At 37.5% G+C, this 1,133,375-nt stretch overlaps 2 protein-coding genes across 15 annotated transcripts; both read right to left on the bottom strand.

The window, feature by feature from the left end:
• RFX3 (regulatory factor X3) lies at positions 28,751–335,713 on the bottom strand. 9 transcript variants are annotated; one of them, XM_021064169.1, is made up of 20 exons: positions 335,451–335,712; positions 312,682–312,747; positions 295,900–295,967; positions 278,715–278,788; positions 195,958–196,082; positions 152,170–152,267; positions 133,437–133,695; positions 116,317–116,391; positions 106,891–107,072; positions 102,967–103,086; positions 90,613–90,734; positions 88,777–88,889; positions 83,477–83,592; positions 82,885–83,039; positions 78,802–78,899; positions 74,798–74,947; positions 68,134–68,342; positions 59,204–59,357; positions 40,035–40,077; positions 31,024–35,773 (listed from the first exon to the last, which is right to left on the bottom strand). In XM_021064169.1, the coding sequence occupies exons 3-20, from the start codon at positions 295,941–295,943 to the stop codon at positions 35,535–35,537; spliced, it is 2,376 nt and encodes a 791-aa protein (XP_020919828.1). In that variant the 5' UTR covers positions 295,944–295,967; positions 312,682–312,747; positions 335,451–335,712; the 3' UTR covers positions 31,024–35,534. The 9 variants fall into 9 exon arrangements, with proteins under 9 accessions (XP_020919845.1, XP_020919828.1, XP_020919889.1 ...); XM_021064186.1 differs by lacking the exon at positions 312,682–312,747 and having other exon boundaries at positions 28,751–35,773; XM_021064230.1 differs by lacking the exon at positions 278,715–278,788.
• On the bottom strand, positions 558,511–1,103,536 carry GLIS3 (GLIS family zinc finger 3). 6 transcript variants are annotated; one of them, XM_021074390.1, is made up of 12 exons: positions 1,046,226–1,046,633; positions 1,039,844–1,039,911; positions 1,032,066–1,032,552; positions 889,240–889,447; positions 881,558–882,677; positions 667,220–667,381; positions 662,151–662,261; positions 627,572–627,713; positions 607,109–607,277; positions 587,130–587,305; positions 564,227–564,409; positions 558,511–563,049 (listed from the first exon to the last, which is right to left on the bottom strand). In XM_021074390.1, the coding sequence occupies exons 3-12, from the start codon at positions 1,032,451–1,032,453 to the stop codon at positions 562,913–562,915; spliced, it is 2,796 nt and encodes a 931-aa protein (XP_020930049.1). In that variant the 5' UTR covers positions 1,032,454–1,032,552; positions 1,039,844–1,039,911; positions 1,046,226–1,046,633; the 3' UTR covers positions 558,511–562,912. The 6 variants fall into 6 exon arrangements, with proteins under 6 accessions (XP_020930049.1, XP_020930055.1, XP_020930047.1 ...); XM_021074396.1 differs by lacking the exons at positions 1,039,844–1,039,911; positions 1,046,226–1,046,633 and adding exons at positions 911,266–911,369; positions 911,580–911,755 and having other exon boundaries at positions 1,032,066–1,032,160; XM_021074388.1 differs by lacking the exons at positions 1,039,844–1,039,911; positions 1,046,226–1,046,633 and adding an exon at positions 1,103,388–1,103,536.

Raw genomic sequence — 1,133,375 nt, 5'->3', positions numbered from 1 at the left:
TGGATTGAGAACCATTTGGCTAGACGTGAGTGTGGAGGGCCAGGGAGTCTGATGCCTAACTCCAGCAAACATCTCATCTACCCATTTAGCTCCAGCGTCAAAGGGTGGAAGCTCCAAACGGTATCACACGTTGTCTTCTCTGCAGAGAAATTGGTCTTCTGCTTCAGGGGGTAAAGAAAAAGAAACAGTCCTTCCTCTGACAGGAGTTCCCCCCACTGTTATAGACCCAGGTGCCTTAAGGGAATTTTCTTCAAATTCTGAACCCACTTGTGTATCCTCAGTCTATAACCTCTTGACAGGACAGACCGTAGGGAGGAAGCAGATTGTAAATCCACTTGGATTCTATAAAGATAATGTCCTTAGCCAAGCAAGTTGACCTTTTAAGAATGAGTTTCCCTAAAGGCCCTGGGGTCTGTAGCTTCAGAATTTCCAGCTCGACTCTTAAATGCAGCCAGGCTTTATGAAATAAATTCCTAACTTCCTTTATCGCCCCACCCCCACCCCACCTCCCATGTAGTCCTGGTTCCCACTGTGGCCTGATTCCTCCCTTAATTCCCTCCCAAGTCTTTCTCTTTCCTCCTTCTCTCTTACCTCTATCTTTTAGAGACCCTGCTCTTCCTTCTTATCCTATTCTCACTTACTACTGTCTCACGACTTTGATTTTTGCCTCGGAAACCCGTGGAAATCAGAAATGCTTTAAAAAGTTGGAGCTGTGGAGAGTTTCTGGTATGAAGACCACAGAACCCGTGTATTGTGCCCCTCAGGGTGTCATTTTGCCTCTCCTGCTTCCCCAGCCTCCTCAAAACATTTTCCTGACTTTCTCATTTCTTTTTACCTTCTCAAGCCCTGCCTTGATGACACTAAGTACTTTCATACTCCCAAGTAGCTCTTTACCCTCCTGTCAAAAAAACCCATCCAGCCTTCATGTGTTGTCAGCTTTTAACTTGGAAAGTAAGTCTGGGGATGGGGGACTGATTTATACTAAAATGTGAATGATGGATGAAAATGACTCATAAAGCACTTTAAAAGGGCAATATAATGACCTTGGTAGAATTCCCACCATCCACTCAAGAAACCTGGAGTTCTCTTGCTTAAATAAACAAACAAAAACCCATAAAACATAATGGCAGTCTTTCCCACACATTAATGTTGGGGGGCAAAAACCCAACTTAGGCTAATTGTAACAAAAAGCCAAAATGATTCACCACAAAGCCAGGAAATCTAAGTTTTGGTCATGGCAAGATTTAGGGGCTCAATTAAGTTTGACCAGATGGTCTTGTCTCCCCATCTTATAGAAAGGCCTTAGTTCCATACTGGGAGCTGTCACCGATTTACAACCTTTCAGCAAAGGCAAGGCCCTTTTTCTTCTAATTCCAAATCAGGTTGGGTCCATTTGAATATGAGTGATTTGCTGTGCTAAGTCTACCCAGCTAGGGACTTGGACTCTGGAGACTGGAAGCCTTACCAGTTTTGCATCCCCTGAATGACAGATGAGCAGGTAACCACAGGGAGGAGGTAGCTGGGATGATAAAGCAAGTTATAAGCGTGACATCTAACACAGAGCCCCTACCACATGCCTGGCACTGTTCTAAGCATGTTACACCCACTAATTCATTTACTCCTCCCCACCACCCTATAAGATGATAGTAATAATAATAATAGTATTACATATATATTATGTATAATAATATGTATTGTAGTTATTTTATTATAATAAATACTATAATAATATTTTGACTGATGAGGAAGCTAGGCACAAAGGTTAACTAACTTGCCCAAAGTCACAACTTAGAAGTGGCATAAGTCCTATACAACAGTTCAGACACTAAAGTAAGTCCATGAGTAGCCATTCCCACCATGTCTCAAAGTTAGAAGCTAGTAGATAATTTTTCAGTCTTCCAAATGGATAAAGCTCAGGGCCTTTGAGTCCCCAGAATTGTGAGCACATCATTTTAAACTGTTCCCACTTTCTTTCCCCTCGTCTTCTCACCCTCACACAGATGGTTAAGAATCCCTTAGATTTCCCCTCCACGAGTGTTTCACCTTCCAAAGTTTTATTTACACCTGTGCAGTTTTTGTCCTGGTACAAGTACAAACACAAAGTTCATGAGTCATTTGGTCTTTCTTCTGTATTGAGTATAGTGTAGATTCCTTTGCATCATCTACTTGATCCACCGTTGAATTTGACTTTCTATTTTTAGTTTATCCCAAACTTCTGGGGGTTTTTGGTCTAATAGCCATCCCTCTCTTCCACCTCTTTCTGTCATCAGTGTTTTTTTTTCAGGGTCTCCAAACTTTCTTAAAAAATCCGTTCAGGATAGTTAAGAAGAAAGAGCAGCACCAACCTGCAATAAAATGTTTTTTGTTTGTTTTAATACTTCTTCCTTTTTTTTAAATTTACAATGTTAGTTTCAGGTGTACAGCAAAGTGAGTCATACTTATATCCATTCTTTTTTCCCATATAGGTTATTATGCAATGGAATGTTATTAAGAGCAGCTGGGCAGACTTATCTGCTGAGTTCCTTCTCTGGTCTGCCAGCCTCAGCATGTGCCAGGGGTGACTGTGTTTTGCCAGCCATTTGTAGAGATTGAATGGAGGGCTGAGGATCACCCTGGGGAAACCAAAGCCATGCTCCAAATTCTTCCTCTTCCATATACTCTGGAAAGAATAAATTCTCTTAGAAGTGAAGGAGGACCCTGGTACCTGGATTTCTAGCTCTGTTGTCAGTATAGCATCATTGGCTCTGTTCATGCATGTAATCTATGTCCAAAGCTTCAAGAGATTCTTTCCACTATTTTCTTTCTCCAGATAACATAGGAAAAGGGACCTCTGGCCAAACTCATTTGCACATGCCTGTGGCTGCAAACTCAGTTCAGCTTTGTCATCCAACAGGACATCATCAAACCAGTGCTGAGCTGAGAGAGAAAAAAGAAGTCCAACTTTGTTTATATTCTACCCTCCCCAGGGCTCAGCCCAATTAATTAGTGGCTTGAAGTCTAGACTAGGCTCTTCAACCCTTGACAAGCGCTTTTCCTCACACATGGTAGCAGATCCCTCCTCCTGGGCAGAAAGACCCAGACCAGAGTGCTTCCTGCTCCCTTCCTCTGATTTCAAAGTATTATCCTCAGCAACATGGCAACTACACTACTTACCATGATGTTCCACAAAAAAAAAAAAAAAAAAAAAAAAATCTGTGCCTCAGCTAAATAACAAATTTCTACACCTCATGAAAAAATTTTGATGTCACTCACAAGTAATTGAAACAATGTAATAATCTGCATGTGATCTAGTCCATTTAATAGCTGGAATTAAAACCCATTGTTTGCAGACTCTATTCTTGTGAATTCACTACTTGGGGAAATTTATATGTAACCCTCAAAACAGTATTATCGGTGTTTTCATGATCACTGTGACAAGTCTGAGTCACCCGATGCACACACTCTCCCAGCTGTGTGCTCTGCATTCTTGTTTCACTTTTTACACTGTAAACAAGTGTTCTTTTCGCAGTCTATTTAGTGCCATGTTTTTTTTTTTTTCTCATCTTGTGTGCAATTTGTTGGTGATTTTGCTATTTAAAATAGCCTCCAAGGAGTTCCTGTTGTGGCTCAATGGTAACAAATCTGACTAGTATCCATGAGGACAAAGGTCTGATCCCTAGCCTTGCACAGTAGATTAGGGATATGGTGTTGCTGTGAGCAGTGGTGCAGGTCACAGAGGTGCCTCGGATCCTGCATTGCTGTGGCTCTGGGGTAGGCCAGTGGCTACAGCTCCAGTTGGACCCCTAGCCTGAAAAACTCCATATGCTGCAGGTATAGCCTTAAAAAAGATAAAAATAAATAAATAAAATAAAAAAGCCTCCAAGCATAGTGCTGTCTAGTACGAGAAGGCTGTGATATATCTACAGAGAAACAGGTACTTTAGATAAGCTTTGTTCAGGCGTGAGTTATGGTGCTGTTGGCTGTGAGCTCAGCATTAATCAATCAATAATATATATTAAATAAGGTGTCTTGTAATAGAAACACACATAAAACAAGGTTATATATTGACTGGTTGATGCAAATGTGACCAGAGGCTCACAGGAACCTAACTCTGTATTTTCTTTAGGAGCAATGGTTCAGTACTTGCTAATTCTTGGTCTGTGGCAGCATTACAGAACAAAACTACCATGAGTAAAAAGAATCAACTATATTTTACAACAATAATGCATTTTTTAAAGTGTTTGTCAAAGAGAGCGCTATAACTTCCAGATAATGAATTTGAAAGATATCCTTTCAAAGCTGAGGTCCAGCCTTTGTACATATGACCAGGTGGTAGGCCCACTCCCATTCCTGCAGACAGGACAGGAGGCAGTTTGAGAGAGGGGGTGAGGGACATACTAGGCTTAGAAATTGGATTGGAGGAACAAAAACGCCCTGCATACTGTAGGGAAGCCGTTTTGACGACTTCGTTTTGAAAGGTGGAGAACATCATGGAGAAAGATAGGAAGAATGTCTACTTCTTTGGAAAAGAAAGAGAGAAAGAGAGAATGATTCAACCATTCCTCTCTACAGCAATGGTCTTCAAGCTGAGGTGTGTGAAGACCCAGCAAGGAGGATTTTTCAGGGAATGAATTTCCAGATCTTTCACTTCCGTGAGTGCTTTTTCCAAAAACTGACTTCCTGAGAAACACACATAATGTGTTTCCTCTTTCCCACTGCTCTCTTTATTAAAGAAAGGCATAACTCTTCATCCAAATTTTACTATGGCTAATTGCCATGATGTAGAAAAATATCCAGGGCACCAAACAAACAATTCAAAAGTACTGTTCTGGGTACATAGAAACTAAATGACTGCAGCTCTTTTAAAAGTCAGGTGAAATCTAATTCTTTTTATTGAATGTGAGGGAGATCTAACTGAGCTGTCAATTGGGAGATCATCAAACTTAAACTTTGGCAATTCCCTGCAATCACAGGGGTCATGGATAAAGGACCTCAATGTGTAAACTTCCTTAGCTTCCTGAACAACCATCATCTGTGATTATTTTTAAAGCAAATAATAGGGAGTTCCCTAGTGGCTCAGCAGGATCTGGCATTGTTACTGCTGTGGCAAGGATTTGACCCCCTAACTTGGGAACTTCTACATGCTGCGGGCATGGCCAACAAAGAAAGTATAATAATAATTAGAGTTTTTTTATTCCCTTTTTTTTTTTTTCCTTTTAAGGCCCCACCTGTGGCTTATAGAGGTTCCAAGTCTAGGGGTCAAATTGGAGCTGCAGGTGCCAGCCTACACCACAGCCACAGCAAAGTAGGATCCAAGCCATGTCTGTGAACTTCACCACAGCTCACAGCAATGCCAGATCCTTAACCCACTGAGCAAGGCCAGAGATGGAAACCACAACCTCATGGTTCCTAGTCGGATTCATTTCCACTGTGCCACAACGGGAACTCCAATAATTAGAGTTTTAAACAGACTTATGGTGAGAGAAACTTTTTAAATTTGTATTTAAGTATATATTTTTAATTGCAGAAATTATAAATTTAGGAGAAAAAATTTCAAACATAAAACATATTACAACTAAGATAAAATTCTATGAAGTACAACAGAAATAAAACAAAGATAAATATAACTTCTGAAAATAAAAGAGCTTATCGTATTTTTAATGGGTGATAGTGAATCTCAAATAACCATGTTATTTAGAATTACTGGATTGGCTTAAAATGTGACATAACTTTTAAATGTCAGTATTAATAATATTAAAATTAATATGCTTGAGACTAAACTTGAAACATTTTGGATGTCGATTTTAAAAGGTGTGAGGAGTTCCCATTGTGGCTCAGAGGAAATAAACCCCTCAGATGTGGGAGAAAGTGAATGACAGGAGGAAGGGAATTAATCCTGGGATAAACCCAGCCCTCTTGACAGTCAAATTTGTTGAGAGAGGTATACGGGAAAGGCCAAAATTAGAGTCTGAAGGTGGTCTGGTCTTGCAGAGAGAAGTGTTACTGGGATGAGAGAAGCAAGGTCAGGACCTAGGAACATCAAGGGAGGGGTTTCCCTCAGCCCACAAGGACAGCCACGCTTCATGTGCAGTTTTTCTCATCTCAGGTTCTAAGTTGCTTGAACTACCCCATCTCAGTGCTTCCATTTGTCAGCTCTATGCCAGCTGAGTGTGGTGGTGGTTTGGGACACAGATAAGAGAAAGAAATGTGCTGGCCCCACGGGACAAAAGCAGCACTTTATCTGGAAGACTGTGTTCAGGATGGCAGACCCTTACAAGCAAGAAGTGAAAGGGACAACCGCAGACTTGGAGTGCAGAGAAGGAATGAGCCATGCCCAGGAGTAAGGGCTCCAGACCCAGTCCCTCTCCTTCTTTCCTGAGTAACTCAGGCAAATTTCTCAGATGCTTTGAATTTATGGAAGCCTTTATGGTAAACCCACAAGGACTTGGTAAAAGTTTATTGCGAAAATTAAATGACACATGGAGTTCTTGTCATGGCTCAGTGGAAACGAATCTGACTAGCATCCATGAGGATACAGGTTTGATCCCTGGCTTCGATCAGTGGGTTAAAGATCCTGTGTTGTGGTGAGCTCCAGTCTAGGTCACATACACAGCTCAGATCTGGCGTTTCTGCGGCTGTGTCGTAGACTAGTAGCTATACCTCTGATTTGACCCGAGAACCTCCATATACCATGGGTGCTGCCCTAAAAAGACCAAAAAAAAAAAAAAAAAAAAATTCCCCCGGCTTTATAAAAAAAAAGAAAAAAAATTAAATGACACTGTATAGCAACCACTGAACGCATAATGACTATCATTAGTATTATTACTCATGGAAGAAAATATGGAAAAGCAAAAAGATGAAAAGCTTAAATAAACCATGTTCCCTCACCTGAATGAAGCATTGGAATTATTTTAGAAGAGTTATTTTCTTAACACTTTTTTGTCTATTACCCAGCTAATCTTGGCATTATGTCAGCTTTTTTTATTGAAAGGAAAAAAACAGTGTGAATACCCACAAGTATGAGCGATGTATATAGGACTGACTCTGTTTTCCCATGATAAGAAAAGACTTATTAGTTACAAAGGCATGCGAGTTTTAACTTTTACTTATTTTTGTTTTTGTTGTTCTGTCATTTATTTATGGGTTGTGATTTATATTGTACTCATGCCCAGAGGCACATTGGCATGTTTTGTAAACTACCAAATAAATAGCAGCAGCTATATTTCCAGATCCATTTGTATGGAGGTGAAAGCAAGCATGAAAATTGGAGAAAACAAGCTGGAAAATTGAGAAGACGGTCAGAGGGGCATTTTGAAAAACTCATGTGTTTATTTTAATCTGCCGATCCATGTTTAAATCCAGGGTTGGATCCTCTGCAATAGTTAGTTTGATGGTCATCCACCTGGAGTTCCTCCCAGAGAGCTGATGTGATTGTACAAGATCCATGCATGATTTCTCATGCAGTCCTTTCTTGAGCTCTAAACAGGAATTATAAGACCAACATAGTAAACTTACTGACCCACCTCGTATTCTCTCAGCAACCACCATAAACCAGAATACACCCGATTATCTAAAACATCTGATTAGAGAACATAGTAGGAAGAACAAAATGAGTGATACCAAAAAAATATATATATATATACCAGTATACATTTTACTACCATATAAAAAATGTTGCTTCACCAGTTAATCTTAATGCTTTCTTCCAGTTCTAATATTCTGAATATGTAGAATAGCTGATATTTATTCACTGGTCTACATACTTCTCATTCGTAAGTATATGGATGCAGATTTACCTTTAGGCTAGCTTTAGCACGTCTCCACATTCTGGAAGGCAATGCTGGTCAAACTTTATCATTTACCATGTGTAAGAATCACCTGGAGAGATGGTTTAAATGCAGATTGCTGGGCCCAGCCCCCAGTGATTTGGATTTAACAGGCCTAGTGTGGTACCCAAGAAATAATTCTATTTCTAACAAGATCTCAGGGGATGGCAATGCTGCTGCTCTGCCACGAGTGGACAAAATTTAAAGCAACTCTGTTCTAACCTTGGGAGGAGCTGCATCTAAAGTCATGCTGTGCGTTAAATGTGCAGGAGCTAATCCAGGAAGCTGAAGCATTGCATACAGATAATGAAGGATAACTTTATCATTCAATTACAAGTGTGTAGTATTTGCCAGGAGCTGGTTTTGCCACAAACATTTTGAACTATTTCCACATCATTTCAAAGCTGCAATTACACCTTGTTTATCTTTTCAAGGGATATATTGACACAAAATCTCCAGAAGGGGCAAATGAAGAATAGGATTATTTTAAAGAGCACCACCTCCATGTTTGTATACCAACCAATCGGCACTTCCCTTTCATTCATATTTAACTGTTACAGGAGCTTCCCAGGTATAGCACAAAGAGTACTTTAACCTCATCCATGTTTTCCCCTTCCTCCTTTGCAAAGTGAGGATGATAACTCCTGTATCAAAGACTTGATGTGAAGATTAAAAGAATAATGCATATGAAGACAAAACAGTATCTAAGGAAATTACTTCCCATTCTCTCAGGATACCTCATTCCTTTCCTTTAGACAGTTCATCACAGATCATCACTATACATGTAGGGGCAGGGAAGAGTGATGATTTAATTACACACACCCCTCATTCACACACACGCACTCACGCACGCACATGCACTATCATAAACCCTCTGTTTTGGTCACTGTTGAATCCATAACACTTAACTCAGTTCCCAGTTCTTAGGAGGCAATAAGAAAAGATAGCTTTTGCCCCATGGTAAAAACTCAGTAAGTGTCGATTTGAAAACATATAAGCACAAAATATTAGGTGCAACCAAAATGAGAAATTTATACAAGGAGGGCATTCTTCATAATTAAGATTCTGAATATGACACTAGAATTGGCTGCAAAGCTAGCACAGCTTTCACGGGGGACTGCTGAGTTTTCCAGCTGCAACTGCAAAGCCAAGACTGACAACCCTGGTGTTTAAGAGTTAGGTCATTACTAACAGAAAAAATAAAAAGGCTGAGCTACTGACCTCTTGGGTCCTCCTTTTCTTGTTGAAAAAAATATACATTGTCTCTGATTTCTTCAAATGTATCGCCTGTTTTTCTGAGTTCTCCTTCTTAATGGAAAATATAAGTCAGATAAGCTAAGAATCTTAGAATTTACAAACACAATGTGGATTTGCAGCTCAATAGTTCTTATAGGTCTGCCAAATTTGTCACATTTATAATGATGGTCTGGGGAAAAAAAAATGATCAATTGGATTGCCAAGAACACTGACACACAGAAAGCACATAAATTTTTACCTTTCAAGGATCAAAATTAATTTTCGGTATGAAGACATTATTAGTATGACAGCTTTACTGTACAAGTTAAAAATAGGAATTGTATAACAGTACAAGAACTAGCCCTGAGCTCTTAGTGAAGGCACACTGTGAAGTTTGTTTTCTTGGAAGAAGAAGAAATAAACAACAGCTCAGTTCCTGAGGCAGAAGTTACACAGGGAGACAACACATACAAACTAATTGCAGACAATAAAGATAAATCTTAAAACAATTTTTATATATACATAAATGCAAAGTAAGACATTTTAGACAGTTGTCCTAAGCTCTGCAATCAGAATTAAACCTCCAGTGCTTATGCATTCATTTGAAAACTCACAGAACAAATTCACATCTTCTATAGTTTTGTATTAGTTCCACTCTCCTTCTGCCACTAATTTTTAGACTTGGGAAATTATATTGGTCTTAAGAAAAGGCTTCCCAGTACATGCTGAAGAGATAATATTTTTGGATACTCCTATATCTGGGTGTTTTTAGTCAGTTATTCAAGTTTATTATGGTACAAAGAGACAACTGTGTGCTTTTCTCTCTCACACACAAGCTGGTACCCTCTTCTCAACTTCTCTCCATGCCTCAAGTGTCTTCCCTTATAAGACGTGAGTTAGAATAAAACCAACCTCAGAGAGTAATGACCAGGATTATTCTCTTAATGCTTATTTATTTGGGCTAATTCAAAATTCATTTATGTTCCTCAAACAGGAATAGTTCTATAGTAGAAGGTATGGCAATAGGAATAATGCATGCAAAAGTGCTTCGTAATACTAAGAATCACACAAAGAAGTTTATTAATATTACTTCAAATAACTTCCCAACTAAGGAAAGAACCCAGCTGACAGCCATGGGGAGAAACAGCCCCAAATGGTCACTTGTGAGCTGAACCTCCTGCAGGTTTACTGAGCCCACACCTCCTTGGGTCTTTCAAAGTGGGCAACGCTCCACACTTTGCATCGACCTTCAGTGGTACCTGCCAATTATCTTCCCCAGGTACCTGCTAAGAGGGGCTGTACTCTGGGAACACCTGCAATCTCTGCTCTTTAAAAATAGAAAAGCACTTTAACTTGTGGAGGCTTAACACAAGTGGGGGCAGAGAACTACCTCAGCCTTAGTACACTCAAAGATTTTTCTCCTCCTTTGTATCTGAAAATATTCTGGGTTATTTTTTTTTCAAATAATAAATTATCTTTCTGAAAATTTAGAAATGATCAATCAATTAGAACATTATGGGTAAATTATAAACAAAACTTAATTACCACTATTTTCCTTTTTTCTTTAGGCATAGTATTAAAATTGAGAAATAATTTTCAAAAATCACTTAGTCCACATGGTCTAAACCACCAATTCACACACCCACAAAAAGGAAATACAAATTCTTCATATATATAATCTATCTATCTATATAGATAGATATAGATAGATATATACATAGATGAAATCAGATGTTCAGGTTCAGATTGGAAAATGTGAAATAAAAATTTTAAAACCTTTTTTCATGTTCTAAAATCACAAAATATTCTTAACATTCTATTGGTGAAGGCACAGAGAAATAAGCATCCTGTTCATTGATGAGGGTTTTGTAAATCAGTAACTCTCTTTGGAGGATAGCATCTGTCAGATTTGAAAATATCAATCTCTTAGTACTCAGCAATTCCTCTTCTAAAAATGGAATGCAGGTGGACCAGAGTCAAAGCTTATGAGGACAGATTTTTAAGGTGAAGATCTAAATGAAAATTACAAATGTACCTGAAACTCCTTCAACCTGCCTCAAAGTACAGCATACTGTGTAGAGTTACAATGTAACCTGTGAGAAATACATCTATGTGTAGAGATTCATCTGCAAAGTACAGCTTTATAGTATTTCTAACAATGAAGGATGGTGAGACCCTCACTCAAAACCCACAATAAAAGCATAAAGCTGGATTTATTGCTGATGATAGTTAAGGGGAGTTATGCTCAGACACACTGTCTCTGCATACAGCAGACTATTGAGCTTACATGGTTTTGTTCTGTTTTGTTTTGTAAGCATGTTTTGTTATCAGGATTCAGGGGTTGAAACTTTTCAATCATGTGAGTTGATAGACATTATTCACAGAAGCCTGTTAACTTGGGTGAGACTTTTTGTTGGTTGGAACTTAAAGCATGTATATTGGTGGGAGTCTCTGACTGGCTTTCACAAGCAGGAGTTGACATCGATTGGTTGGTTTATAAAGACATGTTCAAGTTGTTCACCCGTTGTATTATAATGAGTTCTGGTGGCTTCTTGTTATCATGGCTACAGAAAAATACACCTTTTCTGAATTGTGTGGAAATATATTTAGTTTCACAGGTGAGCTTATTCAAATGTTGTGGTTGGGTTTTTTGTTTATTTGGTTTTTTGTTTTGGTTTTTTCTGGCCACACCCTAAGCATATGGACTTTCCCAAGTCAGGGAACGAATCTGAATCACACCAGTAACCTACACCACAGCTGTGGCAACACTGGATCCTTAATCCACTGCACCACAGTGGGAAATCATCAAATGTCTTTTGATGCAACTGTACTTCATAATCACAAAAATAGACAAGGATATTCACTGCCTAAAGAGATTACCTAGACAAAGTGATTAAATGAATTCTGCACATCTGTACTATGCAATACAGTATAAAGTTTTTATAAGGAAGGAAACTAGATGTACATATATGGAGCAATCTCCATGATGTGGTGGTGAGTGAAAAAAGGAAGGTGCAGAACAAGTTCTTACCTGTAGGTAGAACTCTGCAAGAGTTAAAAAAGAGAAAGAAACTGATACTACACATTTACCTCAAGAAAAAAGAAAAGGGAGACTTCTGGTGGGAAGAGTGATGGGAAATTTTTCATTAGATAGTCAGTGTTCAAAAAACAGAAATCTTAGATTCAAAATTCCATTCTCCTTCCATACTGCCTCTGCCAAACTCCTTTTTATGTGATTTTTTGGGCGGTTGATACTCCAGTTGGCTTTACCTAAGAGCATGCCCAAGGTACTCCATAACATGGTCTTTAAAAACATATCAAAGAACACCATAAGCCAAAATCCCTCTCTTATTATTTATCCCCATTTGCTTTCTTGAGTGTATTTTCAAGGTGTGGCAAATTTGGGTGAGCCTCCTGCTTAGGGATCTTTTTGAGGCATAGATCACCGTACAATCCATTTTCTCAACCCACCCCCTTCGCCTCACCTCCCAAGGGGATCTCCCTGCTCATCCTGTGGAATGCTCCTGATGTATACATTCTCCATAATCCAGAGCCTGTTTTCTCCTGTTCCCTATTTAGTTGCACAGAGTTGACACATGCACACGTCTGTCTTTTCACTGCCTGAGGAATCAGTGCCTCCAGGGCCCCTGCAGTACTCTCAACAATCTTCTCTCAAATCTTTCCAGCCTCTTGCATGCAATTGAGAGGCTCAGAACTAAACCCAGAGGACTCCACAGCAATGACTACTACAGGGAGAAGAGAACTCATTAACGCAAAATAAAGTGGAGCAGGTACAAAGTTCTGTCAGAATGACTGAAATTCCTAGGGCTGGATGAGGGGCCTCGGGGAGCCAGGAGGAGATGCAAACCAGGGGCAGAACAGTATTAACCTGACACACAGCCCTAAGTCAGAGGGTGAAGGTGCTACAGAACAAAACATTCACACAGCTGTAGGTGTTTCCACTTGGGTGGGAGCAGGGTCAGTTAGATAGGTGGATTCATGTATCTTTATCTTTCAACCATTCCCACAGGCTTGGCTTTGGTGCACGCACCTGGAGTGCATGAGGTGTCCCATGACTCTTCTCACAAGGACATGAATCCTATTGGATCAGAACTCCACCCTAATGGTTTATTTAAATCTTGATTACTTCCCAAATCCAAATACAGTCATCCTGGAGGTTTGGGCTTCAGCCTATAATATGGAGGAGGGAACAAACATTCAGTCCTGAGTGAAGAAGGGTGTTTCTGCTACCTAGCATACTCAGGTGGAAGCAGGAGTCTACATCTCTAAAGCAGGTCAGATGAACTGCTTCTCCACAAACTTCCTGCACTTGGAATCTGCTGGAGGCTGGACATGGGATTAGGGCATGAAAGCACAAGATGGTTACAAACTCTGATTCTGAATCAGCAACAAACTGACAACACCTCCTGTTTGCTGTCTTGGGAACATGACTTCAACTGTTTGAGCCACAGCACATGTCAGCACACTGGGTACTATGTATGCTGTGCCAAGACCTTGTTTACCTACCTCTGGCAATGAACAACCTCCTGTTGAAACTGAGCAGGATCCTGAAGGACTCTGTGTCCCCACTCCCACCCCTGTCTATGCAAAAGCCTTTCCACATACTCTGTTTCACGTCTGTAGGGAAAAGGCTTCAGCCTCCTAGACTTTCCCTGTGTTCCAAAGGAAAGATTCAAACAGGAAAGTGAGGGAATATGGAAACAAAGTCCAGAAACAATAGTGTAGCAACAAAGAAGAATCCTGATTCCTCCTGAAGGGATAGACATAACAATCTGATACATATCTCTGAGTTCTACTACAGGGAACCAAGGCCCCCACTGAGGTGGAGGATGGTAACTTCAGAGCACAAGCTCTAGATGCCAGACTGGTCAGAACCAGAAGGCTGATGATTGAGATTCCTGAACCACCACCCACTTATCTCACCACCAACCAATCAGGAGAAAGTCACACACCCTGCAGCCCTCCCCCCAGATGTTGCCTATAAAAATGTCTCCCTGAAAACCCTCAGGGAGTTCAGGTCTTTTGAGCACAAGCCACCTCTTCTTGTTTGGCTCTTTCAACAATCCTTTCTCTGATCCAAAACTAATATTTCCATTTGTTTGGCTTCCCTGTGCACTAGGAACAGGAACTTGGGTTCAACAACACTGTAAAAATGTATGATAATTACCTACACCTGCCATAACACCAAAACAGAACAGCTGATGGGATTCACGGCACCCAAAATATGGCACCTTGGGATATTAGTATCTTAAGCTGAATGAATTAAAAACAAAAACAACAGAAGCAGGAAGATCACTCTGACCTCTCCCGATTATCCTTCCTCTCTGAAACACATCATAAAACTCCTCTATGAAAAATATCCCCTACTAGGAGGAAGAGATACATTCATATTACCAAAGACATGGAATTTGGGGCCAAACCTTGTTAAACTAATCCTTATTTTCCTAGTTACTTCTTCACTATTTGTTACCCCTTGCCCAAATCCTCTTGTTACCAATTTTTCACAAATTTATTTTTGCTTTGTCTAAAAAAGTGTTTTCAAAGTTCCATGGTAAATGTATATGACTTTGTATAAACTGCTATTTACAAGTGTTTTAAAGCATTACATTTACCCACTGAAAGAAACTTAATATGATTTTCCTCAGCTAGAGGAAAATGATCCCAGATACAAGGCTTGAAATATGAGAAATGGCAGATTTGTGGGTGAATCCAAAAGAAACACTGCCTGTACAGAACAATTATAATGTCAAATGTGTGTGCACAGAAACAAGCTAGAACCAAAATACTAGGCAAAGACTGCATTTACCTTGGGAGGGGTTATCAGAGCTTCTGCAGCATATTATTTGGTGGCACTGTTCACAAAGTACAGAGGAATTGCAGGAGTGAAAAGAGAAGCATTAAATTTTGCTTTAAGTACTCCTTTCAAGCTATTAAAATTGAGAGAAAAAGACAATTTCTGACCATGTTTGAGGGAAAGAGCTCCATAAAATATAAAGTCAGGATTTACATTTCAAGATAAAGATAGACATAATGCACCTTTGGGAATGGAATTATCTATCAGTAATGTTAACTTAAAAAAAAATGACAACCAAAAAGTTGAAAGATAAGTTTTATTTGGGGCAAAATGAGCACTATAGCTTGGGAGGCAGCATTTCAAATAGATCTGAAATACCACTTCAAAGAGTCAGGGGGAAGGTCAGTATATAAGTGATTTTGGTGAAGGGGAGCTATATGCAATCAAGCACACATTTTTACAGTAGTTTGCTGCTAGTCTCGTGAAGATTATTGCTAGTCATGAAGAGCAGACATCACCGTGAAGGATTTTAGTGCTTTTCTGGAGACAAGCAGATCCAAGAATTGGGCTCATAAAATCTTGTCCTGAAATATCTAACTATCTTAAGATCTGTTCTGCCAGTTTTCCCAGAGCACAGAGTGCCTCACTCCTGATCTCAACCCTGAGCTACTTTCTGGGGGTGTTGAGGGTTGGCAGTTGCAGTGGCTCATGATTCAATCCATGTAGAGACAGGTGGTAAGTGCCAGTCTCCAGTGTACAGTAAATTAGGGTCAGAAAAGCAAAGAATGGTAGTAACTTAAAAATAAGCAAGTTTTGGAGGCCTCTGGTGGCTTAGCTGGTTAAGGATCCAACATTATCACTGCCATGGCATAGCTTCAATCCCTGGCCTGGGAACCTCCACATGCCATGGATGTGGCAAAAACAAAAACAAGCATTTGACAATTAGGCCATTTCATCTTAACCAAAATAGCTAAGCTAGCTAGTCTCTATAGGTCACAAGGTATTCATTCATAATTCTCCAAACAAAATCAATTACTCTGAAAGAGGGGGAAATAGAGGTTCTTTGAAATTGTTCCAAAGTTTCCCTATAACTTAATGTGATTTCTGTTGGACTTCAAGTCCTCTTCAAGGAGATGGAACTCAGAGCCTGTGGCCAAGAGAAGAATTACCAGACCATTATCACCCACCTGTCTCATTGCAATGCTCCCTCCCCCACCTGAAGCAACCTGGCCTACTCCTCCATGCCCACTACTAGGAAAGGTATGTGCCCACTTCTCACCTCACCCCTATAGGGGCAGTAGACACCCCCAACCAACCAGCAAGTACATCAGAAGACTCCATCTTTCCCCAGCCAATCAGCAGGTCAGCAGGTACATTCTGAGACCTCTCCTCTCTCCCTGGGTTATAAAAACAGACACCACCATGCGCTCAGTGTCAGCTCTCCCTGATCATCGGAAAGTCATCCCCACTGCACTAGCAGCCTCTTTTATCTCAATAAACTCTTCTTTCTTTTCACTTCACTGTGCTGGAAAAATTGTTTTTTCAGACCCAGGTGCACAGACCACAACACTCTCCTTTACATGGGGGACTCATATTTCTAATTTCACATGTTTTCTGTTACCACACGAGACATGACTCTACACATCTTGAGTCCATCCTTAAATCATTTACTGGTAGCTAAATTATGGTGAATTAAGCTAACAATAATTTTCAATCCTGTTTAATTTACCCATATGCTAAATATTCAGGACACGAGAAAAGAAAAAGAACACATTCTTGGATAAGACAAACCTGTGGATTCCATGGATTTAAAGAACACTCTTGGAAGTTTCTATTTAATGGTTATTGAGTGAATAAGTGAATGGATGGATATCCAAATAAATGAATGGTTATGCAAACAATTAAGCAAACTGTTTGGTCACATTCCACCTTTTGGCTGCTTTCTCTACTCTGTCAGCAGGTTCTGGGCATCTGCAGAGGTTATATTGTGTGGGACTGTTTTCCAAGTTTTCCTGAGTTAGCCTGGGGAGTGACAGCCTTGGTTCTGCCCAACACTCAGCCTCATGTGCTTTTCCATAACTGAGAGTGAACACTGCTGGCTGCAGACACCTCAGATCTCAGCAGGGGGGCTGTCCCAGTCACAGACCTCGGTTCCCATTCAATAGGCACCTGGGCAGTTGGCCTGTGGCTTGGCATCCCCATCTCAGGTATGACGGTTCCTAAGAGGGTTCCCACCAGACTTTCTAAATCAGTGTTGCTCACTTAGCCACGGACTATTCACCCGCATGTGGAAGGAGTGACACCTGGAAAACGGTGAAGTGTCAAATGCTTAAAGGAGAAAGTAGGCAAGGCTATATTTTAATTAAGAGGGGAAAAAGACTTTGATAACATGGGGATAAATTTGAAAGAAGTTTTAACCAAAGACACCACTCACTCCAAAGGCTTGCACAGGAACTAGCATTGCATACTATGAATCAGAAGTCAGAGAATCATAGACCCTTCAGAAATAGGGGGATGTATAAATCCAGTAGTCCCTCTCTATGGGTGAGGAAGCCAGGAAGACAAAGTCTTTCCCATGTCACACTACTTGTCAATGGCAGACTGAGGGCAAAGACTTCACAAGTGTCTGCCACCTTACAAAGCACATCGGCATCCATTGCCTTCTTCATTCCACCTACTAACCCTGTAAATTAGATATTTGTTATGATGTCTATTTTACATCTAAGGAAATTACCTGTCAGAGCTGGATATTTGTTCCTCTAGGACTCAGACAATTTAGGAATCAGTACTTTGGTGGTTTCTACTCTTGACCTGGGTGTTTGATAATAAATATTTGTAGAGCTGTGCTGAACCAAGTTTTTCCCTGAAGTTGACTATGTTTTACAGATTGAGAATGATCTGGAGATCATTGAGAGAGACAAACCATAACTTTGTAAATAACAAAGAAAGTAAATGTAGAAGTAAATTTAAACAAATTTTGTAATTATGAATTGTGTTCTTCTTACAAATAGAATTAGAATTCACAACTCTAATATAACAATTATATCATATAATTGAGAAGGTAACTAATGGAATTAAATTGTTAAAGAACCACATATTATCTAGGAAGAAGTAAAAGTATTGATACTTATAGATATATAAGTAATAATAAGATATATATAATACCATGTCCTATATAACATGTAGTATTTCTTTCAAGTTAATCAAGAAAAGGAGAGAAAAAGAGTTGCATGGCTTCTTACCCAGAAGGTAAAATGGAATGATGGAAATTATTCAGTCCAATAGAAGGGACAAACAGAGAAAGAAAACACAGGACAGGTAGGACAAATAAAGGCTCAAAATAAAATGGTAGCTGAAACCTAATTATGTTGGCAGTTCTATTAACATAAACTAAAGTCTTCAGCTAGCAGTCATGATTTGTCTGAAAAATTCCACTTTAATCTACTTATAAGAAACACATCTAAAACATTAAAATGTATAAAAGTTGAAAGTACAATTATGCAAAAAGATAAGTCAAAAGAATATCAGTATAGCTATATTAATATCAGACAAGGCAGACTTCCAGGCAAAAAAGCAGCACAAGGAAGAGGTGCTGTCACTTCATAGTAGTAAAAAGCTCAGTCCTTCAGGAAGATGAAACAAATATATGTTGCTGTGCTCCTAACAACATTGCCAAAAAGCCAACAAAACAAATAAGCAGACATAGAATTACAAGGTGAAGTAGACAAATCCACAATTAGAGTGATAGATTAAAACTCACCTCTCTGAGTAAATTATAGAACAGGAAGACAAAACATACCAGTATGAATATTGAAAGTAAGAACAACATAATTATAAACTAGCACACATGGATGTACATAAAATCTGTACAAAGTACTGAATAATGCCCATTCTTTTACGGCACACATAATATTTAACGAAACCAACTCTATACTAGGTCATAAAGAGAACCTACAGAAATCTCAAAAGATTGAAGTATTACAGAATTTCTTCTCTGACAGCAATGTAATTTAGTGACTCATCAATCACAAGATGACTAGAAAAAGTTCATATGCTTAGAAAGAAAGACACAGGCTTCTAAGTAGTCCATGGGTGACACAGGAAATGATAATGTAAATTAGACAATATTTAGAGTTTTAACAAACACATAACAAAATGTCCTGGACCTTTTTTTTTTTTTTTTTTTTTTTGTCTTTTTGCCTTTTCTAGGGCCACTTCTGCAGCATATAGCAATTCCCAGGCTAGGGGTCTAATCGGAGCCATAGCCACCAGCCTATGCCAGAGCTACAGCAACTCAGGATCCGAGCCGCATCTGCAACTTATACCACAGCTCACAGCTATGCCAGATCCTTAACCCACTGAGCAAGAGCCAGGGATCGAACCCGCAACCTCATGGTTCCTAGTCGGATTCGTTAACCACTGCGCCACGACGGGAACTCCTCCTGGACCATTTTTATGTCACTATACAGAAAGGCCTAGAGAAAACGGAAATTTTTCTCAAAGAATACAACTTACCAAAACTGACTTAGGAAGGAATTTAAAACTTGAGTTGCAGCATAACCATTAAAGAAACTGAACCGGTCATTTAAAATATTCCCAAAAAGGAAATTTTAGGTTCAAGTGTCTTCAGTGATGAAGTCCACCAAACATTCCAGGAACAACCATTCCGACAAGATAAGAGTGAAAGGTAAAGAAGCATTCATTAAAGAAAGCATATCTGAAAAATATCTAGAAGGGAAAACAATAAATAAGTCCTTATAACTACTCCAGAAGTACTCCAAAAGTTGTTAGCTTTATTAGCAGTCAAAAAGAAAAGACTGGAATATCAGAAAAATATCACTCCCCTCTAGCATAATTATAGAAATACCTGACCAAGCCCCTTCCCCTGAACTGCGAAGGGGTATGTAGGTGGGAGCTGCAGACATGCCCTCACATAGCTCACTGAGTTCCTGGCTAATCTTCCATGTTGTCTCTTTTAATCTTCACACTACTATTGGGTTGTGGATCCTATTCTTATCTTGATTTACAAATGATGAAACTGAACTTTAGAAAAAGTGATGTTCATGGCCACACAGTTAGTAGATGGCATGGCCGGGGGCAAAGAACAGGCAAACTGAATGGAAAACTCAGACCCTTCATCTCTCCTCTACATCTAGGTTATTCAAGGTACTGCTGAACCATCCCAGCAGGATCCATCAGGAATGCTTGGTTTCCCACAACAGCACTCCCCTTCCTTGGCACACATAAACCAGTGCTGACTATTTCAAAGAAGCATATGGTGCCCAGGATTGACCGTCAGATAACTATTTACATACTGTGGCCTCTTCTGCCATCATGTGACATCAGGTGCTCAGCAGTTACCCTTAACAGGTGTTTAAAAGAGCACTCAGCAAATATTTACTATCTCCATAAAATGGGGCTTAATAGTAGGAACTATCTTATAGAGCTGTTGGGATAATTAAATGAGTTAAAATGTGTCTTTGATGTCACCCACCAGAAAGCAAGCAGTCAGAAGGTATCTCCACAAAGCACCATTCACCCTCCCCTCATAGCCAACTAAGCTCTGTTTCTTCTTTAGAATGCTATGTCTTATCTGCCCCAACTGTACTACATTCTGATGAGCATCCATGGACAGTTAGGAAGAACACTCAAATTTTATGATTTTGGTACCTCTCAGAGAACAAATATCCTGATTCTGAAGGAGTGTTGGAGGTTGAGCAAATCAATTCAGCTACCAAGCGTACACTTTATCCCAGGGCTCTAGGCTTCTCCATCATGAGTTAAGGAGTTGTCATCTCCCTTGTGGAATGAATTTCCCCTCTAGACACATTATTCATTATTCTTAGTTTACTTTCTCAGAGATATTGTTACGTGAATCAGTCCAGTGTGTGACACAGAGTCTAAAGAAGTATGAGTCATGTGTTATACACATTTCCCATTTTTATGTTTGCTTGGTGGAGTGTGTTGGGTTTTAAAATAGATCTTGATCTCCTTGAAGCTTTATATTCAAATTCATTCTTAAGGTGAAAGATAGAAAGCTATAAAGTCAAATGTAAAGAACAGCCTTCTTAGAAACCCATGACTAAGCAGGTGCCCTCAGTGAGCGGAGAGAAAAGCCCCCATCAGGTCACTTCCCCACCAGCGTCTTCTACTGGTCCTTCAGTCCTGAGCAAGAAGACCAGGCCAGGGATTGAACCCATACTTTTGTAGCAACCTGAGCCATTATAATCTGATTCTTAACCTGCAGTACCACAGTAGGAACTTCCATTTTTTTCCTTTCTTAAATCTACTGTTTTCTAACTTTTAATATGGTTGTCAATATAACTGTATTTTCAACATGACACCATAAAACTTCTAGAAAAGAACATAGGCAAAACATGTTTTCTATTGTCTCCCAAGGCAATAGAAATAAAAACAAACATAGACAAATGGAACTTAATAGAACTTACAACTTTTGCACAGCAAACTATTAAGAAACCAAACCAAAATAAAAGACAACCTACAGAATGGGAGAAAACATTTGCAAATGATGCAACCAACAAGGCCTTAATTTCCAAAGTATACAAATCGCTCATACAATACAACTCAACAACAAAAAAACAAACAACAAATTGAAAAATGGACAGAAGACCTAAACAGACATTTCTCCAAAGAAGAAATCAAATGGCCAGTAGGCACATGAAAAATGGTCAACATTGCTAATTATTAGAGAAATGCAAATAAAAACTACAATGAATGAGTTACCACCCCACATGGATCAGGTCGGACATCATTAAAAAGTCTACAAATAACAGAAGCTAGAGAGGGTGTGGAGAAAAAGGAACCCTTATTCACTGTTGGTGGGAATGTAAATTGGTATAGCTGCTATTGAAACAGTATAGAGGTTCCTCAGAAAACTAAGGATAGAGTTACCATATGATCCAGCAATCCCACTCCTGGGCATATATCTGGACCTATCTTTCACTGAAAAATATACATGCACCCCATGTTCATTGCAGCACTATTCACAACAGCCAAGACATGAAAGCAACCTAAATGTATATCTATAGAGGAATGCATAAATAAGATGTGGTACATATGTATACAATGGAATACTACTCAGCCATAAAAGAGAATGAAGTGCCATTTGCAGCAACGTGGATGGAACTAGAGTGTATCCTACTAAAGTCAGTCAGGAAGAGAAAGACAAATACCATATATCAATTATATGTGGAATCTAAAAAATGGCACAAATCAACCTATCTACAGAAACAGAAACAGTCTCACAGACACAGAGAATGAACTTGTGGTTGCCAAAGGGGAAGGAGTTGGGGGAGAACAGAGTGGGAGGCTCGGATTAGTAGATTTAAGAGATGTAAGCTCTTTTACATGGAGGGGATAAAAAAACAAGATCCTACTGTATAGCACAGAGAACTATATTCAATGCCCTATGATAAACCATAATGAAAAAGAATATTTTTAAGAGAGAGTGTGTGTATACAACTGAATTACTTTGCCATACAGAAGAAATTAACAAAACATTATAAATCAACAGTATATAAATTAAAAAAAAAAAGAAATTAGGGCTCTAATAAGATAGTGAAACATTCTAGAGCCAGAAAATTGAGTTCAATAAAAGCTGGAGTGGGACTGAAGAGTGGTGGGACTGAAGAGAAGGATATAGAGTGAATGTGGATGTCTCCAGAGGCTCAACTTGAGATCCAACAAGGACAGGGACAGCTGGAGGAGGAGGGTAGACTGGCCCTGGAGTTTCCCTCTCTGGCTCTCTTCATTCCTATGACACTGCTTACCAAAGGCATTTCCATGCAAGAGCTTAGGACTTGTAACTGTTACTGTTTCACAAGTCTTAAGCTGTGTGGCACTTTGGAAGCTGCCAATCACTCAGGATGGCCATATGGCATCCTATGTTTAACTGACTGGGAGTGGGCATATTATAGTGATAGCACACCTACAAGCAAGTAAACCATCCTATTTCTGCAATACAAACAGTGTGATTTCCTGCCCATGCTATCTACTGTTTCTTAGGGTTTCCCCTAGACACATTCTGTGGTCTGTGTTTGCTGCCAGTGTCACAGTGAGGCCTCTTGTCTTCTGAAGATCAGAGGGCTATTCTAATGCACAGAACCTGCTTATTGTTAACCATCTGTTTTGGGTTTTGGTTTTGGTTTTTTGAGTTTTGTTTGTTTGTTTTCAATGGCCACATCTGCTGCATATAGAAGTTCTTAGGCCAGGGATTGAATCTGAGCTGCAGCTGCTGACCTACACCACAGCTGTGGCAATCCCAGATCCTTTAACCCACTGTACTGGGATCAAACCAAACCCCCACCTTGGCAGTGACCTGAGTTGCTGGAGTTGGATTTTTAACCCACTGCACCACAGCAGGAACTCCTGACATCAATCATCTGAATGGCCATTTGAGCAAAATGGAAAAACACTGGGAACTCCAGGCCACCAAGAAACATTTCTGCAAGATCTGGACAGCTTGTAAACTTGGAAGCCTTTCAAAATTTTCCTGTTTTAGGTTATACCCTTTAACAGGTAGTCAGATTTTTTTTTTTTTTTAAAGAATAGTCTTGGCATTTATTTGTTAACTCAAATCAACTTCAGCAAATATATCCTTTTGTAATAAGATATAAGAAATCAGGTAGGCAGTACTCAGTTGTGAGCACTGAAGCATGAACATTTCACAGCTACTTCTGGTTCAAGACATCATTAAATTATGTGTTAAATGCAAAGCTGGAATGCAGTATTTGGGATGTCTTTCACTATAAATGCATACATGAAATGTTTCCTCGGCTTAGGAAAAATATTGGGTGGATTTGGGATTTCAAGCCATTAAGTGAGTCTAAATACATACAAGTTTTGATTTTTTAAAAAATCAACTCAATAAATTACCTTAAAGCAAATATACAGATAACCACTACACAGATCAAGAAATAGAATGTTTGGAGTTCCAACTGTGGCTCAGCAGGTTAAGGACCCAACATAGTGTCTGTGCCCAGGAACTTCCATATGCCACAGGTGCTGCTGTAAAAAGGAAAAAAAAAAGAAAGAAAGTAGAATGTTGCTAGCACCACAAAGCCTTAAACTCTTTCCTAATTATAAATGTTTTCTCCTCTCCAAAGGTAAACAATACATTTTAGTATTCTTCTTCCTGTTTTTGAACCTTATAAATGGAATAATTTAACATGTATTCCTTTATGTTTGGCCTCTTTTTCCATGTAATGTTTGCGAGATTTATCGAGTTAATTGTACTTTGTTTAGTTCATTAACACATGATATTTCCTTACATAAATAGCCCATGATTTCTTTATCCATTCTACATTTGAAGGAAAAAGAGTTGTTTTCAGTTTGGTAAGGTTATGTCATTTCTTAAATGAGAAAGGTTTTTTAAAATTTCTTTTTTCATAATTTGAGAACTGTAATGAATATGCAGGTATGTTTAAAAGGCTACAATTAAAATGACAGAGATGTAATGACATGTTAACATAAGTACTTGGTATTTTATCTGCAATTCATATTCCAAGTTTAACTTCAGAATCATTACTTGGGGTATAAAATATTTATTTGCCCAATGTTCATCTGCAATTAATATGGCAGTTGCTGAGGGAAGTGTTCCAAATAATCAAATATCACTTTGCTTAGTAATCCATTTGCCAGATTATTTAGGAAGTTTCGAAGTGTTGATTTCTCTGTCTGTAAAATGGCAAACAGTTCTAGATCAAACATAAGATGCTTTTACAATTTTTTTTTTTTCAGCTAAACTGGCTTCCAGTGATTTGATTCAGAGCTTTTGAAGGAATTATAAACTGCTTCAGTCTTTCAGAGTTCAGTAACATGTTGCAAAAAATGTTTGCCAATTATTGGCGTCTAGAAATGTGTGTAGAGAAGGTATGTGTACAGGAAAAATAGGATAAATGCACAGATAAATGCTCAAGAGGCATCATTAAGAATTACTTGTAATGGCAAAAACCATCAACGTTAAACAGTATAAGCATTAGGAATAATCATAAGAGAATTTCCTAATGCATACAAGTATTTGTTGATTAAATTATACACCAAGTACCATGCTACACACACTGGGAATTATGTAGGGATCAAGACTGAGAGATCCCTGAGGTTTCAGTTTGAAATGGTAATGTAGGAAGGTCCTGAACTCACCTCCTCCCAGGTGAATTCACGGAACCCTTGGGCACAGGGAATCTACAGTTACAGATGGAACTATGTCCTCTGAAAACAGCCTACATGCTGGCTGGGCAACTCTCACACATCCAGTAAATAAGAAACAAGACCATATCAAAGTGAGTAGGAGAGACTGGGACACAGACCCACGGTCAACTTCACCCCTACCCTACCCCTCCCCCACAATCAGGAAGGAACCCAAAGCCGAGAACTTCTCCCTGAGGAGCGAAGGCTTCCTACTCCACACTGGGCACCCCGATTTTTAAGACCTTCACCTCAGAGATATACCCCCCAACACATCTAAAACATTTAAAAGCCAACAGATCAGCCAGGTTCTAGCGTAACTGAGAAGGGCTCTTAAAGGGCCAGAGCTGCTCACACTCACCTCCCAGGCTCCATGCAGATTGAAGTGCAGGAGGAGGCTCATCTGCTTCTCTGCAGCCTTTTCACCTGGGAGCCTTGACCTGGTCCTTTCGCCCCCATAGCCTTGCTCCAGCTGCCAGCGCCATCTTTTTTTATTTTTGTTTTTTTAACTCCAGGTCTTTCTATTTTCTTCCTGGCGGGTGTCCTGCCTTACTCCAGAGCCAGTATCTCCTAGAAGGAAGCTTTCACATGTGTCTGGTGCCCTCAGGTTTGGCGGCTGCCAGACAGGGTTCCCTCAGGGAGCTTGCAACCCTGGACCCCGTGGGACTGAAACAACTGAGAGTCTTGGCGGGCTACCCCGCCTCCCCCAGGACACTGCACAGACATTACCCCCAGTCTTTCTGAGAAAGAGCCTGTTTGCTGGTCCCAGAGCTCTAGCCTGGGGGGCACCTTCCAGCCTCAGGGAACAGAGGTTGGTGGTCCCAATATGGGTGCTCTCCCTCTGCCTCCCTCCAGCTCAGCTCCATAGCTCAGAAAAGAGCATATGCTTTTGTCTGGTGCCCTGATTTTTGTGATTGCTGCCAGGGGACACCTCTACATGGGCTGGCTGTCCTGGCCCACAGGACTATAACGAACAGAGTTCTTGCACAACCACCACCCCCAGGGCACAGGAAGGGGCAACAGACCCAGGATCTCAGCCTCTCTGTGAAAGTGGCCCATGAGCTAATCATTCATCATAGCTGCGGCCTGAGGGGCAGGCATCTAATGAAAGACCTAGAGGATTTCATAATTAGTGTTTCTATTTTCTTTCTTTCCCCATCTTTTTCCTTTCATGATTTTTGGAGCCCTTTTACCCATACTCTTACAGAGATATGTCATTTTTTGAAAACTCCTATTTGACAGTCTTTTTTATTTTTATTTTTTGTCTTTTCAGGACCGCACCCACAGCATATGAAAGTTCCCAGGCTAGATGTTGAATCTGAGCTGTAGCTGCCAGTCTACACGACAGCCACAGCAATGTGGGATCTGAGCCACATCCGTGAACTACACCGCAGCTCATGATCCTTAACCCACTGAGCAGGGCCAGGGATTGAACCCACATCCTCATGGATACTAATCGGTTTTGTTTCCACTGAGCCACGGCAGAAACTCCCTAACAGTGTTTTAATTACAGTATATAGTACACTTATATTTAATTACTAAGATATTTTTGCTCAAACAACTCAGACACAAATTCCTGTGTCCCCAGTCAACCATGGAATACTTTCCAATCTCAGAGCCTGCAACAAGCTGATGCAAAACAGGAAGCTACTATGTCTAAAGTTCCTCAGCCTAAATACTCTGCTGGCTACCAGTCCTGGAAAGGGTAAGCAGGCCCCTCCTCCTGGTCCAGAATATTGCTTCATAGACAAGCAGACCAGACCCAGACCAGAATGCCCTCCTACTTCCTTCCCCTGATTTCAAAGTACATTATCCTCAGCAAAATGACAGCAGCCACCTATTATTCTATGTACAGAAAAGTCTGTGCCCTAGCTAAATGACAAATTCTAATGCATTATTTCTAGACCACAATGAAGGAAAAATACTTGGTCGATTGAATTTATTCATGATTAATGAAAACCAGTGACATTTCTCAGGCTGAGTTTGAACTTGAAATGTCCAAGTTCCAAAAGAGAGAGAAAAAAATATTAAAAACCTATGGAGGATAATGTGAGACATATAAATGACTGGGTCACTTTGCTGTACAGCAGAAATTGATAGAACAATGTAAATCAACTATAATAGAAAACAAACAAAAAAACAGACAATCAAACGAAAAACCCATGGAGGGAAGAGTATTTTAACCAAGAAATAAATGTACTAATTGCAGGATCTAATTACCTCAGATTTGCAAGAGAAACTAAGTACAAAAATAAGATTAGAGGAGTTCCCTGGAGGAGCACAGGTTAAGGATTCGGTGTTGTCACTGCCATTGCTCAGGTCACTGCTGAGGCACAGGTTTGATCCCTGGCCAGGGAACTTCTGCATGATGTGAACATGGCCAAAAAATGGGGAAAAAAAACAAGGTTAGAAACTGGGAACTCTATTTCTTTGTACAAAGTTCTAAACATCTTACAAGTGTGATGGCTACAACATAAAAATTCCCAAATTGGTCATTTTCTTTCTAGCATAGTGTCTCCAATATTGGCGATTATTCTATCCTTTCATTTCATTTATTCACTAAATAAATTTGTTACGCTTCTATGTTAGTGGATTAAATGCCCATCCCATATAAATTAAATGATTTTGGTGTTTCTGTGAACTAACATGTCAGTGTTTGTTTTGAAAGTAACTTTGTACTATATGATAACAAAGCATCATGCTAGAGATTCCCAAAGGGATATTTTCTGGAGTTCCTGTCAGGGCTCAGTGGTTAACGAATCTGACTAGGAACCATGAGGTTGCAGTTTCAATCCCTGGCCTTGCTCAGTGGGTTAAGGATCCACTGTTGCCATGAGCTGTGGTGTAGGTTGCAGACAGGGCTCGGATCCCACGTTGCTGTGGCTCTGGCGAAGGCCTGTGGCCACAGCTCCAATTTGACCCCTAGCCTGGGAACCTCCATATGCCGAGGGAGTGGACCAAGAAATGGCAAAAAGACAAAAAACAAACAAATGAACAAACAAAAACAAACAAAACAACAACAACAACAAAAAACAAAAGGATATTTTCTGTCTTGCATTTCTATCCTTTAAAGGAACCCAAATGAATTGGCCATTCCATATCCTAGGAGATCTTATGTTTACAATGATGTCTGCAAGGTAAAAAAACATTTCAAACTTGATTGTGGTGGTGGTTGTATGACTGTGTTTGTCAAAATTCACATAAACATACTTTAAAAAGGGTGAATTTTCCTAAATGTCAATATGTAATTCAAAGAAGAAAAAAAATTGGGGCAGGGTATCTTCTTAAGCATATTAAAGCTTAATTTCAATAAGCTATTTCAATCTAAGCAAGGAACTTGGGTGCCAAATACCAATGTGAAGTGACACAAAACAAACACATTTTGAACATCCAAAAATCTGGATTTACAATGGAAATGTTGACAGCTTTCGAAATTAAACAGCACTCAATCACTAATTTTCTTTGAGGGTAAGATTTGTACCCTGCTGGGCTTATAATTTTGTTTTCTCTTTTTGTGCTGTTCATGTGTAAATATTGCCAATTTCATTTGACACAAAAAAGGAAAACAACTTAATTTTGTTTCTAAGCTAGTGAATTACACAGAGACTACCCTCTAGATGAGGAAGTGTAATATAAACTTCCCAGCGATGATTTGATGGGGAAAAAAAATCAAGCCATTTCAAATGTATTTGTAACAAGGAAACAAATTTATTGATTTTAAAAGACAAGACACCATTTTGTTTTGAAAAACACAAGAAAGCTAGCCTGAGTTCAAGTCTGAAATATTCAGAAAAATCCTACTAATATCTTTAGTATGTTCCAGTCATTTGTTTAAACAACACACTAAAAGTTAATATATATTTTTATAATTATAAAAGTTCCCCAGTTATTGTACAGTACACAATACAAATCGCCCACAAACTATTATTTAGCGCCTGCCAATTTTGAGAGGACATGATATACTAAAAGATTTAGCATTTCTCACAAAAATCACATCAGGAAATACGTATTTACAAAATCAAATACATTATACAAAAAACCATCACATGTTATTCAGTAAAGATGTTTTTAAATAATTAAAAAGTTTATTCAACTGTAGTCCAAAAACTGGAAAAGAACATTACATTATCTCACACATACAATCTCTACAAAAGTTGCTTACCTCATTTACATAATATATTCAGTCGATTGTAAAATAAATGTTCAAATATCTCCTAGTGTTACTATGTTTCTGTGCTTGTGGGACTGAATAATGTAATCTGCCACTTACTAAGTGAAATTTAAATGATGGCACTTAAAAAAAAATACAGTATTTTAAAAAAACACAATGAAAGAAGTTTTACCTAGAAGGTACGAAAGCCCTGAGTGATAGTGGAATTACTGATTGGTAAGCACTACAATTAACCTAATTAAAAGTTTACCACCCCAGGCACAAATTTCCAAGTTTTCTCAAGGCACTCACTTAAAGTTTCTGTAACCAACACATTGGTCACCACCATAGGTCCCAATTGATGATGGAGATGAGTAGAGAAATAAATTTGCTTTGGTACAAAAGATGCTTTTTTAAACGAATAAAATTCAATACCTCCTTTATTGGGTTATTTGAAATTGTGTTTAGCAGGTTAAAACAAGGCGATTATTTGTTCAAAAGTATTAATTCATTGAAGGGAAAATTTACTTGGTTATCAGCAGTCAATGGGAGTTTTCACTCTTTCCTCCCCAGAATCAAAATTCCTCTAATATTTGTTGTCCTCATTGTTGAGCTACGCAAACAATTCTTACCAAAGATTTCATTACTCAGGGCTTCCAATCCCAACATTATAATTTCTTTAAAAAACAAACAAACAAAAAAAAAAACCACAAAAAAAAAAAACCAAAGGAAAGAAGGGGGGAGGGGAAAGGATCAAATACCAGAACCAAATAAAAGAGACAAAACACATTCTTGAAAATAGGACATATTACCAATTACTTCAAACCAAATGGGGTTGGAGGGGGGAGTCCTAGGCAGTCACTTTGTAAGTGGCTTTTACTATTTAAGTAAAATTGGTAAACTAAACTCAGGTCTACTGGCACATAAAATCACTAGCAGCAATGATCAAGGCATGCAAACTGAGAAGCATTTACAGTAAATCATCATGAAGAATTCAAAAGAAGAGAGTTAAATTAAAACCCTTTGAGTATTGCATGTTAACAAATGAGTAATTTGCGTGGTTTGACTTCCTAAACTGCCTAAAAAAAGCAACGTTTACGGCAAACTTGCACTAGGATATGGATGTCCTTTCACCAGACATCAGAATAGGTTACACTCTTTCATGAGTGCCCAGCTAGGGCAGCGCAAGCACATCTGCAGATTACACTGCTCTCATGTTCCATCAGGCAAGGGACAGAGGGGGCCCAGTGCACAGAGTCCCTTGAACAAAGTCAGCAATTGTGTAAGCGGACTGGCATTTACAGATAGCAGAAGCAGTAGTCATAGCATCTCCTGACAGATGAGTTGAAAATCAAGTGCTTTGCTCTCCATTCTATCTACATATAATTTTTTGACAAAGTAGCAAAGTTTTGGAGCATAGATAAAATTATGCCCTACATGAAATTCCCAAACAATATTTTATGAGAGATCTAACTCCAAATCGCTTACCTGCCCCAAAGAGTTCAGCTTTTTTGTTATCTACTTGAACTCATCTCTTCCTAAGGCTTCGCTTAGAATGTACTTTCTAAAGCTAAATAAACAAGATCTTTTGTTTGGGGGGGGGGGGGAAAGACATGTAACCCTTTCTTTATCATACCTTTTAAAGGCAATCTAGGTACTTTCAATGTGCAGAGATCAGTTATGACATAGGTCTACAGGCCCATGTATTTGTCCTCCTTTTCTAGTGTCATGATGTGATGCTAGAAAAGTAGATTTTTTTTTTTTTTTTTTTTTTTTTTTTTTTTTTTTGTAAACAGTACACTTACTTAGATGGCAGTGAGTATTTGGGAATAAATATATCAAGCCCTCTTGAAGAAAATTAAGAGTTGTATATAAAATGTAAGTGTTCAGCGTGGAAACACTTTCTCTTCCTACCCCCCCTTTAAAAAAACAGCATAATTAGACATTTGGATATAGAGTATATTTTACCGGTCTAAATCTAAATAAATGATCTGAAAGGCTTTTGTCCCCCATTGTATATCTTACAATGCTCAAAGGGTTAATACAAGGCATTACATTAAAGGGGTTTCCTAATACTAGAACTAAGCACTGAATCAATGCTTCTATTCCTGTTTTTAAAAATCACCAAACTTGCAGAAATACCAGGATTCCATTGATTGATTTGTTTTACCCATATACATGGAGGCTGATCTGATCTAGTGACAAGACCAATTTTCAATAGCACTGCATGTCGATCCCTCTCCCCCATGTTCTGGTGTGAGTCATATAAATCACAGTTCTAATTTTAATTGTCTGATGATTATGATTTTTCTCACTGAAATTTGGGGGAGGGGAGGTTATAACAAAGGTCAATTTGTTGTACATAACCACTGCCTCAAATTGTACACAAAGGTGACTTGCCAAAGTTTTTTACTTTCTACTTGTGACCACACAGGGTGGACCAACATCACAGTGACCCCTATTATTTTCTTTCACACTAATGTTTCAAGCACAGCATTATTTTAGACATTTCAAATACATCCTCTGAAGGATTTTTCAAATTTGAAAATGCATCACGTTTAGCACTTCTAGAGAGTGCGTTCATGTAAAAAGGTTCATGATTACGGTAATGAAACTGCATTCATTCTTGAATAACTTTGACAGCATTCTACAAGAACGTGTTCATTTTTACTCGTCTACTACAAATCAAAGGCAGTCAATGTTGCACACTACTAATTTTAGGTATGCAGTGTTAAAAATCATTTTCTAAAATTTACTTTTGTTTTTAAAGTACACCATCTCAAGTGAGATGTGTGAATCGTGCTATACAGTACAAGAAAAAGCACAAAAAGGAAAGCAGATTTCTGAAAAGGCAGTAAGACTTATACAGTCAGTCCAAACACAGTTTGGATAAGAATCCTGAAAAAGTGACCAGACACTGGCTATCCAAAGAAAAAATTTAAAACTGGGCCCTGTGTTCCAAGGAGATGGTTCATCCATTTCGCCCCATTGTTCATTGGCTTTGTGAATGAAAATCTTTGGGGTACGAGTCTCAAAGTGTGTATGAAGATCAAACTATACCCATGATACTCAATCCTATTATGTGGAAATGTCTTTTTTCAAACTTAAAAAAATAGCCAACATGCCTTCCTCATGTTTTTTCTTGCTGAAAGTGTAGCATTGGGTCTACATAGATGTTTTTTTATGACTAGTGTTTAATCATAATGTCAAGAAATATTAAAAGTCCTTACAATGTGTACTTGTCAATCAATCTAATCTGAGAGTGTTAGTGTGTTAAGATTTAGAAAAATCATAGTTTCGGTGAATGAAAAAAACAGAAATAAAATGTTCGATAAATGTTTGCTCCAATTTGCTCTACTGTATAAATTACAATGTTTTCATTTTCTAGTATATTTCACAATTCAAATTCAAAATTGGTTAAGATGTGTGTGTGTGTATGTCTCATTGTGAATACAGATAATTGGAAATAGCAGAGATCATGGATGTTATTTTATCTGCTGGTCAGAACTATCTGTCTTAGTCACAAAGAATTAATATTCCTAGCTGTTCGTAAAGAACATCAGAGTAATTTTAGTGAGCGAAGTTGAAATGTAATAATATTTAATTCATCTTATCTGTCCTAATTTAGAACAAACCATGAACAATTGGAAGAAATGTTGAATCCTGGAGGGCCCCAAGCCCTAACTTTCATCAATCTAAATTTGCCCATTATTATCAGATTCCTCTAATGATACAAATATATCCAACATTAAACAATGATAATAAATACACTTAAAGTTGTTCAGTAGCCAAGATGAAACTAGTAAATACATTTGGTCCAATACAGATATAATATAGTTGGGGGGTGGTGGATGGGAAAGTGAAAAAATTCAGAAAGGAGGGTCAAAATGAAGAATGCTTTTTTCCTCTTTAGATTTTAATTTTACCTGTAAACCTTTCCTAATGCACAATAAAGTAGACACGTGGTCTTTGCAGCTTAAGATATTTTGTTTGCCTTTATGTGTGTGTGAGAGTGCAAATTCATTGCCTTTTGGGGAGAAAAAAGAGGGGATGATCATTTCAATGATGTTTAAATGAAGGAGATGCCAGGATGCTAGTGAAGACTTCAAATATGTGAGTGAGTTGTATAATACAAAATCGGAATCATTTAAAAATTACATCTAAATCATTGAAAGTTTACTTAAGAAGCTTTGCTGATCTTAGTTTTTAGAGTAGTCTAAGGCAACCGAGCAACAACTGTTGAAGAGTACTGCATGTTACCCGATAAGCCATTTGGTATTTTCAACTTTATGAATGGCTCACCCTCTCCTTTCCACCCCCCCACCCTAATAAAAATGGAAAGATAAATACCTTGAGTTTAATATAGGCCTCATTAATAATCTGTAAATCATTTTGTGCTTTCCCTCTTTTTTGGCTCTATGTATTTGTGTACTATTTACTTCTGCTGATTAGCTTTTTTACAACTATTTAAATAAATGGATGTGCCTATTTTTTTGTTAATTATTTGAGTGCTTAAAAGAACCTTGCTTGTCATGTAAATTAAAATAGGGATGGGTGTATCCTCTCTGGGATCTCACCTTCTGACTTTGTAGCTGACTCCTGCCCACGAGCACTCGTGTGTGCATGTGGACACACACAGACCAAGACACACAGAGAAACATTTAGACTGAAAAGATGCACTTCAATAAGTACCTGCTTATTTTGTTAATTTTCTTAAATTATAACTAGATAAGAGTGGTCTAAAACACATATGATTTATGTAACAAAGTTGGTAATTAAAACTAGCCTGCTATTCCACAATAGCAATCTGATCCTTAATCCTTAAGCAATGCGATTTGCAACCAAGTAATATTCAGCTCTAGGAACAAAAAAATAGATTTACGGTCAAAGAGGGGAATTGATTTTTGTCTGCTTTGCTTTGTTTGCCCTAAATTTCCTTTGAAGAACATGTTACCTGTCCTTACTTTGGGAATCTGAAAATGACAGGCATACCTTGTCAAATGGATTGAAGAGGAATTCACATGAACAAAATAAGCCTTATTAAACCTTAGCTTCAGTTCTGTTTTAAGGCACCATGTAATAGCCGAGGTACGATGATCCCTGATGTACATTCTTCAATGGCACTGGTCCATCCAGCCACCTATCCAAATCCTACAGAATTGGGGATAAGCAACAGTGCGGCGTGCCAGTTACACTGCCTTCAGGTTCTGTTTAAAATTTAAATCCACATACTTTAGAAACCAGGAAATATTTTTGAAGGAAATAATGATATGCAGGTTGCTACATTCCTTGCATTCTATAAATTTTCTTTTATAATAGCAGCATATTGAACTACTATTAGGAAAAAGACCTGGAATAAAAGAAAGTCATCCAAATGGAATGGTTTCCTGTATGTCCAGCTCAGCATAAGTAGCATGTACACTTAAAAGAAAAAAAAAAAAAAAAAAAAAAAAGTCAAGTCATTTTTTTCAGCTTCAGTATCTAACTATAACAGCCCCACTCAACAGCAGACTGCATCTGTGCAGTGGTCCCAAATACAGAATCAGTAGTCTTCAAACAGAGGAATTGGTATGCAAATAACAGTTAAAATTCAATGTTTAACGGAAGCTTGCATTAACATGGTTTAATAATTATGTACACAAATTATGTACATATTAGCATAATCTCTTGCAATTCTGTCATTTACTCTGAACTGATAAACGCACAGCTCAATTTTGCTTCAGAGAAAAATAGATGACCTTCCCAACCCTCTAGCGCTATAATAAAAATGCTCTGTATTCTCTTTCCATACTCCAAAATGTTATCAAAATAGTGTCTTGTGGTTCTGTCCAATGAAAAGCACCTTTCAAAAGCAAATTTGATGCATCTGCTGCCAAATGGGCATGCCTCCAGTGTAAATCAAAGAAAATCATTTCTTTTGATATTTCACAGAAGTGCATCTAATTAAAAACTTACACATGAAATCATACACCAAGACTAACAATCAACAATAAAATATTTTAAGCTACAAAAAAATGTAAATTACTTTTTAATTATAAGAAAACAAAAACATTGACATTAAGTGTTGTAAAAATCCTTCTTGACACCCGAAACTAAGGGAAAAAAAAACTCATTATTAAGAGGCAAATAATTTGTTTACATTAAAAAAAAAGAGAGAGACCTGGCAAAATACATACACCCATTCCATTTCACAACTCCAAAAAGGTAATGTTCAGCATAGATAGAATTTGACAACAGTCGACCTTCAGGCTTATTAAAATTTCAACTTAAGCCCAATATCAACAGGGTTAATGTTAGCTGGAAAAATACGCTTTAATATTCTTTAGACTGCAGTGTAGGTGTTTCCTGTAGCGCTGCACTGTCTGATAGTCTGAGTACTGGTGACGATGTGCTCGCTGTGAATTGGATTCAGGAGGCTTGGCTGCACGCTGCTCTCCAGAACAGGCTGCATACAGCCCACCGGAAATGCCTGGTTCAGCTCAGTTTTCTCTCTTTTGGCTTGAGGTTCTGAAGAGTCATCTAATTCCTCATCCATTTCACTTTCCACTTCACTGCCTTCATCTGTACAAACAAACAATACCAAGACTATTACCAGAAGATGAATCGAAAAAGAGCAATCAACACGTTTCTCTAGCACTTTAATACTGCACATTAAGAAAGCAACTCCCTAGCTCTTCTTGGGGACAAACCTTGTGGGTTTTCTTTTTGATTGATTTTTCCTGGGTTGGTGCTTTATTCTTTCAAACACAGAAAAGGTAAATTCATTCTTGGCTGGTTTATCATTGACAGATTAACTGGTTCTCTTAAGACCTTTGAAGTGTCCTAAAGTTTTTATATTAATATTGGCATAATTTGCGTCATTTTAAAATAGCTACTTTGGTACACTATGCTGGCTTTAGGGGAATGTATTGAGGTGAGAAACATTAGCTTAAAAAAAAGGAAGAAAGAAAGAAAAATGTTCAGTTTCCTCCAAAAATCTATACTAGACATTCATCTGTGTTGACGTTAATGTAGGTGAACCTATACTGATTCGTAAAATAACCATAGTATGTATAAGAAGTGGCTGTTGAACAGACTTTATGCGCACATAAATGTTGCAGATCACAGCTGAAGTAAGGCCTTAACTTTCATTGCAAAAATTCATGAAGACTGAGGCAGTAGTATCAGATTAAAAATGCACAATGAGGAGTTCCTGTCCAGGCTCAGTGGAAACAAATTTAACTAGCATCCATGAGGACGCAGGTTTGATCCCAGGCCTTGCTCAGTGGGTTAAGGATCCAGCGCTGCCGTGAGCTGTGGTGTAGGTTGCAGATGTGGCTCAGATCCTGAGTTGCTGTGGCTGTGGTGTAGACAGGCAGCTACAGTTCGGATTCAACCCCTAGCCTGGGAACTTCCACATGCCACAGGTGCAGCCCTAAAAAGACGAAAGAAAAAAAGAGCAAAATGAATTTCCATTCTGGCAACACTGATACTCTCAGTTAATAGCTGGTATTCATTTCTGAAAATTAGGTGTATTAAATAGAAACTGTTACCTCCCAATTTTAATATATTTTATATTAACTAAAACATCATTATAAGAGAATACCATTTAATTTTTTTTCCAGCATGCAGTGTTAAAATTCAAAAGCACAGCAGAGAGAGAAAATGCTCTCACACAGCTTTACTACTGTGTAAGATTCTCCTTTGAGAAACAGAGAATACCTCTTCATGAGTGCTAATTTTTAAACAGCTAGGGATATAGTTCTGCCTCAAAAAATTTTTATTTCATCTTCAACATGTTTAGCTGTTTACCAAAAAACTCATGGATAATTACAGCAAAATCTCATCTATAAATAAAATATATCTACACTTACTCTTAGATTTTTGACTTACAGCAACCTGTATTAACAAAACCTGATCTCAACTATATTCTCTTCTATGATATGTCACATACAATGGGTGTCTAACAAGTAACTGAAATGTAAGTTGGACCCTAAGAGGTGTCGAGTCTAGTTTTATCATTTGGGGCACACCTGCCGAGAAGTTCTGCTAATAAAGCTCTCAATATAAATGGACTCCTTGACTTTTTTTCTCTTAAAGACAGTTCCAGAGAAAAGTGATAGCAGTTGTAGGGCCTCCATATATGGTTGTCAGGCTGTTCAATGTGGAGCTGCCAGGAATAACATCTACTGAGAAATGTTGTGTGATTAAAAAGGTTGGGATTAGAGGTACTGACTAGAAATGATGTGTGTAATACATTAAATGATAAACAGAGAAGTTCTCTTAGATGAGGCAAGGTATCTTGGCCCATCTACTTTATCTGGGTACCTTTTCACCTCTGGTAAATGGATTTGATGATAATGTTACAGTTTTTTAAAACTAGCACATTTGAAGGAGAGGGCTAATTCAACTTGATGACATTTGCTCCATCGAGAGGATATAGTCAACATTTGTATGGTACTTTTTTCATTTAGTTTCTGCATTTGCTTTGTTTTAGCTTTAAAAAAATTTAATTATATTGAAGTATAGTTGACTTACAATGTATTTGTTTCTTTTTATTTATTTTTATTTTTTTATTTTCCCACTGTACAGCAAGGGGATCAAGTTATCCTTACATGTATACATTACAATTACCTTTTTTTTCCCCACCCTTTGTTCTGTTGCAACATGAGTATCTAGACAAAGTTCTCAATGCTACTCAGCATTTGTATTTGTTTTTATATAAACAAAGTCTGGAAGGATGTCCACACTAAATTCTTAATGGTGGTAGTCTCTTAGGCTTTTGACTATGAAGTTATACTTTCTATAATTTCTGATTCTCTGTATTATTTAAAATCTTCATATAGAGCTAATAAATAATAATAATTTGTTACCCAGAAAAAAATTAAATTCTCATTTTGTGGAAAAAGCCCACACTTTTTTTTTTTTTAAAGATTTCAGATTCAAGCTTAGGTTCTAAGTATGTCAGTTTGGCTATATCTCAAGAAGCGTCCAGTTTGGAAGTGCATGGGACCAAAGAGCCACTGCAGAAAGGTGAGGGCAAGTCACAATGCTTCTTGGCTCCCTATCAACCAACTTCACTGTGACTGAGAAATAGTGTCAAAATAATAAAAGAGGCATCAGTAAAAGAAAAAAAAATCATTTCAAGCAAGAGGCAAGTGGAAAAGTAGGCTGGTCCTTTCATCTGTCCTGTGGTGGATGGAAAAGGCAAATGGGATGATGGACAAAGCAAACTCTAGCGCTACAGCCCACCCTTCTGCAGGTCCACTGGTGTGTGACAGAGCTCCTCTGGATAGGCTACAAAGCAATCCCCAAAGCAAGCCCTTTCCCCAGCTCTCACAGACCTTTATGCTCCTATAAAGACTCAAACACATTTCCTAGGGACCTACTTGAAGTTATGAGAATCTGGTACACAAAAACTAAAACTGTGTGCCATTGGAGTTTATAGAAGACTTTGGCTTAACATTTTATGAAGCAGACTGGCTGCCATTCAGTCTGTGGCCTAGGAGCAACACTCTTAATGCACCTCCAGGCACCCGGGGATAAAATCCCCAAATGTGAATTATGAGACGAAGGTGTCACTGCATCATCAGGGTTGCCTTACAACAGACATGAGTTCTAACAGCCACCTTTCCTGCTCTGCAATCACAAACTGGTCTCATCATTGATTTACTTTCTGACATTTCTTTGGTTAGCCCTATAGTGTGTATATTTGCAACAACAATGTTTTGGGACTATCATTTTTGACTCTTCCTGTTTTGCTATTATGCAAATTACTAAAACAGGAATTAATGCATACAGCTGATAAATACTGACAAGAGTTTCGCATGAGTGATGTTGATTCATACAGGACTTTCACCAGCACATGAATGTCTTCTATCACCAAGGAGGCACAGAAGCTGAACACTGAGCATCTTCATACAGCTTATTACAGAGAATAGCAGGCAGGTTCCCCAAGTCCTGCCTCGTGACTCAGTCTCCTCACTGGCTCTGGCTCTGTCTTAGAAGGAATATTTGCATAGTCTCCCCAGTCTTTTACACTTTGTCCCTGACTCCAAAATTCAATTCCTTAAAATTTCAAGACATCTTCACTTTTTTTTGTTTGTTTTTTGAAGAAAGACATACATTTTTTTTTGCCACACTTATTAGAAATTTCATATTACAACAAAACAAAAAACTCTGAGCTGGTGTTGTTTTTGTTTTTAAATCAGGATTGCTTTCATTTGTGTGCACTCTATTCCAGCCTTATTTTTCCTCAAGCCTTGTTCCTTTTTATGTGTGGTTTTACAGGTCATGAGTTTCTTCATGATTATAAATCGTATTGTCATATTAGAGCGGCATGCTGATGTTAAAATTTAAGAAATATGTGTTACCCTTTTCATCATCCCAAAACTGATTTTGCTTTTATAATCAATTCCATTGCTATCTCTAAATTCTTTTTCAACTGAAGAGTGAATCCGTGAATTGGGTAGGCTGAGGATTATTTTTCTTGCTGGGTGGGGTTTAATAAAAATATTTTGCCCAATTTTATCACTTTTCTCCAGGACTCCAGTGAAGGTCAGAAATAATTTCTTGTTATTTTTAATTAACTGCAGGCAAAAAGTCAAGAAGAGTTTAAACTGCATTTAAATTCAGTTCTTGCACTTGATAGATGTCACATAAAGAAAGCATAGAAACAGAAAGATAATGAATGATTCCAAAAGACATAACTGTCATATTCAAGGAGGACTGTATGACATTTCCACAGAATAAGAGTGCTGTAAACATATATTACATTTTCCTCTATGACAATTTCTTACTTAAAAAAATGTCCTTAAAAACGTACATTATTTTCACTTCTTACCTTTATCCAGATTTCCAGGAGACACAGCATTTAAATCACCAAACTGCAAAACAGTCATTTGTGCAACAGTTACTACCAAGTAGAATAAAATAATATTCTACCAGTGGTAAAAACACCACACTACGACTTTTTAAAACTGTAAACTAGTGACCATTTTGATCTCCAGCTACAAGGGTCATCTAATTTTCCAATCAAACCTGTCGAATTTGAACAGTTTAAATTGTGTCACAATTTAGCTGTCTTAGCCTCTTTGCAGAAGGATAACAATTTTCTCTGCTTTCCATGCCCCATTTTACTTTTTATTATCTCATCAGGGAAGGAATATGGGCCCGACTAACCTGGATGAAGAGAGATGTGGTGTAATAAATTTGGAAAAGCTCTCATGAAGCAGGATGTATCAGCTCCACCCCTGTGTACTGTCCATGAGTCCACCTGGCGTCTACCTTTACAGAAACATGGTCCAGCCACTTGGTTGAACTCTATTTTTTAAACTTTTGTGAGCAGAAATGAAAAGCATAATAGGAGCCCCAGCTCCAATGTTGACAGTATTTATTTTTTACAAAATCTTTAATTTGAGAATTCTCTTCTTGTTATTTGACCTTATTTACTATGATAACAGGGTCATGCATTAAAAAAGAAAGGCATCTGACTGTTATTAATGCAACAAAGAAGGGCTTAAAACAATATGCAACAATTAAAAACTGTCAGCTTAGGCTTTGTTTTCTATCGTTGTTTAAAAGCTTGATGATATTTTTACAGCAAAAAAATATACATATTTTTTGAGAGCCTCAGGGTGAATAAAGACAAATACACTAAAGAAAAAAAAACTGAAGAGAAAATTAAAAAAAAAAATTTGAAGAGCAGAGGTAACAAAGCTAATCGTAAAAAAAGGTGAAGTGAGACCTCAAAGCACCAGCTTTTTAAATGGTGAACATTACTTTTTAAAAGCTGAAGATTCAGAATTAGTCATTATTGGAAATTCACATTTCTCAAAAGGCTTGGAAAGGGTGAGACAAAAATTCTACTTACATTCAGAAGCATGCTTATAAAGAGTCACATGATAGGAGTAATTTTTTCATCTATGTATGTCTATCAAGTAATAAAACTGATCTTATTTTGCAAAAATACCTGCATACAATTTTTTTTTTTAACTTAAACATGTATTGTTCTTCATAGTAGCTACTTTGAGAGCTTACACATTTATTCCAAGGTTGGAGATTCTGAAATTTCTCTCTGACAATCGATTTTAAAGTTCGTTTATGAATCATTCGAGAAAGTCCATCTTGTTGTTTTACATTGAACTGTGGCTTCAAACACTCCAAATTTTATTCTTTGTACTTGGCCTTGACCTGATTTTTGATTACTCACCAAAATCAAATGCATCTCTGCCACAATTCAGGATATTCAAAATAATATGACATCTTAACTCTTTATTATTTCTTAGCAATTCAGATGCAATTTAAAAAGAGGCATTCCATAACATTTTACACCATGGCAGTATTATAGCCTTCCTAGGAGACTGCTTTGGAGGGGACAAGGGCCTCTTGGATGCGTAACTCCTAACATTTGTTTGAAAGACTGTCCCACTGCTTTACAGTTACATCGCATTGGGCAGCAAATATAAAGTCATAAATACTGAACTGTTGTTTTGAAGTTCCTGTTCACATGGCTCAGAACCTTTTACTAGTCTAAATAAAAATCACAGTTTAGGAGTTCCCACTGGGGCACAGGGGGTTAAGAATCAGACTGCAGTGGGTCAGGTGCTGTGGAGGTATAGGTTCCATACCTGGTCTGGCACAGTGGGTTAAATGATCCAGCATCACTGTAGCTTGCAGCTGCAGCTCAGATATATTCCCTGGCTTGGGAACTTCCATATGTTGAAGGTATGGCCATAAAATACAAAAACAAAAACAGAAAGAAAACCACAGTTTAAATTATATAGAATTTCTTGAATAAGAATATAAGCAACAAAAAAACCAGTTAGATCCTTTATCTATTTTTGGTATTTAAATTATTTTAGAACTATCAATAGAGAATGCCCAAAGCTGAAGGATAATTTATAAGATATTTCTAATTGACCCACATGATAAGATTTTTATTTCTTTTAAGTGAGTACTTAACAATACTGAAGATCCAATACGGGAAATAAGTTGGTAGTGATGAGTCTAGACATACTTCTATATCTATAAAAAGGGAACACTCCATTTGCTTGTGATAAATTTAAATTATTATTACCATTGGTGATCACTAATATCAAAGTAGCTAAAACCAAAGTGTGAACATATTTGAAAATTCTTCTTCAAAAGAAAAACTGCTTTTAGTTGCTACTTAACTGAAAATATGATACCTTAACACAAAGATTTTCCTTTGAAAATTTCTGCTTAATCTTAATGAATATATCTAATTACTCAGGACACTGAAAATAAAAACCAAAGCAACTGAAATCTTTGTGTTTGTTATTATCATTAGTAAATAAACATTTGTATACTCAATGTTGTGGTCTTATGACCATGCACTGTGCCAAAAAAAAAAAAAAAAAAAAACCCTCCCAGACATTGTCAATGCCTCTAGGCATCTCTTGGATTAATGACAAAGTACCACATGTACAGAAAAGAAAGTAGATTTAAAATAAAAGTCCAGGAGTTCCCGTCATGGCTCAGTGGTTGAAGAATCTGACTAGGAACCATGAGGTTGTGGGTTCGATCCCTGGCCTTGTTCAGGGGGTTAAGGATCCGGGGCTGCCATGAGCTGTGGTGTAGGTTGCAGATGTGGCTCGGATCCTGCGTTGCTGTGGCTGTGGTGTAGGCTGGCAGCTACAGCTCTGATTAGACCCCTAGCCTGGGAACCTCCATATGCCACATGTGCGGCCCTAGAAAAGACAAAAAAATAAAATAAAATAAATAAAATAAAGTAAAAGTCCTCTGAATAAGAGATTTTGATATCCCTATATAGCAGAAGGTGAAGGTATTTATATGAGTTTTACATGTGAGGAAAGAATATACATGTGATTAAGGAAAAACCACCATAATCCTATAGACAGACTAAGTAAGATTAGGACAATTAGATCATTCACTCAGTATTCTAAAAATATTTATTGAGAGCTTACTATGTGCCAGGTACTCTGCCAGATAGTTTCAGTTGGATAAATCTGGAAATAGTCCTTTCTGGAGGTGAGTATCAGAAGTTTCTTATATTAATAAGGATAGATAATTCAGCCCAAAAATGAGGCAGCCTATGAAACCTTCAAGAAGGTTTTAGAAGCATGGTGTTACTAGAAAGGAAAGTCAACTGCAGCGGGGATAGTGATGAGCAGCAGATCAAAGTAGCAGGAAGGGAGGGAAAGGCAGGGAAGACTGAAGGTAGGCAAAAGGGAGACAGCACCACAGACAGGAGAGAGAAGACAAGGACCTAAATAAGGCAGCACAAACCAGAAACAGAAGAGGAGGAGGCAAGATATGATTTGGATGAAAAACAATGGAGGGTGGCAAGAAAACCCAGAGATGACTGTGAAGTCATGGCCTCAGAAACTGGAAGAAACTGCAACTGTGTTCTGACTTACCCTGCTGCACAGGGGGTTGTAGGGGACAGCTTATAAAATACTTCCATGGTTCAGTATACAGTAGGCTTCCTTCAAATATGATGACTTCAAGTATTGCTTTCTTAATATAACTTCCTCAGAGAAACTTTTTCCTCACAGCCTTAACTACGTTTCTCCTTGCCTATCACTCTTTATTACTTCCTTCAAAGCATCACCACAACCCACATGACACACTGTGTTTCCTCATCTACTATCTGTCCTCCCAATGCCAGTGCCATGAGGGTAGCGACCATGTTTGCCCTCTTCATAAATGTAACCCAGAATTTAGTACATCACCTGATAAATATAGGCTGAATACGTAGCAAATGAATGAATTTGCTTTCTCTTTTCAGCCTCACCAAAAACTTATGAATTTGGCAAGGTAAGGAGCTTAGATTTAATCTTAGAGCTGGAAACACGTTCATTTGTCTAACATTATATAGGAAATATGGTGGTGTTAGATTTGAGATCAGATATTCTGACCATCAGTTTAGAAAGGAAGGGAGGAATGGAAGGGGTGAGGGAGAGGGGGAGGGTGGGAGGGAGAGGAAAAGAGAGAGAGAGGAGGGAGGGAGAGACAGGGAAAGTACGCCTGTTTCACACATGGATGAGGGATATAAATTAGGGGATTTAAAATGTGCTCTGGGGTTAGAAAGCATATGGCCGTTGATGTACATAGGGATTAAAATTCTGTTGGCTAGACAGATAAATATGGAATGTTCTGTAGTAGAAACGGAAGGGAACATAGAGAAAGCATATCTGCTGTTTTCAGAAAGAAACACCTCCTACCCTGGAAACTACTTCCTCTAGGTCCTGACAAGGGGTCATAATAGTGAGCATGCTCCTGGAAAGTGAAGACTAAAAAGTGTGTGGTTAAGGTAGCCACTGGGAGTCCGTTAGACCATAAATTCACTATGAGCAGTAATGGCCTTGGAGTACAAATGGGAGACTGGTCAGCACAGCCAGTGAAACCACAGGCAGCAAGCTTGAGAGAGACCCTGAGTATGACATTGACTGTGGCTAAGCAGCTGAGGAGTAGTTCATCATATGGCTTTGAGGCCTTGGCACAGCACCAGGAGAGGACCCAGGCTCGGCATGGGAAGATGCAACAGCCCACAGCTGTACTGTAGAGAAGACTGCATGCCACTTCCAGCAGCAGCAAACTTTTCACAGTGAGGGAGGCAGGGCTTGTATTGTAATAGGCGGGCATTGAAATAATGTCGAGGAAGCCAGGGAGCCCAGACAGCAAACAGGTGAAGATTCATGGGGGGCCCCCCAAACAGAGATGGGAATAGAAGGAAGTAGTTCAAGGACTAGGATGAAGACCTCACCCATGGGGAAGATTAGTGAGTAATCATACCCATACCATCTTGGGCAGCCATGTGAACATCCTCCATAGAATCTGTATCTTACTAAAAAAATCTGTTAGTATACAGATTTTAGATTTACAGGCAGACGGATACACACACACACACACATACACACAATGTATAACTGATTTACCTGGTGACATCAAAATATGAAAATGTATGGTCCAGAACAGAAGTTGGAATTTTTTTTCAGAAAGGTAGGGTAGGTCAGGTAGGGTGCTAAGATAAGGTAAGATGCTGTTGCAATTACTCAGCTCTGCTACTGTAATACAAAAATAGCCACAGACAACAGGCATATGAACTGTGATCCAATAAAACCTTACTTATAAAAACAAATGATGGGCTGACCCTTGGCTAGAAGACCCTGTAAACACCAGAAGACCTGGTTCAGTTCAGGAACAGTGAAGGGAATGGCAGGTTTTATCTCTAAGGAAGGTGTGAAGACTTTGGCCACAGGGAGGATATGGAACCAGAGGCTTTAAAGAGCTAGCTTCATCAGCTGATGAAGGTTGCCAGGAAAGAAATAAGGGTCAAGTTTTAAAGATGGAAATCAGTTGAAAGACTAAACTTCCTCTCTTCTCTATGGAGGCTTGTATGTATAGAGAGACCAAGGTTGGTGTTTGTGCCAGTTGGTGGGTGAAGAGGGATGAAGTCTAAGAATGCTAGGAAGGGCTGCATGGAAGGGACCAGGAAAAAGATTACATGTTAGTAATTCAGATGGGGCAAGCCTCCCTAGTGGGAACTTTGTTTCGACTTAGATGAAGATGTAAAGTTAGTCCAATAGCCTAATTTCTCCACTGGTAAAAACAAGTAAGTAGTTCTGGATGAAGATGAAAACGTTTTGGGGGTAGAGCCATCAATGGAGATACGACAGTGAGATGCATTCAGAGGAGAGGAGGAGGTAAGAAAAAATAACATACTAGAGGAAGAGTCCATAACTGATAAGTAATAACTGACTTCAGAGAAAAATAGTTTTATACTGTAATAGTTTCCTACTACTGCTAAAACAAATTGCCACAAACTTGTTTGCCAAAACCAATATAAACTCATTATTTTCTAAGTCCGGAGGCCAGAATTCCAAAATGGGTCTTATTGAGCTAAAATTAAGAGCTTGGCAGGGTTGTTATACTCCTTTCTGAAGATTCTAAGGGGGGATTTCTTTTTTCCTTTTCCAGTTGCTAGAGACAGACCACAGTCCAGGATGTGGCTCCCTTCCATCTTCAGAGCCAGCAACGGCAGGTCAGGTCTTTTTTCTGCATGTCCCTTGACACTGGCTCTTCTACCTCTCTCCTCCCATTTTTTTTTTTTTTTTTTTTTTTTTTTTTTTTTTGGTCTTTTTAGAGCTGCATCTGCAGCATATGGAAGGCCCAAGCCAGGGGTCAGCCTATGCCATAGACACAGCCACAGAAACTCCAGATCCGAGCTGTATCTGTGACCTACACCACAGCTCATGGCAATACTGGATCCTTAATCCACTGATAAGGCCAGGGATTGAACCTGAGTCCTCATGGACACCAGTCAGGTTCATTACCACTGAGTCGTGACAGGAACTCCTTTCCTCCTCCCACTTTTTTTTTTTTTTTCGGTCTTTTTAGGGCCGCACCCATGGCATATGGAGGTTCCCAGGCTAGGGGTCTAATCAGAGTTGTAGCCACCGGCCAACGCCACAGCCACAGTAATGCCAGATCCAAGCCACGTCTGCGACCTACACCACAGCTCATGGCAATGTCGGATCCTTAACCCCGAGCAAGGCCAGGGATCAAACCCACAACCTTATGGTTGCTAGTTGGATTTGTTTCCACTGTGCCACGATGGGAACCCCCTCTCCTCCACTTTTAAAAACTGAGGTGATCCTATTGAGCCCCTCCAGATAATCAAGGATAATCTCATTTTAAGGTCATTTAGTTAGTCACCTTAAGTCCGTCTGTAACCTAACATAGCCACAGGTTTCAGGGATCAGAATGTAGACATCTTTAGGGCTTTATTACACTGCCTACTATACATATCTATATTATCTTAAAAATAACTGTCACATTTATCTTAAAAATCAATTGATTGTAAATTTTCTTTCTAGTATTGGAGGAAATACACCCTCCAGATCAAGCTGTTTGGAATATATTAATTTTTCTCTCAATTTTGTCTGTTTCATGTTTTTCACTGGGGGTAGGGGGTAGGATAGTATAGGGGCATGAATTAATTTCTTATGATATTCTTGGTACTAAGGGCATTTGTTCTTTATTTTCATTTATAGACTTTGAAGTTATATACAAAATTTCCTACCAATCTGAAAGGTTTTTTTTTTTTTTTTAAACAGCATGCAATTCAAGGTTTAGGCTTCCTGAAACCACAGATACATCCAAAAAGTTTATTAAGATCAGAGGTGAAAGTTGTTAGTGACAAGTAAGGAAGTCTTTCCTAACAAAGAAGTGGAAGTCAAAAGTGAGGAAATCAAAAGCTACTAAACAGTGAGGGCAGAACAGCACCACATCCAAATGGAGGATGAATGAGCAGCTCCAATGATAAAGCTGCATACTAAAGAGTGGATACATACTGGTCCTTTGCAGTTTCAGGAGAACAGCTTGTGCCACCAAACTGCACCACAAACAGCCCCAATGACCTTAGAAAGTCCTCTTGGGTTGGCACTACTCAACGGTTCTGCCAGGATAAGGTGCTGGCAGGGGATTAGCAGACATTAGATGTCTCTTTGGGACTTTTCCCTTTTAACTTGCATAAATTTTATATATACATAATTTTAAATATGATACTCTCTTCCCATTTCACAAGTATTTATATAACATTTCATTCATTCCTACTAGTCAAGATTTTATCTAGATATAGCTATGTCTAGTTAGACTTAATTATGTTTGTGCTTCTTAATGTTGCCATTTTCTTTTCTAATTGATTGACTTATTTCCTCATTCTATTTTGTTGTCTGTGTTTTACAAAGCATTGAATTAGTTTGCCTCTGATGATCACTTTGGCTACATCCCAAATAATGCTGTTGGATGCTTTGTAATTCCATGAATCATTTGACTCAACATTCAAAAATTGTCTACAGGCTATTTTTCCCCTTGCAAGGTAGTATTATTAAATCCTTCATGGGCCTTCATGTTATGTTTCATTAATTTCAACTTCTAAGCTTATCTCTGTGTTGTCAAAAAATGATGGTCTAATTTTACACACTATCACTTGCACTGTCATTGTAACATCAATATTAAAAAATATAATTCAGAGTAGAAGGCAATCAAATATAGTCTTTCTAGACTAAAATACATAGCTTCAGATATTTATATATGTACAGAAAGGAAAGGAAAAGAAATATAACTAAGAAAAATCAGGTAACTTTCTATGTGCCTGTCTACCTGCCCATCCACCCTATCTGCCTATAACCTATAGCTGTCTACTTATCTTATTTAGTCCTCACAGTACCCCTGTGAAGGAATGGTCCTTATGCTTATTTTGTTGGTGAGAAAACTCAAGCTTTTATATATATAAACTTAAATACATACACACACTTGCCTAAATTGCAAAAGTATTACATGTGAAATACAGAATTTAAATTCCACTGTTGAATACAATAGGTTGAACAACACAGGATTTGGAGCCAGCCTGACCTTGGTTTGAATCACATCTCTACCACTACCAGTCATGTGATCTCAGACATAATACTCTTTGATACTCAGGATTCCTTATTTATGAAAGAGACAGGTTTTATTGTCCTCAAGAATCATTTCTGAAATACTATTGACAAAGCCCTAGAGTTCCATAAGATGGTGATTTTGAAATGAAAGTCTCCAGCTGAGTGGGGTTACAAGAAGTATTGCTTCAGAATGGAAATATTCCTTAGGCTTTGACTTCAGGTTGTTGACACTATAAACTCAGTGTAGGACTGAAGTTAAAGTCAGTTTATGTATGGACCAAGCCATTTATGACTCAAGTAAATACCATGAGAAGGGCTGACCTAAGCACGGATGGTGTTGTGTATGTGTATGTTATATTGAATGGAATGGGGGTGATCATACAATCAGAAATATGTGATGAGCTCAAAGGAATATCAACATGCAAACCTTGTCCTAAACAACTGCTTCTCTCCCTGTTCTTTGAAGAAGTCAATGAAGGAATAAGGACCTTTAAAGATTTTCCTATAGAAGCAGGAAGACTGTTCCCATGCAGAGTTGGAAGTGTCTGATCCAGTTCTAATCTTTCAACATTCTACACTTAGCTTGAATGTTCTGATCTTTACAAACCTTAGACAGCTGAACAGTCTCCTATGATTTCAGTTCTATTAACTGAAGTTAGTAGAACTGACCACAAAAGGATTAGAGAGGGGCAACTATCTTGAAGATTTTTTAATGATGGAGAGATATCTTAAAATGTCAATTATAAGGGATCCCAGAGCATTGCTATTTTCTTTAATGTCTTCCAAATGAGAACAAAGTTAATTAAAGCATTAACTTAGCACTAGTACAGGATTTCATAAGTGAAGAAAAATAATTGCTGACTTTAAAGTGATTTCCAATTTTATAAAATTTGCAAGGAATGTTAATGTTCCATTTGTTAAGATCCTGTGTTCCTTGGGTGTGCTTTTCTATGTATTTTCAAATAATTTTATTGAGGCCTGCTAAGATAGCTAAGATTTATGCCAGTTTGCTTCACACCTAGGAAAATTCTGTCCTATATTTGCTGTTGGTTCTACTTCTTCAAACTAGCCAGCCATCCTGGGAACATATGCTCCTGGCCACTTTCTACCCAGGTAGCATATTTTCATCATGATTCTAACTATTCAGGCTCTTTTTGTTCCTGTTTACACCCTGGGAACACAGCAATTCAAGTACCTTTAGACTATTTCAAAATCTCTAAGATGTGATACAAACAACCATGTATAAAATAGATAAACAACAAGAATATATTGTACAGCACAAGGAAATATAGCCATTATTTTGTAACAACTTTAAATGGAGTATAATCTTTAAAAATACTGAAATCACTTTGCTGTACACTTGAAACTAATGTGATATTGTAAATCAATTATATTTCAAGAAAAAAAAACCTATAATAAGCACACATAAATGAACACACAGGTAGTAAAGAAGTAGGAATACAGGCCTTAGTTGCTTTGAGGAGAAAAGTAGTTTTAGAGATAGGAACCTTTAATGTTAATATCATACCAAACCAAGAGGGGCTCTGTCCTGAGCTCTACACCATGGAGAACACCACTCCGGCTTTCCTGTGGCTGTGGCCCTCCCTACAGTGTAAGGGGTCCACTGGGCCACAGAGATGTGACCCCCCCCCCCATTTTTGTCTTTTTAGAGACACACCTGCGGCATATGGAGGTTCCCAGGCAAGGGGTCAAATTGGAGCTGTAGCCACTGGCCTACGCCACAGCCACAGCAACACCAGATCTGAGCCGCATTTGTAACCTATATGACAGCTCATGGCAACACCAGATCCTTAACCCACTGAGCGAGGTCAAGGATTGAATCTGTGTCCTCATGGATGCCAGTCAGCGTTCACTCCCGCTGAGCCATGATGGGAACTCCTATTCCCAGCCCATACTTCCATTATGTGAGACACCAAAATTCCCTGCCTAAAGGTCCCAAGTCCCCTCAGTTGCTAAGTCCACCCTTTAGGAGAGATAAGGGATAGCTGATGGGGGGGCAGCTATTGCAAAGAGTGGGCAAGACCTGATCACTGGACCCAGGTGTCCACAAGCATGAGCACAAGGTTCTTCAAAGTACAGGGTGGGGAATGATCTGTAAGTGAAGTGGTCCAAGGGCCAGCAGGTGGGCCATGGCCAGCTATGTTTATGCCACCATTTTTTGGCATGGAACTAGAAGAAGCCTAAAGATTTTAAATTTAAACCCAGCCTTCCAAGTTGTTATCAAGATATATATTTATCAACCTAGGTAAACAGAATAGATTTTTATTTTTTGGCCACACTCACAGCATGCAGAAGTTCCCGGAGAAGGGATCAAACCATGCCATGGGAGTGACAATGCCATCTCTTTAACTGCTAGGCCACCAGGGAACTCCAAACAGATTTTACTTATAGTTGGATTCATAACTTTTAAAATATTTACATGTAGGTTACCATAGGCCCTGCAAATGTTAAAGTTGGGCCTGACAACATACTCTTTATGGAAACGAAACTATGGGCTGAAAAGAAAGAACCTTGGTACTCAGAACTAAAGACAGACTTGCAGTGAAGCCCCCTTCACTGTCTATCACAGAACCATGACATTAGTTTGTTATGTCAGAGGAGTAATTCTTATTTTGTTCGTATCACTTGTCTTTTTTAGAAATTATTAACTGGGGAAACAATGGTGGTGGGAATATGCAAAGATGTTCTCTTTGCACTAAGAAGATCTTTACACTAGCATGAATCAAAACTGAAGTACTTGTAGGATCATCACATTTGGCCCAATATGAGAACTGAAAATTTCTCATATTTATGAAAGCATATTTAAGTACAGTAATGGTTAGAAGCAGAAAGCAATGCCTGTGAATTGAGGAACTTATCCATTTCAAACAATGCCTACTTCTCCATCAGGAGGACCAGCAACTACCACCTTTACCCGTGTCTGTGAGTGAAAATACAGAAAGACAATGGCAAGGCCAGAGCCACTTGGGCTGGGCACAGGATAGTAGAGTGTGGAAGGAGGCCAGCAGGGGGAGCTGTCATACTTAATTTATGCCAGGGAAATTTCACTCCTAGCTGACTGAGATTGGGGCTACTCTAACTTGTTTCTAAGCAAAGCCCAGGGGTGCACTTTGCTGAAGAGGGCAGTGTCCTGAATTTCCCTTCCCAATGTATCTACAGTGATCATTTTAATTCTACAAAAATGTCAAGAAATCTTGAACTTCTATTTTATTCTCTTTTCCCACTTCCAAACTCTTTAGGAAAACTAATCTCTAGTTGTAAGCACATAGGAAAACCCAACTTCATAAGAGGTTCTTTGAAACACTGACAGACATATTTAGGGGAAAGGGAGCACTTCTTGGTCTAGGAGCTTTACTTTCCTGACATAGAAATCCAATATGGCAATCATGAAATCCAATGAGAAGTCCTGTAAGTTGGTAGTCTGTATTTCCATCATTCTTTTGTACTTCCTTCCTTGTGTTTAGACCACAGTTCTAAGCAAAACTCCATCCCATGAAGAGGATGCAAGGAGAGGTTAAAGTCCAGAGCAAGAGGGAAGAAAACCAAGTAGAGGAAACTAATGAGAAGGGATCCTAGAGGGAAAGGGTTGTAGCCCTGGGCTGCTGAATCAATTAGTGCTTTTCTCAAAAGCAAGGAGAGTAAGTAACAGAATGACAAACCAGGGAGGAGGAGGGGAAAAACGGGAAAGCATCTACAGAGTTAATTCTTAGGAACTTGGAGTTTGAAGACGTAGGAGAAAAGCTTTCCATTTTTATAATTCATTATAATTTCATTTTTATAATTTATTTTCAAGTTGTTAGGACTGTGCTAATGTAAAGGAGCAGATTTACAGCTAAAAGCAAACTGCAAATTCTAAAAACATAATTTTGATTTAGGTCTGGTCTGTGGGTGGGCACAGAGGAGCTGAAGGGTGTAATTTGTTGTTGTTGTTGTCTTCTGGCAGATTTAGCTTCCCAATTGCTATTTGCTTAGCCTAATATTCCATTTAGTTTGCATATACTGAATGTCTACTAAACAAAAAGTGTAAAGGGGAAGGGTGGTGAGACTATCAAGATGCATCCTGCAATGCAGGGGAAAAAAAGCCCTGGAACAAAATAATGAAAGCTTTCATGCCAGGCATCTGGTTTGTATATGATTGTGAGTGTGCATGCATTTGGGGGAGTTGTAAAAGTACAGATAAAAATAAATTAGTCTCTATTCTGAAACTGTCTGTAAACAATTTATATGGTGAAAAATTAAAATGTATATTAAACTTATTTGACTACTTGGAGTGAGATAGCCCTGCTTTCTATAGTTGGCCCTACCACTTGTTACTTCTGATACTGGGCAACTTTCAACCTGTTTTCCTTATGGGTAAAATGGGGATATTAGCACAACCCTTGCAAGGTTTTGGTGAATACTAAGTAAGAATGTAAGACACTTAGCACAGTAATTGTCATAAGGCCAGACTTTGATTAGAAAAATATTGATAAACTAGCTTTATAATATATAAGAAATGCATAGTATATTAAATATTATATATAAAATATGTATTATAAAATATAAAATTATTATATATAATAAATAACACTTTTAACAAGTATTTATTACATTTTCTAGGTTATTACTAGAAAATAAGATTTTTTTTCTGCAAATGATTTTAATTGTGATGATTCCTCCCTTTTTAAAAATACCCTATAACAAGTCTATTATTCAACAGGTACATTTTCTATGTAATTCCAAGTTGCACTAGAATAATGCTAACTGAAATTTGTTGTTCATTAATTTGACTTTACCCTAAGCATCCATGCTTATTTAAAATGGTTATATTTCTATCAGAACATTTTCACTCAACTTTTATCCTAAAAGCTTGCCTATAAATTTTTATTGCTGTTCTCCAGTTTTTAGGTTTTGAATAGTTTTTTTCAGGAGTTCCTGCTGTGGTCCAGCGGTAATGAACCCAAGTAGTATCCATGAGGATGTGGGTTCGATCCCTAGGCTCACTCAGTGGGTTAAGGATTCAGTGTTGTTGTGAACTGTGGTGTAGGTCACAGACATGACTCAGATCTCGAGTTGCTGTGGCTGTGGCATAGGTTGCAGCTGCAGCTCTGATGTGACCCCTAGCCTGGGAACTTCCATATACCACAGATGTGGCCCTGAAAAAAATCAAAAAAACCCAGCCCTGAAAAAACAAAAAAACCCAACCAAACAAAAACAACAGTTTTCCCCCTTTCATTATGAGTACATCAATTGTGATGAAACCAAGACTTTTTTTGGGGGGGAGGGATGCTGCACCCATGGCTTGTGAACCTGTGCCACAGCAGCCACCCGAACCACTGCAGTGACAAAACCAGATCCTTAACCCACTGTGCCATGAGAGAACTCCTCAAGACATTTTTCTTTTAATGGTAAAGCCTTAAGAGTTCCTCAATTTTTTCCCTAGAAAATATTATTAAAATATATTTTTTGAAGTTCCTGCTGTGGCACAACGGGATTGGAGGCATCTCAGCAGTGCCAGGACATAGGCTTGATTTCTGGCCCAGCACAATGCGTTGCACTGCCACAGCTGCAGTGTAGGTTGCAGCTGTGGCTTTTATCTGATCCCTGGCCCAGAAACTCCATATGCTGTGAAGTGGACAAAAATGAAAAAAAAAATTATATTTTTAAGGTTGATAGTCACAACCAAGTAATTAAAACATCTTTTGGTTCCTATTTTTTTAATTTCAAAAAGTTTTTTACATTGATGGCTTAGATATAATATGAAGTATATTTAAATTAGGATAAAGAAAATTCAAATATATATAATAAAGTATATAAATCTTTATCACAGAAAGTCATTTATGAAGCAATAAAAATTTGTAGATTCAGGGAATATACTAATGGACTACATATATTTTAAAGAAATAAACCATGTATGCCATGAGCTTCAAAATATACTCCAAATAGCCATAAAATCCAAATAAAAGGATATTTTTATACTCAACTTTTCTTGTCAGAGCCACACAGAAAGCCTTACGATTTTTAAAATAATTTAACAGGTGTGAAAACAGATGTAACTTGTTCTTTTTATTCCTACTCTTAAAATTTCACTACTACCAGAAAGTCTCTGGACATGTTTATAATATTTAAATAAAAATTCAAAAAGATTGCATGAATTTTAGCAGTAAATAAATCCTGTTTCTTTTTTTTTTTATCATCCAGGCAAAAAATAAAAATAATGAAACTCTGGAAATGCAAATACTTTAAATAACATACTAGTCGGTTTTAACGTAGTAGCGGGCTGACATTTAGGAAAAAACTCATAGTTGTCATGCTGTTTCATCTGGGGGTTGCATTATATGGCAGTCTTCATTTCAACAATTTAAATGGCAGTGCTACAGGGAATGAAAAAATAAAACTTTGTATGTTTGTATACTGCATTTACATGTAAAACATAATGTACTGGACCCTCTTTCCTGCTCAAATTATGTAAATAATTTAAAAACTCAATGAATTCACATTAATGAAAAGATACACTGATCACTTCTTAAGTTACTTTCAAAAGGAAACCTTTCCCTTTGCTTCTGGATCTAGCTGACACCTCTCCCAAATATAGCATGTGTAAAGGTAAAACAAACATCCAGCAAATTGTGCGACTATTTTTCAGCTTTCCCTCACTGATTTCTGAACTACTCTTGCTCCAGTCTCACTCTATCATGCAGCAGGTAATACGTGTGGTAGATTAACAGCAAGGGCTTTGGTGCCAGGCTCCTTGGTTTCGGAATCTCATTTTACAATCTAGTAACTGTGTGTGTGACTGTGACTTGATGGCTCTGTGTCTCATTTTGTCATCTGTAAATAAGGCTAAAAGTAATAGCCACTCCTAAATGAATACTATTCTTTAAGCATTCCTATAGCTTTTAAATTTTCCTTTACAGCACTTATCACATGTATTCTCTATTAAAACACAAGCTTATTGAATGCAGTATCAAAATCCATTTTGTTCATCATTATATCCTAACCATTATAATTTTCGGTCTAGAGTAGATGCAAAAAAAATTTTGTTAAATAAATTAATTTCAGAGATAAGTCTGAGAATCAACATAAGCAGAACATGATTTGCTCAAGATTGTGCTGCCATAAATGACAAAACTATAAGTAGCATTCAGTTCTTCTGACTCAAAGACCTCTTATTTCCAGGCATTAAATCTTCAGTTACACAAATCATAAAAGAACCATGCAATTATTACTGTGTAGGTTCTAGGATGAAAAGTAAAAGTACAAATTGGAGAGAAAAGGAGTATCTAAGGTAGTCTGGGGAAACCAGGCCTTCTTGAGGAGTAGATGTTTAAGACAGAAAGGAGTTGGAATGGGCAAGGAGAGCTGGGCAGAGGGCTTCAAGTGAAAGAACTATTTATATAGTGGTCCAATGATGAGAAAGGCTTGGTGCATATGAACTGTGATTGCCACAGAAGGAGCTGGAAGAGCAAGGCTGAGGTTGATCAGAGTCAGGGTGCATCTTGTGTATCTAAGAAAGACTACTCTTCCTTAACTAGCAGAAGAGAAAGCTACTAAAGGGTTTTAGGTAGGAATAAAACAACCAAATTTGCATTTTCATAGGATGACACTGCACTATGGGGGGCGGGTCTGGGAAAGAGCAGACCTAGCAATTGGTTGGATATGTGGGTCAAGACAGAAAGATACATAAAGATGATGCTCATGTATCCAATATGATCAACAGGGAGGGTACCTTTTACTGAGAAAGGACCATTAGTAGACAGATCAAGAGCATAATTTCATTAAGTGTATAATAAATGCTCAATAAATAGTGACAACTATTGTTTTGTTGTTTTTGTTACTGGTGACTGAAAACCACTTGCTGCAATTGAGGGGAATGGTTATTTTCTTGGATTTCAACAGACTTTGGCCTCTGTTGTCACTCCCACTGTTCACAAGGCACTTCTGGAACTGGTGTTTGGAAAGGGAAGTCATCTAGGGAGCTAAGAATGCAACTGAGGCTTAACATGTTTTATGGGGAGATCAAACCTATAAAATTAGCTTTACTTGGCCTGGGCTGAGTAATGGATGAGCAGAGAGAGCTCAGAGGATTTTCCTATAAATTGGGTAAGGAAATAGTAAGCAAAGAATGTATGCTTAGATCTTTGATCTTAGAGAAGGTATTTTATAACTTACTTTCTGATCTAGATTTTATTTGCATCATATCTTTGAATCATGTGGCCATCTGCTATATTCATTTATACTGTTTACATATAGTTAAAAAAAAAAAGAATGCCTTTTTGAATGATTAGTTGGCAGTATTGACTACATAAGGCCACTTTAATTCTGGTGAGCCAGTACTGCCTATACTGCCATATGAGGAGATCATTAAGCCTTCACACAGAGTCACCACTCAACCACTGCCTTTGTTCCCTAGAGATACAAGGGAAGCAGAGTCCACACATCAGGATTAACCACAGGCTGTTAATGAGAATCCCTGTGATCATTATCCTGGTCATCCTGTTAAAGAGGTCCCGGAGCAAATGACATAGCTGCCAAATATGTTAAATACACAAAAAGGCATGTCTATTTCAGAAGTTTTGAGCCCTGAGTTAAAAATTTTTATAGTATGTAATTGACTTGCCAACTGGGCATTTTGCAACCAGACATCTATGAAAGAAAGAAAGAAAGAAAGAAAGAAAGAAAGAAAGAAAGAAAGAAAGAAAGAAAGAAAGAAAGAAAGAAAGAAAGAAAAGAAAGAAAGAAAGAAAGAAAGAAAGAAAGAAAGAAAGAAAGAGAGAAAGAAAGAGAGAAAGAAAGACAGAAACCTAAGGAAGGAGGCACTGAGAGAAGGACAAATCTAATAAAAGTCCAGATTGTTTAGGTCACATGAGGTCCTGCCTGTAATTTCAAAGCTAAAGTGAAGCTTGCTTAATCTCACACACATATAGTTGGAAACATTTAGGCACAATCACCATTAGGAAACATCATGCAAACACATACAGATCAGTGTACAGCAAGGGATTTTAAAGAAGGAAAGAATATTTTAACCAACATTTTGAATAAATTTCACATGTATTTTACTTATATTAGAATACTTATAAAGGTCCTTGAGGTATTTTAATATATTTTTCTTTATACCTCTATTATCATATTTATTAAACTAGTAAAAGCATCTAACATTTATTTTTCCTCTTTTTAAATTTAAATAAGCACATACACATAGCTTAAAAATGAACATGACTTCTTTACTGCTTTGGGTGGTAATATGTAACACTGCCTAGCCTGGTATAATCCAGCAAAATCTGACCCAATTCAAAACAACAAAGTGAGCATGTGCATCTACCCCTAATTGTATTAATCAACTCCTATGAATATTAACTTCAGCATTTTGGCTTTTCAATGTGTTCAAAACACATTTTGACACTCTCCAGAAATTATGGAGATAATTTTTTCCCACAACTTTAGTGATTAGAGTGTGGGTATGAAAATCAGACTGAATATTGAAAACAGGTCTTCACCGCTTGCTAGCTGTGTAACGTTTAATCTCTTTGTACCTTAGCTTTCTTCTTGAATTTCAGACACTCATCTACAAAGGAGGATAACGTAGCACCTATCTCAATGAGTTGTTTTGTTAAATGCTTTATTATAAGTAAAGGACTTAGGACTGTGTTTGGCACATAATAAGTGCCCCCAAAATGTTAGCTACCATCTTCATCATCATTGTTATTATTCTTCCAAAACAGATCATTCATTTTGTTCTTGGGCACTTGAAAAAAGAGCCTATAAAATACATATGAAACTTTTTCTTTTGTGTTTCTAGCCCTTAATATTAGTAGAAGCTTCACTCTTTCTCATTTTCCAGTCAATAAGGACTTCTAAAAATTGAAGTATAGTTGATTTACAATATTGTGTTTGTTTCAGGTGTATAGCAAAGTGATTCAGATTATATATACGTTCATCTTTTCCAATTATTTTCCATTATAGTTTATTACAAGATACTGAATACAGCTCCCTGTGCTATACAGTAAAACCCTGTTGTTTATTTTACATATGGTAGTGTGCATCTGTTAATTCCACACTCCCAATTTATCAACCCTCTTCTCCTTGGTAATCGTGTTTGTTTTCTATGTCTATAAATCTGTTTCTGTTTTGTAAATAAGCTCATTTATGCTGTTTTTTAAGATTCCACATATAAGCGATAATCATGCAATATTTGTCTTTCTCTGTACGGTTTACTTCACCTAGTATGATAATCTCTTGGCCCATCCATGTTGCTGCAATGGCACTATTTCATCCCCCTGAGTAATAATAAGGATATTTTTTTGTCCAATGATTCTCAAGCTTTTCTTTTACATAGACAACTTTATAGCATATTGAAGCATGATATAATCTATAATTTTAGAATCTTCCAACTAAGAAAAAAATACATAAACAGAGGGATTTAAAGACCTCCTGGAATAACTACATAGGTCCTCTGGGGGCCAAGACTCATTGTTTAGGAATCATTGCTTTAACTGATAATTAAAATATTTAGGTTAAAATAAAATTCAGATTTTTTTTTTTAGGAAGCCCTGTAAGTCACAGTTCTTTTTGCCTTTCTTACCTCACCCATGACCGCTATGGGTGTCTCTCCTGTTGCCTGAGCAACACGATGTTCTACTAAGTAGAACATATACTCGTCGTAGAGTAGACGGATCAGGTGGAAGGAGCCAAAGCTAGCAGCACTGCGTAAGGTTAAGTCCCGAATAACCATTGAGCTGTTCCAAGAGAAAAGACACATATGCAGCCAGTATTAGTGACCAGGATTAGAGTTCATTCTACTTTTCCTCTTAAAAAAAGTGAGAGGTTTAAAAGTTTGGTGTAGCATACAACCTGCCACAGATTAATTTCCTTATTGCAAGCAGTTGGTTCAAGTCTTTCAAACAGAGTGGTAAAGATGTAATCTTCACCCAGACTTGACTAGACCTTTATGAGAGCTAGACAGGTTTTCATAGGGAAAAACCATTTTACTATCATAAGCAAGTCTGCTGATTCTATTAAATACACAAATGGGTCAGAATTGAATAAAAACGATTTTTGGAGGCTGACAACTCATCACCACCGTAAGAAAAAGCAACTCAAAGTGAAAGGCTTGAATAAATACCGTGTGTAACTATCTCTCAATGACAATGACCTTCGTGGTACATGTTGAGGAAAACATGTATTTATTCTTAACCAAGTACATAAAGTACACTAAGCAATGTTCCCAGATGTGGCAATGTAGAATGTGGGACAGCATTTACAGGGATTCCTGCAAGTTCTGTTGAAAGGCAGATTATTAAGTTATTCTAGTTCCTGACTGATTTCTATTAAGTTAGGGTGATTTTCCTGTTAGAAATAGCAAAATAAAATCAATTAAGAATCACATAACTTTGAAAAACATGAATGTTTAATTTATAAAATACCAAATCTGAACATTAATACTAATAAAATACTAACATTATACTCTATTATAATCAAAATGGAAGTGAGTCAAAATAAAATTTTAGCTTCACTGAAGACACATTAATTATTAAGCTTGTCCATGCACTTTAAATTTCTTTAATATTTCTAACTCGGAGTCAGAGTAGGATGTACATGTGTGTACGCATAGGTGTGTGTCTGTTTCTCCTCACTTTCACTTCATGGCCTTTTCTAGAGACTCTTGGCCTACACAAACTAAAATAGCCATTATATTCTCAGGAGGAAGAGAGAGTTTCTCACAAATGTATGGGCTGATTTTCCTAAGCCTTATTTTGCAATGAAGAATTGTAAAATGCTAGACAGATGGAAAACAGAAGACTCTACTTTTTATTTTCTGTTTCATTTTCATTATATAGAGGCTACTAATACATCAAATTTTATACATTCAACTTGGCAAGTGACAGATCATCACTGAACATCCAAAATCCTGAAGCCCTGGATTCTGCTTCTGGTGCTTCATTAATTCACTGTCCATCTCAAAAAAAAAAAAAAAAAATTGTTCCTCTGAGATTTTCTTTTGAGTGAAAATAAAAGCAAAAATTTTGGCTTTATCTAATTTATGTGATTACTTCAAAGATAAAATGGGTTAAAGATTGTGAAATAAACATGAATGAATAGAATAATACTCAAATACAAGTTATTGTGATTCTAATGTATAAAACAGGTGGAGCTGAGCTTCCCGTTCTCATTTGGTTATGGCAGCAAGAACAGGAGTTACTATTATGTGATGGCAGAGCACCTTTCATTTCTGTGATCTACTAAAATGAAAAAAAGCATGGGTTTGGAGTTAGACCCACATTACCCACTATATGATCCTGACCGTGATCATGTCATTCAACGTTTGCAGGTTCAAGATTACCTTGAGAGTCAAATGAGATAACGTATGTGAAATCTTAAGAAAAGGGATACCCATTTTACACTATTACATATGTTAGAGTTAATAATATGCTCATTATCATAAAAAGCAGTACCAGTGAACGATTCCTTAGAGGCAAAAACCTTAATGAATCCCTTAAGTTTAGAATTCTACTGGAGAAACACTAAAAGCAATTAATACCTTCATTTTATGTCAAAGGAATAATGACAAAATTCTGTTTATAAGTCTATGCATTCTTTTCCCAAAATTCAGTGACACATCACCTATTTGCAAAAATAATTATTGTAAATTCAATAGCTATTTGAAATAAAACATTTTTTTTCCTACGGAAAAATTTTAAAAGACAGAGAATCCTCTACTTAAAAAAGCAAAAACAACATAAAAATAACAAAACATTGCCTAACATTTTTACCCACACATCTAAACTTGATCATGTGAATTAAATAATTTTGAAAAATTAAGTAATTAAGGAGTAGAATATTTGCTCCTAATTACATATCTCTTGCTGAAGAAAGATAGCAAATATTCAAAATACTGCCTGGAGGAACAAATGGCTAAAACAGATATACAAAAATATGACTAATCATATTTAAAATTACAAGAAATACAAATTAAAGACACCATGGGAGTTCCCGTCGTGGCGCAGTGGTTAACGAATCCGACTAGGAACCATGGGGTTTCGGGTTCGATCCCTGGCCTTGCTCAGTGGGTTAACGATCAGGCGTTGCCGTGAGCTATGGTGTAGGTTGCAGATGTGGCTCGGATCCCACGTTGCCAGCGGCTACAGCTCTGATTAGACCCCTAGCCTGGGAACCTCCATATGCTGCGGGAACGGCTCAAGAAAAGGCAAAAAGACAAAAATAAATAAATAAATAAATAAAGACACCATGTATCATCTATTATAAGAAATTAAAAGATCAGTTTTGAAGAGGGTATGGGGAAAGAATGCTCCTACTGTTTCTACAAGCATAAATTCACAAACATTTTATGGAGGTAACTGTGGCAACACATGTCAAAATTAACAATGCACAAATTTTTTACCTAGTGATTCTAATTCTAGAAATTCACACAAATGAGCAAAGATAGTTTTAATTGCAGCAATATTTACACTCGTGAGAAAATAGGGTCAACACTAAATATCCAGTTGTAGGATACTAAGTAAGAAAGTATGGTTCACTACACATAAATGTAGTTACATGGGAAAATGTCTGTGATATATTAACTGAAAGAATTTAAATGTGTAATATGAGCCCATTTAACATAGAAACAATCTATACAACTCTTAAAAAATTCTACCCCTAGGAGTTCCTGTTGTGGCTCAGCTGTTAACGAACCTGAGTAGTATCCATGAGGATGTGTGTTTGATCCCTGGCCTTACTTAGTGGGTTAAGGATCCGGCATTGCCATGAGCAGTGGTATAGGGTCACAGATGTGGCTTGGATCTGGTGTTGCTATGGCTGTGGTATAGGCCAGCAGCTGCAGCTCTGATTCGACCCCTAGCCTAGAAACTTCCATATGCCGTGGGTATGGCCCCAAAAAGACCAAAAAGACCAAAAAAAAAAAAAAAAAATCTACTCCTAAATAAATGGGAATGTTTCATATTTTATTAGCACTGAGATAGTAACTTCATTAAAATAGTATTAGTCACTTTTAAAAGTGCAAATTTATTTGATTTTATGATAAATACTCAACTTTATACAAAGATAAATCATTTCAGTATTTATTATATTCATATCACAAGACCAAAAATGACTTATATGCTCAAGAATAAGAGACAAAGGGAATGTTTAAATGTATAAGACATACACAAAATTGAATATTGAATATATTAAAAATTATGTTTCTAAAGATATGCTAAGGTATTACATTAAATGAAAAATCTTAAGGGAAAAATAGAGATAAGAAACTCAATCAGATCTCAATTTTATATAACACTAAAAGAAAACATTTTACTAGAGACTATTTCTGGGCAGTAAAATTATGGATGATTTAAATTTATTCTTTGTATAGTATTTGTATTTCACAGATTTTTCTAAAGTGAGTATATACTAATTCCATAATCAAAAATGCTTACTTTAAAATATAACACTCCTTATTATATAGAAAAACAATCCTGGGTAACCTGAATGTCAATATATATTTGCAGGGATAAATATCACACATATAGAATGAATTATACATATATATAAAATCTTTTTAAAATTAAAGTATAGTTGATTTTGATTTACAATGTTGTGCCAATTTCTGCTGTACAGCAAAGTGACGCAAGTGACCCAGCCATACACACACACACATTCCTTTTCTTATATTATCTTCTATTGTGGTCTATCCCATGAGATTGGATATAGTTCCCTGTGCTATAATGCAGGACCTCATTGCTTATCTATTCTAAATGTAATAGTCTGCATCTACTAACCCCAAACTCCTATTCCATTATATATATATTTTAAATTCAACTTTTAGTCCTTTATATTTCCCTTAAAATCATGTAAATGACTAAGAAGAATATTCACAAAAGTAGCTTTCTGATATTATTAAAAGAAATGCAAAGCCAAAATATTTTTAGGAGAATTCACATTCATTTATTCAATAAATATACTTATTGTATTCCTATTCTATGCCAGGTTCTTGTTCTAGAACAAGTCAGACAAAAGCTTGGTTTCAACCGAGCTCACATACTGCTAGAACAAAGAGTTGATAAAAAAGCAAGTAGGGGGAGTTCCCGTCGTGGCGCAGCAGAAACGACCCCAACTAGGAACCATGAGGTTGCAGGTTTGATCCCTGGCCTCATTCATTTGGTTAAGGATCCGGCATTGCAGTGAGTTGTGGTGTAGGCTGCAGATGTGGCTGGGAACTGGCGTTGCTGTTGGCTCTGGCGTAGACCGGCGGCTACGGCTCTGATTAGACCCCTAGCCTGGGAACCTCCATATGCTGCAGGTGTGGCCCTAAAAAGCTAAAGCCAAAAAAAAAAAAAAAAAAAAAAAAGCAAGTAGGATAATGTGAGAAAAAGAATGTATATATGCATAACTGGGTCACTCTACTGTACAGCAGAAATTGATACAACATTGTGAATCAAGTATAAAACTTTTTAAAAAAGCAAGCAGATATAAAATATAAAGTTAGGTAGTGATAAATCCTACCTAAAAAATAAATCAGAGTAAGAGATTGGAGAGTAATGGGTGCAGGCATTTTAAGGTAGGGTGTCAGGAAAACTCTTTTTGAGGTGGTGATATCTGAGCAGAAGCTATATTGAAATGAGGGAGTGATCCATGTGAATACGTGAGCTTTCCTAACAGAAAGGAAAACAAATGCCAGACTGAGGCAGAACTACAGTTTTTGTAATTCAAAGAACAGCCTGGATGCTAGTGTGGCTGGAAAATGTGAACAAAGAGAAGAATATACTTTGCCATCTGGAGGTCACCCAGCAGCTGGGCCATGGAGGGTCTTGCAGGTCATGATAAGGCTTTTGGATTTTATTCTAAGTATCTTGAAAATTTTTGAATCAATCATCTTATTTCGATATAAAGTATACAGGTAATACTAAATTCTGTTGGAAGATGGAAAAAAAGGTGTGCTTACCTTCAGTTTTACCATCTAGTTATTAAAAATACTGATGAGGGTACTAAGAAATTATTGTCATATGTTTAGAAAAGAATCCATTGAATTATATTATTAATGCTATTTCTACTTTATGCTCTCCGTGTTGGGCCTCTGCCATACAAGCCAAGTATCAAATGACACAATTAACAGTTTAATTGGAAACCTATTGTCTGATTCAGACTTCTGTAAGATACGTTGCAAAATTGACTCCATTGAATTTCACGTTGCTAAGTTACCACGAATTCAACTCCTTTTAAAATCAGACTTATAAATGTTAATTATTTTACAATGGATGAGAAATAGCTTTGTGTATTTATCTTTGTAACTCAACGGTGTGGAAACTGAAACATATACCTGAACACACGACACTCAATCCACCTCTTTACGTATTTGGGGATACATCACACCCTTCCTCAAAAGAAAGGTGAGAACATCACCCCGGTGGCCCCCGCTTCTCAAAGAGTGCTTAGAGTTGATTCCAAAAGAGTATTACTTTTTGGAAGATTTATATACTGTCCAGTTGTAGGCAAACTAGGTTCCTGGTGCTACCTTTTAAGCCACTGTATCAAAGCTATAAATTTCATTCTTTAAAAATGGGATATTTTGCTGACCTTCAGGGTGGCCCTGAGGAATGCTGTGTTCTGTTAATCACAAAACACACAAGCTGAGAAATGGCCCAGTTAGCTTCTGCATTTCTGCCCAAGAAAGGTGGTGATATTTTTTTTTTTTCCAATTCTCAGGGAACCAGCAGTAGCCGTGCAAAGTCAGGTGAGACAAGCAGAAACTCTCATGTGGAGCAGACAGTGTTTGTAGCATTATGTCAACTGCTACTATGAGCATTTTCTGCCAATCCATTTTTTTATTTGTATACATGTAAATATATACACAGAATTTTAGAAATGATGAGATTAACTAACTTAAGAAAATGAAAGGTTGGTGTATGTGACTGTCAAATTCTTATTATAGAGCCAAAAACATTAAAAAATATTCTGTAATTCTGCTTCTGTTTGTGAATGCAGTTTTCATTATGCAATATGTTCTTATGTCTTGGTAAAAAAACAGGTCAGATTTTAAAGGCTCTTAAATTTCTAAGCTATTGACTTTGCCTATCAGCAGGAGGTATGCATCTGTCTGAATATGCCTTTCCTTCTCTGGCCCTGAACTGTATACCTTCAAGACTTTTTGCAATGAAATAATAACCATAATAGTGTCTAATAATAACAAGCCAATTATCCCAAACTGGAGGACAAGAGGGCAGGCAAGAGAAGATCTACTGGATTTGCCTATTTGCAGAAAACAAGAAATACACGCAAGCAATTTTCTCTCAGACACCCACAACACATCTATGTAGAGACAAAGGCTCCAGGGGTGTATTTCTAAAGTGATATCAACTAAACATAGGGAAAAAACCCTCAGGAAGGAGTAAGGGCAAGTCTGACATAACAACCTAAGAAAGGAGTAAGAAGAAAACAAAAAACAAAAACCCTTGCCTTTTCTGTTACAGAGGATGCACTCTGCTTTTGGTCATATAGGTATTGAAACAACAGCTAGTATGACTTCTGTTTCCTCATTTATGAAGCATATATACCATCTTATGATTTTCTGAAGGAAAAAATGGATGAAATTAACTTGCAAGCAAATGGGAAGATATCTGAAATCTTAAGAAATATTCCCAAATGAAAAATTTGAATTCTACTATTACTACTACTATTGCTACATCTACTTTGAGACTACTGTGATAATGTTTTCCAAATCTTCCCTTTACATCAAGGGAAAACCTTTATCATCAAAACATTTCTCATGAACACCCAGGTCTGAACCTAGGGCTGGCTTTACTGAAGCATATCAGTGGGTCACAGGGCTAGATGGCATCTTAAAATAAGGGGGGTCTCAAATCATATGGGCTAAAAGTATTAAATACATGAGAGACAGAACTGTGGAATTATTTCATTCCCCCAAACAAAACCAGAACAACACAAAACTGCAAAGCTTTCTTTTATTGCATTTGACCTGGGCTAGACACCAGAAAACTATTCTCAGGATGTAAGGATAATTTAACTGTTAGATAAACATATATGGTGAATCTATAGCCCTATGTTGGGTTAATAAGTAAGAATTGGACCACATTAGTTGAGAAAGAAAGAAGTCAGAGTAAAAACAAGCAACTATCATCATAATTAAAAGATCTCTGGTTCCATACATATAAAGGTGGTCAAAACAAGATGGAAACCCTTTATTTGGGCTTACTTGGTTCACAAGTACCACTAGTTTCTAAACTCTCCTTCTTCTTTGTATACCTTCTCTCCACATAACTGCAATGGACTCACCACTGATGTCCAGATGATGACCACAGTGTACCCACAGCCACAATCAGTGGTATGTCCTGTGGTCGCCACTTTGATATGTGCATGGTGGTACAGGACTTAAATTAGGGACAGCCTAAGTCTCAAAGTAGATATAGCTTTTAGGTGTGAGCCACTAAGGCCACATATCTAGAGAAGCAAAAAATGAACTCCCATCACAAGAACAAATGCTAGGGTCAAAAATGTAACCTATATAACCTTTATGAAATGGAACTCAATCTATCAATTCTATCCTATGCCATCTATATAGTAGATATGCCAATTTACATAGGTTCTATTTTTAACCCCTGGAGAGATCTATGGTTAACTGCTTATCCCAGAATTTGATATCATATATCAAGTAATCCTTCTCTTCTGGGGTTTTTCTGTGTCTTCAAAAACACACATTTTTATATATTATTTTAGTCAAAGAGTGATTCATATTGAAGTGTCTAGTAGATTATTGGATATTCAACTGGTTATGTATTAGAATCACTAGGAGTAAGTTTTTGAAAAAAAAAAAATTCTGATTACTCCTATTCCTAGTTGCTACTTTCTAACCACCATAATTTTGATTCAGTAGGTTTTGGGAGGTTAAACCTAGGAGTTTCATTTTTTATTATACTAATTCTAAATTGGCAGCAAGGTTTGAAAACAGTTGTAATAGATCAAGTTGAGAAATTAACTGGATGGTTCTGATGATGCATCTGAATCACCTGGATGATATTTTTAAAAAGCACAGATTACTGGGCCTCCTCTCCACAGTTTCTGATTCAGGGAGATTTTGATCAGGGGTCTGAAAATATGCATCTCTAATGTATTTCCAAGCAATAGTGATGCTACTGGCTTAGGGAACCACAGAATAAAAAGAAGAATAAAAAGAAGAGTGGTGTTAAGTCCCCAAGAAAGCAGCCTAAATAATACATGTCTGCCAGAAGGAGGACCTCTTCTGACTGTGGCTGAATATATTATCCAGACTGGAAGGTTCCTATCTGAGAATTTCTAGAGCTTTGAGTAGAAGTCTTTCTTTTCCTAGCAGAAATTTTATTTCCATAAGCCTCCTATTATAACTCTATGATATTGTTGTAATCATGAGCTGGGTTGAAGATAATTATAACAGAATTTCTGTGAACTAAACTCTTCACTCCTTTTCTTTTTTTCTGAGAAGCATGTATGGACATAATTGTAGAATAGGAAAAACTGAGATGGTACCTGTAGAAAGACCATTTTAGCAGAAATTGCCTGGCCGCTTTAGGAAAACTGGGTCTTCCTTCATAGGGTTTCAGTGCTTGCATCATCACATTGTCAAGCCACGCAGCCCACTGCTCCAGGGTGCTCTGCTGCTGAAGAGTCATCTTGAAGTCGGTTTCTAGTCTCTGAACCATGTTGTCATCACACTGGCACACCCAGGAAGCCTGCTCCTGGGACAGGACATGGAAAGCAAAGGAAAAGTTCAACTCAGGATCTTTGTATTGAAGGTCAGCACACAAACGACATGCATGAACAGGAAATTATATTGAAAGCATCAAACAATTAAATGAATTAAGAAAATGAACGACTATTTGTCAGTTGTTAAGGAAAACTAACATCACCTTTGTGCATGAAAAAGTGGTGTAACATAAAAGCCTGACTTGGTTTTCCGACATTAGCTAGACTGTGTGAAAGACTAAAATACATGATTACTTAAGACAAATAGGAGCCTGAACCTACTGTATGTAGGGTCTTTCTTACTCTCTCTTTAGTTTTCATACTCTTTTATTCTCCCAATCAGATAAAACTTTAAAGTCAATTCATTTGAAAAGATGGGTAAACAAATTGAAATGGCCAAAAGTGACCCCTTAGGATTAAAACAGAAACAAACACTGAGTGGTACAAGGTAGAAGCATATGCTGTCTGAGTTTTATGGGTAAGGAACTGAAGTCTCAAGGGCTATCAAGGCAAGGCTATGAATAAAATTAATTCACAGAACCTAAAACAACAATAACAACAGCAGTAAAAACACTTTTGAGAAAACGCAGACATGCTAACTGCCAAGAAATTTGATTATCATAGTTTTCCTTCTGGTTCTGATAGGAAAGTTTCATGTTTGGTAACAGTAAGTTTTATAATGTTTCTAGAGCTGTATTGTATTTTAAAATTTTTAAAAACTATATTCTCAAGGTCAGAAAATAATTATTTGGTAACACAATAATCTTGACATAAATTTCAACATATGGTCTGAAACTGAACTGACTTTGAGCAATTCATTTAATCTACATGGGCTTCATTTTCCCTACGCAAAAAATTAGAGAATTGAAATGTGACAAGAATTTTTAAGTGGGTTCACTATGTCCAGATAATATTTTCAAGATAGGTTTTTGTGGAGGAGTGTCTGTGAAAGTGAAGGTCCTAATTTTATATATAAAACATTATGAATATGTGTGTATTTTTCAGAAAAGTGCCTATAGCTTTATCTGTTCTCAGAGGATAAATTTATGTAAATAGGCCATTTGAAATGAATAAATCCTTAATCTCCACCCTCTGGTGCTAGCGTCTTTCCTTACCCTACAGACTTTATCTATTCAAGAGATATTTCAGCTGGCAAGTACTTAAAATATAAAACGCCCAAACTCAATTCATTTTATTTCCCAAGGGAAACCTAGGGTTTCTTCTATATTCCAGCTCATGATACCATCTATTATTCTCCTTTCTCTTTTCTAATTAGCAATAAAGTCTTTCAGATTTTACCTCTTAAATATCACTTTAAGTATTTTAGGGACACTAAAAATGATTATTCAAAATTTGAAAATAAAAATAGACAAAAAGGAACAAAATATTAAGAATATCTAAAACGCCAAGATTAAGAGATAACTACAAAGTGCTAACTTTCAAACTCTTCCCATGTAATATATGAATATGCGTGTACGCTTATGTATTATTTTAAAAGAAGATCATATTATACATTTTACTTGACATTTTGCTTTGTTTCACGTAACTACCCATATATGATAGCTATCTTTCCATAGCAAATGAGGAGCTATAATTATTGCTCAGTGATTGAATTTGCTTCAAACCAGGAATATACCGTCATTTATAAAACCAGTTCCACACACACGTTTATGTTCATTCCAATTTTTTACCACTAGGAATAATGCTCCGATTAGCAATCTTGTAACTATATCTTTGCTTACTTTCATACTTAAAATTACATAATAGTTTTACATAAGAATGATTAAGATCTTTCAAAATAACACTGTTAAATGCCTTCCAGAAATTTTATATCTATTTAGGAGTCCAAGAGAATACTCAGAGAAGAACTCGGGCCTTAAGGATTGGGGAGGTTGTTTTTGTTTTTTCATTAATGTCTAAGCATTTTTTAATTATGGTAAAAAACATGTAACATAAAACTTGTCACCTTAACCAATTTTGTGCACAGTACAGGTGTGTTTACTACATGCTCATTATTGCGTAATAGATTTCTAGAACTTTCTCATCTTGCAAAAAACTCAATAACCATTGTAGGTGTGGTTTTTTGTTTTTATTTTTGTCTGTGCATTGATAATAGGAAAGAGGAACTTACTGGTATCTTTGGAAGAATTTAATTTCTTTTTTTTTTTCTTTTTAAGGCTGCACCCACGGCATATGGAGATTCACAGGCTAGGGGTCGAATCAGAGCTGTAGCTGCCAGCCTATGTCACAGTCACAGCAACGCCAGATCTGAGCCACATCTGTGACCTACACCACAGCTCACGGCAACGCCAGATCCTCAACCTACTTAATCCTTAACCCGAGGCCAAGGATTGAACTTGCAACCTCATGGTTCCTACTTGGATTCATTTTTGCTGTGCCACAATGGGAACTCCTCATTTCTTAACATAATTCAAACTCACTACTTACTTGGAGTAGTTTTTTTCCAAGAGAGAAAGATAATCTGAAACCAAACTTAGAGAAACAAGGCCAAAGGACATTATTCAGGCTTTTCAAACTATATTATGCTTCCTCTTTCTACTCTCAAGATTGGAAACATACTAACAATAGAGTATACTGTAAATCTTTCCTTTTGAAGGAATTTGGATATTTTAATTATATAATGGAAAACTAAGGATGAACATTAAGGATGTTATTAACTTACAAATAAATTATATTCAAGATAAGGAGTAAGTAACTTCAAAATCAGAACATCTTTTAAGCACAGAAACACAAATATATGCAAAAGTTAGGTTATTGTCAACCCACCTAAATATATTTAGTCCATAAATAGTTGAAAAACTACCCATTTATACAAAAAAAAGCAATATCACTGTAATGCTGTTAGAAAGCAATATCACTGTAATGCTGTTAGTTAAATAAAACAGAAAACCAATTATACTGCAATAGGAAAATCATCCTAAATGCATGAGGAAAAGATTTAATTGGAGAAGAATGAAGTGGTGAAAGAGATGTATAGATATCCTGAAGAAAACGTTTAACTATTTTCAAGCTCTACAAATATTAAAATATTGACACTTACGTGTAATTTCATTGTTTTAAATGAAAGTTTCCTTATTACAACAGCAGCATCCCTACATGCATCAGTCTTAACGGATTAACCTTGTACGGACAGCGACAACCTCTAGGTGAACAGGAAATGGAGATAAAGATAGCATGGGAGGCAGAAGACTGAAAAAAACAGAGGACTCAGAAAACCAGGCAAAACTTGAATATAAAAGGAAGGAAAGGGAGTCAAAGACAAAATATGTTAACCTAAGAAGGAGATAATGCATTAAAATGAACAGAGTTGTGAGGAGTAACATGGAGGGGGAAATGGAGGGCACACCACTGCGTCACTGTCCTCTAAGGAAGGGAAAGAGGTCTTGGAGAAGAGAGATTTAATCGTACAGATTTCATGGGGACCCAGAAAAACTTGGTAGTTGAGAGTAAAGGAAGGGAAAAGGGAGCTTCAAAGTTGGTGAGTGGAGGATGAATAGTAGTATGGGTGTATAATTCATTCTTAATCTGCAATAACGTGGCTAAACTGGTGTTTATAACCAGGAAGAACACATCGCTATAAATACTTCATAGGGTTCAGACACACAACTACACAAGTGAAAATAATGTTAACAGAAATTTTAAAATCTTTCTCAGATATCGTTAGGAACCATTCTTAAATATATTTTATATTATTGAACTGAAATTACTTTTTGAATCTAGAAGTGGCCTTACCATTTCAATTTTTATTAAGGTACTTTTAAACATATCTTTGCTGAACGAAGGTTTGAAATAAACCTTATAGTATAATTTTAAAGCAATAAAGTATGAACTTTGAATATTTTCCCTAAAATCAGTTAATGTAAATTCCATTGATATATGTAAAGTTAATTGATTTGTAAACACGAGACAGTTTGTTCTTGTAGAGGTTATATATTTGCATATGTGTGCAAGTGTTTTTGTGTATATACATAAATAGATACTTATAAATGTAGATTTATGAAAACTCTGATATATACATTAGAAGTTTAAGCTCAATTCATGAAAGTCAGAATGGACTTAACCAACTATACCCTAAAATAAATCAACCCCAAATATTACTTTTTTGATATATTTTAAATGATAATACTAGACCAGAATTGCAGATTAAAATGTGTATTAGATGGAATTCCCGTAGTGGCTCAGTGGTAATGAACTGGACTAGTATCCAACAGTATGCAGGTTTGATCCCTGTCCTTTCTCAGTGGGTTAAGGATCTGGCATTGCCGTAAGCTGTGGTGTCAGTCACAGATGTGGCTTGGATCCTGTGTGGCTGCGGCTGTGGGATAGGCTCACAACTGCAGCTCCCATTCGACCCCGAGCTTAGAACTTCCAAGTACCGCAGGTGCAGCGCTGGGGGGGAAAAAGGCATTATCATAGTAATAGTTTATCTTAAAGCAATGACACTGTTTTTTGCTTTTTTGTTGCCACACGTGCGTCCTATGGAAGTTCCTGAGCCAGGGATCAAACCCACACTGCTAAGAAGACAACAGCAATGGCACTTTTTTTTAAATGGTTTTATTGAGATATAGTTCACTCATTTAAAGTATAATATTCAATGACTTATTTCAGTATACTCACAGAGTAGTGCATTTATCATTTTAGAATGTATTTGTTTCTCAAAAAGAAACCCCATATTGCTTAGCTGTCACCTCCCAATCCTCCAGTCGACAGGACCTAGGCAACCACTAATTTACTTTTTGTCTCTATAGTTGTACTTATTCTGCACATTTTATATTAATGGAATCATGCAACATATGGCCCTTTAATGTGGTTTCTTTTATTGAACACAATGTTTCACTTAGCATAATGTTTATCTATGTTGTAGCATGTATCAGAACCTCATTTCTTTTTATTTCATGGTGTAGAATATCACGTTTTGTTTTTATAGTTAGCAGTTAATGGCCATTTGGGTTGTTTCCACTTTTATGCATCTAATATGAATAACATCCATTATTCTAGAACATCCAAGGACAAGTTTTTAGGTGGACATGATTTCATTTCTCTTGGTATGTACCTAGGATTGAACTGTCAAGTTATATAATAACTCTATGTTTAACCTTTTGAGAAACTGCCATATTGTTTTCCAAAGTGGCTGCATCATTTTACATTCCAATTACTAGTATATAAAGGTTACGATTTCTCTACAACCCCACCAATACTGGTTATTATCTGTCTTTTTAATAATAAAATTTTAGTATGTATGAAGTAGTATCTCTCTGTGGTTTTAATTTGTATTTCCCTGGTGGCTAATGAATGAGTTTTCAGGTGCTTATTAGACATTTATACATCTTATTTGGAGAAATGTCTATTTAAATCTTTGCCCATTTTTTAACTGGTTTGTCTTTTTATTGTTGGGTTGTAACAGTTCTTTTAATATAGCTTAGATAAAAATTTTTATCAGATATATGGTTTGCAAAAATGCTTTCAATATCATAAATTATCATTTCACTTTTTTGATGGTCTCTTTTGAAGTACAAGTTTTAAATTTTGATTATGTTCAATATTTATGTATCTTTTCTTTTGCTGCTTTTGCTTTGAGTGAGCACTGCACTGCTTTTTTAATTAGTAAAATGAGTTTCATTACTTTAGTATCTGAAATAAAATATTTGTTGGAATTCCATAACAATGTTCCTAAGTAGCTTTTTTTTTTGGCCGTGCCCATGAATATGAAAGTTCCTGAGCTAGGGATTGAATCTGAGCCACCACAGTGACAAATGAAAATCCTTAACCATTAGGCCACCAGGGAACTCCAAAAGTAGCTATTTTTATGTGTACTTTAAAGTAAAAGTGAGTAGTTTCATCACAAGGTTAAAAAAATATTTCCTTCATTTGGATGATCAAAAGAGTCAAATATATTGCATCTAATTCTTTTCACCAGGCACTTTGAGTGAACTCTGAAATAGAGCTGTTCTTGGTTCTTTCAAGGTGGGACACTTCAAAAAATAAATTTCTATATGTACGTGCCGTGGTACAATGTGCTTATTACTAAATATGTAAAAAATTATCCAAGACGGGTGTTATTAAACGGGGAAGTCAAGCCCAGAGCAGATAAGTAACTTACCCAAGACCCCACAGCTAGTAGATGGAAGAGGTTAATCTCTTGCCTATCAACCTTCAATGACTGTGGTTGTCGTTACTCTGTTAATTATTCAGCAAACCTTGGTGACATATGTGGCTCTCTAGCATTATACATCTGAGCAGATTTTAACCATAAAACAGAGAAGCAGCGAAGTCATAGCTGAATAAACCTCTCCTCTCTCAGGACACTGTGAATACAGGTGTGCCTGTGCGCTGATGTAACTTTCAAATGAATTATAATGATCCTATTTAAGAAAAAAAAATTGGATACTTTTCATTAAAAGGCATGTTTTGAATGAAAACAGAGTACCTGGACATTGGCAAAGTCGACACGATTGAGGTCATTGAGCATCTGGTTAATCTGAGAAGTGTTCTGAAGCACTGCACGAGCTGCCTGGGCCAGGTGATTGAGCGACGTGTATCTTCGCAGAGTCTGGGCAAAGGCACTTACAGCTGCAACCTGTAAAGAAATCCAGTTAAATTGGGATTTTTTTTTTCCCCGTCCAGTAAAAGAAACCACTGCAATCTTCAAATCTTTATTCCCTTGCCAAATTTTAAATGCTTCCCTCTGATGCTTATTTCAAATTCATTTGGTGAGAGAGCTTACTTGTAAATTATAGCATTTAAATCTCTAAACCAAGTATTATTTTCCTTTTGAGTAGGTTGAGGTCAAGACTAAAACAAACTCCCACATTCTTCGACATCTGAGTGCAGCATTAATTAAACCAGTCTTACAAGCAGCTCCTCATCTACAGCAAGAAATGAGTTAGTCTAGGAAGGAAGGAAAAATGTTGATTTTCATTTCTCGTTCTCTGTATGACAGTCAACTACAAACCAAGCAAATTAAAAAAAAAATTCTTTTTACCTGGAAAACCAAACTATCCAGTGCCACTTATGAAAGTGGATTAAAAAATATACTTTTCAGAACACTGTCATTTAGATGCCATCATTTTTTCTTTTATATTAGAGGTGAAATAAAAGTGATTTGATTTCAATAAGAGTGCCCAAAGCCTTTGTTAGCAAATATACAGCTAATTAAGTTATCAGACACAAGCATCAAGAGCTCTTTTTTAGAATTTGATTTTCTAAAAAAAAAAAAAAGGACTATTCAGAAAAATCTCTATTTGCCCTTTAATATGTACTTTCTATCCTTCTCCATTCTTCTCTGTGTTCAGGAAGATGGACATGAAGAGATTACATTAACTGCCTCCCTTTCCCTTGGGCCTCCAAGGGTTTTGCCCATCGGAGGCACCAATAGGAGATAAGTAAGAGTGGTCAAAATATTTATTTCCTCACACCTCTGCTCTCTTATTTCTAAGACCACAGTGCTGAAGGAAGGAGATCTCCTGATCCCATAATCTCCTCTTTCCTGAAGGGACCCAGGGATGGGCAGACTTCCCACTATGGCTAGTCCTGGTGGGCTTTATCATTCCTCCTTGGTTTTCTTAACTCTGTTCACACATTTAGAAACAGATTTTCTCAAAATCTCTTTAATTAGTCTCCTCTTTGGCTATACCATTTGTTATTTGCTGAAACCCTGAATGACCAGGTTATTTTGAAAGAAAGCAAAGATAATGCAAAAACATAGGTAAATATCTAAATCTCATGATCTCATGGAAATGTGTTATTTGCATAGCAGATCTAATGAGGATTTACACAAAATTACAGGAATGTGGAGATCCCATCGTGGCACAGCGGTTAACGAATCCGACTAGGAACCATGAGGTTGCAGGTTCGATCCCTGCCCTTGCTCAGTGGGTTAACGACCCGACGTTGCCGTGAGCTGTGGTATGGACGTGGCTCAGATCCCGTGTTGCTGTGGCTCTGGCATAGGCTGGCAGCTACAGCTCTGATTAGACCCCTAGCCTAGGAACCTCCATATGCCTTGGGAGCAGCCCAAGAAGTGGAAAAAAGACCAAAAAAAAAAAAAAAATTACAGGAATGTATGGAAATGTAAATCACTATGAGTATATAAGAAGTAATTCATGGAATGGTCAGTTGGCCGAGGGAAAAGGAGTTCACAGGCCAAAGGATGCTCTATCTTGATAGTGAGGTGTTTTAGGACTATTTGAATCTTGGGGGATGCGGAATTGCTCATCCCTGGGTCTAAAGGGGAAATAGGGGATTATGGGATCAGGAGATCTCTCTCCCCCAGGACTTAGGCCTTAGAAATGAGAGAGCAGAATTTGTGAGGGAATAAATGCTTTGATCACTCTTTCTTCCATCCTGGAGTCTCCTATCAGTGCCTCTCATTGGCCAGACTCAACTGGAAGCCCACATACCCTCAAAGAAGAGTATTACATGTTTTCCCACTTCTGTGGTTGATACTAATCAAGTACACACACTGTGCCAGGCACTGTGTTAAATGCCTCACTTGTTCGATTCCTACCAACATCCTACTAGACACATATGATGACTTAGGGAAGTTAACTATCTTGCTGAAGTTTACACAGAAAACTAAAAAACACAGGACAGTAGTGGGATATGAATCCGGACATTTTATAACAACGTTCATCACAATCTCATTATGCTGTTCCCACTGTCAGGGTAGACTGCCTTCATTGATTGAATGCTCAGCTGAAAAACGGCTGTACGTCTGTGAGAGAGGAATAGCAGAAGGCACCTTCCACCAAAGGAAACCACCCAAATCAACTCTGGGGATCAATGAGATGGCCAATATTGCAGCTTGACTGCTACCACATCCACTCTGATGACACTGGGGAGGGAGGTACTTTTATCTGTTTGTAAGTACTGTTATGACTTGTGATGACTATGACTGACTTTGCAAGTTGTAAAGCATTCCTCTTACCATCATAATCAAATAGAGCCTCCTTTACTTGCCCACCTCAACATGGCACTCCCGAATAGCACTGCTATGAAGAGCTTTCTGCAATTATAGGAATGCTCTCCATATGTGTTGCCCAATTTGGTAACAACTAGTCACATGAGTTACGGTGCACTTGAAATGTGGTGTGACTGAGGAACTAAAATTTTAATGCAATTTAATTAAATTTAAATTTTAAATGAAATAGCCACATATTGCTAGCCCTACCATATTGATAGCACAGCTCTCAATTAAAGCAACACTCTATGGTCGGTATATCGATATATCGATGGAATGTACCCTTCTGTATTCTTTAGAGACAGAACATGTTACTGTAAACTGTAAACCAAAGCAGAAGGAACTGAGAGCTACCTGTGCTATCACAGACTTGTCAGCTATAAGAGTTTCAACTATACTCTCAAACTGAAAGCCAAGGCATAATGATGGAGTCTGACAGTGGATACAGTCCTAGAAAAAAGGCTACAAATGTGATTTTTAGTGCCAAGTTTAAATGGAATCAGTCCAATCTGTCATGTATGTTCACAGATTAACCTAAAGTAACATGGCTAGTGGGGGACAAAGTGGAGACCAGAATTCATATCTCTAGCTAAATAATCCACATTCTTGAAACACATCCATCAATTAGAAGATAAATATCACATGATATCATTTATGTGGAATCTAATAAAAATGATACATAAGAACTTATTTATCAAACAGAAAGTCAAAGATTTCAAAATTCAATTTAGGATTACTAAAGGGGAAACTGTGGCAGGGGAAGCAGTAAATTGGGAGGATGGGATTAATATATACACATGACTATATTTAAAATAGATAACCAACAAGGACCTATTACATAGTGCAGGGAGGTTTACTCAATGTTCTGTAATAACCTATAGGGGTGGGGGGAAAATGGATATATGTATATGCGTAACTGATCCATTTTGATGTTAACATGGTACTAATACATCACTGTAAATCAACTATACTCCAATAAAATTTTTAAAAAAGAAATGATTACTTGATTCAAAAATCGAGTAATTACAAAAGCATTCTCCAGTGTTAAAAAAAAATCCTGAAAAGCAAATGGTTATTAATTTACATGAATATTTCAGAATACAGGAGTATAGTACAGGACTTAAATCTAAAATTCCTTCAAATGGGAACTACTTGAACATTCTAGGCAGTTCTTTTCAATATTTAAAGCAAGGCAATCTGAAGTATACACTTTAGAAAAGGTCTAGTAAATATACCACACTTAAAATGTTCTAGTCTCTTTGAAAGGAGCATTCCAAACAACACATCTTGTGCAAGTTCTCTACCACATGGTTATAAAATGCTAATACAAAAGTCAATTTTAAAAGATTTTATATATCATAATGTCAATATTTTACATAACATTATTTGACATTATTTGACAGACTTAAAATTCATAATTCAGACCCATTTTCTAACCCCCCCAAAAAAAAAGCAAGGACATAAAGATATACCTTGGTTTGTATCATTCTCTGTGGAATATTGTTCATGGCATTGGAAAGCCAACCTTCAAGGCTTTTTGCAAAATTTCGAATGGCTTGGGTCAAGGCACCTAAATGTTAAAGAATAAAAGCAGAACGAAAAAGATACCGAAGAACATTAATCTTTATGCTAGAATAAAGGAAATCATGCAAACAGGACATCTGAAATAGCACAGAACTTATCATCTTCATTGACAAGACTTCCTTTAACATTATACCTAACTTTAAAAGAATCCAAAATTTATATTTTGGGCTTTTTTTTGTCTTTAAAAGCTATTTTGTTCCTAGAAACTTATGATACTTTGATGGGAAATAAAAACATTCAAACATTTTTGCTTATAGCAACATATACCAGTTGTGAATATACTCATGGAATTGTCTATCTTAGACAAAACACTCTTTTCAAGAATAGCTTTGTGTGTAAAGGCTAAGTATTTTCTTTACCAATTCTTTATTGTGACTTTTTTCAAGCTCTTAACCTATTTTCATTTTTTTAGCTAAAAAGAAAATAGCGCAAAGCTTTCTCTCTTTCTCTATGCATCTCTATACATTAGAACACGTCAATTAGAGTAGTTACCTCTCACTCTTGTTGAAAAGTAAGGTAAAAAATTAAAATCGTCTGACTTGATAATTCTGGATAACTGTTCTCCATTTCACTGGCAGATAACATTAAAAGATCACTGTGATAAACTTGCTGTCACAGAGACCAATATTCTTAAGATAGTCCTAAAATTGTCTGTTCCATATTCTTTACATCTCTGCTAAAACCTGAAATAGGGATAGGTCCCATGAGAGTAGCTTTTATGGTGGTCATAAAATGATTAGAAGTATCTTCCATTTTCAGGGGCAACTAGGACTATTTTACAAAAAGGGATCTGCATACTGAGAATGCTGTATAATTGGAAACAGAGCTCTTCTCTTGTTCAACAAGTAATTTAGTCAATAGCATTTTACTTAATCTATGCCCAAGGCTCCACAGTGTAGGGAGCAATTTTAGACATTTAATAAATGCTTGAAGCATCCACAACATAAAATAAATCCCTGTAGATTCTCTATAATGTGGGTAGGTATTACAATTGGTAGTCCACTGTAAGAGATAAGAGAAGTTATATTTCTTTTTGTCCAAGGCTCCCAAGAATATTAATGTTAATGATGGGATTAAATTCCTTGGTTTTTCTTTCTGTGCTCAAATGAGTCTGACATGCTTCTTTATTATTTTTGTTAAAGCAGGGTTAGAAATAATTTAGCTTACTCAAATTAATTACAAAAGATATAAATTTTACCAATCCAATAATAAAAACAATTATTAAAAATGATTTCTTTAAGTGGTTAAATGACAGAAGAGAGCTTGAAATGGCTACACTGGGATTAAAAACACTCAAGAAGTACAGACTCTTAACCATGAGAATCTACTGGAAACACTGAGTTGGAAATTTCTTGAGAACTAATCTTTTGAAATTTCCAAAGCTTCCCATTTAGCCAAAAAGAAAAAAGAAAGAAAAATATTTTTTGCTGTATTATGTGCTAGAACCATGGAGGGCAGGCATGAATGGAAATGAAAAAGAGTGAAAAAAAAATTAAAGACCCTTTTTGAAACTCAGTAAAATTTTGTTGAAGATTCAAGTTGGCTATCTATATTTCATATTTTTCTATAATTAACATATAATAATTATTTAATCTGAAAAAACCCAGTAACTGGGAAAAAGTTTCTTTAAAAAATTTAATATGGATCTAGTTTTATCTAGACAAATTTAATGTGAGGAAGATTATAAAATAAGAGATGTATTGCATCTCAAATGATTGTAAGGTTTTACTTTTTTGTACTAAAAGACATTTGGGGGTCACTTTTCATTGTCATCATAAATTGTTCATTTAAGTGTTACCAGTTGTGTTCTTATACAATTCTTTACAAGACTTTTTTTTCTCCCCATTTTCAGATAAATGTATTTTAGAGTATAGTAGCTTCAAGCTGATTTAAATTAGTGTGATATGCAGACTTTTTTTTTGGCTAAAAAAAGGAATCCCATCTGGACAGTAAATGGTAGAGTGAAGTACTAGTAGCCAGGAAAACAAAATGTTTAAAAATAAAGTTTGCTCTCTCTATAGGGATTCATGTCAGATCAAATTGTGCAGATTGACATTTTTTTCTCATGAATGGATAGTTAGAAATTTAAAACTATTCCAGAGCTAACTTGTCTCAACTTATGTATGACTAGTATTAAAATGCAAACAATCAGAGGATAGTGATCTAAACTCTATTTTAAGCTGCATTTTTGTTAAGTCTTGTTATAGAACAGAAATTAAAATTCCAAATTTACTTGATAGAATGGCACATTAATGCATCTTGTAATTTCAGAGAAATTATAAAACTATACTCATGTAAAAAAACTTCTGAATTTGAGTTGTCTGAATGTAGAGACAAACATGATAGAATAAAGTGGTTTTCAAATCAAAATTTGCAAAAAATAAAAGTGAAGTGTATCGTGTACTTAAAATTACGGGGCTTAAAGTCAACTAAACTTGATACATGATTCAAGTTAGGGAACTGCTGAGTTTATAAGTTAAAGTCTTGTGATGTTAACATGGAAGCAAAAGATTTTAGAATTGTTTAATGATTACTGATTTTGTTGATTTGCCTCAAAAAAGAAAGCACTCACTGACATCTCTTCTTATATCTCATGAGAGAAATTTATGCTGGTGGCAAGATGTCATAGGCTAATGAGCTACCCTATGCAACTTCTCTTAACTATCTCTAGAGATTATCACTCAGAGCACAGGGAGCAAGACAAAAACAAGGAAAACCAGATTCTGGAACATAAGTCAGTAGAAAATTTACATGTTGAAATTTTCCATGACAATATCCCTTTTAATCAGTCTTTCTTCAAGAAACTGGGTTCAGATAGAGTAGAAAATATGAGCAATTTATAAAAATGTGAGACAAGAACCTAGATTTTTAAAAACTAATATCTATACAAAGTTATCTATGTGTGTGTATTCACTGACATTATATGTAAATGCATGATTAAGTATATGTTTTAAGGTGGTGGGAAACGTGAAATTAACTCATATCTTCCACTGTTATCTGTCATATTTAAAAAAGAAAGTGGAAACATACAAATATTAATATCTTCACCTTTTCTTCTACTAAATCCCTATTTAAATATTTTCTGGAATAATTTAACACAAATCAACTGTAAACAGTGTACTTGAAGGACATGGTGGCTAATTTCACAAGCTAAAAGATTTTATTTTTACCTTATTAATGTCACTGTAGACTGGAAATTCTGTCCCATTTCTTTAAAAGTTAAGGTTACTAGTAAGTGCTTGTAAAGACACAGACCTAAAATTGTTTCAAATGCCTCTAACACAAGTATCCATAGCAGCGTTTATATTGACACTTGCAGAAAATAGCTTTGTTTGCAACGGGGTAGTTTAAAAAGCACTATCATTTAAAAAAATAATCTAACTTATCTATGTAATTCCAATTTGCTTCATGGAGGGAATACAATGCTTGTGTAGTTACATGGATTTTTCTCTCAAAATGTCAGTTAACCATTACTGTTAATGGGAGCTACACTTGTAGTTCTTATCATGATGCTGGTGACAAAGTAAGTGCTTTTATAAAGAAATTCAGCGTCAGTGGAAACCAAGATAAATTCATTTCAAATCAAAAGCAACCATGAAAGAGCCTCGTCTAGCAATTACAGATTTCAAAAATTGGGGGCTTGATGAAGGAAACTGTGTCCTTGGGTAGAATAATTTTCACACGGTTGACTGGCCTGGGAGTGTTCTTGCAATTAGTCATCGGGGCTGTCACATCTACAGGTTGTCTTCTTTTATGAAAAAGAAAACGAAAGATTAAGAACAGAGAATTTTCCCTTCTTTACTATAGTTTTGCTCTAGGCTGCTTTCATGCAATACTCTGTGTTGCATGTTTTCTCCTTGGCAAATTTAAATGAGATTAGAATCATTCTAGTTTGCAACGTCACTACCCAAAACTTCCTGGGTGGAATGTATGAGAACAAAAGCATCCGTACTTGTCTGCATTTAACTTACTAGGAATAGGTCTAAGGACGTCGGGGATGAGAATCTCCACCAAAGCCTGGTACATCCCATGGTCACAGTTACACATCCATTTCAGGATAGACTCATGTTTGCACAGAGTTATCAGCTTTGCTTTCGGAAGTCGACTTTCTATTTCACTCAGATTGCTGGTGTGAATAAATGTAGCAAATGAATAGATGGAAAATGAGGATAAAAAAGAAAATGGACTTTAAAAATAGTTTTAGTTTATCAAATATTACTGAGGTTAGAACTATACCACCATTGCCCTGGTGCCACATGGCTGGATATCTATAACACTCCCCCAGAGCTGCCTATGCACGTTAATACTTTCTGACGGTATGAAAGGCAGATATGATACTAATTCCACAAGGATGAAATAGTTCTACCGCAGTCCCCCAAATCAATAAAAATGGGAGCTATAATACGCACACTGAAACCTCAAGGGAGTAGTTTGTGGTTTATTTCAATCTATTCACTTAATGTTATCAGGTAAGCTTCACAACTGGTATACATATCTCTAATTTATTAGCTGTGACATCTACTCAGCCATGAAAATGAATTGGAAAAGCATATTGATTCTGACCTTGATTCAGTAATGGTAGTGCCATCAGTTGGAGTAGAGGGAGAATAGCGCCAGAATGTTTGCCACAATTTTTCTATCAGGCTAAACTGAAGATTCACAACAACGTCCAATATTGCCTAAAAAACAAAAATATATCAATATTATGTTCCAAAAGTTCTTATGGAGATGTGTGAGGAGGGCATGCTGTGACAAGACCTATAAATAATAAAGATACTTTTGGGCTCATAAATTAACAAGGTGAAAGTGAACTAAGTTTTGCCAATGAAAATGGGAACACAAAAGAGATTAGTTAAAAAAAAAAGAGTAGGGTGGATAACTCTTCAATGATTAAGCAGGATAACTTGTATTCCTCCCAGAATGGCCTCACACCATACCCTTACTTCTACCTCTCTTATCCCTACATCTTCATGCTTGCTTCCCTAACTTTTCTTCCATCCCTTAATCCACTGCTTCCCTCACTGCTGTCACTTCTACTATTCTAGATCTGTAAGGGCACAAAACATAGATTCCATTCACACTGGTCTTCCTTGGACTAAGAGTGTCCACTGGCCTTAAAAGGGGACAGAAGAGGAGTTCCTGTCATGGCTCAGTGGTAAAAAATCTGACTAGTATCCATGAGGACGTGGCCTCACTCAGTGGGGTTAAGGATCCGGCATTGCCGTGAGCTGTGATGTAGGTCGCAGACATGGCTTGAATCTGGTGTTGCTGTGGCTGTGGTGTAGGCCAGCAGCTATATCTCTGATTTGACCCCCTAGGCTGGGAACTTCCATATGTGTGGCCCTAAAAAGCTAAAAAAAAAGAAGAAAAAAAGAAAAAAAAAAAAGAAAAGAAAAGAAAGAGGACAGAAGAGAGATGTGTAGAAGTGCTTGTGTGTGGCAGATAAAGTTAGGGCTAAATTAGCTCTGGCTAGGGCTGGCTGCTGTTCATGGGCTCTGTGTGGTCACACAATGTCTTCCATTCAATCCCCTCTCAGCCTACTCTTTTTCTAGAGAAGCTATAAAACCATCCCCTTTCCTAACGCTGGGGGTGAGGGGCCTCACTTCCTCCTTCTCCTCAATTTTATCTCCTAGAACCATTTTCCAGCTGCATCAAGGATATTTTTTTGATGATGCTAAAATCTGCCACTTTTATTAACTTCTGATGATCATATTCACCCTGGCTTTGCAATCACTCTGCAAATTCGCCTTAGATAAAAGTAGTCATAAAAACTTGTTTGTGCAAAGATCACATGATTCTGTGATTATTTTGAGTATAAAAGATAAGACCTCAGTCTGTGTTTGATGTCATCAGCATTGAAAACAAAAACATGTAAAACAGCCCCTTTGTGATCTGCGAAATTCACAGATGCCAAGAGAATACAGGGGGCAATTGGGAGAATCAATCTAAGCATTTTAGGCAGAAAGAGGAAACAGTAACTTCATAATTCCAGAGTCTGTGCTACCCAAGCAGATCTTGCCCTGTGTGTAATCCAGAGAACACCTGATGTTCTATACAAAACCACTTTGAGGCCAATTTAATTATTAAGCAAAATCTGTTTGGGGGCATGTTCTAGGAACTAGTAGGAAATATTGCAAGTAGTTGGATAATGAAAATGGAGGGAAGGGGACAAATTAATTAACACAATGTTCAGCCTTTAATATCAGCAACAATAAAAATGGAAAAGCAAGCTCTGGAAGTAAAGGGCATGCAGATGTCCCTTCTCCCTGGGCAAAACCCAGAACTTTCCCAGGAGGCAAGTTATTACAGCTTCTTTCTCAGTCGTAGCTTAGGCACATTCCCAGAGACATCTATTAATGAAGTAATTAGTACTATTTGCTACAATACCTTACATATCTCTAGCTATGAAATTGTATAAAAACACTATGCATATATAAAAAGAAAAAAAATTAGTGTCACAACAACTTGTGCAGAAAATTATATTTGTTTTTTACATAACTAGTGAAACTTCCAAAATATCTTTGATAGACCAACTGTGAGAATTTCAAGCAACAGGCAAAATAGGTATATTAATCACTTAAAATATGAACTATTAAAAATATGAAATAAAATGAAGCAAGTAACAAACTCAGTGCCTCAATTTCCAATAATTCTTTTGAAAAGGATATTCACATCAGCCTCATTTAGGCAGTTTTACAAATGAATAGGACACTTTATCATTTGTTCACACACTTTTAAATATGTTCAGACTAAAATATATGGTAAATATAGCTTAAAATAATCGATATTCCATTGGCTTAGGGCAAACAACTACTTAAAGGATTGGATCTAGACTCACACACCTGTCCTTCAGAAGTTTGGAAATTTTGGAGTTCTTGTTGTGGTTCAGTGGTCAACGAATCCGACTAGGAACCATGAGGTTGTGGGTTCGATCCCTGGCCTCACTCAGTAAGTTAAGGATCCAGCATTGCCATGAGCTGTGGTGTAGGTTGCAGACACGGTTAGGATCTCGCATTGCTGTGGCTGTGGCATAGGCCAGCGGCTATAGCTCCAATTAGACCCCTAGCCTGGGAACCTCCATATGCTATGGGTGCAGCCCTAGAAAAGACAAAACAAACAAACAAACAAACAAAAATAAACGAAAGTTTGGAAATTTAACAGGAAAAATAATTAGAATTCTTCCTTTTCGTATATGGCTTTATGCCCCTAGAGAAAGGGCATATAAACACTGGTAACTCTGATATAAATGGGGTCATTCTATGAATTGCCATTTCCCACAGAGATTAATTAGTATACATGTTATCTCTTCATATTGAATATTTTCTGCAACTGGTATGTTAATGAAAATTTTGTAATCCAAAGAATATCTTCATCTTGTGGGAGTTTTTCAGTTTAATTAATTTTAGTGTTTTTTTTCTTTTCTTTTCTTTTTTGGCTATGCCCACAACATGTGTAAGTTTCAGCACAAGGGATCGAACATGCACATAGCAGCAACCTGAACCACTGCAATGACCACGCTGGATTCTTAACATGATGTGTCACATGGGAACTCCTTACTGTACATTCTTTAATAATGTAAATAATCATGCTCCAATTTATATTTTGAATAAATATGAGAAACTTGAAAAAAATCCAAATTATACTTGTGAGGGCTGGTTTGCCTGAAACAAGGTTCACCTGAGCATAGAGAAATGAGAAACTGCTGGAGTTCCCGTTGTGGTGCAGCAGAAACGAATCCAACAGGTTGAAGGTTCAATCCCTGGCCTTGCTCAGTGGGTTAAGGAACCGGCGTTGCCGTGAGCTGTCGTGTAGGTTTCAAATGCTGCTCAGATCCGCATTGCTGTGGCTGTGGCGGAGGCCGGTGGCTACAGCTCTGATCAGACCCCTAGCCTGGGAACCTCCATATGCCGTGGGTTCGGCCCTGAAAAGCCAAAAAAAAAAAAAAGAAGAAGAAAGAAACTGCTTAGACAATCTTCATGTAAATATTTATTGAATATATATGATATTCACACAAAAAGAAATTTTTTTCTAGATAAGTAAGGATCATCCAGAAATTCTCTAATATTGGGAAAAGCATACCCATCAAAGAGAAATGGGTAGTCAGTGTTTTTCATCATTACAAGAAATGTTGGGAACAAACTGGCAGGATGTGTTGAAAGACACTTGTGGCTCATGGTTTGTTAATAAAGAGAGAACTTGCCCTTGGTTGTTAATAATCTAGCACCCTTGACAAGCACTCAGATTCACTCAAGCAGTTCTTATTTCTGAAGTGGGAAAAAAAAAAGTCTGTGAATGCTATGAGCTGAGACTTCTCACTGTACACTGCGTCGTCAGCAGTCAGGAGGACTGCCCAGGAAATCCAAAGGATTATCTTTTACTCCTAAGTAGAACACAAATAGCCCTGGAATAAAGCTACTTAAATTCTAAACAGACTTCTCTTTCAAAAGGAAGAGCACTTTAGGAAACTCTTTTTGTAATAGGTTATTTCCTTTTCACAAGGTGAGTTGCAGGCACATGCAGGCTTGGAGACAGTTCACTTCCTGGAGAGAATATAGACCATTCTGCAGTGGGATACTCAGAAAGGGACTAGGAGTAGGGATGGAAAATACCAAGAGAAAACTTAATTAACCACAAAAATAAAAGAAACAAAACTAGAACTTCAATGATCCCTGGAAAGAGCACCTTAAATGCTTTATTACTACATATTTCTAGGAGTTTTCCTGTGGTGCTGAGGGTTAAGGATCCAGCGTTGTCACTGCAATGGCCTGAGTTGCTGCTGTGGTGTGGGGTGATTCCTGGCATGGCATGGTAATTTCCACATGCCAAGGGCATGGCCATTAAAAAAAAAAAAAAATTTCTAGAAAACATTTTTTTTTTTTTGTCTTTTTTTTGTCTTTTTGTTGTTGTTGTTGTTGTTGCTATTTCTTGGGCTGCTCCCGTGGCATATGGAGGTTCCCAGGCTAGGGGTCTAATTGGAGCTGTAGCCACCGGCCTATGCCAGAGCCACAGCAACGCGGGTTCCGAGCCGCGTCTGCAACCTACACCACAGCTCACGGCAACGCCAGATCGTTAACCCACTGAGCAAGGCCAGGGACCAAACCCACAACCTCATGGTTCCTAGTCGGATTCGTTAACCACTGCGCCACGACGGGAACTCCTAGAAAACATTTTTGATAGAAGCACACCCTTACAGGGTAAAATTCAAACAGTGAAACGAAGTATACTGAAAAATTAAGTCTCTTTCACCTGACTCCCAGCCACTCAGTTTCCTTCCCAAAGACAACCAGCATTAACATTTTGTTCTTTCTTCTGGGGAGATGTACATATATATATGTTCTTTTTCACTAAAAGGATAGTATACTGTAATCACTGTTTTACATCTTGCTTTTTCCCTTAAAAATAAATCCTGGTGCTTATTTCACAATAGTGGATTTAGAGTTGCCCGTTCTTTTTAAAAGTTGTAATGCATTGCACTCTATAGATAGTACCATATTTTATTTATTCAGTTCCCTGTTAGATACTGAAGTCATAACCAGTCTTTTGCATTAAAAACAATAATGCAACAAGTTCCCCGTATACTTATCTCTTCACCCACATGCAAGCATTTTTCTAGCATGAATACCTAGGAGAGGAATTGCTTTATCAAAGGACTCAGAATAGGCCAGGAAACTGGAAAGCAACATTCAGTCTCCCTTTTTTGCATTCTTTACTTCTCCAGTTGGAGATAAGAAAAAAAATTAACTTATCAGTGCTCAAAGAAATAAGAACTTCATCTACCCCTAGGGATATGTTTGATGATTTTCTTTTAGCAAGCTGTCTGGCAAAACTTAGCATGTGTTCATACTATGTTCAAAAAGACTTACCTCACAGTGCTCTCGATAAAGACTCTGCAGTGACTTGATATCCTCAAAGGTAGTACCATCTGGCAGAGAAGAGATTTCAACTTCTCCAAACTCTGGAAGTGCTCGAGATGCATCTGTTACCATGACAACATAACAGAAAAAAGTTATTGTGGACAGTGCCAATTACAGATTAATGAGGGAAAATTTAAGAAGACTAAAAAGGAAAAAAAATGAAAGGTCAGAGGTCTAAAAAGCAAGGATTTTTCATATTAGTATTTGATAAACAAAACTTAGCATTATTAGCACAGAATAGCAGAAATACTTTTAAAAATTTTGAAGAAATTAAATTTTCACTATGATTATACTGGACATAACATATCACACTGTCTCTTAACAGAGGGCCCTTATTCAAAGAAAAATATCTTGAGCTGGTAAGTGTCAACTTTAGTTATTTTTATCATTATATTACTTAAGTATATAAAAATAAATCTAGCTTTAAACTCATTATTCTCATACCTCTCATATAATCATAAATGAAAAGACCTACAAAAATAAGTACAAAGAAACTTACAAAAATAACATTAAACTTAACAACATTAGTTTGACATAATAGATGATGCTGTTGTCCTGTAATTAAATTACCTCTTGCAGCATGAATATGGCATTGTCTGCTATAGCGCAGGATCTTTTGAGTTTGACAGGCCTATACCAATGTGTACTTTATGGTGGCTGGTTCTCCCATTATGCTTCTATATGCAAATGAGCTATGAAACTTTCCTCCACACAGAGCACTGGGACATCATTTAGCCTTCCCTTGGGATGAAGGCGTAATTTACATAGTAAGTCTCTCTCTGTTCTTTTCTCATTAGCACTGGACAATTAATGCAATGCACTTTGGTGCCAGCCTTATCATAAATTCAAATAAAAATGTGGAAATTAAAATTGCAGAACAGTATTCGTTCTAGTCTTCCAGATAATCCAGAATATTTTTTTTTTAGATTATAATTGAAATAAGAATACAAAATTTTTTTAAAAAATCTTTATGATAGCTTAGGGTCTACAAGAATATATTTGAGGGCTCTAGTTTGGGAATGCTGCCATAATGTTTACAATTTCAGTTGCCATTCTAACCTGAGAATACATTTTAATTGTCTTCATCAGAAAGTACACATAGACACATATACACACACACGACACATACACACATGCACGACACATACACACATGCACTCTCTGATAGCTTCTACTTATCTTGATCTGTTGTATAGAAACTATGTACGTTCATCTCTAGAAAAGTTGTCAGTTAAAGAGCCATTTTCATAATTTTAGCTATAACAGGAATATGCAAAATGTTCAAGTTCTACTTTCTTAACTTTTAAATAACAAGAAAGTGGTATACCATCCACAAAATTACAAAAATAGGAAATACTGTGATTGATTAAAAAGAATAAATTACTTTTTAAAAGTTCATAGTAATATTTTTCTAATCTGAGACTATATGAATATGCAACTTTATAGGCAGGAAATGAGGCATCTTTTTGGCACTTTACTGAAAGTAATGAAAATTTCAATCACAAATGCCCAATTAATACAAATTCTGGAAAATAATTTCATAGAAATGAGCCTTTAATTCATACACATTTAAAAGTCCTACATAGCTTGAGATTTTCAAAAATAAGCTCTAGTAAAGACAAGTACAAATGAACTAGAACTATGACAATGTGCACAGTTTCAGCCCACAAAAGAATCTATGTAATTAACATCTGTAAAAGACATTGCAGTTGGAAAAAACACTGCCTTTGTTCTCTTGCTTTCCAAATCCTAATAGCAACTAATATGCATTACACCTTAACATACCTAAAAACTGTTGATGATGTTGACTTTGGGCAATTACAGTTTGCTCAACAGATGTGCCTGTCTGTTGACCACTTCCTGTGAAACCATCTGCAACCCCATCCACTTTCTGCATAGGCTTGTACCTAAAAATATTAGATGGGAAAAAAACAAATAAACCAAATTATTCCTTGCTTTTTTGCACTACACAAAACTCCCAAGGCATTCGATTTTATTCTATCTTCTTTAATGTCTCATGATAGTTTTAAGATTTCCTTTCTTAACCGTCTCATTATGTTAGGATGAAGAAATAGAAATTTTTTCAACTGTAAAAGAAAAAAGGGGAGGGGCTTAGGAAGAGGACCCATTTTTGAAAATTCAGAAATTTAACTAAGAATGAGAGAGTTATAAGGTATTTCTTTGGACAGCCGTGGCAAAGATGGCAAAGATGTCCATGATTACAGTTTTAAAACACAATTAAAATATAACTTTAATACAGTTGAATATGCAATTTAAATATAAATTTTAATAGCCAAAAGATCAAGGGAGAAACATTTTAAGTACATTGAGACATTACTCTGAAGATCTAGGAGCTTGGGCCTGAGAAATGCTAATTAATGGCTTTCAATTAATTAGTATCTTCAAAATATGATCAGCCTATAAACTCTACCACGCTGTTTTTCACATCATCTAAAGTCTCCCTTGCATCTCAACACATTCATCTCCCTTGACCCCTGTCCATATTTGCAAATAACAAAGACCACAAGCATCAGCTTGCAGCAAAAGGCATGCAAAAAGCCATCTACAAACCTAGATTATCAAATTTTAAAAATAAACAGAATCAAAATCAGCTACAGTTACCTATTTATCTTTAGGTCTTAGTCATACAAACTCATGAATTTTCCATACTGCTGAAAGAAAGAAAATATGCTTCAGCAGCATGGACAAAAAGAAAGGCTGCTTTGGAGAGAAATACCACATATGAAATGTGCAGGTAAATCTCCTAGGATAAGCAAATACAAAATAAGAAATAATCAGCAGCTATAATTTCATCTTTTTCTAATATATCATGTATTTTTCTTCATTTTAGAAATTAAGAAAAGCAGATTAAGACAAAGTTAAAATCTGCAATAAGTTTATTACCTAGAGATTTCATTATTTACTTTATGCTGTTTGTCCTTCCATTTTTTCCATTTCTAATTGTATTTATTTATTTATTTTTTTTTTTGTCTTTTGTCTTTTTTTTTGTTGTTGTTGTTATTGTTGCTATTTCTTGGGCCGCTTCCCCGGCATATGGAGGTTCCCAGGCTAGGGGTTGAATCGGAGCTGTAGCCACCTGCCTACGCCACAGCCACAGCAACGCGGGATCCGAGCCGCGTCTGCAACCTACACCACAGCTCACGGCAACGCCGGATCCTTAACCCACTGAGCAAGGGCAGGGATCGAACCCGCAACCTCATGGTTCCTAGTCGGATTCGTTAACCACTGCGCCACGAAGGGAACTCCTCTAATTGTATTTATAAACAGAACCACCTAATATTCTCACCACAAAGATACTTGACTCTTACACTGATATGAACAACAATGTCCCTAGTACATGAACAAGATATGATCAAGGATGCTTACACTCTGACAACGGATATGAGATGAATGGACCTGGTGAAACATCATACAAACTAATGTTCAGGTTGCCTTAGGAAATGATTCAATCTTGAATGTTATTAACTATACCTTAGATAAATGAAGCTTCTGTGAAAAACTGCAAAGTCACTCAAAATGACGTTTATAGGTATTTCTTATGTGACAGAAACTCACATAGAATTATATGAAAAGCAAAAATAAAGTCAAAAGATGAACAGGGTGAGAAAACGATACAACATACTTCATTCTCACTGTCATTTTAGTGACGATCCTGCACCACCAAAATGTTGGTTTTTATTTTTTAGTGATCTAAAAGAACTCAAACCTATTATTTTATTTAGTGGGAAAAAAAATACGACAGTGCTTTTCAGGGGGGCCACACGAAGAGTTAACTGAAAGTTCAGTATTGTGATGTGCTAGCAGTGCCATTTAGAAAAAACTGAATGTTTTTCTGATTTTCTTTCCTCCTTAAAGAATCATCTTAGAAAGGCAAAAAAAAAAAAATCCTTTGTGAGGCAAGTACTTTTAGTACTTGTGTGGGGGAGCAGTTGCCAACCATTCTGTTCTAGAAGACTTGAATGATATTATCTTTAGGGAATATATTTAGGGAAGTTTTTGTCTTAATTGATTCATTCCAGGTTTCATTTGATTTTAGCTTCCCTTTTCAGATATGAAATTTTATATCACTAACACCATGTTTCTCCATTTTATGTTAATGGAGTTTGGGATTCATGAAGTTAATATACAAAAGTGGTTAAAGGGATTCAAATTATTTACTCTGAAGAAGAGGAAAATGGAAATATTTCCTACAGACGCCAATTATATTAAAACTTTCAATGGAGGATAATAATTTTAATGGAGTAAGTATTAGACTTTGCCCAACTAGGGTTTATCAGTTTCCTTTCTTCTGAACAGCTACTAGTATACTACAGATGTTTAATAGGCACAAATAGCAAGAACAAGTGGAATTTAACCCTGAAAAGAAATGACATATATTCATCTTAGACTATAAGTTTTCAGAGGACAGATGCTATGTCACAATCAACACAGTGTGTAGCAAGCCTGTAGTCTGCAAGAAAAATTATCTGCTCCCTTAGATATAGATAGCAGAGGTTCCAAAAGGAAAGAGATGTTTTTAATAAGCACTGCAAATCACAATTCATTATACTGATGTGTGATTATGCTTAATAATAAAGATATTGACTGGGAAGCAATGAAGAGGTGCATTCTACGGTATATGAGATGGAAAATCTCAAAAATCATCTCGAGATTAGCTTGTAGAGTAAAAGGAAATAAGTTGGTAAATTCTGGAGAAACCATGGAGATCAGTACGTAAGAACAAATCTTAAATAGGAGAAGTGAAGAAAAAAAAAGAAATACAGTTAGAACTGGGAAATGAGAGGTTTTATTCTAGCCACAGATTAAGGGTCACAAAGTGAATAGTTGATTGAATGGATTGGGTAAAGATGCACCATATGTATACGGTCTCACCTGCCTAGGTTAGAAGGACCTCAATAAGCCAGAACCTTATGCTCTATCCCCTTGGAGAAAGGTGTGAAGACAAGTTTGGGATATTTTGTAAAATAAGAAAAGGGCAGGGATATAGTTCATATACAAGGATAGTATCAGTGTATCCTAAAACTATGAGAGAGCTTCCAGGTAATCTTAACTTTGGCTTTTCCTGCATTAAGTAATAAATCACATAGTACCATATCTACAGTGTATTGCCTGGCACAGGATTGGTACTTAAAAGAAATCCCCAGAAATTAGAAATACTGAACTGAGAAAAGCTAAATGTTCATTTTCATCCTAAGCAAAGCATCCTATCCCTGCCGTTACCTCGGAGTGCTGTGTCTTCCCAGAGAAGGTAGGAGTTTAACAGGAAGTCAAAGAGCCACATTAAAAATAGGCTAAACAAATATTTGTGGTAACTGATTCTTCTTTGAGAGAAAGAGTATAGATGATATTATTTTAGGGTTTGAAGCCTAATTATATGTTAGTATCTGGGTAGCTTTCAAAAAAAATTCAAATGCTAGGCTTACCCTAGATCAACTGAACAAAAGCTGTGAGAACAGGGCTTAGAAATTTATTATTTTAACTAGCTTCTCATATATTTCTTAAGAAGCCTGCAGAGAATGAGTCCACAAGAGCTTCTTGGCCAAATAAAAAAACTCCTTCAGCCCAATGTTGTAGACATACAACCATAACACTAGAGAAAGACATTTTTTTAATAAAATGAATCATCATTTCAATAAACTACATTTGGAATGTAAATAACCCTCTCTGGATGGTAGATGGATGAATGACTGTATGAATGAATGTTCAAGGTAACATATTTCATTTTATCACACCATCAATTGATGTTAAACACACAGCAAATCTATTTAAAAAATATTTATTGAGCATTTATTGTGGGTAAAGAATTATAAGGGCATGATTTTGAAAACACTGTGTATGAACAGAATTTTTCCAGGATTTTTTAAATATTCCATTTGATTTACATGATAATATAATATTATCTTAACTGGCTGAATTTCAACTGACCTCTTAGTATTGAAACATAGCTTTCCAACTTCCTATTTCTTTAACTTCTTTATAAAGTAATTACTATTTGAATACTAAATTGTAAAAAAAAAAAAATGATGTTTTCTACTGAAAAAGATTCTTTGCTGAAACTTTTAAAAAAGTGACCTCTTCAGTATTTAAGAATATTCTAGTTTGGGGTTAACAGATGCAAACTATTACATTTAGAGTAGGTAAACAATAAGGTCCTACTGCATAACTCAAGGAACTATGTCCAATCTCCTGGGAATAGAACATGATGGAAAATATTAAAAAAAAAAAAAGAGGAGTTCCCGTCGTGGCGCAGTGGTTAATGAATCCGACTAGGAACCATGAGGTTGCGGGTTCGATCCCTGCCCTTGCTCAGTGGGTTAACAATCCGGTGTTGCCGTGAGCTGTGGTGTAGGTTGCAGACGCGGCTTGGATCCCGCGTTGCTGTGGCTCTGGTGTAGGCCGGTGGCTACAGCTCCGATTGGACCCCTAGCTTGGGAATCTCCATATGCCACGGGAGCGGCCCAAGACCAAGAAATAGCAAAAAGACCAAAAAAAAAAAAAAAAAAAAAGAATGTGTGTGTGGTGTATGTGTGTGTGACTGAGTCACATTGCTGTAGAGCATAACATTGTACATCAACTATACTTAATAATCAAAAAGAATATCCGCTCCTTTTTTCCTCATTTATTTTACAAGTTCATTATTTTAGAATAGGTTTTCTTACAGTGCTCTTCAGCGTGCTCTGAGAAAGACATGTACTACATCAAATGAAGAAACAGCTCTTGGTTTCAAAATTAGTAAGAAGCAAATGATAATTTTAACAGCTTGCAACTCCATGGGCAATCAAAGCTAAAGTTGTTAACAATTAAGAAATCAAAGAAACTCTAATGCTCTAATAGCTGAGCGCATGCATGAAACCTGTCACTAACACAGAAAACTTGGAAAATTATTAGGAATCTTCCCCCATGGGGTTAGTCATAGTTGTTATTTCAAACCTGGACAGCTGCAACTCTACTGTAAAATAACATCTAATACTGACAATAATCTCACGTATACAGACACTGAAGGAGTGCAAAGGAAGGCAAAGAACGGTGTATATTTACCATCACAGTCAACTAATAGTACCAGGTGGAAGGATTTTCAACAGATTAAATGAAACATTTGGAAAAGTTCCTTTGAATCAGGTGAAAAATGCATTTGCAAGACACAAAATCTGAGCTGTATAGGGAAACAGAGTCCTTATTACACTTATAAGTCTACAAGGTACATAACCACTTGATTTGAATGTGAGGTCAACAAATCTAAATGTTGAGGTCAAAACAGAGGCAAAGGCTAAAATTTTCTGCTAGAACCTTGATATTCTCTTTGGAAAAACTGTCCCCCAAATTTTTTAGATGATTGGAGGTCTGAAATGAACTAAATGATATAAACATGGACAGATCAGAAGAAAATGATTTATGTTAGGAGTGCCATCTTTTCAAAATCGTGATGGACTCCTTGGTGTCACACTGAATATGTCTATATTTAAATTACTTCTAACATCTACCCTGCTGGTTAATGATAGTTATTACTTCTCTTCAATCCTTGGTGGTTCTCACAGTGTTTGTCTCTTCATTAGCTCTACATCTATAATTGGGAAAGGAGAGGAGAAAGAAATTAAATTCAAATGGGGTCGTTGAATTAATGGCAGCAGTTTTAGTAGGAAATGTGGAAGAGGTAAGGAAGGAAAGAGGTTGAAACCATTGGCTAAAATAAAAGCTATGGATCATTCATTCATTTCACAAATGACAATGTGCTCAGTGCCCTTCTGGGTCCTGAGAATACAATGTTGAAAGAGGCAGATACATTCCCTTTTATCTCATTAATTTCTTCACTGAGTCCTAGCATAGATAGTTTAGGGTTAACTGTAGAGAACCGACACATTCTTGCTACAGGTATGTATGACACCTTTATGATACTTCTTTTACCTACAGCTGGTCTTTTCTGTTAAACTAATCCTAGAGGACTGTTTCTATACTTCTTTTATTTGGACAATGACAACCTAACTCCACCTGATGCCAAGATAGCAACAAAAACAAAAAAGGGCATCTGATGCTCTATTTAGGGAAAAGTAAATTAGTGAGCTTCTTACATATAGCAAAATTAAATGAGCCTCAGTTTCCTTATCAGTAAATAACAGTATGATTATTGCAAATGAGATCTTGCATATAAAGTGCTTTTTGAACATTTTACAAGGTCAATAAATGTTTTTCAGAAGGATAAGTGGTGACCGTTTATGAAAACAAATTTTACAGTAGTTAATAATTACTGAATTGTGATTATTTATGACTCTCCTGCCTTAATGGAGAATATATTTACATCAGGGACTTGATGCAATGGTAGAGTGAATATTTATTAACTCAGTGCAAAGATTACTTGTCTCCAAAAGCCAAATGCACAGGCACCTGAACATCTTCCCACTAAAGTCTCCAGCCACCCTCAGCTGTCTCAGAGCAATTTACCAGCCTTAGATGCTTATCTTTGCAATGACCCCAGGGATTTCATGCTCAGGAAAGGAATTGTAAACTATTAACATCAATCACATCTGAAACCCACTGGCCTAGAACTATAAAGAAATGGAAGCCAAACTTGCCCAAATACCAGGCTTCGTTCTTTTCCAAAACAGACTCACTCCTTTTTTTTTTTTTTTTTTTGGCCACACTTGTACCACACAAAATTCCTGGGCCAGGGATCAAATATCAAACCAATGCCACAGCAGTGACAACCCTGGATCCTTAACAATGCTAGGCCACCAGGGAACTCCAAAGCAGCCTTATTCTTAAAGAAATATTTTCTCTAGTGCATACAATATAATAATGATGATAATTTCCAGTAATAAAACCCTTTACACACTTTTTCCCAATTTAACTACAAAATAATCTTTGAGGTAGTCTATTATTAATTTTCATTTTGCAGATGAATAAACCAAGGTTCAGAGAAGTTCAGTCACACACACTAAGTGCCAATGCAGCCTGTATTCAAATCCCTATTTCCCACCTTTAAATATAGGGTTCTTTCCACTAATCTATGAAACCTATATTAGGAAAGGTCTTCTAATGACAAAGGTTCTTGTCCTCACTTCTTAGGAACACTCATGCTTTCATATCTGTCTACAGCTGAAGCACAGCTACCCTTGGTGTAGCATCTTTCCAATTGGCCTCTATTTTTCTCCACTAAGTTCCACAAAGCTTCCTTCTTTCACAGAATCCAATTCCTATGAAGAGACCATTCAAAGAGGCAAGAAGTGCTATATATCCTCACTGATTTGGGACATACTCAGGTGTGATTTTCCCTTTTATTTCATACACAAAAATTTTATTCCATGTGCATCTTTCTCTTTGAGTTACATTACCTCTTTAAGGATGGAATTCTCAGAAGAACAAAGACAAGAGGATTGGGTTCTTGTCCTGGTTGCTATACTGTGGATAAGTTATCTACCTACCCTTTATGGACTTCAGTTTTCTCATCAAGAGGATGAGGTATACTAGGTGATCTCTCCCTTCCAGTTCAAACTTTCCTTGATCCTGTTAAATGCTCTTTTAGATGTGTTGGATACATTTCATTTGCAGCTGTTGATTATTACATATTTGGTGAAGGAATGATAAATGCATTTTAATATACTGAGAATGGCTACTGGATCAAACACAACCAAGCACATTGTCAAAAGCACCTGGCTCTATTCCACCACTTTTACTACTGGGATTTGGAAGAAAAACTAAAATATATGTGCCAACACTCTCTATGTACTTCTTTTAAATATTAAAAATAAACTGCAGCAAACATTTTTATGTAGTTCGTAAAGCTGAAAATTACTTATCTCCTTTTTGCTGTATAATAATCTAATTCATTTATTATCTAAATTGGGGTAAGCAAATTAGTCCATGAGTGAATTCCCTTGAAAACCGAAGATTACCTCATTTAAGTGCAGAAGTTATTTTCATATGAAATATTTTCAACAGAAGGTACTAAAAAATAACTATTACACATTCCTTAACTGGGGTACTTAACCTTTTTCTGATCACCTGTAATGTCATCAATATGCCAAACAGTTATTCTACCATGTTAGACCAGATCCTAGTCACTGCAGTGATACTGAAAGGACTGCCTAGAGTACTCAGATCTAATCATCGCTCCATTAAATGTGCACAAACTGCCAGGTTGAATAGCCCAAAAGTGAATCGAAGACCCTTGTCTACTTATATTTCCTCTTGCCAGCTGTTATATCTCATGATTTCCTATGAATCAAGTGGGCTCTGATCTGCTCCTTTATTTTAGGTAAATGACTTGAGGATGGCTTCATCTTTTCAATTAAGATAAACTACAGGCTCTGTGACATCTGTTTTTCAATCAGAAGGTGTTTCCATTTACTTCCGGACTCATGGGCTATGTTCCCATATGGTGGTATTGTTGGGACTCTGATTGGTAGATAAGTGGAAATTTCCTCTACTACTCAATCAAATCGTCAAATGAGATACCTTATGTAAAGGAGCTCTAAAAACTATAAAGCTATGCAATACAATGATCACTATTAATGCTACAACTACAATGATTCCAAACTTATCAAAAAATGTACAAATTGAGCTCCAAAGATTGACTTTTATTTGATAAAATAATCACCATGTATACCTGAATACTCTTACTATAGGAATAGGTGAAGCATGTACATTTATACTATGGAAAATGTACCCACATATGATGCATACAAAAACCTTGAGGCATTTAAATAATGTGAATATTCTAACATATTAAATACTATTAGCTGCTATAAAGTATTTAAACTTTTCAAATGTCACTTGTATTTTAACAAGAGAATGGAAGACTCCTCTTAGTGATGTTTAATATATTCAATAGAAACATGAGTTTTGGAATCATCTTTAAAAGCCATAAAACCAATGATAAAATAAGTTCTTTTTCCATTGTTTTCAAGAAAAACTCTTTTTCCTTGCTTCCAGACTCAGGAAGAGACCACTCTTCCTCTCCCATCCAAATATTTCTTCTCAGTGGGGTAAGTGGCTTTACTTAGGGCCTATCAATGTTGCCAGTTGATATAATCCTTCAGAGAGACAACAGACACCTCCCGCTGTCCTCTTAATCCAAATGAGGGGCTGGTGAAGGTGATAACACTAACAATGCAAGCAGTTAGCAAGACACCCTTCCAAGGGCAAGTCTCCACAATCCAAAACTTGTACCATTAAACAACAATAAACCACAAACTAAAGGAGATTTCAGTACTTTGGTTTTCTAACATTTTTATTTCATAGGAGAGCAATCACTGTTAGAAACTAAAGTTGGTACAATTTATTAATACTACTGAGAATTTTACGTTACTCCTTAAATACAACCATATTAGATATAATTCTAAAAGCAATTACTACTATACTTATATTACAGGGTTTTCATAGCTCATTAACCTTTATAGCTCTGAAATCTGTTTCATAAGGAGACCTTTGTAAATCTTTGGTCTTGCTTACCTAACCCAGGTTTTTTATAAAGAATGTCCCTTGAAATGTTCCATTTCCATAAAAACTTGCTAGGATTCTTTGCAGTAAAATCATAGGAAGAGGTTGATGCAATTTTCTCTTTTTTCTTTTTTTTTTTTTTTTTTGGCTGTGCCTACAGCACTCAGAAGTTTCGGGGCCAGGGATCAAACCCACGCCACAGCAGTGACCTGAACTGCTTCAATGACAACGCTGGATCCTTAACCCACTGTGCCACAAGAGAACTCCTGTAAGTGCATTTATTAGGTGCAATTTGTCAAGGTTTTGTTCATATTTAAGTTTGAGTATACGTTATTTTTCCCCCCCAAAAAAAATCAGTTTTTTTTTATGGCACCATTATCTCCAATGTGTAGTATTGCTATGCATGAGTGCAGAGACCACGCCAGAAAGTAAAAGCTACAAGGGTTGCCACTAACAAGTGGAAACAACAATTGCAACCTCCCAAAGTAATAGTTTATTCCAACTCACCCAAACTCTATTTCCAACCACATTAAGGGACTGTTTTATGATCTATTTTATTATTTTTTTTCCGAGCCCTTCTTCTTTTTTTTTTTTTTTGTCTTTTGTCTTTTTGTCTGTTGTTGTTGTTGTTGCTATTTCTTGTTGTTGTTGTTCTTGCTCCCGCGGCATATGGAGGTTCCCAGGCTAGGGGTTGAATTGGAGCTGTAGCCACCGGCCTACGCCAGAGCCACAGCAACGCGGGATCCGAGCCAAGTCTGCAACCTACACCACAGCTCACGGCAACGCCGGATCCTTAACCCACTGAGCAAGGGCAGGGACCGAACCCGCAACCTCATGGTTCCTAGTCGGATTCGTTAACCACTGCGCCACGACGGGAACTCCCAGAGCCCTTCTTAATATATTTCACTATCTCAAGAAAGTTATCAGTAATTTAAAAAATAAGGTTGAGAATATCTAAAATAAAACCTAACATCCTTGAAATACTTTTGTATAACAGTCAATCTTGAACTGACTCTTCAGTCTTGAATACAGCCCTAGAAATTACAACTGTGTTAAAGCCACTTGGTACGTCTTTACCTCCAGTTTCTTCCCACTAAATATGTCTTGCCCCAAATCAAAAACTAATCTCTCTACAAAAAATTTGAAACTGTTTTGCTTAGAAGCAAGTCTCTGAAGCCTTGCACAGTTTATAAGCTATGTTCTGCACAAAGAACAAACTCATTAGTTTCATATACTACCAAATCCCTTCATCTATGATCCAAACTACTTTTTAAATCTTATCTCTCAGTAAAGTACCCAATCTTCTTCTCAGTGCTCCTCCTGCAATATTATCCTCAGCAAATCACAGAATGCATTTTCCAAAGACATCATGGACTTTTACCTCTCTGTGCTTTTGTTTACATTATTTCCTCTGCCTGAATGTTCCTATCTTTTTTCTGATCCCTTTAACTCCCTGCTCAAAGAGTACTTTCTCTGTGAAACTTCCCAATCCTGCTTCTCCCAGACTTTGCTGAAAATTCCTCTATATTCCAATAGTTCCTTGATCAAAGCTTCATTTTAGCAATTCTTAGGTTGTACTACTTAAAAAAAAATTTCCCATATGCCTCCTCTTCTAATTTCTTAATTCCTCAAAGGTAAGGACTCTGTCTTATCTTTGTGCACAGGACCTAGCACATAGAAGAGACTCAGTGGGTGCTTGCTGACTAAATAGATAAAGGACTACTACATGCTATGTCTTATTCTCCAGTAGTGACCTAGAACTTATCTTTCTGACTAAGCTAGTACATACATGGAGGAGATCTTGCCAAGATGACGAACCATCACAGATCAATGGTTTAGGCAGACTGATACAGATCATCTGCCTACCTTAGTACAGGCCTCCTTTCTCATATCTAATTCTGCAAGATCGATTGAAAAGAAAAATTGTAACTACTGTCATGGCTGAACTACACTGGTAAAGCGGGAAGAGTTTTCATTTTATTTATTCCAGACTGTGATGCAAGTCACATGAGACCAGAAGGCCCTTGGCTATGTAAGCAACATTAAGTAAGGGCTTATGCAAAATCATTTAACCTCTTGGGATTTATCTAAAAAAACAAGGGTCTCCATGTTTTGACTGTCACAAGGCCAAGGGTCCAGACTAGATTGAGGCATTTTTCAGTTCTAAGATCTGTGATTCTATTCATTCATCCATTCAGCCATCCATTCATCCACCCATCCATACATGAATGTTTGAGATCTCTTATAGCTTTAATATCGACAACTCTACATCAATGAGAGTTGGAGTCAAAGAAAATGTAAGAAGTCCCAAACATTCTGTAAGAATTTATAATGTCAAAAAGAATGACCTGAAGGATGTGCAGATTAGGAAGTAAGAAGCTCATGACTTCAGAAACAACTTCCTCCAGATAGTCCATGTTTAGTTTCCTTGTCTGAATAGTTTGGGATGTCACATTTACTTAAAAGGGCCAAAGAGGCTGTCTGATAAGTGATTTTAAGGAGAATTGGAAAATAGGACAAATACAATTATAAATCATATTTGAGGACTGTCTGTAGTGAAAGCAGATCAATAAAAGTGACATTCTTGCACATGTAGGTATTTATTCTATTTGTTCAAAAAAAAGGAGATTGAACATCTAAAGAAATACATAGCTTTGACATGTCAATGATAGCTCTAGAGTCTACCTTTGTTTCTGTTGCATGGGTTGTTGTCTCATAGCCATATACTGCATGTCTTCTTGCAGACGATTAAGAGGGGAATCTGGCTTGACACGAATCCCATAGTAATGGTACTTGGAGTTTCCTCTTCATAAAAGAACAACAAACAGAGATACAAAGTCAGTCAAGTCTATATCAATCATATAGGATGTCCATTTAATTTCACATTTGAAAAAATTAGGTAAGAGAAACATACTAATGTTACATATTTATAATTTTGCTAATCTGGAAACCTGTATATGTTTATGGTGACCTCATTTGCAGTCGAAATAAGAATCAATCAGTTAAAGGCCCTAAGAAAAATCTTTCCTTATAAATTTTCATTTATTAGTCAGAGTCCATTTGTTCCTTTTAATTTACATTTTATTTTCAAGTTTATATTTTAACTGTAATTTAGAAAATTATGTAAGCAGGATAAAGGGGTGCACACTAATTAGAAATGTATTATAAAGTGGTTATATAAAACAAAGAGAAAAAGTCTTAATTCTACTGACTTGGACATGTTTTGTATTTTTCTAAGTGAATTACTGCAGGGATTACTGAAGTTAGGATAACGTCAATGATACAAAATGTTGTAAAGGCTTTTTTCTAATATTTTGAAACCTAAAAAAAGAAGCAGGCATTTAATCTATTGATTTCAAAACATATTTTATTAGTCTTTGTTTTTATGGATTCGTATCAGTTTTGCAGGCTGAATAAGATGTGTCACAACAGACATGGGGAAATTTCTCTGTGAAAATGGCAAATTTCCACCTGGATTTTAAAAAATGTCACAATTTCCTCATGTTCATGAGAAAGACCATATTTGCTATTAGAAATGACAAAGTTTTACTCTGAATGAAATTTGCAAATTCTTACAAAAATAACATTTTAAATATGTAAATTTTTGCAATGAGAAAATAGTTTTTCACAAGTCTATATATAGCAAGACATCAGCGTTCTTTCCAATTTTTTTCTTTCATTTACAAAAAGAAAAGCAAGTGAAGTGTGGATTCAATATTTTATATAAAAATAAAACAGAATTTTACTTCCAAGATTGAAGAACGCAGATGAACCCTATATATTTGAAGAGACATTAAAATCTTACATATAAATGATATTGCTAGTTTAAAAAAATGTAGGACACCTAAACACCTATTTCAGCAAAATAAGCCAGTATAAAAACTTAATGCCTTTCACTTCTAGATATTGGATCTTGTCTTCAAAATCTACTGTAGAATAGAGCAAAAACCAAAAAATACCCCAAACTCAATTAGCAGGGTCCTCCCGTTCAAACTGGAGAACAGGAGGGAGCAGGAAATGACAAAGCTGCAAAGCAAAATGCCATCTCTCTTGTGAGATCCCCAAATCTGTGAAGTTTCTGTTTTTTCTTCACTTTTCTACAAATCTGCATTTTGGGTGGGCTGGTGGAGAGGTGGTTATTTCTATTTCACTGAAGATGGTTGAAGGAGATAACCATTTCCACGGTCTTCTTTGTTTAAACTTAATTTGAAGATGGGATTTTAAAAAAAGGCACCTTTTGGAATAAGTATATTCAAGATGGTTGAGTAGAAGGTAACTTTAGTTTGTCTTCGTTTAGAAACATGGTGACTTGACTTAACTTGTACTTAGCTCCAGAAACTTGAGAAAGGTCTGGTTCTGGTTTGAATGAATTCACTCAATAATTTCATTGATGGCTAAATAACAATTCTTCATACAGTTTGCTTAGAAAAAATATGTCCAATTTGTACAGGATTTAGACTGATTCTCCTTCCGTTTCCTGGATTAGGAGTAGAAAGTGAATGCCAAAACAGTTTGCATGGTAGAAAAAATCTCTAGCGCTTCACCCCTACCATCGTCAGTTTTTCTACATTAGAGTTCTGCTATCTTCATAGCACAGCATTTGTTTCAACTTTCCCCAAAGGATTTCTTTTCTCCTTATCCCTCTAGACTTTGCTTTCCATTTCTAATTACAAACACGACATATAATTTTAAAAGAAAGAGAAGACACAATTGTTACACAGTGAGAGGGGGAAGAAAAGAACATCAGAAAGTAAAAAGCTGCAATATTGCAATATGTACTTATGGAGCAGAGAGTATGGATTCTACTCATTCACAAACCCAAACAACCCCAATTTTGTCCCTTTCTATTTTAAAGATGTGTTTCAAGGTTTGAATGGAGCCTCAAAATAGGATCCATTGAAATCCCTTTCAGTAACAAAAGAGGCACAACAATACAGCTATTAGAATGTTGAATAAAGCCCAGGGATTCAAAATACTGGCAGGGTATGCACAACTAATGAGCCATCAACTAGGAGATAGTAGGTTAGGTCCCCAAATAATGATTTTCATGGTGGGGTGGGGGGAGCAGGGGTTCAAGGGGATGGAAGATGGTTCCTTTGCTCTGAATAAACATCATATTCTCCTGTTTAAAATATACTATCTTTGAAGTATAGATAGAAGAAAATATATTTATGAGAGAACTGAACCTCCAGCAATCTGAAAGCTGTACAATCACTTAAAATGCAACAGAAAGGAATAATTCACACTGAATACATACAGACCTTGTAATTCTCATAAAACTGACACAGTCCCTTTTTTAGTGTAAATTTATAATGAAGTCAGTTGCTGAGGCTCTGTTTATTTTATTAAGAATATTAAAAACCCTTTACTAGAATACTCTGAAGCTGTGACTTATAGCTCATTAAAGATATATATCTGTTACATACAGCAAAGCATCTTTATTTTTATACTTTTAAGTATGGATTTTATAAGATTTAGGAAATAAAAAACATATATATTGTTCTCAGCTACTTAAAATATTTGTTATGATAATTTGCAAAAATCATAAAAAGGCAAAAATAAAGCTCTATAGTTCTCAGTACTATTTTCATCACATTTCGACTGGTTAAAACACCCATGTCTTTTCCAAACAAAGGAAACAAAAAAACTAAGAGTCTTCCTCACATTATTGGTTTCCCTGCAACAGAACTATACTATATTTTTATTCCCATACATGTATGGCTTCACAATTGAGAGTTTAAAAAAAGGCTAATAAGAGGCTAAATAGGAACATATATCTTTAATTGAGGGCTTCAAACATTCAAAATTTGGAAGTCCACCAAATGACTTTTAATTGGTCTCCAGAAGTGAAATGAAAAACTCAGCTTTAATTTCTTACTCTATTCATATAGAATAGTTATTTATAAAAACATTTCAACGTAATTTTACAAGTCAAGAGTTATGTACCTTTCCATTTACTATGTCACTTTACTCATCATCTTTAGTATGGTTATTTTCCAAAAGGAAGACAGTAATAGATACTAATTTTTAAAGCATCACATATAAGTCTTCCATTAATAATTTGGTCTGTTGGGAGTTCCCGCCATGGCTCAGTGGTTAACGAATCTGACTAGGAACAACGAAGTTGAGGGTTCGATCCCTGGCCTTGCAGTAGGTTAAGGATCTGGCGTTGCTGTGAGCTGTGGTGTAGGTTGCAGACTCGGCTCAGATCCTGCGTTGCTGTGGCTCTGGCGAAGGCCAGGCTACAGCTCCGATTTGACCCCCTAGCGTGGGAACCTACACATGCTTCAGGTGTGGCCCTAAAAAGACAAAAAACAAAACAAAACAAACAAAAAAAACAAACAAACATAGTTTGGTCTGTTTATTTCTATGTGATTTGAGAATCAGTTTTTGTTCTGTTGATGTTGAGGATACTGCATCACTCTGGATGGGTAGTTTTCAGTGAATAATGACCTCTTCTTTCCCTGGGGGATTTTATGACTATTTATTTTATATGTGTGTGTATGTGTATAGTCTATAATCAAGTACTTTTACACAAACAATACACTGAACTGCTATAGTTTAAAAAAGAGAGATTAGTTTATGATCTTATTTTTTTTTAGTACTAACCTAGTTCCCAATCTCCTGGTTCGTAGCCCCATAAAAATTGACCTTATTAGTTTTCCAAAAGAAGCAGCATTGACTGGGTCCAGTTTGTGTTCCTGACAGTGTCGTAGGTAGTGGTTGTATAGAGTGCTTCTGGGAAGGCTCACTCCTTCTGCTGTCTCGTAATTGTCCAACAGCCACTGGAGCTAATATAAATAAGACAGGGTAAACAGAGAAACCGTATAATTCACCAAAATGTCTATAAGACACTGCAACTACAATACACAGAAATACTTAGAAGATCTTCCTCAAGCCTTGTAATAGGTAAACTGTTGTAATTCAGAGGCTCGTGTAAACTGACTTTGAAAACCCAGAAGCCTAAGTAGCTGAACATCATCTATTGACCTCAGACCATGTCATTCCTTCAAACATTCAAGCACATATGGAGACATGCTAATTTTCCTTGTACTGATTGCTATTTTGGAGACAAATACCTCTTCAAGGAATTCATATAATCCCATTAACTGGTTATAAATGTAATTTATAATTGCTACAGAAAAAAACATGTTACTAAGCCTGGCAGCATGGCACATAATAGGTCTTCAGTGTTGGTTTGCTACAACATGAATAGCAGGCTATCTTGTTATAAGTCCTTATATTAAGGTTCTAGTCATTTTTATAGAATTCTAATTTACTTACACAAGATAATACAATAGTGGTATTATCTACTGGGACAAAATCTGAAAGAAGTAAGGAAAAGTTTTAATCTTTTCTTCCCTAGAAAGAAAGAAATTTGCTAGGCGCTGATTTAAAAAAAACTATGTGTAATGAAAAAGAATCATTTATTACAATCATTTGAGTTTTTCTACCTCCAAGCTATGTTTTTTCATAAATTTGGAAGGCACACTACAGTCGTAGTTGGTAAAGCAACGTTTTCTCAGTCTATAGTTCACATTTTAGAGTTTTATGTTATCCTGATTTTTTTTTTTTTTTAATGGCCACATGGCAGAATGTAGAAATTCCCAGGCAAGGGATTAAATACAAGCCGCAGCTGTGATCTATGCAGGCCACAGCTTTGATAATGTTGGATCTTTTAACCCACTGTGCTGGACCAGAGTTCAAACTTGCACCTATGCAGTGACCCGAGCTGCTGCAGTTTGATTCTTAACCCACTGTGCCACAATGGGTACTCCTTCTGTGTGTATTTTTTTAAAATAATCTTTAAGGTATAGAATGTACAAGAAATTTTTAGAAGTTCTAATCTAGGTATACATTACTGAGTTTCAATATTAGTAAAATCAAATTATCAATCTGCTCACTATTTAAAAAAGGAGAATGGAAATAGGTTTAAATGACTTTCTTAAGGGCAGACATATACTTTCTCAGTGCTTGATCTGGTTTCTAACACATTTTCCTGATTACATGCATACCAGTTATTATTCCTACAAAAGCCACATATATGTCACATTACCTGTCTCAACCAAATCCCCATGCCAGATAGAGGTATGATGAGAAGCTGATATTCCATATGTAATTTGAGTTAAAAATAAGTTATAGAAGCCAAAGAATTCCTTTATTGAGCATAAAGTATCAGCCAGGCATTATGCTGGGTACCAACAGACGTAATAATGAATGTAACTCACCCTGGCCCTCTAGGAATTTACACTCACATACCAAAAATGACACATGGACACTAGAGGAAATGAAAGCATTTTTCCATTCTGCTTACATATTTAAAAATTTGTGATCAAACTCAGAACCTATGCTTTCAGACTCTAAATAGGAAAATCCATTAAAAATATCCTCGTAATCATTTCCTTTAACCATGATGACTGAATTTTCTTTTTTTACTGTTTTTTAATTTTTATTTAATGATTTTTATTTTTTTCCATTATAGTTGGTTTACAGTGTTCTGTCAATTTTCTACTGACAGCAAGGTGACCCAGTCACACATACACATTCCTTTTTCTCACATTATCATGCTCCATCATAAGTGACTAGATATAGCTCCCTGAATTTTCTAGAACCATTTCAATTTCAAATACTCCTACATGATATTTATACAGTGGAACATGTGTCATTAAACCCATACTGATGTTTGCTTATAAAATGTGACCACCAAACCTACAAGACTGAGCAAAATACTTTTAAAAATAAAAATAAATTCATGTTCTGATCAGTAAGCCTTGAAGTTCTCCATGAACACATATGCACATGAATAACAGTTTTAAATATACCTATTGCCTCTGTAACATATACAACCTTCCCCTATACAATTTCTTAAAGATCACACAAAATAAACATTCATTTTTATAACGGTCAAAAAATTACAGATCAAAAAGAGGTTTTTTTTTGATATGAATCACCTGTAATCTTACTGAGAGTAAACAAGTTTTCCAAAGGCATTTATACATGATCTCTGAGTATTCTACAGGACACACAGAATAAGCTGATGCATAAATATTCATTTAGTGTAAAGAGAGGCTGTAAACTGATTGGGAAATCAGCTATCAAGACTCAAACTAGTATCCTGCCTCCAACGCTTGGGTTAGTGTGTCTCTTTAGTGTTCCTTTTTAAATTTAAAGGCTTTGTTGATTATGAATACAACTGACAGAGACAGCACATAAAACGTGACAAATCAAATCTGCCTCACATATTTCATCCACGTGCCTCAGTAAGATTACTGGAATCTGAAAGCATGGTTTCCTCACATGAATGGTGTTAGGGCAGCCCTAGTGTGTTGGCTCTTGTTTTGTGTACACATTTCTAGAGAGACTGTTCCTTTGGTATTTTAAATATATAAAGAATATAGAAATAAAGAAAACTGAGACACAGAATATAGAAAGAAATATTCTTTGAGGAATTTAATTCCTTGACATCAAGGAATATAAAGGAAACACCAAAAAAGCACAAACATATAAAAACTGTAAGTATTTTTTGAGAAATAGTAGTATTTTGAAACTGAACTAATGACGTGCCCATGTTCACAAATGTGGAAGACACAATGCCAAGAGTTAAAAATATCAGATATGTTTGTATGTGTATTTATGCATCCTCACATGATGATGCATATTATCAAACCCAAAATGGTATGATTATTCAATAAAAAATAAAAATCAATGAAAAGTCAAATTTTTTTCCTTTGCAAACGAAAAGAACGTGTATCTATATAAGAAGTATTAATTTAAAGAACTTTTTGTCAGAAATACAAAAATAGTCAATTTTATAATGTGAGCTTTACAGCCCAAAGTATACAAATAATAAAAATAGAGCTGATGTAACTTTTTTTTTTTTTTTGGGTGGCACCCAGGACGTGTAGAAGTTCCAGGGCAAAAGACTGAACCTGCACCACAGCAGCAACCCAGGCTGCTGCAGTGACAATGCCAGATCCTTACCCCCTACACCAAAGGGGAACTCTTTTTTTTTTTTTTATTTTTTGCTATTTTAGAGTCTCACCTGCAGCATATGAAGGTTCCCAAGCTAGGGGTCGAATTGGAGCTACAGATGCTGGCCGTACTCCACAGCCACAGAAATGTGGGATCTGAGCCGCATCTGTGACCTCATGGCAACACCAGAGCCTTAACCCACTAAGCAAGACCAGGCATCAAATCTGCATCCTCGTGGATCCTAGTCAGGTTCGTTAACCACTGAACCAAGAAGGGAACTCCAAAAGGGGAACTCTTGATGTTAAGTATTTTTAATAAGATACAAAGCAAATAAAAATGAAAGAAATAAGCTTTTATACGACTGGCAATGTGGTCTTCTGAAGTGGCTAAGCAAGTCACACAACCTGAACTGGCTGTTTTACAAACTTACTATTCTTGTTATATCATTTATATTCTTAAAGATTTTTCTTCATTTCTAATCCAGTTTTTTTAAAAAAATCTGAGTTTATCTGTAATACACATGTGTGCATCTCTGCGTACACACACATATATATGTGTATATATACTTTACATATATATAGGCATATTATATATATATTTAAAATCATTCATTGGTTTGAAAAATTTCACAGGAGTAGGTATATGGGTATTCTGGTGACTATAACTTGTATAGCAACAAAGCTACATTTTGTTCCCTGCCCTTGTTTGGAGGAGGGAGGAGCTTTTACTCCTTGCCAGAAGCCTAGAAATCACTTGGGAAGAGCAGAAAGTCAGGTGAAGGTAAAAGCCCTGAAGGATGGAGGTGGCTGTGCTGCAGCTATGACTGTGCCAGGTAAGAAGCCTGCCAACTGCACCACCTAGGGGTAGAGCTACCAGACAAGATTTAGAGATTTAGCTGAGCATTATAATCTGCATTGTACATGCCAGTATTTAATCTTCAAGTTTTGACATAGTGATGAAATTGTAAATCCGATCTTTGAGTCTAAAACATAGCATAAGAAAGGATTAATTTTTATTAATAAGGGAGATTTGGCAGTTTGGTGTAACCGGAAGACACATACTCCATGTGCTGCTGGAGGGAAATTCATGTCTGTTATAAGATACACTGTTTCCTCAGATTTTAGCTTTAATAAAATGCATTTGAAGACTATAATTCAATACCCTTAATATTTAGTAATTTAGAAATATACTATTGCTATTTCTTTTCCTCTTTATATACTGTCTTATAAAATTTTTTTCTATTTATGATTTTAAAAGCCCATAAAATACTATAAGAACTTTTAACCTTTATCTTTAAAACCTGATTATTCTACTAATGAACTAACATAAATTCATGTAAGGTTAGAAACCAAGATAATTGCATCTTTCAACCTTTGCATTTAATCTATTTTAATCAGGGTAGATTAAGGAAGACGAACAGTTCCTATTTTTCCCAAAGGGAAATACTGATTGACAAATTAAAAAAAAAAATACATACTGCATTCCCCAATTAACATCTAAATGTAACATTTGGCATTTTTTCCCAGATGGATTATTATCCATTAGGATTCATTTTAAGTTCAGTTCACTGATGATATGCATTTTGACAGATCTTATTTCAGTCATAACTTATATTTACAACACAGCAAAGTCAAGAGAAAGTGAGCATAAAACAAGGTTTTGCTTTGAGCTGAATATATTTCAGTGGTCAAAACCAGCAAAAATCATGAAGCAATTATTTGCTAGACTGTGAAGAGTATATAAAATAATTGCCTGAAGCTTTTTATATATTTTAAATGGAATTTTAAAAATGCACAAGCTAAAGAACATTATGTGAAAATTGAGAACAATTACTCTAAGAACATTTCTGCATTCAAATTTACAATCTAAAATATACTAAATTGGATACAATATAACCAAGAAATGCCAATTTATATTAATTACAACTGAGAAGGAATATAAAATAAACTTAAGTGTGCAAGAAGAAAATTAAGATATTCTCATCTGACATAGGCAGACTATACATCATTTAGCCATAGTGTCTCTACATGCCAAAAAATTTAGAAATGAAAATATTTAAATGAAAAAAAAAACCCCAAAACCTAAAGACTGAACATAAGAAAATGAAAGAGTGGCCATATATTCTTTCACATGAATGGTGTTTGGAGAGAAGACCACTTCCTATCAATAATGTTCACGCACACATCTGTTGAGGCATACTTGATAACAAAGAATGCACGTATGAGTCCACAAATCAATGCACACACGACTGGCAAAGGTACTTGGAATCCTGAAGGTAAGATAAGGTCTGTTCCCTTCTATTACTTGTTTCTTCCCTCTATTCATTTAGAAAATATTTAGTGAGCATCTACATTGTACCAGGCACTGTTCTAGGCACCAGCAATGCATCAGTGGACAAAACATAAAATCCTTACTATCCTGGAATTTTCACTTGTCAGTATATATTTACTGTCTGCCTATATGATGCTAGTACTGAAATAAGTGCCGTTATGTTCATAATGTTAGGAGAACAGAAATGTCATTCAGCATAACTGTACTCAGTTACAGGTGAGCCATTATGTTGTCTAGGAAATGGGTAAGCTATACCTGCATTTTGACCTGGTTGATAACAGCATGATGATGATAAAAACAGAGCAGCAGTACAAAATACTGTTAAGAATATGCTGACAAGGAAATATAAAATTTAAACACCTCAGCGTATCTTCTAATGTATAGGAAGAGAGGTAAAAAACAAAGCAATCAAGCTGGATTACACTGACAGGGGACTATTTATTAGATTTGGCCCTAATAAGAATTTTCTGAATTATTGTGAATTATCAAATACACAAAGAAAAAATAAGAATCCACTCTATTCCATACTGCAAAACAGAATGATAGTAGATTTTAAGCTCAAAAATCATGATTAAGATCCTTCTTTAGGAGTTCCCGTCGTGGCGCAGTGGTTAACGAATCCGACTAGGAACCATGAGGTTGCGGGTTCGGTCCCTGCCCTTGCTCAGTGGGTTAACGATCAGGGGTTGCCATGAGCTGTGGTGTAGGTTGCAGACGTGGCGTGTAGGTTGCAGACGCGGCTCGGATCCCGCATTGCTGTGGCTCTGGCGTAGGCTAGTGGCTACAGCTCCAATTCGACCCCTAGCCTGGGAACCTCCATATGCCGAGGGAGCGGCCCAAGAAATAGCAAAAAGACAAAAAAAAAAAAAAAAAAAGATCCCTCTTTAGAAACTAGTAAATTGGGACTCAAATTGTTGATAATTTCTGCTAGATTTTGCCTAATAAAATTCATTTATTGTGGAAACTGACAAGTTAGGGAACCAGCATCATAAATTTGATGTCATGTTCACTTCTAAGAATTCCACAATCCTCAAATAATTCTGTATTATAATCTATGTAATAAGGGATAAAGGTAAGTTAGTTTATTAACATTTAAAATATTAGCCATAATTTTTTTTATAAAAACCTCTTCACTAAAATTCTTCCGTACAAATGAAAATCACCAGTTAATAAAATTTAAAATATTCTTAGCAGGTGATTATTAATTGGAATGCATATAATAGCTTATTCCAGTTGTTTGGATAAATCTAAGGAAAATGAGGAGCATCACTAACTTTCCAGGGTTTGAAAAACAGCAGGATCTTCTTACATGTTCAAGTAGAAACAAAACATGACTGGTCGCAGGAACACTGATCCCTTCTCCACTGTTTATAACCCTCTATAAAATCATTTGTATTTCTAAAGACTTGACTATCAATGTGTTGTTTTAAAATAAACTTAATTGAGCTTCAGAGGTGTAATAAAAGTGAGTCAAGATAGCTAGAGAAAGATTATCACTGCATTAGCAACATTTATGCCCACACTTTCTATATACTGAAATGTCTCTGGTAGTTGTAAATAGTATGGAAGAGTTGTCATGCTATATAATAAAAAATACAAAGCCAAAGAGTAAGAAATATTCATCTGTTATTTATGCAGCTTAGTTCAAACATTCATTAACTTCATGAATTAATGAATTAATATCACTCTATGCATTTTACAAGAGAAAATTAAAAAAAACAAACATTTGAAAAGTTTCAAACAAATCAAAATAAAAAATACACAAAATGTTCTTACAGCTATACTATTGTTCATAAAAATACTAAATAAAATGTATAATTCCAGTTAAAATTAAACATATCACATATTTCACCAAACTATATATCTCAAATGAAAGTAAGATGTGAATTGAATATCAAAGCACAACTCCTCTGAAGTCTAAAAGTTTAAAAAAGGTAACTGGAAACTTCAGCATTTTTTTCTTATATCCCTGCACACTTTTTTTTTGTCTTTTTAAGGCCGCACCCATGGCACATAGAGGTTCCCAGGCTAGGGGTCTAGTAGGAGCTGTAGCCGCCAGCCTACACCACAGCCACAGCAACACGGGATCTGAGCCGCGTCTGTGACCTACACCACAGCTCACGACAAGGCCAGATCCTTAACCCACTGAGTGAGGCCAGGGATCTAACCTGCAACCTCCTGGTTCCTAGTCAGATTCGTTTCCAATGCACCACGATGGGAACTCCATCACTGCACACTTTTTAACTAAAAATGAACAACACTTTCACTTGCCATTTTCAAAACATAAACACCAGACAGTCCTCACCCCTCTCCCTAAAACATACATCCTAATAGTATATAGTAAATTAGCCTTTACACACACAACCACAGACTCAAGAGTGACATATTACATACAAATTTTCAGAAAGGGTAAAAATAATATTTCTTATACTTTCAAAAGAAGGGCCAAATATGTATGTTATTTTAGAATTTATAATCTGTAATTTTCACAAAAATTATAGTCATTCTCCAAGTAGGTAACCTGTCCCTTTCTGCCATGATACTTCCCTTTGAAAAGGAAACAAGACAAACTACTTCATCTAAGAACAAATGTGTATGAATATAAGGAAGTATTTAGTATTATGGTAGAATATAAAATTTAAATGTTTGAAAATTCAAGTATTTAAAAAGTATAGTGAAAAGATTTTCTATGAACTAAAATCTTAGGGTTTATTGAAAAATAACAATATTTTATTTCACTTGGATGATCCAATTTTTGACTTTTCAGTTATAAAATATGGGAAGAATTAAAAGTCATGATAATTTACCTTTAAATTTAAGAATACACTGTCAGTTGGGAGGGGAAACTCAATTTATTACTGTATTGTTACTGATATTAATTTGGCAGATCTGTCTAAACAGATTTAAGTCATAGGTCTATTTACTTTTTCCCATATATTCAGAAATCATGACAACAAAATGATTTTTAATTAACATTTTCATTGGTTCCCCCTAAATTTGAACATTTGACAAAAATGTTAATAGTTTCCCAAAATTGTCATCATTCTTCTAACACTTACCAGTATTATAATGATACTGCATCTGTTACAAGTTTAACACTGAAATAACAACAAGACTGTTTTAACTCAATTATTAGCAATTTATGTCTTATTAAAGACTCACTTCTTTTGGCCCAGATTTATTTTTCTTTAGATCTTAGGATCTGAGCCATCTAGGTACCTCATTCACAAGGTAGATGTTACCTGTACATCTTACATAGTCTTACTGGTAAATAAATCATTTCAAACTGTTTATCGTTGTGTTTGGCATTAATCGACTTTTTTTTCCCACTTAAAGAACATTACTGATCATACAAACCAACATGACCATTGCTCTGTCTCAGACCTGAGATGTAGATTACAAATATTTGCTTCAGAGTAAATAAGTACCACGCAAGAAAAATGTAAATCATCAATTACTTTTGACCAATAATTGGCAGCTTGTTATTAACTTGGAAATGTAACTGTACCAAAGCAGTACAAAAACCCAGTAAAGTAGTTTGTTGAGGGCTCTATTTTTAGATATTCCACTGTAAAAATTGCCATTAAGTGATACAGAGATCGTAAGGGGCTTAGAAAGGAAGGTTAAAAAAAAGCAAAATAAATAAGTAAATAAATAAAACAAGCATTTAGAAGCAAGCAACACATGCAGAACAAGCAAGAGATTAGTTTACATGAAGAAGAGGCAACTTACATGGCTGTTGAGAAGAGAGCTTCTGTGAGTGGACAGACCGTCAGACTTTTGCAGCGTCTCAATCGCCATTTCAATCTGATAATAGATGTCATTAAAAAAAGGGCTCAAGACAAGATAGTAATAAAAGGCTCACCAGAGAATTTTTGATAGATTCTTTAAAGTTCAATTTCTTTTTCAATGGTGGCTAATGAATAGCTTTCACTAAATGTGTATTTCCCCCATCCCCCAACCACAGAGAATAACATAAAAATAGCCCCACTAATAATAAGCTCAGCCACAAAAGTAAACCTTGTTGAATATTCTGCAATTATAATCAGAATGGAGACCTGAGGAGCAGGAATCCCCGTGAATTTTTCCAGTTAAAAGAAAACATTCTTGACTTGCATAGCTCAAGATGTGGGATAGTAACCACTCTTTTTCTAAAGAGTCTCCAACCTAAAGAATATTTAATATTTGTTCTATTCTATAACAAAAGATGAATACTGCAGATTCTATTAACATGCATTATTATTTTAATGCAAATGTACAAAGACTTCTTCATTAGTGATCAAAAGCTACTAAATCTATCCATCCCTCTCTTAACCCTAAATTAAAATTTGGAAGTAGAGGCTCATTAGTATGAACAAACTTTAAGTTGTAATCATGGTCCCTACATTTTATTTTAAGATATGGTGGTGAGGCAGAGCTATTAGAAATGATAGCAGAAATGGAATGTAGAAGAGAAAAGAATTCAGAGCCAACAAAGGAAAGAGACAACCACAGAAACAGTTTTATTCCAGGTAATTCAGCATATCATGAGCAATCATAACATCTTAATTAAGTAGTAAGTGCCAATAATAAATGAAATGCACTCTTGATAACCCCACATTTAATGATAACTATCTCTCAGCTTCTAGCACTATGGCACATACTGTAAGATCAGTTTCCAAACACCCTGTATTTGATTACTGGATTCTATTAACAATATTAACTAAACCTAAATTAAAATATCACACTATTTAAGAAAAAATCATTATTTTTATTTTTGCTATCTAATCAAATCAATACGCACATAAGCACTTATAAAAATATTTCATGCTTTCAAACATAGAAAACTTATATTTTATGTTGGCTATGGAAATTAATGATGCCTTGAGACTGGCTGCCTTCCCCAACCAAAAAACAGAAAGAAAAAGATGAATGACAAAATCCATAGCAGAGCAAAATCTTTTTTTTTTTTTCCTTTCAGGTTTCCAATTTTTATGCTGAAACACCTTATATGTAACATTCAGTCTCAATTATGTTAACATTAAATTTAATTTTCTTGGGAATTAGTAGGTTTAATTTTATATTTCCCCATTTTACTAGTTATTCATCCATAGAGTTAATAAAATGTAATAGAAGAATGATACAGTACTAATTAAAGAAAAATACTCAACATATATATTAAAATAATTCATAATACAATTTATTAAATTGTTAAATTTTTTTAGATCGTAAAACTTAGTAAACTGGTTTCTGAAACACTTCCTGCCAGATGGAATGTTAATGCAGTTCATCATTATACTTCAAAATAAACTGAAGAAGATGAAAAAAAATTACAGAAAGAGTAATGTAAATGTAATGAGTAAACAAGCATTTTACCAAAATGTTAAACTGCAAAACTATAAAGGACTTCAGTATTACATCTCTTAAAAGGTATCAATAAGTGCTATTTTCAGAGAGAAAACATATCAAAAGACAGCTGCAAAGTCTCATCCTCATGTGACTTTAAATTACTTCTAGGAAGAATTTGCTCAAAACTAATTTGCTGTAATGTCTGCATTTTCTTTAAAGTTTGAGTGTGAAAGATTTGCAGTTAGATTTTGGTCTACCTAAATCTATTTTATTTTTAAATGATCTGTATCTTGTGATTTTTAGATGTGGTTTAGATGAAGGTAAAAAAATATCAAAAATAAAACAGCTGAGCAATAATGAGGGAGAAATCCACATCTAGGTTTGTTAATCAGTAATTTTCTTTATGACTAAAGGATTCATGGTGGCTGTTTTTGACAACTAAAAGTCAATATGATAAATAAACATTTTCCATTTTCTTCCTAAATGAATTGAGCTTTAGACTGTGAGTATACCTTAGCTTTGGGGGGAAAATCAATTCTCTGAATTGGTACAGCATACAGTACAGGTACAGCACCTAGCTGTCTCTTACGAAACAATCATCCTAGTACTGAGCTGACAACAGTACACATAACCACTCCATGATTATCGAGTGCTAGGATACATGGGGCTTGGGAGTTTAGGCTGGTTCACGATGATCCTGGACTATTGCCTCATAATCAGATAAGAAACTATGGCAACTCCTCTGAGATCAAATAGTGGGATGCTCCATTTGAGACGAGATGTTCAGCCTGGAAGACAGGCTTAGAGCATTAAGTGAGATTATCGAAGTGAGTGAGACTTAGAAACTCCCTATCTGAAAGATCAGGTAAGAAATTGACATCCATACCAGCCACAATGGGAACATGAATTCTTAGAAAAATCAGTATTTTCTCGAAGATTAAAAAAAAAAGATCCTTAGCAATCAATATACTTGGAATTAATGAAAATCCTCAAATTCACCAGCTAAACCAGAATTTCCATGAGAAAGGGTGATTATCAGTCAAAAAGAGAAATCCTTGGTCCAGGGCTCCTGCAGAAACATTTTCGGAGTACTGGAAGACCTCTGGGGCAGAAAAGTGAAAGAGATCAATGAAAAATTTTCTAGCTATAGGAACTGTAAGTGTGAGACCACCAGCATCAGATACTACCTGGACAGAATGCCTGACAAAGTCTGAAGAGTCAGAGCTCAGGTAATGTGGAGAGCTTCCTACCCGCATAGGCCAGGTTTCTTTCTGGCCACACATTAGCAGGAAGACAAAAGACCTCTTTGCACTGTGCCACATGTCAAGGCTGTATGAAGCATAATTTGAAAAATCAGACCTGGTTGGAGTACTTGCTGAGAGTAGTTTACAAAGAAGACTCTTCAGAGAAACTTAGAGAGTACAGAGACACCCATGAGTGAAGCTTAATTTGGGTGAAGAAGAGAGGAAGGTAACCCTAGTTGCTAAAAGAAAACAATGTTTGGGCTTGTTTCACCAGTTAGGAATCAGAGAATTAAGGTAAATACAAGTGTGACTCTGCTCGTCCAACCAAACACTGAATTCTCAAAAGACAGAATCCCAGGGAATGATGTAAGTGGTTTCCCTCATTTGGGCAAAAGGGTCTCCATACTAAGCATGGAGCGCTAGTTAAAGACTGTGCCAACTATTGTTCTTTTGGAACAGAAAGTAGCATGGTCACAAGTACAGTAAAAATATGACCACACTGTAACATCAGACCTTAGCTCTTGTATGGTGGATTGAATTCAAGGAAAAAAATACATAGGCTCTATAAGGCCAAAAAAAACTCTATTTGTTTTCAGTATAGGAAGTATGGACATCTATGGCGGACTGTAGCAGTGAAGGAAATCTTCCATTTTTTTCCTCAGGAATTAGGATCAGAAATTCAATAGAGGCCAGGGAGAAGTTATATTTCATATCTAGGAGAGAAAAAAAAAAGTTCAATGGAGCCCCTACAAAGTTACAACAAACCCTCTAGGAAGGACCTGAAGGGGATAGGGCATATATTACCTGATGGGGGGGAGAGAGACGCAATATGATAAATATGTGGTCTAAAACTCAGGCTGCAAACTCTTGGGTTGTTGAAATGCTAATGCTTCCATGTTGGAATCAAGGGACAGGTAGAGAGTCTCCAAGAACTTAGGGTGGCAGAAGCTTGTGAACAGATACCCAACCAAGAATCAGTGTCCCAAAAAGGACTGCAAAAAAAAAAGTCACACCCAAGCTCTTAGGAAAAGAGGATGGGAAATCAGAGAAGAAGGGCCAAATGATGTATGGAAGTCCAGTAAATATTGTGTTTATATTCTCTTTTCCCAAGCTGAAAGAAGAGGATCAATATTCTACCTTTACTAAGGCAGCAAATATTTTTAAAGAGAAAAAAATGTAACAAGAAAAATTATTTCCCTATTATTTATATATAATTCCCCATCATTATTTATATTGGTACTTATAGTTGCCCATTGTCCTTTAAGGAAGGGGGTATTTGTCATAGGATGGCCACTTATTTTGCAGTGTTGCTACCAGGCTTAAGTGCTCTGCTGAAGGGTTGAGAGGTGTGAGGAGACAGGGATCTGGGAAGACCAGAGGTGAATGCTCACTGGCAGAATGAATGTACAGACTAAGGAAGATAGGTGATGCAAAGAGGCTTTGAGGGACTGTGTTCTGGAGAGTGTGATGCTAAACCATAAGCTGTTTCCTCCTCAAAATCTTCAGAAAAATCGATGCCACTCATAGATACTTCAAGTGCAGCAAATCAAGACTGGCTGGAGCATGGGATTCATTAAAGGGCAGCCGATTATGTCAAAAAGGCAGGGGAATGTGGAGAGGTGCTGAGTCTTTTGCATGAGTTATGTCGGGCAAAAAGAAGGCTCCTCTGTTCAGGTGATTTATATATACATTTATGAACATCTATGCGATGGCCCAAAAAGAATATATGTGGATAATTTCTCTTAATGTAAATATCGACCAATTACACACCAATAAGACAGGAGGAAAAAGAACAATTATATCATCTTACTCATTGTCTTTATAGGTCAAGGCATATTCTCTTGAGCCTGAAATGGCTTTTTAATCATTTTTAAAGACTAAAGGTCAAGATTGATATATTCAACTACCACTATAATTAAAATTGGTCTCATGGTAGAAATTATTTCCTTTCTATACTGTTTAAAAAAGTGATTTAAAAATAGAAGTAATACTATAATGCTTTATGATTTATAAAGCCCTTTTCCATTAATTCTCATTAGATCATCACAACTTTGTGAAATAGCAAAGGCAAGCAATATTACCTCCTCACAGATTAGAAAATCAAGACTCTCTGGGACTGAGGTATACTTTCTTGAGATTACATAGGTATTAACTATGAGATTGGAATCCAAGATTTATCGCTCTAAGTTCCACATTATTTCCATTTTATACAAATATAACATGAATATAAATCAAATGGAAATATCTAAAATTGCTTTAATGAAACTATCTTCTGAGGATTGGCTTAAAAATTAAAATCTGCTAAATGAGTTACTGTTAAAAGATTTATTTTCTAATAGGAAAGGGTTTAAATATGGTGAATAAACGTTACTTGAAAATGATTCCAAAGTGACCTAATTACAAAGCAACAAAAAGTTTTGAATGGATAAATTTTACTGATCATAAAAAGTTATATAATGAATATATCTTCCTATTAATACAGGTTATTCTGTTAATCTCAGCAGTTCAATACTTTCTTAGAGAAAGAGCATTTCTGTTTTCTTGTAAAAGAATGGTAAATTCTTCAGAGAAACCCAATGAAGAAGACATAGTTAAGAGTAGAAATTTCCTCTGGGGTAATTTCTCTCCTGAACTCTAAGACTTTACATTTTGCTTGTATTTGAGATCAAGTAAGATGGAAATATTGCTACTTGGTGGCTTGTTCAGAAAGAGTATCTGTGATTGCTGACATGAACATGTGACCACTGCCCTTATACTTGTTAGAAATGACCACCTCCTAAGTGTGTTTTGGGTAGTAGGGGACTTCCAACAGGAAGTACATCAACCAGGAACACAAAGAAAAACCATTTTTGCTTTACATTAGTCTACATAATCACTACAACACTGGATTTTTGTTTGTTTGTTTTTGTTTTTTGCTTTTTAGGGCCACACTTGTGGCATATGGAGGTTCCCAGGCTAGGGGTCAAATTGGAGCTACAGCTGCAGGCCTATACCACAGCCACAGCAACGTGGGATCTGAGCCACATCTGTGACCTACACCACAGCTCAGGGCAATGCTGGATCCTTAACCCACTGAGCGAGGCGAGGAATCAAACCTGCAACCTCATGGTTACTAGTTGGGAACTCCACAACACATGTTTCCTGTTTTTGTTTTTGTTTTTCCCCCAACTCTGGTCCTAGACACTTGTTAGAATCATCTCGGCACTTGTAAGAATCATTAGGGCACAAACAAACAAACAAAAAAAAACGGAGATTGCATGCATTGTGTGTGTGTGTGTGTGTGTGTGTGTGCATATACATATATATGCAACTAATGTTGCATTCTAATGTTTCGATCTCTTCAATTTGTCCAAAGCAGCACTTTTCAGAATGTAAGGTTTACACATTAGTAGTTTATGAAATCAATTACCCAGGCTGGTGTTTTTTAAAAATTAAAGAAATCAATAAAGTATAAAATACTCAGATGTTCTGCCACACAGGATGGGTAAGTATTGTTTCCTGGAACTTGGTTGCAAGTCCTCTATATAGGAATGGATATATGTATGGTTATATTATGTGTGTGAGTACTCAGCCACAATTAAAGGTGATTTCTTATTGTAGATTGTGGCCCCCAAACTTGAATGCTCTGCACTAAGCAATGGGATCAGTTCCTTTCTTAATTGGATACCTCTAAGAATCTACAGGTCTGTTGGGCCCAGTTGTCCTTGTAATGCAGATAGAAACAGCCCCCTGAGGCCAAAGCTGTGACAGTGATAGTGCTTTGTAAGTTGTACATTTGAGTGATAGAGAAATCAACTTGTGAACATGTCACTCCACAGCAATATTGAAAAGAAGCCTAAGTGTGAGAGATTCAGGACAGGTTGTTCCTTACCTCTTAAAAAAAATTAAAAATACCCAGAAAACACACCTAGCCAGCTTTGCTTGTCATCTCCTCTTGAACTAGAAAGTAGCTAAGACAAAATATTAACGTTATAGCATTTATAGCAAAGAAGTTGTAAGTCTTGCAAATGTTTAACTACATGGAATATTTTTTAGTCACTGATAATTTTAAGACATCTAGAGAAAAAAAAATTATTATGCTTTCAACATGAAGTTTGGCAATTTTGTACCACCTATTTTGAAATATTTCTAAGGAAAAAAAAATTTAGAGAAGAAACTGGCACGAATTGATTGTGTTCTGAAAACATTTGGTTAAACTTGATGATCTGAAACCAAGACTGCTGTATTGGGCCTCCTCTGATCACTCTGTACAGCCCACATCCCTCCACCCTCTGCAGGACTCTATGAGACTGGCATCACTGGTGTGTGACAATAAAAGCATTTTTGAGATAACAACGGCATAAGCAGTCGGGCTACAGTTACCCTTCAGGAATCTGTGGGTTACAGTTCAGTGATAGGATTTAAGGCAGAGTTTAAGTTTTCAAATGTAAGAGTTCAAATTTGCCTTTTGCAGATTATTCTGAGTACTAAGAACATTTTCACTTTGTATTTAGTTTAATCACTGATACAGAGGTTTTCTCAACTTGTGATTCTGGATCAGTATTATCAGAATCACCTGGTGCTATCAAGAAATGCAAATCTCAGGTCCCTCTCTGCACCAAATCAAAAATCCTTGGGGTGGGGTCCAGCGATGCATTTAACTGATGCTCGAGACAATGTACACTCAAGTTTAAGGAACAATGTACTAAAACATGACGAGATATTTCTTCTTTGCTAGAATCAGAATGTAATGAATACTTCTGGGAGAACAAGCAGGGAGGTAGAGTGCATCCTTATAATGCTAGTAACTTCATTTAAAGAATAATTTTAAAGTTTAAATATTATTTGTTTTTTGATTCTTTTTCATTCTCTCATTATCCAATCTCACCCAACCTACAGGCAATTCTGTAATTTATATTGTAACATAATCAGAAGATAAGCACAATTTTGGTGAATCTAAAATTAATCAATTTACAACATAATGTGGTGATAAAGAAAATGAAACTAACCACTTAAAAGAAGTTTGGGGGCTATTTGTGGATTTCCATTTTTGCCTTGGAGGGTTAGGTACATTTCAGTGATGGAAATAGCTCAATCACCCTTATTGTAAACCTTTATATTCACAGAAACACAGTGCCTGGTCAATAGTAATGGCTCAATAAATGTTTGAGAGAGTGAGTGATTAAAGAGAATAATTCAGACTCTAAGTACATGAATTCTAATACCAAAATGTTGAATAATAAGGATGCCTCTAGAAATCATTACAAAACTTAATGTGTGTTTTCATTCTCTAAACTTTCAACCATCTAATAAAAGGAGAACGTTTTCTAAAACCTAGGATCAAAGTTTAATTTCCAGAATGATACCTCCTAGACATTCTTTATACTGGATGCTAAAGAAAGGGTTGTTTCAGTTACATGCATTCTGGGAGCATGACCAGATAGACACACCTTAAAATCACTAAGAACTTGCCTGATAGATTTTTTAAAAAATCACTTTTTTTTGAATAGATAATATATTCACATGCCTCCCACCCTTTTTTCTTTCAAGCATTCTTCTAGAGATACCTTTGTACTTATATAAGTGTATACACATGTGTGTTTTTATTTAAACACATGCACAGACATACACATCTCTTTGCTTTTTCCCTTAAGAATATTGGAGATCTTTCCTCTACCTATCTATCCATCCATCTGTCTCCCTGTTTACATAAATACACACACACACACACACACACACACACTCACATACATACACACACCACTTCACTCTTTTTAATGGTTGCATAAAATTCCACTGAATGGACAAATGCACAAAAACATATTTAACTATTTCTCTGTTGTTCAACAATTAGACTTCTTCCAATCTTTTACTAACATAAATAATTCTACGATGAATATAGTTGTTTAGAGAGCATTTCACATATCTAAGCATATTATCGGTAGGTTAAATTCCTAGAAGTAGTCTGAGTCAAAGGATATGTGTATTTTAAATTTTGATAAAAATTTCCATGTTGTTCTCCAACCTTGTGCCAATTTTGATTCCTATGACCAATGAAAGAGACTGCCTGTTTCTTTACACCTTTGCCAAGGCTTACTAATTCTTTAGTTTTACCTTGTGAGAAATGAAAAATGGTATCGCTTTTTAGTTTATTTTTCATTTCCTCTTCAATGGACCGCTTGTTCAAATGCTTTCCTCATTTTTGGTCTTTTTTTTGTTTGTTTCTGAAGAATTTATAGGAATAGTCTATACATCAAATTTATGTTTTGAATATAATGTTTCAAAACTTTACAGGAGGTTATTGTTTCACTTTTGCCTTTGCTGTGGTTTCTGTCATATGGAATGTTTTTACTTTTACATAGTGCTTATATCAATGAATTTTTTTGCCGCTTCTGAATTTTATATCATGCTACCCCACAATAAGAGAATAATAATAAAATACATTTTTCCACCCAAGTGAAATTAATTTTAATTTTTAACGTTTTGCCTTTTGTCTTTTTAGGGCCACACCTGTGGCATATGGAGGTTCCCAGGTTAGGGATCGAATCAGAGCTACAGCTGCCAGGCTACACCACAGCCACAGCAACGCAGGATCCAAGCTGCACCTGCGACCTACACCACAGCTCACAGTAGTGACAGATCCTTAACCCACTGAGCAGGTCCAGGGATTGAAATCGGGTCCTCATGGATACTAGTTGGGCTCATTAACCATTGAGCCCCAACAGGAACTCCTGAAATCAATTTTTAAATATGAGGTAATGTATGGAACCAATCTGATTTTCTTTTTTAAATAGTTATCCAGTTTTTCCAAATATCATTTATCAATAATTCATCATTTCTCTACTGAAAGGCAATGCCACCTTTATCATACACTATATTCCTACATACATTTGGCCTATTTATGGTCTTTAATACTGGTCTATTCATGTGCCTAAATAATTTTGTTTTAATTATTAATTTTTTTATTTTATTTTTTTTGCCACATCTGTGGCATATAAAAGCTCCTAGGCCAGGGATCAAACCCACACCACAGCAGTGATCTGAGCCACTGCAGTGATAATGCTGGATCCTTAACCCACTGTTCCACAAAGGAACACTTAATTATTAACTTTATATATGTTTGAATAACTGTAGGGATGCTTGTGTCCCATTCCATCCATCATTTTTCCTTTTACAAAATTTTCTTCACTATTCTTTACATAAACAGCCTTCCTTATAAAAGAAAAAAAATCTATTGGTATCTTGATTGGGAGCATATTAAAGTTTTCTGAAGTTAATTTAAGGAGATTTGGCATTCTCATTGTGGCTCAGTGGTAACGAACCTGACTATTATCCATAAGGATGCGGGTTTTTATCCCTGGCCTTGTTCAGTGGGTTAAGGATCCGGCGTTTCTGTGAGCTGTGGTGCAGTTTTCAGATATGGCTTGAATCTGGTGTTGCTATGGCTGTGGAGTAGGCTGGCACTTGTAGCTACAATTCCACTCCTAGACTGGAAACTTCCGTACGCCGCAGGTGCAGCCATAAAATGCAAGGAAGGAAAACTTAGGAAGAATCAGATTGATTGATACTGAAACTTCTTTTTCAATTATTCAAGCTTCTTTTTGTGTCCCTTACAAACTTTAAAATGTTTTATTCAGCAGCTGGATCTTGCATATATATTGTTAGTTTACTGTCTAATATATTTTTAATTTATTGTAAATGATATTTGCTTATATGATTTTCTAACTACTGTTACTTGTGTCTAAAAATGCTATGGAGTTCTTTATACATTAATTTTGTACCTTACAGTTCTTTCATTATTTGTTATAGTTATTCATTTGATTCTCTGTGATTTTTATCAGGTATATAATCATATCATCTGCAAATTCTGACCTTTTTACTTCCTTTCTATTTTTATATTTTATTTCATTTTCTTGTCTAACTGCATCTTTCCTATAACTTTGAAAGCACAATTAAAAATCACATCTTCCTTTTTTACAAGGCAGATGGGAAAGGTTACTAAAACTTATATCTGATAATTTTAAACTAAAGGGGTTAAATTATTTTAACATTCTATAGTCAGATAACAAAATCCCTAACCCATGAAATTTGGGGGCACCAACCATTGTAATTTTAAGAAATCTAGATTTTAAAATAAACCAAATACTTCTGTGGTCAATAAAAAGAACTATAGTTATGTATGCTGAGAAAATGGTAACCAAATCACATACTTTTGGAGGATGAACTCATAACCATGGGAACATGGAAAAATTCCCACTCATTTGAGAATTGGCAATTTGTCATAGGCATTGTGTTGTCTTTTTTCTCATTAAATTAAAAGACATGGGCCAATGGAACAGGCAGTATTAAAATTTATGGGTCTAATACCAACTCATATGTAACTCACAGATGACACTATTTTAATTTGCCACCAATATATTTCATATTTTATCTGGATTAGCTAGTCTCTATGAATTGAATTACTGATTTTTTTCCTTTAAAATCTATAGTAGTTTCAAACTAGGACATTAACTTGCAATTTGATTTATAAATATAAGGATCAAACAAAAATTATCAAACAGGTAACCTGGAACATAGTTTACTTCCATATTTACAAGTAGAATTTATAAACATCATTAAACCTTCCTCTACTAGATTTTGGGTAAAATAGAATGTAGCCATTCCTGGCATGTTGCAACACACCTGTGGTTCTAAAATGCTGTTTCAGTATGAAATAGGTAAAAATTACAATAATTAATTCATTTTGCTTTATAAATTTGGGGGAATCCATCAGCTATGCTCAGGAGGGGCTGATGGCCCGTCATTCTGTTTGTCTTAACCTTCTGGCTTATCAAGATTTCTAGGAGTGTAATGTCTTACAGCCTTAACCATAAAATCATTGCCTCTAGATCTTATCAGCTTTAAGGCTGGAGCAGTGTGAAACTGACTGACAGCTGAATGGAATATAGATGAAGCGATGGAGACTACAAGTCACTCAAAGTCCCATTTTATTAAGTGCTTTGAAAATGAAGTCCCAGAACCTTCAGTCAATTTAGGATTTAGTACAAAAAGCAGAATACTCATGGTACTCTCCCCAGGAAGTTTTATTTGAGGGTTTAAGTTGGTCTAGAGAAAATGGGACACAGGTAAACAGAAAATACTAAGATCATAATGGACATACACACTTCTGACAAAATAAGTGGAGAAAGTAGTCTTGTTTGACTTTCCTTTTTAAATCACTGAGGCAACTGTAAGACTAAGAAAATTATTTAAAATAGAAATTTATTATTTCTATAATATGTAAAATATTTTCACAAACGTCAATTAAATAGAAGTTTTCATCTCACTTGACTCTATTTCTTTTCTACCTCTATATAGCCATAACAAGTAATCCAACATTCTTTTAACCTTTGGTAAGATGGATGGGCAGTTCAGCTCTTTCCAATATTAGCCATTTCCCAATAGTATAAATAAATCCTTCAAGTACTGATATTAAAAGAAAAAAATCCCTGACGCATACTGTTTGGTTGGGGAAAAAAAGCGAGATACAGTATTTTTGTTAACATTTGTTAAAAAAAAAAAAAAAAGCTAATGAGAGGGAAAGAGAGAAATAGAATGTCTCCAGAGTGATACTCAAAGAGCTTGATAACTTTAATTTCCTCTAAGTAGAAGGACTGAGGAACAGGAATAAGAGGAATACCGCATTAGGCACTTTCTTGTGTCTTTTCAATTGTGCAACTTAAGAATGTATAACTAATTCATAGAAGTAAATTAATAAAAACTTTAAAGTAAACAAATAGCCATTGTTATCACTCCAGTAAAAAATAACAAGACAAAATCACTTTATGGAGCACTGAACATTTTTATTTTCTTAGAAAAAGCATTCCCGTGCACTAAATCCATAAATATGTAAACCCAAAGATAAAGAAATAAAAGCATATACAATTCTTAAATGAATTAACTTTTTTAAAATTTTATAAAATAGGCCAAACTTTTACTTATATAGCAGCAGATGGACATTCAGGTTTTTCCACCAAATAAATAATTTACAGTATTTTACATTAATCAAAAGAGGTAGAGAGTGGAACAATATTAACTTCAACTTATTTCCCTTGTGCCCTTTTGTAGGAACTAATATTAGCAAGAGCCACTTAACATATATAATTACTAAATGTATATCCAGAAAAATGGAGAAATTAGCTTTCATATCAGTCTCAAAAATGATTAAGGTAATCTTACTTAGTTATCAGGAAGGAAAAAAACCTCCATAAATAACCATCTAATAATAAAGAATACAAATGTTATTTTAAGGAGGAGTGAGTAAATAAAGCTTCTTGAAGCAAAATGTCAATTATTGTACAATCTAGTATAAGATAAACCCTATAGTGATGATCACAAATATATAACTACAATCACAAATTTTTGATCCTCAAATGCCAATTCTCTTCCTGTTCTAAAGTTCTACAATTCTAAAAAAAAATGGTTATACAAAAATAATGAAGAAATAAATATAAATTAGAGTTTAAAATGAATAAAGACACAAAAGGAGACATTGTGGAGATGTAGTTAGAAGGAAGATCAAAGTGTAATGGTTCAGATATGACTGCAGTCAACTATTCCACTTTAATGTCCATGTGCTACTGAAATGTTAACAATAAATAGATTCTTAGCATTAATTTAATGAAATGCAAAACAGTTAAGTTGTAACTTAGCTGAAGTCATATCCAGTGATATTCCAATAAAAATGTTATATAATCTTTTTGAAAATATTTATTTAATTCAATACTATCAGCAGGAAATGCCATTTAAATGTGCATACGTTTGTATTTGTATTTAAATAAGTAAAAAAAATATATATATATATGTGTGTGTGTGTATTATACATACATGGACTCCATTGACCAAATAAAAGAATGCAGTAAGTAAAGGAGAAACAGTATTTTGACCAAATCTGAATATCAGTAGTTTGTACCATAACATATTCATCAGATAAAATTTGGTATGTCACCATCACGATCTTTTGAAAAATTCTGAAATTTGGATGTACCTTCAAAACTGAGACATTTTACAATGCAGAAGCAAAAATGAAATACTAAAAAATGTTCATGTAAAATATTTTTTCATTTAAAGTTGTAAAACTAAAGTAAATCATATGCTCAAATAAAAATTCTCTATTAACGATGTAGAGATTCTTCTAGTATAAGAAAGATGGCTTTATACTGACTATTAAACTAGGTAAGAAAATATTTCCAGTGCTAATCATTTATTTTTCCTAGCAGTCAACTTAAAATCATGATATCTTTTTATTGGTTTATCTTGAGAAGTTAGTTGGCACATTGGAGCAAATTTTTGTGGCAAAAAATTATTACTAATAAATTTAAACAAAAATATTTCTGTACGTACAGAGGTTAAATGTAAGGGAGAGCCAAGGCAATTATTCTGAGAACCAGAGCAGGCAACATGTTATCCAGTAACTGAGTAAAGATATTAGATATGCTGTTCCCAAGTACTCAAACTTAACTAGTTTCACGTCAACTGAATTAATTGGCTTAGGTTATGTACATACTATTAGGAATAGTTCAACTGACTAATTCCTGGTCAGGAATTTGGGCAAAGTAGAGGCTACACCTACACAGTCAGTTGCATCAGGCATGCTGCAAGTGATAGACTGAATACTGAAGAACAGTCAGAAAAATTGTACTTACATGGCACAGTCTGGCTCAGTGTTTGGAAAGAAATGGCTAGAGTCTTGACCAACAGGTTGTTAAAGACTATGCTCATATAAATTCACTGCTATGGTTCTACAGCAAATGAAAAAGTACATGAAAATAAACCAATCCCCCATTAATGACATGGCACCCACCAAAAAAATCTTGAGTTCTAAGAGTCTAAAAACTTAATAAGCACAAATTTTCTAGCATTTGGCAAGAAGAGGATGGGAGGAAATCTTAAACAGCTTTCATGGCACTTAAACCTTGTTAACTTTACTAAAGGAACAGATGTGAAACTGCAAACGGAATCAACACCTCAATAAAAATGAAGTAGATTTTCAGCACAGTTGAGGGGGGATCTAAATTAAATACAATTTTTGATAATAAAATCAAAGTACTGTTGGAAATGCAACAACAATCACAAGAAGATGTTTTAGATATCGTATCTATGATATGCCACTATAATGTGCTTTGATGAGGGTGCCTTATGATTTTTCCATGTAGAAGCTATCTTTTTATTTACCCTATAAACTCCTTTTGCTAAAAAGGAAATTTTCTTATAAAAACGAAAACAAACAAAAAAATCATTCTTAGCAGACCCCCCCCTTTTTTTTTCATTTTTATGGTCTCATCCATGACATATAAAAGTTCCAGGTCCAGGGATTGAATACGAGCCACAGCTCCAACCTAAGCTGCAGCTGTGGCAATGCTGGATCCTTGAACTCACTGTGCCAGGCTGAGGATCCAAGCTGCACCTCTGCAGTGACCCACACCTCAGACATCGGATTCTTAACCCACTGTGCCAGAGCAGGAATTCTAGCAGAACTTTAAATATTAATGCTTCTTAAAAAGTGTAAGTTATAGGTGCAACTGATACTATAAATTGATGACTTGTTTTTTAAAATAATTTTCCCACTATTTCCACTTGTTTTAAGTCAGTTGTTTTAAGTCAGTTGTTTTAAGTATTAATTTACTAATTGATATTTAAAAATTATACCAAATTTATGTAATGGATAACTAAAGGAGTAATGGCACTTTTCATATTCTACACAGAAAAACAAACAAAAATCATGCTAAAAAATTTACCCTGTTAATGTTTGCACCGTATACACAATGACCTAGGACAATCAACTTAAGATAACTCAGTGATAATACTACCAAATTTAGTAAACCCATATCCAGCTGATGAGGATGTAAAAGCAAGTAGGAATGCTCCAGGAAGGTGAAAAAGGAGAGAGGTGGGGGATGGAGAGATGGCAAGCCAGCATGACAGGGTGTGGATGAAATAAGTGAGAAAGGACAATTTCTCTCTGATTTTCAGTTTTCCTAAGGTCATGGTAAATGGCAAGCACTTCCCTTTCCACTGGAAATGACTTTTCTGGGTGGTCATTATCAGGAGCCTTATAAAGCATAGATATCTACCCTACCTTTTTTCCTTTTTATGGTAAAGATGCAGTTATTTTACATCTAGAATATTTTACAATTCCTTTGTAAATATTATGATTTTAAAGCTGAGAGGACATTAGGAAATCATTTAGCCTAACTAACCCCTTATTTTACTGACAGCAGAACTGAGGTCCAGAGAAGCTATGATTTAGTTTCTAATCTACATAAATATATGGGTATGACTAAAAGGTTTAGAAACACTGTATTTAGTGTTGTTAAAAGCAAGAAAGAAATGGACATTAGAAATGCTTTCAAAAATAAAAAGAGAAAATGACAGAAAAAAGAACGCTCCACTTAAAATGGCTAGACATCTATTCTGATGTTAGCATGAAATAGTGAATTAAAATAAAGGGCTTTAAAAATGGATTAGGAAAAAAGTACCATATTATGAAAGTGTGAACATATGTAGTTATTACAAACAAAAAAGTATATACAAAATACTTACCAAGTACATATTATATCATGAAAAAAAATCCACAAAATGAAAAATAAACCCTCTCATATAATTATTTTCTACCCAATTTGTTTCTATCTCTATTTCAGTATAAGAACAAACCATACAGTAGAATTATGGAAAAAGGGGTATACACCCTTAATTCAAATCCTCAGACCCTTTTATGTGAAACATCTGGAAAATCAATTCCTTTTCTAATTTAGCTAGGTGGTTCTAAACGATTATTCCTTCTATATTTAGTTGAGGTCAAAATGGAAAGCCCAAGGTACAGAGTTTGATGATATCAAATTTTGCACAAGTTTTTACTATTTCTATGATAGCATTTTAGCACATTAAAATATGTGTCAAAATAAATATATTTTTAAAATTTTAAAAACTTGAAAACTCAAATATGTAGTAATGTTCCTAAGATATTATTTGCTCATATCTATGATGAGAGTCAATATAAATGTCTTTCATCAGAATCAACCAAATCAGTACTTCCCAAAATGTCCCTCTGAATACAAAGTGACTTTACATATGGCATATGGGTAAACATTTTAAATGCTACTATTTAAGTATGGATTTTTATATTAGAAAAAATTACACACTAAAACTGCTCAATACATTCTTGCCCTAGTCCAGTGTTTTGTTTTTTCTCTCTAAAGAGAAAAATGTACATGTGAGGATACCAAAAAGCCTAATTAAACAAATAAGAAATCAAATACTTACTGTCGCGGGGGAAGCCCGAGTGGTATGTGTCACTGAGTGACCGGAATTCTCCATTGAATTGCCGATGAGATAGGTTCCTCCAGAGCTGCTGATGAGTTGTCCTCCTGTGACGCCCATCTGAATCCCACCAGTGCCCACCATACTGTGGGACGAGACCACCGTAGTCACCTGTGCAGAACTCCCTTGAGTATCAAAGTAATTCCCTCCAGTGTTTTGGCTGTACATCTGTGTTTCTGTGTAAGGGTAAGTTGTTGTTCGGCTTTAGAAGAAGAAGAAAAAAGAAAGCAATTTATTTATATTGTCTTATTTCATTTATTCTATCATGAATATATGTTTAATATATATCAGCTTAGGAATTCCTGTCATGGCTCAGTGGAAACGAATCTGACTAGCATCCTTGAGGATGCAGGTTCCGCTCCTTGGCCTCGCTCAGTGGTTAAGGATCTGGCACTGCCGTGACCTGTGGTGTAGGGCGCAGATGTGGCTCGGATCTAGCATTGCTGTGGCTGTGGTATTGGCCAGCAGCTACAGCTCTGATTCTACCCCTAGCCTGGGAACCTCCATATGCCACGGGTGCAGCCCTAAAAAAACTAAATAAATAAATTTATATTTGCTTCTACTGGTGCCTACCTCCAGTGTATAAAATAATCCAGGTCTCTTCCCACCAAGAAATCCTGCTGCATGACTTCTTCAATTTCTCAAAAAACTTCTTACAAATGCCAATTTTAGAAAAGCTGGGGTCTGGGATGACTGAGGGCCGACAAGTCAGCTCCTCATGCTACTTCACACTCCTAGGAGACTTGCAGTAAACCTCCATGACTAGGTAGCTGGCATGGATCTATTTCTTGCCACTCTAAGGATCTTGAACAAAGAGTTGACTTACCTTGGACTGTAAATTCCTATCTCTCTCTTTTTCTTTACACTCAAGCTTCTCCTTGATGAGATGACTATGCCACCTCTTCATGTCCTCACTTTCTGTTTCCCAGCAAATGCAGTCAAGCTTCTGCCCTTAGCCTTTCCTTGAAAGTACTTTTAATAAGGTCATTTGTGACCACATCTAAATACCAAGCGAAAAGGCTGCTGTCAGTCCCCATCTTTCTTGACCTATCTGCATATAACATTGTTGACCATGCCATGCTGCCCTTTCCCTCCTCATTCTGTTCTGATTAAGCAGCTTGTTTGACTGATTGACTTATAATTTTCAATTGTCTGTAACTTCATTTTAACACAACTTTTGTTTTGACTTTTTATTTTGAAATTTTAAGCTCATGAGAAGTTGAAAAAATAGAAGAGAGGTATAATATACTTTCATTTAAAAAATTCAAATATCAAATTATAATTCCCAGTTCTACTGTCATTCTCTTCAATACCACATCCCAGAGCGAGCCAGTACTGACAATTGGGGTGGATGTTTTCAGACATTTTCTATGTATATGCAAGGACTTTCTACTTTGACCTCTCTTGTTCATTAGTTTCTATGGCATTTCTTATTTCCACTTCTTACTTTTTTTTACCACTGCATTTCAAGAACCTTTTGAAGGCTTCCTTTTCCTGGCACTTTAAATACTGATCATTTATAAAGTCTCCATTTTTAGGCCTTCTCTTATTTCACTTTTATTCAAACCATATAACTTTATCATATAATACATGACCATGTACATACTCATAGTACACAACCTTACATACTTTGATACATATCCATTCTCTTTACTTTCCACTTATATTTTAAGAATTTTAAATCTAGATTTCTAACAGCCATCTAGTTATCTCTGCTAGGGAACCCCATGATTTACAGGAAGTCTTGGATGTAAAATTTAACCTATGACTAAAAAGGAATTCTTTATCTGTCTTGCTCTTTTGCTTATATGGCCCTCTCAGCAGAGGGCAGCACCACATCCCTCAGTTTGGAAATTACTGCTAACTCCTCCCTTGTTCAGAGACATCAGTCACCGAGTCCTACTAATTTTACCTTTTAAGTAATTCTCCAATTCTCCATTCCATTCTCACACTCACTGCCTTAACTCATAATGTTCTCCATTATAACTGCCTTCTAATTAGTTTTCCTTCCTCATTCAGGCTCTCTTCCAATCTATCTTCAACTTTGCTGCCAGGGGAATTTTTCTAAAATGCCAAATATGAAAATAAAATTTTACTTAAGAACCTTTCCATGGTTCTCTCTTGCCTTCCAAAGAAATTCACAACCCTTGACCTGCCTTATAAGAACCATGAGGGCCAATGCCTGCATGATCTCTGGACTTGGTACCAGCCATGTCCTCAAATGCTTTATTCACTCACAACACACTGATCTCACTCACAAAAGTGCCGTTATCTTTTGATCACTCCCCCTTCCCCATTATATTGAATATAGCTTCCTCTGTCTGGAAGCCCTTTATATTTTTTTCAACTTTCTTCCTTTGTCTAAATCATTTTTAAACTCTCAGCTCAAGCATCACTGTATCTCAAAATTACTTTTCAGCACCACTTGCCCTCTGTAGCCACTCCTCACAGGACTGTTATGTTTTATTTTCTGTACTTTTCTAACACCTTGTGAACACCTGAAATATAGTTCTCAATACTTTGTTAATTTCCTCATGTCTTCATACTCACATGAAATTATGTTTTATTCTCATCTGTACCCTCAATACTTAACACAATTGCTGCTACATAGTGGGCATACTAATCAAAAAATAAAATATGATTCTATTTAAAAGTATATTTGGCAAAATGGACAGTTTCATAAATTTCTAAAACATAACTCTTGCTGCCAGCCACAGCCACAGCCACAGCCACAGAAAAGCGGGATCTGAGCTGCATGTACGAGCTACACCACAGCTCACGGCAATGCCAGATCCTCGACCCACTGAGCAAGGTCAGGGATTGAATCTCCATTCTCATGGATACTAGTAGGGCTCATTACCGCTGAGCCATAATGGGAACTTTCAATAAAACTTTAAAAAAATGAAAAAAAAATCGTAAATCTCCAGACAAAATGAAGTTCAGTCTTAAAAAAAAAAGCAGTTCTTCTCATTATTGTTGTGTTTCCCAGTTGGAAATCTCATTTATGTATTTAATTCATTATATATTTATTTAATAAAATAAAACAACCATATTGACTTCAAATTTAGGTAAAGAGAGAAATAAGGTCATTTTTATTTATGTCCACTAAATATGAGAGTGACCCTATTTGGCTATGCTTAAAAGAACAGAATCTGATGCTGGTTAAGTGTAGCTAAGTAAGATATACAAATAAATACACAGCAATAAATTGACAGATGCAGGACATGGTACCAGCTTTCCTTTTCACAGTCCAAATAAAATGCTTAGGCATGCTCCCTAGTAGTAAGTTGATTTTACAAATAAAACATATAATAATGGCTATTTATGACTATTTACTATGCAATAATAAATTACCAATTACTATGCAATAGGCACTATTTTATGTGCTTTTCAGGCATTAACTCATTTAATCTTCATTACCACTTTATGAGGTAGGTACCATTATAATTTCTATCTCTACAGACTAGGTGAATACTTGAAGTTTGGCTAGGTTAAATAACTTTATCCAAAGCATGCAGCTGGTAAAAAATGGATTTGGAACCGGCACTTAGTCCATCATCTCAACCATTTTGTCACATAAAAAGAACTTAATATTTTCTGTACGTTAATGATACTTGTGAATGACTACTGAGGAATAGCCAGCCCTAAAAGGTGGTACAGGGAATATATGAATCTTCTGCTGCTACTGGAGCGTTCCTTACACTTTAGCTAACAGTTTAATAGCACCCTACTCTTCTCCCCTCTTACTCAGAATGGGATGTGCAGAAGATATACTTGCAATGGTAAAGAAAGAAAGAAAGATGGAAAAGATGAGACTATTTTAGAGGATACTTACGATTACACACTTAGGTTTTAGAAGTTCTATGATCATAGAAGTTTTAACTCTATCATAAGAGAACCATTCCAAGGGATTTAAATCACTCTATCTTTTGGGCATGACTCCTTTAAGTAAATAGTCCTCAGTGAACAAGAGTAATGCAAACATATCATGGATATATAAAATCTATATCTGTAGCCCTCAAGTCAGTATAAAAATATGGTAGCAAAGAGCTTTGATTTTTACACTTTCCCCTTATTGGAGATGATTCATTAGCTAAAGAAAAAAAAAAAATGAGCAAAGAACAGGAGAAGAGTTTAAGTCACTAAAGAGTATGCCTAATCCATAAATTATGTTCATTACTTAATCATAACCCATGGGACTGAGAAGAAGGCTTGATGGCTGTATAAACTCACACTGGGATAAAGACTGGCAATTTCTATGGGAAAAAAGACACAATTACATTAGGAAATGAAGTGTCACGAATTGTTGCTGAGTTTTGTCTCTGACACTTCTACACTTGCAATGGGAAACAGAAGAGACTTTTAAACACTGGGTTGGGTGATAGAGGCCGACCATAATGTCCTTAGTCTTTGTTCTTTAAGGATAAGAAGATAAGCATTAACCATTTGTTGGAGGCCTGCTGGAACCAGAGCTAGAGTCCAGCACAGATAACTCCTAAGCGTCTTTTTAGTTCTAAATGCTCGAAGCTCATGAATAAATACTGAAGAATTTACATTAAATAAATAAATAGGAAGTACCAACAGTTCTTTCTTAGGCACTAGATATAATAACTCTTTAATTCCGATACCTAAGATAGGTTTGCCTTTTGTATTGTATGATGGATACATATGAGTTATTGCTTGCATGCTACTTTCCACAGAATTTTCTAAAATATTTGTTTGAGAAAATTACTCATTTTTGGCATATCAGATTGAAAGCAGCTAACTAGTTCCAACTGTACACTCCTAAAACAGCTAAATTCCCAAGCAATTCCATGTATATTTGAAAAATGTTGCTGTGTTCCTTTTGTTTGTTGTTTACTGATTGCCACAGACTGTTATGAAAATCATGTGTCATATTATTCTATAGCAGGAGAAATCTTTCCATTGTCCTGCATATGTATCAAGTAATGAATGCAAACACATAGATATGTGCATACTTGCTGACAGAGGCTTCTTCATAGCTGACTCTATTATAAGGTTCTATGTAAATGCCAGGACTGATCCATAGAATTCAGTAAATTAGTTCTGTTTGCATCCCAGCATGCCTCAGCATATACCTTGGCTAAGCATGACCCTGAATATTCTTTGCTTGCTTATTCATAGGATGATTATGTCAACTTATTTTAGCTATAACCAATTCTTCTACATTCTTTATCTTCAGGTGTTTTATCCACAAGTCCAGATGTGTAATATCTCTAAATTTTGTATTTTACCTAGATCTTGAATATCCTCTCACCAATAAGCTAGTCAACTACAAAAATCAAGCAATGGTATGAAAAGAGTAAATTAAGGAAGCGAAATATCTTGCAAGTTTCACACCATAAAATTTACTATGAAGATAAAATACAGTGATGTTGGTCATTTTAATATCTTATACTGGTACACTGTTTTATTGCTTTCAGCTACTCTGCACACATTCTTTTAACAAATATTTACTTAGCATCTATCCAAAAGGATATGACCTCTACCATCATAAGGGCTACATAACATAAGGTCTAGTTGGTCAAAAATAAAAAAGGAGATAAGATAATTATAAATGTTCTTCAGTCTGTGGAAGAGAAAGACAGAATATTAAAGTGGAATAAATACAAGGGCACATATTGGATACAGTAACCAAGGAATGTTACCTCCAAAGAAAAGACATTTAGGCTGAGACTAAAAGAGGAAAAGGAGTCAGTCCTATGGAAAACAAGAAGAAAAACAGATGAGGAAGATAGTGTAGCATGTGCAAAAGCCATGACACAGGTAAGATTCTGGTATTTAGGAAGAAATTAGAAGTCTAGAATGGTTGTTTAAAATGAATGAGAATGATATCAGAAAGAGATGAAATTTTATTATTAGCACCACACTCAAACCAACGGAGCTAACTGGCCCTTAGGAGATGAAATTTCAAAAGTAGGTAAAAACTGGAGTTCCCATTGTGGCTCAATGGATTATTGTCGTGAGGCATGTTTCTACAATATTTTCTTAGCCTCTTTGCTGAAAACTCCATCTTGTCCTGTCTTACTTTACCCCACCTTCCTGCTTGAAAAACAGTCTCAGTGCTGGTGAATGACTTAAGCTTAAGCACAAAGACCTAAAGGCATAAGTTATTCATAGGGTCAGTTGAATGAGGACATAATGCACTGGTCTAGGCAGAAGAACCTGTGCAGATTGGCACACCCTTTGCACAGCATGATATGTCCTCCTCTTCTTAAGAACAAAAGAAAGAGGAGCCTTATGGCCCCAAGAGGTTTATGAGGGGTGGTTAGCAGGATACACATTAGCAAGGAGAACCAAAGTGCAAACCTAGGCACTCTGGGTTGCTGCAGATAGGCACGGTCTGCAGAAGCACAATGATGATTCTCCAGAATGCTGTGCATAGATAGCTGACACCAAGCTTCCTCAAATGCTAATGACTGTTAAATGCCTAAAGGTCAGAGTAAAAGTTTGATCAGCAACCGGCTATGTGACTTTTAAAATAACTTAAAAAAACCTATATTCTACACCTACAACCCCCTCCTCACTTGACGTAATCCTCAAGAGCACAATAAAAGCAGTGTGGTTTCTTGAGGCAGTGCTCTTGGTCCCTGAGACCTTGAGTCCCCCAGTTTCCACCTTTACTTAAGGTAAAAGTCTCTGTGTTTTGTTTTATGTTAACTTTTTTTCTAAGTTTCACAGCACCCTTCCTTTAGCCCCATCCTGCTGAGCTGGTCCTGGCAGATTATGAACCTGACTAGTATCCATAGGATGCAGGGTTCAATCCCTGGCCTTGTTCAGTGGGTTAAGGATCTGGCATTGCTGTGGATGTGGCTCAGATGCCATATTGCTATGGATATGGTGTAGGGTGGCAGCTGCAGCTCCAATTTGACCCCTTGCCTGAAACTTCCTTATGTTCTAGGTGTGGCACTAAAAAGACCAAAAAAAAAAAAAAAAAAAAAAAGGGAAAACTAAAAATGTAAGTAGTGTTAAGAATTTTTTTAAATTGTGGGTCATGATCCACAATGTAATGGGTCACAATAGCATTATAAAAAAGAAAGTGACTAGACTAGACTAGACAACATCAGGACATATTACATCTAGTAAGAATAAGAATTATTTTGAGAAAGTATGCTTCTATCATATGCATATATGGTATGTGTGTGCACACCTACATGTGCATATATGTATTCAGCTGCGTAAAAATTGTGCATCTAACTTTCTCACTGTGGATGGTAGTTTTAAAAGCCTGAAAGACATCACTGCAGACAATGGCAAGAAGTCTGGATACTGTTTAAAGCTGAGACGGGAGTTAGGAGGCGTGGGTAGAGGGAGGTAAGGCAATGTTCCAGCCAAAGAAACAACCATAAGAGAGGCCCAAGGCAGGAGGGGTGACAGGAAACTATGAGAAAAGGGAGTGGCAGATACAACACAATGTTACAGAAAGGTCATGTGAGATGATTCTAAAACATGTTCATTAGATATGATGATAGGAGGTGATCTATTGCAAGGTGTTTCCATGTAGTGATAGCAATATGTATCTGATTGGACTAGACTGAGGAAATAAGTAACTTAAGGCAGCCAGAATGAACAGGTTTTAAACACTTTCAGGACGTTTGGGAAGGAGAATTTGAAAACTGGGAGAATTCTTGTTAGAGACTGAGAATAGATCTCATGTAATCTACATCAAGTGAGAATGACATCAGTCAGGAATTGTTACCCTTCGTGATCAGAACCGAGCTGTAGCAAGAGCAGACAGCATTTGAGACGGTTGTGATTGTTGCTGTGCTTACTAGATGACTTCTATGGTGTGATTTTGTCTACAGTCTGGCTGCTGTTTAACAAAGCTTGTACAACTCTTTTTTTTCAGCCTGATTTTCCACACTTACTAGAAATTCTAAGTCATAAATATCTTGCAATAAATTCTGTTTTGCTTAAATAAGACAGACTTGGTTTCTGCTGCTTGAAACCAAGAACTCTGCCTTAAATAGTTTCCCATCATATAGTTTTTATGTGAGTCACCAAAGCCCTGCACAGAAGTAGCTAGATTATTCAAAATCTTCAACAAATCACAATCATGTGATATATAATCTTTGCTTGGCTAGCACGCACTACTTCTTTGAGCTTTGAAATTGATTGTCTCTTGAATGTTCCAAGTCAGATTGAAGGCAGGAGAGAGATGACATGACCATTTTGTGAATGACACCAATGGGTGAATAGTAATTCAGAAAGGAATGCAAGTGAACGGACATATGAGATTATTACCCAAGAATGAAAAACAATAAATTAAATATAAAGTAATAAATATTAGTATCACCAATAAAAATTTGCTTTGATTCAAATTCAGAAGACATACTTATTTCTGCTAATTTCAACTGCTAAAACAGTAAGTGAAAATTAAAGCATTAACTGAGCTGTTACCACAGCAGCTAGGGAGGAAATACAAGATATGAATGTTAAAAATCAAAAATAATTCTTGCAATAACTAATTGAGCTTTCTCATTCACATTCAGTATTTTTAATATATATGTTGTTAATATACAAAGTGGTGAAATCATAACTTTAAATTATCATTACATAAAGATATCTGGACAATTACACTTTACTTTGAATTTCAATTCTTTATTTGTATACCATAGATTAGCAATTCTCACACTTTAGCACACATCAGAATCATCTAAAGAGCTTGTTAAAGCACAGATTACTGGACTCTACTCCCCAAATTCCTGATGCAATAGAACAGGGTTAGACAGCTAAAGGTGGTATTTCTAACAAGGTTGTCATTTTTCAGATGAGGTCCATGCTGCTAATCTGAAGAACACATTTAGAGAATCACTCCACTGGAGGATATTAAAAATGTGAAGACCAACTTGCACAGAAATAAGAAAAAAAAAAGTGCTATCTCACAACTATTAGTTCTTTTAGTCTATTTGAGGTTTTTTCTTTTTAAAGTCAAAGTCTACAATTGTAAAAGAAGTTTCATATTCTGTGGCAGCTATCCATGAAAGCATCACCAAAATTTCCATTCACTGCTGTAATATTTTTTGAAGCATACCAAAAAGTAAACATAATAAGTACATATACAGAGTTCTCTTGTGGTGCAATGGATTAAGGATATAGCATTGTCCCTGCAGCAGCTCAAGTCATTGCCATGGTGCACGTTTGATCCCTGGCCTGGGAACTTCCACATGCCACTGGCCCAGCCACAAACAAATACATATACAGCTCATGTGCCCTGATAATAGAAATCAGGGCCGTAGATATGGACTTAAATCAACTTTGGCAGAAATGACATCATGAAAGATTTAGACCAAAGCTACTGAACTACATTTACAAATAAGAAAAACTGGGTTGGATCTAACGATAGTTCTATTTTTAATTTTTTGAAGAATTTCCATACTGTTTTTCATAATGGCTGTACTAATTTACATCCCTACCAATAGTTCACAAGAGTTTCTTTTTCTCCACATTCTCTCCAACATTTGCTACATCCTGATATTTTAATAATAGCCATTCTAATAGGCATGAGGTATTACCTCACTGTGGTTTCCATGTGCATTTCCCTGATGATTAATGATGTTGTGCAACATTTAATGTTCTTTATGTCATATATATGTCTTCTTTGGAAGTGTTTATTCTGGTCCTCTGAACATTTTAATCCAATTATTTGTGGATTTTTTGCTTGCTTTTCTTTTGTTTTACAATTGAATTGTGTGAGTTCCTTATATATTTTGGATATTAGCCAATTATCAGACATATGGTATGCAAATATATTCTTCCATTTGGTAGGTTATCTTTTCATTGTGTTGATATTTTCCTTTGCTGTGCAAAAGGTTTTTAGTAGTCCTACTTATTTATTTTTGCTTCTGTTGCCTATGCTTTTGGTATCAAATCCAAAAATCATCTCCAAGACCAATGTCAAGGAATCTATGTTTCCTCTGAGTTTTAAAGTTTCAGGCCTTACATATAAGTCGCTAACCTATTTTGAGTTGATTTTTGTGAGTGGTATAAGATAACGATCCAATTTCATCCTTTCGCATGTGGATACACAGTTTTCCTAACACCATTTACCGAAGAGACTATCCTTTCCCCATTGTGTCTTCTTAGTGGACTATGCCTGCGTTTATTTCTGGGCTCTGTATTGTCTCATTGATCTCTGTGTCTATTTTATAACTATCATATAATCCAACAATCCCACTTCTGGGTAAATATCTGAAGGAAATGAAATCACTATCTCAAAAGGATATCTGAACTCTCAAGTTCGCTTTAGCATTATTCATAATAGCCAAGACATGGAAATAATCTAAGTGTCTATTACACACACACACACACACAATGGAATATTGTTCAACCATTTGCAAAAATATGGATGAAACTTGAAGGCATCATGCTAAGTGAAATAAGTCAGATAAAGACAAGTGCTGTATGAAATCACTCATATATAAAATATTAAAAATCAAACAATCAAATAGGAGAATGGTGTAGGAGCTATTAAGTGGGAGAGATAAGGAGATGGTGGTCAAAGGATTCAAACTTTCACTTAGAAGATAAATAATTTCTGGCAAACTAATATACAGCTTAGTGGTTACAATTAATAATAGTGTATCATATACTTGGAAAAAAAAAGAAAAGAAAAACTGAGCAACCATATACATGCGCACAAACTCAAAAATGCTTTGTACTGGAAAAAAATTAAAAAAAAATACCCTGAAACTTAAGAAAAAGAAAAGCTGTGTTATTTCTATGATTGTTAGAAGTATCTTAATTCAGTTCTATTCATTTTACCTTGTGTACTTTCTTGTGTATTCCAAGTAGCCTACCCCTGTGTCTCATCTGCCATTAAATGCTATTAATTCAGTTGGTTCAACAAATATAGATTGAGCGCCTATCATATATGACTGTTTCAGGTAGTAGAGAATGGGGAGCATACAAAGGTAACTGCCCTGGAGTTCCTGTTGTGGCTCAGAGGGTTGGAAACCCAACTGGTGTCTATGAGGATGCAGGATCGATCCCTGGCCTTGCTCAGTGGGTTGGGGATCAGGTGTTGCTGCAGGCTGTGGCATAGGTTGCAGATGAGGCTTGGACCTGGCATTTTTGTGGCTGTGTCATAGGCTGGAAGAAGAAGAAACAAAAAAGGTATCGGCCTACATGAAAGTTACTTTGTATGGGGAAAAGACAAATGAAAGCTAAGTTAAAAGTAAATAGTGGAGACTGACTGATAGTCATAAGTGTTGTAGAAGAAAGGTCTCTTTTAGGAAAAAATAGAGAAACACAGGCCATTGAAAAATTGTTTGGTCAATAATAGAATGAGGAGGAGCCAATAAGAGAGGAAGAAAAGAAGAAGAAATAGAGTCAGAAAGGCCAAAAGCAGTTAGTGACTCAAGGATAGAGTTGAATTGCTCTAGTTGACTAGCTGACTGCCTGTGATGGAGAAAATTTAATCTAGGAGAATATCTATTATATTTAACAACTGGAGGTCACCAATGACTGATAAGAGTAATTTCATTTCAATTTGGAGAGGAAAAACCAGCTTGGAAGAGAATGAAGAAGACGAGGTCAATCCTGAGAGGATTTGCTATAAAGAATAAAAGAGAAACTAGGAACTTGTTAGAGATGGATATGCTGTCAAGCGGAACTTTCAAACATGAATAAAAGCAGCTAAATTATGTGTGTATATTGTCGAGGCCAAACCAGTTGCTAAGTCCAGGCAAACAGGTGATATGTCCCATCCCCAAAGTCAGGCACACTGCTGCACAAAGGCAGTTTGGGACCTTGGAGCATTTCCTGGAGGCAAGTCTAAGTCTGACTCTTTCTGAGGCTTAGACTTGTTGGACTTGTCCCCTCTAGAACCTTTTGGCCACTACAAAGCTCTGCCTTTGTGAACCTGCCTTAGGATTCTGTAGCTGGGGGATATTACTCCTATCCTGAAAGTCTTTAATCTCTTGTGAAGTGCACTGCAGTGATTCCCAAGCTTTTCAAATGAATTTTCCCAACAAATATTTCTTACTTTACCTTCCAAATATTTGTTCAAGCAGATATTTTTTAAGTTTAACATTTGTAGTTAGGTTTATAAGAATAACTGTGCTAAAAGTGAATATATTTTTTTCAGACAATATAAATTCCCCATTTTCTGATCTCATTACTCCATCCTCATCCTCAACCTGACCTAGTTATTAATTAATGCTTCTAACTACTAATCCTTATTTCACAGATGAGGAAATCTAGGTGCAAATATGTTACTCGCCTGATGTTAAACTGCAGTCAGTAGGAGAAATGACACTTGAACATGGGTGTCTGAAATGCATTTAAGAAAATTAATAATACAAAACATATATATATTTCCTTCATTTCCCCTCCTTTTTTTAAAAAAAAAAAGGAGGGGAAAAGGAGAGAAAGAGAAAATTTAAAAGTCTAAATTTTTGTGGAGTTCCCGTTGTGGAGCAGTGGTTAACGAATCCGACTAGGAACCATGAGGTTGCGGGTTCGGTCCCTGCCCTTGCTCAGTGGGTTAATGATCAGGTGTTGCCGTGAGCTGTGGTGTAGGCTGTAGACGCGGCTCAGATCCCGTGTTGCTGTGGCTCTGGTGTAGGCCGGTGGCTACAGCTCCAATTCGACCCCTAGCCTGGGAACCTCCATATGCCACGGGAGCGGCCCAAGAATTAGCAAAAAGACAAAAAAAAAAAAAAAAAAAAAAAAAGTCTAAATTTTTCTAAGTGTTATCATGCAAAGTTATTCTGGACATCAAAACACTGGATATGAAAATATCACAGAGCAAACTGCCCTTCATTTGCACCGTTTAATTCTACAAGTGGAAAAACATTAAAAAGGAACATAGGGCAGTCAAATAACAGCCTTTTCTCTTGGAAGCTATTTAAAATATTTAATGGTGAAAAATTACAAAATAGGAACTTTTTAATGTATTTTATCAATAGTTGAAGAACATTCTACATTCATAAAATAAATTTAACTATAAAAGTATAAGGTGGAATTTAAAAATACACATAAAGAGATTTATATGAACAATAGACTCAGTAGTAAAAGTTATGTCATAAAAACTCCCAAGTTTATTATCTATAATAAGATATACAATAATATAATAGCATAATGTAAAAAATTTACTAAAGACCTTTTTTGTTACTGGCCAACACACCCCCACAATCCTTCAAATAACTCATGATCAAAAGAGCATTAGCTGCAGATCATTGGAAAGGAACGTGTGCTGAGAGTCAGAAATATGAATGCTAGACACTAACCTGTGGGAAAAAATATTGCACCTCTCTGAGCCTCAGTTTACTCATCTGTAAAGTGGAAAGATTAGAATAAATGACCTCCATGACCTTCACAAATCTGATATTCTGAGAAGCCATATTTGAAACCCTTCCATTTGGAGAACTATGATGTGATTAATGAAGCAGGCTCTTCTCTAACTGCAGAGGACCTCAGTGCTCTCTTCCACAAAATGACGGTTCTCTTTTCAAGAGATTTCTAAGTAACCAGCCATATGTTACTGAAATCCAAATGGCAGGTGGATTCTTAAACTAGATCCTACACCAATCTGAAGTTGCATACCAGCAGAAGCAAAATGAAGAACGTAGGCACTCCATCTCAATTACAGAAATACCATAGAACTATTTCTTCTAAGCAGAAGGCACTTAAATGGTAATAAGAAAGCATAATTTTACCTGAAAGTCATAAACCTTACTATTTCACTGAAAGACAAAATAGGAACTTGAAGAGTATCCCTTTTAAGGTTCTTTATTAATCATTTTAAAAGTACATAGAAAAGATAATTGGATGGCTTCAGAAAACACATTCAGAAACACGATTTTTAAGAAAGGACTATTTAAAAAATATGAGTCCTACACACATGCTTATGGATTTAAAATATCTATTCCATGTCAATATATTAATAATGTACCACCTCCAAAAGTATACCATGTGATGTTATTAAATAATATTCAGATAAGAGTTCTGTGGTTCAGTTTTTAAAACACCGCATTTCTTTCCCAGAGGATTTCTCAGAGACTTTAAAAAAACTAACAGAAATTTAGAATTCTCAAAAGAAATTCATGCAGTGTTCCCATGCTTATGTAACTATAGAACTTTTTTATGGGGCTAACAGTTTATGAAACAGTTTGGTATAAATTCTCTATTGGTCTCGATGAGAAATCTATAATTTAAACAAAAAGATTATGAGAATGCTTCCTACCAGTCAAGTCTTATTGCAATGGATACCCATACAATGAACACCTTGACATTTTAAAACAATGATCACCTCTAAAGGGTAGACAAGTCTCAAAGAGCAGCTGATGTAAGAAAATAGTTTTAATTTCAAAAAAAGATTTCTTAATTTGGACATGATGTCTTTATCTCCACTTAGATTAATATGATGAAAGAGCAAATGAGGGAAGTATAAGTTAAAAAAGGAGTAAAAAGAAAAGGAAAAGAAAAAAAGAAAAAAAATCATTTAAAAAATTGATTCAATTTCAATTGAATTGGACTCTTTCTACCTGGCATGCAGTATTTCCCAGCTGGTTTCATTACAGTATTCTAAGTCATGAGATTGTAAGAATTGTAAAAATCTGTAGCAATGGATGAGACTATGAACCAGGCCATTAAAAAATATTCTTGGGAAAACTAATGTAAGGAAATATGCAAATGTGGGTTCCTACAGAAGCAATGATAAAAAGGAACAAGAATGAATAAGCTACCTTCTCCTTTGAATAAAAAGCTACTCTACTCTAACACCAAGTGCTATAAAGCAGTCTCAGTTATTCACTTACTGACTCATATTTTTAAGCCTGTTTTGCTGCAGTAATTGTCCATATTCATAGCAAGAACCAGGTAAACATTTTAGTATCATCAAATTGTAATGATTACACATTTTCATAAGTGATGACACATATCTGCGAGAACTATCACCACCTCTTGAGTGAGACCCCATGCATTATGCCTACTTGGCTTGTGGCTGCTGGTGACAGAAGCAACAGTGAACCGTGCTTAACTAACCATGCACAGGCTGTAGGGGCATGTACTGGGTGCTTGAAAGTTCGTGATAAAGGTCGGCATTCTTATCTCCTGAGAATATCAGTAACATAAAGCATTTATTATCTATCACACAGAAGTGGGAAAGTGACCATGATCCAAGTCAGGGATCAAACACTAGCTGGCTGTTAATCCAGTGTGGTGCAACAGAAGATGTGGAATACTCTTTCCTAATATGCATGGAAGTGTATCAGATAAAAAGGACTATACAGACTATAAAATGAACTTCAGAGTCAAAGACTCTACATAGTAAAATGTCAGCACTACAAAATTACAGAATGATTGGAATAGCTTAAGCTAAAAAAATTTTTTTGTTATATTTGAAAAAACATGTTCTAGCTACTAAAAGTTTGAGTATAATTCATGGCAACACAATGTTCCTTTAGTATATATGGAAATGATGCTACAGAATCTTTAGTCAAAAGTTGTACTGAGATTGAAATTGTAGTGAAAGGTTTTTAAGGATGCATCTTCTCTATCTTGACCAAGGGTGCACATTTGTGACATAATTAGCTGCAATTGAGGATACAATCTGGGCTCACACAGACTGGATCAAAGCTAATTGGACTTTGTGGCAAATGAACTCATGACCTAGACCTCATTAGTCATGATCTAACCAACTGAGTTTGTGGGCCTAGAAAATACATGTTGGCAGGAGATATTTACTTTGAATTATTTCTGCACTTAAACTGGCCCTATAATTCTAAATAGTCAACTTTAGAGATGCTGTGTTTCTAAGGTTTTGTGAATGAATTCACTTATCTCACATTTACCTTCTATGTAGAAGACCCTAAGGGCATTGATGAAGCAGTTTTAAAAAGCACAAAGCAATATGCAGAATTCAAAATCACCAATAGGAGAGGAAAACACAAAAAAACATAAAAAAATTACAGCACATAATTTTACAGTAATAACTAAAATTTTTTATGATCCAAGCCATACCCACAACCTACACTGCAACTTGCTGCAAAGCTGGGTCCTTAACCTATTGAGGGAGGACAGGGATAGAACCCGCATCCTCATGGATACTAGTCAGATACTTAATCCAGTAAGCCACAGCGGGAACTCCAGTAATAACTAATATTTATAGAGTGTTTACAACTTCTCGGAAGCTAAACAAAACTCTTTTGATAAGCTAAATACCTCCATGTTTCATAGATGAGAAAAGTGAAGCAGGTTGCGTACCTTTCACAAAGTCACACATTAGTAGTCACTTCTCTCTACCTTGAGGCAATGATCAAAGACTGTGACAGAAACTAGAGAATTAACTCTCTTAACACCCATTCCAACTGTCCTCTTCGCTTGCCACCATCTACCACACAGACATAAAGGCTACAAACCTGCATTCCTAGATTCCTCTGCAGCTGGCTACTGCTTTGTTACAGAGTTATGGCCAATGACATATAAGCAAAGGTAGCTGGGTGTTTCTGGGGAAGCCTGTGTGTGTACATATTTTATACATGCATGTACACACACACACACACACACACACACACACAAACACACACTTACATGTATCCTCTTCCCCTTTCCTCTTCTTGCTGTCTGGAATATAGATGTGATGATTGTAACCAAAGAAGATTTACTACCATACCAGAAAATCTTGGACTTGATATTCCTGAGGTGCTAAACTGATATCAGCAATGGACTAAGAGGAAGTACAGTTGTGGATGTTTCCAGAGGCTCATTTCCTGTCATCTTTAGGTAGCTTAGCACTAAGCTGGCTCAGCTGGTCTGAGTTAATCCTAATAGAAGAACAGACTGATGGAACTGAGCTTCAGAGGCACCCACTCCTCCTTTGTAAGAAAGCCATTTTTTTCTACTACTTAACCAGTTAATGTCCACTGCCCCTGCTCCCTAGAAATATGTAGCACTCTGGGAGCCAGAGACCTTCTACTGGAGCAGTTTTTATGGCACCAGTCTAGCTAGAGAGGTCTGCTTTATGCCAGTTTGTAAGATTTTCTTCAATAAGACTTATTTTATATTTGTACCACAGAGTGCTTGTTATTTGTACAATATGCTACCTCCAGATTTCTTTTACCTGACAAAAATCAAAGCCCCAATTTGTTTAAAACCTCTATTTGTCAGATTGTCTTGGATTCTTAGTTGACAGAATGCTGTAATAAATGAAAAAATAAAATGTTATGGAATTGAAGAGTGATAAAAGCCCTCCAGTGAGGTCTTATAAGGCTTTACCTAGGATGTCTTTGAACTGGGGGGAAAAACTAGGTAGCAAATGGTACATGCTTGAACAGGTAGAGTGTATAATGCTTTTTTTTTTTTTTGGTCTTTTTAGGGCCACACCTATGACAAATGGAGGTTCCCCAGGCTAGGAGTTGAATTAGAGCTGTAGCTGCCAGCCTACACCACAGCCACAGCAACACCAGATCCTGGACAAACTGAGTAAGGCCAGGGATCAAACCTTTGTCCTCATGGATACTAGTCAGATTCGTTTTGGCTGAGCCATGATGGGAACTCCTATAATAACTTTACTCTGGGGTTCTTGTGACAAATAGATCACAGGGAAGGATGAAGTGACAATACAACTGAGTGACTTCTAGCAGAATCTAGAATCTAAAAACCCATTTATTTTCCCTGATAGCATAAAGGTTCAAGTGGCATCTCTACTTTTTTCCTTGCTATAGATGTCAACAGTGGTTTGGATTTACAGTACAGACTCCAAAAGCAGGCTCCATGATGTCCTGGCCTCACACAACAGGTAAAAAAATATTCACAGTGTGTCTAAATACATAAAGCATATAGATTCGCTAGGGAAACAAAAATTTACTGACCCATTATTATATGCGTGTCACCTAAAAAGATATAAGTAAAATAATAAAATGACAACAGTTTGCATTTAGGGAGAGTTCTTTGTATGATAAACATAAATAAGCATTCATGGCATGATGCTGGAAGAGAAAGTTTGGGTACAGTGCTGCCTTTACTGTACAGGGGAAGAATATGTTAACTGCAAAAGAGTCAGGGTCCAAGTCACAAAGGAGGGGGTGCTGTGTCAGTCTACAGAGATATCACTACACTGGGTATAGCAGCTTGAGAAGAAAAGAGAGAAGGCAGAGAATGACGCAGAGAAAACAAACCACAACTCCCAAAATAGTGAGGCAAGAGAGGGGAATACTTGGCGAAACCTACACAGCCGGTTGTTCCTATAAAAGGTACAAGATGAAGAAGGAGAAGTAGGAAGGGGGAGAATCCCAAGGTGGAGAGTTGAAAAAAAACTCTTCTATTAACAGTAAGTAGCTTTATATTAGTTTACAGGAAACACAAACAAAAAAAATCACCTTATTGACAAAAAGTATAGGTTTTACAAGATATTATTATAATATAGAAATCACCAACAAGGGGTAAATTTTTCTCAACCTAGAGAAAACTATTAAATGGCATAACTATGTTCATAATTTAAAATATCCTTCCAAGGTTAAGTGAGAGGAAAATGAGCACATGTTCTTAATAATCATAGACGAAGCTCTACACGGCAGCTGAATTTCAATAATTCTAGTAAAAAATCACTGTGAAAGTAAGGAGACAATTTGGGATCAGTGGAAGGTGTCAGAAAGTATGTTACTCTTCTCTAACCGAGTGGGAGAATGAAAGACTGCACACATAGACTTACATTGCTCCATTGGTATAGACAGTATCGCTGCCTTCCACATACTGCACCTGAGCTGGATAGACATGCTGGACCTGCTGCACAGTCTGTACCTGCTGCACCTGGAGAGCAAATATGAGGATCTTGGTGAGAGGCAGATATGATAGAATGAAGATACAGCATTAGATTTACTGCAGCAATTTCTCTAGGGTGTTAATAAACATGAACATGTTTTATGATGAAATCTATTAGACTCATGCTAATTTCAAGCTGGTTCATGCTGGGTCCAAATCAACTGCAGCATTTATGCTGAATAAATTCTTTAACATTCCTGCAGGTCTATATGTTTATATACATTTCAAATATTTAGGATGAAAATTCTGAAAAGTTCCACGCTTATTTTGATGACTTATGAAATTCTCTTCACCTGGTTTGTGAATGCTAAATTTATTTTTATTTTTATTTATTTTTATTTTTATTTTGTCTTTTTGCTTTTTCTAGGGCCGCTCCCACGGCATATGGAGATTCCCAGGCTAGGGGTCTAATTGGAGCCGTAGCCACTGGCCTATGCCAGAGCCACAGCAGCGCGGGATCCAAGCCGTCTGCAACCCACCACAGCTCATGGCAACACCAGATCCTTAACCACTGAGCAAGGTCAGGGGTTGAACCCACAACCTCTGGTTCCTAGTCAGATTCATTAACCACTGCACCACAACAGGAACTCCCTAAATTTAGTTTTTAATTAAAGAAATTCATGAAAGGAAAGTTTAAACACTTGAATATAGGAAAAATACTACAATAAACCCAATGTACTCATCATCCAAGATGAATAACTATCACTATCACCAGACCTTCCCCTTTAACTCCTCAAAGGATTATTTAAAAGGGCAGACCTCATATAATTTCACTGGTAATATTTCATTTTTTTCCTAAGAGAAAAAAGCTACTTTTAACATGAACACAATACTAACACACAAATAAAAACTGAAGATTCCTTAATATCATATAAAATCCAGTGATTTTTCAAATTTCTCTAATTATTCCAATATCTTCTTATAGATGGCTTATTTAAATCATATCAAAACTAAGTCTACATGTTACTTTTGGTTGATATTTCCTATCTTTCTCTTCTATTTTCTAACAGTTTCCCATCCTTTTTTATACCTTAACTACCAGTTATTGAAGAAGTTGGATTATTTATCTTGCAGAATTTCTAGAATGCTAGATTTGGCTGATAGCATCCCTGAGATGTAACTTAATAAATTCCCCTATCTCCTGAATGTCCTATAAACTGTCAGTTAGATAGAGAGCCTTGAATAGGTTCAATTTTTTAAAAGCTGTGTGCTTCCTACTGTATTGTATAAGTTGTCATAGAATAGCTGGTTGTCTCTCTTTCTGCAACATTATTTGATCAGGGGGTTCAGGTGCTGTCAGCTGAATCCATTGATTATAATGTTTCCTATCCCTGTTTTACCTAAGGATAGCACTTGTTAATTATGACAGTTTTCTGAGATATTATTATGTTTTCTTTTTTTGGCTGCCTCAGGCATATGGGGTTCCCAGGATCAGATTCAAGCCACAGTTGCAACCCATACCACAGGCGCAGCATTGCTGGATCCTTTAACCCACTGTGCCAGGCTGGGCATCAAACTTGCATCCTGGCACTGCAGAGATGCTGCTGATACCACTGTGCCACAGTAGGACTCCTAGAGATATTTCAACTATAAAAGTTACAATCTTATGGTAATTTGATTCTGTTATTCCTCTTCATTTTTATTAGTCTTCCATAAAATAATTCCTCTCATTAATTATTTTGTTACTGTGAAGAAGAGTAGGATAAATATACAGTTCATTATTTACCAGTACACAAAATCATGATTTTTTCCCCTTAACTCCCTCCCCAAGGTGAGAAATGTGGTTTTTACTTTGATTGTGCTTATATGCTTATGATTCTTAGCTTTTGAACATAGTGTATTTGATGTTTTTTAAACACAGTAGTCATTTCTTTCCCTAAAATTGTCCCATCTTTGACCAATGGTAGTCCCTTCAGAGGGCGTATCTTTTGACATGACCACAATAACTCCCATGCTTTCTGTTGTGATAATGTGTTCCAGACTTATCTCTTACATTTCCTGACCGAGTTCTGGAATCAACCATTTCTTCAAAAAGCCCTGTTTATTATTTAGGCATAATATAAATATGTCAAAGCTGTTTGGGAAAACAACATATTAACAGGAAACCTGTCTGACAACTTCATGATTTCTTCTACAGAAATATTCACCATCCAAAGAGTTGCTGTACAATATTATTTTTAAACATACAGTTTCTAAGAGCAAGAAGGTAGGAAGAAAAGCATTAATGATTGTGAAATGTGAGGTAATTAAATTATGGGAAAACCATTCTGTGGAATATATAAAGTCAATGTTAAAGAATAAAGTAAAAAAAAAAAGGAGTTTTCGCTGTGGCGCAGCGAAAACAAATCTGACTAGGAACCATGATGTTGTGGGTTTGATCCCTGGCCTTGCTCAGTGGGTTAAGGATCCCGCGTTGCTATGAGCTGTAGTGTAGGTTGCAGATTCAGCTCAGATCTGGCGTTGCTGTGGCTCTGGAGTAGGCTGGCAGCTGTAGCTCTGATTAGACCCCTAGCATGGGAACCTCCATATGCCACGAGTGCGGCCCATAAAAGACAAATGACAAAAAAAAGAAGAAAGTAAGATTGATTGATATGTACTTTAAAAGCAAGATCTCTAAGATACATATTTTAAGTGAAAAAGTTAATGCTGTTGAAAAATACAGTAATTTGATTTATATGTATTTTGATTTATATGTAATTTGATTTATATGTATATATCTGCATATATGGGCCTATTTTCATATCAAACTGTGGACAAAATATGCAAAGCAATGTTTTCAGCCATTTCACAGAAGATATCATACAATTATGATCCTTAAAAAAGGGAAATAAATAAGATGAACCCTACAAAGACCTTGGATTTTGATCTGGATGCAATCAGGATGCAGAGGAGGAAGAGAGAAACCAATTAGAGCATCAAGGTATCACTGAGGTAAAGAGATAGATACCGGAATTGGGAAGGCTGAGTCACCTAAAATTTGGGGGAAGTATCACGGAGGGTGTTAATCAGAGAAAGAGATTCAGAAATGTTCACAGAGATCCCCTTGAGTCTGATGCTGAACACTAAGAGCACATGTATAGAGTGCTGAGATGCTCAAGTTCTGACCAGTCATAGTGATATGACCTTACTGAACACCCAGGGCATTCTGTAGAAACACCAGTAGGGCAAAACCTTAGAGGAAACAAAAGAAGAACAAATGGAACAAATAAAATACAACAAGAAGTTAGAGTTAAATGTAGCTATATCTATAATTACACGCAATGCATAAGATTTAAATCTTGATTGTCATAATGGGTAAAAATGTAAAATCTAACTATACACGCTTCACCAGAACACACTTTAAATATACAGAGAGATACAGGTTAAAAATAAAAGGATATGAAAAGACAGCCTTTGCAAACACCAATCATAAGAAAGACAGAGCTGTTACATTAATATCATTCAAATTAGACCTAAAGGCAACATAGATTACTCAAGGATAAAGAGGGAAATTTCATCAATAAAAGTATCAAGAAATAATACATTTAATATATATCCTATATGTCTTTTCATCTAAGAATAGTTCCTAAATAACATGAAGCAAAACCTGAAATAATCAAATGTTCTTAATTGATTTCCTTTGTGGGGGCCAATATGGTATGGTGACAAATTCAGTTAATTCCTAATTGGGAGAACTGATTTTAAGTCTTTTAAAAAGACTTTAATTAATTAAAAATACTTAATTAATAAGACTGATCTTAAGTCTTCATGCTTACATTGCTATTTATATATTGAGATAGTCAATTCACCTCTTTAAATAATAATTTTTTATGTTATAATAAAAATTGTATCTTCTCTATAAGGGATTTTTGTAACAATTGAAAACCATTAAATGCATATATAAAGCATGGCCTATGCATATATGATAATTTTAAGAAAACCTGAATAATGAGAAACATTATCAAAAATCTTCAAAATAACAATCTCATCTTCTGTATCTGTGCGATTTTCATCTTTATATTTCACTTGGTTTCAGCCATAAATATGCATAAGAAATGTTCATCAAGGGTTCCTTCAAAAAGCATGAGATTCTATAAAAGCAAAATGAAAGTCAGAAAGTATCAAGAATCTTGGAAAAGAAGTCTGGATAGAGGCTGGCTAACTTATCTAGGAAAGCAATACATAAATATATCCCTTGATTACACTGACACTTTATAGGACAGGGTAAAAACAGGTCATAATTATTTGCATTATCTACCTGCAAATATTGTTATGTTTTTCATTAAAGAACTGATAGCAGAAGACCAAATTAAACGCTGAAAATACTGAATTACAGCATATTTTAGAGGTAACACAATTTTCATTAGTATCCTATATGTATGGATTGTCTACCAATCATTAGAAACTGAGCCAAAGAGGCCTATGAAACAATTTAGTGATGAGAAATGGAAATGAACAAAGCATCTATAGTTTGTCTCAAGGGTATGATGACAGAGGAGGAAGTAAAAGAGGGGTAAAAAAAAAAGAAAAAGAAAAGCGAAAGGAAAAAATACTTTATGTGTTAATGTCTCATTTCACCAATAAAAAGTTAAGATTCTTCAAGATTTTTATTTAGTTTTTAGTTGAGGGTTATTTGATTTTCTTTATTTTGGGGGGAAGGGAATAGTGGGGCTCTATTATCAGTAAAGGTGCAATGGAAAGCCAAAGAAATGCTCTCTTCTACTTCAGATTAAATCATTCAGCTCCAGAAAGAGAGCTATGTCTATGGAATCATTCTACAAAGACTTACAAATCCAGGCACAGGATGGAAGTGCAGAGATAGAGTTATATTTATTCTGTAATGAATTCCCAAAGATTCAACATGGTGTAAAGACACTGTAAATATTTATCGCTCAATAATTAAATAATGCTTTACACCTCGCAAAGAAAATGCCCGGTGAATATTTGTGAAGTTTATAGTATTCTAAATGTAGATAAATGTGGATATTCATCTATACAAACAAACAAACAAAAAAAACAAGGAATGCTTATTATTCCAAAATGAATTGCTGTGATTACTTTTAATACCCTTTAAAATATCATTAAAGACCAAAGGTATAAATTTTAAAGAAAGTTGTATGCTATTTTCTCTTTCCTAAAATAATTAATTGATTCACTTTGTTCAAATATTATTCAATATTGTTATGTTAAAGGTTAATTTCTGTTTAAATATTTATTAAATTTTTATCTATTATAAGTTTATTTTCTATTTTATTCGCCATAAAGTTCCTATTTAGTGTAGGAACTATTCAGGTAGCAATGCTGAAAGAGATGAGGAAACTAGAATTCTGTAGACATGTTATTACTGTTCCCAGTAACTGTATTTTCCATCCATCTTTGTGAAATATATAACTGTCACATTTTACTGCCTCCCCTATACAGGATCACAGGGGAGAAGAAGGAGATGATAAATAAACTAAGTAGGAAATTAATTTTCTCCTAATTTCACTGTCTTTCCTCGTGTTTCCAAAGAGAAGGGAACAAATACTTTTCACCAGCTGAATTTTAATAGACAACAAAATGGTGAAAACATGAACTGAAAAGAGACAGACAAAAGTGGAAATAACAGAAATAATCAACAATTTACACAATTAACTGTTCAGTTAATAAAAATGACCTTGAGCTAATTTCAAAGGTTACCTTGTACATATCAGAATGTTGGTGGTAATGAAGTCTAACCATAGCAACATTCTCTACAAGAAATTTATCCATTCTTTGTCAACTGAAGGAAAAAACTATCCCCCAATATAAATATATGTAACAATGTATTTACATTCACAGACACTAAATGAATTAAACAGCTTAATACTCTGTTATTAATACATATATAAATGAAAGCACCTCATTACTATTCAAATGTAGTATAACAAACATATTTGCTGATTTTTGTGCATTTTTATAATTCTTATTATTTATAAAAAGAAGTGAGTACCAAAACATACTACATACCACAGGAAAATACGCTAGCTGAACAGAATCAATTAGCGTATTTTGAGGACAAATTTATACAATATGTTGTTTTGCATGTGCTTCAAGAAAAATAAAATGAATCACACTTCAAAACAGAAATCCTTTTCAATAGTAAATGAAATCATTTTTAATTGTTAAGCCTATTAGTCAGCTAAGAACAATATTACTCTTTTTATAAAAACCTCTTTATTGTACCAAGGTATTCTTTGCCTTTCTTGTACAAGAGCATTCCTTACACATTTGGTTGGCACCAAAAACTTCAAATCTTCATACTTAGCACTATCAAAAACTGCATTAAGATGATTCTAACAGACCCACAAGAGATATGAAATTGCTCTTAGTGGATTAAAAACGTGGACTCTTAGAATAGCTATGTTAGGAGTTCCTGTTGTGGTTCAGCGGAAGCGAATCTGACTAGTATCCATGAGGACATGGGTTTGATCCCTGGCCTTGCTCAGTGTGTTAAGGATCCGGCTTTGCCGTGAGCTGTGGTGTTGGCTGAAGACACGGCTGGGATCTGGCGTTGCTGTGGCTGTGCCCTAGGCCAATGGCTACAGCTCAGATTCAGCCCCTAGCTTGAGAACCTCCATATGCTGTGGGTGCAGTCCTAAAAAGACAAAAAAAAAAAAAAAAAAAAAAAAAAAAGCAATGTTAGAGGCTGTTGTGTGACTGACAGTGAAACAGAAGGAAAAGGTCCGCATGGAAACTGCTGTTATTAAAAGGGCAGAGGGGAAGTAGGACATCCAGAGTAGCAACAGAGAGTTAATTAGAAAAGCTACCTTGCAAGAAAAGAGAAGGAACATAACTAATTCAATATTTCTGGACCAGTAAAACCATAGGGAATTGAAGGAAATGAAGAAAGATAAGTCAACAAGTTCAACAGGTACAGTGTGAGAAGAAAAGATGCGACAAAAGAAAAGAGCATAAGGGAAAAAATAATTCCCTTTACAGGAACAAGTTATGGGTACAGAGATCAAAAACCTAAAATCATTTCTTTTCAATTTTGGTTAAAAGTAAATTATCTATTACAATGCTATTTAATAAATCTTGCCACAAGAAAATCTTAGAAATATTTTAAATGTTCAAAGTAATTTGCATGCACCTGATGTTTATACTTTATGATCACAAGGTCACAGTGAACAAAGAGCATGACTAAATGACAGGACAGGTTAGGAAAAAAAAAATGTAACTTAAACTCTCTCCTTGTTCTTGCTGCGAAAAGAACAAGATTCCCTACATCTTTAAAGTTAATTTACAAAGTTCTCCCTGGGATATTCAGTGATAACCACAAAATTTCCTGTTTAATCTTCTAAGACTGGTAGCCCTCCACTTCAAAGACTGTGATGAATGTAAACTACTAAAAACCTGGGTATTGTTCATTTAATGACAGAATTCACTTTACATAGAAAATGGAATTTGTTCATTTACATTGTGAATTCATTCCCTTGCCCTGTGTTTGTTGACTCTCTCACTTATAAATTATGTGGTTTCTTTTTTTTCCCCAGAAACACTCTAGCGATATCTTTGGATATAACTTTCTTACAGTAAAAATGATGCTTCTAACACATTCAAAACTAACAAATCACAAAGCCTGCTTCTTCAACAGGGTTAGAGTTAAACATAAAACTTATAGGAATTATTTACTAAAACTATGTGATTGCCAAAGGCAACTACAAGTTGTCAAAAAAAGGTTACACTTGGCCTTGTGAACGCCAATAATGTGTCCCAGCTCAGTCTCTCATACTTCTGACCATTTGATTTTTTCTTTTTAACTTTTTGCTGTTTAGGGTCACATCAGTGGTATATGGAGGTTCCCAGGCTAGGGGTAGAATTGTAGCTACGGCTGCCGGCCTAGACCACTGCCACAGCAACCTGGGATCCAAGCTGTGTCTGCAACCTACACCACAGCTCATGGCAACCCCGGATCCTTAACCCATGAGCGAGGCCAGTGATCGAACCCACAACCTCATGGTTACTAGTCAGATTTGTTTCCACTGAGCCACAATGGGAACTCCCCCTGACCATATGAAAATGAAGGAATCAACTGGGAATGAAATAGTTCAATAAATCATCACTAACTGCCTACTATCTATCTTCCTGCAAATACCTGATTACTATCAAAGAGCAGGAAGTACATGAACAAAGTGAAGCAAGTTTCCAAAGACAAGAGGGGAAATGTTGCTGAGAGCAGGAACATGACTCAGAATAGATGTAGTTTATAATGATTTGTCAATGACAAATTCATTAGATATTACATAAAATACATAAACCTGTTTTTGTGAGTCAAAAGGAACAAAGTAACAACTACTTCCTACAAATCAGGAACATTTTTTGCCTTGATTACAGTACTGTCTCAAACATCATTTCCCTTGGGGCCTAGCAGGACAGATCAATACTAAGATTCTCCTAAACTAAGTAATAATTTCTGGGGGAAGAAATTTACTAAATAACACTCTGGTAACCAGAAAGAGCAAATGAGCTCCGTAAACCAAGCTCATTGCAGTATTAGATGTCTTTGGAATGGGAGGCTCCTGTAGTCTTTCTAGTGATAAACAAAACTACAGAAACTTAGAATATCAATAAAGGTAAGCAGAACATCAGAAGATCTAACTCTGCCTAACATACATTTTGCAACTCTAGACTGACCATTAGAATATGAACTTTAACTGTCTTCCCTAGTAAGAATGCACAGATGCAGATATAACTCCCAATGTCTATGGTAATGAGGCATATTTGCAGGAGAGTTGAGATGATGACTCCCTCGGGGTAAAGCACAGGGAATTAAGAGAATGAATATTAAATGTATGTGCTTTGTAGTCAAACATTATAACCTAAAATAACAAAATTTCGTTATAGATGATTGTTAAACTAGTGCTAAAACTGTTACTAATAATCATATACATTATTATTTCATTTGTTCCTCACAGAAATTCTGAGATGAATTAAAGATGGTAGGCATTTTTGCTCCCATTTTATAAAGAATGTTATAAGTACAAAGACAGAGTGACAACCCAAAGACATCGTAAGTGACAGGAAGCAGTGATTCCAAGTATTCTGAATCCAATCCTAGAATTCTTTCTACAACACCAATGTTTTCCCAAATGTGGGATTAATGATATAATTGATACAGGGATAAGACATTAAATAAGTATGAGCCATATGCTAAGGATTTATTCCATTTTCAATCATCTTTAAATCATTCTGATATTTCAAGAAAAAGATCTCAGTCTTTACCATCTCTGACACTTAACAATCTTACTTTTTTTTGTCTTTTTTTTTTTTTTAAGTCTTTTTGCTATTTCTAGGGCCACTCGCGGGGCATATCGAGGTTCCCAGCCTCCAGCCTACACCAGAGCCACAGCAACACAGGATCCGAGCCAAGTCTGCAAACTACACCACAGCTCATGGCAATGCGTGGATCGTTAACCCACTGAGCAAGGGCAGGGACCAAACCCACAACCTCATGGTTCCTAGTCGGATTCGTTAACCACTGCGCCACGACGGGAAATCCGACAATCTTACTTTTAAAAGGAAAGTAGGCTCCATTGTTTGGTGTTGTCAAGCAAGAGCACTTATGCCAAATCATATAATATTATCACATTTTTATTGTATTTAATTTTATATTTATCTTCCATTTATGTCAAGGGATAGTAGTTTTTCATTTTAGGCAAAATTATAAGGTTTTCCTTATTAAACTAATTCATTTAAGCCATTTTACAGAAAACTAGTAAGTAAAAAAGTAGCTATATAGAGGACTTTGGAAAAAGCAAAAATCATTAAGCAGTTTGCAAAAGAATGAAAATTAAAAATACTATACTGCATATCATAGGCTATAAATCATACTTTTAATAATGACATAATTTATATCCGGGTATAGTTGATTTACAGTGTTGAGTCAATTTCTGCTCTACGGCATAGTAACCCAGTTCTTTTTTTTATGCTATCTTCCATTATGTTCTATCCCAAGAGATTGTAAATAGTTCCCTGTGCAGTGGAGTAGGACCTCATTGCTCAACCATTCTAAATGCAATAGTTTGCATCTAACAACCTCAAACTCCCTGTCCATCTCACTTCCTTGGCAACCGCAAGTCTGGAGACCTTTATATTTAATAAATGAATTAAAATAGAACTCGTTACTTCATTGCATCAATTTATTAGTTGCTTAAATTCCTAAATAAAATGATTAGTAGCCATAATATTACCTTATAAAGGGTCCAGTTAATTTTGAAGCAAACTTGGCATATCACCTAACTTTTAGCAATATTGCATTTTATTTATCCAAATATTATTATAATAAAAGTTATACCTAAATACAGTTGCATAAGATTCAAACAACAAAGAAATAATCAGAGCAAAATGAACCTGTCTCTTGGTTTATGCTCACACTCGTTTCCAGCTATTCCCTTCCTGGAGATAATGACTAACCATAGGACAGTATGCATTCCTCCAACACCCTACCAATAAACTCACCTTCCTATGTATTTTTGTCCTTGTACTAGTCAGGAGAGGTAACACCAATTGCAACAACAGACAACCTCCAAATCTCAGTGCTTTAACTTTTACATTTTGCATCTAACAGAGGATGCAAGAGGTCTGCTCCACATGGTCACTTTAGAGACCCAGATTAATAAGGCTCTACCACTTTGTACGTGTGTCATCCTAATGTAGCCTTATAGGAGCAGAGAGATTATAGAGATGCCATAATAGCTCCTAAATGCCTTGACTCACAAATAATACATGTCACTTTTGCTCACAATCCACTACTCAGAATATGCCACAGGGCCCAATCTAATAAGGGGAAACACAGAAGTGAACATTTTATGTATCTGATAAAATACCTTTTTGTTCAAGAGTACATTTATGAACCAGGTAAGATATAATGTGTTTTCCTGCTACTTGCTTTTCTTCACTTAACAATGTATTTCTTGGAGTTCCTGTCATGGTGCAGTGGTTAACGAATCTGACTAGGAACCATGAGGTTGCGGGTTCAATCCCTGGCCTTGCTCAGTGGGTTAAGGAGCCGGCGTTGCTGTGTACTGTGTTATAGGTCGCAGACGCAGCTCGGATCCGCGTTGCTGTGGCTCTGGCGTAGGCTGGTGGCTACAGCTCCGATTTGACCCCTACCTGAGAACCTCCATATGCCTCAGGAAGTGGCCCTAGAAAAGACAAACAAACAAACAAACAAAAACAATGTATTTCTGAGCTCTTTTCATACATGTGTGTGTGTCTGTGTATACACGCATGCATAACTATTTTTATTGGTTTCTTAGTATGCTATAATATAAACATTAACCATTCCACTACTGATGAATATTCAGACTACATTTTTTCTATTATAAAAAAGTGCTATGAAGAAAAAATACATCTAGTTTTTATCAAACATTCTCTGGAGTTGATCCACTCCATATATTTACTTGTCATTCATTTCTCATGTTTTGTGAATAGCCTTTTTATATCCGATATCCATTTATCTACTGCATAGTTTGTCTTTCCCTAAGGATTTAAAGGATCTTGTTAAACATGAGGGAAAATTTATTCCAAAGTATTTTATGTTTTTCCTTTAACTTTGTATATGGTGTTCATTATCTATTACTTGGCAAGATATATCAATGTTTTTCCTATAAGGCTTTTGATGTTTTATGTTCTACAAAAGATGATCTTCCTCTTTTTAAGATTTTGAAAAAATATCCTCCTGCTTTTGTTTGTTTTGGTTTGTAGCTTTAAAACCAATAGCTCTATAATGTATTTTGGGTATTAAAAGTACACCTTTATTTTTTCTACACAGATATCCTATTTTTCTTAACACCATTTACTACCTTATCTTTTTTTAAATTGAAAGGGTATGTTATCATGAACTAAGTTTTCATTTATACATGGATCTGCTTATTTACTCCGGGTCTGTTATCGTTTAGCTTTTTATTACTAGAGCTTTGTAGTATTTTATAAGATTAGGTAAAATAAGTCCTTTCTCCATAGCTGTTCTTGTGTATATTCTTTAACATTAACTTTAGAATCAGCTTTTCAACTTTTAAGAAAACCCTGCTGAGTGTTTTAGCTAGATAATTTTGGTTATATTGGATTACGCTTGCTATATTGAAATTATGCTTTAGTTTGGGGGGAGATGTGAATTCTGCATAGCATTACACAGTGAGAAATCTCTGGATGAAATTTCTTCTCATCTAGAAATATATTAGTCTCATCATATATCCTTTGTAGCAAAAAATCTAATTTTAAAATTTAGGCCTCCTTAATGGTCTTTCATGGGTTACATGCTTCACCCTAGCTGACTGGTTATAAGTGACCTACTGTGAAGACTGATGCTATTTCCCAAAGTGAATGGTTGGCAGAATTCTAAAAATCCCTCTGCCGTCAGATTCCAAACCTATGGAATTCCTGTAACCTATGAATATGATGAGATATCTCTCCCATGATTGCATTATGTTATACAGCACAGTTGAGCTTAAAATTGGGATGGACAGAGCCTCACACACCCTTCAAATGAGAGTGCCTCTTGTGCTGTGAGTAGAAGAGGAAGTCCAAGAAGCAAAGCAGAGAATGCTTAAGCATGCATGTTTGCAGAAGTAATGTGGGCAGCCTCTAGGAGCAGAGAGCACACCCCAGCATAAAGTCATCAAGAAAACAGAGACCTCAGTCCTATACCTTGAAGGAAGAAAGTGAATGTTAACAACAACCTGAATGAGCTTAGATGTGAATTCTTTCCCAGGACTGCTAGATAAAAGCCCGGTGTGACAGACACCTTAATTTCAGTCTTATGAGACCTGGAATATAGAACCCAGTCAAGTTCACTCAGGTTTCTGACCTACAGAAATTATGTGATAATAAATGAATGTTGGTTTTAAGCCAATAAATGTCTTGTAATTTTTTACACAGCAATAGGACACTAATCCAGATAGACTCCAAAGCCACTGCAATTGCCATTTTCTACCTCTGGATTTTCAGGATTTCAAGGAAAAAGAAAATATAGTCAGAACCACTTCCCCCTTCCTCTCTTGTATTCACATTCATATTCCCTAATTAAGAAATACATGCCAACCAAAACCTTTAATTTCCTGCTAAGTTGTGAGGCTTTGGGGAAATAAAAAGCTAATTCTTCCTCAAAAAGTTTAAGGAATAGGATAAAATGAAAACAAAAGGGACTTCAAAGTCATTGGGTAAATATCCTAAAGAAAATTAGGAGAATATTAATTTATATTAAATCCTAGAATAAAAATCTATTTCACAAGAGACCAGAATTTATATACTAACCAAGGTTCTTTAAGTAATTTAGTAACAGGGACTAAGATGTTTAAAGGCAAATACAGTATTCTGGTAAAACGGTAATTAAACAATACTTTCAATTCCACTGGTATAAATTATTATTCTACTATTTACCTTCACTTTTAAGTAAAAATGCAATTTATTATATAGTATGTTAAATTTCTAGAACTCTCCATAACCTAAGAAATACTGAATTATTCATACTCTGAAATCAGTTTAGGGAATTCTGAACTGATATAAGGCTGAATTACATAATTTTATAAAAGATATGTTGAAAGAAAATATATAATGGTACTCAATAACAAGACTGACAATAAAATAAGCTTTGCTTATTTGGTCTGCATGCTTCTATACTATTTGAATCCTTTTAAACAAAATGTATTGCATGTAGTTCTTGGGTAAAAGTTTTAAAACAAAGGAATAAATAAAGTAAGAAAAAAGTTTGGTAAAGATGAAAGATAATTTTAATTTCAAGGCAATTAAGAGCAACATATTAAGCTTTAGAATCTGAAAACAAATTAGAAAAAAGTAAAAAAAAGAGTAGAAACAATTTAAAGAAAATAATGTAACATGGAATAATGGTTAGCTACTTGTTAGAACTGTTATGGGAGTTAATTAAAAAGAAAACTCATCCATTGCCCAAAAAATTTCTAGGGTGATTTTTTTAGTCAAAAATGGTTTTTAAAATTATTGACCTTTCCGATACTGTTCTTCTCAAAACACCAATCTCTATGAAATACAAATAGGAGAACTGCACTGATGACTTAGAAACTGGTATCCTTCTCTGAAATTTTAACAGATGGAGTTCCCATCATGGCACAGCAGAAACGAATCTGACTAGGAACCATGAGGTTGCAGGTTCAATCCCTGGCCTCGCTCAGTGGGTTAAGGATCCGGTGCTGCCATGAGCTGTGGGTGTAGTGTAGGTCTCAGACTTGGCTCAGATCTGGCATTGCTGTGGCTGTGGCATAGGCCAGTAGCTGTAGCTCTAACTAGACCCCTAGCCTGGGAACAGCCATATGCCACGGGTGTGGCCCTAAAAAGCAAAAAAAAAAAAAAAAAATTAACAGATGGTCTTATCAGGATGATGGACAGGGATCTTATTTTCTCAATTGATTTTCTCTGATATCTCCTTGGTTTTTCACTCAGTAAACAAAAGGTATTATTGATCTAACTACCAGTTTGTCAGTGCGTGGTAGTAACAAAGATTACAGTCAATCTGACAGTTGTTGGGAAAAGCACATCTAAAATCTACTTCCCACTTGCCTGGCGATTTGCATGGAACCTCAAAGAGGAGAATGATTTCTTTGAGCTGATGCTCTGTCCACTCCTAAGCACTGTAATTTATAATTTAAGTTTCAAATTTTGACATTCATTTACATCTTAGTACAGCTAATTCCCCTATAGCAACAAGACTAGTTCTCATGTAGAGGATAGAGAAAGAATTTCATTTTGTATGTAAGTCCCATGAAGGCAGGAACAATATTTGTTTCTTCATCCTACATCACAAAGCCTGGTACACTGTGATAGTAAATACTCAATAAGGATTTGAGGAAGGGAAGGAGGCAGGTATAAAATGAAATTCAAAAAATAGCTGTGAGTTGCCAAGGGACAATAAGAACAAAAATTCACATGGGTAAATGGTACATCAGGGGAAGAAAATGTACAAAGAAGAAGGTGATAGTGAAGGCTGCAAGAAAAGTTCAGTTCTCATACTATCCTAAATATATCTTATTTTTCTTTACTTCATGACTTGCTTATTTAATATCTCCAATAACATGCTATTTTAAAGGATAAAATTCACTGGAATGGTAGGAAAAAAATTCTACTATGAAATGCTGCTTCCTTTTATTTCTTTTACTTCTCTGATTGCTGTGGCTAGGACTTCCAGAATTATATTGAAGAGTAGTGGTGAGAGTGGACATCCTTGTCTTGTTCCTGATCTCAGTGGGAATTCTTTCAGCTTTTCACCATTGAGAATGATGTTTGCTCTGGGTTTGTCGTATATGGCCTTTATCATGATGAGGTAGGTTCCCGATATGCCCACTTTCTGAAGGGTTTCTATCAGAAATGGGTGTTGGATTTTGTCAAAGGCTTTTTCTGCGTCTATTGAGAGGATCATACGGTTTTTATTATTCAGTTTGTTAATGTGGTGTATCACACTGATGGATTTGTGGATATTGAAGAACCCTTGCATCCCTGGGATAAATCCCACTTGATCATGATGTACAAGCCTTTTAATGTATTGTTGGATGTGGTTTGCTAGTATTTTGTTGAGGATTTTTGTATCGATGTTCATCAGTGAAATTGGCCTAAAGTTTCTATTTTTGTGGAGTCTTTGTCTGATTTTGGTATCAGGGTGATGGTGGCCTCATAGAATGAGTTTGGGAGTATCCCTTCTTCTGCAATTTTTTGAAATAGTTTCAGAAGGATAGGTGTTAGCTCTTCTCTAAATGTTTGATAGAATTCACCCGTGAAGCCATCTGGTCCTGGACTTTTGTTTGTTGGAAGTTTTTTAAACACAGTTTCAATTTCAGTTCTTGTGATAGGTCCATTCATCTTTTCTATTTCCTCTTGGTTTAGTCTTGGAAGATTGAACTTTTCTAAGAATTTGTCCATTTCTTCTAAGTTTTCCATTTTATTGGCATATAGTTGCATATAGTAGTCTCTTATGATCCTTTGCATTTCTGTGGTGTCCATTTTTACTTCTCCTTTTTCATATCTAATTTTATTGATTTGAGTCCTCTCTCTTTTTTGCTTGATAAGTCTGGCTAGGGGTTTATCAATTTTGTTCTTTTCAAAGAACCGCCTTTTTGTTTCATTGATCTTTTCTATGGTTTTCTTTGTTTCTATTTCATTGATTTCTGCTCTGAGCTTTATGATTTCTTTCCTTCTACTAACTTTAGGTCTTGTCTGTTCTTCTCTCTCAAGCTGCCTTAGATGTAAAGTTAGCTTGTTTATTTGGGCATTTTCTTGTTTCCTGAGGTGGACTTGTATTGCTATAAACGTTCCTCTTAGAACGGCTTTTGCTGCATCCCATAGGTTTTGGAGTGTCATATCTTAGTTGTCATTTGCTGCTAGGTATTTTTTAACTTCCTCTTTGATTTCTTCAGTGATCCATTGGTTGTTTAGTAGCATGTTGTTGAGTCTCCACATGTTTGTGTTTTTTGCAGTTTTTTTCTTGTTGTTGATTTCCAGTCGTATAGCATTGTGGTTGGAAAAGATGCTTGATATGATTTCAATTTTCTTAAAGTTACTGAGGTTGGATTTGTAGCCCAGGATGTGATCAATCTTAGAGAATGTTCCATGTGCACTTGAGAAGAATGTGTATTCTGTTGCTTTTGGATGGAATGTCCTATAAATATCTATTAAGTCCATCTGGTTTAATGCTTCATTCAGGGCCTGTGTTTCCTTACTGATTTTCTGTCTGGTTGATCTGTCCATTGCTGTAAGTGGGGTGTTAAAGTCCCCCACTATGATTGTGTTATTGTCAATTTCTCCTTTTAAGGTTGTTAGCAGTTGCCTTATATATTGTGGTGAACCTGTGTTGGGTGCGTAGATATTTAAAATTGGTATATCATCTTCTTCGATTGATCCTTTGATCATTATGTAATGTCCATCTTTGTACCTTAAAATATTATCCATTTTAAAGTCTATTTTGTCTGATATGAGTGTTGCTACTCCAGCTTTCTTTTGATCCCCGTTTGCATGAAATATTTTCTTCCATCCTCTCACTTTCAATTTGTATGTGTTCTGGAAGTCCTAGCCACGGCAATCAGAGAAGCAAAAGAAATAAAAGGAATCCAAATTGGAAAGGAAGAAGTAAAACTATCGCTATTTGCAGATGACATGATACTATACCTAGAGAATCCTAAAGACTCTACCAGAAAACTGTTAGAGCTCATCAACAAATTTGGCAAAGTCGCAGGATACAAAATCAATACACAGAAGTTGACAGCGTTTCTATATACTAACAATGAAAAAGCAGAAATGGAAATTAGGGAAGCAGTCCCATTTACCATAGCATCCAAAAGAATAAAATACCTAGGAGTAAACCTACCCAAAGAGACAAAAGACCTGTATTCTGAAAACTAGAAGACACTGATGAAAGAAATCAAAGATGTCACAAATAGATGGAAAGATATACCATGCTCGTGGATTGGAAGAGTTAATATTATCAAAATGACTATACTACCCAAGGCAATCTACAGATTCAATGCAATCCCTATCAAATTACCAAGGACATTTTTCTCATAACTCCAACAAAATATTTTAGTTTGTTTGGAAGCACAGCAGACCCAGAATAGACAAAGACATCCTGAACAAGAAAAATGGAGCTGGAGGAATCAGGCTCCCGCACTTCAGACTATATGACAAAGCAACAGTCGTCAAAACTACATGGTATTGGCACAAAGACAGAAATATACATCAGTGGAACAGGATAGAAAGCCCAGAATTCAACCCACGCACCTACAGCCAACTACTCTATGACAAAGGAGGCAAGGATATACAATGGAGAAAGGACAGCTTGTTCAATAAATGGTGCTGGGAAAACTGGACAGCCACATGGAAAAGAATGAGATTAGAACACTCCCTAACACCATACACAAAAATAAACTCCAAATGGATTAAAGACCTAGATATAAGACCAGATACGACAAAACTCTTAGAGGAAAACATAGGCCAAACACTCTGACATAAATGACAGCAACGTCTTCTCAGATTCACCAATCAGAGTATTGACAATAAAAAGAAAAATAAACAAGTGGGACCTACTCAAACTTCAAAGCTTCTGCACAGCAAAGGAAACCCTAAACAACACAAAAAGACAACACACAGAATGGGAGAACATCTTTGCAAGTGAATCGACTGACAAGGAATTAATCTCCAAAATTTATAAACAACTTCTGCAGCTCTATACCAAAAAAACAAGCAAGACTATCAAAAAATGGGCAGAAGATCTAAACTGACAGTTCTCCAAAAAAGACACACATGATGGCCGAGAAACACATGAAAAGATGTGCAACGTCACTCATTATTAGAGAGATGCAAATCAAAACCACTCTGAGGTACCACCTTACACCAGCCAGAATGGCCATCTCCAAAAGTCTACAAACAATAAATGCTTGAGAGGGTGTGGAGAAAAAGGAACACTAGTACACTGTTGGTGGGATTGTAAATTGGTGCAACCACTGTGGAAAGCAGTATGGAGAGTCCTCAGAAAACTAAACATAGAACTACCATTGGATCCAGAAATCCCACTCCTAGGCATCTACCCAGAGAAAACCATGACTTGCAAAGACACACGTACTCCAATGTTCACTGCAGCACTATTTACAATAGCCAAGACATGGAAACAACCTAAATGTCCATCGACAGAGGAGTGGATCCAGCAGATGTGGTACATATATACAATGGAATATTACTCAACCATTAAAAAGAACAAAATACCAGCATTTTTTGCAGCATGGATGGACCTAGAAACTATCATGCTAAGTGAAGTCAGCCATACAATGAGACACCAACATCAAATGCTTTCACTGACATGTGGAATCTGAAAAAAGGACAGACTGAACTTCTTTGCAGAACAGATGCTGACTCACAGACACTGAAAAACTTATGGTCTCCGGAGGAGACAGTTTGGGGGGTGGGGGGATGTGCCTGGGCTGTGGGATGGAAATCCTGTGAAATCAGATTGTTATGATCATTATACAACTACAGATGTGATAAATTCATTTGCGTAATAAAAAAAATGGAAAAAAAAAAAAAGAAATGCTGCTTCCAAAGAAATTAAAAGATAGGGCCCTGTAAGCACTGACAACACATTTGTTTAGATAACTATTTAGATGAATACTTTTACACTAGTAAAAGCAAAAATGCATTTGCAAAGACAAATGACTAAAGATGTGAATCACAAAAATGTTTGATGACTAAATTAAATGATTAATTAGGTTTATAGACAAATGTTTTTTCTTTTTTTGTCTTTTTGCCATTTCTTGGGCTGCACCTTCAGCATATGGAGGTTCTCAGGCTAGTGGCTGAATTGGAGCCATGGCCACTGGCCTATGCCAGAGCCACAGCAATGTGGGATCCAAGCCGTGTCTGCAACCTACACCATAGCTCATGGCAATGCCGGATCCTTAACCCACTGAGTAAGGCCAGGGATCGAACCCACAACCTCATGGTTCCTAGTTGGATTTGGTAACCACTGAGCCACGACGAGAACTCCCATATAGCAATGTTTTTGCTTGTTTGATTAAAGATGGCCAGTTAGGGCACTTGAAGTAGTTCAAAAACATTTTAAATGATCTCTAGAAAGTTATCCAATTGAGTACATATAAGTTATATGTAGGGCTCAGTTCTGCATTAATCCAAATTGCAGAATATTTATCAAGTCAAAATGATTATTAAAATTATTCAATTATTCACATATTTTTGACTACTGGTAATTGGTCTGTTCATATTTTCCATTTCTTTCTGGTTAAGTCTTTGGAAATTATACATTTCTAGGAATTTTTCTATTTCTTCTAGGTTGTCCAATTTATTGGTATATAGTGGTTAGTAGTAGTCTCTTATGATCCTTTGTATTTCTATGGTATTGGTTATAACTTGTTTTTCACTTCTGATTTCACTGACTTGGGTCCTCACTCTTTCATATTAAGTCCAGCCAAAGGTTTATGCATTTGGTTTTTATCTTTTCAAAGACCCAGGTCTTAGTTTTATTGATCTTTAGTCCCTATTACATTTATTTCTGCTCTGCTCTTTATGATTTGTTCCCTTCTTGTAACTCTGTTTTTTGTTTTGTTTGGTTTTGTTTGGGGTTTTTTGTTTGTTTTTATTTTTCTAGCTCCTTTGGCCAGATTATTTATTTGAGATATTTCTCATTTCCTGAGGTAAGCTTGTATCACTATAAAATTCCTCTTAGTACTGCTGTCACTGCATCCCACAGATTTTGGAATTGTTGTGTTCTCATTTCATTTGTCTTAGGGTATTTTTTGATTTTCACTTTGATTTCTTCAGTGATCCACTGGTTGGTTAGGAGCATATTATTAACCTCCATCTGCTTGTAATTTTTGCAGGGTTGTTTTTTTGTTTTTGTTTTTGTTTTCCTTGTAGTTGATTTCTAGTATCAGAGAATTGTGAGAAAGGATGCTTGATATGATTTCATTTTTCTTGAATTTACTGAGGCTTATTTTATGGCCTAGCACATGCTCTATCCTGGAGCTTTTAGAATATCATCAATATTCAGTCCTAACTTAATCAGTAGTTCAATAGTATTCAATAAATTGTCAACTCCCTCATTTCAAAATCCTCTGTGAGGTACATGGCTTTTAAGAAATGAAATAAAACCCATTAATATATTATATGTAAATAGAAGTGCTTTCTTCTTTGGCCTGAGCTGTGGAGTGAGGAGGACAGAGATATCCTGGGAAGAGGCACAGGAAAATTTCTGGCATGGCAAAAAAGGTCCTATATCCTGAACAAAGTGTAGGTTATAGGAATACAATCCCTTCTCACAGTACACTGAACTATGATTTGTGTATTTCACTGTAAATAAATTACAACTCATAAAAAAACTATAAAAGGCCAAAAAATAACTGTATTTAAAATATAACTCATGGAGTTCCCATTGTGGCTCAGCAAAAATGAATTCAACTAGGAACCACGAGGTTGCAGGTTTGATCCCGGGCCTTGTTCAGTGGGTTAAGGATCTGGCATTGCCATGAGCTGTGGTGCAGGTCACAGACATAGCTCTGATCTGGCATTGCTGTGGCTCTGGCATAGGCCAGCAACTACAGCTCCAACTGAACCCCTAGCCTGGGAACCTCCATATGCTGCAGGTGTGGCCCTAAAAAGGACAAAAAGATAAATAAATAAATAAATAAATAAATAAATAAATAAAATGTATCTTTTCTTGACTATAATGAAAACACAACTACAGAATGTAATTAAATCCAAATGGAGAAAAGATGTTCTATTTTACAACATCCATATAAATAACTCTGGGCTTTTGTTAGCGTGTGTGTGTGTGTGTGTGTGTATGTGTGCACGCACATGTGTATAGCTGGGAGGGCAATGGGTATTTCCCCCATAAAAATGAGGCAGTAATTTATTAAGTTTTCATAATGATATGTGGCCACAACAGTATCATAAAACATCTGTGGGAATAATGACTAAGAATATAATTAAACAAAGATTCATCAAATTAATGTTTTAACATAAAATGAATACTTTTTTTAATGAAGCAAAACAATTGCTGTATTATTTTACTCTGCATAAGGGAAAACCTGATTAGAACCAGTCATTCAATTTATTTGCTTTTGTGTGTGTGTGTGTGTGTGTGTGTACCACTGAAGTAGGATATTATTAGTTGCTGTCAAGGGTGAATTAATAAACATCAGAGTTGCCTGTTAACAGTCTATAGTGGCTTTCATTTTTCAGATGTTTCTTTTTATACTGACAGCAGTACAGGAAGTTTTTCCTTCTGCCAATGGAGTGAAGAACATAAAACAAATGAATTTAGATGCTTAGAAAATAATGTAAGTAATTCAATTTCTTTAGCAGTACAGTTAATTCCTATTGTTTAATTTTAACTTTATTTATATTAGCACAAAGTACTTAGGATTAAATCAGTGTTTCTTCTTACACAGCTCTAAAATATATTAGAGTAACTATGAAATAACTGATTTAGATATGCAATGAATTTAGGGATAATCTGTACAACTAAAATTTAAATTACCATTCAAATGATGATAAATTATTAATAAGCTATGAAGTTTTATGTGGCCAAAATTTAAATTATGTTAGATTTCAATAAATTATCTTAAAAAGGCAGTTATGAAAAATAGGCTCATCAACTTAAATAAGACAAAGAGAAGTTGATGAAAGTCCAAGAATGAGCAATATAAAATCCTACATGAGTAAGAAATGACTTAAATAAAGTCTAAAATAATTTGGGTTAGTAGGGAATAGAGGCTTGGATGAGAATTAATGTCACACTGCAATTACACTATACTTATTATATTATTTAGAATTAGCATACTGCCTACTCACAAATTCTCAAATTTCTTTTCTTTCTTTCATTCTTTTTTTTTAATGTTATGGCTGCTTCCACAGCATATGGTAGTTCCCCAGGCCAGGGATTAAATTTGAGCTGCAGCTATTACCTACACCACAGCTGTGGCAACACTGGACCCTTTAACCCACTGTGCCAGGCCGGGGATCAAACCCACACCTCTGCAGCGCCCTGAGCCACTGCAGTTGGATTTTTAACCCACTGTTGTACCACAGGGGGAACTCCAAATTCTCACATTTCTTAATACAAACTGCTAAGAAGATTTCTAAAATTAAATATCTCATGTCATTTTATTGCAAAATTCTATTTATTTCATATGAAAATATAAACCTGACCTAGGTTAATTTACCATTATTAAATTTTGTCTTATTATTCTCCCTGGTTTTAACTTAAAATTTTAAAAAATTACTTGAACTCATCAAAGTCTTATTTTAGAAAACTATTTAGACCCAAATTAGGTACTTACTGTTTTAAATAAAAGTATTAATGGAAGAAAGTTAAACTATCAGCAGTTACTAAGTTATTAAGATATACAGAGCTGGCCAATAAGCACAAAAGATGCGTAACCTCATTAGTTGTCAGAGAAATGTAAATTAAAGCTACAATGAGATACATAACTCACCAGCATGGCTAAAGTTAAAAACACCGACAATGCCACGTTTGGTAAGGATACCAAACAACTAGAACTCTCAGATGTTGCTGGTGGGAATATAAAATGATATAACCACTTTGGAAACAAACACTTACCATATGATTCAACAAGTCTACCCCTAGGTATCTACCCACTAAATAAAAACACAGGTTCACACAAAGACTTAATATACAAATGCTCAAAACTGGAAAAAAAATCAACATGTTCAACAATAGATGACTGGATAAACAAACTGTGATATAATAATATAATGGAATGTTGTTAATCAGTGAAAAGGAATGAACCATTGACCTAAAAACAGGGATGAACCTCCAAAACACTATGTTGGGTGAAAGAAGCCCAACACAAAAGAATGTACGTTGTATGATTTTATTTATTTGAAATTTTAGAAAAGACAAAGTAATATCAATGATAGCAAATCAGTATGTTCATGGAGCTGAAATTGGGGGAGGGTAGGAATGGAGAGCAAAGAAGCATGAAGGAATTATTTGGGGTGATGAAAAGGTTCTATATTTTGATTGTGATGGTGTTTATACAAGTATACATATTTGCCAAAACTTATTAAACTAACACTTAAGTGGATTTTATTATATGTAAATAGCACCTTCCTCATGGACAGTGATAGCATGGTAAGCAATACCTTCCAAACTTTTTAAGTCAAGTTTCCTCTCTAATTAAAAATTACTTATAAATTACATGTTTATAGAAGTATACACTCTACAAAACATATGGAAAAATAGGAATTATAAAATAAAGAGCTAAAGATCAAATAATGAAATGTCTTGTTATTTAAGGCAACTTCATTAGCTAATCTGATGGCATAATACTTAGGTGAGAGGTTCAACGCTGAAGATAATGGACATAAATCTGTATGTCAAAAATTTTCTTAGTACGTAGAAATTGTGGAGCCAACTTCTTATCACTTAGACAGTGACTGTCTACACAGACATTTTTTATGTGAGTGTCAAAGAATTAGAGGAGTACTCATTCTGCCCTCTTGTTTCTGCTTGCAACATTGGTGCTATCTTCAATCGGTAGACCACATATTAGGAAAATTTTAAGCTGCTTTTCCATATTATGAAGTCAGTTTGATTAAAATTAGGCAATATAATCTATTAATCCACCTTACTGGAAACAGAAAATGCAACAAAAAATTTGCAAAAGGGTTGTAGCGGAAGATCCTGGGCTTACTATATAGAAACTTAAGTAGGAAACCCAAAACCCAAAAGACTTCACCAATAAACTATTTGAGCTAATAAATATATTCAGTAAAGCTGCAGGATACAAAATTAACATAGAGCAATCTGTTGCATTTCTATACATGAGTAATAATCTATTGGGAAAAAAAAGAAAACAATCTCATTTACAATTGCATCAGAAAGAATAAAATACCTAAAATAAGTTTAACCAAGGAGGTGAAAGACCTATACTCTGAAAACTATAAGAAATTGTTGAAAGTGACTGGTTAATAATCAGTTAATACTCTGCCCATTGTTAAAAATTAGGTTTATTTTTGACATTGGGTTGCATGAATTACGTATGTTAGGTATTAACCCTTTATGGCCAGCAGACCATAAAGTGACTCAATGTCACTAATCATCAGGGAAATGCAACTCAAAACCACAATGACATGTCACCTCATATTTGTCAAAATGGCTAGCATTAGAAAGACAAGAAACAATTAGTGTTGGCGAGATATAGAGAAAAAGGAACCTTGGTACACTGGTGGTAGGAATATAAATAGGTGAATCCACTATGAAAAACAGTATGGAGGTTCCCCCAAAAACTAAAAATAGAACTATTACATGACACAACAATTCTACCCCTGGGTATTAATCTGAAGAAACAAAAATCCCTATGTTAATCGCAGCATTATTTACAATAGCTAAGATATGGAAGCAACCTAAGTGTTCACTGATAGATGAATATATGTATCTTATTTACATATACATATATATCACATCTTACATATTCACACACCCACATATATATAAAATGGACTACTACTCAACTGTAAAAGAAATGAAATCTTGATATTTGCAACAACATAGATGCATCTATTGGGTATTGTGCTAAGTGAAATAATCTAGACAATGACCAATACAGTATGATTTCACTTAAATGTGGGATCTAAAACACAAAACAAACAAGCAAACAAAACAAAACAGATTCATAGATAGAGAAAAATGGTGGTTGCCAGAGGTGGAGGGGGGTGGATAGATAGATGGGTGAAATAGGTAAAGCGGATTAAAAGGGACAAACTTCCAGTTACAAAATAAATAAGGCACGGTGATGTAATGTGCAGCAGAGTGGATATAGTTGATAATATTGTAATAACTGTGTATAGGTGACAGATGGTTACTTGATTTATGACGATCATTCTGTAGTGCACTTCATTGTCAAATCACTGTTGCACATCTGAGACTAGCATAATGTACAACAACTATACTTCAAGAAAAATTAAATAAACTTTTAAAAAGTGAGGGGGCCACCATTAACCCCTCTTCAGGATGCCTCGTTTATACATATGATATATGTAATTATTTATATCTGTGCTAAATCTATTTTTATAAAAAAAATTATAAATAGTTATTCTAATCTATCTTTTTCTGACCCTAATAAATCTTGCACAAATACAGGATACAGAAGTTCTGCTCAGCAGATATCTGAGAGTGACCATTTCACTATTCAAAAATTATAGTTTTTGAAAAATGGAATATGTGTGTGGGCACATTTAACAGTAAACATGTAATTAAGTATTTTTAATCACTATTAATTTAGAAGGCACTTCAGTATTACCTAGCTCACACATTAATTCAACATTTATTGAGCACCTATTATCAGACAGATAATGTATGCTACACTTACTACAGTGAGAGTAAAAGACAAATATGATGTCTGGATTATCAATTTATAATGCAGTTTTGGGGAAAGCCACTAATCATATGAATCAATTAAAACCACAGCAATGAAATGGTCTGTGAAGGAAAGGTACATGGGGCCTGGAGAATGCATAACAGATAGACTTAATTATCATTTGGCAACCAGCAGTGCTTCTATGGGATAATAACTGCCAACCTCCAGTGTTCAATAAAATATTATTAAAACATGCACAAACATAAATCAAGACATAAATAGTGATAGTTGTGGGGTCAACTATTATGATGAAGCTTCTTTTGCATTCAATCTACCTATAGTATCATTTAGCTTTGATCATTTTCATATTAAGGCTGGCTTTCTTCCTTCTCATTAGCCTCCCAAAATTATAGTAGTTCAAACTCCTAGCACCAAAGAAATGTTAAACACTTATGAAAACACATGAAATTGGATGGCAGTTTTGGTTATAATGCAGTAATTAAGATAATCTAGAATATGTTCATAGTTTCATTATAAATATTTAAATACATACATACACACATAGTGGATTCCTAAGAAAATACCCATACATCACTTATTGAGAAACACTGCCCTTAGAAATCATTTTCCTATCTCTAGCAGTGTCTAGTATATGCATCAGTAATTTGTCCTCATATCTGCAAAATGCTTTGCAGTTTACAAAGCTCCATTACAAATATTTTCTCATTTGATCCTAGCAACAATTCTGGGTGAATCACATATTGCAAAAATAAGGGAAGTAAGGCTGGTGGTACTTCTTCAGTTTTTTCTTTATGAAGTTTCCCACAATTGTCTCCTCCCAGCAACTGATTTATCTCCAAATTACATTGTGTTTTTTGCTCCTATGGTTTCATATATATATATATATATACGTGAGGCATCATTACTCTCTGTGTAATCTACTGTTCACCTGTCTCTTCGACCTAACTTTAAAGTTCTTCATATGCCAGTAGCAAACACAGTTCTTGGCACATAACAGATGTTTGCCAAACGAGCGTCTACAATGTGATGGTTACAGAGACCACAGGGCAGAGATGTTAATGTGACTTGCTCAATGCTATGCAACTTCTAAGCAGCACACCTAGAATTCCAACTCACTCCCCTTCTGAGATCAAATTTACATCACTGTTCCTTTAGTCTGTATCAGAAGAACAAAAACTACATACTTTCAATACTAATTTAAAGTATTACCAACCAGAAACATAGGTATGAATATAATTTAAGCTCAAACATCAAGAACATTCTCCACATGTGAAATAAACTGTCTACTGAGATAAATTAGCATTGTCAGTAATCTATTTTTATACTGAATCTTTAAGAGTATGGGTTTTGCTTATTACACTAGATTCTCTAGGTCGTATTTTCTCCAAGAGAGAGTCCTTGGATGATCTTTTGCTTTGTTATTTTTAACATCTACTTAAAATAAATAGCTAAAGTAACAATTTCTATGAAATGTATTTATGAAATTGCTGGGGAAAATTACGAGTATTTAAGGGTTTTTTGTTGTTTTTTTTTGTTTGTTTGTTTTTTTTTTGTCTTTTCTAAGGCCGCACCAGTGGCATATGGAGATTTCCAGGCTAGAGGTCTAATCGAAGCTGCAGCTGTTGGCCTACACCAGAGCCACAGCAACAAGGGATCCAAGCTGCGTCTGCGACCTACACCACAGCTCACAGTAACACCGGATCCTTAACCACTGAGCAAGGCCAGGGATCGAACCCACAACCTCATGATTCCTACTCAGATTCGTTAACCACTGAGTCATGATGGGAACTCCGAGAGTATTTCATTTTCAAATGTATAAGTTTTAAATGTAAAACTCTAAGAGATCAATGAACCAAAGGCAACAAACACCTTAGTGAACCTCAATGTCAAAGTAAAGCCCTGAAAATCAGCACAATAACCAGAAAATCATTGGTCAAGTCTGTGCATAGAATAATTATGTTACTATGGGTCCCTAAACAGGACTGTAATCAATGGTCTGGTCAGTTTCCTAAGAAACTCAGAAAAAATATTACTGGAAACTAAAGCTTATGTTCATTCAAAGTAAAACCAACTTATTTACTATTACCTTCCCCAAACTTCAGAAATATATATATATATATATATATATATTTGCATTTTAGGGCCACACTTGCAGCATGAGGAAGTTCCCAGGCTAGGGGCTGAATTGGAGCTACAGCTGCTGGCCTACACCACAGCCACAGCAACACAGGATCTGAGCCGCATCTGCGACCTACACCACAGCTCACGGCAAAGCCAGATCCTTAACCCACTGAGTGAGGCCAGAGACCAAACCCGCATCCTCATGGTTCCTACTTGGGTTTGTTAACCACTGAGCCACGAAGGGAACTCCCACTTCAGAAATAATTTTGCTTAGTTATTCAAGTTATAGTTTCCTTTACCAAAAAAAAAAAAAAAAACCCAAAAAACAAAGAAAACAAAAAAAACCCTGTATGTTAGTCTGTACTACAGTTTACCTCTGCTAGTGACGATATACAAAGTTACCCTGATTTACAAATGGGACGATGCCTCTTTAAACTCTGTTATCTTAATAAACAGTTTTATTTAAGAATCACTTTTCCCCTTACATTTCAAGCACTCTCTTCTAATGTATAATTTTTCTTTGTTTTTCTTCTTTAATCCTACTATTTCAAAAATGCTGAAAATTGCTAATAATAAGAAAGCACAGATGTAATAGAAGCCAAAGCTTATCAATACTTAATAACCCAGAAACATCAAGAAGTAAAGGGAGAAAGAAAAAAAAAATCATGGCTTTAGTTAGTTACATAGATTCGTGAGAAACAGCCTGACCAACTTGTAAACCAAAAATTAAAAGCCCTGTATATTATTATTTTCAGTTTTGAGGCCAACCTTTCATCACCCATTAAAATTATACCTTATAGAAATAAAAGATAATCTTTTAAAACAAACTTTAAATGTTATAAGATGAAAAATGATACTTTTTTATTTAATAAAAACTCTGTACCTCTTCCCCTATCCAACAACTAATATACCAATTATAATGTGAATTTGGGTGAGTTTAATTTTTTAAAGGCTGCTAAATCAACTGATTTGAAGAATCTGGTTTTCCTCACAGGCTGGGATGGGAATGGTTGTCCGGGCCTTCATACTACTATACTGCTACTAATTAAAACCAAAATCAAAGCCACAAACTGGCTAATTATCTTTTTTGAGCTTAGTACCTAATTCCTACTTTCTAATATTTTTGCCTTTCTTCTAGGAAATAATTTAGTTTGCATTTTCTAAGCAATCAGATTTTTAAAAGTAGTCCTCAATTTTACCATCAATTCATTGTATATATTTTTAAAAGACTTGAAAGTACCAGCAATTTAAAAAAATTGATCGCTTGCTTCATGTGTTCTTCAGACTTAATATTCATTTATTTACTTAGGTATTTATTAATTTATTTTCCCAGCCATCAAGACTGGAGAGTTGACAGGAAATTTACAGAGAACTAGGCAAAAAGCTCAAAACTGACTTTTCCTCTAGACTTTTTTTCTTTCCTTTTTTTAAAACATTGATTCATTGAGGTGACACAAAAGTAGTTTAAATTTGGGTTGCTTTTTAGATATCCTGTTGCTTAGCATATGTCTAAGGCAAACTTTCAGATTTTATTTATTTATTAAAGATAAAATATTAAGTATTCATGTCTACTGAACACAACATTATGACCAATAGCTCAAAATTATCACTTAACAAACTTAACTCAGATTGGTAAAGATATTTCAAAAAAAAATTTTATGTAACTGCAGGCTTCTAGGAAAGTTGCAAGAGTTACACAAAATATTCCCAAATTATCATTTCTCCAGATTTATCTGTCTGACATTTTACTACATTGATTTAATCATGTTTTCCTTTTCTTAAGGTTCTGAATTTACTGATGTTCATACTTAGGGTCTGGATTTAGAGAGGGCTTTAGGAAGTTCAAAGTTGATAATTATATTATTTGCTAGGTATTTTGCTCAAGTAGTCCTTTATACTCTAAGTATACTTGTTTCATTAGCTTTGCTTGTAGGATCTTCAAAAATGTATTGCAATCCATAGAACTAAAATTAATCCTTCTTGACATCAAGTAAATAATGTTCTTCGCCTTGAGACTGCCATGTTTAGTACTGCTATACCAGTGGGACATACCATTTAAGTTATAATTCATCTGACTGCTTGCTCTATTTCTGTAGGGTGGGGCTTAGAAGCTCATGATCTGAGGTCAGATGTCTTGGGTTTGACTCTCAGATAAAAAATCATGGCTGATGGAAGGTATAATTAGTTAAACTTTGGGTTTAATAAATTTAGCACTGAGCTACTGGACACTCAGGACAAAAAGAGTGGCTCCAATTTGCTCTCACTAGGAAGAAAAGACACTTTGTGAGTTTGTAAGGGCTGTAAGAAGAATGAAACATCCAGTATCTCAGCAGAAAAGGCTTTGACTGATATCAACATAATTGTTTTTAAGAAAATAAAGTACCATTCAAAAAAATAAAAAAGAAAAAAGAAAAGAAAATAAAGTACCATTCAATGTATGTATATTTTTTAAATCAGCCCTGGATAAAATGGAGGGCAAAATGATTATTTTTTCATTGACTGAAAAGTTAAATATTCCATGAAAATAACCTTATGATATGCTTGTTTAATACAGGCATTGAACATTGAAGAATTTTAATGAATAATTCATCTGGCTACAAAGGAGTCCAGGAAAGGAGAGTCTCAACTTGTGAACCACATTTCCCTAGAGGTTCCACAAAAGCATCTCAGGAGCTGCTGTTGGGGTAGGAGAAATGAACAAGACCCACATCCTTTTTCTTCCACACACAAGGATTCAGTCCAAAGAGCTCAAATTTTTATATTGTTTAGTATATTTTGTCAGTATAAACTGAGCACTTACTTGCTCAGCATTTTTTGGGTCCCTTGAAAGAAGACTTTCAAAAAAAGAATCAGTTGGTAAAAGACAGCACAAACATATCCAACTCTCAAAAGAAATATAACATCAATCCCACACAACATACATTTTGTAATTACTACCTCAGAGCACACTTCTCAAATGTTAAGCACTGGACCAAATAACTTATCCAAAGCAAGTTATTTAAAATCTTTGAGCCTTGGTTTCCTCACCTATAATAAGACCACCTACCCTTGAGCAGTTCTTACAAGCTTTAGAAATAATAAGCCAAGCATCAGGCACAAGGAATGGCACACAAAAGGTGCTCAGTAGATGGCAACTACCATTATTATGATTCATTACTGCAACCAGATTTATGACAAAGCTGGATGGTGGACAGCTTAAAACTGAAAATTATTGAAAACCTAACTAGCTTATATTGCTCCACGAGAAGTCACCTTATACTCTATGTCACCTCTCACCACTCATCTCTCCTAGTCTTTCTTCCACTCAGTTCAACCCTGTTTCAGTTCCAAAAACCCATCACATTCTCTCTCATGCCAGGTGTTCACAAACACTTCCTTCAAAACTAGTTCCTTTCATTCCCTCACTGGTCACCTCTACTCTTCAAATCTTTAACAGTCAGTCCCTCTGGAAACACTTCCTTGACCAGCTTAGACCACAAATAATATTTATTTGGACCTTAAAGTTTCTTTTTCTTTCAGATGTGCAGTGCAAGGATACTGAGCTATATATTGAGATATATTACACTGAGAATATATTTTTAGCACAGATAAAGAATTCCTTTGTTTGGCTTTGGCAAAGAGGAAAGGTACTCTTTTTAAATGACATTCCAATTTGTTCAAATTATACGTAAATCAAAGGGCCAGTTATCCTAAAGTTTTCTACTTTCTACTCATATGAAAAATTTTATAGGACAAACTAAACTTTAACAATTTAATAAAAAGTGTTGATGTTGAAAAACTGACAGTTTGATAAGCAAATTCATTATTCACAGGAAATATTATATATCTCTAAGAACAAAATTATAGACTCCACTAAAATAAGTCTACAAAACTAAGTGACTTCTTGAAGAAGAAAAATTTCTTCAGTTCAACTTTGGGAGGTCCTTTGGAATAGCTGCATTAAATAAACAGTTTAAGCCTCTTCTAACTAAAAATCCAAATTTAAGTCAAGCAAGCTAAGATAATAATACATTATTCTCACCTTAATTTCTTTAAGTTATACCACCACACCAAACTTGGTCCAAAATTATTATATTTTATGACCTAAATAAAATACTGGACTTGTTCTTCAACTCTACTGAAAAAACATCTGGCATTTCTCTAATCACTATGGTGACTGTACTGGCTGACTGACCATCCAAGGTGAAAGACAGCAATCCTGCCCCTGCCTCAAACCAAACCGGTGTCCCCTCTGACCTAAAGCCTGAGTTTCAATAATTCACAATCTGAAGCAATACAAAGAAAGACCACAGGTTCTTGCTTATTAAAGAAAATGGAAACAACTGGTTTTAAGACTAAAACAGCTGCAGAGGGTAAGTTACTTGACAATGACAGCAAAGAGAGAGGGCCAAAGACCAATTCTTATAGATAAGAAGACCAACTCCCCACCAAATTTTCCATTAGAGAGTCAGATAATATTACCACTAACACTGATAATAATAAGATTAATTAAAATAATAATAGTAAAAATAATAAATTTACTAAAGGCTAATTTTATATTGGGTAATATTATAAATTATTTAATAAATACATCATTTAATATTTTTATCTAAGAATAAGCTAGACATTATTATCCTTATTTTATACATTAGGATACTGAATATCAGAAAGCTAATTATTTGTCCAAAGTCATACAGCTAGAAAGAGCTAGAACCAGGATTTGAACCCATCCCTTCTAACTATGAATCTCATTCTCTTAACCTCTACAAAATCGGATTTACCTGGTGAAATAGCCCTCAAAGAAATAAAAAGGGAAAACAAAAATCCATGCAAAAAAAGAAGCATGGCAATCAACAGTATCAAATGTCAAAGGAAAATCCAGAAAGGTCTTAGAGAAAAATAATGGATTTAGCTGTGTCCAGAGTACATAGTATCCATAGTTGTATGGGTAGCACCCAAATTTCACAGGATTAAGAAGTGGTTAGAGAAGAGGGAAATGTAGTAGACAAGTATAGATGTCTCTATCAAGAAAATTAGCAGTGAGAGAATACATAAAGAAATATGTCAACTGAAGAGGGAAAATACTAGGGAGGAGGCACTTGTAAAGACACCATAAATAGGTCATCAGGCTCAACCTCCCACAAGAAGTTCTTAGGCAACATTGTTCCACAGCTCTCCGTCCCAGCCTTCTCACCTCCTTGAGCAATTCCCTGATTTCACTTGAGCTCTTCCATGCTTCTCTCCACACAAAATTCCCTTTTCTAGTTTGTTTCTCTTGTGAACTCCAACATTGCCTTCAACACACAGCTCAAAGGTCTCATCCTTGGTGAAGACATCACTGACCTTCATTCCCAAGAATAATTTCCATCTTTACTCCTAAGGTACTTTAATTCTATAACAATTTTATCTTCCTCAAAAGTTGGTTTCCTACAATAAGGTATCAAATTGAATTACCTTTGAAACCTCAGCATTTAACAATGCCTAGCTTATTCCTCTTAAAATACAGTATCTAGAACTGATCATAATTGTCTAAATCTAGATGAGAAAATATTTTAAAAATGACTTAACATAGAATCAAAGAATATTACTACCAAACTATTTAAAAAGGAACTCTTATTTTTATAACTATTCAGTACAGATGGTCAACTAAAGAGACTTCATATTGGATTAGCACAGTACAATTTATTTCAATTGTAAATCAGCATGTTCCTTCAAAACACCTTACATTTTTACATTGGATACTAAAAATTAGCAGTTCTGGTTCTAAAAATAAGTATGTTCTTCAAGAGCTAAAATCACTGTCTTTTAAAAAAGTATTTTTACAAAAGACATGCAACTGGAACTCATTTAAAAATGTAACCCCATCTTTTAGGATGTCTGCCACAGTCTTAATTATGAAAACACTCTTCCCTTAGGGAACCAAGCCAATGAGAATCAAGCCTCAAATAAGAGCAAAGCAGAGAAAAATGTCTTTGTTTCTGCTGATTATATCAGATAATGGTCTGAAAGAGAAGAATTCTATTCATGTCCATTGAAGCTAGAATGCACAAAAAGCAAATCTCTTGACCCTGAACAGAGGAAAGACAAAGCCAAGAACGACAGAGTTGACTACTCCAGGCTTAGGTCTCCAAGCTAGCAAAGCATCCCATTTAAAACACTATTGATCACATTTTGACCCAACAGAACATCCTGTTATGGATTTAACATTGTATAGGCAATCATTTTTCCCCCCTTAATCACAGTTGATTGCTTCCACCAAAAGAACTTTCTCATGGGTATACTACTAATTATCATGGCTTCCTTCTGCTTGTGATGATTTACTACACACAGGAATATGGCAAACAGAAGAGAGGACAGAAATAACCGACTATTGAAGCTGTGACCTAATGTGAGGAAGTCAGGAGCGTTCATATCTAACTTCAGTTCCTAAAATCCATCTCTTAAAGGTTGTGACATCATTTTAAAAATACCCATAATAAATAGATCTACTGGACAAGATTCATTTAAAACTTACCCTTCTTGAAGACTGGCCTTTGCCTAGAATCTAATTGGCAATTCCATTTGGATCTGCTTCACCCACAAAATATCATTTATCTTCTTGAGCACAGGGATAACATGCTCATTCTACACGATATACCATAACTTACACAGAAATGCTAAATATGTGATATATTGATAACTAGCCAAAGAGAAAGACTATGACTACATAGTTATTACATTCATTTTGATATCTCAAATAATGGACAGAGTCAGTGCCTAAATAGGTATTTTATTTATACATATATATTTTTAGATTTTTACTTATAAGAACATATATATTTGTATCTGAATATAATTTTGAAATGAGCATTCATCACATAAAAAGAGGTTTGAATGTCACTGTTACATACCAAAGATTCACAAGAAACACACAGTCCCTGGGCAGAAAGAGGTCAATATTCAGTCTCTGATTTTAAAATAATTTGAATAAAGCTGACAGCATCTTTGAAAAATATATTTCTTTGAGCTCAAAGAGAAGCCCCTCAAGCACAGGGCTCCACTGTACCTGGGGTGTTATGTTTAGAAGGAGCAGTATAGAGACAACACATGGGCACACTCTGAAAGAGAAGATGTGTCCTAGTTCAAGCAAATGTGAAAACAGACAGATTAGAGAGAGAAGAAGTATAGTTGGCAGGCCAATTAAAACTTGGGAAACGTGAATGGGAGAAAATCTTCTTGGGGTTCTGGTTCACAATGGTTTAGGAATTACCCTCAATGTCGGCAGCATCTGTGAAATATTTGGATTCCAATATTAAAACAGGAATAAATGTTCTGATTTGACTAGGTTCTAACCTTGAAAAGAACCTAAATGGTGGCCTATGGGAGAGAACAGAATGGTAGGAATATATTTTCCTTTTATCCCTATCCTGGACTCAGTTCTAGGGCAAGAAGGGTTAGAAGACCGCTTAGATTTAGGCATAAAATGACCAACTTGAAGAATTATCTACAAGAAACTCAATGAAGGGGGAGGAAGGTAGAACAGCACATTTCTAGTCATATTTGATAGAGACCTACTACTACAAAAAGCCTTTTATAAATATGACAGGATAAATAATATTAAAATTTTAGTTTCTAATCAAGATAGTGAACTTGAATATTTTTATAGATTTTATTGACTTGGGCAACAATGTCCTTATTGTAAGGTGAGACTTTATGGTTTATTGTAAAATAATGAAAAATTGCAAACATAGGACATTTGATAAAGAATTATATATTAAGACTTTGCAATCTTTGCTCAGAGTTCTCAATTCCTGAACCAGATTTTCCGAAGAAAGGTGACAAATTGATTCTTGAGCTCATACAGAATAAATGAAAAACCACAGCAATAATTCTATAATCAACATTTTATTTGGTACTTATTATAGAGTGAAAGTAGAACCTTTAGGGCTTTGGAGAAATAAACCTATAAATTAGGATCTCAAAATGTTCTGGTTTCTCAACATTTCCATAAGATTACATATCTCAACATTAAAAAAAAATAGCTATAAGCTTTCTCTTTACATCCAAATGCCAAATCAAGGACTAAATGAAAAGTTTAATCAAAAGAAATAACTATTTTTGACATCAATGTCATGATTTCAACATCCATCATGGGTCAGTGACAAGAGCTAGAAGCTTTTAAAGGCATCCTGACACAGTCTGAAAACTCAAAATGACATCACCATATTAACAGTATAAAGATTATAGGCATGTTAGAGCAGTAAGAATTTACCATAGCATCTATCTCATCTGTTACATCCCATAACCACAGGGATACTGTTACAATACACCAGGAAACTTCAAACATGTCACTATCCCAGAGGAAAGGAAATGAAGGGTAAGGAAAGAAAGAAAGAGAGAGAGAAAGACAGAAGTAGAGAAAGAGAGAAAAAGAAAAAGAAAGAGAAAGGGAAAGAAAGAAAGGAAAGGAAAGGAAGGGGGAAAATCCTTCCAAATAAGCCTGGAAGGACAACATAATAGGCATTTCCAGGCATATATCACAATAACCCATTATATGAAATAAAACACTCTGTTGACAAAACAAAAACAAAAGTTCTTAACATCTTTGCTTAGTGTAAGAGGACAAAGTTGTCAACTGCCTTGAGTGTCAGAGAGGAAAGAGCTAACTAAAGGAACTGAAAAACATGCCTGTTGGGAATGAGCCATATGGCATATCACAAAGTTTTCCAAAGTGTGTTCCATGTGTACATGAGATTATTTTTAATAAAGACACAAATAGACTATGTGTACATATGTATAATCTTCCATTTTTGGCTGGTGATATTGATTTTCCACTTCTGGTAGAAACTCAAAAAAAAAAAAAAAAAGAAAAGAAAAAGAAAAATGGTAGTTCCCGTCATGGTGCAGTGGAATCAAATCTGACTATGATCCATAGGGATGTAGATTTGGTCCCTGGCCTCACTCAGTGGGTTAAGGATCCAGTGTTGCTATGAGCTATGGTGTAGGTCTCAGACATGTTTGGATCTTGTGTTGCTGTGGCTGTGGTGTAGGCTAGCAACTACAGCTCCAATTTGACCCCTAGCTTGGGAACGTCCATATGCTATAGGAGTGGCCCTAAAAAGAAAAAAAGAAAAAAAGGAACTCAGTTATTTGGTTTTACATAAATATTTATGTGGAAAAAAGGTGATTCTAGTTAAGAGGCAATCAGTTCTCCTCCACCAGCTCTGTGCAATGAGGTGACTGGCCTTCCTTAACTGTGGTGAAAGTTTGGAGGATTTTTCTCTGGTGTGATCTCTGCACTGAGGAACACCAAGTCTGAGTGACACCATATTGAAAAGAAGAAGGAGTCAGTGAATTGGTGCAAGAAATACTTAACTCTCTTCACCCACTCAGTTCACTAGGCAGCTAATTAAGCATTCAGCCACCAGGCAGGAAGCTGGAGAAGTCATCCTTAAAAACATGACAAGTCCAAGAGGAAAGACAAGAGTACTAAATATCAGAAGGTCCCCAGTTAAAAAGCCCAGTCAGATGACTCTATATTGAAGTCAACAAAATCCACTTATGCATTCAAAGCAGCCTTTTATCTCCAAATTTTAAAATATGAATAAAGACCTAAATATTATCAGACACCTGAGAAAACCTTCTAATATGAAAGAAAGATTCACCCCAAAAAAGATAAAAACTGCTTGAAAGAAACAAATTACATATGGAGAAGAAAATTCCAACAACTTAAAAAATTAATATTTTCAGAGAGAGAAAAAATATATTCAGGAAATAAAACAATGTCATAAAAAAGAACACATACAGAATTTTTTTAAAAGCTCTTGAAAGTTAAAACTATGATGGTAGAAATGAAAAGTAATAGGTGGGCTGAAAGATGAAACAGAAACTGGAACCAAAAAGTCCAGAAAGTGAAAAAGGAGAAAAAAGAAGGGAGATAATCATAAATGAAAAAATTGAAGAAAATTTTTCAGAATTGGAAAGCATGAATGTCCAGACTGAAAAGGCCCATCAAGGTTCCAACATAATGTATGAAAGCAGGCTGGCACCAGAGCATATCAACATGAAGTTTCAAGAAACTGGGATTTAAAACATGAGAGAAAAAAAAATATCACATACAAAGGATCAGAAATCAAAACAGTTTTTGACTTTTCCATAGCAATCCTACAAACGAGAAGACAATGGAGGAATTCCTTCAAAAAAAAAATTCTTTTTTAAATGGGCACACCCAGGGCATATGTAAGTTCCCAGGCCAGGGAATAAATATGAGCCACAGCAACATTGGAGTCTTTAACCCACCACACCGGGCCAGGGATCAAACCTACACCTGCACAGCTACCCAAGACACTGCAGTCAGATTCTTAACCCACTGTACCACAGTAAGAACTCCTCCACCAAAATTCTGAAGAAAATGATATCCAGCCCAAAACTCTGTACCATCCAACTACCAAACAACTATGAAGGTAGAATAAATTCCCTCTTACACACAAGATCTCAAAAATCTACCATTTCTTAGGAAGTTACTATAATTTGTGCTTGAGCAAATCAAGAAAGAGTTTAAGACATTATAGTAGGAAACAGGAAAGACAATATAAGAGAGAAGAGGAAGCTACCATGATGTTGACAAAGGGAGTTCCCAGGAAGGGAACTAAGCAAAGTGCTTCCACTCTAGACTGGAACAGGTCAGAGTGTACCAAGAGACTTCTCTGAGAAGAGAGACTACTCTCACCACTTTTATGCAACATAGTTTTGAAAGTCCTAGCCCTGGCAATCAGAAAAGAAAAAGAAATAAAAGAAATCCAAATTGGAAAGGAAGAAATAAAATTCTCACTGTTTGTAGATGACATGCTACATCCCAGAGATCCCAGAGATGCTACCAGAAAACTATTAGCTCATCAATGAATTTACTAAGTTGCAGGTAATAAAATTAATACACAGAAATCTACTGCATTTTTAAACACTAACAATGAAAGATCAAAAAGAAATTAAGATAACAATCCCATTTACCATCACATCAAAAAGAATAAAATACCTAGGAATAAACCTACAGAAAAAGTCAAAAGACCTGTACTATGAAAACTAGAAGGCTGATGAAAGAGATCAAGATGGCATGAACAGATGGAAAGATAGATATACCATGCTCTTGGATTGGAAGAATAAATATTGTCAAAATGACCTATCCAAGGCTATCTACAGATTCAATGCAATCACTATCAAATTACCAACGACACTCTTCCCAGAACTAGAACAAAAAAATTTTTAATTTGTGTGGAAACACAAAAGACCCCATACAGCAAAAGCAATATTGAGTAAAGAAAAATCAGGCTCCCTGACTTCAGACTAAACTACAAAGCTACAGTCATCAAAACAGTATGGTACTGGCACAAAAACAAAAATAGAAATCAATGGAACAGAATAGAAATTCCAGAAATAAATGCACACGCCTATGGTCAACTAATCTCCAAAACAGGAGGTAAGAATATACAATGGAGAAAAGACAGTTTCTTCAATAAATGGTGCTGGGAAAACTGGACAGCTACGTGTAAAAGAATGAAATTGGAATGCACTCTAACACTATACACAAAAATAAACTCAAAATGGATTAAAGATCTAAATATAATACTATAAAACTCTTAGAGGAAAATATAAACAAAACCACTTTTTGACATAACTCATATCAATTTCTTCTCAGATCCACCTCCTAGCATAATGAAAATAAAAACAAAAATAAACAAATGGGACCTAATTAAATCTAAAAGTTTTTGCACAGCAAAGCAAACCATAAACAAAATGAAAAGACAATCCACTGAATGGGAGAAAATCTTTGCAAATGAAGCAACTGACAAGGGATTAATCTCCAAAAATATACAAACAACTCATACATATCAATATCAAAAAACGAACAAACTAGTTAGAAAATGGGCAAGATCTAAATAGACATTTCTTCAAAGCAGACATACAGATGGCCAAAAAACACATGAAAAGGTGCTCAACATTGCTAATTATTACAGAAATGCAAATCAAAAGTACAATGAGGTATCCCCTTAAACCAGCCAGAATGGCCATTATAAAAAACAAAACAAAACAACAATAAACCCTGGAGAAGGTGCAGAGAAAAGGAACTCTCTTACACTGTTGGTGGGAATGTAAATTTGTACACCCACTATGGAAAACAGTATGGAGGTTCCTCAAAAAACTAAAAAAGAGAACTACTGTATGATCCTTTACTCCTGGGCATCTATTGAGGAGAAAATCATAATTTGAAAAGGTACATGCACCCCAATGTTTGGCACTATTCACAACAGCCACGACATAGAAGCGACGTAAATGTCCATCAACAGAGGAATGGATAAAGATGTGGTGCATGTATACAAAGAAATATTACATAGCCATAAAAAGAAGGAAATAATGCCATTTGCAGCAACAGGGATGGACCTAGATATTATCATTCTAAGTGAAATGAGTCAGACAGAAAGACAAAAACATCATATAGGAGTTCCCATCATGGCTTAGCAGAAACAAATCCGACTAGGAACCATGAGGTTGCTGGTTCGATCCCTGGCCTTGCTCAGTGGGTTAAGGATCCGGCATTGCCATGAGCTGTGGTAGAGGTCACAGACGTGGCTCAGATCCTGCATTGCTGTGGCTGTGGTGTAGGCTAGCAGCTACAGCTCCGATTAGACCCCTAGGCTGGGAATCTCTGTATGCCGAGGGTGCAGCCCTAAAAACACAAAAGACGAAAAAAAGACCAAAAAAAATCATATATTGCTTACATGTGGAATCTAACAAAAGGATACAAATTAAGTTATCTCCAGAAAAGAAACAGACTAACCGACTTTGAAAACAAACTTAAATTACCCAAGAGGAAAGGGGGAAGAGTAAGGAGGGATGGACTGGGAGTTTGGGATTGGCATATGCACACTGGTATGTAGAAAGACTAGCCAACAAGGACCTACTACGTACCACAGAGAACTCTACCCAATATTCTGTGATACTCTATATGGGAAAAGCATCTGAAAATGAATGGATATGTGTACTTGTATAAGTGAATCACTTTGTGGTACAGCAGAAATTATCACGACATTGTAAATCACATATACTTCAATAAAAATTTTAAAAATGAAGAAAAAATTAGGTGGACAATCATTAATTCCTGTGAAAATAATGAGTTTTACAAACAAGAAAGGTAGTCACAGTTCACTATCTACAAAGACTTGAACAGTATCTATACATCCTGGGAATGTAAGTATTCGATAATGATCTACCAAAATTAAAACATAATGATTAGATTGAAACGTGAAATTTTTGTAGGTCTCAAATTGCATATAGTACAACTTAGCATCTCAGAAGCACAGAAGATGGGATAAAGGGTGTTGATGGGGGGTGTTAAGTACTACAGAAAAAGTGTGTGATAAGAAAATATTTAAAACTAAAAAAAAATCAAGAAACAGTAAAATAAATACTCTTTTTGAAGACAGAGTAAATATCAAAATAATAGGTAAGTAGATGCAAAAGGAGTTGCCTCTGATGAGGAGCAGAGGGAGGACGACTGCTTTTTTAATTTTTTTAAATTAATTAACATATTTTGTCTTTTTGCCTTTTCTAGGGCTGCTCCCGCAGCATATGCAGGTTCCCAGGCTAGGGATCTAATCAGAGCTGTAGCCACCAGCCTACACCAGAGCCACAGCAATGCAGGGTCCGAGCCGCGTCTGCAACGTGGGATCCGAGCTGCATCTGCAACCTACACCACAGATCACGGCAACGCCAGATCCTTAACCCACTGAGCACGGCCAGGGATCAAACACGCAACCTCATGGTTCCTAATCGGATTCATTAACCACTGAGCCATGACGGGAGCTCCAGGACTGCTTTTTTAAAATAATAAACTCTTTCACTCTTTATATTATTTTATATACTTTATCAGACCTGTAGTAAATATCTGATGACATGTAAGTTCAATAAAAAGAAACTGTTTTCTAAAAAGAAAAGAAGGCCAGAAAGAAAAAAGGAAAGGGGGGAAATGAAAAGAGGGAGGGATTAAGAAAACACAGAGAGTCCAGAAGAGAGGGCCAGATAAACACATCATGGACATTTTAAGATCTCAAGGGGCCACTTTCTGGAGATGGAAACATGACCTCCACACACTGCTGTAGAGATAGGCCCTCACAAGCCCATTCTGCTTCCACAAATGACACAAAAACTAAAGCAGAATGAGTATAATGTTCAACATTTGCTTAATATTGGTGGATTTTTATCTTTTTAAAATTATATAACATTGTCTCAATTGTTCTCTACTTGCTCTTTGGATGATATGTCATAAACTACCCTTTTCTGAATAATGTTCAGAGACATGAAATAGGTGATGACATCAATAATATCAGAGTGTTGTAGAGAACAGAAAGAAGAATGTGCTAAAATATTTTTTAATAAAATTTTTAAAAAACCATTGCTTCAGATATCTTTAATTACACTGAGAGTCAAAGACCCTTCTCTGTGATTCTAGCACTCTCTCTGCCCACTCCACTTTCATCTCCTGAAATAAAATCTTGATTCCTTCTATGATTTAGGAAAAGTTATTCCTCTCCCTAATGACTGACTTACAATCGCGAAAGCAGTATATGCTAAAGAATTTCTTCGATACTGAGAAATTACAGGCAAAGCTCATGATAATGCTTTATGACATGATCTTTCTCATTTATTTCTTCACCACTGTTTAGAAGAAATGACAGGCCAATGTGTTTAGAATCCAAAGGGAGAACTATTAACTGGCACGAATAGCACTATTTTGTCAGTATCCTTCCAAAACAAACCAAGTGTCTCAAGTATGAATAAGCCCTATAGTAAACATATGATGATGAACTCATTCTCAATTTTTTAAATGGATGAGTCAGATCTCCAGATCTTTAAGACAGTTTAGTTTTAATTAAACAGTATTTATCCGTCACCATAATGGCCCAGCACTTTCCAAAGTATCACAAAAGCAAAATCCCTGCCCATAAAGTACATGCATTCTCTCCTTTATTAAGTACTAGGTAGCAGTACTTAATAAAGCCGATTATTTAAAAATATGATAGCTGATTTTTCAATATGAAATAAATAAGATGTGATAAAGAACAACAAGGAGTTCCCATTGTTGCTCAGCAGGTTAAAAACCCAACTAGTATCCATGAGGATGCAGGTTTGATCCCTGGCCTCACTCAGTGGGTTAAGGATCCGGGGTTGCTGCAAGCTTTGACGTAGGTTGCAGAAGTGGCTCATATCTGGCTTTGCTGCAGCTGTGGTGTAGGCAGCTCGCAGCCAGGCAGCTATGGCTCCAAATGGACCACTAGCTTAGGACCTTCCTTATGCCTTGGGAGGGTGTGGCCCTAAAAAGACAAAGAAAAAGAAAAAAGAACAATAATGGGGGAAAAGGAGGAGAAAACCCAGTTAGGGTGGTCCAGTCAGAAACAAATGCTCTCTTTAGGACCTCAGAGGCTCTTTCAGATAAAGATTAGAGTTTGAGTATTTATCTTTGTATCCCTAAAGCCTAGCAGAGAAAGCACCTGGCTCATCCAGGAAATACTCAAGAAATATTTGCTGACTTAACCTAAGAACTGAACAAGGCTTATTTTAGCACCCATTTTTCCAGAAATGATTATCTGAGTCATTTTGGGGCACAGCTACATTGAAGAGGCAGCACAATGGAAGGCACAGCCACAGCATCTTCTCTGAGAACAGCAGCTCCTTACCTGTTGTTGTACTGGTACTTGCTGTACCACCTGCGTAGGCACTGCTGCTTGACTAGCCACAGATGTCTGTAAAGTCACTGTCGAACCTGTGTCTGAACCGGTCTCTGATGTCTGCATGATGGTCTCTGAAATTTATTCAAATAAAAAAGAAAGTTTAAAATGTTCTCCTTATATGACTAGCTGTATTATATTTGTTCCTAATATCCTATACTGAGACTAATCTTCAACTCCCAGAATACCTTTTATTCCACACAACATACTCTTATGATATTCCATGCATGTTTATAGTCACTTTCAAAGTAAATACGGAAAATTACTGATCTACACTTTAAAAAAAACAAAACATTAGTATCCCTTATCTTAATACTATACAGGTTGAACTCCATCAAAATCTACCTTCCTTAACTCTTTTCTGTTATGAAATGTTTCAATCACATTATAAACTATAGTCATATTATAAATTAGGTCAAGATACTCAATTCCTAAGTCCTAAATGGATGCAAATACGTCATAAACTGTACTTTCTAGACACTTATAAATTATAGGATGTCATTGGAGGTGTACAATTTAGAATAAATTGTTTCTGAGGTCCCTTCCAACTTTCAGACTTATTATTCACTTATTTTTTAAAAATTAGGAGTTCCCATCATGGTGCAGTGGAAACAAATCTGACTAGGAACCACGAGGTTGCAGGTTTGACCCCTAACCTCGCTCAATGGGTAAAGGATCTGGCATTGCCATGAGCTGTGGTATAAGTTGCAGACATGGTTTGGATCCTGCATTGCTATGGCTGTGGCATAGGCCAGCAGCTGTAGCTCTGATTCGACCCCTAGCCTGGGAACCTCCATATGCAGCGAGTGCAGCCTTAAGAAGCAAAAAAAAAAAAAAATAATAATTAATGTGCATCCAAAGACCAACTGATACACCCTAAACTTAGCCAAATGATCAAGTTCATCAGTTTTCTTCTCTGTGGTATGGTATGGTACTAAAACTGAAGTTCAATTACATTCTTACACAAAGACAGCCAAACATCAATAACATTTAATATTTTGAAAAATGAGGACCATTATTATATAAATAAGATTTTTAAACAAAGACATGAAATTTTACCTTCCCTCACAATTCAACATGGCACATTTTTCAGTCCCCTTGTACCTGACGTACTAACACAGGATTAAATTTTATAGCATGAAATTTAACAAGTATGATTTCTTAGAGCTCCTGGCCCTAATATTCCCTTTTGTTACCTATACAATCAATAGAATAAATATTAATTTCTTTGCTACTGAGCAGGGATGAGAATTCTAATTTTCTTTCCTGGGGGGAGAAACAATATTTAATTGGCAGCCTAAGAAAAATACTGCATTATGGTTTAAATCTGTCAATAGTACAGTGAATTTTAATTTTCCCTAAGAAAATTCTGCAAGATTATTCAGTTATTTCAAGTAGAAAATTAACCCCCTCAGCATCTTTTTTTACAACATGACCCCTTCCAATTTTTTTCCCAAACCTTTTCTACTATCTCACGTAGTTTTAGAAAAGGACCTCTGAAGATATGTTATATACACTTATTTCATAAATGAGAAAACTAAAGCCCAGAGAGGTTAAAAGATTCGCTCAAGGTGACAGGAGTTGAGATGTGACTAGGCCTTTTCACTTTGAACCTTTGCTTACTTTTCTCTCTAGACCTTGACATTGGCATCCATCACTTTGGGTGATTGACTATTCTTATTCTATCATTTGTCAAAACCCTAGAGCAGCACAAAAAAAACCTTAGCACATACAAAAAATATAGCAGTAAATCTAACATCGATAGAGTATCCAACATATGCTAAGTCCTCTTCTAAATGCTTTACCTGTGAATTCATAAATAATTTACTCAATGTAACAATTCAGTGTGGTTGGTATGATTGTAATCTCCAGGTACAGATGAGTAACTTCAGACACACAGAGTGAAGGTAGTTAGAGTCTTAAAAAATAGAAGGAAAGTGATGGAAACTGTGGCCACAACACCATTTACTTGGGTCAGCCAGCGTTCCGCTCAAGGAAATTGTTAATTTGTGGGAAGGCTAAACTGTAGCTGCCAGTTTTTCCAATTTTCCAAAAGAATATTTTTATGTGAAGTCTCCCAAGATGGTGATTCATTCAAAAAAAATTGTAGAACTAATCTCCAAAGTCAGGCAGACAGACTGAAAGACATACACACACACACACACACACACACACACACACACACACACACACACTCACCTTTGTACTAATATTAAGACCACAGATATGGCTGAAAAAGTTTGAGAATGACAGTATTCACTACATAAAATGCTTAATTAATATTACTGAAGGACTAATGGTTCTCAAAATTGCGAGAGAGGATACAAACACTAGGAATCCTATCTGTGTTTCTTCTTTTTTATTCCATTGTAGAGGGAAAACAACATACTCTCCCAAAAGATAGCAAATGCCAGTGTCTTTTGATTGATTACATGCTTATAGACAATTGAGGCCATTTGCACTACAGGAGGGTTATTAGTAACAGTGAGGTGATGCCTTTTTGCAGGGAATGAGGAATGAACCAGACATTAGATATCATTTTCAGTGAGTTTTTCTTAGCTTCTCTCCCAACTCCAAGATAGATCATGGCCTTTGTCAGTTTAGCATACAAATAAAGAATACAGAGTTGTCAATTATGGGGCTTCTTGTCTAAGCTTTTCAATCAGTAAGTTTCTTACAGTGAAGAAACTCAAACCAAAACTCCCTCTATTTATCCCAGTGCTGGCTAGGAACTTTACCGAGGCTCTTTCGTGTGCCCAGGGGTCTATACTACAGGCCAGTCTACACACCCCCTTTTGGCTAATGACCCATAATTTGACATCCACCATTTTAGACCAAACATATGCAAGATTATAAAGAATGAAGGTCTTTTTAAAAAATTAAGTGTACTTTTAAAGCAATTCCTAGTAATTCTCAGTAAATCACCTGAGGGAGCTTGGCAGAAGATAAAAGACATAGCTTCCTATGAACTATATTAGACTCCGGAGATAAGCTTTGGCACACAGTAATTACAAACTAAAATTCTTAACTGTCAACATTTAAAAATTGAGAAAATTTTGTGTTAAAAACCAGATTTCCAGATTACCTTGAAAAAAAATCTGAAAATTTAGAAAAGATGAGCCCATACTATGTGTTTTATATGCAAATTATTTAAATGGTGATACTCATTCATTTGCTTGGCCTTTACAGGCATTTGAGGCACAAGAGAAATACCCAAGCTTTGACTACTCTAATAATAGAAATGTGCAACTAGATGATTGGAACTAAGATTTTCCTCATTTTACACATGAGTCAACTGAGGCCCAGAGATAATAAGTCACTTATCCAAGGTCAAACAGATGGAAGAGGGAAAAGAGAGTTTGGACATAACACTAAAGCTCACACACTAAACTACTAGACTACGTTGGAAGTCTGAGTTTCATAATAGACACTGCATAGATAGAAACGAAGGGAGCAAAGAAAAGAATGAGAAAAAAGGAAAAAGATCTCAAATATTTAATAGCATCAACCTTTATAGAATGGAGTAGGGAAAATAAGACAGAAAATGATGGCCTATATAACTTAAAGTTACAGAGTCAGAGAGAACTTTCTACCCAGCCTCTGGCTCTATGTACACACCATATCAAAACCAGCACATAAAGCCCAATCCAGGACAACTAATAATCATCCCATAGTATCTTCTGTTTACTTCCAAGTTACTGTTTATCATCCAGTCTCCTTGGCTCCTGGTTTACAGGGTCATGCCAATTGATAAGAACTTAGCTTCTCAGTTTGTCACTATTTTAACCTTAATATAGCATTCTCCTCTGATTTCATTGTTTCCCTCACCTTTGAAGAAGAAGCTCTCTTTGACAAGGCCTCATGCCTTAAGAGGATCCCAATCACATGCCTTCAAAAGAGACTGGCTCAAAAAGTCATAACAGAACAAGTTAGAGTCACAATTTGTTCTCTAAATTAACAGGTCATTTCCAGGTGCCACACAATATGCTAGGTACTTGAAATCTTCTCATTTAATCCTAAAATGACCCTAATTAGGTAAATGGTATTATTTCCAAATAATAACAAATTCCTTGATAAATGAGGAAACTGAGGCACAAATGGATTAAATAACTTGTTAAAAGCCACAGAGCTGGTAAGGGCCTAAATTCAAATCTAGTTTGCCTGATTCTAAAGCCCATGATGTCACTACTATGTATGTTACTTTGAAATATCATGATGAAAGGCTTCCAAATGTCAGAAAGAGAAAGACAAATACCATATGGTATCACTTACATCTGGAATCTAATTAATGGCACAAATGAACCTATCTACAGAAAAGAAACAAACTCATGGATGAGGAGAACAGACTCATGGTTGCCAAGGTGGAGAGGAAGGGAGTGGGATGGACTGGGAGTCTGGGGTTGGTAGATGCAAACTATTCCATTTGGAGTGGATAAGCAATGAGATTCTGCTGTATGGCACAGGGAACTATATCTAGTCACTTACAATGGAACATGATGGAGGATAATGTGAGAAAAAGAATACATATATTCATATATGTATGTATATATATATATATATATATATATATATATATAAATGACTGAGTCACTTGCCTGTACAGCAGAAATTGACAGAATACTATAAATCAACTGTAATTAAAACAATAAAAATCTTAAAAAAAAAAAAAGGAAAGGCTTCCAAATGAAAAGCTAGGGACTGTTGGTCTGAACAGTAAAGTCTTCAGGATTCTCAGTTTATCCTATTTGATACACATTTCCAATAACAACAGTGAGACATTTCTTCTCTGACACTGAAATTGGGAAGTACTGTCTCTCTACTCAGGCCATAATAAAACCCAACTAGTCAGTATTTTTCCAGAGGCATTTTAACTGATTAATTCTGAAGATCTGATTTATCAATTTGAAAGTTGTAACCTTCCTGGAGTTTCCATCGAGGCTCAGTGGTTAACAAACCTATTACCGATGAGGACGTGGGTTCAATCCCTAGCCTCACTCAGTGGCTTAAGGATCCAGCGTTGCCATGGATGTGGTTTAGGCCAGCAGCTACAGCTCCAATTAAACCCCTAGCCTGGGAACCTTCATTTACCACAGGTGCATTCCTAAAAAGACAAAAAAAAAAAAAAAAAAAAATTGAAAGGAAAGAAAAAAAATAAAGTTGTAACCTTTCTGCCAAATTTTCCCAAACAGATCATTTAAACCCACTGACATATTTCGAGTACTCTGGTAGCTTTCCAATATTTCTTCAAAGCAAGGATCATCACATGAGAATAGTGTCTTAGCATGCTCTGTTTGTAGGTTTTGTTTTAGATCCAGCATAAGGGTTTGTATGTACGTTTGAGGTGTTCCCATTCATCTAGTAGCGGTTTCTACTGCTTTGTTTATGTTTGGGAGTAATTTGGTTAGTTTAGTTCCTTCACAGCCTCCTTTCAAGTGATATTTGTTTATCAGCCACAAATGCAGTCACATTAATCCATTTTGATAAGCTAAATAAACCCCTGCAGTTTGTCCATGATGCAGCCCATATGTAAATGAGTTGTATATTCTTGCAGGAGAGACACGCACAATTTCAGTCTAGTCATCCTTGCCTAATGTGGCTGTCAGGTGTGTCAAGAGCAACAGATGCTTGTTTGACAAAGGACCTTTTTATTCTGGCTAATTAAGCAGTTGGACACACCCGCCTGTTAACGGTTCTGCTTTGTATAGCCAGCTCTGGCTGAATCATGCGAATCTACAGCTAAATAGGCCACATTTTGAAAGAAGGCTAATTAACCCCTAGAAGAAGGAAAAGAATATTGCAAAACCCAGCTGCTGAATGCGACGAGATTAGCATTTCTTCAACCTGATGGACAAAACCTAAGCAAAGCAAATGTGTTTGGAACAAACATGCATTATTGCAAGTTTCAAGGTATTCAAATGTTCTTTGAGAAACTTCCTGAAGATTATTTAATACACTCAAATTCACAGCTGGATTCCTTTCATCACACACAATGTACATGCCAGATTAAATAGTTTAATAGTCTGACCTAATCAATTACTAATCAAACAGAACTCTATAACTGGGCTAGCTTAAAAATAGGTAGTATCATCTAATTTTTATTGGGGTTTTTCATCCTGAAATAATTTGCTCTCCAAAAAAAGCCAAGTCTGCAAAGTTTGGTTCCACTACACTGACTGTATTGTTTTTATACTGAGGAATGTAACAGGTTTTAATTCACTAAAGAAAATAAAAACCTGTAATTTTCAAGTGCAACAGAGAATTCCCTTCCTTTTTCCTTGTATAGAAAAACAAAAGATGGTAATTCCAATTCCTACTTAAACCAAATTAGCAAATATTATGATGATAGTCACTTAATAAGTGTAGTAAAAATAAATGACACCTAAAATGTGACATTGAAGAATATATTCTTTACTTAGAAACCAGGTTCAACACAAGAGCATAGGAATGCTATTTACAGAAAAAACTGTCCTAATTTAATTTCCCTTAAAATATATAGATAAGGACTTTAACATCAGTGTGCTTTCACAGAGAAAGATCCCAAATCATAATTAAAGTTTTGCAGCATAAAGCCTTTATTAATAATACTATAAGCATCAACATTCTTGAATAAATGTTAGAAAATAAATATTAGTATACATAATGCCCATAGCAATTAAAATCTCTTATTAAAATTAGACAACTAAAATAAATCATACTTTTTGGAAAAAAATAGCTGATATATACATTCTTGAGCATAAAATTACTGTGACATGTATACATTTCTGACTATCCTGAGTAGATAATGAAAATTGGAATTTTAATTGGAATTAAGATTATTCCAATTCTTTAGAAGAAAATGAGAATATTAACTTTCAAAGTCAACAATGTAATATACAATAATGAGACATATTAGCAATTATACATATATATGGTTAAAAATCATGAGATAATCTCTGAAACTGACAAAAATATATTGAGCTGATTAATTTACCTACAAATGTGAAACACTATGACTTCCTTTTTTTCCCACTTCACCTAGTACAAATGAAAGGAACTAGTTAAGCTGTAAACTATAGTCAGCCTTTTTTAACTTAAAATACACCTACATAAAAAGTTTATTCATTATAAAACACAGGGCTTTGTCAAAATCAATAAATCAAGTAACTGAAGAGATGTAAAAAGAAAATTCATGATTTTCTATATTGCAAAAGCTCTGCTTCTTTATTTAAGGTTGATGTTGTAATCCTCCTGACTGTGTACAATTAATCTTTTGTACTAAATTGATGTGTAGAAAAATGATGGAATGATAATAACGTAGACTGTTCAGCAGTCATCTTCCTGTGATAACTGACAACAGAGATTAATGTTGGTGATGATTAATCAGCACTCTGGTAACATATACAGGTTGTCTGGGTAACTTTTTTCAATTTTCCAACAAAGGTTTTCTCTTAACTAATTCTCTTGACTCAGAAAGGAAGATTATGAAAAACTGTTTCTTTGGGGAAGAAAAATTAAATTACTTTAACAGTTTTTATCTTAATGGTGTAATTACTTTAAAAATAAAACACTCTATTAACATAGTGCTCAAGCCAAAATACCGAAATGACGTAAGAATTTTGTTATTTGTTATTTGTTATTTGTGTATAGTTAGCAAGAAGAGCTGTTATCAGGCATGGCAAAGAGGTAATTCTGGGAAAAAGAGAACCAGGTCCTTGTCCAGCCTACTGCTGATTCCATCCTGGTGTTTTTCCTCAGTCATGTTCACAAATTAATAGGCAAATTAGTTTCACCTAGATTACACACGCTAAAAATGGGAAGTGCTTTGATAAGGGTTGAAAGAAAAGAAAAAAAGAAGAAAAAAGATGTCTAAGTATTCTACACTTTTTCTGACTGGAAGATGGGTCTGAGAAAAAAGTGATGTTAACATACAGAAAGTTTCTTCCCAAAATCTATGAGACAGTAGATTATGAATATATCTTACCATTAGTCAAACCACTCCTGAGATGTACCAGAACCTACTGGATGGAGTATTTAATGATAGTAACAATGAACAATGAATATTTTCTCATAATTCACTCATCTTCATTATTAGAAATATTAATAATAGCTACCTTATAGCAAGCATTCACCATGCATCTTCTCATACATTTAACCCTAATTTCAAACATGAAACAGGCATTCCCATTTTACAAAAGAGGAAAGTAAGGTTTAGAAATTAAGTAACTTGCCCCAGGTAAGAGAACTATTAAGAGATAAAGCCAGAATTCAAGTTCAGATCTGTCTCATTCCAGTAATGGTACCTTGACACTTGATCTACTAGGCTACATAGATAGCAGCGGCAGTGAGGCTATTTTAGTGAAATCAACTCTAAAATCGACTATGAAGACTTTGGGCATTAAGAGAGAATTCTAAATTTGAACAAATAGACACAAATATCACATGAACTGCAAATATGTACTAAACCTAGTATGTGCTCACTATGATGTCATCAAATATATATTGTTTATGATACAGAAAAGCATATCATGGGTTCAAAGATACCTGTACTGTAGTTCCCATCGTGGCGCAGTGGTTAACGAATCCGACTAGGAACCATGAGGTTGCGGGTTCGATCCCTGCCCTTGCTCTGTGGGTTAACGATCCGGCGTTGCCGTGAGCTGTGGTGTAGGTTGCAGACGCGGCTCGGATCCCACGTTGCTGTGGCTCTGGCGTAGGCCAGTGGCTCCAGCTCCGATTCGACCCCTAGCCTGGGAACCTCCATATGCCGCGGGAGCGGCCCAAAGAAATAGCAAAAAGACAAAAAAAAAAAAAAAAAGATACCTGTACTAACCTTGTATTCACACAATATTTTTTAGATGAAAGAGAAGATAACACAGAGACTCATTTGCTTTTAAGAATTTAAATTTGTCCTAAAATATAGTCGAATAAGAGCCCATTTAGGTGAGTATGTAATATAATATCATACACAAATACAAAGATGTTCACTCAGATATTGCTTATGACAGTCAATAATAAGCAACTGAAATGACTGTAATTGGGGAACTCATAAATTGTTCTATTCTCTATCCCTGTAATAGAATTTTATATAGATCTATAAAAGTCAGCATGGAAAGATGTTCACAATATTTTAAGTATAAAAAGCAGGTTGCCAAATAATATATAGCTCATAATTCAATTTTATCCACAGTTATAAAATACTTTGGGAAAATTCTTAAAGATATACAGTAACATCAATTTAACTCCTAAGAAATCCTGAAATATGGGCTTTCCGAAACCAATGACCATAAACTTTGGGTGGCCTCAAGCTAAACTTGGGCTTGATGGTCAAAAGCAACATGGGTTCCAGAGACCCATCTTACCCAGGAGCCTCAGTCTTAGATTCTTAGCCCTTACAATCCCCCAAAATACCTGCATAGTATTTAATCTGTTCAGTAGCTGGGTAAGAGCTGTCTCCCTTCCTACTAAATGGTTTGAAAACTCTCAAAGAGCTCTATAAAACAATCTTTCAAGTATTTCTAATGGAAAAGGCTATCTAAATAATTTATCTGGAGATTATATCCATGGATCCATTCATTGTTATTTCTATGACCTTTGTCATTTTCTGCTTAAAGAAGAAAATCTATGGTACTATACATACCCAAATGTCAAATATGACCCCTTCCCCTTATGACGCCTCCCAGTACCTATTGTACAATTCAGAATCAACACATGAATTTCAATTTTACTCCCTTGTATTCAAACTCAAAAGAGCAGTAGTGCCTCTTCCATAGATCTCAAACTGAGGAGGGGATATAGGTGGGAATCTAAGTGTTTAGTCCTACCAAGCAAACAAGTATTCTCTTTTTAAATTAGCCCAAGCGACATCTGTTAATCCTTCCTACATACCCTAAATTTTATACACAATTTTTTTTCTTTTTTCCCCTATACTTACTAATGGGTTTTATCCACACACATTAAAGTATCCATCCTATCTTATGTTTTGGGTTGATAAACAAAAATATGCTTGCCAGCTAGGGCTTCCAAATGGTCTTGCTTTAGATGGGATGAGAGCAAAGACAGGGCAAAGATTAGCTTAAAAGGTAGCATTTCTTAAAGAGCCACACACACAAACCCACAAAAAAACAAGCTGATAGTGCTGCCCCCAAATAGAAGGATTTCCTTTGGATTTTTTATAGGGAGTGAAGGCAAAAACAGGAATTCTTAATTTTCTTCACACCAGAAAAGGCTCCAATAACAACTTTCTTCTTGGATTCTCTTGCCTGCACAAGAAATTTTTTCTATTTTTTTCTCTTACATCTTTTTCTTTCTATAAAAGTAAAAAATAGAGACTTTTGCAGTTCCTAACTATTTCAATAACGGGCTCAAAGAGATCAACACATCTAAAAGGGGAAAATAATTCTGTATAATAATATTGCTAATAGTGGAAATAATATACCCTACTTAAAATGTGCAGTATCTTAAAGAACTGAATTCTCATTACTGCCATTTTTTAGGAAAATGTAGTGACTATGGGTGTGGGTGGACATGGAAAAAAACTATATTTGCACATACATAAATTAGGGAAATAGTTGCTCTAAAAACATGCTATTAATCAAATAAAAATTTTACATTGACTTTTATTAGAAAATGCATATGTACACACTTGGAAAGAAGATGAAAATTAAAACAGATTGAAGATTCTAGATAACTCTGGTACATTCACAAGCTTAAAAGAAAAATTACTTCTAAAAATAAGTAATATTTGAAATAAGTCAATTACATGGAACTAAAGATACTTCCCTTTGGAGCTTCTTTTATGGAATTGGTGATGCACTCTGTACATAGCTGTCCTTCCAACTCACTCAAGTTTCTTATGGGTCCAAAAACAACAGCTCCTTCTAAAATGGATTATATTACACTATCTCTTAAATCTATGATTAATATCCCTTAGCTGGGGTTATTAATATGCTTAAAATCACCAATAAGTTCTTTATTATTAAAAGCTATTGTCACTAAGTAATGTTTTATAAGTGTGAAATTTCACATGAGTTTTTATTTTCCACCATTCCTCCCCCTCTTACACTTTGATGGTCTTCAAAGGGGGCTAAAAGATGGGAGAGAATTCTTCGTTAGTCCCCTGAAATACTTTAATAGTTAACTGTTCTATCATTTCTTTTATCACCAAACTTTTCCCTGTTTCCAAATCTAATCAATCACTTAGGCTAGTGATTCTGCTTCCTAACAGCTCTCAAAAATCTATTCACATATCATCATATCTCCAGCTCTATAGAGTTGAGGCCACTCCCTACAACAGGTCCTCAGTGCCCTCAGGATAAATTGCAAAGCCCTCAATAGGGCACATAAGGTTCTTTAGAAGACGGCCCCCACCTACCATCTTCCACAGAGTACTACATACAATCCAGCCATGTGGAACTACTCTCAGTTCCACAATCCTATTGTCTTTACACAAAAAGTTCTCTCTATCCCTCTTCTCCTCTTCTCTTCATCTTTCAGATCTCAGGATAAATTTCTCTTCCCCCAGATAGTTTCCGAAATCACCACCACTCTTCCTTCTCTCAGGACCCCCTGCTTCTAAACAAGTCTGGGTTTGGTATTTGTCTGGGGGTTCCCAGAGCATCTTGTTTTTACACAGTGAGTAGAAATTATCATATTGTAGTGTAACTGTCTCTCCAACCAGATTATAAACACCATTTAGAACATGTCCTGTGCATATCTTTTTCACCTGCAAATATGCAACAATTCCTTACACAGAGAGGAGCTTCAGTTTGTTGTCTAAACAGATGAATCTACAAAGAAAATGAGTTTAAGTTCCTGCTGAAGCATTATTATTAGAGTATCAGATATCAGTTGTACATAATATCTTAAAATTGTGTAAAATTTTGTTTTCTAGCAGAGCCATTTCCAATCAGGTTATTCATTAAGAATGTTTTCTCTTAATTTTCTATTGTAACTCCACTTTCAATTCCCATTATGGCAGAACTTTACAACTATTCTCATATTCTAACATCTATAAGCCTCAACAGATTTTGTGTATAATTTTTTTATAAAGAAACACGATAATGATTAAACAAACTCAAATGAGCAAATTAAGGCTTCAACTATTGCTCTGAATCTCCTGACACATCATTTACTATTTTAGTAAGTACATCTGATTCACTGAATTGTGGATTCAGATCCAATGCTCTAATCATGTCATCTTAGAAAAGGTAGCCTGGTATGCTTCCTTTGTTTTTATGAGACAGAACTGCTCAGAGATCTTTAATTTTCATAGCTGAAATGCTAAGAATAAGTAATTAGCCTAATAGTAATTGTTCTAACTTCATCATTAATTAACCACTTGAAATTTATTTGAGCTTGGCAACATTGAGCTGACATTCTTCTATGTTCTCTTAACAATCACTGAAACTTTTCACAAAAAAGGGTATTTCGAGCCTTTAGTTACAAATTAGTTAACACATTTATGTAAGATTTTAGATACATTGTTTAATTCGTTTAGAAATTCTGTGAGATAGGTACTATTATTATTCCACTTTTACGGATGAGAAAATTTAGGCCCAAAGTTTAAATAAGTCTATGAGTCCCAACGTCACATAGCTAGAAATGGGCAGAATGAGGACTTGACTATACTATACCATTTATTAGTTTCTAGGAGCAAAAACTGTTTTGTTTTTATTTTCTTTCTTTTTCAACCTAGCAATATGCTGTATTATAACCATTTAAATGCTTTATAGACCATATATTATGTACTCCTGTCTAAATAGCAAGTCTTTCCATATTTTAATCTTCTATAATATAGAAACTGGACATGCTATAACATCTATAACATTCAACCCAGTTACTAATTTTCCATATATTATCCTTCAAAATATTACTTTCATTACCAGCAAAGCTGAGTACCTGACAAGATGGTTGTCTATTCTATTTTCTAGATCTCAGCAAACACTAATAAAAATGCTGAGTGATGTGGGTTCTATATTACTTCTGCTGAGGCATTAGTACAGATAGTTTTGCTGGAATTTGAATCAGGGCTTAAAAAAATGTATCTTTTCTTTCTAAAATCTTAGAGTTGAGCTCTTAGATGCCCACCATCAATTCCACTTCCAAATTTGTATGAAGGACTCATTGCGTCTTCTTAGATGCTAAAAGAAGGGATGGTCTCAACTACTTAATTCACAAAGAAATTGATTTTGGGTAAAACCAAAAGGTCTTTGACACAGGCAGCAGGAGTTGGTGCTGCTTGATCTTTAGAGTCACAAATGACTTTCAGTAAGTTCAAGAAAAATATATAGTTCTACTTCCTAATGGCACTGCAATCAAGGACAATAAGTGGAAAGGAGACAGAGCTTTAAGGAAGGATACAGGCCAAAGACCATGTTCAGGAATACTAAGCCTTATTGCTACCATTACCTAAGATAACCTTCTAGTCCAACCAACATCTCTATTCCTGCTTTAGCAGAAGAATCCCTTTCCTTGACATATGCCAAGTAATTCATCATATATGTTGATCTACTCATTTTCTTGCTTTAGTCAAGTACTCATACGGGACATAACTTGTCACAGCGATCAGAAAAGTAAAAATTTCTCAATTCTCACTCAGAATTTTATTGTACTTCTTTAATGTCTCAGAAATCCTGTGTCATGGTAGTCATGTCACACACATATACAATGGATATTCAGCATCAAAAGTTATGTTAGACACACATACAGTCAGTACGTTACACACACGCAAATACATTTAGGGGGCCGAAGACCTTTCAAATGGTTCCAACTTTGGCTACAGGGTGTGGTTGAGGGAAAAAACCTAATTCTAAAGATAGTAGTACTTGCCTGTTATGGTTTCATTGCCTCTACCCCTGAGAGAGATGGGGATGGGGGTATGATAACACTAAGTCAACTTTGCCAAAAATCAACTTGCTAAGAATTGTTTTGCTGAATGATCAATTTGACAGACCACTCAAAATTTTTTTCTTTTAACCATTTCTCCTGTGGACATAATTTGTACTTAATAAAACAGTTTTAAAGGAACTTTGAAGATTCCTTTGATGCTTACACTGATGAATTCAAGGTTTTGATTCACCTGAAATTTTGCTATAAGCCAGCACACTGTAGCCTACCTGTAACTATAGTATATTCTGGAATTATACCATTTTCTGGGCCAATGAATTTTGAGAATGAGTATTTATTTTAAATTAAATGGTGGGGGCATGTCTGGAACATCATAGGGTTTATAAATGATAATAGGGAAATTTTATTTCTTTTAACATTTTTCATCCATTCTGTACTCTTAATTCACAATTTTGTTAACCAATTCAACTAGATAAATATATAGCTTTGGTTTTAAGCAACTTGAAAAATATTCATTACAAGAAATATCAATGATAAATTTGGCACTCAGCTGGGCTAGACTGATAAATATTTGTATTGTAAAATGTCTGCAGTTAAACTGCTATGGAAAAATTAAAACCAAATTAAAACTAATTAATACTTCCCACCAAAAATTTCAAAAATTTTTGTGACTAGTTACTGCAATGTGATTTGTGCTAAACTTTATATGTAGTTAATACAAATATTTTAGGCAGTTGATAATTTGGAAAACTGGTTCTTAGGCAACTAATCAAAGTATTTGGTAAATTTACGAAACTGCCACTCAGTGAATTTATGTTTCAGCAAACAGCTTTCAGAAACATCCATTCAGTAAACTGATTACTCAGTTAAAAAAAGAAAAAAAAATTGGGGAATGGGGTATAAAAGGTTTTCAGATAAATGCCCTACTTGTCAAAATCACAGCATTTAAAGTTAAAAAGTATCCAGGATATCATCTAATTCAGGTTCCAATTTCACAGGGAATCTGAGACCAATAGACCAATGGACTCATTATTAATATTAGCGTATTAGAACTCAGAAATCCCAATTCCCCATCAATAGCTCTTTCTAAAAGACTATGGTTTGTAAGAAAATATAGAAGGAAGGCACTCAGAAAGAAGTTGGAAGGTCTGCCAAAAGGTCAAAGTGCTTATTACACATTGAAAGAAATACTCACAACACGGAGAATGAAATCCTAAAATAAGAGGTCTCTCTCAGACATTTCCAACTTTCTCACATAAAAGATTAACACACTGTTTTAGGACATTTAACAAGAATTTAAGTAAAGCAAACTTTGTGTGTGTGTATAGATAGCAACTAAAATGGTTCACTGGGTTTTATATATTGTGGAGATTCTAAATCATCTTGCAAAAAAATTTTTTTTTTCTCAGACACATGGAGCATCTTGGTGATCTAGGTTTAGTATTTTTTTTTTTTTTTTATTACATGGACAATCTAAGTGTCTCAGGCTCAGAATTTTATTATTACATTATCTCTGTACGTAACCAGTAATACACAAACTGACTCTGTTTACACTGAAATAAAGAAACCGAAAGGCTAATTTTTAGTTTTCCAGAAAGAAGGGAGAGAAGCAAAATCCAACAACATGATAATTGCCACCAAAATATACAAGGAACAAATTCTGAATTTTCACTTGCAGCAAATAAGTGTAATTTTGGGGTGTGAGACGGAAGCCTTTTAAATGTAATGGTTTGTGTAACAGCTTTTACAAGGTGCACTTTTCATTGTCAAACAGCATGAAATGCTCATAAGGGTAATCAGTTTTAGATGGCAGATTTACAAGCTTTCCACAAACTGTACTATTTATTCATGTTAAAATGTTTTACAATTACTTCTTCACATATTATGTTCACACTTTTTAAATTTTTAAAAATTGTTTTGTATAAATATAGGTCTGAAACCAACCATATTGCTTGACTTCTTTACTCACCTAATGCATACTATTGGTTTTTATTATCTCATAAGTTGTCCACAACTAATTACATAGTAGTACTTCTGCAATATTGAAGGATATTAAAGTACAGTGAAAGCAAACACCTCCCAATATATAATATACTGAACAACCATATTTTCTATGTCACCTTTCTTATGAAGGTAATATAAATGATTTTCCTGTTGAACCAATATAGTAAGCTACCATGTACATATTATATTCAAAATCATATAACAAATATGGGCTGATTACTTTTCATGGTTCCGTGGAGTCATTTTTCACACAAACTAGATTTACAAGGATGGTTTTCTCACAGGGCAACTAAAAGGTTATTTACAATAAAAACTCCGTTTCCTTTTCTTACAAAGTTTACTCTACATTGGATGATATATACTTTACTAAGACAACAGTAGAATTCTTTAAATGTAAGTTAATGAATCATTCTTCTTCACTCTCTCTTTTCCTTTTCCTCTCTCTTCCCTGTCCCTTTCTCTCTTTACTCTCTCCCTTGTCTCTTTTCCCTTTTCCCCACCCTGCTCCACCGTCTCAAATATAAGGACCTAGTTAGGCCCGCAGTTAAATAGCAGCCATGCAACAGCCCCTCCAAACTGTTCTAAGGATATAAGCTGAGTTGACAATACAACCTAATTATGTCAATCATTTTTTTCTTTGAAACTGTTTTTGTACATCTTGACATTATACATAGCTTGATCTTAGTCACACTATTTCTATCATTATAGATATCAAAAATAACAGCTAATCTATTTTTAGTACTTATAGATAAGCCACATGTCCAAAGTATTTAACATCTGAAAACAAAGTTCATTGCGAAATCACATCACCAGTGTTGAATATTCCTAGTCTGTCCTTTCCAGACTACAGTAGAACCAATTTATAATAAGACCACTAATTGCCAACATTAGTCATACTGTATCACTTTATGTGGTTACGTTTACAGCAAAGTAGGCTCAGAGACTCCAAGGTTGGATAGGCCCTTCAAGGTAAGACCTTGAGTTATGATCTAGGCCATGGCCTATCTGCTTGAATCTCCATAATGAAGCACTACCATATCACTTGACCAGAGATATTATGAATTACAGGATTTCACTCTTAACATGACTCCAAGGTAACTCCACGTTATTCGTAAGTACATAAATAGTAAATAGCAATAGAAAAGCAACAGAAGCAAAAGTTACAACAACTGAAAATGTAAAGATTTACCAATTTATTTTGCTTCTTTCTTCCTGAGAGGACTCTAAACAAAAATGTAATTTCCCTAGGGTAAACATTTTTAGTCAAAGTCATAAAAGAAAGGTGCAGTGAAGCTGACATTTGTGAAGTTCAACAGCTGTTGCTCCAAACCATATAAATAGGTGAAGCCTCTGAGTCCCTGAGGTGGCTTACAGAGATTCAACACAACTGCAACAGAAGCTGTCGCCTGGTTCCAAAACATAGGAGCTGCCTGGTTTTTACACACACCAACCCCATTTCACAATTATTTTTATAAAGACATGGAAATTCATGACTATGTTTAAACTTCCAGGAAAAAATTACAAATTTTTCACTTTTTAAATTATCGTTGAGGGCAATTCTAGTGTTAAATACATTTTTCTTCCAAACTGAATGTTAAAAAAGCCACCAACCAACTGAAAAATGGGGAAAAGACCTGAATAGATATTTCTCCAAAGAAGAAATACAGATGGCCAACAAGCACATGAAAAAATGCTCAAAATCACTGATTATTAGAGAAATGCAAATCAAAACTACAATGAGATACCACCTCACACCAGTCAGAATGGCCATCATTCAGAAGTCCACAATGCTAGAGAGGGTGTGGCGAAAAGGGAACCCTCCTTTATGTTGCTGGGAATGTACGCTGGCACAACCACTATGGAAAACAGTATGGAGGTACCTTAGAAACGCATACATAGAACTACCCAGCCATCCCTCTCTTGGGCATATATCCCCACAAAACTTTCCTTGAAAAAGACACATGCACCCGCATGTTCACTGTAGCACTATTCACAATAGCCAAGACATGGAAACAACCCAAATGTCCTTCAACAGATGATTGGATTAAGAAGATGTGATATATATACACAATGGAATACTACTCAGCCATAAAAAGAAAAAAAATAATGCCATGTGCAGCAACATGGATGGAACTAGAGACTCTGATACTAAGGGAAGCAAGTCAGAAGAGAAAGACAAATACCATATGATATCACTTATATCTAGAATCTAATATATGGCACAAACAAACCTTTCCACAGAAAAGAAAATCATGGACTTGGAGAACAGACTTGTGGTTGCCAAGGGGGAGGGAGAGGGAGTGGGATGGATTGGGAATTTGGGGTTAATAGATGCAAACTATTGCCTTTGGAATGCATAAACAAGGACATCCTGCTGTTATAGCACTGGGAACTATGCCTAGTCACTTATGATGGAGCATGATAATGTGAGAAAAAAGAATCTATACATGTATGTGTAACTGGGTCACAATGCTGTACAATAGAAAATTGACAGAACACTGTAAACCAGCTATAATGAAAAAAATAAAAATCACTGTATAAAAAAAATGAAAAGGCAATCTATAGATTAGGATGAAATATTTGCAAATCATATAACAGATCAAGGTATGATATACAAAACATAAAATAACTCATACAACTTAATATCAAAAAACAAATAATTCAATTAAAAATGAGAAGATAACCTGAATAGATATTTTTCCAAAGAAGACAGAGAATAACCAATAGGTACAGGAAAAGATGTTCACTATTACTAATCTTCGGGAAAACACAAATCAAAACCAAATGGTTAGTATCTGTTAAAATGGCTATTATCACAAAGACAACAGATAACAAATGTTAGTCAAAATGTACAGAAAAAGGAAATCTTGTGCCTTATAGGTGGGAAGGTATATTTTTACAGCCACTATCAGGAACAGTGTGGAGTTTTCTCAAAAAATTAAAAAAATAAAACTACTATTTGATGCAGTTAAAAAAAAAAAAGTACATTTTCTAACACCATACACAAAAATAAACTCAAAATGGATTAAAGATCTAGATGTAAGGCCAGATACTATAAAACTCCTAGAGGAAAACATAGGCAGAATGCTCTTTGACATAAATGACAACAACATCTTGTTTGATCCACCTCCTAGAATAAAGACACAAATAAACCAATGGGACCTAATTAAACACAAAAGCTTCTGCACAGCAAAGAAAACCATTAAAAAATGAAAAGACAACCTGCAGAACAGGAGAAAAATTTTGCAAATGACTCAATAGACAAAGGTTTAATCTCCAAAATATAAAATTCATACAACTTAACAACAAAAAACAGACAATAGAAAAAGTGACAGAACTAAATAGACATTTCTCCAAAGGAGACATAGAGATGGCCAGAAGACACATGAAAAATTGCTCAACATCACTATTTATTAGAGAAATGCAAATCAAAACATCAATAAGATACCACCACCTCACAAGAGTCAGAAGAGCCATCATTAACGCAACAAATAACAAATGCTGGAGAGGGTGTGGAGAAAAGGGAACCTCCTACACTGTTGGTGGGAATGTAAATTGGTACAATCACTATGGAAAACACTAAGGAGGTTCCTCCGAAAACTAAATATAGAACTACCACATGACCCAGTAATCCCCCTCCTGGGCATATATCCAGACAAAACTTTCAATGAATAAGATACATGCAACCTTATGATCATTGCAGCACAATTCACAATAGCTGAGATATGTAAACAATCTAAATGCCCATCGACAGATGAATGAATTAGGAAGATGTTGTGAGTGTGTATGTGTATACACAGTGGAATACTACTTAGCCAAAAAAAGACAAAATAATGCCATTTGTAGCCACAGGAATGGAACTAGAGATTCTCATACTGAGTAAAGTAAGTCAGAAAGAGAAAGACAGACACCATATGACATCACTTACATATGGAGTCTAATATATGGCACAAATGATCTACCTACAAAACAGTAAAGATCATGGACATGGAGGACAGACTTGTGTTTGCCAGGAGTGAGGGGGAGGGAGTGAGATGGATTTGGAGTCTGGGGTTAGTGGATGAAAACTGTCTCATTTAGAGTGGATGGGCAATGGGATCCTGCTGTATAGCACAGGGAACTATATATCTAATCACTTGTGATGGAACATGATGGAGGATAATATGAGAAAAAGAAGGTATACACATGTTTGACTGGGTTACTTTGCTGTATAGCAGAAATTAACAGAACATTGTAAATCAATTATAACTAAAAATTAAAAAGAAAGTATTACCAATTGCAAAAAAAAAAAAAAAAATCATGGACATGGAGAACAGACACTTGTGGTTGCCAAGGGGGAGGGAGAGGGAGTGGGATGGATTGGGAATTTGGGGTTAATAGATGCAAACTATTGCCTTTGGAATGCATAAACAAGGACATCCTGCTGTATAGCACTGGGAACTATGCCTAGTCACTTATGATGGAGCATGATAATGTGAGAAAAAAGAATCTATACATGTATGTGTAACTGGGTCACCTTGCTGTACAGTAGAAAATTGACAGAACACTGTAAACCAGCTATAATGGAAAAAATAAAAATCATTAAAAATGGAAAAAAAAAAGCTACCATAAACAACCTGTTTAATGCTTAATGTGAATTGATAAAAATCAATAAAGAGAGCAGGGCAATAAAAAATATGATTCTAATGTGTTTTATATTGATGTATCTAAAAATGGCACTTCTTAAGCTGGCTCTTAAAGCATGGGCTTTATAAACTTGAAAATTTATCTCAGTTTAACAAGAAAAAGCAAAAAATCCAAAAAGCCCTTTCCTTAGGAAATACACAAAATACATCCACTGTATGTACATATACATACAAAATTTGTCACTTTATAGCAACATCTAATTTTTTTCAATTACAGCCTTTTCTCCTAAAGAGAATTTGCTCAACATCCACACAGTCTTAGAACATTATTAAAATATTTGTTAAAACATAACATAAACCAATCAGAACTTTTTAAGTGCACTCAGTTTACCCAATAGATTATGTTAGATATTATAAGACAACGATAAATAATAATTCATAATTTAAGTGATTTGTGTTCCTTCATAAGAACATATAATCATATTATTTTTACATGAGAGTTAAATGAATATTTTAGGGATACTGTAATTTACCAGTTGTTTGAGTTGTTCAGGAGTGATCTCTTTTCCTCTTACTTTTTTTTTTAATTTTTTTTATTATTTCCCCAATACAATTTTTTTCTACTGTTTCAGTATATAGATTATGTTCTTCATATATAGGTTTAACTTGAGGGTGAAAAAAAACACCTCAATAGAAAAAAATATATCTATTGCTAATTTTTTATCTACTACAAATCCTAGATACTATATTTTAAAGAATTTATCCCCATTTCCCTTTTCTTCTTGCTTTGAAGAGAAGAAACCAGTGCTTCCTGAATCTGGAATTTAACCTAATAGTTCACAGCTTTAACATCTTTAGAGTCAAGATAGCTGGAGCAAATGTAAGCTAAGTTCTGTAATACAGCAGTTCTCCTGGCAACTGTGAGTAAGGTTGCAAGTGAAAAACCTTTTAAGCTTACCTGCATGGTTTCTCAGTGTAGGAGGATGAATATTAAGTAATAAACCAGGAAATAGAAAAACCTCTACCAAAATAACATGAAGAACGGTAAGGTTGGTGTTTAGTACCCCCAAGATTCTACCAATAAACCAGAATTGTTTTCTTCCATCTGCAGCTCCTCAGTTATATCCATTTTTTTTTTAAAGCTACCATTTATTATTGAGTACCTACCACTAAATTTAATACTTTAATTCTCACAACAACCATATAAAAATATATGGTGTTCTCTACTTTATAAAAACGGACACTGAGGTCCAGAAATATTTTTCCAAAGTTTTACCACTAGTAAAAGACAACACTAGGACTGATATGGAACTCCATTTGACTATAAAATCTATGTCCTTGTCATACTCCAGTCTGATTGAAATTTTGTTTTTCATATTTTCAAGTTAATGGAAACAGAGTTTGGCTTTCACATTTCAAATTTCAAACTGTTTTGAGAATCGCACTCTTAAGAATAAAGTCATGGTCCTGCAATGTCAGTGAAACATTTTAAAACATCAAGCTATGGTCTTCTTTAGTGTTTACTACACATGCCAGTTTTAAAGATCCCGTAAACAGCTGCTCTTTATCAAAAGAGCACAGAGCATTAGATATCATTTTAAAAGGTACAATTAGAGTTATATTTTAGAATAAAACTAATAAATTATGCTCACAACCTATGTCCACCATAAATAAAAAATTCACTTGTAAAATGCAGTCCACTGCCTTTAGACACCAGGAAAGATGGCAAGATGAGGAAAGCATTAACTTTCCTGGCTGCTTCCTCTTTTTCTAAAACTCTTTCCCAAGATACATTTTTGTGCTTCTGTGTTTCACATGCATACACTGTTCCTTGAAAAATACATTGCAGCCTTAATATTCATTTGTATATTATTATAACTTTCAAATCTACTGTCCTCCTTCTTCTTCTCATTGACCAAAAGTCTAATCCTATAACAGGAACTGCCTCTTTGCAAATACCATACAGGGAGATTCAAGATGATATTCTCTCTCACACCATATCAGTGCTGACCCCTCAGCTCTCTCTCTCTCTCTCTGTCAGTTTCCAGAATTTAGAGGGTAATTTCCCTGACTGTCCTGGCCTCTAACCTTTCTGGAGCTTTATTCACAACCTAGATCTCCCCTGAACACTGATCCTATTTGGTTTAATTATCATACCCCTGTCTTCATTGGTAACCTCATCTACATTAACTATATCTTCCCTGACACATACACTAATGCTTCCAGTCTAAAGAACAGACTAAAGTTTGAAGAGATAATTAACTGCAAAAGTAAACTAAAAGCACTTACTTGAGAGTAAGGCAATAACATCTATATTCCTTATATGGTAAGTATATTTGAAGTCCTACAGTGTGTCAAGCAATTTAGTTAACTAGGTACTTTATAAATACTATTCCATTTAACTTCACGACCAATGTGTAGAAAACAAATGCTGTATGAGCAAATAGGGCAAGAACTACATGAGATGGTTGTTACCTATATTTTAGGCACAAAAATTACATTGGCTAAATAACTTGTCCAAAGTCACATCTAGCAAGCAAGTGCGAGAATTCAAATCTAAGTCTAGCTGACTTCAAGATCATTATTCCTTACCTTATGCTACCTTGGGCCTCTTTCTGCCATTTACTAAAGTCACTTTAAACTAAGCCTCAGTTTGTTCATCCACAAAAAGAAAGGGTGTTACCAGTGTTGCTACAAGAGAAACAATAAGCCAATAGGAGGGCATCTGAAGTGAGGCATTTATCAAAGTTCCCACATAATCACCGAAAATGACTCCAATATGGTCCTCTATCCCACTGCTTGAACTGCTGCTGAGAACCACTGGCTTTTCTCATTCCATATAGGAAGTGGTATAATAGTATATGATGGTACAAGTTAAAGAAGCATATTGTAAATTATACAGTAACCACTGAAAGAATAAAACAAAGAGGTATGTTAAAGTCAATAAAGGAGATAAAATGGAATCATAAAATTACTCAAGGAATACAAGGAATACAAAATAAAGCAGGGAAAGAGGGAAAAGGAATCAAAGATTAGATAGGACAAATAGAAAACAAACAGTAACACAGCTGATTCAAACCATGCCTATCAATAATCACATAAAATGTACTTTCAACATATCATTGAAAAAGAAGACACTGTCAAATCATATAAGAAACAATGACCAAGGTGAATGTTCTTTGTAAGAAATCCATTTTAAATATATCACAGATAAAAGGACTGAAAAAGATGTACCATGCTATACCAACACCAGACAAAGTAGGTTTCAAGCAGGAAATATTACCAGGAATAAAAAGGGATATTTCATAATGATAAAGGAATCAAGGGAGTTCCCGTCATGGCTCAGTGGTTAGCAAATCCAACCAGGAACCATGAGGTTGCAGGTTTGATCCCTGGCCTTGCTCAGTGGGTTAAGGATCCGGCGCTGCCGTGAGCTGTGGTGTAGGTTGCAGACTTGGCTCAGATCCTGTGTTGCTATGGCTCTGGCGTAGGCCGGTGGTTGCAGCTCCAATTCGACCCCTAGCCTGGGAACCTCCATATGCTGCGGGAGCGGCTCAAGAAATGGCCAAAAGACAAAAAAAAAAAAAAGCAATCAAGTCATCAAGAGAACTTACAATTGTAAATGTTTATGCACCTATTATCAGAACATAGGAATACATAAAGCAAAATGTGACTGAACTGAAAGTGAGAAAGAATAAAATGCACTATCATAGATGGAGATTTTAACACCCATCTGTCAATAGTTGATAGAGCAAGTAGACAGAAAATCAGTAAGGATATAGAAAACTTGAACAAAAATCATCAAACAACCTGACCTAATTGACATCTACAGAACTCTCCGCCCAATAGCAAATCTACATCTTTCTCAAGGACATACGGAACATTTAACAAGACAGACCATATTATGATGACACAAGAAGACCCAATACATTTCAAAGGACTGAAATCTTAACGAGTAAGTTGTCTGATCACAACAGAATTAAATTCGAATCAGTAACAGAAAAATATCAGGAAAAGCATCAAATATTTGGAAACAGAATAATACATTTCTAAATAACCCATGTGTCCAAGAAGAAATGAAAAGGCAAATGTAGAAGTATTTTACACTGAATGAAAAAGAAAATACAACATTTATGACATGCCTTACCATTCAATCAATACTGAAGGAAGAAAGAAGAGTTCAATCAATCAATCAACAGATTTTCAAGTAAGCAAAATCAGCAATTAATAATAAAAGAGGATTATGACTTCACAAAATATTAAAACTAGAAGGATTCTAGAAATATTTCTAAAATTTGTAAACTCACAAAATTTATAAAGGGAACAGTTCCAGAAGGAACATATGATTTGTTTAATAGAGCTTATAATAGTAAATATTTTAAAATGAGCAGATTCTGCTGATAGCTACATTATACGAATGTACTTTAAACGTGTATTTTCATCTAATAAAGCAGATAAAGGTTTTATAAAAACAGACGTGCACATTTCTTGGCCTGTGTCTGATTAATATATTTTGTGCTTTATATGCAAGTTTTCCAAATTTGCATACTTAGCATAATAAGTAAAAGTACTGAATTCTCGATCCACATTGCCTGAATTCATACTCTGGCTTTACCACAACTAGTCACCATGAATTTAGGTAAGTAATTAAACTACCAATGCCTCAGTTTTCTTAACCGTAAAATAAGAATAATCTGTAAAATAAGAATAAGTAATTCCAACCGCCAAAAGTGATTATAAGGATTCAGTAAGTTAACAACTTTTGTGGGATTACAACTGTGCCTGATGTATAGTAAGAGCTTAATAAATGACAACTATTATTACATAGTGTTGATTTATAATTACCTGAAGCTTATTAGTTAAGACAATGACTTTAATTTTTTAATTAGGTGACATCAATTAAAATAGGCTATGAGCATAGAAAAGATGGGCTATTTCCAGTAACAAGTGTTAAAAAAAAGCTTATAAGTTATTTGAAAGCCAATGTCAAAACAAAGCTGGAGCAATTTCTTTTCAAAGCAAGAGACAATCATCCAATGAAAAATTACTCCTTAAGAATGTTTTTGGATCAAGCAACAAATTTAATACTATCACAAATGAGATGATACTTAAGTTTCATATCATGACTATCCTGCTGCCTTCAACTACTTCTTCTAATGTGCTGCATTCAACTAGACTTTTTGGATTAAAATAATTTTTAAATGACAAAACATTCATTTCTAAATTTGTTTTTAAATGGATAAAAGGCAGCATTCAGCAGTGTATCATTTGAACACATTCCATTTGGTAAAAACAACAAAATAAATGTGGAACACATTTCACATTTTTTTTTATTTTATGCAACTTCAATGCTTTCAACACTGCATACATTACTAAAAGCACAAAAATAGATGCTGTACTATCAAATTGTAAAGAATACCAAATTGATATAATTAGACTTTAAATTTATTCCAAATATCAATAGGACAAGTCTTTTTAAATTGAAATAATTTCATCTATCTCTTATGTGTTCTACAGAATCAGGTAAAAAGGGTATACATTTTTACTAAATAGCTCCCAATTTTTAATGTTTTAATAAAAACTGTTTATAAGGCATGTTTTGTCTTTTTAACAATGATGCCAAAGACTCCACAGCTGGGCTGAATGAGCATGTATCTTAATCAGTGTGGTAATAAAATATCAAATAAATCTGGCTTAGGCTAGTCTACTGTTTTGAGAAGAAGGTGTGTCAGGGCTGGTAGCAGAGGATGCTTTAGAATGTCAGTCCCTCTGTATTTCTTGATCCTTGCCCACATGCAACAAAGATTTGGAGGTACAGGGAGTCTGGTGTTTTACAAATTTATTAAAGTGAAGTACATTTTCAGAGAGAGACCTCATGTGCACGTAGGTTAAAAGAGGGCCTGACTCATTCTACAATTATTTTTAAACACCCATGAGGCAGACCTGAGTGCAGACCCAATTTCTCCTGCCCCCTCCCAAAACACCCTGCATAAGCGCTGAATGTTATTTGATCTTTCTATGGGGCATATTTGATCTTCTGATTGGTTTCAGGCAGCATACCGTACTTGCATGGGGAACAGGTTATAGAGAGGCAGGGTGAGGAATGGGCAACATTCCTTCTATACCAGGTGGGGAAGGGGCATTACAACTAGACATGGCTAGAGGCTTTTGGGTTTAATATCCTTAAAGGGGACTTGAAGCCTCTAACAGGTGAGCAGATTTTCTGTACTTTTAATAACATACAATTTTACCCATAAACTTGGCATTTATAAAACCACCCTTCTCTTCTCCACATCCCACACAGGCACTTTTTCTTCACACTCAAAATTATAAGGAAGTTTATCATGATAGCACATAAAAGCAGTGAGACTAGGTGGACAAGGCAGAAAGCATGTGGATGCCTACAGTACCACTTGTTCCTTTGAGCTGCCTCTCAAACTACATCCATCCTTCTGTCAGCCAGAAGTAGATTAAAGCTCTCAGCATGTGGGCTACATCCTTCAAGCTTTCTGCAACTATACCAACCAACAGCTTTCACTACTGGGAGAAGGATCCAGCCCAGAAAAACACTCATGCACAAGTACAGTATTAACAGAACATTCTATGGTTCACCGAGCATAATGTCTAACAAGAAGATAACAGAAACCTGAAAACAGAAGCCCAGAGCAAAGAAAGGAATCTAAGATGGTTTGGAAGCTGATTAAGGTCATCAGTTATCGTCATTATCAAATACTTAGCTTAGCTAAGCTTTACCACTTACAACGTGTTTTTTTATTTGTTTGGTTTTTGGGTTTTTTTGGTCTTGTTAGGGCCACACCTGCAACATATGGAAGTTCCCAGGCTAGGGGTCGAATCGGAGCTGTACCTGCCAGCCTACACCACAGCCACAGCAATACAGGATCTAAGAGGCATGTGCAACTACACCACAGCTCACAACAATACCAGATCCTTAACCCACTGAGTGAGGCCAGAGATGGAACCTGCATCCTCATGGATACTAGTACGGTTCATTACCACCGAGCCATGATGGGAACCCCACAAAGTATTTTTATGCACATTATTTTATTTGATCCTCACAATAGTCATATGAAGATATAGTATAACTATTTTTATTATTAACTATATTTTACAGGTGAGGATATTGAAGGAGCTCACTTGAGTCTTGCCTAAGGTCACTTTAACCAGTCAGTGAGCAAGAACTTGACTTCTATCTTCCCCCAAAACTAAATGCAGATTTCAATCTTCCATCTGCATTGCTGTATCATGTATAGATAAACCAAAGGAAGTAGTTTCCATACTGGACAAAGTCAGCAATTATTCTTAAAAGCAACTGTATATATGAGTGTGTGTGTGTATACATACACACACACACACATATATATAATGCCTGTGTGTACATAAATATATTCTGTGTATATACAGAATGTTCTTTTCCATTAAGGTTTATCATAGAAACTTGCCTAAGGAGTAATGAAATTTGTAAATATTTCTACTATATGCCAGAAAAAAGCATGCAGACAATAAATAATTAATATATTATCTCTTAGATCTAGACTGCCTGTCCCCTACAGACTGGCCTCAAACAAATGATGGAGAATAATAAACTAAGTCACAATAAACAGCAAAATAAGATACTAATGAACTTTCAAAGAACTACCCAGATCATCATGTTAGGATGTCCACAATCTTTCTGAACTCAAAGTTTACAAAGTCTTAAAGAATAGTCAAAGCAAAGTAAGTGGAAGATGCTAGCAAAAACAATGGAAAAGATTAAATGCAATTGCTAAAGAGCTGAATATCTGACTTTATCTAAAATTTAAAATAACATGAACTTTAATATAGAAAAAAAGGAGCAATTAAATCTCCAGACAGCCAACTCCACAGAGATAACCACTGACAACATTTTCTAGTCTATTTTGTGAAAACACATGACAGGAGGCGTGTGTATTCTTAAAACAAATACTATCTAGTACTAATTACTATACAGAAGAGTGATTAAAAACTCTTAGCATTCTAAGTGTTTATATGAAATCATTTGATCATCCCCCAACCCAATCATATAGTGAAAAGAAATATCCTTATTTCATAAGTAAAGAAATCAAGGCATGGGACTCATTTACGGTAGTTGTAGAGGTGCTGTACAATACAAATGAAGTATGAAAGGAACCCAAACAGATGATGCTGTCTTCTTTACACACTTCCTTCTACATAGTTTCTCCGACTCTATACTCTTGTATCCCCAACACAATACAAATGAAGCCCTATGACAATGTTACCTCCAGGAGGGAACTTGAGTCCATCAACAGGGTCCATAATCCTATCAATGGGGATGGGAACTATTTACTCCAAAAGCCAAAAAATATTGTGTTTTGTTATAAGTAAATTTTCAGGAAAGAGAGAAGCGGGGAGAACATTTAGACAAGGAGACCTAATTTGTTCTTTAGAATAGAAAAAGTGCCTAAGAAAGGGCAGGAAAGGCCATAGAAAGGACCAGTAAAATATGAAGCTGGAGAACAAAGTCAACCCATGGGATTTACTACACATCAAAGAATTTTAGCTAAACCAGCCTGACATATAGACCTCTCACCTGGGAGGAAAGCTGGTCTTATTTCAGCCCAATAAACTTTGCCTATATTACCAAACTGATCCCAAAGCATATTTGGCTTGTCTTTTGTTATTGTTGATGGTGGCAGTAGCGCATTTGTGTGTGTTTATATTTTTTAAATGAAATGACCTAAAGTCAAAAGCAAAACACTGTGACTCTTCTGCCCTGGTATCAAGTGGATCTGTCAAAGCCTACAGGATTTAGAGTTTACAACAGAAATGAATTTTATTTATTTTTTATTTCTATTGTTTTTTTTGTCTTTGTCTTTTCAGGGCCACACCCCTAGCATATGGAGGTTCCCAGGCTAGGGGTCTAATCAGAGCTGTTGCTGCAGGCCTATGCCAGAGGCACAGCAATGCCAGATCCAAGCCACATCTGCAACCTACACCACAGTTTACAGCAACGCCAGATCCTTACCCACTGAGCAAGGTCAGGGATCGAACCTGCTCCTCATGGATGTTAGTCAGATTCGTTCATTGCTGAGGCACAATGGGAACTCCCAGAAATTAATTTTAAACTGTTAGATATAGCAAAGGCGAAACCCTTCTACTACCTTATCAGAACATGTCTTCTCTATCCTTTGATGCTACTGGGAATAAAAGATCTAAGTCATTTACAGATCAAATTCAACAACTTGATTCACTCATTATGCTACTTAAGAGATTCCATAAAAAGTCAGATTTATTTACAGTTCTTCTCAATTTAGCTACTTGCTTAGGAGGTAAATAAGACATATTATAGACTGAAAGTATGGTATTCAAGAAGCAAGGAGACACTGACTGAGCACCTGCTGTGTGTAAGGATGTGCTATATATATGATACATTGAGAGGCAAGGGGTTTTATAAAAATGAATAGCTTCAAATCAGATATAAGATTTCTGTATGATTTCAGTATAATGCCTGACTGGACTGTCATAATAGAGTTATATTTAAAGAAATAAACATACAGAAAAAGAAGCTTTACAGAAATAGTACTTTTGTCAGAAAGCTATCCACAAGAAAACTGACAATCTTGAGAGGATAAACGATGAAAACAAGTTATTTCTTAATTTTAAGACTATACTACAGACTAATCAGAATAAATGGAGACTCTGGATAACTACAGACTCCTAAATTTAGTTTAATACTGTCTAAACATACACTAAGAATTCTATTCAGCTTTAAAACAATGAATGGACATATACGAACTGATGCTAGAAATGTAAAATGATACAATCACTTCAGAAAGTACTTTGGAAGTTTCTTCTAAAGTTAAACATACAATAACCATACGACCCAGCAATTCTACTCACACATATTTAGCCAAGAAAAACAAAAACATTTGTCTGAACAAAGACTTGTACAGAAATGTTCATACCAGCTTAGTCCATAATAGCCAAAACCTGAAAACAATTGACAGATGAACGGACCTGTTGTGGTATGCTCATTAAGTGGAATATTAATCAGCAATAAAAAGAAAGTAACTACTCATATTATGACAATATGAATGAATCACAATATTATGCTGAGCAAAATCAGCCAGACACAAAAGAGTGCACACTATACTATCCATCTCCTATATGGAATTCTAGAAAGCAGATCAGGGTTTGTCTGGGGTTGGGAGTCAGATGTGGGTATGACATCAAGCAAGGGCACAAGGAAATTGGGGGGGGGGGTTACAGAAGTGTTCTTCAATTTAGTGGTGGTCTCTAAAGTTTTTAAAAGTTAACACTTTTGAATAGTATATTTTAATGTATGGATTATGTATTTTATAATACATATACTTCACCTAAGACAATTTTTTGGAAGTAACATATTTAGAACAAGGAAATAAATATATATCCCCACTACATGAATTGCACTATTCAGATCATATCAGGGTATGGTGTCTACTTCTATGAACACCTTAAAACAAACTAAAAATCAAAGAAATGTAAGAGGAAAGTAAGTTTAATGGCGAATGTGTCAGGCAACGCTATCATATATGAGAAATGCCTGAATTTTTTGTCTGGTGACAAAATGAAATAGGAACATACAATTGCTCTCAAATATATGAAATACTACCATCCAAGGGGAAGAAATAGACACCTACTCGTTGGAAGTTATAGACACAGGGATTTTGCCCTCAATGTATAGAAGACAATAATTAGAGCTCAAATTAAAAATCAAGTCACACTTGTTAAATAGTCACTATACCCCAGATACAATGGAATGTGAACCTTTTAAGAACATAGTTACTGGATATTCCCACTGTGGTGCACCAGGATCGTTGGTGTCTTTGCAGTGCCAGGATGCAGGTTTGATCCCCCGCCCAGCACAGTGGGTTAAAATATCTGGCATTAATATATAAAATATATATATATATAATATATAAAATATCTGGCTCTAATCTGATCCCTGGCCTGGAATTCCACTTGCTATGGGGTGGCTGTGGCACTGTGGGTTTGATCCCCAGTCTAGCGGTTGGGTTAAGAATCTGGCATTGCTGCAGCTGGACATAGACTGCAGCTGCAGCTTGTATTCTGCCCCTGACCTTGGAGCTTCCATATGCTATGCGCATAGCCAAAAAAGGGCAAAACAAATTAAGTTACTGAGTTTTCACTGCTAAACTCTTCTGGGCTTAAAGGAAAGGGCATTGAATAGGGTGACAGATTAGATGCTCTATAAAAGTCTTTTTCTTTTCTTTTTGTTTTTCTTTTTGGCTTCTTATGGCTACACCTGTGGCATATGGAAGTTTGCAGGATAGGGGTCTAATTGGAGCTACAGAGGCCGGATCCAAGCCGCTTCTGTGACCTATGCTGCAGCTCATGGAAACACTGGATCCTTAACCCACTGAGCAAGGCCAGGGATTGAACCTGCATCCTCATGGATACTAGTAGGTTTCTTATCCCACTGAACCACAACAGGAACTCCTCCGAAGAGCCTTTTTAGAGTATATTTTATTCCTTTTATAAAACTTGAAGTAAATTTTATTATTTCAAAGTACTGAACTTTATACTTCCTTTAATATCATCCCTTCCATATTTTTTTTTTTTTTTTTTTGTCTTTTTGCCATTTCTTGGGCCGCTCCCACAGCATATGGAGATTCCCAGGCTAGGGGTCTAATCGGAGCTGTAGCTGCCAGCCTACACCAGAGCCAGAGCAATGCGGGATCCGAGCCGCGTCTGTGACCTACACCACAGCTCATGGCAACGCCGGATCGTTAACCCACTGAGCAAGGCCAGGGATCGAACCCAAAACCCCAAAATTCCTAGTTGGATTCGTTAACCACTGCGCCACGAGAGGAACTCCATATTTTGTTTTTTAATATTTTTAAAATTAAGTTGTACTTTGCTTTTTGAAATACATTGCTGTTCATCACTAACACATCAAATGCTGAGTTCCTGGTTGGCATAAGCCACCTAATAGTAATATTCTACAGTATGGAAAAATAAAATACACTTTCGAATGAGTCACTTTTGTGATGAAATTTCAAGCATTACCTAACAATCCAAAAACCGTTGACACAGAAAAAGATAACAAGCTGTTTGTCCTATAAATGGGAAATAATTGACCAGGAAAGTAGCACTTTTCCTACTTTTCAGGGGAAAAAAATGTTCTCCAGTGGTAGAAATGAGAGAAAGTTTAAAGTACGCCGTAAACGAGAGGTGGATGTAAAGGATGACAGCATATGTAATGGACATCAATCACCTCCCTTCACATTTACTCTCCCCCTTTCTTTTCCCAGAAGATATAGGTTTAATTTGGGGATCCATGGGTTCCAAAGGAGTTAATTCCATTCTTTGCCTCAAGGATGGAGCACAATTTAGCAGAAATCAGTAACTACAACTTTCAACCATCATGGCCACAGTGCTAAGTTCTGAGGTGAAGTATCAGACACTCTTGAAATAGAAAAAATACCAAAACTTTTGTCAGAAATACTGAGACAAATACCAGTTTTTTTCCAGTGGAGCTAAATGTGGAAACAGTAAGCCTTAGCAGCTATTAGAAGCCAAATCAGAACCAAGACAGAACTGTTAGAATGAACCTACCACCAGGAAGCCAGAATAAAGGAACGGAAGTCACTGAGCCACCTGATAATTCTGGAAGGAGCCCTGTCTTTGGACTTTTGAGTTACATTAGCTAAGGTATTACATTTGTGGCTAAAATCCAATAGAGTCTTTTTTTTTCTTTTTTTTTTTTTTGGCTGAGTCTGTGGCACGCTGAAGTTACTGGGCAAGGGATCAAACTTGAATCACAGCAGTGACAATGCTGGATCCTTAATCCACTGAGCCACCAGGGGAATCTGAGATGTGTGGTTTTCTTTGTTTTTGTTTTTATTACTTGCAACAAAAACTGAGAAGATAGAAACTTCATGCAAAGGAGAAAAGACTAGAACACACAAAGTATCTATAAGATTTTAAAACTGGTTTTGTAATTTATAATTAAATTCATTACTAAAGTAATTCTAGTATTAAACACAGACATAATCTAAGTCCCCGCTTGTTAAGCACCTTTTATTTGTCCTATGTGAATATTTCTTATGAGCACTTACTTTAAAACTTGTAAATATTTTTAGACCCATTTCAATTACTTCCTCCACATGAGTCCTACATGTAAAAGGTCTGGGCTCTATTTCTTGAATTGGTGGGGTGAAACAATGGTGCCATCTCTACTCTCAATCTGCCACAATCAGCTAGAAATTGGGTCAAAGAGCCATGAAGTTCTGGATTTCAGCTCCAAATGGATGAAGGAAATGAAAACAATATGAAGTAGCTTCTGCTCTACAAAGTGTCTCACTATTACTCATGAACCCTGTTCCAGGTCCTCAAAAAATCAAGGACATAAGGATATGAACATGGAACTTCTAATAACCAGATTATAAAGCTACCAAATGGTAAAATTGCTAAAAAGAAAGCTGCTATTAAAGGCAAAAGATCCTAGTATTAATGTAGCTAATCATTTTAAATATTACAGTTAAGAACCATACAAAAAAAATGATAATTAAATACTGGTAAGAAAAGACTTAATCGGTCTCATCACTTTGAAGTTTTGAGAACCACTGTAGATTCTGGCCTATGTTCCTCTGATAAAAAATATGTAAATAAATAAGAAATAGGAGGCTATCTCTGGTGACCTTCAGGTATAGAATCAATTTTTGCTCTTGGCTGAGAAATTTTTTTAAAATATTCATAGGTGTCTCCAGAAAATTTTTAGCAGGACAGTATCTTCCCCAAAATGGGGGAGAAGGAAAGATAAATGTCAAGTTCAGTCGCATTGTTGACTATAGTATTAACTGAAAGAAATATATTCAGGCTTCCTAATGCAGAAATTATAAGAGATGTTCATGGTCTACAATTCTGTAATTTTTCATCCACAACTGGTTTATCTAGAAAGGGAGGGGGGTAGGAAGAGTGGGGACTGATTTTAACCTGAGCTTTTCTCAAGCACAGATACCAATCCCAACTTTAAGGTTAAAACTTTAACTAGAGATCAGAGTTTAGGGCTTGTTTTTAAAAAGAAATGTCTTAAATAAATTTTTGTATCTTTTAAAATGGTTTCCCAGGAGTTCCCATTGTGGTCAAGCAGTAATGAACCTGATAGTATCCATGAGGATGCGGGCTTGATCCCTGGCCTAATTTAGTGGGTTAAGGATCCAGTGTTGCCCTGAGCGGCTATGTAGGTCATAGACATGATTTAGATCCTGCATTGCTATAGCTGTGGAATAGGCCAGAAGCTGCAGCTCAGATTTAACCACTAGCTTGGGAACTTGCATATGCCATGAGTGCAGCCCTACAAAGAAAAAAAAATTTAAAAAAAAGGAACATGGAAGAATAAAAGGAGTGCCATTTGATCACAGGCAGATTATATTCTATTTGTAGATTATTACATATTTTCCCCAATGAGCCTATAGTATTTTTATAATACAAAAACCAAAATCTGTATTTTAAAACAGATCTGGACATGTAGAAAGACCTTGTGATTCCATATTTTTAAATGTATAAAACAGTCCTGCCTTCCTGTATAGTATCTTCCCCCATGTGGGATAAAGTTAATTGCTCCTTTCAAAACGGTGGTAGAACACTTAAAGCCACTTGATAGTCTCCTTATCACTACTATATTGATCACTGGGTATTTCAGTAATTTAACTATAATGTGCTGAGGTGTGGCACATTATAGATCCCTAGACAGAGTGAGGAAAATTATTCCTGGCAGAAAGCCAGGCAAACATGGGGCTATACTTATGAGTTTACCTTCTCTCACCAATCAGTCTTGCACTGCTTATGTCCAATGCTTGAGAAGGGTTGCTGCATATGTTTTCTTCAGTTTTATCACTATTTATGAGAGGAAGTTTACATCAGCACTAGTCTATATCACCATTAAGTCCATCAACAGAAGCCTTTGTCTGCATTATTTTAAACAACTCTTGTTTTCCCTCATTCTTTTAATTTACATGTCTTCTGCAATCTCCACACTCAAGTTGTATAGTATACAGTACCAGATAATTTTGATAAAATACCTTACAACTTTAAGACTTCATAATGATGATGGAAAACTTTGAAAGGATTAATATTATAATAAGTCCTATAAAGTTTCTAAAGTTAAGGCAAGTGTTTTAAACTTAATTTTATTAACTTTTTCCTCATTTATTTTTCCTTTCCATAAATAACAGCACAAGCAAAACATCAGTAATAGCCTGCTAGCATATTTTCTTTCATCCTCCTTCCTTTTCAAAAGTATGTTTGCTTGTTTTTCTTCAAGATAAAGAAAAAAGAAAAAGACCTCATATTATGAGAATTCTCATTTTCCAATTTCTGAAATCGTTCCTATTGCAATCTTCATGAAGTATAAAGGTCTTCCTAGCTATGTTTAACGTCTGTAGAAACATCTACCTGTCCCCAGACAAACAATAATCTTAATAAGAACTCAAAGTTTTAAAAACATATTGCTATGGAATGGATAGTCCCACAAAGTCAGCATATTTTGCCAAGCATGAGCTTCTCAATTGATTTAGATACTCGATGGGATAATGCAAACAAATGCTTGGACATATACAGGGCTGATTTATCCATCAGGCAAAGGACTTAGGGCTCATAATATTTCCAGGGGCTCACAAAAAAGTTTTAATTATTTTTAAATCAGAAGAATTTTAAAAATTAGGTCAAGAAAACGTTTAACATTTCTTTTCTTTTTTTTTTTTTTTTTTTGCCTAGAATAACTTTTTAATATAGGAGAGAAGGCATTATTTCCTTTGTTTCCAAAAACAAAGAAATTCATGTTCAGTGAATTATCCCAGTAAAAGAAATAGTGTCTTTGATCAAACCCAAGTGTTGTGATTCCCAGCCTCATTTCTTTCCTAACATATTTGTCTTTATACCAATAGTCATAAAATGACATTTTATATTAAAGTTTATACTATAAAATAATTGTGTATGTAGAGCTAAACATTAATTAGCAATTATTTTCAGATTTGCTGGTAACTTTAATCTCTCATAGAACATCACTTTCTGTCTGATTCTAGGGTATGAGGCCCCTAGATGTTCTTCCCTTTAACTTGCTTGGAAGTAGTAATTTCATCCCTAACCTATTTCCCTCTGATCCTTTTGGTTTGCCTGAAATGAATTCACTTGCAAAGTAACTGAATGATATTGGGCGGACAGCTCTCTGGTTAGCTAGACATCTATATGGTCTCCTCTAAGTTACCATGTAGTAGATGTTATCATCATGGCTGCCTCACACTTGCCTTACCGTTACTCATTTATTCTCTACAATAGAGAATTGGACTTGGTGTGTCTTCCCAGTTCTAGACATTCAATCTTTTTTGGATCATACCACAAAGTCACAAATTTCTATCTAAGCAGTGGGTTCTAACCCACAGTTGATTTCTGGAGCAAAGATAATAATCGCATTGAAAACCCACGAAGTCATAAACCTTAGTTGACTTAGGTTACCAGTTTCACTCACTTTTCCAGGTCCTCATAATTAATCACTCACGGCTGCTCAAGCAAGTGGTTTCCTGCATTCAAATCATCACGGTCTTATAACAACAGAAACCAAGAGTAACCAAGATAATTTTTAACAGGAAAAAAAAGCATTGAAGATATTAAAATGACATTTTCAATGAATTCAAAAGAAATTTTACACATGAAGCTAATATTTAGGATATGGAAAAGCAGAGTGTTCTGGATAGAAATATGGCATAAAAGATGGATAGCCTGCTAGGAATTAATCACTGCAACTCCTTACATTCTTTGCCTTCAGTGAAGTTTAATTAGCTCAGTCAGAAGGCTTAGATCCAACCTCTGGCTCCACTACTGGTGTACTCACTGGTAAAATTCCCAACTTTTTTCAGTCTCGATTTCCTCATAAATAAGATACACAGGAAAAAATATGTCCTGGCAATCTTCAAGATACTGTTAGCATCAATGAACAACTGTACCTCAAAAACACTTGGTAATTTTTTTACAAAAAATTAAATAAATTTAAACTATATTATTCTTATTACTTCACCCTAATTACACCAACATCCTTAAATATCCTAGGTCTGTCCTCTATTTTTCATAGTTGTGTAAGCTACAAATCTAATTTTTTTTAAATTTTAAGTATGTTTAGTACTCCACTAGATTACAGATTACAGGCTTAAAATGTGTAATATCACTGCTTTACAGAACAATTCAAACACAATGTGTTCATTAGCTTTTCATAATCAAAGTAAAATTTACTCTCTGTTGTGCATTCCAAGCAATTTATTTATATTCTATAATAAAATTGAGCACACTTATTCTATAAAGAGCCAAGCAATAAATATTTTAGGCTTTGTGGGCCCATAGTGTCTCTGTCACAACTACTCAAATGTGCCACTGTAGTACAAAAGCAGGCACAGATAATATGCAATAAGCAAGGCTATTCTAATGAAATTTTTTTTTTGTCTTTTTTGCCTTTTCTAGGGCCACTTCCGCAGCACATGGAGGTTCCCAGGCTAGGGGTCCAACTGAAGCTGTAGCCGCCAGCCTATGCCAGAACCACAGCAACGCGGGATCCGAGCCATGTCTGCAACCTACACCACACCTCACAGCAACGCCTGACCCTCAACGCACCGAGCAAGGCCAGGGTTCGAACCCACAACCCCATGGTTCCTAGTCGGACTCGTTAACTACTGCGCCACAACGGGAACTTCTGATGAAATATTATTTACAAAAAAAAAAAAAAAAAAAAGAAAGAAAGAAAAAAAAGGCTATCGGTTAGATTTGGCTCCAAAACCATACTTCACCAACTTCTGCTCTAGAATCATGCTTCTCAATTTTACTATATATACTGATCAAATGGGGACCTTAATACAGACTCTGGTTCAATAGGTCAGAGTACAGTCTGAGATTTGCATTTCTAACATATCCTAGCTGATTAATGACGATACTGGCTAAAGCTTCATATTTTCGAGCAGCAAGATTCTGATAAGCTTCATGCAAAGAGGAATTCCATCTAATTATTTGCTCATAGCATCAATGCCTAGAACAGTGCCTGAGACATTCAATAAATATTTATATCTATTTACCCCAAGTTCCCAGTCCCTTCCAATCCCTTCCCTTCCCCCTTGGCAACCACAAGCCTACTCTCCAAGTCCATGATTTTCTTTTCTGTGGAAAGGTTCATTTGTGCCATATATTAGATTCCAGATATAAGTGATATTATATGGTATTTGTCTTTCTCTTTCTGACTTACTTCACTCAGAATGAGAGTCTCTAGTTTCATCCATGTTGCTGCACATGGCATTATTTTGTTCTTTTTTATGGCTGAGTAGTATTCCATTGTGTATATATACCAAAAGAATGTATACATGTAAGTGTAACTGGGTCACCATGCTGTACAGTAGAAAAAAATACATATACGAATAAATAATTAAAAAATAAATAAATAAATATTCATAGGCCAAATGAACAAATGAAGAATAAGCTTCTAATAAAAGGTCACGTTCTGCCTTATATCATCATTATGTGTGTTATCCTTTATGGGGCTCACCTTTCCTTATGTTCACTTTAGCATTTAAGTCTGACAATCTCCTTAGATTAAATCACAGTCTTGGTTCATGTAGAGAGTACAAATGCTAGCTGTTAGTGACAAATTCATCCCAAATTCTTCTTCTACATTTCATCCACAGTGATCAGCTTTCTTTAAGTATCCTGTTCTTTATACTTCAAAACCTTTGTACATACTACTTTCCCTAGTAGGAATATCCTCCCCCAATCATCAAGTCTAAACATAAATGTCACCTCTTCCACAAGTTATGCAAAGAGTTAAGTGTCCTTACCCTCCTCCTACTTCCCCTTCCCCATCTGCTCCAAATGTGGACCTCTATCTCAGCCCTATACATCTTCTTCAAAACACTTATCATGTTTTATATTTATTTCCTTCTCTGGTGAATTTTATTATTATTACTTTTTTTTTTTTTTTTTTTTTTTTTTTTGTCTTTTTGCCCTTTCTAGAGCCAATCCTAAGGCATATGGAGTTTCCCAGGCTAGGGGTCGAATCAGAGCTGTAGTTGCCGGCCTACGCCAGAGCCACAACAACACCAGATCCGAGCTGCGTCTGCGACCTACGCCACAGCTCATGGCAACGCCGGATCCTTAACCCACTGAGCAAGGCCAGGGATCGAACACGCAACCTCATGGTTCCTAGTCGGATTCATTAACCACTGAGCCATGACGGAAACTCCTCTGGTGAATTTTAAAATTTCCATTTCCCCTACTTGATGTAACCTCCTCGAGGTTAAGATCTATATTTACCTCATCCATCAATGAATCCCTACCAATTAGTACAGTTCCTGACATATACAGGCACAAAAATATTTGTGGATTGAAAGGATAGATGATGATTTATTTTCATAGAGGATGTATTTTATTGTCTTTTTACAATGCAGATACCTTTTGCAGTAAAAAGAATGCCTTTTATGTGATCGGGCTGTAGCAGCCAACTCTATGCTTTATGATACTGCCCTTTCAGCAATATCTGATTAGATCAAAGATGGATACCTGACCCAAGCTGGTCCTCATTCTCTCTCTTGGAATTTTTGGAACTGAGGTCTCTGTCTAGGCTGGTCATTCTTATTGATTAAGTAAGCATTAGTGGATGGTAACCATACATTTGGTCATGTGAAGGTAAACATATATAATGTGAATAAGGATGAGACATACAGATAAAAGCAAACACAAAAGATGAGGAGAATACTACTAGTATCTGGGTTCCTAACTGCTTTCCTAATGAGGAGTTCCAGTTCCTCAGGTGGCCAAACCAATCTTTAGGATTTCAGGAGTTAAGCTAATGTCCAAAATGTGTCAAAATTTCATGAAGAGAACATGTTAAATAGAGGGGTAACTCAGATAAATGACTATAATAAATAAATAACTCATATAAAATAAAGTTTTCAAGAGCCAGAGCATAGTAACCAAAGGTATGACTTAGTATTAAGTAGATTTTATTTTTAATAAAATGGTAAATGCCCTCAACAGATAGAGTATTTATACAAAAATTCATACATCTTAAATAAATACTTCCATAATTTCTCCATAGAAAAATTTGCCATCACTTGACCTTTAGCTCCAGAATTGTTCAAAATATTTCATTCTAGGTGGCTGGTCCTAAATATACTTTTTAAAGTAAAAACCTAGCAATTACTGGAATAAGCTGATAGAGGTAACAAATATTTCTTTTACCCAAAAGAAACAGAACAGAGAGATATTCTAAGCTATATTTGAAGTAGAAATGAATGTGAGAAGGGAGAAAGAATAGGAAATTATCACACCCAGCTAGAGTTCTATTATTCAGATATATAAGGAAGGACATGTAAAAAGCAATGGGTTCAAGCCAATAAACTCCCTAAGAATATTCTATACGCCAATCACCTCAAAATATGAATCAATCCTGGTCACCCCTGCAGGAAACTATTTGTAATTAATTTAAAAAAAAAATTCCTAATTGAGTAATCCACGTTTCTGTTAAGAAGTTAAAATGGAAATGAAAAAATCCTTGGAGTTTTCTTTTATAGCACAATTCAAAGTATCCATTATTTTCTAAGCAGCAAATGAAAATATCAAAAACATTCTTGCTGTAGAATTTCATGGTTTTCTGCCAAATTAATGAAAGGAAAATATTGCACTTTGAATTGGTTAATTACCATGAATCCTTCTGCAAAGGACTCCTGCTTGCAGAATTAAGCCAGCTCTAGTTGGCACACTGCCCTAATATTCATGGAGACTAGACTATAGGCTCCACTGTACTCAAGAGATATTTAGTTTTTGGCACCCATTCATCAGCTTACAAATCATCAGTTCTAACCACTGTAGACACTCAACTGTCTGAAGTAAACAGGGCAGAAAGCACCTGCATTTAATAGGGATGTACCACATTCTGCTTCTTTGAAATTTTAAGAGCTAGACTGAACAAGAATACACTGATTTACATACTTCTAAAAACCAGAGCTACTTCAAAAAAAATCCTGTAGAGAAAAAGCTACTTCAAGGAAAACCTCTAGGAACAAGGCAACTTCAGGAAAGGAGGACTATGGAGAAGTTTTTTTTTCTTAGTTTTGGGCCAGGGTGAATGGCCTATTTCAAGAACAAGCCTCACGGTAACCTACATACAGAGCTCATACCTTCCCATTTCTTAGGAGAGAGAGCCACTGATTTGCTTATTTCCAAACCTAATAAGATAACTGTAACATTACTAAAATATAACCATACCTTTCTTTTTTCTCTTCTTCATGCCATTCCCTTCTATACTGAAATTACAAGACCTGAAATACCCTGCCCATTTTGGAAGACATACAGGATGTACCTCTTTTAAATCAAACAGAATATGTTTCTCAATTTTGTGAAAAATATATTTCATCAATCCTTTGAACCAGGAAAGATAGAAAATAACTAATAATTTATCTCTTTTCCTTTTCTTCTCTTTCTAAATAAAATGGAAAAAAAAAAAAAAGATCCTGAATCAAGATGGACAAATACTGATAAATCAAGGAATGTAAGCTGGCTTCTCTAAGATGCACTGCATCTGGTACTCACTGGTAAGTGCCCTCAGGCTCCAAGTATGTTACTTTCTTATAAAGAATCTTGCAGCAAGGAATGGAATGAGCACAGAAGCCAATAGTTGGTCCTAAAAAAGGTCATTCAACTCCAACTGCAACATTTTTTTCCCCTTTTTTTGGCCACACCCATAGCATGTGTGAGTTCCTGGGCCAGAGACTGAATCCAAGCCACAGCAGCAACCCAGGTCACTGTGGTGAGTGTCAGATCCTTAACATACTGAGCTATCAGAGAACCTCCACTAAGTACAGCACTGATCTACATAAACAACTAAGTATTTTGGCAAATGTAAAATTAGTAAGCAATTTTTTTAGGATTAAGAAAATAACCCCTTAAATTCCTAGTCAAAAACATTTAGAAGACATTACACATTCAGACTTTGAGAACTTGACATCATAAATTTCTATTTTTTCTTTTAAAAATTTAAAGCTAAGTCAGGATGAAAACCAGGATGCTTAGAGGGTCTAAAGACCATGAGAGAAACAGTATACAATTAAACAAAGGAAGGTAGAAAAAGAGAAATGGGGATCAAAGAACAGAACAAACAGCAAGATAATGGACTTACAACAAACCATATCAACAATCATAATAAATATAAATGATCCAAACACTCCAAATAAAAGATATATATCACCATACTCCTAAAAAAGCAAGAATCAATGATATATTTATTGTCTTTGAAAAATATATGTTAAGTATAGAAACAAACAGGGTAAATGCCTAATGATATGAAAAGACACACCATATTAACATTAGTCAAAAGAAACACGGAGTGACTATCCTAATATCAGAAAAAGTTGATTTCAGAATAGAACAATTACCAGGAATACAGGGGATACTTTCATAAAAATATAATGGTCAACTGACCAAATGAATACAATACTAAATGTTTATGCAGTTAGTAAAAGTTTACAATGCATGAGAAAAAAAAAAAAAAGAAAAAAAAAAAACCCTGATAGAAACCAAAGTACAGAATTTTCTGGCCATAAAACAATTCTCAAATCTAAAAGCATTCAAGTCACAGAGTACGTTCTCTGCATACAACAAAACGTCATTAGAAAACAATACCAGAAAAATCTCTGGAAAGCTCCCAAATGTGTTAGAACTAAATAAGACACTTCTAAATAAGCAAAAAGTAAAAAAAAAAAAAAAAAAAAAAAAAAAAGTGGTAAGAAAAAAAGTGGAGCTAAAACTTATTTTAAACTGAATAAAAATGAAATTGCACCACATTAAAATTTATGGGATGCTGCTAAAGCAGTAATTCCAGGGAAATCTATAGCACACATTTGTATTAGAAAAGAGGAAAGTTCTCAACTCAATGACTTTAGTTTCTATGCTAAGACCAGAAAAAGAAGGGCAAATTAAGCCCAAAGCAAGCATTAGAGAATAAATAATAAAGATCACAGCAGAATTCAATAAAGTAAGAAAAGCAAAATAGGAAAAGTAAATGAAATCAAAACCTCACTCTTTAAAATGGCCTATAAATTTGCAAAAATTCTCAACAAAATTTTAGCCAACCAAATCCAACAATGTATAAATAAGATCATACACCACGACCAAGTGGAATTCATCCCAGGTTCACAAGGATAGTTCAAAATACACAAATCAATCAATGTCATACACCACATTCAAAAAAGAAAAGTCAAAAAGCTCATGGTCATCTCAATAGATGCAGAAAAAGCATTTGACAAAGTCCAACATCCCTTTCATGATAAAAACTCTTACCAAAGTGGGTACAGAGGGAACATACTTCAACATAATAAAAGCCATCTATAACAAACCTACCGCAAAAATAATACTCAATGGAGAAAAGCTGAATGCCTTCCCACTAAAATCTGGAACAAGACAAGGATGCCCACTCTTACCACTGTCATTCAACATAGTACTGGAAGTCCTAGCCACAGCAGTCACACAAACAAAAGAAATAAAAGGCATCCAAATCAAAAGAGAAGAGGTAAAATTGTCACTGTACACAGATGACATGATACTATATACAGAAAACCCTAAGGACTAAACCCCAAAACTATTTGAACTGATCAACAAATTCAGCAAAGTAGCAGGATATAAGATTAACATTCAGAAATGAGTCACATTTCTATATACTAACAATGAAATGTTGGAAAAGGAATACAAAAATACAATACCTTTTAAAATTGTACCCAGAAAAATAAAATACCTGGGAATAAACCTGACTTTTATGCTGAGAACTACAAAACATTAATTAAGGAAACTAAAGAGGATTCAAAGACATGGAAAGATATTCCAGGCTCCTGGGTTGGAAAAATTAATATCATAAAAATGGCTAACTATCCAAAGCAATCTACAGATTCAATGCAATCCCTATCAAGTTATCCATGACATTTTTCACAGAACTAGAAGAAACAATCCAAAAATTTATATGGAACCAGAAAAGACCCAGAATTGCCAGAGCAATCCTGAGGAACAAAAACCAAGCAGGAAGCATAACTCTCCCAGACTTCAGGCAATATTACAAAGCCATATTAATCAAGAAGGTGTGGTACTGTTACCAAAACAGACAGACAGACCAATGAAAAGAACAGAGAACCCAGAAATAAACCCAGACACCTATGGTCAATTAATCTTTGACAAAGGAGGCAAGAATATAAAATGGGAAAAAGACAAGTCTTTTCAGCAAGAATTGCTAGGAAAACTGGACAGCTACATGCAAATCAATGAAACTGTAACACCCCCCACACCATGCACAAAAATAAATTCAAAATGGCTAAAAGATTTAAATGTAAGTCAAGACACCATCAAACTCCTAGAAGAGAACATAGGCAAAACATTCTCTAATATCAACCTTAACATGTTTTCTCAAGTCGGCCTCCCAAAGCAACAGAAATAAAAGCAAAAATAAACCAATGGGACCTAATCAAATTGACAAGCTTTTGCACAGCAAAGGAAACCAAAAAGAAAACAAAAAGACAACTGACAGAATGGGAGAAAATAGTTTCAAACGATGCAACTGGCAAGGGCTTCATCTCTAGAATATACAAGCAACTTATACAACTCAACAGCAAAAAAGCCAACAACCCAATGGAAAAAAAGGGTAAAAGACCTGAATAAATATTTCTCCAAAGAAGAAATACAGATGGCCAACAAGCACATGAAAAAATCTCAACATCACTTATTATTAGAGAAATGCAAATCAAAACTACCGTGACATACCACCTCACACCAGTCAGAATGGCCATCATTCAGAAGTCCACAAATAATAAATGCTGGAGGGGGTGTGGAGAAAAGGGAACCCTCCTGCACTGTTGGTGGGAATGTAAGCTGGTACAACCACTATGGAAAACAGTATGGAGGTGACTTAGAAAACTATACATAGAACTACCATATGACCCAGCAATCCCACTCTTGGGCATACATCCCCACAAAACTTTCCCTGAAAAAGACACATGCACCCACGTGTTCAGTGCAGCCCTATTCACAATAGCCAAGACAAGGAAACAACCCAAATGTCCATCGACATATGATTGGATTAAGAGGATGTGGTATATATACACAATGGAATACTACTCAGCCATAAAAAAGAAAAAATAATGCCATGTGCAGCAACATGGATGGAACTAGAGACTCTCATACTAAGGGAAGCAAGTCAGAAGAGAAAGACAAATATCATATGATATCACTTATATTTAGAATTTAATATATGGCACAAACAAATCTTTCCACAGAAAAGAAAATCATGGACTTGGAGAACAGACTTGTGGCTGCTAAGGGGGGGAGGGAGAGGGAGGGGGATGGATTGGGAGCTTGGGTTAATAGATGCAAACTATTGCCTTTGGAATGCATAAGCAATGAGATCCTGCTGTGTAGCACTGGGAACTATGCCTAGTCACTTATGATGGAGCATGATAATGTGAGAAAAAAGAATCTATACATGTATGTATAACTGGGTCACCAAGCTGTATAGTAGAAAACTGACAAAACACTGTAAACCAGCTATAATGGAAAAAATAAAAATCACTATAAATGTTTTCAAAAACAAACAAAAAAACAAAATGGTCTATAAACTGATAGACATCTAGATAGACATGTTTGATTAGAAATTAAAAGATACCAGGATTGAGAGAAATCACATCAGTACAGAATTTACAGAACATATGGGAATATTTTAACAATTTTATACTAATAAGCTTGACAACTTAGAACAAATAATCAATTTCCTTAAAGACACACATTAACAAAGTTACTCAAGGCAAAACAGATAAAGTGATTAAATCTCTATTACAGAAAATGCGTCTGTAGATAAAAACCTTCCTACAAGAAAAAGTCCAGGCCCAGATGGCTTTCCTGGTCAATTCTATAAAACATTTAAAGAAGAAATAATCTTAACAATTTTCTCAAAAATTACAGAGAAAAGACTACTTTCCAGTTTATACACTGAGACCAACATACTTATGATACCAAAAACAGACACAGAAAGAAATGAAAGTTATTGAGAAGTAAAACTTTCTTGATTCACAAAAGACATGATCTTCTATTCAGAAAATCACATAATCTATAAAATAGCTAAAAGAACTAGTAAATTCTCAAAAGTTTAAAGTTTTAAAAAGTTTCTATCCTTGGAGAAATTGCTGATTCTAAAACCAGGGCAGTGAAAATATAAGATATGCCTTAGGCATCTTGCAGTGTCAAAAGACAAGGATGTGATGATAAAGGAAAACACACACATACACAAAGACAAAAGTCAGTCCAGGGGATACAAGATCTAATCTCCCAATGGCTAGAGCTGGAATAAGCTGAATGACATGAAAAAAATCAATCCTATGTCTACTTACTAACAAACAAACGTTGGAAGTTGCAATTAAAAATCATTATCATTTACAACAGCATCAATACACACGAAATATCTAGGAGTAAATCTGACAAAAGATGTGTAAGACCTGCACACTGACAACTACAAAACACTTCTTCAAGAAGTTAATAATAAGTGGTGAGGTTATTATTTATTCATGGGTTATATGACTCAATATTGTTAAGATGTCAATTCCTCCCAAACTGATCAAAAGATTCAAGGCAATTCAAATCCAAATCCCAACAGGCTTTTTTGGTAGAAATTGATAAACTGATTCTAAAATTCATATAAATATGAAAATGTCATACAATAGCCAAACAACTTTGGAAAAGAGGAGGGTGCTGCCTGATTTCAAGATCTACTATGAATCTACAGTCATCAAGATAATTAGTTATTTAAGTAAAGACAAACACACCAACAGAATAGAATAGAGAGTTCTAAAATTAACCCATACATAAAAGGACAACTAGTTTTCAACAAAGGTGCAAAGGCATTTCAGAGGAGAAAGGACAGTCTTTTAAACAAATGTTGCCAAAACAACTGGATATTCACATTTTTAAGGTCAACTTTAATCTACCTCACACAATACACAAAAATTAACTCAAAATGGATTGCTGGGTAAAGGTTAAGGACTCTGCAACTCTTTTCCATGTATACTAGGGTTGAACAAGTACGTACTAAATGGATGGTGTGAATCATGTTTCTCAGTGTTGGAGGGAGTCATTATGGATAAACAATGGAATAAAATCAGTAACATAAATAAGAATTTACATTTAGCTTAATATAAATACAAATGGATAGATGCAGAAGAAATTCTAGATGGTATATCCAAGGGTTAGCATACATACATATGTTTCCCTGGCTCAGATTTCTAAGAGAACCTAGACAAAGTGACACCGCAGCAGAGAATCAGCATACCCAGTGCCTACACCTTGGTTTCTAAATAACATGCCACCCAAACCCCCACCAAAAGTTATCTAGGGCTCCTATGAGAAATGGTTGTTTCTAAGTTTGGGAGCATTGAAAATATATGATAATCCTCAGGTGTCAAAAAATAAGGAAATGCTGAGAAGAGAAAAAAAGAGAGGAAAAAAAAACCATAAAGAGTAAGTTCAAGATACATAGGAGTCACCCTAAAAAATTGCCCAAACTGGAACAAGTTGAGTGAAAAAATAATGTAGTATTTGATTACAACCTAAAGCATAAAATTAATATACATGAATCTATATTGATATAATAAATTATGGAAGAAATAAGTAAGTTTGGAAGAAGAGACAAATAACAAATACTATTTACAGTACTGATTTTACAAAAGAATTCCAAATAATTTATGTTAAAAACTCTGCAAGTCTGAAATTGTTCAAGGTAAAAACTTTAAAAAAGGACCATAGATATTAATGTAAATAGTAAAACCAGAAAGCTTCTAGAAGAAAATATGTAAGAAAATATTCTGGACTTTAAGTTAGGTGAATATTTTTTTAGATAGAATTCCAACAGTACAATCCATAAATGGTAATATTGATAATTAGACTTTATCAAAATTAAGAACTTCTACTCTCTTAAAGACAATGTTTGGGAATGAAAAGATAAGCTGAATAGGAGAAAATACCTGCATATCATATATGCAGCAGAGAGGTTATAGCAATAATGTATAAAGAACTCTATAAGTTTAATAAGAAAATAATCTGATTTAAAATGGACAAATGATTTGAACAGACACCAGAGAAGATATAAAGATGATAAATAAGCACATGTTCAAAATCACTAACCTTAAGAAGATACAAATTAACCCATGGGACCTAATCAAACTGAAAAGCTTTTGCACAGCAAAGGAAACCAAAAAGAAAACAAAAAGACAACTTACAGAATGGGAGAAAATCGTTTCAAATGATGCAACCGACAAGGGCTTAATCTCTGGAATATATAAACAACTCATACAACCCAACAGCAAAAAAACCAATTAATCAATGGAAAAATGGGCAAAAGACCTGAATAGACATTTCTCCAAAGAAGATATACAGATGGCCAACAAACACATGAAAAAATGCTCAACATCGCTGGTTATAAGAGAAATGCAAATCAAAACAACCATGAGATATCACCTCACACCAGTCAGAATGGCCATCATTAATAAATCCACAAATAACAAGTGCTGGAGGGGCTGTGGAGAAAAGGGAACCCTCCTGCACTGTTGGTGGGAATGTAAACTGGTACAGCCACTATGGAGAACAGTTTGGAGATACCTTAGAAATCTATCCATAGAACTTCCATATGACCCCACAATCCCACTCTTGGGCATCTATCCAGACAAAACTCTACTTAAAAGAAACACGTGCACCCGCATGTTCATTGCAGCACTATTCACAATAGCCAGGACATGGAAACAACCCAAATGTCCATCGACAGATGATTGGATTCGGAAGATGTGGTGTATATACACAATGGAATACTACTCAGCCATTAAAAAGAACGACATAATGCCATTTGCAGCAACATGTATGGAGCTAGAGACTCTCATACTGAGTGAAATGAGCCAGAAAGACAAAGACAAATACCATATGATATCACTTATAACTGGAATCTAATATCCAGCACAAATGAACATCTCCTTGGAAAAGAAAATCATGGACTTGGAGAAGAGACTTGTGGCTGCCTGATGGGAGGGGGAGGGAGTGGGAAGGATCGGGAGCTTGGGGTTATCAGACACAACTTAGAATAGATTTACAAGGAGATCCTGCTGAATAGCATTGAGAACTTTGTCTAGATACTCATATTGCAACAGAAGAAAGGGTGGGGGAAAAAAATGTAATTGTAATGTATACATGTAAGGATAACCTGACCCCCTTGCTGTACAGTGGGAAAATAAAAAAATTAAAAAAAAGAAGTAAAACAAAAAAAAATAAATAAAAAGATATTTTAGAAACAGAAAAAAAAAAGATACAAATTAATACCACAAAGAGAATACACACATTAGAATGAGCTTGATTATAAAAAGTGTTGATAAGAATGCAGTGGAACTGTAGCTCTTACACTATGTTAGTGGGGATATAAAATGGTAAATCACTTTGAAAAAGTTTGGAAGTTTTTAAAAAATTTAAACATATACCCATCATACAACCCAACTATTCTACTCATAAGTATTTATCCTTTTCCTCCCCAAAGAAAGCTATTGTCCATACAAAGTCTTAGACATCAATGGTCATAGTTACTTTAATCATAACACTCAATAACTGGGAGTTCCTATTGTGACTCAATTGGTTACGAACCTGATATTGTCTCCTTGAGGATGAAGGATCGATCCCTGGCCTCCTCAGTGGGTTGGGGATCTGCCATTGTCTCAAGCTGGAGTTTAGGTTGCAGATCTGGCATTGCCATGGCTGTGGCATAGAATGGCAGCTGCAGCTCTGATTTGACCCCTGGCCTAGGAACTTCTATGTGCCACAGGTGTGGCAGTAGAAAAGAAAAAACAAAACAACTCAGTAACTGGAAATAACCCAATTGTCCATCAGCAGGTGAATGGATAAATTAATTGTGGTATAATCCTTAGGATGGAATACTATTCACCAATAAAAATAAAATATTGTTACATGCAACAATGTGGACAAATCTTAAAATAATTAGGCTTGACTGAAAGCCAGATAAAAAAGAATGCATACTGTATTATTTCATTTGTATAAAGTTTGAGGAAATATAAACTAATTTATATTTACAGAAAACAGAGGAGTGAGTATAGGAGGTGGGCAAGTGGGATGTGGCTTGATGGGAAAAGGAGTGGTGGAAGAAAGAGAATATAAAGACACCCAAGGAAACTATTGGGATGACTGTGTATTCACTACTTTGATAGCAATTTTGGTTTCACAGATATGCACAAACATCAAAGCTGTATACTTCACGTGTGCCATTTAATTCTATGTAAAATATAGTTCAACAAAACTGTTTTTTAAAAGAAAAAAAATCAACAACCACAAAACCTGGAAAACCTGAGAATACACTAAGTCTGGAAATGAGAAGCCTGAAAAAAGCATGATAGCTTTTGACAAACAACTGACAGCACAGCAAGTGATTAGATTTGGCCTATGTGGCTTTAGGAGAGAACTAATACCCACGCAGAAGAAATTAAAAGGGAGGTGCATCAGCTACACAAGGATATTCTGACAATTCGAGCTGTCCAAACATGGAATAGACTTCTCTGTATGGTAAAGTACCCTCACAAAGAAGTTTAAGCAGAAATTCAAACAATCATCTGTTAACCAAGGTCCTATGAGAAGTTCCCACTTGAGATACGAGTCAGTATTTCTTCATCTTTAAATGCACTAGTTAGGAAAACAGAACAAAGAGTTTCCACTTGGGGAGAAACTTATTTGATCACAGTCATCAGACCAAAAGCCATCAGCACCAAAGACTTTGAATGGTTTAAAATATTTGGAAACATATGAGCAAGGTTAATGGATACAGTTGTCAATCTTCAACTGGATTATCTTTCATATAGGGAAAGCAATAAAGAAGTCTTCAGAAATAAACAGTTTGTAAAAGGTGTATTTATCTTGCTTATTTGTTTTTGCATATATTAAGTTATAAATTTCTTAAGGGAAATGAGCATTTATGTTTCTCATGTAACTCTAACTACTTATAGGTTATAACTAATAACAATAGCTACCATTTATTGAATGTATAATATAGGTCCAGAAATTTAAGCAAAGCATTTTGAATACATGAACTTTACAACTGTATAAGATAGCTATTATCCTCATTTCACATATGAAAACTCTTAGGCTAAGAGAAGTTAAGGGGATCTTCAGATTGAGAAGCAGAAGTTGTCTGTATGGCTCCAAAACCTGATTAAGATTGCCTCTTAGTTCACTGAAAAAACAGGCCCATCTGATGGTCACTGCATAATCTCTTTCTTCCTTATCCAAGTATTTCCTATAATCCTGCCCAATTTACTTTTTAAAAATACAAATTTTCTCATTACTCATCCAGCTTCATTTCCCTCAGTGCCTTGTAAATTCTTCCAAGTAATGTCTAAACTCATCAACATGGTAAATGAGAGACTTTCCTGGCTACTTTTTCAACACCATTTTCAAGTATTGTTCCTATATATTTCAGATATACTAAAATACTAGCAAGTCTTTAAAAAATGCAATGCATTTGCACTTTCTATTACCACTTTTCTGAATGCCTTTCCTTTTATTTTCAGTCTGGTGAAGGAACTTTATCTTTCCAGACACACTTTAAATAAGGTCTCCTCTGCTGAAATCTTTGCTGACATTCCACCAACAATTACATGCATCTTTTTTTTTTTTTTTAACGAAAAAAAAAATTCTTTTTGGCTATACCTGTGGCATAGTGAAGTTCCTCGATCAGGGATCGAATCTGAGCCACAGCTGCTACCTATGCCACAGGTGCAGCAACACCAGATCCTTAACCCACTGCAGTGGGCCAGGGTTGGAATCTGCTGGCACAGAGACAAGTGGATCCTTAACTCACTACACCACAGCAAGAACTTGAGATGTACCTTCCTTTACACGTACATGCCGCCAGTCATAGGGATGATTATGTATTAATTCATTTCTTCAGAAAAAACAAAACTCAGAAATAGTTATTCATCTCTGAATCACCAGTACTCAAGTCAAATGCCTGATATATGCGTAAAGTTCAATAAATGTTTATTGATTAAAAGGATGGATAATGGACAGGTGGATGTATGAGAAATTAAATAGCTATACTAACCAGTGTCTGAAATTAATCAAGAATAAGGAAAATGTAAGGGTTTTCCTTTTTTTAATACAAAAGAAATAATACTGCCTAATACAGAGATATACTAGTTGCCACAATTATAACATGTACACTATACCCTGTTAATTCTATGAGTTCATCTTAAATTATGTCTTAAGTGAGGCAACTATTATTATCTATCCTACCTGATTGGGAAGTTCTATTAAAACATTTTATTCAAACAAATGTAAGGATAATATATAATTCAATGCAAGAATTAATTCTTAAGACTATAAAATGGTTGGAAACCAGGGGATCTGTGAACAACTCTGATTACTTGTCAAGAAGAAAGCCAGAGGAATAACCTTTTTGTGACCTCCTCCCACAAACAAAACTATTCACAGATTTTTACCATTTCAAGACAACCCTGTTTAGAGCTCTATTCCTGCAGATAATATGAGATATCAAAAAAACTCCCACCATTTAAAATGCCAGGCTCCTTTTTTCCTCAATTCTTTGTGTTTTTAAATTAAAATACTTTTATGCCTGGCTAATACACCTTTGATTAAGTTCCTGAAATCAGTCTTAATTTATAACCGGGATAAATTTATGGTACTTTGGGGGGGGGGGTTTCGTTTATCATCTTATTCATTGACCAAAGCTGACATGGAAATAGCTCAGGTTCCTGTTGGACACTACTGTTTTACATTAAAATCAGGCTAGACCTAATTCTTTTTAAAAATACAAAATAAGATGGAACTAAAAAAAAAAGTCAAGAAGCTTTGAGAACCACTCTCAGCTAATGGAAAAATTGTTTTAATTACATGAAAAATGTTCTAAAGCAATCTTCTGGGTGAAAACAAAGCATTACTTAGTGGTTGAGAAAAATGTCTTTCCTAAAGAAATGTTCACATATTCAGAAGCCCTTAACCTATGTAATAAATGCCTTAAACAGGTAGGTTAAAAAAAAAAATTACACCTTGATAATCTTCTAAAATGATGCCTCATTATAGCAGTAACATTTTGATTTATGCTAGAAAGTATTCCTTTCTGAAGAAAACTAAAATGTAAATACATTTAAAAATTTAAAAACACATAAAGAGGAAAGCTAAAGTGCTCTATGAAGTATTTAAATGGTACATGGCAGTCAACTTTGCTTTAAAAGGACAAAAGAAGTCATTTTAAATCACATTAACTGTAATCATTTTGTTTTTCTGAAACATGATAGCAAAATGGAGATAATAACTGAATATTTCAGAAATCACACAGTCCAAATGAAAAATTTGGACTGTAAAATTAAAAGACAAAAAAAAAAAAAAAAGGCCCCTTTGGACTAAGATGTCCATTAAATACAAGGAGACTATTTTCAAAAAGCTGGTGTAAATTTTCTCAGAGAATACAGGATATGGAGTTTGTTTTGGTTTTTCCCTTTACTAACTTCAACTGTGCTCCTGAGTTTCCTTTTATAAATAAACAGGTTAACATAAGGAGGTATCTAATTGTTTAACTTATCCCATTGTGATCTTTCAAGGGAAATGTTTCAGTTCATTCAAGTGCTGGCTCTTTTCAGCATTTCTTGTCTCATGCATGAGATGATATTCCATAAAAGGAAAGGACCCCATGTGTAAATTAAGTAAGAAGGGTTCATGAGAGAAGCAGAATCTAATTACATAAACACACTTCCCTACAGGTGAATATAAATTCAGAAATCTCTGAAATCTCATCTTTAAAGGCTAGCAGTGCTTTTTTAATTATGCTAAAAGTCCCCTGTCTGCTTGATCTCTCATGAACAATTTTAATCAGGCGAGCCTAATACACTCCGTCTCACAGACAACCTACCAGAGCTCTCAACTATGAGCTAATGGGAAGACAAGGAACCACAAGGATTTTTATTAAAAGGAAAAATGGCCAGCCTAGAGATTTAGCCAGCAATAAAGCAAGATTAAATCATGCTTTTCCCTCACTTAGCCTACTTAACTTCAAGAACTACAGACATGTAATTAATTTGCTCTTGAGATTTACTCTGTAAATATAAACATGCCCTTTAAAAATATTACATACTTAGAGTAGTTCTCATTATTCATGGTAGTTTTCATTATTCTCCTTTCCCATTCACAAATGGACTAATATACTAACAACCAGTTTGCCAGACTCTAAGAATAACTCCTAAAATGCATCTCCCCCCTCCCCAAAGAAGAGTCACAAATCACCCTCTTTAGTCTGTAAGGATCATGACAAGTTCACATTGAATGTGAAATGATAATTAAAAGGAACAAAAATAAGCCCATCTCCACCTTTCAGTCAATCCCCAAGCCCACTTGCTCCAGAGCTCAGTCCACTCTGAGGCCGTCCATACAGCAGCCTACCCCAACCTCCTTCAACTGCCCTAAACTATCTAAACCCAACCGTCACCATTTAAAACTCCTCTCTCTTAATCAATTCAACCCATAAACTCCAAAAAAGTATTGATCAGTTGGCCTGGTCCTAAGTGTCAGCATGTATGCTACTGTAACTAATAATCCCCTAAAGAGTTGATGCGAGAAAATGACTTAATAACTGAGAGAGTGGATGTAAGAGCTAAATGATATAACACTCCTAGTACACTGTGCACACTTAATACATTTAAGTTTCCCTCTATCAAGTCCCAGGTCATTCTTTTCAGACTTTTCAAACATAAAGTCTATCACCTCCACTGAACTACCAAGAAGATTCTTAGTTTCTTTTCACATTCTCCCCAGTTCCAGCAATCTTTGCCTGCTTCAGGACTCACCAGCAACCCTTATCCAGACTCTCTTTATTATCATTTCTCTGTCTCTACAGTCAGCTCCATCCCTTTGAGGTTTTCCAGCTATTTTCATTTTAGGGCTCCCTGGGCATTTCTGCCTCCCTCAGTTTTTCTGTGCACTGAGTCACGATTGCTTATTCATTAGAGGGTGCTTCATTTACCTGTGCTTCAGTTTTTACCTGCCTGGTCCTTTTCCTCATTAGTGCCGAGCTGCTTACTAATTGCAATTGCACACTATCAATTTAATTCGAAGCTTTCTGTTTACATTTCAAAAGACTACTCTTCACAGTTAAACTAAGAGACAGAAAGTTAAAATATAATAGGTTAGGATAAACAGTGATGACTATAGCCCAGGAAAAAACATTTGATCAATCCTTACCAAAAAAAAAAATTTTTTTCACAATCAGCATACACTATAGGCATTCATCTGTCAGGAACTTGTGGTTCTTCTGACCTGGTTCCCTGATGAGCTGTAAAAAGTCAACTTGCTTATCAAAATGGTAGCTATTGAAGAGCAAAAGGGAATACTTACCAGTAATGTAGGGAAATAAATAAAAGGCAAAAAATAAAACTAAGAAATGAGCTTTTAAGAAATGTTCATCAGTACTAGTGAGACTGTGAACACACAAAAATTCCTTTAACCACCCCCCCAAAAAAAGTTATCTACTAATTAGTTATCTACTAAAAGTTATCTAATTTATCTACTAATATCCCAGATTAAGTCTCAATTCTACAGTTAGAAAAGTCAGATCTCTAATAGGGAATATTCCTTTGTAATGACATAAATCAGGACACACTGTCTAGATATTAGAACTATGTTCAGTGGTTATTTTTTGTCCTTTATATATACATATATATATATATATATTTATATATTTATATATTTTGCTTTTGCTTTCTGGTAATTGCTTTCCCAATCCTCTGCTGGATACACAAATTAAAATACTTGGTGACATTATTATTTAGATAAATATGAATTATATGTCTTCCATAGACTCCTTGCTTGGTAATTTTCCTAATGGGGTATAAAGTCTTCCAAAATCCCTGCGTTAATCCCAACCTGTTTCAAATTACCATGTTTTGAAGTTTTGCCTCAGGTTCTGGTCAAGGACAAAAAAAAAAAAAACATGTCAAATAAAATGCCATCAAGGACAGTTCTGGTTTTTTTTTAAGTAATGGAAAAGAATATTAAAATAATTATTTCTTAGAATTTTACCTTAAAAATTCTTAGGATCATTCTATTCAATTCATTCAGGCAAACTATATTCTAACAATACTAACAAATAAATTACTGCAATGACCTAATTCAGTACTACATGGAACAACAGCTGAAACTTTGTCTTCTATTCAATATTTGGTTTTAAAAGAGCTGCTATTATATTTAGCATCCAGATCATGGTTTCTAATACCATTTTCCAGTAAAAGAAACTGGGGCTCCTTGGAGAAATGACTGATCTTAGAGGAGTGAAGAAGGGAATTTAAAGGTGAGTTTGATGCATTCTGAGGCACCAGAAAAGGGCTCAAAAAAGAAAAAACAAAGACAAAATGAAACACAATAATGAGGGATGTCAAAGAAACCCAGGAGCCAATTAAAAAGCTCCCAATGGCCAAACTCAAACAATTCAAGCAATAGAATAAAATAATATTGCCTTACAACACAAACTATAGAATAAATACCATTGAATCCATACTTAACATATAACAAGTGACTGGCTAAAAAACAAACAGACGAGGAAGGAGAAACAAGTCTCTTATGCTGGAGTATTCCAAACAATTTACAGATACTTCACTCTCAAGAGGGTGGAACTTAACTCCTAACTCCTTAAGTGCAAACTCCAGGTAGTAACTTCCTTCCAAAGAATAAAGCATGGAAAGAGGGGGTAAGGAGTACTTTAGAGTGGTGAAATGTGTTAATAATAGGGGGAACTGTGTGTGAGATATATGGGGACTCAGTTATGTTCATGTGTTTTTTATAAATCTGAATCTATTTTAAAATTTAAAATATATTTAAAAATTTTTAAAAATAGATGTTACTGCCTTTGGTGGTCTGAAGTTTACTATCTAGCTTACCTATAGAAACTCTAGTCAATTTTAGACCACTTCAACTGTACAATTCTTCACAGCACTCTCTAATCCAGAGGCCACCTGCACTGCAGTAGAATGGAAAGATGAGAGGCATAGCCCTGAATTTAAGTTTGGCTCTCCAGGAAACTACCCACTTGACAGGAAGAACCAATTTCCTCATCTATAAGATGGGGGCAAGCCTGCTTGGAGGGCTTTCTGTTATCCCTATGGGGAGGGGGTTAATGTGATGGCCTGTCTGCATTCTCATCACTGAGTGTCTCATCTGCATCCAGCACCAGCCTTCTCTGGTTTGGCCCAGTTGGATGTTAACCAGGTGTCAGACCTGGGTGTTTCCAGTTTTTCTTCTTAGACTTGATTCTCAAATGTTATTCTCTTAAAAAAAAAAAAAAAAAAAAAAAAAAAAACAAACTTCATAAATCCTATCTCTGGAAGAACAAGAAATCAGATATAGCAGTTGCCTTTATATGGAGGCTGGAGTGGGAGGGGAGATGATTTACACTTACATACTTTTGGGCTATCTGAATTATGTTTTATTATGTGTATGCATTAGCTATTTAAAAATTTATAAAAGCAACAATAAGAAATCCATCACTACTCAGGGATTATTTAAGTTTCTTATTTCTACCTTTGTATCTGCTATCTGTGTGTTATCTCCTTTTAATACAGTACTACAGCAAAAAGCAAGAAGCTTGGCTCCCAGAGATTAGTCTAAAATGATTTCAATCAACTTCTTTTGTACCAAATCAGCTGCTTCAAATAACATAGCAGTCTTGAAATCAAAAGTGACTTGGAATGGAACCTAGGCCTGCCCACTAGTTATTTAACCTCACTAAACCCAAGCGTCCTCATCTGTAAAACTGGAATAGCAATACCCACACTTCACAGGAAAGATTAAATAAAAATACATATAAAGTCCTTAGCAGAGTCTCTGGTATATTACAGCCACTTTCTGTATAAATGGAAGTCTGTGGGAAGATTTGATTTCTCACTCAGGTATGTCTTCTACTCACCTATGGATCCAAGTTCTAAGTTAAAACTTCCAAGTTTTAACACCCCTTAAAATGCAAGTTCCATAAAGAAAAAGCATTAAATAACTAGAATGAACATATTTCCTTCTCTGCACAGAAATGCCTCTAACCCTAAGAAACATGCCAGAGTCATACACTGTAGGTAACATATTTAGAACTGAGTAGTTCGTATGAATCATAAAAGCAACAGAATAATCAAGGACAGTAACATACAACTTTATTAAATGTGCAGAATGCTATAGTTGAAGTGGTCTTTGAGATGCTGTCAGAGGACAACATAAGTTTTCAATTTTAGGTGATATTTGCATTCTGGCCTTTTGCTTTAGTTTACTTACAAAAGGGCATGTCATATTTTAACTAGACATAGATTTTTGGACTGGGGTAACATATATAATAATAATTTTAATAAAAATATAGGTCATAACAATGCATGTAGACATCTTATGTGCTTAATGAATATTTGTTAAGTGGATTTTGAATGCATAAATATGTGAAATAAGTAATATTACCAATGCATTACCCTTCCTACAAGTTACGAGAAATACTATCCCTTTCCTATCTGTCTCAAAAAAGTAGCTAAACAACATATTTTATACTGATTTCTGTTTTTTCATGGGTTTTAAATCAAAGCATTTCAAAAACTACAGGGGGATAAAAAAATTAAAATAAAAAAAAAGAGGAGTTCCTGTCATGGCTCAGTGGAAACAAATCTGACTAGTATCCATGAGGATGCAGGTTCTATCCCCGGCCTCGTTCAGTGGCTTAAGAATTCTGTGTTTCTAGATACTCATGTTGCAACAGAAGAAAGAGTGGGGGAAAAACTGTAATTGCAATGTATACATGTAAGGATAACCTGACCCCCTTGCTGTACAGTGGGAAAAAAAAAAAAAAAAAAAAAAAAAAAAAAGAATTCTGTGTTGCCATGAGCTGTGACGTAGGTCACAGACGTGGCTCAGATCTGGCATTACTGTGGCTGTGGCATAGGCCTGCAGCTGTAGCTCCAATTTGACTCCTAGCCTGGGAACTGCCACATGCTGTGGGTGTGGCCCAAAGAAGCAAAAAAAAAAAAAAAACCCAAAAACCTGTAGGTTTATTTCCACTTTTGTTTATTTGCACAGACTCAAACACATACATACACAGTCAACACTGTAAAGTAGAAATATGGGAAAATACCATCTTACCAAAAGATGTATTTGAGAATTTTTTATACCTCACAGTTGCTTTAGGGCTTTGCTACAATATTCCTTATACTGCTTGTTTTTTAGATCACATGTGAGAGAAAACAAGCTCATGTATGTATGATTCACTTTGCTGTACACTTGAAACTAATATTGTTAACTATACTCCAATAAAAAAATAAGTTAAAAAAGAAGAAAAATAAAAAGCTCTTGTACATCTAATTTAAAACCATATCTAGTAACTTGACTGTTAACTAGAAAGTTAAAAAGCATGGAGTCACTATAAATTTTTAGATTGTGTCTGTCAATGAACACTCCAAAACAAAGGGAAGAGGAATGGAAATCTGAAACCACAATGGTAAAAATCTTTTTTTTTAATTTGAAGAAATTTATTGGTAATTTGAAAGAACATTATTAAAGTAACTAAACTTAAATATAAATTTTATTACTACATCAAGGGACATTTACATTTTCCAGAGAATTTCTCACTCTTCTCTGATGGGTGTGTAACAATTCCCATCATTTACAAGTATCTTAAGTTGCAAAAATTATTTGGGAAGAAATTAAACCTGAATAAAGATTTTATGCTAGTAATTTCTCTTTTTTTAAGATTTTTATTTTTTTCTACTATAGTCAATTTACATTGTTCTGTCAATTTCTACTGTACAGCAAAATGACCCTTTATCTTTTTATCATTACTTACAATGATAAAAATCTTGAAGTACCATCTGTTTCAAATGTTTAGCCTAGGAACCACTTAAGAAATTCCATTCCCTTACTCTACCACCCAGCCCAATAATGGCCATTGTTGACTGATTTTTTTTTCTCAAATCTAACATTTTATGTAACACTTAACAGTTTGTAAGTGATTCACATGTATGTCAAGTCATCTAATCCTTACAAAACCAATGAGCAAAATGTGTAGTTCATTCAATCAGGGATAGAGAAATAATGTGATCAGCACAAGGCTGCCAAGATAGCAAGTGGCAAAAATGGGATTCATACCCAAGTCTCTGCCCCTAAAATACAGGGCTCTCTCCACTCTCTCCCAGCTGATTTCCACAGCTGAATTCCACTTGCACTGACCACCCCCTTTCTTGCAGCACAATGCCCCAACCTACCTCCCTGTAATCCTTCCTCAGGTGCTTTATCACAAACTTTCTGGCCTCACACCAGTCTGTACCCACCGATATCTTCCCAAATTTAAATGAGAAATGACAATCTTTGAGGTAAGACCAGCAGATGTTTTTCATTTTTCCCATATACAGAACAATCTTCTTGGTAAGGTCTTAAAGGTCTGAGTGGCCTGACTCCTTCCTTTTCCGGTTCGTAATATATGCTCTGTGTACCACACAGGCTTTCCTTCCTTTATACCCACCATGTTCACTCATCCTGGATCCCTCTCTCCTCCCCATTTTCACTTAGTTAATGTATAGTCTCTATTACCCCAAGCATCCCTCCTAAAGCAAGCCTTCCCTTACTAATCAAATCAGATACCGTTACTGCACACTCTCAGGCTTCTATGCGCCTCTACTTCACTGTAGTTACCACAGCTGCAATTACATTTACTCATGTAATTCTCATATAATTACTTGCTTAATAGCTCAGACTGTCAGTGCCACAAAAGGTAAAGATGAAGTTGTTTTTAGTCACTATTACGTCCCCAATGCCCAGCACAATTTCCAGCTTCATAGTAGGTACCTGATACTGTTTTTCAAAGCTGAACAAATATGGAATTAGTCTAAGTCCTCTTTTAGTCTTTAAATATTTGAAAATAGCTATTATTCTGATGATTCTTCACTCTTCAAATGCACAAAAGTTAAATTTTACTAAGGAAATCACTCTGATTCTTTGAAATATTCCTTTTATGAAGTTCCCAGACACTTCTTAAAACCTGGAAGCTATAAAGGAACACAACAGTGTTCTCACCAGCCCAGAGACACTGCACCTTCTCTGTCCCAAACACTGCACATCTATTAAAATAATTTACATCTGAGACACAGCAGTGACAGTTATATCACAAACTCCCAGGTCGTCTTCATATGAATTGCTCTTAAAACATGTCTGTGTGTGATTATCTGACAAACCTATATGTAGACTTTTTTACATTATTATAGACCATTTTAGTTTCAGCCAATCATTTCAGATGACTAATATTTTTCCAATCCTGATTCCCTCACCCAAAGTATTAGCTTTTGCTCCAGCTTTATGTAATATGCAAATGTGATGGGGCTGTTTCATCCAAGTCAGTGATAAAAATGATTTAAAGGACAGAGTGAAAGAGCCATGTCATGTCACTAGAAATATTTCTCTCCAAACTGACATCAATCCATTCATCAAATTTTTTCATCCATCTATGAATCTACCTGTCCTCATAAAACAGCCCCTAATTTGACCATTTATTTCATGTAAACATATCATGAGACACTCTACCCAAAGCTTTGCCAAAACCAACTTACAATACCTACACAGTAAAAAATATCACATGAGTTTAACATGACGTATTCCTAGTGAGCCCAAGTGGTCTCCAGAGCACTGCTTTTTTTTCTAGTTAAGTCTTCATGAACCATCTGTCTCATGGTCAGTTAAAGAACTGTCCCAAGGATATACATGAAACCCACTAATCTTACAGTTTTGGAATCCTACCTTTACCACCCCCCTCTCTTTTTAAAAAACAAAAGCAGAATCTGCACAATCTTAAGTTTTTTTCATACCTCTGGTATTGACCATAAATTGCTCAAATAACACCAAACCATTCATTTCTGGAAGTCATTTAATCCTAGGGCATTAACTAGTTGAGAGTATCAAAGTGCTTTCTTATCACCACGTCACCTTCCTTAAATTCCCTTGCTACTATCGTTAGTCATATTCTTTTGATAGAGAAGCTGAAACCAACCCAGGAGTTCCATAGCGCTGTCTCTACTCCAACAACTAATATTATTATACCATTTGTCCCAAGCAGCAGTAGTTTATTCTTTTTCTTGTTTTTCCTCATGATCTAAACAGAAATATGTGTGGTCCTTAGCATCTTTACAAGCCACAAAAGATTTTAGGATTCAGTCTCCTGTATGCTGCTCTCTTTTACCATACTTTTGTATTTGTGTTTCAACCTTTCTTATACATGAGGATCATTTGTGCTTATGGTGCTGGTTTTTCACTATACACATTTCATGTATTCAATTAATGCTTTATTGCTTGCCAAATATATGTGATTCACTAGAGTAAAGGATGCAAAAAGACCTAAGATCATATCCCTGCCTTCAAGGAATCCAGAGAGAAAAAGAGACTTTAGGAAAATATATAGGCTTCTATACCACCAAGATAAAAGTAAGCACTGTGTAAGCAGAGTACAGAGCAACTATCTCAAAAATGAAATAGCTGCTCAAGTCCTCATCAAGGAAATGATATCTGAGTTGAGTCGTGAGGGGAGGAAATAGTCATTAAAAGACTAGAAGTATGTACAAAGTACATAGAAAGTAAAAAAGTATCTTGTTTTATACAAGAGGGATTAAATTCAAGTAGCTGGAATTTAAGCTGCATATAGTTCAAGAGATAGTCTGAAATATAAAATCAGTTATGAAAAGGCACTGTGATTTAGGTGTTCAAAACACAGGATAAATAAAACGAAACAAATTTCTCTCTAAAGAACACAATTTGGTAGTTAGAAAAAAAATCAAGACGTATACCCAGTAACATGGACAGATCTTTAAAATAGTGCTGAGGGCGAACAAAATAATGCCTAGAGCATAATAGCAACAATGCAAAATTAAAATAAATGCACATCAAGTGTTTGCACACAAAATAAAGCTATATATTTTACAAGGACACATAAATAAAAAGACTCAAATCAAAAAAATGAGAATACTTATCTACAGAGGGGGAATGTAATGAAAGTAGGAAATTAGAATAAAGGAATTTTTTTTTAAGTGGCTATGCATCTGTTTGACATTCAAAAGCTTCAAAAAACTTAGTTTTCCTACAAGTGACAGAAGTGTTAAAGTCTGGGAATGGCAAAGTCTAATGTGGATTTTTGGAAGAAAGCTTTTCCCAGTGTGAAGTGTACAGCCATATAGCTATAATTTTTCTAGAATTGAAAAGTGGGGATTCATCATGCTTTTTTTCTGCATGTGCCGAGTAGATCTTTATAATTCAAGAAAAGGCTAGGTATTGGACTAAACTGCCAATAAGTAAAGATGGATGTAGAACTTTTGGTAAAAGATGAAACTGAAGACTAGGTTTTTACAGGGAGTCAATAGCTGCAAATAAAAGCAGTATATTAAAGCCCACATTTGACTATCTTCCCAGAATTTTATTAAAAATATTCCTACACTGTATAGATACTGAACTACATAAATATTAGGGGTTTCACCAAGCTGAGGGTCTGTTCCGTTATCTTTTAAGTATTCCATTTGCTCCCCAAAGGGAGAGCAATGAAAAACTAAAATAAAGCCTTGGGAGCTCAGAGTCGGGGTCTCTGTAATAAACTCATACAAGATCTATCACTCGAGAAATGAATCTTCTATTACCAAGAACTGCCTCATCTGTACAAACAGACTTTCTATAGAACTGCAACTGAACACTGCAGGCAATGAGCCAACGTCTTAAAATTTCATCAAGCTCTAGTGCCAGGTGACAAATGTTTGCTGTGACATGATTTATGCAACACATTTCATCTAGTTATCTTAGAATCAAAGGAATTTTACCAAAGGGTTTTCATTCAGATAAACAGGAATGATTTCTACTCCAATTGCATCTGTGAAAAGTGGAAAATACACCTGGGACGTTCCAGTACAAAATCCTGCTGATTAAATTTGAGAATAAAGAACTTAAAAACATAAAATTGGCAGCCTTACTGGGTATTCCTCTATGAAGACACTGTTTTTCATTTGCATGCAGAAGGATAACTAAAAAGCTGAAAATCAATCAGAATCAAATATATTTTAAAAATTATAAGTTACATATATATGTATAAATAATATCTAACATGGTTAATGACCATATATAACTTCACATTTCTACACACATGTTCATGGGGGTAAAATGTCTGTTTTTCCCTTTGGTCTGTACTTCAGTCATTTGACAGGGGTCCTTTCCCCTCTGAAGCTTCTCATAAAGTACCATGTAAGCCCCTATTTAGTTATCCATCATCTCATCCTACTATCTTCTCACTTTGTATTCAAAATAAGGTAAATTTTGATAAAAGGCTGACTTTAAAAAAGGACATCTTCAATAATGACTCTAATATGATTTTATTTTTAAATACTATTACCTAAAGAAGGTAATCTATATTATTTATGCATAACAAGAACTGGGTACTAGTTCCTTTCCTCTTTGTAAAATGTGTTGCTTTTATAATCAAGAAAAATGATTTTAAATAACTATGTAGTTACATGATGAGGAAAAACTTTATTGTAACAATTTCTCAATTTCAAAAGATGGCTATTTATCAAAGGACCTTGGTCTAAGACCTTCCTCTTGCCTTCTTGCATTTTCCTAGCTTAGAACTCAACTTTAGACATGAATGGATGGACATGAGCCTTGTCAAAATATCTGTGAAAATTTGGGCAATGGAAGGCAAGGACTGAGAAAATCTAAGAGTTGCATATAAGGTACTTAGAAAAGACAATAAATCTGTTCTGGACTCTAAAATTAAATTATTATACTAAAATGCCAAATTTTCTTATAATGAGACAGATTAAATGAGCACAATTTATGCCAAATAAACACAAATACTCTTGCACCTCAATATACCCATGCATGAAATAAAATAACTTAATACTAACAATGTCACATAATAGTTTTAACATTATTGTTAGGAAAAAGTCCTTGTTCAATAAAAAGAATTATCACCCTGATTTTAGCCCAGTTTTCCTCTATCTTACACACTCATAAATAAGATAAAATAACATTTTAAAAAAACAATATAGCTTTCAAGGTTCCATTTTACTTCCCTTAACATTAAATTTGAAACTAATAAATGCGTTGTTTAATTTTGTCATTTATTCCTCTCATTCTTTGCATATCTTAACTAAGGTGGAATTTCACAGAATCTCAGTTCTGTACCTCTCTCATCCTTGGGAGGACTATTAGAGAGAGGCTTGGGAGGAATATCAGACTAAAAAGTCCTCAAACAATATGGCACATCACTAATTACATTACAGTAGTTAGTTATAAGCTACACATGACTACTATCAAAAAAGCTCCAAAATACTGCTATTACCTTGTCAATCTCAAATATACGTATTTCTATTACTATACTGAGAAAGGATGATACTTAAATGATCCCTTAACCAGTCAATTTCCTAATAAGCAACATATTTTTACTTTATGTGCAACAGAGAACAACAAATGCCTTCCAATGCTTCTCTGTATTCTCACTTTGATGTATTTAATATTCCCACAGGATGATTTTTTTCTTGTAAAATGACAGGTTTTTGAAATCAACAAAATCTGAATTTTCCCAATGAGTTTTAACATCCTTGAGATTTCATTTTCCTTCCTATTTTCTTTCACTAATGTTTTTTAAAATATGCATCATAGTAGTACTACTACAGCTGCCTTTAACAGAGTAATTTATAACTTGGCATTTTAGGTTATTTCATATAGTAAATAAATGTAAATGAAACATACGGTGAAAACATCATAAAATATAATCATGCAAAGTATCAACAATATGCTTAATGATTTAGTTATAGTTATTGATTCTTACATCTTATGTCATTAGGTAGGTGATACGTGCTATAAAGTAAGCATTTAACAAATTTATACAGGAGAGAAATTTCAAGTTCACAATTATTGTGAAAGGGAAAATGTAAAAGGATATATTTAAACACCTTATGAAATTGTGTTTCATATAATTTAAACTTTTCAGGTAGTTTTGAAATCTCATTATTCTAATAAATATTATATAATATTTAGGAAGGTAAGTATATGCTAGATAGTTTATAATGCATAGAGCTTCTACTTGGGGATTTAACACAGACTAAGACAGATCACAAAACATAACTAGCAAATGCTTTTAAACCTTGTAGCAAAGTTAAATTTTTAATACTCCTGAAAGTACATTAACAAACTGTTTTCATCACATGAAAAGATAAATTGAGTTTTGTGTTTATTAAACAATATAGCTCATCTTAATTCATTTTATCCAATTTCCCAAACTCCCAAAACAGTTTTAACAGGTGCTGTGTTAGGCGGTAAATAGCATTTGTCATCCTCATCCTAAAGTTCACAGAATGTGCTTTGGATGAAGATAAAATGATTTTAACACCAACATGTAAAAAGCCATCCAATAAGGTCAAGTCAAATCTATGGCTAAACAACTAGAGTACATCTACCACTCTTCTCATCTAAAGAGATAATTTAATGGGTACTACACTTTCAAGGAGTAGGTTCTTGCTAGGAAGAAGAATAATTAGAATGTTATTCTGCTAGATCAAAATTTTTTCAAAAATTCACTCTGATATAATTATCAATTACCACTGACAAGTCTTAAATTGAAACATGGAGTTCCTGTCGTGGCGCAGTGGAAATGAATCGACTAGGAACCATGAGGTTGCAGGTTGGATCCCTTGCCTTGCTCAGTGGGTTAAGGAACCGGCGTTGCAGTGAGCTGTGGTGTAGGTCACAGATGTGGCTCGGATATGGCGTTGCTGTGGCTCTGGCGTAGGCCAGAGGCTACAGCTCCGATTAGACCCCTACCCTGGGAACCCCCACATGCCATGGGTATGGCCCTAAAAAGACAAAAAAGTATATATAAAAAAAAAAAGGAATATAAACATAGTATGACTTAGTGACAATGTACAAAATGTTTCAATGAAAAACAAAACAGTATTAACACCTTTATGAAATATACTATCACAAATTTATGGTTTACTGAAATTTAATTCACATCCAAATTTACTACATTTTTATCTTGCATATCAAATTTTAAAAACACCTGCATAAGCACATTTTATTTTATGTTTTATTTTGGTTTTGGGTAGAAATAACCATTTGGAGACTATTTGAGAAGAAGAACATGCCCTATAACATATATTAAAACATTTCTTATTTCTCTATAACACTAACATGTAAAAGGCCATCAGTGACAAGATATGAGTTGTTAGAATAACACAAGAGAACTTACATATTTCACAATTCATATTTTATGAGGCTAGTATTACCCCAATTTTTTTGAAGATGACAAAAACATTACAAAAAAATTTAACCGTTACAAATATTTCTTAAGAAAACAGACATAAGAATATCTGTAACAAAATACTAACAAATCAACAAGTAACATATAAAAAGTATAGTAAATAAAAATGGGACTTATCACAGAATCCAAAAGTTGCTTATCAGAACATCAGTCAAGATAATTTACCAGATTAACAGACTAAAAGAGAAAAAGCATAATAAAATTATTTCAATTTAACATTCACTAAGTAAAAACTCTCCGCACATTGAGAATATAAGGGAACTTCCTCAAGGTAATCCAGGGTATCTACAAAGAACCTAGAGCTAACAGCATATTTAATGGGTAAAGATGAAAGGTTTTCCTTCTAAGGTCAGGAAGAGGACAAGGATAGTCTCCCTTACCATTTCTATCTAACATGATTGCTGTGAGCTGTTGTGAGGGTTGCAGATGTAGCTCGGATCCCATGTTGCTATAGCTGTGGTGTAGGCCGGTAGCTACAGCTCCATTTTGACCCCTAGCCTGGGAACCTTTGTATGCTGCAGGTGTAGCCCTAAAAAGACCAAAAAACAAAAACCCCAAAAAACATGACAGGTCCAAATCAATGCAGTAAGCCAAGAAAGATTAATAAAAGGCAGAAAAATTGGAAAGGTAGGACTAAAACTGTCTTTATTCTCAGACAACAAGATTATCTATGCAGAAAATTCCAAAGATTTTTTAAAAGTAAATTAGGAATAGTAAGTACATTTAGTAACATTATAAGGCTACAAGGTCAATATATAAAAAAAGTCATATATACTTCAGTATCAGCCATATTATATACTTTAATATTAGCAATGCTGCAAAATCATTTACGAAAGTATAACATATAATGATAGCCCTAGAGAAAAACTAAATAAAAAACACATGTAAGAATGATACACTGAAAATTAGAAAACTCTGATAAGAGAAATTAAAGACCTAAATAAATAGGGATATATCATGCTCATGGATAACAATACCCAATATTGTTAAGATATTAATTTTCCTGAAATCAATCTATAAAATCTATTAACCAATCTCTTAATACAATTCCAATCAAAATTTCAGGATTTTTTTTGGTGGAATTTGACAAGCTAATTCTAAAATTTACATGCATATGCAAAGGACCTAAAATACCCACAAGATAAAATGAGAGGAATTATCTACTATCTGATTTTAAGATTATGAAGCTACAGTAATTAAGAAAGTAGGGTACTGACATAAAGTTAGTGATTAAAAAAAACTAAAACTCAAATATACCCATACACTTATTGTCAAGTGACATTCAATAAAGATGCCAAGGTAATTCAATGAAAAAATTATAGTCTTTTCAACTAATGGTCTGAAAATATTGGCTACTCATAGAGAAAGACATGAGACTTACTTCACATCACACTTAAAAATTAACTCAAAATATAACATCAATCAAAAGAGAAGATTATAAACTCCTATAAGAAAATAGACAAGTGACAATAGGTTAGACAAAAAATTTAAATACTCCAAAAAAAACCCCAAAGGGGGGAAAAATAATCAAATATTTTGTTTTGATTATTTGAAAAGACACACTTAAGAAAATAAATATGCAAGAACACCACTGTAAGCTTAAAAATTTGCAGAACATATTCTGATAAAAAGTTTGTATCCAGAACATGTAAATATCTAAAAGGAACTCAATAGGAGACCAAAAAAAAAAAAAAAAAAAAAAACAAAAGATTTTTAAGTAGGTAAATGGTTAGATACTTTACAAAAGAGGATACGCAAATGTAAGTGCAAAGATGCTCAACATCATTAGTCATTTTAAAGCAATACAAATTAAAACTACGATGAATAACCACTACACACTCACTAGAACTAGAGCTAAAGTTAAAAACTCTCAATACCATGCATTAGCAAGGATTCAGTAAATTGAACTCACACACTACCAGTGGAGATGTAAATGGTTACAGCCACTTCGGGAAACAGTTTGGCAGTTACAAAGTTAAAATACTTACATATCCTATGACCTAGCAATCTTTCTCCTACTCATTTACAAGTGAAATAAAAACATATGCTTATACAAATACTTGTACCAAACATATAACAGCTTCATTTATGACAGCCAAAAATCTAGAAGCACTCCAAACACCCAACAACTAGTAAACAAGATAAACTGTGGCATAGCCTTACAAAGAACCATGACTTAGCAATAAGAAGAACAAACTACATGATACATGTACAGGAACAATCTAAAAAAAGGCCAGGTACAAAAACTACATACTGCAATATTCCATTCTAGAAAAGGCAAGATAATAATGATATAGAGCACAGCTATAGTTGCCAGGGGCTAGAGGATGGGGTAAAAGGATACATTTTGGGGGTGACGGAAATGTTCTACATCTTGAGGTGACAGTGGCAGATGACTGTACACACTAACTAAAATGGAAAAAAATAAAAATCATTATATATATAAAAAAGTCATCAAATTGTACAATTGTGTAACTGGTGAATTATATGTAAATTATAAAGCCAATTTAAAAAACGAAAACAATCCAATATATGCTGAAGACATATATTGATGGGAGTGTCTGGTAACTTACTTATCCAAGAAATGCTGCAATTTTTGAATGTGTAAAAATGCAAATGCTAAAAAAAAAACCCAAAAGATTATCAGTGTAAAAGTCACTCATCATCCCTATGATTTCTATGCCCTTTTCACTTCATTTATATTTGCAAAGAAACTGTATTAGTGTATGAAGATCTGCTTACTAATTAAGGTACCTATATTTTAAAGGATGCTTATTAAAATAAAAGACTAATAACATGTACGTCATTTTTTCCCCCAGAGGGGAACCTTCCCAAAGCCCTTAAAAGCTGAAGTCTTAACCCTATAAATAAGAGTATCAGTGGTCTGACAGCATCTTAGTAGATCATTTCTAAAAACGTGCCAATCCTTGTCCTAAACTTTATCTCCTGGCAAATACAATACAAACCATTACTCATCTATAATCAATGTGGATATATTACAATCATATTAAAATATTCTTAAAGATAAATTACAAAATCAAAGCTAATATACCTTTATCTCAGGAGCTTATAGTACATCTGGGAAGAAGGCATACATACAGGACACTTTGATTAATAATAAGACACTAGTTGTTCCCATTGTGGCTCAGGAATAATGAACCTGACTAGTAACCATAATGATTCAGGTTCAATCCCTGGCCTTGCTCAGTGGGTTAAGTGTCCGGCGTTGCCATGAGCTGTGGTGTAGGTTTCAGATACAGCTTGGATCCTGCGTTACTGTGGCTGTGGCATAGGCCAGCAGCTGCAGCTTCAATTCAACCCCTAGCCTGGAAACTTCCATATGCCACACATTTGGCCCTAAAAAAAAAAAAAAAAAAAAAAAAAAAAAAAAAAAAAAAACCAAGACACTATATATGCCAAAACAGAGTTATGAGTGATAAAGATAGGAACACTGCTTGTGTAGAAAAGGAAAGAAAAGTGAACTAGGATGGGATATAAGGTATTTGATTATCCCTCAACAATGGGTTTGAAAAAGAGGAATGAACATAAGAGTGACATAGATGTGACTATGTAAACAACATTTTTGATGGAGAAAGTAGAGGCTACTTTGCTGAAATGAAAGATTAGAGAGAAGTACAAGATAAGGTCAGAAAAACAGGGTTAACTTATCCAAGTAACATTTATTGAGTACCTATGATATGTCAGGCATAGCACAGAAATGGAGCTGTTGGGAAAAGAAATTCCAGTCTTAGGAATTTGGTCTTTTTACTCTGTAGCAATGAAAGTTAAGAGTTCCACAGAGCTCACGGCAATTTCACATACCCGGCTCTTGCTACTCCTAGCCCAGTGCTCTCTCCTTGCTCCATTCTCTATACCTTGCAGGTCCTTTTCTCAAAAAAACAGTATTTTTCTTAAAAGCATGATGTTGCATTCCTGCTGTGGCACACACAACAGGACTGTCAGTGTCTCTGAAGCACCAAGGACACAGGTTCAATCCCCTGCCAGCACAGTGGCTTAAAAGATCCAGCATTGCTCCAGCTGTAGCAAAGGTCGAAACTATAGCTTGAATCTGATCCCTTGCCGGGGAACTCCATATGCCTTGGGGCGGCCAAAAAAGAAAGAACAAGTTAAAAAATGTTTTAAAAATAAAAAGCAAGATGTGATAAAAAACAGGATTTTGCCCAAATGCATATGGCCATGTTAACATATAGATTAGAGGCAAAGAACGTGGAAGCAAGGAGGTCTATATCTATGAGACTGTATAAAAAGACTCAACTAGGTATCCTATTTGAAAATGCCAAGAGACTAGGAGAACAGTAGAGCCACTCATAAAACTGAAATGTCCACAAACAGATCTATTTTGTTGAAGAAATCAACTAGTATGGTCAAATTATTCTCCAAACACAAAGATATTAGGTCCAGCATCATTCAAGTCTCTACCACTAAAATCAGAAAAAACCCAGGGTTTCCTGTCATTGGATACTTTATTTACAGATACTTATAACTGTCTATACTTAACAGTCTAGACCGTCCACCAATCCCCAGAGTTAACATACTCATAAAGCCCAGTAAGAGTTTGTGCCCACTTTCTAGAAACCTCTAATATAGTTGGTATACCTAAATCTAAAGAATTAATGAACATCTGTTTAATTAAATCTACTATTGAGTCAAGGCTTTTTTTCATTGGATCAGTTATTTGCCAATAACAAATAAATCCCTAATCAAAGACATGCAACTAGTAAAGTATTTCAAAATCTACAAAAAGATAAAATCTATTTTACCTCTTAGATGGAAATTATTTCTCAGGACTGGGTTATCTTTATAACTTCTTACAAGACTCTAAAGAACTCCATTCTTTATAATATTGGTATATAGATGATAACACTGGACTAGTAGCTCTTTAGTAACTATAACTCAAGATCTAACAGATAAACCAGTTCTAAAAAAACAAAGGATAACAGTTATTAGTAAGAGCTGAGCCCAAATAAAATCACATGCAACCTAGAGCGGAAAGAACTGAAAAATCAATGCTGCCCTTTGTAATGTTCAGTAGAGGCTGCCAATATACAAAGACATGTAGAGCTCCCTTCCCTTCACCCACCTGAAAGACACACAAAGAATTGCCACCAAAACAAAAAGCATTTTCACAGCATAGTATGAAACCCAGCACTCTAGGCTCATCACAGAGCCTTATTCAACAGCAATCACCTAGTGTCTTTCCAACCACAGCTTCTGGGCATGTGTTAGACAAACAAAGAAACTGTAAGATACCTTGAGTATTTTGAAAGATATCACACTTAACCACTCTCTGGCCAAAAGAAACCACAAAGCATTTTAAGATTACTTTTCCAGAAATGATACCTCCAGCTTTAGAAACATGTGAAAACAGATATTTTCATTGAAGAATAGTTCAATTTACAATCTTAAAATCCTCATTTAAATAGATGCATTATTTGACTTCTTCAAATAAGGTGAATCAGTTACAGGTGAAAGAAATTTTCAGTTGCTGAATACAGAATCATAATTTGATCTATAATTTGGAAGTATAAATCTTAAATTACAAATATGCTTAAAGTGAATTTCCTCATATTTAGCAGTCAGGTGATACTCTGTCCGTCTGTGCCCCTCACCCACAGTCAAGAACACAGACACTCAAATACCTCAAGTGACAATCACTTTTTAAAATTCATTTCATGAATCTGCTCTACAATTTTAAGAATTATGTATCTGGCCCTTTTTGAGCTTCACAACACTGCTATTTCTTGTAGAGAGGAACTTTGCTGTCAATCACTGCTCCCTTTTGCCACGCAAATATGTGCTGCAGCTTTCACTTGTCACTCCTATTATATGTAATGTAGGCAGCTTAGCACTAAATCAATTTAAGGAACTGCAGAAGTTAAATACATACATTATTATGATGGTGACAGAAAAGGCAATGAATGTCTTGCAGCTCCATTTGCTTTCTTTGTTAAGAAAGAAAAAGCTAATTATCTGCAGCTGTCAACCATGAAGACCTAGACCTATTTAGGTTAACATTAGCTTTGGACAACTGAAAACATTTCTCCAATTTTTGCCCAACTGTTTTCTTTTTGCAAAAAAACCTATCACATTACAAAATCTTAAACATTCTAAAAGACAATGTAAAAACAACCTGAAAAATGTTGACTCCACATTTGTATCCCTTTTCCTAACCGATGCATTTTAATATTTCAAAAAACTGCCAATTTTTGTAATACCCATTCTCTAATTAGTGTGGCCAAAATGTAGACAGATATAAAGCCTCTCCACATAAATTCAATTAAAAAAATTCAACTGAAACACCACAGACTAACGGCTACAATGAAGTTATGTTACAGATGATCAAAGGAGAAATTTTAGCCATTTATTAAAAAAAAAGCAAGAAAGAAAAATATGTTCCCAAGTTGAAATGCTGATAAATGGCAGAAAATTCATACTGAATCACCTCCAGCTTCTACATTTGCATATCATTCTCTTCATCTACCAATTTTCCATTTTTAAGTCTATTCCCTTTAGAATTTAGAATTTAGCTAATTGAGTTTGAATTTTCCTTTTTCAAATTTAAGCATCAACTTTTTTTTCTTTTTTTTTTTTTTTTTTGGTTTTTAGGGCCACACCCGTGGCATATGGAAGTTCCCAGGCTAGGGGTCAAATCAGAGCTACAGCAACTTGGCCACACCACACTCACAACAACGCAGGATCCAAGCCACATCTGCGACCTATGCTACAACTCATGGCAATGCCAGATACATGACCCACTGATGAGGCCAGGGATCGAACCCTCATGGGTACTAGTTGGATTTATTTCGCTGTGCCACAATGGTAACTCCCTAAGTATAAACTTTGTATCTCCAGGATATCAAGTAAGAATGAAAATATTCTTAATAAAAAAATACCAAACTTACTATCATGAAAATATAAACTATGGAATCTCTTAATGGTGTGCTCTAAAAAGTATACTAAGGTCACTATTCTTGATTATAAACATAAACATTCTCTGTACTTGTTCTTCAGTGATAAAACATTATTTTCTTGCACTTTCTTTTGAAGAGCTCTTCTCAAAGGAAAACACTTAATAGTATTTTAAAATTTCATATTAAAACACTGCCCATTAACTTTCTAATGAATTTTCCAAATACATGTAAACTCTAATATAAGCAAAACCAACACATATAAATTTAAATGCAATCATGTAAGGAAAAAAGCTGACAAAAAAATGGCTTAACAGAATAGCTCTATGTTTAAGTCCCTAAACCAGCCTTAAAGAGAAGTCTTTTCTAACTACACCTAACCCACAGTTCCAAGATTCTGCTTTGTTCCAACTCCACCTTTCCAACACAATAGAAAGAATCTATTGTATTTGCATGAGACAAGGGAGAAAAGGTCAAGAACCATTAATATACTGTAAAAGTAATAAAATTCACTGAGTTAAAAACAAAACAACAAAAAAGAATCATTAATATAAATAGCATAAAAAGTAAATTCATTTCAAATCCAGAAAATCACATGTGGAAATGGCTAAGGTATAATATGTCTATACCTACGTGACAGCTAAAGAAATAGGATAGTTAAGGAGCTACACTACACCAAACACTAAGTGAATGTCCCACTGTCTCCAAACTAGTAACTGAAAGGATCAAGATACCATCTTAACTTCCAACAACAAAACCCAGGTTCTTTTCACAACACGATACTATCTCCAAGCAGAATTCTTCTCTGACTCTGCACTTTTAAAAATCTGTATCTATCAAGATTGAGTAACAATTGCCATCCTTTACTATTGATGATGCTGGTGACAGTGTTATATGCACATAATACATGGCAGAAATGACAAAATTATGATTAGGAGGCAATCCTCTGTCTTAAAATGAGGAGGATAAGACAGGTGACCTTCAAGGGTCCTTCTAGCACTAACATTCTAGTATTCTTTGGATTATTTATCTTGCTAAGATATTTGGGAACAGATTAGAAGCCTCTGGTTATTTCTTTCCCAACTTTCCAAAATCTGTTCAAGATGACATTATAATTCCCAGATGATCACTATTTTATAAAAATTTAAAAATAGCATCTACAGCTAACATAATTCTCACAACTCTGGGAGAGATTATTATCTTATTTAGGTGAGAGAAATAAAGCTCAAGATTGCGGTGACTTGGCCTAAATCATCAAAATGCTAAATAACACAGCAATTCCAAAAGCAGGTATGCCTTACGACTCAGGACACTTTCCCTGTGTACTAGATGCTACCATAATAACAGCATTCATTTGTACATCACCATAATTTTGTCAATGCCCCCTCATTTGGTCCTCAGAACAACCCTGTAATTAAACAAGGCAGGTAATATTTATTATTTTGGCCTCACTTTACAAATGAGAAAACTGAGACTCAGAGAATTTAAACCACTTGCTTAAGGATCCTTCAGAGTATTGAAAAAGTTTCAAACATAGGACTCCTGACTCTAAGTCCAGTGTTTCTTTTTGTCACTATTAATTTTTACCATCAATTACAAGTTGCCTTCAATATGTCTTTGAAACATTTCTATGCTTATCCTTTGCAACCTTATCTCTCTAAACCAAAATCTGCTAAATCTAATTGTGCTCATGAAGGCATTATGTTTATGCTTGTGTGGGAGATAATAATGTATGTTTCCAATACAGAATTTATTTTCTAAAGATATGTGTCTATGGCCGTCAAAAAGATTTCCACCCAGATTTTGAACAATAAAGCAAAAGGTTTCTAATACTAGAAAAATCCTACTTGAATCCCCACAAAAAAAGATGGCTAATTTGGGAGTTTGTTAAATTATAACTCAACATTCTTCTTGCTTACACCCATTTAATAGACAGACAGTAGTACTGCCTTTAGTTCCTCAGAATTGTTCTACCCCAAATGCACTGCCATTATTGAAGGCCAGAATGATCTCACTCAGTAAAGCAGCTTCTTGCCCTTTCATTAGGCTGTAATTTAAATTATAGTATAAAGACATAAGGCTCTCTACTCATGACTGGCTCATGATAAAGGGCACTGGCTGGCCATGTGGCCTGATGAAGTCCTGGGACACAGAGGGTCTTTTTTGGACTTTATCAGTCCTACAGCAGGCAATTTATTTTGAGCCAGAAAAATAAAATATAATCTTGGGCCATCTGGTTCTGTAACATTCTATATTTGTTTAGAAAGGTCACTGTTGTCAAGTTATTGAATGTTATCTCTGAAATTGACAGGAAGAGAGAAGTTTTTGAAAGCAGGCCAGGAATATTACAGCACCGAATATTAAGGTGCAAAGCAGTATTCGAAAGCTTGGACTTTGGTGTTAAACAGACCACAGTTCAAATCCTAGCTCCACTACCCACTAGTTAAATGACCTTGGACAAGTCACCAGTTTCCTTAATCCATTTTCACATCTATAAAACCTAGATAATAACGTTCTAGAGGAATATTTATAATGAAAAAAATGACGTAACACTTATATATCGCTAGTCCACAGTTACCATTCAAAACTTATTAAATAATTACTGTTAATTTTTGTTCTCTTTAGTTTGGCATGAAACTAAAGTTTCATTACTTTTATAAACCTCCCCAGACAACAAAGTGGAATTTAAGTACAAACTCACAATTTATGCTATGCATATCAAATATGGATATGGATTTAGACCCTACCTCTAACAAAACTTCAGTCTACCTTAAGCATTTTACTTATTTTTATAATCAGACTTATAGCAGTTATGACTTTCTTAGTGGAATGATCTGGTCACTGTGTCACTCAAGAATGAATACTAACCAAATATCAAATATACACCTGCACAACTTCCGTGAGACCGGTACTACTGTTCTATAGGACAACTGTTGCAATATCCTGATTTTTACAATTTATTCATTTATTTATTTTTGCTTTTTAGGGCCACACTCGCCGCAGGTGGAAGTTCACAGAATAGGGTCAAATCGGAGCCCATGCCATAGTCACAGCAACACCAGATCTGAGCAACATTTGCGACCTACACCACAACTCATAGCAACGCCCATCCTCAACCCACTGAGCGAGGCCAGGGATCAAACCCACATCCTCATGGATACTAGTTGGATTCATATCCACTGCAACACAACAGGAACTCCCTGATGTTTTTTATATAATAGTTATTTACTTTGTATCAGGTAGGTTTCTAATCATGTTTCATAGCAGTTCTATGACCCAACTATTTCAGTAACAAGATGATCCAGAGTTGATCTAGACCAGCTATTTAGGCTCTTTCCTTTTGTGAGACTGACAATGTGGTTAAAAATATACAAATAATTAAAACATACCTTTTAGAAAAGCAGCTCAATAGAAACTCCATCCAGAATGTTGCCAAAGGGCACTATTTTCAGCTCAACAAGCCAGATTCCTGACTGACTTATGTAACCCCTTTGTATCTCAATGGTGAACAAATATTTCACCTGTAGTTTGGCAGGAATGACCATCCTGATGTGTTGAATTGAATTATCACCACATAATGAGTGCTTTCTCCCAAATTAAAGTAGCCACTATAAGTTGGAGCAAAAGCTACAGTTAGGTTAGGAAACAACATTTCCATCTGTTTTCTACTTCAAGTATCAGCTACTATGCAATTTCCTGTTTAGTGTCAACAAGAATAGGCACACGTCTTCCATGTGAACCACTAGATGGGTTCTCTGCTTTCTCCACATCAAGCTAAGAGATCTAGGAGTTCTTAAAACAAATTTCAAACTCCAAGTTCTAACCAAGAAGACTACTTACAGATCAAAGGAGAGAAGTTTAAACATAAGTATTGAATTAAGGGCTATAAAGGTACATAATCACAGAAATCTATATGCTTAAATAGAAAAATACATATGAGAAACTCTCTTGACCAAATTTAATTTACTCAATTTGCTATACGAGCCCACATTCTCCATTTCCTCTTCAACCCTATAGATAGATGCCCATGGCATGCTAAAAAATCCCAGCACATAGATTACTCTCTAGTGTGCCCTTCACAGTTCAGCTCCAAAATGCTAAACGTATGTTCTCCCAAAATCAGTAGTATTTGCCAATTAGGGGAGTTTTATTAGTCACCATACCTAGCTAATTTAATATTAGATAAACAAAGCAAAAATGAAAGCTCATGGATCTTTAGAAACTAAATCAAAATCTTTGAAAGACTTGATAAAGGCAAGTCACTGTAAAATACTGCTGTTGAAATAGGCAAAGGAAAAAGAAATACAAAAACTGGGAGTAACCATAAAATATAGAATAGTGGTTCTTAAACTAACATGGAGGCCATGTGAAAAAATTGCAAAGTCCACCTCCTTAGTTTCTGATTCAGTAGGGATAGGATAACATCAAAGAACTTGCATGCTAAGAAATTCCCATGAAATGCTGATGCTGCTGAAAAACACTTCCTCTCTATTCTCTAAAGTTTTAATCTGCATTAGAGAAGCAAACTGTAAACTGGAAATGATTTGTTGTAAATGTAAAGAGTTCCTGCTGTGGCTCAGTGGTAACAAACTCGACTACGGTGTAGGGTATCCTTGAAGATGTGGGTTCGATCCTTGGCCTCGCTCAATGAGTTGAGGATCCAGCACTGCCATAAACTGTGGTGTAGGTCGCAGATGCGGCTCGGATCCCAGCACTGCTGTGGCTGAGGCGTAAGCTGGGCAGCTGTAGCTCTGACTTGACCCTTACCCTGGGAACTTCCATATGCTGCAGGTGCAGCCCTAAAAGGCAAACAAACAAATAAGTAAATAAATAAATACATACATAAATAAATGAATGAATGTAGATTTAAGAGAGACTTTTTGTTCCAGTCAGCAAACCCATACTGTAGGGAAAGGCCTTGGTCCTAACCAAAAGATAGGCTATGTGTTTTGAGTTAAAAAGTTAATGGGATGAATACATTATCTTTTATGACCTGTTTTTGTCTTTTTAGGGCCACATGTGTGTATGGAAGTTCCCAGACTAGGGGTCGAATTGGAGCTGTAGCTGCTGGCCTAGCCACAGCCAGCCAGCACAATGCCAAATCCAAGCCGAATCTGTGACCTACACCACAGCTCATGGCAACCCCGGATCCTTAACCTACTGGGAAAGGCCAGGTATCGAATCCACGTCCTTATGGATACTAGTCAGGGTTCGTTACCATTGAGTCAGGACGGGAACTTCTTTTAAGTTCTATTTTAACTGGTTTTTTCAATTAATAGACAAATTATGAGAACCAAACTCATCAGAACAAATCTCCTGTCAGATAGGGGCTGTAACAGTAGTACTGAAGTCTAAAAAACCCCTTTACATTCATTACTTGTAAGAGGAAAATTCTAACATGACAGAATCAGCTAAAAAAAAACTTCCTAAAAACATAAGCTATGATATCAATGAAGGCTTTAAAATAAAAGGTTATGTATCACTATCTGCAATTTACATGTGAGATTTCTGACTCAGAGAGGATAAGAAACATCTCTAAATGTAGTCAAGCAGCCGAGTCAAGACTTAAATATAAATCTGCCCCCCAAATTCAAAGTTTTTTTTTCCCCCCAGCCTTACAACATTGCAGTATGATCTTTGGAAGTGTCAAAGACAAGTTAGAAAAAACACTGGGTTCCCAATCAATCTAAATGTATGCAGAAGAGAAAATGCCCAAACTTGGTCAACTGTGAGGACTAGATGGATTATAAGTATTATATCTGCTGTCTTCAATATCCATAAGCTGTACTATTAAATGGCTAGATTATCAAATATAGGGCACTGGAAGAGAGCTGCTCTACCAGCACTGAAGCAAATTTGTTGGCAACACAACCCCACTTAGGCAAGAAATCTGTTGAAAATGGATGACAGAAAGATTCACAAGCAGATGCAGCAGGGAAAGTGAAATGAAGAAAACTATGTTGAAAGAGATTCAAAGCAGCATATTAAGTATACACTGAAGTAATGCATCCAAAGATGAGACAATTATGGACTGCTTGGAAACAAGAGAAGACAAGACATCCAGTAATGTTATAATGTTATATATGTTATAATGTTATATATACATTATAATGTTATATATACATTATATATTACAGGACCATTGTAATTATGCCATTAAAGCAAGCTTTAGAACCTGGAAGTAGAGAAAAAAGCATCTTATTGCTGCCTTATAAGGTGATGATGTGTAATATATCATATGAATTCCAAAAGCAAAGAGGACCATTTATGTTAAAGTATGAAGGAATTCAAATGTCCAGTTATATACGCTCAATCTGAAATGTTTAGGACACTAGCTCCCGTTGGTATTCTAGTATTTGAAGTCAGGGAACAGTGTAAAGATTTGTAATAATTATAGGAAATCTCCTAAATAACTATTCTGTTTCTTTAGAAAGCGATTTAGAAATAAAGACCTAACATGTTAGCAGGGAGTTAAAAACCTAGGAATGGTTAGGGTGGCCACTATGAAACCAAAAAAAAAAAAAAAAAAAATCAAAACAAAAACAAAAAACAGAAAATAAACAAGTGTTGATGAAGATGTAGAGAAATTGGAACCCTTGTGCACTGTTGGGGAAATGTAAAATAGTGCAATTCTTACGAAAATAGTATGAAAAAATAGTATGGAGATTCCTTAAAAATTAAAAACAGAATTACCAAATAATCCAGCAATCCCACCTCTAAGTATATATCCAAAAGAACTGAAAACAGGATCTTGAAAAGATATTTTACACCCATCTTCAAGGCAGCATTATTCATAATAGCCAAGAAGTGAAAGCAATAAATGTCTGTCAATATATAAATAAAGAACTGGGAAATAGTCTGGGTTTAGTTTCAGACCACTGTAATAAAGTGAGTCAAATTAATTTTTGGTTTTCTAATGCATATAAAAGTTACATTTACACTATATTTTTGTAGTCCATTAAGTGTGTGATAGCACTATGTCTAAAAATGCATATACCCTAATTAAAAAGTGCTTTATTGCTTAAAAGAGCTAATCACCATCTGAGCATTCAGCAAGTCATAACCTTTTGCAGTAAGAACAAGTGACCATAACAAACACAATAATAATTAAAAACCTTGAAATATTGGGAGAATAACCAAACTGTGACACAAATAGTGAGCAAATACTGTTGAAAAAATGGCACCAATAACTTGCTTGATTCAGGGTTGCCACAAACCTTCAATTTGTAAAGAAAAAACAAATGCAATACTTGAGAAGCACAATAAAGTGAAGTGCAATAAAAACAAGGTATGCCTGTACAATGGAACATTATTCTGCCTTTAAAAAGAAGGCTGTCCTGTCACATGCAACAATATGGATAAACCTTGAGGACATTATGCTAAGTGAAGTAAGACAGTCACAAAAACACAAATACTACATGATTCCACTTTTATGAGTTATCCAAAATAGTAAATGCCTTGGAAAAAGAAAGGAAAATGGTGGTTACTAGAGACTGAAGGGAAGGGGAAAAGGATAATGATTCTTCATGGATGTAACGTTTGTTTTGCAAGCTGAGAAAATTCTAGAGGTCTGTTTGACACAACAATGGGCACAGAGTTAATACTACTGTGCTTTACAATATTCAAGACTCTGGTACCTTATAATATTCAAGACTCTGGTAAGGTTATACATAAAGTTCACTATAACTTGTTCAAGAAACAAAATAATCTCACAAGAGTAGATTCCATTTTAATCATTATAATCTCCTAATAACACTAATCACAAAATTCTAGGAATCTATGACTTAAATTTGTTACTTATAATGGAAAGGAAGTATGCTATATCAGAATTACTTGGAGGACTTTTAAAATATTACTTATTCTCACCCAGAGAGATGCTCCCAGATGAGTGAGCCATCATTACTGATGCAACTGTGCTATATTCTTCAACTGTGCTGGGACTGAAAACAGATTGAGAATTGCATTTTTAAATGATAGTTTAAATCAGTAATAAGAAAACTCAATTTAATCACTTTTCCTATAATAAGGAAACTACATATATATTGTTTGATAGAATTAAATCTTCTCACACTATAAAGCTAGACAGATTTTACTTTCCAAAGGCATATGAAAGACATTATAAAGTGGCAGCTTTAAACTGCAACAAATGATCCTCATTATGAGATCACGTATTCATTTGGGCTGGGCACTCTTGAAGAACCAAATCAACAATATATGGAAAATGCAGGCAGAAATACTTCTCAAGACTTCTGAAATACTCTGTTCAGAACATTTCTCTTTTTGACAGCCCCTTCATGTGTTCATTTATCTCCAGATGCCTTTTTCCCATGATCTCCTCTTTTCTCCAAAGCATTTTTCTCATCTTTTCTTCTCCATATTTAAAGGAAAGGGAAGAACTAAATTTTTCATATGCAAACTTTCAGAAACAAAATAAAGAGTATCTCTCATTTCCATTATATTGCTGTTTCATCTCCAGTGAAACAAAGCTACATTTTAAGGACACAGGATTAAAAGAATCTTTTCATATTGACTTCACTTTGATGCATTTTTCTTTTACCATATTTTTAAAATCTATTGATAAATATCTGCTAGTATCATAAAACTAAGCCCCAAGAGGATCCACTGACCAATATTCTCTAACAATAACATCTACTTAAAGCTCACATAAACATATTATTTTACATGGAAATTACACACTAAAACTTCCACTTCTTAAGAGTATATCTGAGCTCTGTAATATCTTCTCATTTTCTCCCTTCTGTGTAAAATAGGTATTTTCTAGTGTACCTTTTCATTCCCTTGTTTCTTTCACTATAATTTTTTCAGTCATTTTCTTAGTGGTTGTCTGGAAATTACAATTAGCATTTCAATTTAAAACATTCTAGCTTGGATTAATACTAACTGAATTTCAGTAATAATTAAAAACTTTGCTCCAACATGCCTATTCGCTTGCCTTACCCTTTACCCTTTACTATTATTGTCAAACAGACTATATCTCTAGGCTAAAGACCCATCAATACAATTGTATTATTATTGCTTTATGCAATTGTCTTTAAAACATGAGAAATTTAATTACAAAGAAAAATGTGTATATATATATATATATATATCTTTCATAATACCTATGTGGTTACCTTCTCTACTGCTCTGTTTCTTCATGTAGATTTGAGTTTACTCTCTAGTATTCTTTTGCTTCAACTTGAAGGATTTCCTTTAATATTTCTCATAGGGCAGGTTTGCCACTGACAAATTGTTTTTGTTCATTTGTAAATGTCTCGATTTCTCCTTCATCTTTAAAAGAGAGTTTAGCTAGCTACAAAACTCCTGGTTCACAGTCTTTTTCCTTCAACGCACTGAAAATGTTTTCCAGTGTCCATAGTTTTCTGATAAGAAGTCAGATATTCATCTTACTGGGGATTCCTGCTATATGACAAATTATTTTTCTCTTGCTACTTTCAAGTTTTCTCTTTGGCTTTTACTTTCATGAATTTGATTATTTCTAAATTTGACTATGATGGATTTATTCTACTTGGAGTACACTGACTTTCTTTTTTTTTTTTTTTTTTTTTTTTTTTTTTGTCTTTTGTCTTTTTAAGGCTGTGCCCACGGCATATGGAGGTTCCCAGGCTAGGGGTTGCATCAGAGCTGTAGCTACCAGCCTACACAGCAGCCACAATAACACAGGATCCGAGCCACGTCTGTGACCTACACCACAGCTCACAGCAATGCCAGATCCTTAAACCACTAAGCAAGGCCAGGGATAGAAGCCGCATCCTCATGGATGCTAGTCAGGTTCATTAACAACTGAGCCACCACAGGACCTCCCTGACTTTCTTTATTGTGTAAATTAATTTACTTTTGGAAGTTTTGTATCATCCTTGGAAACAAGTACTTTATAAGTAACAATCTCTCATCAAAATGATGTGTCCTTGGAGTTCCCACGTTGCTGTGGCTCTGGCGTAGGCTGGCAGCCACAGCTCCGATTGGACCCCTAGCCTGGGAACCTCCATATGCCATGGGAGCGGCCCTAGAAAAGACAAAAAAAAAAAAAAAAGATGTGTCCTTTAGCTTTCAAACTGAATTTTATCCCATTGCAAAGAACTGTCTAGGGAGACAGTTATTTAGGAAGTTTGGGAAGTTTTCTGTCATTATATCTTTTAATATTCTTTATGTCTTTTGAAAGGAGTTTGCTCTTCTCCTTCTGGGACTCCCATTATGTATATGTCAGTATACTTACTTTGTGGTTTTTCCACATGTCTCAAAGCTCTGTTCATTTTCATTTTCTTTCTACTCCTCATATTGGATAATCTCTATCAAGCTCCTTCAAGTTGACTAATACTTTCTTCTACCAACTCATATCTGTTACTGAGCCCTTCCAGTAAACTCTTCATTTTAGTTATCATGCTTTTAAACTGCAAAATTTCTATATGGTTCTCTTAAAATAATTTCTATGCTTAACGATACTCTCTTTGGTAAGATACCAAGTTAGTACTTTCCTTTAATTCTTTAGACATGGTTTCATTTAGTTCTTTAAATATATTTATAGCAGCTGACAAGGTCCTTGTCTTTTAAGCCCAAATCTAAGCTCCAACACTTTTGCGTTGGCTGGTGGTATGTATGTATGTATGCATGCATGTATTTTGACTTTTTTCTTGTGTATGTAGCATACTTTCCTATTTCTTGCATGTCTAATAATTTTTGTGTTGAAAACAAGAGCTTTTGGATAACACTGTTTAATAATTCTGGTATGAGAATCCTTCACACTGACCTATAAGATTTTTTTTATCACTAATTTTGTTCTTTTCCTTGGAGCTGCTTATTTGTTTAGCACTTTCATGAACTAATTCTGTATTCCTTGTATTTCATGCCCACTGAGTATTCGTCTAGATTTTTTTTAAACACCTATCTTCAAACTTTAGGACTTTTAGAAGATAGCCCTAGTTTTCACTTTCTGCTTGCACGGGTGGTGATCTCCTTTCCCAGGTCTTTCTTGGGCATATGCATAATCTTGCACATCAGCAATCTCTGAGATATCGAAGAATATGTAGGGACTTTTCAAAGTTCCCTATGGTTAGCTAATCCTCCAAGATTTCCTTTTAAATTCATGGCCAGGCTCTTGTTTGCCCTAATGGAAATCACAGCCTTAAAGAGTGGAGATGTTACCAATATCTGCTATTGTTTCAGCAAATCCCTGGCAGTAGGCCCTTCCAGCCACTCCCCCAAACTGAGCTGAGCTCTGAGTCCAATCAAGAGCCAACCATTCCATAAGAAATGAGTTTTCCCAGGGAGATACAAGTTCAGACAATTCTTAACTATGCTCTAGGGCTGGTGCTTTTAATGGATCTCCAAAAGTGGTCAGATACCTCCACTGTCTGCAATGCTATCAGCTTTTGCTATACCATAAGCTGGGAAAGGAGGGGAGATGGGAGTGGCCACAAGTTAGACACCACTGTCTTCCCAAGGTTCAGTAGATTTCTACTGGACAGATGATTTTCAGTGCATTCTCTGGCTTTGATCAATTTCCAGAATTCTGCAGTAATTGATTTTAGTTGTTTGGTGCATGTTTCTGTTGTTTTAGAGAGAGAGTACACTGAGGATCTTGCTCCAGCAATCTGGAAGCCAATCAAGCTCTGTAGTATTTTAAATCTATCTTTATTTTTTCAAAAAAAAAAAAAAAAAGCACTTTAACAACAAAATTGGGAGTTCCTACTATGGCACACTGGGTTAAGAACTAACTGCAGCAGTTTAGGTCACTGGGGAGGCAACAGGTTCAATTCCCAGCCCAGAGAAGTGGGTTAAAGGATTCAGTGTTGCTTCAACTGCAGTGCTGGTCACAGCTGCAGCTTGGATTCAATCTCAGCCCAGGAATTTCCATATACCATGGTATAGCCATAAAATAATGAAATGTTTTTTAAAATTATATTTTTCAATTTTTAGATCACTCTTACCTCTAGTAGAAACTTGTAAAACATTTTGTAAATTTTTAAGTTTTAGAATTTTATGAGTTTTAATTAGAAAATTAAAAATTTTTAATTTTTAATTATAAAATATGTAATAATTTATTATTTATTTACAGTTAAATAGGAAGAAACTTATCTGTGAGAGGGAAAAATAAGATAAACTGCATAAGTAAGGTCTCACTGTAGTATATCCTTCCAGTTAAATAACACATGAATGATTAGAAATAAAGATGATTCCTCATCTTAGTTCTACTCTCAGCTCCAAAAAGCCTCCCAAGTCCGTCTGGACCAAAGAAACAAGTTCAAGTGGGAAAGAAAGACTATTCCATTTTGTCTTACTTGGTTGACACAGGCCAACTCCAATTCAACTCTGATAGGAATTAAAAGAGCCACAAAAGCCTAGAAATGGGAAATTCAACAGAGAAGAGGAATCAATCTTCAACATAGGAAGAAATACTATCTCCTGAGATTTCTGAAGAGACACAGCACAGGGAGATTACATTTACCACAGGTTTACCCAAGTACCAGCCAAATTTGTGCACTTAAGATATAGTAAGATGAGCTTCTGGAAAGGAAAAGAGTTAATTATTATTATTATCTCTCCTCAACACTGCCTGACATTGGTAATCCACAGAAAGACCAAAACTGTCAAAATAGGGCAAGAAAGGTAAACAACCTTTAGCAAGACTTTGATTTTCAAGAACACTGCCATGCTTCTCTGCTTTTCTACTGTTGTATAACAAACCACCCCAAAATTTACTGCTAAAAAAAAGAAAAAAAAAAGCATTTTATTTGCTCATAATTATGAAACCTGGGCTAGGTTCAGCTACGCAATTCTGCTCATCTTACTAGTGGTCACTCACACAATTGCTTTTGGCTGGCAGGTAGGAACAGGGCTTGGCTAGAATACTAGGTTTAGGGTGGCTGGGGTTCTGTCTCCATATAATCTCAGAGTCTCTCTCACCATGAGGCCTCATTTCCACATGATCTCTCCAGGAAAGTAGCCAGATTTCTGACATAATGGCTTTAGGTCTTCCAAAAACATAAAAGCAAAAGCTACCTGGACTTCTTAAGGCTTATGCTAAGACTTCAAACAGCTCTATCTCTGCTGCATTCTGTTTGTTAAAATAAGCTACAGGCCCAGTCCAGATTGAAAAGAAAAGGACTTCACATGGGTGTGAATACCCACAGGTGTTGTTCATTGTAACCACCATCAACACAATAGGCTACTTAAACATTAAAGACAATGTTCAGATGACTGAAATGGGAGTAACCATAAGAAACTAAAACAGCTTTAGCTGCTAAATGAAGACCATCTATTTTCTGTTCTTTCCCATACTGAAGGTCAATCTAAGTTCAGTGAGAATCTTAATTTTAGGTGGAAGGGAAATGAATCTGATTAATCACTTGTAAGCCAAGGGATCTTGGACAAGTCTATCATTCTCTCCAAGCCTGAACTCCTCAACTGTAAAATGGAAAATTACACAGGTGCTGCTTATCCTATAGGAAGAGTATACAGAAAAAAATAAACAAGAAATGAGAAAGAGTTCTGAAAACAAAAATGCTATACAAATATAAGTATTTATCTGACAGGGACCTAAGTATAGTCAATCTAGCTAAGCTTCAGTCTATTAATAAAAGTAGAACAATGATAGTTAATTACCCCATATGCTAAATTACTACCACAGAAATAATATTATATACAGTAACAAGCTGAAATCATGTTTCGTTACTATAAAGAACAAAAACAATAATACTATGACTTACTGTCATCTAATTATATATGTCAGGTGCTGCTAAATACTTCATGTAAACTATAACTAACCCTTACAATAACTCAACAAAGTAGGTATTATTCCTCTTTTACAAATAAATTACCTGAGTCAAAAATTGACTACTTAAAGTAACTTGCCAATGGTCACACGACTACGATTATACATTAAAATGAATGTTTAGTGTATAATAGACAGTTGATAAGCATTTTTCATCTAAATAAAATAAAAATAAAGCCAGAACTATCTGGATTTAAAGTAAGTCTTTCAATTCCATCAAAATATCTCTCTATCCCAATCCTTATTTTTTTATGCAGTCATTGAAACTGTAATTACAGCAAACATACCTAATCAACATGAGAAATTCATCAATTTTCTCATCTGCAAAATGGCTTCCACTCTGAAAAGTACCTTCATTTTTTAAAAACTCTAATCTTTGATCCATCTACTGAGTCATGAGTTATAATGGTCATATGATAATGTGGAACTATCAACTGAAAAAAAGTGACATATTTACATACTAAAATATTTCTAAAACAAAAAAGGAAATATTTTAAATGGTAAAATATATGGAGTAAGAGTCATAAAAGTTCATATCCTTGTATTTCAAAGAAATCTTTAAATTTAAAAGAAGGAAGGAGAAGGAAGAGAGACATTGCCCAAAAGGAAAATGTGCTAAGGATATAAATGGACAAATGGCTAATACATTTCTTTAAAATTTGGTATTAGTTATCAAAGAAATGCAAATGCAAGTGAGATTTTTTTTTCAATTATCAGACTGGAAAAAATACAAAACAAATTACAAAGAATAATCACGTCTAGTGTCAGAGAACACAGAAAGAAATGAAACAATAAAATGTTACTTATGGAAGTATAAAATGGCAGGACTAGAGAGCAATTTGATAGTTGATAAAAACATTCAACATGTACCTCGCTTTCTACCCAGCAATTCCATTCCTAAGAACTCATACCAAGAATACAACTGGATGTTGCCCAAAAGTGTACCTACAATAATTAATCATAAACCCAAATACAGAATATGATACCTAAATGTCTAGCTAGAGAGCTGCTTGAGTTGATATACTCAAACAATGTCAATAAGAATGCATAAGATATTATTTACAATCATGAGAAGATAAGTGGCAAAGTTTGTTTTTGTTTTTTTTTTTTTGGTCTTTTTGCCTTTTCTAGGGCCACTCCTACGGCATATGGAGGTTCCCAGCCTAGGGGTCGAACCAGAGCTATAGCTGCCAGCCTACGCCAGAGCCACAGCAATGCAGGATCCGAGCCACGTCTGCAACCTACACCACAGCTCACAGCAACACTGGATCCTTAACCCACCGAGCAAGGCCAGGAATCGAACCCGCAACCTCATGGTTCCTAGTCGGATTCATTAACCACTGAGCCATGACGGGAACTCCGATAAGTGGCAAAGTTAAAAAATAAACTGTATGACCCAATTTTTAAAAGAAAGTGTATGTGTTTTTTGTTTGTAAAGGAGAGAGAGCATGCACATGTGTAATCAGAAGCACACCCAAAAATATCAGAATTAGCACAAACACACTCACTGAGAGAAATTCTGAGATGTGACAGTAATCTTATGAGCAGAGGTATAGTAAGCTTTGAGCAGAATAATCTTTTTACTCCTTTTGTTGTGTCTTTCTGTATTTTCTGAATGTTTTACATTGCGCATGTCTAATTTTTGTAACCATAATACAATAATTTTCATTTAAAATAATGTAAACTATAATAAGCCTGAGGCTCCGTAAATGTCCAAATGTTATTATGTTCAATATAAAATACTGATTAAGGAGTTCTCATCATGGCTCAGTGGTTACTGAACATGACTAGTACCCATGAGGATGTGGGTTCAGTCCCTGACCTGGCTTAGTGGGTTTAGGATCCGGCTTTGCCCTGAGCTGTGATGTAGGCTGCAGACTCAGCTCGAGTCCTGAAATGCTGTGGCTATGGCGTAGCCTGGCAGCTATAGCTCTGATTTGACTCCTAGCCTAAAAACCTCCATATGCCACAGGTGTGGCCCTAAAAAGACAAAACAAACAAACAAACAAAAATACTGACTAAAAAGCAGTCAATATAGATACTGAATGAAAACTCATTTTTTCCTTTCAAATGAAAAATTCAAATCACAAATTCTTCATAATTATTTCTATTTATAAATTATTTGTAATTTTGTTAAAATGTTCCCTTAAATAAAAGCAAAGCAGAAACATTTTGGTGGTATAAAATATACTTAGCATAAATGTGCTATATATGTTTTTAAGAAATAATTTGCATATCTAAACTCCTAGAGACTTAGATTCTATAGCTAAAAAAAGTACTTGGGAGTTTATTAACTTATGCTTGTTTTTCAGTATAATGAGAATTCTCAATTAGCCACTGGTAAGATGATCCACAACTAATCCTGCTTTTCAGTTTAGCCATTGTACCCAGAGTGTAGGCAGTTTAGTTATTTGCTTTATAGATCTCTCAGCTCTACCTGCATGAAGCCAGGATTCCGGAAAAAGAAAGGCTTAAAATTAATCATTCAACTCTGAGAGTGATGGACAAATGCGTAGGACAAATCCTCAAGGCTCAGTCTGAATAATATCAAGAGAGACCAAGATACCATCCCTCACCTGATGACTCTGGAAAGCTTTGGGGCCATTTTGGTTGTCACAATGGTTGGGGAGGGGAAGTAGTTCTAAGGACATATGGCCCACAGTTGCTAAAACAAGCTACAACATGGGACTGTCCTATCCACAATGACAAGGGTCCCTGCTTGAGAAAGAGAACATGATCTTCTTCCTCAACATTGTGTGTTTCTAGCCTACTGCATAGCAGGCATTAAATAATTATTTGTTGGAAAATGTCAAGCACTTAGTGACATAAAGATAATATAAAATAATAAGGACTGACAATGGAGAAACTAGACAGTTTTCTACCTCAACCCAGGACAAAACCTTTGTGCCTGGGCTCCATTATACTTAGGGGAATTCTATAATCAGAAATATCTATAGCCAAAATATGTAGAAAACTTTAATAGTCCACAAATTATAAGGGGATTATCTTCCATTACAGATATTTAGGTATATACCCTCCTCCTATTAGTAAAGATCAGTAATTATGTCAACTCAAGACACGTATACCAGTGCCAACTAAGCTCAATCTTGCCTTGGCAACTGGACAGCAAAACAGTCTTGTCGTTCAAGAGTATAGGCTCTGGCATAAGACTTCTGGTCACACACTGCTAAATAATTTATTTCACATCTTAATATACTATCCAAACCTTGATAATTTATTTAACATCTTTGACTGAATATTCTCAGTCTATGATGAGATGTCTTCAGATGAAGATATTCTCATCTATAAATTGAATAATTAGATGGATTCACAGTCCTCTATTCAAAGTGCTGGATCAGATATGTCACATGATTGAGAAGATTTTTAATTTTAGAAAGCAATACCATACAAAACACTACAGGTGGATCTAGGTCAGAAACCCATAATCATTCACATTAACACCTCTGTAGCTAAATGAATGAATGTTCAAAGAATGGAATAAAGATCCTTAAGTACCTCATCTCAGATTTTTTTGTTACAAACTTAAGAGAAACTGGCTATTTCCAGAGCCTTCTGAAATCCACAAGTAAACATAAGAGATCATGGATTTGTAGTAGCTACTCCACTCAAAGAGATAACATGAGGATTGAGTATAGGTAAGTACAAACACCAGTGACTGGCACTGGCAGCACTTATAAATATTGGTTACAGTTATAAAATGTTAACTAGTTACTCAATGCGATATAAGACTATTCAAGATAGCTGGGGGGGGGGATGGGGGTGAATAGCCCAGAAGGGAATTTAAGACAATCATGCTAATTAAAATTTTAAGAGTTGACTGACCATAAATTCCAAGAAAATAATGCATTTGTCACATTGAACTTTTAAGTAAACATGTACTTCCTTTTGATAAAAATGAGTTTCTCATAAGATAAAATTTGAAGACATTTAATATTTTCTGCTTCAACTGTGGTTTCCTACTTAGAACTCCAGATAGTCCTCTCCCAAAAAGTAGGTCTGATAGCGAAGCTTTTTCTCAAGGTAGGCCCAAAACTGGTGTCTCCTTAATGTAAAAAGCAATTAAATCCTTGTTGAACACAGCAGGAGAGAGCAAAATTTGAGAAGTTAAAGAGTAAATCCAAGTATGTTCAACCGTATCTCACAAATGACAAGGGTTCAACCTGCCCCTTTATACCCTCCCTATTCTATTGGTTTTCCTGATCCAGACTTCTAGAGAAACCTTAAGACTCATGGGGGAATAGTGGGAAATATAGGCAGCATCATTTGATTGTTCTTTGCTTTACTGTACTTTGCAAAGAGTGCTTTTTTACAAATTGAAGGTTTTTGGCAACACTGTATCAGGCAAGTCTATTAGCCCCATTTTTCCAAAAGCACTTGCTCACTTTGTGGCTGTGTCACATTTTGGTAGTATTTGTACTACTTCAAACTTATAAATTATTATTAAATGTGTTATAGTGGTCTGTGATGAGTGATCTTTGATATTACTGTTGTACCTTTTTGAGGAGGTGGGGGACCATGAATCACACCCATACCGGACAGTGAGCTCAAATGACAAATTTTGTATGTGTTCTAGCTACCCCACCCACTGGCTGTTCCCTCATCTTTCTCCCTCTCCTTGGGCCTCCCTATTCCTTGAGACACACAATACTGAAAGTAAGACAATTAATAGCCTTACAATGGCTTCTAAGTGATCACATGAAAGGAAAAGTTACACATATCTTACTTTAAATCAAAAACAGTGTAAACCAGCTACAATGAAAAAAAATTTAAAAACATTATATTTTTAAAAAGAGGAATAAAAGGTTAAAAAAAAAGCAATCTATATAAAAATAACATTTCAAATTCACACACACACACAAAAAGCTAGAAACGATTAAGGTTCAGTGAGGAAGGGATACAAAAAGTTGATATATAGGCCAAAAACTAGGCCTCTTGCACCAATCAGGTACTCAAGTTGCATATGTAAAGAAAAAGTTCTTGAAGGAAATTATAAGTGCTACTCCAGGGAATACACAAGTCACAAGAAAGCAAAACAGCATTAATGCTAATATGAAGAAAGTTCTAGTGGTCTGAAGAGAAGATCAAACTAGCCACAACATTCCTTTAAGCCAAAGCTGAATCCAGAATAAAGCTCTAGCTCTCTTAAATTCTATTAAGGCTGAGAAGTGAGGAAGCTGAAGAAGAAAAGTTTGAAGATAGCCGAGGTTGGTTAATGAGGCCTAAGGAAAGATGCCATCTCAAAAATAGAAAAGTAAAAGGTGAATTAAGTAGCAAGTGCTGATGTAGAAGCTATAGCAAATTATCCAGAAAATGTAGCTAAGTTAATTCATGAGGGTCCCCACACTAAACAACATCTTTTCAATGTAGACAAAACAGCCTTATGTTGAAAGATGTCATTCAGGACTTTCATAGCTAGAGAGGAGAAATCAATGCCTGACTTCAAGAAAGCTTCAAGAACAGGCTGAATCTCTTGTTAGGGGCTAATGTAGCTGGTGACTTAAGTTGAAGCCAATGCTCATTTATCATTCTGAAAATCCTAGCTCTTATGAATGATGTTAAATCTACTCTGCCTGTGCTTAATAAATGGAATGAAGTATGGATGATAAACAGATCTGTTTACAATATGGCTTACCGGATATTTTAAGCTCACTGTGGAGACTTACTGCTCAGAAAAAAATATTCTAAATATTACTGCTCATTGACAATACTGCTTCTCATGCAAGAGCTCTGACTGAGATGCACAATGACATTAAGGTTATTTTCACGCCTGCTAACACAACATCCATTCTGCAGTCCATGAATCAAAGAGTAATTTCAACTTTCAAGTTTTATTATTTAAGAACTATATTTCATAAGGCTACAGCTGCCATAGCAAATGATTCCTCTGACAGATCTAGGCAAGGTAAATTGAAAACCTTCTGGAAAGGATTCACCATTCTAGATGCCATTAAGAACATTCACTCATGATTCATGGAAAAAGGTCAAGATATCCACATTGGCAGGAGTTTAGAAGTTGATTCCAACCTTCATGGATGACTTTGAGGGGTTCAAGATTCCAGTGGTGGATGTAACTACAGATGGGGTGGAAATAGCAAGACAACAGGAAGTGGAGGCTGAAGATGTGACTGAACTGTCATCAATCGCATGACAAAACTTACAGATGAGGAAAGAAAGTGGTTTCTTAAGATGGAATCTACTCCTGGTAAAGACACTGAAGACTGCTGAAATAACAAAATATTTACAATAGTGCATAACCTTCATTGATAGGGTGGTGACGGGGTTTGAAAAGTCTAATTTTGAAAGAAGTTCCACTGTGGGTAAAATGCTGTCAAACAGCCTTGTGTACCACAGAGAAATCCCTTGTGAAAGGAAGAGTCAATTAACGTAGTAAATGTCATTGTTCTTATTTTAAGAAATTGCCACAACCACCGCAACCTTTAGCAACCACCATCTTGACCAGTGACAGCCATCAGCTCTGAAGCAAGACCCTCTACGCTCTACCAGAAAAAAGATTATGACTCACTGAAGACTCAGACAATGGTTAGCATTTTTTAGCAATGAAATATGTTTTAATTAAGATGTGTACAATATATTTTTTAGACATAAAGCTATTGCACACACAATAGACTACAGGTTAGTATAAACATAACTTTTATATGCACTGGCAAACCAAAAAATTCTTGTGACTCACTTTATAACAATGTTCACTTTATTGCAGTGGTCTGGCATCAGACCTGCAATATCTCCAAGGTATGCCTGTATCACTTATTAAGTACTACTCTGTAATAAGCATTATGTGATTATGTACTTCGCATATATCCTTATTTAATTTTCACAGGTTTCAAGGCAACAGTCATTATCCTCATATTACATAACGATATTGAATAAGTGGTGAACCATGACTTGATCTCAGGTTTGACTAATTCATAAATGCATTAGCTGTCTGCACTTAAACCAAGCCAAAAGATACAGCTTCATTCTCACATTCTTGACTAATGGTTACCTTCCTTTGCATTTTTTAATCAAGTATTTTTAAATTATATATAATATGGAATTTGCATTATCTCTCAGATTAAGGACACTTTAGTTCCTTCTATAATCACAAATTTGAAACGTACTTGCAAGTTTTAACTAAATTTATCTCTGAAAAATAATATAAGGATCTCCATAAACTATATTTATCATATTTAAGTATAAGGGAACTATAAACATACCGCATTACATTTCTAAGCAATTACCAGCACAGTTATAATGAAAGCTCCTTAGCATGGTAGAGACTTCAAGGATAAAACATACACTTAGTTGAATAAAAAACTATTCTGGTCTTAAAGATCTTTATAGGATAGGACTTCTCAAATATCCCTCTCTAGCCATACACTTTTAGGGACTATCTTCTTTATGACAAATTAAAATCACCCTTTCTATAATTCAAGCTCATTCTATTTAGGTCTTGCTTTCAAGGATATAACTCAAGGCTCTAACATACAGGTCATTTTGCTGCTTTATTGATTTTAGCTCAAAGTTTGTAACGAAAAAATAAAGACAAATATAAATAAATTTGAAAACAGATTTTGAGGTCTTCCCCTCTCTTCTTGAATATTTCCTCACTCCTATCAATATCCATTTTTGCTGCCCTTTTCAGTGTCTCTCTAATTATTCCATGTCCAGAATGGACTGTGGAGAAAATACTTGAATATTATCAGTTTAATTTATTTTAGCACTCTAAACTAAAAGCTCAAACTAAGTTTAAGAAAAGCAACACTCAGAAAAAAAAGAGTGACATTTTCCTTGGGAAATACTAGTTAAAATCTTTTGGTTTTCATGAACTAAAACGCCTATAATGGAAAGGGTTTTTTTAGAGCTCTGAATTGGCATTTCTATGAGGACCCTGTGTTATATGAAACATTGTATGAGATGGTTATGACATAAATTCCAAGCAACATTTTAAATTGTATAAGAACAATAATGCTTCTTAGTGTCACTTTATGACCAAAATATGTTTAATATGGCCAATTTCTTTTCTTTTTTTTTTTTTTTTTTTTTTTGTCTTTTTGCTATTTCTTTGGGCCGCTCCCGCGGCATATGGAGGTTCCCAGGCTAGGGGTCGAATCGGAGCTGTAGCCACCAGCCTATACCAGAGCCACAGCAACTTAGGATCCGAGCCACGTCTGCGACCTACACCACAGCTCACGGCAACGCTGGATCGTTAACCCACTGAGCAAGGGCAGGGACCGAACCCGCAACCTCATGGTTCCTAGTCGGATTCGTTAACCACTGTGCCATGATGGGAACTCCTAATATGGCCAATTTCTATTACAATTTTTTTAATTTTTAAATTTATACTTTAAAACTATACTTTTTTTCTTTTTACAGCTTCACCTGTGGCACATGGAAATTCCTGGGCCAGGGATGGAATCAGATCTGCAGTGATATGCTATGCGGCAGTTTGAGGCAATGCCAGATCCTTAACTAACTGAGCAAAGCCAGGGATCAAACCCGCATCCTCACAGACAACATCAGGTCATTAACTCACCGAGCCACAAAGGGAACTTCTATACTACTACTTTTTTTTTTTTTTTTTTCTTTTTAGGGCTGCACCTGTGGCATATGTAAGTTCCCAGGCCAGGGGTCAAATTGGAGCTGCAGCTGCCAGCCTACAGGACAGCCAGACCAGATCTGAGCTGCATCTGCAAACTATGCCTCAGTCTGCGGCAACACCGGATCCTTAACTCACTGAGTAAGAGGCCAGAGATCTTACCAGTATCCTCATCGATACTAGCTGCGTTTTTAACTCGCTGAGCCACAGTGGGAATTCCCTATACTAGTATTTTAAAAACAACTCTCACTGGCTTTGGTAAAAAGCTAGAAACTTGTGTATTCTTTTTACTGTATTCAGTACATATTCTGTAAGTATTAGCTGACAAGGAAAAGAAGCAGGAAAATGCCAACAGCCTAATTCTTGTTGCAAGATCCACATGCCAGTAGGAAAAGAGGTGTACAATCTTGTCACTTACAGAGGTCTAGTGCGCTTCTCTAATTTATACTCCTTGCACACAAAAAAGCAGTACAAAATAATTGCTCTGAAACCCTACCTTTAATGAAACACTACTCACAACCTCCATAAAAAAAAAAAGAGGAAAGAAAAAGGATCTGCTCTGCAGCCACTAACACTTCCCAAGGTAGCTCCCAAGGAACTTTTTTGATTGAAAATTATAATATGAAAATTACTAATATAGTGGATAGGAGCACTAGAGTAAGAGTCCCAAGATCTCGATGCACTTGTAAGATCTTCCAACTGTTTGCAAAGGTGTTTCTTAACCTCTCTTGGTCTTGATTTCCCATCCATGGTATGGTCCCATGTAACTGATCAGTGGGAAAGTTAAATAAGATGCCACACACACAGAAGAACTTTACTAAGTTTGATCTACAATATAAATATAAAGCATATTAAAATTAACATCCCATATGCCACTCAATAAGTAAAAAATTTTTTCCTTCCCTACTGTTCCCCTTCCCAAGACAACTTATGTATTTCACATATAACAAAGAAGTTTACAGCTATCAAGATGAAAAAAAGTCAAAAAATCAGATTAAGAGGCAAAAGTGAGAATGACAGGCACGTACAGATTTGTTCTATGGCTTCTCATGAGCTTTAATAAAGGTATTAATGTTCATGTCAGACACCCTGAATCATGAAAAAGGAATTATAAGGGAAAAAATATCAGTCATTTGTTTGATACAGACAACTCAAATCATTTAAGAAATATGATAAAATTGCAAGATTTCCTAGGAAAACTATTTAAGAGAGTTGGCACTAAGTCTCTTTAAATATACTATCAGGAATAAGGATTTATAGCTCTTAAACTATAACTCCTATACATAAATGCATAGCTTTTGTTCTTAATCACATTACAAAGGTATTAGACACAAAATTATTTTTCTTGCAACCTAATATCCATAAAAAAAATTGAAAAATGTATAGGGGAACTTTCACTGCACCCTGCGGTGGACTTTTATAAAACCACAGGTTTGAAATGGAAGAGATGGCACCAGCTTATTTCTCTTGAGTCCTGGTTAAGTCTCTCAACCAGGAGATTTTGTGGTTATCTTTCTACAAAAGCTGAAGACCAAAAAAAATGCTAAAAGAGCAATGTTTTGTCATCTTGAACACACTACATTTCAGTTGCATGTCAACTATGTGTAAAGTTAAGGAAGTAATTCAGTTGCAGGTTCAAACATAATCTCAAAGCCCAGTGATGGTGAACAGCTTAATGTACTCAGACTCTATTCAGATCCCTCTAATGCCCCTCCCACCACCCACCCCATCACCTCTGCACTTTTCACCTTTCTGAAGGCCAATGGAAAGCCTCTCTTTAAAGTACTGCTGTAGTGTAAGCAGAAGTTCACACACCAAACTGTTGCACCTTCTTATATAACCAACCCATTATTGAGTAGGAGAATTATGACATCAGCAGTATGTTAGCCATTTATTCTACCAAACAGCTAATATCCACTGATTCTCATGCTATCATGCCACTGGTTGGATTTCATATATTTTACTATCTTTAATTTGAATTAACACAGAAACAGGCTTGATGCTTGGGAATCCATGAAACAATTACAGAATTGCATGTGGCATATGCCTTAGGTAAGTGCCATTTGAGAATGCCAAACAGGCATCTTGCAGGGTGACACAAGAGTACCAGAGGGATAGAAAAAGACCAACCTATGAGCCTAATATTTGTGTTTTCATTAGACCACCCTGAATAGTGCCTAGAAATTTCACTTTATAAAATGTGATCTAAGGAGCCTCAATGCCCTTTATCATCATTCCCCTATCAAGTGTGCACTAGCAGTTAGCACTTTTCAATACAGCATGCCTTAATCCTATTTGGGGAAAGCTGGGAAGGTGGACAGGATGCACAAGTTCTCTTGTGGTTTCTATAGCCCCACAGAGGTAAGCTACAACAAGCATAAGAAAAAAAAAACCCTATAGCCACATAAGGTGAAGAACAGTTCTAATATTGTTTTGTCTTAAATATATACAAGCAGTGAAGGAAAATAAAGCTCCTTACCATATTAACAATGGCAACCATCAAGAAAAAAAAATCTATCTCAAAATCTCATATTAAAAAAATTACTGAAAAATTTAGACATGAGACCACATACTTGACATATTAAAGTACTCTGTTTTGTGTACATTTAGTTCATAATTTATAGAGAACATGGATCAATTACCTCATATCTTTTCCATGAGCCAAACTCAATGTATTCTCTAGCATAAAATGCCAGAATGACCAAGTGGCCTAAAATATTAAAAGCAAGAAGAATTAGGTTAATATTAAAAATGAATTATTTGATATCTAGAAGCTATATGATTATTTCAAATTATTGAATTTGTGGATAAATATTAATTACCATGTAAATGAATTATTTTTAAAGTATTTTTGCATGACTATATGTTTTTTAAAATCTTGTATTTAGCCAAAAAAGCCAGTTTTGATTGTACAGAAAGCTTTTATTTTTCAAAGAATTAGAATTCAAGTAAACATATTAATCTAATAATCAGGAAAAATATAAGTGAGGGAAAATAATAGAGAAGAATCCTTTGAATTTCTGCTTTTAAATTGTGAAGGTGAAAAACCAACCAATTATAAGAACAGCCTGCTAATTTCTTGCAGATAGAGAAGCAAAAGTGAGAATGGATTAGCAGTAACATACCTTTGCTCATTCCTTAAAAGTAATTAAATAAGATTTCTTAAAAATAAAGCAACAAAAATAATACATGAACAGATCACAAAATAGAGAAAATTAATAAGATATGCATGATTCTGCAGTTATGGAGATTTTAAAAAGATGAGAAGAATGGGCAAGATTATTTTTAAATTAATGACTTTTTATTGGCTAATAAAGTAAATTTAGGAAAACAACAGAATACAATAATATACTTAAGTATACTGTTTATTTATGCTTATACCTTTTTTGCTCTAAATTTGGCCCATGAGATCAGATATCAATTCAGTACAGAGCATTCCAATCATTAAGTCAACTATAAACTGCATTACAGCTGCCTGGTATGATTTAGTCTTGTTTTCTTTTTTTCTTTAAAAGTAAAGGTGACATTAAGGGACAGTTGCCATAAATTTTTATGTCGGTCCATTAAACTCAGTAAAATAACAAAGCAAACAGGCACAGCTGAGTATATATAAACAGGGAACAGTCTAAATACACATTTTTGGGGTTACATGAACAGACAAGACAAAGAGTACTAAAGTAATCACAGGTGTTTGCTGTGTATTTAGGCGATTATAAGTCAGATACAGCAAAAATGCAGTAATCTACACTAATTAACACACTAGGGTTCCCAGAAAGAACTTGGCAATTGTAAACCTACTATCAGATTTTCCTGTTACTTAATTATCATTATGAAATATATTTCCTGACATGAGGTATTACTGTACATATTTATTATAAACTAAATGACTAAACAATACTTCAAAACAACTTTGAGCAAAATGACTATGAATTATACATATCTACAATTAGATGTTGCTAAGATAATTCTACTTACTCCTTTAATTCTTTTCCCCAACTATCTCATCTATATCTAACTTGAGTGACTATCAAGTAAGAAAATTCAAGCTAAACTATAGTAATCTGTGTTCTCTACTCCTCTCCAAACAGGTTATAAGTTAAACTGCGTCTTTGAGAACATGTTATACCACCTCATTTTGACACTAACACAATCGTTTAGGTTCTCTTCATGTCTTGCATTATTACAAGTTTCTCAGCCTCCATACCAGTTCACTGGTATGAATCTGCCTTTGCCACTTATCATTTTAACTTTAAAATCTAAGTCATTTCTTAAAGCCTGTTGTCATATATTATCCAATTATTCACTGAATTATCACAAGTATTAGGTGTCGCACAAAAATTAAATATACATGGTCCACACAGACAAGGAGCTCACACACTATCATGCCCATCATAGCCAGATGCTCCCTTCCTCAAACTCTATACTGGCCCTAAAATGATTGTTTCCCTTGTTTCTTTCTATATTATACAATGACCTTCTTCTCATCTCTGGCACATATAATCAAAATATCTTGGAGTTCCCGTAGTGGCTCAGTGGTTAACGAATCCGACTAGGAACCATGAGGTTACGGGTTCGATCCCTGGCCTTGCTCAGCCCGACTAGGAACCATGAGGTTGTGGGTTCGATCCCTGGCCTTGCTCAGCGGGTTAAGGATCCGGCATTGCCATGAGCTGTGGTGTAAGTCGCAGATGCGGCTCGGATCCCACATTGCTGTGGCTTTGGTGTAGGCTGGCAGTTACAGCTCCGAATCGACCCCTAGCCTGGGAACCTCCATATGCCGCGGGAGCAGCTCAAGAAATGGCAAAAAGACAAATATATATATATATATCTTCAGCCTACCCTTCAACATTTAATGAGTCACTATATGTGCTTGGCAATATGCCAAAAGTTGATTAGGTGAGCAAAGCCAAGCAAAAGTTTTTTCACATTTGGGTCCCACCTCACCTGCTTCCATATACAATGCTAACTTTCTCGGTGGCTTTATAATTCTCCTGGTATTCAGGGACCTTTTACGTTTTTCACTCTCATTTTCTCATACTGCACAATAGTAAATAAATCTGGTTGATCTGTCACCATGTCAGATGATCCCTTCTAGCTCCATACTGAGACTCAGGCAAAAGCGGCCATTGCCCTGGGCCTTTCACTTCAGAGAACCCACTTTGGTCCTCTGACCAGGTACTTCTTCATGAAGTGAGAAGTTAGCAGAGCCTGGGGCATCCTCTCTGACTCCTCTGGACTCTTACCACAGCAGCTTCTCAGGACCCCAAATTTCCATGTAGAGGCCTGGAGTATCATCCCCAGGGCACAGAGAGAGATGCAGGTATACCCACCTCTAGGCCCGAAGTGTAGTAAGGAGATAGCTCGCAGGGATGGGCAAGGTTGTTTGGGGAATGGGCATGAGAACATACTATGGCAAAGAATCTAGGCTATGGGGGAAAGGAGGCAGACTACAGGATATGAATGAGGCAACAGCAGGCTGGTTCTCCCTTGGCCCCTATGTTCTAGAACAGAACTCCTAAAAAATATGAAAATTCTAAACGGTCATCCACCTTATTATAAAGCTGTATCAGTCAAAGTAGAAGAACACATTCTTACTTACCAGTAGTCTTATCTGTAACATTTAAATATTCAGAAATATAATTAAGTGCATTTCTATTTGTATTCTAGCACCCATTAGTGCTAAAGATAGCCCTGGTTTCTACAACCTATTTCTAGTGATGGGTCACCAGTTCTTTTTTTTTTTTTTTTTTTAATTTTTTTTTATTTATTTATTTGTTGTTGTTGTTGTTGTTGTTGTTGCTATTTCTTGGGCCGCTCCCGCGGCATATGGAGGTTCCCAGGCTAGGGGTCGAATTGGAGCTGTAGCCACCAGCCTACGCCAGAGCCACAGCAACGCGAGATCCGAGCCGCGTCTGCAACCTACACCACAGCTCACGGCAACGCCGGATCATTAACCCACTGAGCAAGGGCAGGGACCGAACCCGCAACCTCATGGTTCCTAGTCGGATTCGTTAACCACTGCGCCACGACGGGAACTCCGGGTCACCAGTTCTAATCTTCATGATAACCTACCAAATACTAGTATATCAGTAGTGGCAGTAGAAGTAGTAGTAGCAAAAGTGGCATTGATAATACTTCTCACTGAAGGTCCTAGCATAGTACCAGGAATCTAATCTTTATTAAACTCTTTCACACTCTGTTATTTACCACCCAACTAGCTAGTTATCTTCAATTATGCACTCTGAAAGTAACAGAGTGGCAAAAGAAGGATTCTAACCAAGGTTTCTGAATTAATAGCCTAGGTTCTTCACCTATACTTCCTTTCAGATGATTAAAAGATGGTTGCCTGGCTTCAGACCACTCCTTGCTAATCTATACAGATCTGCCAGATTAGTCTCCATAAAAGGACCTCTTTCATCTTAACATTTCATCTGCATCTTAAAATAACAGTTAGTTATGCTCTATCCAGTTAAGTTCCAAATCCTTAGCCTGATTTTTCTTTCCACCCCATCTGTCTGCTTCATTATTTCCTAAAAGAATAAAAAATTTAAAAAAATTTTCAAACTCTTTAAAATCATGCTCTGCCTCTACCTCTCACATGCGTTTAACCCCTTCCCCATATCCTTCACCCAATACACCTTCTAAAAAACTTTTAGGATCCATCTTATGCTTTACCTCCTCCTTAAAGACTTCTCTAACTTCTTAAATCCAGGATCATTTCTCATGACCCCATTTTTCTATATCTCCATAATACTGAGAGTCTCTATTCAGAAAATAAGTAATTAAGCTATGAACTCAGCATGGTGTAAACTACAAAGGATATGACATACCTTATGATGTCAAATCACTTTATGGAGTTAATCATGTTGGAAACTCTGTAAGAGAAACTGCTAAAGTGACTCTAAAGACAAAGCACCTGATAATCTGCCTTGATCATACATTAGCACAGACTTTGGTGTTGAATGTTTAAAGTACAGTAACTACCAGCAGTTCATTTATAATTCACAGACTTTTTTGGCCCCAGAACCCATTTAGATCTTAAATTTTTGACAACCCCAAAGAAATTCTGTTTATGTATTTCTAGTTGTGCAATGGTATATTTTCAACAGCCAGCTTTCCCTCCTTCACCCTCAAAAATGCCAAATTTGTAGCTTATTTCCATGGTGTAAATACTCCAAATGTGGCTAGTTTCAAGCTAGCAATGTCACATCTAAATGAATATTTAAGAAGAGATGAACATTGGCTCTCTCAAGCTGGTTAAGAATGGGCTTCAGTACCTTACTAGTTATGTTTATCCACCTGTCATAATAAAAAATAATATGGAAGGAGGCAGTCCAAGATGGCAGCACAGGAAGATACTGAACTCACCCCCTCCCATGGACAAACCAAGCCCAAGGCTATGTATGAAACAATTCCCTTGGGGGAGGGGGGGAGACCTAAAAACTAGACAAATAACTTCTACATGGCATACAATAAAAAAGTCCTATCAAGACAGGTAGCAGAGGCATTCTCACTGAAATCTAATCCCAGTATGGCAACCCGCAATTGGAAGGGATTTCACAAATCCAGAGCTTCTCCCTGAAGAGTAATGGGGTTCATGCCCCATATCAGGCAAACCAAACCTTAAGACCTGGATTAGGGACAAGCTTACAAAACATCTGGCTTTGAAAACAATGGGGCTCACATCCAGGAGACCCAAAGGGCTGTAGGGACTGAGATATTTCTCTTAAAGGGCTTGAGCACAGACTCACTCACCTTGGGCACCAGCACAAAAGCAGCAGTTTGAAAACATCTAGACTACACGTGAAGAAGAATCATTCACTAGTCTTAGAGCATCTACCATAGGGGCAGAGGCCTGTCGGGATTCTGCAAGAGGACAGAGGAGCTGGCCATTTTTCTGCTCTTTCTCTACCATGACAGTACTTGCTGGTATGCCCTGATCCCGTGCTCTCCTAGAGCCCTGCTAAGGGTGGTGAGCACACCCCAGCCCTGTATGCTCCACTTTCCCACAAAAGCTGGCAGACATGGGCAGTATACACAGGGGACACTCCTTGATAATCTACCTAGCTCTGATGGCCAGAGGCACCATCATTCTTGGGTCCCGCAGGACTGTAACAATTAGAAGTTGTGGCAGACTACCATTCCCAGGGCACTACACAGACAGAAATACACCCCAAATCTTTCAGTGAAAAAGGACAATTTACTTTTTCTGTAACTTTATCTTGAAGGACAGAATTGAGGCTTGACAGACATCTGTAGACTACAAAGCTGTTCTCGGAATGTAGGCTGGGGGACACCATCTTTGTTCTATCCCTTGGCCTTGCTAGAGCTCTCTAGTACCTTCCAGAAGAGATTTTAAACATGACTGAAGACCCAGTTTTTGCACCTCTTTGCCAAAGGACACCTCCAGATCCCAGTAGAGTTCATGATTGCAGTCCCACAGGACTATATATATTCGCATCCCTTAAATATGTCTGAGGGTCTGGCTTCTCATCAACCTGAAGCTAGATGCTGACTGAGAAATTTCCCTTTGGAACATTGATAGATTTGAGGCACATTCTTAAAAACTGGGAACTATCAGGAATAAATCAGGCTGCTTAGACAATCACAAAGGTTCCAGAAACAACCAAGACCTAGGGTAAGGTTGAAAGATAAGGTTCATCTCCTAAAATAAGGCCATTCAGTCAAGACCAGGAAGGTAGCTGTTTCACCTAATATGTAGAAACAAACAGAGATTCAGGCAAAATGAGGAAAGAGAGGAACATGTTCCAAAGGAAAGAACAAGATAAAGCATGAAAAAAAAAACCTTTAATTAAATGGAGATAAATAATTTGCTTGATAAAGAATCATCAAGAGGAGTTCTCATCATGGCTCAGTGGTTAACGAATCTGACTAGGAACCATAAGGTTGTAGGTTCGAACCCTGGCCTTGCTCAGTGGGTCAAGGATCTGGCATTGCCATGAGCTGTGGTGTAGGTTGCAGATGGATCTGGCATTGCTGTGGCTCTGGCATAGGCCAGAGGCTACAGCCCTGATTAGACCCCTAGCCTGGGAGCTTCCATATGATGCGGGAGCAGCCCTAGAAAAGGCAAAAAGCCAAAAAAAAAAAAAAAGAATCATAAAGAAAGAGTCATGAGAGTTGCTGTGGCATAGCGGTTTAAGGATCCAGTATTGTCTCCAGAGGAGCTTGGGTCACTGCTGAGGTGTGGGTTTACTCTCTGGCCCAGCACAGTGGGTTAAGGATACAGCATTGCCACGGCTGTGCTATAGGTCATAGCTATTTGATCCCTAGCCTGAGAATTTCCACATGCCTCGAATGTAGCCAAAACATAATAATAATAATAACAGTAATAAAAATGTTCATTGAACTTGGGAGAATGGATGAACACAGTGATAACTTCAACAAACAGATAGGAAATATAAGAAAATACCTAACAGAAGTCAAAGAGCAGAATAATAGGATAACTGAATTGAAAAATATACTACAGAGATTCAAAGAGACTAGATAAGGCAAAGAAAGAATAAGTGATCTAAAAGAGATGCCAATAAAACTCATACAGAGAATCAAAAAGAAGAATTATTAAAAGTGTAAATACCTTAAGAGACCAATGGGACAATATCAAGTAGATAATCATTTGCAATTAAGGGATCCCAGAGGGAGAAAAGAGAAGGAGACAGAAAACTTATATCAAAAAATACTGGCTGACAAATTCCCTAAGCTGGGAAAGAATCAGAAACATAGGTCCAGGAAGCCTAGAAAGTTCCAGAAAAGATGAACCCAAAAAGATACACACCAAGACATATTACAATCAAAATGTCAAAAGTTAAAGACATAGAGGAAATCTTAAAAGCAGCAAGAAAAAAAGAACTTGTTATGTCCAAGGGAACCTCCATAAGACTAACAGCAGAATTTAGCAGAAACTTTGCAGGCCAAGAGCGCTGAATGAAAAAAACTTCCAACCAAGAATACTCCACATGGCAAGATTATCATTCAGAATTGAAGAAGAAATAAAGAGTTTTCCAGACAAGCAAACTAAAGGAGTTATCACCACCAAATCAGCCTTCAAGGGAATGTTAAAGGTACTTGTTTAAGCTGAAAAGAAAGAGCATTAATTAGTAACAACAAAAACATATGAACATATAAATCTCACTGGTAAAAGTAAATACATTATAAGGGTAGTGGATTAATCACTTATATAGCTAATATAAATTTTAAAAGACAAAAATAAAAATAATTATAACTAAAATAATCAGTTAAGAGGTATACAAAATAAAAAGATATAAAAGATGCCATTGAAAACATAAAGCCTGGGGGAATGGGTAAAAAACGTAGTTTTAGAATGTACTCAAACTCAAGTTGCTATCAAGTTAGAATATTATTACATAGGCTGTTTTTGTGAGCCTCATAGTAGCTACAAAGCAAAATCCTATGGTAGATACAAAAAATGAGAAAGGAATCTAAACACAACACTAAAGAAAGTCATCAAACCTCAAGAGAATAAAGCAAGAGAAAAGAAACAGGGAAGAATTACAAAACAGCCATAAAACAATTAACAAAAAAGACAGTAAGTACATACCTATCAATAACTACTTAAAACATACATGAACTAAATGCTCTAATCAAAAGACACAGGGTGGCTGAATAGAAACATCAACAAGACCCTCTGTATGCTGCCTTCAAGAGACTCACTTCAGATATAAGGACACAAAGACAAAGAAAGTGAAGGGATGGGAAAAAAAATGTTTCCTGAAAATGGAAACCAAAAGAAAGCTGGGATAGCTATATTTATCCCAGAAAAAACTAGACTTTAAAACAACTACTATAATAAAAGCCAAAGAGGGCATTACATAATGATAAAGGGGTCAATCCAAAGAGAAGATATAATATTTACAAGTATATATGCACACAACATAGGAACACCAAAATATAACATAAATAGTAACATACCTAAAGAGAGAAAGTGATGGAAATAAAATAATAGCATAGAACTTTAATAACCCACTTACATGAATGAATAGATCATCCACATAGAAATCAATAACTATTGTAAGAAGAAAACTGGAAAAATCATAAATATGTGGAGATTAAACAACATGCAACTGAAAAATCAATGGGTCAATTAAGAAATCAAAAGAAAAATTTAAAAAAAAAAACCTTAAGACAAAGAAAATGGAAAAACACAGCTTACCAAAAATATATGGGATGCAGCAAAAACAATTCTAAGTACAGTGATAGAGGTATATACTTCAAGAAAAAAGAAAAGTCTCAAACAATCTAACTTAACACCTAAAGGAACTAGAAAAAGTAGGACAAAGCCCAGAATAAGTTGAAAGAAAGAAATTACAATGAAAGCAGAAATAAATAAAGGGAGGATAAAAGGACAATAGCCTTTGAAACTAAGAACTGGTTCTTTGAAAAAAAAATTGACAACTATTAGCTGAAATCTCCAAGAAAAACAAAGAGAGGGCTCAAATAAATAGATTCAGAAATAAAAGAGGAAATGACACAACTGATAAACAGAAATATAAGGGCTCATAAGAGGACTACTAAGAACAATTATACATCAATAAACTGGACAACCTAAAGGAAATGGATAAATTCCTTGTGACATATAATCTTCCAAGAGTGAATCAGGAAGAAATAAAAAATCTGAATGGACCAATTACTAGTAAGAAAATTCAATCAGTAATCAAAACCCTAAAAAACAAAAGTCCAGGACTACATGGCCTAACTGGTGAACTCTATCAATCATTTAAAGAAGATTTAATAACTATCCTCCTCAAACTGTTCCCAAAAATTGAAGAAAAAACACTGCCAAACTAATCTTATGAGGTAAACATTACCCTGATACCAAAGCCAAACAAGGAAATAACAAAAAAAGAAAATGATAAGCCAATATTCCTGATGAACATAGATGAAAAAATCTTCAACAAAAGATTACCAAAATTAATTCAAGAATACATTAAAAAGATCATACACCATCATCATAGGATTTATTCCAGAGATGCAAAGATGGTTCAACTTCTGAAAATCAATCACTGTAATACACAACATTACTAAAATGAAGAATAAAAATCACATGATCTTCTCAACAAATGCAGAAAAAAGCTCTTGACAAAATTCAACATCCATTTATGATTAAAAAAAAAAAAAAAAAAAAAAAAAAAAAAAACCTTAACAAAAGTGGTATGGAGGGAATTTACCCCAACATAATAAAAGCTATATATAAGAAGCCCATAACTAACATCATACTCAAGGGTGAAAAGCTGAAAGCTTTTCCTCTAAGATGATGAACAAGACAAGATGTTCACTCTCACCACTTTTATTCAACAAAGTATCAGAAGTCCTAGCCAGAGCAATTAGGCATGAAAAAAAAAATAAGTAAATGGCATACAAATTGGAAAGAAGTAAAACTGTCACTATTTGAGGACAACATGACTTTATATTTACATAACCCAAAAGACTCCATCAAAATACTGTTAGAATTTTTAAAATATTTCACTAAAATGGCAAGGCACAAAATCAACATACAAAAATCTGCTGTATTTCTATACACTAACAATGAATTATCTGAAAAAAAATTAAGAAAACAAAACTTTACAATTACATCAAAAAAGAATAAAATGAGTAGGAATAAATTCCATAAAAGAGCTTAAAGACTTCTACACTAATAATTCCAAGATACTGATGAAAGATCTTGATGAAAGAAGTTAAAGAAGATACAAATAAATAGGATATTCCATGCTCATAGACTAGAAGAATTGATATTTAAAGCTATCCATATTACCTAAAGCATTCTACAAATTCAGTGCAATGCCTATCAAAATACCAAAGGCCTTTTTCATAGACATAAAACAAAAAAATCCAAAAAAAATTGTACAAAACCACAAAAGACCCTGAGTAGCCAAAGCAATCTATAGGAAGAAGAACAAAGCTAGAGGCATCATGCTTGCTGATTTCAAACTATATTACAAAGCCCTACTAAATAAAACAGTATGGTACTGACATAAAAACAGACATAGCAATCAGTGGAACAGAATAGAGGGCACAGAAACAAACCCATTCCCACACATAGTTAATTAATTTACAACAAAGGTGGCAAGAATATATAGGAGAAAGGACAATCTCTTTAATAAACTATGTTGGTAAGTTTGGACAGCCACATGCAAAGAATGAAAACCTAACTACTATCTTACACCATACTTAAAAATTAACTCAAAATAGATTAAAAAGCATAAGACCTGAAACCATAAAACTTTTAGAGGAAAACATGGATGACATCAGTCTTGGCAAAGATTTTTGAAATCTAACTCCAGATGTTAAGGCAACAAAAAAAAGAAATAAGCAAGTGAGACTACATAAACAAGATTCTACACAGCAAAGGAAACCATCAACAAAATGAAAAGGCAACTGAATGTAGAAAAATATTTGTAAGTCATATATCCAATAGGGGTTAATATCCAAAATATATAAAACACTCATACAACTCAACAGCTTTAAAAAAAAAAAAAAACATAAATTAATGAATCCAGAGTTAAAATGGGCCTCTGACCATCAAAATAGACATTCTTCCAAAGAAGACATACAGATGGCCAATAGGCACATAAAAAGATGCTCAACATCACTAATCATCAGGGAAATGCAAATCAAAACCACAAGGAGATATCACCTCACAACTGTTAGAATGTCTACCAAAAAGACAAGAAATAACATGTTGGCAACAACATGGAGGAACGGGAACTTAGTAGGAATGTAATTGGTGCAGCCAGCTCCTCAAAAAGATTAAAAATAGAACTACTTTATGATCCAGCAATTCTACTTCTGGTTATTTAATTTAAAAAATTTAAAAAAATAAAAAAAAAACAAAAACACTAACTTGAAAAGATATATTCACTCCCGTTTATCACAGTATTATTTACAGTAGCGCAGGTATAGAAACATTAAGTGTCTATCAATGGATGAATGGATAAAGCAAATATAGTATATATAGACAATAGAATACTATTCAGCCACAAAAAAAGAATGAAATCTTGCCTTTTGCAAGAACATAAATGGGCCTTGAGGGCATTATGCTAAGTAAAATAAGTCTAACACAGAAAGATATACTGTATAATCTCATGTGTAATCTAGAAAACAAAACTTATATCAAAAAACAAAAAAACAAAAAACCAAAAAACAGAATGGTGGTTGCCAAGAAGGAGGGAGAGTGAAGGTGGGCAAGTGGGAGAAGTGGTTAAAAGGTACAAACTTAAATTTTAAAATAAATTAAAAAATAATAAGCTGGGGGAGGAATGGGTTGAGAGCCTGGGATTAGCAAATGCAAGCTGTTATATATATGTGTAACTAAATCACTTTGCTGTATACCAGAAACTAACAAAACACTGTAAACCAACACTACTTCAATGAAATAAATTAAAAAAAAAATAAAGTGGACCAAAGTAAAAAAAAAAAAAAAATTCATGGGAATAAAATGTACAAACAGTGATTATAGTCAATAATATTGTAGTACATATTTGAAGGCTGTCAAGAAAGCAAATCTTAAAAGTTCTGATCACAAGGGGAAAATAAAAGAAAAAAATTTGTAACTCTGTATGTGACAGATGGTAACCAGACTTACTATAGTGATCATTTTGTAGTGTATACAAAAACCAAATCATTATGTTGTACACCTAAAACTAATATAATGTTATCTGTTAATTATACTTGAATAAAAAAAGAAAACAGAGAAATGTAATAAATATTTACTAATTTTAAAATGACAATAAACCATTGTATCTTAACAGTCTTATTTTTATGAAATATATCTAAATTTCCAAAAAATTTAATGAGAAGAGTAGGATTACTTTAATTTTTATAAACTTCTTTAACATATTAATAGAAGACAGTTGGTTTCTTAGATCTACTTCTGCATTCAATTTACTGTTTTGCTTGAAATACATGAAGTAAATGTAGCCTCACATAGATATTTAGTTGAAAAGGGAGGACCTCCCAGGGCTGGTGACCCCGAGGGTCCGCCATTCACACTGTGAACAGCATTCATATAGAGTATACATTTTGCATAAAAGACTTTGGTGTAACCTTACCAATAGTGAGAGGCTACACAAGTTTGGTAGTTTAGTTTTTCTCACCTAGAATTTATCTCAATATGAATAATTCTAACTTTAGACTGCACTGAAATTAAAGTTTATGCTATTCTGTGTATTTACATATACATACATATAAAAATGTACATGTATACATACTATATTCCCCCAATTCAACACCTCAAAGGGCTAAGACCATCAAAGAAAAAAAATGTTAACTACAAAGTAAAAACTTCATTTTCAGGAAAAAAAATTATGCAGAGAATATTTACGAAGCTCATGTATGAATCTTCACTGAGCTGGACAGAATTTTCAATTAAGCACAAAAGGTGCAATTATGTTCTACATTTTCACAGGTGGACAATGGCACAATATATACAAGATGATAAATCAGAGCTACATATTCACTGATGCCCAAAAAACTGCTTTCATCAGAACAGGATTATATTTTCTTTAACTCTTAAATTTTAAATTTCCCAATGTAATGTTTTCAGCAATACTTCTTCAAACTGGCATTATTAAACAATATAAGCACATAAGTCATACTCAAGAAAAAATTTATTAATTTAAAATCTGCATAACTACAGGTAATAGCCAGTGGTTTTTTCTGAAAAACTTTATTTTCTTAACATTAAGTGCTATTTTCCCTTGGCTCTAAGTATGCAGCCTGGTATTCTTTTCCCTTTCAAAATATCAAGGTAAAGTTAAGTATGTTCTGGACCTCCTCCTTTACGTAAGCTTAGGCTGGAATTACCTTATATAAAAAAGTGAAATGGGATAGCCATTGCTTAAATCAGTTTAATCCCACTAGCTACTTCAAACTGTTATATTTCAAAACACTTCTAACTTTTGTAGATATTATCTTCTCATTAAACTAATGCCTTTATAATCCCTTTAGCAATAGCAGTGTGTATTTAAATTTAAACTATATTTTGTAAACCAAGGGTGAGCATATTGAACTTTCAAGGGTAGGCCAAAAAGTACCAAAGGTGATCAGATTTGTATGGGACTCCATTGGTGCCTTATTTCCCAGCAGAAGCTACTAATATTCATTTTCAGTTATCTTTTATCAACACTGTGAGGTGCTAACATAAGGCTGGGCAGTTTACTCACTTCTGGTCTTACAGATTTTTAATGTGAAAAAAAAACTGGAGAAAGGATAAATATTTAAATAATATAAGGATCACCATCTACATTTACTAAAATAAATTTGCCTTATTCTTTAAATTCTACCTTTTGTCAGGATAATAAGTATTTCATCTGTTTAGTGTGTATTTACCTTATCAATTATTGCTCTGTAATCTTTAAAGATCCTGGCCCAATATTTGAATCTGTCAACAAGAAGTCACTTCTTAATTAAAGAATTTCTACTAATGCTGAAAATGACTTGATATATAGTACATAATGGCCCTCTTTGAAAATCATTTTGTTTCTGATTATACCCAGTTTTATGTTACTATTTTCAGTTGTAACTCTTTCCTGTAAAACCCTCATCACATCCTACCACAAGGAGTAAGCTAGAGAGATAATGATAGCTACCAGTTTGAGGGCTAATTCTAGACTTTCATGCTAAGTTCTCTAGACACTTATCTTGTTTGATCTTTCACTTTTTTCATTTTATAACCCAACTGAATATGTAATATCCTCATATTTACATAAAAAAAATCTGAGTTTAAAATAGTTAGGAATTTAAGGATAATTAGCTATCAAATGACAAAGCCAGGATTTGAATTCAGTTCTATTTTACTTTTCAAAAGACTAGGACTTAACGTCTCTCCCTAACAATTCTGTAAGTTGGCAAAGTTCATGCAACATGCATCAGCTATTTTTTTAAAGCTAAAGATATAGGTAGTCATGGATATTTGTGTACATACAATTCACCTACATGTGACTCACATAGCATAATTTGGGTCTTTGTGAAAATTTAACAGTTCCATGCAAGTATGACAACAGACTTCTATTAATATTGTGACAATCCTGACAAAAATCTATACTCAAGGTTAGTTGAGAGAGGTAATCATCCCACAAATCTGCTTCATACTGAACCAGCATTTGTGTCCTCAAAAGTGAGCTGTGCATTTCATACTCAGGATGAACTACAGTGTATATCCATACCTCACGATGCAAAAGAGGACAAAGTAATTAACTATAAGAATGTGAGGCAGGCTGGGCTACTTAACTGCCCAACTACAATTCTGAATAATTGACAGGCACGACTGTTCTATAAAGTGATATATGAGTCACTGTGTAAAATATAGGTGGAAAAAAAGTAAACTTCAGAAATAACATTGATGGTAAAAAGAGCCACATAATAAACTGTTCTCTAAAAAGCAGGTAATTCAATGTTGTGATGCCTAAATTCAAATATTGAACTCACTGTGGCTCTACTGGATTACTAAGGGATAAAGAACATTAAAAATATTTCCGATACTGATAATCTAAAGGTAAAAATTTCAAATATTTTAAGTTCTGCTTCATAAAGGTAATATTTACATTGAATCGGGATGCTAATTCATCAGTTAGCAGAAAAAAGCTTCTCTGGTGATGCCATGCTGATCCCTAGATTTATGACACCTCATAATAACATCCTCTAGTGGGCTAGTATAATATTAGGTGGGTGTATTAAAATATCTCAATGGGAAAATGCCACTGTTGGTAAGCTATTATTATAGAAATGCAAAAAAGCATACCACTTAATCAGTGATAAACACTACTACTTAAAGAAAATTTATTGTTAAAAAAAAATAGTTTATAGTATACCATTTACTTGTTCTATGCCATGTGCTTAAAAGCTTGATTTTACCTTTAGCTGAAACTGTGTATTTTCTAATCTGTTTAGGGCAGCTGTCAAGTAATCAGAGTAAGTGGTGCCATTTTAATAAGGAAGTCTTTTAATGAAATATAATAGGTCACAAATACCTAATTTCTGCTCTTTACTGTAATTGCCAGTATGTACTGTAACTGCCACTTTAACAATCTTTTCCAAATGCTGACACAAAAGATGAACAAATCAAGGGTATTAGCATGTGTGTATATTTACAGCTTATTGCTGTCAAAGGCTGTAGTTCCACTCCAACTCCAGCAGCTATATGAGGATCTCTTTCTTTTGATGGAAGCATCCTGTTTCAGGTTGTGAATGTATCTGAATTAAGCTCTTTTTCATGGCTATGTAAGCAAACACATACTAAAGGACACACAGGAGAAATGTTAACAAAGTTACAGCACAATATTACACCTTTGGGAATATCACAGACACTGTTACTGTGGAGGACTGTACATTTTACCATTTTATTCTTCAATAAATTGCTCCATTAGTTATCAGCTCATAATTTCAAAAAAATACTATTTGTAGATAGTTCAAATAGTGTGTTTTGCTAGATAAATTTTTAAAGTTTATTATAAGCTCAGTGATATATACACATCCACTTAAATTACATACATAAAACTAAAGAGGTGCTACAAAATTAGAGGATCCACAAAAGAAAACACAAATATTATGACTTTCATTTTTACAAAGAATTCATTATGACTATTTTGCTACTGTCCACTTATACGATTTTTTAAAAAAGGGTTTTTTTAAAAAAAAAAAAATACTTCCCTGAAAACGGCTTCACTTTGATAATCCGTTTGCTTTTCTGTCTTATTTTAAGCATACCATTTTTTAATTTAATAGCTTTTTAAATTTGGTATTATTATTGCTATTTTGATACCAGAAGTCTTGTGTAAAAATAGTAGTAGTTTTATAAGAAGTTTGCCCATTTTTGAAAAGTTAAGTTTCCCCAAATCAAACTAGCTTACTGTGAAAAGAAAACCATGACAACTGTTTGTACCTCTTGCTTTATTATTACATCCGGGCTGGTCACTCTTAGAAATTCAATCTATTATGGTTGCTAGGAGTCTGTTGCTGTGCAACCTAGAAGGGTATGCTGTGCTTTCAGGCTAAGGAGTACTAATAAACCTGTAGGCTTCCCTCTATGGGTCTGACCAGTGTGTTTAAAGGGCTTAATACTTTTCAAGAGTGATTGGACCACAATTCATGACACATCCTATTAAAAACAAGTCACACTGAGAGATTTCTAACAAAGGGACAAAATGCTAAACATACACAAATATTCAAAATGTATCCTCAGAATCCCTAACTAATTTGGTAAAACAAACAAAGAACAGATTATGATCTACATTTCAATTACACCATCTACCATCCCCAAGTTTCTATTTCCACAGTCTCCTAAAAGGTTAGAATTGATATAAATGAACTAAGAAAGTTTCAAGGAAAAAAAAAAAAAAGTATTAACTACCTTCAACTTTTTGATTTAAAAAAAGAAAAAGTATGGTACTTACTTTAACTACAGTAGTGGTTAACTATAGTAGAAACATAAACTACAGTAGTAGAAAAATAAATTAAACCTGGGAACAAAAAATGAAGTTAGCAAAACGAAAAGCACTTTTCTAACAACAACAACAAAAAATCATGAAGTAAAGAAATTTAAAAAATTGTTTTATTATAAAAATAGATTTTTTCATCCCTTTTGATTAGTAATGATTTTATATTATTTTAAAATCTATTATTTGATAACTTTAAAGATTAACAATCAATACATTATTTACATAAGTTCATTACAATTAGTTTTACTCAAATGTAAATGAGAACAAAAGAGAAAAATAGTCTATCAATAAAATACTGCTAAACAAATTATATGAAACAATTTGAAAAGTGGGCAAGAAAGAGGACTTCTAACTTCTTTAAAAGAATAAATTGTATTGACTTATATTTAGTTATGTATGATAGGCCTTTTTTATAAAGTATCTGAAGACAAATATAGATGAAGGTACACTATCATAAAATACCAAAAGACCACAAAGATAAAAATAATATATGATTTTATGATAATCATTTTAACTATGAAAATTTTTTATCCAGAACTTTCCAAGGATATATATACTAATACTGCCTGTAACTTTTGAAAGTTAAAAATAATTTTTTTAAAAAGCCAAGTAACATCTTTACCTTCACAGCAACATTTGACCCTTATATCTAACTACTCTGAACTGGGAGCACTTTTTAAAATAATCTGTCAACTCTACTACCTTATTCTTTCCTATAGAGTCAGGATTATCTGTCCTTCAATTGTTTCTATTTCTTCTCATTATATACCATAGAAAACAGAATAAAGGAAATTAGCTATTTCCCTAAAAGGACTAAGAAACTAAACAGAGGAATGCAAAACAACTATCCAAAAAAGACAAGGAATTCAATAACAAGAGAGCTGAAGCAGGCTGAGAGGTGCAAAGGCAGTATCTGACCAAAAACTTAGGTTGAGACAGGAAGAAAATCGGTTGTCTAAGAAGGTTTAGAACTCAAACAGCCTGGAAATAAAACCAAGCAGGGCAGAACAGAACACATACGGGAGAAATGGGCAGAAAGGTAGATACAGTGAGAGAGACAAGAATAGAACAAGGGAATAATTGAAAGAAAATGTGCAGAAGGGAACGTGAGGATTCAACTTACAGATAGAGGAAAAAGGGAAAAAAACACCAATATGAAATTTTTTCTTTTCCTTGATCCAGCCATACTTAAGAAGGCATGTAACAATGCAGAACACATGCAGTGATATCAGTAACAACTGTGATGTAAATTACCAAGTGGTTAGTAATTTGAAGATTCAGCTTAATTTCACAATGAAGTAATTTCAAAACTTTCCAATTCTCGTTTAGGGTAAGAAAAATTTAACTTAATTCTAAAGCTGCAGGGCCTAATATATGAAAACCTTTTTAAAGTAATGAAAACTGATTTTTTCCAAACAAGAACAAAACATTAAAACATACACACTACATATATATATACACAGTAGTCAATAAAGTCAGATTCTACCTATGAGTTTACCATTCCCCAAGGGCCTGTGTTGGGCAAATATGTTAAATTTTAAAGCAGTTATTTAATAGTTTATCAGTTACCAGTCAAATGTGTTATATAATGCTAAAAGAATCTGCTCTGAGATAATCAAGGTTCTAAACTGGCTACATTAATACTTAGGATCCTATCAGGCATTATTAACTAAAAGGCAATAGGGAAAAATGAAGAATAAAAAAAAAATTTAAAATAAGAATGGATATCTTATAGTAGAAGTGTTGTTAGAAAAGAGCCTTCTGGTGTTTACCAGGGTTTTATGTACTTAAAGTTACAAAACGACAATGAAGTGTGGCTTTCTAATAAGAAACCAGGAGCATGCAACACCCTATCACACTTGATTCATTTCCACATACCCATCTTCTAAAAAAAAAGATCCTCAATTAAGTGTTGCTGAATAAAACTGAATTCCAAATTTTTAAAACTTTCATAAGCATTTATTAAGAATTATAGGTTCTTCAATAAATCACATAACTAAGGTTGGTAGCCAATGACTGACAGTTTAGAATTCTTTTTATGAAATAATTATGAGAGCCCTAAATATATGACTCTTCCTGCTTCCCCAAAATATGTATTTTCAAATTTTTTAGCCAAGGTCAAAGGGATGTTGATGTATAAAGGAAAAGGTATTTTTTTAATATCAAAGTTTATATATAAAAGAAATGTGATCTATCACCTGATTAGAAGTGCTATCAGTTAAAAACATATTTTAAAACCACTTAAAAACCACTTTTACTTTTTAACAACTACTACTACTCACTTTGATCATTTCAAAACTTTTTAAAAAGTATTGGAGATCAAAGGAAAAAAGGGAACTGGATCAACTGATTTTTGAAATGCATAATTGAGGATACTGAAAAAAGGCATCCTGAAGTACATTCTGTAAATCCAAGGGACAATTTTTGGACCATACTATAAATGCCAAAACCTCAAAGATATATATTTCACATTTTCTGTGAAAGCAAATATGCAGGATCTCTTTAGAAAACATAAAAGAAATCATCTGTGTAAAGAGATAAATGTTACTTTCTCACAGAGCACTAGTAGCAAATTGCACTGGAGATTCTACACTAAATTTAGAAGAAAATATTTAATTCCAACTCAAAATCCGTGACCAGGAATATCAAAATTCACAATTCTTAATACTTGACTGGAAACTACCTTTTATTCTTTTCATTATTTTTTTATCCGTCCCTCCATCCCCAGGGGGAAGATGATATAACATGGCAAAGCAGAGCAAAGGACCTGCAGTTTGAGCACTAGGTCTCACTCAGCTGTGGTGAACCTCTTTCCATAGGTAAAAAGTAAGGGGAGTAATAATGGGAATAGGTGGTGAGTGAGGGGGCATAGCTGAAACAAGATTAACCACAAATTAACAATTAAAGCAGAAAGATGGATACATGGGAATTCATTTCATTATTTCATCATACCTTTCTATTTTTGGATATGTTTAAATTTGTCCTTAAAAAAAAAAAAAAGCTAGGGGGAAAAATATCAGGGCAGACTCGCTCTCCAAGGTCTTTCTTTTCTATACTCCACATACTTTTTCCATAAACACGGTGATGGTATACCATGGTAACTTAGTGGCGATACTAAATTAGGTTTCTTTTATTTTTTATCTACAACTGACTCACTTGAGACTCAAATGCCTGAGCATGTTTTTAGGTAGAATCACTTAACCAGCCTTTAAAGAAGAAACCAGGATTAGAAATAAAAACTGTGTCTGTGTGTGTGTGTATGTGTATTCGAACAGATAAAGGAAGTTTTTGTTTAAGATTCTATAGCAATTTCTACTTCCTTAACTTACATATGTTAAAAACATATACATATTATATATTACATTATATATCTTGTACCATTTGCAAGTATTCCAATACGGTACAATAGCCTCAAATACTGTCAAATGGTAAATTTCATAATGGATGACAGGCACATACTGTTGAATATTTGACACTGAATTGAAATGAAAAATACAATTTTGACATTAGTACACTGAAAATCTCATTCTAAAAATATCAGCATGACAATCTATTTGTCAAAATAACAGAATTCAAGACAATTTGCCTCCATTAGGAACTTTTATTTATTTAAATAATCTTTCATTTATGTATTTTTGCATATACAAAATCTTACAAATAAATTCAATTCATAAGCCCATGATAAGTCATGATTAAGACTAGATATTGATAGATATCTATGTTACATAAACACTGACATTTTAGTTTCACATCTAAGATGCTGAAGGGCATTTTGATCAGAGAAATCACCATACACAAATTTTCTTTCTCCAGTTTAAATTAGCCATATAAGCAAACTGAGAACATAAGCAACAAACCACCAGTTCAGCTAATCTAATTTTACTTGTCTATTAATTGAGATTTTTATTTTTACTACTGCATGTATCAATTTTTCCCAATGTCCTAGGATATATGTTAGTGGTAGTTATAGGTATTCCAAAAGAACCTCCAACTTGTAAGCAGACAAGTTTGTCTTAAAGAAATAAATATCCCCTCTCCACTCAAAAAACAAAAGCAAAACAACAAAATCTAAACTAAAAATAGTTTTTGAAAGAGATTATTAATCTGCCTGTTTCCTTATAGAAAACCATATAATCAATACACTTCAAAAGAATATATAAATGAAAAGGATATAGAGTCAGGGAACGGCATATAAAAGTGATAAAAGGCAGGGAAGGGAAAGGCAAAAGGAAAACTGCTGTATAAGGACAGATGTAAACGACTAAGACTCTTTAGTACAGAAACAAGGCTAGTAAAAAGGATCAACATAAATCCACAAAGTCACCTTTGAAGAAATACACAAAACTTACCTCTGTCAGACTTTCTTAAAATGCCACCCTGTATTTTAGTTCTTCGTAATTATCCTATTTTAAATTTCGACTTTCTCCACCCTCATCACCTAACCTCTATTCCTCTTCTTTATTTTTCTCCACAGCATTTATAACCATATACTGTAATACTCATTTATTTTTCTCTCTCTCTCATCCTCAATTGTTTGAATGTACGCTCATCTAGGGCAGAGACCTGATGAGTTTTGCTCAGTGTTGTATCCTCCGCGGCATTTCACTGCTTGGACCATACTGTAGATGCAATATTTGCTCAATAAATAACTGGATAAAAATAAAAATGAAAAATAAAAATAAAAATTTCAGGGAATCCCTTGAGTCTAAAGAGAGGTCAACATGACTTCACAACTAGTGGTAAATTCATCAAACATCACCTCAAGAGATGGTACAGAATGAAAATACTTTGATTTAAAAAAGAGCTGGACTGATTTATGAATGACAGCTCCATATAAATAAAGATTTTTTAGGATAAAGTCTCTGTAGTAGACATCAAACCAAGTTCTACCTTCCATACTGCAACCCTTAGTGGAATAAGACAAATGTAACCACAGGTCTGACTGCTGCAATAATTCCACACTGATACCACCAGGTGCCTTGATATAACCTTGGAACTCAAGTCCTGATTCTGCATTTGGTGGATATCCCAGCAAGAACAGTGAAGGTAGGCAGCAAAAAGAGAACAGAAATAGTTTTGGGGTATTCACCATAGCCCAAAATGTTCTCATAATGCCCCCAGTTCTCTCCCATATTAAGCAACATTAGGAATTCCACATTCTGCCACAACCAGAAAATAGAAAGAAGGTACAGGATCTTAAAAGGCACTCCCTAAGTTCTGAAACTAAGAAATAGTCCTGACAGATACTCAGGAAATTCCAGGCAAGTTCAGAATTTCACACACACACGTGTGTGTATATACATGAAATTCATATATACATACAGTTAGGTAACAAAATGTTGAAAACCTAAGAGGGAAAGAAGCCCTGATTAAATCAGCCAAAAATCTAGTCCCTGCTAATGATGCTAATATTTGAAGAATATCAAAACCTTGTAAATTCATGCCATTAAATCCATTTTTTAAAAAAGGAAGTAAATAAATCCATTTGGAATAAGAGAACTACACTGCTGTAATGGTCATTATAAAACCAGGCCAAAAAATTATAAAATAGTTAAATGTGTTTTCTATAATTTGATTAGCAAAAGATATATAATCTAAGGCTTAATGAATAATCATTCACTGCTGCAAAAACCTGTTGTGTAGTCATTTGCCCTCTGGAAGCTTACAAACAATTTGGAAGATTAAACACTTACAGACATAAATCTAAAGCACAATTCCCAACCAATAGCTGAGTTAATTAGAAGAAAATCCATCAAGTTAGGAACCACTCTAAGCCTAAATTTAAAAGAGATGAATTTAGGCAGGGTTGGGGACATATTTTAAATAGAAAATACAATAAGAACCAAGTAATAGAGAAAGTAAAGGACAAGGCAGATTCAGGTGACCATAGAGTAGTAACTGCAACTGCCACTGACTAAACACTTAGGTGTCAGACACAGTGCTTTCTGCCTATGTCATCTAAAGTAATTTTTTGAAACAATATTTTAAGGTAGATTTATTAACCCTATTTCACAGAGTCTAAGTAATCTGCCTAAGGTTACATTACTAACCACTAGCAGAGCTGGAATTTAAACCCAGGGCTCTATTCATTCAGAAGTTCATGCTCTTAATCAATTATACAAGACCATAAGGCAGGCTAGACAGAGAAGTTATGGAGCAGAGTGGTGAAGCATACATTTGAAAATGTACACTAGACTGTAAGCCTCCTAAGAGCAAAGCCTACAGTAGTTTTGTGGCACTCAATAAATATTTCATAAATAACTCTGACAAACAGACAATAAGGAATCTTAAAAGATTCTGATCCCAATAAACATAAAACTCCATGCTATTTGAAAACATCCAAAGTACCTTCTTTTTAGAGGATTTTATTAATCCTCACTTAGAATCAGTTTCAGTAAAAATGTATCCAGGTTATCAATTCATAAGATATTAAGACGGCATGCCATGTTCTAGATTCTTCCTCTTTATAACCAACAAATACAGCAGTCTAGTATTTAACCATTCTGATAACCAAACCTCTATAATGAAACTTCAGTTAAGACTTGCAGTAATTAGCACTTTCTTTTCATCTGAATCACACTTTTACTATCTGTATTTTCTGTTCTGTTTTATGGGCCAATAGGTATGCTGGCAAATCAGGAATACAGCTAAGTCCAAAAGTAAATGATTTAGATCCTCCCATTCTTACCCAAAACCAAAATTCCTTTTCTTCAAACTGACAGAAAGCAAAATTGATTTAATGTATTCTCTTAATCCTCATTAAATTAAAAAAATAAAATCACCAAGATCAAGAATGAATAACTTCTAGGCAAAAATGCAAGAGCTAACTAATATTTCATCATACCTTTGTTTATCATCTTTTCTATTGAAGGTGAGGAGAAATCCAAAGGGAACAGTTTTACAAGAAAGCTTTGTCCATGGGGATTTACCTTGTTAAGAGCAAATGACAAATGGTTTTCCCCTACAGGAAGCCTAATCCTGTTTTATATAAATGTATCCTTTCAGATTTTGTATCAAAAATGAAGAAAGAGCATCAGGTTACTCCTAGAAAGAAAGTTCAGTTATTTGTTGTTTTCTTGGTCTCTCTTAGATGGATTACTTCAAATAATCAACAGGGTTAGGGCACAAATTGTTCATCTTTATCACAAAACAGGATACTAAAATTAAGTTCCAGCCTGACCTCATAGGTTTACTGCCAATTGTAACACACGTCCCATAAAAATAAGACAAAATCTTGGTAATTGTTTATTCCTGCCACAGTCTCATATTACTAATCAGTAAATAATATTTCCTTCCAAAAACTCAGATTAAAAAAATAAGAAGTCATATAACAGCATGACTGCTGGTACTGCTTCTGGTTGCTATGGCATAGAGGGCAGCCCCTTCACATTCTCATTTGTTGAGTGTCTCTTACTAAGAGCATTGCAGCACCTTTAAATCCCAGCTGGGCAAGTCTCAGCTTGTACTGCCAATATTAGCTGCCAGTATTTTACTTTTGTTCCACAAGAGAGTGACCACAGGAACAAATGTTTCAGTTTTTATAATTAATAATTCAATGAATTTTTACAACAATCGAGAATGATTAGAATCATCCTTTTCCTCAGCAAAAAAGAGGTATATGCCAAGGATGAGAATTAATTACACTAATACACTGATTATGACATACATCACTAATGCCCTGCAAGGGGAAATACAAATGATAGGAATTAAAATTCTAGTAGTTTCCCTTTAAAAAAAAAAAACAAGCAAGTATGCTATTTCCCCTTTGTATACATCCTGTTTAAGATTCTGGAAAATATTTTTAAATTGCATTTCTTTATCACTCTAAAATAAAGCAATTAAATAATGACCTATACACCAAAAATTATAGTTGAAGATGAAATTTAAGATATTTACTTAAACTGTGAATACAGAATTATAAAATTTTAACTTTTCTAGGGAAAACATGGAGCTCAAACTTATAAGCTAAAATGAGCAAGTAGCATGAATACTTAATTAAGGCCACACATTTGGATTGTCTACCTTTAAGGAGAGTTCTTCACCAGCTATGATATACACCATAAGAACACAGGTCAAGGAGGGAAGAGCCTGGGGTTTAATAGCCCCAACTCTGATAAATGTTGTATGTCACTGTCCAAGTCACTTATCCTCTGTTATCTTTAAAAAAAAAAGTAGGGGATAAGGAAGGGGTTGAACTAGATAACCTCCAAAGTTGCAACTTTAAAATTGTTTCTAAAATTAAACATCCTGATTATGTCTCTACTAGAATCTACATATTTGGGCAAACATTTGGAAGCACCAGTGACTTTAGCAACAGACCTTTTTACTTCTTTAAATTCTACTCTAGAACCCTTGGCTACCCCTTTGGATCAGCTGTGCAGACCAGACAGAGTAGAGGGGCAGAAGAATATGGCAGTAAAATAGCTATGTAGAAACAGAGAGAAGGCTGAAGATGTGTCCCTGAGGAAGACACTCATCACAGTCGGAGGCTCCAACTTCAGACCCAAAAGCTTAGCCACTATGCAGATAGGGTCAGGTCTAAAATATGTCTTTGATAAAGCTTTCCTTCATATGGTGTTCTTCCAAATTAAAACATTGTTTATTATTGAGGAGTTATTCCCATATAGAATAAGTAGACCAATATAATTTTTTCACATTAGAAACTGCTTGTTTTTAAAATCATATCATGGTATAATATAAAGATAGTTGTTTCTCTTCTCTTGTCAACTTACAAAATGTCTCAGGAGTAGTCAAATTTTTAAAAAAATTGTAAACACCAGAATACATTTACCAGGTGCTTTTACCAGCACTACATTAAATGTAAAATGATAAAAAACAAATAAAATTATACTTTAAGGTAACTAAAAGCAGAGAAAAAAATATTACAAATGATGTTTACACTGATATTGCATTAAATTCACAAAAAATCTTCTACAAATATTACTGAAACTGACATGTATATTCCACAATCTTTAATTCTGCAATGTTACATTTAGGTTTTGTTCAAACATTATGTGGATGATTAAGCTTTATATCGGTATTCTCAGAGTTCCCACTGTGGTTCAGCAGTAACGAACGCCTCGTGTAACCATGAAGATGAGGGTTTGATCCCTGGCTTCGCTCAGTGGGTTAAGGATGCAGTGTTGCTGTGAGCTACGGTGTAGGGTGCAGACACAGCTTGGATCTGGTGTTATGTGGCTGTGGCATAGGCCAGCAGCTGCAGCTCCAATTTGACCCCTAGCCTAGGAACTTCCATGTACAATGGGAGGGGCCCTAAAAAGACAGAAAAAAAAAAAAAAGTAGCCAACAATACTGGTGTTCTCTTATTTACATTGTATCTTTATCTATTTATGAAAGCTTAACTATATGAAAATTTAAAATATGGGATGGCTAACTTAAGATATTTCCTAATGGCAAAAGAAAAAAAAAAGAATTAAATATAACTCTTTGAGAAAAGAAAAGGTAGTTTAGTTTTGGAATAAGATCATTTAATTAGTGTATTACTTTGGTCATATTGTATCACTTTACTACTTTGGTAAGTTACTCCACAGTTGAAATATTTTAAAAGAATGACAAACAATTTTATTAATTCATGTACATTTCTCTGACCCTTTTGGACCAGAGAGAAATTTAATGACTAAAATTACACGACCAAAAAAAAAAAAAAAATGCAGGCCATGTGTAATGCAATGTACTTACTTCTTCATGCCTGTAATCAGATTCAAATAACAAGGAAACATCAGCTTTTAATTAAAAAGATTTAGGTCTACATTTTGTAGGGTTCACTAAAATGACACTAATCATTATTTGTTATACATATTATTCTGCTCATTACAGAATAATTTCCAACATGAATAATGGATTTTTTTTCTTTTTCTTTTGCAAAAGAATCCAGCATTGGAAAATAAGCTTCTTTCATACCTGCCTGACTTCAGTCAAATAAAAAAACTAAGAGACTCTCCTCATTTTCTGAAGATAGTGAATCAGAAAAAATTAAATCACTTTGAATGATATCATAAGCTTTCAGTACATTAACTTTTACCAATGGATATCTCTTCTTGTATGTTCTGGTACATCCAAGTAACTGAGTAGCTACTTGAAGGGAATATTCCAGAAGATAGGTTCTATTCTCTTATCAACCTACAAAATGGCTCTTAACAGTTCACCCAATTCTACCCACAAACAAGTTAAAAGAATGATGTACAAAAGATTAATCCTTTTCACCTCTGAGCAATATATCTCAAGACAGCTGTTTTCCTGTGTCCTGCAAAAAAAAAAAAAAAAAAAAAAAAAAAAAAAAAAAAAGGGCCACAGTACTGGTGCTTGCTCCTGTTTTAAATGATAGGTCAAATTTCATGTAGAAAAGCCTGGACTTACTGAACAAAAGACCTAACAACTGAGAACAAACTTCCTGATTTACAAATGCTGTGTGTGTGCTGAAAAGAAAGAACATGAAGATCAATCACTAAGAAATATTTTGTATTAAATATAAGCATTGTTTCAAAGCCACAGTGAGTGTGTTCTTAACATTAAATTTTTTTATAACAAAGTATAATAAAGTGGTATTCAAGTTTATTTAAATAAACAAATTATTTCAAATTATATAGCTTTTAGAACAATGGAATGTAGTAATTCCATTGTTAAGTCTGTGTGATGGACACGTGAGGTTAGTTCTTAAAAGTTTCAAAATATGAAAGTAGTACATATCCAACAAATTATTTTACCATTTATACTTTGATTTATCTATCTCACCTTATTTTTAATCTTTATTTGAAAATTCTCTAATTTCTCCTAACTACATTCTCAATATTTCATCCATCCTCTTATATCTTGATTCCTAAATACCATCTCCATCATTTCTGCCTTCCACAAGAAATCTTAAAAAATACACCCACAAAGCTTTAATTCCTCATTCAAAAGTAAAGTACTTCTTTAATTCCTCATTCAAACGTAAAGTACGTTGTAAATCAACTATAATAAAAAAATTTAAATAAAAACAAAAGTTAGAGACCATTGATATAAAACTATGAGCTTATAGGCTAATACACCCAAATATTTATGTCTTTGCTAGAATGTTTTTGAGTAAGATACTAGAAATGTTATTAATTATAGCGGTAATATCACTAATTATGCTTAATATGGCAAACTGAAATTTTTTTCATGTAGCCCCTAACCTCACCCTTCTTTTTCTCTATATTATACTAAGCATTATTCATACTCTAGTTTTTCCAATTAGATGACTGGCCCAATTTACTCTCATTCTTACCCCATTCTTTCAGATTGAGGTGTTGTTGTAGACATGCAGCATTATCTATTAGCATTCTTTTGAAGGTTTACAAACCTAAAGGCAAGCTGGAGCTTCCAAAGCTCATGGATAAGGTATCACACAAGATCATGCTATAGCATTTGGGAAATTCCAGACAGCAAAGTAAACTGACAAAAATATAACATTATAGAAAGCCTTCTATTATCCAAGAAAAAAGCCTTTAAAGTTGATCAAGAACATGACTGGAAGAAAGTGATATATCAGGATTACTGCAATGACCTCCTCTCACAAATTACTATGGTCTTCATCTCCATTCCATGGTCACTAGCATTTCCATCAAGACCAATAAATGCTTAAGTAAATCTAACTCAATCAAAATATTAAAATACATCACCTCCCAATTTCATACATAAAATCCTACCTCACATTCAAACTATATGGCTCTCAAATCTTTGCTGAAATATAAATCCACATCTATTATACAGCTTTACTCATTCAACTTTATTTAAAAGTTTTTAAATTAAAAAAACAAAAAAACAAAAAACAGTAGTTCCTGTCGTGGCTCAGCGGTTAACAAACAACTAGCATCCATCAAGACACAGGTTCAATCCCTGGCCTCGTTCAGTGGGTTAAGGATCTGGTGTTGCCATGAGCTGTGGTGCAGGATGGAGACACAGCTCGGATCCCAAGTTGCTGTGGCTCTGGCATAGGCTGGCGGCTACAGCTCTGAGTGGACCCCTAGCCTGGGAACCTCCATATGCCACAGGTGCATTCCTAAATAAATAAATAAATAAATGGCAGATTTCTAAAAATAAAAGAACAGATCAAATGTTGATCCGACAGCGCAGTATCTTAAGCCTACTATAATTAGAATTACAATTTGGCCTTTAACTATAATTTAATTCAACTTCAGCATTCATGGTCTTTCTTAACTAATGGTAGCCTCTAAAAAAGTCACTGTATAATGTGAGGCATTATTCAAAACTGTTCCCCAAATTACAGTAAGGTCATTCAAAGAACTTAAGTCAAACATTTCCCCTAATTTTCTTTGTCTCAAGAAAACAGCACTGGGATGGTTCCTAATACTGTCAAAGATGTGAAAAATGCAAAAACCAGTGAGCAGAAACAGTACTGAAGTTCCGAAGTACCAAAAAAAGTACATTAAAATGACTTTCTAAAGGTCTATACACAAACATGCACATATACACAAAACACTACATATAAGCTAAAACTGATTTTTCATAAGTACACCACAAAAATATAAAGTGACTTTGTGAACAAGCTGTCATGTTTTAAACTGTCCTTTAGAAGCATGTAATGTGATCATATTACATGATCAAAACAAAGAATCTTACTTTATCTGATGCCTGTGTATTAATATTTCATGTTGGGTTTTCATCGTGTCACATCAAAATATGCATACTGTGTATTTAAGATGGTAAAAGTGATTTTCAAATCACTAACAATATATTTCATGTGTTTTTTATTAATGACCCTTATGCTGACACTTCATTAAAACTCATCTCCAAGACGTCATCACATATAATCAGATGCCAATCAGTGAAACCCTGGTGTGACAGATTATACTCTTTGGTTCTTTAAAATGTCGGCTTCAATACGAGTAGGGGAAAAACCTAGGTTCTATTGAAAAAAATATATCCACAAAACAATTTACCCAAAGCAAAATGTAGAGACGTGGATATAAGCATTATTTCTGCTATCTAGCACACAAACTAGATTTTCTCACTACTCCTGTCTTCTACTCCTACCTCTAAATCTGTGCAGGTCTAAATCACAATATGGACTCTTTAAAAGAGCAGGATATTATTGCACGTCCACTAATGTACTATGGGATAGACATACAGATATAGTCAGTCTTTAGGAGGAAAGGAATCACAGACAAATATAAAGTAATAAAATGCCTATCTTCACAATAGCAAACATACTATCCATAATATTACAGCAGAAAAGGAAACAGATCTGGAAGAAATACTGGATCACCAGAGTCATTTCTGTTTTTCCACTCTCATGCTCTGCAATCTCTACCGCAAACTCTATTTGCACCAAAACTTCACAGTCTAGGAAAACAAACTGGGTAGAGTAAGCAGTACACTAATATTTAACAACGGAAAGAGGATATGACTTCTAAACGTATCTCCTTCTTCCTGTCCCTCTCCAGCAACCTCCCTCACCACCCCCACAGCTAAAGCACGGAAGAAAGAAACTTAACTGACAAGCAAAGATTTTCTAAAACGGTTTTGCACATTAAGATAAGCTACGCTGATTGAGACTGAAGAGGGCCAGATGCATTTTTAAGGATAGTTATACTTAAATATATAAAACCATCAAGCATTCAAATCCAATATAGCTCAGAAACTTGAACACATTTATATTAATCAATTAAAAAATAGCATTCAAAAATAATTTTAAAAGCAACGACAATCTACTAATCTTTCATACACGTATTAAACTGGTAAAAGAGCCCAATATAAGACTTATCTTAAACTAATGCAAAAATTACTTTCTTTCACATCCTGCAATGCTCTAAAATCTTATAAGTGCACTTGCCAAATTAACATTAAAGTAAAATGTTATGAAAATAACATTTTCTTGACCAAAAGCATATTTCTTGACCAAAAGATGCAATAACTTTTGACACCAAATATGAATTAAAAGAATGTTTATCCAAGTATAAACAATAATCAGAAAGACGAAAAGCAACTATTATTGCCAGTGGAAAAATATAAATGAATACTAGTGTAGATCACGGCAATGCTTCCCACAGCAGGGCCCCAAAGTAGCCCAAAAGCCCTCAGAACTTGCGTAGACTCCTTGATAGGAATTGAGCTCTTTTCAAAACTAGCTGAATAGCATGAAGGGAAGACAAACATAAAGGCTTAATAACTAGGGAGAAAATGTTGAAAAATGAGATCAACAGAAACTAATTTTTATTGCTTCTAATGAGAGAGAAAAGGAGTCAGAGCAAGCTCGTGTTCCCCGCTCTCCCCCTTTCTCTGCCAAGTAGCCTATCCACATACTTGGGAAATTATGTCCTATTTAAAATATCTCATTGGTGAGCAACAGGCAGGAGCCCCAACTGTCAGACACTTGTCTGGCACACAGACATAGAGGGGCTGGCTCTGCAGGAGCTCAAGCTGTGAGACTCAGCTAATTCCTCTGTGGGTAAGGAAATCAGGGCCCTTGGCCACAGCTTCCCACCAGGGCCACTGAAATGGAGGAACCTTCTGAGACTGTGTGCCATAGGTATGGTCATTACAGTAGACCCAGGCTTTGGGTTTTCTTTCTTTGTTGTTCCTATCAGAAGAAACAACAGGCAAGCAAAATGCCATTCTCATTGACACACTTCCCTCTTCCCCAGTGCCAATCTCACCGTGGAATCATAGACTATTAATGCGGGAAGGGGCTTTATAGATCACAGATCTCTATTGTTTCATTTTACAAATGGAGAAACTTTAGCTCTTTTCAAAACTAGCTGAATAGCATGAAGGTTTAAGTGACTAGCCAAAGGTTCTCCCATTAGTGGCAGACTGAGTACCAGAAAAAACCTTCCTTTCCTCTGGACTCTTCTTTGGCTGGCACTTTTGATGATCTTTATTTCTCAGCCTCATCACCCTCTCTTTTCTCCTTCCACATCACCTCTCAGTGTATCTGTCTCCTCTGAACAACTAATATACTTTCATTTTCAGGCTGGCTGCCTCACTCTGTTCTCCTGAGCTCAGCTCCTATTATCCCTCACTCATTTTGGCTTAGACAGGAAGACCTTTGGTAGTCTTGACCAGGCACTATAAAGTTAGGGCAAGCAGCTTCTGAAAGAAGAATCCAAGAGTTAAAACTCAGCAATGGGCAGACACATGTGACTGTGTAAACACAGTATTTTTGGACTAGGGTAGAGATTTAACTTAAAGTGCTTAGCCAGAGGCCAAGACTAGGAAGGGAAATATCTGGAACAAAATCACGCTCATCATTAGTAGGACAAGGGTATGTATTTGTTCAAGAGGGCAGTCAGATGGATAAAAATTGTAAGAAGATAACAGTTGATTGAAAATGTTAAGAATACTATACCTTACCAGCTAAGTCACATTTTCTACCCTTTTTCTTGAAGTTCCCTTTAAAATGTATGTCAGATTCATTGGAGAAAGGAAGCAAAGGAAATGGATGAACTGAATCTGCCTACTTTATATGTTGAGACAAATTATCTATAAAAATAATGTAAAAAGAATCATATAATTAACTGAACATTTAATAAGAGGGAGGATGGGAACAGGCAAGATAAGGGAGACAGATAAGAAGCCTGTACAATATACAATGCTTCAGTGAAAAAAAGGACACAACATTAGGTAAATTTCCTTTTATTTTTTTTTTTTTAGGGCTTCACCTGTGCCATATGGAGATGCCCAGACTAGCAGTCAAATTGAAACTATAGCTGCTGGCCTACTCCACAGCCACAGCAATGTCAGATCAGAACCGCATCTGCGACCTTTACCACAGCTCATGGCAATGTCGGATACTTAACCCACAAGCAAAGCCAGGGATCAAACCTGCATCCTCATGGATACTGGTCAGATTTGTTTTCCACTAAGCCACAACAGGAACTCCTAATACCAGGCAAATTTTCAATTGTAAATTTTCACTATGAGAAAGATCAGAGCTATTGAGATCACTCTAAAATGACAAAAGCATATCATTTCAGTCAAAATGCTTAGAAAATAAAAATATAACAAATTACTGAATAGTAACCTTACATGTGGCAGCCAACCAAAATGATTCTTTCAACATCTTTAATACCCTAACAAAGGAAGCCAAAGGTGGTATTTTTCCTCTATTATTTCGTATTATGTTTTACTGAGATGTTCCAAGGATACTTTATACCTCAAGACTGCGGCTGGCAAATTTTTCTAAAGTTACTTATTGCTAGAGATATACAAATGGTGACCTTACACATTTTTCTACTGTTAGGCAAATAACAATTCTAAGCAATGCATTATAAGTTCAAATAATTCCTTCATGAACTCATCTTTGTACAACTATTTATTGTCACTATTATATATTGATGACTACATTTTATATAAAGTTTCTAAGTTGGGCACAAATTGTTTTCAAATGAGTTCATGTACAACAACTATGAAAAGGAAAATATAAACTGGACAGTGAAATGGACAGTGGGAAGTGTAAGAGTTTATGAAACGTTACATCATTAATTCTCAGTCTAAGATCCCCAGCCCAAGAGAGTTATACAAATGCAAAAGGAATCCATTATAATAAGGCTGAAGAGTAAAACTAAAACATAACTTTGTACCAGTGTCTTATTAATTCAGTGAAATAACAAGACAGGTTATCAAATAGTTATCCAAACCTGTAGTTGCTAGCTTTGAGTCTTTGGTTTATTTTTAAAAGGGGGAAGGAGGGAATAATTACTTAATTAGTGTTGATTACTAGGTAAGGTCTTCTTTCAAAACTTAGAACCCACTGGAGAGAATATGGTCAGAAGCAGAGTAAATGGATTCTTAAATTACAAAAAGGTTAGAGTAGGTATCTTCTTGGTATTCCCTAAGAGCCAACATGTATTGAGCATTTATTCTGTGTTATGTACTAAGCAAAGTACTTTACATAAATTAGCTCCTTTATTCTTCACAAAATTCCATAAGGCAGGTAAGACAGATCTTATTTTTTCAGATGAGAAAACTGAGGCTAAATGAAGCTAAATAACTTGTCCAAGGTCCCATAGCTCATAATATTATCTGAAATCTTAGTATAAAACCTGTGTTTTTAACCAATATACTTATCCTCAACCTATTTAAAAAACAAAACATATACCTATTTGATACTCTAAATACACTCCAATTTTTACACTGATTCATATTCATTAAATACATCTGGAGTTTGATATGAAATATAAAACTTCAAATAAAGGTTTTGAAACAATGTCACATACTTTAAAATCTTAGTGGCATAAAGTAATTGGTTAATGTTAACAAAATGGTAGGACTACATTTTTGAAGACAAATACTTAACCTATTTTAACAAGACTAGTATTTTAAAATATTGTTATTCTCTACTAATGTATTAGATTCTTTGAGGCATTCCAACACATGATATACTATGTCTTATAAGGGTACTTTTTAAAAATATCATATTTTACTGATTGTAGTTAAATATGGATAATAGTACACATAAATCCATTATCTGGAGAAAAAAGTTCATTTGATATAACTGTATCTTTTTAAGCTTATTTGAGGAAGATACTACCACTGCTTCAGTATCTGCCTTTTAGAGCATACATGCACTGCTGATGATGGGAAGTCAATGATCAAAGAAGAGACCAAAAGACTGAATTCTCCTAAAAAAATAAAAAAACTCTCACTGAACAAATATTCAGATACAGAAAGCAATATATGATCACTTCTAGTTTCAAAGCATTAAGGCAAAGAATAAAGATTCTAAAACTTTAAATAATAAAGCCAAGTTAAATACTCAAACCAGACTATTCAAATGGTGTGAAGCGGGGACTGAATTCCCCAGACAATTTGTATTATTGTTGTTGTTGACTTAATTAATCTAATAACTATTATTATCATTTATACTTTGGAGATGGCTGTTTTAGATTACACCATAAAAATTGTATCACTAATTATGCCACACAGAAATGTTATAAGGATATACAATATATTGATATGCAGAACAATATCAAATTTGCAGAGTACAAAGCCTTATGGCCAAAATATTATGATTCTAAGTTAAACTAAATTTTTTAGATATGGATTAAAATACCTGCATAAGAAGATGATAAATGTATATGCCTACAGAACGAATGATGATACTCAGATTATGCCAAAGATATCAATCTTGATATTGTTTCATGCTGTGCTAATATATATTAGCAGAGATAGACTTTGATATAAAACTGCCAATTAAGACAGTATATTAAATTTAAACTCCACAGACATTAAAGTCATTATATGCTTGAATGCATATGTAATTAAATATTTTTCTTTAAATAAATTTCTAATCAGTTCACATTCTTAGTGATAATAATCTCATGTTGCAAACAGCACAGCACCCTCTGGTGCATTTGTTGTAACACGTATAAAATTCCCACCAAAAAAAGGATAGAATCAGAGTAAAAATGAACCTTAGAAATCAATAGATTAACACTCTTTTATTTACTCCAATACACATTTTTAAACATTAATACTTAAAAACAATTTTCACTTTCAAAGAGCACTAAAAACCTTATAGTAACAATTGAAGTAGGTCAGGAAAATGTTTTCATTTGAAAATATTTAAAATAATGAGCCAAAAAAACAACACCAGTTCCTAGCTTTTATCATTCAAATTAAAATAATACTCACCCCCCCAAAAAAAATCACATATAGGATTGCAAAAGTTAACCTGTCATGTTAACCAAATTTCACTTTATTCGAATCTGCCTTGGCTTTGTGCTTCAGATAAATTTGACTAATAGTGTAAAATGTTCCTGAGTACCTTTTCTGGATTCAAAGAGAATTTACTATTAATTTTAAGAATTTGAGGTGTTTTTTGAAAAAATCTGCAACTATACTGCTCAAAAATGGAATGATATTCAAAAATAAAAGGTATATTAAATCAGGAATCTTAATTTGAATAGTTCAAAACCTTTACTTAAAAAAAAAAAAAACTCTTCCTAAGAAAATAATTGACACCAAAAGTATATTTTGCTAAGGACTAAAGCAATGGATGCCACCTGGCTTACACAGCCTTTTTGTGAACCACTGGAAGACCCAACACAATGCACTAGAGATGAAAGTGACACCTGTTTAAAGCAGCCATCTGTCCTTAACAAAATTAGATTTAGTCAAATCCACTTTATCATGGATTTCCAAAATATGGGAACACTATGCACCTGTGAACAGAAAGGAATTTAAAATCTGTTTTGCAACAGCCACTGGGAATCTACACCAAAGAGGTAAAGGCCAGTGATTCCATTAGGGAAACTAAGTTTTTATTATTAAAGTAACTATTAAGTAGAGGATTTCTAACCTAATGCTCAGCATAAAAACAAAACAAGCGGGGAAAAAAAAACAAAAACCAGCAGACTTCTCATATTTCAAAGTTTGCATTGAAGATTCTTTATAGTTTAAAAGTTTACTTGTCTGATATTCTCATTTTTTGTAACACAGTCTCACTAGAGATACCAAGAACAAAGTAACATTCCTATCACACTGTTTAGAAAAGTTCTGTTGTTGTTGTTTTTTTAACTCTTGCTATATCCTGATGCTATATCCACCCTTTTAACCCCCACAGACACTGTAAAATCTGAGGCATGGAATCATACTCCACCTACGGATTTCTTCAGTTGACTGTATATAGGGGAAAGCACACACATCATCAACTTTCTAAAGACTAATGACATGTTACCAAAATACTTGTAATCATTTAAATAATAGATTAAATTTATCTTGATTTACAATTTATTCTTTAATTACTAATTTTTTAATGGTAAAATTTTTTACCATTAAATTTGTTTCAGGTAAAAAAAAAACTGTTGAGGGTTAAATCATATTAAATTTATAAACTATAAAGTCTTTTGAGTATCTGAAACTTAAAAACTATAAACCTTTCATTTGAGCACCTAATTAGAGTACAAAACTATTTGAATACTAGAGGAATAATATATTATTTTTAAAATTAGGCATAAACATTGCCATGTAATAAAAACATTGTGGAATGATGCATTTTAGGAATGCATTTTAGTTTATTCCTATACATGTAAATGTACTACACAACTATGCCTATCCATTTAATGCAATTCATAGGCACAAAAACTAAAGAGATTGAGATAGGCATTAAAACATACAATGAATCACAGATATTCAACTATTCAAAACAAATTACAAGCGACTCCTACTTAATAGTTGTCATTGTAAAGCTTGGCCACTTTCCACAGATTTATATTAGTCTTTTAGAAACAAGCACAAGGAAATACCAATACATAATATAGTCCCTTCTAGGAAAAAAAATCACAGAAAAAATAAACTTGGTGCTACTAAGTATTTACCCTTATGTTAATTTTTTAAATTAATATTTTGTTAGTATTTCCAGTAATTACTTACTTAGACTGTATGAATAATGTTAATACACTTGAATCTAAAGCATCTTTAACAGCAACGTTTATATCAAATATGTGCTTTTAAAAATGGATAGTAATAGAATTTAAGTCTGGCTCTAAAATGGCCAGGTAATGAAAATCTAAATTATAGGAAACCTGAGATAGTCATAATCAGTGAAATGTCTCAAAAAAGTTCTTGGACATTTCAAATAAAAAATATTAAACCATAAAATTATAGCATTATAACCTACTATACTAAAATTGTATTATGCAAATGGCATAAGGTCTGAGACTGTCTCAAGACAGCAAACTCCTATTAACTTCAGAGAGTTTATAGGACCCAGGAACTTCACCATCCAAAAGTGTTCAGGCATTTGACACTCATCTGAACAGAAAAAAAAAATACAGGTTAGTATTAGAGATGTGCATGGAACCCAGGTTGGGGAAGGGGAAATAAATATAAAGGAACTGGAGTGCTCAGAGAAAGACTTCTTTCAGAAGGAAATATCATTCTCATTTAAAAGAACAATCAAAAGGAAATGAATTTTTAAGAGTAAAAGTTTTTTTTTAAAACCTCAACTCTTATTTTACAAAATATTAGACTTAATAGTACTACCATCTCAAGAATAATTAATACTGTCACATTATTCACAGGCTGCTCTGTCAGGTCAATCAATATGTGTTCGCTGTTAGAAAGAAGACTATCTAAATAAGTATTTAAAAATTCCAAATTGCAAACTTCAACATGAACAAATAGTACATTATATTTGTTTTAGCACACATTTATTATCAAAACTCTTTACTGATAATTAAACATTAGGCTGAAAAATGAACAAATTTACAGGATCCATAAAACTAGGTTACCTCTAACCAAGACCCTACTACTTGAGGACTGACAAGTATTCAAATCCACAGGAAAAAAAAAAAAAAAAAAACAATTTTGAAGGAAAGACCTAAAAAGGAAAAAGTTCTCTCTTTTCAGCAGGTTTAAGTCACTGTCCAAAAAAAAGACTATGTTAAGTACACACATGCCTAGATCTTAACAACCACAAAGAAAGTGAAATATACACACGTTTCAAGTTGGGAAGCTTCATACATTCTTTATGAACAACTTGACTTCAATTTCAACTCTCAAAGGAAAACGAACAGAGATGAAGAAAAAAAAAAAGAAAAAGGAAAAACTCTTTAAAGTACCGTAACTGTCACAAATAACAGTGTAAACTGAGTTCTCACAATGCTTCCTTATGTCCTCTCCCTGATGGTCACACACAAAGTCCCATAACCATAATGAAAATTGTTAACACTCCACTGTTGGGGAAGGAGGCTCATCAAAGTGAAATGGAACCTCACCAGTACCCCTCCCACCTCCACATGAAGGATAAAGCACTGTCAATAACTACTAACCCAAGTTATCACAGATGCCCTGCATCCGGTTTAAATCACACACACACACACGAGAGGGAGAGAGAGAGAGAAGAGAGAGAGGGAGAGAAGAGAGACTTTTTTAAAAAAAGATCTCTTTCCCAGTGCAGCAAAGAGCCCAGCAAAGAGGCCCCAGGTTTCAGTATGTGTGCAAGGGGTGTGGGGGGAGAAGAAAGAAGGGGAGGGAAGAGTGCAGAATGGATATTAAGACTGTTTTGCAGCACAAAGAAAACACAGTTTTAAAAGAAAAGAAAAGAAAAAAAACATGCAGCTGATGATGGTAAACGAGCAGCCCATCTAGCACAAGGCAAAGAGGGGCAAAAATGAAGGGAATAGGCGGTGGGAAAAGTTCACCGTTGTACGAGGATAAAAATAACAAAACCCATAACAAGGCCCCACAAGTGAACAACAACAACAGCAAAACACCACCTCTTGGGTACCCCCCTGCACACTCTTGTCTATTTCGCTTTTGAAAGAAGCAGGAACCACGCAGCTTCGAAAAAAAAGAAAATTAAAGAAAGAAAGAAAGAAAAAAATCCTTATCTCTTCACCTGACCCTCCTCCTCAGACCCGGACCTAGGGGAGAGCTACACGGTCCGCAGCGCAAAACTGTGGCTCCCTCTCCCGCTCGGCTCGCAGCCCCCCGAGCTCCCGCTCCATCCCTGAAGCGCTGCCGCGGAGGGCCGGGGCCGGCGGGCAGGCAGCGCGGCGCCCACACCCCCGACCCAGCCGCGCGCACGGTCCATTGTAAACAAGCCCAGGGGACTGAGCCCCTCAGCAGCGGCCCCGCAGCTGCAGCCCCGGTGTCAGGAGTGAGACCCCCGCACAGCCACACTCAGCTCGCACACACGGACACACACACGCACGGACACACAGGTTCACACGCATCCACACGCTCCCACACACATGTAGAGACCGAAGAATATTCACCTTGGCTGTGGATTATTGTGGTGTTGTTGGTGGGTGATGGAGATGGTGGTGGTGGGGAGGAGGAGGAGGAAGAGGAGGAGGAGGAGGAGAGGAGTAGTTGTTGTTGATGGGTAACAGTCGCCAGGACTACGGTGACTATGGCGCTTGATTCACAAGGCAACGGTTGCTATAACTCACAAAAGAGAGAGAGGGAGAGAGAGAGAGGGAGCGAGAGGGAGAGGGAGACACTCGCACAGGGAGGGGTGGGGGAGGGAAGAGAGGAGGAGGCGGGCCGGCTAGCCGCCGGAAGGGGCGGGCCCAGCACCGTGACTGACAACCTCCAAACCCGGGTTGTAGGGGCGCGACGGAGGAAGGACTCTGAAGAGATGCGCTAGGTTGGAGAGGGATTCAAGTCACCCAGGAGTCCCTTTGAAGCAACACTACTATGCTCCCCGGAAAGGCTGGAGAGGGAATTTAGGGGTGTGGTGCGAGAGATACTTTCTTCCGAACGAGAGCTGCCAGTCTCAGCATCCAGCTTTGTGCCAAGCCTCCCAGCTGAGAGAGAGTAACGGCTAACCCAGGAGAGGGGGTGTTGATGGCTATTCCAGACAACTTACGGGACAACACGCTACAACGAGAAAAAAAAAAATCCACTTTGAAGAGTGGGCCCGCCCGAGATAAACGTCACTTCCGGGGCGGGGCGGGCGGAGGGGTCCCGGATGTGCCGCCGCTCTTTCCCCCCCTTTTTTTCTTTTCTTTTTTTTTTCATTTTCTTTTTTTTTTTTTTTCCTCGTTTCTGAGGCGCCAGCGGTGTTCCCGGTCGCAGCCATCTGCTGGCTTCTAGCATTCCTGGTGCTTCAGGGGCGGCGGGCCCGCGCTGTATTGGAGGGCCCGCGCCGCCTTCGCTCTCCTGCTCTCAGCGTCCCACCCCGCTCCAGTCTCCTGAGGCCACGACTCGGAGGAGCGCGGGCGGCGTGAGCGAGCTGCCTCCGCCGCCATCTTAGAGCAAAGGAGCGCCGGGCGCGTGTGGGAGCGGGCCGGCTTCCCCGGGTCCAGCGCGCACGGAGAAGGTCCAAGCTCGTGGGCCTTACCTCCGGAGCGCGGAGGCAAGGTCCCGATTCCCCACCTACGTAGTGGGGAGTAAGCTCTACTCAGGATGAAGAAATCGCCCTGTCGGGGAACACGAAATCGCATGGCGCCCCCCCCCCACCTTGGGAAAGGCGCTAGGAGGTGGGGTAACTTAACACCTGCTCTGTGTAGCATCCAGTTGGTTCCTATATTCCCGTTATCTTCACCTTTCAAGTGTGAAGCAAGTGTTCTTGTTTAAAGTTGACCAAACCAGGATTTGAGCACAACCCCGTGTCCTGTTACTTCCCTGGTCCAGATCCCGGGATACCTTAACAATATGCTGTATCTGAAGGTCTTGTTGCTTCAGGGTGTATTGAACTAGCCCAGTGGCTTCCGTGGGTAATGGATGTTGTTAGCACACAAGTAGCCCTCTCGAACCCCGGTTGGTGTCGATAGCCTCCGTTGCCAAGGTTCAGACATCCTCGTCCAATTCTCTGCAGGTGCAAGTCTTGCAGGAACATGCCCCCAGGCCCTGCCAATACCACAAACCTCCAACACTTGCAGCTAAGCTACTTATCCAAGACAATAACATGAGAAGCAGGGCATTAGAAAGTCCTCTTGAGGCTTACTCTCTGCACTTGCAAGATAACGGTTTGGGGCCACAGAAATTCACAATGCTAAATAATAATAACCACCATTACAGAGGTCTAAGGCTGCCCCAGACATTGTGTTTAGTGTTTGACGTGCATTATCTCATTTAATCCTCACAACACCACTATTAGGTGCATAGTCTCGTTTTTGAGAAAATAGGCACAGACTCTTGAAAGTCAGTGGTTTTATTTTACAGCTCTGTGCCGTAGAGTATTCGTTAAGAGTATTTTAGGAATTAGCTATTTAAACCATTTAAGAAAGTAATGTTGTCTTTGGTAATCTCAGTGAGTTACAGAGGTTCTTTTAACAATGTATTACAAGGTAATAGTGACCAGTGCTGAACATAGTTCTAAAACAGAAAGGTTTCAAGACCCACCAATTTAGTCTGAGGGCGATGACAATGTGACCAACAGCAGTTAAATTCTTCATATTTAGAATAATACTTTCAATATACACATGGGAAATAAAGTATGCATTCCAGCTGTATGAAAACTGGTAGTCATTATGAATATTCATTTCATTACATTTACAGATCAAGTCCTCTATTCCTGTAATGGTGTGCGGGGCGGTTGCTCACACTACACAGCTCTGAATAGCTGTGCTTTTTTAGTTCTATTGTCTGTTATAGTTTGCCTATCCCTTCCCTCACTGTCAGCTGTTGCTTCTTACTGCTATTAGTGAACATAGTTCTATTATCCTCCCATCTTTTTAATTTAATGCTTTTAATCTACAGTCAAGAAAACCACATAATGAAGCTTGTGCAAAACTGTATCTCAAGAGTACTTTGAGGAACTCTCTTTTAGAAAAAGTGTGTGACCTTTGTGCCAGGACATTGTAACATCAGTTTTAAGCTACTTAAAGACATTTTTCCTGATTTGGCCTTTTCCTGAGTTAGGTATAGATAAGTATTTTAAGTGAGTTCTTTGAAAGTTAGGATTTAGAATATTTTCCCCTCTTGTAGGATAATTGATAGTATTACCTCTAATCATATGAATTTTTCAATGTTACCACAACACAATTGAATAACCAAGCTACCACTTCAAGCTATAGATTTGGAAACGTGCTGGATTATATACTCATTTTGTGTTATAACAAGTCATGAAAAGTCCCAGAAATCTCTTTGCCTGTATAGTCAGTTCGGATATGATATCTGTTGTGGTTATTTGCAGGCTGTAGAGTTGCATCTTCACATATGTTGTACACATGTATTTCAGAAATAAATTATTTGTTAAGTTGCAGAAAAAAACCAGTAGTGTATCTAACAGTCTTATCACCTGTTCCAGTGCAGTATATACTGGGCTAAGTAAGAAAAAGTGCCTAACCAAAAATTATCTTACATCCCTTGATAAACTCAGTAAAGTGTCAGTGTAATAATTATTTGTTGAGTATCTAAAACAGACTAGACATAATTTCTGTCTGCAAAATGCTCAGAGTCAATATCTATGAATTTAAAATGCTGTGTCCTTTGAACTTGGACTGTTTTTGCTCTCAGCTTGCAATTAACACATCTGTATCTGAACCACTTGAAAAACTGGGAGCCCTGATTATTTATGTGTGCACTATATACTTTATAAATTACTTTAGTACATTCTCAAGGATAAATTTCCTTTTTAATATTATATTTGGTTATTTACTCCTATTGATATCTATTTAATATTCAAGAACTAATGTATTGACATTAATGCTTATAACAGGAAAAGCTGCATACAAAAGATAAAAATATTGATATGTGATAGGTTTACATTCAAAAAATTATGTGTATGAGAGTTTTAAAAATTAATATATTGGTCTGTGGCACTTACCACTGAATTTGTGGTGAACCCTTTTATAAAACAGAAATCACACCTGTTTAAAATTTTTTCATTTGAATATCTGATATATTTTAGAGATCCCTTTATGGCTCAATGGGTTAAGAACCTAACATGGTGTCTGCAAGGATGTGAGTTCCATCCCTGGCCTCGCTCAGTGGGTTAAATATCCCCTGCATTGCCGCAAGCTTCATCATAGGTTGCAGATGGGGCTCATATCTGGTGTTGTTGTGGCTGTGGTGTAGGCCAGCAGCTGCAGCTCCAATTCAACCCTTAGCCCGAGAGTTTCCACATGCCACAGATGCAGCCCTAAAAAGAAAAAAAAGAAGCAATAATGATTTTCTTCAATTGAGAGACACATGGAGTCTTAGTTCTCATATGGAAATGAATGGTTTTATTTCAACCAATGTATAGTGAGTATTTATGATATGCAGAGTACTGGGAAATCAGACTGTTGGATTACTAGTTGCTTACTAGATCTGAAGTTCTATGGATTTATAAGAATAATCAATAATGATAGAAAGTGTTAGAGACCAAGGTAATTCAAAAGTCTACATGATTTGCCACTATTATCTGGAGCACTCCTGACTCTACCCATTCCCACTTAAAGTATATTTTGGTTTTGAAAAGATATTGCAATATTTTTTTCTAGTAGATTTGTCTAATTATGTTTTCTTTAAGCAGTATGAGCCAACTTTTTACTCAGCAGTCCTGAGATGTGTCTATCCTTAAAAATAATCTGGAATCAAATTTTTATCCCAGCAATGAAGATAACAGAATCATAAATTGACCATCTTTTCTCAAGACCAAAATAGCTTTTGATTTACACATGCAGCTTTTTCACTTCAATTAATGCAGAATCTCAAATACAATATTTATAGCATTAAAACCAAATAATTGGAAACAACCCAAATATACATCAGTAGGAAGATGTAATGCATTTATGCAATGGAATACCGTTGAAAAATTAAAAGGAACTAACTGACACACACAGAGGTATCTGAAAAAAACATATATATTTAGCAAAAGAAGCCAAGTGCAAAGGCTATATACTGTATGAATCCATTGTTCAAAAAATGAAAGAAAAAAAAAAAAACTATGTTTAGTGTTTCACTGTAATGTCAGGGGCAATGAAGTGGGGTTTGCTGAGACATAAGACTTTAACCCACTGTGCTGGGTGGGGCATCAAACCCACACCTCTACAGTAACCCAATCCGAGCCCCTGACGTCAGATTCTTAACCCACTGCACCAATGGCAGGAACTCCAAAATTAAGCGAAATTTAAATTTCAGTATTAACAGTCACACTAGCTACATTTCAAGTGTTTAGTAACTACATATGGCTAGTAACTACCAAATGGGACAGTACAAACACAGTCCATGTCTATTATTGTAGAAGTTGTACTAGAAAGGGCTGTTCTAGATCTTGTTTAAGGTAGTTTTTACATGTGTTTTACATCATCAAAATTGTAATACAATGCATGCTTTATCATATATGCATTACCTGTCAATAGCACTTGCCCCCAGACCCCAGAAAACACTAAGTATTTATTGCTGTATTACTTACCTAATTAACCACTTTTTCCTTAATATTTTTATTCAGCACTGCAGAAGAAAAGGATAAATAATTGCTAGTAAAATTATGCTTGGAAATTTTTCAAAAATATATAAAGTGTGACCAAAGAGTATATGTTATTTTGCTGCACAAAGAAATGTTATGCTACTTTATAGTATTTAATACAACTAGAAAGCAAAATAATTGTTTTTGAAGGCTTAAAATGAAGGCTAGATAATTAAGGAGAATTTTTTCCTACTTCCCTATTGGAATCTCAATAGTGTAAACATAGCAGAGATGATACAACCTTCTTTTCAGGTAACATTAAGAGTATTTCAGAGATTTCTGTACTAACTCTATGACCAGGTTGAGAAAGTCACGTAACTCTAGGAAACAGTAAAGTCTCAAGGCTTTTGCAGGTGGAAGGAAATGTTTGTGAATCAATGAGTAAATGACTTAAATAGTCTCAATTCTAAAATTCTAATATTCATGGATTTTCAACAATAGCACACCAAGTGAACTGGTTGAAAATGCTAAACATATATGTTCATGTAATACTTTTGTGCAATTAGGAAATGGTTTTGCTGCAGTAAACTTGATATAGTCAACATATAGATCTACTAGTATTTATTAAGAATTTTGTGAGCCCCAAATTTTTATAAAATAAAGAAGAATACAGTTAGAGATTAATTCTCATAACTTAATCAGCAGTTAGTTATATATGCTGAAATTATTTTATTTTTACTCATTTTTATCAAAAATGATTTTATTGATCCAAAGTCTTTAACTGCCAAAGAAATAATTAAGTTAGCTATCTCTCTTTACTTCCCCAACCCCCACCCCACCTTTAATGTTATGTACAGTATGGAAAAAAAATATTTCCTGTAGGGCCAATACTCATATTAATTGTACTAAAATTATCTTCCCACTGGAATATAGCATACATCTCACCCTCCCCAGACCAACATCACAATACATTATAAAGCCTACATTTACATTGTTTTTTAATATTTACACCGTTAAAGCATATGGCTGAGTTTTTTCACCACAACCTCAGCCACTAATAAAAAATAAAGATCAATGAATCAAATTACATGAATTTGTCTCTTTTGATGTCTTTTAAAAGGAGGGAATTTATGTGCATGAAATAGTTTTTCCAAAATTTTTGTCTTGTTTTGCTTACTAACATTTTTGTTTTAAGGGACAAGGAGTAGAAAATTATACATTGTACAGTGAAATATGTAGAACACTTGCTTCTAAGCACTGTTTGAAATTTCACCTATTACTTTTTTCCATAAAAGAGATTAAGGGCATTTTTAAGACTTTCATAGATATGGCTTAAGGTGAAAGCACTGATTAGAACTTGGTTTTGGAGATCTCCAGTCCCATATCATATCAAATATATTAAAATGCACACATAAACCACTTAAAATGTACATAACTAAGAATTGCATTTATGAATAGCAGATAGTTAAGTCTTTTAGATATCTCATTAGGTGTGTGTTCATATTTTTGAGTCACCTTTCTTGGAGGATCCCTAATATTTTCAGAGAACCTAGAGAAACATATAAAGTCTTGAACATTGTGCTCAATGAATAAAACACTGTAAAATACACTAGGAAAACTGAATTTAACAAAATTTGTCTAAGTTTATTTTTCCTTCTTTCTGTAGGGGAGGCAGTGTTAAGTAACCAGAAGAACACAGAAATCCCCTGAGATAACAAAATTTCAGTGAACTTAAGTTTTATAAAAATATTAGCTTTATAAAATATTGGTTTTTTAAAAATAAGAGATATTAGTTTTGTAAAAATGATCTTAGTTTTATAAAAATCATACAAAAACTAATACAATCAAGAAATAGAAAAATTATTTTCTAAGATGATGATTTAAGTGCACTTGAACTCAGTACCCTAATTTGGCACTACAAACTTTACCTCATCATAAAATTACATATTATTAAAAAAAACAACTGAATTTACATTACAGGGATACCCTATATGTAGCTTCAAATGTGTGACACATTAATTATAGACTTCTTGTTAAATGTGATATCATTCTTCTCCCAGAAGAAATAACCCTTAAAGAAAGAATACTAATTTGTGTTGAAGATTGATGAAAGACAAGAAATGTTAATGTGAATAATTTAAAAAGATATATAAAAGTCTCTGACAAGGAATTTTTCATAGTGTTAAACATGCCTATTTTTGAAAGTGAATAACTTTTAAGATTAAATTTTTTTATCAAAAAGATAAAAAGTGAAATCACATAAAATAACCATGTCATTTTCTTTTGAGTCATCACTGACTCAATTACCCAACAATGTAATACAAAGCACTGTTTCTAGAAAAACCAGAAAATATATCAGCTTCTAAGGAACCAGCTATAGAGACGGCAGAACTGAATATAAAATGGAGATTTATCTGAGTAGGCATTCTTACTGCTGAGAGTAAACTAAGGAAAAATCCAATATAAGTAAAAGTAACTCATAAGAATATTTTTGCTAACTTAGTTGTCTAATCAGAACATAACAACTTATTAGCATCTCTTGAAAAAGCCACATTACTGTATCTGGGAATCATCTTTGGAAAAGAAATATCCTAACAGTTCACTATAGATTTCAAAAGATATAATGCATATGCACACTGCTGTATATGGAATGGATGGTCAATGTGGACCTGCTGCATAGCACAGAGAACTCTACTCAATGTTCTGTGATAAGCTATATGGGGAAAGAATCTGAAAAAGGGGGGGTGGGGGTGGCATGGGTGTATGTATAACTGAATCACTTTGTTGTATAGCAGAAGTTATTACAATATTATAAATCAACTATACTTCAATAAAACCTTTAAAAAATGAAAAAAAAATATAAAAGGTAGGCTGGAAGTTTTAACCCTTTTGGAAGGGAGGTCAATAGGAACCTTACTTAAACGTCCACCAACAATCTAAATCTGATGTCAACTATAATGAAGCTGCATAAAGGTGAAAGAGAAATGTAATCAGAGAGTATCATCAACTGAGATGTTATTGTACAACAAAGCATTGTTTTGAGAGTTACTTTGCTTTGCTTGTTTTTTCACTTGTAGAGAATGAACCAACAAGAAACTATGAGCAAAGTAGTTGCCTTAAGAGGCAAAATACAAGATGTTAAGATGCGGATTAAGGCTGTAACTACAAACAATGAGAGGACAGACTCTAAGAACTAGTTGAAATACTGATAGTACTTGAAAATTACTGGGTATGGCTAATATAATATTATAAATCAACTATATCAATAAAATACTTAAATATGGAAAATCTAAAATATCTTTGACAATGAATAAAATGATAGAATAAAAAATAAATGCAAAAAGATTTTTAAAATTACTGGGCATGAAAAATATCTAATCCCCAGATATTTATAGAGGATCTGCTATATATGTTTAGTAGTTATTATGGGCACTTTAGGTGGTGGTGGAGGTAGGGAACAAGGAACGGAAGGTTAGTCAAAGTTCTTCCCTGTGCTAGAAATCGAATTGTTTCTCCAGACTCACTCACTCTCTACTCTTTTTCATCCTCCTTTCTAGAAGGCTGACTTTCCTGGACCACATAACTGCATTTCCAAACTTTCTGAAAACTAGCTGGTTTTCATCAGTGGGCAGCATTGAGGTCGCAGACAGAGAAGGAAGAGAGTAAGGTCAGGGTACTTACTCCCTCCCTGCAAAGCTGCTTCAAGATAGCTGAATACCTTCATTAAAGATTCTGAAAAAGGCTCCTTTCCCCTCTCACCTTTGGTTTTCTGGGTGGTAACAGCTCCACTGCCCCTTCTGTTAGTGCATGTTCCTTTCTGGTACCCCAGCACCCATATCATGGTAAATTGTCCCTTTGTACAGTAAATCTCCTGGAATTGCCCTCTTTTTAGTGTGTCATCTGTTTCTGGTTAGGACTTTGATGACGCCAAACAAGATCACAGACTATGTATTACTTTGTTAGGGCTGCCACAACAGTGCACCTCGGATTAGGTGGCTTAAACAGCAGAAAATTATTTTCTCAAATTTGAGGCTCTAAGTTCAAGATCAAGGTGTTAGTAGGGTTGGTTTCTTCTGAATCCTCCCTCTTTGGCTTGTAGATGGTCATCTCCCTATGTCTTCACATGGGCTTTCAAATGTGTGTGTTTATGTCCTAATCTTGTCTTTTTAGAGGACACCAGTCATTGGATTAGGGCCCACCATAAGGAACTCATTTTAACTAAATTACCCATTTAAAAAGCCTGTGTCCAAATACAGTCATGTCCTGAGGTAACGGGAATTAGAACTTCAACATACCAATTCTGGAGGGACACAACTCAGCTCATAACTGACTGCTGAAGAAGAAAAATATAGAGTAAGTTAGAAAATATTACTACAGATCTTCCTTGATCTATGATGGGATTACACCCTGATAAGTCTATCCTAAGTCAAAAGTGCATTTAACACTTTTAACCTATGGAAGATCATAGCTTAGTATAGCCTGACTTAAACATGCTCAGAATACATAGCCTACATTTTGGCAAAACCATTGAACATAAAGCCTATTTTATAAAGAGGTGTGGAATACTCATATAATTAATTCAATACTGTAAGTGAAAAAGAGAAGGGCTGTATGAGTACAGAAGAGTTGTAAGTATATCAGTTGTTAACCCTGCTGATCCCATGGCTGACTGAGAGCTGCAGCTTGCTGCCACTGCTCAACTTCACAAGAGAAAGTATCATAGTACTGCTTATCATTAGCCTGAGAAAAAGATCAAAATTCAAAATTCAAAGTATGGTTTCCTTTGAATGCATATTACTTTTGTACCATTATGAAGTCAAGCCATCTCAATTCAGGGACCATCTGTATCATATGAATATAAGGATAAATAAGGATAATATGACACTTATCCTGAGCAGAACATTAGAGAGGGAAGAAGAGATTTTTTAAATGAGCACAGTTTTATAAATCAGCAAATTTCAGTGATTAAAGTAGAGAGCCATGTACAAAAAGTCACATGAGTTAGAACTATCAGGTCTGCAGACTGAATTGAAAGCCATTTCTATAACAAAGTAACAATAATAGCTAACATTTATGGAGCACTCTGGTAGAGATTAGTGGTTATCTTCCTCTATGATGACAGAATTACTCCTGTTTTTGCCAGAACTTTTCCGTAAAATGACCTTTTCAGACTTCCTTTTCTGGTCTCACTTGAAGCGAGGTGGAGAATTGTGACTGAGCTTTTGTCAGTGGGATATATTCAGAAGTGTTCATGGGACCGCTTCTAAAAAATCTTCCATAAGAGGCACCCTGTTTGTGTCCTTCTCCCCTTTATCCTTTCATCCTCTTCTTCATCTTGCTGCTTAGTACAAGGATGTCACAAAGTTGGATGGACCAAGACAAACACATGGGGTAACAGAATAGGGGACTAAGATTTTGATTGTGAGGCCACTGTGTCACCCTGCACTACGTTTACATGAGAAGAAACGGCCATCAGGTTTTCTGTCTCACAGCTGAAAAAAATCCTAGTTAATACAAGCATTTTTTAAGTGCTAGGTACACTTCTCAGTTTTTTACCTGAAGTATTTCTCTTTCTCCTCTTGCAATTCTACACGTAGGCCTATTATTATCTTCCATAAAGAAACAGCCAAGGAGAGATTAAATAATTTTCCCTAAACAACACACCGTATAGAATTTAGGATCTAAACCAGACTAAGATTCCGATTTCAGAGTCTGCTCTCTTCATCACTAAGTCAAGCGGCCTCCCTCTGGCCTCTAGCCCCATGCCAAATCACCCCCTATATGGGGAGGGGTTCCTTTTGAAAACGAGTGCCTAAAAAAGAAAATCTTACTTGAATTTGAAACAGTGTTACGCAATCTGTCAAGGGAGGGAAAGCAATTGAAATGAAAAACTTTGGTAAAGTTTTTTACATACCTATGATTTTATTGTCCTTGCTTATTTTGGCCTAAAATTTGATCAGTTTTGGTTACTCACAATGTGTCTCTTTCTAAACTTTTTTTTTTTTTTTTTAATTTTACTTTGGAGAGCCTCTTGTGAAGCTATATAAATCTAAAAGTCATTTGCATTCTACTTATCTGGCTGTGATCAGCCCCACAGGGCAAGAAGGGGTTTTAGATCTGTGCCACAAAGGACCTTCTCCTTGACCATGTTCTGCCAGAGTCCTCCTCAGAACACCAGCTGGGTTAATCTGTGGTGCAATCCGGAGGCAACTTCTCCACTTAATTGTCAGATTTCTCTTGAGAAAGACTCAGCTCTCAGCCAGGAGTCAATCCTTATGATGACAGTCTCTGTTGCACTCCCTTTAGCAGCAGGAGAGCTTTAAGAGTGTTATGGGCTTTGTTAACCCCTCTCTTAGAGCAACTGGAGAAAAAGGGATTTTAAGGGCATCTTGATTTTTTTTTTTTTTTTTTTTTTTATTGTTTGGAAAGAAGAAAAACTGGACCAGTGGATCTTGTTATATTCCCTTCCCATCTGGCTACATAAAAGGCTTCAGAAAGGCCATTGGCTCTACTCAGAGAATGTTAACACACTCTAATTCTGTAAGGAAAATAAAGCATAAATAAGGGATCCATATATCCACTTACAGTAAGCAATTCTAAAGGCAGAGCATAGAAGGCAAAGGACCTGTCATGTCTCTCCCACAATTTTCTTTCAGGCTATTAATAGTGCTGATTCCCAAGAACAGCTTTATTGGGATGGGATTTTGAAACGAATCTACCCCTATCCCTACTGTGGTTTTTAATTTCTATTCCTTTTAACTGATTTTTCCAGCTAACAAAGACATTTGAAAAGGATGATTGCAATCAGTTATTATGCCACCTTGGAGTTGAAATAAGTATATTCCTTTTTTTTTTTTTTTAAATACCTTTATTGAGGTATAGTTCACACAGAGTAAAATTCACCCATGTTAAGAGGTGTGCAATTAGAAAAGCTGAAGTTCCCATTGCGGTTCACCAGGTTAAGAACCGATGTTGTCTCTGTAAGGATGTAGGTTGGATCCACGGCCTTGCTCAGTCGGTCAAGGATCCAGGGTTGCCCATGACTGTGGTGTAGGTCCCAGCTGCAGCTCCAATTCAACTCCTTGCCTGGGAACTTCCATATTCTGCAGGTTTGGCTATAAAAAGGAAAAAGAAAAAAAAAAAAAAAGGAGAAGAAAAAAGTTGAAGCAGTGTAGGCAGTCATATGATTATCACCACAATCAAGCTACTGTACTCTTCTCTCAACATCAAAAATTCCCTTTCAGCTCTTTGCAGTCAATCCTCTCACCTTCCTACCCCATCCCCAGCCCCAACTCCTTGAAAACTTTTATAAGCCCTTACTATATTTTTCCCTTTTCTGTAATATCACATAAATGGAAACAAACAATATTAAAAAAAACTTAGGTGGGGAGAGGGTGTCTGGTTTCTTTTACTTGGCAGGGTATTTTTGAGATTCATCTCTGTGGACGTGTGTATCCATTAATTCATTTATTTTTATTGTTGAATAGTTTTCCTTTGAAGGGATATACCACACTTTGTTTTCAATTCTTTTTGTTATTATAAATAATGCCACTGTGAGCATTTGTAATATAAATGGTCTTGTGGACAGATGGTTTCATTTTACTTTGGTAGATACCAAGGAGTGAAATTTCTGTCAAGTGGTAAGTGTATGTTTGATGTTGTAAGAAACTGCTGAAATGCCTTCCTAAGTGCCTTTTTCATTTCGTATTTCCATTAGAAATGTATGAGAGTTCTACGTGCTCCACATGGTTGTCAACTTTTGTGGCAGGGATTAAAATATCCTTTTAACTTTACCTATTGTAATGAATGTATAGTAATATCTCATTGCAGTTTTAATTTATATTTCCCTAATGACTAGTAATATTGAGCAACTTTCATGGGTTTACTGCCCATTTTGTGCCTTCTTTTGTGAAATAACTTCTCATATTTTGTTATATTTTGAGTTGTCTTAAGTTATAAGAGTTTTTAACATATATTGGATACAAGTCTTTGTCAGATACATATTTCATAAGTATTTCTCCTAGTGCCTAGATTTATAAAAATTACTTCCATTTCTGGAAGTTAGGTAAATTACTTCCATTTCTGGGTTAGGTAAGTGGAATAAATCTTCAGTGAACACCAAAAAATTCTGGGCAAAGTATTTTATTTTATTTTTTATTTTATTTTTTAGGGCCACACTCACAGCACATGGAAGTTCCCAGGCTAGAGGCTGAATTGGAGGTGTAGCTGCCGGGTCTACATCACAGCCACAGCAACACCAGTTCTGAACTGCATCTGCAACCTACACCACAAATCCTTAACCAACTGAGTGAGGCCAGGGATTGAACCCATATCCTCATGGATACTAGTCAGGCTTGTTACCACTGAACCATGACTGGAATTTCCTGGGCAAAGTATTTTAAAACAGCTTATTAAATGCATTGCTGAGCTGGCAATAAAGTAAGGGAAATCCACAAAGATCTAGAAAGGAACAAAATCCCAAACCAGAGAAAGTATAGCATTACCAAAGAAAAAAATCAATTATTCCAAAAACTAGAATTTTAGTTGTAATGGTCTATGGGAGACTGGAACCAAGGCCTTGATCTCGTGGAGGTGAAAAGTTATAATCTGAAACCCTTTCTCAAAGCCAAGACCTGCAACAGGGCCCTGCTGTATAGCACAGGGAACTCTACTCAATATTCTGTGATAACCTATGTGGGAAAAGAATCTGAAAAAGAATGGATATGTGTGTACATGTAATGGAATCACTTTGGCATGAGAAGAAATTAACAAAACATTAATTCAATTACACTAAAATAAAATTTTTAAAAATGGAAAGGAAAAAAAAAAAAAAAAGAGTCGAGACCTGAAAGCTGCACCTTCAACAAAAATGTGAACATCATATGAGAGAGAAGGCAAAGAACACCTGGAGGACTGGAAGTCTTGGTAAAAGAGGTTTCAGCACAAAATCCTTTCTGGCATTAATTAAAACCTCCTTCAAGTTTATGTAATAATCATTTTCAATGACTATTGATGAGTAAGTCTCATTTTAACATTTGCTGTACTTTGCTATTCATCTTAGTTTCTGAATACTTTTTCCCCTTATGGTTATTGGATGATGCATTTCAGAACTGAGTAAGCAAGAGTTGTTCTCATTCTCAACCACAGAGGGCTAAGGTATAATAAATATCATTTGGTATCCTATGCTTAAGGTAGATCAGAAAGAATTTGAATTTTTTTTTCATTTTTTAAAGTTTTACTGAAGTATAGTTGATTTTCAATGTTGTGATAATTTCTGCTGTACCACAAAGTGATTCAGTTACACATGTGCACTCATCCATTCTCTTTCAGATACTTTTCCCACATAGATTATCACAGAATATTGGGTAGAATTCCCTGTGCTATACAGCAGGTCCTCACTGGCCAATCATTCAATATACCTCAGTGTGAATATGCCAGTATAGATGTTAAAATATCAATTTAAAATTTAAAACTATAGGTATATTTTTTATTTTTGTTTTTAAACTATATATTTTTTAAAATCACTGAACTCAATTTTTCTCCCTTTAAAATGTCATTCCTTAACATTCACAGTTTGGAATTCTTTTAATCTTGTAACCCCCACAAATGGCTTAATTGGTTTCACAGATTTTTCTCCACAGAAAATATGAAAAGGTTCTTGATTTCTAATTTGTTATTGTGCTGTAGTGCCCCCCCCAACCACGGGTCTGTGTATTTTGTTAATTTTAAGTGGATTTTTAAATGAACTCGAAGGCTACATAATTAGGTTCTGAAGTATGTAAATAGGAGCTTTTAATGGAGGGAGAATGGTTATTATCCTCTTCCAAACACACTTTTCTTCACTAAAGTGATACTGGTGTTAGACCATCCTAAAATAACTTTTCACTTATGGCCTCCAAAATAACTTGAAGTCTGTTGCACTTCCCATATATAATATAATTGCATATTATCTGTGCAATTTTCTCCTGGTGATCTAGCATTATAAGAATTTACCCAACTTACTTTGAATATGAATTATAGAACTAGCTTAATCACAGTGTTATTTTGAGGAAATCACTTCACCTTACTAGGCTTCGATGTTTGATCTAGGATTAGTAATTTTTTAAGTTTAGGGAACAGTCTTAAAAATTTTGAACAATGTGTGGTTTCACCACGTATACATAATTTAAGATGGGTTAATCTGGTTGTTGATATATTGGTTATTACTAACATAGTATCATAGTGGTTGAGTTCCTAAAGAGATTCATACATATTTCAATGTAGTTTATATTTAAAATTTTTATAATTATAATAGGTGTTTAAAATTCTACATTCTACTTTTTATTAGTACAAGTGAATATAGAAAGTTTGTAATGAAATGCTGGAACTTGAATTTGTGTAAACTTTGGACTTTTCATAAAGTTCTAACAGTAAATTTTGATGAAACAACTATTCATTAAAGCAAATTTTCTCCATATAAATTAGCTTTTTATTGGTCTAATTAATGTAATTGTGTTTCACCATGGCAGGGTATGTTTGGATAGGCCATATTTTTTTCTCTGAAGGTAAACATGACAAAATACCTCCAAAAGGCTGTGTGTGGGGAAGGTTTCAGAAATATCTTTGAAATTTTTCAAGAGTTTAGGAAAAAGTTTAGATTTATGAAGTATTTTGGAGTCTTTGTGCTCTCTAAATCCAAGCATTATTTAAAAATTTTAATAGATGTTCACTTTAATCACACTTGTGACTATGTTTATTTTATCTCCCAACATATATACTGTTAGTAATGCATTATATATATATATATATATATATAATGCATTATATATATATAACATTAGTTAAAATGGTTTCTAGAAATCAATGGAGCATTTAAATTTGCAATGTCTTATGCCTTTTTCATGAGGAATATGATTTTACCTTAAGTTAAATTAGAAGTATGCAACAGTGAAATGAGGTAGTTTACCATGGCATTTTGCTATATTATCTTAGATTATAATGATAGCTAACATTTATTGAGGGTTTTCTTTGTGCAAGTCACTGATCTGTGATTTCCCTCAATACTTACAACCACCTAGGAGGTAGATATGATTATAGTTATCATTTTTACATGTTGAGAAAATGAGGTCCAGAGAGCTTAAATAATTTGTCCAAGGTCATTGAGTCATGATATATAACCAGTCAAGGGCATGCAATTCACTATGCTACCCCTCCAGGGTACTGACGGTGGCATAAGTTGAGAGAATACACATCTTTTTTTTTCCCCAAAAATAAATGGAATTAAGGATGAATCCAGACTTTTAAAAACTGCTTTAAAAGACATGCCTATTCATATAGTGAAAGGTAAAGCATATGATTGCTGAAACTTTTGGTTCAAAAAGTTAATCCAATGACAATCAGGCCCTCTAGAATTTAGTCATGGATCCAGAATCACCAGACACTGATTTTTAGAACAGAAAAGTTACTCATTTATAATAGAAGACATATGCCTAGTCTGAAAACAAGAATCACCTTCATAAAGTGCATCCCCTTCCATACGCTCAGTGAAAAATAATAATGTTCAAGAAACACAAACTTCTCAGCAGATCAGTCTTTCCATTTAGTGTCCCACCAACACCTTCAACCCAAAATATACCAAATTTGACCTCATTATTTTTATTCTAAAATTTGAGATTTTTATTCTGGATCCTTTCTCTTGATGAATGGCCTCACCACCCTTCCAATTATCTGAGCTAGAAATCTGGTAGTCATCCTATACTCTTCTTTATTACTCACCTCCTACAGCCAAGAAGTCATCAAGTCCAGTACTTGATATGACTGCTTTACAACAGGTCCCATTTCCCTGTGCTCACCTGCCCAGTGGATTTTCCTATACCTGATCTAAAAACTGCTGATGAAATGATGTTCTCAAAATAGAAATCTGATCATGTCTTTCCTCTATTTAAACTTCTCTAGTGGTTCTTCATAGAATCATAGAAAAATGTTCAGATTCCTGGACACATAGAACTCATTTCACTTTGGCAGTGGCCTATCTCTCTAGAAAATTGTCCATTCCTCCTCCCTTTGTGGTGGTGCAGGAGCAGAGGCAGGCCAGGCTGGGGAGTTTCCTGGAGGATGGCTGGAGCTCAATGGTGAGGCATATTTCCACTGTTAGGGTTCATAGAGCCAGTAGACAAACACTAGGAGTTGTGGTCTCTGAAGTGTATATTCAGGTCTGCAGAAAACAGTCCAAATCTCCAAGTTATATTAAGAGCAGAAGCCAAAGAACGGAGCCAAAGTGAATTCAGAAACAAGGAGAATAAGGAGTGAGGAGTGTTGGTAGGAAAGTATATCTGGAGGAATTCCTGAGGTGGATTACAAGTGTTGGTAGCAAACATTTAAGGTTACTTACATGCCAAATGTGAGGACACTATGGGTTTAATGAAAGTAAATTAAAGCCTAATAGGTATACACACTTGTCTCTGTGTCTCTCCCATGTCATTGCCTCTCTCTGAAATGCTCTCTTCTACTCCATTTTCTAATGCCTACTCATCCCGTAAACTCATTTCAAGCATCATCTCTTCTGTGAACAGTACTAACCAACATAAATTGAACACTTACAATCTATAGGCACTATGGCAGATGCTCCAGCACATAATCTCATTTAAATCTCATTAGGAAAGGTGCTTCTCTTTTCAACATTGTACAGATTAAGAAACTGATGCTTAAAGAGAGAAATCAATTTGCACCAGGTCCTACAACAATTAAATATGGAGTGGAGAATTAAATCCAGACAGTCTGACACTAGAGTTTGAGCTTGTTAACCACCATTGGCCTTTACCATTTCCCCAGGCTTATTTGCTATGCTTCTCCATGTGCAACTGTGTTTATATCATCACAGCCCCATCCTTCTCTCAAATAATCTTTTATTTATCAGTTTCTCCCAATAGGTAAGAAGCTCCTAAAAATCAAGGGTTTATTATCTACTACAAAAGTAGAATTTCAATAAATGTTTAATTAATTAATTACTACTCTCCATCAAGTTGTGAGGGAGCAATAGTTAAGGATATTGGGTGTTGAACCAAAGAAAACCATATCAACTAAATGTGGCCTGTTGTGTCATTCTTTTATACTTTAAGGAATTTTTTTTTAGTAAAATCTGGTATCAGTTAGCTAAAATCAGAATATTCTCTTACCACGTCAGTATCAGATATAGATAAAATACTTTTCTTCATCTTTCTTTATACTTTAGTTAACTATCTATTTGCTTCTGGTAGTCATTATCATGTTACAGTTTTCAAGACAATCATTCCAATTATATACAGTATATTTAACTAAAATATTTTTCCTAATTTGTTCTTATTCTGCATTCAACTTTGACCTTATGAACTATCATCTTATTCTTTTTCTAACTTCTGTGTTTAGGGGTTTTGGTGGAATCCAAGAGAATGGTTGGCCACTTGCACTTTAATCCTGAGTAACTATATTAGATTTCAAATAAACATGACTTGATCAAAGAGCTTTTCAACTAATTGTTTCAAATTGTAAGTTTTAGGGCTTTATTTCAGCCCACCAACAGTATCCGGCAAGCTACCAAACGAAGGAAAAATGGAGAGGAAAAAAACCTAAAAGTGCACTATTGGGAAAAGTACATGTTCCCCATTTCCAAATGGGCTGAAGAAAATCAGCCGCTAGTCTTGCTAAAACAGCTGCCTCTTGACCCAGAGGCATGAAGCGTGAAGCACATCTACATGCAAGGAGAGCTGCTTATAAGCTCTTCCAGGCCCTGGCTCCTTTAGAGGCCCCTCTAAAGGCACCCATAACTTCTGGGTCAGAAGGAGTAGGAGGAAATTTTATCTCATTCCCTTTCAGATTGAATCCTGCCCTGTACCACTCAAGACCTTTTTTTGTTTGTTTGTTTAGGCAGAACAGTATAGACTGACAAAATATGAATCTGTACCAAAACAACTTGACAATGCAAAAACAAATCAAAGAAATGGCTGGACCTTTTTGTGAGCTAATTAGACCACTGCTGTTAGAAGGGAAAGACATCAAAAGCAGTTCAGTCAAAACCACAGATTTCACTAGGACAGATTGCTGGGTGTTAGGGGGTGATGAGAATGTGGAGTGAAGTAGCTCAATGTGGGTAGAGTAGGTCTCACCTGCAACCATGGGCTTCATGAGTAAAGGGCAGCCTTGGAGCCCCTGCCTCTGCTTCCAGTGTCTTCCTTCACCGATTCACCGAAAGTGCTCCATGGCCTGAGGATGCCCCCCAGCCTCCGACACACAGGGGCAAGTCTGGATTTTTGTCTCTCGTGAGGTAGCCAAAAGTTTTTGTCTCTCATGATGTAGCCAAACACGGAGACCTTGGAAGATGAGTGCAAGATGGCTAGGGTGAAAAGTGAAAAGAGCCCCAGGAAGAACAAGAAATACTCATCTATTATGTCACATTCCTGAGATATTAGAGTTTATCTGACACAGCAACTAGCTTTACCCTACCCAGTGAGGCTTCCAGAGAACTGGAATGGTCCTGCAAAGTGACAGAAAAAGCTCCATTTTCTGATTCAAATCACCTAGTTTTCATCTGGTTATGCTCCAATCTTTAACAAAAAGCTTTTTGAATGTCTCAATCCTGGCTCTGTTTCCTGATTTTATTTTATTTTTTCTTTTTAGGGCCACCCCTATGGCATGTGGACATTCCCAGGCTAGGGGTCAAATCAGAGCTGCAGCTGAGTCTTATACCACAGCCACACCAGATGCAAGCTGCATCTGCTACTTAAGCTGCAGTTCGAAGCAACACTGAATTCTTAACCTAGTGATCGAACTCGTAATCTTATGGATACTAGGTTGGGTCCTTAACCAGCTGAGCCACAACAGGGACTCCTGTTTTCGATTTTAAAGGTCAGCTTTGCTTAGACTCAGCTTGTTAAGGGAAGAGGAACTTACGTCTGAGACTAGATTTTTGGTGGTAGCAGCATTAATTTCAAGCATGCCTAGTAGTGGAAAGACAAATCTTGAGAAGCGAAGAGCAGGTCCATATGGTCCATTTCCCTGTTCAAAGGAATTTTTCCATCGAATTCCAACCTTGGATACTCTAATATTTATTTTATATATTTTTATTTTGAAATTGTTCTCTTTTTTTAGCTTTTATTTTTTATTAAGGAAGATTGTGTATTTTTTACTAAGATCTGACCTGGTATGCCTTTATGTATATTTAAAAATATAAATGGCTATTAGTAATTTTACAGTAGCAAAAAAAGTGTTTTCTTAAGTAGATTATATGTCCATTGAAATAATGTTTACAACTTAATGTACATAGTTCAAAGTTAAATTTCTTTTTTCTTTTTTCTTTTTTTTTTTTTTTTTTTTTTGGCTTGTTAGGGCTGTACCCAGAGCATGTGGAAGTTCCCAGGCCAGGGGTCGAATCTGAGCTATAGTTGCTGATGTATGCCACAGCCACAGCCACAGCAATGCCAGATCAGAGCCGCATCTGTGGCCTATACCGGAGTTCATGGCAACACTGGATTCTTAACCCACTGGGCAAGGCCAGGGATTGAACCCACATCCTCATGGATACTAGTCAGTTTCATTACAGCTGAGCCATGCTGGAAAATACTCAAAGTTAAATTTCAATGCAAATGTCACACTGTCATGCACTATAAGTTGGTGAGATATATATTGATATTTATGTCAATTTGATCAATATGCTATCAATATTATCAATTGCTATCAAAAATTTGTGAATGTGGAGTCTCTTGTGGCACAGCAGGTTAAGAATCTGGCATTGTTACCTTAGTGGTCCAGGTGGCTGCTGTGGCATAGATTTGATCCCTGGCCCAGGAATTTCCATGGGAGGGGTCCTCCAAAATTTAACAATGTAAACTTAAGAAGTTTCATTTTTTGGAAAGATCCCAAAACGCAGTAAATCAAAATCATGTTGTTACAGAAGGAAACAAACAAACAAAAAAACATGTACAGGTAGAATCACAGAAAAGTTACTTCCTTACATATCAGAACAGGAAATTCTTTAATAAAACTCAAGTCGCTTAAGAATTAGAACTACTTCCAGACTTTCTGAAGAATTTTCGGACTTTTGGTACTGAAAGCTCCCAAGAGCACTAGGCACTGTCTCAAAATATTTCAGAAAAGTAAGCTCTTTGTCATATCATCTGAAAATAAATTCCTTTTTACCACTGCTGACCTTTTAATTCAAACAAGTAAAAAACATAAAACTGATATTCTCTAAGGCATCTGAGTGGTAGGAAAGGAAGCAATTTCTAATGAATTGTACAGTGCACCTGAATGGAATTAACTGATCTTTTAAAGCTTAAATCATTTCCATATGACTTTTTGAAAGATACTAGTTGCAGAGCCAATCTAGAAAAGAAGCGACACTCATATCTGCACAGATTTCTAGCTGAACCATAATTGTTCCTTTGTCTTTCATAAATCACTAAAAACAATAATTCTGTTAATTAATGGTGAATCATGCTCCAGTGATCTATTCCTATTCCCTGGCATGCTGCTCTGGAGGTGGTAAGCAGCAAAGTGTTGATAACTCTATTGACTCAACTTGGAAAGAGATTAAGAATCTCAGTATGACAACAAATATATATTTTCTTGTTATAGAAATATTTCACTCTTCTGTTCAAAACCGACAGTAACTTTCTTAGTCTTTTTGAATAGCAGCCAAACTCTTCTGCCTAACCTTTAAGGCCCATTGTCAATTCACACCTTGTTCTCCTCAATTTACCTGCTCAGACTCCACTCTATTTTTTCTGCATGTGGCTCTTGCATCATTAAAGTTATTGCAGTGTTTCCTTCCATCCCTGTCCACCCTGTCCTCTAAATCCGACTGCAAAATCAACTGTAGTTATTGCATGGGAAGAAAATGATATCCAGAAATAGTGGAATGAACTTTATGTTTTGCCTGGCAGCCTTTTGTCATGTTTGTGGAAGACAATGCTAGTTGCCGGCCCAAAATTCATTCCCCCTTCACTCTTGGCAGCAGGATTCCAAAATTGTTCAGTGTGGCAGTGTGTTTTTCTTTTTCTTTTTTTTTTTTTTTGCCTTTTCTAGGGCCGCTTCCTCGGCATATGGAGATTCCCAGGCTAGGGGTCGAATCAGAGCTGTAGCCGCTGGCCCACACCACAGCCACAGCAACGTGGGATCCGAGCCACGTCTGTGACCTACACCACAGCTCACGGCAACACCAGATCCTTAACCCACTGAGCAAGGCCAGGGATTGAACTCACAACCTCATGGTTCCTAGTCGGATTCATTAACCACTGTGCCACAACGGCAACTCCAGCAGTGTTTTTCTAAAAATTCTTCTCCAGGATCCCTTTGCTGTTAGGGTAGAATATGACACAATTGTGGACAATGAGAGGAGAGAACTTAGGAGTTTCTTGGAAACCTGTCATTTTTTTCATAAGGACTCCTTCCTTCCTCTCTCCACCAGGAGTGTGGATGCATATGCTGTAGATGTGGCCCTAAAAAGATTTAAAAAAAAGAAAAAAAGAAAGAAAGAAACCCCAGATTTCCCATGTGGCTCAGTGGTAACACACACACACACACATACATACACACACAAAAGGGGGAAAAAACCCAACTAGTACCTGTGAGGACACAGGTTCAATTGGCGGCCCCGCTCAGTGGGTTAAGGATTTGGCATTGATGGGAGGTGTGATATAGCTTCCAGACACAGCTTGGATGCCATGTTGCTGTGGCTGTGGTTTAGGCTGGCACCTGCAGCTCTGATTCAACCCCTAGCCTGGGAACTTCCATATGCGGCAAGTGTGACCTTAAAAGGACAAAAAAAAAAAAAGAAAAAGAAAAAAAAAGGGAATGTTGATGCAATACCTGGAGAGATAGTCGCTCTTTGCCACTGTGACATAACAATCCTGAGGACAAAGAGCCAGATGTTAAGAAAGATGAGGTGGGAAAATGGAAAAAGACTAGCTCCCTAATGTTACCAATGAGCTGCCATGAATAGTCTTAGTCTTCGTAGCTCCCCACCTCCTAGTCTTCTCCTGTGAGTCACAGAAACTTCTCTTTATATATACTTTTTGAGGGGTTTTCCTGCTATGTGGACACACTCCTAACTACAACAACTCTTAGATTTGTTTAACCACAAGAATGAATTACTTTTTAATAATAAAATAGTAATTGTTTTAAGTTGATAAAAGAAAGTGCACAAGAGTCCAAGCTTTGGTTTCAGGGCTAAATTAGAATCCAGATTGTCCACATGGTAATTTGCAGACTTTTGACAATGGACTTTACATTTTTGAGTCTCAATTTTCTATCAAAAACAAAAATAAGGATGCAGGAAAGAGCTAACAGCATATATAGGATGGTTGTAAGGCACAGAGTAAGCACTCAATAGTGTATACCAATTATTGTCATCATTACTAAGTATCTCAGCACACATCACCCTCCTCCTCTGCTGTGTGTACCTAAAACACACATGATTTACATCAAAAATCCCTAGACGTCAAAAATGTTGGTTTTCCTCTACCATCAGGAAATGTATTACTTCTCTTGGCATCAAAGTCCATATATAAAATATGTGTGGGATAAGATTATCGATAAATAATTTATAGCTTTAAAATTCTATGATTATTGAAGTTCCCGCTGTGGTGCAATGGGATGGGCGATGTCTTTGGATCTCTGGGTCGTAGGTTGGATCCGGAGCCCAGTACAGTGAGTTAAGGATCCGGTGTTGCCACAGCTGTAACTTAGGTCACTACTGTGACTCTGATCTGATTTTTGGAACTCCATATGCTGTGAGATGGCCAAAGGAAAAAAAAAAATCCTATGATTATTACTAAGGGAGCAATTATCAAAATCAGAACAGTTTTCTATAGGGGACAGGAAGAGAGGCACAGGGGTAGGACTTTTGTAATGATTGACTTTTGTGATAATTGAAAGTTGTTGGCTTTCTACATATATGCTTTATATACTTTGCATCTGTTTCAAAATTTTAAAAAATCCTTAAAAGTTTATAATTTAGTTTATAGATACACTGTTTACCTCTGCCCTATACTATATTACATTTTTTTTCTACTTGTGTTATTAGGAATAAGATTTGTGATACACTTTCCTAGGTATCCTGATTGTTAGGATAGCTCCTTTCACAGATGCTTTGCACTTTTATCTCCCAATAAGAGGAGGGGGGGGGAAATATCTCCCTAGGAAGGAGGGGGATTTGGTGTACAGTAAGTAAGAGCTAGCTCTTCAGGTTTTTGAGCTCAGACATAGTCTTTGCTCACCCTTTAAGCCTGAAACTCTGGAAAGCGATGATATGTATTTTAAAAAATTGCACTTACAGGATCCCAAAGGAAGCTTATGCCAGGTCTTTTAAAAAATAAAGTATTTTTTTAGCAGTTTTAGGCTTATAAAAAATGGACTGGAAAGTAGTGTTCCCATACACCTCCTTAGTCTCCACCCACAGTTCTCTTATTATTAACATCTCTTATTGATGTGGTACATTTATTATAATTTTTTATTCTTACTTTTTCCATTATAGTTGATTTACAGTGTTCTGTCAGTTTCTACTGTATACCAAAGTGACCCAGTCATACATATACATACATTCTATTTCTCACATTATCTTCCATCAAGTTCCATCACAAGTGACTAGGTATAGTTCCCTGTGCTACACAGCAGGATCTCATTGCTTATCCACTCCAAACACAATAGTTTGCATCTATTAACCCCAGACTCCCAGCCCATCCCACTCCCTTCCCCTCCCCCTCGGCAACCACAAGTCTGTTCTCTAAGTCCATGAATTTTTTTTCCTGTGGAAACATTCATTTATACCGTATATTAGATTCCATACATAAGTGATATCATATGGTATTTGTCTTTCTCTTTCTGACTTACTTCACTTAGTATGAGGGTCTCTAGTTCCATCCCATTTATTACAATTGATGAACCACCACTGATATTTTTAACTAAAGCCCATAGTTTACGTTAGGGTTCAACCTTTGTGTTGTTCTGTCTCTAGGTTTTGACAAATGTTTAACAACTTGTAGCCAACATTACTATATCACACAGAATAGGTTCACTAAACTAAATATCCTATGTTCCATTTTCATCCCTACCTCCCCAAGAGTGCCTGGCAACCACTGATCTTTTTACTGTTTCTATATCCTTGCCTTTCTCAGAATGGCAGAAAGTTGGAATCTTACAGTATGCAGCCATTTTGGATTGGCTTCTTTCACTTATCAATATGCATTTAAGATTTCTCATGTCTTTCTATAGTTAGATAGCTCTTTTTTTAAATCACTGAATAATATTTCATTGTATGGATATACCACAGTTTGCTTCTCTGTCCATCAACTGAAGCGCACCTTGGTTGCTTCCAAGTTTTGGCAATTCTTTTTTTTCTTCTTTTTAGGGCCACACCCATGGCTTATGGAAGTTCCCAGGCTAGGGGTTAAATCAGAGCTACAGCTGCTGGCCTACACCACATACACAGCAATGCAGGATCTGAGCTGCATCTGTGACCTATACCACAGCTCACAGCAAAGCCAGATCCTTAACCCACTGGAGCAAGGCCAGGGATCGAACCCACATCCTCATGGATACTAGTCAGGTTTGTGACTGTGGAGCCAAGATATGAACTCCAGTTTTGGCAATTCTAGTAAAGATGTTGTAAATATTTGTGTGAAGGATTTTGTATAGACCTAAATTTTCAACTCATATGGGTTGAATATCTTTAATGCTTTTTGGAGAGACACAGTGTCAGAAAAAAAAGTCCATTCCCTCTTTCCCCTGCCATTTAGAAATGACAGATGGCATAGAAAATCTGGAGATCATCCTCAGGTTTGCAGTGGTGCCAGAGCTGGCTTGGCAGGAATTTCTGAATGTCCAGTTGTCTTAAAAGGCCACATAAATTAGGGTATCCTAGGACTGGCTCACTGGTGCCTATTACTCCCATCTACCCTTACCCAAAAAGTTTTTGGCAGGGAAAGGAGACCTCATGCAAAAGCTTCAGAGAATGCTACCATCAGGATAAAAGGAATACAAAGACAGCACCTGTAAAGATCCCTGATGCCAGGAGGCTGTGGTGGTTTGTGCCCAGCAGATGTCTGATGACCATCAAATGTGCTCCATGACAGAACCAGTTGCTGGACACTACCCTTGACAGCAAACAGATTGAGTAAAGAAAAATGAATCCAGAGCCTGGGAAGAACAGCTTACAGACTTCAACAGGGCATGCCAATCTGGAATCTCATTGTCAAATGGGAAAAATGCCATCATGGAAACCAGGCAAAATACCCTCCTGGGCTCCTGATGCCCCTTCTCATCACAAGGATGCACTTGCTTCCCTCATGAACACATCTTTGGAAATAGAAAGAGAGAAAGGATACATAGACTTGATATGGATTTGAACTCTGATTCAAATGACAACTTACCCAAAATGGGTCTAAGACACTTTTAATCAACACAAGGAGGTATTGCCCCTTCCATCTCTTTTTACACACCTCTAAATGGAAATGAGGACCCATTCATCTAAGGAAGTCTAGATTTTTAGAAGGAGGAGGGGAGTTCCTGTCATGGTGCAGTGGAAACAAATCCGACTAGGAACCATGAGCTTGTGGGTTTGATCCCTGGCCTTGCTCAGTGGGTTAAGGATTGCCATGAGTTGTGGTGTAGGTCGCAGATGCAGCTCAGATCTCATGTTGCTGTGGCTCTGACCTAGGTGTGGCCCTTAAAAAAAAAAAAAAAGAAGATGGGGGATGAAGAGGAAAAGAAGGAAAAGAAGAAGCTGGCTACCTAAGGAAGAGAGTCCATTATACTTCCGTACTACTATATGTGTTATATTATATAACATATTTTGCATAGACTACTGTGTGATATAGTTGGACATAAAGCAATGCTCAAAGGACAGAAGACAAGAACTTTTCATACTAAAGACTTGAAGTCCACCAGTTTAAGGGCTCAGAACTTTGTGTGTATGTTTGAATTCTACCAGCCTCACTTATCTTGGGCAAACTAATTAACCTGGCTGATTACTTATTTATTAAAAAAAACACCCAAACTAAAATACTAAACAATAACTACTAATGCTTACTTAATGGGCTACTTCGATATTTAAATTCAAGATAAATATATATATACACACACTTCGGCATGGTACCTGACACCAAACAAGTATTATTATTAAGCTCTGAACTTCATACTTTGTGCAATGTAATTTTATTCAGCCATTAAAAAGAATGAAGCTCTGCCATTTGCAACAATGTGGATGGCCCTAGAGAGTATTATACTTAGTGAAATAAGTCAGACAGAAAAAGATAAATACTCTATGTTATCATTTATATGTGGAATCAAAAAATGAAACAAATGAATGGATATAACAAAACAGAAATAGCCTCAAAGATAAGGAAACAAACTAGTGGTCACCAGTAGAGTGAGGAAAGGGGGAAGGAGAAAGCTAGGGGTAGGGGATTAAGAGATACAAACTACTATGTATAAAATAGATAAGCAACAAGGATATATCGTACAGCATGGGGAAATATACTCATTGTTCTGTAATAAATTTAAATGGAGCATTAATCTGTAAAAATATTGACACACTCTGTTGTACACCTGAAACAAATATTGTAAATCAACTATACTTCATCTTTAAAAATTGGAAAATAAATTTTACATATTTTACAAATCACCTGAGCTGTCTGACCTTGAATTTTTCATCTATGATGAGGGAGTTACTGCCTCATTCACAGGATGGTTGTAAGGATCAAATGAAGGAACTAAATAATGAGTGAGCACATAGTAGGTGTTTAAAGTATGTTAGTTTCTTTCCTTCCTCATCTCTAATAACACCTAGAACACTGCAACATTTATTATAGGTACTAATAGCTCTTAAGGATCTATTAAGAAACTAGCTTGTTTCCATTTCCGGTTTTGAAATTTCTGACCTCTTTAGTGAATTACACAAAAAACAGCTTCATAGCACCAGAGTTGAGTCTGATTAACTTTATGAGGCACATGTATACTTTCCCCTTGCTCCTCTCAGCACCTTTTTTCTCTTCTATCCTTCCTCACCCATAAAAAATATTGAATCACTATGTTGTACACAGGAAACAAACATCATAAATCAACTATGCTTCAATAAAAACAGCAAAAATTAAAAATACAAAAAGACAAAAAAAAAAAAAAAAAGTTGGAGTTCCCGTCGTGGCGCAGTGGTTAACGAATCCGACTAGGAATATTGAGGTTGCGGGTTCGGTCCCTGCACTTGCTCAGTGGGTTAACGATCCGGCGTTGCCATGAGCTGTGGTGTAGGTTGCAGACACGGCTCGGATCTCGCGTTGCTGTGGCTCTGGCGTAGGCCAGAGACTACAGCTCCGATTGGACCCCTAGCCTGGGAACCACCATATGCCGCGGGAGTGGCCCAAGAAATAGCAAAAAGACAAAAAAAAAAAAAAGTTACACTTGGTAGAAATCACTTTACATCTCCCTTCACTTCCTAGTGTTCCTCTGTCAGCCCTACCCAGGCTCCTTCCCCTTAAGGTGCTGGTCACTGTAACTCTTTTTTTTTTTTAGGGCCACATTTGTGGCATATGGAGGTTCCCAGGCTAGGGGTCCAATCAGAGCTACAGCTGCCTGTCTATACCACAGTTACAGCAATAGCAATGCCAGATGCCAGCCGAGTCTGCAACCTACACCACAGCTCACAGCAACTCGGGATCCTTAACCCACTGAGTGAGGCCGGGGATCAAACCTCAACCTCATGGTTCCTAGTTGGATTCATTTCCCCTGTGTCACTATGGAAAACCCATGTAACTCTTTTTTTTTTTTTTTTTTCTTAATGGCCGCACCCACAGTATATGTAAGTTCCCAGGCTAGGGATTGAATCCAAGCCACAGCTGCAATTTACACCACAGCTGCAGCAATACAGGATATTTTAACTCATTGCACTGGGCCTGGGATTGAACCCATGCCTTCTCAGCCACCTGAGCTGCTGCAGTTGCGTTCTTAACCCACTATACCACAGTGGGAACTCCCGTTATAACTCTTTTTATCATCAGATCTTGCGCTCTGAGAGCTTTCACTTCTGCTGACCAGCGGAGGGTTAGTGGCTTGAAAAATGGATTTATTTGGGGTTTTTAGTGAATGGTAATGGGTTAATTACTTCTTGCAAAGTGTTCCATTTTAACAGGATATGCTGGTAGATTTTGTGCTTGAATCCTAAGGAATAATTTCTTTTGTAGTCCTAACATCACTCTGGAGTGTTGATCATGGAATATTTTGAGGTTAGACACTCTTTTGAGGCCCCTCATATCATACTCAGGCCTGTCTCCTCTGCCAACCCATGGTACACCCCGCTGAGGACAGTATAAACACTGGTATCCTAGAGACCTCAAAATGTTAATTTATCTCCATTACATTATACCAGAGTGTGGCACAGGCTTATGCAAGCATAAGCCAAATAAAGGAAATTTATTAAGTGGAAATAATTTTACCGACCTAGAGAGAAAATTCTGCCCTCACACCCTTATTGGAATTCTACATTTTATACTGGAAACTGAGGAACACCAGAAAATTCCCCTTTAAAAAAGAGACATTTCACAAAGAGAGCATGTACAATAATGTGCTCATTGGAAACACACACTATATTTTTGTAAAAGTGAGCTTTGCCCAGTGGTTGTGTCTGTCATGACTTTGGGACATTAAGGAAATCTCAAGTCTGTGTTGTTATCACAGGATTTTAAGGCTTATCATTTTTGTTCTTTCCACGAAATGCAGGTGTCATCATCACCTCTCACCAATTCTCTAGAGAACCACTCCAGCCTCTCGCATAGAGAAAAAGCAGCTCCTGCTCCCCTTTGCCTCTTATCCAGAAAGGCAGACTTTCTGCTACCTCCTTCTCCTGCCAGGCCACAAATGGGGAGGTCTCTTAACCCCTTTCTGATGAATTACTCATGCTATGTGTTTATAGAAAACTAACAAGATTAGATCCTAGAACTGATTCATGACTAGCACCACTTTGCTTAAAATGCTTGAAAACTCCCTTCTTCATTTTTAAATTTTATTACAGTTGATTTACAATGTTGTGTTAACTTTTGCTGCAAAGCAAAGTGATTCAGTTATATATATGTGTGTGTGTGTATATACATATTTTTTTTCTGTATTCTTTTCCATTATGGCTTATCAAAGGATATTGAGTATGTTTCCCAATGCTATACAGTGGGACCTTATTATTTCTCCAAAAAAACTCCCTTCTTAATCATGAATTCATTTACTTATCAATATTTATTGAGCCCATCTATGTAAAAGGTACTATGCCAGAATCTGTGGTGGATACAAAAAATCGTTTCTTCCTCAAATGCTTCTTAACAATGTACTGAAAAGGCAAGGACCATGCAATGTAATGAATGTTGGCAAACTATAGCCCATGGGTCAAATCTGGCTCATGGAATGTTTTATATGTCTTACAAACTAAGAAAGGTTATTTCTATTTTTAAGGCATTGTAAAAAGCAAAACAAAATGTAAACAAAGAAGAACACGTGACAGAGTTTGAAAGTGGCCCACAGAGCCGGATTTTTACCATCTGGCCTTTTACAGAGAACATTCGCCAACCCCTGCTTCACAGTTCTGAATGCAGCTAATAGGAGACAGTCCTTCCTCAAGGGCAAACACTGGAGAACATTCTCATGATCTCCTCATACACATACATTACTCAAGCTCTTCTCTAATGTGTTTTCAATGGTCGCACATGTTTCTCTATATCTTGAGAGAATTTTAGTCTGTCTCAGCACCATCTCCTAATGCTGACTTGGGCAAAAGGGCACTTGCAGCAGAATGGTAATAGTAGCCTTGACCAGCAGTTGTGTCTAAACTACAGAAGCAGGGTGAAGGTATGCCTTTCCAGGTCTTGAGAAAAGGCAAATACCTGGCATGACCCCTCTGTACCTTGCCAAGCAAAAGTCCAAAGTATTGGACCTCTTAGCCATCAGCTCTCAGTTGTCATATTGGCCATCTTCTAGGCACTGAGTTTTAGCACTTATGCCATCATGAACCCGGAATTTCTGCTCTCTTGCCTACCAGTGTGACCTTTACCCAAAAAGTGGGAGGGCTTTTATTCACGCCTGAGATTTTATTTTAGCGTCCTTTCATTCAAACTTAAAGAATATTCACTTGCATAGGGTTCTATTCAAATCCATTACTTAGTGCTTTAAAGAAGAAGGAGAAGGAAAAGGAGATAACTTCATGTAATACACAGACCATGATGGAAGTAATATGAGAAAAAGAGTGTGCATAGGTATATATATGAATGACTGGGTCGCTATGCTGTACAGCAGAAACTGACACAACACTATAAATCAACTCTAATAAAAATAAAAAAAATAAAATAATGTACCTCTATGTTCACAGCAGGACTATTCACAATGGCCAAGACATGTAAACAACCTAAATGTCCATTGATAGACGAATGTATTAAGATGTGATACATATTCACAGTGGAATACTACTCAGCCATAAAGAGAAAAAAAATGCAATTTTCAGTAACATGGTTAGAACTAGAGATCTCATACTAAATAAAGTAAATCAGAAAGATAAAGGTAAATACCATATGATACCACTTACATGTGGCATCTAAAATATGGCACAAATGAACCTATTTATAGAATGGAAACAGACTCACAGACATGGAGAACAGACTTGTGGTTGCCAAGGAGGAGGGAGTGAGATGGACTGGGATACTGGGATTAGTAGATATAAACCATTTCATTTAGAATGGATAAGCAATGAGATCCTACTATATAGCACAGGGAACTATATCCAATCACCTGGGATAGAACATGATGGAAGATAATATGAAAAAAATATGACTGGGTCCCTTTACTGTACAGCAAAAATTGACAGAATGTTTCAAATCAACTATAATAAAATTTTTAACAAAATGAAAGAAAATAAAATTTAAAAAATAAAATAAAAATCTGCCAGAGTCCTAAACCGTTGAAACTGAGTAGCAACAGTCCCCTAGAGAAGCCATAGGCTTTCCAAGTGGTCACTGTATCAACCACTTTCTCCTATTTCTTGGACCCTGAGGCTGAGTGTCTGGTACCATATACTATCACAATGGGCTTACCTCAGTTAATTGTTTATAGTTATGTCTTTGGCCCCTGTGGAAGTTTGATCTTTTAATTATTGTTTTCTCTCTCTCTTTTTTTTTTTTTTTTTTTTTTTTTTGTCTTTTTTGCTATTTCTTGGGCCGCTCCCGCGGCATATGGAAGTTCCCAGGCTAGGGGTCTAATCGGAGCTGTAGCCACTGGCCTACGCCAGAGCCACAGCAACGCGGGATCCCAGCCACCGTCTGCAACCTACACCACAGCTCATGGCAATGCCGGATCGTTAATCCGCTGAGCAAGGGCAGGGACCAAACCCGCAACCTCATGGTTCCTAGTCGGATTCGTTAACCACTGCGCCACGACGGGAACTCCTAATTATTGTTTTTAATCCTCAAAATGTACAAGATCCACTTCATACCAATTAGGATGACAATTATCAAAAAAAAAAAAACATAAAAAACACAAAAAAACAGAAAATAACAAGTATTGATGAGGATGTGGAGTAACTGGAACTCTGAATACTGCTGCTAAGTATATAAAATGGTACAGTGAATATGAAGATTATGGTGGTTCTTCAGAAAATTAAAAGCAGAATTACCACATGATGTAGTAATTTCACCTCTGCGGATATACCCAAGAGAATTGGAAGAAGGATTCAAGCAGGTATTTGCACATTTACATTCATAATAGCATTGTGGGTAACAGCCAAAAGCTAGAAGCAACCCAAGTGACCAATGACAGATGAATGGATAAATAATACATGGTACATATAAACAATGGCATATTCAGGCTAAAAAAAAAAAAAAAAAGGAAATTCTGACACATGCTACAACATGGATTAACTTTGAAGACATTATGCTAAGTGAAATAAGCTAGTCACAAAAGGACAAGTGCTGTATGAATCCACTTACATGAGGTATCTTGGGTAGTCACATTTAAGAGACAGAAAGGAGAAATGGTGGTTAGCAGGAGCTGGGGGAGGGGATAATGGAGTGTTATTGTTTAGCGGACACAGAGTTTCAGTTTTGCAAGATGAAAAAACTCTAGAAATGGATGGTGATCTAATATCTACCTATCTAGTATCTACAAATCTGGATTGTAGATTTGTATAATATAAATTTATAGATAGTTTGTGCAAATTGTGAGAATTAGATGAGCATCTATTTTGAAGTGATTTACAAACAGTAAACCATATTCCAGGTGGTGGGATAAATGCCCTGTGAGTGATAGAGGTAAGTTAAATTTGCATGGATTTATGATCTTTCCAATGAAAATAAAGGAGGAACTATTCATGGAGGACCTAGTATTTGAGCTTCAAAGAGTGGGTAGAATTTGAAAAGGTGAAGATAGAGAGGGACATTTGAAAGAGAGAGAAAGAAGCATAAGTAAAGGGCCTGAAGTGGACATAAAAATGGTGTATTTGAGAAAATAATCATGTCTGATAGGAGGGTATGATGAAAAGACAACAGCAAGGGATCATGTTATGGAAAGTCTTGAAAGCTTGTCTAAGAAATTCGACTTTCAGTCAGTAGACAATGGGGAGCCATTGTGTTTTCAAAAAGAAGGCTTACTGGAGCTTTACCAGTACCATTGCAAAGATATATAGAATAGATTGAAATATAGATAGGCTAGAATAAAAGAGATCAATTAAAAAGAAATAGATTTTCAAGTCACGAATTACCTGGGGCTAAGCTAAGATGGTGGTAGAGGAAACTGAAAGAAAAGAATACAAATACTGATGTCAGATTAGCAAGAAAATCTTCTAATTCATTATTAGCTTACAATTGATAGAAGATTGACAGTAATTTCAGATCTCTCTAAAGATATTTCCAAGAAGAGATTAATATATCTATTCCACACTTCTATTCCAGGCTTCATAATCATGCATCTTTCTGCTTTTTGGGTATGATCACCTGAATGTTCTCCAGGCCCCTCAAATTAAAGACGTTTATTCTTAATATATAAACCTGCTTATTCTCCAGTTTTCTGATTCTAAAGAAATAATATTTCTGCTTTTTTTCTCTTATTAAAAAAGTAATGTATTTTCTTTTATAACATTTGGAAAAACCATCAGAATGCCAAAAACCAAAACAAAGCTTAATCTTCATCTGACCTCCAAGAGATTTTTGACAAATGCATTTGATAACCATGTGTATAAAAAGACTATAAGTATGTTTATCATTTTAAGAAGAAATTAGCTTTGAACTCTACATACTACTTTGTAACTCTTTTTTAAAACGTTGGTGATCCAGTATTATTATAAAATAATACTTCAAGACTCCATTTTCCCTATATCCATATGGTTGATTTTGAGTAAATCAATCCCCCAATTCTATTTTCTTACTCTAAAAAGGGTATGCTAATACTTAGCTTGCTGCATTGTTTTATGGAAGTAGTTCCTAAACTTTACTGCACATTAGAATCACTTGGTGAGCTTTTTAATCTCTGAAACTGCAGAATGTCTGGGAATGAGAGCTAAGCATCAAGAATTTTCAAACCAGGTGATTCCAGTTACAGCAAATCTAGGGAGTCAAATTTAAGTTTTAAATGAGACAACATGTAAAGAGCACCTGGAAGGCAGAAGGCATTCAATAAATAACATCATTTCCCATTTACTCACTGTCTACTATGTATCTAATACTGCACCATCTTGTATTTATCATTGCCTTCAATTCTTATCATATCCCTATGAGGTTTTGTTATCCTAATTTTACAAAGCAGGGGACCTAGATTGATTGAGAACCCTGCTCAGTCTCAGTGTCACACAGCTCATAGTGAAAGAGCGATGATTCAAACCCAGGTCTCCCAGACTGAAGCCCATTTCCCCCACACTACATCAGCCTCCAGAAATGTTACTTTTTTCCTTTTTTCTTCTTAGTTTCTCCATTCCTGCTGAGTACATTTATGATAATACTTTTCAAACTAATTATGTTGCATGTAAAGAAAAATGAAATCTGCATTCTGTGGGGTTTCCATGTCTTTTCTAACTTTACTAATTCCCATTTTTAGCAAAGAAAATAAGGGTTAATTTGTGTGGCAGATGCTGTGAATGTTTATATAATATACACAGTAAATTGAGTGTAAAATATAGGTCTCATCTCTTATTTATAGAAAAGGTACCTACTAGAAATGATTACATTCATAGATTCCACCTGATGCCCTATTCTGTCATCTTTTAAATAAGTAACATTTGCTATAAGAATTTGTATTGGATTAAAGCAAACTAATCACCACCACTGGAAAATTAACCACACATGTAGACACATTTTCTATACATACATAATTGTTTTGAAACAGACACAGTTCCTGGCTACACCATGGTTATAAGGCCTGTAATGACGACTCTGCTCTAACACGTGGTTAGAGTAGTTCTTCCATCTGTGGGTAGTTAGGAATCGTGTCAGTTTTTATCATGTAGTAAGACACAGTCAAATTATTTCCATAACTTTTGGAAGTTACTCATTCCATATTTTCTTTATCATTTTTTGGCATTTGAGGCTATTTTATTGCTCTGACCAAATGTCTGTGTCTTGATAGCAAAAACATTTGCTTTCTTCTCATCTTGCTTGATATTTTTGGAAGAACAAATTGACAACTCCTATGAATGATTCTGAGTTAGCAGTAGAGCATCTGGTGTAAGATGGCTCTTCCTCTTTTGAAGTTCACTGAGAAGCGATTTTTATCATTCTAAAAGCAAAAGTATTGCCCAGTCTGAGTTAACAATGAAATGAATCTATATTAACAGTCTGGATACCCCCCAAAATATTGAAATGTTAAAATTTAGGTGGTAGATGCTGGCAGATGCTATCTACACCGATAATGCTTGTCCATAGATGTGACTCCTGAACTGGCCTATCTTGTATTTACTTATTTTCAGCTTTTGAAATTTATCTTTGAAAATGGGCTACAGGGTGCATTCTATTTTCAAAAAATTTAAATGGTGGGGAAGAGACACATTGACTGCATTTAATAATCCTTTCATGTTAAAATTGGTCAGTGACATCTTTTTCAAAGGAATTGCACGCCTAGTTAGTAATGACACATGGGTTTATTTCTTTATTGTTCATACTGTGAATTTTCTTCATCCAAGTTTTATCATTCCTTTAATGGCCCATTTTTGCTACATGTTTACTTTATTGACTGATTTTTTTAAAGATGTATTGATCATTAAAGATCTTTGGGAATGCGTTCAATAATGTTAAAACACTGGGCCTAGTAAAATTACAACAGGCAACATAAGCCAGATTGAGAAATATCTTGCCAACTAGTATTTCTCAGCAAGCCATTTAGAGACACTAATTTTAAAAAAAATGTAGTTGAGACCTCGATCAAAAATATAATTTCTCCCCTCCCCCTTTCTGAACATCAGTGTTCTGATACACATATTAATCCCTACATGGCTACAATTATAAAATATTCCTGGCATTTGTGTGTGATTGCATATAAATGTTTGTCTACAGAGAATCAAAAGGAATTGGGAAGTTCTCAGTGGTAGAAATTATCTTTAGAAAGTTAATTTGGGATTCTATAAAACCTTCCGGCTCTGATACCATAAGGTTTTTCCAAAATAAGTTGGAGGATAGGGAGGTAATTCTCTTAGTGACCAATCCAATATCTGAGTTTTCCCTTGGGAGGAAGGTGTATTTGGGTGGCTGCTGACTTTCAGTCTTTGTAAGTGCCAGAAAAGAGAAAGCCCCTGCCTACTTTGGGTCACAGGGTGGGTGCTGGGCTGGGGAAAACTATTTGGATGAGATTTTCAGGAAATGGCTCTGAGATGCAAATTTAAAAATGAATTTGGAAGCAAAAAAGGGAGCAACTGATGTGAAATGTGGATGGGATAAAAAAATTTTCAGGCAAAGGGGGAAAATCCTTAAAAGGGATCCTGAGGAAGAAGATTCCTCTATTTGAGGAATGGGCAATTCATCAGTGTGGCTGAAATGAAACAGTAAAAGAAAAGGTACCACAAGAAAGGATTGGAAGGGAAAAGACTGATCATTAGGGGCCTTGTAACCACAGTAAAAAGTTCAAATTTTGTTTTATGTTATTTATTGAGTAGAGTGTTACACACAACAGTGACATGATTTAACTTTGGTTTTACCAAGTTTACCCTCACTGCTAGAATTTAAACCAGAATAAGCAAGACCAATCAAGAAACTACTAAAACCCAGAAATGACCAAAACTGGCTCAAGACCAAAACTGTTTCAAAGCTGCTGTAGAACAAATCACAAAGGTTAAAAATTGATAATTTAAAAGAGATACCAGGCACAGATAGTGTAGAGATGAATTCTTTCTGACCACCAATGAATATATCATTAATTTTCGTCCACCAATTCTAGAATGTGGAAAATCATGTAAACCTGAATAAAGTGAAACAGCCTTGGTTAAAACTCATTGAAAGTAACACAAAAAGTTTTTACTTTTTACATTTGAAATGAAGGTATTCATCAAGATAATCCAACACACCAAACATTACAGGAGAAAAACCATATGATTCTATCAGTGATTGCCATAGAGACATTTGATAAAGTTCATTAGTCATTCCTAAGAAGTCATTCTAAGTAAAATAGGAATAACAGTTACCTCTGGAGTGTGTCTTGGTTGCCAGAGGAGGAGGTGATATGGGAAAGTTCACCCGCTACTGCTAAAGAGCCAGTTTCTCTCCCAGTCTGTGTCTACCTGAGGGACACATGCCAGTGACTTTCAGCACCACTGGCCTGTGGCCTGATCCACTACCGACCTCTATTTCTGAGGTCTGCAGAATGAGCGGACCTGCTCCACTAACACCAGTGCTCTGAGAGGCAACCCTTTACTCCTCAAGGCAGGCCAACTCTTTGGCCCAGAGGATACGGCATTTTACAAGTAGGTTTGAGACACCCTCTTCCTTTTCCCTACCTCTAGGGTACAGGAGTTTTTAGGGGCTTGGCCAGGCAGAGTTTCTTAACCTTGTCACTATTGACATTTTGGACCGGATTGATCTTTGTTGGGGGGAACTGTCCATCCATTGTAGGATATCTGGCAGCATCCCTGGCCTTTATCCACTTGTTATCAGCAGCACACAATCCTCCCCCCATCATGACCACCAAAAATGTCCCTAGACAATACTAAATGTCCCCTGAGGGACAAAATCACTGCAATTGAGAATTACTGGGCTAGAGGACAATGTCATGACCATGTTTATCACAGTTCACAGCTTTATATGGTTGCATTTACACCAATAAATTCTTAGGAAAGAAAAAGGGAAACTGTTTTAAGTCAGCTTGAGTGGACAAAAGAAAATATAGATTGGGTAGTTTTAAACAAGGTAAACTAATTTTCTCATGGTCCTGGAGGATGGAAGTCTGAGACCAGGATAACAGCAGAGTTAGATTCTGGTAAGATTTCTCTTCCTGGCTTGCAGATGACTAACTTCTCACTGTGTCCTCACATGGCAGAGAGAGAGAGAGTAAAGGGGAGAGAGAGGGAGATAGAGAGAGCCAGCCCTGGTGTCTCTTCCTTTCTTTATAAAGGCACTACTTCTATCAGACAGGGCGTCACCCTTATGATCTCATTTAGCTTTAATTACCTCCTTAAAGGCTCTATCTGCCACACTGTCACATAGGGAGTCACATGTGTATAACCTATCAATTTGGAGGTGACATAATTCAGACTATAGGACTGCCTACACAAGACTTTTTCAAAAACCTGTCCCTAAATCCAACAACAGCCATTTATAAATTAAAATCAGTAACATAACAGGAATTTCTGTTCTTATCAATATTCTGCAACACATTTTAGAGATTGATAAGGCTGAAAAATAAAGAAGCAGTTTAAATATGGGGAATGAAAAGATATTACTATCTTTACTTCCAGTTGGTATGATTATATACTTAGAAAATACAGGAGTTCCCGTCGTGGCGCAGTGGTTAACGAATCCGACTAGGAACCATGAGGTTGCGGGTTCGATCCCTGCCCTATGCTCAATGGGTTAACGATCCGGCGTTGCCGTGAGCTGTGGTGTAGGTTGCAGACGCAGCTCGGATCCCGCGTTGCTGTGGCTCTGGCGTAGGCTGGTGGCTACAGCTCCGATTCAACCCCTAGCCTGGGAACCACCATATGCCGCGGGAGCGGCCCAAGAAATAGCAACAACAACAACAACAACAAAAAAAAGACAAAAGACAAAAAAAAAAAAAAAAAAAAAAGAAAATACAAATATTCTACTAAATATCTCTTAGCATTAATAAGATAATTTGGTAATGTGGCTGGCCAGATACAAAATCCTAATATTATGCAATTAGAAATTGAAATGGGAAATACCACATTCATAAGCACAATAGAAAAGATAAATTACCAAAAATAAATCTAAAAAGATAATGGGATCTAAATAAAGAAAATAACATTTTATTGAAGAACATAAAACAAGATCTGAAATTGAAGAGAGTTCTTCCTATACTAATGCATAAACTTATGGTAGTTCCAATAACTTCTCAACATAATTTTTTATCCAATTGAAAATGTTTAAAGGAAAAGAGTATACAGTAACTTTTCTTTTTAAAAGTTATCTCACTTATATGTGGAATCTAAAATATGGCACAAATTAACCTATCTGCAAAACAGAAACAGACTCACAGACATAGAGAACAGACTTTTGGTTGCCAAGGGGGAGGGGGAAGAAGTGGGATGGACTGGGAGTTTGGGGGTAGTAGATGCAAACTATTACATTTAAAATGGATAAGCAATGAGGTCTTACTGTACAGCACAGAAAACTATATCCTCCTGGAAAGACCATGATGGAAAATAATATGAGAATATATACATACATGTATGACTGAGTCACTTTGCTGTACTGAAGAAAATGGCACTACATTGAAAGTCAACTATACCTTAATTAAAAATGTAAAAAAAAGATACCAAGGGTAGACCTACTCAATCATATTAAGTACTACAAATCTGCTGTAATCAAAGCATGATGTACTAGCATACTAGTAGACAGATAACTGGTACAAAATAAAATCTAAAATGAATATAATAAACAGTAAAGTTGGTTTTTATTTAGAAGGAAAAAATTTCACTCTTAAAAGATGTTAGCATTCCTGGTTAGTTATCTGAAATAAATATATCCTATAATGGCTAATGATACAAGTGTAAAAAATTACAAGACAAAAACGTCAAAAGAAAAATTGAGACTTTTTTTTAAACCTTGGATTGAAGAAAGCAAGACAATAAAGTCTTGAAAACATATATAAAAAAGCAGCTTTGATTACATGAAATTAAGACATTTCTGCCCAAGAAAGAGAAGCTACTGCTGTTGTCCAGATGAGAGGTGAGAGTAGTTAGAAGAGTGGTGGCTGTGGAGATGAAGAGAAGTAGAAATCTGAAATATATCTTAAGGTGGCACTAACAGGATTTCCAGGTAGAGTGGAAGTCGATTTGGAACTGGGAAGAAAGAAGAATTCAATCCAAGTTTTGCGAGATCACTTTAAAAAAAAAAATTAAACCACATACTCCAATTAGATCAAAATAAGTATTTCTTTAAGAATGAGAAAAGAAGCCACAACAAAATAAATTTGTAATTAAATTACAAATTTTAAAAGCTGCCAAAAACTATAAAAATTACAAAATCCAAGAAAAAAAAATGACATACTATTTTTAATAAATCAACTGCTTAAGACATTTTGGCAGTGAACTCTTTGATATCACCCTTTATATAAGACTGATTTTGTAAAATAATATTATGAATAAAGAAAAAATATAATTCAGTCTTTGTTTTATCATAGTTGGTTAACTTTTGTTTTTTTATTATAGAGAATGAGGATATATAAAATATGTGACATCAGAATTTCAGTGGTGGCACAGTGGAAATGAATCCAACTAGTATCCATGAGGATACAGGTTCAATCCCTGGCCTCGCTCAGTGGGTTAAGGATCCAGCGTTGCCGTGAGCTATGGTGTAGGTCACAGACATGGCTCAGATCCTACTGCTGTGGCTGTGGTGTGGTCCGGCAGCTGTAGCTCTGATTCAACCTCTAACCAGGGAACCTCCATATGCCAAAAGTGCAGCCCTAAAAAGCCAAACTAAACAAAAAAAAAAAACCCAAAACAACAAACAAACAAAAAAAATGACATCACACATAGATGTACTTACTATTGGTAGTATAGCTTTAAGCTTGTGGTTTATATGAAAAATTCTGATAATTCAACTTCATTCAAATTTCACCTAAAAAGTATGCATTATTTATAATCATGTATGTTGCATTATTGAGGATTTGTGGCAAAGAGAACTTGTATTTTGACTTGGCACCATAATATCTCAAATATTCTAATATTTATATAATAAATGCTCTAATAGTTAGCTAAATAAATACTAAATATTACATGTTGAATATTTGGAAGTATTTTCCACAGACTAACTTCTGGCTCCCCAAATTTCAAATATTTCTCCCAGAATCTACACAATACTTCTGAGTGAGGCAGGTCATGCTTATACTGGGAGATAAACAGAGATCCTGGAAATTTGTCATGAAGCTTGTTAAGTCAGTGGAGTAGTTAGGAACTTTCCTAAAGCCACTCCATGCAAGAATACCTAGTGATAACTATATACATATGGACAGCATAAGGTTATCTCACTAAATCCAAACTAAATGTATCCCTAGCACAACTTCCTCAGAACCAGATCTCAAAAGTACCTGTGGTGATGACGTGAATGTGATAAAGGGGAAGTCAGAAAAGAGGCATTTTAATTAACTGTAGTTAAATATGCTACTTTTGCAAATTTTACAAAAACATGTGACCACGCGAGCACATTTGGTTTCCAGGGTCTTTGACAGGGCTCTTGTAAGTGAGAAGCACTGAAACTTAAGCTTCACTAAGTCTTAGTGAATTCCCATCTGGTTGACAGAAAGAAGAGTCTTATATAACTTTCAGGCTTCTGGTTTGAGTAACACAAGCTAAACCCTCGAGTAAAGACATCATTCCATTTGCCTGGTCCAGGAAGCTTTTGCTCTGTGCATCAGAGGTTCCCTTCCTCTGTGTAGAGACATCAGGCATCCAGGCCTGGGAAAGTTCTTCTGTCCCTTCAGGCAGCATTATTGTGGAACTTTGGGAGTCCTAGCACCATGAGATAAACCAAGCAGATGAAAATGGTACCATAAGAGCTCTCAAAACTAAACTGTCTTTAGAATGGTCATAAAATAAAAGATTGAAACAGGACTCAGATTCTCCAAAGATAATGGCCAAATGTCCAGGATATGTTTTTTTTTTCTTTTCTTTTTTTTTTAATATCACCTGTTATATACCAAAACTCAGGAAAATCACAACTTGAAAAAAAGTATAATAAATTGACATAACCAAGATGAATCAAATCCAAAAAGGATTTATCCAATAAGGACTTTAAATAGTCATATTAAACATGCTTTAATAAGCAATTACAAATGCTGTTGCAACAAATGAAACAATAGAAAATCACAGAAGAGAAATAGAAGGTGTAAAAAAGAATGACAAAAATATAGAACTGAAAATACAATGTTAGAAATAAAAAATTGCTCTTGGCACACTTGTAGAGTAGAGGTGACAGAGATAGAATCAGTGAACTTGAGGACAGAACAATAGAATTTACCCATTCTGAACAAAAAGAAAAAATTAGACTAAAAAAAAAAAAAGCTGAACAGAGACTCAAAGGAAGCTGGGCAATAACAAATAATTCAGCATTTGTATTATTGGGTTCCTATCCTAGGAAGAGAGAAGTAAGAGAGCGGACTGCCAGAGTATTTAGAGCATTTAAAGGAATAATAGTTGAGAGCTTTTCAAACTTGGTTTAAAAAAAAAGAAGAGGAAAAAAAGCCCTAAAACTACAGAATAAAAAGCTGAGAAAACTCCAAATAATATAAACTCAAAATATTCATGTTATATAATTAAACTTCCAAAAACTAAAGACATAGAGACAAATTTTGAAAGCAGCCAGAGAGAGCCAACACATTAGCTATGGGGTACACTACTTTAAATGACAACGGATAGTTTATTTGAAACCATGGTGTCCAGAAAGTTGTGCCACAACATTTTCCAAGTGTGTAAAGAAAATAGTGTCAATATCAATTTTTATATCTTGGAAAACTATCCTTCAGGAATGAAGAGGCAATGACAACCTAAACAAATGAAGAAAAACTAGAAGAATTTGTTTCTAGCACACCTACCTGTTAAGAGTACTAGGGAATTTTTTTAAACAGGAAGAAACTGATAAGAGAATCAATTTTGAGCATCAATCAGAAAAGAAAAAATGGAAATTGAAATATGGGTACCTGCAATAGACTATCTTCATGAGCTTCATAAATCATATTTGATAACTGAAACAAATATTATAATGTCATCTTATATTCAAGACAATGCTATGTATAAGTCAGGTGTAAAGGAAAGGAAAAGGAAGAAAGGATTCCTTTATTTCACTCAAAGTATAAAAACGTTCATACAATACCAGTAAACTGATCCAAGTCATATATATATTTTACAATATCCAGAGCAACTACTATGAAACTATACATTGAGACACACACTTAAAAAAAACTATAAATATATCAAGATGGAAAGCTAAAAAATGCTTAAATAACATGCAGGAAGGCGGGAAAAGAAACAGAAGAACAAGAACCAGAGGAAATGAATAGTAAAAGGCAGAGTTAAATTCTAATATATCAATAGTTACCTTACGTGCCCATAGTCTAAATACACCAATTAAAGGTACATCAAAAAACACAAACCAACTATATGCATCTTTTAAGAAATTCACTTAAAATACAACAACATAGACTAAGAGAAAAAGGATGAAAAGTAAACCATGCAAATATTAATTTTAAAAAAGCAGGAGTGGCTCTATTATATTAAAGTAGACTTCAGAGCAAACAGTGTTACTAGAGGAAAAGTGGCACATTACATAATGATAAGAGAATCAGTCCACCAGGTAGACATAACAATCCTAATGTGCATATACCACACAGCAGAACCTCAAAAATACATGAAGCAGAAATCAATACATCTGAAAAGAGAAATAGACAAATTCACAATTATTGTTTCATCTTTAATATCCCCTCTTAGCAGGTGAGAGAACTAATAGAAAAAAAAAAAAAAAGCAACAACAAAAAAAACCCAGTAAGGACATAGAAAATCTGCATCCTGTTCTATATTTTCACTGCAAGCTTTTTTGTACTAAACATTTTTGCTACAAGCATTTTTGCCAAAACATTTTTGCCACATAACTTATTGGCTATGAGGTATTTTGCCATGGAGATAAAATAATTAGTTGACAATCTTTGGTTTGACAGTTTGATTTCATTTAGCTATGTTATTGATGGCTTTATCAAGCTGACAGATGATGATGATTTGCCCAAGAGCTGGTTTCTTATTTTGAAAATCACTACCTTGGAGGAGAAAGAGGCCAAAGGCCCCGAAGGCACAAGTTGATCCTATAGTTCCTGTGGAACTTAGGAACATCTATCAAAAGACATGTGACAATATGCCGAGAAGAAACAACCGTGCAGAGACTTTCAGAATGTAATGCAAAGCTCAGGTACAAATATGCCTTCTAGCATTTGAAAACCGATACCTCTCAATGAAGGGAGATATCTTAGCAAAAAATAAAAAGTGTAATGCCAAACGAGGAATCAACAACAACAAAAACAAAAAATGTACAATACTACAAAAAAAAAAAAGTCTTGGAAAACAATGCTTGGGTACAACTAATTTTAAAAAAATCTCAGTTCTTTGTGTAATATTGCCATGAACCTATATGCAACTTAAATATATTCAAGTATTTATATTTTCAATGAAGAATTTTTACTTCTGTTATTCATTTCTCGTGTGTTATTGTCTCCTTTTTATGTACATATTTTTCATTATCTTATCTTTTACGGCAAAATTGCCTTATTGCCAATTAGTTATTCAGTGAAAATGTCTGTAGCAAAAAAATGCTTCCAGCGTAAAATCTGGAAGTACCTAGAACTGATTTGAACAACACAGTTAACCAACAGAAAACTGACACATATATAACACTTCACCCAGTAAGGGCAGAACACACATTTTTCAAGCACCCACGGAACTTTTACCAAATAGATAGTATTTTGAGCCGTAAAACAAACCCAAGTCAATAAATAATTAAAATAATTGAAATCATACAAAATATATTCTCTGACCATAGTGAAATCAAATCAGAAATCAGACAGAAAGATAAGAGGAAGATCTCCAAACACTTAGAAATTAAACAACACACTTCTAAATAATAGATCATAGAGAAAGTCTCAAAGCAAATTTCAAAATTCATAGAAGTAAATGAAAATGAAAACTCACTGTATAAGAAAATGTGGGATGCAGCTAAAGCAGTGATGAAAGGGAAATTTATAGTGCACTAAATGCTTATATTAAAAAGAGGGAAAGTCTCAAACCAATTACATAGCTCCCATCTCAAAAAAAAACTGCTAAAAAAGTGAGTTCCCATCATGGCTCAGCAAAAACAAATCTGTAGTATCCATGAAGATGAAGGTTCAATCCCTGGCTTTGCTCTGTAGGTTGAGGATCTGGTGTTGCTGTGAGCTGTGATGTAGGTCACAGACATGGCTTGGATCCCACCTTGCTATGTCTGTGGAGTAGGCCGATAGCTCCAATTCGACCTCTAGCCTGGGAACCTTCATATGCTGCAGGTACAGCCCTAAAAAGACAGAAAAAAATTGCCAAAAAAACCGTAATAAGCCCGAAGCAATCAGAAGAAAGGAAACACCATGCTCTCAATTCCTTTACTTGATACCAAGCCTAGATTCCATCATCCAGCTTTATAATTATTCCATTACAACTGTCATTAATTATTTGCTTCTTTCTCACTTTTACCCATGACCAGAGACAAAATTCTAACTTGCTTTATACAAACAACTCTCTACATTTGTCCACAGTATCTCAATATTAATGGAGAAGATCACAGAAGTTATTAACCAGAGTCATTTCAAATCCATGACTGTTCCTCACAATCGATCATTTGACACTGGCAAACAAACCTACTCCAATTCTCTCACTTTTCCATTATTACAGTGGATGATTTCAATTCTCTTTTATCCTCTTGCCCTCTTGATCTAAACTAATAACTTGTCTGCCTATTTTATACAAAAATAGTTCCAATCCAGTAAGAACTTGCTCATCTTTCAACCAGATAGCTATCAACCTACTTTTATCTGAACACACCTATTAGCCTCCCTTCTAATTATAAAAGACTCTTCACTTACCTTTATTCTTAAAAATAAACTTTTACTGCCATATTTCCTTTTTCTACTACATTATTAATTTCTCCTTCCCTACTGGATCCTTCTCATACAAACTGAGGCAGGCTTTAAAATTATCTATCAAAATAATCAAAAGCAATTAAACAAACAAAAACTTTCCTTTGATTCCACATCCTGTTTCAGCTGCTGTCCTTTTCCCTACTCTCCTTTGTAAAAATAGAACATTGGTCTATACTCACTGTATCTACTTCTTCACCTCCCATTTTCTCTTCAAATCATCCTAATTGGCTATTTCTCTGACTTCTTTTAAATAAATGGACTTATGTCACCAATGACCTCATCTTGCTATAAAGTTAATGTTCACATCTCTGAGATCATCTTGCTTGAGTTCTTAACATTTGACCCATGTACCATTCCCTCCTTCTTGATACATATTCCTCACCTAGTTTCCAGGATATCATGCTTCCCCAGCTTTTCTTTCATCTCTTTGACTGTTCTCTCTCACACTCCTTTCCCTGTTCCCCTAGACCTCTAAATGTTTGGATGACCCAGGGCTGTCATTTTGGCTCTCTTCTCACTCAGTGATCTCATCTGCAATGTTTTCATCTAGTCCCAGGGCATTAATTTCCATCTTTAGCAGACAACTTAAATTTATCTCACTAGCCTATTCTTCTTTTTAGAACTCTAAACCCCTATATTCTGCCTGACATTGCAATTTGGATGTCTAGTAGAAAGCTTAAACATGGCCAAACAGCATTATTACTACCCTTTCCCAATTTGAGGCTGCAAAGTCTTCCACATTTTACTAAATACTAATTGCTCAAAGAAAAATCATAGATTTAGTGATACTTGATTCTTCTTTCTTTTATAATCTATATTCAATCCATCAGTAGTTCTATTGGTACTACTTTCAATATGTCCTGAATTTGTCCACTTACTACCGTCTACATGGCTATAACTTTATTCCACATCATCCACTCACTTCACATTTCTTTAACAACTGTCTTTCTGAATTCACTTCAAACTGAGATTTTAAGTTTGATGGAGTTTCCATCATGGTTCAGTGGTTAAGGAACCCAACTAGTATCCCTGAGGATGTGGGTTTGATCCCTGACCTCATCAGTGGGTTAAAGATCTGGCATTGCCATGAGCTGTGGTGTAGATTGCAGACGTGGCTCAGATCCAGAGCTGCTGTGGCTGTGTCGTAGGCTAGCATCTCTGGTTTGACCCCTAGACTGGGAACCTCTATATGCCATGGGTGTGGGCCTAAAAAGACAAAAACCAGACAAGCAAACAAACAAACAAAAACCTGAGATGTGCATGGCAAGTCATTTAAAAATGGTAGTATCTTAAACTTCTCTAGCGTGACCTATTGTGTTTGAGGGTTTGCTTTTAATTTGAGTCTTAAAAGAGATTTTAGGAAAAAACTGCTTAAATGTCATTTTAGACTGGAAATGTCTGAGGTTGTATTTTGAAAAGACAAACAAAAAGCACAGACTTTTTTGGATATCCAGAGGTGAATTTAAACTGCTTGCATGGGTCTTTAAGAATGAATTAAGGCATAAACTCTCATGGAGCTCAAGTTTGTATAAAATAATAAGGCAAAAAGAGGAGAATTTTAAAAGTTATACTAATCAGCAAGAGGAACAAACAGTAAGGGGTAGGCCCTCTGCTTGAGACAGATGGTGATAACAGACGATGAAAAGGAAGCAGGACCACTGCGTTCCTGTTCTGCCTGTCTTCTGCATCAAAGACAATGATCTTCAGACTGAAGAGGGTAGAACAAACTAGTTTAAGAGGGAACTGATGTCAAAGATAGGTGGGAACATGGAGAATATCATATGCCCTGGCTTGAGGAAAAGCTTCACTGAATGGTTAGAAAGAACTAGGAGATGATATTTCCAAATCACCAAGGCTTACTTCTGAGGAAGAGGGGAGAAGTGGAGAGGTGTCACAGGAACAAGGAAAAATAGTAAATTCTGCAATTATGGATCAGTGAGCCTGACATTAATCCCTCTGCAAAATTATAGAATGGATCGTTAAAATGGATGGGTTTTCAAATAGCATAAAATGAGAGCATGAATATTCTTACAAAGGGAAGTGGTATTCACTAAGACCCAGCACAGGCTCATTATGATTAAGCGGTACCAGACTAACTTCATATTCTTGTTGAGTAGGTAAACTACATTTCTTTAGCATGTATTTCGACATTAGGCTCTAGTTTAAATACTTAATATGCATTCCCTTATTTGATCTTAAGTAGTGTTTCTCCCCATTTTATAGATGAAGTAACAGAGATTTAGAGCAGTAAGTAGCCCAAGATCACAAAGTGAAAACTGAGAAACAAGAAGTTAAGCATAAGTAACCACATTATAGGTAGTACTACAATGCCACTGAAGAGTATATAAAGGGTATATGCAAAAATGCTATTGAAATGGTACACCTGAATTATACGTCCACGGCCATAAGATAGAAAAGAATAAATTAGCTGATGGTACACTTCGGGTTGTCCATAAATAGGAGAATGATCACTTTCAAAGAGCATTGCTTAATGGGCCACTGTTTATTAAGAACGACATTGCCAGCGATCTAATCCCAGAATTCCATCCTTGGTCTATTGTTCATTAACATTTTCATCAACAACTTCACTGAATAAATAAATGGCTTCATCTCAAATATGTAGATGACCTTAAATCTGGTTGGATCTGATGACAGAATTGGATTCACCAAAGATCTCAGCCCAGGTTCAATAAAATAAGAGATAGTATATTAGGAACAAATATAAAATCTATCATTTACATTAAAAAAATCTACTAAGTATTACATGGAGAAAAACTGAAGATTTAACAACTGTTCATAATAGCTCCTTCTCCTGTGGCCCAGACAGTGGTGTCACATCCTCAGGACGAGGCATTTCACCAAGGCAAAAAGGTCAAATAAGAGAGCTGAAGATTAGATCACTGAATTGACCCTATGGAAGGTGGGAAAACAGTGCTAAGAGTTAAGTCCGGAGGAAAATATTAGAGAACAAACAAGCATCAAGTGTAATAATTGTGAGAATTTGAAGCAAGAGAGGGAGAAAGATTTCAGAAAAACCTAACTCTTTCATGCTCCCTTTATTTTCTGATACATACACTATCTTTTCTCTCTTCTACGTATGTAGTAGAAGGCCTCCAATTACTGAGGGCTTTGATTATTTTCCTTACCTGCACTATAAATAGCCCTTTGAGTAGTTTGGTAAATACTGTTTCTTGATTTATTATTTTAACGTTTAAAAAATAAAATTTATAGTTTTTTAAACAATCTTTTCACATGTGCACTATTTTAAAGGATTTTAGGTTTGAATATGCATGTGTCTCTTGATGTTAAAGGAAGCCCATTTTCAGACTATGGCAGCTGCAGTGAAGCTTCTTTTTATTTAGTTCCTGGTAGGTGTTTGGAGAAGTGTGCATAGCAGTTCTAAGGACTTTGAATCTTGTGAAAAATACATTTCATATAAATATGAGTTATGTGTATGATGTGGCTAGCAAAAAAGCTAAGGTGATGACATATCAAATTAATATATAGGAAGAAGGAACTAATCATCTCTCTATATATATACATCCAAACCCACACGTGGATGAATACCGAGTTCTGACACTTTAAGTGGATGAATAGAAATACACCTGTATTTCCAGAGGACATCTGGGTGATAAAGAGATGTTAAATCATATGATATGCAAAACTCTTGAAGAAATCAGGATGTTTTTCCTGGAGAAGATATTAGCCACTATTTATCAAACTGTAAAAATAATAATGGACTGCAGCTGGTTCTCTTGGGTTAGGAAGAAAAAAAATAATGGGTGTCTATGGGTGGCTGGGTCACTTTGCCGTACAACAGAAATTGAAGGAATATTGTAAATCAACCGCACTTTAATAAAAATAAATAAATAATTTAAAAAATAATAATGAACTAGAGTAATAATAGGTTATAAGAGCAATGGAAAAATCAGGGCTTTATCACTTTACAGACTGGATGAAAGTACAGGTTCTAGAGCTAGACTGCCCAGATATATAGCCTAGTCTCACTACTTACTAGCTGTTTAAACTTAATTACTTAACTGCTCTCATCTGTATAATGGTTAAAATACAGTTGACCCTTGAACAACTTGGGTTTGCACTACTTGGGTCCCATCATCCTACAATTTTTTCTGAGAATAAATACTACATTAGTACATCTGTGATTGAATCTATGGATGTGGAGGAGCCATGCAGATGAACAGCCACTGTAAGTTAAGTGTGGATTAATGCCCCTCATTGTTCAAGGGTGAACCGTAACAGTACAAGTCATTAGGATTAAATGAATTAAGCAATGGAAAACACAGGCAAAAATGGGTGGTACATGTCAAGCACCTAATACATTTTAGTTATTAATAAAGCACAATAGAAATTTTCTTCTTTTTTCTTTTTTTCTTTTTAGGGCAGCACCTGTGGCATACGGAAGTTCCCAGGATAGGGGCTGAATTGGCACAGCAGCTACAGGACTACAGCACAGCCACAGAAACACAAGATCCAAGCTACATCTACAACCTATGTGGCAGCTTGTGGCAACACCAGATTCTTAACCCACTGAGCAAGGCTAGGGATCAAATCCACATCCTAATGGATACTAGTTGGGTTCTTAACATGTTGAGCCATAGCAGGAACTCCTAGAAATTTTCTTCTTAAATAAACTAATGATTAGACTTTTGATGATAGTTCATTCAGGAAAGGGAGTGAGGGGGAAGGAAAGAGTGGTAATTGTCAGGACTGAGAATTCAAGTTTGCTTGTGCTTATTATGGAGTCAATCTGGCTGAAGCAAAATGTATCGTAATTACTGAAATTAGGATATACTTGACTATCTAGTGAGGTCCCATAATTAGGAAAATCAAACACAAACTGATTACTATTTGAGTTTTAAAAATTGGATCATCAAGAAGAGAAGTAATTTGGCAAGCCTGGGAAAACTTCCAGAGCTTTGCATAAAAAGGCAGGACAATAAAACCTGTTGAAAATATCCTACTAAAATTACTATGCAAGTTACCTCTCACTGTACTATGAGCAGAAGTGACTCAGAATAAGTTACAGTATTATCTGAAACAAAGAATATATATACATACATGTACATTCATTATATATACACATATATGTAATCAAAATGCTTCTATCATAAATTTTATTATATCTGTTAGCAACTGACTTAGCAAAGTACCTGTGTGCTTTGCTTTAAATCTTCCCCAAATGACAAATTTTAGAAATAGAAGTCTTTTATAAGTTATAGACTTATATAAGTCTTTAACAAAGGAAAGAGTTGGACAGCAGTCTGTATTTGGACTTTTAATAAAGTTTTACATTAAAACAAGGACACCAATTTGAATAACAAGAGATTTAAGTTGTATCCTAGATATTCTGTCTATTTTGTTAGGCTAGAAACTCTGGGCCCCGGAGTCTCTTCGTTCCTTTTGCAAATTTTTATTGAACACCTACAATATGCCAAGCTCTTTTCTAAGCCCTCAGAAAAGAATGGATCAAGGCAGACAGTGTCAGTGCACTCACAGAACTTATATTCTAGTAAGGAGACACAACAACTAGACAAGAAAAATTCCAGAGAGTGTTAAGTGTTAGGAGAGTATTAAATAGGACATGAAGATAATAAAAGAGTAAATGGCTACTTTGGATTGGGTGTCCAGGAGCTGACACCTCAACTGAGACATGAATGACAATAAGCAACCAGATCTGTGAGGATCAAGAAAGAACACATCATTTCTTAATGTGGAAATGGAACAGCTAGCACAAAGATCCCAAGATGAGAGGGAAGGTCAATTTAGCTGAAAGGGAGTGGTCAGAATAAATATTTATGGAAAGTTCAGAGATGAAGAATCTAGACCATTTATGACATGGAAGAACAAGGTAAGAAAATTGAGATTTTAGCTAAGATCGGAAACCTATTTTGTGGGTTTTAGACAAAGGAGTGACAAGATCTGATCATATTTTAAATAAGTTGGTTTGCTGCTACATGGTGTTTAGATTATAGAAAATAAGAGTGTAAGCGAGGAGACAAATTGGAAGGTTATTGTTAATAGTCCAGGCAAGAAATGGAGATGACTTGGTTGGGGTAGTGGCAATGGACATCAAGATAAAGAGCCAGATTTGGGGTTACTTTCGGAGTTAGATGTGAAAGAACTTGGGGTTAGATTAGAGAGAGAGAAAAAAAGAGATAGAGAAAGGGAGAGAGAAAGAGTAGGAGGGAGAACTAAACTATGGATGGATTCTAAGTTTTTGGCCTAAGAAACTTAGAAGTGACATTTGAGATCTTGAGGAAGGAATGAGTTTGGGTGGAGAAATAAAAAAATTCCTTTTATAGACAAATTAAGACTTGTGGCCTATTAGCCATTCAAGAAGAGCGTACATATACGAAGCTGGATATTTGAATCTAAATTCTGGAGGAGAAGTGACAAGTGAAAGATATTGATTTGGCTGTTCCCATCATCGCTCAGTGGTTAACAAACCTAACTAGTATCCATGAGGAGCCAGATTTGATCCCTGGCCTTGCTCAGTGGGTTAAGGACCCGGCATTGCCATGAACTGTGGTGTAGGTCACAGATGCAGCTTGCGTCCTGCATTGCTGTGGCTGTGGTGTAGTTCAGCAGCTACAGCTCTGATTTGACCCCTAGTCTGGGAGACTCCATATGCCACCAGTGCAGCCCTAAAAAGACAAGACAAAGAAAAAAAAAAAAAGAAAAAAAGATAATGATTTGGAAGTCTAAACTACCTGAAGCCAAGAGCATGAATGATATTACTTAAAAGAATAGGGCAACGTTGGTGTGCCGTCTTGGGTACTCCAATGTTTAGAGACTGGGTAGAGGAAGAGGAGGAGCCAGAATACAAGACTGAGAAGGATCACTCAGTGAGTTAGGAGGAAAGGTAAGAGAGATACTAATCATGAGGACAAGAGAAGAAATCATTTCAAGGAGGGAGTGATCAAATGTATTGAGTGCTGCTGAGAAGTGAGGTAAGATAAGAACAAATCAGAGGCCATTGGATTTGGCAGTCTCAGGGGAATTGTGGGTCCCCCCCCCAAGCTCAATTAGAATAAACTGATGTGTGAGTGTGAAATGAGGAAAGAAAGGTCCTACTGACTGGAGGAAGTGCCTCTAGATGATGTAGTCATTAGAGCTCCCTGAAATTGGGCAGGCCCACTCCTGATATTGAAAAAGGTCAAAGAAAGGTTTACAATTAAAATGAGGGATTTGGGAATCTGTGAGTTGGATGAGATGACCTTGGAAATACCTATTATACAATGATGCTCTAGGAATTTTATCTGATTGCTCTCTTGCTTGCCTAAATCATCAGTGCAATGTCCCCAACCTGAACCCTCTGTAACCTTATCAAGGACAGATAAATTATTTTCATTAGACTTTATAAAATACTGGAAATAGCTCTTGAATTTTTATTACTTTCTCAGTAGACTCTAGATTGGAAAAAATTGGTCTCATTCAACTGTCTCATAATGTAGATAAGGCAATTAGGGCTCTGAGACGTGAAATCATTAGTCACACAGAATTCAAAGATAATAGCAAAGCTAGGACTAGAACCCAAGTCTCCTAGTTTCATTTCTCCTCATCCTAATAGTTCTCCATTTGGGGTTTATATAAACTAGCTGCTTACAATAAGAACTTTCAAAGTTGTATTGTTTAAAATAGCAAAATTGGAGTTCCTACTGTGGCACAGTGGTTAAGAACCTGACTACAGGAGTTCCCATTGTGGTTCAGTAAGTTAAGCCTGACATTGTCTCTGTGGGGATGGAGGTTTGATCCCTGGCCTTGCTCAGTAGGTTGCTTGCAAGTTGCTGCAGATGCATCTGGGATTCAGTGTTGTTGTGGCTGTGGCATAGGCCTCAGCTGCAGCTCCGATTTGACCCCTGGCCTGGGAACTTCCATATGCCACAGGTGCCTTAAACAAAACAAAGGAACCCAACTACAGTGGCTTGGGATGCTATGGAAGCACAGGTTTGATACCCAACCCAGTGCAGTGAGTTATAGGATCCAGTGTTGCTGTAGGTCACAGCTGGAGCTCAGATTCAATCCCTGGCCTACAAACTTCCATATGCCACAGGTGTGGCCATAACAAATACATAGGATAGAATGGAATAGAATAGAACAGCAAAATAAAAAGCAGAAATGACAACAAAAAGGAAAAATGAAATTTTCAACATCCAAGAATTGAACTTTCTTTTTCAGGAATGAGCTGATGCATTCATTCCTTCAGCTGCTAGAGTATTGGCAGCTGATGGCTCTCAGCCGAGTCCTTCCCTGGAGATTGTGAAGTCTTTGGGTTGGGTGGATGGAGCGGAAATCCAACATAAGATGGAAATGGAAAATCCAGAATCAAGTGTGAGAGGGATGGGAGGCACAATTAGGCTGCATTGCACTTCTCTTTCAGCAATAACCTATGGCCACATGAAGGGCCCCTGATGATGAGCTAGCTCATTGAGGAAGCAAAAGCCCAAGAGTTGGTTCACGAATAGATCATCCTGCTTTGATGTACAAGCTGAAAATGGACTGCTGTTGCACTGTAGCCTCACACAATGTTGTCTCTGAAAGAAAGCCATGCAGAGAAATACTCAGAATGCGCAGACCTTCAAGCATTTCATCTAGTCATTCACCTTGCAAGCAAAGTATGGTGGACCAAAGTTAAGTATATCTGTTCAGGAACAGAAGAAAATGATTGAGCTGGTTGTTCACAAACTTGGAAAGAGAAAAATTAAAAGACTGGTGACAAGGACATTTGGGGAATATGTATGCAAGTGGGCCTGTAGGAATGAGCCCAAGTGTGAAGATCTTTGCATCACATGTTGAAGCCCTCTAGAGAGTATCCTTCCCCCCGTGATCCTTCATGGAAGAGGCACTCGACAACCAAAAATACAGAATGGCGTGGCCCAGGGCTACCAGCCAGCATCTGTTATAAGCCATTCCAGTGCTGATATAATGGTCAAATAAACAGAGAAGTCACAGTGGCAGGGACAGAGGTTATGTTTGGGCTCAATAGCATAACACACTGAGGCCAGTCTAGCTTCTGCCACTGACAAAGAGCCCACCTCTTAGAAACAGAGATCAGTGCTAAGCCCTGATATGGCATAATCCTCAAAGACACCAACCAGTTACTTGGTGACAAACTGACCACTCCGAACTCCTTCCACTCTGCAAGGGGAAGCAATTCATCTTGGCTGGAATCAACACATATTCCAGGTATGGGTTTACCTTTGCCAATCACAGGACTTCAGACAGCAGGACTACTCAAAATTTTACAGAGTGTGTGATCCACTGACGCGGGATCTTATACAACATTGTATCAGATTGAGAGACCCACCTGACAACAAAAGAAATACGTTCACTGTTCTATGACCTTGAGATCCATTGGGGTAATCACATACTGTACCACCTAGAACTTGCCAGTGATAGAAGGAGTAATAGAGTAGCCTTTTAAAGTATAACTGAGGTACCAACTTGGATATGAGACTCTGCAAGAATGGGAGCTTATGCTTTATTACCTAGTTACTCCCCAAATCAATGACTATTGTATGATATGATGTTCCTAACAGTAGAATGTATGGGTCTGGGACCTAAGAGAAGGAAGTTGTACCCCTGCTTACTATCCCCACAAGTGACAACCTGTAGAATTTGTGCTTCATCTCTTTGCAACTCTAGACAATGCAGATCTAAATGTTCTACCCCCAGAGGGGAAATGGTCCATCAAAAGACATAACAAGTGTCCCATTTAACTTTAAAACTACTATTGTCACTTTGGGGTCATCATGACAAGAAAGCAAAGAAAGTAATACACAAAGAAAAGTATTACCATCCTGGCTTCAGATGGAGGTAGAGCAGTCGCTTTACAATGAGGGCAGAGAAGAATATGTTTGGTACCATTCAGTCCACTGGAAAATCTCTTGGTGTCCTACATTGCTCAAATTTGGCAGTGATTGGACAAATACAACAGCCACGGCCTAAGAAAGTCATAGTAAATGGGCTCAGACCCAATAGGGATAAGGGCTGGGTCACCCCACTATGAAACCCATCTAGATCAGTAGAGATATTAGTCAAGAGTTAGTGGAATCGAAATAGTAGAGGAAGGGTACAGTGTGAATTTAATAAAAGATAAAAGTGAATTTAAATGGCACAGGAGATAGACTTTAGCAAGTACTATTTTAGGTCACCCATATTCCCTCTGGGACTGAGGACATCATTACCTCAATTGCTGGTAGCATTGAAAGTGATTGGCTCTCAGCTGAATTTCTACCTGTGTATTGCCCTCAGTGGAAAAGAGCTGCCTTGCCCAAGCTCACACCTACTCATGGGGCACAGTTCCTGCTCAATTGCTGGATAATAAGAGGGTTCAAAGACTCAGCCCCTCTGCCTCCAGGAGGGACACCTCTGACAGGCCATCCGGCCCCAGAGCCCCCAGGGTCTCTATGCAATTTCATTGTAGTTCTACTCCTCCTTCAACTCAAACCTACTTCCTTTACTTGTCCATACAAGGGCTGGTCCCAAGGCCACTCGACAATAAAACTATTGTACACAATACAAATCTTCTTAGAATCTGTTTCTCAGGGATAGCTCCTTTAAAATGCATATGCTACACCCCTGGAGATAGTATTTGCTAGTCAAGAGAAGGATATTGTAGATTATTTCATGAAAATTTGGCAATTATGAAATATTTGATCCTGCTTTCAAAAATGTATACAAATATATGTGAATATATTGTGAGAACAAACATAAAACAGCAAAATATTTACAGTTAGTAACTTGGGGTACTAGGCTCATAGCGTTTTTCCATGTTTTTAATAATCAATGCTAGATAGTTGTTTTTAATTCAGATAAAATATTTAGTAAAAATTAGAGTGTAATATACTATAAACATAGAGGTGTACATATGTAGAAGGAAGTGGAAGTAGAGATAATAAACAGAGAATACAACATAATTACTGTTTATTCCAGATGACCCTTGATTTAAGAATGGAAAACAAGGAGTTCCCATGGTGGCGCAATGGTTAACGAATCCGACTAGGAACCGTGAGGTCGTGGGTTCAATCCCTGGCCTTGCTCAGTGGGTTAAGGGTCTGGAGTTGCGGTGAGCTGTGCTGTAGGTTGCAGATGCGGCTTGAATCCCGCGTTGCTGTGGCTCTGGTGTAGGCTGGTGGCTACAGCTCCAATTCGACCCCTAGCCTGGGAAACTCCATAGGCAGTGGGAGCGCCGCAAGAATGGCAAAAAGACAAAAAAAAAAAAAAAAAAAAAAAAAGAATGGAAAACAAGATACTTCTCTTCCATAATTCAGTCACTGGATTAATTGAAGTTACCCAATAAGGTGGACAAATAGGAAACTAAAACCTAGGAGTGGAGTTGCTAGATGATATGGTTACTCTATGTTTAATCTTCTGAGGAATTGCCAGGCAATTTTCCAAAGCAACTGTACCATTTTATGGTCAGTGGCTAATATAAGCCATATTATTTTTCCACCCTTGTCCAAACAGGTTTCTCTTACAGTCTGAAATATTCCACCAGATGCAGATTACTCTTTTTCTTAGATGGGTCTATGCAGAGTCCCTACTATGAGAAAGACTAGGGAAAGTCAAAAGAACTTGGTGGGTTCCCAAGGCATCGTACATACGGGAAGAATTAGTCAATCATACTGGTTTTCTTCAAGCCTGACACTCAGTTCTTAGTGCACTTCCTTGCTATTCCTGTTTACCCATTTAAGGTGTATCTTCATTTTTAGCCAACCCACTCAAGAATCACTGCCTTAAAGGTGGAAACATTCTCATTGTCTTATCTACCCCTAAGATCCTTTCAAAGAAAGGAACCTCATTACCATCCATTCAACTGCTTTACCTTGCAAAGAAAGTCAAATTTTAATCAAATCAGGAATTATAAAAATCATTATTCAGTACAAAATTGTTTTGCTTGCTTTTTAAAAATTATGCTGTCTAAATTTTATAAACAAGGGATACTTGCTTTTTTTTTCTCTCTCCCAAGACTATATCATTCCAAAATTTCTTAGGAAATTTGCCATATACTATGGTTGATCATCAAATTCAACCCCCGGATCTTGGAAAAAATTCTTATCAGAAAAAAGGAAGCATACAGTTCTTAAAAACATTTTCTGGTATAAAAATTTAAATGAGGAAGTTATGATTTATACAAGTGGTATCAAGGAGCCCAACAGTCACAATGTCTTTTAACATTTTCACAGAAAAAGCAGAAGTGTTCTTCAAGTGGCTGTTCCTTGATCAAATCTATTTATTTATTTATTTATTTATTTTTGTCTTTTTGCCATTTCTTGGGCCACTCCTGCGGCATATGGAGGTTCCCAGGCTAGGGGTCTAATCGGAGCTGTAGCTGCCAGCCTACGCCACCTCGATCAACTCTAAATAAAAACCAACTAAATCACATCAAAATATATTTCCTGTGAGGATTGTTTTTTTTTTTGAGGAGGCTAATCAAATGTAGTTCAAGAGTGATGGCAGCTGCATTTAATGTGGTTTTGAAGTTCACTAATTTGAAGCGATGTGTTATAAAACATTAATAATATCTGTGTGTGTATATATATACATATGAAACAATTTATATCCCTTCTCAGTGACTGAATAAATTATAAACCCTGTTTTTGTTATTTTCATTAGGAGGGCAAAAAGACCCATTATCCTTTGTCAAATCTGTTGAAACAAGCCTTGAACTATTAGAAACAGGAAAGTATCATTCACATTAATGCAATGGCCCTGTATCTAGCTTTCAGATACTCTATCTTCATAGTAGAAATCCTTCATCTCTTAAAGACATGATTATGTTACATACTATGTATTTACACATCATTATATTAATGTATTATATATTATGCTTCCTGGCCAGGAGTTAAAATCCTGGAGGAAAATCAGAGATACCTGGAGAGTTATTTAGAAGCCATATTTGCCATGAGTATTACAGAAGTAATATTCTTCAGTTATTTCTGAATACATAATATTTTTACTTGGCTCAAATCTCAAAAGGTTCAAAAGGTACAAAAGGTTGTGCTGTGTAAACATCTCTCTCCCACTCCTACTTGCCAACCACCCAGCTCTTTGCAGAGGCAAAACAAATATTATCATTTTTTTCTGTAACTTTCTAGAGATATTTCAAACATTTATAAGCAAATGCATATGTCCATTTTGTTAACAGCACTGGTAGCAAATGATACACACTCTTGCATGTTTCACTTGATAAAATGTCTTCAAGACTAGTCCATATCCTCAAAGAAGCTCCTCCTTCTTTTTTGCCCTATTTTGCAACACATTGCATATCATTGTATGGATACACCATAAGTTTTTAGTCTATGTGGAAAGTTTTAAAAATATTTGTTCCGGAGCCCTCTCATGGACCTATAGAATCAAAATATACAGGCCAGCATCTGGAATATGTATGTTTTACAAGCTCCCCAGATGACTGTTTTTCAGTCAGCTCAACAGATTGGTTCTGGGGTATCACCATTCTAGGTTATCTATTTTTTTTTTTTAATTTTTTGGCTGCACTTGCAGCATATGAAAGTTCCCAGACCAGGGAGTGAATCTGAGCCACAGCTGTGACCTGCACCATAGCTGCAGCAACACCAGGTCTTTAACCCAATATCCCAGGCTTGGGGTCAAACTCGCACCTCTGCAATGACCCGAGCTGCTGCAGTTGGATCCTTAACCCATTGCACCACAGTGGGAACTCCTAGATTATCTATGCTGAATATCATTATTTTTAGTCGAGTTTTTACTTAGGCTAGAAAGCAGAGGTCATATTTTCTGGAAAAAGCCTGACTTGTTAGCAATACATGTTTTTAGCGTTTGGATTATATAACATCTTCAGAAAAAAAAATTTATTCCTATACATTGCTGCCAGGATTGTTAAGGCATCCATTGATTTGCCCCACATCACAGCTGAAATGATTCTCAGTGAATTCAACTTTTCTTCTGCTTTACTTAACTCCCCCCAGCACTTGTGTTTTTCCTGACACTTGGTGATTCCCAGAAGGGAGCTGGAGCACAGGAATAGTGGTGGCCACAGTTTTTTTAATATGGAAAGGCCATATTACAAAGTAGAGACTCTGATCAAATTCCCAATTTATGTAAGAAAATGCAAAAATCCATTAAAACAAAAATACATGCACAGGGTTATTTTGATTTGAGGCAAAAATGTTTGTGATTGCATTGTATAAACCCTCTCTTTCCATCCATCCCTAAACTGAACCTTTCATTCTTTAATATTTCTTTCTCTCCTGGTTTTATCAGCTCATTATCAGCAGGGAGACACAAGCCAAATTGCTCATCAGCTCATTTTCCTGGAAGCCTTTCAGGTAGATTTAGAGCCCTGCTATAATTAATACATTGGTTTTGTTTAAGCAATTTGAAAATATTAATCAGGTGCTTAAAACAACTAAAATAAAATATGTGCTAACAGTTCATGGATTCTTACTATCTTAATCAATGATAGTGACTTTTGAGATGGATTTCATGAAAGCAAGAAAGGAACTAATGTACACTGACTATATTCTATATAGATTACTTAAACTTAATTATATAAAGTGTAATCACATGTCCCCATTTTTTATAGAGGAAGAGACAGGCTCGAAGAGGTTTAAAGAACTAAAGCAAATCACACACCTGGTGAATGGTTTAGCAAGGGCTAGAAACTAGTTCTGATTCCAAATATTATGCTGTTTCTACTAAATCATGTTCACTATCTAGACAAATTATACAATTTAGCGACACATTTACAAGAAAAAATAGTCAACATATTTAGATAGAACCTATTTAATGTTTCATTATGAATCTGCAAACTGGGTAATTGAGGTGATTCAACTTCCTATAAAAGAATTTCTGTGCCTGAATGGATAATTATTGAACCAATTGTGCTATCAGATCTTACAAGTCACATGCTATTGAGAAGCGTGGCTATCCTAGGTGTAGCACTATACATATATTGCATGAGTTTAGTTGTAGCTCTGAATTCAATAGCTTCTTGAGAAAGTTTGTGAATGAAAAAGTGATTTGCCAGAAAAGAAAAACATGGACTTGGAGAATAGACTTGTGGTTGCCAAGGGAGAGGGGAGGGAGTGGGATGGTTGGGGAGCTTGGGGTTAATAGATACAAACTATTGCCCTTGGAATGGATTAGCAATAGATCCTGCTGTGTAGCACTTGGAACTATGTCTAGTCACTTACAATGGAGCATGATAATGTGCGAAAATAGAATGTGAACATGTATGTGTAACTGGGTCACCATGCTATACAGTAGAAAAAAAATTGTATTGGGGAAAAAGTATTAAAAAAGAGAAAAGAAAACTTATTTGCAGTTTTGTCATTGCTGCTAATGTGCAGTCCTACACTAAATTTAATCAAATGTTTTTAAGTCTGTATATTTAAATATTGGTTTTGATCATTGACACACATTATCTAGTGCTTCTGCAACAACATTACACAGGAGGAAATCAACTTCAATAAGACTACATTTTTTAGAAAAGAAGACTGTTTAACTTATTCTGGACCTCTCTGGATTAAGGAATGTTGAAGTAAAGTTTACCTAAATTAGGTATCTATACCTAACAAAACCTGGAGAAATTACAGAATATTAGACTTTTAAAAAACAAGAAAATAATTTGTTTTAAAAGGATTGAAATCACATTTAATAAGAGCAGCATATACCCTACAATAATCTAGTGACAAAGGTATTTATGCATATATATGTTTGTATCATATGAGTGTGGTGTGTGTGTGTGTGTGTGCGCACATATGTATCACATGATGAATATTGATCTCATCTTCCAGCCCTTAGTGATGCTACTTCTACACCTTGGTCTATTTTGGATGCTTTTTCCATATTTTGCTTACCGTCTTCCTAACATCTCAACTTCTTGTCCTAAATGGATGAGATTTTAGGGCCCTTATTTTCATTACCTATTTATGTGTTTATAAAATTATAAAGACTATCTCTGAGTGTAGTCTTTTCAATTTTTAAATAGATTAATAAACCTAAGAAACACACATACATCCAGGCTCCATCAAATTTACTGTTTTGCTTTACTTTTATTTTTAAATTATAAAACATAGCCACAGTTGATTCTGAGGCTCTCTTAAACCTCTTACTAGTCCCATTTCCTGTCCTCTCTCCCCACATGAAAACAATGACCCTGAATTTGGTGTCAATCATTCTCAAGCAGATTTTAACTTGCTTACTTAATATGTATGTATTTATTGACAGTTATAGGACTCCAGTTAAACATGTCAGGTTGAAAAACACACATTTAATGAAATCTGACTGAAAATGCTATAAAGGCATAATCATACAAAGAGAGCAAAAAAAAGTCATTCTTTGTCCAGTTGAAGATGAGGATATGTGGAGGGAGGTTTTTTATTCCATCAAGTTAGAAAAAAAAAGAAACCTAAAATATCTATCCCTTTTTATCAGGAATGAAAAAACTTTCCCTGTTGAAAAGTGAGTCATGTGACCACCATAATCTCAATAGTCCTAGGACAGAAAGTATTTTTCTATTCCAACCTTAAAGCAGAAGTGGGCAAGTGCATGTGATGACTAGTCAAACTTCTGGGTTTGCCATAGGGCTCAAGAATCCTACTTGGCTGGGAGGAGAGATTGAATTATAAGCTGGGTTCTAGGAGATTGCTACCTTAGGTAAGTTTCCTAAAATGTGAAGTTCCTGCTTTTCTTATTAATATTGTCTTTACCTCAGATTTCCCCAAAGTGTTCTCCTGGAATCAGATCCACTGGAATACTTTTCTAGTCTATTTGACCACAGCATTAAGTAGTCAAATAAGCTTGAAAAATTAGAAGTGATTTACACTGTTAAAATATATTTGTGCAATATTAAGATGTATGTAATTTTTTTTGTCTCAAAATTCCCATTTCAAATGTATTACTTGGCAGGGAGTTACTGTTCATTATTGATTTTCTTTCCTTTTTTTTCAGTATATACATATTAAATTTTATATGAAAGTATAGCATCTCAGGCCTCAACTCTAATTTCTGCTCTTTCATTCTATGTCCCTAAGTAATATAAATCAAAACATGATTTTATTATAATTTGAGATTAAAATAATAGGACTTCTTCATCTCCTTTCCTTCCAACTACTTTTTAATTTTTTGACATTTAAATTTTATTTTTAATTTATCCAAGTAACACATGCACATAATTTATGAAATCAAATAGTCCTAAAATGTTTATGATAAAAACAGTGGTTCTATGCCTCATCTTTCTCCTCCTCCCCAGGGTCACTAATCTCATATTTATATAGGCTTTCAAAGCCTCTCATTAGAGCCCCTCACTCATGCCCCTTTCCAAACAATACTCCTCCAAGAGTAACTACTCTTCTAACAGCATAGATGTATTTCCATGTTTTTTGTAAATTATGTAGATTCATACAATACACACTTTTTTATTCTGACTTTTGCTCAGTATCAAATTTCTGATATTTATTTCTCTGTCTGCTTTAAGTTGTTCTTTCCCATTACTGTTTAGTATTACACTATGTAAATATATCACAGTTTATTTATTCTACTGTTTGTTGAACATTTCAGTCATATCTTCTTTTTAGCAATTTAAAATAGCATGACTACAATCTTATATGGTTTTTGTAATGATATGCTTGGATGCTTGTTGGAGATATACCCAGTAGTGGAATTTCTGGGTCAAAGAATATATGTATATATCTTCAGCTATAGTACATGCTTCCGAAAGTTGTCCAAAGTTTATTGGCTTAATCTGGCTTAATATATCCCCATCAGCAATGTATGGGAGTCCAAGTTATTCCACATCTTTGACAATACTTGGTTTGTTCTGTCTTTTATTTTAGCCATTCTGGTGGGAATATAGTAGTATCTTGCTGTTTTTTTTTTTTTAATTTGAATTTGATGGCTAATGAGGTTGAACACATTTTCATATTTGTCTTAGCCATTTGGATATATTATTTTTAAGTGTCTTGTCAATACTTGTATCAATTTTCCTTATTGATTTGACATGCTCTTGTATTGGAACAATTAATGTTGTTAAAATAGCCATACCATCCAAATAAATCTACAGATTTAATGCAATCCCTATCAAATTACCCATGACATTTTTCACAGAACTAGAACAAATAATCCCAAAATTTAAGTGGAACCATAAAAGATCCAGAATTGCCAAAGAAATCCTTACATGGAAAAAACAAAGCAGAAAGCATAACTCTCCCAGAATTCAAATACTGCAAAGCTATAGGAATCAAAACAGTGTGGTATTGCTACAAAATAGACATATGGGTCAATGGAACAGAATAGAACCCAGAAATAAACCCACACACCTACATTCAATTAATCTTTGACAAAGGAGGCAAGAATATAAAATAGGAAAAAGACAGTCTCTTCAGTAAGTGGTGCTGAAAAAATTAGACAGCTGTCTGTAAATCAAATAAATTAGAAAACACCCTAACACCATGCACAAAAATAAACTCAAAATGGCTTAATGACTTAAGCATAAGACATGATACCATAAAACTAGAAGGATACTTAGGCAAAACATTCTCTGACATACATCATAGAGATGTTTTATAAGGTCAGTCTCCCAAGGCAATAGAAAAAAAAAAAAAAAAAAAAAAAAGAACAAATGCGACCTAGTCAAACTTACAAGCTTTTGCACAGCAAAGGAAACAATAAAAAACAAACAAACAAGAAACAACATACAGAATGGGTAAAAATATTTACCAACCATGCAACTGACAAGGGTTTAATCTCAAAAATATACAGAGAACACATATGACTCAACAATAAAAGAAATAACTCAATTTAAAAAAATGGGCAGAAGACCTAAAAAGACATTTCTCCAAAGAAGACATATGGATGGCCAGTAAGAACATGAAAAGATGCTCATCACTAATTATTAGATAAATGCAAATCAAAACTACAATGATGAACTACTTAACACTTGTCAGAATGGCCATCAGTAATAAATCTACAAATGACAAATGCTAGAGAGGGTGTGGAGAAAAGGGAACTCTCCTACACTGTTGGTGGGAATGTAAATTGGCACAACTGCCACAGAAAGTAATATGGAGGATCCTCAGAAAACTAAAAACAGAATTATCATATGGTCCAGCAATCCTACTCTTGGGCATATATCCAGACAAAATTATAATTCAAAAAAATACATGCACCCCTAGCTTCATTGCAGCACTATTCACAATAGCTCAAACATGTAAACAACCAAATTGTCCATCAATAGATGAATGGATTAAGAAGATGTGGTACATATATACAATGGAATACTACTCAGCCATAAAAAGAACAAAATAATGCCATTCACAGCAAGATGGATGCAATTAGAGATTATCATACTAAGTGAAGTAAGTCAGAAAGATAAAGACAAATAAATACTATATGATATTTGCACATCATTGCAAAATATGGCACAAATGAACCTACAGAACAGAAACAGACTTACAGACACATAGAACAGACTTGTGGCTGCCAAGGGAGGGAAGGGAAGGAGTGGGATGGACTGGGAGTTTGGAGTTAGTAGATGCAAACTATTACATTTAAAATGGATAGGAGTTCCCATTGTGGTTCAGCCATAATGAACCCGACTAGTATCCATGAGGATGTGGGTTTGATCCTTGGCTCTGCTCAGTGGGTTAAGGATCTGGTGTTGCTGTGAGCTCTGCTGTAGATCGCAGAGATGGCTCGGATCTGATGTTGCTGTGGCTGTGGTCTAGGCCTGCAGCTGCAGCTCCAATCTGACCCCAGCCTGGGAACTTCCATATGCTATGGATGCATCCCTAAAAAGAAAAAAAAAAGGATAAAAAAAAAGGTCCTATTGTACATACAGCACAGGGAACTATATCCAATCTCCTGGGATAGACAACAACAGAAAACAATATTTAAAAAGAATATATATATGGTTTCCAATGGAGAGAGCTTAGGGGGCAAGGGGATAGGCTGGAGGTTTGGGATGGAAATGCTATAAAATTGGGTCATGATGATTATTGTACAACTATAGCTATAATGAAATTAATTGAGTAATTAAATAAAATAGCAACATTCATTAAAAATAATATATATTTATATAATTGAGTAATTTTGCTATATAGCAGAATTTGGCATAAAATTGTAAATCAACCATACTTGAATTGAAAAAAGAGCTTATTTAAATATTTTGAATGTGAGTCCTTTTTCAGCCAAATCTTCTATTATCTGGGTTGCCTTTTTAACTCCATAATGGTATTTTTTGGTGAACAGAGTTTTAGATTTTAAAACAATACCATTATCTATTTTTTAAAATTTTGGCTAGTGTTTTCTGTTTAAGAAATCTTTGCTTATCTTGCTGTCATAAAATTACTCTCCTGTGTTTAATTCTGAGCTCTTTATTGTTTAACCTTTCACATTTAGAGCTGCAGTCTAACCGGGAATATTAACTCATCCTGCATAACTTATTGTAAAATAAATTCCTTTCTCCATTGAAGTATCATTTTTGTCATAAATCAGCTGACAACATGGATTTTTCTGGAATCACCTCTTTTCTGTAGGTTTGTTCTTATTCAAATACCAAGTTTTAGTCACTATAGCTTTATAAAAGATATTGGCATCTGTAGTGTAGGCTTTCTCCTTTTTAAAGATTGTCCTTGCTTTTTTCGGCTTATAGCATTTCCATATTAACTTTAATTAGCTTTTTAATTGTTTGAAAAAAGTAATAATAACCAGCTGGCATTTTCATCGGATTGGTTAAGTATATAGATTGGGGGATAATGGACCACTTTACAAAACTGAGTCTCCTGACCCAGGAACATGTTACATATCATCGTTTATTTAGGTCTTACCCACTTTCTTTAAAAATGTCTTGCATTTTTTAGTGTTAATGTTTTGTACTTCTTGGTTATATTTATTCCTAGGTATTGATATTTTTGACACTATTATAAATCATACTTTAAAAATTTTATTTTCTGTCTTAATGTGGCTGGTATACTGAAACACAATTTACATTTGTGTATTGACCTTGAATCCAGCAATCTTGTTAAATTTACTGATCATTTAGAGTCTTCTAGATTTTCTAGGTACACAATCATATTATCTGCAAATAGAATAGATTTCTTTCATTCACTCCCCTTTACATTTTCTTTTTTCCCATCCTAATTTTCCTGGCTAGGATCTCCAGAATAATGTAACAGGAGGTAGTAGGAAGGCATGGCTACTTGTTTGTGTTCTTTACATATAATTTTGCTGGTTTGGTAATTCACAAAATGAATGTCACCTTGGACTGGGTCCATGTTGTCATTATTATTACTATTATTAATATTATCAATATTGGAACATAGAACATGTGTTCTGGTCTAGAGCTGTGTGTTGTTACCAATAATTGGGTGGATATGGGTGCAGAGTATGACTATGTGATCTTCAGGACAGACATTCTATTTGCTGTAATACCCTGCATTTAGCATGTGTCTTATATTCCCACCATATTGAGACTGTTTTAGTTTCTAGTTTAGGACTCATTATTTCTGCACCTAAAGGATTAGGGGTAGGTACAGGGTTAGGAAGGAAGGAAATGGAAAACAAGGAAGAATAGTAAGAAATAAGGTAGTAATACACAGTATTTATTATAACTCTGAATATTTTGTTAAATATGCCATCTTGGGATTCAATCCACCTAACTGGGGGATGAAAATTGTTCGTGGGTACGGGGAAGATGCTCAGGTCCACAATTCCGTGAGTTTTCCTGAAATCTTCATTTACCTCACAAAGAGTCATACCCATGTTCACTTCCCCATGTCCCATCTTCCCCCCAGCAGTGGTATCTATCACTCCCAGTAGTGATAGAATGAAAAGATAAGGACAACTAATCCATTTTGATTCTTGAGATTTGGCCACATTACTGAGCTGTATTAGAATTTTGTTGATTTACTAGTATGGTTCTAGGATGTTGGTACAAAATTAGGCACTATTTCTACTGGATCTTCCATTTTGTTAAGGATCTTATAATTCTAATATTTCTTCTTTTTCTTTTTTCTTTATTTTTAACAGTTGCACCTGTGGCATATGGAAATTCCCAGGCTAGGGACCAAATTGGAGCTGCAGCTGTAGGCTTACACTACAGCAACACCAGATCTGAGCTCCATCTGTGACCTAAACCACAGCTAGCAGCAACACCAGATCTAATTTATTGAGCAAGGCCAAGGATTGAACCCACATCCTCATGGAGACCATGTCAGGTTCCTAACCCACTGGGCCACAATGGGAACTCCCAATTCTAATATTTAAACTGAGGAGGATGCCCTTGTGGGCTAACGACCATGATAGGTTTAGCCTCTGAATATTCCAGAGACATGTATTTCCTTACTTCTTTGCAAGTAAAGTCTACAAAAATTTATTCCCTGTGTTGAGTTAATATTTGCCTTTCCAAACTCCTCTCTTGAACAATGCATAATAGGTGTTCTTCCTTTTCCAGAGGGATAGATTTAAATATATAAAGATAGCTACAAACTCTTTTTTTAGGCATTATAAACATATCCAATAACTTTATATATATTTTTGGTATACTTCTAGGATTTAACAGTTCATAAACATCATCCAAGCAATTTCATCAACTGGTAATTGAAGCCCAGACCAGTTGATAAGGGAACACTCTATTTTAAATACCAGTTTGTAAATGAAGACAGAATAACCGAATTAGGAAAACTTTCTTCCACAAACTTTAGCTAACTTATCAATTCAGACAAGGTTTATCAAGGTTAAATCTTTAGGTAAATAGTTGATGGGAACCCAGACATTGATTTGATGCCAACCTAGTATAACATAGAAGATGCTCTACTTACAGTAAGTTAAATAAAATTTTACAATAGAGAGTTCAGAGAATCATCACTCCAGGGCAGGTTAGTTCTAGCAAATTAGTGAAAGATGAACTAGAAATCCTGTATCTTCTGATGTTATATGACAAGAATGAACTACACAATATCACCTGTGATATGCTATACATGTGTTTTACTTGACTCCATCAAGCCTTTAAAATTACTTGCACAGTGGATAAAGTAAAAGAGGATATAACCAGACAAATTCAAAAAGGTGAAATATTCTGGAAGTCAGTTGACTATTAGTCTTCAATAGTCATAAAAAAGGGACTATTCTAGATTTTAAAAGACTTAAGAGATACAAATATATTTCAAAGATATGCATTAAGATGTTAAAAGTATCAATCACTGGGTGGTGGGATGTGAGATTCTTTTCTTTCTCTTTGTATTCTCTATTTTCTACAATGAATCAATTATAACAATAAAATTTCATTTAAAAAATTGATTGTCAACTTGGCTCAATGAATTGTTCAACCCATATGAGATGATTTCTAGACTCCTGCCATAGCTACCATTCACTGGCTGAACTCTTATTTGCTATTATCCTTTTTGAAATACAATACCCATTATTTGGCAATATGCCTCAGATCTAATCATATTGGTACAAGGTAAAACTTCTGATCTGACTTCTATTATTAACGAAATTGAAGACTACATTGCCTTTTTGGAAACTAAATCACAATGCCAACTGTTTAGAACAGTCCATAGACTATTTGAAATAGAGCTTAACTATTTAGAATAGACTGTTTAAAGCAGAAATTGACTATAATTGAGGTTAAGTGCATGGGCTCTGGAGATCTTTGGGGAAATTACTTAATCTCACTAAGCTTCAGTTTTCCCATCTATAAAGTGAAGAAAATACTAGCATCTATTTCATAGGGTTTTTATGAGGGCTGAGTGAGATAACATAGCAAAAGTGTTGAATATAGTGCTTGGTTCACAGTATACAATAAATAAATAATTTTGAGTTATTATTATTATTGTGGTTATACAAAATCTCATCATTTAGAGTCCCTGCAATACTTCAAAATTATTTTGATCAAAAGTGGTGCACTTTACTAGCTCCTTGGTGAAAATATCTTTCAATCAAAAAAACTGAGAGGGGCAGGAGTAGGAAGACCCTCATCTTGCCATCCCCAATGAACACATCAAAACTACAACTATAAAGAGAGAAACTCTCCCTGAGCATAACCTGAAGACTATCAGAACAACTATTCCACAACTGAGGCTATAAAGAAGGGCAAAGTGGTGTCTTGTAGATGGGGAGAAGAGATACAGGCAGGACCCATGGCCCTAGCAGGTGACCCAGAAGAAGACAGTGATATTACAGGCATGGGGATAGTCCCTGGAGAGCAAGAGGATTGAACCCCATCCTAGGAACCCAGCCCTAGGGTTCAACGTTAGGAAGATGAGCCCTGCCCGACCCCCCAGCTGATTTGAAAACCAGTTTGGCTTAATGGAAGACTAAGAAATTGCATCTCTGCTCTTGAGGAGCATGTTCACAGACTTGCTTGCTCCTAGTCCTGGTAAAGAAGCAGCAAATTGAAAACTGCCTGGCACTATGGCTGGCCTACAAAGACCAGTTCAGTGTGTACCCATCCCACACCAGGCTTCTGCTCAAATCCCTCCTGCTCCAGAACTTCTCACCACTAAAGAAGAGATGGCCTTTGCCAATGTGTGTGCACATCCTGGGAAAGAGTAGAACCATCTCATCCCCAGCCTTGCCTTTAGCCAGGGTGCAGACCAAGTGTCAGCTCAGAAGAGGGGATTCAATCCCTCTGGTTTCAGCCAAGCCCCCAACCAAGGATAATACTGCCATCATACCAGGGAGAAGCCCAACTCTCTGAGGGATCCTGCTCCAGCTTCTCAAGTCCCTTCCCTATACTCCCTACAGGGGAGAGATCACCATTGAGCCCAGAAGAAGCCCAGGCTGGAACCTGGCTCCACTCTCTAGCCCCTCTGACTCCATTTCTATTCTCCTGCCAAGGCAGTGGATGTCAGTGCACCCTGGAGAAGATGAGGCCTTGGCTCACTTCAGATCCAGCCCTTGGGCACACACAAACTACAAAGAGATGTTTCCATACAAGAACATGCCTTCAAGACCAGAAGAGGCAATATTTTCATCATTTCATAGGAACAAATAGAGAAAATCAAACAAATGAGAATATGGAGGAATATGTCTCAAACCAAAGAATAAGATAAATCCTGAGAAAAATACTCTAGTGAAATAGAGATAAATAATTTACCTAATAAGGAGTTCAAGGCAATAGTAATAAAAATGCTAACTGAATTCAAGAAAAGAATAGAGGAACATAGTGAGAGCTTCAACAAAGAATTAGATAATATTTTAAAAAACTAATGAAAACTGAAGAATAAAATATCTGAAATAAAAATGTATTAGAACAAATTAATAGCAGATTAGGTGATACAGAAGAACACATAATTAGCCTGGAAGATAAATGGAAAATAGCCAATGAAAAGAGCAAAAAGTAAAACAAGTTTAAAGAATAAGGGTAGTTCAAGGGACTTCTGGGACAACATTAAAAATACTAACATTCACATTATAGGGGTCCCAGAAAGAGAAGAGAGACAGAGAGAAAGGGGCAGAAAAAGTATTTGATGAATTTATGGATGAAAATTCCCTAACCTGAAGAAGAAAACAGATAGCAAGGTACAAGAAGCACAGAGAGTCCCAAACAAGATGAACCTAAAGAGACCCATACCAGGACATATGATTAAAATGACAAAAATTAATGATAGAATTTTCAATACATCAAGAGAAAAACAAAGAGTCATGTATAAGGGAACCCTCATAAGGTTAACAGCTGATTTTTCAGCAGAAATATTGCAGGCCAGGAGGGAGTGGCATAATAAATTTAAAGTGCTGAACAGAAAAAAAAAATCTGCAACCTAGGATACTCTACCTAGCAAGGTTATCATTTAGAATTGAAAACGAGATAAAAGGTTCCCAGAAGCAAAAACTAATAGAGATTCTCATCAATAAACTGAACTTGGAGGAAGGAAAAAATTCTCACTGGTGAAAGCGAATATAGAGTAAAGGCAGTGGATCAACCACTTAAATAAGCTAGCACAAAAGTTAAAATGCAAAAATTGTCAAATAAACTGTAACTACAATAAACAGTTAAGGGATAGAAAAGAAGATGAAAAATATGACATCAAAAACACAAAATATGGGGGAAGAGGAGTAAACAATGTAGATATTTTAGAATGTGTTTAAGCTTAAACAATTATCCACTGAAAACAAGAAGACATAGCTATAGGCCGTTTATGACAAATCCACAGCTAAAATCATACTTAATGGTGAAAAGCTGAAAGTCTTTCCCCTAAGATCAGGAACAAGACAGAAGGTCTGCTTCTACCATTTCTATTTAATATAGTATTGCAATTTCTGGCCAGATCAATGAAAAGGAATAGAAAAATAAAAGTAAAAATGTCACTATTTGTAGATGATATGTTACTATTTATAGAAGACCTTGAAGATGTCACAAAAAACAATTAGAATTAACAAATTCAGTAAAATTGTAGGATACAAGATTAATACACAAAAATCTGTTGCTTTTCTATAAAAAATAAAGAACTAGCAGAAAGAGAAAACAATACAACAATCTCATTTACAATTGCATCAAAAAGAGTAAAATACATAGGAAAAAAATTAACTGATGAGATACAAGACATTTACTGTGAAAACTGTAAGAAACTGATGAGGAAAATTAAACACAATACAAATAAAAAGATATGTGTTCATAGATTGATGAGTCAAGTATTTTTTTAAATGTCAATACTACCGAAAGAAATCAACAGATTTAATGTGTTCTCTATCAAAATACCATGACATTTTCACAGAATTGGAACAAATACTTTTAAAATTTGTGTGGAGGGAGTTCCCGTCGTGGCGCAGTGGTTAACAAATCCGACTAGGAACCATGAGGTTGAGGGTTCGGTCCCTGCCCTTGCTCAGTGGGTTAATGGTCAGGTGTTGCCATGAGCCATGGTGTAGGTTGCAGATGCGGCTCAGATCTCGCATTGCTGTGGCTCTGGCATAGGCCAGCAGCTACAGCTCCAATTGGACCCCTAGCCTGGAAACCTCCATATGCCATGGGAGCGGCCCAATAAATAGCTAAAAAGACCCCCAAAAAAATTGTGTGGAAGCACAAAAACTCCAAATAGTCAAAGCACTCTTGAGAAAAAAGAACAAAGCTGGAGGTATCACACTCTTTGACTTCAGACTATACTATAAAGCTAAGGTAATGAAAACAGTATGGTACTGGGACAAAAACAGATATGTAAACAAAACAGAAATCCCCAAATTAAATCCATGCACATACAGTCAAGTAATCTGTGACACACAGGAGGCAAGAATAAACAATGAGCAAAAGACAGCTTTTTTAACAACTGGTGTTGAGAAAACTGGACAGCTATATTTAAAATCATTTCCACATAACATTTACAAAAATTAGTTCTAAATGGACTGAAAACTTGAATGTAAGATCTGAAACTGTAAAACTAGAAGAAAACATAGGCAGTACACACTTTGACATAGTTCTTAGAAGTATCTTTTTAGATGTACCTCTTCAGGTAAGGGAAACAAAATCAAAAATAAACAAATGAGACCTAATCAAACTTAAATGCTTTTGCACAGCAAAGGAATCCATCACCAAAATGAAATGACAACCCACCAAATGGGAGAAGATATTTACAAATGATATGACTGATAAGGGGTTAATATCCAAAATATATAAAGAATTCATAGAACTCAATATCAGAAAACCATTCAATCCAATACAAAAAGGGCATAAGGCCTAAATAGACATTTTCCCAAAGAAGACAGGCAGATGGCCAACAAATGCATGATAAGAACCTCAATATCACTAATCATCAGGATATGAAAATCTAAATCATAATGAGGTATCACCTCACACCTGCCAGAATGGCTATTATCAAACAAACAAAACATTGGCGAGAATGTGGAGAAAAGGGAACTCTAGTACAGTGTTTGTGGGGACGTTAATTGGTGCAGCCACTATAGAATACAGTATGAAGGCTCCTCAAAAACTTAAAAATTAGAACTACCATATGAACCAGGAATTTCAGTCATTATATATACCCCAAAAAATGAAACTGCTAATTCAAAAACATACATGCACCCCAATGTTCACCACAGCATTTTACAATAGCAAGTTAGGGAAGCAACCGAAGTGTCCATCAACAGATGAATGGTTAAAGAGGATGTAGTATACATGTACAATGGATAATTTTTCATCCATAAAAAGAATGAAGTTTTGTCATTTGCAACAACATGAGTAGATATGAAGGGCATTATGCTTAATGAAACAAATTAGACAGAGTAAGACAAATAGTGTAGGTTTTTGCCTATATGTGGAATCTAAAAATAAAACAAATGAATTAATATAACAAAAGTGAAACAGATTCAAAAATACAACAGAGAACAAACTAGTGGTTACCAGTGAGGGGAGGAATCTGGCAAATGGCAAGACAGCTGAAGGGGTAAGAGGTTCAAACTACTGGATACAAAATTAAGATATTAGGATGTAATGTACAGCACAAGGAATATAGCTAGTATTTTATAATAACTTTAAATAGAGTATAATCTATAAAAATATCAAATCGCTATCTTGTACACCTGAAACTTAATATATTATGTCAATTATACTTCAAAAAAAGAACAGAACCAAATAAATAATTTTCTTCACTTGACAATAATTATACCACTGTATTTCTATTTTTCTTATTCTGAGAATTAGTTCATTAACTCACCAACATTGTTTCCTTTGAATGTTTAGGACAAATGGGTCCAGGCAAGCATTCACTTGAATGGAGTACTCCCAAGACTTCAAGGTAAAGTTTCAGAGTCTTTCATACATACTGACATTACAAGAAAATATACAAAACTTCATGAGTCATCTGGATGATTGAAAGTTCTGAAGAACTCATCAGGACCACACAATTTCCTGTTGTGAGATCAGTATGCTCACCATTAGCTAGTGGAATCATGATACTCAAGACACAGAGGGAAAATCTCAGAACTTTTGAGAGTATTTATTAAAATGCAGAAATAAATAGATGGTCATCTATGTGAGAGGTATAATGATGGAGAATCTTACATTTTAAAGTAGTTGATACGTCTCCAAATGCCAAATAATTAGCCCAAGAACAGAAAAAGAGAAGTTGAATTACTTTAAAGCAACATGTTTTCTTAGAGTTTTACATTAGATATGTTAGCAATTTAAACAAAATAGCTAATTTTGCTCCATATTAATTAGGATTCTTCCCATCACAAGTTATAGAAACTCAAATGATTTATATGATAATGACATGTATTAACTCACATAAACTGGAATCCCAGAAGTATGGCAGACTTCAGGGCTGGATTAAACTGGCAGGTAAAGTCCTAGCTTTACCTATTCATAACATTTTCCTAGCTCTCTCACTTAAGGGAAGAAAACATTTTTCAGAAACTCCCAGCAAATTCCCCTTGACCTCACTGGCCAGTCTTGTATCCTAGCCCTCATTCTTGAGTCAGTCATTAACAAGGGAGTGGATTTACTCCTGAAACATGTGACATAGCCTGGGTAGGAAGCTTGGGTGGATGAATGAATGAAAATTGGGGTATTCTTGGTAGGAGAGGAATCAATGTTGGGTGTATACTCAATAGGAATAATTTAAAATATTTGGAGGTTAGATGAAGCAGGGAATTATTTTATTTTCAGAAAATTAGTTTTTCATACAAAACTTGGCTTTTAAACAATAATAAAAGAATCCAATCCTTTTCCCATCTGGTTTCCCCTTTGCTGAAATGACAATAATAATTTTGAGTGTGAATAACAATATTATTATCTCTAGCCAGGATTTAGAATTCTCAAATGGCTCTGAACACTTTCAAAATATTTGAAGTTTGGAAAAACCTAAGTGGTAATTTGCTCTTAATTCTCAGAAAATGGGATTTTTAAAAACGGAGATGTAATCTGTATATAATAACCTAGATTTCAAGATGTAACAGCTATTCGATGTTTAAGTTTTTGACACTTTTTAATGGGCTTGTTTATATCTTTAATCTTAGAAATAAATTTACCAAGTATAAACCTGAGCACCAAGTATGATAAATTCAGCATTTTATCCTTGAAGAGGTAGAGTGGCACCTAAATTCAGCAAGCCACTTATTAATTTTCTTAAAGTGAAAACACACCTATATGCTTTAATGATTTTAGTCTCAATGCCGTTTTTGGCTTTTATCATTTCTGAAACCAAATTAACAACCATTTTCCTGTTACTAGGAATTTCTAAATTGTTGTTTGTGGAGAAGAGTTTAATGACTTGAAGTTGGGAGGGCTGAAATACAGATGTCAGGGTATTCATGAGAAAAGCCATTTTGCCTCTCCAAATCAGTTTTCTCCTCAGGTCATTAGACTCCATGAATCTCTTATTCATTAAATCAATGAACATTTACTGACTACCTTTCACGGTAATGGGAATTAAAAACACACACGCAACGCTTGGTCCTGGCTTTCAAGGAGTTCACAGTAAAATAACACAGATGATGTTAGTATAAAGGAATTTTTAGCAGGGGTTAAGTAAGATGATGGGGATGTGAAAAAAGATTAGAAATTTCACCTAGAAGGGACACTTAAGTCACCTTAAGTCTAGAGATGGATGAAAGGAAAGTTTTCTTGGAGATGATATTATTTGAGCTGAATGTTGAAGGATGAGGAGGCATTAGCCAGGGAAAGGCAGATGAGAGAGAAGGTGAGGCTATTCGGAAAGAGAAGTGTGATCAAAAGCATGAAGTGAAGACATAGCCTCACGTGGGGGAAAATTACTAGCAATTCACATTATTGGAGGAAAAAAACCTGTGAAACAGGGAGTGGGGAAAAGGGAAGGTTGGCAGTGTCAAAGGACTAGGAGGCCACAAGAGACATTTTTTCCCCTGTAGGTGACAAGGATTCAATAAAAGATGTTATTAAGGGTTAGCATGAAACCATGTCAAGTTTTTCTAACATCTCACTCTAACCCTCTTCAATTCTACTTGTGGATTTTATCTTTAACAGTTAAAATAATCTGAAGGAAGTGGCACATACTTTATTCTATAATTTGCTGCCTTCCCAACCTCCCTGCCACTACATCATTTTTTTGTATGGTGCTAGGATATTTATTGAAGCCAACTTCTTTCTCTTATTCAACTGAAGCAAAATAATTGTGAAGCTTTTTTGTTTCAAGCAAATACAACTGTGAATGAGTAAAGGGTTTGTCAAAGTGAGTTCAATTACCCTGGATTATTCCACCCTCAGTTCAATTTATGCCTTCATTTTCATAAGGTTAACTCTTTCCCAAATGACACAAACTTAACTAGATGAGTAATCTGTTGCCTTTGCACTTTCTGATACATACAAAATTCTGGGTATTAAAACCAATTTTCCTCCCCTTCCTCTCCCAGCTCCTCCTCCTCCTACTTCTTTCACTTAGGAAATTCTCCTATTAAGATGCAAATTCTTGAAGTGGGATTCATTAAGCTATTATCAGATAATGGCAGCATGAATTAGTTGACTTATTAGATGTCCAGTCTAATGAGTTGACTAATTAGATTGCCCAAAAGGGAAATGTGCTTGCCATCCACAATCAAGTGGCCAGAGGTGGAAAGGCCTGGAAGTGGAGAAGGAAGGAGCAAACATTAGCTCTGCCTTTTTACTGCAGGGAGCCATTTTCAGCCAGCATGGTTTTTTTTTTTTTTTTTTTTTTTTTTTTCTTTTTGGAAAGCAAGCCAGGGTCAAGAAATGCCTAGGGCTTTTTTGTTTTGTCTTGTTTTTTGTTTTTGTTTTTGTTTTTGTTTTTAGGGCCCCGCCCAGGGCATATGAAGGTTCCCGGCTTAGTGCTCAAATCAGAGCTACAGCTGCCAGGCTATAACATAGCCACAGCAATGCAGGATCTGAGCCATGAATGTGGCCTACACCACAGCTGACAACAACGTCTGATCCTTAACCAACTGAGCAAGGCCAGGAATCGAACCCACAACCTCATGGTTACTAGTTGGATTCATTTCCTCTGCACCACAACGCAAACTCCCCTAATGCTTTTTAATAAAACAATTGAAGCAGGTGAGTCCAAAGATACAAAATAGAAGTGTATTTCCTTGTTTTGACTGCAGACTATGTTGTCTTAGGAAATAATGGAATGCTTGCCTTATGTGTTAACTTTTCTTAATGACCTGGTAAGGAAGAAAATGGAATTGAAATTTTCTTTGAAAATTTCAAAGAAATTTTTGAAATTCTTGGAATATTGATGGAGAAATCAACTTGAAATTGGAGAAATGGACTTGAAATTGGAGTGTCCAGGGTCATCTTCATCCTTGCTTATGAGATGAGTGTTTATCCACCTCCCAACACTTCCACATTTTAGTTTGAATGATCAGATAAGAGATTCCATAATTCCTGGTGAAAAGTGGATCCCATTACTCTTAGGATTCCCCAGGAGGAGAGATGGGATTGCTAAGAACTTGTAGAGGGTACAAAGTGGAGGTCTGAGGAAAGAGAGAGAAAAGTGGGGCTATTTATAAGACAGGGAGGGAGAGAGCATCCAAGGGGAGTATTTTCCTCATGGGTCAAATCTGGAAGAGATTTCCTGTAGGCTGGGTCAAAGAATTATTATGACCAAGAGACTTTCTGTGACCTCCAGTCTTCCTCATTGCCCTATAAGGCTGGTGTCAGTGATGTGCTACCTGTGAAATCTTAATGTTTTTTTGAACTTGTGTTTGCTAAGTGACAGTGGAGCATGAGCAGAGGAGGAATGTGCAATGTGGCAGTAGACACGTGTGGCTACATTTTTTGCCACCCTGCTCACATCTAGTGTTCAGGATGCCCATATAGTGCTCAGGGATTTCCTCCTGACCCACAAAATGCGTGGGAATTTAATGAGATTCACAACAAGTACAAGGTAAGCTTGTTACATTTATGGCTGCATAAGCAATGGCTCTGACAAGCACAAAAGGTCAGGCTTTCTATTTGAACTGGAACTTGCTTCAAATGCATAAAAGAAGACAATGGTGTTTTAAGGAATATGAACTATGCATTATTACATCCTTTTCTACTTTTGTTACATCTCTGTACTAGCTAACCACTTATGCTAAAGATGATGTCAGTCAGTCCTTCTTACTCACCAATAACTTAAAGGTAGAGAATGTTGGAAGAACGTGCACAGATCAAAAAATGAAATAAGGCAGTAGTTTTGTGCAGTGAGTTCAGTGTTCTAGTAAGAACAAAATATCTAGCAAGTATGAGCTCTGAAATAAAAATTATATAATTTCAATGATTCTGCATGCAAGTTCAATGTGCTTGTATTTGTATTTAAAATTGGTATTGTACAATACAAAGAATTTTATGAAAATAAAAAGAACAAAAATGCTAATCATTTTAACTTCTCTTTACTTAGAACATTAAATAACAAATTAATAAAATGACCATGGTAGTTTGAGAGAAACTTTTGAAAGAAAAGAAAAAGCTTTAAGTTGTAATATGATTTATAACACTGTTCTTCTGTTTTGTGAACAAGGAGTGCCACATTTTAGTTTTACCCTGACCTCCACAAATCATGTAGTCAGCCTTGTGGCCCTACCTCTTGAGATCTACCTGAATGTTCAGAAAAAAAAATTCTGTATATCTTAACAGTACATGTTTGGTCTAGTGGGATCTTGCTTTCCAGCCTGGCTCACCTCACCCATTCCAAACATCTCTGTTTCTTGCCATGAGATATTTCTGGTGTTGGGGATAGCACTCCACTTCACCCTCTACTTTTAGGTGTTGTAAGTTAAGCTGTCTCTCATTAACTGAGCTATAGGGAGATCCTCTTGGCTTGAAAGCAATAGATTGTTTACTGTTTACTTATAAAGCCATCAAGGAATCCAAAGTACAACCTTAGGAAAAGACAAAAGGGGAGGCCCAACCCATCACTCTCCTTTTGGCGGATCATGGAGGTTCCCAGGCTAGGGGTCCAATTGGAGTTGTAGCTGCCAGCCTATGCCACAGCCACAGCAATGTGGGATCCTGAACCCACTGAGTGAGGTCAGGGATCGAACCTGTGTCCTCATGGATGCTATTCAGTTTCATTTCCACTGAGCCATGACAGGACTCCCCATTCTTTTTTTTCCTAATTGAATATATTTGAGATATAACATTATGTCAGTTTAAGTTGTACAATGTGTTAACATAATACATTTATATATTATACTACGATTGCTATTGTAATGATAACTTAGCACCTCTTTGCACAAATATCCTTTCTTCCAGCTCACCATTATTGACACTTGTGACTAATTAATTATAGGAGCCTATACATTGAGCCCTAGATTTCACTAAAAACAATCAAAGACTCATATGCAAAAACATTCATGCTTCTAGCATCTTGCCTCCAAGTTCAAGAAATGCTATCTCTATTAGCTAAGTTTTTGTTCAACTGTGAGTGACAGAAAGCTCCCCCAAAGAGTGACTACAGCAAGTTCAAATGCTTTTCTCTCTAATTTCTAAGTCCAGTTTCTAAGTGAGAGCCACCTGGTTTCTTGTATTTTGTTGCTCTGCTTGCACAACCTCCATCCCAAGGCCACCTTGAGATTCAAAATGTCTATAGCCTTCATGGTTGTCTGAAAAGTAGCAGAGATACTCAAAGGGAAGAAGGGAATACCCCCTTCCTTTAAGAAATTTCTATGAGTTCCTGTCATGGCTCAGCAGTTAACAAACCCGACCAGCATTCATGAGGATGCAGGTTCGATCCCTGGCCTTGTTCAATGGGTTAAGGATCCAGCATTGCCATGAGCTGTGGTGTAGGTCAAAGATATGGCTTGGATCCTGCATTGCTATGGCTGTGTTGTAGGCTGGCAGCTACAGTTCTGATTCGACCCCTATCCTGGGAACCTCCATTCGCGTGGGTGTGGCCCTACAAAGACAAAAAAATACAAAAAAAAGAAATTTCTAGAAATTGAACATTACACTTCCATTTACATCCTACTAAACTGGATTTAGATACACAGCTATCCTAGGTGCACAAGAGGCTGGACCATATAACACCATGTTCTTAACTAAAAATATAGGTTTTATTACCAAGAAAAAATTAGAATGGAAGTTGGGGGAAACCATTACTGTGCTATAATATATTTTCAAGTCACCCATAATCTCACCCTTGTACGAAGAGTTCTCTAATTAGTGAATCCTTCTAGTGCAAGGCCTAATAAATAGCAAGATAGGTAATTCATCAATGGCTATTTACTTGGTTGATAAAGAGTGATTATTTAAATTTACGAAGTTTCCTACTTTCTCTAATGTCTATTCATTTTGGTTGTTAACTCAGGAACAGATAAAAAAGAATATAATTCTTAAAATATTTTTTAAGATAATCACACTCTACATTTGTATGTCTTAGAAACCAGATTTGTTTCCAAATATCACATATTTTTAAGTGGATTGTATTTGAAAATAATAGATACATGATGTGCACAGATAGCTTTTTTTAAGGGAGCTTTCCAGATGACTGATTCCTGGGTTTTTCAATGAAGATTCTGATTCAGAAAACCTAGGACTGGACTCAGGAATAGGAATTTTCAGCAGATGCATAGGGTAATTGCCATGAAAAGCTTTTCCAGGAAACGTAACAGATTAGGTTGTGTTTACCTGTAGCTTTCTCCCACAAAACCCAGCACAGGACCTAATGTTTAAAAGTATGATCATGAAGTCCAGAATATCATGTTTCTTCCTGCGCCTTCCAGCCTTCCATAAGCTACTGCTAACTCTAGGCACTTGTTCTTGGAGCTTTCTCACTATTAACTACTCCTATTTCTGCTTGATTTTTTTTTCCCCATACAACACTCTCTGAAATTCTCCACAGCATAAGAAAAGAAGCACAAGAAGCTGCCATGACCCACCTGGGGAAGTGCTGGGTTGGCAAGTCAAGGTGAGAAGGAAATGGATGCAGTGGGCCTCTGTACTCATTCATTTGACCACTTGATAGAGGAAATAGACTTTGCTTCACTAATTGGATGACTAAGGGAGAGAAAGAGAGACAGACAGAGAGACAGAAATAAGGGGATAGAGCTGGTGTCTGGGGCGGGTGCATGAGGGTTTGAAAAGGCTTTATAGAGGAAGTGAAGTTTGAGTACTTTTTAAATTTTTTTTATTTTTTATTTATTTTTATTTATTTATAATTTATTTTTTATTTTTTGAGTACTTTTTTAATGAACAGGTGAGGTTTTTTTTTGTTTTTCAATTTATTTTTAAGTTTCATTGAAGTATAGTTAATTTACAAGGCTGTAATAGTTTCTGCTGTACAACAGCAGTGATCCAGTCATATATATACATATATCCATTCTCTATCAGATTCTTTTCCCACACAGATTATCACAGACTGCTGGGCAGAGTTCTCTGTGCTATACTGCAGGTCCCCTTTGGCCAATTGTTCCATATAGCTCAGTGTGTACATTTTTGAAAGATAAGGGTGGCAGATGGGCAAAAGGAGGAACAAGTAGCTGGAACAGCAGAAGCAAGTGTACCCAGAATCAGAAACAAGAAATCCTGATTAGGTGACCATGACCTCTTTGTAGAGATCCTAGCACCTCTGTGTGGCTCAAATAAGAAGTGTACACTGGGTCATGGCTAGAAATGAGACTGGACAGGTTGGTGCAGGATCACAGAGAAGCTTGATGCCTTGCTAAGAGATGGGGTGATGGGGACACCACTAGCACCTACAAGAAAGGAAGTAAGATGATCAGGACCATGGTCTTAGAAGATCACTCTGATGGAAGCATGGAGGATGGTCAGTTGTGTGAAATAAAAGGTCATGACCACGGTCTAGAGCAAACATGAGGAAAAACCCCTCAGCAAAGGCCATAGCAGCGGGGACGGTAAGGAGGAAGTGTGCAGAAGGATTGGGTTATTATTGGACATTGAGGGAAACTGAGAAGCCAAGGCTGACTTTAAAAGGAAACCATCTTGGTGGCAGCTGTAGAGATGGTGGATACAATCTGGAACTTGGTATTTTGGAGGGCCTGAGGCATATCCAAATGGCCTTGCGCTATATGGGCTTATGGGTGTGACACTCAAGGGAGACAGAGGTATGAGCCTGCTGCCTCTCAGTCTTAAGATAACCTTTCATCAGTATTTTCCAGTACAAGGCTGTCTGGTGATATGTCTAATAATAAATCAATATAAATGTGCAAATGACCCTTTGTTTTGGTCTTGTGGTTTATCTCCAAGTCATTTGTATCATGCTTTATCTTCACAAAGGGGGTTGGGTCTAAATGCTTGAAGGAACATTTGTAATAGCTCTGATTTGGGGCCTGTTGACATTGATTAGTGGCCCAAATTCCCCATCTGACCCAGTTGTCACAGCTTACTCCAGAAGTTATGCCAGGAAAGGTTCTGAGACATAATCCCTATTCTGAGAGTGAGATGGGCCTGTTTGGATTGGGTACCAAAATGCAAGAAATCCTGCAGTGCATAGCAAATTGCTCTTTTTGGTGCCCTGGTTATTGCATTTACAGAAACTCTTGATTTCGCGTTGTTAAAGAGAAGAAGAAGGTTTTTAAAGCAACAGTAAAATCTACAAGACTTTTTTGACAGGCCAGTTACATTACAGTGAGCAACAGTGCAGCATGCCTGTGAAAGCTTACAATTCTACTTGGCTTTGCCTGGTGTTGAAAGTGACCAACACTAATCAGGTCCAGAAGAGCATTCAGTAAAGCTGTTTTTCTGCCTCTGCCTCTGCCCTTCGTGCTTCTGCTGCTGAGCAGATTGCAAGAGACTGGTGCCAACTCTACATCGCTTAATAATAATTCTCATTAGCATGCTGCCTTGGATGTGTATTGCAGAGTAAAATTTAGCTCCTCCTCGGTGTGAATCAAGAGAAGAGCCATGCAGTTCTCAGAGTGTGCAAATGTTGGAAGATCTCAGAGGAGGGAAACACCTTTGGATGGCCAGAGCACCTTTTTCTTTCTCTCCCCCAAATGGGTGGGATGAACAAAAAGGAATTTTAACACCAAACTGGAAAGCTTGTGTTCTTTCTGCTTCTTCACTTGTGGCCCCCTGAGATTTCAGTTGTTTGTGGTCTCCTCCTGCACAGACTGATAAATTCCAGAGTCTGTAGCCAGCCCAAGCCAGGTCCCCCCTACAGAGTGAATGCTATTAGCTCTGGCCTCTGCATTTGACCACTGGGCAATTGGCCACGTGTACCTGCAACTCCATGACTTTCCTGAGGTTGTTCCTATTAGCTTTGGTTATGAAAGTGAACGGGGTGCTGTTTCCTCTCCTGCAGATGCCTGGGTGACTGAACGGCACTCTGAGGAGACACGCACAACCTTGCACGTTCACAGCCTATTAAACAGGGCCATGTTTCCCGCAAAGGCTTTCACATGCCATCTGCTGTCACATGATACCACGTGCCAGTCCTTATACAAAACCTATCTGATCACCCTGTTTCTCCCTCCTCCTTTAGAAATGGCAAATTGAACAAAACACTGAGTAGGTTTCACTCTAAAGGAATTATGTGCATATAAAATGTAGTGAATTAAAAGGGAATTTTATTGTAATCGCCAGCTGCAGAATGGCAATCATGCACCCTTATGAAAAATGTAGAGAAGTTATCAGACTTAGGTGGCTAACAGCAGGGATGAAATATTTTGGGAACTTACTTGCCAACAGAGTAACAACAAGAAATTTAGAAGGGAGTCCGAGGCATTTTATGCTTCCATTTTTTTCATTCTCCTGTTGGCATGAGCTTTCTCTTGTCTGATCAAATGCTGAACTCAGTAGTAGGAAAGTACCACATTATGAAAGGGGGTGGCAAGAGCATAGGCAGAAGAGAGAACTGCTACAAAGTGTCCCAGGCAACCAGTGAATTAGTACATCCTGCCAGGTGTCACTCTTGAAGGATGGCACCTTCTCTGTTAATTGAAAAGAAACTTAAAATAGAGGAAATAGCGAAAAAAATTAATAACATAAAAATACAAGATTCCTGGCTCTTCTTTCTCTCCTCCCTTTCCTGACCTATGACAGCACTCCATAATATTTCACAGTCTTACATTTTCATGTATTATTCTGATACTGTCTGTAGGGAGCCTAGAACAGGCTATGGGAGGGACAGTCTGTAATTGAAAGTTCTTTCAAGAGAAGGACTTTTATCAGGTCTGCCAAGGGAATAGGAGCTCCACCTGCTGACTTTTTTATGTTTCCCTATTCTGAAAGAATGCAAAGCGTAAAGAAATTGAATGGCAGTTATTTCTTTTATAATTTCTTAGTGGAAATATAGTTTTCAAAATTATTGATAAGATATACTAGTCTAACCAGGGCTTTCAAGATGAAATTGCAATCCATAGCATGTTTTAAGAGTGGGGATTATATTTGGTTTTCCTGAGCCAGTCTAAGTAATTACTTTAATCTGTAACAACATACAAATTCATAAGTTGTTGTCACTATGGCTCCTAGGGAGTACTTGACTTTTCAAACCCTGCATCTCTCAGCCATAAATTTACACTACACTGCTGGTCCATGTGTGTGTTGTTTTAAGAGGCTGTAGTTTCTTGTTATAGACAGTTTGGGAAAAAAACGCTAGGTGTTTTTCACCAAAGGAATAAAGATCAAATCCTAAAATACAATGTGAAAACACTATTTTCAATAGCATAGACATGATTTGACTATTTGCGGCCTGCATTTCACAGAGAAGCTTTGCAGCTATATAATATTCATGTAAAACCACAAGAGGTTTATTTTTCTTTCCTTGGTGAAAACTGCCATGAGATAACATGGAAGGCATTACAAATATGCTTGGTTGCTTAACTCCCTAGAGGGTGAGCTCCTTGAGGGCAGGTACATCTAGCTTCTGACAGTCTCAGTGTGGTGGGTTTCATTTCTTATCTAGATTCTGCTCATTAACAAATGATAAACTAATTACTTGCTGGATTCAATCAGAAAAAGTAACTCTATATTCATGGCCTGGGTTTTATACTTAGAAAGACATCAATGTGTTATTATTATTCTCATCTTTATGTTATTCTTAACGTAAATCTTAATTTTTTAATTTTAATTTTTATTTTTTTGCTTTTTAGGGCTGCACCTGCGGCATATGGAGATTTCCAGGCTAGGGGTCGAATTGGAGCTACAGCTGCTGGCCTGCACCACAGCAACAGCAACATCAGTCCCGAGCTACATCTGTGACCTACACCACAGCTCACGGCAACGCCAGATCCTGAACCCACTGAGTGAGGCCAGGGATCGAACCCTTGCACAACCTCATGGTTCCTTGTTGGATTTGTTTCTGCTGCGCCACGACAGGAAGTCTAGTAACATATACCTTTTCTGCACTCATATGAGCCACTGGAAGTGGGAAAGATGTCCATACTCAAGTTTCTTCTCAGGTCCTATATCAGAATAGCCAGGTGAGTCCTCTGAAAGTCTTAATCTTGGTTTTTGTCTTCCTAACAACCTTCCCCACAGCACTTCTGCTAACACGCTATGCACCCCAGGAGCTGCCATCGACCCCTTCTTCAGGGTTAGTCACATGACCTAGTCCTGGTCCCATCCTCCTGGTCCAATCATAGTTCTTCCCTGGAATTAACATATAGACCGTGGGAGGAAGATGCAACCTTCTTCCTCAGGAGTTGCTAAGCTGCAGATGATGGCGGCTGCGTTCTCTGCCATGTGATCAAAACCTGGTTCAAGAGGAAAATATAAGCCAGCCCCAAAGCAAAGTCAGGACTGACAGAGATGAGAGCTGCTGCAGAAGGAGAATAAAAGCCTCATCAAACTCCCCAAGGCCCTGGTCCTTACAGTCCTTCCTTTGTTTCTGTGGGATACCCTCTATATCTCCCCCTGAACCCATTTCTGGATTATATCACTTTGAGGTGAATTTTTGTTATGTGTAACCAAAAGAGCCTGACTGCCATAGCTCCAGAGAACAGAAATGAGAGTGATGAGGCTGACAATTAAATACTTACGGGGAAGTGAAGAGGCTTCATTTTCTCTACTGAGACTAGAATTACAAAGGATGGAGAAAGAGAAACAGAAAAATTTCTCAAGAGTATTAGATAACAACAAAATCCAGCATTTGTGTAGGGTTCTACAGTTTTCAAAGTATTTTCATGATCATTTTCTCATTTGGTCCTCACGATAATTCCATGAAGTAGAGGAAGTACAGTGTATAATTATACACATTTACAAACACAACCGAATGGCAAGTCAAAGTTTTCTAGTGGTTCTGAAATTAGAGTGAAGGCTCATAGCTGAACCCAAAAGATCCTGATGTGTTTTACATTCTGAGTCCAGAGGACCCCAGTTTGGGGGCCCAGCCACTCTTTTCACAGGTTTACTGGGAGGATCAGTTCAGAGAATCAACATGATGAACCTCAAACTCAGGAGCGCCAAGATCATCATTTGTGAATAAGGGGACGTTTTTAAGAAGTGGAGACTGGCATACCACTATTCAGTTGGACATCAGTTTCACCAGAAGCCCTGCTTTTTCACCTCTAGGTAGAGCAAAGAAAATGCAAACAGAGAGGAAGCATGGTGGGGAACCAAGTCTCAGAAAGTTTACTTTCCAAGGCCAAACACCAGGGTAGCAGCTGAGCTGAGGTTTAGATGTTAACCACTGATGCTCACACTTCAGCGTGCATCAGCACCATGGAAGATGTATGTGACATGAAAAGAGAATCGTTATAATAGCTTGCTGGATCCTAACCCCAGAATCTCTGATTCAGAGTGTATGGGGAAGGGGACCAAATTTTTAACAAGTTTCCAGGTAATTCTGATGCTTCTAGCCCAGGCACCCCACTTTGAGAGAGCCACTAGTTAGATCATCTTACTTCAAATTTTGGACCTCTTATACACTCTTATACATTTTTTTTGGGGGGTGGGCATGACCACAGTATGTGGAAGTTTCCAGGCCAGGGATCTAACCTGCCCCAAAGCAGTGACCTGAGCTCTGAGCTGCTGCAGTGACAATGGTGGATTCTTAACCCACTGTACCACAAGAGAACTCCCTCCACTGCATGCCTTTAACAATGCACCAAGAACCATTCTTTCCCTGTCCTATTGTCTCATTGAAATCTCATCAATATTATGAAATATAATTTTCCAAGTGTATATCACATATATACTTCTAGTATACCTCTGAAAATTTGTACTAAGGATCTGAAATATAACAAATGCCATTCTAGAGATGAGCTACAAAATCTGAGGTTGGACGTGAAAATTCTCAAGTCTTAAGTCCATGTTACTTTTAAGTGTATTTTATTTGAGAGGACTAAATGGTAGCAGTGTATATGGTAAATGGCAACTTCAGCTTTGCACATAAAATGTACATCAGGAGAAGAAAATAAAGCAGAAAATAAACAAGATGAACTCAAAATACTGTAGCAAATGTTGGGCTGAAACACTGCCAGGTGTGGAGGTGTAGAAAAATGAACACACATTTTGGTGGCAAGGCACAAAACTGTTTAAATCCTTTTGCAGAAGTTTCTGAAAACTAATTTTGGCATCAATCTATGAGCAGCATTACTGGGTTTATCACGTAGGCAAACTAACAATGTTCTGTGAGAATTGCCCTGTCCAGCACTGTGTTGCATAACTTCTCTAAATTGTCATCTCCACATATGCCAGAGAATGGAACACAGAGAAATTAATTCTGAATTTTTTTCTATACAGTAAAAAATATACCAGCATATTGAATTCTCAGTCAGAGGTAACTAGCTCATGCTCTCTTAACAAAGTACCGTTCATACAAAGGACTCAAGCTGGTATTTGGAGGGATATGAGAATAAATACACGTGGGTGTCTATAAATGTATTTTTCTTTAAAGTATTTTATTAAGACAAGTTTACTACAACTTCTAAAATGTTTAACTTCTGGTCAGTGTTGATGGCAGAGGAAAAGGCTGACATGGGAGAAGCCAGTGTACACATGAATGGTAGTGAGTGACCAGCAACTTTAAAATAATGGCATCTCAGATTTTGGTTTATTAGCTAGAAAAATGGTAGGTGAAGGGTAGGATGGTGGTAAGTAACCCTGAACACATTTGTCTTACAAAAAAAATTAATGAAGTGTTATATTCTTAATCTAGTAATTGCTACCCTGGAGCATGTTCATATTACTTTGGAACTTCTGGGGGTTGGGGGAAGAGATTTTTTGTCTTTTAAGGACCATACCCATGTCATATGGAGGTTCCCAGGCTAGGGGTCGTATTGGAGCTGTAGCTGCCAGCCTACGCCACAACCACAGCAATGCAAGATCCAAGCTGCGTCTGCGACCTACACTACAGTTCATGGCAACGTTGGATCCTTAACACACTGAGTGAGGCCAGAGATTGAATCTGCGTCCTCCTGGATGCTAATCAGATTTCTGCTGAGCCATGACAGGAACTCCATAGTCTTGAACTTCTGATTATTGGCCTCAAAGCTGCTCAGGAACAAGGGAAGGCAGGGGACTGCGTTCGCTCCTCCTTAAGCTTTGTGCCTCTTACTGCCTTTCTGACTGTGGGGTCAAGACCCAACCTTATGCAGAAGTGGAGGTAAAAGCTCCTGACTCCATGACCTATCTTTGTTTCTATTAGCCCTATGCATTTAGTGGATTTCCAAACATCAAATGGAAACATGTGGGAGGAAATAGAAAGAGAAATAAAGGATGCTGGGATGAGATGATGAAGGAAGGAAGCATGAGAAATGTGTGTACTGGTGAGGGAGTTTAGAAATGCCTGAGTTCACCTGAAGTTTCCTCCTTTAGCTATGTCATCTGACTAGGTTTAAATGTAACCCAAATAGACTTCTACTCTTGCAAGCATAACAATAAAAATAATAATACCAATAACGTGTGTATATACACACACACTACTGTATTTTAATAAATTATCATAATTTATTTACATGTAAACAAATTATCTATCTTTATATCTAGTTCTATCTATCAGACTCTTATTGACTTCTAACCATCATTGTAGTGTTTACAGGGAAATATTATTTTAATCTGATAGCTGAGGAAATTTAAGTTTAGGGGCTTGCACATAATTTATAAATAAGTAAAGGAGGATGATTCAAAATCAACTTTCTGGAGTTCCTGTAGTGGCACAGTGGAAGCAAATCTGACTAGTATCCATGAAGATACAGGTTCAATCCCTGACCTTGCTCAGTGGGTCAGGGATCTGGCATTGTCTTGAGCTGTGGTAGAGGTCGCAGGCAAGGCTCAGATCCCACATTACTATGGCTGTGGTGTAGGCCAGCAGCTACAACTTTTATTCCCCTAGCCTAGGAACGTCCATAAGCCGCATGTGAGGCCCTAAAAAGAAAAAAAAAAAAGCTACTTTCTTAGATTCTGGAGTCCTGATGTTTCCAACGCACCATACTGCCTCTTTGGGGGATTTTAATGGCACTACTTCTTAGTGGTTAACATTATGTGATGAATTTAGCAGCAGCTATTTGAGATATGGGACAAAACACAAGTCTAGGTTAAGGGAAGGAGAGAAAGAAAGGGGAGAACTTAGGAATGACTATGGTAATGGACTGCCTGGGAGGAAGGAACCAATAAAATTAAACCAGCTTTTCAACCTGGTCGAGGACTGTCTCCAACTATGCTACCTAGGTTATGTGTTAATTAACCATTTTAGGGCATATTTATTGAGTCCTTGTTATATATTAAGCAGTATGCTTGGGTTTATAAGACATAGTCCCTGCATTTATGATGCTCATGCAGTGGTTCTCAAACTATTGCAATTAGACTATTCTGAGAATTTGGTTAAAGGTCCGATGTCAGGGACCCACCTTTAGCTATTTGGATTCTCCTCCTCTGCAGCGAGGTTTGGGTATTATTATTTTTTTTTCAACTTATCCTGGCGTTTTTTAATGTACAGCCCAAAGTGCAAACCTGTCTAATGGGTGAGATAGGTTCCCAAAAGTTGGATAGGAATGGGTTACAGGTACATTGATATAAGTTGCCTCTCAGCCTTTGCAATGACTGCTACATATCATTTTCTATGTCTGCTATTGTATGTGAAAAGTTAGGAGACACAGAAATTGTTAGAAAAAAAGTCATTGGCCTATCTCTTAGTATACAGGTGGGTACTTGTGTCCACATGTCTCTACAGAGGGGTAGTGGAGAGAAGTCTGATCCGTCATTTAAGGTAAGAGCTCCAAGCAGTCTTTTGCAGAACCTTCCTTAGTAGAACTACAACAAAATCAGAGAACCAAGAGGATCTTAGAAGTCATCTTCTAGCCCAACTACTTTGTCTCAGAGATAAGGAAACTGCTTCAAATTAGAGAACAGCTCAGGGGTAGAGCCTGGCCATGGACCCCATTCTTTCAGACCCTCTCCAAATAGCTTAATGGTAAATCAGAACCCTGTATAGGATGTAGTATTTAATTGCATAAAGTAAAAATTAGTATCTGCTCAAGTCGTATTTATAACAAAGTACCACCCTATGAATATTTCGCTTGTGCCTTTGTTCCATATACTGTGTACTAAGTAAAGTGACAGTCCAAGAGATAGACACTCAAGTAAAAGGATCTCCAGAGAGGCTGATGATTTTTGTAAGCCCCAAAAGAAAAGCAGAGTGATACACAAAGCTTTCCCCAGGTAGGGAAAATGCCAAGTTTCTGCCAAGTCTCCTTTCCTCTCCCTGGGTTGCCTCTCCAGTCCCTCTGCCAGCTGCTGTTTTTGTTGCTATCATTATTTCTGTTTCTCTGAGGATAGCAGAATGCTGCCAGGCTGCTTCTGCCCTCCTCAGGCTCTCATCTTGCTGTTCTCTAAAGAGCCTTCCATCCAGCCCCTAGTCCACTTCTTGTTCTAGCTTTTATGTTGTTTTTCATTTTCCCCAGGGTCTGAACTATAACATCACTCACTTTCTGCCACTGTTGCTGTTGCTGCTGCTACTCTTAGCTGGCTTTTTGATTTTAAGCATCACCATTTCCTGTGGAAATTCTGGCTGTCCTAATAATGAAATTTTCAACACTGGCCCTCCATCCTCAATTATGTTTGGTGGGTCTTTGCTAAAATGGGTTCAGAACATGTATTGGGTGGAAACGCCCATGCTCTGTCCAAGATACACTTGCTACCACCAACCCCAGAGGTTCTGCTCCCAGGACCCTGCCCCTTATGTTCTCTTTAATACTCTTCCTCAACAGGGTCTTCTTCCATATATGGTATTTTTAGCTTTTGAAGAATCCTCCAAACTATTTCAATGCTACCATCTTTCATAGATGTTGACTCTAAGGACTTTGGCATCAAATATCATTAAATTTGAATGCCAGTTATGCACATACTGGATGTGTGACCATGTACAAATCATTGACTTTTCTGAGCCTTTGTAAATGGGGACAACAGGGTACCTGCGTCATAGTGCTGTGACTATGTATCCTCAACTTTTCCTTTTCCTTATTCTGGATTTAGACATCAAGATGAAATATCTTCAAACACAGATGAGGGCAGAACCCTATGAAGTGGTTAAATGGGAAAATGCACATGAAGTATATAACACAGCATTTGGTACATAGTAATTGCTCAGTAGCATCAGCTGTTAATATCATTATTAGACTATACCCTATCAATTATCTGTCTACAGATTATGATCTGTGTAACTTACACAAATTAAGAAGGTCACATATATTCAGACTCTCACCACTCATAGGGATTTATGTCAATTAATCAAGTTTTGTCATTAACCAAGTTTCTCAAAGTTGCACATCTGCTGCTACTCAGTGCAGCTCGATGACTTTTAACTTTGTTCATTCTTTTCTCTATGGTCCCAAAGGTTATTCCTTTGTTTTATGGTTAATGCATATAATACATGCTCCCAGATTTCCATAAGTCATTCTACCATATAACCCTCTTCCCTAAGTTAACCATCTCTCAGAGATCAAACTCACATTTCCTGGAAACATTATTATATTCATAAAATATTTATCTAAAAATTTTAACTGAAATATGTTCATATTATTTTAGTTTGTGTATAGCTAAACTGTGGTAATAAGCAGACACTAAATACAGTGAGTTAAGTATTATAGAAATGTATTTTTCTGTGATGTGACAGTGTAGAGGAAAGTGTATAGCCAAGTACACACAAACCATAGGTTATCTATGACCCTGGGTTTTTTTTGCCTTGTTGTTCTACCACCTCCTTGGGTTCTGCCCTCATTTGCATGGTTGAAGCTATTTCATCTTGATGTCTAAATTCCAGAACAAGGAAAAAGGAAAAATTCAGGATAAGTGATTGTATCTTTAAGGAAGTGACCTTAAGGAATAATACTCACATCCATTGGCCAAAACTGAGCCACTACTTAACTGGGTACACCTTTCCAAGAGGCTACAGAATGCAGTCCCTCTACTACTAAAAAGAAGAGGGAGAATAGATACTGCCATATGTACATACGATTAAAGATTCAACTTAGAACAGAGACAGGTATTAGGAAAATAACAGTCATCTTCCCTACTCTTTCTTATCCACAACACCACTCCCCTAAAACAAACAAACAAACAAACAAACAAACAAACAAACAAACAAAAAAAAACCCTAGAGAAATCCAACTCTATTATTTTTTATCTATTTTGATGTTTAAGATATTAGTTAGAGATAAAAAGGTATACATATATATATTAGTTAGAGGTAAAAAGACATAATAGTCCATAAAAACAGTGTGTTTCTACATAGCACCTTATTGCTCTCCTGTAACAGTAACATCTAACTGTAGTTTTTTTTCCCCTTTTACTGAGGACAACTAAAGAATTTGGGTGAAGTACCAAATGCATCTTGAAAGCATCAAAGACTTGCAATATAATGAGGAAATTTGGAGTCAAGATGCAGAAGACAATAGGAAACTAAAGGCATAAACCTAGACCTCGAGAATGTTTCTTTCCCTGAGGGCTTTTTCCAAGTCTGGGAAGCAGCTGCAATGCTAAGCCACCCTTTGGGTGTTGTCCTCAGAGCTTAACAAGTAGAAGTGGAAGACTGAAGCCTGCCAGGAATAGAGATTTGATACAGGGAACTATATCTAGTCACTTGTGATGGAACATGATGGAGGATAACGTGAGAAAAAGACATGGATCGTAAAAGAACCAGGCTTGCTACAATCATGATATAATGTCCAAGCCTTAAAATATCAGAAGAGAACTGGAGATGCTAAAATTTAACTTAGTACTTAAGAAACCCAAACTTTTGAAAAATGTAATACTCAAAATGAAGATGGGTTTAAGGGTAAATTAAATGTAGCTATATTAAAATTCTATAACATGAAAGACAGGAAAATGAGAATATCCAGAACGTAGCACAAAGAGACAAAAGGAAGGAAACAGCAAAAGAGTAAGAAATATACGTAATATCAGAGAAACATTCCAGTCTAAAAAGTGTAGAGTAAGAGAATGAGCCAGAAGTGAAATTTAAAGTAATAGCTCTGGAATTTTTCAAAAGCAATAAAGACATCAATACACAGTTTCAAAAGCCTCAGTGACCCTAAGAGGATAAAATAAACCCACACCTAGACACTGTCCAGGAGAAAATCTAAAAACAGCATGAAAAAAAATTACTTTCAGAAGAACAATTAGACTGAAAACTGACTTCTCCATGGAAGCAGAGGAAACCAGAAAATAGCAGAATGTTATTTTCAATTAACACTGATATGGTAAGAAAAGTTATTTGTAGTTAAATCCCTTCAAAAAATGGGAAAAGATTACAACTTGGAAGCTAGTAGAGACAAAATTGGAATGTTAAAAAAGGTAATTCAAATAGAACACTTGGAATAAGTAGCACAAAATAAGGCAACAGATTTAACTCAAACATCAGTGATTATGTTGAATATAAAAGGACCAAATATTCAATTTGAATGAGAGATGTGCAGAATGGCTTTAAAATAAAAATTATGCACTGTTTAAGAGACATATGTAAAATATTAAGGATAGGAGAATTTTGAGAGTAAAAGGAAAACAAAGAAAGAAAAATCAATTGAGCAGTAACTTAAACTCAATTATAGTTATACCATAACAGAGTAGACATTATGGTAAAAAGCATTAGCATAGATTCTGTAGAGAAATACCATTTCTACCTAAGGATAAAATTTCCTATTGTTAATAAGGAAATAATGATTTAAAATTTGAATGTGCCTAATAACATGGCCTAAAAATATATGAAGCAAGCAATGACCTAAGAAGAAAAATAGACAAATCCACAATCATAATGAGAAATTTTTAGTACATTTCTCTTAGTAAATGAAAGAATAAAAAATATAAGAATATAAAAGATTTAACAACATGATAACAAAAGTGACCTGACAAAGCTGGAGAGTAAACATTCTTTTCAAGTATGCACAGCCATAGAGATCTTGATAGAATTTCCCAATACAATGAAATTATGGTAGGTATAAATAAAAATAAGTAGAAAACCCCCATGTCTTTACATAATTAATGGATAAAAAAAGAAATCACAATGAAGACTAAAAATAATTTGTACTGAACACTGATGAAAATCCAACAAATCAAAATTTATGAAACGCAGCTAATGCAGTACTTGAAAGGAAATTTATAGCCTTAAATGACTATGTTAGAAAAGAAAAATGGCTAAAAAGTCAGTGAACTAAGAATTGTATCTTATAAAGAATGATTAAAGCAAATGAAACTCAGCAAAATTAGCAGGAAGGAAAAAAATAATGATTAGACCAGAAATTTAGAAAAAAGAAGAGAAACATAAAACAGAGAACACCAACAAAGCCAAAAGTTGGTTTTTGAACAAGTTGATAAAATAAATAAGGCCCTGGTAGAACATATCTAGAAAAGAAGAGAGAAAACCCATTAACCACCCTCAGGAATGAAAAGGAGGTATGACTATAAATTCTAAAGACAAAAAAATAAAAAAATAAAAAATAAAAAAGAAGGAAAGAGAGAAGAGGATGCTATGAACCACTTATACTGGCAAATTAAAAAGTTTAGATAAAATAGAGAAATCAGGCAAACAACTTACTTCTCAAGAAATAGAAACTATTATATAAAATTAAGGGAGTAATTAAAATCCTTCCCATAAGTAAAACTCTAGACCCACCCACATAGTTTTAATGGTAAGTTCTACCAAACATTTAAAGAAATTATTGCAGAGTTAAAAACTCTTCCAGAGGAAAAAACAGAGTCAAGTCCCAGAATCATTTTGTGAACTAGCATAACCTTGATAACCAAAATCTAAGTGCAATAAGAGAAGGGACTGCTACCAGCTATTTTCACTCATGAATATAGATGCAGAAATCCTAAATAAAATATAAGCAAGCAGATGACCAAGTTCCATTTTTCCTAGGAATATGGGAAACAACATCATCAAATTCAACATCAACTCAGAATTAAAGGAAAAAAAGGGAAATTTCTTGTGCTGATAAAAGATATCTACAGGAAAAAAAATAAATCCTTATAACAAACATTATTAAAGTAAAAAGTTGAAAGTTTTCCCTCTAACACAAGGACAAAGTAACAGGAAAAAGTTACTGTCTTTTTAACACTATGCCTTTTGACATTACCTATTGGTGTAGAAGGCAAAAAAAATGAAATGAACAATTGGAAAAGTAGCAGAAAAAATTATTAACAAAATATGTGATTGCATTTGCAGAAATAAAGAATACAAACATAAATTATTCAAATTCGTAATTAGCTTACAAGTTTACAGGCTAAAATTCAATATAAAATCAGTATTTTTATGTAATTGATAAAAGACAACAAAATATTTTAAAGGTTCAATTTTGTTTATTTTCTAATTTTTTTTTTCCACCGCATCCATGGCATGCAGATGTTCCGAGGATCAAACCTGTGCTATAGCAGAAACCTGAGTCTCAGAAGTGGCAATGCCAGACCCCTAAGCTGCTGAACCACCGGCAAACTCCTCAAGGATCGATTTTAAATTACATCAAAATACTGTGTACAAAGGAATACATCCAAATAAAAAAAATGTCTAATGCCTTTCCAGACAGACTGTAAAAAACTTGCTAAGAGATATTTAGGAAGAATTAATAGAGAGGTATCCTATGAACATAGATTGGAAACTGAATCTCAGAAAAACTGTAAATCTCCCAACATTGATATATACATTCAACATAATCCCAGTCAAAATCCCAATAGATTGGTTAATGGGATTGGATAAACTGATTCTAATCTTATTTTCAATTTAAAATTTTTTCTTTTTCTATGGCCACACCTGCAACATATGGAAGTTCCTGGGCTAGAGCTGCAGCTGCTGGCTTTCACCACAGCCACAGCAACACCAGATCTGAGCCTGTCTGCAACTTACGCCGCACCTTGCAGCAACCCAGATCCTTAACTGAGGCCAGGGATGGAACCCACATCCTCATGGACTCTATGTCAGGTTCTTTTTTTTTTTTTTTTTTTTTTTTGTCTTATGTCAGGTTCTTAACCTGCAGAGCCACAAGGGGAACTCATGATTCTAGTTTTAATTTGAAATACAAACAAAATAGCCAAGATTTTCTGGAAGACAAAGAACAAGATGGGAAGATTTAGTCTACATGATACTAAATAAGCATGGAATCTGCATAAGGATAGCAATATGGACCTAGGTCAGAAGGAAGAGGAAAAGAACCTGACATACACATATTTGAAAGCTTCAATTATGACATAGGAGGCACTGCATAGAAGAAGAGAAAGGATGGTCTTTTGAAAAATGAAGCTGGGACAATTAAATATTCAAATGTAAAAAAGAATAAGATTATACCCCTACAGCTCAGCATAACTAAATCAGTACTAGAGGGTTGTAGGCCTAAATGTGAAAGGCAAGACTTACACTTACATGGTAACCTAAGAGAACATCTTTACAATTTTGCACTAGGGAAACATTTTGCCCCTGCACCCAGAACCTGTGCTGATCACATATGGTCTTTGAGGGGGTATTAGCTTAGTCTGCACTAAAAGCCTTGCTAGCTCTGTAGGAGCAGTGACCTGTCCCATGTCATACTTTACCACCACATAGCTACTCCACGAACTTGCTTCCCTGCTGTGCCAGATCAGAACCACCAGACCAAAGGGGACCCATCACACCTGGTGAGGTGGGGGAGAGCCCCAGCATCTTTACGTGTGGATAGGACTGGGCTTCTTTATGTATTCCAGCCTGAGAATGTGAGCGCTGGACATCAACCTTACAACAAGTAAAGCTTGCACTGCTAAATGAAAGAAAATGCTTACTTCTTTCCACTGATTCTGAACTTGATGTGTAATTTGTTCTATGTGGGTTAATTAGGGGTGTGCAGTATGGAGTCAAAAGCAGGAGAAAATGAGGTCTCTGCCAAGCTGATGGTTTAAAAAAATGGTAGCTTACTTAACTGTAATTTGTTTCAGTTTTAAACATGAAAAGCCTCAGCATGTCAGCAAAGCACATGAGATTTAAACAGATCTGGAATGCAAATCACATTGAAGAGGGTTGATCCTGAGGTGGATTACAGGTTGGGCAACTTTCCATAATCTTGAAAGAACTAGCTATTCAAGATACGTGAAATTAAAGAATATCTTATTGGAAAGATACAGGAGCATCATAAAGTACTTCTCTTCCTTCGCTCTTCTACCCCTCATCTCTTGAATTCCTCTGACCTTTGGCAGGATTTTTAAAACTTCACCTTGGAGGAATTTCTTTAGTTTAAGGTATGATCCCAATTACATCACGAGGAAAACCAGCAGGGTTACCAGCAGTTTGGTGTAAATAGTTTACTCTGAGAAACAGATTTTGATAAGGACAAAGCATGAGGCACTAACATGAGTGGAGGATGGGTTTCCAAAGGATAGAGGCAGAAAAGCCAGAAGCAGAACCGGAAGCACAGGTGTCCCAAGAAACACAAGGTACATGTAGCTCAGGCTTGGGTTAAGCAGGAAGATCTGATTAGAATCCTATTAACCAATCAGAGCCTTGTTTTTCTCAGCTGTAAGATGGGAACATGGACCCTGGGCCTTTAAGAATTAAGTAATTCTGTTGAAGCATCTGATGGAATGTTAGGAATGTTGGTCCCAGCATAGGAGTTCATTAAGTGTCAGCTCCCATTCTTGTCAGGTTTTTGGGTTTTTCCGCCAACGCCAATCTCTTTCGTGTCAATTCCTTTGTGGTATCTTACATCTGTCCATACACTAACATATTTTCATTGATCTATGGCCTTTGAAAGACTTGGGAAGATATTTAGATAAAAAGCGGAATGAGACTATTTTGTATTCCTCACCCTTAACATTTCTTGGTCCTCCCATTCTGAGGCGCTATCAGGAGTCAGAAGAAAATGAAAATATCATTTGCTTTCACATTTTTTTTCTTACTTCAACTTAGTGTTTCTTACATCTCTGCTCTGATGAAATCTGTGTAAGTATTGATAAAGTACATCATGATCTGAAATAATACATGAATAGTTTGGACATGACTCAAGGACAAGGATATTGAGAATTAAGTCTACCTTCCCAGAAGCAATAACACTGTCTTTGAATGAACAAGGCCAAAAGAGAAACCAATTTATTGAAAAGGAACATAGCCATTTCTTTCCTTTTGGAGCAATGGCTTTTAAACTTTTTTTTTTAACTTCAACCCACAGGAAGAAATACATTTTACATTGTGACCTAATACACACATATACATTATAGTCTGTTTCCATCTGTCTAAAATAGTTTCCCAGAATAAAAATTACCTTTACTATAAATCATACACTCAGAAATGTTCCTTTCTGCTCTAATCTTTTTAAATGCTGTATGAGACCATGATGTTGATTCTGTTTCACACTTCAAAAACCATTGCTTCAGAGTTTTTACTTATTTTCTTTTTTGAGTGAAAAGCCTCTTCATGTTGGTTTAAAATGCATTTACTTTGGTTCTATTCCCATTTGGGAGGCTCTGTGTCTCCAGATATAAATATTCACCAAAATGCAAGAATACTGAGAAAAATAAGTTTATGATTATCATGGTTAATTTACCTGCCACACAAGTAAATGCAGTAAGGGAACTCTCACTGTCTTTTATAATTCCTGTCCATTCAACTTCCTTTCTTATTCTCTATTTCTTTCTTACTTTCCCCAAAGACTAAACTCCAGTTGTCATTAGGCATAACAAGGTTATTGCAGAGAAGGGAGGGGACGAACATATAATGAGCACTGACTGTATATTATTGCTTCTCAATAACCACTCAAGGGATTTTTTTATGAATTTCTTATGTTCATAAGGGAAGCAGGATTTTTAGAGAAGCAAAGTAACTTGCCCAAGGTTGAAGAGCTCAAACAGCTGGTTCCTGGTAGAACTGACCCACAAACTCAGGTCTGTCTAATGCCAAAATCACTGCAATGTATTCCTTTATGTCAACATTAAGTTAAAATCATACACACAAAACTTAGACCTTATGTTTTTAATCTGCTAACTCTAGTAAAGCATGCTCGTATCACTTCTCTTTGAATTGTTGTTATTAGACTCTTATATTTACCAATGATTATACAGAACATATGTTGGCCTTTCCAACATACATACATGCATTCCTTCTCCCAGAACACCATTTATTCATTTAGAACACTCTGGAGCTTATAACCTACTTATGTAATTGTTTCCCACAAGGATTCCCTGTTTTCTGTTGGCTTCGAAACAGACTTCTAACTGATCTTTGCATTACAACATTTGCTTTTATATTAACCCTCTCAATATTGAGAGAAAATTAAAATAAAATATTTTTCTTTGTAACCTTTAGCTCTCAGCAGAAGGTGTTAGGGACTTGAAAATAATCACACGGATAAAGCTGATTCTTGCATTGGTAAACACTTTGCATGAAGTTAAATAAGCTTTGCCTTTTCTGGGAAAGAGAATGGATTAAATTAGCCAGCAGCGCATGTCACTTGCCCAAAGTGACAGGAATAAAAAAGAGAATGTATTCACTTCTCTACCCCATAAAGCTGCTTTTTTCTCCTGAAATCGAGTTGAGATTTTAGGGCACTTCTTAACGTGCAGGAGACACTGGATCTAAAGTGGAAGCAGGTACCCAGTGCTTTCTTTAAATTAACAGCTCCCCTGAGATATTATTTGCATACCATAACCCAGGACTACATGTAACTCTGAAATTTGAAAAATTTCTGACTCTGAAATTTGAAAGGAAAGAAATAATAAACACAAATTTCATGCTTTTGCCCGTTTACACTCCCCTGCCCCCTGGTAATTTTGCTCACCACCCCCTCCTCACTTTTCTTTCCCACTGCCCCACCCCTTACTGCTCTGCATGCTGCATTGACACACCCACCCTGATATTTTCCCATGTGGCCTTTTAAGAATTCCATACTGATTATGTTTTATTCCAAGGTGGGAGCAACCATAAAACAGTGTCATTAAACCTGAAATCTCAATCATCCCCATGTTAGGGAAGAACTACCATTACACATGATGATTTCTCTTCAGAGAGGAACGAGTTGGCAGGAGGAGTGGAATCTGAAATATAATTTTCATATCACCATTAACAATTAATATCAAGTTTTCACCTCAAGTCTTTTCCCTCAGGATATGGATGGTAGCAGGGATGAAAATGGACCCTGGTCCAGTGGCTAAACAGACGGGTGATGCCAGTATGCCAAAGTGAGAACACTAGTGTTATTTTCTGAATAATATCCTCAACGGTGTTATCTTTCTGAAACTGTGATACTCCTTATGCCAACTCTCTAACTTGTTCAAAGCTGTCAAATATATAAACTTTGTTTTAGTATCCAAAAGATCCTGTGAAAACCAAAACAACAACAACAACAACAACAACAACAACAAAAACGGTTAGCCTAAGCTGGATCATTTTGAGTTTACATTATTAGGTTACAGTGGGAAATGCCATATAACGAAATGTCCTATTGGAGATGAATTTGTGGTTTTTACTTTTAAATAGAAAAGGAACACCCAGAAAGCCAATCTGGAACTCACATCCAGAAAGAGGGAGGGTTGAGGAGGTCTTGGAATCATGGAAGTGAGCTTTATTTCTTGTTCTGAGGGGAAAAGGGTAAAGTGAGAGACTGTACATCAGCAATGGTGGCAGAATAGAAGCTGAATATGCTTTTGTCCCCCCAAAGGAGGTTTAATCAGGCAGCTTATACTTTCAGGTTAGAAAAGGGAAAGTTATCTAAACCCCATGGGTGAAGGTTCCTGAAAAGAAGAGATCAATGGAGAAGCTGAGCATTAACGAAGCAATTGAAAAAGCAAAACTACAGGAAACTTTCGGCTGAAAACCAAATGGAAGGAACTGTATCTCTTAAAGGAATGGGAATTGGGACAGTGAGGCAGTACCTCAGAGTGAAGCAGAGTCTTCTGTGGGACTGCAAAGGGCAAACTCACCATAGCAACATGGCTGAAGAGTAAGAACCATCTTAGGTATAGAAATTGCACTGTTTTGGACTTATGTACATAAGGTCTGGGATTTGTTGTTGTTACTAATTTATGGAGACATGATGTATTGGTTTTCTAGTGTTGCTGTAACCAATTACCACAAACTTAGTGGGTTAAAACAACAGAGTATCTTACCATTCTATAGATTTTAGGTCTGAAGTGGGGCTAGAGTCAAGGTGCCAATGTTGCATCCTTCTAGACGTTCCATTTCCTCGAGTTGCCAGCATGTAGAGGCTGCCCACATTTCTTGGCTGGTGACCCCCCTTGCTCCAGCACATGAGACCGAGTCCTTCTCAAACTGCCCCTTCTCTGGTTCTCTTTCTTAGGCCTCCCCCCCTCCACTTGTAAGGACCCCTGTGGTTATATTGAGCTCACCTGCATAATTCCCTCAGTTTAAGGTTGGCTGATGAGCAACCGTCATTTGCCTTTACGATGTAACCTAATACATTCACAGGTTCCATGGATTAGGAGAAAGACATTTTTTGAGAGGGGGCATAATTCTGCCACCACACACTGGAACCCAACAGGGAGATGCTGAATGGCTGGGTAATATGGCAGGGTGGGCAAGGAGTACAAGCAAGCTGATGGATGGACACAGTCCTGGTTCTCAATGCTGGCTGCATAAAAAATCATGTGAAAGGAAACAAACAAATAAACCAAACAACTAATGCTCAGGTCACATCCTCAAAGGTTTTAGTTAATTGGTTTGGGAGGGATTCCAGACAGAGTGATGTTGGGATAGATGATCTGGATAACCCTGGTGATTTTTATATGCAGACCAGGTCAAGAACCACCGATCTAGGAAATGGGAGTTGTTATCCTGACTCCAAAGGGGTGAGGACAGAAACCCTGATCACACATGTCCCAGAATTCTGTGTTCTTTTCTGACTTCCACCCGTTACTTCTGTTATATATCGAGCTCCACTTCTTTAATTTACCTCTATCAACTTTAATATATGGGTTTTAAATGTTCCTAGATATAAAGAAATCTTCTCCTAGAAAAACTATTATTTAAAATTGCATTTTATACATTTTAAATTACTTTCCCAATCTGTCTAAACTTGTTTTCCAAAAATATTTTTAACTGAAAAATTACATCATTAAGACTTCATCAATAATAGTTTATTCACTACACATACCTAGCTTGTTTGTAATGAAGAGTTAAACTATCTTTCATTTACCTTAATGAAATCTATTTTCACGAGGGTTCACTCTATAGTGTTTACTTCATAAACACATCATGGTATTTCAATCAATTTATGCTTTTGCTATTTTGTTACTTTTCTTATTTTATTTTATTTCATTCTTGCATATAAAAGTGTTGGTAGTTGCCATGGCAATTCTAATTGATTTCTTTCTATGTTTTTGTAGGCTTTTAAAGGGATTTGCACAATACATCATTCATATTGTTATTTTTATCTCTGTAAATTTGTAATGCCCTCTCAAAAAAAAAAAAAAGCTGGGGCAACAAGAGCATCAGATGTTACTTTGCTCAGTGTTGAAGGCTGTAAAGAATAGAAGAAAACTGAGGAAGAAAAGCCAAGCTGGGAAGAGCAATGAAGAAGAGGATTAGAATTCAGAAGTAAAAGTGTATGCCACACAAAAGGAAGAGTTCAGGCACCCGAGTGAGTGGCAATGCAAGGGCCAGAGATGTGCTTTTTAGAAAGAGTTGAACTTGTCAATGTGACTCAGCTCTGGAAGACCAATAAATGATGGAAAAAGAGTCAGGAGAGGCAGCCAGGTGACAATGTCACCGTGTTCTTTGTTTATCTCCCAGTAAATATCAAACCTCTGCTTCTGCTATACACACACACACATAGGAACATGCACTCAAGAAATGCCTCAGTATATCTATTTTCAGGACCAGCTAACATTCTCATTTCAGTAAGCAGAGCTGTGCTCTCTGACAGATGCTGCATGCTGTGATTAACTGCCTTCTTCTAGGGAAGGAACTACCATACCATTTACAGCCCTAGAGTTTGTGAGAAAATGAGCAGAAAGATATTTGGGGATCTGGAATGAATTGGATTTGGTTTTAAGTTCATTGTAGAATTACAGAAAGTTTACATAGTGCTTTTTTTTTTTTTTTACTTACAACAGATCTTTTCCTAAAACCTAATTGCTATTGCTATGGAGTGCAAATACACACACACACACACACACACACACACACACATATACACAATACTGTACAATTAAATAACAAGGAAGTAGAGGTAATTTCAAATCATGATGTTGTACACCTGAAACTAATATGATGCTTTGTCAATTATACCTCAATGAAGAAAAAGTAGAAGAGTAAACCAGAGTGAATGTAAGACACAGACAGGTGCACCATGACATCCATATAATGTGAAAGACCAGTTGTGAATTTGTCTCTGAGTTTCTTGGTGGTCCAAGCAAAGAGAGAAGCATGATCAGAATCAAGAGTCTAAGTGCCTGCAAGGAAAGCATTTACCAGGTACCTCAGAGAAACACAGTCTTTATAAGAATTGAGACAAGTATGAAATTCCCCCCAAGGAGGGGATATTTTAATGTACTCTACAATCGCCTCAACAATATTCCTGCAATATGAACTGTTTTCATACAGCCACTTTTTAAAAACTTCCATCATCTGAAGTCAAGGTCTGTCTGTTGGGCCTAACACTGGAGCACAACTCAGAGAAAGCTCTTTAACGAGGGTGAAGAGTTCTGAAAGCCAAATATCCTGATCTCCAATGATGCTGGTGATCCAGGAAGTCACTCTCTGTGGAGAGGAGTACATAGCCAGCATGCATCTGTTTTAGAGAAAAAATTTGCCCCATCCCACTGCATGGTGAATTCAAGGGACCTGATGAGATTGTATCCTACAAACCTTTTCAGATACCTTCCAACAAAGAAACATCACCCCATCATTATGTACTCATGAGAAAAGATCTTGGGAATAGAGAACGTGATTCATCTGAGGGACCCATGGTAAAAATTACATTACACAGGCCTATGTGAAATATGCAAAGGCTCTGGAAAATAAATGCCTAGCATAATCCACCATAAAACTTTTAGATAAATTATTATGACCCTGTTCTTCTGGTACATGCATAAATGTGTTTCCTATAAATGCTTTTTATTATGTTTTGCTTCATAAGACCACCCGATTATAAATTCAGGATGGTTAAAAGAAAAATTTAAGATCCTCTCTTCCTTTGGCAGTCAGAACAAGGTTTTTTCAAACCAAAAACATATGTTTAAATTTAGCTCCACATGTGCCAGCTAGTTATTGACTGATTACTGACATGTGTTTGAGCTCTGGGGAGCTCAGATCTCTCCCTGCTTCTCCCCCAGCTCCCCAACACGAAGTATCTCTCTCTCACACACACACACATACACTCACACACAAGCACACATGCAACAATGCATACTGGGAATTCTGAGATTTAGCAGGAAACTGGGACCTAGCGTTCAGGAAAACACATTCCTCAATGAAAGAACAGTATAGGATGCCTTATGCAGGACCTTACCTTGGGGGAGGAGGGTGTGCAAATGCATGATTCTTGCCAAAATCTGAATATTGCCTGAACTTGACTTGGTCATTAGCAAATTATTTTCCTAAATGTTTCTTAGTCATGCATGTGACATACTAAAAATATGTATTTTAAAATCGGTTCTTCCCTAGGTGAGTGAAAACCACATTCTGCTGGTGGGATAATCTTAGCAAATTACAGTGAGAATAGGATTTAGAAAACCATCTGGTTTTGTTCCTCTTGGTTGCCAAAACCCAGGTCTGGTGGCAATGGCAAGAGGCCTCACAGACCCCCAACCAGGAGGAGCGAATTGACTGAGGGCCCAGCTGGAACTCTGTGAAATCCATCATCACATCTGCCATTGGTGCCACACTTCCCACGCTGCCTTCAGCCAGCGGCTGAGTGGGGTAAGGATGTGAGGCAGGCCCACTCCAGGGAGACCCAGGAATCTTCTGATAGCTCCAGGACGCCCTGATAGCCTGGCATCCCAGAATCTTTCTATTGAATCTTTCCTTTTTCTCTCCTTCACTTAGCATCAGACTTGCAAGGTCTGAAGACCCTTTTTCTAGCTCCCTCCCCATTTCTCTCACACAGGCTCTACTCCTAAGAAAACCTCTGCCTATTTAACCCTGCCTTGGCATCTGCTTCTTGGCGGACCAGAACCCACAGAACATACTCTGTTGAATTTGAAAGGCGGGTTATGTTACCTACACTTACGTAAATACACCTTCACAGAGTTAAGAACCATGACTTTAAATTTGTCTTCTGCTGGAAAATAATGTGTTAATTTGGGGAACAATGTTGTCATGTGTAGATTTGGATCCTGAATTGAACCAGATTAAAATTCCTTATAAATGATATTCCAAAGTAAATCCCTAATTTGTTCTCTTGTCCAAGAAGCCACAATTTTTCCTTTAATCCTAAAGTCATTGATAATCCATCTATTCTTCCCAAGAATGCTGAGATTTTGTTTTCACATAAATTTTCACATAAATCTTGTTATTTTTTTCTTTTTCCTTGTGGTTTATTACAGGATATTAAGTGTAGTTCCCTGTGCTATACAGTGGGACCTTAATATTTATCTACTTTATATATAGTAGTTTGTATCTGCTAATCCCAAACTCCAACTTTATCCTTTTCCCTTTGGTAACTATAAATTTGTTTTCTATGTCTGTCAGTCTGTTTCTGTATCATAAATAAGTTCATTTGGGGCATATTTTAGATTCCACATTTAAGTGATATCACTTGATATTTGTCTTTCTCTGTCTGACTTCACTTAGTATGAAAATTTCTAGGTCCAGCCATGTTGCTGCAAATGACATTATTTCATTCTTTTTTTAATGATTGAGTAGTATCTCATTGTGTATATATATACACCACATCTTTATCCATTCATCTGTGGAGGGACATTTAGATTGCTTCCATGTCTGGGCTGGCTATGGCACAGTAGGATGTATGTGTTTTTTCAAATAGAGTTTTCTCCAAATATATGCCCAGGAGGGGAGATTGGTGGATAATATGGCACCCTATTCATATCTGTTAATTTTTCAATTAGAATATGCAAATTAAAATACATACGGTAGCCTAAACCTCAACCTTTCATATTATTGACAATATTGGCAATATCAGCTTTACATTGTTGCTTATAAGAGAGATCCATCCTGAAATAATGTGGACAGATTAGTACCAATCTAAAATCTATCAAAGAAATGCAGCTTTTTGGAGTTCTCTGAAGTATCAGTCAAACCCTATTTCCACTCTGAATATGGAATCACCTAAAAAGTTAGACAACAGAGTCAGAGACAAAAAGAAAGGCTTTTAATATCTGGAATATCCTATATCTAGTCCATGGGTTGCCCATCCAATCTAGGTAGTGCAAATGGAAATTGTAGGACTCCCAGCTGTAGGTCTGAGCACAGCAATGGAGAGAATGCTTCATGCCACCAACGGGAAGTTCCAAAGAGAGGAGCAAGTTCTACCCAAGAAGAGAACTCAAAAAATAAAAGTATCATTTATTCTCAGCCTTACACCTGAGAGATGTTACTTGTTGTCTCTTGGGGAGTAGTGAGAAAAGGAAGCTTCCTAATTTTTCTGAAAAGACAGTGACTTTATTGTGTGAGCCATGGCGGAAAATCAGAGAGAAAAAGAAATAGTTTGTCCCATAAAACCTACAAAACCCAATCCTTGATCGCCTGATGGGGGGGAGGGTTAACTCTATGTGTGAAGGACAGAACACCACTGGGCCACTTTAGATATGGTCAGCCAGAATAAATCTTGCACAGAAGACAAAGCAAACTTTTCCTTATTTCATTACTATTCATATGTTTCAGAACAATTCATTCAAGATTCACATAAAGTTAGCTATGGGCTTTTCTAAATAGAGCTCTTACAACTTAAAAATAAATCCAAGGCTTTTAAAGCTCTGTAATTATCTTGTCTATTATCTCATCTGCTGCTTCATCTTTCATTCCCTCCCTTGATCTTTTATCTGTATGGGGGTTTGCCATTTTTGCATAGCTTTTAAAGCAAATTCTGGATATTTTCAGAGATGGGGGGGTAGGAGAATAGATATGTCACAACTCATGTTACTTACTCATTTTTTTGGAAATTAACTCCTGGTGAGTAACAGGTACCTGGGCATTTGGAATTTGAGTAAGAATTTTAATTATATCATTTTGTTGCTGTGATCACACTTAAAGATGAAAATTCTTATAGCTTCCTGCAGTGTGGCATTCATATCTTTACTTAAGTCACATTTAAAAATTGCATATTCTCAAATAATGAGGGCTTAATTTCCAAAATATACAAATAGCTCATTCAACATGACAACAAAAAACAAACAACCCAATCAAAAACTGAACAGAAGACCTAGTCATTTCTCCAAAGAAGAAATACAGATGGCTAATAGGCACATGAAATGATGCTCAACATCACTTATTAGAGAAATGCAAATGAAAACATCCAGGTAGCACTTCCCACTGGTCAGAATAGCATCATCAAAAAATCTACAAATAACAAATGCTGTAGAGGATGTGGAGAAGAGGGAGCCCTCCTACAGGGAGGGAACCCTGGTGGGAATGTAAATTGGTGTAGCCACTGTGGAAAGCAGTGTGGAGGTTCCTCAGAATACTAAGTGTAGAGCTACCACATGATTCAGCGATCCCACTCCCAGGCATATGGCTGAGAAAAACTGCAATTCAAAAAGATACATTCATCCCTATGTTCATAGCAGCACTATTCACAATAGCCAAGACATGGAAGCAACCTAAGTGTCCGGTGACAGATAAATGGATAAAGAAGACATGGGTATATATGCAATGGAATACTACTCAGCTATAACAAAGAATGACATAATGCCATTCAAAGCAATATGAGTGAAACTAGAGATTATCATACTAGGTGAAGTAAGTCAGAAAGAGAAAGGTAAATACCAATATGATACCACTTATATGTGGAATCTTGATTATGACACAAATGAACCTTTCTGTGAAACAGAAACAGACACACGGACAAAGGGAACTTGTGGTCACCAAAGTGGAGAGGGCTGTGGGAGGAATGGAATGGGAGATTGGGGTTAGCAGATGTAAGCTATTATATGCAGAATGGATAAACAACAAGGTCCTTCTGTATAGCACAAGGACTATATTCAATATTCTGATAAATCCACAAGGGAAAAGAATATTTAAAAAGAATGTAGAGGTATATATAATCAAATCACTTTGCTGTGCAACCTAAATTAACACATTATAAATCAATTATACTTCAAGTAACAATTACAGTTAAAAATTGCATTTTCTCAGGGACTCCATCCTTAATGATCTATATAATTAATTTAGAGCTTAATGACCTCTGCAATGTAGATGCCTATGACAGGGGAAAAATGTGTAGAAAGAATGTGATGTATTTCAGAAAAAGTCATGTTTGATTGAAATACCACATAAATAGATGTACATTTATGTATTGTCTTCTAATTCAAAAAGTATTACATACTCATGCAAAATTTCAAAATTCAAAAAATACATTAGAAAAAAGGAATATAAAGTAGAATTAAACATATCCTTTTAATTATCATTTGCTGCAAGTGTTAATATTTTAGTATCTTTCTTTACAGTATTTTACATCACACACATACACATATACACACACAATGGATCATACTAAGTAGAGTTTTATATCTAGTTTTTTTCATATGTGAACACTTTCCTACCTCTATTTGTAGACACTAAAATAGGTTTTATAATGATGGCATACATAAGATTTATCATTAAGTATCTTGCCAGACCACTCTTAAATATATAACATTTGTTATTCTAAAATTTTCACCATTGTAAATAATGTTGTCCTAAATATTCTTATACAGTTTTTGACTATATTGCTGATTCTTTCCATAGGAATAAAACAAAATTACTGAATTAAAAGTATCACCATTTGAGGAGTTCCTGTCATGGCTCAGTGGTTAACAAACCTGACTAGCATCCATGAGGACGTGGGTTCGATCCCTGGCCTCACTCAGTGGGTTAAGGATCCGGCGTTGCCATGAGCTGTGATGTAGGTCGCAGATGCAGCTCAGATCTGATATTGCTGTGACTGTGGCGTAGGCTGGCAGCTGTAGCTCCAATTAGACCCCTAGCCTAAGAACCTCCGTATGCCATGGGTGTGGCCCTAAAAATACAAAAGACAAAAAAAAAAAAAGGTATTACCATTTGAAAGGCTGAGATAAAATAACTAGTTATTAACTTACTTTGGGGGAGAACCCATGGAGACACTTCCTTTCTGTTTCAGAATAACTGGGAAGCCAAATGGTCAGAAGTTCCTTTAAGGAGTATAGTATCAGGGCAAGAGGTGGTGGGCTTGAAGGATATTTCTTTCAGGTCATGGTGAATCTGATAGCTAAGACTTTCTCAGTTGAATTGATGTCTTTATACTAAAACATTTTGTCATCACAAATCTTATTTATACTTCAATTTAGATGGCTCTTGGTTTGCAATATTTACCATATGATAAAGCACTTTAAAACTCTGCATGTGCCCCAACCAGTCCACACAATCGACCAAGGACTTCACTTGTCCCAGCTGAAATGCCAACTAAAGCACCACTGTTGGGCCTTGGACTTTCAGATATGAGCATGCTGATGTAAACTACTAAGAGACCAAAGCATGTTGTAGAATTAAAGTTAACTAGGAAGAACTGAGCATCTAACCTTCAGGGAGACAGATTTGCGTGGCAAAATCATAGAAGAGGCATTCCTGTTGTGGCTCAATGGGTTGAAAACCTGACATAGTGTCCATGAGGATGTAGTTCGATTCCTGGCCTTCTTCAGTGGGTTAAGGATCCAGCATTGCCACAAGCTTAGTCTTAGGTAGCAGATGTGGCTTGTATCCAGTGTTTCTATGGCTGTGGCATAGGCCTCAGCTGCAGTTCCAATTCTACCCCAAGCTCAGGAAATTCTATACGCCTATAAAAAGAAAAAAAAAAAAAAAAAAACAGCAACAAAGAAAGGAAGTCAATACTGATTGCCTAGATGTATGTATGATAGCTCTTTCTATTGAGGAAAGAGGTCATTTCTATTTTTTTTCACATTTTTCATAAATAACCAATTTGTTATATACTTTTGACCATTCTGTTATTTTTCTGACAATTTCAATATGTTTTCATTTCTCTTGGAAGTTGGAGGAGTTCCGCATGTATTTTTGCTATCTCACCCCAAGCCTGAGCCAAAGGTAGGTTAGGAGTCAGATGTGAAACCAAATGCACATATATGTGGAGATTGAGTAAGACATTATCAAGGAAGAGAGTCCAGGGCTGTTCACACCTGGGAACTGTTGTTGTAGACATAGGTCAGCATGATGTGTGTGCTTGCCTCAAAGGGACACAAGAAAGTCAGGTACTCACATGTGTAGCTCTTTGGAGGCTAAATTACATCAATTTACTCCTTCAACTGTGGCATTTGGTGAGCTTACAGGCTTTGGAAGTATCCATCAACTAGATCTTAAAAAACGCAGATAATGGGAGTTCCCACCATGGCTTAGCAGTAATGAATCCAAGGAGTAACCATGAGGATGTGGGCTTGATCCCTGGCCTCATTCAGTGGGTTAAGGATCTGGCATTGCCATGAGCTGTGGTGTAGCTTGAAGACATGGCTTGGATCCTCCATTGCTGTGGCTGTGGTGCAGCCAGCATCTACAGCTCCAATTCAGACCTCTAACCTGGGAACTTCCATATGACACACATGCTGCCCCACCCCCCGTCCCCTGCAAAATGCAGATAATGGAACAAAGATTTAACAAGTACAGAGAAGTGATACTTGGTGAGATGAGAAGTGTTCAGAATTCTGAGTTCACTCAATCAAAAGCTATGATTCATTCTTTAGCAAATATTTACTGAGCATCTACTATCTGGCAATATTTAAACTAGTCACAATGAGTTTAGAGATAAGCAAGACAGGTAGGATCCTTGTTCTATTTTCTAAACTTATGATGGAGGGGATAGAAAATAAACATACACAAAGGCAGCACAATTTTGAGTAGCAATAAGTGCTAGAAAGAAAAGTGAAGCAGTGTAAGGAGATGGAGAGTTATGGGCTATAGTTATGGAAGGTCAGACCTGAAGAAGAGAGGGAGCAAAGCCATTAGGAAGGACAGAGGGAGAGTTTCTCAGTTGGAGGGAACTGCAAGGTCAAAGATCCTATGGCAGGAAGAAGCTTGGCATGTTAGAGCTATGGCACAAAGGAATTTGTGGTTGACAGAGTAGAGACAGTAAGGAAGAAAATGCTAAAAAATGAGCTCAAGAAAATGGAGTAAACCAAGATCTTCTGTATAATGAACACAAGTTTAGGTTTTATTTTCATTACTCTATAGAAAGCCTACAGAAGGTTTTATGTAAGAGTAACATAACCTGATATACCGTTGCAAAGTGTAACTCTGGCTGCTCTGTGGAGGAGCAAGACTTGAAGCAGGAAGCCCATTGCTCATCCTGGTGATGACAGATGGTAACTTGGACTTTGGGGATGGTAGGAGAGATAGTGATAATCAGGTTGATGATAGGCTTTGAAACAGTCAATAAAGCTTGCTGAAGAATGGATATGGGCTAAGAAGAAGATGCAGCATAAATATTTTACTGCATCAGCTGAGATGATGGAAATGTGATTTCCTAAGAGTAGGAGCCCTAAGGGAAGAACAACTAAAGCATGGAAGGAATTAAAATTTCTCTTTGGGATATGCTAAACTTGAGGTCCCTTTTAGATATACAAGTGGAGCTATGAATTAGGCAGTAAAGGTGGGTTAGAATTTGGGGTAGATGCTGGAGATGAAGGTATAAATTTTTGAGCCAGAACATAGATAATATTCAAAGCAACTGTGGATGAGATGACTTATGAAAAGAGTATGGGAAGGGAAGGGAAGGGTGGCAGGAGTCCAGGGAGGGGAGGAGAGAAGAGAAGGAGTGGGGGAGGGGTGAAGGGGAGGGGAGAAGAGAGAAGAGGAGAGGAGGGGAGGGGAGTGGTGAGGTAATTTGAAAGCCTGACATGTGCCAAAATTTGGAGTCAATGGGAAGCATCACTGGAATGTCGAGAAAAAATGATACAGAGATGTGACCAGAAAAATTTGCAAGATGGAAGCCATTGGTAGCATGATTTATAGTCCATGTAATTTACAGTTCAAGCCATGGTTTTTTAAAAAGTGAAATGGGTGTTATTAATAATTCTACCAAGACAATAGGTGTAAATTGGGACCATCCTGGGCAAACCAGAACATATATAGGGTCCCCGTAGGCACTGGTGACCTCCAAGACTGAGTTCAGCTGAGTTGTAGTAATGGCACCCTGATTGGTATGGGCTAAGGAGAGATCAAAGGTTAAGAAATGAAAACAGTACATATAGGCAACCCTTTTGATAAAATTCACAATAAGGAAGCTAGTAGAAAAATGGGATATAGCTATAGTGTATTACAAAATCAAGGAAAGGGCTGATTTTCTTTAAATGGGGATGTTATAGCATCTATGTATGCTAAAGTGAAGGTTCTAGGGGAGAGGGGTAATTTGATAATGCAGGGAAAAGGACTAGCAGCAGGAGTGGAGCCCAAATGGGATTCTGTGCCTAAGTGGAGTGGCTGACATGAAATGTAAATTGATTCCATTCACCCATTGTAATGAGTGAAGGCAGACTACCTGGATACAGGTGTACACGATTGCTAGATTTGGCTCTGGGAAAAGAACTTAGCTTCTTAGTCAAAGCAAGAGAAATTCCACTTTTTGTGAAATCCTCTTTCCCTCCCACAAGAAGTCACAGTTTACCATTTGGGGGCAATTTTCTTCATAGGCGTTAAGAAGAGATATGTGAGTTCTTTCTTCTCTCAGAAAAATGCTCCAATATGGAGCCTTTAATAGTTTACCAGCAAATGTGAAAATTCTCCCAGGTCCAATTTAGATCTGGCAGAGAAGATGAATATTACCAGTCAGTCAGCAACTGCCTATAACAGATGTTTTTGTTGAATGTGAACATTCACAGTTCTATTCGGCCTTTTCAGAATTTGAATTAAGAAATAGAAGAAATAGCCAAGGGTACATTAAGAACCAGGTGGAAAAATATCCTTTGACCGGAGACACAAAATGTAATATCTCATGAAAATTTTAGCACCCAAAAACCGTGTCACCCTGGGGAAAATCCCTGGGCTTTGATTGTTTGAGCTGTAAGAGAAAGGAGAAAAAAGCAAATGTCTAGCAGGATTCAGGGTTTTGTGGGTATGTGTGGTCTCTGTCAAATAACAATTAGTGGGAATATTAGGGAACTATAAGCTTTTTGTGGGGGCAGCACAAAATAACCAAGCAAAGGAGTATTTGAAATGATTTAATATCTACGAATAACTCACTTTAATGGACTCAGCAGAGAAAACCAGAAATAGGTGGTTGAGTTCAGATTCCAAATTATGTTCTTTTCAGAGTCAAACTCCCTTGAATCTGTTGCAAAGGCAGGAATAACAGCAAAGACTACTTTCTCCTTCTCCAATGAATTAAACTTACCTTGCCCTAGTCAACCAGGTACAGTTGCTGAAAGATAATTTACTCATCTGGAAAATGGGTCTGAGTGGTCATTTCCAGATGTGCCTTTGGCTACTGCAGACTCTGACCCATGACCCTGCATTAAGGTCACTTCGGCATGCTCCATTGGAACAATCACACTAGCTAAGGTACTGCAGATAGGACCCAGGTGTTCACCAATGAGATGCTGCTGTTCACACTGCTAATCTACCACCTATGCATGCCACAGACAGAGTGAGAAATCAGCTAGACTTGGACAAGTGCTCTGTAAATTAGCTCATTACACGGTTAAAGATAGGGTCCAAAATAGGCCTTTGTAAATGGCTCAGGTATATAGCAATTTATGAAAGCTGCTCTGGAAGACAATTTAAAGAACTGTCTAATGTTCTTAGTTATTGATCTGATGGATCATTCTATTATCCAATGACTAAGTTCAACCTATGTGTACTTGCTATCCATTGCATCCAAAACCAGCTTTCCCACTCTCAGCAGGGTATAAGAAAAGATAGCAAAGTAGATAAAAATGCACTTGTAGATAAAATCAGCTCGTCAGCCAATAATGCCAATTACTGAGAAACATTTACTAAATGATTATAAATCATCAATAGCATTTGTTTGAACAGAAACATGTTCTTTAAATTTCCTTTTTTTTTTTTTTTTTGTCTTTTTAGGGCCGCACCTTTGGCATATGGAGGTTCCCAGCCTAGGGGTTAAATTGGAGCTACAGCCACTGGCCTAGCCACAGCCACAGCAACGCCAGATCCAAGCTGTATCTGTGACCTACACTATAGCTCACAGCAACGCTGAATCCTTAACTCACTGAGCAAGTCCAGGGATGGAACACATGTCCTCATGAATACTAGTCAGGTTCGTTACCGCTGAGCCACAGTGGTAACTCCAAAATTTCCTTTTTTAATGAACACAATATTAACACAATATTAGTATTTTTTTAAAAAATAGGTTTACAAAGAATATAGTATTTCATGTCAGTTGCCCTCAACTAGTTGACCCAATGCCACAATTTAGAGACATTTAATTGAAAACTTAATTTCAACATTGCTAATTTCTTTGCATATTGTGGAGCCAATAAAATATTTGTGTTTCAAAAATTTTTGGTGAAGTTTTAATTAAATATCTGCCAAGTTTAATACTGGAATTTTCTTGTTAGGAAGTCAATGATTTTTTTTGGTAATGTTTTAAACATGTTTATAGGCCCTTGATAAACTCATAGGCCCTGGGCATGGCATCTTAGCACTTAATGGATAAAATGGATACAGGAAAGGACCTTGGTCCTGAACAATGCCTGAAGTTTTAGCCATGTAAAATTTCAAAAAACTTATACTAGGATGTAAATTCTTCACAAGGCATTCCACTTTATAGTTATCAAATGCAATGGAATACTTCTTAACTTTTCCATCCAAACTCTCCTTTACTTTTCTTTTTCTACCACCTTTTTTCAGGTCTCTATCACATCAGGCACAAACTATTACAATAGATTTTTATTTTGTCTCCCTGCCTGAAATTCTTCCCTTCTTCAACAGAGGGACAACAGATTAGGTTTGCTAAATGACAGTCAACCAAACAATTAAGTATAATGCAATTAAACAATGAAATAATTAATTAAATTGAATGACTTGGATGTTTTGTAGTAATGTTCTATGTATTCTTGCCATTTAAACATAAATGTTTGGCTTTATCTTCTAACTTCCAAGAAAGCTTTTCTACTTTTATTTGAATATGCTAAACACATTTTCACCCTTGTTTGTTAATTAAGTTATTCAAGAAGTATTATTAGTATGTACAGAATCCCAGACATTGTAATAGTCACTGAAAATTCAATGATGGGTAAGAGCAATCCTTGCTCTTAGGATACCTCTATTCTACTGGAAGACAAATCATAAAATACATATATCTGAAATGCTATAGGTGCCTTGACAGAGCTAAGTATAGGACACAATGAAAAGCACAAGGGAAGAGTAGTCAATTCTGCCTGAAGACAGTCGGTAGGAGAGAGTGGTTCAGGAAAAGCTTAGTTCTGAAAAATGTATAACCAATTACCTGGTACACACTTGGTCAAGGACCTTCCAGGCAGAGAGAGTAATATGAGCAGGAGCATCAAGCAAGAGATGGATTTTAAAAATATTGAATTCATGAGTTTATATTCAGCAAAGCCAAGACAATAAAAGCATAATAAATCAGGAGTTCCCGTCATGGCGCAGTGGTTAACAAATCTCACTAAGAACCATGAGGTTGCGGATTCGATCCCTGGCCTTGCTCAATGGGTTAAGGATCGGCATTGCCGTGAGCTGTGGTGTAGGTTGCAGACGTGGCTCGGATCCCGCGTTGCTATGGCTCTGGCATAGGCCAGTGGCTACAACTCCGATTCGACCCCTAGCCTGGGAACCTCCATATGCTGCGAGAGCGGCCAAGAAAATGGCAAAAAAAAAGACAAAAAAAAAAAAATATATATATATATATATAACAAATCATGTTTTTTATCTAAGTTATTTAAACTTAAAAATAATATTGTAATTTTAATAAGCCTGCTCTTCAACTTTTTAATTTTGAAGCTATCTTAAGCTTCTAGGAAGCAATCCTTTAAAAATTACATAAAAACATATATAGGGTCACGCATTTTTTACTTTTGTTTCACACTCTAATGTTCCTTAGCATGGCACTATCAGATTCTGTTGTTTTTATTTAAAATTTTGACATTTTTGTTCACCATAGATTTTTTACATCAATTTTTACTTTTAAAAATTTTTTATTGAACAATTGGTTATCTTGATTACTGACTTTTCTGGCAGCCCCTTGAATTTTGCAATGAGTATTTCACTCCCATCCCAATCTCATCATGAAGCCATTAGATCTATATTTTAAAGACCATTCTCTCAAAGTGCTAAGTATGGATTGTTGAAGACTTTGGTGGGCAAGACTGGAAAAATGGGGCAAGATCAAAGTCCATTATAATAGTTTAGGTAGAAAATGATAAAAGCTTGAACCAAGCAATAAAAGGGTTAGAGTGGAGGCAGGGCTAAAGGAAGTGCCAGGAATGAAGAACGGGGGAGAATTTGATAAAAATTGGGCACATGGGAATGTTCTCTATCCTGGGGTTTATCCTCCAAATTTTAACTATCAAAGGCCAAAAGAGTCTGCCTCCTTCAGAAACTCTTTTTAAGCCATGTAACACCATAGCAAATTCTTCCATCTCCATGTTTTTATCTCTTCAAATCACTTATAATCTTTTTGTTGTCAAAGACTGTATTTGTTTCTCACAGTGCTATAAACACAGTAGATGCTCAATAAATACCTATTGAAAGAACTAGGATCATCAATCCTTTTTAACACTGCTGCAAGACAGTGCCTATAATTATTAAGCCAACAAAAGAAGAGTTTAAGTCTTCTTCCTTGGATATATTTTTAAGGTCAGGATCCTCATTTATCTGTCCAAGATGGCATAAATGACTTCATAGAGCCCTTTCCAATTACATGATTAACAGACCTTTTTGAGAAGGGTTTTATATATGTTACTCTAATAGCAAGAGAACTTCTCCAGGGCCTTTTTCCCTTTTATGTGATTACACTGGTATTTTAGAGAAAATGAAATGACTGCATCCCAGCTGGGAAGTTCTTTTGAATTTATAAAATGCAGAGATTGCAATAGGACTGTAAAGTTGAGGCAGGTCTCTTATCCAATCATCAATAGATAATTTTGGTTTTTTATAATCCTTCTTACAAAAAATTCTACGGCGGTTACCAATGTCCAAAATTTGACATTAGTGTTGCCCTTGACAACTGAACCAGAGAGTTTCTCTGGAAATTATTCCAGTTATAGTAAAAAGATAATTATGGTTGTAGCAAAATTTGAACTTAATACATACGAGAATGGCTTTGTCAGATTTCCATTTGTGATGATATCTTGATCCATTTTACCAGAAATCACTATTGTTGTTAGTACTGTTATCATTATTACAATTATTTTGGGCAAGGGGCTTTAAGAAAAGCCCTTTAAAAAGGAACCAGATAAATGCTGCATGGCCCCTTTGTCCTCTGCCTCTTCCCTCTGAGTGAAGGATAAAATGAAGGTGGAAGAGGCACCTGCCACAGTAGGGAAGCTGTCATCCCAGCCCTGTATCAGCTGCATCCAGGCTTCTTATTTCATGGCTTAAAAAAAAAAAATCATTACTATGTTTATGTTATTGTTTTTCAATTTTCTATGATTCAGAGATGAATATAACTTCTAACTGATAACATGATTTGGTACCTAAAAATAAAGTGTTTCAGGCAAAACTAAAATGTGGAATTGACTTGGTGGGACAAAAATGGGGCTTTGGACAATAAGGACTTAGATATTTTAAGCTGGAAAGCTGGTGATCTGTGTTATGAAATGGCAGAAATTCTGATGAAATTAAATGCCTGCTTTACTTGGAAGGCACGGGCTGGGGCTGCATGATTAGAAGAAATGGTAGCAAACTTTTAAAATATTGGTATGTACTACCTCTAGCACTTTCAGCAAAATCTTTTTTTTTTTTTTTTTCTGTTTACGGCCGCACCCAAGGCATATGGAAGTTCCCAGGCTAGGAGTCTAATTGGAGCTATAGCTGCCAGCCTACAACACAGCCACAGCAACGCAGTATCAGAGCTGCATCTGTGACCTACACCACAGCTCACAGCAGTGCCAGATTCTTAACCCACTGGCTGAGGCTAAGTATCGAACCTACATCTTCATGGATACTAGTCGGGTTCATTACCGCTGAACCACAATAGGAGCTCCAGCAAAATCTTACTGAAGGAACAACATCAGATTAGAACTAGTCAGACTGCAAGCAGAGAGGGAAAGAAACACCATTTCTCCAAGGGAATTTTCCCCTGCCTGTGGTCTACAAGTTTCGATGAAGGGAGTCTTGAAGCCAGCTGCTTCTGTTCAAACTTGAAGCAGTTATAAATAGTGATGGACAAACAGTTACCTAAATACTGGTGCTTCATTGAAAGAGGAGCAGCACCTGCTGGCGGTGACAGGCTTAAGGATGTTGCTTTCCCTCAGGAACCTGTGACTCTAATCTTCTCAAGGTGGCAGCAATTGGGCCTAGGATGAGGGAGATGAGCAGTGCATAGAGACCTGTAACTAAAGCATGAGATTCTCAGGCTTAAAATCTACCTCTGAACAAGACCCTTGGCTATTATTTCTTAAATCTGGACCTTACCAGAAGCAAACAGAGCAAAACTATACAAAGTTTACAGAACCATTTTCCCAAAGTACTTCTCTGCCTCCAAAACTGGCCTGAAATAGCCTATGGCTAATAAATCCCTAATGCAATCCCTAGTCCATTAAACTACAACAGGAATTTGATTTTGAGAGCTTTGTAACCCCAGGCAGGGCATCTTTGTCAAGCCATATCAGAGAGAAGAACCAGAAGATAAGGGGAACAGGGAGCTCCTTCCAGAAGAGAATTAACAGGTTCAGCTAGACTGGACAACCAGGGAATTCAACCCACAGCAAGACAGGGAGTCCTTGCTACTGCTGCCAAGTGCAATTGCTTAACTGCTGTGGATAATGATGGTTCTGTATTTCCCATCCTCTACTGTTCGAATGGGACCTTATGGTAATTATCCTGTTCCTTCTCCATTAATGTATATTAAGGACATATCACTTGTCTTATGACTTTTATGTCAGTAGACTTATAATAAGCCAAACACACCAATAACTTTCCATCTGTATCTGATGGAAAGACTGCATATCACTCAAAGAGCCTGGATTTTGAGCCAGATGCAAGAGATGCAATTGACTGAGTTTCTCTCAGGATGCTCTTTTTCTGGAAAGAAACTGGTGTTGTTGATAAATGTTTAACCACTGATTGGGGTGGGTTGCATATATCTATATGCCTACATGCATTTATTATAAATTTTATTGACATAAAGGATGTGGAGTACATAATTTACAAATAATATCATACTCCTCTTCAGGAAAAATTCCTTATAGTCAATTGATTCCCACTTTTTTTTTTTTTTTTTTTTTTTTCTTATTAGGGTTGCTCCTGAGGTATTTGGAAGCTCCCAGGCTAGGGGACAATTTGGAGCTGTAACTGCCAGCCTACACCACAGCCACAGCAATGCCAGATCTGAGCTGCACCTATGACCTATGCTGGAGCTTGTGGCAACATTGGATACCTAACCCACTGAGCGAGGCCAGGGATCGAACCTGCATCCTCATGGATACTAGTCAGATGCTTAGCCCTCTGAACCGCAATAGGAACTCCTAACAGATTTTTTTTTTTTTTTAGTGGCTGCACCCACAGCATATGGAAGTTCCAAGGCCAGGGATTGAATCCAAGTCACAACTACACAGATGCAGTACCGCAGATACTTTAACTCACTGGGTCGGGCAGGGAAGGAAACTGTACCTCTGCAGAGATGCAAGCTGCTACAGTCAGATTCTTAACCCAGTGCACCACAGCGGAGAACACTTCTCACAGATTTTTTTAACAAACAAAGCAGTTGACAAATGAATATAGTTTCAACATGAATGCTAGTTGATATGTTTGCTCACATTTATAAGTAAAATGATAGTGAAGCGATAAAGATGAAACAAAGGAGACAGGGAAGGGTAGTACTGTGATCAGACATAAGTGTCCTGGTTTTGTCATCTCTGGGGTCAGGCTGCGAGGTAAAGGGAAGGTCACTGAATCAGTGATGACAAACCTGATTGTAAAGCTGTGGGTACAGTCACAGAAACACAGCAAACATGGTCAAAGAGGAATGCCTCTGGTTTAGCATTTCCAAGCTGCTCTGAATTCTTATGTGGTGCCAGGATTGAGTTGAAGTTAGTGGACATTCCATGGGGTCTGCCTTGGCTGGGTGAGATGCTGAGGGTATATGGCCAAATTAGAGGATGAGACAGACAAAACAGCTAGGGGGCTCAATGGGAACTGGCATTGTGGGGACTGAGCCAGCTGGAAGTGAGGAGGCATAGAACACCAGGCGAGCATCACTTGAATCAAAAGGATGGATCCTAGGTCAAATCAGCCACAGGATGAAGCATCTGAAGATGGCAGAGCAAGGAATACACAGGAGGGCAAAGAACATTGTCCCACAGACCTGGTGGAGTCCAGCCTGTGCACGCCCAAGGAGCAACGTATCTCCTCCCTAGTACCTTCACACCCCACCAAGACACCCTGGCTTCTTTGCTGTTAGACACGTGGATGTCATTTCAGAGAAAGGAGCAGGAAAAAGAGCAGGCTCTTTGAGGACATGTACATTTTTTTTTCCCTAGAGAGACTAAATTTTTCTGCAAGGAACCATTTAAATATTGGGTTGGACTAAGTTTAATCTAGATCAGATTAGTCGATTTATACGCCTACTAACGAGTTCATTTATAGTGATCTTCGGGAGGACCACAGGTAACTATAGATAAAATGAAGGCACTAGCCTATCCTCAGCGTTGGTGAGAGCTAAATTTTGTGACCTCAACACAGAGTATTTTTGCTGTCAGCCTCTCACAAGAAGAATATTTTGCAAAGTATGTTGCAGATGCCATCTGGGGTGTAAAATGAATAGAACTGCCCCAGTGCAGGGCTGGTTGCTCACTGACAAAGATGTTTGATTATGCCTCATACACAAGTAGTTTATAGATTCAGTACCATCCCTCCAGCCATGCATTTGAATTATCTGGTGAATTACCTGGGATACACAGTAAACAGCCACAGTTTTGTCCTTAAGTAATGAATACAGTAGGGACCCCTCCTAGTCCTAACACATATACATATTGAGAGTGTGTCTGTATGAGTGTGTGCATATGTGTGGAACTAGCTACATAATTTTCAGAGTCTATTGCAAAATGAAAATGCAGGATTCCTTGTTTGAAAATCATTAAGTATATCAAGATAGCGGCAGTAGAACATAAAACTAAGTGTGGGGTCCTTCCAGGCAGGACCCTGTGAGCTGACACGGTTTGCTCACCCATGAAACTGGCTCTGCATGTGTATGTGTGTATGTGTGTTGTTGTTGTTGTTGTTGTCCTTGAGGACTGCATCGTACAGTTCTTTTTGGAGAACTGCATGGTGTTAAGTATGTTGATTTTTACTGACTTACATCACATCATTTTTTTTTTTTTTTTTGGAGTTCAGAGAGATTGGCACATGAGGGCTTTCCCCCAAAACAATAAGAGGGTTTAGTCTAGGATAGCATTTCAGATTTTCACTCACTAGTTGCAGGTTCGTGGGTACATTATTTATTTTTTCTGTGCTTCAGCTTCCCAATCTACAGAATGAGGACAGAAAAATGTACCTATCCATGGGGTTATTAAGAGGATGAAAGCAAATGAGTTAATATTGGGGAAGTTAATGAATTAAAATTATAGTAAAGCACTATGTAAGTATTCATTAAAGTAAAAAACTTGGAGGCTTTATTTTGTGAGATCTTAACCCTAACTTACCTCCCCTCTTCAGGACTATAGAACTATTCACTTTCTCCAGAAAGGAGCCATTTATAGTTCAGAACTATTCTACTCTCCAGAGGTTATCTGGGTCAAGAAAGGCATGTTGATTTGAGAGGTTCCTGAGCTGCTAAGGGAGGGGAAACAAAAACCTTCCTATTTGGGAAGCAAAGACACCTGGGGTTGAATACTCCCAACCTGCACTGATGCTTCCTGCTTTCATTAAATGTAGGGTAAATAAATCAAAATAAACAAAAAGAAAGCCAAGAACAACCATAAAGCAACCCTACATTCTTTTAGTTGCCATGGCTCTGAAAGGCCGGCAGAACTGCAAGGAAAAAAAGCCAGTTGACTCATAAACACTTGAGTGATTGTATGGACAACACAGTGCAGGAGAATGGCTAAGGGGTCAGAGTGCCTGCTTTGGCAGCCTGGAATTTAGTAAAGTTTTTTCTTGCAAAGCTTGATAGGGAAGAAGAAAGAGTCTATGGCCTGAGAAAGAGAGAGACAGAGACCGAGAGAGACTGATACAGAGAGAGAGAGAGAGAGAGAGATGGAGAGAGAGAGAAATGGAGAGAGAGAAAGCCTTACACTGCTGATTAGTGCAACTGCAGAGTCCAGATGATTGCCTTAATCTTCCTTTATTTGGACTCTCAGGTGCCCTTTGATTCCACACAGTCAACCTCAGGTTTGAACCTGATGCCCTCTTTTCTGTCTCCTTCACCTTGCCCTGGTCTCCAAAATCAACTTTAAACGGCCTCACTTGGTTTTTCCTTGGCCTTCTCCTCCGTAATAAAGAATCGATGAAACTGTGGTTTTGATGAGTTGACTATTTTCTCTAAAAATTATATTAAAGTTAATACGCAAACATTAAATGTAAGGAAAAAGTTTTCCATTTGCCACCTAAAACTATCCCCTAAACTATAGTGGTTCTGATATAAGAGAGGCTAGGATCTACAAAGGTGAATGCAGCTACCTGGTGCCTCCAAGCAGGAAGCATCATAAAGGCTGGAAGGGGCTGTTGGACACAGTATCAGGTGATGGCCATTTTATAGGTATGGGATGTTGGGCAGGCCTCTTTTCCCTCTTGTTCATGAAGAAAGCAGAGGGGCATAGGATCAGGTGGCTAAGAACTTGTGGGAGGTGTGTATCAGGTAGCAATGAGAAACAAACAGCAACAACAATAAGCAGGGCTAGACCAAACCTGTCTAACCATTGAGCTAAAGTCTCAGCAGCAGCAACTTGAGGACTTCAGGAGTAGGCTGAGCCTTCAAAAAGCTTGATCCTTGGGGCCTTTGCTGCAGTAACAGGAGAGGTGAGAGAACAAGAGGGTGATAAGGTTTCCAGTGTCCTAGAAAGGGTGGCATCAAAAAATGACAGGGCTTGGGATCCATGCTGGGCAAAACCACCTGGGAATCCACAAGGGTATGATGGACAAGGAGAAGCAGGAGGGCCTCTGAGTCAGAAGGGAGTAAGGAAGGTGTTGGTGAGAACAAGAGAATAAGATGATCAACTCGACAAAGTAAAACCTACTCCCGTTCACCTCTCCCCACACCTTTCTTCTTTTCATATAAGATGATTTTTTAAAGTTGATAGACCTCCCATTTGATCTTAAATCCCCTCTTAAAAAAAAGGACAGCCCTACTTTTGTTATAACCTCTGAAATGCATAAGTAGTCCCTTGTAAAAATTTACAGTCTTGCACAAAAGTGCAGTCTTTTTGAATGGATTTTTAAAATATTTTCAATTACAGATTTATGGCAGAATTTTTCATAGGCCTGAATTGCCTGTTTAATATTAAAATGATTCTTTTAGGGAGCCATCTGTTATATGATCAGGCATGGAAATTCTTTACAGGGCTTTACATCAGCACTCGTTCCAATGTTTGTCATGCTTCAAATATCCTCAGGCACTTGTGTTTCCATTTAGAAGAGCAAGGTGAAGGACTGAGGTAGAACACGATGTCTCCCTGATTATTCAGTGGCTGTTACTGAAAACACTGTTCAGCATATGGTTCGCTAAATTGTCTTTTTCTCTGAACCACCCTCAACATTTTCCTTTATTGTGACAAAACAATGCCTTGAGAAAAGGACATTTTGTTCATCTTTGAATCTACTGTCAGAACAAACTTTGCTCATTGCATTAATCAATTATTTTTTTCTTCAAAACCCATTGTTCTATCTTTTTTTAAAATAATATATTTTGGCTCACTTTATTCTGGAGTGCTATTAGATTTGAACTAACCCCATTTTACCAAGTAAGTTTCATCACAAGTGCTCACTCTGAATCACTAGGCTAGAAGCTGCTGGGAAAAGTATGTTAGGAAAGATTCTGAGGCTGTGCTAAGCCAGTTGGAAAGAGCAATTGATTACTCATATACAATGCCTTGTATTGGGATTCAGATACATGCCATGGGTGTAGGAGGAGTGAGTATGGACCACATAAGCCATTTATTTGCCATCTCTGACCTACTCTTTCTCTCAGCCTCCTATTATTATCTTTTTGTCTTTTTTTTAGGGCTGCACCCACGGCATATGGAGGTTCCCAGGCTAGGGGTCAAATTGGAGCTGTAGCCCCTGGCCTATGCCACAGCCACAGCCATGCCAGATCCGAGCTGTGTCTGAGACCTACACCACAGCTCATGGCAATGCCAAATCCTAACCCACTGAGCAAGACCAGGGATGGAACCTGTGTCCTCATGGACACTAGTCAGATTCGTTTCTGCTGAGCCATAATGGAGTACATTGGCCTGCTATTATTATGCTCATTAATAGCATTGTGAAGTGGCTAACCTCAGGGCAAGCATACAGAGTAAAATTAATCCCTTTATCTGGGAACTAAACTTGAACCTGACACCACAATAATAATATTACCAATGAGAATAATAGAAGCTACATTTGTTGAGCATTTGCTATGATCGGCATCACTATAGGTGCTTTATAAACATTAAAAATTTAATTTATTCTGGGAGTTCCCTTTGTGGCACAGTGGAAATGAAACTGACTATTAGGTTTCCGGTTCAATCCTTGGCCTTACTCAGTAGGTTAAGGATCCGACATTGTCATGATCTGTGGTGTAGGTCGCAGACTCCGCTCAGATCCTGCATTGCTGTGGCTGTGACATAGGCCAGTAGCTGTAGCTGCAATTTGACCTCTAGCCTGGGAACTTCCTTATGCCTTGGGGGCAGCCCTAAAAAAAAAAATAAAAAAAAAAATTTAACTTATTCTGGGGGCTCAGCGGTAACAAACCCAACTATTACCCATGAGGATGCAGGTTGATCCCTGGCCTCGCTCAGTGGGTTAAGGATTTGGTTTGCCACAAGCTGTGGTGTAAGTCACAGACACGGCTCAGATCTGGCATGGCTATGGCTGTGGCTGTGGTGTAGGCCAGCAGCTGCAGCTCCAATTCAAGGCTTAGACTGGGAACTTCCATGTGCCACAGGTGCGGCCCTAAAAAGAAAAAAAAATTAACTTACTCTTCATAAATATTCCACAATGCAGACATTATCCTTCAATTTTACAGAAAATAAGACTAAAGCTGAAGAGTTTACTGAGTTCACTCTTGCTCAAAGCACCCACAAGTCATTCACAGAGCCATTTCCCATGTGAGGCCCTATATAAGTTTTTTTCCCAGTTTTACTGAGATATAATTGACATAGGATATTGTATTAGTTTAGGGTGTACAACACTATATATATAGGGAAATGATTACCACAATAAATTTTGTTAACATCCATCACCTCAAATGGTTATGTTCCCCCCATCCTTGTGTACTTTTTTTCATTGAACTATCTAAAGAACTCTCTTATGAGGAAAAGATAAATGAATCTTTAGATCTTTACTCTTGCTATGCTCTTTTGAATTGGAAACTTAAGCCAGTCCATTTCACCTCACCTAATCAATTCATTCAAGAATTTATTAAATTAGCACTTACTGGGTGTTTTAAAATAATGCCTTGTATTGGGATTCAGATACATATGGGACTCTCCCATACATCTAACCCATCAGACACTTTTCTGTTCTCAGTAGCAGACCAGACAGACAATAACACCTTCCTTGAAACACTCTTCATGTCATGCCTAAACACCACATCCCTCTTATTTTCCTTCTTCCTCACCAGCCACTTTTCCACCTCTGTTGCTGACATTTTATCCTCTATCCAATATTAGCCCAGGCCATTTTCTCATCTCTTTGTGCATACTCTTTCTAGTGCAGAGCTGTGCAATAAAAATATTTAAACCACGTATGTGATTTTAGATTTTCCAGTAGCCGCATTAAAAAAGAACAAGATATTAATTCTAACAATTTTATTTAACTCAATATATCCAAAATATGATGAGTTCAACATCTAATCAATACAAAGATTATTAATGCAAAATTTTATATTTTTTTAACTAAACCTTCAAATTCCTGTGTGTGTTATGCTTTTGTACTTCCTGAATTACAAGCTAAATTTTTGTTGGAAATATTTGGTTTGTATTTATACTTCATAAAATTTATAGCAGAAAAAGGAGATTTGCATATACAAGTTATTTCCAACATTTTTATCAATAATTGAATTAAGCATCAATTTTTATATTGGAATTACTTAAAATTAATGGTTGAGTTTCTCAGTCACTCTAACCACATCTCAAGTGTTTAATGGCCACATGTGACTAGTGGCTCCTGTATTGGATAGTGCAACTCTGGTTGCCCTCCTATATTTTCAAGGCTTTATATATCTCATATGTTGATGAATCTAAAAGTTAGAGTTCCAATCAGACCTGTTCTCAGTTCTGAATTGTATACTGAATTGTGTTAAATACCAACTGGGAGGTCTCAAAGGCATCTCAGACTTGACTTTTCTTAAATGGAATTCTTGATTTTCCACCCCAGACCTGATCCTCTAGTTTCCTAGGTTGGGTTTCCAGCCAAACAAACTCTGAGATGAAGACCTTCCTGCAGGATGTTAATCAGGGAGAATTCTCCCGACCATCACTTGGAAGGGTATTATCATAAAAGCAAGAAGGGCAGGGAGAGAAGCTGAACTGTGCTGGAGTTGCACTGGCCTCAGCTAATTCCACAGGGACTCCAAGCTAAGAGGGGGCCAAGCTAAGACAAGAGGGCTAGGCTTTGCTACCCCTGTACTGACCAGTGGGCCCTGGGCTGTGCCTGAGGAGGGGTGTTACCTTGGGGCAAGTTCCAGAGAGCCATAGAACTGTAATTCTTTTGCAGCTAATATTCCCTACAGCTGGGGGGATGGGGGCCACAACTCAGCAGGGGCATCTCAGAGGTATACCACACACACACACACCATATGGGTTTTCCTCATCTAGTAAGATTCCCCACACATTTCCTAAAGCCACACTCCTGAGAGTCATCTTTTACTTTCCATTTTCAAATATTGTCTGAGTGAATGATAGAAACAACATTCCATCATTCCACTTTAGGCCTTTTATTCTTACTACTCCTGTATCCTGAACCCCTCCATCCCACTCCCACCCACATGTACACCTACACATACCCTCCTTTTAACTTCCAGGTCAGAGCTTCATTGACATATCCTCAGGAAGCTTTTACCTGACTCCTTCTAAAGTAAGTCATTTCAGTTTGGAATTTTTTTTTTAATAGTTAATTTTTTTTTCTACTGTACAGCATGGTGACCCAGATACACATACATGTATACATTCTATTTTCGCACATTATCCTGCTCCATCATAAGTGACTAGACATAGTTCCCAGTGCTACACAGCAGGATCTCATTGGTAATCCATTCCAAAGGCAGTAGTTTGTATCTATTAACCCCAAGCTCCCCATCCACCCCACTCCCTCCCTCTCCCTCTTCCCCTTGGCAACCACAAGTCTATTCTCTAAGTCCATGATTTTCTTTTCTGTGGAAAGGTTCATCTGTGCCTTAAATTAGATTCTAGACATAAGTGATATCATATGGTTTTTGTCTTTCTCTTTCTGATTTACTTCACTCAGGATGAGAGTCTCTAGTTCCATCCATGTTGCTGTAAATGGCATTATCTCATTCTTTTTTATGGCTGAGTAGTATTCCATTGTGTATGTATAACACATCTTCCTAATTCAATCATCTGTCAATGGATGCTTGGGTTGTTTCCATGTCTTGGCTATTGTGAAGAGAGCTGCAATGAACATGTGGGTGCATGTGTCTTTTTTAAGGAATGTTTTGTTAGGATATATGCCCAAGAGTGGGATTGCTGGGTCATATGGTAGTTCTATGTAGATTTCTAAGGTATCTCCATACTGATCTCCATAGTGGTTGTACCAGTTTATATTCCCACCCACAGTGCAAAAGGGTTCCCTTTTCTCCACACCCCCTCCAGCATTTGTTATATGTGGACTTATCAATGGTGGCCATTCTGAGTGGTGTGAGGTGGTATCTCATGATAGTTTTGATTTGTATTTCTCTAATAATCAGGGATGTTGAGTATTTTTTCATGTGCTTGTTGGCCATCTGCACATCTTCCTTGGAAAAATGTCTGTTCAGGTCTTTTGCCCATTTTTCCATTGGGTTGTTGGCTTTTTTGCTGTTGAGTTGTATAAGTTGCTTATATATTCTAGAGATGAAGCCCTTGCCAGTTGCATCATTTGAAACTATTTTCTCCCATTCTGTAAGTTGTCTTTTTGGTTTCCTTTGCTGTGCAAAAGCTTGTCAGTTTGATTAGGTCCCATGGGTTTATTTTTGCTTTTATTTCTGTTGCTTTGGGAGACTGACCTGAGAAAACATTTGTAAGATTGATGTCAGAGAATGTTTTGTCTATGTTCTCTTCCAGGAGTTTGATGGTGTCTTGTCTTATATTTAAGTCTTTCTGCCATTTTGAGTTTATGTTTGTGCATGGTGTGAGGGCGTGTTCTAGTTTCACTGATTTGCCTACAGCTGTCCAGGTTTCCCAGCAATGCTTGTTGAAAAGACTGTCTTTTTCCTATTTTATGTTCTTGCCTCCTTTGTCAAAGATTAATTGACCATAGGTGTCTGGGTTTGTTTCTGGGTTCTCTATTCTGTTCCATTGGTCTGTACGTCTGTTTTGGTACCAGTACCACACTGTCTTGATGACTGTGGCTTTGCAATGTTGCCTGAAGTCTGGGAGAGTTATGCCTCCTGCTTGGTTCTTGTAAGATTAACATTCAGAAATTAGTCGCATTTCTGTATACTAACAATGAAATATTAGAAAATTTTGGAATTTTTAAATTTTTTGTTTGTTTTCTAACTCTCCCACTATAACTGTAAACCTCATGAATATAGGCTTGCTATTCTATTTTTGTAACACCCACACCGAGTGCTGTGCTTAGCCATGCTTAGACCCTATAGACTCATTGTGAATTTGTAGAAAGAATCACTGTCAAAATAAACAATTTAGTAGGACAGGCAGAGGAGAAAGACAATGGTATAAATGAACATGACCTGGTGGGGGTAGGTCAAAGTGCTATAAGGGCACAGAGCTGGGAAGTGTAACTACAAGATTGGGAAGAATTTCCTGCAAAGCTTTCGGGTTAACTGAATATTAAGTGGTGGGGATCTGATGGACAGAGAAGGGAAGAAGGTAGATGTTCACAGCAGAGAAAAGAACTGCTTCACTTCTTAATGTGGTTCCTGGACCTACTTCTTTCTTAGTGTTTCTGGATACCTTGAACCACTACCCACTTCCATACACTCAGTCATTTTCCTCCTTGTATTCAAATTCCAACTCAGTCTTTCCCTTTCTACATTTCTCCCTGCCTGGAAAACTCCCTTGTAAAGCATAGACAAATGCCAACCCTCTCTCCGCCAAGCTGGACATTCTCTAAAGTCATCATGAGCTCTTCTCTGTGGCTATGAGATATTACTCCATATGACTCATTTTGGATAATTCAGCCAAACCAGCTGTCACTTCAATTCAATTTTTAAAATTCCTCTTTTGATGATTTGGTCAAGGGTCAGCATTTTGAATTTAATCAAATTTTTCTATATTTCAAATGAGTGGTCAAACAGTTAAGCAGATCCAACCTGAGCTTTTTAGTTAGTGGTTGGTCAAAGTAAATAACCAATGTTATCAACCCAATTGTCCTTCCATGAAAATTCGTTGTGATCTTAGTGGTGATGATATGGTGAAATGACTTTATGGTCATATACTTCAACATGAGAGTGAAGCAGATAATAATTTTTTTAAGATGGCTGTATCCAGTTCCCAAGTGTAGCTCCTACTGCCAAGAAAGCCAAAATTCTGGTCCTGTTGATTGCCAGCTTCAAAATCCTCTAATACAGATGTGAGTCAATCATAAGTTGATATAGAGACCTGACTAGAGCCTCCATTTACATCTTGTGAGGAACCGATAATAGTTCACTTCCTCTAGGAAAAAAGATAAACAGAAAAGCAAAAGAAAATTGCCTTTATGAGGGTGAGACAGAATTGGATCAGTGGTATGCTGTTGTTAATATGCAAATCAAATAACTGGAAAGAAAAAATCCACTCAAGTTAATACTCTAGGTTCTGATAATGTGTCTGTTTTCAAGGCTGTTCATGCTATTTTGCCTAAGCAAAGCTCTTGTTTGCCTTGGTAAGGCTTACTTTGCTTTGAGATGTTAGCACATGAAAGGGTTTGGCAAACTTAATCTCTCTGAGGCAAAATTTGAGAAGTGAGAAATGCAAACACTTGTAAAATGCAAAGATACTTGCTTTTACTGAAGTCCATTTCCAAGTCACCCATTTTTGATCCAACAGTTATTTGAACAAAATATGTGTGAACTGACCCAATTCACAACCTAATTCATACTCTCAGGATATATATCACCTCATGTTAGAGCTTCAGCACAGATCCACCATTAAGAAATTAAAAAGTCTAGTTGACTCAGCTCTACTTTTTTTTCTGAAAAAAAAAAATAACAAATTAATGTAATGAAGTTTGCACTAGTGCTTTCTCTATTCCTCTGCTTTTCCCAGGATACAAAGAAAAATTCTTTTGTCTGTTACTTTAGTGGTGAGTTCAAACTCTACCATCGCAATGAATTTGACTTCTGTTCCCCAGCTTACTGAGAATCTGGCATCTTTTCTTAATTTCCCATTATCTAGCTTAGTGTTATTATTTATAATAACACTATTCTCTTCTCTTTCTTCTCCTCTCAGTACAAATAATGTATATATACATATATTCTTTGATTTGGGCCTGGGAGGATTGCAGGTCCAAATCAAAGATTCTTAACACTGTCTTTTACCCTGTTGTTGCTTACTTCACATATTTGAATCCTTAGTGAGTGTTATGTGTTATTTCCATACCTAACTATGGTCATTTGTGCCTTTCTCCTTTGGTCAGACTCATTTTCCCCTTATCAATAAGCATGTCAATTTCTTTCAACCTCTCTGCTTACATTCTACTTCTGCATCCTATACAGTTGAAGCAGGTTGAAATAAGATTTCCCATCTTTCCTACCACTTGGATTGTGTCATATTTTTAAAACATATTAGTGACATCTCCAATTGCTTCCACATGCAAGTTGAATTCTCTACTTAAAATTTCTCAGCATTATCCCTTCCCCCACCACACAACCCCAGGTCCCTCTGCTGCCTTCATTTCCCTTTAAATTCCACAACCAGACTTTTTTCTTAGACAGGGAGGGGCTATCATTCTCCCCCAAGTCACCTTGACCTCTCCTGGTATGCATTCTTGCTTTCCTGCCAACTGGAATGATATTAAAAGGATTTTGAATGAATGGGGTCTCTCATTCTTTCCAAGTTCTTCAAAGAACTACTTAGGGATAAATAATTTTTGAATTAGTTTAGTGGTAGCCACTACTCAAAGATAGACTTAAAATCCTTTCATCTATTTTTATCCCTAATTCTTTTCCATTAAAACCTTTGTATAATATGTTAGTACACTTGGTACTTTTTTTTTTTGGACTTAGGAGCTATTTATAAATGTTAGAAACCAATTTTGGGTTAGGCTGCTTGGGGCTGGCAGTGTGTTGCCGTTTGATTTTCCACCGTCCATGAAAACAGAATAGAGGCAGCTCCCCTCTCTTGGGAGGGGGGTGGAGCAGTATGTCTGTTGTAGGAGAGTGGAGGAAGGGTTTATAAATGTCTTGGGTCTTCTACATTGTGTACCTGAAGGAAGCAAAAATAACTCCTCTCTCGAGTTCCACAAAGGAATGTACCCTGTGTAATTAGCTCACATTCATAGCCTTTAAATTAAGAGAACAAACTATTGGCTCATTCTCTACTTTTTGCCTCCCCCTGTTCCTCCCAACTGAAATCAGAATTATTTTATAACTTACAAGTCAGTTCATATTCTACCTAATCACCTTCATAGGTTATCACCCTCCTACCTAATGCTGATAATATGTCCATTTCAACCCATCTTTGGTAAGTCTTCCCACAGCTGGATAGGGGCCAAGAGAGTGGATTTAAAACAAAAACAAAAACAAAAAAAAACGCTTGACTGCTATATTTTAGCAGGTTTAAAGAAAGGTTTGGGGATCCCATTTTCACTCAAAAAATTACCGTGGGAAGCACTTCCCTATCAGCTGTTTTCAGCTAATCCCTTTCAGCTTCATTTGGATACTTATCTATAGATTTCTTTCTTTGTCTCTGGTCTCTTTTCAGAGACATTAGATAGCAAAGTACCCTTTTGTCTTCAAGATAAGTCATCTTCTGAGAATAAAGCTAGAGAAAATCAAATAATGTTGTGGAAAACTATTTCAAGACACAGAATGCTGTTCATGCTATAGTCAGTGAAAATTGTTATAAAGCAACATGTACTGTGCAGTCTCATATGTATGTGTGTATGTAAGTATGTATGTATCTATCTATCCATCTTTCATGCACACACATATACAGAGAAAACAATATAAGGCAATATAAAATTTTTAGGGGGAAGTGGAATTATTATGGCTGATCTTTTTATCTTTGTTGTCCAATTTTTTTCCAAAAATGATGCATTATTTATATTAAAAGTATTTTTTTACGAGTTCCCATTGTGGCACAGCAGAAACAAATCTGACTAGTATCCATGAGGATGTGAGTTCAATCCCTAGCCTGTCTCAGTGGGTAGGGGATCTGGTGTTGCTGTGGCTGTGGTGGAGGCCAGCAGCTATAGCTCCAATTCGACCCCTAGCCTTGGAACCTCCATATGCCACAGGTGCAGCCCTAAAAAATATATATATATTAAAAAAATAGTAATTGTACTCTCATTTATCGCATGTCATGGATTGTGACTCGCAGAAAGTCACTTAGAAAGCTTCCATTACTAATGATTTTGAATAATAAAGACTGTCCTTTATTGCATGTCTCCCTTTTAGAAAATTTTTTCAACAACTTACCAAAATCAACAAGGAAAACAGGCTAACAGAAGGACAAGAGAGAGTCGTTTCACTTTTGAGAAAGCACTGAACAGTTAGAGAACACACAGCTCTCTGCCAGCTGTCTGCTCTAGCAAGAGTGGCAGAGAGATGGCTGTTCTGTTCCTGACATGAAGGGAAGGTACATCAGGGCTGGAGAGGATTAGAAGCCTCCTCCCCCATCATTCTGAAGTCCTGGCCCCATAAATGTGATAAAAATGCTAACATTTGTTGAGTTTACTGTGGGGTACACAGTCTTAAGAACGTTTTATGTGTTAACTCATCCCCTAAACCCTCTATGGTGGGAGCTATTATTACCTTGGTTTAATACATAAAGAAACTAGCGCATAAAGACAAAATAATTTGCCCAGTGCCTCAGCTAGTGAGAAGCAAATAAAGGGTTTGAATCAGGCGGTATGGCTCCAGAAGTTTTTTTTTTTTTTTTTTTTTTCAGCTGCACCTACAGCATATGGAAGTTCCCTGGCTAGCGGTCCAATCAGAGCTGCAGCTGCCAGCCACAGCAACACAGGATCTGAGCCACATCTATGACTTATACTGTAGCTCACATAATGCCAGATCTTTAACCCACTGAGTAAGCCAGTGATCAAACCTGCATCGTCATGGATACTAGACAGGTTTGTAACCCGTTAACCCACAGTGGAAACTCCCCCAAAGCTTTTGTTTTAAGGGCTGCTCCTCTGTGATCCTCAGAAGTATCACAAAGACCCTATCGCAGAATTGTCCCAATCAGGGCTAGAGAAGCTTGGGGATTTGTCCACCAACAGCATCCCTTGTTGGTGGTGACAAATCCCCAGCATTTCTGGGTGGCTCTACAATCAGGCTGAGCAGGATGCCTGGTTCTGGAGTAAGCCCTTGGCAGAGAAACAGAGAGGCTCATGGACTTGAGTGGGAAGCCGTCAGTGTATAATAGCAACTGCCCACAGAGCTATCAGAGAACTCAGTGGTAAGCCATGGGGTTGGGGTAGGTTCTCAGCAGTGTCCCTAGAGTGCCCCCACCAAACTGATGCTGGCCTCAATGTTCTTCAATATGTAGTTAGAGGAAAGGCTGACAAGCACTCAGGGCATCTCAGAGTGGTCCCCAGACCAGCAGCATTAGCATCATTTGTTAGAAAGTCGAATTCTTGGCCTCTCCCCAGACCTCTTGAATCAGAAACTCAGGGAATGCTGTCCAGTAATCTGTGTTTAAAAAAATCCTCTAAGTGATTCTGATGTGCATGACAACTCTGAAAACTACAGTTTTAAAGATGGAAAGAGCACTGGCAGAAAGAATGCCATCCATTAATTCATTTATCTGCCTAGGAAAGATGAAATTGAGAACTTTTCCAGTGCCAAATATCTAGAACCCACGTCTCCAAACTTAGTTCCCCACAGGAATTATTCAGACATTTTCCCCCATAGGTTTCTATATGGGTTATTGTAATATTAAACTGCTGTTTAAAAAAAAAAAGTACCCAGGAGGCAATGGCTTAAATAAGATAGAAGTGTATTTCCATGTAACAGTCTAGCAGTCTAGGCTGATGGGGCAGTGTTGCTCTACAAAAGCATTCAGGGACCCAAGTTATTTCCTTCCTGGGGGCTCTGCCCATCTCCCTGGGCTCTGCCCATCTCCATCTGGGAAGTCAAACTAGGTTACTATCTTATTCAAATTCTGGCTGTAGGATGTGGCAGAGAGAGACAAAGTCCAGAGCCAGAAGTTCATCTTAATTTGCAAGTGACAAAGTATTTGAACACAATGTATCCTCGAATATTCTATTGTTCCAAAAGTTAGTCACATGACCACAGGTAATGCAAAGGACCTTGAGAAATGTAGTCTCCAGTTTAGTGGCACTGTTCCCAGGAAAAAAGGATCTGGAGGACACTCAGCAGACAGTCACAGCATGTGCCACGATGTCTGACTTCCTAATACAGACATCTCTCAGCTATTACGATTTTGTTTTGTTTTGTATTAACTTACATCCCTCCTTGTTCCAGGAAGGTACTAAGGCACCTTCAGAATGTGAGCCAGGAAATCTCATTCAGTTGGCTTATTAAGACATTATTTTGAAGGGAGGGGAAGCTTAATCAACTAATGTCTTTCAAAGATGTCCATGGTCAAGTGTAATTGACCATACACCTGTCATCCAGTACAAAGGTACATTACTGCGAGAATGGGATTGAGATCAGAGCTGATCTTAAGGGAATAAAGGTGCATAACAGCATCAGGGTGTCTAGATACAAGGGAGAAGGAGAGGGAGCAAAGAAACAAACCCAAGGGAGGATGACAAACCTGAAGTCAAACCTGTTCTCACTGCAGTTTTGCCCAGACTTGGCAGGGTCAAAGGGATGAGTATGTCTGTTCCTCATCTGTGAGTTCCAAGGGCACATAGTTACAGCACTTGTTCAACAGGTTCATTCCAAGGTCTGGCTCAGAAGAGGCTGGAACTGGATAGGCAAGGTATCTAATTCACAGCCCAGAGGGCCAAGTCAGAGCTAAAGCACTACAAGGGCCCTTGAACAAAAGTGTAACAAGTGGCAAGTCTAAAGGGGGAAAGTTCACCTAAAAAAAAAAAAAAAAAAAAAATGGAAAGGAGGGAGCAAAAACTAAGTAAGAGGCCAAGTGGGAACAGACCAGACTGGAACACTGTGGAAAGCAAAGTGAGGTGGGTGATTTCTGAAAATGGAACCGGATGGTCACATTTTCTGGTTGCTGGACAAATTCCGTGGGTGACTTGGAACCCTGAAAAGATCAGGGAAGGTGTGCTAAAGGAAAGCACAGGAACAAGGGTTTTCTGAAGAGTGTAAACTCTCAGAGCTAAAGGCAGAGAACCAAATTCCCATGACTTCTACAGTAATATCACTTTGGCGGTCTCTGGGCACAGGTTTAAAATAACAATTTAGAATAAATCATAATTAGAAAGCTAATTAACAGAGGCAGTGCACAATAAATGACGTAGGCCTTGAATTGTGCCCCCAAAGCCAGCCGACTTATGCTTTTGCATTTTTTTTTCTTCTAGGAAGAGGGACTAGATTATATCTAAATATATCTCAGTAAACCTAACAAATAAGCATGAGCACAATTAAGCCACTCCACATAAAGCAAAAAGCATCATCAATGTCAGCAAGCAGCAATCCTTTTAAATTTAAAGCTTCCATAAAGCTTAGAAGGAAATACCAATCAGTAACCCTTTATCCTTTTAATGAAGGCCAGCAGCTCTCTTATTTTTATCTCTCTTTGCTCTTTATGACACAGATATCACCTCTGAGTATGTTTTTCTGAGTTTTTCTCTCTGCTCACCACACAGAATCAGCAGATTATACATCCAAAACTATTACTCTGTGTTCCTTCATCATGTGTTTGGGTAGACATGAAATCGTCAGCACTATTTAGCTCACCTACAAATCTAACATGGTGAGTTTCAGATATGCAAAATAAATAGACTTTTTTATGAGTTCCCATCATTGCATAGTGGAAACAAATCTGACTAGGAACCATGAGGTTGCAGGTTCGATCCCTGGCCTCACTCAGTGGGTAAAGGATCTGGCATTGCTATGGCTGTGGTGTAGGCTGGCAGCTGAAGCTCCGATTAGACCCCTAGCCTTGGAACCTCTGTATGCCATGGGTGTGGCCCTAAAAAGACAAAAATAATAATAATAATAATAAAGAAATAGACTTTTCTAGATATTTTGAAGATGCCTGCATGCTGTGGGATTGCACTGCTATGCATAGCTTTGCCCCAGGCAGGGCTACAGGAGCTTGTCTTTTGAACATCCCCTCCTCTTCCCTGTTCTGTGCCTTTATCCTCCACCTTCTGGCCAGGGTTATGAGGCTTTCTCAGTGTAACAGAGTGATCTAGAGCTTAGACTCTGGAGCCACACTGCACGAGGTCATGTTAAAATTCTGTCATTAATAAATTGCTTGGGTAAGAGAGCTTGGGTAAACTCTCTGAACTCGTTTCCTCATTTACAAAATGAAGACAAATCTAATATTTGTAAAGCCCTTCAGAACTACTCCTGCCACACAGTAAATACTCAGCGTGTTAGATGCTATCCTATCTCTGATTGCTCAGCACATGAGCCATGGTGTCCACATTTGCCTGAACCATGACAGCAGTCCAGGTCCTCAGATTGTCCTGTCTGCCCTAAGCCTCAACTACCTTTAAGTTTTTTTCTCAACCACTTGATGGGAGAGCAGGTTGAGCTTGGGATCAGAGTAGGACTTCTCAAACTTGTCCACACAAATTATATGGGCACCTTATAATAAGGCAGGTTTGGATTCAGTAAGTCAGGAGTAGAGCCTGAGATTCTGCTAATGCTGATTGGCCCTGGATCATAATTGAAGAGCAAGAGGTCAATGTCATCCAAATCTAGATTCTAATCTTCTCAAGAGCTCAGTGACCTGGGGCAACTATCTCAACTTCTTCCAGCCTGTTTAAGTTCAGAGGTACCTCAGTGGATCAGGGTGAGGATTAAATGAATTAATGGATGTAAAATGTTCAGCAAAGTACCTGGCATGCAGCAGTATATTTCCAATGATTGGTACCTATTAAGATGTTATGAGCAGGGTTATTAGACGTTCATTCCTAAGAGAATTTGCATCTGAAAAAAGCTGACTTATATAAGCTAAGTTTAACTACTTTCATTCCAACTTGTAATATTAAATAAGGAAACTATAAGTAAGGCAACCCTGACCATTGGTGTTACTGTAACCAACTTCCAGGCCAAGGGCAAGAGCATACAAGGCAAGCCCCCTAATTTCTAAACAAAAGTTCAGCTCTGCTACCAATAGCACAGAATCTCTTTTCAGCCATCAACACAGAATTCTTCTACTTCAAACCTTTACCAGTGACAAAATTCCCATTTTGTCTCAACAGGTTAAGAACCCACCATAGTCTCTGTAGGGATGCAGGGTCAATCCCTGGCCTCGATCGGTAGGTTAAGGATCCAGCCTTGCCACAGCTGCAGCGTAGCTGGCAGCTACAGCTCTGATTCAACCCCTACGTCCCAGGTACAGCCATGAAATGAAACAAAACTTTACCACTGACTTCTGGCCCAAATGGAATAACAAGGATAGTTTCCTTCCTGAAGTATCCAAATAAATGAAAAGACAAAATATGCAAAATGAAAATTTCCAAGACACTAAAATCAGTCAGACAATGACAGACAGTAATTCTCCAGAGAAGAGGAGCAAGTGAGGCCTATGATGGCTTCAGCTTGCTTTTTGCCCTAAAAGGACTTATCAGCTACAGAACAGGGAGCAAGAAGCCAGGTGGAATCCAAGAGACCCTCTCTTTCAGATGAGGAGTCAAGAGCTAGAATCCAGACAGAACTTGGTAGCTAAAGATTTCAGAACAGAGCACCAAAGAGGAAAGAGCTGCACAAAAAAAGATCTCCCGACATCTAGAAAATACAAACTAATCTACAGAAATTGGTTCAAGGCCTAGCGGGAAAGAAAGGATGGCTGAGGAGCACTTGGAATCTATAGGGGGTGATGTTGTCTTGCTTCTGGTGTCTACAGGTCAAAGCTTCTCAGTACATACACTTTACATGCAGTTCACTGCATGTCAGTTACACCTCAACAAAACTATCAGACAAAAATCTGTAACCCTCTTGGAGTTCCTGCTGTGGTACAGAGGGTTAAGAATCGAATGCAGGGAGTTCCTGTTGGGGCTCATAGGTAACAAAACTGACTAGTAACCATGAAGATGTAGGTTCAATCCCTGACCTTGCTCAGTGGGTTAAGGAACCGACATTGCCATGAACAGCACTGTAGTTCACAGACCCGATGAGGATCTAGCATTGCTGTGGCTGTGGTGTAGGTTACAGCTCCGAATTGACTCCTAGCCTGGGAACTTCCATATGCCATGGGTGTAGTGGAGGCATGGGTTATATCCCTGGCCTGGTGTGGTGAGTTAGAGGATCCAGCATTGTTACAGCTGCAGTGTAGGTCAGGGATTCAATCCCTAGCCTGGAGAACTTCCCATATACCTCAGGGTGGCAAAAGAGGTTTTTTTGTTTGTTAGTTAGTTTGTTTAAAAAAAAAAAAAAAAAAAACACCAAAAAACCCCCTGCAAACCTGACTTCTAAGTGTCTGCCTTAGAGTTCCAGGACCACACTGCAGAGATCACACAGAGGGAGGATGGCCACACAGCTGAGATTCACTTCATCCTCTCCATTCTCCAAACTCTCTTCCTGAGTCCTGTCAAGTCTCTGATGCCAGTATTTAAAAAGGACTTCAGAATTAGAATTTCACTCCCATTTTTGCCTTTAACAACAGGAAGGATGTCTAGCATTTTTAAAATACCTATCAGGAAAAAGCCCCAGAAAATTTCTCCTGAGAGCAGGCCTGGTTCTCATAAATACAAACAGTAAAAGTTTTTCCTGGCACTCCAGCAAGAGCAGACTGTCGAAAAGATCTTAAACAAAATTTGTATTGACATCCAAAATAGTGGGGCCCTGGCATTTTTTCTGGACCCTTGGGTCCTTGTTGTATGTACTCATGCCCATCCCTGCCCCCGTAACCCAAAAGATACTTCCCATTCTCTTTCTCCATGAACTCTGCAGAAAGATACACAAAATAATTCATGAACTCTGCAGAAAAATACACAAGATAATGCACTCCTAGTGCTTAAATGTTGGATAAAGTTTATCTCTAGACAAAAAAAAGGAACCATCTTGTTATTGAATATTCAGAATTGGGGAACTAAATATGTTCTTTTTCCTTCTCTACATTGTAAGCATATGACCCAATTACACTTCAGGGCTTTCACCTTGATCCAAGAAACCATGATCATTCATCCGATTACTGCAGCAGCACTTTAACTGGTCTCCCTGGGTCCACCTTTGCCCTCCTTCAGTCTGTTGGACTTCCGGAGCCATCCTTTAAAAACATAAGCCAGATCATGTTGCTCCTCTACTCAAAGCCTCTCCTCCACATTCATTTCGCTCAAAGTAAAATCCAAATTCTTCAGTGTGTTCAATGCCCTTAATGACCATTGTTACCCCTTACCCCTTGTCTCGCCATTTTTCTCAGTCTCATTCTTCTTAGCACTCCTGGCCTCTGATCCATTCCTGTGACTTGCCTAATGTGTTGCTGCCACAGGGCCTTTGCAATTGCTCTTCCTTTTGCCTGTGAAGTTCTTCCCATAGTCATTAGCCCAGCTGACTCCTTCCCCTTCTTCAAGTCTTCGTTCAAATGGCTCAGCCTCACTGAGACACATCCTGACCATCTTATTTTAAATTGCAACTTGTGCCCCCATTCAGTTTGTGTATTTGTTGTTTATTGTCTGTCCATAAGGGCAGGGATTTTGATGTGTTTTGTTCTCTGATCTATCCCAAGCTGCTAGAAAAGAGCCTGATACTTAGGAAGAGCTTGATAAATATCTGTTAAATGATTGACTGACTGTATATTCCTTGACCTAGACATGAATACTTGAATGAACTTGGCCTGCCTATATGTAAATAGGCCAAGATGACCTTCCAAGAACCTGAGTTCTGATAGTGAATATAGGTCACCTCTGGTTGAATTTCTAGCAAGTCAGGCAGTCGAGCTCTTAGCATTTTAACCATTCTCCTTGAATTGTTTTTATAGTTTTATTATCATGGCTGCATGGCTTGTTCTGAGAGGCCCATCTGTCTCCTATCTCTTCCCCACTCCATCTGTCTTCTCGTTGCATGCTCTCTCTCCCACTTTCTCTCTCTTTGACCTTATGATTTGAATAAGAGCAAAATGTCTTTGGCACTAGCCAGTGTGAATTAAAAGCTGAAGGTTCTCTCTGTTGATACAACAAAGGGAAGCCAAGTAAATCAATTAGAGGAACAGGGTAGGAAGGAGGGTGGAGTGAGAAGTTTGTTTGCTTGTTTGTTTATTTATGTGTGTGTTTGTTTAAACTTCATTCTAAAAAAAGAATTAAAGCTGAGCCAAGGATAGGGTTTGTTTTCTCCTTCTTTTTTTAGTCTAGGGCAGGGAACTAACACTTTTTAAACATCTACGAATTATGAAAGGTACTCTGTGTCCACACACATATAAATTAAAATATATATGTTGCATATATAATATAAATTTAAAATACTTTAAGTTCAGAATTTTTACATTATGAAAAATCTCAAATATGCAGAAAATTAGAAACACGAACACTTATATACTAAGTATCCATAGTCAGAATTTCTAACAATTGGACATATTTGTGGTATCTATCTAGGTACCTTTTGTCTGAGCTACCAAAAAAGTTACAGACATTATGACACATTACCTGCAAGTATTTTAGCATCCATTTCTTTCTTTCATTTTCTTTCTTTCTTTTTTTTCTTTTTACGGCTGCACTTGTGACATATGGAAGTTCCTGGGCCAGGAGTCAAATCAAAGCAGCAGCTCTCAGACTATACCACAGCCACAGCAACACGGGATCCAAGACACATCTGTGAACTATGCCACAGCTTGCAGCAACGCAGGATCCTTAACCTATTGAGCGAGGCCAGGGATCAAACCCACATCCTCATGGATACTGGTCAGGTTCTTAACCCCTTGAGCCATGACAGGAACTTCAGCATCCATTTCTAAACGTTAAAGATATGTTTAAAATTCCCTATATAACCCCAAACCATTATCACAATGAAAAATTTAATTCCTGGTATTCATAAATTTTCCTAATTGGCAATTGATTACTATTCTTTTTGATATTCAAATTGGCCCAGTTTTGGCCTACGGAAGCTCCTTAAATATGGCTCCTTTTGATATTACTCCATCAATACTCACATTTGTTTTTATTTTTTGGCCATCCCTAGGCATAAGGAGTTCCCTTAGGGCCAGAGATTGAACCTAAGTTCTGGCACTATGGAGACACCACTGATCCCGTTGTGTGCCACAGGGGGGACTCCATGTTAAACTTTTTTTTGTTGTTAAATAAAAGTTTGTTTTTTTTAATAATGATTTTTATTTTTAAATACTTCTTAGCTTTCAGGATCACCTTGTATAATCACTGCCACATATCAAAAATCAGTTTTTTCATTAAAAAGCTCTGATTCTTTTTAGTAGGAAATAGTATTTAGCAACCTGTGTCCATCAAGAGACGGATATATAAAGAAGATGTGGTATATACACACATGACTATTACACAGCCATAAAAAAGAATGAAATTTTGCCCTTTGCAATAACACAGACGAACCTAGGGGGTATTATGCTTAATGAAATAAGTCAGAGAGAGACAAACACTATATGTTATCACTTATGTGTAGAATCTAAAAAATGCAACAAATTAGTGAATAGAACAAAAAAGAAATAGACTTACAGATATAGAGAACAAACTATTGGTTATCAGTTGGGAGAGGGAAGTGGGTGTGATATAGGGGTAGGAGATTAAGAGATAAAAACTACTATGTATAAAGTAAGCTATAAGTATATATCGTACAGTATAGGAAATATAGCCATATTATAATAAATATAAATGGAGCATAATCTACAAAAATTTTAAATCACTATGTTGTAACCTGAAAATAATATAATATCATAAATCAACTATACCTCAATAAAAAATTATTTCAATAGTTTATTGCCTTCCAAGAGATTTTGGTCACATCCCCATTCCCCAGGCTTTCCTCTTGCCCTGTAACCATGGTTACAAAGTTGTCTTTGCCCAGATCAGCAGCAATAGCACCACCTGGGAACTGGCTGAAACGCAAATTTTCAGCCCCTACCTTAGACTTAATCAGAAACTCTGGCATAGGGCCCAGTGATCCATGTTTTCACGAGCCCTCAGGAGATTCTTTTTTTTTTTTTTTGTGGTTTTTATTTTTATTTTTATTTATTTATTTATTTATTTTTATTTTCCCACTGTACAGCAAGGGGGTCAGGTTATCCTTACATGTATACATTGCAATTACAGTTTTTCCCCCACCCTTTCTTCTGTTGCAACATGAGTATCTCGACATAGTTCTCAATGCTATTCAGCAGGATCTCCTTGCAAATCTATTCTAAGTTGTGTCTGATAAGCCCAAGCTCCCGATCCCTCCTACTCCCTCCCCCTCCCATCAGGCAACCACAAGTCTCTTCTCCAAGTCCATGATTTTCTTTTCTGAGGAGATGTTCATTTGTGCTGGATATTAGATTCCAGTTATAAGTGATATCATATGGTATTTGTCTTTGTCTTTCTGGCTCATTTCACTCAGTATGAGATTCTCTAGTTCCATCCATGTTGCTGCAAATGGCATTATGTCATTCTTTTTTATGGCTGAGTAGTATTCCATTGTGTGTATATACCACATCTTCTGAATCCAATCATCTGTCGATGGACATTTGGATTGTTTCCATGTCCTGGCTATTGTGAATAGTGCTGCAATGAACATGCGGGTGCATGTGTCCCTTTTAAGTAGAGTTTTGTCTGGATAGATGCCCAAGAGTGGGATTGCTTGGTCATATGGTAGTTCTATGTATAGATTTCTAAGGTATCTCCAAACTGTTCTCCATAGTGGCTGTACCAGTTTACATTCCCACAGGAGATTCTAATTCATGCTGAAGTTTGAAGACCAGTGCCCTACAACTTGAGATTTCTGCTCAGGAAAGTAAAATTCTCAGCAACTTCCTAGGTGACAAAGGATTTTTATATTTTTGGCCCTACATCCCACATGCATAGAAATTTATCCACAAATAAGACACAGAATTTTTTCTGAATATATATATATATTTTATTAAAGTATAGTTGATTTACAGTGTTGTGCCAATTTCTGGCACACAGCATAGTGACCCAGTCACACACATATATACACTTTTTTCTCGTACTATCTTCCATCATCTATGAGTATATTTTAAATGAACATATACAACACTATTCCATACGTCTCATTCCACTTCTTACTTTTCTCACTCAACATTACGTTCACTATATATGATCATAGGTACCTTTTGTGATAATAAAATGATTGGAAATGGAGGCCATGAAATGAATAGAAAAATGAGAGAAACTTATATCGATCAACAATTATCATGTGCCACAAATTGAGGAGTATATTATAAAGCCGAAATTTCAGTTTTTAAAATCTAGCTGCACAAAAGTTTCCTCTCAATGTCATGATCAAGCTTGCTTCTAATGAGGAAGAACTTCCCTAATTTAAGGTATGTCAATGACCAGGTTAAGAGCACACAAATGAGTGCTATGGTGGGATCTTAGCACTTATTTTAAAGCATCTGTATTTTTTTGTGATGAGATGGTTATTATTGATTGTTGTCTCTGCTTGTACTTATTTATGTTGCCTTGTTCTGTCTTCTGCTTTTCCCATACTTAGTAGCCCTTGACACACAAAATAACATGATTGGTGAAGAAGGAAGGTACTCTGAAAACTCAAGTATTATTAGGCATAAAGTTACCCCTGATTAAAAATCACCAGTCACAAATATTCCATTCTTAATCTCTTTTTTTCTCTACATTGCGGCGCGCGCGGGGGGGGGGGGGTCATTTAAATCATTTGCATGGTGTCAACCATCACCTCTGTGCTAATGATGCACAAACTCAAATCTCTTGTCCACACCTCTTTATTTGACCTCAGACCCACATTATCTGACAGGTTTGTGGACATCTTTCAGTCCCAGGGATCCATCAAACTCAACAAAACCAACACACCCCCATCACCTGTCTCCCAGAACCCTCCATCCTCAGGTTTCACAATTTTTATAATGTTCTTCTTCTCCTAGACAGCTAGGCTAGAAGCTTCTGACGCCTCTTAGCTCACCAATTGGTGATGAAGTTATTCCCAATCTACTTTTACAATGTCATTTGAATACTACTCCTTTTTAATGCCTATAATCTCTTTCTAAATTTAGGACTCTATTATCTCTTATCTGGATAATTGCTATAGCTTTTTTCTTGAATTTACTCCTTCCTATCTTATTTCTTCCAGAAAATATCTATGATAATTAGCATTCATTGAGTATTTACTATTTACAAATCACTGTTCCTAGCACTTTCCATGTATTAATTCACTGAATCCCATAAGACGTATATTAAATATCATTTCACCCTATTGCTCTAAAACCTTCAACAGCTCACTTTTTTTTTTTTCTTTGGCTTTTTAGGGCCACACCTGCAGCACATGGAAGTTCCCAGGCTAGGGGTCCAATCAGAGCTACAGCTGCTGGCCTATACCACAGCCACAGCAATACCAGATCCGAGCCACGTCTTCGACCTACACCACAGCTCATGGCAATGCTGGATCCTTAACCCACTGAGTGAGACCAGGGATCGAACCCTCAACCTCATGGTTCCTAGTAGGATTTGTTTCCGCTGCGCCATGACGGGAACTCTGAACAGCTCACCATTAATTTCCTCTTGAAATCCAAGGCTTTCCTAATGCTCCCAATTTTGATCTTCAGCCAAATCTCCTACCATCCCTTCCCATATTCACTGTGTTCCAAGCAAACTGATTGCTGATCAGTGCCCTGGTACATAACCTGTCAATGACTCTGCTTTTACCAGGGCTACCATACAGCCCTGCCAATCTTTACTACCACCTTTTAAACTCCAGCTTCACCAAACTTTTCCTCTGTTAACTTTCTCATCTTTGTTCTTTCTTTCCTCTGTTATTCATTTAATAGATATTTATTTCATTATTCTTTCAACAAAGGTTTGAATGCTAGGCACACATGCTCCCATATCTATTACACCACCATATTTGTATATTTAGTACATTTGTTAGAAATCTGTCTTAGAGTAATATTAACGTGTCTATTTCCTCCTCGGGATTATACTCTCCTTGAGGATAAAGACCATCTCTTCATTGTTGTAGCTCAAGCTACCACCCCTTTGACACAGTGCTCAGAATTAATGTGTGCATGTGTTCACTCATTGAAAAAAATTGTTTGAAAACTTACTATGTTCCAGGAAGCGGCAATGAGTGACAGATACACAGTGATTACCTACTAGAGTTTATGGTCAAGATGGGTTATAAAAACCTATTTATGAATAATTAGACTACAAGATGGCATATGCAGGATAAATGACAATTAATTATGCCTTCTCTGGGCAAAGGCAGGTGGCAAAGGGCATTTAAGCCAGGTCTTCAAGAATGAGTAGGAGTTTGCTATGGGAGAAAGACAATCCAGAAAAACAAAGAGGACAGGTGTCAAAGAGGACAGGTGTGAAACAGCATGATGAGTTCAAGTAATGGTTAGTAATCCTGAATAACAAGAACTCAAGGAGCCGGTGGAAAGTGACAGGTAGATGTCAGTCAGATTATGGTAGACCTTAGATACTATGCCAAGTGAATCTTGTAGGAAATTTAAGGTAACATTGATTAAATCTGTTTGATACCTAAAAACTGTTTTCTCCCATTTCCATGGTCCTAGAATCTGATAGAGCATCATGAATCAATTCCTTTTATTTACTTTGATCTGCAGTTAAACCCCACTTTTTCAGCCTCTTTTCTGATTCCACGGTGTTCACATGCAGAATTCACATCCCACTGGCAAAAGCAGTCATTCTAAGCAGAAAAAAGGGACATGCAACATGCTCTAAAGAGGAAAAAAACAGCCTCCTTCCAAACCCGGGAGACTCTGATGTAATTCTCTAAGGAAGACCACAGTACTTAGAACAATGTAATTCATATCACCTTCTTTGTGTAATGTTCTGTTTGGGTGTTTGTCTTAATGTGGGAAGAGTTTGTTTTTTAAATTCATTGAATTATCAGTAAAATTATTAATTTTCCTTAGCTGTGTAACATGCAAGAAATCTAAGCCTCAAGCTAAACTGCTCAGGTCAGCATCATTTTTCCAAATCAATTGTTTGACTCCCAAACCTATGCTTTGAAGAAGAAAATCTAAGATCAACTATTTGATGCACACCCACGTCCCTTCTGCTGCCACACACTCATACATAAACTATCCAAGCCCTGCAAATACTTATTTAGACAAAGGAGAGACTTGAAAGTCCTTCGGTCTATAGCTGCCAGGTTTCAGACAGTGTGGGCATGGACATCCAGTCCTACCTAGTTCAGGGCATGCTCCATTACTCCTGTGGAGGTTACTCTTGCTTCCACATTACACTGGGTTGGGTTCCATGTTTAGGTCTGGCTTATGCTCCTGGGTTGTGGGTCCTGAATCTCCACCCTAGAAGCAGGCCTAGAGAACTTCAGGATGTAGCCACATACATTACGACAGAACCAATCTCTTAGCCCTCATATTGAGCCCATGAGACTAAATAATCTGCCCAAGTTTACACATCCAGAGAGAACAGAGTTCAGAGGCAAAGTCAAGTTTTCAGATTCCTAATATTTTCCCCAGTAAGTTCTGCTACCTCCAGTAATAAAGGTGTCTTGGTTCTAGGGATTGACAACTAGGAAACAAGCCTTGAACTCTACAAGGGGTTTTGTGAGATACCTGAGCCTTCAGGAGTATTAAAACCTGGATTAGATTACTAAGAACCTCTTATCATGCTCAGCTAATCTTTTGAAAGGAAGGATTCTTTGAGTCTGGGATGGATAGTCTTATGCTGTAATTGGTAGTTTAAAGCCCATGACCTTGAGTTTGAAGGCATTTGGGGCATGTCTTCCAACACTTCATGCAAAGCTATGTTTTTGCCTCAGTGTCCCGCTGGCATCATGCAGGGAGAGCCTTTTTAATACTGCCTTTGCTCAATCAAAATATGTGCTTCATATGATAAGCAAATGTCAAGATTTCAGACTGCATCATATTTGGACAAAAATCCTTAGATATTACTTTTAGCAATTGAAATATATGGTATATAAGTCATTAGCAATTTGTTTGTCCTTCAGTCACACCTGCATGGCCAACCACATTAATAAGGACATTATGATGAAATTTTTAGATTATAATTTTCTATACATAATGTAACTCTCCATTGAAACATATGATGAAACAATGAACATAGATGGTTGAGGGGGTTAAGCTCGAAACACCCTTTCTATAATTTGAAAACAAACAAAAACGATCAAATAAATATACCTCCAAATTGAATTGTTTCTGAAATTATCAATGTTTCATTATATCCCCTCCCCCACCTCACTTTTCAGTCAGCAATTTGCCTGAAATTCCTAAGGATGAAGTGGTTCCCTCTTCAAAGACAGGGCACATTCAACATGCTACACGGAGGGCAGAATGAGGCAAAGGATGGACAGCCAGCCTGGAAGGGGACAGACCCCCATGTTAAAATATGTAGCATTGGAAATATCACCCAATTCTAAGTTTCAGTTTGCTCATTTGGAAATGGAGCAGGCAGTGGAGAAACTGAGTTAGATAAAGTCTAAGATTCTTTCCATCTTTGAAATTTTAGATGTATGACAAATCGATTAAATTCTCAGAATGCCACCCTCCTCATGCAGCAGGTGAGGGCTACCTCGTATGCTGTGCCGAAGATCCCATATTTTTCTTATGTGATTGTGCACGTTTGCATGAGCCCCTGTAATCCCAGGGAGCAAACTGAGATGGCCACCCTAAAGCTGAAGCAAACTTCTGGAATCTATCATGTTTCTCATCAAACAATTTTTAATTTAGTGATTTTTTTTTTATGTAAAGGCATAATTCTTAGTTTTGTGGTGGTTATAAAAGGGAAGGAGAGGTGTTCCTGTTGTGGCCTGGGGGAAACGAATCTGACTAGGAACCATGAGGTTGCGGGTTTGATCCCTGGCCTCGCTCAGTGGGTTAAGGTTCTGGAGTTGCTGTGAGCTGTGGTGTAGGTCGCAGGTGTGGCTTGGATCTGGTGTTGCTATGGCTGTGTCACAGGAGGGTGGAAACAACTCTGATTCGACCTCTAGCCTGGGAACATCCATATGCCATGGGTGTGGCCCTAAAAAGACAAAAGACAAAAAATAAAATAAAATAAAATAAAAGGGAAGGAGAGACACAATAAATTTAACAATTCAACACCCATTGTACATCAGTCTTAGATATGTAAAAAATATCTCCACCCAAAGGTTATGATACACAAATGACTGAAAGAAAAAAAAAAAAAAGAGGAATTGTTGTTCAGCAGTAAGGAGCCCAACTAATATCCATGAGATCATGGGTCCAATCCCTGGCCTTACTCAGTGGGTTAAGGATCCGGTGTTGCGTGAACTGTGGTGTAGGTCACAGATGAGGCTCAAAGCCTGCATTGTGTTGCTGTGGCTGTGGCGTAGACCTGCGGCTAGTGGTTGGATTCGACCCCTTTCTTATGCTGTGGGTGTGGTCCTAAAAAGGCAAAAAAAAAAAAAAAAAAAAAAAAAAAAGGACTAACAGGCTAACTGGTATTAACACTATAAACTGTATTATTCGACCCTGTGATAACTCTACCAGATGACTGCAAACAGGCACTTGGCATTAAAACTGTTATAATTGGATGCCTGGGTACACACCCCAAATGCCTACACCCCATCCCCCTCAGCTTTTACAGTAACAAGTTTCTATCCTCTCCTGCAAGCTGACAAAACAAAGCCTTCCTTCTGGCTCACATGTACCACACGCTGGTCACATACAGCTGTTAAGGAAAATGCAGACTTTTGTTGCATAGAAAAGCACTTTAGCTGCTACTCAGGGTTTCTAGACAAGTTATCACCTCTCAACACTGATTTTCATTTTGGGTTACGTCAGGTTTATTTGTCCTTCATAACTCTTCCATAAAACAATACTGATGAATATATACCTAATCTGAGAGGAAGTTATAGACCTTGTTTCGGGAATTCCTTAATTCCTAAATAATGCTGCTTGTGTTTAACAGGATCACAGAAGAGATATAAAGAAGCAACTGCACACACATTTCTTAATCCACCAACAGAGATGACCCAAATCAGGTTTGCTTAGAGGGATCTGCATGCCTTGAGTCTGTAATGTACGTCTGTGATGCGAAGGAAACAGGGGAAAAAGCCCTTTGCCTTACTTGAGAGAGAGGAGCAATCCAGGGGGTGTGTGCATGGGAAGGCTGCAGCTCTAGCTGCATTTCAATGCAGTGCTTAGTTTATTCACCAGGGGTCATCAAAGGTCTGGATTTTCTTTGTCTACTTGTTGACTCATATGTACACTGTACACTCAGAAACCACTGAATTCTTTAGTCTTGTGCATCAGGAAGTGGGGTAGGCTGTTCCTTCTCCCCACCATGCCAGGCCCACCCCCACTACTTAGCTTCTAACTATTACTCTTTAGAGACCTCCATCAACACACTGCAGCAAGAAAGTCAGTTAGATGCATGATGAAAATGCCTTTTCTAAATTAAAACAATCTAGTAGAAAGGAGAAAGAGGAATCATGATATCTAATTAACTTTTTTGCTTTAATAACCTTTGCTTCCATTTTCCAAGTTGGAAAATGGAAGGTTTAGCACACTACTCTCTTCTGGGTCCATGAACTGAATCGCACGCTTGGAAAGCAAGTGGGTCATGACTCCCTTTTGTCAGATTTGACGCAGTAGCTGGATTCCTGGAGGGCCAGAGCAGATCAACAGAAGGACAAGTTAACATTTTTCCATGAGACTTGTTCAGCCCCATTGCACAAGGAAATAATGAAAGTTTTCAATGGCGATTTGGCCCTGGCATGAAGGACATGGATTCCACAGGTATTGGTGGGTATTTGTCACAATTTTCCTGTGACATCCTTCAATGTCTTTAGCATGAAGCCTTGGAGCCAAACTGATTCTTTCTTACCTGTATTCTCTGAATAAACCAAATTGCAACTTTTGAGAGCTCAGCAGTGAGCCACCCTTGAGCCACAATGAGGAGTAGTTTCAGCTTGCAGAATTCTTTCTGGGGCAGCACTGCTCCAATTTAAAAATTGGCTTGGTATACCCTTCCTCCTTCCCCCAAACAGGCAGAAAAACCACCTTGGTATTCACGGTATCTGATCCATATGCATTTTATGCTCTATTTTAAAATGGAAAAGTCACCTGGTGGTAGATGTAAGAGCTGGCTATGATCTCAAAATCCAATTCAATCCTCTCTTCTCATGGTTTTGCAAACAGAGCCTCAGAGAAGCTAAGTACAGCTTCAAGTCATTTGGTGACAAAAGTGGGCCTATTCACTTTATCCTACTCACTCTTTCTAAATAAAATGTGGGAAAGGCTTACAATACAAAAGATGTAATACTTCTGAAAAAGGCAGTGAATACCATGGAAAGGAAGAGGGGGTCAATTCTGGCAGATGGCATAGTTGATAAATATAGCTCTGAGCACCTGGGCCACAAGGTAGCACACAGGGCTCCCAACTCCAAGAGTGCTGGTCATCTTTGGGGAGTTCAGTGACCAAACCAAAAAACTAGGGACCACAGGTGTCAACAGAAGATGGTTTGCCAAGGTTTGTTATTAAGAGAGACTGTGAGAGTTGATACAAGATGGGGAAACCTGTTTAGGTACAGCCCACTGAGAACCCAGAAGCCTTTGGAAATCACCACTCCACACAAGTCTGGAACAAACATTTCTGCAAAAATGTACAAGAGCGCAGTGCTTGGCTTTTAAGTTATAAATCACTACTTATGACCTATTAACCTCGACAGAACAAGGATTTGTGATCATCAAAAAAGTAGTTGCAGGGGGAGGGGAAGGGGAGAGGGGGGAGGGAAGAGCCCAGGGCAAGATCAGTTGCTTTTAATTTTCTTTTCACACAAATTCTTAAAAGATGAGCTAGAAAATCCTTAAGAAGCAAGACTTGTCCGCCAGCCCCATGCTGTTTTATGTGAAATCATATAACCCAACATCAACTCCTGCAAAAGTACTACTTTTTCAAACATCCTCAAACCAAATAGCAGGGATAGTTATTTCAAAGTGACATTTATACTGTCAATGGGGAATGAATGGCTAAAGGGTAAGATAGTGATCAAGAGAAGATTTAATCCCAGGACCAAGAGGAGATACCTGTGAAAAAGATAAGAGAGGCTGGAACTACCCATGGCTGCTTATTTTTAGACAACTGGGAAATACTGCAAGTTGCAAAGGTGTGTGTGTGTGTGCGTGCGTGTGTTTTATCAGGAGAACAAGAAACTACCAGCTTGGTTCAATATTTCTTATTTGTTTCTCCATTATTTCCTCTGATGATGGTTGCTTTTCTTATCCTCAGATACATCAATTTTTCTTCCATTCTCCCCACACCCAGTAAATTATCATAGAGTCAGTATTTTATTGAATCCAACAGGTTACCAGTGCTATGGGGAATGTGATCTTCAAAAACAACAACAACAAAAAAAAAATCCTCACATGTCATTTCAGTTTGGATGATTTAAACACTCTGGAATACATTTCAAAAGTCTGCCCTCTTTTAACTACCCAAGTTATTGTTTATTTTCTTGTTTGTTTTTGTTTGGGGGGCTGTTTCCATGCCTCCTATTTGAAAGAGATTAAATGCTTTTAAAGGGCTTTAAAGAAAGATGCAGCAAACGGGTTAGCTCCTGTTTTGTGAAGAGGAGGCTGTAGAGGGCACTCATGGTAACCATCAACTATAAAAAGTATAATTATAGCTGATGATGACCCTCTGTTTCCTGTAAGGCACAGCATGATGAAATGGCTTTTTGCGAAGAAGACTGCTGACAATTTAGAATGCATCAATGAGCAATCAGGACGGCGAGAGGACTGGGAACTACCTCAAAAGAAGAATAACTGAAAGAACTGGGGGTGTTTAGCCCAAAACTGGGGAGATGTTAAGGCAATATGTTAGCTTTCTATAATAACCAAAAGCACTATTGAGAGGAAGAACCACTACTGAGTAGGTAGAAGTTTTGAACAGCCAGGTTCAAAATTAACATAAGGAAGCCCTTCCCTTCAATCAAAGGGGCTGCCCTTTACCTTTAGCACTTTCTTTCCAAAGTCTTTGTGCAGAGGTTGGATGCCATCTTAACAGGGTTTTGCAGTAGAGAAGACTCCTGAAATGGACAGATGTGGCTTTAGTTGATTGCTGAGGCCCTTCCTGCTCAAAGCTTGTAGACTTGATATAACATTAGATATGAATAATCTGCAAAAGCAACCTACTAAGGGATTTATACTCAAAGCTTAGTCAGATAAGAAACAACTAAATATGACTACTTTGTTTTTTGTTAATTCTACTTAATATTAAACTTGGGCTTTTTTCCTTCCCTGCCCCCATGAACATTACTAATCCACTTCCCAATTCCTTATCATCCAAAGCAATGCCTAAAAATACATTTGAGGAATAAGAAGAGATTTTCAGCAAATCTTTGAGTTAGAATTGTACAACTATTCCAGACAATCCCAAATAACAGTAGATATCATGGGATAATTATTTGTTTGTTTATCCTCCAAAGAAACACAAAAGTAGGCATTTGGGATGGTATGGGAGCTCCAAGGTCATAGCAAGAGTCTGGATGTCTAGCTTTCTTTCCCACCATTCCCAGTATGTGGTTTTCGCCTCACAACACAAAATGGCTGCCCAGGCCCTGCCCACATCCCAGACAGCAGAAAGGGGGAAGGAGAGAAAGAAAGTGCACCTCCTCCCTTTTAAACAGCTTTACAGGAACCCTCACAAAACATTTGCACCACATCTCATCAACCAGATATAGATTCAAAGAAGGCTATCAGCCCAAATTATTTATCTGGACAGCACTGGCACAGTTACAACTCAGGCTTCTGTTCTGTGGAAGAAGAAAAGAATAGACATTGGAAGATAGCTGGCAATTTCTCCCAAAGGAGGTTTAGGTATTAAAAAATGCCAACATAATATTATTAACTGGATTTCTGTTTCCTCAATATTTTAAAATAAACCCACTTAAAAGAGAGACTGAATTTTTACAGTAAGAAGTGAAGGAAAAACTTAAGGTATGATTTTACTTTGAAAAATGATACTGGGGGGGTGGGGGGATGTGCTTGGGCTGTGGGATGGAAATCCTGTGAAATCAGATTGATCATTGTACAACTACAGATGTGATAAATTCATTTGAGTAATAAAAAAATGAAAAAAAAGAAAAATGATACTGAAGTTATAAAAATATTTATTTTATCTTATATGTAACAAGATTTAGGCTTTATCAGTTATTCTTTAGTTTTTCACAAGACTGAGTTAAAAATGCTGATTATTTAATCTGATGTCATTTTGATGAGAAAATAACATGATCTAATTTGTCTTTGTTTCCATTAGTCTTTGGTAGATGATCATGGAGAGAATCTCTGTGTCAGTATATGCATCAATTTTACCAAGAGCATCCCTTAGGCCTTTGATATTCAAACCATTCTTAAAGAGTCTCACCTAGTATCAAAACTCCAGATGTTTTACTTCAAGTTTTTTACTGGTCTTCTTCTGCTAGACCCTCATATGTCAGGAACTTTGAGAATGATAAGATGAATTTTTCAATATCACTTTAATTAATGTCATGAAATCTTGTACCACTTGCAAGATACGCAACCTCAACTTGCAATTGATTTTTATTACCAGGTGTTCACAAATTTATAATCTAGTAGAGACTCACCTACAAATATTAGGATGGATTAGAAATAGACACTACTATTTAGCAGGGAGGATTTTTGAGTGTGTCTAAACATTGTAAGCGGACAGGTCTTTAGTAAATGGTTTTGCATTATGAGGATTCTTGTTTCCATCAACAATCTTATAAATATAGGATTTTAGATAACAAAACATTGGGTAATGATGATTTTTTTCCTTTTTTCTCTTTTTTTTTTTTTTGCCTTTCCATGTATCAGGTGCTATGCTAGGAATATTTTGATGCTATTTCATAATTCTCACATCAAGCCTATAGAATAAAGCCTTAATTTCCATTTATAAATCAGAAAACTCAGAGATATAAATAATTTACAAGTGCAGATAGCATTTTAGAGCTCTGATTTAAATCCAAGTTGCCTGTTTCCAAGACCCATGCTCTTTACTCTAGAAATATGTTATGCTTCAAGGTTTTGAACAACTTGTTTTTAAGGGTTGTCACTCTAAATAGAAAAAACAAGAAGGATAGAATGTTTCTTTCTTGTTAGCTTAACATAAATCAGGCTTGAAACTTCCTGGAAGTCTGGAGACCTTTACCACTTTATGTGTTTCTGAGCACCTATGCATATAAATTAAGAGGCTTTCAGCTGCAAGTAATTCAAATCTTGGCAGCTGACTTTTAGACTGGTGATTATCCAAGTGTGATCCCTGGACCAGTAACAGCAGCATCAACATCATCCTGGAACCTGTTAGACATGCAGATTCTCCACTTCCACCTGGAGTATACTGAATCAGAAACCCTGGAGGTGGGTCCAGAAATCTGTGTTTTAACAAGTCCTCCAAGTAATTCTGAGGAATGCTAAAATTTGAGAACTACTGTTTTAGACAAAGAAATTACTTTCCTACCCTAAGAAAGAAGTACAAAGACTGAGATCTTTGGGTGCAATAGGATCAGGGACAGTTTCTACTTCTCTGTTTCTCTTACTTTTGTCATTCTTCTCAAGCTGACTCCCCTCATGGCCACAACACCTAGAGGCAGAAAATGAGCCATTTCTTCCTTTGTCTTTTTCAGAGTGGAGGCATCTTTCCTGGAAGTCCTCCCCAGAGGCTTGCCCTCATGTTTCAAAGGCCAGAATTCTGTCACCCAATAACGGCTTCAGCCAGTTATTGGCAAGCTGAGTGGGAACAACACGACTGGCTGAAACCAAAGAAGATTCACCCCCTGCCATATGGCCATACCTCAGGAGAGGCATACCTGAATAAAAATGAGATTCTCGCTGGAGGAGGAAAGCAGAGCAAGAAGGTGGTATGTAGAAATAGATATGGTATAGATGACCCTGAGTGTCTCCTATAGTTATGAACATGGTTGGCTGACACTGTAGCAAATCCTTAACTACATAAGAACATCATCTTGGAGTCTGTAAATTTGTTCCAATAATCTGATCATTCTGATTTGCTAGACTTTCAGAATTTTGGGTCAAAAGCAGCAACTTACTGAGCACATTTTAGGTTTTTGTGATTGTGATCTAATATTTAGAATCAGCAAGGCATAATAATAGAGTCTTTTATTGCCTTCATTTAGTGATCTGTTTTATCTCTTTTAGCTAAATATTCTATATTTTTATACCAGAGCTCTGATATAATTATAATTAAAAGGACACGAAATTATGATTAAAATATGTATTTTCCCTCTGCAGTCTTTGTGCTTCTTCAAATAACAGGTGTTTCTTTAGAAAGGAAATTCTACTCATTGCTATCTTTCCTATAGCAAAAATGAATTTTAAAAAATGACTTTTCAGAAGAGAAAAGATCTGAAATTATGACCAGATTGCTTTGATCACTGCTTTGCTGAACAATACAGACAGTTGTTGAGAGATCAGTTGCAATAAAACCAACATTTAATTTTTGCTTGATTCACACATGAAGCCATCAGTCGGGAAGGTTAGCAATTACCAAATCCACAATCCAATCAGACATGAATGCCACACAGCCCTGCACTTGTTTAGCTGTAATATGGAATAGATCTCAGCAGATGTGGTAAACTAGTCCACATAACAGCCTGCCTTTCACTGTTGCTTTGTACTACAGCTCTCCCATTTCTTGAGCTTTTCAATTAAGTGTTTTCCTCATTTATATTCTACATCTGATCAAATACCAAAAAATGTGGATTAGTCACATTCCTACATAAATTGGAACATTATGTAACAAGTGCCCCAGCAGTTTGAGAAGGAACCTCGTGGTGCCATGTTAGAAAAAGACCTGGACTGGCTCATTCTGGCTTCCCTCCCCAACCTGCCACCAAGCTGCTCAGTGATTTAGGGTGATTTAATTTACACTTATGGACCCCTGATTGCAGTTGTAAAATTAGGAGATTGGCACTCCTCGGCTCCAAATTATCTGACAGTTCTAACTGTCCCTACAGGAGAAAGATCAGAAGAGAAACAGCTTGGCATAGTGTGAAAAACCCTTGCATTCAAATCTCAGCTCAGCTACTTATTAACTGCATGACCTTGGGCAAATTATTTAAAGTCTCTGAGAGTGTTTTCTCATAGGGAGAACAGAGATAATATCAACCTACCTCTCAGGTTGTTATGAGACTTTGAGAAAAAATATTAGAAGTGACTAGCATTGTCAGTGTCTGTGGTCGTCAATACTATAATTTAAATGTAGATAAAGATTTCCACTTTGTTTTTTCTCTACTCTTCATTACTAAAATTCTTGGGGCAAAAAACCCAAACACACGACTAAAAGCAACTGGAGCCAAAATGGAGTCTCCATTTTCTTTCCACCTGCTCATTCATTAACCCTTTACTGTCAAGAAATTGACATCTCAGACTAATAATACAATGTTATATATCAACTACTTATCAATAAACTGGGGGAAAAAAAGACAAAGGAAGTCTGTGTCAGAGCATACCTTGAAATGCCCTGTCTCTCCAAGAAAAAAACTCAGAAAAGTCTCTATCTCCTTCACTTTATAAAAACACATTAGAAAGAAACAGCTCAGGACATTTTTCTACTCTGTGCTTTACTTGAATATGTTTCAGAATCACCTGCAGGGCTTGTGAAAATACAGACTGCTGAGCTCCAGACCAGTGGTTTCTGGCTCAGGGGATATGAGAACTTGGATTTCTTACATAGTCCTAGTTGCCTATGGTCTGAGGAACACACTCCGAGAACCACTGAACTGGTCCACACCCGGCTGATTTCTCTGAGAGGTTTACAAAGAAATAGAAGTTTCTACACCCACCCTTGCAGGTTCTTACTCAGTACGGCTGGGCTAGATCTTAGGAATCAGGTCTTTTAAGCTCCCTGGGTAATTTTTGTGTTTAGGAGTGCAGGGGCTGCTACTCTAGCTGGTTCTAGGTCTGTGAATGTGCTTCCCACGGCTGCCTGACACTTTCGGTGATGCCGAACTTTCCTCTTAAGATTCTTAATCTTCAATTCCACAGTCAAATTGCCATCATTCAGTGTCATCTCAACTTTCCTTGATTTCCAGGTGAATGTGATTTCTCCTTGCTTTGATCCCTTCTGTTACCAGATTTTGGAAGTCCTAACGTCATATATAAAACTGTGTTTCTGCCTCTCAAGACATTTACCTTTCAGTATTTTTTCTTCTTCTTCTTCTTCTTTTTATGGTCATATGTGCAGCATGTGGAAGTTCTTGGGCCAGAGGTTGAATCGGAGCTGCAGCTGAGGCCTATGCCACAGCCACAGTAACACTGGATCTGAGCCTCATCTGTGACCTACACTGAAGCTTGCAGCAATGCCCAATTATTAACCCACTGAGCCAGGCCAGGGATGGAACCTGCACACTCACAGAGACAACATCATGTCCTTAACCCACTGAGCCACATATGGGAACTCATCTTTTTAAAAAATTGAGGTAACATTGATTTATAACATTATACAAGTTTCATGTGCATGCTGTTATATTTCAACTTCTGTATACACCATGGTGTGCTAACCACCAAAAGTTGTTTTCATCTATCACCTTACACTTGACTCCTTTTACCCATTTTTCCTCCCCTTTCCACATCCTTTCCCTCTGGTAACCTCTGTTACTCTGTTCTCTGCATCTATGCATTTGTTTTGTTTATTTATTTAACATTCCACATATGATTGAAATTGCACAGTATTTGTCTTTCTCTATCTGATTTATTTCACTTAGCATAATGCCCTCAAGGTCCATTCATATCATTGCAAATGGCAAGGTTTCATCTTTTTTATGGTTGAATAGTATTCTATTGTGTGTGTAGAATGCATATATATATATACACATACTTATATATGCATATATATTATACATATATATACATGCATATATACACATATATTCATATATACACATATATCTCACATCTTTTTTATCAATTCATCCATCAATGAGCATTTAAGCTGCTTCCATACCTTGGTTATTGTAAATAAATTACATACATCTTTTATTTTGTTGTCCATTCTTCTTCATCCCAATTCCTCTTTCCCACAGGACTAATAAGGTCCTTCATGGCAAAGATTGTGTCCTACTCGAAGAATGCCCTCATGCCTTGCAAGTTGGTAATCAAAACAAACATGCTGAACCAAAATATAAGAAAGCTAGTCACCATCACCTTCACTACCCCTGTTTTCCCTAAAATGTTTTCATGCTAATGGCTAACATCTATTAAGATGATTTTATGGACTTGCTGCATGAGATACTGATCCAAGCACGTAGACTGTATCAACTCAAGGAATTTACTCAATTGGCTAAGGGCATCTTGCAGTTATCAAGTCATTTCTCCCCTTTCCCCCAAACTACTGCTATAATGTTTGAGCAGCCACAACCCTCTTTAATGGGTACACAAAAATGAAGGGACTAGATGAAAGATAAATGAGGAAAAGCCATAAGTCATGGCTGGATAAGGAAGCTACATCTCTACTGTGAAGTCAGCAAATCCTCACTTCTGCAATGTTGACTCAGCAGCCCTTAATAAGTCTGAAAAGACTACCACATGATGAAAACAAGCTTCTTTTTTTTTTAATAAAGTATGAGCATGAGGGCAAAATTCTAAATCGAGGTATAGGTCAACACCACTAATTATAGTATGTGTGAGTCAGTTAACCTCTGGGAGCCTATTTCCTTAATGTTAAAAAATGAAAATAATAATATCTCCATTGTGATGATCCAATGAGATAAAGTCACTGAAAGGAGCCATATTTGGAAACAAACTGGCAAAAGTACACAAACTTGGTGGAATTCAACAATTGCAGTCTTCTGAGAGTGGTTTTGGAAGTTTGTAGGGGCTTTGTTTTATCACAATGATTTTGAATGCCTGTGATTTGGGGAGCATTTGATTGGTGGGGATCAGAGATGCCATCTATCCTGTGAAGATAATCCTGTACAATGAAAAATTATCCTGTCTCCAGTGAATTGTCTTAAGTCTCAGACTTCAAGAAGCCAAACCTTTGTATAAATAAAAATCTTGTTTATAGAAATCTAAGTGTAGATCCTTACTTGGATTAATATATAAACACCAAGTAGCTCTGCATGGTTGGAATATTCACTGAATTTTCCAGATTAAAATTGACATGTTAATTGAGGAAATACAGAATTTAGTTTTGTTTAGAACTTTTCTAACAAAAGTGGTGTTGAATCACAAATACAATACAAATACATGTGTTTCAGTTTGTATTTGTAACTCGTATACACAGCATTTTATTTATACATGCATATATATAAATACACACATATATATAGGTATTTACATACATACGCATATATGTACTTACATAAACTTTATTTTTCAAAATGAAAGAAAAGTTTAAATAGGAAGATATTAGCTGAATTATTACCTTACTTTCAAATGTATTTTTTTGTTTTTGTTTTTTTGCTTTTTGGGGCCACACTTGTGGAATATGGAAGTTCCCAGTCTAGGGGTCGAATCAGAGCTGCTGCTGCCAGCCTCCTCCACAGCCACAGCCATAGCAATGCAGGACCCGAGCTGCATCTACAGCCTACACCACAGCTCATGGCAACACCAGATCCTTAAGCCAAAGAGTGAAGCCAGGGATCAAACCCACATCCTCATTGATATTAGTCATGTTTGTAACCCCACTGTGCCATGATGCGAACTCCCAAATTTGTGAGTTTTAAGTATGTGCAAGCATTTAACTACTACCTGATACTCTTAAGTGTGGGGTACCTCAGTATATACATATGGAAACACGTATTATTTGATTATACATTACTTTTTTTCATATAATGCCCTAATGCTACAGTTAGGGCATTATATTGAGGTTTTTGAAGTTATGCTTGTAGATAAGCTATTTTACCTCTGAATTTAATTTCAGAATTGTAAGATGGCAACAGAGAATATATGCTTTATAAAGGCAGAGCTGGGCCTGAGAAGGCTGAGGACTACTACACTGAAGAAATGTGAATGACTGCTATTTGTCCTTGGTTTTGCACAAGAGACAGACTGAATAAGAATAAGCTGGAGAGAGATGGTTCTCTGCTCTTGATGATGTCAAGGCTGCTACGTGAAACATCTCCCTACTTGCTTCTTTTGTCTCTCATGTGTGTCCATTAGATATGGTTTGCCACAGTAATCTATGCACAGATCACATACACTGTTCTGAAAGAAAAGTCAGTGACGGGTATGAGAGGTAGTCTTAAGGAACAAGGACTGCTGGCACAACTGGACCGTTAATTTGATATCCATATGTGCATGTGTGCCCTGGGGCTGAATGAGAGTGTGGGAGTGTCTTTTGTTAGCAACTCTTCTCAGTGCCAATTATTGCATTCTAATGTGGTTATACCCTGGGCTGTGTTTAAACTATTATTCTGCTTCTAACCACTTACTGAGAAAACTTTTTCCCTCAAATATGTCAGGAAGTATGTCAAAATGTATCTGAACATTTGAGGTGAGCAAAGAAGATGCAAACCAAAAGTCAAGAATGAGACTTATTTCTCAACCTTATCCCACATGCTGGTTTATCCCATAGACAATAACCTGTTCACTCATAATCACTCTATAGACTGTGAATTATCACCTCAATTTATATTTGAGGAAATAGAAATTAAAAATAAAGGGTAACTTTAGAGCTCATAGCTAAGTGAAAAATTTGACAATCAAAATCACATTATCTGATTCCAAAGCTGACAGCATCTCCTAGTTGTTTCTCTACTCTCAGTCTCTAGCCTATATGAATCTATTTATTTACCCAAATAGTACTTGAGTCTCAGTTGTGGGAAGGAACAGCAATGGATATGGTCTTGGTTTGCCTTTTGAGAAACTCACAGAATTATAGGGTAGGCAGACAAATAATAAGAGAATATTGGACCAAGGATTTGATGCAGCTACAAAGGATTATCTGTAAACATGGCCGCCATGAATTTCTTCTCTATCTGGGTTTGACACTCCTATCAAGAGGTGAAGTCCATCTCCTCTCTCTTTGAATCTAGACCACCCTTGTGATTGGTCTTGGCCTAGAGATGGCAACAGAAGTGCTACAATGTCAGTTCAATAGAACTGTCAGTTCAGTGTCCATGCATGGCCTCACACAAGGGATGAGCCTTCTGGGAATTTCCAGCACCCCCCTTGAATCGCTAAGACCACACAGAGCATTGAGGAGCCATCCCTGCTGAGCCCAGCTAAAATTCCTTGCCTTTAGACTATTGTGCAATGAAATTGTTTTTTTTCTTTTAACTGTCTTTTTTTTTTTTTTCCTTTTTAGGGCCACACCTGTGACATATGAAAGTTCCCAGGCTAGGGGTCAAATCAGAGCTACAGCTGCTGGCCTACACCACAGCCACAGCAACACCAGCCAAATCTATGATCTACACCACAGCTCAGCACAACACTAGATCCTTAACCCACTGAGTGGGGCTAGGGATCTAACCTGCACCATCATGGGTAATAGTCAGATTCATTTCTGCTAAGCCTCAACAGGAACTCCTTAACCATTTCTTTTGGATGGTCTATTATAGAGCAATAGACATCAGAGACATAAAGACCACAGAACATTCTGGAAGTGAGGGAGACACAACTGGGTGATTCTTGAGGGGGATGCTTAGAAGCATTGGAATCTATGCTGGACCTCACAGGGCTGAGTGGACCCTTAGGAAAACTTACTATAGCCTACTGAGGAGCACATGTCCTATCTTAGAAGCAAAACACACCAAAAATGACAATCTATAAAAATACAGGGAATTGCTCAAAGGACCAGAATTTTTGCCTTTGAGACAAGGAGGAATGCCTCCCTTCTGCCACAATCTGAAAAGACCACAGAGGAGCAAAGAACCTTATTCCACATATGGGTTCAAAGACACCCTTCAGCTCAGTGTTCATTTTTAATATTTCCTCTACACTAGGTTTGTCCCCAATTTCTCTTCAAAGATTCCCCCTCAGCCTCACCAAGTTAATCTATTTGCAGCCATAAAAATATACCACAAAGATTTTTTTCCCCTAGTTACTTTCTTAATTTTTATGACTTCCAAAGGAAGCACTTTCCAGTGCCTTTTTCCTAGTAGGTAGTCTTGAAATGGGTGTTGAATTACATGGCCCTGAGTATGCAATTAATTTGTCATAAAGAAAAAAAAATTTTTTGCAAAGGAAGCAATAAAAGTCAGTGACTTTTGCTAAATTTCTTCTCACCATTTCTAATGAGTCAACATGTGTTGAGAAGAAGAAATTAGTCAGAGAAGTGTATCCTATTATACAGCTTCACTTCTGTGAGTGTGAGTCAGAGATTCCCTTGTTGTTCTGGGCACCTGGCTGGGATGAGTAGGGTTGGGGGTAAAGAAAAACTCTTTCTTGAAAGACTTCAAAGGAAACTCTAGCAGGGAAGCGTTTAAACAGTGTCCAGCTGAGAAAAAGCAAACCATAGCCAGACTTTGGTTCTATTATTATGGAAAAATATATGACATTCTTTTCTCCTATCCTGTAAATCATCCCAACTTCTAATTGGATTGAACAAAGCCAGTGCCCCACTACAAGATTAAACAGAAGCAAGATAAGCCTTCAGTCTGATGATTTCGTGGCAGACCAGACAAGACAAACCATTGTTTTGACCCAGTGTATTCCACAGGTGCTTTGTTTGAGAAACTATGTGCTAAGCCCTTAGCTAGGGTGAGGAAGTGCAAGGTAAATAAGCCCGGCCAGCCTTTTGAGTGACTGATACTTCAGTGAAAGGATATTACACTGATGGTATTACAGTGATGGAATGATGGAGGCAAGTGGGCATGAATTTGGGGGACACAGTCTAAGAATGGAAACCACCTCTATTTCTCCAAATTGAAAGGAGAGATTTTTTTTGTTGGAGATGCTTTTAAATCCTACCCTGGGAGTGTAACTTGAGGGCAGGAGAAAGGAACATGGCTACCTTCTTATATTTGGACAACCATCTCTATATTAAGTATTCTTCTGGAACCAAAGAGGAAGCCCATCTAACATACTCCGACAAGACAAAAATCTTCAAAGTATGTGTTATGAACTGCATGTTATGGGCTGAATGTCCTCCCCCGGAACCGTATGGTAAAACCTTAATTCCAATGGGATGGTATTTGGAGGTGGGACCTTTGGAAGATACTTAGGTCATGAGGGTAGAACCCTCATGAATGGAATTAGTGCCCTTATGAGAGGAGGCTGGACAGCTAGCTCTCTCTTTCTGCCACGTGAGGGTACAATGAGAAGACAGCAGTGTACAACTCAGAAGAAGGCTCTCCCCAGAACCCAACCAGGCTGACATCCAGATCTCAAGCTTCAAGTCTCCAGAACTGTGAGAAATAAAGTTCTGTGGTTTATAGGCCATCTGGTCTATGGTACTTTATTGAGCAGTCTGAGAAGAATAAGATAGTTTGAGATCAACAGCTGTAGTAGGCATAGCACAAGGAGGTTGAAAAAACATGTTCATTTCAAGGCCAAGTTCAGGGCCCTTGCCAATCTATGTGTTATTACACACAGTTAAAATGCTTTTTATAAGTTCTACCTCCAGCAATTAATAATATTAGGGTAAGGACTACAGTGTGTTTGAATGGTGCTTTTTTCCAAAATTTAATTATTTTTAAAAAATGCACTACTAACTGGAAGAAGAAGCATATGGGAGGGCACAGAAGTGGTAAGCAATTATTTTGAAGTTGGATATATCAAGCCTTGCTTAGGCAAGGACCCAACCAGTAAATATCACTGTGGGAATGCTAACATGGAAACTGGTTTCATCTTTGTTTATTTCATATTTAATAAACATTTATGGGGAAGCTGTGTACAGGGTATTGTGCCTCCTACAGACCTGCTCTTCCATCTGCCTGGTCAACCTTTCTGCAGAGCTAGATTGCCAGGACTTGCAGGCTCAGTATAGGTCCAAAATGAAACTCATCTGGCCCCTAAACCTGTTTCTCCGCCTGTGTTTCTTATCTCAGTATATGACATCACCATCCTCCCAAATGTTCAGGCTCCCACCTTGGGAATTGTATTAGCCTCTGCTCTCACTGTTCCCACATATCACATCAGTTGTCAAATACCATCATATATCCTATCTATCCCCCCTTCGCATTTAATTTTTCTAGCAACTTCTTGGCTGATCTATTCAACCATCCTTCAAATGATCTCCCCATTGTAAATGGACAACTCAATTTTTAACAATTATCATCAATTTGCTTTCCTGGTAAACCAGTATTTTCTTGGAAGAGAGAAACTTTCTGTTCTCATGGATTGGAAGAAGAGAGGCTATGAGACCTAGAGTTTCAGCAGTGCAGTATGTTACCTTACGACCACAAAGGGAGAAACTTGTCCGGAAGTGGAGCTACCACAGAGAACACGTCTTGGTCCTAATCTTCCAGTAAGGACCCAAATATAGTTGTGCACCTACTTTTTTCTCTTCTCCTTCAAAGCTGATCTATATAGCACAGCTTATTACTACTCTATCATAAAGTTTTGGTCACTCTTCTGATTCAAACATACCATGACTTCAAATCAGGCAAAATCCTTACATAATCCGACCTTACATAATCCAACCTAAAATCCTTACATAATCCAACCTTAATCTAATTTTCTAACAGTTTTTAATTTTCTTTAAAAAATTTAAATATTGTTCCATTATCTGCATTTTTAAAAATTTTTTTAGGACCGTACCTGTGGCATATGAAAGTTCCCAGGCTAGGGGCCAAATAGGAACTGCAGCTGCTGGTCTGTACCACAGCCACAGCAATGCCAGATCCAAGCCTCATCTGTGACCTACACCATAGCTAAGTGCAACACTCAATCCTTAACCCACTGAGAGAGGTCAGGGATCAAACTAGTGTCCTCATGGGTACTAGTTGGATTCGTTTCCATTGAGCCACAATGGGAATTCCAGCAAAGGACTATTTCTTGACGTGAATGATCCTTATACATGTATTCTCTTTAATAAGTTAAACTTAATATATCTCTTCTATGCACTTCAATTAGATTTCAATATAGATAAAGATTTTTTAAAGAATAAATGAAAAAAACCTCCAAGAGAGAGAAAGAATGGGAGGAGGGGAATTGAGGACATTAGATATCTCTTATTCCCTGGTCTTTGGGTGACATTCAAAATGCAAAGTCTTAAGAGAGAGCATCTTATTGTTTTAGCCTCTGCCACATAACTGAATTGTTCCCAGGGCAGGGGCCGAGATGATCTGGGCTATAATTCGGGGCTCTCCAGAAGGCTTTCTAGGTTATTAACAGGAAGGGGAATTTGAATGCCAGGTCCCCAAACTAATAATATCCTATAGAAGTTCTAGAACCCTCAGAGTTTTTTCCTCCACCTTTTCAATGGGGGCTCATCTTTTCAATGGTTCATGTCCTCACTATTTCATCTTAGTGAGAGAAAAGACTAAAATCCTCTGAAAATCCAAAAGCTCGGCCTAAGACATGTGAGACTATTCTCAACAGCAACCCAGAGGGGCCTAGCCAAAGATGTGCTGGGTTGTGTTTTATGGTAAACCCTTGAGAGGACTAACCCCATTTCTAGAAACAAGGATGGGTTGTGGCCAAATTGGACAAACACACTGACTGGAAAAGAACTGTGAAAACCAGCAAGGAAAATTTCTTTAAAAAAATGAAAAATGTAAAAAGAAAAACCAAACCCATTTCATTGTTTCTGTTCTTCTTTAGCAGTGAACAATGAAGCCACAGGCCGGTGAGTTTTGGCAGCTATGCCACAGCCCAAACCACAGGAGCACATTACCCTCTAACACACACGATTATGGCGGTAGCTGTTTTGAAAGCTGGAACCTGCTGTAACATTCATACATTCATTTCAACAAGCTCTCAGGGCTTTGGCTTGTTTTTTTCTCCCTTTCAACAAGAAAATCAAGGGACAACAAGATTCCACGAATTCTTTCATATAAATTATTGACCAGGTTTTAGGGTAACCTTTGTTATGCTAGAGTTATCTGGTACAAATGAACTTCCTGGAAACAAAACAGAAAGAAATCGAATGCCTATAGTCACAACTTTGGTGCAGGCAGAGTCCACGTTCAGCTGTCCAGTGAGTGGAAGACTTCAAGATTCTCCTCCCACACATTTCTATTAAAAGGAAAATGATAAGCTTGACTGGATACCTCACAAATGAGATCAAGATTTGTTTGTGATTATTTTTAAGTGGGTTTTTTTTTTTTTTTACTGTTTCATTTTTCCTTCACTCATTTTGTGTTCCTGTCTTGGGTCAATTAGGCAATCTGGCCGGGTGAAAGAATTAACACCAAAGCAAGGTCATTACCCAATTTAGAAGGAATGCGCTGAGGGAGAATGTAAAAGGCTAGGAGTTCATGAGGCTTATGTTTTCCAGTTTGTATCACAACACAGATACAACCATTTTTCCAGTAAATAACATCCCTCATTGAACAAATAGTTACAGTTTAGGCAGAATCCTGTGACAAACTTTAAATGATGACAAGCATTATTATGGGGAAATATAGATGTGTTTCAGCACCATGGGTTAGTTAACATTTAAAAGCATACATGAGAATTTTAAAAAAATCATCCACCACCTTCCTACCCAGATAACCACCTAATATTGTGATATACATTTCTTCCATTGTATTTTCTCTTCTCTGTTTCAAATTATGTTCATTACCTTGTCCAATATATCTCACCAGAAGTTTCAAAATATGTCTAAATAAAAAGTGAAGTCCCAAACATGAACACACTAATTCACCCTATTATACAATTCACAGAGTTTTAAAAATGAAGTCTCCAATGTAGTTTATGTTACTAACAAATAAATTAAACTAGAATACTCCCCCTCCTCAATTTCTCATTCTGCTCTGTCTGAGCTATTGAGTATTCAGTTGGGGTCCAGTAAATGAGAACTCCATCAGACTGTATTCTGGTCTTCCTTCCTCCAGAAAGGGCAAAATTCTGCCAGCAACTCTTAATTTTCCAAGCTCTTCGATTCATGTGCTCAGAAAATACAGGTGAATTTTCAATCACTCCAGCAACTGACCTAAGTAAAAAGCCCGTCTACACAAGAGTATCACTGTGGTCAGTCTGGACCATGGCTGACAGTGGGTGGGTCTGGGGTGGGGGTAGGGAGGCACAGTTGTTCCAAAATTTCCCCTCCTAGACTGTTCGCCTTTTGATCTAGCCTATATGGAAGCAGAATTTGATTGCAGTTTTTTTGAGGTATGTATAATTAAATCTATGGACATTTTGCTCTGTGATTTTATTCCATCACCTAAGGTATTTAAAATTTAATTTTTAGGCAAGTTAGAAAATGCTTATGTCAGGGGTCTTGCCTATCATTTCTCAGCCCCGATGTTTCCAACTACTCAAAACCATCAATATGGGGATGCAACTCACTCTCACTCCTCACCCCCAGACAAAAATTTCTGGGCTGAAAGATTTGGGTGATGTTGTAAGGAGGGGAGTGACCATGCCAAGTAGTGTGACAAGGACCAAGCCCATCTAAAGACACAGATGGGTATCACCCCTGATGATGAGGCAGCTGGTGAGGCCCAGTGGGGACCAACATCCCCCTGCACCTACTAGAGAATAGTCTGTCTCAGGGTTGCCTTCTGGCAATGGAGAATTTCTTTGGGCCTTGGCAGTTGGCTCATGAACACAAGCCCCTGAATATTATCCTTCTAAGTGGCCCTTCTCCAAGTCCACCACCTTCTTCCATCTTTTTATTTTTTGACTCCTTTCCCAGGATCAATTCCCATATTATGAGAATCTGTCATGTGACTTTCTTGCTTTCTTTTTATTACACCAATCCTCCATTCCTCAATTCTCACTCACAACCAGAGCAAAGAAACAGAGGATTTCGCTGTTATTAAATCTTAAAAAAAAAAAAAAAAATCTTGAAAAAGGATCGCTAGCAACAGCAAAATTGACTCATGTCTTTCAGGGCTTAATCTTCATACTCTTCTGAGGACTATTTCTAAACAAGCCTACAGGGAATGCTGTCACCTCCCTGAAATTAAAATGAGTTAGAGTCTTCTAATCTTGTAAACAAGTAGAACAAAAGAAAGAAAAATGATGTAGGCTTGTTTTCACATTAAAATAGGTTAAATAAAAATAAAAGGAAATGTAGCTACACAGAGCAACTGCATTTATATGGTGTTCGTTTCTAAAGTTACATTAAAAATTCTTTAAATAAATGTCAACATTAAAAATCACTTGAAGTAGAGTTTACTTACATTAAACACACTAAAGTAGGAGATTTATTTTGAAAACTAATGGAAGCGGGAGTTCCTGTTGTGGTGCAGCAGAAACGAATCCGACTAGAAACCATGAGGTTGTGGGTTTGATCCCTGGCCTCACTCAGTGGGTCAAGGATCCGGTGTTGCCATGAACTGTGGTGTAGGTTGCAGATGCGGCTTAGATCTGGCTTTGCTGTTGCTATAGCTTTGGTGTAGCTCAGCTGTAGTTCTGATTAGACCCCTAGCCTGGAAACTTCCATATGCGTGGGTGTGGCCCTAAAAAGACAAAAGACAAAAAAAAAAAGAAAAAAGAAAAAGAAAACTAATGGAAGGAATTAAAGGATTAGTCTATATGCAAATGAATGGCCATTCAAAGTATTTTACCTTTAAAATAACATGGAATCACTAGCAATAAATTGAGGAATGAATAGAGAATTTTAAAGTGTTTCTGCTTTCCTTTAGATTTTATGCCTGTCTGTTTTGATACTAAACCCAATAATCATAACCCATGTTAATAGATGTGTTTCTTTCTCTGAAAATTAAATGAGATGGTAGAGTGGCCATTTTCCAGGAGTTAAATTATCCAATAAACAAGTAAATTAAATATCTATCTAACATCAATGTATGTATCTTAATAGAGAGATTAGATAGATATATAGACTCTACTATAACCTTCTAACAACATATAATACTGTTAATATATTAGTGTTTTTCCTAACAAAATATAATTGTATTAATATATTAGTGTTTTCCTTCTAGATTTTTATAAACACATTTATATATTGCAATGAACCCCTTGTAACTAAATATTTTCACACTTCCTAATTATTTCTCAGGTTCTTTATCTTTGGACTTTGTATATTCTGCTTTTGGACAAACAAATTTTTTTGTCATCAAATAAGAAAATTTAAAATTCATGGCAATTCTTTTTGTGTAATGTTTTAAAAACATCTTTACACTTTAAAGAAAAATTAACATTAATCTATGCTTTCTTCTATTAATCTATTATATCACGTACTTTTCCATTTATAACCCAGCATTCTTTTGGTATAAGATGTGTGGTAGGGAATCAAGCCTTTTTTCCTTATCCTTATTATTTATTTAATAATCTATTCTTTCTCTACTATTTGAAATGCCCCTTATATTGTAAATTAAATTCTTATTCTATTTTTAGAGTTTTATGACATTCCAGATATCTGTCTATTCCTATCCCAGATCATACTATTTTAATTACCAGTTTTAAAATACATTTTATTAATCAAGAAAATATATTTGTTTTTCCTGTATAAATATTTTTTCTAGATTGTAAGTTTCTTAACAACAAGGACAATTTCCTTTAAATACTACATTTTTTGAGCCTGTATGTGGGCCCAACACAGCATTAAAGTAATAAAGATACCTCTGAAATGTAGATTATTTTGCTTGCCAGAGCTTTCTTTATATACTTTTCATATAACTTCTTCCACTCCCAGTTCCCCTAGCAGTAAGATCAAGGTTAGACAAAATGGTCTAAAACTTCTTTAGGTCTCAAATAGTGGGAGCTTTGAGATTTTTCTTTAAATTAACCATTTTAATTTAGATAGAAATTGCTCAGAGAATTTTTATTTGTTGGTCCATACTGCCTCCTATCCTATTCAAGAAGGACCAGCTGGAAGACAATGAGAATGATGATTTATAGCCAATGACTTCATATTTTTATGAAATGAAGTGTAAAAAGAAAAAAAAATTCTGACCTGAACTAAACAAAATTAGAAACCTCCTAAAACTACTAGATTTGTTGTATTGAACTGCAACTGCCATACACAAATGGCTCAGTGAGTATGATGTCCGTGAAGCATCACAAAATCACAGTGGTGAGTATAGGAGTTTCCTCTGTCCACTGTAACAAATTACCACCAACTTGGTGGCTTAAAACAACACACATTTATTCTCTATGGTCCTGGACATCAGCAGTCTGAAATCTGTTTCTCTGGGCCGAAATTACAGGCCACACACCCTCCTGAGGCTCTAGAAGAAAATCCATTTCTTTCCTTTCTTCCTTTCCTTAGAGCTACATTATTTGCCTTTCTTACCATCTGGCCTCTTCCTCCATCTTCAAAGACAGCACTGGAGTATCTTGCTTCTGGTATCATATTGGCTTCTTCTTCTGTGGTTATGTCTCCCTCTGCCTCTCTCTTTAAAGACAGTAGTGCTTATATTTATGGCCTATTCTAAACAATCCATAATAATTTCCTCATTTTAAAATTCCCAATTTTCTCACATCTCCAAAGCCCTTTTGGCCATCTAAGGTAACATGCAAAAGTTCCAGGGATTGGGACCTGGATATCTTGTGAGACCATCATGCAGCCTATGAGAGTAAGGAATCCAAAGCCCTTTGAGCCATGGGTTTCAAATAATGGGCCAGGACAATGAATGGATTGTTCTCCCAAGGAGGCATGTCTATTCTGGAGATGTTTCTTCATTCAGTCACAGAGCAGGATGTGAGCAGGTACAGAGGTTACAAAAATCGACATAATCCCTACCTTCTCCACAATTTTGTTGTTTTTTCAAATTTTTGTTGTTGTTGTTTAAATGTAGACTATATATCCTTGGAAGTGGAATTCATTGATGGTACTACTTATGCTCTAGGGGAAGGAAAAATCTTTTTCTTTGCCCTTTAGGTTTAGCTGCCGGGACATGTAAATTAAATTGATGAAGAACATATTAATAGTAAAAAAGTTTTATTTCATATGCATACAAGGGAGCCTCAGAAAAGAAGTAAAAACTCCCAAGAAAACAGTTAGGCCTGGGAGCTTACATACCATTTTAACAAAGAATGGTAAATCTTGGAAGAGTGACAAAACAACAAAAGAAAGGGGATTTTGGCTTCTACAGGCAGGAAATTTGGGGAAGCTAATGGAAAATAAGTGTTATTTTAATAAAATTTTTTTGTGCAGGCACATCTCAGTTCTGACTTTCTGTCTCCAATGATAAAAGCTGTTCTCCTCCTGGTGCAGGAGATGGGAGGGGGAAAAACTTCACAAGGGAAATTATGTCCTGCTTTTCAGCAGATAGGAGTAAGGCAAAGAGCTCTTTCTGCATTTGCTGCTTCTTAATTGCCTTTAGCTCAAAATAATTCTTATCTCGAAGTGGCCTATTTTAGATGGTACATTCTGAGACCCTTCACTGGAGGTGTTTCCAAGAGCCTTCCAGCCTTGAGAACTTGCTCTTTCCTTCTATTCTTAACTGAGCCCTCTTCTCCTCTAATTTCCATTCTGGATGCCAGAGAATGGTCACACACACACACACACACACACACACATTCTTAACCAAATCAGTCTGCATCTAAAATAATAGGCAAGAGCTATTTCTAAAAATAAAATAAAAGTAAGGGAGATAGAAAGCTACAGAGCAGGAACGATGGTACCATTTTTTGTAGGCTAGTCAGAGAAGACCTCTGATCAGATTACATTTCAGCAAAGACCAAATGGAAATCTAAAGGATAAAGTCAGACAGCTAGCTGGGAAAGAGCATTCTAGGCCAGGGGGAAGAGCATTCTAGGACAGGGAACTAGCTCTTGCAAAGGCCCTGGTACTTTACTGTGCTGTGTTTAAGGAGTAGTAAAGGAGCCATTGTAGCTTCACTTTCCCTAATACCTAATACCTCACAACCACTCCCTCTTCCAGGCTTCTGATTTCTCCCTTCCTGTTTCAGCCCACTCCACTCTCTGCAGGCCATTATTATTGTTTTTCTGAGTTAATTCCTGCTGATTGCCTATTGTGTGCTAAGTAATGTTCTAACCACAGTAACAAATTTAATTCCCATTAACAAGTAGGCGAACTGAAGCAAGGAGAGGTTAAACAACTTGCCCAAAGTCATACAGCCAATAACTGGCATAGCTGAAACTTGAATTCAGGCAGTTTGGTTCCAGAGCCTGACCACCTGCATCATTGCCTATCATTTCCACAGACGTCATAGCTTTTGTCTTTCCCTAGAATGCTCTCCTCCACCCATGGGACTATCCTTAAGACTCAGCTTTTCATGTTCCTCTAAGTCACTCCCATGAGCTTTTTTCCCAACTCTCTGCTCCATGGCATTTAGTCCTGTCTCATATTTAGGTGGTCATAATCTTATCTGTCCCAAAGGGAACATATGTTCTCTGACACCAGGGCCACATCCTACATTTTGGCCATCAGCATCTGAAGGAGTAGGTACACAAAGTGCTAGGAAAAAAAAAAAACAAAACTGTGGACTAATGACCACATTTCATCAATTCAAAGATGCACATTTTTCCATTGCATTTAATGTCTCCAAAATCTGACATTCAATTGATGGTTTGTCAGAGTTAATTGGTGGGTTTCTTTTCTTTCTTAGTGGCCTCAAAGATTTGATAAAATACAGTAATTAAAAATCTTGACCCTGACCCTTCCTTTGGTGACTTGGTACTGGGAGAATTGCTCAGCATGGTGTCATGAACTGGAAGTGATCTTGCTCTTTGCTTACCACACCAGAGCTGTACCAGAAAGCTCTTTGCTGCTATGCAACATATGCTCAGTCAAATTCCACTCATTAGGCTATTTATGTGACATCTGAAATAAAGGAAAACAATTGTACCTGTAGAAAATGATGGCGGAAAACTCAGGAATTAGGTTATTCGAGGCCCGCCATATAGACAATGAAAAGAGGAGCACACCACCCGACAGAAAGTTTTTGAAGTGCACAGATAACATCTTCTACAATTTTCTCTGCTGAAAAAAAAGCAACTCATGCAGGAAACATTTCAAAACCAAGTAAATAAAACAGAGATGCCCGCAATTTCCTGCAAGTCTGATTAAAAATAGGAACTCTGCAATCATGAATGTCTCTCATCTGGCAGCTGCAGGGCCATACCTTGGGAAGCTGAAATCGCTGGCAGCTGCAAAAAGGGGTGCGTGGCAGGTGTTCACACATGCCCCTGGGGTGGGGGTGGGGCTTATATGGGTAAATATATAAACAACTTCTTAATAATAAAAGGTAGGTATCAAAAAATTATTTGATTTCTCGCCTCATTTCCATCTCCACCAGTCCTCCAATGGTGCCCTATCAAGTTGTCCAAGGTGAATTCTAATTCGTTGCACCTAAGAGATAGAGTAAAACTCCCCTTTAAAGGGGGGCTGTAAATAAACATCAGAGTTTTACTCTCCCTTCCTTTACCATACCAAAAAATACTGCAAGCAGAGGCAGATGTGAGCTCTGTTACAAATATTTATGGCTTTTTTTTCCGCCTGAATTACAGGCACACGGATTGGATCTTCAAAGCAATGTACAGGGTTTAAGCTGAGTGATTCTCATGCAAGTCTGTGGGAGGCACACAGCAAGAATCCTGTAATATCTCAGAGGATTTATTCCTTTTTAAGTTCTTTTATAAGACGCCTTTGCTAAGGGATTTACAAGAACTCAAGATTATTTAGTGATAATAGATGAGAAATGTTGCTGGAAGTGTAAAAGGCAGCCACATTCCCACCAAAAGAATTCCTGATAAATAATGTTATTATGGTACAAAGAATACCAAATGAACTTAATCATTAGCTTCTAATTGAAGGGCTCTGCCAAATTTGTTTCTCCTTGCTCTGCTAGCTATTTTCTGTTCAGCAGGGCTCTGTCAAATGTAAACAAAGAATAGGTGAAGGGGCGTGATTAATCACAAAGCTGGTGATAGGAGCCTGGACCAGCAGATTGGTGTGGGGATTGGATATTGCATCTTTCATTTCCCTCCTGCCCCCATGCCCGTCCATTAACTCCCAGAGGGGCCTCCTAATCAATGGATTTGGCCAGTGGAAGGTCAAATAGTGCCTTACTGAAGGATGCCAGAAGATTCTCAACAAAGCAAGGGCCAAATACCACTTCCAGATTGAAACAGAACACTGTCTTTGAATGGTTGTTTTCAATGAAAAAAAAAAAAGTAACTCAGGTACTTGTCACTTTTTTTTCACCCCTAGGGCCACACCTATGGTACAAGGAAGTTCCCAGGCTAGGGGTCAAATCAGAGATATAGCTGCTGGCCTACACCACAGACACAGCAACATGGGATCCGAGTCGCATTTGTAACCTACACTACGGTTAACAGCAATGCCGGATCCTTAACCCACTAAGCAAGGCCAGGATCAAACCTGTGTCCTCATGGATCCTAGTCAGGTTACCACTGAGCCATGATGGGAACTCCTTCTAGGAATTATTAAAGAGGGCATGTATATACACAACTTTGTAAAGAATCTTTATAAAGCTTCAATTACCTAGAAATTTCAGGGCCTAAGTCAACTGAATGGTATAATTAATTAAACAGTAACTCCAAATATTCTCATTTAAATTTTTGAAAAAAAAATCACTGGAAAGTGTTTATAAATGCATTATTATTCTTTCATATCTCATTCAGTAATAGAATGACCACAGTAGATTCTTTTGGTAATTGGGGATTTTCTAGTCGTCATGTTTATGTTTTGACCATCAGTTCTATTTCTATAGAATTAGAGCTCTAGAAGGCAGATTGATCCTAAGAAAAGTTCTGGTAATTGTTTTAAGATCCTTGATATGATTTCCTCAATCACCATCCCCTCCCCCACCCCATCTTAAAAAAAATTAAGAGGGGAATTCAAAGTAATTGGAGGTGGTCCCAGTTAAAATATTTGCTCATAATTCTGCACTCTTCCGCTCACCCAGTTTTTGCCCACACAAAACGATTTAAATTTTTATTTTGGGATTTTCAAATAGACTGTATTTCCTTAACCATGAGAGGGTTCATTGGAAAAATTTACCTATATGAAAATACAGCAACTCCTGAGCCATTGTTATGAGAAAAGGCGAGATGCCTTTATTTTTTCACTGCTGAAGCCAATGTTGAATGAAGATCCTCTGTTGTTCCACATTCTGCAAGGACTGTGATGTTTGTGCAACTGAGACAGGATGGTTGGCTCACTGACAGCTGAGGTGAGAGAATGGTGTGCCAAAGCCATCTGTTTCGTTACCTCACCACACAAAAAAGGGACACTCTCCTAGCAGAACATGCACCACTTCCTATACCCTAAAATGAATACAGATCTTTTAAGGAGTTTCAAGTGGAGTTAGACAGTAGACCTCACAGGGTTCTTGGACAATCAAGTGTTACGCATTTGAATTCACTCAGGCCTGTATGCAAAGGGCTTCTCAAGGAAATGGCAGCATCAAATACCCAGAGGAAGATTTACAGGACCAGTGTTTCTAAAGTAATTATCTTCAAGCCTGTAAGTGTGTAGGAAAACATATATCACATTCCATTCTAGAAACTTCCATCTAAAGCCACCACTCTGGGTTCCCTGTCCCTCCTCTGTAGTCTGGTCTTGCCAAAGAAGGCTTAGTCTGTAAAAGTAAGAAATAAGAAAAGGGAGAAAAAGGAGATAATAAGAAAACCTCTTATTCTACTTTGCCTTTTTACTCAGAGCCCAGGAAAGGTGAGTATGGAAAAATAAATCAGGGATTTCTCATGCTAACTCACCCATACTGCCTCTCCCAATCGGTTTCATTCTTCTACCTGATTCTAGCTTCATTAAAGGGAGAAGAGACATATATAATTTTCATTCTCATCCTCTAAAGTGGGGTTAGTGATGGAAAGCCACCCTTTGAGATCCAAAAAAATTTGGTATTCAAATAGAGTTGCTTTCAGAGAGAAAAGGCAGGAAAAAAAAAGATACAGGATTGTAAGTAGATCCTGTGAAATCATTCATATTTATAAAGAATTTTCTATTTTCAAAGTGCACATGAGTTCAAATGTTTGAGGAGTACTTATTGCAGAAGCTGAGTAGCCAAAGGGGTAGATAGGCGTCACTGATCAATTTGTTATCACCTCACATCTCCAGATCAGCTTCATTGCCTGCTCTGGGCAAATGGAGCTTGCCCTTTTAAATACTTTACTTTTGAAAGATGGCACAATGTTTCTTGTTGGTATGGAGGGTTTTTTCATTTTATAAAAATTGAGGTAAAGTCGACGTAATATAAAATTCACCACTCTAAAAATATACAATCCTGCAGGTTTTCAGTAGATTCGCAATGCTCCACAACAGTAGCACCATATAATTCCATAACATTTCCATTGCCCCAGAAAGAAGGTCTGTGAATGTCAACAATTCCGATTGACTCTCATTTCCCCCATTCCTTGGCAATCACTAGTTCACTTTCTGTCCCTATAGATTTGCCCATTCATAAAACACGTTGCTTTTGCTGTGACTGGCTTCTTTCATTTGGCCTGACATTTTCAAGTTTCATCCATGTTATAGCATGCATCAGTACTTCATTCCTTTTTGGAGAGCTGAAAAGTATTCCATTTTATGGATATACCATATTTTGTTTATCTATATTTTTGTTTATTCAGTTGACAAGACATTTGGACTGGGTCCACTTTTGGCTATTATGAGTAATGCTGGTATGAACACTCATGTTCAAGTTTTTGTGAACATCTGTTTTCAATTCCATTAGATATTTACCTAGGAGTGGAATTGCTGGGTCATACACTAACTGCATGTTTAACTTTTTGTGGACCTGCCAAACTGTTTGCCACAATAATTACACCATTTTCTATTCCTACCAGTAATGTATGAGAGTTCCAGTTGCTTCATATCCTCATCAATACTTGCTATTTTCTGTCTTTTGATTGTACCCATCCTAGTGGGTGTGAAGTGATACGTCATTGTGGTTTTGATTTGTATTTCCCTAATGACTAATAGTGTTCGTATGGTTTTAATTTTGTATTTTGGGCTTATATAAATTTTTCAAAAATAGCATGTAGGTCAAATTCTGAAATTTTTATACTGTTCTCTTCTACTGGTCTATAGTATTTGTCTATTCATGCGTCACACCATCCTATTTTATTTATGGGAGTTTTATCCATGTTTTAATGTCTAAGGATGCTAGTCTTCCCTTCTAGGTGTTCTTCTGCAATATTTCCTAGTGATTGTATGTTTGTTTCTCTAGATGAATTTTAGTATTGTCTATAAAATAACTTCTTTGAATTTTGATTAACATTGCATTGAATTTATAAATTAACCATAGGCTAACTACTGTCTTTTTAATGTTGCCATCCTAGCGAATAACAAGGAATGGATTTCCAGTTTGTTTAGATCTGCTTTTATGTCTTTCAAGTGTGCTTCAAATTTGTTCTTACATATAAAAGTTTTGACCATTTCCAGTTAAATATATTTCTAAGCATTTAATTTTCTTGGATGCTACTGTAAAGGAGGTGTTCCTGATCTTAATGAAGATAACTCTAGTGTTTCCCCATTAGATAGAATACTAGCTTTAGGACTGAAGTATACATATTTTATCATGTTGAGAAGTTATCCTTCAGTTCCTATTTCCTTGAGTGTTTTTATCCTAAGTGATGAATTTAGTCAAATTTTTCTCAACATCTGCAGAAATAGTGCATTCTTTGAATATATACTTGATCATACTGTTTATTATATTTAATGTGATATTGGATTATGTTTGCTAATACTGTGTGTGTTGGTTCTCCTAATTTTTCCCCTACCTCTCTAAAGACTCTATTCAATAGTTTTTTTTCAGTTCCAGCTGGATTAGGATTTTTTTATTCAGAAGTTTTGTATTTATAACCACAAACGATATTGGTCTTTAATTTTCTTTACAATCTTTATTTAGTTTATGTATAATGTTATACTCACTTCATAAAGGAATTAAGAATTTTTTCTTCCTCTTTAATGTTCTAAAATAATTTATACAACATTGGGAAAATCTGGTTTTTGAAGATTTGGTAGAAATCACTTGTGAATCTAGTTGGGTATGCTAACATTTTTAATGTGGGTTATTTTCTTATTAATGCTATTTGTTTTGTAGAAATTATTCTGCATAAACTTTTTAACATTGATGGCATCAAATTTTGTAATCTGAATTATCCCCTTCATCTAGCTTTTCAAATTTTCTTTCATGGAGATCTGTAGTTTCCTATATTGTTTTTATTTTTTTTCTGCTTCAATGGTTGTATCTCCCTCATCAGTTTAATTTGTATGTTTTGTGCTTACTCTCTTTTCTTGATCAAATTAGGTTGTGGTTTGTCTATTTTGTTAAATTTTTAAAAATTACAATTTTGATTTGTTAACTACATCTATTTTTCTCATCATTGGGCACTCTATCTCAGCTCTAGAGTGTGTAGCTATTCCTCATCTCCTTATATCTGCTTTTCCGATATTCTTTTGAGTTCTCCTTACTTCTTGCTAGACAATTCCTCCTTATCTCAATTGCTTTGTATAGATAATGATTCTTTGTATTAAACTTTTCCCATTCAAATGGCCCTATCTCCTGATTATACCCTGACTAGTACATTTGCCATCTCTCAGATTTGTTCTCTTGTTTCCATCCATTCAGCAACCAACTTTCTCCAGCTTTTTCAAGTCTAGATAAATGCAATATTCTTCTAATATCTTGTTGATCTCCAAGTATCTAGTTATGGCCTCCCCTAACCTATCTTCCATGATGACATCAGATTACTCTAAAATGCTATCAATCTAATCATGACACTTCCCAATTTAAAAGCCCTCAGTGGGTGCATTACCCTAAATATGAAGTCTAAATTCCTATGCAGGGAACGCAAGACCTCTATGCTATGGACCCTTCTTAACTCTCATTAACCAAATCTCTTGTCTTTTTTCCTTTTACTCTCCCTTCCTTTTGCACATTAGGCACAGTAGACAATTTGATGTTCTGTGAACAACTGGATGATTCCTCTCCTCTTTCAACCATTATTAAATTGCTCTCTCTGCATGGAATTCTGTCTCTTACTCTTGTCTATCTGGTGAACACACCCACTCATTCCTCAAGGCTCAATTCCAAGATTCATTTATTTAGGCCAATCCATTCCTAGAATGGAAAATTTCCTCAAAGACAGGAGTCATGTCTTGTCTTGAATTTCCAAATTCTCCCCCAAAGTCGGTACTAGATACATATGTGCTGAATGCATGGATGAAATTTTACAAATGTAGTCATTCTTGGTTCAGTGCTGTGAGGGTGAGGTACTTTCAGATGTCTAAGAAATGGCTAAAGACACAGGAGGACATAGTTATTCTGAGACATTTTCTATTCTGCATGAGGTGACATGATGAAAGTTTAGAGTTTCAAGACTTGAGGCCAGTTCCTGGCACTTCTACATTGTGAATTGGGTGTTCTACTCTAAGCAGTTCTGAGAAAGATACTTTAATGTCACAATTACCTGTGTGACTTAGGATCCCAACAAGAAACAAAAAGTGCACTCAGCTTGAATTTTGAAGAAAATGAATTACTGGAGTCTTTGTAGAGGTACAGGATCAAAGAAGTCAACAGGGAGGTATTAGGGGGTATTTAGAAACTTGCAAATGCAAGAAGCTGTTACCACTTAGTCCTAAAGGGACATGTGAAGAAAGCACTGTTCCTGGAGCCTGGTGTGAATTGAAGCTATAAAGTGTAAAGAGAGGCTTCCTGAGAGGAGGTGTAGACTTAGAGATGCAGATTCTTCCAGAACAAAGCACAAAGCAGCAGGGTTACAGGGGAAGAAATACCCAGGCTACTCTCTCCCTCTGCCCTCCACTCCCTTGCTTGCCATTCCCCTTGACTCCTCTACTTGATGAGGAGTCAACCCCATCCCCCTCCAGGCAAAGAGCAGAGTGGAGAAAGGCAGAGAGTACATGGTGGGGGTGCAAGCCAAGAATGACCAGCAAACCACCTCATTTATTTTTGTGGGGAGTAAAGTACATATGAAAGTTACATATCAGTTATACATTTATGTGAAAAATAATATTTCCTATATTCAACATCATAAAAAATACTGTAGTTTTGTGGTATAAAAGAATTTGTAGCAGTGTGTTTATGTCCTACTGTAGAGATAAGTTAGAAGGGAGATACTCAGGCACTAGAAACAATTTTTATCTGATGTTCTCAAGAGCTTGTAAGCCAGTCCTATTAATTATCCAAATATCAACCCACCACCCAATTCCATATTTCCCACAATAAATTCAAAAAACAATGTTTTACAGCAGGTGTCAAGGTGTGATACCAGATGATCTGAGGATCACCCCAAAAGATTATCCCCAGATGATTTACCCTATGCATTGACCCCACATTCTAATGTGAGAACGCCACAACTCTCACAGTAGCCACCCTCTTCCCAGCTATTTACAGTTGTTTCAGAAGTTCCATCCTAAGGACTGGTGACACATTTGCATGCAGCGCTGTGATTTCATTTATCAGATCAGTAGTTTACTTGACCATCCATCCAACAGATGCTTGCTGAGAGCACAAAGGAGAACAGCACAGCGGCATAGGATACTTGGGGTGGGAAAGAGTAAGAGATCACAAAATGTCCAGAGCTGGTGGCCTTGTCAGAGGGGACACAATATGAGTGCCTTGTTAACCAAACCAGGGAGTGAAGAGCAGAGATAAAGAATGTGAGCCCACCTCAGTTTGGCAAAGAGACCTAGCTGAGGAAAATGTGTAATGTGTGACGATTCTCCCAATTCCATAAGCACTATGTGCCCAACAGAGTGTTAATATATAAGATATTGCTTTATTGTTAATTCTTCTCGTATGTAGTGGGCATTGTGATGTCCTTTGTTTTGAAGAGAACATTGAGATTCAGAAAGGATGTGATTCATCTGTATGCAAGAAGCTGAAACAAGATACAGTTAGGATGCAAATTCAATTCTGTCTTCAGAATTTGCACTCTTTCCACTCTGTAACATCATCTTCCTATGGGTTTGAATTAATAAAACATCTTCTACACCAAAAATTTGGCAATTAAAAGAATTGCTTAGGCTTTGGTAGTCTACTGAAAATAGCAAGGAATAAAGGGCATCTCTCACACTTACAGAGGGCTTATCATGGTTGTGCCCTCATCAGTTTTTTTTCCTGAGCCAAAACTCAAAAGACACACTAACAGATTACTCAACAAATGTTTGGTAACTGAACAGCACCATAATTAAGCAGCTAGAAGTCACGCAACACATTATAACATGTAAAACACAAGAAGATGTCTCAATTCCTCCCTAAGACTCATTTCTCATTAAATCCCAATTTTCCACTTGATGAACTGCAGACCCTCCCAGTATCAACAAAAATTAGGCAGTATTTCCTTGCCAGGCTGATGCTGTTGAGAAGCAAACTGTAACAAATTGGGGCTGGACCAAATAAGAGACCTATAAATGAGTAAATTTGCTCAATGACCTTCTGGCTTTTTTATCTTGGCACCTTCCATAGAGAAATAAAACAAGGCTGAGAAGATGAGCAAAGAATTTCAGGAAGTTCTGTCCTTTTCCTTGGAATTTGTCAATGGGGTTCTTTCCCATGGATGGCCTATCTTTCCCTTAATTACGCATTGGCAGGCTCAGAAACATGAAGTTTCCTGGAATTGATGGGCCTACAGACAAACATTTGTCCCTTCTACTGGCTGAATGGAAATCACCGGGATGATGACTACAAAAGGCCAGAAGCAAAAGCCTTAGCCAGTTGCTCCTAACACCCACTGTTTGTTTTAAGGGCATGGCTGATGTAACTCGGGATCAAGCATCTACCCAGTGTGAAAGTGATAAAAATAAAGAACACCATTCCCGCCCCCAACTCCAAAAAAAAAAAAAAAAAAACTAGAAAAGCTTGAAGAGGTCTCCAAATCATGAGAAGGACCTTGCACTTCTCTGGCCTGGCTGAAACACCATCTCTACTTCAAACCTGTGGAAAGGAACATATGGATCTAGGGTTATCATACTGGCCACACTGCTGTATTTCTACCTGTGTTGCATTGTGGTGAACATACTTTGGCTCTTGCTTGATTGAAGGTGGGAGAAAGAAAGAAGCCAGTACATCCCCACCCAAGCCACTCACTTAACCTGCCTTTCATCAGCATCTCCAGTTTCCAGTGCTGGCTATACCTCCTTCCTATTTCTAGTTCCCACCAGACAGACCCACTGTGGTCCCAGTTTCTATCAGGCAACCTTGGGTGCTGGGTTCCAGTATTTCCACCTCTTTCCATCCTTTCAGCCCTAAGGAGTGACTATGGCTTTCTGTTGTTGCTAATCTCCAATTGCCTAACCATTTCATTTGGTTTCTCAGCTTCTCCAGCTCCTGTATAATCAATTCCCTGAATAATCCACTGTCTCAGTTCTTGTAGTAGTTTCTATTTCTTTTATGAGACCTTGAGTGATAAGGGTGTATTCTTCTCTTTATTCTGAAGGCAAGACACCAAACTCCATCTCAAGTCATCTACCACCAAAGCCAAAATTTTCACCCATATACCTTCCTGCCAGGTAGACTGTGGTTCACATCAAGGGTGAAGGGAATTGGAATTGTACTTAGAGGGCTCTCAAAGAGTATTTGTTGAGCAAAGAAGTCTCTCTGGCATGTTGTGACATCCTGGGTTTCATGTGCCCTTGTGGCCAGCTTTTGGGAGGTGATGCTATTCTGGGATGAGGAGGTATGCCTCCATCCACCTCTGTGACCTGAGGGGATGAAAAGAGCTTAACAGTCTATAAAATGTCCTACAAATAAAAGTTATTTTAGGATACTTTGTTGCAGCAAGAGATAGAAATCCAATCAAATGAATTAAAATGGACTATGTATATATATATATACATACATGGGCTCACATGACAGAAAAGTCCAGAGTTTGCACAAGCTCTGGTTATGACTGGGTCCAAGGGTTCAAACAATGCCTCCAGAAATCTGCTGCATTTCTCTCCATTGCTCTGACTTGCTTTCCTCTGTCTTCATTACATTCTCAGGCAGACTCTTCCCTGTGGTTGCAAGAGGGCATCCAACAGCTCCAAGTTACATGGGATTCTCATGCTCTCAGTCTCAGAAGGACGGACATTTCCACTCCTTAAGAAAGGACTCTGGTTGGGTCTGCTTGGATGTGGTAACCACCCCTGGACCAGTCATTCTGTCCTTGGATATCAAGGGCTCTGGGAGCACCTATTCCTCAAGGGAATAGCAAGGGAGGCAGAGTCCTTAACTAAAGAAAAAATGGAAAGAAAATACTGGGCAGGTGATGACACCTCCAGATGTAGAATATCACGGGGCAGCTGGGTGCTGGGGGGACAGTACCTGAATTAAAAGACTGGAAATGGAGCTCTGACTCCATCATTGACTCACTGTGAGGGCCCAGGCAGAGCACGCCACCTCCCTTGTCCTCAGTTTCCTCATTTGTCAAAAGCATGGCTTAGGCTTGGTTGGAACAGTAAATTGTAAGCATTTTAAAATATAAGACTCTCAATTGTCATACAAAACACATAGAATCTTTAGGGAAGCTGCCTGGAGTGGTGAGGGGTGCCTGGGGCCCCACCTTTTCTTCCCCTCTTCCTGTTCTCCTAAGAGGGCTGCTAGAAACTCCTAGGGATCCTCAGAACACAGTCTGAGAAATCTTAAGGTGGCTGATCCCCAGGGTCTCCTCCAACCCAAACTTTGGGGAATTCTATGTAGATTGTCCAATCCTCTTTAATCTAATTTTTCTCACTTTCCCTCTATTTATTTTTTGGCTAAAATCATGGGTGTTGGCTAGGTGAGAGAGGCCACTTAGGAAAAATAATCATTTATTCAAATGCCTGGCCAATTTACTTTGGCCTGTTTGGAGCTTGTTTTTCCTGATGGGGGAGGGAATTAATTTCCAAAACCTACTTTTAAGTCCAGGCTAGAAAAGGTGAGTGTACAAGTGAGAAAAAATGGGCAACGGAAGTTGCCAAAGCTGAGTTGAGCTGGAAGCAGTAAATTCAAACCACCTCCCTCTCCCCCATCCCTGTGCCCTGCTGGGAATCCAAAGCCAAATTGTACCCTCTGGAACGGATGGCCGAGGAGGATGTGGTAGGTTTTGGCTTCACCACCTGTGAAAACTTACTTTGGGGGAGACACTTTTGGCTCCAATAGGAGTATCTTTGATTGCAAGAGAGTATCAGGCAAGAGGAAGGGGCAGGCTGGGGACGTAGCCTTCCTGCAGCCAGAAGGCAAGGAGGGAGGAGGGCTTCTTTGATCCAGGCAGCACCAGAGTGTGAAGCTAGTGCTGAGGCCACTTCAAGGGAAGTCAGGACTTTCGCATCCCTTTTCCCCCGCAATTATTCAGAAAGCATCTATAGAGAGGCTAGTAGATGTCAGACAGTTATTTTGGGGGGAGAGATGTAAGTAAGGGGTGGTCTCTAGTCTCTGAGACCTAGGATCAAAGGAGGAGGCGGGCAAGTCAACACTTGACACTATGGGGAAAGCTGACACTCAGCTGTCAAGCCCCTGGCTGTGGTCTAACCTGATAGGTCAGCATCCAGGCCATATAAGCAAGCTGTGAGTTTAATATGATCCATGCTTTGTGATCTGGGAGCAGTAGAATGAGATCCTTGGGTGCACTCCATGGCAGCACGGAGTAGTAACAATAACTTGGGGAAATGAAAAGAGCTTTACAGGGGTGGTGGCACTTAGTCTGTGTCTGAAAGAAAGAGTAGGACATCACCAAGAGGTGGGTGAGGAGTGGGAAGGGGACTTCTCAGGCACAATGGGAGCCACCATGGCCTGTGGCCTGAATATGTGGGTAGAGGTTGGAAAGATAAGCATGGGGGTGGGGAGGGGGCTCGGGGGCTGATAGGATGCTGTTGAGGAACAGCCACTGAGGAGGGGAGAGTGGGATGAGGGGGGCCTGTAGATGCTGCTGCTAAGCCTGGCTCCACTGAAGATGCAGTTAGGAGCCACTGAATGGGAGCAGCTGGGTGTCATGATGAGGCCAGGGTTGTAGAAGTGTCATGATGCCTCCAATGAAGCTGCAGGAATAGGAAGTGGAAAAACCAGCCAAAATCCCTCCTGCCCACGTGCCCCAAACTGGCTATGTTTTTCTGTTTAATAAAAGCTGACATTTGCTGAGCGTTTCCTCTGCACCAAGCTCTCACAGAATGCTTCCTCTTGTGTAATCTTCAGCACCTCCCTGGCTCCATCAAATCCACGTTAAAGGCAAGGAGACAGGCTGAGTGGTGCCACCGTGCGCCCATTGGGACTCAACATGTGGGGGAAGAAGCAGAGTGAATCCGAGGCTGTGGCCGAGGAAGGGAGCATTTTGTGAGCGCCTCCAACATGCTTGTCTCTGAGGGATGTGTGTGCATGCCTTTCAGTTCTCATTTCTCCAGCTCACAGAACAGGTGCATTCTTCCAGTTGCTCAGGCCAACAAGTTTGGAGACAGCCGCTGTCTCTCTCACACCCCACTCCAATCCATCAAGATAGCACATTAGACGGCTACCTTCAAAATACATCTGGAATTCAATCACCTTTCCCTCTTCCCTGACACACCCCATCATCTCTGTCCTGGATCCTGCCCTCAATCAACAGTTGACCATAGAACAGCCTGGGTGATTCATTTGGAATCCAGGTCTGATCATCTAAAGCCTCCATTTAAAATCCTGCAGTGGCTTCCCTGTTACTAAAGTAAAAGTAATGCCCTAAAATTTGTCTCTGGTGTCCAAGCTAATCCCACCCTGCCACTCCCTCCTGACCTCCTCTTTTACTTCCTCCACATTCTTCACTGTACTCTAACCACTCCAGCCTCCTTCCTCTTCCTCAAGCACATGGGCATTCCTCCTGCCTCAGGACCTTAGCTTAAGCTGTACCCTGTGCCCCAAACACTCTTCCTCTAGATAACCCCCAAGTCTCTTGTCTTCAGATCTTTGCTCTTGAAGGCTGTGCTGATGACCCTATTGAATTTTGCAACTTGATCTCCCATTACATGGTGAATCCATCCCTCTTACCTGATCTACGTTTTATTTAACTTTTTCTCACATCAATTTCTCAGTGTTTTCACTCAGGTCAGCCCAGTGGCAAGTCCTGGGCTCTTGCTGTCATACCTGAGGGGGAAGGAAAGCCAGAGGAAGGTTTGATGGAGAACAGTGCTGCCAGGCAGTAGGATTTGACACTCGTCTTGCTGACATGGGGCAGCCTATCAGATGCTGCAGCAAAAGGTAAAGCAAGCTTTTCTCATTCAGTGTCATTGCTGTAGTTTTAGAAAAAAATAACTAATGCACCTCATGGCTGAGAAAACTTGCTCTGTGTGTGTGTGTGTGTGTAGAGGCACTGGCCTTCATCCTAGAACCTTACCTCATTCAGCAAGCATTTAACAAAGGCTGCATTATTGGATACCAACTAATTATCTGGCCACAGAAGGAGAGATGGATGGGCCACAGCACACCTGACAGGATGAAACATGAGTCATTCACAAACATCCTTCAGAAAGAGACACAGCCAACAAGTGCTGGTTTAGGAGTGCCCCGTACCAACCCTTTATTCCCCATGAGTTTTTTGAACCTGAGAGGCAAGGCTGAATCTTCAGGAAAGAGCCTCAGGTAAGGCAATGTTGCGGGGCTGCCCCAGGGGTTACTGCATGGGACTCCTTGCTGCTGCCACCACGTGCCCCTGGGGTTTGGAGCTGGGACCAGGTTACCTGCTTCTCTCTTTGCTCCAGGTTAATATGTGCTTCTACTGATTAATACCCAGGACTGTCCGCAGGTGTAGGGAGACATGTCACAGTGGCCCTGTCTAGACAGAAGGCTGGTTCAGGAGAAGGCAGGGCATGAACACAGAGATTGAGGCCAGCCCTTCCCCCAAGGCAGTTACATTCTTCCTTCAATTTTTTTTTTTTGTCTTTTTTAGGGCCACACCCATGGCATATGATGGTTCCTAGGCTAGGGGTTGTATCAGAGCTCTAGCCGCCGGCCTACGCCACAACCACAGCAATGCCAGATCTGAACCACGTCTGTGACCTACATCACAGCTCACGGCAACACCAGATCCTTAACCCACTGAGCGAGGCCAGGGATTGAACCTACAACCTCATGGTTCCTTGTCAGATTCGTTAACCACAGAGCCACAACAGGAACTCCTCTTCTCTCAACCTGATGCTCACTCTAAATGTTGACACACAGATATGTGCTAGGCAGGAGTGCTTTGCCAAAATATCTGTGCTCTCAGTGAGGCTGAGCTCAGAAATAAACACACCTCCCAGCTGCGGTGATGCATTAAGTAAGTAAAGGCACCGGGTGCTCTGAGGGATCAGAAGAGAAAAGGAGGTGCCTCTGGGCTTCACCCAGGTCACGGGTAGCCCTGGAAGGGAGGATGTTTCAGGATAAGCTGATTTTACAACAGAAACAAAATTTATTTTCAAAAAAAAATCAAGTGATCACCCTCATCAAACCTTCCAAATGACTAGACTGAAATCTTCAAATATGATATGAAAATGTGAACACCTGAGAAATGCATTAGGCAACAGCTACTTTATAAGCGATTTCTTTCACAAAAGAAACACCTGAATCCCCCACCCCAGCACACACCCCCTCCTTTCTCTCCCAGCTTCCTTGTATTGGTGTGCATAGAAGGACAGGGGTCCACTAGGTTCTACCCTGTTTTGATCTCCATCCCTGTCAAATGTCCTGTTTGACTAATTGTACCACTGGAAATGTACGGCCTTGTGTCGTAAAACATTTCTGGTAAGATACCATGCTGGTCTTACTCTGGCTTTTCAAGTTTTCTCATAAATGTTAATCATGCCTGCCCTATGGTCTACAATGATATGGAACGTCCTCTATGCCAGAAGTTCTCAAGCTTCAGCTTGCATTTAAGTCCCATGGGGGGCTGGTTAAAATACTGGTCTCTGCTCTCCCCTGCCCCCAACAAGTTCTGATCCCAGAGATGTGGGTGGGGCTTGAAAATGCGCCTTTCTCACAAGTTCCTGGGTGTTGCAGTTGCTGCTGACTCTGGTACCACACACTTGAGAACTTGTGTATGACTTCAACTTGGATTTCTCTTTGACGAAAAAGCAGCAGTTGTTTTAGAGTTGAATCCAGGTGGAGTTAAAAAGTTAGCATGGCTGTGAGGCCAAAGAGCAGCTGGAGGAGGAGCTGGGAACTGAAGAGCTGGGCATGGAGGTGAAGGTAGTGTGCTCGTGCTCCTCGAGTTTCCTTGAAAGATACTTTTTCATAGAGGAAGAACTAAAACAGCAAAATGGTTGGTATTGGTTTGAATTCTTTCAGTTGCAAATGACAAAAAAAAAAAAAAAATAGAGGCCATTTATTGGCTCTTGTAAATGAAAAGGCTAAAAGTTAACTGGTTTTAGGGATGGCTTGATTCAGAAGCTCAAATGAATTTTTCTCTGTACCTCTGTCCTCTGTTTTCTTGCTATTTTCTTCATTCTCGGATGAACTCAGATCATGGTGGCAAGATGAACAAGAAGAAATTCCTCCCATTGGCTGATTTTTTGGAAGCCTACTGTGTTACAGCTGCTTGTGAAACAGCCGTGAGGGTCACCCTCTCTCCATGTTCCCAAATAGAGAAGAAGGTGGCCAAGGAGTGGATGCATCCACAGTACGTTAACCAGAATGGCTATTACTGCTAGAACACAGAGGAAAGTTGGGATGATATAAAAATAGCACAGCACTCTGTTTATTATCAAAGCTTCCTGTTAGGTGAACTCAACCCCATCCAACTAAGACAATGACAACTTTTTAACCTTGGGAATTTTCACACAACTTTTATCTCCCTTGCCGTCATCAAATGTAAAGTGTTTTGCTGGTGGGTTTCGTGGTAGAAATCTGTCATTTTAATGGGAGAATTTGCCAGAGGTGATGGCATAGGCAAGGTGAAATTGGAGGCATCATTTCCCCCAGATTCACAATAACACTTTTTTTTTTATAATCTTTCTCTCTGCTGAAAAACACCTGCCTAGCTACAGTGTCGAATAGGAGACTCTGAGGGGACATAATGCTATTTTAAGTGCTATTTTCAGTCCCATCGAGTTTTCATTTAGTTCTTCATGTAATAGGCACATGTACGAAGGCAATTAAACTAGAACAAAGCAGAAAATAACAGCAGGCAACTTGCTGCCTTCAGTTACAGTACTCCCAATTGGGAACACTGTCAGTCACCGGTGGGGACTGCAGAATTAAATTAGTTGGGGGAAAAAATATTTTGGCTGAGTCAGCATCCAAATATAGGCTTCCTCCTGAAGGACTGCAGGTTTCTCAGAGGGCTATGCTGGAGGCAGGGAGGAGATTGATTTTTTAAAAGTCTATCCAAGAACAGAGAATTATTGCAAAATATTCTAGTTTCCTGAGTGGTGATCTGGAAAAACCATTTCTGAGCCATGGAATCTTGCCTTCCTGTTTGAGACCTAGACTTTATCTTTATGCTAAGCCATTAGATCATTTTCCTAGAATGGTATCATCTAAAGGATGGGTTGGGGTCATGTTTTAGTAAAGTTGGGCTACAATTAATGGGAAGTCAAACTTGCTTAAGTATTAAGGGGGTGCATTAGGAAGATACTGTAGCAGAGTCAGAGGGAGAGAGAAACTGCTGGACTTAAGGGATTTATTACTATCAAGGCCACTCTCTTGAACGCTCCTCACCATCTCTCTCTCTAGACTCTGCGTAGTTCTGTCTGGCTTTGTTCTCTTCTGCTGGAAACAGATTTCCTCAGATGAAGGAATACGGCCACCAGCAGCTTCTACTTCATGTCCTCCCACTTCTATGACCCCCAGTACAAGACATGTTCTTCCTCTCCACTGAAAGATACACCCCAGAGGAAAAGGAGTCCACAAATGAGATGAGAGATGGGTGACATGAGAGTACAAGCAGACCCAGCAAAGAGTTACTGGATATCAGAGCAGAATGGAGTTTCTAAAAAGAAGCAATGGTCAAAGACATCAGACATTACAGAGGGATTGAGCAGCACATAACACAAGTGTTCCTGACAAGGTAACATGCAAAAGTCAATGTCCCATTTACCTGTGAACTAATATTGTGGATGTGTAAACATCATTATCATGGTCCCTTTCCTGAGTTTTGGTGCTTCAGTGTTGTCAATAGACACATTAAGTTGGGAAACTATCCATAAATTTGGGGGCTCCACAAAGAGGTGTTTTTGTATGGTTAAAAAGTATTGACTAATGTAAAAACAAATGGATAAAGGACCCATGAATAACAATGACATAAATTCCAGAGAAGAACCATGATGGACCTGGTGTGGCTCACACACCTGCCGAAGTAAAAGAATTGCTCAGGCTGAGTCACATCACAGTGATGCCTGTGAGTAAGAGACCAAGTGCCAGGACTGGTAGTCCTATCAGAATTACAAAACTGGAGTTGGGTAAAGCTGAAGGAAGGCATGTGGTTGACCAAGACAAATGGTTACAGGAACATAACCAAGTGTACATACATCCCCAGTCTTCCAATAACAACAGTTATTAGTATTCTTCATCAATATTTATGTTGTACCTATTATACATCATACCTATGTAGGTCTTGGGTATTACGGAGATGAGTAGGACAAGATCCTAAACTTCAAAGTTCAGGTTGATGACAGACAGACATAGATGAAAATAAATTGGGCCCTCTGGGATGAGAGCTCCAGTAGAAAAATTTGAAAAGGAGAGTAGGAGGAGAGAGAAAGGGATGAATGGATGGATCAAAGGGATGAATTATACTAGGAAGGATGGATCAGGATGAGCTTCATGGGGATTCCCAGTTTAGAGGAGGGCACTGAAGGAGGCATAGGGGATTTCCAGGAGGATGAGATCGATTCCCCAAAACATCTCCCAACTTAATTAACCACTAAGCCCAGTTTTACTAGAGAATATCGCAGATTTGCAGTACAGAGGACAATTATTGGGAGGTACAGAGCTAGTCCTAATTTCACATATAGAAACTAGAGCTTGTAGAAATTAAGTGATTTGACCAAAGTAATACAGCTAGAGAGTGGCAGGCCTAGGGCCAGACCCAGATATCTTGATGACCTGAGCAGTTCTTCTTCCATATCTCCACATAAAACCCTGAGAAGCCAAGTTGGGAGGTAGGCTGAGCCTCACCCTGGTTTTCCAAAGGCACAGTCTAGAGTGCCAGAGACAGTTGCAGGTATAGTGTGCCCAGGGTACCATCAACTCACGAGCCTAGAGGAATTCTAAGAAGCAAGTGCTCACTGCGAATTGTAATTTCACAACCATGTAGTTGCAACAAAACTGTTTCTGCAAAACACAACTGGCCATCATAAAGCAGCTAGTACCTCCCCACGTTACCTATAGTAACTCATGCAACTTGGATTGCTTTTTAATTAAATTGATGGGGGCTAAGTTCTAGGCAGGCTATTTCCTCAGTAGATCTGTGACTCAGGATGAAGGCAGGGCTTGTGGTTTCCATTAGAAAACAAAAACATGGAGGAGAGGAGTCCCTATGTCTCACTCACGTGAACTTGTAAGGCAGATGGCAGGGCTCACAGACACCTGGAGGGATGACTGTTTGGAAGTCACTGGGTTGAGTCAGCCTTTATGGCTTCAGTGTCTTCCTGTGAAGCCTGAACTGGAGACTCTTCTGATTTCCTGAGCACAGATTTCAGACGCCTGAGGCAAAGCCAGAGCCAGGCAGGGCTGGGCTGGGAAGATGGACCAGATGGGCAGGAGCTGCAGCTAGAGGGGCAATGGCACACACCATGTAGGTAGGACAGGTGTGGGAGCCACTGCCCCTTTCTGTGCTGCATTCTTGGTATGGGCAGCCGTGGCTCCACAGATACAGTCCCTAAGCATGAACTACAGGCAGTAACAAGTGGACCCCATTTGTGAGCTAAACAAGGGCATGGGCTCACAGGTATGTGTGTGGTCTGAGCAGGCATGTCAGGAATTGCAAAGCATCATCTTTCACAGTGAAAAGGCTATAAGAGTAGTGATAGAGGAAGGCAGACAAAACATTGCGGGTGGCTGGTGAGAGGGGAACTTGAGCCTCCTCAAAGTCTCAGTATAACATCCTGTCATTCCCAAGAAAAGATAAATGCCCACAATTGCCAAGACACTGTAAACCAGCCATGTCAACCATGAATCGAACCATCACACTTGTAGTTGGGTAAAAATTCCAAGTTTTCATCAGAATAACAAATGAAAACAAAGCCTATTAGTGCCACCTCAAGGAAAGACCTAACCCACTCAAGCCTGAGGTCACTGCTAGCCTCTTCTTCTCATTTCTTTTGACTAAATATACATTGTTCATGATACTATAATGTTATTGGTCTGAAACAGGTTGGAAAACTTGGAGCCACTTCCTATGAACGACTAAGCTATCTAGTCATACTTGCTTGACTATTTTTTTGTGTGTGTGGCTTTATAGACAGATTCACCATGGTAAGAATCGTGGCTTTGCCATTTATTGGTTGTGTGACCTTGGATAAATTACTTAATCTCTGTAAATCACAACTCAAGAGTCTTGGAAAATGATTATGTGAGATAATATCTATAAAGCACTGGAACACAGCAGGTGCTAAAAATGGTAGCTGTTCATTTTATTTTCATAAAACATAGTCCTTCCCTTTGAATAGCTCACAGTCTAATGTGAAAAGCAGACCTAGCAGGCTATAATAGAGTAGTTCTCTAAGTGTAGGTTGTTGTTATTTATAATCACCTTTATAGAACCTGTTCTAGGAAGAAGGTGTCAGCATTTGCAAAAAGTTCCAAGGAAAAAAATCACCAAGACTCTCATCAGGCTAGGAAAGTGTTCTGGATTCTAGAACACATAGAGATCCTTGTCTAATGTGGAAAGGCAGAAGAGACCTAGTAATGCATTCTAGTGATGCATCCTCAGTGAGCTTTGATCTCAACTTTGCACCAGGGACAATTTTAAAATTCCAGTTTCCATTCAACAGATATGCCAAGACAATTCAATGAAGAACAGAGAGTCTCTTTAACAAATGGTACTGGAACAATTAATGTCAAGTATGCAAAACTGCGCTATATAAATAAAAACTAATACAAAATGGATCACAGACCTAAATGCAAGAGCTAAAACTATAACACTTTTAGATGACAACACAGGAGAAAGCCTTTACAACTTCGTAAGGCCAGAGTTCTTAGCTATGTCACAAAAGCACAACCTATAAGATGTAAAAATTGTATCTGTACATCATCAGAACTAAAAGCATTTACATTTCAAAAAATACCAATGAGAAAAGGAGAAAAGTCAAAGACTGGGAGAAAATATTTGTAAATCACATATCTGATAAAAATTTTGTTTCAATACTATATAAAGAAATCTTACAAGCCACTAGTAAGAAAAACAACTTGATGAAAAAAAGATGGGCGAAAAATGTGAATAGACATTTCACCAAAGAAAATATATAAATGGCTAATAAGCACTTGAAAAGATATTCAATATCATTAGTCATTATGGAAATAAACATTACCAATTAAAATACTGAAAATACTGTTAGCAAAATGAAAATACTGTTAGCAATACTTTAATTATTGCTAGTGGGAATGTAAGGCAGGTACACATTGCAATATAGTCTGGCAGTTTCTTAAAAAGTTAAACATAAACTTACCATATGACTCAACAATTATGCTCCTAGAAATATACCTAAGAGAAATGTAAACATATTTCTACACAAGAACATACACAAAACTGTTCATAGCAATACTATTCATAATAGCCCCAAACTGGAAACAACCCAAATGTTCATCATTGCTGAATAAATGAAATGTGGCATATCTAAAACAGTGGATACTGTTTATCAATAAAAAGAACATGCTACAACACAGATGAACCTCAACAATAATATGAGAAGTGAAAGAAACCAGATGTCAAAGATTACTATGGTTTGCTTCTATTTATACGGATGTCCACAAAAGATAAGTTGATAGAGCTGGAAAGGAGATTAGCGGCTGTCTGGGGCCAGAGGTAGAAGCAAGAACTGACTGCAAACTGGTAAGAACGAAATTTAGGAAATTTGGGGGGTGATGGAAATGTTATCAAAATAGATTATGGTGATGGCTGCACAATTCTATAAATATATATTTCAAATAATTGAACTTATTATAATGGGTAAATTTTATGCTATATAAATTAGATGTCAACAAAGCTGTTTTAAAAACACCAGTGTCCAAGATTCCCTCCAAATCCATTATATCAGAATTGGAGCTGAGCCCAGGCAACAGTATTTTTTAAAGTTCCCCAGGATATTCCAGCATACAGTCAATGAGAACCACCGAGGCAGAGGAAAAAACATGAATTTGAATTTCCTTTTCACAACTCACCAGCTTTGTAACTGGGAACATATTATTTAATCTCTTTGAACATTATTTTTGTTTGCAAAATAATACCTCAATGAGTGCTTTGAGGCTAAAAAGAGATGATGAACATAAAATAATGTAGAATAATGTCAAATGAAGCAACTTGTAGCTTCACTGGGATTGGCAGGATCTATAGAGAAAAGATGATAGTCATAAGCTTGAGTTTAAGACCCAAAAGTGACTTTCATGTTTGTCAAGAGACCTGAATACATGACATCCTTATACCAGCGAGCCCTGGGGTACAGAAGATTACTTTAATCTATGCTAATTTGGGATGACTTAATAATCTTTCAATGAGCACCTCAATGAGATCAGGCTTCTTACACTAACAAACTGAGCTACACAAAAGTTTGCTTTGGATTAAAACTATCTATGTGTCATTAGCCATTTGGGATAGAATTGTAGTTGGAGACAGGATCAGACAGTTGAGTTTATCACACCTCAAAACTATCAGCCTAGACTCTCTAAGCTGTTAAAATGATAATCAAATATCTTGTACCAATTAGGGTGGGTTTGGCTGCAAGTAATAGAATATCTAATTTTAATGTCTTAAATCATGATTAATTTTCAGTAAGCAGATAGTCTAGAAGTAAGCAAACCAAGTTAGTCTTGGAAATTCAGTTGTGCCATCAAGGATCAAGGGGTTTTACATTCTTGAGTTCTGTCATCTATCCCATGTGTGGGCAACATCTCTCCTCATGGTGAGAAAATTGTTGCCAGATCACCAAGTGACTCAGTTCCACATGACAACAACCCAAAGAGAAAGCTGGGGCAGGGAGGGAGGTGACAGCAACAAAAGTTTTCTCTTGACATAATTCTCTCTTTTAAGAAAGCAATGAAAACTCTTTCTTAGAAGTCCCAAGAACACTATCCTTTATATCACCTCAGCTGAAACCAGGTCAAATGTTCACCTCTTAGCAAGGAAGAAGGAAGAATGATTGCTGGAGAGGAACAAGAGCATCTGCTATGTCACTTATCCTCATATGGTGTTTTACAGTTATACATACGTAGTAGACAATGTTCCTAATTACAAGCAATAGAAAATGTTCCTGGCTAATCTAACAGAAAATGGCTTTATTCATAGGATTTTGAGTAATTCTGAATTGTCAGGATGTCTAAAGAATGAAGCATGAGGTTAAGCTGCCAGAAACAATGTCCAAAATCATGAGTGCTATTCTAATAAAGAAGCCCCTGCTCTTGTTTTTGGTTTCAACACAAAACATCTACAGTTGGCACCTTTGCTGTTTCTCTTTTTTAGGGCTGCACCTGCAGCATATGGAAGTTCCTGGGCCAGGAGTAGATCTGGAGCTGCCGCTGCTGGCCTATACCACTGCTACCACAATGCTAGATCTGAGCCATGTCTGTGAGTCACACCACAGCTCACAGTAACATCAGATCCCCAACCTACTGAGCAAGGCCAGGGATTAAACCTATGTCCTCACAGATACTAGTCAGGTTCATTACCTCTGAGCCACAAAGGGAACTCCCACCATTGCTGTTTCTCTAATAAGAACTTGATCTTGCTTTCATCATTACTGAGATGGCCATCAAAGACAGCGAGTTTAGTGTGCTCCCTGACTTTGGCTGTTGTGTCATGAACTACCAAGTCAAAGTGAACTGTGAGTTATCTGATTGGTGGAGACTATGTCCTATGATTTTGCCTGACTGCTAAGGAGTCTGGGAAGGTAAGTATCTGGCATTGGGGGGTTTTTCTCATGGAAGAAAAAATTTCAGCTCAACTAAGACTCAATAAGTGGAGAATTTCTGACTTCAAGCTTTAGATACAAGGGAGCTAGAGCATCCACCTCAATATGAATGATCTCACCTAATTCTCCCAAACTTCTGCAGTTATCATCATTTTACTGAAAGAGTGACTGAGGCTCAGAGGTGCCTCACCATGTCCCCAAATCTCAGCTCAACAGAAATACACAAGTAAGCAAAGATTGGTGTCCAAGGAGCTTCACTATGCATTGTTAGAGCAAATTAGTTGAAAACAAACCAGATGTCCATCATTAGGTATTTGTTAATAGGAATTTGTTAATAAATTATGGTACATTTATACAATGGAACACTATGTCACATCTTTAAAAATGAGGTGGATTTTATGTGCCAATAAGAGATGTTTAGGATGTATTATTAAGTGGAAAATAAGTTCTAAAACACTATGTATAGTATAACCTCAGTACAGTTCTAAGAAACCGTGTGTGTGTGTGTATGTGTGTGTGTGTGTGTGTATCAACTGTTTGAGACAGTTTCAGTTATTTCAAACTGTTAACAGAGGTTGTCTCAGGGGATGTGAATAGTAAGAACCTTCTCATTTTCTATTATATATTTTTTCAAATTAAATTTTTTTACAATAACTATGATAACTATGTATCATTTTGTAAGCAACAGGATGTGTGATTAATGCATTTTTAAATGAGCTGGTTGATTAGTTGCTAAATCAGCCATGAAGGCAAGGGTCTCAGCTATTTAGAGGATGGGAAGGCAGAGATGAGGAGATTGCCTATCTTACTTAAGGGCATTTTTGCCTCTAGAACTGAGATACTGAAATGAAAATTAAGTCACTCAAAGCATGTGGTCAGTGAGGGAGGAAAAGGGAGGGAACTTGGCATTTCCTGAGAGACTGTGTCCACAGCCACTGAGGACAGAGGGGTCAGCTGTGGCTGATATTGAGGGAGGTCATGGAATGATGAGAAGGTTCCAGGCAACAGAAGAGTCAGTGCTTGGTCACAGAACAGGAGGGGATGAGGCAGAAGGATCAAGACCAGCACTGTGTGTAAAGAGGCTGGATCCTAGTTGGAGACCAGGTAAGAAGAACCTGGGAGGCAGAAACTGGGGCCAGGCTCAGGGCAGGGCCAGGCTTCAGTCTCAGCTGCAAGTTATGATGTGGAATTGTTTTTCTTTTTAATACTAAATTTCTCTACCACAATTTATTATTGATGAAAATTGTTTCTAACTAGAGAATTCTATATTCCAGTACCACAGATGGTACAATTAAATGGACCCTGAAAGAGAGGCAGTAAAGCTTAGTGGAGAAAAGCACAGATTTGGACTTGCTGGTTTCTCAGGCAGTGTAGACCAAGAATTGGCCCTGGACAACTCTAGAGGAGACTCTCTAGGCAAATGGTTGGCACATCCTCCTGAGAACCATGGCTTCAGTATTGATGGGAACATCCCAAGTCAGGCTTCACTCCTTTGTGTACGTCCTGGGCTTTAGTGTGGGAGATCTGGTGGTGAGAATCCCTCTGACTTTAACTCTGAAATGCTCAGAATTTTGCTATCAAAGAGCAAAAAAAGAATTGGTACAATGAACAAGCTCCGGTTTGTGCTGTAAATCCTATTGATGTGTCTGGAGAAGTCAAAGCAAGCAACATTGCTTCTTAGCAAGCCCGAAGGTCTAATCCTACCATTGGTCTGCATCCCACAGGCCTTCAAGCTCTGTATTTGCCCAGCCTCCAGACCAAAGACAGAACCTCAAGAGGGCAACAGAGACATCAGTGGTGTAATAAATTAGGGAACTTACACATCAGGAGAAAAGTCCTGGAGCAATTCCTCACTGAGTGCGAGCAGGACAAGGCAGCAGGCTTCTCTACCACGGGAAGAGGGAGGTTACCAGTTATTGAGGGAATTGACATCAGGTGGACTCATCAGTTTCCAGGGTAACCAGCAGAGGGGCACACCCATCACTGCCCCTTTGAAAAGCTATCCTTGTAGAGATGTTCTAATTAGAACAGTAACTAGCTAGGGCTGGAAGCAACGACATGGGCATTTACTGAGTGAGCTCCATGGTTAAAAGGGAAGGTCAGTCAGTTGAGTGAGGTGTAGGTGAGGCAGGGAATGGTCAATCAGGGATGGACAGAAAGAGAGACAACAGCTATCTTGGGGGGCCTGACCATATGCCCTAGCTTAAGAGCCCAACGTGTTGTCCTCTTTCCCTTTGTTAGAACCTTGATGTTAGCAGCTCACTCTCCACATGCCCTACCACATATGTGGTATCCATCAGAGCAGGTATCACCCATCATTGGTGAGGGGCTGTGCCTACAGAGGCAGAAATCTAGGAAGATTTCTTGAGTGATGCAGGAGGATGGTTTCCCCTGGAAATGTCCTTCAACATCCATGTGGATTTTGGTCTAAGTTTAATTGGTCAGTTCCCATGCTAAAGACATGACTTTGGGGCAGTTTACAGGATGGCCTGGGAAATGCCACACATCATGGGTTTTTTCCTTCCCCATTTTGTTTTGTTTTGCTTTCCCAAATCAAAGTGACTCTAAGCCATTAGACATAGCTTGTATCCATTGATTTAGGATGAACAAGTTCCAGATGTGCACCTGTAGTCTATCCAGAATATAACAGTTGTAAAGATGCAAATGTCATCAATCCCTGGGGACACTATAGTGTACATTTCTAGAGTTAGGCTCTGGAGCCTGACTGCCTGCAATTGAATCCTGACTCTACCACTAGGGAAAGTTTCTAACTTCTTTGTGCCTCAGTTTTCTGTAAAATGCTTATAATTATTGTGCCAACTTTATACAGATCTGTGAGAGTTAAATTACTTAATTTTCACTTTTACTAAAGGGTATGTAGAGTAATGACGCTTGCCATGTAGTAAGTGCTCCATTGTTGGTAAGCGTTGTATTAGTCAAGAGTCCTGTCACTACTTCTATGTGACTTCACAGGGCGGGGAGTAAGTAAGTGGGTGGATGGGCCTGGGCCATCAGGGTGGGATGCTCAGCTTCATAAATCTAGAAAAGTGCAATCACATTTCAGGGGGCCCAGGGGATTGTCCCGAACAGACTGGACTCATGAACTCACAGAAGGGTTTATTGCCCTCTGGCAATGAGTTGACTTAGAGCAAGACTGAGAAAAGGCAAGGGAGCTACACAGACATTGAAGAAGCATGTCAGTGAATCTTTCCCTAGTATGAAAATCTGGATGGGAAACCAAGTCCTATCTGAAGGTTACTTGGTGAACAGAAAAGCAGAACTGATAATCTCAAGCTGGTTGTGCATTTAATGCCATCATCCTCTCCATGTGAAGAGAATATTGGGTATTTGCCTACAAAAGGGAACAGATCTTCCAGTCATCTAGTTAGGAAACTCCCCGCCCCACCCCAACCCAGGAACAGGACTGACACAGCCCTGGTTCTGGCACTGGACAGAATGTCTCATTTTGATAATATACTTTCTGTAGGATTGTGGAGAATATCAAAAGCTTTAGATATGCTAATATGGGTCCCTGGGTGTATTGGAAACTCTTTAGATATTCAGATGAGTTTCAGGTCAGTTTCAAACTGACATAGGGCAGAGTGGAATTTCCAGAGCACTGAATGATGCATAATAGGATGGAGGATTTGTAGTGACCTGAACTCTTCTCAAGGACCACCTTTTGCAGAGTCGAAGACTGTTTGGTGAGCCACCCGATGGCAGCGAGTGTGTACTGGGGTTGTGGATATACTCCAAAGGACACAGAGGGTCAGGAGTGAACTCCACTCTGAGGAGTGTGGTTCTGTTCTCTCCAGGGCTTTCCTTTTACAAAGCTGGAAGCAGAGTTGAGCCAGGTGAGTTGCTGTGCTAGGATCAGAAAGAGAAGTAGGACCACACACTGGCAAGGCAGCCAGGAAACCACGGACTTGTCAGACACCCATACTTGTGGTAGTTGACACATGGGGACTGGGGCTGTAAAGTGAAAATTTTCTGCTACTTCAGATGTGCAGTCTTCAGTGAAGCCGGACCTCCAAATAATAACATGTGCTGTGTGACTTGAAGTCTGCCTAGTGGAGCCTGAGCCTAGAAGGATAAGACCACTGTTCAGAGCTAGGTTTCACAAGGAAGAAGCAATAGGATTCAAAGTCCATTTTCTTTGAAGATTTGCAGAAGGCTCCCTCTCTTTTGCATCTTTGAATCTCTCTCTCCTGTTTTGCTGTTCCTCTCCTCCTGTCCTATTCCTTTGTCTCTCCTCCCTCTTCCCCTTCCCTATACCTGCCAGCAATATCTTATTCCCTCTTCATCCCTTCCTCTCTGTCTTTCTCTCTGTCTGTCTCTCTCTCTCAGTGATTTACACAAACAAAATAACAAGGAGTAAGTTAGAAAATCATGGCAAAAAGAAAATGATTTAAGAACAGCCAGAGGTGACTTCGAAACACAAAATTCACTTTATGTATTTCCATGCTTTTTTGTTGCAGGTAAGAGCACATTGGAATCTAAGCTTCCTAGTAGCCAAAGTGATGATAGGAACACAATTTGTTACACAGCTCTGTGCCCATAGGAAAAACATAAACCAGCAGCTCCAGGAAGCCATGGCTGATAGTGACACCAAAAAACAATTTCTCCCATAGGTCCTCCTAAAAAAGACATAGTATGAAGAAATGAGCAACATCCTGCATGATGTCTATGCACTAAATAAAATACAGTCTAATAAAGCTGTAGAGGAGGAAAAACTGGAGCTAAATGTACCTCTTTTACCAAGGCATGATTCAGTGAGAGCACTTCTGTGAATGATAAAGCAATATATCCCAGTTATTGTGATGGGGTCTGGCTTAATTTATGGGTAGATTTGAAAGAGTAAAGCTTCAAGCAGTTCTCATTTAACAAGGTATATTTCTCAACTGATGTTTGGAAGGATACTGAGCCATGTTAAATTTAAATTTCAGATTATTCTTTCTGACAAGTGCCTGGAATGCAGCTATTCAGTGTTTTGGGGTTAATTATAAATTCATGTTTCAACAGCTGAATGAACTGGAGTTAGGGCTGACATTTTGTGTGTGTATGTGTGTGCAAGATGTTAAGAATCTGAGGTGGTGTACTCGAAGGGACAATCAACCCAGCTATTATCAAAGATAGATCAAGGAAGTACTTATAACAAGGTCAAATCTTGTTAAAAAAGTTAGGTGTACACATACATGTTCACATCAGCACTATTCACAATAGCCATAAGATAGAAGTAACTCAAGCGTCCTTCCATAGGTGAATGGATAAACAAAATGTGGGATATACATACAACAAAATATTATTCAGCTTTTAAAAAGGAAGGAAATTTGACATATGCTACAGCAAGGATAAGATATTATTTTAAGGGAAATAAACCAGTCACAAAAGGACAAGTATTATATGACTCCTCTTACATGAGACTCCTAGAGTAGTGAAAATCATAGAAAGTAGAATTGGGGTTGCCAGGGGCCAAAGAAGGGGAGAATGGAGGGGGAGTATTTAATGGGTACAGAGTATTACCTTGGAAAGGTGGAAAAGATCTGGAAATAGATGGAGGTGATGGTCACACAACAGTGTGAATACACTTAGTGCCACAAAATTGCACACTTAAGAATGGTTAAATTTGGAGCTCCCACTGTGGCACAGTGGGGTAAGGATTCAGCATCACCACAATAGTGGTGTAGGTCATAGCTCCGGCTTGGATTTGGAACTTCCATAGGCCATGAGTGCTGCAGAAGAAAGGGTGGGGGAAAAAACTGTAACTGCAATGTATACATCTAAGGATGACCTGACCCCCTTGCTGTACAGTGGGAAAATAATAATTAAAAAAAAAAAAAAAGAAAGAAAGAAAACATGTCTTTGGGAGTGTTTATTCTTCTTCAACCTTTTGAAAAAGTTTAAGGAGGATGGGTATAAGTTCCTCTTTGTTTGGTAGAGTTCACCTGTGAAGCCATCTGGTCCTGGACTTTTATTGGTGGAGAGTGTTATTATGATATTCAATTTCACTTCTAGTGATTTGGCTGTTCAGTTGATCTATTTCTTCTCGATTCAGTTTTGGCAGGCTGTAAGTCTCTAGAGAGTTGTCCATTTCTTCTAGGTTGTCAAACTTGTTGGCATACAGTTGTTCATAGTACTCTCTCGTGGTTTTTTGTATTTCTGTAGTATCCATTGTGACTTCTCCTTTTACATTTCTGATTTTGTTTATTTGGGTTTTTTCTCTCCTCTTCTTGGTGAGTCTAGCCAGAGGTTTGTCAATTTTGTTTACCTTTTCAAAGAACCAGCTCTTGGTTTTATTGATTTTTTTCTATTTTTTAAATCTCTATTTTATTGATTTCCTCTTTGATCTTTATGATTTCCTTCCTTCTGCTGACTTTAGGTTTTGTTTGTTCTTTTTCTAATTAATTTAGGTGTTAAGTTGTCGATTTGACGTTTTTCTTCTTTTTGGAGGAAGGCCTGTATTGCTATGGATTTCCCTCTGAGCACTGCTTTTGTGGCATCCATAGATTTTGAGTGGGTGTGTCTTCATTATCATTTGTCTTGAGGTATTTTTTAATTTCCTCCTTGATTTCCTCATTGACCCATTGGTTTTTTTAGTAGCATGTTGTTTATTCTCCATGTTGTTGATCAGCTCAAGTAGTTTTGGGTTGAGTCCTTAGGGTTTTCTATATATAGTTTCATGTCATCTGCATACAGAGACAGTTTCACCTCTTCTCTTCCAGTGTGGATACCTTTTATTTATTTCTTTTTCTCATTTATTTTCCTGTGGTGGATTTCTAGTTTCATGCCATGGTGGTAAGAGAAGACACTTGAAATAATTTCTGTATCCTTATATACGTTGAAGTTAGCTTTGTGCCCTGGTATGTGATCAATTCTTGAAAATGTTCTATGTGCACTTGAGAAGAATGTATATTCTGATTTTTTTGGATGTAATGTCCTGAGAATGTCGATTAAGTCTAACTTTTCTATTGTGCCCTTTACAATCTCTGTTGACTTATTGACATTCTATGACACCACCATCACCCTACTTCCAAAACCAGACAAAGATACCACCAAAAAGGAAAACTATTGGCCAATACCTTTGATGAATATAGACGCAAAAATTCTCAACAAAATTTTAGTCATCCAAATCCAACAACATATAAAAAAGATCATACATCATGACCGGGGGGATTCATCCCAAGTGCACAAGGATGGTTCAACACATGCAAATCAATCAACTTCATACACCACATTAACAAAACAAAAATTGAAAAACCACATGATCGTCTCAATAGATGCAGAAAAAGCATTTGACAAAGTCCAACATACATTCATGATAAAAACTGTTACCAAAGTGGGTATAGAGGGAACATATCTTAACATAATCAAAGCCATTTATGACAAACCCACAGCAAATATAATACTCAAAGGAGAAAAGCTGAAAGCCTTCCCACTAAAATCTGGAACAAGACAAGGATTCACTCTCACCACTGTTATTCAACATAGTTCTGAAAGTCCTAACCACAGCAGTCAGACAAACAAAAGAAATAAAATGTATCCAAACTGGAAGAGAAGAGGTAAAATTGTCACTGTATGCAGAGGACATGATACTATATATAACAACATGATACTATATATAGAAAACCCTAAGGACTCAGCCCCAAAACTACTTGAACTGATCAACAAATTCAGCAAAGTAGCAGGATATAAGATTCACATTCAGAAATCAGTCACATTTCTGTATACTAATAATGAAATATTAGAAAAGGAATACAAAATTACAATACCTTTTAAAACTGCACCCCAAAAAATAAAAGAAGTGGGAATACACCTGACCAAGGAGATTAAGGACTTACATGCTGAGAACTATAAAACATTCATCAAGGAAATTAAAGATGTAAAGAAATGGAAAGATACCTCAGGTTCCTGGGTTGGAAAAGTTATTATTGTAAAAATGGCCATATTACCCAAAGCAATCTACAGTTTCAATGCAATCCCTATCAAACTACCCATGACATTTTTCACAGAACGAGAACAAACAATCCAAAAATTTATATGCAACCACAAAAGACCCAGAATTGCCAAAGCAATTCTGAGGAACAAAAACCCAGCAGGAGGCATAACTCTCCCAGACTTCAGGCAACACTACAAAGCCACTGTTATCAAGACAGTGTGGAACTGGTACCAAAACAGACGTACAGACCAATGGAACAGAATAGAGAACCCAGGAACCAACCCAGACACCTATGGTCAATTAATCTTTGACAAAGGAGGCAAGAACATAAAATGGGGAAAAGATAGTATTTTCAGCAAGCATTGCTGGGAAACCTGGACAGCTGTAGGCAAATCAATGAAACAAGAACATGCCCTCACACCATCCACAAACATAAACTCAAAATGGCAGAAAGACTTAAATATAAGACAAGACACCATCAAACTCCTGGAAGAGAACATAGGCAAAACATTCTCTGACATCATCCTTATTAATATTTTCTCAGGTCAGTCTCCCAAAGCAACAGAAATAAAAGCAAAAATAAACCCATGGGACCTAATCAAACTGACAAGCTTTGTATAGCAAAGGAAACCAAAAAGAAGCCAAAAAGACAACTTACCGAATGGGAGAAAATAGTTTCAAATGGTGCAACTGACGAGGGCTTCATCTCTAGAATATGCATGCAACTTGTACAACACAATGGCAAAAAAGCCAACAACCCAATTGAAAAGTGGGCAAAGACATTTTTCCAAGGAAGATGTGCAGATGGCCAACAAGCACATGAAAAAATACTCAACATCCCTGATTATTAGAGAAATGCAAATCGAAACTACCACAAGATACCACTTTACACCAGTCAGAATGGCCATCATTAAGAAGTCCACAAATAACAAGTGCTAGAGTGTGGAGAAAGGGAACACTCCTGCACTGCTGGTGGGAATGTAAACTGGTACAACCACTACGGAGATCAGTATGGAGATACCTTAGGAATCTATACATAGAACTACCATATGACCAAGCAATCCCTCCCTTGGACATATATCCAGACAAAACTTTCCTTAAAAAAACACATGCACCCACATATTCATTGCAGCTCTATTCACAATAGCCAAGACTTGGAAACAACCCAAATGTCTATCGACAGATGACCAGATTAGGAAGAAGTGGTATATATACAAAATAGAATACTCCTCAGCCATAAAAAAGAATGAAATAATGCCATTTGCAGCAACATGGGTGGAACTAGAAATTCTCATCCTGAGTGAAGTAAGTCAGAAAGAGAAAGAAAAACACCATATGATATCACTTATATCTGGAATCTAATATAAGGCACAAATGAAACTTTCCACAGAAAAGAAAATCATGGACTTGGAAAATAGCCTTGTGGTTGCCAAGGGGGAGGGGAAGGAGTGGGGTGGTTGGGGAGCTTGGGTTAATAGATACAAACTATTGCCTTTGGAATGGATTAGCAATGAGATCCTGCTGTGTAGCATTGGGAACTCTGTCTAGTCACTTATGATGGAGCATGATAATGTGCAAAAATAGAATGTGTACATGTATGTGTAACTGGGTCACCATGCTGTACAGTAGAAAAAATTTGTATTGGAATAAAAATGGGTTAAAATGGTAAATTTTATTATGTATATTTTGCCACAATTGTGAAATAAAGGATGGAAAAAAGTAAATTAGGAATACTCCAAAAAATGGATGAATGGCCTCAACGTTTGACACCATTGAGGTTCACCACAATCATTTTAACTTGAAAATCTTTAAGGGTAGGCAGTGCGAAACACCCACCTTGGCTGTAAAAATCCTAATAAATCTCCCAGGTTCAGAAGGTCTAATTTTGAGCAATGAAGTTTCCTGGTGAGCTCTCCAAGGTAAATGGATTCTAAAACACACATTTGTGCAAATGGTTTAATTGGCTTGCTGCCTTGGGTTGTTCACTAGAGCCGGTGGGGGCCATATCTTATTCATCCCTACAGCAACCCCATAGAAATCAGGTCCATTTTGCAGATGAGCAAACCAAGACTCAGAAAGAGCACATAGTTTTCAGAAGATCCCACAGCTAGAAAGGAGTAGACCTTGGATTTGAACCAGCCCTGTCTAATACATATCTTGCCCACATAGGCTGTGGGAGGCCCATTATCTTTTATTCCACCTAATGAATCCTCAGGCAATGGAAATTTCACCCTCCTTTCCCTTTGCTGGGTTCTACAGGCTATTGGGTGCTAGTACAAGGCAACTTAATTGTAACCAAAGGTACACTGTTCTGCCAACAGACTCAAAACTTATATAAAGTTGAAGACAGACAGGGTAGGCATGAGTTCCCTCTTCACTTCATTTTACTTTATTTCCTCATTAGTAGACATTATTGAAAATCTATTATGTGTCAGACTGGCCTGGAAGACTGGAGATGTCAAACAATTCACAAAGAGAATATCTGGGGAAATTACATAGGAAAATCCCCTTTGATTTTCCAATCTCTGCCCTCAAGCTTTGGGGCACAGAGCCCTTGACAAGTCAGTTCAGAAATGCCTTACAAGACCACCCCCCACAATTCTCCAGGGAAATTATTACCCCATCAAGAGGGTTCCACATTCTATCCCTTGGCCCTCTAGCCCTTGCTAATTGCTCTTAATTACATACCTCAGGAATTCCTCTCTCCCTGGGGTGTGTGTCCAGAAAACACATTGTGTTTTGTCTTCTCCCTGGCTAATTAGGATTTACTGAAGGAAGCCGCAGAGCTTTTAGCCCTCTGATCTTCCAGAGAGGCCTTGCCCTCGTTTGTCCTTCTCCCTGAATTTCCTCCACTCTATCTTTCTCCATTTGGACACCTCGGCTTTACTGGAACCAGGTGTAGCCAGCCTGCATGCGGATGAAAAGGGTCTCTTCCCTGCTTATTTGGGTACCTTGTATCTTGGCAGCCCAGAGGGTACTTGCTCAGTGTGCTAAGAGCGCAATTTATGCTGCTTTCTACTTTTCACCTTGCTTCAGTGCAAGTTGTATTTTATAAAGTTTCAGGGGTATTTTTCAAAGTGGAAAGTAAGTGATCACCACATATTCTTTATACGTGTAATGTGAGCACCTCTGCATTTTTCACACAGTGTCTTCTGCCACATTGGTACATGCATTATTTATTAATTAACTGAAAGTTTGTATTTTGCCAACTTTTAAAAATTGATTTTTTTTTCTTGATAGTCACTAGTAACTAGGTATTTCACACCTTCTGTGTCTACCCCTTTTTTCTGGTCACTTCTCTTTGGCCTTGCTGCTATTTCTGAAAAAATATTATAGAAATATTTCAGTGCTCTTAAGAGTATTGCTGTGTCAGATCAGATTTGGGATACTGCCTCAAGTGTGTTCTGAAGATGTTTTTTTAAAAAAAGCAGTGATGTGTATTGGGAAGAAAAACAAGGAGAGAGTCAGGAACTCAAGTTTCCAGCTAGGACTCCATCATCAATACCCTTGGGAAAGTTACTTTCTTTCTCTGCACCTCAGTTTTGCCATCTCTAAAGTAAAAATGTTGTTACTCTGTCTTCATTTTGTTTCATCAGCTGGTTGTTTGTTTTAAGAGATTTGATAAGTTTTGTTGACATAAGTTTGTTCTCCTCTCAACTAATGGTTGCCTGGGACCACCTACTTCAACTCAGCCAATTTTTTCTTTAAAGATCCGGAATGAAAAGTCCTTTCTTCTCCACCTGGATTTGTGACTTCCGTTCCCTACCCTCCACCTCCTAGACTCTCCTGGCTCTGGATCACTGCCCTTTTTCTTGGAAACCAGGTGCTCTGCTTTTTCTCCTGTAGGAATTGGTTCTATTCCTTCTTCAATGTTAATTTTACCTTCCTCAGTAGCTAAAAATCTCACCCATGTTTCTCTGGAAGATCTTTAAAATTGAGAGTTGTATATGAAGTAAAACTTAAAGTAAATGTTTATGAGCATTTGCTATTAAGTTGATATTAGTCACACGAATCCAGAAATAGACTTTTTTTTAAAGAAAGAGGTACCTGCTATAATTCCTCCACTTGTGTTGGCTTGGAGGTTGCCATTTTGGACAGCAATGTGAGTTTCCTTCTCCCCACCCCCCGTGAATAAGGAAATGCCAGAGACCTTCCCACCCCCTCAGCCAACCCAGTACTCCCTGTTCAGGTGCTTCTGCCAACTAATTAACACCTCCTTCACAAGCTGTAAATTGGACGGCAGATGCGCATGAAGGCAGAACGCAGTGGGGAGTCTCAGGCTTGCTTTCTACATATATTTCATGAAAGGCAGGAAGTGAAATCAAGAAGGCTGATGGGAAATTCATTTTGCCAAAATGGCCACCCTCAGAATCTTAAATAAATTTGCCAGGCTTTTGATGCAAAATGAATTTCTCCTACCTTTGAAAGAGAGACCCATTTTTGTTGATTTTCCAACGTAATCCAGTGAATTCTCAAAACTCCGGAAGAATTGTTGAACATCTTTGGGCAGTCTTAGGGTGGTCCCAGAGATGCAGGCACATTTGCACACCTGGGTCCATCAAACGGTATCCTCCAGTCTCCAGAGATCAGGGTCTTAATCATTAAATCCCTGCCTCTAGTCTCACTCTGCTTTAGTCTATCCTTTATTTTGCTGCCAGTGTTCTGTCTCTAAGTCAAATAGAATCAGGTCATGGGATTCACATGGTTTTATGCTTCTCCAGATCTCATAGGATATATTCTGAACTATTTAGGTGTGGGGGGGTCCACTCTGTTCCCTGCTTACCTTTATCTCCTGATACCTACTTATATTGTATACACCAGCCAGTGTGAACTCTTTGTGGTCCTCTGCCTGGGTGATCTCTCGCATCTCTGCATTCTAGATCCGCCCCTTTCTCATTTTTACTCCAGAAGCCACAATATCCTCTTTCTCCAAAGAACATGGAAATAATCTTTTTTATTCACCTGCAATTAAATTCAGTTCAATACAACCAAGTCTGTTAAGGACCTCTCCTGTGTCACTTCGGTATGCTCAGAAAACACAGTGATGCATGAGTCATAAGCTCTCTCCCTGGGGAGCTTACAAGATAGTGGAGTAGGGGTAACACCAATAGACAACTATTATAAACTCTGATGGGTCTTCCTAGAGGGTATGCCCCAAGCTTGTGGAAGCACAGAATGATTTAGTCTTCAGAAGTGGCGGTGAAGGGGTGGGGGGAATGCATTGGGGGGAAACTTCAGAGAGGGAGTGAACTTTTTAATGAGTCTACTGTGGCCTTCTTATCTCTTTGCTTTGGTTTTGTGCTTCCTAGTGGCTATAAGGCAGCTCTTTGTGCAAAAGAGGGAGAAAACAACACAGAGAAGTATCCACCAAATTGCATGGAATCGGCCCAGCATGCTGAGGACAGTAAGTGTCATGGCTATTGGGAGATATGAAGAAATAATCTCCCCAATATGTCAGAAATTGGCTAACTTCACTTCAAGTAGAACTTGTCCTTTCTGAGGGATAAATGTCTATCTCTTTATACATATGCACATTCATATGGACAACAGAGCCTGTTGTGTGCAAGCCAAAATGTAGAGGTTTGAAACCTATTGCTGAAAGTATTTTAAATAAAGTTTCAGAAAATTTTGAACATCTCAGTAAATATGTGAAGTAAAGGAATAGGAGGTGGCAAGAAATACAAAGCAGGTGTATTTTGTCTCCTCTCTCTACACTAAGAAGCAAATGATGACCTTGGCCAGGATTCACAAGGGAGTAGCCTGAGTGGGTATAGCCAGGGTCTTCACATCTGCACAGTCCATTCATTAGGTGAAGTCCACTTCTGCTCTGGTGCAAAACTTAGTCTCTGCATTTGGTCTTCAATGTGTGGTCCACGATTGGCAGCAACAGCATCATGGGAAAGCTCATTAGAAAGTCAGAATCTCAGCTCTTTCCTCAGGACTACTATATCAGAATGTGTGCTTAGTCCAGATCCTCATCTAATTCAAAGGCACATTGAAGTTTGGCAGTCACCAGGTTACCTCATTCAAACTTCATAACATCCCTGTGGGGTTCTCAACTCTGGGCCTCAGGCCTCAAGTACCTAGGAAATGCTGATGAAACGGTGAGTACATGCGGTGAGTACATTCGTGTGTAAAGCATCTTAGTTAAGAGAGATGCCCCAGATTGTATTTATTTGCATCTCCTCCCCCATTACATATGGGTACCACACACATTTTGAGAAGGAAATCAAGAAAAAATGCTTTCCTTTTAAAACTTCTCCCATGATTTTCCCCCAGTGAGTGTGTGCGTGTGCATACACAATAGTCATCAACTTTGAAATGGCAATTATAAAGCCAGTGGGCAGGGAGGGGGACATTTGTCAAATGGGCCCCTGACTTGTCTTAGAGGAATAAAAAAAACCCCTTAAATTCCTATATACAAAGTGTAGGGAAAAGTCAAGCCTAGTTAGCCCTCACTCCTTTATTGTTTGTTGCTGTTGCTATTTTCTTTTAAATGTGACCTTATCAGTAGAACAGAATTGCCACACCAGCTTTAACCCCACAGGGAGACCAGTAGTGAGCAGGACAGGCACACAGCTTCCCAGCTTCTTCATCGGCCCAAAGGTACTTCAGTTCTCAGCTGTGTTTAGGTAAAAGAGCTAATATATGTAGAACGTAAACAGCCTGATCAACCAGCAGAAAATTTCATTTCTTCTTTTTCTCAAAATCTCTCTCCCTATTCTTTCCTCTTAAAGCAGTGTTATTTCTGAAGCAGAGAACAAAATACTGAGGACTATTGGAAGAAGCAGGTCTGCCTGACAGTAGTCAGTCAAGGCAGGTTTTGAGAAGCATCATGTTGTCTAAGGGTCACCATTTGCTTACTGCTGGTGTGCAGCGGTCCTGGAACTGCTGGGCTCTGGAGGTTACAGTCATTACTTTGGCTTTCAGGGTGGCTGGGTTTGCTAGGCTGCCATCGGTCCCTTTTAGAGCACATGCCAGCATCAGACAACCCCCTACATTGTCCTCCCCCCTAACCTGGGAGGCCTCCTAAATAATCTGCTAAGTGTGGAACGTCATTGATCAGACCAAGGGGTGGATACCTGAGCCAAGATGGGCACCTCAGGAAGCCTTCTTTGTGGATTTGAAATCCAGATGGGAGGATAAGATCCATATCTATATTATGTTTATGTCTGTATCTCTCTATATATCTGCCGCACTATTTACGTGGAGAGAGGGGCTGGCTGATTTCTCTCTTCCCTCTCTGTGTTGGTAAAGTGTAAGCCTTGGCAGGTAGGATAGGCATTATTTGCCTGTTGTGTGGATCAGAGAATCAGAGGAGGCAGGTCTGCAGAAGGAAGAACAGCCAGACCAGAATGAGTAGAGATGAAAGATGAGAGAGAGAGAGTTGGGCTAGTGTTTCAGTTCCATTCCTGGTATCTCCTTACTTTTGTGCCCTGTGTCTTCTCAATAACCTTCCCTTTACCCTTTAAGCAGCTCAGGGCGAACTTTGTTACTTACAAACAAAGGAGGTGCTGCTTTCCCTCAGAGTGGTCCTTTCACCCTGAGACAGCTTGGTTTTAGCCTCCAGTACTCTGCTCTCTGCACAACCCTGAGGTTGCAGCCCAGGGGAAGGAGGGCTGGGAAAAGAAGACTTGGAATTGCCCTGTAGGCTGCAACCTCTAAGCAGTAGCTTCCCTGCCTGCAGGATCCTGTGGTTCCCTTGACTCAGGATGGCATGTCCCACTGACTTCAGAGCTTTCCTGGAACCTCTCTCAAGCAGCACAGAAGGCCATCTTGTCACAGGTTGCTTCCTGCATCCATCTTCTGGGTGGATTAGTAATAGCGCCAGTGGCCAGGTGAAGGACTCTGGCTACAAAGACCTTCGTGGCCTGGGAAGGTGAGGGACAGCACAGTGTCACAGCTAACTTTCCAATGAATACAGTAGGGCTGAGGAGGGAAATGACCCAAGGGGGAAATTAATCACAGATCCTGGGGAAAATGCTAGGTTGGGAAGCCAAGTGACAGCACAAATGCCAGACCTGTACAGATCATCTGTTTCTGTTCCTTGAAATTTACAGGTGGGGAAGGGAAACTAACATTTATTAAGGGCCAACCATGTGGCAGGCACCTGAATCCTAAGAACCGTGTTGCTCAGGTATTGAACAGAAGAAGAATCTGAGGTTCAGAGTGGCCCAATACTTTGCTTAGTGGTGAAGATGAAGTAGATTCTGAGGTCACCTCACTCCAGGGCTCATGCTCTGGTCAGAAGTGACTTGGACATCACCATCCAGTGGGACCCTGGTCTCAGGATCCCAGACCAGCAGCGCTCTTCACCTCTCACCATACCCCCTCTATCGCAGTGTGATCGGCCTGGCTGGAGTGAACTGATCTCAGGTCAGATGGTCAGAGTCCAGCCAGGTAGCCTGAGAGCTATTTCAAAGAGGAGAATGGAAAAAAGCCAGGACTTCCCAGAGCAACTTTGCCTCCATCCTGAACTGTGAGCAAGCCTGCCCAATAATAGATCAGCACAGTCCCATCAGGTTTTGATAAGGACAAAGATCTTAGAAAGCATGGGGGCAGAGGAATAGTGACCACAGTGGTAACAGAAGAGTCTGGGCTTCTTGGTCTGGTCATTTAACTTAATAGCTTTGGACAAGCCACAGATTCTGCATCTTGGTTTCTCTGCAGTAGCAAAAGCACCTGGACTGGATAGTGTTCAGTTGCTAAGCTCTGGATTCCTCAGGAAGCCATGGGAGCCTGGAGCACAAAGAAGTCTGTTCCATCATGTACTCTAGGTCTCAGATGTAAACCCTTTCTAGGGACAGGAACCTAGCCTTTTGAAAGGCTAAGAAGTGAGCACAGGGCACAAGCCAGGAAGAAGAGAGAGGATGCTCATTTGGAGTTGATGAAAAAAGACTCAGCTGTGTGACTTGGCTATGCAGATGTGCCTGACAGTACCCCAGAGAGACTGTCAGCTTAATGTGCCATGCAGATGTGGAGGCAGGAGTGAGGGGTGTCCCACTGAACAGAACTTCAGTTTAATGGGTCATGCTATATACATGGGTGACACAAAGGACTGAGCAGTGCAGATGTTCCATGTAACATACATGGGGACGCAGTCTACAGATGTGCACTGTGAACTGAAGACCAGAGCCAAGCCAAAGCTCTGGATTAGAAATAGGAGTGCTTTATTTTGTTTGTAAGAGCACTAGACTACAGCAAATGTTTGCATTGTACACCATTTGCTGTCTGGAAACTGTTAAGGCATTTGTTGAGTCCTAATTCTCTGACATCCCCTAAAGAATTTCCACATGCTTTCAACTTTTGGGGTCTACTGACTCTAGGCTCAGAGAATCTCCCTGGCCCCACCTCTACCATTTTCAGGTCCCCAGGGCAGCACGGCGAATGGAAGTCCACAAACTCAGAGATCTAAGTATTTTAAAATTCAAAAAAAAAAAAAAGCTAAAACAATTGTCAATATTAAATAAAGTATACACTCTCTTCCTAACAAATATACCTTCATAACAACCTGGAAGGCCATGTTTGATTTAGAATGATTAGATATTACTCTAATTTCTTTGCTAGGACATGGTGGCCCATTCCAGGCTGCCTCCTCCCCTCACCCCTCTTCCCTTAAAAACACTGTTTCCATGTTCAGCCATGAGGAGACTATGCCCATATATGAACAGCTCAGCTACATCCATAATTCCACTAACAGCCACTCTCTGGCTATCCCTCAGGCCCAGGGATGTACACATTGAAGAGATCCATTCTTGGCAGGATGGGCTTTTGAGGAAGAAGACTGTGCTAGCTTTGGAAGTAGTGTGGGACCATTTGGACTTGGAATTCTGAGGTTACAGATACCTGGACTGAGTCCACAAGCAGAAAGAAAGTGGGGCTTGGATGGAGACATACCCATGGTCACACGAGCTCCTCATTTTGTGGGACAGGGCATGGCTGGAGGATAGTCAGAGAGGAGCCTTTGAAGCATGGGGTCTAGCACAGAAGATCCTCTTTTGCTTCTACAGGCAGTACTGTCTATCCTGATGGTGCTAAGAAGATGCCAATGAGCCATCTGTGTGTACTACATGTTGTTGAGCTTAAGGTAAAGATAGAACCTTGTGGGCCATGTCATTTGCGTGATTTTATGACTTGTTTGTGCTCCAGGCTAGCTCATTTCTTCCCTGCTTCCATGTGCTGATCTCAGAACTGTGGTTCTTGCCATGGTCTCCTCAAAAACCATCATTCCATTCTTGAGGAAGGGTCAGTAATTTTAAAAACACAGCAGTTACTTATTAGCAAACACTTTACATGTAGTTGGGACAATGCCAGATAATGTGCAGTATCTCACTGTTTGTGAGACAAGCATGATTATTTCTGTTACAAGAGGAAATGGGCTCAGAGCGTGGAGTTTAGGTATTATTTCTGAGGCTTGAAAGGATGTAAGTGACAGAGAACAAGGTCTGCCTGACACCAAAGCCTGTGACAGTCCTTGATGCTTCCTGGGATGAGAGAGAAAGCAACAGGTCATCTACCTCCCTATCTTGCCCAAGTGTCTCACAACTGTTTCCCAGGAAGGAGTGTGGAAGCCTTGAAAGAAAATACTCTTGAGATACTGTAATCACAGTGACTCTGTGTGTGTGTGTGTGTGTGTGTGTGTGTGTGTGAGAGAGAGAGAGAGAGAGAGAGAGAGAGAGAGAGAGAGAGAGAGGGAGAGAGGGAAGGAGAAAGATAGAGAGCTAGCAAGGGAAGGGCTGAGTCAGAAATCCATTTTCAATAGTGTGTGTGAGTGTATGTCCCCAGTACGCTCTTGATTACAGACTAGGAGACATAATGAAGGCAGACCTATATTTTGCCCTCATGTCCTATTTGGCAGGAACAGAGCTATGCTGTTCAGACCTCCAGCTCCATCCTGTGTGGTTAGACAACACTGTTGACTTCTTCAGTGTACCCTCAGGTTTTGGCTTCCTGGAAGGACCTCAGCCAGTGAATGACCAAGTCGGTGATGGCCAAGACATATCCTGCTCAGGATGGTCTTCAGCAAGAGAGTGGTATGACAGCCCAGATATTTCTACCCAGCATGGAACTGTTGTGCTGAGTTAGCGTGGTCTCTGCCCCAGAACCCTGGCAGAACCTCTGTGCAGCTAGCATCACAGTCTGAGGTGCCACTGCCCAACCCAGCTTCCGCTCCTTTCCTTCACAGGGGTCACTCTTCAAAACTTATTCAAAACTGTTTTCAATCCCAAATCTTCCTCAGCTTTTGCTTCCTGGAACCCAACCATCAGTGTCCTCCCAGAGCCCCATACTTCACAAAAAATCAAAACGAACACTTTGAAAGGCCAGTCCCCTGGGATGCAATGCTAGGAGGATGGGGAGGATGCTGTTCTTTCTTCTCTGCATCATCCCCAGCACCTAGAACAGTAACAGGAACACAGTGCTGGGTTTGGAGCTCAGTAAAAAAGGGTTAGATGAATGAATGAAACCCATATCTCCGCATTTGCACACACTGGGATGGGTGGGATCTATGCCAGTGCCTCTTGTCTTCCCCTCCAGTTCACTCCCCCTTTCTTCTGCCACACTGACATCCACCGGCTCCCTTCCTTCTGCCTTTCTCTCCCTTCCTCAGTTACCTGAGAATTTCTGTCGGGCACAGTGCTCTGTGCTCAGACTCACCTTCTGCAGCTGCTCCAAACCGCCTGGCCATCTCCTCTTCTGCTTCTCTTCCTCTTCTGCTTTCTTTGCAAGCTGATGCCATTCATAGCTCTCATTTCCACTAGTGGGGGGTAAGCACCCACCCACTTGGAGCTCTACTCTTACCTGTCTCTGGAGTGCACATTCCTAAACAGTATCCTAAGAAATACTTACCTAACAAGGCACTTGCTTTTCATGTTGTCTTCTGGGTGCCAGGCAGCCTCCTAGGTGCCCTGTTTACATTATCCTTTCTCATTGTGGCATAATATACCTAATATAAAGTTTACCATTTTTGAGTGTACAGTTTAGTGATATTAGGTACAGTCACCCCTCAGTGTCCATTGGGAATTGGTTCCATGGATACCAAAATCTGTGGATGCTCAAGTCCATTATATAAAATGATGGTGTATAGTTAGCTGGCTTGAAACCTGTGGATACAGAGGGCCAGCTCTACAGTTAGTGTTGGATAGACCACACTTTTATCTATTCATCAGCTGATGGACATTTAGATTGTTTCTACATTTTGGCTATTGTGAATAATACTTCTAGGAGCTTTGGTGTACACATATCTGCTTTTAGCTTGTTTTCAATTCTTTTGAGTATGTATGTAAGAGTGGGATTGCTGGATTATATGGTAATTGTATATTTAGTTTTTTGAGGAACTGCAAAACTGTTTTCTGCAGTGCTAACAAGGTACTTTTTGGGAAAAAAAAAAAAAGGTTCAATGGTCAATAGACATATCCCCTCTTTCTTGGAGAGTCACAATGCACTTTAGCATAGTAAAATCACTGAGAGGTCCTGCAGTTAAAAAAAAAAAAAAAATTCTGGAGTTCCCATCGTGGCGCAGTGGTTAATGAATCCGACTAGGAACCATGAGGTTGCGGGTTCCATCCCTGCCCTTGCTCAGTGGGTCAAGGTTCCGGCGTTGCCGTGAGCTGTGGTGTAGGTCACAGACGCGGCTCGGATCCTGCGTTGCTGTGGCTCTGGCGAAGGCTGGCGGCTGCAGCTCCGATTCGACCCCTAGCCTGGGAACCTCCATGTGCCGCAGGAGCGGCCCAAGAAATGGCAGAAAGACAAAAAAAAAAATTCTATGTAACTTCGACCCACCATTCCCCAAACTAATTTGACAGTGGAGCCCTTTTTTGCAGAGTAACTGGTAACATACCTTTCCCCTGCTGGTTTGGGAAACAATGCCCTGGATTCCAGGCACTGAATGTGGGAAAGGGTGGGGCTCAGGGACAGAGAAGGAATCAGTCAGAGCCCAGAGACGGGACAATCTGCAACTGGTCAGCTAACTTATTAGGTGACACTGGCAAGTTGCTTTCCTGCACATGTGCTGTTTCCTTCATGGTATATCCTTCCATGCTTCTTTGCTTCTTGAAGATTAATTTGACCATCAGAACTAATTCAGGCAGCCATCCCTCCCCTCAGGAAACTCTGACCCTGCTCTCCTGTCTCCCCAGGCAAGAACTGGAAGCCCCTCTTCTGTTAGGTCTTATTAAACTATGTTGCCCTGTTAAATGATCAGCCTCCTCCACTACATCAAGCAGAAGGTCATCAAATTTAGTTTGCATAAACAGCCACCTGGAGAGTTTATTAAGACACTCATGTAACCATCTTACCCCTAAGCATTCAACTCAGTAATTCTAGAGTGTGCATTTAGCAGCTTAGCTCTAAAGTTTGCATTTTTAATAAGCACCCCAGGCAATATTCTTGGGCAGATGGTTCTTGGAATCCCCCTGTTGTCAGTTACGTAAGGATGAGAGCCACTTCTACCTCTGTGTATTTTACACAATAAATGTTAAATGAGTGAGTGAGTGAATGAATGAAACAACCTCAATTTTCTCCTCCGCAAAAGAAGGGGCTGGATCAGGTATTCTCTAAGTTTTCTCTTAGTTAAATGTCTTTTGATAAAGTTCAGGTTATTTCATCTAAGGCATTGTGTCCTCTCTAACTTTACTATCTGAACCACACACAATATATAAACCCAAACATACAAAACCAGCAGGGGGTTTGCTGAAGAGGATTTAGTTCATGCTACTATTTAGCAAATGCCCCCAGGATTATGAATAACCATACTTTTGAAACTATCCATTTTATCACAAGCTAGAGATGGAGAAAGGCATACACTCATGGTCACATGAATTGTCTCATTCTTTCTCAGAAGCATGAGAGGCTGACAGACAGCACTGTCAGGGCTGGCAAATCCTTAAGTTTGGGAATTGGGCAGCTAGACATCTTGGGAACTCAGAGGCTAGAGAAGGGGGTGGGTGTTGAACAGCTCTCCTGCTATGTGGAGAGGACGCAGACTGTTAGCACTTTCAGGGCTCCCTGACTCTGCTCCAACCATTTCTCAGTAGTGTCTTTGAACAGAAAATCCTAACTCTTCTCTCCCTCAGAACGCTGCAGGTTTCCAGAGGCAGCTCCAGCTTTTCACAAGAGATACAGCCTGAGAAAAATGAAGTTCCCCATCACTTATAACCTCTCAGCATTTCAGAGGAAAAGGCTGGCTGTGGCTGCCAAGATCCAGCAAATATTTGGTTAGCTGAGAGAGAATGGGTGCTCATTTTCCAATTCTCACAGATTTCTCTAGGCCCAGTTCTTTTTATTAAAACTTCAAATCCAGAGATAAAGTCGAATGGCACTTCAGGCTCTAAGCATTCATCTGTATCCCAGGGAGCAGAACCCAGAATCTGCACAAAGAAAAGCTTAATCAACAGAACTCATGAATTTCCTCAAGGAGCAGGACCTAAAATAGCCAAAGCAGCAGCAGAAGGGCTCCTCACTGCAGTTTTCTTTGTGGATATTTATGGGGAGGGCTGGGGAATGTTCCCTCAGTTGGCTAGGGTCAGCACACTATGGGCCATGGGTAAATCCTGCCTGCTGCCTGTTTTGTTTGTTTTTGTACCGTCTGTGAAATAAGAATGTTTTTTTTTTTCTTACATTTTTAAATAGTTGAAAGAAAAATCAAAAGATGAAGACTATTTCACCACATCTGAAAACTATAGGAAACTCAAATCTGTGTCCATAGATAAAAGTTTTACTGTAACACAGCCCCACCCATCTGTTTGTATATTGTCTATGGCTGCTTGTGAGCTATGACAACAAAGTTGAATAGTTGAGAGAGAGACCATGTGGCCTTCAAAGCCTAAAATATGTCCTGTATGGTCGTTTGCAGAAAAAGTTTGCAGATCTCTGCAGCAAAGGATGTAAGGCTTGACCTTCACTGGTATTTGAACTAAAAACTAAAAATATTTATGCACAGTTAAACAATTATAAAGCAAACACCTGTTTAACCTAACGCATGAGTCAAGAAATAAAACATGGTTAGTCAGCACCCCGGAAGTTCTCTGTGTGCCATTTCTTCCTGCCAGAGTTAATCAGTATCTGATCCTCTGTGATAATATTTTCCTTGCTGTTGTTTATACTCCTGCCCCCTAAACTCTATTTTTGAATTTTGCTTGTTTTTGAATGGTGTATAAATAGAGTTACACCATATATTTACTTTCGTGTCTTGATCTTTCAACATAGCTTGTGAGACTCAGCTCGGAGGTACTGCATGTGGCTGCGGATCTGTCACTGCCTTTGCTGTGTCACATTTCACTCTATTACTTTAGCATTGTTCACTCACTCTTTTTACTGTTGCTGGACGGTTGGGTCATTTCCAGTTGTGGGCTATTGTGGACGGCATTTAACATCTTGTATTTAAACCATCCTTGATTTACAGAACCATCCTTCTCCTGAGAGAAGTGGAATTGTGGGATTGCAGGGTATGTGTATCTTCAACTTTACTAGTTAATGCCACACTGTTCTCCAGAGAGGTTGGACCAAATCACCCTCTCACCCTCCTTCAGGGAGCAGAGAGGCTCTTTGCGTCCTGTCAGTCAGCACTGCTTCTATCTCCAAACCCTGAACCACATGAGTTTGCCACCTGCCCGTGGAGCACCTTGAAGAGCCAGACAATGCGCATGGGAGCCATCATCCTGTTACTTTTATCTTCCCTTGATGTGATCCTAAGTCTTAAACATTCATTGAGGAAACTGTCGATTTTCTAAGAATGATCCTTGAGAAAATGTGATCTCTTTTAGGGTCCTGTGCTTGACTAAGAGGTCCGTGAGGTGTGAGAGCATCCTGACCATCCTTCCCTTTCCCTGTGCCCTCAGAGATGGCAGCTGAGGAAAGAAGCTCGTCACAGCCAGTGGGTGAGGGAGCCTCCCAAAGTCTGCACATCAGACAGGACGGGGAAATCAGGGAAGTGGTAACTGCCCCCCCCTTCCTTGGGGAAAGCAGAGAACTTCAAAGATCAGGTATTAGTTCACAGGAAGCTGATGCCTGAGTCTTTTTTAGGGCCTCGGTTTATGGAGGTTCCCAGGCTAGGGGTTGAATCAGAGTTACAGCTGCCAGCCTCCACCAGATCCATAGCAACGCAGGATCTGAGCTGCATCTGTGACCTACACCACTGCTCATGGCAACGCTGGATCCTTAACCCACTGAGGGAGGACAGTGATCAAACCCACATCCTCATGGACACCAGTCAGATTCATTTCAGCTGTGCCACGATGGGAACTCCTGATGCTTGAGTATTTCTCAGCAGGGTATTAAAAAACTGGTTAGAAAGGGCCTACTCCAATGGCCAGCATGCCGAAACCCATCACCTGGACAACTGTGTGAGAGAGGCATTTCTGAAGCATGATGTAGCACTACATTGAAAAGGCACAAATAAACCCCAAACCCTAGCACACATTTATCCAGTTTTTGAAGCGGATTAATAGAATAACCAATAAAACATGTATAAAAGCTTTAATTAAATCTGATGAAATAAAACTTCATGTTTTATTTATGGACACTCCCAACATGTAAAGGATTCAGGGACACATTCATTTTTACTGCCATTTCGTCCTCATATCTATAATTAAATCCAGCTCTGCAGCTCTGGCCCAAAGCAATGCGGCATTTTAAAGCTGGCCTTGGACACTCCCTCCCCCACCCCCATCTGCCTTTAATTATAATTACCATCCCAATCTGAGGGAGGCTGATGATAAAACTAAACAAAATAATAAAACAAACAAACAAAAAATGGTTGCTGCCATTGTGTTGTAGGACGACATGCTGAAGGAGGACGGCAGGCAGGTGGGTGCATCCTCTCGTTCCAGTTTTATTATGTACCAAGTGCACAATCCCTTCATTTTACTTTTGACATAAAAAAAGGACTTCATGAAACAAGACAAAATAACTTATGATTATATGAAACATAACTGTGACAAATCACAAAACTATACATATTAATAGAAAAAAAAGTGTACCTAATTCTTTAAAAGATTTATGACAATAAGCACCAGATGTGCCCCTAGAGTAAAATCAGCCCCATATCCAGTATGATATATGCGGTTCATTTCTCTACGTGAGTGTATATAACTATGTACAAGAGTCTGTGTGATTTATGGAAAACAGATTTCCACTTTTTCCCCCCAAAGTGCTTTATGTCAGCAACATTACACAGGATGCTCTGCTGTCTGTACAAAATAAATCTCTTCTTTTTTTACACTTGCCTTTTCTCCCATAAGTGTTTTTTTGTTTTGTTTTTTGTTTTTTGTCTTTTTTTGCTTTACTCGTTGCAAAAAAAAAAAAAAAAAAAAGTAACCGCAGAAATTCCACACCACCAACAAAAGTGCCATTAAAAATGCTGCTATAAATTGACATGGTCAAAACAGTCAAATAAAATACCAAACAGTTAAGCTGGACATTTACAATAACTATTCCCAATATTTCAAGGCAACTGGGAAACAAGGTTCTCTGATAGGAGGCTGAACATTTACCTCTGTTCTTGTATGCTAATATGCTTGACAGCTGCTAATTTAAACAAAGGAACAGCACCAAAGCTCTTTTTCATCAGTGGAAACTTTGCTCTGATTGACTGAAGACCTTTTGTTCATTTTAGAATCACCTAAATAATTTGGGGGAGACATCGTGTAATGGGAGACACCCCACAGGACAAGTAAATATTTAACAGCTGATCAGAGGCTACATTACAACTCACATTTTGATGTAGTCCCTTCAGGGAATTGATACAATGCAGAAAATGAAATGTCTCCAGGCATACTGATTTTCTTTTAATGTAAGAGGATAATTGACTTTTGGGCTGTGTGTCTTTTCACAAGTAACAGTTTTTTGAAAAAAGGGGAATGACAACCTCTGTTCAGATGTTTATGAAAATGGTTACATATCAAGAGTAAAAAGGCTAGGAAATGGAAGGGAATGATTTTTTGAAGTTTCTACCCTTTACTGCTACAAACATAATGATGAAAGGATACATAAATTTTAGGCAATGTGAAAGTAAGCAAGGGACAAATTTTAACGTCAGGAGAGATTCTGGAATTTGAGAACAGCCTGTATCGTCTAGAAGGAACCTGGAGGTGTCACATCCTGGGGCCCTAAACTCAAGCCTGCAGCCATGTGGGAAGATGGATGGGGAGTGAGGGGAGCTCAGCCTTGCAGGCTGCAATGGGCCCAGCCCCTCTGCTAACAGCAATGCCCCACAAGGGATGGGCCAATCCTGCTGGGGAAGGAATACTAAGAGGTACTAGGAGTAGCTGCTGCCTGGTACCCCTGGCTCCCTTTGAGGCCAGTGATAAGACTAGAGATGCTCAAGAGCATCTCATCCAGCTCTTGAGGTTTTTGAGGCTCAGTTCTGGCTTTGTCCTCCTTCCCTGTTTCCACCTTAAACTAAAGCAAAAAGCCACAGGCAGACTGACTACATCAGCTGCAGTAACAACCTTGCCTTTCTGTCTTTTCCTCATCACACAAATGAAATATGTTTGAAGTTCCTCGTTAAAGCCTTCAGTATTTAGACTGGATAGGTTGTCTCTAAGTTACCAGAGCTTTCCCTTCTCTGTGGAGTGTAACAGAGGACATGGGTTCCTGTTTAGGCCAAGTGACACGACCCACAAAGCCTGCCAGAAGGGTGGGGCTTTGTGCACAGTCTGAAAGCTCATTTGGAGAGAAATGAGTATATTTCCTTTCATAAAGCAGAGCAGATTTTTGTAAAGTGAGTAACTTGGCTCTTTTGAGGACACAGCTGTCTGCATGATGGCTCTTCTCAGATCAGAGCCCACTAGCCAGAGAAACTAGATGACTGAGTGCACTGTAAAAACGGACCCCACACTTGGTTCTTTATGTGCCTAGTTCTACCATATGTTGGAATGAAGTCCGGAATCAGGCAGAACACTACCGACTGTGTCACCAGACTGCCAGGATACAAACTGTCACTGCATCCCAAGTCTGACACCAAGCCGGTTTAATTGTCTTCTTAAAGATTGTAATTATTTCAGTTTGACAAACAGCATTGATTCATTTTTCTTCAGAGAAAATTTTTAAAGAGAGAAAAGAAATGGTAAAATGGGATAATACTAGAATGTCACATTTACCAGGTTTCTTTGGGGTTTGGCTAATTTTTATAGCCTATGCCATAGGACTCTCAATCTTTTTATTTTATTTATTTATTTGTCTTTTTTTTTTTTTTAAGGGCCACACCCATGCCATATAGGAGTTCCCAGGCTAGGCATCGAATTGGAGCTGTAGCTGCCGGCCTACACCACAGCCATAGCAACGCCAGATCTGAGCCACATCTGCTACCTATACCACAGGCCACAGCAACATCAGATCCTTAACCCACTGAGCGAGGACAGGGATCGAACCCGCATCCTCAAAGATCCTGGTCAGGTTCGCTACCACTGAGCCGCAGGGGGAGCTTCTGGATCTTTTTGATAGCTTGGCAAAGGTGTCACAGAAAATGGCTTCCTATTCAGTTTTGATACCAAACAGCCAAGAGCTCTGTGAAAATTCTAACCCTCAAAATAGAGCTTTAGGAAAAAAAGGTTGCTTCCTTCTGGCCGCCTTTCCAGAACTTTCCCCTCTACCTACCTCAGGCCAGACCTTGCTCAGAGATAGTGGTCAGACAATGGTGGGTGCTGGGCATATCTGAACCACAGTTAAGAAGGCGGCGAGAGAGATGCAAAAAGAGGGAGAGGGAAGGCCAAGGGACAGACAGGCCAGGGGAGAGCCTAACGGAGGGAGCAGAGGCTGTGCAGAACAACTAGACGTTGGCGTCTCTAGTTTGGGTTTCTGAGAGAACCCAGGAGCACCCCTGGTGTCCTTGCTCTCACAGCTTCTAGCTTAGCTCTGGGCAGAGCACCAGAGTGGAGGCGAGGGATGAACTGTCAGGTGACCTTCTCCTTTATACAAGGTCTTTGAGGTGGGGGTGGCTGCACAGTTAACCTAAAAGGGTCTCTGTGGCAACACTGGGAAGGGAGTGGTCCCCCATTTCCCTCAGGCAGCCTTTGCTGAGAGCAAGACTAACATTCTGGGTGCTCACAGGTGCTGTGAGGCACAACCAGGCAGAGCAACAGTGGAGCAAAATGTATGGAGCTGGGGTGATTAAAATAATTATTTCCTCCAAAGAAAGACCTTGAAGTATTTTTTTTTCCTTTAAAAGTAGATGTAAATAACAAGTCTTTAAAATGAAAGGGCTAAGATAGGTTGCAGGATTATAAAACAAGTTGTAGTGCTTTTCAAGGGGCTGTGCTTGACAGAACCTTCTTATTTTGCTTCTGGAGAAACACTGAAAAGCAGTTGCTTAGCATGGGAATATCTAAGAGGAGAGAGGCAGCCAGCTCACTGGAATGCCAGGCCAGTGCTGGGAAACCTGGGGCTCCTCCAAGAGCTGAGCCCATGCCATGCTTTAGAGGTGTATTTTCCTCGGAGTGCCTGGCTCTTGGGCAAGGCAGTTTACTGTGCTTCTGGCAATCTGGGTTGTCCTTTCCTATATGGAGTTTTTATCAATGATGATCCCCAAACTACATTTTCATATGCACATCACTTCAATGGTGTCCTTTGAAGGATGAGAGCCAGGAAGTAACAGGTATCCGGTAGAGTGAGACTCTGAATTCCCTTTGAAAAGACAGTCCTACTGGTCACTGGCAAACCCAGAGAGAAAAAGGAGCAGCTGCAAACACTCCTGCAAAGCCCAGCTCTGACCATCCAGCCCTGCCTTCCAAAGACACACCTGTGACTTGGCAGGTTCCGGCTGATTCACTTGACATCCTTTTCCTCGCAGTCCGTGAAAGTGTAAGAACAAAAGGAACAAAAAGATTCTAGATGCCAGTGGTAGTGGAGCCAAGGGAGTGTTTAGCCTTCAGTATAGACAGAGGAGAGCTGGCTAGGACAGCGATCCATAGCGCTGATCTGCAAGAATGTGGCATCTTCAGGCCCACTGCGAAGAGGCTCCCCAAAGAGGCTTGAGGAACCCGAAGGCAAATCATACACTGGAAGAGAAAGAGCATATAAGTCAGCTCCTGCCTTGTCACCCATGCCCCACCCCCCACCCCGCCACCCCGCCCCTGACACACAGGGAGCAAATGCTGACTGGGGGCTAAGGAAGGAAGTGCTGGATCCTGCCCTCCAACAGGTCTCTGTCCTTGGGCACCTTAGGTGGGGAAGAGGCTGATATGGAGGCAGATGGCTAAAATGTACTTGGTACAAAATATGGGCTGAGTAGCAATAAAAGTGGTTTTGTAGGGAAGAGTAAGGGTGGCTTCAAAAGAGAGGGATATTAGGAGTTCCTGTCGTGGCTCAGCCAAAATGAATCTGACTAGTATCCATGAGGACGCAGGTTCCATCCCTGGCCTCACTCAGTGGGTTAAGAATCCAGCATTGCCATGAACTATGGTGTAGGTCACAGACATGGCTCGGATCTGGCATTGCTGTGGCTGTGGCGTAGGCCAGCAGCTACAGCTCAGATTCGATGCCTATCTTGGGAAGCTCCATATGCTGCTAGTATGGCCCTAAAAAGACCAAAAAAAATGTTAATAAAAGGAAACATATTAAAGTTGAGTCATAAGGAAGGATGGGATTTACACAGATGAAGAGGTAAAGAAAGAACATTCCAGGAGGAGGAAATGGAGCAAAGACGGAGTGAAGGGCATGTAGGGCCAGGTGTGCTGGCAAAGCTCAGGTGCAGAACATGTAGAGTCACATGTGAAGAAGACATATGAGATGTATACAGGCAGGCTTGGAGCATTTGACTAGGCTCAACTCCTGGGGGCTTTGGCTGCCTTGCTGAGGAGACTAGACTTTATCTCTGGGCAAATGGAAACTGCTGAAAGTATCTGAGCAGAAAAGCACCTTATATTACCCTTCATTTCTGGAAGGCAATGGTCATGGTGGCACAGAGGGCAGAATGGAGAAGATAAGGAGCTGACTCAGGTTAACTCGCTGGCGGGCTGTTGCTTTAGTCAGGGAGAGATATGAGGACACCAGAACGAGGGCGGTGGATGTAAGGTTGGGGAATGATTGGCGAGGAAGATGAAGAGGAGAGACATTTCAGGGGCAGACTGCACAGGACTTGATGCGTCATGTGCTAGGTCAAGTCAGGTCCAGGCTGGTCACAGGAAACCTACCAGCTATCCTGCTCGAGTGTCTAAGTCACAGACACCAACATACCTGTAATGCCCGAGTGAGTTGAGAAGGCTCTGTGGAAAACATCAAAGCCAGCCTGGCCCATAGACGTGGGGACCAGGCAGTCTTCGAAGGAAGGCACCACACTGCAGTTGTTGCTGGGCGGCATGGTTCTCTGAGAGTCAGGGTAGTGTGGGGGGCAGAATGTCTGCAGCTGCCCATAAAATCCTGAAATGCAAGCATGGTATTGGGCTACTGCAGGGTACAAGTTCCAAAGATCATTTCAACCCAGCTAGACCCTCACTCAGCCATGCCTTTAACACTTAAACCCACCTACAAAACCTTCTCAGCAAGCATCTGTAATGCATTATCTGAGCAGAAGCTCTTCTACCTTTGGAGCTTTGAAGCTCCTTTGCTAGTGACATTTTAATTTCTTGCTCCAGTACCTTAAGCTGAAGGGCTTACTTTCCCTGCATTCTCCAAAGAGTCCCAGACACTGAAGACCTGACCTTTACAGGACATTCACTTCTACCCTATGTCCTCCCACCAGGTTTTGAGTGCATCTTCCTTAACTTCCTTTATTCCATATTCTAATCTGTTTTCCACATTTGGTAAAAATCTGAATAATGGTCTTAACCTAAAAATGCAACATACATCTATCCATCTGTGCTTCTAACAGATGCATCCATACACACTTATAACATCTTCCTCATTAGTTTGAACAGGTACATAGTGTTGCATAGTTGATATACTACAATTTATTATTATTGTTAATCTCTGCAATAAATGGGAAAAATGGAAATAACGTGTATCTACAACCTGAAAGTGTTCATACTTCTGGACAGGGGACATTTACTTCTAAGAATGTATCCTTAAAGTATATTCTGAAAAAAAGAAGTTCTGCACAGAAGTAATCATCACAGGGCTAGTGGTCTTAACACAAAACTAAGGCGTTACAATGGCCAACAGCAGGAGAATGGTTGAGCAAACAGTGTTACATATATGTGATGGGAATATTACGTAGCCATGAAAACAATATTTATAAGGAGTTTTTAAGATTGTGGAAAGACCATTATGAGGTTCAGTTGGAAAACAAAGCAAGATAAAAAACTGAATATGGACATTGGGTTCAGTTATATGGAATTTTATGTATAGGACAGACTGCAAGGCAATTATCTATAGTTGTCTTTGCTTTTTTTGGGGGGGGGATTTTATATTTTTCTGAATTTTAATAGTAGTGAAGACCAAGTACTCTGGAGCCAGACTACCTGGATTCAAATCCTAGCTCAACTACTTACCAACTTTGTAATCTTGGTGGATTATTTAGACTCTTTAGTGTTTCAGCTTCCTAGTTTGTAAAATGGGGTGAAAAGTAATTCTTACACCTCACTGAGTTATTCTGAAGATTTAATGACTTATATTTGCATATTATATAATCTAATCTAATCTCAGAATATAATTAATTATATAGTTAATATTTATATAATATATATTTTAATAATTTATATTTTATAAATAATAAAAATAAAAAAGTAAAATTATTTCATAAGAACATAGCTCTCAGAAGTAAAATATTTAATAAGAGAAATAAAATTTTCAAAAAGGCCATAGGTAAGTCCTTCAACAATAACCAAATGTAAGAATGGTCAAGGCAGTGGGCATGTGGCTCACTTTCAGTTCCTAGGTGGAATCCTCTGGAACATTCTTGGTCCCCTGGGGACCTGAGCTGTGTATCTCTTGCCCGTGTTGGTTTCTGGATCCTGAACTAATTGAGAAACATCCTGATTTCTTCACTCACCCCAGCACAGGTTCAAAACAGCAACAATCCTGAGTGGGCTAAAAGACCTAGGATGTGCAGTTCTGTGGTTTGGGAGGCTCCTTGGATTGATCTTGACTTTGGGAACATGTAGTCATGGCATCCCCATCAGAAGGAAAACACTGAACCATCACAGGTGGTTTATTAGAATGTAATATCTCCTTGCTGAGAAAAATAGACAATATTTGCTATTTATATTCCCATGCTGGCTCTGTTCAAATCTGTCACCCATAAATACCCTGACAGCATTCCTTAGTGTAATATTAACCTTCCAGGATGAGAAGACGTTTTTCACTAAACTCCCACAACTCCCCAAATAGGGACATCAATCATTCAGGTTTGTCAGGGACAGTGACAGAGACTTTCACTGGCCTTTTGAGAAAGCCAATTCATTCTCTCTTTCCTGTCTTCTCCCTGCTTCAGAGAGAGAGCAGGAATTTCACATGGCTTCAATCTGAGTGTTGTGAGGTATAAGAGTATAAAAGGTTTGTGATGCAGTGAAATACACCCAGTGAAGTTAAAGAATAAACCCAACATTCTGGGCTCCATCTTTCAGTTTCCCCTTCTGTCTGGATCTGAATGAGAGGGAAGAGTGGACTGTAATTCCTGCCTGTGGGTGTCTTGGCTAACACAACAAACAGTGGAAACCAGAATGGCCCCACAAGCATGTTTTATCACTCTTACAGCCAACTCAGGGAAAGAAAATCCTCTTTATTAAATCCCTCCCTCCAAGAAGCCAGTTACTAGAGATGCCAAATACACTGGTGTGGATGACTGTGGTCACTCAAATCAAAGAGCTTTAACATAACCTCTTCCCACTGCTATTTCCATAAAACTAACAAAATTAAAAAAAATTCCATTAGGATTATGCCACACACACAGGCCCAGAGAAAGAAAGCCTAACTCATTCTCTGATGAATGACTCCTGTATTCCAGCTGCTGGATTTCATATAGTAAATTTGGAAGGAACACTACCACTAGGACCCAAAGAAAAATGAGGCAAGATGTTAACACATTTCCTGGGCATAAAACATAAGAGTGATGGCAAGGTCAGCCAATCAGTCAGTCAGTCAGTGATAGTTATCAAGAGCTTGCCAAGAAACCAAAGAAATAGAAGATAATACCTTGTCCTTGATGATTGATAATGCAGTTGAAACAAGAACACATACACTTGTAATAGCATAAGAATGCACATTTAAGTTTATGCTGGCAATAAGTGTTAGTTATTCAATTTAGTTAGAAAATCACCCCTCCCTCATTTTAAAGTTATTTTACCTCTAAGGATGGAGGGGTCAAGGGGAACTTAATAATATAAACTTATTTACCTAAGTTGTAGCTCCTGAAGGTCAAGAAGAATCATTCCTCCTCTTGCCAATTTTGGGAAAATTTTTTCCTTTCTAAAAACAAACTTGTGGAGTTCCCTGGTGACCAAGTGGTTAAGGATCTGGTATTACCACTTTAGTATCTAAGGTCACTGCTGTGGTACAGATTTGCTCCCTGACCTGGGAACTTCCACATCCTTGACCCGGGAACTTACGCATGCCATGAGTGCAGCCAAAAAGTAAAAAATTAATAAAAATAAATTTGAAAAATTTTGGCCAATCCAGCAAAATATATGCAAGGAAGAGAAAAATTATCTTTATTTCCACAATTAAGATATAGAAACACAAAAATGGGATGTTATACATATTGTTTTGTATCCTGTTTTCTCCCATAATATTTATCTATGAGCTTCACATAGTATTAAGATTCATTCTTGGGAGTTCCCATTGTGGCTCAGTGGAAATGAACCCTACTAGTATCCATGAGGATGTGGGTTAAATCCCTGGCCTCACTTAGTGGGTTAAGGATCTGGTGTTGCCACGGGCTGTGGTGTAGTGGTGTAGGTCAGAGACACGGCTTGGATCTGGTGTTGCTGTGGCTGTGGTGTAGGCCGGCAGCTATAGCTCCGATTCAACTCCTAGCCTGGGAACTTTCATATCCTGCAAGTGCAGCCCTAGAAAGCAAAAAAAAAAAAAAAAAAAAAAAAAATCATTCTTAACCACCCCCCCCTTTATTTTGTCATGTGGGGTCACTGATGGCCCTGTGATGACAGGTTAGGTCAGCTTTTCACGTTCACTCTTGCTGCTTAATGATGTTAAGGCAGCTCCGTGCAACTCAGTGTGGATCTCCTTTCTAAAGTTAAAGGGGCATGGAGGAAGTTAGAGGGGAATTAAAGGAGTTAAAAGAATCACATGACTAACTGTGATACTAGAAGAGCATCCTCTAGGGCAGCACTGTCCAAAGGAACTTTGTGTGCTGATGGAAATGATCTATTATCTCACTGTCCACTACAGTAGCTGCATGTGGCTACTTAGTATCTGAGAAGGGCTAGTGAGACTGAGGAACCTGCTTCTAAACTTTAGTTTTAATTAATTCAAATTTAATGGCCGCATGGGGCTTGTGGCTACTGTATTAGACAGCAGTACTCTAGAGCAATCTGCATTCCCAGGTTTATTTCAGGAACGTTTCTGATTAAATTCCTGGGGAGAAAACACATGACCCACTAAGAGTTTAAATAAAAGCCAGATAATTACTCTTAGACTCCCAGCCTTCAAGTTAGGAAGTATATTACACTCTTTATTACATTTATCTTTTCCTTACAGATTTACACTCTAGTCTTTGTGGAGGGAACCAGAATATAAATATTTCAATAAATGATCACTTAACTCATAACCCTCAGGAAAGCTAATGAACATTGTTTTAAGCTAAACTTCCAGGGCATTTCAGCTCTCCTGCAGGAACCACTTTCCCTTCTGGAAGTAAAAGCAACAGGAAACACATCACCCACCTTCTTTTCTGCAGACCCTACGCCCTCTGGGGGTGGCACAGCACAGGTGAGTCTCCAATATTCCCCCCACCTCACCCCCCACCGCCGCCCCCCGGCGACGATGGAATAAAGTTCAATGCAGAGGCTTTACTCAATTGTTGCACTCATAGATAAAGATGAATACCATCAGCCCGAACTTCGTCAAGGTGCCATGTCAGGAGCTGTGTACCTAGTGTATTTGTTTATACAGCATATGGCTTTGCAAAATACAATTCTTGTTCTCCTTTATGCTGAAGCTGGGAACCACCACCAGAAGTGTAGGATGGACAATATTTAGAATCAAGACTGACCCTTCCCTGCAGTAGGTTCTGCCCAGACCATGATGCCAAATTATGGATGCAGAGAGCCTATGTGTGGAGGCCATCACAGGCATCAGGAAAGGCCCCCACAACTAATTCCCCAACCAGAGTTTGTCTTGATCAGGCTGAGCAGAACCCTTTGTGAAGCTCCTTGGAAATAATGTGAGAGCAATCACTTCCCAAGACCCCTCAGTATCTTCAGATGTAGAAACCCTTCAACTCCCCTATGATCAGAGAGAATCATTTCAGGCATCTAAGCTAAATACTGTTGTTTTCTGATACTGCACAAATCTCAGGAGTCATCTGTTCCCTTGACCTTTCAGAAGAAACACTGGTTAAGTGTCTGCTTGCCTCTGCTGTTTTATTTTTGTAAGATGAGAGTGTTCATATTACCTACTTCATAAGGTAACTGTAAAGATTAAAGAGAACTGATAGATGGTCCATGGGAAGGGCCAAGCATGTGCCTGGCGCATAGCACTCTACAAATGTTACTTTTCATTTTTCGTCCATACTCTTCTAATAACACAAGCATTTCAACTTTTATGGTTCCATTCATTCAAGCACTTACTCAAGAGTTAGAGACACAGTAGTGAATAAAACATACTCCATGTCTTCTTGGAGTTCACATTTTAGTGAGAAAGAAAGATAAATACATAAATGAGAAATCAAGTAATACAATTTTATATTATACATGACAACAAAAAGGAAACTTTCTTTTAAGGAAATAGAGAAATGCAACTCTTTTCTCCAGAATACATTCAAGGTAGGAAGAGGAAAAAGCAGGAAATAAGAAAGAAGTTTGGGCACTATCTAAACTTTTTAAAAGAGCTTTAGTTCCCTTTGTTTGGCCCTGTCTAGTAATTAGGAGGCCATCCCACAGCTCTGCTGGGGACCGGTCCTGGCAGAGGGTTTTTTTTTTTTTTTTTTTTTTTTTGCCAGTGGTTTCAATCAGTTCCTGCCTGGGTAGGAGAATAAGCAGACATCAGTGGCAGAGGCAGAGCTGTCAGTGCTCGGATTTTGGTGGTACAGTTGTTTGCTAGTCAAGTGGAAGGAAGGATATATATTTATGAGCTTTACGACTCTAATCATTTTTCCCCAGAGCCTATAATTTTGTGGGTTCCTGTAGGAAGTGCAGAGTTTGGGGCTTCAGTCATGTGATTGGTGCATGCGCAGGGGCATGAATGAGCCGACATGATGAATAAGAGGGTTCACATCAGAGTGTTCCAGGGACAGGGACACAGAAAGGACACCCATGGCCTTACTCCCTTTGACTTCCCTAATTTCTTCTTCCCCCACACTCCTTCCTTGTCTCTGGGGACCCCTGAGCTGTCTCCTTTGAATATCTTCTGTGATCTATGATACAAGCTAATGAGAAGAAAAGAGAAAATATAGGTAAGTCTCTGGTAAAGCTCTCAAAGATCATAAGAAAATGATCTTTGGCATCACATCTTCTTAGCCTGATTTCTTGCACTCCAACTTCACTTAGAGAAAAGCTTAGGGATTCACACACACACACTTACTACTTACATGGTACCCTGAGTACTAAAAAACTTTTAGGATTCCTTCTTAGGAATTCCACCCTCTGATATGCCTATCTTATCAGTAGGTGATAGAAACAAATGCTCTCATTATACAAAGAGATGGAAGCAGTGGAAGTGTTGAATCCCTTTATAACCAGTACTTTGTTTATATGATACCATGATAATAAAAGTGGGAAATTGATATAATTTTATTCTTTTAATTTAATTTTTTTTCTTCTTACAGCTGTACCTGTGGCATATAGAAGTTCCCAGGGTCAAACTGGAGCTGCAGCTGGCAGCCTATGCCACAGCAACACCAGATCTGAGCTGCATCCGTGACCTATGCCGCAGCTTGTGGCAATGCTGGATCCTTAACCCAATGAGCAAGGATCTAATCTGCATCCTCACAGAGACAATGTCAGGTCCTTTACCCATGGAGCCACAATGGGAACTCACATATAGTCATTTTAATATTTACCAAACACCCAGATACTGGAATTATTCATAAACTAGAATAGGGTTAGGGTTAGGGTTAGGGACAAATGGGAAGCAGAGCTAAAATAGTCTCCGTCATCATATAATTTCCTACTAAGTCCAGAGCTTTCTCATTTGCAGTTGCCTTGCTTTGGCATTTTCGTAGATATTTTGGTTAGTGTTACACCAAGTCCTCAGAGAATTCCATCAGAAAGAATAAAAGGAACTAATATTTATTTGCTCTGAGATAAGCATTCTCTTAGGTGTTTTACATAGAAAACTTTCATTTTTAAAACTTCAAAAAATTGAAATATAGTTGATTTATAATATTGTGTTAGTATTAAGTGTATAGCAAAATGATTCAGTTATACTTATTTTTTCATTTTCAGATTATTTTCTATTATAAGTTATTACAAGATATTGAATATAGTATATACTCCTAACTTAAGCACCTCCCCTTTCCCCTTTGGTAACTGTATGATTGTTTTCTATGTCTGTGAATTTATTTTTATATAGATTCATTTGTATTATTTTTTAGATTTTACATACAAGTAATATAATATGTCTTTCTCTGTCCAATTTATTTCGCTAAGTACGATATTCTCTAGGTCCATTCATGTTGCTGCAAATAGAAATATCTCATATTTTTTTTTACTTACAACAACTTTAAGTACTATTATCCCTGGTTCATAGACAAGGAAACAGGCAAGTTCAAGTGACTTACCTGAATCCTCATAGCTACCAATTTTCAGAACTAGGACTCAAACCCTGGTTTGTTTGATGACATATTTCATGTAGACTACTAGGGCTTAAGCTCACAGACCAAATCAATTTAAATAAAGTCCTGCTAATTTTGTTGAGGTTCCTTACTGCCATATCATAGGCAAAGTTACTTTGACTGAATCAACACTTCATAAGAACAAACATTTTCATTAGGGAAAAAAGCACTGAATTAATTAACAAAATTGATGAAATTACCTAAATACTAAAAAATTCTAAAATCTCTCAAGAGTAGAAAAAGAATTTCAAAAACTTCTTATGGTCAATATTCGGATTTAGCCCCTATTTTATTTTTCTCTATTTCATGAACAACTTGGATCTGGGTTTGAAACCTGGATGACCCATTAACCAACTTTATGTATTTGGATAAATTATTTTTTCTTCTTGAGCCTCATTTTCTTTTAAAATATACAGAATTGAGAAAATGCTATACATAAGAGTGTTTATTAAAACATCCACTTCATCCCCTGGCATATAGTATGCCCTCGGTAAATAGCACCAATTATTGTAATCGTGAAATAAGCTTAGAAGTATTTCTAGATTCTGTATAATGCATAAGCAATTCTTAAGCAATTTTTCTCTCATAACACACTACCCTGAGGTATAAAATGATACTACTTTAAAAAGTGTAATCTCTACAGTTTGGTTGCCATTTTTTGCCTTGGCTCCTGGTCTTGGCCAACACTCATACAGGTCTTCATCTAGTTAGAACTCTACTAAGCTTCCTCCCTGGAAGTGGTGGAGAAACTGACTCTTCATTTTAATATGGAGTCTATAAATGGGGAAGCTACAGGAACAGCTCACAGACTGTGTTAGGAAGACAGATTTTTCTTTGGGCTGAGAACTGAACCAGCTTGCAAAGCACCCGAGCTATTTAAGACTGACATTTAAGCAACTACTGTACTAAAAAAGAGGAAAATAATGGAAATAATAACCCTTAACATTCCATTTGAGCACATTCCTACGGAAGGAACCAGGGTACAGTGGTTGAAAAGCTAACTGGTGGAGCAACGACCTGGTCCCCTAGCCCTTGGTCAAGTCCACCTAGTTCCAAGAAGTGGAGACATTTCATCTATAGCTTCTACCCCTAGCCCACAGGCTACAGAGAGATGCACTCTGAACACCCTGGTGCCTCTCATAGCAGCTCACCTGCTCTGCAGCAAGCTGCTAACAGCATTTATTACTATGAGCCATATTCTTGCCCTCTGACGTGTATACTCATTTCCAAGGATGGGGTAGGGGAAGAGGAAGATGGTCTGTTACTGAGGTCTGCAAAGGTTCAAATAAGGGTATGGAAGTGGCAACACATGTTGCTGAAAGGGACAAAAAGGAAATGGAAGAAAGAATCAGAAGGAAGCTATGTATAAAACAGTCTTGGTTAAAAGATGTAATCAATTTTCATTTAAATATTTTCAACCCACCCAAAACTTTAATGCATAGTGGCCTATGGCTTCCAAATTCTCAAAATAATAAGCTGCCAAAGGAAACTAATTGCAATGTGTCTCAGTAATTGCCATGTGTGGGTATAGACAGTTACAGTAAAACGGTTCAGTGAATCCTGATGGTGATAACACACACACCAATTATATAAAATAGTGACTCTCAAAATCAGAAGACCTGAAGACTCTTAAGATGGACATGAAAGGCAGCTTCATCGTTTATTGGCTATGTGGCCTTGAGGAAACCATACCTCTCTGAACCTAGAGGTCCATATTTATAAAAAAGGGAAAATAATACTATTGTGGCAGTATAATCCTCACAGTAGGAAGGGGAGGAAGCATGGAGAACAAATGGAAAGGGATTCAGTGCCCAGTTGCCCATGATTTGCCACTCATGCTCCATCACCTGCCTGTGACTCAAAAATCCAGGACACATATAAAGCCCAGGATGAAGTATGGAGGATTTGAAGAGTCAGCCTGTTTGGTTGTGTGAAGAAAACATTTGGCCAATGGTCACGGTTGCTAAGAATGAATTGGGTATTTCTCTATGAGACAGGGCCACTCTGATGCTGGTGTATAAACCCCTCCTGGGTGGCTGCAAAGATCAAGTGAAATAATATGTGTGGAATACTTTGCAAACAGTAAAACACACTGAAAATTCTAGTCCCGACTGTCTCATTATAAGCCTGGTGTTACTTATCATCCTATCGTTTTTGAGCACAAAGGCAAATTTGCCCACGGTTGTGTAGAGCTCTGCTGCATAAAGCTCACAAGCAATCCACTGACTCGGAAGTGAAGCAGAACAAGGACAGTACAGCAAAGAATGAAGATTTAATTCTGTCTGTCCTGTCATTCCAAGCAACCTTTGCTGTAAGAAAGATCTGGTAGAGAAGAGGATTCCAGATGGGGAGTAAAAGGGATATTCACATGAAGCACCTTGGCCTACCCTGAGGTCCCTCACAACCATTCTGGTTCTCTACAGCTTTCAGGTTGTGCTGCATTTACAATTCTTCCCCAGGGGCTAAAGTGAGAAGGAAGCTGGAAAATAGTTACTTCCTCAGCCAAGTGCTTCCTGCGGATTATTTCTGATTGTTCAGGTAACCTGGAGAATTTTGTGGTTCCAAGCAACCATTTTCTGCTGGATGCCAGAGGCCACTATCCCTGAAGAGAAAAAAGACTGGGCAGGAGAATAAAGCCACTAAACTCATCCATAGAACACTTTGTACTCTTTCAGAAAACCATCCCAGATCACCTGAATTATTCTGCCATACTGATGACATAATTTAAGTACTGGAAGTAAAGGTTTTGCTTTGGCATGTGTGATTTGAGATTGGTTTTGTGGAGGAATGTAGGAGAGGAGTGGCTGGTCATTACACTTAAATGATCTAAAAAAATGCCTGAAAGTTTTTATTTTAATAGACTTGCATCTTTCAGGTCTAGTTCTCCAAGACCTTACAAAAGAACAAAATTGAGAGTTTAGTCAAAACAATCTGATTAGAAAGGGAAAATTTCTGTAATGAGAAAAAGCACTCGTAAATATAAGTAAACCAACTAGAAATTCTATGGGAACTAGAGGCAACTTAAACTATTTATAAGCTTAAGGACCCTATGCGGGTATGTAAATTTTTTACAAAAATAAGCAAATAAGTAAATTTTTTCTTTTCTAACTTAAATAGTTAATAAGAATTGTAAAACTGCATTTAAGGAATGTGCTAACAGTCCAGTAGACCTGGTCTGTTGATTCAGTAATCAGGCTTCCGGTTTCCCCTAGCACATAAGGTGCTTGAGCAAATATGGCCCATGAGACAAAACACGTGCACGCATGCGTGTGCATGCACACAAACACACACCCATGGGATAACACCACTCACTCGGGGCAAGCAGAGAGTGAGCGCTCCCTTCCCTACAGGGACCATGACAGCATAGCCACTGGTAAGAGCACAGATTCTGCTGTCAAATGGCCCTGTAGTTTCCAGCTCTACCATTTCAAGATTTAAAAAATCTTGGGCAAGTTACTTAATGTTTTAGTGATTCATATTCCCTATTTGTGAAATGGGAATAAACAATGCCTTCTTTATAGGGTCGTTAGGAGGACTAAGGAGAAAGGGCACTGTGAGCATTCACCATACTGCCTGTCACAGGACAAAAAGAAAGGCAAACATTTCCAGCAAATAGTGCGCAAAGACATGAGACAAGTGGTTGGTGGGAAATTACTTCGTATCATGAGTCATAGCACTGGTACTGCCAGCAGAATTTTAGTCCTATAAGAAACCTCATCTACAATGGTTCCACATTTAACCTTCACACAAAAATAATTCTCAAGTAACTAAAAACTCCCATGGTACTGTATCTACAGGTGTCATCATGAAGGGGAATGAGTGTGGGCTTTGGGGAGAGACTCTGTTTATAAAACCAGCTCTGATATTCACTAGGTATGTGACTTGGGGCAAGGTGCTTAATCTCTCAGTCTCACTTGTGAGGCTACATTATATTAATATTTTTCTTAGGTTATTGTGAGGATTAAACAATATAAGTGGAAGTATCCAGCATACCCAATATCTGGTACACAGTAGAAAAATAACAACCACAATGAAAATAGTTCCAATTAACTGAGCATATATCACAAGCTAAGCATTTTCTCTCATTCTTATACCAACTCTGAAAGAGAAGTATCACTATCCCCCTATTGTGCATGGAATGAAAAAATCAGAGTAAAGAATCAAACCAAAACGAAAACAGACTCATAAGTATAGAGACTGAATGGGTGGTTTGTAGAGGAAAGGGTAGTAGGTAAAACAGGTGAGGGAGATCAAGAGGTACAAACCTTCAGTTACACTAAAAGCCACAGGGATGCAATATACAGCATAAGGAATATGGTCAATAATACTGTAATAATTTTGCATGGGGACAAATGGCTACTAAACTTGTGGTAATCATTTCATAATGTATGCAAATGCCAAATCACTGTTCAGTACACCTGAAACTAACATAATATTATACACCAACTGTATTTCAAAAAAATAGAAAAGTCAGGAAACAGAGATTCAGGGCATTATATAACTTGCTCATAAGATTCCAATTCAGATCTGCCCGACTCCAAACACTTTTTCTACAGACATTTCTATGGCTTTTTTCCTACAGCTCACTGTTTCTCTTCGTGGATCGCCTTGAGCAAGTCACAATTTCCTCTTCTGAGATAACATGACCAGTTTGGGGGTGTGTAAGCTAGTGGATGAGAATGCTTGGAAAAATAAAGATGCTCTCAAAAATGAGGGCCTTACATCTACACGCCCTGGGAGTGCCTCAAAATACCTCTACCGAAGGGCTCTTGTCACTGCTCAGAATTTCACTACTGACAGTACTAGGCGTGCAAACACCCATGAGAAGAAGTATTGTATTAAATTTATCTTAATGTATAAGTGAATCATTAAGTTATCCTATTTCCTCTAGGGATAGGGCTCAGACAGTTGATAAACACTAGATATCTAAAGTGAGTAGCAGGAAAATAAGAGGAAGTGTTCAGAGAAAAGGGGGATCCTGAAAATTTGACTCCAAGTCACAATTTTTGCCAACGGCTATCTCCATCAATCAGTTTAAGAAGCCGTGGGCAAAAAAAATCCCTCTCTTCCTCCTCCCCTTTTTATTAGTTCATATTTATTCAACAAACTTTTTTTTGTCTTTTTAGGGCTGCACCTGTGGCATATGGTAGTTTCTTGGCTAGGGGTCAAATTGGAGCTGTAGCTGCCAGCCTACGCCACAGTTACAGCAACGCTAGTTCCCAGCCCTGTCTGTGACCTACAATGCAGCTTGAGGCAAAGCCAGACCCTTAACCCACTGATCAAGGCCAGGGATCAAACCCACATCCTCATGGATACTAGTTGGGTTCGTTACCACTGAACCACAATGGGAACTCCTATTCAACAAACTTTTATTAAGCATTACTGTGTGCCAAACACTGAGAGAAGATACAGTTTCTGTCTTAAGAAAACTTAGAATTTCGTGATGACAAGTTGATTCAGTCATCGTAATATCCTTATTGATACATGGGTTTAATCTATGAGTGTATATGGATACTTAATTACATATGTAGATTATTCATAGTTCAGTTTTCCATAATCAATCAAATAGCTATTCTGCTTAAGATGGCCATCTTACTACACACTTCTCATAAAACCCAACATGTTGAATTTATGACTGCACTCATATGCACAACCAAGTTTAACTTTTGTTTTATAGAATTAGCAGCACACTGTCAGAATTTATCAAGTACTAGCTATGTAAAATTGCTCTTGGGATAATTTTGTAGTAATTAAGTATATAAGCATAATTAAGAATTTCCCTGGCTCTAATCATCAATCCCTAGTACTATATAAGCATTAATAACATGATGGCTGATACTAAAAATTATTCCTGATTATGACTGCTGATGATAACATCAGAAAAACATGAAGGGCACTCATTGGCTTATTCTCCTTGTGACTATGTCACAACTTTCTCTGTGAAGACTATGACATGGCTGATTTATAATCAATCTTATTTGTCTTCCTGAGATTTCAAGGGGGAGGTTGTGACACATGCCTAAGTTAAATTTCTAGACTTACTGCTTTAGTACTTCACAACCTCACATACACAGATAAGAGTAAATTTCCTATGGGAGGGAAGTATGTTTATTGTCTCTACAATTTGCTTTTAAAAAGTAATCTTGAACATTTAACACTATAAACCCCCAAAATGAGATCAGTCGTGGCTGTAACCCACAGGACTCTTCTGGAAAATACCATTGCAAAATCAGTGTTAAGTAAACAGCCAATACAGAGGAACAAATTAAGCTTGTACCTGATACATCATTCCATTTAAGTATCAATGCTCGGAGGTTTCTTCAGTTTGGTTGTTTGGTAGGACAAGCTACTTACAACATGTTTTGTTCTTGGACTCCTGTTGGTGTCTGGAAACCTTTTGTTTTCTGAGTCAGTCAGTGTGAACTGTACTTGCACTGACAACCTTACTGCTCCACATTGAGATGAGAAAATGCCACTACTGTTTGGGAATTGACTGGGGCCTCTGCAGGTGGGGCATACTTTAAATCATGAGAAAGATGGCTTATGGACCACAGGAGCTAAGACCAACAGAGGAGGCTCCCACATCCCCCTTCTACTGCCTTGATATCAAACAGCTCAGGCTGGGGAGACAGTTTTATGGATGATGAAAGTCTCTGCTGGCCAGTGGCAACTCCAGAGGGGTGAAAATAAGAACAAGCAGTGGAAAGCATAGAAATGCAAGAGAATAAGGGAGAGGGGCAGAAAATGGGGCAGAAATAGGCCTCTAGTCTTTACCAGAGTAAAGGTTTCTAAGAGGCAATCAATGTGAATGAATCTGTGAGATAGTTCCATTTTATAGATCAGAAAACTGTTTTAGAGAATCATTGGCAGACCCTGTCGTGTGTACATCCAATTAGCTTTATTACTAGAATCTCAGTTTTGTTGAGCATGGCAGTGCACTAAAATACCTGCCTTCCCAGATTCCCTTGTGGGGATGGCCATAAGGCTAAATTCTTCACTCTTTCCCTCACCTCTGCCTGAAACTGGGCAAAGAAATGAACGTAGAACATCAGCATCCATGTTGTGACCAGGAGGATGGGAGCAACTGTTAACGATGGCAAAGCAGGAAGCTGGAGGACACTGGCACACTGTTGGCTCCATGGGGCTGCTCCTCGTCCCTGCACTGTGTACTTGTAGCTGTGTAGTCACGTGAGAAGAGTACACAAATTCTCAGAAGTCCTTTACTCTGTACAAATGTGTGTTACAAATAACAGGCTCTTTGGGAAAACTAGGATTGAAATTAGTTTCAGGAATTACAAAATATTCAAGAGGAGGAGTGTTCATCATGGCTCGGCAGAAACGAATCTCACCAGCAACAATGAGGACTCAGGTTTGATCCCTGGCCTCACTCAGTGGGTTAAGGATCTGGTGTTGCCATAAGCTGTGGTGTAGGTTGCAGACATGGATCAGATCCTCGTTGCTGTGGCTGTGGTGTAGGCCAGCTCAGCTACAGCTCCAATTCAACCCCTAGCCTGGGAACCTCCATGTGTGGCAGGTGTAGCCCTAAAAAAACAAAAAACAAAATATTTCAAGAGGAGATTTGGGCAGCCAGTTCTATGTGGCTAGAGGGTCTTTGGTGGTTATTAAAAATGCACAATAGTTTGCATCTACTAACCCCAAACTATTGTGCATTTGGGTATCTTCTTTTTTTTGGCTCTGGCATGTGTCCCTTCCTGAGAGCCCATTCTCATTCTTTCTCTCCTCCTCTCAAAGTTTCAGGGCCCCCCAAGCTAGTGGGAATATCACAGCTGCATGGAGGCTCATCTAAGTCCAGTGTTAAAAATTTCAGGAATTTTGCAAGCCTGTTGTTACACACAACCATTATTAAAAAACTAAATTATAGGAGTTCCCTAGTGGTTCAGCTGGTTAAGGATCTGGCATTATCCCTGTAGTGGCTCGGGTCACTGCTATGGCACGGGTTTAATCCCTGGCCCAGGAACTTCTGCATGCTGTGACCACAGACAAACAAACAAACAAACAAACAAAAACAAACAAACAAAAAAACCAAACCCCCAAAACCTATATTATATAAGCTTATTTTTAAACTATATTTTTAAAAGCTAATAAGTAGTCATTTCTGAAACCAAGTAGGACCCTGTGGGGTTCCTGTGTCCACCACTTATAGTTTGTAAGAAATAGGCCTCATTCAGCCTCTATTACCGTCCCTGAGTTCCAAAGGACAGGTTCAAACAGTGGCTAATCAAGGAAGGGAAAGGATGCAGAGACATGGGAGAAACAGTCAAGAAACAATAATGCAGTCTTGTGACAGGGTCCTCGTTTCTCCTTAAGGAATATGCATAACAATATCTTTGAGTTCTTCTGCAGAACTGAAACATCCTACAAATGGAAGATGTTAACTATCTGATGAAGCATTCTTCATTCCAGGACCACCTGAATCAGTTCCAGGACCACTAAACACCAGCTCTGAAGAAGAATGAAAGCTTGTATCTATGCTGATCCTTATCTGCAGCCCTGTTTCCCACTTCCCAAAATTATAAAACCACTTCCTATTCTTTCCTAAAGAGGGGCACAGTCTTTAGGGCATTAGCCTGCTGTGGCCTCCTTTGCCAGGCAAAACAATAAAGTTATTTTTTTCTACTTTGCCCCAAATGCTGTCTCTACATTTCTATTCAAAACCAGTTGACAGAGGTCAAGTTTCTGCAACACTTCCTAATTATCATTCTATCTCTTAGACTATTTACAACTATTGCACCTGTGGAGTGGAAACGCTCTATAATGGTACACATCATTATGTGAATGTTACCACAGAATGGGCAAGTACTACAAATCAGGGTTTTGTGGGGTTTTATTTGTTTGTTATTGTGTTTATTAGAGAGGTGGTTTTGTTTTGTTTTGTTTTTTCTTTTCCCACCACCCCAGAGGCATATGGAATTTCCTGGGTCAGGGATCGAATCTGACCTTCACTGGAGCTGCGGCAACACTGGACCCTTAACCCACTGAGCCAGGCCAGGGATTAAACCAGCATCTCCAGAGAGACAAGCTGGGTCATTAACCCACTGTACCACAGTGGGAACTTCACGGGAGTTGGTTTTTTTTTTTTTTAAGGTTTTTATTTTTTCTATTACAGTTGATTTACATTGTTCTGTCAATTTCCGCTATACAGTCACACATACATTCTTTTTCTCACATTATCCTCCATCATGTTCCACCACAAGTGACTAGATATAGTTCCCCGTGCTATACAGCAGAATCTCATTGCCTATCCACTCCAAAACTCTCTATGAAGGAATGACCACAGGACTTCAAAAACAATAATTTAAAGGACTCAATTTTAATGTTTTCTATTCCCGCCTTTCTCTCAAATCTTTCTTTGTAAATAATGATTAGGAAGACAATTTAGATGATTAAAAAAAATGCACAAAAATATTGACTGGAAATGGTGGCTTACAGGAACTGAGACAGCAGATGACAGAATGGGCACTTAGTAAGAACTGTAATCTGTAGCTCTCTAGGGAGGCAGTCCCTGGGATCATGCTTATTCCAAATTTTATTAGAAGAGAGTAGAAATGGTCTCCCTGTGCAAAAGATAGGCTGAGGGCTGCTTCATTTTCTTCTTCTCTTGCTATCTAAGCTCCTCTTACTTAGAAAAGATTATGTGTGAGTGAATACAATTCCACACTATTCTGACATCATGCCCCCATTTACCAGTTGTATCTGAGTGAACCAGCCTGTTCACTGCTCTTTGGGTATTCTACACCGGAAGTCCAATGTAATCCCAAAAGTTAGGATGTAATGTTCTTATCTATCCCATTCTATTCTCTACACAATGCCCCAGCTGACTTTCCTAAAGTACTGGGCTGGCTTCTTCACTCAGTAGCATTACACTTAGCATGTCCCCAAATCCCTTTATGATCTGGCCTTGATGGTTCCTCCACCTCTTCTCCGTCTAAGCCAGCGCTTAACCTGTATATCCCAGCCACATAAACTGTCTTTGATTCTTCTCTCCAGGCACACACCATGCTGCCACTTGTGTTCTTGCTTGGGTACTCTGCTTCTGCCCTCCTGGAATATGTCTCCAATGATCTATTTATCTTCAAAACCCTATTCAAGAGTTACATCTATGTCACCTTCTCTGACACTGTTCTCTGCATAAAATGGGAGGGGGGGGGCTCTGATTTCTTCTGTTACTGCATGTATCACATTACATTAATTAAATGACATTCATGTTTGCCTGGCAAAAGTGAGTGACCAATAAACACTTGCTGAATTGAACTTGGCTTCTCCTGGATGGGACCAGAAGCAGGAAGGTTGTGAAAAGTATTGTCCTAGGAATGCCCATGACATTCTAACAGCTTGGAGTGAATAGGGCATTTAAAAAGAAATCATCCATTAGTACCATAACGAAATGTACAAACATCAACTCTCGGGCAACTAATCCAGGCAAAATTTTGAAGCTTGCCTGGGCAAGAGAATGATCCTAAAGAGAAAAAAAAGACCAAGGAAGAAGCTTACTTGATTGGAAAGAGTTGTCCTTATGTTTACATCTAAAGTAAAAGACTGAAGTGTACTAAGAAGTTGCCTTGGAGATGCCACCCAAGCAGAGACCTGTAAATGCTATCAGCATTCAAACATTAAAAGAAATGACATCTTATCCACCTTACTAATGAAGGCGGTATGAATGGATGAAGTGGATGCAGAATCAACAAAACTGAGCTCTGGTCCTAGTTGAGGGAACTTGAAAAAGCAGTGCTATTAAGCTTTTCAAAGCATAGCCTTCTATAAAATACCTCTTAATAAATATATACACAGAGCACACAACATCTAAGCTCTTTATCAATCAGTATAACATGAACAAAACTCAATGGACCTTATTTTCTACTTTATCTATAAGACCAAAGCCCCTCTGAGTACTAACCATTTATGGTTCTATGTAATGGGACAGTACCTACATACAATAGTGTATATTCCATGGAAAGAGATAAATATATATTTATTTTGATGTGCCTTTGACTTAGAAACAGATTAAGGTATGACTGTGAAATGTGGACCTCTTTATCTATTTATTTTGCTTTTTAGGGCCACACATGTGGCATATGGAAATTCCCAGGCTAGGTGTTGAATGAGAACTGCAGCTGCTGGCCTATGTCACAGCCACAACAATGCAGGATCCAAGCTGCATCTGTGACCTACACCAGAGTTCACGGTAACACTGGATACTTAACCCAATGAGTAAAGCTAGGGATTGAACCCACATCCGCATGGACAGTAGTCGGGTTACTGCTGAGCTACACTCCTGGACCTTTTTATTAAAGATGCTCAGGTATTTTGCCAAGGCAGCAATGGCTAAACATTTAATATTCTTCTATGTCTTAATATAATCTCAACTCTCTCATTTTTGAGAGTTCTCATCTCTAAAAATACAATGATGACATTTTCCTCTGACCTTTATCTATGGCAGAGAGCACAGAGAGGATGGGGGTGATAATGCTCATTAAAGCCATGAACTTCTTAAAAGAAAGAACAAACATTCCCTGTAGTTATTGTGTTAGCAACCCTGACATTTCTTGGGGCTTTAAAAATCTAGTTTTATTGGGGATGAAGCTCCTTGTTACCAAGAGGCTATATAACACCATAGAGCTGCCACCAGGAGTACAACCAGGAGTTCCGCTCTTACGCAGTGGGTTGAGGATCCAGCATTGCCACAGCTGTGGTGTAGGTTGCAATTGTGGCACAGATTCAGTCCGTGGCCCAGGAACTTTCATGTGCCATGGGTGTGGGAAAAAATTACAAAACAAAAGACAAAACAAAACCTAGTGCAACCAAAGCAGAAAGGCATGGCCGGGAAGTACAAAGAAGTACAACTCACTGAGAGGGTCTTTGCTCCTCTCACTCCCAGCATTGTATTACCCACTTGAAAAATACTGCATCAATTTGGTCTTTATCCTAAGGAGCAGTTGATAAGAAATGCTCTTGTGTCCAAAAAGTTTCAGAAAAACATTTTCAAAAAAATGCTTGGAGGAGAAAGTAAGGCTGAATCTGGATCCCTCCTTCTCAATTCCCAGCACCAGCCCAGGGGCTAATGCATGAACACTCTTTGCAAGCTCTTCACTACAGCTACTTGTCTATCTTCCAGGGAGAAAGTCATGATGTCCCAGTTTGCAACGACTATGTCTCTTGACCTCTTCCAGAAAGGCTAGTGGTATTGATTTATTTTAGAGCTGCTATTGTCACTGGCAAAGACAATAGCAATCTAGGTGCAATCTAGGTGACAGGATAAGGTATAACTTCTTCTTTTGTGTTTAGTCTAGTTTCACCTGCCTATAGAGGATCTTGCACCTAACACATGGGATTACAGTTCCCAGTGCAGAACTGCTGCTCTACACACTTCAGCTTGGTGTGCACTGTGTAGAATCACTGCAACTCAAGATGGAGATGGCAGGCCAAATGCTACACTGGACCCGTAAGAACCCCTCCCATCCTTCTGCAGAGAAGAACCCTATAAAGCAGTCTTGCCTACAGGCTTCCCAAGAGAGCATGTGTTCTAAAGCAAGAGCTGGAGACTTTCCATTCTTTGATCAAAGAATAAAGCTTTCCTTGGCTTCTAAGTTGAAGTTGGTCTCGTTTGACAGAGCAGAAGGACCTTTGTTAGGGACCCACTAGGGAGGATTGGTAACACTATTAACAGCTTCTCATTGGCCATGGGAATTTTTAGCAAAGCAAAAGTTAAAAAAAAATACCCACAATTACAAATTTCAACTGAACTTGAGAAATATTCATTATATTAATTAAAACTGAGAAATACGGCAGAAGAGTCATTTGTTAAGGGGCAGGGTAAAACGATAAGGTAGATCCCATTATCTGTGTCTTCATGTTTCATTATTCATTTGTTGAGTGAGAGAGTGTCAATAACTTATTCAGTGAATACTTACTAAATGCCTGCTTTGCACCAACTATTATGCTTGCCCAAGGCTATAAATATTATTCTTATTCTCAAAGAGTCTAATAAAGAAAAAGGAGTGGAAGGAAGAGCATTAATTAATTAAGCACCTACACTGTGCCAGGTGCTTTTCTTGTCGAACCCTCATAACAACTGACGAGAGAAGGTAGGTAAGACTCCCCTCATTTAATGAAAGTGAACTAAGCCTCAATAATTTGTCCAGAGTCACACAGTTGAGTAGACTGGTATTTGCATTCAGATTGGTCTAATTCCAAAATATCCTTTAAAATTTCTTTTGAAAGAAGAAAGGAAACCATCCATTATCCTACCACTATGATTTTAAAAAAAAAACAAAAAAAAAACTGTTAACATTTTGGAGAATTTGCTTCCAGTTTCTTTTCTATAAGTAGGTTAATTTTTGAAATTTTAAAATGTGTTTCACAGTTGTAATCAAAGAGTGTTACACTGCATTTCATTAGAACTATGACACCACTGAAATGCTCCATTATTCTATACTTCACCAGAAAGAAAAATCACTGCCAATTACATGATGCCACTAACTGAGATATATTCAGATTTCAGCAATGTTAAAATACGAAGGTAAAAATTGTGTCTTAGAATCAGTGACCTATTCTGTATTCCACAAAGCCTGAACTCATGTTGTTTGCCTCCTGTCTGCAGTTAAGAGTGGGTTTCACAGCACCTGGATCTCCCTCAAATTAGACAAGATCCTCTCAGAGATGGGAAGGCCCCCTCAGAAGGGAGAGTGCTCTACCCGTCTTTCTCACACTTGCATTGCTTTACACATAGCAGGCACTCAAGGACTATTTCTTGGTTGAATAAACTCATAACTAAAGCTTAATAAGAAATTTACCATAGGCCCAAAGAATGTTTGTGGAAGCCTAAGTTTTGCTATGGAACAGGGGGTTTGTGTGACTATACTCAAAGAGAGAGAAGAGATGAATGGAACTTTGAGCCAGAGCCAGTGGCCCCAGTTTTTTCAAGACTCTTCCTTTCTAACAGCCTGTTACTGTCTCTGAATTGTTTCCTCATTGTCTGTCCAGACCCCTGCTTTGATGTTCTTATCCATACCTAGCTCCCTAAGACTGCCTGATTCTGCTATCTTGGGAAGTTAATCACACTTATGCATACTCAGGTTGAATACCGATGTGGATTTGTTTGGGGACACCATCCATTAATTTCAAGTAATAACTCATATGGGACACATTCAGGAATCAGCAAGAGTCAGATGGAGGACAGTCATATTTTTCAGGAGCTGAAAGTCTCAGTTAAAGTGGATAGTATGCCTTCTGCTCATAAAGGAAGGGTGTCTGGCCCTAGGAAGTAAAAGGCTATGTATAGTTGGGGTCTATATGATTTGACAACTCAAGTTTCTATGGATGTTCACTAAATTATCAGCAAAATTAAGTAAAGAAATGAAGCTAAACTTAATTCACCATGCACACTCTAGGTTAAATGCAAGATCTATACAGTTCGAAAACCATTACCATTATGATTTCTCTTGCCTTCTTTCCTTTCTCTTCCTCAATGAATCTATCAAGTATCTATGTGTCTTTGCAACATGTGAAGAACTGTGCTAAGTTCTCTAAGAGAAAGGACAATAGGTCAGAAAATTCTGACTTTAGAAAGAAGTTTACACATTACTACTGAAGACAAATTTTACACATATTGAAGTAAACTACAAGGACCAGAGAGCCTAAGTAGTATCAGAAATATAGGTGATATGCCATCAGAGTTTAGAGCCAGGAGAGATTACTTCCAGCAAGGAGATCTGGAAAGGCTTCAGAGAGGAAGCGCCATTTCATCTGGGCTTGAAGGGTGGAAAGGATCTAGACATATGGGAATGGGGGCAAAGACCTGTGAGAGGAGGCATGCATGGGCAAAAGGACTCATGCTGTTTTCCTTTACACTGTTTATTGTTTAGGAAACAAGATACTGTTGTTATGGCCTATTCATGAGGTGTTAATAGCTCTGGGTTAATGAATGGATCATCATCTTGGGCTGACCACTTGGCAGTGTCATAAGTTATGCCACCTTAGGGCCAAAGCCAGGAAGACAGTGCCAGATTTCATGCTGATTAAGTGTGAAATTTTAGAGGAAAGTCATAAAAGCCAAAGCCTGGTAGCATATAACAGGGCATTTGAAACAGGCTACAGGTAACTAAGACACTTGATTAAAAGCAACAGCACAACATCACTTTTCAAAACTCAAGGGACTGATGACTACTAGCTTACCATGCACATGGATTCCATTTGGTTGAAAAGAAGAGCTTGTGTCTGGCTGATAAGACTTCAGGTGTGATCCTGAGGGCTGCTGGCTATGGGGAGGCTGTGTTCTCTGCATTATTGAAGAAGGAGCTGGAACTCTCCGGGGGCTGATGTGGTGAGGAGATGGAGCAGAAGGTGCAAACCTGAGAAAACAATTATAAAAGGAAACATAAGAGACGTGAAGTAGCAGGAGCGAAGACAAACTCTTCAAAGCCAAATTCTAATTCCCCATTCGGGCTGTGTAAGAGCATGTCAAAAAGCCTTTTTAAAAAAATTCTTAAGACTTTTCTCTCCCAGTTTTAACCACTGACTTCTCAATTGAGATGCTGAGGGAATAAAGGAGATTAACAAAGGGAAAATCTAGTCACAATCTGAGTTTGTCAAGCTTCTTAAAATGCATTTCTAACACTCTGCATTTGCTAAAATTCAAAGCACATCTTTTGTTCAGACCCCTTTTCTGCTAATTTTTAGACCTGTTTGCATTTTAGGGGAAATTTGATCTGTGTGTTTCTGATTCATTTACACTTAAGCTCATAAACATGTTCTTTAAGACATGTTTGAGGTCAAAGAAGTGTTACAAGATTTTATTACAAGCCTTTCTAATTCTATTCTCTTTAAACAATACATTTTCTTTTGCCAATAATAAATTAACTTAAACCTCAAAGGTCAAGTGTGGTTTGAAATCCAGAACCCAAGAGATCTGTGTGGGTTCTGTGCTTGACAAAGAACATTGTCCAGGGTGGAGCAGGAATAGGATGTGCGACATCTTTTGCAGTCAGATGTGTCAATCACAGTAAGACGAGTGGTAGTTTCTGAGGCAGGACACGCAGGTGTCCAAATAAGGTGACATCATCAACCAACCTGAGATATAAAATGGATAACTATCCACTGAAATTCTTTTTTTTTTTTTTTTTTTTTTTTTTTTTTTTTTTTTGTCTTTTTGCCATTTTCTTGGGCCGCTCTCGCGGCATATGGAGGTTCCCAGGCTAGGGGTCAAATCGGAGCTATAGCCACCAGCCTACACCAGAGCCACAGCAACGTGGGATCCGAGCCGCGTCTGCAACCTACACCACAGCTCACGGCAACGCCAGATCGTTAACCCACTGAGCAAGGCCAGGGATCAAACCCGCAACCTCATGGTTCCTAGTCGGGTTCGTTAACCACTGCGCCACGACGGGAACTCCTGAAATTCTAATTGTAAGGAAAAATGGCAAGATCTGACTCACTAGATTTAAAATGACAGTTTATACTTTCTAACATTAAAACTCTCTGGGAGTGTCCTTGTGCAAACAGTGGTAAATCTGAGCAATGACCACAGACTATCAAAATGACACTCGATTTGCCACTTCAGTAGGGAGATGGTGCAAGTGTGATGGGGAAAGGAGCAGGGACTCCGTCAATGCAGTAGAAAAAAGCATCACAATAATGTGGGGGAAAACAATATTAGCAATCAAGTGTTCAGTCTCCCCAAAAGGCTCGAGAGGTTGAAATTTTTAATAGGCTGCTTATTATATGATGTAGAAAAATAGGGTTTGGTTTATACTAATATGCCGATGTTGTCGCCTATGTATACCACTTATTTCACAGAAACAGGTCACTTCATTTTGCTAGGCTTTTTGTATAGGGCCATAGATAATCAAAGAGAGGACGAACCAGTCAACTTTATCAAGCAACTTTCGAAGTTTTGAAGCAGAGTATTTAACAAGGCAGAGCTTCTACGTTTGTATTGCTACAGGAAGAAACCATGAAATGTAATCCCACTTCTTTCTGCCTTCCCCTTGCTGTGGTCTGATGAGATTACGGAAGAAGGTGACATAGGAATCAAGAAGTTGGCGAGGGGGAGGGAAGAGGGGGCTAGTTAACTTGTGGAGAAGGGAAGTCAGAGGAGGCTTAAACAAAGTAGCTGGGTTAGGATGTCTGCTTAATCAACAATTTCTATCTTCACTCAGCTGGAAGAGAATAGGAACTGAGTATCCTGTGCTTGGTAAATATACATTTGCCAAGTACATCGTCTTAATTGGAATTAGCCTGAAAAGCTGTGCTGAATGGCCTTGAGAAAAAAAATAGCAAACAAAACCTGGCACTGTCCTGAGAACGTCTAGTAAAAACTTGCATGCCAGGATTCCCCGTCTAGAGGCTATTTCTTGGGGAATATGTCCTCAGTGTGTCTCATGTGCAGCTCAGAGGTTGTGGAAGAGGGAGGAGGGACCAGAGACTCTGGGGCTTGAAGGAGTCCACACTACCAGCCAACACTGGAAACCCGTGGACAGAAGATTGCCAGGGAGGAAGGGAAAGGGGTGGATTTGAATTGAAAGGCAACCTATGCCACTGCTAAAAAGCCACTGTTTTGCTTTTTTGAGGGGGCAAAGCAGTAAGACCCTTTGACTGACTTCTTAATTATATTGGGAATAAAAAATGCAATATGCTCTTGACGTTTTTTCTGTCTTTTCTTCTGGTACCTCTGCCACCTTTCTTTTTTGATAAGGACTGATGGAGCAGAGATGTGTAGATGGGCAAGTTGCAATATTTGGAAGTATGACCCTGGGACTCTTGGCTTGATGGAGGAGAATAATTTTGTTCCACAATTCCCTCCCCTAAAGCACAGTAAGTCTGACTTATAAACAAAGGTTTAATAAACAAAGAGTAGAAAATGTATATGAGAAAGGGGAAGGAATCAAGGATTGCCAGCAACAAAAAGTCTTGTATTTTTATAATTTGGGAGGATGTGACTACAGGGTGAATTATGATTACTAGCTATAAAAGAGTAATATTCAACCAACTGAAAGAACAGAATTCATTTGTGCATTTTAGGTGTCATCTAGAATGTAAATTCCATAGAACAGACCTTTGTATCTATATTTAGATTTTATATCCACATATAAATTATATATCTATGTATGTATCTATCTAGAGAGTGTATAATTATATGCTAATTACAAATTATTCTTATCTATTCATTCACACAAGTTTCAAACCCCAGCCATGCTCTTTTGGCAACCACATGTTTCTTAATGTAATAACAATGTTGAGCAAAGAAAAAAATGTGGAAGTACATACACATCAAGATTTTAGCATCATTCACCTGAGAGACCTGGGGAGGAATAAAATAATGCTTACTGCACTTTAACTGACTCTACATTTTGCTTTCTGCTAATTCAGACTGGATTTTTCTCCATGGTAGTCAAAGAAATTATATGATATAAAGTTAATACAATTTCAAAGTATAGTATGTCAATCCATATAAAGTATTAATAAAAATTTAAATATATGCTATTCTAGATGGAATAAATGTACACCTAAAGTAGTCTCTGATTTGGAAAGGAAAGAATTTGTACAAAAATTCTAATTTTTACATATATAGAGAATAGATGAAGAGTGTGATTTTGATTATCCAGACAATTGCTAGGAAGAAGGGAATAAATAAGATTTCAGCACTAAAAGTTCAGTATAAGAACTGAATGCATACATGTGCCTGATTTTCAAGTACAGTGCATAGAATCAATTATGTTATTGCCTAAAAACACTACATGGTGTTTTACTGAAAAATCCATCACAATCTATTAATTCAAATTTAATTTTTATAAAGCTTCCCTACTTGTTAACTGGCTCATAGTTGAGTAGAAACAGCAAATTGGAATCAGGAGTGGGGAGCAGGAGAGGAGTAGAGATGGTGAAGGAGAGCCCTACTGTTAGAGTCAAGGCCCTGGGAGCAAAAAAGCAATCACTAGTTCACATCAAGAAGAGATGCCAGGAATGTTATTTAAGAAGCCAAAAATACTCAAGAAAGTTGAATAGTTTGAGGCCATTTACTTCAGAAGCAAGCAAACAAACAAAAAATATGCACCCTTAAACAGAAACTCGCTAAACAAAACATAAAATGTTCTTAGTGTTATTAAAGGTGGGGGAGGGGTTGGCCTCAGAATCCCATTTTCTTTGTGTCCTCACCTATCTTCCAACCTAGTCTTTTTAACACTTGCACACATATGCTGAATTAATATGTTCTGAATATTCTGCCCAAAAAAGATTTTTTAAATCTAAAGAAGATAAATTAAAAAATTTTTAAATAAATAAACAATTTTGATGCTGAGTATACCATTATGTCAGGACAACATGAAGGATACTAATTCATTCTGAGTTACGGCAGTGCCCAAGAGCCAGAAGACAGAATGTCTAAAACTTTCTAGGTCCAACTCTGTCCCCTGGCTGCTGATGTGCAGTTGACATTTCACAGATTTCATTCGATGTAGCTTACCAGTTTCCTCTTTGGACTTTCATACTTCTTTGAAACAATAGAAGACTGCTGTGTAAAAATGTACACAACAAGCTAGAATTTAAAACACCACCAACAAAAAAAAACCCTACTCTGCTTACCAGAAACAGATCACACAAAAGCAAACCAGAGAACTGAGTCAACCATTTCCACTGATTGAATGGAAGAGTTTATATAACCTTAGCAGGAGCCATGGTTCAATAGCTTGCCAAAAAAAGGAAAAAAAAAAAAAAAAAAAAAAAAAAAGAGATGAGAAGGAAATAGGTTTTAAAAGGCTTATAAAAGATCTGAAAAGAAAAGCTTTAAAAAGTTTCTCCAAATATTTATCTATACACACCCTAGAAAATGTCTGATTATTTGGGGCTATTTACTTGGATATGCTCCTTCCCATCCGTGGCCTGCTCCCACCCTCTGTTCACACTGAGCTTCCCAACCTTGCAGTGACATAGGCCAGAAGCAAAGAGGTCATCTCTCCTGTACATGTAGTATTCAATCTTAGATTGTTTCATAGAACAGTAGATCTTAACCGAAACATTTAGACCTGGTAAGGTTCATGTGCAGAAAAACTGCAAATGGCAGGAGAAGCAGATGGATGCGGTGGAAGACAGATGGACTAGAAGTCAGACACACCTGGACTTGGAGCCTGGCTCCATCCCTTACTAGCTGGGTAATCTTGAATAAATTCCCTCACTTCTCCCAGTTTTGACTTCCAGTGCACAATAAAGATAATCTTGACTCTTACTGGGGACTATACTATCTGGAAAACATATTCATTTATTCATTCAAGAGGTATTTATTGAACAGCAACCAAGTGCTCTACGGATAGAGCAACATATGACACAGATTTCTCTTTGTAGAACTTATACTTTGGTGAGAGGAGGCAGGCAATGAAAAAATTTAAACAAGCTATTTATTGAGCTAGAATAAATGAGTACCACAGAGAAAAACAAAGAATGCAAGGTGAGGGGTGGGGTGGACTATGAACAATTTTAAATTAGAAACTTACAGATATCCAGGAACTTTGTACAATGAATGTTTGACACATTTGAGATGATCAATATGTGTTTATGGAATTACTGCTCTAAAAAGAATATACATTTAAGGTATCTCTGACATGAGAGCTATGTAAGAGCACTCTATTAGAATATCTATGGATTTCTAAAAATAAACAATCTTAGGATTATTTTCTCCCTTGACTATTCAGATATGGAAAGAGGCTCCAAGAAAGTTAGGCATTTACTCATTTGGCTAATTTTCTACTTCTAGGAGCAGTTAGTTGTAGTTTGTTGTAAGAGCCTCATTTTGGGGGGTACTGAATTTCCCAACAGCCTGAGCTGAAAATAGGATGTTCAAACTGGAGGGCAATGGAGTACCACCTTACCTAGATGACAAAAGGCAAGCCAAGTTCGCACAGCTAGTTTTCCATTTACCACTTTATCCCAATAAGGTAAGATGCTCTCTAGTGGAGATGCAAAGCAAGGTAGAGGAGTCGGATGGGGGAGGATGGAAGAGGACCTGAGGACCTGTGGGCACCTGAGGTTTTAATACTCATCACCAGCTGACTGAGATAGGGTAACAGCAACCTACTGCTTTCAGAAAATACGACAATGTGAGTGTTTCCCAGTTTGCTTTGGTGGACGTGCTCACTTCACACTGGGAATCTTTGTGCCCACATCAGGCTTATACCTTTAGTTTTTCCAACTGGACAACTCCTTTAAGGTGTACTCTTTCCCTTGTCTATAAATACAAAGTATTTATTTATTGTGTTGCAATCCAAGCCCATGTCATAAATCTGTCTCATTTTTCATCATTTATACTGCATATGCAAGGAAGACTAGCAAGCTATGTGGGACTGTGTTTAAGCACTGCTTTGGGGGATTAACACTTGGAAAAGAGGTGTCTACATGATCAACTAGATTAAATGTTGGTTGATATGTGCTTTGAATAGTTCTTCCCCTTTCTTTCTTCCATAGGAGTTTACAGACCTCTTAGAGAAGGAAGAATGCAGCAGAACAGCTTGTTTCATTGTTTTTATATGAAAAATATTATTGATTTACTGCCAGAGGGTAGAAATAATGAATAGAAACTTGTCTATGGTAGACTTGGGAAGGTATTCTTTATTCCCCCAAAGAATTGTGGGGTATCATCTATAGTGGGTTTTAAAATCCATCTGTGAAAACTAATCAATGAAAAATGGCTTTAGCAGTTGGCTGACTGCAGAGGGGAAAAAAAGGAATCCTTTTCAAAAACCTAAGAAGAAAAGCACAGTTTTAAGGATTTCACATCTGATTTAACATCTAAAAAACCCCCCCAATGATAATACCCCACTTTGTATAGCCAGACAGCGCTCCATTTTAGTAGACTTTAGTGGTCTTTATAACGATTTATGAATCACTTCATGAATTCCTGGCTGACTCATCTGGGTGACTATAGTATCTACTTATACTTCCCTTCTGTCTCACAAAAGAGACACTTGGACTCAGTTCAATCCAGATTTGTCCCCGAATGAATCACAGCACGTTACTGGGGGAACTGCAAACTGAATTCTGCTTCTGAGACAATCAAGACCAGCTTTCAGTAATGAAGAAATGGCCTTGGGGAAGTGTGGGTAATTGCAACACTGTCCATCTGGGCAGGACCAAAGCAGGCCAAGAGCTGAATGTCCATGTGAGGACTCTGTTCCAAACTAGTCAAAGAGCTGAATCCATCCCCTGCAAGTGCTGAGTATTTCCTTCTCCTTACAAGAGTCTGGGTCAATATTAACTGCAAATAATTCATCATGCTGGGCAAGACTACGACTCAGAAGTGATTGCCCAAGCCTTTGCAGAGCATGACAAAATGAGGGCTGTGAAGCTGGCCATAGGCAAAATGATCACAGGCTTTTAAAGAAGGCATGTATCTATTATAATGAGTGAGCGTGGGAAATATAAAGGATAAAGGTTCTGAAGGAACATTTCTCCGCTTGGGTTTAGGGAGTAAGTTATAAGTTACGAAAGCAAAGTAATCGATGCCCAAGGCAAAAAAGTGTACTTTTTTCTAGTATAAACTGAAACAGGGCCCAGGACATCACACTATTTCTCCCCTGTGTAAATACAAAAGGAAGAGGATGTTACAGAAATGAATTATGCAGGACACATTTAACCAAGAGCTGGGTTTTTTGGAATATCTTGACTGCAGAATTGGCCGTGACTCAGTTGTTTGTCTATTTCAGAATCTGACGTGATGAGGAGAGAGGAAAGAAAAAACTGATTATGCCAAGTCCTCTTTACAAAAAAGCGCCAACCAGAAGAAAATTTATCCAGAGCGGTCTTAGACATCTGAGGTCAAAAATTCTGCTGTGAAAAAAAAAAAAAAACTGTAATGATATCATCCCTTGGGCAGCTCTGAGTAGGTCAAAGCAAAGGGATTAACTCATGGTCCTGCGGCAAAGGGAAGACTTTCTCTCATTCAGCATGGTGTTGGGCATAGAGTTGAGTCTGCTTTCCAACAGAATGCATTAGATGAAAGAAAAACATTCAGAAGAGAGTGTAATGAGAACACCAGATGAGAAGTAAGGGAAAAAAGTGTTATTTTTGTCTAAACATGAGAAATAGATGTATAGGTAGATTAAAAAAAACAGCTCCTTCCATGCTTTTCTCATGGGCTCAAACTACAAACCCGAGTCTCTTGACAACATCAGAGGAACTTTTAGAACTAACTTTAAATGTAGTACTCCTGCCAAGTATGGCCAGGTAGCTTTGAGAGCCACTGCCAAATGAGGCCTCAGAAGTCAATATAGTCCATAAATTTGAAAAGAAACTAGCTGGGTAGTGGTCTGGTCAGTAATAACATGTGCTGTTTATATGCGCTTTTTTTTATCTTCATCTTCAGGATGTCATGTTATTAATGTAGTAACCACAAAGGAATTTTCTGTATCTTCTCTTGAAGATGAGACTCAACAACTGGCTACAGAAATGAATGAAAAGAAACAACATATATTTAAAAATTCACAGTTAGAGAAGGGTTCTTGGCTCTTATAGATAGAAAGCACATCAGAGGCTCAGATGTTTGCTACCATTTTGTATCTCCAGCACTTCATCCAGCACTATGAAAAGATCAGTAATAAATGCTGGTTGTTTCTAGTAAAGAAATACTCTCTTGAGCAGACCACTGGTTCCACAGACATGGCTCCCAACTTGGTGCCAATTTTTGTTCCAGGTAGATGGTACCTCTGTCTAATTGGTAAAAATGCCCAGTTGAATTAATATTTATAATGACCATAATAATTAATAACTGAATTAATATTTGTCCAGAAACCACAGTTTCTGTTTTTGATGGGAGTCCATCTTATTCAAGAGAATGGCTCCAACAATTTACTCTGAGGAAGATGATTAAAACAGAAAGTTTTTCTCTTGGCAACAAAAGAGATAAGCAGCCAAATACTATTTCTCAGAAAAGGAGGCTGAAAGACTAATTCAAAGAACTTTGTCTCCTGGTTTTTGCTCACTTCAGTAGTCTCCTCACCACTAATGAATAAAGAGTCTTTCACTTGCATAAAGATATATGGTCTCTTATCAGCCAATTTCTCCAAATGTCCTGTCTTGAGAGGGGAAAATATGAAGTTGATTTCCAGATTACACTGTTAAAACATTAAGGAGAGGCCTTCCTTGGAACAGCCTTTTCTTCATCAGAGATGAGGCACTTTGGAATATGTAGATTTTCTTGCCTCCAGCTAGAATGGCTTGTGCACTTTCACTTTGGGAATTCTGGCTCCATATTACTTGCTGTTTCAGAGGGAGCATATGAAAAGAACACACTGACACATCTGAATATTCTAATGGCTTAGCTGGTATTCCATTATTGCTTCATGCTAATGCACTAACATAGAGGTTGCAAGAAAAGGAATTCCATTTTACCTCAAACCTTCCTTGTTCCTATCATGACTCACTTTCCTGACTGAAAATCCAAGGGGACTAAAAAAAACATAATCTTGGGCTTCACATGAGATGGATTTATTTGGAACGTGGGAACAAAATAAAGATGGCTGATCCGGCATTCAGAGGTGAAACAATTTCAATGACACTTAAAAATTACAGTTCCTTTTACAGACATTCTAATAGACCGTTTGTGATATGTGCTTGTAATTAATATAAAATGAAGAAACAGTGCATTTCAAAATTAAAAACACATGGAAAACAATTTGATGTGAAGGAATATCTGAACCACAAGTCAAGCCCTTTGTTTGGTGGAGTGACACACATATGCTCACATCAGCATTTCTTGCTTTGCTATGACATGAACAGCAGGGAACATGGAGATGGAAGATCAATCACCTGCCCAGGATTACTGGTGCTTCTCACAGAGATAATAAAGGAGAGATAGTCATAGCCCTCACATCCATTCGTTCATTCACGCCACACAATTTCTTAGGTGCCTCCTACCCCACCTCAAGCACTAATGGGGTAGTTATAAGCTTGACATAGCCTCTGTTCTAGGGGAGTTCCCATTCTAGGGGGATATAATCAAATCAGTAAACAAAAAGTGGAATTTCAGGGAGTGTTAAATCTGTGAAGAAACATAAAGCAGAGTTAAAGGACAGGGTGAGGTTGGAGAGGGGGAGTTTTAACCAGGGAGGTCAAAAATGGTCTCGTGAAGAGGTAATATTTTTACAGACACCATAAATGAAGGTACAAGTCATGTAAAGTTCTGGGGAAGGACTCTTTCAGCTTTTAGGAACAGCAGGTAAAAGGCCCTGAGGCAAGATGAGCTGGTGTTTTCTAAAAGCAGTAAGAAATCCAGCATGTGGCTGAAACAGATTAAAAGGAGGGACAGTGGTAAATGAATCTGACTAAGGCCAGACCATAGAGGGTCAGGTAGACTATAGCAAAGAGTACGGACTTTATTTCAAGCATGGTGGGAACAGAGGAGTGAGCAGGAAAGCCTCAATGATTCAATTTATATTTTATATTTTAAAGGGCAGTTCTTATTGTGGGGTGGAGCAAAGGCCACATGTGTGCTGAAGGTAGAAGAGGGTGGGTAGATAAGACTTGGTTTTGGGAAACCAGTTAGGGAGCTGTTGTTCTTGAGATGGGAGGGAGTAGTGATGAACTAGGTTTGGAGGAGTGGAGCTGATTAGGCTTAAAATGTATTTGAAAGTAGAGTTATTAGGACTTACAGGTTAATTAGATGTGAGAGTATTTGGACAAAGGGAGGAATCAAAGTAGATTCGTAGGCTTTTTATGTTTTTAATAGTAAATTGAAGATAGCCATGTAGACTTAGCTCATTATTTTCCTCCATTATCAAGAAATGTACTGGACTCTGAAAATTATACTCATCAAAGTTTTGCAGGCCAGACACACATTTAAATTAGAGTTAGATCAGAGAAAACTAGGGAAGCTAGTCCTGTAATGTCTTTTTGTTGTTGTTGTTGTTTTAGTTTTCTTCCAAAGGAGGCATTCACAATCATTAGCTAGGTAAGAAGAAAGTAACAAATATCATCAATTTCCCTGTATATGTGACTACTAGGAGTAAATCAGGGTGACATGTTTGTAAGAAGCTCTTAGTAGATGAATATCTCTGTGAGAAGAAAGGTCATTCCAAATGCCAATAACCCAACTGGAATTTTCCACAGAGGATGAAGTATGCTGTGGTCCTGAATCAATATTTAAGAACTTTAAAGACTTGTGGGCTATTCTGCTCTGAAATAAACTTCAACAAGTACCAAGAACTTTCCAGAGACTTAAATCTCCATTTTCAAGGCTAAGATATTGAAATTTTCTGCTTCTTTGTGCTCACAGCACCAACATCCGGAACAATGTTCATTATACTTTTCAATTCTAAGGTAGATGTAGTGGGGGAGGGGATTTTGGACCCCATCTCTCTTAATCTTGAATATCTGTGGAACTCTCTTCTATAAAGAAACTGAGCCCTTAATGGGATGCTGAATGTAGATAACAGTTTGTTTTCTGAATAGAAAGTGTTGAAGCCCAAAGAGAAAGAATGATGCTCATGATCACAAGATGTTAGGTGAGCATCCTATTGCTAAACTCCAACAGAAGATGATGTAGACTCCACACATGGGACAAAAAAATATATGTTTGAAGCTTATATTTATTTTTCAACTATGGCTTTTCTCAATTATTTCAGTGATAAAGATTTATGAGCTTTTTTTTTTTAATTTGTTGCTTTCTAAGTTATGCACCTTTCTATACATGTATACCTGTGAGAAAGCATAATACACATTAAGGCGCTTCTAAGGGCAGTGCTCACTGGGTAAACTGCAACTAAATTACGACATACAGCAATGTGGACCTGTCTTAATAATACCCAAGTTTTCTCTGATGTAATAAGAAAAGTGAGGCCAAGTTATTGATATTAGAGCTCTAACTTTCAGATGTTCATCACTTTGTTTCTATCACAGAGATAGTATTTTTTTTTTTTTGACAGTGATTCTTCAAAATCCTCTTATATAGGTCATGACTATATAAAATGCAAGCTTGGAATTGCAAGGGACAAAACTGTCTTTAAAAATTATGTTTAAAAGCGAAATAACATAAAACCCATTTGTTGCCTTAGGCTACAATATACAAAGGACAGCCGTTGCCTACTTGAGGACCAGACAAACCATTTGTACATTCTTCATCGTTTCCCCCTCTGCTGAGCACAGACTATGTTCTATTGAGCACAGAATATGTTCTGAACTCTTGCTGGGTGAATAACAGGATAGGAAGACCTTTGGAATGTATACCAGAGTCACCAGATACCCTTCTTGGCCAAAGGGTATACAAATCCCTGTTCTCAAGATAAAGCCCAAAATCATTAATACCACTCAAGAGGCTCCTCTCATATTTACTCATGAAGCTCCACCCTCAATCACTGTCTCTCCTCTAAGCTTTTATACCTATGGTATAGCCTGGCTGAGTCCTATAGACCTTCAGATATCAGAGAGACATTTCTTCTTCTATTCCTCCTCCTCAATTTTGAATTAAGTTTTCTTCCTATGTGCCTCCATAGCCTCCTGCAGCACCACCTTCCTAAACCCTAAATTATGATTACCCCTATTGACCTGTTTCACTCTCATTGGACTGGGTGTTTTAACAGGGCAGGATTCCCATTCGTCCTGTTGACCACTACATCCTCAATGTCCAGTAAACTGCCTGGTGCTCAAACACCAGCTGAGTGAATGACTCAAATGGATGAACCCCAATGCTAGGATTTTTATAAACTTTAATATATTATATGATGTTTATGATTTTAGCTATTATTATACACATACTAGAAGGTTAAAAAGTGAGAGGAAGGATTATGTATAGAGTGTGTGTGTGTATCTATGGAACAGCTGAGTGGATGAAGAAATTAATGTCCCTGTTTGTTCAGAAAGTCCTGAGGAAGGACAGATAGCAAAGTAGCCTGCTTAGTTTTGAGCTGGTCAAATGCTACAGACACAAATAAGAGAATAGTTAGTATTGAGCTTCTAGTATTAAAAACCACAGGAAAGCAATGTAGGGAACCTCAGAAATGGGTGATGGCAAGAAATTCCTAGCAATGCATGTGTGCACATGAACATAGCAATTAGAGCAACTAACTAGGTATTGTATCAAAGTATACAAGTTATAAGATTCTGAAGCTTTGAGAGTTAGGGCTACCACCCTCCAAACCAATGAATCAATGGGACTATTCCTTTCTAGGATCCTCCCACGTGGACACTGGAAGTTGGTAAGGACCTCCCGTTTCTAGGCATACCCCTCACTGGTCCTTTTCCCTTAGCGAACCCTCCTTAGCATCTACCACTGTTAAGAACAGCACAGGCATCCCAGATGTTACAAAGAAACTTTAGGTTCCTGCCCTCAAAGAACTGATAATCCAGTTAACAAGTGGACATATGGGAAATGGAAAATAAATGGAACAGATAATAAGAACCCAGTGATTTGGAGTTCCTGCCATGGAGCAGTGGATTAAGAATCCAACTGCAGTGGCTCAGGACACTGTGGAGGTACAAGTTCCATCCCTAGCTTGGCTCAGTGGGTTAAAGGATCCTGCATTGTCACAGCTGCAGCAAAGGTCACAGCTGTGGGTCAGATGCAACTCCTGGCCCAGAAATTCCCATATGCCATGGAGGTGGCCATAAAATGAAGGAAAAAAAACAAAAACAAACAAACAAAAAACAAAAACGAACCCAGCGATTTAACTGGGGAGCTGCAAGAAGCAAGGAGGCTTTCTGGGTTGAGAACTAAGCCAAGCTCCAGGCTAGTAATATTTAGTTCAGGATTAGACCATAAGGAAAAATTCTTATTGTCTCTTTAGGTAAAGAAAGATCTCGAATTAAGATGCAAAAACCAAACTAAATCAGTGAGCAGGCTGGTTTGTTTAGAGTTGAAGAAACTTACAGAATTGCAGAGACATTACATAGAAAAAAAATGCTCTCTTTAACACCTTAACATCTAGGAATGCTACGTATGTTTCTACTGCTGAATTAGAAAATAGTATCTCTGAAGACCAGCTCTGGCTACCCAAAGGCATAGAAAGACTGAACATATATCAAAGTACCTGGAATTCTAGCAGTATCACATCTGATATGAATGGAAAATAGTAAGGCTTCCCAATACTTGACACAAACTAAAGAAACTAACATTCTGTTTTTGGTTAAGGTGTTTTGATTACTTTCTCAAAAACAATGTCCCTAACAGCCTTTGCTGTAGATTGCTGTCCCAGACAGTGTTCTCTCCAGAGAGACCACTTCCTTTCCATGTTTTCAGGCTTCTCTGGCTCAGAGGTGGGGCTTCTAGGATGCCCTTTACATGTTGCTCCACTCTGGTAAATCCACAAGTCCTCTAAACTCTGTCACTTGTACTACAGGGCATACCATGTTGACTGCCTTTTTCAGAATGGAGAGAGGCAGTAGACATGCCCTTGGACAGGATGAGTGACACAGATCCAGCTGACTTATTCTTGTGATTGTAAGATTTCTCCATATCAAGAAAGGGACTTCTATCAATGTTTGTTTTCTCTGGTCTAAGAAACATACTATGAAACCCAATAAATTAACACTCCCAAAGATGCCGGGCTCCTCTTATGGGAAGCCACTGGCTTGTTCAACATGACATAGTAAAACACCACTTCCCATAATAATTTTAAATAAACATTAGGTGATGTGGTGGTGTGGTTCAGCCTTAAATCACTAAAACAGTGTGTCATTCAGATAATATTTCAAAATAAAAATGGAACCTCATCAAGTTGAGAGAACTTGGATTTATTTTATGATGGTAAAGATCAAAGAACCTGATTCTAACTGGATAGATGTGGTGGACCTTTCCTGACTTATGACCATGACTCAGCCTATTTTATTAACAAGCTAAATAAATGATGAATCAATGCCTGCAAAGCTGGAAAAAAAAATGCTAGTTTCCCACTAAAAGTTACAAAGTATGATAAACCTATTTCCATTAAGACTGCTGGAGTTTTTACTGGGGGATTTCCCAGGCAAACAGAGGCAAAGATACACAAACCCAGAGCGGAAGGTAAGCACATTTCCTCTTAGTGTTTTTATGCTGGACACTAATGCAAACACAGTGAATAATTTGGGGCTGTTTCAAGCCACTCATCTCCCCAAACCTGATCAGAAGAGATAACCTTCCATGTCTTTGCCCCTTCCAGCTGGGCTGGAGTAGGGATGGGGCACACATCCTGTGGGGAGAGCCACGAGCAAGGCAAAGCCACAAAAGTGAAAACACATTCACTTCATTCCCCCAGCTACACACTTTACACTTCCTTCCCCTTCCCCGCCATTCCCCCTTTCATGATTATTTATATTATCAGTCACTGCAATCATGTGAAAACATCCTTTGGCTTCCAAACCTGAATCTCTCAGTCACGCCCAAGTTGCCTATCCTCATGCCACATAACAAGCCAGGTGCTTTACCCGCTTTGGTTCATCTAAGTCTAATTCCCCATGAGGTACAAACTGAGGCCCAAAAGAGTTGAGGAATACCACATCCCTTGTGTGACATTTCTGCCAAAAATGAACAAATCCAAACTGTATAACATTCTGAAAAGAAATATCCCAAGTTTTTAAAAAACTGTCAATGTCATGAAAAACAATAATAATAATAATAAGGAAGATGGTAATTTTTTTAAAAGCTAGGAAACTTCATTAGAGTTAAAAAGACTAAAAAGGAGTTCCCGTCGTGGCGCAGTGGTTAACGAATCCGACTAGGAACCATGAGGTTCCGGATTCGGTCCCTGCCCTTGCTCAGTGGGTTAACGATCCGGCGTTGCCGTGAGCTGTGGTGTAGGTTGCAGACGCGGCTCGGATCCCGCGTTGCTGTGGCTCTGGCGTAGGCCGGTGGCTACAGCTCCGATTCGACCCCTAGCCTGGGAACCTCCATATGCCGAGGGAGCGGCCCAAAGAAATAGCAAAAAGACAAAAAAAAAAAAAAAAAAAAAAAAAAAAAAAAGACTAAAAAGATCGAGAACTGTGATCCTTATTAGATCCTGGATCGTAAAATGAAAAGAAAAAAAAAAAAAAAAACTCTAACTATAAAGAACATTCTTCACACAATTGGGGGAATTTGAATATTAAACGTGTATTAGATAATAACACTTTATAAATGTTAAATTTCCTGAGTGTGATAATTACATTGTGATTATGTAGGAGAAATGTCCTTCTAAGGAGATCTCTCCTGAAGTAATTAGGGTTAAAGCTCATTGATATTCCTAACAATCTCGCAGATAGTTCAGAAACAACAGGCAAGCAAGGAAACAAACAAAGAATCTCTCAAGTCAGAAGGAGAAAGAGAGAGACAGAAAAAGTGGCTAAATATTAACAATGGGTGAACATGAGTGCAGGGTATATAGGTATTTGTTTTCCTATTATTGGAGGTTTTTTTTTTTTAATATGTTACAAACATTCAAAAGAGGAAATTGAAAAAATAAATTATAAAATAAAACAAAATGAAATGTTAAAAACAAAATCAGAAACAACCCAAGCAGCAGGAGCACATAAGGAACACATTCAAACAATTAGCAACTGTGGGAGCTGGGATTTACTCAGGTGTTAGGGTTGTTATTTTTTACTCCAATAATTTTTAATGGCTAAAATCTTTGTCTGCATTTATTCTTTTAAAGGTTGTGTACAAAAAAGAGAACACACAGATTACTTTTCTCTTATATTCTTGTAAAGAGTCTACATAACTACTGATAAGAAAAGAGGGGAAGGCTGCCATGGATAGTTTATTAGCTTCTCTAACTTGTAGGGTGGGATTCTTTAGCCAGGCAGAATAAAGTGGGTTGATGAAAAGCCCAGGAATAACAGCATTTAAAACCCAAGTGGATATGTATCATATTACATATCCATTCTCCTTAATCCATTCATCTGTTGATGGACATTTAGGTTGTTTCCATGACTTGGTTATTGTGAATAGTGTTGCAATGAACATAGGGGTCCACGTATCTTTTTGAATAAAAGTTTTGTCTGGCTATATGCCCAGAAGTGGGATTGATGGATCATATGGTAGTTCTATATTTAGTTTTCTGAGGTACCTCCATACTGTTTTCCATAGCGGTTATACCAATTTACATTCCCACCAACAGTGCAGGAGGGTTCCCTTTTCTCCACACCCTCTCCAGAATTTATTTGTAGACTTATTGATAACCATTCCGAACAGTGTGAGGTGGTACCTCATTGTAGTTTTAAGTTGCATTTCTCTAATAATTAGTGATGTTGAGCATTTTTTTAATGTGCCTATTGTATGTCTTCTTTGTAAAAATGTCTGTTGAGAAAAATGTCCATTTATTTGGAAAAATGTCTATTTAGATCTTCTGTCCATTTTTCAATTGATTTTGTTTTTGTTTTTTGCTGTTGAGTTGTGTAAGTTGTTCACATATTTTGTGATTAAGCCCTTGTTGGCTGCATCATTTACAACTATTTCTCCCATTCTGTAGTTTTTTTTTTTTTAATTTATGGTTTCCTTTGCTGTACAAGCGCTTATAAGTTTGATTAGGTTCCATTTGTTTATTTTTGTTTTTATTTCTATTGTCTTGAGCAAGTGACCTAAGAAAACATTTGAATAGTTATTTCAGAGAATGTTTTGCCTATGTTCTCTTCTAGGAGTTTTATGATGTCTTGTCTTCTGTTTATGTCTTTAAGCATTTTGAGTTTATTTGTGTGTGGATGTGACTGTACATATACACAATGGAATACTACTCGGCCATAAAAAGAACAAAATAATGCCATTTGCAGTAATACTACTCGGCTATAAAAAGAACAAAATAATGCCATTTCCAACAATCTCTAGTTGGAACTAGAGATTCTCATACTAAGTTAAGTAACTCAGAAAGAGAATAACAAATACCATATGATATCACATATCTGGAATATAATATATGGCACAAATGAACCTACTTATCTATAGAAAAGAAATAAACTCATGGACATGGAGAAGAGATTTGTGGTTGCCAAGGGGGAAAGGGAGGGAGTGGGATGGACTGGGAGTTTGGGGTTAGCAGATGTAAACTACTGCATTTGGAAGAGACAAGCAATGACGTCTTGCAGTACAGCACAGGTAACTATATCCATTCACTTGTGATGGAACGTGATGTAAGATAATGAGAAAAAGAATGTATATATATTTATAACTGGGTCACTTTGCCACAGAGCAGAAATTGACAGAACACTGTAAATCAACTACAATAAAAAATTAAAATAAAAAATAAAATAAAAGCCACGTGAAAACTAAAGAAAATCCTAAAATGAATAAGCTCATCTCAACTTATGGAAATACATCCAATAACTGGCAAGACTGACTATCCCTAGTGTCTCTGAACTTAGTAGATGATTATCATTTGTACTACTTTGCTGACAGATCCTGTGGGAGAAGGTTAATAATTTGTTTACACTTAACCATGTACACAGAACTGTTAAGATAAGGCTAACATATTCTGACCATGTTTCAACTGCCTATTAGGCACATCCATATGGATGTTTTACAACTACCGAAAATTCAAAACCCTAAAATCCATTTACTATCATTCCTTCTTTTCCACCCTCTTTTCCACTCAACACCCTCTTTTCCTCTGTTAATGGTATAATTTTCCATCTTGTTGTCTAAGGGTGAAACTCAGGAATGAATATTGGCCCCTCTTTACCCTGCCTAGACATTAATAGTGATTCTGTCTCCTAAATAATAGCCCTTGAATAAACTCTCTATCCTAACTGCTTTGTCTTAGTTTAGGTCCTCATATTGTTCACAAAGACTCTACAGTAACTTCAGTAACCTCTTTATTTTCCTTACATCTCGTCCTTGCTTCCAGTCTCATTTTATTCCACCACCTTGTCACCTGAATTCCTTCTATAAAATGACAAACTGATTGTTCCTCTCCTAATGAAGGGTCTGTAATGGTTCTTAACTTCCGATAGGATAAAGGTCAAAATCTTTAACATAAAGTATGTAGTTTCACATGAGCCAATCCACTCTCACCTGACTTCTTCAGCCATGTCTACCTGCTGATGCCATCTGAGCTACTGGCAACTTCATCCTGCCATATGCATTCCTGCCCCTCTTGAGTCTTACGTATATTCCTCTGGTTATCTTGGATACTGTTCCCCACTTATCCATCTGGAAAAGACTTGGTCTTCCTACAATGCCTAGGTCACTCTGCCATCCTTTTCCCTCCCTCCTTGAGGCAGTTAGGGCGACTGTGTCATCTTCGTTATACCATTTATGCAACCAGCATTACTATACTTTGTCTGTATGTCTGTCCTCACCACTAAATTCTGTAAGGGTAGGGCCAGACTTTAATCATCTTTGCATCCTGAGCACAATGCCTGACAAACAGCAGGTATTCAACAGATGCTTACTAAATGAACAGATCTATCAATAAATAAAGGGTAGGCATATATTTTTAAAATACAGTAGAATTGGACTCAAAAAACTCATACACTAATTTAACATGATTGAAACCAGATTAATGGTAGAATCAAAGATTCAAAACTTTTATTCCTGTTTTCTACTCAACCCATTATTTTGTCCACCAAATGCCTACTAATCCAGGATTGTGTAGAGCTTTTCTCCCTATGGATGTCTGTGAGTGACACCCATGTAGGTCATTTCAAGCCAGATGACAACTGGAGAGGAGAACAAGAAGAGTGGCATGCTGTCCACATCACTGGAGAGCTGGGAAGTCCAAAGGCAAGGACCAAAGTGTCAAGATTTAAAAATTTCCTACCAGAACCTCTATGAGAGTGGTATCGACGTAAAGTATTCAGGGACCAGCCCCTTTTTGGCCGTGCATATAAAATCCTGTGCCATTTTATGCTATACTCTCAAGATAACACTACTGATCTATGTGCTGAAGGCACCATCTTACATCTGGAAAGCATTTCATCCTTTAGGGAAATTACCTTAAAATTGAGTCCCTGAGACAAACTGAGGTAAGATGGGTAAATTCTGATGTGTTTTCCCAACATCGGATACTTCAGTTGGCTACTGCCAATATCTTCATTTTTTTCCCCATAGAAAATGAAACAGATAATGAGATATTTGATTCATGTGCTTTGTATATGTACTTTTAAAATGTCACCTTTGGGTAATTCAACCCACCAATGGATTATTAATAAAATTCAGCAACTGTCAAAGCTCTTTTTGGTGGAGGAAGGTTTGGCGGCGACACCTATTAGAAGAGAGAGACAGATGGCCTTACCTCTCAGCTCCCGCGTCCACAGCTGTGAGTGGAGGTAACTGGGAGGAGGGGTTGTGAGGGCTCCCCTGTACATTATGTCCCGGAGAAGGGTGACTGACAGGATGTGGGGGTGGCACGGCCCCAGCAGCTGTTCCACTTCGGCTTGAATGATTGCTGGAGAAAATGGAAGCTGAAATCAAGGGAGAACAAGCATCAGACTGCGCCCCAAATGAAGTGCACATTTTTAAAATACCGAAGGCTGACAGCAAGCATATTTTAGGGGCTTGTTTGTTTTTCTCTTGGTGGTTTTAAGGGAACAGTTCTCGCCTTATTGGATATACACAGCTTTTGTTTTCATGATGGAACAGGCTCCCTGGCTAATGTGCCTTTACTGCTGCCTAAGGAGTTCATGTTCAGCTCGCTCCAGGCTGCTGTTCATGCTTAGTCTCATAAGAGTTGCCCTGCCTGGCAAGTTCCCTGTCTGGACACTGCATAATTAGTCAATCTGGTAATGTCTGCACCTTGGCGAAGGTCTCTGTAATAACACTTTTTAGTCACAGGAGATGAGGGTCAGGTAATAGAATATTCGGTTTGCGGACCCAGAAGGACACAACACAGGCCTTCTCCCTCTTCTCAGTGCTGCAGTGAGGCACTTGGGTCGTGCCTGGTCTCCCTCTGTCACTGCTAAATCAATGTAACAAGAATAGAGCTTCCCCTGATCCTAGTACCACTGTAGGATCCCACATTCTTTTAACTTCAGAGTCTAACCGACCCTGGGCATTTCTTCATTGGTGTGATGGAGAGTCGTACTTGGTCTTCATCAAAAATGAGCCCTCTCTCAACACCACAAAATATGGAAAGGGGGCCTCAAACCACTCTGCGATCTTTTCCTACTGTTGTCTATTACCACAGAGAGTGAGTTACAGCCTCGTTCTTGGGGGTAGCCTAGTCTTTGAGAAGTGTACATGACCTCAAACTTAAATACATGTCCATTTAGATCAGCTAATTGGTACCATGTCACAGAAGAAACTGGGGCTTGTCAATTTCAGAGTCTATCGCTATCAGAGAGGTTCTCTCCGTGTCTGGACCCACTCAGCAGACATCTCATTATGCTGCAATCATAGCAGCATCATTATGCTGACTCTAACTTCCTTCTCTATACAAAGCTATGCTGAGCTTTATACCCATCTTTGCTCTTTTTGAACTTACTCTACTGATATCAAAGAATAAATGGATTTTTAAAAAATTTAAAAAATCAGATTCAGGATTAAGAAAAAGAAGCCACATAATCAAAGAGATTTGAGGGTTTAAAAGTTCAGTGAGCTGTATTTTTAGACCAGTACTACTTTTCTCCAACCTCTCCAGGATATAATTAATACCCCAGATGACCCAGCCCCCAAAAGCTTAATCCAATGGAACAAGAGTTCAAGTACTTAAAGGAATATGTGAAGAAGAAGAATTACCATCTTCCCGCTCAAAAAAACTACTGACAGGAGTGTGATCTGATTTGAAGGGTTTATTTTTGGGAAGTCAGCATTGTGCCAGGTTAACTCCTGTCCTCAAAAGCCTGCATCCTGCACCACACTTCCAAGTCCTAAAGAGGTGGCGAGACTAGAAAATGCTTACCAGCTCAAAAGGGCAATGCAGAGCTTCTGTTGTATGTCAGCCTCCAGAAAAGTTGCACATTTGCAAACTTGCTAGAGTCACCTTATGAATCACTACCCTCATTTATGCTCAGCTCACTCAGGCAACCACATTCTGCTTGTATTCCAAATAATAATTTTACCCACAGGAGAAGGCTCTTTGGATTGACTGTGGCAATAGTTTCATTATGGTGTTTGTCAGCATGCAGCTTGGTGTTTTACATACTATTCCAAAAACTAATGGAATAATAGGAGGTCACAGAGACACTGTGGAAATACAGCTAATTTTTTTTCCCGCCTTAAAGTAGAAAACTGAGCTCTCCTATTTATTTTATTGTAGTTGCTGAGTGCACCCAGCACTATTATCCCCGGAGGTAACTTTGTGTGTGTGTGTTTATCACGGGAAAGTGCTGCCTTGCTGTTTGCAACCCACGAGCAACAGGGAAACTTGGTGTGCACACTCCATGCTCTACTTTATGGTACAATAGAAAATATACTGCTTCCCAAAGGTCTACATTAGTTATATTAACTATGTTTTTGCATTATCTGCAATGAAATAGGCTAGTAAATTTGGCATTGTGTGCAGCCTGCCATACACTGAAAGTTAAGCTTATATAAGGTCCTCTCCTTCAGCCCACTTAATGGCCAGGACAAACCATCTATCATCTATTATCCATCCATCCATCTGTCCATCTTCCAACCATCATCTTTTGAATTCAACATTTATGTGGTGGTTACTACGTGCTAGCCATTCTACTACATGTGGGTCTCTGTCCTTGAGGAGGTTGCAGTTTAATGAGGGAGACAGACCTCTATGTATCATTATACTAAAACACTAAGACTTACTAGTATAGAGCATCAACGTTCAATGCTTTAACACTCTATCATATTTGCGGCCTCAAATTGTGCCCTAAGCTCTGGCCAAATCAGAGAAATGACCACATCACAAATATGTCATGACATTCATGTTACTGTGCTTTTGCCTATAATGTCCTCTACTTTCTGTACTTATTTTTAATGTTTTTGCTCTGTGTGCATATTTACTTGTGTTCTTCACACTCCTCTCACAGCAGCCAATTATTCCACAAATATTTATGGAGTCCCTACCGTATGGCACACATTGAGTCAGGCCTTGGGATAGACAGGGGTGCTTACTGTTTACAATGCATCATTAAAGTTTTTATAGTAAACAAAGATGAACACAATCTAAATGTCATTGGAGCCCAGCTTGGCTTGGGCTCCATGAGTAGGACAGGACAGAAATGAACATTTAAGCCAACTCCTATTCCCACCAGTCAAGGATATTATCTCTCTCAAGCTTTCAAGGAGGCCCATGTACCACAGTGGCTAAAGGTTCTCACAGATGGACCAACACCAAGGTATCACAGAAGCCTAAGGGCAGAAAGCCAGAGATACATGGTACAGGTGCGGGGAGGTGCTGCCAAATTACGCCTGGTGCCCCTGGTTGCCAAAGCAATGGACACATGTAGGTGGTGAAGGTGATGGGGGGAGGGGCATAAGAAGTGTACGGTACACAGCTGTGCTGAGGTCAAGTGTTGACTAATCAACAGTCAAACACACATCTACAGCCCTTCCTTCCACTTCTACAGCCTGTGAATGGCACTGGAACAGGCAGAGAGCTTTTGACTAGGGATCCCACGAGGATAAGAAAGGAAGGGCTTTATGATTCAATTTAAAGGAAAAAGTAGGGTATAAGAAATCACCTGTCGGCAAAAATAAAGCCTATAACTTGCCTCTACTTTCTAACATATGGGATGAGAAGTGTTAAGACAAATTTTTTCTCGTGAAATAACCTAGTAGAGCCTTATAATTCAGTGTCTAAACAGAGTCCTTTGCATACAGAGTTCAGGGCAAGACCACTGTTTGTGGATGTTGCCTGGGGTCAATAATGACCAGGGATTTGGAGAAAGTAACAAAAGAGCATGGCTTTTCAATGTTCATTGAACCCCCATCTCACATATTCTTCATATAAAATGAACAAAACTCTGTAGTCACGTAGCTGTGGCTTCAGTAGGATTGCCCTTGACCTCTACCAAAGATCCACATTTCTTAGAAATTGCCGCTATGGCACAGGAAATACCTCCTATTGACAATGACTTCTAGGAATTTCTATCAAAGTCATGCATTCAAATTCCACCTTATTATAGTCTAATAATATTCTTTTATTCATTCATTCAAACACAACTTTCCAGCCCCTAGTCTGTACCAGGCAGGTGCTTGTCAAATACCTAAGAAGTATAGGCTGTAGGTTGAAGTATAGATGGAAGTGAAATAACTAAGCCCACCATAACACATACTTACAGATAAATGCTTCAACTTTGCCAAATATTTTTTTCAACCTCAAGAAGACAACTTCCATGTTAAAGTGCAACTGTAAGGTCATTCACAAAATTTCCTTCCATATACACTGAAAATGATTTTCCAAATGCCACTGAGGGCATACAATGAGCCTAGCAATCAAAGCATAAGGAAGAGAACCAATCCCTCCAGAATCCAGGACAATATCAACAAAACTGTTGTGATCAAGCCAACCAGCACACACAGGCTCCCCATGGAGGTGGCCTTCATTGTCTAGTGTCACCTTGGGGTCAGTGTCGCTTTCAAGGCTGGAAAAAGGCTTTTAGGCGAGCCTCTAGATTGAGCTGATGACTGGCAGCTGGAACAACTGATTAGGCACGGCAGAGGAACATACTGGAAATTCTTATTGCTTTTGGAATTAAAGGATGATGGCTCCCCAAGGAAATAAAAGCATGGTCTTAAGCTGCATTTGTGAGCTATGCTTTTAGCAGAGGACTAGGAGCTGGCCTTCCTGCTGCTTTAGACTTTCCTTCACCTAGGGCTTGGCTTACTGCATTCCCTCACCCTGACTCCTAATAGAAGTAGGTGGAGGTAACTGAGTTGGGCTTTTTAAGTTTGACAAAGCAGCATCTGTTGATCTGTGGGGTTCCCAAGATGCCATCTCACCAGCTATTGGGATCAGAGCATTTTAGGCTTGAGCCTTTAACTTGCTCAGATTAATTTGGGTTAACAGGCATCTCTCTCTCTATCCAAATGAAAATAATTAATCTATATTTCTAATGGGTATGAAAAGGGCACCCTTAGGGATACCTCAGTTGTCACGTGGTATTCCCTGTGCTACTGGAGGGAGGCAACAAGTTAGTAGCTTCCTGAAATGAAATATACTTGTTTTGGGCCACACCCGCCCCCACACCAAGCCAGGGAAGGCTACCATAGGCTTGTTTGGTAACTCTGTTTTTATCAATTTAGAGGACAAGAAATAAGCCCTCCTCTTACAAGGCTGAGGTATATTTAAAATAGTCAACTGGAGGGCATATTCCTATTCAAAACTGTATGGGCAGCTAGAATCCTGCTTCTCAAGCTTTAACTTGCAGACAAATCACCAGGGTAGAATATTGATTCTGATTCATTAGGTCTTAGAGGCAGGAAGTGCTGAGATTCTGAACTTCTATCAAAATCCCAAAGTCCCAGGCAATGCTGAGGCTTGGTCTAGGGACCACATTTGAGCAGTATGTAATGGACCATATCGCTGCTGTATTTTATCTTCTTGCTTGCCTTGCCCTAGATTCAATAGTTAACATTTATTTATTACTTTGAAAATGTTTCCCCAGTTCACTGATGAGGAAATAGAGGTCTAATCAGGTTCCTGATTAGGTTACCTGACTTAGGTCATGTGACTGGTAAGTAGTGGACCTGGAATTCAAACCCAGGAAACCTGATTTCTGATCACATACCCCTAATAACCACACTCTATTGCCTCTCAAATGCAGGGCAGTTGCAAAACACATAAGAGTGCATATACCCCTGTACACTCCATTTGTAAAGGCTGCTCAGAGTCACTAGGCACTCTTCCCCTATCGTACACAAGGCACACAAGTAGTTTAAACCATCAAAATACTGGTTATAGTCAAAAAAATATATTCCTTTCTTTTCTCTTTGTACCCACCTTAAAAGCACTAAAGTGATCTCAATGTGGTTGAGAGAAAGTTTCCAGCTCTAAAAATTAACTCAGGCAAGAAATTAACTGAATTATTTGGTTGCACAAACAGCTGGTAGGAAATGTGCTTTTTCCAAAATAAAGATTTCAGATGCTTGTCAAGAGCATGTTGATTCACTGGTGGGAAAGAAGGAAGGCAGGGAGGGGTTACTCATGAGCAGTCAGATATATGCACCTGTTACCATAAGCGCATGAGGTTGATGTTGTGGCTGAAAGGCCACTGCCTCTGTCAATAATGCAGAAAGAAGAGATCTGCTGTGCAGATCTGTTGCCACCAAGCAGTTACAACATATTTACTTTTGGTGTCATTTATGATTACCTGAAAAGCCAAGGCACTGCACTTCATAGAGGGCCTGTTGTCACAGGAAAAGGGAGACCAGTCTTATCCATAGACTGAATTCATTTATAATCAATGCCAAAGTAAGGCTGGGACCCTGAGAAATAACATTAATGCTTGGAGGCTGGTACATTGGGAAGAGGTATGGGCTCACCATTCATCTCTGGGGGATTATTTCTAGGGTCTGAGTACAGAGGGGTAAGCTCATCAATGAAACCAGGCTAAGTCAGTTTTCTCAGAGATATTAAAAATAAATCAGAGGCCCTATTCAAATGGTGAGCTCAATCTTGTCTCTGTCTTTCCTCCCCATGCCCCCCACACCGAAGAAATTGTTGGAATTTAGGAAACAGCTGAAAGGCAATGAAAGTTTTAGCTCCTTTGGCTTCACCAGTAATTGGGCACTCCAGAGAGAGTGTCAGGGTGGTTACTAAAGGAACAAAGAGTATGCACTGGAAGTCAGATGGACCTGGGTTTGAATCTGAACTTTACTAGTAATGTGTCTAGGGCAAATCACTTAACCTAAGCTCAGTTTCTCCCTCCTAAATAAGGGTAGTGAAGAAGATTACACAATATATAGAAAACACTTAGCACAGTGTCTGGACCATAGTTAAAGCATTGTTGCTATTCTTTGGCTATCTATATTATTGTAATTATTCCTGTAATTAAGAGGATGGGGAAGACAAAGGTACATGCTGCTCCAAATTAGCAAATCTTCAATAAAGAATGACATCTTACTTGAAGATGCATATAAACATTAACCATGAACTAGAGTAATTTTAAAATGTAAAAGATTATATACATCATACTCTAACAATAAGCATTTTTTGAACAATTTTTCTAATGCAGCTGCTGTAAGGTGTTCACGGCCTGCAAAAAGTCCTCACAGGGTTAAAATGTTGTACTTTATTTTACATGAGTAATACACACCTTTGAGTTACAACCCATAATGCGTTTCAGTTTAAAAGATAACAAGTCATTTTCATGCATGACTGCACTTCGTTAAGGAGTGAAAATGGGCTGTTACTAAAATGTCAACACAATTGTCCCTCTTGAAGCTTAGTTTATCTTGAAGTATTTTTACATTTTCGGCACTTCTTTGTGTTTGTTTCTACAAGAGCTTAAAGATCCAGCCATGGTTAATTTTCAGAATTCAAAAAAAACTTCTCTTCAGTCATTCTGAAGAAAGTGACTAACATGGGGGGTGACTGGAGTTTGGGGTCCTCAATAATGAAAATTTGGGTCCCCAAACCTTCAGCAGTTCTTTGCATTTCACCATGGAACAATTTAATTAGGCGGCTGTTCAGTAGAAAATGCTCTCATGACCTAAATTCACAAACCAGAGAGAGTTCTCTAGCAAGGAAAAGGCCCTGGCCTGGTCACTTGGAAGGCTGCATTTGCTTTTCAGGCAGCTAATTCTTGCCTAGTTTTCTTTTTTTTTTTTTTCCTCCTAATGTTTGGGCACTTCCCCCCTTTCCCTCTCTCTCCATCAGGAAGGGTATCATTCTATATTCCATCTGTTTTAAGAAAAAGAAGCTTTTCAAGGGTTTGCCCAGTCAGCTCTCTAATCCTTCCCTTCTCCTTGAGGCATGAATAATTTTAATATTGCCAATCCCTAAAAATCTATTCTTTCTGCCTGTCTTTTTTTTTTTTTTTCCTTTCACTTTGCAGTGTAGAGTATCATTATCCAGTGGCCCTGATAAGAGGATAATGAAACAATCCCTTCTCAACTGGATTGGGTGGCTGTCAGACTAAAATGACACTACCCGTACATCCTTGACATGCTACCCCAAGCTAATTGATGGCAAACTATGGTAACTGTCACCTGTGCACTAAGACAAAGAAAACACACTCATGTCACCTGATGGGAGAGCCACCTGGCAACCGATAAACAAAAGTGTTAGGGAAATGTTCTATTAAGGTAAGAGAGGGTACATCTCTGAAGAACATGCCTATTAACTTTGAGCTTAAAAGCACTGCTGTTCACTGGGGAACAGAAATAAATAAGGTAAAATGAGAATTTATTGATGTCTGGATAGTTACATGCATATTCAGGTTCTCTTACAAATAGATAGTCCCACATGAACTCCTAACATCTATGTAGGCTGCCCAATTACATTTCCGCATTATACAGCTGGATTTATAGCCAGGAAAGAAGTTATTAGTGTTTGGAAGAGGATACATGCTTACATGCCTTTCTGGAACACACAGCAATACAAGTAGAAGATAAAGGCCGATGTCACCCATGTAAATGCCAAAGGTTACCATCAAACATTCTGAAATACCAGGTGTAATTAACTTCTCATTAAGAAAAGCTCCTGAAACATCTGCATTTCAGAACAAAGACATTTTGTTACAAGAAGAATGGCATCATCTGGCAGCTCTCTCAAATTCTGTGGGACCAACATTTCATGCAGCCCTCTGGGGTCTTTCCAGACAATGCATGACATATCTAACCTCAAATCTCATACCTTACCTTTCTTTCCTTCACCTCAAACTACCTACTTCTTCACTTGCAGAGTTAGTTACACAGAAAGTCAGTAAAATAATTTGAATATGCAAAATATTCAGATTACCCCATGAGAAATCCAATATTGCCTCTGTGTGTTCTGTTATCTCATTCTGAGCAGAGGAGGCAAGCGGGAAAAAGGAGAAAGGTGGGGTAGGAATGCACAACCATTTCTGGAAGCTCTTAAAGGAATGTTCCTCATCTCTTTTTCTGGAAATAAAGTCTAACTTGGTCACAAACCCTGAAGTTTTAGTAAAAAATACTGGGCTATCCAACTCCTCATTATTCACCCCTTAGCTATCTCCTACCTGTACCATGCTGACGACAAAAGCTGTTTCCTCCATTTCAGATATGACCCAGACAACCCCAACCACTCTAAATTCATGTGACTTCAAAAACATTTCAGGGAAGGATTTTTGGAAACAGATTTTTAGCAGAGACCGTCAATCCAATTTTTAATGCAATATTTTTGTAGCCAACTCAAGGGCTGATTTACCAACTCTAAATTCTCTCAGGAAATCTCACTCTGTACAGTGGAGTTACAACAGCCCTTTTGGGGAACTGAGCTTTAGTGGGGAACCTAAGTCTGCAATTAACACCAGCCCTGGGGGAATTGCACAGGTGAGGAAGTTGGTTTGGCTGTGACTCCAGAGAACCTTCTTTCCTTTTTTTCACACTTTGCTCATGAAGTATATGCTCTTGCCATTTTGCCCTCAGATATTCAGTTTCCTCCTAGTTCACTTCTCAGATAGACTCTAATAAATCATTCACATGTAATCCTGAATTTATGCCCCAAAACAACCTTTCTTGAGGAATTTAAAGGCTTTTCTCTACCTGTGGAATGGAGGGTTTAGTCTTCAGTTATATGAATTTCAAGCATCTTTGTTGCTGGTAGAAAGTGTATTTTGAGGAAGTAAGCATCTCTCCTGTTGGAATGTGACTGCATGGATTCCTAAAGTTCAATATTTCAACATTTTGCTTTTCTCTTGGACATTAATTTATATATCTACAAGAGGCCTGAATTTTAGAAAACATATCTTGACTATTAAAGGGATCAAGACTCCTCTCTTTTTAGAAAAAACAGACCTAAGTAGAGAGAAACTGTGACTGCTTCCTCTCATGCCTCTGCCAGCCATGGGCTCAGAAGCAGAACCAAGTCTTACCTGTCTTCTGGCAGCTTCTTCCTAAAGGGGAGCCATACTAATGAGGGCTTACACCCTTCCACCATAGCCCATGCTACCTCTGTAGGTGTCAGCTTGCAACATGATGGCTTTAAATGGTAAAAATTCCATTTGAAAGCTACTACATTTGAGGCCCCACAGAATGTCCCAGGGAGGACTAGGAGTGCTGAGTAATGGGCAGTACAAGTGCTCTGGATCCCTCCAACTGAAACAGCTCTGCTGTGATCTGTTTTAAGCATTGGGCCTTATAAGAATCTCTGTTAATCCATGTGCTAGAAGACTACTAAAGTATTTGCTAAATCTAAAATATAGGATCATCAAAATCTGCACTCCTGGCAGACGTTTAAAACAAAATATGATCAAATATATGGAAGCCATAAGCTTCCTTGATCTCTCTCAGTCACTGATGAATGTGTCAGATGTAAATATCAAGCAGTGTTTCTGTAAAGGCCCATATAGTAAATGTTTTAGGCTTTGCAGGCATGTGGAAATGTCCTCCATTATTTGAGTAACTGTTCTTACGTAAAGGCTACAAGTCTTTTTCACATTTTACATTTGAAAATATTAAAACCCTCCTTAGCTATCACACCATGCAAAAACAGAAGGTGGGCAGCCTAGATGTGGCCATAGTGTAATACATTATCTGCTGCATGTTTAACTACTAAGAACCCTCATGAAAAGATGAGGGAACTGTTTTTGCAACATGGAGGCTAAGCTTGAGGTACAAATAGTAAATAACAGTTTTAATGATATGTCCTAGAAGAGTCTATTTACAAAATGACAAGGAGGGACCAAGGCTATATACCTCAGCAAGGCCAACACAATGACTGTGTAAAACTGTGTTGACCAAAGCCATCAATCCTATTTCTTCTTTCTCCCACCTACCTCGCCCTTACAAATTCACGATTGATTAAGTTCATTTATCAACCAGGCATATTTTCACTCCATATTACCAGCCTGAGTATACTTCTACTCTTCATGGAAACAGAAAAAAAATGTCTAATTTACAGATCTGAAAATGGGCCTCAGAATATGAGCGTTCTGAGTCCTCACCTTGACTTGACTTCTTCTTGGAAGGAACACATTATCTCAGGACAGCTATTTCTGAACTCCAAGTAGTAGTACCTCGTACTAAAAAGAATGTTCTAGTTCCTGTCACAGAATTGCTCACAAACCAGGTTTGTGAGAAATTCGCTAAGATTTTAAGCAAAGAGGAAGGAAGAAAAGCAGGGAGCATCAGTTGAGCGTCTGTCAGCTGCAGGGAGTGTACTGAACTCTTACACGTGATCTCACTTAATTCTCACAACAGACCTATGGAATCAGGAATTTTACCACCATTTTACAAAGAGAAAGGGTAACCTCTCCAAATTAAACATCTAGGGAGTGGAGAGCCAGAAGGTTCATATTTAGCTCCAAGTTCTTTCAGCCATAGCACACTATCTCTAAACAACAAGAATAAACAAAAACTACACTATTTTTGAATATACAAACATCAGTGCCCATCAAAATACAATTCTGACTTTGTGATTCCAGGGATATTGCCATCCAAGCAATGGACTTCTGATTCCAATTTATTTTTCTCATGAGGCCTACAGTAGATTTCCTTAATTTAAAAAAAAATGCTATGTGAATTACTGGGCAAATTACTGAAATATGGGTTTCCGTTGTGGCGCAGCAGAAATGAATCTGACTAGTATCCTTGAGGATGCGGGTTCAATCCCTGGCCTCACTCAGTGGGTTGGGGATACAGCATTGCCATGAGCTGTGGTGTAGGTTGTAGATATAGCTTGGATTCTGCATTGCTGTGGCTGTGGTGTAGGCTGGCAGCTGTAGCTCTGATTCAACCCTTAGCCAGGGAACTTCCATATGCTTCTGGTGCAGCCCTAAAAGGCAGAAAAAAAATTCTGAAATATAAAATATAAAAGACCATATTTTAGTTTTCTTTTACTAAATGATGTTTATTAAATTTCTAATTTGTTCAGGCATCCATATTTTCCCCACCTCTTAAATAATGGTGGTGGTGAGTAATTTGGGGCACCTGTTCCCTATCTGCTTTACAGAACTATAACATGTTTTTCTGCTATTTTTTCTTTTTTGGTTGCCCCATAGCACATGGAGTTGCCAGACCAGGGATCAGATACAAGCCACAGTTTTGCAGCAACACTGGATTCCTAACCCACAGTGCCAGTATAGGGATTGAACCTGCATCCCACTGCTCCAGAGATGCTGCTGATCTTGTTGCACCACAGTGTAAACTCCAAAGTTTTTGTTTTTTTTTTCTGGTATTTGGATAAAAAGTAACGATAATTATTGATGCTGGACACTTATACTGCATGCTAGGCTCTGTTTTAAGCAACCTGTATGTCATTTACTGTACGTCAGATTAGCAACTGATATTCATAAGAGGGAAATAAATTTAAGTTAGAGAAAGAAGTAACACTTCCTTTCATAAATGTTCTATTTGAACATAGACCGGCAGTGGTTAGAGGACTTGTACAAAAAATGGCCAGTAATGTGACTTAAGAAAAGAGACACTAAATACTGCCCATCTTTACTTTTGGGTAGATATAATCCCAAACTGCCTTAGTATTTCAGAACTATGGAACCTAGACCATTATTTTACCAGTTGTGAAATCTTCTTGGACAGTTGATGTAATGCATTTTCATGAAGTGTGTCCATTTCTCAGAAAACGTGGTGAGCATATCTGTGAACCTCTCTGAGGAGCAAACACCTATGCATGCTGATGACAGTTTATCCCCCTTTCTTTTCGATAGTGAATGCAGTTGACCCTTGAACAATGCAGGATTTTATTCCTGTATAATTTAGAGTTAGCTATCACTATCAATATTTGCTGTTATCTCTGTGGTTCATCTGTATCCAAAGATTCAACCAACCATGGACTGTGTAGGATGGTAGTATTTATCATTGAAAAATATCCATGTATAAATGGAGTTGCATAGTTCGAACTTGCATTGTTCAAGGGTCACCTGGATAGTTTACTTTCTGCAGCCTCTCCTGGAAGGTGGAAATAGGCCTTTTATTAATCCCCCAACCACAAAACATTCCAGTGAAGATACTACAAATTCCTCACTTTTTAGGATATGGTTAGATGTTAACAGCTTTTTAGGATAGGGCTGAGCTCTGAAATCAGAAATAATGGACAGTCAGAACAGAAGCCAGATGTGAGCACTAGGTTTGCTAAGAAAGAATAGGAATGTAGTCCAAGAAGCAAAACTCAGGTAGCAACTAGAAAGTGAGGCTTGAGCAGCCTTGATACATAGGTAAGAAAATTAAGATGCCAAGGAGGCAGCTGTAACTTCTGATGGATGAATGCCTACTGTTAGAGCTGCATGAATAGTTCAAGGCATGGTCAGGGCACCTGAATAGGGCACGTGATTCTCTGACAATACTGAGGATGACACTATAGAAGCCAGTCTTCGGAGTCAGTGTTATTGGTGGCCCAGAATGGATCAGTTCCACAAAAGTGTCTTTATACAGTGTCTGTAATATGCTCTCTTATCACTGTTAACAGGAAAACATGGCAAGTAATATTCAGGCGAATGCAGTAATGTCCTTCACTTTAAGGTTTTATGCTATCCTTAACATTATTTTCAGTGTTCACACAAATGTAAAAAATGAACGTTCACTGTGGCTAAAAACACTTTGAAAACGTCCATATTCTTTTTTCTTTATTCTTCACATGAAAGAGACATAACTACCTATTTCTCTCCTTCCGTGGAAGGTAAATTCAATTGAAGCAGAAGGTCAAGACTCTGGACCCAGAAGTTTGACCTGTAACTTCTTAATTACAAAAGCTACTGCCTCCTAACTCCAGAGATTCTATCCTGAATTCTTCATCTTACCATCCCTCTGTTTCCTAAGACCTTCTTGAGGTACACTTTAAAGTAGCCCCAAGTTTTTCTTCCCACACTCCACTTAAACGCCAATGAAATAACAATGATGGAATAAATAAAATGAGGGAAAGGAGAAATAATAGTATAAAGACAACCAAGACTTTTCCCAGTGGGAACACAACTACAATTACCCAGACTCACTACTTTCCTCTTCTCCTCCGTAAGGTATGGAATTATTTCTGCTTACCCGCAAATATATTTTTACAGAAAAAACTTGTACATATTGTAAATCTGAATAATTCAGCTTAATCTTGCGTGAAAAACTAACATGAATAGAAAGGAATAAGTGGATATGGAAAATTGAAGTACCAAATTAAGCGGCTTGCAAACATGTAAAGTCATTAACATTAGCTGCGTACATACAAATGTGCCCTGTTCTGGCTGGGAATCAGAATTTTAATTTTCTTCAGTTGGGTGGTTATAAATCTCATTCTTAACCAAAAAATGAGCACTGCCATTATAATACTGATGTGGGAGGACATGCTTAATATCTACCTATAGGGTCTTAGTTTCAAGAAATAAAAATATATACTACAGGGTATTTTTATTTCCTATTTGATTCAGTTTTGCTACCTTTGTAATTATTTAATTGTAAGTACCAGAGAAGCATTATTCCATTTATCAGTGTAAATATACAGTCTTATCAGCAATATCATAAAATTATCTTTTGTGGACAGATTTTCATCACATGGTCTGCATGTGAAAAAAATCTCCATTGACTTTTAAATATTTCTTTTCAAATGTCAGCTTCACCGAGATATAGCTGACATAAAATTTTAAGAAATTTCAAAACTATAATGAGGTACCACCTTATACCAGTCAGAATGGCTATCATTAATAAGTCTACAAATAGCAAATACTGGAGAGGGTGTCAAGAAAACAGAACCCTCTTACACTGTTGGTGGGAATGTAAATTGGTACAACCACTATGGAAAACAGTATGGAGGCACCTCAGAAAACTAAATATAGAACTACCATATGATCCATCAATTCCACTCCTGGGCATATATCCAGACAAAACTTTCATTGAAAAAGATACATGCATCACTACATTCATTGCAGCACTATTCACAATAACCAAGACATGGAAATAACCCAAATATCCATCGACAGATGAATGAATTAAGAGGATGTGGTATATATACACAATGGAATACTACTCAGCCATAAAAAGAACAAATAATGCCATTTGCTGCAACATGGATGGAACAAGAGATTCTCATACTAAGGGAAGTAAGTCAGAAAGAGAAAGACAAATATCATGTGATATCATGACTAGGTAGAATCTAATATATAGCACAAATGAACCCATCTACAAAACAGAAATAAACTCACGGACATAAAGAACAGACGTGGTTGCCAAGGGGAAGGGGTAAAGAGTGGGATAGACTGAGAGTCTGGGGTTAATAGATGCAAACTATCGCATTTGGAGTAGATAAGCAATGAGGTCCTGCTGTATAGCACAGGTAACTATATCCAATCACTTGTGATGGAACATGATGGAAGATAATATGAGAAAAATAATGTATATATATGTGTATAACTGAGTCACTTTGCTGTACAGCAGAAACTGACAGAACAATGTAAATCAAATAAAATTAAAAAATAAATAAAAATAATAGAAAAAGATATTTAAGATATTTAAAGTGATTATCACTTGTTATAGGTATATTGCGAAAGGGTTCTCCTCATCTAGTTAATTGGGGCAATTCCTATTATTCAAACTCCCATTAGTCAAAATTCAAATCTCATCTTCCTAAAGTCACATTCCTACATTTTCTGACTCAGAGCAATGGTTTTCAAAGTGTGGTTCCTGGATCAGCAGCACCTAGTGTCACTAGAGAACTTCTGAGAAATACCTGGCAAAAAAAGTGAAACTCTTGTGACCTGCTCAGACTTTCCGGATCAGAAATTCTGGGGATGGGGCCCAGCAATCTATTTTCATAGTTTGTTCAAGTGATATAATGAAAATTAAAGGAGGGCTCAGGGCAGGAATGGCTAAATCTATAGGTTAAAGCTATCAGTGCCTACAACAGAAAAGGATGAGGCTTGCTCCTACCTTCACTGATCCAATCCAATCTGTGGATAAACCATGGATGAAAGAGATGTTATGAAAACAATGCAATATTTTGAGAGCAGTTCAATGCAACATCAAAGAGACTTGACAACGATTTTATTGCCAAATGTTTGCCTTTCAATCCCTTCTGTAACTCCAGGATCTACCTCCTTCTGACCAACATCGATTCCAAATTGTTCTATTCCTTTTCACCTCTTGTGAATTCTAAGCAAAGCAGTGCTTTTGAAGATAGTGTAAGTTATAACTTTCACATTTTTATAATGCACTATGCCTTCTTAAAGACTTTTACAGGAGTTCCCGTCATGGCTCAGTGGTTAACGAATCTGACTAGGAACCATGAGGTTGCGGGTTTGATCCCTGGCCTTGCTCAGTGGGTCAAGGATCCGACATTGCCATGAGCTGTGGTGTAGGTTGCAGACGCTGCTTGGATCCCGAGTTGCTGTGGCTCTGGTATAGGCCGGCGGCTACAGCTCCAATTCGACCCCTAGCCTGGGAACCTCCATATGCTGCAGGAGTGGCCCAAGAAAATGGCAAAAAGACAAAAAAAAAAAAAAAAAAAAAAAAAAAAAAGACTTTTATATATACAGATCATGTTATTTTATCTTCACAATTCTCTTACAAAGTTTAACCTGTTGGGAAATTATATGCCAGTTTAGAACCTTCTAATAAAGTCTCAGAATTAACAACCACTTTTTGAGAGTAGACTACATTAAGCTCTTTTATAAAAAGTTTTTTCTAAGTCCTACAACTCTTTAAGCTGTTTCAAGATAGCAAATATACTCAAGAATGTAAAAATGTATTAAAAAATATACCATAACATTACATTAAAATGAAACATTAACTATTTCACAAAGTATGCTAAACTCTGTATAGATTTAATATGGTGTGATTTATTATAAAGTGATGATATTGTAAGAGAGAAACTTTCTTTTTCTAGTAATTAGGTGCAGGGAAGGGAATGACAATATAGTCATCCCTCAGTATCCTTGGGGAACTGGCTCCAGAACCCCTACAAACACCAAAAATCCTTAGATGCTCAGGTCATTTAGTTGACTCTCTGCTTCCTTGAGTTCTGCATCTGCAGATATAGAGGACCAAGTACCACATGACTTCAAAAATTTCTGCCCTAAAAAAAGTCTTTTATTTTCCTTCTACGATTACCTATATCTGAACATAACATTTATTTTTTTCTTCTGAAAAATCTAAAGCTATATTCAAAACTGGGATAATTCAGTAGACTCATAAAACCTAAAACATAATTATTTTACAACCCAACAGAAGTGGTAATAATGAAATTCTATCATTCTTGCAGATTTTCTTGTTCCAGTTGCATTAGCTCTTCATCTAATGGGTAGCTTCAGTGGGACTCAAATATCTCAACCACACTGGCCTCTATGATGTCTTCACGGCTAAGAGCATGTGCAAAGGCCATACTTTACTGATTCTGTAGTACAGTTTCTGTTTGGAGGGAGTTGTAATTTTTGTGATCACACGTGGGACAGAGCTTCCACAAAGAATGCTTTGTTGGTGAATGGACTCTTTGCCAAGACCAGGCACTGGTCCAGGCTGTCCTTGATATTGTAGACTCACTAACTTATCTAGTTCACTGAGGGAGATGACAATAAGATCCATTAAGCCTTAAATGTGTCATTCACACCTTGATCTACTAGCTATGGAACACTTCTTCCTCAACTTATCAGATAAATCAACTAAATTTAGAGGCTGGCCTGGGGCATTTACCTATCTAGGTTACAAAACTTCTCAACAAAAGTACTGAAAATACAAGTGAGCCATCCTTGAGAATTACTCATCACTGCCCTGGCTTCCCTGTTAGATCACAAACTTACTCTCAGGTTAACTCAAGAGCATTTCTGAGGAGCCCTGGGATTTTGAGAATAGTAGATGAGTAAACACCTTAATTTAAAATCTTCCTCAGTGTGGCCTCAAGTGATTTAACATGGGGCACTGTTTTGTTTTGTTTTGTTTTCCCAAAGAAATAAAAGTCTTTTTGTGCAATCTTTTCCAATCAAACTCTCTTATCAACTCAAAAGTTTGTTTCAATATGGGAAACCAGTATGTTAGGAGAATTACAAGACCTGTATGTGTCAGAACTGCTATCTTCCAAGCTCACCTTAATGTTCTGCAAACTATTCCTGTCTTAGAATCTTACAAATCATTGTCTACTAGCTGTTAAAAATTTCCATTTAAAAATCATGACTTCTTCAAACCATGAGTTCCCAATCATTGCGGTTTCTAAAAAATCATGATGTTCATGCTAAGCTGTTTTGATACTTTGTCCATACACATTCAACAGGTTTCCATCAAGATATTTTTATGATAAATCAACTTACTAGCACTTAAATGTGTAAGTTCTTGACAATCTCTAAACAAATATTTTCTTGATTTTGTATAATAGAATGTAAAGGAAACTACTCCAAATACGTTTGCCATTTAGCCAAGTCTTAGTCTTCATCAAATTACCTAACACTTCAGATTTCACATTTAACTAATTGATGAACAGTTTCGTTTTCCTTTGGCATTTTTTCACTGTCTGGCTTCTTTCCATAGATCTTTAGCACAGGTTTGAGACTAGTGTGAACATGCACTCCTGGCAAGTGCAATTCTAAAGCTATAAAAAGAAGGATTAAAATTTTTGTGTTTTAGTTTTTCCTCTTGTCTTTAGTTTTCCTTTTGTCTTTAGTCTTCTGGGTTTGTTGCCTCCTCAGCAAAACAGGGCATAATCACTTTTTTTAAGTCAAAAACAAAGAAAGTAAAATAGAACCTGAGGAAAGCAGGAATAAAGAAGCAGGGCAGATAAATATTCATAGTTATAAGCTAATTGGAGAAGTAAAATTTTAGGAACAAAGTTAAGCCAAATGACTACCTGCCTGTTTCCAGTGTTCCCAGATTCATAGAAAATTGGAGTCATTCTGAAGATGCCCTGTTGATGATGTGGTAACTTAGGCTTCTGGTCTGCTATGACAGCTCACATGACACAGTTAGAGGCTCAAAGCTAAGAGCTCTAAGATCAAATGCAAAAAAGTGTCATGACAAAAAGAGAATGTTTGGAATGACAAAGTTGTTTCGAACTAAACCTCTTAAATATATTTGCCAATATTACCAGACATACTGAAGCACCCACCAAGACAAATGTGATCCTAAGTTTTAAAAATAAGCTATATGCTATATCCCATATACAGCAAGAGTAGTAACATTTTTCAAAGAAAAAGATATGTCTTCCCAAACCCATTTCCAAGAGGTTAAAATGCAACAAGATTAGCCCATCACCATAAACTATTTATATTGGATGCTATGTCATTTTTCAATTGATTCTGGTTAGTTCTGACTTTTTTACTGCTGGCTTCTAGGTATTTAATAAGATGATGGATTTACAGACTGAAGAAGCAGGGAAATAATCTAAAGGCTGTTTTAAAGTGATTGTTAATTTAATGTGCTAGAATAAATATTCGTATATCAAACGTTTGGCAAATCAAACAGACATGTGTGCAAACAAAAGCTAGTCATGCTTTTTCATGTATATATCTAATATAAAATATTTGGGTGTTGATAACATTGTACATTGACATATTTCATGTATTATGTGTACCTATACCCAAAACCTCTGTCAGATTTGGTCAGCTCTTCAAATAAATTTAATCTAATCTCCTATGGTCTCAAAAAGCTGAGGCTTTGTTTTTTCCAAGAGTAAGTACTCAAAGCAACTGATAAGGGGCCACCAACACTGGAACAACATTAATGATGTCTTGATGACTGACCTTTTCGAAATATTTGCTTAATGCCCTTTCCCCCGCATTTGGATCAACTGAGAATTGTCAAGTTTAAAACGCTATACAAGCATGTCCTTCTCCTACTCCACTGTTATGCATCAGTAAATTGTTCATTCTTTATGGCTTATTAGTACTTTTAAAAAGAAAAAGCAGTCTTCTGCCAAAAGCTGGCTCTGGAGCCAGATGGGGTGGGAGCAGAATCTGTAATTCACAGAAAACAGAAAATTCCCATTGTCTGGAATGTGGAGCTAGTGGGACTTTTGCTCATAGCATGACAGTAAGAGTTTTCCATATATGAGGATGAAAACCAATTATGTATGCACAAGTATATCACCATTACAGAGAGAGGAAAATGCACAAAAATCCAGGCTAATAAAGTAAATGAAAAAAATTACATCCTTATTGCATATTAATCCTTTCTTATTTTTCACTACATACATAAAATTTTCCAAATATTGAGTCATCTATTATTCAAACACGGCAGAAGGAAGCTAGTCTGGGAGTGTCATCTCATCCCTCCTTCCCCAAGGGTTGACAAACATTAACGGACATTCTTACTAGTTCATTTGATGTGAAATTTTTCTTAGAGACCTGAGGTTTTGCAATGCAAAGACGACAATGACTGTTCCATTAAGAAATCCACATGCAGCTTGTTACCTGCTTAAGGGGGAAATATTTCCTTTGAGTCTAAATCAAGTTAATAAATTTAAGATATCTGAGAGGGTTGGGTACATTGAACTTTTGGCAGAAGTCCAGAACTAACTGAGCTAATGCATTGTTTTACTCTGTTTTTTTTTTTTTTTATGAGGAAAACCAGTCTGCGGCCAAACCCAGCTCAGGAATCAGATGGGGCAGAGAGTTGGGGGATAATTTGCAGTCCACTGATGAAGTGAAATACAGATGATTTTGGGAGAATTTTTATGTGAGCATTCCTTTTAACCATAGTGAAGGGCTTAGAGAAGGGGAGTTGATGTGGTGAAGTCTGCCTTTGCTGTCATTACCTGGATAGAGGTCAGGCCCGGGCCCTGGGGAGCATCCCACTGCCCTATCAGCAGCATCTCCTGGGGAAGTGGCAGGCTGCAGGGGCTGCACGGCAAGGCAATCTGTGAGCAGTTCAGGATGGAGCTCTGCACTGGACCGCAGCTAAGAGAAGGAGAAAACAGAAGACAGATGGAAAAGGAAGGCTATTCCTTGGAATACTTTCCTGGAAAGGATATCATGCCTCAAGGTTCAGGCAATTCAGTCCACAAATATTTATCAAGCAACAAACACAGGTTAGGCATTGGACTTAACAGAGAGTCAATAAAAGAGTCAGTTTTCCAATTCTAATAACACCTGGCAGGTGTTACAGGAAAAGTGTGGTTAGAGGCGGATTTGACTTCAGTCCTTGATATTTCCATTTCGAGGAACCCAACTTCCTATTATATTTTATTTGCTCTGTATGTTATCAGAACTTGTAATGATAAAAAAAACAAACTCAAGTAATTTAATCCATATTGTAAAGTGCTTTTAAAAAACAGAGATACTAACATGAAAATATCTTGGAGATAATTAGGAATGTCCATTTAGATTTGACACCTATAGATTTTACATGAGAGGAAAATATACAAGTTAAGTTTTAAAATACCATGAAACATGATAGAAAGAAAAATCAAGAGTTTCCATTGCAGCTCAGTGGTAAAGAACCCAACTAGCATCCGTGAGGATGCAGGTTTGATCCCTGGCCCTGCTCACTGGGTTAAGGATCTGGCATTGCTGTGAGCTGTGGTGTAGGTCACAAATGTGGCTCAGATCCTGTGTTGCTACAGCTGTGGTGTAGGCTAGCAGGTGCAGCTCTGATTCGACCTCTAGCCCAAGAACTCCCATATGCTGTGGGTATGGCCCTAAAGAAAAAGAAGAAAAAGAAAGAAATCAAAGCAACAAAATATCACAATAGTAAGTTACATCAAAAAATTAGACTTAATTTTATCACAGTGACAAAATTAATTCTTTATATATTACAGAGCCATAAAGCTGTTAGAATAAAGTATAGGTGCAAAGTTATCTGATTTCTTTATGAAAAAGGATTATGTAAATGTAATCTGAATGGAAAAAAATCACAATGGAAGATTTAGTTACATAAACCACTAACCTGTTTATATATAAACATATCTTAAAATCTAAAAATATATTTGTTATAGACATTGCAAAATATCATCTTCAGTGTTTAAAGAGAATATAAAAGTTGATTTTGTCTTCATCAAGATAAAACTAACCTTTTAGATATAGAACTGGGGTATACTTATTCATCCAACCAATACTCATTGAGCATGAGACACTCCTGGAGACTCCAGAAATACTGTCTTATACTCTAGAGAGGGAGCAGATGATAAACAAATAAAATATATATCATATCAGATAGTAATAAATGCCATGGACAAGAGTGAGGTAGAGAAGAGAGACAGTGAATAGGAATGAGGGATGGCAACTTTGGATGAGGGATCAGAGAAAGCCTGTTAGAGACGGCTCTGGTAAAAAGCCTTGGCAGAAGTGAAGGAGTGAGCCCTGCATATATATGGGAGAAGAACATGCTTTTCCCCATGGTGTGCCCAGATTATCTGAGAAACAGTAGGCTGGAGTTGGAGGGAGCCTGGGGCCTGGAGAAGAGAAATAGAAAAAAAACAGAGGTATAAGTGGAGGAGAGAAGGAGCATGTTTAGTGTCCCTCTCTTCCTCCCTCCCAGATGAGTAGAACAGAAGAGGCCCTTCCAGATCATTTGAGGCTCCTAAACATTCTCTAGTACTGGAATTATCAAAGGAGTGAGGTGGGAGGCACATATAGAAATATCCCAGGAGGGAGTTTATTTACTGTGCAGCCTTCGATGTGAATAAAAATTTTTTAAAAGGAAAAACAGAAATGAGAATAAACTAAAAAAATGTTTAGCACATTGCAAATAAATGCAAAGCTAAAACTTTAAAAAAACAATTTAGGAGTTCCTATTGCGGCTCAACGGTTTGTGAACCCGACTAGTATCCATGAGGACATGGGTCTGATCCCTGGCTTCGCTCAGTGTGTTAAGAGTCCAGCATTGCTGTGAGCTGTGGTGTAGGTCACAGACACGACTCGGATCTCCTGTTGCTGTGGCTCCAGCATAGGCTGGGGGCTACAGCTCCGACTGGATGGACCCCTAACCTGGGAACCACCATATGTCGCGGGTATGGCCCTAAAAAGACTAAATAAATAAATAAATAAATAAATGAAAAATAAAAATAAAATAAAAACTTTAAAAAAGAAATAGTTGTTGGAGTTCCCACTGTGTTCCCACTGTGTTAAGGACCCAACACTGTCTCTATAAGGATGTAGGTTCCACCTCTGGCCCTGCTCAGTGGGTTAAGGATCTGGCATTGCCATGAGCTGTGGTGTTACGGCAGTCTCTTTTGATTACTTATGTACTTCAAGCCCTTAGAACTGTGTTTGGCATTTGATTGAGGCCCAAGAAACACTTGATGCACAGATGCAGCTCAGATCAGGATGGGATCAGGCACTGCTATGGCTGTGGTGTAGGCCTCAGCTGCAGCTTTGATTCCACCCTTAGCCCAGGAACTTCCATATGCCACAACTGTGGCTGTAAAAAGAAAAAAAGTAGTAGTGAAGCAATGTGAGAGAAGCAATCTTAAACACTACTGGAGTACATATTGTTACAAACTTTCCATATCATATCTGGAAATATTTCTTTCAAGATCCATAACTGAAATCATTTGCTCTTAGAATCTGTGTTAAGAAAATAACCAGAAAGGTGAAGGAAGATTTATACTTAGTGCACTAATGATATGTAACATTATTTGCAGAAATATTAAAAATTAGGAAATGTTACTTAAATATCTGCAATTATGGCTAATAAATTATACTACATCTATTTGATGGAATATTATGCAACCACTAAAATGATGTTCATTACTATAAAAAGAAAAACACAAAATTACATACACATAATGATAAACATGTTAAAATAGACAAAATACTGTAAGGAAATATAATCCAATATTAAAAATGATTTTTGTTTTCAGCAGCAAAATGATGAATTTATTCCTGCTGTTTTCTTTTTATCCTTTCCTCTGCTTTCCAAATTTTCTACATTTGAAGGATGTGTTTGGAGCTGACTGGTACCAATCCAAGAGTGCCAGCTATGTATACTTTTCCCAAACTTGATTTACAATAATGTCAGACTGATAGCCTGAAGATGGTGCTGGTGATAACACTTACACTATGGAAATTGACAAGTGCATCACTCTGGGGCTTTTTTGTCTGGAGAGCTGGGTGTTAAACACTATCTGCACACCACTGACAATGACTCTGATCAGAAACACAAACACACACACATCAGTAAGTAACTATTTAGAGAGTAGTACTTCGTCAAACTCAAAAAACTTCATGAAGAGACAAACACATGTTCAGGTCTTAGTCTAAGACTATGAAAATGACACAGTGACCCTAAGTATAGGGAAGGGGCATTTAACACATGTAGTGAACAGAACATAATCATAATTTCATCAGCTTTGCCACACTGGAATGTCTGATCAAGACTGAGTTAATGCCTAACCCTCTCAGGGCCTTTGAAAGGTATGTTTGTTATTTTGGTACTAACCTAACACATACTGCATAAGAAAAACTGGAAAAAAAATCAAGGCTTAGAATGAGTTCTGGTGATCACTTTTAATTTATCTTTCATCATTAAAATGTGATCTGGGGGCCACATGTTCTACTAAGAGTAGACATGAACATCTCTCTGCTTTCTATTACCAACTACTCTAGGGTTTTACAGATATGAGTACTGATGAGGTCCTTCCAAGGAATTTCATGGCTATGGTTACTCCTAGAGTCAAAGGCAGGCAATTCTTCCTTAGCTGCACTGAGTATTCATGTTTTCCAAGAGTGTGATTCCATATGACTTTGTGGTGAGAGTTAATTTGGTTTTCTCTGGGATTAGGCATGGTTCCAGAAAGTGCTTCTTAAACTGAACAAGCTTTGAGGACCTCATGCAAAATTTCCAAAGGAGGGCCATATGTATAGAAATATAGTAATGATATGTAAGTTTAGTATCCTTCTCTCCCTCCCAGAAAATGAGACCAGGAAAGGGCCTTCTAGGACATTTAAGACTCTTGAATATTCTCAGGTTCAGGAATTATCAAAAGGGTGAGGCAGGAGGCACAGAGCAGAATCATCTGGGAAGAATGTCTTTCAATATAATATGGCTTTATATTTGGAGTAAGAAACACAGTTATTTATCTAACACAACATATTAGATGCTAGGCATACAAAGCAGATAGAGGAAACTTTGTCAATGGGGGATGGTCTCTAATTGTGCTTCTGAAACCTGGGCATGAATCAAGAATTACCTGCAGGTGCCACCCCAGAGCTGCAGATTCAGTGGGTCTGTGGAACACTGCCAAAAAGTTCCCAGGTCATGATGTTGCTGTTATCTGGGAGCCACAGTTTTAGAACAACTAAGAATTCTGATGAGAAAGGCTGAGATTTTTCTGGTAATAGGTAGAGGAAATGAATTATAGAAATAAGGAATTATGTGTAAAAAAAAAACTGTCCTTATGACATGAAACTCATGTACCCATTTCTTATTATGTCTCCCTTTGGACTTGATAATAATAAGTGGTTCCATGAAGTGCATTTCTTAAAAACAATTTGGATTTTTATCTTTTTACAGGGATATAAAGGGTTCAAATTTTTCAATCCGGTTTAATACCCGAATTGTATTTGTCCTCCTTTAGAGGATAGCACAGACAACGAGGACTTGCCCTTTACGGGGCCTTCACTTCTCTTTACAGAAAGAAGTGGAATTTGAATGTACTGATTATCAGGTCATCTATTTTAAGGGGCTGCTGTGTTGCACAACACCAGGGACCTTTATTCACAATGCAATCTATGTGAACGGTGCCCCTGGAGTTGTTCCACTTAGCCACGCTAACCATACCCCATTAGTTCTTGAGTAGCACTGCCCTTCTTTATCCTCCTCTTCTTTCACTGCACAAGTGCTTCTTGGGCCTCAATCATATGCCAAACACAGTTCTAAGGGCTTGAAATATATCAGTAATCAAAAGAGACAAAGATCCCCACTGAGAAGTTTATATTCTAGAGAAGGGAATATATAGTAAATAAATGAACTAAGTAAGTTGTATAGAAGGAAGTAAATGCTATGGAAAAAAGAAAAAAAGAGAAGGGTAGGTGGGATTCGTAATGCTAGGAAGAACTGTGGTCTTGTTGAGAAGAGAGTCAAGCAAAGACTTGAAGGAATTGAGGAAATTGGCTAAGTCCACATCAAGGGGAAAAGAGTTCCAGAATGAGGAGGCCAGCAAGGCTGGAAAGGGATGTGACCTAGAGAGAGAGGTAAGAGCTGGGTTCTGAGAGGTAGGGTGGAGGTAGAGCCAGATAATAGGACTCGAGAGCCCTCACTTAGGACTTTGGCTTTTAGTCAGTATAGTAGGAAACCCTTTAGGGTCTTCACCATTGGTTTCCTTGGAGACTCATCTCATCCCATGTTCTCCATAGCCTCATCGACACTGTGTCTCCCCTTCTTTGGGAGTCCACATAAGCTGTAAGGTATGGATACACTGATGGTTAGTTTTGTGTCATTGTGGGTGGCTGTACTATAGAGCCCAATTACTCAATCAAACATTAGGTCTTGCTAGGAAGGAATTCTGTAGATAGCATTGACATCTACAGTCAGTTGACTTTAAGTAAAGCAGATTACCTTCTATAACCTGTGGGCCTCACCCAAACTGCCCAATCTTTGAGGTCAAAAACCTAAGGCTTACCTGAAAAAGAAGAAAAATTTCCTTTGGACTGGAGCATTAGCTCCTGACAGTTTCCAGCCTATGGGCTTTCCCTACAGATTTCTGACTTGCCAGCCCCTACAAATGAGCAAGCAGATTCCTAGAAATCTATCACCTATCTATCTATCTATCTATCTATCTATCTATCTATCTATCTATCTATCTATCTATCTATCTTCTAGTGGTTCTGCTTGTCTGAGATGCCTGAGTGATACAGATCTTATTAGAAATACTTTATTTTTTTGCTGCCTATAACAGATGTACTTTATTTATAATGATTTTTATTTTTTCCATTATAGCTGGTTTACAGTGTTCTGCCAATTTTATACTATATAGCAAGGTGACCCAGTTACATATACATGTATACATTCTTTTTTTCTCACATTATCATGCTTCATCATAAGTGACTAGACATAGTTCCCAGTGCTATACAGCAGGATATCATTGCTTATGCATTCCAAAGGCAATAGTTTGAATCTATTAACTCCAAATTCCCAATCCATCCCACTCCCTCTCCCTCCCCCCTGGCAACCACAAGTCTGTTCTCCATGTCCACGATTTTTTCTGTGGGAATATTAGATTCCCAATATGCTTTAAAAGACATGATCATATGATGATTATTCCCAAACAAGAAGGAAAAGAGCACAATGCAAGTAAATTCAACAGAAAATGGCTGGATGTGCACAGTCACCATGATGCACTTTTAAAGACTGCATTTCAATTCAATACACATTCATGGGATCCATGTAATTTACTTGATACTGTATGCCTCACAGCAACCATATGAAGTGTACACTATTGTGATTCCCATTTTAGAGATGAGAAAGCTGAAATGACACATCTCGTAAAGGTCAGGCGTGGATGTGGGGATTAGAATACCAAGTCAGGTTCTTCAAATATAGCCAAGGGGTTGCTATTATAGATCCAGCACCATCTTGCTCTCTAAAGTCCCTCTGAAGTCCAGCTGCCCGCAGATTCTTTCCGTGTCCCATGATGTCCCAGAATCATGTCAGAGTTAACATGTCTCAAACCAACCTGCTGATTTACTTCCAGTCTACTCCTGTGTTCTCCCTTGCTGTTCCTCAAGGCAAAGCTTGGAGACATCCTTGATACTCCCCTTTCTCTCATATTTCACACCTCATTCAGCTCCACTTTCAAAACAAACTGACCGCTTCTCACCACCTCTGACTCCAGGCCTGGCTCAAAAAATAGCCCACATCAACTTCTTCCTTTCCCCTACCACACCACACACATTCATACACTTTTTCCTTCCTCTTAGGACTTTTTAATATTTTATCTAGGAGAAAATCATTCAGATTGGTCTAGTTGGGGGAGCAAATAGTCCCCAGTTTCTTAAGAAAAGTTCCTGGAATATCTCATTACCACTGTATAGATTATAATAACATGCCCTTAAGGAAAAGGTTTTTGTTGGGGTAGAGATAGAGAAACAAAAAGGACCACTGCTGTTTTATTTTCATTGTCCCCTTTCCCAGAGACCTATCACCTGGTTCAGTCCTTGGCCAATAATACGCATATCTGCTGTTGGGAAAAATAAAGTATGGTACTCAACATTCCTTAAGATCTGCATCCTAAGCCATGCAGAGTGGGCCTAGGGTACTTGAAGTGATCTTAATCCAGGGACATCCTGACCTCAGTACCCCTCTCCAAAAGAGGACACTTCACCTCTCTCTCTTCTGATTCTCTAACTCCTTAATCCTCCTTTAGGTCCTCTTCCCTTTCCCATCCCTCTCCTGATGTTCTCTTTGGTCACTCCTGTTTCTCAGGAGCTCAACCAGACTTTGTGGGGATGACTCTCACATCTCCATGCTTTTAGAGGTGGGTCAGGGGAGACCTCAGGGAAGGGAGGACATTATGGGCTATGAACTTAGTGAGGTGAGAGAGCATGATGTGCAGAAAGAGCATTTTATGCAGATGGAACAGAAAGGAAAGAAAGAGGGAACAGGCTAATCTATTCTAAAAACAGCTACCTGGAAAGGAGGGAGCAAGGGAGCAAAGAAAATGATGTGGGTCATGTGGTTGGAGAAATAGTTAGAGGTCAGGTTCTGTCCAGTCTCAACACAGGGAAAGGTAGCACAGTTGAAACCTTGGTATCCAGGGAAACTGGTTCCATGATTCCTGTGGCTACCAAAATCCAGAGATGCTCAAGTCACTGATATAAAATGATGAAGTATTTGCATATAACCTGCACACATCCTCCCCTATACTTTAAATCATCTCTAGATTACTTACAATACTTCATACAATGAAAATTCCATGTAATTGGTTGCAGGAACATACAAATTCAAGTTTGGCTTTTTGGAACTTTCTGGAATTTTCCCCCCTATATTTTCAACCAGTGCTTGATTGAACCCAGAGATGTGGAACCCAAAGATACCAAAGGCTGATTATTTGATTTCATTGTAACAGAAGCTAACAGGAAGGTGTGAGCAGCAAAGCAACTGGTTCATATTATAATGTGAAAGGATCACTGTGATTATTTTGTGGAAAACATTAGGAGGACAAGAGAGCCCAGGTAGGGCTATTTCAGCAATCCGGATGGGAGATGCTGAAGGCCTGGGGTCAGAGGTGAGCAGCAGTCAGTTTGTTTTGAAAGTGGAGCTGAATGAGGTGTGAAATATGAGAGAAAGGGGAGTATCAAGGATGGCTCCAAGCTTTGCCTTGAGGAACAGCAAGGGAGAACACAGGAGTAGACTGGAAGTAAATCAGCAGGTTGGTTTGAGACATGTTAACTCTGACATGATTCTGGGACATCCTGGGACATGGAAAGAATCTGCGGGCAGCTGGACTTCAGAGGGACTTTAGAGAGCAAGATGGTGCTGGACCGATGATAGCGACCCCTTGGCCCTCTTCCCTCATCAATCCACCCTGGGATTTCAGGCAGATTCTCCTAAAATAGAGTTTTTATGTCATACCCAAGGAGGAAATATCCTCTCTTGTTTGGCACACCAGTTCCAAAAGGCTGAAATAAGAAGAGCTTCCGTGATATGAGTCCATCACTTATCAAGAATAGATATTTCCTTTAGGCCTAGACAAAAAACCTCTGATCCTTTCAAGGCACTGTCTCACTCCCATTTATATGCTGCATAATAAACATCCCATTTATTATTCTGTTCATTCCTCTGGCCTGGAATGGCTTCCCCCCTCCCAGGATAACTCCTCCAAAACCCAGTTTATGGCTCCCTGCTGAAAAAAGCCCCCTTCTGACCAGATCAACCCATAAGAGGCCTCCATGGTACAGGGAGAACAGCAGAGTCTGCTTTCAACAATCTTGCAACTGGACATATGTTTTCGGCTTTGTTTCTTGTCATGAGTTTAGTCTACACTCTTCGAAAGTCTATGAGGACCTGGTTGGCTGACTGCCTTTTAAATTTTCAAAACTCTGCAGCACCTGGCAGGGTGGAAGCAGCATCCAGATAAATTATTCAGTGCCGGTCAGATTTGTAAGAATGGGATACAGTTTTTTATCTAAAGGCCATTATAATCTCTAGTGCTTGGTGGATGTATCTAAAAAATACAATGTGCTCATATCTTAATTACCTCACCTGATGAAGAAATTTTAAAGTACAGATAATAGTTACCTAGCAGAGAAGCTGCTGCTGCTGTCCAGACTCCCTCAGATGCCTCTGATTAGTTCTGTGACGCCCCCTCTCCTAGTCTTAGTGTGCCCATCCCCCAGCTTCTATGTACTTTATACTCAACGGCTAGCAGATACCCCTATCAACACATGTAAGCATGACTAACCAGTGCTTCTTTGCCCTGAAGTGGGACAAACTGTGAAGTGTAAATTATGCTCCAGAGCTCCCTATAGCATCTCTCCTGTTTAGCTTCTGCCCCCTGCCTTATTCCTTTCCTGGATTCTCCTGGGAACACTTCTTTAACAACTCACAAGCACCTGAATCCTCAGCTCACAGTTTGCTTCTGGGAGCACCCAACTCTGGAAACACTCCCAAATTCTTCTGATTTATCTTAGGAATGTAGAAGGCCAATCAACAGCACTCATAAGATGCTCGAACGCATGCTGTTCCCCTCTCTCCAGTTCTTGCTCTGCCCATGCACATGCAGTGTAGTAACTAGATGTTTAATGAAAGTTGGGTGTTCTGGGTCATTATGGATAGTACTAAGAGCATAACTGTAAAGTGTAAATTAAAAACAAAAACCTGATTTACAATAATTGGCATTCAATACAGCCTCAGATGTCACTTAGGTCAAACCTCTAGCTTATGTTATAACTGCCTTACAGCAACCACAGTAAATGGCTCTCAGACTCTGCTTGATTCCCCATAATAACAGGCAACTTACTTCCTCATCTTGGCAGCTTTAGTTTTAGACAGTTCCAACTGTCAGGAATTTTATTGCATATTCAGTTCTGATCTAGCTCTCAGCAACTATTAGGATTATATTCATCCTTCTCTTCATAAATGTGCAGCAATGGTCATGGACATACTAGGAAGAAATGAGACATCTCAGAATCTCAGAAACCAACCTGTGAATCTTTGAGTGTTAATTGTCCTGATCATTAATGGCCCATTTTAGGGCTTAATTTCTTGGTCTATCTGGGTGCAAGTAAGCAAATTGGCTTCTTAGCTTCTGTACAATCTCCCATTATGAAATAATTGTTCCAAATGATAGTTGTTGTTCGACATTAATAATGAAATCACAGATCAAATCTTGACAAGGTTTCTCCATTTGGAAATTTGAGCTGCTTCTCTAACAATGTAGGGATTTTTCCTTATATCTAAAAGCAAGGCACCATCAATTGTGATTTGTGTTTGTTTTTTTCTTCAAGACTACTCTGTTAATGTTTATAAGTTCTTGAAACAAGAGATGGAAATTCTATTCCCATCATTTTCTCATTTCAGATATGATTGAATAATCATCCAAGATTAAGTGAGTCAAGTGGAAATAATTAGGAAAGGGAAAAGGGCCCAGATTCTTGAATTTTCAGTTCCGTTACATTTTCTTCCAAGAGCAAAGGCATTCTGTTAGTCTGAAGCAAGATAAACCTCCAAAGCAAATGAGGCAGAATCAAAGGCCTTTTGTTTTCCCTTTCTCCAATGAGCGTTGTCTATCTGGGCTGTGCATGTTTATGCATCACCTTGCAGGGATCCTTTTGTTCTCCAAAAATCAAATGCTACCAAAATATGTTTCTGAAGAAACTCAGCCAGAAGGAAAGACAAATAGAATTTTTTCCAGAAGGTTAGGGTTTATTACCAGACCATTCTCATCAAGTATTCTCTATGACACTTTGAGCAATGTGGATCTTGGGGAATTAACTCATTGCCAAAAGGCTCAAAAATAATTACAATGAATTAACCTATTATATTAATTACAATTAATTTCCAGTTGAATCTAAAAATTCTCTCTCTAGGGGATTCCTCAGCACTGACATTTATGAAGTAGCTTTGGCATATCATAGGTAATTAATCTCCAACAATCTGCTATCAAATTCATTTCCTTTGGGAATGACCAATTTGCAAAAAAAGGAAAGAAATGAGAGTGAAGACTTAGAAAAATAGTACTGGAAGAAATCTCTTTGGGAACAAGAGGTACTGTCCAATTTGACACCCTGAATTTCTAAAATAGGGAGTACTTATTTGGTTAGCCGTGACTCTAAAGGCCAAACCTTTTATCTATAGCAGCTTAATGAAATGCCAAAATATTTAAATAGATACACATACGGGTATAGCTCAATAAGAGATATGAAAAAATCAGTTCTGCTATAGATACAACAAAACCATTGGTTATTTAGTAAAAAATGGTGATCAATGGGAACTGTTCATAGAAACAGAATTTCAAAGTAAAACGGAACTAGAATCCAGTAATGCTATGCACCAATGCTATAGCACTGCTATCCAAAAGAAACCTCTTTGATGATAGAAAAGTTCTCCACTGGACCCAATGGGAGCCACTAGTCACATGTGATTAATGAGCACTTGAAATGTAGCTGGTGCAACTGAGAAAACAAATTTCACTTTAATCTGATTTTAATTAATTTAAATTTATATGTAGTATGGAACTGCCTATCATAACTGGACATCATGGTGGCAGCTCAGCCTTTGTTTAAATGCCAAGGGTTAAGGACTAGCTGGTCCCAGGGTAGGTTCTGACCTATATTTGCAGGCTCAATTTTGCAGGTTGCTAGATGGCAGTTTTCTTGCTTTTGGTGTCTGCCCCCTAATGTGTGAGGCTGGTCCAGAGGCTTGTGCAGGCTTCCTGGAGGGAGGGGCCAGAGCCCACCCACTGGTGGGTGGAGCTAGGTCTTGGTCCTTTGGTGGGCAGGGCTGTGTCAAGAGACATGTCAAGAGATGGCTGTGGGCTCAGGAAGTCTTTAGGCAGCCTATCTGCAGATGTGTAGGGCTGTGTTCATGCCCTGTTGGTTATCTGGCCTGAGATGTCCCACCACTGGAGCCTACAGGCTGTCGGGTGGCGTGAAGTCTTGGTGCTAATAACCCAAGCAAGATGTCTGTCTCCAGCCACAGTTCATGTAGATGGACACTCCCCAATGTTTGCCACCAGCTTTAATGACCCCAGAATAAGCCACAGCTGTCCCTGCCTCCCCAAGAGACGCTCCAAGATCAACAGATAGGTCTGGCCCAGGATCCTATGAAGTCACTTATTGCCCTGGGTCCTGGTGTTTGTGAGAGCTTGTATGCATCTTCCAGCAGTGGAGTCTCTGTTTTCTCCAGTTCTGTGGAGCTCCTGCACTCAAGCCCTGTTAGCCTACAAAGCCCAATGATCTGGGAGCTCCTCTTCTCAATGCCAGACCCCTACACTAGGGAGCCCAATGTGGGACTCAGAGTGCTCACTCCTGTGGGAGAACTTTTATGATATAATTATTCTCCAGTTTGTGGGTCACCCACCTGGGTGGTATGGGATTTGGTTATATTGAGTGTATGCTTCCTACCATCTTGTAGTTTCTTCTTTATATCTTTGGATGTAAAATATCTCTTTTTTTTTTTTTTTTTTTTTTGTAGATTCCAGTCTTTTTTATTGATGGTTGTTCAGGAGTTGGTTGTGATTTTGGTGTGCTCAAAATCCTTTCATTCTGCCGTCTTATCTCCAATCCAGAAGTTCACTTTTCAAAGTTCCATTGTCGTTTGATGGCGCAGAAGCTCTTGGCTGCATTTCATTTCACTCTATCACTCAGCTGGCTACCACATTCCCCACTTCAGTGCCATTTGCAAGCTTGATGAAAATATTCTCTGGCATCAAAGATGGTGTTAAATCTCTGTCTAAGAGTAAGTGAGTTCTGAAAAATAGCCCATGCTCTATTGACACTAAGCCACAAGCAATCACTTAAATAATAGTTTATTTATGATATGAGTCATGAAAAATAAGACAGTAGGCTCTGGACTCAGAATACCTGGATTTGAGCTTTTGTATCTTAACTTATGAAATGTTAGACAACCACTAACAAGTAGTTTAACATCTCTTTAAGCTCAGTTTTCTCTGTAAAATGCGGATATAGTACTGAATTTATACGGTTGCTGTTGTTATTCTTGTAACAGATAATAAGTGATAATAAACTATTTCATCAATACATGGTATATAGCTAATATTCAACACATGCTAACTACTATTTCTTTTTTTTAGGGCCACACCCATGGCATATGGAAGTTCTCAGGCTAGGAGTTGAATTGGAGCTGTAGCTGCCAGCCTATGCCACAGCCACAGCAACGTCAGATCCAAGCTGCATCTGCGACCTACACCACAGATCATGGCAATGCCAGGTCCTTTAACCCACTGGGTGGGACTCATGGATACTAGTCAGTTCATTTCCACTGAGCCACAACAGAAACTCCTTAACTACTATTTCTATTCTTACTTTTTAAATTAATATTCAGTGTGGAAATATTATAAAACTGCATAACATGCATCTTTATTTTCTTTTCCCTCCTACCCATTTTTAGATATTTTTCTCTTTTTATTATAGCACCATATGGCAATATGACAAAGGAAAAAGAACAGAGACTTTGGGGTTAACTACATGTAAGTTCAAATTTCAGCTCTGCTACCTACTAACTTGCGGCTTTTGGCAAGATATTTAACCTTACAAGTCTTCGGTACCATCCTCTGTAGAATGGGGGTGATAACATCTGTTGTAGAATGTGGGGTTACCATATGATTTCATAAGGTGACCTACAGAAAGTGGCTGGTGTATTACATAGTTAATTTTTTTTTTCTTTTTTTGCATAAGAAGGAAAAGCTATTATAATTGTTAGGAGTGATACTTGTTGGGACCCCTTGTTGTCTTGCTTAGTCTAATAAACAGAGTCTGGGGCCAAACAGTGCCTTAGTCAAGATATTAGCATAGTTTTTGTAGATGAATATCACTCTGACAATATTTTATCTTAGAAGAATGTAGCTAGCTTATAATCAATTTTCCAAAATATATTAGAAATCAAAACCAACAACAAAACATTTTCGGAACACTTTGGGAGATGTTAACACTCATCTAGATGTGCTATTCATTAAAATCTGTACCACTATCTCACTGTTCTGGACAGAGTTGGGGAACTGAGGTTCAAAAGTATGTTGAAATCAGAAAGGCATTCAGTTTGGGATTTTCTGCATTGTTTACATTTGTAAAAACACCATTTTCCTCCTAAGTCAATATTATTCTAAAACTGACACCAAGAATACTACTTTTTTTTTTTTTTTTTTAGACAGGAAAATGATACACAAATGGACACAGTCTACGGCAGATTCAAACTTCATTTGGAGGAACATCTAAAAAGAAGAATATTAAATTGAAGGGTGGATTCTTTTTTTAGACAAATAGAAATATTAAAATAGAATTACACATGGTCATAAAAAATATCCTCCTTCACCTTCTGGGGTCTAGTTATGAGATTATAAAGACTCAAAGCAAGATGAAGGGTTTTCTTCTATCATAGCTTCATAAATTCCTCCTGACACTGGCTCATTGCACTAATGTGACCACACACATTCCACCCCATCCAGTCAAGTGTAGCATTTTTCTTTCTTTTCAAGTATTCTCAAGGTTTAATTAAAGCAGCCAGCTATCTAGTAATTACTTCCCCCGTCCATCTTACCAGCTCCTTATTGTCTCCCTTTGAATTGATTTCTGACTACAGCCCCTGCCTATGCTATAGTTTAGGAAGTGTGGGGAGACACTAACTGAAGAAGTTATTTTTTCCTTCCTTTCATTTAATTAAATGGATTGTCTGAAGGAAAAAAAAAAAAGATTTAAGGCTGACTTTCATGTACGTGAGTGTTAGGACAATTTTTAAATGTCTACTTCTAAAAGTTGAAGGCTGTCATTTCAAAGGAGAGTACTTGCTTTTTGCTCTTCCATCCAGCCTCTACTCAACAGTCAGTTTAATTTTCCCCAAGTACACTGCTGACAATGTTATTCCCATCATCAAAGTCCTTTAGTGACTCTCCACCCAGCATTATCTACAGCCAGAACTCCCCAGCTTTAACAGGCTGCTCTCACCTAGCTGTTTGGTTTCATGTCCCATGCCTCTGTCACACACAGCCAATGTGCCCTCCTCTATAATCCTTGTTCATTCTCATTCATGTTGGACTTCTGGCCACAGCCTCCCCCATCTGGAGTCCCATTTACTCCAGACTCTGCATATCTACAACACGTTCTGCATCTTCTTCAAGGTCCAATTCAGTGTCAACTCTCCCTTCAAGTCTTTCTATTTGGAAGTAATTTCTTCCTTTATAGACATTCCAATAGCAGTTTCTCTGTATCACTCTGATGGTATTGTGGCTTTCTACATTTTATAATACTTATTTATACATTATATATGTGTATGTGTGTCACAGATGACAAAAAAGCTCCTTGTAAATAGACAGCATGTCTATTTAATCATGTAAGTCAAAACAGTGCTTATTTTCACACAAAAGGTATCTGTAAGTGTTTGGGGAAACATGTAAACAAATAATGGGATGAATAATAAATGAATTGATAGCTGCTAAGGATTATTAATCCATACTTATCCTTTAGAGTAGCCCCTACAGAAAGATAAAATCATGTCTGCACAAAGGGAAACAAAAGAGTGAGACATTTTAGGCATGCTGAAATTAACAATTAATAATAAAACAGGAAGTAGCCAAGTGAAATCTTAACAGAAGTTTTTTTATTTTTTTTAATTTTTATTTTTTTGAAAGACACTTGGGAAGTTCATTTCCTTACAGTACTCAGTCCCCATTCATGTCAAGTTTCATTAGGTAACAATGTTCACATTTATATATTGATTATTGGAATGTTCAAATGAGCAATACTTCCAATAGGAAATGCCCATTCATTACATTCATATTTCCTATCCCTCATTCATCTAGAAGGGCTGGGAACAAATAACACTTTCTACCTTGCTTTTAAGGATTCAATATCTAGCATGTATTTGATAAGCGCAATTTAGAAATTCTGAGCCATGTGGACCTGAAATGACACACTCTAGCCCTCTTTTTGACAACCTAAACAGCTAACTCAAGACCTGCCCCCCCAGTCTTTTGGACCCTAGTTGAATGAGTAAACAGCCATGGCTCTGATACCCCTGGTCAATGCCTCCACATACAGCCTTTAATATTGCTCAGGGTCTTTTTCATCCTGAGGTAATGCCAACCAAAATAAGTGCTTGCCCACGGTGTCATTTAAGTCAATGCACAGAAGCATTTTATTGAAGGTAATTTCCCCTCCTCGTCTGAGGACTGTATGTCTTAGAATGATGCATGAATCACATGACTTTTAATGCTTTAGTGAAAACTGAATTAGAGCAATTCTCTAGGGTAAAGCCTGAGACAGGAACTGGACTCCTCTCCAGACTTCCAATAGTCTCTGCAGCTTCTGCCAAAGTCATTTTCATGTTTACTTTGTATTTCTTCTTATCATCTACCCCTTGCAATAAACTTGAATCTCCTCTCAAAAAATTAACCGTACCCCAGAATTCCAGACAAGAAAGCCAAAAATCCAAGGAAAGCGTGGAAGAATAATGATGGCTGCCAGAAGTCACTCATGGTGCATGGATAACGTCTCAGAAATCCTGTCTTAGACTACACTAGCCTTGCTGGTTCCGATAGAACAAGGAGAAAGGAGACTAGGTCAAGATGAAGAAGCAGAAAGGAGAAATAGCTGTTGTCAAAGCTGTAATTTTGTCTTCTAAGCTGGAGAACATGATGCTATTTTTCTTCCCCAGATGTTCTGCCATCTGCCAGACTTAGTGTGTACGCTTTTGTTCTCAAGGTCTATGAGGAACTCCAAACTCAGTGGTCTGTTGTGTCCAACTCCACTCTCAAATGCTCTAGGCCTCATGTTGCTTGTTTGTCATCATTATTAGCACCCCTCTAGGAAGATGATATTATTGGAAGTAATTTCACATTCCGACAATGCAGGAAGCTAGTACAAGTTGTAGCTACTTCAGATCTCTGCAAAGAGCCCTGTACACTGGCAACTTTTCGTCCACTAGAAAAAAAATACACACATGCACACACACACACATACACACTGAGGAAAGGAAAAGTGCCATCAAAAGACATGTCCCCTTTCATTCCCAGTAGTCCTTCAGAACAGAACTAGGGAAAATAGATTTGTTGTAGAGTCAAATAACCAATATTTTAGTGTAGTAAATTTAATATTAGTAAATTTTAATATTTCAGTGTAGGAGGCATATTTTAGGTCTTACTTTAAAGAAAAAAAATATGTATTTTATTTTAAATCAGAAATTAACAAGTCAGCATATTTCATGTAAAAGAAAATCTTAGAAACAAAAAATAGAGACTCTAAGAAATAATTTATCCTTCTGAGAATTCTGTTCTATTGTCCACAGAAAGTAAAGACTGTGCTTTATAGCAGAAACCCAAGAGTCTGCTGACAATGGAAAGCACACGTCTTTGCAAAACTTCCATAGCAATCAAACATCAAGGAAAGGTAGTATGTGAAATACAGGCTACTTAATTTTGCCCTAGTATTTTGAAGATCAAAAGAATATCTATTCTAAGGAGACACCCCCCAAGTCTTCTACCTTTCCACTGGGGGAACCAAGCAAATTCCTTGGTTTCTCATGCCATTACCACAGGCTGAAATGATGTAACAATAACTGCAAACAGGGGTTTCCCCCTGCGCCAACTCTCTAATCAGTTTCAAAGTACGTTTTGTTGGTTCTCATTGACACCACTCAAAGGAACTGGTCACTTGTGGTCTCAAAAGTTTTACAACAAATTGTGTGATTAAATTCTTTAAATACATCTGTCCATTACTAATCCTCTTTTGCCAACATCCTTTTCAGAGAAAAATTGCAGCGCTCCATGGTGCTTGATTTATATTTCATTTTGAGAACAGGAAGTAAAGGGATTAAAGTTAAGGATTAAAACACTTACTCTTTACTGCATTTTTTTCACCTCTTGAATGGCTTCCTGGTTGCCATGGCTACTGTTCACTGGTCCTTAGTCCTGAATGCATGTCTTTGCATTAATAAAATATTTTAAATGCAGCTTCATGGAAAACAATTGGGAAAGTAGCTTTAAGTTCAACTGTTTTTGAAAGAAGAAATTAGAAATTTAAAAAAAATCTTTTTTCTTCATTCTTTTATTGGTATCCTCAAGAGTGAAACAAACTAAAAGCACAGGGACAGTCCAAAGATAGACAAATGAAAATCAAAATTATGCAGCAGGGCACAAGGAGATTACTTTGAGATAGTGAGTTGGTCTTTAACTTACAAACCAGTGTTTGTAGGAAGATTAAGGGTCCCTGAGAGTTTCTCAAATGTTGCAACACCACAGAACATTTGAAAGGCAAAACTACACGTAAATGCAGTGTTGCAATTCCACATTGCAAATAGCAGCCAGGAAATGAAAAACGAGGCTCTCCCCACCCCAAAGTTAACTTAACCATATCAATGTAAATATCACTGCTTTGTATCCAAGTCACTGACGGCAGAATCTGCATAGGAGTGTGGCCCAAGAGATGATCACCATGAACAGCATGTGCTTTCAGGATTGGAGATGTCTGCATGTTCAGTGCACAAAGCTGATGTGGAGCTGGGCGTTGAAAAGGAAGGGTGACATTGATAGACAAGTGAGCAAACACAACTGCATTTGAGTTGTTCCTTTAAACACACTCCCTTGACATTCATTTTATAATGTACTGCCTGCATTCTTTTAAAAAGCCAAGTAAAACTAAGGAGATGGAATAGTAAAAAAAAATTATAATAAAAAGTCCACTTTAAGATCTATTCTTAAAGTCCAATAGCAGGATAAGGTCCAGGATAAACTATGGAGTGACTTCTAAAACACCATTCCTGCCTTTTTTTTCCCCAATGCTTGGTTTATTTTTGCTGTATCATCCAGTGGTTTCAAACTACTTCTTTATCTCTCTGAGACCCTACTAAAACTAACTCCCCGAGATTCAAGTGTACTCATCATTTCTCACTTCTCCTGATCCCATACTCCCATTAAAACCACATTCCTCTCATAATATCCACAGAGGACAGAAATAGATGCTACGTGAAAACTTGTAATTGCATACAGGAATCTTCTCAAGACAATCTAGAGAGAGTAACTGAAAAGAATGACTACAATGATGGCAATTTTAAGCATTGTAACAGGCTAGTGGTATAGATAATTTTAGGTATGGGTAAGCAACTTCTAAATCAAACCATGAGATAGTTGGTGCCACCCATGGGCAGAATTTTAGTAAGTGAAGCAAACATGGATGGAAATGGTCAGTTATATGTAGAACCACAAGGTAAACAATCATGTGTTTCAAATATCCATGTTCCTTCTTTCCTGACTTCAGTATTTTCATTTGGAAACCATTTATTTTGGGACAACCCTAAAGATTTAGGGCCATCCCAGGACAGGCTAGGGTTACTGTTTGGCTGTTACTGTTTGGCTGTACATTTGCAATCAAGAGAGAGCAGTAAGAATCTACTACTGAGAGCCAATTCTCCACGGGACTCTCAAGTTTCTCCATGTCTTGGGAAGAGGGTCACTGAGTACCATTTTTAGACTATTTTTTAAAAGATGTTTCTATACCAAGAAGTTTTGAAAACTGACCGGGAAAGTATCTCCTTCCTTAGAAAAGGGCAGGCATACTTACATCCACTACAGGGATCCCCTGCTTTGTGAAAGTTTACTTTATGCCCCTTTGCTTTTATGGAAGACCTATATAGTACCTGTTCGAAAGAAATTTAAGGACTTTGGCTTTTACAAAAAAAGGTGAAAAGTAAAACTAGCGTTCAGCATTTGTTTTGCAGTGAGGTGTTACAGAGGCACCCTGTGCACCCCCTGAGCAACAAGAGTGGTACCACCACTCTCCCTCCCCAGGAACTATAATATACACAGCATCTCAGCTTCAAGCCACCATAGCAGTGAACTCTGTCTGTGAGCATTTGTGTTTTACCTCAATTTATTTTGTGCATCTGTTAGCAAGATGTGTTCTAAAGTAATTGCTTCTTTGCTTTACGCCATTTCCGCTTATGAAAGGTTGGATACTAGGGAAAATCTATATAAAAGATTTGGGTTCCCTAAGCTCAGAACTTTCCTCTTGTAACACAATCCACTGAGTGTGCAAGTGTCACCTGGCCCTCTTCACATCACTTTGTGGGAATTGGAACCTAAGAAACTTGCACAAGGAGTAAGTACCTTGGTGGCTCAGCCAGTTAAGGATCTGGCATTGTGGGAGTTCCCGTCGTGGCGCAGTGGTTAACGAATCCGACTAGGAACCATGAGCTTGCGGGTTCGGTCCCTGCCCTTGCTCAGTGGGTTAACGATCTGGCGTTGCCGTGAGCTGTGGTGTAGGTTGCAGACACGGCTCGGATCCCACGTTGCTGTGGCTCTGGCGTAGGCTGGTGGCTACAGCTCCGATTCGACCCCTAGCCTGGGAACCTCCATATGCTGCGGGAGCGGCCCAAGAAATAGCAAAAAGACAAAAAAAAAAAAAAAAAAGGATCTGGCATTGTCACTGCTGTGGCTAAGGTTGCAGCTGTGGTGCAAGTTTGATTCCCTGGCCAGGGAACCTCCACATGCCATGGGTGTAGCCAAAAAAAGAAATCAGTTCTTCAAAATATTTAAATAAAGAAATAAATAAAATTAAAAAAAAGAAACCTGCACAAGAAAAAGAAAAAAAAGAAACCTGCACAAGAAAAAGATGATACTCTGGCTACTGCTACTGCTATGAGTAATAACCTCCTTTTGTATCTAACTCAGGAGGCTCAGGTCTTCTGCTTGATCCCATGAAATTGTGGCAGGCTGATTTGTCAGTTTGTATCTAGGGTAAAATCTCAGTTGCTCTCCAGTTCCTTCCACTTACAAGACCATCCCCAGGACGTGCAGGATACTGGGAAAAATTTTTTGGCAGGGTTCCTGTCTATATAATACATTGGAGTCACCCCAAGTCAGTATGTCAGCATCACACTAGAGGTCCAATCTCAAGTAATTCAGCTAAAGAAATGCCACACTGGCCAGCAGGAGTGATCTGTTCACCAGGCTGCCCTCTTGGAATTAGGTCCTGCCTACAGGGCCCAAGGGTAATCCTATAGGCGTGATTCCAAAAGCTGATTAGGGCACCTAGTTGACCCCACATATGGGGTAGAGGGTGGGAGAATGCCTAGAAGGCTAGCACCTCTGTGGGTGCCAGTCTGAGATTAGGGGTCCTCATCTGGATGGCCAGGTCACCAAGAAAAAAAAAAAGTTTAGAAAAATTTGAGAAAAGTAGTCCAAAGCATGGCAGGAACTTGTTGATAGGTTACCAAATTTCCCATGCTGGAAAATCAGACAGCTCAGGGTAAGAATAGTAGAGTCAAGGAAGCACTGGATGTGGAGTCAGAAAAACTCAGCTGGAGTATAGTTGTACTACTTACTAAGTGTGCTTTGTAAAGACATTTAGCTTCTCTGAAGCTTAGGTCTTTCATCTCTAAAAGAAGACTACACTAATAATTGTAACACTGACCTTACAGAATTGTTGTGAAGATTAAGGAGGTAAACAGGCATGAAAATGCCCAGTAAACTGTGCTACATGGGTATTTAATGGTTATTATTGTTCCTCTTCCCATTTACTTTAAACTCTTATTTCATAAGAGAAGGGGATAACAATGGGTAATTGCACCCATTGTGTTATACCTGGATGATTTAAATGCCAATTTACACTGATAGTTGAAGAGCTATAAGTAGTACTGAGGTTTTTTTTTTTCCTTTTTTTCTTTTTGTCTTTTTAGGGCCATACCCTTTGCATGTGGAGGTTCCCAGGTTGGGGGTCCAGTTGGAGTTGTAGCTGCCAGCATATGCCAGAGACACTGCAAGGGAGCTGAGAAGCATCTGCAACCCACACCCAGTTCATAGCAATGCGGGATGCTTAATCCACTGAGGGAGGCCACTGATCGAACCCACATGCTAATGGATGCTAGTCGGGTTCGTTAACTGCTGAGCCATGACAGGAACTCTGGTACTGAGTTTTTGGTGTTATGCTGTGTGAAATCTTTGATCAATGTCATGCTTAATATTCTGGGGTGGGAGGGGCTCAAAACTGGGATAGAGATGGGAGGTGAGGAAACATCATGAATCGTTAAGTTCCCCTGTTCATTTATACCAAGATTTAGGGCACTCTCATGTATCTGAGTTTTTATGACCTGAAAATTGAGGAACTTCTTCTTGACATATTTTCCATATGAAAGAATAAGATTTTTTTTTTAAAGGAGCAGGAGAATGGATCATCCTTGATAGCTAATTTGAGTAAGACAAAATGAAAACTGATTTCTATATTTGACTATATACAAATGAGGAAATGTCAAGGATGTCCTTTGCATTATCCTCTCAAGATAAAATTTCTATTCAAAGTCCACAGTGGGTAAATATTACCAAATTTGTATAGCTGGTGCTTGTGAGCTAGCCTAGCCCAAAGCATATTGCCTTCTTGTCTATTGTGTTACCTCACCTCTTATACTTTCCCCTTTGAGTCTTCTTTTTCAAAGACTAGTGATATTCTTACCAGTACTGATTGATAACAGCTCATCATGGCAGTGACTTTTACTCTATACTACTGAGGAAAAAAAGGAATCAAAACAGAGGGGCCTCGTGTTTATATATGATAGAAAAATATATGGAAAGATATGCAGCTGTGTTAAGCCTCTGTGATCAACTATATCACAAATCTGCTACTACCTGCCTTTTATATTTTCCATAGGTGAGAGTCTCAAATGGGAACTGTTAGAAAAATGATTGCTGGAAGCAGGGTGAGGGAGAATGAGACCTAGCACAGGAGAAAAGACAGCAAGAGAGGCCACCCTGCCAGTCAGTGAATTAAAGATTCTAAGGTTACATTAACTCTGCTACCAAAAACACTCATAAGCATGATTATAAAAGTATCCTTTGAGGAATTCCTACTGTGGCACAATGGGATTGGTGGTATCTCTGCAGCAACAGGATACAGGTTTGATTCTTGGCCCAGTACAATGAGTTAAACAAGGATCCGGTGTTGTTGCAGCTGCCTCGTAGGTCACATCTGTGGCTCAGATCCTTCCTGGCCCAGGAACCCCATATGCTGCCTCAGGGTGGCCAAAAGAGAGAAAAAAGAAGTATTCTTTGAGAAAGTACAAAGAGATAAGGCCCCCCCCAAAATGGAGAAACAGAAATCTATCCCTCAAATTTCAACAAGGCAAAATAAATAAATAAATAAATAAATAAAGCCTAGAAATGCTCTTGATAACCAGAATGCTTAAACTTCATGCTTGGAAAGAGTCTTGAAATAACACAGGTTAGTGAGCAGTTCAGAAGAAAGGAAATCAATAGGAGAGAGGATGAGGTTATTGAGAACAACCAGAGTCCTCATTTCCTAAAAAGGTTCTATCAGGTGAAAGCCAGATATATTAATGAACCTAGAATTCAATGACTTACTTAGCAAAATCTCTCATGATTCTGGAACATTTTGGAGAAGAATAACAAACCTGAAATTGATGATACCCCTGCTGGATACAGTCATACCAATGAGACACTGTATCTAAACCGCACTGATTAATGGAAATATGCCAACCTAATTTGCCTTGTCTCCTTTCACCCTAGATCCCTAATTCATGTCTCATATTACCACCATAATCATCTTTCTAAATCAGAAATCTGACCAGGGTGTGTCTTTAAACATTTTAGTATGATATACAAAGCCCTTTAACATCAGGTGCCTTGTCAGCCTTTTCAGCTCGATGCTCTCTCAAGAGCCAATAAATGACACTTCGAGTTTCCTGTGACCCTAGCTGGAACTATTCTATGGCATCAATGAAATGGAGAGAATAGAAAATTATGTAATCCATATGCTAAAAAAATATGGAAGCTGAGTAATAAGTAAAGATAACAAGGATATTAACGAAGAATTTCTACATTTATCAGTAAAGTCATTAATAGAAACAACGAAGTATCCTTGGATGATAGAACTAGAGCCCATGTGTGGGTGTTCCAGGAAGACAGATTTTTGACCTAGTAATATAAAGAATATTTGAACATATTAGACTTGCTAAATAACAAACAAAAAAAGAGACTGTCTTAAAAGCAAGAAAGCTTAAGATTCTATGAAGAGACTTTATAAATATCTTTTGGGGCTTTCTGAATGTGATTTCCCATACTGAGCTACAGGAAGGATGAGATTTCATTTAAGGACTCTTATAATTCTAATGGACTAAAGCTGTGCCCATAGTTGGCCCCTTGCAGTGGCAGCACAGAAAGCACCCATCCCAAAAAGCCACTTGGGAAAAATATCTTCTTATTCCAATAATAAAGACAACTTCATTGAAGCAGTGACTATCCATAGTCCTTTAACAATTATTAAGTAGTTAAAGGAGTCAACCAATAGTGGAAACAGTGAGCATTTAAGATGTCACATGACACTTTGCTAGAGTTTATAAAGAGGGGTCTGGATTGCTGAGTGGGAGAATAATCTTTTGTCAAAACATTCTGTGGAATGCCAAGATTGCAAACAGTATGTCAAGACTTAATGGACAGCTTTGAAATAGGCACTATTAAATAATTCTCTCACACATTCTGTAGGTCTTATAGGAAAGCAGCATACCACCTTTTGGCATCATATTTGTCTCCCTTTCTACTTTAAACTTTCTCATTTCTCAGAAAGAAACTAAAGAGGGTAGAAGTAGTAAGGAAAAATTCATCCTTATGCTAAGGGCCAAAATAATAAAATAAGATAATGTATACAAAATGGCTCTGACATATTAAAGCATTAAATGTGGGCAAAATAAGCCCCTTTCTTTACTATCACTGTTAACATTATCACTATTAAAACATTTGGATTACAGAGATTAGATTCCACTTGATGAACGACCTAAGCGGTGCCTTGTAGAAGACTCAAAGATCTAGTGGTCAAGTTCCCCTAATTTCTCAGCAAGAATCCAAATAAACCAGCTGAGGCAGGAAAAATCTCTTCTCCCCTTAGAAAATTCTTGCTATTATCTGACTTTCACCTCTTTATACCACTAATTTAAAAAACCATCCTCTGCAGCAGAAATGGAGAATGGCAAGGTATTTTTCTCTTTATTGTAACACCTTCTAATAATAACTGCCACCCCTGTGGCTGTAGCTACCTACATCAAAGATTGAGCTCCGTCTAGCGTAGAAGTTCAACCAGCACTGTGCATATATGTTTTCCCATTAGTAGCTACCATATTCCTACAAGATTGCTGTTAGTATCTGGATTTCACAAATGAGAGAAATTTAGAAGAGGCAGTCAGGAAACAATCAAGGGCTAGAACGGGATAAAAGTAAAACTCTTCTGCTTGAAATATACAGCCATCCATCTCCTAGTCACATAACAATATCTATAGGAGAACTGACAAATAGCAGGGATTTCCAACCCAAAGACATGGATTTTCCTGTAAGTCTGCTCAAGATTTTTGCGCACACTAACATGACCACAAATGTATTCTAATATGAAGGTAAAACAAAATGGAAATTATGCCATGATATCAGTTTTCATTAATTGTTTTTAAACAGCTAAAATCCTTGAGGGTAAATTAATGGAGGAGTCTGGGATACAGAAAAACCAACTTCCTAAAATTTCAACAACTACCTGTTTTCTTAGAAGCCTTTAATAGACAATGTGATATAATTCTAATAGGAACAGCTAACCTTTATTGGCCATGTATAACTTACCAGGCACCATGCTAAATGTTTTATTGTTATTATTTCATTTAATATGATATAAACACACTGTTAGCAAACATTATATGACAAACATGACAAAAATGACTAACATACTGTGATAAACCTCTATGATTCGATAAATTCTGATATATAATGCAAAATATATGTTAAGAAAGTATCAGCATATATACTTACAATATAATTCTCTTATAGTTTCTTAGCATTGCATCTATAAATTAATTGGCATAAACAAATTTGCTTTGAATGATCATTGGTATAAGAAAGTAGGACAAGGAATAGCCAATAATTGATTTCCTTATGTTTTCCTAGTGAATAATCAATTTGCTCTAATACACATTACATTTTGAGGTTTACCATGCCCCACCTTTATGTGGCTAGTGTCACATTCAAATAAAATAACCTCAGTTAAATTTTAACATAATAGATTTTAGTTTGTGGGTGTAATGGCCAGTTTTATGTGACATCCTACATTTCTTTTAGCTCAGAGGGTCTTTTTTTAACAGCTTTATTGAGGTTATTACTGATATACAAAGAACTGCATATATTTAATGTGTACAATTTGATGGATCTGTGATACTATCACTGGCAATCAAAGTAAAAGCCACACTTCCCAGAGTGTTTCCTTGAATCCCTCTGTGGGGGATTATTTTGTCTTTTCTTTCCTTCTTTCTTTCTTTTTTCTTTCTTTCTTTCTTTCTTTCTTTCTTTCTTTCTTTCTTTCTTTCTTTCTTTCTTTCTTTCTTTTTTCTCCCTTAGTCATCAGAAGTCTTAATTTCAGAAAGTTAGTGCAATCTATGGAGCTTCTCCCCTGAAAAATTCATTTTGCATAATTTCTATGATTTCATGAACTTCCTAAAACCCATTCATCCATATACTCCCTTGTGGTCCATGGACCCCAAGTTAATAGCCTCTGAAGAGAACCAAATGTCACAGATTCAAGACTGATTTTAATTCCTCCTGGTTTGGGTCTAAGCTTCTTTTCCCACATTCGGATTTTTTTTGCATCGAAGCGAGCATATGACCTCAAAAGACAAGCTCTTATAGTCATCTCTGAAAGAGGACTTACAAGAATATTCATTTCTCACTAAAAAAATACTTTGAGGACACTGTTGTCCTCTTGTCAGTCACAATAGACTGCCCTGGACTGCAGGTATGTATAACAACGCTTTCTGCTGAAATAGCTATCCCTTCACCTTTGAGGACCTATGTTCGCCTTTCAAGATAGCTAAGAAGATGGGGAAATGGAAAAACCAGGGACTGTAACTTAAGCTGAATCACAAATCAATTCACAGCAATGCTTGAAAGAAGCCCATACCTCCTGATGCCCAACCCAAACACTACTCCGAGACAGAGCCACTCTCCCAGTATCCACCATGGAAAGTTTTACATTAAGCTCACCCAAGCCCTTGTGTGAAGTCATCCTGAAAATAAATCCTCAGACCTCAGAAAGCCAAGATACAAACAAATGGAAAATATTGCCCATGGATATCAAAGACAAAACTCAACTGGATCAGAAAAGGGAGAACAGAGAGAACTAGCAGAGAAAGCAGTAACTGCATAAGAGACACAGCACTTCACAAGTGGAGACAGAACAAAAACCCATAAAGGGCCATGGTGAGCTGTGTCATAGTCTAGGATTTTGTTTAGACAGCAGAAAGTCTGCGCTAAATGCTTTTATTCCACAATCATTTTTATCAAGAATACACAAAATCTTCTGAATCCAATCATCTGTTGATGGACCTAATAAGGGAATGAGAAGCTTAGAAGGTTTCTGTCAGTCAATCAATCAAAAAAGCAATTGTCAGAGTTCCTGCTGTGGCACAGCGGAAACGAATCTGACCAGCAACTATGAGGCTGTGGGTTCGAACCCTGGCCTCATTCAGTGGGTTGAGGATCTTGCGTTGCCGTGAGCTGTGATGTAGGTGGTGGATGCAGCTCGGATCCCAAGTTGCTGTGGCTGTGGTGTAGGCCAGCAGCTACAGCTCCAATTAGACCCGATCCCTAGCCTGGGAACCTCCACATGCCACAGGTGTGGCCCTAGAAAAGACTAAAAAAAAAAAAGTTAAAAAAGCAATTGTCTAGGAACTATTTCTAAAAGGCAGCTGTGCTAGGCACTGTACATCTTGAATTGCTCACTAAAGCACCTGTCACATAGTCCTCATTCCTTACACAATTGGCCAGAGCTGTGTCAAATACTCCTATTATTTGTTCCAATTAAGACCATTTAGGGGGAATAAGAAATAAAACTACTTTGCAATGTATGACAAAAAACTGTAATATAATCAAGAACAATATAAAGTACCATATATCTCCCATTGTTTTCAAATAATAGAAGCTAAGACTGACTCTTTAAGAATCTCTGTCATTTGCAAAAGAATTTCCAGAAGCATGGAAATATCATGTTCCAGAAGCATTCTCTATGTGACTTAATCACAGCACTTCTCCTCCTGTGCAGAAAGTACACGTCTCCGCGTGTCTCTTGTTGGAATGTAATCTTCAGGAGGGCAAGCTCTGATTTCACTTGTTTTCAAATCCTCAGAACTGATGCAGGGCCTCACTTGTGCTTCCTGTGCTGACTGTGCAGTGAGCCACAAATGCTGGCCATCTCAGTTGTTTTCGTAGGTGGGAGATACAAAAGCTATGCTTTTCACTGTCTGGCACCCAATCCCTTTAATGCAACCATGATTAAGAACAGGCTGTAGAAAAGTTTAATTATAACAAGCTAAGATGATCTTGACATCCACTGTTGTGCTTTTAGTTAGTAACAGAATCTATTAAAAGAAACTCAAACAGAAAGGTATAGTATTTCGACATGAGGACTGCTTTAAAAAATTTTTGCAGCTAATACAGTTTTCTCATTTCCGAAGTCGTCATTTGAATGTATTCCTGACTATCTTACCTCAACAAATCCTCCTCTTTAATCTCCATATCAAGTCCCTCGCAGCTTCTTGCCTACATTTGTGTTGCTTATTTTCTATTGACTTCATCAAGACAATGTTGCTGTATGAGGACAGAGCATATGTCTTATACACACTTGCATCTATGAGCCTAACCCAATGCCTGAGACACAGTAGATTCTTAATAAACATTTGTTGAATGGAATAAATAAAATTACTTAGAATGTATTTCTCAAGTAATTTACTAATAAAAGAGTAGTTTGATGAGATGCTCTTGAGGAAAAAGAAAATTGTTTTGTTGGCCAAGCAATTTTGAACAATGTTTAATGTTATCTTCCCTCTAGAATATTGGTATATCCAAGGCTCTGAGGTCTTGCAAGGAAATCATTGAATATTACTCAACTCGGTTTTTTCCAAATTTACATGACAACAAAAAACTTTCGAAAAGCGCTATTATTAAGATTCTGTGAATTATGTTCTAAAGAACACACTTTGGGAAATACCACTTTAAGAATTAAAAAAGACACAGAACGACTAAGCTCAAATTGCAAGTTTTTTTTTTTTTTTGGTTTGTTTTTTGGGTTTTTTTGTTTGTTTTTTGTATTCACAAGGCTGACAACAGCTTCTCTGATCTCTTCACACAGGAACAGAAGCTTTTTCTGTTTACTCTCACAGACTACCAACTTTAACCCTCCACTTTCCCATTCCCAAATGTAAATTCTCAATCCCTTTCTAATAGCAACAATCACCATGTAGCATCAAAATGTTCTCAAAAGCATAGCTGGTTTCATACTGGATCTACTGAAAACAGAAGCCTCCAGGCAACTGGTTTCAACTAAATCAGTACTATCAACCTAGGTTTAACCTGACTTTTTTTTTTTAATTTCAATTTAATTATTAGCATCAGTATTTGAAACTAAATTGTTTTACGAAAGCTTACCCAGAAACTTTCTTGAAATCCCTTACCCTTAATTGAGACATCAGGACATTCAGGCAGGTAGTATGTCTCAACATCATTTTAAGGTATAACATAAGTAATTTTTCACCAACAATTGTTAAAATAGAAAAGTTGGTAAATGACTCACTTAAAAAACACACATATTAGTGCCATTTAAACGTCATCCTGTAATAGCATCACTTTTGCCTGAATTCCAGTAGGATTTCCTAAGTGTGAGAAGAAGAAGGGGAGCTACCAGTTCATCTTGAAATGATATGTCTGTGATATGTGTCTATTACTGACATGCCATTGAGAGTTGAGGTGATTTTTAATTTACGTCTGAGCAGAAAACTAAGGAAGAAAGAAAGAAAGGAAGGAGGGAGGGAAGGAAGGGAAGGAAGGAATGGGAAGAAGGAAGGAAGGAAAGAAGGGGGAGGGAAGGACAGAGGGAGGAAGAAAAAGGATTGTCAAAATCTGGGAAGGCCCCTAATTGTATACCCAACTTGTGCATGCCATCTGCCATGCAGATGATGACAGAAAACTGATAAAAAAGTGAGCCTCACTAGCTCTTTTATTACATATGCTTTCATTTAGAGGGAAATAGATTTTTTCATGTATATTTTTAAAGATTCCAACAACTGCACAAAGACAGGTGAGCCTATGCTCTAATTCATGAAATTGTTTACAGTTTTGAGTATATACGGGGTGGTGGTGCCTCTGAAGAGAGTCCAAAGAATCATTAGTTCTACATGAAGAGAGTTGCATTAAACAAGCAGCTTTATTTTGGCTAGAAAGCTATATAGAGCTGTTTTCTAAGGAGGAAATAGAAAAACTGCATTCGCGTCCACTTCAAATGCTATGCTTGCTTGGTTTAAAACAGCCTGTGCTGAGGTCACAAAAGTGAAAGTCCTCAACCACAGTGGGTCAAAGGTGAATGTCTTGCAAACATTTAACAAATTACACCCAAAGTTCAGAATCTTTGTGGAAGTGCGAAATGGACAAAAATTCACATCATCTCTAACTTTCCGCCCAGCATTCTTTGCATTCACTTAAAAAAAAGCCCACTTGGATAGCAGTCCAGAGTTGAAGGAAACCTCCTTGCTTATGGCACTTACAAGGTGAACATGAAAAATTCTGATAAAGCTCACAGCCTTGAGGAAAACTTCAAGTGGCTTACTGCCTTAGTTTTCTCTTATTTCACCACTCATTATCAGACAGAATTGAAGGACAGATTCTGCCTTTTGCTCTGCAGGCTAAATTCTATTCTCACTAGAGACCATAGCTGGTGACTTGAGTATTTTGCTAGTAATTTATCTGTGTAGCTCTCTATTTAATGGACTCAAGATCTGCAAAGCACATTTGATAGAAGAAGTATGTACATCAGCTGATGGGATGTGTGGGTGCACATGCATTAAACAAAGAGAAAAGTTATTCTCTACATGCAAAGAGCCAAATTATCCCAATTCCTTTGCAGAAGAGTTATTTTTCTTCTTTATTTTCACAGTTTGAATAATATTTAGCTGAGATTTTAGATTCTCAGTTTTCCGTAGGATCCAACAGGTATGGGAAAGGGCCAAATGCCCACAGCCAGAGCATTAGATCTCTACCCTTTCTAATAAACATCTGTCTTATGAGTTAGGGTGCTTTGTCATTGGCCCTGATTTCAGAGTGGCACTTCATAAAGCTGGCCACATTAAGATGAAAATAATGTCATTTAGTGTGTAGGGGGAGGTTAAAAAGAGGATTAGGGGCAGGCAGGCAAGCAGGGTATATTAAAGGAGTCCATGACTAACAGGGTGTGACAGAAAGGGTTTTATTCTTTTCAACAAAACAATTCCCTAGGGCTAGGCCCATTACTCCACTGTGCCTTTATCACCTTGGAATTTTTATGGTTATTTTTGATGAATTCACATTTTTGTAAAGGCCTTTTGAAATGATGCCAGTTTTCAATTTTTAATTAAAGTCGTAAATAATCTTAATTCTGCTTTAAAAGGGTTATTGTTTCTTACTTTTTTTTATTATTGCTGCCAGGAAATATTTCAAATACCAAGCCCTGATGCAAGTTAGCAATTAGAATCTCTCTGAGGTCTAGTAACAACAATGTACCAAGGAAATACTAGACACCAGTATACCAGCACAAGGTTTGAAATGTAGATTGACTGATTTCAGGTTTATTAGCAATGCTAATAATGTCCTCCTGGGAGTGACATTTCCTCTTTTTACTGGATGGAGCAACTTTTATCACTTTAATTTCCATAAATTAGTCCATCGTGGATCCATATAAGATTCTTTTAAAATCTTCAGATTAAAAGGACAGGTTAAAATTTGGAAAGTAAACACAGTAAACTTGTCACTAAGGACTAGACAATGAATATCAGCCAAATCCAATTCAGGCATTCACAGGAAAAAGAAAGAACATCAAAAGCTGAATTGTTGGAGAGACAATAGCTCATAAGACAAAATTAAGAAAATATTGTACTCTATGACATTAGATTATGATACTATTCCTTATAATATCTTTGTTATCTGGCTTGCCTATTGAAGGCTATCTGCAAATTGTCTATGAATTTACATTTTGTAATGCTAAGGTTTGGTTTTCATTTTTAAATTAGTGCTTCAAAAATCTCCCACATAATCAAAACTACTCCTTCTTTATAAAAGGCTGAAACACACTATGGTTGAATAGAAACCATTAATAATTCCTAAACATATCCCATTATATTTTCATACCTACTATCAAGCTAGGTTACCTTCTTAAGTTGAATATCATATTGTTGCTTATTTGTCTAATTATGATTTTTACATTCTGTCATGTCCACCACAATTGTTACTCTCTGTGAAGGTGTTCTTCAATCTCACGATAGATTTGCAATTGCAATAAAACCTCACACTGTTGGGACAACTTGGAGGTGGAGAATAGTTAGGTTTAGGGAGGAAAAACTCTCAGCAAGAGAGTTTATTATTATTTTTTAAAAATATAACTTATTGCTTCAAGTTTATAAGATATACATGGATAATGATAAAAGCTATTGGACAGTGGTTATGCTGAACAGTTAAGAGTATGAAATAACGATGTGTTATTTTAAGAATGTTAAGCAGCCTCCTATAATTTTATTTATATTATTTATTTACTTAGCGGTTCCTTTCTCTTAAAATACAGGAACATATCCAATCCACGATGAATGATCATCTATTATCATCTGTTGATAATGACCATCTGTTATCCCAGTTTATTGGGATTCCAATTAAAGAGACTTAACTGCATTTACAAAGAAAAAAATAAATGATTTTAATAATTGACTTACAAGAGTGGGTTTGTATACTACTAAGAATATATTTAAAAACCACTATCTATCAAATCCTCCTAACCAGGCATTTTTCTAACTCATAGGGAAGAGGTCAAATTATTTCGGTATATGAGCCCTCAACTAGCACTGTGCTAACACCTTCCACTGAAGAAAAAGTTCAAAAAACAAGACTATAGAGCATTTCCCAACATAAAAGTGTTAAATCCCTATAAACCACAAAAAAATGAAGGATTCTAGTTAGATATAGAAGCCATGGTGACCTGAAAATCACATCCTTAGGATTCACTCATTTAAAATAAGCTAAATCTTAAATTTCCTTTAAATTTGTTATGAAGGGCCTTTAAATGAATTTTCGGTACCCATCTGAACACAAATAAAACACTGAAAAAGCCAAGGTCAGGTTAACATGTTTTCTACCATAATCAGGAGATACTTTTTGGTCTAAAAATTTACAAATTCAGTTAGTAGAAAATGAATAATTTAATTACTGAAAGGCAGTAAGCTCCTCGTTTTTCAACGTGTTAAAGCCCCACATGGCTGACTACTTGCTGGGGATCTTATATGGTCAGGAGAGTAAGTCAGGTGCGCTGGCAGGTTGATCGTCAACATTTCTTCCACATCTGAGATACTATAATTTCCATGAACTTTGAGAGAGGCACTAAGCCCTCATCGATGTCAAAGGAATTTTAGGTTCAAATCCTTTCTCAGACTTTCATATACAGTACCTATTAAGGAATGTGTTTTTTTCTAAACTTGAAGGGACAAACGCTCTGTACTTATTGATCCTAGAGATTTACCTACCTTCTTCATCACAGCCAGTGATTTTAGTCAACTGATACTTTATGAAAAAACATTTATCTCTGGAAAGGGTTTTTGCTGTGTTGGTTTTCCCAATTCAATTTTCTTTAGCTATTTGGACTTAATTTTGTTACCCTCCAGTTTAGGGAATCTTTACTAATTTCCTCAAATTCCTATCATACAAACAAAACTCTCCCCAGAAATTCATATCTGGTTACATCAGTTATGCAAAGCATAGCCTTGCTATTAATTTTTTTTTTTTTTTGTCTTTTTGCCATTTCTTGGGCCACTTCCGCAGCATATGGAGGTTCCCAGGCTAGGGGTCCAATCGGAGCTGTAGCCGCCAACCTACACCAGAGCCACAGCAACACAGGATCTGAGCTGTGTCTGTCACCTACACCACAGCTCACGGCAACGCCGGATCCTCAACCCACTGAGCACGGCCAGGGATCGAACCTACAACCTCATGGTTCTTAGTCGGATTTGTTAACCACTGAGCTACAATGGGATCCAGCCTTGCTATTACTTTATGGTAGATTTCTTAGAGTGTAAAACATGTCATACTTTGGGAAGTATTACAATTACCAATGCCCTGCAGAAGTCCCCAGTACTGCAAGAGGGATTTAATTTTGCTTTTTCTGGCTGAATAAATACTCTTATAAAATTACCTTTTTCCTTGCTTGTTGATCTTTGGAGGAATGTGCCTTCACATGCTTCCTTAGGGAACTTGGGTCTGTGTAGCGTTTGGTGCATCCTGGAATTTGACAAGCATAAGGCTTCTAAATAAGAAAGAAAGAAAGAAACAGCTGTGGTTAAATCATAAAGGTAACTGGGGAAGGTTTACTCAAAGACTATTAACTTCAGAGCATGAACTGTTACCAAGTGATTGATGTGAAATGCTATGTAATACTCACGCATTTTAATTAGAAAGCCCAGGAAGTTCACACCAAGGCAAAGAGAAGAATAAATTTTCAAGAACAAAGATATGGCTTATCTTTGATGATTTTTAAGAGATTGCTATAGAGTGCACTCTTACCACAAAATCTCCTGTGGCATTTTTAATATGGAAATAATCAGTATCTCCAGTCATACTTACAGTTATGTTCCCCTGAAAACAATTTCTGGTTGTGTCAGAAATTAGGAAACACATATTCTTTAAGAGTTCAGGTATAAAGAATCTGTAGAAAAGTCCAGAAAAGACTGGGAATGTTTCAGAAGAAACCTGATTCAGAAAGAGAGAGGGAGAGAATTAAAAGGGAAAATTAGTGGAAAGCGAGTAAAAGACAATAGATTTCAAACAATGGATACATGAAAAGTCAGCCAGAGAAACATTAATATGATTAGTTGCAGTGGATTCTAAACCAGGCTTAGGTCAACAGGCCCTTGGTTGAGCATGATGAGCAGAGTTCTGGCTACTCCAATTCCCCCATGTGCTGGAGAGATGAGAAGTGTGGAGCCCAAAGCAGAATCTAGAATTTGTGTGTGTGTGTGTGTGTGTGTGTGTGTGTGTGTGTGTGTGTGTGTGTGTGTGTCCCTGGTGACCAGTATATGATAATCAGGAATGAATGAATGAATGAATGAAAACACTACACATTGATTCAAATTTTAGCAACTACTTCTACTATAAGAACTATGGCTTTTAAGTTGTGGAATAAAAAAAACCCTGCTTATTCTGAGAAGTGAAAAAAATCACAAGATTAATTGTGCTTATAAGATGTATTAACAGTCACTCATCTACTTAGTATCTCATCAGGTGAGATTACAGCTATGTCTACATGAGGTGAAATGGAAGGAAGAGAACTGAAGCCCTGACTCTACAATAGAATTCTTGCTTCAGAAATCCATTATTCTACTGACCCTCCCCCAAAACTGTCAGATTATTTTAGTTACTGTTTATATTTTGTTCCTATTTTCATGTGCTTGCCTGTCATTTTGTGGGCCAACATATGTGAATTATATTATTTGCCCTGCTGGAAATCGTATATATGATTCACTTTTTTGTTGTTATTGTTGCCATTTTTGATTCCAAGAACAAGTAAAAGTCATGAATATATAATTTAGTTTGTTATTCCCAATTGTAATTTTAAGTTTGATTATCTGATTGTTTGTTCATGGACAGACTGACTGACTGACTGAATGAATGAATCATGAAGCAGCTCTTTTGCTTCCATAATGTATTGGGCACTGTGCTACATATCAGGGATCTAACAGTAAACAATTGATAAAGCAGCTATTCAACATGTCCCAGTTTTTGCAAAATGATGAGCCAATTGTGGACTGAACTCATTTGCCAATGAAGTTTTCATTCAGTAAACAAAGCTTTTCTTTAAATTAGGAATCTTTTCTGGGTTCACAGGACTTTCTTACCCTAGTCTTCCCTATCCTGCCCTGGTGTTAGGGGGGCAATTAGCCACTATCTTTATTGGCAGTCATGTGTGATCACATAAGCTCATGTTTTGAGCATTAGAAGAGATGCTGTATGTAAATATTAACATGTTATATAAATTGGTATCATTGTTACTGGTGGAACAGCAATTTCTAGGTTCTTGTCCCCTGAAGGAAAGAATTCAGTTGATAGACATAGAGCAGTTTTAGGCAGGAGGAGTTTTATTAAGCAAAGTGAAAGTATGCTCCTGAAGGGAAGAGAGCAGGCTGTCTGGAAAGCAGAAGCAGCCCCAGTGTTTTCAGAGTAGTGGAGCATTCCTTCCCTGTGTCCTGAGTCATTTTTTTTTTTTTCTTGCTTGCTTTCTTTTTACACCTGTACCTGTGGCATATGGAAGTTCCAGGGCCACGAGTTGAATTGGAGCTGCAGCTGCTGGCCACAGCCACAGCCACAACCACATCCAAACCGCATCAGCGAACTATGTCACAGCTTGTAGCCAGATCCTTAACCCACTGAGCGAGGCCAGGGATCAAAGCTGCATTCTTACAGAGACAATGTCAGGTCCTTAATCCCACGAGCCACAATGAGAACTCCATGTCCTGAATCATCTGATTGACAGCTTTAGGTTATATAACTTTTCTCCTTGTGTGCAGGTACTTACTCATAAGCACCCAAGTGAAACTCACTGGGCTGGGGGGCAAAAAACAGAAATGCTAATTATAAATATGGAGTAATGAAACCTGGGTTACTTACTGAGTCACCTCTTAGGTCCTGGTGTTCCCACCCCAACAGGTGCTGGCAGTTTGGAAAGCTCAGTGGTGTTTTTTGACCTTCTGATTAGCCCTGATAAGCCAGGAAACTCAGTGGCTCTTAACCACAAAAGAGAGGATCTCTGGGCCCATTCTGGCCAGTGTCAGGGCAGAGGACCAAAAGATGATTCCTCTAGGATGGGGCAGGAATGTCTGACTAATTATCTAACACCATTACCACAGTTAACATAACGGTCACTATTATTTAAGTTGGAGAGTAAGAAATAGGTAATGTCATTTTGTCTTTGATTTGGGGATGTTCTTGAAGAAGGCTTGAATACTGACCATTCCTCTAGCTACCCTTCGCCATCTCTGCTGCTGTCAGCCAACTGGGATTAGTATGCCAAAACAGCAATGTCAGGGGCTGGTTTAGGTGTACTAGTGTACTGGTCATTTTAATTCAGATTACCTAAGCTTTATATGGCATGCTATACTTCATCAAACAATATTCATTATTCTCCATTGATACTATAAATTTATTTCTCCTCTCTAGATATTAAGATACTAATAGAGAAATGAATTAATAAAATTTTTCAGGGTTAGAATTATGAACCCAGTTGTTTTTATGGGGAAATCATTTTTCTAGAGGTAAAGAATCTATTTAGCTGAAAAAAGACTTTATCTGAAATTCTGGCAGCATTAGCATAAGGAGTGCTTAATGAAAGGGAATGGGGACCTAAATTTAAATAATAAAATTCTTCAAGCAACTACATTTTGCTTTTTAAAATAAATGTTTAATTTCTTAAAATCTTCAAAGATTTTAAAAGAGCTTACCAATTTGTTAAATGCAATAAAAATTTAAACAGAAGGTAGTTCGGATTTTAAAGGAAAATATGTTTTTAAAAGAATTAATAGAGAAATACTTTTAAAAACAATAAAAATAGCTAAGTTTTAAAAGCTACTGCATTGAAATGAATCATGAAATTATTATCTTAGGTAGCTTTCCTCAAAAGTTTTAAAAAGGGATATATATATTTTAATTCAAAATGATTTTAGAAAATAGCCTTAGTGTGATTAGCTAAAATTAGCTCTAAGCAAAGAAGAGTATTGTAGAACCATAACACTTAGCCTCACAATAGTTCTTTCAAACTACAGATAACTAGCTAGAGTAGAAGCAATTTCTCAAGACAATCTTGTCTCATGAATGTTCATTCTTCCATGATAAAGTTTAATGACAAATTGGAAAATTTATTAGATTCTACCAAGTCCATTTCAGACATACAAAGTAGGGCATTTTTAACATAATTTATTCTTTTTTCCTTTAAAAATACTGTTATTCACCAAATTTATTCATTTAATATTCCATTCTGTTAGTGCTAAAATCACTGAATTCAATTCAGCTTGGGCAAAAAAGGGCCCATCTTATACCCATATTATTCTAATTATATTTCAGTTATTTATTAGGCAAATCATCACATTTATGTATATTAGGAGATAAATCTGTTTTAAAAGGTTTATGTGACATATAGCTAAAATGACTTTGATCAATATGACTAATAGAGACTAATATAAAATTTAATAAATATGTCAACTATAACATCAGAAGAATCTTAAATATGTATGAGAAGGTGTATAGAAATAACAGCATCTTTTCAAAATTCAAATTCTGGTATAGTTTAATAATAGACATCAGAATGTTAACACCGAACAAGTACTGTCATGAATACATTATTTGCAAGAACGTGGGATAAGAGATCCGTGAAGTGTATAATACATTTATCCTAATGGCTTTGTTAAGTGAACTACAATTCATATAGGCTACCTGGCCTCATGTAAAGAAAATGGCATCAAAACCTGGGAAATGCAAAGGAGGGCGACCAACATAATTGAGAAAATAAAAGACAGATTCATGGAAAGGGCATTAGCAAATAAACAAAATGTTTCAGCACTAAGAGATTTAAGATGTAATAATGAAAATCAATTGCTCTCATACGGTTTATGTCAATGGATATGTGGCTGTTAACACATAGGAAGCAAAATGAAACTGAACCCTTGGGAAAGATTTGTTGGGTCTTTTTAGATCAATTAAAGGTGAAAATTCCAGGTAGTTTCTAAAACAAAAGGCCAGATTCACTTTTAAAAATCATGCCCATCTCAAAGTTCTTACGTTAAGAAGAAAAGAACCAGGGTAAGTAAAGAAAAGCCTCCTATTTCTAGCAAAAGTATATCTTATGTACACTGTATATCTTGATATTTAATTAATTAAATGTCCAATCTCTAGTGGTTATTCTCTGTACTAAAATCTGGTATATGACAGCTCCTAAAATGCTTTGCTTTGTACACAGAGGTAACTGAGGAACCCCCTTTGTCCTACAATCCTACTATCCTAAGTATTACAATTAGGCAGTTGTAATACTTAGGATAACTTCTGACTACAGAAAAATAGGGCCCCTTCCGGCTCTTGACCAGGTTTCAGTGCTGCACTTGGCATGTCTTTATAACCTGGAGACCATAAAGCAAACACCTTCACCATCCCATTATCTAACAGACACTTCCTCACACCAGGACTTGGGGCTGGAGGTTGGAAAGCTCTTGCCATTCTTACAGTGTCCAGATGTGTCCTCTGATGCTTGGCACGGTCACTGGAGTTACTGAAGGCCTTCTGACAGCCCGGATGCTGGCACAAATAGGGCTTCTCGCCTGTGTGGCTCCGCAAATGAATCTTGAGATTTTCAAGCCTTGAAAAGGCTTTCTTGCAACCTTCAAACTGTAAAAAGAAAACAATTTTTAGTTGTTGAGAAGGACCTTGAATGTTTGGGGTTGGAGGACAGGAAAAGTAAATGTTCCTAGTTTGTACTTAGTCTAAGACAAAAAAATAAAATCCAAATAGTAACAAATATTGCTTCTAAAATTATCCTTATGTTTATGTCAATTGAATTTTTCCATTTAGTATACATGCCACTTTCCATACCAGATTTGGGTCCCAAACCAATTTCTATGATTACTTATGTCAGAGAAAATTTGCTATGAGCCATCTGGCTCAGTTAATAAAAATACAGTAATGCATATCTTAAAGATTTGTTAAAAAATTAATACAGTTTTCCATTTCCAAATTGGTCTAAGTTAAAACAACCAGGAAGAAACTTTTTATAACCAATGAACTAACAACAACAACAAAAAAAAAAATCAGGGAGAAGAATGAGGAAAAAAGTAAATTGACGATCTAAGAGTTGGAAATGAAAAAGACATGTGTCTGCTGAATCATTATGATCATAAACTTTCTTAACTCTACTTTAAGTGGTTTTCAACTCGCAAGAGTGACTTCGTTAATATATAGGATGATGTCAAACTTGATGAGATAGTTTTTAACATACTTTTAAAAAGGAACTGGAAGAAAATTCATTTAGTGCTAAATCATTTTCCAAATAAAGTGATGATTATATTTATTTCTACTTTTTAAAAAAAAATTCTGTTACCTAGTTCTTAAAAACTGAAAATGAAAAGCTAAAGATTTCAAGAAGTGCTTCATTGGTTTGTCAATAATATTTATTGATGGCAATATTTACAATGTCATCTGTAGGCAAAATACCAGCTACTATTAGAGGGTCGAAGTGGTTTCAATCCTCGAAGTAATAACGTAATAGAAAACGTGTTAGAGAGTCTATAAATGAAGCATAAATATGAGATGGGTCTTTATCCTTTAACTCTCTCTTTAGTGCTAAGCCCCAGAATATTTATGCCACTTTGACAATTTTAATGCCTTGAGTTCCTATTTCAAGGAAAACTTAGAAATATGAAAAAAAAATCAGAGCAAAACATATTATGTTTAAAGCAATTAAGAAACCTTACTTCTTAGAGAAGAATGTAGGGGGTGGTGGGGAGGATAGACATAAAGAAGGTAAATTCAAAATGGTTTTCACTAAAAATTAGTGGGTATAAAACTTAAACTTCCTACAAGAAATGCTATAAAATTCCTTGATTGTCTTACTTATTACAATGATGGAGCACATTGTTTACAAACAGATGACCCAGAGCAGGCCAGGTTTTGGTTAAGCAAAGGATGAATTTTCACCTTTAAGTAAAGGATAAATTAAGGAGAAAGAATAATGAAATGTGTCACAACTCCATCTATTTAAAATTTTGCATGCTGGAGTATTTTAAGAAATTTATGGAAGTTGCACTTATTTTTGATTGAGAGTTATACATGTTTCACAGGCATATGTTGGTTTATTTCAATTTTGATATTTTGCTTAAAATAATTTTGGTGTTTTCCTGATTTATATTTCACATAAAAATAAATTTAGCCTGAACAGAAGATGATTGCTGACAAAGCCAACTACTTTTCAACAAAGTGAAAGACATATAATGTTATATCGCTAGAGGGAGAGGGGAGTTAAGTGGTTTATTTCTGCAGGTTTTCAAATGGGTCTCAAATTTGAGAATAAAGGGTCTCAAAGATAACTCCCAATTCATGGCTAAGAGGCCTATGCCAACCAAACCTCTGTTTTTAAGGTTCACTTTGAATCGAAACTCAGTGCAAATTTCTGGAGCTTAGTTTATTTGTCTTGGAATCAGCTGGTGGGCCACACTTAGGTCTAAAATGAGCCTGCGGTTTTGGACACATCAAGTCTGTAGCCTGGTTCCTAGCAAGGCTCTTTTGTAGGGTGGGTGCCATTCTGGGGCCAGCTCCAGAAGTGGTATAGATGGCAGGACCCAGCATCCATGCCCTCCTATAGTCACTCCAGATCTTGGTCAGAGAGAAGGCTGTATTATCTTAGCGCCAACATGGAAGTAGAGAACCACTTTAGAATAGATTAATGAGGTTTCTATGAGCACTAGACAAACAAGACCCCTGGATTTACCACACAGTGATTAGAGGGATCCATATTGTTCTAGAACTAATTCCAACTGTCCACTTCATCAAATTTAAAGTGAATGTAGACTAGCGTTTCTAAATTCTCTCCAGTTAAAGGTCCATGTAAATGTCTAGTAAAATGTCCAGTTAAAGTCAGTTAATTGATGGTATTATTGTTAACAGAAGCAATGATCAGAGACCAATGAGCTTGCAGCATTCCAAGCAAATCGATGAAAAGTGAACTACATCACAGAACATCCTGATCATTTTTAAAATATGCAAAGATGATGGAGGAAAATGTGAGCACCTGGGCTGAAAATGACAACAAAAGGATTATCAGTAAAATCATGAAAATCTAACTGATCTCAGGTGTTTCCTCTGTAACAAGAAAGTCCAGAAGACAAACGTATTTGTAGTTCCTGTATTAGCATCATACTATTTTTAGGGGAAAAGACTAAGAGTGATGGGCTTTGACAACACTGAGTTATACGAATAAAGGTAAGAGAAGCGCAACCTCATATACTCAGGGGCTTCATAATATACATCATTCACTCTTGAAGAAATTCACTGGGAAGAAACCGGTAAAATGAAGCACTGAGGAAATGACAAGTGGTTCCGTGGGGGTACCCAACACCCAGCCCATCATAGGAGTATGCAGAGAACCACACCTGATTGAACTTGCCACAGTTAACAATTCTGCAAGAAGAGAAATTAGGCGCTGTTTATTTCTCTAAAGGTGTCTGGATGAAACTTGAAAGCAAACAATTTTGTAACGAATCATTATCATTCATTATGAGAATAACCCTGTAATTCAACACAAGAATTTCCTCTCCCTCAGGCAATTGTATTCTAAAGTTTATCAGTTCAATGAAATGCAAATGCATCAAAAATAAACTAACATTCAGGTAAAACCACAAAATTCAAATTGTTACACCCAAACTGCATGTTTTGGATGTTTGAGTAAATGGATGCCTTATTTTCTTCTTCTTCTTTTTTTTTTTTCCTTTTCATGTTTTCCAAATCTTTTACCTTATAAATGAACACTGAAATACAGGAAAGCAGAAAACATAAGAGGAGAGTTTCCTTGAGTTTGGCCAAATGCTTTCTCATCAAGATTCCTAATGTGCAAAGTCTATCCTGAGATCTAAAGTTCAAATTGTCAACTAACTGACTGCTTGCATCATTGCTGTAAACTAACCCCTACACAAAAATCAACCAATATCTTAATCTCTGATCATCTCCCTCCTGGACTAGCTGTAGCCAGGAACCTAGGGCCCAGTTACACACAACTGGATCATCAGGCTTGAAGTTGACCATGCTTCAAAACACAGGCCATATATAAGGAAGACAAGAGAAAAATGACAACCTCTTAGAATCTAAGGGGGTAGCAAAAGGAGGAAAAGTAGAACAAAAAGAGAGACAAATGCAAAACGGTAATGTGAGAGGGAGCAGTAGTTGGAAAGGGGTCTGGTACACATCAGTGATTTTATCTAAATGTCATTCTTTTTTCCCCCAATAAATATTGAGTAAGCCCAATGAGCACGGCACTATGTGTTCGGCAATGGGAAGTAGAAGATGAATAAAATCAGATTTCACTCATGGGAAAATGGAAGCAAGATCAGTGCACGTGGTGGGTAGGAGATAAACTGCTGAACCTTGAAGAGTGATTCTCAAAGACATGGTGCATGGACCAGCAGCATCAGCATACCCTGAGAACTTGTCAGAAACACAACCCAGACTCACCGAACAGAAACCTGGGGTTGCAGCCCAGACATCTGAGTGTTAACAAGCCTTCCAGGAGATGCTGATGCTACAGTGTGCTTGTGAGTTCAGAATGCCACTCATGTTGTAATCATCGTCAATTTTCTTAAGAAAATCTCCTGACAGAAGTAAAGTATCTTTCAGAATTCGCCCATTTCTAATTGGGACAAGGGTCCTATAGACTTGCAGCAGCCAGCTCTGGACTAAAAATAAACATTTTCATCCCACGATAAAGCAGGGTTATCTCCATTTGTACCGCAAATGAGATGAAATTCCTGAATGCCAATCTCATACTAGAGAGTCTTTAAACTCCTGATTATTTAATCTGTTGCCAAGCAGATGTCTAGTTCTGAAATAGGTATGCCTACAAGTTCCCTAATGGCCTTCTGACCAACAAAACATCCCATGTTGCTAGTGCCCATTACACTCCATTGTTGAGGAAAAGCAATGGAGGGGAGCCATCACTTTCCAATCTTACATTTCAGTGCCTTTAAGACATATAAGAACAATGCATGAAACTGAAAGTGACAGAACTTTAAATCTCATGGGTTTTGAAAATACTGCATTGCATGAAGGCTCACGCTGAGAAAAATCTCTTTAACTCTAGGCTTTTTTCAAGTAACAAACCTTAATTAAAAAGTGTAAGTTGCCTCAAACCCAGAGAACCTTAGCATTCACCACTTTGTTAATTTCGGAGACTATTTTATATTTAAAGAATCACAACTGGACTGTAATCATCATCTATATATATTGGCTTGATTACAGATTGTTGACATTAAGTGGCATTAAGATGACCTTTGAAATATAACTTTCCCTTTCTATTAGAGGCTTTTGTGTAAGGTTTTGAAAATGAAAGACTCATTAGACACCATTAAAATGGGATTTATTCCATATGTGTAACCAATAACCAAGTAGAATATTACTCTCTCCCCTAATCAGCTACTGAGAATGTTGAGAAGCACAAGTTCATGTTCAAAGCAGTAATAACAGCAAACCTTTCCTGATCAGGTTTCTATACCATCACCACTGTCATCAAAACCAAAACAGAAAGGAGTCTATGATGCTGGACACGCTTTTTAAAAACATACAGTTGATTTCAATTAAGGCTCAGTGTTTACGACCCTTGGAGGTATAAGCTTTTACAATTTCATCAGTTGAGACCAATTAATCCCATTAGTAATGGCTGATGCTGTGATGAGCCGTGTAGCACCAGGGACTGACTGGTGAATTATACGCTACTTTACATGTCCCACATACAGCCGAAAAGACAAGAGGGATGAAAGGCATTGATGGAAAGGTCAGCAAATATTTATAATGTTGTGGATGTAGTCAAGGAGACTTCTACAATAAGCCCAAGAGTTCAAGTCCACTTGAATCATGGACATACCTGCAAAAGGTGTAAATGAAAGATGGTGTCTCTTGTGACTCAGAAAGAAGGGTCCAAAGGCATAGCCAAGAGCCCAAAGCCACCTCACATACCTGAGAAGAGGTGAGAGATCTGACCTTGTTCAGCTGAGATTTAGAAGTTTCTTTCTAAGAAACTGCTATATGTGCTCATGAATAACATGGAAATCTTTTTAAAATACAGATTTTGATTCAGTAAATGTGGAGTAGGGCTTGAGATTCTGCATTTCTAATAACCTCCTAGATTACACTCTAAATGCTGAATATTTGAAGATCCGCTTTGGGAAGTAAAGTTTTAGGGATCATTAAACTACTTTCAGGTTGAAAATGTACAGTTTGATGGGATATAAAAGAAAAAAGAGAAAAAATAACAGAATTAGAGCAAGAACAAAATAAAGAAATGGATTTCTTTTTTTTTTTTTTTTTTTTTTGCTTTTTTTTTTCTTTTGGCCGCCCTGCCGCATATGGAATTCCCAGGCTAGGGATCAGATCAGAGCTGAAGTTGTGACCTATAGATCTTTAGCCCACTGTGCAAGGCCAGGGATAGAACCTGTGTCCCATTGCTCCAGAGATGTCACAGATGCCCTTGCACCACAACGGAAACTCCAAGAAAGGGCTTGCTTTTGAAGAACCTAACTATGGCAGCTTTACCCTTAAAAGCGCGGAAGAGTAAAATCTAATTTTGTTGTTGTTGTTGTCTTTTTAGGGCTGCACTCATGGCATATGGAGCTTCCCAGGCTAGGGGTCTAATCAGAGCTACAGCTGCCAGCCTACTCCAGAGAAACAGCAATGCCAGATCTGAGCTGCATCTGCGACCTACACCACAGCTCACAGCAATGTCAGATCCTTAACCCACTGAGCAAGGCCAGAGATCGAACCCAGAACTTCACGATTTCTAGTCGGATTCATTTCCACTGTGCCACAATGGGAACTCCAAAATCTAATTTTTAAGTTTAGGTTGGGAAGCTAACAGAAACTGTTGTCTGGGGCAGAAAAAAAAAGCAGAAGAAAAGTCAGGGGAAACAAAGGATAAGAAATCAAATGAGAAAGACTGCAAAAGCGTACTGGGGCCATCTGACTTAGCTTGTCTTTCAATCTCATTCACATTTGGACATAATGCTTACTTCATGGTACTCTCTGTTTTCTGTTCCCAGAGCATTCTCATTAGGCCTGAGTGCTCCAGAAAATCTTTTTTTTTTTTTTTTTTTGTCGTTTTAGGGCTACGCTTGTGACACATGGAGGTTCCCAGGCTAGGGGTCCAATCAGAGCTGTAGCTGCTGGCCTATGCCACAACCACAGCCACGGGGGATCTGAGCCAAGTCTGTGAGCTACACCACAGCTCAAGGCAATGCAAGATCCTTAACCCACTGAGCAAGGCCAGGGATCGAACCTGTGCTCTCATGGATACCAGTCAGATTCGTTTCCGCTGAGCCATGATGGGAACTCGTCTAGCAAATCCTAATATTTACTACATCAGTTTGTAGGAAATGTTACATAAAGGGAGAAAAAGAAAACAATTCAAATGTTTTGAGGTTTTAAAAATGGATCTATTTCATGAATTTATTATACAGAGTAATGCAGAGTTCCTTCCTCTTGGCATTTTACTCAGACCACTAACTCTGTAATGAGGACAGAGACATCTTTGCACACTATCACTTTGTGATTTTACTCATGTTTTAGACTAATCACCTTCTTGTCCATATTAAAACAATGTACCTGCAGGAAAGTAATTTCTGTGTTTCCTTTTGGTTGCTAAAAGGTAATATCTGATTTTAAAATATTTCAAAGGTTCTACTCAGAGAAATAGTGGCCTCATTGGAAAATTATTTAAAGTGGTAGTAGGGACTTGGGTCACTTTGTTGTACAGCAGAAATTGACAGAACATTGTAAATCAATCAGAACAAAAAATAAAAAAAAAAATTTTTTTAATGGTGGTAGGGTTATCACTGGTTAATTTGAGAGTTTTCTCAACTTCAAGGAAAGCAGTATACACCAAACTGATTTTCCAGAGATTCCAAATATCCAAAGAGATTTTCACTTCCACTTCTTAGGACAGCCTTCAAAGTTTCCTGGCCCTTTGGCTTTGCTAGGGCAGGCAGAGTGGGGAGAGACTCTGGCACTTTGGCCTCAATGAGTCAACCACTGCAGTGCAAGCCACTCATCTGGCATTCTGAAGTGGCCTACAGTACTCATTTATCCAGATTTTCTGGAACTATTAAACTTTTGCAGAATTAATATGAAACCCCTTGTGTAATGTTTACCTAAACCGTAATAAAGAGATCCCAGTTACTACGTTTTTCCTTGTTATTCTAGTGTATGAAATGAATCTATTAACTGGCTCATAAATACAACTTCCTGGCTTGTTGTACTTCTTGTTTTTGATTAAGAAATCTGCATAAAACAAAGGTTACCTAAATGGGCGGTATGTGTGTGTTTCTTATTGGTCTAAGGCAATTCACTGTTTTTTCACATTTTGGGTCATGGGCAGCAGTTGATCTTTAAAAGGGCACTCTAAATGAGGTGGCAAAATAAATGAGGGTGCAAGATAAAAATGAAAATGGAAAAATTGTTTTAGAGAAGCCACATGACAATGTAGAGAGAAATATGTTATTGTTGTGCCAACATTTGAATGAACCATATTAAATTTTTATGGAAATTATCAAGTGTCTGGTTTATAAAAATTGAGAGGAGCTAGGGACAAATGGAACCTCATCACAGGCATTACATTCACAAGTGGAAAAAGACTATTCCACATTGCCACACTGATATTTTAAACAAATCTTATGGCTGTCTCCATTTAGTCAACAGATAAAAAGTATCATATATTATTCATGATATGTCAATACAATGCAAAAATCCACAATTTCAAGCAAATAAGTATTCCATGAGTGTGTAGATAATGAAAAAATGGTTGTCCGGGGTTGTTTAAACGTAACAGTAAGTTACCTGAATTTTGTTGTTTTGATAAACAATGCATCAGTGCTAATGCATTAATTTCATTAAATCTGTAAATACCTGCCCATTCAAGAATGTATCCTTCAGAGATTCAGAGTCAGATCTCAATAAATGCACTTTGATTACATGCTAGTAGAGCAAATATAGTTAAGGCTATACAATGAGTCCTGCATAAATATACTCAAAAAATTAAATTATTTAATCTTTTGTGTATCTGTGTTTCTGACCACCACATAGCCTTATGTAATTTCTTCTACATGGACATACATAAACATACTACTTCTTTGAAGAAAATATATTGTACATAGAAAAGCAATTTTCACACATTTTGTTACTCTTTATTAAACAATTTTTCAAATTCTTTAAGTACTAGTCTTTATGCAAATGGACCAGGGAATGCTAAGTTTCTTACACATTCAGCAGTTTATAGGCTATGTGGATAATACAAAAGAACCTTCAGGATCCATCCTACCTTTTCTGCATCATAGTACATTCCAGGAGATAGCACACACTCAGAACAAATGTGGAATCTGACCCAGCCTGCTCCAATACCCCCAAGTTATTGTCTATATATGAAGGGTGAGGAAACAGAGAAACTGAAGTAATCATCCTTTGGACTCTAGGCATTATTTTTCACATTTTTTAATGCCAGAAACATTCTCTAAAACTCTAATTTCTCTAAAAGTTCCCTCAAGTTTCAGAAGACATGGATATATGAAGTAAAAGAGAACTAAGTAATCAAAAGACTGGTTCACCATCCTGTACAGTAGAAAATTGACAGAACACTATAAACCAACTATAATGAAAAACAAAATCATCATATTAAAAAAAATCAAAAGAAAAGGAGAAGTGGAAAAACAAAAACAGAGGAGAGAGACTACCGGTCAAAGTAGGGCTCCTCATGTCCTTGGTCAGGCTGTCCCCTCCCCGCTGCCCTCCCACATTTCCCAGTGGGCTCTGGGCCAGTCCAGCTGCAGTTCTCTAGTTAAGTAGGATGCTCCGCTTTGCCTCTGCCTCTGCTTGTGCTACTCCTTGTACCTGGTGACATCCTACTGAGGCTTTAGTTTGGTGTCGCCTCCTCTGTGGCACCTCCATTTATGCTTTCACCAAGACACAATGGATCACTCCCCCACACACATCAAGCCTTGCCCACTGCCTTGCTAATGCAGGAAGGTACACTAATTAGATTGTTTGTCTCCCCCACTAGACCATGAGCTTTATGAGGATAAGGGATTGAGTCTTATTAATCTTTTTATTGCCAGTACTGGGTACAGTGTTTGGCATATACTCAAGTGACTGCAGATTACTTGTTAAATAAATGCTAAATGAAATAGAGAGAATGAACTCTTTGTAAAAAAGCATATCGATTTCCTAGACTTCCTTGTGTAGTAAGCTCATTAAGGCCTTTTAATTAGGTAGGGCCAGTTACCATTCATGATGACATCAAATGGTCAACATCGCAAAAACTATAAAATACATTTATATAGGCTTTGCTGGATTTTAATGTTCTATATAATTACTGTAAAATATATAATTATTTTAATATCTAACCATGTGGGGAAACAATACTAACAAAACATATGGCTGTATTTTTTTGTGGATGTGATGCATTAACTTCTTTATTGATGTTCGGAGAAATTTGTAGCAATACTGGTGAACGGAGTGAGCATTTTTCCTACCCCACCCTTTCCCAAATTTGAGCTAAACATACAAAGACCCATTGGGAATGTGTTATTAACAATAATTCAAGGCACATAAATGTGTGCCTTCTTTCTACATAAAGGAAAAGAAACTGTTTTAAATTGTCCTAAGCTGAGCTAATATGTTCTCAAATATGCCAGGAAAGAGCCTCTCATCAGAGGTTCTCATGCAAAGAAAAAAGATCTTTGGTACTTTGCCCTGAATTGCCTTGAGTCAAATATCCCCTCTTTGAGTCAAACGATTTCCCATGCCATGTCTCTGCCCACCATCCTATAGCCAGTCTCTTCAAATGAGAGGAGGCCATTATGACTCCATAGAACCCCAGGTTATAACCATGCCTAGTTCCAGAGCTTTCTGTATTCAGAGCACAGGGGGCTGTAGCAAGGCCTTGGCTCTGCCTTTTCTGTTGGCAGTGGACTGGCTGCCCTGTAATTGTCTTTGACTGCAAGGAGGAGAAATGCCACTGCTTGCCTTCAGTTTTATTAAGAATTGGCATGCTTGGTTTAACAGAGTTAAGCAATATATTTATTTACTACGGTGTTTCCCAAAATGATTGCTGAATTCTGTCATCTCTTGACTGAGAAACTGTTTGCGAGTTGCAACAGAATGTATGCTAACATACATACAGTAACACAAACTTTCAAGACAAACTGTTTAAGTCAATTTGCTATCATATAGGCACATAGGTGCAAATATGTGCATATGCACTTGTGGGTACAGCCATGGGCACACACTAACACTTGTACACATATCCCACACAGATTCTGTAATAAATGTGTATTTTTAAGATCTGTGTGCAGGGGTGTAGAGGCAAGCATGAATTTGCCAAGAGAGAAAAGGAAATTCACACACGAAGAGAATAATTTACCATAAATTGGCCCACACTGAGTTTATTCCAAAAAACAGAGTGCAAGATGCCAAATTTTTAATGGCTCTTACTATTCCAGATCTGGCCCTGACAAGCTTTGGAAGAGATGCAAGTGGGCAGGAAAGATGGGATTAAAAAATTATATCTTAAGCCTTTTCACTTTCAAATGTAAAATTTCAACCACTGTAATGGGGCGGTGGGGAAAGAGCGGCAGGGATATTTTCCTGACACTGTGCTTTTCTCAACAAAAAGCCATCAATTTTCTTTATGCATTGCTTAAATATAAAGTCTGTACTTGCTACAAGTCATCTGCATCTGATTGCTTAAAACAAGCAGATATGAAGATAATGGAAGTCAAACCTTGCATTAGCCCTGGCAGCCATCGCAAAGGTGTGAGCTCAGAGTGATGCTTTTGGGCAGCTTCAACAGTCCAAGGACTGACAATTCTTTGTGACAACCCACGAGATTCATCAAGACCCCTCGCATGGTTCCGAAATGTGTCATCTCCAAGGTTCTTTCTTTTACAGCTGAGCTTTTCTCATGACTTTCCATCACATGCTTGACTGGCATGTAGCAGGTGCCCAGAAAAACTCAAATTCCTTCTACTTGCTTTTTTCCTTCCTTGTTCTGGTTTTAAACTACCTATCCTGTCTCTGAGCCCTTCTCTGTCTTGTTTGTTGAGGGAATTGCTCTTTCTATATATATGCCCATTGCTTACTCATGGGAAAGAAAATACCATCAAATTCATTAATCGTGTCCACAGGGGTTTAGGTATTGAGACTCACAGGATATTCAATTACTGTATAAATGTATTCAGTTTGATCCCTGTGATTCTTAAGCAATGCCTTGGCTAAGATTTGTAATCTCAATCCCCTTGAATATTCCATTTAATGCAACTTTCACCCTTTCTCTCAGAACCTGACTCCAATTACCACAAGAATAATGGGTCTACATAAAATTTTACCTAAAATTGTCAAGTTTGGGGAATATGTGGATCATCTCATATGTTTTAATTTAATGGGAATATTGGTCTATTATTTACAGTAGTTGGTCTTTTCACAGATTTAAATAACTATTGTTTCTTATTCTCCAAAGGGGAAAAAAAAATGAGTAAAGCATGCTATTGCTAAGGTATGTTTCTTGCTTTATCTCCTTAGCCATCTTACAGAGCCAACAGTCCTGATGTGAAAGTACTTAGCACACAGTAAATTTCCAATAAAACTCATCCATTATCATCATCATCTTTCATATATTCAAATTATCTAGTATTATTATCCCTATTTTACAAGTGAAGAAAATTGAGGCTTAGAGAAGTTTGGTGACTCACCAAAGATGTAGAGTTAAGTGAGTGGCTGGTCCATAACTAGAATCATGGCCTTCTGGCTCAATTATGTAACCAAGTATTTCCATTATATAACCAAGTATTTCCTCCATGCAACACCAAGGTAATGTTATTTCTCCAGAGGTTAAAGAGATAAAGAAAAAAATATATGTTCTGGAAGGAATCCAAATGTGCTTTTCCTTTGTTTCTTTACAAAGAAGTAGTTTAAACTCACTATAGTGAATACCATCATATACTCTAAACTATACCAATCATTCTCACCAAAGTCTGAGCATAGAGGGAAGTCTCTAATAATGATTAAAATATTGTGAGCCTTATGTTCTTGGCAAAATCTTTTGTTTTACTAGTTGTAATTCCCAAATTTAAAAAAAAAATAGCATGCATCTGTAAATCACTCAGATGCTTATGCTGCTGAAAGACAAATGCGGAGTTCCTGTTGTGGTGCAGTGGTTAACGAATCTGACTAGGAACAATGAGGTTGCGGGTTCGATCCCTGGCCTTGCTCAGTGGGGTAAGGATCTGGCATTGCTGTGGCTCTGGCATAGGCTGGTGGCTACAGCTCTGATTGGACCCCTAGCCTGGGAACCTCCATATGCCGCAGGAGAGGCTCAAGATAAGGCAAAAAGACAAAAAAAAAAAAAAAAAAAAAAGAAAGAAAGAAAAGAAAAAAAGAAAGACAATTGCAACGTCAGATCTAGTGTGAAATAGTATACCTGAGCATTCTGGAAAGACTTCAAGACTGTATATTCAGCAAAGCAATGAAATATTTTACAGTGTGGACCCTTACTCATTTCATCAAGTGAAGAGGTTCCTGAAATTACCAAGTTATCAATGATTACTAAACTTGGTCCCTCTTAGATGATTTGTGGCTTTACTTATGGGGAAATGAAAGATGTTTTAGACATTACCATAATCTAACAGTGTTTATTGTGTATTAGGTGCTCAATAATGTGTTTTTTGAAAAATGGTTAATGATTGAATATTTGCCTAAATATTTCTTGTAGCACTTCTAATTCCATTTGATGCAAAATTTCTCAAGAAAGAGAAAAACAGTTCATTTTACTACTTTCTTTTGTTGGATACAAGGATCCAAACTGTATCACATCAGAAGGCATAGGGTTATCAACTGTTAAACTTGGTCTAGACCTCTCCTTTGAGCTCCAGTTTCTATTGCCTATTCAATATCTGTATACTAATGGTCCACAGGTACCTCAAAGTAAATATTCTAACACTTGACAATGACCTTTCCCCCTAAACAGAGCTACACTCCCTGCTCCTATTTACCCAACAGTGCAGCTCAGTACCTAGAAGCAATCTGTGACATCCCTCTCCCCTACATCCATCTCCAATATCTAGGTCCTCAGAAATACCTCTCAAATATGTCTACTACTCTCCATCAACTTCTGACCTCCTCTCCCTAGTCTAAGCAACCATCCTCTCCCACTTGGTTTACCTCAGTAATATCCTAATTGTCTCCATCCACTCTTGGCCCCATCTACCATCTAGTCTCTACAATGGAAACCTAATCTTGCCATATACTTATGTCAAATTCTTCAAAGGGTTTCTCCTTGGATTTTGGATAAAGACATAAGCTTAATCATGGATTACAAGGTCTTGCTTGATCTGGCTCCTGCATACTCTCCAGCCTCATCCTCACTTCACATTCTTCCAGTTGGCTCCCTCAGCTTCAGCCACGTGGTCTTGGAGATGCCATGCCCTTTCTTACCTCAAACCACCTACATGTGCTATTTGCTTGGCTTGGAAAAATGTTTTCCTCCTAGTGGCCTGGTTAAATATTACTTATCTTTTTGAACTTAGCCTAAATATCCCCTTTTTGGGAAAGTAGGCACTGTTGCTGAGCTTAGATTTAGTCTGCCATGTATATGCCCTTATAACAGCCTCATGGACAGTGAGCTCCTTTAGGAAGGGGACCAGGTTGGTCCATTTTATGATGCACTAGTGTGCACAGAAACCTCCCCGGGCAGGTTTGTTGAATAATGGGCAAATGAGTTATTATATATTAAAATATAAGCTATTTATATTAAAATGCTTTCTTTTCCTCCCTCCGTTGCTTCCTTTCTCTTTTTAAAACTATGCTGTTAGGGCTTAAAATCCACTCAGAATAACTATATGCTCATAGGAACAGTGATTGTTACTAACAAATAATGAGGAAAAATAAAGGATGAGTATAACTTAAAGAACAGATCCTCAGGTCTGGAGAAAAAATATATTTGTAAAGCTCTCTATAATTTCTAAGTGCTACACGAAATGCAAATGTTTTCTAGATTCCAACTGCACACACAGAAATATCTCAACTCATTTTGACAAAGTTATCCACCAGGGAGATGAATAAATAGCTTCACTAAATACATATGGTGCAATTATACCCAGCAATAAGGGACAATAGGTCTTACTTTACAGTAATCGAAAAATTCAAAGCCCAATTATTTCAGCTGCTCAGTAAATAATACTAAAAAGACGTGATGGTAAAGAAACTTAAGAACAGACTGTATTAGTAAATGCTAATGATCTCTTTATGATCCACAGAGCCACTTCTTTTTCTTCTGAAGGAAAGAAAGCTTTTTGTAAATTAAGAAAAAAATAGACATCCATGAGCTACAGCCAAGAACAAAATGAAAGCAGGGAGTACTCCTTTTGATCTTTCAAGAGTAGTATTTAGTTAAAGAATGTATGCTGGACTACAGAAAAACACCACCAGAAACATGAGCATTTGGGACCTGAAAAATATAGTTGTTGGCAGCTGGCCTTTTTTTTTTTTTTTTTTTTTTTTTAAAAAAAAAAAAGAGGACTTGTCTCCACAGCTCCAAATTTCAGGTCAAACTGACACTGACTTTAATGAAAGGGGTCAGTTTCAGACTTCTTTTTTGGAATGCAGAAGCACTACAAGTAATTGGTATAATTAGAAGTTTAGATATGCAAATAAAATTCAAACTTGAAATGACTGAGATGGAAAAGCAACCTCAACTAAAGAAAAAAAAAGGAAAGAGAGAAGAGAGAAGCATTGAAAAAAACAACACTGGCCCTTCTGGATGATCTGAGATAAAGATTAGATAGTAAAGATAGACAGATGTCTTTTAAGATAAGCCCTTTGAGGGTGAGAGGAAAAGAGGAAGTTGCCTAGCCACAGGTTCACCCAGACCAAGAAAATTTGGTGAATGACAATCAACAAGCCAGAGCTGGAACTACTGCCTTATTTAGAGCTCTTGTTTGCATGTTCTCTGGACTTGTGGTGTTTATTATTTTCTAATTTGAGCAAACCATGTAAGCTTTTGGCACCTCAAAAAATAAAATCACATGGCCAAGAAAGATGTTTATTCAAGGAGGTAAAAGTTAGCTCAAAGGCAATAGCTTCCTTCTTTCTTAGCCACCTTACTACTGGGGAATGACAATCTATGTCACTGTTGTTCTGCCTATCTGGGATCCACCCACAAGAGGCCCACTTGAGCCAGAAGCCTCCAAAGAGTAGCACCACCATGGGGAACCCATGGCATTCTCTGATCTTCTGGACGTGACCAGTTTCACCCAATTTGTATTTCTCTGCACACTGTATTTCTTCTTCATAATTCTTTGCTCATCTGCCATTAAATAAAAATTTCAGTAATCATTTGCATCATAGTTATCTCCTGAGCTCTGTATCTAGATGTTCTATCCCCATTTCCAGAGTCTTATCAGAGTGCCTGGAACTTGCCAGGTGCTCAATGAATGAAAATGGAAAAATCTGAGATTGATGTGTAATATTAGGTCAGATCATCCAAATGTCAAAGCCACTCTTGATCATTTATTCACTGACCAAAAATCTATTATTACTATTATTATTATTATTATTATTAATTGTGTGGAGACAACACATAAGGCCTGAAACAATCACATACCAAGTACTACCCTTGGACAGTACTTCTCAGACTTCAGTGTGAACACAAATCTCCTGAGGAATTCACTCTAAGGCTGACTGATTCAGCAGGACTGGACTGCGGCCTGAGAGTCCACATTTCCAAAAAAAAAAAAATTCTCAAGAGATAGTGATGATCCTCAGGGTACACTCTGTGTAATAAGTTGGGTCAAATTGACAACTTAAACACAGCTTTTCCCCCATGTGAATTTGATTTACTTTGCTTTAATAAAAATAATTTGGTTATTATTACCAAGGTGATTCCTGGTTCAGATAATCATACAGATGTCTGCTTAGGAAGATGAAGGATCACCATTTACTGATTTTCTCTGGGACCTGCGGTCTGTATTTTCTGGTGAACTCTATCATACCAGAAAATTTAGCCATGTTTTCATTATCCCAATGAAATATCTACTGGTATCAAAAGAAATTGGCCAGTTAAAAAAAGAGTGAATATGAATTTTCTGCAGGACATATTTTCATGACAAAGTCTTTTGAGAATATTTGTCTTTTCCTAGTTCTTTGGACAAATTAGTGCATGTGCAGCACTGTAGTATCTATATAACTTTAAAGGGTCCTCTTTACCTACTAGGATTTCTTTCCATTTCTATGACTGATGTTGCACAAATCTTTCTTTCCAACAGTTTTCAAACCATTGTGGAAAGCCCGGAACAGGCTGATAGATATTGATATTTTGATCTCTGACACCAACTCCCACATCTATTATTATTCAATAATTCTTCTGTAAAGTGACAGAGTTTGGGTTATTTCCTCAAATGACACAATAATGTAAATGTTTTCTGCAGGCCATATCTGAACGTCTCTTTGTTCACATGGTCTTGCCTCATACCACAATACAAAGAGCTGATCCATGTTTAATGATTTTTCTATGGATTAAAGGTAAAGAGTTTTAAATATCTTTTTGATAACAATTATTTTGCTAGTACTTATTGTGGCTCTCCTGGAGGAATAGTGCCAAAGGTAATTAGATTTGCTTATTATGTATATCCCTATTCCACCTCCAACACACACACACACACACACACACACACTCACACACAAGTGCACAAAGAGTATGCATTTGCTGGAAAGGTCAACATGTGGCTTTATGTCTATAGTTCACCAATCAACATATCAAAATCCAAATTTAGAATCCTAATTCACAACACCACTCCCTCCCCTTTCCTCCTCCTTACTTTGAGTAAATTAAATTCAGTCTTTGTTGGAAGGAAATGTAAAATGTGTTTCACACATACATTTAACACTAATCTGTTCTCCCTACCTTAATTATGCTTTGATTTTTCTGTGGGATCTTATATCCCAGGGACTCAATTTACTTTTATAAATATTCACTGATTCTCTCCCTCCTGTTTCCATTAGTGCTGCTAAACACTGTCCCCAATTTTGCATTTGGAGAAACTGAGGCACCAAGAAGGAATCTAAGGGTGTTACTAAGAGTAGTCACTTAAAACCGTAGAGATAAAAACGCGACTTAGAAGCCCCCTCTGTTAAAGAGGCCAAAGCTTAGAAATAATGCTACAATGTTTGGGGATTAAATCAGAGATAACCTGCTCATATTCTAGGCACAGCTATGTTCATTATTTTGTCTTTACCCTAGTACAAAGTGCAGTAACAGAATAGCTGCCCTGTGGATAAAGAGAAATGATTACAGAAAAGAACAGTTGGAGAAAACAAGGCAAAAGTACTTGGATTTTAGTCAGTGGGAGTCCATCACAATAACTAATGGGCTGAGAATGTTTCTGTTTTTTCCACCAAATAATCCATATGCAAATTTCCTGCAGTATTCAATATGCACTTTCAAGCTCAGTAAATGTTTTCTATTCTTTTCTGCTTAGCTCTCTCAGCTTTTTCCAATTAGGCCCTGTTTATTTAGAAAAAAGAAAATATCTAAAGAAAGGATTAAGCTCTGTATCTTATGGAGAAAGAATGAATATTAGAAATTCTTTCAGGATCTGGAGGATGCATTCTTTACTCATCCTCCCCGCTGGGATGGGGAATGAGAATAAAGTAAAAGGGGAATGAGGCTTTTTACTTCATTTGGTTTGTTCAGCTGAAAACATGCCTTTGACTATCTGGAATGAGGTCCAAAATCCATGACAATTCAGACAATGGTGTACATGGAATAAGCCTGTGGGTAAAAATAAATAAATAAAAGAGAGATGTGAAAACTCAAAAGGACCCACCTAGTGAGAAGTTCTGTAAAACCAAAAGAGTTCACCATGTGGAGAGAACACGGGTTATAGACTGAGGAAAGACAACATGAATGGCTGAAGCTAGCAGATGTCTCAAATGAAGATGACTCAGGAAGCAGAGCTGTAAATTGGAGAGATGGCTAAAAAACATGGCCTCTTAGAGTAGCAGTGAGGGAAGACAGTGCATGAACATCAGCTCTTTTATCTCCAACCACTACACCCTCTACGACATGTGGCATTTTGCCTGTTCCTTTCAGGATTTAAATTGAAAGTTGAAGGTCATTTTGTGAAGGAAGAAGGGAAAGAAGGAAGGAAGGAAGAAGGAAGGGAGGAAAGAAAGAAATAAGGAAAGAGAGTGAGTTCAACTAAAGTTTGCATTTTCATAAACCTCTTGCACTTGAATTCCATGTAAGATATAAGAACAGAGATCTGGTGCTTGAGAAGGAATTTCTGCCACAGAGAAGGCCTGCTTTAAGAGACTATTGAGAAGCTTAACCATCAAGAGACTGTTATAAATATATGTAACATATGATATATATATATAATATTTATAATATGTATAATACAAATGAAATGTATCATACAAATGAAGGAAGAGTCATGAGCAGTGGTTATAGTTGGCACTGGATTAAAGAACAGGAAATATCCAAGATGCTTCCAGGGTTTCAGAACTGATCCTTACCAAATAAGGTTGTAAAGAGTTAAGCATAAAAAGTACCAAAATGTCAGATTACTTTCCTCTCTTAGCATTTAGGGACTCAAAAGCCATAACAAAAAATAATTGATAAAATGTATTTAAGGACAGACTATTTACCTGGTTAATGAATAATATACTAAGTTCTTAAAAACACCTCACAGTGAGTTTGGCTGCTTAAGAAATAGAGCATAAAAAGCAAAATTGAGGGAAAAAAAGGTGTCAGAATAACCAGCAAAGTAAGTTTTCCCTTTATTGGCAGCTATGGGAAAGAGTTGGAACCTGAATGAGGTATTGTAAATGCAGTAGCTACAACCATACCAAAACTGTTCCCCCTACAAATACTTTCTGCTACAATCTACATCTTCTGGATTTGGCAAAAAGAGAAGAAAAAAGAAAAGATTACTTCAGCTCTGGCCAAGCCACCTGCTTACACTGTCCATGAAAACAAAAACAAAACCTATTGTGGTTGCATTACCCAAGGGTCATTTATAAAAGTTAAATTCTATTCTTCAATGTAGCAGTTGAAAGAAAGCAAATCACTTACAAAAGCTTTCTAAATTTTAAGTTCCAAGACACAGCAGTGCTCTCAAATTTCAATTCCTTATGTCTTAAGCTTAGAGAAAAATAAACAAAAGCCTGCCAAAAATCCAGGCTGACTATTAAATTGTTACAACCAAGTGCCATGGGTTTGAGACAATAGTTGGTATCCAAATCAACAGAAATGTCCTGGACAGAAGCCTTCAGATCACCATGCAACAGGCTTTGATGGCCTTTGTTTAATTCTTTGGAGATCCAAGCCTCAAGAAGAATATTTCTGGCCCGTCAAATAAAGGCCTTTTCCAGAAAGCCAAAAGGCTTGGAAACATCATTCTGATTCTCAGTCTGCTCTTAAGTAACTCGACACTGGATCTCACCTTTAGCCTTAGGGTACACACCAAAAGACATTACATGAGGGTTTTTTTTTCTTTTTGATCCCATGGACCAGGTATATTTTTCTTTCCTTTCATTACTAAGTGGCTTCTTGCTCAAGCCAACTTTGAATATCCCCAAGCAGTAATTCTATTAGAGAAACAGCCTTGTACATGAGAGGGCTGACTATGCTTTAACAACTTTGGATGCTTAGCCTTTATCTAGCTTTTTTTTTTCCCACAGCTTCGCTGAAATGATGAGAGCTCCCCCAAAAGGAGAGATTTCTGCTTCAACTTATAGGCACATCGATAACAGGAAGAATAATCTACACCTGCAGTCACAAAGTGATTAAGCCCCCGGCGTCTTCCCTGGCACATCCTCTAAGAACTCCATCCTTGAGAACTTGCCCTGGAACTCGCAACGTGGTATAATAAGTTGGAGCTAAAACCTAAAAAAAAAATCTTTACCAGGTCTCTAAGCCACCTGCCTCCCACAGTGCCGTGGAATGGGAAGAAAATCTCAAAGTGACTCCATATCTGTATATCTGTTCTTTCTTTGAAGGTGTGGCCTAGGGGTCTCAAATGGAAAAGCAGGATAAAATCATCATCAAGCAGGAGGCTTGGAGTCCTTGCCTGAGAGTGTTTTACACTGCCTACACATCAAACCTGTTCTTGTTTATGCAGAAATCAATGTATCTGGATGAATAACATTTCTCTAGTTTAGCTGCCTAGCCAATTAATGCCTTTGCTTTCACCTTTATAATTAGCACATTTAAAAGAAGACTATAAAAGTTGCTATTGAGGTGGCAGTGAGGAGAAGGTACTGAGACTCTGTGTACACAAGGAACAAAGACCCAAACTATAAGGAGTTCAAGATGAACCTAGAGATGAAATTTGCATACTGCAGACATGTCAACCAAGAGACTTATCAAACCTCCCTAAGGATATACCACCAGGGCAGTACTGACACAGAAAATTAGATCCTCACCCCAGAGGCAACACAAGAGAACAGTGATTTTAAATAGAAGCCATATTAAAACCTTGCTATTAGGCACATACGTATGTCATGATTCTGGAAAACAGACAAAGAAATCTTAGCATCGACAGACTTCATGATGAGGTTTCTTTAATTCTCATTCCCAGACTGACTTGGGTACACAAAGGAAAGAGCTTCTTAATGTTTTTCCTTTTGTCTTAAAAATTAAGCATTTGCATCATCTGCTCAGGTCCATACAAAAACCCACATCATAGATGATGCAAGACTGTGAAAAATGTTCTGCCTGAAATGCCCATGTTGCAAATCAGGCAGCCTCTTGGGAATGGGAAATAAAGCCCCAGACAAAGGGATTATCATGGTTAATGAATCAGACCTTCAGTGTGGATATTCTGTCACAGCAAATGTTACACTCTTAAAGTTTTTTTACAAAAAGCTGATTGGCAATGAAAAGCTGTGACTCCTCCACTCCTTCAAATCTCGATTTTCCATCAGAATGTTGCACCACTGCCTTCCACTCTCTTGATTCCCTGAAAATATATTTTTTGAGGTAAATATCTGCCATATTTTCAACTACCAAGCCATAATTAAACAACTGCCCAATTCAGAGTTTTAATGAACCTCCATGTGCTTTTTTCTCCATGTGAAATAACAATAAGGCTTTCTGAAGATGAGAAGAGAAAGAAAGCACCATTTTACTGAGCATCTAGTTTGTGCCAGGCCATAGGCCAGGTGCAGTCACAAAAAGTCCCTAAATTAATTGTATTTTTTGAAAAAGGTCATGAATCATTAGGCTCATTTTACTAGTGAGGGTATGGAGGCTCTAAGAAGTTAAGCAGCAATGCCCAGAAATATCACAAGTTGGGAATGAACTGTGACTGGTGCTGCTAAAGCCCCCATTCTTTCTACTCTACTCCATTAGTCCAAGTGTTCTTAATGGCTTCTCTTCTTAAGTACAGGGCCCTGTCTTATAAATCATTTAGCTATTCATTTAAAAAACAGGTGTTAGGCTCTGAGTGGGCTGGGCACTGAGATAGGCTCTTAGCACATGAAGATGAATGGGGCCGGGGTCCTTGCCTGCAGGGAGCTCATTCCATGATTGTTTAAGTGGACACATAAACAAATAGATGCAACTCGATGTGATATAACAAAAGACATGAACAAAAACAGAAATGGATTGTGTAAATCTGGGATGATACCATACAAAAAGTAAGTTTTGAGATGGGTTTCAAAGTATGAATAAGTGATCAATGTTCAGAGTGAGTACTCAGGGAAATCCAGATAGAAGAAACTCACTGGCAAAGGTCTAGAGGTGGGAAAACATATGACATAATGTGGGAGCAGGCCAAGAGAGAATATCAAGTAGTCCTGGTGCTTAAATACAGGGTCAGAGTCCAGGGTAGGCTGTGGTGAAGACTAAAAAAAGTTTTGAGCTCACTATGCACTGGACACATTGCTTGGTGTTTAGTAGGCACTCAACAACATAGGCTTCAAAATGAAAAGCAGAGAATGTTGATCCTCTGACTAAAATGCTATTCAGGGAGTTCCCATCATGGCTCAGCAGTTAATGAACCTGACTAGCATCCATGAGGATGCTGGTTCGATCCCTGGCCCAGCTCAGTGGGTAAGGATCTGGTGTTGCCATGAGCTGTGGTGTAGGTCACAGACGTGGCTCAGATCCCAAGTTGCTGTGGCTGTGGTGTAGGCCAACGGCTACAGCTCCAACTGGACCCTTAGCCTGGGAACTTCCATATGCTTCAGGTGTGGCACTAAAAAGACAAAAAAGACCATATATATATAATATATATATATATATATGTAATAAAATAAAAATGCTTTTCTGGCTTCCTATCATAATCAGAAGATCCAAATTCCTCTTTGTAATTGCCCAACAAGGCCCATGTGATCTGATCTCTGCCACATCTCTAATCTAATGCCCCCTCATTTTCACAAGCGCTCTAGCTACTCTTCCCAAGATGTGAAGCCTTTCCTACCTCTGGGTCTTTTACATGCAGTTCCTTCTGTCCCAACACTGCCTCCACCTCTTCCCAGGACTGGTTTCTTCTCAGGTCTCAACTCCGTTATCACTCACTCTAGGACATGTTCTCTGATCACTTTTAGGTGGCTTAACTGTTGTTAGGGGTTGAACTGTGTCCCGCTCAACGTTCATATGTTGAAGTCCTGACTCCCAGTACCTCAGAATGTGACCTTATTTGGAGATAGGATCTTTACAGAGGTAACCTATTTAACATGAGATCATTGAGGAGGGTGGGTGGAGTTAATCCAATATGACTGGTGTCCTTAGAGAAAGAAATTTGGACACGGAGATTTGCATAGAAGGAAGGTGATATAAAAATAGCGGGAGAACACAACCATTTACAAGCCAAGGTGAGAGGCCTGATCAGGTCTTTCCCTCACAACTCGCAGAAGGAATCAACCCTGATGTGCCTTCACTTCAGATTTATAGTCTCCAGAGCTGTGAGACAACAAATTTTGGTTACTTAAGCTACCCCGTTTGTGGCACTTGTTAGGCAACCACAGCAAACAAATCCATCTGTTACATTCACTATGTTGTCTCCTCCATAGCACTTGCCACCATCACTTGCCACCATCTGGTGGTAATCATCTGAGTTATTTGTTATTTGTTTACAACTTTATTCATGAGAATGCAGTCTCCATGCAGGCAAGGGTCTTTTCTTGCTTTGTCCATCTTGTTCCCTGACCCCAGAAAGGCCCTGATACACGGCAGGGTCACAAATTTTCACTGAACAAGTTAATGAAAAGATTGTGTTTGGGGGGACTGATAACTGAAAATCATTTACTTATCACACACTCTTAGGAACCTGTGTTCACAGGGCCTCCCTTCTCCAGGAGGAAAGAGAGAACAAGCCTGTAGTGCACCAGCAGGACCTGCCAAAAGTGAGATTAGCATTATCCACTGGTGCCTTACAAAAATTCTCATTTTACTCTTTGCCCATGTTTTTCGTACGAACATAGTTTGAAAGATCCAGTTGTTTCTTTCAATGTCTTGATGTCCCGCCAAACCAAATTCAATTGATTGAAATATAGCCTGCTGATGCTTTTGTAAGGCTAAAGAAGCGGATGGCAACCTTCCACCCCTTTGCTGAATGGTGTAATTGGGCTGCCATAGAGAATTGGGGAATTTTAACACATTCCCCATTTGGCTGAGCTCACCAATTATTTCCCAGTTGCTATCAGAGCCACAGACTTTTCTTCTTTGGGGTCATTAAGCCTGTCAAAACTAATTTGTCACCACAACTGCTGACCCTCATTGCTCTGACAGCAGCACAAGGATCACCCTAAATAGGCTCCTGCGTTACAAGAAAGTAAATGGTTCATCAGAACCCACTGTGTTCTTGCTGTATGGCTTGTACTGGCCTTCTGACCCCAGAAGATGTGGAAACAGTATATATAAGTGACACAAGTCTCAAAACCCATGTACTAATCACTTTGGTGTTATATAAAATACACACACACACACACATAATATATATGTGCACACACACACATATATAAACAAATAAAATGAATAAATGTTTGGAAAACAGGCTTGAATCTGATATGTGACAAAAATATGCTATTCTTGGGCTTTGACAAAATCCAAATACATTCCATGTTCTCTCCATGCAACCACCCAGTCGAAGTCAGGTGGAATTAAACATGCCATAAATCATGGGTTCCTAATAAGCCAGTCAGAATAACATTCTTTGAAAGTTTCTTGATTGTAAATGCAAAAATATTCCAAAATCAAGGTTGCCAACATTCAATAGGAAGAAGGAAACTTGCTGTGAGAAAATAGTGTTCAGTTCTGAAACGGTACTTTGTGGGCTCACCCATATTGAGAATAGTTACTAACCATTTGCTACAGTTGGCAAGTTTAGCAGGTCTACATGCAAATCTCTGCACAATCAGACAAAGGTAAGAACAAGTCTATTAATTTCAAAAGAATGAGAGGATCTGTAGTGACTGCAAAGCAGGCAGCATGAAAAGTCGCATTAACCATTTCATGCTCAAGGATACCTTTTTTTTTTAACCATTTCATGCTCGAGGGTACCATGTAATGCACGGACTAGCGTAAGCTTCTTCTCCAATAAATTATGATCTCAATGTATCTTCACATAAACGTGTAAAATGAAAAGCTCATTAACAAAGAACTTTCGTTCTTTTCTTCTTAAAGAGATTCAACCCTAAATGTAACTGAGTTTAGAATAATTGATTGCTACTAAATTTTCTTGCTTGTACTATAAATTAGACTTAACAATAACTCTTGTAAAAAATAAAGGGAAACTGGAAATGCCTGATGCTCCTGCTCATGCCTCATTTAGTTTCTTCCCCAAAATATTAATTTTCTCCTTTTAAAAGGACACCAGTTCCCTAAGGAAAACTAACTAACACTTTAGGTATACAACTGGAAAAGGGATTAAATCTCTTGAAAAAAGGCCAACTCTTTGGTTGCTTATTTATATTTATTCAAACAAATATGACAGGCTGAGAGTTGGTCACTGATGTCATGGCTTTGAGCTGTTTATTGTTTTGCTTTTAGTTTGAGAATTGGCTGTAGGATGGGTTGAGGAACAATGAAGAGGGAAGAAACAAAAAAAGGGGGGTTGGAGGGAGATGTGGAGGCCAGAATTTCATGGGAGCTGCAGATTTAGCTGAGTTCAAATGATGTCACTCCATTTTTATTCTAGCGAGAGGGATCCCCCACCCCCAAACTCTGCACTTTCAGTGAGGAGTAAGCTAAAAACTTGGCAAATCTCACAGTAACAAAGTCCTGAATTGGCAGCCAAGATCTGGATGTGAATTTTAAGTTGTTTTCTCCCCAAATGTCCAACAAGGTCTGCTGTGATTTAAGAAGGGGGGAGAGATTTATTGATGTATAAAGAGCCACATTTCAGAGTTGCCAGTGCTAATCAATAACTGGAATTTCACAAAAGACCATGTTAGGCTCAATAATGAAAAAGGACACACATATAAAGGCAACTATAATTACATGGTATAAATAAGGAGAGGTTGCCAGAGTCTGCATGTTGCCAAATGCCTCAAATATTCATGTTCTTTGAGAGACTTATTTTTATGTCTATGGAGGATGAATAAACCTCACTAAAAAAAAATAAGGCTCTTCCCAAACCTTTGCTCATTTCTGGAATTGAACCCTTTGCAGGTTCTGAAATGTTTAACTTTGTTTTTCATTAATTTGATATGTTCACACATCCCCCTGCACTTCTGGAGCTCCGAACAAAACTGGCAGTGAGAATGCTGTAATAGTGAGGTGAAGACTGCTCCCGCAGTATTCACTGCCCTGATGGAGATATGCTGCTTGTTCTCATAAGATGTGAGGTCAAACTTTGCACCCCTGTGAAGTGTGAGTTATTGCAGGAAACCAGAGATTTTTCTGGTTCTTGGCAAAGTGGGATCCCATCTCCAAGTCCCTGGTGACTCAGCTAGAATTCAAGTAGGCTCTGAACTCTCTGGGACTTTCCTTTGATACAGACATCACACATGAGGAAAAATGATCAAAGAATAAAGGGAGCTTCCTTCACACATAAAGCAGAAAGTCCAGTTAAGAGTCAAGTTTTGCTTTATGGCTCAGGTTTAAAAATGAAGGTAAAGCAAAGGGCAGTATCTTTGTCAACCCAGACTGATAATATTGTTAGGGGTTTTGGTCAGTGGGGACTTTCCCTAGGAAGAAAGCCAAGGACTATATTTGGGGTGCAGAAAGAAAGTGCAAAAGGACAAGCCCTTTGGTGACAGTGCATGGAAGGGCCTTCTGTATCTATCCCTTAAGTCAGTTTTCAGTTTCATTTTTGAATCTGATTGCCATGAAGCTGCAATGAACAAAACACTTGTAAATTGGGGGCTGTATCCAATCTGTGAGGATGCATGAACTGCTTCAAGCTGCCACATACATTTTAAGTAAACAATAGTATCAGAACTCTGACTGACAGAAGTTTCTGAAAGCTGGGGGTATTTTCCAAGCAGAAGACACAGAGAGAGTTCTGGGCTGCAAACTATTACTGCTGCCCCCACCCCCAGTTACTAGCTTCTAGGAGAGGACATACAGTGCTTACCTCAGATTGATGGGACTAATTTACAGGTAATCAGTAAAAGCTATGCATCTTCTCAAACTCTCACATAGCCTTTTGTAGACAGAAAGATAAATCTGAAGCTCAGAGCAAGCTCATTTAATTTTCACCTGACAGCCAGTAATAACGGAAGCATCATATAAAGGTTATGTTTCAATGAAAAAATCTATTACTGGGCGTACAAAACACACTTGCATTAATTACATTTTCTTTGCATTGCATTTGACAAAAGGTCAAGAAATTACCAAAAAAAAAAAAAAAAAAAAGGGAGGGGGGCATAGGAAGAGAATTTTTATTATCTGAAATGTTCTTTTTCTAATTTCCCAGGAATTCAATCACACTTCTGTACTTTAATTAGTGACTATGTTTAATTAAATCTGAGGTTCTGAAGATGACTAACCAAAAATATTATCAGGCATATAACAACAATTATTCTCCAATAGATGATGTTTCTATATTTCTAAAGTTGCCGGTGTATAGAACATATCTTGCCTGCCATGCTGGAATATTTGAAAAGAACAAAAGACAGAAACAATCTTTTCATATTTTGTCTTCACAAAAGGTTATCAGGTGAAATAATTTATAATAGACAATGTGAAGGCCCTTGTATTTTCAGTTTCTGAGTAGTAATGGGCCATGAGGGTGAAGTGATTTTTTTTTTAAGGAAATTATGGTGTTTTGACTTCAAAAGTTTTAAAATTGAGAGAGATCTTAAGAGACAAGAAATTTTCCTTAACTAAGAATGCTCCAGCAGGGTATGAGGTTAAGGGTATTGTTGCCTCTTAGAAGTCAGATACAAATAATTTTATTCTAACCTTAGTTGTTCTAACTATCCATTGTGTGATCTTGGACAAACTAAAACAAAACAAAACAAAAAAATCAGCAAAACCCTCTGAGGGCCACAGTTTTCATGTAAGAAAATAAAAATAATAACAAAATTCTTCCTACGGTTCAAGCATCATAGAACATCACAGAATGCTCAAATGTACACAGTAACACTCAAAAATATGAGTTTCTTTTCACCTTACCTCTTTCCTAATTTAATCACTATAATTCATTGGCTTGTAAATTTCAACAGCTTCCTGTCTTTTAATCATCATGAATTTACAGAACAGTTATAAAAATTTGAAGAAAAATTCAAGCTCCCTAATCTCCAGATCAAACATGTGTAGAGGAAAATCAGGAGCTCCCATCATGGTGCAGTGGAGGAGAATACAACTAGGAACATAATGTTGTGGGTTCTATCACTAGCCTTGCTCAGTGGGTTAAGGATCCGGCATTGCCATGAGCTATGGTGTAGGTCACAGATGTGGCTTGGATCTGGTGCTGCTGTGGCTCTGGCATAGACTGGCAGCAACAGCTCCAATTGGACCCCTAGCCTGGGAAGCTCCATATGCCACAAGTGAAGACCTTAAAAAAAGAAAGGAAAAGAAAAGAAAAAAGAAAAGAAAAGAAAAGAAAAGAAAAGAAGAAATCAGTGCAGTGGAATGGGTAGCCAGAAGATGGTATTTCCAAGACCAGCTATGCTCCTACTCTTTGGAGCAGGCAGCACATCACTCATCCAGCAAAGAATACTAAAGAGGTACCAAGTGATGATCAAGATTACTGGCCACCAAGCCTCCCATTTCTACCTGTGCCATTTACTTCTACCCTAGGAAATGGTGGGAATTGAGGAGAACACAGGGTATTAGACATAGTACAACTTCATATAGGCATGACTGTTATGTACATACAGGTCATTGTATGTTAAAACATTGTTCTTCAAAGTGTGGTCTTCAGAACAGAAGCTTTACCATCACCTGACTACTTGGTAGAATTCCAGACAGCATGCCTATTAAACAAAATCTGCATTTTTAACAAGAATCACTGGTAATTCATTTTGGAAGCCCTGCTTTAAAACATGAAATAATGGCCTTAGACTTTAGGCTAGAGTATAATTTCCCAGAGGGCGGGATCTTCCACTTTCTTGGACACAGATATATTCCAAATGACTAGAATAGTGCTTGGCATACACTGGGTACTCAGAATATAACTGCTGAATGAATGAATGAACAGGATTAATAAAATTCATCAATGTCCAAATAATAAGATCATGGCTTTTTTCAATGCCACCCCAGAAAATGAGTAGTGTAGTCAGCAGGAGTAAAAAAAAAAAAAAAAAAAAAAAAAAAAATCAGTTAAATGCAGAAAATACTTATTGAGCAAAGTCCAAGAATTCTGGGACTTTAATTAATCAAACAGGTGTTGGTGGGCTGAAATTGACTTTACTGAAGGAAAGCTTTTTTTCCTCAGATAACGCTAATTAATGATATAAAAAACGCTGTCCTATGAACTGCTTTAAAAATTTACCTCTTTAAACAACTTTTTTGAGGTATAATTTACATGCAAAAATTTGCTTAATTTAAAAGTACAATTCAGTGATTTTAGTAAGTTTAATGAGTTGTACAACTCTCACCATAATCCAATTTTAGAGCATTTTCATCATCCCAATGATGAAAATATCAATCGGTTCAGCCCATTTACAGTTCATCTTTGCTCCCATCCCAGCCCCTGGCACTATCGCACTCTCTAATCTGTTTCTTTTTTTTTTGCCAAAAATCTATATTTTGAGGACTCCTCAATCATGTACACAATTGATACAGTATGTGCAATTCTTCTTGAGCATTTAATAAAAGAGCCCAGTAAGATTCCCTGAGTGCCTGTGCCTGGTTAACTCATTTTCAGTTGCTATATACATCTGAAAATAATTTTTTAAGCCCATTTTTCTTTAAAAGTTCTCCATCCAGGGTGTTTCCATTGTGGCTCAGTGGGTTAAGAACCCGACTAGTATCCATGAGGATGTGGGTTTGATCCCTGGTCTTACTCAGTGGGTTCAAGGATCTGGGTGTTGCCCCAAGCTGCTGCATAGGTTGCAGGTGCCACTTGGATCCCATGTTGCTGTGGCTGTGGAGCAGGCTGGCAGCTGTAGCTCCAGTTCTATCCCTAGCCTGGGAACTTCCATATTCCACAGGTGTGGCCCTAAAAGATAAAGCTCTCTATCCAGTATTAATTTATAAGAATAAAGATAACAGTGTATTTACTGCTTTATTTGTTATAAAGGTAGAAAAATAGGACGTAGACTGAATCCTCAGTTATAATACATCAATACTAGGTTGTGTTGTGGCTATTAAGAAGAATATATTTGGGTTACATGAGCTAACTTGGAGAAATATCCATGATATATTACTACTAAAAGAGTAGTACTGAGAAATATGTATGCTATTACTCCATTTTGTAATAAACAATAAAAATCATATGTGTGCATATGTTAGTATGTTTCTATAACCATAAAGAATGTATAGATAGAAAGATATTAAATTGTTAATGCATTATTTTAAACTGGTGGGTAATTAAATACAGGAGGTGAGGAAAATACTTTGTACATTGTTGTGAGTAAATATCACTTTGCTGCTTGAAAATAAAAATCTCATAAATTATATCTTTAAAAACTATGATTACATTTTCCATCAGATTAGCTCCTTTCTCCCTCTGTCCTTACCATAAATCTAAATTCATGCGTTTTTTTACCAAACGTGTGTGCTAAAATATCATATGGATTGTGGAGACCTCTAGGTTACAATTTAAGAGATTTCAAAATTGGATTTCAAATTCACGGGGCTGGTATAAGGGGATGAGGACCTCAACAATACGATTTTATCATGCAGCAGGAGCAGCATGATATTCAGGATGAAACCTCATCTTTATTGGCTCTCAAAATTATTCTAGCTGAATGGAGAAGTATAGATACAGTAAATGCTTAGACTCATTAGGGCACTGGTGAAATGATATACAGCCCAATGGTACTGGTCTCATTTCCACTGTAATTTAATTAAATAACACAGAAATCTTATCGGAAAAGCAACAAAGAAGGATTTTTTTAAAGGAGATAGCATTTTTAGCATCACAAAATAAAACTGTGACTGTATGCATATATGAAAAATACTTAATAGAGGTACATTTACAAAGACGTTTGATTAAAACATACAAATGATAGCTGGAAGCTCACTAAGGTGTGGCGATTCTCTTTTACCCGCCCAAAGGTAAGATTTTTTCCCCTTTTATAAACTTTTGTTATTCTTCTCAATTTCAGCATTACTCTTTTAACAATCAATATTTTAAGTATTATATCTATAAAACTACACAAATGATATGCATATGGTTCAATTAATTATTGCAAATTGAACACACTCATGTAACTGCAACGTAGATCAAGAAATAGAACATTTCGTCATTATTCCTAAAAGAAATTCAATCTTTAATTCCAGAGAAGAGAGCCAGAATTAATAAATATATTTGGTATATTCAGACAGTTATTTCATCCACTGGAGTGTAGCCTAGGCTGTCTGGACAAAATTTAAATATGAGTGAGTGAGCAAATTTAAATATGACTCCATAGTCTAGAGGTAAACCATCCCTTGGAAAACGTGTGAGGCTCCATCAACATGACTTGCCACAGGTCTTTTCCATGTGTCAGAGGACAGACTATCAGGATCAATGACTTATCCATGTTTGAGCCACAGAGCTCCAGCCAAACGCTTGATTCATCTCTGGATTCATTTTTACCCCTAAGCTTCCTTTGTCACCAAGGTGTAGTGTAATGAAATGCATGTGCCCTGACAAACTGAACAGAGCCTCAGTGTTCAAAGAAGGTAAAACAGATGATTAATTTGTCAGCACAAAGTGAAGACTCAGAAAACTGGAATATCAATCTCTTTTTCAGTTTATCATTCTTTCTTTGAATAAAAGGTTGCTTAGAATCCCCATTCAGGTTAGAAATGCTTAAGTTCAAAAGTGGGCAGAGTCCACGTACTCCCTATACCTGACAAGAAATAGCTCCAAAGAAGTGTAGGTCCTGGGAAAAGACTGATCAATGCCCAGTGTTTCCACCCAAAGTAGGTATTTTTTTGTTCTAACACATACCAGATGCACAGCTATGTGCTGACTTGGTCAGAACCGATAAAAGGTGATCAGAACAATCCCATGAAAGGAGAGATCTAAAGAGCTATGGATCACTACAAGGTGGTTGTTTATATACCAAACAGTATTTTCAGCAGTGTTATAAGCTTCCAAAAGCCCAGGATAGCTCTTTGTTTCTTCTGGAGATTTTTTTTTTTTTTTTTTTTCACAACAGAACAGAATGACCATGAAGGATTCAGCGGCCTATGTACGAATTAACCAAAAATAACTTGGGTGCTTCATTTTCAAGTTCCATGGTTGCCTTGTTAGAAACTCAAAAGGTTATTTTCAGAGTCACTTCCGATAACTGGAAAGTTAAGCAATCCACCACCTCTGTACAGAAATTGAGTAAAATTCAAAAAGAAGCATTTTCAGAGTATACTTTTAAGAAAGTAAGCTAGATGAGAGGCTTTAAAATTATTCTGTTATTTCTCGTTTCAGGATATGTCTTGCAACTTGATGAATAAATGCTACCTACGATAAACTATTTTATTTAGAATCGTACTGTCATTTTGTATTCCAAATGAGTAACATGCAATGCAGTCACACACCCTCCTCTCTCTCAACCAGGAAGCCAGTAATTTAGCTTCAGCTTTCGTCTCTGCTTAAGTGCAAAAAGCTGGCACATTAGGTAATTTGAAAACAATTATTAAGGGTGGTTTTCAGAGCTGGTACACATACATAATCACCAAATATCTGGCACAGATCCTTCCGCTAAAGCTCAGAGATTTCCTAAAGTGGTGAGTAAACAAGACCCTTGCTGTTTCACTAATGCTGGTAAAGATTTGGGAATAAAACTGTCATAAAGAAGGTATTTTAACAGTCCTTACTGTGTAGAAGGTAAATGATTTTGATTCTTCCTTTATTTTGCCACATCCACAGCATGTGTAAGTTCCCAGGCCAGGGATCAAGTCTGCGACAAAGCAGAGACCCAAGCCACTGCAGTGACAATGCTGAATCCTTATTAACCTGCTGCACCAGAAGAGAATCCCAGTCTTGATTCTTCTTTAACAGAAAATTGTAGTAATTTACAGGACATGGAATTTTAAACACAATTTTTGTCTCTTTCCTAGTCAGCTTCGGAAGACAAATGCATTATTTAGGGAAGGATAAATGATCATTTTATCAACCCAAAAGTTTACCATAGCCACTTCTTGAAAAACATTGGAAGTAAGAGAATACCAATATTACATCCTAGAGCAGCGATAGGTGATTTTGCCTCCCAGGGAACATTTGTCAATATCTGGAGACTTTTAAGTTGTCAAAACTCTGTGTGTGTGTGTGTGTGTGTGTGTGTGTGTGTGTGTGTGTGTGTGTGTGTGTGTGTGTGTGTGTAGGAAGACACTACTAGTGTCTAATGCATAGAGGCCAGGGATGCTGCTAAACATATTTCAATGTATAGGACAATCCCTCAACAAAGAATTATCCAGCCAAAATGTTAGTAGCACTGAGGAGGAGCCCTCCCCCAGAACATGGTGATGAAAGATTATTTGTGGCAGCAAAAGCTGAAATTGCTTTAATCATCAAAATACACACAAAACCCTCACTCAAATCAATACAGTTGAACCTCTTTTAAACTTGTGAGAATATTTATCAAGTAACCATCCTAAGGTGAAGTTGGCAAATAAGGGAGGAGGCCGAGAAGATGAGTATTCCATAAATTCAAAGCAGGTTCACAAGTTCAAAGTTGACTATATTTGTCCTCCTATATGACCTTGATCTCCTGGGGTGACCAATACGAAAGGATGGAAAGGAAGGAAAGGAAGGAGGGTGGGAGAGATGGGGAAGAAGGAGCCTTGTGGTTTTCAACATCAACAATGAACACAGCAATGGCAAGGCAGGCATGTTACTCCTCTTAAATTGAGAACATTTGGGGGGCTCATTTCAGACTCTTTCTGTCCACACAAAGACAACAAATAATTTATATTTGATGTCACCTACATCAGAAGGAGTTTGAGGCTGACTTCTATTTTATGTTAATGGTGTCAGTGACACAAAGCAAGACTAGGTCATGGCAAAATTGGCCCAGCTTATCAAAAGCAGTCATTATTCAATTTCTATGTAGTCATCATTTGTACCTAAAAATGGCATTCTTCAAAAATGAGAAAATTCTGAATATGCTCTTTGGGGAAACTCACAAACTCATAACAGGTTTGTGAGAAGAGAGGAAGGGAAATGAAAAGATCTGTCACAGAATAAGATGAAGACACAACTGACATGCTCAGGCTCTGCTGGCACCGTGACTGCCAGGATGCAAGGTTGGGTCTAAATACAATAATCTGTGAAGCACACAGTAGTATGATAGGCATACAGTTATCTGACGGGCACACTATTTGGTATATATGCACTTTGGCCTATAATAACAGTTCCTTAAAAAGGACTGTTGTATATTTAACTGATGATTTGGCTTCAGCAATTAAATCCTACTACATTTTAGAATGCCAGGCTGTTTCCAGAATTGGAAAGAGATCAGTTGACTCACATCTCGCCCTTCTCCTTCAGGTCACCAATGCCTCTGGAGGCAGTACTGCAGTACTGAGGATGCTGCTGCTTTGAGTGACACCTGTTTGTCAACAAGAAACTACTTGAGAAGAAGGCATGCTCCTGCCATCTGTGATACAAGTAGAGGCTTTTGTTCAGGAAGGTGTGTTAGGACACATCTTTCAGAAAACACACTGTAGTGGGTTAGCATTTCATATCTGGACTAGTTTTATATCTAGATTAGGATGCCAGAGAGAGGGATGGTATTCAATGGAACTTGAATGTTGCTTCCCCAAAAATCTCAGTTTGGATGAATAGTACCTGACTTGGGAAGGATGAAACTGGATATAATTCTTTTCTCCTCACCCCCAAGGTGATTTTAAGGACTTGGAATTGTTCTTCTCTGTTTTAGGATAAAATTTATGCCTATGACTAACCAACCCAATTTTCTATTTCTCTATCCATATAACTTTAAACTTTCCTCATTCTACACTCTGTCTATGGATTACCTCTGGATCCTGCAAATGGGAAAGGGAATAGGGAGACAGTTGTTTAATTTTGGAGGCATGTTAGCTTCTTCAGGCTACAAGTGCCATGCATTGCAGACAATGATGTTTAGACAGGGGGCTCCCCAAGGAAGCGTGAGCTTCTTCAGCATTTGGGGCTGGCAAACTTCCACTTTATTTCTGGTTTCTTTTGTTTTTTGAATACTTGAAAACAATTTATTATTTAAAAAATTTTTAAACATATACAACAGTAGCAAGAATAGGACAATGAACCCCCAATTCTCTTCATTACTATTCAACAATTGCTAAGATTTTTGACATATGCTTTACTTTACCATTTTCCTTTCATTTCCAATATATTTAAAAGTAAACCCCAAACCAAGGCCCAAAGTGTCAAAGTGTTCTAATAACTTTTCTTTTTTTCACAGTAAACATGTTTTGGCTCTTAACACACTTGTCTAAAGTGTGCCATTTCAGTCCTACATAATTCAATATACATTTAAATATATATATATATACACATACATATATACATATATATATTTGCTGCTGCTGCTGCTGTTGTTATATAGCCGTAATACTGTTATCCAAGTTGGCAAAATTGTCCCGGGATTTTTAAAACCATGGTCCAATTTTTTTAAATTAAATTTTAAAACTTAAATGTTCTCAATTGAATCAAAATTATCTTTTTAATAGGATTTGTTTGCATTAATATCTAATAAAGTCTGAACCTTGCATTTTGGTTTTATACCTTTTAAGTCTCTTTATTTCTGTATTTTGACTGATGTTTCAGAAAGGTTGTTGTCTGATTTCTGATGGATTATCATAGGGTCACTTCTTAGATGAGCTATCTTTAAGTGCTCTTTCTTGTTGAAGAATACAAAGTGTGGTGGGGAAGGAACCCTTGGGATTTGAGGTTATATTACTGTTATAAAATTCTTCCTACCTGTGGATTTAGCTTATACAGTTATTGGAGTAGTATTAAGTAAGTATATATGTATTTATTTATTCCTCAACTTGTTTAAAAAATTATTTGAGAGACTTCACTTACAGGAAAGTAGATTTTGATTTTTGTAATAATTTTTCCCAAACCACATGTTTCAGTGAGTCAAGGTCATTCTAGAGAATTCTGCTTCTGTAACTAACTGCAAGGGTTAATCAAACTTTAAAGGTTGACAGCAAAGTCCTCTACAAGACTGCCTTCACTGTGGACACCACCTGTAAGTTTGTAAAGTTCCTGAAACCACCCTCAGGTTTGATAACTTGTTAGATGGACTCAAGAATTCATTGAAAGCTATTTACTGATGGTTATGGGTCGTTCAGAGAAAGGATACGGATGAAAATCATCCAAGGGAAGACACATAAAGACAAGAATCTGAGAGGGTTCCAAATGTGAAAACTTGTCCTGAGAATGTATCACTCCCCTCTCCCCCACATTGATATGGACGACCCAGGAAGATCATCTGAGTTTTAGTGTCCAGAGATTTTACTAGGGCTCCATTACACAGGCATGATTGAGTGACTACTCTCATGGTTGATCTCAGCCCCTAGGTTGACTGTTACCAGGAGACCCAAAGCCTTCACCATAACTCACATGCTTGGTCTTCCTGGTGTGCCCAACTCCCAATATAAAAAAGACACTCCTATCAGGTATGACATAGTTACCTCTCAGACGCAAAAGGCAAAGGAGACCTCTCATCGGGGCTAGGCCAAGTTCTTTTTTATATAAATAATTTACCTGTTCTTATTGGCCATGCTGACCCTAGCCTATTCCTTTTACTATAATACTTCACTATGGGAATAATTTTCACACAAAACTGTTGAGAAATTTTAAAAAAGAAGAAAGTTAAATCTTGGAGTAAATATCTCTGACAACATAAAACTAAGACTATCAAAAAAACAAGGCAACCTTCAAATAATTAAAAACAAAATGAAAGTTATGGAAGAATGGCTTGAAAAATATACACCATTTCAAACTACACAATTAAGAAGGGGAAAATACAAATGTTTTCAATATTTTATTTTTGTAAACTTTACTTGTTACTGGGCTTTGCTGTTGAAAGTTAATCAAGTCTTTTATCATAATCCATCTCAAGCCTCAAAGTCCTAGGTGAAATATCTTAACAGAAAAGAAAATTCTTATAAAAATCAGCATTTTATGAACTCAGATCATTTCTGATTCCTGTTAAGCAAAAAATATGTGGACATATGGTACAAATTCTCACTCATTTCTACTTTATTTTGCAAGTGAGATGTGTAAAGCTCTTCAAGACCTTTGCTACCATACATGAAAACAGAGTAAAGAGTTCTGGATTTACACCTTTTTTTTTCCCAACATGAAATTTTATGAATTACATGCAGTGGAAGGTCAAGAAGTAGGTTTGAATAAATTAATGAATGGTTTCTACTGCACTCAGAAAATATTCGATGAATATGAAGGAACCGTGATTTAATTTTATCCTTTTTCTTAATTAATTTCTGGATACAGAACCTCTACTGCAAAGCTGACAGCTAGGTTGGTTAGGTTTCTATTCAATTGAGCTTCTGGATTACCCTGCCCACACAAATAAAGAAGTAGTTACTTCTATAAAGGAGCTCTACTCCCTTTAAAATTTTTGCTTCTTAGTGATTTTAATGCTGTTAAGGCGCCAAGTGAGGGCAGAAAACATCCCTAAAGGCGCAAGTGGCCTCGGCTATTGTCTGAAAGTCCATCAGTTCCATTTGTGTCTTTAGAAAAAGCAATCACTCACTGTTACAGAGGACAGAGAGTACGTGGGGAATTTACAATGGAACTACTACCAGTTTAAAAAGAACAGCATTCATGTTTTTTTTCCACCTTGGAAGTGTTAAAGACTATAGATTGCAGCTGAGGGAAAATTAAGGCCCCTATTTACACGTTTTCACTGTGCCTGTGAGGCTGAAAAAGAAATGAACTTAGTTACGAATGAATGCAGTTCACTCAGGCAATTTCATCATTTTGGTACAGGGAAAATGTCCTTTAATGTCATCAACTAGAGAAAGGTGAATATTCAGGAATTAAAAGGCAGCCAGAAATGTTCACGTGAAAAAGGAAAAGGAAAGGGATTGGGGTTAGAAAGCATGCTAATGCGTGGGGGATGAGGAAGAAGCAGTAGCAGGTGGTAGAAGCCTCCGAAATCAGTGATTCCCAGGTGGGGTGGAAGAAGATTAAAATCCCCTGGGGTTGTGGTGTAGTTTTTAAAGGGGCATTAAGTATTATAATCTTATATTTTGAATACAGAAAAATACCTTCCATTTTTGTAACACACACCTTGGCAAGTCCAGCTCTGTAAAACTTTCTTAGCTGGTGGAGATAAGTTGGTTCTAACCAAGCAGCCCAGAAAATTCTCAACAGGAGACTGAGTGGCATGTCAGAGGGAAGAGGAAAACAAGTACTTCCCCCGGGGTATGGGTGGGCAGGGGAGGGTTGGGCGTGTGTCTGTTATCAAGAGAGCATTTGATTTTAAAAGACTGAAAAATACCACCTTGAGTTTTGCGTCTGCAAAATATTACGAACACTTTTAGAAGCTTATTCAATAAAGGCCCTTACTGTCACGTCAAAGTAACCTTAGAGGCTCTTTACATCCTAGAATGCAGTTGTCATTTGCTACTTTTTGGAATCTAGCTGACCTCTGGGTGGGGCATTCTATCTAGTTTCAGTATTTGCAGGGCATCTCTTTCAGAGAAACTCAAAGCACCTTATAAGCACTTATATTTTAAACTTCTCCAAGTGCCTAAAATAGACTAGAAACAGTAACATCTAAGGTTTTACCTGCACTCTTCCAAATCAATACATTTGGCTCTTTTCATGGACCTGATTGTTGTCCATCTTGACTAATCTCTGATTCATCAGGGGAAAAAAGTCTATCATCATGTAAAGATCCCCTAAAAACATCAAAATGTTCAAAACTTCTCTGCTTCCACAGCCTGCATTAACAAATTGCACCTGTCAGTGAACGCAGAATAAATTAGGTGACTGAATAAATTAGGTGACTGAAAACCTCTAAGGTAAATCAGTAACTTTTAAACAAAACAAAACTAAACTAAACTCCATGAAGGTGATACACTATAATTCTGTCGCTGGCTCATCAGACCAGGTGCCAATCAGGTCCTGGTGGGCCATATGTGTATTTATAAATATATCTGCTAATGTAAAGGTCGCGCTGCTCACTGCTCAGGGAAATCAGGCATATTTGGAACCATCCCTAGAAGATTTTGGTTTCTTAAAAAAATATTTTGACAATTTGTGACAAATGCAATCCTGCCCCCATATGTTTTGTACTATTTAAAGGGAAATGACACTCAGTTGCCTTCACATCAACACGTGAATTTTTTCTTTTAATAATGAAGTCAGAAGATGAGAAAGGGGGAGGTCTCCTTCCACACATATTTAAAAGATGTAAGTATCTTTTCAAACTTCCTATTTCCACAGTTGCCCAAGAAGACAGAGCTTCAAAATCTATGTTACTGGTTCATGACTTAGGAAGTAACAGAAACTTTTCCTCCAAATTGGAGGAGGTAGTGAAAAAATAATGAATGACAAGAGAGTGTTGGCAGATTTTGGTAAGAAATGCAGTCATTTGCCCCCTTGCTCGTTTTTTTTTTTTTTTTTTCTGCTCAGTAACTTCTCCCCCTTTTTCTGGGCATGGGGAAGAAAAGGTCTCTACTCAAATGTTACCCTCTGCCATCCTCTATAGATATCTTTTATGGATTAATTTAGAATATCCAGACATCTCAATCAGGACTGAAAATGACATTATAAGGCTGTGAGATGCAAAAGTCCAGAATAAACTTTATACACTACACACTCATCTAGTTGCATCCCACTCCATTCTTCAGTACAAACAGAATAACAAGGTTTTCCCATGGGATGAAATACAGAGACTTTAAAAAAACACAACCCAAATATTCGAATGACATCTTTGGTGAGAAGAAAAGCTTCTGACAAGAGGGAAAGGTATGAAAATATTTTGAGAGAACTTGTTTAATAGCCCTGCAATGCCTTCCGTTCCATTTAGCCCTCGGATTGAATAACCACGACAGATGGCTCCTGCTAGTTTTAAAAAAAATTAGCTAAATTTTCAGATAACACAGCCTTCTGTCATGTTCTCCTACTCTGAGGTTTATGTGGTATGTTTAGCAGGCTCTGAACTGCAGGCTGCTGGTTGGTGACCAGCTTTCACTTAGTATCTGCAGAATTCACACCACTTGATACCGTATGCTCAGAAATCCAAGGGAGGAGAAATACTGTCAATTCAGATGACAAAAGACCTTGATAGGCCACCCCTCCCCAACTCAGATATTAGATCCACATTTTACGCACAAAGCGATGTTTGAAATGCAAAGGGCTGAGAGGAGAGCTCTGGCTCTATCAGGCTGGCCATCTCTTTGTAGCAGAATAAACTCATATCTGATGCTATAATTACAACCCTAATGGACACACTTAATTTATTTTGGAGAACTGAAGTTGATATCCACTAGTGCTATTATTAAAAAGACTAATGAGAGCTGCTCAGTAAGAAAAGAAAAGATTTATTGAATTCCTTTTGGCACCCGGCACAGCTTAGCAATTTTGAGAGCCCATCAAAACAGCAGATATATACCCTGCTCAGATGTGCTGTATGGGATGTGAGCTGGGTTTCAGATTTTCAATAACAAATCTGTCACTCTGATTTTAATTAGACGGCTTAAAGCATCTACATCAATAATGGCAGAATGACGGCTTAGTTCAAAGATCATAGAGATGTTACTCTACTTTAATAGTTCTTTTATACAAGTACATATTTCAGAAGTTTGTGAGGCATTCATCTTGACTACCCCTTTCACCAAAGAGGAGAAAAAAAATACTCCTAATTGAATTGAACCACGAACACTAGCAGTCATCACCATTTCTACGCCAGGCTGTTGTATCCAGCTGGTTAGGAGGTCTAATTTCACACCATGCAGCAATGAAATGCTGCTAACTTTTATTTGTGAGTGTAAAACAGTAATATTTCATGACAGCAAAAGGCCAGCAGACACAGCTGGGTGCACCCTCCACTGGTCTAAACCTAAGAGACAAATGACAGTCTTTGTTGAACACTGATGAATATGCCTTGTTTTTTTACATTCTTTAAAATATATATGTATAATTTTCCATCATGTTCTATCCCAGGAGATTGGATATAGCTCCCTGTGCTCTACAGTAGGACCTTATCGCCTAGCCATACTAAATGTAATAGTTTTCATCTATTAATTCCAAATTCCCAGTCCTTCTCATTCCCACCCGCCTACCCCTTGGCAACCACAAGTCTATTGTCTATATGTTTTTATTTTGCAGATAAATTTATTTGTGCCAAATTTTAGATTCGACATATAAGTGATATCATATGGTATTTGTCTTTCTCTTTCTGACTTACTTCACTTAGTATGAGAATCTCTAATTCCATTTTGCTGCAAATGGCATATGTTTTATTCTTTTTTATGGCTGAGTATTATACCTTTGAGTACATGTACCACATCTTCTTAATCCATTCATCTACTGATGGACATTTAGGTTGTTTCTGTGTCTTGGCTATTGTGAATAGTACTGCAACGAACATAGGGGAGCATGTATCATTTTGAATCAAATTTTGTCTGGATATACACCCAGGAGTGGGATTGTTGGGTCATGTGGTATTTAAGTATTTAGTTTTCTGCGGTACCTCCATACTGGTTTCCATAGTGGTTGTACCAATTTACATTCTCAACAACAATGCAGGAGGGTTCCCTCTTCTTGACACCCTCTCCAGCTTTTGCTATTTGTAGATTTATTAATGACAGCCATTCTGACTGGTGTGAAGTGGTGGTACATCATTAGAATTTTGATCTGCATTTCTCTAATAATTAGTGATGCTGACCATCTTTTCATATACTTACTGCCCATCCATACCTATTCTTTGGAGAAATATCTACTGAGGTCTTCTGCTCATTTTTCAATTTTTGTTGTTGTTGTTGATTTGTGAAAACTATTTGTACATTTTGGAGATTAAGCCCTTGTCAGTTGCATCATTTGCAACTATTTTCTCCCTTTGTATAGGGTGCCTTTTTTTTTTATGGTTTCCTTTGCTGTGCAAAAGCTTGTAAGTGTAATTAGGTCCCATTCTGGAAAAAAAAAAAAAAAAAAAAAAAAAAAGGCCTTTCTTATGAAAAGCTCACAGGAGAGGAGGACCTAGTGGAAGGTAGAAACCCTCCAGAGAAGTTTACATGCAGTTGAGAATACTCCTCAGTTCAGAAGAAGGTGGAGGTAATGACCTCCAAGAGAAAAACTGTTGCCAAAGGCATAGCCATTTCTTAAATGGGTGGGGGCATAAATAATTATCACTGTATTTCTTTATACTGATTTTTTTTTTTTTTAGGACCCACACTGTGGCATATGGAAGTTCCCAGGGTAGGGGTCAAATCAGAGCTGTAGCTGCCAGCCTACAACACAGCCACAGCAGTGCAGGATATGAGCCATGTCTGCAACCTACACTACAGTTCACAGCAATGTCAGACCCTTAACCCACTGAGTGAGACCAGGGATCAAACCCACATCCTCATGGATACTAGTCAGATTTGTTTCCACTGCGCCACAACGGGAACTCCTCTTTTCACTGATTCGTATTACATGAATAAAAAAATATTGATTGCATAAACACTGTTAATATAGTTATGTATGTTTGTGTGTACTTAATTCCATGGAAATACATAAATAACCTATAGATACATACACAATGCACAAACTTTTCTTTAGAAAATGAAATCATGCTACATATATATACTGTAAGATTTTTTTTTGCTTAAAAAGTTATCTTTCCTTGTAAAGGAATATATCTCAAAATCATCATTTTTAACAACTGCATAATATCCCATCATGGATTACCCATATTATTTTATCAGCCCCCTCTTATTGGACATGTACATAGTCCCCAATTGTTTTGCAATGATATGCATATGTGTATATATACTATTAATTATAACATACAGTATATGAAATTTTTCTCTCCAAAAATGAACATGGACTATATATACACACATATAATTGGATTGCTATGTCAGAATAAATTTTCTTAGGACAAATTCTTAGAACTGTAACTCCTAGGTCAAAGCATCTGCATTTAAAAAATTACTTTGGGAGTTCCCTTCGTGGCTCAGTGGTTAACGAATCCGACTAGGAACCATGAGGTTGCGGGTTCGATCCCTGCCCTTGGTCAGCGGGTTAACGATCCGGCGTTGCCGTGAGCTGTGGTGTAGGTTGCAGACATGGCTGGGATCCCACATTGCTGTGGCTCTGGCGTAGGCCTGTGGCTATAGCTCTAATTGGACCCCTAGCCTGGGAATCTCCAAATGCCCCAGCATCAGCCCAAGAAATGGCAAAAAGACAAAAAGAAAATAATAATAATAAAAAAATTAAAAAATTAAAAAAAAATTATTTTGCATATAGGACAGCCATTGTTTTCATGCCTGGACACATTTGTTTTAAAAGCAACTTCTCCTAGATCAGATCCTGACAGACTCCAAACCTGCTACTATCACTTTTATAGAGTCACACATATCCACTCCTAGATCAGACCCTGACAGACTCCAAACCTGCTATTATCACTTTTATAGAGACACACACATCCACAGTTTTATCTCCACTTCCTCAATAATGCTGTTTATCACTACAGAATAATATGAACTTTCCCTGAACCCAATGCCTGCAAGGCATTCTGTTCTGATCAGTCTTCAATGATGTAGGCATGGTTGTATTGACTCCCCATGGGGATGACTAAAGTCCTGAAATTGACTCCTGCAGATGCTAAATATCACATATTCAGAATGGAAACCAAAAGCTTTTTGCCAGTGCTATTTCATTACTCTGCACAGCTCTGCCACTTTTCAGTCTACCTGACCTTGAGACAGTGACTCATCCGCTATGAGCCTCAGTTTCTTATGTGGTCAGGATTTCTCCTCCAGGGAGCTTCCTAGACCTCCCATGTCTGGGTCAGAGTCCTTTCTTTGTGTCCCCACAACATTCCACACTTCACCCAGCACAACACTTAACCACACAGTTCAATAGTTGCCTGTTTACCTGTTTTTCCCCAACACTAGCCTATCAGAGCAGGAACCACAGATGTCAATATTGGTTACCACTTATGGACCATTCATTGAAAAAGATAATTACTGAGTGTCTACTTTGTTCCAGGTACTAGGGATATCTCTCTGCTAGAGATACAGCAGAGAATACATGAGACACATATTCCAGTGAGGGAAGAGCAAACCAATAGCCATATAGATCAATATACAGTATGGCAGATATGGTTTCTCCTACATAGAAAAATAGGGCTGAGTAAGAAGAAAGGAATGCCAGAGGTTGTGGGTGGAGTGGGGAGGGCTTGGCACTCAGGTAGAATAGGGTCTGAGGAGGTCTCCCTTACAGGTGACATGTGAAGTAAGACCTGAAGGTGTCTAGAGCTGGAAGGTCCCTCCAAGTCCTTTGAACATCTAGCTCCTTCTGTTGGTTTCAGATACAATCACCCTGTATTATATTTTGTTTAATAAAAGGGATCTGTTCCCTAACAAATAAAATTTGTCAAACATATCCCATAGTGTATTCAGCTCTTTCCTAGGCACTAAAGAAAGTGATTTTAGGCTAGCATATATCCCCAAATAATGAAAACTCCTGATATGAAGTTTTAAGTGTTTTAAGCTTTAAGTGTTGAGGGAACTGAAAACATACACATAGGCCCAAGTTCACATGTAATTGGCACAGCTGGGATTAAAATCCTTCTCTGCCACTTCTAGGGCCCACATCTCCCTATTCCACCAGAGATGTAAGCTAGAAGGCTGCCAACTCATTTCAGTTCAAATTTGACAGACCTCCCATGGCACTGGCATTGCTTTGTTTGAATGTCTTTCCCACATGACCTGGCTGTGTGTTTAGACACTTGTGACAGCCCACACTGAATATAACCTAAAATGATCTTCACTTTTAAGAGTTCATTTATTGTGCCTCCGTACGTTCAAAGCGATAATTTCTAAAAACCAGAAGACATTTTAACTGAGATTTCTTCTCAAAAATGTAGGTAACTCTAACAGCCAATACAAGGTGAGTGTTTTTAAGGATGTGCTTGGAGAGTATTGCTTGTTGTCGATTGTCTACATCAGATCACTGTCCAGTTATGCCTTCTGCTCCTCGCTGCCTTTCTTCTATTTTTTTTTTCCTGCCTGCTTCCCTACTTTCAGCTGCCAGCAAGTCAGATAATTAAATGCCAAAGTAGTGACACTTGGCATTTCAATGAGCACTCTGTATTTACTACACAGTCTTTCTCGACAGCCCTCCTGCTCAGCATGCGTGCAAGCTCTATGCTGCTCTGCTGAACTGAAGCACTCCTTTGTTACAAAGCTGGACAAACCGAAGGAAGATGAACTTGGGCAGCAGCTCAGCACTGAGAGGGAGGCAGGCAGCAGATTCCTCACCTTCTCTCCTTGCCACTTTTCAGAGTTTATGTTCTCAATTCAATTAAACAAGCATTTGTTAAGACCTTAGCCCTGTGTGCTCAGCTCTCTACTGGGACACTTCTTAAATGGATTCTACATTAAATGGGACAGAACTTTAGTTCTTTTCATTTCAACCAGATACTGGCAGGATATTGCAACGTACATGACTGGAAGGTGATTTTACCATATGGCCCACCTTATTTTACACGAAATCTGTTAGAACAGAAGTAGACAGTGGAGGAGTTCCTGTGGTGGCTCAGCAGAAAGTAATTTGACTTGCATCCATAAGGATGCAGGTTCGATCCCTGACCTCACTCAGTGGGTTAAGGATCCGGCATTGCCGTGAGCTGTGGTGTAGGCTGCAATCATGGCTCGGATCTGGTGTTGCTGTGGCTGTGGTATAGGCCAGCAGCTACAGCTCCAATTCGACTGCTAGCCTGGGAACCTTCACATGCCATGTGTGCAGCCCTAAAAAGACAAGAAAAAAAAAAAGAAGAAGAAGAAGAAGAAGAAGTAAATAGTAGACATGAAAGTCTGACTCCAGCTTCCAAAGTTATGGTTTAGGCCTTGGAAGAATTTTCCTCTTCACCAAAAGTGTCATTTATCCAGGCTATAGCTTAACCATCACCTTTTCCTGAAAGTCTTCCCTGACTCAATGAGTCTGGGTTAAGTGCCCTCTGAGGTACCCTGACACAACTAGTACTTCACATAGTTCTAAACCATAAGCTCGAGTACAGTAACCATTTCTCACTCACTGCCATGGCCACGGTACCAGGCACACTGCTGAAGAATATCAATTATGCAATATATAATGTCAATTTAACTGCTTTGCAAGTGACAAGGAAAAGTATCTTCAAATCCCTTCATATTGAGCTAGATATGATGTGAAAATTATCAATATGATTATTAAATTCATGAATAATTTTTATCCATTAGTTTATCCTTTCAAACAATACTTATTTATTGAGTGCCTACTAGTTTTGAAACACTGTTCAGAAGATTTGCGAGTCAAATGTTCTCTTCCTTCTCTTTTAAGAGCCTTTGTGTTTCACATTCAAAAAGACAACTCAAAGGATACATTCAGGATAAAGATCATGAGTGCTTTGGGGGAAATTTTATCAATGCACATTATGGTTAGTCAGAGACAGGAACCATCACATCTTTCTTTATATTTTTGGTACCTTGCAGAGTATTTGTGAAAAGTGAATAACTGAGCAACGCTAAACATGCTGGCCACTATTGCATTAAAAAAGAAAGAAAGGAAGAAACAAAAGAAGGATCATGTGGTAGTTCTATGTATAGATTTCTAAGGTACCTCCATACTGTTCTCCAGAGTGGTTTTATCAGCTTACATTTCCACCAACAGTGCAGGAGGGTTCCCTTTTCTCCACACCCACTCCAGCAGTTGTTCTTTGTGGACTTATGATTGATGGCCATTCTGACTGGCATGAGGTGGTATCTCTTGGTAGTTTTGATTTGCACTTCTCTAATAATCAGGGATATGGAGCATTCTTTCATGTGCTTGTTGGCCATCTGCACATCTTCCTTGGAAAAATGTCTACTCCAGTTGCCCACTCTTCCATTGGGTTGTTGGCTTTTTTACTGTTGGGTTGTATAAGTTGCTTGCATATTCTAGAGATTAAGCCCTTGTCAGTCGCATCATTTGAAACTATTTTCTCCCATTCGGTAAGTTGTCTTTTTGGCTTCTTTTTGGTTTCCTTTGCTATACAAAAGCTTGTCAGTTTGATTAGGTCCCATTGGTTTATTTTTGCTTTTATTTCTGTTGCTTTGGGAGACTGACCTGAGAAAACATTTGTAAGATTGATGTCAGAGAATGTTTTGCCTATGTTGTCTTCCAGGAGTTTGATGGTGTCTTGTCTTATATTTAAGTCTTTCAGCCATTTTGAGTTTATGTTTGTGCATGGTGTGAGGGCGTGTTCTAGTTTCACTGATTTGCCTACAGCTGTCCAGGTTTCCCAGCAATGCTTGCTGAAAAGACTGTCATTTTCCCCATTTTATGTTCTTGCCTCCTTTGTCAAAGATTAATTGACCATAGGTGTCTGGGTTTGTTCCTGGGTTCTCTATTCTGTTCCATTGGTCTGTACGTCTGTTTTGGTACCAGTTCCACACTGTCTTGATAACTGTGGCTTTGTAATGTTGCCTGAAGTCTAGGAGAGTTATGCCTTCTGCTGGGTTTTGTTTTGCTTTGGCAATTCTGGGTCTTTTGTGGTTGCATATAAATTTTTGGATTGTTTGTTCTCATTCTGTGAAAAATGTCATGGGTAGTTTGATAGGGATTGCACTGAATCTGTAGATTGCTTTGGGTAATATGGCCATTTTTACAATATTAATTTTTGCAAGCCAGGAGCATGGACTATCTTTCCATTTCTTTACATCTTCTTTAATTTCCTTGATGAATGTTTTATAGTTCTTGGCATGTAAGTCCTTAATCTCCTTGGTCAGGTGTATTCCCAGTTTTTTTTTTGTATTTTTGGGGTGCAATTTTAAAAGGTATTGTAATTTTGCATTCCTTTTCTAATATTTCATTGTTATACAGAAATGTGACTGATTTCTGAATGTGAATCTTATATTCTGCTACTTTGCTGAATTTGTTGATTAGTTCAAGTAGTTTTGGGGTTGAGTCCTTAGGGTTTTCTATATATAGTATCATGTCATCTTCATACAGTGACAGTTTTACCTCTTCTCTTCCTATTTGAATGCCTTTTATTTGTTTGTCTGATTGCTGTGGCTAGGACTTCCAGTACTATATTGAATAACAGTGCTGAGAGTGCCATATGACCTAGCAATCCCATTCTTGGGCATATATCCAGACAAAACTTTCCTTAAAAAAGACGCATGCACCCACATGTTCACTGCAGCACTATTCACAATACCCAAGACATGGAAACAACCCAAATGTCCATTGACAGATGATTGGATTAGCAAGATGTAGTATATACACACAATTGAATACTACCAAGCCATAAAAAAGAACAAAATAAAGCCATCTGCAGCAACATGGATGGAACTAGAGACTATCATACTGAGTGAAATGAGCCAGAAAGAGAAAGACAAATGTCATATGAAATCACTTACAAATGAACCTTTCCACAGAAAAGAAAATCATGGACTTGAAGAATAGATTTGTGGTTGCAAAGGGGGAGGAGGAGGGAGTGGGGTGGATTGGGAGTTTGGGATTAATAGATGAATACTCTATTGCCTTTGGAGTGGATTAACAATGAGATCCTGCTGTGGAGCACTGGGAACTCTGTCTAGTCAGTTACGATGGAACATGATAATATGAGAAAATAGAATGTGTACATGTATGTGTAACTAGGTCACCATGTTGTATAGTAGGCAAAAAATTGTATTGAGGAAATAGCAACTAAAAATAAATAAATAAATTTCAAAAAAAAGGAAGGAAGCAAAGAATACTAACCTACATGAAATTAATTAACCATGTGAATTTTACTTTTGAGTGAAAGCTATAACTAGTATGCAAGGAGACTGTAAAAATCCTTGAGTATTACCCTCTTCACATATGCCATACTTCCCATTAGCCTACAGTTAAGAAAGAGTAACAGGGACAGGTTTGCTCTCTTACCTGATATACATACACACAGACACACAGAGACACACAGACACACAGACACATACACACACACAAGTAGACACACACACACACACACACACACACACATAAGTATACACACATACACCCCTGGTAAATAATACAAAATTTTTCAAGACACTGAACACCAAGCAATGAAATGCAGGGGTCCCTATGAAAAAGAAAAATGAGGTGAGGTGTACTACTGCCCCAGCTTTCTGCCTTAAGAAAATTTCTGGGTGACAGCACAGGGAAGAAGGACTGGGCAGAAAACAGTAGACTCCTTAAATTGAGGAAGCAGACCAAGTGGATACAAGGCAGCTAGAGTTTACAGGACAGAATAGAGAATAGAACAGCTCAGAAGAGAAGATTTGTACAGAGTTACCTCCAGTATTCAGCTGAGAATTCATAAGTAAGCATATACACGTGAATAAACTACCCAAGTGTGAATAAAATACCAAAGCATTAGCGGAAACAGTGCTGGGCACTCATAGAGGGTTCTGTTATGCTTACCAGTCAGAATGGAAAACTTAAGAGTTTGCAGGACGTTAGGTAGAGTACTCAGGATAGTCATCCACAGTAGTGGGGAATAATTAGCCCTTTGTTAAGGCTGCCTAACAAAGCAAGACTGAAAAGGATCAAGTTGTTTTCAGGAAACCTAACTACACCAAGAGCAGAGCTCAAGAATATTAATAAGAATACAAAAATATCAAGCACCCAACAAGATAGATTCACACTATCTGGCATATGATCAAAAACTATCAAGAATGCAAAAGAGCAGTAAAACATGACCCACAGTGTGGAAAAATATCAATGTGGTTTTGATGTATTGATAACTGACACAGATGTTAGAGTTAGCAGGCAAAACCATTAAAACAGGTATAACTATTCTTTATGTGAAAAGAGTTAAGAAGAGACAAGGAAGGTATTTTTTTAAAAAATCACACTTTTAGAGTTGAAAACTATACAATTTCACAACATAATTACACTGGAAGGGATTAGTAGCAGATTTGACATTGTAAAAACAAAGACTAGTGAAGCTGAAGACAGAGTAATAGAGAATAACCAAAATGAAATGGAGAGAGAAAAGAGAATTTTAAAAAATGAACAAAATTTTTGATTGGATGCATGATATATGTGGCTTCAGAGCCTGTGTTCTTTCTACCTGTCATGCTACTTCTAGCTCCACATGCTCAGTAACACCCTAACTTTGGCAATCTGAAAGCCTCAATGAAGTGCCCACTCAGGGTGGTGTTTACCGTGAAGCCCTAAAAGGGGGGAAAAGTGGGTAGGAGTGTATATGGATGGAAACAGACTATATTTAAGAACATCCATGTAAAAATATCAGATCTGGACTGATATACACACTGTGAGGTGTGCTGAGTGAAAACTCAGCCTCATGTATGTTGTTATGGTTGAAGTGATCAGCATAATGAAAAACTACAGAGGAGTAAAGAGCTATTTTTACACAACAAATCCTTGTAAAAACCCAACAAGTTTTGAATTTACTCTTCGCATATTAGTATGGCCCAAGGGCATCTGAAAATCTAGCATTTAATTAAAAATAAAATAAAGGTTTTACTATGGCCCACTATCCCACACATAAAATAATTTTTCCCATGAAAATAGCTTATATTAATATGTGGTTAGCTCAACTACCTTTTTTTTTTTAAAAAAAAAAAAAAAGGAAAACAGGCTTGGCTTCCTGTCTCCTTTCATGTGGTAGGCTCTTCCAGGCCCAGGATTTGGACTCAGCGTCTGTTTCAGCTACTGGCACTGGACATTTGGCAAGGACTCAATCATCATTAATTCATTCAGTCACTCAACTAAGGGATGGCAAGAAATCATCAAGTAACAAAATTTCATGGTTGGAAGGGGTAATAACAGATCATCAGTCCATTTATCATTTTAGGCTGCCCAGCATTCATTCTCCCTTGCTCATTCACCTCAACTTCTTTTGGGAAAATTAGTTCTTCATCATAAAGTATAGAATGAGTATGAGAATAAATCCAGGAGCTGGTCATTCTCTGGAGAAACCACAAAGACCAGTTCAGCCGAGGGTAGGCACGTTATCTATTAAAAATTTGGCCAATATCAGAGAGTCCCCCGTGGGCATGACATTTGAGTAAGTGATTCAACTGTTGAAGAACTGGCTGGCCATAATCTGTCATAGGGAAAGTATACTGACCAAAATTAAGACTCATCCATAAACTCTAAAGATGCTTTATATTCCACTCAGTCCTATGCATGATCCTAAAGTCCCCCATGAATCCTGTGAGCACCCTACTATCCTGCTTTATTTTGATAAGCTTTGAACTAGAGCCAATAGCAGTTCCTACTTCCAAAGGATATTATAAAGGGAAGTTTATACACATAAAGTACTTAGAACAGTAACTGGCACACAGCAAACAATAAATGTTGGCAACAATAAATAACAATAAAATATTATTATTACTTTATACTATATTATCCATTAAATGGGAGAAATATATTTACCACATGAGTATATTTGGGATCAAATGCTATAATGTATGTCAAAGGTATCATTAACTATACAGTGCTATATACATTTAGGCAATATTCATCATAAAGTTCAAACTCTCTAAGGAGACTGATTTTTTACATTCCATCGATGGAATTCAGAGAATCCACAGATCCACAGAAACAGCGTGCAAAGCTCTGTGTATATGTGTGCGCGCATGCACACATGTATCTCTATATTTGAGTATGCGGTGGGAGGAGTAGTCCAGAGCCTTTATCAGTCCCAAATCCATCCATACCCCCAAAAGATATAAAGTTCTTTTTGACCTTACCTAGTGCTCTTCCAAAATTCTGGGACAAGACTTACAATGGGAATTGCCTCCAGGGAAGCAGCTGTTCACTGCCAATTCCTTGAGCTTGCCTAACATTTCAAGAACTTGCAAGACCCAAGGTCAACCTGGGGACTAGCCTTAAGGATTGGTTGCTGAAATAATGGCTTCCTAGAAGAAGGAGGTAGCCAGGCTGTGCCATCAGCTGTAAAGGAGAGGGGACCATGTTGGTTTCTTTGACTTTCCACCAGAAATGGCCACTTTGGGGTTGTCTTAGAAGAAAAGTAGTATGAGAAGATGCGTTTCCAGTATAGTGACAGCTCCAAAATTAATTCTGGATTGATTGAAGTCCTGCTAGCAGAAAAGGATATAAGGATAACTTCATTGTGAGATGGGATGTGGTGGGAAGATGGTTAATGAGAAAGCCTTGCATGCCTCAGTACAGGGTTGAAAGTGAGAGCTAATGGGGAATATTTAAGAAGGTATCTCTTTTTTGGCATGGTATCTTGGTAATCTGAAGATAGAGGATCAGGGCTTTGCTACTCTTAAATGTTCTTCCACCCTCTGTAACGTGGTTTCCTTATCTGTCAAGTAAAGTATCTGTGACAAACTCTTATGGTTCCTTCAGCTCCATCATTTTGAAAATTCATGGAAAAAAGGACAATTTCATAGATAAAAGGCCATTTTACTTAATGTTAGTCATACTTTCCAGGCCTAAATTACTACAGATCTAAAGCAAGAGAATCCAAATTAGTGAGTTTTTACAGAATGAAAAATCTTCAGCATAGGCCCATACCCTGACCACAAATCTAGTGATTGAGCAAAACACTGGACCCTACCAATGGATACTAACATAGATGTTTTAAAAAATGACAGGGAAGGCAAAAATGTAGACCATGTGATGACAGATTTGAAATAATCATTAAATACAGGAGAGAAAAGTTGAGAAAATTAAATTTTCACTTGTAAATAAAACAGGGCTATTTCATTATGAAAATAATACCTGCAAATTTTAGTAATTTGTTATGAAATTCACTTCCCTTCTTAATTAAAACCCAGGAGTATAAAGTGGATGAAGAATATAAGAGGGATAAAAAGAACAGATCTTCTTCTGGGGGATGTGTGGTGATCCAACTTGTGTCCCCTGAAGGTGGTTCTCTGTACTTTTGTCTACGGGGGAGGGAATTGGTTGGAGTCTGGAGATTCGCAGCACTTCATACTCCACACTGGACCTTGAAAGTGCCTAAGACTTGAGTCACAGATGAAGTCTAAATGTTTTTCTATGACCTTTCTACAGAAATCTGCCTTTTTGAGAAGGTTTGGAAACCAATCCTCAACTCTTTGTCCAACCCATTGATTCCATCTGCTGTTCTCTAATCAGAACTTGTATATAACCTGCTAGCTATTCTGCAGCCACACACTTCCAACTGCACTCCCAATATGGGTTAATACAAACATAAAGGAATAGTAAAGTACAATTAAAATTTCATTATAGTTAAATGCTCTCTTGACTAAATTAGTAAATAATTTTATATTACCACTGTTGCTAAGACACAGTGAAAGAGGCCATAAAGGCATGCAAAAAGGCACAAAACACCCTACTTTTTAGGGGTTTATAATCCAATGGAGAAGATAAGAGAGAGAGGAATTCACAGACTGTGAAAAGCACTTCTAAGGAACACAGGACTTGAGAGGCAGGGCTGCTTCACAGTGGCGTAATACCTCAGTAGTAGAGTATTTAGGAGGAGAAATAGTTTGATGTGGTGACTAACTGGTGATAAACAAGAGGGAGATAGAAAAGGTGAAGTGAGAAGCTTTCACACTTTCTAATTTCAGTAACTAAGAAGAGTGTTGTCATTAATAAGTTATGAAAATAAAGCAGAAGGGAGAGATGCAGCCAGGGGATTTCCTCTTTTTAATATACCCATGGGGAAACCAAGAAATCTTTCTATTAGGCAGTAGATGTAGGGGTAAAGAGTATGAGCTCAAGGGTCTGAATCAAAGATTGAAGCCCTGGGAAAACTACTTAGCTTCTCAGGCCTCGATTTCCTCATTCACATAATGGAGATAATATTAATACTTACATTATATGGTTGCTCTGTAGTAAAGGTACAATTATACAACAACAGCAGGAGGTTTGTCATAGTGCCAATTACATAATAAGCCTCAAATAAATTCTCCCACTATCAGTCCTAGAGATCAAGGGGAAAATCCCTAGATCCCAAGTCCCACAATATCTAAAAGGGGTTGCAAGTAATAGCTGATCATCACTCTTGCAATCAGTTTCAGTACCTGATCTCGTGCAACAGACATGCTTTAACTCCCCAGAGTATTTGTTTCCTCTGCTGATGAAGTTTCTAACAAGACTTCTCCTAATTTCCTCTTCACTTTGTTCTCACCTCCAATACCCACTGCCACCTAAGGCCTTGAGTTTTCAGCATCTCCCGCATTGGTTTCATCGTATCTTTTACTACCTTTGGTTTCTTTATTGCCATCAGAATTCTCTGAGAAATAAATGTGATTCCATCATTTGACAGCTTTAAAAGGCTGCATTTATCTTCATTTCTTTCAGGAGAAAGTCTTGAGCCAAGCACATGAAATGGCACATCTGCCTCACTCACCCCTCCCCGCCAGGATCTTATCTGTAGGTACACCCATTAGCAGTTTCCAACAGATGTCAAACCTCTGTGCTTCAGCACATACCACTCCCTCTGCAGAGAAAACTCTTAGGTCCACCTGTGTGCCCTGGACATAATTTGCATATCCTCAAAGATGCAGCTCAAATGTCACTCCTCAGCGAAGCCCTTCCTAACTCATTGAGCCAGTCACTCCCTCCTAATTACAGATTTTACATGGGTTATGATTTAGAGTACTAGTCCATTTAAAAGTAATTATGCCTGATTCAGTTTTCAGAAACTCACCCAGAAAAAAACAAACAAAAAAAAAAGCTCCATTCCTCTGAACAAAAGATCTGAGGTGGCTAAAGCACTGCTACATGAATACAGCTCCCTCTGCACCTAGAAAACTGGCATCAAGCTTATGGATGGGCTATGGATCATTGTGATTTTTCATAATGAGCATGATATAATTTCTTACCTGAGCTTTCCTATGTGGAATTGTGCACAAAATCAAATCACCTTGATTGCTGCTGGGAGCTAATTCAAGCTAGTCAATGGTAAAACCTTATTTGGCTAAACTCCTAAGTGTAGTTAACTACATATCCAAGGCCCATCTTTTGTGGATCTTTTCTTCATAATCTTAATTTTCATATTGTTAGAGGTTTTAGCTGTGAATAACATCATTCTTCTATAGTGTAATACATCCTAACTCTTTTTTGGCAACACACTTCTGTAACATGGACATTCCAGTAACAAGCATCACTGCACTCCCATGGGTTGGACCTGACACACTTTTATTCAACAAAATTTCTAACAATCTACCCTTGGAGGTGTATTAAGAGTCTGAAAAACTGCACGTCATCCATCACCATATTTTTTTCAGTCTTTTTAGGCCGCACCTGGGGCATATGTAGGTTCCCAGGTTAGGGGTTGAATCGGAGCTGTAACTGCTGACCTACCGTCACAGCAATGCAGGATCTGAGCAGCATCTGTGACCTACACCATGGCAATGCCAGATCCTTAATACACTGAGCAAGGCCAGGGATCAAACCTGCATCCTCATGGATGTTAGATTTGTTTCCGATGAGCCACAACAGGAACTCCCGTCATCACCATTTAAAAAACACAAATGAGACCACAGAATTAAGTCTCTCAATCAGTTACCAACAACCAGTACCACGGTTAAAGGTTTACATATGAGACTAGCTGGCCAGAGAAGTACCTTCAGACTCCAGGAAATAAGAGCTTCTCTTGCCTTTTGGCTCACCTGGAATGCTTGTGCTAACAGTACGCTACGGGTAGACTAAATCCCAGCATCCTCTACTATACTGAAACGGAGACACAGAATGTTTGGCTTCAGTGCTGCCACAGCCTGTAACGAGTGTGAGATGTTTCTAGGGAGCAGGCTGTGTTAAAGATGCTGCTTGACAAGTTGACGTAAAAGAGACTATAAATATGCCATTGGTTCCTGGGGCTGGAAAATTCTTCCTGACGTGAGAATGGTGTTTCTTACAGACTCTGAGAAAAAGCATTTCACATTAGTTTCAGGCCAGCTGAATCTTGATTAATCTCTCAGTGAAGCTCTTGAGTAGAAGCCCCATACCCCATAAATACCTTCAAAGTACCCTTCTACTTTTTTTTGTGACTCTTTACCCATTTTAAGGAAATAATTCTGTATTATTTATCTCAGAGGGCTGTGAGTTCCATGAAAGTAGAGACTTTGTGTATGTTGGTTAGAGTTGTACTAGTCCCAGTTACTAGCACAGGTCCTGACCCATAGTAGGCATTCAATAACTATCTATGGGATAAAAAATCCTGAAAAATACCCTTGTGTTCCTTAGCCCAAACCACTTCCACTTCCTCTGACCTCATCTCCTCTCTATTCTGCCCTATGGAGTAAATATAATTAGCTCTTGGCATCTATTGCTGGGTCCAAAAATTTAACAATGTAATTTGAACACTTATCTTCCTGGCATTTCAAATATAAAATAAGCAGAGTTAGTGACACTAAGGGACACCATTCTCTAAATATTTCTGCCTTCACAGGAAGAGCAGTAAGTAGTGTCAGGGACAATATACAATATTGTCATTATTCTCACTTATTTAACAATTTAGAGGGAAAAATGAATCTGAAAAATTATACTCAGTAGATAATGGCCACACACAGAAAGTGCTTAAATGACACAGAAAGGAGAACTTTCTCGAGGAACAGAAGATATGAAAGATCTGAAAATTACTGGTCCAGGTGTATCTTATCAAAAGTTGCCTGGCTTAAGGCTATTTTACATGAAGAATTTTCATGCTTTAAAAGGATCACAATTGATTCTTATTAGTGAGGTACAATTCAATTCTAATCCTAAATCTCTGGAATTTCAAGTGGGGTCTAAGAATTTACTTCATTTCTACTTAAAAACAACTTTCGTTGATTCTCTCGAGGCCCTCCAGAGAGGTTAGGGAGATGGGGCCAAATTAATGTATCAGTTCCTCTTCCTTACCAATATAGAGGCTCTGTGGAGGCATGAACAGGGGTGCACATCAATGCAGTCAGCACTCCAATCCATGAGTACCCAGCGAGTACCTGCTACCAGGCACAGTTGAGCCACTACCTGACCAGTCTTAGAGAACAACCTTCTTGCTATCCTCAAACAGCATACGATGTTGTTGGGGAGGCAAAATTGAGCATATGAAACACAGAGAGGATAATTAAATGTTAAGAATTTGGAGATATTATGGTTAAAGCAAAGCAAGTTGAGGGAATGGAGTTGATAGGATCACAGAGGAGTTAGGACTAAAGAGGTCTTAAACAATTTCTTAGGGCATAGAATAAAGGAGAAAGTTCACTACCACTGGGAGGGAGCCACCTGGGCAAAGGCAGAGCTGGGAAGGTGCTTGGAGTGTGTATGGGATTGGCGGAGCATAAGAAGTGGCCTAGCTGAAGAGGAGGAATAGGGGACACAAGTTGAACACACAGAGTATAAAGTGAATTCCACAGACCATAGGAAACTTTTGGGATCCTCAAAAGGGAAAGTAGGTCCACTGCCAAATTATTTCTAGAAAGAAGCTCCCTCCCAATGTCTCTGGGCCTTGATTTTCATCCACACTTGAAAGAAAAAGACTAAAATGCAAGCAGTAGGAAGCAACACATGGAAACCACGTGTAGTAAATGTCTGTCTGTTGGTCAAGAAGGCCAAAGGGCTGGTGTCAGAGTCTCTTGGAAAGGGGCAAATAAAACAAATGACATTGGTTAACTAGAGAGGGGAAAGAAGCAGAAAAAAAATCCGATCCCAGATGTAAAATGCAATAAAGAGGAGAGACAAGCAATGAACAAGTCAGCTCTCAAAGACCTGGCTATTTTGCCCCCGGCTCACATTCAAGTGTCTGAGACAAAGCAGTGAAGCCAGAGAGATTTTGTCCTCTTTGCCTGGGTGCAGCTCTGCTTTCCAAGATGCATGAAGAACTGCCTGTCCATCTTAGGGCTGTTCATTTTGGAGTCATATCACTTATAATTTCATCAGTTTATTGGGATATTTATTTTTCTTGATATCAAAAAGTATATGGAAATTAACTTTACATGCTCTTTTGAAAATGGGTCTCATGAATAGTTAAGTTGGTGGGGTTAGGCTACAAGTCTTTATTGGGTGATTAAGAGAGCACGCCAACAGAGGTGACCTAATAATAAAACCCAAGGCTGTCTGCAGCTCCTTGATGACTTGAATAAAGTTAGTGTGGAAATCTTTCCAACACCCTGAACAAATAAGGAACTCAAAATTCACTGGATGAATAGTTGAGTAGATGGGCAGATGGATGTAAGCTAGCATATTCATTCCTTTTGCTGCTATACACATACCTCTTGAAGGTTTTCTAACAAAAGACTCCATAAGAGAACTTTGCTATCCACGGTTTACAACAAACTTAGGTCCCCCTCAAAAACACTGGTTAGGGACTGGGATGTGACTGTCTGGGTTTCCAGGCCTATGGGAGGTATCACACAGAAGTTAATCCTTGTCATAAGATGTCTTCTGTCATATCACCTAATCAGGTAAGTCCAGAAGATGGTATCCTTCGCAAGGGGAGGGCCAGCCACTTGCTGGCAAATTCTTTCAGAGAAGGTCATTCAAAACACTGAGAGATATCTCAAAACTTTCCAGAGAGTTCTGGTAGGCTCTGAGAGCTTCATTTCTGCCACAGAGGGAGGGAGTAGATCATGGAACAGCTTTAATCTTATTCTACATGCAAAGTAATTGCTTACACTTAAAAAAAAAAAAATCCTAGATTGGCTTGTCTGATTTTATTATGCCTTTCAGAATGGCACATTCCTTTGTTGTTTCCAGTCAGTGCTATTGTATTTACTTGCTAATGCAGAGAACAGAGAAGAACATGACATTCCAAAATGTACTCTTTCCCATGTTTTGCCCTTCCTCTACCAGCATGGGGTACCTTTATTTCATTTTTTTTCCCTACACAACTGCCCAAATTAAGAAAGGAATCAACTGACTACATGGCCTCTTTTTGTCTCTTTTTTTTCTTCCTTCATATTAAATATGGCTCCTATCCAGTACGATCCTGGCATGGAGACTCCAGCTCTCCCCCAGGGCCCCTACCCTAATAAAGTCATGGTTAATCTGCCAGGCTCTGCACAGCTTGGAACTACTCTAGTCATTCTGACTTGTAAAGATCAAATATTCTGTTACACACTACAATGTTTATATGTCTGACTACATCCCCATTTAATAAGTGGCCCATGACAGAAAACAAAGGAGAAGTTTTTTGTTTTTTTTTTCTTGTTGACTTAAGCGGAGCCCTTTATGAATGCAGGAAAAGATGCTTTATAAATTTAATATCTAATAAACATGAACTAATAAATATGTAAGATTCTTTCAGTTTTTGCTCAGTCAAAAGGTCTAAGGATGGCAAAAATAATCTATCTTCACTGAGATATTTAACCAATGGATACTTTCAAACTCTTCTTTACAAAGACTTTTTTCAGAAACGGAATAGAAATTGGCTTACATTGTAACTTCCTTTATTTTTTTTATCATCTATAGATGCCTCCAGGCAGCTATCCAGAAATAAGGTAGGACAATAAAGCCCTAGGTCACCATAGGTCCTGACTTCTTAAATATCATCAGAAATGATAGAGGACCCAAACTTTCCTGAATTAGAAAAAATCAGGATCAAAAGCAAGGTGAAAGGTCACAACTAAGTCTCTCTTAGCCAGGAAACAACATTCTCTTGTACTTGGTACACTCCCTATACATGTAGTTTAATTCACTAAGAAAATTCTTCTTCATCATTTCATTCAAAATTGGACATAATTCTTGTGTCAGAAAGAAAATTCCACAATTTTCAGGATCATTAAGCACAAGGCACTGATTTCTGGTACATGGATATTTGAGGCCAGAAGGTAGATGTATGTTCCTTAGAATATCATTTTCTACCACAGAATGTATGTATACATATCAGCTCTACCAGGTTCACTGATTTTTTAATAAGAGGTGTCAACTAGTAATAGTAAGAGAGTTATCAAGTAATAAAACATTTTAGTAAAGAAAGCAAGATTTGCTTCCCTGTAAGAAATTTCAAATTACTCTGGAAAAGAAAGGGTTTATATTTATGCAGCACTCGACAGAAGCAGAGGTCTTCTGTGTTAGGAGTATTACATACAAACCCAAACAACTGAGTGATCTAACAATACAGTTCTGTGAAAATTATTTCTTAATGTTTCCTTTTAGTTTTTTCCATTTTCAATTTAAATTAAAACTTTATAATGTTATTAAAGTATAAACTGCATAAATTGTTCTACCCACATCAATTATAAATTCATTTGCAGAGATAAAGAAGAGAAATAAATCAGGCGTGTTAATTAAAAAAATTAAGTGAGGAATTGTCAGGAAAAACTTGCCTAAAGGAAAAGGAAGTATTTTTAGTTAAATTATAGAGTAATTTACAGAAAATTAAAACTACCAAACAAATTCTCAATACTTTGGATCCACTGGGTCCTATGACAAGAGACCCTGTGCTTTGCTAATATCAGATGTGAGCAGAGCTAAATGGCTTTTTCAGCAGTTGAGGAGTTGATGAAGACTGGAAAACAGGGCTGTGGATGATGCTGCAGATAACTTGCTCTGGGACTTTGATGATTATATGAAACAAACTTTAAATATGGACTGAAGCTTCTTCATACGATAATAAACTATTCACAGAATTTCATCCTCACTGCTTGCCCCATTGCGATCTTTCAAACAGATTTATTGGAAACTGTGAAATTAGAAATACTTCACTATTAGTCCACCAACTGATCTTTCATCTATGGTACTACTGAGTTCCCAATTAACATAAGCTATTCTTCACAGCTACCTATATTCTGAAGCACAAGACTGGTCACCCAGTGAAATAATAAGTAAGTCTTAAGATCAAGCCCATTGTTCAATAAAATGTGATAACTGGTCAAGGAGGTAATGTCTCTTGCATAGATCAAGAATGATCTTCGACTGGTGGGTGACTTGCTCACATGAGGTCATCCAAATCAACAGGCCATGTACCTCACTCAGGCTGCACTATGGCCTGGGGAAGAGGGGTGGAGCAAAGAAGATGGAAGGTTGTTGGGGTGAACAAACAGAACCAAATCCAATAATACACACACAAACAAAAGCATAGGGGGCTGAGCTAGCAGATTATTATACATCAACTTGGGCAAAGTCCTATAGGCCTAATGCCACTTACTTAACCCAACACATCACTAACATCAATAAAACTCTTGCTCAAATAAGGGAGGATGGAACAAGGCCCAGAAATGCATAAAGAATGGTGATACTAGCACTTATAATAAAGAGACAAAAAAAGAGAGAAAAGTCTTTAAGAAAGGGACTATTTACACATTTTAAATTGGATACTCGGTTGGACAAGTGGAACCAGTAAGATGGATACAGATAGAGCAACTGACTCAATCTGGGAATTCCCTTTGTCCCCATGAGCCTGATACTCTCCTGCCCTACCTGGTAACACTGATAGGGGAAACTCACCATACCCCTCCCCTAATGAGAGACATCCAGTGATGAAGCCCCTATAGGCAGCACCAATAGGGGCCAGCATTAGCTCCAGTGGCACCAGATAATCTGAACCAATCGAAATAGCACCACAAAGGCTCTGCAGGTTAAACTGCCATTGGAACCACAGCCTACTAAAAAGTAGGCAAAGATCCACATGCTAAACTTAAATAAGGTGACTGCCTATTGAAATAAAAGACTGAAATAGAATCCAGAATTTCCAAATGTAATACATAAAATGCCCCTGATATAATAATGACTCTCCTAGTCTATCAATCAAGAACCAAGAAAATCACAACTTGAATGAAAAAAGACAAATAATTAATGTCAACACCAAAATAAATCAGATAGATCAGACCCTGGAATCATCTGAAAAGGATTTTAAAGCAGTCATCATTAAAATGCTTTAATCAATTGTAAGTTTTCTTACAAATGAAAAACTGAAAATCTCAGGGAAGAAATAGAAGCTATAGAAAAGAATCAAATGGAAATTACAGAAAATATCATATAAAAAACAAATAACTGAAAATTTAAAACTAACTGCACAGATTCAATAGCGGAAGCAACAGAGGACAGAATCAGTGAACTTGATGACAGAACAAGAGAAATCACCCAATCTCAAAAAAAGAGAAAACATACTGAAAAAAATAACAGACTCTCAGGAATGTGTGGGACAGTAACAAAAGATCTAGCATTTGTATCATCAAAGTTTCAGAAGGAGAGAAGGAGAGCAGGACTGAAAGAGTGTATGAAGAAATAATGGCTGAAAACTTCTTAAATGTAAAGAAAAGATACAAACACACAGATCCAAGAAATGTAGTGACTGCAAAGTGAACAGACCCAGAAAGATCCATACTAAGACACATCATAATTAAAATTTTGGAAAGTACAGACAAAGAAAAGATACTGAAAGCATCCAGAGAGAAAGCATATCCTACTTACACATGAACATCAACATAAATGACAGTGGATTTTTCATCTGTAACCATGGAGGATAGAACAAAGCAGTTTCAGGTGTGAAATGAAAGAACTGTCAGCTGAGAATTCCATATCCAGAGACATCATCCTTCAGGAATATAAGGAAAATAAAATTATTCCCAGATGAAGAAAAATTAAGAATTTGATGCTAAGCAGACCTATCCTTACTGGCTAGCTGAAGGACGTTCCTGAAACAAAATGATAAAAGAAGGAATCCTAGGGCATCAAGAAGGAAGAAGATATAAGGGAAAAAGAAATATTGTTAACATAATAGATTATCATTTATTCTAGTTTTAAAAATCATATTTGAGAACTGAAACAAAAAATACAATACTATCTGATACTCAAGACAGTGATATTTAAAAGTGGGAAAGGGAAAAGGACCTTAATGGAAGTGAGGTTTCCATACTTAGCTCAAGATTTATAGCAAAGAACTTCCCTGGTGGTACAGTGGGTTAAAGATAAGCATTGTCCCTGCTGTGGCTCTGGCTGCACCTGTGGTGCATGTTTGACCCCCCCAGCCTATGAATTTCCACATGCCATGGGTGCTGCCAGAAAAAAGAAAAATTATAGGAAAGGCACAGGCCCTAGAACAGTCTTAACAAAGAGAATAGAAGGGGAAGAATCGGTGTATTTTATATTAGGTCTTCTTATGTAGTTGCAGTAATCAAGAAAGTATAATACCGATGAAAGGAGGAAACACATATCAATAGTACAGAATGGAGAACCCCAAAATTGGACACAAAAATACATTCTTGACAAAGGAGCAAAAGCAGTTCAATTGAGGAAGGACAGCCTTTTCAACGAATGGTGCTAGACCACACACAAATATCCATAGACAAAAAATTGAATTCTGACTTAAATCTTGTACTTTATAAAAAATTAACTCAAAATGGATTATCATTTTGTATAAAACATAAGTATAAAACATAAAACTATACAACTTTTAGAAAAAAAATAGGAAAAAACTTTGGCATCTGGAATTAGGCAAAGAGTTCTTAGACCTGACATTAAAAATACAATCCATAGAAAGCAATATTTATTAAATTTGTCCTCCTCAAAATCAAAAGTATCTGCTCTGTGAAAGCCCATGGAAAAGGCATGAAAAGACAAGCTATGCTGGGAGAAAATGTTTGCAAACACATATTCAACAAAAGATTAATATATAGATTACATATAATTTTAAAAACTTCTCAAAACATGTTTTTTGTCTTTTTAGGGCCACACCCATGGCATATGGAGGTTCCAGGCTAGGGGTCAAACTGGAGCCATAGCTGTCAGGCTACGCCAGAGCCACAGGAACACCAGATCCAAGCTGCGTCTGTGACCTACACTACAGCTCACAGCAACACCGGATCCTTAATCCACTGAGCAAGGTCAGGGATTGAACCAGCATCCTCATGGATCCTAGTCAGGCTTAATCACTGAGCCATGATGGGAATTCCTGAAAATTTAACATAATAAAAAAATGCACTTATAAATGGAAAAAGACTGGAATTCCCTGGTGGTCTAGTGGTTAAGGACCCACTGCTGCCACTGCTGTGGTTCAGATCACTGCTGTGGTATGGATTTGATCCCTGGCCTGGAAAAGAAAAGAGGTTACATAAAAACAGCAAAGAAATATGAGAAAAGATTTCAACATCATTAACCATCAGGAAAATGCAAATTAAAGCCACAAGATATCACTACTTGCCTATCAGAAAGGTTTAAGATAAAAGATAATGACAACAAATGCTGGCACAGATATGGAAAAATTGGCTCACTACGGAAAACAGTTTAGTAGTTTCTTATAAAAAACATAAACATAAAATTATCATGTGACCCAGAACTTATACAATTGGGTATTTATCCAGATAAATGAAAGCTTACATCCATATATAAACCTGTATACAAATGTTCACAGCAGTTTTATTTGAAATAGCCCCAAATGGAATCAGCCTAGTTGTCCTTCACCAGATAAATGGTTAAACAAAGTGTAGAATATACATATCATACAATATTACTCAGCTATAAAAAGGAATAAAATATTGATGCACATAAATTAAATGAACTTCCAGTGAATTGCACTAAGTGAAAAAAAGCTAATACAAAGAGGTGACATACTGTCCAATTCCATTTATGTAACATTTTTGAACTGAATTCTAGCAATAGTGGAAAGATTAATGGTTGCCAGAAAGATTAGAGATGGGGGATGGGAGGCAAGTGTGTATGGTTATGAAGAAGAAACAGAAGGGCTTCCCAGGGTATTGGAAATGTTCAGTATCTTGGCCATGATGGTGCATATAAGAACCTTCACAGGTAACTCTATATAGAACCTCACAACACACACACACACACACACACACACACACACACTTCCACATTATTTCTTAGAAGTGCATGTGAATCTACAATTATCTCAATAAACGTTTCAATTTAAAAAATATGAATACTGTCACAATTTAAATGATGAAACCAGATAATATTTCTACTGAGAAGTTAATTTTCAAGTATGGCATGTGGCAACCAAGGCCAGGTATATAGCATGGAAAGGGCCTTGGTCAAACTGCCTTTGTGCATAGCTTTTCATCATTTAGTTAATCATCACTGAAAAGCTTTGTAAGAGAAAGGGGGAAAGAATATTATATTCACACAGTATTAGAGTCAATCAGGAGGAAGACAGATGTTAGTAATCATCCTATCAGTCAATTAGCAATTACTGATAGCAACAGGTTCTAAATTCCAAGGGGCAATGACACATCTGTTTTATTCACCAAAGACTGATCCACACCTGACAGTCCCTGACTCAGCAGGGTTGATTGGTAAATGAAAAGCAAATACACATCCAATACAGTGAGACTAAGAAAGAAACTACTGTCAACTAAGAATTTACAATATTCTGGTTCTGTAGGTCAGGTAGGATTTTCCTGGCACTCTGACCACTGCCTAAATCAGTACCTTCTGCTTATAATATACCCAACAAACTAACCTGAAGATGTCCAGCCTTAAAGTCAAAATTAGCTTTCAAATATCCAACCATATCCATGTTTAATATTTTAATTTTATACAAATTAAATTACAGAACTGGGCTTATCCTCATTCTTTGCAAATAAAAAAAGGTTCAAAACTGGTAGTGACCCTCAAAAGTTGAAAAACAGGTCCAAACAACACGGGAGGTTTTTTTTTTTTTTAGCATGGAATGACAAAAGTTTCATTTAGTAGGAAATCAGACTGATGTTTCTGATGTAGAAAAATGAAGGCTATGGAAATTGATGTCTCATATTTTCTTTACACTAACTAGTTCTTAAGCAGAAGTTCTTAAGAACTATTTGGATAAAGACGGTATTAAAAAGCAGTAGTATGTCACACATCTTGCAATAGGAAGTTGTGTCAGCTTTTAATTGGAAAGTATTTTATTGAGATGGCTTGAAGATTAGTGTACGAATTGGTACACCAGTAGCCATTACTACATCAAATATCCATTCTGATTTTTACCTTTACCTTCCCCTTATAAGCCTCTTTAATAAACATGCCAAAGAGTTTCAGCAGATGTCACTGGGCTCAAATCTCCACGAAGATTAGTAAATGCAAGAGATGGCAGAAGTAAAACATAGTGAATCATGTAGTTTAAAAAACTTGGATATAAGCTGAAGTTAATGACTTTAAAGGTTTAATACGCTGGGAACACTTATGGAAATTATATAAGTCCTAGAGTCTGTTTACTCTACTTGCTATATTTCACATAGTGATAAATGGAATTATTGATACTTACATTTTTGTTTTAATTGTATTTTTGTATTTTAATTGTAGCTTACCTTGGGAGTTGGTAATTTTTTACTACTATAGTTCATCATGACTTCATATGGGTTGAATTTTTTTTTTTAATCTTTTTAGGACCACTCCCACAGCATATGGAAGTTCCCAGGCTAGGGACTGAATCAGGGCTGCAGCTGCGGGCCTATGCTACAGCCATAGCAATGCAGATCCAAGCTCTGTCTGTGACCTACACTGCAGCTCATGGCAATGCCAGATCCTTAACCCACTGAGCAAGGCCAGAGGATCAAAACCTGCATCCTCATGGGTACTAGTCAGGTTCATTATTGCTGAGCCATGATGGGAACTCCCAGGTTGAATTTTTAATTGAAGTTTTATTGTAACTTAAGGCCAATTGCTTTTAGAGGAACTGAAAGCAGATTTTATAGTATAAAGTCAATGAGAAAATAGGACTCTCCCTTGAAGATATTGCTTTAGGGTAGCTTTATTCATGTCATAACCACAACTAATGATGTTAGAATGTGGACTTCAGAGGACAAAAATAATGGCATTCATTTTCAATCTCACATGGTCCCTAGATTAATGCTTAGTATAAAAAACATGTTTTCCAGAAGCAATTTTGGTGAGAAAAAGTGATTTTTTTGTTTTCAGCTATTTAAAATGTAAAAGTGTAAAACCAAAGAAAAGAGATTAGTGAAAATTAGTTATCTGGGTTTTTAATGTTACTTGCTTCTTTACAAAGGGGGCAACAAAGAAATACTTTTCTTTGTTAAAGGTTCTGCTGACAAGTGTTCAAAAAAACTGCATTACCCCCTTTCCTCACAGGTAAATAAAAAATATATAGAGGTTCTAAACTAGACCCCTCTCAAAATAAGAGATGCTCATTTATGGGACAGAGTTGGTAAAATTATTAACTCAGAAACTTAATGTGAATAGATATATTTTTTCCATTATTAAAGAGTAGTGGTATTAAAGCTTGGTTATAGGCTTATTCATTATAACTTTCCTTATACCTTTGAAAAATTTTTGTGAATTTCCACAAGGAAAGCTAAAAAAAAAAGTGAATTTGCTGATTTTGTAAAGGTATTTCTGCTTTCTGAATATTACTCCAGATTTAATTTAGTCCACGTAAAACAAAAGACCAGACAGTATGATATCCAATAAGCTCTGCTCTAACCAATTTCGATAAGGTCAAATACATTTATTCCCTAGGAGGTGCTAGACAAAATTGTCTTAGTTTTAGGTTTGATGTGTATGAAGGTTTTCCACTTGGGAATAAAATCCACAGTAAATCCTTACACAGTGTTTTCCCCGTATGACATGAAGCCAACTAACTAAGGCCCTCAGTAAGGCTGGCCGCCAGTATAAATCGTATCTTTCCTGGCTTCACACGTGAGCCAGATGTTGGGGATTTTCTGAGCTACAGGATTGTGGGGAGGAAGGTTTTTGCATTTCCTCTGTTCTCACTCCAGTTTTCAAACTTTCAAGATTTATGGCCAGTCAACAGTGTCACAAACTGGCCTGAAAATATCCCCAGGGTAAAACCCACTGACGATGCACCTCACTCTGCCATGGCCTCATACAATCTGTCAGATCAGGATCACTTTATGCTGCTTCTTCCCCCAACTGTCCACAGAAAGACAGCAAGGCAGGCGTAAACTTTAATCTTCTGAAGGCTGGCATTCAATACAACTTGACTATAATTTAAAGAATTCTTTATTTCCTTGTTGGTAGTATTTATGAAATTAGTATTTGCCTATCATAGCAATTTAGAAATACATAAAAGTATTAATGTGTATATATACACATATGTATATATGTGTGTGTATATACATATAATGTATATATATATACACATTACAGGTATATGTAAAAATATCACATAATCTTACTACCTACTGAGTACCAACATAATTTTCATGTATTCCCAAAGACAAAGAGTTCTTTAAGGTCCTGATAAATGTCCTATACATTCTATTATAAGCATGTATGCTTGTATACGCATGTAAACATGTACGTAAACATTCTAAGAATTTTCCTCACTATTAAATACCCTTAGATAAGTTTGATGACTGCATACTTTCATCAAATGTTTACACCATAATTCATTCTACTAGTACTGTACTGCTAGAATTTTGCTTGTTTCCAGTTTTTTTGTCTGTTATAAATAATTTGCTTTGCCACACTTTGGAAAGTATTCCGAAAATAAAAAATCCAATGGAAAATGGATTGTTTTCTGAATAATCACTTCCTTTCTGTTTCAACCCAGCCTTCTTAGGAACAGTGGTTTTCAAACTCTAGTATGTATCAGAATCATCTGTAAGCTTGTTAAAACACAAATTTCTGGGCCCCACTTCCAGAGTTTCTGATTAAGATGGTCTTGGGTCGGACCTGAGAATTTACATTGCTGACAATCTCTAGGTGTATCTAGAGATACACCTGCTAGATTTATGAAACAGATACAGGAAGAAGTTTATTACTATGGTATCATTTCTTTTCATTCTACCAGTGAGAAATAAAAAGCTGCTTCAGGGGTTCACATTGTAGCTCAGCAGTTAACAAATCTGACTAGCATCCATGAGGATGCAGGTTTGATCCCTGGCCACACTCAGTGAGTTAAGGATCTGGTGTTGCCATGAGCTGCAGTAAAGGTCGTAGATGTGGCTCAGATCTCACGTTGCTGTGGCTGTTATGTAGGCTGGCAGCTACAGCTCCGATTCAACTCCTAGCCTGGGAATCTCCAAATGCCATGGGTGTGCCTTCCCCACCCCAAAAAAGCAAAAAAAAAAAAAAAAAAAAAAAGCTGCTTCAGTTGCCATTTCCCAGCACAGTTCACAGCCTAGCATGTGCTCAGGTACCCTTTTTATATTGAAAATTTTATGGCAAATAAGTAATGTTGGCAGGAGAGACTGTAATTTTGACTTTTATATATCAATTTGAGATTCATTTTTTCTTACTCAAAATTTGGCAAATATGTATCTTCCTTAAGGTTAGGCTGTGAAAACACACTCTGACTCACAAACCTAGTTTAAAATACCACAAGGGATAAATAACTAATTCTATAACTAATGAGTATTAAATATCTTCCTTTGAGTTGTTTTACACATTTCGCCTATATAATGAAATCTAAGTATTTACACAGGATTATTGTGTGCATAAATCATGAGAACCCAAAACTGTATCTCTACATCCAGCCTCCACCTGATGTCGGCCTATGCTTAACCACACCACATACTTATGTTTCTAAAAATCTAAAGTGATTCCCTATTTACTTCTGTCCCTAGCAATATGTATGGCAAATGAGATGTTCACAGAAGTCACTTCTGAGGCAGTACATCTAAAAACATGGGTTAATTTTATTTTTATTTCTATTTTTTATGGCCACACCTACGGCATATGGAAGTTACCTGGCCAGGGGTCGAGTGAGAGCTGGAGCTGCTGACCTATGCCACAGCCATACCAACATGGGATCTGAGCCATGTCTGTGACCTACTCCGCAGCTCTCAGCAACAACAGATCCTTAACCCACTGAGCAAAGCCAGGGATTGAACCTAAGTCCTATATATAGTAGTCGGGTTTGTTACTGCTGAGCCACAAAAGGAACTCCCTGGTTAAAAATTTTAAAGGATATCCTTTTAAATGCATAGCTGATCCAACAATAGAGTGAGGGAATACTTTAAAGGCCAGAAACACACACAGACAACCCTATCCCCAGCAATCAAGGGTAAGAGCTGGGGACATTCTACTAATTCCAGGCCCTCTAAAGCATAGCTTCTAAGGGAAAACAAAAAACAAATCATGGACCCAGATTTGAATTTGAGTTCAGTGAGACACCTATTCATAAAGGAGGAGCTTCTGAATGGCAAGATAATCAGCAAATGAACTAGGAAAAACAAATAAATGATCTGACCTAAAGAATGAGAGAGCAGGCACAAATGTCTTTCTTGGCTGTTGATAAAGGTGGGGGAGCTCACTTAAGAATTTCTAACCACAAAACCTGGATTTGAATCCTGAATTCATTATTTGTATGGACCAAAATACCTTAAGGGTGATACTTTAGCTTAAAGTGATACACAGTTGATAGAGTCTCTAAGCCTTGGAATCAACAAAGACAAAATATCCATGGAAGAATGCACTTTCAACATAGGCCACAAAGAACTCCCATAGATACAATTCTAAAGGATGTGATTATCAGCTATATAAGTATGGAAATATCAGGTCCATAAATATGATTTTTTGGTTTTATTATGGCCACACCATTGGCATATGTATGTTCCTGGGCTAGGGGGTTGAATTAGAGCTGCAGCTGTGAGCCTATGCCACAGCCACAACACCAACCTATGCCGTAGCTTGCAGCAACACCAGATCTTTAACCCACTGAGTGAGGCCAGGTATCAAACCTGCATTCTCACAAACACTATGTTGGGTTCTTATCCTCCTAAACCACAACAGGAACTCCATAATTATGATTTAAATGTTTTAAGAAGTAAAAAAGGAAAATTAATGTATGCCAAAGAAATAAGAAATTTAAGTAACTGACCAGGCAGTTTTGAAAAATAAAAACTACTTCTAAAATTGAAAGATATAATAATTAAAAATAAAAATTTAATTTATGTGTAAAACAGCAAAGAAGACATGGCTGAAGAAAGAGTTAGTCACTTGGAAAATAGATGTGTATAAAAAAGACAGAATACAGCAGAGAGACAAAGGGGTAAATTATGAAAGACAGTTTAAAAGACACAGAAGATAAACAGAAACCATACAATAGCTTTCTTTCTTTCTTTTTTTTTTAATGGCTGCACATGCTGCATGTGGGGGTCAAATTGGAGCTGCAGCTGCCCGCCTATGCCTATGCCATAGCAGTGCAGGATCCAAACTGCATCTGTGGCCTGCCCTACACAGCAGCTTGATGCCAATCCTTAACCCACTGAGCAAGGCCATGGATCGAATCTGCATCCTCATGGATACTATGTGGGTTCTAAACCCACTAAGCCAAAATAGGAACTCCCATAGTGTAGCTTTCTAATCAGAGCTCCAGGAAGTGATATCACAGTAATGGAGGGAAGGCAATATTTTGAAAAAGAATGAATAAGAGCTTCCTGATTTGAAAACACAAATACACACACACACACAACTAGGTTTTAGGGATCCCAATGAATTCTAAGTAGAACAAATAAAAACAAATTCATGCCCAGGCACACTGCAGCAAAAAAATCAAGGCAAGAAGGAGACTTTAAGGCAGTCTAAAAGAAAGATTACATTAGGAATGATAGTTGGACTCAAAAGCAACAATGGAAGCCAAAGGGCAGAGAGTGATAACTTCAAATTGCTATGAGAAATAGTTAACAGTCTATCTAAAATTGCACACAAGGTATACACATCTATCAAGAACAAGGATGAAATTAAAATGTTTTCAGAAACAGAGATTCTCACTAAAGAACCTTCCAAAGGATGTCTTTCAAGAAAAAATAAGATTATCTCAGAAGTCTCAATAACAAGAAAGATTAAGGACTAAAGAAAACAGAAAACATGTGGGTTAATACAAATATTGGCCAGTAAAGTAAAAACACTAAAACTTAATTTGAGGGATTAAAAAATAAACACTGATAAATTCTGGAGCACCCACCCATAAAATTCTGGTAGGGGATGGAGTTAGGGTGTCATTTGAAAAAAAGGTAAAAAATATTGATTGACTTTATTTTGTTAAGCTAAATATGCATGTGATAATGTCAAAATTTGTATGATACAGCTAAAGCAGATATTCATAACCTGACATACTTGTGTTAGTAAATAATAAATTGCGTTATAAAATTTGCAAATTAAAGCAGTAGAAGGAAAAAATAATAAAGATAAGAAATTAATAAAATAGAAAACAAAAATAAAAAGAGAGGATGAATAAAATCCAAATTGCTTCATTTAGAAGAATAAAAGAAGTAATAAATCTCTAGAAAGACAAAAAGTGTGTGGGGGGAGATAGCACAAATTGATAACAGGGGTGAAAAGGAGACATGATTACAGATACAGCAGAGATTTAAAAGGTGGTAATATATTATGTCAATAAACTTGTAAGCTGAGATGAAAAAGATAAGTGTCTAGAATAATACAAATTACCAAAACAGACTTAAGAAGAAATAGAAATCCTGGATGACATAATAGCCACTAAAATAACTGAATCATTTATTTTAAATAATTTAAAACCTCCTGCTTGGTCTACATAGCGTAAAAGTTGAGTTCTAACATTCAAGAAACATAAAAGCTCACATAAAGTATACTATTAAAAGAAATAAAAATTTTAAGTGATCCTCATCATTAACATAAATGCCAAAATCTTAAAATACTGCCAAACTAATTCAATACAGAAAAAAATATAGCACACATCATGACCAAGTCGAACACTTTTTCTAGGAATATAAGGCTCATTGATCATGTCACTGAGACATTAAGGAGAAAACAATATAACTACCACTATAGAAAAAAATGTTTAATAAAACACAAAAACCATTTAGGATAAAAACTCTTTGCAAACTAGGTTATATAAAGGAATCTGTTAAAATACATACAGCAAACTATTGTGAAGTATTCTTAAAAAATGGCCTTAAGGTAATAAGAATAAGAAAAAGACATGCATTATCAGCACTTCTATTCAACATCAAACAGAATGTTCTATTTTATATAAAAATGAAATAAACTGTGCCAGCATTAGAAGACATAAATTTATCATATATGTAATCTTAAACATAAAAATCCCAAAAGAATCTCAAAATTATTCAAATTAAAATGAGTTCAGTAAAACTATGTAATAACTCGTTGTCAGTGTTATTTTTGATGACCCAAATTGACCCAACTGCCTGTGGACATTTGTTTAGACCAGTTCCTGTGTTCTTTTGACAGTACTCTTGGAGGGCTTCCTTGCTTTCTGGCTCAAAAACATAATCCAGGCACACCTTGGTCCTTCCCTGCTTCAGAGCTATAACTAGCTACTTCCATAAGAAGTCCTATTTCCTTTCAATTGGGAATGATATTTAGAAATGAAGATCTGCGTACTGAGTATGTTTTTTATTTGTTTGTTTGTTTGTCTTTTTGCCATTTCTTGGACCACTTCCGCGGCATATGGAAGTTCCCAGGCTAGGGGTCAAATGGGAGCTACAGCTGCCAGCCTATGCCAGAGTTACAGCAACTCGGGATCTGAGCCGCACGTCTGCAACCCACACCACAGCTCACAGCAACACCAGATCCTTAACCCACTGAGCAAGGCCAGGGATCGAACCTGCAACCTCACGTTTCCTGGTCGGATTCCTTAACCACAGATCCACGACAGGAACTCCTATGCTGCTGTGATCTTTAACCCACTGAGTGAAGCCAGAGATCGAACCTGCATCTTCATGGATACCAGTCAGGTTCTTAATCCACTGGGCCACAGTGGGAACTCCCTGAGTATGATTTTTGCTAATAGTGTGTCATTTCCCAGGTCCTTTCAATGCACAAAGCTAGGAAATATGATTTAAATCATGAATTCATAAAGCCAATACAAATTTAATATCACAATTTTTTACCTTCTTTATTATCTATGTTTATCTCTTTCCTCTTAAAGTAAAAACATTGTGATTTATAATTGTGAGTAATTTACTTATCTACTTTATTCCACAATTTTTTTCATAATTAGAATATGATCACTACACTAACAATAAACTTACTAAGAATTAGAGTTTAAGTTTTTTTGCAATTATTTTTGTTCTTAGAATATATCCCAAGAAAATATATCCTGAGTACTATGTTTAAAAATAGTGTGGATTAATTATTTGTTCTGTGGCTATGTTATCTATTTGATATACAGTTAGGATTTTTTCTTTTGTTTCCATTCAATTTTAAGGTTTGATATTTTTTACCTTTCATGGTTTTAATTTCATCTTCATTAGGTAAAATATTATTATATAATTCAAAAATCAAAACTATATAAATAGGTATATTCTAATCATTATTACCTTCAACACAATTGCCATTCACTTCATCTCATCAACCATTTTCATTACTTTTTGGCTTATACTTCCTATATTTCTTTTTGCAAACACAAACAATAATGAAAAACTAGTATTTAACTTAAGAATGCCCATCAAAAAATGTAAAGGGAGTAAAAATCTAAGTCACAAGTCTTCTTTTGGTGGAAGACGATAAACACCAAAAGATAGTATCTAGAATAAGTGGGAGACTCACACAAATCAGTAAGTGAAAGACAACCCTATTTGAAACAGGCAGAAAAATTTCACAGAAGAATACAAACAAGCAATGAACATGTGAAAAGAGGCTCAACTTCACTGCATGTAGAAAACTACAAATTAAAATTCTAGTGAGAGAATATTTTATATACAACAAAGGGAAAAGAATAAAAATCCTGACAATAACAAGTAACGATCTGAGGAAAGAACTCATACACTGATACATTGATTGTGGAAAGATTTGTTGCAACTAAATGCATGTCCATCATGTATGTGCACCATACATGATGACCCTGTGATTTCTTTCCCAGAGAAACTCTTACACATGCTTCTAGCAAACCAGTGCAAGAATAATTTAAACTATACTATTCATAATAATAAAAACTTGAAATAATTTAAATAACCATGATGGTAAAATGGGTAATTAGATTTGTTATAATCATTTAATAACTATTAGATATTTGTGAAAAATCAATATCCATAGGTCCACAAATCAACACAGATAAATCTCTAAAGCAATGTGGAGTAATAAAGAAAATCTTAGGAGAAATGCATTGAGTAGGATTCTATTATATACATTTTATAAAAGCATATATACACATGTGGTAAAACTTTAAAAGTAAGAAAATCATTATTACAATATTAAAATGGTAATTTTCACTGATGGAGAAAGAGGGGATATAATGGGTAAAGGAGACACAAGAAGATTCTAAGAGATTTATATCATCTCTCTTATTAGAATCATTAGTGTTATTTTATTACTATTTATATACATATTTGTTATATCTACTCTTGTAGAAAAATATATTTCACAATTTTAAAAAGTTTAATAGAAAGAAAAAGAATGGTTTTTACCTAAAAGCTTCTAGTGGCTTCCTGTTGCCAACAGGATAAAATCCAACCTCCTAGCAAGAAAAAACTATAGGTTTTTTCCCCATCAGGCCCCCAACTACCTTTGCAGCCTCATCTCCTACCATCTTTCCTCCCCCAACCCCTTCACTATTCTAGTGACACCTGAATTATCAGATCCCCAAGCACACACCTAAGTATGTACCTGCAGCTCCCTCTGCCTGACATTCATTCCTCCTGTCTCAATCTAGCCAATTCCTGTTTTCAAACTAGGCAAATGCCAGATCCTTAGTAGAGTCCTCCCTGAAAGTTCTGATGGACATTTTCTTCTGTGCTTTCTTCACAAAGCTGTATTTCAATTTATCTGTTTATATGTCCCTCCTTGCTTGGCTGTGAGATCTCTGTAGACAGTGACTAAATTTTCAGTTCAGCCAACATTTTCTGTGTGTTAATTTTATGTCATACCTATGCTAGCTAGTGAACTTATCAGGAATAGGCTCTATTTCTCAGCCTCAAAGAATCTGCAATTTAGTTACACTCATGTCTATATTCTTTATGCTTATTGTAGTACCTGGCATATTGCAGATTATACAATTATGTCTGATGAATCAATGAAAGAATTACTCAGTGAATGAAAAAACTAAGAGACAAATAAGAACTAGTCTTTTCCTATTTAAACAAACAAACTGGTGGGCAACAAATCATTCCTTCAGTAGATTTACAAATCCATGACTTTTTAAGGCTGTAAATTGTACGTATCTATAAAAAAACTAAAGTTTACCTAAGGAAAAAACACCAAATGTGTATCTTAACAGAGATTATTAATATTCTGATGGAATTTCCTGAAAAGACTAAATTGAGCCAATCAAATAAAACTTGAATTCATCTAATAACACAATACCAGGAAACAACACAAGTTGTGTATAGAAGTGGAAAATATTAATGAACAATGTATTCCTTTTTGGTCTCTCCCATGTGGAGCTCTGTTTGTAAACATGTTTACTTGCAGTTCACTTTCTTTAAAAGGAATAAAACCTCCCAAGAGTCCAAATCAAATCAAGCATTCCTTTAAGTTTTAAAAATTTCTCACTAGATTTAGGCACTCCTAAGCAGTCAGTGAGATCTGCCAGTTATCAACATTATATGCCAAAGAATACTGAAAACGATGGATCTCTCAGATACTAGTTTTCAACAAACAAAACACAGAAAAGCAAGTAAGGATTATTTGTATGATGTGTCTATGCCTTCTTTCTCCTCTCACTGGTCTCTAATCTCAGGTGGACAAATGTATTATCATTTTCAACAGACCTCTTCTTCTGGCCATCCTGTGGTTACCATTAGTCTCACCGTGGAAGGCAGAATAATGTGTCTTCCAGCAAAGTCCATGTCTTATCCACAGAACCTGTGATATGTTTCATTAAATAGTAAGGGGATTTGGCAGATTGATTACATAAGGATCTTGAAATGGAAAAATTATCTTGGATTCTCTGAGTGGGCCTAATATAACCACAGGGTCCTTATAAGAAAAAGGCAGAAGGTTCTGAATTAGTCATAGTAGATGTGACAATGGAAATAAGAGGCTGGAATAATATTAAGAAAGTGTCATTAAGCCAAGGAATGGCCTCTATATGCTGAAAAAGGTAAGGAAAAAAATTTTCGCTTCAGAGCCTCCGGGAGGAACCACCAGCCCAGCTGACTTTGACACAGTAAAGCCCACTAAGATTCATTTTGGGTTTCTAATCTTCCGGAATGTAAGGTTAAAAAATGTGTATTGTTTGACTTGCTGCTAAAAGTGTGGTAAATGTTACAGCAACAATAGAAAATGAATCCATTTTTTTAATTAGACTGTAATCCTGTATGCATTCTCTTGCCCCAGCATTTTTCTAGGCCCCACATAATACTTAATTCTCTCATTTCCAAGCCTCCTTATGTAACGGTTATCCCTTTATGGTCTGGTATGTTTTATATTAATCTGACACTTGTTCATTGCCTATAGCAGACACTGTTGGTTAACTGCCTTCAAAACACCTCCAACCCATTCTCCCTTGCTGCCTAATAACTGCAGTGGCTAGAAAGTCAAACACTCTTTCCTAGCCTTTTGTGCAAAGAGGAATGATAGTTCTGAAAAATTAGGCATATATGGATGTCTGCTGGGAGAAACAGAAAATTTATGGGAAACTTTTGCTTTCTTGATGAAAAGGGAAGATGTGACCAGTGTGACCATCTCCCTTTCTTCCTACCTTGGATATGAGTGTGATGGCTGTCTTGCTATCGTGAGTAAAAGGCAAAAAAAATAAAAAATACACGGATTTTAAGTCAGGGAACCAGAGCCAACAGTTGCCTACCTCTGGAAACTTCTAATTTTAGGAGAACAATAGCTCCTTTTTTTTTTTTTTTTTTTTTTTTTTTTTGTCTTTTTAGGGCCATACCTGCAGCATATGGAGGTTCCCAGGCTACAGGTTGAATCAGAGCTGTAGCTGCTGGCAGCCACAACAACACAGGATCTGAGCTGTGTCTGCGACCTACACCACAGCTCCTGGCAATGCTAGATCCTTAACCCACTGAGTGAGGCCAGGGATCGAACCCACAACCTCATGGTTCCTAGTCAGATTCGTTTCAGCTGTGCCATGACGGGAACTCCAATAGCTCCTTTTTGTTTAAGCCACTGCCATGTGGTTGGTGTTACCTGGAGCTTGAAAACACTCCTGATACATTACCATTCTCTGGTAGCCCCCACTGTACTATTGGCAACTAAATCATTGAGGTTTTGGAAAGGGTAACAGAATCCTCCCTAGCAGATAGTTTTATGCATTGATATGTATACAAAGAAAAAGAAGTGGGGAAGAAAGGAAGGGAGGAAGAGGGGGAGGAGGGAAGAAGGAAGAGGGGGACAGAAGAGGGTGGAAAGGAAGAAAAGAAGCAATTTTAAAACACTACTTCAAAAAAAATGTAATGTATACATGTAAGGATAACTTGATCCCCTTGCTGTACAGTGGGAAAATTTAAAAAAAAAAAGCAAAGCAAAAAAAAAAAAAAAAAAAAAAAAAACACTACTTCAGTCAGCTATGCAACTACAAATGGAAAGGAAATGCTCAAGAATAGATGCATCCACCTTTCATTGGCTCAACCTTACAGAGTTACATGTTATATATACACACTGAGGAACTTGCCATGACAGTTAAGGTGAGACTTCCAAGTTCCCAATCACCTCTTCTAACATCAAGGTACTAAGTGTCTCTAAGTCTCTCCATTGCCATCCCACAAATTCAAATACCAAATTAACTCAAAATATTACTAAAAGAGGATTTATTTGCCAATTCCAAACAAAGTGCTCCAGTGCACTGGAAACTACATATAACATAAAATTCCCTGAGCAATAATCTGAACTAAAATGAGCTGACTAGAGGAAATCAATGCCAAAGAAGACAGAAGTTTATTCTGAGAATGAAATTATTCCACTAATTTTCTAAAATTCTCTCTTTGGTACTCATATCATTAATTATAAGACTTGGTATTTTGTTTGTTTTACTGTACAGCATGGTGAGGTATGTATACACAATGGAATACTACTCAGCCTTAAAAAAGAACAAAACAATGCCATTTTAAGCAGCATGGATGGAACTAGAGACTCTCATACTGAGTGAAGTAAGTCAGAAAGAAAGACAAATACCATATGATATCACTTACATCTGGAATCTAATATACGGCACTGGACTTCCCGTGTGGCTCACAGCATAGCTTATAACTAACATACAGCACAAATGAACCTTTTCACAGAAAAGAAAATCATGGACTTGGAGAATAGACTTGTGGTTGCCAAGAGGGAGGAGGAGGGAGTAGGGTGGATTGGGCGCTTAGGGTTAGTAGAGACTTGGGATTTGTTAAAGTTCTTCGGTAAACTTTTGTGGTTAGGGCAGAGATCTGAAATGGGATTTTTTTCATTAGAACATTCCATTTATAATGGCTATTATTATGATGTCCCAGGGCACCAAGACATTCAGAGGATGAAGTCAACAATCCATGAAGTCAATGGCAGGCAGAAAGCTAGAAATGGAGACAAAGAGAATTCATAGTTCTTGTCCTTGTGAAACTTGGATTCTGGTTAAGTATTACATACTAACAAAAAGTACATGTTACAGGTTATAAAAGGGCAATTACAAGTTCTTTGGGAAGAATGAGGGAATGGATGGAAAAACAGGAGCAAAACCCCTCCTTTTTATTGACTGATTGATGTCAGAACAAGGGTAGTAAGCCAAAAAAAGACTTCTAGACATTTGATAGGTCAACAGAACAGAACAGGATTGTTTCAAGTAAAAAAAATAAATAAATGAAAGACTGGATGGAAATAATGGAGCAGAGGGAGGATTTTAATAAATGAACTACTCAAATCCCTCCACAATACCAAAAACATCTTTGGAGACAAAATTGGAGAATGCATTAAAGCAGCAAAGTCATCCAAAGATGAAGGACGAAAGGAGGATGAAGCCAGATACTGTTGTATAAACACAATTTCGAATAGGTGGATGAGTGAGATGTTGGTCTATAGGACAAGTATAGTTTTGGGGAAGTTCAGTATCACTGAGCTTGAGCTTGTCTTTGGCACACCCAGGGGCAGCTGTCCATTGTGCCAGTCTACTGGTTTGCAGGAACCCTGGAAAGGGGGTTAGTTACGTGATTTCACAAAACACTCAAAGAGATAGAGACTAACATTTAATTGTTTTTTGGGTTTTTTTTGTTTTTGTTTTTGTCTTTTTGCCATTTCTTGGGCCGCTCTCACAGCATATGGAGGCTCCCAGGCTAGGGGTCTAATCGAGCTGCGGCTGCCGACCTACGCCAGAGCCACAGCAACGCAGGATCCGAGCCGCGTATGCAACCTACACCACAGCTCACAGCAACACCGGATCGCTAACCCACTGAGCAAGGGCAGAGATCGAACTCACAACGTCATGGTTCCTAGTCGGATTCGTTAACCACTGCGCCACGATGGAACTCCCGAGACTAACATTTAGTGAACAGATACTGTGTGGTCCTACACATTAACCCATTTAATCTTTGCAATGACCCTGTGAGATACTGATTGGCAGTTCCATTTGACTAAATTTAGAATATGGATTTTTAATAAAGAGAAACTTGAGTTTTGGTTCTGCCATGTATTATATCTGTGATGACATACATTTAAAATGTGACTGAATGAAGAAATGAAGTAAACTTCCCAAAGCAAAGTCAAAGTAGGATTAAAACTTGCAGCTCCTGAATTTACAGGCAATGGTCTAACCCCTTGAATCACAAAATGCCCCTAAAGTGTGAATTCTCTGGCCTATTCTGAACTTTCATCAGAAACATCCAAACTTCAGCTTCCACTTTCACACGTTTTGGTGTCACTTCTGTGTTCAATATTCTCTGTGACACCTAGCAATGCAAAATATGTTGAAATAACTACTGTAAGAGAATAAATTCATGCATTCTATTTTGGGCGGTGGGAATGGGGCAGGTAATTTGGCAATTCTTATCGAAATTTCAATTGCACACACCATTTACATAACAATCCCTTTGCTAAGAATTTAATCTAATGCTCTACAATGAAAAGTACATCCTGCCATAAAAGTAGGGGTGTCTACAGAATACATTCACAAATACACACATACACACATAAAAGGCTAATAGGAGACAGAGTATGTAGTGATATATAGCATAGCCTTAGAATCTAAAATGCATGAATTCAAATCCTGCTTTTTTCTGATTCTACCATTTTCTAGTTGTGACCTTAAGCCTCTTGTTCTCTATTCTTCAGTTCATCAACAAAATTGGGATAAGAATAGTACCTACCTCAGAGACTTGTTGAAAGAATTAAATCAACTATACATGTAAAGGGTTTAGACAAACAAGTATAAAGTACTATGTAAATATTAGCTGTTATTATCATGATTTTGAGTCAAACACTATAATAGCAAAAGAATCTGAAAATAACCTAAACACCTGCCAAGAACAGGATGCCTAAATTATGATGATACATCCATATAAAAGAAATCGATACTGCCACTAATGATACTCTATGATCTGTTTGCCCAGAAGAGAACGAACATACATGAGTCAGGCAAAGATTTCTATCTGGGGCTCTGTGGGATTTTTCCCCCTTCAGTGTCTCTTAGCTATTTGTTGAATTAGTATAATACTACTAAGACCTGAAGTGCTTCTGAATGAATGAAAATGTGAGACAATACAAAGATTAAAGTCATGTGTATTTGTGTGTGGACATAACAGCTTTATAGACCCACAGAGGTCCTTCCTATATGTCGCTGCACTTCTCAATTCATATCTATCATAAGAAGAAAACATGTGAGCTACCTTTCTTTCTTCCCTGCTCTCAAAAGACTTTCTACAAAGCTGCCAAAATAATTAGGAAGAATGCCTGTTCCCTTGCTTGAATCTATAGCGTTAGGCTGTTTGTTGTAAATTATCTCTTTCATACCCCTTGCCTGATAGGTAAATAGCATAAAAGCTCCCTTAAAAGATTAGTCTTAGCACTGGTTTTAAATAAAGTTACGCATACAATTCAAGAAAATAGGAGTATTTATAAACCACATTTAACCAAACATAGAGAAATTTTGAAAAAAGAGCAAAGGGGGAAACCAGTAAATGAGATTATATAACTTAGCTGTAGGCCAAGTTAGAAAAAAGAATATCATCACTAAATTCAAGTCATGCCTTCAGCATATTAGAGATGAGAAACATTTGAAGACTTATGATGGACTGTGGGTGAGGAGCAGGGTAAGAAAGGAAGGGGAGCTGAGGTGTATTTCCTGACTACCAAAAGCCTGGCACTTTATGTGCATTAAATACCCAGGCCAATTCTATGAATGAAGAGTCCTCATCTCTATACTGTAGATGAAAATACTGAGGCTTAGAGAGCTTAAAAGACTTGCCCAAGTTTATTTAGCAGGAAAGTGATAGAGAGCTTAGATTTAAAAACCAGGTTGGCTAGTTCTAAAACCCATGTTCTTTCTTCTAAAGCCCAACATTTTGGGTAGGATATTAGATTTAAGTAATGGTAAAAGCTAAAGTGACACATGTAGAATAGATGGGTCTATCAAAAACTCCTAATGGTGCTACTTGACCTAGAGAAACACTATGAGGTGACAAATGTTTTCGAAAGTCCTGGATCCAAGCTGTGTAGGAAAGAGGCAAATACTAACAGTCAAAGCCCAATGTTATTTAGGCAGTTCTTTGTGGGACAAAAGGAAATGATGATATATTGGTAACATGAAGTATTTCTGGGACTTGGATGTTCTTATTTATGGGGAACAAGCCTTGAGACCAAAAATCTGACCCATTTTCCTAGAGGAAGAGACTTTTAGGAAAAAAGTGCAGGAAACCAGCTAAAGTCCATATAGTCAACAATCTCACAGTGCTAAGCTTCAGCCTGCTTGAGCCTGGTGGGTGTTGTCCAGCCTCAGGCCCTAAAAGACAGGGGACATCCAGCATTAGGGTGAGAAGTAACAAAATGCCCTGGCTCTCTTCCTTCTGACTGGACATCAAAAGGGCCAAACTATGAGATTTAGAGGATGTGACTCCTACGCCCAACCCACTAGGCTAAAGTGAGAAATAAAGTCCAACACTCTCTGTGTCCCTTTTCCTCTTCTAGGTTCAAGGGTGCATCCCTCATCTGAGTGCTGGCTATACCCCTCTCCCTGGATGCCATCCACTCAGTTCTATGCCGAAACTAAGAAATACAGCAATGCTGATTCAGTTTTGGCAGGCTATAAGTCTCTAGAAAGTTGTCCATTTCTTCTAGGTTGTCAAACTTGTTAGCACACAATTGTTCATAGTATTCTCTCATGGTTTTTTGTATTTCTATAGTATCAGTTGTGACTTCTCCCTTTTCATTTCTTATTTGTTTATATAGAACTGAACAGACCAGTCACTAGAAATGAAATTGAATATGTCATAAAAACACTCCCTACAAATAAAAGTCCAGGACTAGATGGCTTCACAGGTGAATTCTATCAAACATACAAAGAGGAACTTATACCCATCCTCCTTAAACTTTTTCAAAAGGGTAAAGAAGAAGGAACACTCCCAAAGGCATTCTATGATGCCACCATCACCCTAATTCCAAAACCAGACAAAGATACCACCAAAAACGAAAACCATCAGCCAATATCTTTGATGAATGTAGACGCAAAAATTCTCAACAAAATTTTAATCATCCAAATCCAACAACATATAAAAAAGATCATACACCACGACAAGGTTGGATTCACCCCAGGTGCACAAAGATGGTTCAACACATGCAAATCTATCAACGTCATACACATTAACAAAAGAAAAGTCAAAAACCATATGATCATCTCAACAGGTGCAGAAAAAGCATTTGATAAAGTCCAACAACCATTCATGATAAAAACTCTAACCAAAGTGGGTATAGAGGGAACATACCTTAACATAATTAGAGGCAGTTATTACAAACCCACAGCAAATATAATACTCAATGGAGAAAAGCTGAAAGCCTTCCACTAAAATCTGGAACAAGACAAGGAGGGCCACTTTCACCACTGTTATTCAACATAGTACTGGAAGTCCTAGCCACAGCAATCAGACAAACAAAAGAAATAAAAGGCATCCAAATAGGAAGACAAGAGGTAAAACTGTCACTGTATGCAGACGACATGATACTATATATAGAAAACCCTAAGGACTCCACACAAAAACTACTTGAACTGACCAAAAAATTCAGCAAAGTAGCAGGACACAAGATTAACATTCAGAAATCAGTCATGTTTCTAGGAGTTCCCATCATGGCTCAGTGGTTAATGAATCCTACTAGGAACCATGGGGCTGCACATTTGATCCCTGGCCTTGATCAGTGGGTTAAGGTGCTGTGAGCTGTGGTGCAGGTAACAGACACGGCTCGGATCCCGAGTTGCTATGGCTGTGGCGTAGGCTGACGGCTACAGCTCTGATTAGACCCCTACCTGGGAATCTTCATATGCCTCAGGAGCGGCCTTAGAAAAGGCAAAAAGACGAAAAAAAAAAAAAAAAAAAAAAGAAATCAGTCACGTGTCTGCATACTAAAAATGAAATATTAGAAAAGGAATGCAAAATTACAATACCTTTTAAAATTGCACCCCAAAAATACAAAAAAAAACTGGGAATACACCTGACCAAGGAGGTTAAGGACTTACATGCGAGAACTATAAAACATTCATCAAGGAAATTAAAGAAGATGTAAAGAAATGGAAAGATATTCCATGCTCCTGGCTTGCAAAAATTAATATTGTAAAAATGGCCATACTACCCAAAGCAATCTACAGATTCAGTGCAATCCCTATCAAACCACCCATGACATTTTTCACAGAATGAGAACAAACAATCCAAAAATTTATATGCAACCACAAAAGACCCAAATTGCCAAAGCAATCCTGAGGAACAAAAACCCATCAGGAGGCATAACTCTCTCAGACTTCAGGCAACATTACAAAGCCACAGTTATCAAGACAGTGTGGAACTGGTACCAAAACAGACATACAGACCAATGGAACAGAATAGAGAACCCAGGAACAAACCCAGACACCTATGGTCAATTAATCTTTGACAAAGGAGGCAAGAACATAAAATGGGGAAAATGACAGTCTTTTCAGCAAGCATTGCTGGGAAACCTGGACAGCTGTAGGCAAATCAGTGAAACTAGAACACGCCCTCACACCATGCACAAACATAAACTCAGAATGGCTGAAAGACTTAAATATAAGACAAGACACCATCAAACTCCTGGAAGACAACATAGGCAAAACATTCTCTGACATCAATCTTACAAATGTTTTCTCAGGTCAGTCTCCCAAAGCAACAGAAATAAAAGCAAAAATAAACCAATGGGACCTAATCAAACTGACAAGCTTTGTATAGCAAAGGAAACCAAAAAGAAGCCAAAAAGACAACTTACCGAATGGGAGAAAATAGTTTCAAATGATGCAACTGACAAGGGCTTAATCTCTAGAATATGCAAGCAACTTATACAACCCAACAGCAAAAAAGCCAACAACCCAATGGAAGAGTGGGCAACTGGAGTAGACATTTTTCCAAGGAAGATGTGCAGATGGCCAACAAGCACATGAAAGAATGCTCCATATCCCTGATTATTAGAGAAATGCAAATCAAAACTACCAAGAGATACCACCTCATGCCAGTCAGAATGGCCATCATTCATAAGTCCACAAAGAACAACTGCTGGAGTGGGTGTGGAGAAAAGGGAACCCTCCTGCACTGTTGGTGGGAATGTAAGCTGGTAAAACTACTCTGGAGAACAGTCTGGAAGTACCTTAGAAATCCATACATAAAACTACCATATGCCCCAGCAATCCCACTCTTGGACATATATCCAGACAAAAATTTCCTTAAAAAATACACATGCACCCACATGTTCATTGCAGCTCTCTTCACAATAGCCAAGACCTGGAAACAACCCAAATATCCATTGACAGATGATTGGATTAGGAAGATATGGTATATATACAAAATCGAATACTACTCAGCCATAAAAAAAGAATGAAATAATGCCATTTTAAGCAACATGGATGGAACTAGAGACTCTCATCCTGAGTGAAGTAAGTCAGAAAGAGACAAATACCATATGATATCACTTACATCTGGAATCTAATATATGGCACAGAGGAACATTTCCACAGAAAAGAAAAATCATGGAGTTGGAGAACAGACTTGTGGTTGCCAAGGGGGAGGGGGAGGGAGTGGGACAGATTGGGAGATTGGGGTTTATAGATGCAAACTATTCCTTTTGGAATGGATTAGCAATGAGATCCTGTTGTGTAGCACTGAGAACTCTGTCTAGTCACTTATGTTGGAGCATGATAATGTGATAAAAAAGAATATATAAATGTATGTGTAACTGGGTCACCATGCTGTACAGTAGAAAAAATTGTATTGGGGAAATAACAATAAAAAAACAGTTTAAAAAAAGAAAAAAAGAAATACAGCAATCCCTACTAAAATGTCAATTTTAAAAGAAATATGGAACTTCCTATTGTGGCTCAGCAGTAACAAACCCTACTAGTATCCATGAGGACATGGTTTTGATCCCTGGTGTTGCTCAGTGGGATAAGGACCTGGCATTGACGTGAGCTGTGGTGTAGGTTGCAGACACGGCTTGCATCCCACATGCCTGTGGCCATGGCTGTGGCTGGCAGCTGCAGCTCCAATTCAACCCCTAGCCTAGGAACTTCCATAGGCTATGCGTGCAGCCCTAAAAAGACCAAAAAAAAAAAAAAAAGAAAGAAAAAAAAAGAAATATGGTGCCAACAGTCCCAGGGAGTTTTGGAATTTCATTAACAATTTGAAAGAATCTAAAGGAAATAAATATCTAGTGGTAGAATTTCTGATACTACAAAAAACGGATAATACAAATTCTTACATGGATACATTCACATATGAGAAAGATATCAAAGAAAAATTTTGAACATACATATATAATTTTTAAAAGTATATGCATAAGCCATAAATCAACATCAAGAAGTACCTATGTATATTCTTGATCTGGAGGGAATCAAGACTTGGGCAGCAGTCACAACATTCCTAAGGCTTTTGCCTGCTTCAAAATGTCATATCCAATGTCCCTTGGGATGTCGCACCAAGCCTCTATGAGATAGCCTAGGCTCTGGGACCAAAGACTAGACACCAGCTTCCAAATGTCATATCCAATGTCCCTTGGGATGTCGCACCAAGCCTCTATGAGATAGCCTAGGCTCTGGGACCAAAGACTAGACACCAGCACTGCATGTGTCTGCTCACTCTGCACCTTAAGCTCCCACTCACCCAAAGAATGCCCTCAGTCCCACAATTTCTTGAATTCTATCTAAACTTAATTCTAACAAACCCCCCTGGTCTCTGGAAAGTCCACCAACTATAAGCAGTCTGGAAGTGGCCCAAAGCAGGCTTGGTCTTTTTTTTTTTAATTAAAGTATGGTTGTTTACACTGTTGTGCCAATTTCTGCTGTATAGCAAAGTGACTGTTATACATATATATCCCAGGAGACTGGATATAGTTTTGGCCTCATTTTTATAGCTCAAAAGGATATGCCCTAAAATTCCTCAGGATCATTTCCTGAAGTCCAGCACAGACCGTGGCTCACAGTAGTCCTACAGTTATATTTGTTTATTGGCTCTGAACTGCTCAGCCAGGACAAGTCAAGCATTTTGGGAGGTCTCAGAAGTTGCTATCAGCCTACAACATGAGCACTGATCACAGTGCAGTAGCGAGTGCCTTTCCCTGCTCCCATTCTATTCTTAGCTGAAGAGGCAAACAGAAACTGTCCAAAATACTCCGGGCATATGTGCAAAATCTAGCCCCCCCACAACCCAGTAACCCCTGGATAAAAGACGCAGGGCCTGAAGAATTCTATGTGTTATACTGTCTTCTTTTATCCTTAACTTGACATCTTTTAACAGAGGGGGTAAGGACTGATGTATGTGGCCAGAAGTGACTCTCAGAGGACTTCACATTCAGCTTTCCATTTAGAACAATTCACAGAGGACAGTTTCCACACATTTGCTTATGTGAATTCTGCGACATAGTTAAAAAGTCTGGAAGCTTCTGACCCTCGTTTAAAAGCTATAAAATGAAGCATAAAATCACTGATGTTTAAATTGGAAGAAATTTTAAAGGTGATAATGTTCCAATATCTACATTTTACAGATGAGGAAATCATGATGAGAAGTAAGGTGGTACAAACTATGGTCACGCACTTGATCCAGCTGAGTCATAACTCACAGGCTGGTGCCCTTTCCATTGCAGAGTCTGAATTCTTGATGATTTGATATTCTGTGATAAGTAAGAGGCATTCCTGTTATCCACAAGAAAATTGATGCATCTATAGATGAATCCCATAGAATCTAAGTTAAAACACTGAGTCAGTCTCTCTCTCCCTCTCTCTCCTTCCAGAGCTGTTCCAGAACACCATGTGTGAGAGAAAACAACAGAATGGAAATTGCTCATATAGAGCATGAGGAGGCTGCCCACCTCCCTCGCACAGCCCGTGCACAAAGACAGCCCCTCAGATGTACCACAGACATGAGGCTCATTGTTTATTGTGACAGCTGACGAGCCAGCTGGCACGGATCACTCCTCATTTCCAACAGAGATGCTACCAGGACATGTGTGAAAGGTGCCAGCTGCTGCTCAAGAAGATAGGTGGTGTCCTTGATAGCCAGCAAGTACAACTCATGGCCATGGCCCTGGATCCTGCAGCCCTCCTCGGACTTCTCAGCAGAAAGCACAAGCAGCAAGACCAGCTTAATGCTGGCCATTTGTGGGAAGGGGGTAGCAGCACACTCAGGCTGGCTGGGTTGCTGGGGCCATAGTTGGAGCTTAAGTTTATTCTAAGGCTTCCCTTAGGTCTGTGTTATATTTGGCAGAGGAATGACAATCCTGGACAGAGCAAGAAAGAGAAGGAAGAGGCAAAATGTTGTATCTGAAAAAATGCTCTAGGTACTGCCAAAGGTGTGAGCCAAACACTAAGGGAGCTGGCAGTCTCTGGAACAGGAGGGCCTCCCATCCTCTGACCTCAGCCAGGTCCACCTGGATTCACTGCAGTCCTTTGCAGAGCTGGGAAGTGGGGAGGGCCTGGCCGTCCTGACCCACAGCACAGGACACAAAGGAGGCTCTCAGGTGGTAGATGCCAAAGAACAGAAGAAGCCTTTTCTGCTCTCAAGTTTTCCTCTGCCAACCCACTCAGCATGGTGTAGAGAAGGGGTTCTTGATCTCACACTGCTGACATTTTGAGATGTATAATTCATAACGGGGAGGAGCAGTCCTAGGCGCTGAAGGATGTTCAGCAACATCCCTGGTTCCTCCCCACCGAAATCCAGTAGCAACCACCTCTCCCAAGTTGTGGCAATCAAAAATATCTCCAGACATATCCCTGGTCCCCTGGCAGAGTTCCAACTGAGAACCACTGGCGTCAAGGTCAGGAGCAGACTCAGGCCCCAAGTTGCCTGGGCTCTTAATCCCAACTCTGCCATTTACAAGATGGATAACTTTTACCACGTCATTGATCGTTGTGCACTGTTCAGTGTCCTCACCAGTAAAAAGGGAAGATAATAACAGAACACACCTTAAAAGGTGGCTCCAACATTAACTTACTCCATACATAGAAATCCCTCAGAATGGTGTCTGGCCCATAGTAAGCATTCCTTTTCCTCAAAGGAGCCCAGAAAATATTTCATTCTTCCAGAAGCCCCAGTAGGGCTCCAGCTTTAGAATCTACTGGTAAGAGGTGCCTTATGCAATTTTGGAAACAGAAGAGAAGGATAAGTCATGATTCACCTCTAGGAATGGAAAACAGAGTCATGTGCAAGAAGATACTTGAAATTTGCCTCAGATTCCAGACCTTCTCCCGCAAAGGACCTGCTTTGATGCTATAGTTACTAAAGTCATCTGTGACTCTTTCTTTTAATTTCTGAATCTTCTTAATTTTTAGAAATCCAGATGTGATTTTCCTTGAGCCTTTCTCCACAAGCCTGTACAATGGTTCTATAAGACATAATTTCCTGTATGAAATCTCCTTCCTTCTTAAAATATCTAGAGTGTGTAGGCCCTGTTTTCCAGACCAAACTCTTAACTTATGAACCCATTAACTTGATGAAGATACTAAAATCCTACCATCAGGAAAGTGTTCCTGGGAGTAGTAATGCATTGGTATGTATGTTTATATTGTATATGTGTATGTGTATCTATAATAGAACCTTTATTTGCAAAGAAAATCCCAAAGTATCAAACAGGTAAAAGTGGAGCTTCTCAAGAGAGATAGGTGTTGGGGGAAGGGAGTGCCTAGGTAGCTTACCACTTGATCATACTTCTTTTCTACACCTAAGGCTCTAAAACACCCTGCTTGAAAATCCCTGTAGTAAGAGAAGAATCCTAAAATATACACCAGTTCCATGCAGACAAAATGCTAAAGTGCTAGTTTGAATGAAGTATTCTCGGAGCCAGAGAAGGGAGTAAGCAACAGTTGATTGATTGCTCCACAGAATCTGGTTTGTAAGGTGCACTTGTGCCTGGCCCTGGGGATAAAAGGGGCTCAGTAAGAAACAGGGTCTTTGTCCTCAAGAATGTTACAGTCAAATGGCAGTTAAAAACAAAAGCAAGGCCCAGAAGATACAGAAAATCAGATGACACATCCTAGTGACTGGCACACAATATCTGGTGGTCTATAAGTATCTTCAGTCCTATGAGCAAGGCCTCAGCAAGCAGTTGCAAGGCTCTGCAGCACAAACTATTCTACCTGATTCACAAATATGATTGGCAGTCCACTCACAATGGCTTTACAATATAAAGCTGCCCATGCAGGGGAGGGGGCCAAAGGCCTGGCATCCACCTACTTGATGAATAACACACTGAACTGGTGCCCTGCCATCCCTGACCCAGCTGCCCTGACCAACGAGGAGGAAGCTGCTGGATGATCATTATTTTCTAACTGATTTTTGGTAAATTACTTTCATCTGGTGAGTTTGGTTTGGGTAGGACAGATACTCTGTCCCCAAACTTTATTTTTCATTTGCTATGATTTTTACAAAGCTCTAGGTATTCATGGGCAACTGGGCAAATCTGCTTTTAACGCTTTTTTGGTTTGTTTTTGTTTTGGCACTCCCACACAAAGAGATTGGTCTCTCTTTCCAGTACTGCTTTCAAAAGTTAGATTTTTATGGTTGGGAATTTCATTAAAAATGATTACTTTTGGCAGCAGAAGTCAGAAAGGTGACAGGAAAGAGGGAAGTATTGTAGGCACTAAGATTTTTTTTTTCTTCCACTTGCAGAAAGGGTGCCTATACAACAAACATCATGGGAGAATGAGAAAAAAATTTTAAGGTAAAACAACTCCCTTCTAATGTTTATTTGTGTCATTCAAAGCAATTTCATAAGTATGGGGCTAAACCTCTGCCCCTATTACTTGTTCATACCTAGTCATTAGGCTGTAATCCCCTAAGTATGGGGCAGTGTCTTCCATACCTCCCATATTTCTGCAGCAGTCACTACAATGCCTGGTACACATGAGCACTGATAAATGCCCATGAATAAATTAATAAGTGACTTACTAATAATTACTAGAAGAGTATAGATAAAAGTAGTTAATGCACATTATGGAGATCAAAAGCAGGGTCTAGAAATCTAGGCAAACTAAATTCTTTTTGATAATTATTATATTTATTGTCTCATCTGTATCATGGGCAAAAAAATTTTAAAAAAAGGTTGATGATCATTCTCAACTTTCCTCTAATAATCCTTTAAAGAAACTGAACATAGAAACCTTCTTGATGATTTACTTAGATATTTATACAATTTCTTGAGGACACTGAGATTCATGTTTTAACAACTATGTAAAAATGTCCTTCCTTATGTTTATGTGGAAACTACTATGCCCCTTTATGAGCTGTCAGGAAATGAGGGGACCTGGTCCCCAGCCATTTCTCTGGAATGCTTTTTTTTTTCTTCTTCTTCTTTTTAAAAAATTCTTATTATGGCCACACCCACAGCATATGGAAGTTCCTGGGCCAGCGGTCAAATTGGAGCTGCATCTGAGGCCCACATCCCAGCCACAGCAACACCAGATTCAAGCCGCATCTGCATCCTATACCACAGCTCATGGCACTGCTGGATCCTTAACTCATGAAGCAAGGCCAGGGATTGAACCCACAAACTCACAGAGACAACATCAGGTCTTTAACCTGCTGAGTCATAACAGGAACTCCCGTTGTCTTCTTTTAATACTTGTTCACATATTAGATCTTCATCTATCCTGGTTTCTTGCATAGGAATAGAGTGAAATGTGGCTGTCCTTTGGGAATCTTAAGCTCTCTGTGGCATCTTGTATCACAGGGCAGTGATGCCTGTGAACTGATTTACCTGCTCTGGTGGCCCATGATGTCCCATAACCCCAATTCTCCAAACACCAGAGCACATACTTCTCAGAGGATATGTCAACATAGACTTCAAGACAGCCTAAGTTTAAAAAGCACTTCTATAACAGACTCCATTTCTTCCACGTGTATTTTTTCTTTGGATGATTGTTGTGACATTTATTTCCAACATCTAAGGAAGCAGTAACAATTATGCTAAGATTCAAATTATACTTTCTCATGATATAATAATTTTTTTCCTTAGAGATTCATTATTTCTTTCTATATGATTGCTGCATTTAAATATGTTAATAGGAATAAGATGCCTACTCTGTATACACATTTATACATTTCTAACAGGTACATAAGGCTTCATAGCAAGTCCTCAACAAATGGTCATTTGACCCTCTATCAACTGTAGAACACTATTACTAGCATATTATGAGTATGAAGTATTAGGCCACCTTTACCTTCACTTTTCTAGTCAGTGTTTGATCTCTTTGTGTCAAATGAGATGTCTTGTGTTAAGAGATGAAACTCCAAGAACTAGTAAAGTTACAAGCAGGTCTGATAGGTATATGTAATCCTGGCTGACTCAAATGTGAAGTGGCAAGGCAAGGCAGAAGAACAGAACTCCAGGTAGACATGTTCAAAAATATGGAGCTACCAGGGCCTCAGCACACAGTTGGGCAAGTTGTACTCAGCACAAAGATGCCCAGCAACAAGGTGTTGGGAGCTGACATCCCAAACATATGGGGCACCTTTTACTTGTTTATACGAAAGTACCATATGGGCATATTAGAATTCTGGGAGACCCAAGGGCAATGAAAGGTAGACAAATTTAAAGAGAGAATTGATATGGGGCCCAAGAATCAAGACGTTCTCCATTTGGACTCAACATTTCCTATCAACCAGTGAGCTCTGATACATGCCCTGCTGAAGGTAACACCAACTCCTGGATTTAGTCTAAATTGAGACTGAAATACTTCTAAGACCAGCATGAGGAGACTGGACCTGTGAAGATGGGAGAATGGAACCAGAGAGGGCTAAGTCACACAATCAAAAAACTGAGAAGTGGCTTTAGAAGTTGTTTTGAGTTGAATAGTGTCCCCCCAAAGTTCATGTTTACCTGGAGTCTCAGAATGTGACATCATTAGGAAATACGATCTTTGAAGATTTAAGTAGTTAAGATGAGGTTGTACTGGAGTACAGCAGACCTTAAATCCAATACAACTGGTGTCCTTATAAGAAGAAGAGAAATATAACACACACAGAAGGAAGAAGGCCATGTGAAAACAAAAGCAGCTACATCAGAGTGAGGTAGCTACAAGCCAAGGAATACCAAAAGACAGCCAGCAAACCCTACAAGTTAGGAAGAGGCAAGGAAGGACTTTAACCATAGAACCATCAAAGGAAGCATTGTACTGCTAATGCTTTGCCTGCTAGCCTCTAGAATTGTGAGAGAATAAATTTCTGTTGTTTTAAGCCACCCAGTTTATGTTCCTTCACTATGGCAGCCACAGGAAATTAATACTGAAATCATGTAGCCCAGTGCCTCTGAAGGACAGATGTACACACTGAGACACTGAGAGAGATCTAGATAGCGGATTCAATACACACAAGCACTGGGACAGAACTCAACCATTCACTTCCTTGTTCATTGATTCCTTCAATAAACATTCAATTTGTACCAATTTCTTATTGAGAAAAGATCACTGTAAATTATAAAGCACAACAACAGTCCTCTCCTTCATGGAACTTTCATTCTAATAGAGTTGATAGATAATAAACAACTATCTACAAAATCAATTATTAAACTATAAGTGGGATAAAAGCTACAGAGATAAACACAGTGTATGATAATGAGAGCACATGATGCGGATTCTGACCTAACCTGGAAATTAGGCAAAGGCTCCTTGGAAGTGATATCTGAGAGAACATTTAAAAGGATAAATTAAAGGTAGGGCACTGCGTCATGGAAGGATATGTGTGCAGACATGTGATGTAAGGGGTTTTTGAGGGAGCAAGAAGGTAGAATTGGAGAATATTCCAGATAGAGATTCTGACCTTTTCATCTGTCTTCTTTCCACCATACCTCCTGCCCTCCCTGGAAACTCATACAAAAGCGAGTCGATGTCACTGTCCTATCTAACTATGCTAAGGATATATTAACCACGAAATATTTACAGCCTAAAAATGATAAAGGGAAACTCTCATTTGCAGTACGCACTGAACTATATATGTCTACCCTAGAAATATTACACTATTCTATCTGAAATATTTTACCTTTTGTGAAGACAAGAATATCCCTTCTCCAATCTCCACCATCCCATATGTGACATTATGTTTTTCCTTTCTACAAAGAAGTTCAACCACAATAATTAAGACTTTTCTCTGTACTAACTGGCATAATCAATCTGGTCCTGATAAATAGGAATTTGGTAAATACCATGCAGCTAATAAATTCTGAACCAATTGTACACGCCTACCAAATCAAAGCTCATTTTGTGGTAGGCTATTAAATACATGGTTCAATTATAATCTTCGTGCACATGCTATTTTGTCTCTGGTTATGGCACTGAAATCTAATTCAGAGATAGGTAATATTTTCCACTTGAAGTTCATCCAAAGTAAACTGAATTCAGTGAATGACTGGATGATCCCAACCACTGCTCACCCAGAAAGTCAGTGGTCCCACAGCACTGTTATCCAATAAAAAGCTTCACACATCTGAAACTATTTCACATGGAGTCAACCATAAAGTCAGGATGAATCAGCAACTACTGAAATTTCCACTGTTTCTGAAAAAGAGATCCTGGCCAAATGCTTTCGTTTTCTTTCTACAGTGGGAACTTAAGCTTTGTGATTCCTTTACTTTCTCATATCCTGTTTACACTAAATAAAAATGAAGAATTACACATTCCTAAACAAAATAAAAAGACTACATGAACTCAACATAATACACCAGGTCAAAAATGCCAAAAGGGCATTTTAGATTTCATGTGACGTAACGTGAGCTTCCCTAATGCTGAAAAATAATGCAGCTCCTCTGCCAAGAGATTTCTGAGCTTGTTTGCAAAAAGTACCTTTGCCTACCCATGCCATCTCTACCGGGAAGGCTCTGCTACTTTTCTGAAATTGCTCGGCTCTGATGCTGACTTGGGAAAACTTCTCCACATGGATGCACTCAATCACCCAGCATTAAATGAGACATCTAAGGATTCTGCCACTCACCATTTCTGTCATGTTTTCTCAGTCTTTTGAGGACTCCATTGTTGTGCAAAGCCACTACAATCCCATTACAAGCTGGCATATGATCAGATGATAACTAAAGTGAATAGAAATACTTAAACCACACAAGGAGCTAGTGAGGTCTCACTCTTTGGCAATGCATCCCAAGAGATTTTCTGACACTCAATCCATAAGCCAAACAATCACAATGCAGAATGCTTTCAACGTCTAGGAACAACCATTCAATCAGCCATCATGTGCCTGTCATCTGGTCCTGACTGCTTCTGAAAAAAGGAGCTTGTCCTTTATTCTTCTCTGAAAACCTTTTATTTTTCAGAAACCACTAAGTTGCTCCAGTCTTCTTCCCACCACACCACCACTTAGATGTTTTTTAAGACCAGTTCTTATTAAGGGCTAGCCCTATGCTTGTCTCTGAATGGGACCTAGGCATTTGCTCGGAAAAATGATAAGAGATGCTGATTTCGTTCTAGGTTAGTAACTATAACCAGTTCAAGAAGTAGTTTATGCCTTGACTAACCTTCACTATGCAGCAGAGAGTAGCAATTGATATGTATTTTTCAACCAATAGATGATGTAATTTGGGTACTGAAATAAACATGAAATAAACAGAATATACACTGGTTCTACCTTCAAGAAGTTAGCAATCTATTTGTGGACACATGTATACACACACATGCAGCACATGTACACGCTGCATACAAATGTCACATGAGGGGCAGAAATACAGTGAGGACAACTGTTTGGAGAAGGAAGAACTCTCCTCTGCCTTCAGATGGTCCCAGAAGTCTTCCTAGAGCAAAGATCATCAGAGGGGGGCTATGAAGGTTGGCTAGGTGTTAGATGCAGACATCTGAAGTTTGTGGGGATTCCCAGAGAGGAAGAAGTATCACAAGCAAAGACTAAACTTAGTAATGAATAGCTTGGTGACAGAATGAGTCAGTGGAGAAGTCTGAAAAGTTTCAGCAGGAATACACCCTCCTCAAAACACATGCTCACAATAATATTTAAGGACGAGTGCTAAGACTAATGAAAAATGCACCAGAAACTGTAATTGCCAAGGTCAATCAGTTTAATATGCATTAGAACATCAGTAGTAAGACTGTGAGATGTACTGACCAAATTGACTAAAAGCACCATCTTTTTAAAGATGGCTGCTTCCCCATCAACCAGTGGGTCAGTCTTTGTCCCCTGGGCCCAGCTCTGTCCTCAGGGAAGCTACTTCAGTATGAAAATAGGGCTATATATCAGGGCTGTGGTTATTTTAATAAACACATGATTTTTGAATGCTTGGATTGATGGAGAAGCAAATGTCTTCCTATAAAGTAAGCACAACTCTCAAGTACATCCTGACAGGAAGGAAGAAAGGAAAGAAGGGAGGAAGAAAGGAGGTATGAAACTGCAATAAACTTGGCTACCTGTCAGTGGCTTTTTCCTGTCTCGGTAAAAGAGATGTTAAATATAAAATGGGCCAATCAGGTTGAGGGTTAGAGGTAAGTGCTTGGCCGTGCTTCTTCATTCTCCCTCCTCAGTTACACAAGAGCTGGCTTGGGTAGCACTGGGGAGCACGCACAGACCTGTTCCCAGAACCTATGGTTGAAAGAGAAGTCACTGAGGAAGGAAATAAGATTAATAACTTCTCTTGCTGTTTGTTTTTTGTGAATTAAAGAAACACTTGGGATATTCCTAAGTCACAATTTATCATCTTTGAATTAAATTGTGTAAAATAGACTAAAATATATGGGGTTTCACAGGTTCTTAGCTGTAATTGGAAGCCCCCCCACCTTTTTACAGCCACACCTGTGGCATGTGGAAGTCCCCAGGATAGAGGTCAAATCAGAACTGCAGCTGCTGACCTTTGCCACAGCCACAGCAACACCAGGCCTGAGCCACATCTGTGACCTATATGGCAGCTTGAGGCAACGCTGGATCCTTAACCCACCAAGCCAGGCCAGGGATTGAACCTGTATCCTCAAGGATACTATATTGGGTTCTTAACCTGCTGAGCCACAACGGGAACTCCTATAATTGGGATCTTGACAGGGATTAGTGGGCTCAGAGAAGGGAGAAGCCAAGGAGGGTGACTTAGAAAATTGTTTTCAAACCAAAAGTGCAATAGTTCTCAAACTATCTTCAACCTAAACTTACAATCCCCTCAGTAACAGCTGTGGCAACAAGGTGCAATCCCCTGGGAGGCAGGTGTACACACTTGGAAAAGAGGGTCCCCAGTGATAACGATACATGCCCCCTAGGAATCACTGCAGTAGGGAGACAGAATATAAATGGCAGCAAGCTAAGGAGACCAATTTTCCCTGACTAGAAAAGAAAAATCATGTATTCTCGCTTAGAGGAATAAGCACGAAGAATCTGTGAATGACACAGGCTGAAGCTCAAACTCCAGCCATCCTTGTCACTGTGTGTATCCCTCTGGGTCTCTCATTCCTATTAGAGATGAGGTAATAGCAGTTACTTACACACTCACCAGTGGTAAGGAGCAATGAGGTGCCTTAAGGAAGGCACCTAGCACAGTATCACTTAGCAGGCAGTCAATAAATACTAGTTTGATAAAGAATGATGGTTAAGAATCTGCTAAATAACCTTGGCTCTCTGAAAAATTAAAACTCAATAACAGAATCAAATTTTATATAGGATGTTTAAAAAGTCCTTTCATATTTGTGACTTCTTTGTTCCTCACCAGCATCCTCTGACATTATTAGGAAGTAATGGTGGCCCAGGAAGTTCAGTCATTTGACTGATATCATACACATCTAGCAAGGAAATTCAAAGACAGGCACAGACCCTGACTGCACGTTTCAGGGATTACATTAGACAGCCTCAGGGTCTGGCAATTTTACCACTCAATATTTCTCTTTCCAGGGTTCATACCATAAATTATTCACTTAGCAAATATTTATTGAGTGCCGATTATGTGCCATTTGGATCCATCTGTGAACGATACAGCGAAGAACTCTGCCATCAGAGAGAGGAATGTAGAGAAAAGGCCAATAATAAGCAGAAAACACAGTAAGTCAGTGTATTCTACAGCACGCTATAAGCTGGCAAACACTAAACAAAAAAGAAAAGTGAGAGCAATGGAAGGGCAATCGGGATGAAAGGAAGGAGTAGGCTTCCTTTTTTAGGTTTTTTTTTTTTTTTTTTCCTTCCAGCTGCACCCTTGGCATATGAAGCTCCTGGTTCAGGGATCAAACCCAAGCCAGAGCTGCAACCTACCTATGCCACAACTGCAGCAACACCAGATCTTTAACCCAGACCAGCACCAAATTCTCTATTGCTGTCACCCTGATATAAGCAAATGACACTGGTCACGCATCTCCTGATCACAGTAACAATCATCACAAATCAACTTCCACCTGCCCATAGGGTCAAAAATAGAGCAGCTTAGAGATTTCTTCACACTAGAGAAAGCAGTGAGTCTTAGGTTTTAAAAGACACAGATCTGATGCAAAGCTTATTCAAGAGCAACAGGAATTGAACACTTGTAATTTTTGGACAAGTCCCTGAAAGGACTTGAAGGTCTGAGACTGCTACCTCACAATTTTAGTATATATATATATATATATATATATATATACACACACACACACATCATATTTACTACATATATATCTATATATACCATATTTACTATATATCTATATATATATACCATATTTACTATGCATATGCCATAATTTGCTATACTAGAGCATATATCCTGTATTATACTATGTTAAGGATGTAAATCAAGTTTGGAGGATGGTTTAAACTGGATAATGCAGACTATCAAATAATAAACCTGAATTACTAATTCATATTCATTTTTTAATGATTTATAATATTTTCTTGTGGTTTTGATGCAACTTAACAAGAAGTTTATCCATGGTTTTGGCAAAATCCCTTCTGGCCAAACTTATTTGATGCTTAGTTTAATGAGTTAATGTCACCAGCAGATAGAGACAAGATTTTATCCTCTACACAGCAAAACTTCATGGAATACAACAGCTATGGCTGTTTATATGTGACTTCAAATCTGCCTGACACGAGGTAACTTCAGCCTTGGATAACTTTCCATTCTTTATTCATGCTTTACAAATGCAAGCTTCCATTGCGTCCCAGTCAAATTTCCTATTCAACAATTTAACACACTTAGAATCTTACCTTTAATTAATATAATGTACCATTGCATTTAACATAAAGAGGCTCTTTCCTTGTTCCTAACAAAATATACCAAAGGGTCTAGAGATCTTCCCTGAGTTTTCTGTCAGAAGCAAGCTGCAGAAGCACTTGTCCAGCTATTCGTACTTCTTTCTGAACTAAGCATGTGACCAGCTGGGCATCACTTGGATAATTCACAAAGCAACACTTAAGTCTTTTTGGTTTCTCTGAGGCAACACAGAAGCTCCCAAATTAGTAATTTTGATGCACTGCTTAGTCAAAGAATGCAAACTAGATACATACAATAATCACACATAAGGCAGGGTGAATAGCAGTTTTGTTTGTTTGCCTGTCTCTAATGTAGCTTTGGTACTTCTCCAATGGTTTGTTCAGATACCTTCTAAAATACAACAGAGATGACAACACCTGAATATCTGAAGCCTTGCTATGCCCAGACATTGCGCTAATAAGATCATTAGACTTCCTAATTTAATTCTTATAGCAACCTTCTAAGATGTCACCCCTCTACAATCAACCCATTTCACAGATAAGCAAATGGAGGCCTTAGACAGTTCAGCAACTGGTCCATGTAACACAACCAGGAAATCGTAGAGCTCAAGTCCTGTGACTGGTTTGATAGCTATATGACTAGAAATAACTCTATTCATATCTCACAGTTTCCCCCTGTTCTGAAAGTCTATTACATCAGAGCATATCTCAGTATGCATTTTTACAGAAAATCCTTACCCTTCCCCCAACCTGGTTCTATCCATTAGTGCACAAAAATTAAACTTTCTAAAGTACAAATGTGTATGCATTGTTTGGTGACTGGACTTAGCAAAAAATGTCCTTTCCTAATTTCTTTTTTGTCTTTTTAGGGCTGCACCTGAGGCATATGGAAATTCCCAGGCTAGGGGTCAAATCCTAGCTATGGCTGCTGGTCTACACCACAGCCACAAGCAATGCCAGGTCCTAGCCATATCTGCGACTGGCAGCCGGATCCTTAACTCACTGAGGGAGGCCAGGGATCAAACCCGCATCCTCATGGATATTAGTCAGATTCTTAACCTGCTGAGCCACTACAGGAACTCCACCTTTCCTAATTTCTTAAAAAGTTAAATGTATACCTACCATATGACCTATATATTTTACTCCTAGATATTTTCCCAAAAGAAATGCAAACATATGCCCACACTTGTACGCAAATGTTCGTGGCCACCTTATTCACAATAGTCAACAACTAGTAACAACCCAGCAGCAAAGTGGACAAACAAAATATGTTACATCCATAAAATGAAATACTACTCAGCATTGTAAAGGAATGAACTACTGAGAAACACATCATGTATGAATCTCAAGACAGTTATAGTAGTGAAAGAAGCCAGACATAAAAGAGAACATACTTGAAGATACTATTCATCTAAACTTCAAGAGAATGTAAACTAATCTATAGTGACAAAAACCAGATCAGTGGTTGCCTCGGATTATGAGCTGAGAGAAAAATAGACTGCAAGGCAGCATGAGGAAACTTTCAAGGATGATGAAAATGCTGCCTGTATCTTATTTGGAGCAATATTTCATGGGTATATACAGCTGTAAACAACTAGAATTCTCTTTTTAAAAGGATATAGTTTATTATACATACTTATGCATCAATAAATTTGAAATTAAATTATATAGGCTTCTAATGCAAACCATGTATATACTGAACTCCAGTTATTAATGTTTTTGAAACACTCAAAATTTTGTGAAAGTGGTCAGCCCTTATCTGGCATAGCATCTAGTTTGAGCTATCCACATTGTTTACTTAAGACTGTAAACTCCTGGTAATCAAGAGTAAGTTCTCATTTTTAGCTTAAATTCTGTACAGTTCTGAACACAGCATCAGGCATTATAACTCTTCAGAGAACTGTATCTAAACATGACTCCACTCGGCTATTTTTCATTGCTTTTCAAAACACCTTGGAAACAGAATCCAAAGTGAACTTGCTGTCTTGGCCATCAGACTCTACCAAAAAGTGTCACCAAGGAAATGTTTGCATTTGTTGCTAAACATATACAGGCATATCTCAGAAATATTGTTGGCTCAATTCCAGACCACTGCAATAAAGCAAGTCACAAGAATGTTTCGGTTTCCCAGTACATATAAAAGTTATGTTTATACCATACTGTTGTTCTACTAACTGTGCAATATCATTATGTCTAAAAAACCATGTACACGCCTTAGTTAAAAAAAATTTCTGCAAAAAAATGCTAACCATCATTTGACAATGCAGGGTTGCCACAAACTTTCAATTTGTAAAAATTATAGCATATAACACACAATAAAGCAAAGAACAATAAAATGAAGTATGTCTATAAAGACTGACAAAAACTCAGGGTCCTGGGTAAAGTATCACCTAAAAGTAACTCTCAGAACTTCTCCAAAACCCTGTCTATGTTGAGATACATGTTACACTGCATCAGCCATACAAGCAGTATTGCCTCTGAAAGCCATGGCAATCTTGAACTTGAACTTCAGGTTTTCCACAAGGAAATGATTAAGGGGTAAGAAGGAGATGAAATAGAGGTTAGCCCACAAGAGGTCAGAAACAGTTTTCTCAGCTCTGTATGTGCTCTACCTCCTTGCACTCTCATTGAGATAGAAGCATTAGGATGACCAGTGCTGGCTCACAAACTATTTGTTACTGACAGAATGAGATAAGTACCTAAATTGAGTGTTTACAAGCTCATATAGCAATTTGACATTGGTGTGATATGTTGACTCAGTTTTCAATGAGCAGGGTATAGACCAGGTCCAGTATTGCCAAACACATGTGGTGAATCCAGCCCTGAACAGGAGGACCATGTTCCACTTACAGTGGCTTAAAATGCAGAAAGAAGAACCTGATCCTCCTCCACACATGGTTTAAGAGGCACAGTTTTATAGCATGGTTTGCTCAGTGAAGGTTAATTTTTCCCAGAATGATGATTGTAAGAGCCCGAAAGAGGCCACTCTCTATCATCCAGTCACATTCATGCAGTCCCTGGTCTTCTACAGCTGTTCAGGCTGAGATGATAAAGAGAAATTAAATAAACCTTCCCAAAGAGGAAGTTTATCAAAAGCGCTATGCTTTCATTCTAATTAGTATCATGACTATTCAAGCTGTAAATATGGTTGTCAGCACATGAAGAATCAAAACGAAGGTCATGATAATTACTGTGTGGACAGAATTAAATAATTTTCTTTTCTTCTCTCCTTTTTTTCCTTTATTTATTTAGTTGGATAGTTATTTTTTATCCATGTAGGAATACACTTATTCCTGAATCAGTCCCATTAGTTTTGGAGCAGCAAAGGTAGCAGACACAGAGGGGGCTGCTCCATGTGGCCACTGCTTAAATCTAATTAGGGTAGAACTAAACGTGGGCCCTGAGAACTCTGTCTCTCCATTTCTCATGTTTCTCACAATGATCAGTTGCTGGTGGCAGTGGGGACTCAGAATGTACAACAGACAAATTGCCTCACACTATGCAGGAATGCAGGGGAGAAGGGGTGCTTCTTATAATTGCTGCCGAAACTGCACAAGTTCAAATGGGCAAAATGGAGGCCAAGATTTTCCAGTTCACAGGCAAGAAATTACTTAATGTTTATTCTTCCTTCATTTCTCAGCTCAACCGCCACTTTTTCGGAGAGCCTTCCTCAACTTTCCTGATTAGCTTGCTTCCTCCTGCTTATCACAGATAAGACAAATTTAGTACTGTGTTTTTATGAATGGCATCCACATCCCCTACTGTTGGGTAAACTCCATAGTACAGTCACCATGTCTGTCCTGTTGAGTCTGGATTCTTAGCAACTTAAACACAGTGTTGAGTAAAAGAATACACACAACAAATGTTTGCTGAAAAAAGAAATGAATGAATAAATGAATGAACAAATGAAGTCTCCAGATATTAGACCATCTATATAATGTTTTGTCCATGTTTTTAGATTAAAAAAATAAAATTAATCATAAGTCTCATGTAATTAAAATTTAAAGACTGGGTAGCCCATGGAAGCCTTAACATCAGCTTAAAGAAGGAGGTCCTGTTGTGGTGCAGTGGAAACAAAACCAACTAGTATCCATGAGGATGCTGGTTCCATCCCTTGCCTCACTGAGTGGGTTAAGGGTCTGGCATTGCCTCAAGCTGTGGTGTAGGTCACAGACGTGGCTCAGATCTGGTGTTGCTGTGACTGTAGCAAAGGCTGGCAGCTGTAGCTCTGACTCAACCCGTAGCCTGGGAACTTCCATATGCCACAGGTGTAGCCTCCCCTCACCTGGGTCAAAAAAAAAAAAAAAAAAAAAAAATTCAGCTCAGCTCAAAGGGAAATAAAATAAAAATTCCTAAGGAATTTAGGAGTGTGAAATATACTGTCAGTATAATGGATCATGATTCTTGCCCATGGGGAGTTTTGTAAATCCAATAGCTCTCTTCTTTAAAATTATCAATAGAGAAAGGAGATTTGCATTATTCTGTACTGCAATTAGGATAAAATGTTGCAAATAATTTTTAAAAACAAAAGTCATGATAGAGAAGAAAAACTTTTATAAGATATCGTTGTTTATGCTTAGGGTCAAATCACAATTCCCAAGAACATTATCAGTTGCAGATGGTAAATCCTGAGAAAATATGGCTAGCCAATGCTATAGTCTCAATGTTTGTGTTCCTCACCCCCACCCGAGCCAACCCCACATTCATGTTGAAACCTAATCCCCAATTACCATGATATTTGGAGTTGGGGCCCTTGGGAAGTTGTCAGGTCATGTGGGGAGGCTTCATGGATTGGATTAGTGCCCTTTTAAAAGAGACCTCAGAGAGTACCTGTGCCCTTTCCACCATGTGAGAACAGAGCAAGAAGATGGCTATCAATGAACCAGGAAGTGGGCCCTCACCAGAATTTTGATCTTGAATTTCTCAGCCTCCAGAAATATGAAAAAGAAATTTATATTGTTTATAAGGTACCCATTGTTTATAAGCTATTATTATAATAATATATTCTAGTACATTATTATAAAAGTCCAACTGCCTAACACAGCCTAAAAGAGTTTCTTCAAACATCAATATACTGTAAATGTACAAACACTTTACTAAACTGGCCCTCAACATCCTTGGATCTAAGATATCATTGTTTTAGTTGGAAAAAGGGGGTTTACCCATTTAGTATTTACTGAGAAACACTAAGTCATTAGATTTGCTATCAAACAGTCTCAATTATTGAGCCCTATAAACATGTCAATTAAATTTTTCCTAACAAACACATAATTACTTTTATCATTGTGTATCTGAATCAATGTTTTTCTGTCTTAAAACAACAATGATTATAGTCAGTTCATTAATATTCATTTATGTATGAAAGCTCATCAAAAGTATAAAAATCTATGTACCCTAAATTTATTTATTGTCATCCATTTTCCCCAAAAACATCTGAGCTGTCCCAAAAAAGGATACACACATACTGCTTATAAAAATACATATAATATATATAATTGTATATTATACATTATTAAATGTATATACACAAACAGATACACATGAACACAAGAAAAAAATCTGTATATATAATGCAGCTTATATAAAATAGTGGAGTAAAATATAAATAATACAAATCATTTTTTCATCAACAGTACACTTACAAATCTAAGACCCCCTCAACGAGAAGATATTTTAACATCTCTTTTCTTTAAGCGTACTTATTAGACTATTTTTAAAATATGTAATATACTTTTCCTAGTATTATTTCATCCATTCAAATTATCAGAGGTGAGAGGAAATGAGAGAGAGAATAAACATTTATTGGTCAGGCATCATAAATATTCTCTCATTTATTTAATTTTCATACTATCTCTTTAAGATGTCTTGTCACTTTTCTAGATGAGAGAATCAGAGAAAAAGTCACACAGCTGGTAAAAGTGGGGCTGGATTCAAAATTGAGTCTACCTGATTCCAAATGTCTTGGGTTCCCAGGCTTTGAGGACATATGGTGGTGTGTCACACCTGCCAGACACGGCAGGATAGGTGTGGGGGGGTCAGCAGTGAGGTTCCTTCAAATCTTAACCCTGCCTCATCTTTTTCTCGACAATAAATATAAGTCAATCAACCTTTAGAACACAAACACACACTCATCTGCTACACTATAACCAGATCCACTGGTACTGTAGTTTACAGTCCACCAGGATACAATTTTAGTAACCTGGTTAACAGGACACATCTATATAATCAAACAAACCTTAGTCCTTTCAAAATTGCTAAAATAATTGCAAAGAATTCTGAAAGATCTATCCAAACAGATCTTTGGATAGGAAACAATGTAACCATAAGAAGACAATGTAATTCAGCAGTTGTTCACAGCAGGAGTTTTGCTAAAATAGTTCACAATTGGATACACTAGAATGCCTTTCCCATTCCCACAATTGGTAAAGGACAATCAGTTCATTTGAGGATTGAAACATTTTCAAATTGCACTGTAAAATTAGAGGTATTTCTTCCATCTCTCTTTCCCTTTCACGCTTACTTTCTCCTCAAAATGTGAGGCTCTTTCTTGTCTTTCGAATCTATTGTTCAGTTAATCTGTGCATGCCAGAATATTCTAATTTAAATCTGAGCCTGAGACATGCTATATTTTGTTTCTAGCTGCAAGAGTGTGAATGCCATAAATAACATGTACTGTGCTTGTTCTCTGTTCCCAAACAGTCTGATAAGCTCATATTGAAACCATTTCAGCAATCACATTTGACAGCTCACCAGGATCCTATTCAATTCAGCCTCCCAACCGGTCCATTATTCCTGCCAGTTTCCAGGAGGACAAGGCATTCAGACACCTAGCTCTAAATTAGAATAGCCCTGGTGGAACCCTCACAGAAGAGGCACACTCCACTAACAGGCCGTCAATCTGTCAGTATCTCTTAAGATTCCTCAGCTTTGTCCAACTGAAGGCCAGCTCAGAGGTGAGAAAAAAGGGGAAACCAGTCAATTTCATTTCCAGGGACCCATATGCAAACTTCTGCCAGACCAAAGCAGCACAAACCAGATCCACTAGAGGAGCAACATAGCGCTTTCCTTCTCATGATTAACTCATTCATCCATTAAGTAAATAGTAATCAAATACTGACTAGGTTACAAAGATACCATGTACTGCAGAGAACTTTGCAACCAGACAGCTCTGGGGCCAATTCCTGACTCTGTTATATATAGAAAAATGAGCCTCTCTATGTTTTTGAAATTTTCTAGGTCTCGTTTTCTCCATCTGCAACTTGGGGATAACATATAACATTTCATAGGGTTTTATGAAGACCAAATGAGATAATGAGTTGCTCTACAGAAAATAAATAAAAAAGCAATTCCCTTCTTTTTTTCTCCTTTTATGGGGACCAAAGATTTTCCCATTTTCTCAAACCATGCAACCCCCCCTGCCCTTTTTTTGGATAAACCATCCAGGGTTTTTTATCAAAATCAAGAACATACACAGCACTAAGAAGGAGGATTTTTTCCTTCTTTTTTAGCAATATGTTTACTGAAGTATAACATACATACAGAAAAGATTATAAATCATAAGGGTACAACTCCCTGAATTTTCACAAAGTGATGCAGTCATGTAACCCAGATCAGGAAAGAATATAACCAGTCCTGCAGGAACCCCCTCATGCCCAATTCCCATCACTTCTTCCCCAACAATAACCTCTTAGGTGAATCCCAACACCACAAATTACATTTACTTGCTTTTTGAATCAAGTAACGTTTTAATAATGCTGACATATGCAAAAAGCAAATGGTAATACAGGTGATTTTATATGGATTTGAAGCTAACAAACTAAGCCAAAGGGAAGGTAAGTTATAGAAATAAATAATACACTAGCAGCAATGACAATGTGTAGCTAGGACTGTGTTGAGCTTTCTCTCTCTTTCTTACTCTTTATGTAAATATTGTAGAAAAAAAAGAGGAAAAACCTTATGCATTCAGGTGGTAAAAATCATTGTGTCTCTTTTCTAGGGTGGTACTAGATTGAGAAGACATATTAGTACATTACTACGTGACTACAATAAAGAAGAAGGAAGGGCATTTTGTAGAAAGAAAAAAAAAGTTCTTTAATTCTGAGAGTAACTGCTATACCCAAACTTAAAATAGAAATCAGTAATTTGTCTTTCTCTTTCTGACTTACTTCATTTAGTATGAGAGTCTCTAGTTCCTATAACAGAAAAAATAAAAATCATTATAAATGAAAAAAATTCAAAATGAAGGGAAAAAAGAAATCAGTAATTTAATTTCCCACAAAATACATCTAAAACTTAAGCCACACTGATACCCTCCTCAATACTTCAAAAACTACCTTAGAAACCCTTAGGAACCTCAGAAAACAAATTTTAAAATCTGGTTCAACTCTAATGCTATTTTGTTTCTCAGGATTAGAAATTATAAATGACCAACTTTTCTTCTCACTAGACCAGCAGGGGTGCTCCTTACCATTCTTGATGGCATGGCAGTGAGAGTTCACACAACCCATACTCACCAACAGATTGACACACATACAGAAGGCTAAAATGAGGGAAGAAATGCTGATTATCTGCATCATGTAAATATTCCATTACAAAATGCATCTTAGTCACTGACATCATAATATCATATATTGACTTATTAAGAAGCTGATTATAAAGATGTTCAACCACCCAAATGTTTTTGGATCAGCTGAATGGATTGAAAAGATGTGGTACATATACACAATGGAATAATACTCAGCCATAAAAAGAACAAAATAATGCCATCTGTAGTAATATGGATGGAACTAGAGACTCTCATAGTAAGTGAAGAAAATCAGAAAGAGAAAGACAAATACCAAATGATATCACTTATATCTGGAATCCAATATATGGCACAAATGAACCTATCTACAGAAAAGAAAGAAACTCATGGATATGGAGAACAGACTTGTGATTGTTAAGGGGGAGGGCAAGGGAGTGGGATGTACTGGGAGCTTGGGTTAGTAGATGTTATTGTATTTGGAGTGGATAAGCAATGATGTCCTGTAGAATAGCACAGGGAACTATATCCAATCACTTGTGATGGAACATGATGGAGGATAATGCAAGAAAAACTATATATATATGTATAACTGGGTCAGCAGAAATTACCGTATGCAGAAATTGACAGAATACTGTAAATCAACTGTAATAAAAACTTTTTTTAAAAAAAGGAAATTCAGATCAAAATCATAATGAGATACCATTTCAACACCCACCAGTATGGCTATAATAAAAACGGAAAATATTAGGTGCTGAGGAGGATGTGAAGAAATTGAAACACTGATGCATTACTGATTGGTATGTAAAATGGTATAGCTGTTGTGGAAAATAGCTCCACAAAAAGTTAAACAGAATTACTACGTGACCCAGTAATTCTACTCCTGGGTGTATACTCAAAAAAGAAGTGAAAACAAGTACTCAAACAAATACCTGTACACATACATTCACAGCAGCACTGTTCACAATAGCCAAAAGGTGGGAACAATCCAAATGTCTGTTAATGGATAAACAAATTGTGGTATATATGTACAATGGAATATTATTCAGCCACAAACAGAAGCTAAGTACTCATACATACTAAATATGGGTGAACCTCAAAAACATGTTAAGTGAAAGAAGCCAGACCAAAAAAGATCACATATTATATGATTGCATTTATATGAAATGTCCAAAATAGGTAAATGTACTGCACACTGAATGGTTAATTGTATGTTATGTGAATTTCACTTCAATATTCTTAAATGTCAAAAAAAAGAGAGATTAAAGAAAGAAACAAGGGAAAAAAAGAAGGGGGGAAAGGGAAAAAGAAACTGCTCATAGATGCCAAAGAAAGAAATACCCCTAAACATATAAAGGTGATGAGAAAACAAATAAGCAATTCAGTTCAACTGAGAGATCAATTAGAAATTTCTCCAAAAGTTCCAGCCTCTTTCTCTTCAGTGACACAATAAATGTTTGAAATCATTATTATTATTATTAAGCTCTCATTTTTCATGCCAATATATAGGAGGCAAGAAGCCTAGACTCCAGGTAGCCAAAAATGTCTGGCAGATACCAAGTTTAGACAGAGAGAAGCTTAAGCTCAGTAAAATCCAAAGAACCTCACAGAACCTTGACGGGAAGGGTGAGGTGTCCAGGAGGTCAGCCAGAGGCAGCACAGGAGCACTAACTGAGCAGCAAGAGCCTCCTAAGGAGATCCCTATCCTATGCTTCAGACCCTAAGTGCCTTGAGTCCTGCTACGACTGGCTGCTATGCTGTGCCTGAGGGTCCTGAACACAGATGTTCACTGCCTGCAGAATGAGGTTTCAAAAGTGCAGGTGAATACTGGAAGCACAAAAAGAGGAGCTGAATTCAGCAGAAGATCCCACAAGGTCCTTTCACTCAGTATCACTCTTAAAATCTGTATCTCTAGCTGGGAACTTCAGTTCTCAGCCTAATCACCAAGAACTAACTTTTACTGAAATCTGCCAAAATTCTAAAATGTAAAAGCGTATCATCCTATTTTCTTCCTCATAGAACAATTTTTAAAATTTTATATTTACTTTTACATTTTTTTAAAAATAATATTTTTAAAAGAACATGCCCACTGATAAATATATTTAAGGATGGCAGAATGGCCCATAAAACAAAAGTGTAGAACTCTATACCACATAGTAACCTAATAAATATGAATATTTCTAATGTGTATCAAGTAAAATAAAAATATGCCAAATACCAGGTAATTAAGGAATGAAAATCTCACTCTGTTGGGGTCACAAGGCTTCTTCCTATTAGACCTACCCTAACATTTGTAGGACAGGGGTCTACAAATGGAGGCCCATACAGTATATGCCATGAAGTGTCTGCTCGCCCCATTCAATTCAAAATAGGCAACTTTTGTCCAGAAGATGTCCCCTTTCTCTACTGACAATGGCATTCTTTTTTAAGTTCCTCAAAGAACCTGAGGCTGGAATCCATGTTGAATGTATAATTCTTTTAGCTTCTCAGGGTTCTGCACTAGAATAGAGTTGTGGCAGGAGAGCACATGCCCCGACTTTCCCCCTTTCCTTCCACCTCAGATCTATCTTAAACCAAATACAAAGGACATAAAACACACATCCCCATCAGCTGGCCCTTAGCCACTTGTGATCTGGGATTCACCCACTTCAGGTAAATGGACCTGAGGAGGACATCAGAGAAGACCCTAAAAAAAGAGGGCTAGGCCTATTTGGGTAGGGAATTCTAGGATCCCAAGTACAATAAGGTCTAGAAGGAGGGAGCACAGGCTGTGGGTTGGCAATCTCCTTGGATCCCTCGAGGAAGGGAGAAGATGAGAAGGGCTGACTAGGGTCCTTCAGAGTTATACTCCTCAAAAGTGTACTCCATCACAGGAGTGTGCACTCCATCAACAGCAATATGGACTCCACCTGGGAGCCTACTAGAAATGGAGAGTCCCAGGCCCTGGCTAGAACCATTCAACCAAAATCTCTAGGCAGATCCTATGCATATTCAAGTTCAAATATGGTACTAGCACAGGGCCCTTTTCATCCAAATCTAAGGGTGATGTTGTATCTGGGAAGTGTCAGTTCCTTGAATATACTACTTAACCAACTTGAAAAATGAAGGTGAGCTATTTTGGATGAAATAACATTCCATTCATGTATATGACAACACAAGGACTTGTCTAATTTTCCAACAACTCAGGCAAAGGAGTCAAAAAACTTGAATGACAGGAGTCTTATCTACATTTCTGGGTTAAGACTGAGTCACAGAGTTTTTAAAAATTGTAACAGTTCTCCAGAAACTTTATTAATTCTCAGGGCATAATATCATCAGAAAATAAGTTAAACACCAAGGAAAATCTGGCTTTATAATTAAAATAGGATTCCACAATCTAATTATTATTATATTTTCAATTAAACCTGAGCTCTTGGTATGTTTTTCCACTGTTTCTTGAATTAGCAGAGACCTGTGAGCACGTTCAAGAGCAGGGATATGTTAATTAGGGAGATAATTTCCCAGTAAGAAGCTCATCCCATAACAACAGATAATTAGGAATGTTACAATAATTCACTGACCCTGTAGAGACCCTTTCCTGGTGTTAGCTGCCCTCAGGGATTCACAGGAAGCCCACATCACAATTTCTACCACATGTCACTTTTGCTGCTGCTTTTGCAGACTGTTACATTTACAAGTCTTCAAGAAATAGTTCTGGGAGCCAAGTGACATTGGAATCCTGACACTCCTTTTTTTCAATAGTGTCTGCCTTTCTGTCCTTAGAGACAATTTAACCTTAGCCAGAGCCCTTCTTGGTTGAGTTTTTGGCAGTACAAGCCCTCACATTCCACAATGCAGACTCTTGCCTTCAGAACCTGAATGTCATTTGGTATCCTAGAGTGTCTCTCCTCTTCTCCTAGTGGTGAGTGGGGCCAAAACACAGATGTGGGAGGGTCTTCATCACTTCAGATACTCCAGCAGCAGCAAGATGGTGCTGACTTCACCATGCTGCTGTGTGTACTATTATTGCTACGTGAGCCAAGACCCTGGGGCTCTGATTAGGTTTTGAGAAATATATGTTTTCAATAGAATTGCAGACGAGACAACAGAGCAGAAATATAAAGAGAAGGAGCAAGACCAGCCTAAAAGTCCTAGGAGTATAAATAATTCTAGAAATAATCCCAACAAAACTGCTTATTACAGCTGCATGGTGTGCTGGACACTTTCCCAATGCCCACATTCTCCCTCAATCTTTAACATACTGTTTATGGTACATGTTATCCTCATTTTACAGACGGCAAAATGAAGGTTTTGGGATTGCTTATGGAAGATCACATGCTAGTGAGCAATGATTCAAAATCAGGTTTAGTTAACTAAAGTCAAAGTTCTTGACCAGTGTATTACACTGTAATGAAACCAGATGATCCAGTCAGATCCCTGCATGTTGGATTACGTCAGCATGCCCCAAACCTACCTTCTAACATTTTCCTGTTGCACTTCCTATCTGTCTCCTAGTTAACCTCCACATCTGGCCAAATTTTTCTAACTTTAGCTCCCATAGATCTACAGTTTCTACTTTTCATTTTCATTGCCATTGACCTAGTTGGGGTCTGGTCACTTCTCTATTGTTGTAACAGTGCTCTACCTGATCTTCCTTCATTCAACCCTTCACTTCTGTGACACAGCCTTAACCCAAATGCCTGAATGAGCTTCCCCAAGCAAAGTCAAGACACAGTCCTTCCTCAGAAATCATCCATCTTCCTAAAAGGTACAGACTAACCCTTCCTTCCTATCTTCTCTTCCACACCAGACTTCTTATACTTGACCCAAATGATTGTCTTCTGTTCCAACCAATCATAAGCCCATAACCCTGACCATGGCTCATTCCATTCCCTAGGGCTAGAATGCCTATCTCTTCATTCTTCTCCAATCAAAATCAAATCCTACCTTCAAGGTTCAACCAAATGGAATATCCTCAGAATGGGTCTTCTTTTCCTAGGCATTCCCACACTGACTTTCCTCTTAACTGAACTTACATTATTCCATAGGTTTCAATTTTCCTGATTCACCTGTTAGACTGAAAGATTCAAGGCCATCTTTACAACCACAGTACCCCCAATGCTTTCCATAGGGAATTACTCTCTGAAAGTAACCTCAAGTAAGAATTTTCCTTTAGAATTAAAGGCTTTTTTCCTCCTCTTCATCAACAAGACTTCTGAAGTTCACTGCATTTCATGTTTTGTTTTTGTTCTTATTTAAGGCTAAAAAGCTAGAAGTCAAATCTCTCTTTAATCTCAGGCCTTGCTGTATTCTAATATATTTCTATCTTCTTCAGCCTTTATTTTCTACTTTCTATTTGCATTTTACTATTTTATGTTTCCTTTAATTTACCTCAACTTTTATGAAATAAGATGGGATAGAAATAAATAGATGTATAAATAAAGATTAGGTTCTTGAGAAATGATTGACAACTGAAATTGAAAGTAAGATCCCTATTGGGAAAAAAAGTAGAGAACTCAGCCCACATTTGTTAGCTGTTAACAGCCAAAAGGGAAAGATATAGGACTGAAATAAGAAAGCAGTTTGCTCCCTGAGACTCAAAGGGTACTACAATGAAAAATAAGGTTGGAGGGGTCTGTAGTACTCTGAAGCTGCAGCCTTAAGCACGCAGGTCCAGCTACTAAACATGTACCTAGTAAACAGAACATTACCTAAGAATTTTTCACTTAATTTTGACTTCCCAAATCCATTACCACCATACATGATTGCTAGTTGCTCATGGGGCAGGAATTAGAGAAAACTAGAAATTGGTCACAGACCAAGAGAAATTGTAGAAAAGCTAGTATTTGGAGGAACCCTCCTTGATGCAAAAACCCCTCCCCACTCCTTTCATTTGAGTAAAACTAATGATTTCAGGTATAAATGAAAAATAGTGGAAAGGGCTGGAAATAAAAGGGGAAGACTGCAATGACCTCTTTTCTCAGCAATTACTACTCTATTGCATTAAGGCAGAAAGAAAATCAGAGTTGAAGCCAGGGAGCATCCAGGTTCCAACCTTTTTCCCCATAACTTACTAGCCAGGCAAGTTTGGAGAAAGCATCCACCTGTCTGAGCCTCATTTTTCTCCATCCTAAAATGAGAATAGCTCTACCTTCCTTACTGGGTACTTTGAAGATCAAATGAAATGTGAATTTGCTTTATAAACTCTTCATAGAGAAGACTGTTATTTTCATTTTAAGAAAGATTTTTTTTGAGAGAAGCAACACAGCATAGGAGCTCACACCACAGACTCCAAAACCACATGGCCTAGGATTTAAATTCAAATTCTGTCACTTCCTAGTTTTACGGCCTTGGACAGGTTACTAACCTCTCCAAAGGTCAGTTTTCTCTTTTTTAAAATGGGATAAGAGTGACTATCTGATAGGGTTATCATGAAGAATAAATGAGTTAATTTTTTAGCTAAAGAAAAATCTGGTATATAATAAAACTTATACATGTTTCAAAAATATATTGACTGAATATTCCATAAGCCAGGTACTATGCTGTGTGCTGCAGGGTGCACCCTCCCCTCTCCACACACAGTAACGATAGATCCTAGCAGAACTTTCATAGTCCCAGGCATAACTTAAGTCTATGACCCAAGCAATAGGAGATAAGCAATAAACTTCTCAGGGGGCATCAAACCAGATGGCAACCTTGACAAGGGATTCAGAGCTGGAATGCTTCTGAATTTCAAATTTCAGATTTTCATCCTGTCCTGTGGTCACTTAATTAATTTGCAGTATCTCTCCAAGACTTGCTCTGATTCATTTATGCTTGTGAAATGTTCAAGCAGGTTTTTTTTAAAATACAATTTATTTAATGAACTATTATTATGACAGCTGTGGAGAAATTTCACTTTGGTGTCGAGAAATATTTTATACACACCTTCCAGCTGCCCATGTTCGGGGAAGACATGAAATGCAGGAAGTGCCAAAAAAAAAAAAAAAAATCGTTTCACTGGATTAAACTTTTACAAGGTCTCTCGTCCATCTTTGTGAACTCTGTAGCTTTTTGCTTTTGTTTATATGTTTGTTTTGGGTAGATCATTAATGAAGGAGAAGAATATCTTTTCCTTCTTCCTGTTCAGCTGGCAAAGAGGAGGGAACCTGGTAAAACTTCAATGAGGCCCAAGTAAATTTTGTCACTCTTGAATAATTCATTTCATAATTAATCAGGTTTTTATTTGAGGATGATTAGCAGCCGGCCATATTCCAATTCTAACAGTCTAAAAATATTATCCCATGATCGACTACTTCTTTTGAAGTGTGGCAGAAAAGTTGTCCAGCTCGTTACCAAGCTCCAAAAATCTTCTCTGTTGACACAGAGGGAAACCTCTAATTACATGAGTCACTGTAGTTTTACAACCGAATAAACTGTTAACTTAATTGGAAAAATTGTCATCAAGATGATAAAGACCATTTTGGAACTCAATGCCAAAGCACTCCCGACTTGTACCTTTCAGAGAATGACCACTTGTAAAGAGACTGACGTCTGGGAGATTAAAGTGAAATCTAATACACTTTCCCAGGTCTCAATAGGCTGCTTTATCCTGATTAAAAGGAAAAGGAATTTCCTGGGCATGTCCCTGTAGTGTTTTTGTCCTAGGAGTAGGCATGAGAATTCATTCTGTAAGCCACTGTGCTAGCTTATTATAAAGATGACTGGCCCTTTAGCTTGTGACATAGTTTTTGGCCATTTGTATTCAACTTGCCAGTACTCTTTTGTTCATCCTTTTTCTGCAAAGTGTACATTTGTACAGCTTCCTGAATCATGATTTCTTAAAGGCATGGACCTTGCCATTATATATATTAAACACAAGTACTCTTATCTGTGGGAAAAATCAGGAACAGAACACACACTCCCTCATAACTCTGATCACTACTTTTCTCTTCCACTTACCTACAAGGCAACTTAATTTACACAACTGAGAACTGCCTCATAACCCTATGTCTTCTTCATTGTGAGCAACTGAGTAAAGCTGGAGAGCCTGCCACAACATTAGAAACCGCCAATCTCTTAGAAACTCAGGGGAAAAAAATGAAAAAGAAAACCAATGTAACAAGCTTGGGCATCAGATCTTACTCCCAGCCTGCCCTCTGGGGAGTTAAGTAACATTTTAGAGGATCCTTTTCACACCCAGAAGATTCCACCATCTACCTGCTTAATGTGGAATTTAATAGGCCACCTGGTTATCCTTTGGATAGGATCCAGCACACTCATTCAGTAAGGCATTTTTGCATATATTAAAATTGGTTGTGAGGACTAAAATTCAAGGGCTTGATTGAATTTTTTTCTTTTTTCCAGGCTGTCCAATGTAGTATTACTTAGGCACTGAAGGGCAACACAGGGAAGCTGCCAAATATTCTCTGTTTATGTATTTCCCTCCTCCACACAATGTATTACCCCAAGTTACTGACTGTGGAAAGAAGCCCACACTTCACTGAAGCAGTTATGCTCCCAAAGGTCTCTAGCTACAGAATAAATAACTTAATATAATCACAAATAGCAGCACTAACTTATAGACTGCTTGCTTTAATTCCCTCGATTTTTCCAGACAGGAAAGAAGAAGGCAGGATAAGTGATTTGCCCAAAGTCACGCCATTAGTTAGTGCCAGAACCTGAACTAGAGTACAGTTCTGACTTTGCAGTCCAATGCTCATTCTCACTATATTTCCTAATACATATTTGTTTTATTCAAAAATCTGTCCAATTAACTTCTGCACATGTCTAATGAGAAACTGACTCTGCAAAGCTGAGAGGCAAATACAAGGGCCAGTCCATCTCAAACTGTTTGGGAAGATCTGTGGGTCAGGAGGCAAGATATGGGCAGGCAGCCTTCTTCAAAGGATTCTAAGCCATGGATAATGGAGACTTCCTGTTTAATAAAATGACATCCTCTGGTTATCTTGCAGAAAAGCCCCCTGCATAGCCCTGGTACTTATATGACCAAATATCTACCCATTAACACCTTCCTTATTTCTGAAGGGAGATATAAATAGTGACATGTTAGTCATGGCCTTGATCTTCAAACAATTTGAAACTTGTAAAGCAAGACAATCATGTTTTAAATAACATGTTTAAACTATGGAGCCTTGCAGCTCACAGGTTAAGAAAAAAATATAATCTGCTACACTGAATATATTTGTCTCTTAATTCCAAAGATACTTTGTAAAAAAAATTAATTCATTGTTTGAAAATCATGGTTCAATTTCTAAGTTCATCCTCCAAGTCCATTTCAGTAACGAATTACTAAAACATGCTACAATGAAAATTAAAGAAACATCAGTGGAGACTGATGTTATATCACCAGATAAGAGCATCTGAAAACAATTAAACTCAATAAGAGGCCTTTTCCTATACTCTTCAGTGCTAGCAAATGAAGAAGAACAGATTCAAAGAACATGGAGATGGAAGAGATGTGAAGTTTCTGAACATAAACTGAGTACTCCTGAGGACTATTAAAGTTGATGAAAACAACAGAGTACTTTCAAAGGAACTATGTGGGTATGAGTTATGAAAGATGGAGAAAAGAGAAAACTAAGAGAAGATGAAAAGAGGTGAGGAAGAGTGAAGTTTGGTAAATAACTTGTCATTGGGTGATACTGTTGATTTGGGACAGTTGGACCACTGCTCCTCAGGTAAATGGGTTGTAGTGATAATCATCAGGAGTAGTTCTCAAAGCTGGTTCCTGGTCAGCAGCATCAAGACCACTTGGGAATTTTTCAGAAATGTAAAACATCAAGCTCCACCTCATATATAACAATAAGAAACATTTCTTTCTCAACATCTAGCCCTCCAGGTGATTCTGATGCAAGCTAAAGTTTGTGAACTACTCACCAATAGTCAGCCATGTGGAATGAATAACAGCAAGAGGCTGTTCATTACACAGAATATCTGCCAGTTAGGCAATTTGGCCATGTCTTACTAGTGACTGTACTTTAAAGCACCAGTTCTCAAATTTGATTGCACACTGAAATCATTAGAAGTGTTAAACACACACACACACACACACACACACACACACACACCCTGATGGTCTGGTTCCACCACAGAGATTCTGCCTTAACTGACACTGGGGTAGGCCAGGGCACCAGAATTTTTACAAGCTCCCCAGATGATTCCAATATGTAACACTGGGAAACCAATGTTTGAATGCATCTCAATTATATGATGTACTCAATTTTAAAAAGTCTTATTTTATACCCTTTCCTCACTGAATCCATGATAAGCTTATAATTCAAAATATAGTTATCAATGAGAAACCCAGACCAGTTTGGGTCAGCTTCCCATAGGCCAGTATCTCTCAACTAGGGGCAATTTTGCCCCCTTCCCCCCCCCCCCCCGCCCCAGTGGATGTTTGGCAATTTCTGGAGACATTTGGGGTTGTGAAAACAAGGGTGGAGAAAGTCTGCTACTGAAATCTAGTGAGGGGAGAGGCCAGAAAGACTGCCAAACATCCTACAATGCATAAGACAGCCCTCATAAGCCATGAAAAGAATTACCTCGCCCCAAATGTCTTTAGTGGTGCTTTTGAGAAAATGTGCTATAGCCAAATCAACTATTCTTCTCAATCCATTTGGCTCTTATACCTGAGACTGAGTGGAAGAAGGGGTAGGTTTGCCCCATAGGCAGAGCCATTTTGACTCACTTCAACTTTACCAGAGCCCCTTTTCTTGTGCAGGTATCTCTGTGAGGTTATCATTAATAAAACTGTGCTTAATTTTCCATTCAAATATGCTTTTAATCATACATGTTCTGTTGGTCAGGATCCCCAGAGGGAAAAAACAGTAAGTGAGAGGATTTAGGTATCCAATCCTTCACCCAGCAATTTCCATGATTAGCCTCGACTCTTCATTTGCAACTTCCAAGTTTTTAAAATTATCAACCCAAAGGAAAGCAGAATAGAGAAGTGAAATGGAAACAGGGTCATATTTCAGCCAAATATGTTAGATTTAAGCTATCTGCATTCAGGCAGATGCTGGGAACTGCTGATGGTTAACCCATGAGTAAGTAAGACACACCTGCTGCTGAAAATAAACTCTGCTACCGAGCCTGACACTTATTCACTCGTCAGTTTTTATTCTGCAAAAAATGAGTAAGTAAATAAATAAATAAAATGAGCATAAAACCTCTTACCATCTAATATGTATTACCCCAAATCTTCAAATCCACCATTCCAAAGATCTTCACACTGATTCAGAGCAATTTATGTCAGCCCAGGTGTTTAAAGTTCCAGGTAGACACATTTGGTTAATTAACATCATGCTGCAAACACTCAAAATCACTTCAGCTGCCACTAGAACAGAACAAAACTCCCCAAAACAAAAACTGTAGGGAAATAGAAACAAACGGCAGTATTTTGTGAAAAACAATATATGATTTTAGCAACAATAAATGCAGCAAGAGCTTTCTTGAATTAATACTGTGTTCCTGAAAAATGATTTCCTAAAAGAAATTATACTGAATTTGAGTAAAGACTTGAAAGTACACATATTTATAAGGAGAATGCAGCTATGTGCGGGATGCCAAATCATTAGCACTTTCTTGAAAAGAAAAAAGGTGCAGTGAAAAAACAGAGCAAATCCCAAGAGTGGCAATCTTAGAAACACCCAAAGAAATGGCCATTCTTCTATTGAGAATCAAAAATAAATGATTTTTCTCCCCTAGTTTCAGAGTCACAAGGCTCTCAGCTGTGGTTTTCTTCAGCCCCCCTACTCTCCCCACAGCCCCACTCAAGATCCCAGTTTAACACCTGTATTTTAATTCTTTTAACATTCTTTTGTGCCTTTCCAATCACTTTCAGTAAAACTTCACTCTTTTGGAAAGAGACCTGAGGTGGTTCTATTAGAACTTTTTTTTTAAGTATAAACTGTAGAGTGTTAAGAAAGAAATGCAGTTTTCTTAGTTTTGAGGCAGCGGTCAGGGTGAGAAGTACTGAGTTCTTTATGTATTTTCTACTTTCCCAAGTACAAAGGAGGGTGGGGAGCAGTTCTAGCTTAGCCTTGGTTGGACTTCCAAGTGGTATTCAGTTATGGCTGGTCTGAGATGACTGATAGGCTGGCAACTCCACCAGGGTCAGTCTGTAGGAAGAACTGCAGAGGGGCTCTCACATAAGATCCCAAAGGTAGAGAGAGGTTTGGCCCAATGCCTCAACAATGCCTCAGTTGTTAGAAGGCTAGGAAGACATGGTTTTGAGTGCAGAATTTTGTCTATTACTCAGAATTTCTCAGGAAAACCTTCTCACCCCACAACTCCTGGCAGCCATGGGCTTGTGAATGAACCTGAAGAAATAAATGCAAAGACCTGTTTTCCCATCATGCATGAGCTATTGGGAGCTGACATAGTACCTCTTCAGGAGAACATAATCAAGTAAGATTTAAGACAAAAACTAAGATGTGGCCTCAATTCATCTTACAATCCAAATTTGGGGGGTTGAGGGTTGGCAATGACTCTTTCCTTAACCAAACAGTTTCCTCTGAGCCCTCATTCAACTAGGCTTTATCTTTGGGTCCTGTCTTTGGCTTATCTACTCCAGTTGTAGCAAGAATCCTGTTAAGTTGTTAAAGCAAGAAGCCCCCCACCCCCACCCTGCCTGATGTCTCCTTTTAGTAATTTTTCATCCACTGACCCCCTCATCCTGTTCCTTGGATATGAATTCCTATGTGTCATTGTATTTAGAATTAGGCCTAATTTTATATTGGCGTCTCTCTTCCTCTACTGTAATAGTTACTGAGTAAAATCAATCTTCACCACTTTAACATCTGGTACTCAATGACATGGCTCCCAGGCATAGCAGCTGCAGGAGCAGCAGAACCTAGTACATGGATCACCAGCCAGCACACACAGCAGGTCGGTGTCACCAACACTGGAAGGCAGCATGCTGGGCACTATGAAGAACACAGGTAAAGGCCAGGAGGCAAAGCAGACACATGCACAAATAGGCACCAGCATAGAAGAGGTAACTGGCAGATACCCTTCAGTATTCCAGAGAAGCTTAGAGACTTTCCGGGAATACCTGGCAGAAAGGAGATAGGAGAAGAATCCGATCTACTCAAGAGGAGAATGGAGCTCCTACAACAGAACGAAGAGTAATGTCTTTGAAACATTGTGGGCTCCTAACTCTACCTACAACCTCCCACTCTCCATCCTCTAGTGCCAAGTTCTATATAACAGACATAAATTATTTATGCATACAACTATATGAATCTGCCCAAAGAGTGCAGGAGACATTAAATAATCTTTGCCCTTTTTGCTCAAGAAAACTGCACCTACTCTTCTCTCATGGGGTCTCCATGGATTTTTGACTTCTGAGCTCCTATTGGCCTGCTCATATTCCCATTTTTCAGCTAGAAAAGGAATTCGTTTTCATAGAAAAGGAATTTGATTGGACCATCTCACCCTTGTGTGGGAGGAACATTTGCTGGCCAGTCCATGGACTGCTGTCTTTGGTTCAGGTGTGTACCTGTCATCCAGTCTGCCATGTTTGAGCCAGGGTCAATTAGAGTAAAACATGGTGATCCAGAAGGTGAGCAGTTATCCTCAGAAAGAGACTGTGGGCATGACTATCAAGTTATTGCTCACAATAGTGTCACAGAATTAGAGAAGTAGCAAGTGTTCTCACATCTGAAAGAAAAGCCAAAAACCTGAGAAATACTCTTTTCTACTGGGACAAATATTGATTATGTAATATCTTGAAGTCTTTGGGCAGATCTGTTCCTAAATTGTTCCTGATACCATCTTAAAGTCCACATGGACAAGAGAACAGGTAAGAAAGAGTCTACAAGATTGCAATGAGTAATGCAAAGTTTTGACCAAGACAAAAATATGGGTAAATGTAAATTCCAAGGTAAAGAGTCAGTAAACAGAAGTAAACGATTAAGCAAAAAAAGGAGATGAAAAATAAATAAAATAAGCCTGAGGTCCTTTCTAGGGGTGGAGAGGAAGGAAGGAAGGAGGAACGGAAGAAGAGAGGGAGGGAGGAAGGGAAGGAGTTGAGCCTGTCCTTGACATAGGGCGGGTATGGGGAATCAGTGAACTACTGGTTCTATAGCAGGATCCAGATAGCCCAGTTTTTAGAGTTTCTGTTGATTTTCCAATTCCAGGTCCTGGTTATTTCTTGATTCAACTCTGTGTTTCCAAAGGCCATTTTTGCTCTTCTTGCCACCTGCAGCCTTATCACAAGTTCTATTACTTGAAGAAGCCCACTTGAGAATGAAAGAACCCTACACATTTAACATACTAGAAACCTGCACAAAGATGAAGTATTCTGGACTTTTTTTTGCTATAAAAATGATTTTTTTTCTTTTGTACTTGCAACATAACAACTCAGGGAAGAAAAAAACGAAGAAGTTCTAGTCTCAACAGCCAAGGCCTGGAAAAAATCAAACAAGCTTAAGATGAAATTAAACATAGCCTCAGAATCACAGTCTAGATATTATAAGTCCTCACAAAAGAGATTGCTAATGCTCCAGCCCTGTCAGGAATCTTATAATCATGGAAAGTAATCATGGAAAATGGAAGATGTGCCAAAAACTGAGAGGCTGGCAAATGTCATTCATGTTTTCAAACTGAAGAAGAAGAGAGATTCAAAAAATTGTAGAGAGGTCACCTTGAGGGATTTTGGGAAAAATCAGAAATGGTTTATTAAATGGATTGTTCATGAGAAGCCAGAAAGAGAAACTGCAATCACCAAAAGGCAGCAACATTTTACCCGGAACTGGCCACATCTACCTAAGCACTTTCCCTTTGATTATACTGAAACATGGACTTCAACAATGCATTTTACAAAGTCTCTTACAATATTATGAATTGGGGGGGGGGGCTTGGGATGAAAGATGTATAGTGTGTCATAAACATAAATCATTCTCAAAGTTGACATCCACCACAAGAGAGGTTTCTAATAGTTTGCCATGAACTCTATATCCTTGGCCTGTCAAGCTGAACATTTTCATATGAAGTTAAATGAAGACAATAATAATAAGGGGATATCCATGAAATCCTTAGAGGTCACAGCGCAGAGAAATGTAGCAGATATATCAAATGACACAGGATAGAGCCAGAGAGATTTGACAGGTGTGAGAAATGGGTTAGAACTAGCAAAATGTAATGTTCTCTACTTGGGACCAAATAAGCAGTCACATAAGTAGAGGCTGAGAGATACCCAGCTTAAGCAATAGCATAGGAAAAAGAGTGTTTCCATCAATAGAAAGCTAACAGGATTCAAGGATGGGACACAATCATCAATGAAAGCTAATAACTAAGTTGCATTTAACGTGCAGGTAGCTTCCAGGATTAAAAAGGTAATAAACCCTTTCTACTCTAGACCATAACTGGAACATCCCCTTCAGTTCTAGTGAGACATTTTGTGAGGAATGCACATTCACTGGAAAATATTTTAGAAGATAACTACTAGGATAATGCAGGAACCCTAAATTGTATCACATGTGGAAGGATGAACTGGATGTGTTCACTTGGTAACTGTGAGCAGTCTGACATCCACTGGACCCAGTTAACCAGGAAGTTAGTTATACCCTCCACAACCAGCTGTTATCTGGTAGACCCAGGAAGGTCTTTGTTCTCTAGCTCTAATTTTACCAGCAGTCTCCAGATGGGAAGTCTGGGTAAGACTCAAGATTTAGACAGTGAGGTAAGGGGGCCCATGGTATTCTGTGATCTAATCCATGATCGGTAAACCCTAAATAAAATGGATACTTTGTCCTATTTACTACAGTTCTGTGTGTTCACACTGAATTTAGCTAACCCTGAAGAAAAGGGGTGAGCGGTAACATTTGAATATCAAACCCTATTCTGACTCTCTAGCAGATTCTATGATACAGGGCATGTTAGAGTTAAACATAATGCAACATTTCACTGAACCATGGAAAGCAAACAGTACTTTTTTAAATTCTGAATGATGTTCATGAGGATCAAGAGAAGAAAAACATATTTAGCAGAAAAGGTAAAGGTACAAATCAAGCTGTGAGATGGTTCACGCACTGTAAGGATCCTTCTGAAAACTTATTTCCCTGTGGATCTATTTAAACAATTCACCTGAAATGCTGGTATTATACAGGACTATCATGTAGTCACGCTATGGCTCAGTATGTGCATAATATAATATAAGCCACTCATAAATAGAAAAGTTAGTTTGCACAGTCAGAAAAAGCTTACTTAACCACATTATGGTATTCAACTCTGTGCTTATTTTTAAATTGCATCAAATCATTTGGAAGGCAATGACCTAAGAAAGAGAGAAGGATCTCTTCATGCAGCCCATGGAAGCACCACTGAAGATCAGGATTGAAAGGTGGCAGTGTCCCTTACAGCACTGAAGTCCTCTCTGTAGTGATCAGATGTCCCAGTTGCAAACCTCAGTAAATTCACCTTCTCAAATGCTGTCCTTCCAGCTCTCCACCACACAGCCAGGCCTAGCCTGTACACCTATTAGGATCCCGGCACAAATATCTTACTAACAACTTTGTTACTTCCAGTAAGAAATAGGCAATATAGTTTCCCTAAAAAATTGTCTCTGGAGAGTCACTGCATCCTTTCACTTTGAAATAGTCACCAAAAAGCAGTAAGATGAGTTCAAAGAAAGCTATGATTCAAAACAGTTTTGGGTTCATGATATGGTCATCAGGCCTCTATTGCACTGAATGTTATAGGCATAGAATTTACTGAGGACAAATGGCTGGGTTCTAACCGTGTAGCAATTCAAATGAATACCAAGGATATGTGAACAAATTATCACAAAAGCATACTAGCCAAGACATAAAAAAAAAATCTAACAACATCGATAACACCAAAAACAAGCTATTTTTGATGCCAAGTAGGCTATTTCTTGATAGGAACTGCATTATAAATCTAGCATAGAAAGATTCCCAGACAGCTGAGATTCCCAGTACAGCTCAAGTACTGGCTGCTGAAATAGTCAAACGCATTCATTCTGATTGGTAAATAACCACTGCCCTGAATCTAAGTTCCTCCTGCCACTAGCATGGCCACTTGGATTCTTTCTACAGGACCCCACCCACAATAGGAGCACTGAAGGAGGAAAGCCTGGCACGAAATGAACTGACCAGAACTCTGTGCCAGCAATGCAGCTGGCATCCACTCCAACTGGTCCGTGCCATGCCAGGCCAGCTATTAAAGACAGTGACTGTCACCAAAACTGATGGCCCAGAAATGCCAGCAGGAATGTATTGTGCTGAGTGCCTTCATATTCTGAATCTTTCCCTCATCCTCTTTTATACACATCTCCCTGCTTCCAACACACATATGGCCACATCAGATTAAGCTCTTTGCATAATAATCCTCTGAGAATGTCTTAAGATCACAGTCTCTATATAGAAGAAGCTATGCTAAGTTAGGAGTCTTCATTGTTTTCATTCCTTTTTTTCAAGACTCAAATCTTTTAGTTGTGGCTCTTTTCAATCTTCAATTACCAGGCTTCCACCGAAAGTCACTGGCATCACTTTTATTAGCTTGGCACAGCTCTAACCGCACCCCCTCCCATCAGAGATAGGCCTCCATGTAAGAGGGGATAAAGAGAGTAAGCCTTCACACCTGCAGGTGAAACCCTAAACCTGCCTTTGGGGTCCTTGTAGTTGGGGGAAGCAGAAATTTCACAATACACTACAAGATCTGTTTTTCCTCCTGTTTGAGAACAATAAGCTCCTTCTGATGAATGTAGGATCCTAGGCAGGTAATTACTACTCAGGCACACATCTCAGAGAACTGTCTGAAAGCAACCATTGATAATCTCCTGTGAGGCCTAAATCCTCCCTGTACTCCCAGTCCCAAAAGAAACTAGGTCAAGATGAAAGCACATAATGGGCCTCAAACAAACAGAACAGATTATGCTTCTCTTCTCTCACATGTTGATGAAGGAATTCGAACACTGTTCAACAAGACATAGCACTCCTTTTTCCAATGTTGAGTGTGGTAGGAAGAATAAACAAAGAAAAAGGAAAGGTGTATGTGGTGGGGGTGGGGATGGCAGGCTTCCACTGACAATTGGATGGAACTAATATGGAACATTCTGAATTGCTAGAAATTGTGACAGTCCTACCATTTTCTTAGATAGTCAAGTGGAACACTTTATACATATCAAAACCCACTGCTTCAAAAATATATATAAATAAACCTCTACCTTCCAATAACTGGAGATGAGAGGAATTGGTAGAAAGAAAACAGAGACCTAGCTAGAATTTTATTTAGGTAATTTGAGACACTAAATGAATACTACTTGAGATATAATTTTTTAGGAACATAGCAGTCATTCTTACCATAGGTCTAAAAACTCTTTAGATGTCATAAATAATTTTTTGGGGGGGCTACAGAATTTTTACCAATTTTTCCCATTCTAAGAAATGTCAGACAGATGACACAAAAAACTTCAGGAAGAAATATGGGACTACTGTTGTGAACAATATTCTCAAGTTTGATTAAAGGTGTTTATTTCACCCCATTTGTATTTAATTTAAGTGGCAGGCTTATGAAAGGTTTAAGTTTTTATAAATAATACATATATACATATATTGAAATGACATCACAGAGACATAAGGCAGGTTAGGGACAGGTGAAACCAGGACTAAACTCACGCCTTGGAAACACCAAGTCAATGTTCTTGCCCTTGCCCTGTGCTACCTCCGTCTATGGCCACATCTTCAACTTGGTCTTGGAAGACCTGTCCAAATCTTCTTGACCAGTTTTAATTCCAGGTCTAATGATCTCAGTAATGAATATCATCCCACCCACCCACTCCTCAAGCCCCCATAGCCTTCTCTTTCACCAACACCCCAGGGAGAGTCAACAAGCTCACAGGTGAGAATGTTCCTAACATATGAAAAAGTTAGATACTAGAGTGCATCAGGGGGAGGCCCATGTACAAGATACATCCTATTCACTTCTCAATAGTTTAAGACTTTAAAGAATGGATTCATTGAGGAGATGTGCACATTTGTACAATTGTATTTGTGTTTGATTCTATCTTGATAAGTTCCTGAAAGCCCACTTTCAGAGGATGTGGGTCTAAGTAAACACCAAGTTAAACTCCCTCCCTGAAATGAAGGGCTGAGCCAGAAAATCTACAACTAGTTTTTAGATATTTTTCCAAATGTATGTAAATGTTTCTCAGTATGGACTGGTGTCAAACAACATACATGGGTTTAATTTTTCATTGTGGTAAAATACACATACCATTTTAACCATTTTAAAATGTACAATTCATTGGTATTAAGTGTTGTACGACTATTACCACCATTTAGTTCCAGAACTTTTTCACTACCCTGAAAGGAAACCTCATAGCCATTAGCGGTCACTCCCCATTCCCTGCTTCCCACAATCTCGTCACCCACTAACCTGCTCTTTCTCTGTGGATCTCCCTAGTCTGGACATGTCATATAAGCTGAATCATATATTTGGCCTTTTACGTCTGGCTTCTTCCACTTAGTGTAGTGTTTTCAAGGCTCATCCATGTTGTAGCCTATATCCATACTTCATTCATTTTTATGGTTGAATAAATATGACATTGTATGGATTTATCACATTTTGTTTATCCATCCATCCATCCACTGATAGACATTTGTTTTTCTTACACCTTTTGGCTACAGTGAGCAGTGCTGCTATAAATATTCATGAAAAAGTTTTTGTTTGAACATTTGTTTTCAATTCTTTTGGGTATACACCTAGGAGTAGAAGTATTGGGTCATATGGTAATTCTATATTTAACTTGTTGAGGAACCACCAAACTGTGCTTCTCAAGAGCTACCCCATTTTACATTTGTGTTTAATTGTGTAACTATTATTAAATAACATGAGCAACCAATGCAGGAATTATAAGCAATTATGCTAGCTTCTCTGTATTGTCTGGGTTCAGCTCAATGGGACACATCCTCAGACTGAAACTTTTGGTCACTCAGACTAAAATAGCTCCTTTTCCCTACTCCCAGGTACTTCCAGCTATTATCCTATTTCACTCTTTATACATTACTTTCAGATTTTCTGAAATTATTTATTCATTTGCTTGTCAATTGCCTGCCTCTCTCTTAGAATGTAAGCTCCCTGAGAGTAGGACTCTTTCGTCTTGTTCACTACTACATCCCCAGTGCCTAAAACAGTATCAGGCACACAGCAGGCATTTCTTTAGTGAAAAAATCTAAATAGTACTCAAAGATAAAAATAATTCCTACAATATAGAGGAAGATCCAGACTCAGTGCCTATTAATTTTCTCTCTTCTCAAAACAACAAACAAAACAATTCTGAATGGAAATAGGCTCTAAAGCTCAAAGAAAGGAAAGAAATATGGCTTCAAAGGTCGCCCAATTAGTGACACCACTAACCAACTGTAGACTTCTTTGTTTCAATTGTGCATTAAGGCTCTATCTTTCTTTCATAGACCAGTTAACACTATAATTTGTTGGTTTCTGTTCCTGAGGTTAGGACAAAAAAAGGTTACTAAAAGCCCTTAAGGTAAGTTTGTTTCAGGTTTTGATTTTGTTTTGTTCAGTTCCGCTTATCAAATAAAAGCCTCCAAAAACTCACTTTAAGGTCAAAGCAAAAAGTCAAGTTACTCTGCAGGATCCTACAACATGTACACATTTGTTTTTAACTCAGCTGGGGTCTTTTTCACAATGATCAGATTCTTGCTATTTGAATAGAGAGAAAGAAAAACAATAAGAAAATGCATGAGTTGAGCACAAAGCTTTCCAAAGGTCTCTTTCTTTTAGGAGATGAAGACACAGTGGCTTCATGCAGTAAACTGATTACTCAAAGACATAGCGCTCCCTGGTTGCAGGGCGGAGAGCCCGTCTTCTACACTGGCCAGCAGAACATCAGCTCCATGAGGGCAGTGACCTTCCCTTTCATGGCTACTGCTTGATTTCACTAATAGAGCAATGCCTGCAGTGTACTCAACAGATGTTCCCACAACTTCATAGCACCTCCACGTTTCCAAGCTTTCAAAGACACAGAACAAAGAAATATATTTTCCCAAGCTATGACGAACTACCTAAATTTAAGGGTTGACAATAAACACCTTGGTTAGCATCACACAAGGATGTCTCTGGAGTGAACTCAATAGTCAGGGCCTATGGTTTCTGCAGGCAGAGAAATGGCCTTCTATGAGAGAAGGAGGAAAACACAAGGCTGATCAGGGGCTCAGGTGGAATCAGATCAGCAGACACATTGGTGACAAAGCTGCCTCCCTGGCAATTCAGGATCTGAAGACATGATTACCATTTTTGCTTGGACCTCAGCTTACTTACTATTCCCTCTATAGATCTATGCTGTTCTTCAGCTAAAATAATAACAACAAAAGCACATCATGAATAGTCGAACTAAAATATTTTGAAACTAGAGTAAATTTTCAAAAATTTTGGGGTGTGTGTATGTTTGTAGAGGTTCGTGACCAAATCATATGTAAAAACAACAGTTTTCAATATCTTGTTCCTTGGTACACTTGACCATTATGGGATTCCAGTGCTTAGAAGATATTATTTTTTCATTACTTAATGAATTTGATTACATTGATAGAAGTACAACAATCATCACAACCAAATTTTACAGCATTTCCATCCCAAACCCTCAGTGCATTCCCCCAACCCCCAAACTGTCTCATTGGAAACCATAAGTTTTTCAGTCTGTGAGTCAGTATATCTTCTGCAAAGAAGACCACTGTGTCCTTTCTTTAGATTCCACATGTAAAGTGTAGCATTTGATGTTGGTATCTCATTGTCTGACTTCACTTACCATGATAATTTTTTTAAGTTTTATTTATTTATTTTTGTTTTTTGTTTTTTATATAATGATTTTTTTTCCATTATAGCTGGTTTACAGTATTCTGTCAATTTTCTACTGTACAGCAAGGTGACTCAGTCACACATACATGTATGCATTCTTTTTTCTCAAATGAACCTTTCCACAGAAAAGAAAATCATGGACTTGAAGAATAGACTTATGATTGCCAAGAGGAGGGAGTGGGATGGATTGTTAGCTTGGGGTTAATAGATGCAGACCATTTATTTTTATTTACTTTTTGGGCAGGTCTTTTTTTATTTTATTTTATTTATTTTGTCTTTTTTGCCATTTCTTGGGCTGCTTCCACGGCATATGGAGGTTCCCAGGCTAGGGGTCTAATCAGAGCTCTAGCCACCAGCCTACGCCAGAGCCACAGCAACGCGGGATCCAAGCCATGTCTGCAACCTACACCACAGCTCACGGCAACGCCGAATCCTTAACCCACTGAGCAAGGCCAGGGATCAAACCCGCAACCTCCTGTCTCTTAGTCGGATTTGTTAACCACTGAGCCACGACAGGAACTCCCGGGGTAGGGGGGTCTTTTTAGGGCTGACCTTATGGCATATGGAAGTTCCAAGGCTAGGGGCTGAATCAGAGCTGCAGCTGCCAGCCTACACCACAGCCACAGGCACAGCAATGAAAGATCTGAGTGCCATCTGCAACCTACACCACAGTTTATGGCAATACTGGATCCTTAACTCACTGAGTGAGGCCAGGGATCTAACCCACATCCTCATGGATGCTAGTTGGGTTTGCTTCTGCTGAGCCACAATGGGAACGCCTCTATTTTTAAAAATGAAGATATCAGTCTAATTAATGAGTCATCAATGCTTTTCCTACAAGAGCTACTAATTAACCTTTCTGGGATTTAACAAGGTTTGGCCTAACATTGATATCTAGGGCTTTTAAAAAATCATTATGATGCTGCCTTGATGTTTCAAAATTCGATTTTCCTCTCTTCTTGGTCTGACAGGAAAGGGGAAAAAAAGAAAATGTGATGCCAGATATCCTTCATCTTTCTCCTTTCCATTACTTTTACATCCTGGCCCAAGAATGAACAGTGCAACTAGGTCTTCCTGCTTCTTAGCACATCCAGTTATCATCCTTAACATCAACAGACTTGGCAAGAGCCTCTGTTTTCTCTTTCTTGGGATATTCTAAGAAATATAGCTGCAGATGTAGATTTTGACTAAGCAGAATCAGGCCTCAGATTAATCTTACTCTAAATTCCTGGTAAAATGAAGTCAGCGGTGCCTCTGAACAGGTGTATTGCTGTTCCTGATCCTATTTTTTAATGTCTCTCTGCATTACCAGAAAGCTCCTATAGTGAGCAACTTCCATATGCCAAATTTGGGGCCAGAACATGGGGGTTCCAAGATAACAGAGACAGATAAGCTACATCTCAGGGGCTCACAATCTTGAGATACATTAAAATTTAAAATATGAGATAGAGAATGTGTGATGTTTGAATGAATGACTTTATATGAAGGCTTGCAAGACCTTCCCACAAGGATTCAACTTCAAATTCTAAGCCAACATTTTATTATGTGCATTGTTTAGAGGTCTGCTACAGAAATAAGAAATGGTGGTGCTAACCTTTTCACTGACAGGCCTCAAAGATCAGCTTTGAGGCAGAATGCACAGAGGCTTTTCTTTTCTATGGATTCACAACAGTTTATTTTTAAGAACAGTGATTTTGAACTATAGCCAGATTGCAGCTTTGCTGGCGGGGTGTGAAGGAGCCCTACAAATGGTCTGGCTGTCATAAAAGGATTCCTCTCCCTTCTTAATAACATTTTTTTTTTTGCATGTACAATTGGGTAAAAATGATCATCAAGGGAAGGACCAAGGAAGGAAAAATGTATATACTCTGCAGAGTAAACAAGCAAATGTGACCCTCCTTCCCCTGGTGGGGACAACAGTAATAAGTCACCGTTCACAAGTCACCGTTCACAATTAATACTATGTCCTGCTTACTTCCATATGTCAGCTACATTCATCTCTGTTACAGTCACCTTCCAGTTTCAGGTTTGACACTTATTCTATGGACCCTAGATAGGCTCAGCAGGGCAACAGAGAACAATGGAATGACTACTAATTCCACCGGTTTACAGTAACAATCTGAAGAGTACAGGGCCCTGCAAAGCAGAATCTCTAATTTACCTCTAATGTCCCCTCTAGTTCAAAGAATCTATATTTAAGGACTATCTTTGAAGGCTTGGGAATCAGACTGTCCTCTTGGGGATATTATCCCTATTTCATTGTCATAGTATAAACTCCCCAGGGATGCAGTTTCAAATACAGGACTCCTTTTTAAGCTACGAGTTTTAAGGGTGGCTGAGATGGGTACCATCTGCTCACAGGGTTTCCGTTAAGTTTTTAAAATCCATCTTCTCTCATTTAGAACTGAGAATTTAAAATGAAATACTCCCTTGAAGATGGGACAAAATGAATGAAATTCAACCTAAGATTGAATGCCAGTTGTTCAGGAAACTTTCTATGAAGCTAGGCTTTGGAAGAAAAGTAAAGGCTGGAGAGAGGAGGGGGGAAAAAAAGAAGAAAACAGAGAGGAGGAGAGAGAGAGGGGGGAAAGAAGAGAGACAGACGTAGATTACACATACACACAGTGAGATCAAGCCGGCCAGGAAAGAGAAAATGTTGATGGATAAGAAAAAGGAAGTTGGCAAAAGCAGCTACAACTTACTTGCCCAAATAACATCTTTGTGTATTAGAAAAAGCTGCTCTTCTTCCTCAAGACACTTTTTTTTGCCATATTCCAGGGGAAAAAAAAAAAAAAAAGCCACAATAATCATCTAAATCTATGATGACTAAGGCTGTGAATGGTGCTCCCTAGAATTGAGCCATGCACAACCTGCACAGCCTTACATCCTGGCCATGCATCCTTCATAACAAATAGCTCCTGAATTTCATCTTATTCAAGACCATAACTCTAGAATATTTGGATGAGCAACTTCATGAACAATCAATGATATCTTAAGGAATCAGAAGCTGAGATAATTCTAATTCCAGGGCTAGCTTTATGGGCATATAAGCTGTGGAGTTGGACAAGGCCTCACTCTTAGAAGGGCTCCACACTTAGTTTAATGCTCTGCTGTCATCATCTTAAAATTTTTAACAGTTTTTTTGTTTTGTTTTGTTTTGTCTTTTATCTCTTTAGGGCCACATCGGCGGCATATGGAGGTCCCAGGCTAGGGGTCCAATCGGAGCTATAGCTGCCAGCCTATGCCACAGCCACAGCAATGCCAGATCCGAGCTGCATCTGCAACCTACACCACAGCTCACGGCAACGCCAATCCTTAACCCACTGAGTGAGGCCAGAGATCGAACCCGCAACCTCATGGTTCCTAGTTGGATTCATTTCCACTGTGCCACGACAGGAATTCCTTTAACAGTTTTTGAACAAAGGTCCTCATATTTACATTTTGCACTGGACCTGGAAACTCATGGAGCTGGTCCAAAATAATTTCAAACTGAATTTTTTCTGGTTGAGTCCATCCCCAAGAAAAAATATCTAATGAAGACATAAATTCTTATTCTAAAAAGCTGAACAGGAAAGCACAGAAACAGGTGACAAAGAAATATTTTTAAATGGATAATTACAGATAAATAAAGAAAAGAACTTTTTTCATTTCTTGGAAAAGGCAGGCTTTGGGGTCTGTTTTAGATTATTTGCCCTTGAATGAAAGGCACAATATAAAGTCATATTTTGTGTGAACCAGTTCATTCCCATCTTCAAATGGAAAAAAAAAATTGAAAAAGAAATAAAAAAAGAAAGAAAGGTCCACAAACTTCCTAGGGAAGAGAAGAATGCAGCCTGAAAAAAAAAATAGTTGACTCAATTTTTTTCAATGATACCAAAAGGAGCTTTTGATGGCTCTTGGCGAAGACATGACAAAACTTTTAATGCTATAAGGAAAAGTGTTCTTCATTGAGAAAACCTCAGGAAAGAAAGCCTTGATGATGGGCTTGTTCAAAAAGCATATGCCCCTTGATATGAACTTTGATCTCCTTTATAGGTTAAAAAAATTAAGCATAAGGAAAAAATATAATGTTCTAAAAATATCTATAGATATGTGTCTGTTTTCTGGGATTTGAAACTCAGATACTTTCTTCTGGTGTATCTACCCCTTTGAATAAGTGATTTCTCCAAACAAAGCTAAGAGAAAAAGACAAAGAATACTAGTCAATGTATAGAGTAATCAGGAATGTACCTTATTCCTATAGAAAAGGAAGTGAATCCAGGATTTAGTTTTGAGGCTAGCTTCTTGTACCACTGATATCTCTAGCCCAAGAATTTCCTATAGGCCTTTTCTGCTTTCTTTTCCTTGTTTTGCTTTGCTTTTTGATTTTTGTTTTTGTCTTTCCATAATTAGAAACTATGAACACATATGTACAATAGAGAGCACAAAAGCATGGCAGAGAATAAGTAGAATTCTTGGGTTCAGAAATCACATCCCTATTCAATAGGATCCTTCTTTACCTATTAATCTCTTTGACTTTCTAGACTCCTGTCCTAACATAAAAAAAAAGAGAGAAAGGAAAAGAAAAACATGCCATCTCTCAGCCGAAACTCCCTGTCTATTTTGTATGTTATCCATTTTTTCCACTAGATCATTGAAGACAGCATAAATATTTAAAATTCTGCATGATAATAAAAAAAAAGACTGGGCCATATCTATATCTACTTCTATTGACAACTTCCTCTCTTGGGCAAGAGTCACACTCACTAGTTTCTTGATCAGTCTTATAACTTATTTTAGGCAAATACATTGTGTAAAAGAACAATGGGGCCTAAGTTACTAATATTTATGCACAGAAAAGGCCTCATCCCTTCTTTGGGAAGATTACTATTGGGGGAAGGAGGTCACTGTGTCATTTAATCTACAGTGGATCTTTATCTGAATTTACTGCAGCTTTAGTTAGATTCCGTTCACCACTGGCTTCAATATTTTGAGGGTAGGATCAGGAATTTCTCTTTTAGCAGGACTTGAGATCTGGGCACTGGTAAGATTCCAAAAGATGTCTCTATGCTTTACAGGTAAACCATCAGTTTTCCAAACTGATGGATATCTCTCTCAGCTTTAAAGTCTTGCGGGCCTATTTTTGGGCCACTAGGAAATTCTCTTCAGTCTCCATTACAATTCCTGGCTTTTTGTTACTTCTGGAGACTACACTCTGCCCTGCTTTTAGGTGCTGTCAACCTTTGGATGGTGACTATGGAAAACTCTAGAGTGCTATGACAGGATTTCTCTCAGCTCTGCTCTCCTGACCCCAGTTAGCCTTCATCAAGCTACTGCCTTGATCTTGGGAAAGCCCACATGTGCCTTAAGAGGAAACTATAAGCTTTTCTGCCATATTCTCAGCCTTCTGCCTGGCACCCACCCACCCCACCCCCACCCCCCACACTTGGTGAAAGCCCATGGGAAAGTTAGAGGGTGATATAGGCTTGTTCTGTGGCTAGGGATGTTTGGCTTTTGAAATAGTCATGCCAGCCCACATGTGTCCACTGTAAGTTAGTTAAAAACTGGGCTAGGTTCCTCTTACTCTGCCTACAACAGATCCTTCCTCTTCCTACTACCCTTTCAGGGATGAAAGCAGGCCTAAATTGTTTTTCTCTGAGGAACAGAAGGAATTTATCTATATTTTTATGTCCTTTGCTCTCTCAGTGACTGAAAACATCTGTGATTCCTTTGCTTATTCTCATTAGAGTAGATGTGAGGTTCTTTTGCAATTTTATGCATCTGAACCAGAACGCTATTTCTACTATTAAGGCCATGTTGAATTCCAGCCCAACCAGCTTCTTTAAGCCCATTTGCCAGGCCCTGTAGCACACATCAGATACTTTACTGGAAGATAACTCAGCCAAGCTTCTACTTTGGAATTCCAGTCTACCCTGAAACTCTCACATAATGAAATTCATTTTATTTTCAGTTGTCTAGGACTAACTGCCTACACTTAGTCTCTCATTTATGTCTTCTCTTTAACTTTCCAATTTAACAAGTATTGTCTTTTCAAACATAAATCTGGTTCCTGATTCTCCTCTCAACCAACCTGTTTCTTATCACCTTGGGTATTGGTTCCTCTCAACTAAATACAATGCTTGATCTCTTTCACCCGAAGGTGCTCCCTTTTAACTCACCAATTAGTAGTATTTGGAATGGCATTCCCTTTTCTTCTCCCTAAATCAACCAGGCTTGGCCCCAGAATAAAGTCTCAACTCTGCTCAAAGTTACTACTCTTATGCCCTACTCCCCTTCCTCTGCTTCCTATAGGTTTTCTAGACTCAGAGCCTACTCCCTACTTTTTGGCCTATCCATTTTATGCTCCAGATACAGTTTATAACCCAATCTTCTGGTTTTCTTTTCTTTTTTTTTCTTATTTATTTATTTATTTATTGTTAATATTTTTTTTTATTTTCCCACTGTACAGCAAGGGGGTCAGGTTATCCTTACATGTATACATTACAATTACATTTTTCCCCCACCCTTTCTTCTGTTGCAACATGAGTATCTAGACATAGTTCTCAAATAGACTTGTATATCCACCCTCTATTTGCCTTCTTCGGATGGCTGCTGCTCAACTGTTAACATTACATAAGAGTGGAGGTGGGGGGAGAAGGGATTTCTAGTCTAGACTTGGAACCTCATGTAACTAGACACAGAATGGTTTAATGGGACATTTGCAAAGATTGAGCTACACAGGAGTTCCCATCATGGCGCAGTGGTTAACAAATCCGACTAGGAACCATGAGGTTGCGGGTTCGGTCCCTGTTCTTGCTCAGTGGGTTAACGATCCGGCGTTGCCGTGAGCTGTGGTGTAGGTTGCAGACATGGCTCGGATCCCACGTTGCTGTGGCTCTGGTGTAGGCCAGTGGCTACAGCTCCGATTCGACCCCTAGCCTGGGAACCTCCATATGCCACGGGAGTGGCCCAAGAAATGACAAAAAAAAGACAAAAAGACAAAAAAAAAAAACACCAAAAAAAAAAAGAAAGATTGAGCTACACAGAGTATATATTAGCATAGTTTAGTGTAAAATCAAGATGTCAACAATTCTTTTTTGTCTCATGTTTTCATGACAGTCCAGTAAAATGTCTAAATTATCAAAAGCATCATGAAGGCCAATACCACAATGTCCTGAAATGTCCCTAGTGGAAAAAAAGCAACATGCTATTCTTTCTATTATCTTGTATTGTATATATTCCACAAAGAATTATATTAGAATTCCACATGTGAATAATAAGGCCTACCTGCACACTCACTCTACTCCTTTGGTTTATCAGTGATCTCAGTGTCCTGAGACAGCTCTTCTTTCTGGAAAGCTGAGCTCCTTAAAGTCAGGTGATAAAGTGGAGCATGGAAAGTGGAGAGGGCTGCAGGAGTCTTGGTCCTCCCAGTTCTCACTTCATTTGTTCTGAGGTTCTGGGCTGTCCCAGCACCTCTCCCTGACATGACTTCATTACCCACAATATGGAGACTGAATTACTTCCTTGCCTACCCACACTAAATAGCCAGGTTACAAAAGTTAATGTCTCTACAGGACTGTGTGTTCTTTGATCCAAAGGAGTTCAACAAATGCAGAGTCATTTTAAAATGATACACTGCCCCTGTGGCTTAGTGACTTCCTTATTTAGAAGAGAACGAAAAGTCAGTTCAAAATGAAAATATTCATGATATTGTAGAAGGTGTTCCTTGAGGGTTCCTTGTTAATTTCCTCATATTGAAATTACTGGTGGGAGTGGGAGAGAGGTGGAAGAGAAAAAAATGCATTCTAAACTTCCAGTGCTTCTGCACCAGTTTCTGCCACATAGAGTTTCCACCATACAAAAAGTCCAAGACAGAAATGGAATGAATACCGATTTAGGATTAAGAAGACTCGGGGGTCCAGTCTCAACTGAATCACTTATTTGATATGCAACCTCAACTGAGTCATTAATCTTCTCCAAACCTCTGTTCCATACCTATAAAATAAAGTGATATTAACACTTCTGCCCACCCCCATAATTGCTGTGAAGATTAATTTAGATGGTGTATGTTAAGAATGCTATGGATACAGTAAGTATAGTGTACAAGTGACAAATTCTTACCGTTGTGCTGACTAAGCAGCTAGAATAAACTTATTTACATCACTTGAATCCTTACTCTCACCAGATTAATAAACTAAGTTCAATTTCTGCAAAGAACAAACACAAAAGGAAAAAGCATTTCTGAGCCAACACCAACTTAGGTCTGTCTAGGGACTGATTTATACACTTTACAATATTCCCAGTAGAAAAATGTATGACACTTATCCTTTAAAAAAAATAAAATCTATTGAAGTATAGTTGACTTAGAAAGTTGTGTTAGTTTCAGGTGTACAGCGATATAAACAGGTAAACATATACATATATCCATTATTTTTCAGATTCTTTTCCCATTACAGGTTATTACACAGTACTGAGTAGATTATCCTGTGCTACACAGTAGGAGTAGGTCCCTGTTACCTTCCTATTTTACATATACTAGCATGTATATGTCAATACCAACCTCCTAATTTATCCCTTCTGCCCCACATCTTCCCTTTGGTAACCATGAATGTGGTTTCATAATTTTTGAGTCTATTTCTGTTTTGCAAATTCTTTTGAGAGACTTATAATTTCTTCTTACTTATACTTCCTTTTTACTCCCCACCTAGTGGAATTCTAACTCTTAGAAAACCTGTAATACAGTGGATTACTCATACAGTATGGAAGAGACTTTTAGAGGTATGTAACAAATTATTCTGGAAGAAGGAGTGATATATTTAGCATGTTGGTGCAGGAAAGAATAATATTATTGAAAACCAAATCCTACCACCACAAATGCTTTACTTCAGGAATGAAGAATGATTAAATATGTGGAAATCTATCCATATAATTCAGTACACTAACAGCAACAGAAATCCTACCAGATGATTATCTCAATAGAGGTTAAAAAACTCTTGATAAGATTCAATCCCAGTTCATGATTTTAAAAAAATGGGAATTCTAAAAAATGATACTGTATTAGAAACACGTTCATTAAAATCAGAAGCAATACAAGCAGGTTTGCTATCATCTCATCACTAAGAACTCAACTATGTATTAGATGTCATAAAGCAATTAAATAAGAAAACAAATGAGGTGTAAATATTAGTAAGGAATGCCCAGAAAATTTAGGAAAATCAATTGAAAAAATATTATGGAAAATAAGAGAATTTAACAGGTTGATCAGACACAAGGTCATCACAGAAAAAATAACTTTTATACATACAACCAACCAATTAAAAGATGAAAATATACAGACCCTGTGTGTACATGTGTGGGTATATCCAATATCCAGTAGTAAACCTACTGGTAAAAGTGAAATACATATATGAAGAAAATCATAAGACTTTACTACAAGACATAAAGGAAGACATGAGGAAATTACAAAAAAACTCAATGGTAAGCTTCAATATTTGTGAATTGAATGTAACTCCAATCAGAATCACAAGATTTTTTTATGGAACTTATCAAGCTGATTCTGAGGTGCATTAAAATTTTTAAAAAATCTACTAGGTCATCAAAATTTTGAAAAGGACTAATAATAAGAGGAAATATTTTCTCCAGATGTCAAAAGATATTTTAAAGCTAGAAGACTTTTTTTGTAAACTCTAAAATGTCTCTACAATAACTGACAACTAGACCACTGAAACAGATGAGAGAAGCCATAACAGAATAAGGGAAAAAACAGAAGATAGTTTATGCTAAAGCTGGCACATTTTCTCCATAGAAAAAGATAGCCCTTGATGTCAAGAAAATTTTACATTTACTGAGGGAAAAAAAACTAGATTTATACCTTGTAGCTACATAGAAATGAATTCTACAAGGAAAAAAGAAACAAAAGTGAATAGAAAAATTAATAAATATTAGAAGTAAACACCAGAAATTTTTAAAGTACTAGGGAAAAATGGCTTTCTTAAATAAGATAAAAATTGACAAATAATAGAAGTGATTGAAGCATGTGTCTAACAAAAATATAAAGCTTTTACACAACAAAGCCCAGATATAGGACATAATATTTATACATTAGTTAAAAGTTTTTCTTGACTGTCATACTTTCTGCACTACTAATTTTTATTTTATAAAATACAACTATTGCCTTTATAACACTGGTTATGCAAGATACACATCACCTGCCTATCATACTCAATTCTGGATCCTCTGCTCAGAGAAGATGTATAAAATTAATCAGTGTCAGTGAGGAAACTACTTAATTCCCAATTCATTTCCATTTTTACATTCAGGGAAGTGGGCCTCAAACAGAAACTGAAGCCTATTTAGGTGAAAAAAATGATTTTTTTCTTTTTTTTTAATCTCTATTTTATTGATTTCCTCTTTGATCTTTATGATTTCCTTCTTTCTGCTGACTTTAGGTTTTGTTTGTTCTACTTTTTCTAATTCATTTATGTGGTGGGTTAAGTTGTTGATTTGAGATTTTTCTTCTTTTTTGAGGAAGGCCTGTATTGCTACGAATTTCCCTCTGAGCACTGTTTTTGTGGCATCTCATAAATTTTCAGTGGTTGTGTCTTCATTATCATTTGTCTCAAGGTGTTTTTTAATTTCCTTCTTGACTTCGTCACTGGCCCATGGGTTTTTTAGTAGCATGTTGTTTAGTTTCCATGGAACTATGTCTAGTCACTTATGATGGAGCATGATAATGTGAGAAAATAGAATGTATACATGTATGTGTAACTGGGTCACCATGCTGTATGGTAGGAAAAAAAAACAATTTTATTGGGGAAATAACAATTCAAAAAAATTTAAAAAAAAACCTTAAAGAAAAAATAAAAATAAATTTTTAAAAAATTGGAAGAGAACATGTAGTCAAGCTAACTGGGTCTCAGTGTCCTGGTGCTGATGGGCCATAATTTCCCAGGGTGCTGTGAGTATTTGTAGATGTGACTAGTGTTTCACTATAAATTTGTCTGAGAGTAGAGGAAAGACGACTGAGGATTAAAAATGGCACAATTCCTAATTTTTTAGAAAAGGAAGAAAGTTTGATTATGGGAATTACAAAATGATAATAAATTTAATCCTATGCACCATCAAGAGTTTAGAACTGGTTATTTTTTCTTCTGCAGGTCTGAATTTCTGTATTTTTTATTCCCCAGAACTCCCCCAGGCTGTGGAGTTTGCAAATCAAAACCTTCCCAGGGACAAAGACCCCTCTAGGTCCTTTCTCAGGTTTTTCCTGACTCACAGGCATCCCTCCACAGAGCCTACTGAACAAAGAATGAGTCAAGGCTAAGTGGAAAGGCTTATTTTTTAAAGTACTATAGTATTTGTTTTATTTTCACCTACTGTATTTTTATATTTCATTTTTATTTTACCCCTTTGGAATCTTTTCATAATACTGTACAATAGCCCAAGTGAGAAATTTTCTGTCATTTTTCAAAATTTAATATCAAATTTGTTTGTTTTATACAAATTCCTAACTTTTCTGCCTTAATGTATTAAGTAACACAAATGTCATGTTCTACCAATTAGTAAACAGGCTTTTACTAAAATAGAACTCTCTGTATTAACCTTATAAATTTCCTACAGACCAGAAAAAAAATAAAGTAGAAAAACCTAAATGTTTCTAAATCTATAAATCAGCGTGATGCTAATTAACTAAACTGACAAGCATTGAATATCCCAGGTGAAGAGGTCTGTTTAAGATGCTGGAGTTTGGCTACACTGTATATATAGATGACACTCATAAAAATTAAACAGTTAAAGCATGCAGTATATTTTTAGCCCTGAAATGATGTCACAGGTTCTAAATTCAGTTAGAAAGTACATAAGAAATACAGATTAAGAAGAACGGACTTTTTAACATAAAGTTGGTGCAAGTATAGGATAGGAAAACATATTTGTGGCACACTTAAAAATATGAGACGTCCACTTGTACAAGTATATACACATAACCCTTCCTCCTTCCATAATTTTATTAAAATGACCTAATGAATATTAAAAATAGGAAAAACTTACATACTTTAAGGAATTTAGAAAGGGTTACATTCACACACCAGAAATTTCAAGGCATTTCCATTTAATAAAAGAGCAAACAGCATTTGTCTGTAGGGAAGGCTAACCTTATATGCAACTCTCTGGCACAGAAGTGGGAAAGACTCCAGCAGAAACTCATTAACACCCATTATTGTGGGGCAACTGGGAATCTATCTGAACCCCAGTAGGGCTTATAAAAGCATTTAGGCAGGGAAGCTCCCTAGGTGGAAAACCCTGTGGACTTCATACTCCCAGTTTGCCCCTGATGTTGATATCTGTACCATCTGAAGAGCAAGGGCACTGTTCCAGCCACCCGCTGGCTGTCAAGCAAGAATGAAAACAAACATATCAGCCAAAGCTGATATTCCTTACCACCAATGCTATGGCTCCAGCTCTCTCCCTGCTCTTCAGACTGCTGGATATTTGATCAGGTAATATGAAATAACACTAAAACTATTCCCTCCTTCTTTCATCTGAGCCTCAGAGAGACCACCTGTGCTAGTTAGTAACATACTGTCAACTCCTCTACTCTTCTTTTCTCTGCTTTGTAATTCTACAGGTAAACCCTGTAAACATTTCTTCTCTGCCAGGAGGTAAAATATTATGCTTTGTCAACAAAAGAAGCTGGAGGGCCACTGAAAGGCATAATGAAAAAGGGAGCTTATCTTCCTAGTTCTGGTATGCTTTTCTCACTTTTACTGCATTGCTGTAGCAGTGTGTGTGAGGCCTGGTGGTACTTACTTTCTAGTGAGTTTCTCTAGTAGCCCAGTGTACATTATACTGTGGACCAGTCCACAGGTACCATGGTGTGTAACTTCCTGTTCAACAGTTGTGGCCACAGAGGCTTCATATGGAACAGCTCTAGTCAGCCAGCATACAATGAACTTGTCCACCAGTTAGCTGCAAACACACCCTTTCCAATGAGATGTAATTTTTAACTCTGGTTGGGCAACAGGGAATCCCTCTTTTAAAAGTCCCAGCTCCTTCCCTGCAAAGTCTCCTCAGCCCTAGAAAAAGCAACTATTCCCTGCATTTGCCATTCATGTTTTCCTCAGAATCCTCTTATCCTTTTTATTATTTAACATCTTTAACTGGTTAATAATACTTTACATTAAAGCATCCCTCTTCAAAACACTGGCAAGGTTTGTCTCCTGACTGGACTCTGCTTCAAGCACTGTCTCAACACTTTATTTTGTGTAAACACAGAAGCTTCTTTTTAGGAGTGAACAAAGGAGATGGGATTAAGATGGCATAATAGAAGGACTGGAGCTCACCTTCACTCATGAAAAACAAAGTTACAACCAAGTGCTGAATAACCATCAACAAAATAGACTGGAAACTACTAAAAAAGATATCCTACACCAAAAGACAAAGAGGAGGCCACATCAAGATGGTAGGAGAAGTGATTGCACAGTATAAGCAAACCCATTCCTGTTGGGTGGGCATCCCTCAGACTAGAAAGTAACTATATCACAGAGGCTCACCCATGGGAGTGAGAGTTATGAGCCCAATGTCAGGTTTCCATACCTGGGGCTATGGCAGTGGGAGAAGGAGTCCCCAGAGCATTTAGCACTAATGGCCAGCAGGGCTTGTGGCAGGAATTCTATGGGATTGGGGGAAATGGAGACTCCACTCTTGAAAGGCACACAGAGGATTTCATGTGCACTGGTTGCCAGGGCAAAATAGAGACTTCATAGGAATCTGGATCCGACCTGCCTGTGTTCTTGGAGGATCACCTGGGAAAACCTGGCTCATTGTGGGAGAAGGACATCAGAGGCAAAGTTCTCAGGAATAAAATCAGCATGAACTCCCCTGGAGGTGGCCATTTTTGAAAATCTGACCCCAGCCATGAGGGCTGAGAAGCCTCAAGCTGAACAAGAAACAGGGTGGGAACACAGCCATACTCATCAGCAAATAGGCTGCCTGAAGAACTCCCAGACTCACAGCAACCTCTAATCACACCTAGAGACAAAGCCCCACCCACCAGACGGATAAGAATCAGCTCCACCTACCAGTGGGTAGGCACCAGTCCCTCCCACAAGGAAGCAAGCCCCTGTACCAACTTTCAGCCACAAGTGGGGGCAGACCACAGAAGCAAGAGAGGCTATAACTTTATTATCTGCAAAAAGGAGAGCATACAAAAATCTATACAAAATGAAAAGGCAGAGAATTATGACTCAGATAAGGGAACAAGAAAAAAAACCATAAAAACTGCTAAGTGATCTGGAGATTACCAACCTCCATGAAAGACTTTAGAATAATGATACTAAAAAAGATTCAATGTAGTAAAGATGGAAACAATGAAGGCAAAGATTAATAAATTATAAGAAACATTGAACAAAAAATATAATATTTAAAAATTAAGCAAGTAAGGATGCAAAATATAATAAATGCCCTAAAAAAAAGACAAAAACAAAAACAAAAAGTCAATAGAAGGAACCAACAGAAGAATATAGGAGGCAGAAAAATAAATAAGTCAGGTGGAAGACAGATTGGTGGAAATCACTGATGTGGAAAAGAAGGGAGATAAAAAGAAATGAAGATAGTATAAGAACTCTGCTACAATGTTAAACATACCAACAGTGGTATTATAGGGATGCCAGAAGGAGAGAGAGAGAAAGGGCCAGAGAAAATATTTGAAAAGCATTAAAACTTCCCTAATGTGGGAAAGGAATCACTCACTGAAATCCAGGAAGCATAACAAATGCCATATAAAATAAACCCAAGGAAGAACACCCTGAGACATATATTAATCTTAATGACCAAAATTAAAACAAAGAGAAAATGTTGAAAGCAGATAGGGAAAAAGAAACAATAATATTCAAGGAAACCCCAATAAGGTTATCATTGAGTTTCTCAGCAGAAACTCTGCAGGCCAGAAGGGATAGCACAATATACTTAAAGTGATGAAAGGAAAAAAAACCTCTAACCAAGATTCTACCCAGTAAGGCTCTCATTCACATTTGAAGGAGAAATCAAAAGCTTGAAAGACAAGCAAAAGCTAAGAGACTTCACCACCAGTAAAGCAGCTTTACAACAAATACTAAAGGAACTTCTCTAGGTGGAAAATAAAAGGCCACTACTAGAAGCAAAAATATTACAAATGACAAGGCTCACCAGTAAAAGCATACATATAGTAAAGATAGGAAATCATCCATACACAATTATGCCACCAAAACCAGAAATTGTGAGAAGAGGAGGGTACAAATGCAGGATATTGAAGATTCCATTTGCAATTAAGAGACCAGAAACTTAAAACAATCTTGTGTGTGTGTGTATGTGTGTGTGTGTATACTCCTATATAAAAATTTCATGGTAATGGCAAACCAAAAATCTACAACAGATACATACACACTCACTCTCTCTCACACACAACAATGCAATCTAATCACAAAAATAAAGATAGCATCAAACCACAAGAAAAGAGAATAAGATAAGGGAAGAAAAAAGACCAACAAAAACAAATCCAGCAATTGAAAGAATGGCAATAAGAACATACGTATCAATAATTACCTTAAATGCAATTGGACTAAATGCCCCAACCAAAACACAGAGATTGGCTAGACCCATATACATATGCTATCTTCAAGAAGGCCACTTCAGTTCTAAGGACACATTCAAAGTGAAAGTAAGAGGATGGAAGAAAATATACTATTCAAACAGAAATCAAAAGAACACTGAAGTAGCAGTACTCATATCAGATAAAATAGACCTTAAAATAAAGAATATTATGAGACACAAAGAAGGACATTATGTAATAATCAAAGGATCAATCCAAGAAGATACAACAATTGTAATATATATGCACCCAATACAGGATCACCTCAATATGTAAGGCGACTGCTAACAGCCTTAAAAGGAAAAATTGACCATAACACAATAGCAGCAAGGGACTTTTAACTCACCTCTTACAGCAATGGACAGATCATCCGGATGGAAAATCAAAAAGGAAACACAGGCCCTAAATGATGCATTAGACTGGGTGGACTTAATAGATATTTATAAAATATTTCATCCAAAAGCAGCAGAATACACATTCTTCTCAAGTGCATATGGAACATTCTCTAGAACAGGTCACATTTTGGGCCACAAATCAAGCCTCAGTAAATTTAAGAAAATTAAAAGCATATCAAGCATCTTTTCTCACAATAAAGCTATAAGATTAGAAATCAAAAACAAGGAAAAAAACTGCAAAAAACATGTGGAGAATAGACAAAACAACATGCTACTAAAAAACCAATGGATCACTAAAGAAATCAAAGAGGAAATTTAAAAATATCTAAAAGCAAATGACAATAAAGGCAATAATCCAAAAACCTATGGATGCAGCAAAAGCAGTTCTAAGAGGGAAATTTATAGCAATATAAACCTATATCAGGAAACAAGAAAAATCTCAAAGAAACAACCAAACTTTACAAAGCAACTAGAAAGAGAAGAACAGACAAAACCTAAAGTTAGCAGAAGAAAAGAAATCATAAATATCATAGCAGAAATAAATGAAATAGAAATGAAGAAAACCACAGAAAAGAGCAATGAAACTAAGAGCTGGTTCTTTAAAAAGATCAACAAAATTGATAAACCCTTAACCACACTCATCAAGAAAAAAAGAGAGAGGCCTCAGATCAATAAAATTAGAAGTGAAAAGGGAGAAGTTACAATTGACATCACAGAAATACAAAGGATCATAAGAGACCAATGCAACTATATGTCAATAAAATGGACAACCTAGAAGAAATGGAAAAATTCTTAGAAAAGTACAATCTTCTAAGACTAAACTAAGAAGAACTACAAAAGATGAACAGACCAATCACAAGTACTGGAATTGAAACTGATTTAAAAACTTCCAACAAATAAAAGGCCAGGATCAGATGGCTTCATAGGAGAATTCTATCAAAAATTTAGATAAGAGTTAATAACTACTCTTCTGAAACTATTCAAAAAAGTTGCAGAGGAAGGAACACTCCCAAACTAATTATATGAGGCCACCATTACCCTGATACCTAAAGCAGACAAAGATTACACAAAAAAAGAAAATTACAGGCCAGTATCACTGATGAACATAGATTCAAAAATCCTCAACAAAATACTAGCAAACTGAATCCAGCAATACATTAAAAGGACTGTAAACCATGATCAAGAGGGATTTATCCCAGGGATGCAAGGATTTCTCAATACCTGCAAATCCATCAGTGGGATACACCACATTAACAAATGGAAGAATAAAAACCATATGATCCTCTCAATAGATGCAGAAAAAGCTTTTGAAAAAATGCAATACTCATTTCTAACAAAAGCCTTCCAAAAAGTGGGCATAGAGGGAACCTACCTCAACATAATAAAGGCCATATGTGACAAGACCACAGCTAACATCACTCTCAATGTTGAAAAGGTAAAAGAATCCCCACTAAGATCAGGAACAAGACAAGGATGTCTGCTCTAGCCACTTCTATTCAACATAGTTCTGGAAGTTCTAGCCATGGTAATCTGAGAGGAAAAATAAATAAAAGGAATCCAAATTGGAAATGTAGAAGTAAAACTACTACTGTTCGCAGATAACATGATACTATATCTAGAAAATTCTAAAGACACTATCTGAAAACTGTTAGTTGCCAAATTCATCAATGAATTTGGCAATGTTGCAGGATACAAAATTAATACACAGAAATTGACTATATTTCTACATACTAACAATGAAAAATCAGAAAGAGAAATTAGGTGAACAATAGCATTTACCATTGCACCAAAAAAGATAAAATATGGATTCCATCATGGCTCAGTGGAAATGAATCTGACTAGTACCCATGAGGATACAGGTTCAATCCTTGGCCTCACTCAGTGGGTTAAGAATTTGTGTTGCTGTGAGTCATGGTATAGGTTGCAGCTATGATTTGGATCTGGTGTTGCTGTGGCTGTGGCACAGGCCAGGGGGTACAGCTCCAATTCAACCCCTATCCTGGAAACCTCCATATGCCATGGGTCTGCCCCTAAAAGAAAAAAAAAGAGAGAGAGAAAGAGAGATAAAATACCTTGTAATAAACCTACCCAAAGAGACAGAAGACCTGTACTCTGAAAACTATAAGACAATGATGAAAGAAATCAAAGATGACACAAAAAGATGGGAAAATATACCATGCTCTTGGATTGGAAGAATAAATATTGTCAAAATGACTATACTACCCAAGACAATCTACAGATTCAATACAATCCCTATCAAATTACCAATGGAATTTTTCAAAGAACTAGAAAAAAAAATGTTTTAAAGTTTGTTTGGGAGCTCAAAAGACCCAGAATAGCCAAGCAATCCTGAGAAAGAAAAATGGAACTGGAAGAATCAGGATCCCTGACTTAAGACACTACTACAAATCTACAGTCATCAAAACAGTATGGTACTGGCACAAAAACAGAAATAAAGGTCAATGGAACATGATAGAAAGCCCAGAAAAAAACCCAAGCACTTATGGTCAATTAATCTATGACAACCAGGCAAGAATATACAATGGAACAAAGACAGTCTCTTCAATAAGTGGTGCTGTGAAAACTGGACAGCTACATGCAAAAGAATGAAATTAGAACATTCTCTAACACCATACACAAAAATAAACTCAAAATGGATTAAATACCTAAATGTAAGACTGGATACTATAATACTCTTAAAGGAAAACAGGGCAAATACTATCTGACATAAACCATAGCAGTGTCTTCTGAGATCCACCTCCTAGAATAATGACAATAAAACCAAAAATAAATAAATAGGACTTAATTAAACTTAAAAACTTTCATATAGCAAAAGGAAACCTAAACAAAACAAAAATACAACCCACAGAGTGGGATAAAATATTTGCAAATTGAAGCTACATACAGATGGCTGAAAAATACATGAAAAGATGTTCAACATCCTAATAATAATGCAAATCAAAACTACCATGAGCTACCACCTTAACACCAGCCAGAATGGCAATCATCAAAAAGTCTACAAACAGTAAGTGATGGAGAGGATGGGGAGTAAAGGGAACCCTGTTACACTGTTGGTGCGAATGTAAGTTGGTGCAACCACTATGGAAAACAGTATGGAGAATCCTCAAAAAACTAAAAATATATAATTAACATTTGATCCAGCAATCCCACTCCTAGGCATCTATCTAGAGAAAACTATGACTTGAAAAGATACATGTACCCCAATGTTCATTGCAGCACTATACACAATAGCCAAGATATGGAAGCAACCTAAATGTCCATCGACAGAGGAGTGAATAAAGAAGATGTGGTACATGCACACAGTGGAATATTACTCAGCCATAAAAAAGAATGAAATAATAGCATTTGCAGTAACATGGATGGGCCTAGAAATTATCATGCTAAGTGAAGTTAGTCAGACAGTGAGACACAAACATCATATGCTATCACTTAAATGTGAAATCTAAAAAAAGGATATAATGAACTTATCTGCAGAACAGAAACAGACTCCCAGACTTTGAAAAACTTATGGTTACCCAAGGAGACAGGCCGGTGGGTGTGGACTTGGGGTTTGGGATGGAAATGTTCTAAAATTAGGTTGTGATAATAGTTATACAACTATAAATATAATAAAATTCATTGAATTTTAAAAAAGAAGTGAATGAAGGAGGGAGTAAGGGCAAAGAATACAGGAAAAGATGCTATTTATAAAAGTGATATTAAAAAAGTTGTTGCCAAAAGGAAATAGCCACAAAGAATCAAATTAAAGCATTCCTGGGGGGAGCATAGTTTTTACTTAAAGAACTAGGAGAATATTTTTGAGAATTTCTAATCTATCTTTCAATAGATTCAAGTAGATGCTTTATATAGAAAACTAGAGCAAACCTTCCTGAAGTGGAAACTCCTAAAGACATTATAGAGATAAAACAGACTTGCCAAATTTAAAACTACAATTAAGACAGGGAATAGCAGATTAGATTCTAGGAGAGAAAAAAAATTAATAATGTCTCATTTCAAGAAAAAAAAGGGAGTTCCCATCGTGGCGCAGTGGTTAACAAATCCGACTAGGAACCATGAGGTTGCGGGTTCAGTCCCTGCCCTTGCTCAGTGGGTTAACGATCCGGCATTGCCGTGAGCTGTGGTGTAGGTTGCAGACACGGCTCGGATCCCGCGTTGCTGTGGCTCTGGCGTGGGCTGGTGGCTACAGCTCTGATTCAACCCCTAGCCTGGGAACCTCCATATGCTGCGGGAGCGGCCCAAGAAATAGCAACAATAACAACAACAACAACAACAACAACAACAAAAAGACAAAAAAAAAAAAAGAAAAGAAAGCATCAAAGCAAGGAACAAATAAAGGTTACTCACAAAGAACAGATTCCAGACTTCTCCTCCACAATATTAATAATTAGAAATAGGGATCTCCCACTGTGGAACATCAGGTTAAGAACCCGACTGCAGTGGCTGTGGTCCTTATGAAGGCACAGGTTTGATCCCTGGCCTGGTGCAGTGGGTTAAAGGATCTGTCACTGCTGCGGCTGTTGCTCAGATTCAATCCTTGACCTGGGAAATTTTCAAATGCCATGGCTGCAGCCATAAAAAAAAAATTTAGACAAAAAATGAAGCAACAACTGAGCTGTCAAAGAAAAAAATTATAATTTTCAATATCCAGTAGTTATCATGCTTAGGGAAAGAAGTGGAAAAAATTATTATGCTTAGGGAAAGAAGTGGAAAAAATTACACCATATATCTCTCCTTAAAAGGTTTCTTTAAAAACCTCCAACTGGTAGAGAAGGGACTCAAAATTAAAAGCACAAAAATCAGAAGTATTAATATGAAAAAGTAAGCATGAGTTCAGAAACCAAACATTTTAATTAAAATTAAATGTCATTGGGAGTTCCCATTGCAGCTCAGAGGTAACAAACCTAACTAGTATCCATGAAGATGCAGGTTTGACTTCTGACCTCGCTCAGTGGGTTAAGGATCCAGTGTTGTCATCCGCTGTGGTGTAGGTTGCAGACGTGGCTCAGATCTGGTATTGCTATGGCTGTGGTGTCGGCCAGCAAGTACAGCTCCAATCGACCCCTAGCCTAGGAACTTCCATATGCTGTGGGTGTGGCCCTAAAAAGGAAAAAAAATTAAATGTCACTTATAAGGCTACAAAAACTTAAGGTTAATTCTCCAAATTTTTTGAATTAAAAGTATTAAAAGCAAATTGTAATAAATATAGTAACAGTAAATTTTAAATCATCATAATTTAATTCTTAAGTTTAAGTTCAGGGAAGTTATCAAAGGATGCTGTATTTCTTATCTTACACAGATGGAAAATCAACAGAGTATTTCATTCATAATTTTGATAACCAGAGAAAAAGTTATATACTATTTAGCTGTAAAATTAATCTTAACCTAAAAATAATAACTTCCAAATCACAAAAAGTGAAAAGGACAAAGAAACATTATACACCTGAAAAGAAAAAAGGCCAACATTGTATCCAGAAACATGTTAAATATTTGAATGATGAATTTATAATATTTTTCTATACTTTCTACTTTGTTTATAATGACCAAGTAGAACCTGAATAAACAGAAATGAAATAGTAAATATTAAAGAAAATCCCGAGACTCTAAAAGCTAGAATTCCAGAGAAGATATTCCCTCTGTCATTAACTGCAAAGCACTACACTGCAAAGTCAGTCTACACTGTCCTAGAACTGCCTCCATAAAATGAGTGGAAGGAGACATATGGAAACACTGAAAGACAATGTTATCAAGAGAGTTGTTTCTTTCTTGACTGCAGGCTTTTGGGTGTTTTTACTCTACGTGTTTATGTGCATGTGTTTAATATTCAACATCTCAATGTGGACTTGACCAGTAAATCCAGGTCTGATCATTGATTAAAGAATATCAGAAAAATAAGGGATTTTAGAAATCATCTATAATCCAAGTCTCACTCATGGAGAATTAAGGCCTAGAAAAGTAAGTAACTTGTACATGTCCAGCAATAAAGTTAGTTCTAATAAATCTATGGGATTAGCAGAATACTATAAAACTCATATTTTATGAAGCCTTGAGGGCCTCGGAAAAGGCTCAATAAAATTGCCGTGTTGAATATGTAGGGACTTACTGAGCAGAGTAGATTTCTAAGATATGTGCCAGCTCTAAAACTTTATGGTTGAAGAATTAATTGGCCACCTCATCTTTCAGGTTTTGAGACTTGCAGGTTGTTCCTTTGGGTCCCCTTCAGCTCTGGACCTAAAACCACTGGAGATGCTGCCCAGCTGGTAGTCAAACTTGGATCAGCTCCTCAGCCATTCCAAACCCCAGGCTCATAAACCTTCCAGTTGCTATCCTCAGGAGAGAGCAGAATTAAAGATAAGATATTTACATATAAAAATCTTAATAGATTTAAATGCACATGGACCTACAAGCCTACTGAAGGCCCAGTCCCTAAGTTTGTAACAGGCCACAGTGGCTTCCACAGATACTTACTTCTAAAAAACTTAGTTTCATTTCAGACTACCCATCAAATATTAAGCTATTTTTTCCTAAAAACAACAAAAGGTTTTTTCTAACTGCATGCATACTTCCAGATTGAGATAGAAAGTAAAGTGTGTATGGAGGGGTGCTTTTTGGTCTACGGCGCATACTTACTGGGAAATTAAACCATTAAATTTAGTCAAGAGCCTTTTACAGCTGTTTTGCTATTTCGCCAAAGCTCTTTTATGAAAGATTTGGGAATCATTCTAAAATACCACAGTGGATTTTAAAATAAAACCAACACCAAGAACACTCTGCCTTTTCCAGTTTGCAGTGTAACTGAAAATTTTCATTTGGCAAGGGAAGTCTGTAGGTGACAGGAAGAAAAGTTCTGAACATGCTCCAGCCATCCATAACATCACTGTAGGATTCAGGCAAAGACCAACAGAACATGGTAAATCTACTTGGTTCAGCTTGACTTTACATGTATCTGTAATTAAGACACTTGGAGTTCCCGTTGTGGCTCAGAGCATTAAGAACTCAACATATAGTCCATGAGATATGGGTTTGATCCCTGGCCTCACACAGTGGGTTAAGGATCTGGTATTGCTGCAAGCTGTGGTGTAGTCGGCAGCTGTAGCTCAGATTCAACCCCTAGCCTGGGAAATTCCATATGTTGTAGGTGTGGCCATAAAAAGAAAAAAAAAAAAAAAGGATTGAGTATGAGGAGCAGCGCTTCTGCACTCAGAGGGAGGCCCTGAGCTGAGGCGTTGGCCTGGCCCTTTCACAGTGGGAACTCTGGCCTGAAGCGCCAGGAGCAAGTCCTCTGCATGTGGCATGCTGTGAGCAAGTGAAACCAGACTGAGCACAACAGAAAAAAAGGAGAATGGGTGTAATAATACCCGTATCACAGTGTTGTCATGAAATTAATTTTGATTACATGTGGAAAGTACCCAAACCTGTAGCTGGTACACGGACCCACTGCTGGAGCATACCCTCTCAGCTATGTCAAGAGACTTCCCTGCTGGGATTTTAGAGATACAGATGAAGTCAAACAGATAAAGCCTCATGTACTTCGCCTAAGAAATGGTTTGACTGTAGCCTCAGGACTCTGTAAGAAGGAGGAGAGGTACCAGGGATGTATACACCCAGGGGAAAGGCCACAGAAGGACACAGTGAGAAGACAGCATCTACAAGCCAAGGCAACATCTCAGGAGAAACCAACCCTGCTGACACTTTGATCTTGGAATTCTGGCCTCCAGAACTGTGAAGAAACACAAGTCCATTGTTTAAGCCACCTAGTCTGTGGTATTTTGCTAAGGCATCCTGAGTGAAGACAGCAGCTGTTTTTGATATTGCCTCATTTTTGGTAAAGTTGCCAAATTGAAAGTTGGGATTAAGACGGCAGAATAGAAGGACTGGAGCTCAACTTCTCTCCTAAAAACAACAAAATTCACAACTAAAGGCTGAGCAATATTCACCCAAATGGACCAGAAGCCTTAAAAAAGATACCCTACTCCAGAAGAAAAAGAGGAGGCCACATCAAGAGGTAGGAGGGGCGATTTTGTGATATAAACAACCCCATACCTCCTGGGTGGGAAGCCCCACAGACTGGAAACTAACTGGATCACAGAGACTCACCTACAAGAGGGAGAGTTCTTAGCCCCACATCAAACTCTCATGTGTGGAGATCTGGCACTGGGAGAAAGAGCCCCTGGAGCATCTGGCATTGAAGGCCAGTGGGGCTTGTGTGTAGAAGTTCCACGGGACTGGGGGAAACAGAATCCCATTTGTAAAAGACGCACACAGACTCTCACGTGCACTGGGTCCCAGGGCAAAGCAAAGTCTCCATAGGGATCTGGGTCAAACCTGACTGCAGTTCTTGGAGGACATCCTGGGAAAATAGGGGGGAATGTGGCTTGTTGTGAGGGAAGGACATTGAAAGCAAAGCTCTTGGGAATATTCAGCAACATGCCTTTCTCTGGAGGTGGCCATTTTTGGAAAATCTGGCCCCACCAATCAGCGCTGAGAAGCCCCAGGGCAAATAACAATCCAGGTGGGATCACCGCCCCACCCCTCAGTAAACAGGTTGCCTAAAGACCCCTCAGGCACACAGCTGCCTCTAATCCCATCCAGAGACTAAGCCCCACCCACCAAAGGGATTAGAATAAGCTCCACCTACCAGTGGGCAGGCATCAGCCCCTCCCATCAGGAAGCCTACAGCAAGCCCCCATACTGACTACCCCCCACGAGGGGGGAAGACACCAGAAGTAAGTGAGACTACAACCCTATTATCTGTAAAAATGTCACCATACCAAAAACCTATAAAAATGAAAAGACAGAGAACTATAACTCAGATGAGGGAGAAAGGAAAAACCCCAGAAAATCAGCTAAGGGATGAAGAGATTCTTAGCCTCCAGGAAAAAGACTTTAGACTGTTGATGCTGAAGATGATGCAGGACATTGGAAATAAACTGGAGGCAAAGATGGATAACTTAGAGGAAACACTGAGCAAAGAGATACAAGATATAAAACTTCAATAAGAAGAGATGCAAAATAAAATAACTGAAATAAAAAATTCACTAGAAGCAGCTAACAGCAGAATATGGGAGGCAGAAGAATGAAAAAGCAATATGGAGGACAGATTAGTGGAAATTATGGGTGCAGAATAGAAAAGAGAAAAAAGATTGAAAACAAATGAAGAGAGTCTCAGAGAACTCTGGTACAACATTAAATGCACCAACATCCGTATAATAGGGGGGCCAGAAGGAGAAGAGAGAGAGAACGGGACAGAAAAAATATTCTAAGAGATAATAGCCAAAAACTTCCCTAACAGGGGAAAGGAACCACTCACTCAAATCCAGGAAGCACAACGAGTAACATATAAAATAAACCCAAGGAGGAATACACTGAGATACATATTAATCAAACTGACCAAAATTAAAGACAAAGAAAAAATCTTGAAAGCAGCTAGGGAAAATAAACAAATAACATACAAGGGAACCCCAATAAGGTTGTTGGCAGGTTTTTCAGCAGAAACTCTGCAGGCCAGAGGGAGTGGCATGATATACTAAGGTGATGAAAGGAAAAAACCTCCAACCAAGATTACATTACCCAGCAAGGCTCTCATTCAGATTTGAAGGAGAAATCAAAACCTTCACAGATAAGCAAAAGCTGAGAGAATTCACCAACACTAAACCAGCGTTACAACAAATACTAAAGGAACTTCTCTAGGCAGAAAAGCAAAGACAGCAACAGGAAACAAAAATTCCACAAAAGACAAGGCTCACCAGTGAAGGTATATATACAGTAAAGATAGGAAATCATCCATACGCAATTATACCACCAAAATCAGCAATCATGAGAAGAGGTGGGTACAAATGCAAGACACTGGAGATGAACTTGCAATTAAGAAAACAACTCAAAACAATCTCATATACATATAGACTCATATCAAAACTTCAGAATAACTGCAAACCAAAAATCTACAATTGATACACAAAGAAAAATCAACTCAAATACAACACTAAAGATAGTCATCAAAACAGAAGAGGAGAGAACAAGAGAAGAAGGAAAGAAAAAGGAGCAACAAAAACAAATCCAAAGCAATTAATAGAACGGCAATAAGAACATACATATCAATAATTACCTTAAATGTTAATGGACTAAACGCCCCAACCAAAAGACATAGACTGCCTGAATGGATACAAAAACAAGATTCATATAAATGCTGTCTTCAAGAGATCCACTTCACTTCTAGGGACAGATATAAATTGAAAGTGAGAGGACCCCACTTGTACAAATGAGCAGATCAAGCAGACATAAAATCAATACGGAAACACAGGTCCTGAATGAAGCATTAAACCAGATGGACTTAATAGATATTTGTAGGGCATTCCATCCAAAAGCAGCAGAATACACATTCTTCACAAGTGCACATGGAACATTCTCTAAGATTGATCACATCCTGGGCTACAAATCCAACCTCGGTAACTTTAAGAAAATTGAAATCATATCAAGCATCTTTTCTGACCACAAAGCTATACGACTGGAAGTTAACAACAAGAGAAAATCTGCAAAAAACGCAAACACGTGGAGACTAAACAACATGCTACTAAACAACCAATGGATCACTGAAGAAATCGAAGAGGAAATTAAAAAATACCTAGAAGCAAATGACAATGAAGATACAACACTCCAAAACCTATGGGATGCAGCAAAAGCCATTCTAAGAGGAAAGTTTATAGCAATACAAGCCCACCTCAGGAAACAAGAAAAAGCTCAAATAAACAAGCTAACTTTACATCTAAAGCAGCTCGAGAGAGAAGAACAGACCAGACCTAAAGTTAGTAGAAGTAAAGACATCATAAAGATCAGAACAGAAATCAATGAAATAGAAACAAAGAAAACCATAGAAAAGATCAATGAAACGAAAAGTGGGTTCTTTGAAAAAGATTAACAAAATTGATAAACCCCTAGCCAGAATTATCAAGCAAAAAAGAGAGAGGACTCAAATCAATAAAATTAGAAATGAAAAAGGAGAAGTAACAGCGGACACCACAGAAATACAAAGGATCATAAGAGACTAGTATATGCAACTATATGCCAATAAAATGGAAAACCTAGAAGAAATGGACAAATTCTTAGAAAAGTACAATCTTCCAAGACTAAACCAAGATGAAATAGAAAAGATGAATGGACCCATCACAAGAACTGAAATTGAAACTGTGATTAAAAAACTTACAACAAACAAAAGTCCAGGACCAGATGGCTTAGAAATTAGAACACATGAATTCTATCAAACATTTAAAGAAGAGCTAACACCTATTCTTCTGAAACCATTCCAAAAAATTGCGGAGGAAGGGACACTCCCAAACTCAAGCTATGAGGCCACCATCACCCTGATACTAAAACCAGACAAAGATACCACAAAAAAAGAAAACTACGGGCCAATTTCACTGATGAACATCGATGCAAAAATCCTCAACAACATACTAGCAAACTGTATCCAACAATACATTAAAAGGATTGTAAATCATGATCAAGTTGGATTTATCCCAGGGATGCAAGGGTTCTTCAATATCCACAAATCCATCAGTGTCATACACCACATTAACAAATGGAAGAAAAAAACCATATGATCCTCTCAATAGACGTGGAAAAACCCTTTGACAAAATCCAACACTCATTTCTGATAAAAACCCTTCAGAAAGTGGGCAGAGAGGGAACCTACCTCAGCATAATAAAGGCCATATATGACAATCCCACAGTGAACATCATTCTCAATGGTGAAAAGCTGAAAGAATTCCCGATGAGATCAGGAACAAGACAAGGATGTCCACTTTCGCCACTACTCTTCAACACAGTTTTGGAATTCCTAGCCACAGCAATCAGAGAAGTAAAAGAAATAAAAGGAATCCAAATTGGAAGGGAAGAAGCAAAACTATCTCTATTTGCAGATGACATGATACTATTCCTGGAGAATCCTAAAGACTCTACCAGAAAACTGTTAGAGCTCATCCATGAATTTGGCAAAGTCATGGGATACAAAATTAACACACAGAAATCGATGGCATTTCAATACACTAATAATGAAAGAGCAGAAAGAGAAATTAGGGAAGCAATCCCTTATACCATTGCATCCAAAATAATAAAATACCTAGGAGTAAACCTACCTAAAGAGACAAAAGACATGTACTCTGAAAACTCTAAGACAGGCTCCTGGACTTCAGACTATATTACAAAGCAACAATCATCAAAACCATATGGTACTGGCACAAAGACTGAAATATACATCAGTGGAACAGGACAGAAAGCCCAGAATTCAACCCACGCACCTTCAGCCAACTCATCTATGACAAAGGAGGCAAGAATATACAATGGAGGAAGGACAGCTTGTTCAATAAGTGGTGCTGGGAAAACTGGACAGCCACATGGAAAAGAATGAAATTAGAACACTCCCTAACACCACACACAAAAATAAACTCCAAATGGATTGAAGACCTAGAGAGAAGACCAGACACTGCAAAACTCTTAGAGAACAACATAGGCCAAACACTCTCTGACACAAACAACAGCAACATCTTCTCAGATCCACCTCTTAACAGGATTGACAATAGAAACAAAAATAAACAAATGGAACCTAACCAAACTTCAAAGTTTCTGCTCAGCAAAGGAAACCCTAAACAAAACAAAAAAAAACCCTAAACAAAAAACCCTTCCCACAGAATGGGAAGACATCTTTGCAAGTGAATCAACGGATAAGGGACTAATCCCCAAAATTTATAAACACCTTCTGCCGCTCCATACCAAAAAAACAAACAACCCCATCCAAAGATGGGCAGAAGGTCTAAACAGACAATTCTCCAAAAAAGACATACAGATGGCCAAAAAACACATGAGAAGATGTTCAGCATCACTCATTATTAGAGAAATGCAAATCAAAACCACGATGAGGTACCACCTGACACCAGCCAGAATGGCCTTCCTCAAAAAGTCAACAAACAATAAGTGCTGGAGAGGGTGTGGAGAAAAGAGAACCCTATTACACTGTTGGTGGGATTGTAAATTGGTCCAACCACTGTGGAAATCAGCACGGAGATTCCTCAGAAAACTCAAAATAGAACTACCATTTGATTCAGCAATCCCACTCCTGGGCATCTATCCAGAGAAAACCACAACTCGCAAAGACACATGTACTCCGATGTTCACTGCAGCACTATTTGCAATAGCCAAGACATGGAAACAACCTAAATGTCCATCGACAGAGGAGTGGATGAAGAAGAAGTGGTACATATACACAATGGAATATTACTCGGCCGTTAAAAGGAACGAAATACCAGCATCTTTAGCAACATGGATGGACCTAGAAACTATCATGCTAAGTGAAGTCAGCCCTACAATGAGACACCAACATCAAATGCTTTCACTGACATGTGGACTCTGAAAAAAGGTCAGACCGAACTTCTTTGCAGAAGAGATGCTGACTCACAGACATTGAAAAACCTATTGTCTCCAGAAGAGAGTTTGGGGGTGGGGGGATGTGCTCCGGTTACGGGATGGAAATCCTGTGAAATTGGACTGTGATGATCATTACACAACTACAGATGTGATAAATTCATTTAATGAAAAAAAAAGGAAAAAAAGAAAAAAAAAAGACAAGTGATTCTGATTCAAAATGTACATAGGTATATATATGTGTATATAAGACATATATAATCCACCTTGTATTGTTTGTGTGTGTATGTGTATATACACACATGTAATTTACCATATTGGATCTTAATTCTGCCCTCACTATCTCTGCTGAAGTTGAGATTTCAAAATTGAGACAGTGTTATAAAACAAAGTGCTTCAAATTCTTCAATTAGCTAACCACTTCCTTGTAAGAAGGTTCCATATAGATCCATTCTGTGCTGAATTCCTCTCTTGGCCATAATGATTTAATGGATAATGACTCAGGATAAGTTCAGATTTGCACTGGGAAGAATAATGACAAAGCTGACCAATAAGGACTATTTCCTGGGAAATTTTGTTTGTTAAATTAAGATCTCTCAGGTATCTAAGACTATGTCCCCAAATAATAGTACTGTCTCTCTAAACCATCTGGGATCAAAAAAGACACCAAAGGAGATGGCAGGTGGTGCTTAACTTTGTGTTTTTATGTGTTTATGTGTAAGTAAGGCAGGCGATAGATGGTTCCCAGGCTGAACAACTGGAATCTGTCCCCCGCGGACAGATACTTTAAGATTATGGCAGGAGCAAGGAGGAGATGCATCCTGCTTAGATTTAAAAGATAAAGAAACCACATATTTCTCATTCTTGAGGTCAAGGAGACCTCTGGAACTAATATGCACAAAAAGGTTCCTCAAGGGTCAGAGAAAGGAGGGGTGCCAGATCACAGTACATTCTGTCAACTTCCCAGAGACCCTTGCCCTAGAATCCATCTTGGCTAAGAGACATTGCATGCACAAGGGAGGATCCTAAGTCAGCCCAAATGCAAGCAACCAGCACTTACATATTTAAATAAGTAATTAGCTAATTAATCTGGTCCAGTGACTCTTCAATTATTTACTAGAATGTTTTTCACGATTCTTTTATGGGCCCACTAGAGAAGCCCCACTAAGACAGAAAAGAGCTTCACAACATGGTGGCGAGGTTAACCCTCCTGGCTCTATATAATTGTATTTTACCATTCAGAGATATGCACATGTACACTCACAGGAAGCAGCTTTCTTTGTCATTATTTTTTCCTTTCACTACTGGGATCTTTGTTCTCCCCTTAAAATTAGTTTATGATGCTTTGACCAACATTATGCAAAGAGATCTGTAGGGCCTTTTGATTTCAAAGCAAGCTAATACACCAAAAGCTCCCACTCAGGAATTAGCAATTGTCACAAAATATTCCTTGAATTTAAATAAGGAGACAATGCATTATTGGGAGGCATGGGCTTCAAATGCCTATAGATACATTTCAAAGATATAATGTAATGGGAAATATTCACAGCGGTATCTGTTAGGTAACCACCAAGACCCAATATTAATAAGGAAAATAAAGTCACAAGTAGTTGCCCTTAATCTAAATCTTGCTGTTTTTCTCTCTTTACTTTCATGGTACAGAGGAGCTCCTTAAACAGTCCAGAAATTGAAAGCAGTATCAGTTAACTGTCTCTAAGAAAAACTTAATACTAGCTTACTAGCTTTGCCAATAGAATATAGGGCTGGATTAAAATCAGGGTTCAAAACGAGCCATGTCTTTTTTGTTTGTTTGTTTTTTGCTTTTTAGGGCCGCACCCACAGCATTTGATGGAGGTTCCCAGGCTAGGGGTTGAATCAGAGCTACAGCCACTGGCCTACACCACAGGCATAGCAATGAAGGATCCGAGCCACGTCTGCACCCTACAACACAGCTTACAGCAACACCAAATCCTTAACCCACTGAGCAAGGCCAGCTATCAAACCTGAATCTTCATGGATCATAATTGGATTTGTTAACCACTGAGCCATGAAGGGAACTCCCCAAAATGAACCATTTCTAATTCATCCATGACCTTTAAATCTCTATCAATGTTTCCTTTTCTATCCTGGATCTCAGATTCCAACTTTTGAAAGGAGTGCATGGATATCTGAAAAGTGTTAAGGAACAAAGTGTTATGTAAAAGCTTAATGATAGCTGCCAATATTGGTACCTTTTAGGAGGTCTTACTACTACATATCTGCTCTCAGGACTGTGAAGAACCAGAGGGAAGAGGATAAAAATTAGTTTCCCTTTGTCATACTCCTTGGAACCTACAATTACTAATTTGGCATTTTTATTCTTCGGGAGAAATACTACTAAGGTTGTTTTATAATTTTAAAGTACTTTGTCAATATATCTTTTTGAAAGTCACCCTGAGAGTTTCATAAAAACCACAAGAAATCATACATCACAAAGCAAGAGAAAAAAAAATGCAATATCAAGAAATACACCTAAAAGAAGAAAAGCAACAGGTTGCATTTAGTTACCTTGATAACATCTCTTTGGACAGAGAATGTAGCCCACATCTCTGTATAACATAAAGGATGGAACTCTATATACCCACTGGCTAGGTCATCCTATTGTCTCAGATGCTAGAGAAGTGCTAGCAAAGCTGTGTAGAGATGTCTTTTCTAATCATGGAAATAGTCCCTTCACCCTTTATTTCCAGTTCTGAGATGCTCTCTCTGTTTCTTTCCTCCATGGACTGCTTTCAATCTACCCATCTGCTCTTTTATAATTCACCTAGACAATAATATTTAGGTTTGATAATTCCAGAATATGAGCTCACACACAACTCAAATCCTTCAAAGATGGGCCTTCTGTGATATTTGCAACCACTTCAAAGTTTGGTCTATTGTTAAGAGGGCCAAGATATAAAGCCCTTAGTTGACAAGTGCACAAGGACATACAATGTTCCCAACAGGGTGAGTTGGTGGCTTCGTGGTGGGCTCACTCTTCCATGACAATGGAGTCAGAGTGTCTTCAACCCATCAATCACATCTGGTATATATGAGTTAATTTTCAGAAAGGGAGGGAAGAGTCTTCTATAAAATATCTGGGGACATTTTAAATAACCATTGTTGAGTTATCAAAATTTAGTTCCTATGCATGAAATGCACTCACTGTAAATAAAATATGGCATCTTTTACTCTTTACAATTTACTGAAAAGTCTAGCCAAGCATGAACTTTTTCTTTTATGACATCCTGCTTATTACAGAGATTTCTGTACATGACAGAGAACTGGCTTTCTAGACAGGACTGTGTTTTTTTGTTGTTATATTACTATGCCACTTTTGTGACTGTTTAAGTTTCTTTCTTCAATGAAAGTAGAGTGAATTTAAAAAGAAAACTGTGATATACATGAGCAGCCAAAGCCATGCTCATCAATTTTTAGTTTATATACAACCCCAAACAGAACTGAAAGCCCAAATTAGTAGGAAAATAACTGTTACAATAAAAGAATATGCTTTAGCCATAGAGCATAATGCAAGTATTTGTGGTCCTTTTCCACCTGGGTTTACTGCTTTGTATTAAAAATACTGGCCCCTTCAGTAAGTATCTTTTTTAAATTGCTGCCAATCTCAAATTGGAAACCAGGTTTATAGCTTTGCAACCACTACATTTGTGTTGCACACCTAGTTCCTCTAATACCCACCACCTGATTTCTACATTACAGCAGAGATAGAGATACATTCATCTGCAATGATAAGTCATTAAAAAAGCAAATGCCATTTTCAGCAACATGGATGCAACTAGAGCTTATACTAAGTAAGTCAGAAAGAGAAAAACAAATACCATATGATATCACTTATATGTGGAATCTAAAATATGGCACAAATGAACCTATCTACAAAACAGAAACAGACCCATAGACATAGAGAACAGACTTGTGGTTGTCAAGGGGGAGGGGATAGGGAGTGGGATGGACTGGGATTTGGGGCTTAGTAGATGCAAACTATTACATTTCGAATGAATAAGCGATGGGATCCTACTGTATAGTACAGGGAACTACATCCAATCTCTTGGGATAGAACATGATGGAAGATAATACAAGAAAGGGGATGTATGTGTGGGTATGACTGGGTCACAGCAGAAACTGGCACAACATTGTAAATAAACTATACTTTAATGAAATGCAAAAAAATTAAAAAAGAAAGATCACTAAAGTTGGGTTTGCAAAAGAGCATTGATGGGTAACGTTTTATCTAAATACAGGTTGCTTAAAGCAGTGGTTCTCAAACCTCAGTGAACATCCAAATCACTTGGGGATTTGTTTCACCCTGTAATTATATCTCACCTCAAAAGTTTCAGATTCAGAAGATCTTAGATGGGGCCTGAAATTCAGAATAAGAACCCAGGCCATTTCAAAAAATCATGGGCTACACCCTCTGCGACTCACTCATAAAAAGAGCCTGCATCTCCACTCCCAGGCTTAAAGAGCTGACAGACAGTTTTTTAGAGTATGACAACATGAGTAAAGCTGGCTGGGAAATATAAGGCACGGCCACAAAAAGGAAACTCAAGACGGCCTCTACTAGGCAACACAGCACTCTTCCCTAACCCTGACCAGGGCATGCATATAAGATACAGGGCAATGTAATATGGTGGTTGAGGTTGTAAATCCTGGAGTTAAACTGCCAAGGTTCAAATCCTTACTCCATCAAGGACTTAACTTCTCTCTGGATAAGTTTCTTAATTTATTACATGGGAATAATAACGAGCATCTAATTGACAGAATTAATGGGAAGTTAACCAAAACATACAAGGTATATAAAGCAGCATCTGATATATAGAAGGTGCTCAGTGATTGATCTGTGTGTGTCTGATAATAAGTACAAAACCCCCTGCTTGAAATGTAGAACACAATACAGTCACTGAAGAAATAATTTGTAGAATCCCATTATACAAATGAAGAGCCAAGGGCCCATTTGTGCCATATTTCAGATTCCATATATAAGTGACACCATATGGAATTTGTCTTTCTCTTTCTGACTTATTATGAAAATCTCTAGTTGCATCTGTGTTGCTGCAAATGGCATTATTTCATTCATTTTTATGGCTGAGTAGTACTCTATTGTATATAAGTACCACATTTTCTTAATCCATTCATGTGTTGATGGACATTTAGGTTGTTTCCATGTCTTGGGTATTGTGAATAGTGCTGCTATGAACATATGGGTACATGTATCTTTTTGAATGAAAGTTTTATCTGGATATATGCCCAGGAGTGGGATTGCTAGATCATATGGTAGTTTTATATTTAGTTTTCTGAGGAATTTCTGTACTATTTTCCATTGTGGTTGTACCAATTTACATTCCTACCAACAGTGTAGGAGGGTGCCTTTTTCTCTACACCCTCTCTAGCATTTGTTATCTGTATATTTGTTAGTGGTGGTCATTCTAACTGGTGTGATGTGGTACCTCATTGTAGTTTTGATTTGCATTTCTTTAATAATTAGTGATGTTGAGAATGTGCCTACTGGCCATCTGTATGTCGTCTACAAAACAGAAACAGACTCATGTACATGGGCACAAAGAACAGATATGTGGTAGCTAAGGGTGGGGGTGGTGGAGTGGGATGGATGGGAAGTTTGGGGTTGGTAGATGTAAATTATTACATTTAGAACTGATAAGCAATGAGGTCCTACCATATAGCATGGAAACTAATTATTTCTGGATGGCTGAGACATTCCCCCTTCCTTCCACAATCTGTGACAAACCTCACAATCTTGAGGGATTCACCCACTTCAATCCCATTCTCCATCCCTCTTTTCAGCTGTCAGTCTCTAAACTCCTTTCCTCCTTTGTCAGATGTAGTTTCTACCCAACTGGATTATATTATTTTATAGTCTATATGTTATAATTTTATACCTTAACACATCATAGAAGTTTTACTTTCCATATTCCAATTATTTGGAAAGGCCATCACAATGAAGAGCCATGTTTAGGGCCCTATCCCTGTACTAAGACCCTTCCTTGGATAGCATCAGTTAAAATCAACAACACAGGATCATATATAAGGTATAGTTTCATTTTAATCATCTAGTCTCAGCCATGTATGTTGCTTACAAAGCAAACATGATCTTGGTAAATGTGAGTTTGTCTCTATTTCATCATAAGGCATTTTTATGAAATCACAGAATTCTAGAGCTAAAGTCAATCTAAGAGGATCATCTACTGCAATCTTTTTGATTCTCTAGACACAGACACTTAAGTCTCTGTTCAAGAGAGACTTTCTCAAAGTCACATTCAGGAGGAAGCTTATAGTTTCCTAACTGCTCCAGTAATCTTTCTACTGACACAATTTCACAATGAAGCTATAAAAGCCATAATCATGAGACAAGTAGCTGGCGCATGATGAGAAGAATGACAAATACATTAGATGACAGAATTAGCTTTTAAAAGGCTGAGAAGAGCTGCCATGATGGAAAAAAAAAAGAAATATTTAATAGGACCTCATATACAATCTTAGATATATGTTTTTGCAAGATTTTAGGATATTCACAGAAGCTTTATTCACAATAGCCCCAACTGAAATGACTATCAAATGTGTGGACAGACTAAATTGTGATATATTCACATAAATGTAATACTCAGCAATAAGAAGGAACAATCGACTTCAATACACAACAACAAATGAATCTCAAGAACTTTTAAGAATGGAGTTCCCATTGTGGTGCAGTGGAAACGAATCTGACTAGGAACCATGAGGTTGTGGGTTCGATCCCCTGGGTTAAGGATCTGGCATTGCCATGATTTGTGGTGTAGGTAGCAGATGCAGCTCAGATCTGGCATTGCTCAGATCTGGCATCAGAGCTGGAACTTCATTTTGACCCCTAGCCTGGAAATCTCCATGTGCTGTAGATACAGCCCCGAAAAGAAAAAAAAAAAAAAAAAAAAAGTAAGAATGTATATATGTATGTGTGATTGGGTCACCTTGTTGTACAGTAGGAAATTGACAGAACATTGTAAATCAGTTATAATGGAAAAAAATAAAAATGATTAAATGTAAAAAAAAAAAAGAATGTTATACTGTGCAAAAGATGCTAGGAACAGATCATAATGGATGATTCCATTAATGCAATACTCTAAAAAAAGCAAAACTAATCTACAGTAACAGAAAGCAATAGTTACCTCAGTCCAGAGTTGCCAGAGACATTGGTGGCAAACGGATACAAGGGAACTTTGCAGGGAGATGGAAATATTCTATATATTGCCTGGAATGGTGGTTTCACAGGTATATGCATTAGTCAAATTTCACGGAACTGTATACTTAAAAGTGAATACATTCTACTGAATGTAAGTTTAAAACCCAATAAAGTCGATTAATATATTTTAAATCTCTACAGGGTGGGGAATGTTTGACTGATAGGTTCTACTTATTATCCTATGAGAACCATAACCCCTATGTGAAAAAAATATACTGAATTTCAAATGACTGAAAGCTTACCATGGAATAGCAGTGACATAATTGCAAAAAAAAAAAAATTTAGCTATAAGGTATTAATTAAATGAGAAAAGAAAGAAAAAGAATGCAATCTTAGGTTGTCTTAATTATATTTTTCAGATGAAGGGAAACTTTAATTCCATTATATTATGCATTAGTCAAAACATACCTATAGTTTTAAGTTCCATTCTGTGTACCAAATTATTTTTTGGCTTATTACAAAAGGAATATATTTTAATTGTAAAATAAGCTTAAAACATAAATAATAAGAAAGAAGAAAATTAAAATTGTCCATTTTATCTCCACACAACATATGTTGGACATTAGTATATATTTTCCCAATGTGGATATAAAAAATGTAATGATGCTATATAAGCCATTTCATAACCTGGATTTTTCACCTACAAAATATAATGTGACTTTGTTTTCATGTTGCTACCTTTTATTCTTCATCATCATTTATAATATCTGCTGAGTACTCCACAGTATAACCAATCCCCCATTCTTGAACATTTACAAGTTTTCAAAGTTTTTAAAAAATGATCAGCAACTTTGAAATTAATACCTTATAGCTAAATTTTTTAAGCAGACTGTGAAAACTTACTAAGGATGAATTCCTAGAAGTGGAACTACTAAGAAAAAAGTATGCACATTCAATAAGTACTGATAATTTGAGAACAATATTTAAAAGACATGCTGACAAATTGGAAGGTGTCCAAAGAATGACAACCAAAATGTCTACACACCATGTTCTTGAGACAAGCTGACAAAACTGGGTATACTGAGCCTAGAAAAAGAAAACTTTGGAAGGAAAGATAAATTCTCTCCAGAATGAAAAAGGTTTTTGTTTTCTTGTGTTCTCTGTTTCTCACTTAAAGTTGATTCAATAATACACTAAGATACCTGAAAAAAAAAAAAAAAGGAAATTTCTATGTTGGTTATTACATCTCAGCCTCAAAACCACCCTTCTGTGTTGTGCTTTGTGATGGGAAACTGCACCCACTTTTCTTTTGCCAAGTGGTTCCTTGTTAGCCTCTACCAATCAGGAGCACTAGAGAAAACTCAAGGAAGGAGAAAGCACTGGCTCCTTCCAAGTTCTTCTGTTTTTGTCAGTATTACCCTAGGAGAAAGACCTTCATTTTGGCCACAGTAATTAATCCAAATTTGTAGTTTTCCCAACACGCCCAGAACCAGCCTCACTAGCTTACAGTTTCCTCCTCAGATATCTGGTTCCCAGCTCCCTGGGACCTTTCCCCAAGCTCCTAAGTTTTAACAATTCTGACCTCTTCTCTTTGTTCCTGTTTCAAGTAGTGATAACTACTCACAGTTACTTCCTCCTCTCTTTTAAACTTCCCCACCCCGCCTCCATACCTAGTTTGATATTGTTAAGAATAGTAACAATTCCTTACATTGAATTCTCTCTGCTAAAGTGATTCTGTCTTTTCAATGGGCCCTGACCAACTGATAAAGTGTCTGGGGTTAGTAGATAAAAACTGTTACATTTGGAGTGGATGGGCAATGAGATCCTGCTGTATAGTACAGGGAACTATACATCTAATTACTCGTGATGGAACATGATGGAGGATAATGTGAGAAAAAGAATGTATGTGTGTGTATATATGTGTGTGTGTGTGTGTGTGTTCAACTGGATCACTGTGCTGTACATCAGAAATTGACAGAACATTGTAAATCAATTATAAAAAATAATTTGATAATTTCGCAATGAAAAAAAATGTTTTAAAAAAAAGGTTCCCCAACACTGGAGCTGGATAAATTGAGAAGGAATTACTTTTGTTATAGGAAACTCCTGGACTAAGAGAAAGTTATACCAGATCAGTAGTATCAAAGTTATTTTAATCAATAAAACCCTTTTCGTAAATATAATTTCATGCCAAACACAATATGTAAAGCATATAAAAGCAAAGGTGCTTTGGCTAAAACAAGGATATGGAGCATTCTGCCCCTACTTTCATGGTTCTATTCCACCAGAAGCTTCTACAGAGCTTCACTTCCATCTGTCCTGCCTCATCCTTCTGTGGAACTCTTGGATTCAGTAGAACCCAGTCTACCACTGACCTAAAAAAAGCAAAACTAATCTACAGTAACAGAAATCTTATGACTCTATAACTGTGTGAATCTTCTTGCATGGCCCCATCACTTTCTGGATGTCTACAAAGCCCAGTGGTAGCTCCAGCAGTATGGAAAACTCCTCCTATAGGATGCCTAATAATCTTCCTAGCTGTCCCATCTATAGCCCCATCTTTTGACCACAAAAGGAAACCAAGAGATCCTTTTCCACCAGGCTAAGGGTGAGACAGTAGAGAAATCATTATTATTGTAGTGCTGCCACTTCTGCTGTTTACTTAGGGACAGGTGAGCATTTTTCATTATAATCCCAGCATTTTTCATTAGAATCCTCCTTCTTTTGGAAGTTCCTAATATGACTTTAAAAATCTGTTCTAGCTTAAAGTTTGGCATGGAAGATTTTAGCTCCAGGCAATACTTTCCTTTCAGTGAAGCTACTAAAAATGTGTTTAGCTACTTTAGAGCTCAGAGAGGGCACTGAAAGTCCCAAAAAGATATATCTTTGCTTTGAAATCCCTCCCCCCATTTCCCCTCAGAAAACTATTCCAGCCCATTTGCTGAAAATGTAGTCTTACTTCTCTAGGAAATTATTAAATTTCCAAGTCTGGAGTTCCCGTCGTGGCTCAGTGGTTAATGAATCCGACTAGGAACCCTGAGGTTGTGGGTTCGGTCCCTGCCCTTGCTCAGTGGGTTAAGGATCCGGCGTTGCCGTGAGCTGTGGTATAGGTTGCAGATGCGGCTCGGATCCCATGTTGCTGTGGCTCTGGCGTAGGCCGGTGGCTACAGCTCCGATTCGACCCCTAGCCTGGGAACCTCCATATGCCACGGGAGTGGCCCAAAGAAATAGCAAAAAGACAATAAAAAATAAAAAAATAAAATAAAATAATAAATTTCCAAGTCTCTCTGATTATCAAACTCTTCAAACACAAAACAATTTAATGCAAACAAGATATTTCATATTAAAGGTGATTTCTCTGTATCCATGTTTCACTGTAATTTGCTTTCAGTTTATGTCTTTACTTTTTTGATCCCCCCAAATAGAGCCATACCGCTTTTGGAAAAAAAATCACAAACAGTTAAATTTTGGATAGATGACATTTATAACTTACAAATGCTTTTTTCTTTATATCTTTTTAATAATTTTCAAAAAAATATTAAGTGGTAGGTACTAGAATTATTCCTTCTTCACAAAAGAAAAGATTAAAGTCCAGAGAGTTTGACTTGCTTAAAATCCTGGTCAAAGCCTGACTAGGTAGAAGACTGCCTGGATGCCTGCCCCATACTGCTCTGAAAGGTATGCCGCTTTCCTAAACTACAGTATCTGCAGACCAAAGTGAAGAAACCAAAAAGGGAGGCCATCCAATCCTGAAACTTCTGCAAGCCTGGAGCAACTTGTTCCACTGATGGGATTTTCTTATCTGCCTCTGTAGAAAAATTCCTCCAATCAGCTGAGGTTAAGATGGTTTCAAAGTCCTCACCCTGTTCCTCTGCCTTTGAGACACAGTTCATATCACAACCAAGGAAATGCCTTTATCCTCAAGCATTCCTCAGTGCTGGGAAGAGTCTGACTATAGAGCAAGAGGAGCCTAGACTGAAATTCCAGCTTGACTACTCAAAACCAGGATTGGCTCCCATTTCTACCTTTGAAAGAGGATTTAAAAAAATAAAAACAAATAAAACACAATACCTCCAAAGATTGCTATGATTATTAAAAGTAGCCAATACACAAGAGAAATTCAAGGAATCATAGCTGATCATAAACATAAACACTGCCCTCCAAAAACACAACATCAAAATTTAATAAAGGAAAGAGAAAAACAGGGGAAAAACAGGTATTCCACAGACATTCGTTGATAAAAAGAGAGGACACTGTGAATATTCTCCTCCTAAAAGATGAAAAATATGCACAATCATTTAAGAAGATTGCAAAAATGGATTCATTTGGAAAATGCTGTTGTACAAGTGTCCATGCAGTAATCTGTCTTCTTGTAAGTCGTAAGGAAGGACTCTGAATGTATTGGGCCTTTATGAAAGCTCACTTTACGATTCACTTGGAGACTGTGCACTATGATTCCCAAATCAACCTTTCTCCCAATTCCAAAACACTTCATCTGTTAATCTACTCATTATTTTTCCAGCATTCTTGCATTTGTAAACATTTCTTGAGTATCTACAATATCTCAGACATTGTGCTAGGCACTGGGGATGCAAAAGTAAACGAGGGCTCAGATTAAGGTAAGCTGGGAGGCATTTACCTTAAATGCACAATTTAAAGGGGCTCCAGACACTGGGTAATCAAGATAAACAACATTTGAACATAATATTTTCAGTAATCAATATCAATACAAAAATACCCATTGTGAATAAAATATTAATATTTTAAATAAAGACAAGCTCATGCATGGTGCTGTGCTGACCCATACAGAAGCTAAGGCAGAAAGAAAAATCGATAATAATGATCCTATTCTTTTTAAATTTTTGATATTTTTTCCATCACGGACTTTTCTGTATTAATAATGATGACTTCAAATCTAACATTAAAATATTATTTATCTTGATTAATGAGTTTCTGGCACCCCCATATTAAAATTACAATTCTCATCCTGGCCTTGAATAACACATGTCTGATAGTTGGCTGAAACCTGAAACCCCATAGTCGCCAACAGGAGGAGTCTAGGAACAATAAGGATATATTGCAGAAACTGAGGCTGAGAAAATGAGAGGTGGCAAATGGCATAAGTATTCAGCAGCAATACCTAAAACCAGGTCTTTGGTTGGATCTTCCTATGCTACATCTTACAATCTTAATACTCCCTTCACTTCTGAAGAAACAGCTTATGAGGTGGCTCTGTTTTTCACTCACAGTCCAGTTACACACGCAGTTCTACAGGGCAACTGGATTTTCACAGGCAGGGATTCCATTCCACAGGGCATTTTTCCAGACTTGTCTGGCTGGCTCTTGGTCATGATGGTAGAATCTGCTCCAGAACTGACTGGCCACCATGGATCTCTTAGCTGTTCTTGGTTACACAACAAGCTTCATACTCAGTGCAGGCCATGCACTCTAAACCCAACATGTCACTTAGGATTATAATGCAATGTGGGAATGTGACTGCCACAATTGGTACAAATATGAACCCCTTGATTTCTTTTCAAAATATTCTTAAGCATCTAGTTCCTCTCTCCCAGGCTTCCCATTTCTGTTTTTACCATTCAATGCTTTCTCCTCCACTGTATATTCTTATCTCTGGTGGCAGAGGCTGTCAGCTATTCTGTAAATCAGACTACATTTCTCAGTCTCCTCTGCACCAACATTTGGCCATGTGCTTCACTTTTATTCAATGGGACATGAACAGAAGGGACTTTACCATTTTCAGACCTCCCATGTATAATTTTCCTTTCCTTTGAACCTTATCTAGCTAAATGGGGAGAACACTGTGGACCTCCGAGATAATGGAGTCAAAGTTAGATAGAGCATGGGTCTCTGGATGAACATGAGGAAAGTCCTCAAGTTGGAAATAAACTGTGACTGGAAATAAATAAAATAAGCTCCCTCTTATAAGGCACTGGGATGTAGGGCTCTGGTATAATTACTAAGCTCTCCTGACTGATCTACTTCCTCAACTACACAATAAACTAAACTCCTCACTGGCAGGCTCTGTATCTGATGCATCTCTGTATTCTCAACAGACAGCCACACATAGTAGGTGTGCAATACAATTCTATAGTAAATTAACCGCCCCTATTTCCCTCTGAAAGCTTTTATAAACAAGCACCTCTACCTCCATTAGCGATACAATGACTAACAATGAGCTGCCTTCCATTCCTTTATATTCTCTAACTTGAAAATGAAGGCAAATACATTCCGAGAAACTCCTGATAATTATGATCACCAAACAGAATGATTCATGCTTCTTAAATACCATTTCATGTGCATAATCAGCTAATATCTAAATATAAACAAATATCCAAAGACAGGAGACAGAGTCAGAATGGGAGCCCCAGACTTGAGTTTCCCTCTGGAACGATTTCTAATACATTACAGTATCTATAATATTACAGCTGACATCCTGTCAAAACCAAGGGAAATAATTGCATGCCCAAATAAGAGTATCATGCAGACAGCAATTTAAATGTGACACTGCTTATCACCATTGATTTACTAACATCTTACTGTATATAACCATGTGTGCTAAGAAAAAAATGTATACATCCTTACCAATATTCAGGCATAAAAACAGAATTTGTTGTGTTTCCAATTCAAAAGAAGATAGAATAAGGGAAAGGGGGATAAAATGAAAAGCTATGTTTCTTCCTCTAGAAATAAAGTTTAAAAAAAATCTAAGTCTTCAACTTTTCATCTTCATCTGTGATGGAGTGGACACGATATAAGCCAGTTTACTCAGGTCTTGAGGGAGAAGAAAAACAACCTATATTATGAGGTTATTAAGCTAACACCTCAGCAAGCTGCAGGCATGCTACTCATTTATTACACAAAACCAAAATCTTCTGACAGTCCATAATTATGTGCTGAGAACTCTAATGAATAACTCTGCATCAGAAGGATTCATGAAACTTTGATCAGTGTCCCGAGAGGCAGCAGGTCAAGATGAACCTTGAAATCTGATTAACATCACCCATCCCCATCTAGCATTCTAAAAATAGTGTTTCTGTAGCTCTCCACTCTTCACTTGGATAGTTTGAAAACAAAATTTTGTCAAACATCCTAGAGCAATTATAAAAAATATTAGTATTCACTTTTGAAATAGACTTAAGATTTAGTTTATATAATTTCCCATACGTATTTCTCTATACCATTTTGTTCCTAGACCCATGATCATTAAAAATATATGTTCTAGGGCTCAAGGACATACTACATTAGATAAGTAACCAACTATAATTTTGTACCTTGTCCTCTGCAAGTGAACACGTTTTGAGAACACCTGGGATTAAAGTGGTTATATGTTTAAAATAAGTGATCCACACATCCTTTTCTCTATCCCCCTTGGTTTTAAGACATGAATTAGGAAACAGAAATTTAGTTACAGCTAAACAATCAGAAAAAGGAATAGAATCTATGCTTATGATTTCATCAATGATTTGATTCAAGTGAGATGTGTATTTGTGTGTGCGTGTGTGTGTGCGTGTGTGTGTGTGTGTGTAAAATGGAAACATAATTGCCCTATGGTCGCTCTTAGCAGGGTCAGAGAAGGAATGGTAACAGTTCAAAACACATACCACCACTCCTAAATGCTACATTCAAGGCAGATATCACCAGTCAATAACCTATTCTTTCCAACTGTGCCTGGCAATCTATAATCCTTACCTCAGTCCTCTAGGTAGCTGCCACCAGACACACAGAATAGATATACTAGGTGAAATCCAGTGTTTCCATCCTTAAATTTCTTCTATTATTAATGAATGTTTAAAATAGACAAGACTTTATAGATTTTATGTTGTTCAACCCCCCCCCCCATTCCACAGGTAAAGAAACTGAAAAATGGAGATGTTAATTGACTTTTCAAAGGTCACAGAGTCAATACATAGGGATTTTTAAATTGAAATCTTTGGAGTTCCCACTGTGTTGCAGTGGGTTAAAAAATCAGTGTTGCTACAGTTGTGGCATAGGTACAGCTTTTGCTCAGATTCAATTCCTGGCCCGGGAACTACCATGAACTATGAGTATGGCTGAAAAAGAAAAAAAAAAAAATTAATTAATTGAAATCTTTGACTTATTTTTTTATATTATTTCCAGGTATGATTTATACTACTGAAGACAGGCACAACAAGATTTAATAGTAAAAGGGTCAAGAAAACCATTTCAGGTGCTTTCTACCCACTAAGCCAAAAGAAAAAAAGTCCATTGCAGAAAGTGCAAGGAGAGCTATAAAAATCACTCTCTACCTTGAAATTTATGCGCAACAAACAGTAAAACCATACACTCTTGCCTCAAGTACCATTTGCTTATATCAACAACTTGAGTTCACTTGCTATTTCATGCCAGAATAAAAGGCAATACATGTATAAATTATCTTTAGAGAGAGAAACTGCCTCTGTTCGACCATTCTAGGTTCATCATTGCTTATAGGTTCATCATCAATGATCACAACTGATTGCCCACCTTTCTCTGCAAGGTTACATGGAGTCCTGGAGGGCTTGGTTACCATTCAGAGACTGTGGCCAAGTTTTTAAGAATAAGACACAATGGCCTCTACAGGTCCACTAAATAAAGCTCATTCTGTGCTTTTTAGCTTAGCAGGATTAAAAAGACATCGCGTCCTCTGGAGAGAGAGAGAAAATGACTATGAAGCCCTCAAAACCTTCTCTCTCTCACATACACAAATACACACACACACACACACACACACACACACACAACCACTATTCTCAGACTTCCCTTAAACTGGGAGGGCCTGTGGAAAAATCTTCATTTTGGGGTTCTCTAAATTTGAAGAACCCTTGAGAGAAATGTTAGTGCGGCGGGAGGATGGGAGGGTGCATGGAAATAATGGCAACCGACTAATGCTATGAAGCCAAAAGCCTCTAGGAGGTTTGCTGTGGTGGCGAAGAAACAGCCATGAGGAAGGACTTCACACAAGGAGACGAGGAGGAGCAGCTGGGGAGGAGGTGGAAGTGGGTGACAGAGACATGGAGCCAGAAAGAGAGCTGTGAGCAAGAAGGGGAAAAAAGGCTGAGCAGCCGAAGGCTGGTGGTTAAAATAACTCCTGGTAACAGAGTGTTCTTTGTTACCACACACTGCTCTTTGTTATCACACATTACAGAAAGTTATAAACAACAGAAGCATGCCATACACTAAAGCTGAGCTTCAAGCTCCAGGCTCTGGTGACCTAACAAACTCTCCACCTTCCCCCTTGTGTAGATCAACGCTGTTTCCAGACATCACTCTGAGGCCATTAATTTGTATATTCAATCTACACACAGGAACCTTCTATAATATCTGATGCCATGCTTTTTTCCAAGACGCCTCTCGCATTCACATTGATGCAGGTCAGAAAGATGAAGACAGGGGTGGTCCCATCTGTGATGAAAAGTGACTACTAAGTTTTACAAGTCAAAGGATGTGAAACTTTTTTGAGGAGGAAAAAAGCCTAGAGTAAATGATCTCATTTGAGTTTATACATAATATTATATACTCAACAGAAACAACAAAACAGCTTGCCAGTTAAGGCAGTGGGCAGACAACACCTCCCAGGGTCAGTGCCAAGACTGGACACCCCATAGTGGCTCTGCAGAACTTTCAACCTCTCTGTGCTTTGATGGCCATCATTTACAACCACCATCATTCACACCATAGGCAGTCAACTCTCTCTCCTCCAGCTTCCACATTTGGCTTCACATTTAGCAAAAGCCCTGTGCAAAATTCAGAGTAGATGGCATTAGAAGAGATGTATGCCCAGTCCTGCTTATTTTCATGATGCCCACCAAGCCAATGGTTTGTAGTTCATCTCCTCTCCCCTCAAGGCCCTCCACTATGACCCTTCTTTCCTTGCAAAATAAGTCATATTCTCTCTCATAATCCAAAACTGAATTTCTAGCTACAAAACTCTCACAGTCTTCACTCTAGCTGACTTCTCAGAAGCAGTGGTCAGACACTGTGGAACACGTTTTTACTCAAACTCTCACCACTGTGCTATTCTAGACTATGTCTCATTCTGGCTTATAAGCACTCACTTTACCTCTATTGCTGATGGCTTTTTATTCACCCACCATTCTACAGATTTCCTTTTCTTCTCATTTCTTACTCTAAATCTTAAAAATGCTGTTTCTCACTATAATTTTAAACAAAATTATGTCTAATTCATCCATGAGTGCCCCTGAATAAGGCTACAAATCCTGAGACAGAAACATGGCCAATATGTTCCTGTTATCATCAGAATCTATCATTTCTCCTTCTTGTGATACCTCTCCGATATTTTTTCTCATCATTTTCACTGCTACATTCTCAAGTCATCCTGTCCAGGTGATAGCCAGGTTATAATCCTAACTGATCCCTAAACTTAAACTTTCTCCCCTGTCCATTCCCATCTTTCAGAAGATCACAAAAATTACCTTCCCAAAGATAGATGTCTTGCATTCTGCCATTCTTATACTCCTTCAACCACTTTCATTCACCCTCATATAGGATGACATTCAAACTCTGTGGGATGAGGAATTCAATGTCCCTGACAGTCTGGCCTCAACTTCCAGATGTTTACTGTTGCATTTATCTTACACTCTGGCCATACTGATATACTCAACATGATTTTCAGTCTTCCATTTCTTGAAATATATGGTTCTTTCTACCTCTGTCTAGTGAAATCCTCTCATCTGAAGGATTATGACCTCTATGGAACGTCACCAGCTCCACTCTAGGGCAATGAGTTATTCATTTCTTCCTCTGGGTTATCAGAGCACTTATCCCATATCTCTATCAAATCACTGAATATGTTGTATTTCAAGTTATATCTTTATATGTATCAGGCTGTGAATTCACAGAAATCAGAAGCCTAGTCCTATATTGCCAGTACATAATACAGTTTCTGGCACATTTGCAGAAAGTTTATTATGATGGGTTGAATTCAGTAACAATTTAAAAAGGATCTTCCAGAAATAAATCTTTAACAATTAATCAGACATAGGAAATTGTGAAAATCAGATGTTTCTGGAGAGGAAAAATGTTGGAATGTATTAGGAGACAGATTTACTTTCCACTATATATCCTTGACAGAGTTTTAGATTTGTTACATCCATCTTTCAACATAGTCTGAGAAGGCATTATAGTATGTATTTGACACTGTGCTTAGAAGGGGTTTTAGGCATCATGGAATGATTTCACAAACCAAAGAAATGCATGAAATTGGATAACCTCTGTGTAAATTATTATTTTTCCCCCTCAGCTCCAACAGAGACATGTTGTTCTATAGTTGTAACATTCAGCACTGTCTAACTGATAATGAAATGATTTACAGATGTGTCCTCCATGCTGGATTATGAACTCTTAGAAGACAGGGATGCTCCACTCCTTACATCCATGGCCTCTACAAGGTTCTAGTATAATGCTCTGCATACATTTGGCAGTCACCTTGTAACTGTTTAATTGAATTGGACGGACCAGCAAAATATGGCTAAGATTCAAATTTAAGAAAGCAATAATTATACTAGTTTGCAGCTAACAATGTTAAGTGAAGAAAAGGAAGAGAAATATCTAAAATATTGTTAACACGTAACAGCAATAAATATTAGATTTACTGTGGTTAGACTGAGTGCAGAGGTAAGACAGCTATAAAAACATATGAACTGTTTGTTTTATCATCCATTATTTAGGTCATGGATAAAACACATATTTTACTTTCAAGTGAGAGCCTGAATATATGCACAGCCAAAACTGTATAGAACCACTACTGAGTGAAGATGATAAAAAGTTTTGAGATAAAAAGAGGAAATGGGAAATGAATTCTGAAATGATACCCTTACAAACAAAATAGGAAAACAATGAGCAATTTCCAGATAGAAATCTTAACTCTTCCGGTGAAAATACCCCAAGTAAATCCTTTAGTGCTAAGAAACAACTTGAAAGCCCCCTGCTATGAAGAAGAATAAAAAGTACAGAATGTGAACTCTATTCTCATAGAGCTGAAAATAAAAGTAATATATTTTTTAAATTAAAATATAGTTGATTTACAATGTTGTGTCAATTTCTGCTGTACAGCAAAGCAACTCGGTCATAACATACATAATTTCTTGTATTATTTTCCATCATAGTCTGTCCCAGAAGACTGGATATAGTTCCTTGTGTTATCCAGTAGGACCTTGCTTTTTATCCATTCTAAATGTAATAGTTTGCATCTATTAATGCCAAACTCTCAGTCCATCCCACTCCTTCCTCCCTCCCCTTAGCAACCACAAGTCTGTTCTCTATGTCTGTGAGTCTGTTTCTGTTTTGTAAATAGGTTCATTTGCGCCAAATTTTAGATTCCACATACAAGTGATATCATATGGAATTTGTCTTTCTGACTTACTTCACTTATGAATGAGAGTCTCAAATATGAGTATGAGAGTCTCAAGTTCATCTATATCACTGTAAACAGCCATTATTTTATTTTTATGCCTGAGTAGTATACAAGAAGTATACATATCTTCTTAATCCATACATATGTTGATGGATATTTAGGTTGTTTCCATGTCTTGGCTATTGTGAATAGTATTGCTATGAACATACGGGTACATGTACCTTTTTGAATTAGAATTTTGTCCAGATATATGCCCAGGAGTGGGATTGCTGGATCATGCAGTAATTCTATCATCAGTTTTCTGAAGAGCCTCCATACAGTTTCCCATAGCAGTTGTCCAATTTACATTCTTATCAGTTGCTTCATTTCCAACTATTTCCTCCCATTCTGTAGGTTGGCTAATAATTTTTTTTTTTTTTTTGGTTTTTATGGTTTTCTTTGCTGTGCAAAAGTTTGTAAGTTTGATTGGGTCCCACTGATTTATTTTTGTTTTTATTTCTATTGCCTTGGGAGACTGACCTAAAAAAAAAAAATTTGTATGGTTGATATTAGAGAACATTTTGCCTATGTTCTCTTCTAGGAGTTTCATGCTGTCATGTCAAAAACAGTTATATAAACAACCATATTAAAGTTAGAAAACAACAGGATATTTAAGAAAAGGAATAGTGGGCATTCCTGCCATGGTGCAGTGGATTAAGAATCAATTGCAGTGGCTTGGATCACTGTGGAGGTGCGGGTTTTATTCCCAGCCTGGCACAGTAGGTTAAAAAATCTAGGATTGCCACAGCTGCAGCTTGGATTGCAGCTGTGGCTGAGATTCAATCCCTTGCCTGGAAACTTCCATATGCTGTAGGTGTGGCCTGAAAAAAGAGAAGAAAAAAGTACAACAATATAGGATTCATATATGTGATATAAATATTCATTGAGCACCTAATATGGAGGTATGCAGTATCCATGTTCCTATGTGAGATGACATAGTCCCAAGGTACCCCACCCTGTTACATAGCTCAAACCTGACCATTCCCTCCATGAAGTCTTTACTTTTTCTCCTCCATCCCTCCCTTCTTCACTCTACTTCCACACACACAGAATTTTTCTCTCTGGCCCCTGAACACATCCAGGGATTTATCTATTCCTGCTTATGCCATTTACCACTTTCCCTTTTGAATTATGGTCAGTTACACCCATGTAATTACCCCCAATGAACTTCAGTTCACTTGCAGAGGGACTCCACATCTCATTCTTAATAACTCTCAATGCATTTGCCAAAACAGAACACAGTTGACTGGCTAGAGAAGGTTTGATCTCAGCATAGTAGATCTGGATTTGTCCTCTACCCCCACCACTGTGCAAGAATTCTACTCCTCAAAGGGAGAAAGAATAAAGAAGATTTGAAAGAAAAAAATGATAGAAGAGAGGTCAGTACCAGGTAGATAAATCCTTCTCTCTTTTTTGCAAAAATTAATTTAATTTACTGATCTGCCTCCTTTTGGAAGCAAGTATTTGCAGTCCTACAGCCTAGCCCAATCTTTGATATAAAACATATGCATAATAATAAATATTTGGTGAATCAATTAATTAAAGAGAAAAATAAATGTTCTCATTTAATTATTATCTACTGAAATGAGAAATGAGTATAGGTCAAGAGAAGTACAACCCTCCTTTATTGTCCCCATTTTAAGCTATCTTAAAGTGATTCAATAAGATGTCTGTCCCTTAAGGCAAATTTGAAAAGATATCATAAGTAAAAATTCACAGGACAATTTTCTTAAACTGGCTATCTACCATTTAAAACTGAATTCACAGCAATAAATATTTATTGTGCATAGACTATATGTGGGATGTGTTACCAATGCTAGAGTGGAAATTGATAAATAAGACCTTGTTCTTTCCATCAAGCCTCTTATAATCTAGTGTCATATGCCTTGTAAACTGCAGTGCCATTACCAAAAAAATAATGGTATTTCACAATATTTATGAAGTCCTATGTTTTAAAACTATAGCCAAAAGAGAAATATTAATACTTCTTTCAAAAAGCCCAAGTACTTCACATCCAAATCCTGCATGGCAGCCTGCCAGTCCAAAGGGCTTCACCCCAAAAGGCCTGTCTACATTTCTCAGAAAGAAAGCAAAATAGACAGCTTTTCAGATAGAATTACCAATGACTTAATTTTGACAGAAATATCTATATCCATGTGTCTATGTTAAAACAAAGCTAGTAGAAAGGCTCGCCCCATAACTTCCTTCAAACAAAATGGAAATGTTGGTTTTATTTTTATGTATGAGTCCCAAATATTCTGATCTGGGCTAGTTTTTCATGCTTCTGAATAACTCAAATACTAATGTCTTTCACAATTGCACTGCAGCAATTTAAGCTCAGGTTCTATGGGGTTGTATCATTCCATTATGAAAAGAAGACAAGTAAAAGAGAGCTAAAAAAATTGAAGGAAAAAGGAACTCCTCCAAGACCAATGAACCCAGAGTGCTGTCCTGCCTGACATATTCAGGCCAACTGATCCAGGATATGAACACCACCCTGGAGACCCTTGGGGTGGTTTTAGGACTCAGGACACTAGAATCAGACAGGTTTAGGCTCAAACTATGGCTTGGCTCTGTGTAGTCTCCATGGCAGCTGTGCTCCTCTGCTTCCTCATCGATATAAAGATTCTAACAGTACTTCCTTATAAGGCGTGGGAGGTAGAGGGTAACACATCCTCTTACCACTAGGCTGGTATTATTATTATTACTTTTACTGCTATTTCTAGGGCTGCCACTATTACTCCTGTCAGCATGCTAAAGTTACTAGATTATGTACTCTGTGAAGAGAAGTTTCATGCACAGCACAGTGGTTACAGTTGCAGGCCCTAGAGTGACTTCAAATCCCAGCTGGTCACTTTTCTGACTTAGGTAAATTCCTTGAACAACTGATTTAACCTCTCTGTGTCTTTGTTTCCTTATATTAAAAAAAAAAGGATGAAAACATCCCTAGAGTTATTGTGAGCTAAGTTATATGCACATATGTTTGCAAGAGTGGTATATAGTGAGCATTTTTTTTCTACTTATCCTTTCCACTTACCCTTGTGTGAAGTAAAAATAATATTTACTATCAATAATAATAAGCATACAAGATCATTTACTATAAGGTTGGCACTTTGTTACACTACATACACATCCATAAACATACACGTGTGTGTGTGTGTGTATATATATATATATATAAAATTTAATTATCTTCATTTACAAATGAGAAAAATAAAGCACAGAGTATGTAAATATCATGTTGAGTGGCAGAGTCATGAGTCATAATCTAAACCCAGGCAGTCTAGCTCCAGAGCCCATGCTCTTAATCACTATGTTATGCTGCCTGAAAAAAAGTTAAAATAATAAATGAATATTCCTGCTGGAAAAATACTGAAAAGAGTCAGTCACCTTGACCCTACTATTTTCAGTGAATGTGGACAGTTCTGCAAAGTGCACATGAAAGGAGGACAAGGCATGTGAAGGGCAGAGAAGGGTCAACTCAGTGTTCCCTATGTAGGCTTGGCAGGGGCTTTCCAGCCAAAGTCAGAACAAGAGGGTCGCCTAAAGATGCAAAAAGGAACTGCAGGGTTTTGGCCCTGAATCCAAAGTCATTTCATTTACAGCATGTTCTACACTAACAGGAATCAAATGCTCATTATTGGCTTGGCCTTCTATGATACCATGAGAAATTGCATATAACCAGAAGATTGGATACTGGTCTTTCGGAAGCTTACAGGAGCTTGGGCATCTTCAGCTTACCTCCAAACCCAGAAGCATGGTTGACTTGTCCATTTATAACTTCCCTAGATTGTAGTTGGTATACTGGACCTATTATTGTACACCCATTTAAATTTTAGGTCATTTGACAAGAGTCTAACTTCTCCCCAGACTGCTGGATTTTTATTTGGGCCATGCCTACAGCATGTGGAAGTTCCCAGGCTAAGAGTGAACTTGCATCACAGCAGTGACCCAAGCTGCTGCAGTGACAATGCTAGATACTTTACCTACTGTGTCACAAGAGAATGCCTCAGGCCGTTTGAGATCAAAGGTATATTGGTCACAATAGGACAAGCTGACGAAGCCCTTATCAACATTTCAATATTCCTGAAGTCTCATCTCATAAAATCCCACTCCAAAAACCTAGGTATTTTGGGTCAATTGTGTATTAAATCAATATTTTGCTATTGACTAATTCTTGAGAATGATTTTTTACTTTTTTCATCCTCTTTGACTTCAGTTTCACGAAAATGCCTCAACTCTGGATCCTTCTAGATCATCTTTTCAGTGCATGCTTCTTAATAAAAACTTTAAAAAATCTAAAATCTCAACCAAAAACATCAGATGATGGACAGAAAGACAGGGAAAGAATATGGCAGGAAGGACAGAGAGGCTGAGGGACAAGGAAGACAATCAAAATGCATCACTGAATTCTTAAAAATTTGAACATTTTTCATCTACCAGATTAGGAAATATCAAAGTTTGCTCACATACTGTATTGGCTAGGTGTGAGAGAAACTAGCATTCTCATATACAGCTAGTGAGAGTGTAAATCAGTACAAATTGCCTATGGAGGTGAACTCTGCCAACATCTGTCCTTCCCTTGAACATACCAAATTTACAGTTATATATGGAATAAGTTCCTCTGAAAAAGAACTGAAAACTAGCTGAGCTGTTCCTCCACAAGAAAGGATAAAAGGACCACACAAAGATGAGCAGGATAGGCAAAAATGTGGTCTCAGGATGAACCTCCACCCATGGCATGGTAACTCACGATAGGAAGGGTCTTGCAAGTCTGAGCTTCTCCCAGAGGATTAAGGATTTGTGTCCAGGCACCTTGACCCTTGGAACCTACACAGAGAGATGAGCCCCCAAAACAACTGGTCTAGAAAATCAATAGGGCTTATGGCCAAAGGACCCAAAGGGCTATAAGTATCCAAAGGGCTTTAGGAGGCTAAGAGATTATCCTCTTAAAGGACCCACAGGCAGTCTCATTTGCCTCAGATCCCAGCACCAAAACAGCAGTTTGCAAAGTGCCTAGACTGCATGTGAAGGAGATTCATTTGCTAACCCAGCAACTGCTGGAGGGGCAAAGGACAGTTGGGATTCTCTTCAGAGAGACAGGCACTGGCAAATACATTTTTCACTCTCCCTCTACCTTGCTAGCAAAGGAGGTGTGTTCAGACATAGCACCCTCCTACTGCTAAGGCCTGTGGGGCTGTGGGGGTAAGAAGTCAAAACATTATCCCACTGTCTTCCCGAACCTGTCAAGTGCAGGCAGTTGCAGCACTCCTATGTTCCCAAGCTATGGCTGGCAAGCATGAGCACTTATGGTATTCTACGGCTCCTTTGCTTAGGCATAAACAAACAAGGCATTTTCTTGCTGCACTGCTGAAGCCATAGAACATGCTCTGCCCCCTTCACTCTCCAGTTGCCTTAGTAAAGTCAGTGGGCACACAGAGTCAACATAGGGGACCTCTCTAAATCATTTGGCCCCAGTGGCCAAGGGGGCTTCTGTGCCTGAGCTCCATGTGATTGTAGCATTCAGAAAGACAGTTTTTGGCAGGCCACTACTTTCAAGATATTTCACAGACAGCAGACTGGAAAATATCTCCTCCCTCTGTTAAAAAGGCTCATTAACTTGTCTTGAAGTTTCAACATGAGGGATAGGCTTCAGGTCTGCCATGCATCTAGAGGCTACAGAGGAACTTCTAGGTAATTTAAAGAGGGAGTCACTATCCCTGAGCATTCCCTTGGCCTCACTCCAGCTCACTGAAAATCATCTGGAGCTATATTTTTGCAGCTGTAACCCAGGGGATGCTACCTCCAGATCTCTTGATCTGGAAATCAGAAGAGTTTTACATGGGACTATACCTACTAACATTTTAAAAGCTGCTGTTTGAGGAGTTGGCTTCTAATCAGCCTGAAACTAAGTGTTAAATGAGATCCCTGCCCTTGGAACACTGACAGGTCTTGGCATACCATAAATAACAGGGACTTATCAAGAATAAATCAAGGGAATTCCCATTGTGGCTCAGTAGTAATGAACCTGACTAGTATACATGAGGATGCAGGTTTGACCCCTGGCCTCACTCAGTGGGTTAAAGTATCCGCCATTGCCATGAGCTGTGGTATAGGTCACAGACACAGCTTGGATCCCATGTTGCAGTGGCTGTGGCACAGGTCAGCAGCTGCAGCTCTGATTCAACCCCTAGCCTGGGAATTTCCATTTGCCATGGATGTGGCCAGAAGAGGGATAAGGAGAAGAGGGGGAAGAAGAAGAAGAAGATGATGATGATGAAATCAAGCTAATTAGGCAATCAAAAAGTTTCAAGAGACAATCAAAAGCTAGGGCAAGGTTGAATGATAAGGTTCACCACCTACATAAGGCCACTCCTTCAAGACTGAGAGAAGAAGTTATTTTGCTTAATACAGAGAAACAAACAAAGAGAGTCAAGAAAAATGACAAAACAGAGGAATATGTTCCAAATGAAAGAGCAAGGTTAAAACCTCAGAGAAAGAACTTAATGAAGCAGGAATAAAAACCTGATAAAATTTTAAATTACGGCTCATGAAAATGCTCACTGAATTAAGGAAAAGAGAGAATGAACACAATGAGAATTCTAACAAAGAGACAGAAAATATAAGAAAGTACCAAATAGAAGAATTCACAGAGCTAAAGAATACAATAACTAGGAGTTCCTATTGTGGCTCAGCAGTAACAAACCTGACTAGTATCCATGAGGATGCAGCTTGGGTCCCTGGCCTTGCCCAGTGGGTTAAGAATCCACCACTGCTATGATCTGTGGTGTAGGTCGCAGATGTGGCTCAGATCTGGCATTTTTGTGGCTGTGGTGTAGGATAGCAGCTCCAGCTCCAATTTGACCCCGAGCCTAGGAATTTCTATATGCCACAGGTGTGGCCCTAAAAAAAAAAAAAATAGTAATACAATAACTAGGAGTTCCCATTGTGGCTTAGCAGATTAACAATCTGAATAGTATTCACGAGGATGCGGGTTCAATCACTGGCCTCACTCAGTGGGTTAAAGAATCTAGCATTGCCACAAGCTGTGATGTAGGTCATAGACATGGCTCGGATCTGGCTGTGCTGTAGCTGTGAGGAAGGCTGGCAACTGCAGCTCCAATTCAGCCCCTAGCCTGGCAACTTCCATATGCTGCAGGTACAGCCCTAAAAAGATTTTAAAAAGAATACAATTACTAAAATGAAAAATACACTAGGAGAATTCAACAGCATACTAGATGAAGGTGAAGAATGTATTAGTGATCTGGAAGATAGGGCAACGAAACTCAACCAAAAAAAAATCAGTAAAAAGAAGTAAAAAAATTAAAAAAGAGAAGATAGCTTATGGGATATATGGGACAACATCAATGAAAATAACATTCATACCTTAGAAGTCCCAGAAGAAAAAACAGGCAGAACATTTATTTGAATAAATAATGGCTGAAAATTTCCCTAAACTTGGGAAAGATACAAAATATCCAGGTCCAGGAAGCCTGAAACCTCTAAATAAGATGAACACCAAAAGAGTCACACCAAGACATATTATAATTAAAATGCTAAAAGTTAAAGATTAAAAAAAACCTTGAAAACAGCCAAGAAAAATAAAATGTTACATACATAAACTATCAGCAAATTTTTCAGCAGAAACTTTACTCTCTTTGTCAGAAGAGAGTGTCATGACAAATTAAAAGTGTGCAAAGGAAAAAACTTACAACTAATAATGCAATACCTGGAAAGATTATGATTCAGAATGGAAAGCATGATAAAGCATCTTCCAGAAAACTACAATTTAAAGAAGTTCATCACCACTAAATCATCCTTAGAAGAAACATTAAAAGTGTGTCTTTAAGCTAAAAAGCAATGGCACTAATTAATAACAAGAAAGCTGGAGTTCCCATCTTGATGCAGCAGAAACAAACCCAACTAGGAACCATGAGGTTGTGGGTTTGATCCCTGGCCTCACTCAGTGGGTTAAGGATCTGGCATTGCCATGAGCTGTTGTATAGGTCACAGATGCAGCTCACATCTGGCGTTACTGTAGCTGTGGCACAGGCCAGCAGCAACAGTTCTGATTAGACCCCTAGCCTAGGAACCTCCATATACCGCAGGTGCAGCCCTAAAAAGACAAAAGACAAAAAAATTAAAAAAGAAATTAAAAATAATAAGAAAGCATATGTTGTGAGCCACACAGGAAGTCTGAGAAAGCATATGAAAGTAAAAATCCCTCTGGCAAAGGTGGGTTATAAGGTAAATGTAGTAAATTAATCACTTGTAAAGCCAGTATGAATACTGAAAGACAAAAGCTATAAAATTAACTAAAACAGAAATAATTGGTTAAGGGATATACAAATTCAAAAGGATGTAAAATGTGATATCAAAAACATAAAATGTGATGGAGGGTAAAGTGAAAAATATAAAGTTTTGGAATGAGTTCAAGTTTAAGTTGCTATCAACTTAAAATAAACTGTTATATACATAAGATGTTACATCTGAACCTCTGAGTAACAACAAAGCAAAAACCTGGAGTATACATGAACACAAAAAAAGAGAGAGGAATCTAAGCATAACACTAAGAAAAATCATCAAACTACAAGGAAAGAGAGCAAGAGAAGAACAGAACAGACAGGAACTACAAAAAGAGCCTGAAAACAATTAAAAAATGGCAATAAGTACATCTTTATCAATAATTATGTTAAACATAAATGAACTAAATTCTCTAATCAAAAGACATAAAGAGGTTAAATGGATTAAAAAACAAGACAAATCTACATGCTGCCTGTAACAGATCTATGGTAGAATAAAGACACACACAGACTAATGGTGAAGGGATGGCGAAAGATAATCAATGCAAAGGGAATGAAATAAGTTCCATTATAAAAGCCGTAGTAGCTGGAGAAATCAGGCTCCTGGACTTCAGACTATATTACAAAGCAACAATCATCAAAACCATATGGTACTGGAACAAAGACTGAAATATACATCAGTGGAACAGGATAGAAAGCCCAGGATTCAACCCACGCACCTTCAGCCAACTCATCTATGACAAAGGAGGCAAGAATATACAATGGAGGAAGGACAGCTTGTTCAATAAGTGGTGCTGGGAAAACTGGACAGCCACATGGAAAAGAATGAAATTAGAACACTCCCTAACACCACACACAAAAATAAACCCCAAATGGATTGAAGACCTAGAGAGAAGACCAGACACTACAAAACTCTTAGAGAAAAACATAGGCCAAACACTCTCTGACACAAACAACAGCAACATCTTCTCAGATCCACCTCTTAACAGGATTGACAATAGAAACAAAAATAAACAAATGGAACCTAACCAAACTTCAAAGTTTCTGCTCAGCAAAGGAAACTCTAAACAAAACAAAAAGACAACCCACAGAATGGGAGGACATCTTTGCAAGTGAATCGACGGATAAGGGACTAATCCCAATAATTTATAAACACCTTCTGCTGCTCCATACCAAAAAAACAAACCACCCCATCCAAAGATGGGCAGAAGGTCTAAACAGACAATTCTCCAAAAAAGACATACAGATGGCCAAAAAACACATGAGAAGATGTTCAGCATCACTCATTATTAGAGAAATGCAAATCAAAACCACGATGAGGTACCACCTGACACCAGCCAGAATGGCCATCCTCAAAAAGTCGACAAACAATAAGTGCTGGAGAGGGTGTGGAGAAAAGAGAACCCTATTACACTGTTGGTGGGATTGTAAATTGGTCCAACCACTGTGGAAATCAGCATGGAGATTCCTCAGAAAACTCAAAATAGAACTACCATTTGATCCAGCAATCCCACTCCTGGGCATCTATCCAGAGAAAACCACAACTCGCAAAGACACATGTACTCCGATGTTCACTGCAGCACTATTTGCAATAGCCAAGACATGGAAACAACCTAAATGTCCATCGACAGAGGAGTGGATGAAGAAGAAGTGGTACATATACACAATGGAATATTACTCGGCCATTAAAAGGAACAAAATACCAGCATCTTTAGCAACATGGATGGACCTAGAAACTATCATGCCAAGTGAAGTCAGCCCTACAATGAGACACCAACATCAAATGCTTTCACTGACATGTGGACTCTGAAAAAGGTCAGACTGAACTTCTTTGCAGAAGAGATGCTGACTCACAGACATTGAAAAACCTATTGTCTCCAGAAGAGAGTTTGGGGGTAGGGGGATGTGCTTCGGTTACAGGATGGAAATCCTGTGAAATTGGACTGTTATGATCATTATACAACTACAGATGTGATAAATTTATTTGAGTAATAAAAAAATTTTTTAAAGATTTAATTTTAAGGTTAAAAAAAGTCAAAACATATTTTTAAAGAATAAAGCTGGACTCACCAACAGCAAATGCTTTCACTGACATGTAGAATATGAAGAAAAGACAGAATGAACTTCTTTGCAGGACAGATACTGACTCACAGACTTTGATAAACTTATGGTCACCAAAGGAGACAGTTCAGAGAGAGGGGGGATGCTCTGGGGTTGTGGGATGGAAATCCTATAAAATTGGATTGTGATGATCATTGCACAACTATAAATGTAATAAATTCCTTGAGTAATTTAAAAAAGCCATAGTTATACTCAGACAAAATAGACTTCAAACACTGTAATAAAAGACAAAGAAGGACATTACATAAAGACAAAGGGGTCAACCCAACAAGAAGATATAACATTGGTAAATAAATATGCACCCAAAATAAGAGCACCAAATATATAAAGGAAGCATTAACAAACCTAAAGGGAGAAACTGACGGTAATATAATAATAGTAGGGGATTTTCACACCCCACTTATATTAATGGAGAGATTATCCACACAGAAAAATCAAAAAAGAAACATCAACCTTAAGTGACATATTGAACCAGATGTACTTAACAGATACACATGGAAAACATTCCATCCAAAAGTAGCAGAATACACTTTCTTCTTAAGTACACATGAAACATTTTTCCAGGATTGATCTTGTCGGGCCACAAAACAAGTCTCAGTAACTTTAAAGACTGAAATCATATCAAACATCTTTTCTGAACACAACAGTATGAAACTAGAAATCAATTACAACAAAACTGAAAAAAATCACAAATAAAAATCATCTCAATAGATACATAAAAAGCATTTGATAAAACTCCACATCCATTTATTAAAAAAAAAAAAAAAAAAAAAAAGGTGTTCCTGTTGTGGCTCAGTGGCAATGAACCCAAGTAGTATCAATGAGGACGCAGGTTCAATCCCCGGCCTTGCTTGGTGGGTTAAGCATCTGGCATTGCCATGAGCTGTAGTGTAGGTAGTATACATGGCTTGGAACTGGTGTTGCTGTGGCTGAGGTATAGACCGGCAGCTGTAGCTCCAATTCGACCCCTTGCCTGGGAACTTCTGAATGTTGTGGTGTGGCCCTAAAAAGACCAATAATAATGATAATAATTCCCATAATCCTATCAAAAAAAAAAACACCCTCTCAACCAAATGGGTACAGAGGGAATGTACCTCAACATAATAAAAGCCACATATGACAATGGCACAGCTAATATCATGCTCAATAGTGAAACGCTGAAAGCATTTTCTCTAAAATTAGAAACAAAACTAGAATGCCTCTTCTCCCCACTTTTATTCTACACAGTATAGAAAGTCCTTGCCAGAGCAATTATGCAAGAAAAAGAAAGAAAAGGCATCAATATTGGACAGCAAGAAGCAAAACTGTCACTATTTGTGCATGTCATATTTTATATACAGAAAACCATAAAATTCCACCAAAAAAACTGTCAGGACTAATAAATAAATTCACTAAAGTGGCAGGGTATAAAATTAACACATAAAAATCTGTTTCTAGATACCAACAATGAATTAACAGAAAGAGGAATTAAAAAACAATACTATTTATAACTATCACAAAGAACAAAATACCTAGGAATAAGTTTAACCAAAGAGGTGAAAGAACTTTACACTGAAAACTATAATTTACTGATGAAATAAACTGAAGAAGACATAAAGAAATGGAAAGACATTCCATGCTAATGGATTGGAAGAGTTAATATTGTTAAAACATGTACATTAAGCAGAGCAATATACCAATTCAATGCAACCCTACCAAAATTCCAATGACAGTTCTCACAGAAATAGAATAAACAATCCTACAATTCACACAGAACCACAAAAGTACCCAATTAGCCAAAGTAACCTTGAGAAAGAACAAAGTTGGAGGCACCATGGTCCCTGCTTTCAAACTATACTACAAAGCTACAGTAATAAAAATAGTATGCTATAAAAAGTCATACAGATCAATGCAATAAAACAGAACGCAAAAATAAATCCACATATATACAGTTAATTTATGACAATAAGGGCAAAAATATACAGTGTGGAAAAGACAGCCTCTTGAATAAATGATATTGGAAAAACTGGACAGCCACACACAAGAGTGAAATTAGGCCACTATTTTACACTGTACAAAAAAATTAATTCAAAGTGGACTAAAGTCTTGAGTGTAAGACCAGAAACCATAAAACTCCTAGAATAAATCATATACAGTTAGCTACCCGGCACTGGTCTCAGAGAGGAATTTTTGGATCTGATTCCAAAAGCAAAAATAAGCAAGTGGGACTGCATCAAACCAAAAAGCTTCTGCACAAAGGAAAAATGAAAAGGCAAGTTAATGAATGAAGAAAATATTTTCAAATCATATATCTGATAAGGAGTAATAAATATATTTTTAAAACTCATGCAACTAAATAGCAAAAAGAAACAATCCAAAAAAAGTCTGTAATAACCTACATGGAGAAAAAAGAATGGATATATTTATATCTATGATTGATTCACTTTGCTGTACACCTAAACCTAATACAACACTGTAAATCAACTATACTCAAGCAAAATTAAATTTAAAAAAAATTTAAAAACTGGACAGTGGAGCTTAATAGATATTTTGCCAAAGAAGACAGAGATGGCCAATAGGAACATGCAAATTTTTTGACATCATTAATCATCAGGGAAATGCAAATAAAAAATACAATGAGCTACCTTATATCTTAGAATGGCTATTGTCAAAATGACAAGAAATAGCAAGTGTTGGTAAGGATGTGGAGAAAAGAGAATCTTCAGGCACTGTCAGTGGGAATGTAAATTGGTGTAGAAAATAGTATGGTCGTGTGGTCCAGCAATTCTTCTTCTGGGTATTTAGCTGAGGAAAACAAAAACACTATAGGAGATGTAGGAGATATATATAGAATGGATTTTGTCATATGTGTGTGTGTGTGTGTGTGTGTGTGTGTGTGTGTGTGTGTATCCATGTTCGCTGCAGAATATTTATAACAACCAAGATATGGAAACAACCTATGTCCATCAGTGAATGAATGGATAAGGAAGAGTGGTATATATAAACAACAGACTACTACTCAACCATAAAAAAACAATAAAATCTTGCCATTTGCGACAACATGGTTAGACACCGAGAGCAATACAGTAAGCTCAATAAACACAAATACTATATGATTTCACTTATATATGCAATCTAAAAAACAAAACTAACAGACAAAGCAAAATCACACATACAGAAAATCTTGTTGCCACAAGGAAGTGGGCTTTGGGAGTGTGCAAAACAGATAAAAGGGGTCAAGAGGTACAAACTTCTAGTTATAAAATAAGTAAGTTACAGGGCTGTAATACACAGCATGGTAAGTAGAGCAATAATATGTAGAGCATACTTGAAAGCTGTCAAGACAGTAAATCCTAAAAGTTAACTGTAAGCTGACAGACAAATGGTAACTAGACTTACTGTAGTGATTATTTCATAATGTACTCAAATATCGAGTTATTATTATTATTATTATTTTGTTTTTTGCATTTTCTAGGGCCACACCCACGGCATACGGAGGTTCCCTGGCTAGGGGTCTAATCAGAGCTGTAGCTGCCAGGCTACTCCAGAGCCATAGCAATGCAGGATCTGAGTCGCGTCTGCGACCTACACCACAGCTCACGGCAACGCCAGATCCTTAACCCACCGAGCGAGGCTAGGGATTGAACCCACAACCTCACGGTTCCTAGTTGGATTCATTAACCACTGAGCCATGATGGGAACTCCAAATATCGAATTATTATGTTGTACAGCTGAAACAAATATAATACTATATGTCAACTACACCCAGATACAATTATTTAACGAACAGAACAAAAACAATAGGTGAATTTCTACTAATTGCTTGCCATTGTACTTCTCCATTTCTTAACCCTGTCAACATTATAAGGTAAGTATTAGCATCTTTCTTTTACAGGGTAGGAAACAAGCTCAGAAGACTTAAGTAGTTTTCCAAATTCCAGAGCTGGGAAATGACAGAGAGAGGGAACTCAAATCCAGCTGGATTTAACCCCAAATATGGGTTCTTTGCTCTTAGCTATATTTTTTCTATATCCAGTAATCCAAACTCAAAGAAAAAAATTTCTGTCATGAATTTTGTCATAATAGGAACACATCTGAATGCAAAAGTAAAAAGAGAAAATATTTTAAGGAAAAATAATGAAAAAGAACAAAGATAAATTTGTTCACTGAAGAACTAAATAGATAATTTTTAAAAACTGTTCTGAATCACCAAAAATGACTTAGAAATCTATCTACATAGTTTTAAAATAACCAATTTGTTATTAATTGATTCTATTTAGAATAGTGCAAATATGGGTGTTTCGTTCTTTTTTCCATACCAGTTGTGTTATAAAGATATACATAGAGTCCGTTTATTTGTGGGTCACTTCTGAGATCTATTCTATCCAACTGGCTTGACAAAGTGTTTACTATAATATTCTTATAGCTTTAGGTATGTCAGCAATAGTTCTTAACTTTTTAAAGTCTGGTCTCAATAACAGTGAAAGCCCCACATATACTTCTACACAGCAGGCCTCTGCATGATTAAAGAACCAAGAGCTGGTACAGTTGAGAGATATGAAAATAAAAACAAATTTCTGTCTCTCAGAATCTGATCTTTCACTGAGGCTAAGGAAAGATCCACTTCTAAGACTTTCTAACATTTTCTTACTTAAATGCTAATTCCTTCTCATGATTCTGAGTAATGACTGCCTTTAAAAATCCTGCAGCAACAAACAGAGCCATGTCATTCACTGACCTTGGTATATTCCTAATGAGATATCCCTCTGTGATACAAGAACTACTGATGGAGGATGGGAATAATGAATGGGGGAGTGGAAGATGAATGATATAGAAGGGACACCATTAACATTTTCCGTGAACATGATCGATATGCTGTGTAATAGAAACATAATAAATTGCTTCATCGACAAACTCTCACCCCTGAAGAAAACAACTTACAGGTTTGGCAGCAAAATCCAGTAAACAAATTATCCTAAGAGATTAATTGGATATGAACTAAGGCCTCTCTCTGTAGCATTTCTTTCTTCCAACTGTATACAGTACAATTGTGTCTTAAAACTATCAGGATGCCTCTAAACTTAATCTAATTTCTACTTTGTTGAAACATGCTGTCCAATCTTTTCTTGTATCATTCTTCTTCACCTTGTTGCTTTCTCTTTATAGTAAAAAGCAAACAAACAAAAAACCATGATTGAATTTGAGACATAAAATTCCAGGGATCTTGATTCAAATACAGATAGACTCATGATTTAATTTCTCCTAGAAGCTTACTCATTTGTTTCTCCAAATTAGTGCTCATGTACCTCTGAAAGACATTAAACAAATCTGCATGCAAGCTCAAAGTGATACCTATATCCAGGGAAGACTGTAATACTTCCCAAATTCCGATGGGTTGCACTTCAAAAAACATGCACTACAAGTATGTTTGGAACCCTGATGCATGGCAGGCCAGAATGTGTACCACAAGACATCTGGTCCACCCGGCTCTGGTCCACAAGCTAAGCAAGTGTGTATGCAAATGAGGCTATACTGAAACCTAAGGAATGGATGAGACCTCGGTGGCTCCTCATCAGTTTATGCCCTTATCTCTCAACTAGACCAGCATTAAAAATCTCCTTACATATCTGGCGCCTTTCTCCCACCATGCTTCCCAAAGCTATTTCTCCACACTGCAGCCAAGGTGACCATTTAAAACACAGATTTGATCATTTCCTTCTCCCCTGAAAACATTCCAGTGGCTCCCTAATGCCTTCAAGATAAAGTCCAGTATTCTGCATGGTTTACTATAGTTATGAGAGCAAGAAGGAAAAGCAGCAGTGCCAGTGGTGCCTGCAGCAGCTTGTCAAAGGCAGGCACAGAGGGAAGTCTGTATTCGTTTCCTAGGGTGGCTGTAACAAAGTACCACAAACAGGGTAGCTTAAAATAACAGAAATTTGTTGTACCACATTTTTGGAGGCTGGAAGTCCAAAATTAGGGTGTTGGCAGCGTTGGTTCCTTCTGAGGGGTATGAAGGAGGATAAGTTCCTGTGCTCTTCCCTAGCCTTTGGTGGTTTGCTGGCAATCTTATGTTGTGGATGTATCACTCCAATTTTTGCCTTCGTCTTCACATGGCATTCTCCACTTTCCTCTCTTCACATATTCTTCCTTTTGTGTATGTCTGTCCTTATGTCCAACTTTTCCTTTTTCATAAGAACACCAGTTATACTGGACTAGGGTCCACCCTAATGACCTCATTTTAACTTGATTACCTCTATAATTATAAACCCTACCTCCAAATAAGGTCACATCCTTAGCTACGGAGGGTGATGACTTTCTTTTAAGGGGGACACAATTCAACCCATAAGAAAACCCTGTTCCAAGATGAGGTTTGACTCTCTAAGCCCTTTCTAAACCTAATTTCTACTGGTTTCTGTTTTGCAGGACACAGTAAGCCACATGTTAAGTATGAACCAAAATATGTGACTTGGTGTTTTAAGATGTTGTTTACAATTTACCCCACCTCAAATAATTTAAATTGCTTGAAATGTGTTTTCACCTTTAAATTCCTAACGTTATTTTGGGTGAAAATGATAAGATTTACAACATAATATGAAGAAGACTCTGTAGCATAATTTATTAACTTGGGAAATTCTCTCACATAGCTTTTCTGAGCCTCAGTTTCCTAACCTGTAAAATGGAAATAATAAGATTGCCCATTCTGCCTCCCACACTGGATTTTGCAACAATAAAATTACATGTATTACAAGAGGATACTTTGAAAAGCTTCAAAATGTTATAAAAACAGTCATAGTAATTTCACTCTTACTTAGTTATCTGCTATGTACTGGTAATAGAAATTATAGAGTTCTTATAACAGGAACCAGAACGAGCGAGGTAGTATAAGAGAATGAGGTTTACACTGGTAGGTCATTTCCTTCCATCTTAATTGGCCTCACTGCCCACCACAGCTAATCTATTAGATTATACATTATCCTAGTTACTAAACTTCTTACATGCATTTGTTCTCACAAAATTGATTGCTCATGAAAAGAAGACAATAGCTTTTGGAAAACAGAAGTGTATCAGTATAGTTTTGGGGGGATGAAAATAAATAATGGTATAAAATATACCAGCCTAATTAGGAAAAACATGATTTTTTAAAAGCCTACTACTCTGTGATAATATGGTTCAGAAGTATGCAGTTTTGTAATAGGTAAAAATGTGCCTTTTTCAGAATAACCAATTTCAAAAGGATAAAATTACATCATCTTAAACAACTTGAAATAATTCTGTGTCATATACCAGGTTCTTTCTTTAACCAAATGAAAAGGAACAGTGGTACCTTTTTTTTTTTTTTTCAATTTTGCAGGACTTGAACGGTTATTTCCACAAGTAGTATCACAGAGTTATACGGTATTTTAATTGTTCTTATACTGGGGGTGGGGAGAAAAACACACTAAAAGTTTCCAGGCATAGTGAATTACTACACTCATCTACTGCACCCCTGTGCAGTTGTAATTAATGCAGGTAGAAACTTCCCTGATGGTTGGAATTTATGCGACCTATGTACACAGTACTTTTCAAGGAACCCTCTAGTTGCAAAACATCAGGGGACATGCAAAATGAATGGTGCCCTAAGTTGTGCATTGCATTTGTCCTAGAGAAGCAGGGATAGGAACTAGGATTGGGGTTCTAAAAAAGATAAAAGTATGAAATATAATAAACATAACTCACAACAGCTTCACAGAAGGCTGTGGTAGAACGGAAGAAAGTTCTGGTCAGGAGTCCAACAGACATAAGTTCTGTTTTAAATCCAATACTTACCAGCTGTAAAAATTTAGATAATAAACGTACATGAGCTAATCCCTTGTTCCAAAATGTAAATAAAAACTATAACTACCTTTTCCACCTCTAAGGATTATTGTGAGAATCCAATGAGATTATACATGGGATGGTGCTTTATAAACCTGCCTTAACAAGTGGAAGATGTTATTATTTTGGGAAGAACAGAGCTTCCCTTACAGTCTATCTCCCATGAAAAAATTTTCTCTTGGAGTTCAAAAGTAAATGTCCAAATACAGCTGTTATACTTAATTTTCTTCTGTCATGAGCATAGTTGAGTCTTTTATTAGCCTATATAAGCCATAAGCCATAAAAGGCCACTTTCATTTGTCAATATATATTACCCACTAGCTATTCTGAGTAAAATATCACCAAGCCCCATCTTGACTCAAAATGTCTCCTGGGTAAAACAGGTTAGGCAAACAATCAGTGTCTTATATTTTGAAAATTATTCTTCTAGTATTGATAATATAAGTAACTACTGATAATTATGATTTTCCAATAAAGAACCAGAAAACTGTTTCTTTTTAATTTCTCCTAATTAGCTTATTTCCAAAAAGTTTAATCTTATAAGCACTGTGAGCTTGATACAGTTGTAGATCTTAAGCTTCTTTTGGCATTTCTTATCAATGTTTAATAGTGATGAGAAGAGCTCCTTCCTATTAATGAGTCATTTATATCCAGTGCCATCTTGGGCACAGTGTACCCTTTCAATGTCTTATTCCAAATGGAAGAGTGAAATGGGCTTCACTTCTAAAATCAAGAAGCAGAATACTGCAAGGACAGACACAGTGAAACTGCAAATGTGGACCTCTAAATTTCTGTATATTTTCATTAACATGGTTTTGCTATGAATATGAAATTATCAAGAAGCTGAACATTGATAGAGATTATTCTCACCTAAGGCTAGGATTCTAGCTTAAAATATCACACTACTTCTGTTTTATATACTTCCTTATCAGAAGAGGATACATTCTAGACACAACCATTCTTCTAGGACAGGGAATCAACCTTCCATTTATATCAATATTTCTGTAAGAAAAGGAAATTCCAGGTCAACTATCTACTTGGAACAATTTACAACCATTCCCACCACAACCCAGGGTGCATCAAGCTTTACTTCTTCATTAACTAGTCATCAGAAGTTGTAGAGGTCATGGCTGGAAGGGCTGTGGAGAAGCCAGAGAACAAGAGGTTCTCACAAGTTCTTACTTGCCAATGTCAAGTAAAGATTTTTTAAGTCATTTATTTATACTTTAAGCACTGACTGTAATATAAAAATAATTGCCCTGTCTCCATATAAGTAAGATAGATAAATTCAAACACCTCTAATTCAGTGGTTCTCAACCTGTGGCAACTGTGGCTTTCCAGGAGACATATAGCAATGCCTAGAGACATTTTTGTCACTACCGGCATAAAGGGGGTGCTACTGGGATCTATTGGGCAAAGTCCAGGGGTGCAGCTAAACATCCTATAGTGCTCAAGAGAACCCCTCATCAACAAAGAATTCTCTTGTCCAAAATGTCAATAGGGTAAGGTTGGGAAGCCCTGCTATAGCTAGTAGAACAGTACATCTTGCTAGAGAATATAAAACAGTCACCAACAGAAATAAAAACTTTCTAAGATATAAATATTAAATATCACTGTTTTTAAGCACTGAATATGATTTCTTGTGTAGTTACTTGATGGCAACACACACACATGCATGCACACACTTACAGAGATTTTAAGCACTGTTACAACCCCCATTTTCTCTTTGCACTCTCCCTCAATAACTGCATAGAAAGAAGAAACAAAATGAATGAGTGGGTACTAGAAAATAGGGGGAGATGGGAGGAAACAGAAGGGAAAAATAAATGTAAATCCATTCTCTGGATACAGACATGACATAACACTTCAGGTAAACAAAAGAGGCATCCAGCTGGAGCCAACAGTTTTATTGCCTTAGACATGAACATCATAAAATTTTCCGAAAGCTAAAATATAAGGTTTTGTTCCCTGGCTATCATAATCTACAGTAAACAAACCCAATACATGGTATACAAAAGGTTTTTCATTAAGCTGTTTCTAGAGTAAGAAGAAATATAATTGTGTGATCTTAAAAATTATTTCCACAGACTCCTTGTGCTTCCACGGCCAAGAACAGAGCTCCTGAGCCTTTCACACAATGTACACACTTCGAACATGAACCTGAGTACAATTCCTGACAGCCTCCAATCCACAGCCATTTTATATTGCTCCATATCAACATTATGAAGACATTTATAGAGCAGGCTGTCTAAGCAGAAATCAGCCAGGCTATTGAGAACACATATTCTGGAACACATGCTACCATCAAATTCACTGAGATATTAATTTATTAAAAGACAAAAATCTCAGAATCTCAGTGTTTGAAAAGGAGAAAAAAAATTACCTGTTGTTTTCGGAATCTTATAACTAACAGTGACCAAAAAGTCACCTAATCTGTTCCTGGACTCCCTATCACCTCCATGTCACCCCAATGATAGAACTGACTTAAGAGTATTTCTTGGAGCTTACACCCACACTGTTTAGCTCTTATGAACTAAGATAGATAGATAGATAGATAGATAGATAGATAGATAGATAGATAGATAGATAGACAGATAGATAGATAGATAAAGATAGACAGACAAACAGTCAGACAGACAGACAGATAGGGATAAGAAAATATATGGAACCCATTATTTTAAAAAACCCTCAATTTCAAGAGCATGGGACTATGAGAGCAGAAACCTATTTATTCTCTTGAAACATGTCCTCATTGTTTTCTGTCTGCCTATCTTCAGGTCTGGAGACATATATACAGGTATGTTAATGGAAGTCTAACTTGAAACAACCTCTCAACCCTATCTTTTTCTCTTCAATGGCATCTGAATTTCTCCTAGACACATGGGAAGTAGGGCAACACAATAAACAGGGCAAAGGAGATAACAAGGTGTTTGGTAAAGAGGACTTCACTCCTTCTACTCATCTCTCCTTTCGCCCACTCCTCATGGAATTCAGGAGTACAGACACCATTTTTTTTATGACTCTACCTGCTATTTAACTTCCACCATGTCAGCCAATCTCATAACCTTGAATACTATCTATACATAGGTGACATCAAAATTGTATCAGTCTAGATTTCTCTGATCTCCAGATTCACCCAGGGAATCATACCACAGGCTCTTCAAACTTAAGTCTAAAACCAAACTCTGATGCTTCCCCAAACATTTTACCATCAACTCAGTTCAAGGTAACTCCCATCCTCCCAGGTGCCAAACCTTAGAGTCACTCCTGACATTTCTATCTCCCACACTCCATATCTAATCCATTGAGAAATCCTGTCAGAGCTGGTTATGTTTTTACAGCCAGAACCCAACTGATCATCCCAACTGCTACCTCTTGTCATGATCAGGAAGACCAGAGAGAAGGCTACTGCAATGATCCCAGTTATGGAAGTTTGGTCCTCCTGCTTCTACTCCTTGCTCCTCCTCAATATACTCTTCATATAGCACTCAATGATTATACAGAAACATAAAAGATCATATTACCCTCTACTCAAAACTATCTTTCATGGTCCACAGTCCCTAAAAAATCTAGACCCCATTTTCCCCCTGAATTCTTCTTCTCCTTCATCCTTTTTCACTCATTTCTATCCACCCTAGACTCCTTGCTGTTTCTAGAAAATACCAGGCCAACACTATTGCCTCAAGGCTATTATTGCACTTGCTGTTCTATTTGAAACTTTCTTCTCTCAGACATCTGCATTAGTTGCTATCTTTCCCTCTAGAGCTCTAAAAGAATAGGGAGTTTGAGGTCTGAGCTGTTCATTGCTGCATCCCTAAGGCCTGGAAGACTGATTTACATAAAATCAAGTTGCTCAATAAAGAGGTGAAGGAGTGAAATACAGATAGTTATCAGGGACCTTTCTGTCCTACACTTTAGGATTACTTTTAGAGGTCAGAGAGCATGCCCACCTACAATTAGATGAATGACTCTGTATTAAAATATAAATAAACCAGGAGTTCCCGTCGTGGCGCAGTGGTTAACGAATCCGACTAGGAACCATGAGGTTGTGGGTTCGGTCCCTGCCCTTGCTCAGCGGGTTAACGATCCAGCGTTGCCTCGAGCTGTGGTGTAGGTTGCAGACGCTGCTCGGATCCAGTGTTGCTGTGGCTCTGGCGTAGGCCGGTGGCTACAACTCTGATTTGACCCCTAGCCTGGGAACCTCCATATGCTGCGGGAGCGGCCCAAGAAATAGCAAAAAAGACAAAAAAAAAAAAAAAAAATATATATATATATATATATATAAATAAACCAAATAGTTAAATATTTAAAAATCTTTAAGTGAAACAAAAATTACACAAATAATTTTATGACATTTTCCATATTAACTAAATTTTATATCATGATCTCCTGAATTTTATATAATATATATTAGTGAAAAATGAAGGAGGAAACAAAATAATTTATAAATGACCAGTACAATGTTTTACAGATATGTATGAATTCTGTATTTAAGAATTTTTAATCCCCTTCCCCCCACTGCAGACACCTTCAATTAAACCTATTCTAACCTTGGCTAAGTGAGAACTCAGCTTCCAAATTTCACTCCCAGGCACAGCTGTTTAACAAGTGCATCAGGAGCCTGTCAAGACACTTGGCAGCATCATTCCTTCAAAACACAATGGGCTTTGGAGGGGGAGGGGCAATCCCCTACTACTCACTGATGGTAATTATCAAGCCAATCTTTGGAGGAAATGTACAATCAGGCAATGAAAAAAAATCCTTTGATGAAACCCCCCCTTGAAAATAAATTATTGACCCTGCAAGTGGTCAAAATATATTCTTAATTTTGAACTAAACTGCCCACTGATTTACCAAGATCTATGTCCCTAACCCTGTAGTCCTGTGAAATTCATTTTTCTGAAGTTCTGAATTCAAGAAAAGTGAGTGACATAATTGTTGACTCTGATTTACTACCCCAAAGGAGTAAGCAATTAGAGTGATTTCTCCATGATTTGCTCAAATTATACACTTCCTTCCTTGCCTGGTTCCATCATAAAGACCGCATGCCATGGGCATAGCACACAACCAGGGTTACAATCGAAAGCTGGTCTTCTCAGAACATGATGGAGCAGGACCACACTGATCCAGACAACTCAAGTTGCTGGAGTACTCAGCAGTGGTGGGTCAATATACTGGGCTGTTTCAGGAAATACTTATTCAGGAACAACTAGAGATAATTGTTATAAACTCCGTCCTTGCCTCAAGAATCTGAATACCTCTCACCTCAATTGATGATGTGGCTTGGAGCTTTCAGAAGGAAAAAACTGCACCTGTTTAATTGACACTTTATAACAACTTGTATCCTAGAACACATCCCACAAACACCTTCAACAAGTTTCAACAAGTACAGCGGAATTGCTTGAGATGGGCCAAAAGGTCAGGGCCTGAAACTTTATCAGCTTGATTATCTAAAGCCACTGGAAAGCACTCCATGTGTTTCAGAGAACAGGTAGACTTTCCACTACACAAAAGCAGCTTTGTTTCTGTATATGTGACACCTCCTAATTAGAATCAATGATTTTTTTTTATTGTTGTTCCTGATAAGCTTGTTTGCTTAGCTTCATTTTTCTGAAACTCTTTAAACTTTTCTAGGAAGGGTGAATGTCAGCAGAACACTGAGACAAGCCTTGAACCAGGGCTGTGGTATTGCATGATGTTTACAATTTGTCATCCTTGGGGGTAATATTGCAAGCTTAAACACACTATAAAAAGCCTTAAATGAAAAGGCAATTTCATTTTATTTGAATATATTTATGGAAATGGACCAAAAGTGTCCATAGAGGCACATTGTCATTTTTTCCTTTTGTGTGTGCCAGTTCATGACCAAAAGCAAGCATTCAGAGAATAGAAGAGCATTTATGACCACACTGTGGTATCAAATAAGTTACTTTATGAACAGATAGGGAATATTGTGTTTCAGGATCTTAGTAAAATAGCCCTTCACACCACATTTCTGTTCACAATGGTGGATCTCTCTGTGATTCATTTATGACCCTGCCCTTGATAATGAGCAGATCTCCCTCAAGGGTGAGTGCTTGTGGGACATGAAAACATCACACATACTCATGACTTAGAAAGATGATGAGCAGTGGGGAATTATGTACTAAGAACATGTAATTTGGACAAGGTGGGAAAAAGTGAGTAATTCACTTGAGATAACAAGAGTTTTCCCAGCAGTGGTGACTGTATGGTTATGGAATCCTTGGAGAGTAAATAAGAAAAAACTGGTTGGGCTGGGAAAGATTTAATAAGTTGAAAAGCAAGTTATAGAAGCCAGCACTGATAAGAAAAAAGAAATGGTCTTTAACAAAACCACTTTGATGAGACAGAGTGGCCACATGAAAAACTCAAAGATCAACACTTGAGTGTTTCTTCTTTTCAAGGAGATACAGAGAACCAAGATAAGTTAGGGGTGAAGCAGGAGAGGGATGTCTAGTTCCCTGCTACAGATACAATAATCTGTATGTAATGCCCTCCTGTGCACACATAAAGACTATACTTCCCAGCTTCCCTTGTAGTTAGCTAGGGTCATGTGATTGAGTTCTAGACAGGAATAAGAAATAAATCTTTGTACCAAGCTACTGAGATTTGGGGTTGTCTATTACAGAAGACAGATTATCTTAATATGTTCTAATAATGCTTCCTTGTTATCTTTTGCCTTTTCAAATATCATGTTATTGCCTAAGAGTATCTCTCATACCATTTTTTAAGCAGAATTATTTCAGGGATCTTCAAGAGCAATGGAAAATTAATTTGCTTTCAGATCAGAACACAGGATACCCAAAGAAAAAAAAAATGGCTGACCATATTTTCTGAGGTGTTGGAGGGAACAAACTGTGCTTTTCTTTCCTAGACATTAACTCAAAAATTTATTTGCCTATTTTTAACTTTTCATTATGGAAAATTTCAAACCTTCACACAAATAGAAAAAAATAGAATACCTCCATGTATTTATCACCTAATTCTAAAATATATGTATACACACAGATATAGATAAATTGGGTGATAGATGTGTGTGTGTGTGTGTGTGTGTGTGTGTGTGTGTGTGTGTGCTATTATATGTTACTCTGATCACTGAGCCAGTACCTGATAGTACCTGAGCCAGGTATGAGTATGTAGTCAAAAGAAGAGAATAAGAATCTCAAACTCTACAAATTACTTCACTCAAGAACTACAGTGAAGATTAAAGTAATCTACTTTCTTAGAATTTGTAATGCAATTATTTTCTTTTCCCTTTGATTACCCTGAAGAAGGTTCTTTCTAAGGGAGAGGTTTAACACTTTCTTCTTGGTAAAAATAGTAGCTACCATGGGAGGGCCGGTACACTGAATCTTTTCTCAGCCATTCACCATTTATACGTATGAATTTTATCTTTTCTGAGGTTCTTTCCCAAAAGCAAGCCTTGAATAGAAGAAGGGAAAAAATAAGGAGCAAAAGCATGGAGTCCTGAGGCAGCTTGGAAATTCTCAGGGCAAGAGACAGTAGGAGTCACCACAAACGTAATGAAAGATAAATTTCCATTTCAAAATTTTGTTTAAGGTGGAATTCCCCCCTCCCCCATCTTCCCTTCATCACAACTGCTCTTCTATCCCTAAATCCATTATCTTGGCTCACGAGGCACCATTTGGTAGTTTCATACTAGAAACCATTACTGGGAATGGGAAAAGGGAGTAGCAGAAGAGAAACAGTTTAGTTGTAGCAATAATTCTCATCCAAAGATGGACTAACCAGGACCAGTATCCATGCCTCATCTTAAAAATTAAAGTACTTTCAAATAAACATGCCAAAATACACAAAAGAAATTGTTCTAGAAATACAAGCCTGAGATGGAGTCTCATAAATTTTAAGAACAAAACCAATCAACATCCTATCTGGAACACTCTATAAACACCTAAGTCTACTGATGTTGGCTCCAGGCTGTGCTCTCTGGTCATACAGGCCTGACACTGGAAGGCTCAAACCCAGGTGAAGTAAGTGCTACTAGAGCAGGAAGCTCAAGTACAAAAGGCCAGGCTCCCTTTTCACTCAGCCTTTCCCAGTCTAGAGAAGCATGAGGCCCTGAGGTGTTCCCGATTGAATCATTAGGAATGGGTGCCATTTTGATGAGAACTGACTTAATGTGCACCCCTCTAACCACCTCAAACATTTATCTCTGCTCTGTATTAATTCAGTCTGAGCAAAAAATAATTCCAAAGTAAGTTTTAGCATTGTGGGTAAGGTGAGGGTAGTGTGGAAAGGGCTGATAGGTTCAGCATGACAAGCACTAGCTCAATCTTTGCTCTCAGTACTTTACTCTCTTTATAGATTATAAAAGGAAATATTTAACAAATGGAAGACTACTCATACACAGGATAGTGCACATGGCCTTTGTCCACATCTTAGTCATTCTACATAACTGATCAAATAGCCTTTGGTCTCTAGTCTTCCTCAGGTTTTTAATTTTGTTCTTTAAAGTCCATTACAAAAAAATGCTTTTATGTTTGTCTCCATTTATGTGTTTCCCTGGTTGATCACTTGGCATAAGAAAAAATTATGTTTCATAGGATAGCTGCCAAGAGATATGCTTTAATGAAGAATGAAACTATAAACTTTAAGAGACAATGAAATTGTTTGGAGGAAGTCAAAGTTTCATTTCACATGCACTAAAACACAGTTCTTGCTACCTTAGCGATGTTGCCTCCTAAGATTTTGTTTTGTTTTGTTTTAACTGAATTTGCATTTGTTCTGGTTAGGTGTTAATTCTTTCTAATTTTCAAAACACCATTCCTGTTTGATAGTAAAAGTCCTTTGTTACTGGCCCAAGATAAATTTCTAGCCTCCCTTCCCACTCCTACCTAGTCTTGGACCATCAAACTACCTGGGAAGTCTTTCTTTCCTGGACTCTCATATCCCTGTGTTACATACTGTGGTCTCTCCACTTGAATGTCCTTCTTCCCTTTCTCTTCAAGAATTACAGTCTTCTTTCAAGAATTGCAGTCACTTCCTCTAAGATGCTACAGACATAGTTGGAAGCTTCTTCCCCTGTTTTCCCATTTTAAAATTTTGTGTATACTTATAGCATAGCCCTTGTTTCATCACTGTGTAAATAAGTATTTTCACCACTAGAAGACTATGAGCTCCTTAAAAAAATCTCCCACTTACTTCTATACCCACCCACCCATCCCACCTTCAACTTTCAGGACAGAGCATGGTGCATGGCTTGTATTCAGTGATCAAATGAATGAATGAACATGCAGTGATCGGTTGGACATATCAGTGTATATACACTTTAAGTAGAATGACTACACTCCTAGTTTTTCCAGAACAAGCCTGGATTACACTGATATTCCAGGGGAAAAGAAATCCTTTCATTCTCAAAAGTGTCCCAATTTGAAAATAAATTTTATGCTCACCCTAAGTTTTGAGCATGGTGGAATTACTGATGTGCATTGTCCCTGCCTTCCCAAACCAGTGCATCTCCTTTTCTAGTTTCTCAATAACTTTTCAAATTAATCATTTAAAATTGTTTTCAAAATTCAAAATAATTAGTTATTATCTCTACTCAAATCCAGTATCCATGGCCCAAGAAAATAAAGATACCGTGCTGCAAAATAAGAACACAGGTTTCATTCTATTTTCTCACCAAATTCCTATCTATACCAACCTTCCACATGAGTGATGACACTTATTAAACCAACTGATCTCCAATGAGGCTGCCAATAGTTTGTGGAGATGGAAAATCAAGCCTGCTCATCCAGGTTCTGTGTTTGTCAGCCACACATCTACTGCTCAGGATTAAAACATTCACTGTCTTATTGATAGTTTAGAAACCCTGACTCAGTAATTATAGTAGAAACTAATAAATTTGATGGGAAAAAAATTAACATCTCTCTTCCACATCATTCTACCCAAAGCTTAAAAAAAAAAACCCTTCTGAAAGATGAAAGATAATCAGACTACCTCTTTTATGGAAAAATAAGTGTGTTTGGTCTTTTACTCTACATACTCAAATTCTATTTGGACTCAAAGATGTCTACCTAACTCAAAGAATAGGTAATCAAGAAATATCCCAAAGGTCACAAAAGACATTTCTATTAAATTTTCAAACTAATTTTCCACACTGATGCAGACTGATTGAACTAAGATACACTTTCAAATATACATATGAACAAACCTCAAAAGATCTGAAATGTATTTCTTTAATCAGATCACTTATGAAAAAGATTTCCATAATTTTTTCTAATTTAAAAACATTATTTTGGGGTGTGAAATTAGAGAAAAACCCCAAAATGGATATGAACTAAAAGGAACATTATTATGTAGTTAATAATTTTGGCTAAAGCCTCTAATATTTAACCTCTTAGGGGTTTCTCTCTTATCTACTGTTTTTCATAAATCCTAGAAGAACAGGACAAAGAAACATAAACCACAATTTGCTTTGAAAGGTTTGCCCAAATCTGCCACGAATTTATTTCCAGGACAAAGTTCATGAAAGGCCAGTTCCCCAGGTAAAGTGGATTAAATGCCTTCAGGGAAATAAAATTAAACCACTACCAAATGGAAGGTTTCTAAACTGTGTTTCGGGATGTGAAATTCAACTTGACAGATGCTTTATAAACTGTGGCCAATGCCCCATTTGATGAGGCTTTCTGTGGTTTTGCTTTTACCTATACTAGCGGGTTTATAATTTATGGTGGCATATACATGTCTACACTATGTTGGATATGTATATACACAGATAAATATGCCTTTTATCTCTTTCTTAGGTAAATCTATTGAGGAAAAAATATTGTGATTTAGTTGTATTTTTTAAAATCATTGAGTTTGCATTAAATATCTGACAGACTAATGCCCTGTGGGACACGATTTGGAAGCTATGTTCTCTCTGATCTTTACCAGATGTTTCACTGGTGGTATTTCAGCCTCAAGAGACAAAGAGGATATTAATGTTAATTTTATTTATTTAATCACATCAGGAAGATTTGATAAAAGAGAAAATTCAATATTTTGGTAATCTACCAACTCTTCAGAAATACCAATAGTAGCAAAAATGTTTTGAAGATCATTTTATATTAAAAGCAGAAAAGCTGCATTGTAGTTGGAAGGGAGAACATTCTATCTTATCTTTAAAAATAGGAACAATGTGACAGATTTGTCAGTTCCACTTTTAACTCAAAAGGCAAAGAGGTGGCAATGACATTCATTACTCAGCACAGCCTCACCCCAATTTTTAACTATTAATTGGAGAGAGAGCACTCAGAATACGAAATGGACAAAGAGTGGAAAGCCTTCTGCCACTCACTACCAGTGTTACTCTGTTATCTTCTTATCTTTTGCCTTTAATTACATTTCAAGGGAACACAAAATTACCCTAATCATCATCAGGACATTGATGATAATGAAGATGTACTCACTACTAAACACTGCCTCCCTCCCAACACCTTAACTGAAATGACAAGGTAGGCTTTCATCTCTCTAGAGTTCAATGTCAGAATATGGAAGTTTTTAGAGCACTGGTTCTCACCCTACTGCACTTTAGAATCACCTGGGAAGCTGCACCCCCTGACCAATTACACCACAGACCATGAGGATAGGACCTAGGTATGGGTATTTTATAAAGCTATTCAGGCAATTCCAATGTCAGGCAAGCTGGAGAGCTACTGCCATGGAGTAGGTAGGCAATGGCCAAACAACTTGCTGGTCTTATAAAAATTACTTAATTTCCCTAAGCTTTTTCCTCCTCATCTGAAAAAATAGTATGAGTGGAAGGGAGAGTGTCTACTCATTGATTTTTCATTTATTTTTAGATAAAAAATATATACTTATAGTTATGCAATATTTTAAACAGGCAGCAAAGCATAGAAAATATCATGATACCTATGATATCTATATCAACACTACCAAGCAAAAAAAAATCAATATTTTCCCATGTTTGTTTCATTTCTCTTACCTGTTGAGTAAAAGATAAAGCAAAATCCCCACATTCCCTATCTTCCCATTTCTTCTGTCTCTATAAATATCTACTTTCCTAAGGTTATAGTGATCACATGATTTTATTGTTTAACCAAGTAATTATGTATCTACAATAACTATATAATATTGCTCAGCATGTTTAAATATACATAAATTATATTATACTGTATATGTCCTTTTGCATTTAATTTTTTCATTCAACATTATTATCTATTTAATCATGTTGGTATCTACCTACAGATATATAAATTTATATATGGTTCATTAATTTTAAATTTCTTTATTTTATATCATTAGGTATAAATCACAATTTGTTGATTTACCTTATCTGTGGATAGACAGGTTATTTATATTTTTTAAAAAACAGAGGAGCAATAAACACCTTTTTGCATGTCTCTCTGTTACCATATACAAGAGTTGCTCTAGGGTAGACACTTAGACATGGTTTTGTTAATAGGTTCATCTTCGTGTTTGCTAGATATTCTCAAATTTTCTTCCAAAGTGGTTACACTAATTTACTCTTGCTAGTAATGTTAAAGCATTCCCTTCTCCCTACCCTCCAATACTTGACATTATGGGAATATGCTAATTGTTGCCAACACAAAGGTTGCAGAGTGGTAACAAATAGTTATGCTTTAGAGATATTTTCCTGAGGTCCATTCTGGGACATATAATTGTGGTCACCACATCAATACCAACTCTTATCAAAATAAAAAATAATGTGAAAAAAAAAACCTTCTTTCACTTTTTACAATGAATTTACTTCTCCTCAAGAAATATCTTACATGACTAAGGCTGGCCCATAAACCCATAAATCAGACCATAAAAGAAGAATGGGGACACGGCCCTGGCTGTGTATTTATTTTCTTGTATTCCATAATCCAATGTTACTTAAAAAGCAACGGCCTAATATTCAAGCCAAGGCAAATACTGTGGATTTTGCCAGGCAAAATGCCTGTGGAGAAATGAGTCAATTCATACAAGATTCAAAGCTGTCTTTGGTCAGTGACATTTTCATGAAAATCTGTGGGTGGGTAAAAGTTTTTCAAAATTCCTTTTTGCTATTGGATAGAATTCATCCAGGAAAAATAAGCAAAATTTAAGTGTCAACCCACATTCCCCCTAACTCTCTTATTAACACTCTCTAACCTCCCAGCATAACTGCTTATATTGTGCATAAAGGCAAGCTATCAGTGTTTCTGATCCTGGCAACAGAACCTTGTCCCTCTGCTCACTCTGCTCACTCTGCTCTGATCAGACAGGCTTTCTCAGGAGAAGTACTGGCAGAAAGAGCATGCCTGATCTCATTCAGAACACACCAAACAGAACCAAGGCAATGCACACTCTTCAACTTCATGGCAAAAAGACCTATGGTAAAAACATGCACAGTGTGTACCCTGTTGGAACCATTACTATGACTACTGTTAGGGATGGTTAGTGTACATCTACAGTTCTGGGTTAGACTTTATGTTGTCCTTTTAGGAACATGAAATAAGTGTTTGCGAAAAAAACTAATTCTAAGGTTCCATGACTTGCCCTGACTTGAGAATTTGAAATCTTATTATCTCAGAAAAATGAAACAGAATTCAGCAAAATTATACCTGGGAATGTTCAAAAATTTTGATAATTCCAAGATTCATCAATGTTGAGGTTGGTCTAAGTGCAGGAAGATCCAAACAGAATGACAAGGCACCTACGATTTGTTTTATTAATAGACAGAAGTGAATGGACTCAGGTACTTTCAATATAATATTGCCATATCCTAGGTTCTGACTTAATTGAAATCTGTCTATCTGCCTGCTGAAGCCTTTAATTCTCAAAGCCTTTGCCATTGGCTGGGAATATCACTATAATCAAGGCCAAGAGAAAGAGAGCAGCTTATTCCACAGAAGCAATAAGAATGATATCTACAGAAGGGTGGAGTTGTTTGGGTGGGAAAGAGAAAAGCAACCATTCTCTTCTTCCAGTAAGTTAACCAAATAATAAATTAACAATCCTCCCCCAGTTCTGCCACCTAGAATCCTGAGTGATCTGATTCCCAGAGTTCTGGGTAAGGAGTTAGAGTCAGAGATTCTGAGAATGCATTCTCTCATGCATGAAATGGAATTTGGCGTCAAGGGAGGACACCAGTGGTAGTCTCTTACTGTAAGCAGGCTGTCACTGAATAGCCCTTTCACACACCCTCCTTTTACCATGACTTCCAGAAGCTCATTGTGCTGCCCGTAGTCATGGTCACCAAACACAATTGGGTCATCACATCTTTCCTGGGTCAAGAAGCTAAGTGAGTGACAATGATGACTAACTCTAACTATGGTCCACAGAAAATTAATAGCAATTTAACATACATAAAACAAAAGTGGATTGGGTCTTATAATTTAAACTGCCCCTAGCCTTTACAGCATGTGACACAGCCACAAAAACCAAAAGATCACTTCATGTCTCCAAAAGAAGAGTGTGGTCATTTTACTTGGCAAGGATCTTGAGCTTTGAATAACTACCATCCACTTCCAAAGAAGTAAGAGATGAAACATTTCAGTATTAACAGTTCTTTGTATCTGGATTCCAAGAGTGTAAAGACTAGCTTTGCAAAAGGCAGAAAAATACATATTTTTCAGATACGTATCCACATTAAGCACAATGTCTTTTCTCTGTGGACTACAGCTTGAGAGGACTGCTAAACTTCCACAGCAAAATTACTTGCTGCTAGAGTTAGCTATAACCCTACAAATTAAGCAGGTGACATGCAGCAATATAATAGTTCTCAGAAGACACAATGCTCATGATATGTATGTTTTATATGAAAATGGATATCTTCGTGCTAAAAATATACAGTCCCAAGAGAACTGCAGCAGTAGTCAACCCCTAAGAAACTGTTTTGTACAAATATATTTGCACTATAACATGGAACTTAATGCTTTGTGGGTCTAGATCTGATATGCTATTTGATTCAGCAATCTAAATTTTGCAAAGATTCCATCTGGAAGTAGGGAAAGGCAGACTAGGGGAGAGAGAAATCACCTCCCATATCCATCTTGAATAATATGGATATGGATCCATATTCATCTTGCATCCATGAAATGTTATGCAAAGGCCTGCAAACATTCATCTCTCTTTCACTTAACTATTTCTATTTTTAATAGTCATCATGCACTTTAGGAAAAATCAACTTTATAAAGTTATATGCCTTTTAAAAATCTAGGAAGTTGGAAAATGGGGAGATACCATTGCACAAAAATTAATTTTGCAATGCAAAAATATTTTTTGGATAATTTAAGCCTTTATGTTTATTTCAGTAAAGCCAAATCCAGAAAACTATTTTCAGCCAGGATTAGTCAGAACTAAAAGGTTGGCCTGTTTTCCTTCAGACACTGAATGGCTTTCTTGCATTCAATAAGCCGGTATGTTCCAAACAGAGTAAATGGAATTGCCTTCAATTGCTTGTCTCTTCCTGGCATTTTTAATGTAGAACCTTACTGACAGAGTAAGGTTTTTATTGGCTGGAATGTAATTATTCTTTTCACTCATATAACCTAGCATTCTCACAATGCATCAGCTTCAATTTTCCGTTAAGAGAAATCACTACATGGGGCATAATGTAGAAATGCAAGTTCATTCCACCAGAAATTCTAAAACTCTTTTAGAAACACCTATTGGATGGTGGAAAAGTGCTCTAATACTTGCCTTACAATTATCACCTGTTTGGTTTGCTCTTACATGAATCCAACAATGTGGCCAATTCACGATGAAGCAAAAACATGACCCAGATTGTTCATCATCAAGACACTACAGAAAGAAGGGACATTAGCTGGTGGACCACCATCTATATAGAAGTTCCTTTTCAAAATGATTTATGTATTTCACACATTTAGTGACCTGTAGCATATTCAATTCCAGGGAGTACGTATAATTCTCAGATTTTAACTCTAAAAGAAATATTCCTGTCCATCTAAACTAATATAAAACAGATGCTCTTCTTCTTCTACTAGTTAAGTGAGCTGTCTGAGATTATGCAAAGCCACCCTGGACCCCAAGGGTAATATCCTGCTTATAAACCCTGAGGGTTTCTGTTAGGTGTGAAATGGTTGTGCAACCATTTGAGAGTTATATTATTCAAAAATAATAAATTTTGCCAAGAAACAGAGATAGTTCCAGGATTGATGTTGTGAAAGTGGAAGGCAGGGAGAAAGAAACATCATACCCACTTCCTTCAGCACCTAAAGCACAGTCCATTCCGGGTCCTACACATTTCCACCAAGTTCTATCTCTTTAAAGTTCAATAAGATCCTGTGAGATTCTGCTCCTGCTCCTGAGGTATCCTTGAGTGTTTTCATGCTGGTTATAAATCATTAACTAGTCTCATAACCTTGAAGTACGCAGTATGCAGTATGCAGGCATGTGGGTGTATGCAGCAACATTTTTACTAGCCAAGTTGTTAAGTGTGAGTTCCTGTCCAAATATCAGAACCACCTCTCTAACCCCAATACTCACCCAGTTATTGGAGGGAAAGGAAAATCACTGAATATTTACTTTGGAAAAGAGCTAAAGCTTGCTGGTGGTGCAGTGTGTGTTCCTCTGCCCTGCACACTTCAGCAACTTCAAGTTGGTGTCTAGTGGAAATCAATTTTCCAAGATTTTGGACAGTGTGGCAGATGAACCTCCCTCGCTCATGTACACGTGCAGGAGAGAATCTAGAAATGAAGGGATACCCCAGCCACTAATAAGTAAAGAAACCTTTCCCTTCCTCAGGCTGAAGAAAAGTCAAATCTCATGGACACCTAGACCCCCAGCATTCAAACTCCATGAGAAAAGGCCCTCTGACTTCCGGTTGCATTTGGAAAACCACATGCACCTTCAATGAACTCCCATGGGCTTTAGGAGACTCACCGAACACTTATTGGGCTTCTCTCCGGAGTGGACTCTCATGTGGATGAGCAGTTTATAGCGGGCATTGAATGGCTTGTACCTTCTAGGACAACCTGCCCAGAAGCAAGTGAAGTCCTCCCCTTTGCGCTGATCTATATGAATCTTCTCGATGTGCCGCACAAGTTCCTCCTGCTGGTCATACAAGGCACTGCAATCAATCCAACGACAGCAGTGCTTGCTCCCAATGTCATCCATCTCCCCATCCTCGTCCAGGGCTGCCTGTGTGAGGGCCAATGGCTGGGCGTGGTGGATGAGCTCCGGGTGGTGCAGGTGCGGATGGGCGTGGTAGGGAGGCGGGGGCCCTTGGGGCGTTGGTGGCAGAGGAGGCAGAGGAGGTGCCGGGGGCAGATCCAGGGTGCCACCCGGGAAATCATCCAGGCGTTCAGTCTTAAGCAAGCCGGCTGGCTGGCCTTCAGGGTCCGGCAGGCCGTGCTGCACTACCATGTTGTTGACCAAGCTGGGCTGGAGGCCACCGTGCTCCAGCTGCTGCATGCGCTCATACTCTAGTGCACCATCCTCACCGTAGGCTGGGAGAGCCGGGCCGCTGCTGGCCACCCGCACACCCTTCTGGCTGCTTGGCATGGAGCACGGCTGGGGAATACAGCTGCCACGCACCCCTAGGAAATGCCCATAGACCTCAGGCTGTGGCGACATGTTGGCAGGGGAAGCCCTCGACCCATTGATGTAGGCAACCAAGGACGTGGGCGAGGTGCGGATGATGGTATTGAAGTCTATTCCAATGCCATCAGACAGCGGGGACAAGGAGAGCGCTCTCTTCCTGGAGCGGGCCGAGTGGGACCTGGCAGAAGAGTGCCGGGGACTAGGGTAAGGAGAGTGGCTATTTTCCATCCCAAAAAGGTAGGATGGCAATGAGTTAGAGACCCCGTTGCCAGACATGGCTGTCCCAGGAGGAAGGCTAAGGAGGTCCCCTAGATCAATGCCATTCTGAGAGCTGTGGTTGGAGGAGAGCGAAGGGAGAGACCTGTAGCCCTGAGACCACTCTTGTTTCACGCTCAAGGCCGAATGACTTTCTGTCAGACTCAAAGTTGAGGACTCCAAAGACTCACGGGAAATAAGGGACCTGGAACAGCAGCCAGAAGGAGGAAAAAAAGACAAACATTTTAGCAGGATATGGATTGCTTAAGAGCTAAAAGAACATTGCATTGACAATCCCTTAAGTATTTCCCCTAATTACATTCTAGGCTAAACACACATTCTTTGGCTAAGATAAAACACCAGGCTTTTAGTTCCAGGTAAATAACATTTTACCAAGAAGAACAATAAAGGCTGGCACTCACTGGAATGATGAAACAAAAGATCTATTGTTATAAATAATCTTAATACTTTAATGATAATAAATAGTCCAATAGTCCTTGTTTTATCTTTAAAAATTTTTTTTCTTTGCTTTTTATGGCCGCACCTGTAGCATATGGAAGTTCCCAGGCTAGACAGTCAAATCAGAGCTGTAGCTACTGGCCTACACCACAGCAGCACAAGAGCTGAGCTGCATCTACGATATATAACACAGCTCACAGCAATGCCAGATTCTTAACCCACTGATGGAGGCCAGGGGTTGAACCTTCATCTCCATGGATACTAGTTGGGTTTGTTACTGTTGAGCCATATGGGAATACACTGTTTTATTTTTAAAATGGGAATACACTTTGTTTTATTTTTAAATATCTTTTTTTTTTTTTTTTGTCTTTTGTCTTTTGTCTTTTGAGGGCCACACCTGCCATATATGGAGTTTTTCAGGCTAGGGGTCCAATTAGAGCTGTAGCTGCCAGCCACAGCCACAGCAACAAGGGATCCTAGCTGTGTCTGCCACCAACACTGCAGCTCAGGGCAACACCAAATCCTCAACCCACTGAGCAAGGCTGGGGATCAAACCCGTGTCCTCATGGATGCTAGTCAGGTTCACTAACTGCTGAGCCATGACGGGAACTCCTATTTTTCCATACCTTTTTTTAATGTAGTGGAAAAAGTTAGAGACCTTGGAATAATTATTGAAACTTGTCAAACCCAATAAAAAAGTATTTATTAAGCACCTACTGTCTGTAGCACACTACAAATAGGCATTGCAAGGAACACAAGTCTAAACAGAGTTTCAGCCCTTGACTGAAATGTATTTGGTAAAAACATAAACCCATGCTCAAAATCAAAGGGTCATCCAGGCGACCTGTCAATAATTTCACAAATTTGTTTCACTGATATTAAGGAATTTTGATTATTTCTTTAAAAGATAGCAATTTACACTATCAGTACTCAGTCACAACATCAAATTTCCCCCAAAATAAAATCCGTGTGTGTGTGTGTGTGTGTGTGTGTGTGTATCCCTGTGTGTATATAGCTATAATTTATAAGGGAGTAACAGCCTGAAATCAAGTCATATTTGGAATTATGCATTTGGGCTGTGCAGGCTTTAATCACATTTGCTAATTTTGGATTTTCCATGAGCTCTTGTCCTCAAATCAGAGCAGATTTGGACCAAGAGCAGATCATTTGCTTTTGCAACAATTCTTCTGTTCTTCTTCCTACCCTTTACAAAACATGCCTCACATGTCACACTATTTATCTGCATATCAAAATGCTTCCTAATGTAGTCTGGCCACTTGAAAAATTCGTTTTGTATTACTATGACATCATTGTCTTAAAAATCACTGAAAAGAGGATTTCTCTGGTGGCCTAGTGGTCGGGGATCTGGCATTGTCACTGCTGTGGTGTGGGTTCAATCTCTTATGTGGGAAATTCCACATTCTGTGGGTGCAGCTAAATAAATAAATAAATAAATTTTAAATTTAAAAACAATAATTGAAGAGAAAAGCTATACTCTTTGGATGGAAAATTGTCACAAACAGGCTAGACATAATTCATTGTACTTCCCAACTCAGGTATAGAGGAGAAAAACCTGAATTTTTTAATATGCACTTGTGTTGGCTTTCTACAGAGATCTTTTTTCGAACAAAAATATTAATTGAAACAAAATACTATATAGATGTCCATCTTTCCAGAATGAGTCTATTTACTATTTCCAGCTGTTAAACAGTAACCTGTTGCAAAAGAACTGAGGGAAAAACAGAAGCCTTCTCACTCCATCTGTTCCTTTTACTTCTTTTCACAACATGGAAGCCAGGAACACTGTTTCCTACCGCATGAGAAATTACCAAGAAAACATCTCGGCTCTGAAATGTACAGTATAAGGTGATAGATAACACCACTGTCAATGTGGTGTTTCCATTGAGTGAAGTAATGTTTGCCAATGACAAACACAGTAGGAATTTCCAGTTGTCCTTGACACAGATTTTTTCTCTGTCCAGATCCTTATATTCAGGCTAAAGTTCTTTTGTTACCCCCAAAGAGGTGTCTGAACCATCTATTTTTTAATTCCCTGGAGACATGTTCCATCATTTTCCCAGCACATCTGCAGCATGTACCTATCCCTGCAGATCTCAGCTAAAGACTCCTGGTGATTTGATGTCAAGGGCCTTTTGGTCCCTTCCCCAGCGAGATTCAGGAACTGCTTTCTGCCCAAGCCAAATCAGTAGTTGTGTCATATATAAGGCAAAGACACTTGACTTTGCTTTACACCTTGAGAATGAGACAGTTTATACAGCATTCTCAACTGGTGCATCTGCCTGGCCACTGTCATACTGGAGCATTTCAGATTTTTAAGCAATAAATAGCAGGCAAAAAGTATTTTATCCACCTGCATATACTTTGCCCTTGAAATTACATTATTTGGTTTGAGGGTAGTCTATAGTGAGACATATTCATTTGTTCCACTGTCAAGAGATGTTTCTTATTTTTCTCAAAATACACGTAAGTATGGCTTAATTTAAATGTAAGCATAACCCCCTGCAGGTACATTCCTTAACTCCTTGGACATCTCAGTTTTCTAAGACAGTTATCATATATTTTTCAGAAAGCAAGTTCTATATTCTATTCACTAAGGCAATAATATGAATAGAAAACTCTCTCTTCAATCTTGAACCCTTAATAAAAACAAAACGTCAACAAATGCCCTTACTCTAGTGGCCCACCTCCCTATTGTGCAATTACCCAGATTTTTCAATATTTCAAAGTTTTAAACCATGAAACCTACATCAAAGACAGTAACTCTCAGTAAAAGTCCACTTTCTAAAGAAATTATACGCTGTCTGTACTGAGCCTTAAACATAGCTAACTTCAGACATTTTTGCGTATTATCTTCCTTAATAAAATTCAAAATCCTTCAATAGGATCATTTTTATCTCCCCCAGTACCCATCAGAGTGTTAGATAAATAATAAGTTTTCCCCAAAAATGTTGATTAAGATGTGTAATCAATCAAGATAATTATAACCATCTTTTATAACTTAAAATATATTTTTGCTATGTATTACCTCATTTAATACATCCTGGGAAGTAAACTGGATGTTTAAAATAACCTCTATTTTACAAAGAATAAAACAAAGGTTCTGTGAAATTCCTCCAAGGGATATGAAAAAAAGGACCAAAATCCTTATCGAAGTACAGATAAAGCCACATTTGATAGGCAGTCACTTAGCTGGATCACATATATCCTCCACTGTTTCCCCCACATCATAACCCAGATGTGGTCCATAATGCTTTGCTTGATTGAAAGACCTGGTGTAAGAGGCTTAAAGGCACATAAGCAACAACTAAAACCCACATTTTCTATTATTTTTCTGCAACAATATGTTGAATGATTATGAAAGTTTCCAAAGAATTCTTGCCTATAATCTCTGCTGCTACCCACACCAAGCCTATGGGAAAGAAAGTGACAAAGAGCTCTGATTCTATCACAATACTGAGAAAAATCTCCATTTCTGTATGTTCATCTGATCCTAAGCATAATATTTCTGGTGACTGGTTAGTTTGGAGCTATATGTAAAAGAAATATAATTCAAACAAAATAAAAGAAATATGAAAAACTCAGACCACCAGTGAAATAGGTTAAGATGGTTCATGAAGAAAGAGCTCAGTAGCTCTCACGGGCCATAAGAGCTGTGATAACCAGAGTTCTCAAGGATCTGATGTTGTGGTGTAGCTTGTGTAGCTTGCAGCTGCAGCCTGATTCCATCCGTGGCCTGGGAACTTCTTTTGGTGAGGTCAAAAAAAAGGAGCGGCATGATGACCAAGCTGATTTGCTTGGTTCAAGGCCAATCTCAAAAGAAATGCTCATTTATAAATGACAAGGAATTCCTCAAAATGATACTCAAGAGAATGAATATATATACACATTCATTATATATATATATATGCGAATATACATACATACATATATATATATCATGAGTAAGATGTGCAATAGAGTTGAGCCAATAAAGTATTACTCACAATACTGAAATAAAGGGAAACAAGTGCCCAGTAATAAAAGACTAATAAAAATTAGTTTTATTTATATTCTTCAAAATAAAAACGGAGTCTTGCACAAGAAGAAGTCATTATATGATGCTAAAGATTTTTTTTTACTACCAAAGATGATTACAAAAGAAAGTGAAAACAGGTATTTATAATACTACATAAATTATTATCAATTTGATGGAAAGGTAAAACTATGCTTATGGTGCATATGTTTGCATACAGCTAAAAGGATGTATTTCAAAATTCTACCCATGGCTGCCAATGAGTGGTAGGATTCAGGATAACTCTTATTCACTGCCTTGTGCTTTTGTGTATTTTCTACAAGGAATAAAAATTACACAGATAATCAGGAAAAAGCAATAAATTTTATAGCTTTTTATAGGGTGGCCATCACTCAGATTGAACAGCTCATGCTCTCACCCTGCCTTCCACCTTACCTTCCCCACTCCCAGGGCATTCCCTGGATAAATAAAACACAAAGCTGATTCTCTCTCCACCTTCTCTTTATCTCTAGACAGCAAAATGCCTTCAAGTTGAACTATTGCATCGTATCTTATCTCTTCTCTGATGGAACACACAAACCAATTTAAGCGTCACAAATAAATGAGACCTTTCTAAATTGCTAAAAGTAAATTCAATACTTCACTAAGACACTTCCCAACTAATTCCTGTTTCTTTGCTCATCTTGCAAAAAAATTATTTCCATAGAAGGGCTCACAGAATACACAGTCAAACATATGTCAATGCATCTCTATGATGTTGTCTTTTAAGGATAGAAAATTATGCTAAGGAATCAAATATGCCAGAAAACACCGAGCTAATGACCCTTCCCTGGCCAACCAATGAAAGGGACTGCATTAGATGCATGACTAGAGCAGCCTGTGCCCTGCCTACCTTCAATTTCTCCATTAATTATGACTCTCTGCCTTCAAGGCATGAGCCGGACTTGCCACCGACAGGAAGCTGAAAGCTTCCCAATGACACCTACCCTACCAGTACGGTTAATTTTACATGCAATACTCAGCAACTCTGAGGAGTCCCTCAAGGCATAATCATCAATGGGAAAATGACAGTAGCAGCTTCCCATTCCAAAAAAAAAAAAAAAATGTCAGGTGAAAAACAAGTTTCCATCTCATGAAAAAGTTGGCATAAAAAAATAATCCAGGAACTGTGATTTCAGTCTCGAATAGCAGCTAGGAGGACAGTGCAGAGAGACAAAAGGAGAAAAGAAAAATCAGAGGAACAGAGGAAAAGGGAAGAAGGAGAAGAAGAAACAGGATCCCAGAACTACAAGGCATCTCAGTACATTCTAGCCCCCTAAGATGAGGAAGCAGAGGTCCAGAGAGTCAAACTCCTTTGCAACATCACAGTTACAAAAAAGCCAGGACAAAGATAAAAATCTGGGATTACATTTCTCTAAGAAGACTACTTACAAAAGATGAAATAATTCACTTCAAACATAGAATTAGACCTTATACATTGCACAGTATTTTGGTTTTATGTACCCTATAATACCAACCCTGAGAGATACAAAAATTTTTCTGAGAAGGTAATTTCCCTATTCAGTTATCTCCCATGGAGATAGACATACTACATTTATCAGACCTATTTATTCTGGCACCCAATCAGACATCGGAATGTTATGTAACACTCTAACATGAAAGTATGTCTTTCCAGACACATCATAAAGTCTTAAAATCCATGATTTCTATCTTAACTTTTTCTACCATCTTCCTAATCTTCAACTATTGGTTTTTATGGGAGTAGTTATTTAAGATACTTGGGTAAATGGGTGAATGTGTGATTGGATGGATAGACAAAACAGGCGATAAAGCTGCCTCAGGATACTGCAACATATACCCTGAAAAACTAGCAACTAAGATAGATGTACAAGGAACATCTCATCTTTCCAGTTCGTGATATGACCTGCTTTACCAGGAATCAACAGATTACCACACTGGTATTTAGCTACTGAGGCTCCCAAAATCTCAAAGTGGGCATTAATTTCACTCACACCATAAGAAAAGCAGGTAGTAAACTATTCTTCCCAATTAAGATGATGTTATGGCACACAGAGTTTCGATATACATTCTCCCACAAAGCTCAAATTAAAAGAGCTACTTGAGTGAGAGAGAGAGAGAAAGAGAGAGAGAGAGAGAGAGTGTGTGTGTGTGTGTGTGTGTGTTAATGGGCATGTGTTCAGGAAGGAAAAGGGAAAATACTCATAGGTGTGATTATACCATAAGAAGGGAGGGGAAAAAAAAAGTAACTTGAGACCTGGTATCTGAAGGAGGTATATTCAGGTTGGCTGCATTCATTGCCCTCTGTAAGCTAGGACTGATCTGGTTGCATGCTGTAGAGACCTGGCTTGCTGGAGGTGAAATGGGTCCCAGTCGCTGAACCATCATGGGACTGCTGGTGACCACTAGATTGTTGCAGCTGCCTTTTCCAATGGACTTGCACTGAGGCCCAAAGCCAAGAGCCCCTAAAAACAAATGAATCAGGTTAGCTTTCATGTCCCTTACATCAGAAATCAGTAAATACACATATGTGCACGCTTAAATCAGGACTCATTTTTAAAGAGAGTCCTTGGATCATCTTCTTAAAAAAAAATTTAGCATTAGTGATCCAAAATGCTTTATCTAATTCCAATGAAAAAAATCCACAATGCTGCAATAGAAATCCCTTCTATAATCACCACTCATAAAATATGCTTACATTTTGCTCCTTCTATATAGAAGTGTACAGTTATATTAAGAATCATATTTCATCATCTCTTTACCTAAAGAGTTAAGGTGGTAAGTAGATGGGATTACTTATATCAAACCATGTTTTTTCTCTAGAATAGCTAATATCTTGAATCACCCAGCAAGGAAAGTTGACACTGCTGAAAAAACTTGTTTAACTGGTTCACTTCACTTCAAATCTGGCCTTCCAAACAGCCTCTTTAAAAGGATACAGTCTGGCTGTGTCCCTCCAATCATGATTTTTCCTCTTCACCCCAATACATTGTCGCTGGACTTACAGTTTTTCAAAAAATCAGAATCAAAGAGCCACAAACAAAACACTCATTCTAAAAGTTCCATGGTAACCAAATTTGACAAAGATTTTTCATTGCATCAGCAGCAATCTTCAAGTGTAGTAAAATTTGGTTTATGTCCAGAGAGGAAAGAAAAAAAAAACCCACAAGAATCTGTGCCGTTACGGAAAAATGAAAAGCAAAGAGGAGAAAGGTAAACACTGCCATGACTCATTTATTTAAAAAAAATAAAAATAGTGGTTGAATCATTCTAGACATTCTTTTTACATGGATATACTTTTTCAAACGTTTTTTGCAAACTACCTGGTCAAGTCTCAGTGACTGTACATTCTGTTCCCATTTCAAACAAATGAAAATAAATATGATCTCAGGGTTTTTTTTTTTTAGCAAATTTGGCCCTAAAATTTTCTCACCAAATTCCTCATCTTTCTCATTGATATATTTGGGATGAAAGTAGTATAAAAGCATCACAGTAACTTTCCTTAGCCCTAGTGGGTATTAATTTTTATTTTGTATTTAAAAAAATTAAGTTAATAGCCAAGAAAATGACTTTTTCATCTTTTGTAACACTATTTTCCAAGAGCCCACAAAACTAAGGGTAAACAAGGTTTCAGAGTAAACGCCAATGCTCTCATTAATGAAATCACATCTTAAAAGTGCTTGGATTACAGTGTTCTGTCCAGCTATAATGGAAAATAAAAATAAAAATCATTATATAAGGGGGAAAAAAGTGCTTGGAGAGTCAAAGCATCTTTAGCTAGCAGGAAGCCTGCTCTAGTTCAGTCCTCTGGGAAACTAAAATCCAGGTGGCAACTGACTTGCTCAAGGTCACACAATGATTTACTAACAGAGCAAAAACGGATTCTAAGAGAGTGTATTTTCATGGCATTTTTGTGCTTAAGTTTAGGTGCTGGATGATTTGTTTCTTGGATACTTTTTAAGATCATTAGGTCCAACAGAAATTCCTCTCTGATTCTTTTTTTTCCAGATACACAAACCAGAATCTTCTCTCTACCTGCCCCCCTCCATGCCCCACAGCTTATAACTGATGCAACTACCTGTGCCTTGAAAGATCAGTTATAGATTGTCTGTTTTTATAATTCATAAAACAATGTACCATCAGGGTTTCATCTTTATACCTACAGCAGTGGGTATATTTTTGTGCAATGATTATAAACTTAGTATCTTCATAAACTTCAACAAGCTACATGTGATTTGTTTTTCAAAGCCTCTTTGTACCTTGGCAAAAGGCAATGTAAGGGTTCATAGCCTAGCCCAATATATAAGGTACTTGAATCCTATCCCCAGGTTCTATCCCTACCAGCTACTGCTATTAAAAGCAACATCAAATGTCAGGTATTCTGTCAAATTCAATGTCATATATTCATCTAAGGAACTCACTAATTTCAAATAAAACGGTAAATCTACCTCCAAAATAAAGACATATTAGCAGCACATCCAAAAAATACTACTTGGTGTCAAAGCATATTAATACATTACTTCACCAAATCTTATATGCCATATATTAAGGCGTATCATTATTTTATATAACTGTAAGAACATGCACTGCCAATTAAACTAGTATATGATGTTGATATTTCAGAGATATTCTGATGTGAAAAGAATGCACACCAGAGAATAGATAAATACCAATATGATTGCTGAAAAAAATATTTTAACCCTTTTCTTGTTCATGCTTTTCTCTCTGCTTGGCACACTTTACCCTAACTTATCTACCTAAGTGAGTACCTTTCTATCTCCAAGGTTTCAATTTGATTCAAAGAACATCTTCTTTATGGTCTCCCCTCCCCTAGTGCCAGCTGGGCAAATCTGACCAATTCTTCTTTTCGTTCCCCACCACAGTCTCTCATCATCCATTTGCCTAAGCACTGTCAGGGAACTGAAACATTTACATGCCTGTCATCTTTTTATACATTATTGCTTTTTAAAAACAAAGCTCTTGTTTAAGACATCACTGCTTCCTCAGCACCTAGCCCAGGGCCTGAACACAATAAAGTCTGTCAATGAAGCTAAGAATGACTGAATGAATGAAAATAGAAGATTGGCATACATGATATGAAATACTGATACATTATTGCCACTGAAACCTTCCTAGACTTTTGAAAAACAGTGCCATTTTTCAAAAATGGACTCCAACTAAGTCAGCCTCTTGATGCTTCTCCACAGTACTGCTAAGCCAGGTTTGAATGGAAGATGAAGCTAATGGGAATAGCAATTATAAATCCATTTCCCTGGGCTACAATTTTACACTGGTCAAGGCTGCCCTTTTAAGCCTATACCTTGAATTCTCACATTCACAGTAGTTTCTTGCTCTGTAATAAAGAAACATTAATCCTTCCCTCCTCATTGTCTCCACCATTTTTACTACGACACCTCCTACTCTCAAATTCACTGTTCAACTTGAATCTCATCTAACCACAGAGGAGCTACAAGCTTATGACAAGTAGCACTGAGAGTGTCCTTGAAGCATGAGGCTAAGTGGTAAATTTCTTGGGAATATGGAATGTTTGTGGTACAGCTGTGAGAATGTTCTAGAAAATGGCATCATCAGTCTTACAAGTGGAAGCAAATAATAGTTTGACCGAGAACTACTTGCTCAATACAACCACCTAACACCAATTTTTTTTCATAATGCCAGACAGACTGAACACCGCCACACTGTTCAGAATTGTGCAGTCAGTGCATTGTATTGTGGGCTCCGGAGAAAGCCAGCTTGGGAACCTCCAACCCTGGCTGGTTGTGTAACATAGGTAAATTACTTAATCATTTGCCTACCTTATGTTTATGTCTATGTCTTCTCATCCATAAAATAGGAATAAAAATAACACCACCTTATATGGTTCTTTTGCATCTAGTATTAATTACATATGCAAAGGACTCCACACATTGCATAGAACATAGTAGGTACCTAATCAATGTTACTTGCAGTTTTTGTTGCTATTGTTATTATTATTCATGCTTGTCATTGCTTTTTTTTTTGCTACATTCTCTTTCTTGAAGAAAATAGTTCTTTATAATTCCCTGCGTAAAACAAGATACAAGTAAATTATACTATTTAATTCTCTACCCATTTCAAATGTTTTTTCTGCTTTGAGCCTAGAGCCAAATTTTTTTAAAACCAGGTGTCATCACAGATAGAAGAAAAGTTTTCAATTGGCCAAGTTTGAATGTTCCTTGGCTTGTCATTCTCTGAAAACAAACCGTACAACTTTCCTGACTACCAGATGTGCCAACTACTTATGTGCTGGTTTTCATTTTGAAATTCCGCTTATTTTTAGAGACTGCACAATGTTTTTCAGAAATGTGTTTACTGCTCAAATAAGGATTTGAGTGGATGGCATTCTGAGTACCACATACATTCTAGCCAGAATCACTGCATACTGGTGGCCAGCGCAAACATTTTACATTTTCTGAGAGGTCATCTTAGCATGGGCATGTTTTTAATTAACATCTTCATTAGTTAAAAGAGTTTTCTTGAAGTCAAATAGTTGATTATGTTGCAATTATCTCTGCTAGGCTGCATCCTTCAGAACAATTTATGTTTATCCACTGGTTCCTCTAAAAATGACAAAGATGGGGGTGAACTGAAATTATATATATATATATATATATATATATATATATATATATATATGGGATATGTGGGATGGGGTAGGGACAAGTAATCAAAGGTGTTTTTTTTGTTTGTTTTGCTTAGTTTTTATTGTTCATTCATCTAATCAAATGCCAATCATGAACTAGGCAGTCCCTGGAGACAATGGTGATCAAGATAGACAGAGTCCTATTCCCACAGAGCCCACAATCTTCCCATGGAGATACATATCAAAGCCACTACTTTATAAAAGATATACCTGCTCATAGGTTGGGTCATATGAAATGTCTTTTGTTATAGGTCAAACATGATCAAATAAGAGCAATTTCTATATGGTTCAACCTAACACATGTTTATGCAGGGTGTTCTGGAAACAGAAATAATATATATTAGGATTTGAGTTCTGTCTCCCCCACCCACTGGCTGTGTGACACTGAACAAGGTCCTTAAAATTCTCTGTGCCTCTGTGTCCTATACCTAAAATGAGGACGGTAATAGTACCTAACCCATACAGTTGTTATGAGGATTAAAAGGGTTAGTATATGTTATTATATGCTTTATCAACTCTAAGGAGCAGGGTTTTCTTTCCAATCTTTCACTTTAAAACATTTCAAATCTACAGGATAGTTGTAAGAAAATACATAATTATCTTGATATTATTTATCAATTGATCAATTCCATCTGTTGATCTATGCATCTACCAATCTCATTATATATAAGCTTATTATTGTTTTTATTATCACTAATTTATTAAACTATTTAAGAATAAGACATAGATTTTATTTCCTTCATGCCTAAACACATAACCATAACACAATTATCAAATTCAAGATATTTAAAAATGATACAGTACTAGTAAGTAATACACCACTTACATTCAAATTTTACTAATTATCTAGATAATAATACCCTTTAGAGCAGTTGTTTTCCAATCAGGATAAAGAATTTCAAGGAAAGGTTTTGAGACTCTTGTTGAGGTGGATCTTCAAGAATGGAACAGTAAATGTACACCAGGGCACTGAAGGTTGATGGAAAAGTGAAAAATCAGAAAGAAAAGAAGTGACAAGTAACAGCACACACCACAACAGTTAAAAGCATGGATTTGCAGCCTAGTGCCACCACTGAATGACCATGTGACCTTGGGAAAGTTACTCAAGTTTCTGTGCCTCAGTGTCCTGAGTGTCCATTAAAATGGGGTTAATATTAGGACTTACTCCAGTGAATTATTCTGAGGATTAAAAAGTCCAATATAGGAGTTCCTGTCATGGCCCAGTGGTTAGAGAACTCCACTAGTATCCATGACGATTCAGGTTTGATCCCTGGCCTCGCATTGCCATGAGCTGTGGTGTAGATCGCAGACACAGCTTGGATCCTGTGTTGCTGTGGCTGTGGCTGTGGCCGGCAGCTACAGACAGCTCCGATTTGACCCCTAGCCTGGGAACCTCCATGTGCCACAAGTGCGGCCCTAAAAAGACAAAAAAGACAAAAAAAAAAAAAAATCTTTCAGCAAAAAAAAAAAAAAAAAAAGTAAATTCATAGGCTTCACCTCCAACCAACTAAACCAGATGATGCTGGTGCTGGCCTGCTGGCATGCATCTGGGACCCTATGTGTAGGTAGTGGTGCACCCCACTTAAAGCCAAGTTCACCCAAGATTAATCTGGTGGAGATGGGGAGAAAGGCTGAAGGAACACACAAACCAGAGGCTGGACAAAGAGGAAGCTCCCATTATGGCTCAGTGGTAATGAACTACACTAGTTTCCATGAGGACACAGGTTCGATCCCTGGCCTCACTCAGTGGGTTAAGGATTCAGTGTTTCCATGAGCTGTGGTATAGGTCACAGACAAGGTCTGGATCCTGTGTTGCTGTGGCTGTGGTGTAGGCCAGCAGCTGCAGCTCCAATTTGAACCCTAGCCTGGAAACTTCCACAAGCCACAAATGCTGCACTAAAAAACAAACAAAAAAAAAAAAAAAAAAAAAAAAAAAAAAAAAGGAAGAAGAAGCTGGACAAACAAGGAGGAAAAGCCCATATTGTGGTAAATGACAGCATTAGGCAACAGTTAGGGAAGCAAGTTAGGATAAGACTGCTGATTATATAATTGGTTGATAAAGATTAAGGAGATCAAGTTTTAAAAGGAGGAGGAGGAGGTCATATAAAGGCTATATTTTTAACTCCAACTTGAAATTAATTATTCCATCTCATATAATAAATAGATTAAATCTAAATCCAGATTAATGAAGATTCCCATGAATCACTGATCTTCCACCACTTTGCCTCCTTGGGAGTGCAGCTTGAAGTTACCAAGTTTATCCCACAAAGAATATAACTTTCACACCAACACTCTTCTGACCTTAGTCAATATTCAGGAATGTTGGCCACAAAGTATGGAATCATCAGCATTACTCATTTCATTTTATCCCTGCATTAGATAGGATTGTATTTATACTGAGAGATTAAAAAATATCATATTCCTTTCTGTACCACTCACTGCCCTGGATTTCTGGACATGAAGTCTCAACCTTGCTCCCCACCACTGGGCACTCCTGATAAAATGTTATTAAGAACACACAACTCCAATGCACCTCATAAATATGTAGAGATTATTAAATAGCATTCCTGGAGTTTATATTCTGAAGTCCCATCAGTCAGCTATTGTACATCAATTATCAACTAATTAGTAGAGAGTGCTTATGCTGACCCTTCTGTTCTCTCTTATAATGATTTGCCAAGTTAACTGAAAGCTGCTTTGCTCCATAGAGACTCTTAGTATAGCAAGAGTGTTAAATAAAGTTCACCAACAATTAGCCTAGAAAACCAAAGAGGAAATGTAAGCACACTTTACTGATTTTCCCTCGGCAAATTTTCTAATATTTCCATGGAAAGAGAATAGATTATATTTGCTAAATAAGCAAATTATTACTCTGAAAAACTGAAATACCAATATGGGGATAGTTTAGTAATTCATTGCTCACTGATCAGATATTCATTTATTGTGCTCCTACTCTGTGCCATAGTATACACTCTAGGGAGTATGGATACACAGATGAGTTAAACAATTCTTACTTACAATCTAATTTAGTAGGTTTACACCATGATTAATCCATAGGATTAATCTGTGAAAATATATGAATTCAAGGTGAAATTACACTTACTCTATAAAGAGAGGACTTCCATAAACATAAGAAAGGATGAAAGGAAAAAAGAAAGTATATATAATGTGAGTGAACTACCTCAGTTTCCCAAAGACCACTGACAGGTGATATTTACTAAACACCATGTGTGGGCTTGGTGCTGTGCCATAATACTGGAGTCCTAGGCCACTGGATTTTCCCCCAAAGAGCTTCTGAACATATGGAAAGAGTTTTTATCAACAACATGAAACAATTAGGAAACACCCAATTTTTTTAATTGAATGAAAGACTCTTTAACATCTACAGTACCTTACAATTTTCAAAAGTTTCACATACATGATTTCATATAATCCCATAATTTTATTCCCCTAGCCTTACAATGTCCCTCTACCCTTCCCTTTCCCCACTGGCAACCACTAATTTGTGTTCTATATCTGTGAATCTGCTTCTTTTCTGTTTTATTCACTAGTTTGTTGTATTTTTAGACTCTACATATAAGTGATATCACATATTTGTCTGTCAGATTTATTTCACTTGCCATAATGTCCTCCAAGTCCATTAATGTTACTACAAATGGCAAAATTTCATTCTTATTTATGGCTGAGTAGTATTCCATTGTGTGTGTGTGTGTGCACGTGGGGGTGTGTGCGCGTGTGCACTCCATATCTTCTTTACCCATGCATCTGATGTAGACATTTCATACCTTGGCAATTTTAAATAATGCTGCTGTGAACATTGAGGTGCATATATCTTACCCAATGAATGGTTTTTGTTTTTTCCGCCCAGGAATGGAATTATTGGTTGTTCTAATTTTAGTTTTTTTGAGAAACTTCCATACTGTTTCCCACAAGGGCTGCACCAATTTACTTCCCCAACAAGAGTATAGAAGGGTTCCCTTTTCCTTATATACTCACCAACATTTGTTATTCGTATTCTTTTTGATGACAGTCATCCTGACAGGAGGAAACACCCAACCTTAAACTGAGTTGCCGTAATGCAGAGTAAAGAAACAGATCAAACAAGATTTGTATAAACTGAAGGAGGCTTGGTGGAGGAGGTGAAAATTGATCTGAGCATTTTAAAGGGCTGAGGGGAGAGGGTGGCAGTACAAAGAATGGGTTTTTTTGTTGTTATTATTGTTTCCACTTTATTGCTCAAGAATGGAACCTGAAGTGAGCCTGGATCTTCAACAATGTACAGAGAAGATGCTGAGGGGGTTAGGGATATGACCAACTGGTCTGAGAAGGGAAATTGTTAGGAGGGAAGATGTTGTAATGGGTACAGGAGACAGACACTATGACACCAGAAGACACATCGGCCACTCTGCCGGGAGTGAGGAGGAGAGTAGACAGGTAATGGGCAAGCAGTGGTTTTTCCTTTGCCCCTAGCACCCGAGAGGGAGGAGGAAAGGATAAGGAAGGGTTTGTTCTGGAATCTTCCTCTCCAGCCTGCTTTCACATCAGACCTCAGGTCCCTATTACTCACCCTCTTCTACCATTTGAAAAATGGACACAACAAACAGAGGAAGCAAAATAAATTGGCATTCTGATGAGTATGTGTGTGGTTGCCCAGGTGAAGTGAGGAGAATGTGCTAGGAAAGTGGTATGGAGGCAGCATGGAGAAGTGAATAAAGAATGAAGATGCTAGAGGCAAAATGGCTTCATTTACCAGCTGTGCAACCATGGACAAGTTCCTTAAACTCCCTATGTCTCTGTTTCCTCACCTGGAAAATGGGGGTGATAATTCTGCCTACCTTCATAAGGCTGTTTGGAGAACTAATAAGTCAGTATATATAAGCTCTTAGAATAGTGTCCATCACACAGTGAGTACTCTATAAGTCAGGTGTTCATGTTATTATTAAAGCATTATCAGACTATATAGGCCCTCTAAGGCCAGGACCTCTGAAAGAACTATAGGAGTTTTTTAAGCACGGGTGTGATGTGATGAAGGGCTATAAAGAAGACAATCTCACTATTTCAGCACATAAATAAGCAGGGCAAGGAGCCCATGTTGCTAGGACCTCAGGATGCATCGATATGACAAGGCCTGGACCACGGTTGGTAGAGGCAAATACAGGGAACAGAGTAACCCTAAATTATCTTACAAAGAAAACAAATAAGAGGGTTGTTGAAGGGCCTGTGAGAAGCACTAGATTCCAAACCCTTCTCCATAAATGAAGATCATGTTTCCATTAGCTGTTTTTCCTCCCTAGGCCAAACAAAAGCAGAGACTAGAAGAGAAATGGCAAAGCTGCCTACTGGCAAGACCCCTCATTGTGTGGAGCAATGCCTGGGATCCCCCTGTCAGAAAGTTGGTGCTCAACAAATATTTGTTGGATGAATGAATGAAGAATATTACTTTTAAGGCAAATATAGTTCAAACCTACAAATAAAGTTGAGAAGTTCCCTCTTAAATATGATTTGTGATATAGAAGAAAAACAGAGATCCCTGGTGAATACAGTTGTTGATTATGTCCTTGCCTCTCAGTTTCCGGAAATATCACTAGTGTGCTGCCTCTCTCCTTACTCTCAATACACACACACACACACACACACACACACACACCACACACAACTTGACATGAAGAGAGTATAGTCTAAGCCACTGAAAATAAATCAGTGGAGGAGTCCCTATCGTGGCTCAGTGGAAACAAATCTGACCAGTATTCATAAGGATGCAAGTTCAATCCCTGGCCTTGCTCAGTGGGTTGGGGATCCAGCGTTGCCATGAGGTATGGTGTAGGTTGCAGATACAGATTGGATCCCACGTTGCTGTGGCTGTGGCTGTGGTTGGCAGCTGTAGCTCCAATTTGACTTCTAGCCTGGCAACTTCCATATGCCGCAGGTGTGGCCCTAAAAAGCCAAAAAAAAAAGGAAAAAAAAGAAAGAAAATTAATCAATAGACCTTTTTTTTTTTCTTCCAGGACATAAGAGCTGGTTTTAAGGGAAAATCTCATTTGATCTTTCATAATAGAGATAATTTCTTAATATCTAAAAGGCACAGCTTATACAGTTATCACCAAAAGCTGATAGGCTACCTTTGTTTTCCTTCAAACAGTAATTTCTCAGAACTGTCCAAAAAAACATATACTGTATCATAATTTTTTTCTGTTACACATGCTACAAAGACTTGCAGGTTCAGATGGGATGCCCAGAAGCATCAGACCCAATATGGATATTACATTCTCTTATAATAAAAATTAAATCACCCATATTTCTAAGAACCAGAAATTACCCAGCTTCCTGCATTCAAAAGACCAGCAGGGTTGTTCAGTTGTCTCATTAATCAGATATCTTTGGCCTCTAGGCTATAGATTCTTGACTCTGCTCCAAAGCCCACTTAGCATCCCAGGTATATGCAAGAAAATTTATTGACCTACTATTTGTATGTTGTTCCCCCTTTGTCTCAGGGGCTAAAAGTAGACACTACTAGATTTTGTCCCCTCTTATACTCCTATAGGGAACCCTAAATCCACTAAGATTACTCAGGTGCTCTGACTGCCTCTGAAGAAGAATCCAGGAGAAAGAAGACTGCCTGAAGTCTGGGAAGAACAGCAGTTTGTCAGTCCCCCAAGTGGTGAGGCAGCTCTCAGAGAAGACAGTGGGGGTAGAGAACATGGTTTCATGGCAAATGCATAAAGGACAGCCTCTAGGTCCTGGGCTCCCTGATCCCCAGCTCTAGGAAAGCTTTCTGTGCCTAAGCAATCCACAAGCAGCAGACTTCTAGAGAACATTGGCCTTGGTCAGGAGGTATCTCAGTAGCAACCTGGACCAAGAACCAGAAAAGCTCCTGGAATATTTTGCTCTGTACAAAAATCTTGGGATCTTGTCTCTCTGGTTCTGAGATTAAATTTCAAGGTAATAGAGTCTGATTTGTTTTTAATTTAAGAAATAAATTAAAGGACCTTTCCATTTATATATGACTTCACAGAGTAGGTCATATCCACTAGAGATTCAATTAAAATGGAAGTGAGAATAAGGCTGAAATAGCTACACTTTGGCTTAAGCAACTTGCAACTTGTCATTGTATAAATTATATAACATTAACCAAACTACCAAAATATTTTTAAAAATTCCAACATCACAAATCTCAACATACAGACAATGTGGCTAAGGCCTAAATTTCCTTGTGCTTCTTTCATTAAATACCATTTTGGAAATTATAAGAGAACTAGAATAATTTATACATATATATAAATACAATAAGGGGAGTTAGCATTAAAGCAAATGTGACTGTTTTACCTCTACACCCTACAGATCCTAATTCAGACACTATATCAACAATAACTCATCAAAGAATAACAAAATAAGGTCAAACAAGGAAGAACATCATTTCCAACCCAAATTCTTTCTCATCAAAATGAAAAAGCAATCAGAATACAAATTGATGCCAACATAAAAAAAATCTAAATTAAAAGTAGTGCTTATGATTGTTTTGACCCATTTCCTAAAGAAAACAAAAGTAAAAATAAAATAAAATATAATAAAATATATAGCAAAGGAAACCATCAAGAAAACAAAAAGATAATCTACTGAATGGAAGAAAATATTTACATATTATATGACTGATAAGGTATTAATATCCAAGATATTTAAACATCTCATTCAACTCAACATCAAAAAAACAAACTACCTGCTTAAAAATGGGTCAAAGAACTGAATAGACATTTTTCCAAAGGGGAAATGCAGATAGGCACAAGCGTATGAAAAGATGCTCAATATCACTAATTATCAGGGAAATGCAAATCAAACCACAATGAGACATAATCTCAAACCTGTCAGAATGACTGTCATTAAAAAGAACACAAATAACAAATGTTGGAGAAGACATAGAAAAAAGGAAACCCTCCTACACTGTTGATAGGGATGTAAATTGATACAGCCACTGTGAAAACCAGTATGGAAGCTTCTCAAAAAGTTAAAAACAGAACTACGATATGAAGTTCCCGTCGTGGCACAGTGGTTAATGAATCCGACTAGGAATCATGAGGTTGCGGGTTCAGTCCCTGCCCTTGCTCAGTGGGTTAACAATCCAGCGTTGCCATGAGCTGTGGTGTAGGTTGCAGACGCAGTTCGGATCCCGAGTTGCTGTGGCTCTGGCATAGGCCGGTGGTTACAGCTCTGACTCGGCCCCTCGCCTGGGAATCTCCATATGCTGCGGGAGTGGCCGAAGAAATAGCAAAAAGACAATAATTTAATTAATTAATTAATTAATTAAAACTATTATAAAAAAAACCTACGATATGCCGCAGCAATTGCACTCTTGGGCATGTATCTGAATCAAACAAAAACAATAATTTGAAAAGATACATGCACCCCAGTATTCACAGCAGCACTATTTAAAACTGCCAAGGCAATCTAAGTGTCCACATACAAAAGAATGGATAAAGAGGATGTAGTGCATGTGTGTATATACATAAAAAATGACAATTTACAGCAACATGGGTGGATCTGGAGAGCATTGTTCTAAATAACTCAGACTGAGGAAGACAAATACTGTGTCATATCATTTATATGTGGAATCTAAAAATACAACAAACTAGTGAATAAAATAAAAAAGAAGCACACTTACAAAATAGAGAACAAACTAGTGGTTGACAGTGGGAGAGGGAAGGAGGGAGAAAAATATACATGTAGAGGAAAAAAGAAAGGTTATTATGACATTATATGAAATCATATGTATGAAACTTTTGAAAACTATAAAGCACTATGATAGAATTTAAAGAATCTTTAATTCAAAAAAAAAATTTTTTTTTTGGTCTTTTCTAGGGCTGCACCTGCAGTATATGGAGGTTCCCAGGCTAGAGGTCCAATTGGATCTGTAGCTGCCGCCGGCCTATGCCACAGCCACAGCAAAGCATGATCCAAGCCGTGTTGAAACCTAAACCACAGCTCATGGCAATGCCGGATGCTTAACCCACTGAGCAAGGCCAGGGATCAAACCTGCAACCTCATGGCTCCTAGTCAGACTCGTTAACCACTGAACCACGACAGGAACTTCCCCCAAAAAAATTTTTAAGTGTGCTTATATTCTTCCTAAAGCAATACTTTTTAAGGAGTAGTAGTAATTATCTGAATTTGAATATTAAAGCTAAAAATATATGTGACTAAAAAGTTGGATGCTAATTAATTTTAAAACTTAGTTACTGAATAATTTATAAATTTTTATAAGAGAATTCATAACAAATTATAAGTAACATAAAAAACTCCTATGGCTTTCAAAGTAAATGGGAAGGAAAGAAAGAAAATTCCTCCCCAGGAGTTGCCATCGTGGCTCAGCAGTTAACAAACCCAACTAACAACCATGAGAATGCAGGTTCGAACCCTGGCCTTGCTCAGTGGGTTAAGGATCCGTCATTGCCGTGAGCTGTGGTGCAGGTCGCAGACGCAGCTCAGATCCTGAGTTGCTGTGGCTGTGGCGTAGGCCAGCGGCTACAGCTCCGATTCGACCCCTAGCCTGGGAACCTCCATATGCCGCAGGTGCAGTCCTAGAAAAGACCAAAAAAAAAAAAAAAAAATTTTCCCAGTTCTTTAAAGGTCAATTAAGTAAAGGGCCTTGATTTGGTGAGTACCTCCTCTTTTGACTGCTCCATGTGAGCCAAATTATAAACCTGCCAGAATTTGTTTTCTCTTTGTTCTAAACATCCATAACACAAAAATAACAAAGAACAGCAGAGGTTCTTGCACAATGGGAGGATTATGAACCTTGACGAGAATCTATAGTTTGGAATAAAATATTACAATAAATACTGATAAATCATTGGGTAATATTAGCTACTTACAATGAGCAGAAAAATTACAAAGGCATCACTACAATATTTTTTTCAATAAAGAATATTGTTTAGGCAATCATCTTGGTGAGATCATTCTAACTCTAAACTCTCAAAATGGAGAATTTTGCTTCTGAACAAACCTACTTAGGTTTGATAAAACTAGATAAATTTTAGCACTTAAAATATACATGTTGCAGAGTCATTGTACTTTGAGAAATCAAGTTATGTTTTAATGCTGAAAGATTAGAGAGAAAATAAATCACTTTTGCCAATTTCCACAGGCATCCCTCTCCTTTATTCTCTATTTTAACTATTAAATACTAGATTACCAAACCTACTCTCTCAGATACTAATCTAGTAAAATATACAGAAAAAAAATAATAAAGGTAGTTATCTTTTCTTTGGTCTTCTGCTTTCAAGCATACCATATTATATATAGTATAACCATCTCAAAGTTCAGGAAGAGATTTTTTTTCCATGTTCTAATTCTAGTACCTAGTAAATAGGAAAAAAAAAAAAAGGAATGAACAACTTCTTGCTTCCTCTTTAAACACAGTGAGCACCTTTGTTTGGAAAGATTTTCCCACCATCTTCTCTCAAAAATGTGTCAATCATAGTGGTCTAGGGGAGGGTGAGAAGATATGACAACTGGGATCCTTGTTATTGTATCTTAAAGGAGACCATAAGGGGATGAAGATTGAGAAATCTTGCCACAAGAATATCGGTTGTTCTGTGATCTGACACCAGCAACACAAGGAATTCTAGTAACACCTCCCTTCAGAGGAAAGAATGGAGGCCAAAAAAAAAAAAAAATGTGTAAAGAAGACATATAATTCAGCTTAACCTACTTGTTTTTTGACACGTAGCCTTGAAAAGAACAATTTTACCTCAGAAACTTGGCAAATGTAAACTGATTTTTTTGATAAGTTTTAACATGCATTTTACTAAATGTATAAAGAGAGAGTGAGGGAGAGACAAGCCAGGTATCCAAAGACAGGGAGGTTGTCAGGTTTCTCTTTTCTGTGTCATTTTTGTTTAGTCGGTCAGATGAAAATTTAAAACCATATAATTAGGTGGTTGTTTATACATGATTAAGCATGAGCTCATTGGACTTTACATGCCAAAAAGTCAGAGATGTGGTTAAGGGCAAGAAGGAACTATTAATAAAAGGAAATAAAGCTGTAATACATTTTTCACTTATGAATAAAAATAATTCAAAGGTCTCTAGATGGAAAAAGAAGAAGAAAAATCAACCATGAGTAGGGGCAAGAAACCAGATAATTTTATAAATGGTTAGAATTCATGACATATAAAATATAAGCCACTGGTACAAAAAAGCTTTTCCCCCTCTATGATTCTAATCCTATTTTTTCTTGCAAACATAATGCACAATGAGAATATAACAAAACTTACCTGTACTATATTTCTTTAGAATTATTCTGGGAAATATTCAAGCAAGAACACATTGTTCATTTTAAAGAGCTACTTGTTCTCTTCATAACTGTCTTCACCAGTAATCCTCTCTGGAGAAACCAATAGCTATCGGCTCCCTTTAAAAAGGCAAGAGTCTTTCATTTTTCACAAATGCAGAATTTTTCTCCCCCAAATGAAGTTAGCCCATGAAAAGCTAGGTTTAAGTGGTTATAACCTTCATAAAGGTAAGACAGACTTTCCTAGATTCCTCCAGAATATCTGGGATCTTATATTGAGGCTGTGGAAAGTAGTGAGCCAATCCCTCATAGAGATCAAACACCAAGCAATGTATGAGGTCAGTGGGCAAGTCTTTCAAATGACAGAGAGTATGAATTGATCTAGTATCAGACAATTTATTCCACCTTAGGTAGAGTTTTCAGGCCACTATTACAATCTCTCCACACTGGGAAAATACACCAGTACAAATCACCTCTAGGCAAATCCTAGAGATGGTTAAACTGTGTATGCCATTTTCTCAGCCAAATGATTCTTTGGGTTGCCAGTGCTGTGATTGCTGTGATATCATATAATAGACTCAAATGATCAGAATGAGTAAAGGCCATAGTAAACCCAACACACAGTCCTTAAGACTGAGGCTAAAATGAATCTAATAAAATTCAAAAAGCCCATAATGCCTAAGAAACATAAATATTGACTTTTACAGCCTGACTGTGAGAGCAGGGTCTCCAAGTCACATCAATTCCCTTTCTGTCAGAGAGACTTCCATCTCAACCTCTCTTCTCTCTCCTCCCTCTTCTATCCCCAACCACACCACACACACACATACACTCAGCATCAGCCAGTTCTGACTCCTAGAGCTACTACCTTCAATCCTATACATATCCATTGGAATTTGAGCAGAATATACTTAATTTAAATCCATATGGTAAACTACAAAATCTGGAAACACCTAAAAAGCTAATTTCTAAGAAACTATGATGATCACAGAGTATACATGTGAAAAGGTTCAGATATTTGAGACAAAGCACAATACAACTAATTTGGCAATTTTAACCTACAAAACCTTTTTTATTATCTACGTGTCTTTCATGAAATATGTAGTTTATCCTAAAGATACTTTCTAATTATTGATCTAATTGGTTAAATAAAGTTTCTAATATATTTATTTAGTGCTCAAAGCCTACCAGAGCTGAGGGAAAAGTACACTTTGACAAAAACTCTTCATGAGCTGGAAATTCATGAATTTTGATCTTTAATGTTGAAGGAAAGGAGGAAATCTTACTAAATTAATAAATATTGATTATTTGAAACAGTTTAGTATCTACCATAGTTACAGATAAGAAATGTGACAATTTATTCCTAAACAATGTGTGGCATGTAACTCAAAACTACTGCTCATTAATAATTAATATTAATAATTAACAACTATAAACAACAAAAATACCTTTTGGAAATGTTTCAGCCTGGCCCTTTCCTCATTCCACAGTCTGCCTACTGCCCCCCATTACCCTCTATGTGGGGTTAATAACTAAACTTCCCTCATCCCTGACATGCAACACTACCCAGCAGCAATCTTCCCAAGAATGCACACATGAATACATAAGATTGAAAAGAATAAAAGTCTTATCAGAGTCACCTGAATCTGGAAAACGGATTTCTAAATTAGCATCTGCAATTTCAATCCATTCAACAGTGATTTAGGTTTTCACTCCAGTAAGGACAGAACCCTGAAGAAAGTTCACCTCAAATACCTCTTCTACCTACACATGGAAGGTCTTATGTCTTTAATAAAGGGATTAGCCTAGTAGTAAAAATTAAAAGGTTCTCTAGATAAACATAGTGGAAGGAAGGATAATGCAAAAACTACTTATTTAAAAGAGGCCAGGAACAATATGCCAGGATTCTATTTGGTACTCATTCTGAAGAACATTCAGTTTGACTTTCTAAAACTACATTGCTCTTCTTCATTTTGACTGTGCGTACAATAGTAACTTAAGAGTCAAACACATTCACTAACAAAAGTGTTTCCCCACTATGCCTCTTATTTTCCTAGCCACCCTGTCCTAGCACTTGATGTTTAAAAATTTTAAGCCCATTGAAATTAATCTCTTCCAGACATTCATTCCTTCACGAAAATGAATGCTACACAGGTAATATCCTTAGGTGTTTTTGTTTTGTTTTATGTTTCTTTTTTAGGGCCACACCTATGGCATATGGAAGTTCCTAGGCTAAGGATAAAATCAGAGCTGCAGGTGCAGGACGACACCACAGCACAGCAGTGCTAGATTTTAGCTGCATCTGCGACCTACACTGCAGTTTGTGGCAACACCGGATCTTTAACCTAGTGAGCAAGGCCAGAGATGGAACCCCCATCCTCATGGAGACTGTCAGGGTCTTAACCTGGTGAGCCACAGTGGGAACTCCAATATCCTAAGTTCTTAAAGTTCAACATTATGTATATTTTCATTTCTTACAGCAAAGAAATGTGACAATCCCTAATCCACTTCCTCTGAGTACCTTCATTCCACACTTTATCATTATTCTTCCTGAAAAGTGATGAGAATCACCAGTAAAAGCACCTCATGCTTAAGTTATTCATGTTCCCAGGCCACTTGGTCACTGACATTTAAGAGTGTTAGGAATAAGCCCTCCCACTGGGGAGCTTCCATAGGCAGTTTGTGTAAAATGTATGGGGATAAAGGTGTTTACATTTTTTCTTGGTTGGGGGCCTCAAACAGCTGAGGAGAGAGTACTTTGCATACATTTCCAGGGCTATCTGCTCTTCGGTTTCACAAAGTATGCACGTGGCTTGTACATTCAGGGCTGCTAGGACTTTCTGCAAGGGCTGCTGTGAGGAGGAAAGCATCTGACAAATGCAGCCTAAGAAACAATGTCTCTCTTGAAGTGGAACTGCTGGTGAAGTCAGCCAGTACTGGCCTGTGAGAACAATACTGGGCAGGTCATTAACTTGCCTGGTTCAGACGGTGATGAGCTCACCCACCTTTCTGGAAGTGCTATTTTAGCTGCTGAGTTTATACAAATAAAACCCATAATTTTCTAATGGCTAAACCAGGAATGTGTTTGAAAATAGCTAACTCCCTGAGAACTCTGCGGAAGCTATACAGGGAACTCACGGAAGGTACGTCTGCAGTCTGTTGTTCCAGTTTGCACACATCTTTAATAATCACTATATATGTATTACCTTGAAAATAAGCAACCACATAAGTAAACTGCAATTAAAAAAAATAGTTGGTTAATGCATTGTGCTTTCTCCCCCCCCTTTTTTTTTTTTGTATAGGAAAGAGTAAGTTAGCTGTTAACCATACAAAGGAGTTAACATTTAACTTTGAATACTGAAAATACTTTAGTTCTCAACCCCCTCCTCTGTCTTATTATAGCCAAAATAGGCTTAGGAAAACTCTTACTAATTATATCAGATCCTGGATAAGATCTGGCTATATCAGTTTCCTTGTTGCACTCACAGGTGGCCCCAGTTCCTTCACACATACTCCATTCCAGGCAGCCCAGAATCCCTGCCTACCACTTCTTATATCCCCATAACCCCCAACTCCCATCATTAAAGATCACCCCATATGCTATCTCCTCCTTGAAACAAACTTTCCAGATTCCTGCCTCCTATCCCAAGTTTAAGGGACTTTATCCCTCTTCTAAAATTCCAGCTAATGTTATCTTTGAATCTTTTGTGTTACTTACCACTTCTACCTTATATATTAACTGTACTATCTTCCTCCATTTCTCTCTTTCTCCCTTATTACTGGCAGGACTATTAAGATAGAGAATTTACCTTATCTACCTTCACCCCCAACCCCTCACCCCAGAGTACTGGACCTCAGCATCCTGCTCAGGGCAGACACTCACTAAATGTCCATGGACAGGTAAAATGTCCATAGTTTAATTTTAACATTGAATAGGTTAGGGTAGGGGATAAAAAGAGAAAAGTATTTTATTATTTAAAATAAAGGGAGATGGCTGGGGGGGGTGGCAGACTCATTCCTTCAGGCAGACTCTACACCCCATTACACACACAGTTCTCCCCATAGATGCAGCCCTTTCCAAACTGTTCGACTTGTCATCTTTTCTGTGAAGTTCTCCATGGATACAGGGATACAACAAACCTCTGTCTCCTCTCCCTCTTTTTAGCTATTCATAAGTACCATAAAGGAGATGTAGAGGTTACTTACATATCAACATGGTGATCATAATTCCTCACCAAGAATTTATACTTATATTTTTTAATTTTTATTCTCTTGTCTTTTTAGGGCCACACCCACTGCATATGGAGGTTCCCAGGGTAGGGCAGCCTACGCCACAGCCACAGCCATGCCAGATCCGAGCTGTGTCTGCAACCTACACCACAGCTCATAGCAACGCCGGATCCTTAGCCCACTGAGCAAGGCCAAGGATCAAATCTGCATCCTCATGGATGCTAGTCAGATTTGTTTCCACTGAGCCAGGACAGGGACTCCCAAGAATTTATAATTTTATAGCTGCTGCTACCACCACCACCACTACTAGTATTAATAATAATACATCTATATGATAAAAGTAAAATGAGAGCTACAGTGAAAGATTTACTTGGTACTGGAGAAGGATGTCTGGCTCTAAAGCAAATTTACCATTCAGGTCATACAACAACCCTGAGTATTATCATCCCATTTCACAGAGAAGACAACCTAAGATTAAGAAAACTCAGGTAGTCCCACTCCAAATACACACACAGATATCCATGAGTTCATACATCCTTGACCACTACCCTCCATACAACTAGACAGATACTAAACAGGAAGAAGATAGCACAATTTGAAACTGATTCTTCTCTCCCAAAGCTGCAACACTCACCCACAGGCTCTAACATCTTGGTTGCCATATATAAGCAACAGTCATGAGGAATACCTTAATTTATTCTCTGTAGGTGCGATAAATTGTGTCATACATGCAAGTATAAACAGATGACACTATTTTAACCTTTAAAGTAGTAGTCAAATGGCCACTATATAACTCCTCTCACTTTCAGAAAATTTTGGTACATAACATTTTTTCCTTCACTCATTCAGGGATTAACTTGCATGTAAAGAGAAGGTAAAATATAAATCAAGATGATTACAACACAAAACATGTCTGTTAAGATAAGATCAAAAGGCCGTTGGGACACTGAGGAGATAATGATAATGATGATGTGGTGAATTTTAGGAACACAATATGGAAATAAGTATCTGCATAGGTCTTACTATAGAAGGTATTTACTGATTTTTCTATTGATTCAATAGTCTTAAATGTGCACAATTAATCAGGATATAATTAGAGATGTAAGAATATGACAGGCACTTGCAGACATGCGCATGCCCACACACACACACACACACATGTGCGCTCACAGAGGAACACAAAGACAGTTAAGCAAAGTGTCAGGTTCAACAATAGGTAAATATGTGGTGTCCCGAAGGAGCAATCTCCCATGCAGTTTGACAGGGTCCCTTTCCACTAGAAATCTCAACCTTAAAAACAATATAAATGAAAACTTTAAGGGACATCTTTTCTAAAATTCTGCCTTAAAATTTCCTCTTTCAAAACTGTACTGACCTAAAAGCAGAGTCTAACCTGTGACCAGCTTTACCCAGGCAGGTGGCTGCACTCTGCTTTCACTAAGAAATAAAAATATTAACATAAGGTAGAGAGAAATGTGGATGTATGGGTGGGCAAGGTCAGTAGCATGGGAACCGAGAAGTGTCTGTGCCTTCTAGAGCCAAGTTATAGCCCAGGAAGCTAGGTTTGGTCTGTGGCTTTGTAGCTGTGTGAACCTGACCGAATCACTTACACTAAATCTCCCTGATAAGCTTAGCTTTGTGAGAACATATAATGAACTATCTAGCACCTGGCCTGACACAAACCAAATACTCAATAAGTGTTCATTTCTCTCCCTACCTGCAGATCATATCAGAAAACCTTTCATCTTTCATAATCTAAAAGACTTCCTTCCAACCAAAACAGATGATAAAATAATTTCAGAGTTTCTCTCATGAGAAAATGATGTATCCATACTCCCACTGTGCTTTGAATTCACAGATTTGTATGTCAAGAAGGAATAATAGAAATCATGTTTCCAATCTCCTTATTTAACAAATGGTAAAATTTAAGAGAGATAAGGTGACTTATCCCAGGTCAGGCATCTATTTAATTACAAAGTCAGAATAAAAATCCAAGTAATAAGGCACCCAACCAATCCCACTTTCTACTGTATCCTACTACATTCGCTGGACTGTCAGTTATAAAGGATGCGTAATTATTCAAATACCTCTGAAGCAGTCAAAAGCGTCTTTTGCCTTCATAATAGAATGAAGATGGGAGATGGTAGACTCCTCCTATACAGTGAGCATTGGGTCTGGGACGGAAGGGTTCCTGAAGAGATGAAGAGCCAGAGGAGAAAAGGGATAAGCACAAAGAAGGGGATAAGGAGTGAAAAGGGACACAAACTGAACCTGCAAGGGCCCCCAGACAGATTTCCCTCTCCCTTCTGTCTACAAGCCTTGAGGATACAAAAGCCACCACTCTCCCAGATCAGACAAAATGTATGAATTTTCAGGAGAAAAGAGAAATGAGATTGTTTACCTTCAATAGTGCAAAAAGAGGTTCAGTTTGAGTTTGCTCAAATCTCCTTAAAACTTGGGTTTCAGTAGAACCACCGCTGAACCACAGATTTTAGTGGAACCAGTGCTTGCTTATTTATCTGCCAAATGTAAATTTGCCATGGAACCAATGTTCAGGCTGCTCAGGAACAGCAAGCACTGTGTTAAGGAAAAGGAAAAAAAACTAATTCAGCATATCAAACTTGACAGCATAATTTTTTTAAAGATTCCCATTTCAAAGAAAGTTTTTAAGCAATGAATGAGGCTATAAGGAGATTATTTCCAGGCATAATAATAATTGCAGAAAATTGTCCAATTAGCAGTTAAGCACTGAGAGAATTCCTTTGCATTGTGGCCTTACTGTATTTGTCTTTGTTCTGAAGAAAAATTCTGCCTTTAGGAGTCTGAAATAATGGAATGGTTCTTCATTATGTCAAAGAGAGTTTGGATGGAGTCCCCATGGCACAAGGATCCGGCCTGGTAATGAAGCCTGATAATGAAGCATAAGAATCATCTGTTTCTAGTTAAACTAACTCACACCCTCCACAGCAGGGGGGAGCTCTGGCTGAAGACCCAAGGAAAGGAGAACCTTTTGGAAGGAGACAGAACCAGGGGCATTTGGGGTTAAGACCCTCAATCCTCCTTAAGCCCAACTCTTACCTACAGGCCTCTCAAAAAAAATTCTTTTAAAGAACCAGAAAACAAAATCATCATATAAAATTAAATTCTATTCAACAAGTATTTATGGGGCGCCCAATTTACATGGGTCTTGCACACTTGGAAACCAGAACTTTAAACCGTCCCAAGCCTATATCCTACCTACTCAACCAACCAGTAACACAGTTTTTTCCCACTGCCCTTCAAACCTCTATTAGTTGTCACTTCAGCAGCTGGTGAAAGCTCTGCTTCCTCCAACACCATTCAGCCATAAAGGCTGTGCGAGCCTCAGAAAGGTAAGATAAAGCTTAATCAAAGGAAGAACTTTCGAACAAGCAGAAGTGACCTGGCAACACTTGGTAAGGCAGAATTCTTGTTCCTGAAAGAATACAAGAAAGGGTTGCCAGGATATTGCAGAGAATGTAGAAGGGGAAAGGACTGGAAGAGAACATTCCTGAGGTCATCCCCGTCTCTTTATAACACCCCAAAAAGCTAAAAACAGTGTCAGGTTTTACATTTTTATGTAAATTATGAGAAATTTCAATATCCTCATCCAAAGCCGATTTTTTTTATGCTTCTTTATACTCTAGGCTTCTACTATGTGACACAAGGCAGTTAAATTAACTTATCTAGGCCTCAGATTTATCATCACTTAAATGGAGGCAAGGGATTACATAATCTCTCAAGTCCCTTCCAGTTTAAACCTTTTTTAAGTAAATACTGAGTTTACTCTCTCTCTCCTTTTTACCAAATTAAATTTCAAGAATCCTATTTATCTATAAAATTCAGCAGAATCCCCTAACAATCACTACATAGGAAAAGAAAATTCATTAAGGTGACAACACACAATATAAATATGACAAAATAATAGTTTTCTTATATACTATTAATTACCGGTTTCAAAATATAATGGAAAAAAAATTTAATTGAAAATACCTAGGAACTGGAGTTCCTGTTGTGGCTCAGAAGGTTAAGAACCCAAAATAGTGTCTATGAGGATGTGGGTTGGATCCCTGGCCTCACTCAGTGGGTAAAGTATCCACCATTGCCACAAGGTACAGCATAGGTTGCAGATCCAGCTCTCATTTGACCCCTAGCCCAGGAACTTCCATATGCCTCAAGTTGCAGCCCTAAAAAGAAAAAGAAAAACAAAACCAAAAAACCTAGGAATAGCATGTAACATGTAAAAACCACTTTTTGCTCCAAAAACATGGAAAAAAAATATATATATACATGTTCTTGGGTGAGAAGATTAAATACTGTAAGTGTGCTAATTTTTCCAAACTGTTTCAGAGACTTAATGCACAGTTTCTCAGTCTGTGTATTAATGAGTTTGCACCAATTAATTTTTTGGACTTTTTTTTGTGTGTTGGGGGTTGTGTCCTGTGCATGGTAGGATGTCGAGAAGCATCTCTAGGCTCTACCCACTAGATGCCAGTAGCCCTCCCCCAAGTTGTTGACAACCAAAACTAAATGCTTCCCAGACATTGCCAAATATCCCCAGGGGACAACATGCTCATGTAGAGAACCACTGATTTAATGCAAAGTCCTAATAGACACTTCCTCATTCATATTTTGATAATAGATTCTAAAGTTCATCTGGAAGAATAAACTATACTAACAATAAAGAAAACTTTGAAAGAAAAAAAAAATAGAGCTATGAAAGTAAAAAATGTAAAATACGGAAGGAAGACTATTAAAATGAACAAGGAAACAAAACAGAAGCAGAAGACCATGACCTCAGATAACTCAGATACATAATCCCAGTTAGCATACAATGTCATTACAAATGAGTAGGAGAAAGGCGATCATTCCTTAAAAGATAGTGGGGCAACTATTTATTGTTTGGGGGGGGAAAAATCAAAACTAAATCCTTATTCACATTATATGTGTTCAGATTATCTATTGCTACATAATAAATCATCCCAAAATTTAGGGTCTTTAAAAAATAACAATTTATTATCATCTCCTGTGTTCCTGGGAGTTGAATGGGCTCTGCAAGATGCTTCTCACTTGTGGTTGCTCCTGAACTGCAGTCAGATGGAAACTAGAACTGCAGTTATCTGAAGGATAAATTGCGTAGACTTCTAAGGTGTTTCCCTCATAACCGGGCTGTCAATGGGAACATCTAAAAATCGCCTCTGTGTACAGCTTGGTATTCTCACAGCATAGTGGCTGACTTCTAAGACTAGCTATTTCCAGGCCAGTTAAGGGCTTGCCTGCCACAAGAACAACATAACTTCTGCCATATATTGTTGGCCAAAGAAATCTAAGGGCTCACTCAAATTCAAAGGGGCAAAGAAAGAAACTAACTTTACCTCTTGAGAAGGAACTGGCAGTCACCCCACAGAAAAGCACATGGAATGGGAGAGATGTTTTCAGTCACCATTGGAAAATGTGATTATATTTTCCAGATATCAAAATAAATTCCAGGTAAATTAAGAGCTAAATATTATTAATAAATATTTATTAAAAATAAAATATAAAACAACTAAAAGAAAATATATCTGAGATTTTTTAAATTTTAGAATGAAGAAGGCAAAGACAAACAGATGTAACTGCAAAAATATGTTACTCAAAAAGTACCATAAACAGGAGTTCCCGTCGTGGCGCAGTGGTTAACGAATCCGACTAGGAACCATGAGGTTGCGGGTTCAGTCCCTGCCCTTGCTCAGTGGGTTAACGATCCGGCGTTGCCGTGAGCTGTGGTGTAGGTTGCAGACGCGGCTCGGATCCCGCGTTGCTGTGGCTCTGGCGTAGGCTGGTGGCTACAGCTCCGATTCAACCCCTAGCCTGGGAACCTCCATATGCCGCGGGAGCGGCCCAAGAAATAGCAACAACAACAACAAAAGACAAAAAAAAAAAAAAAAAAAAAAAGTACCATAAACAAAACTGAAAAGCAAACCAAAGACTAGGAAAATACCAGTATTCTACATAATAAAGGATTTGGGGTATAAAATGTAAAAAGGCCTTACAAATCAATAATAAAGACAAACATTCTTACGGGGGGAAAAGGCAAAGGACATAAACAATTCACAAAAGAAGAATCCAGTAGATAAGACATAAAATAGTTATGCTCTGCTAGATTGAGTAGAGAGTATAAAATGTGATATAATTCATCTGGGAAGCAACTTGGTAATACAGTCAAGGGTACTTTAAATGTTCATTTAACCTAATAATATAACATTGTTTAAAAAGATATTTGTGATAATACAGTTTTAACAGAAAAGAAATAAAACCTAATTAAATAAATACAGTAGGAGTTCCCTGATAGCTCAGTGGGTTAAGGATCTAGAGGTGTCACTGCTGTGGTTCTAGTCACTGCGGGTTCAATCTCTGGCCCAGGAATTTCCACATGCTGCAGACGTGGCCAAAAATAAATAAATAAACAAATGAAGTAAACTTCCCGTCCCACACACACAAAAATGTCTGTTGCACTTTCAAAGAATACTGAAATACATGGGAGAAAGTTTGTAACACAAGGGAAAGAAAAAAATACAAGAAAACACAAACCTTTGCTTAGATATTTATGACCACTACTATCTATCACAGGATATTCACACATATTTATCTCCTAAATATTAACAATGGATACCTCTGTGTCTGGGGAATATTGACATTGGTAGGTGATTTTACATTATTCATTTACATTTATCTTTTTTTTTTCAGTATCTACATTTTTTTCCTATGGTAAATGTATATTATTCTTACACTCAGAAAGAAAAAGCTATTTAAAGAAAAAATACTAGTACTGATGGGTGAAAAATTGAAAAGGTCACATGTTACTAAGTTACTGCCAAAAGATTGAAAAGCCAGCAAAAAGGAGAATAAGCAAGCTTGTGCAGCCAGTGACATCAGGGGCAATTACACCTGGAACCACTGACCCATTACATGGCCCATTTGGTCTGCAACCAGAGAGTCACCTTCCCAGGCTCATGGCTAGCGACAGTATAGATTCTCTTGTAGTTAAGTGTGACTGCTTTTACAAACTTTTCTTTTTTCCCTTTCAATAGTGAGCCCATTTATTTTCTTTGCAGAGCTCAAAGTGTTTCTGCTTCTGTTTTCAGAGGCCTTTCAAATGACAAAATACTTAGGAGAAACCTATACTCAAACAGATAGACATTTGCCTCTGCTATCTCTAGCCAAAAGCCCTCCTGAATTTCAGAGGGCCCTGGTCAGGTGCAGCCATTACTATTCCTTCAAATGGAGGAAACGTAATAGAAACTCCCTAGTCCACTAGTTCTCAGACTCAAGTGTTCAGCGGAATACCCTGGAAGGTCTATAAGAACACAGAATGCTGGAGCCCCACCCCAGAGTTGCCACATATGGGGTGGGGCCTGAGGATATGCATTTCTAATGAGTTCCCCCAGCTGATGCTGATGCTGCTGGCCCAGGGATTCCCACTTTAAGAACCACTGCTCAAGATCATATCAACAACTAAGCATCTTCCTGATGTGTGCTACAGCTATTTGTTTATTCCTATTATACACATTAATAATATATTATTTGATATTTGTTAACAATCTATAACCCAAATTAGTCCCAGGGCCCCTCATTCCAGCTTCAGATGGAGTAATCCATTCAAAGGAACAAACTTGAGCAACACTGGTAACGATAATTTTTCTGCCTTTGCTCTCTACCATTCCCCCTTGATTAGCAACTCTCACACCGCTTAGTAGTCCCCAAACCTTCCTTCACTCTTTCACTCTCACATAACAAAACAAACTCTCCCCAAGTTCCTGCAGAAATAAGCTTCTTCCCTCCCTTGTCTCTTCCACTATTCTCTTCCAACACAAATTCATCAACTCCCATTCCCCTGTCTCCCCTTACTATTTAGCTTATTAAATTCTCCCAAAAAAGATAGGGTGGGGTTAGGAAAACCGTGGGGAAGCATGAAATATCTTTCTTTGGGTCAGCTCTATATTTTTCTCAATGGGCAAGAGGAGAAAGAAGCACTCAATCACACAAGCACTAATTATTTCTGTTCTACTACACATCCAACCATCCATCCATCCATCCCTCCATCCATTCACTACTCATTTACCAGGTGTTTACTATACAATAGTTAGAAGGTAGACATCTGAAAGGCAGAATAATGCTTAATGGACAGAGTAGTTAGCCTGAATGATGTAAGTTCAGACTTGAATTTTATGTTCCATAAAACCCAAGAGCAGATATCTGAAATATCTTCTTCAGAGCTTCTTTTCATTTCCCCCCCATTAAAATGTATATATCCTTGTTAAGAATAGCCCTTTAATTTGCCAAGGGTAATTTATACCTAAGTGTGAGTAAATTTCAAACCTTTAACTGGTGGGGAGGGCTCAGGATGTCTTAGAGAAATAATGGAAATGCTTTTTAAGTAAGAAAAGGATATTGGATGGGAGTGTGGAGGGCATTTGAGACAAACAATGTCCTTCCCTGGTTATGACTTCCCTGAAGGATGTCCCTGAAATGTTCTTCCTCACCCTAGCTTGCATGTAGTACTGCAACAGTTCTCAAAGTGTAGTGCCTGAACCAATAGCATCAGCATCACCTGGGAATGTGTTAGAAACAAATTCTCAAGCTGCACCCCATGCATACCAAATCACTAGAGTCTATGCACTGGCATTTTCCTAAGCCCTTTGGGGAATTCCAATGCACATTCAAGTTTAAAAAGCACAGCTCTGGGTGTTCCCTTTGCGGCTCAGCAGAAATGAACCTTACTAGTATCCATGAGGATGTGGGTTCGATCCCTGGCCTTGCTCAGTGGGTTTAAGGATTCATCATTGCCGTGAGCTGTGGTATACGTCGGAGACATGGTTCAGATCCCACGCTGCTATGGCTGTGGTGTAGGCCAGCAGCTGCAGCTCTGATCTGACCCCTAGCCTGGGAACTTTCATATGTCGTATGTGCACCCTTAAAAAAAATCAAAATAAAAATAAAAAGCAATGCTCTAATGTCTAATACAGTCCCTGCCTCTCTACCATCAGTATGTACTACTATGATTGCTCTTAATGATATGTCAGACTAATTTATCAGTATAAGAATACTGTTTTCAGAAAGGTACATGAGGGAATTATAAGCTATTCACTGAGTGGTAAATTGTGTGATAATGAGGCAGAGGGTAGGTGCCTAACTCTAAGTATGGAGCCACTGGATAAAAAAGAATATCATCAATGTGAACATCTCTGAGAAGGTAAGTCTTTTGCCTCCCAAATGGTGCAACTTGCAATGACTGCCAAAGCAGGAGTGGTTTTGCTTTCTTTTTACAATTAGAGCTCTCAAAAGAGCATGTCTTCACATGCAATTGAAAAAGGCCCACAAGAATCCCCCTTGCACAATGAAATGATCATCTCACGTTATTGAACATCCTTGGTCTTTCTTTGGAGGGGAAAGAGGAGGAAGGAAGATGCATATTTTTAGAACCAGAGAATGATTTTTCATTCAATGAAACAACATAGTAGAGGCTTAAATCAAGTGTGTGGAAATAATATGTTGTTATTACTAGTCTTAACTCTGCTAAATTATAACCTATAAACCCTGCAATGCTTGACTTAAATATCCCATCTGCATGTGCAGGAAATCTAAATGGTTATTTCCTCTTTTATTGCATGCATTACAGGAGGATTTACTGTTGCTCCACAAAGCACATATGAGGAGCATGTTATCCAGGATGTCAGTGTAACCAGGCACGATTGATAAGCATACAGCTCACATCACATATGTATTCAGGGAGCCTTTATGTGCAGTTAATTAGTTTAGCTATTGCTTTTATGGTTCATTTAGAAGCTTCATGCTTCATTAAATATCAATAAATTTTATCCTCAAAAAACCTTTTCAGTAAAAATACGATTGTCTCTTCAAGTGATAATCTTCTTAATGGATGTATATATTGCAAGCATGTCTATCAGGAACGACAAAACTCTGAATTGCCATGGTTGCAGTACCCCAAAGTAATATGCAAATTTTATTCTATAGTTTAAAACACATGCCTCATCCACACATATTTTCTTACAGTAGGAGAAAAAAATCTTTTTTAACTTTCCAAAAATGATGCATCTTTTAAGCTTCTATTTTTATTTCATCAAGAATGCCTACTTATGTTTCATAAGCTCCTTTTATCCATTACATCAATTCCAAGTTCTCTTTATTGGAAAGACAAGCTTTAACACCTTTTCATAGCATGAAAGAGAAATTTTCAGGAAACATGTGTTCCCTGATACATGCATCCAGAGAGGTCAGGGATCATAATTACTGGGCTTATCCTGTCAAGTATTACAGTCAACTCTATTAGTGAATGATCTGGGCGGTTCAATGAATGCCAGGAGCAGGTAGATCAATTGAGGAGAGTCAGATGTGAAAGGAAGATCCATCTGCCTAAGCAGAAATAGTGCCTTCTGGAATACTCTCTCCTGCCTTCTAGGTCCAGTTCACACATCTCTGTGGAGACATCCCCAACCTGCTCAGACAGGGAAGTTGTCACTCTTTTCCTTATTTTCCTACAGCGCTTGGTTAATGCTTACATTACAGACTGTATTACAATGTCTCATAGTTATCCATTCAGTCATTCATCCACTCACTCAACAAAAGGGTAAACAAGACAAGAGAGAACTGCTTTTTCATAAAATGTACATTCTAGTGGTGAAGAGATATACAATAAAATAAGTAAATGAATAAATAAACAAGATAATTTCAAACAAAGATAAGTGCCATAAAAGAAAGAAAACAGGTAAATGGGCTTATGAACATGGAAGGGAGGGGGTGGTGGTAGTGGTTGCAGTTACTTTGGTCTGAGTGGCAGGAAGGCCTCTGGAAGAGATGGCTTATGAGCTGAGCCACAAACAGTTAAACCAGCCATGCAACAACATGGTAGAGTCCCAGGCAGAGGAAGCTGTAAATACAAAGACCTTAAGGCTAATCCAGCTTGTATACTGGAGAAAGGAAAAGAAAACTAGGCAGACTAGAATGTACCCTGCAAAAGGAAGCCTAAATATGGAGTTCCCATCGTGGCTCAGTGGTTAATGAATCCGACTAAGAACCATGAGGTTGTGGGTTCGATCCCTGGCCTTGCTCAGTGGGTTAAAGATCCACCATTGCCGTGAGCTGTGGTGTAGACGTGGCTCAGATCCCACATTGCTGTGGCTCTGGCGTAGGCCAGCGGCTACAGCTCCGATTAGACCCATAGCCTGGGAACCTCCAAATCCGCAGGAGCAGCCCTAGAAAAGGAAAAAAGAACAACAAAAAAAAAGGAACCCTAAATAAATTTGGAGAAGACTTGCCAATCTTTTGACTTTAGACTACTGAGCTCCTAGAAAACGGGGTCAGTGTCTCACTTGAGTTGGCATCTCTAGTCCTTAGTCTCACATAAGACACATGACCAAAAAATATGTGTTGAATGAATAAAGTGAAAGAGCCATTTCCCAAGGTTATATGTAAAACACAGGGATTTTTTCCTATTACTTTGTATAATCTGCCTTTGCTCAGTCCCCTCTTTCAATAGGGATGATCATGTTCTATGATCTATGATCTATTGTATCTATGCAAAGATAACATACCATAGACTCTTAAGGCTAGAGAAGGTTCTTTTAGTTATATTTCCATCAGAGATAATGAATTTGTGCTTGGAGGTCCACGTGGTTTTACTGATTGCTCTTGTAACCAAGAGTGAAATAAGTTCAGCAGAGGAAAATCAGGAGTTAAAAGGGCAATTCAGTAAAGTTTCAGAAAGTAGCTCAGAAAGGCTCAGACTCATGTCCTGGGATTTGTTTATTTATACAGTACTTAAATTCAGCCGATGATGACCAATCAAAAATGAACATTAACATTACTGTCATCACTGTCACCATCATCACCAATATCGTCACTTTGAACATGAAATAATATAAATGAACTTTCCCAGTGCACTTTATTATCAGGATGGATGAAGAGAAAGGGAAAAAGGAGACAGCCTACTAGAACTACTCTACATAATATTGTCAGTCTTTTCAAAATTGGTTAATTTTGCCTTCTCTGCTTCTTCCTCATAACAGGTATGGTAGGTAGGAGATAATTTTTGAATAATGGATGAATGAACAACTGGTTTCATTTCTTCACAATAAGCCCCAATAGTGAAGAGGAAATGACCAGGTTGGCACTGACAGGCTCTAAGACTGCCACAAATCCAGAAAGCCTTAAACCCACACACCTACAGTCAACTAATCTATGACAAAGGAGGCAAGAATATACAATGGAGAAAAGACAGCCTCTTCAATAGGTGGTGCTGGAAAACTGGACAGCCACAAGTTAAAGAATGAAATTAGAACACTTCCTAACACCATACACAAAAATAAACTCCAAATGGATTAAAGACCTAAATATAACAACAGATACTACAAAACTTAGAGGAAGACATAAGCCAAACACTCTCTGACATAAATGACAGCAATATCTTCTCAGTTCCACCTCCTAGAGTAATGACAATAAAAAAAAATAAACAAATGGGACTTAATTACACTTTAAAGTTTCTGCACAGCAAAGGAAACCCTAAACAACACAAAAAGACAACCCACAGAATGGGAGAACATCTTTGCAACTGAAGCGACTGACAAGAGATTAATCTCCAAAATTTATAGTCCTTCTGCAGTTCCACACCAAAAAAAATAAACAACCCCATCAAAAAATGGGCAGAAGAGCTAAACAAAAAATTCTCCAAAAAAGACATACAGATGGCAGAAAAACACATGAAAAGATGTTCAACATCACTCATTGTTAGAGAAATGCAAATCAAAACCACTATGACGTACCACCTGACACCAGTCAAAATGGCCATCATCAAAAAGTCTACAATGAGTAAGTGCTGGAGAGGGTGTGGATTAAAGGGAACCCTAGTACACTGTTGGTGGGAATGTAACTTGGTGCAACCACTGTGGAAAACAGCATGGAGATTCCTCAGAAAACTAAACATAGAACTCCCATTTGATCCAGCAATCCCACTCCTGGAAATCTATCCAGAGAAAACCAGGACTTGAATAGATGCATGTACTCCAATGTTCACTGCAGCACTATACACAATAGCCAAGACATGGAAACAACCTAAATGTCCATCAACAGAGGAGTGGATCAAGAAGCAGTGGTACATATAACACAATGGAATATTACTCAGCCATTAAAAGGACCAAAATACTGGTATTTGCAGGAACATGGATGGACCTAGAAATTATCATGCTAAGTGCAGTCAGACAGTGAGACACAAACATCATATGCTACACTTACATGTGGAATCTAAAAAATGGACACAATGAACTTCTTTGCAGAACAGATACTAACTCACAGACTTTGAAAAACTTATGGTTTCCAAATGAGACAGGTTGGGAGGTAGGGAGATGCACTAAGGGTTTGGGATGGAAATGCTGTAAATTTTGGTTGTGATGATCATTGTACAACTTTAAATGTAATAAAATTCTTTGAATAATATTAAAAAAAAAAACAGAAAGCCAAGTGTGACCACATTGGATATGTGTGGGAAATGCAAACTTGCTAGATTTATGCACACCAGTAAAAAATTCCAAAGGGGCCTCATGCCAGGAAAATGCCTTATTTTGTCAGAAAGTACATCTCCCACACAGCAGCAGGTCTGGCATAGCTTGAGCCACATGTTAAAAACAAAGCAAAGTGACATGTGATACAGGCCTCACTGCCTGATGACAATTCACGAGCTGTCTTCACTCTGAGCTTTTCTGAGACAAACTGAGTCCACATATCTCTAGCCTGTTTGACAGTTTTGTCTTATTATCATGCTGTTTTCTACAAGCTCCTTGCCTTTTAGGTAATTAAGGTTTATTTTTCTTATTACAATTTCAAGATTTATTTCCAAATTACAACTAATTACCTAATTCTAAGGAACTCCATACTTTCTTTCTTTGTTAGATTTTTATTTTTTTCATTATAGTTGATTTACGGTGTTCTTTCAATTTCTACTGTATAGCAAAGTGACCCAGTCTCTCTCACACACGCACACACACATATTCTTTTTCTCACATTATCCTCCACCATGTTCCACCACAAGCGATTAGATATAGTTTCTTGCGCTATACAGCAGGATCTCATTGCTTATCTACTCCAAAAGGAATAGTTTGCATCTATTAACCCCAAACTCCTAGTCCATCCCGCTCCCTAATCACTCCCCCATTGGCAGCCACAAGTCTGTTCTCAAAGTCCATGATTTTCTTTTCTGCGAAAAGGTTCATTTATTTTTGCCATATATTAGATTCCAGATATAAATGATATATGGTATTTTTCTCTTTCTGACTTAACTTCACTTAGTATGAGAGTCTCTAGTTCTAAACATGTTGCTGCAAATGGCACTATTTTGTTCTTTTTTATGGCTGAATAGTATTCCTTTGTGTATATATACCACATCTTCTTAACCATTCATCTGTCAAAGGATATTTAGGCTGTTTTCATGTCTTAGCTATTGTGAATGGTGCTGTAATGAACATACGGGTGCATGTATCTTTTTCAATGAAAGTTTTGTCCAGATACATGCCCAAGAGTAGAACTGCTGAGTCATATGGAAGTTCTATATCTAGTTTTCTGAGGTACCTACATACTGTTTTCCATAGTGGTTGTACCAATTTACATTCCTACTGACCATGTAGGAGGGTTCCCTTTTCTCCACACCCTCTCCAGCATTTGTTATTTGTTGACTTGTTAATGATGGCCATTCTGACTGGTGTGAGGTGGTACCTCATTGTAGTTTTGATTTGAATTTCTCTAATAATTAGTGATGTCTAGCATTTTTTCATGTGCCTATTGGCCATCTGTTTATCTTCTTTAGAGAAATCTCTATTCAGGTCTTCTGCCCATTTTTTCAATTGGGTTGTTGGTTTTTTGCTGAGTTGTATAAGTTGTTTGTATATTTTAGAGATTAAGCCCTTGTCAGTTGCATCATTTGATACTATTTTCTCCCATTCTGTAGCCAATCTATAGCTACATTACTGTTTCAGAAATACTGTTTTTCAACCTTTGGAAGCATGTAGATAACTTCAAAAAACATTCAAATCAACTGACATACCATGTAGTAGCATGTCTCTTAACAATGACTGAGTGACCAACATTTCAGTAACTCACTGGTAATCATCATAGTTTATACTACATTGGTTTTATGAAAGTCAAACTTTTAAAGAATGTTAGCCTACTAAAAATCCAATTTTGTTTTGTTTTGTCATTTCCACAACACCTGCTCTGACCCTGGATAATAAGAGTTAAAAAGAGTTTTTACTTACACTGGGCGGAAGAGCCATGAAGACCATAAATGACTTTCAAATCACTCTTTTGTGGATACATCTTATTTTATTCCCCCTCTTAGTCAGTGTCTATTTGTCTCTCTCCCTCCCATCCAACTCTGATTATTGGTAGTAACAAATAACTCACTTGCTACAATAGTTTCATAGGGCTTCCATAACAAAAGTACTACAAACTGAGTGGCTTTGAATAACAAAAATTTATTCTCTCTCAGTTCTAGAGGCTAGCAGTCCTAAATCAGTGTTGATGGGGTCTTGTTCTCTCTGAAGGCTGTAGGGGAGGATCTTTCCTTGCCTCTTTCTAGCTGCTGGCGGTTGCCAAATAATCAATCCTTTGTAGCCCTTGCCTTGTAGACACACCACTCTGACCTCTACCTATGTTCACATACTGTCCTCCCTGTGTGTCTTCAGTGTTCACATGGCATTCTCATCTTGGAATCTATGTCCACATTTCCTTCTTTTTATAAAGATAAAGTTATTGGATTTGGCCCCACCCTAATCCCAGTATGAAATCATCTTTTAATTTGACTGCATCTAAAAAATTCTATTTCCAACTGAGGTTACATTCTGAGATTTCAGGTAGGCATGAAATTGAGGGGAACACTCCAACCCAGTATGATTGCTAAGTGACATCCTTTCAAGGTGTCTGAAGAACACTGCTATGAAAAGAATATTTACAGATAAAACAATTGCCCATGGAAGAACAGTGAAAAGAAAGTGATATAAGTGGGAAAAAAAGTATAAAAGGAAAACTGCCAAAGGTTTGGTAATTTCAGGCCTAAATTATTCTCACCTATGAGGTCAATTACCAAGAGATCCATCATGCAAAAATACCTACCCAGCTACCCCTTCAAAAAAGTGACCCTTCTGGCTGAAGCAACCTCTTTTCTGGACCCCACTTCCTTAGTGGGTCATCCTTTATTCAACTTTCACACCATCTACATGAAGACATAAGTGTCAACAGTGCCTGGGCAACATGCTAGGCACTCTATACACATAGTATTATCACATCTAACAGAAAAGAAAAGAAACTAAAGTTCATCAAGATAAAGCAAGCAGCCCCAAGTCATACAGGAGATTCATACAGGTAGAGAGATACAACTGGATCCAAAGCAGATGTCTCATTTTTTTAAGTCTGTGCATGTGCACATGCATGCACACACACACACCAATAGTTCAAAAATGACCATTTTATTTACCTTTTATCTAAAACACATCATCTTCTTAATCCTCAAAATATCAGAACTAGAAAATACCTCAGCTATCATCTATTACTATTTCATTTTACAGATGAACACACTGAAGACTAGAAATGATAACTGCATGACTTGGTCACTGGGAAAAACTAGTGACTAAATTGGATAAGAGCTTCAAACACTCTGCATCCTAGTTCAGATTGGCAACATCTAGCCTCTGTAGTAGGTAATATTCTATATAGTAAGGTAGCAATCTATGCAATAAGACCATATCATAGGCAAGTTGACAAGGTAGGGTGGAGTATGTAAATTAAAATCTTGGCTTGTTACTTAGATATGTGGGATGGCCACTTAATATTTTAGCTGAAATATTCTTAAGTATAAAATGGAGGTAATAAAGACATGAGTCACATAATATCTAGTGTTTAATAGTATTGCTAAAAGGATTAAATGTGCTTAGAATATTGCCTAGTACACATCAAATACTTAGTATATGTTAGTTGTTGATAGCAGTTTTGTTTTAGTTTTTATTACTACATCATCATCATTGTTATTACCATTCAATAAAAAGCTACAAATTAACAACTTCAGTGTTTTTCATCACTATATGTTTCTAGCTGTCACACTGGTTACAAGTACTCCCTCAGTCAGGGACACAATGATACAGTGATTTCCTGGTCTTTCATAATAATTAACTTCAACCTTATTTCATAATCTACTTTATGCCAGTCTAGTTGCACAAAATGTGCAAAAGGTCTATATTCAGGTTTTAATTTCCCTGGTTCTGTGGGTCTACACTTAATTGCCTTCTTCAAATGATGGTGGGTCATTTAGTGTCCTGAAAAACCAACAGTGTTATTACATCCTGACTCTGACAAATCCTTGCTCTTGTCTCTCATTTTATCTCTTTGAGTCTCAGGAAGGCAAACCCTGGGAAAATTATACAAACAGCCCCAAATATTTGAAATCAGCATTGTCCTCACATGCACATGCCTCTCTGAAAGCTTAGAGCATTTTCCTTTCAGTAGTATTCTTTCATTAGCCCACAGCTTGCTAATTAATTGGAATTTTCTAGGGCTTTTGCTGTTGTGACAAAGTCAAACAATGCAAAATCTCATTCCTTCTTGTTAAAGAGATCCATCCACCCTCCAAAGAGCAGCACAAAGACGGCTGGGATAAGAGGGAGGATTAGGTTGACTTTGAAAGGGTCAGACTTCATGAGTTCCTGTGCACTGCCGCCCCCTCCCCCCGCCCCCACTTCCCTGTCCACAGCTGCCTTCATCTTCACCAAAACTGATTTATGGGACGTGACATCTTAACCATGGTTTTTATACAAAAGAGAGGCTGCTTAGAAGGTATTATGTAGGATCTAAAATTAGATGGCAAAGAACATCCTACAGGCATGTATAAACAATATTGGGAGGCAAAAAATACTGTATTAAGTGAGAGGACTATTTAAGAACAAAATTTATGGATTATGGAAGGGACCAAAACCTGAATGAACAGACCCAAGTAAGGCACAAACCAGGCTTAAATGAAAAGGAGTTCCCATTGTGGCTCAGCATTAACAAACCCCACTAGTATCTATGAGGACGTGGACTCAATCCCTAGCCTCATTCAGTGGGTTAAAGATCCAGCATTGCTGTGAGCTGCGATGTAGGTTACAGATGTGGCTCAGATATGGCACTGCTGTGACTCTGGCATAGGCCTGCAGCTATAGCTCCAATTAGACCCCTAGCCTTAGAACTTCCACATATTGCTTATACATACATGCTTAACCTTGGCAAAAACAGTGCCACTTAAACAGAAGAGAGGAGAGCAACTGGAGAGTGAGCATAGGGAAGGAGAGTGAAGAGAGATTAATTATGAATCTTGCTCTTGGTTTCCATTTCAATGTATCATGCTATGATTTGATACACTAGGCTACTAGAACTTGTGGAAACCTTTATGATCTGTGTCTCATCAACACTGTGAGAGGCTCTAAAGTACCTCTGACTTTGAGGCTCCATGGACGCAGAATAATAGAATCTAGAGGGATCTTGAGACATGACAAGGAGGTCATTTCCAATGTCACCCCTGCAAAGTTCCTTTTGATATAAATACCTACTTGAACATGCAAGCCAAAAAAAAAAAAAAAACATTCTATGCTTTTTAAAACTACATCCTTTTCCATTTATCTGTTTATAGATAAATGCTTATAAAAATATTTTTTAATATCCAGACCTACACATTATGACATGGAACTATATCTAAAGTTTCACTGAAGCAGAAACTGGGAGGCTTTCAAAAAATCTCCCCTCTACACTGATGCCTAAGGAGCACTTCCTCCAGTCACCTAAGATGCCACGTAGTTTTTAATAAGTTGAGTATGAGGTGCCTGTGTAGATATTCAGATATAACCATATGGGTAGTTGGAAGAGAGAGCCTGAAAATGGGACTAGAACAAGGTTCAATGTGTATCAACATGTACAGAGTCTTCAGTGCAGGTGAGACTGCTCAAGGATGACATATATGGGGATGGAGAATAGTGGAAAGGATAAAACTCTAAGAATCTGCAATGCTTAGGGATGCATGCAAAAAGGAATGCAAAAGAGGAACAGAAAGTATCTTTGGGGTGGGATGGGATGAGCAGGAGGAAGCAAGATGGGAAGCTACAATAATTAAACACACAGACTCTGAAGTAAAACCTCCTGGCTTCAAATCTTGCAACTACTGCCTACAGGACTGGGAACATCAAATAAAATACAAAACTTCTCTATATTTCCATTTCCTCCTCTAGAAAATGGGGAAAACAATAGCACATCACATAATTGTTGTAAAGTTATCTGACAAAGTCTTGCTCATATTAAGAATTCAGAAACTTTTTGCCATGATTAATATGTTTATAGGAATGGATTCAGAAGGTTATGGGTGACCAGGAGCATCTCACATCCTCTCCTAGAACTGCTATGAATACACTAAATAGAAAGGAAAGCCTCAGCCCAAAAGTCAGTGGGGGAGAACCCAGTAAAGCAAAGAGAGACCACAGGATAAAGAAGATGAGGAACCAAGAAGATTTTTACCAAAAAAGAGGCTCTTGATATTTGGCTGCCTAAGGGATGGTGTGGAGAATCAGCCATAAAATAACCATTCTTAAACAACAGCAAAGTGAAAGAGCTGCACTAGAGATGTGAGGTCAAGTTCTGACCTGTTAACCAATGGCACATCTTGAAAATGTTCCTTCTTCTACCAGAATTTCAATTTTATACATAGAAAATATCCAACTAAAGACTTCCAGTTCCCACCATTTATAATTTTTGGTATTCTATAAATTAGCCTAAAGGATTCATTGACTACAGCTGAAAAGCAGAAAGACTGATGAAGACATTAGGGATTAGAAGGACTTTAGCCTCTTATGTTTTCAGCATGAATCAGAACCCGAGTTACCTGCAAATTTAGTAAGTGGAGATATCATGTTTTCTCTCCTCTTCTGTTTCCTCTTCAATTTGCCCCAAACCCAGAAATGAGAGGAAAGAAAAGGATCTTGTTCAACCACAACTCCAACAAAGCTCTGAGGGTAGGAAAGGGAGATGGTGGATATAAGAAAGATAAAAATGCACCTAACATTGATTGAAGTGGAGAATCAGAAGTAAACTCAATTAACAGACCTGAAAGAATAAATACCATGCCTAATTCATAAACCTCATTTTACCATTGAACCAAATGACTTTCAAAGCAAAGTGAATCATCCAAAAGGAAACAGCTAGTGACGCAAAGCTGGAATAGGAGCTCATGTATGCTGATTCAGTTCAGTACCACAGAAGTATGCATTCCATAGAAGTATGCATCTAACTGGTATGCAGCAAATTCCAAATTATGACATTCCCTAATAAGAGGTTTTATGTGGGAGGTAGTGGGAATAATTGACTACAATTGCTAAATTCTTGGGAAATTTTTTGATTTCCCCATTTTTATGGAAAGCTGAGAGGACAAACAGGAAAGGAAAATAAAATACATTAAGCCCCAACTATGTGCCAGACATTTCTGCTAAGTGATTTAATGTATGTTCTCACATACCTCATCACTCTGTGAGTCTCATAGGTTGTGAACTCCCTGAGGAGAAGGGCAGTGTTGAACTCAACCATGAACCTCAGTGCTTGACAAAATGCTGGTACACAGCTGGTGTCCAATATATGCTTGATGAATAAGTGTAAGATTTTGCTGGTGCATAAAGTAAGGATCAGAGATATTAAGTAATGTATGCAAGGGGGTCACATTACTAGTAAAAGTAGTAGAAACTGGAATCTGAATGTGGGATTGTCTGATCCTAGTACATTCACGTTCCTTTCACTGCGTGGACCACCTTTAACATACTTTTCTTTGATCCCAAGAAAAAAATGTTTATTTTCTAACAGAGGCAGTGGCTGATTTTTTATCACACATATGGTTATTAACATCCTCTTCTTTAAATCCTAGATTGCTTTCAAAGTGTTTTTTTCAAGATGCCATTTTTGCTCTGGTTACTCCTCTCCAATGGCCAAGCATGATCAGGATCTCTAGGGTGCTAAGGAGAAGACACACTCAAGGGCCAATAGTGATGAAGTGCAGAACAACAAGAGGGGCATGTTGGTTATGGGCTCCAGTTTGAGGTCTGTTCTTATCCTGTAGAGATAATATAATTGGTCTGGTTAAAGGCAATCTTTTCTTCCCTCCTTGATAGCAAAGGTTTCAAATTAAAACGCTGTAAATCTGACCAATTTTTGTCTTTCTCCTCTCTCCCTCTTTCTCTCTTTCTCTTCTCTAGCTTGCCACAGCTTTAGAATAGCTCTCTATTATAAATGAATGTCTAAAGTATATCCAAAAAAGAAGTTTCTTCCCTAATTATTTATATATAAAAGAAGTCAAGTCTTTCAGATATTTTTTACTTGAGGCAGTTAACTAGACTCTATATTTTCCATCCAAGAAAACCCAAAGAAATGGACAATGATCCAAAACAGACTACATTTGACAGACTACATTCAGTATATTATATACAAAGTAATGTTCCCACAACAAAGTCTCTAAATGAATGTCACTATGTCTGAATAGAGGAATAAAATTAAATTGTGATAAAAGCAAGTTGTTTAAAGGATCTTTAGTTCATGTCTATCAAATTATCTTGAACATTATGTACTAAACAAAGGATCTGATACTCAGATTATTAAGCAATAGAAATATTTTGAGAAATAAGCCAACATTTTTATTTTAGAAAAGATTTATGTATTATTTTCCAATTTTATGGGTATTGTAATTGTCCTCCAAACTTTGAACAGTGTCAAATTCTTTTCCAGCTCATATTCTGCATTACTATGTTCTTTTTAATGCTGAAGGACCATGTTGGGATGACTTATGGTAAATTAAATGAGAAAATCCATAGAAATAGGCATAAACCTTTGATCCCTAGTTAGGTATAATCACTGAAACATAATTCTGTTTAAAACATATTCTCTAACTGGTTTATAAGATTCAGATTTATTGGATTTATTTATTTGTATTTATTTAGAATCTATAAGAAGAAAATCATGGTAACAATGTACTACTTAATTTCTAAGTGATGAGCTATTTAAACTTAAACTCACAGTATTCTGGTATTTTCCCCCATGGGGCCAAAGATCATCGCCACCACCTTCAATTAATAAGGAGAGAGCTGGGGAGTCCCCCTCCTGACACAGTGGAAACGAATCCCACTAGGAACCATGAGGTTGCGGGTTCGGTCCCTGGCCTCACTCAGTGGGTTAAGGATCAGGCTTTGCCATGAGCTGTGGTGTAGCTCGCAGATGTGGCTTGGATCTGGCATTGCTGTGAGTGTGGCGTAGGCCGGCAGCTATAGCTCCAATTAGACCCCTTGCCTGGGAACGCCCATATGCCACAGGTGCGGCCCTAAAAGGTCGAAAATAAATAAATAAATAAGGAGAGAGCTGATTGTTCTGTCTCTACTTTTCAGGTATCTCCAACCCTAGTTAAATTGTTGGCCAAGGTTCTGCTGTTGTCAAACATTTGTCTACTGATAGTTCTCTGAGTTTCAAGCTCATAAAAAATGAGATCTCTACTGTTTGGCATACATAACCCATAAAGACTGGCATCAAGATTTCTGTGTTGCATTGCTGCATTCACTGACCTTAAAAACAACATCGTTATGGAGGAGTTCCCGTCGTGGCGCAGCGGAAACAAATCCAACTAGGAACCATGAGGTTGCAGGTTTGGTCCCTGGCCTCGCTCAGTGGGTTAAGGATTCAGCATTGCCTGTGAGCTGTGGTGTAGGTCGAAGACGCAGCTCAGATCTGGTGTTGCTGTGGCTCTGGCGTAGGCTGGCAGATGTAGCTCCAATTCGACCCCTAGCCTGGGAACCTCCATATGCCACAGGTGCGGCTCTAAAGAACAAAAACAAAAACAAAAAATCTTTATTACCCCTGGATTCTGGAGGTTACTAAGCCCTAAGACATTTACCAAAGCTTTGAGATAACTCCAGAGTGGTCTCAGAAACACTGTTTTGGTGTAGAGAGGCAGAAAGAACATGGGAGAATGAGCTAAAAGATCTGGGTCCTAGTCTCACAGCTGCCATTTATGTGTGATCCAAGATTTTCCTTTGCTTATAAAGGACACTGGGTTAATTGGTAAAAATCATTAAGTTCTCTAAATTGGATAATAGTATATATTGATATTAATTTCTTAATTTTAATGATTATACTGCAATTACATAAAAGAACTTTCTTGTTTTTAGGAAGTACACAGTAAAGCATTTAGGAGTAAATGGGCACCATATCTGCAACTTACTCTAAGAAGTTCAGAAAAAAAGAGAGGGAATAGCAGAGCAAATATATTAAAAGTTAACATTCAGGAAATCTGAGTAAAGAGTATAAGAAAATTCTTTCAACTTTTCTGTTAAATCTGAAATCAAAATAAAAACTTAAAACTCTGGAATATAATTGGGAATTGGTGAATATTCACAGAATGCCCATTTAACTTTTCTTGGACACAGTATCCTCTTATGTACAATGAGAGAGAATTGAACCAGAGGAGTTTTTAAAAATCTAGTTATCTATTCCCATGTTCCTCTGATTCCATGAAAAGTAGTGAATCAATGATATAGTAATTTTCCTGTGACAAATGGAAAAAATATTAACAATAGCAGACATGATTCCTGCCTTTAAGAAGGCTGAAATGATAAAATAAGAATAAGTATTCAAGATGAGTTAAAGCTAACTGGAGAAACTTTCTAGAAGACAGGACTTTCAAATGGGAACTTAAAAGTATTTCTTAAAAGTAGTGAAGATATGAATCAGCAATGAAGTTATACGAGGGCCACTCTTTTGAAAGAGGGATGGCGACAGGTCTGAGGGAGTCTCCTGCCTAGAAGATCAACCAAGTTTGTCTGGCTAAGATGAGGGAAGCTGGACTAGTCAACAGGTTTGCACTGTTTCGATCAATTTTGCAACACCACATCTGAGGATGCAACAAAAGCATGGCAACTGGGGTTAGAGCACCCTCCCAATCAGATAGGAAACCTCTAACTCACTATGCCACATACAGTGTAATCAAGTTTCTGAGATAATCACCTATGGATATGCATACTTGTTCTCCAAACACATACTGAATACAACATCCCAAAGATCAAACAGTGAATACAGTCAACACACTGCTCTAACTCCAATATAAGAAAGCCTCATTTGAGACTAAAATGTTTAATGGAACAAACTCTTTTCCCCTCTCTTCAAGATCTTCAGAAAAGTACCCACATTCTATCCAACATGTGTATGTCCGGGCTGTGTGTTTTATTAGTAACTATCTAAATTCATACAAGCAAGAAAATTCTAAAGACTTCCACTATTAATACTAAGTAAAAAATTCCATGAACCTCTCATAACTGGGGGGTCACACACACAATCAGGCATGGAACATAGTAAGATAGAAAAACACGGGAGATCCCGTCGTGTCTCGGTGGTTAACGAATCTGACTAGGAACCATGAGGTTGCAGGTTCGATCCCTGGCCTTGCTCAGTGGGTTAAGGATCTGGCGTTGCCGTGAGCTGTGGTGTAGGCTGCAGATGTGGCTCGGATCCTGTGTTGCTGTGGCTCTGGCGTAGGCCGGTTGCTACAGCTCCGATTAGACCCCTAGCCTGGGAACCTCCATATGCCGTGGGTGAGGCCCTAGAAAAGGCAAAAAGACAAAAAAGAAACAAAAAGAAAAATGCATCGATCAATTAATGATTATTTAAGAAATCACATACCTAGAACTGTGTTCATGAGACTTAGCACATACAGATCACAGAGAGGGAGTCTATGAGAGTGATCAAGCTTTTATCTAAGGATGAGATTTATCACTGCTCATGTACCTGGTGAATACACTTTTATTAGTATCACCTCTAAGTCATATTTAGCATACCAGACATTCACTCCTGAAATGCTATGACTTTCTGTCATAGAGGAGTATTTATTACAATTTAATTCTGCAGGGATGGACATGACAATATCCATATAAGTACCATATTCACCAGGACGGTATGGAGATAAAAGAGGTCTTTTTATTCACTAAAGGAGTCTGGGGAATAGTTTAAGTTAAGCCTTCAAAAATGAAATGTATTGTGCCAAAACCGAGTAATAAAGATTCCATAGAAGCTGCTTAGAAAGAGATTAGATTAAAATTTAACCTACTGCATTCTGTTCTTCACCTTAAAAAAAATGATAAACTGTCTTTAGGTTTCCATTTTTAGCGTTAAAAAAGGGAAGAAACACAGATGGAATAAACTTCATTCACTTAATTTGAAAATCAGATGCAGACTTCAAAATTCAGAATAAGGAAAGATTCTTGCTGGTTGATTGCTTTAAAGAATTTATCTTTAGCTATCTGAGACAAGAAATGCTTACATCATCCAGTGTGACCTTTAATGGATTGATAAATAACTTATGACAAAAGCAGTCATATGGAAGGAATCTAACTAAGATGGTTTGGGTGCGTTTTCTTTTAATATAGATTAAGCTTAAAACAGAGTCTACAGTGTTTAGACCTAGCAAGTTTTCAATGAATGTAATTTGGAACTACAGTACCACACACAGAACAAATGTCCAAATATCAACTGGCTGAAAGACTAAATGACTGAAGAGGGCTGGCTTTTAAGGAATAAAATTTTAAGTCATTGAAAGGGACGTCAACAATCAAAGTTTGAGAAATCTTTGTATTTTGCTTATATTTGAGGAAGTAATGACCAAAAGAGTTCTTGCTGTTTTTTAAAATTCCAACAATTAATAGATTTGCTAAACATTTTTTTCATAAAATGCTTCTTTTATACCAGGTACCTTGTATTTAAGGGCATGTATGAAAACTGAAGTTTAGCCCTGCCTCCAAATCCTAGGATCTAAGAAAAAAAAACAAACCATGTAAACTCAAAAGCAATCACATTCAGGCTTGGAAAAAATCCACATGAATATATATTTTTCTATTTACTCAGAAAGTCTTATACTTGCATCTGTCTTTCTTACTATCATGTAATGGCTTACTTTTCTGGTAATGGCTCAGCTCCAGCCCTTAAAATACACAGCCTCTTAGCTATATCATTCCTAAGAAAAAGTTGGGCACTGACAGGATTGTAGGATTGTCTGGTCCACAGGTCATCTAAAAGTATCCCAAATCCTGATGTACAGTATAGTATTTTTAAAGTGATCTTTCAACATGAATGAATGAATGAATACTGAATGAAGTTGTATCATCTAAGACAAATTATTGTACAAAAAGTTTTGTATGTGCTCTCCACAGGTAAGAGTGAGGGAAGTTTACAATGATGCAAAAATCATAAGAAAATCCCAAGGAAACAAGCTCAAGCTAGGCAACACTTATCCCCTCTCTGTATTAGAAAGACTGTAAGTTATTTTTAAGCAGGACTATGCTCCCAAATGCCCTCCAAGGCCAAACAGATGGCTCCATGTAAAGAGGGCAAAGGCTACTTGCTATCATGTAGGAAAGTAGGCTGGATGTTTGGTTCATCTTTCAATTTTCCAAAAGAAGCCAAAAATCTGAATTTTTAGGTCCAATCCTCTCATTTTTAACTGTTACCACTGTACTTTTTAACACTATGTGAATTTAACAGAACAGCTGTGAGGTCACATTCTGCTCATGGACTATCCTTTAGTAACCTCCAATTTAAATCTTTCTACATATTAATAAGAACTCACTGCTTATTATTACCTTATCTTCAAGTCTGGCAAAGGATAGGAGGTAGGAGTGGCATTCCATTATCACTGAAAAAATCAGCCAAAACAGGAAAACAAATGGGAAAACCAAGTATAGCTTTTAAGTGGCTAAATTCCAGTAAGGACTTGTGTAATATTAAGTCCTTAGTGCCCTCAATCTCAGTAATTATGCTCAAATGTCAGATGGCAGTTTGTTTCCTCCTATTTTATCACCCACATTCTCACACTAATTTACTTCTAACTCTTCCAATTTATTAATAATGACATATACGTCTTTTCTTTTTAGAAATAGCTTCAAATTCTTTTTGTGAAGAGATGGGGCATAAGTAAATTTCTTTTAAAAACAGTTTTTCAGATATCCATGATATTCTAATTACAGGCAAGTGTATTACTATATTTAGAAGCTAAATATTTTTAACACCAGAAGTGATTCCTGAGGGGTGAGATTTTTCTGAAGTAATAAATGTTATTGGAAAATTCTATATCCAAAAATTTCATTGGAGAAACCTGTAAGATCCCTGTTATAAATGATATATGTACTTGAGCCTTTAGCCAAGTAGGACAGGAATCCTTGTCTAAGTACTCAGTTAAAATACACACACACACACACACACACACACACACACGAAGCATTTCCACACAGAAAAATAAATTTTTTTTAAAAAATCTTAGATTTCCACATCTCCATCTCAGTTTTAACCCTCATGTTTCAGTATATTTAGAACACTGTAGGATATTCTACTTAAGTAGATGAAGCCATGAAAACCTTTTGCAGCAGAAACCTCTCTCTAAAAGAAAAAGCAATTAAAATAATAGTTTTTCTCCTATAGAATAAAGATAATATGTAAAGAAAAAGCAATAACGTGAACTTCTTATGCTACAATAAGATGCATTTAAATTCTGTTATCAGCAAGCTAAACAGGACTCCTGTGTTACATATACTTAGATAACCTGTGATCTTCAGCTCAAAAAGATTACTTGGACATGCCAAGGAAAATATATACACAAATAGATAATTTTCAATTCACTGATTAAAAGAAAAATAAAAAAATTTCCAAAGTTCCAAAGTCAAAAGATATACCTAAAAACATATAAATTCTTTCAACTTTAGAATATTTAAATCATAAAAAGACACAGGGTCTAAGAACTACTTTCTGTTCTAAAACAAAATATCTCACTGAGGGTCATGAAAGGGAAAGGAGAACTGGATTACACAAAAACAATTAGTAAGTATATACCATAAATTACTCTGATATTTTTATAAATCTACTAGTACTTTGCTTTTTTTGCATATGCTAAACAAGCAGATGCTAACTCTGTAAACTGTGAATTAACCTCCCTTTTTAATTAATTGTTCCTTTGGAATTACCAGCTTTTAAATCCCATGCTACAGTTGCTTTATTTTAGAGATGTGTGCCAATCTTACATCCAGGTTCCCAGGCTATGTTCCAGGAAGCAGTAAACATTAATTCAGTTTTTAATTATTTAATGATTGATTTGCCTTTTTTATATATATTGGTATCTGACTTGGTTTAATTTTAAGTTCTTCCAACATGAGCCCTTGGACCTGCAAGAATCTAGATCTGACACTCTTCAAGGCAAATCTGGCTAGTGACATTCTGAATAACAAGATGACTCAGAAACAGGCCAATAACACAAAGAAAAGGGGACAATTGAAAAATGTACCCACAGTGGCAGCCCTCCCTAAGCACCTGGTCTTCTGAACTCAGCCCTCTTTCCTTTTAAAAAGCATATAGTCCAAACAGGAACTTTCCTCAGGAATTATTTTAAGTCCTTTCTGGATAGTCTCTCCACATGCAAAACTCTCTCTTGTTAACTAGACCTTAGAGCTCCTGTATTAGAACCCCATGCTTTTAGCTCCAAGCCTTCTCATTAAAAGCAAATGCTCTTAATTAAGAAAGGTAACCAAAAAAAATCTGTTAGTACTGATATTTTTTTCGAATGAAAGATTTGACAGCAGTTTTCTGAAAGGGCGACAAGATGGCTAGAGAGATTTAGGATACTAGGTACTAGGTGGGTAGAGGTGGACTAAGGAGACTGAAAAGAAAACTTTCTTCCATTGTTCCGGAACTTCCTCTGTGCCAGGCACCTTCTCCTAGTCACAAACACATAATAAAAAGCTGGACCTCCAGCTAGCAAAGACAAATTATTGTCATTTATATTTATGTATATATAAATATATATATACATAAATATATACATTTTTTTTTTTTTTTGCTCTTTAGGGCTACACTTGGGGCATATGAAGGTTCCCAGGTTAGGAGTCCAATCAGAGCTATAGCTGCCAGCCTATATCATAGCCACATCAGATCCAAGCTGTGTCTGCAACCTACACCACAGCTCACAGCAAGGCTGGATCCTTAACCCACTGAGCGAGGCCAAGGATCAAACCCGTAACCTCACGGTTCCTGGACGGATTCATTTCTGCTGTACCACAATGGGAACTCCCAATTTTTATACATCTTCTGAGACATGCACATAAACAAAATTCTTAACCATGTCAGTCCACAGTCCCTGAAAACCAAAAAATGTCATTTGTTATTCTCCTGAGGTCGCCAGGATGATCTACTAAATTAGTACTATCCTTCTGGTTCTTAGGATTATATCTACCCAAGTCCCTACAGAATTGGATAAGGAATAAAGTTTTAAAGCCCAGGTTTCAAACTTTCCTGCTTAAATAATTCCCATAATAAAGGGAGGAGGTCCATGGTAAATACAGTAAGGGAACAAAACCAGATTGAAGGTTTCTTTTACACAAATGCCATATATTATGTTAGGCACGCTACCTGTCTTTCTGTTTTAATAACATCATAAAAGAGGTATCATCATTCTCATTTGAAAGATGAAAAAAATGGAGGTTCCATGTCCAAATTTGGTCAAAATCATATAGGAAATTATAGGTAGCCACGACTGAAACCAGGGCTGCTTCTTTTTGTGAGCCAGTATTTTGTGAGCTAGAAAAAAATGTCTTTAAATCGATAAATCCTAACTGAACCTCCACATTGCTATTATACTTTCCAAACATAAACCCAGATTCCTTGATGCTAACTTAAAAGACCCAGAAAGTAACTGCCAGCAGAGTCCAATGAGTGTGCCAAATGACAAATGACACACAGAAATCTCTTCTGTTCACAAAACCAAAACAGCATAGTGGAAATCAGGCTCTGGCTTTCCTCACTCTTGGGTTATATCAGAAAATAAGCCTCCAAAACGAAATTTGGGGGACACTTTCTGTGGAACTGTCAGGAACAGAAAAAAAAATGACTTCTTCCTTCCCATAAAAGTATGTGGAAAACTGGGGAAATATTTTAAAAGGCAAAGAAGAAATGGATAATCATTTGTAATCTCACTGCCCGGAGATAATCATAGCATTGTAGGCTAATTCCCTTTCATCTTTTCTCTGTATTTATACATATTTTGAAATCATCCAAGTCTATGCTTTATATGAAGTTCTATTCAGTTAACTGTATACTAAAATTATCCTAACACTTCTCAAAAAACTATTTGTAAACTCAATTGTAATATTTCACTACACAGACTTTAACAATTTGTTTAATTGTCCCTTTACTGTTGTGCATTTAGGGTAGAAATGGCTTTTCACTATTAAAAAATATATTACAAAGAACATTTATATGCATGATTCTTCTATGATAGTTCAAATATTTCCTTAGTGTTAATTTCTAAAAGTGGGTTATTGGGCTGTATGGGGGAATGACAGTCCACACCTTTAATCCCTGTATAGTATGAGTGTTCCAAAATCAGAATTCATACATGGACCATTCAGAAAGGATGCGCCTTGTGAACATCTGTGGGGCTGCACCAGAGTTTCCCAGATGATAATATAAACGTACCTTATATATTTTTCAAACTGTCTATATAAATATGGCCTCTGAATTTATATCCCCAAAAAACACATTGAGAATGCCAATCTCAATGTGTTTTGCTTATCCACTGAAAAATTATCATCTCTGCCAATTTGATAAAGGCAAAAAATATCACCATTGCTTTAATTTTTATTCCTAAATCCAATGAGGTTGAATACTTCCTGTAAAGGCTTATTTCCTCCTTATGAGTGGTCTTTTCACGTCTATTGGCTGGCAGTCTATGACCTTGATTCCTTTATCATAAGATATAATATAACAAGACGGGGAGGTTACAGATCAGGAGATATATTCGAGACCTAGACATTGCCACTAACTTAGAATATTTGTGACTAATCACCTCATATAGATCAAAAGCTTTCAAATTTTGGTTGATGTGTCAAAAAATTTTACACAGAGGTGCTGAGGCTGAGGTAAGGGACCTTAGCTTCTTATGCATGGGCCCCTCACAGCTTCTGAAACACCTTGGAGGAACCAGAGAGCTCTGAAGAATAAAATAAAACACCACCAAGCACGTTGATTTCTAAAATCTCTTTGAGCTTCTATGAAACCAACCATTCCCAGGGTGAAAAAGAAAGCCTTAAAAACCACACTAAGTATTTGGGAAGTTCAAGAAACCAGTATCCCAGAGGCATAATAAGAAACTTTCATGCAGAAAGTATTCCTGGTGAATCTGAAGTTTTTTCTCTCTCTCTGAAAATGCAGTTGGTGCAGAGAAATAAAGCAATACTGCACAACTCTATGACAAGAAGACAGAAGTATTCCTAATGCTGAATATTTCCAGCAGATGTATTGGCTATTCTTCAGAATTCACAAATTCCCATCACAGCCTGGGTCCTGGATGAGACAAATCAATGTGAAATATTTCTTCCTTGATTCTTTCAGCTGAAGCTGAGAGTCAAAGAACATTGATTATTACTACCTTCAGGGAAATATAGTGATTTATGCAGCAAAGCTAGCATTTATTGCATCCTTTCTCAAAAGTCTCACATTTCACTACATCTTTTCATGAGATTTTCTTATTCTTAAAGACTTACTTCTATTTCCAAGTGAACTAGAATGACTCTAGTCAGCTGCATAATGAAAGAAGAGTAGGTGTACTGGACACAAAAGGGTGCTGAGAAAGATACCCCTACCCTCAAAATTCCCATCCTCATAACTAACATTGCCACAGTACCTGAGATACCTACTCACTCTTCTAAGTCACTTTTCTAAAAGATATCTGAAAGAGAATGGATGTGTGTACACATATAACTGAATCACTTTCTTGTACAACAGAAATTATCACCGCATTGCAAATCAACTATATTTCAATAAACTTTAAAAAATGAAAAAAGGATATTCTACCAAAAAATGGTGGCATAGAAGATACTGTGAACTATTACCACTTATAAAAAGCCTTTAGGTTGAGTAGAGACCAGAATCTTCAGGCAATGAGACAGGATATAGAAGAGTTGGGAATCAGAGTGAAGATACATAAAATATCTGGAGCTAGGAACATGCAGTGTCTAAACTGCTGAAAATAAACAAGTAGCTATTGAGTGTTGTTAAGATAAATGTTATACCTACATATATCTTAGGTAGTCCAACTTGCACATGCATATAATTCATGTCAAAGGAATCACAATTTAACCATGATTAAAAATAGAGAAATATATAAACGAACTCCCTCAAGAAATTCAGAAGGTCTAATATACCATTTTCTAATGCATAGAATTATTCTCCATGTATACTGGTGTATAAGAAGCTCTCAACTAAAGACATTTTTTCCGTTAACTAACCCCCATCAATTATCCATTAATAATATTTCTCAAAAGTCACTAAGAAAAGAAACAAACATTTTAGAGGGTATATAGCATAAACACTAATTATTTAAATAAACTTAAGATTGAAGATGAGGGTTTACTACTTGGGTTTTTATTTTACAGTTTCTATCGATTTAAAAATAGGTGTTTAAAGATAATATGAATAATTAAGGGCTGTAATTACCATGATTTTGTTATACAATTTGGCAAACAGCCACTTTGCAATCACAAAAGTCACACTTCAATCTGAGTCATGGATGGTGCAATAATTCACACCTTGGACATTGTTTCGCCTCAGTATCTTACTGCATCATTAAAAATGTTTATATTTGGATACTCTGCAAATGTTCAGTCTGAAAGATAGAATCCAAATGTGAGAACCAGACAAAAGAAAGTTAATAGCAATTTGAAAGCACTGGGCTATTAATAACAAGACAGCCAAAAAGTTACTCTTCCTTTCAATGTTTAGAAGTTTGCCCCAGAGACATGTATGTATTTTTATTTAAAATTATTAAGCACTGCCTAAAACAACTTGTCATAAAATTATAAAATATGTACAAAGTAAACCCAAATTTTCAAGGGTGTTTTATCCTAAAATTCCCTTAGCTATATGTCCTGGTTTATCTGGGATAGTCATGAGGTAGTCCTATTAATACTGATTCCTTCTACTCTCAAAAGTGCTCAGTTTGGATGATAAATTATTTAGAAACCTTATTTATTAGTCTCTCTAGTTTTTAACCCAGGATTTAACCTCCCACAGGAAGAGAAGAATTATAAGCCCTTTTTAAAACTATCATTTTAAAATTAATCTAGCAAAATAAATGAATTACCAGTGTAGCAGCATTTCTATGAGAAAAGAGGCTTGAAATTCAAATTCAAATTTCTCCATGAGCCCATGCCATCTACTTGGACTTGAAATAGCATTCCTTTTGCCACTTGACAGACAGCTGACTTAGAGATTTCTCCACCTCCAAGTTACCAATGATTGCCTATTGTGAAGACTGAACTAGAAAGGGTCAATGAGGAGCAGAGAGAGAGCCTTGGATCAGGATGGGGATTGTGGTAGGGGAGCATGTCTAAGAGAGACTGGGGAGAGTTAAGGACAAAGAGTAATGGGGCAGTGTCTCCTCTGAGCATGATTCCCAAATCTACTCCAGTCCTAGGTCAGTAACAATCCCAACTCACCCCAATATAGTCACAAGAAGCAGTATGACACAAGGAAAGAACATAAGGCTCAGCCTCTTCCTAACTCAGTGGGTGCACTTAGGATATTCAGCTGACCCTGGTCTCAATTCCCTCATCATTAACAATGAAGAAATCCTCACATAAATTTTTAGGGTTATTTTGGGATCAGATGTAAACACTCTTTGGGACTTACTATCCAATCTGGAAACTTTCTCTTTCCAATTTCATTAAGGGGGTTATTTCTTTTGGGCTTCACCGGAAAACAGATTCCCTACTCTTATGCAACTTTTTCCTACTCTCCCTTCCCTAACACAAGTTAATAGACAGTTTTTAAAAATGGTCATAAATTCTTCCTATCTCTCACACAAGGCCTTGGGGTGCAGGTGACAGGAGATAAACAGCCAGTAAACAAAATATCAAAACTGTTTTTTGTTTCGTTTTGTTTTGTTTTTTCAGCCTTACCCAAGTACAGGTTCTGGGTGGGTGGTATATCTTCTACTCTGTGTCTGCCACCATTTCTGTCCAAAATTCCACCCTTTATTTTGGAGGTGTGGGGGTAGGGGGAATTACAATTGTTTTTTGTACGTTGAAGCAGGGTGTCCAGTCCATATAGGTAAGATGAGCTGAGCAAAGCCTCTAGGCACAGATGGGTATCAGTCCTTCTGGAAAGTGAGTAGATGCCTGGCAGTCACCCACCCTGGGGATGTTTCTGCCTAATGGAAATGAGTAGGGCTTCAGGCATAACTCCTCTCCACAAGCATCATTCAGAGATGTTCCCTTAAAGATCTGTGGGTATTGATCAGGTCCCATCTGTCTCCCAGACATTTGGGCTGACCACAGACAGAACTTACTCCACACAGACATCCTTTTTTCCTTTGTCCTCCCTGATTCTCAGGGCCTAAAGGCACCATTCTCAGGCCTGCTCCAGCCATTGGGCTGTTCTGCCTGCTCCTCCCCATCTCTCTGAGCTCTGATGGATGACAGCTAGGTACTCCAGCTTGACTGTTCTCCATGACATCTAGGCTGCTATTGCCAGGCTGTACCCAAAGGACTGTAGTGTACATTTGTCCCTTTTGTCTAACTACTATTCAATTCCCCTTTTTTTTTCTTTTTTTCTTTTTTTTTTCTTTTGTCTTTTTGCCTTTTCTAGGGCCACTCCAACAGCATATGGAGGTTCCCAGGCTAGGGGTCCAATCTGAGCTGTAGCCACCAGCCTACGCCAGAGCCACAGCAACGTGGGATCCAAGCCATGTCTGTGACCTACACCACAGCTCATGGCAACACCAGATCCCCAACCCACTAAGCAAGGCCAGGGATCGAACCCTCAAACCTCATGGTTCCTAGTCAGATTCGTTAACCACTGTGCCACGACGGGAACTCCTCAATTCTCCTTCTTATATATGGAAAATTTCCTACCAAGAAGAACTTTCTTTACCTTTGGAAACAAACAAACAAAAAAAAATGCCATACAGTTTCCCAGGCACATGAAGATAACTTTGCCATTCCCCTCACCAAGAAGTAGTGTGTATGTACTCCTGGAATCTGTTCTTGGCTATGTGACTTGTTTTGGTTAATGGTGTATTTGAAAATATGATACAAGCAGAGGCTTGAAAAGTATTTGAGCAGTGGAGGTTATTACCATTCAGAACCTTGGGATCACCATATGAAGAAATCAGGGCTAGATCAAGAGGCCACACAGAAAGAGTGTCTGTCCCAATATTCTCAGCTAAGGGTCCAGGTAAGTTAGTGAGGCATCCTAAGTCTTCAAGCCCCAGGTGAGCAAGCTCAGACTAGAAGAATCACTCAGCCAACCCACAGAACTGTGAGATATAATAAATACGTATTGCTTAAAGAGATTAAGTTTTGAAGTGGTTTATTATGCTGCAACAGATAACTGATAAAGCAAATATAGCTTTTTGAATATACAAATGTATCCATTCTTTAAGTACATATATAGTAAGCCATTATATTCCAATGCAAATAAAAATACTCCAGTGAGGAAATTTTTGTCCCTTTAGTTTGTTAATATGGTTGTTCATTTTGATCAGACTTACCAAATTGGTACCATCTGGCTGAATTCTGTAGACAAAGTTTAATTGAGCATGGAATATTGAAATGTTTTCTGAAAAGTGAATCCCTTTAGATTGGGCATGTACTCATCAGTTCAGCCACATTTCTCACCTCTTTATAAGTCCTATAGTCCAGACCTCCTACAACCATTTAACTTCCCTGCTGGGCTCTAGAAACATCTGATTCCCTCCAATTTTGACCATTTTCAGTGATAAGTTATAGGGCAATGGGTATAGAAAACCTTGAACCTCCTCTACTGATAGGAACATTTTATCAACAGTGATAGGATAAAGAAGATCTATGAACTGAAAAGTGAATTAAAACTTGAGGGAGGTGATGAGAAAGTATAAAGACTTGGGAGTAGAACCAACAACATCTTGGAGAGTGTTCACAGTCTGCAAGAGCTCACTCTTCATCTTCTTCTTCCAGGTAGGCAAGTTTCCATGAGTCGTGGTTCTCCCAATGGGAAAAAAAAAAAAAAAAAAAAGAAAAAAAAAACCAAGACCACATATTGAATGTTATATATTCCTGCAAAACAAATTACTTCAAAACCTAATGACCTTAAAACAACAATAAACATTCATTATTTTCCACAGTTTCTATGGGTCAGAAATATGCAACTCTGATTTGAGGTCTCTCATGAGGCCTTATTGGGGGCTGCAATTTTTTTTTTTTTTTTTTTTTTTTTTTTTTGCTTTTTAGGGCCACACCCACAGCATATGGAAGTTCCTAGACTAGGGGTCAAACAGGAGCTTCACTGGGGGCCTACACCACAGCTACAGCAATGCAGGATCCTAGCCACGTCTGCGACCTACACAACAGCTCACAGCAACACCAGATCCTTAAACCACTGAGTGCGGCCAGGGATAGAAACTATGTCCTCATGAATACTAGTCAAGTTTATTACTGCTGAGCCACAAGGTGAACTCCTGGGGCTGCAGTTATTGAAAGACTTGTCTGAACTGTATCTGCTTCTACAGTGACTCACTCAAATGGCTGGCAGATTAGCACTGGCTATTAGCAAGAGGTCACAGTTCTCCACACGAACTTCTCCAAGCTGCTTCAGTGTTCTTTCAACATGAAGGCTTCCCTCAGAGTGAGTGATTCAAAAGACCAAGACAGAACCTTCTTGTTCCTTTTTTTCGACTTAGCTTCAAAAGCCATGTACCTTTTGCAATATTTTATTTGCCATATGGGTCAGTTCTGATTCAATATTGGAGGAAAGTATCCAGGATATAACCACCAGAAAGACGGATCATTGGGTGCTATCCTGAAGACAAGCTAATGTCTTGAAAAAGCAATAGTAATGATGAGTAGGATCACACAAAGATGAAGACAATCACCATTTCTGGAATACCTACTAAATAATAAAGCATCATTCTAAATGCTTTATATCTATCATCTCGTCTGATTCTTCCAGCAACTCCTAGTTTACAAATACTGGAAATGAGGAGCAGAGATAAACACAACTCTCCAAAGTCCACACAAGAGCTAGTAAATGGCACCCAATCTCTCTCCTCTAATGACCTTTCTCAACCTCAGTGAAGGATGGTTACATATAGCCAATATAGTTAGTAATCGGGCCAGTCTGGAAGGCACTTCTCATTGTGCTATTTGGTCTGGAGAGGCATGGAGAGACAGAAAACTATTTTTTGGGTTGTTAATGTAATGGCAAATGAAATACCAGCCCATGACTTCCATGGTACTTCTGAGAAACAAAGCTGAAACCAAGTGGTAGATGTCTTAGGAGGCAAGAAAATTTAAAATCAACATAGAACCTTAAGGAAAAATTCAGTGACTGTTGGGGATAATTTCAACCAGGAGGGTCCAGAGTTCTATGAAAACAACACTAACCACATAGCTCAGGAGTTCTGCAAGGAACCCACATTTCTATAGCCAGAAGTTACCATTCCTCTCATTGTTAATTTGATAGATTTCCCTGGCAAAGATTCCAGGTCTTTTCTATCGACTTAATTGCCTCATTTTCATTAACTTAATCTAGCTCACTACATGGTCTAGCACACTGTACTATTGAAAAGTTTATGAATATTCATCTGTCCTCAATCCTTTACTTCAAGCTATGTAACTTTATAAAGCCCTTCTACCAGGTTAAATAGTAGTTTCTCCACCTGCAAAATAAGAGAGCTAATTAGGTTTATTTCAAAGGTCTCTTTCAGATCCAACTTTTTCTTACTATGTTAATTTATCTTTTTAAAAAATTTTTAAATAACAATACTTCCTAAATCACTTTCCACTAGACTAGCTTTATAGACCAATGATTAAGGAATCCCTTCTATTTCTTCCTGCCTTGTCAGGATCCTGCCAATTATACTGCATCTTTATAGGTTAGTTATTTACATGTCTTATTTTCCTCAGGTCCTTGAGGATAGAAAACTATAGATAATTCTTCTAACATACTGCTGCTGTCTATCATAGTAGGTACTTTAATTAAACTGCATAGTTAAATTCAATGAAATTGCAATTTAGATTCATATTACAGATTTCAATAACTTTTATTTTTATTGTCATAGGAAATCAACAGAGAACATGAAAATTTGACTTTCTGGTAATAAAAAAATAATAAGCCCTGGAAAAAAATTTAACTTAGGCCATTTATATTGAAAACACCAATTAACAGGAAATAATATTTACGTATAATTATTCAAGCATTCCAAATCAAAGTAAAAGTGATTACAGCCAACTCTTGATTATCCTTGGCAATGTACGAGGGCATGGATTAAAAGTAAATTTATGGATAGACACTGTCTATGTAAATCTAATCCAAATTCAAAAGCAGGGAGCCCTTACATTCTTTTTTTAAAATTCATTTTATTGGGGCATAATTGATTTACAATGTTATATATTAGCTTTAGGTTTACAGCAAAGTGAGTCAGTTATATATATGCATATATCTATTCTTTTTTCCTATATAAATTATTACAGAACATGGAGTAGACTTCCCTGTGCTACACAGTAGCTCCCTGTAAGTTACCTACCCTATATATATGCCAACCGCATCCTCCCAATTTATCCCTCCCCCACAGTTTCCCCTTTGGTAACCCTAAGTTGACCTTGAAATCTTTTTTTTTTTTTTGCCTTTTTGTCTTTTCAGAGCTGCACCTGTAGCATATGGAGGTTCCCAAGCTAGGGGTCTAGTCAGAGCTGTAGCCGCTGGCCTACACCAGAGCCACAGCAAAGCCAGATCCGAGCTGCGTCTAAGAGCTACACCACAGCTCATTGCTATGCCAGATCCTTAACCCACTGAGCAAGGTGAGGGATCGAACTCGCAACCTCATGGTTCCTGGTCAAATTCGTTTCCGCTGCACCATGACAGGAACTCTGACCTTGAAATCTTTGAGTCTGTTTATATCCTGGTGTGAAGATATGTGACAACACAGAGATGTTGTTCAGGAGAAAACTTGATAACAAGTTTATTTCATCCATAAAGTGAAATACCATACAGCAGTTAAATAGAATAAGAAAGGTAATACTATAAAGACAATTTTTCTTAGCAACTATATTGGCATATCTCCATCATAAAGAAAGAGAGAGACTTCCTTTTTGGTTGGGTGAATGCTTCAATAAGCCTCTTTGGTGGGCATCTGAAACTAAGGGGCCACTAGAATCTAGGGCTGAGAGAGGCAAACAGAACTGTTCTCCTATATAAGTGATCAATAATTTGTTTGCTAGAGAGAAGAGAGGAGGAAGGGGAGGAAAAGAGAGGGGAGAAGAAGAACCCAGGTTGGCAATGCATGGAGAAAAAACGTCCAGGGTTGGGGAGGCCTCTGCTTGGAGGTGAAGCCTGGGACAGCAGACTTCTTTGTTGTGGATACTAACTACCCATAAAATTTTTGATAGGGCCTATAGAACTTTCAGCACTTTTAAGAAGGTGGATTGTCTGGGGGTAGGGCAGGGAAATGTAAAAGGGATTGAAGTTGTGCATTAGTACTGTATAGCAGAAAAACAGAATTATATACAAAAGCATTAAACATATATACATATGGGTTACACTTATAGCCATAGCTACTGACATAACAAGATATCCAAGGTGTACTTTTTCCTAAACAAATTTATTGTTTACTTACAATAAAATTCACTCATTACACTCATAAGTGTACAACTCAATGAATTTGAGTAAATTTACCAAGTTGTATAATGATCATCATAATCTAGACTTAGAACACTACCATCATCCCACTAATATCCATGGTGCCTGTATACAGTTAATCCCTGTCCCTATCCCCAACCCTAGCCAACCACTAATCAACTTTGTCTCTACTGATTTGACTTTTTGGGCATTTAACACAATTGAAGTCACAATGTGTGGTCTTTTGTGTCTGGCTTCTTACACTGAGAATAATGTCTGTGAGGTTTATGTTGTAGCACATTTCAGAATTCATTCATTTTTATTCTTGAATAATATTCCTCTATATGGATATACCCATTTTTCTTATCCAGTTTCCAGTCAATAGATATTTGGGTTGTTTCTACTTTTCAGATATTATGCAAAACACTTCTATGAATATTCACATATAAGTCTGTGTGTTGACACACTAACAGACTTTTACGGGGGAGAGGAGTTGTAGAATAGCATTAATTCCAAGAGCTTCCTGTTTTAACATCTCAGAAATTAGGATCAATCATTTATATATCAAAGTCTCAAGAGGAAACAGTTGGCATGCATAAATTAGGACAAAGTGAGGAAGGTTTAATAAAGGAATTAAAGATAAAGGTAGAGTTGAGGAAAGGGAGTCAGTTATGTAAATAAGAGTCTACCATCTTGAGAAGAGAATGCCCCTCTAGCAAGTAGCACACTCAGCATAAAGTACCCTGGAACAGTTATAAGAATAAACCCTCCTTCCTCTCATCTCCTGCAGAGGTACGCCATTGGCCAGACCCAACTGGAAGCCAGGGGGCAAGGGAGGTCATTGATATGGTCCATATAGATCAATCAGTCTTTCAGAGCAGAGAACATGTTAGAGAAAGGTAGAGGATAAATATGGAAAAAAAATCAACATACACATCTGGCACAGTGTAAACTGACAAAGTTTTGTTTTTTTAGGGATATTCAACATAATGGTACATCTTTAATTGAAAATTTTAGATTTGATGAAATAAGATATGATCCTAGTTTCGTAAAAATTATTTTTAAAAATATATAACATGAAATAAAATCTGGACATATATACTTCAACTGAGACAGGGGAGTTTAAGAGGCAATTTACTTGTCCAAATTAAGAATTTATATAATGTTAGCTTTTTTTTTTAACAATGAGTATATTCTATTACCAAGAATTGGATCTTCATGTTTCTGAATACCAAGCCTTGTTCTTGCTCTTCAAACTTCCTTTCATTCCTACTAACTCCATTTTGCCTTCTCAAACCCTTTCCCTGCCTGATGCAGAGCTGGCCTTCTGCCTCAGATTTAGAAAGCATTTTGATAAATATGTATCAAATAGAGGAAAGACTTAATAAACAACTCAATTAATAAATTAAAAGTGTTTTGGAGTTCCCATCGTGATGCAGCAGAAACAAATCCCACTAGGAAACATTAGGTTGCGGGTTTGATCCCTGGCCTTGCTCAGTGGGTTGAGGATCTGGCATTGCTGTGGGCTGTGGTGTGGATCACACATGCGGCTCGGATCCCACGTGGCTGTGGCTGTGGTGTAGGCTGGCAGCTGTAGCTCTAGTTCAACCCCTAGCCTGGGAACCTCCATATGCCACAAGTGCGGCCCTTAAAAAACAAACAAAAAAGGTGTTTTGAGGGTAGTCATCTTATCATTGATCCTACTGGGGCCTACCTGGCCTCTTAGCCAAGATACAAGGAAATCAAATACCACAAGCAAAATACTGATGAGAAAAATGAGAAGAAAGAAAAAAAATAAAAATAGTAATTCTAAATGAGGAAAAAAGCTAAGATAAAATAAAATGAAATTTTGCTGAAGGAGATTTGAAGTTAAAGATTAAGAAGACTTTTTTTAACCTCTAAAATGTGTCTATATTATCATTTATATTTGAGTCAAAAAATGAACACAATCTTTTTTCATGAGCCCTAAAGAAGTTCTAATGATAGACATTTATCATACCAAAGAAAACTGTAAGTTTTGAAGTGGTAATGAAAAGAGTAAAAAATTGATTCTCTTGAAAACATTCAGTTTCCCACAGAATTTTTCGAAATCTCTCCCTCTACCTTCTTTTCCACACTAAGTCTTACCAGCATTCAGTTTTGTTACAAAATGCCAGGAAACAACTTTTAATGTTTCTTGAGATGAAATGTTGGCTTATAATATTTTCAAAGAATTTAAACTATGATATCTCAGTTACTATTTTCTAATCTTTCTTTTAAGGAGTTGTGTTAACAGGCACAATTTGCAACATTATTTACATAGGAAATGTTTTCCAAGATCTGAACAACGAACTTACCAACAAATTTTTGGAACCCAACCCATTCTCATGCTAAGAACTGCCTGTACTGGTTTCAACCTGTGAACTCACCAACACATTGGTCAGGGTTGTTAGCAAAATAGCAAAATTGGCTCATTTAACTATTCCATTCCACTTATTCATTTGCCCATTCATTCATGCATGCATGCATTCAGCAAATATTTATTGAGTGCCTATTTTAGCAGCACACTGGGCTAGAAATGAGATAATGGGGACACAAAGCAGAGTAATATACAGTCCTGCCAGCAGGAAACCTATTACTGGAATAAACTAACAATTCTAATTCATTGTGAAGACAGAAGAAAAAAAGGGAGAGTGGAAGGGAGGAAGGAGGGGGAAAGGAAGAGCAGAAGACATTCCAAGAAGACTGGTCAAGGCCCCAGAAAATAAATAATTCAGTGAGGGCAGGGAACTGCAAAGAAGTCAATATTCTGAATTACACAGTCTGTGACTTGAACTGGCAAGATATAAGGTTGAAGTTCTCATCACAAAGAAGTTAATAGACCATTTAAAGGAAGATAGAACTTATTCTGTCATCCCATGTTGGCAAAACTTTAATGATTGGCGCAAGTGAAATGTTGAGATTTATAATTTGGTTATCTCATTCTGATAACCCTATATAACTTAGGTCAACAAACTTCAGCCTGCAGGACTTTTGTATGGCCTGTGGGCTGAGAAGAGTTCTTACATTTTTAAGGGGTTTTTAAAAAATCAATAAAAGAAATACCTTGTAACACATGAAAATTATATGAAATTCAAATTTCTCTCTCTATAAAGTTTTAGTGGAACACAGCCACAATTACCCATTACACAGAGTTAATGACTATTGCAAAGCCGAGTTAGGATAGTTGGAAGAGATCATATGGCCTGAAAAGCCTATAATATTTACTATCTGGCCATTTACAGAGAAGTTTGCTGACCCCCAGTATAGAAGATGGATAAAAGAAGACCTATAAGATGCACAGCTCTCATTCAAAAATATACATGCACCCCTATGTTCATGACAGTACTATTCACAATAACCAAGACAAGGAAACAACCTAAATGTCCATCGACAGATGAATTGATTAAGAAGATGTGGTACATAATACACAATGGAATGCTACTCAGCCATAAGAAAGAAGAAAATAATACCATTTGCAGCAACATGGTTGGAACTAGAGATTCTCTTATTAAGTGTAGTAAGTCAGAAAGAGAAATACAAATACCATATGATATCACTTATATCTGGAATCTAATATTTGGCACAAATGAACCTATCTACAAATAAACAAACTTGTGGGCCTGGAGAAGAGATTTATGGTTGCCAAGAGGGAGGGAGAGGGAGTGGGATGGACTAGGAGTTTGGGGTTAGTTGATGCAAACTATTGCATTTGGAGTGGATAAGCAATGAGATCCTGCTATATAGCAGAAGGAACTATACCCAATCATTTGTGATGGAACATGATGGAGGATAATTAATGTGGGAAAAAGAATGTGTGTGTATATATACATATACATATATATATAATTTAAAATTTTTAAATATATATATAACTTAAAAGAATATAATTAAAAACAATATATATACACAATTTAAAGAATATATATAATATATAACATTGTATATATAATAGAATAATATAATATATATTATATAATGATATATTATATATTATATGTAATGATACATAATATAATTATATAATTAAATTATATATATTATTTAAAAATAATGTGTGTGTGTGTATATATATGTGTATGTGTATATATATTATATATATATATAATATATATAAAATTCAAAAATTAAAAAAAAGAAGTTTGCTAGTCCCCGGTATAGAAGATAGATAAAAGGAAGGCCAGTTGATAAATGACATGGGAATGAATTATGGTAAGTGGTAATAGGGATGGAAAGAATAGGACAGTTTCATGATATAGGGTATCGAAACAGCAAAGCACATGTGAATGAAATCAAAGGTCATGTCATGGATAATCTTAGGTTTCTGTTTTTAACTACTAGGGAGGGTTCTCTACCTGAGACAGAATGCAACTGCAATTCTGAAAGGATGAAGTGCCTTTTAAGACATTTCTGTGGAAATGTCTTAGAGGCAACTGGATATATACATGAGTTAGAAACAAAAACTGCAATGAACACTCATCTGTTTCACTTTTGTTCACTATACACTAAATTCCATAAATCATTTTTCATATGCCAAATATGGACTTTGTTTCTTTATTTGAAGAATAAATATTTTGAGCAATCACATGGTGACAATGCTTATCAGTGAGGTGTTCACTTCTGATAGGAGCAACAGCATCTTCATTCAGTCATTTTGGGTAACTTTTTGGCTATGTTTTTACTGCATGTAGATAATCACTGGATCTAAGTTGATAAAAGTATGATTAATAATGAAAGAAAGCACTAAATTAAAGAAAATATGTACACTTTTTGGAAATATAATCTGGTTCACGATAATGTCTAAAAGGAGAGGTATTATTAGGAATTTTATAATCATTTTTTTAACACACATCCCAATGCCTTCCAGAATATATTTGACTTTTGTACATGTAACTATCTGACACAGTTTCAGGAACTCATTATATCTTAGAGTAGGAGATTCCTTACATTAATATGGGAGCAGAAGCTGAAAGAAAGAATATGAAGGTAACCAAAGAAAGGAAAAAGACCTAGAAGGAAGGGTGGGATTCTGAAAAAGACCTAGAAGGAAGGGTGGGATCCTGAAAAAGACCTAGAAGGAAGGGTGGGATCTGAAGTTTGCTGACAAGGACAGTAAAAGGAGCCAACAAAAGAACTGAAGATAGCCTAAGACAAATAAAGAGAAGCAAGAAAGTAGATGCCCATGATAGAAGAGTAGAGATTCAACAAGGAACATTATGACCATTTCAGAGATAGCAACCACTGTTTTCTCTCTTTTCTCTGTTAATAGCACTCCAATTATGCCGTGGGAACCACTCTTTCCCCACTCTTAGTCATGTGATCTGGATTTACTGATCCCAAGCATAGCTCCAAAGGTGAGCCATGACTGGCTTCAGTCAATCCCCATATCAAAACCCCTGGTCACAGTGACTGATTGGCTCAGGGATGGGCAGGAATCCAAACAGAGACAATGAGATGTAAGAAAATATCTTTTCTTGGGCTTCTGAAGAAAAAAGACATTTTCCTATGTCTTTTCCTATAAGGTTTAAAGCAAGGATGTGATGTCTGGAATATCACTGTAAGAGGGGACAGTCTAGAGCTGGGGTATAGAAAGATAAGTGGCAATGAAGAGCCTAAGAATGAAGCCAAAACATGGAAGGCAAAACAAAGACATGGAGAGTATCCAAGTCCGTGGTGAATCATTTCAGATACTGGATAAGCCTTACCTAGGGCCAGCACTAATTTCAGGATTTTCATTTACATGAGCCAGGAATTCTCCATTATATTTAAGCCAGCTGGAGTTGGTTCAACAAAACAAGACAAAGAATCCCAGCTGATACAAGGGGTCATTAGTGACCTGAAAGAAAGCAGTTTCAATTGATTGGGTAGATACCTTAAATGTGGTTGATTTCTCCTTAAAGAAATTTGAATGAAGGAAACAAATTTAGGCAGTACCCAAAGAAGTATTAGGTGTGGTCAAAAGAGGATTTTTAGTTTTTTGTTTGGTTGTTTTTGTTTTTGATGCTCATTGTGTGCTTGTTTGTTTCAATATGCAAGATATCTGAATCTAATTTGAAAACTGACAGTAAAGATTTAGAACAAAGGAGAGTTGAAGGTATAGAAGAGAAAGTCTATCTGCATTTTAGTCACTAAACCTAAGGAAATCTGTAATAGAACTATCTGGAAATAAGATCTTAAAAGTGTTCAAGGGATTGGAGAATTTGTTTTATTTCCTATACTTTCACTGAAGACATTAAAAAAATCAAAGTTTTTATTCTGGAAAGAAAAAAGTTTAGGAAGGCTATAATAAGAGTGTGTTTCAAAAATTTCCAAAAAAGACTGACTTAAATAAGATATGATTCACCATTAGGCATTTTTAAGCAGGATCTTTAAAGAGAGAAAAAAAATCATGCACGTGAAAGTAGAAATACTTGCAAATTAAACATTATTAAATAATAACAACCAAAAAAAGAGATCTTTCCCACCAAATTTCAGTACACAAGGACTAGCTTATATCCCCTAACCTTGAGTTTTATTTTTCATTTAAAAAATTACTATTTCCAACAAAAAGCTATGATAATGTAAAATTCAGAATGTCTACCAGTCAAAAAGGAAGTTATAGCTTTATGAACTGCTTAGGAAAGAGCCAAAAAGTATATGCACAGTAGATACCTAAAGAAACTATCATATTCCCTAATCCTTGAGGTCACTGAAATAACAAAATACTTCATAATCTCTCCCATAGTATATCACTGGGCTAGAAGAACCATGTGTCTCATGTCTCAAAATCTCAAGTCAAATGAGTTTGAACCGTCTACAAATGAAATATCTATGAAAAATGCAGAATTGCATTAATGCCTGAATGAAGATTTCTGATAGATATGAACTCTGGGTCAATTTACTTCAAAGCTGAACTGTTTAACAGTCTATTGAAATGTGACCTGTCAAATCTGGGTACAATTGAGAGATTAACATAGTTTCACATTTTAAGGTAGAGACTTGGCATATTGCACTGAGAGAAAGCCAGGAGAGACCAAATCCTTGATACTGACAAACAACTTTAGCATTCTTGTTTGGACATTCAGGTCCACAGAAACCAAATACAAATTTTTTTGTGGAAACAGAGGTGCCAGGAACCTATGAAAACAATTTGCCCTTTGAAAATAATTACAGAATCTAAGACCAGAGAGCACTTAGAAAGTCACTGCATTCATTCTCTACCTCCAGGTCACACTTCCAATTCCTAATGATTTGTGAAGAAAAATCAAAAATGTCTTTCTATAACCCAATTCAATTTTATGATCTAACACTAAATCCATAGTTGCCCCCAAGTTCCTCTACTATAGGGAGGGGAAGTTGCCACTGCCAGACCTACGTAAACTCAAAGAAACATTTGTAGAATTAATATGTGTGTTTTTTTCCATTATGCCTTTATCTCAAAATGATGCTTACAGATTAATTTAGAGATAAGTTACAAATCTGTGATTAGTGATTATTCCTATTCAAAGTTAATAATAGTTAATAATAATAGTTAACATATTACTATGTGAATTACACATAGTAAGACCTTCATGGATATTATTTCATTTTCACAGCAGTGATGTGACATAAGCATTATTTTTCACACTGTGCTGCATTGCAGATGATGAAACAGCAGCATGAAGTGCATAAACAGGTTGCTCAAGGCCAAATACATAATGAGTAAAAGAAGAAGCATTCAGAGACAGCAGCCTGCCATACACATAATTACCAAAAGAGGAAGTATTCAGAGACAGAAGCCTAACCCAGAGTCTATACCCATAACCACTGTACTTCACTGCCTCTGAGCAAAGCATGAGACAGGAAAGCAAATGGAATGATTTGTTAAGATTGCTTTTAGGTCAGTGATTTTACAATTCTAATTTTGCTTTATCTGGCTAAAGTAAAGTACTTCCAACCTTAACAGTCACAGAAATACTATATGTCCCTTGAGCAAAGCTGGGGGCAATGACAGGGTGCTTAAAACAGCACAGTTAGTGTGGGTGACTCAATAACCATTCTGTTCACCAATAGCAAAGTTACTTCTATTCTATTAACGTCACATTAACCTTCTTTCCTGCCAAGTGCAAGCCTAAGCATGCCTGCAGTTCTCTTTTTAGTTCACTCCCTGGGGATAAAAGCTTTTATTTGTCAAAGCAGATTCCTGCCACACATAAGTAATCTAAGAAACTAGCTGATTTCTAAAATATGGCTTCTTTATATGACTACCAAGTACACATTCCCCCTATTAAATGACAAAAGGAGAACTGATAATTAACATGATTTGGAATGAAGGATGGAAAAGATTTCTATTTTAGATCTTGGGAGTGCAACAGCCATGGACAACTTCTGGTCTCCCTGCAGTTCAGCCTGACGTCAATGGAAAGGGGACTGAGTAAGAACCATGGCTCTGAGCAGCTTCCAAAGAGTGGTCTTAAGAATATAAAGTCTACTAAGTTGCTCAACGTGGTGTAGCATGAGTGTTTGAAAACAAGTATGCCATTCTGCTCCAGCGGAACTCGGCAGGATAGGAAGAGGCCATTTCTACTCAGGGCCCTTTTGTAAGTGGTGATTATGCAATTTAACCATGTCCCCATACTCTTTGTAAAGTGTGAATCAAATTTTCTGTTGGGGAAGAGTATTTTCCACACTTGAGTAAAGGCTTATTTGAAAAACCCCAGTGGCTTTCCAGTTTTTACAAATTCTGGCTCTATGTGACGAGGAAATACATAGGTTTTTTGCCCAAAGCACTATGGCAATCTTCGCATGCCGGGAGATGAAGCTCTGTGGGGGGCTTCTGCTTGGTAACACTGATGTTCATCACCTTGTATGCCCTTCAGCAGAGGTGAATCCATAGCTAGAAAGTCTCCAACTCTTGTGACATTCCTTCTCCAAACTTAGGCTGCCAGAACAGTAATAGGATCCCCAACTTCTCTGATGGTGCACCCCTTCAGTAGAACACCACTGAGCAAGCCAATCATTAATGTACATTCTTTTTTTATAAAAATTATGTACCCATGCTGTCAATGTGAGGTACATTATAAAACATACACAAAAGTGTCATTTTAAAAGAAAATGAAAAACAGATTAAAGTATGTATTTTCTTCCTGCACTAAAACGGATGCATGTCCTCTACTTTGGAGTCACCTGATCTAATCCTCTCCCCTCATTTTATAAGATGAAGATGTTCAGCTCAAAGAGATAATATTGCTTCTACTGAGAGTCACCTAGTTCACCTAGAATCCACACATTTACCCTACATCAGTGCTCCGTCCTAAAGGTTCTCAGCATTGGTCTGTGATACCTTCCCTTGGGACATATGGAAGAACATGAGGTCTCAGAGATTGTCATAATGCCTGGGTATGGTACTGGCACTCATAAATGTGGGTCAGGGATGCAAACATCATGTAATCCAGAGAACAGACCTCCATGCAAAGAATCCTCTACTCTAAGTGGCAACAGGGCCCATGTTGGGAGCAATCCTCTCAATATGGGACTCCTTTTCCCAACAGAAACTTCATCAGTAACAAGTCTATGTTATTCTCAGTGCACCAGTTATGCTCTTGGATTATTATAAGTCACATTCATTCTATTTCACTTTTCTCTCCAACCTTAATCATAACATTTGTCAGAAGGACTCATTGCTAAAGCCTTTGCAGAATCCTTAGCACTTTATGTTCCTCTTTGTTAGGGTTTCTTAACCTCAGTACTCCTGATATCTGGGGCTAGATAATTCCTTGTGTTCAGGGATGTCCTGCACATTGCAGACGTTTAGCAGCATCCCTTAACCCTATCCACCAGAATCCAGTAGCATCCCCACAAGTATGACAATCAAAATGTCTCCAGGCATTGCCAAAATCACCCACAGTTGTGAAGCACTACTCTAACCAAAGCTGCAAATAAGAAATCTACATAGGCATAAGGAGATAAGACATCCCATAACCTCATCCCAAATTTCTTCTGTCGATATCAGTCTATGGCTTGGTAGGAAGGCAGACTATATCGTTCATAGAATATAAGAATGATGTTTTGTTCAGCTTGGTATCTCCAGCGCCAGTACAATGCCTAGCACTCAGCAGGCACACCATAAGTATTTACTGAATGAAAGAAGCCTTCTTCAGAACAATACATACCTTAGTTAACTCAAGCCTTAATAAATAAGCCTAATTCCAGTAACAGAATTCTCAAAGACCTTCTTGAGAAAACATCAGAAAGTAGCTATTACAATGGCTTTGCAATATATAAAGGATCTGTGGTGTGGTTAATCATTCCATCTTTGAACAACCCAACCAGAAAGTAACCATCAGATTACTGTGCCACTTTTTATCAGTGAAGTTCGGCATCCAATTGCCTTTCCTATTTTGTGGTGGCTTTAGTTTATCTTAACATCCCTCTGCATTATCTGGGAAAGCATTTGAATTGCCAATTTGAAAACAGAGCTTTGCAACATGCTCTGAATTAGAATAGAATTTCAAATTTGGCCTACTTAAATTCATATCTAGCAAGCTATTTATGACTGCTAAGCAGGAATCTTTTTTTAAGAGCAAACTTTATTGAGCTGCCCTGGGGAATTTTTTTCTTACATTGAGATTCTACAATCCAGAAAACCTTAGTCTTCAGTTTAAAAATAAGCAGGGCTCCATGGAAAATGGTAAAGCCTCTAAATACAGAAAGAAATAAGACACTTATCCTGCTAGTCCAGGAAAGAAGGGCACCTACACTAGGCTCCAGGTCTTGATGCAGCTTCTCTTGCCCAGTCTTATTTTCCACAGCTCTGATCAAGTCTCCTTGTGGACATAGGTCATCTCAGTTATGGGCCTTCTCATATGTTGGCCCCCACATGAATGTCCTCCACTTTCCTCTCCCCATCTAAATCCCATATACTCTTACCTTCCCTCAAGGTGCCATCTCTGACACCTCTAACTCTCAATAGTCCTCTCCTAAGAGTTGCTACCACACTTATAATCTGTGCCACATCCTTCACCACTTGAGTAAAAGCTGTTTTAGATGATTTGGCTGTAGCTTCCTTTGGATTAAATTGGTCTCCCCAGTGAAACTAAATTTCCTGGGCATCTATGCCACCCACACTCCACCAGCAGCTAGGTCCATCATGGCAAAACGGTAAGTGCTCAGTAAAAACTTCTTTACTGGGCTATTCCAGATTGTGCTAAATGTATGCATCTGTGCCCTATTCTTAATGTACATTTCTTCTGAATTCCATGTGACTGGGTAAATTCAAGGTTCACTTGGCCCCACTCTAACAAAACACACAAAATAAATTCTCATTAGGATGGCTTTGGCAGTGAGTTTTCCAGCAGACTCCTAAGACAGATAATCCATTATCTGTCTCATTCAGACTCAGAGGTTTCATTCAGACTCAGTGCAGAAAGGGACCTACCAAGCTTTGCCACAATCCTGCCAATCACTTATTCTGTAAGGAAATAGACATTATGCCACTTACCTGTCAGCTCACAACACCAAGTGTGGGATAAAAGGGTACACAGCCTTGGTTAAAGTTAGCCCAAGGTCACACCAGATATACTGCTGGTAGGAATGCGAAATGGTGTAGTAACTTTGGAAAACAGTTTGGCAATTTCTGAAAAAGTTGAACAGCACATGAATTAGGATGGCTCTATTCTTAAAAAGAATTTTTAACAGAAAATAACTTCTGGGGAAGATGTAGAGAAATTAAAACCTTGGTGCAGCACTATGGAAAACAGAATGGAGGTTCTTCAAAAAATTTGATACAGAAATATCATATGATCCAGCACTCCATTTCTGGATATTTATACAAGACAACTAAAGGGAGGGTCTCAAAGAGATATCTCTACACCCATGTTCATACCAGCATCATCCACAACAGTAAAAAGGTGGAAACAATCCAAGTATCCATCCATGGATGAATGGATAAAGAAAATGAGTCATATACACACAATGGAATATTATTCAGCTCTAAAAAGAAAGGTATTTCTGAGACCTCGCATGATATGGATGAAACTTGAGGACATCAGGTGTAAAGTTAGACACAAAAAAAGACAAATACTGTATGATTCCACTTACGTGGGTACCTAGAGTAGTCAAATTTATAGAGACAGAAAGTATAATGTGGATATTCAGGGTTGCAGGGAAGGGAGTAAAGAGCTTTAGTTTTGCAAGATGAGAAAAGTTCTGGGTATTGGCTGCACAACAATGTGAATGTACCTAACACTACTGAAAGGTACACTAAAAATGGTTAATATGATAAATTTTATGTTCTAAGAGTTTTACCACTATTAAATTTTTAAAAAAAGTTTTTGCAATTAAACATAAATTTACCCCACAATCCCACTCCTAGATATCTACCCAGGAGAAAAGAAATAATACATCCACAGAAAGATCCATATGTGAATTCTGTAACAACATTATTCATAACAGCCAAAAAGTGGACCCAAATATCCACCAACTGATAAAAAGACAAATAAAGAGTGGGATATCCATACAATGGAATACTATTGAATACAGAAAGAACTAAACACTGGTACTTGCTAAAACAAGGATGAATCATAAAAATATTTTCCTAAGAAAAAGACATCATGTACAAAAGATCACATACTGTATGATTCCATATGTATGAAATGACCAGAAGAGACAAATCCACAAAGATTAAAAAGTAGATTAATGGTTGCCTGAGATTGGGAGTGGGAACAAGGATTAACTGTAAATGTACAAGAGCAATTTTGTACAAAATTTGACAAATAAGTTCTAAATCTGGATTATGGTCACAGCTGCACAATTCTATAAATTTACCAGAAGTCACTGGATTGCAGAATTCTGCGCATGGTGGTGAGTTATATATGAAATTACATCTCAATTTTTAAAATTAGGTATAAAAACAAATAACAAGGGTTACTGACATGCTTTCTCCACAGACTGACTTCCATCTCTTTTTCTCCTCAATGGTTTAATTTTAGGAGCTTCCACTAATGGGCCCCATCATTTTAGAACTAAATTGCTATCAACCACAACTTAGAAAGGTGGACAGATCTTCACATCTATTCATTCCTTCTATAAACAAATATTTACTGAGGCACTCTGCTGGGTATTTGGGGCAAAAAAGGAAACAAGGCAGATGTGGTTCCTTACGGTCCCAGGGATGAGGGTTACAGACACAAAAGCAGGCAAATTAAGACAGTGTGATATATCCTACAATAGAGGAACACACACAGGTGTGAGAGAGCACAGAGTGGGGCACCTTGCCTTGATTTCAGTATCAGGGGATGCTGAAGAAGCTCTCGGCAGAGGTCTGAAAAGCAAGTGTGGAAACATGGATGAGCCAAATGGAACAGTTTTCCATGCAAAGAGAACAGCAGGGGTACATGCCTGGAGGCAAAAGAAATGGCACATTTGGAGAACTGATGCTACTCGGTCATAGTGTGAGAGGTGAAGTGTAGGAAAAGAAATCTGTGGAAAGTAAACAGGAGTCAGCCCAGAAAGAGCCCCATAGGTACATTAAGGAGTTTGGACTTTATCCTAAGTGGTATGGGGAAGCAATGGAGTATTTTCAGCAAGTGAATGACATGATAAAATCTGAAGTTTGATGGGGATAAAATGAGAAGGAGTCAAAAGAAAATTAATGGTGGGTTGGGTCTGAGAAGAAAGAGAAGCTGCCATGACAAAACTATCTAACTATCTGCCTGAATGGGGAGGTGGTTTTTGACTGGACATGCATTTCACAGGTAGGCTTCAGAATAAAGCACAAGGTCCTGGAATCTAATATCCAGCACAAATGAACATCTCCTCAGAAAAGAAATCATGGACTTGGAGAAGAGACTTGTGGTTGCCTGATGGGAGGGGGAGGGAGTGGGAGGGATCTGGAGCTTGGGCTTATCAGACACAACCTAGAATAGATTTACAAGGAGATCCCGCTGAATAGCATTGAGAACTATGTCTAGATACTCATGGTGCAACAGAAGAAATGGTGGGGGGAAAACTGTAATTGTAATGTATACATGTAAGGATAACCTGACCCCCTTGCTGTACAGTGGGAAAATAAAATAAAAAAAAAAAAAAAAAAAAAAAAAAAAAAGCACAAGGTCCTTCTGTAGCTAACCATATTATAGCACTTATTCTAGTCCCTCTCTCCTCTAGCTATTTCCTTTGACTCAGACACTCCACTTAGCCGGCCCAATCCCTATGCATTCTTGATTTGTTTGGAAACCCTTCTTCCATCATCATGCTAAGTGAAGTAAGTCAGACAAAGATAAATACCATTATGATATAACTTACATGTAGAGTATTAAAAAAGGATACAAATGAACTTATTTGCAGAACAGTAACAAACTCTTAGACTTTGAAAATGAATTTATGGTTACCAAAGGGGGCAGGAGCGGGTAGTGAGGGACTGAGGGTTTGGAATTGACATATGCACACTGAGGTATATGGAATGACTGGAACTGCTGAATAGCACAGGGAACTCTACCCAATATTCTGTGATGATCTATGTGGGAAAAGAATCTGAAAGAGAATAGGCATGTGTACACATATAACAATCACTTTGCTGTACAACAGAAATTACCATAACAGTGTAAATCAACTAACTTCAATACAACTTTTTAAAAAAATTTTTTAAAAGAGGAAAAAAAATTAAATAAATAAGTCCTCCTAAGTCTGTCTCAATCAGAACCAGAAGGGAGGTAACACTATATTTATTTAGAGAAAAAAAGAAGCCCTTCCTCCAGAAAGCCATCTCTGGCAACTCCTGAGATGGCCACACTGTAAGTAAGCTAGAAGCCTCTTTTATAAAATTCGAAGCATGGGCTTATTCTCTACACAGCATATATTATATCCCTCTGCACTTCAAATGCCAAATATTCATCTGTTTTATTACTGTGTGCTAGCCAATAGAACTTTCTATGACAATGGCAATATTTTATATCTGTGCTGTCCAATAGAGCAGCTACCACTACATGTTAAGCACTTGAAATATGGCTAGTGTGACTAAGGACCAGAACTTTTAATTTTATTTAATTTTAATTAATTTACATTTAGATTTACATGCCCATGTATGGTTACCATATTGGGTAGCAAAGCACGCCACATTGTAATCTGTAAACACAGGCACTGTATCTCACTACTGCAGGCACAGCATATCACTGCTGAAACTCTGGAATATAAAAAAGTATGGGGTATAGAATAGGAACTTGACATATAAATAAATATTTATATAACAAATAAATAATACAGATAGGCTCAGAGTGCCAATTATTTCACACATTCATTCAACAAAAATTATCAAGCATTTACAAAGTTCTCAGTACTGTTCTAGATACCAGGGTTACAGATCAAGTCCCCTGCTTTCGTGGTGTTTACATTTTAGTAGGAAGACATTTTTAGTAGAAAATAGACATTACACAAAACAAAAATAAAGGATATCAGGGAGAAAGGTGCTATGAAAAAAATAAAGCAAGGTAAGGAGATAGTACTGGGAAGAGTATATGCTGGTTTTAATGATACTTTATCTCACTAATAGTATTTGCCAGAGACTGCTGCCCCAACATAAGTCACATTCTAGCACATATCAAACAAAACTCATGATAAAAGTTAATGGAACAAACTTTAACAGAAAGTAAGATAATTGCTCAGAAATAAATTATACTCTCTGATCATCTTGCCATAAAAGCTTTCAAGTATGCATTTTTGTGGAAATAAGGCAGTGGCAAAATTGACCCATATTCTGTTTCAAAGCTATTAATGTGTCAAATGGTTAGCCCCAGCAGGCAGAGAATTTCTGCAAACTTTAAGGGAAAAGATCTTCTGAATTACTTAGTGTCACAACATATGTCAGAACCAGCAGCCAATCAAATTCTCCATCTGCAGCATGTATCTTCTATTTTGCAATTAAATTCACTCCAGGAGTTCTCATCGTGGCACAGCGGAAATGAATTCGACTAGAAACCGTGAGGTTTCGGGTTCAATCCCTGGCCTTGCTCAGTGGGTCAAGGATCCGGCTGCCGTGAGCTGTGGTGTAGGTCACAATCACGGCTCGGATCTGGCAGGCTGTTGGCTATAGCTCCAATTTAGACCCCTTCCTGGGAACTGCCATATGCCGCAGGCACAGCCTTTAAAAAAAAAAAAAAAATTCACTACACATTTACTGAGAATCTCCCTAAGTGTGAGGGACAGAAACCCACTAGTGCCTGTCCTCCAAGAGTTCCCACACCAGGAGGAAAAAGAGAAACTACATTTAAAAAAAAAGAGAGAGAGACAGACAACCTGGGCAGAGCACGTCACACCATTTTCTTTCTTTCAGTTTTCATTTCGTTTCTGAATGTTCTTTATCCCTGTTCATAAACCTCCAAGAATGCTGTATTCTTTCCTAAGACCAAGATTGTTTCATAATTCAACATCCTGCAAAAAATGAAATTTCCCTTAGCTACTGCAGCATCTAAACACCAATGGGATTACAAATCTTGTAGCTGGGAACATGTTAGCATGTAAAGTGCATCTCACATGCAGGAAAAAGTTGTAAGGCTGGTCAATAATATGTAACTTAAAATGCTAACAGTTTACCCAAGAGGACACTCCTCAGTAGGATCATGTGGACTTTAAAAAGATTTGCCCACCTCTCCTGGTTGTGAAGCTAGCTGAAAGAGAGCAGGACAACACTCTGTAGTTTAAAAACTCCTGTATAAATGGTCATTAGAATAAAAAATGATGACTCTGTCTTCATTGCACTAATTGGTGCACAGGTAAGCCAATATTCAAATGCAGAGAAGAGAGATTACAAACAGCCTCATGAAGAAAGCCTCACGAAGCAAAACTTCTCTGAGATGACACCCAGTATTCTCACTGAAGGATGGGGATTAATATGCAAATAAATAAATCTGTGTACAAACCCTCCCACCTCACCTCTGAAATTCTCCAATTAGAAGTGATCTAAACTTCTGCATACACAGTCAATGGTATGCCTCGGAGGGAACATAAAAGACATACACATGTGCATACGTGCATGTACTCACATATAAATAAATACATGAGCATATATTATATGTACATCACTTTCAGGTGGAAAGTGAGTTCACCTCTTCCGTTAATTATGATGGCACGCTTCTGTGGAAGATGACACACTGCTTTTCATTTATGAAGAAGTAGACATTTGTTTGCTCTTATTTCCAGTCTATTAAGACAAGATTCTTGGATTGATCTATAAGCATCTGCCAAGCATCAAAAACCCTGAAGCTTCACTATAATACCATCACTAGGGTCTGTGCCATGGAATCTTCTTTCTATAATTCAACTTTAATCAACTGAATGTTTCCATCAACAGCTTCCATTTCCAATACCTACTGAAAGTTCTAGAGTCTGAAAACAAGTCTGTGTAACTATACCAGTTCAAAGTTCCCTCATGACTTTGAGCTGAGACTTTCCAGCTCTCAGTGCTTTTTTCTTCAATAGTGCAGCAATATTTAGCTGGTATTTATCTGCCTTTAAAAGAAAGATGAATTCAGTTGTTTTCAAAATCACTTGACAAAATGGACCTTCAATATAGGGATAAACACAGAAGAATTTAAAAATCAAAAATTTGGTTCTAATGCAATTCTAAATTTGAACATATCTCTCATTTTGATGCTGGACTCCATGTTGTTTGGTGTGATGGTCCCACTGTGGCCTTGCTAATGCTTAAAAAAATCATGTCCTCACAAATTTATTACATATGCTCACAGAAGATTTGTTTTAAAGTCTTTGACTTTTCCTTCTATTTAAATAGACAGATGCCAGGGCAGTTTTTCCTTCCCTTGCTCTAAATTAATTCCATGAAAGGAGAAAATGTGGGTTGAACTGGCAAATACATTGGACTTAGAGAACTTCACCAGGGTTCTGAAGGAAAGCTAGAGAAAGACAAGTTCGGCTGCCACAAAAAAGTTCACCATGATGCATACCTGGTTCTTCTTTGTTTTTAATCTATCTCAATATTCTATGATTTCTAGTGCACCCCAAGTCCAATACGGTCTAGGATGCAGGTTTCAAAACTCCTCACACTTTCTTGGTAAGTTTATTCTTACTATAGCTATGGATCTGTAAATATTCATTCTCTATCTGATGAGCAGGATGTGAGGGAGGGGGCTGTCACAACAAAAAGAGATGAAGCAGACAAAGACTGTCGTGTGCATTATATTAAAAATCAAAACTCCTCCTCTCTTGAATAGCAAATTGGAATCGATCTGATCCACACAATAGCACAAGAGAATGGAGACCTCAGTACATTAAAGAGTGAACATTTAAAAGGAAAGAGAGCCACACTAAGGGAACTGCTGCTGCCAGGAGCTGAGGCGTTGGAAAATGTGCCAGTGGAGCAAACAAAGGAGAGGGTAATGTTTCCCAAGTTAACTTCAGTTTGCTTTTGTCAGCCTGTTTTGTGATCTCTCCCACTCCCACAGAACAATAAACAGGGTCTGGAATGTGCAGCAGGGCATCAGAATGACTGGTTCATGAGCACAGAAGTGGTCAACCCTAAACCCAGAAGCCAAAGAGAACTGCCATGCTTCAGAAAAACTGTGCAGGGAAGCACGCAGAGCATAAATGTGATTCATTCACTTGGCTCAGACTTGATACCTGTTTGTAAGCCATTGGACATATAAATATTCTGGGCATTTTAAAAAACAGTCCATGACAACTGTCAATATAGGGCCTCTCACCCTACACATAAGCAGGCAAATGACTTCATCCTTTTAAAACAGAGGCAACATTGGTAGAAACTTTTAAGAGCAAACTTCAAGTGTGTGCACCCACATAATAGTGCACAACATGGACTGTCCTTGTGTCTGAAAGCAGTACCCGTCTGTAAAGAGACTAAGAAATGTCATTTGGTTCTAAGGCAGGTCACTTACAATATCCTTATCCCCCACAGTTCCTTCTTTAGAAGACATGTCTTGCTTATATATTTTAAAGTGTTAAGCTCCAAAAAGGTGAAGCTAGTACAGTTTAATTTAACTGTCATAGCCTATACCTGTGGTTCCTTAATAAGTAATTCTTTAGCAAAGAAACAAGAGCAAACCTCCCATTTTCTGGTCACTTTCAGTTGGCATTCCAAGTCATAATCAAACAAGATTAAAATAAACAAAGGGATTTCTGTGGAATTAAATTTTTCAGCAGCATGAAATAGTATTTAATAAAACAACCAACAGACAATAATGGCTTCTTTAAAATTAAAGCAATATGAGGACTTACAAACATATGGGACTTATTTAGCATCTGTTATGAGATTGAAAACCTCATCAAAATGGACTTTTCCTTCTCTCTCTACTTCCATTAAGATTTATTTAGATTCTGCTCTAAAAAAGATGGCATAATACGCTTAAAGCAGAATGCCCTTGCTCTGTATGCTCCATCCTGTTCTTATTCAGTCTTACCAACCTACCCCTGTTGCTCAAGTAGAAAAGCCACACATCATCCTTCATTTGTTGCTTCCCTTTATCACCATATCCTATCAATCAGTAAGTCTTGTTGATGCTATGCCCCAAACCCATCCCCAATCCATCTACTTCTCCCCACCTCCATTACAATCACCATGATCTAAACCAGAGTTGCCCATTAGAACTTTCTTCAATGACAGAAATGTTCTTACATGTATACTGTCCGATATGGCAGAAACCAGTCACGTGTTTCTATTGAGCACTTGAAATGTGGCTAATGGAACTGAAAAAAATTATTTAGGTTAATTAATTTGGGGCAGAGGGGATACATTAATGTTTTTAATTGTCTTTCCATATCCTATTTCTTGAGATAGGTTGGACTGGTTCTCTCCCCTCCCTCCCTCTCTTTTGACCCTCACTCATGGCACCATGCTACTCTTTTCTTCCTTCTTTCTCCTCTCATCTTTCTCCTGACCCACAAACGTCTGCTTATCTCTCAGGTTCTCAGGGATAGAAAATTTCAGATAGTTCTTTTTAAACTTTTTTTAATTATAGTAAAATACACACATATGATTTTCCATTTTAAGCTTTTTGTATGCGTCCTTTTTTTTTTTTTTTTTTTTTTTTTTTGTCTTTTTAGGGCCCCACCTGTGGCATATGGAGGTTCCCAGGCTAGGGATCTAATAGGAGCTTCAGCTTCCAGCCAACGCCAGAGCCACAGCAACGCCAGATCCGAGCTGTGTCTGTGATCTACACCACAGCTTACAGCAACACTGGATCCTTAACCCACTGAGCGAGGCCAGAAATCCTGCAACCTCATGGTTCCTAGTCGGATTCATTTCCACTGCACCACGATGGGAACTCCATCATTTTTAAGGGCACAGTTCAGAAGAGATAAGTACATTCTTGTGTAACCATCCTCCAGAATTCATCTTACAAAACTGAAACTACACACATTAAACTACAACTCCACTTCCCCAGCCCCAACCAACCACAATTCTACCTTCTATCTCTATGAATTTGCATACTCTAGGTACCTCATATAAAGGGAATCATACAATATTTACCTTTTTGTGACTGGCATAATTTAGTTAGCATAATGTCCTCTAGGCTCATCCATATAGTAGGGTATGTCAGATATGTTAATTAATTTTGAATTAATTTAAACTGCCACATGTGGCTTGTGGCCACCAAGTCTCAATCTTCATCATCTTCCTCCTAGTCTCCCACACTCACTCTTTAGCCGTCCTAAAATCCATTCTTTACATTATCAAACTGAACTTTTAAAAATACAAATCAAAATCTATCAAATTATCCCACACCGCTACCACCTTAAAACACTTTCATGGATTTATTTATTTTTTATAGCATGTATAGCTATCTGAAATAATCTTTACTATTTATTATCTCTTTCCTTCTCTAAAATATGAGCCCCAAGAGAGCCAAAATTGGTTATTGTTACATCCTCAATAATGTTCGAGGATCCTGTTTGAGTTGTCTTACCTCATAGAGTATCTGGCACATTAGTAGAGTTCAATAAGTAATTGCTAAAGAACTAAATAAATTTGCAATCGACTTTTCTTAATTTTAATTTTATCTTCTATTTTTTGCTTTACAGTTATCACCCACTAATGCAGATGATTAGTGATCATATTATCCATTAATATGAACATGTGCTTCGAGCTTCTGCAGTTAACACGCCAGGGAGTGGTAGTGAGATATCCGTCCCCTTACAGAATCCCCTTGTGACTACTAGCACCAATGTGACAGAGAACTGACAACCATCAGGCACACAGGCTATAGACACTAGAATTAGGTCCCTGAACTATCTTAGCAGCTTAGACATACCATATTCTAAACCAAAGCTTCTAAAACAGTATGTCCTTACTGGCTGACAGACAGAACAAGATAAGGGAACCTGAATACCCACAGCTCCCAGGCTAGCTGACTGCATCCTCCACAAATCTTAATCATTTAGTTTTGTGTGCTGAACATATATCACCTTCCATGTGCCCTGACATACAAAAATTGTTGAGAAATATGCTTACCCACTTAACCCACTGTTTAATAAATGTGATCAAACCCTAACCCCTCAAAATATCATTCAAATATTTAGAAGCCACTTCTTCATAACGATAATGAACAGGAAGAAAGATGAACAAATACTAATTACAAATTGGACTTTAGTTAAAGCAATCACTTTCCAAGTATCTTGCAATGAAAATATTAATTTTTTGAAAACTCATAAATAATGCAGCTGAGCTAAGGGAAGAGAGAGACCTTAGCTGGTATAGTCAGCATGTGCCACAAGCCCACAGTAAGGAAGGCAGGGATGAGGGCTTATCCCATGTGACTCTTAGGTTGGAGAGGCTGGACTCAGAAGGCAGGCCACATGGCCAGGAAATTGAGAAAAATAGGCAAATATATGAAGAATAATAGGAATAGGGATGTCATTGTTAGATAATAAAAGGAATACAACTACAATAAGCCTGCAGTGTTAAACTGGGAATTGGAGGTACTGCTGTGAGCTCAAGATTTTTTAATATCTACAATTGGATAGATATATAAAGACATATAGATGCTTGTATGTATATAACATATAACACTTATGTACATATATATTTCCTGGTTCTTCCTCCTAAGAGGGCCTAGAAGCTATGATACCCCAGTAGCAAAAGTACATCTACCACCCAGACTTTGGTTTCTAAATACCACTCCCCACCAAAAGGTACCAGGGCTCTTTAGAGAAATGACTGATTACAGGGCAGGGGCAACAAAGTACTAGATAAGTCTAAGGCATCTAACTACAAGAGAAAGTAAAAAGTTGTTCAAAGAATGATTCAAAACAACTCAAGAGGCAGCTTGAAAGGTCTCCCACTGGACAAATCTGGGACATACTGGATATCAGAATAAATACCAGTAACAATGGTTAATAAAATGCTGAGAAAATTAAAATGCGTGACACACTATATAAATAATTTTACTGTAGAATGACACTAATAAACAATAAATTTAATAAATAAATGATGTGATTAGAAAATAATCAATGTAACTAAAAGCAGAAGGTGAAAGTCTGATAAGGAACAGGATATTTAAATAATCTCAAAGTATTTCAATGCTTTTTTTTTTTTTTTTTTTTTTTTTGTATTTTAGGACCGCACCCATGGCATATGGAGGTTCTCAGGCCAGGGGTCGAATCGGAGCTGTAGCTGCTGGCCTGTGCCACAGCAATGCCAGATCCAAACCACGTCTGCCATCTCTACCACAGCTCACAGCAATGCCAGATCTTTAACCCACTGAGCAAGGCCAGGGATCGAACCTGCATCCTCATATATACTAGTCAGATTCATTTCTGCTCAGCCATGAAAGGTACTCCTTTTTTTTTTTTTTTTGTATTTTTCAAAGTATTTCAATACTTTTTAGTCACTTACAAATTCTGCACATCACCTCATCATGAGCAACATGGACAATGTTAAGAGGTAGCTGCACTTCACAAACATCAATTCATCAAAGTTGAAAAGAAAAAAGACTAAGGAACTATTCCTTATTAAAGGAGACTAAAGATACAACAACAAAAACAATGTGAGACACTCTAGGTTGGATCCTAGAGCAAAAAGTTAAGGGAAAAATAAGAGAAGGATTTCTTTTTTTTCTCTTCTAAGAAATACACACTGAAATATTTTAAGGTATTAGAACATGTCTACAACTTACTCTCAAATGATTCATAAAAATACATGTACATGTATATATATTCAACACACACATATATACATATATATATATTCAATACTTTTGAAGAGCAGAGAGAATGATAAGGGGAAAATGAAGTAAAATGTTAAAGTTTGGGGAATCTACATGAAGGGTTATACTTTTTTGGCAATTCTTTGCATTACTCTTAACTTTTTCTGTAAGCTTAAAATTGTTAAAAATTTAAAAGTTAACTGAAAATATACAGGTAACAATAAAGAAAATAAATAATTTTTATTTGGCATTTTCTTAGAACCCTCAAGCATGTACAAAATACACATATAATACAGGAACCATGAATAAGCTGGAAAAAAATTTCTCTCCCATTTTCCTTAGATGAATGAAAACATAAAGATCAACTAGTGAGCTAACAAGGCTTTGAAAATTACCTAAATTTAATTCAAGCACCTGACCTGATTTTTCCCCCAAACCCTCCTTTGATATCAAAGAATATCTAAAGAAAGAACTACCAGTGCACAGAATGGAAAATCTAATACTTGCCTTTGGCTATCATGTGATTATACTATGAGAGAAAGGGGCAAAGATAACATATGGAAATACCAAGAGGCAGAAACAGATGATAAAAGCACTGCATGTACTGACAATGAAAAAAAGAAGAGGCCACAGCAAACATGATGATAGGAATCAGACAATCTGAAAAGGCAGTATCATCTGTCTTTAAGCAAGAAGTTCCAGTCCTAGGAATCATCTCTAAGAACTCTTGAAAGGGACCTCACAGGACACCCAGGCAAATTCCCCAATGTAAAGAAGAAGAAATTGATAACTGGAGCCAGGCCATGGCTTATCTCTAGTCTGACAAAAAAACTACATAAAAACCTAGAGCTCCAGTTTCTCAGGCTACCACATCTCCATCCTCTATATGAAACAGTTCTTTTGGGACAAAGGTGATCCAATTTTTTGGCAAGCCCAAGAGCAGTTTACGCCACACAGTCAGTAGTCTCCAAGCTACAAACCGCTCTGAGAAGATGTCCAGATTAGCTACCCTTGGACAAAATCAGAAAGGTAAGGAGGAAGAAGCTAATTAAGCTCTAGGAAGACAGAGCTGGAGCTTTGTCAGAGACACAAAGGATCCTCTAGATGTCTTTGGATTTGACTGGACAAAGACTCCAGACTCCTCTCCCTCCTTCTCTTTTCTCCATCCAGAGTCAGGGACATGATGCATGTGACATTACTTTGCAAGCCCTAAGCACTATATAAACATAAACCATTATGGATCACAACTTCTCTAGACACTGTAGCAAAGTGTACCTTCTTCCTTCTCTTCTCCTCTTCCAACTCCCAAGCAAATACTATTCTATCTACCCAGCTTCTCCCACTCTCCACTATCTAAAAGAAAAAGTCTTCATACAAGATTCCTCATGACTTGTTTCTTCCAGAAAGCCTTATACTGACTCACCTTAGAGCCTAGAGAATGAACACACAGAAATGACATGCTGATTAGAATGAGTCCACCCTTGCATTTAACCTTTTCATTTGTGAATCATTTAACATTCATCACCAACAACAAACATAAACAGACCCAGCCAAGGCTTTGCCTAACCCCCAACACTGGAGCTCACCAAATGTTTCAAATCACAGTGTTACTATCTAATGTCAAGTGCTTGCACAGATCACTAATTCAGTAATCAAGTTTTTGGATGTAAGGGCCAGAGAAAAGCGGTACTTTAAAAGAAAGAACAAAGGCATCACCTGAACCAAGCCTGGGCAGTACCAAATCCAAAAGAATGTGTTATACTTTAACTATGTGCTAATGATGTAAGAAAAGTGGTATATGTTTTGAATCTTAACATTGGCTTAGCAAGTGCATATATTTGAGATAAAAGACATCAAGTTAATTTTATTGCCAGCAAGGTGAAAAAGATGCAAAAAGATGCAGCATTCCATTTCTTGAGGCAACGTGTTCATTCATAGGGTTATACCAAGCAAAAGGGGAATAATACATTATGTTTCTACTCTGTGTATCTCTGTAGCCTTCAGGTTAACTCCTTTAACTGCTATTCCTTACAGAATTAGAGGGAAAAATACTTTTTAGGTAATCTGGGTTTTTTTTTAAGGAAAGAAATTACTTTTTAAGTACTTACATCTCCCACACCTATACTCCACAAAAGGAATTCTTTTTAGATTTATATATCTTTGATATAATCTGGCCCTAATTTTTAATTTTACAAATTAGTAAACAAAAAGATATATGGAGAAGGGATTTAACATCTCTACTGCCTCTTCTTCCCCTCTACTCCAGCACATCCCCACATATCTCAGTGTTGGAATGAGAGTATTCAAGTCTCAGTCCTTCGTACTTAGTGACTTTGGTCAAGTCATTTAACCTTGTGGGTGAAATGGATGTGACATCTTCTCACAACCACTGCTTCCAGTGTTTACAGACCATGATTCAGTATCCTTAGCTTAAAAGTTCATAAGGGTGCCTCTCTCAAAGACACAAATTAAACCCTGACCCATTAAAGAGTCAAATTTCCCTAAAATCCCTTAAACCGACTGAATAATCCTTCCATGGACGCATTCTCATTTCCTCTGAACTTTGGGCCCCTGTGCTTATTCTCACAGCTGATCTCCTTCAGAAAAAAGTTTGTTTTACTCAGTCTCTAAAATAGCACAGGAACCTCTTGAACAATTGCTAGTTACATTAAAAGTTACTTTCCATGAATGTAAGCAAATAAGTTCACTATAGGATCCAACCTAAAATTCCCTATTTTAAAACTCTATCTATGTTTGAAAATTAAGGTTTGGGTATTTTTTAATTTGCTTAAAATATTGATACTTTTCTACATTTTATAACTATGTCTTTGATGATAGTGTTAAGGGTGTTTTATAAGGAAGGGCATTCCAGGCAGTATAATTACATATTTCAGAAATTTTGCATTTTGAGGACTGTTCTTATAAATTTCATATCCAATTTTGTATGCTTATCAGTAACTTCTACAGTGAAAACAAAACTAAAGAACAAAATACAAAGATGCCATCAAATTCAGCAGCTTCTATGGTCTACAACAAACAGCCAGAAAAAAAACCCACCACAGTAAACCACTAAACTTACAGTTAGAAACATGTTGCAAGTACCAAATAGTATTCCCATAATCACACACAAAGGGCTCAGAGGAAACTATATTCACTGAAATCCCTTGTGCTCTGATACAAATCCATCACCTAATCCTGAACTTTCACTTATCTCCTGTAGGCCTCAATAATCTGTAAGACAAATGGAGGGACCAAAGTGACTGCAGAGATTATTTCTAGTCCTAACATCATACAATCATGATTATAACCAATCAACTAGAAGCTTGCTAACAAGAAATTTGTCATTTTTCTTTAATCTGGAAATCATTTTTCTTTAATCTGGAAATCATAACATCAAAAATGTATGAATACATATCATCAAGATGTTTTGTGGGATGTTGCTCATCATACTGTTCTCTTTCATGAGGACTCCCTGGGAAACTCTTTTGTCCTGTGTCTCATTATTCAGAATAGCCCTCCTTTACTATTTAGCCTTAAGAGCACTATGATTTACACAGCTGATTATGTTACCCTCCTTGCACTAGCTGCAGGAGAATGCAATCTCTGACTCAGCTATAACAAATGGTGCAAGGTCCTATGAGGTACATTTGGGGTCCTAACTTAACTCCTTGTTTCATCCCTCTTCCATCTCCCTATTTCTTCACTTATATTTTTTTCATCTTTTTCTACTGTTTATATCTTTGAAAACTGCTTTTAACTTTTTTGACACAAAGGAGATATTTTAAGCTATTTTTATTTACTGACATCAATGCTGAACAGCAAAAGCATTCCTTTAGCGACTTGCATTTTTAAACACTATCACTATACCAACACATAAAAGAATCCAAGTACCCATTTAATGGTCTCTTATACATAATTTTATGCCAAGATTCAGATCACAGTTGTCACTCTGAGTATCAATATCATTATGACAATGTTTTTACTCTCTTACATTTACACAGATCTTCAAAGTATTTTTCTAAGGAGTCTTCACATTTGTTATCTCATCTGATTTTCTCAACAATCTGTGAAATAGCTGCTGCAGTTATTAATATAACTATCTTTATATTTACAGATGAGGAAAACAGGCTTGGAGAGGTTAAGTAGCTTGCCCACAGTGACAAAGTTAGTAAGTTAATAAGGCTAGACCATAGGAAGTCTAGGATTTTTCCTCAAAACTACACAAATTTTTTTCTTATATAGTTTACTCTTTGAAATTTTGTCCTAGGATCCATGACTTGAATATTTTATTTAGTGATTGTCTAAGTAGTCTAGTCAAAATCCTATCAATTACTCTTTGGTAACAGAACTTCAGCATGATGAGAACTAGAAAGTCAAGACTCTGGAAAATTTTTTCACCATTAGAAAATGCATGAGTACTTTATTTCCTCCATTGGATTTCAGTGATGGCATTAAGAAAACTCATTCCTACAACCTAACAAAGTACATAAAGTCTTTAATGTGGTCTGCTAAAGTAGTCACAGAATAAAACTGCCTCTTGAATCACTAGTAAAAATTTAGTAGTAAAAGACGAAATTTAGACAAAACAGGCTGAAGAGATATAACTATATCTTGATGATGTCCTTACTCTACTTCAACCACATCTATGAGGAAGAAACATGAAGATCAAATCCTATTAATTTCCAAGTCATTGACACTGTTAATGTATAAGAGGGTGAAATCTTGACAATTTGAACTGTTGAGACCCCGAATAAACCAGAGTCTATCCATCCTACAAGTCATGAATTTGAGAAGTAAGGGAACATTGCACATGCAATTTTTCTGAGTTTTAAATTCTTTAGGGAAAATGAGGAAGAAAGTCAAACAACATTTTCTAACTCAAAAGTTTATAATTTCATGAATACTTACTAGTGCCACCTATCTGAGATATTATCATTTCAACAATTGGCCAGAATTTTAACATATATTCATATAATATATGGGTAATGCATAATGTTGCAGCAAATTTAAATTATTATTCAGGTATCTGACTATTTTCCTTTAATCAGCTTCAAACATTACTGGTTTGAATTACTAATTCCTGCCCACAGGACAATGTATTCATATTAGTGTCTTTTCTCAACAGATTGTACATTAGATGCTCAAGTTAATTCTGCTTTCCAATATCCTGACAATAAGGTTGAAAAGAATTAAGCTGGTGTCTTACTTGGCTAATTATTTTTATATACATATAGCCTGTATTCTACTCAACTAATCCATAACACTCTATAAAGACAGGACCATACATGTCTTTTTAACAACTGTATGCTCAGTGCTTGGCACATAGTCATTAGAACAAACACATGTCAAATAAATGGGAAAAAAAACCAACAAAGACAAATTACAAAACTCAAACAGAGAAACATTAGCTCTTCCCTAGAGAAGGTTAAAGGGTACTATGCCTGAATTCAAACTCTGTATCACAGACCATCCCTGCCTAAGGGAGAGTGAATGGTAAGAAAGAGCTAAGCAAGGATAAGAGAACTGTATGGCTTCCTGCTTCTTACTGAAGTAGAACTTTATAGCATTGCTTCCTTGAGATAGCAAGGTATGAAGTGGAGAGCCAAGTCTGCTTCTGGCTACTCCTTATCTGTATGACCTTAGGCAAGCTACTTAACTTTCCTGAACTTTGATTTCCTCCACTGCAAAACAGGGCAGGAATAACAGTATTTACCTCATAGATTTATTGATGAGGACTAAAAAGACAATGGGTACAAAGTGTCTAGATATGAGCTAGACCTCAGTAAATGGTGAGTAGTATTATTAATTTAGTTTGAAGTAAATTTCTAGGATATCACCCCAGCAGGTTTTTAAAAGAATCAGAATTATCTGTCTCTGAGAGGGGTGCAGGATATGGGGGGGGAGGGGTATGAAATCCTGTGAGAATAATCTTTAGCATCCTTGGGGAAAAAAAAAAGTCCTAGCATACAGGTAAGAAGCCTGGTGTGGGGAGAGGTCTGCAGAAAGATAATATGCAGTTCCACCCCTTTGCTTTACTGATGAGAAATCTGCAGAAAGAGACAATGAGCTCCAGCAGCAGTTGGCAACCTCACCAAGCACCCCTATTTTTTCTCTGTCTCCCTCAGGTATTCTTCTCTAAGGCAGGTGATCTTCCATGGTTTCAGAAAGATAGGTCTGAGTTTTCCAGATTTCCAAAGATGGCTCTGGTCATGTTATGTTCAAAAAAAAATAGTAATTTAGGTCTATATAATGATGATCTGTCTGAAATGGAAGGTTGGGAAGATCTCCTAAAGGTTTTAAAGAAAATACTGGGGGAAAGGTAGTGGCTCCAGGACTATATTGGCCTCTCTGGTACAGACCACTTGTCCTAATACAGTGGCAAAATATGGGGCTTATAAATCAAAAGATTTGAGCACAAAGAATAATCATAATTCTGAGTGTGTGCTCTGGTATTTCTGAATAACTTACTATTGACTGAAAGAGTGACTTAAATAAGCCACTGAAATACCCGAAAAATACCTGAATAATACCTGAAAAAGCCTAAGAGAAGAGTACACCAAGAAGATTTAAGAACTCTGGAATGTATAAGGTCTTGACATAAAGATACACAGCAGACCTATATAGTACTTCTACAAGATCAAAAGGTTCTATGAAGACAGATACCCACAAAAAAATATCATGAGACCAGGTGAAGGTTGAGTTCTGAACTCTTCAGGAAGGAAAACAAAGGAAAAGCAATGATGATTCAGTTGAAAGCCAATACTGTTGAAGGTCATAGAACTTCCCAATATTTCCTCATTTCTAAGAGTTGCTCATGAACCCAAGGGATGCGAGCAAGGGAGTGATGGCATCAGAACCTGTGTGTTCACACCTGTATTGAATCACATAATTTGCTGAAAACCTTGTTGTGGAACCCTCTGTCCATTTCCCATCCTCAAGCCAGAAGGATTATTCTCCCTATACTTAACAAGAACAAAAGGGGAGGAGGCAAAAGAATTACAGAGTTATAAAATGACCAAAGCCTTGGGTTGCCAGGAAAAAGAAATAAAGGTGATTTTTTTAAAATACAAAAGTGTGAATAAGAAATTGGCAGACAGAAGTCTAAGGTGGCAATAAAAAGAAAATTATTTCCTATTTTCTCCGGGAAATAATGATAAATTTAGTTTTTTAAATGCTGTGTTTTAAATGCTGAGGGAACATTCTAGGCACAGTTGACAGGGAACATGGAGTAGCAGGAGGGGGTAAGACAGATGAGAACTGTCAACACAGATGTGACAAGTTAAGGTATAGAATTCATGATTCCTCATTGCATGATAAATCATGTGTGTGACGAAGGAACAAATATCCACCAAGAGCAATCTCAAAAGATTCACCTGAAAAGATCTATTTTCTGTATATAAAATCATATTTATAACCAAATAAATGTGTTAACTAAATATCTGGTCTCACTAGATGACTGCTACAAATCCAGGGCAAGGGAAAAGAAGCAGCATAGTATTCCAGGTACCTTTCTTCAAAGTACTTCTTAATCCCCTATGCATGTATGCACTCCTGTGCAAGCCTTTAGGCTTTCAGGTAAACACATCTTTGCTCTTAATAATCTGTGAACACAATGATATGAAATGAAAAATAATCAAAATGATGATGCTTCCCATCTACATAGAGCCCAAATACAGAAATTGCTGGTGCCACCTATTGTTGAAAACACAGTACTGAAAGGCTGACTTTCACACAGTGAAATTCTGCTCTGTTACCTACTAGCACATGACATTCAAAATCTACTGACTGGGAGAGCCTAATAAAGATAGCCCATTCTACAATAAAATAAAATGAATCTGCTATGTTTATTAACAGCTCCTATACAATGCTTTATAGAATACAAGAAGATTCCATCAATAATTAACAGTTTTAATGTAAAAAGTCATGAGGCAGCCTTATATACAGTGACAGAGGATGAGTTTCACAATAAGTTGTTAGATGTAAAAAACAAGTATGTATGATATGCTACCATTTAAGAAAAACATGGAATATGCACATACATACATAGAAGATCTCAGGAAGGATATACAGAACAGTAACACTGGCCATATCTGAGGAGGAGGCCTAAAGGATTGGGATAGAATTAGAGGCTTACTTTACTGAATACGTTTTGTGTGAAAATGTTGCCAGGAACACATACTATATTTTCTAAAGATTTTTAAGAATCATTTAAAATGGATAAATGATAATTCTGAAAACAATAGTTGGATATTAAACTATTATACATAAAGAAAGGATTTCAAGAGATCTAACTTAGGTTGGTTACCATGACCAGTTCCCAGAGCTCAGGATTTGGGCATAAGAGCACAACCTACTGGAATAACAGAAAAGTTACGGTGGGTCTTCAAGAGACTTTAAAGGAGGACTGGAGAAGTTGTCTATAGCACAATGTTACCTTTAAACCTGAACTCATGGCACATTTAAAAGTGTCTTGAAACATGGATATGTTCTGGTTCTTTGACATTTATTAAGAGGTGAAAAAATAATTTAAATAACTGCAGTTTTATTATTACCACTTGTCTTTTTAAAGTGTTGATATAAAATCTTTACTACAATATTATTTCTTATTTAAAAGAAAAAGAAAATTCTAACAACTCATGAAGCTTTTTTAGCTATTTCATCACAACGCAGATCAAAGCCAAATTGACGTTTATAGTTCAGTACACATCATATCAAATGTCACATCTCTTGAAAATTGGTTCTGGACAATAATTTCTGTAAACTTACTTATTTCTTAATATTATGCCCCTTAACTTGAGATAATACTGACTTTTACACTAAATATGGAGTCTTAAAATTTATTTTTAATATTGCTCAATCAAGGTAACACCAGGAAGAAAATAGTTCTTTAATTTCTGAAGCAATTCTACAAGAGAGGAAGAAAGGACAGGAAGCCAGCAATGCAGGCAGGCTTGGCATTCCTGGAGAAACAACTTTAAAATAGACTGGTAAAGTAAAAATGGTATAATTCAGGTCAAGTCAGCCCTATAAGTCTAAGCTCCAAAATAGCTTCTCTCATCCAAACACATATTTTACATTTTAAAATCTAGCTTTAAAAAGATAAAATTAATAATATAGGCAAATAAATCTCCATCAAAAAGAAAAGAAACAAAGTGAAGCTGAAATTAAAGAAAAGCAGGACTCCCAAACCAAGAGCAGGCAGCAGCAGCAGAAAACTGGACTTCTGAGGAGTATGAGGGCTTACATTGTCACATGCTAGATGCAGTTGGAGCCCAGCTTATTGCTTGAAGCCAGAGACTGAAGTGAGTCCCTCCTCTGCAAATATCCAAGTACCCACACATCTGTGAAAAGAAACTGTATGAAGTAAAGAGGATCTACCAGTTAAGAATCCTAAGCTCTACCAGCAGCTGTAGGCATAGTGAAAGAGTAAAGAAGTCTGAGGAGAGGAACTGAGTCAAATTTCCTGCTTGTTCCATGAATCTGTGAATATCCTCAGATCATTACAGAGCAAGGATATAGTACATTTATAATATTCAGTTATGGACTGGGCCTGGGGTACCAGGTGAAAGCAAATGAAAAACCACAGAAACATTAGTCAAGAAGGAAGAATGAGAGGAGTAAACAATAGAGGAAAGCAAAAATCCCTCAATTCAAAATGAATCCACAAACTAAAATTACAAACATATAAGAGGATCTAATTCTAAGAAAGTCAAGTCAAATCATTGTTATGGATTCAGCCCAAATGAAATTCATTTCAAAGAACACACAAGGAGTTTAAAGTACATAGATTTAGGGTTAATACGATAAATAAAGAAGCAATATTAATTAAAAATAAGAATAGACTTATGAAAATAAAAAGCCATATAAGAACAGATAGATATGAAAAAAGAAACACTTTAAAATATTGGAAAGAATAAGTATATTAACGTGACCAAAAAAAAAAAATTCAATAGATGAGGTAAAATCTATACTTGACATATCCAAAAAGGAATAGTGAATTAGAAGGTAATACAAAGGAGGTATTATTTTATTTTATCCAAAAGGAAGCACAAGGAGGGGGAAGGTTTTTATTAAAATATTAATAAGGCTCAATTAAGAGATTTAGAAGACAGAATGAAAGGCTCCATTACATATCTAATAACAATTCCAGAAAAAAATGGAGAGTATTCCCTGTGAGAAGTGGGTCAAAGATCTGTCATTGTCACTGCAGTGGCTAGGGTCTCTGCTATGGTTCAGGTTCAATCCTCAGCCCAGGAATTGCCACATGTCTCAGGCACAGCCAAAAAAAGGGAGAGAATTACAAAGAGTTCCCATAATTGGAGAAAGAAAAAAGTCCTTAGATTGAAAGCATATATACGATAAGTCAAGATAAATCCATGCCTAATACACTGATAAAACAGAAAAACATAATAAAGCAAAATTCTTAAAGGAACTACAGTTAAATGGTTAGCAAACTTCTGAAAAACAAAATCAAAGGCCAACAGTGCTAAAATCTTAAAAGTTCTGAGGAAAATTCCTGTCAATCCAGAGTTTTATGCCCAACTAAATTATCATTCAACCAGACAGGCAAGACAAAGACACTTTCAGACATTCAAAGATCAAGATTTTACTACTCAAACACACTTACAAGAAGTAATATTAAAGAGTATTCCTACTCACAGACTCTTGTGGGAAATACTATTAAAGTATATACTGCAAGCAAACCAAATGGAAGGCATGGGATTTAAAACAGTGGCATCTACAAAGCTGATGAAGGCCTTTGGTTGGCATCATGTTGCTGTTAAAACTCTTCCCTCTGTTCTACAATAGTTAATTTGCTCAAACAATACTTTTTTTGAGTTATTAGAAATCAAATTCCTTTAAACCTAAAGCTTTTTTAAAGTAAGATTTGTATTAATTTGTTTTTTATCACTGTTTTATAATTCAAAAAAAAACTTTTTTAAATGAAAAGAAGGAGTCTAACTCGAGCACTATAGTTTTTTTGGTCCTGTCTCACTCTGCCACTAGCTATGTGACTTTTAGCAATTAGGTAAATTCTCCGAATCTCAATGTGTTAACTAAAATATAGAAAATAATCTCTAACTTATCAGTTTGTTTAGTATTAATATATAAGGAATTTCTCAACATTATACAAGAACTAACATCAGGAGTTCCCATTGTGGCTTAATGGTTAATGAATTCGACTAGGAACCATGAGGTTGTGGGTTTGATCCCTGGCCTTGCTCAGTGGGTTAAGGATCCGGCGTTGCCGTGAGCTGTGGGTGTAGGTCGCAGATGCAGCTTGGATTTGGCATTGCTGTGGCTCTGGCATAGGCTGGTAGCTACAGCTCCGATTAGACCCCTAGCCTGGGAAACTCCATATGCCACAGTGTAGCCCTAGAAAAGACAAAAATTAAAAAAAAAAAAGAAAGAAAAGAACTAACATCAGGAAAACTACTAATAAACAACAGCTACCATCATCTTCATCATTATCATCATCATAAATAGGGGTTTCTGGAAGCACCTACAATAAAAATGAAGAATTTAGAAAATCTTGGGAGTTTCCATTGTGGCTCAGTGGGAACTCAACTAGTATTCATGAGGTTGAAGGTTCAATCCCTGGCCTTGCTCAGTGGGTTAAGTATCGGGCATTGCTGTAAGCTGTCGTGTAAGTTACAGATGCAGCTTGGATCCCATGTTGCTATGGCTATGATGTAGGCCGGCAGCTGTAGCTCTGATTTGACCCCTAGTCTGGGAACTTCCATATGCTGCAGGTAGCAGCCTTTAAGATTAAAAAATAAATAAAAGTTGGAAAATATAAAAAAGTTACCTAATACTAGGAGATTATGTTATTCCTATTCTCTCTTTTTCCTCCTAAAATTTCCATTTACTAAGTCAGGTTAAAACATTTGGCACTAATATGCAAGTAAGGGATAGGTTGAAATTACCCAGGAAATACTGGCATACCAAAAGAGTAGAATGTTAATCCTAATACCTCTAGGGAATCTGTATGCACACAAAATGTTTTTGTGTTTGAGCCAGTTTCTTTTCTACTCTAGAATATCATCAAAACTCTGCTCCCAAGACTACCAAATCATAGCAGTACCTATATTACAAAGAGGATGAGTTCCAATGACCAATAACATAATTTTGGTACCAATGATATAAATACAATGGCGACCTCTTTTTCAAAATAAATATTCCCAAATTATCTTCGATCCGTAAGACTGGTAGATGATGTGATTTCTTGATTAACTACTGTTAATTAACTGCTCTTGGTTAACTACTGTTTCTCTTGTATCACTCTCCATTCAAACACACAGAAGTTATAGCTCACCACTATTATTATAGAAACCCCTGATCTAGGCACTAGCCAGTTTCCTCCAAAAAGGCTTGTACTTTACAGCAGGACTGACTCCTTCTGCTCCAGTACTATCCTAGGTTTGCCAATCTTGAGGAATTCAGAACTTCCTTCAACTCTCTCCAGATTTGGCAAAGGGAAGCTCTGTCCAAGGACAATGAAGTCTACAGGGCTTATGGAATGCTACAAGGATCATTTCCAAAGACTCACAATCCAAGACTTGGTTTGACTACTAAGATCCAGTTACACAAATCCTCATACCTTCAGCCTTAAGGCTAAAAGATCTTTGACTAAAAAGTGACTCATATCAAAAAGACAACTTTCAGAATAGAAGAAAATAGTTTCAAATGATGCAACTGACAAGGGCTTAATCTCTAGAATATGTAAACAACTTATACAACTCAACAGCAAAAAAGCCAATCAACCAATGGAAAAATGGGCAACAGACCTGAACAGACATTTCTCCAAGGAAGATATACAGATGGCCAGCAAACACATGAAAAAATGCTCAACATCGCTGATTATAAGAGAAATGCAAATCAAAACTACCATGAGATATCACCTCACACCAGTCAGAATGGCCATCATTAATAAATCCACAAATAACAAGTGCTGGAGGGGCTGTGGAGAAAAGGGAACCCTCCTGCACTGTTGGTGGGAATGTAAACTGGTACAGCCACTATGGAGAACAGTTTGGAGATACCTTAGAAATCTATACATAGAACTTCCATATGACCCCACAATCCCACTCTTGGGCATCTATCCGGACAAAACTCTACTTAAAAGAGACACATGCACCCGCATGTTCATTGCAGCCCTATTCACAATAGCCAGGACATGGAAACAACCCAAATGTCCATCGACAGATGATTGGATTCGGAAGAGGTGGTGTATATACACAATGGAATACTACTCAGCCATTAAAAAGAACGACATAATGCATTTGCAGCAACATGAATGGAACTAGAGAATCTCATACTGAGTGAAATGAGCCAGAAAGACAAAGACAAATACCATATGATATCACTTATAACTGGAATCTAATATCCAACACAAATGAACATCTCCTCAGAAAAGAAAATCACAGACTTGGAGAAAAGACTTGTGGCTGCCTGATGGGAGGGGGAGGGAGTGGGAGCTTGGGCTTATCAGACACAACTTAGAATAGATTTACAAGGAGATCCTGCTGAGTAGCATTGAGAACTATGTCTAGATACTCATGTTGCAACAGAACAAAGGGTGGGGAAAAAAATGTAATTGTAATGTATACATAGAAGGATAACTTGATCCCCTTGCTGTACAGGGGGAAAAAAATAAAAAAAAAATTAAAAAAAAGAAATTGAAACTGGAAGCTAGGAAAAAAAAGTCATCATTAAAGATTATATTATATAAATTTACAATTAGATATATTAAAAACCAAATAAGTGTCCCAAACTTAAAAAAAAAAAAAAGCGTTGTCACTAATGTCACTATTTCATGATTCCTGCCAGGACCATGTTCTATAGGATGCCTCAGTCTTTTGTATCCCTTTACATTTCTCACAACCCCTTAACTACTTGCTGGAAACCACTTTGATCTTTTCCCATCCCCTGCTTCCCAACCATTAGAAGTTAGAAGCAATCACAGTTTAAAATCTGGGGAGATCATTGGTTAACCATTTATCCCTATCTCATTTATACAATCTTTTGGAAATAGGAATCTTGGTATACAAGAAATCACACCAGGACATTTAGGAAGAAGTATGGTGCAGTGGAATGAATATGGCTCAAGAGATGCAGCAGACTGCTCATTTTAACTTCTCTGGGTCTGAATTTCCTCACAGATATAACAGGATGTATCTGGATTCATTATTATATGAGATGACCTATGTAACTGTTTAAGTACAGCACCCAGTATACACTGAAAGCTCAATTAGTGTTAAACTTTATAATGTTAATCCATCATTTGTATGTTTCTTCTTAATATTTAGAGGTTAAGTGACTTGCTGAAAGTCACTAAGAGACAGTGTCAAGATTAGAACATAGGTCTATCTACATTAGACAGTCCTAGTTCATAGGTACCTAGCTTTTTGCCCCCTCACAAACACTCTCTGAAATTAGAAGGACTTAAAAACATACCACTCCAGGAGTCCCCATTGTGCTGCAGTGAAAAAAAATCTGACTAGTAACCATGAGGTTGAGGGTTCAATCCCTAGCCTCACTCAGTGGGTTAAGGATCTTGTATTGCTGTGGCTGTGGCATAGGCCAGAAGCTGTAGCTCTAATTCAACATTTGACCCCTAGCCTGGGAACTTCCATATGCCATTGGTGTGACCCTAAAAAGCAAAAAAAAAAAAAAAAAAAAAAAAAAAGCCACTCCATATACTTCCTAGCACAGGCTCACTTGCCTCAGTGAGGCATGGAAAGCTGCACTCCACTGAACATAAAAAAATGTGATGGGTCGGGGGTAGGTGGTAACTGAACATAACTTTTTATGTTGGGAAAAAGTCTCCTGAAATATGCACATAGAAAGAGGCTCACTCTTTGTATGTATCACTCCTTTGGATTCAAGATGAAACTTCTATCAGTTTAAAATCTCTAACAACTTGATCTCAGTGATTCAACCATGCTGGAATTAAGCTCAGAATGTTTCTTGTAGTGATTCAGTCCTTTTGGTAAGTGCCAAGCAGAAAAGAATAATTCATTCACCCCACTTACATCTACTGGCTTTAGACTAGTACCCTTTCTAACAGCCAACAGTCATCCTTCCTGTACTTCTGAAACAAGGTCCTCTGTGAGTGTGAACTGTGTGAATGTGTGTGTGTATGAATGGGTGTGTGGGTGTGCAAAAAAATGTATTCCATAAGGGCACTTAAGAGTGCCAAAGCTAGAAATATCTGTAAGCTTGGATAGAAATCAAGATCATTATCATTCAATCACTTCACTCTACTTAAACATCAATAGTAACAGGGCTATGCACTGGTGAAAACTGATTAAAGAGAACCAAAAGAAAAAAACAGAGAACTGAGTAAAGCTTTTTCTGCAGAGAGCATCTCGGCATACTGATGAACTTCTTTTTCAGATGGTGCCAACTGACAGAGACAACAATCACCCTTAAAAGCAAAATAACTATGTAAAAGAGATTTTGAGTATGGCTCAAGCTGCTTACTGATTAAAGCTTTTGCACACAACACTCTGCACAAACCTGCGGAGCCATTGTTCCTAGTAAAACAAGCCTTTGTTGACAGCTGGAGACAAATGATCCTTACTGACCAAGTTCACTGTTCTCACAGAGCTTAATAGTTGGAGCACTGCTCCCAGGCTACAGCCAGGAAAACTTGATGTGTTTGTCAGGAAAGGAAAGGAAAGGGAAAGGAAAAGGAAAAGGGAAAGGGAAAGGAAAAGGAAAAGGGAAGGAAAGGAAAAGGAAAAGGGAAAGGAAAAGGAAAAGGGAAAGGAAAAGGAAAAGGGAAAGGGAAAGGAAAAGGAAAGGAAGGAAGGAAGGAAGAAAAGAAAGAAAGAAGGAAAGAAGAAAAGGAGGGAAGCAGAAGAGAGGAGGGAGGGAAGAAGAAAGAAAGAGAAGGAAAGGAAGAAAGGAAAGAAAGACAGGAAAGGACAGAGGAAGGAAAGAAGAAAAAACAGAAGAGGTAAAGCATTTTGTTTTGAAAGTGAGGAGTCTGAATGATCTCATGCACTAAACGTGTTTGCAGTTTATATCAGAATGTCTACTTCACTTATTAAAGCTGTAAATTTTTAAATAGTTCCCACTCCAACCACACAATTTATAACATTAATAATTCCCACTTTAAAAAAGTATTTCCCTTTTCCACAAGTGTTGGAATGTGACAGACTGAATATTTGTTTTTATGTTTAAACAGTTTTTTGTTACAGTATTCACAAATATTGGCTGTAGCGGTGAACTGTAGAAGCATACCTCATTTTAAGAAAACCTAGATGGAAAAACATCTGAAATTTTAAGCAGAATAGTCTGATTTCTATTCTCTTGATCAAAAAAAAAAAAAAAAAAGACCATTCATTTCAGGGTACTTCCAACAAGTTTCCCACAGCATTTCATTTACTCAAAAATATTATTTAGCCCCCCCTACATGTGAGGCATTTTTAGGTGCTATCTACAAAAAAAAATTAAATTTATTAAGTTGTATTTACTCCCAGATTTTAAATCCCCAAACTCTTACACAAGACAATGTAAATCTAAAAAAAATTATAATAATCAAAATAAAAATATCCCACCATTGAAGGCCAACTAAAACTTCAGATGGGCAGATGCATTTCTTTCTCTTGTCCACAGTAATTCATTAAAAATGTTTTTTGAGGCCTGGATTCCCTCAGGAGATGATTCAATATAACAGCAAGTGAGAATCATTTCCAGTGCATTAAATCTAGGGAATCCTTTATGTAGTTTAACATCTTTAGGCACAAGTGGACATGTCCACTCTTACCTCCACCAAGAGAAAAGCACAGAAATGCCTTAGAAAACAATTTGACGATAAGGATAAAGATTCATCAAGATGCTCATTTCTTTCACCCACCCTACTTAAAAATAATTTTTAAAAAATAATCCAAAATAAGTGGAAAAGGTATATTATGCAAAGACATCCATCTGAGTTGTTCATAATAGAGAAAATGCCCTTTGAAATAGCCTTAAATATCTAATATAAGACATGGTTAAGCACAGACCCTAAAAAGAATATTATGCAACCATAAAAATTATGACAACATGAACCACTCATAGCAACGTTAGATTAGCTGAGAAAAAAAATTACAGTATAGAATTAAGTCTATACTATCACTACATTTAAAAGATGCAAATGTTTTAAAATACGCAAAAAAATCAAAGATAATAGTTTACAGTGAAAGCAAGAAGAAATCTCTACTTAGGGTCAATAATGAGCCTTGAGGCATACATGAAAACCTAGAAGTCGTATCTTTATCATTATTGTGGAATAATTACTTTTTTAAGTTTTCTTGAAGTATACTTGATTTACAATGTTGTGATAATTTCTGCTGTACAAAAATGATTCAGTTATACTTGTACACATAGCTATTCTCTTTCAGATTCTTTTCCCACATAAATTATCATGAAATGCTAGATAAGAGTTCTCTGTGCTATACAGCATGTGTCCACTGGCCAGTCATTTCATATACCTCAGTGTGCATATGCCAGTCCCAAACCCCCAGTCCATCCTTCCTCCTACTACCTATCCCCCTTGGAGACCATAAATTTGTTTTCAAAATCTGTGAGTCAGAGTTCCCGTCGTGGCACAGTGGTTAACGAATCCAACTAGGAACCATGAGGTTGCAGGTTCGGTCCCTGCCCTTGCTCAGTGGGTTAAAAAGATCCGGCGTTGCCGTGGGCTGTGGTGTGGGTTGCAGAGGCGGCTCAGATCCCGCGTTGCTGTGGCTCTGGCGTAGGCCAGTGGCTACAGCTCCGATTCGACCCCTAGCCTGGGAACCTCCATATGCCGCGGGAGCGGCCGAAAGAAATAGCAAAAAAAGACAAAAAAAAGACAAAAAACAAAAACAAAAAAAACAAAATCTGTGAGTCTGTTCCTGTCCTGGAAATAAATTCCTTTGTATTGTATCTTTTTTTTATATTCTACATAAGTGATATCATATGATATTGTCTTACTTTACATAAGATGATTATTTCTAGGTCCATCCATATTGCTGCAAATGGCATTATTTCATTCCTTTTATGGCTGAGTAATATTCCATTCTACATACGTACCATGTATTCTTTATCTGTTCCTGTTGATAGATATTTAGGTTTTATTGTAAACAGTGCTACAATGATCTTTGGGGTGCATATATCTTTTTGGATTATGGTTTTCTCCAGATAGAATAATTACTTTTTTAAACCACAGGTCCACAGTTTTGGTGTAGCACTTTCATTACCAAGTTCTATTACCATTTTTATCTTCAATTTCATAAATGTAAACTTTTTAACATGGTTTATCAAACTGCTGATTCCCACAACCTGATTAACTGTCTTGTAAAGCATGCCTTTTGTTTTGCAATATTTTTTCCACTGTTTCACTTGAGATTAATTCCATATAGAGAGAGTAACCACTGACAGGTTCACTTCTGCCTTCCTGTTTTGCAAACACTGGTAGTATACTATTTTTCTTCTCATCCTCTGCTATTTCAGTGTTTTATCCAGTCAGTGTGGCTTTAAATAATGTTCCATTCCTGGATTAATTTGCCAGCCCAGCAGGTTTCACATTGACAGGTTGACCTCCCACATCTTCTCTTTATTCTACCTTTGTCCAATGACTGCCCAGATCTCCTTCCTCAGAATATCTACCTAAGAATGCTCCAGAACAAAAATTTACCTCACATTTCCTGCTGCCAGTTTCCTTTTGTCACTGGTATGTCTTGTTTCCATGCCAGTGATCACAGTGTCTAGGCCTTTAGGTCCACTCCCTGTGGGGTGGGGGGGAAACAGACTTTTCAACAAGTTTAATGTGAAGTTGATTCTCCTACAGAGCTTCCCAAGAGACAAGGTAAAACAATGTAGCTAAAAGGAAAACAAAAAGGGAGGGAGATGATCTCTTAACAGACACCCAGTATTTATCCTTCCCTATCCTGAGCTTTCACCAAGAATAGAACTGACACAGGAGAGGGAATTTTTACTAATGAAGAGGAATATAATATGAATGCATACCTTTTTCTTTGAAAATGAGAGAGCCTGCCTGCATGAGAGAAGATATTAATTATCCCCCAATATTCTAACTTTCTTCCTGAAGTATACCTAGACCTACAAGTTTCATATAGATAGATAGATAGATAGATAGATAGATAGATAGATAGATAGATAGATAGACAGACACACATGTCAAATGCCAAATATCCCCCTTTCCTGCAATGTTAAAACCCCTGTGAATACCTAAACTCAGAAGGCCTCTATTTAGCAACCAAAGAAACCTTAACCATTTATGGGCACCATAATACAGGTGCTAATAATGTCCTCTTAGTTATTGGTAACAGGAAAGTTTTCTAAACAAGTGTCCTCCCTGTGTGTCATTCCTCATGAGTCAGATACTTTCTATCATTGTATCGTGTGCTTCCTTGACATCTTTCTTTCAGAGTTGGCTTCCTTTAATTGAACCCCAAAGTACTCATGTCACAAAGCACTCTAAGTTAGGCTTTCCCTGGGGTTCAAACTTTTGTGACCAGCAGAGAGATGTGGTACAATTATTGCAACTACTACAACTGCAGCTGCTGCTACTGTGAATTCTTCATCATGAGAAAACCAGTTTGAAACAAACTATTTGACAGCTGTTCTCTCTAGCTTCATTTCTTCTGTGATTGCCAAAGATGAAGTTTTCATATGTCTGTATTCCCATGAGCAGACCTAGATTGTGGGCTGCAGGTTCTGCATCATTTCTAGAGACCTGGATGCCAACTCTAGTACTTTGGTCATTAATGAGAAGTCAAGGTTGATAATCACTCCCCTAGTGCTCTCTATATTTTCTTAAATTCAATACAAAGAAGGCCTGGACTTTGGGAACTATAGGGAATTTGATCATTATTATGTCACCTTTTTTCACTAAAAAAGTGATCTAAAATGTTCTATGGTTTTCCATTACCAACTTCCCTTCTCTTATTAGATTCTGTCTAGTATACTAAATAAATATAAATATGAAATAATTTTCATTTGACTATACCAACAGCTGATTCAAAAGTATTGGCATATGTCTAGACTACTAAATAAATATAAATATGAAATGGTTTGCACTTGACTATACCAACAGCTAATTAAAAAGTATTGTGAAGCTATGCCTAGGTGCAGTAGAGAAGAGGACAATGGACAATGAGTGCTAGCTACCATGATCACTAGATTTTCAGGAGTGTTAGCAAATAGTGACATTTATTTCCTCACTCTGAATCATTAGATCTTTATCAGAATAAAGGATGATAGACCCTGTCTTACCCATCTGCATTATGTTATTCACTGCTACTTTTTTAACTTTAGTTTTTTCATGCTGAATTATTTCTGCAACCATTTAACTGGATCTTTTTTCAACCGCAATTTCAATTGATAAATAAAATTATAAGTGATGCACATATATCTTACCTTTCTTACAATTATTTCATCACCTAAAGCCTAAATTCAACCCCCTGTTCCTAAGGTTCTCCCTCTAGAAAAAATTTTTAAAAAGCAATAATCATAAATAAGATTATAAGATAGCACTAAAATCACAAAACTAATAGATAACTTCATCCTATTCAAATTGTCATGATGCATTAATCTTATGATGAGTAAAGCAAAAATGTTACAAGAGATTTAAAGTAGGAATTAGACATATTCAAATATTAAATCATTACGTTGACTACCTGAAACTAATATATTATGTGTCAACTGTATCTCAATAAAATTAATTAACTGAAATAAAACACAAGTTGGAATGATAAAAGGAATAAGACAACTATCTAAACAGCATAGCCCTAGTCACTGAATTTCACTAAAAGAAATGATCAAATGAAAATAAATGACATAAGATAAGAAAAGAACTAAGGCTACTCTGAGGAAGAAAATATGCATGGGTATATGTGTCTATTTTTCAGACTAAATTTCTATTGAAATTAACCTTTACAGGCATTTGTTGTCCTTGCTTTCAAAATACTGATTTCAAGCGAACTTTATTCCTATCAACGGACAATACTCCTTTATAATTATAGCCTTACCAGAGTTTTCTTTTCACACATGCTTTGGAACCTAAAGATGCATTAAACTCAAGACTGGAAGAAGTGTGATGGGGAACACAGGAAAGGCAGCACTTCTGTATTCCCAACAAGCAAAGGAAAATGAGCTCCAAGTCCAAGGAAAAAGATGATGATTCCCAAAGTAATTCACTGTCAATTTTTTTATAAGACTTCTGTTTATGTTTTAAAATGCAAGGGAATTTTTCATTACATATAGCTACCTTTGTTTTGATACAAAAATAACACTGCTGTTCTCTAAGTCTTGGAGTAAAATTATACAGTATTTATCTTGTGGCTTTGAGTACCTCAGCAATGAAAAGAAACTCACAGGGGTGCCCCAGGTGTCTGGGCAATAGAAGTAAGCCAGTTTGCTACTATGGGCACTTCTTGATCCATGCCAGACCCCTGGAAACAACCTCCAGCCTGGTCAGTTTCGGGTACATTGTGTCTTTTATAGCCTCTCACTGTAACACTTGGCTATTTTTCACCTCTAATTCTCCAGCATCTCCAGGAAGTGAAAAAATTGTATGCCAGCCAATCTATAGAAAACCTGCTCAGGCTTGGCTATTATCCAGGAAATCCTATACTTGTTGCTCAACAACTTTCTTTCTAAAGAACAATTCTCTTTATTCAGAGCTCTATAGGCATCAATCTGTTCCTTCTGAGGTGAAATCAAACACAGTGGTATTCTAAAGTCCCATGCTCAACAAAACACTCTGATTCCAGCAACTTATTGGGCATGACCAATGCATACCATGGAACGGCCCTGGCTGATGAAGCCTATCTGACAGTAGGCTTCCTGTACCAAGTTGGATCCAACACTTAGAAATGACAAGGAGTTCCCTGAGGATACAGGTTGGATCCCTGGCCTCACTCAGCAGGTTAAGGATCCAGCATTACATGAGCTGTGGTATATAGGTCACAGGAGGCAGATTGGATCCTGAACAGCTGTGGCTGTGGTGTAGGCTGGCAGTTCAAACCCTAACCTGGGAATTTTCATTTGCCACTGGTGCAGCCCTAAAAAAGAAGAATAAAAATAAAAAAGAAATGACAGCCTCCCTGTCCTCACTATGTGGCACTCTCTAGATCTACACTATTCAGCTGAACAGTCGTCAGCTTGATGTGGTTACTGAATGCATAAAATGTGGCTAATCTAAATAGAGATGCATTACACAAAATACACACCAGATTCACAAGACTTAATATAAAAAAAAAACTCAATGATATTTTTTTCATTGATTATATGTTAAGTAATATTTTAGGTATGTGTTAAATAAAATATATTATTAATTTCACTTGTTGCTTTTTACTTTTTTACTATGGCTACAAAAAATTAATTACATATGTGGCTCATATGTATGACTTACATTATATTTCTATTGAACAGCACTGTTTTAGATAAGCTACACATAAAGAAAAGCCCAGCACTGTATGTACACTGATAGAGTTTCAGTGTATCCCTGGCAAACTAGCATGATTAACCCTGCAACCACTTAATCCAGATAAGAAATTCCAGGCCTCGGGTTTTCAAGACCTATGTCTTCAAGGTCTTCTGTCCCCAAGAATCCTCTCTTAAAAAATAAAAAACCTTAAGGAGAATGATACCTTAATCCATTCTTAGTAGGAAACCTACTTAATAATCAGGAGGAGCTTAGCAAACTGATATGAGCATCAGCTCTTATTTAAGCTGTGATAGAGTATAGAGCACAGAAAAGAGGAGGAAATAACTAGAAAGGATCAGCCAGAAAAAACTGAGGTAAATGGTATCAAACAGTCAACTTTCTCTGCCGTCAGATGACCTCAGACAAAACCTTAACATGCTGACTTTCAAGTTACACCTCCAAGACTACCTTTGGTACCTTTATCTCTTAGTTTCCAAAAGCTATGTTGTGTGTATATGCATGTGTGTGCATTTGTGTGCATAAATTATATTTTTAATGCTGTGTTTTAGACACATATTTATGTAAATATGTGTATATATTTATGTATATGCACACATATTTATACAGATGCACACATATATACATAGGACTAACACACACACACACACACACACACACACACACACATATATATATATAAAGAAACAACACCATTCATTAGTGATTTGAAGTTGTGAATGGGAAATCTATGCATTGTATTTTCCTTTCTACTTAGTAAATTTAAAATAAAGAATATATGAAATGTTGATTCTATCAATTTGGAATAATGCAACCTAGACATTGGAAGAAAGATTTAATAATCATTTTTAAATATGCGAAAGGCTATTACAGAGGGCTGGAACTTCAGAATAGAGCACTAAGGAAAATCATAAATATTTCTCTGACAGTTTTCTCAAAGTAGGGCAGCCCTTTGCTTGTCTGGGATGGGTTAGGTATAGTCCACATTGGATGTGGGAAACTAAATAGCTACTGCAATGATTTTTTATTGAAGAATAGTTGATTTACAATGTTGTATTAGTTTCAAGTGTACAGCAAAGTAATTCAGGGTTTTATATAAACCTGAATATGTATATATATGTATACATATCATACATACATCTTCCTTTTTCAGATTCTTTTCCATTATAGATTACTACAAGATAATATAGCTCCCTGTGCTATACAGTAGTTCCTTGTTGTTTATTTTATATATAGTAATGTGCATCTGTTATGCCCAAACTCCTAATTTATCCCTCCCCCTTTTTCCTTTTGATAACCATGTTTGTTTTCTATGTCTGTGAGTCTACTTCTATTTTGTAAATAATGTGATTTGTATCAAATTTTGAGATTCCACATATAAATGATACCATATAATATTTGTCTTTCTCTGTCTGACATACCTCCCCTAATATGATAACCTCTAGGTCCATCCATGCTGCTTCAAATGACATTATTTATTCTTATAAAGATATAATCTCCCAAGACTAAACTAGGAAGAAATAGAAAAGACGAACAGACCAATCACAAGTACTGAAATTGAATCAGTAATTGAAAAACTTCCAACAAGCCAAAGTCCAAGACCAGATGCCTTCACAGGTGAATTCCATCAAAAATTTAAAGAATTAACATCTATCCTTCTGAAACTACTCTAAAATACTGCAGAGGAAAGAACACTTCCAAATTCATTTTATAAGGCCAGCATCACCCTGTTACCAAAACCAGACAAAGGTATTACAAAAAAAGAAAATTACAGGTCAATATTACTGGTGAACACAGACACAAGAATCTTCAACAAAATACTGGCAAACCAAATTCAACAATACACTAAAAGGATCATACACCATGATCAAGGAAGATTTACCCCAGGGATGCAAAATTTTTTCAATATTCACAAATCAATGTGATATACCACATTAACAAATTGAAAAATGAAAACCATATTATCATCTCAATAGATGCAACGCTTTTTTTCAAAATGCAAAACTCATTTTGAGAAAAACTTTCTAGAAAGTGGGCAAAGAGAGAACATACTGTGACATAGTAAAGGCAACATATGACAAACCCACAGCTAACAACATACTCCACAGTGGAAAGTGAAAGGACTCCCTCTAAGATCAGAACAAAACAAAGATAGCTACTCTTGCCACTGCAACGAGAGAATAAAAACAAATAAAAAAATCCAAATTGGAAAGGAAGAAATAAAACTTCACTGTTTTCAGATGATACACAATACATAGAAAATCCTAAAGATGCCACCAGACAACTCCTATAGCTCATCAAAGAATTTAGTAAATTTTCGGGATACAGAATTAACACACAGAAATATGTTGCATTTCTATACACTAACAACAAGATATTATAAAGAAAAATTGAGGAAACAATCCCATTTACCATCACATCAAAACAAAATACCTAGGAATAAACCTACCTAAGAAGACAAAAGACCTGTACTCTGAAAACTCTAAGACAACTGATGAAAAACTGAACATGACAGAAACAGATGAAAAAAATACATGTGTGTATATGTGTATATGTATATGTTCTTGTATATACACATATATATGTTCTTATATGTGTGTGTGTATATACACACACATATATAAACATACACACATATACGTGTGTGTATATATGTATGTGTTCTTGTATATACATGTGTATATATATGTGTTATTGGATTGGAAGAATATTGATAAAATAACCATACTAACCAAGACAATCTACAGATCACTAACATCTGTATCAAATTACCAATGGCATTTTGCACAGAACTGGAACAAAAATGTTTAAACTTGTATAGGAACAACACTGATTTTATTTACATAAGGAAGTAAATCCAAATACTCACCAAATCAACTTAATAGGGTATTTCCTTCATGAGGTGGAATTTCAAGGAAGATTCTGAATGTAGGAAGTTGGTCTATCTGGCTGTCTACTATTTTGCATTCCAAGGAAATGTTCTTCCTTCCTTTGCTGAGAACACCTGGCCATTCCCTGCTTACGTCTTATCTCTCTGTTTCTCTCTCTCTCTCTTACATGTGCACACATCCACACCCACACATATGCACTCACACTATCTTCTCCTTTCTAAGTCCTACTGATTTTTCCAGCCCCAACTAATTTCCCAAACCATCCATAAATCTTTCTGGACTACCTCAAACCACCAACACCCTGAACTTCTTTGGTGGTATATGATGCTGTACATTGCATTGCAGGTGAATCGCTCTTAACCAACTCACCGAAATAGCTGATGTCTTCCATTCCCTCTGTGAAATATACTGACTGCTGCCCATGACACAGTGAATTCTCTCAGCTAGGAAGCCACTTTCAAATATGCCACAGCACTTTAGCTTCCACCAATTAGGTAGGATATTTACCAAGAGTCACTGTGTTTGTTCCCAAACCAATTTATGACAGATATGTTTATGACAGTTGTATGCTGTTATATTTACATACTTTAATTAAAGATTACATAAAGTGAATATAAAAAGAAAGTGGTTGTTTTTCTATAAAAACTACATTAGAAAGAGTTTTTTTTAAAAAGGTGAATAGCTTTAAAAAAAATCTGTTGCTTAATTAGGTGTGGGGTAGCTATTTGTAAAAGATCTTAGAGGGTTATTTTTAAATCTAAAATGATTCTACATTCAAGATTGCTCCACAAATGTTTTAAGTTCTCACTCCACATTAAGTAAATCAATAAGAAGAGTTATACAAAATAGATTCTGAAGTGGACTCCAAGAAGTACACCCTTTTTTAAGGAAAAGACCTTGGACTGGTTAAAAAATATGTATTTAAATGTTTTAAGTTGCTGTAACATGTTTAAGGTATTAATGTAGCAGCTTTCTGATTTCCCACATGAACAATTTTTTTTAATTATATGAATAATAATCAGTCCATATCATGCCGGCTTAGAGTGATTCTATTGCTCAGTAGATATGTGACCTCAAATACCACAAATGTGTCCCTCTCTCAGAGAAGAGATTAATATGGCCCACAGTCCTCAGCATTCCACACAGAATTAAGTGTTGTAAAAGGAAGATGTCACATTTGTTTAAGGAATCATAAGACCCAAATTCTGGTAAAAATTCCAACTCCTGACTTTGAGCATTTTTAGATTCTCTATCTATAAAATAAGAACCAAAACATCATCCCTATGAACTTAATAGAGTATTTACAGGAACAAGACAGACCATATTTAAAAGGCACTTTGAAAGTATAAGGAACTTTCCAAAGTACATGTAAGGATGTAATGGTGGATGCTGGCCTTTCTTCCCTAAGTGAATGAATAAAGTGATGAATACACAGAGGTAGAATGATGGACCTAAGACCCTGATGAGTTGGAGAAAGGATTGTTTTAGAAATTGATGTAATGATTAAATGCAACCAAAATGCACTGTTATTCTTTCCCCAAATGTGGGTTATTTTCTACCAAAGTAGTCTTCTTAAAACACAATTCAAATCATTTTATTTCTTTCCTCAACATCCTTAAGGAACTTAGCTCTGTCAACACAGTAAAGACTCATTGAAGGACTTCATAGTACACAGCTCCACAGTCTTGTCTCTCTCACCATGAGTCACAACAGACTGTAGACTATTCCTGAACACTTCCACACCCTCAGGCTTTGTTTTACTTTTACTCTAGTCCAAAGCAGACTTCTTCTATAAATCCCTCTCCAGGTGGAAAAGTTCAAAAATTCTCCGCCTTCTTCCATTCCTCCAGTTCTCTAGGCTTACACAATACTATACATTTTTATTATAACCCTGTATCTGCCTGATGGTATAGTTAAGTTTTCCCTGCTTGTTAAATGTCTCCAGGAATAAAACTTCCCTTTTCAGTTCTAAGTCACCAAAGTTATGTCAAAGTGCTCTGTAACAAGCAAAGTGGGCCTGAATGCAGAATTCCAACTGACTATCAAAGTAGTTAAAGCTCATGTGTTCTCTTCACTCTCATATCTTCTATTCCTTACTCTGGCATTTGTTTTTCCTTTCCAGTTTGACTTAGCAAACTATATAAAGAATAATCAGAGAAAAGTAATTATTGGCTGTGTTTCCACCTCCCTATATGCTAGAAAAAGAAATACTCTATTTTAAAAGGACACATGTCATTTATGAGTCTAAGAGACAATAAACCCACTTAAAATACCTCTTTTAAATGGTTAATACTTCTTGCTGAATATTATTTACGTGCTTTTGTACACACACAAAAAAATGTGTATGATGAAGTCAGTCACTGCCTACAGGAGGAAATAGGCCACATTGTGTTACCAGCTATGCAGATAGGAAAAGGGCTTCTCAAGATGTCATTTAAAGTAAAATACTTCCACAACTCCATAGGGGATTCTGCCAAACTAAAATTTACGTGCATTTTCTCTAAGTGCCACTTTTGGTTGTTTTAGGATTTCTAAATGACTTCCACTAAAATTTAAGTAGTGAGTAATCGCTGAGGAAGTCACAGCCACATCACTGTATTTTCCACAGTGAGATGGGACTTTGGGATCTCCACTAACTGCTGTGGACTAAAGGCATTTACCTGATATGAAATTTGCTAAGGTTAAAGAACTGACCTCATCCTTTTCCTCCTGTCATTTCCTAAAACAAAACTACATTTAGCCCATTGGAGACTTACTTGAAGCTCTTAAACAGGTTTTTCAAGTTCTGTTCCTTTTAACTTCTGACATAAACTATAAATTATATTTCATTTGTTTTAATGACTATTATCCAATAAGATAGTCTCTGTCATTTTCCTCAGGCTCTTTCACCTCCTTTAACTAAACACTGACACCAAAGAAAACAAAAGCTTTACCTAAATAAACCAGTTCACATTTAGTTTAGTTTAAGCATAAGATAATACATTTGTGAGGTAGTTATAGTCTCTACTCAATATGTTTTGTCACTCAGACATCTAAGTGTTTCAAACACTGTGGATTTTAAAAAACACCTTGTCAGTCATTCTTGCTTTGGTCTTCATGAGTTCAGTATGTACCAAAATGGCATTAAAATAGCCTCTCTCTGCCATCTGTATGTATCTCCAGCCTCCTACTAAGTTTAAATCTCACAACTGCCTGGATTGTCTCAATAGCTGTTTTCACCTTAGCTAAAAGTATCATCCGTCAAAACCAGCTATTTTAAGGGGATATATCCTTAAGGCTCAAAGAATAGTTGTTTTAAATAAATAGAAGAAAAGATTAACTCAAACCAAAGGTAATAATCGCATGCCAAAAACTAGTACAGGAATAAAAAGATATACTGTTTACATAATTTAAAATTATAAATTTAATGTAAAATATATTAAGACACATGATTATATAAGAATAGCTATATTAATATAAATAGTCTCTCCCACACACAATCTCTCTCATCAAGTCAAATCTGCACATATATTCTAGGGGTTAAAAGATTATTCCTAAAACCCATTCAAACCCATTCTCTAAGGATGTTAATTCCTATACCAGAAGCATCCCTTTTAAAAGCATGGACAGGAATTCTTACTACCACCATTATAATTCAGCATTACTTGAGATGATTATGAGATAGATAATGCAACAAGATATGAAACAAAACATTTACATATTAAAACAGAGTTATCATCACTTATAGAATATGGTTAGTATACTGAGAAAAATCCAAGATTAAGAACAGAAAACTAGGAGTTCCCCTCGTGGTGCAGTGGAAACAAATCCAACTAGGAACCATGAGGATGCGGGTTCAATCCCTGGCCTCGCTCAGTGGGTTGAAGATCTGGCATTGCCATGAGCTGTGGTGTAGGTTGCAGATGTAGCTGGGATCCCGTGTGGTTGTGGCTGTGGCTGTGGCTGGCGGCTACAGCTCCTATTGGACCCCTAGCCTGGGAACCTACATGTGCCGTGGGTGCGGCCCTAAAAAGACAGAAGACAAAAGAACAGAAAACTGAATTAAGTGAATAGTCAACAGTACCTGGATAACAAGGTAAATTTACAAAAATCAATTATTCATTTCAACGCTTAACATTTATTGCATGTCAGGTAATGTGCTAGTCACAAAGGGTAAAAAATAAAGTTCAAGCCCTATGTGATTATCTATACCAATAAAAAGACAATTAGAAGAATATGTGGAAATGAAGATTCCATTCACAATAACAACATCAACAAAGCATAAAGTAATAGTAACAAGAAATTCATTGGAACTGTTTGAGAAAATAGCAAATCACTTTGAGACACAAATTTTTTTTTTGTCTTTATTTTGAGGGCCGTACTCACAGCATATGGAGGTTCCCAGGCTAGGGGTTGAATCCCAGCTGTACTTGCCAGCCTACACCAGAGCCACAGCAACACGGGATCCAAGCCGTGTCTGCAACCCACACCACAGCTCACGGCAATGCCAGATCCTTAACCCACTGAGCAAGGCCACGGATCGAACCCGCAACCTCATGGTTACTAGGTTTGTTAACCACTGAGCCACTACAGGAACTCCAAGATACAAAATTTTTTTTAAAGGCTGAATATAGAACCATGCCATACTACCCAGAAAACCAGCAAAAGTAATTTCAATGAAACTGGACAGTATGTATTCCTTTTTGAAAATTGGCAAAACATTCCAAAGTTCAGTAGGAAAGGGCTGGAAGAGCTAAAACATTTTTGGAATAAAAAGATAAGGAATTTGCCCAAGTCTTAAATAAAAAGGGTTCTAATGGTAAAATAATACTGATACTGGCCAAAGATACAGAGAAATCACTGGAGCAGATGAGTAATCCCAGACAGAGACATTCCTATAAAAAAGAACACAACAGTTCAATGAGAACAAAATAGGCAAAATTCAATTATAGTTTTGGGGAACATTAACCATGTAGAAAAAGACTTTTTAGACCTTTATATCTACATCATACTGTTCAATAAATGTAAATTTAAGCAGTAATGGTTTAAAGCATTAAGTATAATATGTTCACTTACATAAGCTAAGAAAATGTAGGTGAATATTTATCTAGTCAACTTTAGCGACTGAGAAATGTAAATTAACACAATAAGATATTCAACTTACCACCTATCAAATTGTGAAAGATTAAAAATTATGATGTTCAATGCTGATAAAGGTAAAGTAAGATATCTCAAGGGATACTTTGGAAATATAAATTGGTAACATGTTTCTGAATGCTAACTTGGAACATACACCAAGATAGATCCACTGATCCAGTAATTGCACTCCTATAAATTTATCCTGAGATTATCAGGGAAGTGGTTTAAAAAAAATTATAGAAGCCAAAATAGAAATGGCCTAAGTTCTGTTCATCAACAAATGAGTAATTACACAATGGACGGTGACTTTTTAAAATTATACATTTGATTTGAAAGTTTTTTTGTTTTTTGTTTCTTTTCGTCTTTTGTCTTTTGAGGGCTGCACCTGCGGCATATGGAGGTTCCCAGGCTAGGGGTCTAATAGGAGCTGTAGCCGCCAGCCTATGCCACAGCCACAGCAATGCAGGATCCCAGCCGCATCTTCGACCTACACCACAGCTCATCATCAGATCCTTAACTCACTGAGCCAAGCCAGGGATTGAACCCGCAACCTCATAGTTCCTAATCGGATTCGTTTCCACCGTGCTACGATGGGAACTCCTGATTTAAAGATTTTTAACTATAAATTTCTCCTAAGGTAATATTACATGAAAAATATGCAATTCAAAACTATACTGTAGGGAGTTCCCGTCGTGGCGCAGTGGTTAACGAATCCGACTAGGAACCATGAGGTTCGGTCCCTGCCCTTGCTCAGTGGGTTAACGATCTGGCGTTGCCGTGAGCTGTCGTGTAGGTTGCAGACGTGGCTCGGATCCCGCGTTGCTGTGGCTCTGGCGTAGGCTGGCGGCTACAACTCCAATTCGACCCCTAGCCTGGGAACCTCCATATGGCGCGGGAGCGGCCCAAGAAAGAGCAAAAAGACCAAAAAAAACAAAAAACAAAAAACAAAAAACTATACTGTAAACATAATGAACTTCATTTGCTAATTCAAATTATTTACATACAACAAAATTTGGACAGGGATGGAATTATAATTAACTTCATTCTTTATAATTTTCAGTATTTTCCTAATTTCTACAATGAAATATACATGTGTATGTGTGTGGTTGTCAGAGGGAATAAAACATTATTTAAATAAATAAAGTAGTATCACAGACAATACCAAACTTAAAAAAATAACTTAAATGAATTAATGGTTAAAGATTCATAGCAGACTCGTGAAATCTCATTATATAACCCGGAGTTTAATTAACAGACATATACAAATGTTGATTTCTTAATTTTGAAAAATGTAATATAAAGTAATTTAGATAATATTGGCCAGTAAGATGTGATTGGGAAATACCTTAAAGTTCATTGTCAGTCTTCAAATAACCTTAGTCATATAGTTGGGCTGTAGGGAGGTATCAGGGACTTGTCTTTGGGGCTTTATCTCTGTATTATGTTTACAACATTTCTGTTAACTGTAAAATGGCTCCAAACTAAAAAGTTTACTTAAGACAGCAGACTCATAATGATTAAAAAGGAACATATTTGGAAGATGGCCTTTTGTTTCTGAGGATTTCACCACCAAGGGGAACCATATTCACTTATATAAATTAACCTTTGGAACTCTTGGAAACAACAGAAAACTAGACCAGTTTGGTTTTCTGTGGCAGGTATTGAAGTGATTTTATGGTTTCCTGTGTTTATTTCTTTTTTTAATTTCTACAACAGTGAATGTAAAAATATTTAAAATTTCGAAGCCCCTTGAAATCAAAATACTAGACTACCCTAGTACGATATTAGATTCTTTTCTTTATCTTCTCTTTTAACCAAGCAACCTTCCACATTTCTAACACATGGAAATCATTCAACCTCCGTATTTCTCCAACCCTATTTCTAAACATAGTTCTTCAACTTACTATTAAAAAGCCCCAGATGTCATCCAGCAAACAAATTTATTCTGGTAAATCCCAATGGACCCTTATGAGTTTGCCGTCTCCTACCTGTTCCCTGCTTACCTGCATAACGCTCACCACCACTACCAAACATTCCAAGTACTTTTTTGTCTATCAGTGATGGATACTCCACCACCCAGATCCTACTTCTTTGTTGCAAGAGCGTAGATAAGCAACACTTAAGGATTCCATAAAACTCAAAAACCTAGAAACTGAGATTACCAAAGGACCTTAAGTTATATGAGATCCAAGGTCTCTAGTTGCTCACTTCTAAGACACATAACTGGTTGCAGAGTCAAGAGTTCCCAATCCCCATTAGTGCACGCAATACCCTCTACCTTCCCCCTTTGTACATGGGGAATTGAAAACAGGCCTTCTCTAAGAGAAATACTGGAGGTTTTTCATCTAATCAAACACCTCATTTCATAGGGAAGAAAATAAATGGAAGTTAAGTATGGGGAGACTTAGGTGGGAGGGATTAAAGTTAACCTTATTCCCATTTTACTTACCTAGTTATTTACAACTCGCCAACTTTCCATCCCCACAACCTTATCCCTTCATCCTCAAGACAGGCTAAAACCTAAGTTTAATTGGGGTGCTTTCATTTTATGCTGCAATGGTGTCATGCAAGAATAACCCAAAGAATACAAGATAATGCTTAACCAAAGGGAAAGGAGCAAGGTCTGTTCAAACTTGTCTCTCTTCACAGATAGGGGATGGAGGTAAGCAACACCTTCCTGTCACTGTGACATACAAACTATGAAAATATATTACTTAACTTTGCTGACTTTTGAGGCTTTCTGGGATAATATGCCATTTGGTAATTTCAAGGAAAAAGGTAAATATCCTCCTTTGCCATGTGAACCAAGGTGTAAAAAGGAAGAGAATGTGTTTCAGGACAAAGGACCTACTTGAACCCTTAACTGGTAAGTTATTTTCATCAGTAGGAATAATCTTGATGTGTTTAAATTCTAGATGCCAAAATGTGGGAAAATTTAAGCATGGGAGGTGAAAATAGAGAAAAAGGAGAATTGGGTGGTTGTACAGAAAGACTGGTAGCAACCTCTATCTAGCCTTCTATTCTTTCAGATCAAATCCCCAGACCACGCACCCTCTCCTGGCACAGCCAACCAGCTATTTGATTAAGGTAATTAAAAGACTGACATTGAACATGAAGGTATTTCCCAAGCCCATCTTATTATCTGAGTCCCTGGCTCCATTCACTCAGCATTCTTGAAGCATGAAGTTCAAGAAATACTTTCAGTTCATTAATTGCCTAAAATTGGTATTTTTTTCTCTATGTCCTACTACCTGGAGCTTCACTACCCAATACAGTAGATACATGTGGCTCTTGAGCAATGAAATAAATGTACTTCATCCAAACTGAGATGAGCTTTATACGGATTTTAAAGACTTAGTAAAAAAAAAATGGGGGGGGGAGTAAAATATCTCAGTCTCCTTTATTTTGATTACATATTGAGATCATAATGTTTTGAATATATTTGGTTAAATAAAATATATTATTAAAATTAATTTCGCTATTTGATTTTTTTTAATTTTACTGAAGTACAGTTGATTTACAATGTTGTGATCATTTCTGCTATACAGCCTACTGACTCAGTCATACACATACCTACATTCTTTTTCACATTCTTCTCCATTATGGTTTCTCGCAGGCTATTGAACGCAGTTCCCTGCCACCCTGATTTCTTTCTTTCTTTTTTTTTTTTTTTTTTTTTTTTGTCTTTTTGCCATTTTTTGGGCCGCTCCCTCGGCATAATGGAGGTTCCCAGGCTAGGGGTCTAATCGGAGCTGTAGCCGCCGGCCTACGCCAGAACCACAGCAACACAGGATCCGAGCCACGTCTGCAACCTACACGACAGCTCACGGCAACGCCAGATCGTTAACCCACTGAGCAAGGGCAGGGACCGAACCTCATGGTTCCTAGTCGGATTCGTTAACCACTGCGCCACGACGGGAACTCCTTTTTTTACTTTTTCATGTGCCTACTAAAAAAATTTTAGCAGTTCCCTTGTGGCACAGTGGGTTAAGGATCTGGTGTTGTCACTGGTGCAGCTCAAGTCACTGCTATGGAGTACATTCGATTCCTAGCTCAGGAACTTGCACATACTGTGGGCATGGCCAAAAAAATGTTTTTTAATTATATCTGTGGCTCATTTTTGTGGATACTATATTTCTATATAGCAGTGCCGCTCTAGAGATAATGTAGTCTTAGTATTAGAGACTTGTGTGTGTGTGTGTATTTTTAGGACCACATCTGCAGCATATGGAATTTCCCAGGCTAGAGGTCGAATCAGAGCTGCAGCTGCCAGCTTACACTACAGCTTACAGCAATGTCCTTAACCCGCTAAGTGAGGTCAGGACTCAAAACCGCATCCTCATGGATGCTATTTGGGTTCTTTACTACTGAGCCACAACAGGAACTCCAGTATTAGAGACATTTAAACCCAAGTAGCAAACACAGGCTAATCCATCTGAATTTTATGGAATTCTAGAAAACTGATGAGGGAACTGAGTCCTGGCTAACTCATCTTAGAGTAAAATTCATTTATAGCGATCATCTGTGTCCCATCTACAAGTTCAAAACAGAAAATATCAAAAAGCTTTGATGCTCAATTCAAGTCTGGGGTAAATTCCCACTATTCAACATGAGAACATCTTTCCCTTGGGGGTACTTGAGAGTGAGACATGCGGGTGAAGAACTCTGCTGGGATGGAAGCAATGTAGAGAAGATATTGGGGTAGAGGAGAAGGGAAGAAAGGTAGGGTGGGGGGGTAAAGTAGAAAGAAAGGGAGGGGTAGATTGAGATGGAAAGAGAACAGAAGGGATGGTGAAAGTGTGGATGGAAAGGTGGAAATGAGGAAGAAACAGACAGAGATAGGGGAGAATATCTGTATGACAGGAGAAAACCAAACATCTTCCCACTACTCAGAGTAACTGCATAAGACTGAGAAGTCCAGTATCAAGAACAAAGTGACAAGTGATCTGGGAGATGATTCAAAAAGGTTACCGCACTCACTAAAACAAGGCACAAAAGTGAAAGTAAACTTCTGGCATTCTGAGCTCTTAGAAAACTCCTGAGCAAAATGGACAAAGCCACATCATGCAATTCACTCACTCTGTCTTTCACCTTAGTCAATGGCATAAACCCACAATTTCACCAAGCACTATTCCAATTCACAAAGTCTCAAATCACATGGCACTGCTCATGAACCTATGAAATGATCTTTTACACTCCTTTTTCTTGAATCTCACACACACAGAGAAACCACCATACTCCTTCTATGAACAGATATGGCTTTCTTAAGTTTTTAAAGGCTAAATACATAACTAACTGTATCCTCTAATATCATCTCTGGAGAGGGCTCTCCACTGATCCAAACATTACAAAGGACTGTGCTCTGAAAGCTCACATGTAAAGTAGTTGTCCTGTGCTCAAAATACATTGCCATGGAGAGGAAAATAAAAAACAGAAATGAATGGTTGGAGGAGAGACCCAAGTTAGTCCAAAAAGTCTCCCTAACCATAAATCTGAACCTGATTCTAGGAGCTGTGGCACAGTGCTCAAGGGAGAGAAAATACTGTCACTCTCTCCTGGGAGGGAGGTAACACTGGCCACTAGTAAGTAAGGCTGTGAGCACAGTTGTAATATAAGCATGCTCATTAATACCTGTTAAATTTGCAAATTCACCCAATCATTTGCAGGAATGGTTCACAGAGTGCTAGGTGGCACAAACTTAGGTGAGATGCTTGGCAGCAAATAGGCCAAGCTGGAGCTGGCAGCAAGATGGTTCCCTCTCTCCTTTTCTTCTTGCTAGAAGCCTAAGGTGCTAAACCAGAGGTTCTCAAACTTTCTCATTCATCCTGGTATCTTAAAAATTTTCCATGGCACTCCTAGGCCAAGAGAAATACCTGAGAGTCCCATCTGTTAAATAGGTTGATCCAAACAATAAGTATTTATGTTCCAACAACTTGGTAACCATTCCAAAAAAAAAAGGCATAAATTCATAGGAAAGTAATGTCTTCATTTCATTATTAAATAACCACAATTATTAACAAAATATGTGTATGTTGCTGGCACAGGACAGCTTCTCAAACTTTTGAAATGAGTTTGAACTAGCCACCCCACTTCCTGCTCCATATTAATTTTTGTATGTAACTATTCTTTTAAGGACAGAAAACCCCAAACGCCCAGCTTTGCAAAGACATGACATCATTAAAAAGGAATGCAGTGATCTAATACTGAAACTATGAACTACCTTGAGCCAATAGTTTACAGAGTAATCGGTTAACTATTTATTTCTTCACCCAAAAAAACAAAATTAATCCTACAGCCTCCCTGTGAATTCACTATGTTACCTCAGGGCACCTCAGAGAATAGTCTGGGAGACTGCAAGGCTGTACTTTTCCTGCTGCAATCAGTTGAGAGTATACTGGCTGGTTTATATCTCAAAGTAAGGGGAAAAGATTTGTATGGCCCAGACTGAAATGGCCTGAAGTAACCTCTCGTTTGTTCTATTAAAAGTGTTCTACGTTCAAGCCACAGCAGCCTTTGTGTAACTGATAAACCCCAGGGTGACTCAGAGACTCTGTAGACTCAAGAACAAAGAGTACAGGGGGTGCAGTGTTAATAGATCGATCACTTCTTTAACTAATTTACTCTATGGTATAATGTAGTGCACTGTCTAGAATTATGGTGGTTTATATATTTTTCATTAATTAACATGTGAGATAAATACTGAGTCAATATTACAGACTGTTAGCTGAAAGAAGCAGGTGCCATGTGCATGATTTATTATAACCATGTGATTTTGTCCCTGATAAGACTAAAAACTAAAGTCTAAAATAAGCAAAGACTGCACTAAGACTAAAAAGAAGGAAAGTGTGGCTTGTCAATTTATTCATTGATTCATTCAGCATTCTATAGATGTTTTTAAAGTTTCTATCATGTTCTAAATACAGTGCATTTCACAGGAAACACAGCAGTGAACAGGCCAGACACAATGTAGCCTATGTCCTCTTGTCAAGGCCAACAGTGGCCTCTATCTTCCCCAATTCAGTAGACAATTTTTTAGGCTTCATTTTATCTGACCTTTTAGCAACATCTGACCAAGTTAACTGATCACTCTTTCTTTCCTCAAACCTTTTGTTCACTTGACTTCCAAAACATCCTTTTATTTTCTTGTTCCTCCTACCTCACTGGTTGCATCTTCTCAGTTTCTTCCTCTTTGCAGCCTCCAATGTTGGTTGCCCCAAGGCTCAGTTCTTGGCTGTTTTAGCCATCCTCACTCTCTTCCTGAGTGGTCCCTTATAGTCTCATGACATCAAGTATCATCTCTAAGCTGTTAACTCCCACATATCTATCTCTAGCCCCTACATTTCACTTCAGAGCTCCAGACCTATATATTCTGCTACATACCTGGCATCCTTACTTGGAAGACCAAATAGATATCACAAGCATAATACGTTCAAAGTAAAATTCTTATACCCTACCCTCAAACTGAAATTTTTTTCTCAAGAAAACTGTACTGCCATTCACTATATGCTCAGGAAAAATACTTAGAACTCTTTCTTGATTCTTCTATTTCTTATCATCACATCCAATCCTTCTGCAAATCCTATCATCAAAACTTACCTCAAATCCATCTCACTGGGCTGCTGCAATAACCTAACAGGCTTTCCTATTTCTACTCTTGTCCTCCCACCCAGTCTATTCTCAACACAGTAACCAAAGCCTCCTTTTTATAAATTGACCATACAATCCTTTACTTAAAGCCATTCAAAGGAGTTCCTATAACACTTAAAATCTCTCAATTCCCTTCTTCAGTCTCCAAGGACCTAAATGATCTGGCTATGTTGAAATCACATCCTATACACTTGCTTTTATTTCTTCCAGGAACACTCTTTCTCATTTAAACCAAAGAAGCCTTCTCTACACACTCTTTCTAAAATATTCTCCCCATCCCTCTGAACCTCATTATTCTGCTTTACTTCTTTCTACTGCACTAACTATCCTATGAAAATATATCTCAGGTGTTTGTGTGTTGATTGCTATTCCCATTAGAACATAAGGTGAGACTCTGTCTTGTTCACAAGGGCATGTAGTAGACTTTCAAATACTTAGCGAAATAACAATTTTCTGTCCTCACAGAGTTTCCATCTGGTTAAAGATGACCTGGCAAAGACCTTTAGCTAAAAAGACCTGGTTATCTAGTCTAAAGTCTGTTGTTTACTGTGCTGATTTCACACTATGCAATTTAATATATTAGCATATCTTATGTACCAATAATTCTGTGAAATTCTGCACATATATTAACTTTTTAAATTTCTATGAGGTAGGTACAAATCTCTTAGTCACTTGCTCAAGGTCTCAGAGGTGTTCTTAGGGAGAGTTTAGATTCATTCTCAGATCTATCACATTCTTGGTCTACACCCTCAATCAATATGCTATGCTATGCTATGCACTGCCCCTGTATGTCATTATATGGAAATGGAAGGATTGACCTAGAATGCCCTCCCATGCTTCAACTGTATCTCCTATTACAGAAAAAATAATGCTATCACATGTATTTCTTGAAATTTAATTTATATAATAAATCACAATAACTCATTTACCTAAATACAATTCATTGAAGACAACTGACCACAGGCCAATGCAGAAATGTGCACATACAGAGACCGCATGACATGGTAGGGTGGTTAGGCATCAAATGAGACATCTGTCATACTATTGCATCCCCCAAATTACCCACATTATGACTCCCTCCCCAAAGATTACAAATTTAAATAAGAACTAGAGATGAAAAGTTCGCAACTTTGAGTCAACAAAAGCCAAATACTTCAGTAAAACATTCATTCTGGTTCTTCATCTGTCACTAGGAGAATCAGCTGCCTGGCTTACTGAAAAAGAACCAAACCAACTCCTTGCCTCAAACATCCATTAACTCCTAATTTTGCAGGATGGAGTGTCTCCGATGGACCCTTCTTACAGTTTTACAGAGCTCTAAGAAAATTCTCTGGGACCCTCCAGCTCAATTATGGAATAGCAAAAGACCTAAGAACGGGCACCACAAGTTCAGAGAGGCAGTAAAATGATTTTGTTTCTTTCTTCCACTACAATATAAATTATAAACAGTCCGCATGTGTACCCTATCAAGATGTCACTGGTTCTCACTGTGCATGCTATTTAGCATATGCAACTGTAGACATACATTCTTATACACACACACACATCTTCTTATGGACATGTACACACACACACACACACACACACACACACACACACACCATCCTTTTCAACCTGTGGTTCTTGATTGTATATGGGAAGGATATCATCCTTTATGGCTATGACGCATTTATTTTATTGCAAAATATCATAAATAGTATAAAAATATTCTGATGCAATTCAAAGATTATAAAGAGGAGTTCCTGTGTGGCTCAGCAGGTTAAAGAACTGGCATTGTCAATGCTGCAGCTCAGGTAACGCTGTGGCGCAGGTTCAATCTCTGGCCTAGGAACGTATACATGCCACAGAAGAAAAAAATTATTTGGGAAAAAAAACTATGTAACTGTATTCAACCTGACTACTAAATACGAGGCAAAAATATTCTTTTGGTCCCAAAATTTACCAAAAACAACATCAACTGTGACATTTAGCACCACTTAGAACCTAATTTGAAATCACTTTTGACTCTAAACCCATAAATCTTACTGAACTACTGATAAGTGCTACATGCTACAGCACAACCCGTTTATGTAAAGGCTTCAAAGACTCAGTTCTTTGGTAAAAATCCAGGCTTTGGAAAATGTAGGTGGGAGCAAAGGAATAGGAAAAAAAAAAAAAAAGAATGCTTAAGGGAAAAGGGAGTATAACTGCTTAAATAATAAGATAAAAGCTTTCCCCACACACATACACCCACCCCACACTCACACACCCCTATGTTCCCTCGATAACCTTAGGATAAGGTTTGTTAAGTCAACACAACTCATTTCCTATCTTCTAATCTGGGAACATTTTTGCTAGATTTTTCTAGTTCATGGGCATTTCTGGCCTCTGGACTGTTGCTCTCCAGTCTTCAGATCAAAAATAAGTCTACAGATGATCTATCTGTAAATTGGGAATGTAGACAGTCCCTTAGTAGCAAGGGAAGCTAGCAGAAGGCACTATCCTCGCTCGGCTAAAGCTCCAGAAATGAAATTACTTCTAAGCAGTATTTTGGAAGTTCCTGGAAAGATTGACTTGTAGTGCATAAAAATGGATATTAAACTAAAAAAAAATGGGAATTAAAACAACAGTCACTCCATAGTACCCAATGTCTCAATAAAATGAGTCCTTAATCTATTTGTCCTTCCTTGACAATCCCTGGCTTCTTAGCTAGCAACAGCATTACCACTACCAAGTCTACATCTAACACATATTAGGAAACTGACTGCTAATTCACCCTGCAAATCAGGCTTCATCTCTAGCTCCTAATTCCTAAAAAGTGACCAGGCTCCTTACAAATCCTAAAACAATGATAGTTTGAAAAAATTTCCAAAATAATTTCATTCTATTTCCTCATTTTACAAAGATCTCAAATTACTAAAATGACTCTCAAAAAAATCTCGAAGAAAATTATTTAAAGGCCTAGGTTTTGAACTTCATTCTGCTAATGCCGAAGCCAACATTCTTACTACACCACATCATTGCTGAATAAATGAATGGATTTGCTGTCTATCCACAGATAAAGAAGAACACAGGTTTTATAGATATAAATTGCCAATATGGCTTACTAGTTAAGATCATGTACTTTAGAGTCAAACTGGCTGGTTTATAACCCAACTTTGCACTTATTAGTTGTGTGACCTTGGGAAAGTTATTTAACCATACCTCAATTTCCTCATCTATAAAATAGGAGGAATAATAATAATAACAACAACTAGTATGATGGTTCCCACCACATTGGGTTTGGAGGCAACTTAAATGAGATAATATGTCCCATCAATACATTTTAAAAGTGAAATATCAAGCACTTAGAATAATATCTACCACATCATAAGCGGCATGTAAGTATTAGATATTATTCTTTACTTTATAAGAGTGTAAAGAAATCATGAAAAAGAGGTTGAGGTCTCACTTTGCTTTATTTCTCTGGGCTTGTTCTGAACACTTTTCAGATATGTAAACTTCACTTGATACAAACAACTTGAAAGGAATGCAGTAGTATGGTTTAGTGGACTTTGCTTAGGCCTAACTAGTGTATTTATTCTAGGTAATTTAAGGAATAAAAGAGGGGAAAGGTCACAGTAGTGTTTAGATCTAATCTACGATGTCTGTTTTGAGAATCATTACTGATTTGATATATAGAGAGAGCACTCCAGGGTGTATAGTGATGCTTCACAGAGAGGAGGAGTCCATACTTGCTGATTTGATTCTTGAAGAGGCACTGGAAGGGCAGTACATCCCAGCTCTCCAAAGTACCAGCACCAGATGGGCAGCACTTCCTCAAAGGTCTGGGTCCCACCCCTGTAGTCAATCCTCCTTTGAGCTTCTAGGTTCTTGTAACTTCTAATTTCTTCCTTCTTCCAGCCCTGAGGTGGTAGCTGTACTTATTATCTGTATGATACCCTAGAGGTATGTTTGGTCCCCCTTTTCAGTGCTTCAGTATCTGTTTAATCTGTTAATTTCTGACATTAGAGTCTCTCTGAAAATAACTGAAGAGAATTCTCTTTTCCTGACTGGATCATGACTGACAGATAACTGGATGGGCATTTAGCCTCAGCTTTGTCACACTACACAAAATCACTCCTTATCATTAAAACTGACAGGGAATGCAGCTCTAATCCTTCCCCTGAAACATGTTAAAATACCTTTCATCCCTCAAAGGGAGCTCTTCTTAATGTCTAATTTCAATTTATCCACTTGAGATATGAGACCTTCTCCTCTTAGCTTATCTTCTCCTCATGTCAATGCAAACTAAAGACATACTCCATATGATCTAAATGTATTTATGCATGAAATTGTATTACTAATGTATAAACTAATGGAGGAAAAAAATTGTCTCGGCACTTTCACTTGTTAATTCAATAAAAGGCTCTCTATATAAACTGCAGTATATTATACATAATAATATATAGTTATATACAGTATATATATTATGCACAGTATATCATACATTACAAAAACATATTATTCAAAGGCTTTATATCATTACATGTTATGAGTTAATATTATATATAACTACATAAAGCCTGTGAAATTCATTTATTAATGAACTATTATTTACACAATCTCTTGCTTTTTAAAGTTCCTCCTTTCTCTCTTCATATTTGACTATGTTCAGGTTCTCTTCATACTTGTATGTGTGTATCAGCTCTCCAAAAGTATAAATACAAATGTATGTACATATATATACATACACATGTTTATCCGTGTGTGTGCTTGTCTGTGTATGTATTTGTGGCATACCTAGCATTGTGCCTCGCCCTGTAAATGTGTGCTAGATTGAGTTACAATCATAAATATACTGAGATTTCAGGCTGTATCTTGTACCTCTTTGACCCCTAGTAGCTAGCACAACACCATATTGGTTAAAGTCAATGCTCAGAAAATACCAGTTGATTGTTCGACAGCATAAATACATAGAGAAAATGCAATCAGAAAATTTAAAAAGAATTTGACTTAGAAAGACATCTAATTTGTCACATAAAGTGTATATGGAACTCAAAGAAAGGGGATATAAGAAGAAAGGCTAGAGTCAAAAATATAAGGACACATATGCCACATAGTTTAAGGATTTAAAAAGGAGATCCTCCTTGTCCCTACACCTCTACCCACCACAAACAAATACTGCTACTTCCCTACCCACCACAAATAAATTCCACCACGCGTAATGCCATTCTTTGTCTTAAGGTATGGACCCAATTAATATATAAACACCTCTGAAAACTGTACTACTTCAATGAGCTGATCAGCTCTTTTGCTGAAAGCAAATTTAGATTTATATCTGTGGGTTTGGGGACACTGCCCTCTAGGAGACATTTGGAAGTTCTGGTGGCATTCTGGCTTGTTACCATTACTGGCATTCTGTGGTGAAGGCAGGGATACCACACAGTCTCATAAAATAAAAAATTATCCCACATCCCACATGATTTTCAAGTGTCTCACCAGACATCCATGTAAGTAAAAATATATTTATAATCACCTGAGTTTAGAAGCTAAGTCAATTTTATTTTCATAATTCTTATTTACAGTAAATTATCTAAAATGAAGTTATAGTGCAAATAAAATGAATTTGAAATACCTGAACTTTGAAAGAAATAGTACAAAGTATTGTCCACCATTTCATGAAATCCTATCACTGAAAGCAAAGCAACTACATATCTGAACAAACAGAACTCTAAATCATCAGAATTTTAGCTAATTTCACTTTTACGCACAAACTTATCTACTTATGTTCTTATAGGTATAATTGTGGTGGAATGTTTTCATGTTTAAATGCAATTTATTATAAATTATTTTCCTTTTTCCCTTGTCTTTCAGTTACGACATTATATTTATTTTTAAATTATGTGCATAAGTAGACAATACTGTCTATGAATTCTGTTTGAGAATACTAAAGAGAGCAACAAAAAGTAGGGCTATGAAACACAGGTTCTGATGGAGGTGGAAGGCAGGAAGAGAGAAACAACAGAATACCTGGTGGGAACATGCCATGGAGAGGAAAGATCAGGGGAGGGGGTAAGTCCTTGCAGCAAGACACAGCAGGTACTTGGTTATGGTGAATGCTTAAAGATGAACCGTCTTTGCTTAATCTTTTTTTCTAGGCAATTGGCCACACCAGTGTTTGTCATAGCTTGCAAGAGTTAGCCAGATATGTGGAACGAACAGAGTAATACAGTCCTGCATTCAAACCCCGGTTCTATCCCTTATGAGTCATGTAAATTTGGGCAAATACTATCACTTATCGGAATGTCTATTTCCATATCTATAAAATGGAGGTAATAAAAAGGGCCTCATAAGTTGGCTCTGCTGAGTGTTAGAGCCTATCACCATGTCTGGCATATCAAGGGCCCTCAAAAGAGGTTAATTCCTGCCTACCTGCTCCTTGATGTTGCCTAGTGTCTCTTGAAAGAGGTAAAGACCAGACAATAATTGTATTAATCATCTATTGCTACATAACAAATTACCACTAACATCATGGCTTAAAACAATACACATGTATTATTATCTTCGTTTCTATAGGCCATGAATCTGAATATGGCTGTTCAACCCTAGAACAACCAGAAACTAATATATTGTACATAACAATATACTAATAAACATTTAATGACTCCAACAAATAATTTTGAAAGAAAAGACTTATACGGAGCTAATCTTGTCAAGTAGTTTGAACTACTTTACCTTAAAGCAGTTGAGTAAAATACAGTGTCTAAATGCAATTAAACTTTCTTCTAAATGTATGATGATTCTGTCTGCATTGCAATTTATCCAGGAGAGTCCTAGGCATAATTATTAATATGGCCCCATTCCACTTTTGAAAGTGTCCTAGTTTGGATGATAAATTATATTATTATCTTAACTAAAGTAATCTCTTTATATAGAAGACAAACTTAAAAAATGTTCTTTCATCTCAGTGCTTTATTGTGTTTTAATTTTTTTCTCTCTAGCTTTTGCGACAAACTGTAAAGTAGAAAGAATTTAGGATTCTACATCCACAAAGAAGCTTTTTCATACTGCCCAGACTTGGGAGTTATGACCAAGCTAATGGCCTTTATTTCAAAGAACAAGTCCATGAACAAAGTATCTGGATGGGGACATCCCATTCAGCAGCAGGTGCTGTGGTTTATGGAGATCCATACAGCCCCACACTGATTTGAAATTATGGGAGAACAATACTTTACATGTCTCTGGAAGTTTAGAGTGTAAAATGCATTCTCACATTTACCATCAAATTTAACTCTCTAGAGAAAAATGCATTTTCTGTTCACAATTGCATGTGTGCCTAAGATTTCCACACAAGTGGGTAACCACTTGGGAAGGCTATGCATGCAGCTCACAAGTTCTCTGATGCTCACTTCTGCCTAACCACAATCCCCAGTCTCTGAATTCCTCAGTTCCTTGACTGTTGCTTTCTGTCCACTCCCAAGGATATGAAGATCAAGTTTTTGACCTTCTTCTCCCATTCTGAACCCTTCCCTCCACTTCCATCCTACCTTCAGGCCATGATGTTGAGGTTTGTTTATCAGCCTCATGAAATCAAAGCCAAAGACAAGACATGTTCTGGACATATTCCTACTCAAAAACATGTTGCCAGACAAGCCCTTTACCTAGGCCCTGCCCATTTGGAAAGAAGCATAAGACATCACTCTCAGGAGTTCCCACTGTGGGTCAGAGGATTAAAGAGGCAGCTTGTCTCTATGGAGGTGCCAGTTCCATCCCTGGCCCACTGCAGTGGGTTAAGGATCCAACGTTGCTGTAGCTGTGGTGTAGGTCACAGCTATGGCTTATATTTGATCGCTGGCCCAGGAATTTCCATATGCCATGGGGAGGCTAAAAATAAAAAAGAAAAGAGACCTCACCATCATGTTACAGTTGAGGAAACTGAGGATGGGAAGTCAAGTGACTTGCCCAATGTCAAACACTAACAAGACATGAACTAGATAGGCATGGGTCTTCTAAGTCTAGTGCAAATGCTCTTTCTCTTTTTTAATTTATTTTTATGGCCGCACCCATATCACATGGAAGTTCCTGGACCAGGGATTGAATCTGAGCTGAAACTGCAATCTTCTCTGCACTGGATTCTATAAACCACTAGGCCAGGATCGAACCTGTACCTTCGTGTCAACCCAAGCCACTGCAGTTGAATTCTTAGCCCACTAAGGCACAACGAGAACTCACATGCTCTTACTCTTATACTAATGCTTCTCAAATTTCAATGCGCATTTGCAATGTCAGCTACATAATTTACAGTGTCCAAAATGAAAATACTTGAACAAAATCCCTTGTTCAAAAAGCAGGAAAACAGCATTTTCCTTTCTTCTTCCATCTCTCTCTTGCCTTGTGCCTTTTTTCTTTTTTTCCTTTTATTTTTTTGCTATTTTTATCTGCTTTTAACACTGGGCTGCTTTCACACAGGTATATTCATAAAGTCAGTGCAGGCCTTCAAAAGTGCCCAGAGCTCAACCATAGTTGGGTACATGGGGCATACACAACTGACCCTGACCTATCCACACAAATGCTCAAATACCCATTAAGGGCAAAGGGCAGTAGTGGACACTGGGTGGGGGCAAGGGAGCCAGTGGCCATCATGGCAGGATGTGGACCTATGTATGAGCTGAGACTCCCAACCCCCACTACCCCTGCATGCTCCAGTGTTCCACCAGAGTTTAATTACAAAACAGAATTTCAAAGACAAAATTAGTAAGATGTTAAGCTGGTGACCACAAAGCATTATACCTCAAGCACAGGGCACCCCTCTGAGATAGGACCCTGTGCAGTCACTGCTCACACAGCCCTTAAGCCAACCCTGTGCACATGAATCACCTGGATATCTTGTTAAAATACAAGGTATGACTCAGTAGATCTGGGGTGGCCCTGGGACTGTGCATTTCTACTCAGCTCCCTAAGAAGGCTAATACTGTTGGCCTTGATTATCCTCAAGTATCAAAGCCCTACACCACAGGTCTCGTTTTTTAACTTATTATGTCAGAGTCAATTACAGACCTTCTATTTCTTCCATTATTAAAATAAGGTGGTCATTAAAATAGGTATTTAAATACAAGTCACCCTCCATTGTACACTTAAACTATGATGCATCAGAAGTATCAAATATATTCATATTCATGATATCCTCCAGCCTGGGTTTAAAGACTTCATGCTTCTGCATATACTGAGTCACTCAGGTGGCCATCACACAAAGGTTGCCTGACTCCCGCCAAGGTAGAAAATTCCCTCCCTGCTTAGAAGGACCTATTGTTGAAAATTGTCAAATACAATTTTCCAAAACAGGAGCAAGGGTCCATTTCCTCAGCTTATGGATAGAAATTAAAGCTGAATGATATTGAGTTTTTAAAGGTATACTTTTTTTAGGAATGGCAGAAACCTTAGGCTCTAGTGGAGGCAGAGAAGGCAAGATCTCTCAGAATTCCTAGAGCAAGATCTTTTACATTGTAGAGTCATATTCACTGTCAACCTAGGCAGCACATGAAAAATGAGATCTTTAGAAAACCAAGCATGGGTAGCATTGAGAACTATGTCTAGATACTCATATTGCAACAGAACAAAGGGTGGGGGAAAAAATGTATACATGTAAGGATAACTTGATCCCCTTGCTGTACAGTGGGAAAAAAATAAATTAAAAAAAAAGAAACATAACAACAATAAAAAAGATAAATGACAAAAAAAGAGAAAGAAAACCAAGCATGTTTCTTCATTCCTAAAATGGAGCCAATTATATTTGCCTTGCCTTATAGGATGATGCCTTTTATAAAATCACATGAAATAGTCACTATGAAGTTATTAACTACAAAGTATTGTACAAGTCCAAAATTGCTGCTGTTTAGCAGTCGTGGAAAATGCTATAGGTAACTAATTGATATAGCATTTCAACCTCATGTCCTATAGCATTTGAGGTGTATGTAGAGGGCAGGGGTGTTAATGGAATATATTCTTTGAAAGGTAGAATGTTATGAGATTGACAAACCACTTTTATAACTGAAACAAATTGTGCCTGCCATTTAGTAATACTTGGAAATCCACCATCAATTTGATTTATACTCAGCATCAATAAATCACACAAAGTGGACACTATGCAGCCCAAAAAGTAAACAAAAGAAAACATTGTCTTTCACCTGCCTTGTTGGCAACACTACGTGAAAATTCTGGCAACCTAAAGTGGAATAATACCTTTGGTCTCTGACTGGTTTGGTTATTTTTGGAACTTTTTATGGAATATTAATTTTATTTGCTCTAATTCTGCAGGAAACCACATTGGAAGTGCAAGGAAATATACATGATTAAAAATCAGAAGTGGAAAAAAGTAACCACACATTTTGCCTAAACTTTCCTAACCCAATATATCAGCTGAATCTTTTCAAAAATGTGGGGTCCTCCTTATAAGAGACTGATGAAAGAAACTGAAGATGACACAAACAGATGAAAAGATATATAATGCTTGTGGACTGGAAGAATCAATATTGTCAAAATGACTACACTATCCAAGGAACTCTATAGATGCAATGCAATCCTATGAAATTATCAGTGGAATTTTTCACAGAACTAGAACAAAAAAAAGTCAAGTTTGTAGAGAAACACAAAAAACCCTATACCCAAAGAAATCTTGAAAAAGAAAAACAGGAATCAGGCTCCCTGACTTCAGACTATACTACAAAACTACAGTGATAAAAAAAAAAAAACATCATGGTACTGACACAAAAACATAACTATAGCTAATGGAACAGGACAGAAAGCCCAGAAATAAATCCAGCACCTGTGGTCCACTGACATATAACAAAGGAGAAAAGAATATAAAATGTAGAAAAGACATTTATTCAGTAAGTGGTGCTGGGAAAACTGGACAGCCACATGTAAAAGAATGAAATGAGAACAGTCTCTTACACCATACACAAAAATAAGCTCAAAACGATTAAAGACCTAAACATAAGGCCAGATACCATAAAATTCTTAGAGGAAAACATAGGTAGAACACTCATTGACATAAATCACAGCAATATCTTTTCAGATGTATCTCCTGGAGTAATGAACATAAAAACAAAGGTATATTCTTCTTTTTCTAACTCATTTAGGTACTGGGTTAAGTTGTCGATTTGAGATTTTTCTTCTTTTTTGAGGAAGGCCTGTATTGCTATGAATTTCCCTCTGAGCACTGCTTTTTTGGCATCCCATAGATTTTTAGTGGATGTGTCTTCATTATCATTTGTCTCAGGATAGTTTTAATTTCCTTCTTGATTTCCTCATTGACCCAATGGCTTTTTAGTAGCATGTTGTTTAATCTCTGTGTAGTCAGTTTTTTCTTATTTATTTTCCTGTGGTTGATGTCTACTTTCATGCCATTGTGGTCAGAGAAGATACTTGAAATAATTTCTTTACTCTTAAATTTGTTGAGGTTAGTTTTTTGCCCCAGTATGGGGTCAATCCTTGAAAATGTTCCATGTGCACTTGAGAATATATATTCTGACTTTTTTGGATGTAATGTCCTGAAAATGTCAATTAAGTCTAACTTTTCTATTGCGTCATTTAGGATCTCTACTGCCTTATTGATTTTCTGTCTAGAGGATCTGTCCATTGATGTGAGTGGGGTGTTAAAGTCTTCTACTATTATTGCATTTCCATCAGTTTTTCCTTTTATGTCTGTTAGTATGTGTTATAGGTATCTGGGTGATCCTATATTAGGAGCATATATATTGATGATTTTAATATCCTCGTCTTAAATGGATCCTTTAACCATTAAATAGTCTCCTTCTTTGTCTTTCTTAATGCCTGTCATTTTAAAGCCTATTTTGTATGATAGGAGTATTGCAACTCCTGTTTCCTGTCTTGTGCATTGGCATGAAATATCTTTTCCCATCCCCTTACTTTCAATCTATATGTGTCCTTTGCTCTAAGATGAGTTTCTTGTAGGCAGCAGATTAAAGGATTTTGCTTTTTTATCCAATATGCCACTCTGTGTCTTTTGATTGAAGCATTTAGTCCATTGACATTTAAGGTGATTATTGATATATACATATTTATTGTCATTTTAAACCTTGTTTTCCAGTTGATTCTATGTTTCTCTTTTCTTCTTTTCTTTTTTGGGTTGGATGGTTTCCTTCTATTTTATGCTTGAGTATTTTTCTTTTCAGTTTTTGTGAATGTCATGTTTGGTTTTGATTTGTGGTTGCCCTGTTTTTTATCTGCTTGCTTTTAGCAAATGGTGCTGGGAAACCTGGACAGCTGCATGAAAATCAATGAAACTAGAACACACCCTCACACCACGCACCAAAATAAACTCAAAATGGCTGAAAGACTTAAATATAAAACAAGACACCATCAAACGCCTGGAAGAGAACATAGGCAAAACATTCTCTGACATCAACCTTACAAATTTTTTCTCAGGTCAGTCTCCCAAAGCAACAGAAATAAAAGCAAAAGTAAACCAATGGGACCTAATCAAACTGACAAGCTTTTGCACAGCAAAGGAAACCAAAAAGAAAAAAAAGAGTCAACTTAGAGAATGGGAGAAAATAGTTTCAAATGATGAACTGACAAGGGCTTCATCTCTAGAATATATAAGCAACTTATACAATTCAATAGCAAAAAAGCCAACAACCCAATGGAAAAGTGGGCAAAAGACCTGAATAGACATTTTTCCAAGGAAGATGTACAGATGGCCAACAAGCACATGAAAAAATGCTCAACATCCCTGATTATTAGAGAAATACAAATCAAAACTACCATGAGATACCACGTCACATCAGTCAGAATGGCCATCATTAATAAGTCCACAGATAGCAAATGCTGGAGGGGGCGTGGAGAAAAGGGAACCCTCTTGCACTGTGGGTGGGAATGTAAGCTGGTACAACCACTCTGGAGAACAGTATAGAGATACCTTAGAAATCTATACATAGAACTACCATATGACCCAGCAATCCCACTCTTGGGCATATATCCGGACAACACTTTCCTTAAAAAAACACATGCACCCACATGTTCATTGCAGCTCTCTTCACAATAGTCAAGACCTGGAAACAACCCAAATGTCCACTGACAGATGATTGGATTATTAAGATGTGGTATATATACACAATGGAATACTACTTAGCCATAAAAAAGAACAAAATAATGCTATTTGCAGCAACATGGATGGAACTAGAGAATCTCATCCTGAGTGAAGTCAGAAAGAGAAAGACAAATACCATACGATATCACTTATATCTGGAATCTAATATAAGGCACAGGTGAACTTTTCCACAGAAAAGAAAATCATGGACTTGGAGAATAGACTTGTGGTTACCGGGGGGGGGGGGGAGCTTGGGGTTAACAGATACAAACTATTGTCTTTGGAATGTATTAGCAATGAGATCCTACTGTGTAGCACTGGGAACTATGTCTAGTCACTTATGATGGAACATGATAATGTGCGAAAATAGAATGTGTACATGTATGTGTAACTGGGTCACCATGCTGTACAGTAGAAAAAAAAAACTGTATTGAGGAAATTAAAAAAAAAGAAGAAGAAAACAGCAAAAAAAAAAGTAAACAAATGGGATCTAATTAAACTTAAAAGCTTTTGTACAGCAAAGGAAACCGTAAGAAAAAAATGAAAATACAACTCACAGAGTGAAGGGAAATCTTTGCAAACAAAATGACCAACAAGGGATTAATCTCCAAAATATACAAACATCTCATGCAGCTCAATACCAAAAAAAAGAGAAAAAAACTCAATAAAAAAAAATGGGCAGAAAATCTAAATAGACATTTCTCCAAAGAAGACAGATCACCAAAAAGCATATGAAAAGGATGCTCAACTCAACATCAGTAATTATTAGGGAAATGCAAATCAAAACTACAGTGAGGTATCACTTCACACCAGTCAGAATGGCCACCATCAAAAAGTCTATAAATATAGGAGTTCCCATTGTGGCTCAGCAGATTAAGAACCTGGCTAGTATCCATGAGGATGCAGGTTCCCTGGCCTCACTCAGTGGGTTAAGGATCTGATTGTTGCCATAAGCTGTATGTAGGTCACAGATGCAGCTTGGATCTGACGTTCTTGTGCTGTAAGCCGGTAGCTACAGCTCCAATTTGACCCCTGGCCTGGGAATTTCCATATGCCATGTATGCAGCCCTAAAAAGACCAAAAAAAAAATCCTATGAATAATAAATAATAAATTATAGAGAGGAAGTGAAGAAAAGGGAGCCCTCCTACACTGTTGGTGGGAATGTAAGTTGGTGCAACCACTATGGAGGACAGTATGAAGGTTCCTTAAAAACTAAATATAGAACTACAATATGATCCAACAATCTATCCAGAGAAAACCAGTATTGAAGGTACAGCATCATTTATAATAGCTAAGACATGGAAGAAACCTAAAAGTCCATCAACAGAGGAATGAGTAAGAGAATATGGAACATACATACAATGGAATATCACTCAACCATAAAAACTAATGAAATAATGCCAGTTGCAGCAACATGCATAGACCTAGATATTGTCATACAAAGTGAAGTAAGTTAGACAGAGAAAGACAAATATCATATCAGATCACTAATGTGTGTAATATAATGAAAATGATACAAAACAGAAACAGATTCAAAGATTTTGAATTCAAACTAATGGCTACCAAAGGAGAAACACCAAGGGGAGAGATAAATTAGGAGGTTGGGATTAATATGTACATACTACTATATATAAAACCAATAAGTAATAAAGACCTGCTGTATAATACAAGGAAATCTACTCAATAATTTGTAATAACCTATATGGGGAAATAATCTAAAAAGGAATGCATATATGTATATGTAAAACTGATTCACTTTGTTATACACCTGAAACTAGCATTGGAAGTCAACTATACGTGAATAATTTTTTTTTAAATATAGGATCTTCAACTGCTATTCTTGCTCTTGTTCTAACATGACTATATTCAATACGGTTTACTCACTGGTGTTAGTAGGTATTTTTCATGGTCTGTTATTTACAGGGATTAATGTAAGCTAAGGAATGATTTAGGAAGTAACTTAAATCAGTGGCAGTACTTTAAAATTCATGATATAGCAATGGAGGAAAAATATGAAGCAAGTTGAACCACTAATGGCTCAAGCTCTAATCTGAGCTACACGTTATAACCAACTGAATTAGCAAACCACAAACAATAAAGAATAAAAATAAAACTTGGTGTATTATTTAAAGTACGTAAGTTTTTACATCTTCCAGGTTCACACTACACATTACTTTTCTGAGACCAGGTCTTTATAGGAGACACCAGGCTTAAGTGACATAAAAGAGTTTTTAAATCCCAGTTAGTTTGGTGTCCTTTGTTGATATTATTCTGCTTTTTCTGACCAACAATAATGAATAACCCACAAGTGCTAATGAGTAACTAACTCCCTTTGTCTCCAAGGACAGCAGAGCCAAACAAGAAATGTCAGAGGCACTGACACAAAATTTTAAAAACCTTTACAATGAAAATCTTCCCAATTATATAGTCCTATAGTACTGTAAATGTGAAACTGTCTTAAATATTTAAATGGCTGTGTCAAATGTACTTAAAGTGGGGATCATAAAACTGATTTCCCAGATGCTTTGAAGAATGCATCTCTACCAGTCTGATTTCAATCTGTAACTACTGAGCGGGAAGTAGGAGGAAGCACTATTACTGATACAATATAACTTGGATTCTATATTCACCAATTCTGCTAGGACCATAAAGTTGCCAAATGCAGAGTGCGCTCTACATTCACTCAGTGGCAGAGATAAGTATGAAAAGTCTTATCTCAACACATTAAAAATTTATGTGTAGTAGGCAATCATTTTACAAATTTCTGTATCTTAGAAATAAAAAGGTAAAAGTAACTTTTTTCTCTGTTATAATACAGAGAAAATAAACAAATACACTCATGTTTCTAAGAACCGGGATACTCAATGACAAATTTGCAATGAGGAAGTGTAAGGAAGAACTCTGTGATGTTGTTCTGGTATATTTCCTTACTCTGCCCACAGAAAGGACCTAGAAGCAATAACACCCCAGAGCCAATAAGAACACTCTTTCATCCAGCTTTCCAAACATCATTTCCCATTAAAAGAGACCTGAGCTTTTTGGGAAAATGGTTGATTCCAGGTCTGGGGTAGGGAAGTCCAAATGAGCCTAGATCATCTTGCTATGTCTCAAAGCCAGAAAGTACTTCATGGGAACATACCAAAAGTACATAAGAATTGACTTTAAGGGATCCCAACTAGCCAAATCTGGGGAAATTTGAGCAGCAGAAAAATTAGAGATGGTAATGAATTATACTACAGGAAATTTTTAAAAAGAGTATGTGAATCTCCAGTGATTCTCAAAAAGAAAAAAGGGAGACAAGTTCTCTTTTCTAGAAGAATACCAACTAATAAACATAAGAAGGAATGATAAAATCAGAAAACGACCATTATACAATCAGCAATGTAATAACTGTTTTAGACAAGGATCATCAATAGATGCTGTGAAAGGCTGTTAGAGAATAGAATATTCAGAAATGATTATTTATTAATTTTGAAAAGTATACTTTACAATGTAGAGATCTGGCAACACCACCTTAGGCAGACAACCAAAAGCAGCATCACAAATACTAGGACAAATGAACATTTAGTGCTTCCTGCTGTGATGTAATGGGGGATGCACAAATTCTCTATGTAGTATTCCCGCCAAAAATACATTTAACTTGAACCTGATTATGAAGAAATGACGAGACAAATCAGAATGTCAGACAAGACAACTGACCTTAACTCTTTAAAAATATCAACACATTTTTGTCACGAAACACACACACACAAAAAAAGGGCAGGGGAAGAGGGTCATTCTAGATTAAAGATCATTAAAGAAACATGACAACCAAATATAATGCATGATCGTTGATTATACTCTGGATAAAAAGGACATAAATGGCTACAAAGGACATTGGATTATAAAAGGGGAAAGAAAATAATGCTTTATATTATAAATAATAAGTAAAATAAAATATACAATGAATTTGATTATGAACTATATTTTAAGATATAACTATATAAATGATATTGTTGTATCAAAGCTCAATTTCTAAGTTATGATTAATGTATTTCAGTTATATTATTAACATATTCCAATGTCTGCTTAGGAATTTGGGGATGAAAAGCCATAATGTCTGCAACTTACTGGCAAGACTTCAACTTACCTGAGAGAGAGATAAAGGTAGCAAATGCTAAAAAGCAAGATATAATAGAACAGAATACAAGACAAAATCTAACTTTTTAAAAGATACATTCAGGAATGAAAAGTGGATTTTATTTAAGAAATTAATTATGTATGATTGGCTAATTAAGTGGAAATAGTTGAGTGGGACTCCTAGGAAAGCCAGTTAAAAAGAGTTGCGGGGGAGCAGTCCCTTTTTGTCTATTGTCCTTCTCCCTTCCTCCTTCACCCTCATCAGAAAACAGAATCCATAGAGGTACCACAGTGAGGTAGCCAATGCGCAACCAAGAGAGAAAGACTAACAGAAGCTCCATGATTTGGGGGTCTGTCTTCCCTAAGTTTCTAACCATCAGCAGCAATCACCTACCTTGCCTGCAATTTGTGTGAGAAAAATGAACTTCTATGACAGAGGTTCCCAAATCTTCTCAGTTCATGGCATTCTTAGTCTCTCAATAATTTTTTCATGGTGCCCCTTGGCCAAAAGGAATACCTAACCATTCCATTTATTAAGTAGTTAGGTGTCAACACCTTAATAGTATTTATGTACTAATAACTTATTAGCTGTTTGAAACCAAATAACACACATAAATTTAAAAGAATTTTATTTAATTTTTAAATGACCACAATTACTAAAGGATATGTATTTCTATTATGCCTTCTATTATTTCTCAAACCTTGGAATCAAATTGGACATCACTACCTCCATCTCCTATTTCACATTGATTTTCACTTAGTACTTGCTTTTTTTATTGTGGTAAAATACACATAAACATAAAATTTACCATTTTATCCATTTTTTAAGTATATAGTTCAAGCATTAATTATGTTCACATTGTTGTACAACCATCACTACCATCTATCTCCAGAACTTTTTCATCTTTCCAAACCTAAACTCCATACTCTTTAAAAATTAATTCCCCATTTTCTCCTCCCCTAGTCCACGGTAACCATCATTCCACTTTATTTATCCATGAATCTGATTATTCTAGGAACCTTATATAAGAGGAATCATACAATCTTTTTCTTTTCGTGTCTGGCATATATTTCACCAGCATAATGTCTTAAAGGTTCATACATGTTGCAGCATATGCCAAAATTTCCTTCCTCATGAAGGCTGAATAATATTCCATTGTATGGATATTACACATTTTGCTTACCCATTCATCCACTGATGGACACTTGGGTTACTTCTACCTTTGGCTATTGTGAATAATGTTGCTCTGAACCTGGATGTACAAACTACTTGCTTTTTTTAAATTACAACTACCAAATATGTAGTTTCTCAAAGATACAATATCATCAAAAGTAACATACTACAATCTATTGTTGAAACTGTGAACCTCCTCAATCTAACAGTCTGCCTGGTGTTCAGGGATGTCACATACCCCATCTTTCCTTCAAAATTTAAGGAGTTCCCATGTGGCACAGCAGAAACAAATCCAACTAGAAACTATAAGGTTGTGGGTTCGATCCCTGGCCTCGCTCAGTGGGTTAAGGATCCAGCGTTGCCGTGAGCTGTGGTATAGACTGCAGATACAGCTCAGATATGATGTTGCTGTGGCTGTGGCATGGGCCAGTAGCTACAACTCTGATTCAACCCCTAGCCTTGGAACCTCCATACGCTGCAAGTGCAGCCCTAAAAAGAAAAAAAAAAATTTAAGTATCTCATGGCTCTCTCCGAGTTTCCTGTGGTATCCCTGTGCTCTTGGCAAACTATTTGGGAACCATACCCTACGATGTTAAAGCCACAGTTATTTGAGTTTTCATATGAGCAGAAATCAATCTTTACATAACAAACATTACAATCAAGTTTGTTTCTCAGGAGGCTCCCACTGGAAATTTTTGAGTCTTCAAGTAAGATTTTGTCATATGACAATCCCTAGGTAACTTATTCTAATGGAGATTTATATAGAGAGATATAAATATACCTCCTCTTGTTTCTGTTTCTCTGGAGAACCCTAATACACCCAGAGAGTCACAGGTTCTTTGACACTTATCCTTCTTGATCATGACACGTCAATAGGCATGGGAAAGCAGTGGCAAAGTCAGGAAGAAATGTCAACTTCACGCTTAGCACATTGTCCTCAAGGTTAAAATCCTTTCAGAGCTCACCAGGTTCCTCAAGAGAGATCCAGACTCGTTGGTATGTCACTCATGACCCTTAAGCTACTGTTTAATCCTTTCCAGTCTTATCTCCCACCAATGCACCGCCCCTCAATGTGAAACCAGATAGAAATCCATGAAGTACACCATGACTGCTCCCCTCTAGCTTTTGAGTGTGCACTTCTCTATACCCAAAGTAAGTTACAGACAGCTCCTGCTCTTTCACAGGCATGAGTGTGCACACGCATGGGTACACACACACACACACACACATGCACAGGACATACTCTTCCATGACTGTTAAGACTAAATGCTCACCCTTTAGATGTCTGCCTAGATAACCCACTCTCCTCTCAGATTCACTTTTCAAGAACAGGCTGGGAAAGCCTCCAAATCACCGTAAGTATATCTCTCCAGAGACTTAACTGTGCTTTATTTTAACTACCCATTTATTTGTCTGAATTATCAACTCCTTGAGGAACAGGACTATGTTTTATTAGCTGTTATAGTCCCCAAATAGTGATTCACCCATAACATATGCTCAATAATTATTTATTGAGCAAATGATGGAATGGAGTTCAAAGAGTCCCATATCACCATTCTCAACTAGTTACTGCCTTGGTTTAGTAATTGTCAACCAAGATCTGAAAGGGACATATATAGCCGCTAATGACACCATCCAGACCACTGGTGGTATCCAAGCTGCTAGGAGGAATAATACAGTTGCCTTCAACCCTTTAGCCATGACCAAGCATGCACCAACCATACAAATCCACTACAGATACCACAAGCCTGGAAGCTGAGCAAGGAGTCAGAAAACTGAACAGAGGAAAATCAGGAAGCAGTGCTAATTTTTACATGAGAGGTCCAAGAAGAGTTCATTTTTCCTTAAGTACCTTCAGGGTTTTTTTTATATAAACCATGATTATAATTATAACCACTTCTAGTCATCATTAAAGTAATATTCCCAAAATCCTTATTTCCTTGGCAGTGTTAAAGTTATTCATTCTTTTTAGATCTTAGTTCCATTATCAGTTAATCAACAATAGTATACAACTCAGGGCTGTTGTGAGGAATAACTGAGACTATGCATTGGAAAGCACTTAACATGGTGCCTGACATGCTAAGTTGTGATATAATAAATGCAAGCCATTAATATTATCACATTACTGCCAGTCAGGACTTCAAACACAAACTTATATAAAAGCAAGCCACAGTTCACTAGTCAATCATGAGCTAAAAGTTTTACTGTGCCTCAGACCCTGAAAATACAAACACATGAGCTTGACATTAAGCAACTTAACTTGCCACACCATAAACATAGCAACTCGACAATGACAGAGCTATTTTAGATGCAGCCCGCAGGGAAAGTGTTTCTATACTTAATACTAAATATTAGTAGCTTTGAAAAATGAACAACTCAAAACCAAACCTAGACAAAAATAAGTAAAAAAGAAAAAAGTTACACATACATTTAGTTTTTCAAAAAATCTACCCATAGAAACCAACTTATTCATACACAGAAATATAGACACTAAAACAAACAATTTTGGGGTTACTTGCATGATATACATCATTATTCACTGTATTTGTATACATTATGAATTAATGGGATGAATGGCTATTCACAAGCTAACAGTAATTTTATTTGCTGGTATAAACATTTAAAACTAAGATTATAAAGATACATAAAGGGATATATAATTTGCTATTTTAGGTAACGAAGCTATATTATACGTGGGATACACACTCATTTTTCTAATACACTTATCAGTTAGCAGTATAACTTCATTAAGTCAACATTAGTTTCTAGAGAGAGCATGTAATTCAAATAACTTGTTATTCTCCAAAAATTATCCTTAATCTAAAATTTGTAACTCAAACACTCTTTAGTTAAAATCATTCTCTATGCATTTCAAAATTAACAAGTTTTTCTAGTTCTCGAGCACGGAAATACATCTTTTCATTACACTTTTCTAGCCTCCTCTCTTGTCACTAGCTATATTATAAAATTATGGTTCTACTATTAGAATAATTTTTAATCATTTTTATGTACTAGTTCCTCATTTTACTGGCTATTAAAAATTTCTCCCTTTTTAATTCTTTTCCTTCCAAGAACCACCCTTCTTCCAGTACCCAACTAACATAGTGGCAGTTCTAGCCACCCATCTCCTTCATGGCTTGCAGAATCCATCCCCTGGTGAGCCAGGTCAGAGTTTTGTATATCCAGAGGGCAGGATCATGCTAAACTTGCTCTTGCCCTTGCTAACCACCATCTACTTTACCTCCCTGTTTCTGATCTTTCTATCTCATCTTCCACTCTGTTTCAACAACCCATGAGATGTCACATTTATCACTGTGGCTCCCTCATCCTCACATACATGTACATATTCACATCTTTTCCTAGAAAGCTACATATCATTACAAAGCCATCAACTTTGACCCAACATTAAATCATGTATTTTTCCATAGGATTTGCTAGTAGAGAAGACACTAGGGGAAGAAAACAATAGTATCCTAGAAATATAATCCTACCTTTCCCAGGATTTGGAGGAAATGGGTTTCCAAACTCCTGCTGCTTTGGCTTTAAACTATGTGGCCCTGAAATGCCTCCAGCCTGGGTGACCTGGAATCGTGGCTTCCCATTGGTAAGTACTTGTCTCCTGGGGCTCAAGGCAGGCAGATGGATGGGGCTCTCATTCATATTGCTCTGAGGAGCCATCCCTCCTCCTGAGGGCATCTTGAGATGGAGGCTATTAGCAAGGTTTCCAATAGCAGGGCTTGGTGTGTTGCCACAGGACGAGGGGCCAGGAGTCCCCGAGTGCGTTCGGATGGGAGGAATATGTTGGCCACTGACCATCCCAGGTCCCTGAGGGGTTCCTGATGTCCGATGGAGACTCATGCTGCATGACCTTCCATTCATTCTGAAAAAACCTATAGCCAGGTCGGTCAAATATCCAGTGACACTAATGACTCCTTTCAGGCAAAGTCCAATAAGTTATCCATGATGTAGCTTATTCGCCTGTTTAAAAAAAAAATAAAGACAGGCATTTTTAAAAGTAAAAAAGAAAATAAGTTATAGTGAGTTTTCAACCTGTATAGCATTCACATGAGAAAGAAAAGAAGCACTCTCAGCAAAATTTTTTACTTAAGAACAGGGTTATTGAAAACATAGTTCATTGGCAGGCACTCTCCCCTCCTGCATTCAGGGTAGACATGGATTATGGATAACTGCATTGTTTGGCCGGGGGCGGGGGGGTGGCCACTGAACCCTTCCCAATACAGAGCTCTTAGCAACTATAAGCAATCTAACAACGCCAGCAAAATGAAACTTATTTTGCTCCATAGAGGATATATCTGTACTAGTTCATTTTTGCTACAGTGTGAACTGGGAAACCCTTCATGAGCTGTGAGACTAGTACTTCAAAGGTTCCAGTGAACAAAGAAAAAGCTGATATAACCTATAAATGAGATTATGAGATTAAACCATCTCAGATTTTTACAATTCCTCGATTTATAAAAGATAAAAATACAGGCCTAGAAATCTCACAGAAGCTACATATATCATATACCCAAATATTCATAGTAGCATTAGTCTTGTTTCTATACTGATCCTGAGTTGTAAGAATGGAAAAAGAATCAACATCACAATAATCTCACTTTCCATTAATTAAGAAAGATCCTAGAAAAGGAAGAGGCTGTGCAAAATGTCATTTTATGGAAAGCGTAAGGACAGAACAACCCTTCTAAAGTTGAGTATATTCACCATGCACTACACATGGTAAGTGGACAGTAATTCCACGAAGTTTCCATCTACCATCCCACCACCTCACTCCTCAAGTGGCAGAGGGAGAACCAAAAGTAGTGACATGGACACAGGACATCATCATCCATTTGTATATAATGTCAGTACTCCCTGGTTATAAATCAATAGGAAAGACACTTTCCTTCCTGGAGCATTAGTTCCCCAAAATGTATGTAATGATGTCATTAAGTTCCACTACTCTAAATAAATGACAGGAATAGTCACAATCTATATTTTTTTAATATAAACATGATAATCATGGAAAGAAGCCAAAGCTGAACAAACACAAGCAATACAGACTAAGTGTAAAGTAGTAACAACCAGATATCCTCAACTGTATGATTCCTACCTTATCTATGATTTACTCAAATGTCTCAAATGAATATTTCCAACTCAACTTGCAAATGAATGTTCCATAAATCATCAAGGACAGGATATCAAAGAAGTCAAACTTGTGAAGAGTTTTTTTAAATCATTTTGGAAAATCAAAATCCAAGTATCCCTTGCTTTTCAAAAGTTTACTTACATGACTTTACTTTCACAAAAGACTTAACCTAAGAATCTGTTTCCACTAACCAAAAGAAATCTGAGGAGGATTTTCACTTCTGTGAAAAAAGGCGAAAAGCAAAAAGAACATTCAGCTTTTTTGTTTTGCAGGGGGGCATTATAGAAGCAGCACTCACCCAAAGCAGCAAGAATGGCACCATCAAGTTCCTTCCTGGTAACTATACTCAGCATCTCAGCTTCAAGCCACCATAGTGCTAAACTGTGTCTGTGAGCATCTGTGCTTTATCTCAATTTATTTTTGTGCGTCCCTTAGCAATAAGTGTCCTCAGGTAACTGCTTCTTCACTTCACCCCATTTCAACTGACAAAACATTTCATACGAATGCTTTACTTCCAGATAGCAGGGGAAACCTGTAGTATTTAATGTTCAAATCAAGCACTCACTATGCCTTCTGCAAAGCTGATTCTGAGGGAGAGTTCTTATGTTGAAGAACTTTAAAAATTAATGCCAATGTAAATCTTGAATGTTTTCTTCATCTTTATCAATTCTTCATTTTATAAAGAATTCTCTCAGAGTTCCCATCATGGCTCAGTGGAAACAAATCTGACTAGTATCCATGAGGACACAGGTCCAATCCATGGCCTCGCTCAGTGGGCTAAGGACCCAGCATTGCCATGAGTTGTGGTGTAGGTCACAGAGGCGGCTCAGATCTGGTGTTGCTATGGCTGTGGCATAGGCTGGCAGCTGTAGCTCTGATTTGACCCCTAGCCTGGGAACCTCCATACACTGCAGGTGTGGCCCTAAAAAAAAAAAAAAATTTCCATCAATCCACCACAATTAATACTGACATGCCATCTAGTCCACAGAAAAAATCCTAGATCTCACTTCTGTCCTTCACTCCATTAACACTGCCAATAAGGGACAAATAAATCTAATACAGATTATCTAAACCTGCATCATTTAAGCTTGCTTATGGAACAATAAGAAATGAACTCTGGTTATCAGACTGCTTATAAGGGTTTTTTTGGTTTTGTGGGGTTTTTTTGGGGGGGTTGGTTTTTTGTTTTTTGGGTTTTTTTTTTTTTTTTTTTTTTTTTGGCTGGAAAAATTCCAGTGCCTTTTCTGCTGTGTCCATTTAAAAGAATTCAAGTATATTACCAGCTAGTCTAATGATTCACAGGTTGATTGTGGGCAAGTCATTTTAATGTCTCTGTACTTTGCCAGGAAATATTAGCCATTTATTATTCACTCATTGATAAAACAGTATTTTGTGAGGCACTTGGAACCCTACAGAAGAAAGCCCTTATTCAGTACCAACCTCCTCAAAAAGGCAAAATAAACACGTTGTATTGGCAATTTGTTGAAAAAGAGGAATTATCCAACATGACTGGAAATATGACTCACTAAGACCACGGTCCAAGTGACAAGCGTCTGCAAATTTGCAGACTATGCACATTTCAAGGTTTTTAAAAATGAGGGAGTCAGTTTTGGCAGCAAGATCATATACAAGCACGAATTCTCATCAAAAATCTGGATTAAAAACATATAGGTAAGTACTTAGCATTAGGTTAGATCATTAAGAAGGCGAGTTTGTAAGAACGAATAACTAAAGTGCTAAGAACTTAAAGTATCAAACTCATACTTGCCTGTCTTAGACTGATATTTATTTTATATTTATTTTTTATAAACCATACTCTATTTTAAATAGATTTAAGTTGAAAGTAAAAATAACAAAAACAAAAATGTACTTAAATTTTATTACTAAAAAAGCAATGGCCAGAAAGTAAAGTGGTTAATACCATAAAGAAAAACCAATAAGTCAATGGCATGTGAGCTGAGGAAAACCAGCCTCAAGACAAAAATAAAATAAACTGTAAGAGAAAATATTTATAATAATCCACTTCTCGCATCAATTATACCAACAGATTTTTCAAGCATTATATACCAACACATAAAAGTCGGTTCTGTCTATTCATATTATAATATTGTATATGCTTTTTGGCCAGGCCACATGATCACATACAATTCTAAGACCACTTAGTAAAAAAAAAGGAATAAACACCTAACTTTTAGGAAAGACACATCCTCACTGAGTCAGAGTGAACAGAGTACTCAACTAGTAGTTAGACACCTGAGTTCTACTTGTCATAAGTAATTTTTAACTTCTCTGGACAGTTTTTCACCCACAAAATGAAGAATTTGGTGGTAATCAATCATCTCTTGAAATTTTGTCTGTCCAGATAATTAAGAAAAGGAAGATAAAGGAAAATACTCGCTATGATGAAGGATAAATATGTATATTTTACACCTAAGGCCCTTAAATCAAGGGGACAGGGTAGAAATGAAAGCAAAAATAATAGTAATCTCTGCCAATTCAATCAAAGCAAGAGCTAATAGGAGGCTTTCAAGTCAGCAATGTGCTGGAGGACAACACTCACCTTGAAAAATGAATTTTAGTGTTAAATTTTCCTTCACTTTGCCAGAACTAATCAGTATCATAACTTAGCTGGCAAGATTCCACTGGAAGAGCATCTTTCCATTTAAAAACTTAATCAAGTTCTCCAACATTACTTTCTCCTCTGTTCTCCATCCAACTACTCTACCACAGGCTATCAACAGGAAAAAAGAAGAAGAAGAAGAAGAAAAAGAAAAAGCAAGTAATATCCAGAAGTATAAACTTAGAGTACTCTGAATCTGGCATATTGATATATTTAGATTTGTAATACGCCACTGGTTCAAACAGTGAAAATGTTCACTTGTTCTGCTAAATGAATCAACATGAATTTTAAAAAGCTTTCCTTTTGACCACTTGAAAACTCTTAAAACATACTCCTCTACATCAGGTCAGAGAGGAAATTACTTAACTAAGGAAACCAAGGCAGAAAATCACTTAATAATGATTTTTATTAGATTTCTGGAAAAACTATGACTTTAATCAAAGTACAAGATCATGATTCTACCTTCTACCCACAGCTTGATGCACTGTTCCTCATGGATTAAAAGATTAAACAAAGCAATGTTAACTCATCCATTCAAGAAAATTCCAAAAACACAAGTTCCATAATGTCTATTTAGAGCCAAAAGCCTTTCCTTAGTAAATATTATTAATGGACTCTATCTAGTGTTATAATTCATCTGATGAGCCAGTTAATTATTAATTTTCATACATCATTTCATTTCCTTAGGCTACATTTAGCCTTTGTTACATTTTCCATTACTTAGCCACAAGCTTTTCTTACTCTGCATAGAAAACCAGATAATAAGACACAAAATACTGGTCTAGCAAACAAACTGCTGTTGGGCTTGCTCCCTACATATATAAGTCAACTAAAATAGAGTTTTTATTGATTCTTTTTATTTTTTTCCCTTTAGGTTAATGATTGTTTAATTTAATTAACATTGCCTTTTCAACATTGGCTGCCTTGATCGCTAATAGGCCCATGCTATTCCCAGGGGTTTCTCTAGTTACAGCTCTGTAGCCAGAAGAATATAGAAATGAAAGCCTATTGATAGATAATATAAATTATTCTCATGCACGGCTGCAGTGTGAAGCACATTTTGCAATTCAATCAAGGACAGATAGAGCTGAATGTTCTTAGATCCTGAGAGTTCATTTTAATAAGCAGAATGTACCTTGTCCTAACACAGGTGACTGACTCCTCAGAAAAGATTATATAAACAAAAACCAATTGTGTAAGTCATTTTATTGGCAACAATATAAACATAGCTATATTAGATGTCACCAATAAATCAAAATTATTCTTGTCTGCAATTTTAACAAGAGGAAAGTGCAAACATGTGCCTGTGAAGCTAGAGGATATTATAGAGGAAATGCATTGGATGTGTACAATATCATTTCTCTAAATTGAAAGTATATTATGATAAAGTAACTGGCAACAAAGTATAGTTGATCATTACTGTGGTTTCATAACTTTATTCAGTGAGACTGACAGATTCACAGACTTTACAATATAACTTATACAGAAACAGGGCTGGAATAATTCCACATTGCTAAGATGTAGAGTGGAAATTTAGGATGTTACACCTGGTAACTAGTACATGTAAACCATATAGTAACTTGGGCACTCCCAAGATCTAATGTAGGCAATTCAAGAATATTAACATATTTATTTTGAATACTAAGATGTAATAGCTATTATTCAAATAATATAATCATCAATAAAATGAAGTGAAAGAGGAGATTTAGCTTTGAGTTATACCTATTACAAGTATGAATACAAAGTAGTGTTCCATCCAGAAATTCAAGACCATTTTACCAAAGGCCACTCAGAAAAGATAATATAATGAAGTTATGGATCCCATCTAAGAGAATTACTTATTTATTTTTATCCGTGGATTCTAATCCTTTGCTATCAAATTAGAAATATATACATTTTAGCTTTTTATATAAAATTTTTTCAAAAATAATATTCCCTAAGTTTATAGTGTAAAATATCTGGCAATGTCCCTTTAATCAAATTACTGCTATGATTCTACAAATGTAGATATTAAATATGGACAGGACATTTAAGAAAGGAAGGGAAGAGGAAGGGGAAAGAGTGACAGAAAGAAGAGAGGGGGGGAATGGAAGGAAGTAGAAAAAAAGGAATGACCAAATCTAATGCTGGAGTTTATTCTGTAGTTAGTCAATCCTAAGTTAAAAATCAGAAGAAGCACTGAGAACCTTCTACACAGTGGTTGCAGATTTCTAGATTTCAGTAATTGCAGATTTCTAGAAGAAATTCAGAAACTTCAGGAAAAAATATTGCTGGAGGGCAACATTAGAAGTTCAATAACCTCTCTTTGAATCTACTTTCCACACTTCAATGCATCCATGCAACTCTCATAGTCCCCTAACTTAGTAAATGTCACTACTTTTAGTAGTAATTACCTATAAGTATTCATCGAGTTGGCTTCAGTCATTAACTAATCAATGAGTACAGAAAATTCTAGAAAAATATGGCCTACCAAAAATGGCAACAGAGAGAGGGATAGTTAGGGATTCCCTTGGTCAGCTGCAAGAAATCCCACAAAATGAGCACAAACTTGAAACCACAGATTTTTAAGACAAACATCAATAAGTTCAGAAAAAGGTAACCATGCCTTGACCCATTTTGAATATGGGCCATAATTTTCTAGATCTACGTCTAACAAATTAGTTTTTCTAAAGCAGCATTTTTCAAATTGGCCACAATCTTATTGGTGAGCCTTGAAATCAATTATTCAATGGCAAAAACTTTTTTTTTTTTTTTTTGTCTTTTTGCTATTTCTTGGGCCTCTCCCACGGCATATGGAGATTCCCAGGCTAGGGGTCCAATCGGAGCTGTAGCCACTGGCCTACACCAGAGCACACGGGGGATCCGAGCAGCGTCTGCAACCTACACCACAGCTCACGGCAATGCCGGATCCTTTAACCCACTGAGCAAGGGCAGGGACTGAACCCGCAACCTCATGGTTCCTAGTCGGATTCGTTAACCACTGCGCCACGACAGGAACTCCGCAAAAACATTTTTTAATGAATTATAACCAAGTGAAATAAAACAGAAGGAAGCTATCAATGTGCATCAAATACATTAATGGTTAAGAACTGTTCTATTTCAGTGATTTATTGGTATACATGTCTACATAGCTATATGCATATAGTGTGTTCTGAGTAAGATAAAAATGTATTTTCTGGTGGATTACAGTAAAAAACATACAAGAACTATAGCTATAAAAGCATTTGAACTATCTGCCTATCCAGGTACCTACCAAGAACAGCTATAGATACAAAGAGAATTGAACAGCTAAAGTAAAATAAATTACAAAATATAGCTGTAATGAAAGGAAGATCTAAATGTATGACATTTTTAGCTTTATGAAAAATAAGGATTAAATAACACAAAGCTACACTCTTATCACTGTTATCTTTCACTTTGTCTTTTATTTAGTATCGATTAATCAGTTGTGCTGTGTAGATATTAACCAACTAACTAATAAAATCAAGATCAAAATGACTGACCATTTTAGATCTTCCTTGTTGCAGAGGGTAGATGATCCTCCTTGGAATAAAACTTCATTCATAAAATGCTAAAGGAGGGAAAATTTAAATTAACACATAATTGCCTTTGAGAACTGAGTTTTTTAAAATATGTTCATAATGTGAGTTAACCATCAGATCCTATGAAGAGGAATTTGAAATGGAAAAATGAACGCATTCACTATGATGTCACCACTGAATTAATTACCTGAACTGTGAAGAGTGAATACCACATGGCCATGATTTGAGACACAAAGGCTTCTTCAGAGTATAAAAGTAACTGGCTGGAGATATTTTTCTTAAAAAAAAAAATCTCACACAAGGAGATACATATGCTATAAAATACAGCAAATGAAAGTCCATTCTCTGTTATCTAGTGTGTATAAATAACTTCTCAGTCCATGTGCACAGCTATTTGTAAAGCTAAAAATCATAATCCTTTTAAAGAGTAATAAACACCTACCTATGGAAGATTCTAGAAATAAACTTAATTTAGTACTCATTAAACCAAATATTCAAGTACATTAAATTGTCCCTATCACATGTGTAACTGATTTCTTTCCTTCTGTATAGTCAGTTATTGCTTAAAAGTGACCAATGTAACTATTTTTAGCTGCTGGTAGACAGAAGTTTTATACAAGTTAATTTATATTCACTGACATCACTGCAGAAGTATGAACGTCCACAACAATGACTAGGCCCTTAACCAACATGACAACATATTTATTTAAAAAAAAAAAACCTACATGAATGACTCAGTCAAGTTACAGACAGAAGTGGAATCTATTGGTCATGCTGCAAAGGTTGGGAAAACATTAATCCACTTCTTCACACACAGGAATAACAAGAATTCATACATTGCTCTGGGATCTGGTTAGTTTTCTGTGTACAGTATTTAGCAGGTCTAGAAATGAAACTTCATAGATATGGCTCAGAACTCCAGAAATAACTGACAGTGAGAAAATCTGATCTCTTATCAAGAAGCCTGGAACAGGTTCTGATCTTGCACTGCAGTCTGTCTTCCCATCTGCAGTTCATCAAGGCTTGCTGCACCAGAAGGAATGTGCAGTTGTTCCCATTTTTGGTCTTGAAGAGTTCATGTCAGACAAGAATGGCCTTACCAGTTTTCATTACTTAAACACTGCTGGCAAATACTTAGAGCTTTCATGATTCAATTTCTACAGACAAATCTCCTAATTTTGTTCCCAAAGTAGAACATGATTGGATCTTCCTTTCTGTTCATCCTAGATACTCCCTTAGAGTCAAATTAAGTGGTCTTTCCACACCTCCCTCCTTTTGCCTTCTTTTTCACCAAATCCAGATCCTATTCATCCTCCAGGTCCAGCCCACCTTAGGCCTTCCCTGATCCTCTCTTAATCTGTTTCTGATCTGTAAAATGATGAGAATTACACAATTATACCTATTTCATAACATTACAGAATATTAAATGACATAATGCATGTTACTAGTTTAGCACAGTGCCTGATACATAGAAGGATGTACACTCCTTACTTTCTACATTGCCTTACTGTTATCTGCCTGTTTCACTTTCTATCTAAATTTTAATTTCATTAAATTTGGGAATATGTCTAATTTATCTTTGAACTCTCCCCAGCCCTTGTAGATACACAGAATATTTTATATTACACCTGTACTTTTAGATTTTTCACACTGTATGTGTCTTACATATTGATTTTTCATATACATACATATATATTTATTATATTTATACTTATCAAACTGCACTGCTCATTTACACTTAGAAATATAGTATAAATGAAATATATAATTATATATTTATATATCATATCCTATGTTTGTCATTTATTGCTGAATAAATATAGACTAAGAAAGGTGTGATCATAAAGTCATGAACCCTAAGCTTTGTGTCTTGTGGAACCAGTTTAATTACAGTTGTGTGCTTCCTGGTCTTTTCCTCCTAATCTACTCCTTTATTAGAACATAGAGAACATAAAGTAGCATAAAAACTCTATTCCACTCTTCTGAGCAGGCATATTATTCTTGCCTTTATCTTGCCATATTCATGAACAATAACAAATCCTACCTAAAAGCCACAAAACAAATACATTATTTCAGGACTGATACCAGGCACTTCTTTAGTTGTAGGGGTTGTTGGTCCTAACTGAGATAGTGCCAAATGTATTTTGAGTTGTCATGGTGGAAGTTGCTCCTCAGCATTCTCCTTGCTCACCCTAAGCAGGTTTCACTCTATAGTTTCACTCAAGTCTGTTCAGTTTCCCTAATCGGTCATTAGGATAGAGAATAGAGCTTCTGTTCTAATTAGTGTCTTTTCCCCTAATTCTATCATATTAAGTAGTGCCTAACCAACTAACTTCTGTAAGCCAAACTGTTCTCATAAACTTTAAAGGGGAGTCCAAATTATTTGACCTATTAAAAAGTTGTTCTATCAGCAAAAGAAGCTAGACCCAAGAGTGCAGAGTGAATTATCCCATTTACATCAAGTATAAAAAAAATAGGCAAAATTATTACATCTGTTAGAAGTTAAGGCAGTCATTACTCATAAGGAGAACACAGTGACTGGAAGGGTTGGGGGAACATAGTAGAAGGAGGGAGTAAGAGTGATGTTTCTGGAGCATTGATAATGTTTCATTTCTTAATCCAGATGCTGGTTATTCAGTTGTGTTCAGCTTGTGAAAACTCATCAAGCTTAAGATACGTGTACTTCTCTGTATCAGCATTTCATTTTATCTCAGTAAAAAATTTGATTTTTGTGTCAACTCTGTCTAAAGTAAGTGGAAAACTAGGAAAACTTGAAATTTGAGCACCTTTTTATCAAACTGCATGTTAATATCATTTGAAACACTTTTTTAAGTTTCATCCTCCTGGAATGAGTAAGGCAGCATGGTTTTATTATACATTTCTTATGTGCTACTTATTTATTTTTTTAATTTTATTTTCAGTCCTGATTGTATCGATGAGCCAACCAAACTTTGTGAAAAGTTAAAGTCCTGTATTTAAAACTTCTTTATAATCTTCTATAGAAAATAATTCTGGAAATACTGAAAATTGACTTCTCCAAAGTTGAGAATATGCACAGGATGCCACTTTCTGAATGATCACCTTCAAGAAGTACTCCTCCTTTGTTATGGAAGAGTTACAAACTAACATTCCAACTCCAGAGATAAATAACTACAGTGTTAAAGAGACAACACCAGAAAGAATGTCCTCAGATTTAATTTACTAGCAGGAAAGGACATTCAGAGAAAAAAGGCTGAGAACACTGAGCTCTCTTCTGAAATGATGGAAGGACCACTTTCTGCCATATAAATGAAGACACAGCTGGTACAAAATATCATTTTGCTCTCATTTAACCTCCCCACCCTGCCTATTTTAGCCTAATAGGAATATCACCCTCTAGGTGAACCCTTGAGTCCATTCCAAAAAACAAAAACCTGCTTTTCCTATTTGGAATAATTATCACTTCCTCCCAAGTACACCAAGTGACCCCAAGTATTTGATTTCTGACAAACCCTTTATTATTAAGGAACTTGGATGGCATCAGGGATCAGAGGAAAAAAAAATGCTCTCTCAAACTGGCCTAAGATGAATCAAGGAGAGAAGGAGTTACAGCAGTAATCAGATTTAACTACTCACACTGCAGTATTACTGAGTCCTCTGAGCAACAAAGGAAAGGACTTGCTACTACTAAGGGAAAGCATTTGAAAGTAACTGGAAAAGAAATTCCTCATTCTTCCTTCAAAAGCTAGTGTTAGGGCTAGTCTGGCTTCATAGACAACTAATGAAAACATACGAAAATTGTAATGCATTCTAAGGTGATCCTTAAACTTCAAGTGTTCCCAATTGCAAAAATAACAACCAATATTAAATACCCCTGGTCTCTAAATGGCCTCAAACATTCACTGTGGAAGAACTTTTTTCTACAAACTTTTGCAGGTTCCACCTGTTTCACACATCACCATAAGTAAATTTGGAGGGGGAAAAGAAGAAATGGCTAAATTTAAACCAACACAAATCAACTGTATACCAAAAAAATTTCCCCGTTTATGGGAAAAAAAAGGAGGTCCAGTGGGAAAAGTGCCAGAGGGGGGAAGAGATGTCTGGCTAATTCCCAAGGCAGAAATCATGACTCATCAAAACTGTCAGAGGGGACAGAATGAGACTGCATTTGTCTTGAGTCCACCTTCAGGCCAAAAAATGCTCTATGAAGTGGGAAAGCTGAGTGTTGCCCTGCGACTGTGACAACTGACTGTGAGCCCTGGGCAAAACTACTAAAAGTCTCCGGGTCTCAGTTTTCTCATCTCTGGGTGATCACCAAGATCCCATCAAGCCCTTCAGTCTATACTTAAGATTTTCTCTTTCCAAAACATAAAGGGAATTAGTCCACTGGGGGGAGCTGCAGAGCATTCCTCACCTCACAAACTCCACAGCCCCAGGCCCAAACTCTGAAGAGATGCTGCTGTCCTGGAAGAACTGGGGGAGAGCGCTCAAAGCCCTCTTCTAAGAGGGGGCTGCAATTCCAGCCTTAGTCCCAGAGTTTCCGGAAGTACTCTCCGCCCCTCTCTCCTACCCCCCGGGTATAGATGCTGCTGGGATGAGGTCCCAGTTGATGTGCAGGAAACCTACACTGGGGTTGAAGAACACAGAGGAGGGCAAGGGAGGTGGGGGGAGCCTCTCCAGACGGGAGGAAGGCTGGATAAGTCAGGAGAGGTGCTCCGGACCTGCCAGCCCAGAAAGAGGCGCGTGGGGCAGGCAGGAGAAGGGTTTATGACCCCGACAGCTTGGCCAGCGGGGATCCCAAGCCCGTGCCCTAAGCTCTCTGGTGACGAGCGAGGGGCAAGTCCGAGGGCAGAAGCGTCAGAGCCCGGCTTGGGACATGCTGCTGCGACTCCGTTATTCACTTAGCCGCCTCTGCCCCTAACCCTCGGCCGTGTCCGCAAGCAAGCGCAGCAAAACAAAACAAACTAGTGCAGGCTTCCTGTTGTGCAACCCAGTCCTGAGTAAGTTGGGGCCGAAAGCACGCCGCCGCGGCTGGCGGTTGAAAAACCCAACAGGCAGAGACAAGCGCGCTGCCCGGCTCAAGCCCGGATCCAGGGAGATCACAGCCCCGCTCGCCTCTCGGGAGCGCACGCCCCCGCGCCGCACACCGCAAGGGCTGCGCGGGCCTGGAGCTCCCAGCGAGTTAGGGTCCTGACCCTAGTTCTTTCACTTCTCCACCCTAAAACACCGCCACCCCTCCCACCCCACGTCGAGGACGCAACCAGGGAAGCAAAAATCGACCTTTCAGAAAGTTTCTTCCTACAGGTACCTAATTGAGTCATCCATAGGATGACAAATTCGTCGGGGCCAAGTTTTCCAGACACTTGGGTGACTTCCTCATCAGGGAGGTGACTTGTCAGCTCAGTGAGTAACTTGGAAGTGTTTCTCCAGGCAAGGTGTGTGTCTAGGAGAATGCTGGCTGCTCACTCACGCTTTCCAGAGAACGGCCCCGGCCCGGGAGGCTTCAAAATACACACAGGGTCATTTATAGGGACGGTGTGGAAGACAAAGTCCCTGAGACTGAGACATTTTCCAAACAGTGCTGACATTTTGTCGGGCCCTATAAAAATGTAAACGCGAGGTGACAAACCTGGTGGGGAGTGTGCGCGTCTGAATCTGTCTGTGCATTTTGAGACGTTGGAGGTTAGAGTTACAGACCTGTCGGCTGCCAGTCGCTGGACCTGTCCCCAGGAGAAGTTAACGTAGCCCCTATTCGAGGACTTCTCAGAGCAATGGGGAGGGATATCGGCTTGGGTGAGACACAACACGGAAAACAGCCTTAGTTAGAGATCCACAAACACGTGGAACTGGAAAAGGCAATTAAAGAGCCCCCTGTTCCCGAGAGACCTCATGTAACCCCATCAATTCCCACTTCTCCAAAGTTTCCCTACTGTGGGACTCATGGGTGGCTTGAATGACCATGCCCTTGCGTTCTGCAACTTGCCCTGATTGTGTAGCCTTCTGGACTTTGTAGTTTAGAAGAGAAGCCAAAAAAAAAAAAAAAAAAAAAAACGCTTCCTAATTAGAAAAACTTTAAAACCTTGTCTTTTTGTCTTCTATAGTCGACACTTTTAGGCAACTGACAAGAACACAGCTTGATTCCTAATTCAGAGTTGCTATCTATCTCAGTAAACAGATCATTCAGAGAATCTGGGTGTTGGGGTGCACGTATTTTTAAACCCGAGCAAACGCACCTAGCTCAGCGTCGAAAACTATTTCTAATCCCTAGTTTGTATCTATGAGCGTTTTAACTCCCCCACACTCTTAAGCGCCCGGCTTCTCCCGTCTCTCGCCAGCGAGCAAAGTTCCTATGGCATCCACTTACCAGGTAACCGGGATTTCCACAACAAAGCCTGGCGTGCGGGTCCCTTCCCGGCCAGCCTAGGCGAGTGACAGCGGGCGGCCAGCACTGGCGAGGAGAAACTTGGGTCTCCAAACCCTTCAAGGCGCTCCCGAGCTCTGCCTCCTTCGGAAATGAAAACTCCCATCCAAGCCCAGGGACTGAGCGCCGAAACCCGGCCCAAGTGCCGTGTGTGCGCGCGCGTGTGCTAGGGCAGCGGCGGCAGGGGGAGGAGGAGGCAGAAGTGGGGTGGCTGGACCCTCCGCATCAGCTCATTCTGCCGCCCCCTCCCCCGGCACACACACGCATACACAAGCAAATAATGTTTTTAAAAAGTTGAGTTTCGACTTTGTGCCTCGCGCGTCCTGCTCATTCTCGCCCTGGGCTGGGAGGTGCGTCTGGGGCCCGGCTCGGGATGCTGGCTAATTGCTTTCCGCGGGTTCTGTCGGAGAAGCGCTGGTGCGAGCCTAGACGGCTGCTGGCTGCGAACCGTGTTGCGGGGAGGGGCAGCGGTGGCGGCCTCAGCGCTGGTGCCCGTGCGCGCCGCGTTCTGGGCTGCCCGGGCGGCGCAGTGTGGACGCGGCTGCAGAGAGAGGGGAAGGGGGAAGGAAGGAGGGAAGGAGGGAGGTGGCCTGGGAGGGGTGTGGATGTGTGTGCGGCTGCGAGGGCCAGCCTGTAGCCAGCTGCTTCCTGAGTGTGAGTGCGGGAGCGGGAGGGGGAGGAGGTGGGGGCGGGCTTGCTGGTCACCAGGCCGGCCAATTCGAAGGCCGAGCTTGTGTCTCCTTCTCAAATGTGTTCAAGCACACAGTCCTTACACTGTGCCAGGGAGTCTAAGAACTCCAGAACAGTGTAACGGCAGGGAGAGACTTCATCTCCTCTTGGGCCTTATTTGTTGAACAGGCTTTTTTTTTTTTTTTAACATGAAAAAGTGTCAACATTTCACAGGAGTTGATGTCTAATCAAACAAGTTTAAAAAAAAAAAAAATCCGGTAGTAAAATGGAAAGAAAAATGGCAAAGGGTCTTTCTAATATTGGATGTACCTAACTTCAAAAAGTATAGGTGAAGATGCCTTTGGCAACTTTTTAAAGTAAAGAATAGGCAGAGAAGAGAAGAAGGTGATGGAAGTGACACAAGGATGTAAAATTCTAAACACGGGATGCTAGAAATGGAGGCACATTCCCTGTGTACTTGTGTCTATATAGTGGAGCATTCTCCTTCAAGAATTCAACATTCTCAGCTTCATACCCCACTAAGCTGTGGCCCCAGCCATTCTGCTTGGTTTAATCAGAACCCTCAGAAGACTGTCCCCCAAAGGGGACATGTACTGCCACAGATGCGCAGACTTCCATCTTGGGAGTCAATGTTTGTAAAGTACACAATATCCTTCAGTTAGAACATTTGAATGTGGATTTCTCAGGACACTTAGAATTTCACCAGTCCTTATACTCTATTCCAGGGCTGTCACTGGAATATAAATTACCATTTAAGTAGTAGATGCTATGATCAAGATAAAAGCCCTCAAGTACACAAATGACTCACCAAAGATGGTTGACAGTATTCATTTATCTTATTTCAGAAATACTACTAGAGTTGCTCTGTGTCCAAGATATTGACGTCACAAAAGTCTGGTTTTCACAATACTTCCTATGTCTCGTTATGATCTGGAGTTCAAGGTTCCCTGCAGGGAAGGCTTTTTTTTTTTCCCCTTTCCCAAAGACAAACTCATCAGAATATCTGTAAGCAGAAGTGGGGGCAGGGAAATTAATAAGTTCTTAGGATATGCCTTCCTGTCAGTTTTCCAGTTTCTCCCTCTGTTCTTCCTCTCCTTTTAAATACAAGTATCCAAGCCCAAAATGGCAACAGATGGGTTCAACCACACACAAGAAAATACTCATAAAATGAAGCCTGCAGTAACATCACAAAAACAAAGAAACCAAGTGGTGGAAGTTGCCATGACTATTCCATTGTGGCTAGTTATTGCAACATGCCTGACATTCACATAAAAAACTTCCTCATTAACTCCAGCCTTCAGGAGAACAAGATGGGAATACTGACCCTTCAATGCATCATGGGAAATTCTCTTCATCCAGACACTTATGCTGCACATATTGCTCCTCAAAAACAAGATAAGCCTCAGTGGAGGCTGCAAAAATCCTTTCCAAATATTATTTCAAATACAGTGGTTTTAATGCATGAAATTATATCCCAGGGGCTTACAGAAGCTTCCAAAGCTTCCCATTTGATGGGAATAGTTTAGCTGGAAGAGAGAAATATAGTGCTACACCCTACTTTAATCAATGGCTCATGGAAATAAAACACTGGGAAAGTTATGAGTCATCAACCTGGAGATCCCCAAAATTCTCTTCACTTGTAAGAGCACAAGGGTGAGAATATCATTTTTTATTTAGGTGGGATTTTCACAAGCTTCTCACATTCCTAAGACATGTACTATTAAATGGGTAGAGTGTTTTGGTTGACTTTTTTGTGTGTGGGGGGGGGGTAGGAATGCAGATCTGCAGTGTTCTTACATTCCATGGGATACAGTAAAAATGTGGTGTTCCCATTACGACCATGGAGTGACTCAAAATGAGATCTTTACCTCTTCCAGACGGATTTGGTAAATAGAGGCTGGGGAGGGGAGAAAAATGAGAGATGGTAGGAAAGGAAATAGTGTAGTTCAGAAATGACACTCTCTTTCCCCACCAGCTCTTCGTTGTGCTAGGAATCATACCATGGCAGACTTTCAGCCAGATTGGTGAGAAGTGCAAACCAGTTGTATCTTCCCTCTCTGGAGTCGTTAGTTGCATTCATCTTATAAACTGACTCAGGGCAGCTGACTAAGCAGACAGAGCACTGTTGCCAGCTTAAGTCCAGTTCTCATTCATCTGAGAAATATTCAGCGAGTACCTACTCTGTCCAGTATTTGGGGTAAAGGAATTAATACATGTGGGCATTGTACATGGGAAGATGTTATATAAAACATTTTGCCCAGGGCCTGGGATATAGCAAACACTCAGGAAATGGTGGCTCTCTGCATATATGAGCTCATCAAAGTAATCCTATGAGATGGCCATTGGCAGTCTCCTATTTAGAAGTAATGAAGCTGAAGTTCAGTAAACAGAGAGAGCAGGAGGCAGAGCTAGCTTAGCCAGTCTAGAAGCTCCAAGTTCTTTTAACACTGCAGTTCTGCAAAATAACCATGCATGTTCTTTGAATGTGTGTAGAATACACTCCAAGTATATAAAGTACAAAGCGTCTTGTGATCAATGTCAGATAAGTGCAACTAAGTGTGGAGGAGGCAGGAATAATTTCCTACTGCAGAATATGTAGTTAATATCTTGGTTGTTTAAGATGGACTTCAAAGAGTGGATACAGAATTGATAAGCAAAGGAGACCATTTCAAGAAGAAGAATCAGCATCATAAAGGGCACAAAAAGCACAGGTCCTATGTATCTGCTCACACAAAACTGGAATACAAAATAGGAAAACTCACAATCTCAGAGCTTTAGCAGTGGAACACAGCGGACTCCAGAGATAAGATCCTAACTGCAAACCTTCAGAAGAACTGTTATTTGCCTCAGTCTGAGTGATCTGACAGTAAACCATTTACAAACTTGCAAAGAACTATAATAGATTCCTACTCTAAAGTGGCTATAAAGAGTTTTAACTCCAAAATGCAGATAAGTTGTGCTAACAGCACCAGTGATAGCAGTAAGTCTAGCTCCTCTGTCTGTCTGTCTCTCTGTCTCTCTCTCTCTCACACACACACAAACACACACACGGAGCTGGCAAGAATCCAGTTATGTAAAAATGCAGTGGAAAAAGTCAGTGTTTGCCAACTTAAAGAGGAAATTAAATGTGGAATATGAAAAATTTCCATTTTACTTTCCTAAGTAGTACAAATAGTATAATGTTATCAGTGCTCGATACCCTAATAAAAACTTGAAGTTGATCTACTAATTTTGTCTCAAGTGCAGTCACTTCAGACTCTCCTGCTTATACACCAGTGAGGCAAATTTTTAAAATTATTATCTATACCTATTACATTAATAGCATCAAATATCTCTTTTCTTTTCTAAGGCCAAAACTGTAAATCTGAGTCTAAAATGTATCAGTCCACATACAACTGACCAAAATGAAATACTTTACTTTATACAATGTCTCTCCATCTTTTTTTACTGGTAAAATTTTTCTTCCTATTTTGTACAGACCCACTTGAGATGCATGTATTATTCTACAAATGTTGACAGAATATTTTTGTTTGTATGTTTGTTTGTTTTGTCTTTTTTTTTTTTTTCTTTCGCTATTTCTTGGGCCGCTCCCGCGGCATATGGAGGTTCCCAGGCTAGGGGTCGAATCAGAGCTGTAGCCACCGGCCTACACCAGAGCCACAGCAACGCGGGATCTGAGCCGCGTCTGCAACCTACACCACAGCTCACGGCAACGCCAGATCCTTTAACCCACTGAGCAAGGGCAGGGACGGAACCCGCAACCTCATGGTTCCTAGTCGGATTCGTTAACCACTGCGCCACGACAGGAATTCCTGATAGAATGTTTTTGACATATTATTAAGGTATATCTACAAAGAGTTTACCTAAGTGAAAATAAATTCATAGATATGCACAATGATCCACAGGCAGCCAGTTTCCTGTGGCAGTTTCTAGTTTCACTTAACATCCAAACTGGCCACTTATACGTGGTATTAGAAAATTAATTACCTGATCATGATACTATCTTATCCATAACTGCCTCTGTAAGTGCCTTCTAATGACCAGAATTTACATTTCTTCATAAGTCTTTCATGGCCTAACAATAGAACTGGGTGCTAGTAAGTAATTGACGCTAATTGAAGGTATGAATTAACGAGAAAGCAAAAGAATGGTTTCCCTACTTTCAGAAATGGTGAAGAGCACTAACTACTGTCTGTGTATATGTACAATCATTTCAATACTCCAGAAGAGTCTAAACACCTGTCATTCACTTTCTGTGCCTCCAGGCTCTTCATTGTAAACTAAAGATTAAACTATTATTTCCTATTTCTTGGAGGAGAAAATTCATACTCTCTGTGCAATGCTTAGAATCAGGAGGGTGAATCTCCCCTCCCATGCCCAGATGATCCTTCCCTATCTGACACCCCACTACCTCCTGCACACCGCTTTAAACAGGGCCATTTGCATCACACCCTGAATCCTTCTCCCCCCAAAATATATGTAATAAAATATGGGGAGAAAAAGAGGAAAACAATGGAATCAGGGTGCAGAGAGGAAGATGATTTTTTAAATGAGAGGAAATAAAGAAGGCAGGATAGCATTAGGACACCATCAGGACAACTGAGAACAATGAGTAAGTGCTGGGTAGAATTAAGCTCCGAAAAAAAAGTGAGTCAGTAGCTTTTCTGACTTCTCGCAGACTCACCTCAATTTTCAAATACCCATTGGCAAGTGGGTTTGAATACACTTCAAAATTTTCTACAAATTCTAAATACCCATAATATTGAAGTACTCAGAAGGTTTTCATATATATAAATACTTTTATCCCCTTTTAATCTTGTAGAGCAGAGAGAAATGTAATTTATTGTTCATTGGACAAATGACCAATTACCCCCAAAGTGGACCTGCCCTGAATAAGTGTTGACCCCCTTCAGGCTGGGAGTACTGCTCCAAGTTTTTATCTGTATTACCTCACTAAATTCTCACAATATCCCAAGGAAGTAAGATCCAGCAAAACTTGCATTTTATAAATGAAGAAACAGAGAGAGGTGGGATGTCTTTGTTGGCACCTGGGGACATTTCTGGGGGAATGGCCAGGCTTCAGAAAGAAACATTCTCCTATATTAACCATTACTCTTATTCTTTCAGGGCAGGGAGTCCTGCTTCCACTGTACATTCATCTGTTCATTCACTCAGGGAGGGTGGTGTGTTAGAAAGAGGGTGCACTCTGGACTTAGCCTAGAAATCCTAACTATACCACTTACTGGAAGACCTTGAGCTGATTCCTGAGCCACTAGGGACCTCAGTTCAGCTACAAAAGTTACTGCAAAGATTGAATGGGAACTGCAACACTGGCCAGGACACATGTGCAACCAGGAGCTTCCTCTATTGATAAGGGACATAGCCCAAGAACTTCAGGGGATGTGAACCCCAGCCCCAGCCCCAGGAATGGGCTTGATGACTCTGAGAGAAATCTCGCTCCCCTGGTCAAAGTGAATTGTTCATAAATCCAGACATATGCCACTGAATGCATGATATTCATCTGGCCATAAGGACTGGCTCATTGATGAGCATATGACCCAAAAGGGGCCAATAAGATATGAAGAGGAAAGCCCTGGTCATAGGGATTGGTTCAGTGATAGGCATGTGATTCAATTTAAGCCAAAGACATTCTCATGAGAGTAAGGTTCTTTCTTCTAAGGAAAGTAGCTTCTCCTCTTTCTAGGGAGCCACTGGAAAGGTGGCCTTTCCTCTTCTATGTGTTGTGAAGCGAGAGAAGTGAAGTTCCCCTCAGCCTACAGAGAGAGCAGACACTGTGGAGGGCAGGGTGGAAAAGACTAAAAAAAGCGGGATCCAGGGCCTTGATGAAACCATACCTAATCTCCATCTGACTTCCAGATTTTTTCACTTGTGGGAAGCAGTAGGTCCCTTTTATTTTTTAAATAAATAGATGACAACAACTTATAGAAGTTCTATAAGGAACCATGGAGGGTACAAAGATAAGTAAGACAAACTTAAGGGCACTCAGTACCTGATAATTATTTAGTTTTTATAATATCATTTTAGTCTGGTTATTTAAAAAAATAAATTATAACTCATATTCTTTTCAATATCCTCTTACCATTTGTCCATGTAATATACACAAGAAACATTCCACTTCCCCAGTATTACACAATGCCCTCTTTCAGAACATCTGGTCAACTTTTGGGGAGTCAGACAGAACAGCATACCCATTTGGTTGTAAGACAACTGACTTTAAAAGCCAGGCCATTTCTACATGTTCTCAGTTACTGGTTAACAAATGTAGTCCCAGAACTCAGTACATACTAGGAAATATATGCATTCCCAAATTCCTATTGAAATTTGACCTTATCACATTCCCAGATAAAACAGGGCCAAGATTTTCCTGGAATTACATTTAGAAATAAAAATGATTTATATCTAGGCATCTGTGAGCCCTGTTCACTATTGTTGTTCTTGCTGTTTTTATTAATTCTACCTTAGAAAGTTTCAGTTCAGCCTGGAACCTCGCCCCCGCCTGAGCCCCCATGCTTTTCTGTCTTCTGTTTTGTAACCAAATGTAATTTAAAACTCGGCCTTAGATATCATTTAGGGTTGCTGGCATAAGCAGCAGGGGCAGAGAGTCCTTAGATTCTGATTGAATTTAGGGCCCAGGAGTCAGACAGTTTGAGCTTGATAATAACAATGTTAGCTCAGCACAAGCATAGGTCAGAAATATTCTTCCTGTCACTGCTTCCTTTTTTCCAGCAAGACATGGATATTAAGGAGAAAGTGAGAGTGGCAAGTTATAAGCCATTTGCTTAAGACATAGTTTAAGTATGGCAGTAATAACAGCTCACAATTGTTAGGGGCTCATTATGTGCCAGGGGCTGTGCAAAGTACTTGAGATTCTTGATCCTCATAGGTATCAGACTAATAAGTGATAGAGGTGGGACTAGAACTGACTCCTTATGGCTTCAAAGCACATGCTCTTAGCTGTAACAATGTACTGCCCTCAAAGAGTACTGCTTGTTCTAAGACATTTTATTGAGATATGTGGTAAACATAATTATATGTAAAATTTAAGAACAAAATATACTGTATAAGTGGTACATGTAATGGCCTGTTGTAGGGCATTAAGAAGTGACAATAAACTGTAGTTCTTCAAAACCTACCTTGAATGCTTCCAAAGCCCCTAAGCCTTTGTATCTGCTGTTGTCTACATGGAATGATCTTTACTGTCCACTTCTTCTCCTATTCTGTAAGGCTTTCTGTTGTATAAAGACTAATGTCCCTCCCAAAATGTCCATATCCTAATCCCTGGAGCTTCTGAATACATTAAGGTTACATGGCAGAAGGAATTAAGGTGCAGATGGAATTAAGGTTGCTAAAAAAAATGAACCTTACTACAGGGAGATTATCCTAGATTATCCAGGTGGATCCAATGTAATCACAAGAGCCCTTACAAGTAGAAAAGGAAGGCAGAGGAAGAAAGGTGGCGACCATGGAAGCAGGGCCAGAGAGATGCTATGTTGCTGGCTTTGAAGATGGAGGAAGAAACTGTCAACAAAGGGACATAGGCAGCCTCTAGAAGCTGGAAAAGGCAATGAAACAAGAGTCTTTTCTAGAGAATCCAGAAAGAATGCATGCAGCCTGCCAGTGAGATTCAGGTCAGACTTCTATCTTACAGAACTGTAAGGTATGAATATGAGCTATTTAAGCCACTATATTGAGGGTAATTTGTTATAACAGCAATAGAAAACTTATATAACTTTCAAGCTCTCTTCTCTCCCCTCAATTCCAAAGCCAGGCACCCCATGTTCTACGTGTCCACAGAATACAATCCTTACCAGTTTTTAACACTAATTATACTAATTGGGATTTAGGTCCATGCTCCCAGGTTTGTCTTTAGTTTCTTTCAGGAGCACTATGAGTGGGCCTCTTGACTAACTCTAAAGCCTCAATTCTGCCTCTGCTTAGTTTCTGCTGGAAGGTGGGGCAATGTTAAATGAGATGACCAAAAGATCATGAACTGGAAGGAAGAGATTAGGCAGCAGGAAGACCTAAGAAGAAAAGGGCTAAAAGGGACTGACAGGAGAGGGAGAGAGAAGCAAAGGGAGGCAGAGGTCAGAAAAGAGGAGAAAAAAGGAAGGGTGGCTGGAAGAAGATCCAGAAGCTTGGGGAGGAAAGAGAAAATGAGAAAAAAAAAGAGGAAGGAACTTTTCCTCTGGCTCCCCATCTCCCACCTGGCCACCCTCTCTCCTCCCCACTTCCTGAGCTCCAGCCTACTCTCCAGGATCCAGTTTTAGTTCCTTCTCCTTGAAGTAGTTCCCAAGATGACTGCCATTTAGAATACGTGGAGAAGCTCTTCATATAACTAACTGGGCCTTACCTCCAGAGATTCTGATTTAATCAGCCTAGATGTGATCAAAGCATGGGGACTTTCTTTTAAACTTCCCAGATCACTTTAATGGGCAGCCAAGGTAAGAACCACTGTCACATAGCCCTCTCTGACCTCTTCAGCTTACCCAGAATAGGTCCTGCTGTCAAACTCAAAGCCCTTGTCTGGGTGTCACTCATCACCTAAAGCTGGAAAGGATGCCATCAAGATGATTTAAGGACCCAAGCCCTGGAGCCAAAAAGCTGGGATTTAGTCCAGGCTCCACATTTAATAGGTAAGTGACCCTATAGGAGTCATGTAACCTCTCTATGCCTTTCTCTCCATCTGCAGAATGGGAATGAATATAGTAATAATATCAGAGCATTGTTTTGGAAACTAAATGAGTTAAATATTTGTTTTTAAGACACATATAAGCATTTTCTAGATAAAATAATATTAGCTTGCATCATCTCCAAGCTGTTTCTCTATCTTGCCATGCTGTTCTTAAATGTGGGACCCTTGTCCCTAGTTAACAACTAGACTCTCCTATAATTCCCACTACACCACAGCCATTGTGCTCTGCATAATACACTCTCAGTAAAGTCTGTTAAGTGAACAAAACAAAATCAGGAAACAATTCAAAACACAATCTATTCATTAAAATCAACAACTGCCTATGAGGTTTTTTTATTTCTCATTTTTGGCCACCTCTCTACCTATGGATTTCCTGGGCCATGGATCAGACCCAAGCCTAGCTGCAATCTAAGCCTAAACTGCAGCTGCAGCAATGCCATATTCTTAACCCACTGTGCCAGAAGGGGAATCAAACCTGCATCCCAGCACTCCCAAGACACTGCCAATCCTGTTGCACCACAGAGGGAACTCCTATGGGTTAATTTTTTTAAGAATGGTCATTTAAGTAATTCTCTCTTACCACTAGAGCTCCTCCCTGACAAGCAAAGCCCACGGAAAGGGGGCACAGGACACATGCATTTGAAGGGCAGTAGAAGTGAAAGGAAGTGCATGCATGGTAAAGGGAGAAGTCCTGAAGCAGGTACTGAAATCAAGCGATTCTGACTCTGTCACTCAGAAGGATCGAAGTAGCCTGAGAGTTCTCTTATGGTGCTGCAGGTTAAGGACCTGGTATTGTCACGGCAGCGGCTTGGGCCACTGCTGTGTGCAGACTGGATCACTGGCCTGGGAACTTCCACAAGCCACAAAAAAAAAAATAAAATAAAAAGTAGCCTGAGAGAGAAGAGAAGTGGGGGTGGAGGTGATGGATGAATATCTAGGTAAGGGGAATGAAAGGCCTTTTCTCCTTCATAACTTTGAAGGCCGGCCATGGTATAGATTTCTATTTAGATGGCTGATTTGCATGCACATTCATATACATTTTAACTCTGAAAGTAGATGTTCCATATGTGTTTTATTTACTCTCATTTCTTTTTTATCTTTACCAGTTGGCTTATTTTTTTCTCTTTACATTACATTAGGAGACCCTCATTGCAACAAACCACTCAGCTTGGGGATGGTGGAATAGCAGCAAAAAAGACATTTGAGACAAGATGTAAAACTCTGTATTAGGGACAATAACACTTACAAGGCACAAATTTGGCAGCCAAAAGATTTCTCTCAAAGGTATGAAAAAATGTCTGTGCTCTATTTTCAAAGAAACCAAATAAGACATGGTCCCTGAATCACTGTCTGAATGCAAACAGCATTTGGCTTTGATCTGAGTTGTTGAAAACTATGACCAATTTATCCCACGGATGCCAAACCATCAGAGAATGTTTTTAAGTCTGGATTTCCATATCGGGATTCAGCTACACACTTTTTCTCTTCATTTCACATTACATAGAGCCAACCCCAAATAGTACTTCCAACGATGGATATAGTTGGGATGATGATTTTAATTTCAAGTTATGGGCAAGACATAGAAAAACTCTTTTCATATAGATATATTCCTGTGGTCTGGGAAAAATATAAAAATATACTTGAAAAGTAAACAGGATTATTTTATGTAAACCCCTCCTCAGTTGTATTAATAATGACTTCATAGGCAGGCTCAGCTAGTTTCTGATTGAATGGGTAGTAAGGAAAATCTCAGAAACTCGTTTTCTAGTCTATATGCCCCAACAAATACACCCTGGGAAAAGTCTGCTGCCAACCTTCTCTTTGCCTTCCACCTGGTCTAAGAAGAGTCCCTGGTGACTTTCTGATTTTTATTTGCAAACTTAAACCCAAAATATGCCCATATGGAGGTGGGGAATAGATCCTACTCCAAAGAAATATGCATCAGCCATCTTGCAAGCATGTGGAGCATATCAAGAACCTACACAATGAGTCAATAACCCAGAATTACCCACCTCTGGTTCTCAGGGGAATTTATTGTAATATTATGAGAATTTGATCAGCACATAGTCTCCAAAACACTTTCCACTCGGGCAACATCTTTCTGACATAAGTAAATGGGCATAGGGATGTTGATGATTTTCACAGCTTCTCTATGTTTTAGGGTATCCAAATTACATGAAGATAGGTTCTCATTTATAAGTACACCCTTGAGGCAGAGATTTGAACTCCTGCACTGGGTTTCTATATACACTTAGAGGAGTTTGAGGACAGCAGGTGGCTTCTAAGAATGGACACTTTACTAAAAGTACCAAATCTTAAAACAAGAGGTGTCTGCAGGAGTTCTGAATTCCAAGAGATCTATGGATAGAAGTGTTGACCTTTTATAATCTCATGTCTTTTATTTTAGGTGTTAAAACCTTTTTTTAGAGAAGTCCTTAGGCTTCATGAGACTCCCACAGGGATCCACAGCACAAAAAAATTTTTCTTACCCCCAAAACTTTCCACTCCACCCCCCCCCTTTATTTTGGAGCTGTCTATGCCCATTGCCCCCTCCTTCCCACACCAGATTCATTCCAAATATAACTACCAGATCTGCATCTTCTGCTACTGGCACCCATACCATGATATCCCCACTCTGCCCTCCCCAATACCAAGCCTTGTGGCCCTGAGCCTCCTGCATCCAGCCTTGTCAACCATTTCTGCTCTTTCAAGTCTCCTCTCTTTCTACGAAACTATGAAGTCCTGTGTTTGTTTTTGTTTTTACAAAGTCTATTAGCAGTGGCTGTCTGATGGGAGCAGGGGAGGTGGTAGATCATAGGAATTTAGTTTTATGATATTTTAATTTTTTGAGTAAGGCTGTTTCAACTTAACAATCTGAAAAAACAGGGAAGTTTTTTTAAAATTCTTTATTCCTGTTCTTCCTCATACTTCTCCTTGTTCCTTCTAATAATCCTTTTCATCTTTCTGCCACCTGATGTGTTGGTCTCACAATCTTCACTTCATTGTCAGCTTTCTTAGGGCTCTGCTCTCAATCCAACATGGCACAGTGCAAATTAAGGAGGCCTTGGAGCTGGGCAGGCCTGGGTTTGAATCCTGATTTTGCTAGCTGTGTGTCCTCAACCAATCATTTCATCTCTCTGCTCTTTAGTTTACTCAACAGGAAAACTTAATATTTCCTATGTGCAAACTCAGGCCACACATTTTACATATATGAACTTGTTTAATTCACACAAAAACCCTGTGAAGTGGATTATATTATCCCCATTTTACACATACATACATGAGGCAGAGAAAGGTTAAAGTTCTTCCCAGGATACATAACTCATCAGTGACCCCTCTACTTATTTTAGTCTTCTGGCTTCAGAATCTTCCCTGCTAGCATAATACTGCCTCTTTGGAAAAGGAAAATCCCTCTAGATTGAAAGCCACACAACTGCATAGCAATATTCTTCTGCTGATTATTGGACACTAATCCAGGCAAGGAATGCATGGAGCCTAATTGTCATTACTGTATTCCTCAAAAGACCATTACTCTAAGCTTATGCCATATAAGTCCAATAGCTCTGATCAAATATATAGAGTCTACGTATAGAGTCCACCAGAACCTTGAAGAAGTCATCAACTGAAATGTTCTCCTCTGCAAACCATTGTCACTCTTTCACTAAGCCATTCTGCTCACTGTATTACCTCCTCTACCCTGTTTCACCCTTACCATCCAGCTTACTTGATATTTCTGGCACTTATTACCATTGTTAAATCTCTGCCTCCTCCACCCAACTTGAGGTCCTCAGTTCTCTAGCCTACTCATTGGTCTCCTTGCCTCCAGTTTCTCCCCCCATGAATTTGTATTACACACTACTGTAAGATAATGATGGTCCTGGATGTGACTACTTAAACTCTCTTCCCCTGGCAGTGTCCCTTCCCAAGACCCTATTCTTCAGTCAAAATGGACTAGTCACCAGAGCCCCCAGAGTCACCTTGAATTCTATCTCTGCCTGGGATGCCCTTTCTGGTCCAGTGCCCAGCCTTAAGATCAAGTTCCAATGCCAATTCCTCCTGCAGCTTTTCCTGGTGATGCCAATTGCATGTGGACTCATTTTCCTTTACATTCTGTGCTCTGTGTACATGGTCTTTCCCATTTCTACCTGATCTATAAGTTCTCAACAAACCTGGACTCAATATATGCTTAAAAATATGGAAAAAACTAAAGCCCAGAAAGGTTAACTGACACAAACCAGTTAGCTGAGAAATAGTATTACTTAATAGTTAGTGTAGCAAGTCAGACTGACTGAGTTTAAGCCAACTTTCCACCACTTATTAGCTGGTGTGACCTGGGGCAAGTAACTTAACCTCTGTGTGACTCAATTTTCTCGTCAGTAAAATGGGAATAATACTGCTACTTATCCATAGGATGGTCATGATGATTAAGTGAATTAATACACACAAATGTTTTGAATTGTACTTGACACATTGTAAGCACGGAAATATTAGCTGCTGCTATTGCTGTTATTGTTGTAAATGGCAGAGCCAGAGTTAGAATCAAGGACTCTTGACTCCCAGTTCAGTGCTCTTTATTTCAGGCTCCATCTCCTGACACTGTGTAGCTTACTCTTCTCCCTTCCTTCAGTGTCACTGCTCTTGTCTCAACAAACCCACTCCATGCAAAAGAGACACACACACACACAAAGTTTGAGGAAGTTACATGGTCTTAAGTCAAAAGAAAAAAGAAAAGACATTAGGGGGCTTTCTGTCAAACACGGAACAGGATAAAAAAGAGGTGAACCATGGGGTCTTTCATTGCTTCTCTACCTCCAAGATAATTCCACTAGCAATGTCTGAAATGCCACCATTAGAGGTTCAGACTGTCACATGAATAAGAGCACTGATTCTGGAGCCAGGGAGAACTGGGTTCAGGTCTTAGCCCCTTCACTCATTAGCTCTGGGACATTAAGGCAAGGTCCTTAATCCCCACCCCTGAGCCCATGCTAGTCCCACTTTGTTGAATTACAGGGAGCGTCCATGAACTGATTTGTGGAAAGCATTTTGCCCAGTGCCTGTTACTAGTCAGCATTGCCTATTAGTACTAATCCTTTGGGCTAACCAGCATTCCCTTCCTCTCATTCTAGTTTAGGTGAAACCCTCCCAAGAGTGCATCTCAATGGAGGGTTAAGTTTAATATAACTTTGTTTATCAGGATCGAGAGGGCTGGAATTCCCCAGGGATTAAGTGCTACTGAGGGTAATAGCGGGAAGCCCCCAAAAGCTAAGTTGCCAAGATGCAGCTTGAAAGTCCTTCTCTAGATGCTATAGGAACATTTCCTTCTCCTCTCTCATGGTCCTTCCACTCTTTCTCATTTTCCTGTATACTGACCCAGTGAAAATGTCTTGTCTTTATGATGGAGCATGATAATGTGCAAAAATAGAATGTGTACATGTATGTGTAACTGGGTCACCATGCTGTACAGTAGGAAAAAAAAATTGTATTGGGGAAATAACTCTTAAAAAATAATTAATTTAAAAAAAATAAAGAAAAAAAAGAAAATGTTGTTTCTTTAAAATGATACTCCCACCAAAAAAGCAAAAGAGTATAATTTTGAATCTCAGTTGATTTAGAAAATAGCTTTCTCACACCATCATGTGTCCTGGATGCATTTTCCTGGTAGAGGAAACAAATCCCATCCATCTATCTTGCCAACCTCTAGTACACTTTTCAAACTGACCCAACAGATTCTTGAGAAGACAAACAATTATGACTATTTCCTAGACAAGGATCTTGACACTAAAAAGTTTATCAGGAGACTGGTTCCCCTTCTGTCAGTGTCTCATCATTTACATCAACATAAACTAAATAAAAAGAATAAAAAGCTTTCTATACATAAACTCCTCATTTAATAATATGTTAAAGGGGGAGGGAATGGAATGGATGGGGAGTCTGGGGTTGGTGGATGCCAACTGTAACATTTGGAATGGATGGGCAGTGGGCTCCTACTGCACAGCACAGGGAACTGGGTGTGATTGGGTCACTTTGCTGTACAACAGAAAATGAAGAAACATGGTAAATGAACTATACTTTAAAAAATAAAGTAAAAAATCCAAAAAATAAAATAAATACAATAAATAAAAATGAAAAATAACAATATGGTAGAGAATAAAATTTTATTTTCAAATGGAATAAACCTCTAATTTTTTAAACCTTTAATGATTTCAAAACTTTCTAAAACAGAATTAAGTCCTAAATGTCACCCTCTGTTCCCTCCACCCCTTAACAACACAACAGTCCTCGAAATCCATGTAATGGAATTTTATATAGCAGCATTCAACCAATTATTAGTTCTATCATATTCTACCATATTCTACACCAAAGCTGCTGCTATTTTCCCTCCAAGGAGAACTCTTTTCCTGATATTCTCATAGAAGATATTCCCTTGGAACATCTCAATTTGTGTAGCTGTGTCCTCTTGAACTTCCCCATGAAACACAATGAGTGTTGGCAGAGAACATCCCTGGGCTTCTGAGGCCAGTCTCTTTGGGGCAAGAGCTCAGCCAAAGCAAACGGATTTCTAGCAGGAAACAAAGTGACTGTGGTTGGTCAGTAGGTGGCGCCCTTTCCCCAGCATTGGCCCTGATCCTAGCTCAGAGGTAAGGAGGCATGTTTTTCAAGGTCTGAGCTTCTAGAACATAGACCTTTCAGATCAGAAGTTTCATGCACCTCCTAGAAAGCCCTTGTTCCAAAACATGCTGCCACCTTAATGTCTGGAAGGGAACCAGAGAAGGCATTACCCATTTTATTTTTAAAAGAAAATGCATTCTATTCTGGAATGTTGATCACAATGGTTTTTCGGGCTTTTTTGTTTTTACTTTTTAGGGCCACACCTATGGCATACGGAGGTTCCCAGACTAGGGGTCCAGTTGGAGCTACACCTGCCGGTCCATACCACAACCACAACAATGCCAGATCCAAACCGTGTCTGCAACCTACTCCACAGTTCACAGCAACTCCGGATCCTTAACCCACTGAGAGAGGCCAGGGATCGAACCTGCATCCTCATGGATCCTAGCTGGGTTTGTTAACCACTGAACCATGACAGGAACTCTTTTTTTTTTTTTTTTTTAATTAAAGCTGTTTCCCTTTACAAAGATATGCCACATCTCCACTTTCCTCTCCCAATTCCACTGTCATTCCATCCTCACAAAAAATAAAGTCCCCCCACCCTTTCCTGAGTTTGGAAGAGAGAGCAGAATTTCTCCAAACTAAATTTGAAGGAATCATCATTAAATTCATCTAGCTACCCTTATATAACCACTGACAGCTCACTTGAAGATCACTGTAACACCATAAAAGATTCTCTCATAAGGTCACACAACTTGTCTTTATTGTTTTTAAAATCCATCTTCATTTTTTGTGGGTCTTTATATAGCACTGACTTCACTGCAGGTCAACAGATATTTTAACACTCCTACTAGTTGGCCAAGAACAGAGTGTCACCTTCAAATCTAGATGAAAGATTAATATGCTTTAAGAGTGAACTCTATGATAGGGATCAAATAGAGGGTGCAGGCCAAGAGTATCACTGTAAGTCCTAGAAGAGAAAGTTCACTGATGCCTGGTGTGGTAAGGGGGGCCTTCACAGAGGAAGTGAGCCTGAAAGAGTCTTGAGGCATGGCCAGGTTTTGGACTATTAGCAAAGAAGAAGGAAAATCCTTTTGTGGGGAGAATGGGGCAGTAATAAGGAGGCCTGGAAGACAAGATGATAGGTAGTAAAGGTAGTCATCAGAACTTCATCAGTAAAGGTACAGTGAGTACAACAGTAAAGGTAGGAGCGAGCAAAAGAAGGTCAAAGATGCTTGGAGGGAACTCATTCTTTAAATCAGCAAATACATCAATGTTGTTAGGAGCCAGGCACTCAGTGTGGGAGAAGAGAGATACACCTACTGACTGAAAGAAAGCAAGGAAGAGCCCACTGGTGTTTGATTGGAATGAGAATTATCAGAATGAAACCATGAATTTTTTAAAAAATATATGCCTCCTACTTCTGGCCACTGAAAGCACCTAGAATCAATGACATTTCAGTAGAAGAGAGTACACATCGTCTCCAATTTTGGTGCCTAAACACATTTGTCACTTGAAGCAGGGCTTCTAGGGTAAATGGCAGATTTCAGGGCAGGGAAAGTACAAAGTGAGCTACAGACTCTTGTAGCAGACAATAGATCCTTAAAAACTGATGGGGAGATGTCAAAGAACACAGAAGCCACCTTGACGGTGCTCCCACTAGCCTAATGTTGGCAATTTGAGCATAAAAACAAAAATAATGGGTTAGAAAACACTGGATACAAAAGAATCTAGGTGTCCATACAGATACAAAAGCTAGATAAAGTAAATAAACAAATAAATGGGGAAGACAACGCTCCTTTTTATAGTGGAATGCTAATACATGTAGAAAAAGACATGCTGTTTTTTTTTTTTTTAATCACAAATTTGCAACCTCCATAGAAGGAATAGGTTGAGATGGGAATTTTCTTTTCCCTTTCTTCCTTTCTTCCTTTCTTTCTTTCCTTCCTTCCTTCCTTCTTTCTTTCTCATTTTTAGGGCCATGCCTGTGGCATATGGAAGTTCCTGGGCTAGGCTTTCATCCTGACCTATACTACAGCCACAGCAACATGGGATCCAAGCCGCATCTGCAACCTACACCACAGCTCACAGCAACACCGGATCCTTAACCCCCTGAGTGAGGACAAGGATGGAACCTGTATCCTCACGGATACCAGTTGAATTCTTAACCCACTGAACCACAACAGGAACTCCCAGATGGGAATTTTCAATGGATGCTAAAACTACTGGGTGAAAGTTTGTTGATGAACAGGATACATGGAGAGTCTCAAACTACCTCTCCACAGATTATTTGCTGATTACAAAGAGGATACGTTCCTGTAAGCAGGGAAATCTGGCAGACACAACCTGCTCTAAATGATCAAAGTGACATCATGTGGCTCCTGATGTGATGTGCTGAGGACACAATGATACTTACATAGAATTCCTGCCAAAAATGCATAACCTAAATCTAATCATGAGGAAACAATCAAGCAAACTCAAATTGAGAGGCATTCTATAAAACAGCTTCCTTGCACTCTTCAAAAAAGTCAGTGTCATAAAAGATATGAGGAACTGTTCCAGATTAAAGGAAACCAAATATACTTAACAACCAAATATAATGGATGATTCACCCTGGATTCTAGATCTGCAAATTTGAATACTAACTGTATATTAGATAATAGTATTGTATCAGTCCTGCACTTAATGACTGCAGTGTGGTTGTGTAAGAGAACATCACTGTATACGGAATGCATGCTAAAGCATTAGAGGTCATGATGTCTGTAATTAACTCTGGATTGGGGTTGGGGACATGAGGAGATGGGGGAAAGACAACTCAAATATGAAGAAATGCTTACAAATCCTAAATCTGGATGAAGGAATCATTATTTCCCTTATTGCGTCTTTTCCGAGAATGTAATATTTTTCAAAATGAAAATTTAAAATATTAAAAAATGATGTTCTAAAATTGAGTACATAGTACATTTTGGTAAAATTTAAATGCAAGTAGCTCTTAATAGTGCTATGTTAGAAAATTTCTGTCCTAATAATTATACTGAAATGTACTTGATCAATAATATGATGAATAAATTAATATTAATGAATGATTTAGAACCAAATTTCTCATCTAGCTACCTATGGATCACAGATTAGTTTTGTTTGGCCCACCCACAGAACTGACTTTTACAGGAAGTTTTTTTAAGTGTTGAATTACTTGCTAACCAATAAACATTTTTAAAAAATCATGATTTTTTTGCTCCTCTTGAAAAATCAAGAGTCAACAACATTGGCCTCCCAATGGGCTGAATCACAGCTACCACCACGCCCTCTTTGATGGGTCATATTTTCTACAAGTCACTGAAGTCTTCACCATTCTCAAACCCCTCTCTGACTCAGCCTACTTCATTCACTCCAGTTACCCACCTGGCCCCAAAAAGAATTTGAGTTTATGAGCTCTCATTTAGGCAACAAAGAAGAAAGTGAATCACCATCTCTGGAAAGGAGCTGAAAAAGAGGTGGAACATGAAAAAAGTTTCTCAAACTCAGCATGCTCCAAAATGAATCATTGATTTATCCTTCCTGCATTATCCCCACTTTATTGACAAGCCAAAAGCCAAGGAATTATCCTTGATGTCTGCCTTCCTCTCCATGAACATATATATCAAATCTATCCCTGAAGTTTAGAGATTTTACTTCCTACATATTCTCAAATCTGTCCACTTTGCTCTATTTTCAACACTAAAACTGCCATCACCTCCACAACCAACTAACCCACCACCATCATCACCATCACCACTGCAACATTCACCCTATCCTAACCTCCTACTATCGTACGCTTTCTAAGTGACTCATCCACATTCATTCTGGCCTCTCTTCAATCTGGTCACTATACTAAACGCACAGTGATTTTTTTCAAAATGCAAATTTTGAAGCCTGTCTACTGCTTAAAAACTTTTCAATGGTTCCTATAGCTCCTGGAATAAAGGGAAAACTGCCTGAAAAGGCCTGCAAGACATAGTTTAGAGCTCATCTATCTTCGCAGCCTCATTTCCTATCTTTCTTCCTTCGTTTTTCTATTTTAGCTATCCTGATATATATAGATTTTTTTTTTTTTTTGGTCTTTTTGCCTTTTCTAAGGCTGCTCCCATGGCATATGGAGGTTCCCAGGCTAGGGGTCGAATCGGAACTGTAGCTACCAGCCTACGCCAGAGCCACAGCAATGTGGGATCCAAGCTGCGTCTGCGACCTACACCACAGCTCACAACAACACGGGATCCTTAACTGAGCAAGGCCAGGGATCGAACCCACAACCTCATGGTTCCTAGTTGGATTTGTTAACCACTGTGCCACGATGGGAACCCCTATCCTGATATTTTTAAAGTCACCATTTCTCAGCATGATCCCTTAAAAAAAAAAAAAAAAAAAAAAAAAACCCAGGTGCCCAAAATTGGATTAATTACAGTCCTTAATTTATCACACCATTAAAATTGGCTGGTACTTGGCCCTCTTTATTTTAAATAACATAATGAACTTTTTAAAACTCTCCATCCACTCCAGTATTTGGAACATAACCAAAAATTTACACGTCCCTTTATGAACCTGCCCATTTCTTCCCTCACCACTCCTCCTCACTGCCTAAATTTTGTGTTTTTCATTGGCTTTTAAAAATCACATATATTGACATTCTAAGCAATGTGTTGTTTAGTTTTTCTTGTTTTTAAATTTATAAAAAGATATCATGCAGTATACAGTTTTTAGAACTCGCTTTTATTCACCCAGCATTGTATTACCAATATTCATCCACAGTTGTGAGTAGCAACAATTCATTCATTTTTGCTGCCATTTAATATTTCATTATGTAACTATCCCCATGCCTGGAAATGCAGTTTTTCTTCTTGGCCTAGTTAACTTTTACTTACCTCTCAGATCTTAGCTCAGGTGTCATTTCATTAGATGTTTCCTGACTTTCATAACCAGGTAAGACCCCCTTATTTTTTATAGAATTTTCAAAGAACCTTGAATGTCTCCATTGCAGTCATTACCACAGCAGCCATTTCACATTATGTAACTATTTCACTATGATCACCATCTGGCTATGAGATTCTCAAGAGCAGGCACCATGTCTATGTTTGGTTGCTATTAAATCCTTAGCTTCTAGCACATAATAAGGGCTCAATAAAAGCTGTTACTTAAATGAATGGATGAATCACAAAAATAAGTATTTATCTCTACTAAACAGTATATCCAACGAAACATGTTCAAAGATAAAGAATTATAAAACCAGTCTCTCTTCCTGAATTTCATATATTTTAATGGCATCATCATTCTTTAATAGTCACCTAGACTTAGAATTTTTGACATTAGGTCTGAGTCTAATCTTTCCCTGACACCCTGCTCACCCACATTTAACTGTTTGCTCATTTCTGTTCTTTCTACTTTGAAAATGGTGCCTATTCCAATATATATCTTCCCAACCTGGTGTGCCTTCCACGCGTACTATCTTCAGTTCCTTTACCTATGCCTGATAATTTCCCATCACTTTATCTTTAGTTACACTAGTCCCTCTTCCCAAAGAGTCTTTTCTTCATTTGTGAGTATTTACACGTTACACAATGTCACTTCAAATGCCACATCCTCCCAAAACACTTCCCTGATTTCCCAGATGGAATGATCTCTTTGATCTCTAGGCCATTATCACACACTACTTTACACAGTGCTTATCTGTGCACAACCCGAAGTTCTTCTTGATGTACTGTAACAAACACTGGCTCTGTATTTACACCTGAGTTCAAATCCTTTCCACTATTACCGACACTGTGACCTTCAGAGATTATCTTTATGGTCTTCCCTCACTATGTGCAGTGGGATTGGTTTCAAGACCACTGGCTCAGATAACAAATCAGAGGATGTTGATCATCGTTGACATGATCATCACATTTTGATCATCTGTTTCCTATCTCATTTCCCAACTGGTAGTGAAGTTGGGTTGGGAAGAAAGAGAGTTATTTACTGACTTCCTAAAACTACAACCATATAATATATGACCCTTGTGTTTAAAAAAAAAAATACCAGAACTTTTTCACATCCAAAAAGGGATGCCCTTCAAAACAGTCCCCTGAGGAAGTGACACATTAATGTATTCCAATAAGGCTAGTTTGGTTTAAAATATTTTGGATGTATCATTAGGGCTTACAGATTTTATTTGAATGTGTTTATTGATCTCAAGTAACATGTGAAAACAATGGATTTGAGCTTTAAAAATAGAAAAAAATCACTTACTGGGTATTTTGGATCAACAATGGGAAGGAATTAAAAAATAATGAAATGTATGTGTGTGTCATAATTGGAAAAGCATCCTAAAAATGCTTGCACAACAGCCACATTTTGAAAATAGTTCGCAGCACCCAAAAGTCACTACCGTGAAAAACAACACTCACCTGACTATGTTCAGGGTGTGTTTATTATTCTTTAAATCACTTCATAGTGATGCTGATAGCATTGGTGCTGAATTTTTCTAAAGGCACAGGATGTGGAGCAATGAACCTTGCCACTTATTTTCTGTGTCATCTTAGACAAGTTACCTAACTTCATTCAACTTCAGTATTTTCATCAGTAAATAACACCCACCAAAGATATCGCACGCGATTATTTTGAGAGCCACATGAACTAAAACAGGTGAAAAAGTTCTTTGTCAACCATAAGGGGCAATATGAATGTTGGTTATATTATGATAGCTATTATCATGATTAATATTCTTCCCTGATCACTTCAAACTCTCCTCTACCTTTGACATTACTTTGGCAGCAGATCTGGATTCTAAAATATCTTCTCATAAAGAGATTGAGGTCAATCTGAACACATATTCCAGGATTCAAATAAATTGTTAAGGAAAATGCAAGGAAGCAGGAAGCCTGCCAATGACTCAGTAAGCACCACTTTCTGTAAATCATTTGATTTGTTTTGCCCCGTTTTCTGTAAGTCACTTGATTTGTTTTGGCTTTGGGTAATTTGTTTCAAGTTTCCAAAAAAAGGATTAACTTTGGTCATCATTTTCTCTTACCTTGCTCTGAAGGCTAAAAGATGTATTCCTTTAAGTTTAAACAGCATCTTTACTCACTGAATGGTGGTTAACAAATACTGAAAACTTACTACTTGCTGGGTAATATGTTAAATACTTTAATCATCAACAACAGCCTAATGCTGTTGGTGCTATTTTTGTCACCATTTTATAGACAAGATCACAGAATCTCTAAGAAATTAAATAAGCTGCCCAGGCCACCCAGTGGATAAATCCTTAGGCTGGGATGTGAACACAAATGGTGTGACTGCAAAGCCCATATTCTTTAACACACTCTTGACCTTTAAATGCAAAAATCTAGGTTTTCCAAACTGCAAACCCAATCACATTTTTTTCTCCTTTATGTTTTACTTTTGAGGCCAGCACAGGACCTATTCTGGTGCTGTTTGCATGTTCTTGATGAGTGACAAGTTCCCCCTTGAAACCACTTTAAAGAGCAGAGGACCCCCTAATGTGGTGACTAGAACTCTGAGAAATGTGCTAGGGCATGATATTTGGGTAAGCATGAAAGAGAGAAAGCTTTAAGGAACAACATAAAGTTCATCTTTAAATCAGCATTTGCTGTAGACTTGCAGAGCCTCTATCCCTCTCCTGAAAAACAATTTTGTTTCTACAATTGCCTCCAAAACAAAGGATTGCCTCTTCTACCTTCACTAACTCTCATCTGCACTAAACCAAGACAATATGACAAGGTGTACTTTAACTTTCACCTAAGGTTGGTGTGGAAAGCAATTCCTTTATTTTTTTAGATAAAAACCACATTTATATTTTCAATTATAAAAATAGTTTTATTCATGGTGTGAAATTTGAGAAACAAACAAGAAAAGGATCCCCTGGTTGAGAGGACTTTATGTCAGTTATCTGTGTCTAAAAGCCTAACCTAGTGGCTGGCACTTGAAGGTGCTCAAAAAACACAGTTGATGAGCAAATTTTTAAAAGATTCATGAGTATTCAATGCCAGTGGTTTCCACTGCTGTTGTATGTCCAAGGATCAGGGCATTGCTTACTGGTCAGAAATACTTCATGAGTACTTGCAAAATATAGGATACTCAAATACACACAGTGAGGAGAATCCAGGCTCACTGTGGGCTCTGGGTGTATGTCTGTGGAATCATACACAGGAAAAAGAAGATCCTGGGGGCAGACTACACAGCATATATATCTTCTCATTAGAATGTTGTCTTCACTCACCTCTCCTACAGGGCCTACCAATTGTTAAGGCTAGCCCACATTTTTCTACAGGAAGCCTTCTGTAGTAGACTGAATAATATCCATTCAACACACAATATGCCCGCATCCTAATACCTGGAACCTGTGACTGTGTTACCTTATATGGCAAAAGGGAATCTGCAGATGTGATTAAGAATCTTGAAGTGGGGAGATTATCCATTTGCGCCTGATGTAGGCAAAGTGCTCCTTATGAGGTAGGCAGGAGGAGTCAGATTTAGAGGAGAAGGCAATGCAATGATGGAAGCAGAGACTGGAGTGGAGGAGAAAACGGCCCCAAGTCAAGGAAAACAGAAAGAGCACTAGAAGCTAAAAAAGTCAAGGAAACAATTCCCCCTTAGAGCCTGTAGAAGAAAGCAGCCCTACTGACACCCTGACTATAAAGCTGTGAAGCCCTGTGAAACTGATTTTAGACCTCTGGCCTCCAGAACTATAGGAGAATAAATTTGTGTTATTTAAAGTCACTAAGTTTTGGAGTTCCTGTCGTGGCTTAGCGGAAATGAACCTGACTAGTATCCTTGAGGACATGGGTTTGATCCCTGGCCTTGCTCAGTGGATTAAAGATCTGACATAGCTGTGGCTGCGGGGGGCGGGGGGGTAGCAGCTGCAGCTCTCATTCAGTCCCTAGCCTGGGAACTTCCATATGCCACGGGGGTGGCCCTAAAAAAACAAATAAGTAAATAAATAAAACTGCAACAAGACGCCCTTTTAAAAAAAAATAAAGTCACTAAGTTTTTGGTAATGTGTTATAGCAGCAATAGGAAACCAACACAGCTCTCTAACACTCAGGTCTACCTTGATCACTCTTCTCTGGATTCTGATGAAGTCTGAATGCATAACAAAGTATTCAAGACTCTACAGAACCGGTTTTCCCATCCATGTGTCTGTGCCATTTGGGGCACAGACTTTCCCTATGATTGTTTAATGTCCCAGAGAGGGGAATGTCTAACTTGGAATCAGCTTGGTGAAAGACTTAGTAGATATTTTTTGAGAAGAATACTCCATTCAAGACTCCATTATATCAATACAAGGGAGATATCATCCTTTGATTTTACAATTATAGCATGTCATTAAAAATGGAGTCTGTTTAGATGAATGGATACAGAAAATGTGGTGTTTGTGTGTGTGTATATATATATATATATATATATACACATACACATATATACATATATATACATACATACACACACACACGGAATATTACTCATCCAATAAAAAAGAATGAAATAATGTCATTTGCAACAACATGGATGGACCTAGAGATTATCATACCAAGAGAAGTCAGGCAAAGACAAATATCATATCATTTATATGTGAAATGTAAAAAAAAATATACAGATAAACTTACAAAATAGAAATCAACTCAAAGACATAGGAAACAACTTACGGTTAACAAAAGAGGGGAGGGATAAATTTGGAATTTGAGATTAACAGATGCAGACTATATAAAATAGATAAATAACAAGGACCTATAGTGCAGCACAGGGAACTATATTCAGTATCCTTGTAATAACCTAAAGGGAAAATAAACTGAAAAAGAATATACTTTGCTGTACACCTGAAACATTGTATATCAATTGTACTTCAATAAAAAATTAAAACTAGGAGTCCCCTGGTGGCATAGTGGGTTAAGGATCTGGTACTGTCACTGCTGTGGCTCAGGTCACTGCTATGGCACAGGTTCAGTCTTTGGCCCAGGAACTTCTGTATGCCATAGGCCTGGACAAAAATAATAAATAAAATAAAATGTAATGTAAATTTAAGTTTAAACATGGTCTGTTGAACAAATTTTTGTATACCTACACTCACAGCACCATTATTCATAATAGTCAAAAGGCAGAAGTAACCCAAATGTCCACCAATGGATGAGAGAATAAACAAAATGTGATATAGAGAAATTTTTCTACAATGGAATAAATATTCAGCCTTAAAAATAAGAAGGAAATTTTGACATACGTTACAACACGGATTAACATGGTTGAACACCTTTGAATACATTACACTAAGTGAAATAAGCCAATCACAAAAAGACAAATACTGTATGATTCCACTTATATGAGGAACCTAGAAAAGTCAGTCATAGAGACAGAAGTAGAAGACAAGTTACCATGGGAAGAAGGGGAGGAGGAGTTATTGTTTAAAGGGTACAGAGTTTCAATTCAGAATGATGAAAAAGTTCTAGAGATAGATGATGGTGATGGTTGCACAACAATATGAAAGTATTTAATACCACTGAACCACACACTTAAAAAAAGTAAAATGGTAAACTTTATGCTATATGTACTTTACCACAATTTTTTAAAAAATGGAGTCTATAACTACAGTGAGACAAAGAATAAGAGCAAGGCAAAAATGCACTCAGGCTCAAAGCACCTGCAGAAGAGAGAGGTATGGGACTTGATTTGGAAGGACAGATGGGCTGGCATTGGTGTGGAGGATCTGTGGCCTGTCCTCTCACTGTAACATAGTTTTCCCTCCTCATACCAAAGGGCAAAGCAATTTCTTCAACAACAACAAATATGTATTGAGTACACTGTGCTGACACTGGGAGTATGGTGCTAAACAAGATATATAGCTTAGAATCATATGGAGGAGAGAGATATAAAACAAATAATCGCATGTGGATGTTACAATGTGATCTGTGTCAAGGAAGTCTGATGAGGAAGTGGGGCATCACCTGAGAGTGAGGAATGAGTGAGAATGAATGATGCAATGGGTGAAGGTGAGAAGGGAGGGCATCCTAAGCAAAGAGAACAACAGGTTTCTAGGATCTGAACAGAGACATGAAGCTGAGAGAACAAAAGGAGGTGATTCTGGTGAGTGGGAGAGGACAGCTGAGGGCCTGAAGTCATGTTCTAAACTTTGGTCTTTGTCCTAGCAGTAAAGAGAAATCCCTGGAGTTGTGCTGGGGGTGAGAATGGGGGAGAGAAGGTGGTTGAGATGTAATTATCAGATTTGCATTTTGGAAAGAAGGGTCAAAAGAGATGTGGCGAGGCCAGTTAGGAGGCTATGTCAGTATCTGCATGAGGGACAATAGAAATAAGGATCAGGGAGGTGCTGGAGGAGTGAGGAGACTAGGCAGATTCCAGTGGGATTTAGATTTTGAAATGAATTGGATATTATGTTATTGCGATATTTAATAAGGATTTGTTAAATTATTTAAACAAGAAGGCCAATTAGACTGATGTGGTTCTAAGGCTGTGGAGGCCTAGGCAAGCAAACCTAAATCTAAGCCTGTAACAGTCTCAAGGTTACAAAATCAAAACTACTAAGGGCAGTCAATCAAAATTTTCTTACTTTTCTTCTGCCTTTTCTCTATAAAGAGCTTCTTCTCAAGTTCCTGATAGTTTAGTGCTCCTAACTACTTCTGATTTGGAGCTGCTTGATTCAAATCTTTTACTCAAATAAACTCTTAATACTTTTGACATGTCTCAGTTTATCTTTTAACAGTTTTAATATCAGAAGAGGGAACCAAAGGAGACTGCCCCCCTAGAGTCCCCAGGAGCAACAGCAACCAGGGGAAGCTACCTGTTGAGCCCCTTGAATTTGCTACACCTTTGGAGGTGGTAGGTAAGTGCCTCTCCCACCCCTGCTCTGAAGCTTTTGAATTATGAATTTTAAGACTTCATTTGAGCTTTTTTTCTTCCAGACTGGGTCAAGATACTGGCCAGAGTCAGTCAGACTTGGAAACCAGACTGGATCTGGGATTGGGTTGGGTCCACTTACACTGGACAGGGACCAGTGCGAAGCCTCAGGCGAATAAAATGTCAAGGCTAAACAAGCAGGTTAACCTTACCAAAGATAATCTTGAATTGTGGTGGCCATAGTGGAGATCTTATAACCTAGATAAGCTTATCAAATTAGGAGGTGCCCTAGAGAAAAATGGGTCTCAGGCAAGCATTCACCATACAAGACAGAGGGAAAGTTATTTTCCTCCTGTACTGTTTCTGGTGACCCATGATGAGACCCACTGGGACACCCTACTTACTTCAGAGCCTGCAGATGGGATCCTGGAAAACTGGCAGAAGTTGGCAAAGAGTGAGAATTCTTAGCAAAGTCAGCCCTCTCAGATCTCTATCTATGATACTGGTCCAAGAAAGGAAGGTAAAATTTCACATTGTCCCTTCCTTTCGGAATTCAGATTGGCAGGGAAAAAAACAATTGTGGGAATAAGGTTTTTGAATTATGACTCATAAATTTGCTTTTGGGCAGCCATCGGTTTTCAATCCTTTCTCTAACCTTTCTCTCCCAAGAACAGCTACTGTCTTCTTGTTTGCTTTGTTCTGTGTCCTCAGAACTTGTCTTGGCAACCATCAAGTTGGAGGGCCCCAAAATACGGCTGGACAGAAATGTGGGCCGCATTCCATTTGTGGGCAGGGTCTCACGGCTCTCAGCTCGAGGAGGAATTGTGTAAGTTTTTCCTTCCTTTGGCTATCTTTGGGAATGGCTCTGGATCTTAGGAGAACAGTGTCCTGTACATCTTTGGGGATTCCTCTTAAATGCACAGGGTTGGTCAATACTGCCAGGAAAATCAACAAGATATTTGAATGGGTTTTTTTAAAGTAGCTCTAAAGTCAAAAGTTGGCTAAATGGGAAGCTTATATTTGGAGACAGATACTAGGAAGGGGATTTTTTTTGTTTGCATTTATTTATTTATTTATTTATTTACTTATTTACTTATTTACTTATTTACTTACTTACTTTAGGCTTTCTCCCCTATGTTAAATGAAACTATGTACACAGAGGAGAACAAAAACATTCAAAAGCAAACAACTCTAAATCTAGAACATAGGAATCTTTTGACTTCCATATTAGTTGAAGATCTCCCTGACATAAAGATGCAAATTAAAGATAATGTAGTTGGATAGGTCAGTCTTAATATCGTTCAAGCAACAACCCAATTCTTCAAGGAATTAAAAACAACTGTATTTGTCTTACAAATCAAATCTTTATAAGAACAGAAATGCTGCTTTAGAAACAATTTGAGGCCCACCTATCCTTTTTACCAACCCCAAGCCTTCCCTATTCATCTCAAAAGGCTTGTAGGTATAGTAAAATTCTAGATTAAGGATTAAAAAGTCCTTCTTGAAGGAACTTTTATTCTTTCCCTGTGCCTTTCAGATGTGAATTTCCTACCCAGTCTTCTCTGGGAACTGAGGGCCATTTCTGAAAGGCAATTTCAGGGAGGTAATTCTTATCAGAAAAAAAGAAAGAAAAGTAGGGGAAAGGTGTTTTGCAAAAGTATGCAAATAAAAATTCTGGAGTTCCCATTGTGGCTCAGCAGAAACAAATCTGATTAGCATCCATGAGGATGACAGGTTCTATCCCTTACCTCACTTAGTGGGTTAAGGATCCATCGTTGCCATGAGCTATGGTATAGGTCGCAGACATGGCTCATATCTGACATTGCTATGGCTGTGGTGTAGGCCAGCCGCTACAGCTCCGATTTGACCCCTAGCCTGGAAACCTACATATAAAAAGCAAAACAAAACAAAACAAAAAAACCTTCTCTATAATATTAGTAAAAAAGTTTAAGCCAACATTGAAAGTAAACATGTCATCTGCCAGAAACACAATTTGAAGCCAAGTATTCTTTTAAACCAATTTTTTAAAAAAATGTGATTTTTTTTAATATTACTCAATGAATTTATTACATTTACAGTTGTACAATGATCATCACAACCAAATTTTATAGCATTTCCATCCCAAACCCCCATTGCATCCCCCCACCCCCCAACCGGTAAACCTATGATTTTTGTATCAGCATACCTGTCTCATGGAAATTTTTTTTTTTTGCTTTTTAAGGCTGTACCCTCAGCATATGGAAGTTCCCAGGCTAGGGGTTGAATCAGAGCTACAGCTGCCGGCTACAGCCACAGCCACAGCCACACAGCAATGCAGGATCTGAGCTGCATCTGCAACCTACACCACAGTTCATGGTAACGCTGGATCCCTGACCCACTGAGTGAGGCCAGGGATTGAACCCCCATCCTCATGGATACTAGTCAGATTCGTTTCCACTGCACCACAAGGGGAACTCCTCATGGCTAAAATTTTTAAATGAAAGTTGTAAGATTTGTATCTGCCTGTATATCAATGTATGTCTACATATGTATGTTATAGATATATAATTATTTTCTACCTCTATACTTTTATGTTATTGCCAAAATTAGTTTATAAAGAGCTCTACTTAATTGGCCTAAAGACGAATATGGGACTGAATGAACTGATGAGGATCATTATAACTTTTAAGACTTTTGTTTGAAACACTGTGGTTCTTTAATGTTTTATTTTCTCAAATTTAAGGAAACCCTTTTCTCTTTCCTCTTAAGCTATTAGCAGTTTGATAAAATATACCTTTATGAACAAAGAGGGAAACTTAATCTTTTATCCCCTATCTGATCCCTCCAGAATTCAAAAACTCTATTCCTTTTTTTTTTTTTTTTTTTTTTTTTTTTTTGTCTTTTCTACGGCTGCACCTGCGGCATATGGAGATTCCCAAGCTAGGGGGTCCAATCGGAGCTGTAGCTGCCAGCCACAGCCACAGCAACACGGGATCCAAGCCATGTCTGCAACCTACACCAGAGCTCACGGCAATGCCAGATCCTTAACCCACTGAGGGAGGCCAGGGATTAAACACGCAACCTCATGGTTAATCACTGCACCACAACGGGAACTCCAGAAACTATATTCTTATTTTCATGGCAATATAGTTATATGCATAAGTTCAATAAGAATCTGTCCTCCTTGTAAGAGGATGCAATTGGAAATATTGGTTATATTACCAAGGGTGTTAACTAGAATATCATATTTGAGAATATGCATAAAGTCAGGTATGGCCAGATAGTTTTAAGGAACTAAAGTTGACTTTATGAAGCCAATAAAAGCCTCTTGAGAAAATCAGCCTGTTATCTTGCTTACAGAGTTCCTAGGACCTTACCAGGTGGGTGAGAAAGGTCGGTTCCTGGCAGGAGCAAGAAATTCAAGATATTTGGGGGACCTCAGGAAGAGAGGAATTCATTCAAATCTATAAGTATTGCAGGTGAAGTCTGACGGTAAATTTGTAGCATGGCTTCTTAATCTGGAGAGGCTTTTAAAAGTTCAATCTAAGATTCCTTGTGAAAAGTTCCAACCAAGTAGAGTGTGTATGATCAACAATTATTCCTACTTCTCACAAGTTTGATAAGACTAGACTTATTCTGTAAACAAATTAGTCTTACTATGATTATCTTTGATAGAAATGAAGGCAATCATAGAGGGAAAAAATTGTATTTCAGTAGAAAATTAAAACAGTCTTATGGATATATATTCTAGTTCTGTTATATTCTAGGTTTTGTTATATAACTGTAAACGGAACTGGATCCTGAATTCTTCCAGTTTTCTCAAATATCTGGCTACAACTCTCCAAACTAATGTTTCTGATTTTCTCCCATTCTTCTGATTTGGAATCACAAAAACAAAGACTGCCTTGAACCTCCTTGAAAGGAACGATACCAGGTTTTCCTTACTAAAAAGAATGTAGCCAAACTTCAGGGACTTGAATCTTGGGTCCACATCTCCCAGTTAAAAAGAGCTCCTCCTGACTCTTAGAAATGCATGTCAGCTGGAATACTAAATTAAAACTGACTAGGGAAGCTCCTCCCCCAAAGCAGATAGCATCTTGAGGTGGACAAGCTCTCCCAAGATCACTGATCAAGATCTCCATCTCCATTAGGAAGTCTTTTTCCATTTCCCTACTTGCTTTTTCTGTCTTCTACACAGGAAGATAATGGTCCTTAACTCTTGGTAACTATTACTGAATCTACTGCTAAAGTCCCTAGCCTTTCTTGCTAATCTGGCTTTAGACAATAGAAATGCTTTAGAATACTTTTTGGCTGAAAAAAAAAGAAGTCTACACCATAGCAAATACCTCCTTCTATACCTGGATCAACACCCCTGATATTATAGCAAATATAATAAATTAATAAACAAGCCACTTAGCTTAAACCAGTTGATTCCCTGTTAGGTACATTCTTTGGTTTATTTGATACCAACTGATTAGGTTCTTGGAGGCCCCTTCTAAGGAGTATACTTTAGCTTTTGGGTATTCTCCCAGTAGTAATCACTGGTATATTATATTCTCTCAAAGGTCTTAAATGCATGTTTGTGGCCATCAGCAATTCTACCATCAGATGGTTTCACGGCACTTGGAGAAAGAAACAGAATGGGCAAAAACCATTCTTCCTTTGATCTGATATCATTACCTGCGTTTCACAATGAGACAAGGGCAACTTAACTCTGACAGTGACTGAGAGTGGCACTAATACCTTTTTTTTTTTTGGTCAATCTTTCATGTATGAGAGGATGACAAAAAAGGGAGAAAGGAGGAGATTGTTTAATTAATTAAACAGGGGGGCCATTAAACTGATGTGGCCCTAATGCCATAGCGACTATAAAAGCCTCCCCCCAAGCTGTTGCTGGTAAAACATTCCCAAACACTTTTGGTTTGGCACTGTCCAAATCAGTTTTTGCTCAAATAAACTCCTAAAATGTCTAATATGCTCAGTTTACCTTTTAACAAAACATATACTGATCTTTTAACAAAACATATACCTTTCTTGGCATATAGCTCCTGAAACCTTTAGAATTTCCTAAGTGATAAGGGCAATAACAGTGTCTTTTGTTATGTGAATGAAATGAATTTGCGGCTGGGCCTAAGGTTAGGGGCTGGTTTCCAGGAGAGCCAACCAGAGGGTTAGAGGGTTAGAACTTTGAGCCTTACCCCAGACCTCTGAGGAGAAAAGAAGGGCTGAAGGTTGACTCAATCTTCCATGGTCAAAGCTTCCACAAAAATCCAAAAGGACAGAGTTCAGAGAGTTTCTGTGTTGGTGAACATGTGGAGATTGGGGAAAGTGGCACGCTTAAAGAGGTCATGGAAGCTCCTTGCTCTTCCCCCATACCTTGCCCTGTGCATCTCTTTCATCTGGCTGTTCCTGAGTTTATACCCTTTTATAATAAAACAAGGATCTATAAAGTAAAAAAAGTTTCTTTGAGTTCTATGAGATGCTTTAGCAAATTAACAGAATCCAGGAAGTGGGTCACTGGAACCTCGGATCTATAGCTGGTCAGTCAGACAGACATGCAACAACCTAGACTTGTGATTGTATCTGAAATGTGTATGGGAAGACAACCTACGGGATCTGACTCTTATCTCCAGGCAGATAGTGTCAGAATTGAGGTGAACAGTAGGACTCCCAGCTGGTGTCTGAGAATTGCTTGCTGGTAGGAGAAAAAAAGAAATCACATTAGAAGCAGGTATAGAATCAGGTACTACGAAGGATGAAAGACAAGGAGTGACAAATAAATATGAACTTTCTGGTTTGTGATACTGAATGGATAGGGACTTCAAACTCACTGAATAAAGGCTCGCTGTCACTAGGTTGTACAACTCCAGGGACCACCATCCACTTTTCAGTCAATGGCAATAATGTCCTTGACATTGGCACAAGCAACATCCCCATATGACATGTAACCCCTAGGGATACAATTCTGCTCCCTAACTTGGGCCTAACTTCCTCCTATCTACTGTTTTCCTTCTGGTATATTTGAGAGTTGTAATCAATGACCAATATGCCTGAAGCCCAATGTTTTGTGTTTAACTGTTCAAGTCAAATTCCACTGAAATAACATCATGAACCTGGACCTTCAGAAAAAATCTAGGCAAAAAGAAACTAAGAAGAAGAAACCCTCCATGTGTACATGACTCACGTTGGAGGCATGTTGGAGGGTTGTTCACTCTCTCCTCACTCACCACTATTATCAGTGCAATGCTCGTGTAGCTCAGCACATATGGTCTTCAGTCATGTGGTCGCCTTTTGGGAAGAGCCTTGCATGCTGCTACTCCAGGGTTTTAGTGCCAGTAAGTCCTGTTCCATAGAGTCTGTCCAGAGGCCCAAGACTGACTCACCCTTTGTAGCTTGAGAAGACTAGAACAAGAGAACAAAAACTGCTCCTGGCCTCCTCTGGGGACTCCAAGGCAGCTCACATGATGCTGTTGCCCCTAAAGAATGACTTGGCCATAGCTCCTCCTGGGGTTCCAGCTGACTAAAGTCAACAGGGACACATTCTACCTAATAACTGACAGAAAATAGAGGTGTTCACACTTCAGAAAGACACAGTGAAACAGGTAGCACAGAATCCAGGGACCCTCACTTGCCATTTTGCAGACAGGTAAACTGTAGCTCCACCCCAAAGCATGATCCACTGGCAGATCAGCCTCCATGAAGTAGAGGAACCTAGAGAAGTCAAGCCCTGAGTCTGAAAAGATAAAGTCTTCTAATTCCTGAAACCAAGCATGATCATGTATGTTAATGAGCAGTTTACAGGGGAATCATGCTAAAGTCTAGTTGGAAGAGCTTACCATGCCTTACTTTAGTTATGAGACCTTGGATAAGGTTCTTGAGCTTTCTATGCCTCAATAAGATGAGGATGATGGTAATTGTCTTTATCATAGAGGGCAATGTGAAGGTGGAAAGTGTTAGACACATAGAGCACATAGATTAATACCTGGCAAAGTAAACAACTAATAAGTGTTTGGTATTACTAGTCTGTTAGAACAGGAGTCTGACACTTACTGCTCCCAGGCCATCAATGGCAAACTAACAGGTTTGCAATTCCCTATCTGCTTCTCTTAAGCTCCAGTAACCAGAGTTTGTGAGCTGAGTGCCAAGTGAGCAGAGGCAAGACACCAACAGCATTTGTCAAAAAAAAAAAAAAAAAAAAAAAAGCCATAAAAAAGAACAAAATAATGCCATTTGCAGCAACATGGATGGAACTAGAGACTCATACTAAGTGAAGTAAGTCAGAAAGACAAACATCATATGATACTTACATCTCGAATCCAATATATGGCACAAATAAACCTTTCCACATGAAAGAAAATTATCAACTTATAGAATAGACTTGTGGTTGCCAAGGGGGAGGGAGTGGGATGGACTGGGAGTTTGGGGTTAAAAGATGCAAATTATTGCCTTTGGGATGGATAAGCAATGAGATCCTGCTATATAGCACTGGGAACTATATCTAGTCACTTATGAGGGAGCATGATAATGGGCGAAAAAAGAATGTATATATGTATGTGTGACTGGGTAACCTTGCAGTACAAAAGAAAATCGACAGAACACTGTAAACCAGCTACAATGGAAAAAAATAAAAATCATTAAAACATAAAAAAAAGACTTATGGTAAAGAATAAGACTCTCAAATCCTATCTATTTCCAGGCTATAGTTTTAACACTTAAAGAAACAGCCTGATCTTTTTCCATTTCCCCAATTTATTGTCTTCTTTGACATCTGTGTGGGTCGAGAAGTTTTCCACCTCTGTGGGTCTCAGTTTCCTTGAATGTAAGCCAAAACTTCTCTGAGGTCCCCCCAGGCCTGCATAAAACAAGCCAGGGCACCTTTGCACTTGTGTGTGAAATTTCCTTTTTCTCACTGAAGCTCTTACTCTTTTCTTTTTCAGCTTGTTTCTGATAATCAATGTTTCAATATTGAAGTCAGAATAATTATTCAAATTTACAAATGTGATAGTACAAAAATAAAGACACTTCTGAATGGTAAAATACTTCCCAATGGATCTAGCACCTCATAATTTGTCCTAGAACTAGATGTCTAGCAGCCCATAATAGAGTCACTGTAACCCCACCCACCTCACTGGAGAAGTCAAAAGGCTCTAAAGCATTTATTAATAAAAATGTGCTAGACACTATACCAAGGACTGCGCTCTATCTCTGTGGGGTACTATAACAAAGAATTACAGTATTCCAGTGCAGAAAAGAACTTTAAAATCCATCTGGTCTAACCATCTATCTCATACAAGGTCCTCCTCTACAATACCCCTACCAGTAGCATATACTCTGTGTTTAAGCATCTCCTATGATGGAAAACTCACAATCTTTATCATTTACTAGTTTTTTTCATCTATTCAACAAGTGATCATGCCTATAGCTAGGCGCTGGTAATACAGTGGTGAATCAGACAGAAATAATCTCTGTCCTCAAAGAGTTTACAATCCAGATGGAGACAAAGATAAATAAATGAAAGCAGTAAGATATTAGGTTGATATTTTGTCTTTGTGCTTTTCTTTTCCCTATTTCCATGAATAATACCCTTTCTCAAGTCAGCCAAAGGTTTTTACATATCCTTGATGAAAAAGAGTGAATATTCCAGAAGAAACACTAATACACAGAATTGGTCAAAACTTACTTTTGGGATACCCATGTAGGCTCACAGAAGAAACAACAGTTTTAAAAGCCAAATCACTTTGACTAGATTCTGCCAAGAGAAGAAAATTCTCTTGAAATTCAAGAGACAGGATCCCCAAGACAGCAAGGTAGAGACCAGGAGGTCTCAAACTTTGGTGCACATCAGAATCACCTAGAGGGGCTGTGAAAACACAGGTTGTTTGCTGGTACCCACCCAGAATTTCTAATTCAGTAGCTCTGAGATGAACATGAGTATCTGCACGTTCCCAGGTGATGCTGCTGATACTTGTCCAAGAACCATACTTTCAAAGTCATTAGTGTACAGTTTAGGCCTTTGACAGTGGATTGGAAAGAGAAAGAACCAGTCTAAGGTTTGGGGGAAACTAACTAACTTCCAGCTGGGCTGGGAAGCAAGCTAATGATGAAGGAGAGGGCCATACCTGGGAAAGGGGAGAGCTTTCTGAGAAGAGGACTGGACTCAGAATAACTTAGAAAAGGTGGATTCAATATTGAGAAACTTTTCATAATCATCCACAACAATACCACCGAAGCCAGGAGGGAGTTAGCCAGTGCATACAAATCATCTGTTGCCATCCGAGCAAATTGCCTGTCACTGTGTGGAGGATAATGTTAGCTATTCTTCCCATTGAGGTATGTTTAGTCTTCCCACTGCTGTCTACTGACTGCTATATACATGTCAGCCTAAGATATTCTAGTAGAAAGCCCCATGCCCTGGGCCATCTGTACTAGTTTCTTAGGGCTAACATAACAAATTACCATAAATGAAGTGGCTTAAAACAACAAAAATTTATTCTTATAGTTCTGTAGTCAAGGTATCAACAGGCCATGCTCCCTCTGAAGGCTCTTTGGAAGGATCCTTCCTTTCCTCTTCCAGCCTTGAGAGGCCACAGGTGCTCCTTGGCTTCCATAGTCACATGGTCTTCTCTGTGTATGTCTATGTTCTCTCCTCTTCTTATAAGGATACCGCTAGTCATTGGACTTAGGGTCCACCTTGTTCAGTCACCTCATCTAACTACCTATAGACTATATTTCCAAATAAGGTCACATCCTAAGGTTTCAGGGGCACATTTTAGGGGGACACTATTCAATCCACTATACCACTCAAACTCCATTATTGAACTTCCTTAACCCTCTCTTTTCAGCAGATCAGGACACTCTCTGGTCCCATGGAATAGAAGGTGGAATTCTTGACATCCAGAGAAGTGACTAAGCAGCAGAAAAAAATCCCCTGAGCCTACACTTGGGTGGGAGTGGTTGGTGGGAAATCCAATTAAGATAGGTTATGATGAAGAAGTGTGGGGTACCATGGGAATATAAAAGGCAGATGCCAAACACAGACTTGGATGTTAAGCAAGGTTTCCCAAGGTTGGGAATTTCTAAGATGAGACCTGAAGAACAAGCAGGAAATAGTCAGATGAAGATCTGGTGGGAAGAGAGACATCGAGGAAGAGTATTTCAGACAGAGGGAACATGTGGACAATAGCCCAGAAGTGAGAGAAATATGAGGAACAGGAGCACAAAGATATTCAAAATGGCTGAGCTGTAGAGTGGTGCAAGAGGGTAAGAGGGAGGGCATCTGGGGCATGAGGTCTGAGCCCCTGTCTTCTATCTCTTAAAGCCACACAGAAAAATCCTAACCATTCTTCATTTTGGGAGTCCTTATGCCTTTGACGATAGATATGCGTTATTCCCAAATTTTTTCTTTTCAAGATTAAATATACTTCATTCATCGAAGGATTTATCACATACTTTGGAGTCTCATCTACCCACTAACAATCCTAGTGAAGCCCTCCAAACCCACTTTGGCTTGCTTAAATCTCTTGAAGTAGTACCTTAGGAAATGGAAGAAAATGCTCTAGCCCAGCACCATGGGATCAGAATTTGACCCTGATGATCAACATTTACTAGAAGTTTCCTAAATTTAGGTATAAAATTGGAGCTGTTTTGGAGGCAGAAACTGCTAACTTGAACTCAATATCCACTATTACTTTTTTCTTTTTTGTGATATGAGCCCCCCAAGTTTTGGCTGAGCATATGGCTGCCTAGCTAGAGACTAACATCCCTGTCTTCCTTGTACCTGAGTATGCTCATATGACTATGTTCTGGTCCACGACCTTCTTATCAAAACCAGTCTTGTTTTCCTTCCTCCCCTGCCCTGCTGGCTGAAAGCAGGGACAACTGTAGCAGCCTTGTAGCTAGAGATGGAAGCCCTGTGTTGAAGATAACAGTAGATCAGCCCACTTGGATAGCTGGATGACTTCTTGAGGCAGACAGTGGTCCCTAACCACTCTAGAACTAGCAGCCCACCCACCTCTGGACTGTGAGATGAGGCAAAAAGAAACTTCCATAATATCTGGACCACTGTAACTATGGCAGGAGCCATCCTCAGGTGATCCCTATTAATAAAGATTGTATTCAGTAAAGACGTAGATTTAGGCATTCATCCACCCATTCATTCATTCAATAAATATACAGAATATCTACTAGGTGCTAGATACTACATATTCTGAACCTTATATATGGTGGCATCAATATTTCTGAGATGAGTAGAATATTGCCCTTTTTTACAATCTTTATTGTTGTGATGACACCAGGGGACTTTGGGTTCAGTGTTAGTCTCTTCAGCTCCTTGTTTAGACTTTATAACATTGTCTACTCTGTGATAGCTACCTTATCTGGGGGTATCCCCTTTAATTCTCATAACAACTTTATGAGATAGGTTATTGTTATTCCCATTTTATAAATTAAAAAATTAAGCCTTTTGTTAAAAATCGATTTTAATTTCCTTAAGAATCAGCAAACAATATAATCTTAAAAGACAAGGAGAGATTTCTAACATTTTCTAAGCAGTAAAGAATGATGGAACAAGATCTTGATCAAAGGCCTTTTGACATTGCTCTGAGCTAGTTTCTCAAATTCAATCCATTGAACAACAGGCCTCCTGCTCTGTGGGGAAAAAAAAATATGGTTTCTCGGTTTCTTGGCGAAATAAGTTTGAGAAATATTGCATAATAAGGAGACTCACACTGTCCATTTAAGTATTAGTCTCAGGAGTTCCCTTTGTGGCTCAGCAGTTAACAAACCAGACTAGGATCCATGAGGATGCCAGTTCTATCCCTGGCCTCGCTCAGTAGCGGTTAAGGATCTAGCATTGCTGCGAGCTGTGGTGTAGGTCACAGACACAGCTCAGATCCCACGTGGTTGTGGCTGTAGCCTGGGTTGGCAGCTGTAGCTCTGATTTGACCCCTAGCCTGGGAACTCCCATATGCTGCAGGTGCGGCCCTAAAAAAAAAAAAAAAAAAAAAAGTCTCTGACAAAGACCTGTAGAAGAGACTCATTCAACTCGATTTGACCCAATTTTTCCCAAATGAGCTTGGCTATGAAACCGTTTTTTTCAAGTAATGCTATTAACTTTCCTCAGAACTTTAAGGAAGGGCTGCTCTAGACATAAATGTAGTGCAAAAAGATGAGAGGAACCGTCCTGTTTCACTTGTTCTGATTCCCTATCAATTCCAAGATACACCTGGCTAGAGATATCTTAGGAGAAATTATATTCTTATAAAGCTTCAAATAATGCTTTTTAAAAAGGTGAAATATGGGGCAACACCAAAGAAAACCATTTTTCTTTGCAAATTTCTTAGATTCCTCAAATCCTACTTGCACTGCTGCCACCATGCTGGCTCTGCTGAACTTTCAAGGAGAGGGAAGGACAAGATTTACTGTCAGAGATTTATCACTTAGAAACAAAAGTAACAGGCAGGGGGAGTTCCCGTCGTGACGCAGTGGTTAACGAATCCGACTAGGAACCATGAGGTTGCGAGTTCGGTCCCTGCCCTTGCTCAGTGGGTTAACGATCCGGCGTTGCCGTGAGCTGTGGTGTAGGTTGCAGACAAGGCTCGGATCCCGCGTTGCTGTGGCTCTGGCGTAGGCCAGTGGCTACAGCTCAGATTCGACCCCTAGCCTGGGAACCTCCATATGCCGCGGGAGCGGCCCAAGAAATAGCAACAACAACAACAACAACAAAAAAGACAAAAGACAAAAAAAAAAAAAAAAAAAAAGTACCAGGCAGGCAATATGCTAGTCTCATAATTCAGTGGGTTTAAATTTGAATCTCAAGACCAACATTTACAGCAAGCAGTCAAACTTGGGAAATGGGAATTAATTCTTTTACAGGTGAAGAAATTAAGTTAAGGGGGCAATGAAAGGCCATCTGTATTAGGGAAATTCCCAGGCATGTTGTAAATCTTCTGTTTCTAAAGGAGTTTTCTGAATACAGTATTCAGTCCTTCTACAAATTAAAAAAAGAAAGCAAAGAACCAACTCAAAACAAGCAACTGGAAAAACAGGCAGCTCCAGGGTATGCAGATAGACAGAAAAAGTGGGATTATCAAGGAGTTGATGGTTGGAGTGTCTGGGAAGCTGGTGAGTGCCCTCTGCCCTCCTCCAGCCTTCTGGAAATGATTGCAGCACACATGCAAGCTCATTAAGCAGCAGGCCTATTGAAGGGCAGACTTTTCTGGCCCTGTTTGCAATGCCAGGGACCTTGTTCCAGTGTTGTCATAGGGAAGTTATTGCTGTCCTCCTGGCAACAGGTTACCTAGGTGATCACCAAATAGCCTGACCTGGCCCACTAAGCAGTGGGCCTGGTGTAGTGCAATACACTGTTCCTATGCTGCCTCGCCTGCCCTCTCCTTTCACTTTCTCACTCCCTCATCCAAGCCACTGCCTTTAGGAGAGGCAGTATTCATTCTTGCGCATAAAGATACCACAGAAGGCTATCTTCATGAGGAGGGGTGTGTGTCCATGGCCCTTTTCTACTTCTACAACTACAATGAAAATAGCTCTCAGAAGAAACACCCTTTCCATCTATTTTTTACTGAAAGTCTCGGTACCATAATCAACACAAATTATAAGCGTAAGAAATAAATACCTCTCATAATGATCAAAGTCTATACCACAAAGTGAAATGAAGCTCTAAGCCAATTAACCTGTGAATTCATTCAATTAATTGTAGACAGACAGATGAAATGATTTAAAGCAAATCCTCAAATGCTCATACGGTTGCCAGATTTACCAGACAGAAATATCCAACAATGCTACTCAACAAAGGGTTTTGCTCAAATTGAAGTGTCATTTCAACTCCATGTGTTTTCTGTATTGACAAAGCTTTCAGGTGTGGTAAACACAGAGAAAGAATGTGATGATTCCAGGGTTCATCCCCACCTAGCTTCCATCTATTAGCTCCTCCGCGGGGCCCCAGATAGCCCAGGGCTAATTAGGAAGAACTTTCAACATTGCTGGGGATAAGGTATAAACCTGAAATATCCAGATCCATTTTGACTTATCCTAGAGGGATCCAAGAGGTCTGCCACTTATCTTTGTCCTTTGCTGAAGTGCCCTAAGTTCCCCTCCCCCACCAAACCAGCTCTAGAAGAACAAAGTTAGGGGGCTGAGTGATCCTTCCCTTATCCTATCCTTGGTATTTAAATCTAGTTCCAAGAAATTTAAGTAAGTAATACAGTACTATGATGACCAAATGGAAAAACCTAACTGACTCAGAGAAATTTCCTTGGTGAAAAGGAGATATAGAAGAAAGAGCAGTGATTTGTAAGTCAGAAGACCTGTGTCTGAAAGCAATGAGCTATGTGATCCTGAGAAAATCATAGAACCTTGGTGGGCCTCTATTTCCTGTTCTGTGATCTGTTTATTACCTGTATGCCACATGATGTTAAATGGGATCACAAAAGCAGAAGAAATAATATTCCTCTGGCTCAAGCTCAATGCAAAATCCTCTCTCTGCCCTAATTTTGGGAGTCTCCAAACTGTATCTCTTGTGGGTTCAAAACAAATCCTCTCCACTGCAACATTATGGCATTTAATCCTCACAAAATTGGATGAGACAAGTAGCACCCATTTGAAAGATAAAGATACTAGGACTCAGAGAGATGAAAATACTTGCCCCAAACCACAGAACTGACATGTTGCTAAGTAGGGGCTAAAAATCAAATTTGACTTCCGAAGGATTTGCTCTTTCATCTAACAGGTAAGGTTGGAAAGAAAATTCACTAATTTAAAATTTTCTCTTGAAATGCAAAAACTGTATTTCTCCAGAGTATGACTTCTTTTCATAGTGGTCAGGACACCTGAATCTAATATTGCCTCTACTCCTAAGTAGCCAAATGACTTTGAACAATTCACATCCTCTCTGACATTCTGTTACCTCAGAATTGGAGGCATTAAGCTAGATCAATTTTCCCCCAAAGCTTAGCTTGTTAGAGCAAAACATTCCAGATCTTTTTCCAGACTGACTGAATGGGGCTTTCTGAGATTGAGCCCAGAAATACATATTTTAACAAGCTCCCTGGGTTATTCTTATTCAGGATTAGAAGTGACTCTGGACTGGTATTTGGGAACCATCATTATATACAATCTATGAGCTATCTTTCATATCTACCAGTCAGTTACTATGTGGTGGGGCCCCAAGCTTGAGGTAAGGGTATAGCCATCACTGGATTTCAGACATGTCTGGGATGATGGGCATAAGGATACTGAAGACGGGCCCACTAGTGACAGGTCTGCACGAAGGTTGGAGCAGACTCAAGGAGAAAAGAAATTGGAAGAAAGCAGTGTGAGTATCAGAGATTGGTCCCTGTACCCAGCCGGAAGGATTAGGGTCAGAACTCCAGAGAAAACAGCTGCAAATAGAAAGCTAAGGAACCAAAGAGTGGCTTCACATTATATTACCTAGGGAGCTTAAAAAAGTACTGTTGCCTAGGTCCCACCTCCAGATCCTTACTTAATTGGTTTGGGGTATGTGCCTGAAACTTGGAATTTTTAAAAGCCTCCCAAGTGATTCCATTTTGAAGCTAAGGTTGAGATTTTACATTAGCACACAGGACACAAAGCCCTCAAAATGAGATGGCTTTACATGTTACAGACATACCCTTAAAATTGTTGAAAATTAATATTTCAAGGACTCTCCTGGTGAGTTCACAAGGAAAAATAATTATCCTTTGGATTTAAAATCAATTGAGACTCGATACGAAACTTCCTTATTACATTTTGGGGGACAAACTCAACACCTCAGTTTCAGTGGCTCTGCTTATATTTTGTTTGGTTGCATAGAAAGGATTCAGTCTTCAGGTAATGAGTCACATGAAGCCCATCCTAACTGACTGGATTTTTCTTCTTCACTGAAGTGAGTGAATTGATCTGTTGTTTTGTCACTGCCTAGCTGAAGCCGGTGGGAGGGTGCCAGTTATCATTTGGAGAAAAGGTATCATTTTGAAGTACCAGAGACAGCAGATGAATTGTGTTCATGAAATAGATGTTTCACTCTACTTTTTAATTTGCTCCTGTTTGAGTTAACTGAGAGTTTCGTCTTTATTTTTAAAGAATGACATTTACACAGCCGCTCAAACTGCCAATCTGTTACATAAACAGCCTACTTTTCCAAAAGGTTGGCGCCGCCCAGAGGCCAAATATGTGCAGTGCTTTGGATTTCTGTTGGAAGAAGTCTCTTGGACCTGTTGCTTCTGGCCTAGGTCACTAAGGAATTAGCGTCAGGTGAAGCAAATTGGGTTTTTCATACAACAAAGTTTCCTTAGAAAGGGTGGGGACACAAGAGTGACATTTAAAAGCCATACTGAAATGCATTTACCAGGCTTTGGAGGCCTGGAACAAAAGAAGCTTCTCACTGACATTAAAAGCCTCACTTTGGAATCAGATGCTGGGAAAGATAGCTCAGCCAGTGACTTCACACAGAGTGACCTGGGTGTGCTACCCATACGTCAATGGAGGAGGCCAGACCTTATGAATAAAAAAATGTGAAGGTCTCACAAGTTGGTCTCACAAAGCCTGGAGATAACAGCCCATAAAACCAATGTTTTTCAGAGCTTGGTTTACACGCTACTGACATCAGCATCACCATAGGTGCCTGCTTAAAATGCTGTTTGCTAGTGCTCACCCCACACATAGAGAACCAAAATCGGTTGCGCTCAGAAAGCTGAATTTTAACATGGTACCTAGGGTTTAGTTCTCACCAAAGCCTGGAATGGTTGTTGACAGCTCTTAGGTTGCCTTGGGTAGGCTGGGCTCTCTTTTGGTAGAGCATGGCTTTTTAAATGAGGAAAAAAAGAACCCATGTGTTCAGAGCTGATCAGAGCTCTTGCATTTCACACACATAGCCAGAGGCTGACCTTTCTGGGCAGCCTTGTACTAGGCCCCCTCATCCAGGGCTACACCCTGCCAGCCTTTAATACTATCTCAATAAAAACTAACTAGGACAGGAGTTCCTGCTGTAGTACAATGGGACCGGTGGCATCTTGGAGTGCTGGGACTCAGGTTCAATCCCAGACCAGGCACAGTGAGTTAAGGATCTGGTGTTGCTATATGAAGCCTGGGAACCCCATATGATGAGGGGTGGCCAAAAAAGGGGGACTATTTAGGAATTCCCACTGTGGCACACTAGATCGGTGGCATCTCTGGAGCCCTGGGAAGCAAATTCAATCCCCAACCCAGCACAGTAGGTTAAGGATTGAATCCCTGGCCTGCCAATTTCCATATGCCATAGGTGTGGCCAATAAAGAAAAAAAGAAAAGAAACTGACTAGGTCAAACCTCTTGAATTAGTGTCAATCAGCTAATATGATCCATGAATCCTTACTAATTGATTCCTGCTAATTAGCAAGATCTAGTCCCTGGTTCTCAAACATCAGTGTGCAAAAGAATCACCTGAAGCACTTGTTAAAACATAGATTACTAGGCTCCATACCCAGAGTTTCTGATTCAGTAGGTCTGGGGTGAAGCCTGGGAATTTGCATTTCTAATAGGTCCCTAGAAGATAATACTGATGCTACTGAACCAGCAACCACTGGTTCTCAAGCTCTGCAGGATATATATTTTTTTTTAACCCTTTTTTTTTTTTAGGGCCGCACCTGCAACATATGGAAGTTCCCAGGCTGGGGGTACAATTAGGGCTGTAGCCGCTGGCCTATGCCACAGCCACAGCACTGTGGGATCTGAGCCATGTCAGCCACCTACACCACAGCTCACAGCAACGCCCAATCCTTAACCCATAGGCCAGGGATGGAACCTGTGTCGTCATGGATGCCACTGAACCAGTGACAACTCCGAGCTTTGTTGGATATTAAAATCACCTAAAGAGCTTTTAAAAAAACCTTTATAGGAGTTCCCGTCGTGGCGCAGTGGTTAACGAATCCGACTAGGAACCCTGAGGTTGCGGGTTCAGTCCCTGCCCTTGCTCAGTGGGTTAACGATCTGGCATTGCCTTGAACTGTGGTGTAGGTTACAGACGCGGCTCAGATCCTGCGTTGCTGTGGCTCTGGCATAGGCTGGTGGCTACAGCTCCGATTCGACCCCTAGCCTGGGAACCTCCATGTGCCGTGGGAGCGGCCCAAGAAATAGCAAAAAGACAAAAAAAAAAAAAAAACCTTTATAAATAGGCCACACCCTATTCCAACTCAACCAGAATATCTGGAGATAATACAAAGCTATCAGTACTTTTTAAATTACTCCACATGGTGATTCCAATGTAACAAGCTTGAACTAGAACTGTGGTTCTTAATATTGGTTATGCACAAAAACCTGTGGAATTTGCTAGAATGCAGATACCTGGGCCTCCACTCAAATACCATGGCACTGCTGGGGCCTGTGCTTTGGGGTTTTTGCCAAGTATCTCAGGCGGCGATGATAAAGTGGAGACTCTTTAGTGCCATATTAGAATCTCATGGGGAAATTAAAAAATACCTAGAAGCAAATGACAGCAAAGATACAACACTCATGGGGGAGCTTTTTAAACACTAGTGTCTGCCTACCAAGAGATTCTGATTCAGCTGGCCCAGATTGTAGCCCTGGCATCTGTAATTTCCATAGCTCCCTAGTTATTTAAATATTTAAATATACAGCCAGGGCTGAGAACCCTTGGTTTGTACATCAGTATCACCTTTAAATTTGTTAAACCATAGATTTCCCACTTCCTACCTCAAAGCTAGTGAATCAGAATGTCTAGGATTAGGGGTAGGGTGGGCTGGGGGAGGGTTGGATTGGGAGTTTGAAACTAGCAGAGGAAAACTATTATACATAGAATGGATAAATAACAAGATCCTATTGTATAGCACAGGGAACTACATTCAGTAACTTGTAATAAACATAATGGAAAAAGAAAAAAAAATGAAGAACTCTAGGACATCAGGGAATGTGTTTTTAACAAAGCCTCAGAAAATTTTCTGAACATAGCCATATTTGAAAACCATTGGTCTAATTTAAATTTCCTTTTTTTTTTTGTCTTTTTTCATCTTTTTAAGGCCGCACCCATGGCATATGAGGGTTCCCAGGCTATGGGTTGAATCAGAACTGTAGCCACTGGCCTATACCACAGCCACAACAATGTGGGATCCAAGCAGCATCTACAACCTACACCACAGCTCACCTCAACGCCATATCCTTAACCCACAGGACAAGGCCAGGGATGGAACCTGCATCCTCACAGATACTAGTCAAGTTCCTTAACCACTGAGCCATGACATGAACTCCTAAATTTCTCTTTTTTAACTATGGACATCTGTGAGGACCTTTGAAAACTATTGTCTTATACTAATGATATTTACATTGCTTCTAATAAGAGCAAGCATTTCTTGAGCACCTAGTATATGTCTTCTGCTTTAAAGAGATTATTTATCATTGATCTTTATAGCAATCTGACAGAACTGAATTTTGAACAGAAAGCAGGGATAACAGTAGGTCTGTCCAAATCCAGATGCCACCTAACAACTTCTGTTCTTAGGTGGACCATTCTGTCATGCTGGGCTCTTGGTAAAGATAGACAGGTGGCCTGAGATGACTCTGAAGGACCCATTCTCTCATGTGCTAGTGCCTTTGATTCCACAGGGAAGCTTCCTCATCGCCCTTGTCTGCCCACTTGGTTACTGAGGAACACAACTTTGAGCACTGCACAAAGCTCTTGGAAAACCCACTTTGCCATCATTTAACCTCCTCTCTTAAAGTACATATGATTCTCCTGAGCTTCAGCGGCCTCTGACTTGGTTTTAAAAAAAAAAGGTAAACAGCTTGCAGCACTTTCAAATCGCAGGACACTATCCATTTGGATGTTGGTTACATCTAAGATGCAGTCCAAGAGCTAACTGGGCAGGGGAAGGAATCACTAATGCACCTCAGGATCTAAGGGCAAAACTGGAAATACCCCTAATTCATGTGATGCTGAAAGCTCCATAGCAATTTTTGTTTCAAAAAAAAAAAAAAAAAACCCAGCACATTTTTGGTGGTAGAGTGGACTTCTCAGAGCAGACATTCTCATGTTGATATTGACCAAGACACAAAAATTGGGGAGAAGTCAAGATCTAACACCTCCTGGTGATAAGCAGCTGTTCATTGGTATATTTAAAAGATCATAGCTTCAAGGTATAGTGTGAGGTTAGTATTCCCCTAGAATGTCTGGATCTATTCTCTTTGTCTCCAGACTTCTTCATAGCTTTAACATTTTGCTACATGGAATAGTATGTATGATTAAATCCATAAGTAATCTACACCCAAGTAGAATTTTATGAACTACAAATCAAATGAGAAAAAAGTTATGTTGCTTTCCTCTGTTTGCCACAACTGATAGCATCTAACATTTAAGCTCTTGGTATGCCAAGGGGTAGAAAAGATTTCAACTTACCAATTACATATAACTCAGTTAATTCCACTATGAAATATTTTAAAATTCTCTCTCACCCTAGTGTCTTTGGAAGAAATGTTCAATTTTTCAGAATGTATCACCCTTCCTCATTTTTCTTGCCAAGATGGCTCCTGGACCTGCAGGTAAGCTTTTGAGTACTTATGCCAGCAGGAGGGTAGAAGCCAGAGGGAGGCCCACATGTCCTTTCTATTGCCTACCATAGGAACATGGAGACTGGGCATCTTCTTCCTGAATACCTGAACCTGCTGACCATTGTGAGGACATGATCTCACCTGATTCTTTGGAAACTCTGCAAATACCCATATCTGGCATGTTATTCTTGAGGTATCCTCTAGCTGAAAATCTTGCACATCTCTAATTCAAGTTATATCTTACCTATTCTCCATTGTGTCTCTTAGCAATTCTGTGTTCCCTTTGAGGGGACAGATTTTCTTAGCTGGGTTCTCTGACTATGAGGTATGTGCTACATTCTATGAGTCAAGACTGTTCTCTGCCTATGTCTACCTTTCTTCAGTTAATTCCAACCTAGCACTTTGACAACACTGGAGTTTAGAGATTTCCCAGCTGACACCCAAACGAGGGATAAATTCCATTATTCTAGATTCCAAATTTGTAATTGTCTGGCAACATCTCACCCTGGTTCAATATAATTCTCCTTCTATCCCAAGCTAACATGTGCACATAAATAACACACAAAGGAGGCCCCATAAGATTATCAGCTGATTTTTCAGAAGAAACTCTGCAAGCCAGAAGGGACCAGAAGGCCAAAAGGCCATCAAAACCAGCATGATATATTTAAAGTGATGAAAGAGAAAAAACTACAACTAAGAATATTCTACCCAGAAAGGCTTTTTGCCATATTTAATGGAAAAAATAAAAAGCTTTACAGATGAGCAAAAGCTAAGAGAGTTCAGCACAACTAAACCAGTTTTACGATAAATGCTAAGGGATCTTCTCTATGCGGGGGGAGAAAGGCCACAACCAGAAACAAAAAAATTACAAATGAGAAGGCTCACCAACAAAGGCAAACATATAGTAAAGGTAAGAAATAATCCACACACAAATATGATATCAAAACCAGCAATTGTGAGAAGAAAAGAGTATTATTGCATGATATTGGAAAGGCATTGGAAATTAAGAGACCAGCTAATCTTGTATATATATAGAATGCTATATCAAAACTCATGTTAACCATAAACCAAAAATCTACAATAGGAACAAACACAAATAAGAAAAAGAAACACAAACATAACACTAAAGATAATCATCAAACCCTAAGAGCAAAGAACAAAAAAGGAAGGAAGAAAAAAGACCAACAAAAACAAACCCAGAAGAGTAACAAAATGACAGTAAGAACATACGTATCAATAATTACTTTAAATATAAATGAATTAAATGCTCCACCCAGAATACAAGGGTTGAATGAATGAATACAAAACCAGTACCTGTATATAGTCTGTCTATGAGAGACCCACTTCAGATAGGGCCACATACAGACCGAGGAAGGTGTTATATGAAAATGTAAATCAAAAGAAAGCTGGAGTAAAAATACTAATTTCATACAAAATATACTTTAAAATAAAGACTACTACAAAAAACAAAGAAGGACAATATATAAAGATCAAGGGATCAAGCCAAGAAAAAGATATAACTTGTAAATATATATGCAACCAACATAGGAGCACCTCAATATATAAGGCAAATGCTAATAGCTATAAAAGGAGAAAAAAAAAGTAACACAATAATAGTGGGGGATGTTAACACCCCACTTACTTCCAATGGACAGATGATCCACACAGAAAATCAACAAGTAAACCCAGGCCCTAAATGACACATTAGACCAGAAGGACTTGATTTTGATTGATATTTATAGAACACTCCATCCAAAAGTAGCAGAATACCTATTATTTTCAAGTGCACACAGAATATTCTCCTGGATAAATCATATGTTGGGCCACAAAGCAAGCTTCAGCAAATTTAAGAAAACTGAAACCATATCAAGCATCTTTTCTAACCATAACACTATAAGATTAGAAATCAACAAGAAAAAAAACTATAAAATATACAAACACATGGAGGCTAAATGGTAAGTTACTAAATAAGTAATGGATCACTGAAGAAATAAAAAAAAAAAACACCTAGAGCAAATGAAAACAAAAACACACAATCTAAAACTTATGAAACCCATCGAGTTCCCACTGTGACACAACAGAAAATTAGCAACATCTTGAGAGCACTAGGATATAGGTTCAATCCCCTTCCCAGCACAGTGGGTTAAGGATCAGGCATTGCAGCAGCTATGGCTTAGGTCACAACTACAGCTTTATTTCTTCCCGTGCCTGGGAATTCCATGTGCTATGAGTAGCCAAAAAAAGAAAAAGAAAAAACAACATATGAGACCCAGTAAAAGCAATTATAAGAGGGAAGTTTACAATACACTCTTACCTCAGGAAACAAACACAGAACTACCATACGACCCAGCAATCCCACTCTTGGGCATATATCCGGACAAAACTTTCCTTAAAAAAGACTCATGCACCTGCATATTCATTGCAGCTCTATCCACAACAGCTAAGACATGGAAACAACCCAAATGTCCATCAATGGATGATTGGATTAGGAAGATGTGGTATATATACACAATAGAATACTATTCAGTCATCAAAAAGAACAAAATAATGCCATTTGCATCAACATGGATGAAACTAGAGACTCTGATACTGAGTGAAGTAAGTCACAAAGAAAAAGACAAATACCATATGACATCACATATCTGGAATCTAACACATGGCACAAATGAACCTTTCCACAGAAAAGAAAATCATGGACTTGGAGAACAGACTTGTGGTTGCCAAGAGAGTGGGATGGATTGGGAGCTTGAGGTTAATAGATGCAGATGAGATCCTGCGATGTAACACAGGGAACTACCTCTGGTCACTTGTGATGGAGCCTGATAATGTGAGAAAAAAGAATGTATACATGTATGTTTAACTGGGTCACCATGCAGTACAGTAGGAAAAAAAAATGTATTGGGGAAATAAAATTTAAATCTAAAAAATAAGTAAATAAAAATCCCTTGCTACTTAAATACAGAAAAAAAAAAGAAATCTCAAATACACAATGTCACCTTACACTTAAAGCAACTAGAGAAGGGAGTACACACAAAGCTCAAAGTCATAAAAGGAAATAAACCATAAATATCAAGCAGAAATAATAAAACAATAGAAAGGATCAATAAAAATAAAAACTAGATCTTTGAAAAGATAAACAAAACTGATAAACCTCTAGCCTCATCAAATAAAATGGATAATAAAATGTCCAATAAAATGGACAACCTAGAAGAAATGGACAGATTCTTACAATGGTCCAATCTTCCAAGACTGAATCTGGAAGAAACAAAAAATATTAACTGACCAATCAGAAGTAACGAAATTTAAACTGGGATTTAAAACTTCCCTAAAACAAAAATCCAGGACCAGATGGCCTCACAGGCAAAATCTACCAAATATGTGAGAAGAGTTAATACCCATTCTTCTGAAACTATTCCAAAAAATTGCAGAGGAAGGAACACTCCCAAATTCATTCCATGAGGTCACCATCACCCTGACATCAAAACCAGATAAAGATATTCACAAAAAAACAAAATTATAGGTCAATATCACATATAGACATATACACAATATCACATATAGACATATACACAAAATACTAGCAAACCAAATTCAACAATACATTAAAAGGATCATACACCATGATCAAGTGGGATTTTTCCCAGGGATGCAAGAATTTTTTGGTATCTTCAAATCAATCAATGTGATACACCACATTAACAAACTGAAAAATGAAAACCATGTGATCATCTCAATAGATGCACACAAAGATTTTTCAAAATTCAAAACTCATTTTTGAGAAAAATCTCTCCAGAAAATGGGCATAGAGAGAATCTACCTCAACATAATAAAGGCCATATATGACAAATCCACAGATAACAGCACACTCAACAGTGAAAAGCTGAAAGCACTTCCTCTAATTTCAAGAATAAGATAAGGATGTTCACTCTCATAAATTTTATCCAATGTAGTTTTGGAAGTCCAAGCCATGGCAATCAAAGAAGTAAAATAAATAAAAGGAATCCAAATTGGTGAAAAGGAAGTTAAACTGTCACTGTGTGCAGATGACCCAATACTAAACATAGAAAATCCAAAAACCTGACCAGAAAACTACTAGAGCTCATCAATTAATTCAATAAAGTTGAAGAATACAAAATTAATATGCAGAAATCTGTGTATTTCTCTACACTAATGACAAAAGATCAGAAAGAGAAATTAAAGAAAAAATCCTATTTACCATCACATCAATAAGAATAAAATACCTACCTAAAGAGGCAGGAAGGAGGAATAAACCTACCTAAGGAGGCCAAAGACCTGTACCTGGAAAACTCTAAGATACTAATGAAAGAAACAGGAAATTACACAAACAGATGGAAAGATGAACCATATTCTTGGATTGTAAAAATCAGTATTGTCAAAATGACCATACTACCCAAGGCAATCTATAGATTCAGTGTTATCCCTATTAAATACCAATGGCATTTTTCACAGAACTAAAACAAAAGAAATTTTGTGTGGAAACAAAAGAACCCTAACAATCAAAGCAATCTCGAGAAAGAAACATGGAGTGAGAAGAATCAGGCTCCTGACTTCTGACTATACTACAAAGCTACAGTCATCAAAACATTATGGAACTGACACAAAATCAAACATATAGACCAGTGTAACAGGATAGAAATCCTAGAAATAAACCCAGCACTTATAGTTCAATAATCTGTAACAAAGGAGGCAAGAATATACAACGGAGAAAAGACGGTCTCCTCAATAAGTAGTATTGGAAAAAATGGAGAGCTACATGTAAAAGAATGAAATTAGAACATTCTCAGAGTTCCTGTTGTGGCTCGGTGGGTTACAAACCCAGCTAGAGTCTATGAGGACATGGGTTTGATCCCCGGCCTTACTCAGTGGGTTAAGGATCTGGCATTGCCACCAGCTGTGGCTTAGGTTACAGATGCAGCTTCAATCTGGCATTGCTGTGGCTATGGTGTAGGGGCCAGTAGCTGAAGCTCAGATTCACCCCTAGCCAGGGAACTTACATATGCTTCAGGTGCAGCCCTAAAAAGAAAAAAAAATCTCTTACACAATACACAAAAATAAACACAAAATGGATTAAAGACCTAAGTGTTAAAGTGGATTCTATGATACTCCTGGAGAAAAGCATAGGCAAAACACTCTTTGACATAAATTGAGACAATATCTTTCTGGATCTGGAGTTTCCTGGAGTGATGGAAATAAAAACAAAAATAAACAAATAGGACTTAATTAAACTTAAAAGCTTTTACACAGCAAAGGAAATATTTTAAAAAATGAAAAGACAACCCCAGAATGGGAGAAAATGTTTGCAGACCCCTGGGAACTTCACAGACCACAGGTGTGGCCCTAAAAAGCAAAAAAAAAAAAAAAAAAAAAAAAAAAAAAAAAAGAGAGAGAGAGAGAAAGAGAAGACCTAAACAGAGATTTCTTCAAAGAGGACAGACAGATGGCCAAAAAAGCACATGAAGATGCTCATCATCACTAGTTATGAGAGAACTACAAATGAAAACTACAATGAGGATTCACCTCACTTCATTCAGAATGGCTATCATCAAAGTCTATGACCAATAAATGCTGGAGAGGATGCAGAGAAAAGGAAACCCTCCTACACTGTTGGTGAAGATGAAATGTGGTACAGACATGATGGGAAACAGTATGGACATTCCTCAAAAAACTAAAAATAGAATATAACCCTGTCATTCCACTCCTGAACAAATATCCAGATAAAACCGTAATTCAAAAAGATACACATACTCCAGTGTTCACTGCAGCACTATGTACAAACAGCCAAGACATGGAAGCAACCTAAATATCCACTGACAGAGGAATGAATAAAGAAAATGTGGTACATTTAAACAAAGGAATATTACTCAGCCATAAAAAGAATGAAATAATGCCATGTATCCAGAGATTATCATTCTAAGTAAGTCAGAGAAAGACAAATATCATATATCACTTATATGTACAATAAAAAATGATACAAATGAACTTATTTACAAAACAGAAATAGACCCACAGGTATAGAAAACACATATGGTCACCAAAGGGGAAAGGTGGCAGGGAGGGATAAATTAGGAGTTTAGGTTTAACATATACTATATATAAGATAGATAAACAACAAGGATCTACTGCATAGCATAGGGAATTCTACTCAATATTCTGTAAGAGCCTATATGGGAAGAGAATCTGAAAAAGAATGGATATACATATAACGGAATCACCCTGATGTATACCTGAAACTAACACAACACTATACATCAACTATGCTTTAATAAGAAATAAGAATTTTTTAAAAAGTTAAAAACAGATAAAATACAGTTTTATGGGAGATTTTAACATACTTCTTTCAAATCAGCCTGATCTAGGAGACAAAAAAATAAATGCAGATATAGAGAAACTGAATATTACAATCAACTCACTTGTTTTAATTGCTAAAAGAACCTGTCATCGATTGAAGCAAAGATATCACAAAAATTGATCATGAACGTAGCTGCAAAAAAAAAAAAACTTCAAGTATGAAAGCAGAAATTTTAGACATCATTCTCTAACAAGAATCCAATACCATAAGAAATAAATGATATATAAAAGGAGCTTAGAAATTTAGAAATTCTTTTTCTCTCTTGATGTAGCTTTGCTTTCAACAGCACTTTCTCCCTCGGGACACAATACATTAAAAAGCTTCATTTGACAGTCAAAGCTGAGCAATGACTTTGGTGTTCTAGCCAGCCACTACCCTGCCCTTGAAGCATTGAAATTCATTGATTAAAAGGATAGAAAGCCATATGGCATCTTGATTTAAGAGGAATAAAAAATACATTAAATAATTCCTAAAATATCATGTCCATTATTCATAAGTATAGCCATTACTTTAAATCTAGAGCCATAAAATGTCAATCAACTGATAGAAAGGACCAGAACTGCCAATCTCAGTTGCACCTCTATACCTCTATGCCCATCCTTGGTCAGCTTCTCTGGAAGAATTAAAAAACAGTGAGGCAGCCAGACTTATTGATGGATAGGATCCAGCCAATAGCTGAAAAAAATCTTTAAAATATCTGGATAAGTGCTTTTCAAAGTGGCTATGGTAGTTAAAATGCATATTCCTGGCCCCACCTTTGACCAACTGAATCAGAATATGTGAAACTCGGAAATGTACTTTTCCAATAGACTTTTTTTTTTTTTTTTTTTTGGTCTTTCTGAGAGCCACACTCAAGGTATATGGAGGTTCCCAGGCTAGGGATCAAATTGGAGCTATAGCTGCCAGCCTACACCACAGTTACAGCTACTTGGGATCTGAGCCATGTCCACGACCTACACCACAGCTCACAGCAATGCAAGATCCTTAACACACTGAGCGAGGGCAGGGATTGAACCTGCATCCTCATGGATACTAGCTGGGTTCATTAACCACTGAGTCAACAATGGGAACTCCTCCAATAGACTTTTAGATTGATTTTATTTTATTATTTTTTCTTTTGTCCTTTCTAGGGCCACACCCACGGTATATAGAGGTTCCCAGGCTAGGGGTCTAATCAGAGCTGTTGCTGCCAGCCTATGTCAGAGCCACAGCAACACCAGATCCAAGCTGAGTCTGCAACCTACACCACAGCTTCTGGTAGCACCAGATCCTTAACCCACTAAGTGAAGCCAGGGATCAAACCCGCAACCTCATGGTTTCTAGTCAGATTTATTTCCACTGTGCCACGAAGGGTACTCCATAGATTGATTTTAAATGTGAAGTTTGAGGAGTTCCTGTTAGGGCTCATCAGTAACGAACCTGACTTGTATTCATGAGGATAGGGGTTTAATCTCCAGCCTTCCTCAGTGGGTTAAGGGTCCAGCATTGCCATGAGCTGTGGTGTAGGTCACAGATGAGGCTCGGACCCCATGTTGCTGTGGTTGTGGCATAGGCCAGCAGCTACAGCTCTGACTTGACCCCTAGACTGGGAACTTCCATATGCCACAGGTGCAGCCCTAAAAACACACACACAAAAATGAAGTTTGAGAACTACTTACCACTTTTTTACATAATCTAAAAATAATCTAACAATAATAATCTCCCAATAATCCAGAGTTAACTAAGGATCATGGAAGGAAATAAATCCAGCATAGTAGCATGTGTTTGTGTGTGTGTGTGTGTGTGTGTCTACCTACTGCTTTACAATCAAATGAATGTCTTAAGAATCTGCAACAGCCTGAAATGCAACTGTTTTATTGGGTTATTTTTTATATTTTTGAATTTGACTCAGCCATCCTAGTAAAGGGAATAGTAGAATGGATTTTTAACTTGACATGGGAATATCTGGCTCTCATTTACATTTGCCATGTTATGTCAACCATATCCCAGTATCATGCTTTCACTTAGTGTCCCACATTTTCCCACTCCATTTGTTCATTTTCCAAGAATATCCCCATTAAGAATGTCTTCCCAAGTTGGGAAGATATTTCACAAGACAATAAAAATTGTTCATAAATCTTTTAACTGACAATTCAACTTTTAGACATTCAAAAATTTCTCAAATGTGCAGAGATGTTTGGACAAGTATGCTAATTGCAGCATAGTTTATAACAGCAGAAAATTAGAATCAGCCTAAGTATCTATATCAGAATTAAGTCTGTCTGCATATAAGAGAACATTTAAAATAATCATTTAAACTAAATAGAAATATATTTCTCTCTTACCTAAAACAAGTTCAAAGGATGTAGGCCATCCAGGGCTGATAGGGCATCTACAGAGTGTCATCAGAAACTAAGGTTCCTATCTTGCCAGTGCACCATCTTTAGGAAGTTGTTTCTATACTTCAAGATCCATGGCATGACAATGTTTGCTATATCCTCCAGATAGCACTCTGCACCTGGGAGAGCAAAGGAAGAATAGGTATAAATCTGAACAATTAGGCATGTGTAAATTGAGAACAAAAGTTAAGCTTAAAAGGACTGTTTCAATTATTTTACTGGACCAGTTTTACTGAATTTGACTTAGAACTTAGATTTTTCTTCCCATTTCTATAAGGATGGACACTATTAATGAAATTTGGATAATTAATAGAATATTTCTTTAAACTACAGTTTCTCTATTCTCCTGAGTAGAGCAAGAGCAAATTTATAATCCTACCATCCTATATCTCCTTGAAATTTTTAAAAATATTTTTACTTCAGATCGCTTTATTATTTCAGTTTTACAGGAGAGGAACTTTCTTTCCAGAGTTCAAAATGTTAAATGGGACAAAAGGACCCCTCCTGGTGTTCCTCTCCAATCATACAATATTCTCTTTCCTGGGACAGGGAAGAAGTGGAATCCATGTGTGTCACTCACTCTTCTGCCTGCCTCTACTATCCACAATGACCTGGGACCAATAAAGGTGAATTTTCCTTTTACTTCCTCCACCTGTCTCTCAGGATTCCCCTAGTACCAGGGCCAGCTACCTAATTTTCAGAGCCCAGTGCAGAATAAATAAGGGCCCCTTGTTTAAAAAATTACTGGGAACTTCAAAATGGTGACAGCAGAGCATTAAGCATGAGTCCCTGCGTGACTGTCAGATTATACACCCAAGTATCTGGTTCTGTCTATACACAGATATTAAAGTGGTGGGTTTTGGACTCTCAGATTCCCTACTGATTCTGGCTACTTGCTTAGACTTAAGGCTGGTTAGAATTACTTCTCTACATTTAAAGGAATCTAGATTCCAAGTTTACTTTCTTACTGTGGATGCAAGTGAAATCTAATCTGATGATAAAAGATGAATATCTTTTTTAAAATAGTAGGCATTTCCCATCCCTTTTTCTGCCAGTCACACTGAAATATGGGTGATGAGATTTTCAGGACAGGAAAATAAACATCTGAAAATATTTGAAAAATAGCATCCTTGTCACAAAAAGGAAAAATACAGGTGTTGCCATTGTGGCTCATCAGGTTAAGAATCTAGCTAGTATTCATGAGTATGCAGGTTCAATCCTTGGCCTTGCTCAGTGGGTTAAGGATCTGGTGTTGCTGTGAGCTGCAGTATAGGTTGCAGACATAAGCTCATATTCTGCATGGCTGTGGCTTTGGCATAGGCCAGCAGCTACAGCTCCAATTCAGCCCCTAGCCTGGGAATTTCCACATGCCACAGGTATGGCAAAAAAGAAAATAAAAAGGAAAAAAAGGAAAAGTACAAATCTCTAAGAATAGGAAATTATGAAATAAGAATGACTGGATTTGGAAAAGAACTGAGCAGAAATCCAGGAAATAAAAATATGCTCATTTAAATAAATCAAGAAACAACTGAGAAGAGAATTAGTGATCTGAGTGCTGAAAAAATAAAAGCAAACATACCATAGAGAATTTAAAGAATTTGAACAAGACACTAAAAAACTTGGAATCAAGAAAAAGTATCATTCCAGTAGAAATTCCAAAAGAATGGAATAGATAAATAGGAAAGATGTAATATTTAAAGAGATGAATGAAAATTTTAGAACCAAAGAAATGCTTAAGATTAAATAATAAATAAATTAAAAACCACAATGATTCATAAGAAGGATAATCAAAAACAATTCCAAACATTGACACATTGTGGTAAAACTATAGAATATTAAAAGAAAATCTGAAAAGCAAGCAGAAAGAGAAGGCAGATTATCTCAAAATGAAAAATTATACATTAAGACTGGCTGCAGACTAAGAGCAAACTTTCTTTGGAAACAACAGATGCCAGAAGAGAATGAATTACATCTTCAAAGCATTCAAGGGGAAAAACTGACACAATAGAAGTCTAGCCACAGATAAATGATCATTCAAGAGTGAAAGTAATATAGATTTTTTTATACATTCAGAGCCCAAAAAATTTAACTAAACCTCACCAAAAGAACTACTGAAAGAGAGACTGTAGCAAGAAATAGGGGGAAGCCAGAATGAAAGATGGAATTCAAGAACAATGGTGAGAAAAGAAACAAACAAAAACTGGCAAAATATGTTAACTAATAATAATAAACATTTTTGAATTTAAAAACCAAGTAGAACTAAAATTCTAAACAATAGTTAACACAGGAGATTGAAAAGGGCTGTTTGTAGTAAAAGTGCGCTAATATAAATTAACTTTAATATTTATTTTAAAATAACATGAATAACATGTTATATATAACAAAATTTTAAAGGTACCTACTAAACGACTAGAAACAGAATGTGTAACTTTCAAACTAGTAGATAAAGGCAAATAAAGAAAACATGACCATTCAACAGAAGATGAAAACAGAGGGAAAAGCAAGCAAAATGGAAAAAAAATGAAAAACTAAAATGGTGTAATTCCAAATATGTAATATAAAATAATATAAACAAACAAGACCCATCCACTAATATTCATGGCTAAATCAACATTGAATGAGAAAAACAACTTGAAAGATGATACATATTAAAAAACACATGTAGGAGAAACCATCCCTCTTATACATTAAAAAAAAAAAAATATATATATATATATATATATACACTAGTACATACTGTCCTTTGATACAGAAGTATTAAAAATATTTTAACAGTACATCTTAAATTCATAACAGCAATCATCTTTGGGAATGGGATAAGACAGAGAATAGGGAACAAATGGAGTTTTTGGGTTTTTTTTTTTGCTATTTCTTTGGGCCGCTTCCGCGGCATGTGGAGGTTCCCAGGCTAGGGGTCTGATCAGAGCTGTAGCCGCTGGCCTACACCAGAGCCACAGCAACGCAGGATCAGAGCCGCGTCTGCAACCTACACCACAGCTCACGGCAACGCCGGATCGTTAACCCACTGAGCAAGGGCAGGGACTGAACCCGCAACCTCATGGTTCCTAGTCGGATTCGTTAGCCACTGCGCCACGACGGGAACTCCTGGAGTTTTAATTGTATCTAAAATGTCTTATTTTTTAATTAAAATACTAAAAGCAAATACAGTAAAATGTTAAAGGATACTGGGTAACAGTTTATTATTTTTCATACTATTCTGTATTTTTTTAATTTCCAAAATTAAAAACAATTAAAATATAAATCAAGATGGAAGGAGGAAAAGTCTTTTACATATCTCAGTAATACTGTTTAGTGCTTGAGTTTACTACAGTGTTCAAATAAAAAAAACATATCATATTGAATATATATTTTAAAAAACAAAAATATCTTTCTCCAAGAATTCTTTATTATTCAGATTTTAGGTGATTGAAAAACTATCCATTAATTGATCAGAATTAATAAAGTTTTATTGGGTAAAAATAGAAAAAAGTTTATAATCTGTATTTCCTAATGATGGACATTAAATGATAATGAAAAAGATTTTATTTTGAATAAAATATTGTAGTTCCTTGAACTAGAGAGCATAAAATGGAACCCAAGGTACTCTCTGGCATTTATTGATGACCCTTAGGTTTTTAAAATTAGTTTCTGAATCTCTTCAAAGAATCCAATTTTATATCTGAGCTAGAAATCTGGAGCACAAAGAAGTCATTTTCAGAGAAAATGCATGCACAGTTTTCTTTTAAAAAACATTTCTGGATTCTGAATCTAGTAGTGCTTCCACTTGAACTGTTCTGAGTATAAGAAATTTAATTTAACCCCTAGAGGGTTAATAGCTGTCCTTGGTTAAGAAATAAATAAACTAAACAATTATGTAAAATATTCTCCTTTTCATAAAGTGTTCAGTGTAAGCTTGAACTGTCATGTTCATGAAGTTAGATTCACAACTATTGTGGAAAAGAGGATTTTTGTCCTTATAGAAACTTGCCTCAGTTCACGCTATTCCTCCGTTAAATAGTAATAATAAAATTCAGCCATTATATTGAAGGGCCCATGCAGGGATGTGGCTCAGGAACAAAGGAAAAATTTAAGGTTAGCCTGTGACTACTACAATTACATTAGGCCTTTTACATAAGACCTCTGTCATTGATCTCCAATTTTAAAGTAGCTCACAACTCACCTTGGGTGCTTTTGCCTGTGAAGGGATAAGAACACAGATGGCTGAAGCATAGTGGGGCAACTCTGTCTAGGCCGTCTCTGTGTAGAGAAATTTCTTCCACTGGCCACCCACAGGCTTTCATGGGCATAGAGATTAATGAGGACTAAGGCAGTCCTGAAGGGCCCTATAGGTGTGGTACTGGGCAATTCAGCCTTCCCTTGTACCTCTGTGCCACAGACTCCAGGAAATAACACTTTGATGGAGTGGTCAAAAGAATGACATTGGCCAAAAATGAAAATTATTTTTTGGTGAACCACTGAAACGAAAAACATATTCCTTTGCACAAAACAAATCCTATTTCCTACACATTTAGTAGGTGTAAGGGGTGACTCTTCAGGCTAAGATATGAGGTCCTCATACTTCTTCAGAGCTCTAGTCCTTAGTGGTTTGTTGGTTTATTGGGTTGGTAAGGAGGTCAGTTAGCTCTTTGGAAAGTTATGTCAGCCTGGAGTATGGTGACTACCTCCTAAAACTTGCTTTCATTTCTTTTTATCCCTGAGTGATTAAACATAACCTGACCTAATCTCTTTTTCTCTCAAACTTGGAGAAGCGTCCTATCTTGATATCTCTGTGCCATTAAAGGCCAAAACTGTTACGGCAAAAGCAACCAGACTCCTGTGACCAGGCAAAACCACAGCTGGACGCAAACATCTGTAGCCAAGCAACACCTCAAAGCCTCCGCTGTTTTGTTGTGAATGCAGTCCTAAGCTGTATGATCTGCTTTTGTGAAGTCTCAGGCCTCTGACCTCAGGCAGCTTTCTTTAAAAGATGAGAAGGAAGTGTGGGAGTTTACCAGTACCAAAACTAGTCAAGTTTACTGCATTTCAGCATTTCCAAAATTCAGTGGCCAGCATTTGCCTCTGGACTCAGTCCAGGTCAAAAATGACTAAAGCATTCCCAGAACTGCTTCTGGGCATTGGCAAAAGGGTGGCATGTGAATCTGTGCATTACCAACAAAACTAAGGACTGCATCCTGATTTCTTGCCTAAGAGCGTCTCTAAGCAGGTCCAAGATCAAAAAGTTACCAAAAAGGGGTCTTAATTAGTAGTACACTAGAGTCTGGGATGCTCCTGAGATAGACAGATTCCTCCTATAAACTGCACAGCAGAACTGTTCAGTTGTTTTTCCTGGAACCTGCTTATCACCTGCAAGGACATGGTATGCTCTGAATTACATGTGCTGAACTTAGTTTGGCGCCCACGTCTGTTGAGTTGCTTGTATTTGTCATAGTCTCCTCTGTATCACTTCAGGAAAACTCTTAATAGCCAAGATAGCTTTTTAAAAAAGAATAATATGCTAAACTTGCAAGTCATACAATGAGAAGCAAAAGTATATGAGTGAAATTAGATACTTCAACTGAAATTCCCAGTATTCTCTCAGGCAAAACTTCCTAAGCATTTTCTTTGTGAATAAGATTCAGTTCACACCCTTAAATCAGGACACCTCTCTTTATGCTCTGGGGAAGAGGAGAGAATGTCTCTTTAGGAGACATCAGGTCCCTAGCCGGAGTGACTCCCTTAAGTGAATGCATGATGATTCTTTTCCCTTTTCCTGTAATTAACACAGTTATGCAGTCTGGCCGGCAATCTCACTTTTTATAGGTGATATTGCCTATAAGAATGACTTGCCCTCCAGAATGCATTTGCTCCATCTTATTGAGACCAAAACTCCAGTGCACTGAATTGCCCAGACACAGTTAAGTGTAGTAGAACTCATGCAAAGCAGTGCACACTGTTCACAGGGCTTTCTGACAGCTTTCTCACTGTGGTTCTGGGACCAGGAGAATAACCACATTGTTAGCACTGGCGTGATGCATAAGTCATCCATGAGCACTCTAGTCAGATGTCATTCTCCCTCCAGAAGGATATGCTACCTGAAATTCTACCTTCAAAGAATTATTCCTTTGGGTAAAGGCACTGCCATCTCGAAAGTCCCATGCGGCAGGAAAAGAGGGTGGAAAGTGTCCTGATTGTGGATCTGGGCAGATGTGGGTCCCAGTGCAAACTCTGCTACTTACCAGCTGTGCAACTGTGGGGAGAGAATTAACCTACATGAGCATCAAATTTGCCTTATGTAAAACCGAACAATCTTATTACCAGCTGTGCAACTGTGGGGAGAGAATTAACCTACATGAGCATCAAATTTGCCTTATGTAAAACCGAACAATCTTATAGAGCTCCTAAAAAGCAGCATCCACTTAGGCAACATAGGAGACTACTAAACACATGCTTGATATGCAATGTAGTCTCCAATAAATTACTTAATATCACTATGATTATTAAATACAAGCATTTCCAGAAACAAAGTTATTAATACTGTGACATAAAATGGACACTAAGCTCACTTTTTAATGGTACTTAGCTAGCTCAAAACAAAGTACAGAATGAAGTGGGAGCTAGATGAACTTGCAACACTTCACAGCCCAGGAACTATAAGAAAGATTTCAAAAAAGAAGAGTAGGAAGAACGAAAGGCAAGCTTTACCACCTTTACAATCTGGCTCCCCACTCATACCCCATTCCAAAGTAACTAGAGACACTAACTCAGTGAAAATACTTGCCTAATATCATAACTAACTGAACAAGAACTAGAAGGAGAATCCACATACTTTGTTTCCAGCCCTGGGCTCTTTTTTGCCAAATGATGTATGTACCTATACGATGTTGAAAAGGTTAACACTGGTGAAAAACGTAGATCAGGAGTGAAAAATCTACTTTCCAACTAGAAAGAACACACAGAAAATTCTCCAGGAAAATAAAATGTTCTATAACTTGATAGGATATGGCTGTGTTAGCTATGTTTACATAGATACATCCATTTGTCAAAATACATCGACTAGACATTTCATTTCTATGCATTTTATGGTATGCAAATTATATCTCAAATTAATTAATAAAAATATATGCTTTCCAGCCCCTCAAAACTGACATCAATGAGGGAGATGGTACTGAGCAAGTCAGTTCCCCTCTCTGAGCCTCAGCTTTCTTGTCTCGATAATGAAGGTTTATGATTAGACAAAGTCTAGAGTCCTTTCCAGCTCACTGCTTTCATATGGTAAATAAGACTTCTTCCTTTCAATTTAGCCTCAATTTTACGCCTGCTGGGTCAGCGGCAGGGTCAGAGATTGGCACACAATTTAGGGGAAGTGGCCAGGAACTGAATGGTATATGTAGGAGATCCAATGTCTTTCTTTTGCATCATTAACTTTCCAGCCACATCTTGAAGAACATGATTGGTTTTCCACAGGGATCCAGCAATGCTGCACGATTGAACTGTGGGATGAGGATGATCTGGCCCCAGAGAAGTTGTATCTGCCACCAGAGATAACAACTTTCACATAGAGAGCAGAGAGAATGTTTCCTGGACAATGGGAATGACTGGCAGATATTAAACGAAAGGAAATTGAAGGCTCTGCCAAGTTTCATGATAAAATGCTATTTCTCACGGTAAGGTCAAGCTACCTCTAGTGCAGCTACTGCTTTTAAAAATACAAAAGGAATACATACAACAGATTCAACAGAGTACATCAGACTTTGCAAAGAGTATGCGATCAAAGGCCACTTGTTTCATTTTTAAATGAAATTGAATGACTATTATAGCTATAAAAATCATCAAGAGTGAATTTGGAATTTGCTGATGAATTAAAAGCTGAGAAATATCAAGTAAGAAAATCTCTAAAGGTTTTATCCCAAAGTCCTTTGGATGTCAAATGCCTGCTACTGTTTGCAAATTACATATGTAAAAGGAAAGTTGAATTAGATTTTCATGGGAGAGCATTATGCCAGGAGATAGGGTTGGCATTACTGTAATACATTAATGAGTGTTTTTAAAAGTTGGAATATATTCAATGACACTAAGTATTATAGTCTCCAAAGACTAAGAATCTAAAAACAGGAGTTCCCATTGTGGTTCAGCAGGTTAAGAGCCCTACTAGTAATCATGAGGATGCAGATTTGTTCCCTGGCCTCACTCAGTGGGTTAAGGATCTGGCATTGCCACAGGCTGTGCATAGGTCACAGACGCAGCTCGGATCTGGCATTGCTGTGGCTGTGGCATATACCAGTAGCTGCAGCTCCAAATCAATCCTCTAGCTCAGGAATTTTCATATGCCAAGGCATGGCCATAAAAAGAAAAAAAAAAATCCAAAAACAAACTTTACCACATACAAATCATTGAGTAATAGTGCATCTACTTAGGCAAACAGGACATAATTAAAAGTCATGTTTTGGCCTCAAGTGAGTAGCATTTGCTCCTCATTTTAAATCTTTGGGGAATGACACTGTAATGGTTAATTTTATTTATCAACTTGACAGGGCCACAGGGCATTCAAATGTTTGACTAAACATATTCTGGGTGTGTCTGTGAGGGTTTCTGGATGAAATTAACATCTGAATTGGTAGACTGAGTAAAGCATATTTCTCCCCCCAGTGTGGATGGGCCTCAACCAATTTGTTGAAGGCCTCAATAAAACAAAAGGTAAGTAAGAAAAGAATGTATTCTCTCTGCCTCTCCACTAGCTGGGACATCCAGTTTCTGTCTTCAGATTCAGACTTGAACTGGAACTTATACCTTTGCCTCGTCTGTGCTCAAGACTTTGGACATGAACTAGAACTATAGCATCAGCTCTCCTGGGTCTCCACTTTGCCAAATGTATACCTTGGGACTTTTCACCACCCATAATCATATGAGCCAAATCCCTATAATAAATCTCTAACACACACACACACACACACACACACAACCAATAGGAGATTATATATATATATATATATATATATATATATATATGTATATATATATATATGTATATTCTATATAAATTATATATATTTTTCTAGAGAACCCTAACAAATACAACTCCCACAAGTAACAATCAATTGACTCATGTTAACATCATTCAACATTTTGGAGATTATATATCGAAATTCACATTGAGCATAGCCTTTGAGCCAGCATTTGTCCTTCTAGAAATTTATCCTACAAAAATGCTGTTCACAAAGACTAAGTATAAGGATTGGAGCCACTGCAATGCACAAAGCTAGGTCAGGAGGCAACATATCCATTGAGGTTTTGTCGGGGGAAGCATGACAAAGATGTTCACTGTTATATTGTTTGAAATGGCAAGTGACAGAAAAATGCAAATTTCCACTACTGGAAGATGATTAAGTTATGTTACATCTACATGATATAATACTATGGATATTTAATCCTTTGTTAAAAAAAAAAACAAGGTAGATCAATCTGATAAGGAAAAACATCTAAGAAAAAAAAAAGCAAGGACAAGGATGAACAGTGTAGAGTATGTTAACACACATACAAACTGCAAACACTTGTTGCTGCTGGAAAGTGAGACTGATGGCCAGACTACTAACAAGCTCTACTTTGTTGTATACTCTTTTTTAATGTTTGGGTTGGTTTTTTGTTTGTATTTTACCATGGCCAGCTATTATTTTGTAATTTAAAAAAACGAGATTAATAAAAAAAAGTCTCTCAATCCATTCAATAATTAAGGATCACATACCAAGCAACGTGCTATGTACCTTCCCAAATTGAAGTGTTCCTCGTCTGGTGCAATTCTCTAGTTTGCTGGTATAATTTGCTCTTGGTCACATAGCTGCTGTTGTTGTCATGAGCGGTAAAATATTACCTATTTCATTCAACAGTATTTACTGTGCGCCTGCTATGTGCTGGCACTCTTCTGGTTGCTGGGAAACATCACCAACCAAAAGAGACAAAACCTTTGCCTTCATAGTTCTTACAGTCTACTTATTTTGATTGGAAATTTTGCAGTCTATGATCATTCATGTGGCCCTGATATAGCTCAAACAGTGAGGGTCTCTACGAATGCTCCCAGAGAGATGGACACACGTGTGTATTTACACATGATGTGTATGCACATGTGTACGTAATGTATGTGTGTGGGTTACACTCTGAATGGCATTCACATAGACAACCCTATACAGTGAAGTCTCCATTCACAGCAGATGAAATCAGTGTGAAAAGCGGCCCTACAACATGTAAAATCTTACCAACAACCAGAACCATCTTATAGAACTCAAAGGGGCTTCCCTCTGCTGCTGCTACCTCTACTCTTCCTATAGTTTAGTAAATGTGTACTTCCCTAAATCCTTAATACTTGTTACTAGTCCCATCCTTGACATTTCCATCTGGTAAGACCATGTCAGCTTATAGAGACAGAGGCTTGCATTCACCAATGGGAAATTTTAAGTACCTCATCTGGGTTGTTATCCTAGTTACCACTCTCGGGGGGTTGAAAGTGGATCTTTACAACCAAGTTCATTGTTACAGTTGTTCCAGAAATGTACCAAACCAAACCCCAAATGTCCAGGAATGCCTACAGCTGTGCACACCCACAGACACATACATATGAGTCTCCCCATGCACCTTCTTCCCAAACTCTTACTGGCTCCATTGCTGGAGTGGCTGGAACTGGCATGTGGCTCATCAGACCTCTTCTCTTTCCTCTCCTGCTCTGACCTTATAGATTCACCTGAACTGCTTTTGGAACCACTAGCCTCAGGTAGTCAGACACAGCTGCTTGTATTCCTTCATGGCAAAGATCAGGACAGATTTATGATGGTTATCTCTACTGTAGTGAGATTAGGCCCTAGAAGCTTTCTGGCTAACTCCTTTGAGTAGCTACTGCTCACCTTTCATCACCTTATAATGATTCCCTCCCATCTGCAGAGGAATAATAGCTTTTGCCTGTGACAAATGTGACAGAACCAATAAATGTTTTATTTAGCATTTTGTAGAAATAACTTGGGAGTACACAATACTCATGAGATGCCAAGATCCAAACTTTAATTTAATTTTAGAACTAAAATTTATCTTAAAAGGTAGAGTTGCCTGTTGTTGCTCTTGGGAGTACAATAAACAGACATTGATTGCTGCTGAAGTTAACACCAAGAATTATTCAGTTGAGAAGTGTAGGTCACCCTGATCTCCACCTCAGTCAATAATTACCTTGAAAAATAATTAAACTTCATGTTAAGTAAAGGCAAGAACCAACATACGTAGTCTTAACTTTTTTCTATGCTGAGACAAATATCAGATAGTAGATAGATAGACAGACAGACATATGGAAAGAATTTTAATAGAATGCCATAATTTTCAAAAACTTAAATTACAAAAATTAAAGACTACTTATGATATTCTCTATCTCCTAATGATGTTATCATTTCCCTCTATCATCCTTGCTCAACAAGGGCACTTGCCTTATGCAGACAGTGCTGTTTGTTTCCAAAGAGGCGACGGGCTTAGAAATACTGGAGGCGTGGCCTAAATGTTTGACCCACCCCTGGCTTTTAGACTGTTTGATATCAAAGGGCTCTGTCTCAACATGTCTTCTCAGAGTTAAGGGGCACAATGACAAAAGAGCACATGACTTACTACATTTGGTTACTGTAAGAAAAACATGATCCATCTCAGAGATGCTCACTCTCCCAAAGTCCATCTGCATCTTGTACCAAAAAATATATACTCACTAGCTCACAGATGTGGCTGATGGTTAATAATGCTTTTATAAATATTATTAGTAATACTAAACTCCTTTCATTTAAATAATAACTGCTAACATGCATTAAGCTTTTGGCATTTACCAGGACCACTGCAACCCTTTACAAAGATTATCTCATTTACTCTTTACCCTACTCTCATTTACTCTTTACCCTACTCTCATTTACTCTTTACCCTAACTCCATAAAATTGATATTATTGGCCCTATTTTATAAATGAAAAAAAAAAAAAAAACAACACTTCTGAGAGTGCTTCTGGCAATGGTAGCTACTGACGGCTCCCAGATGCCCCTCTTTGGGAAATGCTCTCAGCAGAAGGGAGCAACTTCACCCAAGGTTATACCCTGTCCTGTTGGTACCTTTTATATAATGACTGGTGAATGTAGGGAATTACCAAAGTCTGGCCTTTCTGCCTCAAGAAGAGACCCCTCTAATGATCCCAAGGATTGGTTAAAATATCTCTTGCAATTGCAGAGCAGTGCTATTTCTATTTCTGCCCAATCTCTTTCCCTCACTTCCTTAAAGGTAATTTCCCTTCCCTAAGGAACTCAATCTAAGACAATAATTCCCACTTAAAAAAAAAAAAAAAAAAAAAAGAGTCATCTGATGGTTGGTCCCTTTCTCTTCCATCTCCAGTGTAATCAAGGTTCTACATGCAGGAGATTTATATTTACAAAGCTGTGGTGTATGAACTGTTCCTTCCTGGGTAACTTACACAAGGGGCTAAAATCAATCCTGGGATAAATCTTGGATGGAAGCTCAAGCTTTCAAATCCCCACATTTCTCTCCTAGCTTCTCCATAAGCAGACATGACTTGACCTTACTCTGACCTTGCAAATACATCGGGGAAAGCATGGCATCAAAAGTCAGTGAAAGCTCCTAACCACATTTCCTGACCAACACAATGGTTTTATTACATCTTAAAACCTTGAATTTGGTTGCACGCTGGTAGAAAATCTATAGCCTAATTTGAAGCTCCTTCCCTGATGATAAAGGAAAGTACCTTGTAATCTCTGAAGTTTTCATTTTGTTTTTCCAAGTTTGGAATGTTATCTCTCTTCTCTCCATCCAAAAGAAATAAAAATGTGTGAACAGTTTGATGAGAAAAATCTAAGTGAAATTCCAATGACCAACTGATAATTCTTTTTCTAGCTTGTAAAGCAGAAATAAGCAAGAGATAAATGGTCAGTGAAGGAGGATATATTTACTTACACAATACTGAATCACTAAAAAGTGCTCATCAGTTCCCCCTGATAATCTCATGTTCCTGGAGAAGTAATCGTTAAGACAAGATCTAAGACAAGTTGTATGTCAAACTAATCTCTCTTCCTTGAAACCAGTAGAGGGGGAGGATTTTTTGAATGTATTTTTTGCCATGGATTTTTTTCCTTACTATTTTCCTTCTTTTTATCTTTCTTCCTCTCTTTTAAAAGAATATCCCCTTAGCTAGAGAGGAAAGAAAATTCATTGTTCTGCTGACTGGCTTGTGCACAACTGGAAATTATAAAAGAAACTGCTATATCATTGATGTAGTAAGAAAACAGGAAGACAATTTTCATCCCAAAATGAGCACTCTTGGCTGACGCACCCTTTGTAGTTGATGACCACACACTTTCCATCTCGGCATGGGGCCAGTTTTATTAAAATCCTATAGCAACAGCTTATTTTTCAAACAACACTAAAAAAAAAAAAAGACACTTCAAAATGAATTTCCCTTAAAGTGGCTCATTGTCACATGCTTGCCACCTTCCAAATGAGAAAGGGCTTTTACCTCACAGGGGCAAAGTCAGAATATTATTCTTGTGATCCAAAACATTTGTTGGGCCCTCAGATATTGTTCAAGCAAAGAAGCAGATGGACATTAAAGCACATAAAAACTGGGGATCCCACTTTTAGTACACCACTTTCCTAAACTAAAGGTGTAAACTCTGTATGATATACAGAGTCTGCCAGAAAACCCAGCCATTATGCTGAAGAAGGATGGGAAAACACAGAAGATGCCTAATTTCAAAAAAACTGGCTCAGAAAGAAGTTGATTTTGAGGAGTTAAAGGAAGGAAGAAGAGAGGTGAAGAAGGTAGTGAAGAACAAATAGAAAAAGAGAAGATGATGGCAGAAGAAAAAGAGAGAAGAAAAGAGAGGAGAGAGGTGGATACTGGTCCGTTATTTACTCTGTAAACTGGAGATAAATTCCAGTAATCCCAAGAGACAGCCTTGATCTAGAAAATTACCAAGAACAGAAGTAATCAATAAACTGAAGATAGTTTTAAAACTCTTGATTGCATCATTACCAAGTAACTAGAGAATTTTAAGGCATAAATAATGAAAATTAACTTGCCTTTAAAAAAATAAGTGTTTAAACTTCTCCAAGAATATGTAAGGTATTTAGAAGCCAAACACAAATTTTGGAGAAGATATTCTATATACTGCAGTAGCAATGGTCCTGTTCAAGAGATGTTTCCTAGCGTCTGAACTGTTAATATTGAAAGGCATCTTAATGGTCTGCTTCTCCAGCACTATTTAATCTGGACTGGATTCTTCCCAGCTCTGTCACATCCTCGACAAACAGGTACTCTGCAACACTTCTAAGTATACTGGTGTTTCATTTGTATCTTCGCTCTACCCACAGTAAATACATTTAACTCTGCTCTGAAAATACAAACATGTGGACATACAACTGCCATTGATCAATACTTTCTACAAGCTAAGATAAACTCACAAGAACTGAATGGCTATTGGAATTAATAAACTGGATTACTGATTTTATTTTCTGTGGAAAGGTTCCTTTGTGCTGTATATTAGATTCCACATCTAAGTGATATCATATAGTATTTGTCTTTCTCTCTCTGACTTACTTCGCTCAGGATGAGAGTCTCTAGCTCCATCCATGTTGCTGCAAATGGCATTATTTTGTTCTTTTTTATGGGTGAGTAGTATTCCATTGTGTATATATACCACATCTTCCTAATACAGTCATCTGTCAGTGGACATTTGGGTTGATTCCATGTCTTGGCTATTGTGAATAGTGCTGGAATTAACATTGGAGAATAGACTTGTGGTTGCCAAGGGGGAAGCGGAGGGAGTGGGAGGGACTGGGAGCTTGGGGTAAACAGACGCAGAATGTTGCCTTTGGGAGGGATGGATTAGCAATGGGATCCTGCTGTGTAGCACTGGGAACTCTGTCTAGTCACTTATGATGGAACATGTAATGTGAGAAAAAAGAATGTATACATGTAAGCGTAACTGGGTCACTATGCTGTACAGTAGAAAAAATATACATATAAATAAAAGATAAAAAATTAATTAATAAATTAAACTACAACCTCTTGTGGTAATTCTTCATGCCAGTGTCCAACAGTAGCCCCAGGAATGATGAGGCAGAGCAGTACTCCCAGGCTAATATTATAAAAGAGATTTCCATAGTCCTCAATCCTTTGCTTAAATTGCCATTTGGCACCTCTGATTCACTAGTAGTCTGGATAGAAATCCTATAGAGCCTTGTATATTAAATGTCAAAAACATAGATGGTTCACACAAAATGCACAGCCAAGTCAAAATCTGCCTTCCAAATTAAACCTCAGGTGAAAACTAAATGGAATACACAAGTCTCTCATTCTAAGAGTGGAAACACTTGATAACTCTCATCTGATCTTAAGAAATCCTCAAGTCTACTGAAGAATTATTACCAAACAAGACAGCCAGTCCCCTTCCAAATCTCTGTTGGCCTTTTGTCTCTCTCTGAAGTTAATTCTGAAAAACCAGATAGAACAAGGACAGAGTATTTTTAGTGAACATAAGTAAATTTCTTCTTCAAAAATAGGGGTGATTTATCTTGGGCAAGAGTAAATCTCAGGATACAACATTTGGCCATTTTTAAGTGTGAACATTTCCATTCATAGGAGATCAGTTACAATGCTTAAGTAAAGAATACTTTCAAGCAAAGGAATTATGTGCTCCCATTTATTTTTTAAATTTATTACAGTTGATTTACAATGTTGTGCCAATTCCTACAGTATAGCAAAGTGACCCAGTTATACATATGCATACATTTTCTCTTTATATTATCTTCCATCATGTTCTATCCCAAGAGACTGGACATGGTTCCCTGTGCTACACAGTAGGACCTCATCACCGATCCATTCCAAATATAACAGTTTGCATCTACTAACTCCAAACTCCAAGTCCATCCAACTCCCTTCCCTGTCCCCCTTAGCAACCACAAGTCTGTTTTATATGTCTATGATTATGTTTCTGTTTTGTAGATATGTTCATTTTTGCCATATTTTAGATTCCACATATAAGTAATATCATATGGTATTTGTCTTTCTCTTTCTGACTTACTTCACTTAGTATTAGAATCTCTACTGCATCCAGTTGCTGCAGATGACATTATTTCATTCTTTTTTATGGCTATATTCCATTGCATATGTGTACCACATCTTCCTAATCCATTCATGTGACAATGGACATTTAGGTTGTTTCCATGTCTTAGAACATGTGGGTACATATATCTTTTTGAATTATAGTTTTGGTTGGATATACACCCAGGAGTGGGATTGCTAGATCATATGGTAGTCCCATATTTAGTTTTCTGAGGACCCTCCATACTGTTTTCCATAGCGGTTGTATCAATTTATACTCCCACCAATAGTGCAGGAGAGTTCCCTTTTCTCCACACCCTCACCAGCATTTGTTATTTGTCAACGTATTAATAATTGCCATTCAACAAGTATGAGGTGTGTTCCCATTTAAAATGGTGGTATAGGAGTTTCTGTTGTGGCTCAGCAGTAACAAACCCTACTAGTATCCATGAGGATACACGTTCAATCCCTGACCTTGCTCAGTGGGTTAAGGATCCGGCACTGCTGTGAGCTGTGGTGTAGGTTACAGACGAGGCTCTTGATCCTGCACTGCTGTGGCTGTGGCGGAGACCAGCAGCTGCAGCTCCAATTCATCCCCTAGCCTGGGAACTTCCATATGCTGCAGGTGCAGCCACGAAAGGAAAAAAAAGAAACGAAAAAAGAAAAACGAGAGTACAAAAAATGCTTACAGTATGTACGTAAATGAATAAGATCACATTATGCAATTATAACTATAAAACAATACTGTTCATATCTGTTTGAAAAATGACTATGTATGCAGAGGGAAATATCTAAAAAGTTCCAAATTGTCTCAAAATGTTAATAGTTTAACAGTGGTTATTCTCTAAAACTGTGATCATGCTTATCTTTTTTATTTTTTTCTTTATATTTTATATTACACTTCTTATATATGCTATATTTTTGTGCTCTCGTCATGGATTATTGCTTTTAAAATAAAACTATAAAGTGATTTCTATTTTGGAATAAAAAGAAATGGGATATTCTTAACTTAGAAAAAAAAAAATCCCATGTCCTTTCAATACGATTTCTTTATAAAAGAGGACTTTCTCTCTTCAAAAGATTCTGTGTAGGTCTTTCCCAGACACTATCAGTTGAACAGTAATTCTCATTTCCACAGACATACTGTTAAGTATTATGTATGGGAAAAGGAAAGCAACCGAAATAGACATGGCTTAAGCATATTAAAAAGATTATATGCACATGATCAAATCAAATATAATGAAAACTCGTGCTGCATATTATCACTGTGACTTGTTCACATAGAGGGACAAAAGTTAAGACACCAAAAACAGCATCAAATATAGATTACTACCCATTCACAGTACTGAGAAGTACTTACCCTATTCTAACTGCCAAAATACTGTTTTCCTGAAATGCCACCAGCAAGTATTCATTTGGGCCATGAAAGTCTTCTCCCAAGAGCCAAGGAGTTAGAGAGTGTGCTCGTGTTTCTATATTCACACATTATAGTTAATTAAAGTCTTACAGTAAATCAATTTAATAAAATGTCTTTGTTTCAAACTCAAATGTTCTAAGGTTTCATTCAAAAGTGTAGGTGAGAGGAGTTCCCATCATGGCTCAACAGCTAAAGAATCTGACTAGCATCCATGAGGATGCAAGTTCAATCCCTAACCTTGCTCAGTAGATTAAGGATCTGGCATTGCTGTGAGCTGTGGTGTAGGTAGAAGATGCAGCTCGGATCCTGCATTGCTGTGGCTGTGGCATAGGCAGCTACAGCTCTGATTTGACCCCTACCCTGGGAATCTTCATATGCATAAGTGCAGCCCTAAAAAGCAAAAAAAAAAAAAAAAAAAAAAAAAAAAAGTGTAGGTGAGAGAACAAGTAGGGCAGGGAAGTCCTCAGAAATGCTTTGGTGGAGTCTGATCTTGGTTATGAGGGGACTGGGCAGCCAGAAGACAGGAGGAAATAGGCCCAAGGAAGCAGGAGAGAACACAGAAAGTGTGCTGAGAATGGTTAAAGATAAAGTCCACAATTTCCCAAGGCTCTGTCCCATTCTGATCATTGTATTTAACTAATCAAAGAAAATTAGGCCACTTGAATATTTTAATTGGGTTTTACTTTGATATAGACACAGGCTGAATCCCTGTCTTCAAATAATTTAAAATAGAAAAATGAGGAATTCCCTGGAGGTTCAACAGGTTAAGGATCTGGTAGTTTTCACTGCTGTGGCTCTGGTTACTGCTGTGGTGTGAGTTCGATCCCTGGCCTGGTAAATTCACATGCCATGGGTGAAGCCAAAAATTAAATTAAATTAAATTAAATTAAATTAAATTAAATTAAATTAAATTAAATTAAAGAAATACTGAATTTCTTCAGCTGGTTGCCTAAGCCTGAACACTCTCAAGTGAATCCAATGTAATACATTGAAGAGTAAAAAAAATTTACAACCTTTTCTTGGAGTGAAAGGGGAAAAGATCTCTACGATGCCAAATAATTGGCTTGACTAGACTTTTCCTGCCTGAGATGACCCATAAGTTGGATGTCATGAAGACACAGCCTCTCTGTTTCATTCCTGTACTCGGAGAAGGAACGTTCCATTCCACGCAATTCATGAATTTTAAAAACCATGAACCTTCCTTCACATTCCGGAGGAACACAAACGTTTTCCTGTCCGAGAGCTGTTTTGAGCATAAATGCTCAAGTGATTGCAATGGTGACAGGGAGAGGCACTTTCAGACTGTCTTTGTTCGGAGCTGGCTGGAAGCTTCACAACTAGGAGGGTCTGAACACAGGGTTGGACACAGAGAGTAGGGACCAAATTTACCAACCGCCAACTGCCGTAACGGCCTTGTCCCTGGAAAATTGCCAACTGTTCAGCCAACTGCCAGTGCTCCCATGTTATCATTAGACAATGGGCCAACAGAAAATTACTCCATCACAGAAGACCACTAGCTCCCTCTTGTGGTGGAGCACAATGGCTAACTCCTTCCACTTTTCCATTAGGAAAACATCCCTCAATTCCATGAACAAAGGATGAAGGCGATTCCTGAAGCAATCCTATTTGCCCAGGTGAATAATGGCCTTTATCTGCACACTTCCAGAGAGCTAATATTTATAGTATTTTAATTTTATGAGAAAAAAATCATATTACTTGAATTCATAAACCATCCAGTGATTCTCCACTGCCCTTAATTTCCAAAATCATTAGCAGGTTAATAAGCCCCTGAGAGTATATGTCCAATTCACCTCTTCAGCTATATCAACTGTCACTCTCCTCCTCACTTTACATTTCTTGGACTCGCTCCTTTCAATATTTTCACACTTGATTGCTGCCTCCGCTAGGAATAATTGTGACATCCCTTCTCCACCTTCACCCTACCTCATCTGGCTAAGTCTTATGTGCTAGGATTTAAATGAAATATCACCTCATCAGGGAAGTCCTTCTTGACCCCTAAACTAGATATCCCTGTTGAGTCTGAATTTAGCACTCTGCATTTTCCTAGGCACTCATAACACTCAACTGCAATTGCTTATTTAATGTCTATCTTCCCCATTAAAAGATGTTTTCTATGGGAGAGATACTGTGCTTGTGTTTGTCATCTCTTTATCCTTCACACACAACACAGACACTACAGATATTTACTGAAATAATGTACTTGAAAAAGCAAATTCTAGAATGGAGAAAGGACTGACATTACTGTATACCAAATATGGACAAAGAATTATGTAAGGTATTTGTATATCTGTTATTTCATTTAATCTTAGTTTAAAACAACCAAGGAAAGTATTATCTTCAATTTACAGTGAGGAAAGTGAAGCTCAGATTTATGTAGCTCGGTCAAAGCTATAAAGGAAAACATTCAAATCCAGAATTCACACCCAAGTGTAATTTCAAAGCCCATGGACTTTCTACTGCATGATGCCTCCTCTTACATAAGACTAAGTTAACCAGAGTTAATTCTTGCTTATTCCTTTCAATGAAAGCATCGTATGGCTTGACTATTCTCAAATAGTGAATAATCCTAAAATCATCTCTATGAAGTGTTTATTTTAGGTGGTGTTTTTGTTCTTCTATTTTAAAGGAAGAATTTTAAAATGAGATACTCATTTTCTAAACATTTTCCAAAAAAATAATAATAACTAAGTCACCCTGGTGAGTTTTCCCAACCAGAATGCTGCAACAAAGCACCAGGAAGCAGAAAACAGAAAAGAAGACTAATGAGTACACAAGACCTCACTTTCTAAGACAAGCACTAACCGAAGCCTGAAAAGTGACTTTGACTAAGCTACTGCATGTCTCTGAAACTTGGTTCCTCATTTTTTTAAGAGAATGGAAACATAGTGTAGAATGGATTTCAAAGCACTCTAGCTCCTAAATCCTATTGTTCTGATACAGAGTGAAGCTGGTCTCCACAAACTTACTGATTTATACTTGTAATAAAATGATAATTTTGCTTGGTGTTAAAAGACCTCTTCAAACTCTTCAGTCAGAAAAATCAAAATCTTGTTTATATTAACTAAGTCTTAATTAAACAGAACAAATAATGTCCAAAAGAATGTTGTTTTCTTTCTTCCTAAAAATCCTCTCCAACTTTTCTACTTATAAATGTAAAAAACTAATCTCAGAATTCTAATCAGATCCCAAACAGTGCTTACATGCTTTCCTGTTATTCATCTCTTTGGAAATCAGTTTCACCTTGGAATTTCTGTACATTGTATAAAGATTCTCCAGTATCTTGACTGATCAGAACTTGAGGTCCTCCTTTTTTTTTTTGGTCTTTTTGCCTTTTCTAGGGCTGCTCCTGTGGCATACAAAGGTTCCCAGGCCAGGGGTCTAATCAGAGCTGTAGCCGCCGGCGCACGCCAGGGCCACAGTAACTCGGGATCTGAGCCACATCTGTGACCTACACCACAGCTCACAGCAACGCTGGACCCTTAACCCACTGAGCAAGGCCAGGGATCCCTCATGGTTTCTAGTCAGATTTGTTAACCACTGAGCCACAACGGGAACTCTGAGGTCCTCCCATTTTAATAATTTCTGATAAACTGTTCAGCTGCTATTCTGGTCATCTAAAGAAAGTATTCCCAAAGATGTTTTAAGAATCCTAGGAAGGAAAGACATTTTTCCAATCTAAATGTTCTCTGAAACAACTGATAGGTAGTTTTCACTCTGACCTGGAATAAAAATACTTAAACTTCTTGGGCCTTTTATCTGTAAAATGAGAGCAACAATAACAACTCTGAAGTTATTAAAAGAATTTATCACAAAATGTTTGTGAAAGCACTACTCAAAGGGCATGTCTCTAATTCATTGCGTCTAGGGCTTCTACCCACATGTTTTACTGAAAGTTCAAAACGTGAGAGAGTATGGTGCCATGGAAAGAACACTGGCCAAGTGTAGTCTGGGCTCTGACACACCCTAGCTATAAGGCCTTGGGCAAGTAGTTATCTTTCTTAAGTCTCTATTTCTCATTAACACATGGAGGATTATAATATAATAATGGCATGCCTATCATATGTACATATGATTAGAAGAGCAGGCCTAGATGTTCACTGAATGAATCAGACTACCAAAGGACATTGACAAGTTGAAACCATGAATCAGATCTAAAGAGTTTATGTAATAAAGTCCTATATTCATGGCCAAAAAGCAAGCAACTAAAAAGGAAGTACGAAATTGCCAGAGTAATGAATGAAGAGATAGTGAAAAGAAATGGAGACTGGGAGTTCCCTTCGTAGCTCAGCAGTTAACAAACCTGACTAGGATCCATGAGGATGCAGGTTCGATCCCTGGCTTCGCTCAGTGGGTTAAGGACCAGCATTGCTGTGAGCTGAGGTGTAGGTCACAGACATGGCTCACACTCTGTTATTGTGGCATAGGCCAGCAACTATAGCTCGGATTCAACCCCTTGCCTGGGAACTTCCTTATGCCTCGGGTGCAGCCCTAAGAAGCAAAAGAGAAAAAAAAGAAAAAAAGAGTTGGAGACTGGAAGCAAACTGCAAATCAATAGCACACTGTGGTTATCCAAAAGTAATATTCGCATGTGTTTCTGTATCAGCCAGGAGCTTCCTCTTCCACAAGACAGTCTTCAGAAGAGTAAGCAGCATCACTTCCTCAGACTTCTCCATGGTAAACAGTCCTGTTCTTCCAACACTTCCCCATGAGAAATGGCTTGTTGCCTCATCACCATCTCAGAGGTGTGTGTTTCTTCTATAGGTATTGTTACATTTTTTTGTTGTAAATATAGGCCTCTATCTCTCTTAGATAAAGCATTTTAGATTTGGTTTGATTCATTATTACAGGTTGTCAAAATCCTTTGGGAATTTGATCTTCTCACAGTCCTTTTCCTCTGGATGGCAAATAGATCTCAAACTATAGCTCAAGTGGAAGGACTGAAGGAATGTGAGCTCCATAATGTCAGGTTTTCTAGATATTAAATACACTATTAAGTATACTATATTTAATATACATGTATTAATATATATTTATTTTATATAATGACATACAAAAAAATTTATATTTCATTACACATATTTTCTCCTCTCAACTAAGGAATAGAGATTCATCATACTCAATGCACATTTCCTGAGGTAACTGATCCTCTAGTCAACAAAATTAATTATTTCATGAAGATTTTGGAGAAAGAATTAGAATGCTCTAAGGAAATCAAAAGGAAGCATCAGACCTGGACCTGCTTCTAGAGAGGGGGACGTGAGATAAACATATATGAATTATATAGAAACCACAAATGACTGAAACTTCAAAAGGTAAGATATCACTCCTCCTCCAATCTAGACTGACCTTAAAAGATTTATATTTTTGGGAGTCACCATTGTGGCTCCGTGGGTTAAAGACCCAATGTAACCTCTGTGAGGATGTGGGTTTGATCCTCAGCCTCACTCAGTGGGTTAAGGATCTGGCATTGCCTCAAGGTGTAGCCTAGGTCACAGTCGAGGCCCAGATCCTGCGTTGCTGTGGCTGTGACATAGCTGGCAGCTGTAGCTCCAATTTGACCCCCATCCTGGGAACTTCCATATGCCACGGTGTGTGGCCATAAAAAGAAAAAAAGACTCAAATTTTTGTAAATGAAAGGAGAAAACTGCAAAGATAAAATATTGAATGTGTATGCCTTCTAAATGTTAACAGTAATTTAGGATGGCTGGAATTATATTTGACTTTGATTTTTCATTTTTACCTATCTGTATTATCTAAAATTCTGATTTTTTTCTAATAGGAAAAGAAATAATTTTAGATTCTTAGAAGGATTCATACCTAAACTGAGTGATCGGGCCTGGTTCCCAGGCTTGGCATCTCCTCTGTTTCTTACAAGAGGAAGCACAATGTTTCTACCTGCTGGTTCTGTGCATGCTCATGATAAACCCTGACTGACTGGGACAAAAGGCATGTAAGAAGCCCTAGTACACTGTCTGGAACTGCTGAGTCAATCTTTCTCATGAGGTTTCCCTGCAGCTTCACCCCACTTCAGTCCTAAGCCCCAGTCTATTGGATACCACCTCAGTCCTAAGCCCCAGACTCCTCCACCGAGGTAAGTTAATTCTCCCCTTCAAGCTCCTGTATGTGGCCTATGTTGCTCTGAGCCATTACCTGTACAACGGCTGGAGCCCTGCCCACATATCTCAGTCCAGTGAGATCAGTTCTGTTGCTTTTCCCTGCCTGGACTTGCCACTGGGACAGCCTGTCACCCCCAGTGTATGGCCCTCCTTGCTGACCTCTTATTGAGATCTACTAGATACTGGACAATTGGTATAGCCTTCCAACTGGACCCTCCCTAACCCTTGCCTTGTCTCTCTCACCACCCACTACTGCACTGTAGCCTAAGTCATCTTGACAAAATATAGAAATCACCCCCATAACTCTCTTAATGCTTTCCAATGGCTCCCAATTTCCAACAAAAGGAAGTTCAAATCTGTTACCTGGCTCAAGCTCCCCTGAGGACCTGACCCTTTGCTTCAAGGGTATATGCCACTTCTCAGTCCTTCTGCTTCTTGCACAATAAATGTGGAACTATATTTCCTTGCATCCTCAACTTCGCCTATCTGTACCTTTTCTAGCCATAACTGCATCTAGGTCTGTTTCATCCATTCTAGTACAGTCCCTATGGGTAATCCTGGTGTGTTCCCCCCTCCCCTCATGCAGGAACCCTCTTAATTTTGAAGATGTGGCTATATAACTTTTATTTAACCTGCTCTGCTTATGCCATGAAGGGTTGCTGGAGTGTAATTAGGCAAGAAGAATTAGTCTAGAAAGAACTCATACAGCATACTTTTTGTGTATACTACTTATGCAGTTGCACAGTGCCTGTGCTCAGAAGAGCCCTGTGCTTGGTTCAATGCTCTGCTGTTGCCATCTCAAAGTTTTTAATAATTTTATCTTTGAATTTCTGTGATATAAGTAAAATCTGATGGAATAGTGGAGGTAAGTATGAGTGGAGGAGATACATGCAACATGCATGTCTGCTTCTGTTTCTTGCCACCAAATTCACATATAGCATATGTGATTACACCATGAGTACAGAATTCTGGTAAATATACATGCATGTGAATTCAGAAAGACTCAAAGTAAGTACAAGGTGAGCATGTTACCTCTACAATTGAGTAAACTGACACCTTAGGGAGGCCACTCTTTGCATTTGAACTAAAATTTGCTTTGAATGTACAAATAAGACAGAAATATAAGGGACTAAGGATCCTATCATATCCATTCTTATTCATATTACTTACTGGAATTGGCCAACCACTTATGCTTAAAATTACGACACGGAAGGAAAGGGAAAGGTAGGGCACTATTTGGCTCCTTTTCTTTTAAGTTATTCATTACTTATCAGGTAGAGAATATTGATAGAATGGCATATATTAAGAAATGAAATGAAAAAGCTGAGTTAGTTTTGTATAGCATTTCTATTGTTCTGGTAAAAATAAAATACATATGCATGAAATACAAATTGTGCAATAACATTGATTCTACATACAAGTTAAATGCTCTTATATTTGTACTTTGACATTTGCAAAATGAAATTATGAATGGTAAAATTCATGCTAATAATTTAAATTTTTAATTTTGATGACTTAGAATGGTATTAAATAGCAAATTTAAAATACCATGACAGGAGTTCCCGTCATGGCACAGTGGAAACTAATCTGACTAGGAGACATGAGATTGCGGGTTCAAACCCTGGCCTCACTCAGTGGGTCAGGATCTGTCATTGCTGTGAGCTATGGTGTAGGCCACAGATGTGGCTCAAATCTGGCACTGCTGTGGCTGTGGTGTAGGCCAGCAGCTGTAGCTCTCATTAGACCCCTAGCCTGGGAACCTCCATATGCTGCAGGTGCGGCCCTAAAAAAATAAATAAATAAAAAAGCATAAATAAATAAATAAAATACCATGACAAATCAAGAGAGAGTCTATAGAAGAAAAAAGTAAGCATTTTTTAGTACCTTTCATTGCACTTTTTCATGCTTTTTAAACAAGGGATCCTGCACTTCTATTTTGCACCAGGCCCTGTAAATTATGTAGCTGGCCCTTCACATGCAAAAAGGAAACAATCTCTATCCTAATTACCACCAAACCCCAAACTCCATTTATAAAGATAGAGGGAAGGCTTATTAAGTGCCTATTATGTGTTGTGCTTTGGCCTAATTAAAGACTAAATTGTCCATTTCAATGGTAGCATTAAGAACATGACCTTTTCCCTCTAATCCAGGGTCTCTTACACAAGGAACATATCCACCCAGATCTTGTGGGGAGAGAGGGACAAGTCCCAGCCTAGGAGAAATAAAGACTATAGACCTTGGAGTTCCCGTTGTGGCTCAGTGGTTAACGAATCCGACTAGGAACCATGAGGTTGCGGCTTCTGTCCCTGCCCTTGCTCAGTGGGTTAACGATCCGGCGTTGCCATTGCCGTGAGCTGTGATGTAGGTCACAGACATGGCTCGGATCCCGTGTTGCTGTGGCCCTGGCGTAGGCCAGCAGCTACAGCTCCGATTCAACCCCTAGCCTGGGAATCTCCATATGCCATAGGAGTGGCCCTAGAAAAGGCAAAAAGACAAAAAAAAAAAAAAAAAAAAAAAAGACTATAGACCTCATCACTTCAGGCAGTGATGGGGGGCGGGGGGGATGTGCACCTTCTTGGGGATGGGTCCCCAATTTCTAGTTAGGACAGAAGTGGCAAATCCACAGTGGTTTCTAGCAGATGTATCACCAACTACAAGAACCACTGGACATATCCTGTTGTTGCAGGCTGCCCAAGAAAGAGCCAGAGGTGTAGTCAGGATGCTAATGGAAAGGATCCAGGCATTCATGGGCTATACCATTCCAGGACAGTTATCCTCCAATAAAGAATTACACAGTATCTGCACTTACTAGTAGACTAGGATGTTGCTTCAAGGAAGGCTCCTGGCTTCAAATAATTTAGGAGACTAATCAAAAGATAAAAATCCTGTTATAGCAGCATTTGCTTGAAGGGGCCCAGACCTGCTAAAATAGGTGATTTTCCTAAGAACCCTAAAAATAGAGTCAATAATTGGGGAAGATGTTAAAATTATTATAGCTCATCTAACCCTTGAAGGAATCTTGTGCTATTGTCCTTATTTCGCCTATGTTCTTCCTACCAGCCATCACCATGGCAGATGTCACCCTAAAACTGGTAATAGGACCCTACCATCCTTCTCCAGCCTCTGACAGTGAATTCTCAGGGCCATGGATGATGGCTGATAGTTCTACACACTTCAGTGCCTCATTCAGTAGCTAGTGCTATTAGCACTGCATAAATTTTTGCAGAAGGCAAAAATGTACAAGAAAGAAAAATAGAAGTTAGATTATCAAATACCACATCTCAAAACTAGGCATTGCCCCCCCCCAAAAAAAAATGATTTCTGTGTTCCCTTGGTTCCAAGCACATGGAAACATTGGGTTCTGTGATTTATGAGTTCTATATGCTACTTTCTTACATAAAACTGGACATTTTCTGGTGCCATCATAGGGACCTGGGGAATGCAGAACACCATTCTCAGATATCACTGGTCTCCCACTGCACTGAATGTAGATGAACAGTTAACAGCTTCCATGCCTATGGCCTGAATCAGTGGTTTCCCACCCCTACTGCATTTTAGAGTCACTTGGAGCAGGTTGAAGGTTCTCAGGAACCACTGAAGATCTACTGAATCAGAATTTGGGAGTGATATGGGGGATTTTTTTAAAGCTCTTCTACATGATTCTCAGAGTTGATCCACAAAACAGCATTTGGAAACCATTACTCTAGGATGACAAACTGTTGAAGGTGCATTTGTTTCTAAGACCCAACTCAATTTACACTAAGAATCAGTTTGAATTACATAAATGTTATGCAAAGCCCCTGGCCAAATTCTTTTTCTGCAATCTAAAAAAGACTTCCCAACACTCAGTGTTAAAGTAATGATTTTTCCTCATCTGGGGGAAAAACATGAAATTTTCAGACTGTGACTGTTGAGAAACTTACAGCATATGTGCACACCTTTTCAACTATTACATTTCACATCTTACAATCAAAGGAACATGTAGCGCGATGCTTTCAGGTAATATAAGGAAGTTCTGTCCAAATGTACAACTCTGTTATTTAATATTGCTACTGAAGTACAGAGAAAGACTTCCCTATTGAAACTGCCTCAGGGATACTGCTTTCTGTCACTATGACATGTCATCACTTTCGAGTATATCTGCTCTAAGAGCAGTTACAGAATGAGTTAGAACAATTGCCCTCCTCTAAAACAACGGCTGTGGTGGGCAAAATCTCTATGCCCACTCTACTTATATTCTACTTACCCCTCCAAAGCAAAAAGACAGAAGGAGCTGTTAATCAACTTTAGCTATCCTGAAATTTCTACCTCACAGCATATTTTTAAAGGGGTTAACACAGACAGGACTTCCAACCAATTACTGACTAGTCCCTGAAAGAACATTTCACACAGGTCCAGCCTGAGGCCCTCAGGACAGCTAGGTCTATTCAAGCAAAGCTCACACATGGCATTTGTCTCCCTGGCATCCCTTCCTTAGGAAACTATGCCTACTCCCTTCTTTGTATAATTCTGATGAGGCTGTCAATCCAAGTATCACATCTCCCCCACCACAAGGATAGCAATGAAATTTTGTTGATAGCAGAGGCTTTCCATCTCCTGGATGAGTGATCACATACACAAAGCAGGATTATAGAAAATGTAGATTATACTCAAAGGTCGAAAAATAAATTAGCTCAACTTTTCAGGGAAAATCACTGTTACTCATTTATCGTGCATCCCTTTCCACACACACACACACACACACGTGCACACTGTGTGAACTGAATATACTGTTTTGAAATCCATTTTTTTCAATTTATAATACATCTTGAGAATTTTCCCATGTGCAAGGGTACCATCTTGTGGCTGACATAGAAGATAATCAGAAAACACATGGCTTTCTAGTGTGTGAAGATATGAGCAATACCAGCTAAGTATGACTGCAAGCCCTTTAAAGGAATGTCTGCTTCTACAGTAATAGAATATACATATCATTATTTGTTAACTTTTTAAAAAATATATGCACATAAAGCAAATGCTCAAAGAGTTTCCTGTCCTCAACTAACAACATTCTGGCATGAGCGGGAACACATCAGAAACTTCTAAAACACTTTAGAGAGGAAAAATGACTATGTGAGTATTTAGCTCTCTTGTTGTGACAGTAAGTCATTCACAAGAAAATTTGGGGTAATGAAAAGATCACAAGAGCAGGAGTTAAAAACAATCAGCTTCTAGTCCTAGCTGCATGAGTTTCAGTGATCTTGGATCACTTTACTTCTTGGTCTCTGATACTTCACCTCAAGAGAACTCTCAGAGCTGAAGAAAGTTCTTCTGGGTAAAGACTTTGAAAATGTAATGGATTACGATGTCCAGTTTAAAATGTTGCACCTATATGCTCTCAAAGCACAAAAGTGACAGAAGAAATCACAAAAGAAAAGACTAACATATTCTCTCTCTTTGTAATTAAACTTCACAAGCCAAAGGTCCAAACACAAAACTAAAAGACAAGCAAACTTGATTTTTGCAAGTCCTTTGAAACTGTTGACTTTAAAAAAACACACAAACTGAAAGTTGAGAGTTAAGTTTTATATGGGGCAAAATTAGGACTTAAGCCCTGGAGACAGTATCCCAGGTAGCCCTGAAAAACCTCTCCAAGGAGGCAAGGGGGAGAGCCAGGATTAATAGGCAGGTAGCAAGAACAAAAGATTAAGGGAAACCAGGTATCTCAAGGAATTCAGTGCATTTCTATGGGAAGATGCAAAGGTCTGGGCTTACTAGAATCACTCCTTTGATATGCACCTCAGCTGTGGGGCAAGTATCCTGTGTTTTCAAAGCCTGAGTTCCCTTAGGACTTCCTTTTGTGACTCACCCTTGGAGTTGGCTGCATTCACAGACGACTGTGTCATCTTTTGTGTTTATCCAAGTAACTACAGCCCAGGTACAGAGCTCTGAAATACCGCCCCCAAGAGGCAGGGGGAAATAATACCAGTGTATATGATAAAGGTGAGGGGGAGGTGCATGCAGCCATGCACACACTTTACAAAAGTCTTGTGAAGGTTACCACCAGTCACGAGGAACAGACATCACCATGAAGAATTTTAGCGTTTTTCTAGATATGAGGAGATGCAAGAATTGGGCACATAAAATCTTCTCCTAAAAAACATCTATCTGAAGACCTGTTCTTCCAGTTTTCCCAGAGCAGAGTGCCTCACTCCGAGTGTCCGCCCTGAGATCCACTCAGGCGGTGCTTCAGATCAATGACTACAGTGGTTCATGATTCAAACT

Source organism: Sus scrofa, chromosome 1 (genome assembly GCF_000003025.6).
Source record: "Sus scrofa isolate TJ Tabasco breed Duroc chromosome 1, Sscrofa11.1, whole genome shotgun sequence".
In the NCBI taxonomy this organism is placed as follows: domain Eukaryota; kingdom Metazoa; phylum Chordata; class Mammalia; order Artiodactyla; family Suidae; genus Sus; species Sus scrofa.
This window is presented reverse-complemented; position numbering and strand designations above follow the sequence as displayed.

Coding starts and splice junctions, on each gene's coding strand:
- RFX3 (XM_021064186.1), bottom strand. CDS start 295,943: ATGCTAGAGAATACATTGAGTTTGGCTCATGGAAAAGATATGAG. Junction 116,392..133,436: donor CTCGGGCTTCCCCCGCGACA/GTAAGTATTTGA, acceptor ATCTATTATCAG/ATTGAAATGGCGATTGAGAC. Junction 88,890..90,612: donor ACATCATCAACAGTTTTTAG/GTATGTTAAGGT, acceptor TCATGGTAACAG/ATGCATCTCGAGCACTTCCA.
- GLIS3 (XM_021074388.1), bottom strand. CDS start 1,032,453: ATGAATGGAAGGTCATGCAGCATGAGTCTCCATCGGACATCAGGAACC. Junction 889,448..1,032,065: donor TCCTCCAAATCCTGGGAAAG/GTAGGATTATAT, acceptor ATTTGTTTTTAG/GGGCTCTTGGCTTTGGGCCT. Junction 627,714..662,150: donor ATCAACAAGCAAGGAAAAAG/GTAATTTTATAA, acceptor TCCTTCTCTTAG/CTGCGGTCCAGTGCAGAGCT.